General features: G+C 47.1%; 7 protein-coding genes, 3 long non-coding RNA genes and 5 pseudogenes across 21 annotated transcripts; 7 read left to right on the top strand and 8 right to left on the bottom strand.

Annotated features, from left to right (window-relative positions):
* Window positions 1–31,039: 31,039 nt before the first annotated feature.
* Window positions 31,040–230,988, bottom strand: LOC146180325 (uncharacterized). The gene is made up of 5 exons (XM_084580365.1): window positions 230,677–230,988; window positions 172,939–173,223; window positions 139,349–139,669; window positions 137,737–138,498; window positions 31,040–31,940 (listed from the first exon to the last, which is right to left on the bottom strand). Exons 1-5 carry the CDS (start codon window positions 230,986–230,988, stop codon window positions 31,329–31,331), a joined length of 2,292 nt encoding a protein of 763 aa, XP_084436491.1. The 3' UTR covers window positions 31,040–31,328.
* On the bottom strand, window positions 159,682–160,738 carry LOC146180326 (uncharacterized; annotated as a pseudogene).
* Window positions 230,989–259,375: 28,387 nt separating the features above from the next.
* Window positions 259,376–276,614, top strand: LOC146180323 (uncharacterized). The gene is made up of 3 exons (XR_014700835.1): window positions 259,376–259,510; window positions 259,868–259,974; window positions 276,065–276,614. It is a non-coding gene; the product is annotated as an uncharacterized LOC146180323 (long non-coding RNA).
* Window positions 260,539–267,909, top strand: LOC146180324 (uncharacterized). The gene is made up of 3 exons (XR_014700834.1): window positions 260,539–261,129; window positions 266,477–266,527; window positions 267,081–267,909. It is a non-coding gene; the product is annotated as an uncharacterized LOC146180324 (long non-coding RNA).
* Window positions 276,615–315,368: 38,754 nt separating the features above from the next.
* AdamTS-A (ADAM metallopeptidase with thrombospondin type 1 motif A) lies at window positions 315,369–954,054 on the bottom strand. 6 transcript variants are annotated; one of them, XM_084579538.1, is made up of 38 exons: window positions 953,474–954,053; window positions 782,508–782,878; window positions 649,235–649,379; window positions 535,317–535,489; window positions 502,385–502,468; window positions 501,098–501,222; window positions 500,080–500,120; window positions 499,543–499,648; window positions 499,133–499,282; window positions 484,606–484,888; window positions 481,236–481,390; window positions 478,311–478,374; window positions 477,985–478,102; window positions 475,173–475,309; window positions 474,903–475,020; window positions 459,052–459,138; window positions 458,326–458,492; window positions 447,645–447,771; window positions 446,275–446,401; window positions 437,165–437,375; window positions 435,564–435,728; window positions 433,232–433,405; window positions 431,355–431,621; window positions 431,000–431,170; window positions 430,530–430,754; window positions 429,924–430,085; window positions 428,660–428,836; window positions 418,559–418,723; window positions 413,680–413,847; window positions 403,605–403,775; window positions 366,422–366,688; window positions 365,393–365,534; window positions 348,539–348,725; window positions 336,500–336,630; window positions 333,575–333,771; window positions 333,375–333,475; window positions 320,102–320,131; window positions 315,369–319,334 (listed from the first exon to the last, which is right to left on the bottom strand). In XM_084579538.1, exons 1-36 carry the CDS (start codon window positions 953,589–953,591, stop codon window positions 333,380–333,382), a joined length of 5,772 nt encoding a protein of 1,923 aa, XP_084435664.1. In that variant the 5' UTR covers window positions 953,592–954,053; the 3' UTR covers window positions 315,369–319,334; window positions 320,102–320,131; window positions 333,375–333,379. The 6 variants fall into 6 exon arrangements, with proteins under 6 accessions (XP_084435664.1, XP_084435665.1, XP_084435667.1 ...); XM_084579539.1 differs by lacking the exon at window positions 320,102–320,131 and having other exon boundaries at window positions 953,474–954,054; XM_084579541.1 differs by lacking the exon at window positions 428,660–428,836 and having other exon boundaries at window positions 953,474–954,054.
* LOC146180322 (uncharacterized) lies at window positions 345,394–347,070 on the top strand. Its single transcript, XM_084579951.1, has 3 exons — window positions 345,394–345,656; window positions 346,463–346,842; window positions 346,899–347,070. Exons 1-3 carry the CDS (start codon window positions 345,397–345,399, stop codon window positions 347,006–347,008), a joined length of 750 nt encoding a protein of 249 aa, XP_084436077.1. The 5' UTR covers window positions 345,394–345,396; the 3' UTR covers window positions 347,009–347,070.
* LOC146180321 (uncharacterized) lies at window positions 394,046–395,308 on the top strand. The gene has a single exon (XM_084579621.1). The coding sequence runs from the start codon at window positions 394,046–394,048 to the stop codon at window positions 395,306–395,308; it is 1,263 nt and encodes a 420-aa protein (XP_084435747.1).
* Window positions 539,579–543,349, top strand: LOC146180320 (uncharacterized). The gene is made up of 3 exons (XM_084579620.1): window positions 539,579–539,587; window positions 540,017–540,297; window positions 542,521–543,349. The coding sequence occupies exons 1-3, from the start codon at window positions 539,579–539,581 to the stop codon at window positions 543,302–543,304; spliced, it is 1,074 nt and encodes a 357-aa protein (XP_084435746.1). The 3' UTR covers window positions 543,305–543,349.
* Window positions 629,752–632,095, bottom strand: LOC146180319 (uncharacterized; annotated as a pseudogene).
* Window positions 954,055–968,838: 14,784 nt separating the features above from the next.
* Window positions 968,839–973,256, top strand: LOC146180317 (uncharacterized; annotated as a pseudogene).
* An 18,706-nt stretch (window positions 973,257–991,962) lies between these two features.
* On the bottom strand, window positions 991,963–1,000,893 carry LOC146180316 (uncharacterized). 3 transcript variants are annotated; one of them, XR_014700831.1, is made up of 5 exons: window positions 1,000,798–1,000,876; window positions 998,790–998,923; window positions 994,001–994,161; window positions 992,949–993,089; window positions 991,963–992,215 (listed from the first exon to the last, which is right to left on the bottom strand). It is a non-coding gene; the product is annotated as an uncharacterized LOC146180316 (long non-coding RNA). The 3 variants fall into 3 exon arrangements; XR_014700830.1 differs by having other exon boundaries at window positions 991,964–992,215; window positions 998,790–998,926; window positions 1,000,798–1,000,893; XR_014700832.1 differs by lacking the exon at window positions 994,001–994,161 and having other exon boundaries at window positions 991,965–992,215; window positions 998,790–998,926; window positions 1,000,798–1,000,893.
* An 11,745-nt stretch (window positions 1,000,894–1,012,638) lies between these two features.
* LOC146180315 (uncharacterized) lies at window positions 1,012,639–1,013,706 on the top strand. Its single transcript, XM_084580364.1, has one exon. The coding sequence runs from the start codon at window positions 1,012,639–1,012,641 to the stop codon at window positions 1,013,704–1,013,706; it is 1,068 nt and encodes a 355-aa protein (XP_084436490.1).
* Window positions 1,013,707–1,023,495: 9,789 nt separating this feature from the next.
* On the bottom strand, window positions 1,023,496–1,030,009 carry LOC146180314 (uncharacterized; annotated as a pseudogene).
* An 82,692-nt stretch (window positions 1,030,010–1,112,701) lies between these two features.
* LOC146180313 (ELAV-like protein 1-B pseudogene) lies at window positions 1,112,702–1,127,479 on the bottom strand (annotated as a pseudogene). 3 transcript variants are annotated; one of them, XR_014700827.1, is made up of 2 exons: window positions 1,127,369–1,127,479; window positions 1,112,702–1,114,756 (listed from the first exon to the last, which is right to left on the bottom strand). The product of XR_014700827.1 is annotated as an ELAV-like protein 1-B pseudogene, transcript variant X1 (transcript). The 3 variants fall into 3 exon arrangements; XR_014700828.1 differs by lacking the exon at window positions 1,127,369–1,127,479 and adding an exon at window positions 1,127,026–1,127,291; XR_014700829.1 differs by lacking the exon at window positions 1,127,369–1,127,479 and adding an exon at window positions 1,126,454–1,126,471.
* A 4,111-nt stretch (window positions 1,127,480–1,131,590) lies between these two features.
* Window positions 1,131,591–1,144,467, bottom strand: LOC146180312 (uncharacterized). Of its 2 annotated transcripts, none has more exons than XR_014700969.1 (3): window positions 1,144,334–1,144,467; window positions 1,142,011–1,142,138; window positions 1,131,591–1,133,278 (listed from the first exon to the last, which is right to left on the bottom strand). XR_014700969.1 is itself a non-coding variant. In XM_084579950.1 (3 exons), exons 1-3 carry the CDS (start codon window positions 1,142,842–1,142,844, stop codon window positions 1,133,213–1,133,215), a joined length of 330 nt encoding a protein of 109 aa, XP_084436076.1. In that variant the 5' UTR covers window positions 1,142,845–1,143,366; the 3' UTR covers window positions 1,131,591–1,133,212. The 2 variants fall into 2 exon arrangements, 1 of the variants encoding a protein (XP_084436076.1); XM_084579950.1 differs by lacking the exon at window positions 1,144,334–1,144,467 and adding an exon at window positions 1,142,709–1,143,366.
* Window positions 1,144,468–1,153,433: the final 8,966 nt, after the last annotated feature.

Genomic DNA, 1,153,433 nt, shown 5'->3' with positions numbered 1-1,153,433 from the left:
CATTAGCGTGCTTTTGCGGTTGGCAGGCTCATTTATTACTTGGAGTCGTTAACTGTGCTGTTATAATCGGTGTTTTCAAGTTACCTTTGCAATTTTTAATGCTTCGGAAATCTTGTGTTTAAATAGTTATAGTTCCGCGGTGCTGGTTTCCGTCGTGTTTGCTTTAATTCCACCTAGCATTTGTTGATGTTGCTTGGGATTACACCATGTTCTTTTACACTAGATCTTCATTGACTTAAGCTGGCACTGTAATCAATCCACATGTATACTGTGACGAATTTGGATGAGACCGACGATCGGTCAACGGCATCAAATAAGTTCACCACCGTTTGCTGGTCCGGGCGGCGGCGGCAATAAATAGCTCCACGCCGACCGAGAGATCAGAAAGAATCAAAACGACATGTCATATATCGTGCATAGGCAATGGTTGCTATTTTTTGCATTCTATTCGGCAATGGTCTAGGTTCTTCCATGGCTGCTCCCGTGGCGATTCCTGCTGCTCTGGGTGAAGAGAATTCCAAAAGTTTTAGCAAATTTCTTTGCCCCCGAGTGTATCAGTTTTAACAACAGTGGCTTCAAACAGACGATTACCGCAGGACAGGCATGCAGTGCGATGCAATTAATGAGCGATAAGCGTCGGCCTATTAAGGCTCGTACGTGACTCAGATCGAGTATGGCGAGCGCGCTTCCATCGAAATACACTTTAACAATACACTTGGCCGTTCAAGCTATTCGAATACGAAGCATCGCAGCACATACTTTCGCTTAAACGATTCAACAGTGGTGATCTAAATTAAAGCTGGGTTATTGAGCGGTAAATTAAACGTGATTAAAGCTGGGTTATTGAGCGGTAAATTAAACGTCGGTCCGCATATGCATGAACGGTCCCACATATGGCAAATCGTATCGACGCTTCCTGCTTCGTTGTCGCTCTAAGAAGTGAAGTATTAGAAAAAAAATGGAGAGAAAACACTGCACCTACAATCTCAGTATGAATAATATTAAGGTTATGCTGAAACAAATAACTGGGTTACAGTTTCACTTTTCTTCATCGCACTCGTTCGCACATTTGTTTTTTCTCAAGCGTCCGCTGTTGTTGACGACACACCGCGCACTTCTGTTCCAGTCCACTGAGGGCACTCACTCGCGCCGAAATATGAACGCTCTGTTCGCTGCTTGCTAGGGTGCATTGAAAACATCACAAACAAAGGAAGAAAAACATTGAGGCACGGCGCCAGCAACAGCGGCGCCGACTTGCCCGAGTGGATGCGCTCTGCAGGTGGGGTTGTCGGGTTACACGCTGCGCGATGCAATCCAAGACGCAGGCCCTGACGCTCCACGTGTGGTTCAAGGTGCACACGGCCGCCGCCCGGGCGGGAATTTACGACGCAGTGCGTCAGCCGCTATAGTTTAAGGCTCTATTTCTTTCATATACCTATTTGACATACGTGCAGCTAGCGTAACTGACGTCTTAGGGTTTGCAAGAGTAGACCATTCCATACGTGTAAAATCAAAAATACGACTACAATGACCATGGCGCATTAATCACTGATGGAATATCGCACACATACGGTACTGGTAAATGCTCTATGATTATCTTGAAACACTCATTCGGCAAACGAGTACGCCAGCTATTTGCTAAACAAGCCGCGAATATTCAAATCACTGCAGTGGCAAAAATGATCGCAGAGCCAGCTATAGAGTCGCCCGCGCCACGGCGGCGGGCCGGCTTCCACATTTCACAAGAACTTGAAACGCGAAATATATCCGCGGGGGGCTTTGCCACACTGAATTTCATAGGAACACAAAATAGCTTCGTGTAGCGGCCAGTATACAAGAGCAGCAGCTAAGCAGAACAGCTTTGATTCGACGCCATGCCAAGTGCATGGATAGCATAATTTTAGAATTTCTCGTTTGTTTGTTCTTTTTTTCGCGCAAGTGCGAAAAAAAAGAAGTCTGTAACGTTTCTCCGCTTTTATTCACACCCCCAATTTCGCGATTTCGTCGTCGTTCACTGCAATACAATGCTTGCGCTACATATGGCAACAAGGAATAACTGTAGAGTTCAAAAACTAAATAAAGCAGTCGTTGTTTTACAATTAAGCTTAATTCGGTATCAAAGCTTATTTATTCTCTAACTACCTCCGTGGTGGAAGTTACAGGCGTGCGCGGGGAAGGTAGTTTTTTTTTTTTTTTACAAATATTGTGTATGGAGAGAAGATACCCACATGTAAACTGACTTGTTAGCATTTGAACGAAAAAAAAATATGAAAGAAAAGACTGGAAACACAAATAAAATACGAAAAGGTACAATGGGTATATTAACACCTGGATTACAATGACACATCTTTGTTTCGCACATGCTCGTTCGCACAGTTTTCCAACGCCTGCTCTCCGTGCTGACGCACCGCTCAATCCCGTCCTCGCGCACTTCGCACTCCTGTCGTTTCCCGATCGCTCTCTCTCACCGCATGCGATGCGAGCAAGGTCCGAGGTTGCATACGCGCGTCGAAATCCACGCAGGTGCGCCAAAGCGGTGGACGGGTCGACGCACCACTCAGGGTCCAAGGGGCGGACGGCCGCCGCCCAGGGGAAGGAATTGCGCAGTAATAAAAAGACAAACGCTAACAGACTGGAGACTTCTTTCAAACATTTCCGGGCTCTCACAACAGGTTGCATAGAGAAATGTGCTTTTACCGCATTTTCTTGGCCAATAAAATATACACAAGAAACTAAACTGAGAAAGAAACAAGCGCCTAATGAATCGGGCCAACAAACGACTAATCTAGCAGATAGAATGATGCTGACGGTGCGGATATATGAGAAAAAATGTAAGCATCGTATGCAACTACCTTATAAAGAGGTGGCAAGTCGTGGTACTGAGATGCTTAGCTCAATAATTTTCAACAAACTTGCTTCAAATCCTCATTTCAGGGTGATTGAAATATTCCACTCGATTGAGCACTATTGTATGAAAGCATTTTCGTTGGTATGCTAAAAGTGAGCAAACTATTCGTAGTAGAACACAGCATTCACAAAATACAACTTGAACAGGTTTGGGTGTTGTAAACAAAACAGCTAGGCGCCTCTCCAGGACGACGACGCGCTTCGCTGCTGGCACAGAGCCCTACATAGATGAGCAGCAATAGCAGCGCATCGTTCAAGGCTGATTCAAGTCCTGTCATCTAGGAAACGCTTGCTAAACGGAAGGTACAAAACCGAGACCATCGATCTGCTGAAAAAGCGATTACTAAAAAGCTCGAAGGATGACGCGACAATCGCTTAGCCGGCATGACGGCGGCAGTTGTATTTTGTTTCAAAGAGGGCGCTCCGTTCTTTCGTCCATCCAACGGCCGCTCGTTCGCTCGGCTCGACGTTCGGTGGCACCGCGCACGAAAAATGCTTCTTTCTTCAAGAAATATTCCATGTAAGTTCTCAAATTTTTTCATTCAGGTTTTATAAAGCGTTTGTGTATATTGGAGCAAAATATTAGCCTCTTAGATTGAGCATTTTTTAAATTACAAGCGTTGTCTTACATTTCATTGTTGCTGCAGGCTGCGTAAGCCATGTGCTAGGGAGATTTATCTTCTTTTAGCATATTTCTTAAACTTTTCAAAAGTGGTTCTCAAGTATGCGCGACTTGATTCCGATCATTTTGCAGCTTATTTCAAGTTAAACCGTTGCTGTTTTGTAGAGTACTGATTTCCTAAAGTAAACAACTGCGTCGCATCGTAGCCCTAAAAGCCAACTTCGGATATTCACGGCGTTACAGTATAGTGTTCTAGAATTGAGAAGTGTGCCGTCTGCCGCCGGCGAGCTGGTCGTTTCAGCGATGACAGGAGAGAGGGCGCTGTGTGCAGGAGGAGCGCAGTTAGCGCGGAGCAGACAGCTGGGTGAACCGTCACCGCTAGTTCAATCGGACTCCGAAGGCGCAATAAATTGTGTCGCTCCCACACGCTTGTCTAAATGTATTAAAACGGTTATGTTCATCAACAAAACAAGTAGTTCCCTATAAAATAAGCGGCCGTCGTCAGATAATGTAAGATACAGATTGCCGACGAACTGGCAAGCAACGGCAAGATATATTTCCTGAACGTATTGGGTGCTTTATTTCTCGAACACTAGCGGGAGGTTCGATGACGAATGTCTAACGTATTTCTATGATCATGTAAATTTTTAATATTGGATGCACCGGTTCATGCGGGCTAGACTGAAGTCTTCCATCGACGCTCGCACGTACTGAAAACGCAGTGAATGATGTTTTAGGCTAGACTAGCGTACTTTTTGCGCCACATGTGAATAGAGGTATGCGAACATTGCTTGAAGACAGAAATTATGCCAGCGCTTACTGATGACTTTATTTAAATGTGGGCGAATACATATGAACTGGCAGTCCTACTCAAAACGAAATGAATGAATGAGAGCACATAGCAATGAACGAAACCACATAATGGACGACGTGAAAAAAAAAATCGCTACTTAGTTCAAGAATATGGTACAAACGTATAAAACTGTACAGAACTGTATGAGAATATTAATGAACTGTACTAGGCCGTGAATAAATTAAGCTGCGAAATTTGAAAACACACAAGAGAAAGGCAGAATGATTAAAGTCCTCAAACAAGATTACTTGCACCTCCTCAGCTTTAGGTGCTTTACCTGCTCTGCTTTAGAGGTCTGCTCTTGGTTTAGCGACTTGGCATAAAAACGCAATCGCATGAGGACGTAGAACTTCACTATGTTAAGTGTCATTTCTTTGTCATGAGTAGGGCAACCAAACTTGGAAACCTCTGCGCTTTGCAAAAACAAAGCAAATTCCCGCATGCTATTTGCGTTATTCTTTCTTGAACTAAAAAAAAAAACCGTGAAAGACTCTTCCAGCGTGTGCACGAGCTTTGCAAGCTCCGAGGACGGATAAAGAAGACCTCCGTGGTTGAAGTTTGAGATAAATTGATTTTCTTCTTTTTGTGCAGCGCACGATTTGCTTGAAGTGAGATAGCGGAGCAAGTACTGCATTTTGACTTCTTCATGAACTTTCACGCGACATATCCTGCAATATAAGCTATGAGACGGCTACAACTGTGCCTAGTGACGTATCTGTGGTCATCTGAAAGAAGGGAATTCAAAGTAGCTTCGACGTCCTCGAGCCTTCCCTCGTCAACCAAACGGTCAAGCTCATCAATAGGATCTGAAAGAAGCTGTGTAGGTTTCTCGCTTGTACGGCTAATTCCAAGTAAGGCATTTACAATTTAAGCATTACAATTTCCTGTTTTCGGGGGCTTCGCTAAGTTTTAAAATCCCAGGGCATTAACTGTCACTAAAAATTGACATTACCTCACGGTGCCGACGAGGTTAATTCTAGTTTGTCTTGGCTTAGTCTCGATGTGACTGCAAAGTTACCCGAAGGCCTTCCGCGGTGCTGTTGCTTAGGAAAACATGCTTTGAGTCAACCATGCTTTGAGTGTATTTCGAGAAGGGAAGGGTTCGAATAGGGAAGGCAGCAGAAAAAGCGCGCAATGAGCAAGAAGAAAAAACGAAAGGTAGGAAAAGAGCATTCAGTAAAAGAACTGTTACTGTGCTCTCTGCAAACATGTGTTTTCCTGCTTGACCAATCATCGCTCTTCGCTCAACAACGCGCCATAGTACAACAGCCAGAGAAGCAACGCGATGCAACAAAATTCACGCAGGAAACGAGCCGCAGAAGCAGACGCCCCAAGCGTTTCCTCTGCGGCGCGCGTGCTTGTGATGCGCTCCTACGGCTGACAGCGCCACCTACGCTTTTCATCGCTCCGGCGACCACGTCGCTCCCATTGCCGCGCGCCGAAGACGGCACACTTCCCAATTCTATAACACTATAGTTACAGTGGCTGGAACGGCGTATAGCCGTCACTTGGCTCGGCCGCTCGGGTTCCCTCGGGTGACCTCGGGCGGAGTCGGTGGAGTCCGGGCAAAAGCATATATTGTGTCTGGTGCGATAAAACGCTAACCGCATGAGTCGCGCGGCAGCACTATGCGCAGTGAGCTGAGGAACGCTAAAGCATTGCCGCTCGGCGCTGTCGCCCAGGTTCTGGGTTTTTAGAAATCGCTCATGATGCTGGAACCAGCTCGCGAGGCAGCCAATCGCAAAAGGCTTTGGGGTACTCACCTTCGTTGTTTTTTTTTGTTTGTTTTTTTGCATGCAAAGTTTGTTTCCCTTGTCCGGTATGAGCGAAAATCCTGCAGTCGCTCATTTCGTCTGATCCGTGCATATATGAGCGCATCGAGACGGTTTAGTAAAAGCTTGGTAGGGTAGTATTGCAAAACAAAAAAGGCTAGTGTGGCTAGATATTGCTAATTTTCGAAAGTTGCAGAAAAACGCCACTGCTTTCAATCATGTCTGCATCGCAGTATAGTAGCACGCCGCTGCGCTGGGACCATTTTTTTTGGGGGGGGCGGGGGGGGGAAGGGGTAGGGGGGGCTCGACGCTTTTCAAGAAATTTCATCAGTGTTGCTGTTTAGTGCAAGAAACTGGATATAGCGTAACTATATTCATTTACTAAACGAAGAGGCGGCGCTAACAAAGCAAGGCTGAAAACGCGTCTCTGTCGCTGAGGTCCTTCGCTCTGTGCGATGTGCACTAGCGGCAGCGACAGGCTTATCGTCGTCGTCGCGCGATGCATCGCCAGGGATTGTGGCCTATTTTTTTTTTCTGTATCGTTGCTTCAGCTGCAATAGATCAGTTGCAAAACCTACACGTCAGCTTCCCGGTGCGGCAGACATTCCTGCACAATGGTGGCATAGACTTTGAGGTAATAGTTGGGTACAGTGCTAGCACATCGCCTGACGGGAAGGGTAATTCCCGCACCTCTCGCCCATTCGTCACAGTATCATTCGCGTGCCCATTGTCGCCCCGTTATTACCCTCTCCGGTTAGTGTCCCTTTTCTAAATTTTCATTCTTCACCCCTAGGGTGACAGTGCTCCCCCCTTTATTCCAGTGTTAAGAATGCCTGAAAATCTTTCTCTGACAATGGCCTGTGCGTGGGGAACTGCATCCCAAGCAGCGTGGACTGTGGTAGATGCATGTACTGCACCTAACTATTATCCCTGAATCAGGTTCTGTCGCCACTGTGCATGAATTCCTGCCTCATAGGGAAGCCGACTTGTAGGTTTTGCAACTGGTCTGTTATAGCATGTCCAGCAGGGCGGGAGCCTTCAGTGAGCTCTGGGTGGGCTCAGACAATTTCAGTTCCAGGCCGGGTTCGGGTTTGTAGCATGAGGCCCGGGTCGGGCTCAAAATTTATGCCCGTGCACACCTCTAGTCGCGTCGGTTGTGTAGCACACGTTTGGCGCCCGTGCATGCTTTTAATTTTGTTCTCCGCACCATGACACTTTGCTCCATCATCAAGACTGCATGAAACATCAGTATGCATTTTCCGGTCGTTATGCTAACTGATCGCCCCACCGCCCTGGCACAGCTATGTTGCAACTCTATGTTATACATAGAGTTGCAATTAGTACTTTTTTTGAGACAGCTTTCAATTGAAATTATAGATTAACTAAACAGAGAAGAGCCGTGGTATGCTTTTATCATGATTTAGAGGCATCGATTTAATGGAGACTTTCTTTCCTTGCATTTAGGGCTCTTTGCTCTATAACGCCCGCAGTCCTGCTGCTCCACTTGTATCATCGCACTGCTTTTGCACAAGCAATCATCTGCCATCAAAGGAGTGCTGCGTGAATGTGAGGCAGACAACATCATCATCATTTCGGTGCTGCATAACCTGTCAACAACTGTGGGAGCCTTGCCATGAAACATGCTGTGTGTAAGAAAGCATTGCCTCGGTAGGTATGACACATTGCCTTTGTTTTGCTTTATATAAAGGCTTTAAAAAAGGCTCTGCTGGCTTTTCGCTATATGATTGCATGCTATATGACTTTTTCTAGCTTTTTACCTCAAGACTTACTTGTTCAGAAGTCTTGCCCACAGTATGCAGAAAATAATATCCTTCATGTCCCTGGCAGTGCTTTAATAGCTGGTGCTTTATTTCAACAGTATGTGACTATTTCAAGTTGAGGCATGATTGAGTGAACCTGTGGTGTAATAGCACAATAACAGACAGAGCTTGTTGAACTGACGAAGTAGTTGTCATTTGCGTAACACGGGAGAGCAGGTGCTTTAAGTGATGGAATATTTAGCATACATGATTATGCTTGCATTACAAGAATTCGCAGGAAGCCTGTATTGAGGTTTCAGAGAAGAAAGCCATTAAGTATTGCTCAGGTTATTTGCCTTCCACTCTCCCTTCATTACTGCTGCCTGCACTGTACGTATTTGTTCATTCAGACATGCAGTTACTGACTGCTTGTACATTTCTGGTTGCCTACACTGGCTTCAGTCATGTAGATGTAATATTACTTTGATCTAAACCAGGCTATTTACTTTGCTCAAAGTGACAATTATAATTAATTCTCTCCCCAAGCCATTGAGATTTGCCATTAGCTCCCAACTCGCTTTATTCGCAGCTGCAATGAATTTATTCTGTAACCCTAGAGCAAGACATTTGCAGAAAGGAGATCATCATGCAATACTCGTGCAAATTTTGCAAATTTTAGAGGACATTCTGTTTGTTTTTGCATATGCTTCGGTGTTCGGAAAACAGAGCAGACTAGCTTACAGTGCAGGAGGGGTGGGCTGCAAGACAAAAGGAAATTATTAGTGCAGCTGCTCATTCAGGCGTGCATTCCCTGTGCATTTATTGCTCTTATATATGTGCACCTTTGCCTGCATGCTTGCCAGGGCTTTCCCCATAATGGGTGGCAGTGATCTTGCCGCCCACCTCTCAGGGGGACTGCCCTTTACCAACTACTTGCCCACAACCAACTCACCTCCTGGGCTTCAAATTTGTCATACTCAAGGACGATTTTCTGTGTTTGATGTTACCAGTGACGTCACTTAAGATACGCAGTGTGCATCATTGGTCCATTAGTTTCATTTCAGGATGTTGTCACCCCTTATATTCCCTTCTCATATTTCTACTTCTACATCCCCTTGCAACTGCCAAACGAAATAAGACGTATAAAACTGCCAAACTCCCGCAGTCTCTAAATGCTAAGTCAACAACCAAAAAGCTTTTACATGTCTAAATAAAAGTAGAAATGATCCGCCGATTATTTTTTTTTGATTGTCATGTCTAGTCAGACGGTTTAGTGAACTGCCACATGACCAAGCAAATTGCGACTGTAAGTGCACTGAGGAGTCATGCGTTAGTGCAAGCTTATGGATCTTGTGTTGCTTAGCTGCTTAACTCCAAATATCCTCCTTTGTCAGACAAGATATTTTTTTAGAAAACTGGATGGGGAGCCAGAAGAAAGCCGATTGGATTCTTAGCAGCATTGCTACTTGTTACACGTGCGTTCCACCCCTGTATACATGAACTCGGCAGTATTGGGTCGAGTACATCTGTCGAGTGAAAAATCAGTTCTGGGGTTCATGTATACACAGTCGGGTCGAGTAAAATAGGCGGCGGAGCGGGTTGCGTTAACTCGCTTGCAGGGGGTAGGTTAATTCGCTTGACCCGCTTATCTAAAGGCATGTAGACGCTGTCCAGTCAGGGAGTCTAGTTATGGGGAACTCTGGGCTATGAAAAAGCCTCTGGAGCGGCGACGAGCGTCACTCGAAATGAATGCTTTTTAGCGCTCATCAACGATAAAAAATAATCGAAGCTCTCGATAGTAAAAGGCAATGGGATCAAATACGAGTAAGAACTTGCACAATAACTTCGAATCTCGATGCAACGCTCTGCTACGATACTTACTCACTAGAAAGCGAGTTGATGTAGACATCAGCCGGGTCGAGAATGATGACCTTCCTTACTCAACGCTGATTCAACCCGGTGCTGTCGAGTCCATGTAAACAGGGCTATTGTACTTGTAACTTTAGGTGAACTCTCATTTCGTGTATTGCACATTAAATTTGAGTGATATTGGTGCTTTCTTGCGTATGTGCTGTTTTGTTCTGCAAACAATACTATTTCTCCAGACACAATCTTATTTTTAATTTGAGTACAAAATATTGTCCATTTTTGAAAAAAAAAACAATTTGTGAGTCCGTTAAGAAATTTTGATTTTGAAATATATTCACAAAATAGCAACATTTTATAGATACTGAAATGTAAAATGTGTGCGAAACAACTTTTCAGCTCAGGATTAAACTGGGTTTTCAAGGAACTTATTGTGATAGGGTGAAAGTGAAAAATCACTGTCATGCTAGATGTATCGTTTTTTTATGATCCCATAGTCACATCAAGCATTGTATTTTATGGTGTGCTTAAGCAATGAAAATAATATTTGGCCTCAGATATTCAGGCAGATTACTATTCTCTATACCAACAACTACTATGAATTGGTTTTAGGAAATCAGATGCCCGAGCACCACACCTGTTACCTGGACATAAAATCACCCATGTATGCCTAACTGAATATAATCTTGCACGTGGAAGGTTGCCGATGGTATGGCCATATGATTAGCTGTGATGAGGGAAAATGTCTACCTGGTAGGCTGCTAGCTGATAAGGAAGTACAATATCATTGTACTCAGATCTAGCATAACATTTTCCTGCCTATGCAAAGTAAATTTCTAGTACTTGCTCAATTGCTCATTGCAGGCTGCCTGTAATAATTTTAGCTGAACGAGCATGCACTGTATGATTACTAGAACTGCTTGTTGGGCTTGTTCGTGTTTATTTATTATAAACTGAAGGCGCCAAAACAATGCACGCACACAAGAAAAAAACGGGACAGAGTTCCTCTCACAACTGATTTATTGTGCAGAACAGAGTACATATATATCTCACTGCAGGCACATGCCCAAGGAACACATTCAGCTACATCACATTCAGCATCATGTAGTTTAACATAAGCTATGTTCAAGAAATGCTTTCTCAGAGAAAGAGGCTGTGGTATGAGGCATGGGCTTCTTGAACATATCTTATCTTAAACTACATGATGCTGAATGGGTTCTTTGCGCATATTCCGGCAGTGAGATATATATGTACTTTATTCTGCACAATAAATCAGTTGTGAATGGCGCTCTGTGCCGTTCTTTTTTTCTTGTTTGTGTGCATGTTGTTCTGGTATCTTTAATTTATAATGAGCACTGTATGAAAACTATTCCTTGGTACATTACAATTAAGGCAATTGTTTATAGTAGAATGCAGCAAGCAATAAAGCTGTGAAAACTAAAAAGCTGGAACATGAAATGGTACGGTTATCTTGAGAATATTATATGCGTACACAGCCTTGAGAATATCTGCGATCTACACATCTCCTTCAGTTAGCCGATTGAAGATAGCTTGATTGACTCTGTCAGGGCAATTATTTCTTTATTCTGGCCGCAGTAATGTATGCGTGCCTGTAACTGGTGTACTGCAGAAAAATATTCTTTAATGTGTTCTTTAATATCATCCAGTCTTGCATGCTTAGTAATCCATATTGTCTATTGCAGGAATGTTTAAGAATTTTTTAAAAATTGAAAGTTCTGGAGCCTGAACCGTCAGATTTTCAGGAACTGTAATTCTATATGAACACTAAGCATCTACCTGAAGTTATCGGTTTGCCGGAAGCAGGTTTTTACTTCCAAATATCTTTCTTTTGTATCTGGAATGGATATTATTTTGCATATAGGTTTATCATCCCTACGTCATAAGATGCTGCATGCCTTTGCAGGCCCAGAAACCTGTCTCAAAGTGCTCTAAAAGAAGAATGTGTGGCAATAGGCCTTCAATATATACAGTAGAACCCCTTTATCGTACAGCCACTGAGGCCAGCGAAAATATTTACTATATCATGGTCTTTACTGTATCAGTGGTCTGTGATGACATGGTCCTGAAAGTGCTGTCTAGTAGTTAAATAGGCATTTACTGAACACGTCTTGTTGCTTAATGAAAAAAAAACCTAAATACCTTCCATCTCGCTTTTATCATCTCTTTGTGTAATTTTTTCATTATAAAATTTCTCTACATCTTGTGGAAGTACCTTTAAAGCATGAAGACGTGATTACGAATGCAACCAAGTTCGATTTCATGTAAAAACTAAAGCCTTGCATGAACATGGTGTCCCTTTTTGCTCTTTCTGTCTTTTAAAAGGCAATAAGTAATAAATTCGCATGGCACTCAAGTGCTGTAAGACCTTACTCGCTGCACCTCCACTTTCTGCCACCACTGCCTCATGATTTGTGCTGCACATTGCAGTGTATGTTGACCCATTTCTTTCCCTTCCCTATTTCTTGCTGCACGTTTACTCCTTTACTTCCTGAATGGAACACGCTGCCTCCTTGCTATGTTTGTAGACAGCCTTACTTTTTTCTTCTTCGCGCTGCGCGCTTTCCCTCACGGCTCCAAGGCTTCTGTAAGGTAGGCTTCATCTGACTGCTGCTACGGCTAGTAGTAAAGCCACCTAAACGAACACTCGGGGTTATTGTTCTGTTTTCAAATACAAAAAGTATTGGCTTAGCGACTCTAGGTAGTGCGCGGGAGTCGTCGCCAGGGTCAGAAGCACTTTAACCGATTTTTACCAAAAACATCTTTACTATAAAGGGGGGAAATGTACAGTTGCCTATGGAAGATGAACTGGGACTTCAGTTTCACTTTACTATATCAGAGGTTTTACTATAGCGGGGTTCTGTATTTTGTACTCGATCGTATAGAGCACCCAGACTTCAAATATGTGTTTGGATAAGTGTTGAGAAGGTGAGGTTAGATCTTATTGTGATATATGCTTGTCTTCTGTGCAGATGTCATTTGTAAGACCCACGGACCAATCTCCTCAACAAACTGTTCCTGAACGGTTGTTTCCTGCGGGGTGCCCAGCTTACTACCTGGGCCATGTGCTTCCCCCGCCCCCTCAACCTCATCACTTGATCCATTGACCTTTCACTGCCAACTATCATGCTCAACACAGTCCACTGCCATTTTCCATCCATGGTGGACACTGCCCTGAAATGCACCCATGCTCAGCCTCCTATTCCTGCAACACCTCTCGCACTACAAGGCTATAGTGCATCAACCCTGCTCAACATGTCCAGCCCCTTCCATCATGACCAATGCACACTGCACCCAATCACCTCTACCTGCACTACCTGGTCATGTGCTGCTTAGTGCCCTGTTTCCAATTACACCTACTCGCCTCTCCCATATTAACCCTGTATCCAATGCCTCCTGCACTGCATTTTGGCCCTCTGATGTCCTTGTGGCATTTACATGTATATGAGCTCTCAATAAAATGTTTTCGGTAAATATTTTGCTTGCCTCATTTAATTGCATGGTTTTTATGGCTCCTTAGGGAGATGACATGCAAGGTGGTATTGGGAAATGACTGCATAAGAAAACCACAATTATCAGAGTGACAGTTAAGCATATGGCAGCAGTAAGGGCAAGGGTGAAATAACTGCATGGCTAAAGGTGGCTTAACAGTGGCAGGCCACGTGTGCCGATGAATACTTGTTGCATGCCAATAAATACCAATATATGATACTAGCGGCACGGCCGGTTTATTGCCAATGTCAGTTGGGCCAATGAATACTAGTGGCATGCCAATACGTGACACTAGGGGCACGGCCAGCTGATAGCCTATGTTGGCAGTGCCAAGACAGGTGCAATGTTGGCATATAAGCCGGACCAATATATAAAAATGTAGTAATTTCTCGAAAAGCCAGTGTTACGCCAATGCTGGTACCAATTTTTGTCGACGTTGGGCCGGGATTGGTGCGATGTTGGTGTGCTGCCTGGGTAGACTTTAATCAGCCAAAGGATCAAGCAGGCTTCAGGAAAGGGTACTTTACGATCAATTATATCCACACTATAAAACCAGGTAATAGAAACGTGCTCGAAATGTAACCAGCCTCTATAAATAGCATTCATTGACTACGAGAAAGCGTTTGATTCGGTCGAAACCTCAGTGGTCACAGCATTGCGAGATCAGGGTGTAGGTGAGCCATATGTGAAAGTACTAGAAGATATCTATAGTGGCTGCACAGCCACCATAGTTCCGCATAAAGAAAATGATAAAAGTTAAAAGGTGTTAGACAAGGATACAAAATCTGTCCAGTGCTATTTAAAGCTTGCATAGAGAATGTATGCACGGAATGGGAGCCGTTATGCATCAGGGTCCATGGAGAATATCTCAGTCACCTGCGATTCGCTGAGAACATTGCCGTGTTAAGTGACTCAGGGGACCATCCACAACTAAATATAAGTGATCTAGACAGGAGAAGCAGAAAGGTAGGCCTAAATATTAATATGTAGAAGACTAAGGTAATGCTGGACAGCCTGGGAAAGAAGCAGCAGTTTAAAATAGGTAGCGAAGCATTGGAAGTGGTGTACCATCATGTCTACTTAGGACAAGTAGTGACCGCAGATCCGGACCGCGAAAGGGAAATAACTATGAGAATACGATTGGGATGGAGCGCATTTAAAAGGTACTTAAACCTTATGACAAGATGCTTACCGGTATCACTCAAGAGGAAAATGTATAACAGTTGCATCCTACCGGTACTGACCTCAAACATGGAGGTTAACGAAAAGGGTTCTACTTAAGTTGAGGACGATGCAGAGGGTTCAGAGTAGGGAAATAACTCAATAAAACTTTCTGCTAGGCGAGTTAGTTCATCTTTGAAAATAGATTCTTTTAGCACGAAACAAGTATAGGAAACGGACGAGAACAAAACACAAGACACGAAAGAGCGCTACTATCAACTGATTTTATTAGCAGAAGAAACAGTTTTTTTTTTTCTTGTACGCAGGTTTCTGCACATAGGATCAGTGTATAAAAACTGTTTCTTCTGCCGATATATTCAGTTGAGAGTAGCGCTCTTTCGTGTCTTGTGATCTGTCCTCGTCAGTTTCCTACTTGTTTCGCGCCAAAGGAATCCCTTTTCAGAAATAACTCAAGTTGCTGATATTGTCACCCATGCTAACCGTGTCAGTTGTGGAAGACGACGATGAAAGGGGAAGAAGACGATGATCGTGCGGTGTGCACGTGGTTCCGGGTCTTTGCCTGGTCAAGCGCCTGCTCTCTGCCTCCTGCGCCTCAGCGCCCCAACTCCAATTAGGTGAGCGGATGAGGTTAAGAAGTTCGCAGGGGTCACGTAGATGCAGCTAGCGCAGTACCGGGTTAATTGAAAGAAAATTGGAGAGGCCTTCGCCCTGCAGTGGGTATTGTCCGGCTGAGGAGGATGATGATGATTTTTTAGTCATTCGAAGTTGATTAGTTTATTTCCTGGTCATGCCTATACAGAAACTAGTATTAATTGTGATTTATTTGGACGAGTTTGCACACTCTAAGAAAAAAGGGTGTGCGAAAGGGGTAAAAAGGGCATAGCATGGTCACTTACCCCCTTTAGAAGGCCTTGGGGGTAACTTTGCACCTGCTGGAAGCAGGTCCCTTTTCACTTACCCCCTCTTAGAAAACTTGCACCTTACTGTAACCCTACTTACCCTCTCTACCAGCGTTTGTGTGTTTGTGTGTATGTTCCTGCCCCCTAAACAGCGGGGTGATTAGTTTGAGCACATGTCACGATGGGGCGCTCGTGCAGCATTCTGTCACATCATGTCTGGTTCCCGCACCGTCGCTTTCAGAGAGGGGACGCCTTTTGTGCCACCCTCGCCACCGTTTTTCTCGCGCGCGGTTTGGGTCCCTCTCCATGTTTACCTCTTTCCGGTCACGAACTGCAAGCTGCAGGTGTGTCGTGGTTTCTATGGGGTGACGTCATGACTGCAAAACTGCTTCTAAATTGTAATGAAACAGCAGATACTTCTTGTTTTGCTTGTGGGAGTAATGCTCTGGCAGTACACAGCCTGTTTCAGGCTTAGTGCAGCCGCTCCGACTGCACAGCGGTCACGGGCCGTTGTGCAAACGTATTTCCTAAGCTTCTTAAAAGAAAGAAAAGGCACAGTATCTGTCACACTTCTTGATAGAATCCTGAACCACACCGTAAGGGGAAGAAGGAAGGTGGATTAAAAGAAAAGAGAGAAAGAGGTGCTAGGGGGGGGATGTTCAGCAACAAAATTATGCACATATTTGATTTTACCTGAAACGCATGCAGCTCGTTCGGTCGAAAAGGAATCGCCATTGCCATGGTCGTCGCCGAAGCTCGCAACTCGTGGAAAAATATATGCTCTGATTTATATTAAAATCGTGATACAACCGGTTCTTTATACAGCTTTCAGTGTGGTGTCATACCCTTTTCGCGTCACATTTAGCATGTACCTGCTAGTCATGTTGAAGGTTAGTTTGCGACACAGATTCGAACCAACGACATATGTACAGCTGCCAAAATCTTAACTGACGTTCGTGACGGCAGCACTTTCTGTGAATCTGAGCGTTACAGAGCAGCTCACCTGCGAAAAGTTCAAGTATAAGAAAGCGCTGACCAAGCTCTTGCGTAATCTTGATCTTCTGGCAAGTATTGTCCGCATTAAGGCGCAGGAGCACAGAATAGCAGGTCGTCATGCGCACGCCAGTTAAATATTTGGGTGGCTCTACCTCCGGTTTTATGCTTTTCATTTTAAAGCTCGGCGTTCACCGAGTGAGACAGATACAGCGCCTTCCGTTCCCCCCAATCAAGCCAACTAAAGGCGTTAATCACATTGCCAAACTCTGCGTCTCTTAACGGCAAGCATTCGCAGAATGAAAACTCCGTGTTAAAGGCGCTATCGCGTCTACAGCTTTGGTGTCATCCTGGCTTTAGATTATTTATTTTATAGCGTTAACTAGATGCAGGCTGATGGGCAGCTGAAAGCTGGGACACTCGAGGACAAATTTCATCAAAAGTTGTTGTTTTCTACTCGTTTTTTGTTAAATGCGACCAGCTGCACTGAAAATAAGGATTTCTTCACCCTGATTTACCGTACCGCAGAAAGTATGTCAGTCGGACATTCTTAGTTTGCAAATGGACGCACACACACACACGTATGCATGCATGCATATATATATATATATATATATATATATATATATATATATATATATATATATATATATATATATATATATATACACCTCGTCCGGTCCTTTCCTTCTACAAAATGATGACACGCTCGAACCTCGGTACGTTTTTTCTTTTTTTTCTTTTCATCTCTTTGCTCCTGCTGCAATGAACTGCCAAATAGAGCGCGTTGCACAATTACCGGCGTGCCGTAGAATGCTTCTCCCAGCTAAACCGTGGAATCCTCGCAGCTCAAATTTCGGGCAGAAATGGCATTTTGTCGATGGTATGGTTCTTGCCTGATTCGATCAGAAGTCGGATGTTCCCATCGTATGGGGCGGCGATGCCGGTGCTATCGCTGAGGCAGTGGCTTGTCTTGCATCGCCGCCGCCGCATATAATGGGAACATTCGACTTTATCTGTTCGAAGCAAGCAATTCATTCTAAAACAGTGCGAAAGAACAGGGACGAGAGAACAAAACGTACAACACGAGCGCTGACTTTGTAAGTCAGCGCTCGTGTTGTACGTTTCGTTCTCTCGTCCCTGTTCTTTTGCGCTGTTTTAGAATGTATACATACCAACTCGCCCAGGCTTCTATTTTGGCAGAAGCAAGCAAGTTGTTCAAAAAAATTTAGTAATACAAATACTAACGGCAAAATGCCATTTCTGCGCGAAGTTCGAGCTGCGAGGATTTTGCGGTTTAGCTGGGAGGAGCATTCTACAGCACGCTGGTAATTGTACAGTGCCCTGTATATTCCTGGCTCTCTTCTTTTAGAGAGTTCTTATGTTTATGCAAACGCAGTTGAGGCACCTACCTGCCTTTCTGTCCTATAAAGGCCCTTTTCTACGGGTCATCGGAATGCGGTAAATAACCTATCTTGCCTCGACCAAGGTTTTCATTTGCTTGATTTACAGACATGCTCCCGTCTTCATTCCTTTTTTTTTTTTTCAATTTTCAAGGATAGGCTAATCTGTTTGGAAGGTGAAGAAAACAGAATGCGTACACCGTGTCGTCGTGCTCTTTATTAATAGACAGTTTTAGTTTCACGTAAGTGGGAGCTTTACGTACGTGAAGCGCCTACGTGTGGCCAGTGCGCATGCGCAGAACGTGAAGAGTCTGCGGGAGTTTTACGGACGTACGTGAGATTCGGAACTTCACGTTGGCGTCTTCACGTTGCTGGCGTACGTAGAGTTTACAACATGGCGACGCCCTGCCCTCCCGCTTCACATGCAATAACAGCTTCGCCGCTAATTCCTCGGCGCGATATCGTGTTCTAAGCTGTTGTATTCGCTTTAAGCTTACCCAATCTTACCCTCGCGTAAAGTTTCAAGTGACAAATAGCCTTTTGTTTTTAGATAGAAGGACGATTTTTCAGCTGTTCAGCCTGACGCAGAAGCGTTTGTCGTCGTCATAGCAACGATCTCGCGAGGTCACGCCAGACCAGAGTTGAGCGAGAAGTGGCTAGAGTGCCAGATGCAAGCCGGCAGCCAACCAGAGCCAATCCGTTGTAGGCGGAAGGTCGCGAAGTTGTAAGCATGAGTTCTAATGCCCAGCGAATTCGCTCTTCCAAAAGCGACGATCTGGATATGGATACGTGATAGAATGCAATCCATTCGAAGACTGCATGCGACACGCTGTTCGGTGGACGCATATAGGTATGCGTCTTGCTAATTGTTCACTGTAGAGCAGCGACGTTGAGAACAGCAATTTCCAATTCGACCGACTCTTGGCTACGGCCGCAGCATGGCTCGGCTCAAGGCAGCTCGTCTGAACAAAATTAGTTTGGTTCATCTGTACTAGATGGCGCGGCATAACACGTACGCACAGTTTTTCGATGCTTGTATGAAAGGTCCATACATTTTGCTTCACGTACACCACGTACGTGAAACTAAAAGTAGCCCTGGCGAAATTCGCGCAGCGCACGTAGACTTCTCACGTTTGCGTACGTAACTCTGTACGCACGTGAAACTAAAACTGTCTAATATTGCAGGAGACGTTATTTTGGCATGTCATCATTCATAATTTTTTCATTGGCTCCGATTTAAGCAGGTTCTTTTATATCCGTCCTTTGTGTCTTTTGTTTCAGCTGGTACCCCTATTTTGTTACAATTTTAAGGTGCACATACTGCCCCAAAAGCTAACTCTATTGTTCCTAGTTTACCAGGGCTCTTTCTTTTCGCAGTGCTTCGGCGTGTTTCGTACTTGCTGCACCACGCTGTCGGGTGGTTGCAATCATCGCTTCTCGGGCGCTTTTGTGATGAAACAAGACGCATGCATGTTTTCCGCCACGCTGCACACCATGCGCTTCGCGTTTTTCAATGCAGCACACACGTGTTTGCAGCAGCATTGTGCGACACGATACCTTCGAGCATAAGTTGAGTGGAAAACTTACAAAAGACCAGCTAGCTGGCCACCTGCGGAGCCACGTACAGCCTGGGATACTTGCACGCGGTCACTTATCCTTTCTAGTTCCGAGAATTCAGGAAACTGGGCATTGATTCCTTTGCTTTGATGACACAGCGCAAAGGTGACCCACGCTCTTCTGTCCATATAAGCTTGCCCCTCCAGTGAACATGGGAATTTTGGACACTGAATCTCAAGCGCCAATGACGGAGGCGGGGTAAGGAACAATCAGAAGAACCTGCTGCTCCCCGGAACTCTTTTCTTCACAGCGTGAAGTTATTTTTCGCTGGACTTTTGGAAACCAGTTTGGCTGTAGCTTCCACAGTGCCTACGCGGGGTACACAACACTGTTCATTGTGAACAATATGGCAGGGCCCAGGGAGCCCAAAATGCGTGCCTCTTTTCGACGGCGAGCACGTGGTGGCTCTGGACACATACTCCTCTCAAGGCTCCATGGGGTTACGAGTCATTCCAGCAGAAGCGATGTCCTGTCCGGACGCGGAATCATCGCGCGGTCTCATGCCTATGGGCTGCACTGCCCTTTAGTTGTAAATATTTGTATCATACTCAACATGCAAATAGATATGTGCGAGCAAAGTCCTTCGTTGTCACTGCAGGGAACTACCCCCTATAGAGACGTAACCTTAAATTAACTGACGCGGCAGAATTTTGTTAAGGGCACCAGCTCACGACGACTCTGCAATCAGCGACGACATGGAGCTTGGATAAAGCAAGAGGTACGCATCTTCTAGTGCTGCCACAGTCTTGGGCTGCCGAAAAGCAGCAGCGAAGGAGAGGGCACGTTAACAGATTCCCTGGGCCAGCGGTGAGAACAAGTATGGACTTGAAAGGTTGCTGCAGCGGTGGCGCCGTGTCACGAAGACCAGCTTCGGACTCCTGACGCATGCCAATGATGGGCGACAGCAGCAGGTTCGGCGGCAGCGGTCAACGTAAACCGGCGCATGGTGCTTGTAAGTTTCATTTTTCAAACTTCTTGCTGCCCTTATTGTGGGTTTAAGCCGGTACTCATTTAATCAGCATGCGTCGCAATAGTGAGCACAGTGTTGAGTCAGAGGTTCGAGTGGTCCCAATCTCTATGATCAGCAGGCGTGACTGCATTTGAGTGACCCCCCATACGTATACCATGTGTTTCAGCGAAGGTGAGCCAGAAGTTTTAAAGCTGCTTTTTGTAATATTGAGATGGTTTCAAGTTGCAATTGTTTACATCAGGATACAGGTTAATCGGCCAATCAAGCTAATTTGGTGGTTAACTAAACTCGTAACAATTTACTTCTTATTGCACTTACGTAATCAATATTCGGGGTTATCTAAGTTTGCAAGTGCGAGATGCCGGGCTAGTCGGTACTGCATTCTTAAAGAACAGCGCAAGGAACAACACGGAAACACAGAATGGATGGACACTGGCGCTCACTACTTCGTCTCACAAGATGCTTGCAGCAGGATCACGCGCACTACAATAGGCAAATTGTGCTCCTACGCGGCTCTCGCCACCAAATTGGCGGGAGTAACAGTATAGGAGCACAATTCTAGGGCTCCTCTTCCTTTTGCAGTGTTACAGATAACTTGTGAGACGAAGAACAACTGAAATTTTATTACCGAGCAAAACATGTATTAACATGCATAAAGAGGTGGAGCCAGGGCGATTACTAGACTGTTTTCGGTGATCGCACAGCATCACCTTGACTTCACACCTTTATTCATGTTAATATATGTTAAAATTTACTTTGTTATTGAGCGCCTGTGTCCGTCCATTCTTCTGTGTGTTTCCTTGTTCATTGCACTGTTATTTAGGCACACCTAAGTTTGATCTAGTTTTGGGACATGTCCTTCAAGAGTTATCTGGCCATATCCTCTCTCCTTCAGTAAAACCGCTTAACAGAATAATGCGCACATCTTTGCACTTTAGGCCAGTTCGCGCAGGTTAATTTCATGTCTCATAAAGGACATTTTTGCAGTAACTTCCTGCGATTGCAAAAAGCCCCCTCATCTACCATTTTTGATGACCATACTTGCGAAAATGGAGGAGATTTCTGAGCGTGATTTTCCACGATTTTCCAGATATCGACGCCCTGGCCTGCTGCACAATAACGGACCTTTTCTCAGTGGCGCACCCCTCTTGTGACCACCAGGTGAAGTACCTTGACGGGATGGCTTACCGAGGTTCCCGGGAATATTTCCAGCAAATATTTTTCACTACAGTGGAGTGGGCTTATTTTCTGAGCAGTAGTGCAGTAGTTGAATGCAGGGCTGTCATGGATGAAGCAGGTCAAGTGCAGGTGGAAGGTATATCAGGGTGCGTCCACAGATGCCTCAAGCATCCTTACACATGCTAGCTGAAAGTAGCCCCGCACTTAAATATACTGCTTGGAAAATAGTTCGGCACTAATTTGTGCAGAAAAAATAGGAGCGATCCTCGGTAACCCGCCCCGTCAGACGTTCCTCGCTTGGCAGCCACAAGAAGAGTGCGCTGCTGGAAAAATGTTTGCCATGCAAGAGAAAGCGCTTGCGGTATCTGCAGCCGCGACGCGTTTCCAACACGCTTCCATTTTTCTTTTTCTTTTTTTTTGCCACGTCGCCGCAGTTTAGTCACCGAGGTGTTTCCATCGCTTGCATGTGTATCCATTTTGAATGTGTGTACTCCCTCACCATCTCATCTTTCTCTCACACAGGTTCCTTCGGTGTATGGATTCAACCACGACGATGACAAAAGACTGCTCGGTTATCCTGCCATTTTCAAACGCAATAAAAAGTAAAACCCTGCCTTCCGTCCTCATGTAATAATATCGGTGTGCAAATTGCACCCTGAATGGCTATATGGCCCGTCACAATATGTCGCTCTAGCATGAAGAAACCAACATTGCGGAAGCGAGGGCGTCTGTGACCGGCTGACAAAGACATCATACACTTTTTGGCCAAACGTTTTTCTTTTGTATAGGGCGTCTGTTAAGGCTGTCTAATATTGCAGCGGAGGCAGCATTACCACACATATGCCAAAAGGGGTCGCTTGCATTGCAAATAAAGAAAATGGATGTCTCGTATCGCTTCGATAGCGGCGACGTCTTGTGATTGCACTATCAGTCGAAGTGTGGTAGTTTTCAAATTACTTGCGTACCACTGTGCACCTAGAGTATATTTAAAAGGGCGCAAATGTGCCCTTTGAAGGAAAACTACGTTACCCTAAAAGGGTGTAAAAACATACTATTGTATGAATTTATTTTATTCCTCTGGGGGGTAATATTACCCAAGCAGCACGCCGTCAATGGACCGCCAATGGTCCAATATTGGGATATATTGGTCCCAATATTGGTCAATATTGGCGTCTGAATGGGGCGCGCAAAGAGCCAAGATATATGCCAACCAATTTGATCGGCTCTCCTATCAAAACCAGTATTGGCATACTACCTTGTTTACTGGCATTCAACGGCACTCAATGGCTACTCAATATCTTCCACCCAAGCTCACTCACTGGTTGTTATATCACGGCCATCCCGCCAAGCTCAATGGCCATCCAATATCTTGTATCCATGCTTATTCACTGGATATTCACAGCTGGCATCCAGCCAGATTTATCGGCTACCCAATATTTCCAATCCAATCTTGCCCAGTGGTTTTGCATTATTGGCATCCAGCCAGAGCAATTGGCAATCCGGCTAGTTGCTTTTTCGTGCTATGACTAATAGGCACCTGCAAAGCCATCCCCTACTTATGCAGTGCAGATATTTTTCATGCAGCTTTTTATTTAAATAAAGCATGCTGAGGATATCCATGCACAGAAAATAATTCAGCTGAAAGGTTCACTGCATGGTGATTTATTAGGTGTGCACGTGTTACAGGGCCTGGAAACATTTAGGCAGAACTCTTAGACTTCACTGCTCCTCCTGTCTTTGCGTCCCTTGGCAAGGTGTTCTCAGGTCCCAGGTTGGAGGAAGGCGCTGCGTTCATCGCAGCTTCTTTTGTGGTCGGTTGTAGGGGCAGCAGCTCCATGCAGCCTTTAAAGATATGGACTTGAGCAGCGTGCATAACAATGTATTTCCTTTCGCAGATGGCACCTGGAAATAAAAGCAACATTCATAAATCCTATTAAGACAGAAAACTTTTGGAAAGTGGAAGTGCAGCTAGACCGTGGAGTAAAATTGCAAAATAAAGCACTACCTGTTGGCCCTCAGGCAACTTTCTTGTCTGATTTACTCAGGTTGAAATAAGCTGCATGCTCAGTGAGGCCGGCCATATTAACTTGGTTACATTGGTTGCGACATCTGGCAGTGCACGGCTTCCCATGTGGATGTGTTGTTGACGCTGGAAACATAAAACAAAATGATATTTGCAGTTATCTATTCGTTAAACGGTAGTCAGTGCTTGCCCCCTTATACTTGTAGTACCTTTGTGATCGAACACCTGTAGAAGAAAGACGTCGTCATAACTGGAAGCTTCAAATCAATAGCTTTCCTTTGAATAGATTGCCGCAAGAACTAAAAAGAAACTACAAAGGAAAAAACAGACAAAAAATGGCAGTCGCACTCCGACCACGGCTGCTAAATTTAGTGTGCACCGCATCATTACTGCAAACAGAACGTTTTAAAAGTTGTCAAAGCTGCAGCCAAAACAACGTACGACACAGATGCTTTGGGGTTTGTATGATACACTCGAACTGAAAAAATAATGAAATCCGTAACTTAGCATCACGTTTGTTGTGGGAACAAGTTTGTACGTGTGGTAAAGTATAAGAACTATGGTAGCAACTGTAAATAACCTATTCTAAGCGGCTATTTTATGACACTTTTACTACTCGGAATTAGCGCAAGAGAAAGATCAAACACGTGAATAAGCTACGCGTCGTTTAGACCATTCCAATAGCGCATTCATAACGTCAAATTACAATATTAAATATTCGCTCGCAACTAAAAATCATGTCCCAGAAAGCTAGACTTAACTCTGAGTTTTGAATATAGTTTGTAAAAGAAACTGACCACTTCAGACAAACAACACACGCGCGATGAAGTTGTAACCTGAAAATCACACAAAACACGCGTCATGTTTTACAGGACCACGTTTTTCTTTTGCGATTCAAATTGGCCACCTCTGCACCGTAAATTTTGTCATTATGACCAGAGTTTATGCATACAAAATAGTGCGCTGAAAATACAGTTCAGAACTGACTGGCGTGGTGCGGTCGAAATAAATGACTTTCCGTTCTCGCAAGCATATCGGTTATTGACATGATGATCAAGGCTGACAACATACTGCACCAAATAATGCAAAAAAAAGTATCTTACCATACGGCTAGCGCAGATTTGCAGACCTCGGTTGCAACAATCCAAAATGAATGCTGCCACGCAAAGTACATCCCAGGGATCTGATGCTTTATACACCTGGTAAGAAAAAGTAGCGATCTTACAAGGAGACAAAGCAAGAAATAATCTCAGAGAGCTCAGTTATGAACAAACAACTTAAAATGCTGGTGGTACTCACAAATATCCTCTTTCAGGCATGGCCATTAAAACGAATCGGAACTTTCACAAGGCTTGGTTTTTCGGTTCTGCTGTCCAAAGCTGCGGGAGCTCGAGCAGCTCGAGCGGGTGGGGATTTTGTGGCCGACCAGACGCCTCTGAAGCAGCGGCTTGTGTCGAGTTTTGAGGAACGGTTGGAAGGGGGCAGAAGGATGGTTGTGTTTTCTCTCTCTTTTTTTTTTTTTTTGCTTGAGATCTGTCGAAAGAGTAGGCATAAAGCTCGAAAGGGGGTGAGAGAAAGGAAAGAGGTCCCGCAGGACCACGTGAGCCCAGAAGGCTGCCGGCCAGGAAAGTTGGCGGGAAGGAAGGGAAGAGTGAGGGGGAGTAGAGTGGGGGGCATTGTGAGCAACGCCTGCCTAGCCGGGAGGAAAGAGAGGGCAGTGAAGGTCGCTGCCCCTCCGCGAAAGGCTACAAGACGGGAAGTTGAAAGCGGTTTGGAGAATTGCTTTAGTCAGGGCCCTCGGGCGGAGAGGCGACAAAAGGACGAGAGAATGGAAACCATATGTTCTTTGCGCCAAGCATGTGAGGAGGAATGCGCAGAGTTTTGCCCTTGGCTTCGCTAAAACAACGAAGAGTGCGTTCGGAGCTCTTTGGTCGCCTCGACTGTTGGCTCGGTAACATTTTCAGTGGAATGATAATTTCGCTATATTGTTTTTGTCAATGCAAAATACGTTTTACCTCATAGTTTCAAATAATAATCACATACGTAAAGCAATCTTCAGTTTTCATGGAATCGTCCTCGGTTCGAACAAATGGACATAATTTTTTTTATTAAAGATGGCACACAGGTCGCTGTTCATGACGGAGTGCTCTTGAAACGTCATCACGCGCAACTGAGCGATGCAACAGCCCGTATACTTGCTGTATTCCTATTAAGGAAAAGAAAAGCGAAACGACCATAACTACGAGTATTTCAAGGTTAAAAATTCCCATGTTATTCATTTTTATTTTTTTATTTTTCCAAATCAGGTGGACATTTAGAGCAAGAAAAAATCCGCGTAGAACTAAGCGTGGGCATATCAAGAAATACAAAATACTCGACGAGCTAAGATCTGAAGAACTAAATTTGCAGTAAAGAAAAAATAGAAAGAAAGCAAGGGTCAACATTGAAACTATATCTACGAACTTGAGACAAGGTTGTCCTCAGAAAGAAGCGCGGTATAATCATCTTTCAGCCCGCGGAAGCAGCGCTTGTGAAAGCAGCAGAATATTTCACAAATGAACCCTAATTCTCAATCATGGGTTAAATTCTTCGAGAGTGGCGTTCTCTAAAAATGCCTTAAAACTGCTATAGTAACGCACTCGCATTACTTTTAATATATATGAATTGCAATTAGCTGCCTGGTTGACATGATGGGATATAATTATTTAGTTCTCTGAAGGGAAACGCCTTCGGTGCGGTGATTATATGGTTGGATAATAAGGCAATGAATTTTTGAAGAATACTTTCTGAACAATGCTTAGGAGAGCGCTGTCAAACGCTGTGGTCAAATGCATCATTATGAGCCATATATTACAGCTTTCGAACAAAATAACTTCCGTAAAGAACATCGTTATTATGCAATTTCAATTTTGTTACCATATATGCTGACGACACATGTGCGCGCATTCATTACACTGTAGGTAATTGTTTTAAATTTTTATTTTTTTTTTTCGTTTGCCTTGCCCCATGCAGTGCTGTTGATTTTTTTTAATTATCTTTTACATGTACACTACTTTTTAGCAGTGTGCGATTTACGTCGCATTAGAATACGAACCATTCCAGGACAGTTCAGATTTGTTTTCTTGTCAAGTGAATTAGCTAGACATAACGTAGAATATATGTTGCTTGTATTTTTTCTTTGAGCTGAAATATTTTTTGCGCTGCTGCACCGATGGCCAAAGTCGTTCAGTCTTTGTATGTTGCTGAAGCTCACAGCAGAGCGCAAAAGAGTACAGTACAAATTTGTGTTTAGTAGATATTAGAACTCGAAGGCCCTGAAAGCAGCCCAACATATCTGTCTAAGAACAGCTAGTACTGAGGCGTGGTATAGTCGGTGCTTATGCTGAATTCCGGAAACAGCTAGGGTAATGGCGAATCATGCAGTGCGTGTTTGATTGGCTAGCGCGATCGATCTCTCCCACCTCTGCTTAGCTTGAACATGTTGGGTTTCTTTCCATCACGTACAAAAATGGCGGAAATACGCGTACGTGTTTCCAATCATGGACAAACGTTTACAGGATGTGGATTCACTGGATATATTCGATCGTTTCTGCGTTTACTATCCAAACGTAACCCCTGGTGTTTGTTCAAGCGACACACACGTCTGTTGCGTTCTTTGCATTTGAGTACCTTGCGTTTCTTGACTGCGCAGGATTTTTTTCGCGGACACGCATCTATTAAACATTTGCTTGCCAGATCAGATGTGTGCTCGAGCGTGCGCGTATGCTTGTACTCGTATGCGTATAAATAGGCCCATGGAACGAAATCCCGTGCGCGAGAGTTGTGCGCGAGATATGTTCGAGATCTGTGCATGGATATATCTGTGCATCGGATCTGTGCATTGATGTATCAATCACTTTCAATCATCCTGATTTGACGAGATCAGAAAAACAAATCGTCTCCACCCGGAAATCGAATTCGTAGCCTAGTTAACGCTTTAACCAACTGCGCTAAACCCAGGATCGCGAAACTAGCACCATACGTAATTCTCATTGTCTACCGTGAGGATAGCGACGATAATGACGCTGCAATTAGTGATAATGACAATGATGACAGAATCAATGGTAATGACGCTGCGTTTAGTTGATAACGATAATGATACGTAATGCACCGTATGCAGTAGCATTAATCTCGCCTTCGCTAATTTCTGCAGTGTAGATTCCACGCGCTGTCAGAATTTTTTCAACACTTGGCTAAAGTTTGGAACACTATCTGTGTTAGCTACGTCCACGCGTGATCGACATCCGGGCCACTAGTCTGCAAGAATTGTCTCGAAGATATTATATGCAGAATTTTACATAACAATTAATCGTGCCTAAAGTCGTAAATAAAAGAGTTCTCTACCAAAATTGTCAAGTATAATCGCAGGCCATCCACAACAATTAGCGAATCACGAAAAATGTATTCAGAAAAATATATTCTACATTTTCCGTGATGGGCACTTCTGTTCATTTTGTCTGGTCAGCTCAGTCAAACAATTTTAGGGCGATCTATACAATGATCCCAATAAACATTATATATATGGTGTCCCAAATTACGTATGGCGTATGAATATCTTCTACAGTTGAACGTAAACTGACGTCCGGGCCAGCGAAAAATTTAGTTGCGACGAAATTAGCCCCAACACACTGTCATATTGAGATGCAAGCATTAGAAATGTCTCTGTCTGTCAGAGCTGCTTCTACTGTTTTTTTAGCGCCGCCGCAGCCTGAAATGTGCAAAGGTGGCCAGCCATCAAAGCTCGTTAGACAATATCGACCACTAGAAACCATGATATATACAATGTCGGGATGCCATCAAAGCTGATGGGACAATATTGACCAATCTATGTCAAGATATATGCAATGTTTCAAGCCATCCATATTGGCAGAACATTATTGCCCAACCTATGCCATTAGGGTGCAATGCTGGCTAGCCATCACAGTCCATCGAACAATATTGAACAATATAATGCATATGTATACATTGTTGGCAGGCCGCCATGACAGGCGGGTCACTATTGACCAATATATGCCATGATTTATTTATTGCTGACAAGACACCCATAATGGCCGGACAATATTAACCTATTTATGCCATTATATGTGCAATGCTGGCCAGCCATCAGACCTCATTAGGCAATATTGACCGCTATAATCCAAGATATATACAATTTTAGGATGCCACCAAAGCTGGTGGGGCAATATTGACCAATGTATGCCAAGATATATTCAATGTTGAAGAGGCAACCATAATGGCCGGACAATATTAGCCATGCTATGCCATGATATGTGCAATGCTGGTCAGCCATCAAGGCTCATTATACAATATCGACCACTAGAAACCAAGATATTACAATGTTAGGAAGCCGCCAATGTTGGTTGGACATTATTGACCACTGTATGCCTAGATATATTCAATATTGAGAAGCCGTTGTTATTGACCGGACAATATTTACCAGGTTATACCATGGTTTGGAAGATATTGGCAAACAATTGCAGCTGGTTGGCCAATAATGACCAGGCTGCCTCATTGTGTATACAATAATGGCAAACTGTTCAATATGAATGGGCATTATTGACCGCTCTTAGCCGGTTGAATGCCAATAACGGATATGGGTGAAGTTCACTGGGCCAATAATGATTATGGTATAGCGTGGCTGCACATTATTGGTAGCTCAATGGCACCATTGGGCCACTTGTGGGCCAGTAATCCCCAATCAATCCCCATTATTGGGCCGATGAAATGTGCTGCCTGGGTACCCTTCCAAACGAAGCATAAATATGACCGTAAAAGTGCAAAGTTACGCCCATTCATAGGGTGCAAAGATGCACTCACGGGGTGCTGTAGTAAGCTCATTACGCTGGCATAAATACAGACCCTGTGAGGGTAAGTTTACGCCTTAGGATTAAGCATAAGCTTATTCCAGCTGGGAGCAAACATGCACCAGATTTTAGACCATATTTTTGCACTTTCGTGGCCTAACCTTTAGTCCTTCTGAGAGAGGGCAATGTTACTCCCCAGAAGCATATACTTGCACTTCACCACATGGCATAACGTTAGCCTCGTTGCAGCGTAAACTTTACACTACCTACACTTAAGCCCCCGTCGAGGGTGTAACTTTGCACCCAAAGGGGCTCCCCAGTGCGTCAGTGGACTTACCCCCCTAAATGGGTAAGATCACACCTTTTTTTCTTAGAGTGCACAGCAACGACTTCCTGCTGGTCAGCAGGGAGCCAAGTGGTGCAACCGTCGCTCGTCCTGCGTCGGTCTTGTTTGTCACTTCCTAATGCCATTATTTTCAGTCTCGAACAGTCGTTGCAACACTTGACTAGATCGATCAGCGTCTTCGTCTGTACTTACTCGTTTATCAGGAATATAAGGGGATGGCAAGTCAGTATATCTAGTGATGATATACACAACCGGTTATGTCCTTGTAGCATGAAGGCCCAGGAATGCAACTTGCCATATAACAACTTTGTTCTAATTTCCCCGACCTTATCCGACAGCCCACGACAGTTCCATTGGGTTGTACCCTGCCGTTGTTTGCAGCGGCGTCTAACCATTGTGAATGCTGCTTTGAATACGTGGAGTTATTTTCGCAAGAGTTTCTTATTCTTGTGTAGACGTGTTCACAACAGCTCGATTTATCAGGTCGGGATGATAAAGCCATCATCAGCGCCGCCTGTGTCTGGAATATCGCCACAAGGGGAGCGGGCGGGAAGTATGTCGCTGCACCGGTGGCTGCACAGACTTAGCTATTGTGGCGAGCAGCAATTGAGAGGCAGGCTGAAATGACTTGAGACGTGAGCGCTACCACGTTCTGAATCGCAATAGCGTAAGACATTTCGCCGAAAACCGGCGTGAGCTTATTTCCGTTCTTGCCATTTTGTATCGAAAACCTAAAAAAAAAAGAAAACTGATCACAAAGAAACAGCGCTATAGTGCTGAGTGGATCGCAAACGCCTTCGAGTCTTTGTATATAAAAAATAATGTATCTGAGCTGAAAAGTAAATTTGGAAACATTGATCCCTTCGATTACTAGGACAGGCTACGCGTAGACCACGAAGGGGCCTGGGGGCTGCCGTGCGCCAAACGCATGGCTGAAAACAGCTGCCTATTAGCCTTTGGTTAGGTTCGGAAGTGTCAGCAACTTTGGTAGTTCCGAGGGATTTCGCATTTTTGCAGAAGAGTGGAAAGCTTTTCTCTACCCGAGGGTTTGATAGGTCGAAGGTCAATTATACCGGTCGGATGACCTCATATAACTTATGCTGAATGTTAGATGCAAAGACAAATTTTATGCGTTTATTGCAGTAGCAGACAATAAAATACTTACATGGCGAATATTCTTAGGTTTGTGCTTGCAGACTTCCAACAACGATGTATGACAACTGCTTACTATGGACTCTTGCAAACATAAAACTGAAATGTTATTAAGCTATATTTTATCTTGATATGTCTGGATATCACTTCCAAAATTCCGCGAAAAGAGATGCACTCGCGAGCATTTCATCAAATTGTGATTCAATACACTTGAATCACGAAGATAAGTGAAACAAGCGCCTGATTAATCAGTCGCCAAATCTATGCGGTAAATGTAAGGGCAGCTTTACAGATTCGGCAATTCAACATGCAGTTTGTACAGGCAGTGAAAAAGGAGACAATCACATACATATGCGGGAATAAGCCTGACGTAGCTAGCCGGTGCAGCCCAATAAAAAAAAAACGGCTGACCGTGAATTCACGGCGTGGATTTAGTTGATTAGGCTAACCTTCATCCGGCACTTGTGAACCGGGTTCATGCGCGAGCCGACGGGGCACCTGAATACGCGGCCAAAGTCTCGGCTATGCATCGCGGGCATATTGCACATGAGAGGCCCACGTTCGGCGTCTCCGCAATTGAGCCAGCAGGAGAACACGAACGGCATGTTCTCGTTGATCCAAGGCGGCGGAGCCTCCCACTTTAGAGCATCGGCGTGCTTGCTGATGTCCTCGAAGATGTCCCAGACTACGGCAGTCGCGGCGACCGCTCCCATCAGATCGGCGTCGATATCGACATCACTGGTGGCGTTAGGCAACAGGCACTCCTGATTCTCGGCGTACAGGCGTACGGCGTCCTTGCGTTCCACGTAGTCGTAGAAGGATAGAGCCGCGAACCTCATGCCCAGGCCGCCGAGCAGGACGCCGATGTGTGCGTCAGGCTCGTACCAGGGAAAATCAAGGAGCTGTGGGTTGACGCGGAAGCTGTTGAAGACAGTGGCATCCATGGCCCGGTAACTGGCGTACAGTGCCGGTCCCGATACTGTGGCCTGGTTTTCCTTGCCTTCCAAGTAGGACAGCACACCAATCCTGTTAGCCAGGGGCGCCTGGGTTGGAAGCGAAACGGCTCATCTTAAGAGGAATTTGTCCACAAATATAAAGGCGAAGCAGATCATTGTAGAAACAAGTTGCGCACAGGAAAAATAACACAGTTCTGCCCACCTGTGTTTATTTTTCCTGTGTGTATCCTTCTGTGCGCAACCTGTTTCTACAATAGTATGCACCAACTCGCCCAAAAAGTTCTTCTAAGCAGATCATATACCAGAATTAAGCAGGTTTCGCTCCCAAAAATCCTGAGTAAAGTGCGCAGATGGAGGCATATATATATGTACTTACGTTGACTATTTCTATATGTTGAGACAAGATATTTCAGCCCCTGCCAACTACCCGAAAGAAATTCAATATTGAAATTGGTTTGCTTTTCGCTTATGCTCTTCAAGGTGTTAATATTAAACGCAGCTCAAAGCAACTTTTAGTGAGTCGCGCGAAACATTGTGCTTCAAGAAGAGATGCTTCTAAAATGCCCTGCATTTCTTAAGTTTTGCACATTTCGAAACTTGTTGGGCACATGAATAAATGCAGTGCTGGAATTTCCGGCCATGTAGTTTAGCTAATGTTCAATGGAAATTACCGCCAAGGTAGGGATGCGCTCTGGCGCCAGCCTGAGTAACATATATCATGTGTATTTTGAAAAGGTTTGAAACTTTTAAAAGGTGGGGACAGAATTTAGATTGGGTTATATTGAGGCCTACAGCGTAAGAGGCACAATGCTTCAATTAGCTCGGCAATTAACTCAATACGTTTCAACGTTTTTATTGAAGGTGATTGTGTATTTGCAGAAGTGGAGCCGGTTGGTTCAATTTATATACACAAGAAAAAATATAAGCAAATAATGTGCAGCGCTCGTCACAACAGCTTAACTGGATTGACATTTGCCCGCCGTAGGTCACTCGGCCAATGCGCGCTTTGATGATGATGATGATGATGATGATGAATATCAGCGAGGAGGTTCGAACGAAATTGACGACGCACGTGTGGCTCTTCAGTGTTGCCTACAGCGATGCCTGCTTCACACAAGTGTTGCCTGCTTCACACAGCCTACAAGTGCTGTGTGAAGCAGGGTGACATTTGTGGGTTTTTTAACGACGCTACAATTTTTAGATTGTTTATCTATTTGGACGACGAGCTTCAGTCTTGCAAACACTGCCTAAAATGAACACTAAAAATGGCTACGTTCGGCTAAGCGAAAGCTTTGAAAATAACAATAGGTATCGAATGAGTTGGAGGAACTCACGAGGAAATGTGTTATCTCGAAACCAGAGACTCGGTAAGGATATACGCCCAAAACCGTGCGCCTATAATTTTTTAGCTAGCCATTAAATTATAAGAAAAATTACCAATAGCACCGCAAAAGAGAACAAAACTGTCACCCTGGTTAGGTTGGTATCGCTACCAGCTAACCTAACGGTTTGGCTGGTAGCGATGCCGGCCAACCCGTTGCCACCGGACGCAACGCTTGAATAAAAGAATGCCAAAAAATAATCTGCACGGTAGAGGCTTGGTCTTGTTGATACATGATTGAAGAGACCAAAATGTAGTGCACAAGACAAGGACAGAGACGCGGTCATTCTCTGTCCTTGCCTTGAGGCACTAATTTTGTTGTCTTCAAATAATCCACACGGAATTGTTGACGTGTAACGAATGTTTGGTAGGAGCGATAACTGCAATACAAGCAAAAGGGAGTATTCTCATGATGTCAAATCAGACATCAGTGCGCAGCCGACGCCATCTTTGCGTCTCGTTCTGACTGGTGCTTGCGTTTTTCTGTCACTCACCTTCATGCGAGCACTGATTCCGTTAGGTTCAGCGTAATGCCTTAAAGACCCTCGCAGGGGTGTTATATAAGGGGTGGAGTTTATAGAAACATATGTGCAGGGGTTTCCATATGAGCCGCCCCGCACCGATACCACTCCACCTCCTCCTATGTCCAGTCGCTCTCCTTCCCCGCCAGCCCACCGTTCCCGTTCACCTCTACCTCGCTGCAGTTTCTCGCCGTCATCTGCCAGCCGCTTCATGGGAAACTAGCCAATGCAGTTCCCGGCGGTGACGCTGCATTGGTTCCCCGACCTGGAAATCTTCTATTGCCCACCTCTTCGCCCTGTAACCTCCTCTCCCTGTTCGTGGATTGTGCTCCCGTGTCTGCCCTCATTGCCACTGGTGCCCAAGTCTCGATCATGAGCTCATCGTTTTGCCGCCGCCTCAAGAAAGTACGGAACCCCGCCGCTTCGCCCACCGTTCGCGTTGACGATGGCAGTACTGCTGCCGTCACTGGCCTGGGCACTGCCCGAGTCACCCTTACCGGTCATCACATTCCTGGTTTGTTCACCGTCCTCAACCAGTGCACTCACAATGTGATCCTCCACCTTAAATTTTTAACGGCCCACTCTGCCCTTATCGACTGCTCCAGCGGCCTTCCTCGTTTGCACCTACCTGTCTGCTCAGAACATCCTCAATCTACACCCCGCCTTCGCTCCATCAAGTTCGCTCGCCTGCCCCTTGACTGCTGTTTACCTGCCTCTGTCGCCTTTCCCGCCTGTGCCTGATGGTGACTATGTTGCTTGCCCTATCACCGAGGTCTTTCTTGACCGCAACGTCGCTCTTCCTCATCTCATCGTACGCGTTACCCAAAACAGCACCTACCTTCCTATCCTGAACTTCAGTCTCTCACCCCAAGTTCACACCGAAGGAATTTCCCCTGCTACCTTGTCCCCTCTCACAGACTGCACCATTTGTGCACTCACTCCTGGCCCACTTTCAAGCGTTTTTCAAACACCCGTTTTTCCCACCACAATTACTGACCCTATTTCTGCGATGATTGTCTCAGACCTCAGCCCCCAACATGCTCAGGGCCTGCACAACCTTTTGATGTCCTTCACCGACATTTTTTTACTTTGCTGCCAGTTCTCTGGGCCAAACATGAGTTGCGACTCACCGCATTGACACCGGCGATGCAAAACCTGTACATCAGAGGCCAAATCGTGTGTCTCTTTCTGAGCGCCATGTCATCCAGCAGGAGGTTGACAAGATGTTGGCCAACAATATCATCGAACCTTCGAACAGCCCCTGGGCATTGTCGTGCTCGTTAGAAACACACTTGGCGCTTTTGCGTCGACTATCGACATCTGAACAAGATTACAAGGAAAGATGTTCACCCGCTTCCGCGAATAGACGATACCATGGATTGTTTACATGGAGGCCGCTAATTTTCCTCCATCGATCTTCGTAGCAGCTACTGGAAAATGTTTTACCAATTTAAGCTTATGCCCGTTATGCCCTTTGAACGTTTGAACGGATGATGGACTCCTTACTCCGCGGCTTCAAATGGACGACTTGTCTATGTTACTTGGATGATGTGATTGTCTTCTCACCCTCGTTCGAAAGCCACCTTCGTTGCCTTTCTTCCATCTTGGCACTTTTCCGCTGTGCCGGACTTCAACTGAACTCAAAGAAGTGCAGTTTTGGTCGCCGCGAACTTAAAGTGCTCGGCCATTTGGTGAATGCCACCGGCAGCAAACCCGATCCCAAAAACGTTCGCACTGTCAGTGCTTTTCCGTCTCCTCGTTCACCCCGTGATATCCGCAGCTTTATTTTCGCCGGTTCGTCCCAAACTTTACCGCCGTTGCTCGTCGTCTCACCAATCTGCTGAAGAAATGCGTTCCTTTCTCATGGGGACCAGAGCAGGCTGACGCATTCTCCACCATCATCGCTGTTCTCACCAAACCTCCTGTGTTGGCCCATTTCAACCCATCTGCACCGACGGAACTTAGCACCGACGCCAGTGGCGACGGGATTGTTGCCATTCTTGCGCAGCGACAATGCGGCCAACACTGCATGATTGCCTACGCCAGTCGTCTCCTGTCATCAGCGGAACAGAACTATATTCTATTACGGAATGGGAGTGCCTGGCTCTCGTTTGGGCCAGTGAAAAATTCCGACCCTACTTGTTTGGCCGACCCTTCACTGTTATAACCGATCACCACGCCTTATGTTGGCTCTCTTCCCTCAAGGATCCTGCTGGCCGCCTGGGCCGCTAGGCACTACGCTTGCAGGAGCATACCTTTTCCGTTGTATACATATCCGGTCAGCTCCACCAGGATGCAGACTGTCTGTCCCGTTATCCTGTCGATCCCCCTTCCGCTACTATGAGTCGGACCCCTGTGTCTTCTCTATATCCGACTTTTCCCACATAGCCGACGAACACTGCTTGGACCCTACCCTCAGTTCCCTTATCGACCACCTCCGCACACACAGCCGTGCCTATTCCCTCGCTCTGTTCTTCCTTCATGCGAATACGCTGTACCGCCGCAAAATGCGATCTGATGGCGCTGAGCACTTGCTGGTCGTTCCCCAACACCTACGCTCTGCCATTCTCGAACAAATTCATGACGCCCCTACAGCTGGTCATCTTGGCCCCTCACGCACGTACGACCGCGTGCGCCGGCGTTTCTTCTGGCCTGGACTCTACCGCTCCGTCCAACGTTTTGTAGCGGCTTGCGACCTCTGTCAACGCCAGAAGAAACCCCCTGTGCTACCACCTGGACACCTGCAGCCGATTTCTATCCCGACTTAGCCGTTTTCTCATGCTTGCCTTGACCTCCTAGGGCCCTTCCCAGAGTTCTTGTCAGGAAACAAATGGATCGCTGTGGCCACTGTTTATGCCACGCGGTACGTGATCACTCGCGTCATTCCAACTAGCTGCGCCACAGACGTTGCTGACTTCCTTTAGTACAACGTCCTACTTCATAATGGTGCTCCCCGTCAACTACTTACCAACCGTGGCCGCTGTTTCACTTCCCGAGTTGTTGAGGAAATACTTCGTTCTTGCTCCGTTCGGCAGGGGTTCACCATTGCGTATCATCCTCAGACGAACGGCCTTACGAAACGTCTTAACCGCACACTTACCGACATGCTCGCCAAGTGTATCCGACAGTCATTGCGACTGGGACATTAGTCAGCTATTTGTTACCTTTGCATATACCTCTTCGCGTCATGACTCTGCTGGGTACTCTATTCTATCTTCTCTTTGGAAGAGACCCCTTACTGCCCTTCGACACTTTGCTTCCCACCGCTAGCCCTGTCAAAACATATGCCCGTGATACCATCGCCCGAGCCGACACTGCTCGCCAGAGTGCTCGTCACAATCTCACCTTCTCTCAAGAAGCTCTAAATCCCCGCTACGACGCTCACCAGTGCGATGTTCACTATCCTCCCGGATATCTGGTGTTGCTCTGGCTTCCGTGCCGTCGTGTGGAGTTATGTGAAAAACTTCTGCCCCACTACAAAAGTCCTTACCATGTACTACGCCCAGTGACCGACGGGACCTATGAGATTTCAACTCTCCGCCCAAAGTTACCGACTGCTACACTCACTTCCGAAGTCGTACATGTCGCCCGCATCATGCCATATTTCTCCCCCTCCACACCGCACGCCTAATACGAAGGGGATACTGTTACCGGGAAACGCGTGACCAAAGTTATGTGCTCACAGCTATTGGAAGCATTCCTGACCAAAAAGAATAAGCAGAAATGCGTCAGTGATCGGTCTCTGATTATCACCGGAAAGGAGTGCAAATTTTTATCATTATAGTGCGCGAAGTCTATAGGGTTTGTGCGCAGGCAGGAAGCTATCTTTAAATGAGGAATGAGCAAGTGCCGCGTTGTGGTGTATGCCTTCTTTGTTCTTGTCTTGCGTCTGTATTCTCTGGTTCCCTTTCTATGCAATATGAACCAACTAGCCCAGCTGTTCGCACTCCTGAACTACAAAGACGACGACCAGGGGACGCGTGCACGACGAAGCGTTGAGAAAAACGACGACGCTGACAGAGTGGATGCTGCACGGCTACTGAAGTTTTTGCGTCGAGTTGAGCCCATCGCAGCGCCAGTTACTTTAAGTACATCGCCGTAACAATATATATATATATGTATATATATAAATAAACGTAGACATGACACACGGTAGGAAAGCTGTGTACTGTTTTTCTACCTTAAACAGAAAACAGCAAACAGTATATACTGTTTTTTCTACCGTGTGTCATCTTTACGTTTATGCCCTACCGGACCATTCGCGCTTCAACCCTTTCCCTATATATATACTTATACATAAATATATATATGTATATATATATATATATATATATATATATATATATATATATTCGCATTTCAACCCTTTCCCTATATGTATACTTATATATATATATATATATATATATATATATATATGTATAAGTATATATATAGGGAAAGGGTTGAAGCGCGAATGGTCCGGTTGGGCATAAACGTAAAGGTGACACACGGTAGAAAATACAGTATATACTGATTGCTGTTTTCTCTTTAAGGTAGAAAAACAGTATATATTTATATATATATAAACACACATATATATATATATATATATATATATATATATATATATATATATATATATATATATATATATATATATATATGTGTGTGTGTGTGTGTGTGCGTGCGTGCGTGTGTGTGTGTGTGCGTGCGTGCGCGCGTGCGTGCATGTGCGTGTGTGTGTGTGTGTGATGGCGCTGGTGAACACTCTCAAGGTTCGTATACAGACAACATTAATACCCAAGAAAGTAGCAGAGGAGACCGCGGCCGATGTAGCTCTGTTGGAAGAGCACCGGACGCGATATTCGGAGGTCGTGGGTTCAGTTCCCACCATCGGCACGTTGTTTTTCCTTCTACTTTGTGTTTAATTATCTTTCACATATGTGATTATCGAAGTAAAAAAAAAGACAGTACAATCCCCAATGCTTTCCTTAGCCGCGCCAACTGTTGGCTTCTTCCCTTCACACACATATATATATGTGTGTGTGTGTGTGTGTGTGTGTGTGTGTGTGTGTGTGTGTGTGTGTGTGTGTGTGTGTGTGTGTGTGTGTGTGTGTGTGTGTGTGTGTGTGTGTGTGTGTGTGTGTGTGTGTGTGTGTGTGTGTGTGTGTGTGTGTGTGTGTGTGTGTGTGTGTGTGTGTGTGTGTGTGTGTGTGTGTGTGTGTGTGTGTGTGTGTGTGTGTGTGTGTGTGTGTGTGTGTGTGTGTGTGTGTGTGTGTGTGTGTGTGTGTGTGTGTGTGTGTGTGTGTGTGTGTGTCAGCGAGGCCAAGGAAAGCATTGGGGATGGTACTTTTATGTCTTTTTTTAATGTTTACTTGGACAATCGCAGCAATTAATAATGTAATCTGATTAAGGGAAATATAATTAAACACAAAGTAGAAGAAAAAACAGAACGTGCCCATGGTGGGAACCGAATTCACGACTTCCGAATATCGCGTCCGGTGCTCTTCCAACTGAGCTACACCGGCCGCTGTCCCCCCTGCTACTTTCTTGGGTATTTATGTTGTCTGTATACGAAACATGAGAGTGTTCACCAGCGCCACCCTCAACCATAGCGGCGGACGTGGAACGTTCTTTGTTACCGCCAGCGTCACATAGAACTTGATCAAGAGCGAGGGCGAAAGCTGTGATATATATATATATATATATATATATATGTATATAATTGTTTGAAAGGGAAATGAGGGGCTCGGTATTACAGAGTTTAAAGGAGCTGACAGTCTGCGAGTATAAGGTTGGGACATTGTCTTTTATGTTTAGTTGTTAGTATTTGACAAGGATTAGTTTTATGGTAATTATCTGGATAAAGAGCTGTATCATGACGTCTTGCGTTGATAAATAAAAAAAGACGTAGTTGATCCTGGGTACGGCACGGGCACCAAGGCTATCTTGGGGCTCGACCTAAGGCCTTTGACAATGTTACCCATGAGGCAATATTAGAGAGTTTTAGAATAGGGGGCCCCAAGCTTTGGGGCCCCCAAGGAGCTTGGGGAGTCGAAATGCGCATGCGCAGAACGTAAGGCGCGCTTGGGGTCTTGGGTTAACGCTAGGGGCGGCCCCTATTTTTCGGAAATAGCGTTCGCCCCAAGCCGCCGTTGGGTCGCTTGGGTTACGGCAACATGGCGGCGACCGACCAAGCGGCGGCCGCTCGCCTCGGCACACATTCGTCGTCACAGCTCCATGGTGTCACGCGTTCATGGCAAACGAAAGGCCAGCGAAGCTTATGCTGAGTCTCATGATGCCCGCACCACCAAATTTTAGCAATGGCTTCATGATGCTATTCCTGATTCCGACATAATACCCAGCTCGTACAACATACTTCGCCAGGACCGTGGCTCGAGAGGGGGCGGTGTCGCGGCCATAATAAAAAAGGGCATTCCATTCACATCCATTGCTCACAATACTTGCGTTGAGATGGCTTGGATCCTTGTGCCGTCGTTCAGGTGCAACGTTCTTATTGGTGTAGTATACAGGCCTCCGAATGCAGACACCTCAATTTTGGAATCGCTGCACGATTTTCTTTACGCCCATAGTAAACGCTACACTCATATTATCTTGTGCGGTGACTTTAATCTGCCCATGATCAACTGGGACGATCTCTGTGCTCGACCTTCTTGTCAGCACGCAGATTTGTTGATCGATTTGGCATTTTCTTTTAATCTTAGACAGGTAGTAGGAACACCTACACGTGTCACTTCAAACTCGCGAACTATCCTCGACATTGTTCTTATCTCTGAAGCTGTCAGTGAAACAGGATTTACTGTAGAAGTTTTACCAGGCATATCAGATCATGGTGCGGTCCTCTTTAGAAGCAATCTACCGCAAAAAACGCTACGTTGTCCAGACAAAGAATTCATGGATTTTAAGAATGCGGCAGATGAAAGTGTACTAGACTACTTAGAACAAGATTTCGACACTTTTTCTCAAAAATTTATCCAGGGGGAATTCAGTGTTAATGATTTATGGTTGCATTTTAAACACACAGTCCAAGAATGTATGCACAGGTACATTCCAACAAAGCGCAAGAGAATGGTTCGCAACAACCCTTGGATCACTCGAGACATATTGCAGCTAAAGCGCCGCTTAAAACGCCTGTCACGTTCCAATTCATCTGTCGACCGTTCTCTGCTACAGTCAATGCGCACAGAACTTAGGAACAAAATAAAAGACTCAAAGTATCATTTCTTCAATGTTAAGCTGCACCATTTTTTTACTAACGCTCCAAGGAAGTTTTGGATGCACATAACGGAAAAAAAGGATCCGGTCACCAAAGTTAGAGTGAATGATACCGAGTCAAGTGATAACCAGAATATTGCCGAAGCGTTCAACGAGTACTTTGCCTCGGTATTTCTACGCGGTAGTGATGACAATAATCCAGAATTTTCAGGTTCTGGCTGTGAACTTCCGGACCTTTTTGTTTCTGAAGAAGGTATTCTTTCGTCCCTACTAAGCATAGATATAAAGAAATCTGCTGGTCCCGATGACATCCCAAATAATTTTCTTTTTAGGTACGCGGAGTGGTGCGCAAAATATCTGTTTATAATATTTAATGAAAGTCTAAGGCAAGGTGTCCTTCCTAATGATTGGACAGCAGCAAAGGTAATACCCATTTATAAGTCCGGAGATAAACTCAGTATTACTAATTACAGACCCGTTTCTCTTCTGTGCACCGCTAGTAAGGTGATGGAGCACTTTATTTTTAAGCACGTGATTAGCTTTCTAGAAAATAATAGTTTCTTTTCCGAAAAACAACATGGATTTCGGCGTGGCCTATCCACAGTTACACAGCTTCTACACATTACCAATGAGGTCATGGCAGCGCTGGACCGGGGCGGGCAAATAGACGTGCTTTTTCTCGATTTCCAGAAAGCGTTCGATCGTGTTTGTCACAATAGACTAAAACTGAAGCTACAATGCGTGCTAAAGAATGAACAAATTCTCCGCTGGCTTGACTCCTATTTATCTAACCGAACACAGTACGTCCGTATAGGAAACTCAATTTCTCTACCTGCTCCCGTACTTTCCGGTGTACCGCAAGGTTCAGTACTTGGACCCCTTCTCTTTTTAATTTATCTAAATGATTTGACCTTTGATTCCCCGGTACGATGCCGGTTCTTCGCAGATGATTGCATTGTGTATCATAACATTCAATCACTGCACGATCAGACTGCCATACATGATTACCTAACTGCAATCAATAATTGGTGTCAGTCCTGGCGCATGAACTTAAACGCGTCAAAATGCACACACATGGTCATTACAAGGAAGAAAACACCATTAATTTGTACATATAAAATCAACAATGTAGCAATTAAGCCAGTAGACAAATTTAAATACCTGGGTGTAGTAATTGACTCGAAGCTAACCTGGAATGCTCATGTTGAATATGTCGTTTCGGCGTCGCTAAGGAGACTATGGCTACTTAAACACCGGCTGAAGCATTGCACTAGTAGGACTAAACTCGCTGCCTATACGACACTCATTAGACCATTGCTCGATTACGCCGATGTTGTGTGGGATCCCCACACAAAAACTGCCATCAATAACATTGAAAACGTGCAAAAGAAAGCCCTTAGATTTATTTATAATACTTACAGTAGAAGAGCCTCGGTCACTGAACTCAGAACACGGTCCGGCCTCCCAACATTAGAATTTCGGCGTAGACTACATCGCCTACAAACGTTGTTTAATATAGTTAATAAACAAACAAAAATGGATTCCGACATCTATATCAATTTTAATAAGAGAAGAGAAACAAGAGGCAAGCATAGCAAAACAATTGTGATGCCACAGGCTAAGACTAGCGCTTATCGCTTCTCGTTCTTCCCTCGAACTATAGCAGAGTGGAATGCCCTACCGCAAGAAGTCGCCAATATGACCTCGGTCGAATCCTTTGCGTCTGCTGTGCACTCTTTGCAATGAAGTATGTTAATTTTAGAGTGTCCAGTCTCCTGTTTTTGCAGTTTGCAGATGTGTGTGTGTGTTTTTTTTTTGTTCTTTTTAATGTTCTTTTTTGTAATTTTGTATAAGCTGCTTTTGCCCGCGCAATAATCTGTATTGCAAGTCATTTCCTTATGTTTTCTTGTCACTCACATTCTTGTTTACCTTGATTTGTAGTGCCGACTGTACTTACTCACTCCTGCTTGGACTGCCAAGAGGCAGTTGGCAGTATCAAATAAATAAATAAATAAAAATAAATAAATAAAACGCCCTATATTTTCTGATTGCTTCCGGATTTACCGAGCTGCTAGGCCTAGCGAGTTCGCCTCGTTTGGTTGCCATGGGGACCAGACGGCGGAAAGCGCGGAAGGTTCAAAGTTCAAATGAGTTTTCCCGGCCTTGGATTGACAATTGGCCGATTTCGTCTTGTATGACAAAAACAGTTTATATAACTGGTAGTTTTAATATAGTTTTGTGCAATAGTAGCACTTTCTGATGAACAAAATAGCGTTGTTGGCTCTTATATATTTAAATGCTTTTTCTTGGTTTACCGTCGTGGCGCTGCAATCGACGAACGCAAGCCCGACTCCGCTGCGTCGGAAAAACCCCTATTCTAAAACTCGCCGCTCGGCTAGCACGTTGCGCCTCCTCACGCTATTTCCTTGGGGGCCCCAAGCCTTGGGTCCCCCTATTCTAAAACTCCCTATTGAGGAACCTATCGGATATAAGACCGGGCCTAGAACCTTCCGGTACATCAGATCGTTTCTGGAGGATAGGACTGCGGAGATTATAGTCGGAGAAATGAAATCGATCCCTTCCCATTGGGGGGCAGGGGGACACCGCAAGGGTCGGTATTATCGCCGTTCCTATTTAATCTCGCCTTGATCAAGATACCACCCAGGCTGCAAGGGATATCGGGACTTAAACATACATTTTATGCGGATGACATTACTCTTTGGGTAACAAGAGGCAGCGACGCACATTTGGAAGAAACTCTACAGCACGCGGTGGATATTGTTGAGGAGCTAGCAGGGGAAGCAGGACTCTCGTGCTCTCAGCCCAAGTCCGAGCTTTTTGTCATCATAGTCATCATCATCATCAGCCTGATTATACCCACTGCAGGGCGAAGGCCTCTCCCATATTTCTCCACTTAACCCGGTTCTGTGCTAGCTGCATCCACTTGACCCCTGCGAACTCCTTAATCTCATCCGCCCACCTAACTTTCTGCCTCCCCCTGCTACGCTTTCCTTCTCTTGGAGTCCAGTTTGTTACCCTAAGCGAAAATCGATTATCCTCTCTTCGCACTACATGTCCTGCCCATGCCCATTTCTTCTTCTTAATTTCCACTAGAATGTCGGTAACTTGAGTTATTTCTCTGACCCACTCTGCACGCTTTCTATCTCTTAATGTTACCCCAACCATTTTTCGTTCCATAGCCCTCTGGGTTGTCCTCAACTTAAGTAGAACTCTCTTGGTTAGCCTCCACGTTTCAGCCCCATAGGTGAGTACAGGCAAGATGCAACTGTTGTATACTTTCCTCTTGAGCGATACCGGTAAGCTGCTAGTCATAATCTGCGAGTGCTTGCCAAATGCGCTCCCTCCCAATCTTATTCTTCTTGTTATTTCCTTTTCATGGTCCGGATCTGCGGTTACTACCTGTCCTAAGTAGACATATTCGCCTACTACTTCCAGTACTTCGCTACCTAATGTAAACTGCTGTTCCTTCCCGAGGCTGTTGAACAATACCTTAGTCTTCTGCACATTGATTTTCAAGCCTACATTTCTACTTTTTCTGTCTAGGTCATCAATCATTATTTGCAGTTCATCCCCCGAGTTGCTTAGCAAGTCAAAGTCATCAGCAAATCGCAGATTACTGAGGTATTCTCCATCTACCCTTATCCCTAACTGTTCCCATTCCAAGTCTCTGAATACTTCCTCTAAACAAGCTGTGAATAGTACTGGGGAGATTGTGTCTCCTTGCCTAACACCTTTCTTTATGGGAATTTTGTTACTTTCTTTATGCAGAACTATGGTTGCTGTGCAGCCACTATATATATATATATCTTCCAGCACTTTCACGTACGGCTCGTCTACCCCCTGATTTCGCAATGCCTGCATCACCGCCGATGTTTCAACTGAGTCAAATAGTTGAGTGGGAGGAGCTAAAGCAGAGAGTAAAGCTTTTAGCTATCAAAACTGCAAGCGCAATTCGATATGACGAAAAAAGAAAAGAAAAAGAAATGCACGAGGAGCTTGAGTTTTTGCTTAGCATGGATAGCATCCAGCCGGGAGGATATGCACAAGAAATAAAAGCCTTGAAACGACAACTAGAAAACATTGACACTGAAAAGTATAAGGCAGCAGTAATAAGAGCAAGGTCTGAAAAATTTTTGGGCGGGGGAGACGCCAACTAAGCGAGCGCTGTCAGATGAGAAACGGCACGCGTATCAAAAGGAAATACGGCAAATTGACAACCGAGGTGCTGTAACTAGTGACCCTGCTACTATCAAAAATACCTTTATAGAACACTACAATGAATTGCTTCCCTAGTGAAAAATCCCGTATCGCGACAAACGGGTTTGAAGCGGTCCTGTATTATCCCGTATAAAGTTGATACCGGTGTGACCAGTCCTGTATGAAGCTTAAACGGGTTTATATCGGACAGGTCATGTCCGGTATGAATTTCAATCCGGACGGTCCAGTCCGGTATAAAGTTAATACAGGGCAGACCATTTCCAATATGCATCTTATACAAGACATCCCAGTCCGGTATGGATATGAAACAGGGCGGACCAGTCCTTAATGAGCTCATATACAGGACAGGTCATGTCCGGTTTAACAGAAACCGGACAAATCCGATATGAATGAAACTGATACGGCACACAGTATTTCCGCTTCTCAGTACAACTCGGGCGGATCGTGAAGCTCAGCCAGGATGACCACGTCGGAACATGCCTTCACGCTAAATAAGCATGAAACCATACATAATATACGTTAAAGCTTTTCTGTATATGTGGAGTACGCGTTGTTTCGTACATACCTAGAAGATATGAAGCCGTGGATGTGTGCGCTAGCAAGTACATACATGCATCGCGTTTTGTTTTTGCGTGTGCAACAGTCGCTGCAGCTTGTACGATCTTGCGGTGCATCTTCATAATCTGCGACTGAAGATCTGCCACCTTCAACGCGAAAGTGCAAGCAAGAACGTAGCGTTTCGTTAGCGCGGATAAAACACGCTCGAGAATAAATGAAACATCGCTGACCATTGAAATATGCACAGGTCAGCCGAACATCGGGAGTCACTTCCTCGAGTGTTTACGCATGCAAAACACTTGGTCAGAAGTGAATTCATTGACGTCGCGGCTCCGCTGGCAGCAGGTGAAGCTAAAACAAGCAGTATTACAAGTGTTGGTGCACTGCATATATCTATATGTAGCAAAAATTGCATGTGTTCGAAGACGATGACAAAACACATCAGCACTAGTAAATTGTGACATTCGGAGGTTTGTCTGCAAGAAAGCGATACATTGTAAAGATGCGGGAGACGGATAACCCTTCGTGATAGCCAGGAAAAAGATGCAGCGTGTTTAAAGGGCGATCGTCCACAAAATCTACACCCTACAAAAATACACAAACTACAAAAGATCTATCTCGACTGCATAAGCAGATATATAACCACCATCACCGTGTCCTGCCCTGGTGTAGTGGTTAAAGTGCTTGCTGGCTGGAAAGGCCGAAGTTCGAATCACATGTAATTTTTTTTCCTTTCCTATTTTCTTTTTGTTTCTTTTTCTTTTTTCTTTTCTTTTTTTTCTTTTTGTGTAGTGGTGTTAAGTATTGTTCAGCCTGTATCAATTAACCAGAAACCGGACGAACGCGTCATTTTTGGAACTGATACCGGGCAGAGTATTCCGCTTCTGAACAGAAGCCAGGCCGATCGACGAAGCTCAACCAGAATGACCATGCCGGACACGCCAGCGCACTGTAGTCGTTTTATTTTATATTGTTGCATGCTTTTTCCACCCTGGCGACGCGTTTCTTTCCGGAAACGAGGGTCATCAACCATACAGGCCATTCCCGTATCAGAGCTCCGCGCGGTTTTATTTCGGACTTTATAGGGCAGTACAGGAATTTGCTGAAATAGCCCCCAATCCTGTATCCCAGAACCTGTACAGTAAACCTGTAAACGATTTCCTGTACAAATTTTATACAGGATTTTTCAGTAGGGTTGGCCGTAAACGCGAAGTCAAAAATGGCTTTCAGGCAGAAGTTTTGCGCCAAATGCCAAAACTCGATGATGATGTTAAAATGCGTCTAGAACGACCCATAAGTTTGACAGAAATAGAAAGTGCGATAGACGAGCTTCCAATGGGAACGTCGCCAGGACCTGACGGGCTTGGCGCTGCTTTCTACAAAGCATTTAAAGATTACACAGCCCAGATTTTGCTTAAAGTGCTAGACGAGTCATACGAGCGTAAGCAGGTTCCACCTTCGTTTTCTACCTCGCACATTGTTTTGATTCCGAAGTATGAGCAGCCAGGAAAACGCCTGTTGGTGGGCTCTTATCGGCCGATAAGCCTCACCAACGTGGATTACAAAATATACATGAAAGTGCTGGCGAAAAGGCTTCAAAGTGTAATACCGAGTCTGGTTGGGCCACACCAGACGTGCGGCATTAAAGGTCGAAGCATCGCAACTAATGTGCACATGGTACGAACTGTTTTGGAGTGTTGTGACGCGATTGGATCTCGAGTGGCAATGATACAGCTGGATCTCACCAAAGCATTCGATCGCGTTTCGCACGTTGCCTTGTCCCAAGTATTGGCACATTCAAACATAGGGCGCGTGATTGAGGAAGGTGTTCGAATGGTGTATGCGAACTGCACGACACGGATAATTGGGAATGGAGAGCTCACTGACAGCATTCGTGTGCTATCGTCAGTGAGGCAAGGCTGCCCCCTGTCACCCCTGCTGTTTGCGGCCTACCTCGAGCCTCTCTGCCGGTCTATCATAAACAATGAACGTATAACTGGTTTTATGCTACAGTCAGCATAGGTCAAAATGCTGGCATATGCAGATGACATCGCTGTATTCTGTTCAAGCAGAGAAAGCATTCAAGAAGTTACTGTCCTTGTTTAAAAAATCTGCCGAGAGACAGGCTGTGAAGTAAATTGGGAAAAAAGTGCCGGTTTCTGGCATGGAGACTGGGATGTTACGCCTGAATACTTTTCTCGTTTGCAATGGTCAAAATTGCCGACCCAGTATTTAGGCGTGCCGCTTGAATCGTACCAAGATCCCACCCCTTTCTGGGCTGGCCAAGCAGAGAGGGCGAGAGAGAAAGCTGATTCATGGCAGGAAAAGCCGTTGTCAATGTTCTCACGCGCTTATGTGTGCAATGTTTTCCTTGTGGTAAAGATATGGTACGTAATGAATGTGCTTTCGGCGACGCGTGTTAGCATTCAAAAAATTCATCGTGTCTTTGCCGTTTTCATGTGGGCATCAACATGGGAAAAGTGCAGCAGAACCAACATCTTTCTTCCTGTTAAGGCGGGGGGCTTGGGCTTTGTGCATCTCTTTTTGCGACAGGTTGTCTCGCGTTTTTTTTTTCCTTCGTGATCAAAACGACAAATTCTTGAGGACGGTCATGCAAGTACGATGTGTAAAATGCTTCCAGAATACGTTGTCTGTTCTGCTGAGAATATGAGTGGCGCTTTAAAAGGGCACATGCGCGAAGTTGTCTTGTCTTTCAGAATGTTGCATGCGCGTTTTTCAATGGAATACTTGAGAAAAGTGTATAAGAAGAAGCTGTACAAAGACCTTCCGGATGTGACGATACCGTTGCCGATTTACCGTGCACCACACCGTGGAGGCCCCGGACAGGATGTCTTAAAGCGTGTGAAAAAGATGCCAGTTAGGCCTTCAGTTAAAACGTTCTTCTTTAAGCTGCATTCCAAAACATTACCTGTTAAAACCTGGTTACATGAAAGAAGCTTATTCGTTCCCTGGACAACAGACTGTCTCCTTTGCAAAAAACCAGAGACAATTGCGCACGTCTTTCTGGATTGCTGGGACCCAGTCTTTCACTGGGATGTTCTCCAGAGAACACTAAAGAAAGACCTTCCTTCATATCCCTATGACATACGGTTCCTTCCAGTCGAGAGTGAGGGTATTCCTTTGGATTTAGTTATGGTCTTGGGCCTCCACAGCCTGTGGAAAACAAGGATGCAAGTGCAACAGGCAGATGTCAACACGCGTTCTGTACGCGAGAACTTTATCGAGAGTGTGCTGCACCTTAGAGAAACGTACCGGGTGCTTTCTGATCCACCTGACTGGATCAGTGTGCTCGATGAACTGGCTGTCCACAAGAAATTTTAAACCTTTCGTGACAGCCGAAGTCTGGTTGTTGCGAGTTTTACCATTATTGTGGCCCTTTTTTGAATTGATGTGAACTCAAAACAGGCAATAAAGAAAAAAAAACTCGTGGCTGAGTGGTAGCATCTCCGTCTCACACTCCGGAGACCCTGGTTCGATTCCCACCCAGCCCATCTTGGAAGTTGCTTTTCTTTTCCTTCTTCCTACAGCCACAACAACAACAACAGCCCCGTAGGGCCAGGAACAGCCACTCTTCACCATCTCTAGGGCGAGCGCGTGCGGCGGGGGCTAGCCTGCCACCGATTTTTATTTGCAACCGGTGTTGCTTCGGCGCGCGTCCTTCCCTCCTGCTACTCTTTGTTTTCTTTCTGTTCGCACGAGGTCAGCGCACGTTAAAGATCTCCAGGTGGTCGAAATTAATCCGTAGCCCTCCACTACGGCTCCTCTTTCTCTCTTTCCACTTTTACTCCCACCTTCCTTCCCTTACGGCGCGGTTGAGATGTCCACAGCCATGCCGGGTGGCGCAGTGGTAAGACGCCCGACTACGGTGCCGGAGTACCTGGCTTCGAACCTGACCTAGGCGGCTGCGTTTCGTTGGAAGCGAAACGAAGAGGCGTCCGTGTGCTGTGCGATGTCAGAGCATGTTAAATATCCCCAGGTGGTCGAAATTATACCGTAACCCTCCACTACAGGTCCTCTTTCTCTCTTTCCACGTTCACTACCACGTTCCCTCACGGTGCAGTTGAGGTGTCCACAGAAAACAAGTGAGACAGCTACCGCGCCTTTTTATTTATGAAGTGCATGCCGGGATTTAACGCTCACGGCCAACGCCGCCGACGACACCGGCTTTTCTGCGACACGAGCTCCTTAACGCTACCGCGTTAAAATGCACGGGCCTGCTACTGGCTCTGTAGCTGAGCCACCTCCGCTGATTGATTGATTTACAGGAAGGGAAAGGCACGGTAACTGTCTCCCATTTTCTGCGTACACCTCAACCGCGCCGTAAGTGAAGGAAAGAAGGCGGGATTGAAAGTGGAAAGAGAGAAAGAGGAGCCGTAGTGGATGGCTACGGAGTAATTTCAACCACCTGGGGATCTTTAACGTGCGCTGACATCGCACAGCACGCGGACGCCTCTTCGTTTCGCCTCCATCGAAATGCAGCCGCCAAGGTCGGGTTCGAACCCGGGTACTGCGCACAGTAGTCGGGCGTCTTACCACTGAACCACCCCGGCGGGAGCCACCTCCGCTACCTCGTGCAGACAGAAGAGAAAATAGAGAAGAAAGAAAAGGAAGAGGGAGAGAAAGACGCGCGCCGCAACAACAGCCGTCGTCCACCACCAAAACGATAGAGGGTGCAATGATGGCCTACAACTGGTAAACATTCTGTGGCAGGCTAGCCCCCGCCGCAAGCGGCGGTCACCTGCCCCAGCCCCTTCAGGGGAGTACCAGTCCGGTTCTCCTCCTCATCTTCCTTACTCCACCTTCATCCCTTCCCTTACGGCGCGGTTCAGGTGTCCACAGAGCAAGTGTGACAGATACTGCGCCTTTCCCTTCCCATGAACCAACCAACCAACCAACCAACCTTCCCTCCGGGGGTCGTTCAGTCCTCGGGCCCGTCCAGGCTGCCAGCCCAACAGAACTGCGGGAAGTCCCCATTAAGTACGCGGTGAGATCTCTGTCACAGAGCACACGACACATAAGTTCAAAGTGGCTCAGCTACAGAGCCAGTAGCAGGCCCATGGATTTTCTTTTCCTTCTTCCTACAGACACAACCTGTCGCGTAGCATTTCTTGGCACGCGTTCAAGTGTGGCATTGCAGATGGCAGGGACGCATGGCGCCTCGGCCAATCAAAACACCGCAAAAGCGGGACACACTTTGTCCACGACAGCATTCGGTGGCTGGCTAGCCCCCGCCGCAAGCGGCGTTGACCTACCGTCCTAGCCCCGTGGGGTCAGAACAGCCACCCTTAACCATCTCCCTCCTCCCTCCCGGTGAACTTTGATGCGCTCAACGAAATGCTGGTTGTGTTCGACAAGTTGTTGCGACTGAAGAAAGAAGGAAAAGAAAATGCACGATCCTGCTACTGGCTCTGTAGCAGAGCCACCTCCGTTGCCTCGTGAGGAAAGAACAGAAAATATAGAAGAAAGTAAAAGAAGAGGTTGGAAAAAGACGCTCGTCGCAGTAGCCGTCGTCCACCACTGAAAGAGTAGCGGTTGCAATGACAGCCTACAACAGATAAAAAAAAATTTAAAGATGGCTTAGCTCTGATACGCCTGGATATTCGTAGCGAAAACCAGTGACTACCTCGGAATCAGACGTAGTTAATTTCTCCAGTCTTCTGCGCGGTTCGCCAGCAGCTAAACTCTCCTCGGCTTCCATGTCGAGCGCGTCTATGTTCACCGGCGTTCTATAATTCATTTATAGAAAAAGAAAGGCGCAGCATCTGTCACTCGCCGAAGGCAAGAAGCGCCGCCTGGCGGCGTTGGAGCGCACTCGCTCCCGCTTGGTCCTCATAGCTGACCGCAGATGGCGACGTCAGAGGCTTGACGTCACCCTAATGAGTTATTTAACTATTTTAGCCCTTTGGTACTTTCACATTGTGCGCCAATCGCAGTATCTGTCGCTCGCGGAATCCCGCTATCATCCTCATGGTAGACAAGTGGAATTATGAAGAGCGTTTCAAGATCCGGGGCGTGACGCAGCGGTAAAGCGCTCGGCTGGAGATCCAAGGGATGGAGATTTTATTGTGAGATCAATGCTAGGCTCATGAACGGCCTTTCGCGTAGCGGCGGCCGGTGGCCACGTTTGACCTTTAGAAAGACCTTGTTGCGAATTTGCAGGGTCGCAGCGGAACACCAGAGCAAGATGACCAGCGAGGCAGGCTTCTCATTCTGAACAGCTCGTGCCGTTCTTGCGCTCCGAGCATTCGTTGTACATCTTTATTTCCTTCTAACACGGCCTCGGAAGGAGACTGCAGCCATGAAATTAGGAGACGCCTGCTTCTGGGAAAGAGAGAAATGGTTAGCCTTGACCGCCTAGTAAAGAGCAGAGACATTAGTCTGCCAACCAAGATCCGTATAACCCGTGCTATGGTCTTTCCAGTTGTGATGTATGGATGCGAGAGTTGGACTGTGAAAAAGGCTGACCGCCGAAGAATTGACGCGTTTGAATTGTGGTGCTGGCGAAGACTCTTAAGAGTTTCTTGGACTGCCAGAAGATCAAATCAGTCGATATTGTCGACCATAAACCCTGACTGCTCATTGGAGGGTCAAATTCTAAAGTTAAAGCTCAGCTACTTTGGTCATCTGATGAGAAGAGGGGAGTCGCTGGAGAAAGATTTGACGTTGGGAAAGGTTGAGGGTCGCCGGAGAAGGGGTAGGCAGCGAACGCGATGGTTAGATGGCATTCTCGAGGCATTGCAGATGAAGCTATGTGATGTTAAGAAGATAGTGAGAGACCGGAAAGCGTGGCGTGACATGGTCCATAGGGTCACGAAGAGTCGGACACGACTGAACGCCTGAACTGAACTGAACACGGCCAGGCAACGCTGATCTCAGCGCCTCCACTTTATAGCGTCGGCGGGCGCTATAGGGCCCCCAGCCTAGACGGAACGGCGAAATGTACGCGCCGACGGGGCATAGATGGGGGTGCCACGGTGGCAGGCAGGTCTGCAGATAAGCCGGGAACATCTGAAGGGAGCTGTCTCGAGGTAAGCGGGTTTGAGGCGATCTAGAGAGACGACCTCTTCAAAACCATCCAGCAGGATTGTCGCTGACTTTATAGTCCTGTTGAGGACGCGGTACGGGCCGTCATATGAGGGGGTGAAAGGCGCTATTACAGCATTTCGCCTGAGAAGCACATGCGTCGAGGAAGCAAGGTTTGGGTGCCCAAAAACTTGATGGGCAGATCAACGACGCGGAACTGGGCGCAGATGCTGAAGACAGTCTTGTAGGTGATGAAGGTATTGTAGGGGCTGGGACGAGGGAGCCGAAGGTACGAACAAATCTCCGGGAAGCGCAGGGATGTACCCTAGACGAGTTCGGCTGCCGAACAGCCAAGGTCACTGCGCAGGACGGCACGTAGTCCTAGAAGCACTATATGGTTGGTTGGTTGGTTCATAGGAAGGGAAAGGCGCAGTATCTGTCACACTTGCTCTGTGGACACCTGAACCGCGCCGTAAGGGAAGGGATGAAGGTGGGAGTGAAAGTGGATAGAGAGAAAGGGGGGCCGTAGTGGAGGGCTACGGAGTAATTTCGACCACCTGGGGATCTTTAACGTGCGCTGACATCGCACAGCACACGGACGCCACTTCGTTTCGCCTCCATCGAAACGCAGCCGCCGAGGCCGGGATTCGATCCCGGGAACTCCGGCACAGTGGTCGGGCGTCTTACCACTGCACCACCCCGGCGGGGCGAAGCACTATATGAAGGTGGTCGACCCAGTGCTCGCGATCCAGGCGCGCAGTGAGGGCAGCCTTGAGCTGGCGATGGAGCCGCTTGACCATGCCGTTGGCACAGGATAGTATGATGTGGTGCGGCAGTGTTTAGTGCCGAGTAGCCGTGTGAGCGAAGTGAAGAGGGCACATTCCAACTGGCGGCCGCGATCCGTGGTAACAATTCCGGGGCAGCCGAAGCGGGAAACCCACGCTTAACCGAAAGCTCTGACAACTGTTTGCGCAGTAATGTCCGGAATCGGCACAACTTCGGGCCAACGGGTGAAGCGGTCAACCATCGTCAGAATATACTTGCAGCTCTGAGAGGGGGGAAGCGGTCCGACCAGGTCAAGATGAGTATGGTTGACGCTTGCCCGTTGGGTGTGTGACGCAGGCGAGTTTCGTGATTGGCTCGATGCGTAGCAATAAGTGCATCCACTGGTGGGAGTTGAACGAATCTGTGAAGCTTCGTGATGTGTGTGTGTACGGGTAGACCAGTTATAACCCTGTAAGCAGAGTTATAATGGAATTGAACGGCGGCGCAACACGGAAAGGGACACAGACAAGAAGGGGACACCACATGCGCCAGAGTTATAAAGTAAGCCAAGTGTCTTGTAATTGGCTGCGGTCAAGTCAAAGTAAGGGGCACCGTAGCGGAGCTTAGCGAGCAGAATAGCAAAGGTGAGGAGACGTGCTACCTCCGTCCCTGCGCCCCCACTCTTGCTGCTGAACCGTTTGATTAAGTGGAGCGTTGGCTTCTATTGAGATTTTAGCTGTTGGATCCAATCCTTAGCAGTACCATGTTGATTGATGGAAAGATGACCTTCCAGGGGTTGCTCGATGCTTTGATCGCCGAAGTGAAGGTTGAAGTCCACGCAGCCAGGCGGTGAATGTATGATCAGAAATTTAGTTTTTTCCGGGGATCGATGCATGCCTGTAGAATGAAGGTCAATGTTGATCGTATCAAGTGCTAGTTGCAGAGTCTCCGTTTGTTCTCGAGCCGTATTACGGAAAGTGGTCCAGAGCGTGATGTCGTCCGCGTATATTGTGAACCATAGGCTATCGATTTTGTCTAGTTGCCATGGGCGTTTCGCCATGACGATGTTAAATAAGGTGGCGGAAATGACTGAGCCTTGAGGCACACCCATGCGGTTTGTAAAATGTTGTGCCGTGTGGTTGGTATCGATTTGAATATCATAGGTTCTGTTACTCAGGAAGGATTTCACAAGGTTGATGACGCGGGCTCCAACTCCAATGTGGATGAGCGCGTCGACTATGGCTTAATGACTGATGGTGTCGAACGCTTTTTGTAAATCGACAGCTACGAGTATGTCAGGACGGCCTTTGCACCATCGGCGTGCTCTGTTCAGGTTGGTGTGGCTGAGGGCGGAAGCCACTCTGGAACGGATGAAAATAATTGGAGGTCTCAAGGTAATATGTAAGTCAGTTGGTCACCATGCGTTCCATTAGCTTACAGACGGTTGAGGTCAGAGCGATCGGTCGCAAATTGGCAAGTTGCGTGGGCTGTTTTCCAGGCTTGGGAATGGGTACGACTACCGAGTGTTTCCAATGTGGTGGTAGGCAGCCCGCATCCCAGTACTGGTTGATGAGGTCAAGCAATTTTGCCTTAGTAGTTGTGCTGGAGTTCCGTAGCATGCTCCTGCCATCGTTGCCGGGAGCGCTGTTATATTTAACTTGTGAAAGAGCATATTCGAATTCAAATGTGTTAAGGGGGGCGTTAATGCCTGTAGAGTCTGTGGATGGAACAGGGGCATAGGTATCAGGTGGAGATGGTGAGGCGGGTTGCTGAAAGTGCGGGCTGCCTCCTGTTCAAGCTCGGTAGCAGTCTGACTAGTGCGGAGGAGAAGAGTTTCTCCGGTATTTACGGACTTGCTCTTACCATTGATGGCCCGGAATACTCTCCACAGCTTGCTGGTGTTTGTCCTATAAGATAAAGTGCTACAAAGGTCAAGACATCGACTTCTGCTAAGGCGCTTGCTATAGCGGCGGGCCTCAGCAGTGAGGCGATGAAGTTTTAAAAGCCTTTTGTGTTATCTTCCAGATTGGAGGCAGTCGAGTTCGGCATGTTTTCTGCTTTCCCACAGGTTAAGCAGGTGAGGGTGAGGTGCAGGAACGTCTTCTGTTACGTGTGTGATTACAGTAGCTGAATCACGAGCGCGTTGAAGGAGTGTTTCGACTGGCAGTTCGGCGAAATTATCGTCTAAAGCCTGTCGGAAGTTTTTCCAATTGACGGTACGAGTATTTTGTTCGCGGCGGCGTAGATTGGACTGGAGCTGTATCCATATAGCGTAATGATCACTGCCCATTGTTTCAGGGCCACATCGACAAACTTGGATAATGTTGTTCGAGTACCAGGTCAGATCCGGCGACGTATCATGTTGACCAGGATGCATGCCTCCTCGTGTCGGATAATCGGTGTCATTGCTACCTCTGTGGATGTGATGTGAAGACATGTTCTAAGAAGACTGGAGCGGCTGTAACCCCATGTTTGATGCTGCGCGTTGAAGTCCCCGCCAATGAGCATCTCGTCTTTAGGATGAGCGTCGGGAAGTTTCCGTATCAAGTCAAAACTGACTTCGTGAGGCTTTGCGTAGGGTCTGACGTATGCGCTGACGACCACAAGATGTTTGCGGTTCTATCGCACTCGAGCTGCGACGATTTCGTGGTGTGGTGAACAGAACCCGGAGGTGTCAAGTTGAGCATGGGGAGTATTTTTATGAATTAATATCGCAGCCTGAGCGCGGATTACAGAGGTGTTTTGGTAACGAGGGGTGTGCACAATATTTGGAGAATGAAGTGCCTTGTAGTGCCGTAGTCCAGGGGAGGTTCCATTTGTTTCTTGAATGCACAGAATTGGGGGGCAGCCTATGTGCTCAAACAAGAGATTGAGTTCGTGGGCACAGGTTGCTAGGCTTCGGCAGTTCCACTGAAGGACATCAGGTACGGTTTCGATTGAGGCGATAGCCATGTCAGTCGGTAGGGCAAAACGGATGTCTGTCGACCGCAACTATGTTGGGACACTTTGGAACGGGAGGGCCGTTTTCTAGAGCGTCTAGGCGTTGTGTGAGGTGAGCCTGGTCATTCTGCATAAGCTGTGGTTCGGCTGTGAGTTGCGTTTGAGCATTATTGAGTTACTTAAGTTGGCTTCTAATAGTATCGAGGACGGTAAGCTGCGTCATAACAATTGTAAGTTGTGTTAAAATCTTTTCTTGTGCGGCTTGTTGTGCTTCGTAAGCATCAACTCGTTTCGTGAGAGCGGCCAGTGCTGCAGATACTGTGTCGACTGATGTGGTGGTGGTCGAATCACAATTGATCTGCGTTGCGGAAGGAGGTACTGTCTGGTTTTGCGGTGCGCTAGGAGGCGCTGTCTGTTTTTGCGGGGCGTCTGGCGCTGGAGAGGTTGTTGAAGAAAGCTGAGAAGGTGGGGATGTGTCAGTCAAAGGGGTATATTTTTTAAACCACACTGAGACTTGACGAAGTTTCGCCTCATTGTCTTTGACCTGTTTGGCCTCGAGAAGCTGTTGGAACGCTAACTGCTTGTCGAGCATGAGGGAACGCAGCGTTCGAGAACAGCTTGCGCTTTGGCGAGTGCCTTGTCTAGATCAAACGCGACCAGTAATCCGATGGTTGTAATTTTTTTTCGAGTTGCTTGAGGCAGAGTCTTTGCCTGTTTTTTGACTGTTATGTGGCTCTTTGAGAGTTGTCTGGGTGAGTTGAAGTTGCAATGTAGAACAGGTAATCTCAGATGATCCGGTGTCACTGCCGAGGTTGTTGTGAGGTTGTGGCGAGACTGACGGTTTCTTAGAGGGGCATGTTGTGCTGGTAGCAAGATGACCTGTCAGTTCAGTTCAGTCGTGTCCGACTCTTCGTGACCCTATGGACCAGATCACGCCACGCCTTCCGGTCTCTCACTATCTTCCTAACATCACATAACTTCATCTGCAGCGCCTCGAGGATGCCATCGGACCATCGCGTTCGCTGCCTACCCCTTCTCCGGTGACCCTCAACTTTTCCCAACATCACATCTTTCTCCAGCGACTCCTCTCTTCTCATCAAATGACCAAAGTAGCTGAGCTTTAACTTTAGAATTTCACCCTCCAATAACGACTGATTTGATCTTCTGGCAGTCCAAGGAGCTCTCAAGAGTCTCCGCCAGCACCACAATTCAAACGCGTCAATTCTTCGGCGGCCAGCCTTCTTCACAGTCCAACTCTCGCATCCATACATCCCAACTGGAAAGACCATAGTACGAGTTATACGGATCTTGGTTGGCAGTCTAATGTATCTGCTCTTCTGGCGGTCAAGGCTAGCCATGGCTCTCTTTCCCAGAAGCAAGCGTCTCCTAATTTCATGGCTGCAGTCTCCTTGGTAGTCTTGGAGCCCAAGAGGAGAAAATCTGTCACAGCTTCCACTTCTTGTCCCTTGATGCTCTAGGACTTGATAGGGCAAGACCGTACTTTTCACCTAACACAGTATGGCAAGGTCCAGGCCGCGTCTGCAAGGCTGCGACACGTTGCGAGTTGCGCGTCCGTGCCGCAGACGCCAACGCAGTCGAAACGATTGCAGCGAACCTGGTATCGGCGGTAAGGTCAGCTGAAGTTAAGACCTTATTGAAATAAAGTTACTTGCCCACAACAGACAATAAAACATGTTCTTGCAATAAACAGTAACCATCATCAACTATTAAAAAGCACATTTGAAAAAAGTTTAGTTCACGAGACACATTGCGGCCGTGGCCGCGCCTACAGCGCCGCCGCCCTCATCAGCAGACGACAGGCGACCACCGCGGCCGCGCAAGCGAAAGCAAACCTGTACCGTTTCAACTGGCGCAATGTCGCACATGTATTGTTGTGCGAAGTGGTGCAGCACATCTGTCAAGAGCGAAGAGTACCTCTTCAGGGTTTCTGCCGACCACGGGTATGTATACGTATACAATTCGCATAGGTAAAAACTTTTGGCGACGTTTGTTGCGTCGGTCGTTGACCGTTACGATTTGGAACTGCTGGAGGCACGCAACGAATTTCATTTTCTCTGTTGCTTGTTCTGCAACGACATTTATTTTAAAAGATGGGTTAGATAAGCATCTTTAAAGTGGGAAGAGATAAAATTAAAGTGCGGTGCTGCGGTTTTGGTGACTGACGCGGCGTTGTCTTACAAGCGTGGGAGCATAAGTTAGTTTGGTTGTATAGATTTGTGTGTGCCTGTCACCACCTGGCTTAACTTTGAGTGTTTTAATCCTTTATAAAATATAATTAGTTCCCTTACATATATCCGTGTCCTCAGACCCAATTTGTTATGTGGCTACTCTAATATTGTGTCCCAAAATCGTTAGCGGAGCGGAGACACTGTAATGATCAGCTCGGTGAGTCTATAATTACGCGCACCGTGTGCTGCATAGTATAAATCGCAAAAGCGTGTATTGCTGTCATATTTAGGAGCGAAACGAAGCGGCGGAAAATAAGGTGCACAAAGCCGTCGGGATAGCTTTTGGTAGTGTTTCTGGATGGTAACCAGACCCAAACACCCAGCGAACTTCACGGAAACGATGCTGAAAACTTGTGCTTATCGCAATACTGTCGTTACAACTTCCGCTGTTACGTATAGTACCTACCGCCATCACCGAGCCTGGCGTATCTTCCCGCAGTCAGCGCGTACGCGTACGACCATGAACTCTCTCCATAGTTTTCCTCTCTGCTGTGTCCCCTACGCTTTCTGCAAGCTCCCAGAAACTTTGTTTTATTTGTTTCTTTTTCGTGAAATGTCCTTCAAGGTCTAGCCCGTTATCACTTCTCTGTGGCACTACAGGGAGGGGGGCCGAAGTAGCTTTCGCATGTTTACGGAAAAGGCAGCCTTGTGCTCGTACCGCCCCCTTTTTTTTGCACCGCTCTTTTCTTTCTGAGCTGCGCACTTTTCTTCATTATTCACGCTTGCGATAGCAGTATCACCTTAGCACATTAAACGCTGAACGTAAAAAAAATCTGGTGCTTTTATAATGCATTGATAGAGCAGCTGTTTATCCAGTCTTGAAAACTTGGTTATTTGGATCCATATGTGAGCGCATCAGCTGCTTGTAATATATGAGGTACTTCCTAATATTCACTATGTTAGACATGGCAAACGTTGTAGCTTAGATGTGCTCCACATTACCATTGCCGGGGCTCTGCACAGTGTAAATCTAGTACAACTAAGATAATACTAAAGATCAATAAAATACCTCCATGAAACCTTCTCACAGAATGGCCACTCGTTTTTCAACAGGTGCTAGCGCAAGCACGTCCAGGCCCACATCAGAACCATGAGACTCATCTGGGGAAAGTAAGTACATCAATAAAACATCATAGTTAATTGCAAAGTGCACATCTTTTATCTGTATGAAAAGGTGTGCATCAATACTCTTGATATTTTGGTAATGAATATTGACAGCTGCCTAAAATTGTAAAACTTTACTCAAAAAAATCTGGATTTTGCCCTAAGTGTAGCTCATATAATCAATGAAAATGTTAATTTTTAAGGCACACCTGAATAAATACTTAAGCTATTCACTTTAGTTAGAACATATTGTTGTAAACCAAACCACACAAGTTAGAGGATTAACATTATTCACGTTTTTTACAACATTTTTATTTTTCTAATAACAAAACTTCTACAGAGCATGTGTAATGTCAATTAGTTTTATATGCCCGTTTACATGAGTGTAACTCCCACTTTTCCGGTTCAGCGCACGAGGGAAATGTTTGAGGACTGCACATGTAATCCGCCTGATGGGGCTAGATTGAGAAGGCGACTTCAAAGGTGAATGGAAACATGTGCCAATCCGCCTTTTGCGCGAGGATGTGGCGCCATCATGCGGGAGTGGGCGGGAAACCCATTGAGCGGCAGTGTAGCAGACGACGCGAAAGCACACCATACGAAATGGCCACGCCAACGCTGGTAGAAAGCGAAAGCTTCTCCCCTTTTTTGGCCTCGGAGCGGAAAGTAGTGACAGTGTTTGCAGCATATCATGTTCACGCAGTATGGGGGAAGGTAGAACGTTTTAACAATCCACTCATAACGCACGTACGCATATACTATCTTCGTATTGTAAGAGCGTGTAGCGCGGGCCGTGTTCGACGTGACAGAATGAGACGCTCTCAGCGTGCAGGTTTTCGGCAGACAGGAGAGCGTGGGGGCAGAGAGAGAGAGAGAGGGGGGGGGGTCTCAAAGGGCAAAGCAGCCAGGGGTTTGTTGATGCTGCAGAGCTAGGTGGAATCGTCTCCTGTGACTGAGCGGCGCATATGCGCGGGGTGTCTTGAGTTACCGAGCAGAATGCGGTCACCGCGGCGCCGGCATGGTGCACTGGGCGTCGCTTCCTCCTCGCGTCATCTACGACCGTGCAGCTATAGGATTTCATCCACGAAGATCGGCAGAGAGTCACATATACACACCCCGTGAAAAGGGCATTATCCCGGCCGGAATGCACACCTGCAGGAAACGCGCTGCATTTTTCTGGCAGTGGATGATTCAGAGCTGTAGCCGGTTTCTGGCCTCAGGAGTCATAACGGATGTGGTCGCAATGGTGAAAAGGTTCTCGGTGCGCAGAGAATGGTCATTCTGTTGTGAAAGGATCTCCAACGTTCATTTCTGCCTCCGCCGCGATTTCTGCGGAATCAACAACTTGGTGACACATGTGAATCTCCTACATATCAGATGCGCATCTCGGTCAGGAACCAACCCTGTTCTACGTCCAGAGCGATCCACTCTGCAAGTGAACGAGCATGAACCCTCCAGGAGACTCATTTATTGTGCCGGGCGGTTTCCTTGCCGTTGCAAACGGTTGGACGAAGACGACGATTATCAAGCTCCCTAACGAAGTGCATCTGATTGCGTACATTAAAGGAACAAAGTCCGGATGCTTTGGCGTGCACGAAGGAGAGCCTTTAATTAAAAAAAAAAAGATACTGTGCGTCGTGCAAGTGTCAAGTGCGTCATATGCTCCGAGCGGCAAAAACACAGATACTACAGGTATGTATGCATCTAAGCGAAATAGGCATGATGAAAAGTACCTACTGGAGTTTTTACCCAGGCTGTAGCGCACCAGTGATAGCTGCAATGAGGATTTCTTCGGTGCGTGATTGCTGCAGTTGCACCGGGGCCTGAAGGCGATGTATTTTGTCCTTTCTTATCTTTATGTGCGAAAGGGCTAGGTAGCTTAGATATCACAGGCGGCTGTGTGCGCTAGGCCGTAATATTTAGCATGTTTTATCGTGACTGCCACCTGACTAACAAGAAAAAAAATACGGCGTTTTAATGCACTGCCGTTCGCGAGCCTCATGACCAGCTCAACCACTCGGCTCGCTAACGGCGGTGCATCACAACAAACACCCTTTTTTTTCTTCTTTTTAGTCAGGCGGCAGTCGCGATAAAACATGCTAAATATTACGGTCTAGCGCACACAGCCACCTGTGATATCTGCGCTACCCGGCCCCTTCGCACATAAATAAAACAAACGACAAAATACCACGCCATCAGACGCCCCGAACAAATGCTCATTGCGGCTATCACTGGTGGGTTACAGGCTTGGTGCAAACTCCGGTAGATACTTTTCATCATGCACATTTCCTTTAGATGCATACATACCTGTAACGAAGTGTTTTTCGCACAGTCGAGAGCACGCAGTCGGCTGCCAAGGTCGCCCATTCACGTCTCGACGCTTGGTTCCCTTCAAGCTTCACGCCGTTGCAGGTCGCGGCTCGCCGAAGGAAACCTAACAAAACGCGTCTTTCATCCCGGCACGCCTCGAGAGTGGCAGCCGTAAGCGGCACAGGTGGTTGGCATCGTTTTACCGAGGCTGTGAACGTGACCGTGCCTCCAGCCCCCGTGCGTTGGCTATGAGTGCGGCGACGAGAAGCGCCGTCGACGCCGCTCAGTGTGTTTTCATCAGTCGCCGCTGGGGCTTCGCGCATGCGCAGAAAACTCGCGCAAAAGGCGGATTGGATTAGACGTGGCGTAACATTTAAACGAAACCGAATGCGGTGTGTCACTGTTACATTGAGGTAGCTTCTTTAGCTTGGAGAACACTTTTGGAAAGTTATTAGCTAATATACTAAAGTCACTACTTTGCAGCGGCTGCTGCCTTCTTTCACTCTTTCAAAATGTTCCATGCCGATTGCTGAAATGTTTACCTGCCATGTCACATTTCTTTGTTCATAAATATTCTCCCAACAGAAATATTCTATAACCGCTACTTGTAAAATTACGCTATGAATGACAATTTAAGACCAGTTACAGGACGTTAATTATTTCAAACAAAATATGGCTGCACTGCATGGTGACCTGTTAGTTAGCCCTGTGACTGCACTATAGAAGGGAAAATGTTTGGGCGTGTTGGTTCATCGTCTGTTCCCTATTGCGCAATTTGTGTGGAATTTTAGTTTATGCTGATGACAATAAGCTATCCCTATTGGTTCTTTTTTTTTTTTCAAATCTTGTTTCAGCTGAAGCCGGTCCCAGTGGTCTCAGTAAAGTTACGGGTTCCGGCATGGCAACCCCTACTCCTTAAACGCCGAAAGGAAGAGGGAGAAGACGCACGCCTGCGTACACCACTCGGACCAAAAACGCATACAAAGTCTTCATTCCCGGAGTGATAAGTATAGTAAAGCACTGGGCCGTATTAAAAAAAAAAGGCACGAAACAAAGCAAGTAACGCAGCAGGAGGCTCTAAACAAGCTTCAACCACATTTGCCAAAAGACCTTTTTAAATTGGTCAAAGCTCAGATTCGGCTGTGTTCTTTTCCAAATTCTAAACAACACTGGCCAAAACAAATGAAACAATTCGTCCTCAATTTGTTCTTTCACTCCCAAAAGCCTATCGCTTCCTAAAAGAAATGCTTTATTTGCCGCATGCGAGGACACTAAGGCACTGACTCACAGACATCCCATGACACCTGGTATTATTCCAAGTGCCATGGATGCAATAGAATCAATAACAAAAGATTGGCCACTGCAAGACAAAGCTTGCTGTCTTTTATTCGATGAAATATCCTTGAAGAGAAACTTGATCTATGATCAATCAAAAGATATGGTGATCAGCTTCACAGATGATGGGAACACAAGAACTTCTATTGTAACAAACACAGTTCTCGTTATGGCGGTGTTTGGGATATCACGTTGGATGCAGCCAGTAGCTTTTGCAGTGTCTCACAATGCAACATCTGCTCCTGCAATGCGCAAGCTGCTATTAGATTTAATTTCTCAGCTTGAAACAAAAGGTCTTTCGGTAAAAGTGGTAATTTGTGATCAAGGGTCGAGAAGTATCAGCCTGCCAAGAATGCTCATCCATTCTATCAATGAGCCCTATTTTGTTGTCAACAATCGCAAAATATACTTCATGTTTGACACCCCACACCTAATGAAATGTTCTAGAAATAATGTAAGAAAACATAAGCTCAATATTGGCTCTGAGGTTGTTGACTGGTTGTACATTGAAAACCTTTACAAAAAACTTGCAGCATAAATCAGGCCTGTAACACACCAACTGAACCTCCCAAAAGCCGACTGGCAAAGAAACTTGAAGATCAGCCCATCTACAGGATTCCCTTCGCTGACATGAGATTCCCTGAACACACAGGTGTTCAGGGAATCTGTGTCTGTGGCACTCCTCACTCTCATTGCCATTGGGGAGCTTCTTGTTGATGCAAAATCTTTGGGTTCAGTAGCAGAGTGTCATACCCACTGAGCCAACATGCGGGGCCTTACATGGGCTCTATTACATTTATATATATTTGCATATGTATGAATGCATTATATATGTGCTGGTTTATAATTCGGCTCTGATTTCACATGTAATGCATTGTTTACGTTTGCTCCTGCTGCTTTTCTTTTACAAAATCGAAGTTTGTACAAAAACATTTGCTCTGCGGAAGCCTTGTGTGCCTTGCCAGTGTGAACATTGTTATGACCAGGGGTTCTCTTTCTACACTATTGGGGAATGCCAACAGCTCGCAAAAGGCATCAGGGAACTCGGCGTGTCTAGGCTTCTCTTTCTGCTTGACATGGACAGAAAAAAAAATATGGCCGATTTGAATAAGTAATCAGATACGAAGTAAGTGAATAGCACAGCTTATCCCCGCTATACCTTTCATGCATACAGTTCAGCGATTTGCACTCTCTCCAAAATCTTCTCTCAACTCACGCAAGAGGTGGCCAGCAGTCACAAAGACAAACAGCGCCGGCGGTTGCGCTTCCAAAACACACAACACACAAACCTAAGGCCCAAGCATTCCGATCGCTGCTCTTGGTCGATTGCACCTGGGCGGCGGTTTCAAAGGGGCGTATGTCCTGGCATCTTCCCGAGAAGGCACCGAAAGCAGCTCCCTCTGCCGCGCATTCTCCATAGCCCGTGTTTCGCCGCGTTTCGGAGATTTATGGCCTCCGCGCCCTTTCCCCTTCAAACAGAGAGACAGAGCAGTTAGCGCCGAACCGGAACACGTGCGCGACCGAGACATTTCTGCGAAAGGGAGGCCGGCGTGTAAACAGGCGCACACACTCTGTCCTGCAGCAACCGGCCGCTCTTCCCATAATTCAGTCGGTTTGGCGCCAACTGTCCAAACTCCAGGCAAGTCGCGCCCAACACCTCCCCATCAAACTGTGCTGCACAGTCTTCAAGCTTGCCGCACACAACAAGATACAAGACTCACGTTCCCGCTGCCTTCGTAATGGTTGTGCTTCAGCACGTCGAGCCCGGCGAACCTGCGCCGCAATGCCAGATGGATCGGCTTCGTCCATTGCGACGCGAAGCAAACGCACACACGCTTGTGCAACGCTGCCCTGGGACGGCCGCCACGTCCGCAACTGACACGCCCCTCTCTCACTGTCTTACTCTCTAACTGGGTGCATCATGCTGTCGCTCCGCCCCCTCAGTGTTAGGTCGCGGGATGTAGGCGTCGCCACTTTCCCTTCCTTCTCTCAAGTTCACGGAGAGATGGATGGACAGAGAAAGAGAGAAGTTTCTACTACAGTTCCGCGGCTGCTCCACCTCCTCAATGCTGAGACGCGCGCGTAGCCACCTTCTCTCTCTCCGCTTCAAGTTCACGAAGAGAGAGAGAGTGAGCGGCTTCGGATAGACCCCGGCGAAATCGGTGATTGCGGCTAGTAGTGCTACGCACTAAAAACTAGCCCACAGTCACACAGCGTACAGAAATGCGAGGGTTATATTGTAGCGTGTGCAATAGCAGCCGCTACGCGGCTGCTCATCGAGTCTCGTGCGCGGACTTGAAGAAGTGGTCCCGTGGCGTTCGATGAGAAAAAGCTGAAGTTGGCTGCTGTCTCTCGGTTACGGGCCTAAACGACTACGTCACAATATCAATCATGATTGTCTGCGTACTGAAACTGTCTCTAACTTCTTGCAGCATGAAAAGGGCAAAAATTAAGTCATGACAAGAAAAATGAAGGGCGAGGGATGAACAGATTCAGGTGCTCGCAAAATCCAGTCTCCAGAACAGACACGAGTTTTGTGATATGTATAATTTAGAAACACCTGGCCATGACCGTTGTGCTATGTTATACTGTGCTGTTTAGAAAATTTAGTACCATCTGAAATCCATGGGCACCAAAAAAAAGACTGCAAGTGCTTGGATTTGTAATAGTTCGATAAGAGAGTGCGCAGGTGTGGCTTGTTTGACTTGTATGCTAGTGCAGAATAGAATCATGCATTTAGACAGGTTCAAACTGTGACTAAGTGCCATCCATATTGGCTGTGTTGCCAGCTGTTTTTTTTAGAACGTTGTACACTGTGGTGTTTCGCGTCCTAAAGCACGACACAGGCTATGGAATAGACGCAGTAATAATGTACGGTAGATTGTATTAAGACTATTTGGCATTCTTTAATGTGCACCAATAATCCTCAGTACACAGACTGCTTGCAATTTACCACTCAGCAGATTTTCTGACAGTGTGGTACATGCAATGTATTCACATGATAAATAATAGTAGTGAATTGTCGCACTTTGTGTATAAGCAATTGTTAATTTCTCTTACAAGCTATTTATATATATCTATAGTTTGGACCGCTGCACAACTACAATCACACTGCTTGTGTGAATGTGCAAAGGTTGCATCACCACCCGACCTTAAACTGCAGTTGGCCACATTTTCCTCCCCTTGGTATATACGAAAACAATATAGGGTATCATGTGACCCTGTGAATCACCATTTAGAGGAGACCATGACAAGTGTGTAGCAGCTAAGTCAGATTGTAAGATTCTCCTGGTGTCTGTATGCTAAGCTATAGCACTTCAACAAAACATGGTAATGTTCTGCTTGGCCTACTTATGTACTGTGGCTTACTCTGCATGAGCAAAAGCTGGAACTGTCCTCCGGCTCTTTCTGGATATATACATTCATAGCCACATTTGTCATATATTCCAAGCATGTCACGTTTTACTTCCCTGATATTCATCGAAATCTGCACACAGTAACTGTGTGTACATTTCCTTATGATCATTACTTATCATCATCATCATCAGCCTAACTATACCCACTGCAAGGCGAAGACCTCTTCCATATATCTCCACTTAACCCGGTTCTGTGCTAGCTGCATTGACTTGACCCCTGCGAACTTCTTTACCTCATCCGCCCACCTAACTTTCTGCCGCCCCCTGCTACGCTTTCCTTCCCTTGGAATCCAGCTTGTTACCCTCAGCGACCATCGGTTATCCTCTCTTCGCACTACAGTCCTGCCCATGCCCATTTCTTCTTAATTTCCACTAGAATGTCGGTAACCTGAGTTATTTATCTGACCCACTCTACACGCTTCCTATCTCTTAATGTTACCCCTACCATTTTTCGTTCCATAGCCCTCTGGGTTGTCCTCAACTTAAGTAGAACTCTTTTGGTTAGCCTCCACGTTTCAGCCCCATAGGTGAGTACAGGTAAGATGCAACTGTTACATAGTTTCCTCTTTAGCGATACCGGTAAGCTGCTAGTCATAATCTGATAGTGCTTGCCATATGCGCTCCATCCCAATTTTATTCTTCTTGTTATTTCCTTTTCATGGTCCGGATCTGCGGTTACTACCTGTCCTAAGTAGACATATTCGCCTACTACTTCCAGTACTTCGCTACCTAAGGTAAACTGCTGTTCCCTTCCGAGGCTGTTGAACATTACCTTAGTCTTCTGCATTTTGATTTTCAAGCCTACCTTTCTACTTTTCCTGTCTAGGTCACCAATCATTATTTGCAGTTCATCCCCCGAGTTGCTTAGCAAGGCAATGTCATCAGCAAATCGCAGATTACTGAGGTATTCTCCATCTAACCTTATCCTTAACTGCTCCCATTCCAAGACTTGGACTTGGATCATTACTTATATACTTGCTTTTATATACCATTGTCATCCTGATCGTACCATGCGTTTTTCTATTGAATCTTTATTGTATGCGCACTCGTATACGCGTTCCTGTCTTCTAGTTTACAACATTATTTCTAATATTTCTTATTTGGGAAGGCTGTCAATAATTTTCGCACGCTTTTGATGCCTAAAATTGCCGGTTTTGCTCATCCGTTGTCGATACTGCTGTTTCTTTAAATAAAGTGAGCTTTGAAAATTATTTGCACTTCTGCCTCTCGAGCAAGCGGCATGAGCGGCTGCTATGCAGTCCGCCGCCCTCCGCCAAGGCAACCTAGACAGCCACATCGAAAAATGAGAATGAATACACATATTACGTGAGTACTTTGACAACCGTACGGGAAAATAAAGCGGGAATAGTTATTCACCAGTATCTACTGAACTTGAATTGCTCGAATCGAGCTAGCGACCGATCTGCGACGTGAATGCGCGCAACCGACGGCAACCAGTATAGTGAACTATAGCAACCAGCCACTATAACGGGCGCGGCCATACTGAATTACTGGATTGGCTTGTCTGAGCTCGTCTGCGACGGTAGCTTGCGCATTTTTGCCAATTCATTCGTTTACCGCTGCTCTCAGGCAGCGGTAAACGAATGCAGCGGTTTTACCGGTAAACGGTAAAAAAAGCGTCTCCATTGGCTTTATGAGAATGTCACACCCTTGCCGTTTAATTTCGGGTCTGGTGGGGGTACCAGTCTACGATCCAATCTATAGTGCTGCGTGATCTCCCCATATTTGAGCAAGCGCTCTCCGCTCCCTCGGTCATCAAGTGGCCCTGTAGCGGCTCGTCGGTAGAGATCTCGCGCCAGCTTGCGGGTCTCCTCGTTGCCGGAGACGGCTTGGAGTGCAGGAGTCCAAATTATTTGAATTTTCCTATCCAACTTTTTCTGGCCTAGGATTCTCGTCCAACTGGATCAAGAGCCTGCATCTGAGGCGGCAGCATCCGCCCCTTGACCTGCGTGTCGAGGGGTGGGTAGATCACTTTATCTGTTACATTAAAGTTTAGTCCATCCATCCATCCACACCCTTGCCGTCTGCCAAGTCAGTCAGCATGCCTCCGCAAGAGAAGACGCGTCACCTCTCTGCTGCTAGAGAGAGAGAGGACTTATTTGTCCAACAGAGTGACTATCCCGTTCTTCGGGGGTTGGACCCGGAAGGTGGGACAGCGCCTTAGTTGCAGGCTGGTAGTTCTTGGACTCCGGCGGCATCTTCGGCCAGTCGAACAATTTCTCTTTGGGCTCTTGGGTCTGAGCTTCGCAGAAGGGTCTCCCAGGTGTCTTTAGTTATATTTTCAGCCCTGCCTGGTGACTTCGCATATTTGCATATTATGTGATCTAGTGATCCCCTTCCTTACATAATGAACATAGGTCTGATCGTATATCTGGCCATATATGGTTGACAAGAACTGGGTTCGGGTATGTATCTGTAGCTTTCTCCATGCTACTGCTTCCTCTTCGCCTAACGTGGGGTCTGGTGGTGGTAGGACCCTCCTGCCCAGTCTGTAGTGCATTGTTATTTCGCTATAGTTGATCGGGTCCTCTTGGAAGCAATGGCGAGCTACGGAGACAGATGAACAGCGTAAAGAGCGTCTCGCCTGACCGCTTGCTCAATATGCAGCTAGGCGGGCACGTCCATCTTCTCGTGAATCCTGGGCCTCGAGTCACCTGATTGGTCGAAGTACCGGAACCGGGTGTTGCCACTACGAAACCGGAAAAGATAGCAACAGAATGTTCCGGTGTTTCCACCAATCAGATTACTCGAGGTCACGTGAGAAAGCCACATTTCGATAATGATAATAATAATAATAATCAGATGACTCGAGATCACTGAGAAAGCCACACTTCAATAACGACGTAAACTCGGAATACGGGCCCTGCTCATCTCACGATAATGCAGACTGGAGCATGATGGATGCTCTGAACAGCGAAGCTGACTCTGTGTCCAAGTGTTCATTCACCAGTGAAGAACCACAAGCCGTGCTAAGGCGTAGCCAAGATGTATTGCTTTCGCAACCTACCAGGCTTAACCAAAGCAAAGCCCCAGCCAATTTTATAATAACAGGTTCAGAGGAAAGGCACATCTGTCAAACGTGTTTCTATGGATTGATTTGATTTATTTATCAAACCATAGAAACACGTGTGACAGATGTGCCTTTCCTGTGAACCAATTATTATAAAATTGGCTGGGGCTTTGCTTTGGTTAAGCCTGGTAGGTTACGAAAGCAATACATCTTGGCTACGCCTTAGCGGGGCTTTGCTTTGGTTAAGCCTGGTAGGTTGCAAAAGCAATACATCTTGGCTACGCCTTAGCACGCCGTGCTAAGGCGTAGCCAAGATGTATTGCTTTCGCAACCTACCAGGCTTAACCAAAGCAAAGCCCCAGCCAATTTTATAATAATTGGTTCACAGGAAAGGCACATCTGGCACACGTGTTTCTATGGTTTGATAAATAAATCAAATCAATCCATAGAAACACGTTTGACAGATGTGCCTTTCCTCTGAACCTGTTATTATAAAATGCTAAGGCGTAGCCAAGATGTATTGCTTTCGCAACCTACCAGGCTTAACCAAAGCAAAGCCCCAGCCAATTTTATAATAATTGGTTCACAGGAAAGGCACATCTGGCACACGTGTTTCTATGGACACCTGACCCGCGCCATAAAGGAAGAGAGGAAAGTGGGAGTTAAAGTGGAAAGGGAGAAAAGAAGCCATAGTGGAGGGCTACGGAGTAATTTACCACCTGGGGATCTTCACCGTGCGCTGAGGCGCTAAAGATGGTGGCTTATTCCAGCCCCGATGGGGATGGGCCAGGTAGGTCACCGCCAATTGCGGGGGGGGGGGGGGGGCTAGCCTGCCACAGACTTTTTATCTGTTGTAGGCCGTCATTGCACCCGCCAACGCTTTGGTGCTGTGCGACGGCTGTTGCGGCTCGCGTCTTTCTCTCCCTCTTCTTTTCCTTGCTTCTCTATTGAGAGGCGTGCCCCGCCGGGGTGGCGCAGTGGTAAGACGCCCGACTACTGTGCCGGAGTTCCCGGGTTCGAACCCGACCTCGGCGGCTGCGTTTCGATGGAGGCGAAACGAAGAGGCGTCGTGTGCTGTGCGATGTCAGCGCACGTTAAAGATCCCCAGGGGGTCGAAATTACTCCGTAGCCCTCCACTACGGCTCCTCTTTCTCTCTTTCCACTTTCACTCCCACCTTCCTCCCTTCCCTTACAGCGCAGTTGCGGTGTCCACAGAAAACAAGTGAGACAGTTACTGCGCCTTTCCCTTCCTACAAATAAAAAATCAGCAAATCAGCAAACGAAGAGGCGTCCGTGTGCTGTGCGATGTCAGCGCACGTTAAAGATCCCCAGGTGGTCGAAATTACTCCGAAGCCCTCTACTACGGCTTCTCTTTCTCTCTTTTTACTTTCACTCCCAACTTCCTTCCTTCCCTTACGGCGCGGTTGCGGTGTCCAAAGAAAACAAGTGAGACAGTTACCGCGCCTTTCCCTTCCTATAAATAAATCACACGAGGCAGCGGAGGTGGGTAGTTCCTGGCCCTACGGGCTTGGGACGGGGGGCCAACGCCGCTCGCGGCGGGGGCTAGCCAGCCACCGAATTTTTATCTGTTGTAGGCCGTCATTGCACCCGCCACCGCTTCGGTGATTCCACCATCACCGAAGCGGCCGTTGTTGCGGCGCGCGTCTTTCTCTCCCTCTCCTTTTTTCTTCTCTATTTTCTCTTCTGTCCGCGCGAGCCAGTGGAGGTGGCTCAGCTACAAAGCCAGTAGCAGGCCCGTGCATTTTCCTTTCCTTCTTCCTACAGCCACAACGACAACAGTCAGCGGAGGTGGCTCAGCTACAGAGCCAGTAGCAGGCACGTGCATTTTTATGCGAAACATACTAGCCGCACAACCACAACCGAGCTCTTCCTTGCTGCGCCGCGCGCGGCCGCGTAGCTACCACTTGACCTACATCGGCGCGCCACGTGATATGACGTCACAACAGCTGTGAAAGCTGGGGCTCAACTCGTGCGCTCGCTTGCGGACGCGCAGCCTCCGCCGGCGGCCTAACTCCCGCTCCTACCGCGTGACGTCAGTATCTACTGAGGTCACGCAATTGTATAAAAGGCGACGCACTCGTTGAGTCAGTTGAGCAGCGAGATGGCCAGGGAGAGGGCGGCTCGCCAGACCGCAAAGCGCAAGTTACAAACAGCCACGGAAACGTTTAACTTTTTAGGCTAGTATGCTTCGCATCCTAGGCTTAACCATAAGCTAAGCCAGACCAATTTTTTTTCCTTCTTCGTACAGCCAAAACATCGCACAGCACATGGACGCCTCTTCGTTTCGCCTCCATCTAAACGCAGCCGCCGCGGTCAGGTTCGAACCCGGGTACTCCGGCACAGTAGTCGGGCGTTTTAAGGGCTGGAAATTCGATTCCCTGATGGAGACAATTTTTTTTAAGAGAAGGAAGGGCCATTTGTTTAACCTACACCAGCTCACTAGTGTAGGAATTCTCCTATACCTACAATGAATTTTTGCTGCACTGGTGTAGTTGGTTAGATTTAAAAAATGGCCCTGGAATCGCACACCTCCTAAGCGTCGCTAAGCAATGCCGGCAGAGCTTGGCGAGGGTATAGTGTTCTAGAATAGAGGGTTTACAAAAGTACGTCTGGCAACCGTGAGCGGCACCCTGATCCCGCGCTGGCCGCCATATTTTGTTCGCTCCATCCGTTCGCTTCGTGTCCGTCCGTCAGCGCTCGCCGTTCTGTTCGCGCTTTTCACGTTTTAACCTAGTGTGCTGTGCTTGGACCTCTGTTCGGTCCCTGTTTATGAACAAAAGAACTAGATCCCTTTAAAATAAGCGGCCGTCGTCAGGGAACGGCAATACAAATACAGGCAATGTAAGATACAGATTGCCGACGAACTGACAAGCAACGGCAAGATACATTTCCTGAACGTATTGGGTGCTTTATTTCTCAAACACTAGCGGGAGGTTCAATGACGAATGTCTAACGTATTTCTATGACCATGTAAATTTTTAGTATTGGATGCACCGGTTTATGCGGGCTAGACTGAAGTCTTCCATCGACGCTCGCACGTACTGAAAACGCAGTGAATGGTGTTTTAGGCTAGGCTAGCGTACTTTTTGCGCCACATGTAAATAGAGGTATGCGAAGATTGCTTTGAAGACAGAAATTATGCCAGCGCTTACTGATCACTTTATTTAAATGTGGGCGAATACATATGAACTGGCAGTTCTACACAAAACGAAATGAATCAATGAGAGCACATGCAATGAGCGAAACCACACAGTGGACGACGTGAATAAAAAAATCGCGACTTAGTGCAAGATAATGGTACAAACGTATAAAACTGTACAGAACTATATGAGAATATTAAGGAACTGTACTAGGCCGTGAATAAATTAAGCTGCTAAATTTGAAAACACACAAGAGAAAGGCAGAATGATTAAATAAAGTCCTCAAACACGATTACTTGCACCTCCTCAGCTTTAAAGGCTTTACTTGCTCTGGTTTAGAGGTCTGCTCTTGGTTTAGGGACTTGACATAAAAACGCAATCGCATGAGGACGTAGAACTTCACTATGTTAAGTGTCATTTCTTTGTAGGGCAACCAAGCTTAGAAACCTCTGCGCTTTGCAAAAACAACGCAAATTCACGCATGCTATTTGCGTTAATCTTTCTTGAACTGAAATAAAACCGTGAAACACTCTTCCAGCATGTGCACGAGCTTTGCAAGCTCCGAGGACGGATAAAGAAGACCTCCGTGGTCGAAGTTTGAGATAAATTGATTTTCTTCTTTTTGTGCCGCGAACGATTTGCTTGAAATGAGATAAGCGGAGCAAGTACTGCATTTTGACTTCTTCATGAACTTTCTAGCGACATATCCTGCAATATAAGCTATGAGACGGCTAGAACTGTGCCTAGTGACGTATCTGCTGTGGTCATCTGAAGGAAGGAAATTCAAAGTAGCTTCGACGTCCTCGAGCCTTCCCTCGTCAACCAAAAGGTCAAGCTCATCAATAGGATTTGAAAGAAGCTGGGTAGATTTCTCGCTTGTACGGCTAATTCCAAGTAAGGCATTTACAATTTCAGCATTACAATTGCCTGTCTTTGGGGGCTTCGCTAAGTTGTAAAATGCCAGGGCATTAACTGTCCCTAAAAATTGAGCCGGCGTGGGATGATCGTTGCAGCCAATAAATTGCCTCACGATGCCGAAGAGGTTTTCTAGTTTGTCTTTTCTTAGTCTCGATGTGATAATGTATGTAGAACCGCATTTTGCAGATAAGTAGTCGACGAGGTCGGCTGTGAACTGCAAAGTTACCCGAAGGCCTTCCGCGGTGCTATTGCTTAGGAAACCATGTTTTGAGTCAACCGCATGTTTATGCCATTCAGTGGAAGAAACTCTTTCAAAAAAGCAATGTCACAAGAGTCCTGTCTCAAGGCTGATGTGGGGACATGTGACGTCATGATTTTCACTAGCTTTGATATTGTCACAGAAGCCAGTGAAACTGGTTCAGCAGGTTTACTTAAAACTAAGTAAAAGCACCGGCAAGATCAGGCACGGAACCGACTGGCGGGCGAGCACCGAGAGCGAAGACGAGCGCGTGTCAGTCTGCCGAGCTCGCCACACGGCGGCGCCAGTAAGATAACACTGCGGCATTGCCCCTCCCGGTGGGAAAGGCATCGTCCCGATGCCGAGTGGCGAGGTCGAGGATAACCGTAGTCGGCGAGGATGCGCGTTCACATCAAGTAGTTAAAGGAAGCAAAGAAAAAAACACATGTAGCTTGACCTAGCAGGAGTAGAAGGGATTCTTCCTGGCGACATGTACGACTTGCCGTCGGGATGAGCGAACAGTTCCTTGCGGGGTCACTTCGTAGTGACGTCGCTGAGTTCGCGCTGTACTTCGTACGGCCCGAAGTATCGGCGCAGAAGCTTCTCGGAGCGACCGCGCTGGCGAACAGGTGTCCACACCCAAACCTGATCGCCAGGGTTGTAAATTACCTCCCTGTGACGAAGGTTATACCGTCGAGCATCTTTAACTTGCTGTGTCCGGACTCTCAGTCTAGCCAGCTGGCGAGCGGCCTCGGCATGCTGTACGAATTGGTCGGCACCGGCAATCGATGGGTGGGCAACATCTGGCAGTAGCATTGCGTCCAGCATGGTGACAGCTTCGCGACCGTACACCAAACGAAACGGTGTAAAGCGGGTCATTTCCTGGACTGCGGTGTTATAAGCAAATGTTGCTTATGGTAGTATCTGGTCCCAGTTCTTATGATCTTTGTCGACGTACATAGAAAGCATATCGGCGATGGTCTTATTGAGTCGCTCAGTAAGGCCATTCGTCTGAGGGTGGTAAGCTGTTGTTTTGCGATGACTGGGTTTTGACTTCCTGGGTTAGAGCTGAAGTAAATGCCGTGCCTCTGTCAGTTAAAAGGATCGCAGGGGCACCATGACGAAGGACTAGATTAAAAATGAAACAGTTCGCAATGTCAGTAGACGTGCCGCTGGGAAGAGCTTTCGTCTCACAATAGCGGGTTAGATAATCTGTGGCGACTATAATGTAGCTGTTGCCCAATGATGACGTAGGAAATGGCCCGACCAAGTCCATACCGACTTGATGAAAAGGTACTCGCGGAGGAACAATAGCTGCAGCAGACCGGCCGGCTTGACAGGTGGTATCTTCCGACGTTGGCAATCACTACACGTCCTAACATAGCGCTGCACCATAGCGGCAAGCTTGGGCCAAGGTGCGCGAAAAACCGAGATGTCCGGCAGGAAGCTCGTCGTGGCATGCCTGCAAAACGTCGGTACGGAGCGGCGTTGAGACAACCAGCAGATACTGAATGTCTGTGGAAGCGTAGTTTTTCTTGTAGAGGACGCCGTCACGCAAGCAGAACGACGACAGGCCACGCGTGAAAAGGCGAGGCGGCGATGAGGCGGTTTCTTCGAGGTAATCGATGAGGAGCCGCAATTCGGTGTCGTCTCGCTGCTGTTGAGCGAGATCTGGCGTCGAGAGAGCGCCGAGAAAGACGGAGTCATCTGTTTCACTTGAAGAACACGGGACAGGGTGTCGGGATAGGCAGTCAGCGTCACTGTGTTTCTTGCCGGACTTGTACACAATCCGAACTCCTGTAAGCGGAGACTCCAGCAGGCTAACCTGCCTGAAGGATCTTTAAGGTTCGCTAATCAGCAGAGTGAGTGGTGGTCGCTGACCACTCTAAACGGCTGACCATACAAATACGGCCGAAATTTTGTTACCGCCCACACAAGTGCAAGGCACTCATTTTCGGTAGTAGAATAATTCGCTTCGGAACGAGACAGGGTGCGGCTGGCGTAAGCAATCACCCGCTCAACGCCTTCTTGCCACTGAACGAGAACTGCACCGAGGCTAACGTTACTGGCGTCGGTATGCAATTCTGTGTCGGCCTCCTCGTCGAAGTGGCCAAGTACGGGCGTTATTTGAAGGCGCTTGCGAAGCTCCTCGAAGGCCCTTTGATGCTTGTCGACCCAGATGAAAGGCTGGTCGTCCTTTGTTAGACGAGTCAATGGTTCCGCTATTCGGGAGAAGTCGTGCACAAATCTCCTCCGGGAGAAGTCATGCACAGAGGCCCAAAAACCAACGCACGGAACTTTTATCAGTGGGGGTCGGGAAAGCAGCTACGGCAGCCGTCTTCTCTGGATCAGGGCTAATTCCCTCAGCATTCACGACGTGACCCAGGAACTTGAGCTGTTGGAATGCAAAGTGGCATTTTTCTGGTTTTAGTGAGAGTCCGGCCCCGCGGATGGCATTTAGCACGGCCGTCAATCGTTTGAGGTGCTCTTCGTAGGTCGCAGAGAAAATGACAACGTCGTCAAGGTAGACGAGGCACGTCTGCCATTTCAGGCCGGCTAGGACAGTGTCCATCATTCTTTGAAAGGTTGCGGGAGCGGAACACAAGCCGAATGGTAGCACCTTAAATTCGTACAGTTCGTCAGGAGTAATGAATACGGTTTTTTCTCGATCACGTTTATCGACTTCGATCTGCCAGTACCCACTGCGTAAATCGAGAGATGAAAAGTATCAGGCGTGGCGAAGTCGGTCGAACGAGTCATCGATTCGAGGCAATGGGTAGACGTCCTTTTTCGTAATTTTGTTAAGCCTCCTATAGTCGACGCAGAATCTGAGTGTTCCGTCCTTTTAAGCGACCAGCACAACAGGTGAGGCCCATGGGCTTGTGGACGGCTGGATCACATCATCGCGGAGCATTTCAGCAACTTGCGCCTGAATACCCTCTCGTTCTTTCGGCGATACTCGGTAGGGGTGTTGGCGGATAGGGCGCTCGGTGGGATCAACTATAATTCGATGTTTGGTTACTGACGTCTGTTTCACTTTGGAAGTGACGGCGAAACAGTCACGGTAAGTGTCCAGAATTGCTTGAAGGCGGCGTTTCTGGGTAAGAGACAAAGCTGGATTCACGTCAGTTTGAACAGTATGTCCAGTGCTCACGGGAGGGTTCTCATTGGCCAGCGAAAAGGCGCAATGGGCGGATGGCGCACTGACTTCTTCAAAATAAGCGATAGCTGTACCTTGCGGTAAATGGCGGTATTCGGCACTAAAGTTCGTTAAAAGCAGTTCACTTCGTTTATTTCTCAAGGCAAAGACCCCCAGAGCGACGCAGACTTGTAGGCTCAACAATAATTCACGTTCGTTTCCGCGAGGCCTTGAAAGGCGGAGGGGTGTCGCACTGCACTGTAACAAACAAGCTGGTGCGTGGAGGTAGAGTGACATGGTCGTCGCACACTCGGAAAACTGGCCTGTCTGTGTAGTCGTCGCTGTGCTGTCTGTACTCGTCGGAAATTGCGCGGTGAGTGAAAAATGTCACCATGAAGTCACGGAGGTCGATGATTGCGTCATTTTCTCTAAGAAAATCAAGGCCGAGAATCAGGTCCTTGGAGCACTCTTCTAGCACAACAAAGCAACACGAGAAAGTTACGTGGTGAATCTCGACGCGAGCAGTGCGCACTCCGAGCGGCGTTACCACATGCCCTCCGGCTGTCCTTATAGGGGCTCCGTGCCAAGGAGTCAGGACTTTTCGCAGAATGGTAGCAAGCCCATGATTCATAACGCAAAAATCAGCGCCGGTATCTACAAGGGCAGTCGTGTTATGGTTATCAACGACGATTGGTATCTCGGCGGAATGTAGCTCACCGTCGACAAAGTGCGGCATGTCATGGATCGTCGGACTGACGGGTCGTTCGTTGTGTCGAATTACGGCGTCAAAGGTAAGCTTCTGTGATCGTCGGGAGGTCGTCGGACTCGTTGGTCGTGCGGTGCGTCGATTGGGGGCCTCGGAGGAAAGCTTCGGCGATCGTCGAAAAGTGGTCGGACTGTTGGTCGGAGTGAAGGGTCGGAGGTCGGTCTGTGTGATCGAATCGGTGAGCGGAGGATGCTGGTCGTAGTGTCCATCGACGGCGGCCCTACCCCCGAGGGTCGCCGTCTTCAGTTTTCCCGGTGCGGACTTGGGGACTGCCTCAGGCAAGAACGGCAGCTGGTTGAAAACTGTCTCGGCGCTGGTGACCTGGACTGGCGTCGCTGGAGGGACGCAGGTGGGACATGGTCGCTGAGGTATTGGTCGATGTCCCGAGGTCGTTCGCCATAGAGCGGCCGAGAGGCATCCGGAGAAAATCAGCGCAAGCCCATCCGACAGTACAGGCAGTGGCGCAGAACGTTACCGGCTTCGCCGCAGTGAAAGCACAAAGGCAGATTGTTCTTCGTGCGCCACGCGTGTGCTTTGCGAATTGGTGGTCGAGCTTCAGGCACACCAGTCGAAACTGGATATTGGGGTGGAGGACGAGCGGGAGGAGCCGGGTTTCAGGGTGCCAATGGTTCAGGCGCAGGGGTACGCAACACGTCGCTGTACGTCATGATCTGTGGCGCAGGCGGCTGGGGTGACGGTACTGATGGCACTGCTTGGCGGAGCTCTTCGCGCACAGCATCCGAGATGCCCCCAACACGTGGATGTTGTTCGAGAGAGGGCAGCTTTTGCAGCTCTTCGCGCAGGATGCTGCGGATAAGTTCGGTAAGAGCTTCTCTGTTATTTTCGGCCATTGGCAAGCGGAAGTCTACGGCAGCGATGTTCACAGAGCGATCAAAATGTACAAATCGCTGATTCAAGGCACGCTCGATGCTTGTTGCTTCTTTTGTAAAATCAGCAACAGTACGTGGAGGGTCACGTACAAGGCCAACGAACAGCTGCTCCTTGACGCCTTGCATATAAGGTAGCTCACCTTCTTTACCTCCGACATGGACGGATCCGCCCGGTTGAAAAGGCGAGTCATTTCTTCCACAAACATGGCGACGCTTTCATTAGGCCGCTGTGCTCGGGACTGTAGAGCAAGTTCGGCCATCTCTTTTCTTGCATCGTTGCCGAATGTTGCGAGCAGATGCCGTCGGAAATCCTGCCAGGTGGAAATGGTAGCCTCATGGTTTTCGAACCACATCTTGGCGGCGTCTTCTAGTGCGAAATAAACATTCTGCAATTTCCGCTCCTCGTCCCACGCATTAAACACAGCGACCCGGTCGTAGCTGGTCAGCCAGTCCTCAACGTCTTCGATCTTGTCGCCATGAAACGGCGTGGGCATACGTGGAGTACGGCAGATCAGCTGCTGGGCACTCACAGGAAGCTGAGTGGTCTGAATTGCCGCTGTAGTCATCGTGGTTCGCGGTGGGGAAACAAGAGTACCACACTCGGGTGCTAAGCCTCTCAAGCGACGGCTCGCCTTGCGCACAGGTGTCGTGTCCACGGTGTGTAGATGGGCGTAGGGGGCAGCCAGAGGCTCTTCGTACATGGGATCTACCCAGAAGCTCCACCAAAAATGTCACAGAAGCCAGTGAAACTGGTTCAGCAGGTTTGCTTACAACTAAGTAAAAGCACCGGCAAGATCAGGCACGGAACCGACTGGCGGGCGAGCACCGAGAGCGAAGAAGACGAGCGCGTGCCAGTCTCCCGAGCTCGCCACAGGGCGGCGCCAGTAACATAACATTGCGGCAATATTCTTAGAATGAACGCTTCCGTTTCATGTGCCGATCTCCCAAATATCCTTTCGATCTCTTTTCGATAAAAAAACAAACCCTTTAAGACTTCTTCGCTGAAAATCCCAAGCGCTGGTGCTACCCTCATTTTTTTCAAAATTATTTGGGTATAGATGAATTCGACTCATATGAGGCATGACTTTCAAGGTAACATTGTCTCTGTCCAATTTCCATGCTTCTCGGATGAAATCAGCGTGGACGCGGCCTTTCGGCGTCTCGAACCAAGTCTGCAGAAACGCATTTCGGACGATTTACAGCAGATGAGGAAAGTCAGAGAAGAAGTGAAGAGCCCGCTTGTCGTTCACCGGATGAGGGCAGTTCGCTCTGATGCTTGTCGCAGAACCTGCATACCAGGAAAGAACATACCGGTACATGACACAACGTGAATGCTTGTTTAAATTATTAATTTATGCATGGAGCAGCTGTGCTTACCTTTTATACGGAACATTTTCCACATGCTTCGGTTCCAGCTAGCACAGTCGCATGTGACTCCGTCCACTTGTAGACCTGCCCGTTCGCACAAAAGGGTTGCTTCAATGACGATCTTCGTCAGCACATCCGCCTTCACATTACTTTTGGAAACAAAGACCCCCCAAGATCTGCAGCCACTTTCCTGAAACGGCACACAATCGAAAATGATGTGGTGCTATATATAACGTTTAAGTCGTGTAGAATTAAGCATTTCTAAAAAGAGTAAATTATAGTTGAATGCACGAAGCGGCCATATCACTTGCCTTACCAGTGAAAGGTTGGAACACAACCACGAGTCCATGGTCAGCACGTTCTTCACCACAGCCTTCTGTCTCGAACTGTCCTAAATCGACAAATCCTTCAACGCAGCCAGCATGAGGAAAAGGGCATAAAAAAAATTACTGTTCTCATCTCAACATCATTTGCAACCGGAGATATGTCAGGTACGTACCGGAACTTGTTACATCCATGTGCTCCGAAAGTTTTATTTCATCGAAGACGATTATTCCGTGCCGGCAGAACTCGTCCATTTCCTTTAGCTTTTCTTGCAGTGCCGTGAAGACGATGGGATTGAATCCAAAGCCGCTTTTAAAATTCTGTATTGCCTTCTTTAAGCAAGTGCGTCCTGGCAAAGCCAAAATGTCATGTTGCCTCAAATGTTCGTATAGTTTCGGACTACGCATACGCATCAATCTATCTGCATTCGAGGATCCATTCATCTTCGTACCTCCTTCCTTTTTTCGATTTTCAGCGCGCTGCTTCGAAACAGGCGAGTACGGCAGTTTGCTGCGTTTCTGGAAGGCAGTTAATTTTTTGTGAAATCATCTCTTCGGAGATTTGTTCATTCATGGTCTTCATGCGGCTCAGACTCATCTCACTCACTCACACTCAGAGTGCGCCGTACGTTAGTGGTTTTTGCCGTTACCACTTTTCGAGACCTTCTTCTGGAGAGCTGATCAAGGATGAGTTTCCGCTGGTATTTACAGTGAATGCATGCGGCATCGCTTGCTTTCACTATGAGTGAGCACTTCTTGGAAAAAAATTTTCCGTTGTACGACGGGCAGTCGGAATGGCTCTAGGCTTGCGCCTGTTCACAAAGTCGGCTTGCTTACGTCGTGATTAAATTTTCCGCATCTTCTCGTGATCCAACTTCCTCCTGCTTCCACTTTCTGCCTTGCAATCTCACCTCAGCGGCAGCTGTCTTTCCGTCCCCTTGCACTTGAATTCTCAACACCTTTTTCATCGCTAGCCTGCTGTCACGATCTGTTGCGCCTTCTTCGCACTCAGCGTACAGGATTATATCTTCACAATTTGGCAACGAAATTTCTTACCAGTTCTTGGCAATTTTAGGACTCGAAAATGACAGTAAGAAGCGCACTTCAAGAGCCTCAGTAGTAGGGACTTCTTCATCCACGTGCATTTCTGACGCGCCGTTTTTATTATTTCCCTCTTCTCGTCGTCGTTTCGGCACAGGAAGCGGCTGATCACTGATATTTCGCTCTTTTTTCTTTTTCGGAAGCGATTTGGAAGCATATTTCGGGTTCCAGGAAAGATGGTAGGTACGGCATCCTTTGTCAGTTGTGGTCGATCACGAGGAATTTTAATGACCTCTCCATTTATGGCTGTCTTAAATGTCCTCTCAATAAATCGTGGCTCAAAGTGACGCTCACACACGACGCAAGTTTTATTTGGAAAACTTTGAAAGAGCGCAAACACACACAACCACTAAAGACAAGAGACGAGACACAAGCGCCGACTGTCAACTGATTATTATTGGAGCAAGGTAACAACTATATACACAGCAGCTTACATAAGATAAGAGGTTTCAGTAACGCACGTGCGAGCAAGAGACACTGGGAAAAACTCGAAAAACTAAAAAAAGCAAGATGCTCAAGGGGTGAACACATTAGTCGCATCTAAAAAACAAACCTCAGCGTTTAAGAGAGATATCGAAGGCTTGCTAATGCATCTGTTGCCATTTTTTTAGATGCGACTAATGTGTTCACCCCTTGAGCATCTTGCTTTTTTTAGTTTTTTGAGTTTTTCCCAGTGTCTCTTGCTCGCACGTGCGTTACTGAAACCTCTTATCTTATGTAAGCTGCTGTGTATATAGTTGTTACCTTGCTCCAATAATAATCAGTTGACAGTCGGCGCTTGTGTCTCGTCTCTTGTCTTTAGTGGTTGTGTGTGTTTGCGCTCTTTCAAAGTTTTCCAAATATGTACCAACTCGCCCAAAAAGAAGTGTTAAGCAAGTTTTATTAAGGACTCGGTCCCCTCTTTTTATGTTCCGTGACCACGCTTTGCGACGATCAGACTCCACGGGAACGCGAAATAAAGATCGCGGTTCTTTACAGGAGTGGTATCCACTATCGCAAATTGGTACGAAGCACATACCATCTCGCTTGCTCCGTCTTCTTTCCGTCATGCTCTTCGTATTACTATTCGAAGTACATCACCGCAAAAGCTCAGCAAACTCCGCACAGTCTAAAAAGCGCGGGAAAAAGACAGAGAGCAGTGCCTGCGAACACCAGCGGGCGAGTGTGATTCTCTCGCCGAGCGGAGACAGTGTATTTCGAGAAGGGAAGGGTTCGAATAGGGAAGGCAGCAGAAAGAGCGCGCACTGAGCAAGAAGATGCGCTCCTACGGCTGACAGCGCCACCTACGCTTTTCATCGCTCCGGCGACCACGTCGCTCTCATTGCCGCGCGCCGAAGACGGCCCACTTCAAAATTCTAGAACACTATAGCGAGGGGGCTGCGCAGCTTGCCTTGGTTGCGACGTAACGGCATACGGCATACGCGAAGCTGGGTGGTGGTGGTGAAACCATTTATTAAAAATAGAGAGTTACATAAAGGTTGCTCTGGGGTCAGGCTTAGTGCCCTTCCCCTCACAAACACTAGGTGGAATCCCTAATACGGGGCCCCAGGGGCTTCCGCTGCCGCCATTGCTCGTTTGACTAAGGCCTTTTGGGCTTTCAGGTCGGAGCAGGCGAGTAGGGTCGCCTCCCAGTCCTCCCGGGTGGTGTTTGGGTTAGGTTCAAAGGCAGGGTTGGAGGGGCACGCCCACACCAGCTGGGAGTTCCACGCCGACCAAGCTGGAGAGCGGACGTGCATGCAATCGATGGGGTTCATCGACCACGAACGCTCGAGCTCTATTTCGGCCACTGGATTTCGGAAATTTTGTGGGAATCGCCTCTATTCAGGAAGCACTCCCCACGGATATTTAAGGCTCCAAGGTGGGCCGATTCTTTCACGCATTTTTGAGGCTTTGAAGAACTTCGCAAGCCACGGGGGACGCTAGGCCTAGTTGGGCCTAGGCAAACAAAGGCACCCTCGGCCGTTTACAAGCTGGACGAAAATGGTGGAAACCATGGAGGGAACGAGCATAGACCCTGCGGAGCTGAAAAAGCCTGGTTTATTATCAGTGGTTTATTGCTAAGAAAAGAAGAAGGTGGTGCCACTTGAGAACGAGGAACGCAGCGTCACTGAGGATCAAGGGAGAGAGCGAGCCGCATCCAAGCTCGCCGGAAAGAGATTGGCAGCAAAGTTACTGTTTGAAAAACCACAGGTTCCGGGGTGGGTGAGACTCTCACTTACATGGCAAAGATGTGTATTATATAGCAAAAAATACGAGGTTTGCAACGCATGCGGGCGCCTAGGGCACCGCGATGATGTCTGCCCAGATCCCAAAACGCTAAGCGCAGAGGATGCGGAGAAGAGCTCCCAGATCAGGGACACACATGCGAAGTAAAATGTCAGCTGTGCGATAAAGATCATCCGCTTGGCGACGAGAAGTGCAGAGAGCTCTACCGGACTCCCTACCAGACCAAAAAACGTCAATGGGAGCAGAAAATCGCCGAACAGTAGCAGGAGCAGCAACACAACGAGCAAGAGCAACATCCCGACACCACACCTGACAGCGATCGCATAGGACGCTCGAAATTCAGGAGAGACCACCGTGACCAACGCGGATATTCTCAATTAGACAGGAGCGGAGTCTTCCGGGCGCAGAGCGGGGACTTCCGGCAGTTGGAGGAAGCCGCCAACCGACGTCACCGTTCGAGCTCCCGCAGCAGCAGGGAGCGGTCCGAATCCAAGTCCAAGTCTGGGTCTAAATCCAGAGCCACGGCCAACTGCAGGGACCCAAGGAACCCGGGGGCCACCCGAAAAAGGAGCCCAAGCGGGGACAGTAAACCTGTGAGTTTCAGCAATGGGATCATCATCATCATCATCAGCCTGATTATACCCACTGCAGGGCGAAGGCCTCTCCCATATTTCTCCACCTAACCCGGTTCTGTGCTAGCTGCATCCACTTGACCCCTGCGAACTTAATCTCATCCGCCCACCTAACTTTCTGCCGCCCCCTGCTACGCTTTCCTTCCCTTGGAATCCAGTTTGTTACCCTCAGCGACCATCGGTTATCCTCTCTTCGCACTACATGTCCTGCCCATGTCCATTTCTTCTTAATTTCTACTAGAATGTCGGTAACTTTAGTTGTTTCTCTGACCCACTCTGCACGCTTTCTATCTCTTAATGTTACCCCTACCATTTTTCGTTCCATAGCCCTCTGGGTTGTCCTCAACTTAAGTAGAACTCTCTTGGTTAGCCTCCACGTTTCAGCCCCATAGGTGAGTACAGGCAAGCAACTGTTGTATACTGTCCTCTTGAGCGATACCGGTAAGCTGCTAGTCATAATCTGCGAGTGCTTGCCAAATGCGCTCCATCCCAATCTTATTCTTCTTGTTATTTCCTTTTCATGGTCCGGATCTGCTGTTACTACCTGTCCTAAGCAGACATATTCGCCGACTACTTCCAGTATTTAATAATGCAAACACGGGAGCCAGTTGGTTGATCATTCTGTGGAATACTGCACTACTTGATATACAGAGACAGAGCCAGTATTTCGCTACCTATTGTAAACTACTGTTCCTTGGGGGGGGGGGGGGGGGTGCCCCAGGCTAAAGATGGGGAAAACAAAGAAAAAGATAGAGAAATAGAAAAAGTTAAGAAAGGAAGTCGAGGAACTGAGAGAGATAATTAAGAAACTCACCCAGGACCTTCACCAATCCAAATCACAGCCAAATTCCACGTCTTCCTCTCCTCCACAGGCTCTCCCCGTAAAACAATTAAGTAGCCAAGCCGACACCTCCACCTGCGATGCTAAAGGTGCTAACCCCACCCGCGGCGTCAGACACGGAGGAGGACGCAATGATCACTGAACAGTGCAGACCACCTCCCCCGCAGAAACGGAGAGGCGGAGAAACGGATCCGCTGGCGGCAATAGAACGTAGACTAGATGCCAAATACGGGGCGAGACTCGAGCGGCTCGAGACAGGCATGACCAACATCATAGGCGCCCTAAACCGAATTCAGGAACAATCTAAACCACGGCCGGTCTCAATGCGCGCGCTCCCTCCCTTACGGCCTGAGCAGGAGCCGAGGGGACAATGCATTTTTTTCTGCGCTTCGCCACCGCTGGTCTCCGCGAGTGGGCGCTGCTAGCCAACTCTAACCCATGCTAGGGGTGCTGCGGCGGCGTCGGAGCACGTTTTGAGAAGCAAGTCGGCGTGCACGTGTGCCCATTTTCTGCGTGTTAGTTTTTATGCTGTGTGCATGGACGAAAAGTTTCCTGTGTGGTTCAAGCTTTTAGCGCCCTGCTGAGAAGATTACGTTTCTCAGTATGTTTTTGCCTTAGACTTTTCATGGGTACTCGCCTCAAAAACTTGTGAAGTGAAGCTGCGCGTGTTGGTGGCTCTGGTGTACTATAGTGTGCCGCTTTGTCAGTCGCGATCCGGGAAGACTCCCGCTGTGTCGTTTCATCAGTTTCCAGTTGACCAGGAACTGTGCGCCAAATGGCAAAGAAACATTTCTCGGGAAAATCTCGTCATTAATGACAGATCACCATCGACGGCAGTATGTAGCAAGCACTTTTTGGAGAGTGACTACGTCAGTGACCGCAAGATAAGAAAACTGGTTCCCGGTGCAGTGACAACCGTATTTGAAGGATATCCTTCTTATCTAGCACCCAGTGCGAAAAAAGTGCGTAGAACCCCAAAAGTTCGAAACAATGCTCCTTCTAGGAAACCATCAAAACGAAAGGCAGAGCCAGAATGCGAGGGTGCAGTGCTAAAGTCGCCGGAGCGTGAGACCAAGCAAAGAGCTACCATAGGCACTCAACAAAACAACGATGCACAGCGAGCAAGTCGATACCTCTTAATGATATCTAGGCTTCGTTCGCAGGTAGCGTACTATCTCTCAAACTGCTCAAAAGCACAGCAGCAATTAGAAGCAGAGAGGAAGGTGATCTCCTCATATCGAAACGACAAACGTTATTCAGCTCTGAAAAATATTGCTTCAGACGCGGAAAAGGGGGAGAAAAAGGCTGTTTTCCTGCTCCACCAAGTTGACGGACAGCAGAAGAAATTCCAGTCTTATCCCAAAGAAGTAATCAGACAGTGTACCATATGGCGCTTCCTTTGACGAGAAAACATGTGTACCCGTCGAACCTCGAAAAAATGAACATGTTGCGAGCCGTGCAGGTGTTTTCGCCTCTAGTAACTGCCGCTCTTGAACATCTCCAGCAGAACTCAAGAGTCAGCTCTCTTCTCTTCCCTTTCAAGGATGCCACATCGACAACCAACTTCATGAAAGTGATCAAAAAATGGTTCAATATTCACGGCATGACATATAGTGGAAGTGGCTGCAAAATGCCGATCCCGAAAGAGGACGATGAACGTCTACTGTGGCTGCAAAATGAGTTTTGCAGCTACATGAAAAAAATTCAAGAATGTTCCATTGCCACTGGCGTTCGGAATTTCACAGAAGAAACGTACAGTGCTCTACTATTCAGCACGAAATCTACTGTATATGTGACCCAATTTCTGCTAAGAAGAGGCATCAACTACGTCCTGACAAGGAAATTTAACAGCGAACCTATCGATGCATTGTTCGGAAAACTGCGCTTCATGTGTGGAGGTAATGACGCGCTGGACGCAAGAGCCGTTACAACAGCTTTGGACCACATTGTGAAGAAAAAGCATTACCATCCACAGGAGTCGCTGTACAAGGTGAAGACGCAGAAGAAGCGGCCGCCTGTGTTCCTCAAGGTGTGATTCAGGAACTGAAAGCTTCGCGAGCACATCTTCCAGCTCCACCTCCGTCTGTTACTAATTCAGGCTTGGTCTACGTAGGTGGATATATCGTGAAGTTTATAAGTGATCTTGGGTGTGACGCTTGCGTCATGCTTGTGACGACAAACAAGACCAGCAGTCGTCTGTACAAACTTCTGCACGCACAAGAGAATGGTGAACTACACTATCCGAAGCCAGAGTTTCTAGCTCTCTTGGAAACCATTTCGTCTTTTTTTGAAAAGGCGGTCAAGGATCTCCCACGATCAAAGATTCTGGAAACCTTGCACCTAATAGTTGAGCCAAATCTAGAAGATTCACCCATCCTAAGCTGCCCAGAAGGTGTTGACCGGAGTCACGCCAAACGATTAGCCCATCTCATCTCTGAAAAGTTTCTCCGGATCCTTCTCGTAAACTACACAAAGAAATTAACAGACCAGAATGACAAGCCATCCGGATTCATCCACAAACCAACACGAAAGAATTTCAGATTGTAATTGATATCCCTAGGAACTCTAAGTCTCACGACAATGTTGTATACGTCAATACAGGCAATGCCTGTTATTGCGTTCAGTCCTTTTAGGTGTGGTGAACGATGTCAGAATTTCAGAGAGCAAATGATCTGTCTGATAAGGCGTGTTTTGCGCAGTGAGAGCAAACTGAGCTTTTCGGAACGGCAAATGCTGTTGTTGCCAAAATACACTTTCAAGTACCCACATTAACTGTGCCGGCCTTTAAGAGGAAAATAAATGGTTGCTAACGCTAGTTTCTTACTGAAATATCTTGCTTCACTTTTGCTCCTGTCAGTCGCAAATGATCCAGCCGTGCCAGCTGATACTATTCGCCCTCACACAATGCCAAATTCAGTGTTTTCAGATCCACATACTAGCCCCCACTTGCACGTCGTGGCTGCATAAGACACGGTTGTCATGTTCTTGCTCAACGCGCTGGGAGCGGCCGTTCAGCCACTCTATGCAAATGTCTCAAACAGCGCGTGGCGAGGCTACCTCGAGAACATTTAGCGGCCCCCATCGAGCGAAGTGGGGTTGGCTCGCAGCGCCCCGGAGAAAAGCGGCCATAGGTGGCACCTGCCCCTCCTGCGCAGGCCGTAAGAGGGGAGGGAGCGCGCGCATTGAGACCGGCCGTGTCTAAACAAACAAACGCGGCTTTTGCTGCTATGGCAGACAGGCAAACAGCGAGAGAAGGGATACTTGACCAATTCCAACATGGGCAAAACGCAACCAAAGATTAATTCGACGGTATGGCAGTGGAACTGCCGAGGATTCCCGCGCAAGCGAGCGTTAGTGCAACAACATCTCGAGCAAATAGTTGAAAAACCTCTAGCCGTAGCCCTGCAGGAAACTGGCAAAGGAGTGATTAAATTATCAGGATATCAAGCGTTTGCTAGTAGCCGGGGAGAAAAATCCCGGGTCACTACATTCGTCAAAGGGAACGTAGCGGTGATCGAACATGAAATTAGTTCTCGCGACATTGAGGCGGTTTTCGTTGAAATCATCATGGGCAGGAAGAAGGAACCCAGTATTTTCGTCCTAACATATATAGATCTCAGAAGGGTAGATACTTGGGCTTGTTGGTACATGATCAAAGGGAACAAAATGCAGCGCAACAACAAAGTTAGCGCTGTGTGTGTCTTCTTTCTCTGTCCTTGTCTTGTTGCGCTACATTTTGTTGCCTTGGATATATAGATCTCCTTAGCAGCGCAAAGTTAGGTTCAATACATGATTTCGCAAAGCAATGAAGGCAGCCGGAGCCAACCCCCTGCTAATTGTGGGAGACTTCAACGCCTGCCACCAAGAGTGGGGATATAATAGGCAAGATCCGAAGGGCAGGCAGTTATGGGAAGATTTTCACGAATTAAACTTCACCCTGCAGACAGACTCTGGCTGCCCGACCAGGGTGGGAAACAATGTGAGCGAAGACACAACCCCAGACTTAACATTCACGAAAAACATAGAGGAGCTTAGGTGGAAGAACACAGAGCTCAACTTTGGAAGCGATCACTACGTCCTCGAAACAACGCTTAAACTGGGAGTCAAAGTAAGACGGGAAAAGATAATCAGCGCAGTCGAATGGGAGAAACTCAGACAAATTAGGGAATCCGCAAACATGGACGAAAATATTCCCAACATCGACGATTGGGCAAAAACCCTCATGCGCCACGTTAAATCCGCTACCATTACCCTAGAGGGAGACGATGCACCGAAAACAGTCGACAGAAAGCTCCTACACATGTGGGAAGCAAAAAAAGGTATGAAAAGATGCCTGCGGTGTCAGAGATGGAACCGAAACCTAAGGCGAAAAATAGCCAGGCGCAATAAGGAAATTGTGGATTATGCAATTAAACTCTGCGAGCAAAACTGGTGTAACCGGTGCGATGAAATAGAGGGCAACATGAGCCTTTCGAAGACGTGGAGCCTGTTACGATATCTTCTTGATCCCAACAGTTCTAAAACACAATCAAACACAACAATAGCAAAGGCAAGACACGCGTTCGAGGGGACTGACGCGGAACTAATAACTAAACTTCTAGATACATATGTCGGCGATACGCAATACGCGGGCCCTCCGAACGAGGCCCTCGACACGCCCATCTCAGAAGCGGAGGTTAGAGCCGAAATCCTGAGCTTAAAGACGCGATCAGCTACCGGCCCCGATGGAATAAGAAATCAAATGCTACGAAACCTAGACGACGCTTCCATAACGGCACTCACCAACTACGTGCAAGAAGTATGGAGTAGCGGTCGTCTTCCCCAGCAGTGGAAAACTGCAAAGGTTGTGCTAATTCCAAAACCTGGCAAGCCACCAAAATTGGAAAACCTCAGACCTTATGCATTGAAAAGCTTATGGAACGCGTAATCCAAACAAGGCTAACTAATAATTCATGGAGAAAAACGACCTGTGGCCGCACGAGATGGTCGGGTTCCGACCGGGCCTGTGCACGCATCTCGAAATCCAGAGACGCGAAGGTAATTCTAGCACTAGATCTAACAAAAGCATTTGACAACATAAAACACCAGGCAATTCTCGCGGGACTGCAGGAATTAGGAGTCGGCGAGAGGACATATAATTACGTAATGGATTTCCTGACAAACAGGACGTTGAAACTAAGGTTTCAGGACCTAGAATCTCCCAGTGTCCACCTGGGAAGTAAACAAATGCTGCAAGGCTCGGTGCTCTCCCCCTTCCTCTTTAACGTGGTGATGAGAGGTCTTCCCGCCACCCTTAAATTCATAAAAGATATAAATTTCAGCATTTACGCAGAGGACTTTAATCTCTAGATGAACTATGGCAGCGACGGCAGCATAGAGGAACGCCTACAGGCGGCGGCGGACACCATTGTGCCCTACGCGGCCGAAAGGGGTCTTGCGTGCTCTCCGCAAAAATGCAACTTTTCATATATAACCCAAAATCAATGAGGTGCAAGGGCGACTTTAACGTAGAAATTACGGTCGACGGCAAAACCATACCAAACGTCCAGAAAATCAGAATCCTCGAACGTTTTATTCAAGAGGACGGGTATAACGAGGGAACGATAAAAAAACTCACTACCTACGCGACGCAAGTAACGGATATTTATGAGGATTGCATTCAAAGGCAGATGCCTCAAAGAGAGAAGCCTCCTGAGACTGATGCAGGCGTACGTAATAAGCCGATATGCCGTTCCTCAACATCAGGACCAATGAAAAAGATAAGATAGACGCACTCATCAGGCGTTGCGTCAAGAGGGCGCTGGGTCTACCCATCTCCTCTTCTACCGAACGCCTGATAGAAATGGGAGTGCATAATAGCTGGACGGAACTTGCTGAAGCGTTGAGAATCGCCCAACATGAGAGATGAAGTAGGTCGAGCACGGGTCGAACCATCTTAGAATGGGTGGGTCGAAAAGCAGATAGGGGAACAGCCGACAAGGTTGCCCTACCGCCACAATGTCGCGAGAACATCATAGTCCGTCCTCTCCCCGCAAGATGCACCCAGAATACCACTAGGAGAGACGGGAGAAGAGAGCAGAAGCACTGGTTAAAAGAGCAAAAGAATTCAGAGTAAAAGAAGTTGCCTACGTAGACGCTACAAGCGGCCGATCAGGGGCGGCAGTCGCCGCGGTAGTCGATGGTAGCGGCTCACCAGTCGTCTCCGCCACTATCCGAAGCAGAAGCATAGACACGGCTGAAGAGGTCGCAATAGCGCTCGCTTGCGTCGGAATGAAGGCTAGATTGATATTTAGCGACAGTAAAGCTGCTCTCTGGCATATCGGAAAAGGCCGGGTCTCGCAAGAAGCCGCCCGAATTCTAGCAGCTGTAGCTAAAATCGATCGCAAAATCACCCAGAAACGAGGCGGCCCATGATTTAGCCCGAGATCTCTACTTCCTGGCAAACGCGGAGCCACCTGACTGCCAGGCGATGGACGAACATTTGCAAACCTGTAAAGAAATAATCGAAAATTATAGATTAGGAAGACGTCTGATGCCTCCACCGGATCCTAGCTTAAATAATAAAAAGGCCATAGCCTGGCGGCGATTACAAGCCGGAAATTTCCCAAACCCTGTCTGGTTGTTTCACACCCAGATAGATGAGAGAAAAAATGATAAATGTAAAGCCTGCGAAGCGAGGGGGACCCTCGACCATATACTTTGGGAATGCCCTAAGTCTCCGGGCACTAGGGACAACATTAAAAGTAGAGAACCCTGCTGCGAAGCGACGTCCCCGCTGACCAGCAAAAAGCCGTCCGCCTGGCGGCTGAGGCCGCGAATCACCAATGTATATTCGCCAGTCCTTAGTCGCGGAGGTTCCAACCCTCGTTCCTCAGGCCTGCATGCCAGGAGCGGAGAGTCGGGGGCCTCCTAAATCGGTGGAAATTAAAGTTTCAATCAATCAATCATACGCGAAGCTAATCAGCGATAGCAAGACGGCTATTTGGAATTTTAGAAAGGGTAGGGTCTCACCGGAAGCGCCAAGGATTCTGGCCGGCAAACAACTAAACAGCAAAATTCGCCTAATTTGGACCCCTGCACACACGTTCGTTCCTGTCAACGAAGCGGGCCACGAGTTAGCCCGAGCTCTGTACTTCCAGGTAACTGTGGAGCCGCCCGACTGCCGGAACATGGACGAGCGTCTTCAAAATTGTGCGGAGATTCTTAAAAATACAGGTTAAGCAGGAGACTGGTGCCACCATCGGATAAAAGACTAAACAATAGGGAGGCAGTCGCATGGCGGAGCCTGCAAGCTGGGAACTTTGTAAACCCGGTCTGGGCATATTATGTCCAGATGGACGATAGAAAAAACGATAAATGCAAGCACTGCCCAGTCGAAAAAAACAACAGAAAATTTCTGTTGGTCAGTAGTCTTGTCGTATTTTTGACCTGTATTCTGACGTCCATTGTCTGTAGTTCTGTATTGTGACATTCATTGTCTGTAGTTCTGCATTGTGACGTTCATTGTCTGTAGTTTCGTACTGTGACGTTCATTGTCTGTAGTTTTGTATTTTGACGTTTTGTAGTCTATTGTTCTATATTGTGACGGCATGCATTCTGATGTCCCGCAATCTGACATTCCATACTGCGATGTTCTGTAGTCCGAGGGCGCATGTTCATTTCATATACTGTTCTGACTTTCTTCTCTCTATATTGTGAGATTATTCACACGTGCAAAATGCAACCACAGCCAAGTGGGAAAAATTAGTCTCATGGGATCATAGTCATTAATTGGGCTATTTTGCAGGCATGTAGACCTGGCAGCTCTGCACAAAAAAGTGTGCAAGCATGCCGAAGACATGGAAAACAACACCTGTGAGAAGCCGCCTTTATTTGGAATCCATGAAGCTGTATTTCCAAAAGGCGCTTGAACGGGAACACCTCAATGACAAAAAGATGCAGATTTCAATTAAACACCTATTTAAAATGCATTTTTAAATAAAAAAGTGGTGTCGATGAAGTAAAATTGATTTGAAGGTAACTGAAAAATGAAAGAATTATTTTGTAGTTTTCTATAGACATTGGCTATGGAGAACGTTGTAGTGGCAGGCACAAGAATATTTTAAACCTCATTGTGCTCATTATGTGGAATGAAAATAGACAGCACTAGGCCATTTTTGCATTAGCGTTTTATCAAATTATAGCCCGTCTCTCCTACATAAAGCCTACAACTTTAACGTAAGTGGTAGAATGCCAAAGTAGTAAGCCTTCATATCGAGCAATAAATAAATGTTTAAAGAGTTTAATAAAGCGAATTGAAAATGACTAAAAAATTATACGTGTTTAGCCTGACCATTACTGCACACAGATATGCTCAGGACCAGCCAGTATTTAATGGTCTTATAGCTGCGGCCCATGCAAATCTTTCTCTGCTAGGAAAGTCTCCTGAAATTGCAATATCTTTTATTTCCTGCTATAAGCCTATAGCTTTTATGTTAGAGAACTGAGCAACCTGAGACACCCGCTGATTAGCTACACCTTGAAAGCCAGCATAACTCCGCTGCAAAAAAAAAAATCCTGTGCATACATTACTCTGTCACCCACCAGGAGGAATACACTGTAAATCTTACCCTATAGGAAAAGGTGCAGACATTTCTGTGCAGGTACTGCGGCATCATCTTGTAGCGCTTGACCACATCTTCTTCGCTGCAACTCACCTCCTTCAGCAAAAGCCAGGTGTCTGCACAAATAAAATGATTAATTATTTCCTAATCAATTATTCATCCAATTTTGCAAAAACGACAAAATCACAATTTGGATGAAAACTTCACATATTTTCCATAAAAATTATTGCTCAACTGGAAGCATTGATTTACTACTGAAACACTGTTTAGCATAAAATAGAATATTGCAAGGGTTACCATGCTGAAATACAACTACTGCTCTGACATGCATGGTCAAGCAACTGCTGTATACATTTCCAAACGAGCAACACATGTGTTGTTAAAATTTACAGCAAATATGGCTTTTTTTTCGTGCGCCCAGTTCAGCTATGAAAGTTACTCAAGACTGCTAGCATAATTATTGGTGCCTAACAACCAACTCGTACATTGAGCCAGTCATCCATTGATAAAGATAAAACCGTTTTGTGTTGTCTCATCAGCCTTCCCTGCACTGCATTTCAAACAGCAGCCATGCTCCTCAAGCAGCATGGTTTGCAGCTTGTTGATAGCCACAGTTAAACCATCACCAGCTTCAGTTTCCAAAATACCAAAAACAATACCATTCCAATTATATTGTATACAGCCACCACAAAACCAATTGAAATCTCTTCTGTAGTTCATGGAAAGATGTTTTTGTTTACCTGACACTCATGCCACTCCAAAAGGGTAAGGTGGAGGGAACACTCTTGGGATGGCTCTGCTACAAAGGCTTCCTGTCATGCTCCTTGTACTTCAGTCCCCCCGAGGTAAACGGACATCAGCTTGCAGAAGTCGGAATCCGATCGGAGACTGAATTGGTTCATACAATTTCCATGGCCAAGGTGAACCTGTAAAAACACAAAGGTAAATGTCATTAATGTGGATGATTCTTTAGGTAAATAAGACTATTCATCATTCAAAAGAAGCACACATTTTGTTATAGTTGTTGAAGAGACAAAAGCACCTGACTGAAATAAGTTTGAAGCATCCAGTGCGAGTTATTTAGAATATACTGCAATCAGTAAGGCTAACCTATATGATTTTATAGTGTGATCATAAATTGAGGACAATGTAGCAAACTATATGGAAAAAAAACATAGGTACAGCCTTGTTGGCAAAAACAGAGGAGTTGGTCATAGCAAAAATGCAAATGCAGGAAATGTAGTTGAATCAAGAATGGGCATCAGCAGTATATGTATTATAAAGCCAAGATAATGGAAAGGTTGTTAAGCTGATCAACTGCGACGTGATCGTAACGCTTTTATCCGTCAGTTGGCAAAGCGCTGCGAGATTTGAGCTTTCTGCGCTGCTGAGGACAGAGCTTCGCTTGTTTGCTGGTTAGAGGTAAGTATGAACAGCTGCTTACATAACGCCTTTAAGTTCTCTCGGCTGCAGCTGCTGGAGGTTATCTCCGAGCCAGCAGCACTGTTGTGGGTATCGCAGAAGGCGCGGATCTGGCCGTGATTTATGAAGCTACGGATGACAGCGCTGTGATCACGGAGCATTCGGGCACGTGCAGAAAGCTGTCACGTAGTATTTTTAAATTTCGCCAGCTTTCATTTGTGCGGAATAAAAAGAGTCACGCTAGGCTACCTGAGAGGAAGCACCTGGGTCAGGTCCTTCGCTGCACTTGAAGCCGCTCTTTATTCAGTCCTGAGCAATTGAGCGATCTATAAGGTCAAATAATTATAGTTAGCTAATTAATCAAATAGACGGATCAAGTTATATAGCCGGTGTCTTACTTAACACCTAACAGCAAATTCAATTGATTTTGTTTGGAAACAACGCTTTCATCTTTTCTTTTTTATAATCTGCCTTTATAGTCCACCTCAGACTTTATAGTCCACCTCAGCTCATATAACCTGTACATAGCCGCACTGAGGTCAATGCCACATAGGGGCATCTCCTTTCCCAGAGCAATATCTCATGATCTAAGGCATCGCCGTTTACATATATGCCGCATCATGGTAGCTTTGGGTCGTTAACGTGGCGCCACGTGCTGTCACGTATCATTGCGACCGAGAGCGCGAAGCACACAAAAAGTGGTCAGCCAGTCATATAGTGCGCCCTCTGCCTTTTTCGAAACAACCTAATCATGACGCGACATACGACAAAATGACGTTCACTAAGCTATGGCTACAACACAATCATCATTGAGGTTACGGTCAGTAACATTGCATCGGCACGTTTTTACATGAGCTATAGAAGGCCACCGCCCAGCTGTAATAGCTCTCAAAAAAAGAAATGTAACGGGAGAGTATGCCTGGACCACTATTACCTGCGATGCCTAAAGCAGGTTTCAACTAAAGGGACAAACGCTGAAAGCAGATAAAAAATTAGAGCATTCCGCAAAAAAAAAAACAAAATCATGATGTCAAGAGCAGCTATTCACAGTGAAACTGATGATGCATGAATAGCAGGACGAAGACGACGGAAAAAATGCGAATTTAGAAAGCGAATTAGAAGGTAGGCGCCGAGAAGGAACCGAACATATGCGAAGCGGCGTACAATGAGAAGAAATAAACACAAAACCGGGAAAATATTCTGTGAAGAGGAAGAAGTCCAGCCTAAAATTACAACGTGCGAGCAACTTGGCAGTACGACGAACTCAATCGTATAAAGGGAATTCTGGATAACTACTCGAGCGGTGCACGCTGCTAAAGGCTTGATATGCTGAGCGCTGGCCGTTCGCAATGAAAGTCCCGCAATTGGCGTCTTCACTTTCTTTAAAGTGCGACATAGTTTTGCGTCCATTACCGAAATCGCAGCACCAGTGTCAATTAGAGCCATGGCAGCAACACCCTCGACGAAAACTTCAATTAGGTTTGTCGGCGACAGATGAGGACTTGGGAAGTTCGAATGGGTCGCAGTTCTCGCCTCAGGAACTGCGGCCTCTAGTTTTCCTCTTGTGAAGCGTTCTGTCGACGTCGCATCGGAGAGATAGAGCGGCGTCGCGGCTACGGTGAACGGCGGTCGGACATGGCTGAGCGGTCTGTGGAGAAATGAGGGCGGGCTGGAGGCTCAGTAGGCGAGGAATACTGAGGCGTCGGAGACCAGTATGCAGAACCATGAGTAGGTGGTGCCGACACCGGGAGACGGTTGCGGCAATAACGAGAAATGTGTCCAGCAAGCCCGCAAGTGTAACAAATTGGCCGGTTATCCGTCGTGCGCCACGGATTACGTGGTCTTGGAGCCGGTCGCATAAACTGCGCAGGTTCTCGCGCAGGCGCAGGAGGCGGCTGAATGTAGGCAGGTGGCGGTGGAGCATATGTAGGTGGCGGTCGGGCCGCAACAGCCGCATATGTTAACGGCGCTGTAACAGGCATGGGTTGAGGGGCTGGAGGAAGAGATTCAGCTACCTGTTCTTGAATAATGTGGCGCAAACTGGGAGCTAGGTGCGAGGAAGGTTCTTGATGGCAGGATGTAAGGGAGAGCTGTCGAGCAACTTCTTCCCGAATGAAGCTCTTAATTTGTGGCAGGAGAGTAGAATGTTCGCCTGCATCTGTCAGGCCAGCAAGGGACTCCGAGTGCATGGTGTTCGCGCGAGTTATGGCCCTTTGTTTCCGCAGTTCATCATAACTTTGACACAGTGTAACCACTTCCGCGACGGTGCGGATATCTCGAGCCGACAGCATCTGAAAGGCATCGTCATCGATGCCTTGCAGAATGTGCTTGATCTTCTCGGCCTCTGACATGTGTGGGTTAACGCGCTTGCACAAGTCGACGACGTCCTCGATATAGCTCGTGAAATTTTCGCCAACTTGCTGAGACCGCGTGCGCAAGCGCTGTTCAGCGCGGAGTTTCCTCACAGCTGATCGGTCGAAAACTTCAGAGAAGCTAGCTTTAAACGCGGACCATGATGGAATGTCCGCTTCATGGTTTCGAAACCATAGGTTTGCTACGCCGGTGAGATAGAAAATGACGTTGCTTAACTTTGTTTCCGCGTCCCATTTGTTGTAAACGCTCACTCGTTCATAGGATGTGAGCCAGTCCTCGACATCGTGGTCGTCAGTGCCGCTGAAGATGGCGGGGTCTCGCTGGCGGAGGGAGCCAGGACAGATGATGGCCGAGCCAACTTGTACGGCTTGGTGGTTGACGTCCTCAGGCATCGCAGGAGGTGGTAATGTACGGCTGCGGAGTTCCAGGGCGAGAGGATAGATCTTGACCGGCACCTCCACCAAATGTAAGAATTGGGGTTTATTCAGTAGACCAACAGGACTTGATCAGCAGGACTGAGCAGATCAGCGGCGAACACAGCGGCAGCGAACACAGTCAGATCCAGCACGCGCAGCGATCACGATGCCACTGACTGGCATGTTCCTTGTACACTTCTTCGCTTCACAATTCCTAGAAAATTATGAGGGTGTGATCAAAAACACAAGCGCCGGGACAGCTCAAAGAAATGGATTATCAAAAAAAAAAGAAAAAGAATGGCAGCAAAAGGACCAATGGGCGAAAAATAAAAATAATAAAAAAGAAATAACGGAAAATAACATGAGCAGGGGAGGGAAGAGGCAAAGTATTCATATTTTTGTTTGAGGATGACCAAACAGAGAGGAAGAGGATTGCAAGTGTGTTTCTGATGCAAGCAGAACTTCAGTCATTTTTTAGGGGGGAAGAACAGAAGCAAAGTGCTTAATTTATATTTGGCTTGAATGAGTAAAAAGATTGTAGCATTAAAAAATATCAAGAAATAGATAAAAGACACCTACACTCGAAAAGGAAAGCTCTTGGGTTGGCACAGGACAAAAGCGAAAAAGATGTTTAAAAAAGCTTATTTTAAAAAAGAAAATGAGAATAAGCACCCAATGGAGATTGGGAGCGAGGTGGAGGCAGTTTATGCTTAGTTCTGGTATATTATCCGATTATGCCGGTAAGGGGAGGGTTGCGGCCTGCACATCGGAAAGATGCGTCACAGATCGGATTACGCGGAGCACTGAGGCGCATCACCTTCACTTGACCGAAGGAGCCATATCTCAAAGTGAAATTCACTACGCTAATGTGCTAACTGTGCGATGTAAGCTCAGGAACACCCTCGCCTATTGACGTCATTCATCTTAGGCCTGCCACTATTATTCCCCTGCCCATGACTATTCTTGAGCCTTCTAAACCACAGAAAGTCGCATATCCCAAATATTTTTTTCTCTTCGATCGCATATATCCAGCGCTTTAGACAAACGGGCTCGTGACTGCATGTACAAAGACGAGCGGCAGGTTTGGAGCATAGACTGCTTTAGTAAAAACAGGCTATGGCTGGAGTCGTACGCGACGGAATGAGGAGAAATATTAGCGCATTTGTTTCGTTGAGGACGCGATGGTCATTCCGTCTTCCTCATTATGTGATGCCACTGTAACGCGAGGATTACAGTTCACTATGAACATTGCACATTGTCACTTGGCGGTGACAATGCCTTAAGCACAAAAGAACACAGGCTTAGCAGTACTGAAATTAAGTCTTTACTGGTCTGACTTGCTCCCTGAAAATAAGTGAACATCTCGGCGGCGGCGATAGCAGCAAACGTGCTCGCTGGTCGTCGAATTACTAATTCCGGTCACACCCGTCAAGCTAAATTTAAAGGCGGCGAAGAAACATATAGATAAAGCAGCAAACGGTTATTAGCATAACCTGTATATTGTAGAAACATAGACGAGTGGCTGGAATCCTTTGAGACATATCTCGGTACATCTTGCGCGACAAAGAAAATTATAAAGACTGAGCTACATGTGAGCGAAAAAGAGAGCGAGAGCGACGCAATAAGTCGGTGCGGCGAAGGCGATCATGGATCGCTTCGTCGCTTACTGGGGAAGATACATGCTCGCGAATCGACGGCAACGCGAAACGGCGACGACGCTCTGTGTTGCTGGTATACTACACCGCAAACTATTTGCATATGCAAGTCACAACAATTGCAAGAATTGAAGCGTTTTGCGATAACATGCAATCAAATGGACTTGATCTTTCATTTATTTATCTTTTTTTTTGTTGCGATTTACATTCGTAGAACTAGAATCCTTGGCCATTCACCATTGTTCGTACAAAGCGAGAAATTTACGCGGAAATGCACAAACACAATGCAACACTGCAAAAAGAAAAAAAGATGAGAGAGAGAGAGCGCGTACGAAATGAGCGGCAGTGACGTACGCTACGCGTTCATGCTGTTGGCTGATCGTGCATGCGATTCCGAGGAACGAGCGAAATTTTCTATTTCGGCAGGTCGGAGTGACTATCCAATCGACACATGCATTTCTGTTCGCGCGAAGCCTGCCGCCATCGCGTTCGCGTAAGTTTTCGCGTACATGTAGCTCAGTCAAAGAAGCGCGTTCCGCGATAAGCATGAACAAAAATACAGAATCGATCCGTGCTCTACATGGCGTTATCAGTGAAGATCCGAAAGGTTGGCGGCCATATTTTGTGACACACAGCACAGCTCGACTTCTCCAGGCAAGACTAATAACGTCCGTACTTGGCTGCTCGCGAAGGCAGTGTCTGTGCCGTACGCTGGAGCATCTAGATGGACGCCCATTGACTTAAATTAAGATTTTAGGTCCCTGACCACGGCGATCGTCTGCGGTGAAGGCCTCCCAGGCACTGCTCCGCTTTATGAGAAGCACAGGCCTAATAGAAAGACTATGATTTTGCTATGATATGAATGTGACGTGATGTGATGTGACATGTCTGTTGTGTGACTGTACTAACTTCAACTGTCCCTCTCTCACAACTTTTATATCCACTCGTCCCCTTCCCACAGTGCAGGGTAGCAAACCGGTTGCTTTTACTGGTTAACTTCCCTGCCTTTCCTCCTCATCTTCCTCCTCCTGTAGTCTGGCGCCTTTATGCTTTTCATGCTAGGAGCCTAGAGGCAGTGCTCAAGATCAAGGTGGTTGCTTGCACCCGTCGTCGTAGCTACTAAAAGTAGAAAACAAAGACAAACATCACATCACGTACCTTCTTCCGCGCATCAGGCTCGCCATGGCGTTTCCGGTTCAGCCTGCTAAGCTCTCTGCTCCATCCCTCCATTTCTTCGTCTGCGGTTAAGTGTCAGCGTTACGATTCATTTCTCTGTTAAGAATACAATTCAAAACACATCGTAGCAAAGAGACGCTTACCTGTAATATGAAATATAGGTGCAATGTGGTGGGCCCACGCGAATTTTCTTCGCCTTCCCAAAATCTTCAACATCGTTCTGTCGAAGTTACCAATGTCCCGGCGGTGAGGACTTTCGCAGTGTGTCTTCTCAGATGATATAGCACTTGTGCTCTTTCTCATGCTAAATGAGCACGAACAGAAACGTCGCAGATCAGCATAAAGTCACCGAAGGAGAAAGACGACTGCACGGGCAGCACTTCCGTGATCCGCGAGACGGACAACGCGGCATCTTGCTTACTTGAGTGGACAAGGATGAAGTGGAGAAAGAAACAAAAAGAGGGGGGCTGTGGACTGCCGGCGGAAACGACATCGACACTGTCAGCGTGCGGTTAATGGGAGAAGGAAGAGGGGAGGAAAGAAGAGAATGCAGATGGTCGCTCGCGTCCCTCTGCCGCCAAGCGGCATCCATCTTGGCTAAATGGTTTTTCGTGGAGTGGGAGAGAGAGCTATGAAGGGCGAAGGGGAAATGGCCGCTTTGCACTCCCGGTGACAGGGAAGCGTCCCCCGGGCTTGTGACAATCAGGGGGTTTACATGAGACCGACAAAGTCGGGTCGGGGAGGCCTGTCGAGCTAAAAACCTGCTATCGGGCTCATGAATACGCTAGGGGGTGGAGCAAAACGACCGTCGGGCCAGGCGCATCCTCTCTTGCCTCCTTGCTGGTCGGGGACGGGACCGTGAGCTGTTCGTCTGAGCATTCCTCCTCTTCCTCCTCTCCCACCTGCGCCTGGTTCACTTGCTCGACGAACGGCGTAGCAACGATCTTTGCCCGACAGAATGGAGCTCATGTAAACCCGGACGGGTCGAGCTGGCTAAGCTCGACAACCGGCTCCCCCCACCCGACCCGCTTGCGTCGCGTCGGGCTCATGTATACAAGGCTAATGGGAGCAGGGCACGGGCGCAACAGGCTCAATCATGGTCGGATTCGAGAGCGGCGGCTATTCGAGAATATTTCCTTCAGGCGCGAACGGAGGTAAAATTTTTGTACATTAATTATCGTACGGAGCACGAAAGAATTGTGGAAAAGGCCAAGCTTCGCTTTTGAATACGCAATGCCCTTTTATCGGGGTCTTGAAATATTACGTCGTGAACGAGCCCTATTTGGAAGGTCTTAATTGAGCTTCTTTTTAATATTGCAATAATAATACATCGCCAAGTAAACAAATCAACATATTTTAGGCAGTTGGCAATAGTTATGCAAGCAAAATTAGAAAGTAAAAATTGATTTTTGTCGGTAACATACACCTGTGCTGCCTTAAATTATTGAGCCGTGCATGCTCAGACATCTTTTTATAAAGCACGAATTCCTGCGGTCATTTCGCTTGGCTCACTCGATACCTGTATTTAATCACGTGATTTTTCTAAATACTGTCCATATTACTGAGCGTACATTTGAGGGAATTCTGCCTTTTCCAGACGAGGTTTATTTTTGTTCGCGTAACATCCGCATACACACAGCCGCTGAAGAGCAAGGGCATGATGCAATTGTAAAGATCGAATTCGATGCTGCGTCCTTATGTACGCGAAGCACCACAGATAACTAGATGCTGCACTGTCACGTTTTTTCTCGTGTTTAGTACTGGCCTCCATCACACGATTAAGTTTTCGGAGGCCAGTTTCACTTTTTGGGCAACACGTATCTACTATCAGGAGCTTGTAAATTCTGCCGCTGGTACTGCGGTGAAGGGGCGTCACTAAACCTTCGGAATGACAGGTGCACAGCTCCGATATAAATGAAATTGAGCCACGCCATTGCAGCACTTGCGCGCAAACATTATGTTATCGCCTGTAGTGCTAGCGCACATTCGTCTTCAACATTTTTCTCAACGTTCGTGATGTATACTTTCATCTCATAACTGCCGAAAGCTGCGCCATTCTATATGGACTCTTACTTCCAACGTACCGACGCTTCAATCGATATTGTTATGCGGGAAGTTTCCTCAATTTAACATTTTGGTAAAAGGGGCCGGGTCGTTTTCTTTGACAATGATTTTGAGGTAAAACTTCGCAGTGTGCTTTTTTAACAATATCAAACAATCCGAATTCAGCGTATAACACCGTGATGTAGAGGCAAACAAATTTCGACGAGACAGCAAGATGAACCGGAGAAAGTACCCGGTTATGATTCAAAGTGATTGGAACCTACATTCACGGGAGCTCAGTACGATTCCCAAAAAGAGTCACAACAGAATTCAACATGCGTGAAAAAAAAAAGGAAAAAACCTGCACACCGAAACTCATCGCAGTGCACAAGAATGTCATTCAACAACATGGACGAAATTAAGTCTACACAACTCCGGGATGAAAACAGTCTCAACGGTTACAAATATCGATGTTTGCGTCATTTACCTCTGGTCTACAGTGAGGGAATTAGCCTAGGGGAGTGTGCATATAGAAGCGAAGGAGTATGCGTCGGCATCTGTATCGATCAAGTCAGCAGTGATTTAGTGCTGACCTTTAACGACAGGAGGTCATTGACCACCACAGCCTGCCAGGACTGTTAGTGATTTCCGGCGTACTAATTTTTACTTGCTAATCTTAAGGAAGCGAATCGTTTCATCTGTAAATTCGCGGAACTCGATTTTTACCGTCTACTTTATCCTGCCTCCGCAGTACCTCCAATATTATGCAATATGCAATATTGCAGTATGCAATATTATAAGCTCTTATACCTAACTGAAATCGAAAAGGAAGAGGCTCTTTCTTTCTTTCTTTCTTTCTTTCTTTCTTTCTTTCTTTCTTTCTTTCTTTCTTTCTTTCTTTCTTTCTTTCTTTCTTTCTTTCTTTCTTTCTTTCTTTCTGCTAACTCTTAAATTGCCAAAAAGGGTCTCAGTATTGGTGTGCTTAGGAGGTCCCCCTAAATCCCCCGAAGTTTAATTGAAGACTGGAAATGTGGAATACAAATGCTATCGCGTTATTATTTCTACTGAGACCGAAAAAATATTCGTTAAGGCTATGAGTTAGCGTCCATCTTATTTAAGTTCGGCGCTAGTTCCCGCCTAGCAGCAGCCACCCTTTAATCACGCGCATCGGTTATCTCGACATTAGATCTCGATCGCGATGTGCGTCTGAGACCATCGCGTCCAGAGGAATCGGACTGCCTCCCTCTGTTCCCGGCGCCGTTTAGGTACTGTATTTTTTTTTTGTTTAGCGTTTGGTGTTTTTTGAGCGTTCGCGCGTAGCGTCTACAGTGTCGATAGTGTGACCTTAATAACTAGTTGAAAGTGTGCACTGTGGCAGCGAAGTGTTGTGAAACTGCGATCCTTTCGAGTGAAGTGCGTCAACGAAAGAATTTGTATTCTATAATTTTTAATTTACATTTTGTTAAAAAAGGTCATAATTCTTTTACAGTCTGCTTTTTCCGCCGTCATGTCTATTCTTTAAAACCCACTTTTTTGCAACAATCAATTCTGCAATACTTCGGAAGCCACACCATTCCTACTTTTGTGGGATATGCCAATGACTCAATCAAACAACAAACCGGAGTGATAATTCTCTTCCTGGGGAAGGACTGTCACAAAGGTCTTTACAGGAAGGTAAATTTATATCAAATTCCACTAGACCACTGCCCCCGACACATAAGAGCCCTTTGACTAACTGTGGCCAGAATGTGAACAACAGGATAACTGTAAGGTATGGCAATCTTATAATGGGGGAGCTTTATTCGGAGGCACGTGAACGATCTATTTCTAAAAGCAATACGTTAAGTCAGCCTGAGGCTGAGTTATCATCACACGTTGTCTTGACCTTGTTGGACGATCGTTTGTTCAACAACAATTATTTTCGCATGGGCTACGCGTGTCCCAAGATTCATTCTCTGGGCGACCATGATCAAGGCACAGAAGAACTTCTACATAGTGTAGCGACCATTTCATCAACCTTGCTCACAGCGACTTTATATATCTGGAGATTTGATTTCTTCCATGCCTTAGTATAACTCTCGTTTTCTCTTCTTCCATCTTTATTTCGCGTTTTTTTTTATCCTCAGCCTAGTTCGCTCGAGCTCCGGCCAGTTTTTCTACTGCCCACTTTACCAGTAACGCTTCTTGTCGTTCAACTCCACTCGCCTTTGTGGGGGCGCCTAGGTAAAGAAAATGCACAGCAGAAAACAGCTTTGTCTGCCGCCCCGCAACTATCCTTTTCCTTTCCTTTCTGGGGCCATCAGTCCCCTTCCATGTCCCTACCTCGTTTGTCACGTTCCCCAGCCTTCACTCGGCCGGCAGCGTCTTTTGCATAGTGCCGCCGTCGACGCTCGTTTTGAGCAGGCCCAGAGTGTCGGGTCGGCGGGTATCTTGTGCCATTGATCGCCGTGTCTGTACAGGCTTTTGGCCATTTGGCTCCTTTTAAAGTTTTCCTCCTTTTTGCTCTTTTCAGCCACCTTTATCCTTCAAATTTTGCTCTATGCGGAATAAGCGATCATGTTTTAGTCAGCGCATTTTGGGTCTTCTCCTGATTGCTTCGTTTGAACAAGCTGACTTTTTTAATTTTTTTTATTTTGATGCACCGCTGAAAAGATCCTTTTTTTTTTTTCAGAGTGCCCCGCAGACAACCGTGTCGCCTTGTTGTCTTGCAGTCCTGTCCCGTACCTCCCTGTGTGCAGTAAACGTGGCTTGGAATGCCGGTGGCTTATTCTTTTTTTTTTTCCTATTTGAGCTGCCTCTTCTAAGCAAATATTGTCAACGCGCGAGGGGTGCAGCGATGGATGCGCACACAGCCAACGCCTCACGTGTACTGCATGCAGTTGTGGTCCTTGAGATTGATGGTTCATGGATCCATTGAGCTGTGCCGCCGAACGTTTTTGACACCAGAGGCTAAACGCGTGCTTCTATGAGTTCGCCTAGCATTGCTCGCAAATGTCGCAAATGGCCTTTGGACGTGAGCGCGTATGAGAGTTAGAGATAGAGATAAAGCATTTAAGACGCCCTCCCTGCTCGACTGAGTGTTTCATTTTCACGCCGTGTGGGTAAGGGTGAAATGCATCGACGTACATGCACTTAACGTTAATTTAATACGAATCCATAGTGTAATTTGTGCTTCGTGCTGTTTAGGGATGTAATTTCTTTACGAGGTATGTGGTGCTAGGTGCTGCCTATGAGTGGTCTATCTTCCTTGCATGCTGTCTTGTCTCTTGCAGGCTGGTCGTTTCTCGTAGCGAGTAGCTCAATTTTTTCTTTTAGAATGCCGAGGTCTGCTGCCTCAACCGGCAGCGTCTCATTCCATGACAGATGATGATGATAGTCAAATTTAGTGCCGTTTCTGCTGCCCTATCGATCATGGTTGGCTTTCACCAAGTGCTCAAATCTGCGACGACCATTCATTACACCTTAATCCTAATTTAGTTCTTCATATCAATACATCGTTTTATTATTTGGCCAGAAAGAAAGTGACAACGCAGTCGCGAAGTCCAATCAAATCTGAGGCTCTGAACCAATATAAAGATGCAATATCGAATCATTTTAAGTCAAAACACACAGAGAAGGGTCCAGGCAGTAAATTCGAGCGAAAATGTCAGATTTTAACATCAGCGTGGTTCGACGAACACGGTAAGGTGAAGGAGCAAGCGGTTCAACGTTTCCACAGCGCCGCATGTAACCATCACACGCACTGCCTGTCGCGAGGCCGTAGTTAACTATTAAATAGTACAAAAACAAAACGACTTTTGCCAGCTGCGGTATCTGCCATCGAATGCAGCGGCGCCCGAGCTGCGGCAAGGAATAGAAAGGACAGCGAGAAGACAGGGATTGGAAAGAAAAGAAGGGACATACAAAAGAAAGGACGCGGCAGGCTATAATGGTATAAAATCAGTCAGTCACATGGAAAGTGTACAATAGCATGATGCCCGCCGCCCATTGTCTCAACTTATCAAAGTTTGCCAATACGGATAGGTATCATATGGCAGCACAGCACCTCCACGAACGCCACACAGGCTGCCGGACACAGGATGCCGGAGCGAAGACGCACCCTCTCTCCTAGCAGCGAATAGCCCTATCCAGCCATCTGGTCGGAAGGGGAAGTGGGGGGGGAGGCGTGCGCTTGAGAGGGGCGGAAACCGGTTGCTGGCCAGTTCCCGAATCCGATCCTCCAGAGAGGCGGTTTGCCTGCAATCACTCCCAAACGTAGTTTGCAGAACTTGTCTCTTCGTCCCGTTGTCCACCGCGGAGGAATGGGTGCCTTGTAGCGAGCTAATGCGTGTAGGTGGGCAGGTCACAGTGGAAAATCAATTCCCTTCAAACGCCGTACCATTATCGTACTGAAATAAGCGTGTCCTTCTACCGCACTAAAATTTACAGAAAGACTCCTTTTCCCCTGAGATTGCCCGTGCATCTGCCATGTCTGTAGCGTCTGTCCCGCCGAGCTGGGCGCGAGCCAGCAAGGACTGCGTGCGAGTGCTGGAGACGGGCGGGGAAGTTGCTTGTGCAAGCATATGCCGTCCTCATTTTTGGCCAAGAACGTGTGATATCAGGTTGCTCCACCAGAGTCAAATCTTTTGTAGTGAATAAAGAATGGAATGTATCATCGACATGAGAACAAGGATAGATCATTTGAAGAGATCGCTACAAATTTGGAAGCAGATTTCACAGGTGAGAATGATTTATTCATCCGGTTGTCTTAAGGATTGAGATAAAACAGAAGTAGCTTTGCGATTGTTCCTGTGAAACTCATTCGCACTCATCGAGAAGCTAATCCCTACATGGAACGAAACATAGTGTTGCGGTCGCGCCTGCGTCGGCAATCGACCGTGATTCTACTTGATGTGCGCGCGAATGGCGCAATTAGCGGTATGCATGCACGGCAGCAGATAGACACTCAAGGCGCGCTCTGTTGTGGCACAATGAGTTGATTTTAAGGTTGTTCGAAGGCAAGTGAGGGCAGAGAGGTAGTCGCGCAGAAAACAAAATACGGCTGGTAAAACATTAGCCTCTACATGGAACTCTTTAACACTGTTCAGTGTCTTTTTACGAAGTTTGTATTTTGAACTGAAATAAACATGTTTATACGCTACAAAGAAAAACCTAATGTTTTATTTGGGACAAGAAAAATATGGGCGGCTCTACATGCGCGAAAAAAGAATTTCTTGCCACTGCAGAACACATTATAGTTTTTTTTTCTTGTGACCTCACTACCTGACATCGCTACATACCTTGGGTTGTCGCGACAATTACGTCAGAAGGTTGTGTTACGTTAGAACATTTTGTTGTTGCGACAGAACGTTGTGTTGTTAAGTCAAAACTTTGTGTTGTCGCAACAGACAACGCAAAGTTTTGACGTAACGACACGACGTTCTGTCTGTTGCGACAACAAAACTGTGATGTCGCCCCAGACAACACAATGTTCTGTCGCAACAATAAAATGTTCTGACGTAACAACACAACGTTCTGTTGTTACAACACAATGTGTTGTCGTAACGACACAATGTTCTGACGTAACAACAAAAGTTCTGTTGTAGCGACAGAAATATCTGTAGTAGCATCAAACATTCTGTAGTACAACAGAAATTTCTGTCGTCTTTTTCGACTGGGTGTGGGGAGAGATGGACCCTCGACCATATAATCTGGGAATGTGCTAGCTCCCCAGGGGCTAAAACAAATATAAATTGTCGAGAGGCTTGGGAAGCCCTGCTGCGGAGCGAGGTCCCAGCTCCACAGAACAAGCCATCCGCCTGGCGGGTAGAAGCCGCGAAGAGCCAAGACCTCTATGCCTGCTTCTGATCGCGGAGGTCTCGGCTCCCGTCCCTTAGGCCTGCCTGCCGGGGCGGGGATTGGGGGCCTCCTTATTTGATGGAAAATTAAAGTTATCACATCACATCGGCTCCGACCCTCGCTTGAAGAGGTCAAATGGTGGCGAGCGCGCATAAGTAGCGGCGGCGCACATGCGCATTCACCGCGCGGCTGCGGTGAATGATCCGGCGACGCAGCATACGGCCTATGCGAAGCTTGTTTTCGACCCTCGTAGTGAAGCTTTTTGCTTCAACATGGTGGCAAGAATTCCTTGCCGCAAACGGCAGTGAACTACCTGTACCAACCCCATAGGGCCTGGAGCTGCGGGGGCGCGCGATGTCACGACAGGTCATGATGTCACTAGGTGGTTCATGCAAATATGAAGCTGACCTCGCCGGACATTCGATCCAGGCGTCTGTGCGGCGCCTTTCATTTGCCGTTTCCTCGAAAGCCGCACCACACAGCAAACAGAAGCAGAGCCAGATGTCTAGGATGCGTTAGTAGAGCGGGCATGAGCATCATCGAAATTGATTTACCGGAAAGAAAAGACGCATTCTCCGCGGTACTGCGCGCCGTAAAGGAAGGGAGGAAGGTGGGAGTGAAAGAAGAAAGCTAGAGGTGCTGTAGTGGAGGGCTATGAACAGAGCAATAGCAGAGAAGTTGATTAAAGAGGTAACCGGACCAGAAACTGGGAAAACGAAAAAGAAAGGGCGAGGCCGCTCGTTGTAACGTACGTACACAAGGTATCGCACCGACTTAAGAAAATTGCAGCAAAACATGAAACCCCCGTTGTCTTTTCAGCCCCCCCAAAACTAACCTCGATGTGCAGAAAAGTTAGCTCCCGGTCAGCACAACATGCGGAATCGACCACCAAAAAAAGATCATAAACTGTGATAAGTGTGTTGTGTACAGCATTGCTCTGTCTTGAGGCAGGAGATACGTGGGCCAGACCGAAAGATGCATAAACATAAGATTGGGTGAACATCGAAGGAACTGCGGCAAAAATAACGACCGAAGCAACCTCGCCAAGCACGTTAATAGTTGTAAAACATGCATCCCAATATTCGAAGAAACTGCTGTAAACGGACATTTCACAGACCGGCGCGAAAGAATAATCTTTGAAGCATATGAAATGGCACGGGCCGGTTCCACGGAATGCGGAAGCAATCCGTCATAGCGCTGACGCGCAGAGAGATCCAGTTGTTAACAGGCAGCGTGATGGAAAGCGGTACTTCGTGGGTTACGGTTTGGTGAATTGCAGTTGTTAAACTTGTTTCTGACACGTGTTTGTACATGTTTTCTTTGTATGTGTGTATATAAGGTGAGAAGTACCTGTAATAAACAGTTGAAAGTTCGCGCACATACCAGTCTTGTCTTGTATTAGTGAATCGTCTTATGCTAAAGTTCAGCGCGCCTACGTGATGACGAACCACCACGCTATAACAACAGTTGGAAAACTGCGTGGTTCGAAGTGGAGCCAAGGTATATGGTGGAGCGGTGTGAGTTCATTACAAAGCGACCGCAGCACCCCTCTCCCCCACTGCAGTGATGGGTGAGGCCATTAAGCTAATGCACAGGCGGAAATTTCAGAACTACTGACCCTCTTCTTTCAGCAACGCTACAAAAATAAAATTGCGTTTGCGTTTTTAAGACCCTTTTGCTCGCATATGAAAGCCACCACGTCTACCGATGCATCTGAAGCAAGGAGATTGCAGACGCGGCTCAAGCATGCCCTCTGCTACGCCTGCTTGAGATACGTCTGCAAACGCGGTGGCGTTTCATGCGTACAAAAAGGTGTCTTAAAAACGCAGACACATTTTTATTTTCTGTTGCATTGCTGAAAGAAGAGGTTAATAGTATTTTAAAATTTCCACCTCATTATTAGCTCAATGGCCTCACCGCCTCACCCATCTACCGCGTCAGGGAAGAGGGGCGCTGCGGTCGCTTTGCGATCAACTCACGCCGAACCGGCGATCGTTTTGCTCACTTCACACCGCGCAGTTTTTCAGCTGTGTCTTAAAAACGCAAATGCAATTTTATTTTGGAGTGTTGCTGAAAGAGGAGGGTTAATAGTCTTGAAATTTCCGCCTGTGCTAAAGCTCAATGGCCTCACCCGTCCACCGCGTGGGGGAGAGGGGTGCTGCGGTCGCTTTGCGATCAACTCACACAGAAGCGGTGATTCTCTGGGCCCACATCGCAGCGCGGCGCTCCAACACAGTTTTCCAACTGTCTATATCTAAGGCCTCATTGCACTTTAGTGGTCCAAAGTGCACGCTTTGGGGGAGCATCTTCCGTATCTTTTCGTAAATAGACACCGCCCATGTAGCCCCTAACTTCTTTATGCGTGGTCGTAATCAAGAGGTCGGTTACGAGGCATGCAAGACATGAATATGAATTTAATGGCTGCTCTCGCTCATAACGCAGTCATTTTCGCAGAATATATTGAATGCAAATTAACAGTTGTGTATCCATCGCAATTGCCATCTTTTACAAACTGAATTAGTTATGGTTCTGTAGCAGCGCGTAGAAAAAAGAATGTCTTTGTACTGAACAAATGACATTCGGTGGGTATGACAATAAAGTTCCTGTGTCGAATGGGTATAGACAAACACATGTTTTGCATCTATACCCATTCCACACAGGAACTTCGTTGTCGTTCCCACCGAATGTCATGTCGTTTCTATATATATATATATATATATATATATATATATATATATATATATATATATATATATATTGTCACGTACAAGGTGATTGAGGATATAAAGAATAGCAAAGGGGTTAGCTCCGATACAACAGCGGTGAGCAGCACAGACGCAAAACCCGCAAGCGGCACTTCGTCGTTCTTCACTCAGTCATGCGCCACCTGGCAACGCTAGGTGGCATTACTCCCCCTTCCGAAAAAAAAAAGTGAGCACGGGCGGTGAGAACGGTGTGCAAAGTAAGAGAGTCGTCACAGGAGGTGGCCGTGGGTTATCGTTGGTAGTACGGCTTCAGCCGCACAATGTGCACAATGTCCGAGCTGGGCTTTCGACGTTTTGAAAGTGCGGCGCCGTCTGGAATAACTTCATAACTGACATCACTCACACGACGCAACACTTTGTACGGCCCGAAGTAGCGGGAAAGGAGTTTCTCTGACAAGCCTGGACGGCGAACTGGTGTCCACACCCAGACTTGATCCCCAGGTTTGTAGTGAACCTGGCGGTGCCGGAGGTTGTAGCGGTCCGCGTCAGAGGTCTGCTGCCGTCCGATGTGCATACGGACAAGCTGGCGGGCTTCCTCAGCGCGGATGGCGTACTGCTGGGCATCTGGCGGAAGCTGGTCATCATCTGGGCATGGGAGCATGGAATCGAGCATGCTCTGAACTTCACGCCCGTACACAAGTCGAAATGGTGTGAAGCGCGTTGTTTCCTGTTGGGCTGTATTATACGCAAATGTGACGTACGGCAGCACCTCGTCCCAGGTTTTGTGCTGCACATCGACGTACATTGATAACATGTCCGCAATCGTCTTATTTAACCTTTCGGTAAGACCATTGCTCTGCGGATGGTACGCTGTGGTCTTGCGATGCGTCGTGTAACTCAACTCAAATATGTGGTCGATGAGCTGCGAAGTGAAAGCTGTCCCTCTGTCGGTAATGACATACGAAGGGGCGCCATGTCGCAAGACTATGTTATGCATGAAAAACTCGGCTACTTCGGAAGCTGTGGCATGAGGGATTGCCTTTGTCTCAGCGTATCGGGTCAGGTAGTCAGTAGCGACTACTATCCATTTGTTTCCCGCCTGCGACAAAGGGAAAGGACCAAGGAGGTCCACGCCGATTTGGTCGAACGGAATACGTGGTGCTCTAACGGGCTTGAGAAATCCGGCAGGCTTCAGGGGCGGTGTTTTACGGCGCTGGCATTCGCGACAGCTTCTTACATAGCGTTTCACAGTTGCGGAGAGTCCTGGCCAGTAATACATGTTGCGGACTCGAGCAAGCGTCCGTGAGTAACCCAAATGACCAGACGTCGGTTCGTCGTGGCAAGCAAGTAGAATATCCGCACGGAGCTCGCATGGCACTACCAGGAGGAAAGCTCTTTCTTGGCCTTGGGAGTTTCTTTTATACAAGACGCCTTGCTGCATACAGAATGAACCAATGTGCCGAGATAGGCGTCGAGGGAGCGTCGTATCACGCCCTTCCAGATAATCGATGAACGGAAGGATGTCTGGATCAGCTCTTTGTCGATCCCTCAGCTCAGATGCACTGAGAGCTCCTAGAAAGCCGTTGTCGCCATCGGTTGCAGCATCGTCAGTGTCAACGGAGGCTCGTGACAGCGCGTCAGCGTCTTCGTGTTTGCGGCCTGACTTATAAACAATAGTTATGTCAAATTCCTGAAGTCGTAAACTCCAGCGTGCAAGTCGTCCCGATGGATCTCGCAGATTTGCCAACCAGCATAAACAATGATGGTCCGTGACGACTTTAAATGGTCGGCCGTAAAGATAGGGGCGAAACTTCATAGTGGCCCACACGACCGCCAGGCATTCCTTTTCCGAGGTGGAGTAGTTGGTTTCGGCGCGAAAGAGTGTGCGGCTAGCATAGGCGATTACTCGCTCAATCCCGTCTTGATGCTGAACAAGGACCGCGCCAAGACCGATACTACTGGCGTCAGTGTGCACCTCTGTGTCAGCCGAAGTGCGCCAGAACAGGGGATGTTTGAAGGCGCTCGCGAAGCAAAGAAAAGGCCGTCTGCTGCTCAGAGTTCCACACAAAGGCGGTGTCCTTCCTTGTGAGGCGCGTTAGAGGTTCCGCTATTTGAGAGAAGTCCGCAATGAACCGCCGATAATATGCGCACAGGCCGAGAAAGCGCTGAACAGCCCTCTTGTTAGCTGGAAGGGGAAACCGTGCGACGGCAGCAGTTTTTTCGGGATCCGGGCGCACCCCATCGGCGCTCACAACATGGCCAAGGAACTTGAGTTGTGTATACCCGAAGTGGCATTTCTCGGGCTTCAGCGTGAGATCAGCAGAACGGAGCGCTTCCAGTACAGCTCGAAGGCGTTCGAGGTGTTGGTCAAATGTTTCGGAAAAAACAACTACGTCGTCCAAGTACACAAGACAGATCTGCCACTTGAGGCCAGTGAGGACGGTGTCCATCATCCTTTGGAATGTAGCTGGGGCAGAGCACAATCCAAATGGGAGTACTTTGAATTCATATAGGCCATCTGGAGTTACAAATGCGGTTTTTTTCTCGGTCTCTTTCGTCTACTTCGATTTGCCAATAGCCGCTTTTCAAATCAATAGATGAAAAATACTTCGCACGTCGCAATCTGTCCAGTGAGTCATCGATGCGCGGCAACGGGTATACATCTTTCTTTGTCACATTATTCAATTTCCGATAGTCGACGCAAAATCGAAGCGTGCCGTCTTTCTTCTTGACCAGGACTACTGGTGAGGACCACGGGCTTTGTGAAGGCTGCACAACACCATCATCCAGCATCTCCTGAACCTGCGTCTGGATCACTTCTCGTTCTTTGGCAGACACACGATAAGGCTGCTGTCGTATAGGGCGAGCGTCTTCGTAAGTAATGATGCGATGTTGCGTGATGGGCGTTTGACGAACCTTCGAGGAAGAAGCAAAACAGTGCTTGAAGTCCAGCAACAGTAGCTCTAAGGCCCGCCGTTTCTCCTTCGACAAAAGGCAGTTAATTTCGATGTTGTCAAGAGATGGCTCATTAGTTTCGACTGCCGTGGATGTAAAACAGACCGGATCGTGCGTAACAGGGTCAGCGAAAGCGATAGCAGTTCCCGGAAACAAGTGCCGGTGCTCATTAGAAAAATTTGTGACAAGGAGTGCAGCCCGGCCATTGTGAAGCGACAATAAACTTCGAGCAGCGCAGATGCCCTGAGCAAGCAGGAGTGAATGGTTCGCTTCCGCTACAGCATCGCCGGCACGGAAATCGTCACAGGTGACTTCCACAAGAACACTGCTTCGCGGCGGCAGCGAGACGCTCTCGGCGGAAACGCGAAGTGCGGCACTGCAAGGACTGTTACTATCTCGTTCGGCAGATTGTCCCATCGAAAATGTGACACGTCTATTTCGCAGGTCGATAACTGCTCCGTATTCTTGCAGAAAGTCAATGCCGAGGATAAGGTCACGGGAACTGTCATTCAAAATGACGCAACTAACGATGAACGTATATCTGTTAATCTGAATACGAGCCGTGCACATCCCCTTTGGGGTAACTATATGACCGCCGGCGGTTCGAAGGTACACACCTAGCCAAGCAGTGAGCACCTTCCTCAAAACAGTCGCCATGCGACCACTCAAAATCGAATAATCCGCACCGGTGTCCACTAATGCATTGACTGGAGTGCGACCGTCTAAAATAACAGGAATGTCCAGAGAAACGCTTGTGGCTTCCCTAGGGGACGGTACCAGCAGCTCGCGGTCGGATCGAAGCGGCGACGACGGGAGGTCTTTAACGCAGCGACTACCAGCGGCCTCGCCCCCGAAGGTCGCTGTTTTCAGTTTTCCCGACCAGGGCTAGACGAGTGGCCTTGCCCCTCTCGCGAGGAGCCTTGGGTGGGCGTCGATGAGCGCCTTGGTGAAGGGGAGCGGGAGTGACGCTGCGAACGAGATGAACGCTGTTCCGCCAGGTACTCTTCAATAACGCGGGGTCGTTGACCAAACCGGGGAGGAGGCGAGTCGATGCGGAAGCCTTGAAGACCGAGGCGTCGATAAGGACAATCCCGGTAGAGATGGCCTAGTTCACCGCAGTGGAAGCAGAGTGGACGGCGGTCAGGCGTGCGCCAAATGTCGGCTTTGCGTCGGGGCAGGGGACGTTCGTTGAAGTACTGCACTGGTTGCACCGAGGGCAGCGGAACTGTAGGCGGCGCGGGAATGGGTGGCGGTGAAGGAGGAGCCTGACTCTGCAGAACTTCCGCATATGTGGGACGGTTTTCGGTCCCCGACAGCAATGGCGGGCTCGTAACTAGAGGCGAAAGAGGGCTCTTGAGCGCCTGTCGTACCTCCTCTTGCACTATAGCAGAAACGGAAGTTGGCGATTGCTGCAGGGGGTTCCAGAATTTTCTCAGTTCTTCGCGCACGACACTGCGAATTAGTTCGCGCAAAGCATCAGGATGCCGCTCGGAAGATGCAAATGACTCCGCAGTTGTGCCAGTATGGAGAGGTCGGTTATAAGCCGCGGCACGTTGTTGGAGCACCCTTTCCATTGTGGCGGCCTCCGCAAGAAATTCATTTACAGTCGACGGTGGGTTGCGCACAAGTCCTGCGAACAGTTGCTCTTTCAAACCATGCATTAAGTGCCTGACCTTTTTGTCCTCGGACATGGCGGGATCGGCTCGCCTGAAGAGGCGCGTCATGTCCTCGACGTATGCTTGGACGCTCTCATTCGGCATCTGGATGCGGGAGTGAATGGCACGTTCTGCACGTTCGCGACGATCCGCGCTAGTGTAGGCCTCGACCAGTTGACGACGGAATTCCTGCCACGATGTTAACATTTGCTCTCGGTTCTCGAACCAGATCCAGGCGCCATCCTCAAGGCTGAAGTAGACGTTCCTCAGTTAGGCAGTATCGTCCCACTGGTTCAAAGCAGCGACACGCTCAAACTGAAGGAACCAGTCCTCCACATCCTCAAAGAGGTCACCATGAAAAGACTTCGGTACTCGAGGGGCCTGCAAGGTGTAGTTACAGGCCGGTGCGACGCCCGTTACCTGCTGAGCAGAAGCACTAGATGTCATGGCGGCGGGTGATGGCTGAAACTCCGGAGACAGTCCCTGGAGCCGTCGACTGCAGCGATGCACGGGGGTGTCCAATGGCACAGGGCTGGCGCGACGTCTTTCAGATGGAGACTCTTGCATAGGTGATCTTACCCCGCACCTCCACCAGAATGTCACGTACAAGGTGATTGAGGATATAAAGAATAGCAAAGGGGTTAGCTCCGATACAACAGCGGTGAGCAGCACAGACGCAAAACCCGCAAGCGACACTTCGTCGTTCTTCACTCAGTCATGCGCCACCTGGCAACGCTAGGTGGCAATATATATATATATATATATATATATATATATATATATATATATATTATATATATCATCATCATCATCATCATCATCAACCTGATTATACCCACTGCAGGGCGAAGGCCTCTCCCAAATTTCTCCACTTAACCCGGTTCTGTGCTAGCTGCATCCACTTGACCCCTGCGAACTTCTTAATCTCATCCGCCCACCTAACTTTCTGCCTCCCCCTGCTACGCTTTCCTTCCCTTGGAATCCAGTTTGTTACCCTCAGCGACCATCGGTTATCCTCTCTTCGCACTACATGTCCTGCCCATGTCCATTTCTTCTTAATTTCCACTAGAATGTCATTAACTTGAGTTATTTCTCTGACCCACTCTGCACGCTTTCTATCTCTTAATGTTACCCCTACCATTTTTCGTTCCATAGCCCTCTGGGTTGTCCTCAACTTAAGTAGAACTCTCTTGGTTAGCCTCCACGTTTCAGCCCCATAGGTGAGTACAGGCAAGATGCAACTGTTGTACACTTTCCTCTTGAGCGATACCGGTAAGCTGCTAGTCATAATCTGCGAGTGCTTGCCAAATGCGCTCCATCCCAATCTTATTCTTCTTGATATTTCCTTATCATGGTCTGGATCTGCGGTTACTACCTGTCCTAAGTAGACATATTCGCCTACTATTTCCAGTATTTCGCTACCTAATGTAAACTGCTGTTCCTTCCCGAGGCTGTTGAACATTACCTTAGTCTTCTGCATATTGATTTTCAAGCCTACCATTCTACTTTTTCTGTCTAGGTCATCAATCATTATTTGCAGTTCATCCCCCGAGTTGCTTAGCAAGGCAATGTCATCAGCAAATCGCAGATTACTGAGGTATTCTCCATCTACCCTTATCCCTAACTGCTCCCATTCCAAGTCTCTAAATACTTCCTCTAAACAAGCTGTGAATAGTACTGGGGAGATTGTGTCTCCTTGCCTAACACCTTTCTTTATGGGAATTTTATTGCTTTCTTTATGTAGAACTATGGTTGCTGTGCAGCCACTATATATATCTTCCAGCACTTTCACGTACGGCTCGTCTACCCCCTGATTTCGCAATGCCTGCATCACCGCCGAGGTTTCAACTGAGTCAAATGCTTTTTCGTAATCAATGAATGCTATGTATAAGGGCTGGTTATATTCCGAGCATTTTTCTATCACCTGATTGATGGTATGGATATGATCGATAGTAGAGTACCGTTTCCGAAACCCTGCTTGATCCTTTGCTTGATTGCAGTCTAAGGTTGTCCTGATTCTATTGGCGATTACCTTAGTAAATACCTTATACGTAACAGACAGTAAGCTGATTGGTCTGTAATTTTTAAGGTCCTTAGAGTCCCCTTTCTTGTGAATGAGGATAATGTTTGCATTCTTCCATGCTTCCGGTACCGTCGATGACACCAGGCACTGCGTATACATGGTGGCGAGTTTTTCGAGCACGATATCCCCCCCGTCCTTCAGCAAATCTGTAGTTATCTGATCCTCTCCAGCTGATTTCCCCCTTTTCATAGTTTCTAGTGCTTTCTTGACCTCGTCCTTCGTCACTGGTGGAACGTCTGACTGTTTTTCCCTACCGCCAATCTCACTACGGTCCTGACTACTTTGGCTACTGTAGAGATCTGTATAGAACTCCTCGGCTACTTTGACTATCTTGTCCATATTAGTGATGACGTTGCCCGCCTTGTCCCTTATCGCATACATCTGGTTTTTGCCTATGCCCAATTTCTTCTTTACCGCTTTAAGGCTTCCCCCGTTCTTTACAGCATGCTCAATTTTCTCCATGTTATACTTCCTTATATCGGCCACCTTGCGCTTATTGATTAGCTTTGATATCTCGGCCAATTCGATCTGGTCTGTTGGATTGGAAGCTTTCATACTCTGCCGTTTCTTAATCAAATCTTTCGTCTCCTTAGACAGCTTACCGGTATCCTCTTTAACTATCCTACCGCCTACTTCTACTGCGCACTCAGTAATGATATCTCTGAAATTATTGTTCATTGCCTCTAGGGTAATGTCGCCATCCTCAGTTAGAGCTGAAAACCTATTCTGTAGCGAGATTCTGAACTCTTCTGCCCTCCCCCTCACCGCTAATTCGTTGATGGGTTTCTTTCTTACTAATCTATTGGGTTCCTTCTTCAGATTTACGCTAATTCGGGACCTCACCATCCTATGGTCACTACATCGAACTTTCCCGATTACCTCTACATCCTGCACAATGGCGGGGGTTGAACACATTATGAAGTCGATTTCATTTTTAGTCTCTCCGTTAGGACTTTTCCATGTCCATTTCCGGTTCTTCCGTTTGCTGAAGAAGGTATTCATGATTCGTAAGTTATTGCGCTCTGCAAACTCAACTAGTAACTCGCCCCTGCTATTCCTAGAACCAATGCCATAGTCACCTACTGCCTTGTCTCCTGCCTGTTTTTTCCCTACCTTGGCATTGAAGTCGCCCATTAGTACAGTATACTGCGTCTTTACTTTTCGCATTGCCGATTCTACATCTTCAAGGAAGCTTTCAACTGCCTGGTCATCATAACTACATGTAGGTGCATAGGCCTGTACAACCTTCAGTTTATACCGCTTATTAAGCCTAATTACGATGCCTGCAACCCTCTCATTAATGCTATAGAATTCATCTATATTACCCGCTATATACTTATTGACAAGAAAACCTACCCCTAGTTGTCGCCTTTCTGGTAAACCTCGATAACACAGTACATGCCCATCCTTCAATACAGTATATGCCTCATTCGGCCTCCTAACCTCACTAAGCCCTATGACATCCCATTTCATGCCCTCTAGTTCCTGTAACAGCACTGCTAAACTAGCTTCACTACCAAGGGTTCTAGCATTAAACGTTGCCAGGGTCAGTTTCCAATGGCGGCCTGTCCAGCGGAGCCAGGCTTTCTTAGCACCCCCTGCTGCGTCACAGGTCTGACCGCCGCCGTGGTCAGTTGTTCCGCAGCCGCTGGTGACTGAGGGCCGGGGTTTTATGGAGCTTATCATAGGAGGTTGTGGCCAATTACTGCACCAGGGTGGCCAACTCCTGTTCTGGTGAGGGAGTGCGTTGCCGGAGGTGTTCACCGGCATCAGGTCGCACCCCAAACCTGTATGTGCATATGCAATTCCATCGACACGCGGATTTTTTTTTTTTTTTTTTTTGTCATCCGGTGGAGAATTGCGCGGCACCGGGATTTGAACCCCGGTCCTCTTGCATGCGAGGCGGATGTTCTACCGCTACGCCACCGCTGCTCCCATGCCATATATATATATATATATATATATATATATATATATATATATATATATATGTATATATTGTTACGACGTTTATTTAGGCAGATCTTAGGCTGCGCTAAAGAATAGCACACAAGAGCGGGGCAGAACCAGCTTCCTCTTCCTCTTCTCCTTATTCCGCCAAACCTCATCTTCCTTCAATAAGGACCGCGGGAAGTGCGTGACACTGCCCCCTTCGCAGACGATGCCCGCCGGGCGAGTCAAGGTTCGTCACGTTGATAGAAGGGCTTCATGCGGGCCACGTGGACTACTTGAGTCTTCCGAGAACGACGTCCTTGGGTGGTCACGCGAGAGACTACAAAGTTTACTGCGCTGAGGCGTTCCAATACAACGAAAGGGCCAGTATAGTGGTGCAACAGTTTCTGGCACAAGCCACGCTTACGCAACGGCGTCCAAAGCCACACCAAGTCACCAGGGACATAATTAACATCTTGATGCCGCTTGTCGTAGCGTTGCTTGTAGCGTTCCTGGGAGGCTAGAGTGCGAAGTCTAGCGAGTCGACGAGCTTCTTCAGCCAAAGAGAGGGTTTGCGCTAGTGAAGTTTCCGCAGGGAGTGAGAAAGGCAGAAACGTGTCCAAAGTGCTTCGTGGAGGTCGTGCATAGAGAAGAAAAAACGGACTGTAGCCTGTCGTTTCGTGCTTAGCAGTGTTAAATGCGTATGTTATAAACGGAAGGACTTCATCCCAGTTTTTGTGGCGGGAGTCGACATACATTGCGAGCATATTGCTAAGCGTCCGATTGGTGCGTTCGGTAAGACCGTTTGTTTGTGGTTGGTAAGGAGTTGAATGGCGAAAATGGGATGAGCAGAGGCGAAGAAGTTCTTCTACAACTTCTGCCGTAAACTGTCGGCCACGATCGCTTATTAACACACGAGGAGGCCCATGTCGAAGAATGATGGACCGTAGGAGGAACGCCGAGACATCAGAAGCAGTGGCTGACGGTATAGCAGCAGTTTCACAGTACCGCGTAAGATAGTCTACGCACACTATGACCCAGCGGTTTCCGTTGGAGGAACGGGGAAACGGTCCTAGAAGATCAATTCCCGCCTGTTCGAATGGGGTTCGTGGTGGCGTTATAGGATGAAGATGACCCGGCGGTGAGCAGGTTGGGTGCTTGAAACGCTGGCACTGGAGGCAGCTTGCCACATAACGTTGAGTAGTTTGACGCATCTTCGGCCAATAAAAACGTTCCTTAGTCCTGTGCAATGTTCTTGCGAAACCCAAGTGTCCAGCTGTGGCATCGTCGTGCATTACCCGAAGAACCTGACACCTAAGACTTGTAGGAACTACCAGAAGAAGCCGCGCACCTACTGACGAGTAGTTCTTCCTGTATAGTACACCGTCACGAATGCAGAATGAGGTCGTAGGGTTCCGGGAACTTGCTGCCTCAAAAAGCGGTGCCAACTCGTTGTCGTGCCGCTGCGCAATCTTGAATTCACCAACATCAGGGAAACTTGTAGAGATAGCAGCTATATATTCATCCAAGACCTCATTGTCGCAATCAGTTGTTTCAAGTGGCAACCGTGACAAGCAGTCAGCATCACCGTGCTTACGACCACTCTTAAAAGACACAGTAAAATTGAATTCTTGAAGGCGCAAAGCCCACCGCGCAAGGCGTCCACAGGGGTCACGAAGGTTTACAAGCCAACATAAGGAATGATGGTCCGTCACAATTTTAAATGCACATCCATAAAGATATGACCTAAACCGTTGCACACCGAATACAACAGCTAAGCATTCCTGTTCAGTTACAGTGTAATTACGCTCAGCCTTGCTCAAAGAACGGCTTGCATACGCAACGACATGTTCATTGCCATTGTGGCGCTGTATGAGCACAGCACCAATTCCAACTGCGCTGGCGTCAGTGTGAAGTTCTGTTGGAGCTGATGGACAGAAGTGGCGTAGTACTGGTCCTGATGTCAAAATGAACTTTAACTGACGAAAGGCGGAGTCACAATCGGCAGTCCACTTGAAAGGCACATCTTTTTGCAGAAGACAAGTAAGGGGATATGCGAGATCAGCAAACTTCGGTACAAAACGCCGAAAATAGGAGCAAAGCCCCAAAAAACTCCGGAGCTGTTTTAACGATTTCGGCGGTTTAAAACAAGTGACAGCTTCAATCTTTTTCGGATCAGGCCTGATTCCATCCTTGTCTATAAGATGTCCAAGTACCACAGTCTGGCGTTCTCCAAAACGACATTTCTTGGAATTGAGTACCAGACCAGCTTTCTCGATACACTCCAAGACAATCTCTAATCGACTGTTGTGTTCATGAAAAGTTGTCCCGAATATCACTACATCGTCCAAATAACACATTCAAATGTGCCACTTCAGCCCGCTCAAAACTGTATCCATGAATCTTTCGAACGTGGCTGGAGCGTTACATAATCCAAACGGCATCACATTAAATTCATACAGCCCGTCTGGGGTGATGAATGCCGTCTTTTCTTTATCTTCCGGGTGCATGGGGATCTGCCAATAGCCTGATCGCAGGTCAACTGAGGAAAAATAGGAGGCGGAATGTAAGCAATCAATGGCGTCGTCAATACGTGGCAGGGGATACACGTCCTTCTTGGTGACAGTATTCAAACGTCGATAATCAACACAAAATCGCCATGTGCCATCTTTCTTTTTGACTAGAATCACAGGGGCAGCCCACGGACTAGACGATTCCTGAATGATGCCCTTATGCAGCATGTCACGAACTTGTTCTTCGATTGTTTGGCGCTCTGATGGGGATACACGATAAGGCTTCTGGCGGATTGGATCAGCAGTTCCTGTATTGATTCGGTGCTGAGTACGGGACATGGGAATCCGTGGTGGCGAGTCCCGAGAGAAATCGAAAGCCGCAGTATGTTTCGCCAGAACTTCCACTAAACTGTGACGGTCACTTGTTGGCAGGGATTTGTTAATCATGGCAAGAAATTTTGTCTCGTCTTCTTCTGAGCATGCGGTAGGCTGGGAATTGTCTGTACTGATCACGGCCACTGATTTAAAAGTGTCTTCGTCAAAGTTGGCAAGTTTTAGACCACGTGGTAATACAACAGGTTCGTTAGAGCAGTTAGTCGTCCACAAAGAAGAATGGCCATTCATGATTGAGATGATGCAGCGGGGAATCAGAATACTTTTCTTCGCGCAGTTGAGGGTGAGTGGTTCAACCACAGCGTCGAACGCATCACTGGCACAGCTGGAACTAACAACTCGTATAAACTGTGCTGACATTGCAGGAATGACTATGTCTTCCGAAACCGAAAGCGTGCTAGGATGGGTCCGCGAATTTTCACGCAAAGCAGATTCAATTCGAGTGCTCACAGAAATGTCTCCATTGCGAAAGTCGAGCGTGGCCCCACATTGCTCCAGAAAATCGAGTCCAAGAATTACGTCATGCGTTGATCGAGTAAGTACTGCGAATTCAGTTCGGAATGTGTGGCCGGCGATAACAAGATTCACGGAACAGACTCCAAGTGGGTTAAGCGGTTCGCCACCAACACCACATAATGTTGTCGTACTATCCCAAGCAAACATAATTTTACGACCAAGGCAGTTTTTAAAAGCGAGACTTATAATAGAAATAGTTGCACCTGTGTCCAACAACGCCATAGCACGTACACCGTCCACAAACACTTCAATTCGGTTCTTTAACATCGAAACGGGCAGAGGTATGGGTAAGCTAGAATCATTTGCGACCTCACCTCCATCGGCCGCACTCACTAGTTTCCCGGAGGTGGCGAACGTCGTCGGGGAGAAGGGGATTGTCCTAGGCGCCGAGATGGTGGTGTCAGGCTACGGTCAGAGGCCGGTGATTCGTTTCGGTTCAGTACCATCCTGCGTTCTTGTCGGTTAGCTGTTGTTCTGTACTCATTCCGGCCAGGTGTTCTTCTATATGAATTATCATTGTCAGCAGGAAGCCTTGTACGGGAGTTCACCCATTGTCGGCGATACTGCTGGTACGGACGACGGTTGCGGCAAAAGCGGGAAATGTGGCCGGTCATTCCACAGGTATAACACACTGGCGGCTCACGTTCGTTCGATGAATAAGGCTCATCGTCGCTTGTATTAAACGTTTCATGCTCTGGATGTTGTCGACGAGGAGGACGAGAGTGCTCGCTGTTGATGAGCAGCAGAGAATCGGGTGTCCGAAGGAGACGTAGCAGAGGGATCATAACAGGTAGAAGATGGGCTGTCTGACGAAGAGGTGCCACTGTAGACGGGTCTGACATGGCCCCCAATATCTTGACGCCTCCGAAGCTCTTCGCGGACGATCTGGCGAATTGTATCTGCCAGGCTTGTCGTTTCAGACACATCCACACTAGCGACAGTTGTCACATTAGGCAGCCGACCAAACTTCGGAATGATACGGCGTCGCTTCAAAGATTCAAACGTGCGGCAGTGTCGTGTTACATCAGCGGTGGTATTCACATCCTCCTTGCAGATGAGAAAGTTGTACACATCTTGCGCTATTCCTTTGAGGAGGTGGCCCACTTTGTCTTCTTCTGTCATTCGGTCATCAACTATTCTGCATAGCTTGAGGACTTCTTCTATATAAGTTGTGCAGGTCTCCCCCGGTACTTGTGCTCGCTGAGCCAGAGTCTGTTCTGCGCTCTTTTTTCGAGCATCGGCATCGCCGAATCCCGCTCTCATTTCTTCCATGAAGCGATCCCAGGTGGTAAGGGATGCTTCATGATTGTCAAACCATGTTAGTGCAGTTTCTTCAAGAAAGAATACCGCATTCGCCAGCTTGGTATTCGCATCCCAGCGGTTGTATTTGCTCACCCGATTGTAGTGGGTGAGCCAGTCATCCACGTCTTCCCCAGGCTTGCCATAAAAGTGTCGGGGTTCCCGATACGGCTGTGGGGTGGTCGGTTGTGCTGCTGGCATGGGCGGCGTTGGAACATCTGCTTGCGCCATCTCCGTCCGTAGGGGGGTGTCACCCGTTAATAATTAAGGGGGTATTATTAACGATGCGCCGTTAACGGGCGCACACTCCCAGACACCCTTAGAGTGAGTGGGGATAGCTGTTCCGGTCGCTAAGGAGATGCCCTCGACCTGCGTGGCAAGCTCAGCCGGAATTCAACTACCTTGTAGTGACAGAAGGGGGGGGTCGTTTGGTGCCCAGCGGTCGCCGGTTCAAACCAGAGAAAGGATCGGAGTCAGAAGTAACAAACAAAACATACTTTATGCACAGCAAGAGACGATACAAAGGAACACACAAGGTCACTTGAAATACATAGACGAGAGGTTCACAGAATACAAACGCTAAGCATGCAACTACAGAATGATTCAATAACACAGACTTTACAACAGATCAAACACGAGAGAGTAGATAAACAAACACCAAATTGTTCACCGGGCACTGTTGCAGTCCGACGCCTCAAGAGTCACGATGTGGCCGCCATACGAGACGAGCGCCGCTCCCTTGAAAGTCCGTGGGCTTGCCAGCAGCGGGTGATCCCCGGGAGTCCAGTCGAAACTGACTGACTGACTGACTCATCAAACGGCGCGGTCTCTTTAAATAGGGCGCGCCGCGTCTGTTTGTTAGCACGCGTCAAAGCTAGCGCGCGCACACACATAGCTTCGCTGGTTATAGCTCCCTCTTCTCCTCCCGTTGAGCCGCGCGTCGTCATTGGCCAGGTCCCATAGAAAGTTCTCGAAGGGCCTGGCACATTCCAGGCCGATGAACCACCGTCCTCCCCGGGCAATGGGAAAGAGGGTCACGGCAACGCGTACAAAGCTACGCGCTCTCCCGCGCGGGGAAGGGGCTTTTCTCTCCATGCTCTCCCCGCGACGCCGCGCGCGCCTAGCGCTGTACCGGCTTGATGAAAATGGGCGCCGATTTCGTGACACTGCCCCTCCCTTAAAGAATATTGTCCCACAATATTCACAACAACCACGAACATCGCGCGCACATGCATGCGCTCACAAATATATGGGGCAAATATCCATATTAACACATTGCACAAATTTCACAACTGCCATAACACATTACAAAATTCACACATCAATGCCATGATGCTCACAAACATAGCACCACGTTGTCGTCAGATACACATAAGAATCAACAACACACAGCTTTTCAAATGCGAAGCGCACGAACCTAAATTCTGAGCTTAATTACAGCCCGCGATCAGTGCGTGACACGCTTCTGTCCGCCAGAGATTCTGCCTTCGCTCTAGGCTCTCGCATTTGAGACGCTTCTATGTTCCCTGATCGGGCTACTGAAAATTCCCTGAGGCAGGACTTATCCTCTTGCAAATCACACAACCAATGTGTGCCGATAATTGCCCCTACAACCAGTAGCGCCGACGGATACACGGGAACATGTGCCAACGCGCACAGACCAACAAAAAGAATCACTGTGATAGTGTTCTTTCCTAGGCACCGGTATTCTTTCCGCTGAAGGTGAAATATCCCAAGTAACGCCCCCATAAGTAGGACGAACACTTGGGCTGCCTGCATCAACGAAGGCCTAGGCATTGCTGACTTTATTTCCCGTGTTGTCTCTTTCTTTTCGGTTTCCTCCTGAGGTGCTTCCATTTGCTTATTCTTGTCTCGAGGCTTTTCTTCCGGCTTCTCATGGCCTTGCTTTCCTCGCCTTGCCTTTTTCTTTTTAGCTTCCTTGTAGCGCACAGGCGCGGGACTTTGTTCAGGATCCTCGGGAAATTTTGCGCCCTTGATATTTCCCAACACCAAATCGTAGATAGGGCGTTCCACGCACAGGGCTGTCAGTTTTCCAGAATAGTATTGAGTCTGCACTTTCAATTTTGCCTCAGGGAGTAATTGAATTGAGCCGTCAATTAGCCTCACAGGGCATTTCTCGCCAGTCAGATCATTCTCCTGAATCAAACTGCGTCTAACGATTACGGCACTGCTACCTGTATCTCGTAGCCCAGAAACTGACTTTCTTCCTATCTTTCCCCTCGAAACCGGCATACGATTCACCGCAGCTCCAGGTTGTGCATGTACTACGGCGTTCACCACTCGTATTTTCTTGTCCTTCCGATTAACCACCTTCTCTGCTTCCTCCTCCTCTAGGTCGTGCACCACGCGGACCTTCCTGCCGTTCTTCAGCTCAACAAAGCCATCGGCATCTTCTTCCTCCATGCGACATTCCGACTCTGACGGAGTCCTCGCGCATGCCGCCTGCGGAGCTGCCTTGTCAGCGTCGGGACACGACATTGCTTTGTGACCCTTCTGTCCGCATTTCCAACACGAGGATGGATTGTTGGTTACGAGTTTACGGCAGTTAGGTGCGATGTGGCCTAGTTGTCCGCAGAGATAGCACCTCGGGGGTGACTTTACAATAGGTTGTGTCTGTCGGAATTCGGTCTTTCGAGGGGTTTCCAAATTTACAATTTTGCTCAAATTCTCGCCTCCCTGGGCTTCCAAATACTGGTCTGCGAGCTCCATCATTTCATCCAATGTATGTGCCTTTCTTTCTTTTAAATAAAGCGACAAACCAGGGTGACAGCTACCCAGAAATTGTTCCTTAATTAGGAGTTCGCGAAGTGCGCCATACTCAAGTTTAATTTTTGAGAGTTCAGTCCAGCGGTCGAAATAATGACTCAGTCGCGCAACATACCGTGTTGCCGTTTCACCGTCCATAGGCTTTCCAGTCCTGAACTTCTCACGAAACCCATCCGTCGTAAATCTAAACCTTTTAAGTAATGCAGCTTTCACTTTGTTATAGCTGCCCGCATCCTCAGGAGGAAGTCTTCCAAACACACTCAATGCTTCGCCGCTAAGGCAAGTGCTCAAGATGGTAGCACATTCACTGTCTGACCAATTTGCATTTACGGCGATCCTTTCAAAACGCAAGAGGAACGCGTCGAGATCGTCTCTTCTCTCGTCGTATTTCGGGATCAATTTGCTTGCGTCTATCCGCAAGCTGCTATGTCCTTCACTGGAGCTATGCACTTCAGTTAAACCGTTGTTGTTCCCTGAGTTTTGGAGCTGAAGTTTCATAGTAAGTAATTCCTTTTATCGCTGAAATTCCTCTTCACGCTCCTTTCGAGCCTTCTCTCTTTCTTCCTCGGCTTCCTTTCGAGCCCTCTCTCGTTCTTTTTCTGCTCTCTCTCGTTCCTTTTCTTCTCTCTCTCTTTCTTCTTTTTCCCTCTCTTTTTCCTCTTTTTCTCTCTGGCTAACCCATTTGCGCAGTTCGGCACCGGACAACCCCAGCTGGGTGCCAGCCTCAATCAACTCTTTAAGATTCATCTCTGAAGCACGAACTGTTTGGGCGTAGCCTTAAGTCTGCTTAGCGAACCTCGCCTAAACGCTTCCGCGCGGCACTACCTCTCGCTATCGCTCTGCTGCTACACAGTTTACGACCTCTTCGTAAACTCTTCTAACTCGTTCTCCGTCCTCTAAGCTTGAGTGCACCAAACGTCCTGTCGCGGACGCCAGAATAATTGTCACCCGTTAATAATTAAGGGGGTATTATTAACGATGCGCCGTTAACGGGCGCACACTCCCAGACACCCTTAGAGTGAGTGGGGATAGCTGTTCCGGTCGCTAAGGAGATGCCCTCGACCTGCGTGGCAAGCTCAGCCGGAATTCAACTACCTTGTAGTGACAGAAGAGGGTGGTCGTTTGGTGCCCAGCGGTCGCCGGTTCAAACCAGAGAAAGGATCGGAGTCAGAAGTAACAAACAAAACATACTTTATGCACAGCAAGAGACGATACAAAGGAACACACAAGGTCACTTGAAATACATAGACGAGAGGTTCACAGAATACAAACGCTAAGCATGCAACTACAGAATGATTCAATAACACAGACTTTACAACAGATCAAACACGAGAGAGTAGATAAACAAACACCAAATTGTTCACCGGGCACTGTTGCAGTCCGACGCCTCAAGAGTCACGATGTGGCCGCCATACGAGACGAGCGCCGCTCCCTTGAAAGTCCGTGGGCTTGCCAGCAGCGGGTGATCCCCGGGAGTCCAGTCGAAACACAGGCGAGCACGTCGCAAAACACTTGACGAACTGACTGACTGACTGACTGACTGACTCATCAAACGGCGCGGTCTCTTTAAATAGGGCGCGCCGCGTCTGTTTGTTAGCACGCGTCAAAGCTAGCGCGCGCACACACATAGCTTCGCTGGTTATAGCTCCCTCTTCTCCTCCCGTTGAGCCGCGCGTCGTCATTGGCCAGGTCCCATAGAAAGTTCTCGAAGGGCCTGGCACATTCCAGGCCGATGAACCACCGTCCTCCCCGGGCAATGGGAAAGAGGTTCACGGCAACGCGTACAAAGCTACGCGCTCTCCCGCGCGGGGAAGGGGCTTTTCTCTCCATGCTCTCCCCGCGACGCCGCGCGCGCCTAGCGCTGTACCGGCTTGATGAAAAGAAAATGGGCGCCGATTTCGTGACAGGGGGGTAGCCCAGCAATTCTTCTGCTCCGGCGAAGTAGGAGAGGTTCCGTGGTGATCTTTACCCCGCACCTCCACCACACTTGTTACGACGTTTATTTAGGCAGATCTTAGGCTGCGCTAAAGAATAGCACACAAGAGCGGGGCAGAACCAGCTTCCTCTTCCTCTTCTCCTTATTCCGCCAAACCTCATCTTCCTTCAATAAGGACCGCGGGAAGTGCGTGACAATATATATATATATTTATATATATATATATATATATATATATATATATATATATATATATATATATATATATATATATATATATATATATGTGTGTGTGTGTGAAGGAAAGAAGCCAACAGTCGGCGAGGCCAAGGAAAGCGTTGGGGATGGTACTTTATATCTTTTTTTAATGCTTACTTGGATAATCACAGAAATTAGTAATGTATTCTGTTTAGGGGAAAGATAATTAAACACAAAATATAAGAAAAAACAACATGCCGATGGTGGGAACCGAACCCACGACCTCCGAATATTGCGTCTGGTGCTCTCCAGCTGAGCTACATCGGCCGCTGTCCCCCCTACTACTTCTCTTGGGTATTTATGTTGTCTGTATACGAACCTTGAGAGTGTTCACCAGCGCCACCCTCAACCATAGCGGCGGACGTGGAACGTATATATATATATATATATATATATATATATATATATATATATATATATATATATATTGTAAAGAAGACAAAGAACTGAAAACGCTGCGGCATCGCCATCACCATCGCTGGGCTCCGGCGCCCATCTCGCTCGCGCTGAAGCTGTGCCCTGCGGCTGGTCTCCCGATCCTGCTGTGCCCGATTTACTGCCAGCGCTAGACCTTCAAACCATCTATTAAATCCACATTTCACTTGGTGGAGGTCAAGCTGAGGTTCCCTGTACCCATCTCGCCCTGGAACTTCGAAGCAGAACGTTGACTACCCCAATGACGGAGCCTACTTCATCGCACCTACATCCGCCAGTCACCTGCACAGGTTCCCTTCGCCAACGGGACCCCGCTACCTTCAGTGGAAGCAGCGATGACGACGTCAACGATTGGCTGTCCACTTACGAACGGGTCAGCCGCCACAATAACTGGGACGACAATCGTAAGCTTAATAATGTCATCTTTTACTTGAGCGACGTCGCTAATCTGTGGTTTCGAAACCACGAGTCCGACTTTACCACCTGGGCGCATTTCAAGACCAAATTTTCTGATGTCCTTGGCCGCCCCACCGTCCGAAAACTCCGCGCGGAACAGCGTCTTCGATCGCGACTACAGCTGCCCGGTGAATCGTTCACCAGTTACATTGAGGACATTGTTGATTTGTGTCGCCGCGTTGACCCGACCATGACCGAGGCTGTTAAAATACGTCATGTCCTCACAGAAGTTAATGAAGGCGCTTTCAATATGCTCGTCGCCAAAGTCCCCACTACGGTCAAAGAAATATACGACCTCTGTCAAAGCTACGACGAACTCCGCAAGGAGCGTGTTTTGATTCGCCAGTCTCAAGCATCACTTGCTGAACTTGCCGCGAAGAGGGAGTCATCTAGCCTGTCTGAAGACATCAAGGCTTTTGTACGGCAGGAGGTCGCGCGGCAGCTGTCTCTGCAGCCATATATTAAGGAGTCGACACCAACTGGCCTTGTTCCGGAGCTTCACCGTGCAATCCAGCAGCATGTGTCTGAAGTCGTCCCTAATCCTGTTCCTCAATCAGCTCCGGTCGCACCCTCAATGCCGTACTCCACGCCCACAATGTCATCGTCCAGCGTTGCGCCACTGAGCTACGCTCCAGCATCGCGCCGTCTCCTCAAGTATTGCGTCGCACGTATGCCGAAGTCACTTCAAGTCCACCGCCTGAGCCAGCATATGCCTATGCTTCGCCCCCCATGCGGTCCGCACCAACAGCTTTTGCTCCCCCCTTGCGTCAGACACCATCTCCATGGCACACTGCAGACAACAGACCTATTTGCTACCACTGCGGCATCCCTGGACACACTACACGCTACTGCCGGCGCCGAATAAATATGGCCTTTGCTGCACGGCCTGCGCCACCTTATTTGGCCCCCCAGTTCCCCGTTCCATCGGGTCCTCCAACAGCATCCCCCGATCCTCCGGACTTCCTGCCTCGTCGTTCGCCATCACCCCGTCGCCGCTCCATTTCGCTAATGCGCCGACGACCCGCTACTCAGCCGGAAAACTAACCGCCGCAGTTCGCGAGGCACGAACTGCGTATTCGACAGAATTTCAAAGTCCTCGTCTTAATCCCGCGAATGTTACTGCTGTCATCGTTGAAGGTGTTTATACTCTTGCGCTCGTCGACACCGGTGCCGCTGTATCAGTTATCAGCCAAAAACTCTGCCGCTCCCTCCGAAAAGTGACTACGCCCCTCGAGGGACTATCGCTTCGTACCGCATCCGCTCACAGTATACAGCCGACAGCTGTCTGCACTGCTCGCGTCGTCATTGCTGCAGCCTTGTACATCATCAAATTCGTCGTCCTCCCCACATGTTCTCATGACGTCATTCTCGGCTGGGATTTCCTGTCCAAGCATCATGCTATCATTGACTGCGCCAGTCCTCAAGTAGAGCTCACTGAATCGAGTGATGCACCGTCTGATGCCCTCCTCCACGAGCCGCGTCCTCGTTTTGCGGCCAAACTCCTCGTAGCTCATGACACAACCATCCCACCCGTTAGCGCTGTTCTGGTTCCCCTCACTGCGTCTTTTACTACCGCCACGACAGTCCTCTTTGTGCCCTCTAACGTTGTCTGCCGCCGCCGCCACTTACCGCTGCCGTTTGCCGTCCTTGACATGAACAACGGCGCTAGCACACTCCTGGTAGCCAATCCTCTTGCGTCTCCCGATATGTTGATCGAAGGGGAGTGCCTTGGCCGCATCGAGCCCGTGGACCTTCTGTTCGCCTTTGATGATGAGTCGTTCCCTGTTTGCCAAGTTGACGCCTTGACCCCAACTCGTGTGGCTTCCGATCCGCTACAACGGGACCTTTTTGACCATTCTGTAGACAGCGCTCTAGAGCCGCGCCACCGCGAGCAACTTCTTGATCTTCTACGCCAATTCCGCTCCTCCTTCGACATCCCGCAGTCTTCCTTGGGTCGCACGACGACCGTTTCCCACCTCATCGACACTGGCGCTCATCCACCTCTCCATCAGCGGCCATATCGTGTGTCCCCGACTGAGCGCCGTTCGATGACATGCTGCAACGCGGAGTAATTAGAGAATCCTGTAGCCCATGGTCTTCTCCTGTGGTCCTAGTTAAAAAGAAGGATGGCTCCATAAGATTTTGTGTTGATTATCGCCGCCTCAACAAAATTACTCGTCGTGATGTGTATCCCCTCCCACGAATCGACGATGCCCTAGACTGCTTGCAAGGCGCAGAATTCTTTTCCTCACTCGATTTGCGCTCTGGATATTGGCAGGTGCCCATGGCAGAGGAGCATCGCGCTAAGACCGCCTTTATTACTCCAGACGGATTATACGAATTTAATGTTATGCCATTCGGACTCTGTAACGCCCCAGCCACATTTGAAAGAATGATGGACACTGTACTGCGCGGCCTAAAATGGAACATCTGTTTATGCTACCTCGATGATATCGTCGTCTTTTCAACCGACTTCCCGACCCACCTGACTCGACTTCGCCAGGTCTTCACCTGCCTAACCCGCGCCGGTCTTCAACTGAACCTCAAAAAGTGCCGCTTCGGTGCCCGCCAGCTCACAATACTCGGACATGTTGTGTGCAAAGATGGAATTCTGCCTGATCCTGAGAAGCTCCGCGCCGTTGCTGACTTTCCGAAACCGACCACTTTGAAGCAACTGCGAAGCTTCGTGGGCCTCTGCTCGTACTTTCGTCGTTTTATTCGCAATTTCGCAACCATCATAGCCCCCCTTACACAGCTCTTGAAAGGCACCCTTAACCTCTCCTCTTGGTCGCCAGCCTGCGATGATGCATTCGCGACACTGCGCAATGTTCTGACGTCACCGCCAATCCTTCGCCATTACGACTCTACTGCACCTACAGAACTTCACACCGATGCCAGTGGTGTCGGCCTCGGCGCCGTCCTCGCCCAGCGCAAGCCTGGCTTCTCCGAATACGTTGTCGCCTACGCAAGCCGTGCTCTTACCAAAGCCGAGTTCAACTACTCCGTTACCGAAAAGGAATGCTTAGCAATCGTGTGGGCTATAACGAAGTTCCGCCCTTATTTATACGGCCACTCCTTCGAGGTGGTTACACATCATCACGCTCTCTGCTGGCTCGCGTCTCTCAAGGATCCGTCTGTCCGTCTCGGGCGCTGGGCTCTCAGGCTTCAGGAATATGACATCCGTGTAGTGTACCGCTCTGGCGGCAAGCACTCTGACGCCGACGCTCTTTCTCGGTCACCGGTGCACTCGCCTAACTCATCGTCCCCTCCTCAAGCATCCTTGTCAGCACTCACCATTGAGGATATGCCTTTCGAGCAACGACAAGATCCTTGGGTCTCTAACCTGCTAGATATCCTTGGCACTACTTCCGCGGCTACGCATCCTCGGGCACTCCGCCGACAGGCCTCCCATTTCACCATTCGGGACGGCCTTCTCTACCGAAGGAACTACAACTCAGATGGCAGAACGTGGCTTCTTGTCATTCCGCGCCACCTACGCTCCGAGGTTTGTGCCCACCATCACACTGATCCTCAAAGCGCTCATGCCGGCGTGCTGAAAACCTATGATCGAATTCGTCAGAGGTACTACTGGCGGGGAATGTACAATTTCGTACGGCGCTACATTCGCTCTTGTACCGCCTGTCAACAACGCAAGACTTTTCGCCACCCCGCTGGCCCTCTCCAGCCTTTACCGTGTCCAGCTCGCCCGTTTGATCGCGTGGGAATCGACCTTTATGGTCCGCTACCATGCAGTGCCGCTGGTAATCGATGGGTGATCGTCGCCGTCGATCATCTAACCCGTTACGCCGAGACTGCTGCACTTCCCGCGGCGACAGCCCGAGAGGTAGCCCATTTTCTTCTGCACCACTTCATTCTTCGACACGGCGCCCCTCGCGAGCTACTCAGTGATAGAGGTCGTGTCTTTCTTTCCGAAGTAGTTCAAGAGCTCCTGTCGTCTTGTAAATCGATACATCGGGCTACAACTGCGTACCACCCACAAACAAACGGCCTCATGGAGCGCTTCAACCGTACGCTTGGGGACATGCTCGCAATGTATGTTACATCTGAATCGGGAAGCTCCAACTGGGACCAGGTACTGCCATTCGTAACGTTCGCGTACAACACTGCCACCAAAGCAACAACTGGGTTTTCGCCCTTCTTTCTCTTATATGGCCGTGAACCATCTTGTACTCTGGACACAATTTTGCCATACCATCCAGATGCTCTGAGTACAGTGCTTTGTCAGATATTGCACAGAAGGCCGAGGAATGCCGTCAGCTAGCTCGCACGTTTACCTGCAACACTCAAGGCTATCGCAAAGATCAGCATGATACCGATACCCCTGCTCCCACGTTCCTGGCCGACAGCTTCGTTTGGCTATGCGTTCCTGCCACCAACAAACTAGACACCAATTACCATGGACCTTATCGCGTCTTGGAACGCACTTCCCCTGTGAACTACGTCATCGAGCCAGTCACCCCTTCTTCCGACCACCGCCGTCGAGGCCGCGAGGTTGTCCACGTTAGCCGCCTCAAGCCATATTACAACCCTCTGGTCGTCTCTTCTCCCTGAGTCGCCAGGATGGCGACTTCTTCACGCGGGGGAAATGTACAGAAGACAAAGAACTGAAAACGCTGCGGCATCGCCATCACCATCGCTGGGCTCCGGCGCCCATCTCGCTCGCGCTGAAGCTGTGCCCTGCGGCTGGTATCCCGATCCTGCTGTGCCCGATTTACTGCCAGCGCTAGACCTTCAAACCATCTATTAAATCCACATTTCAATATGTATATATATTATATATATATATATATAAACGATGCAAAACATGTGATTGTCTATACCCATTCCACACAGGAACTTTATTGTCATTCCCGCCGAATGTTATTTGTTCAGTACAATGACATTCTTTTTTCTGTGTGCTGCTACAGAACCAAAACTAATTCAGTTTGTAAAAGATGGAAATTGCTGCCGGTCTGATTTCACGGCGGCAAACACTAGTCGATGGTCAGGAAAGTAATTTGCCCTGTGGAAGTAATTTTAATTTACAAGTAACCCGGTGCCGCATTACCTTTCTCTCTGGAACACAAATTCTATACCAGTCTTTGTACTCTTAACTTGCCTACATCTAGCTAAATACTTAGCATGATTGGTAATGTCAGCAGGACAATCAGACTTAGCCCCGACCCGGCCGACTCGCTTCATCCATAGCGAGAAAGTGCGAGGGACAGTACACAGAAAAGGAACGAATCCACAGCGCTAAAAAACTCGCAAATAGACACATATAGGACAGGCGCTGACCCCAACTTCTTCTTCAAAACTACAAAATGAAAATTCTTCTTCAAATGATAAAAAACAAATGCTTCAACATCGTCAAGGTATGTATGTCACGTTTTGCCTTCCCTATCTAAATAAAATTCAGAAGACGACTTTCGCCACTAATAGTGATACTGAGGTGTCACTGATGCAATCCGATCCCATCCTTTTTATATAAAAGGCTTCGAGCAACTCATGGGCGACAGTGTCCCTGCTTAAATTCCTAATTTATGTGAGCTTTATAGATCCCACTTTGGCTTGAAAATCTACGATTGACAGTGGGTAGGTAGGTAGATGCAAATTAGGACCGTTTGTCAGAGAACACTTGTACACTGCAGCCCGATTATTCACACATCGGCCAGTGTGTGAATGACAGGGATAATGTGTGTGCACGTTGTCATATATTACGTTGTGCATCCTAAGGATCATTAGATTCAGCCCGGCCTCTACGATACCCAGTCGGAGCCCTGGTTCCCGGATTTGGCGTCCTTCTGGCTGTTTGTGAACGTCAAGCAATCGTCTCATGCTTGTATTTAGGTGACCGTCGAAACACGTGTTTCCGGGTACATGTGATACGAGCAAGCGCCGCTTGCCCAGCTCTCCGCAGCTGCGGCGGCGTCCCGTGGTATATCACGCGGCTGACAGATCTTCCCTCCTCCACTTGAAGTAATCTACCACGCATCCGATGACTTTGGCTCGACAAGGCTAGTAAAGCTTTCGCTTCAGTAAATAATTTATTTAGTCAATAAGCGAATTAATTGATTGATGCATTGTGCCTTTTGTCCGTTGTCCACCGTAGTCCCCAATACTGCTCCAGGGCAAAAAAAAAACAATAAATATGAAGCCAGTTTTTTTTTGTTCATCTTAAAATTTTGGACAATGCCGCCTCCTCCCCCCCCCCTCTTCACGCACACCTGTATAAGCTAGCTGGTGTTGCACACTTACCAGCTTAATAGATTTCCAAATAGACATGGGTATGCTTTTCCTCCTGAATAAAAGCAGCCACGAAAGATTATTATCAGATTCATATGCCCGCCAATTAGTATCTAGCTTGAGCTGATCAAGAGTGGGCTTTCTTTAAACTGTGCCATGTCATAAAGGGTGTTCTGGTCAAGTGTCCTGCGATCTGTGTGGAATTCCCCGCAGGAGCCGTCAATTTAGTGAACGAGGGTACTGAACAGAGTTATTCAACCTTTCTTAGTCCTGGATGACGACTAATCTACGGAGCTTTTATTAGAACCAGACCATGCAAGGAAGGTAGTGAACTGGTTCTCCAGATCACGCTTTTAGCAGTTCACTTTCGTCGTCAAGCGTGCATGTGGGGCAAAGCAATCATAAAATGAGGCGCCAATGATGGTCTCGGTACTGGCACCAAAACTAAATAGAAATCCAGGTGTATATACGCACGTCTGTGGACATGTGTGGGAATCCGGCGTAGACGCTGTCGGCCACTTGGCGCCTGGAAGCATTGAGAATGGCGAACGCTCTGTTGAGGTTCGCGGGCAGCGGGTCTGGTCTGGCGCTCCCTCTTATCGGTGACCACTCGGCGTTCGTGTCGTTCAGCAGACGCCCGAACGCCTCGGAAACCCAGCCCATCAACTTTGTCACGTCCTTCATGGCCCGCTCGGTGCCTTCGAGGAGGAAGCTGTCGATTGCGTACGCGTAACTCTGGTAAGCCGTCGTGACACACTCCTTTCGCTGCTCTTCAACAGCCAGGTCCGAGCCGCCGTGGAAGCTCTCCAGGAGGCTAACACTGCTGAAGCCCACCAGGGCCTGTACCGCGAAGAAGCCCACGAAGCTGGCCATCTTGTCCTCGCCGAACGCGGCGTGAAGTGCGAACAGTGCCTTGAACGTACCGACGCGGTCGACGAACATCCCCGTGAGCTCGAGTAGAGACTTATTGAGGAACCCCTGCGACAGTGCTTCCCAGCGGCCCTTTGGCACAGACGGAGTCCAGCGCACGAAGGACGTCGGGTCCGAGCTGCTGTTTCCGTCATCTGCCGCAGGTGTGCGGACGTCCAGGTAGCGCTTCATCTCGATCAACTGGGTGAAGAGCTCGTCGCAGTGGGTCTCGTTTATGGGCTCGAGGCTCTCGTAAGAGGTGCGGAAGTGATCCTTGGCGTGAATGGTGGTCACGTGCTGGGAAATCTTTTGATACGTCGAAACAAACTGCAAAAGGGACATGTCAGCATGGCTGAGCGTGCAATGGAGTCCGAAGGAAACTAGTACTCCCTAATCCTCCAAATGTATGCAATAGCCGCCAGGACGTCTTGAATACGTTGTGCTAACGCACGCCTGTTTTCATCAGCACTATTTAGAGGCGTATAGTGAGGCTGTCAACCCAATCAATATGTCCTGGAACAACAGTTGGCTGACGCAACCCCTTGCTGTTGAGGCTCTTTCCGGGATAGTATAAATTTTTCGGAAATCGATAATGAACCGTGGAGATTAGCGTGCATTAGCAACAAAAACGTTAACACTATCTTAATTACTGACCCATGACACTATGTATATTGGGAAGGCGATCGAGAGAAAACGAAAGGTGTAATCAAATGTCAGCCAGTTAGTATGTTATGAAGTTTTCATTCAAGAGATATAATACGTTAATTCGAGCAAGTTAATCTTGTCTGCTTTTAATCACGATTAAAAGGGCGCAAGAAAAATGCGTGAAGGGAAGTCGATTTATCGGAAAGGCTTAAAGCACTTTAAGACCTCATTATTTGTTATTTTTTTGTACGTAAAAGTTATTCGATGATCGAGAGAACCTAGGTGGAACAGGATTATTTATCGTGACGTTGGCTTTTTAAAGCCCTTATTCGAAGTACAGGGTCTGAAAACGCTGCGGATAGCCATAGTGTTGTTCTCAAGTGGTGCTAAGAGCGCGCAGTCTGTAATTTATGCGAAATGCGGCATGCACAGTAATAGAGGGCTCCAGACTGATTTCGACGACAAGCGTTTGTTTAACAGGCACTGGCATCATGCACCACGTGATAGTGCATTTACTCTGTGTAAAGATTACCTGTCCGCCAAACTGTATGATGAGTGTCAGCGGCCCTTCCATGACGGCAACGTCGACGTCGAAGAAGACGGGCTGATAGACGCGGAGCGACATGTGGAACACGGCGGAGAGGAAGTCCGGCTTCTGGTCCTGCTTGGGCCAGTGAAGTCCCGCGGAGGCCAGGGCTTCACGCACTTCGGCCATATTGTCCCGTTCCAGCGGCGACAGGCAGGCCTTGATATAGGCGAGCGCCTTGTCCACGGGCTCTTGCTTAGCACCGATACGCGGATTCAATCCCGCCATGCGCTTTGCAATTTCCACGAGGAAGTGATCCCAGTTGACCTGCGAATGACCGGAATAGGCGCTGCCTTCATGATATCCTTCGCGCACAAAGATGCAAAGGGAAGCAACAGTCACTCAACATAATAACGTGATAATAGAGAGCATTTATTATTAAGTAAAAGAGGCAACCACGTGCCGCCGGTACGATCCGAACCTTTGACCTCCGAATTTCGCTACATACTGAGATGCGGCAAATCTGTGCGATGTTCTACTTTCTTATGATTTATGCGTGGCCTATGATTTATGCGTGGCCTGTCTTGAAACTGATCCCCCGCGCCACCCTCGTCCATATGTAAGTGCGTGGGAGCTCCTAAATTACCGCGAATCCCAGTCGCAAAAAAACTACAGATGTTCTTTAGTCACAACAGAACTCCTGGGCGGGTTTTGACACTGAACATGTTGTGACAACAGACATTTCTGTAGTAACGTCAGAAATTTCTGTTGCTACAACAGAGATGCGCTGCAGAACTTAGGACTATAGAAAAGTGCGACACAAGAAACTACAGAAATGAAGAAAATTCTGATGTTTACGAGAGAACTACAGAGTTGTATTGTTGACACAGCAAGAGTTGTTGTCGGGCTAGTTGGCTTGAATCATGTAATGCCATTAAGGCTATGCGCAAAAAAGACGACACAAAAAACAGAGGCAACGACAGGACGAGCGCAATCCTGTCCTGTTGCGCTCGTCCTGTCGTTGCCTCTGTTTTTTGTGTCGTCTTTTTTGCGCATAGCCTTAATGGCATTACATGATTGTTGACACAGTTCTGTATTTTTTTATTGATATATGCCACATTGAACGTGATCTATCAGGGATGGTGGCAGGTGATAACTTTCCTATGATACCTATGATATCTAGGCATCAGCTAATAAACAAAAGAAAAATGAGGTGCTCGGTCGTTATGAGAAAGATGCAAAGTGAGCCGATAGCCACTTACACTAAGGAATAGGGGATTTTGTTTCGTGTTGATCAATCCGAACTAACAACGTAGTCATAGAGGCAGGATTATATTATAGCAGTTGGTTGTAGTTTCCAATGAAGTTCCTCAAAGAATATATTAATGTTTCACACTAACCCGAAAACACCCATCATTGGGACATTTATTTTGCTGCGTTTCGGCAGCTTTCGATGCAAATGCACAGCACTAAAAAAAATAAACAGGTCGCTCGCCACCACCTCCCGCCGCGAGTGTCAATTTCGCGCGTCGAACGAGGGGATGCACTTGGATGTGATGTCAACGGTGAGAAGGCGCGGCTAGGAACGCGCACGAGCGGTCGAGAGGAACAATTTTCGAATTTTTTTATAATTTACAAGGTGCACGCAGAGCTTATAAACTCGACTTCAATACTCACAAAGAGCACGTAATTCCGAATTATAGTATCACCATAAACATTTTCAGGATTCTTTTCATAGCTTTTTCACACGACTTACTGAGGCACGATATCGACTGAAGAGGAAAACCAGCATTATTAGTAGACATCCTCAAAAACTGCTGGTCCAGCTAAAATATTAGTTGTGGTTTCATTCTGGTTAGCCCTAGTTCAATTGCGATAGCAACGACAGAAGCTTATTTTGCCTGCTATACTATTCCCCTATCACGCCCTATCAGTGTAAGGTGCTACATTATTGGGGACACTTACGCTCATCCTTTAAGAGTATGACGCGAGAGCCTAAGCTACCAGCCCACATATAAATGAAAAGGGTTCAATGCTGCTAACCGAATGTAGAGCGAAAGCATTATTAGCTGCCAGTGACTAAGCGTTCTTCTTCTCCTTTGTCTTCATCTTCTTCACGGCTGTGGAAGGTCGAACTTGGCCCTTCCCGGGACGACGCGACGGGCCGAAACCTGGCGCAGTATTCCTATTTCAATTAAATGCAGCCTTCCATGTGGCATGTCCTGGAGCTCTAATCAGAGCACAACAAATGACACTGCAACCGTTGTCGGGCAAAGTCGATATGGCTAAAGTTTTTTTCGAGAGTGCGCAAAGGCGCCAGTGGCATCGCTCGTAAGAAGCCTTTACAGATGCTTACAGAATGCAGCTTCTTTTTTGGTGATGAAGATTCAGTTCGTAAGCAATTTGCATTGCGCAAAAAAAAGGTTTTATTGTGCGCCGAAAATATTTTATGGTAAAACTGTGCTGCATATGTCTCACGTACAGAGCACCAGGAAGTTGCTTTAATATAAAGTTAAGTAACAACTGTCGCACTGCTGTAATATGGGCACTGTTGTTTGTGTTATTGTGGACTATACGTTCCTTCTGTTTCATTTTAGAGTGCAGCTCTTTGGCGCCCGTTCCTGAGTTTCGCGCCGTCGTCGCCGTCGGCTTTGTCCCTCAGAAAGCAGCCCCAATTGTTGTTGTTGTTGTGGCTGTAGGAAGAAGGAAAAAAATGTACGGGCCTGCTACTGGCTCTGTAGCTGAGCCACCTTCGCTGCCTCGTGCAGACAGAAGAGAAAGTAGAGAAAAAAGAAAAAGAAGAGGGAGAGAAAGACGCGCGCCGCAACAGCCGACGTCCAACACCGAAGCGGTGGTGGGTGTAATGACGGCCTACAACAGATAAAACTTCTGTGGCAGGCTAGCCCTGTCGTATAGCGAAGTGTTATCAAAGCTGCGGAACTACCTCGCCTCAGCCACGCTCTCTCCGCTCACCCTTGCCACTGTGATAAGGTGGCTTATTAAAGCGCGCTGCGCCAGCCACCGCAGCGCAGTTCTTTCGCTTCCGTTATGACGGAATAAAGCCGTTTCTGTCTGAGCTATGCTGCTTCAGTTGTCTTGCCTAAAACACGACATAATGGCGACGAGGATGGCGCATCTGGGCCGGTGTTACGCCCACTGAAGACCTTCGGCAGAAGACCAAGAACTGTAGCATCTATAGCAACGGGAACGCCTTCGCCATGACTACTTTCGGGCAAGTTGAGCATTTTGATGATTCTACGACTGGTTGGCTTTCGTATGAAGAGCGGTTAGAAGCATATTTGCGTGCTAACAAGGTTCCGGAAGACTTAAAAGTAGACGTGCTCCTGAGTTTGATCGGACCGCAAACTTACGCACTTCTCAAGTCACTGACTATTCCGGATAAGCCCTCGTCTAAGCCCTATGCAACGCTCATAACGCTACTTCGCAATCACTTGTCTCCGAAGCCGTCGGTCATCGGCGAAAGAGCAAAATTTCACCGCCGGTCACAGAAAGAAACTGAAACCATATCGGAGTTCGTGGCCGAGATAAGACACCTTGCTCAGACATGCGATTTCGGCGAGTTCTTGGATTAGTCACTGCGCGACCGATTTGTCTCCGGGTTGCAGCGCGTCGACATCCAACGGCATTTATTTGCCGAAGATAATGCCCTAACTTTCCAAAAAGCTGTCGAGCGTGCCTTGTCTTTTGAAGCAGCAGTGCGAAATGCGCACGTAGTGCACCAAAGGAATGCCGATATACACAAAATGCCTAGCTCAAGGCCAACTCCCGAAGCAAAGACGGTAGCATGCTATCGATGTGGTTCGCCCAAGCACGGAGCAGCATCTTGTCCGCATTCGCAAGCAACTTGTTATAAGTGCCAAAAGAAGGGACACATTCAACGAGTTTGCAAAAGTCGTCCGCGACGTGTGAAAACGCTCACAGTAAGCTCATTCAACAGGCAAACAAAACTTGCTCTGAATGACGTTACTTTAGACACACGTGCCGTGCCTTTTATGGTGACAGTCAAAGTTAACAGTGTACCGTTACAGATGGAGCTGGACACCGGAGCTGCTGTCTCGATAATTTCACGCAACCACTGCAGGAGGCTTTTTCCAGATTTGCACCCGCAACGAACCAGTCTTCGACTACGCACGTACACGGGTGAAGTAATCAAGCCCATTGGAGTGTTTGAAGTCAACGTGGAAACGAACGGCCAAAAGCAGCGCCTACCGCTCTACGTGGTGCCACAAGACGGACACTCACTTCTGGGACGGGAGTGGCTACAAAATATTCGGTTTGACTGGAGCCGTATCTGGGAGCTGAACGCCGTTAGGGGTTTGCCTTGTGCGACCGAAGAGTCGTCGGAGAAACTTCAGGCCTTGCTACGAAAGTACACGCAACTGTTCAGCGAAGACTTGGGCAAGATAAATGGTGAGAAAGCTACTCTTTATTTCAAAGACAATCAAGAGCCTAGATTTTTGAAGGCAAGGACTGTGCCATTCGCATTACGTCCGGCAGTAGAACAGGAACTTGTGAAGCTAGAAAAGCTTGGCGTTATCTCACCAGTGGCTAGCAGCAAGTTTGCTACGCCGGTTGTGCCGGTCATTAAAGCTGATGGCTCAATAAGACTGTGCGGTGACTACAAGGTCACCCTGAATCCAATTCTAGACACTGAGCATTATCCGCTTCCAAAAGCAGACGAGCTTTTTGCAATCCTTGCGGGAGGAAAGAAGTTCTCGAAACTTGACCTGAACAGAGCATACCAGCAGGTAGAAATGGACGAACGGTCGAAAGAATACTTGACGCTAAATACACACAAAGGGTTGTACGTCGTCAACCGCCTACCTTTTGGCATAGCATCAGCTCCTGCAATCTTTCAAAGGATAATGGATAACATGCTCAAAGGACTCGAAGGGGTTGCATGTTACATTGATGATATTCTCGTAACGGGAAAGACTGATGAAGAGCACCTGCGTAACCTCGAAGCTGTTCTGAAACGCTTGTCAGAAAGAGGCGTTAAGGTGAAGACTCCTAAATGTCAGTTCTTTAAGGACGAGCTTCAGTACCTCGGTCACATTGTAAGCGCTGATGGCGTGCGTCCAGCCGATGACAAAGCGGCAGCTATTTCAAAGGCACCGAGGCCAAATGACAAGCATCAGCTGCGGTCCCTGCTTGGCCTAGTTAACTACTATGGAAAGTTCATTCCGAACCTATCCAGTGTAATTGCACCGCTCAACAGGCTTTTACGCAGTGATGTGCCCTGGGTGTGGAGCAGGGAATGCGAGGACGCCTTCGTTGAAGTTAAGAAGTTGCTGTCCATGCCACCCGTGCTTACCCACTACGAGCCCGGATTGCCACTACAGCTGTCTTGCGACGCATCAGCATACGGCATCGGAGCCGTGCTCTCTCACGTCCTATCAAATGGTATGTGCAAGCCAATGGCATACGCATCAAGAACATTGACTAAGGCAGAGGCTAGCTACAGCCAAATTGAGAAAGAGGCACTCGCCCTAATTTTCGGTGTGAAAAAGTTTCACTACTACCTCTATGGCCGTTCATTCATCCTCGTAAGCGATCATAAGCCATTGCACACCATTCTCGGGCCCAAAACAGGCATTCCTACGATAGCTGCAGCGAGATTGCAGCGTTGGGCCGTTTTGTTATCTGCCTACAACTACACGCTCAAGTACAAGTCGTCAGCAGAAAACGCAGACTCGGATTGCCTTTCGCGGCTGCCGTTGCCTGGCAATGATGATGAAGCACCGGAAGATAAATTCTACGTTCTGCGTTTTGACTCGCTTCCAGTAAACTGCCGTGACATAGCACGCGAGACCAGTCGTGACCCTGTACTCAAAGCAGTCATGCAGTACGTTTTGAGCGGCTGGCCGAATCGCGCTCCGAATGACTTACTGAAGCCGTTTTTCTACAGACGTTTGGAGTTGTCTTTGCAGCAAGGATGCCTGGTGCTGGGAACTCGTGTCGTCATTCCTGAGCGCTTCCAGTCGTTCATGCTTGAGGAGCTGCACCAGGGGCACCCTGGAATCGTCAGGACGAAGGAGTTGGCGAGAAGTTACGTGTGGTGGCCAACAATTGACAGAGACATCGAACAGAAAGTGAGTGCATGTCAGTCGTGCCAGTCGCAGCGCAACATGCCGTGCCCTGCTCCGCTTCATCCATGGGCGTGGCCTAGCCGGCCCTGGGAACGGGTTCACGTCGACTTCGCAGGCCCATTCAGAGGTGCGATGCTCTAGATAGTCATAGACGCTCATTCTAAGTGGCCAGAAGTGTTTGAAATGAAAGATACATCCGCAGAGAAAACCATTGACCGTCTTCATGAACTTTTCTGTCGTTTCGGTTTTCCAGAGACGCTTGTATCGGATAACGGTCCGCAATTCACATCGGACGCGTTCTGTCTGAGCTATGCTGCCTCAGTTGTCTTGCCTAAAACACGACAAGCCCTCACCGCAAGCGGCGTTGATCTACCTATCCCACCCCATCAGCGCCAGAACCAGCCACCCCTCCTCCGCTCCACTTTCACGTCCACCTACCTATACTTCCCTTACGGCGCGATTCAGGTGCCCATAGAAACAAGCGTGACAGATACTGCGCCTTTCCATTCCCGTGAACCAAATATGAAAGGCACGCTTCAGAGCTCAAGTGGAAGACGTGACCACACATGGTACATACTGGAAAAATAATAATTCATGAAAACTGCGAGCGCCCACACCGAACTGCACTTCATGTGTAACCGAGAATTCACACGCAGAAAAAAGCAGCGCTGCCTCCCGCAACCTCCCGATAACTTAATTGCTCTCTTCATTTCTCCGACCACAAAGCTTCCTTCATGACAGCGAAGAACTGTTAGTGGAGAGTTTCTTGAAGGAATATGTGTGAAAAATAAAATAGTTCTCTGTAATTTTACATACCTGTAAATGTCTTGCTCGAAACATTTGCCTCACTCTCGAAAGCTGATGAGCTGCGCTCAAATTTCGCATTACGAAGTGACGTAATCATCAGCAAGTTTGTCTGCCAGTAAGTAAGCCCAAAAGGCGCTGTGGATAGTGTGATAAATAAACAAATACACGAGAATACACTTGAGACACGAATGACCACTTAACAAGTGGTATACAGCTTGCCCCTTTCTTGTGGCTCTTCCTATGTAGGCCAAACTGGCCGTTGCGTTAATGACCGGCTACGGGAGCATGCAAAAAATGTAGACAATAATGATAAAAATTCAAACCTTGTAAAGCACATTTCTTCCTGCATTAGCACGTGTAGGGCAAGATTTGAGATGACAAAGATTCTAGGCAGGAGTACCAATGTGAAAGCCCGGCTTGTCTTAGAGGCCTTCCATGTCAAAAAACTATGATCGCTGCGTAAGTGATGCTTCGTTGCAGATCTATGATGCTGAAGTTTCATATCTTGATTCGTTTGTGTAAAATTGCAGTGTTTGTGATGTGTGTGCCTGCTCTACCTTTACGCATGCTCTGCTTTTCTGTATATATGCTGTTGTTGCTTCACCCCATTAAACAGTTAGTAGTTGCGCTCGTGAACCGCTGTATGTGTTTCTTCCTGTGTCCTGTCTATGTTGTTGCGCATTTCTCTTATATAGTAGCAGCTATCAGCTCTTCGCAAATAACAGCAGACGTCCTCGCCGAGGCTGAGACTGCAGAAGTCGAACTGCAAGAACTTCTTAGGGCGGGTCCTCACTACAGCTGCAACAAGTCCCCATACCTGGACCGACAACGATTATCTACTGCGATATGTCCACAGCACGTAGCAGGCCTTACGTGCCCTTTCCCCATTGTCCTGACCTCTTTCTAGCTGCATAATTTCAGCCATCCCGGCATACTCGCCTCTACACGCCTCGTGGCCGACCCCTATGTCTGGCCCTGTATGCAGCGGGATTGCTGCACCTGGGCGCGCTCCAGCATTCAATGCCAGCGCGCTATAGTCACCAGACATGTCACTTCACCACTCGCAGCCCTCCCTTACGGAAATGCCATATCTTGACTTATATAAAAAGCATATCAGGAATTGGGCAAATATGGAATATAAAGACTAATCAGGGCAAGATATGGCATATCTGCCAATTCCTGATTTGCAGCATCAGATATGACATATCTGGTGAGGTATACTTTATCTGCCCAATTCCTGATTTGTAGTACCTGATATGGCACCTGATATTGCCCATAAATATGCTGAGAGCACAACCGATGCTCGATGGGAGCAAACAATTACAATAACAAGGAAGTTGAGGCGATTTACTCACGAAACAGGGATAAATAACTGTTAACGCCATCTATGTTGTAGGACGTGAAGCTCGAGTGCAAAACCGCAAACTTTAAACATTCTTTAATTCAGGCATGAATTACAGACAGCTGATGCCGTCCAGCTATTTATAGCTTGTGACAATTAGCAATAATAGGATTTCGTAAGAGTGAATGGAAGCCACATTTACCATGATGTAGCTATTTCAAGCCTGGTGCGCTGAGCTGGACCAATTCGTATGCGGGTGCAAATACTCACTGAATGCCCTAGTGAAAAACCCTGTATAAAATTCGTACAGGCAATCGTATACAGTTTACTGTATAGGATCTGGGATACAGGATTGGGGGCTATTTCAGCAAATTCCTGTACAACCCTGGAAAGTCCGGAATGAAACCGCGCGGAGCTCTGATACCGGAATGGCCTGTATGGTTGATGGCCCTCGTTTCCGGAACGAAACGCGTCGCCAGGGTGGAAAAAGCATGCAACAATATAAAATAAAACGACTACATTTAAAATAATAGATAAAATAAAAAAAATAAAAAAAAAGATTTACTACCGAATGTGGAATCGAACGTAGGTCCTTATGGTTTTCAGACGGGCACCTTAACCACTACTCTACAGCGGATTATTTTTTTCAGTAACAAAAACACCTTTATTCACATATATATGTGCAAGGCTGCAACTCAACCAATAGCCGAGTGCACTGATTGCTTCTCGTGTTAACGTCGGCCATAGGAAACGTGAGGGGAGATTAAGCACAATAGAGAATTGTGTCGAGAGGTCTGGTAAGAAAGAGTCAGCAAAAGTGTAACATATAAGCCTAAAATTCGCCATTGTAAGTCAAAAAGGAAAACCAGAAAAAAACAAAAACAAAAACCAAAAAAAAAACACTTGGGCAACGCTGCGTGAAGCATCAGCGGCACCCAAACCGTTCGTACTGTCGTGTCTTGAAGACCATCACAGCGCGGCAGCCTCGCCGTAGTTCCTCCTGCAAGCCTTCGTCGGTGCCAGAGGACTCTAGTGCGCTAACTGTCCACTCTGCTTTGTCCAATAGGTGCCGCCACGCTGGTTTCGGCCACGCGCGCACGCCAGAGGGCATGCAACGCAAGCACTATCGCAATGTCTCGAAGCTCTGGACGATCACAAGAGGCGTCGAGACGCAAAAGCCCTGGCCATGTGACTTCCAAATCCGTGGCGAAAAATCCCCGTACTTCGTCCTAGAAGATGTGCGCCGAGTTGCATTCTATAAAGACATGTTGAGCGGTCTCCCGTCGGCTACACAGGAGACAGTTTGCGCCCCATGGTAGGAAGAAACCCCGCTCTTCCTGTCGAGCTTTCACGGGCAAAACTCCTGTGTGGAAACGGAAGAAGAAATCCTTGGAGCCTGTAGGAACGGGCAGCTTCCTGACGCGCTTGAGGACATCAGTCTTGTCCACCCCTATGGGTGGTTGTCGATATACTGGGGGTTGCAGAAATTGGGCCAGCAAGTCCCAGTAAAGCTTTCTCGGCTCCCACGAAAAAAGCCCTTGCAGCAGCGCCAGGGAATGCGCTACCTCCTTGTAGAAGGCTGTGGCTCTCAAGCCGTGACCTATTGGCTTAGTTGTGGCCAACCAAGGGGCCAAGTGCGCCGAGCCTAGATACTGAGTGGCCGCGCGAAGAAAATTATCCTTTTGGCTTCGAAAGAAAATGAGCCTTTGGACTACAAGTTTAAGTTCTATGTTCACTAAACCCAGTCCGCCTCGCTCCATGCTCCAGAAGAGATTGCTTCGGCGCATGGGCTCTGCCGTAGAGCGCCAAACGAAGACTGCCCATGATCTGTGTAGCCTGCCCACGGAGCCCTTGTCGATTGTGGTCACTCTGGCTGAGTATAGTACCGCCGGGTAGACCACCGCGTTGCATACATAGGCTCTCGTGAGCATGGCTATGTGTCTCGGCCGCCATGGGTCTAGCTTCCTTTCCGCGGCAACTAGTTTGGGTTGCCACCTGTTGATGATCGCTTTGCTAATATCTAGATTAACGCCTAGATATTCGTCAATTTTTTCTGTCCATTCTACTCCAAAAAGTTGGCGGGGCTTCCCTCTCCAGTCTCCCAACCAGGCGCCTTGCGATTTTTTAAAATTTAGTTCGGCTCCAGAAAATTGACAGAAGGAGTTTGCCAATCGAATCACCTCCCCCACTTGTTGTTGGGACGTGCAAATGAAGGCTGCATCGTCCGCGTATGCGAGGACGGCAGTTCTTGGCCGCCGAGATCTAGACCCTTGATGGTTTTAGACGCAAGTACCATGCGACATAGAGGTTCCAGATACAAGGTGAAGAGAACAGGCGACATCGGACACCCTTGTCGTACTGATCTATTCACCTGTATCGGCGCGCCTGGTATACCGTTAAGGACGATTGCAGTACTAATTTCAGTGTAACACATTTTGAGCCAATCTATTATGTCGTCACCTACTTCGCACTGATGAAGGAGAGAAAAGAGGAAAGCCCGGTCAACCTGGTCAAACGCCTTCCTCAAATCGATCTGGAGAATGGCCAAAGGAAGGAGCCCTACATCCGTCGCCTCGCGGACCGTCCTCATGCGGTGTAAGTTGGTATTTATGGAGCGCCCTTTGAAGCCGCATGTTTGATGCTTTCCCACCACGGTGCTGAGGATGGTCTCGAGTCGACGAGCGAGAGCTCTAGCCAGAATCTTATAGTCCGTGGAAAGTAGACTGATTGGCCTGAAATCGGCTACGTCGGGGGTAGATTCGGGGGAAGGTTTCTTAGGAATCAGGACTAAATTACTGCGCCGCATAGAAGGCGGGAGAAGTTTTCGTTTCCTTATATCCTCGAACACCTCCGCTAGTATTGGGCTGAGTTCACTTCTAAAGCATTGGTAAAATTCGGCTGTTATGCCGTCCGGTCCGGGTGATTTATTCTTAGGGAGTTTTGCAATTACGCGCTCTATCTCGTCAGCAGTCAATGAGGAGTTTGTTGCCTCCCTAATCTTCTGAGGAACTTTGGGTAGTTCGCTCAGGACTTCGGATGGCACGGGATCCAGCGGTTTTCCAGCCTGGAAAAGCTTGCGATAGTATTCATCGAAGGCCTGCGCCACCTCGCCATGCCCTCGCGCAGCGGTGCCGCTGTTAATAGCCTCCCTTATAGTAACCCGTGCAGCCTGCTCCCGTTCGAAGGCACAAAAGAGCTTTGATGGCTGCGCCTCGTACTGCACTCTCTGCTCCCGACTGCGAACGAGTGCGCCCCAATAACGCCGTTCCAGTTCTGATCGAAGTTCCTCTTTGACTTTCCGAATGTCATCAGAAAATTCTCCCTGCATCTCTTCGTTGGCCTCTGGTTACAGTGGTTATTATTTAGTATATGTAGCTACTTTTGCTCTTTCGTACTTGTATATTTTCTTTGGCAGTAGAATTTGTGGCCGTAATTCACCGATCGCCCTTTAAACACGCTGAATATATTTGCAGGCTATCACGAGGGTTCACAAACGTGCCGTATCTTTATAATGCATCGCTTTATTGAAGGCAAACCTCAAGATATCATAATTTACTAGTGCTGATGAGTTTTTCATTGTCTATGAACGCTTGTAAGTTTTCCTACATACAGAGATGTCCGGTGCACTAATACTTGTAATACTGGCCGTTTTAGCTTCACGTGATACCAGCGGAGCATCGATGTCAATGAATACACTTCCGACTGAGCGGTTTCAATATGTAAACATTCGAGAACGCGTCGCCCGGTGTGCGGCTATCTGCGCATCTTTCGATGGTCAGCGATGTTTGTTTATTTTTTCTCGAACAGTTTTTTGTCATCGCTAGCGAAACGATACGTTCCTGCTTCTACTTTCGTGTTGTAGGCGGCAGATCTTCAGTCGCAGATATGAAGACGCACCGTAAGATCGTACGAGCTGCAGCGCATGTTGTACGCGCAAAAGCGATGCGCCGCGCGTATATGCTTGCTAGCGCACACTTCGACGGCTTCGCATTTTCGAGGTATTTGGGAAACGAAGCGTGCGCTTTATATACAGAACAGTTGTTTAATATGTTTGGTGTCATTCTTATTTAGTGCGCTGGCGTGTCCGGCATGGTCATTCTGGTTGAGCTTCGGCGATCGGCCCAGCTTCTGTTCAGAAGCGGAATACTCTCCCCGGTATCAGTTCCAGAAATGACGCGTGTCCGGTTTCTGGTTAATTGATACAGGCTGAACACTACATAACACCACTACATTTGAAAAAGAAAAAAAAAGAAAAAGAAACAAAAAGAAAATAGAAAAAATATTTACATATAATTCGAACTTCTGTCTTTTCAGCTAGCAAGCACGCACTTAACCACTACACCATGGCAGAGCACGGTGATCATGGTTATGTATCTGCTTATGTAGTCGAGATTGCTCTTTTGTAGTTTGTATTTTTGTAGGGTGTAGAATCTGTGGTCGTAATTGAACGATCGCCCTTTAAACACGCTGCATCTTTTTCCTGGCTATCACGAAGGGTTATCCGTGTCCCGCATCTTTACAATGTATCGGCAAACCTCCGAATGTCACAATTTACTAGTGCTGATGTGTTTTGTCATCGTCTTCGAACGCATGCAATTTTTGCTACATATAGATATATGCGGTGCACCAACACTTGTAATACTGCTTGTTTTAGCTTACTAGTGCTGATGTGTTTTGTCATCGTCTTCGAACGCATGCAATTTTTGCTACATATAGACATATATGCGGTGCACCAACACTTGTAATACTGCTTGTTTTAGCTTCACCTGCTGCCAGCGGAGCCGCGACGTCAATGAATTTACTTCTGACTAAGTGTTTTGCATGCGTAAACACTCGAGCAAGCGACTCCCGATGTCCTGCTGACCTGTGCATATTTCCATGGTCAGCGATGTTTCATTTATTCTCGAGCGTATTTTATCCGCCCAAACGAAACGCTACGTTCTTGCTTGCACTTTCGCGTTGTAGGTGGCAGATCTTCAGTCGCAGATTGTGAAGATGCACCGCATGATCGTACAAGCTGCAGCGACTGTTGCACACGCAAAAACAAAACGCGATGCATGTATGTACTTGCTAGCACACACATCCACGACTTCATATCTTCTAGGTATGTACGAAACAACGCGTACTCCACATATACAGAAAAGTTTTAAAGTATATTATGTATGGTTTCACGCTTATTTAGCGTGAAGGCATATGTTCCGACGTGGTCATCCTGGCTGAGCTTCACGATCCGCCCGAATTGTACTGAGAAGCGGAAATACTCTGTCCCGTATCAGTTTCATTCATATCGGATTTGTCCGGTTTCTGTTAAACCGAACATGACCTGTCCTGTATATGAGCTCAATACAGGACTGGTCCGCCCTGTTTCATATCCATTCCGGACTGGGATGTCATGTATAAGATGCATACTGGAAATGGTCTGCCCTGTATTAACTCGATCACCGGACTGGATCGTCTGGATTGAGATTCATACCGAACATGACCTGTCCGATATAAACCCGTTTAAGCTTCATACAGGATTGGTCCGCATTGTTTCATATCCATACCGGACTGGGATGTCTTGTATAAGATGCATATTGGAAATGGTCTGCCCTGTATTAACTTTATACCGGACTGGACCGTCCGGATTGAAATTCATACCGGACATGACCTGTCCGATATAAACCCGTTTAAGCTTCATACAGGACTGGTCACCCCGGTATCAAATTTATTTGGGATAATACAGGACCGGTTCAAACCCGTTTGTCGCGATACGGGATTTTTCACTAGGGTGAACAATGAGGAAAGGAGGGGGGTGAAGGAATCACCCTGAACCACAACCGTCTAGAGACCATTAACCATTTAATATTGAGTGACATGTATCGCACCTATATTTTTTCTTCTTTTCACATTTCTGAATTCTCAGAAGGGCATGCATGGGGAAGCTATATCACCTCTGATCTGCATATCAACATACCAATTTATTACAACACACACAAAGAAACCGGCAAGCTGTCTAAGGAGACGAAAGATTTGATTAAGAAACGCCAGAGAATGAAAGCTTCCAATCCAGTAGACCAGATCCAATTGGCCGAGATATCAAAGCTAATCAATAAGCTAGCGCAAGGTGGCCGATATAAGGAAGTATAACATGGAGAAAATTGAGCATGCTGTAAAGAACGGGGGAAGCCTTAAAGCCGTAAAGAAGAAATTGGGCATAGGCAAAAACCAGATGTATGCGATAAGGGACAAGGCGGGCAACGTCATCACTAATATGGAAAAGATAGTCAAAGTAGCCGAGGAGTTCTATACAGATCTCTACAGTAGCCAAAGTAGTCAGGACCGTAATGAGATTGGCGTTAGGGAAAAACAGTCAGACGTTCCACCAGTGACGAAGGACGAGGTCAAAAAAGCACTAGAAACTATGAAAAGGGGGAAATCAGCTGGAGACGATCAGATAACTACAGATTTGCTGAAGGACGGGGGGGGATATCGTGCTAGAAAAACTGGCCACCCTGTATACGCAGTGCCTGGTGTCATCGACGGTACCGGAACCATGGAAGAGTGCAAACATTATCCTCACTCACAAGAAAGGGGACTCTAAAGACCTTAAAAATTACAGACCAATCAGCTTACTGGCTGTTACGTATAAGGTATTTACTAAGGTAATCGCTAATAGAATCAGGACAACCTTAGACTGCAATCAAGCAAAGGATCAAGCAGGGTTTCGGAAACGGTACTCTACTATCGATCATATCCATACCATCAATCAGGTGATAGAAAAGCATTTGACTCAGTTGAAACCTCGGCGGTGATGCAGGCATTGCGAAATCAGGGGATAGACGAGCCGTAAGTGAAAGTGCTGGAAGATATATATAGTGGCTGCACAGCAACCATAGTTCTGCATAAAGAAAGTAACAAAATTCCCATAAAGAAAGGTGTTAGGCAAGGAGACACAATCTCCCCAGTACTATTTACAGCTTGTTTAGAGGAAGTATTCAGAGACTTGGAATGGGAGCAGTTATGGATAAGGGTAGATGGAGAATACCTCAGTAATCTGCGATTTGCTGATGACATTGCCTTGCTAAGCAACTCGGCGGATGAACTGCAAATAATGATTGATGACCTAGACAGGAAAAGTAGAAAGGTAGGCTTGAAAATCAATATGCAGAAGACTAAGGTAATGTTCAACAGCCTCGGGAAGGAACAACAGTTTACATTAGGTAGCGAAATACTGGAAGTAGTAGGCGAATATGTCTACTTAGGACAGGTAGTAACCGCAGATCCGGACCACGAAAAGGAAATAACAAGAAGAATACGATTGGGATGGAGCACATTTGGCAAGCACTCGCAGATTATGACTAGCAGCTTACCGGTATCGCTCAAGAGGAAAGTATACAACAGTTGCATCTTGACTGTACTCACCTATGGGGCTGAAACGTGGAGGCTAACCAAGAGAGTTCTACTTAAGTTGGGGACGACCCAGAGGGCTATGGAACGAAAAATGGTAGGGGTAACATTAAGAGATAGAAAGCATGCAGAGTGGGTCAGAGAAATAACTCAAGTTACCGACATTCTAGTAGAAATTAAGAAGAAGAAATGGACATGGGCAGGACATGTAGTGCGAAGAGAGGATAACCGATGGTCGTTGAGGGTAACAAACTGGATTCCAAGCGAAGGAAAGCGTAGCAGGGGGCGGCAGAAAGGTAGGTGGGCGGATGAGATTAAGAAGTTCGCGGTGGTCAAGTGGATGCAGCTAGCACAAAACCGGGTTATGTGGAGAAATATGGGAGAGGTCTTCGCCCTGCAATGCGTATAATCAGGCTGATGATGATGATGATGACAGAAGGAAAATTTCAGTATTCCAGCTAAACGTGCCGTACGCTCAATCACGTTTGCCAAGGGAAACCTGAATTTCTCCCATTTCATACTTTACAGGAAGACAGCTTTGGAACCACAGGTTTTCTTTTCCCTGCCTATCGCTCAAACACGGGCCTGAATTACGGGGGTACTGAGGGTCACACACATGCGTATCCGTTAGTAAATATTGATATCCTACTCATTTACGCGCGTAGCCATAAGAAACTAATGAGTTATCTGAACGAAATAATGGACCTACCTGTTTACACGAGAAGCTAAAGAGAAAGGCATTAACCAAATAAATTCGATATTACATTTTAACCTACTCTTTTACACACAGAACTTTAACCAGTAAACGGCTTTAGTATGAGCTGGTTTACTTGCGAAGAAAAAAATACAGAACGGCAATTGATATCGAATTTAAAGGTTTGTAGACACCCAGAAAAGGCACCGCTAAACCGTAGGGCGATAAACCACCACTCTCGGACTGCTACAAATACCTAAACCTTAGCAGAGTACATATAGGCCGTCAAGAAGTACCGGTGTTACAAATTTGAGCAGAGACTGCAGTGTAAAATGAGCGAATGTGCCTAACTCGGGTTGCTTTTGAAATTAAGAGAGAAAAGGAAGAAAAAACAATACAAGGCTATTGCGGGTTTTTTTTTAAAGTGTCCGATGGCATTTGTCATGACCGCGACAGCTCCGCCCCAAACCCAAATCAAACATGAAGCTACTTAGGTAGTGAAAATAATAATAAACAACGAAAGACTTTATCCACCCACTGAAATTTGTCAAGCTTGGGTCCCAGCAGTCAAGAAAATCATGCTTTATTGTTTCAGGTTTTTTTGCATAAAAAACAATTGGTAGTCCAGGGTACGAAGATGCATTTGCTATGAAGCCATGTCTCAACGGGTAGCGTGTTAGTGTGCAATATAAAGAAAAAGTTTTGACTGAAGATATTACCGGCATTCTTTTAACTCTTTTAAGGACGTCTTGTCCGGGGCCTCCACGGTATGGCAAACGGTACAATGGTTGGGGAAGCATGATGTCAGTGAGGTCTCTATAGAGTTTCTTCTTGGTGACATTGCACAGATATTCATGAGAGAAACGCACATTTAACAACCTATATGCAAGCATAACTTCACGCAGATATCCAGTCACGACACAGCACATATTTTGACATGACGACACCACGAACCCTGGAAGGAGTCTGCTGCGCCTGACTTGAATCACTGTCCGGAGAAATGGATTGTTTTGGTCGCGTAGATAAATAAAGCGCGATACAACCTGGCGCATAAATAAATGCACAAGCCCTAGTCCTCCCTTCTTGGCAGGAAGGAAAAGATTGGTTCGACTTGTTCTCTCCCATGTCGAAGCCCAAATAAACACAGCAAAAACACGATGAATTTTTTGTACACTGATCCTCATGGCACCCAACACATTCATTAGATACCAGATCTTAGATACAAGGAAGATATTGCAGATTGTGGCTCGGGAAGACATCGACAATTACCTTCCTTGCCACGCGTCAGCCTTTTCTTTTGCAGACAACGCTTGGTTAGCCCAATATGGCTCTGGGTCGCGATAGGCATCAAGCGGTACACCAAGATAACGTTTTGGAACACATGCCCAATTGAGCCGACAAAAATTGTCCGACGTGGCTTCCCAGTCTCCATGCCAAAAGCCATGACTCTTTTCCCAGTTTATCTGGGCCCCGGTGCACTCGCAAAATTGTTGTACAACAGTTGTGGCATGCTGAATACTGTCTCTGTCGGAGCAAAAAATGGCGATATCATAGGCGCAAGCCAAGATTTTAACATGGGCCGCCTGCAGTCTATAACCTGTTATAAGTTCGCTATTTGCAATGGCCAAACAGAGTGGCTCGAGGTAAACAGCGAACAGCAAGGGTGACAGTGGACATCCTTGCCTCACGGACGACAAAACTGGCAGGCTGCCAGTGAGTTCTCTGTTTATATGACTCGAGTTGAGCAGTTCGTGTAGGCCATTCTCACTCCCTCGGTTATAACAGTACCGACCTTCGAATGCTCCAAAACGCATAGCAGAACCTCGTGCGATACACGGTCGAACGCCTTCGCCAGGTCGAGCTGCATCATAGCCACGCGGTCACCAAATGCATCGCAACACTCAAGAATACTCGGAGCAACATGGACATTAGTTGCTATACTTCTGCCTTTTATGCCACAAGTCTGGTGCGGTCCAACTAAAGTTGTTATCACTGACTGCAAGCGTTTGGCCAGAGCTTTCATAAAAATCTTGTAGTCTACGTTGGTAAAAGTGATCGGACGATAGGACCCTACCAACAAACGTTTATCCGCATCATCACTCTTTGGTATGAGCACAATGTGCGAAGTTGTAAAAGACAAGGGCACTCTTTATTTCGTAAGCTTCATCCAGAACCTTATGCAACATGTGGGCTGCCTTCGTTCTGAAAACTTTGTAAAAAGCCGCTCCTAGACCGTCAGGCCCGGGTGTTTTACCTAGGGCGAGGGCGTCGATTGCGCATTCTATTTCGCCCTCAGTAATTGGCTGCTCCAGTTGCTTCTTGACTGTTTCATCGAGACGTGGTATAAGCGAAAGGAATCTCTGGAATCCGTCTTTTGCCTCGCGTGAGCAACTAAACAGATCCTTAAAATGATCGGCAACCACTTTCTTATCCGATGTGATTGCGTTCCCGGTTGATAACTGACGTATTTCTTTCTGACATGCATATCTTTTTTCGTCAGATAGCGCTCGCTTAGTCGGCGTTTCTCCTGCCCAGAGCTTCTCTGATCTAGCGCGTACAATCGCCGCTTTGTATTTTTTTTGCATCCACACCTTCCAGCTGGCTTTTAACTTCCCTTATTTCTTTCGTGTAATTACCTGGCTGAATGTTTTCCATGCTTATCAAAAACTCCAGTTCTTGCTGGAGTTTTGTTTCGTTCTCTCTTTGCTGGTATGCTATGAGGCTGCTTCTTTCGATGGCTTTCATTTTAACTCGCTGTTTAAATTCCTCCCATTCGACTGCAAAACAGGGGGGCTGCATTTCAAGTAACTTTTCGAATTCTTTCGTTACTGCGTTAAGGAAGACCTCATCCTCCAACAGCCTCACATTTAATTTCCATAGGTCCCAGCTGAATCGAATATTCCTCTGTCTTTCCCCAAACGTTGCCATCACCAAGCAATGATCACTACACTGGACGGGCTTGACTTCGTAGGCAGTACATAAGGATACCAACTCATGAGATGCATATATTCTGTCTAGTCTCGCGTGACTTTCACGTTGGAAATGAGTGTACTGCGGACGATTTTCACCGGTCAGCACGCTTCCTATGTCTTCGAGATTGCATTCATGTACCATTGCATTTAGCACCTCTGCACTTTTGTCTCGGACACGTGCACGCTTAGCGCGATCCCAAGCTGAGCACACGCAGTTGAAATCTCCCAACAGTACTATCACTCTGTCACAGTGTATGTAAGCATCAAAACGCTCAAAGAAGTATCGGCGCTCTGTTTCAACATTCGGCGCATAGGCACAAATGACACGAAAGACAGACCAGAATAGGTGAACTCAACGACTAAAAGGCGCCGACTTTGCAAGAAAGCACTGATTCCACAGAAATCCCAATGTTATTGCGTATGAATAGGGCACAACCACCTGATCTACCATCTGCATGACATATACACATACATAAAACTGCATACGGAAATTGGACACCATTCGATCAGTCGGTTCTTCGTTTTCAATTTTTGTCTCCTGGGCGGCAACAACATGTAGGTCATTGTCAAGAAGAACGCGACTAAGTTGGCACTGCCATTTCCTTGCACAAAGCCCTCTTACGTTTAGAGTGGCTACCCGTAACGCTGTTTCAAGAATGCTTGCCATGGCTACACGAACGAATGGTGCCCATCACAATGAAACATGCTTCCCGTTTGATACATTTCGATACCATGGGAACCGCATGCTTCCCAACCAAAATTCTGCCTTGGATTTAAAAGGAACGTAAACGCCTTTTTCCGGCATCCGTTCAAATCCTAATTTATACAGTGTTTCAGCCATTGTTGTCACCAATATCCCCCCCCAACCCTTTTACGACCCTGACAGCAAAAAACTACGGTGGCGGCTTGCCCGCCTGCCAAGCATCGGCGGGATTGCTCGGACGCGGCTTGAAGGATGATCGCCGCATACCTGGTCCTGGCGTTTTCGCTGGTGGTTCGTCTCCACCAATTCCTTCCTGATGCAATTACTTGCTGTCGGTGTCATCGTGCGGCCGTTTCCCTGCCGGGAGGTTAGCCGCTCCGAACGCAGTGTCCATGCTGTCGGCGTCTGCTTGGCTGACGGCCATGGCGGTGTCTGCAGGCTTTTCGTCCGTGCCCTTCGGCGTCTCCACGATGTCTCGTGAAGGCATTTGTAGCGGTTTTTCAACCACTGCTTCTTGTACAGTGCTGTCCCCCACTTGCGGTTTAGGTTTATTCGACGTCGCCACAGTGGCTCGCGCACTTGCTGCAGCTGATGCTTCCTCCGCGCCTGTCTCGTCCATGAGCAGGTCAGACACATCCTCACTGCCCGCGGGTCCGGTTACACTGGCATAGGTCCGCGAACATTGGCTCTCGTCGTGGCCGAAGCGACGACAGACACCGCACCGCGGAATACGGCACTCACGGCGAATATGGCCTGTGGCTCGGCAGCGAAGGCAGAGTGGAGCCCTGCCCGGCACAACAAGAGCATAGCTCACCGGACACGCTCAGCTGATGAGGTAGATCGTCAACCTTCACACCGACGTTCAGCTTCAAGGTCACGTTTCTTGTGGTAGAGCCTTTGTCTGTCACTCCTTGAGCACGCCACCGCTCTCGAGAGATGTCACTGACCTTGCCGTAAGGAGCGAAGGCGAGACGCACGTCCTCGTCTGGTACACTGTGCAGGAGCCAGTGTACCTTCATGCGTATATCCCTGTTGGCCGGGTCAATGACGAGGCATCGCTTCTTCTTCACTTGCAGTTCGCCAATGCTGACCACCTTCTTGGCTGCTTCGGCATCCTTGAGTGTAACGGCCCACACATGGCTCATTCGATACGACCCCAAAGCGATAGCGTCGGGGAGCACCGAAAGCTGAGCGAGGGCGCCTCGAAAATCCTCAACCCTATACGGCCGAGCAGTTATGTCAGCGTGCAAAAATACGGTATTTAAAACGAACCGACCTGTGGGAAGACTGGGCAAAACAACCTGGTAATCACTGTCAGAGGACAAAAACCTGTTACCGCGGCCCTGCTGGGCAGCTGACACCACTCTGTGGGAGCCCATGAATACACGTCAGCTTGCTAGCGAAGCCGGAAGTGCCCACTAAGCCACGAGTTCGATGCTTGAAAGCGGTACAAAAGCTCTTCTAGTGAATGTGGTGTTGCCTTAGAAACGTGCCGTAGAACGTTATACTGCGGTGTATATCGGTAATTATGAGCATGTTACTTACAGAAGTCGCAGTTACACGAGTAGCGAAGTACATTTCCGCTACATTTCTTCTGCGCTCTGCGCACATGCAGAGCCATCTTGCGGCAAACACAGAACCCCTCCTCGCAATGTGCGGCGCTGCCCGACACGTGGCGCGCCACTCGTCTCTGACGTTTTGCCGTGCACCCTCACGGGTTGTAGAATCAAGCGTCTTTCCTTTCTTTAGATCACTATCTTCGCTCACCCGCTTCTCCCCTTCGGGCCGCGCGGGTACCGGAGCGAGGATGCCCCAGTACCCTTGCGTTTAATAAGTTTTCTCGCTCTCTCCCCTTCCAACATCCAGCGTGCGTCACTCGAACAGTGCTGTTTAGGCGACGCGGCTCCTCTTTCCGCTCACAGCGCGATTGCTAGGCGCAGCGTCTGATGCCGGACGCCTCTGACGTGATCGCTGCGCCGTAGCGCTTCTGCTGGGAAAGCGTCCCCTGCGATGTGTGCCGAGCTTCTTCCGAGGAATCATGCTTCTGCGTGGTGCTCCCAAGCGAGATAGAGGACGATCCCATCAAGGCGTCAGCCCCATGATCGCGTCCGCCTTCATGGCGCGTCGCTGCCCAGCTTTCTCCCTCCGAGACACCGAGTTCTTTGGTTCGTTCCGCTTGTTCAGGCGCGCGTTTCGTTGCCGCGCAGAACGCTGCGTTGCTCGGCGCTCACCGCGTGATTCGTGAGTGCAAAGTCCGACGCGGGGTGCCTCATCAGTGAATGCTGCGCCGTAGCGCATTGTCTTACACTCCTTGGCAGGTCGACGGGTGTTGTATTGCAGGGCCTTGCGCGCTCGCTCTTGAGACTCGTGTGATGGAAGCGGCGCCGTCTCAGATCAGATCAGCCGTTACGGAGATGGATGAGACTCAGCGCCGAGGTGATGCCGTGGGTGAGCAAAAGGAATTGGTTGCCCTCAGCGACCGCCGTTCCGCCACGTAGTTCATCGCAGTTAACAGCCACAAAAACACTGGAACGTGGCGGAATAAAAACGCTCTCGGCAGAAATCCGAAGAGGGGCGTGGCTTTGGTGGTCTGCGGTGTCAGTATCATCAGCTTTCTCTGTCTAAAAGGTCACGGTACGCTTCCGGAGTTCGATAATGGCCCCATACTCCCGAAGAAAATCGACACCAAGGGTATACAGTCGCGGGAGCAGTCAGGTATTACAAGGCAGCTGACAACAAACGTGAAGTTGCGAATTTGGACTCTCGCCGTGCACTGACCGCTCGGAGTTACGACATGCCCGCCAGCGGTTCGAATCTGCGTGCCAGACCATGGCGTCATTACTTCTTTTAGAAGCGCCGCTAGCTTCCCGCTTAAAATCGAAAAATCAACACCAGTGTCTACCAATGCGCTAACCTTATAGCCGTCGAGGACTACGGCTATATCCAGTGAGAGTCTATCTTCACGTGTACGAACTGTCGTCGGGGCCGTCAAGTCGCGGTCGCTCACAGGTCGCGTTGTCGAGGGGTCTTCGTCGCGTCGATTTGAAGCGGCCTCGCCCCCTGAGGTCGCTGTCTTTAGTTTTCCCGGCTCGGACTAGACGGCCGTCGCTGCGCCATCCAGGAGGAGCTGGGCTGCGAGGATGGTCGGCGTGGAGACGGAAATCCTGACTGTCATCTAGAAGTTGGCGCCATGCGCTGCTGGGCTACCTAGTCCTCAATATCCCGGGGTCGTTGGCCTAAGGAGGGCTACGCATGTCGATGGGGAAACCCTTCAGTCCCAGTTGTCGAAATGGGCACTGTCGATACAGGTGGTGACCAGGTTCTCCGCAGTGGAAGCACAGGCGCTGCCGATTTGGGGCACGCCACAGGTCTGCTTTTCGCTGGGGTGGTCGGCGGTTGTCGATGTACGGCTCAGGGTGGGCTGAATATAGTGAGCCTTGGTCGGGTGGCAGTAATTGTGTGGAATCAGTTGGGGGACGTCGCAAGATGTCCGCATACGTTGGCCGACAGGACTCGGTGGAAAAGGATGGCGGGTTAGCAGATGGTACCGAAGGCCGAAATGCTTGTTGGAGCTCTTCTCGGACAATACTAGCGATAGAGCCGACCGTCGGCTGGGGAGCACCGAAAAGCGTCTGGTGCTCTTCACGCAAAATGGAGCGGATGATGTCGCGAAGAAGATCCGGACTAGCCCCGAAGGCCGAATGCGGCTCCGTGAGCGAAGCGGCGAGTGCCGGCCTGTCGTAGGTCGTAGACCGCTGCTGGAGCATTCTTTCCATCGTGATTGCCTCCGAAAGAAACTCGGCAACTTTGCTCGGCGGATTGCGCACGAGCCCAGCGAACAGTTGTTCCTTAACGCCGTGCATGAGATAGCGCACCTTTTTCCCTTCGGGCATGGCCGGGTCAGATCGTCGGAACAGCCTAGTCATGTCCTCCACGTACATGGTTATGCTCTCGTTCGGCATCTTTATGCGAGAACGTAAAGCCCTTTCCGCTCGTTCTCGGCGCTCCGGGCTGGTGTAGGTGTGCAGGGTGCAGCGGCAGAACTCGCGCCACTATGTTATGGCGCCTTCGCAATTCTCGTACCAAGTACGAGCGCCATCTTCCAGGCTAAATAAGACGTTCCTGAGCTTCGCGGCGTCGTCCCACTGATTAAATGCGGCGACCCGTTCAAACTGGGCGAGCCAGTCTTTGACGTCTTCCGTCTGACAGCCGTGGAAAGCCTTAGGCAGTCGTGGGTTCTGTAGCGTGTAATACGTTGGAGTTTGCATGACAGGTCGAGGGACGGCTGCGGTGGTGAATTCCAACGGCCCGTGCCCAGGTGGTAGGCCTAGGTTCCTCCGGCTAGCGCGGTGAACAGGAGTGTCGATTGGCACAGGACCTGAATCCTGGGTATGCGGAGGAGTGCGGGATATATACTGGGATCGATACCCTGCACCGACACCAAAATATGTCACGGACAACAGGGCTAGACGTGACTAAAACGACGGGACGAAGCTGTACCAGCAGGCAAAGTTCGGCGCACATCACGCGAGTCAACTTCAGTGTCCTCTTCTTCCAGGCGCAGCAAGAACATGGGGACACCAGGTGGCAATATAAAGCCTATCTGGACCAAATATAGGACTTCCGTAAGGTCGGTTTCAACATGTCCAACTTGAAAAGGGCCTTGAAGGCCCTTTTCTCCAGCTGTACCCTATTGCTACCTATCGGTACTGCCTAACCGCCGTCGATAGGTATACTCGATGGCCTGAGACATGGCCCCTAGAGAGAATCACCGCAAAAGACGTCGCCTCGGCCTTCTTCGCCGGTTCGGGCCCCCTCGCGTCCCCGCCGACCCAGACGACAGTTTGAATCGCACCTTTTCAGGCTGCTCGGGCTGAACATCGGTTTCGAGCGCTCATGGACAGCCAGCTATCCCCTGCGCCAACGGGATGATCGAGCGTTTCCACCGACAGTTCAAGCAGCCATCATGGGTCACCCGGACTCAACCTGGCTCAAAGCCATTCCAACCGTCGCCCTGGGTCTCCGCGCCACTTTCAATCCGGGCATTCAAGCTACACCCGCAGAGCGCGTCTACGGGGAACCACTCCGCCTCCTAGGCGAATTTCCTGCTGCACCACCGTCCACTAGCGCGACGTCACATCCCACCGATTCCGTCACCCGACTCTGACACACCATGGCGGCCCTCCACCCGTAACCTGCAGCTCACCACTTTAAGACTGCCCAATTTGTCTTAAGGACATGGCAACGTGCACGCACACGTTTCTTCATGACAACACCGTCCGCAAGTCTATCCAACCACCTTAAAGCGGACCCTATCCTATTCTCCCTCGCGACGACAAAACCTTCAGCCTGCGCACTAAAGGTAACGACGTCCGCGTCTCTATCGACCGGCTGAAGCCAGCCTACATCGATTCCGCCGAACCAGGAAATACCTGTGCACCCCCAGGCGTCCATTCATGACCCCCGACATCGCAGCCTGCTGTCGTCACTACGTATGGACATCGGGTACGCCGCAAAAAATTTTACAAGCACTTAGGGCTCTCCACTCCGCGGCGGGGGGGGGGGGGGGGGGGGGGGGGAAGGGGTGATGTGGTGTGTGTGGGGAAGGGGTGATGTGGTGACACACACTACGTATATTTCCGCGCAGCCTCCGCTTCTTTTATCCGTCCCAGCATAACACGGCCACATGCTGGATGCCTTATCGATAAATTATGAGGCCATAAACGAGGAGTTGGAATTATTCCTGCCTGTATTTCTGGAACATAGCAGTCAGCGCAATGTAGAAACGTTATGGGATATGTTCAGAGACAAACAGCTCTCTTTGGTGGCTAAATATATTCCTTCTAAGGTCGTGTCATCTAGGCATAGAATGGACAAACCGTGGATTAACAAGGAACTGCGGTTATCAGTTAAGAAAGAAACGAGGGGTATACAAGGCTTTCAAGAAAACTCCAAACCAGAACTTGTATGATAGGCTTAGAACTCTAACTGAAAACTTGAAGCAGGAATTAAGAACCGCGAAAAGAACATACTTCTCGTCCCTAGCGGATAAAATAAGATCTAACCCAAAGGAATTATGGCGATACGTCAAAAGTAACAAAAAAGACAATGTTGGTGTTCCTGCTCTCAGGCACGAAGGGAAATGATTAAGATGATACTGAAAAGGCTGATTACTTCAATTACTTCTGTTTTCGCAGCATACCGTCATACACCACTACCTGAAATACATGAGCAATTACCTCAAATAGAGGATATTGTTGTGAATGAAGCTGGAGTTTTGGCGCTCTTGAAAAATCTAAACCCGCATTCTGCTCACGGTCCAGATGGCGTGCCAAAATCACGTCTCGAAGCGCTGCGCCCGAAGTATTGCACCTTTTTTGTTTGATTTTTTTAGCAAGTCATTAAATTCTCAACAACTACCTAGTGAATGGAAAATCGAAAATGTAACTCCTATTTTCAAGTGTGGCTCTCGTGTTTTGGTAACCAATTATAGGCCGGTATATTTGACACCTGTTTGTTGTAAAACGTTGGAACCTGTTGTGTATTCGGGACTTATTAAGCACCTTGATGACCATAGCTTTTTTATCCCGACCCAGCATGGATTTCGCTTGGGATTATCCTGTAGTTTAACAGAGCACGTTGTTGGGCTAGTCGGTCATACATACTTAAAAAAGGGGAATTGCGCTAAAAAAAAAGACACGGACGAGAAGAGGACAACTGGAATAGGACAACAGGACAATAGGAGGACAATAGGACAAGAGGAATATGCAAGGACTTGGCTTTAGATAGACTGTCAAGAGCCGTTAACAACTGTAAGCGCAATAGCCTAGAACTGTTTTTCACCGTGAAGACGCACAAATATGACAAGCCGTTCCGGTGCATTGTGAGTGAAAAGGATACGTAGCAACGGGAGATTAGCTCTTTCCTCCAGAAGTGTTTAAAGAGTTTAGTTATACAAGACCCTTTTGAAAGAATTCAGGTGATGTGGTCTCTTTCCTACAGGGTTCCTCATCTTTAGGTTACGCTGTCTCTTTTGACAGAGAACCTGTTCTTTTCTATACCGCATGATGCCCTATTTTGTGCAGTTAGGTCTTGCATCGACGATAATGGTGTCGTAGATTTTCAGAACACCAGCGGCCTAACCCTGGACAATTTCATGAAGCTACTAGAGTTTTATCTTGAGTCCACTTTTGTAACTTTTGACAATCATTTTCATGTTCAGCGTCAGGGCATTTGCATAGGGTCCTGTGTGGCACCTGTATTGGCTAAAATTTTCTTGGCCAGCATTGATCGTGATCTGGTGTGCTATTTGGACGACAAGATAGTTTTTATATACGTGGACGATTATTTGGTGTTTCTTAAAAAGCAACCCGGTTTGACACACACGTTCACCGTGCAAGAGACGTTATCTGTCTTTAAACGACACGGGAGGGGTCTAACCTTCACCTACGAATTACCTGAAGTAGATAGATTACAGTTTTTAGATATTAACATCACTTTAACACCAGATCACACGTGTTGGATGTATTCACCACGAGCCCGGAAAGACCTGTTGCCGTTTGAATCTGCTCATTCTAAGACGGTGAAACGCGCCATTGTTATGATGTGCCTGAAAGAAGCCTTGCAGAAATCATGTGTTCACCTGGTAAACGACAGCCTCACCAATCAGGTTGGCAGGTTACAGAAAGCTGGTTTCCCTGTTTCAGTCGTGGCTGCTGTGGCAGAGAAGCTTCTGCAAAGTTTTACTACTAGAACACCTCAAGAAGGTGGCGGTCAACCGAAGACCAGACCGGCGGTTGTCCCCTATATCCATAGGGTGTCCCACAACCTGAAGACTGTAGCCAATCGCTACGGTGTGCCGGTGGTATTTTCTGCCCCGCGCAAGTTGGCCTCTTTGTGCCCCCGGATTGTCTCCGGTGAGGAATGCGTGCGAGACTGCACGAAGCGTCACGCTACCCAGTTTGTCAGGTGTTCTGTCGGGGCTGTATATGAGATCCCCCTGACTTGCGGAAAAGTTTACATCGGCCAGACGGGCCGTTGCATAAATGAACGACTAAGGGAACATCAGCTCTCTATGAATAACGGAAAAGGGTCAAATTTGCCCTTGCATTGCGGCGCATGCCCTTTGGCTACGCCTGATAAAGCATGCCAGTCTTTGCTGGCTAGAACCAAAATCTTAAGGCGCAGTCGTAACCAGGTAGCACGTGAACTCGCAGAGGCCTTTTTCATTGATAAGTCAGGTGATGAATGCGTAAGCGATTCCAGTATCAAGTTGTATAAGAAAGAGACAACCTTCCTGGCATGTGCGCTCAGGCATTGATTGGATAAGCTTCAAGCTATATATATTTGTGTTCTTTCTGAATAAAATCAGTCGCGAGTTTGCGCCCGTCTATGTCCTCTTCTCGTCCGTGTCTTTTTTTAGCGCAATTCCCCTTTTTTAAGTATTATCCTGTAGCACACAACTTGTAGAATTCATCCATGACGTTGCATATGGTTTTAACAATAATTGACAGATAAATGCTATTTTTATTGATTTCAGAAAGGAGTTTGATGTAGTCCCGCATAACTTACTTCTACACAAACTTTCCTATATTGGTCTCCCTGATTCACTTTACGGCTGGGGGAAAGATTACATGTACGAAATGCAGCAAAAAGTGGCTCTAAACGGTGTGACGTCGCAAATGGTTGAAGCGCATCAGGCGTGCCACAAGGATCCGTCCTGGGGCCGCTCCTGTTCTTCGTGTATATCAATGATTTAACTGAAGGCGTTGCTTCGAATGTTAGATTATACGCTGATGACTGTGTCGTGTATAATACTGTGTCATGTGCAGAAGATATGAGCGTGTTGCAGTCTGATCTTGAAAAACTCTTTTCCTGATGTGTTAAATGGGAAATGGACCTGAATGTTCCAAAATGCTATCATGTGCAGTTCACGAGTAAAAAGGAAAAGTTATGTAACTCATACTTCATAAATAATGATTTAGTACAATGTCTTGATGAAGTCACATATCTGGGCGTCACATTAACGGCGACATTGGACTGTGCAAATCACATTCAAACTACATGCGCTAAAGCATGTCGCCTTTTATATCTTTTTCAAAGAAATTTCAAGTGTGCACCAAAAGCCCTGAAGGAAACATTGAACCTCTCTAATATCAGGCCGGTGTTAGAATACGCGTGTGTAGCTTAGGACCCCTTCACCAAAACCCTTGAAGATAAGTTTGAGCGTGTTCAAAAAAGGGCTGCAAGATTCGTCACGGCTATCTCATCATCATCATCAGCCTGACTATGCCCACTGCATGGCGAAGGCCTCTCCCATATTTCTCCAATTAGCCCTGTCCTGTGCTAGCTGCATCCACTTGACCCCTGCTAACTTCTTAACCTCATCCGCACACCTTACTTTCTGCCTCCCCCTGCTACGCGTTCCTTCCCTTGGAATCCAGTTTGTTACCCTAAGCGACCATCGGTTATCCTCTCTTTGCACTACATGTCCTGCCCATGTCCATTTCTTCTTCTTAATTTCCACTAGAATGTCGGTAACTTGAGTTATTTTTCGGACCCGCTCTGCACGCTTTCTATCTGTTAATGTTACCCCTACCATTTTTCGTTCCATAGACCTCTGGGTTGTCCTCAACTTAAGTAGAACTCTCTCAGCCCACGTTTCAGCCCCATAGGCAAGATGCAACTGTTGTATATTTTCCTCTTGAGTGATACCGGTAAGCTGCTAGTCATAATCTGCGAGTGCTTGCCAAATGCGCTCCATCCCAATCTTATTCTTCTTGTTATTTCCTTTTCATAGTCCGGATCAGAGGTTACTACCTGTCCTAAGTAGACATATTCGCCTACTACTTCCAGTGCCTCGCTACCTAACGTAAACTGCAGTTCCTTACCGAGGCTGTTGAAAATTACCTTAGTCTTCTGCATATTGATTTTTAAGCCTACCTTTCTACTTTTCCTGTCTAGGTCATCAATCATTATTTGCAGTTCATCCCCCGAGTTACTTAGCAAGGCAATATCATCAGTGAATCGTAGATTACTGAGGTATTCTCCATCTACCCTTATCCCTAACTGCTCCCATTCCAAGTCTCTGAATACTTCCTCTAAAGCAAGCTATGAATAGTACTGGGGAGATCGTGTCTCCTTGCCTAACACCTTTCTTTATGGGAATTTGTTACTTTCTTTATGCAGAACTATGGCTGCTGTGCAGTTCCTATATATACCTTCCAGCACCCCCTGATTTCGCAATGCCTGCATCACCGCCGAAGTTTCAACTGAGTCAAATGCTTTTTCGTAATCAATGAATCCTATGTATAAGGGCTGGTTATATTCCGAGCATTTTTCTATCACCTGGTTGATGGTATGGATATGATCGATAGTAGAGTACCGTTTCCGAAAACCTGCTTGATCCTTTGACAACCTTAGGTTGTCCTGATTCTATTAGCGATTACCTTAGTAAATACCGTATACGTAACAGACAGTAAGCTTATTGGTCTGTAATTTTTAAGGTCCATAGAGTCCCCTTTCTTATGAATGAGGATAATGTTTGCATTCTTCCATGGTTCCAGTACCGTCGATGACACCAGGCACTGCGTATACAGGGTGGCCAGTTTTTCTAGCACATCCCCCCCCCCCCCGTCTTTTAACAAATCTGTAGTTATCTGATCCTCTCCAGCTGATTTCCCCCTTTTCTTAGTTTCTAATGCTTTCTTGACCTCGTCCTTCATCACTGCTATCTACGACTACAGAATTAGAGGTTCTCAAAACAGGGAAAGTCTAGGTTGGAAACTGCTCTCCGCACGCTGGAAAATCTTCCGGTTAAAAGTTTTGAACAACATTAAGAATAGTAACCCAGGAATTGATAGGAACACATATTCAAAACAACCTCATTATCAGTCTAAGAGATGAGACAATTCCAAAAAAATCAGGCCATATCAAAGTTGCATAAATGCGTTTAAGTTTTCATTCTTTCCGCGCTCAATTTCAGATTGGAATCTACTCCCGGATGAGATCGTATCCGCGCCCAATTTTTCACTAGACATCGAGAGCATTATATGAATCTGTGTTACATTACAGGCAGTGTACTTTATCGTGAAACTGAGTCACAAATTTTTGTTGGGTGTGTCTTTTACACTTGGCATTGAATGTGCTTCCATTCTTTTTGTTAAAACGTTTTTTTTTTGTTTTTTTCTAGAACTGATTTTATGCTTTCGCGTCAGTTTTTCTGTTTGCTTTATGTTTGCAACTACCCCCCCTACGATAATGCCCAATGGGCGCTGTAGGTATTTGTAATAAATAAAACACAGCGCCACCGCTGCATCACTCGAGGCATGCGTCACCGACGACGGCTACAGAAACAGGCTGCCCGGCTGGAAAACACGGCTTTTGCATTCCGCTTCAGAGACGAGTGTGGCGTTAGTGTGCTCGTCCGCTACCACTGTTAATCGAATAGGCAGTCGTTACGTTTTTATGTTGGGATTCGTCCTTTGACAGAAACGACATCCCACACCTTATTGCATGACAGGAGAATTTCGTGCACAAAAGCGCAGGCGCAATCTACCGATCTCGACCTGTGCAAAACCTGGCATTTAAACGGGTTACTGTTCTTTAGCTTTTCATGATGGTTCCTAATAACACAGCAGAGCCCACCGAACTTATGCGGCGTCGATAAAACAACAGTAACTTCAAATTGCCCAGCTACTTTTCTTAGATTATGTGTAATCTGGGTGCATGTAGGGAATCCCCGGTAGTTTTTCCTTCTGTGCGTTGTCCCTTCTTCTAATCGAAAATCCTTCCTTACCGTCCGCAATAGCCTTTCCCATGTTGCCGAGATAACCAAATCCGGGAATCCTGCGGTTTTTAGCCTGCGAACCTGTAGCATTTCATTATCATGAATGCAATGATGACAAGAGCTCAGTAAGCTTGAGCAAATGTAACTACTGGCAATTCAATTTTTTTACAATTTTCGAGTGTCCAGAAGAATAGTTTAACACCTGCTTCTTGGACCTCGGGGAGTACATAAAACATAAGTGGTCGCGTTCGAGAAACAGTTTTATGCTCAAAAACTGGAGAGTATCGCTCGACGGCACTTCAAACGTGAAACACAAACCTTTTGCACACTCCCGAAACAGCTTTAAGACCACAATTATCCTGTTGAAGTTGTCTTTTTGTAGATGGATGTAGATGATTTTCCAGTGCTAATGGAAACGGACAACTTCAACAGGGGACTGATGGACGTCTTACAGCTGCTACGGGAGTGTGCAAAAGGTTTGTCTTTCACGTTTGAAGTGTTGTCGAACAATACTCTCCAGTTTTTGAGCATAAAACTGTTTTTCAAATGCGAGTTTCATGTACTCCTCAAGGTTCCAGAAGCAGGTGTTAGGCTTTTCTTCTGGCCACTCCAGAATTGTAAAAAGATGGAATTCCCAGCAGTTGCATTGGCTCAAGCTTACTGAGCTCATTTCATCATTGCATTCATGGTAGTGTATTGCAACAGGTTTGCAGGATAAAAACTGCAGGATTCCCGGATATTGTCACCTCAGCAACATGTGAAAAGCTATTGCGGATGGTAAGAAGGATGGTAACCCTAGTAAAAAAAACCGTATGAGTCACAATAACCTCATACAGATTTCTCATACAAAACTCATACAAATCCCATTACTTCTCATATGATGAATGAGATTAGTATGAGATTTTATGAGCTTTGTATGAGATTAGTATGAGTTTAGTATGAGAATTTATATGATGTTATTGTGACTCATAGGTTTTATTCACTAGGGAGTTAGACGATTTGAAGTCCATGTTGTTTTTTCGACGCTACATAAGTTGGACAGGCTCTGCTGTGCTATTGGAACCGCCAGGAAAAGCTAAAGAACAGTAACCAGTTTGAATGCCAGGTTTCGCACATGTCGACATCGGTAGATTGCGCCTGCACAGTCGCGTACCAAATTCCCCTGTCATGCAATAAGGTATACATAGGTTAAACGAGTCGGTGTATAAACATTCGTCTGCGTGAACACCTCAATCCTTTCTCGGATACACAATATTCTCACCTGAAAGATCATTGCAGTGCTTGTGGGGAAGAGGGCAAAAAGAAAAACCAAAGTTGCCGGCCCTTGGTTTCTAAAACAAAGATTTTGTTTCTCCACAGGGACAAAACGACCAGAGAAATAACTGAGCCTCAATACATCAGCAAGAAGCAGTCGCGGTGTATCAGCCAGCCTTCCTTGGTGCTTATCAATAAAGAGGTTTCCTTTCTGGATAATCTTTGGTGATAATTTATGCTTGGTAAAACGGGCCGCTGAGGGGAGGGCTTCTGTGTTCGGTCTATGTTTGATAGGAATTTCCACGTGGCTGATGAAGCAAAAAATAATTTCTTGAATTTGCCTAACCAAGGGTTCCATTCTTTGTATTCACATGATATGTATAAGAATCCGCTTTCTTCTCAATGAAAAGTTCATTGCGAGCCTTTAGGGTTCGTGTCTTGGCAATTTACCACCCAATATGCAATTTTACCAACTCGTCGATCCTACTTCTCTTTAATAGGTGTCAGACTCGTGGGCGCCGACAGGAAGCGAGTCACCTCGTATATGGCCTTCCTTCCAGTCTTGACCCATGTGCCGCAAACGTGTGCGTAGAAGTTGTCGCAGGGATGTGCGTCAGGGTCCATGGCGTTGGCCAGCAGCTCTTCGTAGCGAGTACAAGTCTTACTGCGGCATTGCTGGCCCCTGAGTGCCTGGGGACGTCGTAAATACCGTGTCGTCACCAGAGACATCAGACCGATGATCACGACCGCCACTACGAGCGCCATCAGCGTCCTGGACATGTGGCCATGTGTTCGCGAGTTGATCTGGGACCGGCTGGGACTCTGCGGAGGCAGGAGTAAACCGGAGGTGCTATGGTGTTAAGAGGTTGGAAAGAAATGTAATGGACGTTTTAGATTACAAAGCAAGGAATAAATAGCCACGTTCAAAGCTTTGAGGCCTCTGGCAGGGGGCGGAAATTTCCTACAGCTCCCAGCGGCCGTGAATTACAACGCTAGCACCAATTCCTCCTTCAGTTACGCCCGTGCAGGCCCAGCTATTGACGGAATCATTTTTGGCTTGAGGGAGGTGGAAGGGTCGTTTGCACAGCCAGGCATTTAGCAACGTTCTAGAAGGGGATGTGATGAGCGCTCTCCAGAGATCGCACGCCTTACGCGCGTATGCGCCTGAACGAGCTGCCTGTAACGCACCTTTTTGCCTACTTTATTGGAAGCCGGTTGCAGTGTCCTGTCTAGCGCGATAAGCTCGGAACAGCAATGGTAAAGTAGGCGAAGTGCATTACAGGCAGCTCGCTCGCGCGCATAGGCGAGCACGGCGTGCGATCTCCGGAGAGCACACATCAACCTAACGTAACGTCCAGCACGATCTACTCGCAGTAACAATGGCAAATTAGGCAAAAAAAGTGCACTAAATGGAGCTTGAGACAGCTCTCACGCATACGCGTGCAATGCTTGTGACCTCGCTCGTGAACAGCTAGCGTTCACCGAAGCGATGAGTGCGAAAATACAAGACTCAACATTTTGTACGTCTTTTATTCAAAAAGTGCACGTGCACTGAATCTGTTCGAAAAATGGCGCGACATTCGTGCAAACGCAACATACATGAAATGCATACAAACACCACGCACGAGCGAAAGATCACTGTGTGCACTAGCCTTGCTATGTTCGTTCACTGTCTCTCACGATGTACCGGCACTTCTGCGTGTCGATCCGAGTTGTATGCGAACAAATTTCGGAAGAGACGACGCATAAAATTGTGGCTGGACGCTACTCTTCAATGGCTCCTAGGAATCTTAAAAGACGCTCGTTGGCGCTCACTTTCGTTGTCTAACGTAACGGTGGCGAGCGAGCCCCACCGCATACAAAGGTTGCGAGCAAAATTGGTAATCACCATGGCGACTGTGATGAGCCGGCACACAAAGGATTCGCGGCTCAAGTCGCACAAGTGTAAACGAACTGCGGCGGTTAAACGAGATAGGTTAAAAACGTCACGGGTACAATACCAAGCACTTCCGTAGCTGTCTTTGCACTGACATGACGAAAATACGAGCACGTGAAGGAACAACACGGCAACCCGACTAGAGACGGAAAGCTGGCGTACCGAAGACAACAACGGCGAATGGGCTGGCGGAGGTCCCAAAACACACACTATTCAAATGACGCCGGCGGAAGGCGATACAACGGTCACGGGGTGACGGCGGCACGAGAGCTGAAAATTCACAAGGGATTGACAGAAACTACGACAAAGAGATAGATCGAGTGAGAGATGAAAGGGAAATAACAAAGAGAATAATATTGGGATGGAGCACATTCGACAATTGCTCCTATATTATTAGACAAAGAAATAGAATGCGCAAAGGGGACGATAACTTAAAGGTCCACAGAAATGGGTCACCAAGTAGGGTAATTAACGCCATAACACTGATAGATATTGCACCACCCATCATTCTCCCGCAAAACTTTTCGATCTAGCTTCTGCAACACCAGAGATATGGGCGATTAAAAATGACCCTTCCAATTTCCCCTCTCAACTCTCTTTTCTCATATAGAAATCTTTTCTCATATAGATGCCCAGATATTTGTAGGAGCCTGTCGACTTAATGGGCCGCGGTGGCGTAGAGGTAGAGCAACCGCCTCGCGTGAAGGAGGACCGTGGTTTCAATCCCTGTCCCCACATGATTAAAAGAAAATTTGCGTGGCGATGGAATTGCATAAAAAGGTTTGCGGTGCAACCTCTCCAGTGAGCACCTCCAGAAAACGCACTCCCTGACCTGAACAGGACTTGGCAACCCTGGTGTTGGAATCGGCTACAAAATCATATTGCCACGAAACCTTCAAAACTGTATTTGTTGTTTTTTAACAGCCGCCGGCATGCGGCCTTATCACTCGGTTTCTGGATCGCGTATCAATTCTGTATTCTTTGTTTGTTAATGCTCGATGTCGCGAGACGCACCTTTATGAGTTTCGTTGTAGCTCAAGATGCACCGCGATCTGTCCCGAAGATTCCGGCCACTCGTGTGTCTTTCTAATTGTTCCAGCTTGTGCTGGTAGCAATTGCGAGGTTATCTAGATTTTTCTGAGCAGCCGTTCTGAGCAGCCTGAGGTCGTCCATGGAAGCAGCCCCGCTGCTTCCATGGACGACCGGATGAAGATGCGGAAGACTGGATGGACCTTTTCGACCATGTAGCAGAATTCAACGGCTGGAACGACGCTGTGAACTCAGGCAGGTCTACTTTGTTCTTCAAGGACATGCCCGAGTTTGGTTCGAAAATCACGAGACTTTTTTCAAGAATTGGGAGATATTCAAAGCACAGTTTTTGATTGCCTTTGCAAGTTCTGTCCGAAAGGAAAGAGCTCAGGCCCTCCTCCAATCAAGAATTCAAATACCAAACGAGCCCGTCATGCTCTATGTAGCAGAGATGAAACGCCTGTTTCGCTGCGCCGACCCTAACATGACCGAAGGTGAGAGAGTGAAATTCCTAATGCGAGGCGTTAAAGAGTCGCTTTTTGCAGGGCTTGTACGGAACCCGCCGAAAACTGTGGAAGAATTTGAAAGTGAAGCATCGACCATCGAGAAGACGTTGGACACCCGGATGCGCCACTACGAGCGACCACTTCAACCAGACTACTCATGCCACCACCTCAGCGCATCTGCAAGCGGAGAGAACCTTCGGGACCTCATCCAGGAGATCGTGCGAGAGGAGCTCCGCGGATTCCTGCCATCATCGCAACAACTCCAGGTGGCGACACTCGCGAACGTCGTCCGAAAAGAAGTCCAGCAGGCGCTGGGCGTTCCTAAAGCGACGACTCCGACGGCTCCAGTGCATGAGTAAGCAGCGATGAACTATGCAGCTCCATTATGTCGTCCTGCACCCCGACGCGACCTCCAAAGCTCTCGTCGCTACCATCCTGCCCCCGAAAGCCGCCCCTTGGCCCCCGCCCTCCAAGTCTACCAACGATCTCCAAGCCCCAGGAAATGCGACGCCTGGAGGACATCTAACAACCAACCGTTCTGCTTCCATTGTGGTGAGGCAGGACACATCCTCCATCACTGTCTGTACAGGCGGATCGGCCTCCGTGGTTTCGCTGTCGACGCCCCACGACCCTCCTCTATGGCGAGCGACCACAGGAAATCAACGACTTCCTGCGTAGCGGAGAGCACTCGTCGCCAAGGCGTCTGTCACGCTCCCCATCACCGTACAATACCCGATTTGCGTCGCCGGGCCGCGGTTACGCGCAAGGACGGTCCCCTAGTAGGGGAAACTAAAGGCAGCAACCTTTGGAGGTGAGGTTGCTCAACGGCGAAAGGACGAAGATCCTCCGCCGCCAACGACCACTAACGACGACGCAGCCATTTCATTGCCGATCCGCACGACGACATCGAAGACAACGCGACCAGAGTGCAAGCCGACAACGCCGCCCAGCGAAATAACAACGGCATGCCCCGGCCATGATCTTAAGAAACGACGGAGCCGAGATTGGACACCAAGGCCCACGTGCATTACGAGGACACGATTAAGAGACCTTGAAGTTGATGTCGATGGTCGCAGAGTCACTGCCCTAGTAGACTCCGGAGTTGACTATTCAGTCATCAGTGGACCGTCAGCCTCTCAGCTCAGGAAATCTAAAACTGCTTTGAATGGCCCGCTGATTTGCACCGCAGGTGGCAATCTGACTACTCCATCGGGACGAGGCACTGCAAGAATAACCGTAAATGGGCGTACTTAACCCACCAGCTTTTTAATCTTGCAGCAGTGCTCCCGAGACGTGATTTTAGGCATGGACTTCCTAAATGAACATAGGGCCATCACCGACCTCCGATCCAAGCTCATCAATGACTCTGCAGACAGGCCCTACCTGCTACGACGACTTCGACGCAACACGTCGCTCTAAATGCCCTCGACGGAGAACTGACCATGCCGCCCCGATCAAGCGTCGCAGTCAGCGTAGGTAGCGCAGACATCGAAATCGCTGAAGGCATCGTCGAAGGAAATATCCAATTGCTCCTGGAACAAGGTATCTGCATCGCAAGAAACATCGCGAAATTCGAAATTCCGGAGAGGACAAGCTCAGGTGCTGGTAACAAACTTCGCCGAAGAATACCGGCATCTAAACAAGGGCATGACGATCGCTTTTCTCGACGAATTAGCGGACCTCAAAGACGTATTCACCGTCCGCGACCAACCACTGGAAGACGCACCGGACCAATTCCGTCAGCCCACATTTGACATAAACCCGGCATTGACCCTCAGCAGGAAAAAGCAGATTCGCAGTCTTCTTCGAAGCTACAGGGAGTGCTTTTCGTCAGCATCAAAGGTACGACAAACACCACTGACCAAACACCGTATTATAACGTACGAACAGGCCCGACCTCTGCGCCAAAGCCTTTATCGTGTATCGCCGTGAGAACGCCACGCCATCCGCGATCAAGTTGAGGAAATGCTCCGTGATGACGTAATCCAGCCATCGAACAGCCCATGGGCGGCCCCAGTCGTTTTGGTGAAGAAAGACGACACACTTCGCTTCTGCGTTGATTACAGCCACTTGAATAGCATAACTAAAAAGGGTGTCTACCCGCTTCCCCGCATCAACGACACTCTCGAACGGCTCTGCAATACCAGGTACTTCTCATCGATGGACTCAAAACGCTGAGGCATGCAGCCATTCCTTACGTGCATCAGTTATCGCACCGGCTGAAAAAAGTTGGAGAGACGTCTGGTGTGGACGTTTTGTTCACCGCCCCCGAAAAGCTGGTGCGCATGTGCAAAGCCGTTAATGAGGACAGGAAGCCGATGTGCACCAAAAAACACGAGCGCAAGTTTGTATCCTGCATTGCCGGCGTCGTTTACCGCATAACTCTCTCTTGCGGTAGATGCCATGTGGGGCAGTCTGGTCGCTGCCTTAATGATCGATTACGAGAGCACTGTTCGCTGGTGGATTCATTGGCGGTGGGCGGCCATTTGGCCAATCATTGTAAGCGCTGCGGGTGCGTGCCGGCGTTTGATGCCACGTGTGTGCTTGGTAGGGGAGGCACAAGGTATAGGGCGTGAGATATGTGAAACATATCACATTAGCAGGGAAGGCGACAAGTGTGTCAGTGGGCCTTCAATCACCCTTTCAGAAAAAGAAAAGGTGTACCTAAGAAACAGTTTGCCCTCTTTTGATTAGTTTTTGATTGTTGTTTTTGACTAGAGTGCGCATGTGCCACCAAGTGCTTTTATGTTCCCTTTATTACAAGTAAATCCTCAGTTGATGTTTAGCGCTCGTCCTGTCTTCTCCTATGTCTGTGTCTGTGTTATTTGCGCTAGTCTTTTTATTTATGATGACTCACCAACTAGCTTATAGCTTTCTGCTTTGACGACATTGAAAAGCCTTAACAAGGGAGACTAAAAATGAAATCGTTTCATGGTGTATTCTCATTGTGCATGAGGTAGAGGTAATCGGAAAGGTGCGATGCAGTGACCATAGAATTGTACGGTTCCGAATTAGTTTAGGTCTGAAAATACTGGCTAATGGGTGGGCCTAAACGAATATACAAACGACTACACAATGCAACGAGCGCAAGTTTTCTTCATGGTCTTTTGAACCAGCTTCCTCTGGACGACCCTTTTATGGTACTGAACTCTGAAGATGTGCTGTGCTTCCTGAAAACGGGAGCTAACGTTTCCTGTTTTTCTAATGACGCTCAGGACTTGTTTTACTGTGTTCCACGCGAAAGAGTTCTTCAGGCGATAGAAAGGCGGTGGACACTTGGCAACACACGGTTCATCAACTTGAGCGGGCTTGCTTTTGCTGATTTTGTGGCTTTGTTGAAGTAGTATTTAACGTATCTTTATGTACAACTTGATGAAACAGTGTTTGCGCAGACCGATGGCATATGCATTGGATCGTACATTGCTCCAGTACTTTGCAATATTTTCTTGCCAAAAAGTGATAGGGCATTTGATGAGGTGTTGCGGATTTTTGGTATCAAGGCATACTTCAGGTATGCTGATGATTTCCTTGTATATGCAGATGCACAATGTGTATTTGACAAATTGGCCGAAAGAAAATTGGGAGCATTATATTGCATTCATCCAGGGCTCACGTTTACTGAAGTAGAACTTGTTGCTGGGTTAGTTGGTTCATGATCGTACGGGGAAAGTAAGCGCAAACAAAGAGACAAACACAAGAGAGGAGACTAGACAACGCGCTACTGGCAACTGAATCTTTTGTTGAGATCGACACACAATATATAGGGACATCGTCACACCACCTATCGGCTCCCTACGCGTCAGGAGGCAATATTATCTAACATAAAATTCCATGTTCAACCTAGGTTGATCTAAACCTGATAAAAACACCTTACTCTTTAAAAACAACAAATCAACACGTGGTACGTAAAAGGACAAAGAACAAAAAAAACAATAAACAATAAATTCTATGTCTACCATAGGGTGGACTAAAACCGATAAAAACACAGATAACTTTAAAAACAAAATGACACGTGGTGTAAAGGGCCAAAGTAACATGATGGAATGAATAAGAAGTGAGCCCAACTTAAAAAACCCAACCCCGAGAAATCATGTAACATCCTAAACCTTCTTCAATGTTTTAAGCACTATAAGCACCTTGTGCTACCACAAACAGGCAAACAAAACTTCTATGAAGATGGGACCCAGTGAAATGCTGATAAGTGAAGACGATAAGAAAGCCGCGAACGTGTTGCCCGCGAACTAAAGGAAGCTTTTTGGATTAGAAAGAAAGGCCAAAATTGTGTTAGCGATGCCTCGGTTTCCCTGTATAAGAGTGAGGAAAGGTTTTTGGAAAAATTTGTTTGAACAGAACAAGAATACGAGGTGTGCTACTATATACTGTGTGTATCCAGAAAACGAAACCTTTGGTGAATGCTTACACTGGTACATGTGTCCTTTCTGGTTTGTATGTTTTCGCGTGCTTCTTATGTCGTCTTCCCTTATCAGCATTTCACTGGGTCCCATCTTCATAGAAGTTTTGTTTGCCTGTTTGTGGTAGCACAAGGTGCTTATAGTGCATAAAACATTGAAGAAGGTTTAGGATGTTACATGATTTCTCGGGGTTGGGTTTTTTAAGTTCTGCTCATGTTACTTTGGCCCTTTACACCACGTGTCATTTTGTTTTTAAAGTTATCTGTGCTTTTATCGGTTTTAGTCCACCCTATGGTAGACGTGGAATTTATTTTAACAAGCGTTGAGGTGCCGGCTAGTTGGTAATACATTTTGGAATAACAGCGCGAAGGACGAGGACGAAGATAGGACTGTGTTTGTGTCCTTCTATCTTCGTCCTCGTCCTTCGCGCTGTTATTCCAAAATGGAATTTATTGTTTATTGTTTTTTTTGTTCTTTGTCCTTTTACGTACCACGTGTTGACTTGTTGTTTTTAACGAGTAAGGTTTTTTTATCAGGTTTAGATCAACCTAGGTTGAACATGGAATTTTATGTTAGATAATATTGCCTCCTGACGCGTAGGGAGCCGATAGGTGGTGTGACGATGTCCCTATATATTGTGTGTCGATCTCAATAAAAGATTCAGTTGCCAGTAGCGCGTTGTCTTGTCTCCTCTCTTGTGTTTGTCTCTTTGTTTGCGCTTACTTTCCCCGTACGCTCACGTTTACCCACGAAGAGTTTATGAATGGCTGCCTTCAATTCTTAGACATTGCAATTGAGGTGGACCCCATGTATGCTGGCAGTACAGGACTAGGAGTGAGAAGGGCCTTCTTTCTTATTAAGCACTGCCGAGGCTTGCCTCAAGCAAGAAAATTAAAATGCCTTGCTTTCATAAGGTAGTGGAAATTGTGCAGCTGCAGGTAGTCCGGTTAAGAGGGACAGGTTTCCCGAACCAGGTCCTGGTTTCTGTGGCAGCTGCAGACGGTCGCGAAAGGAAAACAGAAAAGGCGGAAGGAAAGAAAATGAGACCAGTTGTTCTGCCCTGTATTCATCATCTGTCCCACATGCTAACGAAAGTGGCAGAAAGGCACGATGTTCAGATTTTCAGCGCCAAAAAACTACAGTAGTTATAGCAGCGCGTATCCGTACAAGGACGAAGACGGAGGAACACGTAAGACGCAGAGGCGCTGGAAACCCACTATGGAACTATGGAAAACCAACTAGCCTGACAGCTTGTCCTCTTCAAAAAATCACAGTTTTTGGGGTAAGGTCAACAACAGGAGAACGACGGATGCAGTGAAAACTTGCGATGTTAGGCACCAAAACAAGTTTGTAGATTGAGCTGAAGGTGTGGTGTACAGAGTTCCACTTTCTTGTCGCGCTGTTTACATAGGACGGGTGGGGTGCTTGAATTCTTGAATGACAGGCTCAGGCAGAATAAAAACAACCTTTCACAAGTCACGGTATCCGGTGACCTCACGGCATACTGCAAACCCATGACCATGCGTGCGTACTCAAGTTCGTTAATGACTGCGACATTGCAACTAGCATGGAAAAACACAAAGGACAGCGACAAAAGGTACCGACGATACAGCACGCTATACTTCAACTGACGTTTAATGCACACGTAACAGAATTATATACTTGCCCCCCCACCTTTTCTTTATCAAGAAGCATGTTGTCATAACAGAGTAAAAAATGTAAACCAAATTGACACGCAAGTATTTTGCCAAATAGATTATCTCTTTTTTTGTGAGGGCTATTGAGGGTGTACTCACGTACTTATCCCCTGCCTATCAATACAAAACGCCTCAAATATCTCCCTTAGCCGCATCCATGCTGGCTAATCTGCTTTCCTATATATTTTTTTGTCTGGGATATTTTTCTGCGGCTGTGTTTTAGTCACTTTTTTTTCTTTCTTCTGAGCAGTTCCACTTCTTTTGAACGTGCATTGCACAGATAACAAGGGTAAATTAAGATGCATTAAAAAAATACGCTCGTTGCTTTGTATCGTTTGTGTATTCGTTTAGGCGCACCCATATGTCAGTATGCACCACTAACTAGCACCAATTAATGCTTTGCTGCGATCTGAAGAGAGAGCGAGACAGATCAGTAAAAAAGAATTCCATCAACTAATGAGCGATAATGGGGAGGGCAGAAGAATTCAAACTCTCGCTACCCAATAGACTTTCAGCTTTAACCCAGGGTGACCACCCTTGGCTAGAAACGATGAACAATAATTTCAGAGATATCATTAGTGAGTGTGCTGTAGAAGTAGGCGGTAGGATAGTTAGATAGGATAACGGTAAACAATCTAAGGAGGATAGAACTGGCAGAGATATCAAAGCTAACCAACAAGCATAAAGAAGCTGACATAGGAAATGACATTGGGAAAATTGAGTATGCTTTAAAGAACGGGGCAGCATTAAAGCGGTGAAGAAGAAATTAGGCATAGAAAAAAATAATAATGTATATGCTTTAAGGGACAAGGCGGCCAATGTAATCACGAATATGGACAGGATAGTCAAAGTCGCCGAGGAGTTCTATAGTGATTTATACAGTAGCCGAAGTAGTCAGGGCAATCATGGGATTGGCAGTAGTCAAAAGGAGTCACAGGGTCCGCCAGTGACGAAGCAAGAGGTTAAGAAAGCTTTAGAAACTATGAAAAGGGGGAAGGCAACTGGAGAGGATCAGGTAAGTGCAGATTTGTTGAAGTACGAGGGAGATATTGAGCTGGGAAAACTGGCCACCCCGTAGAGGGAATGCCTGAGGATTTCGATGGTACAGAAATCATGGAAGAAGGCTAACATTATGTTCATTCATTAGAAATGGGACGCTAAGGACTTGAAAAATTGCAGACGAATGAGCTTACTGTGTGCTACGTATAAGGTGTTTACTCAGATCATCGCTAACAGAATGAGCACAATCTTAGACTTCAGTAAAGCAAAAAGTAAAGTAGGTTTTCGGAAAGGGTACTCCACTATCAATTATATCCATACCATCAAGCAAGTGAGAGAAAAATGCTTGGAATATAACCAGCCTTACAAATAGCATTCATTGATTAGGAGAAAGAATTTGACCCAGTAGAAACTCCGGCAGTCGTGCAGGCGTGGCGAAATCGGGGAGTTGACTAGTCGTATGTGAAAGTATAAGGATATATTTATAGTGCTGTACAGCAACAATAGTTCTGCATAAGGAAAGGGATAAAATTCCCATAAAGAAACGTGTTAGGCAAGGAGACACATTCTCCCCAGTACTTCACAGCTTGCTTAGAGGAAGTATTCAGAGACGTAAATGGGAACACTTAGGGATAAGGCTTAATAGAGAATACCTCAGTAATTTGCTATTCGCTGATGGCATTGCCTAGCAGAATAACTCATGGGAGAAACTGCAACGACTGATTGATGGCTTAGACAGGTGTAGCAGAACTTTAGGCTTGGAAATGAATATGAAAAAGAGAAAGGTAAAGCTCAACATCCTTGGGAAGCAACAGCAGTTCACTATAGGTAGCTAAGCATTAGAAGTGGAGGAGGAATATGTCAATATAGGACAGGTAGTAACCGCAGACTCAGACCATGAAAGCGAAATAACTTGGAGAATATGATTAGGATGAAGCGCATTTGGTGACATATTACGACTACAAGCTTACCGGTATCGCTCCAGAGGAAAACATACAACAGTTGAATCTCACCTATGTTGCCAAAACGTGGGGGCTAACGAAAAGGCTTGTGGTATCAACGTGGCATAGGCCACCAACCACCGCGGGTTCGAGCGTCGCGCGAGTCGAAGCCCCGATCAGCCGTCATCACGCGCACACTGAAAACCCGCAGCGCGCACTCAACGTCCACAGGGAGGAGAGCACTTCGCTGCAAGGACACAAGCCTCCAAGTTCACAAAGGAGACGTTTATTGAAACGCCATCCTCCAGCGGTACACACACACACACGCACACACATACACATATATACAAACGCGCACACACACACTCATTCACCGGGTCCCGGGAATGCGCGAGGAGCAAGGCTCCCCTGCGCGCACGAAGTGACACGGAGTGCGCGCCGCAAGCACGCAAGGGCGTGCTGTGATCTCTCTCTCGCGGTGACCAAAGGGTTCCTTTGAGAGAGGGTGGGCAACCACCGCAAGGTACGCCTGTCGCGGATCGTTGGATCACGATCGACAGGCACGAGCTGCGCTCTCAGGTACGACCCGGAGCAGACGAACTCGAGTACACACTGTCTGCGCGGACAAAGGGCGGCAGACAAGAACAGTAGCGTACGCACCTTGCAATGTCTCGGAGGGGTTTCTCCTGGGCGCCGCTCGAAGGGTCGCGCGAGCGCGGCCGTCGAAGCGGTGCCGTGTTCCCGCCAAAAGGCGCCAATGAGAACAGCCACTGGGACGCCAGGGCGGAGCTGTGGCCGAGCGACAGTGACAAGTCGTCCGGACATCTATCTCTCCGCCACCTCAGGCGGGAGAAAAGGAAAGAGAACTACAGGGAAGCGGGAGGCTGCCGCGCAAAGGGCAGCCGCAGCAAGCCGAAATCCCACACGTTTCTACTTCTGTTGAGGACAATCGCAGAGGGCTATCGAACGAAATATGGATGGTATATAGGAAGCGTACAGAGTGGGTTCGAGAAAACCCGACTTACTATAGTGGAAATCAAGAAGAAATGGGCATGGGCAGGGCAAAGAATACGAAGAGAGGGTAACCGATGGCCGCTTAGGGTAACAAACTGGATTCCAGGGGTAGGAAAGCGTATCAAGCGGCGGCTAAAAGTCAGGTGGGTGGATGAGGTTAAGAAGCACACAGGGGTGAAGTGGATGCAGCCGGCACAGGATCGGGGTAGCTGGAGAAATATGGGAGAGGCCTCCGCCCTGTCGTGGGTATGTTCCAGCTTATGATGATGATGATGACCGAATTATTGGGATTATTGTTAGTTGTATAACTAGTGTTCTGGTGAAAGCTTTCAAGGGCATCGATTTGGAAGGCTCCGTGTAGATAATTTAATGGAGGGCTACAGATAATTGAGACCACATTGGGTTCTTTCCCTTGCAATATGCCATCGCATAGTACACGGGCACCCTCCTTTTCACCTCTACCGAAAAGCCGCCACTATGGCCCAGACTGAACCTACATACGTAGGTTCAGTCTGATGCCGATGGATTGCAGTCTTACTTACATCGTCGTCATGATCATCATCGGCCTGACTACATCCACTGCAGGGCGATGGTCTCTCCCACATTCCTCCAATTAACGTGGTCCTGTGCTGACTGCATCCTCTTGACCCTTGCGAACTTCTTAACCTCATCCGTTCACCTGTCTGCCTCCCCCTGCTACGATTTCCTTCCCTTGGAATCCAGTTTGTTACCCTAAGCGACCATCGGTTATCCTCTCTTCGCACTACATCTCTTGCCCATTCCCATTTCTTCTTGATTGCCTCTAGAATGTAAGTCAATTGAGTTATTTCTCTAACCCACTCTGCACGCTTCCTATCTCTCAATGTCACCCCTACCATTTTTTGGTCAAGCCCTCTGCGTTGTCCTCAACTTAAGTAGAACCCTTTTCGTTAGTGTCACCGTTTTGGGCCTATATGTGAGTACAGGTAAGATGCAAGTGTTGTATACTTTTTTCTTGAGCGATACCGGTTAACTTCTAGTCATAATCTGCGAGTACTTGCCAAATGCGCTTCATCCCAATCTTATTCTCCTTAGAATTTTCCTTTCATGGTCCGGATCTTCGGTTACTCGCTGTCTTGAAGGGGCCATGAAAGCTAAATTTGAGCATAAACTTTTATTGTGTTTCATTCCACACACGTTAAATTATAAATCCCCGAAATGCGAACTCGTTCGGTTTAGTGGATGGTTTTAAAATGAATTTCTATTAATAATATCGAAAGCAGCTTTCTGGTCTGGCAACCATTAGCCGCTGACGTTACAACAAGATCTCATCTCCATGTCGTCTGCTATTCGCGGTGCCACCTGCGCTCTTGCATGCAGGCCATGGAGGGTGGTCACTGAGAGCTTTTTTTTTTCAGCACAAATATTTTATTCGCATATTCTTTTTTCTTTGACAAGCCTTCACTATAATATGCGACCTTACTGATCCTCGGCGTTATTTTGGGCTTCGTCTAGAGATTGTCGAGGAGGACAAAATCAATGGCCTTATGCTGTATTATTAAGCATACAATCTAAGCATATTCTTTTTCATTATGAGAGTTAGCTTGCCAACAAAACGCTCCCGCATATAAAATGACGCATGTCCGACGTTTCCTTCCACCGTGTGTTCGGCGAAAGGGAGGAGGGGTTAGCGTTGAGTCGGTGATTGCTGAGCTATTGCCCGTCGCTGTTTCGGTCCAAAACTAAGAGAAAATCCGATACAAGCATACGTTCACGCGTGAGCATACCTTGCGACATTAGAGAAGCAGACAAAACTTTTAAGCGAAGCGTACCTCTAGACTTGCTGTTATATGCGCATGTTAGTCAAACTTGATTATTCCCGGCTGGTAAAGCGTTCTTTTTTTTTTTTGGCAGACTATGTTCAGTCTGGCCACGACCAGAGCATGAAAGCATGCGCCGCCACCGCTGCTTCAGCCCCCCATTGCAAAATCCATCGCGATTGGAATGCGCTTCACTGCGCGCACCGAAAAAGAGCCTCCCATCTGCCGCTGTCTCAGCGTCTCGCCTCCCCCGCAGCCACGCGCCCGCGACTGCGACCGACTCCCGAGCTAAATGATGTCTCGTGAGGGCTTCAACGCAAACACAGTAAATATACACCATTTACAATTTAATGTGTGAGCCATAAACTCCCTCACGAATGCGCCGATTCGCGGATTGCGACTGCGCCTCCAGCGTTTTTTTACCCACAAGCGGCGCTAACAACTGCCGGCTGCGCTCGCCAGACAAGGTCATATCAACGCTCCCCGCTAACTGCGCACGCGCTTTGTGACATAATCAGTCGTCGATTTGGGAACACTACTGCCAAAACTACACTCGTCAACTACATTCAACCCCTAAAGCTTGTGAATGCGTGCTCCGTAATCGCCTAAACTCTAGTCCTGAACTCGCGCTAGACCTACTCGTCGCGGAACGGACCGGTAGTTCGGCGCCGACTAACATCTCTGGCCAAGGTCATTGCTGATTAGAGGGGAGAACATATGAAGGATAGCCGCTTGTTTGCGTTTTTATACCACAGTTAAGCTATAGACGAGCGTAGCCATTCAAGCCGTTCACTCATCAGGGATCAAGTTCTCACTCGGCCTCCGAACGCGATCCGACCAAAGCAGATCAGGTGACCTACCGCTGATCAGTTCCGTTGGCGTCGCGGGGCTGAAAACCCCGCAATGCGGGGATAGGTGACCGTTGGTCGTGCTGGCGTCGTTGCCAGTGTAATATGACAGATCAGTGCTTCGAAGAGTAGCTAAGGAACCTAATCGCGTGCAGCGCACTGACTGATCGTGCCTTATGCTGAAAAAAAACATGCCTTACTCTATATTGCTTTCGTGCGGTAACATCTTCATCAAGCACTTTTGTATGAGGGACGACCACCGTTTCAATCGTCAAATAAAAAGAGACGTGTCCTTTGATATTGCAGCCTTCATTGCAGACGCTCCGCCGTGTATAATCTGCGACGTCAAACGAGCATATCAAAATGGCGGTCGCTCTCGGTGGGAGGAGCTTCTGGATTCTGACTTCTATCGCGTTTTTGTTTGTAATATGCGCCGCTTGCTAGGTACTAAAACTATGCGTGTAGAATTACAGAAGTAAGAAACGGCAATACATCGACCGACCCTGTCATCGCCCATTTAAATAGACATATTCGCCTGCTACTTCCAGTGCTTCGCTACCTAACGTAAACAGCTGTTCCTTCCCGAGGCTCTTGGACATCAGCGTAGTCTTCTGCATGTTGATTTTCAAGCCTATATTTCTACTTTTCTAGTCTAGATCATCAATCATTATTTGCAGTTCATCTTCTGAGTTACTTAGCAGCACTGTAAAAAATATTCGTCATTTTAACGGCCACCCTCTGCTCAGTTTTGATGGAGCGCCGAAGCCAACAGAATAAACGGGGCCGCGGTGTCAAGTAGCAGGAGAGGGAGAACAGACGAGGAGTCCTAAAAATAAAACACAATGCGCGCAACGATATGGTGTGATCATTCACCGCCGTTTAGGTCATCTCACACAACCCGTGATCCACACTTAGCCTATCGCAATTATAGTTGTGTTTTGCTCGGCGTTGGGCGATAACCAGCCTGCCGCTGCGCGCGAAGTCGACGTCTCCTGCACCGTTTTCTTCGGCTTCCTGCGTTTCTTTCTGTGTGTTGCGCCATTTTGTGTTCAGCTTTGCACAAGGACGGCGTGGTTCGGAGTCGGCCCCGCACACGAAGCTGCAGTCTCCGACCAAGTCCACAGTAAGTGTACTACGTGTTTTTATTTACTTGAAGACTGTGTAGCTTGTGGTGCAGGATACAAGCGCGTGCGCCGAGCTTATGCGAAACATGCATCTGAAGGCAGCCGGCGTGCGCTCGTATCGAGCTCCACATGACGGCAGAAGGCTGTCCGCTAACATTCTGTAAGGGAAAGTTGTAGGCGCGAGGTATTTGTATAGAGAACGTGCATTTTTCGCGCGTGTTTGCACAAAGTTTCTCTGGTTTGGTTTGTGTGGCTTGTGATGCTTGAGGAGATGCCGTACGTATGGACTGCAAGGGAAGGAAAGCGTAGCAGGGGCGGCAGAAGGTTAGGTGGGCGGATGAGGTTAAGAAGTTCGCAGGGGGCAAGTGGATGCAGCTGGCACAGAAACGGGTTAATTTGAGAAATATGGAAGAGGCCTTCGCCCTGCAGTGGGTATATTTAGGCTTATGATGATGATGATGATGTACGTATAGAATTCTCGGAATAATATTGACCACCCGCTGTTGATAAAGCAGTCACTGTCATTGTACAGTACACAAGCCCCTTGCACGCTTTGGCCCCATCGAAGTGTGGCCTTTGCTGTTGCGCCTCTGGCATCGAGTGCATTGCGCTCCCTATAATTTCATTGTTATTATTTCTTTTTCGCGGTTGCGAAATAATTAATTCGTCCTGCTGAGCTGTTTTCGACAAAATTGGGGTTCTAGACCCAATTAGGAAGGAGCTGCTGTGGAGATGGGGTTGCTCAATAATTGTGCGAATGGCGTGGCTCACGGCCAGGGTACTCATGGCGCATTGTTCAAGTAATATTTGAAGCGCGTACATGGACCGTACGTTGAGCGATACGGGCGCATAAGGTAAATGGTACGTTGTTCTCTGTGATTGAAGAGCAGCAGTCAGAGGGCTCTCGCGTGTTCAAAAGCACAAAACCCAGCAGCAGGCTAAAATATTGTGTTGACCGGTGTCACGAAATCGGCGCACATTTTCATCAATCCGGTACGGTGCGAGGCCCGCGTGGCGTCGCGTGAAGAAGCATGGAGAGAAAAGCCTCCTTCCCCGCGCGGGAGAGCGCGTAGCTTTGTACTCGTTGCCGTCACCCTCTTTCCCATTGCCCGGGGATGTCGGTGGTTCATCGGACTGGAATACGCCAGAAAATTCCAGAATCTTCTATGGGACCTAGCCAATGACGACGCGCGGCTCGACGGGAGAAGAGAGAGCTATAACCAGCGAAGCTAAGTGTGTGTGCGTGCGTGCTAGCTTTGACGCGTGCTATTTAGAGCGACCGCGCCGCTTTTTGAGTCAGTCAGTCAGTCAGTTCGTCAGTGTTTTGCGACGTGCTCGCCTTCCCACGGACCTGCAAGGGAGCGGCGCTCGTCTCGTATGGCGGCCACATCGTGACTCTTGAGGCGTCGGACTGCAACAGTGCTCGGTGAACAATTTGGTGTTTGTTTATGTAACTCTCTCGTGTTTGATTTGTTGTAAAGCCTCTGTGTTATTGGATCATTCTGTAGTTGCAGGCTTAGCGTTTGTATTTTGTGAACCTCTCGTCTGTGTACTTCAAGTGATCTTGTGTATTCCTTTGTATCGTCTCTTGCTGTGCATAAATTGTGTTTTGTTCGTTACTTCTGACTCCGATCCTTACTCTGGTTTGAACCGGCGACAGCTGGGCACCAAACGACCACCCCCTTCTGTCACTACAAGGTAGTTGAATTCCGGCTGAGCTTGCCACGCAGGTCGAGGGCATCTCCTTCGCGACCGGAACAACTACCCCCCCTCACTCTAAAGGTGTCTGGGAGTGTGCGCACCGTTAAGGGCGCATCGTTAATAATACCCCTATAATTGTTAACGAGTGACAACCGGAGTGGTGTAACAGGGCTCATATTTTTAACGTGTGCATTCGTCTACTAAAAGCACAGGACAACGCTGGCTGTTCTTTTTTTCTGTGCAGTTTTCTTTCTATCAAAAGGTCCGGAGCATCTGTTGAGTGTTTTGTTACTCTTGGTGACTGCAGACATTGAAAGGATTAACATCCGATGGCTGGGGAGCTGCCGTCTGCTTGAAGATCGTTCGATCTCTCTTTGACGCCTAGCCGCCAGGGCAAGGTATGTGGCGTGCGCGGAAAATTTGGTTGGAAGATGGCGTCTTGCTGACGCTCGTAGCGTTGAATTGCTCAAGCGGCGGGGCCTAGCTCCCGCCTGATCACCTGCCGTCCTTCGGCGCTGCTCTTGTGAGCTATCATATAACCCGCCGCTGCGGGCCACAGAGCGGCCACGTCGCCCCACTTATCTTTCGTCTACCATGACATAGCCTCCTATGACCATGGTCGCCTGCAGACCGCAGAGAAAGGTGTTGTAACACGATACTTTCTGTCTTTTCTTGCTTTTTTGCTCGGACGATGTTCGCTGAAAGCCTCAGCCAGCTTTGCTCTGTACTTTAGTAGGCGAATGTACACGCGCAAAAAGCCGCATGGGAAGCGTTACACGACTCCAGTCAACATCACACTAGAGTTGCCCACTGCTGCGTATTGCCCAGTGAGCCGCAGAGAGCCGTCTGCGTGGCAGCCCCGCCACCATGGTCGCATGCGCAGAGAAAGGTGTTCGATAGCAACATTTCGTCTTTCTTCGGCCAAAGGGGCATGTTCTCTTGAGCAAAACAGTCAAATATGGTATGAACTTCAGTAGAGTTAGTTGCTGGGCTAGTTGGTATTCTAGATTAAAGGGCATAGTTTTCAGCGCAAATGCACGCGGCCAAAGGAAAGAAGAAGGAAAACTATAGGGAAGGAAGACTATAGCGCTGTGTTCGTCCCTATATCTTCCTTCTTCTTCTTTCCTTTGGCCGCGTCCATTTGCGCTGAAAACTATGTCCTTAAATATGGTATGAGTTCGCAGTGCCATTATTTTTAAATAGTTTTGTTTCTAGAATTGGAAGATATTGTAAACATTTTTTTTAAGATTGGCAAAGTCTTAGCTATAATCCTTATGGTCTGTCAGTAGTCATTATCAAATCGAGTCTATTTTGTTACATATATTATTATATTTTCTTGTGAATAGATAGCCTAGAAAAACTTGTTGGAAATCAAGAAAGGCAGGTTGCACTATGCTGAGAGTTTTTCCTCATCTTAAAACTGATCTGCTTATATTATTATAGAAACAATAGTCCTGAATCTTATTATTGCACAAAAACAAAAGTAACTAATGGTCTACTAGATTCATTTAATATTTGTCAGTGTACTTATGCAAAGTATGTTGCAACTCATAGTTATTTTGTCTACCCGTAATGATGTTTTATGTGAAGTCATTTGGTTTTCACATGCAGACTCAGAAAGGTGGGACATCCATCCAGTTGTGCTGGCAGTAGATGAAGAGTGCGTTAGCATTGCAAGCACGGAGACAGCAATGGCACTACTACTTGGAGCGTTCTTCGTGTTCATATCTCCTATCTACCTGGCACCCTCTTACTATTGCCGCGAAACCTTCAAAACTGTATTTGTTGCTTTTTTAACAGCCGCCGGCATAAAGGCTTATCACTCTTATTCTGGATCACGTATGAGTTCCGTAATCTTTGTTTGTTAATGCTCCATGTCGCTAGTCACATCTTTATCAGTTTCGTTGTAGCGCAATATGCACCGAGATCTATCTCGAAGATTCCGGCCACTCGTGTGTCTTTCCGCAATGTTCCAGCCCGTGCTGGTAGCTGTTTGCGACGTCATCCAGATTGTTCTGAGCAGCCTTTAAATTGAGCGTTGACAAGTGTGACGGGCATTCTTTGTTCGACGATCGACGAGCACGTTTGTTGCTATCGCCGCCGCCGATTTGCTTAGTTCTTTTGCGGGCGCAAGTCAGCCCAATAAAGAGTTTCTTCAGTGCAATCACCGACTCTTCATTTGTGCCATCGACCCTGGTCACCACCACGTGACATCTGGTGAGGGGTGCTGTCCTTGATCCTTTAAGCGAAGACCTCAGCCTTATTCATGTCGCCCTGGAAAACCAACCTACAGGTCACTGAGCCAGCCGCCGACTCCAAGGCCTAAAATCCGAACACGGTCTGCTGCCTGACACCATTCGATCTCGGAAGGCATCGACGCTGACAATGGCCCAGCCTACAGCACTGGTTGTTTTCGTCCAACCCCGTGAGCCCCCCTGTTTCCATGGACGACCGGATGAAGATGCGGGGGACTGGATGGACCTTTTCGACCGTGTGGCAGAATTCAACGGTTGGAACGACGCTGCGAAACTCAGGCAGGTCCACTTTGTTCTTCAAGGACATGCCCGAGTTTGGTTTGAAAATCACGAGACTTCTTTCAAGCATTGGTAGATATTCAAAGCACAGTTCTTGATGGCCTTTACAAGTTCTGTCCGAACAGAAAGAGCTCAGGCCCTCCTCCAATCAAGAATTCAACTACCAAACGAGAGCCCGTCCTCGCCTACGTAGAGAAGATGAAACGCCTGTTCGGCCGCGCCGACCCTAACATGACCGAAGGTGAGAGAGTGAAATTCCTAATGCGAGTCGTTAAAGAGTCCCTTCTTGCGGGGCTTGTCCGGAACCCGCCGAGAACTGTGGAAGAATTTGAAAGTGAAGCATCGACCATCGAGAAGACGTTGGACACCCGGATGCGCCACTACGAGCGACCACTTCAACCAGACTACAAATGCCACCACCTCAGCGCATCTGCAAGCGGAGAACCTTCAGGACCTCATCCGGGAGATCGTGCGAGAGGAGCTCCGCCGAATGCTGTCATCATCGCAACAACCCCAAGTGGCGACGCTCGCGGACGTCGTCCGTGAAGAAGTTCAGCAGGCGCTGGACGTTCCTAAAGCGAAGTTTCCGACGGCTCCAGAGCATGAATCAGCAGTGATGAACTATGCAGCTGCATTATGTCGTCCTGCACACCGACGCGACCTCCCAAGCCCTCGTCGCTACCATCCTGCTTCCGAAAGCCGCCCCTTGGCCCCCGCCCGTCTAGCCTACCAACAATTTCCAAGCCTCAGGAAATGCGACGCCTGGAGGACATCTACCAACCGACCGCTCTGCTTCCATTGTGGTGAGGCAGGACACATCCTCCGTCACTGCCCGTACAGGCGGATCGGCCTCCGTGGTTTCGCTGTCGACGCTCCACGACCCCGTCCTGGCGAGCTTGGGATGGCCCGCTAAAAACGCACTGCAGGTGGCAACCTAATTACTCCAGCGGGACGATGTACTGCAAGAATAACCGTAAATGGGCATACTTACCCCACTAGCTTTGTGGTCTTGCAGCAGTGCTCCCGCGACGTGATTTTAGGCCTGGACTTCGTAAATGAACATAGGGCTATCATCTACCTGCGATCCAAGCTCATGAAGCTCTCTGGAGACAATGCCATTCCTGCTACGCCGACGTCGATGCAGCACATCGCTCTAAACGTCCTCGATGAAGAATTGACCGTGCATCAAGCATCGCAGTCTGCGTAGGCAGAACAAACATCGAAACCGCTGAAGGTATCGTCGAAGGAAATATCCAATTGCTCTTAGAACGAGGGGTCGGCATCGCTAGAGGCATCGCGAAATTCCGGAGAGGTCAAGCTCAGATGCTGGTAACAAACTTCACCAAAGAACACCGGCATCTCAACAAGGGCACGACGATCGCTTTTCTCGACGAATTAGCCGACCTCAAAGATGAATTCGCCCTCCACGACCAAACGCTGGAAGACGCACCGGACCAATTCCGTCAGCCCAAATTTGACATCAACCCGGCATTGACCCACAGCAGGAAAGACCAGATTCTCAGTCTTTTTCGAAGCTACGGGGAGTGCTTCTCGTCATCATCGAAGGTACGACAAACACCACTGGCCAAGCACCGCATTATAACGGACGAACACGCCCGACCTCTGCGCCAAAGCCCTTATCGTGTATCGTCGCGAGAACGCCAGGCCATTCGCGATCAAGTTGAGGAAATGCTGCGTGATGACGTAATCCAGCAATCGAACAGCCCCTGGGCGGCGCCAGTCGTTTTGGTGAAGAAGAAAGACTGCACACTTCGCTTCTGCGTTGACTACCACCGCTTGAATAGCATAACGAAGAAGGATCTCTACCCGCTTCCCCGCATCGACGACACTCTCGATCGGCTCTGCAATGCAAGGTACTTCTCATCGATGGACCTGAAGAGCAGATATTGGCAAATTGAGGTCGACGAAAGAGATCGCGAGAATACCGCATTCATCACATCGGACGGTCTTGTTCAAGGTGATGCCATTTGGCCTCTGCTCCGCACCAGCCACATTTCAACGAGTAATGGACACAGTCCTGGTAGGCTTGAAGTGGCAAAATTGTTTGGTATATTTGGACGACGTTGTTGTCTGGTAGGCTTGAAGTGGCAAAATTGTTTGGTATATTTGGACGACTTTGTTGTCTTCTCGTCAAACTTTGAAGACCACCTAAAACGATTACAGACAGTGCTGGAAGCCATCAAGTCATCGGGACTAACGCTAAAAGCAGAGAAGTGTCACTTCGCCTACGAAGAACTCCGGTTCCTAGGTCACATCGTTAGCAAGGACGGTATTCGGCCAGACCGGGAGAAAACAGCTGCAATCGCACAATTCCCACCGCCTGCCGACAAGAAAGCTGTGCGCCGATTCCTTGGGCTGTGCGCTTATTATCGACGATTTGTCAGAAACGTTTCGCGGATCGCCGAACCGTTGACGCAGCTTGCAAAGGCTGACGTACCTTTTAAATGGGAAGCGCCGCAAGGAGAAGCCTTCGACCAACTTAAGCGCCTCCTGCAATTCCCGCGTGTACTTGGCCACTTTGATGAAAACGCCGTGACCGAAATTCACACCGACGCAAGCAGTGTGGGCCTAGAAGCCGTTCTCGTCCAGAAGAGTGCCGGACAGGAGAAAGTAATCGCCTACGCTAGGAGGTCCATCACAAAAGCCGAAGTCAATTACTCGACGACCGACAAGGAGTGCTGCCTCGCGATCATCTGGGCCACTTCTAAGTTTCGTCCATACCTATACGGTCGACCATTCAAGGTGGTAAGTGACCATCACGCGCTCTGCTGGCTGGGTAGTTTGAAAGATCCCTCCGGCCGCCTTGCCAGATGGAGCCTACGACTTCAAGATTATGACTTGACTGTAGTCTATAAGTCGGGCCGGAAGCATTCTGACGAAAACTGCTTATCACGCGCTCCCGTCGACGCTTCCCCGAAGGACGATGACGACGAAGCCTTTTTGGGGCCGGTAAGCGCCCGCAGTTTTGCAGAACAACAGCGATCAGCTGTTGTTATGCTCAGCTGAAAGCGCTAGCCGATTACTTGGAAGGAAGACTGCTTCCCCTCCTGGTGTGTTCAGGCCACATTTATCTTCATTCGCGTTAAGCAATGCCCTCCTCGTGAAGAAAAACTTCGCACCCAACAGGACTGCGCAACTCCTTGTAGTGCTTAAAAACCTCCGGCAGGAAATTCTGCAGGCTTTGCACGATGAGCCCACAGCAGGCCATCTCGGATTTACGCGCCCGTTGTGTCGAATTCAGGAGTACTACAGGCCGCGACTGCCTGCCGAAGTTGCCCACTACGTGAAGACATGTCGTGAGTGCCAACGACGCAAGACGCCGCCTATCGGCAGGTCTGTGGCGGAATCGGGTTTAGTAGTCCTTACTAAACCCGATTCCGCTCCCAGACCTGCCTTTTCAACAAATTGGGATGGATCTTCTGGGCCCCTTTTCGGCTTCATCTATGGGTAACAGTTGGATCATCGTGCCACTGACTACCTTACCCGTTACGCCGAAGCAAAAGCACTTCCCCATGGTACCGCGGCAGAAGTTGTCAAATTTTTTGTCGAACAAATTCTCTTGCGACACGGCGCCACAGAAGTACTAATCACGGACAGGGTAACAGCGTTTACGGCAGAGGTGACGCAAGCCATCCTAGATTACAGTCGTACAAGCCATTGACGAACAACTGCGTACCATCCCCAGACCAATGGCCTTACGGAGCGCCTGAACAAAACGATCGCGGACATGATCGCCATATACGTCGACGCTGAACACAAGACCTGGGACGCCATCTTGCCGTACGCGATCTTCGCGTATAACACGGCAGTCCAGGAGACGACCAGAGCGACCCCGTTCAAGCTTGTGTACGGCAGGGAGCCCACGACGACGCTCGACGCAATGCTGCCGCACGTAACCAACGAGGAAAACCTTGACGTCGCCGCCTACTTGCAGCGTGCAGAGGAAGCCCGACGACTCGCACAGCTGCGTATTAAAGACCAACAGCGCACCGAAAGCCGACGATACAACTTACAATGACGCCACGCAGAGTGCAACCCAGGAGACCAAATGTGGGTTTGGACACCAATTAATTCGCCGTCGCGGATAATTGCAAAGTTGTTGCGGTATACTTTGGGCCGTACAAAATCATTCGCCGCGTCGGACCACTCGACTATGAAGTCATTCCCGACGGAACGTCAGCATCACAACGGCGACGCGCACGCTCAGAAATTGTACATGTTGTACGACTGAAGCCATATTACGCGCGTTAAGGAATCTGTGGTGTTTAAATTTTGTAGTGTTTATGTTTAAGTTGCTTTGTTTTGGAACATCGAGGCGATGTTTTTATAAGGGGGAGTAATGCCATGGTAGAATTAGTAATGCGGCGAAACCTTCAAAACTCTATTTGTTGTTTTTTAACAGCCGGCAGCATGCGGCCTTATCACTCTGATTCTGGATCGCGTATCAGTTCTGTATTCTTTGTTTGTTAATGCTCGATGTCGCGAGACGCACCTTTGTCAGTTTCCTTGTAGCGCAAGATGCACCGAGATCTGTCTCGAAGATTCCGGCCACTCGTGTGTCTTTCTACAATGTTCCAGCTTGTGCTACTAGCAGTTTGCGACGTTATCCAGATTGTTCTGAGCAGCCTTTAAATTGAGCGTTGACGAGTGCGACGGGCATTCTTTGTTCGACGATCGACGACCACGTTTGTTGCTATCGCCGCCGCCGAGTTGCTTATTTCTTTCGCGGGCGCAAGTCACCCCAATAAAGAGTTCATTTCAGTACCACCAAGCCTGTGTCTTCTTTTGCTGTCAATGGCCTTGTCACCACTACGTTACAATATTTGTTAAACCTAGCTTGCCCTTATTTTGCAGTTATCTCATGGGCACATCTTCCATATATTGTTATAAACTAGGCCAAATTACCGTATTTTTTTTTTCACTTTTACGGTGACATTTTAGAAGCCTGTATCTGTGATGAAACCAAACATTACACACTATGCTGATCAACAAAAATATTTTGATTTATTTATACCATGCATTAGGTTTGATTAGAATAGAGCCTGTTACCTCAAACATCTTCATTACTGGCCTTGCCATTTTTGGACAATATATTGAGTATATACTGGAACTACTCCATGCATATCTTTACTTTCTGCTCCCCCCCCCCCCCCCACCCTGCTTTCTAATGCACCATTGTTAGCAGCATCACCCACCAAATCATACGAATTTATTTTACTATTCATATTTTACAGGTACTTTGGGCAAATAAATCCTTGCAAGGGCCGAGGAAAAGGGCCAGCCAGCGGTATTTCACAGAGGTTGTTGAGCCTGCTACGGGTGTTTTTACACTAGTGAGTTGACCTTTGAATTGATCACTGTCACCGTTATGTGGCTTGTGCTACTCTGATAGCTTATTGCTGTGGCTAGAGTTAATGTACATCTACACAATGCATTTGGATTTCCTCCACTCCTCTTAAATCAAGGAACATCATTGCTACATAAAAGCTTTTTTAAAGAAAGTGATGTTCAGTGTGCCTTGATTGATGCAACATTAGACATGAAAGGCTAAGTTGCAAATTGTGTAGTTAATTAAGAAAGAATTAATTTTTCTTATAAATTCGTCTGAGAATAAGGCAAAAAATATTTGGTGGCAGCTGGTAGCTGCTGTGGTAGCTAAAGTAAATTGCAAAGAACCCTTTACTATTATTACTTCTTGAAGCTCCAAACATTTCACTATCTGTAGTTGCCGAAACTTGAAGCAGGCAATGTGCAAAACGACCAAATATGTAGCAGTCAAAGGCGAAATATCTGTCCTGTGAGTTTTCCGGCCATCAATTATTTGGACATTTTCATGGAACCACAGCAGTAGTCATAGAACCAACGTTCTCACTTTTTCAAATCTTCCATATTCGCCGCGGTGCTGCTGCAAATAACCGAACCACTATATAATATACGCAGTGGAAAGTCAATAATTCATTATTTAAGGGGACCGAAAATGTGATGAGACAAGACAGGAGCCTAATAAAAGCAAGTCTAAAACCATCAGTTGGTTAATTCAGTGCATACGAATGGCTGCAAGCTCTTACTGTTCTGAGATATCGTCCACTGCCAAAACTTGCACTGCTTAAAGTTCGCAGAGCTCAGATGCCCTTGCTTTCTTTGCGAATACAACAATCCTGGTTAATTCATCATTAAAGAGACAAGGTAAATGTGTAGAATATTTCAATGATCCTCTGTAACTGTCAAGAGCTGCCAAGAGCATACATCACAGTACTTTTGTCTAATGAATGCTCTGAATATTATTCAAAACCATGAGCTAAGGACCATTTTTTTCCGTTTCATCTAGTGTTCTGCTTTTGCACACATTCTTGAAAATGTTCAAGGATTGATCCAAAAATTTGAGTGCCTTCGCAAACCTTTATGCAGTGCAACGCCGTAGCCGTAGTGCCTTTTCACAGCTATAACTGCCGTTGAAAGTGGTTTGCCACATGGACTACAAGACTATGCACGGAACTGTCCTACAAAATGTGTCCGTTCAGTGAGCTCAAAGGAAACATATATAGCGCAAAATGACATGAACACAAAGAGGAGAGACACGCAGTACAACAAAGGTTTATGTTAGTAAAGAAAGGTTTTTATACCTTCATATCACAGTGGACCATCAGGCATGCACTAGCAAAGCGTATCTGAGAGATACGCAAGTTTCCTTGACAACAGTGCGACCGAAGGGATGCTTGCATAATTTTCTTTCAAAAGGGAAAATCCACTGGGCTTCAATTGTTTCACGTGTTGACCTATTTTTATGCACTTTTAAACGTGGTTTTAGGTTGGGAGTATGTGAAGTGAAAATATTGGCATACGCTGATGATGTGGCGCTTTTTTGTGAAGACCGCGAAAGCGTTTCGGAAGCTTTGAAAGTAACACAAAGGTATTGCAGGCAGACTGGTAGTGCTGTTAATTTAAAGAAAAGTCTTGGAGTCTGGCACGGGGAATGGGAAGAGGAACCGGAAATTTTCTGTGGAGTAAGATGGGCTACAAAGCCCGGAGTTTATTTGGGAGTCCCATTGGACAAATACGGGGAAAATACGAATTACTTAAATGAAAAAGCGAAAGAAATACGGGAAAGGACGAAAGGATGGATGGGACGTAACCTCTCTATTTTCGCCCGTGCGACTGTATGCAATACCTTTTTGGTGGCAAGAATAATGTATTTACTTCAAGTATTGTATTGTGCTCGAATCAATATACAAAGGTTCCATCGTGTATTTGCGGTCTTCATTTGGTCGTTCTACTAGGAACGAATTAACAGAGATAATCTCTTTCGGCGAGTTAAAGACGGAGGGTTGTCTCTAATGCATCTATATGTGCGGTAGATGGTTTTAAGGTTTTGTTTGTTGCCAATTGGGCAACAAATTGGAATCCAATTTGTTGCCCTAAGCGACCATCGGTTATCCTTTTTTCGCGCAACGTGTCCTGCCCATGCCCATTTCTTTTTCTTGATTTCCACAAGAATGTCATTGAATTGAGTTATTTCTCTGACCCACTCTGCACGTTTCCTATCTCTTAATGTTACCCCTACCACTTTTCGTTCCATAGCCCTCTGGGTTGTCCTCAACTTAAGTAGAACTCTTTTGGTTAGCCTCCACGTTTCAGCCCCATAGGTGAGTACAGGCAAGATGCAACTGTTGTATACTTTCCTCTTGAGCGATACCGGTAAGCTGCTAGTCATAATCTGGGAGTGCTAGCCAAATGCGCTCTTTCCCAATCTTATTCTTCTTGTTATTTCCTTTTCATGGTCCGGATCGGCGGTTACTACCTGTCCTAAGTAGACATATTCGCCTACTACCAGTATTTCGCGACCTAATGTAAACTGCTGTTCCTTCCCGAGGTTGTTGAATATTACCTTAGTCTTCTGCATATTGATTTTCAAGCCTACCTTTCTACGTTTCCTGTCTAGGTCATCAATCATTATACATAGCATTCATTGATTACGAAAAAGCATTTGACTCAGTTGAAACCTCGGCGGTGATGCAGGCATTGTGAAACCAGGGGGTAGACGAGCCGTACGTGAAAGTGAAAGTGAACTATGGCTGCACAGCAACCATAGTTCTGCATAAAGAAAGTAACAAAATTCCCATAAAGAAAGGTGTTAGGCAAGGAGACACAATCTCCCCAGTACTATTCACAGCTTGTTTAGAGGAAGTATTCAGAGACTTGGAATGGGAGCAGTTATGGATAAGGGTAGATGGAGAATACCTCAGTAATCTGCGATTTGCTGATGACATTGCCTTGCTAAGCAACTCGGGGGATGAACTGCAAATAATCATTGATGACCTAGACAGGAAAAGTAGAAAGGTAGGCTTGAAAATCAATGTGCAGAAGACTAAGGTATTGTTCAACAGCCTCGGGAAGGAACAGCAGTTTACATTAGGTAGCGAAGTACTGGAAGTAGTAGGCGAATATGTCTACTTAGGACAGGTAGTAACCGCAGATCCGGACCATGAAAAGGAAATAAGAAGAATAAGATTGGGATGGAGCGCATTTGGCAAGCACTCGCAGATTATGACTAGCAGCTTACCGGTATCGCTCAAGAGGAAAGTATACAACAGTTGCATCTTGCCTGTACTCACCTATGGGGCTGAAACGTGGAGGCTAACCAAAAGAGCTCTACTTACGTTAAGGACAACCCAGAGGGCTATGGAACGAAAAGTGGTAGGGGTAACATTAAGAGATAGGAAGCGTGCAGAGTGGGTCAGAGAAGTAACTCTAGTTACCGATATTCTAGCGGAAATTGAGAAGAAGAAATGGACATGGACAGGACGTGTAGTGCGAAGAGAGGATAACCGATGGTCGCTTAGGGTAACGAACTGATTTCCAGGGGAAGGAAAGCCTAGCATGGGGCGGCAGAAAGTTGGATGGGCGGATGAGGTTAAAGGGTGCATGAAACGGCTAGAAAGGCCACTGACAAACGTTTTCAATGCGCAGAACAAATTCTTCCGAGCATTCGTTCAAAGTAAAACTCATCGGAAAAAATCCAGCGATTTGTTATTAATTTTTAAAAACAGCGTTTTTTGAAATTCGCGGGCTGCGCCATTTCCGCGTGGCGGCGAAATTTGGGACTATTCTGCCGTGATTTCTTACGTCACCAGTCCCAGAGTGACAGGCCACGACAGGCTGCCATTGGCTGCAGCCGCGACGCCCACTACGTCACTGACACACTTCCGGTAGCTGCGAAAGTCGTCTGCTCGAGTTCTGCAATGCATGCGTGAACCCGAGCTTGGCGCTTCGGTTCGCGATGTTAACCGAAAAGGTGGTGGCATCCGACTGAAAGTGCGCGTCGGTGCAGGAGTGCGAAAAGAGCACTAGCTGGTCCGATTTAACACCGTACCAATAGAGGATAACCGATGGTCGCTGAGGGTAACAAACTGGATTCCAAGGGAAGGAAAGCGTAGCAGGGGGCGGCAGAAAGTTAGGTGGGCGGATGAGATTAAGAAGTTCGCAGGGGTCAAGTGGATGCAGCTAGCACAGAACCGGGTTAAGTGGAGAAATATGGGAGAGGCCTTCGCCCTGCAGTGGGTATAATCAGGCTGATGATGATGATGATGATGATCAACCTTTATGTACAGACCGACGGCGCAGCAACGTACTGTAGTCCCTCCCGTCTCGTCTTTGCCGCATCGACCATTTGTGCGGCGTATTAATAATTAAATGGAACGTGCGTCAAAAAAAGGTGTACCCTCAGCTTCATCGCGAAAGTACACAAATTCGCACCCCTTAAGTGCAGCGCCCGATGCCGCCAGGCGCGGGCGCTGCGGCCGACGGCACTTCGGTCGTGCGCTGCTCCCTGCTCGTCGATAGGCCTTGTTTGTTTTGCATCGCAGCCACGGCGGACGGCATTTTAGAATCGTCGGCTTCGCTGCGTCTCTAGTGTAGTCGCTCGCGTGCTCCTGTGCACGATTCTTGCGTGTAGCTTCGGAAAACAGTGACAACCTGCGCTGCCGAACTGCATGTGGCGAGCTGCTTTGCTCATGTTTTGCGCCGTTGTTTCTGGATCGGCCGATGCGTACACATGAGATAAAACACGCGTGCACGTTACGCACTGGCACTTCCTAAACTATGTGCGCCCGACTGAAAGTGCGCGTCGGTGCAGCAGTGCGAAAAGAGCACGCAGGTCCGATTCAACACCGTACCGATTAAAAAGGCAGCATCAACCTTCGTGTAAATGAAACGTGCGTCAAAAAGGTCTGTCCTCAGCTTCATCGCGAAAGTACACAAATTCGCACCGCTTATGTGCAGCACCGGAAGTCGCCAGGTTACCGCAGAGATGCCGCCCGCGGGCGCTGCGACCGACGGCACTTCGGTCGTGCGCTGCTCCCTGCTCGTCGATAGGCCTCGTTTGTTTTGCATCGAAGCCACGGCGGACGGCGTTTTGGAATCACCCGCTTCGCTGCGTCTCTAGCGTAGCCGCTCGCATGCTCATGTGCACGATTCTTCGGTGTCGGTGCGAAAATCAGTGACAACCTGCGCTGCCGAACTGAATGTGCCGAGCTGCTTTGCTGATGTTTTGCGCCGTCGATTCTGGCTCGGACGATGCGTACACATGAGATAAACACGCGTGCACGCTGCGCATTGGCACTTCTTAAACGATGTGCGAAAGGACGTCAAAAAAAAAACACTACACTATCCTTTTTGTTAACCTCAATTTTAAGATTCGCGGACGAATAATTCGTGCTCACCTGTCATCCGATATCAACTCTGTAGCGATCATCAGTCCGTGCTCTCGTCGGTGATATGTACGCGTATACATTCCATTCGTTATGCACAAGAGATGCCTCTCGCCGAACATAATGAAAGCAGCTCCGGACTAAAAGTGACGACGACATATGTTTGCACGCGGGCAACTCGCACGCTCGATCGTCTGCCAGCATCCATGCAGAGTCGATGCTATCGCGTCAACTCCGCGAGGGGTCACCGGCCGCCGTTGGTCAAGACGGTACCAAAGAGACTGACCCAGGCAGCGCGAGAGAATAAAGCGGTCTTGTAGAAAGCCGTGCTCGGCAGGAGTGCACGCTAATTTGCGCTGAATGGGACAGGGATGTGAAGGAAAGTGCTCCCTCCGCGGCGGCCGCCGGTATGTGTGGACTCCCACCTGCAGGTATGCGCTCGCGAACGACCCGAGTCGTTCGGGCTGCTGTCGCACACAATTCCGAGAGGTCAAGAAACTGAAGACACCGGCGGCCGAGGAAGACAGCAGACAAGGTTGAAAGCTGTGCAAACGCAGACGGGACGGGAAAGGCAGAGACCGTGAATGCATGGGCGACGCTCTTTGGAAAACAGGCGCGACGACCGGAAGTCTGAGAACCGAGCGTCACCCGATGAAGCTTCGTGGGCGGGGCTAGCGGGGCGGAGTTCCCGAGCTGTTTTCTTCGTTTTTTTTTTCTGGTGTCTCGGAGTGTTGAGTTGAGGGGAGCGAGGAGGGGCGCCATTTTTAATCGCCGATATCTCTGGTGTTAATGTAGCTAGCTAAAAAATCTTGCGGTGAATTGACCTGTGAAGGAGTACCTATCTCTCGACCGATTTGCTTTACCCTGTTTTAGGCACTGCATGACCCCTTTAAGAAGTTCTCAGGGGTCAAGTGGATGCAGCTAGCACAGAACCGGGTTAAGTGGAGAAATATGGCAGAGGCCTTCGCCCTGCAGTGGGTATAGTCAGGATGATGATGATGATGAAAGTATCAAACATGGTATTTCTCATGCATTGGAACTTTCGGGGACTACTCAGAAACTACGATGATGTGTAAGATCTCCTAAACACACTTTCTCCTGTAGTTCTTTGTTTACAAGAGACCAACTTAGGTCCTAAACATGTAAATATTTTAAGGGCGTACCAAGTATTTCGATGCGATCGTGAGCAGGCAAACAGGCTTTCCGGAGGTGTGGCCATAATAGCCATAATAATCCAAAGTAACATTCCAACTCGGAAGGTTACACTTAAAACTAAATTGGAAGCCACTGCAGTCAGACTTGTGAATTTTGAAACGATTACTGTATGCTCTGTTTATATCGAATCTAACCTGAAGATAACTCTTTCAGACCTAGAAGAACTTATAAAACAGCTACCAGAACCATACCTGGTACTTGGCGATTTTAATGATCACTCCTCATTTTGGGGGAGCAGACTGATTCTAGGGGTGGCATTTTAGAGGATTTTATTTTAGGCAATAATATATGTTTATTGAACACAGGTAAGCCCACATACTGCAGTCTAAGCTCTGAAAGTGTGCGTTGCTTAGATTTATCCTTCTATTCACCATCACGTTTTAGCGATTTTAAATGGGACGTCTTGGATAACCCCCATGGAAGTGACCGTCTGCCTATTATTATCAGCGTTTTATCTTCTCCGTCAATCCTCCATAGTAAGCCACGTCGTTGAAGGTTACACTTAGTGGACTGGCCTCTGTTTAGTTTGAAAGCCAGTGGAAGCCATTATGTATTCAATATATGTGGATAACCTGCAAATAGCCTGCACATCCGCCAGCATACCAGTGTGTGAGAGGCAAATTCAAATGACATTAAACAAACTCTCAACATGGGCAGACAACAATGGTTTTAAAATTTTTCCACAAAAAAAAACAGTAGCTATTCTTTTCTCCCTCAAATGAGGGCTTCACACTGACCCCACTCTGTATTAACATGAATCTACACTGCCAGCAAAACAAAACACAAATTTTTAGTTTTGATCTTTGATAAACAAACTTAAATTCTTACCCCACATAAATAACCTAAAAAGAAAAGCTTCTCGAGCCCTAAATATCCTTAAAGTGCTCTCACGAAAACGGTGGGGCTCTGATAGAACATGTCTTCTCCGCTCCTGCTTAGACTATGGAAGCATAGTGTACGCCTCAGCCAGACCATCGTACTTGAAACGACTCGACCCAGTACACAACACAGGCCTCCGTCGGTCAACAGGGGCTTACAGAACATCACCCATCAATAGTATTTATGTCGAAACGAACGAACCGTCCCTTGCCGACAGAAGAACCATGCTTACGTGTGCATACATATAGAAAATAAGATCTCTTCCGAAACACTTCTGTTATCCTATTGTTACTTCATCACAATCCAGAACTCTATTCAGCAATAACCCCCGAGCAGTCAAGCCAATCCTTCTCCGATTTGAATAAAACTGCAAAGAATTACTCACTAGATGCCCTTCCCAATATTGCCCATAGACCAGATCCACTTCCACCATGGAAGATTTTTCCCTCTGTGTGACTTTACACTGGCATGTTTACATAAACCTCAGACTCCTCGGTAACACAAAGTGCAAGAGTTTCTTTCACTAGATAGAAAATACAAAACATACAAGGCATTTTATACACATGGATCAAAGACAGCAGATTACGTGGGAAGTGCAATAATCCAGGGGAGTTCGGAGCAAATAGTGCGATTGCCTCAGTGCTCGTCAATTTTTACTGCCGAAGGTTATGCCATATTAGCAGCCGTAGAAGCAGTACTGCAAGAAAATACTAAACGCAGTGTTATATATTCTGACTCTTTAAGCGTCATTGCAGCACTGCATTCCAAAAATATATAGGAGCCCTTAATTGCAGCCATCATAAACAACGCAGTAAAGGCTTACAAGCAAGGGCGGGAAATCAAATTTTGCTGGCTCCCGAGCCATATAGATATTATGGGGAATGAGAAAGCCGATGAATGTGCTTCACGGGCCGTACAGTAAAACAAATAGACATTGCTTGGAAAGATTTCATGAAGATCATACAGAGTAAACTAAGAACAAAATGGCAGACTTCATGGGACAAGGAAATGAACAATAAACTACACCTTGTTAACTCTATACTTGAAGAATGGAAGTCATGCAGCCATCAAGAGAGCTTTGTCGAAGTGATCCTGTGCCGTCTCCGCATCGGATACACACACACCTCACGCACAACTTTTTATTCCTGCAACAGAAACCTAGATGAGATAAGCTCAGAATCAATCATCTTTTGGTGCCATGCACAAAGCTCGACGAAATAAGAAAAAGGCTTTTCATAGACCTCTACATCCCACTCCACCGAAACCTTCTCCTAGGAGAAAATGCCCTTGTCGAATTTACTTGTATTCTCAACTTTTTCTAAAAATTCAACGTGCTAAACAAACTATGACATTACTTTAAACAATGGTCTTTCTAACACAACACACAATCAACTCTGTGTTTGGCGCATGACGGCATTAGTTGCCTATGCGCCATTAAACCCAATACAATACAATGTCAGCAGCAAATCGCAGATTACTGAGGTATTCTCCATCTACTCTTATCCCTAACTGCTCCCATTCCAAGTCTCTGAATACTTCTCTAAGCAAGCCGTGAATAGTACTTGGGAGATCGTGTCTCCTTGCTTAACACCTTTCTTTATGGAAATTTTGTTACTTTGCATATTTTTTCAGCGCAAAATTAAAGACAGGGCAAAAGAGGAGACAGACAAGGGACGAACGCTGAAAAAATATGTATTTATCAAGACAAACTAGCCCGTCTGTCTAGCCCGTTCCTCCCATGGTCGCCACCGCTACACCCCGCAACACCTATATGCCACGCTACCGATACCGCAATCCTGATGAGTGGCGCACCCCTGACGGCAGGCCGATCTGTTTCACGTGCTCGCGTATTGGCCACCTCGCTCGCCACGGCCGCAGCCGCTGGACATCACCACCTCGACGTTTTCCTTACGTTGACCACTACTCCGATTACGGTCACCCCCGTTTCACGCCTCGTTATGAGCCGCCCCGCACCGATACTACTCCGCCTCCTCCTGTGTCCAGTCGCTCTCCTTCCCCGCCAGCCCGCCGTTCCCATTCACCTCTTCCTAGCCGCAGTTCCTCGCCGTCCTCTGCCGGCCGCTTCACGGGAAACTAGCCAATGCAGCTCCCGGAGGTGACGCTGCATTGGTACCCCGACCTGGAAATCCTCTACTGCCCATTTCTTCGCCCTGTAACCTCCTCTCCCTGTTCGTGGATGGTGTTCCCGTCTCTGCACTCAATGACACTGGTGCCTAAGTCTCGATCATGAGCTCATCGTTTTGCCGCCGCCTCAAGAAAGTACAGACCCCCGCCGCTTCGCCCACCGTTCGTGTTGCCGATGGCAGTACTGCTGCCGTCACTGGCCTGGGCACTGCCCGAGTCACCCTTACCGGTCATCACATTCCTGGTTTGTTCACCGTCCTCAACCAGTGCACTCACAATGTGATCCTCCACCTTAAATTTTTAACGGCCCACTCTGCCCTTATCGACTGCTCCAGCGGCCTTCCTCGTTTGCACCTACCTGTCTGCTCAGAACATCCTCAATCTACACCCCGCCTTCGCTCCATCAAGTTCGCTCGCCTGCCCCCTGACTCTGCTGTTTACCTACCTCTGTCACCTTTCCCGTCTGTGCCTGACGGTGACTATCTTGATTGCCCTATCACCGAGGTCTTTCTTGACTGCAACGTTGTTCTTCCTCATCTCATCGTACGCGTTACACAGAACAGCACCTACCTTCCTATCCTGAGCTTCAGTCTGTCACCCCAAGTTCTCCCCGAAGGAATATCCCTTGCTACCTTGTCCCCTCTCACAGACTGCACCATTTGTGCACTCACTCCTGGCCCACATTCAAGCGTCCTTCCAACACCCGTACTCTCCACCACAATTACCGACCCTATTTCCGCAATGATTGCCTGTGACCTCAGCCCCGAACATGCTCAGGACCTGCACAGCCTTTTGTTATCCTTCTCCGACATTTTTTACTTTGCTGCCGGTTCTCTGGGCCGAACATCAGTTGTGACTCACCGCATTGACACCGGCGATGCAAAGCCTGTACATCGGAGGCCTTATCGTGTGCCCCTTTCTGAGCGCCAAGTCATCCAGCAGGAGGTCGACAAGATGTTGGGCAACGATATCATCGAACCTTCGAACAGCCCCTGGGCATCTCCTGTCGTCCTCGTTAGAAAGAAAGACAACAGTTGGCGCTTTTGTGTCGACTATCGACATCTGAACAAGATTACAAGGAAAGATGTTTACCCGCTGCCGCGAATAGACGATGCCTTGGACTGTTTACATGGAGCCCGCTACTTTTCCTCCATCGACCTTCGTAGCGGCTACTGGCATATCTCTGTTGACGAACAAGACCACGAGAAGACAGCTTTTGTCACACCCGATGGACTTTACCAATTTAAGGTTATGCCTTTTGGACTTTGCAACGCCCCCGCTACGTTTGAACGAATGATGGACTCCTTACTCCGCGGCTTCAAATGGACGACTTGTCTATGTTACTTGGATGACGTGATTGTCTTCTCGCCCTCGTTCGAAAGCCATCTTCGTCGCCTTTCTTCCATCTTGGCACTTTTCCGCCGTGCCGGACTTCAACTGAACTCAAAGACGTGCAGTTTTGGTCGCCGCGAACTTAAAGTGCTTGGCCATTTGGTGAATGCCACCGGCGTGCAACCCGATCCCGACAAAGTTCGCGTTGTCAGTGCTTTTCCATGTCCCCGTTCCCCCCGTGATGTCCGCAGCTTTATAGGACTGGGTTCTTATTTTCGCCGGTTCGTCCCAAACTTTGCCGCTGTTGCTCGTCCTCTCACCAATCTGCTGAAGAAAGGCGTTCCTTTCTCATGGGGACCAGAGCAGGCTAACGCATTCTCCACCCTCATCGCTATTCTCACCAATCCTCCTGTGTTGGCCCATTTCAACCCGTCTGCCCCGACGGAACTTCGCACCGACGACAGTGGCCACGGGATTGGTGCCATTCTTGCACAGCGACAACGCGGCCAACATTGCGTTATTGCCTATGCCAGTCGTCTCCTGTCATCAGCGGAACAAAACTATTCTATTACGGAACGGGAGTGCCTGGCTCTCGTTTGGGCCGTTGGAAAATTCAGACCCTACTTGTTTGGCCGACCCTTCACTGTAATTACCAATCACCACGCCTCTTCCCTCAAGGATCCTGCTGGCTGCCTCGGCCGCTCGGCACTGCGCTTGCAGGGGTATACCTTTTCCGTTGTATACAAATCCGGTCGGCTTCACCAGGATACAGACTGTCTGTCCCATTATCCCGTCGATACCCCTTCCTCTACTGACCATGAGTCGGACCCCTGTGTCTTCTCTATATCAGATTTTTCCCACATAGCCGACGAACAGCGGTTGGACCCAACCCTCAGTTCTCTTATCGACCGCCTCCGCACACACAGCCGTGACTCTTCCCTCGCCCTGTTCTTCCTTCATGGGAATACGCTATACCGCCGCAACATGCGACCTGATGGCGCTGAGCCCTGTTGTGCCTGGCCAAAGCCGCCCAGAAATTCAGCCGGACGCCAAACTTCTTCGGCGAACGCCTCCTTCACAAACTCTGGATACTTGTCTGCAAAGCACCAATGCACTGGAGGCGAGCCGTACCAAAGGGACAGAAGCGACGTGTTTTAACATGCGCTGAACGTCCAGACAGCACGGCGCGCCGTGGCCCTGACGGTGAACCCCTTCTCGCCCCGCGGCATATTTGAAGCGAGAGCGCAGCAAGCTCTCCCATTGGCCCTGCGAAAGTGCTGCCATCGGATTGGACCATTTTGAGCGTCAACGGTTCTCGGCAACGGAGTCTCAAGTGCTTCCGTTCGAGACTCCGAGTGTGAGTTCGTCACGAGCGTCCATCGGGAGCAGTTCGCCCCCTGACAGTGCGGACGCGGCGGAATCTCCCCGGCCGTCGCTGCGCGAGAACAGTCGCGTATGGCTATGTTAGCTTTCGGCCCCAGAGCCGATCTTGTGTAAATACATGTAAATAGTGTATAAAGCCTTTTCTTCATCTCACCAACGCCGACTCGGATTCATCGCTACCGCCCAGGGAGCTGACAGCCCTCGTTCACGAAACGGGTGACGAGCGCTGCATTACCAACTCCTTGGCACAACCCTGTTGACGGTGGGCTACTGTGTGATAACCCCACCGGCACAACATTGGTGGCAGTTGCAGGATCCACTGGCACAACCCTGTTGACGGTGGGCTACTGTGTGATAACCCCACCGGCACAACATTGGTGGCAGCGGTGGGATCCACTGGCACAATAGCCCTTGCTGGTCGTTCCCCAACACCTACACTCTGCCTTTCTCGAACAAATGCACGACGCCCCTACAGCTTGTCGTCTTGGCCTCTCACGCACATACGACGCGTGCGCCGGCGTTTCTTCTGGCCTGGACTCTACCGCTCTGTTCAACGTTACGTAGCCGCTTGCGACCTCTGTCAACGCCGGAAGAAACCCCCTGTGCTACCACCTGGACACCTGCAGCCAATTGCTATCCCGACTGAGCCATTTTCTCGTGTTGGCCTTGACCTCCTAGGGCCCTTCCCCGAGTCCTTGTCAGGAAACAAATGGATCGCTGTGGCCACCGATTATGCCACGCGGTACGTGATCACTCGCGCCATTCCAACCAGCTGCGCCATAGACGTTGCTGACTTCCTTTTGTGCGACGTCATACTTCACCATGGTGCTCCGCGTCAACTACTTACCGACCGTGGCCGCTGTTTCCTTTCCCGAGTTGTTGAGGAAATACTTCGTTCTTGCTCCGTTCGGCACAAGCTCACCACTGCGTATCACCCTCAGACGAACGGCCTTACGGAGCGTCCTAACCGCACACTCACCGACATGCTCGCAATGTACGCATCCGACAGTCATCGCGACTGGGATATTAGTCTGCCATTTGTCACCTTTGCATATAACTCTTCGCGTCATGACACTGCTGGGAACTCTCCATTCTATCTTCTCTTTGGAAGAGACCCCTTACTGCCCTTCGACACTTTGCTTCCCGCCGCTGGCCCCGTCACAACCTATGCCCGCGATACCATCGCCCGAGCCGACGCTGCTCACCAGATTTCTCGTCACAATCTCACCATCTCTCAAGAAACTCAAAAAACGCCGCTGCGACGCTCACCACCGCGATGTACACTATCCTCCCGGATCTCTGGTGTTGCTCTGGCTTCCGTGCCGTCGTGTGGGGTTGTGTCAAAAACTTCTGCCCCACTACACAGGTCCTTACCATGTACTACGCCCAGTGACCGACGCGACCTATGAGATTGCACCGCTCCACCCAAAGTCACCGACTGCTACACCCACTTCCGAAATCGTACATGTCGCCCGCCTAAAGCCATATTACTCCCCCTCCACATCGCACGCCTAATACGCACCGGGACGTTGCCTTTTGCCGAAAGGGATAGCGTTAACGGGAAACGCGGGACCAAAGTGATGTGCTCACTGACAAAGACGACGATCGAGAAACACGGGCACGACAAAACGTTGAGAAAGAGAACGACGCTGACAGAGTGGACACTGCACGGCTACTGAAGTCTTAGCATCGAGTTCAGCCCATCGCAGTGCTGTTACATTAAGTACATCCCCATAACAATATTCTCGCCTACTTCATCCTCGTCTTCGTATATCCTCGTGTAGTTCACTACAATATATATATTGTTACGTGGTAGCATTACAAGCGATGGAACACGGCGATACGACAGAAACAGAACGATGTATGTCATGACGATGAAATATGATTTAATGGCCAGCGGGCCTGGCGCGAGCTCTCCGCCCTGCGCCACTGCCCGCTTCGTCCTCTTCGTAGCACTACCCGGGGTCACCGAGCGATCGTCCCGATCGATTGCTAGAAATCCATTGCATGAAGTGAAGATGAACACAGACACAGGATTGGGACATGAAACGCTGGACACCAAAATTAATGTGAAGATGGGATGAATGCTTGCACCGGAGCATAAAGTACAATCTTCACCGTTTGTCGAAGGCCAAGGCTCATGGACACGCCGAACGGCTTGGGCGGGGGTGCTGTCTTCTCTCGAGTGGTCGTGAGGTCGCTTCGTCGTGGGGTCGGTAGGGTTGGCTTTGGGCTCTTCCTGGTCGTCATGTGTTGTGGTCAGGGCTGGGGAGAGCGGCTGGTCGGGTCTGAGCACAAAGGGCTGGGGCAAAGCTGGGCGGCGATCTCCACGGGCTCTCGGCCGATGGACCCGGCGTACGGTTGGCTTCAACGGTGCAAGGCGACGATGGGGATGAACCGCACCTCCAACCAAATGTTACGTGGTAGCATTACAAGCGATGGAACACGGCGACACAACAGAAACAGAACGACGTGATGACATGACGATGAAATATGATTTAATGGCCAGCGGACCTGGCGCGAGCGCACCGCCCCGCGCCACTTCCCGCTTCGTCCTCTTCGTAGCAATATGTTCCAGCACTTTCACGTACGGCTTGCCTACACCCTGATTTTGCAATGCCTGAATGACCCCAGAGGTTTCTACTGAGCCAAATGCTTTTTCGTGACCAATGAATGCTACGTATAAGAGCTAGTTATATTCCGAGCAATTTTCTATCGCCTGGTGGATGGTACGGATATGGTCGATCGTAGAGTACCGTTTCCGAAAGCCTGCTTGATCCTTTGCTTGGTTGTAGTCTAAGGTCCTCATTCTATTAGCGATTACTCTGGTAAATACCTTATACCTAACAGACAGTAAGCTGATTGGTCTGTAATTCTTCAAGTCATTACTGTCCCCTTAATGTTTGCGTTCTTCCATGGTTCCGGTATCGTCGAAAACACCAGACATTGCGTATACAGGGTGGCCTGTTTTTATAGCACGGTATCCCCCCCCCCCGTCCTTCAACAAATATATAGTTACCTGATCCCCTCCAGCTACTTTCCCCCTTTTCATATTTTCTAATGCTTTCTAAACTTCGTCCTTCGTTACAGGCATTTGTCTGACTGCATTTGTTTACCGCCAATCTCATTATTGTCGTGACTTCGTTGGCTGCTATACAGATCAGTATAGAATTCCTCGGCTACTTTGACTATCTTGTCTATCTATATTCGTGATGACCTCGCCCGCCTTGTCTCTTAGCATATACATCTGATTTTGCCTAAGCCCATTTTTTTCTTAATCGCTTTGAAGCTTCCCCCATTCTTGACAGCATGCTCACTTTTCTCCATGTTATACTTCTTTATATCGACCACTTTGCGCTTATTGACTACATTTGATATCTCTGCCAATTCTATCTGGTCTGAAGTAATACACTCTTAAGGGCTAGTTGGTTCATACTAATTGAACGAGTCAAACTGCGCGAAAAGACGGGACGTAAGAAACACACATTCCCAGACAAGGCGCAGACTTATAGTTTTATTCACAATACAGCTGCTTTTATAGCCTCTCAACAAAACAAATACACTATCGAGAAAACCCCCCGACCGTCACAACAGCACATTATGGCAGAATAAAAGCGACTGTGGAACCCGAACATGTCCTTCTAGATACTCTATCTCCTGTCTCGATAGCGATACTGACGGCGAGCTGACGCAGTCGTCACAATTTTTGGAGATTAGGAAGGCCTCGATGGGCTCGCTTTCAGTCTTGTCCCTTGCCCTACCGAGCAAGGTGGTTCTATCCAGACAGGGGTCACATCCGCAGCTTTTGCAATGCAGAGGTAAATTGCTACCTGTGCCGGTAAGAATTTACCTCTGCATTGCAAAAGCGGTGGTCTGTTGGATTGGAAGCTTTCATACTTTGCCGCTTTTTAATTAAATATTTTGTCTCCTTAGACAGGGTTACCGGTATCTTCTCTAACTATCCTGTCCCCTACTTCTATAGCGCACTCAGTAATGATATCTCTGAAACTATTGTTCATTGCTGCTAGGCTAATGTCGCCATCCTCGTTTAGAGCGAAATATCTTTTCTGTAGCGAGATCCTGAACTTTTCTGCCGGCCACCTCACGGCTAATTCGTTGAGACTTCTTTTTTTCTAATATTTTTCGTTCCGTTTTTAGATTTAGACTAATTGGACACCTTACCATCCTGTGGTCAATGCATCGCACTTTCCCGATTACCTCGACATCCTACATAATGGCGTGATTAGAGTATAGCATGAAGTCAATTTCATTCTTAGTCTCCCCGTTAGGGCTTTCCATGTCCACTTCCTGTTCTTCTGTTTGCTGAAGAAGGTATTCATGATTCTTAAGTTCTGCAAACTCTAGTAAACTCGCTCCTGCTGTTACTAGAACCAATGCCATAGTCACCCACTGCATGGTCTCCTGTTTGCTTTTTCCCTACCTTGGCATTGAAGTTGCCCATTAGAACGGTAAAGGGGGTATTCACTGACGCGCTGTGCGCGGTGCATTGTGGGTAATTGAGGCGCATTCGGCCATTTTTGTGTCCACGGAATGAACAGGGCAAACGTACGTATCAAGTGCTGCCGTGCGGTTTTACAAGCAGTGGCATCCACAGCTATATGTTATTTATTGAGCTATCGTAGACTGTAATAGACGCGTGCACAGTGTAAACAACGAAAGCTGAAGAGCTGCGCGAACGAACTCAGCATTTTAAGGTTCCGGGAAGTACACACGAACAACTTACCCGAACGAGACACTTCCCCGAGATGCGATGCCACATATGGCTGGCACGGCACAACCGCACAATTATCATGGAATATGAGAAATGTAAAAATGGGCTGGACTGGAATCTTCCGGATGTGCCCTAGCAGCCACCTCTTGTCACTATCTGTGCACGACTGTTCTTCACGCATTAGGAAGACACATTCCCGGTAAAAGAGCAGCGCGGCAATGTATCGTTTGCAGTCATGCGCATGCATTCAGCGCGCCGCCAACACCTCCTCGTGTTTTGTTGCAATAAAATCCTTCAAAGAGGACTCGCTAAACTTTGTGTTTGCCGTACTTGCCTCATTGGATCAGAAGAAGTCGGATGTTCGCATCGTCTGTTTCGGCTGCTAATCAAAGCAGACCGCATGCAGATTCGGCGCAGGAACGTAGGCGGGCTGAGTTTTTTTGCAGAAGGTTTGAAGAACTTTATAAACTTATTTATCTCTAATAACAAATCAAGTTTAGCTTGGCCAAAACTGCGCTGTATTTCAAGAGTTTTGTTGCAAAAAGTTATTTCGAGACCACAAGGCAACGAGGTGGCGCTACCGGTGTCATCGCTGTTGTCGCTGTGGCGTATGGCAGCGGTTTCTTTTGCTTCCTTACCGCCACAGACGATGCAAACATCCGACTTCTTCTGATTGATTGAGGCAAACACACCAAACAAGTTTTGTATAAAAGATATTGACTACTAGACGCCATTTCTATGCAGAATATCGGCTACAAAAACTCAGCGGTTTAGTTGGTATAAACGTTGGACGTAATTGCAAAAAGAGCGAGTTCGTCTGCTTCAACCGCTGCTCTTAACCCAGCCGCTTGCAACGTACTTGCGTTCTTCGAGTGGTCAGTAGGCTTGCGATTGGTTTCTTGTGATGAAGCTCGTCTGTAGGAAAAGGAATTCATGAATGTCGCACATATTTATGCGTGGGCACAGGCCGACGCTTACCGTGCAGTTGCGCATATTGACTGCACGTGGGTTGGTACCAAAGTTTTGTTTCGTACAGGTCTCCGTCCGCATCGCGCCCCCTTTGCTGATAAATCGAACTGTCACGCATGATACCGATTGAGCTTTTATAACAACGGTGCTGGCATGAGGCAGAGTTACATCGCATCGCTCGCTCGCTGATTGGAATTCGTTCTACCGGTATACCAAACTTTTCACGAAAGCGACAAGGATGCACCGAACCTTTCTCTAAAGCATCAGCTGAAAGTGACAGTGACCCGGGATGTCTTTCTTGCACGCTATCATTTTACGAATAGCATCCGTCCGTCCCTGCCGCTCACGCCGAACATGGATAACCGTGATCAGCCAGCGACGTCTGTGCTGTTTGATCTTCGCATCATCGCATTGCGCTTGTGTGGCGCGCGAACATTTCAAGTCGTCACTGGAAAAATGGACAACCTTTTTGGAGCCCACCGAGTGCAGAGTTGAGGCGCGATTTGAGCGTAAATGGTGAGCTCGCCTGCGGCCGGAGTCGAGCGGCGGCGGAGCACTCTCCGTTGCTCGCCTCGCGCGCTTAACGTGTTGTATGAAGTAAGCTGGCGAGCACCGGAAGTGCGGTGGGACTGTGCGGACATCTGTGCTGCACCCCGCGCATCAATGGCTTGCATGCCGCCCGAGGATACATAGTATGTCTTCGGACGCGCGGCGCTGTCGAGGGAGCGCGTTGGTGTGCTCGTCCTACGGAGAGATATTCGCGGCCGAGCATGGCTTTTCAAGCACGTTTTCAATTAGGGCTCCCTACTTGTTTGGAAACCGCACGCGGCATTTTCTTCTGGAGGGTAGAATTCAGCGTGCATGAGCTGCAATGCGCTGCGAAGCAGCACGCATGTTTAGCCCGCCTCCGAGCAGGCCAGAGCCATGCTCGTAGGAGCAGTAGGAGTTCGCGGCTTGTACTTTTTTTTTCCTGCAATGTATTTTGACGCCCGGCAATAAAAAAAAAAGCATGGTAAGAAAAAATGTCGGTCAAGCCCGTCAATAAAAAAAAAAACGTCTGTCAAAGCCTGACAATCAAAAAAGGCAAAGCGGCAAAGGCCGAGAGTAGATCTCACACCAAAAAATAAACTGAAGTATTCACACCATTTCTCGAAGCTGACGTCACCAGCAGGGACTGTTGCCAGATGCGAAAACATTTTAAGCCCTTTTTCACAGCCCACAAAACAAGTTACACTATGCTATTAACGTCTAGGTCGGTTGCGAAAGTTATTTAGAAGACTTGACATGAAAAACTGAGCACGTTAGACAGTTCAGCACGCAGTTTTCGGGCCGAAAGTTCATCTTAATCTCGTCCCCATATGCCACTTGCGCTGCTCCGACTGGAGGAGGTATTCCTTGGGTATTCTCGAGGAGAACTTTTCGGAGGAAACGCCGAGGGGCGTTCATGAATCCGAATCGGCCCTGGAGTGGAGTAGCGGCTGTATTCTCCGCTCCAACGAGTGGAGGTGGAGCGTCGAGTCGAGGCGCGTTTGTGAATACGGGCGTTAAGCGTGGCCCGCATGGAGCGTTTTTTGCACGCGAAAACGCGTCGCACGCCCGACGCCCGCGCCGGCGTCGACGATTTCACTCCCGCATGGTCAGCAGCCGTGCGGCGCTTTTTTTGCCGCCTAGTTGCACGACGCACGCGCCCCCATCCGGCCGTGCGTCGAGGTCGCGCACATCTTGTTTTCCCTGTCGCCGCAAGCTGTGGTTTGCTCTCTTTCTTCTTGGTCAGGTGTGTCAAGTAAACAGGCACATGCATCACTTCCAACAGCTATAGATCTAAATGAAGAAGCCATAGCACAAAGGAGGTATCAGAGGTCCGCTGGCAAGGCTAGCAGCTCATAAACAACCTCCGAGCTCAACGTAAACACTCGTGGCGCCAGCGGACGGCCCCACCTTCACGGAACTCTAACCTAAAAACCCCCCCAAAAAAGGAAATGCACGGTGCCCGATGCCCGGACCTTGCTGTCGTCGCCTCGTGCGCGGAGCGATTCCGAAAGACTACATTGCTGCTCGGCCGTTTCGGCCGAGAAACCCGACACCCTCGGCGCCGTCGGAGCGCCAAACCCCCGTCGTTCATTCCGCTGTCGCGAGCGAGTCTCTCTCGGCCGGCGTGGGCGTGGCTCCGACCGGAATCACGTGACGGCTGCTCCGGCTCTCATTGGCCCTCTGCCGATGACGACTTCCGGCGTCGGCGCGTCGTCGGCGTTTTTATCTGTTCAACCAGATCCCGACGATTTGGCAAAATCGTCCTCTCCGGCGGCAAAAAAACGCTCCGTTGCCGTCGACGCCGGCGAATCGCCCGGAAAAACGCTCCATGCGGGCCACGCTTTAGACCCTCCGCTGCGTCACAGGTGTGATCGCCGCCGTGGTTAGTTGCTCCGCAACCGCTGGTGACTGAGGGCAGGGGTTTTATAGGACTAACCATGGTAGGTTGTGGCCAATAGACCTTTCCTCAAATAGCAGCGCCGCGCCATCCCCTGGCGGATCCGCGCAAAGCATCATGGGGGAACGGACCACTTGCCATCCCCGTCGGCTGCTGGCAAACATTTCTGCCGTCATGCATCTTCTCGTGCGCGTTGTTGGTGCTTCGTTGCAAAATGCCTCGGATTACCTTTTGAAGCTTCACTATCCGCCATGTAAAGGCAAGTTCGCCATGTAAGCTACAGCGGACGCGTCGTAACCATGGCAACGACTTCACCGCTGGGCTCCAGTGCGCGCGTCGGAGCGGAGTTAGCAGAAAGGTTGTTTCCGCACTGCTCATACGCGCGCCGCCACGGGCAGCTGCAGTGGGCGAGCGCCGGACGCTTTCGTGTCGGCTGATGATTCATGGATTTAGCACGCAACCCCCAACTGTACAACACAATGCAAAGGAATGGTAGGCACAATTTATTTAAAAGAAAACAGCGGGAAGCAGCAGCGCAGCAAGGACGCCGAGATGGCAGAGAAAAGGAGCCGACGGAGTCGGAGAGACGTGAGCGAGGCGGCGCTCCGCTTTCCCAGGGCACTTTGCGCGACCGCTCGGTGGCGCGGAGGAATAACTAGAAAGGTCATCAGGGTGACCAGCTCCTGTTCTGGTGAGGTAGTGCGTTGCCGGAGGTATTCACTCGCATCAGGTCGCACCCCAAACCTGTAGGGGTGCTAAGAAAGCCTGGCTCCGCTGGACAGGCCGCCATTGGAAACAGACCCTGGCAACGTTTAATGCTAGAACCCTAGCTAGTGAAGCTAGTTTAGCAGTGCTGTTAGAGGAACTAGAGGGCATGAAATGGGATGTCATAGAGCTTAGTGAGGTTAGGAGGCCGAATGAGGCATATACTGTACTGAAGGATGGGCATGTACTGTGTTATCGAGGTTTACCAGAGAGGCTTTAGCGAGGTTTACCAGACAACTAGGTGTAGGTTTCCTTGTCAAAAAGTATATAGTGGGTAATATAGATGAATTCTATAGTATTAATGAGAGGGTTGCAGGCATCGTAATTAGGCTTAATAAGCGTTATAAACTGAAGGTTGTACAGGCCTATGCACCTACATCTAGTTATGATGACCAGGCAGTTGAAAGCTTCTATGAAGATGTAGAATCGGCAATGCGAAAAGTAAAGACGCAGTACGCAGTACTAATGGGCGACTTCAATGCCAAGGTAGGGAAAAAACAGGAAGGCGACAAGGCAGTAGGTGACTATGGTATTGGTTCTAGGAACAGCAGGTGGGAGTTACTAGATGAGTTCGCAGAGCGCAATAACTTACAAATCATGAATACCTCCTTCAGCAAACGGAAGAACCGGAAATGGACATGGAAAAGTCCTAACGGAGAGACTAAAAATGAAATCGACTTCATAATGTATTCAACCCCCGCCATTATGCAAGATGTAGAGGTAATCGGGAAAGTGCGATGCAGTGACCACAGGATGGTGAGGTCCCTAATTAGCCTAAATCTGAAGAAGGAACGCAACAGATTAGTAAGAAAGAAACTCATCAACGAATTAGCGGTGAGGGGGAGGGCAGAAGAGTTCAGGATCTCGCTGCAGAATAGGTATTCAGCTCTAACTGAGGATGCCGACATTACCCTAGAGGCAAGGAACAATAATTTCAGAGATATCATTACTGAGTGCACGGTAGAAGTAGAGTTAGAGAGGATATTGGTAAGCTGTCTAAGGAGACGAAGGATTTGATTAAGAAACGCCAGAGTATGAAAGCTTCCAATCCAACAGACCAGATCGAATTGGCCGATATATCAAAGCTAATCAATAAGCGCAAGGTGGCCGATGTAAGGAAGTATAAAATGGAGAAAATTGAGCGTGCTTTAAAGAACGGGGGAAGCCTTAAAGCGGTAAAGAAGAAATTTGGCATAGGCAAAAACCAGATGTATGCGATAAGGGACAAGGCGGGCAACGTCATCACTAATATGGAAAAGATAGTCAAAGTAGCCGAGGAGTTCTATACAGATCTCTACAGTAGCCAAAGTAGTCAGGACCGTAATGAGATTGGTGGTAGGGAAAAACAGTCAGACGTTCCACCAGTGACGAAGGACGAGGTCAAGAAAGCACTAGAAACTATGAACAGGGGAAAATCAGCTGGAGAAGATCAGATAACTACAGATTTGCTGAAGGACGGAGGGGGGGGGGGGGATATCGTGCTAGAAATATGCCCACGATTATGTTACTTCCTAATGCGAAATTTGAGCGCAGCTCATCAGCTGTTTCATCTTTTCGATAAATTGAGGCAAAACGAAGAGGCGTCCGTGTGCTGTGCGATGTCAGGGCACGTTAAAGATCCCCAGGGGGTCGAAATTACTCCGTAGCCCTCCACTACGGCTCCGCTTTCTGTCTTTCCACTTTCACTTCCACCTTCCTCCCTTCCCTTACGGCGCGGTTCAGGTGTCCACAGAGCAAATGTGACAAATACTGCGCCTTTCCTTTCCCGTGAACCAATAGAGAAAAAAAAGAGGCAAAGATTTCGAGCAAGGCAAATAAGCACAATTACATACTTCTTTTTTTTTAATTTTTCGCACGTATTCCTTCAAGAAACACTCCACTAACAGTTCTTGGCTGTCATGAAAGAAGCTTTGCGGTCCGAGAAATGAAGAGAGCAATTGAGTTATCGGGAGGTTGCGGGAGGCAGCGCGTGGGTCCATAGGAACGTTGCGCAACGGACAGATAGCAGCGACTCGCTAACGCCGCTAGCGAGTGAAGCGAGCCTGGAAGCGAGTGAGAACGGGATGCACGCACCGTGATCCGCCGCTGTACGGTTGCTTTCTGCGGATGAAGGATGCGAGCGCTATTGTATCCCCCTCCGGACCGGTCGTCTCGGTGCGCCCGCATACTTGCGGAGCGGGTCGGCGTTTCCGCAACCGGAGAGCACCCTCACCTCCACTCAGGAAGAGGGGGGGGGGGGGGGTCTCCTCTTTCTGCATGGCGGCGACGGTGTTCTACGCAGCACGTTGTGTTGTTGTTGTTGTTACGAACTTTATTTTTCCACCGATGTAGGAGGCCCCCTACTCCCCGCCCCCGGCACGCAGGCCTATGGGACGGAGGCCGGGGCCTCCGCGACTAAAGACAGGCGAAGTGACAGTGTTTCTTCGCGGCTTCAGCCGCCAGGCGGACAGCTTGCTGCTGGTTGGCGGGGGACTCGCTCCGCAGTAGCAGTTCCCAGGCTTCTCTACTGTTTATGTTTTCCTTGGCGCCAGGGGAATCAAGGCATTGCCAGATTATGTGATCAAGAGTACCCCTTTCTCCGCAGGTTTCGCATCTATCGTCCGCCTTTTCCTCCACTTGCGTGTGGAAAAGCCAGACGGGACTTGGGAAATTCCCAGCTTGCAGGCGCCGCCAAGCGACGGCCTCCTTGTTAGTTAGCGTTCGGTCCGGTGGTGGCAGGGACCTTCTGCTAAGTCTGTAGTGTTCTAAAATTTCCTTATAAGTTTGCAGCCTCTCGTCCATCCCATCGCAATCAGGCGGCTCTACGGCTGCCCGGAAGTAGAGAGCTCGGGCTAGCTCGTGCGCCGCCTCGTTGCCGGGGACGGACTCGTGCGCGGGGGTCCAAATAATTCGAATCTTTCTTTCAAGTTTTCTTTTCTCTAAAATTTTGGCTGCCTCCGTCGAGACCCTCCCTTTTCCAAAGTTCCAGACAGCTGTTTTGCTGTCACTAATAACTATGCTGGCTTCCGTTCCAACGCAAGCGAGCGCTATTGCAACTTCTTCAGCCGTGTCTACATTTCGGCTTCTAACGGACGCGGCGGCGGCGGGCACGCCGCGGCCGTTGACGACCACAGCCACCGCCGCCCCCGACTTCCCGCTAGCCGCGTCCACGTAGGCGACCTCCCCCGGCTTCATTTTCCCCGCTTTCTTTGCGAGCGTCTCGGCCCTCTTTTGTCTCCTCTCCTTGTTGTACGTAGGGTGCATGTTTTTAGGTAGGGGGGGCACTGTTATATATTCGCGACACTCTCGTGGAATGTCTACTTTGTGGCTTGTTCCTCTATCTGACTGCAGTCCCACCCAGCCGAGGATGGTTCTGCCCGTGGTGGTTCTGCTTAATCTTTCTAGTTGCGCCATGCGCACAGCCTCCGCTAGTTCCGTCCAGTTGTTGTGCACCCCCATTTCGAGGAGGCGTTCAGTCGAGGTCGAGATGGGTAGTCCCAGAGCCCTCTTCGCGCATCGTCTGATGAGTGCGTCTATTCTCTGCCTTTCGTCTGATCTAATGTTTAGGAATGGTGTGGCGTAACATATGCGGCTAGTGATGTAAGCCTGCATTAGTTTCAGGAGGCTTCGTTCCTTAAGGCCCCGACCCTTTAGTGCGATTCTCCTGAACAGACCCGTGACTTGCGTGGCGTACGCGTTCAGTTTCTTTACCGTTGTATCGTTGTACCCATCTGCTTGTAGAAACAGCCCCAAGATCCTAATTTGTTCGACTTTTGGCACTATTTGGCCGTCTACTGTTACGCTGATGTTTATCTGGCGTTTACACCTGAGCGCCTTCGGGTTGTATATAAACAGTTCCGATTTTTGTGGAGAGCACGAGAGGCCCCTTTCGGCCGCGTAGGACACGACGGTGTCCGCCGCCGCTTGCAAGCGCTCCTCGATGCTCGCGTCACTCCCCTGGGTAGCCCACAGGTTGACGTCGTCCGCGTACATACTGAATTTCAAGTTTTCCACTTTCCTCAGTTCTGCCGGGAGGTTTCGCATGGCAACATTAAAGAGGAACGGGGACAGCACCGAACCCTGTGGCGTACCCCTGCTTCCTAGTTTGACGGTGGAGGATTCAATGTCCTGAAACTTTATCTTTATCGTTCTACCCGACAGGAAGTCTTTTACGTAGTCGTACGTTTTCTTTCCGACCCCCAATTCTTGGAGACCAGAAAGAATTGCCGCGTGTTTTACGTTATCGAACGCCTTTGTCAGGTCTAGACCTAGTAGTACCCTCGCGTCCCTGGTTTCGCTTTCTATGATATCGTGTCTCAAGCGGAGCATTACGTCCTGTGTGCACAGGCCGGGCCGGAACCCAACCATTTCGTGTGGCCACAGGTCGTTAAGCTCCATGAAACGCGTTAGTCGCGTTTGGACTACCCGCTCCATCAATTTCCCTATACAGGATGTTAGAGAGATTGGTCGTAAGTTCTCTAGTTTAGGGGGTTTGCCTGGCTTCGGTATCAAAATTACGTTTGCCGTCTTCCACTGTTGTGGGAGGCGGCCTCTGTCCCATACGATTCTCATGTACTTGGTGAGCGCGCGGATGGAATTATCGTCCAAATTTCGGAGAACCTTGTTTGTGATTCCGTCTGGGCCGGGAGCCGATTTTGTTTTTAGGCCTAATATTTCGGCGCGAACCTCCGCCTCCGTGATCGGCGCGTCTAGGGCCTCGTTTAAGGGTCCTTCGTAATCCGGCAGGGGTAAGGTTTGCGTGTCGCCTACGTACATGTTAATTAGTTTCGCCATGAGTTCCCCGTCCGTGCCCTCGAACGCGTGTCTGGCTTTCGTCAGTCTTATGCCCGATTGAGTTTTCGAATTGTCAGGATCAAGTAGGTGTCTGAGTAGGCTCCACGTATTAGCAAGGCTCATGTTCCCTTCCATCTCGTCACACCTACTACACCAGTTTTGTTCGCAAAGTTTTACTGCGTAATCTTCAATCTCTTTGTTATATCTTGCTATCCTTCGCCTAAGGTTCCTGTTCCATCTTTGCGACCGGAGACGCCTCTCCATGCCGCATTTTGCTTCCCACATATGAAGGAGTTTGCTGTCAACCGTCACCGGCGCATCGTCCTCCCGTAGGGTCGTGGTTGCTTTCTCTACTTGTTTCTTAAGCGTCTCTGCCCATTGCTCTATGTTTTGGATTTCATCTCCCGATTCGCAGTTTTCTCTGATTTGCCTAAACCTGTCCCAATCGGTGATTTTGGGTTTTTTGAGGCGACGCGTTTTGACGCCCTTGCTGAGGGTGAGAGCCAGAACAAAGTGGTCGCTGCCAAAATTTTGAGCTGTGTTTTTCCAGACTGCGTCTCCCGTGTTTTTTCCTAAGGTAAGGTCCGGGGTGGTGTCTGCACAGACGCTGTTTCCCATCCTGGACGGACAGCTAGGGTCCGTCAGCAGGGTGAGGCCGAGCTCATGTATGTCCTCCCACAGTTGCCTACCCTTGGGGTCGTGTCTATTGTAGCCCCATTCTTGGTGGGCGGCATTGAAGTCTCCTAGAATTATAAGAGTATTGCTTCCTGCTGTTTTGATCGCTTTGCGGAAGAGGGCGCGGAAACGTACCTTTCTCTGCTGGGGGGTGCTGTACAGATTTAAGATGAAGAGACTAGCCTCTTCCTTGCGACCAGTGATAATTTCTATTAATACAGCTTCGATGTCTCGTGAGTTGACCTCATGCTCGACTACCGCTATGTGTCTTTTAACTAGCGTGGAGACGCGGGATTTTTCTCCCCGATTACCGTGGAACGCCTGATATCCCGATAATTTTGGTAGACCTTTTCCTGTTTCCTGAAGGGCTATAGCTAAAGGTTTTTCTGCGCTCTGCTCTAAGTGCTGTTGCAAGAGCGCTCGCTTTCGTTGGAAGCCGCGGCAGTTCCACTGCCACACCAGAGAGTCTTCATTTTTACTGCGCTTGTCCATTTTGTTGAATTGGGGTCACAGTCTTTTCTAATGTAGTTAGCCTCTCGGTGAAGGCGTTCTGCATCGCGGTGAATTGCGTCTGCATTTGATTTACCGCACCCATTAATTGGGTGAGGAGGGTCTCGATTCTTTCAAATCTTGCTTCGTATTTAGCGTCCAGTCTCCTTTCTAATGCCACCAGCGGATCCGTCTCGTTCCCTTTACGTTTTTGCGGGGGTGGCCTGATTGTTTCAGTAATCATTTTCTCCTCTTCATTATCCTTCTGCTCAGGGCGCGCGACTACGACCTTTGTAGACGGGGAAGAGGGCATCTGTTTCTGTACCTGTTTTTGGGGTACCAGTTGGTTCCTCGGTGGAGGAGGGGGGGTACTCTTTTCCATTCTTAAATTTTGAATCTCTGTAGTGAGCATGCTGAGCATGCTCTTGAGCTCTCGATTCTCTTTTTCTAGTTTTTTAGTTCTCTCGTCTGCCTCCCTATTTACCTGGGAACTGCTAACCGTGAAGCTTACCGTTTTTCGATCTTCGCTCGGACTGCGTCTGCGTGCAGGTGGTCCCCACGACGTCTTGGGGTCCCGTGTAAAGCACCCGGAGCTGCTGGCAGTGGATGAGTCGGCCAAGGTCCTCGAACTGGAGCGGCTTCGTCCAGAGCTGGAACGGTCCCTGGTACCGGAGCTCGAGCGGCGTCGCGTAGAGTTGGCGGTGGCTCCTTCCTCCAGCCTTGGGAAGTCCCCCTCTTTGGCTGTGAAGTGGTGGCAGTCCTTGCTGTTTGATCTCGATCTCCTTCTTAGTAGCCGGGGGTCCTCTTCACCATTTCTGGTTCTTGAGCGTCCCGCTCGCTCGCAGTTTTGCGTTGCATCAGCCAGTTGTTCCTGCTGACCCAGTTTTTTCTCCCAACGTCTTTTTTTGGTGATGTATGGGGTTCTATATATCTCCCGGCATCGCTTATCGCCGAGGAGGTGATTCTTTCCGCATAGCTGGCACCTGGGTTCGCACAGATGACCTTCTTTCGGGTTTTCCATGCCGCATCCGCGGCACTTTTTATTCATCGGATCCGGACAGACGTCGTCTCGGTGTCCCATGCGCCCGCAGGCGTGGCAAACTTCATATTTCTTCTTGTACAAGACGCATCTTTGCGCGAAAGGAGATAGGTACACCCAGCGCGGAACCTTCTGATCTTCGAAGAGGATTAGTATTGTTTTGGAGGTTGCTCCCAGTCTGCGAACACCGAGCACTGAAGGGTTCTCCTTTCTCCTGCGTATTCGCTCCAATAGCTCTTCGTTGGAATAGCGTAGGGGGACGTCGTGCACGACTCCCTTGCCACAATCTTCAGGCATAGCGGGATAGGCCTTTACTTCTATATTCTCGCTGCCGCAAAGAACTGCGCGCAAAGCCGCGTACCTTCTTCCACGCTCTTCGCTAGTAGTGGCGATTAGTATGGACTGTTGCTTTATATTTGCCGAGAAGATGTCGTTCTCGGCGTCCCTGAGCTCGATGCCGGCGGCGCGGGCGATCGATTCAGCCAGTTCAATCATTCCACCTTCTATTAGACGGCTGACTCCGCCCCGGGGGCGTATTATTATTTTTTCGGCGTCCTTCGGTATCTGCACGGACTGCTTCTCTACCGATTTTGCCGCTAGCTTTCTTCCGATGGCGGCCTTGTGACCTGTAGTCCGCCGCTCTTCATCTTTGGTCGCGGTTCGCGTTTCCTCTTCGAGGGGCACTACGCGGCCTTTCTTTTTCGTAATAAACCAAGTACCCTTAGTTAGCTCCGCGGGGTCGATAGTCTCTCCCTCCACCAGCTCCATTGCGTTGCTCATGCTCTTCTGTGGCTCCCGCCGCCGAGAGCGTCTTTCTTCTGCTAGGCCTATGGGTAGGCCTAGCGGTCCCGCGTGGGCCACCGAAAAATAGGCAAATTAGTGTGCCTACCTCCGAACTTGCGGTCTCCTCGGACTCCACTTCACGTGTGTAGTCGAATCCAGTTGTGTTGACTAGCTAGCGACGTCAGTCAGTCGCTGCTAGCGCTGCCTCCGGCGACCCCCTTTTTTTTTCCTCGTGTGCTCCGGTAGCTGCGCGCGCTCCTGCCCCCATCATTCGCCGCTGAGTGTACCCCCCCCCTCCTCCTGCGAGGCTCCGGTGGCCAAAGCGCCGGCTCGAACGGGGGGGCTGAAAGGGGGGCGGAACTGGTTACGAGGCCGACGCCGACGCCGCCGCGAAACCCAGGAACGGCCGCCAAAGAGCTGCGCTCTAAAACTGGCCACCCTGTATACGCAGTGCCTGGTGTCATCGACGGTACCGGATCCATGGAAGAATGCAAACATTATCCTCATTCACAAGAAAGGGGACTCTAAGGACCTTAAAAATTACAGACCAATCAGCTTACTGTCTGTTACGTATAAGGTATTTACTAAGGTAATCGCTAATAGAATCAGGACAACCTTAGACTGCAATCAAGCAAGGGATCAAGCAGGGTTTCGGAAACGGCACTCTACTATCGATCACATCCATACCATCAATCAGGTGATAGAAAAATGCTCGGAATATATCCAGCCCATAGCATTCATTGATTACGAAAAAGCATTTGACTCAGTTGAAACTTCGGCGATGATGCAGGCATTGCGAAATCAGGGGGCAGACGAGCCGTACGTGAAAGTGCTGGAAGATATATACATAGTGGCTGCACAGCAACCATAGTTCTGCATAAAGAAAGTAACAAAATTCCCATAAATAAACGTGTTAGGCAAGGAGACACAATCTCCCCAGTACTATTGAGAGCTTGTTTAGATGAAGTATTCAGAGAATTGGAATGGGAGCAGTTAGGGATAAGGGTAGATGGAGAATACCTCAGTAATCTGCGATTTGCTGATGGCATTGCCTTGCTAAGCAACTCGGGGGATGAACTGCAAATAATGATTGATGACCTAGACAGGAAACGTAGAAAGGTAGGCTTGAAAATCAATATGCAGAAGACTAAGGTAATGTTCAACAGCCTCGGGAAGGAACAGCAGTTTACATTAGGTCGCGAAATACTGGTAGTAGGCGAATATGTCTACTTAGGACAGGTAGTAACCGCCGATCCGGACCATGAAAAGGAAATAACAAGAAGAATAAGATTGGGAAAGAGCGCATTTGGCTAGCACTCCCAGATTATGACTAGCAGCTTACCGGTATCGCTCAAGAGGAAAGTATACAACAGTTGCATCTTGCCTGTACTCACCTATGGGGCTGAAACGTGGAGGCTAACCAAAAGAGTTCTACTTAAGTTGAGGACAACCCAGAGGGCTATGGAACGAAAAATGGTAGGGGTAACATTAAGAGATAGAAAGCGTGCAGAGTGGGTCAGAGAAATAACTCAAGTTACCGACATTCTAGTAGAAATTAAGAAGAAGAAATGGACATGAGAGGACATGTAGTGCGAAGAGAGGATAACCGATGGTCGCTGAGGGTAACAAACTGGATTCCAAGGGGAGGAAAGCGTAGCAGGGAGCAGCAGAATGTTAGGTGGGCGGATGAGGTTAAGAAGTTCGCAGGGGTCAAGTGGATGCAGCTAGCACAGAACCTGGTTAAGTGGAGAAATATGGGAGAGGCCTTCGCCCTGCAGTGGGTATAATCAGGCTGATGATGATGATGATTAGATTTCTGAAGGAAATCTAGGAAGGGCTAGGAAATGAGCTGGGGCAAGATTTCGATACGAACGCAGCTTTCCTACCTTCCTTCGTCGCCGTTTTTAATTTTAATCGGAGCCACGCGCTGACAATCGCGCTTTGGTAACAGCTCGTAAGGTTTCTGAGCAGGCAAATGAGCGGGAGTTCTGCATGACAAAACGAATGCTACCAGCGGCCCAGCGATACAAGCCCTATACTGCCTAGAATACAAGCGCTTCTGAACTTCCGCAGGGAGTCAAAATGGCTGCCCGCCAAATTTAGCGGCCGCTTTTAGCTGACGGCGGTTTTCCGTCAGATTTAGCCGCAGCCTGCGGCGCTATCGTCAAAGATGTCACCACCCTAAAAAAACGGTCATGTAGGCTCCCTAACTTTGGGAAACTTTGAGTGACGGTATAGAAGAGGCGCGCTGCTCCTCGTTATACAACGAGATAAAAATATTGCCTACCAGGCTTAACCAAAGCTACGCCCCAGCTAATTTTGTTTTCCTAAAGGTTAGACATGACCTAGCCGATATCCAGCGGAACCTCGCGGGCAATCTCGTGGACAGGTCTCACATGCTCGAGATTTTAGACCAGAGCCAAGCAAGGCTTCCGCCTTAAAAATCACAGTGCACTGAATTTCTGATACAGGCTACAAAGTGATAGCCGTGGTTAGGCGGAAGTTCTACCAACCAGCCTGTAACGTGGCCTTCGTGAGACGAAACAAATTAACATCGGATCAGGTGATGCACGCTTGGTCTCACTCCACTTGGCCCGAAGAGTTTGGGCCACAATTGCATAAAATGACGTGGCGACCAAATTTCACGACTGATTTCGTGTAAGAGGAATGAGAGTTCCCTTGTAGTTTTTTCAGTAATGAGGCCACTTTCTGCCCAGAAAAAACTAATCTCTGTTCCTTTATTGTTCCTGTAAGTAATAAATGTCCCCCCTCTTCGCATGGCAATGTGATTATAATGTCACTTTCGCGCATGAAAGGAGAGGCGCTCTTCTAGGCACCCATCGACACAGAGGCTCGAGCTGGCTGCCTAGTGAAGCTTCCGCTCGCACTCACCGCTCTGTGGCCGTGAGGTGAAGTGCTTCCAGAGCTGGACGGAGACCTATGCCCAGTACTCCTCTTGCTGCTGCCTTTATGGCTTCTTGGCGAGGGGGATCCGCCTGATGTAGGCGATTGTCTTCCCTGAGATAGGCTGCGAGAAAAAATCCGGCAGATTAGTATTGACCTGCTGAACGAATGCATATATGGGTGGGTTGATGGGTGAATGAATGAATAGATGGATGGATTGAAGGATCGATCGATTGATCAATCAATCAGGTTTCTCGTTATTATGCCTGTGCACGTCTCTTCACGAACGACCAAGCAAGGAACGACCAGCTTATGACGCACAACGAAAGTCTTAGTATAATATCCTCTATAGATTAAAAGTTCCGTTACGTGCAAGCAGCAAAATGCGTTTTAGATGTCATACAACTGCGTATATGTGGCAAATCTAATAACTCCTCCCAACTGCTTTAAACGAACCTCTTTAGCCAGTCGACGACAGTAGTGCGGCGCCCGGGTACCTGTGGAAATGCTGCAACCAGCCGCGGCCCATCGAGATGCCGGCCACTTCTCAAAGACGCTGGGCTGGCCTGTCGCGGAGACGTCCTTGGGGAGCTGGCGCCGCCATTGCGGCCCCCTCGCGGTGAACTCGAGACGCCCCTTGCAGGGGACGGTGTGCGGCCCGCAGGGGAGCTGCGACTCTTCGATGGAGGTGACCTCGAATGCCGCTTGGGCGACACGCTGCGGCCCGTTGCTTGGGTCGGAGAACGCCTTGTATGGATTGGTGACTTCCGATCACGTGATAAACTCTGGCCGGCCGCCTTTTTCGGCATGGCTGGCTTCTCTCCCACTGAGGGCTTTGTACCGGCAACTCGGTGAGAATTCCTTCAGGCAAGCTTAGAATGCGTTTGAACCCGACGGCTATATGTCTTCTTCTTCTTCCTCGTTAAAAGACATGAGGAGGGATTGGTCAGGGCTCAGTATGGACAACCAAACGTGCTGAATATACTGTATTAAGGCAATAAAACAATTATCAACTAAATAACCTAGGATTCAAGAATATAGAATTGAATAAAAAAATCTGAGCAATGGGCGCGTTAAGCTAGATTGCTCCGGATTCCGAAAGGGCGCAATTGAGCGCGGCACGTAGGAGCTGAGTCGGAGCGTAACTTAACGGCCATTTGATTCCCGTGCACGAACAAGGCGTATGATAGAGCCCCACGTACTGACGCTTCCATCGTTTCCGTTTCTGGAATTCTTTCGCGTTCATTTTGATCATTTCAGCAGTCAGGTTCAAGTTATTGCAGTTCTTGCTAGACACAATGAACTCGACAAACTTGATGCTGAATGCGCCACGCGGAAAAGCTAGGCCTACGATGGCTGCGATTCGCTCCTGACTCCGTGACCACCCGGTGACTGTTGTTGTTCTCATCTAATTTGATGGCACATACCCACACGGGGGGGATCGGCCAGAATTGGGGTGCAGAGATATTAGATTTTGAGATGTATAACTACATCGCAAAAATAAATAGAGATAAATGCTAGGGAATAGAGACGGAAATGTAAAAAAAAAATAAGGAAAAAAATGACCCTTAAGGTTCCAAGAAGATCACGCGTCCGACTGTCATCCCGTATGTACACGGAGTTTCGCACGGTCTAGAAAAGGTTGCAGGCAGGCACGAAGTTCCTGTGGTGTTCACGGCACCCAAAAAGCTATCGGGGTTGTGCGCAAAAATAAACAGACTCGATGAAACACCCAAACTACGTTGCACCATCAACCATGAGAGGAAACACGTCGAATGCGATACAGGCGTGGTTTATTCCATCCCCCTCTCATGCGGATTGAAGTATGTTGGCCAAACGGGTCGGTGCATAAACAAAAGGCTAAACGAGCATGCCAACAATTGCAAATCAATCGCGCATCCAGGGAAGCTGGCTACGCATTGCCAGCACTGCAAATGTAAGCCTCAATTTGAAAAAACCGCTATTATTTCGCATTCTGATAATAAAACCGAAAGAGAGATCACAGAAGCGTCTGAAATAAAATCCGTCGGGGCCGATATGTGTATCAGCAACGTATCACTGTCGTTGTCTGCGAAAAAGTTGATTTGCTTAGATTATCGAGATGAGTGTGTCTAGCTGTATGCCTTTGTTACTTGCGATGATTGTTTCCTCATGTTTCCTCGTTGCTATGTTTGTTTGATGACGACCACGTTTTGTGTATAAAATGACTTCCGTTTCATCCATTAAAACCAGTTGTTAGTTCGCGATCCGTGGTGTTTGTCTTTTCTGTCGTTCAATGTGTTAGCGCGGTGAAACCAATATGTAAATATGAAAAACCAAAATAAAAAAGAGTAAATCCTAACGCACGCAGTAGGAGAATAGTAAGATTTATATGTGACTGTTTTTTACAATTTCTGATTGTGATGTTTCATTTTCTTCTTTTCAGGGTGTTTGTTGGTGGTTTGGGGCAGATTTCGACATCTTCTAGTAGCCAGGGGACTTCCCACTGGTCAGTCAGTCTTCCCATAGACGACATTCCCATGTACGCTTTCTTTCATGTTGGCATCAACAGCATTCCTGTTGCGCTCGTCCCTTCGGATAGAGGCATCGTAAATTGAACAACTCTGATTCAGTGCAGGCGGTGCTGAAGGGCATATCACCACAATATATGCACTTCTTCTACGTGTGCCAATTCGGCCGAGAAGGCATTTTGTTCAGATCAGTGGACCAGGCCTGTTTGCAGGACTTATTCAATAACACGGAAAGTTGAGCTAGTTGGTACATATTTTTAAGGAATAACAGTGCGAAGACGAAGGACAAGGAAGAAGACAACACAGACTTATTCAAGTGTTCAACATTTGGAAGTCACTGGATGAACGCTTTTATCGCCCCACACTTGGCATGTTCTAAACGTCGACGCAAGGCTAAGTCCTGAGACGCATGAGAAGCGGTCTCCCCTGTCGTCGTGGTCAAAAAGAAAAAGATGAAGGGATTCGCCTGTGTGTCGACCTTCGAGAAACCAACAATACCGTCGTGCAAGACAATTCCCGCTTCCCCATAGTGAAGCCCTTCTGCGCAGCCTTGTGGGTGCAACGCAATTTTCCAAGTTAGATCTGGCATCTGCTTATCATCAAGTTTTGCTACATCCAGAGAACCTTGATTTAGCAGCCTATATAACACATGACGGATTTTATCGCTTCGAGCGTGTATGCTTTCATCAGCTTCCGCCCCCTCAGCCTTCCAATGCATGAGGCCGCAAATTCTTCAAGGATGCTCTGGTTTCTTGTTTTACATCGTTGACATTACTGTTTTTGGAAAGAGGGAAAAAGTCCACTGGTCAAACCTTGCGACCGTTCTGAGGCGTATAAAAGAAGCAGGGCTCAAGCTAAATGGCAAGTGGGTTTTTTGCCCAAATGAACTTTCATGCTTTGGCCACAACGTCACACCCGATGGCATCATTCCACAACCGGAGAAGGTAGAACCCATCAAAAACATCCCTGCTCCAGCGGATGCTGCTGGTCTTCGATCCTTCTTTGGCTTAGTGGAATATTACGCAACGTTTGTTCCAAATTTAGCCGATGTTGTGGAGCCTATGCGGGTCCTTCTTCCCAAGAATGTGCCTTTTATTTGGTCTGAGAACGTTGATGACAGTTTTCAAAAGGTTAAGTCCATGCTCGATTCCGGGACAGTACTCCGGATGTTCGAGCATCACTTCCAGTCATTGTCGCCACAGATGCATCCTACTGCGGCCTCAGAATAGTTCTTCAACAAATGCATGGACACGAGTTATTCACTGCGGCGTTTGCGTCAAGGACGCTGTCGCCTGCAGAAAGAAAGTATGCTGTGGGAGGACGCGAAGTGCTCGCGCGTGTCTGGGTTATCTAGCATAGGCACACGTGTCTTTGGAGGTGCCACTTCACACTGTACACAGATCACCAGGCTTTGATATCTCTCTGCGCATAGCACGCTGGGCAGAGCGACTTCTCCGGTATAACTATACGGTGCAATACCGAAAGGGATTGGAAAAACAAGTTGAAGACGCTCTGTCCCGTCTTGCAGTTGCGTTACAGCAGGACGAAACGTCCACAGAGGAAGGGGTAGCATTCATTCAAGCGCCATCATGCACTACCAAAGAGCAATTCCAGTAGAGTCTAGTTGAAGGCAAAACGTTACAGCAAGTCACTTCTTGCGTCCAGTCGTCGTGGCCTTCGGACAAATTGCTTCCGGTTGAACTTAAACCATATTGCAAGCTGAGTCAATAATTGTACGTTGTTGATGACTTGCTGCTCCGCGGAGAACGCTTTATTGTTCCAGAAGCACTGATTCCGCAAGTGGTTTGTGGGATTTCTTGATTAATTTTTTTTCCATTATTTGTTCCAATGCTGTGTAAGTTTCCTTATGTTTTAGGATTTCTGGTTTGTGTTGAAGGGGTTGTGGGTATTTCTGTAGGTTGTCTTTCTGTTGCTGTGATGGGGCAGTCTAGGAGGTAGTGATCTATGTTGTTTGCTGGGGCCCCACATTTACAGTTGTTGTTATTGGTGATTTTGAATCGTTGGAGGCAGTGTGGTAAACGTTCGTGTTCTGTTAGTCCTTGAGTGGTGTAGTAGTTGGTGGGGAAATGTGGTGGGATGTGTTTTGGATTTTTAATCTTGTTGTATGTGCTTGTGTGTCTGCCTGTTGTAGGCCACTGAGTTGCTCATTTTTTGTGCATCTGTGTACGGAGTGTTGTTTTGACATATTGTTTTGTGATTGGGGTGTGGAGTTGTGTGCCATGTTTGGTTGCCTCCTTTGCTGCTTCGTCTGCTAATTCATTGCTAATTATTCCGGTGTGTGCTTTTACGTAGTGTAGTGTGATATTGTGGTTTTGAAATGCTTGTTTGAAGGTTGATTTGATAGTGTGGATGAGTGAGTTGGTGTTTGTTGGATTTTGTAGACCTTTGAGTGTTGATAAGCTGTCTGTGAGGATAGCCATTGTTGTGTGATGGGTGTTGTTTCCGTAGCATATTGCCTGTATGATGGCGTTGGCTTCGGCTTCAAAGTTAGATGAGTGATTCGGTAGCTTGAATTGTTTTGTTTCCATTAGTTGGTGCTAAGAATTTAGAATTGCTATTGCTGATCCGGTTCCGGTTTCGGACTGTGAGCCGTCAGTGTATATGTAAAGGTCGGCGGAAGTTGGGATATGTGCGTTGTAGCTAATTGTGATTAATTTTGCAAAAGTATTCAGGACCGTAATGAGATTGGCGGCAGGGAAAAACAGTCAGACGTTCCACCAGTGACGAAGGACGAGGTCAAGAAAGCACTACAAACTATGAAAAGGGGGAAATCAGCTGAAGAGATAACTACAGATTTGCTGAAGGACGGGGGAGATATCGTGCTAGAAAAACTGGCCACCCTGTATACGCAGTACCTTGTGTCATCGACGGTACCGGAACCATGGAAGAATGCAGACATTATCCTCATTCAAAAGAAAGGGGACTCTAGAGATCTGAAAAATTACAGACCAATCAGCTTACTGTCTGTTACGTATAAGGTATTTACTAAAGTAATCACTAATAGAATCACTACAACCTTAGACTGCAATCAAGCAAAGGATCAGGCAGGGTTTCGGAAACGGTACTCTACTATCGATCATATCCATACCATCAATCAGGTGATAGAAAAATGCTCGAATATAACCAGCCCTTACACATAGCATTCATTGATTACGAAAAAGCATTTGACTCAGTTGAAACCTCGGCGGTGATGCAGCCATTGCAAAATCAGGGGGTAGACGAGCCGTACGTGAGAGTACTGGAAGATATATATAGTGGCTGCACAGCAACCATAGTTCTGCATAAAGAAAGTAACAAAATTCCCATAAAGAAAGGTGTTAGGCAAGGAGACACAATCTCTCCAGTACTATTCACAGCTTGTTTAGAGGAAGTATTCACAGACTTGAAATGGGAGCAGTTAGGGATAAGGGTAGATGGAAAATACCTCAGTAATCTGCGATTTGCTGATGACATTGCATTGCATTGCATTGCCATCAGGGGATTAACTGCAAATAATGATTGATGACCTAGACAGGAAAAGTAGAAAGGTAGGCTTGAAAATCAATATGCAGAAGACTAAGGTCATGTTCAGCAGCCTCGGGAAGGAACAGCAGTTTACATTAGGTAGCGAAATACTGGAAGTAGTAGGCGAATATGTCTACTTAGGACAGGTAGTAACCGCCGGTCCGGACCATGAAAAGGAAATAAGAAGAATAAGATTGGGATGGAGCGCATTTATTTATTTATTTATGATTACCCTCAAGGCCAGCGGCATTTCAGAGGGGAGTGGTTACAAAAATAATAGAACAGAGGTTAAAGAACAAAAATGAAAATACAAGCATCATGTTCCTGGTTATACATTTTTAGCTGCTATAGTAAGAATATAGTTGTGAGTGCAAGGCAAAAACACGGTCGCTCGATGGAAGCGCTTTTACCATGCTACCGTGGCCTTTACCATGCTGCATATTACTATGTACGAACTGCACAAGAAGTGAAATGTTCTACTAAAGGATAATTTATGGCACTAGGGATCGACGCCAATTACTAGCAGGCAATATTCATATTTACCCTAGCTTCTGTATTCATAAGAAGATGTGCCATATTATCCTATTCAACAGTCCTAGAAGGTATATTTCATTGAAATAAGAAGGAATATGTTCTGGCAATTCACAACACAAGCTGACTCTTTCCTTTGCTTTCTCTCCAAGATTTAGAGTAATGCCACTCCTGACTGGGGTCCAGCAACATTTCCAAAGAGGAAAATGAAGCTCCAAGGCGCAAAGAAAAAAGAGTGCATAGCCAGGATGCACACAAAAAGGATTGAAATGTTTCCAGAGTACAAGGTGTGTGAGGTTGTTACTTGTTTTTAGAGCAAATTAACCTTGCGTAAACACCCCATGCAGCTATGATGCCACTAACAATTGGGGAACAAGGAAACCATGAACTGAGTGGTGCATTACTGATTGTCTTGTGCAGTCTTTGTTTATAACATGCTTAAAAACACAACAGGCGGTTATTTCACTACCTTTGCACATATTTATCCCAGGGCAATATTATGAATGCAATTGAAGTTTGAGTTTTTGAGAAACCAGTAAGAAAGTAGAAGACATGCAAGCAGAAAAACTAACTAATAACAAGGGGCAGCGATGTTATAGCAGAAAAAAGAATTGAAGCCATAGAAGAGAAAAACTGGCAGTGGCAGCAGTTGCACTGCTAGCGCACGGCACAACATCGATGTGTTGACTGCCAGGGCTAGGACTGCCAGTTTGCCAGCTCATCCTCAGGCTATGTCCTCTGTTCACAAAACCTTTTACAACCCCTATAACACTATCAACGAAATCAATTATCAGCATGGTTTCAACATGGCTATGGATTTTATAGTGCTCATTCTGAAAACATAGGAGAAGATTTGGTAGGGAATAGCGCATAATGGGTCAAGGGACAAGGAATGCTCTGAAGGCCTCGTTTATTCGTTGCCGGTGACAAGTGGGAAAGAATACAGACCGGCAGATGCATGAACAAAATGCTTCTTGAATACAAAAGGAATTTTGAGCAAGCTTGGAATACATTGCAGAGACTGCCCCTCAAAGACATGTGCACCTGAGTTCAGCAAATGCAAAGTAATGGTTAAACACAAAGAGCAATTGGTCCGCGAAGTCATCGAGGTAGCGTCGATAGCGAGGCTGGGTGACCATTGCAACAGTACACCGTCTATTGCTCTAACAAAGAAAGAATTCGATATGCTAAAAGTTTAATTTTCAGTTATGATTACTAATCTTCCTTTGTCATTTCAAGTTGCGAGAACGATATGGTTGTGATGCATGTGTTTTGACGGTGTTGCAGATGTTATAAGAAGCTGCGTTTCATCGAAATAAACTGCAGCACTTGTCCCTTTCTTGTCCCGTTGTTCGGCGCTGTTCCGTACCAAATTAATAACCAACTTGCCCAAGCCGCTGTCCTAGATAGAAGATGCAAGTCTTTCTTTTTTACTCACATTTGCACGCTGAATATTTCATAAGCTAATTAATATTACTATGTATGGGGTTTAACATCCCAAAGCGACTCAGGCTATGAGAGGCCATAGTGGAGGGCTCCGGAAATTTCAGCCACCTGAGGTTCTTTAACGTGCACTGACATCACACAGCACACGGGCGCCTTGCTTTTCGCCTCCATCTAAAACAGGCCACGGTGGCCGGTATTCGATCCCACATCCGTGGGTACAGTAGTCGAGTGCCTTAACCACTGCACCACTGCTGCGGGTTATTTCAAAAGCTAAATTACTTGATGCCCAACATTCATGTCTTGCTGTCAAATTTCTGACAAAGTTGTCAAGGTTTGGTTGATACTACCAGTGAACTGGTAAAGAAGTATGCAAATATAATGAAATAAGGACACTATATTGTCACCAAATATAATGAAATAAGGAGACTATTATATTGTAACTTGCTTGTGGACACAGCACAGTGCATATAATTGCTTGTACGTATTTTTATACTAGCACATATGGAAACTTGCCATTGAATTTTTTTACATACCTTATATTCCCTTTATTGTATTGCAGATAGAACTTCCACACAACTGTTCTGCGTACAGCAGGAAAGCGGCATCAAAAGCTGTAATGGCACGTTTGGAAAGTGCACTGTCCTCGGACAATTAGTATGCACCAGCAGTGGCCCGTGAAGTGAGAATATATGTGAGCTTTGATGCAAAAGATGGCCACACACAACATTATTTTGGCATGACACTCAGCTTTGGCCAACCAATGAATGCTGAAGTATCAGCCAAAATAAACCAACTTGTGCAGCAAGGTATTAAATCAGTGACTGAAGTCCAAAAATGCTTGCAATTTTATGTAGAAGATGTTCTGTTTGCTAATAAGGAACCACCACAGCACTCATGCAGAACATTTTATCCAACACGAGATGACATACGCTCACATATACAGTCTGCAATCCGAAAAGACAGATACAGCTCAGTGGATCAAGTGAATGCGATGAAACTCATCGAAAATCTTCGAAGAAAAGACCCTACAGGAAAATACTTTTTCCAGCCATACAAGCAGCACCCTCCACAAGAATCCAGCACTATGCCATCACAGAAAAATGACAGCGTTCTCGAAAGTGTTGCAAGTGAATGCGAACAAACACTCATGCTTTGCATGCGGACCGCATTCATGGAATCAGCTCTACAGAAATACTCCGGAGATGTTGTATGCCTCGATGCTACAAATAAGACTACCGGCTATGCACTTCCTTTGTTTGTTTGTTTTTTTTTTGTTTTTTTGGTAGTCAATACACCAACAGGCTATGTTATTGTAGGCATGTTTATAGTGCAATTCGAAACATCTGAGTGCATTTCAGCAGGATTAGAGGTTTTTAAATATTGGAATCCATTTTAGCCAGGCAGAAATTAATGCCATAAATTTGACATTTCCAGGCAGCCGCATTGCTCTCTGCGATTTTCACCGTGAACAGGTTTGGGAGCGGTGGTGCCGGAAAAAAGAAAATAATATAAATGACAAAAATCAGGCACTACTTTTGCTGCGTAAGCTAGCTAGGGCACATAGTGCAGAGGATTTCGCCATAGCGCTTCAAGACATGCACTCGAGTCAGGTGTGGACTGACAACCCTGCGTTAAGGCATTATGTGGAAACCCAATGGCTTCCGGTAAAAAAAATGTGGGCAGCCTACCTCAGGCCTGGCCTCACAATCACAACAAATAACGGCACTGAGGCACAAAATAAGATGCTAAAAGAGGACTACCTCAAGTCACACAGTGGCCGCCGAAGCTTGACTGGCCTCTTACAAACACTACATACTTTCCTTGCAGATCTACAAGTACACTTTCAGAGAAAAAAACTTACAGTCCTCCTCAGAGTACAGATTGTATCATGACAACATCCCACCATACTTGCACAACAGACCACGTAGCGTAGTACACCACATAATGAGTAGGCTGGCTGTAGCGGCGGGCTTCATTAATGAATCTATCACAGCAGGGTGTCAGAACGGTACTTTTCTGGTGAAAAGTGCCACATCTGAAGGGACCGTCTACACAGTAAACTTTGCCGTGCCGAGCTGCAGCTGCCACGACTTCCAGAAATACAGCCTCCCATGCAAGCATTTTTGTGCAGTTTTTTGCTATGCGAAGCATGGGGATTTGACCAACTCCCACAACACTACCGTGACGGGCCACTAATGCTCTTGATCGTGATGTCACCACACAAACTGAGGACGGCCACAAGGACTGCTACAATGTGTCGCCTATGACAAATGCAGCCATAGTTGACAACTCAGGAAATCTGGCCTTGGAAAAGTCATGCTCGCAAGGCCAACTAAAAGCCAAAGTTCTGCGAGAATATGAAAGGGGAAAAAGTCTAGCCTACTACTGCACTGACAGCAATGCCTTAGAGAATGTGCTTGCTCAGCTGCAAGAGTGCACTGCACAGCTGCGAGAAGGCACACAGGCAACTGCAGGCTTAAACTTCCGAGGCTCACCGACCAAAGGCTGCTCGGGAAAAAGGAGCCAGGATTGCAGCCATAAAGATGTATCCGAACTAAAGAAACAGCAAACGGCTAAAAATGAACACTGGCGCAGTAGGGGACGTGTTGGCGAAAAGGCGGAAATTCTTCGAGCCACATATAACACAGCACCACATATTGAGCAGGAGTAACAGCAATTCATTGGCAACATGAGCAACTTTGTTTAAAAAACAGGATCATGTTCGATAGAACTGCCAGCTGGAGTGAACTGCAGCATAGCTGTGCTCATTGCCCTGTGCAAACAGATCTGGAAACACACATCACCTTTTACCAGTTGGTGCCTCTTGCACACTGCTGCATCTTCATATTGATTCCTGTTGTTAGTGAATTATTATACTTCCTCATTTTGGTTTATTAATTTAATTTTCTGTCTGCACTTTTTAAAATTTTATTTCTCTTGTGTTGATTATCAGCTTTCGAAATGTTTTGAAACATTCGCTGCCAAACCTAGGGCCTTCTCAAGTGCCAGCTTTTACTGTAGTCTTCATCATGTAAACCTTGATGGTAAAATGAGCATTAGAATGTGTTTGCTGTATATGAAATTAACATGTTAGTGTACTTACATGCACTGCTTTGTAACTTTGTATCTAGAAAAAAGAAAGCATGGTTCAAGTACTGCAATTTTATAGCATGTAACTGCATCACTTTTCGAGATTTTCTGCCATTTCTGTTTGATTTTATGAGAACTTGAAATTAGTTCTGCCATGTTCTTTTTTTTTTTTTCATTGCATTGCACCAGCTTCTTCGCATTTTATTGTCTAAACCTTTCAATACTGTGCACAACTGTGAAATGAAGGCTTTCTGATTTGTTGTAGTTAAGAGAATTTTGAAGTTCCGCCGCAATAAAATTGTTGTGTGAAATGTGAAGAGGATCGAACGTGTCTGAGCGATGAAATACTGAAATGTCAAGCATATCACACAGAGCCAACAATTAGCATTTATGCCTGTAAATTACTGCTCACTGAATCGGAAAGCATGAATACAATTTTGAAGGTTGACATATTGCATAGAAAGCATTTGGTAAATACTCGCAGATCACGCCTACTGACATGTCTCAAGAGAAAAGTATATAATAGTTGTGTCTTACAAGTACCTGTGGGGCAGAAACATGGAGGCTAAAGAAAAGGGTTCTATTTAAGTTGAGGATAATGCAGAGCTATGGAACGGAAAATGGCTGGTGTAACATTGAGAGATAGAAAGCGTGCAGAATGGGTCAGGGAACAAACTCTGGATGGATGGATGGATGGATGGATGGATGGATGGATGGATGGATGGATGGATGGATGGATGGATGGATGGATGGATGGATGGATGGATGGATGGATGGATGGATGGATGGATGGATGGATGGATGGATGGATGGATGGATGGATGGACGGATGGACGGATGGACGGACGGACGGACGGACGGACGGACGGACGGACGGACGGACGGACGGACGGACGGACGGACGGACGGACGGACGGACGGACGGACGGACGGACGGACGGACGGACGGATGGATGGATGGATGGATGGATGGATGGATGTAATATAGGAGCGTCCCCTTTGAAACGGCGTGGTAGCAGTAGCTATCATGCTCATTTTTCTCCCTATATCTTAATTATTGATTTAGAAGGGTTAACTAAACCATCATTCTATATATTAAATTTTTGTTCTTACATTACTAACATTATGTCACTTCTCTACTTTTAAGCCACCAATCTTCCAGTAGTTTTTTGCTAGTTTCCACCGTCGGTTTATTCACCCGGCCACTGGTATCTCTAAACCCCAGAGCTTCAGGAACAGTGATTGCGTCTGCATCAGCTTCCGGATGGATACCATTACATTCGAGTATAATATCGTCAACTGTTTCACTGGAGTTTCCACATATAGCACATCGTCCTCTCCATTGTTAAATTTCTTTTTGTAGCTGCGTGTTCTAAGGCACCCTGATCTAGCTTCAAAAAGTAGGGCACTGCCTCTTGAGTTATCAAACAAATCTTCCTTCCTGATCTGCATTTTCCACTTACGGTATAATTCCACACTCTGTTTCTTTTCCATCGCATTTATCCAATTTTCACCTTCTGTGTTTTTCACCTGTTGCTTAATGCTGTTTATTTCTCCGTCCTTGTGACTAGCATACTTACTAGTTAGTTTCCTAGTTCTTTTTCTCCATTGTGAGTCCACGCTTTTTAAGTACAGGTATTTAAATACTTTAGCTGCCCATCTGTTACTGTCCAATTTCCTCAGGCGTTCCTCATATAATATTTTACTCTGAGCTTCCTGTACTTCGAAGGATGTCCAGCCCATATCTCCCTGTACCGCCTCATTTGTAGTTTTGCCGTGGGCACCTAGTGCTAATCGTCCAACGGATCTCTGATTTATTTCTAATGTCAACTGTACCTCTGATTTTAGGCACAAAACCGCATTTCCGAAAGTAAGTCCGGGCACCATAGTTCCTTTCCAAATACCCCTCAAAACCTCATACCTATTGTATCCCCACAATGCCTTGTACTTCATTATCCCGGCATTCCTTCTCCCTTTGGCCTTAAGTGATTGCTCATGCTTTCCAATGTATGCCAATCCTTCGTTTATACACACCCCCAGATATTTATATTCAACTACTCTAGGTATTTCGTGGCCTTGTATTTTAAGACCCTGATCAGTTGAGCCGTTGAAAATCATCAGCCCCGACTTAACTGCGCTGAAACTGAAGCCTAGTGCGTCCCCTTTCGTCTCCGCAATACTTAACTAGAGTTTGCAATTCTTCCAGACTCTCAGCTAGCAGCACGGGAGGCGCCGCTACCTATCTATCTATATCTATATCCTAATCTATATGACAGGTTAAAACCTAGGTTACTGTCTTGTATCCTCCGTTCCAGGTTTATCATATAAAGCATGAACAGCACCGGTGATAGAGGACAGCCTTGTCTTAATCCTTTGCATACTTTGACATCCTCCGTACTTCTTATCCCTTCCCACGTAACTTCTACTTTGTTATCCCGGTATATTTCCTGTACTCTATAATCTCATAACCGATACCTTCTTCTTTTAATATGTTCCACAGGAGTTCCCTGCTTACGTTGTCGTACGTTTATGTTCAGGAAGGCCAAATACAAAGGTCTATTTTCCCCTCTAGATATTTCGATGCATTGGGTAAGCACGAACAGGCTATCATCTAAGCGCCTACCATTTCTAAAGCCGTTCTGAAGTTCTCCGAGTATCTTGTTACTTTCTACCCATGCTTGCACCTTTAATTTCACCGCCTGCATGGCTAACCTGTACATAACAGATGTCATAAATCAAATTCATTTTACCCTGCCGCCAGCTGTCCGGATTTGCTTATTCGTTATGACTGTTTCCAGAGATTTTAACAACGTTTCCTTACTTTTTGGACCGAGTTCATTAATCAGCTTGATCGGAATTCCATCTATTCCTGTAGATGTGTTTTTAGGAATATTTTTTCTGTCTTTTTCCAGTTTAGATTGGTCAGTTCTAAGCTACATTGTATTCTGCTACCTTGTGTTGCTTCCTGATTTGCGGAGATTGCCCTATCGTCGCTCCTAAATGACTCGGCTATAACTGATGTAATGTAGTTCACTGCGTTGTCTCCCTTAAAACAATTTCCCTCCTTATCTTGAATCCGATCCTGCTTTCTTTGATTCTTCTTCCCTAGCCAGCTTATATGGTTCCCGAATTTTCTTGCTCCGCCTCTAGAGGCATCGTGTATGTCAGCCATCCAGCGATCGGTGGACTGATATATATTACTTTGGACGAGGTCCTGTACCTCAAGTTTCTTTTGTCGATATGATTCCCATTTTTGGTCGATTTCCTCCTGAGATACCTGTGCTTTCTTTGCCATTCGGTGTTCCCTTGAAGCAGCCCGTCGTTGTTCAATAGCTTCCCTGATTTCCTTATTCCACCAGCTCCATGGCTTCCTCTTTCCATTCCAGCGGTTTGCTACTTTAACCTCCTGAATTTTCCTCCTTATGAGTAGTTCTACCTGTTCATAATCCCAGTCTTCCATGGGGCTTTTCTCTATTGCTTCTTCTATGTCTGCTGCTATCTGCGCTATTTAATCGTCGTTTAATTTCGCGTTTACGTTTTGTCTAAGTTCCATTTCTCTTTTCATCTAGGGCCCCATCTGCAGACTAATACGTTTATGATCACTTCCCAGACTACACTCCCCTTCTTCGTCTACTTCCATTTTTGTGACCTTGCTATAAATTTACTGCGACATTAGACAATAGTCAATGGTCGTCTGCCTGTTGCGGAATTCCCACGTGATTTGGCCTTCACATTTTGTTTCTCTAATTACTAGAGAAACCCCTGTTGCATGTCGCGCCCTCTCGCGGAAGCAGGTTGCTGTCATCGCAAAAACGACCCGCTCTCCGGCGCCGGTCGTCACACTGCCCAATATTCTAGAGCACTATATCGGCACCAAGCCACGGCCGGTCTCGAGGGAGAGAGCTAGCGCTCTTTCTTACGGCCTTCTCAATCGCTGCGTGAACAATGGGAACATTTCTCCTTGAGGTACGCTCTCCGCCGCCGCAAGGGGCGCGACCTGCATCTGCTTCAGTGGCGGCGGGTGGCTTTTGCCTGGTTTCGCACTGTCTCCCGCGGGTTTCGTGGTGAGTGCAGCCCCTAAATGAAAGATTACCGAAGGTAGAGGCTGCAGCGGCATCCTGTCAGCGGGCTACACACGTGAATAGTGTCTGTATACTAAAAAACACTGTCGCTCAGCAAACGTCCGACGAGCATATGACATGTATTGCGGCATGGTATCTACTTTTGTTCATTTTAATCTGAATTTTTTCCCAAGCCTGTACAAGAAGATGAATAAAAAAAGAATGAGCAGTGATCACATTGAAGCTTCTTCAGGGCAAACATAACAGCAACAATGGCAAAACAGTCTTTCAGCGCTAGATGAGAAACCATCAAGGTAACACCGAAGCTAAAAATAATTTTATAAAAATGTAATGTAAGTTGCACAATGCTTACATGACATAAAAACGCTTTTAAGTTTTTTATCAATTTTGATATAATTTATAGACCAGCAAATGTTTTATGTTGTATTATAAACATTATTTTAATTTTGCAAATAAATGTTGGTTTAATGAAATGTTTACATGATATCATGATTATTTCATGAAAAAAACACGAAATCTATTTCAAGCACTAATTCCTAGCAATATTTTCTTTCTTTTTCTAGTATGTTTTTGAACTAATAGTTCCTTGTAACTATCTGTGCAGTAATACCTACCTTAGAGAGCAATCGCTGCCCCATTATTTTGGTAGAATGCTTTGCTTATTACACATTCGCCACTGTTACTCAAGGGACACTCCTCAATAATGGATATAAAAGCTTTACTCTGTGCTATTTATTCAGGAGTTGTATGTCGCGCTGTATTGCGTAGTTGTGTACCGTCACCAATGGTAGGCTACATGCTCGTTCAGGGTTGTTTTATCATTTTCAAGAACGTTAGAATAATGCTGCATATATATATATATATATATATATATATATATATATATATATATATATATATATATATATATATATATATATGCAGCATTCTATGTGAGAAATTTCTCAGAATCCTTCTTGTCAATTATGCTAAGAAAGTGACAGACAGGAACGAAAGGCCAGCTCCTTATGTGCACAAACTGTCCAGAAAGATTTTGAGACTAATTTTCTAGCCGCATGTTCCGTTTTGATGAATGAGTGCAATGTGTTAACTTTGAAGGACATTTTTTTTATTGCTTGCCGCTCTTTTCAATTATGCATATCTGTTTATGCCCATTTCCTTGATTAAATGTTGTTTTTTATCACTGTGTTAAACTGACTACGACTGTCAACGTGTGCGTCAGCCGCGAGACTACGTATACATCTGTCTTTCAACCTAGTGATTTGTTTTAAGGCGGGGGTCCCACTCCGGCAGCGCGAATGTGCCATTTTAGGCAATGTTTGCGTGAGCATTCTGCGCGTTGTTCTTTTTCGAACATCACAATGGGGGGGGGGGGGGGGGGTAGGCATCATTCGGAAGCTTGATATACACTCTGTCAAATGATGTGCGCTGATTTAATGTGCCAAAGTTACCAACTGCATGCGAGGTGGCACTGCAGATGACAAATTCGCTAGCGTCGTTGATATACCCTACTTCGGATTAATTTGCTGAAGAAACTGCTACACTTAGAACAGTTTCCTTTGGCCCACACATAGAATGGAAATTTATCTTCGGTTAAATAACGCATAATTAGTTTTAATTTAATCAGTATTTGATCGGCAGCCTTTTAAACATGGTAAAGTTTGGCTATTTTGGGCACGAATATCTGCGATTTATCAACGTGCACATCAGGAAAATGTTTACCACTTCGGGCGTACATTATGATAGTTCAGTTTACGAAATTTCATCTAAATTTATTCGCTAGTTTGTTTTTTATTGCCTTCCCAATTTGAAGGTTTCCGTAATACTACCTCACATCGCATAGCTTGACCAGGAAAACCGCTCATTCTACAGCCTAGGAATCATGCATGGCGAAACTAGAATAGTAGTTCTTGGTCAAAATAAGCGCAAATTGCGCTTTATACAATTAGCACGATTATACTGAGCCTTCAAATATAATCAATTTTTCCTACACGGCATTCAATCGAGAAGGCCGCCATACTCAACAACGTGAGCCTTGTTTGAGTCGGCTTCCTTTTAATATTGTATTACTGTAAAATACAGTTAAAATAAGAAGCTAAAACCATGGTGATAATTAGTATTTAAAGATTTTTTACTGCTAGCGCCATCTAGGTAAAAGCAGCGAAATTGTGAGTTCATTCAATTACCAGGAGAGGCGCGCGTGACTACACTCTAAAATATTGAAGCCAGTCAAGAAACCTAGAAGTCAGCTTCTCTGCAGTGCAAAAACCCCTTCACCATGGCGGCCAAACCTGTTTTGGGGGCAGAAATCAGGTGCAGTGCAGGAGACCTCTATGGTGGCAATAATGGCCACGCCCATTTCCTGCACCCCTCTTCTTGTCGCAATTATGGGATTAAGAACCCCTCTGTTTGTGAGTGCCATTCATAACACCTCCCCTGCCCCTACCTCCTCCAGGCTCTCAATAGTGAAGGAATTCTGCTCAACACGTTTGCGCATGACATCAGGCTGGACATAGAAGTATCCTGCGCTGCACCCAACTTCTGCCCTCAAAACAGGTTTGGCTGTCATGGTGAAGGGGTTTTGCTTTGCTGATTTCTAGGTTTGTGCAACCCACCTATTACTACTTTTGTGCTATGAAGTGCTGTGAAGCGGTTTGCTTGTTGCTATTTGCTTTGCTGTTTGTGAGGTGAGTGTCACACTTTTCAAAAATTCATTGCCTGTCGAAACAACTTCTTTCGGCAGCAGATCCGGTTTCAAACATTCCATAGAGGAAGAATTTCGACAACTCTCTCACCTGATGCAGAGGCTACAATTCGTGATCTAGAGGAAAGCAGACAGTGTTAGTGGAGTGAAAGGAATGAATAAATACCTGGAGGCACCACTTGATCGAGGACGTGGTGCGAGACACCACTGGTTCTTAGCGCAAGAAGACGCATCTACTCAAAGTGGAAACACAAACAGTTCATTAGGGAAGGACCGCGGAGTGATAGTTTTTTTTAGGTGACAAGACATGACACGCACGCTGCGTACGTGCACATGTTTTGCGCGCATACACTGTGGTTTATGCGGGGGCTATTCGCGCGCACGAAGAACCTGCACATGGTCACCGCATCACCCTTTGCACCCCTGCATTGTATGCGAACAGTGGACGCTCGCCTGCAGTGCTAAGCCGCTAACCTTCACGCCCAATCGCTGAGGGGCTTCACGCTATTTTGTGCTTTTCTGAATATACTTCTGGCCCTGTACTTTTTCCCTCACGCATTCATATTTCGCTAGGCGCTTCAGGCTCGGATAGCAAGTGACACGGCTAGCAAAAACCAAACAGAATGCGTAGAATCTTCCGGCAAATTTACATGTCTCGGGCTTGCTTTTCGGCTGGCGACAAAAGTGCAAATTTATCAAAATTAAGACATGCCTTGAAAGATTGCAGGTTGCTTGAACGAGGTTCTTCATCCGTGTGCGCGGTTGGTCCAGTGGTATTTCTAGCAAAATCTAGACATTATGTGTTTAACAGCGAGTGCTACGAATATCGCCACGTTATGCTGCATGGTGTGCTGGCAAAATGCTCGCACGTGACATCACGATACGCCAGCTGGCGTACCACGCGTATGATCCACCGTTTAGATGTTATGTGCGTCATGCGACTCTCAAATATTGGTCGAAAAAGGAATATAGGACAGTAGACCAAAAGAAATAGTTTCGGCCAGCGGTATCGAGCGGTTGTCTCCTTCACATCTTCGTTGGTGCGTGCTCTGTTCCCTAGAGCTTTCAGTGGCACACGTGTGCTTAGGTGCAGCTGTCCTCTCGGAAAGCACCGTTTTGAATGTAGCTTCGCAGTCGCTACAAGAAACACAACTGCAAAAGGACGACGTCGCATACGGAGTACAGATGGAAAAAAAAAACGAATGAATTCGACGCTGCTGAACCGAATGTCGAGCGTTAGCTGAAATGAGAATGTACACTGTTTTGGTTCAGTGCTTTTCATGCTTATAAACATTACAAATATGTGCTCATAGATAATCAAAAACCAGACGTCATCACCGATAATCACCGTAATGAAACGATAATGAAACGTAAGAGCTGTTATACGTCTGTCTAATTGTATTTGATCACTTACGAAGCGTGTATGGACATCCTCGCAAAGGTGGGACAGTTGCCCGCACTATGCTGCGTGGAAAGAGAGAGTTTCGACTGCAGACAGCGTAACATAAACAAAGTGACACCGAGAGGGCAGCTGTGCGCATTTCACTGTGACAAGAGAAAAGTCTTGCCTACATGTAAACCGAATTACCGGATTCCTTCGGCGCACACGCAGTGTCATTAGTGGGGCCAAGTAGTGCTAATGCGCGTGCGCAGCCGGCACTCTCTACTTCTATGTGCGTCTACGCTATGCTCAAAATAGTAAGCCTCGAAGCCGTGGATTCATGTTTCAAGGCCAGGGGTCTGTTTTAATAATAATAATAATAATATTATTATTATTATTATTATTATTATTATTATTATTATTATTATTATTATTATTATTATTATTATTATTATTATTATTATTATTATTATTATTATTATTATTATTATTATTATTATTATTATGCACCGTAAACGCTTTCGCGAGCATTTAGTGCATGTGGTGGGTTGACGGAGTGAAGCGCGTGTCTGTATCAGGCGGTCGTGCAGAACAGAGTACTGATATCCATTGCGGCACACGCACATCGCCGCTGTTTTTAGACCTCCCCGGTTTGATGTATGCAGACGATATTGTGCTGCTAGCTGAGAGTCTGGAAGAATTGCAAACTCTAGTTAAGTATTGCGGAGACGAAGGGGACGCTCTAGGCTTCAGTTTCAGCGCAATTAAGTCGGGTCTGGTGATTTTCAACGGCTCAACTAATCAGGGTCTTAAAATACAAGGCCTTGAAATACCTAGAGTAGCAGAATATAAATATCTGGGGGCATGGGTAAACGAAGGATTGGCATACATTGGAAAGCATGAGCAATCACTTAAGGCCAAAGGGCGAAGGAATGCCAGGATAATGAAGCATAAGGCATTGTGGGGCCACAATGAAAAAATCGAGCGTATTTATTAGCACAATGATAGCCTCCCTTTACGAGCGCACATGGTCATCCCCGTTTAGTCATCGCGGTGAAATTCCGAGCTTTTTGGGTGTTTCTTGCACCTCATTCCGGTTTTGTACCAAAAAAAAAAAGGAAATAAACGTTGCGTTTGGTTTTGACGTAGGACATCGTCTTCTTCACACCTTCGAACACGTCAGTTGGTTTTAGTAAAGTAAGTAGAGAAGGCTCAGGATTTTTGCCTCCGAATGGCTGAATGTCGATTGACACCACCGAAATGAAATATGCGACGATGTGTGGAGCGGAAATCACATGACAGTCTGATTCGGCGCGCTGTTTTGATAGGGTCCCTAGAAATATTGCTAGTCTCTCGTCCGCCGGCCGCGACGGAGGCTGGCTCTGAATAATCACCGCGGTGGCGCTGCGGTGAACCGGAGTGCGCCACTGCTGACGGAGCAGACGACGCGCGCGCCCGTGCGCTTCGAAATGCATTCGCTGCATGCTCATTGTCAGGTGCCTTGTACGTGCGATGCCGTTTTTAGTCTTTGATTTCAGTTTAGTCGTAATATTGGATTCGCAGCCGAGTTGTTGCCATAACCACGGATGCGATTTTTTTTTTTTTTTGTCGTGAGCGAAGTTTTGCGCGCATGCCCCTGAGCCGATGTAGAAACGAAGCTGCTTTTTATACCCTATCATCCTGCTAAAGCTACCGCCGTGCCGTATTGTAATGAAGACTTCTGAGGATTTTGTGCAAACAATTGCGCTTGCATGGAGGACTATACTAGACGCACATTCTAGGCTCCAAGGACCATGTTTGCGAGCAACAGAGCGCTGTCGCCGGCGTTTTCATTCACGCTATAGTTTCATCTGAACTTCTTCGGACGTTTAGCTAAGTTATAACACGTATGTAGAACTAGAAACTTTTGGATGCATGCACAATTAAAGCACGCAAGATGGGAACCCGAGCCCTTCAAATCGCACCGCGCTTCAGGCAAACTGCTGATAGGCATTCTTTGGTGCTTAGGAAGCCTAGTAGCCACTCATCAGAGTATGCCATCACTTTTGTTGACTTGCGTTTCGCAATCTCTAAAACATATTTTAACAGCCAGCTGTTGAGAGGAAGGGCACTAACACTTCTTTCAAACTTTGTTCATTTTCATTTTTCATTTCACCTAGAGCTTTTAACCAGCTTTGCCACCTTGTCCTTCGTACGACAAACTGCTCGAGACTTAAAAGTCTGTTTCTTAATTTTTTTCTTCTTCTTGACAGGGTGTTCTGAGTTAACTTTCGCAAGTATTTGCAGGCTATATGCATGCTGCATCAGAAATAAGGGTACAGTTCGTCGCAAATTAAGTAACGCCCATTGTAGGAGGGAAAGGTCTTGGTAATAGGTTTCAATCCGCTGCCAGGACACAAGCTGAGTTTCGCAATGTCCTGAAGAAGATTAATTACCTCTTCTGTCGACTTTACAGCTATCTCCTTGACTTTGTTTCGTCGAATGCACACAGTAGCATTCATGGCAGCTTCACCTGTATCACTGCGATGGAACAGAACTCGCCGATTTGCGTAGATTGCCTTCGGGGATTCGTGCTCGCTTGAGTGGCACTATGCGAATGTTAATTGCTCAACATCAGAAAGATCGACATTTGTCCCCAGTGGCGGTGGCATGCAGCTTTCTGCATTCCTGGAGCAGGCTCGCGTCACACGATCCACTACCGCTGTATTCTTCAACTGGCTCCACTGATGCTTCAGGATCAGTGCGCTTTTTTTCTTTCTCTGCAGGTCTCCCTGCTGACTGTTTTTGCTCGTACAAGTTGCGCTCCTTTCTCTTGAGAGGCAGGGGTTTCAACAAGTATTTTGGAGTGTCAGGAAACAGCGTTGAGATGGCATCCTTCGTGAGTTGCGTAACATCCCGTGGAATCTCAATTACCTTTACCTGTCTTAAAACAATAAAGCAAGGTTTGAAGTGTCGCTGACAAACGTCGACACTAGCTTATTCGTGTTACGGTAATCTGAAGGCAACCCCGATCCGGATCCTCCGATATTTATATCAACGTCCAGGATTTCCTGTCTGCAACTAACAAAATAATGAGGAATATATTCGCCACTTGTGGGTTTGCCCGGCACTGAAGCCGACAATATCGGCACCTGACGGCAGTGGGCCTTTCGCCTAGCAACCCTTCTTCGTACATTGCTTCCACGCAAGGGCCTTATCATCGTTCTCTCTTGAACTTTTGTAAGAACACAGCCAACCTATTTTCTTTCATTTATTACGCCTTTTAATTTTCGTTTTACATATTCCTTTATGCCCTAGCTGAGACAATAAACAATGTCATTGCCTTTGCCGCCGCGCTTGATGTTGAGCTCCCACTCTTCCCTCTTCCTGCGTCTTTCGGTGTCCTGGAGAGAGAGCATTTCACCTTGCACGAGCGGTACCCGCTGTTGCACCCGGACAAGAAACACGTGCTGTCACGCTTACCCCGTTTTCTGGACATGACGCGATCACATATCCATAAAAAAGGCACACTTGCACACATGGTAGCTAATTGGCGCGCATTCCGGCTCGCGAACGAAAAGAAGTGCGCGTGATGCACGATCCCTCCAGGCAAGAGAAAGGCATTGAGGCAAAGATTTCGAGCAAGACATGTATGTACAGTTACAGACAACTTTTTTATTTTATTTTTCACACGTATTCACACTACACTAACAGTTCTTGACTGTCATGAAGGAAGCTTTATGGATCAGGAGTTCGCGGAAGGCAGCGTGTGGACCTGTAGGAGCGTTGCGCAGCGAAGAGATAGCAGCGACTGACTGATGCCGCTGACGCCGCTAGCGAGTCAAGTCAACGTGGCTCTGCGTTTCGGCTTAGGATGTATGCACCGTGATCCACTTACACCGGAGAACACCGTCGCCGCCACAAAGAAAAAAGGTGGGGGGGGGGGGGGGGGGACACGCAGCGGCGAATGGTGGCAGGAGCGTGCGCTGCCCTGGCTGCGGAGCTGGTTACGAGGGACAACGCAGACGGCGACGCGAAACGCAGGAACGGGCGCCAAAGAGCTGGGCTCTAAAACAAAAAAAAAAAAAAAGAAAGCTTTTCAGCTCACCAAATGGCCACATCAGGGCAGCGCGAGGAAGTACATGTCCGGACAAATTCTAGGGGCAGTAAGTAACAGAAGGGACGTCTTGCATTATTCTTTTGTAGCACATACAACGACAGAAACGAATCCTTTGGCTCCAAAGAATGCCTCAGTGGCAGCCAGTTATGCATTTTACCGTGGTTAGCGCGAGTGATTGCCGTTCTATGCTTGTTATGAAAGCAGGTGATGCTGGTAGTGAATAAATAAATAAGTAAATAAATATATAAAAAGTACACTGGATTCGCAATGCAGCAAAGACGTACCTTTAACCAATGAAGAGTACAGAGGAGATTCAAAGGGGAAGGGTCGAGAAGGAGCGGTCTAACGCGCTTGCGAAACTAACCCGCTTCTACTGGCGACGTTGCCTCATAACTGCCTGCTACCCTCCCCCCTCCACTTGAGTTCCCCAAGCATTTAGCCTGAATGCATTGCGGCAGCTGCATGGTGCTTACCCATTTGGTAGGTATATTTCACACCTATTTCGCAATGCCGACTCTCCTCTCTAAGGTAAAATGAAATTGGCCATCGCCCTTTTTTCGGCTCATTAGGTTACCAACGTCAGTTTCTATGGTTAGAAAAGCCCGAACTAAAAAAAAAAGAAAAAAGAAAATGATTACTGTTGATTGAAACCGTCTTTATTCCAATTTTATTATTTGCAATAACGTTTGATAAAAGTAGTTCTGCGCCAGAGAGCTCGCAAGAATATCCTACTATAATTGCTATAACTTCAAAAGTAATAACAGCTCAAAAGATGGGTATCAAAGGAAAGACAATACAGGTGTCGATTTCAGCCAGAGTTCATGACGAACCAAAGATGTATACTTCGTCTCACAAAATGTTTTTAGTACTACGAAAGGCCGGGACGCCATGGACCAAGAGACTTGCGCGCGAGCGAGGCGAGCGCGTACCCGTTTTTTTCTTGTACTTTGTAAATAATGTACAAAGCTCCCCCTGTACTTTCTTGCTATAGCTCCCCTCCGCACTTCCCCTCGCTTTCCTCTCCCCAACATTTTGCTTTCCCGCCGGCTGCAGCTTGGGCGCTTCAGATTTTAGATAGCAGTTGAAGCGGCCGGCAGCACTCTTTTCCTTCCTTTTGTTTGAATAACCACTATCCACACCACCTATAATAGGCAATTGTGCTCCCACTGTCGCCCTTGCCGATTCGAGGGGTGCGTCGGAGCACAATTACCTATTACAGCTGTGCGCATTTGAATGGGCCAGGGAGCCCTGCCTTTCGCAGTGGGGCAAATCTCTTGTGAGTCAAAGTATAGTATACAAGGGCCACATAAATCTTCCATCATATCGCACCTTTCCATTTTTGGTATCCACTTGAGCTATCGTGAACGTATGTCGACGATGTATCATCAACTCGCTCATGCTTCCACTCTATCCAGAACAGTGAACAACAACAAAACGAGATGGTACTTTTCATTTACATTACGCACATTCATCATCATCATCATCATCATCAGCCTGATTATACCCACTGCAGGGCGAAGGCCTCTCCCATATTTCTCCACTTAACCCGGTTCTGTGCTAGCTGCATCCACTTGACCCCTGCGAACTTCTTAATCTCATCCGCCCACCTAACTTTCTGCCGCCCCCTGCTACGCTTTCCTTCCCTTGGAATCCAGTTTGTTACCCTCAGCGACCATCGGTTATCCTCTCTTCGCCCTACATGTCCTGCCCATGTCCATTTCTTCTTCTTAATTTCCACTAGAATGTCGGTAACTTGAGTTATTTCTCTGACCCACTCTGCACGCTTTCTATCTCTTAATGTTACCCCTACCATTTTTCGTTCCATAGCCCTCTGGGTTGTCCTCAACTTAAGTAGAACTCTCTTGGTTAGCCTCCACGTTTCAGCCCCATGCACAGGCAAGATGCAACTGTTGTATACTTTCCTCTTGAGCGATACCGGTAAGCTGCTAGTCATAATCTGCGAGTGCTTGCCAAATGCGCACCATCCCAATCTTATTCTTCTTGTTATTTCCTTTTCATGGTCCGGATCTGCGGTTACTACCTGTCCTAAGTAGACATATTCGCCTACTACTTCCAGTATTTCGCTACCTAATGTAAACTGCTGTTCCTTCCCGAGGCTGTTGAACATTACCTTAGTCTTCTGCATATTGATTTTCAAGCCTACCTTTCTACTTTTTCTGTCTAGGTCATCAATCATTATTTGCAGTTCATCCCCCGAGTTGCTTAGCAAGGCAATGTCATCAGCAAATCGCAGATTACTGAGGTATTCTCCATCTACCCTTATCCCTAACTGCTCCCATTCCAAGTCTCTGAATACTTCCTCTAAACAAGCTGTGAATAGTACTGGGGAGATTGTGTCTCCTTGCCTAACACCTTTCTTTATGGGAATTTTGTTACTTTCTTTATGCAGAACTATGGTTGCTGTGCAGCCACTATATATATCTTCCAGCACTTTCACGTACGGCTCGTCTACCCCCTGATTTCGCAATGCCTGCATCACCGCCGAGGTTTCAACTGAGTCAAATGCTTTTTCGTAATCAATGAATGCTATGTATAAGGGCTGGTTATATTCCGAGCATTTTTCTATCACCTGGTTGATGGTATAGATATGATCGATAGTAGAGTACCGTTTGCGAAACCCTGCTTGATCCTTTGATTGATTGCAGTCTAAGGTTGTCCTGATTCTATTAGCGATTACCTTAGTAAATACCTTATACGTAACAGACAGTAAGCTGATTGGTCTGTAATTTTTAAGGTCCTTAGAGTCCCCTTTCTTATGAATGAGGATAATGTTTGCATTCTTCCATGGTTCCGGTACCGTCGATGACACCAGGCACTGCGTATACAGGGTGGCCAGTTTTTCTAGCACGATATCCCCCCCGTCCTTCAGCAAATCTGTAGTTATCTGATCCTCTCCAGCTGATTTCCCCCTTTTCATAGTTTCTAATGCTTTCTTGACCTCGTCTTTCGTCACTGGTGGAACGTCTGACTGTTTTTCCCTACCGCCAATCTCATTACGGTCCTGACTACTTTGGCTGCTGTAGAGATCTGTATAGAACTCCTCGGCTACTTTGACTATCTTGTCCATATTAGTGATGACGTTGCCCGCCTTGTCCCTTATCGCATACATCTGGTTTTTGCCTATGCCCAATTTCTTCTTTACCGCTTTAAGGCTTCCCCCGTTCTTTACAGCATGCTCAATTTTCTCCATGTTATACTTCCTTATATCGGCCACCTTGCGCTTATTGATTAGCTTTGATATCTCGGCCAATTCGATCTGGTCTGTTGGATTGGAAGCTTTCATACTCTGGCGTTTCTTAATCAAATCTTTCGTCTCCTTAGACAGCTTACCAGTATCCTCTCTAACTATCCTACCGCCTACTTCTACCGCGCACTCAGTAATGATATCTCTGAAATTATTGTTCCTTGCCTCTAGGGTAATGTCGCCATCCTCAGTTAGAGCTGAATACCTATTCTGTAGCGAGATCCTGAACTCTTCTGCCCTCCCCCTCACCGCTAATTCGTTGATGGGTTTCTTTCTTACTAATCTGTTGCGTTCCTTCTTCAGATTTAGGCTAATTCGGGACCTCACCATCCTGTGGTCACTGCATCGCACTTTCCCGATTACCTCTACGTCCTGCACAATGGCGGGGGTTGAACACATTATGAAGTCAATTTCATTTTTAGTCTCTCCGTTAGGACTTTTCCATGTCCATTTCCGGTTCTTCCGTTTGCTGAAGAAGGTATTCATGATTCGTAAGTTGCTGCGCTCTGCAAACTCAACTAGTAACTCCCCCCTGCTATTCCTAGAACCAACGCCATAGTCACCTACTGCCTTGTCTCCTGCCTGTTTTTTCCCTACCTTGGCATTGAAGTCGCCCATTAGTACAGTATACTGCGTCTTTACTTTTCGCATTGCCGATTCTACATCTTCATAGAAGCTTTCAACTGCCTGGTCATCATAACTACTTGTAGGTGCATAGGCCTGTACAACCTTCAGTTTATACCGCTTATTAAGCCTAATTACGATGCCTGCAACCCTCTCATTAATACTATAGAATTCATCTATATTACCCGCTATATACCTATTGACAAGGAAACCTACTCCTAGTTGTCGCCTCTCTGGTAAACCTCGATAACACAGTACATGCCCATCCTTCAGTACAGTATATGCCTCATTCGGCCTCCTAACCTCACTAAGCCCTATGACATCCCATTTCATGCCCTCTAGTTCCTCTAACAGCACTGCTAAACTAGCTTCACTAGCTAGGGTTCTAGCATTAAACGTTGCCAGGGTCAGTTTCCAATGGCGGCCTGTCCAGCGGAGCCAGGCTTTCTTAGCACCCCCTGCTGCGTCACAGGTCTGACCGCCGCCGTGGTCAGTTGTTCCGCAGCCGCTGGTGACTGAGGGCCGGGGTTTTATGGAGCTTATCATAGGAGGTTGTGGCCAATTACTGCACCAGGGTGGCCAACTCCTGTTCTGGTGAGGGAGTGCGTTGCCGGAGGTGTTCACCGGCATCAGGTGACACTTCAAACCTGTTTATGCAATTCCATCGACACTCGAATTTTTTTTTTTTTTTTTTATTCATCCGGTGGAGAATTGCGCGGCACCGGGATTTGAACCCCGGTCCTCTTGCATGCGAGGCGGATGTTCTACCGCTACGCCACCGCTGCACCCTCCCAGTACTCCCAGTACGCACATTCGGTCATGGCCGAATCGAGCGGCGGCGGTCCGCGTCGCCGCTCAAGTTCAGCCGTGGTAAGGCAAGCTACCACCCCGCAGTCCTGCTATCGGCTGTAGTCAAGCTAAGAACATGGGAACGCTTCCCCCTGCGCACGGCGGGGAGAAGAATGCGGTTTTGAAAACCCACCCTCCAACAAAAGAAAGCTTCTCTACAAAGCAAAGGTTTCCCTCGGCCAACTGGGGGCAAGGCCAGTAGGCACTTTTTCAGTCCTGAATCAGTGGCGTAGCCTGGTGGCAGAATTTGAACTAATTCCAAGATGGCCACCGTGGGACCTCCGCCTTAAACGAAGCTTGAAAAGCCCACTTCACTAGACAACTGAAATTTTAACTGTATGCGTAAATTTTTGTTCCTTACTCTGAATCTGAGACGTGCTATGAATTTTCGTCAGTGCCTCTTTTGCTCTATACGAAAACGGCAGCGGGTGATAGAATATCCACCGAACAGTTTGCCATGTACTAGCGTCAGGCCGCGCTATACCTGCTTAGAGCTTTCAAAGGCACACTGCATAAAATGGTACATATAGCTTTGTGAAAAATTTAGGGGCAAAAAGTGTTGATGTAAGTGCACCCGAAACTTCATTCGACCGTGCGCGACAGCACTGAAGAGGGCGCGCGTGCTTTCGCGCGCCACTTCTCTGTCACTTCTCTGGTTTTAAGCCACCAATCTTCCAGTCGTTTTTTGCTAGTTTCCACCGCCGGTTTATTCACCCGGCCACTGGTATCTCTAAACCCCAGAGCTTCAGGAACAGTGATTGCGTCTGCATCAACTTCCGTCTGCATTATATGGATGGATGGATGGAATATAGGAGCGTCCCATTTGAAACGGGGTGGTAGCAGTAGCTATCATGCTCATTTTTCTCCCTATATATGACCTGCCGGTCGCCACCGCGCGATCTTGGTAAGCTGCGCATGCGCGAGAAGAAAGAAGGTAGGTGAGGAGGATCTGTTTGTAATCTGGCGGATGTGACGTAATAAATTGCTTATTTTTGTTTTTTTGCTTGCGTGTACTCTCGTACCCAGACGCTTTTTTTATCGCCGCCTCCGCACCCGCAGGACCAGGTGCTTTTTTTTTTTTTTTTTTTTCCTTTTCAATTTTGGCGCGCAGTGGTACAAGCAAGCGGGAGGCTTGTTCGCGCCGTGTTTCAGATTGACCAGACTGGAATGTATTCTGCAAAATAGACTGGGCGGCACCCATCCTTGCAAGTTTCTTCAGACTTTCGTAAGTACAGCGAAAATGCAGCGCAAAACACTTACGGTGGCATCCCGTACTTTCCTCGCCAACTTAGGAGAGCTCATGGCGCCGCTCTTTTCACGTTACAGCTTGTCTGGAAAGTTTTTCTGCATCGATGCGTTATTGCTAAGTGATCTCAATTCTTTTTGCGGCATCTTGCTGTGAGTCGGTGGCTTCAAGTGAAGCGTAGAGGATCTACGAAGCTCTTTTCCGTGCGCCAGGAAGCAGTCCCTTCAATATCAGTGCTTCGATCGGTCGCCGGCGACTCATTTTCGAGTGCGCCTCCGTTTTGCTCCCGAATAGCCCTGTCTTAGCAAGAGCAACCATTTCTATTTTTTGTTTCAGTGTGTGCCGAAATACTCTTGCTGCACAGCGATTTTGGGATCTTTGCTACGTCGCAGCTTCTGCTCATGGGCTCTCCTGCACCATGAATGCCTTGTGCCTCATGAAAGGTGGGTACAAAATGTGTGCTGGCAAAAACAGGTTGCTCCACAAGAGCGCTACTATATGAAATCGAAGTGACCTTATTTATGAAGCTGGCACTGGGCATGCATTTCGGTCAGCACCGTGACAGCCAAAGCAGTAGAAAAGGGTGAGGGGGGTGGGGGTGCCAGTACATATCTGCCGGACTGTTCTGACCACTAGATAGGACTAACCCGGTCATACGACTACATTTTAGCTAAGCTACATTTTAGCTAAGCGTGATAATATTAATGACATTTTTGCATCAACTCTAGGTGAATTCAAATTCTGTTTCTAGTTATGACTGTATATTGTCTTGTGCACCATACAAGGTAATTGCTGTTGATGGGCACGGTAAAAAAAAATTTTTTCAATGTTCACCAGCAAATCTACTCAGTGACAGTGCTATTTCTGTGGCCATTGTATAGATCCTTTTTGTATTCCTGACTAGAGCGGGTGAAATCGCTTCTTTCAGCTGTAGCGCGTTAACAAAATAAATGCTGGTGCATATTTTCCAGTAGCTGTCAAATACAGTGAGAGAGCATTCAGGTGCACAAGGTGGGACTAGGCTGAACCAGTCTGTTCCATATAGAGATACTAGTGCCCACGTAGGCCTGTCATGGTAGAAAATAGAATTGTATAATTGCTCGAAGAGCTTTCCAGTAGCATGCTTTGATGGGCTAGCTGGCACACCACTGCAGTGTGGTTTGGCTGTGCGAACAGGCCAAGGACGAAAGGAACGCACATGGAAATGCCAAGTTTGTTTTATCATTTCTTCATCTCCGTGTTTCTTTGGTTTACACTGCCAAATCATATTCACGCTTTCCTATATGTTATCTTGCAAACAGCAAATGCACTGCTAACACTAGGGGCAAATTTTATTTGCTCTTTTTGGTTGAGGCCAATTTATTTTACTGATAGAACATTAAATGTTTCCATGTGAGTGCCATGTGACAGCTACTAGCATTATACTTTCATTCTGTGTTGCAGCGGGATCATTAATGTCTTACCTTTCCCAGGAGCCGGCATTTATTGCATTGTTCCGATTTCCAGGCCCTTCCCTGTTTGGTGCATGTGCTGAAACAGGAATCCCTTGGAGGCGATTTGCAGCTTTTGTTCATCATCTTGATTCCGTCCCCACATAGGTAATAGCCACTGCGGTGGCACAGGATTAGGGTGCTCAATTGTTAAACCCAAGGACACAGGATGAAATCCTGGTTGCAGCAGTCCCTTTACAATGGAGGTGAAAAGCAATGCCGTGAACTGTGCGATGTTGACACACTTTTAAAGTTAAAGACAAGGTTGTTGAAATTTCTGGAGGCCTTCACTAAAGCATGTATCTATGTCCCAATGTGGAAACAGTCTGTCCGGGCAATGGACAGGGAGAAAATCCAATGAGGTCATTGAGAGCATATTTACCACGGTAGCAGGGGTGAATTTAGGTGCCTACCCTGTTGGGGGGGGGGGGGCACAGCTAGTATTATTGCGACATATCTGTAGTGCTTCCTGATATATAATTTTTTACATAGTGGCCATGCAGACCAGTTGGTGCAAACCTAACTTGCTGGACATGGACATGGGAAGCCAAGGACATGGGAACTCAATACAAAGAAGTACATGGGACAACACTGTTTGGTCTGAGACCCATTTCCAAAGCATTTCACCCCAAAAGAGCCAAGCATCAGGTCAGGGGAAATCCTGTACCAGTTGGAAAACTGTTGAGTACCTGGCGGCACCTGGAATCAAACCTGGTACCTTCTGAATGCGCAGCATTTCTTTTTCTTGTGTTCCCGTGTCTTTGGCTGGTCCAATATGTTAGATTTAAGTTTAGTACAATACCCCAAGAAAACAAAAATGACAAAATATTTTTGGTCAGTACATAATCTAATTGCCCACTGTTCTTTTAGTTTTCATGGCATTGTTTGTCTATAAAATATATATCCATGAAATTTGTTGCCGCTTAACTAAATTTTTGCAGAGCTAAACACAAAATTTCACCGATCCAGTTTTTGTGTGTGTGTGAGTGTGTTCAGGTAAAGACTATCAGTGTTACAGAAACATTGTTCTACATGCTAGTTTAACATATTTGACAATGGCTAAGTTTCAGAAATAAAAAGCACAGCTATGAGGTTCCTGAAAATTTTCAGACAGCTCGTCCCAGTGTATATTATTTTTTTTTAAGAACATTGGTGAGTATGCTGAGCACTGATGTCTTCTTGCAATGAAATTTTTTCTAGCTTGGTCAGTTCTTTCAAGAACAAACTTAGTATTATACTTTAACCATAATCATCACGGAATGACACGGATCTGGTGTGTGAATCCACCCCAAGTGCTCTGTAAAAAAAAAAAAAGACGAAAATGTACTGCATACACCACTGCATACACAGTGTATACATACAGTGCATACATACAGTGTATGCAGTATGTGTACTGCATACACATACTGCATACACTGAATTCAGAAAGGCCTTTGACCAAGGCCTTTCTGAATTCATGAACGATCATTAAGCTTTTTTAAGGTCTTCCAAAGCCACGTTGAGCACCATTAGAACGAGAACCCGAGGAAAGGCTACTACCCCACCAAGACATGATGGCCTTGTGACAGAATCTGCCTCACATTCAGGAGGTACCAGTTTCGATCCTGGTGCTGGTGGGTACAAGATTTCTCCCGGCCTGATTCTGGGCTCTTCTGGGATAAGATGCTTGGGAAAGGTATTCTAGTTCACTTCAGGAAAAGGGTCATGAACCAAAATTCACGATTCGTTCCACCATTAGACAACCCTAAGTCCGCTTCGTGCAGCAGAAGCCCATATGCAGTTCCTTTTTCCTCCTTTCCTAAGCCATGAGCCCTGGTAAGCCAAGCACCAGGCTGGGCCATAGCTGGTACACATTTGAGAAAATTGGGAGTGGAAGTCGAACCCACCACATTGCTGTAATGTGGTGGGTTCGGCTTGTAAATTATACTTCTTGTGGACTGGCGGTGGCTTTGACACAATATTTTGATTAAGGAGAGGTGGACGATTATTAGGTTATGTATTTCATGCACAATGCATACCTTATAGTACTTCAATGTTGCAGCATGCATAAATGTTAATTTTGGCAGTCTTGGGCTCCACTACGGCATTATGGAATTCAATAGCTAGGCTGCTGTGCGTTTCTCGACCTTCTGATGTTCGAAATAAATTTCACATGTTCCACCTCCAGTTGTATTAGCACGAACTTCGGCGGTGATGCAGGCATTGCGAAATCAGGGGGTAGACGAGTCGTACGTGAAAGTGCTGCAAGATATATTTAGTGGGTGCACAGCAATCATAGTTCTGCATAAAAAAGTAACAAAATTCCCATACAGAAAGGTGTTAGACAAGGAAACACGCTCTCCCCAGTACTATTCACAGCTTGCTTAGAGGAAGTATTCAGAGACTTGGAATGGGAGCAGTTAGGGATCAGGGTAGATGGAGAATACCTCAGTAATCTGCAATTTGCTGATGACATTGCCTTGCTAAGTAACTCGGGGAATGAACTGCAAATAATGATTGATGACTTAGACAGGAAAAGTAGAAAGGTAGGCTTAAAAATCAATATGCAGAAGACTAAGGTAATGTTCAACAGCCTCGGGAAGGAACAGCAGTTTACATTAGGTAGCGAAATACTGGAAGTAGTAGGCGAATATGTCTACATAGGACAGGTAGTAACCGCAGACCCGGACCATGGAAAGGAAATAACAAGAATAAGATTGGGATGGAGCGCATTTGGCAAGCACTCGCAGATTATAACTAGCAGCTTATTGGTATCACTCAAGAGGAAAGTATGCAACAGTTGCATCTTACCTGTACTCACCTATGGGGCTGAAACGTGGAGGCTAACCAAGAGGGTTCTACTTAAGTTGAGGATAACTCAGAGGGCTATGGAACGAAAAATGGTAGGGGTAACATTAAGAGATGGGAAGCGTGCAGAGTGGGTCAGAGAAATAACTCAAGTTACCGACATTCTAGTGGAAATTAAGAAGAAGAAATGGACATGGGCAGGACATGTAATGCGAAGAGAGGATAACCGATGGTCGCTTAGGGTAACAAACTGGATTCCAAGGGAAGGAAAGCGTAGCAGGGGACAGCGGATGAGGTTGAGAAGTTCGCAGGGGTCAAGTGGATGGGAGAGGCCTTCGCCCTGCAGTGGGTATAGTCAGGCTGATGATGAAACACAGAAGCCACCTCCTACACTATCTGATGATGGGAAAGTGAGTCTATCGACAAGACAGTATAAAAATAACCTTAGTGTACATGAATGAACCAACAGGATATCGAAAACTTCCATGAGCCGCATAAAAAACTAAGATACATCCAATAAAAACATGCAGCACTTAAAATGCAGGGTTGAAGTATTGCTCCAAAATCACAAGTACCACTACGGCCCACCACGGAAGCAATAGCAGTGGTGCCTTGTCACAAACAGCCCACTTGCGTTATAGGGTTCCTTCAGCGCATAGACAGTGACTGAACTGGAAAGCGGTGAAAGCACATGGATGCAAAGAAAATATGAGTAGCCATTAGAATGCCATGACGCCATCTCAAAATAAAACTAAAATGCCAGTGACGCATGCTACAGTGTCTGAAGCATCGTGATTGGTTATATCACGGCCGCAGAAAGTTGTCACTGAGTATGGCAAACTTTTGTGGATAGTCGGGGCATTTTGGCACAGCATGGCGCAAATTTCACGCTTAATGCACAGCTTGGTGCAGAAATATGTAGCCGTATCAAAATATGCAATTGGTGCAGCTGTTGCACCCCTGTGTGCTGTCCGCTCATCATTCTTGGATATTCAGGCACCAAGCCGCTTCTGCTCTTTGAGGCCTGGGAGAGGTCTGGTGTCTTTGCCTTTTTAACTGCTTGGAGCACGACAGATTTTATTAACCCTATTAAGTATGCCCACTCTTTTCAGCCTTCCATTAATAGCCTGGTACGCAGATTTAGGGTGTCTTTGGCAGGCGCACCTCCTGCATATCCTCCAAAACCTCTAGCAGTCTCTCCACTGCTTTGAAGCTCCGTTCGATCGATAGCCTTTGTCCTGCGAAGCTCCCTAGAAATTAAATACTGAAACCAAATACTGTGGGAAGTCTCGACACTGACAAGAAAGAAAAAGTAAGGGGAACAAAGGACTCCTTTGCGGCGCGACGGAGTCCTGTATTTTTTCTTCATTGTGCATGATCATCCTTTATAGATTTATCGCTGTCATACCTGCTTAAGTGCTTCCGCACTAACTTGGAACCAACATGGCGGCCCACCAAGCCTGACTGCCGTTTTTAGCCAAAATAGGGAACCCTAGCATGAGATGTCACCACCCTAAGCCGGGCGCCGCGGCGCAACATCCTCTGAATTCGGCGCCATCTATTAGTGTTGTGAGAAAGTGTCTGCTGTCCCATATTGCCTCCGAGATCATCCCCACGCTTGCGGGGGTGATCTCTGAGGCCATGCTTCCCGCCCTTCCTCGCAAACATCTCCTCGCCTTCGACTGTCTTTTGACCGAGCCGCTTTTTTAAAAGAGCGAGAATGAGTGGCGACTCACTGAGCGGCCACTCTTTTGGAGAGCAGTCGCTTAGTGAGCAGTGGTTCTTTTGGAGAGCCGCTGGTTCAGTGAGCCATCGGGAACCGTGAGCAGCGTTTCTTTTGGAGTGCTGTTAGGAACCGTTCTGCCAGAGTTAGGTCTTCTGTTTGCTGCTACTTTAGCGCCATCTATTAGCAGTACGAGAAAGCAACTCCAGTGGTCAGGCACAGGTGGATTGGGCCGGCATATAAAGAAAAGAAAAAAGTGTGCTGTCTGCACAATCCTTCGCACGTAGTTGGTCGGCTGCTTCGGCGCCGTGTCGAGGCTCCGCGCCGGCGACCTGGCAGCCGCAATGTGTGTATGCTTCGGGTGGTCGCCGCTGTTTTTGTGCGTCTTTTGTTTTGCTTTCAATAATTGCTATGTATAGTTTTCTCAAGCTGCATTACAACAGGGCGAATGTGGAATGCATGGCCCCTTCCGCAGCCAGCCCAGCAGAAAAAAAATATCTAGTTCAGTCATGAACAGCACTGACTGCAGCGCGTCGTGTGCTCAAAACGGGAACAGATGCTTTATGAAAATTAAAACCACACTTCACAGCATGAATGGCGAGCGATTCGGCTTGAAGTAGATACAGAATGAATGAATTAAATACGGTCGGTGTATGTATGTGGCGGCAAAAACAGGAAGGTTGAACAAGTTTGGGTTAGGGGACCGGGCCAGAAACCTGTTGCCAGGAATAAAGGAAGCAGTGGGAGAAGCCGGGGCGCTGAGAGCTGTGGGCATTGAGAAAAACTGTCGCAAAGTTGAACAGGATTATAGGAATATACGAAAAACGAATCAGCTAGAGAAAGCATGTGGGGGGAGGGGGGATTTAGAAAGTGAAAAAGGACTAAAGCGGACTCGAGCTACAAAGCGCACACTGCATTAAAAAAAATGATGCATTTATACTTCAGGCTCCTCCTGAGTTCACTGTCTCCGGGAATATAAGAGGGACCTCGAATCAGGTGATCTGCTTTCTTTATATTTATAATTCACTATCTATATCTGTCTACATTGTCACTATCAGTATTTATTAACAGTCAGTCCACAAGAGATTTTGGGCTAGAGATTGATGGCCCGAAGTATTTATTAAGGATAATTCTCAGTGTGTTTAATGATGGCCAATGTTATTCAGATAATTTTGAAACGATAGGGTACCAAAAGAACGAAGTCCTCTCTTGGACTTCGTGTACATAAAGTGGACATAAAGAGTAAGAATCGAGCCTAAAAAAATATGGATGTTGCTGTTTACTGAGATTTTGTAGTCACCATTAGGGGAGATAGGATGGACACACAAATATTTCCACGCTTTCGTTAAGTTTCGGGAGGTCGAATGGGTGCGTATCAGTGAACGAGAGAGAGGCAGAGTTGGCTTTCTCTCTCCCCAATAGACCACTGTTCGCTCCTGAGCGACCCAGGCTTAAGTAAGCCGGTGAACCGTTCAAATGAGCCGGCTCACTTCAGTAAGCTGAGCCGTTCTGAGCCGCTTTGCTGATCTCTAGGTCGTCGTCTCTTCAGCTCACTGTTCCTGAGTCTGCGTCGCTTGGATGGTAGCTATTGGAAGGTACTCTTGAGAAGATAAAGGTGGCAAACACCTGCCACATGGCGGCTGCGACGAGGCACTGGCTGGATTCCCAGGATGTTTTACCCAGCACCTCCACCAAATGTAGCGGATGAAATGGGTTTAATACAGGTCAACGTTTGAATAATGAAGGCTGCTTGCAAACGGCCCAAAGCCCAGAACAGTCTGCACGCATCTCTCTCTTCCTCGAACTCCTCAGTAAGCACTTCCTCATTTTGAAAGTAAAAATGGGGTATTTCACATATAAACCTCTGGCACCCATTGCATTGACTTATGCTTTAGTCCACTTCAGCAGATCATAATGGTTGCGGAGCACTGCAAGTTTCATTTTCAACCGTCAAAATGTGGAGCACATGCAGTCGAACCCTGCAAAGGAATTTTTTTTTTTGTTCCCGCGAGAATTTCACTCTTGCAAAAGTTGACAAATGAGTAAATATTAGCAATTGGCAATTAAGCTATAAGTTGTGATGGCTCAAAAAGTGAGCATGAAAACGGCGAATACGCACTTGTCAGCATCCACAACCAGGCCGTGCTGTTGGAGGTGCTGTAAACTGCACGCAGGTAGTTCTCGTTATCTATAGACATATTGCTGACTGTGTTCGCATACATCAATGATCGATGTATGCGAACACAGCTGGGAGGCCTCTTGTGACCTTAGCAATGAACTGCTGAAAGGTTTGAGTTGGGTTCTGAAGTCCAAAGGGCATCCACACATACTCTAACAGCCCAAACGCAGTTGTGATGGCTGCTTTAGTATGCTGGCAAACACAGTGGGTATCTGGTGATGTGCCTAGCCAGGTCCACTTTGTTAAAAATGGTGCAGCCATTCAGATGTGATGTGAAGCAGTGGATAGCTGTCGTGGACAGTCTTGGCATTCAACACTTCATAGTCACCGCACGGACGCCAATCACTTGGTTCTTTTTTTGGATATGAGATGGAATGAAGCCCATGCGCTGGATGATGGGTGTATAATGTCGAGTTGCATCATGATTGAACTCCCGTTTAGCAGGTGACCACCAAACAAGAGGTGTGATCGTGCTGGTGGTGGTGGTCACACCATATGCTTTGGTGGCTGAGTGAGATTTAAACGCTTTGCCAGTTACTGAAATCACACCGGGATGTTCTCAAAGGAGGTGATGGTATCAGCATGCCGATGCCGGTGGGGACAAGGTTAGACTCGACGCCAGATATAGATAGCCGAGTGAAGCTGTCTGTCGGGCTGCATGCTGAATGAAGCCCAAGTGAAAGTACGATAAGAAATATGCGCTGATGATTGGGTCAACATCAGCAATGACGAACACTCATCAAAATGTGTGGCAGGGTACCAAGTTGAGGGTGAGGGAGCGAAGTCTATATGTCACTATGGTCGAAGGGATGGCAGCCCGTTGCGATTGCCCCGCCAGCTAGGCAAGATGGCTTTTTTTTTTAAGGATCACGCTGACCTCTGCACCATTGTTGACAAGGAACGGATTATGACAGGTCTTGTCAATTACCACAAAAGGACCCCGCCGGGGTGGCGCAGTGGTTACGGCACTCGACTACTGTTCCCAAGGACGCGGGATCGACTCCCGGCCTCGGCGGCCGCTTTTCGATCGAGGCGAAAAGGAAGGAAGGAAGGCCCGTGTGCTGTGCGATGTCAGTGCACGTTAAAGAATCCCAGGTGCTCGAAATTTCCGGAGTCCTCCACTACGGCGTCTCTCATAGCCTGAGTTGCTTTGGGACGTTAAACCCCACAAACCAAACCACGAAAGGTGGCCGCATTGGGGAGCCACGAGTTGCCATTAATGGTCTTGAGGGGTTTTTCCCAACCACGAGACATGCACTTAGTGGCAGGATGTAGGAATTGCCAGTCATACCAGCAGTGTTAAGTTATGGCTCTTTGTGCGCGATGGAAAGTGGTGACTGGAATATGGTGAATGGTCTCTTGGGACAGGCTCCTGAGTGTGTCAACTGAGGTAGTAAGCTCATCAGTACAGGCCTCGAGGCAGGAAATTGCCGAGTCTGCCAGTGGTGAGACAGCTGTGGCTTGCTGGAAGGCCACCTCATGAACCTGGTTGGTCAGCTCCATGGTTGTATCACTGGCCGCTGGGAAGGCAAGATGCAGATGCTTGGGCATCAGCAAGAGCTGAAGAAGAACTCTCGAAGCAGCAGAACATGGGTGGTGAGTCCTCACCGAGGAGCTGCCAAATCCGGTGAAGCAGTTGTGAAAGGCGACAGTCGTCAAGGTCCACCAGTAAGGAGCTGCTGTAGGTGAGAGCGTTCTTACGCCATAGTTCTCTCGGGTACTTTGGTCTTGAGGTGCTGATGAGGGCATCTCCCATGAGTTTATAAGAATATCCTGCAGGTCACTGATCATGTCAGGAGAGAGCGCAGATACGACATGATTGTACTAGATCACCTTGTGAGGTGATGCAGTCAGTAGAGATGTGCACGGGCCGAAATTCTGAGCCCGAGCTAGCTTGGAATCTGTGTTACAGACCAGAGTCTGGCATGGCAACGTGTTCAGACTTAAAGGGCCCACGAAGAGCTATTTACGAAAACTAGAAAACGCACTCTAGATATAGGTATCCTATCAGTCCTCTTTGCAACACACAAATATTTTTGCTAGTGTCAGTAATACCGAAAATATTGGCGACTGAAATGGCGCTCGTCTTCTGCACGCTTAACCTGACGCACGCCGCCACGGAAGAAAAAAAAAAAATGGAAACAAGCTGAGACGGCACCCCACCACGTTCCATTCTGCCCGGATCACCTGGGAGCATCCAGTGAGCGGGCACAACCAGCAAGCCCCGATGGAGGTTTGCGCGGGGGAACATGTCGCCCTAATCAGTTGAGAGCTTTAACCAGGAGCACTTTTTAAAAATTAGTTGTCAATTGTCTCCACGCAAAGTGTTTAAATTTGACTCAAATACTCACAAAGACCATCTCTATAAATTTCTTTCACTAGAATATTAGAGCAAATATTGTTTAATGGCCCTTTAAGGCCCTGGTCTGGCCCAGAATGATACAGAAAGAAATAATTTCCAAATAATGAGTTGACCTTGAAATGCTCAGTTGTCGCGTTTAAGATTGAAATTTGTAGAATATATAGAGGCACAGCACAACATAGAATTATATTAATTTTTTTATATTATTACGCAAGAACAATTTATGCATTGATGAATGCTTAAGACATTTGTGGCACTCCTGGATTGTGAATCCAGCAACGCTGAAGTTCTTTTTACTGCTGTAACTTGTGGCTGCAATGAATAATGTGTTCTTAGCAAGAAAGGAAAGATTTAGGTACATGGTTTCCTCACTTCACCAAAAACACGCGGCCTCTGAGCAAGGGGTTGATTCTGTGGCCAAGTACTCAGTAAGCTTATCTTGCTCACTGCGTGTCTTTCATGGCACCGACAAGGTCGTGGACCGCAGATGCTTTGACTAGGTGCTATGGCCCATTTCTACTGAGGCTTGTTGAGGCCTGGCACAACAGATGTGGAAGAGCTGACAGCATACCGCGAATCTGGAAACTGATACCTAAACATCTGCCGAAGAGGAAGAGACAAAAGTCAAAATTCGATAGCCCACAAGCAGCCCTTCTGCTTGGTCGTTGACAGCTAGCAAAGATCTGTTCATGCCAGGGGTGTGTGGTGTAAAGGTGCATAAACATCTGTATAGAGAATTCACACACTCTTGTGTGGGAAGGATGCTGCAAAATACTGCTGTATTGTGATGCCTAGCACACCACAACCATATTCGTGCCTTTAAAAAAGTTGTGAATACTCTGGATTGGTGTGTCCGGCCTGGCCCCGCCCAAGCTTGAGGCACAGAGCTTCTGAGCGGCCAGAGTACGAGCTTTTGGGCTAAACCGAGCCTTCGCACACCTCTAACGTTAAGGGCCGAGTTGTGCATCAATCTGGAGAAACCACATTTGCGGGTTCTGGGGTCAGAAGGGTGAAAGGCAAAATTGCAATGATGAAACGTTCTGCGAGAGTAAGGGCGGCTCTGTAGAGCAGGTGCCGGCTTCAGTCATCCTCTAGTCCTAGGCAATCAGTTGTAGATGTGGTGCTCTAGGTCGCAGGGAAATATAAGCTTCCCACACATTTTAAGGCATAACCAAACTACTGAGCTGTGGCAGCACGTGCCTCCGGCCCAGTATATTCTTTGTTGTCCTCCTCTTGTGCAGCTGCGCTTAAGGCACAGCCAAAGAAGGATGCTGCAAGGGTAGCTTTTCTAACCAATTGTTCCAGTTTATTTTTTCTGATATTTTATGTTGAGCTTCTGTACTCTGTGAAATTTCTGGAACTCAGCGGAGAGTACTATAACTGTCGCAGCATTCAACAAATTCTTTTATTACAGTTCTGTATTCTCTGCATGAACAAGACAAATTTATATAAAAAAAAGGAAATGAATACATAACTCCTCAGGGCTGTTTCTTGGACTAGTTAGTGGGGTTTACTCATTTTGGTGAGGTCTGAAGTGCAAAACAGACAGTGACGTGAAAGAAACACAGGGCAAAGTGCTAACTTGCAAATGAATACTGAGCTCATAAAAATATTGGGGGAAGGGGGGGGGGGGACTTAAACTCTTCCTTTAAGGCCATGGCATGCCAGCGTTAATGGCGCCAGTTGCCGGTTTTCCTTGTGGACCTTCGTGTAGACACACTTTGCCACTCACTTGTTCAGAAGCTTTTAACTTGCGGCTGCATTGTCCCATACATAGTCGCAAGATACCACATTATAAAACCACCGCAACAAAGATCTAAAGCACCATTTTAACCAAGCCACACAAAGGTATCTTCGTGGCCTAGGGGTCCTGAAGGGCTGGATTCCGATTTCACCCTTCCATGTCACACCTGTGTTGGCAGCGCCTACCAATTCGGCCATGCCACGTCTCATGCCATCACACAACTCAATGACTAGCCATGCATGACCATGTCGTCTGCCAGCTACCACTTGCCAGAGCCATGCCCATGATTTTTTGCTCATAATGCGGACAATGGCTTTTCTGGGGGACGAAGCCTTTAATGGTGCTGAATGGGAGAACTAGGGTTGGAACACTTTCATCCAGCGATAGAACTAGTGCAGTTTCTTAGCACCAAGAACAGCCAAGGGCAGTCCAGGCTGCACTTCAAACACAAGTTTGAAGGACGTCGCCTGACATCAAAAACACTGCATAATTGCTGTTTCACCCCTTTTAGCAGAACATTTTCGAGAACACTGCAGGATCTGCACTGGAGAAATGCGTAAGCATGCTCATTGCTGTGTTGTCCGCAAGATGTGTCAGCGGGATTCCGCGAGTAACAGATACTGCGCCTTTCCTTTCCTGTAAACCAATTATAGAAGGGTGGTGAACTGTGATGCGTTCAATGGAACACTGGTTGTGTTCAACAAGAGGCATGCGATGTACCGTGTGCAGCAGCAATGCTCAGGCTTTCGCAAGATCAAAAAACAGCGCGGCTACTTGGGACAAACAGAGAGGAGAATAACGGACAAGCGCTTGTCCGTTATTCTCCTCTCTGTTTGTCCCAAGTAGCCGCGCTGTTTTTTGATCTTGCAGTGCACCAACTAGCTCAGATTTCCGTTCTTCAGGCTTTCGCATTTCTCCACTGCAGATCCTGCAGCGCTCTCGGAATTTTTCAGATTGCAATTGGCTGATTACCTCTCTTTACACACTTTCTAACCATTCCTACCATTTGTGCACGCAAATCATGCCCTTTCCCGCTCGTTCACGTTTCAAACATTTCAAATTTCCCGCCACTGGAAGTTAGTACCACGTGACCCGTTTGGATGTTGCCATTACCCCTCTAATTAATTACCTAGTTAACCCACATGCATCAAATTATTTACCCAGCAAGATTTTTTGGCCCATTCTTTTTCTTATAACTTGTTTCGTTCAAATGTAATTGTGATGACAATTCTGGTGACATGAAACTGCCGACATACCTACATAATGCTGACGCATTAAAATGGCAGTGACAAAGCATTACTGCACTGTGCAGTCATACCTATTTGACACATGGTGCCTCTGTTGCCACAGAGGACATGGGCTCAACTTCAATGTCTTAGCCGTGAGAAGCTGAGGAAATGGAGGTTAGCATTTCATTTACAATCATGCCAGTCACAATACTGCGGTCTGGCTAGCGGTGGTGATCTTTCAAGGGGCAGAACATGCACACCCTCTCTTGGCATGCTACTGCACTGCTCCTCACTACTTGGCATCTCTGCTCCCGTCCGCCTAACGCAATGAACTATACGAGTACTGATGCGACAGCATTTGCTGACCGAGAAGAATGTCAGGCATTCGGCGTCAGTGTCCATGCGAAGCCTTCGCCTACTAACTGTGGCAGGTGGTGTTAAGAGGTATTTCCCGCCCTCCATTTATGGGAGAGGAGGGAGATATTTGGACACGAAAGATTTAGCAAAGTTGAACCAAAAGCCACGACGAATAGAAATAGAATATAATCGGGATTGGAATAATTGGAGAGTGAAAAAACGATGGAATTAAAATTGGATTGGTTGAAACGTTCCAAATTGACTGGCTATGAGGGACGCTGTAGTGGAGGGATGCAGATAATTATGACTAAGTGAGGTTCTTGAATGTATGTACTCTGAAATCTCACAGCACGTGGGCACCTTGCATTTTGTCTCTATTGTAACATGGCAAGGGTCGAAGCCGGGTTTCCAGGCTCTGTAGTCAAGCACCCAATGACCAAGCCACCACAGTGCACAATGAGAGTAGTAATACATTGGTGAGTGAATTTCGTCTGCAGTCAGTCGAACTAACCGTCCTTAAATTTGTTTTTCCTACAACAAAACTTCCTATGAAAATGCTCTTTATGAACCGTTCCCAGCACTCAGGGGTGTCAGGCATTGCCCCTAGTATGTGGGCCATTCACTTCTGATCTCTTCAGTAGGCACTCCAATCCTGAGTGACCCTAGTTCATTGCTGCAAAGTGGTGGCTGCACAGGATATTGGTGGCTGCAGGAGACAGGATAAAATGGAAAAAGGTCCAATTGACTTATTTTCAGTAATGCTACTGCACATGTGCGAAGCCTTCTTCTCTATTTCTACATAGTAGGGCAGCAGTTCACTGCGTGTGCGAAAACCATAAAAGATGTCTGCTGGGTCATTGACGCTACAAACTGTTGCGCAATAATTACATGCATTGCTAGCATGTACTTGGCCCTCAGGACCACATACATTTTCCCTGCCCGCTATTGCAACAAACGAAAAGACGCTGCCAGGTTTGCCTTCTAAGAGATCAAGTGCCGCTTGGAAAATAAACCCACCCTACTATTGTGAAAGAATTTCTGCAGAAAATATGTGAGGGAGCCTCGGTAACCCGCCCTGCCAAACATACCTTGCCTGACGTCTGCAAGAAGAGGCGCGACTGGAAAAAGGTCTATAGCAGAGCTACATTGCATGTGCTTAACAAAGTTGTTTGCTGGGTTAACTAGTATAGCATCCTAAAATTTGAAAGTGCTTGGAAAGACAAGGACAAGAGAAGTGGACGAGACAAAAGCGTTTTTCCTTGTCTTTCTGAGCACTTTCACATTGTAAGTCTGCAAGTGCTGTTGTGTATAGCAATAAATTTGGTTATTCATAATTTGTCTGTTTTTTATTCTTTTGTTGGCTATTCATGACAAGCTTACAGAGGGGTATTTACATGACCTCACACGTGCCGTTTTATTGCCCAGAAGATAGCTTTTGCTAAGAAATCCGGAGTAAATTGTGGTGAGCCGATGAGACATGCATAGCAGTTTTTTGCAACGCTCCATGAACAGCAAATTGGTGGCCACTGTGATGTTGGTGAATAGACCAAACGTGCACGCACAGTTTTATGTAATGTAAACCAAGGATTAAAAAAGAAAAAGGCTGAGCACTGCAGCTTACTGAAACCGACAACATATTATTCGTCTTCGTGTAGTTCTGTTTGGAGTATTCCTTATATTTTATCTAATTCGTTAATTAGTTGAGATTAATTATTCTATTTTTTTTTATATTCAGTTTAGGCCCAAGTACCCTTAAGTTTTAGAGGGGGTTCAAGTACAAATGACCCAGTTTTTTCTACTAACATACTTCCTGCATGATTGTTTTTTCCAGCATTTAAACAAAGTGCGCAAATATGAAAGGAAAAGAAAATACCACATGACTACGGTCTTGCTTTGCTAAAGTTTGAATTATCCGAATTCAGGTTTTATCTTGCATGAAAGATGACGGAATCCTCTTCATGAGTATGTGGCTTCCGCCCACACTGAGAATTCGGAAAGCCCGTCTTTTTTTTTTTTTTTTTTTTTTTCCGAATCAATGAAGCATACACGCCCACTGTTTCAAAGTGAGCAGCCACCGCCACTGTCAGCCAACTCTGACAAAGCTTTTATCGAGCTGTCCCACTGACAAAATTTGGCAATGGCAAACACAATGATAATCCCCAAATTTGGTCCAAACCACCCTCAAAATTTGACTTCGTCCGATTTGGACCAAAACCGACGTTCAGGCTTATTCAGCTATGTCAAGCATGATGGTGACTTTCAAATTTAGTCCAGGCCACTCTCTGCTGAAGCTGGATTCAGTTTATTGACAGGCACACTGGACAGCACTCAAAATATTGTTATGTCACTAGTGAGATCATGTATGTAACAATACAATAAAACAAGGTGAGCGCTTGTTAAAGAACAGAGAGCACGTGCAATTAAAAAAATCATAGACTTTTTCCTGAGACGTGGTTACGTGGTTACAGGGATGATGACAGTGTTTCACCGCAAGAGATTCCTTCAGCCGTTTTTATGCAATTTCAGTGCCAAATTAAAATAAATCCTCAATTCTTGGATATTGTAGTGCTCGATCTATACTAAATCAGACATTTTTTTTTTACACCATAATCTAATTTAATACATATTGTTACATTTTGGTCCATGTTTTGTCCCTTTACAGGTCCAATGGGCACATTCAAGTGCAAGGCCCTTAGTAACAATTGTGCAGCAATAGTACCTTGTAGCTGTGCACTATCAGACATAAAGGGCCAGTTCTGGAAGGCCTTTTTGGTGTCCATGGGATCGAAACATGTTATAGTCCTGTGCATTGTTGATAAATTCAGCCTAGCCCCACCATCCACTGGTTGTCCTGGTTAGATGACTTGGTAGACAAACTGCCCCACATGAGTAACAGTCCAGGGTTCACTCCTTGGACCACGTCAAATTTTTCACTACTGAAGCTTCTGGAAAACTTATATAGCTTTTCTTTTTACCTGTATGGCTGCACTTATATGGGTGCTAATGAGTAAGTAGCCTCTATTTGAAGTCTACTTTATCTTGTTTCCACTAAGTATACATTTGACTGATCTAGCAGCCAATGCGTGGTACTGCTTTCTTTGATACACATCGCATAATTCAGCACTCTGCCTGAGATGAGCAGTGCACCTGCTGCTAATCATATTGCTGTAACGCATGTAGCTCAGCCAGAATGTTCTCCTCAGTTGAGCAAACCAACCGTTTTTTGGTCTGAGCATTTCATCAATTAAAATAATTAGTGGACAACACACTTTGAAACAAAATTATCTTTATTATTTCAATCAGTAAGCTACTATCATTTGCTTACCATGCATGAAACATTTTGTAGATTTTGAACTGTATACTCACCACAAGATGAGTTGAAACGGTTCCGACTGATAACAGCTACAAGTGAATGGCATCCATCCTTCCACCAGTGTTCTTGTGATCTGCAAGGCTCCTGAAGTGAGAGCTGCATGGGCCACAATCTCCACATGAAGTCTTGTATCAAGGCATTTCTAGAACAAAAGAGTTTATTCTAGTAATGTCGATAGGCAGTTCATTGAAAGGTTTTGCAGACAGCTGCCAAGGAGGAGCTTCAGTTTCTTGGGGTGTATTACCATTTTGCTTTTGTTCATGAACTTGCCGCAGAATACATATCTTTATCTGCCAACAGAACTTTTTTATTTATGTACTTTGTTCTTTTCAAGGCTGAAGCAGTACAAGAAAGATAAGGCTGCAAAATAGATTGATTCTTGTGGTAAAGTATGTGAAGTAAATGAAATAGGCTTCTGCCACAGCAAAAGCCTTCCACCTAGTAAACAATCTATTTCACTCCGGCAATGTAGTGCAAAGAGCGACGTGTCAAAGAACGCGAACTAAAGAAAACTAAGCACTGTTAAAGCTGATCACACCATCGATCACTTCAAATCTTGCGTGCACGTTTCTGTACGGTCCTGTCGTTTTTCAGAGAATAACTGGCACTTTTTACATCGGAAACAATAAATTACTTTCTTCCTGCCGATACATTCCGAACATGCTTTTAGTGCGCTCGCCCAAGTTCTGTACTTGCTCCCACGCATTGACATTATAAATGGCACTGAACCATTTTAACCTCGCAGAAGCCGCTGAAATCATTGTACTCTCCTAAGCTCGTTTCCGATGCACGGACATTTTTTAAATAGGAGCGAACTTACCAAGATTAGGTGAATTGCGCGTATCGGTCGGTGGTCTCGGTTCGCCGACGTTCCAAGTGTACGACAACAATGTTTTAGCACAGCGTTTAAGGGTCTGGTTGCCGACTTATAAAAACTGGGAAAGCATATGACAACCACAGCGGTAAAGAGGAAATGTAACAGCATAATAACAGCGCATATTTCTGCCTCTAACGCCGTACGTTAAATGCTTCAAGCACAGCGCCATGAAGAAAAATGCAAAAGCGAATGCAGCGCCACTACTGGAAATTACAATTGCAACTTCATGGAAAATATTAGTAACAGAAAAAAGTTCCCTTCTGAATGACATCTAACGACATGACTTCAACATTTAGAACTGTATTCTTGATGAGAAAGCTGAGTATGTTGCATCCTAAAGAGAAAAAAAAAAAATGATTGGTAAGTGCCGCCATCTGCACCGCTCGCAAATGCAGGTTCGGCGCCCTATTTGAAATAATTATTTTAAACGAGCGCATCGCAGATAGACCTCGCAAGGGCCGCTTTGCTCCATCGAAGCATTTGACGCACGACATGTAGCAGTGATCGCAAGGCACATCCGCGCAGACCTGTGAGGAACCAGTGCAAATGTGAAGATATTCCCTTGCTCCTTTTTCTTCTCGCAAGCAATATTCCAAGCACAAATAGAAGTGACTATGAAAATACTTTGCCGAGCCCAAAAGGAAGAATACACTGACGCTGAGCAGTCCCATTACGAATCCAACTGGATTGACATGTTGGAAAACAAGTGGCTGATTTGAGCCTGGCAGTTTTGTTGATGTGCTCAACTGACAGCAAGCAGCCTAACTACTGGCATCAACTAGAGCACAACTCACCCTTGACGATTTTTTACTTTTTACAGTGACTCATGCTATACAGATATTTTATAAATACAGATATTTTATAACTAAACAAAGCGGCCCAAGCATACAAACAAGCGATAGTTTGTTTTGTCTCGCACTCTTATTTTTTCCTTCATGCATGAGCGCCCACACACTAGGAGGATGAAAATCCTGCAGGTTATGCACCTGTATGGATATGAACGAGGAATGACCAATGATGCAGCATTTGTCCAAACAAAGGCACATAATGCTCTTGAAGAGCGTATAGAAACTCTCAAATTGAAATCTTATACTACAATCCTTCTTTTTTTTCTGGATGAACACAACGCTTATAAAATATGTTCTGTAATGCAAGCACCTTTCCTGTCATCAGCAGGACATCCGCAGCTATGCATCTAAAACTTGCCGCCACTGTGGGGAAGCAATATGAAATGCAACAGTAAGATGCACTGCTTTGATCTAGCAATCTTTTTCCGCCTCAAATGTGAATTCAGTGTACTCACCACGTTTACAACTATTACAAGGTCCTTACTACCCATCCGGTTAGCCCCTGAATTTAAATCTCCAAAATGAGAGGGCATGTGCTGCACTTAACATATTTGCTAAATATGCACTCAGGCACAACAAAACACAATGCCTTTCAGGTCTTGCAGACATGCGTTATGTTCATCTGTCAAGAAATGTCTAAATACTTGCGTGTCTAGAGAAACAAGCCCCTATTTCACAAAAACTGGGGCAACTAAAAAATGTTAGGAACTCACACAAGCCGCACAGTTTCATGCTTGCAGAATAGCAGCTATGTTTTTCTACCAAGCACATATATGACCAACTGCTTATTTCTGTTATCTGAAACTGCTTCCCCAACAAAATCTTGGCTCTTCAGTAAAACTTCCCATCATGTCAGAAAAGAAAGAAATGAAGCACCATACAACACTTCCTAGCTGCGCCATAGAACTGAGCAGTGTCCGCTTTTATTTTTTTGGTAAAGTTGTTTTTCTTTTTTAGATACGAAATGGCTGCGCTATTCCAAGTTTGACATTGTGTCCACTCCTATCTTTGTCCAGGTTGGATCGACAGTATGTATAAATCAATAAATAAAAAATGAAGCTAGTGTGACTCGATGAAAATAATGCTCGGCACTTTCTGCACATAGGAAAGTACAAAACACTAGCCATGCAACAATGACTAACATCTCACAAGTAGGTTTCCATGGATATTGTGTACGTTTTTATGTAGGGGTGTCTTGCACTTTTTTTTTTAGGTGAAGAGGATGCGATAGTGTGCAACAGCAAAGAAAAAAAAAATGGCAAGAGCATAGCCGAACAGGTTCCTCATCATCATCCTAACCAGCCTGACTACACCCACTGCAGGATAAAAGTCTCCTTTAATTCTCTTGTAAGGAGGAAGATGAGCATGCAGGAAGCTCAATGTCGGCAGCCACAGCCAGTTTGCTCAAAGTGGGAGACAAATCATCAAACTGCATGGGAGAAGTTCTAATTAGGCATTAACGCAGATGATGATGATGATGGTGCCATGGTCAGAGAGAAAATCAAAACCTGAAATGGTGTCACAGCAGCACGACGAGAGAACAAATTCTATGGTACATAATGAGCTGTGAATGGTGGCCCTGGCCGTGCAGGCAGTCAAAGGCGAAAGACACTGTGCATTACGATGTGAGAAGCGAAAGATCAGATAATGTTGTCCACACTTTTATTAGCTTGTGCAGTTTCCTACACATCACAGATACAGTAGCCCTAGTATCAACAAGGAACGGCCCTACATTTGTTGACGTATTCGCAGTTCTTGCCTCAGGCAGTAACTAGTTTTCCTGGGGCAGAGATGCAGCAAAGAAACCGAGTGGCATTATGAGGATGGAGGCGAGTAGGCAGGTGGTGAGTGGAGGTGTCAAAGTTGTCTGCAGGACAGACGTGGCCAAGGCTCAGGGGCGCGTAAAGGCAGGCACATCTGCAGGTGGCGACAATGACTCACAATGTGACCAGAAACTCTGCACGCATAACAAATAAGAAGGCTGTCATATACAGTCGTGCCTCGTTAATATGGACACTTTGGTTTCCGACCAAAACTGTCCATAAAGCGAGTCATCCATAATAACGAGTCATGAATAAAAACAAAAAGGATTTTATTGAGAAAAGAGAATTGGAATTAACGACTGCTTTTGTACATAACGGTGTGCACTGGACTCAAAATTCCACAGAACACCGGCAATTTTGAGTGCATTATCCTTGTCATTGTTGTCTTAAAAAATTTTAGTGCAGTCTGAAGCGACTCGCTTACCATGACACCCGTGATGTTGGGCTTTGTGTTGGTCGAACTTTCGAGCACGAACTCCTCACTGGCCGATGAATCAGCGTCTGATTCTCTACTCACCGCCACTTCCAAAATGGCCTCTTCACTGAGCAAAGTAGCCGCTAAGTAGCTGCTTGAGAATCTCCTGAGGCGAGGAAACAGCTGAGCCCTCGCAGCTTGGATTGACTGAGATGGCTTTTGCCGCTTGTATTCACAGATTTCTTCGTGTCTACGTTCAGCTCTGTTCTTTTGCGTTTAACTCCCGCCTTGCCAAAAGCCAGACTCAAGTTGGGGCTACTTTTTTGCCTAGTTAACCTTTCCGCCTTTCCGTACTGATTCTTTATTTTTTTGCCTTGTACTGTTTCTGTAAGGAAGCAAGGGAGTCAAGTTGGCAAGCTGCTATGCAGAGGGCTATCGAACATCCTATCTTCTTGGCGCCGTTTTTATGTGTTCCCATAAAACAAACACTGCAAGCTGAAGTACAGTTTAGAACGTCGGCTAGCCGACTACGACGGGCTCAGACCTTGTCAAGGCCGCATCGTTGACTCAAAGCGAAGCCGACATACGGACCGCCTAGTGTGCAAAGTTTGTCAGTTCGGCAGCGCAACAGGGACGAAAACGAGGAGCATGAGAGGGAAGTGCGTCCAGGACCAGACGACCGGTCCCGGTTGCGTGTTCGTACGTCGCCTTTCTTTTGTCGCCCTACTTTGTGAGTGTGTCTTAACTCTCACCGAAAAGCGTTAACGGCTTCATGGAACACACATTGCGCTTTGGGAAAGAAAACTTCAGTTCCCACCGCCACTGTAGGCACTTGTGTTTCTTCCTGTCATTTCTTTCTTACGCTTTTACTGGCCTCTCTGTTCACGTTCAGCAGAATTTATTGCAACCACATGTTGCTGTTTTCCCGACTGCGGCGGCACTTCCGCTGCACCCAGAAATCTCCTGGTTCCCCCCTTTCGGGGTCTTTCTTACGCTGACCCTCGGTTTTCTGTGTACGTTCCGCTCCGCTCTTGCGCTCCCCCCCCCCCCCTCCCCCCTCCTTTAGTATGGCGACACGCAGGCTTTGGTTCTTTCCAACCCCACAGGACTCGTTCAGGCATCCCGCCGTATCGGCTGTCGCGTAGGTTCGTGGGCGGCGCGCCCTTCTTTAACTTGCGTTCGGACTACTCTTTTTTTCAAGCACTGTCCATATTAACGAGACAAAAATACATGGGTCCAAGTGGGGCGCGTGCATTCTTCCCCTGTCCATTGTCCGGACAGCGAGTTTCCATATTAACGAGGCATAAATACATTGAAAAGGTTTCGTCCCCAGAAAAACTGTCCATAATTCGGGTCGTCCATATTAACGGGGGTCATATTAACGGGGCACGACTGTATGCACCAGGAGTCCACACAAAGAGGGGACAGTTACGTAGGAATGAAGGTGGCAGGCTACAGTGGAAGGCGGAACGGGATAAACATGTCTGACCAGATCTGACGTTGCCATACATGAGCGTTATTGCAGCAGGAACCTGCAGATGAATGAATGGCAGCACTTCAGTCACTTGCTCTCAAATCAGCCTGAAGGGTCATGGCCAGGCTAGATGGAGATCCCCAAATGTCCTCAATTAGGAGTAGCTGTTATATCACCTCCCCGATCGCAGTCTTTAAACTGGTCCAGCAGCAAGCTGCTGACGGAACTAAGCTGGAAAGTGATTCAAAGTGCACAGAAGGTGGCTGAACCAGAATGCGCTGCTTTGCTCCTGCCAAAGCATGAATATATTGGCAACAGTGATAGGGTTTAGGACAACTGCGTCAGCCTCTATGTTTTTGAGAATGTGCTTTATCTGATCCATCTCTGGCTGGAGACTTCTAGATGTGCACACAGGTTCACAATGTCTTCAGTATAACTGGTGAAGGATCCTTGCAGCTGGGTTTAGGCTCACAAGTACTGTTTGGAACACAGCTTTTGTATGCAAGGGCAGCCAAAGATCTAAGAAAAGGCGCGTTTAAAAGCAGACTTGGTGGTGAAGTTTGCTTTGCGGTTTCTGCTCTACAAACTGGCAATGCCTGTCACGTAAAACACCATGTCGTTCAGCTTCACAGCGTCGTCTCCCTGGTTGTGGACGCTTAATCGCTTGTAAGAGATAAGCCAATCCTATGTATCTTGGTCATTGAACCCATTGAAAATGGCCGGGTCCCACTATCGACATCAAGGTCCCTACATACCTATCTTAATGTTTAGCCAGCTGTGGCGACCTAATCCTTGAAAACTTCATCTCATTCGCACACTTCATTTTCTGCTGCCCCTTGCTACACGAAGTCAAGAATGTAGCACAAAAATAAAGAACAATGGACGAAGAAGAACACATAAGGCGATTGACTAGCGCTGGTCAATCATTTTATATGTCCTTCTTCGTCCGCTCTTTATTTTTGCGCTAAATTCTTGACTTCATGAATCATCAACTAGCCCGGCAGCAAGCTACACTTGGGAGGGAACGAATAAGGTTTGCCACATGAGGGACGGTGCACCAATTCAGGATCTCTGAACAGAACAGATATTCAGCTTAAGCGACGAAGGCGATCTTAGTCTAGAAGCAATGAGCGATAATTTCAGAGCCATTGATAATGAGTGCATGGCAGAGGTAGGCAGTAGGACAATTAGACAGGCTACCAGTAAACTATCCAAGCAGACGAAATATCTGATTATGAAATGGCAAGGTGTGAAAACCTCCCTCCGATGGGTCAGGATAGAACTGGCAGAGATGTTAAAGGTACTCAGTGAACGTAATTTGTTCGACGCAAGGGAGCATATTACGGAGAGAATCGAGCATGCTCTAAAATACAATGCTAGCCTGAAAGAGGTGAAGGGGAAATTAAGTAGGTGAAAATCCGATGTATGCATACCAAGTAGCCGAGGAGTTCTACACTTAACCAGGCTGATAATGAGATTAGCAATAGTGAAGAGCAATCAGACGTTCCGTCAGTAAAAAGGAAGAGGTTAAGAAAGCTTTAGAAGCTATGAAAAGGGGGAAAGCAGCTGGGGAGGCTCAGGTAACTGCAGATTTGTTGAAGGACGGTGGGGATATTGTGCTTGAAAAATGGCCACCCTGCACATGCAATGTCTGGACATCGTCACCGGAGTTTTGGAAGAATGCTGACATTATTTTAATCCTTAAGAAAGGGGATGCTAAGGACTTGAAAAATTACAGACCAATCAACATACTACCTGTTGCGTATACGGAATTTACTAAGTCATTGCTACTGCAGTTATATATATATTGAACTCGAAGCGGATCACGGAATAGTTAGATACATAGGCAATTTCATATATAAGGCAAACCAACAGATGAGGCTCTCTATAACCCAGAAGCATGAATATGGTACATGTATGGCAGTGGTGCGTTGCCTGCCGGCAACACACTGCTCACCAAGGGTGCGGCGATGACCTGCAAGGTGTACACATGCACTGAATGTCACCTGCCACCTAGTGTCGAAAAGGAGAGTACATTGGGAACACTTCCAAATGCCACTTCGCAGGCGCCAGAAATCTTGGCAGGCAGCAGCCGCCATGACTGCACAACCCGGCTCTATGCATAAAAAATGATTGCCGGTGAGCTGTTAAAACAATCCTTTGCAGGGCACGACGCGCAATGCGATGGACATGAACAACGCTGCTAAACTTTAATGTGGGATTTTCAGGGGGATATTTTGAGAGTCCGATATAGGAAAATGATATATGTGCATTTGATATATCCGGGATCAAATACAGAATCAGGACAACCTTAGACTTTAATCAACCAAATGATCAGGCAGGTTTTCGGAAAGGGTACTCTACCATCGATCATATTCATCATGCTATCAACGAGGTGATAGAAGGATGTTCGGGATATAACCAGCCTTTATAAATAGCATTCGTTGATTAGAATAAGCATTTGACCTCCATAAAGAAAGTAATAAAATTCCCATAAGGAAAGGCACTAGGCAAGCAGACACGATCTCCCCAGTACTATTTGCCACTTGCTTAGAGGAAGTATTCAGAAACCTGGAGTGGGAACAATTATGAATAAGGGCTGATTTAATACATTGCCTTGTTAATTAACTCAGTGGACAAATTACAAAGAATGCTTAATGACCTAGGCAAGCAAAGCAAAAACATAGGCCTAAAAATTAATATGTGGAAGTCTACGGTAATGGTCAATAGCCTCGGATAAGAGCAGCAGTTTACAAAAATTCCGAGAGCACTGTGGAATCTACACTGCAGAAATGCGACAGCCTGAGTGTTGTTGGTGCACAAGGTGCATCACATTTGCTCTCATTATCATTACCAACTAATTGCATCGTCATTGTTACTTCCATCACTGTCATTATCACTAATTGCAGCATTATTGTTATCGCTACTATCATCCTCACTGTAGACAAGAAGAATTATGATGTGTTTCACAATTCCGGGCATGGCTTCAGTTTGGTAGAACTGAAAAAGTTTTAACCCGCCGTGTCACGCGAAAGTATGCTGGCACGTTTTATTGTTCATCGTCTTGTTTTGAATGTCCAAGTCGGCAATAAAGAAAAAAAAAAGGGGGGGGGGCATGGCGCAGTAGGTTAAAGCGCTTGGCAGGGGATCCGAGGTATGGAGGTTCGATTCCCGGTGGAGATCAGACTTTCATTTTTCTAGATTTAAGGACAAAGTTTTCAGCGCAAAGGCATGCGGCCAAAGGAAAGAAGAAGAAGGAAGACTATAGGGACGAACACAGCGCAGTGTTTGTCCCTATAGTCTTTCTTTTTTTTTTTTTTCTTTGGCCACGTGCCTTTGCGCTGAAAACTATGTCCTTAAATATAGAATACCAACTAGCCCAACAACTTACTCTACTGAAGTTCATTTTCCTGATGACGCTACTTTCGGTTTTGGGTGATGACGTCATAGGATTGATAGCTATGCCTGACCGGACGAATAAACAGCAACAGTATGAGCCATTGAAGGCTTTCGCCTTAAGGTGGCGGTTCCACGGTCGCCATCTTGGATGTAGTTCAGATTCTGCCACCAGGCTACGCCACTAATCCATGAGTGAGGAACTGAGTACCCAGCCCTCTCGACTTGCGCTGCCTGAACGCTTTTCTTGTGTTGCTGCGCGGACTTTCAAAAGTTTTTATGGCTCCACAGCAGTGTCCAGGCAGAGAAGGGGAGGGGTTTTGTCCCCGTCCTGCGCAGCATGGGCTGCCCCATTGAACTCCCCTCTTCACCCCACCGCACCACTACTCCGAACAATACGCTCCCCGACAATGAGTCAAGAGCCTTCCCTCTCTTGCCTATACTTCGTCTCACAAGATGTTTGCAGCACAACGAAAGGCAGAGGCACCCCAGCCGGTCCAACCAGGATCAGGCGTACAATAGGCAATTGTGTTCCTAAGCGCCTCTCGCCCCCTCAAATTGGCGGGGTGACAGTACGAACACAATTCTCTATTATAGTGCGCACGGGCGAGAGGCACTTAGGAGCACAATTGAAAGGGCTCCTCTGCCTTTCCCAGGGCTGCAGATATCTTGTGAGACGAAGTATAGTTACCGCTGTAGAGCCACAAACCCGATTGCTCTTACCCGCCGAGCGTGGGGTGTTGGACTAGACTGCAGTAGGCTAGCTTGACTGAACACAAAACAGGGTGTCAACATGACTGCACAGTGCAATCTTAGTACGAGTGAAAAGGAAAAGCGAATTGCATTATTTCTACAGACTTCGTCAATGAACCTTAGTTGAATTCGGCGCCTGTCTTTTGTTCTTTTGATCCTCGTCTTTTGGGCTATACAATCGAGTGATCATTAGCGAGCTTTAGAATACGGCGATCCTATCCGTTAGTGGGATAGAGTAATAGCGGAGCGTGTGCACAATAATAGAGAATTGTGCTCCTACTGTCACCCCCGCTATTACCCTGTCCCCCTAAGCGGTAGGGGTACCATATTCTAAACCTCCCTATTGTTGATGCCATAGATATAGTAGGGATCGGAACACTCATTGACTGGAGTGGAAGCTGCCAGCTCTTGCGGTCAACAGAAATTTGCTTTATCAAACGTGATTACAAATATGATAATGTGGCTATAATTAGCTGAACTTCAGTCAACAATCGCCCTTGTTTATTTTTTGTTCGTGCTTGTCCAATCTTCGAAACTAGACCTGGTAAGTTACAATGTGCAAATAAGTGAATGATTGCTAATTTTTTCCTTTTGAGATGAATCGATATTTCGAAATAGATGTGAACTCCCTTATTACAAACCTACTCCGTCTTGGAAGATTCCCGAAAATATTTGGGCACTCCCGTCGGCGAAAAGCTGCGTGCATTTGCTCTCACCAACAATAGGAAAAACTTTCTCATGGTAACCCCTGTGTGCGTCAGGCGGGTAATTATAGAATAATGGGTCGCTTCCCGGGCATTCAGACCCGGCGAGGTGATTGACAGCCGCAGCACGTGGCGGTGATGTTGCTGTAGCACGTGGTCGCGATGTTACCGCCGACACGGCGCCTTTTCTGCTGCTCGCCGGGCTGGCTTGGTTCCTGTCGTCGGTCGCTGGAGCCACGGCTGGAACCCCCGATCATAACAGTCAAGTAAATACAGAGCTTTTGAGACAAGGACAGAACAAAGAGTGGACAGCACGTGCGCTAACTCTCAACTCAGTTTTATTCAATGCATTTCAGGATTTTAGACACTGTAGGAACATAGACAAAACATGATACTAGCATGCTATCGCGAAGCACGTCACCACATAATCGCACAAATTAACATGTTTCTATTTTCCCAAGAACTCTATCTCCTTGGTCGAGAATGATATCGAAGGATCGCTTACACATTCTTCTTTGAGTTATCTTATTTCTCTGGCTTTACAATCTCGCGTGTCAGTTGTTCTTTATTTCTGCTTATGAGAGTGCAGTCTGAAGCGGCAGAAACACTACTCGTTACAAAGCAGTCGCAATTTCAAAGCCAGGCAGAAAAGCACAAAAAAGTAGCAGTACAACCTATCTTCCCAGGATATGGCACACTCTGACAAAAAAAAAAAATAGTAAATCGGTGCGAGCAGATGCACACGTTATGTTTTCAGCACCTGAGAAACTAGCGAAACTATGTAAGATGACCGATCTGTTGGCTCTCAAGAAACAAGGATGCACAAAAAAGCCCAATAAAAAACCTGTTCAGTGTGCGGAGGGCGTTGTGTATTCCTTACAGTTTTCTTGTTGTAAGGTGTACATAGGGCAGACCGGGAGGTGCCTAAATGAGAGATTTTGCGAACACAACAAAACGTTGAGAACAAGAGTGATAATATTGACGATAAAGAAAAACTGATACGCGATATATTGTAGAAGACAGGAAAATCAGAGTTGAAAGAAAAATGTGGAAGGCGATCCTTCGATATTCTCGAGAAAATAATTTGTGCGATTATGTGATGACGTGCATCGCGATAGCATGCTGGAATCATGTTTTGTCTATGCTCCTACAGTGTATAAAATACTGTAATGCATTCAATAAAATTGAGTTGAAAGTTAGCGCACGTGCTGTTCATTCTTTTTTTTTTTGTCCTTGTCTAAAAAGCGCTGCATTTCTTTGACGATGAACCAACTCGCGCGAACATCCACCCTGATCATAACAGTCATGCCTTCTCTCTATTACCTAAAATCGTCAAATATCGCCACGAGAGTTTTCCACCACGCCGTCAGAGAGGTCAAAGGTGAATTTCGCGCGCTCATAGCTCAGTCATGAACCATATACAGCGGCGTCCCTTAGTCACGATCGTTTAGAGGTTCAAAATCAAATCACATTCGCTTGACTCTAACATACATGGACATCCTCATGAAGGAGTCCGCACCTTCACCTTATGAGGATTTGAGTCGTTGAGGTGAGGGAAAATCAGCACTGAAAAATTAGCGAGGACGAGGATGAAGGTAGGCAGAGGCGGTGAGGTGAGGGATAGGCTGCGAAAGATAGTTTGAGGGCGAGGACGAATGCTTCACGAGATGCGTAGTTTCTGTAGTAACAAAATGTAGCCGGCGAACATGAAAGACACAAATGGCCAGCATACTCTGTCTTCCACTGGTACTGTTGTTGAGAAAACAGATGCAGTGGAACGGGGCACAATCGCTATAGCTAGGCTTCGAAGGGAAAATAATAAAAAAAAAACTGTAAAAACGACCAAGGAGCAGAAACAGAAGCTACGAAACCACCTCAGTGCTCGTGATGATGAAAAGCCTAAAAACGGCCCATTTGATAATTGCCGACCCAACAGGTAGCTGCAAAAAGTCACTGAGACCGATGTCGCTGGTTCCACTCTCACGGAACATGACGGGAACGGTAAAGTACACAAGATCGCTGTTTCTGACCGCTAACGTTTCTTTGCCACTCAGGGAAACAACTAAGAGGGCAAGTTTAGCGAAAAAAAGCGCGCAAATAAAATAAACAAACCCGTCCAAAAGAAAGGGGACGCGCAGAAGAAACGCTGAGCGCAGAAGACAGAGGTCGGGTCATTTAGCAACTACGACCCTCCAACCATTTTTTTTTCCTCCCTCGGCTGTGGCGGCAAAGTCAAATTTATTCACACTTTTGTAATTTTTTTTCCTGTCCTGCCTAAGATATGGAAAATAAACAAACAGCAATGCAGTTGGGCTGATACCAGTAAATAAACTACACTTTAGCAGCCGATGCATCCTTTATCATGTGGGCAGAGCGAAGCAGAATTTTAGTATTTCTTTTACCGTTTCTATCTTTGTAGTAAACTCGTAAAACCTTCATGTCATGCAATAAATTTGTGCGGCACGTAACCTCTTATTCTTATTTGATAATTTCCATAGCATCAAGTTCTATTTTTCCTTTGAGGGTTTGCATGGTACCGACCCTCTAACGCGCAAGATTTCATTGTCTCACTTTCAGTGTAAGATTGACTCGATAATAAGAATGCAGAGATTTCGCGTTGTTTGGATGTATCTCTAGCTGCTAGGTTCAAATTATGGCAGCACTGTTCTTTGAATTGCTCATTCCGCTTAGTCGTTTCAGAGGAAGGAAAGAGGCCTCTTGTTCGTTGGTTTCCCATGTTAGCGGTAATTCGCTTCTCGTGCGTGGCAGCCCTACGAGGAGAAAGATGCCTGCTTTTGCCAAACACAAGCATATATCTTTCTAGTAACGAAAGCCACTACTTGTACTGGACAAGAAGCACGTTTCGTTCGCCGGGGTACAGTGTTGATTGTAGCCGGGGCGCACCTCAGCTGCACGCGCGAGAGCCTTAGCTGGCAACGTTTCGGCACACAAACAGTATGACACACTTAATTCGAGGCGATAAATAAATATCAAAGCAAGCAAGTGTACATCTGTCAAAGGACCATTTTCAAGTATCGCTACTGCGCATGAGCGAAGCACCTGAGCGCGCGAAGCACCTACACCCGACCCGACCCGACCACTCGACCCGTCACGCCAGTGTTTACCTCTCTCGCCCGATGGAAAGGAAAGGGCAAAGGAAAAATGTTGTAGACGCACAATACCCTCTCGTAAATACCCCTCGATTCAGGGTGTTTGTGGCGCCATCCTCGTAATTTTTCTGAACTGCGACATTTTAGTGCACATGAAATTTCATAGATGGCGCTAACTACTACATTTATTATACCTGGCTTTGTTATTCCACTTTTATTGGCTTTTTGTAGACTTTGTAGTTGATAATTGTTACCGGTTGAATAAAAGAACGAAAGCCCGAACCTTGAAGTTATATTCGCCAAAAAAAAAAAAAAAAACAAGCCATGGAGCATTTCAATCATGCTTAAAATATTTCATGAAGAGCTCGCGCGCTTCAAGTGAACCACGAAAAAATTAGCTGAAATCATCCTGACAGTGCACATTCCTCGAGAGTCGTAGAACAAAACCGATGCTTATCCTCTGACAGCAAGGTGTAAAGTTTTTTCACGCGAAATATCAGCACAGATAAAAGCTTATTACTTGAACAGTTTTGCATATACTTTTAGCCATTTTACAAAAAACGCTAAGTTTGATAACAAATAACTTTTACACTAAATGAAGCAGACAGATGATATTTTCAGGAAAGAGCGAACTATGTACGACCTCCAACTGCGCAAAAAAGCTCCGCAGCAGAATGCATATCTTGAAAGTTATTGTATGTATAATTACCTGTTTTATACACTTTTCACAGGTGCGTGGCTAATAAACTATGCGATACACAGTAATAAAAATGCTTAACTTTGTTCATTAATATCTCATCTCAAAAGATCTCGAACGGTTTTGTTCTAGGTGCAAAAGATTTTGCACAATTTTGCTTTTCCTGAGACAAGTAGAGCTAAAAAGCAGTTTCTTACCTTTGCGTTTTTCTTTACAGCTTAAATATCTTCGCAGCTATTTATAAACCAAATGCACCATTCAAAAGCAGAGAAAATAAGCTTTACAACGATACTAAAACCACGCTTATAAACTAAACGAGTGAGGCACAGTAGAGGTATGAATTTCACCAAAAATGTCGTCTCTTCACCGCTTGAGTGGGACCGCCACCTTAATAGGTACACGGGTGGAAGCAGGCTCGAGCATTTTGGAACAGCTCAGGGAGCAGTGGTAATGCCACTTTGGAGCAGTAAAACGAGTGTTTTGAAGCACTCAAATTATGCTTTGGAACATGTTTCTAGGGTCAAGCACTTTTAATAACTACAATTTTTTTTCTGATATACAAAAAAATCCAATTTGATTACTTTTTATTCAATATTCAATGCTGTACTACCTATGCACGCATATCTCAACATGTAAAGATGTTTAAAGTAACACAGCTGACTAAAAGCTTTTGCCTATTCTGACTTGACAGCTTTAGACATGTCCACGCTCAAGCACCACCACTACCTTGGAATTAAAATAAACAAGCTGCACATCCCCACTTTTTGATTCCGCAGCTGTGCTGATAAATTCCTGGGCACTGCTCAGTAGTACCTTCAGGAAGGATAGATGGCACTGAAGGGTAGCCTTTTCTTCCTTAAGCTTCTTTACTTCATGGTTGTCTCCCAGTGACTCATGTTTTCTTTTAAATAACACTGGGGCTACACGTCAGCAACAGGCTTTCTATTATGCCTTTCCAACACTCTTGAAAGCATTTCTTGCAATTAACACCGTCCTGGCATCACCCCCATAATGCTTCAAGTATGCTTTTGTCTGATGTAGACTGGACAGGTTTGTTGTTAACAACGATTCTATAGTGAAGTACACACTCATTTTCACAGCAGAACTGTTGGAACAACTCGTGTAGTTCTTTGTAACCAGAAAAGTTTCCTCAACAGCTCGTGGTAGTCTGTGGCAATTGCTTCGCTCCTTGCCCTCACTTCTCTCACCACCGGCGATTCAAAAGGCTGGGAGAAGTTGCTGTCATGCGCACAAAACATTTTTCTCGCAATTCCTCCCAGTCGTTTGTGACTCGTTTTAGAATAACTTGAGATCAAAATATTTCTTATGCTCGCTTTTCTAGTTTATTAAAATTTTATATGTGTTAGCTAGGCCCAGCCAAGGTGCATTGTACCTCCACCACTAGTGTGCTGCCATCGTTTAAACTATGACGACCCTTATAGACCAGAATACGGAGGGTAAATTGATCGCTGCCATATTGAGGGCGCTATAAGGCTACCTAGAGGTGCTGCAGCGAAATGACTGCTCTGCACTACCAAACGAGGTGGCCATGGCTATTCATAGCGCTTACGCCTTTACGTTTCTTTGAAGTTTTCACAACTTGCTGCTCACAAAACCGTCAAAATTGCATTTCTGCCTCATGACAAGGCTGTTCTGCACATCTCGCAATGGCAGAGGCAAGCACAGCGTCCACAAGTGGAGCGAGTGGTTCGGTTAAGTGCATGGTACCTTTCTATGCGAAAAATACTACGGTTGCGACATTTCTTACCCTCGCGTGGTGTCTGCAAAAATTTGTTGCAGTCCGCACCGCACAAACAGGTGGCATGCCACAAGTGCGAGTAAACCTGATGTCTCCGTTTGCATTTCAGCAAGGAAGTGCCTTTTTTTTTTTAACAGCCATGATAAGCAACGCCAACCAGTCACAAAAATAAGACCTTGATATCTCCTGTTTGGTTGATGTGCTGCTGATTCATTCTTCAACCCTGCTGGAAAGGAAAAAAAAACAAGAGACACCGGGGAATCATCGCCAATGAGAAGCATTCGCTCGCAGTAGCGGCATGCGGTCTGTTTTGTGAGGTGTGGGCTGCGGCAGATTTTTTGCAGTCACCACGCAAAGGTAAAACATATAGCAGACTGCAAAGGTTTTGCTGGTACATGGGACATTACTTGGGGGTGCAAATCAAATCAGAAAAGTCACAGCCATAGCAAGCCTGCATGCAATGGTACCATGCGCTTATAGGAACCACTCACTTCACTTGTGGACACTGTACTTGCCTCTGCCCTCGCAAGATGTAAAGAATAGTCTTGCTGTGAGGCAGAAATTAACTTTTGACAATTTTATCAGCAACCAGTTGTGAAAACTTCAAAAAGAAACATAAAAGCGCAAGAGCTAGACACCCACGGCTGCCTCGTTTGACAATCCAGAGGCATAGTTTCACTGCGGCAACTATAGATGGTGCTAGAACGCTCTCAAAATGGCAGTGTTCAATTTACCCTCCTTGTTCTGGTCTATAGACCTTTTCGAAAAGTGGTCCTGGGCGCTGCCATATTGAATACTGGGCTGTGCTGCTAGCATAAGAAAAGTTGAGAATTATCTCTCCCAAAGCCGCCCCACAGCCCAGTCAAACCGGTTTCGCCGAGGCTCGTGAAAAGGTCTATAGCACAACATGCCACTGCCCTGCTGCACTTCTCACAGTCACCTAACCAAATTGCATCGAACCGCATTTCTTGTACCTGGCGCAATTAATGGCCCAATACAATTAATGTTAAGCAAAAATCATGTTTCGCTAAATTTTATGGCAAAATACCAAGGCATCAAAACATCATGGCAAAACATCAAGTTTTGGAGTTTTGGAACAACATTGTGTTTTGGGGCAGGATGGCGCAGGCAAAGCAGTTTGGAGCAGAATAAAGCAAACGGAGTGAATGGAGCAGTACTTCCACCCTGCAGGTAACAAAGCTCTGGATGTTGTTGGCAAATGTGTCTGCTTAGGACAGGTAGCAACCGCAGATCCGGACCATGAAAGAGCGATAACTACAGGTTTTTCCCCCGAATTTAATCCTAGTGCTAGTGCAAATAATCTGAGCGCTGACTGATATAATCTGCGTGCCATGTAATTTAATTCGAGTGCCAAGCATTTAATTAAAGCGCCAGCATATCTATTTCGAGCGCGAGCTCAAATAATGCCAGCGCCAACTAATTTAATTTGAGTGCCAAAGCAATTAATACAAGTGCTGGCAAATTTAATCCGTGTGCCAACCAATTTAATCCATATGCGGAAAATGAATGCAATAGAGGGCTCCAAAGCACGAAACATGAATTCCAGAAATAAATCAAAATTGAGATCATCTTTCAGACAATGCGCCGAATCAGCAAAGTGTCAACGTATAGGATAGCCTTCATCAGTATTATGACAAACATTGCCTTGATGCAAGTGTTTTAAACCTAATGTCTCCCAGAAAATAAAACTGCATTTTAAAGACGGCCGCTTCTGTGCTTTTACAAGCCTGTAGTTTCCTACGCCGCTACAATTACAGCCCAGGCAAATTAAGCACTGCTGTTTGGGTTAAAAGCTCTGCTGTACATAGTTTCAGCCACTTTGCCATGTCAGAGCCAGACTAAATGCAACGGCACGCGCTCTCTCTTTCCGTGGTAGTGGCCGTGTAAAATTGAGAAAGCGGTAAAATGAGATATGTTTCTCTGGCTCCATGTCTTCTCGCCTGAACCAACTCTGCTTCACACTAATCCTTCTTTTCTGCTAGTAGTGTTGAATCATTATTAGAAACACAAATACATTTCTGCACCGGTTGCCATTTCACAAAAACAGCAGGCTGTTGTGTGAAGGCCGAAATGCCATCAGCATGCAGATTCAGTGCATATGACAACCCATAATAAGCAGTGCTTAACCAGCCAATTAGAAGGTGACAGTCATATTTATTCACTTGTCATGCGTCTAAACTAAAAGCTGCAAGAGGCGTGTCGTAAACTGCAGTTTTTCAGCTGCGCGTGGTCCTTGGTTTTTGCAAGATACAAGAACAAAGCAAAATAGTGCATGCAGATGTGACGCTTAAGCGTCACATGGTCTGCGAAGTGATCTCAATTTCGATTTATTTCTGGAATTCATGCTTCGTGCTTTAGAGCCCTCTACCGCATTTATTTTCCACATATGAATTAAATCCGCTGGCGCTTGTATTAATTGCGTTGGCAGTCTGATTCAATTGTTTGGCGCTGTCATCATTCGAGTTGGTGTTCGGATTAAATACACTGCCGCTTTTATTAAATGCTTGGCACTAAAATTAAATTACACGGTGCGCAGATTGTATCAGTTGGCGCTCACATTATTTCCGCTGGCACTAGGATTAAATTCAGAAGGAAAACCTGTAGAACAAGTCTAGGATGGAGCGCATTTGGCAAGTTCTTGCAGGCCATGACTAGCAGCTTACCGGTATACCTCAGGAAAACGGTAAACAACAGTTGCATCTTAAGAGTACTCATCTATGGGGCTCAAATGTGAAGGCTAATTAAAGGGGTTATACTTAAGTTGAAGTAGATGCATAGAGCTGAGGAATGGAAAATGGTAAGTGTAGTCTAGAGATAGGAAGTATGCAGAGTGGGTCCAAGAAATCAACTCTAAATAATGGCATTCTAGTCGAAATCAAGAAGAAATGGTCACAAGCAGGACATGTATTGCAAAGAGAGGATAACCGATGGTCGCTAAGAGCAACAAATTGAATTCGAAGTGAAGGCAAGCGTGGCAGGGGGCGGCAGAAAGTCAGGTGGGTGGACGAGGTTAGTAAGTTTTCAGGGGTCAAGTGGGTGCAGCTAGCACAAGACCGGGTTAACTGAAGGATTATGAGAGAAGCCTTCGTTCTGCAGTGGGTATAGTCCAGCTAACGATGATAATGATGATGAGCTATGGACAAAGAAAAATCGTATGGCAACAAAGGGCTCCTTTATCAGATAAAAAACTGAATTAAAAAAAAATCTTCCCACCAGTTGAACCAGACTTGCAATGACCTCATTAAAATGGCCAGTTTACCGCCACTCTGAAATTAATGGCCGAGCAGCATAACTTTTGGGATCTGCACTCGCAAAATCAATACTGACATATACATTTCACTTGAGAAATCTGTCGCCAACGGTGACACCAGCATTTCATCTCTCCTCTTGAGTATACTCGTAACTCCCTGCCACTAAAAAGAAATATTGCTGACAAGTCGTATTGTCTACGAAGAGGCTTCACAAATTCATAAAACATTTAGCATAAATATTCAATTCGTATCAATTCGTCTTTTAATTAAACTGCACGTGCTCTTTTCTCTCTGTCTGAGCACGTGGAGGGGCAGCTGAACTGTGCATGTGCAAAGGTTATCGCGGCGCGAGACTTGTGCTTGACGCGGCAGAAAGTGTAGATAAAGGGACAGAATGGAAGAATCGGGGGAGTCTGGCGGGAGCCCTGCTTGGGGAGCGATCACGTTGTTAGCTGTTGGCGAGCAGCCCGAAGCATCCTGATGTAATGGACTGTGGAGCAGAGCAATACCAGGATGAAGACGGAAGCGATGCCTCCTGAGCTGGGTTTTTTGCTTGAGTTGCAGCCAGACGAGGAGCAATGTATTTTGTACTGCTCGGAGCCCCTTTTGCCATGTCACATAGGCCATCTTTACACCCCACTATGTTTTATCTTGCCATGTAAAAGCACTGGCCCCTTACTTTTGTAGCAAAGCATTGTCCTGTCACGAGTCTCGACCACATGCTTCGCATTGAAGCAGCGTGCAGTGTTGTATCTTTGCAAAGTGCTTCTCTGCTGACCCGGAAATAAACACATTTTATCATCATCATCAGCCAGACTATACCCACTGCAGGGTGAAGGCCTCTCTCATATTTCACCAATTGGTATTTTGGAGCAGAATGGAATTCATGTGAATTTGTGACTAGTAGTCGGGCGAGGCCCTGACTCGCGGACCCATTCTTTAGAAGGCGGGGCCTTCAAATAGATTAGGTATTTTTAGACCTGCATCATTATCATCACCACGTCGCTTTATTGCTTCAGCAGCGAGTCATGGCGAGTCAGTGTGCCAGGTTCATCCATGCTATGATAGATGAAAGAATTCAGAAAATGTTGATGAATTCTGAATCAACTGTTCCTGAATTCCTGACCAAACCAAACCGAATGAGATGGAAGTAACACAGATGAAAAAAGAACCTGGAAGGAAGTGAGGAGCAGTCACAAAAAAAAAAAAAAACTTGGCAGTGAAAGGGTTAATAACAGTGCGCTCTTTGTGATTAGGGTCATCGGCTCTACCTCGTCCATCCATCCCAGAGGTCTTTCATCTTGCCATTTTTCATTCACTTCACGACATCTGCCATCTCAGCATCAGAGCCACATAGTGCCTCATTACCCAGCGGTACGTCTGGCCAAACATTAGACGTTCGCCAGTGGGCCCGCTCGTGTTTTGCTTGCCAGTCCGTCAAAATGACTCACTATACAAAGACTCCTCCCCAGTCTTTCCTGCCATCTGGTTGTTGCTTTGACCACATTCACCTTGACTTGGTTGGACCACCACCTCCATCTAATGGCTGCCGGCACATTCTGATGATGACTGACCGCTTCACTCGTTAGCTCGAAGCAGTGCCCACTCTGGACATTACTGCGCAAACAGTTGCCAAAGCCTTCGTTTCAGCATGGATTTCCCACTTTGGCTGTTACCACGGATCGTGGCCGCCAGTTTGAATGCATCCTCTTCACTTCCCTTACCAGTCAACTCGGCACTAAACACTGCCGCACCACAGCATACCATCCTTGTGCTAACGGCATGGTTGAGAAGCTCCATCGTCAGCTCAAGACTGCCCTCATTGCCCGCCTAGATCGCGAGCACTGGGCTGGTCACCTTCCTATGGTGTTTCTTGGCCTACGCACCGTTTTTCGTCGCGACCTTGGCTGTTTGGTGGCCGAAGTCATCTCGGAGACTTGTTCGTTCCTTCGGCTTCCTCGTCCCAGCCCCTGCAGTACCTTTAACGCCTTTGGGACTGCATTCAACACCTAAACCCAGTCCCACCTCTATCATCTGACCGTCAGATCTTTGTGCACCCAGATCTTGCGTCCTCGAGGCATGTTTTTCTAAGGCGAGACACTGTAAAGGCGCCTCTTAGCCCCCCCTATGATGGCCCGTACCATGTCCTCAACAAGACTACAAAGTCGGCGACTATCCTGCTGGATGGTCGTGAGAGGTAGTCTCCCTGGATCGCCTTAAACCCAAATATATGGAGACACCTCCCCAGGAGCTCCCCTCGGATGTTGCTGGCTTATCTGTCGACATGCCTGCCGCTGAGGCACCCTCATCCCTGCCCCGTTGGCGCGTACATTTCGCCGCTCCGTTTGGTCGGGGGGCCCTGTAGCGCACAGCGCCGCTGTAAAGCGGAGGCGCTAAGATCGGCGTTCACAGCCAGCAAGCACGGCACAGGCTGCTCGGTTCGAGAAGCCTGCCACGCTGGTCCTCTTGTTCTGGTGCTCCACTGCAACGCCGTAAATTCCTTACATGCTCTTCACTGCAGGACACTTCCTGCCGGCTGCAAATATACACAGAACCAGCACTCCACTGCTTCAATACAATGCTGCTTTAGGCTTGGGCACTGCCAGCTTCGACAATAAAGGAATCTGCTGAAGGCCACGGACACAAAGAAAAATTTAAATGAAGCTGTAGTACAGCAGAAGGATCAGAATTCCCCGCAAAGTAATTTGAGATGCGGATCAAAAAGCTGCAAAGAAGACTGTTCGTTGCCCGCAGCTGCGAGGAGGGCTATCAAATGCAGGTGCCATATTCGGTTTGAGGTCGAGCACAGAGACTGGCATTCAACAAAAACAGTATGGAGCTCCTATCGGGATGGAGTCTATGCCGATTTACGACCTACGGGAAGTCGGCGCAGCCGTGGGCGAGCAGCGCACCACGGGCGTACTGGCGGCCCATGACCGGTAAGCGAGCCATGATAATTCGCCCCCTTGTGTTTCCTCGTGACTGCGGCGACGGGGATTTCAACAGAACGAGTCGGATGTACGGCCTGCATGCGGGGCCCGTTCGGCATAGAGGGTGGCCTGCCTCACTTTGGCAGCGGCACCAGGAGCAGAGCCCAACAACCCAAGTCCCGACCCCTGCCCTGATTCCTGTATTACATGGGCCTGCTGAAGGACCAGCCGTGCGACTCCCAAGGGGAAAACGGCACCCAGGTGGAGGTCATGATTAAGGGAGGAGGGTGTGGGAATTTAAGATTACCCACGCTTGCACGACACGGCTCTGTCTGCCTCACGGGGATACCTCATCTCTCTCCTTCCCCTGAAGCAGTGGCGGAGAGGGCAGGGGCGAGAGACCTGGCGTAGCGTGCCGGGCGGCCCCTCCTTCCCCCTACCCTCTAATATCGATGCACAGCATCTCATCGGGGGGAGACGACGCCGCGACGCCAGAGCCCGCGGATGCTGCTATGACCAAGGATAAAAATTGGGCACTCCCAATAAACAGCCCAGCCCGGTGGCTCTGCCTCAGTGTTTCGTTCTTCCCTGCCACGGATGTGGTCAGAGCTAGCGGCGGGGCGTTCCGTTCTGAGCACAGAGCCCGAGTCCCGTGAGAACCCCCACAAGGTGTTGTTACATGTCTCCTTGACGTCAGCTCCAGCATCCATTGCAGTGAAGAGCAAGCACAGAGCAACGCCAGGGTTCAAAGCGATCGCTGAATGGAAATGTTTTTTTTTTTTCATCTAAAGCACAAATTAGATTAAGCTCTAAAAAATAAATGCCATTGAATGGTACTGTGTCATGCAATATATATATATATTACCCCGCACCTCCACCAAGTGTTTAGTGGGGATCCAGGCACTGGTAGCGGGCACTGGTAGCGAGAAGAACCGGAGCGGTGGTGGCTTAACTTTTGAGTCAGCTGGTCCGCAAAAGCACTTCCTCTTCCTCCTTCTCGGCTATCTGTCCGCTTAATCAGAACTACTTCGTTACAATACACATATATAACTGCAAAAAATTTGCACATTTAAAGCTGACAGTGCCCAGGCCTAAAGCACCATTGCACTCAAGCAGTGGACTGCTAGTTCGCAGCCAGCAGAAAGTGGGCTGCTGCGATGAGCAGGCACAGAGCAACACCGTGGTTGCCTGCAAAGGCTCAACTTGAGAAATTATTTTCTCACTTAAAAGCACCCTGATTAAACTTTCAGTATTAAATGGCAATGAATGGCTCTGTGTAAACTAGTATTTTTCATATCTTTAATAGGGCCACTTCATTACATAACTGACGGAGGAATAAACCTCAAACCTCAATAAGGTAATTTTCTCCGATTTAGAATACTTTTGCAGGTGCACCTTACATTGTTTGATCTCTTTTATAATGTTTTTGCAGGTGCAGCTTAAGTTGTTTGATCTCTTTTATAGGCTTTTTGTCTTCTAAAAAAGTTGGAGAAATAGATTGAGTACTATAATAGTAATAATTGGTTTACAGGAAAGGAAAAGTTTTCCCGTGGACACCTGAATCACGCTACAAGGGAAGGAAGATGGGAGCGAAAGCGGAAAGAGAGAGGCCCCATAGTGGAGGGCTACGGAGTAATTTTGACCACCTGGGGATCTTTAACATGCATTGACATCGCACAGCACACAGATGCCTCTCCGCTTTGCATCCATCGAAACGCAGCTGCCGGCAGTCAGATTCGAACCCAGCCACTCTAGTCTAGTGCCTAGACCATAAGAATATAAAATTTGACAAACATTTCAAAATTCCAGCTTTTTGTACCATATTTTATGATTTATATTTGAACAAATATAAGGCAGAGTTTGTTTATTTCCTGCACATCAAAAGAACAATGCATTTTATTAATATGAAAATTTTTGTTTATAGTGATGCATCAAAAAGTTAATTTTTTTACAAATTTATCTGTGTGACTAGGTTTTGCTATTACTTGCAAGCTTAAAGAAGTATAGACCACCTTCACTCTGGCTACGTCATGAAGATGCGGTGGCGCTGTCGTAATTACAGACTTTCGCGTGGTAGGAAAAACAATGCTTCAGTTGCTTCGCCTATTGTGATTGTGCGATGGTTTGCTGCAGCCGAAAAAATAAAAAACAAAGCACCATGCTGACTAGTTGCATCACCGTGGCATGTGCTGGAAGGCAAAGAACGCAAAGTTTAGTAAGCTTGCACAGGTTTCTTATGGGCGAAGGTCGCCGTAAACAGTGGGCCATCGCAGTGTGGCGCGGAGGCTGGATACAGACACCTTTACGCCAGAGCGGCTATGGGCTCAAAGGCCATGAATAACTCGAGTTTGGCCTTCTTTATGACGCGTAATGGTATTTTGTGAGTGCACGTAAAATGTTGACGAGGCAGCCAGTATATTAATGCGTAGACCTGTTTATAATGTAAGCAATTCCTGAAGCAAATTTTTTTTTCACTTTCTAGTTGTATGTATTATGTGCATAGTGAGCTGCTGCGCATGCGATCAGTATTGCACTCCTCCGTGGTTATATTGTATGGCTAACATTAGCTTTGTTCACCTCAAATTATTTTAAATATTGTGATGAAATGTGCGTGTGCTGACAGCCACTGATTTGCTCAATTGGAGATGAATTTTATTATACCGAGGGGTTTGAGTGGTATTCACTGCAGCTAATTTTGAATGCGAGTTGTGGGGTTGAGCGTCCCGAGTGACATATGGGCCCCTGTTTCAGATTTTGAGGATCTTTACATCAACTACGTAGCACACTGTCGCATTCAGAGTTTATCCTACATAGAAACGTGGTCACGGCGGCCGGGACCGAACTGGGTAGCCCTAACTACGGAACCAGCATGTGGACGCTGCAGCTTGTAATGCAAGCTAAAAGCTTGAATACCCATGAAGAAATTATAAACGCTGACGCCAATAACCTTCCACGAACAGAACAGATAGGCGTGCAGCGTGGTGATTTAAAGGAATAATGCAAGGATAAGCAAACCTGTACGGTGCCAAGGCACAATGCCCTTGCTACTGTTGCCATGCTTACCAACAACGCTCATTTGATGCTCGGTATGAAGAATCATCCGAGAATGCATTGATGTTTTGAGCGGAATACTTCCTACCTGGTTTGCGTGTGCTGTTTACGAGCGAGAAAAATCACATTCCACTTACCCGACTGAAAGTTGTTGTATGCACCCAAAGCTTTACAATTCTCGATGCATTCCGCGGCTAATGTGCTGGGCAAATAGCAAATAGATATCAATCTACGCTACTCATTTTCAAGGCAGCAACAACTTCGCTCGTGCGCTTTGAACCCGCTCTTGGTCTGGTACGGTGTGCAGGACAAGGCGATGCATGCTGTGTACGTGAAGTTTTTCCAAGTATTGCTTTTGTACTCACACAGCGCGTGGGTATTTTATCTGCCAAAAAGGTGCCTGCATATCACAATAACACACTCTTGGCAAGTATGGCCACAGCAGTGGGGTGGCACCACAGTGCCGCTCCCGTGCTTTCCGCCTGCTCTGGGGCCATAGACGACTGCCACACCACTTTGATTGCTTTGTTTGTTTTAAACATGGCGGAGACCTATAGACACCTAATTTTTGGGTTCGTGTTTAATTAGCTGTAATGATGTGCAAGGTATTACTGTACAGAAAGCACCAGGTGATATCCACCTATGACCGCTAAACAATTTATCATTGAATTTCTTTCCTCATCCGTTTCGGTTTCAAAAGCCGTGTGATGGCTGTGACGCCAAAGTTAAGTCTAGGTCACGTGACGGGTGAAAAAAAAATTGATATCCTGTGATGTTTAAATTCACTGCAACACTGAAGCCAGCCTTCCTCAAGAACAGGAATCGCGAAGAGCTGGAGATTATACTGCGGCTTTTTCATGCTGTGCATGGCTTGGACTTGATTGTGATGTCACAGCCATCTCTCAGCTGTTGAAACCGAAATTGGCGAGAAAAGAAAATTGAACTGAAAATTATTTCGCAGTCGTAGGCAAAAACCACTTCGCGATCCGTATACAGGAATGTCCAACAAAAATGCCACCAAAATTTGGCGTCTATACTCCTTTAAGATGGTGGTCACGGGCAGAAAATATTTTTTTGCCAAAAACAAGCTGGGATAATATTCTTCATAGCAATACAATTTGCTATGATTTTTTAAAAAGAAATTGAGGATGGTCAAGCCCACAACCTGTATCAGTTGGTGTGGAATGAAACCGGCACCTTTACCTTAGCAGATCATGCTAGCCATAACAGCCTAGCATTATCCTTGATGCATTAGCATGACAGGAAAAAAAAAAAAAACAGTGGTAGCATACCATATATACACCATTACAAAATCGAAGAACTTGAAGGTAAGCTGTCTAAAAATTGTAAAAACATTTTTTTTTTTGTGGAACTGCAGCAGCATCACACTTTGTACCAAAAAAAATTGCCTTGACAAGCACTGGACCATATATATGCGGGTCTGCAAATATGAAACGCCTTTGCCCACACGTACCAGCCACAGCTATCCGATGGAAACTAAGGCAGAATCAAAAACACAGAAGAAAGCCCCAGGTTGCCTCCAAAGGATACCTGTTTCAGCACACGCACCAAAGACTGGGAAGGACCTGGAAATCAGAACAATGCAATAAATGCCCACTCCTGGGAAAGGTAAGATGTGAAGGATTTTGTTACAACACAGAAAGTATAATGAATGAAAGTATGAATTCCGCAATTCATGGCAGTTGGTTGCAAACATTTGTCGTCACTTCAAGTAAAGGATCCATTTCTCGTTCCTAATTCTGAGGCAGTTGCTGATTTGCTCCAAAATGAGAGCTTGGTATACAGTGCTGGTTTTAGCGTAGATGTGGTTGATTTGTATAATCTCTTCCACACTCTCAACTCATCCAGTATGTTCAGCAATGTATTACGGAGGACAATGATGAATGCTGGTTCCAAAATGAGTGTGGAACCTTAACCGGATCCTTTTTGGAAATGTTATCTTACTACCTGAGTAACACGTTTTTTGAGTGAGATGGTCGACTTTATACGCAAAAATCTGGTGTGCGCATAGGTGCCAAGATAGCTCCCATCCTCAGCGACATTTATCTAAGCAGGGTTGATATGAAAGTTGAGAATGATTTAGCCAGTTGTTGCATGCACATTTTCCGTTTCGTGGAGGATTTTCTGGTGCTAGCTAGCTCTGTGAATCCTGAATTTGTGTCAAATGTTCTTGATGTTTTTGCACGTAATGGGTCGGGACTAAGGCTCACGCATGAAGTCCCCCAAGAAACAGCCTTACAATTTCTCGATTTAAAGTTGTCTTTCCAACCCCACCATGCCTGTTGGCAGTATTCACCTAGGAGTGAAAAGCCCCTTCTGAATTACAGGTCCTTTCATTCAAAGCTCGTAAAAAGTAGTATTGTTACGGGATGCTTAGGCATGGCAGTGAAGAAATCTTGTCATCATAAAATGATGTCCAGTCTCTTAACTCAGGCGGACAAATGCAGGGAAGCTGGTTTCCTGAACTCAGTTCTCGTCTCAAGTGCAGACAAAGTCCTCTGCGCGCTAAAATCGTCTTCAAGCATGTGAGGGCGGGAAAGGTGTTCGGAGGAAGGAAGAAGAAAGGTATGTAGTAGTCATGCCATATGTACACACGCTGTTGCACCGAATTAAAAGAGTAGGAAGCAAGCATAATGTAAACGTTCTGTTTCCTTCTCCTAACAAACTAGAAAGAGTGGGAGCCGCGGTTCAAAGAATGCACGAGGGGGCAGAAGAAATGTGTGCAACATAAATCATGAAAATAGATATGTTCCTTGTAAGACTGGCATAGTATATCAAATCCCTCTGTCCTGTGGCCTTACCTACATAGGCCAGACTGTGCAATGCATTAAAGTGCGGCTCATGGAGCACGCTAATTCGCTGAAAAAGAAAGAAGCTAACCTAGCGAAGCACTGATCCATGTGCGAATGCACGTCATTTTTTGATGACAGTGACGTTTTGTTCGTTCATTCTTACCAGTGCACTAGAGAAGTAGCCAAAGCTTTTCACATCAGAAAAAGTAAAGGGTGCGTGAGTACGCCTTTTGTCACATTATCTCCTCGGGAAATGAATATGCTGCACAGTGGGCAGCAGTTCTGCCGATGCACTCGTGCTTTTAAATGCTTTTTTTCTTTTTACCAAAACTTGACGTCGTTGACGTTGCGCATGTGCGCTGTTTCTCTGTGTGCGTATATATGATGTGATTCTTCCCAATAAAAAAAATCAGCTGTAAGTTCAGCGCTATTCGTGTGTCTCATTTCGTTTATTTCTTGGTCTCTGTATTTTTTTTCGCTGTTGGGCCACCATTAATTTCGATACTCCCCCGCTTTTTATTGCTTTGGCTGTGGCGGTGCTGATCGAAATTCATGCCCTGGCCACATCAAAGTCATGCTGTGGACTATCTTCATAAATAAGGTGAGTTTGATTACATATATCAGCACCCTTGTGGAGCAACCGGTATTTGCCAGCACATATTTTTACAAGCGGGTGCACTCAAGTGCTACTCACCTTTTCATGAGGCACAAGGCATACCATCGGGAGAGGCCATGAGCAGAAGCTGCGACGAAGCCAAGATCTCACAATCGCCGTGCATCAAGATTATTTCGGTACATACTGAAAGGAAACAGAAATGGTTGCTCTTGCTGGGACAGGGCTAGCCGGGGCCAAACGGAGGCGTATTCGAAAATGAACTACAAAAGGAAAGCCCTTTCGTGCGAGCCGCCGGGACTGCTTTTAAGCGCACGAAAAAGGGCTCCTTAGTTCCTCTACACTTCACTTGAAGTCACTGATAAATAGACTCATAGCAAGATTACAAAAAAATAATTGAGATCGCTAAACAATAGAGCGTCGATGCAGAAAAAAAATTCCAAACAATTTGTAACGAGAGGGCAGCGGTGCAATGGGTTGGCGAGGCAAGTACGGAATGCAACACGTGCTTTGCGCTGTATTTCGCAGTACTCACGAAAGTTTGGAGAAAGCAGCAGGGACGCGTGCCACCCAATCTAATTTGCAGAATCCATTCTAGTCCGGTCATTCTGAAACAACGCGGCGCGAACAAGCCTCCCGCTTGCTTGTACCACTGCGCGCCAAAATTGAAAAGGGAGAAAAATAAAAAAAGGCACCTGCGGCTGCGGAGGCGGCGATAAAAAAAAAGCGTCTGGGTTCGAGAGTACACGCAAGCAAAAAACAACAATAGGCAATTTATTACGTCACATCCGCCAGACTACAAAAAGATCCTCCTCGCCTACCTTCTTTCTTTTCGCGCATGCGCAGCTTATCAAGATCGCGCGGTGGCGACCGGCAGGTCTATATATGGATGATAACGCGCCATCTAACGTGTAGTCGGGTAACTGAAACTGATATTTTATTGCTGTTTGCATTTTTTTCCCGCACGGTGGCTATTTCTTAACGCGCTCCGAGGACGCTGCAGGAGTGGTGGCAAGTTTAGCTAAGGGAGTTGACGAGATCACGCAGATAACACAGCAGACGCAGATAGTTGTATGCACAGTGCCAGAGGGGCTAGGATTGAACGGAAAGATGGAAAAGGACGTGGTGACAGTTAACCAGGAAATAAGAAAGTTAAGCCTGGAGAAGCGTTTCGAAGTGGTTGAGGTAAACAGGGGGGTACATAAAGTAGGTTTTGTTAGGGCTTTTCAGCGAGATGGCATTCATTTTAACAGAAGGGTGGAAGCAGAGATCGGCTGGCGCCTGGCAGGCAGGGCTGTAGCTTTTTTAGGGGGTCCGCGAGGACTCCGTGCACAGAGGTAGTTAGAAGTGAAGCAGAAGAAAGTGTAATAATGGAGGCTGAGCACCCAAAAATGGCAAAGAGTGAGGTCCCGAATGGTGAGGTCCCGAATTAGCCTAAATCTGAAGAAGGAACGCACAGATTAGTAAGAAAGAAAGCCATCAACGAATTAGCGGTGAGGGGGAAGGCAGAAGAGTTCAGGATCTCGCTACAAAATAGGTATTCAGCTCTAACTGAGGATGGCGACATTACCCTAGAGGCAAGAAACAATAATTTCAGAGATGTCATTACTGAGTGCGCGGTAGAAGTAGGCGGTAGGATAGTTAGAGAGGATACCGGCAAGCTGTCTAAAGAGACGAAAGATTTTATTAAGAAACGCCAGAGTATGAAAGCTTCCAATCCAACAGACCAGAACGAAATGGCCGAGATATCAGAGCTAATCAATAAGCGCAAGGTGGCCGATATAAGGAAGTATAACATGGAGAAAATTGAGCATGCTGTAAAGAACGGGGGAAGCCTTAAAGCGGTAAAGAAAAGATTGGGCATAGGCAAAACCAGATGTATGCGATAAGGGACAAGGCGGGCAACGTCATCACTAATATAGAAAAGATAGTCAAAGTAGCCGAGGAGTTCTATACAGCTCTCTACAGTAGCAATAGTAGTCGGGACCGTAATTAGATTGGCGGTGGGGAAAAACCGTCAGACGTTCCACCAGTGACGAAGGACGAGGTCAAGAAAGCATTGGAAACTATGAAAAGGGGGAACTCAGCTGGAGAGGATCAGATACTACAAATCTGCTGAAGGACGAGGGGGATATCATGCTAGAAAAACTGGCCACCCTGTATACGCAGTGCCTGGTGTCATCGACGGTACCGGAACCATGGAAGAATACAAACATTGTTCTCATTCATAAGAAAGGGGACTCCAAAGACCTTAAAAATTGCAGACCAATCAGCTTACTGTCTGTTACCTATAAGGTATTTACTAAGGTAATCGCTAATAGAATCAGGACAACCTTAGACTGCAATCAAGCAAAGGATCAAGCAGGTTTTCGGAAACGATACTCTACGACTCTACTATCGATCATATCCATACCATGAATCAGGTGATAGAGAAATGCTCGGAATATAACCAGCCCTTATACATAGCATTCATTGATTACGAAAAAGCATTTGACTCAGTTGAAACCTCGGCGGTGATGCAGGTATTGCGAAATCAGGGGGTAGACGAGCCGTACGTGAAAGTGCTGGAAGATATATATAGTGGCTGCACAGCAACCATAGTTCTGCATAAAGAAAGTAACAAAATTCCCATAAAGAAAGGTGTTAGGCAAGGAGACACAATCCCCCCAGTACTATTCACAGCTTGTTTAGAGGAAGTATTCAGAGACTTGAAATGAGAGCAGTTAGGGATAAGGGTAGATGGAGAATACCTCAGTAATCTGCGATTTGCTGCTGACATTGCCTTGCTAAGCAACTCAGGGGATGAACTGCAAATAATGATTGATGACCTAGACAGGAAAAGTAGAAAGGTAGGCTTGAAAATCAATATGCAGAAGACTAAGGTAATGTTCAACAGCCTCGGGAAGGAACAGCAGTTTACATTAGGTAGCGAAATACTGGAAGTAGTAGGCGAATATGTCTACTTAAGACAGGTAGTAACCGCAGATCCGGACCACGAAAAGGAAATAACAAGAAGAATACGATTGGGATGGAGCGCATTTGGCATGCACTCGCAGATTATGACTAGCAGCTTACCGGTATCGCTCAAGAGGAAAGTTGCATCTTGCCTGTACTCACCTATGGGGCTGAAACGTGGAGGCTAACCAAGAGAGTTCTACTTAAGTTGAGGACAACCCAGAGGGCTTAGGGGTAAGATTAAGAGATAGAAAGCGTGCAGAGTGGGTCAGAGAAATAACTCAAGTTACCGACATTCTAGTAGAAATTAAGAAGAAATGGACATGGGCAGGACATGTAGTGCGAAGAGCGGATAACCGATGGTCGCTAAGGGTAACAAACTGGATTCCAAGGGAAGGAATGCGTAGCAGGGGGCGGCAGAAAGTTAGGTGGGCGGATGAGATTAAGAAGTTCGCAGGGGTCAAGTGGATGCAGCTAGCACAGAACCGGGTTAAGTGGAGAAATATGGGAGAGGCCTTCGCCCTGCAGTGGGTATAATCAGGCTGATGATGATGATGATGATGATGAAAATAGGTGTGTACGCTCTTTGCGAGACTCATCTCAGGGATCTAGAAGATCCGCCGTTTATAGAAGGCTACGTCTGGGAAGGGTGCAACAGAACGAGAACGGCAAAAAAGGGTGGAGGGGTAGGTATGTTGATACACCAGGGAACAAGTTGGCAAATAATTAAATCATCTTGTAAAGAACATATCTGGGTTTCAGGAACAATTGCCGGCAAAAGGACATGGCTAGGGGTAATTTATTTAGGAACAGGACATCAATGCAGGCAAGAAAACAAGGATCTTGTTGAATGTCTCAGTGTCGATATAAGACAGTTTGGAAACGGGGCCAATATTATTCTACTGGGGGACATGAACGGCCCCATCGACGAGATCGTCGATGTGGCCGTTCATGTTCCCCAGTACACGTATACACGGATTGTAACAGGAAGCTAATGCTAGATTTCTGTGAGCGACACGATCTAGTTATAGTAAATAGAGAAACAAAATGTGAAGGCCAAATTACGCGGGAATTCCGCAACAGGTAGACGACCATTGACTATTGTCTAATATCGCGGGAAACTTATAGCAAGGTCAGAAAAATGGAAATAGACGAAGAAGGGGAGCGTAGTCTGGGAAGTGATCATAAACGTATTAGGCTGCAGATGGGGCCCTTGATGAAAAGAGAAATGGAACTTAGAGAAAACGTAAACGCGAAATTAAACGACGATTAAATAGCGCAGATAGCACCAGACATAGAGGAAGCAATGGAGAAAATCCCCATGGAAGACTGGGATTATGAACAGGTAGAACTACTCATAAGGAGGAAAATTCAGGAGGTTAAAGTAGCAAACCGCTGGAATGGAAAGAGGAAGCCATGGAGCTGGTGGAATAAGGGAAGCTATCAGGGAAATCAGGGAAGCTATTGAACAACGACGGGCTGCTTCAAGGGAACACCGAATGGCAAAGAAAGCACAGGTATCTCAGGAGGAAATCGACCAAAAATGGGAATCATATCCACAAAAGAAACGTCAGGTGCAGAACCTCGTCCAAAGTAAAATAAGGCAGTCCACCGATCGCTGGATGGCTGACATACACGATGCCTCTAGAGGCGGAGCAAGAAAATTCTGGAACCATATAAGCTGGCTAATGAAGAAGAATCAAAGAAAGCAGGATCGCATTCAAGATAACGAGGGAAATTGTTTAAAGGGAGACAGCGCAGTGAACTACATTACATCAGCTCTGGCCGAGTCATTTGAGAGCGACGATAAGGCAATCTCCGCAAATCAGGAAGCAACACAAGGTAGCAGAATACAAAGCAGCTTAGAACGGACCAATCTAAACTGGAAAAAGGCAGAAAAAATATTCCTAAAAACACATCTACAGGAATAGATGGAATTCCGATCAAGCTGATAAATGAACTCGGTCCAAAAAGTAAGGAAACGTTGTTAAAAGCTCTGGAAACAGTCATAACGAATAAGCAAATTCCGGACAGCTGGCGGCAGAGTAAAATGAATTTGATTTATAAAGGGAAAGGAGACAGGATGCACATAAAATCCTACAGGCCGATTACCATAACATCTGTTATGTACAGGTTAGCCATTCAGACGGTGAAATTAAAGGTGCAAGCATGGGTAGAAAGTAACAATATACTCGGAGAACTTCAGAACGGCTTTAGAAATGGTAGGCGCTTAGATGATAGCCTGTTCGTGCTTACCCAATGCATCGAAATATCTAGAATGGAAAATAGACCTTTGTTTTTAGCCTTCCTGGACATAAACGGGGCGTACGACAACGTAAGCAGGGAACTCCTGTGGAACATATTAAAAGAAGAAGGTATCGGCTCTGAGATAATAGAGTTCCTACAGGAAATCTACCGGGATAACAAAGTAGAAATTACGTGGGAAGGGATAAGAAGTACGGAGGATGTCAAAGTATGCAAAGGATTAAGACAAGGCTGTCCTCTATCACCGGTGATGTTCCTGCTTTATATGATAAACCTGGAACGGAGGATACAAGACAGTAACCTAGGTTTTAACCTGTCATATAGATTAGGTGGAAAGGCGGTATACAGCAGCGCCTCCCCGGTTTGGTTTATGCAGACGATATTGTGCTGATAGCTGAGAGTCTGGAAGAATTGCAAACTGTAGTTAAGTATTGCGGAGACGAAAGGGGACGCACTAGGCTTCAGTTTCAGTGCAGTTAAGTCGGGGCTGATGATTTTCAACGGCTCAACTGATCAGGGTCTTGAAATACAAGGCCACGAAATACCTAGAGTAGCTGAATATAAATATCTGGGGGTATGTATAAACGAAGGATTGGCATACATTGGAAAGCATGAGCAATCACTTATGGCCAAAGGGAGAAGGAATGCCGGGATAATGAAGCATAAGGCATTGTGGGGATACAATAGGTATGAGGTTTTGAGGGGTATTTGGAAAGGAATTATGGTGCCCGGACTTACTTTCGGAAATGCGGTTTTGTGCCTAAAATCAGAGGTACAGTTGACATTAGAAATAAATCAGAGATCCGTTGGACGATTAGTACTAGGTGCCCACGGCAAAACTACAAATGAGGCGGTACAGGGGGATATGGACTGGACATCCTTCGAAGTACAGGAAGCTCAGAGTAGAATATTATATGAGGAACGCCTGAGGAAATTGGACAGTAACATATGGGCAGCTAAAGTATTTAAATACCTATACTTAAAAAGCGTGGACTCACAATGGAGAAAAAGAACTAGGAAACTAACTAGTAAGTATGCTAGTCACAAGGACGGAGAAATAAAGAGCATTAAGCAACAGGTGAAAAACACAGAAGGTAAAAATTGGATAAATTCGATGGAAAAGAAACAGTGTGTGGGATTATACCGAAAATGGAAAATGCACATCAGGAAGGAAGATTTCTTTGATAACTCAAGAGGCAGTGCCCTACTTTTTGAAGCTAGATCAGGGCGCCTTAGAACACGCAGCTACAAAAAGAAATTTAACAATGGAGATGACGCATATGTGCTGTATGTGGTAACGCCAGTGAAACAATTGACCATATTAACTCGAATGTAATGGTATCTATTCGGATGTTGATGCAGGCGCAATCACTGTTCCTGAAGCTCTGGGGTTTAGAGATAACAGTGGCCGGGTGAATAAATAACCGGCGGTGGAAACTAGCAAAAAACGACTCGAAGATTGGTGGCTTAATAGCAGAGAAGTGACATAATGTTAGTAATGTAGAAACAAAAAAAATAGGAAATAGAATAATGGTTTAGTTAACCAATCTAAATCAATAATTAAGATATATAGAGAAAAATGAGCATGATAGCTACTGCTGCCACCCCGTTTCAAAGGGGACGCTCCTATATTCCATCCATCTATTATCGACACAGAAATAAAAGTCATCGTTAGCGGGTTCGAGGGTTGGAGTGCGGCCGCCGGTGTTCCGGACTGGTTTCCGTCTTCAGCGGGCTCGGAACTGAATTCTGATGATAATTGGCAGTAAATTCTGAGTCACTTCTGCTTGGGTCATCGATATAATTGGTCGTAGATAGCGCGTGCTTGTCAGATTTGCGAAGTTTCGAAGCGCGCGGCGTAGACGCGGATGCCGCCATTCTCGCATGCTATCGAGGCGTTTCCGGAGAGCGCTCAAAATTAGGCACTTCCCGGGAAAAATGTAAACAGCATCAAAATCTAAACTTCAGTTATCCGACTACACACTAGACAGCATAGCTTGTCCGTGAGCGGTTCAAAATCGGCGTCATCGTTCGCGAGCTATGCTCAATGGGCGCGGTAGGGAAAGAGTCAAGGAAGCCTACTACATGGAAAAATCAATTGACATATGTGCCAGCTCCCTCTTGGTCACCGTAACAACCGCTGAAATTACATTTCTTGTTAACAAATGAGTTTGGCGCGTGCTTTTTCTGTGCCGGTGTTCCCTGCTTTACTTCATGCGCATGTTTTCTTTCCCCGATTAGAGCCCTGATGCTGCTTCGGGTTTGTCTGTTTTTTCCCCTCTCTTGAGTTCTTAAGCTGTTTTTCTTGAATAAACCATTCAGTTGCGAGTGAGCGCTTGTGTTGTGCTGTCTTCTCTTCCGTGTGTGTTCTTTCTCGCTCGTTTAGCATGAATTGGATGTAATGCCTCGCGCAATGGAGTACCTACAAAACATAATTTTTTGTCGTCAAAAACATATGTTGCAGGCCTAGGCTCGGCGAAAAAAAAAATGGGAGTGGCTTAGCTCTTCTATGCCTGGACATAGCATGCGCAGCAACGTGCGGCGAAACTGTCGTAAACACGGCTCCGGCAAAAAGTCACGCGTCGGAGGGGAGCGCGCACCGGCTGTGGCCAGGAGACGACGCACCTACGCCTCTCATGACGTCACTCGGCTCTCGCGCATGCTCATAATGGTCGGTGTACACTCACGCGAAACTCGGCTCTGACCCGCGTATTGTAGCCGTACGCTACAAAAACTCATGAAGCGGTACTTCGGGCCGTACACACTTCGTCGATTCGGTGAAATTAATTAAGAGGTGCTGCCCTGTGTAAAATAACCGCCGTCATGCCGTTCCTCGCGTCCCGACATTGTGCGCGTAGTGCGGCTTGCCAGTGATCACAGAGGACCCTTCCTTGTTTCTCCTCACTACATTGATCATCTGCAAGCAAGACGTTCCGAGAAAGAGAGAGAGAAAAAAACTTTATTTGGCAGCGATTGGTATTTGCCTTGGGCTGCATTCAGCTGCTCCAGGTGGCCGGCAGTCCAAGTCTGTCAGCGACCACTTGCGCCCTTGCCGAGGCCCGGGACGCCCCAACGCCAGCATCGGCGAAGTTTAATGGCGCGCGCGTGTGCGCCGCCATCTTTTTTGGCGTAAAAAAATAGAAACAAGCCATGGAGGAAGGAAACAACTCAGGAGAGGCCCTTGCCATTCCCAATGCATTGGAGAAAGTGTGGCGGAAGTGACGTCAAAATTTAGGGTTAGCCAAGTCGGGCCATTAGCAACGGCGACGCGTTGCTATGAAAACTCGGGCCACTAGCAACAGCGTTGCTAAGGGCCCTAGGTACGTGAGCGTCGCGGAGAAAGGGTAAAGGAGGAGGAGAGACGTTGCAGCGTCCGGTCGCGGCGCGGCCGCACGGGCTTCAAAAAATGACGTCAGGGCCTCTCCTAAGCTTTCCTTCCTCCATGAAACAAGCAAAAAACAACGTAGAGGAAGTGACGTCGTGTCACGTGCTTTCGCGTCAGAGCGTCGTCTGCTCGAGTGCTCCTACGGGATATGGTTTGTCAATACGTGCCCGGCGTTGGACGTCTGGGTCCCGGCTGTCGAGAACAGCTTCCCAGTGTTCCAGTGAGGGAGATGGTACTAGATCTGCCGGAGGCGGATCCTCCGCGCAGTCCCAGATTATATGGTCTAAGGTGGCAGGCTCGCCGCACAGTTGGCAGTACGGATTTACTATATCGGGAAAGATCTTGTCATATAAGTCCAAGGGTTTGGCTGCGACCGCGTTTGCAGCCGCCGCCACGTGGTAGCCTCGGCTGAGCAAAGCGTGCGGAGGAGGCAGGCTCGCCCTGAGCTCTCTGTAGTAAGTGGTAATGGCCTAGTAGGTATCCAGAGTCTCACTCCGTCGGGCACCCGCGTCAGAGATCCCCTCACCAGCTCGACTGACAAAACCTCGAGCATATTATATTGGTGAGCGGCCTCGTTCCCCGGGACGCCCGAGTGAGCCGGGACCCATAAGAGATCCACTACGTTCCTATCTTTTGGCGACGCACTAAGAATTTTGAATGCAATGGCGGAGATACTACCCCTGGCGATGTTGCGAAGGGCCGTTTTGGAATCATTGAGAATAATGCTGGTTCCGTTTTGAACAATTCCTAGGGCTATTGCGGCCTCTTCTACTCGGCCTTTGACCACCGTGGCTGCTACCCTGCGGGAGTTGCTCACCACGCTCACAGCGAAAGCCTCCTGTAATGTTGTATTTTGCCGCATCGACATACACGGCACTATCATCCCCTTGATACTTTTTGCTTAACATCTTCGCCCTGGCCCTCCTCCGACGGAAAATTACAAGCTTGTTGTAGGAGCCCCTAGAAGCCCATTATGCTGTGTTTATAGAGGGCCACTGCCCTCTTCTTCCTCCTTGGTATTTTTTTTTTTGTGCGTGTTCTGACAGTACCAATGCTGTCGAGGGTCAGTTTTTTTTGTACTTTGTTTTGTACCGTGCCTCTCCTGCTCGGACCATGTTTGGTCCGCAGTATGTGATATATAAAATAAATAAAAATAATAAATAACACAATATTGTACAAATGCATAGTCCAATCTATTCTAAAATATCTCAAATGGTTCTTTAAATGATTCTTGAGAAACATAATAGAAAAATGTTTTTCTCAGAGTGCAATCAACGTAACACAGCCGTTTTTTCCACTCTGCAGGCTAAAGTGTACTTTTGATTTGCAAGTCAAGTGCAGTTGTTGAAAGCAAACATTTTTATAAGGCCTGAAGGAATAAAAGCTTTCCACTGCCTAACGCTCTACGGCAACTGCGACAGAAATTGCAGTTAACAGTCGTACACATGCATAGTCTGGTGATGTGCATCAATGTTTATTTACAGACAGTGCGGCCAAAACACGTGGCAGTGCAGAGAGAGGCGCAAAAGCATCCTCTCCTGAGGAGAAAAAAAATTACAATAATTATAATAATCACCATAGTCATTGTCCGCTACATGCACAGCACGAAAAAGCATGACGCATATAACACATGAGCATGAAGTGAGCACAAGGCCCAAGGGATGAATGTGCAAGGATGGGGTGGAGGACTCGGGTTGGTATGACACACTTATAACTGGGGAGCTTCTTTCATACACATGCTTTGTATTTGGAAACTACATGAAAAACTGCAGCTTTTGTCTCAAAGAACGCTCATTTAACTTACACAAGCGCACATTGATGAGCTCAGTTGGAGTCACCAAGTTCTTTCACACATGCTCACACTCAGCACCTCTAAAACTTTTAATACAAATTAAAGTCCAGATGCCAGTTCGAGGAAGAACAAAAATGCAAGCATGTTTTAGGTTCAACCAGCAAGCAGTAAAAGCAGTTTTGTAAGCTCCAATGTAATTGCAAAGGCTTTTTTTTTACATAGGAGAGATGTTCTTCCCACCCACTCTCCTACTAAGTCTTGAAGACTAACACTGCGCAAAATTGACCAGTCCTTTGCGATACACGAGTAGTACACTATCCTAGCAGTGCCACAGTACATCGGACGGAACTGAAGCGACCCCTGCTTCAATAAAAGAACACTGAACCTTTCTAGCCTGCATCACAGGCTGGGAATGCACATGTTGTTGCAAGGGACATCCGAATGGTTGTCAATGCTTAGTAGCACACTTAATCTACTAACTGTGTAGCATATTGGAAGCATTTAGCCACATTTTCAAATGTTCAGTTTTCTAGAACTTAAATAATTTTGAGTCATAGGGAAATAAAAGGTGAAATTGACAATCAGCTTGAAGAGAATCAAAAGAGCAAGAACACATTTCATGCAAAAAATGACAAAGATGTGCTGCTCTGGGGTGAAATGTAGGGCAACTCTTTAAAATAGTGCTTGACAATGGCGCTTCTTGAAGACTCAGAATTTAGAGTGCTACTTCATTTTTGCATACACTGTGGGGATTGGCCGTACTCTGTCATGTTTTGTGCTCTTCCATTCAGTTCTCTGCTACAGGTTATGTTCTGGGAAAGCCTTAATCGAATACTGAAAGCAAGCAACCAAAAAAGAAAACGACCCCTGCAGAGATGCCAGTTTGTTACAGGAGAGGCATTCTGAGAAGAATAGACATCCTACACCGTAACAACACCATCATTGTGACAGGTGAAAAATTTAATATGAACTGTGAATGCGAACAAATTTACTGACCCCTCAATAGCTGCCCAAAAGATTGTAGTCAGAGTTTCTTGTCTCACCTGTCATCTTGAAAAAAATATTCAAAAATAGAGATGTTTATATTTAACTCAGAGCAACAGAATAAATGTATCGTGGCTGGAGCATTATGTGGTTTAATTGCACAAAGGCATGTACCCAATGAGTCCAGCAGTTTGACTGCAGGCAGTAAAATAAAATCTGAGTCCTAAAGGCTTTAAACTTGTTGACTGCTTGTTCTGTGCTCAAAAATGATTGAAAACACAAAAAATTCTGGTGTAGGCTATGAAGTGGTGGCAGGCTAGCCGCAGTGCCTAGGCTACAATACTATCACTAAAGTATGCCCGACTAGCAAAATGTGCACTGCACTAAGGGTAGTGATATCAAAACAGAAGAGAGGCAAAAATATACCTATGGCAAAATTCTGCACTGTTTTTAGCCTGAAAGGCATTATTTGCACCGTTGCTCCTCTAGTAAGCTGTCGCTAAGCAATAAAGCATGCAGAATTATTCTACAGTCTCAAGTTCTCAGTTGGAAAAAAATGGCAATTTCCTAGCACTAAAAAGAGTTGAGCGCTGCGATGCCTTCATCACCTTTACACAGAATGGAGTCCTCCCGCACCACACAGAAGAAGCAACTCACTTTGGCCCCTTACACACTGGCAGCAAAGCTCTAAAGTGCAACATGTGTGCCCAGCTATAACCAAGCTGTGAAAATTGCACCGCATGTGGGCGGGATTAAACTATCTATGCAACAGCACATGTTTACTGAAGAGAGCATAATATACAACACTGAAAGAGTTTCAAAGTGCGGCCATCAGAGGAAGGAGGCATTCTGAGGTAGGTGGCCTGAACACCGGCTACAAGCAACAATATTTTTCAGTTCTCACAACAACAATACACACGCATATCGACGCACTTGTAAAAAGAGTTTAGACTGCACTCTAAGTAGACACATAAGCTGCACTTGGTATATAATATGGCCAATAGAGGCCACTGTAGAGAGCATGGCAGTAGGGCCCTATGCTAGCTAGAACTTGGTGCAGCCTGCATTCGTCACTTAGTTACGATAGAAAGAACTACTAGCTGATGGTACTGCAGGTAGACCGAGGGTACACCTACCTTCGGATAAGCTTGGTCACACCACAGTGCGGACTGAGAGTAATGACAAATAAAAAAGCCAAAGCTCAGCTCCATGTGACCATGCAGCTGTTTCGCTCAATTCTTGCACCAATCAAAAAGCTCATCTCAATATTTCAAAAAGCTGATTCTAGAAGTCTCGGCAGAGTGGTCTCATGCGCTTTCTGCTACTTCGGTGTGGCATGTTTCATTAGCAACTAAAAAAAATGCCATGGGGTGAATGTTACAAAATGTTATTTTGTATCGCATAGACAAGAGTGCATGCAGTCATAGGGCAAATAGGTGCACAAATTACAAATGTGAAATTTATCCCTGTCTTCATCCATCTGCAATGACCCTTCTAGCAGTGCTCAGGTATTACAACTACCCACTTTTTATACCTTTATTTGTGACCTTACATTCCCCGTTTCGCACCAATAATGCACAAGCCATAATTTTCCTGTGAAAACTGCATAGCCATGCAAAGATTCACTAAATGTCACGTTGAGTCGTGTAAAACTAGAAATTTTGAGAGAATGGTGCTCACAAACCGGTGGGCTAAACAGAAATTCTGATGCAATACAATGTGTAAATGCTCAACAAATACCTTGCACAAAGCAGAATTAAAGCAACACTAATTTGTCATTAGAACACACAACTGACAGAAAATCGTGGGTAGGGTTCATCTTGGTGCAACTGCGTGTGTTTCTTTAACCCAGAGCGAATGCAAATGCAGCACCATAGAGGGTAAAACACTAGCCGGGGCTTGCCTAAGTAGGTTGTATATAATCCTTGGTTCCTCTTGAAACTTGGCACTTCTCCTGTATAAGTAAATAAATAATGATGACAGCGTTACACTCCAAAATGAGTGCTTCGTCAAGCGAAGTTTCGTCGAGGTTCATTTCGCCGAAGCACAGTTCATCGAGGACGCCCTGCGTCGAATGAGCCTTTGCACACTTATGGGAAGTCTGTATGCTTATGTGCACTAGCGACCACCTTTCTTGGAAACATGGCAGATACAACCACACTGCAACACCACTGCGTTGTCTCCATGTCGTCGAATGATCACACAAAGGATAGAGAAAGAAAGCAGTAGAAACGAAGAGGAAAAGAAATTACGAGAGCACAGAGAAACAGCAACAATCGAGAGCCTCCAGAATGAACAGTCATGCAGTTACGAGTGTCCAGAGAAACAGAGTCAAGTGCACACTGTCTTCTTCCCTTTGTTGCTGTCTAGTGGCACGGCTTGTTCCCGCAGTCATGATCGAGTTCTGCACACCGACTGACAAATCCAAGCAGCACGCTAGGTCAAAGGAGCTGTGGCATTTTGGAAGCAAGGACCAGGTGAGACGAGCAGATGAGGTCTGACAGCCTTCCTATTCAGTCCACTTTCAGTCGAGAAGACTTGCCAGAAAATACTGCACTCAGCGTAGAACACTGCGTCACTTGAGAGTTTCCTTTGCAAATATCCACTGAGAATCCTTGATGATGGTCACGTCACGGAGTCACTCTGCAGATGCATTTCAAGCAAATAAAAAGAGCGATAAAGCAAAATGAAAACAAAGTCATTGATAAGTACACGCCAGCAAGGCAATTTTTCAAGGTAAAATGATGGTTTAGTCTTTAAGTATGTCACGCCCCCACCGGGCTGTGGTTAGGGTGCTCGACTGCTCTGCCAAAGGATCGAATCCTGGCCGCTGTTCGATGGAGGTGAAAAGCAAGGCACCTGCACAATGTCAGTGCACATTAAACAACCCCAGGTGGTCGAAATTTCCGGAGCCCTCCACTACAGTGTCTCTCATAGCCCGAGTTGCTTAGGCATGTTAAACTGCTAAACCAAACCAAGAATTAATAATTAATTCACATTCTGTTCCCCTCGCAAATTGCAATAAGAGTGAGCAACAACATAGGTTTACAGCTCAGCAGCGTGATATGGCTACGTGAAAGCGACAATGTGCACAAATTGTGTACTCCTGTGGAGACTGTGGTGCATTTTCATAGGAAACGAAGCATGCATGAGCATATGGACAAGTGGTGGTGGCAGGGACTTACGATCCCTTCTGGAATTACAAACCTTTCACATGTCTGGTAGTACATGTGTCATTTTTGACACAAGATGGACAAGCACTGATAAAGTATGTCGGGTACTTTGATGGCAGAAGATGACCAGGCCGCACATCTCTACCCTGCTGACTTCTCCTACATCTAAGGTATGGCATGCAAGACACTACACAAGGGTGAACCTTGCCAGCTAGAACAATGCACTCGTTTGCTTACCGAAAGGTTCGGCAGATCTAACTCGTCCAGCTGCAAAAAACAGAAACATAGTGGAGCAATGCTTAGAACAATGCTTAGAACCAAGTAGCAGCGTGTTCTCACAGAACCATATCGAAGCTGTCAAGCGCAACCCATCACGATCAAGCAGCCTGGAGTTTTATGTCATGGCAACACACAGGAAACCATGAATCGCAGTGTGGAAAAATCCTGCGAATGCCTTACTTCAATACTGACAGCGGGAAGGTGTAAACATGCAGCAAGGATAGCCCTTTGGTGCGTCACTTGGAACTAGCGATATGAGTGAAGCATATTACTTGACAATTCTTTCATGATTTGTGGTCACATTTAGGCTTTACTGCAGAGCAATGCCTTAGTTGCTACTGCAGCACGGCATGCAAGGACTAACGCGCTGCGCTGAGAAGTGTGCTGCCACAGCACAGTATGCGGCAGTGCAGAAGACTTGCATGCCACAAGTATTCTGTCCACATTTGCTGGTACTTTTTCCTTTTGCAAACATGATTTCACTCACCAAACATGCCTTGCTACTTCATTGCTGCAAGGCACATTTCTTGTTATGGCCATACTCATTTCACCTACCGTGTAGGACAGTGACAAAATTGACCACTGCAGTAAACATTGGCTAATGTAGCAAGAAATATCTAGACACTGCGCCTCGGAATACCTAACATGATTTCATTGCAGGACAGGATCTTAGCACAAATTGTATGCCTCCCACTAGTGTTAGTATCTTGCATGCCACACTTCTTTTCTTAAAGGAAACAGAAATAACATGGAAGCAATTGCGTCCATTCGTATGAGCATAATTACACATATGGCAAACCCACTGATACGCTGCCAGTCAACACCCATTGGAAAAAATTATGTATAAAATTTATTTATTTATTATTCATTTATTTATACTGTTAACCCTTACCGAGGGTCATGGCAGGGAGGGAATCAACAATACATATAAAATCAATACTAAAATTTCAAATGACAGTAACGAACACTTCCATCTCAAAAAGCTGGAACAAATGGCATAGAAAGCGAAAAAGCACGCACAAAGTAATAGGACGGGGGGCATTAAAGTACTGGTCGAGACCACATGAGTAGGCAATTTATTCCATTGCGTCAGGAAGCAAAATACGTTAGTGCGAGTGAAGTACAGGATTCAATCTGGCGCTGTGCTTAGCTTAAATCTTTATGCAGTATTTCCTTTCTTTCTTGCATTTCTAACGGCTCAAGGCTACAGGACTGCAATATTTTGGCGACTCCTCATATATCTGCCTCAGATAAAACGTGCCGCAAGTTGTGGTTTCTCCATATTATCTTGCAGTACCTTTTGGTGAGGATTCCAGGCTGCTGAAGCATACTCAAGCACTGGACGAATGGGTGTCTTATATGCAAATAACTTTGCATTCTTTGTTGCCCTCAACAACTTTGCTCTCAAAAAAACATAGCTTTATAAAAGCAGCCAATAAACCGCTTCAAATTGCATGCGCCAGTGTAAGTCATGTGCAATAGTTATGACTAAATATTTAAAACTACACACATTTGCCAAGTAGTAGTTACCTATAAAATACTGGAAGATAAGTGGCTTTTTTCCTGGTGATATGTGCCAAAGTTCTTTTACTGTAATTAAATTGCATTTTCCATTTTTGACATCACAAATTGAAGGCATCGAGGCATTGGTTAATTTTAATCTGGTCTTCTGTAGACGATACTGGCCCATAAATTAAACAATCATCAGCAAAAAGTTTAATTTTTACAGGTAATTCAACAGTAGCCACCATGTCGTTTATATAGACCCGAGCGTGAACCCTTGTGGTACGCCCGGGTGCACATCCAATAATCCAGACTCACAGCCATTAACACGTACAACCTGCTTACGGCCAGACAAGTAGGCCTCAATCCATTTCAGAACCTCATACTTAATGCCTATTTCATGCAGTTTAAGAAGCAAGTCATTGTGCGGCACCTTATCAAAGGCTTTCATGAAATCTATGCATATAATGTCAATCTGCTGATGGTGATCTAAAGCCTTTGCAAAATCATGGACAGTCTTGCGTGGTTGTTGAGAGAGGAAACTGTGCTGGGGCTCATTAAATGATCCATTAGCCTCCAGGTACACAGCGATATGCTTCGCTATGATGTGTTCCATGAGTTTGCAACATGCTGATGTAAGCGACACGGGTCGATAGTTGGTTACGAGCATTCGGCGACCATCTTTATATATAGGAATAACGGCAGCACAACGCCAATTTCTTCTGGTATGGAATGCGCTTGGAGCGATTTGTCGGAAATGGCAACCAAGTAAAAAGACACCCATTCAGCATATCTTTTCAGAAATGCAGTGGGTATTCCATCGGGAGCACCTGCCTTCTTCGTATCTAAATCTAGTAACAGCTGAAGAAGGCGAAGGAAGGCAAAGGAAGGCAAAGGGAAGGAAGGAAGGAAGAAGGCGATGAAGGAAGAAGGTGAAACAAATGTTTGTCATTGAAATTGATCTTGCCCATGCGAGATCTACGTGATCAGTGTTGAAGTTTCCGGCAGATCTCGTGAAGACTGTTTGAAAATTATTAAAACCATCCGCTATCTCCAACCTTGCAGTCAAAATCGTTGTTCCCAGTTTGATACCTAAATAATACCAAAATTTATCGGGAAAGGTTTCGAGATAGCCGGCTAAGGTTTCATCGAAGAAGCGTTGCTTCAATGCTGATGCAGCAGCTTTTGTCTATCAGGGTGGAAGGAGTAACTTTCTTCTTATGTAATATCTATGATATGTATATTTCTGGTTATCCATATTTTTTTGTGCCATGTTGGAACAAAACGATCCATGCAAAATAAACTGCTGCCATAAGTGCTCGAGGGCTAACTGAAACCCACTAAAATAAATTTCTAAGTACTCCAATATCGTCCGCCCGTGCATAATCCTTCACCTGAGGAGAAGGCTCTGTGCAAGCGCTTTTGTTAACAGGTACATTAAGAAAAATCATCTTATGTCATTCATGACAGTCAGTTCGCAATTGCCGACTTTATTTGAAACAAATACAAGATCAAGTAAACACTGAGAATGAAGTGTTACTCTAGCATTTTCGTGGACAGTTTGTCTAAAGTTGTACAAAATGAAATTTATAAGAGTTCTTCTGCACTCAAAGTCTCTATGTGTCCAGGTGACATCCCAGTCAATGTGCGGGAGGTTATAACCACCAGCCATTATGAACCGTGCATCGCCCTGTGCATGCACGAATAGAAACAGTCTCAATTCATCAAGAAATTCAGGGTTAGGTGGTCAATAAATAGCAAAATACGCGGTGAACTGTATTCTGCACCAGACCGATTCTGACATGCTGCAGTCCACCTGTGTCACTTTGAGAGATGATTTAACTACAATGGCCATGCCCCCGAGTACCTCTATCCTATCTAAATATAGTGTATCCCGGAGGAATGCAGTCGAACCCGTATATATCGAACTCGAAGGGGATCGCGAAATAGTTTGATATATCGATAATTCGATATACAGAAATCGGCGTGCGACGGCACTTACGATGCGAAAAAACGATACCGTATTTGTCGCATAATCAACCCACTCGCATAATGAACCCATCCACCACTTTTGCACCCGAGAATCTGAAAAAAAAAAAAAAAAGAAGCGTTAATGCCAGCTCACTCACATGCAAGTGATCTCAGCGACAAGCGGCAGCGACAGAGCAAAAAATTTCAAACTTGTTGGAACTGCGTCCCTCTCGCCGCTGGAGCCACCATGGCAGCTCAAAACAAGGTTTCTGTGTCGCCGCGGCAGAAATCGCGAGCGTTTTCGTTGCATGTCGATGGCGCGATGGCGCACGTCACTCGGTCGTCTCATCCACGGCTCATTTCTTGGCTCCATGCCAAGATGCTGCGCAGCGATAACGTCAGGGCGCGTTTATCTTTTGATAGCTCCTGCGGTGGAGGGGAGCAAACTTGGCAGAGTGTCCGTGATGACTTGATTGCACAAGCCTGGTTCGATTTATGACTCCGCGCTTAGGGCGGGCGTCATGATCGCAGCAGCTGACCGCGTGGCATGCGTGCTTTCGTTGATTCATGCATGCAAAAATAAACGACTCCCGCAAAAAAAAAAAAAAGGAGAAAACCTGCCACTTCTTAACGTCCGCAGCCGCCATATCTTACGCTAAAGGATGACTCGCAAAAAAAAATAAATAAAAAGCTGCCGCTTCTTAATGTCCGCAGGCGCCATCGCCACGTCAGCCGCCACGTGCAGAGGGTTCGCAACCCATGCTGGAGAAAGCGTCCGACGTCTGTCTGAAAACGGGCTCAGCTGGCTTGGCACATGCGTAGCGCGTGCTGAAGGAGAGAGATAGCTCGGCAAAAGAATGGGTACACCCACGCACATGGCTTGCAAACGTCATATGTTGGCGCGCGGGAAACGATAACTGCAGATGCGCGCGTCTTTGGGGAATGGGCACGGCGCTTCCCAGACCAGCCGTCACCGAACTGTCCCCTCTCATTCCTTCCGCGCATGGCTTGAAAACGTCACGCGGCAAATGGCGAAGGGTGATGCGATCGTCTTTGGGGAAGGCACACTTTCCCGTGCGTGCTGCGGAGTTCAATATATCGAATGACCGGTGAAACTGAGTTCGATATATGACGCGGCTTTCCTATACTTTTACATAGAATTTTCAAGGGGATATTCCGTGAGTTTGATATAACCAAAATTCGATATATCTGGGTTCGATATAACTGGGTTTGACTGTAATACAGTCATTAGGTGTGGGAGAATTAAGTCACGTTTCAGTAATTAGAAAAATATGTGGGCTTTCTTGGAGTAAGAGACTTTCAAGTTCAGTAGATTTACTAGCTATGCTTGGCACACTGACCAGAATGCAGCCTAGTAATGCTTGCATTGTTTGAGTTCCTGGAGTGAATTACATGAAATGGCACTTTCATGTGAAGCCACCACCATCACCTCATTGTGGAGTGTGCTGAAGAGCCTTTATCACCTCGTTCCTGGTAAAGGGAACGCTCATTTCTACCGTGATTCCAGGTATAGATTTTCCCATTTACCTTGAGCTTGCTGTGAACTAAAGAAACCTTAACGCCAGTATCCCATTCTGCGGCAGCGCTTTTCTGCAACCTTTTGCAAACGTCAAGCATTTCCTTGGAATAATCATTGCTGAGACTTATTTTTCCTCCCTTGAGCTTTTTGCAATTCGGCATTACAACAAACAAAAAATACAGAACTGATACGCGATCCAGAATCAGAGTGATAAGGTCGTGTGGCGGCGGCTGTTAAAAAACAACAAATACAGTTTTAAAGGTTTCGCGGCAATATTCTGAAATTGCTCCACCAAACTGTCTCACAGGAGTACCCCAATGGACATCACTTAAGCAAGGTCTGCAAAATTGCCCTTGAGGAGAGTTTTAGGCAGTGGAATTTTGAAAGCACTCTTCTGGCTGAGCATTCAGCCGCACTGCAGGGACATGCTCCACAGATGTGTCTGTCCCGCCTGGTAGAAAACTGGTACTGCATGTGTGCTTGTCTGCACTGCTACACATTGATTCTGTAGGTCACCCTGGTTGCACCATAATGTAGTGCTCGTTGGCAGAGTCACGCACGTGTCCCTACCACAGCTACATTCTTGTGCTGTGCTTATATTTCAGCGAAACCTTCAAAACTGTATTTGTTGTTTTTTAGCAGCCGCTAGCATGCGGCTTTATCACTGTGATTCCAGCACGCGTATCAATTCTGTATTCTTTGTTTGTTAATGTTCGACGTCGCGAGACGCACCTTCATCGGTTTTTTTGTTGTGCAACATGCGCCAAGATCTGTCTTGAAGATTCCGGCCACCTGCCTATGTGTCTACAATGTTCTAGGTTGTGCTAGTGACAGTTTGCGATGTTATCTGAGCCAACTTTAAATTGAGCGCTATGTGTGCAACAGGCATTCTTAGTTCGGCAATCGACGAGCGTGCAAGTCAGCGTGCAAGTTGATTTCAGTACCATCACGACTGTGTCTTTTTTTGGTGTGTACGGCCTTGTCACCACTATGTGACATCTGATGGAGGTGCTGCCCTTCGAGTTCCTGTTTACCCCTTCAAGCCAAGACACCAGCCATGTTTCTGTCATCCTGGGGGATCAGCCAACAGGCTAGCGAACCAGCCACCGACTTCAAGGGCTCCAACCCTCTGTTGAAGAAAATATTCTATTGCTCTAGAAGTGCCGGCATCACAAGAGGCATCAAGAAATTCCAGAGAGGACAAGCTCAGGTGCTGGTAAAAAACTTCACCGAAGAATACCGGCATCTCAACAAGGGCACGACGATCACTTTTCTCGATGAATTAGCGGACCTCTGAGATGTATTTGCTCTCCACGACCAACCTCTGGAAGACGCACCTGACCAATTTCGTCAGGCCACATTTGGCATCAACCCGGTATTGACCCAGAGCAGAAAAGACCAGATTTGTAGTCTTCTTCGAAGCTACAGTGAGTGCTTCTCATCATCATTGAAGGTACGACAAACACCACTGGCCAAGCACCACATTATAACGGACGAACACGCCCGACCTCTGCGCCAAAGCCCCTACCGCGTATCACCACGAGAATGCCAAGCCATCTGCCAGCAAGTCGATGAAATGCTTCATGACGACGTTATCCAGCCATCAAAGAGCCCCTGAGCGGCAACAGTCGTTCTGGTGAAGAAACAAGACGGAACACTTTGTTTCTGCGTTGATTACCGCCGCTTGAATAGCATAACAAAGAAAGATGTCTACCCGCTTCCCTGCATCGACGACACACTGGATCGGCTCTGTAACGCTAAGTACTTCTCGTTGATGCACCTGAAGAGTGGGCACTGGCAAATTGAGGTTAATGAAAGAGACCATGAGAAGACCGCGTTCATCACGCCAGGTGGCCTCTTCGAGTTCAAGGCAATGCTCTGCTCTGCACCAGTGACGTTCCAGCATGTAATGAATACTGTGTTGGCTGGCTTGAAGTGGCAAATTTGTCTAGTGTACTTAGACGATCTCTTCGAACTTTGAAGACCACCTGAGTAGGCTTCGAACAGTACTTGACGCAATCAAGTCCTCAGGTTTAACGTTAAAAGAAGTGTCACTTTGCCTATGAGGAGATGTTGTTTTTGGGTCATATCATCAGCAAGGAAGGAGTTCGCTCTGACCAACACAAAACAGCTGCGATAACACAGTTTCCACATCCCGGTGATAAGAAAGCTGTGCGCCGATTCCTCGAACTCTGCGCGCATTACCGACGATTCGTCAAAAACAATTCACGCCTCCTCGAACCTTTGACGCAGCTTGCAAAGGTAGAAGTGACATTTCAATGGAAAGCACCGCAAGCAGAAGCCTTTGAGGAACTTAAGTGCCTTCCTGTGCTAGGCCACTTTGATGACAATGCCGAGAACGAGATACATATTGACGCGAGCAGTCTAAGGCTAGGCGCCATTCTCAATCAGAAGAATGCCGGACAAGAAAAAGTAATGGCTTACGCTAGCAGGTCCCTTTTGAAAGCCGAAGCCAATTACTCGACGACCGAGAAGGAGTGCCTCGCGATCATCTGAGCCACTTCAAAGTTCTGCCCGTACTTATTTATACGGCTGACCATTCAAGGTGGTAAGCGATCACCATGTGCTCTGCTGGCTGACAAATTTGAAAGACCCCTCTGGCCGCCTTGCCCAATGGAACCTGCGTCTTCAAGAATTCGACATCACAGTCGTCTACAAGTCAGGCCGCAAGCACTCTGATGCAGACTGCTTGTCACAAGCCCCCGTTGATGCGCCGGTGAAAGAGGACGACGAAGATGCCTTTTTGGGACCGGTAAGCACAAACAGTCTCGCAGAACAACAGCAATCAGACCCTGAGCTGAAAGTGCTAGTCGATTACTTGGAAGGAAAGACCGCTTCCCCTCCTGCTGTGTTCAGGCGTCATTTATCATCGTTCACATTAAGCAATGGCCTCCTCGAGAAGAACTTCGCACCCAACAGGACCGCGCAGCTTCTTGTTGTGCCTAAAAGCCTCCGGCAGGAAATTCTGGAGGCGTTGCACGATGAGCCCACAGCAGGCCATCTCGGGTTTGCGCGCACGTTGCGTTGAATCCAGGAGAAGTACTACTGGTTGCGACTGCCTGCCGAAGTTGCCCACTACGTGAAGACGTGCCGCCAACAACACAAAATGCCGCCAATCAGACCAGCGGGACTAATGAACTCGATTCCGTCCTCAATCCTGCCTTTTCAACTAATTGAAATGGACCTCCTCGGCCCCTTCCCAACTTCATCAGCGGGGAACAAATGGATCATCGTGGCAACCGATTACATGACCCGCTACGCCGAAGCCAAAGCCCTGCCCAACGGTACCACAGCAGAGGTTGCTAAATTTTTTGCCGAACAAATTCGCTTGCGACACGGTCCCCCGAAATGCTCATCATGGACAGGGGAACGGCGTTTACGGCGGAGTTGACACAAGCCATCCTGGAATACAGAAATACAAGCTATCGACGAACAACTGCGTACCATCCCTAGACCAATGGCCTTACGGAGCGCCTGAACAAAACGATCGCGGACATGATCGCCATGTACGTCGACGCTGAACACAAGACCTGGGACGCCATCTTGCTGTATGTGATCTTCGCGTATAACATGGCAGTCCAGGAGTCGACCAGAGTGACCCCTTTCAAGCTTGTGTACGGCAGGGAGCCCACGACGATGCCCGATGCAATGCTGCCTCACGTAACCAACGAGGACAACCTTGATGTCGCCGCCTACCTGCAGCATGCAGAGAAAGCCGGACGACTCGCACGGCTGCATATTAAAGACCAACAGCGCACCGACAGCTGACGATACAACTTACGACGCCACGCAGAATACAATCCAGGAGACCAAGTGTGGGTTTGGGCTCCAACTCGCCGCCGCGGACTAAGTGAAAAGTTACTGCGTCAACACTTTGGGTCATACAAAATCCTTCGCCACGTCGGACAACTCGACTATGAAGTCATTCCCGCAGTACGACAGCATCACAACGACGACGCGCCCCCCCCCCCCTTCGAAAACGTTCATGTTGTTCCTCTGAAGCCTTATTATGTGCGTTAAAGAATCAATGGTGTTTAAAATTTGTAATGATTATGTTAAGTTGCTTTGTTTATTTTGAAACATCGAGGCTATGTTTTTTTTTAAAGGGAAAGTAATGCCCCGAAACCTTCAAAACTGTATTTGTTGTTTTTTAGCAGGTGTCCGCATGCAGCCTTATCACTGTGATTCCGGCATGCGTATCAATTCTGTATTCTTTGTTTGTTCTGAGACACACCTTTATGAGTTTCTTTGTCGCACAAGATGCGCAGAGATCTGTCTTGAAGATTCCGCCCCCTCGTATATGTTTCTACAATGTTCCAGGTTGTGCTAGTGACAGTTTACAATGTTATCTAGATGGTTCTGAACTGCCTTTAAAATGAGCGCTGATGTGTGCGGCAGGTATTCTTAGTTCGACGAGCACGTTTGTTGCTATCGCCGCCGCCGAGTTGCTTAGTTCTTTTGTGGGCGCAAGTCAGCCCAATAATCAATTGATTTCAGTACCATCATGCCTGTGTCTTCTTTTGGTGTGTACGGCCTTGTCACCCTTGCGTGACAATGTAATAGTGCTGCTTTGGCTTTGCCTACAGCTTGACATCACTGAGCTTGCTCACAGTGCATCATGCTTGGGAACTGCTTCTGCCCTCGCTCTATGAGGGTAGGACTGATTGGAAGTGGTGCACTTTGGACACCTTCTCTGACAGGCAGCAAAGCCAAAATGCCGGGATGTGACAGAAGTGATTCACTACACCACGGGACTGCTACAAGATTTTGGGGCAGTTGCAGGCACAATGCACTGCTAGCCCGCTGTTACCGTAAGGTCTCCTCACACGGTTACGCTACCCTCATAAAGTGGCACTGAACTGAGCTTCAAAAATGTGTGCTGAACAGTTCCTGCCCAGTGAGCTGCATCATATTTTGCAAAGTAGGGTCCGAAAATGTGAGTGCTTATTCTCAGGGTGTGATGAGTGGCCAGCACTATAGTCGAACCTCAATGTAACGAAATTCGCGATGTAACGCATTTTTTTAATTTCCCAATCACTTCCCCATTGAAAACCATGTATTTTTTTTTCACGATTTAACGAAGTAATTTTGCACCGCACTTTCGATGTAACGAAGTCCTTGCGCATTGCATACATGTGCCAGGAGCGACTTTCATATTCGAATGAGAGATAAAAGTTTAGCCGAGACAAAACGCATTTTGTATTTGCCCTTTTACGCGCCAATTTTGCCGGCAGTCTGGGAATCTGCGAGAACGTACAGCCGCGCCATCTGTCGTACGTATACAAAACCCGCGGCACGGAAGTTGCAAGACGCGTCACGCCATGACGCCACTGGCCAGTCGGAGATTCGGAACGCTCGGAACGTGAAAGCGCAAACCGGAAATACACGTACGTGAGGCCCGAGGAGGCTGACAAAGAGCATCGCGTTGTTGAGCTCGACTGAGGCCTACGAACAGCAGCAGCGTTTCTTCGACTTGGCTCCATTCACCGAGCAGTGAGTTTTGTGTCCAAGATGAGAGCTCCTCGCAAGAGAAAAGTTTTGTCTACAGACATGAAAGCCAGGATCATCACGGAAGAAATGAATGGCAAAAAGAAGAAGACTGTTGCCGAAAGGTATGGACTTTCGCAGAGTTCACTGTCTACGATTCTTAAATTGAAAGACAGCATTATGACTGCCGTTAGTGTGGGTGGCTCGGACCTGCAGCGAAAAAGATTAAAGGGGGCAAGCTACGTCGACGTAGAAAAGGCCCTCTTCATGTGGTTCTTGGATATGCGTGCCAAAAACATGCCGTTGAGCGGGGCCATTCTACAACAGAAGGCCCTGAACTTCGCTTGCATTCTTGGGTGCGACGACTTCAAAACCAACAGCGGGTGGCTCCAACGATTTAAGGAGAGACACTACATTGTTGGAAAGGTGGCCAGTGGCGAGTCGGCTGAGGCGAACGAGACTGGAGCATCTGACTGGCTGCGTGATCGTGTCCCGGGCATTTTGGCATATTTCGACGTCGCCAACATTTACAATGCCGATGAGACAGCATTTTTCTATCGGCTGTTGCCAAAGAAAACATTGGCGCTGCGAAATGAAAAATGCCATGGTGGCAAGCACAGTTAAGCAGCGTTTAACTGTTCTTTTCTGTGCCAGCGATAAACGCGTGCCATTCGTAATTGGAACAAGTGAGAAGCCACGCTGCTTTAGCGGCAAGAAAACGATGCCGGTGAAATACACGTCAAACACGAAGGCGTGGATGACGCGGGATTTGTTCCCAAAATGGCTGAAGGACTTGGATGCTGAAATGCGCAAGCAGGAAAGAAGCATCTGCCTACTTGTGGACAACTGCTCCGCGCATCATGTTCAAGACTGTGCGCTCCCCAACGTCGAGCTCGAATATTTTCCCGCAAATTGCACCTCCCTGATACAACCACTGGACCAGGGTATTATTAACAGCGTGAAGTGAACATTGATGAACATTGAGCTCAAAAGAGAGACCAAAATCGACGTATTCATGGCCTTGGAGATGCTATCGCGGTCATGGAAGTCAACGAGCAGTGAGATTATAGCGAACTGCTTCAAAAAGGCGGGCTTCAAGGATAGCATGCACTCAAACCAAGAACTGGGTTCCGAAGCTAATGACGACGACCACGAAAGCATGCCGTCCACATCCAGCACAGACGTCGGTGACTCGTGGCAGCTGCTCTGCAATCAGGGTGGTGCTCCCAGCGACGTGACGTTGGAAGACTTTGTTTTCAGCGACGCTTGTGCTCTTACAACCGAAAAGCTGGATGATGCCGCTATAATTCAGAGTGTCACCGACACGGGAATGGAGGATGACGACTCTGACCAAGACGCCCATGTGGCGAGCAGCGTGCCTACACCGACGCAAGTCATGGATGCGCTGGACGTTCTGCGTGCGCACGCGGGCGTGCATTCACATGAGCAGGCCTTGGTAGCCCTGTCTACATACGAGCGCCTTATTACGCCGACGCTTATTAAAAAGCGTCAGTTGAAGTTGACAAAGTTCTTTGTTGCCACATGAACTGGATCGACTGCACATACTCCACAAAGTTCCAATAAAAGTTGTTTGCATTCATGAAACAGTCTCGTAACTCCAATGAATAACACGACCATTGAGTCAGTAAACCGAATTTTCTTGCAGCATCTGTTTTTTCTTTTTTTTGCGTGCGATGTCTTCGTAGAAAAAAAAAAGTCCAGTGTTGACAAACTGATGGAGCTAGTGTGACCGTACAGTTAAAACGGGCGAGCGGCGGAAAAAAAATTATAACGTGCCCTGGTCGCATACAGCGAATAAAATAAAGTGCAGAGCAAGAAAAGAAACGTAATTAAGCACTGATAGAAACCGTTCACTTAACCGTCGCATAAGCGTTCGCCAAGCGCTTCGTCAATCCCACCATCAGCAAGAACGAGCCACGCCCAAGGTAGCCACTCCGGCGTGAGCGATCCCAACATATTTTTCTTAATTTTTTCCCGATTGATGCGTCCCCGCCTGCAAATGTTTATTGATGATGATGAAACCAGTGGCAACATCTTGTGACGGCTTTGAGTACTAGGCGCTACGCTTGTTCTTTGCTATGCGCACACGGAGAAAAATGATGCCCTCGCGGTGTTTGCTATCACTCATTATGCTCCCGATATAAAAAAACGCATCCAGTGCCCTTATTAGTGCTACTATTACTAGATTGTCTTGCGTATTTCCTCAATAAGTGTTTTACAAGTTCTCATCAAGTAGCAGTGCTCCACGAGCCAGTTATACTTTATTTTGACAGCTGAAACATGGGAACTTCGACGTAATGAAATTCGCGATGTAATGAAATTTTTGGCTGCAAGTAGGACTTCGTTATATCGAGGTTCAACTGTAGTTGGCTTGTGCAATGATTAACGCAACGATGTAAGTGTGACTAGACAAGCACGAACATCTGATGAATGCAAATTTATTGCTCAGAGGAATATAAACTCTGCCAGGTTAGAGCCTTGAGACCAGGAAGTAATTGCTTTTTGCTCTGAGGCTTGCAAACAAGGAAGTAAGCAGTGCAGCTGTAAAAGTTAGCATTTTGAATAGACATTACGGACACCATGGCAGTTCAGGACAAAAGAAGCGGATTACTGAATGGGCACATTTGCACAGTGGCGGCTGCTGTGACATGGAATACATAGCAGTGTGACACAAGGAAGCCCACTCACCTCAGTCAAGGAGGGCGAACGTCCAGCATCAGGCCTACTGTGGGGTCTGGAAAACACTGGCCGCAGTAGCCACCGCACCTGCCCTGGATGATCTGGCCTTCCTGCATGGAGGACAGTGGCGCAGGATCCGAAGTGTGGATCTTTTTATCTCAGTTCTATCCCCTGGAGTATTTTAAATATTTTTCTATTAAGGAACGAACCTGCAGGCGGCGCACATTGTGGTAGGTGTGGCTGCCCTGTGTCACCCACACGGTGATGGGGGACACAGTGAAGTCGGTGCCCGCTAGTGAGAGGGAGAAGCGGCCCTGGGCACACTGGGCCCGGCTGTAGCAGTCGCCCGAGCCCCCCACTGCTGTCGGGGTGCCATGCAGAGTGCGGCTGAAAGTGAAATCCTGCCCTGCAAACCAAAAAACAACAGGCAATGCACTATTACTGCAGAGCAAAGTGACGGGACAAGCTACAAACAGAGAAGAGGGAAAGATAGGAAACTGGATAGACGGAAGATGAGTGCAAGAATAAAAAAAGGATGGGGAGAAAACCACTTGCTGGGTGTGGTGGTATGTCATGCTTACAATCACACAGAGTGAAGACGAATACTGACAAGAAAGGAGCACTGCTCCCGTTTCCTTTCTTGTCGATCTTCGTGCTGTGTGATTGGAGAGGATTGAGAGTGTGCAACAGGAGACAGCATGTCACATACTCTCATCATTTTAGTCTGAGGGTAACGTTATTGCTAAAAGGTGCATTATGTTGACCATCTACAATTTTCTTCATGCATTCTGATGTTGACTTGACATTTACGCCCCGTCTATTTTGGTGATAAACTCAGCCGATAGCACTGTGCCTGCGTCCGGTCGCTTTTAGTGTCCATAGCCCTGCACTATTCTCCACAGTGATGCAGGCAATATCATTTGAAAGTTGAAGTTGCTGTGCAACTGCAGAATATTGTAGGTGTACTCATACACATGCAGAAAAAAACACGAGCACTTGATAAAAGTTTCTGTGTGCATCCAGTGGGCTGAGAGAAAATGTGATTACCCACATTGAAAAGCTGGTAACTGGCTTCAATCGGTACCTCTCCAAAACCAATGACAGGAGATGAAAACCTACTAAGAAACATAGAAAGACAAAATAAAAGCAAAAATTCACTGAGATTTGTGTCTCACCATTTTTTCGTTTTTGTGCAGTGAAATCAGTCTGTAGTGTATCTGTCGTGTTGCTGCATAAGAACTGCCTGCTTCAAATTTCAACCATTCCTCTCTAGTGAGGTAAAGCAGTTATAGAACGATAGTGCCCAAGCAATGATGCCAATGCAGAGCATAAAGTCAAACTTAGAAATGGCTTAAAATATGCTCAAGATAGGAGGTTAGGTTTGTGGGGTTTAACGTCCCAAAGCAACTCAGGCTATGAGAGACGCCGTAGGGGAGGACTCCAGAAATTTCGACCACCTGGGGTTCTTTAACGTGCGCTGACATCGCACAACACACGGACGCCTTGCTTTTCGCCTCCACCGAAAAGCTGCCGCCGAGGCCGGGATTCGATCCTGCATCCTTCGGAACAGTAGTCGAGCGTCGTAACCACTGCGCCACCCCGGCGGGGTGCTTCACTAGCATATCAAGGAATGCAATATGCACATTCAGTGGTGGATATTATCCCAAACAGAGTTGTACATGCAGCACAACAGTGCTAGAAATGATTTGCTTGAGCCTCCATTTCAAGCCAGTACAGTAAAAGCTCGTTAATTCGAACTTCACGGAACCGGGAAAAAAGTTCAAGTTATCCGATGTTCGAATTATCGAATGGCCTCGAAAAAACTGACCAAAACCGTTTGTACTACGGTAAATGTACCGTATTTAGTCGGGTAATGAACTCGCTTGCATATTGAACCCACCCAGCCCAGATTTGTGCCTACCAATCTGAAAAAAAAAAAAAAAAAAAAAATAATAATAAAGGCATCAGTCGTTTGCGCGTCCCTCTGTTTCACACCTTCACGGTCCACAACGCGTGGCAATAACGGCGTGTTTATCTTTTGACTTTAGCTCGGGCAGGGGGGAGGAAAGCAAACTTGGCAAAGTGTCAGCACTTATCCGGTTGTGCAAGCCTCCTTTTCAGTACGTTCGCTTTATCATGCTATGAGCGACTTGGGCGAGCGGTGCCGTCTACTGCCACTCGATTTATCGGAGCGAACGGTGCTAAAAGCCGGTGTCATGATCGCGGCTGACTCCCGTGCTTCCGTTGACGACTGATGGGTGGAAGGATGGAAGGCTATCGCAAAAAAAAAAAAAAAAGTTTAACCCATAGTGCCCGTCCGAGATCATAGCCTTTTATGGGCATTGGCTGGGACCGCGCCGACAGTACTTATCCCTATTTTCAAATTAACAGGGTTGGAATTAACGAGTATTTAGTTGCGAGCTACGGAGGTTGCGCAGAAGAGAGAGCAGGCAGCCGCCGCCGCGCGGCCATGCACTGACCTTGCCGCGGCCGCGTCCCCTCCCTTCAAAGCCGCCGGCCGCCACGCCGGTCATGGCGCCATTTAAGTTTTACCCACTCTTCCATGGTTTTACCTGGTTCCTTATTCTGTCCCTGTTTTGGACGTGCGCAGCCTCTAATTATGCCTACCGATCGCGGAGATGTTTCTTTACCTTTTATTATTTTTTTTTTTTGCCACGTGATGTGCGCCAAGCCGCCCAAACGCGCCGGCGCGTAGTTCGAATTATCCGTAGCGGAACCGACTCGCGTTCGAATTAACGGGCTTTTTTATACACAGATCTCTATGGAGCTTGGCCGGACCAAGTAGTGTAGTTCGAATTATCCGAAAATTCGAATTATCGAGGTTCGAATTAACGAGCTTTCACTGTGGAACAAGGGCATAAATTACACAACTTGTGATGCTCAATTTATGACCCTCAAACTTTCCGCTTCGGCCAAAATTTGGATGCCATCTGTGATGAGACTCTTCTGTATCAAATCCCTGAGTAAGCTTAAAATTCAGACAGTCAGGTTTGCCGCTGTTCCAGATGAACCTTTCAGGCGAGGTGCTTGTGAGACATCCTCAACCATGTTTTCAGGACAACCTGTACTGGATGCAGAACCCAGAACCACAGCAGATACAAACAGCAACTCACGGTCCACTTGCAGGGTAGTGATGTTGAACGAGATCTTGGAGAAGGTGGTCAGGGCAGCCGGGTAGTCATCAAAGCAGTCACAGTTGTCCACACGCGCACCTCCATATGGGCACTCATCTGGATTTCGTAACCTGTGATCACACGACAACAAAGGCACTGCTCAACAAATCCCCCTCATCTTTTCTAAGCTGCAAAAGCCCAGCATGGATGAGCACAGTGGAGAGATACAAGGAGATGACTGCAACACTGCTCTGACATATATGGCATCAAATGATGCCATCTCTTGCCACTGCAGGTTCACAGACAATGTGAAAATGCTGTGTGTGCATGACGAGAATCTACCCTGCACGTTTAGACTCATGTCACCCCTAATCGCAACTGCAAGTTGAGGTAATTATAGCCTCCCAGCAAAAGTAGGCATGGTACCAACATACAGTTAAAAAAGACAAATTTTTAACAACTGCAAATAGAATCAAATGATTTTCAACTAGGATTAGTACCACCCCCAGTGTTGTAGTGAGGAAGAGTGCTCATTTTTACAAATATCTGGAACTTGAAATGGCTTTTCCTACAGAATTTGCTATTTACACTTTTACTAAGCCAACTATTTGCAAACAGTTCAAATAGTGGAAGTGGCATTTGCAAATTTCTAAAGTTTTGGAAATTCCTAATTTCTAAGTGATCTACACTGGCAGCAAAATAATGTTGACCCAGCTTGCTCTTTCCACACTCTGCAGTAAAACTGTTCAGAGAAGGACCTTTTAAGCAAAGGAGCCCAGTGTTTCGATCAGGTACCGGAGATAGTCTGTGCAAAATGCTACAGCGATACGCACGCCGCAACGCAGCAGAAATACAAATCAAAGTTCTCTCATCCTCCGCATCAGAAAACCAGCTTCCTCCTTTCTCTACGAGCCACAAGGATGACGTGGTAGTCGAAAACGACATCCATTGGTCTGTCACGCTGTCTGAGGGTGAAGGATGGGTGTCTACCACTCGCTGCGCGCTTTTCCCTCGCCACGGTCGGACTGAATCCAGCGACGCGCACTTCCTCGCCCATTTTCTTTTTTTCGCGCATGCGGAGTGCCGCGCCCTACCTACCGCCAAACACAGAGGAGGAAGGGGAATTTGTCTTGCGGAGGCTAGACGACCAGGCAGGAGAGTGAAAAACCTTTGCGAGGGAATGGGAGGAGAGAAACACAACAGAATCGGGTGATTGTGGTGGCTGTAACTGCATTATTAGTTGCTCTTTTCATAAACATTTTGCGGTCTTGTGTTCTGGGGGTGAAGTCTCACGGTCACCAGGGAAGAAAATATTTTCGACCGGAGGGTGGACAGTGAGCCTTTAAGGATATTCTCTTTCGTCGCTACATCCTTAGCCGAGTACTTTGCATGTTTTGCCAGCACTACCACCGTGACAGAAAGCAGTAGCACTGGTAGCACTATCCCCGGGCACTACACATTTCATACACAGACTTACACAAAGCACCTTGCTCCGACCGCAGTATCCAACCTTCCAAGCTCTCGTCACCCTGCAGTAGCGAGCACCACCTTTTGTTCATTAGCAGAATGCAGTTACAGGTGGATAGATGATGAACAGGGCAGAAGAGTTCAGGATCTCGCTACAGAATAGGTATTCAGCTCTAACTGAGGATGGCGACATTACCCTAGAGGCAAGGAACAATAATTTCAGAGATATCATTACTGAGTGCGCGGTAGAAGTAGGCGGTAGGATAGTTAGAGAGGATACCGGTAAGCTGTCTAAGGAGACGAAAGATTTGATTAAGAAACGCCAGAGTATGAAAGCTTCCAATCCAACAGACCAGATCGAATTGGCCGAGATATCAAAGCTAATCAATAAGCGCAAGGTGGCCGATATAAGGAAGTATAACATGGAGAAAATTGAGCATGCTGTAAAGAACGGGGGAAGCCTTAAAGCGGTAAAGAAGAAATTGGGCATAGGCAAAAACCAGATGTATGCGATAAGGGACAAGGCGGGCAACGTCATCACTAATATGGACAAGATAGTCAAAGTAGCCGAGGAGTTCTATACAGATCTCTACAGCAGCCAAAGTAGTCAGGACCGTAATGAGTTTGGCGGTAGGGAAAAACAGTCAGACGTTCCACCAGTGACGAAAGACGAGGTCAAGAAAGCATTAGAAACTATGAAAAGGGGGAAATCAGCTGGAGAGGATCAGATAACTACAGATTTGCTGAAGGACGGGGGGGATATCGTGCTAGAAAAACTGGCCACCCTGTATACGCAGTGCCTGTTGTCATCGACGGTACCGGAACCATGGAAGAATGCAAACATTATCCTCATTCACAAGAAAGGGGATTCTAAGGACCTTAAAAATTACAGACCAATCAGCTTACTGTCAGTTACGTATAAGGTATTTACTAAGGTAATCGCTAATAGAATCAGGACAACCTTAGACTGCAATCAATCAAAGGATCAAGCAGGGTTTCGGAAACGGTACTCTACTATCGATCATATCCATACCATCAACCAGGTGATAGAAAAATGCTCGGAATATAACCAGCCCTTATACACAGCATTCATTGATTACGAAAAAGCATTTGACTCAGTTGAAACCTCGGCGGTGATGCAGGCATTGCGAAATCAGGGGGTAGACGAGCCGTACGTGAAAGTGCTGGAAGATATATATAGTGGCTGCACAGCAACCATAGTTCTGCATAAAGAAAGTAACAAAATTCCCATAAAGAAAGGTGTTAGGCAAGGAGACACAATCTCCCCAGTACTATTCACAGCTTGTTTAGAGGAAGTATTCAGAGACTTGGAATGGGAGCAGTTAGGGATAAGGGTAGATGGAGAATACCTCAGTAATCTGCGATTTGCTGATGACATTGCCTTGCTAAGCAACTCGGGGGATGAACTGCAAACAATGATTGATGACCTAGATAGAAAAAGTAGAAAGGTAGGCTTGAAAATCAATATGCAGAAGACTAAGGTAATGTTCAACAGCCTCGGGAAGGAACAGCAGTTTACATTAGGTAGCGAAATACTGGAAGTGGTAGGCGAATATGTCTACTTAGGACAGGTAGTAACCGCAGATCCGGACCATGAAAAGGAAATAACAAGAAGAATAAGATTGGGATGGTGCGCATTTGGCAAGCACTCGCAGATTATGACTAGCAGCTTACCGGTATCGCTCAAGAGGAAAGTATACAACAGTTGCATCTTGCCTGTACTCACCTATGGGGCTGAAACGTGGAGGCTAACCAAGAGAGTTCTACTTAAGTTGAGAACAACCCAGAGGGCTATGGAACGAAAAATGGTAGGGGTAACATTAAGAGATAGAAAGCGTGCAGAGTGGGTCAGAGAAATAACTCAAGTTACCGACATTCTAGTGGAAATTAAGAAGAAGAAATGGACATGGGCAGGACATGTAGGGCGAAGAGAGGATAACCGATGGTCGCTGAGGGTAACAAACTGGATTCCAAGGGAAGGAAAGCGTAGCAGGGGGCGGCAGAAAGTTAGGTGGGCGGATGAGATTAAGAAGTTCGCAGGGGTCAAGTGGATGCAGCTAGCACAGAACCGGGTTAAGTGGAGAAATATGGGAGAGGCCTTCGCCCTGCAGTGGGTATAATCAGGCTGATGATGATGATGATGAGATGATGGCTGTAGCGATGCACACTCCTAAAACCTACCTTTCACTTTTTTTATTTTTTTATTTTTTTGGTTTAGAGCAGTGCTGCTTTCTATACGTTTTTGAAATAGTAGTTTCCAGCGTTTGTGGTCCTTGGGATATGATGGCCATAGTGATGCGTGCTCCGAAAACTACTTTCCATAGCAGCCTCGGCCCACCTCTAGTCCGAATTAACCGGTGTGCATACAATTTAGCGCTGATTTAAAAAAAGTTTGCTGCCATAGACCTATGTACATTTCTGAAGGGAGGGAGTGAGCATGCCGATTGATCCATAATTAACGGGGCCCAAATTAACGAGGCTTTACTGTAATGCGCTGATGGCCACTGAGAGCCACCATGCAGCCACTGCGCGTTCGCCGGTTGGAAATTGAAGTACAGCGTGCAATGTGGCACATAAGTGTGCTTAGCCATGATGCAGTAGACTGTGACTGGTCACATGGAAGTGACTTCGCCGGTGGATAAGAGAAACAGTTCACTTAAACGGAGAGTTGAGCTAGTTGGTAGATGTTAAAGGAATAACAGCACGGAGACGAAGGACAAGGAAGAAGACAACACCTGCGCAGGTGTTGTCTTCTTTCTTGTCCTTCGTGTCCGCACTGTTATTCCTTAGTTAAGTTCACATGTGCTGCTGTATTTGTTTCGTGACGACTGCTTGGATTTTAGTCAATGTTCGGGTCGCCACCTATGAACTTACCAGTGGCGCCCTCCAAGCTGAAGCCCAGCCAGGGGTGATTTGAATCAGGGGGGTAAAGCGCGGCGCGGAAGGTTGTGCTACACTTGTGTACCGCCATAATGGTACTCCTATTAATTATTTTTTCTTTACTCGTACAGAAAACTCTAAAAAGTAGATCTAAAAAGCATTAAAGTTCACAAAAGAATGCTATCACATTTTATTTCCTTACAGTTATAAAATTTAACTGATATAAAGGCAGATAAAAGTGTACTTGCGATAGTTTCGAATCGTTTCGTCTCCTGTACCTGGAGCTAGGGGCGCTGGCTGTACACAACTGCAGCTTGCGCGAGGTACCATCATGGCTGCGAACACGATTAGCAAAAGCGTAGAGAGAGTTCACAAGGGAGTGCAACCGTCGCTTTCGCTCTAGTTTTAGTAGTATTAACTCTATGACTTGAATAAAGCAGTTTTGTGTTTGGTTCTGGAGCGGCGTGGTTGCTTGGCTCCCGGTATGACAGCACGGGGCCGCCCACACAACATGGTGTCAGAAGTGACAGCAGCATGAAAACATCATCTTGAAGCAGCTCTCAACGACCCTCAACGGCAAAAAGATGCTCCCAGAGGAAAGCGCCCAGCAGGCCCAGTGGCTAGGCCCCACTCTGCAATAGCCAGATGCGTTACGACTTCTGCAACCCGGCAAGTTGGCCTTCATGGAAGTCTCGCTTCGAGGACTATGCCGCTGTCTCCGGACTATAGAATGCTCCGCAAGACATGGAAGAACGTACGCTTCTGTACTGTATGGGCCCGGAAGCTCGCTCACTGCTAGAAACTTTTTCACTCGACGCTGCCGCGTTAGCCTCCTACGACACAGTTGTTAAACGCTTCTCTGAGTACTTCGTGCATTCCTTTAACCCTTTCACTGTCACGAACGTACCGGTAATTTTTGTGCTTTCCCTCCACAGTGGCACCGACGAACTTCGCGCCTAAGCGCGAAACTGGCGCACTTAAACAGGCTGCGCCATCTGTGATATCTTTCTACAACTTCCTATTTTCGACCCGCGTTGCATTGATGCATACATACTGAAGAGTATGGAGCAACTGTGCCCACCCCCGCCACCTTCTTTGCTGGGGGGCGCGATCACTCTGCACGCGCTACTCTACTGCGCTAAGCAATCGTGCGGCGCACGCGTTTCGCGGTGCGTGCATGGGGTTATAGGTTCAAGGGTTGTTCTGCCATGTGCCGCAGGTTTGCAGGTTTTTATTTTTATCCTGTTGGCTTGTCAGTTATGACACGTCACGTTCAGGGGCTTGCGCCATTGCCTCTCCAATAAGTCTCGATCGCTGCTTTCGCTCTCTCTTGCCATCCCCTTCTTTGCGGCTAGCAGCAGCAAAGGAAATTGTTTCATGTGTTTTAGCCCCTTTCCACCTCCTTCCGTCATCTTGATTTCACAACATGCCATTTCTCTCCCTTGCGCAGGCCACCGGATGTGCACCCTCCATGCGCACGGTTACTTTCAGATGGCTCTCCACGCGAGACCTTCAACTGCGGACTGGAGCATTGGCTCTTTTTATCATAAATACGAGCTGAGCTCGGAATCGGACTCTCAAGAAGTATCAAGAAGTTTTTTGCATATTATCCTCATTTATCTAATCTATAATTGGGCTGATGATGATAATGATGTTAATTGACAATACCTGCAGAACACTGAAATGCGCATATTCCGATGACTATGTTATTTGTATAGCAATCATAATCGAAAATAAATCACTATGCTCATTCCCTGAAACCAAGCTGACACTGGGGGTGTGTCCCGGCCAGAAACGGCAACAGGGAATCAGTCATCTCACTTTCACAAGCGCGTTCAACAACCTGGTAAGAGTGTCGACTTATTTTACGCAAAACTGTTCAAGTTAGACGCTGCAACTACCCGTCACCAGCTGTAGAAGAACACTTGGTCCACGACAGGTTTGTTTTGAATTGCTTGACACGCGTCTCTCCGAAAAAGGTTTGCTGCTCCCTGAAGCTAACTCTCAAAGAAGTTTGGACGCAAGCTCGTCAGTCCGAGGATGCAAACAAGGAACATTCACTCGCACAGGCTACCTCGCAAGGCATGATTGATGCTGCGACTCAAAAGTTTTCGCGACAGCCGATTGACGCCAGTACATGCTCAACAGATGCGAAGTCAGAACGCTATCGTGACATTCCGGTCTGCTTCTTTTGTGGCCGTGCATATCATGCACGCTCAGAGTGCTCAGCAAAGAGCTCTATCTGCAACTGCAGCGGTAAGAAAGGTCATTTTGCTGAAGTTTGCGGCTCCAGGAAGTTGAGGCAGGCCAAACTAAATGCTATCCAAATGCACGCTCTCGAGTCATCAGCTAAAGCCAAGTATATGGATGTCACAGTCGACAACTACACAGCTCAGTTCAAAGTAGGCTCGGCGGCTGAGGTTTCTGCAATTTGAAGTGACTTCCCCGGAAACCCGGCTGAGCTCGTCAAGGTAGATGCTATGGTGGCCAACCTCTGTGTTTACGGGGTTCGCATTTGGCCCATCTATCTTGGCAAGGGAAGACCAGCTCCCAGCGTCTTTACGTCATTGAGTCACTTTCAGTACCTTTACTGGGTCTACCAGCCATCCAAGCTCCTAAAGTTGTTAGATTTTTGGGTACTGTCAGCACTCCTGAGCCAACGCTTCATGCTGAAACTGTTCCGTGGCCTCGGCACGCTCAGAGATGAGTATACCATTCGCTTGAAACAAGATGTGCCATTCTCACTTAGCGCACCTCGATGGATGCCAATCCCGCTGCGTAAAGTTGTTCGGCAAGAAATTGAAAAACTCGAAAGCGACGGCGTCATTAGTCGTATTGATAAACCAAATCCGTGGTACACCGGACTAGTGGTAGTACCAAAAAAGAATGGAAAGTGTCATCTGTGTGTTGATCTGACTCGACTAAACAAGTGGTTTTCAAGGAAAGGCACATTTTGCCTACCGTTGAACAAGTTCTTGGGTTATCGTTGACGCAGCCGTTTTTTTGAAGCTGGATGCAACTGCAGGCTTCCATCAAGTCAAGCTGTCAGAGGACTCGCAAGAATTGACAACTCTCATCACACCTTTCGTCGCCAATGTTTTTGCCGACTGCCCTTCGGCATCACATCCACCCCGGAGTATTTTCAAAAGCAAATGGCCACGATCCTTGAAGGTCAGAAGACGTACCAAAAAGGAACATGATGCAAGACTTGAGCAAGTGTTGGCTCGTTTTGCAACTGCAGGCGTCACCTTGAACAAAGACAAGTCTTGTTTTGGTGTCTCTGAAGTCTCCTTCCTAGGTGTCATCTCAGCACAAGGCATCAAGCCAGATCGATGCAGTATATGATAGGCCATCTCTCACAGACATTGCAGGTGTCAGACATTTACTCGGGATGGTAAATCATCTTGCCAGGTTCTTGCCTCATATTTTGAAAATAACTGCTTTGATACGCACCCTTCTCAACAAGAAAGCTAGTTGGACTTGGCAGCATGAACAGGAAGCTGCATTCAAAAGAGTCAAGCAACTTCTGACGTTGAAACGCTGCTTGGCCAAGTACCTCCTATCGTATGCCACAACAGTCTCTGCCGACGCCAGCTCTTTCGGACTAGCAGCAGTCCTGCTACAAGCATAACCAACTGGTAAACGGAGGCCTCAAGAGCAATTACGACCACAGAACAAAGGTACTGTCAAACAAAAAAAAGAGGTCTTGGCTACAGCATGGGCCATCTAGAAGTTCGACGAGTTCATCAGAGAAATCACCTTTACCGTAGAAACTGATCACCTTCCTCTTGTGTCATTGTTTGGCAAAATGAAACTGGACGTGCTTCCTCCGAGGGTGCAAAGATTTAAGCTTAAGACAATGCCTTACCAGTTTCAGATAATGTGCGTGCCCGGAAAATTGTTGTCTACAGCGGATGCATTGTCTCGCATCCCTGCCTAAGTGCATCCAGTAGACACCGTGAAACTTGTTGCTATCAAAGTCGTGGCTTCTGCTTCAGATGTGCTTCCTGTGAACATGCAGGATATCAGGAATGCCCAAAGTTGTGATGGAGAATGCACCATGCTCATCTCTTTCTGCCAGCACGGCTGGCCAAAGAAGTCAGATACCACTCCTCACGTCAAAGTATGAATCAGTGAAGGATGAACTTTCTGTTTGTGATGGTCTTCTCAAAGGCCCTTGCCTTCTGATCCCCTCAGCAATAAGGCCAGCAGTCGCACCAAGGCCCTCACTCATGGGTCTGTGTGGTGGCCTGGCATAACAGCGGAGATAATCTCCCTCGAGCAAAGTAGAGTTCTGGGCTAGTTGGTTCTGGGACATGATTACTGGGAGGCTTAGCGCGGAACAGACAAGGACAAGAGAGGCACACAGGACGAGTGCTCGTCCCATAATCTCCCTCGTGACCAGCTGTGAAAGGTGCTCCCTTACTCGAGTGAATTCAGCAGAACCATTCCTTCCTACAAACCTCCCTGGTCGTCCTTGGGAAGTTCTGGGCATGGACTTCTTTCACCACAATTCTCAAATCTTCTTGATGGTAGTGGACTACTACTCCCGGTTCCCGGAGGTGGTGACACTGAAAAGTGCAACAGCTCCAGTGGTCATTGAGGTGCTCAAAAGCCTGTTCGCCCGTCATAGGATACCGCAACAGGTTAAGTCAGCTTCACGCTATGTATTTACCGCATTCTATGTATCTTATGGTTTTGACCACATCACCAGTAGCCCCCATTACCCACAGTCTAGAGGAGAGGCAGAGCGAATGATCCGGACTTTGACAGACATCTTCCGTAAGGCAAAAGATCCTCACGAACATAGCGAGACTGTAGCGCAAAGCAGACAGGACACACGAGAAGAACGAACAACACGAGCGCTAACTTCCAACAATCTTTATTTCAGACATGCAGCACATTTATACGCCAAAGATAGGAAATCACTAGTGCTGACAGTATCACCGCCGGAGAAAAGAGAGTTCTTTATCGCATAAACTAATAGACGGAGTGCTAACACAAGTCTCTCCGCACGCATTTATCTTCTCAGCTTCAATTATCATTCGCGTGGTCATGTCAAAATTTCTTGCTAGCACAACTGTTTGTTCCAAGTACGGTTTGCAAGTTTTCGATTCACAAGAAAGAATATGATCAACAAGAGTACTACCCTTCCCATTCTTGACGTTACGTGCATGTTCCAATGGAACACGCACGTAACGTCAAGAATGGGAAGGGTAGTACTCTTGTTGATCATATTCTTTCTTGTGAATCGAAAACTTGCAAACCGTACTTGGAACAAACAGTTGTGCTAGCAAAAATTTTGACATGACCACGCGAATGATAATTGAAGCTGAGAAGATAAATGCGTGCGGAGAGACTTGTGTTAGCACTCCGTCTATTAGTTTATGCGATAAAGAACTCTCTTTTCTCCGGCGGTGATACTGTCAGCACAAGTGATTTCCTATCTTTGGCTTATAAATGTGCTGCATGTCTGAAATAAAGATTGTTGGAAGTTAGCGCTCGTGTTGTTCGTTCTTCTCGTGTGTCCTGTCTGCTTTGCGCTACAGTCTCGCTATGTTCACGCACCAACAAGCCCAAAAAGCCACCCTTTTGAAAAGATCCTCACTTGGCCCTTCTCAGCTATAGGGATACACCAGGTGCGAGTGGCTTCAACCCAGCTCAGCTCCTAATGGGAAGGCAATTGAGAACTCGAGTCCCAAAGCCAGATGAAAAGCTTCGTCCACACTGGCCCAAAAGGGAGGAGGTAGCTCTAAGAGGTGACCCTTACAAGAAAAGAACTGCAAAGGACTTCAACCGACGTCATCGCGTCGGGGATCTGCCATCTCTTCAGTCCGGTGAACAGGTCTGGGTTCGAACCTACCAGGTGCGTGCTACAGTTCTGAGCAAGGCACAGAATCCAAAGTCCTTTATCGTCAAATTAGAGCGAGGAACGATTCTGCAGCGGAATGATCGACACTTTGTTCCTTTTGTGCGCAGGGCAGCAGATCCCGCATTTTCCAGCCTCTACCCCTAACTCAAGAGGCAGCAGCACCTGACCCGCCGCCTGTTACAGCGGGACCTTCTTCACGTCCTGGTGATGGTGTTGTGTTTACCCGTACCAGCCGCCGTGTAGTACCACCGAATCGCTTGAACTTATGACTGAGGAGGGAGATGTTGGGTCGCCACCTATGAACTTACCAGTGGCACCCTCTAAGCTGAAGCCCGGCCGGGGGTGATTTGAATAAAGAAATTTTGTGTTTGGTTCTGGAGTGGCGTGGTTGCATGGCTCTCTCTCCCGGCCTCCCAGCAGGACAGCACGGGAATGCCCACATAACAGCCAACACCGAAAAACAGTGCCAGCGTAGCCACAAAAAAGTGTATGAAAAAGCAAGAAGGCCAGCTTGTGCAAACTGCATCTAATGCAATGAAATGCGCTTACTGGGGCACCTAACGACATGCTTTCATTTTCAAGCCCTCACAGTTTGTGACAGCAATGGCCGACCGCGAAGCTTGTAGTCTAGCAAAATCGATATGCTAGGGCTAAGCAATCTATGTGTCACTGTGGATTCTGCCTTTCGGGCGACATTCAACAACTGACACTTCGACTTTTGGGCAAAATGAGGAAGCATAGAAGTGATTGCCCAATAGCATTGCTGCTCAGGCTTCTTCTGTCCATTTCATGAGCCATACTGCTGCAATTTAGCAGTGCCTTGCTTCACCGGTATTGAATCATTGGCACTGCAGTATGGATACATCCATCTTACTTCACGAGAATGTTCAGTAAACTCCCTTTTTGTGTGATACTAGAGTGTTTTTCCTGACAGAAATCGTTACTAAATGGTTGTAAACAAAATCGTCATCATCATCAGCCGGACTATACCCACTGCGGGGGGAAGGCCTGTCCCATACTTCTCTAATTAACCTGGTCCTGTGCTAGCTGCATCCACTTGACCTTTGCGAACTTCTTAACCTCATCTGCCCATCTAACTTTCTGTCGCCCCTTACTACGCTTTCCTTCTGTTGGAATCCAGTTTGTTACCTATAAGCGACTATCAGTTGTCCTCTCTACGTACCGCATGTCCTGCTCATGCCCATTTCTACCTAACTGTCATTAACTGGAGTTATTTCTCTGACCCACGCTGCGCGGTTCTTATTTCTTAATGTTACACCTACAATTTTTCTTTCCATAGCCCTAACAAACAATAAAAAACAAGATATTAGTGCATAATTTCTCGTTTGTTATTTAATACTTGGTAGTCCTTACAGGTGCAACAAATTATGGCGTGATGAGTGGAAACAAAATTTTGTTGTATTAGCTCGTTCTGTTAAGGCATCACCATATCCTAGGTTACTGAGGAAAGCGTCAAAAAACTGCTGGGAAAAAATATGCATGCAGGTGACATTGCACCAAAACTGTGATGCAACCATTCTTTGTACAGCGCTACCATTCACTTAGCATCCATTGGCTAGCTAAGTTAGAGACAAGCTTGCGAATGATACCTCCAATTGTACGCCGTTACTTAGGTGCTCCCTAGAAGGAAACCCCAATTAAAGATATTTAACACTTTGCCAAACTCTGTCGCAGTTCACCAAACTACCAAGAAAAACCATGCCAAACCATAACAGTGCTTCTGCATGCCTTCTCCGGTTTAAGTGGATATAAACACCAGCTAATTGATGTGCACACACCTCTTTCCGTAGACCTCAGAGTAGTTGTTGCTCTCGCCACTGTCGAGCGACAGGTACTCCTGAGGTGACGAGGTGTTCATGCGCGAGCAGTACACGCTCACCAGGCGACCTCGCACGTACAGCTTCTGCTCGCCGTCCTCGTGGATGCCATCACGGCGTTGGACCTCTGCACAGCTGACTGCAGTGCCTGCAAACGAAGGAAGAAAATCACTTGTTCGCAAGTCTAGAGGCCGAAGAGAAAAGTGTGCTTTTGAGCTGCTGACGGACATTCTCCAAAGCAGAAGCTTGTTTACCAAAATGGATCGCAGCAGCCATGCAAGTTCACTAGCGAATATTGCACCAGCACACATGTGCATCTCTTATCTGCTCGGTTTTCACTGGCTCATCTACCTCATTTCCCCAGCATTCATTCCTTTTCCCTTTGTACTCATTTCGTTGAGCACGGAATAAAAACAAATTTTCACCACTTCCACGATTCGCTTTTTACATGGCGTGTGGTCCAAGCAGACATGGCCAACTGGAGACTGCTTGCTAGCACTTGGTAACAAATTGGTGACTGGTTGTTTCTCGAAGGCCACAGAAGCAAAGGCTACCATGTGGTAGGCCATTGGATGGCAGCTAGTTGGCCAGATACCCCCTTTTGCGCTGCGTTTGTGTTTCTGGCTCACACCATGCAGATCTTTTTTTCTTATGTGTTTGTTTTGTTTAGAAGGGTTTTTGCTGGGGGGAGGGATTGTGTCAGAGTTAAACATGCGACTGTTTCAATAATGTGTTTTCATTGGTTGACCCAGCTTCTCTAGTATGAATGCTGTGAATAAGTAGTAAAGTTGACAATTAGATGATATTGATACGCGGCAAGGTTAGTGCACGAAGGTTGGTCCAGGATAACGCAGCACACAAAGCACAGAATCACAGCAGCGTTAACCTTCTTCTAGCACTAAACGTTGCTACCACTTTGTCGTCTTCTGTGTCACTGTTTCTGATCATAGTCTTCTTTAACGTCCAGCGATGCAGGGCATATATGTCACATTACCCCCCCACGAAAAGCACAGTCCCGGTGCGCACTAGGACGAACTACTGCAGGGGTAGTATGGCTTCATTCTGGCGACATGAACAATCTTGGTGCGTGGCATAGAGGACTGTCGCGGCGGATGTACAGGGGCGACCTCGTATGTCACAGGAGTGACTGGTCGTAAAACACGGTAGGGTCCTGCATAGCGTGGCAAAAGCTTCTCACACAGCCCAACTTTACGAGCGGGAGTCCAGAGCAAGACGAGAGAGTCCGGAGAGTAGTGGACATCCCGGTGGCAAGAATCATGGCGCCGTTTTTGAGAATTTTGGGAGGAGGCCAGTCGTCGGCGAGCAATAACACGAGCGCCGTACGCTCTGGAGATGGCGTCACGAACGCAGCAACTGGCGTTAGCGGTGGGAGGCAATACGCTGTCAAAAGGAAGGGGAGGGTCGCGGTCGTATAGAAGATAAAACGGTGAGTACCCCATTGTGTCGTGACGAGAGAAATTGTACGCAAACGTTACAAACGGCAAATTAATATCCCAGTCACGGTGATCATCCGAGACATACATAGACAGCATGTCCGTGAGCATGCGGTTGAGGCGTTCGGTGAGGCCGTTCATTTGTGGATGGTAAGCGGTGGTACAATAGTGCTTAATGGAGCAGTACCGAAGAATTTCATCGACTACTCAAGCAAGAAAGCAACGGCCACAGTCAGTGAGCAGCTGGCGTGGAGCACCATGGAGCAGGATGACGTCATGGAGAAGAAACGCAGCCACATCAGTTGCACAGCTGGTGGGTATCGCTCGGGTGACAGCGTAGCGCGTAGTATAATCCGTGGCCACTGCAATCCATTTATTCCCCGACGCAGAAAGTGGGAAAGGCCCGAGGAGGTCAAGGGCAACTCGGAAAAACGGGTCTACTGGGATGTCGATCGGCTGCAGGGCATAGCCGAGGGCTTCTTCCGTCGCTGACAGTGGTCACAAGAAGCAACCTAACAACGAACAGAGCGATAGAGGCCTGGCCAAAAGAAGCGGCGGCGGACGCTATCGTACGTACAAAATACGCCAAGATGACCCGCTGTGGGTGCGTCGTGCAGCTGTTGAAGAACGGTGGTACGCAGGTGTTCGGGGACTACAAGCAGAAGCTCGGCGCCACCTGGTCGCATATTCCGTCGGTATAAGGTGCCGTTGTGGAGCACAAACAGAGCAAGGGTAGCATCAAGGTGATCAGAGCTGAGGCGATTGATTATGCTGCACAGCTTGGGATCTAAGCGCTGCTCATGGCGAATGTTTGAAAGGTCAGAGATGGCCAACACATATGTGTCATCATCGCACTCGCTCACAGGTGGGGGATCTACCGGGTTGCGGGACAGGCAATCGGCGTCAGCGTGCAGCCGGCCAGACTTGTGGACGACAGAAAAAGTGTATTCCTGAAGGCGGAAGGCCCAACGACCCAGGCGACCAGTAGGGTTCTTCAGCGTAGAAAGCCAGCATAAGGCATGGTGGTCGGTGATGACGGAGAACGGGAGTCCAAACAAGTAAGGGCGAAACTTTGTAATGACCCACACGAGGGCTAAGCACTCACGTTCTGTGATCGAGTAATTTCGTTCAGCCGCAGAAAGGAGGCGACTGGCATAAGCAGTGAAGCGAGTGCGACCCATCTGCTGCTGGGCGAGTATGCACCAATACCGTGACCACTGGCATCGGTGCATACCTCAGTTGGTGCTGAAGGATTGAAGTGTGCCAGGACGGGCGGGTTGGTGAGGGCTGCAATGAGCGCAGAAAAGGCTTGGGATTGTTCTTGGTCCCAGCAAAATGAAGCGTCGTTCTTCAAAAGGTTGGTGAGTGGACGAGCCGTCTCCGCAAAGTTAGGTACAAACCGCCGAAAAGAGGAGCAAAGCCCAAGAAAACTATGCACGTCACTGGTACAACGGGGTGTAGGAAATGCACTTACAGCACATATTTTGTCTGGATCGGGTTGAACGCCACGGGCGTCGACCACGTGACCAAGCACCTTGAGTTCACGTCGGCCGAAGCTACATTTCTTCGAGTTCAGCTGCAGGCCAGCTCTTCGGAAGACGCCAAGAATGGCATCAAGACGATGGAGATGGCTCTCGAATGTAGAAGAAAATACAATGACGTCATCGAGATAGCACAAGCACGTCGTCCATTTCAAGCCGCGCAGGAGAGAGTCCATCATGCGCTCGAATGTTGCAGGCACATTACACAAGCCGAAAGGCATCACCTTGAATCGATACAGGCCATCGGGAGTGACGAAGGCAGTCTTCTTCCGGTCCCGTTCGTCGACTGCGATCTGCCAATAACCGGAACGAAGATCAATGGAAGAGAAATAGCTGGCACCGTGCAAGCAGTTGAGGGCATCATCTATCCTAGGGAGCGGGTAAACATCTTTCTTTGTAATTTTGTTGAGGTGTCGGTAATCAACGCAGTATCTCCATGTATTGTCCTTCTTTTTAACAAGCACGACAGGCGACGCCCAGGAACTGCTCGAAGGCTCTATAATGTTTTTTGCAAACATCTTGTCCACTTCATCTTGTATGACGCGTCGTTTAGAAATGGCGACTCGATACGGTCTTCTGTGAATTGGGCGGACGTCTCTGGTGTCGATAAGATGTGTAACGAGGGACGTTTGTCCTAAGGGACGGTCAACAAAATCGAAAATATTGCTGTACGAATTCAGAAGACTCTTAAGTGCTGTAGCACGGTCAGGGCGCAAATTAGGTGCAACCATTCCTGATATGCGGGCCTCCGAAGATGAGGACGGTGCAGGTCGTGTCGACACTTTAGCAGTGGAGTCAGGCAAAAGAGCGGCAACTGTGACGTCAGACAGTGGGGTCAGTTCGGCGAGAGTAATGCCCTCAGGAAGAACGTGCACAAAAAAGCCGAAGTTCAAAACTGGAATATAAGCGTTGTTATTTTCTACGTGCACAATGTTATGAGGGAGAGCGATTCTACGCTGAAGTGTCACGTCGGTTATGGGGCAAACAACGTAGTCGCCATCAGGAAGGGAGGGGAAAGGAGACATGAGCACATACACTGCAGCTTCTGGTGGCAGACGAGTAAATGTAGAGGAGCGGAGACGGAGCGTTGAAGTATCAGAGGCCTGTTTGTCAGGACAGAGTGGCAGGTCCAGATGAAGCAGTTCAGAAGAACAGTCAACGAGCGCGGAATGTGCAGTTAAAAAGTCGAGTCCTAATATGTCGTGAGGGCAACTGGTGAGGACTGTAAATAGGACAGGGATATGGCGGTCAGCAATGGTAATTCTCGCAGTACACATACCAATCACAGTAGCTGTATTGCCATCAGCAACACGAATGGTAGATGAGGAAGCGGGTGTAAGGACTTTGTTGAGGCGTTGACGGAGCGAGGAACTGAGGACGGAAATGTGAGCGCCAGTGCCAATAAGGGCAGAAACTGAGACTCCGTCCACAAAAACCTCAATCAGGTTACGTCTGGGTGCGAGGGTCAGTTCCGAGTTGACAGTCCGGGTCGGTAATGCAGCGTCACTCCCGGGTGCTGCACTCGCTAGTTTCCCGAGTGGGCGCCGGTGTATGATGGGGAGGAGCTGCGACGAGGCACCGGTGAACGAGATCGACGAGACCGTGGAGATGGAGATCAGCTGCAGTGACGGACACTTGAGACGGCTTCTGTGCGAGGTTCATCTGGGTGAGCAGGGAAGTGTCCAGGTCCATCATATGCGGGGCGGAGCTGTTCAGGTTGGGCAGGGAAGCGTCGAGGTCCGTAGTAGTACAGATGGTCAGCGTTGTAATAGGAACGAGGTGTGGGGAAGGTGTGACTGCGGCAATAATGGGAAGTGTGGCCGGCTCGACAGCAAATAAAACAAATTGGCCTGTCATTTGAGGTGCGCCACTCTGCAGGATTGCGACTAACGTAGCGACGTGGGGGAGCTTGGCTAGTGGTTGCAGCAGCCACTAAGAACAGGATGCGATGGTGACGAGGGTGGTACGGGGTGGGAGGAAAGACTGATGTTGGCAAGTTCCTGGCGGCCTGTATCTTGGTCACGGTGTCGGGCAGTGGAGATGGGAGTGGTGCAGGAGCTAAGGCCTCGAGTTCTCGCCTGACGATCCGAGTCATGGTAGTGGGCTGTTGCAGAGGAGCCAGATCATCGCAGGATGATGTGGCTGCCGTGTTCGGAAGGCGCTCAAAGCGATGTACCAAGCGTCGCTGTTTAGCCTGCTTGAATCTTCGGCAAACTTGAAGCACCGACTCGATGGTAGAGCAATTCATGCAGAAGAGGATGTTGAACGCGTCATCTGCGATGCCTTTGAGGATGTGCCCTACCTTTTCACTTTCCAGCATGGAGCTGTTCGCCTTGTGACACAATGCGAGCACGTCTTGAATGTAGGCCAGGTAGGACTCCGTGGTGGATTGAGCGCGAGACGAAAGTTTGGTTTTGGCTGCGAGAGCCCATCCAATGGGCTTTCCGAACAGTCGTGAAGCTTTTGCTTGCATATTTCCCAGGTCACCAGCTCATGCTCGTGATTTTGAGACCATGTGCGAGCGGTTCCTGCCAAATAGAATATCAGATTGGCCAGCATGATGGTCGCGTCCCAATGATTGTTCCGGCTGCATCGCTCGTATTCATCCAGCCAGTCGTCAACATCTGTCTTGTCTTTGCCATTGAAGATGGGAGGGTGGCGGATTTTTGTGAGGACGAGTGGTTGCGCCGATGTTGTTGCGGTGGTAGCAGCTGCCTCAGAGGTCATAGTGGCCATTGTTGACGTTGTGATCCCAGGTAGGTGGCGGCCACTGCGCAAATCCAGCTTTCGGCTGCTTAAATGAATTTATGTGTGCACACAGGGATCTTTAGTCACCTCCACCAAGATGATACGCGGCAAGGTTAGTGCAGGAAGGCTGGTCCAGGATAACGCAGCACACAAAGCACGGAATCCCAGCAGCGTTAACCTTCTTCTAGCACTAAACGTTGCTACCACTTTGTCGTCTTCTGTCTCACTGTTTCTGATCGTCGTCTTCTTTAACGTCCAGCGATGCAGGACATATATGTCACAATATTGTTAAGTTCTAAACAATGAAGGCTTCTTTTAAGAACCACAACTGTACAATTTACCACATTATGATTATGAATATCCAATCCAGACACTATAAAGCCCAGCTTTAATCCGGAAGCCAGAACATGTCTGCACAGCTAGGAGTCTGACCCAAAGGTGGGTTTAATTCCCATCTTAAAAATGCTCTCCTGACAATTGGGCCATATTGCGCGGCCTCGCATAAGCTGCCAATCAGTCAGCCTTGTCACCTGCCAGGGGCAAGAAGGACTGGACAGATCGGCAAAAGGCACAAGTGGAATCTTAGTGCTAACACACTAATCCTTAAGAATTGATGCAATAGCACTTCCATATGCACTGTTGCTAAGTAATAAAGTCAAACCCGGATATATCCCAGACGGCCACTGTCCGAACTCGGCCGATTTTGGACATCCGCCGGAATTCTGGCCTACGTACGAAAGCGAATGGTCGAATCCACGTCCGCCACTGGATTCGCTTTTACACAGCTTTGATATCGTTTGTAGTCATCATGCTCGTCTGAACTGCGTATAAATCAGTAATGCCGCAAATCTGCATTATATTATGCCAGAGCGAATCGATGAGATAGAAAGCTTTCTATTAAACAATTTGTTTTTTTAATTTTCGCATGTTTCATCAATTCTTCCTTCAAAATTTTTGATGAAAAGTTAAATGACCATTAAACATTTTACTAATCAGGATGCTTCGGTGAAACTTTAATCGCAGGCTGAGTAGACGCAGCAAGCAGCAAGCTCAAAAAGAATGAAACCAAACCTATCCTCAAAAAATCTGAAATGAGCCAATCCAATCCACCTGACAAGTTTTGTCATGGAAGATGGCTTCACGTTTCCACGTTCTGCATTTTCTGCGCAGTTACAGATACCTACGGCTGTTATGCCGTAGCATTGTTTTTGCCGTGGCTTGGTGCAGCTGGCACACTTTCTTCAACCGCTGATTCCAAAGTAAGCATTTCAACCACCTTTTGTTTCTTTAGTGGAACTTTTCGATGCACCAACACATTACAGATGGTGCTGCACTTTTGGGTAAGAAAACAGCTCTGTACAACAGCCGAACGGTCGAGTGTTTTAGGCGAGACTGACAGAATGGCTCCGCACCGAATAACTAAAGTGCAGCCTCATGTCTGAGGGCCATCCTTCTCGGCATTGCTGGATGCTGCGCCAATAAGCCGCGCAACTTCTCTGTCTCTGATAAAGGAGTGCCTGCCTGAGCTTTAAAGGAGTTAATTTGTTAACCATGCGCAACGTGCTAAGTTGTGAAAACTATACGAGAAAACTTTTGCACTCGAGCCTATCGTGCGACATGTTTACAGTTGTGAAAACGTCACGAGGGATTTTTTTTTTTTTTTAATGGGCAGCCGCTGATCTTTCTCTCTTGAGCTTTACGGCAACTACAGTTTATAGAAAGAACGGCTGTGTGCACTGTGCAGTAGCTACTAAATAACGAAAGGTTTAGTGCTCTCCTTCAGCTTTGACAAACCAGGACAGCACCTTGGGCATGTTGGTTATGCATATGTAACCGAACAGCGCAGAACAACAGGACAAGAAGGAGATAAGAGACAAAAAAAAAAGTCGGCACATGACTTTTTCTTGACTCATTGTTCTGCGCTTTTCTGGCCCGAATTTGACATACTGCCGCCGTGAAACAGTTGGGCTGTGAGTTCTGGTGACTGCAACTCCTTCTTTTAAACAAACCAGGCAAACTGGGAGGTCATGCAAGCCGCAGGCTCTAAAAAAAAAAACGAGCTAAGCAAAAGTAAGATGAAAACAAAATTGTTATTGCTCTGTCCCTACAGATATTCAAAGACTCCTCAGAACTTCACTGCATTATTGACAGCGAGATACAGTCAAACCCGGATATATCAAACTCGTAAAAAAATGGGAATTAGTGCGATAAATCGGGTAATTCGAAATACAGCTTTTAACAAATTTGACAATGTACAAACTGCACGTCATTAAACAGCATTCTTTATTTGATAAAAACATTTACGGTGGAACTATTAATGTGAGAGATAGTTGCTGATCTTCTTCTGCTTTTTCATTTTGAAAGAATTATTCAGCATGCACTTCTCAACGTTATCGAGCGACTGGGAACAGCTGAGCCCGCAGCCTTCTATTGACTCACAGTAACGGCAAACAACGCTCAGCACGTGAAGTGCATCGGAACACGATGGCGGGTCCGAACTCGCATCCTCACAGTTACTGTCGCCGGCGACATCCCTAGTGAGATCGGCAATGATGTCTTCGTCAGCGAGCTCTCCGGTTGTCGGAACATCGTCGTCGACGGAGACGAAGTCTGTTGCTGCAGTCCCATCACAAACAACACCCGGGAACTCGGAAAGCTGGCTGAACAACTCATCAAGTTCCTCCAGCGGTTCACCGCTATCGAGGGGTTCACTGTACAGTCGAACCTCATTATAACGAACACGGATATAGCGAAATATTGGATATAGCGAACTAAATATGAACTTTGTTTGGCCACGCTTTAATTTTACGACATTTATTCTTCTATAATGAAACCGAAAACGTGAGATCCGCCGCGATATCGGCTGTAACGAAGAAATATTTGGTCTATTCAAGGCTCAAAACTCTAAATGTAGCCTAAAACAAGCAAAATAAATACTGAAAGTCAATTCCCAACTGCACTTTTCTTTTTTTTTAACGTTTGAATAAGTTGTAGAAAGTTAAGCTGTCTAGAACAAAAATTGCGCGTTTGGCTGGTCGCGCCACCTATGAACCGAGGGCAGAAACTCTGCAAGCTCGCGTGACGACAAAAGGCCAAAGGGTGGCGCCACTTGCCCAGCGGTGAAAGCAAGCGCAGCAACACTGGCAACCACCCATGGGTGATGGCGTGGCGAGCCCCCCACATACCCCCCTCTTTCATCGATCAGCGGCCGAAATGGCAACGGAGAGGAAGGCGATCTCGCTCGAGACGAAGCTTCAGATATTGAGAGCTGTGGATTGTGGCCGCAAGAAAAAGGATGTTGCATCGGAATTCAACGTTCCACCAAGTTCGTTGTCCACCATTTTGGCTGCAAGAAAGAAGATTGAGGGCAACACCGAGGACGCCATAAAAGCTGACTGTAAGAGAGCCTTGCCATTACCCGGACGTGGAAGCGGCTTTGTTCTCGTGGTTTAAAGATGTAAGGGCACGAAACTTGCCAGTATCCGGATCCCTTCTTCAAGCGAAGGCCAACAGCCTGGCCTGCGTACTGGGACATGATGATTTCCGTGCAAGGAGCGTTTGGCTGCAACGTCTCAAAGATAGGCACGAGATCGCATGCCACACTTTGTCTGGCGAAGGTTCTGCTGTTGATGAGGAGTCGTGTGATAAGTGGCTGGAGAACCTTCGACCTCTGCTCCAGCAATACGACGAGTGCAACGTATATAACGTGGACGAAACCGGCCTATTCTTCAAGTTGTTGCCAGAGCAGTCACTGGCAGTCAAGAATGAAACCTGCCATGGAGGCAAAAAGAACAAAGACCGGGTGACGGTTGTCGTTGCCGTGAACATGGACGGCTCTGACAAAAGACGGCTCACTGTCATCGGCAAGTCTGCACGTCCGAGGTGCCTGAAAGGCATCCGGAATTTGCAAGTTGAGTATGTTTCCAATAGAAAAGCCTGGATGACATCCAAACTTTTCGGAGACTGGCTGAGAGCTTTCGACGAGGACATGGAGAGGCAGCAGAGGAAGGTCCTTTTGCTCTTGGACAACTGTTCTGCACACAGTCTCTATCGTGCTGAAGGCAGTTCGTTTGGTGTTTCTGTCACCAAACGCAACTTCAGCTTTGCAGCCGTTGGACAAGGGCATTATCCGTTCGCTCAAGTGCAATTACCGGAAGCGTTTGGTGATGCGTCTGGTTTTTGATATTGATCGACGCAAGTCAACAACCATAAGCATCAAGACGACGCTCGAAATGTTGTATGGGTTACGCAGTCCACAATAAGGAACTGTTTCGCGGATGCCGGTTTTGTTTTGCCTACCTTTGAAGACGAAGTTCAGCACGAAAACCTGGTAGAGCTGGACAGAACTTGGGATCGACTGGCGCTCCCAGGCATCGCATTTGAAGACTTCGTTTCGGCCGATGAGAACTTGGCTGTTGCGCCGGAGCTGACGGATCAGGAAATTGTGCATCGCGTTTTGTTGCCTGAGCATGACAGCAGCAGCGATAGCGAAAGTGACGAAGGCGAACGGGATGAACTACCGATAAACAGTGCGGATGCCGCGGACATGGCCAGGAAGCTGAGAGGCTATTTGGAAAAGCTCCCTACGGCCAAAACTGCTGAAATAGAAAAGGCCCTCACGTGCGTGGACGTTGTGGAAAACTTCATTCTGCGGAATGCTGTGAAAAGCCACCAGACGAAGGTAACATCATTCTTCAAATAAATGAACGCAGATCTGTTTTCCCAAACGAACTTTGTCCTGTTGTATTTCTGCTCCCATATTCCGGTCTATTTTGTTTGAAATGCCACAAGGAGACAGGTAAGGATTACTTCGTTTATAGTGGGCTCGAAGCCAAGAATAATGCATTTTAGTATATTTTGAGTAACCGCGCGAGCCAAATTGTAGATTTGTCAGCCGATATTTGTCTACTGTTACAACGAATATCGGATATAACGAACTAATTTACTGTTCCGATGCTACTTCGGAGGTTCGACTGTAATTGTTTGATGAGCTCGCGCCAGCCTCGCCGGAAGCAGAGTCCACAATGACGGAAGCAGTTCTGAATTGTTTCTTGTTTGACGTCGTTCCATGACGCATTCAGCATGGTTATTGCTCCCAGGAGGTCAATTTTCAGCTCCCGGCCAGTGCGGAGGTTTAGCCTCTGCACAAGTCGCTTCCTATAGCCTGCCTTCAGTGCATGAATGACTAAAGGCTGCAGCACCGACGTTGTGTTGGGCGGAAGAAAACGAAGCTTGATGTTGCTGACGTTGCAATGGTGCCCAGAGCAGTTATCAACTGGCAAGCAGACCTTTCTGCCTTGGCTTACCAGGTCGTCGTCCCAGGACTTGAGCCACTTGCCAAAAAGTTCGCTTGTCATCCAAGCTTTCCCGTTCCATCTGTAAGATACCGGAACAGAAAGTGCATTCTTTAGGCACCGCGGCGATTTGCTCTTTCCTATTACGAGCGGTCGAAGCTTAGTTAACCCGTCGACATTGGTGGCGAGCAACACGGATATTCTGGCTTTATTGACCTTCCCGCCATGGGACTTGTCATCACGACAGGCCAGCGTTCTGTTCGGAAGCATTTGCCAGAACAAAGCAGTCTCATCAGCGTTGAATATATCACGGGGATGGTACCTTGTTGTGATGTCGTTCCAATTTTCATCGATCCACTTTTGCACGCTGCCGAGATCTATTGCGCGGCTTTCACCGGTGACAGCACAGATGATAATGCCGTGATGCTCTTTAAACCGCTGCAACCAGCCTGAGCCGCCTCTGAAGTCGGGTCTGTTCAGCATGAAAGCGAAATCCTTCGCTTTCTGTTCGATCACTGGGCCAGAAATGGGGATGTTTTGTGACCTAAAGTCTACGAAACCATTTGTACACTGCTGCCTCTACGTCTTCAAATTCAGCAGTCCGTACTCGTCGAGCGATGGTGGTAGCAGCAGGACTCTTGTCCGCCTTAGCCCTAACGTCGGCCTTATTTTTCAAAATCGTACTCAGCGTGCATCTGGGGATGCTGTACGCTGCGGCGACATCCGACTTCTTTTCTCTGCGCTCAACTCTTCTGATGATCTCCAGCTTTGCAGATATGGTTAGGTTCTGTCTCTTCACAGCAGCCATCTTTCACGAAGCAGATGTGCTCACCACTCCCACAAAGCTATGAAGCACACGGAACGAAGCAGTCGAGCGAGTCAGAGACAACCGTCCACTCTTAGCTTGAATGGGAATGTGTGGCATGCAGTTTGCGAAATGGTATTGCATCCGTCACAGTCGTGCATCAAGGCTAAGTGGCTTGTGCGTAGAGGAACCAGCAGCTCCAGCTTCACGTCATCTGCCTCTTTGCTCCAGTGTGCACCACACGCATTGAGGCAAAGTAGTTTATGTGTAAAGAAACCAGGAGCTTCTGTGTCACATCTGGCTGTTTGTTACGGTGTGCAGATGCGCACCAAGGCAAAATGGCTGATGTGTAGAGGGACCAGGAGCTGCTGCTTAACGTGCTTTGCCTCTAATACGGTGCACAGCTGTGCATTGATGCTAAGTGGCTTGTGCATGGAGGGCCCAGAAGCTGCAGCTTCACGTCTTCCTCTTCGTTCAGGTACGCAGGTGCGAATTGAAGCAAAGTGGCTTATGCATAGAGGGACCAGGAGCTGCTGTGTGACGTAGTCTGTATATTTGCTATGGTACGCACCCGCCCATCGAAATACAATGGCTCATGCGTAAAGGCACCACGAGCTGCTGCTTCATGTCATCTGCCTCTTTACTATGGTGCGCAGGCATGCATCAAGGCAAAGTGACTTATGCGTAGAAGGACCAGGAGCTGTTTATTCACATCTGCTAAGATGCGCAGCTGTGTATCGAGGGTTGTGGTGGAAAACATTTTCATCAGATACAAATACAGGAGGTTACGCACTAGCTGACCTTGAGGGGGCCTGCCCTGACGAACACAAGGGGTCCCTAGTTCGGGACCCCAGTGGAGGTAGAGGGACTAGAGGCTGGTACTTCACCCTGTCTGCCTCTTCGCTACGGTGTGCGGCTGTGATGGACGCAGTGGCATCTCGAAAAGTGCATGCCACACACTCACATGTTCAGCCTAAGAGTGGACAACTGTGTACCTACTATAGCTATGTTATTCATAAAATAAAGCTAGGCCAAGTTGGATAAATTATAGCTCACTTCATAAGCATCCAGCAAAGAAAAGCCACTCCAGAAAATCAGATGCATTTACTGTCATAGGATCCTTATTCATATACTACATGCTACTGACAAGTCAGATTCTTCACCCTCAGAAATGCCAGACAAACACCCAAGGGTGCATCTAATAGTCTAGCTTGTTCTTTCTCTGCAGTCTTGAGTCAGATGTGTGTTCCATTAATGTGGGTGGGACAGGTGTGAAACTGATTTTAAGCTTGCAACAAGTATGGTATTGTAGTTTAAAGGCAAAATGGTACTAATAATCGTAGCCCCCCCCCCCCCCCCCGGTAGCCTTTATCCCTTTTTATTAGTGTTGCCAGACCCTAAATTATTACTTTACTCTGTCTAGTTTCTGTCTAGTTGATGTGCAGAGATGTACATATATTTATATGACTTGGAGTTGTAGACTGCACTTAGAAACATTGTAGCGTTATCTGATGTGTTGTTTTCATTCCTTTAATGATTTTTGTAAGGGATCGGTGGGTATGCTAGGCACCATTAGGACCATCTACTCTCTTTGGGTCACTTGTTCAATGCCCAGCTGTGGCCATCTCCCACTTGCCCTCAGGCAGGAGTCAGGGAGATGCGCACAGAGAGGCAGCTACAGCAGGGTCCGGCTTAACGGAAACGTAGGAAGAGAGGGAAAGCAGTCCCTTCTTCCAAGGACTTTCGGTCGCACTCGAAGGCGCGGGGACAGGAAGTTTGTTCTCGTTGCTGCGTCATGCAGAGGGCTCATTTTTATTTAAGGAGCTTCACGAACTGTATACACCGACGACCGCTTAGTACGCTGACTGGACCCATCGCCCGGAGAGAGCGCAGCTTTGAAACGAGCGCCTCTTTTGGAAGGACGGCATATCCTTCAAAAAACAAACGCTAACAGGCTGAAGAGTGTAAGGCCCTCTTCCTTAACGAGGAGCCCATAAATGTCTTGGGCATTGCTGAGGGTGCATAGCAGCAAACATTTATAACATGCTGTGTTTGGTCAGAGTGGTATGTTCAAAAAGACGGCCTAAGAAGATTAAAATACTGAATGCAAGGTTCTGGTCAAACTACGTATCTTTTGGTATTCTGCATGAGTTTTGTGGCAGTTATATGACCTTTTTATATAGTATGTGACCGTTCTGGCAGTTGCCCTTGGAAATGTCTAATCAAAGTTGAGCACGGATAACTTGAATTTCATTTTTCCTTCTATTGCAGGAGGAGTCCAACCTGCTCTTTCCAGCTTAGGCCTGCAAGACCAGCAACAGCTGATCGAGCGGATGCGCAGGATAATAGCGGCTCCTGGAATCCTGGCCTACGGAGGCCGCCCACAGAGGACTTGATCATCTCTTCGCTAATTCAAAAATATTAGGTTCCAATAAATACCTTTTCCTCCTCCCCCTCCCCACGGGAAGAGCTGTCACGGCCAAGGATAATGAAAAAAATTATTCAAGTAGATTCTTAATACTCCAGTTGGACTGCATTTTACCATGCCATTCCATCTATTTTTGCATGCAGCTTTAATGTGAATATTTTTTAGTGTAGGCTATTCATGCATGCAGTTTTTGCAATAAAGCCTAAAAAAACGAAAATGCTGTTTTGCAATCTCGCATGCTGGTACACTTATGCACTTCGCATATTTTCAGGAATGGTGCATTTGTGTAAAGCTCAGCTAGCGTATGTGCCTCTTTGATGGAAGTTTTATTTGCACACTGCTGTTTAGTGCTTTGTTGTGCGAAAATAAAGCAGACAACAGGAAACTTGAACCTGTTGCATATTCTGTTGTCTGCTTTACTCTCACGACAAAGGCATTAAGCACTAATATGTGATTGAAATTTCCATGGCACATGCTTGCCGAGCTTTACATTAATGTTATTGGCAAGTTTTTACACCAATAACGGGCCCTGCAAGCAAGTTCCAGGAAGCGTCCAAATGTCTGCCTCTGGCTCTCCGTCGGACGTCCGTGGGACGCGATCCGGATCCACAAACGATAGTCCAACGGATGTCCGCTGTACGTATGTCGAACATAACCAAATTTCCGTCGGGCATCCGAACGACCGAAAACGGACGTCTGTCGGTTGTCCGTCGGACGTCGATAGCCATCTGGGATTGAAGGGGATCACAAAATAGTTCGAAATATCGATAATTCGATATACAAAAATTGGCTTGAGATGACAATTACGATCGTGAAAAATGATACCTTATTTGCCACGTAATCAACCCACTTGAATAATGAACCCACCATCCACTTTTGCCTCCGAGATTTTAAAAAAAAAAAAGCATTAGTCGGTGACATGTCCTTTCACTTCGGCCATCGTATCCACCGCTCATTTATGGCAGTGCGTCAAGATGTTGTCAAGAGTTAATACACAAACTAGTATAGTCATAAAATAAACATGCCGTGACATCGCTGCGCAACATATTGACGCGCTGCCATAATGTCACCGCATGTTTATTTTTTTACTATACCAGTTTGTGTATTAACTTTATGAACTATACTTTTGGTACTAGCTTCTGCGGTGACGGGCAGAAAACCTGGCAGTGTGCCCATGATGGCTTGATTGCACAAGCCTGGTTCCATTTATCACGTGGCACTTGGGGCGGGCGGAGTCCACTGCCACAAAATAATCGGAAAGCATGATAGCTACTAATGACGTTTGAAGCGAATAATGTTATTTGTGGATTCATAAATGCAAGAATGGACGACTCTCGCAAAAAAAAAGATCTGCCACTTCTTAACGTCCGCAGGCGCCAGCTTATGCTACGCCGCATGTTTAGCACGACGGCAAGGATGGACGACTCTCGCACAAAAGAATTGCCTGCTTTTTAATGTCTGCAGCCGCCATAGCTTACGCTGTACCGCACTAAAGTGATCCTTGCTAACTTTAGCCACATGTTCAGCGCAACAACACAAGGTGCGCGTCACCCGTCACACAGAGAGGGTTCACAACACACACAGGAGAGAGCGTCTGACGTTGTCTGCCATGGGTTGAGCTGGCTTGTTGGCGCATGCGTGCTGTTGCGAACAAAGACCGGGAAAGGAAAAGGAGGGGGAGAGAAAGTTCGGCAGAAGAATGGGCACACCCATGCGCTTCGCTCTATCATGTTTCCCCTCTCCCGAACACCACGACTGTATTGGCTGCGTAAGCTCCATACCGGCTGTTGCCAAACCAGTTCCCTCTCATTCCTTTACTCACACGGCTTGCAAATGTTACGGGTTGGCATGCGGCAAACGATCACCGCAGGCATGGAGGAAGAAAAAAAAATCCTCCATGACTGCAGATGCGCGCCTTTGGAGAAAGGGCGTGGCGCTTCTCTAGATCAACCATCGCCGAACTGTTCTCTCTCATTCCTTCCGCACGTGGCTTGAAAATGCCATGTGGCAAACGGCCGAGTGTGATGCAATCGTCTTTGGGAAAGGCATACCTTTCAGTGCGTGGTGCGGAGTTTGATATATGACGCAGCTTTCCTATACTTTTACATGTGATTTTCAAGGGGATATTCCATGCGTTTGATATAGCCAAAATTCGAATTATGCAGGTTCAATATATCTGGGTTTGACTGTAGACTTTATTAGTTTCAACTTAGTAGTCCTCATTACTGGCACTGCTAATTAGCCATAGTAAACAGTAGGGCTAAGTCAAAGTGCTACATAGAATTGCTAAGCAGTGTAGCTTAGCTGCAGTGATACTTAGAGTGCTAACTAGTGGCCCGATTTTAACCGAATGTTATCAATGGATGTGATCGCACAAGACCACATGATGTCTCTCACTCAATCATGAAAAACACTCGTTTTCATAGAATGTGGACTACACAATGTTATCGCATTAAGACCAGAGAGACTGAATTGACTTGTTCCCTGTTCAGTCTAACTTTCCACGTAGTAATAAGTGGTCAAATATCAGCCAATGAATACTCACATGGTCGCAAGAAGCACCGCCGCTTTCTCTTGATTCTATTCTTTAGTGCGCTGCTGCAGTGGCTGTTGTTGACTCGCTTGTTGCGCTGGTCGTAGCACCGAAGCCGTCTCTTCTGCTTGCCTGATCCACACGTCGTGGAACACTGCAGACACCAAGTGATAAAGAAGCAAGAAAATGGGTTTCACACCTGTCAAAACATCTGCATATGACACTTATGTGCCAACCATACTTTACCAAACAAGTATCCAGCCCAATAAGGCACACAGAAAACATGTGAACTCATGACACCAGTTCTTTCTTGCCGAAATGAGCAGAACTGCAAGCACCAGCTTTTTTTATGCAAGAAGCATGCTTACCAGACGTGCTATTCATTCAGGAACTGTGCCACGAGAGTGAACATATCCTAGATGAGCAAGAAGCTGGTTCATTCACAAAACTTCCAAGACCACTGCGTCCTCTTGCCGACCATCACAGGCCAATTACTCAAACCTTGCCCATTCAATCTGGCAGTTTTCCTTTCTTCCCAGTGTACATGTCTTTTCTTTAAGCGCAGAAGAATGGAAAGTTGACACGCTGACCACAGTGGAGTCTCCTGAGTTCACCGCAGATGTGCTATGTTGAAAAGGTGCAATGTGTAACAAATAAAACTCGCCAACCATCCCTACTAGTGGGCACCACACAAAAGGTATTCATCACACAACTACTCTGAGAGCTCCTCACATATTTGTTTGGCAGCTCTTCCTTCAATTCAAAGTTCAGACCTGTCTGTGGAGCAGAGAGAACCCACCATTTATTCGAATGATGCTTGCCTGCATGTTCAGCTACAGTCGTGGGGCACCTATCTCGTTACCATATTGTAATCTCTCCCTCACCAAAACTCTAGAAGTCCAACCAAATATAAATCCAGAGGAAGATTGCTAAAGAGCCTATGCAAATTCTGGGAAGGATTTCAACACTGTTTATGTTAAAAAGCAGCAAACCCAAGCACTTGGATACTAAGGTTCATTGCAGAGAATTTCATAAACTCACCGGTGTCCACGGTCCAGGCCTCCAAAAGACACCCTCACCACAATGACCGACCATGCAAGCACGTGAATTGGGCGGCTTCTCCTGGCTTGAGCAGTACTGCGAGCCCCTGCGGTCGTGGCCGTAGAAGGGAGAATACTCAGCTTCGAGCGCACTGAGGCGTTGAGCTGCGCTGGGCGTCAGAGGGGTCGGGTCCACCCAGCCATAGGCATTCACTTTGTGGCAGGTCACCGAGCGTTTCTGGAATCCTTCACCACACGTTCGACTGCACTGCAAGTGCCAGAGAAATAGGTGAACTTCAGTGCTGTGGCTGCCAAGAAACAAACGCACCTTTTAAATGTTCTGCTGCATATGAAGACTGCATGAGGAAACATTTTACAATGGCACAGCATGCAATAAGCTAACCACAGCGGAGTCACTGACGTCCATCGAACCATTCATTGTATTTACTCGTGTATAACCCGCACCAAAATTGAAAAAAAAAAGTGTGTTTAAAAAGTGGGGGTCGGCTAGTAGTCGGCTGCACAGCAATGCGTGGGCTCCCCGTGTAGTCCGCCATCCCCATCGTCATTGAAGCTTGTTAAGCCAATAAGAAGCCAATAAAAGGCACAACCAAATCCACATCCATAGCATAGTTTGTTTCAAGACCGACTCAAATAAAGACCTGCACAGATAGCACTGCTGTTCATAGCCTTCGCAGCTAGGGAACGAACACTGCGGGTAGCCTGGCACTACTGTAAACCTGTAAATAAGAAGGGTCTATTAGTTCTGTCATTTTTCTTCACCGTTATAGTTTAATTATCTGTCCACACTGTAATGCACAAGCACCTGTTCTGTGCATGCACATGCGCAGGGCCGTCACACAAAGTGAAATCGCGGTATGTCCTCTGGCGAGAGATAAACAAACTCTCCGTTAAAATACAAAATAACAAAATTTTTGAAATATAACTCGGACAAAGATCCTCCTTTTTTTAGAATTTAGTTACGGTTTGTTTAAAAAAAATTTATAATTTAATGATGATGATAATGGCAGACAAACAGGTCAACTGAGCGCCCTTAACGGCGAGAAAGGTAACGAAAGTTGGGGCACGCGGTCCCATTGGACCCTGTCTTCTGTGCAGGTCTCTGTTTCAGTCGGTCTTGGTTTGTTTATTCTCACGCCATCAGTCACGCTTTGTCGAAGCAGTTGTTGGGCCTTTTGTCAGGTGTTCTTTCAACACCCAGTCAACAGTGTGGACTGCTGCCCTGCTTTATTTTGGCACCAGGACAGGTGACCGTTTCGTGATCCGAAGACTGGTTTGTACCCCCACATCGAGACGCAGCTCGCCAAGTTCATTGAGGAACAGAGGAGTCGTGGCCATGCTGTTTCGACAGAGATGGCTCAAATGGAGGCCCTGAAGCTGGCCTGGGAAATGAACATTCCACGCGAATTTCGTGCAATCCGTGGATGGCTTTATCGCTTTATGATACGACATGGATTTTCAATGTGATGGCAAACAACAATGTGCCAGCGGCTTCCTGATGCTTACGAGAAAAATTTGTTGAGCTTTCAACAATATGCCCCGCCGGGGTGGTGCAGTGGTAAGACGCCCGACTACTGTGCCGGAGTTCCCGGGTTCGAACCCGACCACGGCGGCTGCGTTTCGATGGAGGCGAAACGAAGAGGCGTCGTGTGCTGTGCGATGTCAGCGCACGTTAAAGATCCCCAGGTGGTCGAAATTACTCCGTAGCCCTCCACTACGGCTCCTCTTTCTCTCTTTCCACTTTCATTCCCACCTTCCTCCCTTCCCTTACGGCGCGGTTCGGGTGTCCACAGAGCAAGTGTGACAGTTACCGCGCCTTTCCCTTCCTGTGAACCAATTTAACTTATTTAACTTTTTTAACAATATGTCATCAGACTTAGGAAGGAGCACGGCTATTTGCTGTTTCAGGTGGGAAATGCCGATAAGACCCCAGAGTGCTTTGAGATGCCGACTACGTAAAAAAAAAAAGGGTTCAAGTCAGGTCAGCATGCTCACCAGCGGAAATGCCAAGCTGCGCAGCACAGTGATGTTATGTGCTTGGCTGACAGGACGAAACTGCGCCCGTATGTGATATTCAGGTGCAAGGCGCTACCTGGCATACCACTGCCCCCAGGAATCGTGCGAGCAGAAGAAAATTCCTGGATGAACAGTGGCCTAGTTGGTGACTGGATCCGAGGAATCTGGGAACAACCATCAGGTGCCTTGATGGCACGCCGGTCGATGCTCATGCTGGATTCTTTCCGAGGCCACTGCACTGATGCGGTGGAGGATCGCCTCGCTGAGAACAGCTCCGACTTTGTTGCGATACGTGGCAGCATGACGTCCATGTTACAGCCGCTCAACGTCTGCCTGAACAAGCTGGCTTGTTCAAGGCACATGTGAAGTGGCCCAGTGAATGGCCGACCTCACACCGATGGGACACTTGCAAAGGCCAGATGTTCCACTACTCTGCCAGTGGATCATGGACGCGTGGAAAGCGATACTGGCCAACTTGGTGCGTAAAAGCTTCAAAAAATGTGCCATCAGTAACAGCTTGGATGGTTCCGAGCACATCTTCAAGAGTGGTGATGAAGCCTCGGATGGTAGCAGTGAGAGTGGCGACCATTAAGAATCAGACAGCCAGTGACGTTGTGGCGGTCATTTGAATAAACGTTTTGAAAACGAAATGATCACCAAGTGTGCAGTTGTATCTTTCCCCTTGTTGTATCTTGCCCCCCCCCCCCCTTTTTTTTTTCTAGTAAACGTGCGGGTTATATGCGAGGACATTTTTTCGTCACCGAGTTCAATGTTATGAGCGAGGGTTATATGCAGAGGCGGATTACACGCGAGTAAATTTTTGAAAATTCTGCCACCTCGTGTTCGGGAGGTATCAGGTTTGACCCCGGTGCCCCCGGGTCCCCACCGGTTTTCAATGGGTACAATATTTCCCCCTGCCTGGTGCTTGGCTCTTCTGGGGTGAAATGCTCAGGAAAAAGAGATGGATATTGTGTTGCATAAGGTCTTCCTCCCATAGCCAGGCCCATGTCTAGTGTGGGCCCGTAAGTTCAGGCCCCAGAGTGGCTGGAGTGGAATCGGTTCGGGATGGTTCAATGAACACCTGAATTGGAACGCTCATGTGAATTACGATACAGTGGAGCTGTCAAAAAAACTGTGGGAGTCTTCGATGGAATAATGCATCTACTACCACTCTGGTTAAAGAAGGAGTTCTATTACGCACTTTTTTACAGTAAGCTTACTTATGCTGATGGTAAACCACAGGATGGTGAGGTCCCGAATTAGCCTAAATCTGAAGAAGGAACGCAATAAATTAGTAAGAAAGAAACCCATCAACGAATTAGCGGTGAGGGGGAGGGCAGAAGAGTTCAGGATCTCGCTACAGAATAGGTATTCAGCTCTAACTGAGGATGGCGACATTACCCTAGAGGCAAGGAACAATAATTTCAGAGATATCATTACTGAGTGCGCGGTAGAAGTAGGCGGTAGGATAGTTAGAGAAGATACCGGTAAGCTGTCTAAGGAGACCAAAGATTTGATTAAGAAACGGCAGAGTATGAAAGCTTCCAATCCAACAGACCAGATCGAATTGGCCGAGATATCAAAGCTAATCAATAAGCGCAAGGTGGCCGATATAAGGAAGTATAACATGGAGAAAATTGAGCATGCTGTAAAGAACGGGGGAAGCCTTAAAGCGGTAAAGAAGAAATTGGGCATAGGCAAAAACCAGATGTATGCGATAAGGGACAAGGCGGGCAACGTCATCACTAATATGGACAAGATAGTCAAAGTAGCCGAGGAGTTCTATACAGATCTCTACAGTAGCCAAAGTAGTCAGGACCGTAATGAGATTGGCGGTAGGGAAAAACAGTCAGACGTTCCACCAGTGACGAAGGACGAGGTCAAGAAAGCACTAGAAACTATGAAAAGGGGGAAATCAGCTGGAGAGGATCAGATAACTACAGATTTGCTGAAGGACGGGGGGGATATCGTGCTAGAAAAACTGGCCACCCTGTATACGCAGTGCCTGGTGTCATCGACGGTACCGGAAGCATGGAAGAATGCAAACATTATCCTCATTCACAAGAAAGGGGACTCTAAGGACCTTAAAAATTACAGACCAATCAGCTTACTGTCTGTTACGTATAAGGTATTTACTAAGGTAATCGCTAATAGAATCAGGACAACCTTAGACTGCAATCAAGCAAAGGATCAAGCAGGGTTTCGGAAACGGTACTCTACTATCGATCATATCCATACCATCAATCAGGTGATAGAAAAATGCTCGGAATATAACCAGCCCTTATACATAGCATTCATTGATTACGAAAAAGCATTTGACTCAGTTGAAACCTCGGCGGTGATGCAGGCATTGCGAAATCAGGGGGTAGACGAGCCGTACGTGAAAGTGCTGGAAGATATATATAGTGGCTGCACAGCAACCATAGTTCTGCATAAAGAAAGTAACAAAATTCCCATAAAGAAAGGTGTTAGGCAAGGAGACACAATCTCCCCAGTACTATTCACAGCTTGTTTAGAGGAAGTATTCAGAGACTTGGAATGGGAGCAGTTAGGGATAAGGGTAGATGGAGAATACCTCAGTAATCTGCGATTTGCTGATGACATTGCCTTGCTAAGCAACTCGGGAGATGAACTGCAAATAATGATTGATGACCTGGACAGGAAAAGTAGAAAGGTAGGCTTGAAAATCAATATGCAGAAGACTAAGGTAATGATTAACAGCCTCGGGAAGGCACAGGAGTTTACATTAGGTAGCGAAATACTGGAAGTAGTAGGCGAATATATCTACTTAGGACAGGTAGTAACCGCAGATCCGGACCATGAAAAGGAAATAACAAGAAGAATAAGATTGGGATGGACCGCATTTGGCAAGCACTCGCAGATTATGACTAGCAGCTTACCGGTATCGCTCAAGAGGAAAGTATACAACAGTTGCATCTTGCCTGTACTCACCTATGGGGCTGAAACGTGGAGGCTAACCAAGAGAGTTCTACTTAAGTTGAGGACAACCCAGAGGGCTATGGAACGAAAAATGGTAGGGGTAACATTAAGAGATAGAAAGCGTGCAGAGTGGGTCAGAGAAATAACTCAAGTTAACGACATTCTAGTGGAAATTAAGAAGAAGAAATGGACATGGGCAGGACATGTAGTGCGAAGAGAGGATAACCGATGGTCGCTGAGGGTAACAAACTGGATTCCAAGGGAAGGAAAGCGTAGCAGGGGGCGGCAGAAAGTTAGGTGGGCGGATGAGATTAAGAAGTTCGCAGGGGTCAAGTGGATGCAGCTAGCACAGAACCGGGTTAAGTGGAGAGATATGGGAGAGGCCTTCGCCCTGCAGTGGGTATAATCAGGCTGATGATGATGATGATGATGAATTCTCGCAGTACACATACCAATCACAGTAGCTGTGTTGCCATCAGCAACACGAACGGTAGATGAGGAAGCGGGCGTGAGGACTTTGTTGAGGCGTTGACGGAGCGAGGAACTGAGGACGGAAATGTGGGCGCCAGTGTCAATAAGGGCAGAAACTGAGACTCCGTCCACAAAAATGTCAATAAGGTTACGTCTGGGTGCCAGGGTCAGTTCAGAGTTGACAGTCCGGGGCGGTAATGCAGAGTCACTCCCGGGCACTGCACTCGCTAGTTTCCTGAGTGGGCGCCGGCGTATGATGGGAAGGAGTTGCGACGAGGCACCGGTGAACGGGATCGACGAGACCGTGGAGATGGAGATAGGCTGGAGTGACGGACACTAGAGATGGCTTCGGTGTGAGGTTCATCTAGGTGGTTCAGGTTGGGCAGGGAAGTGTCGAGGTCCGTAGTAGTACCGACGGTCAGCGTTGTAATAAGAACGAGGAGTGAGGAAGGTACGACTACGGCAATAATGTGAAGTGTGGCCGGCTCGACAGCAAATAAAACAAATTGGCCTGTCATCTGAGGTGCGCCACTCTGCAGGATTGCGACTAACGTAGCGACGTGGGGGAGCTTGGCTAGTGGTTGCAGCAGCCACTACAGGAACAGGATGCGATGGTGACGAGGGCAGTACGGGGTGGGAGGAAAGACTGATGTTGGCAAGTTCCTGGCGGCCTGTATCATGGTCACGGTGCCGGGCAGTGGAGATGGGAGTGGTGCAGGAGCTAAGGCCTCGAGTTCTCGCCTGACGATCCGAGTCATGGTAGTGGACTGAGAAGGCTGTTGCAGAGGAGCCAGATCATCGCAGGATGATGTACCTGCCGTGTTCGGAAGGCGCTCAAAGCGATGTACCAGGCGTCATTGTTTAGCCTGCTTGAATCTTCGGCAAACTTGAAGCACCGACTCAACGGTAGAGCAATCCATGCAGAAGAGGATGTTGAACGCGTCATCTGCGATGCCCTTGAGGATGTGCCCTACCTTTTCACTTTCCAGCATGGAGCTGTTCGCCTTGCGACACAACGCGAGCACGTTTTGAGCGTAGGCAAGGTAGGACTCCGTGGTGGATTGGGCGCGAGACGAAAGTTCAGTTTTGGCTGCGAGGGCCCGTCCAATGGGCTCCCCGAATAAGTCGTGAAGCTTTTACTTGCAAATTTCCCAGGTCACCAGCTCGTGCTCGTGATTTTAGAACCACGTGCGAGCGGTTCCCGCCAAATAGAAAATCAGATTGGCCAGCATGATGGTCGCGTCCCAGTGATTGTTCCTGCTGCATCGCTCGTATTCATCCAGCCAGTCGTCAACATCTGTCTTCTTCGCCATTGAAGATGGGAGGGTGGCAGATTTTTGTGAGGACGAATGGCTGCGCTGATGTTGTTGCTGTGGTAGGAGCTGCCTCAGAGGTCATTGAGGTTGTTGTTGACTTGATCCCAGGTAGGTGGCGGCCACTGCGCAAATCCAGCTTTCGGCTGCTTAAATGGATTTATGTGTGCACACGGGGATCTTTAGTCACCGCCACCAATATGATATGTGGCAAGGTTAGTCCATGAAGGTTAGTCCAGGATGACACAGCACACAAAGCACAAAAGCACAGCAGCGTCAACCTTCTTCTAACACCAAACGTTGCTATCACTTTGTCTTCTTCTGTGTCACTGTTGCTGTTCGTTGTCTTCTTCAATGTCCAGCGATGCAGGGCATATATGTTACAATATTATTTGAAATTGCTGCTTTCCTTACAAGGCAACAGGATGGTGAAAAAAAAATAAAACACTCCACTCTAAGCCACTGCCTTAGGCCAAAAGCAATATATACGTCTAAGGTCCGAACTTGCAGAAAACAAACATTTCAGTTCCAAGCAATACAAATAATGAATAAAGTGGAAGAATTAGTAAACTTCAACTGCTCAAAACGCAAATTTAAAAAGCAGATCAAGGAAATCTTAATACGGCAAAATCTGTATTTCAAACTGAATAACTACTCAGATTTTCGAATATCTTATGTGATCCATCTTATGTGTGCTTTCAGGCAATGCAGAACGTGGCTTTCAGAATACAATCCGCATACCCTGTTGTCTTCAGTACTTATTTTTCTCAGTGTGTGCAACCATTTCTGTAGGTTGTTTTTCATAATTTATAGGAACTGTTCATGCATATTTATATCCATTTTTTTTTTAATTGTTCCAAGTAGATGAAAATGTTTTGTGTGAAATGTATGATTTTGAGATGAAAATTTTTCCTGTGCAATTAGTATATGGTACAGTAAAACCTCGTTAAGCCGTAGTTGGCCGGAGCTCGGAAAAAGTACGTACCAAACGGTACTACGGCTTAACAGGAGTAGCGTAAAATTACCCACTTACCTGCCAAAAAACAAGTGGAAACGGGCAGTAGGTTGAAAAAATAAATGCAGCCTTTATTTTGCACTGCAAAAGTCTGTAATCTTAGTCTGACGCCGCGGTGCTCTAGCAGCGACAACAACAGCTTCAAACTCACTCAGGCCGCGAGCCAGCTTCTCAGCCAGTCCCTTTTTTCCACGAACAACCGCATGGCGCTCACAGCGCGCAGCTTCTGCCACTGTTGGACTCGGGTCTTTCACACTTTGTGTTGTCGTCACTGTCAGTTGGAGCCACTTCCGCCACCACTGAGGCAACGATGGCTTCATCCAACATGTCTGGCAATGTTTCCACTTCGTCGTCGACGTCCCTGAATTAGGAGAAAATAATGCCGTCTGAAAAACCTTCCCTCTCGAGTACTTCGGTCAGCAGGCTCTCACATGTTTGCACCGGGACGCCAGTGGTATCGCTTGCGTCGTGTGCGTCACCCGTGCACACTTCGCGAAAACCTGTGTGCTTAGAACACTTCTGCACGGTAGCAGATTCGACCTGCCGCCTGAGTTTTTCAGCAGGTGAATCGCAGCTGCTGGTCAGTGGCATACACCTTGCCGCATTCCAGTGCAAGCAGCATCCTGCGCAGTAGGTTCTTCCTGTAGAGCTGCTTGACAGCTCTAATGGTGCCCTGGTCCAAGGGCTGGGCAATGCCTGTGGTGTTTGGTGGCAAAAACAACAGCTTCAGCGCCTTGAGGCCATCCACCGCAACGTGCACCGATGCGCTGTCAAGGATAACAACAGCATTTCTTCCTTTCGCCTCAAAACGGCGGTCAATGAAGCGCACATACTCTTCAAAAAGCTTCCCAGTCATCCACGTTTTGGTGTTATTCCTATAAAGGCTGATGAAGGACTCCTGATGGCAGTGAGGCACCCTTGAAGCACCTTGGCTTGGTTGACTCGCCAATGACGAGAAGTGGAAACTTCTCGCTTTCAGACATACTGCATGCGAACGCAACTGAAATGCGGTCCTTGGCATGCTTGCCGCCGGTGCATGGTTCTCCCTTAAACGCAAGCGTTCTATTCGGCAGCAGCTTGAAGAAAAGCGCGGACTCATCAAGGTTAAATATATCGTCAGGTGCATAGTCTTCCAAAATTTGTCCAAGCTGGCCATTCCTCCAAACATCTGCGCCTTCAGTGTCAGCCACGGCGCCTTCTCTAGCTACGGTCTTCATGCTCATTCCGTGCCTTGCTTTGAATCTGGCTAGCCAGCCATTGCTGCACACGAAGTTGTCATTGTTGAACTGCGAGGCGAAAACCAGGGCTTTCTCAATGAGGAGAGGTCCGCAAACTGGTACGTTTTTCGACCGAGCTGTTTTCAGCCATCACACCAGCGCCTCCTCCACATCCGGAAATGTTGATCCTTGTACTCGACATCTCTTCGCAGTCGCGGCAGCACTGACGAATAGCTTTTCTCTGGCATTCCAAATGCCACACAAAGTAGTTAGCGGCAAGTCTCTTTCACGTGCCAGCACAAACTTTCTTGCCCCTCTCTCGATGGCACGGACAATCTCCACCTTGTCATTTATACTAAGCACCCGATGTTTCTGATGCAGACGGATGGAGACCTCTTGACGCACACTGCTCAAAGTCACCTCGTCACACATACGAAAGAAAGTGAACCAAGGCCTAGGCGTACAAGGAGCACGGAGCAAGAAGGGGTGGTCGCTACTGGCTAGTGTGACGAGCGCCCGCGCTTCCCTATGGGCGAGGATGGCGCTATTTGCAATGAAAGCCAATCGTTAGCGGCAGAGAGCGCTGCTTGTCAAGAGGGTGCCACCTGAGCAGACGACGCAGTTTTCTCTCTTCAGAATACGGCAATCTGTTGGTGTTGTGCGTGCGTGTTAAACCTGCTTCTGCGCCTCTTTTGCTTTCACGAAGGTGCAGTAGTTTATTTACGGAGTAGGTGTTTGCTCATGCGAGTCGTTCCGCACTTCTACCTGCTCGGCGACGATTGCATCGGTTTTTTTTTTTCCTCGTTTTGCGCGCGCGTTCTGTGCTCGCCTGTATCCCTTCTTTTTTTTACTGTGTCGCCAGTGGTGGAGCGCGGTTCCCGATTGTTGTTTCCCCAGTGCCTCTAACTAAACTGCAGAGAAAAATGCCAAAGAGAAAGCGGTGGTGCACAGAGAAGACTTTCTTTTTTGGCAAACGGGGCTACCGCTAGAACAAGGAGCGTACGTATTACTGCGCTATCTGATGCTACGTAAGTACGCATTCTGTACAATGGGAACGAAGCATCGATAGAAATGATGGAAGGTAAACGGCAACTGCTTTTGTTGGCGAGAAACATTTTTAGAGCATGCACTTATATTCACAAGGATGCAAACCTGGGCGAGTCGGTAACGGTGCTCCATGGCAGTGTGTAGCGCAGAGTGTACACAGGCGCTACAGACAGCACCTGTGTTGTGTACCTTTTCTGTGTCCCTCGATTGTCATTTTGCGCTACACATATGTCATATGGATGCAGTTATACAGGGTGTTGCACAATTAGACCCGCGCTGTAGAATGCTTCTCCCAGCTAAACCGCGGAATCCTTGCAGTTCAGATTTCGCACAGAAATCACATTTTGTCGCTAGTATTTTTTAATACTAAATTTGTTTGTGGTACTTGCCTGATTCGATCAGAAGAAGTAAAATATTCCCATCGCCTGCGGCGGCGGCGACGCCAGACGAACCGCTGCCCCAGCGATGGGACTGGTGGCGCCACCTCATGCTGCTTACAACAACTTTGTAGCAGGAAAAGAGGGGGCGAACGTTTCTGGCAGAAGGTTTGAGTTGTTGTAAGCAGCATGAGGTGGCGCCACCAGTCCCATCGCTGGGGCAGCGGTTCGTCTGGCGTCGCCGCCGCCGCAGGCGATGGGAATATTTTACTTCTTCTGATCGAATCAGGCAAGTACCCTAAACAAATTCAGTATTAAAAAATACTAGCGACAAAATGCGACTTCTGTGCGAAATCTGAACTGCAAGGATTCCGCGGTTTAGCTGGGAGAAGCATTCTACAGCGCGGGTCTAATTGTGCAACACCCTGTATATTAGGCGCATGTTTCACCGTAAGCGCGGCATTACCAACGAGCTTCATCGCGATTAACCGGCCGCGTCTCGTGCATATTGCGTATCTGAGAAAAAAAAAAAAAACTTCGTCAGCTTCTTCATTCAAAAGATGGTGACTTCGGCAAAACCTTGTGCAATCGCAGGCCGCGATGTACCTTAATTAGCCGCTGTAAGTAAAGGTTCCTCGTTTGTGTTCTGCTGTTTTTTTTTTCTTTTTATTCAAATACCTCACGGGCTCCGATTGGAGTAATATGTGAGGGGGGTTACATAACTGGGGTGCGAAACAGAAGCATGTAGAAGATGGTTATTTTAACATCGTTATTTTCGAACCGTTAACATTATACCCTCCACACCTTGTGCCCAAGACGGCACCAAAAAGGAAGGAAAGAAACATATGCGAGCAGAAACCACCTCGTAAACGCCATAAGCGGGACGCAGGGACTGGACCCGGTGATTCGGGCTCGGAAATCAACGAGGGCTCCTGTTTTCTCGAAGCTGGCTTTCAAGACTGCAACGACTCCTCCGGCTCCAGTGAAGCGGGCATTGTGGGTGAACAGAGTGGCAGCCAGGCTACACTGCAGACACCTAACCACCACGGAGGCCGTCATTCGTTTGAGGACATTCTCATTCCGGTTACATGGATGCGGATACCTTCCGTGGATAACAGCCTAGCTTATGCTTAAGACCCAATAACCTTGAAAAGATGAAGGTTGACCTTGCATTCCAACTTTTTGGAGAAGAGGTTATTAAAGGACTTTTTTTGCAATGGCGGCATGTGGAGACTATATACACTCGGGTGCAAACAACAGAAGACTTCGTCACGCTAATCAATCGCCTGATACGAGTAATGACCTCCAGGATAACCAAGCGTGCACTTAAGCCGGGTAGCCCAGACATGAGTTTCTTGGAAGACATTTTAGGATATCTGGACAAGTGGGAAGAACATGCCAGCATTGCCTTCCACTCGCATTGTCACCTTTGATTAAACATGCTGCCTTCGTTCTATTAATCCGAGTCTGTGTTTCGTGACTTGTATTCTTTGAGTTTGAATTCCTCCAAACGCGAAAGCTCTCATGTGCGTTTACCGGGTTAGCGTGTGGCTCACGTACCGATTGAGCTTTCAAGTTCGAGCAATCTGCACAAAGCAATTCGATATTAACATTAGCATGTTAAAACGTTATATCAATCCTAAGCTCCTGAAAGAGCTCTAAAACAAAGTATTAAACGTGAGCCAAAGCAACGCGCAGCTCCCTTTCCAACTCTCAGCAGCGCGGCGCAATGTGCGCGAGAAACCGGCTCGCACCCTCTCGCACCACAGCGCCGCTATGCGGCCGCCGGCGGCTTTCATTGCTCTCAGAGCCGTCCCAGCCGGCGCGCTCGACACACTAGCCAGTATATTCTAGGCACTATCTAGGCACTATAGTCGCTCGGACTCGTCCAAAATAGGGCCCGCTAGGGGGAGGACGGAGTATGTGGATGACTCCGTGATCAGCTCTGGCGGCACGGCGCTCGGAGGCCACAGTTAGTTTACGGCTTGGATTGGCGCGCTCGCCGCAAGATGGCACTAGTTATATTATCATCATTACAGCTGCACTTGGTAACCTTGACTCCAATTTGTCATTGGCTATGTAGCTTGCTATCGCATCGGTCGCGTTTATGGAGGTTTGTTAAAACGCTAGTCAAAGTCCTTTGTGAGGCGGTACTACTACCGTGAATGTACGACGAAAAGTAAAAATGGTACGTGCTAACCGATACGTCCGGGATAAGCTGGTACGGTTTATGCGGATGCAAAATGCATTATCACCGAGTCGGGGACTTGATTTTACTACTTTCAAAACAAAACTACTGTTAAAGCGGGTTTGTTTTAATGAGGTTTTACTGTAGAAGTAATTGTAACCATACTCCAGTGTCGGTATTATGTGTGTTTTTATCCTAAGAGTGTGTGTAATGACAAACTGTTACTGATGCATATTTGTAATTTTTAATGTCAAAATCTGTGTGGGGGGCAGGGACCTCTGTCAGGCTTTCACATAGCCTTTAGTCCCCGCCTCCTTCGCTTGCACAAGGAATCAAGAAACCAATTCCAATATCCCTATCAAGAAATGAGACTAGGGATAATGCTGGGGAGCTCCAGACTCCCTGTCATTCAAGGACGGAAGCTGCTACAGTTGGAAGTGGAAAATGTAGTGGAAACATAGTGGAAAATGAGAGTGAGTTCACCCGCTGATGCAGTCCATGGATGGGCTGTGCCGGCTAAGTCTGACTGTCATCAAGGGTAGGGGCAACCCTGGGTAACCCAGCCAGCAAGGGTACAAGCGGGTATAGTGTTCTAGAATTGAGAAGTGTGCCGTTTGCCGCCGGCGAGCTGGTCGTTTCAGCGATGACAGGAGAGAGGGCGCTGTGTGCAGGAGGAGCGCAGTGAGCGCGGAGCTGGGTGAACCGTCACCGCTAGTTCAATCGGACTCCGAAGGCGCATAGCAATAAATTGTGTCACTTTAGCTCCCACACACTTGTCTAAATGTATTAAAACGGTTATGTTCATGGACAGAACAACTAGTTCCCTATAAAATAAGCGGCCGTCGTCAGGGAACGGCAATACAAATACAGTCGCACAAGATATATCGAATTCGAAGGGGATCGCGAAAAAGTTCGATATATCGATAATTCGATATACAGAAATTGGCTTGTTACGGCACTTACGATGCGAAAAAACGATACCGTATTTGCCGCATAATCAACCCACTGGCATAACGAACCCTCTCTCCACTTTTGCGCCCGAGAATTTGAAAAAAAAAAATGCTTTAAGGCCAGCTCGCTCACATGCAAGCGATTGAGCGATCTCAGCGACGAGCGGCAGCGATAGAGCGAAAAATTTCCAATGGAACTGCGTCCCGCTCGCCGCTCGAGCCACCGCGGCAGCTCAAAGCAAGGTTTCTGTGTCGCTGCGGCATGCTTCCGTTGATTCATACATGCAAAGATAAACGGCTCCCGCCAAAAAAAAAAAAAAAAAAAAAAAAGAAAGCCTGCCACTTCTTAACGTCCGCAGCCGCCATATCTTACGCTACGTCGCACGTACAGCACAAAGATAAGAAAGAATGACTCGCAAAAAAAAAAAAAAAAAACAGAGCTGCCGCTTCTTAATGCCCGCAGGCGCCGTAACCACGTCAGCCGCCGCGCGCAGAGGGTTCGCAACACACGCTGGAGAAAGCGTCCCACGTCTGTCTGAAAACGGGCTGAGCTGGCTGTCAGCATGCGTAGCGTGTGCTGAAGGAGATAGCTCGGCAAAAGAATGGGCACACCCACGCACATGGCTTGCAAACGTCATGTGTTGGCGCGCGGAAAACGATAACTGCAGATGCGCGCGCCTTTGGGGAGTGGGCGCGGCGCTGTCCAGAACTGTCCCCTCTCATTCCTTCCGCGCGTGGCTTGAAGACGTCACGCAGCAAACGGCCAAGAGTGATGCGATCGTCTTTGGAGAAGGCACACTTTTCAGTGCGTAGTGCGGAGTTCGATATATCGAACGACCGGCGAAACTGAGTTCGATATATGACGCGGCTTTCCTATACTTTTACATGGGATTTTCAAGGGGATATTCCGTGAGTTCGATATAACCAAAATTCGATATATCCGGGTTCGATATAACCGGGTTCGACTGTACAGGCAATGTAAGATACAGATTGCCGACGAACTGACAAGCAATGGCAAGATACATTTCCTGAACGTATTGGGCGCTTTATTTCTTGAACACTAACGGGAGGTTCAATGACTAATGTCTAACGTATTTCTATGATCATGTAAATTTTTCATATTGGATGCACCAGTTTATGCGGGCTAGACTGAAGTCTTCCATCGACGCTCGCACGTACTGAAAACGCAGTGAATGGTGTTTTAGGCTAGGCTAGCATACTTTTTGCGCCACATGTAAATAGAGGTATGCGAAGATTGCTTTGAAGACAGAAATTATGCCAGCGCTTACTGATGACTTTATTTAAATGTGGGCTAATACATATGAACTGGCAGTCCTACTCAAAACGAAATGAATGAGAGCACATAGCAATGAACGAAACCACATAATGGACGACGTGAAAAAAAGAATCGCGACTTAGTGCAAGAATATGGTACAAACGTATAAAACTGTACAGAACTATATGAGAATAATAATGAACTGTACTAGGCCGTGAATAAATTAAGCTGCTAAATTTGAAAACACACAAGAGAAAGGCAGAATGATTAAAGTCCTCAAACACGATTACTTGCACCTCCTCAGCTTTAGGTGCTTTACCAGCTCTGCTTTGGAGGTCTGCTCTTGGTTTAGCGACTTGGCATAAAAACGCAATCGCATGAGGACGTAGAACTTCACTATGTTAAGTGTCATTTCTTTGTCATGAGTAGGGCAACCAAACTTGGAAACCTCTGCGCGCTTTGCAAAAACAAAGCAAATTCACGCATGCTATTTGCGGTATTCTTTCTTGAACTAAAAAAAAAAAACCATGAAAGACTTTTCCAGCGTGTGCACGAGCTTTGCAAGCTCCGAGGACGGATAAAGAAGACCTCCGTGGTCGAAGTTTGAGATAAATTGATTTTCTTCTTTTTGTGCCGCGCACGATTTGCTTGAAATGAGATAAGCGGAGCAAGTACTGCATTTTGACTTCTTCATAAACTTTCTAGCGACATATCCTGCAATATAAGCTATGAGACGACTAGAACTATGCCTAGTGACGTATCTGTGGTCATCTGAAGGAAGGGAATTCAAAGTAGCTTCGACGTGCTCGAGCCTTCCCTCGTCAACCAAACAGTCAAGCTCATCAATAGGATTTGAAAGAAGCTGGGTAGGTTTCTCGCTTGTACGGCTAATTCCAAGTAAGGCATTTACAATTTCAGCATTACAATTTCCTGTCTTTGGGGGCTTCGCTAAGTTGTAAACTGTCACTAAAAATTGAGCCGGCGTGGGATGATCGTTGCAGCCATTAAATTGCCTCACGATGCCGAAGAGGTTTTCTAGTTTGTCTTTGCTTAGTCTCGATGTGATAATGTATGTAAAACCACTTTTTGCAGATAAGTAGTCAACGAGGTCGACTGTGGACTGCAAAGTTACCCGAAGGCCTTCCGCGGTGCTGTTGCTTAGGAAACCATGCTTTCAGTCAACCATGCTTTGAGTGTATTTCGAGAAGGGAAGGGTTCGAATAGGGAAGGCAGCAAAAAGAGCACGCAATGAGCAAGAAGAAAGAACGAAAGGAAGGAAAAGAGCATTCCGTAAAAGAGTGGGGGGGGGGGGAGGGGGGGGGGGTGAAAGTCATACGAGATGGGCGGAACTGTTACTGTGCTCTCTGCAAGCATGTGTTTTCCTGCTTCACCAATCTTCACTCTTCGCTCAACAATGCGCCATAGTACAACAGCCAGAGAAGCAACGCGATGCAACAAAATTCACGCAGGAATAACGAGCCGCAGAAGCAGACGCCCCAAGCGTTTCCTCTGCGGCGCGCGCACTTGTGATGCGCTCCTACGGCTGACAGCGCCACCTACGCTTTTCATCGCTCTGGCGACCACGTTGCTCCCATTGCCGCGGGCCGAAGAGGGCACACTTCCCAATTTTAGAACACTATAATGCGGGTGCTATTATAGACTGCCTTCATTCCTCCTCCAGGAAACCAGGGATGTCCTGGGAAACGCTGAGGCCATCTCAGTAGGCTAAAAGAGTGAAGACGAAGCAAAAACAGAACTTTCGGAGCCTGTGAGTAGTGCCTCTGTGAGACCAAAGGGGTGGGAGATGAAGCCTCCACTAAAACGCTTCCGGTATGTAGGTGGTAGGTCCTGGTTCCAGCTACGGGGCCGGCGTTAAACCAAGATGCTTAACAAAACTTGGTAGAATTGGGCTCTCGCTTACAGCGAGGCACAAACAGAGTTACCGAAGTCGGGAGCGCTACGGCGTCTGTCAGGGGTGCACATCTGGAAGTGCATCACGGATGTTGCAACCTTGCATGCCCGAGCACGTGGGTGCGACCCACAACATGACCGACGCGGTGGCAGTACAGTGCAGTCCACTTATACCAATATTCAGAAAACCTGAAAATCCGATTATTATAACCGATTATCGTTATATCTGGACCGGCGAAAAAAAAAAGTACACCCACGTATTTTCCCATGCATGTAGGCTTGCCTAGTTACGATGAGTAAATCAGGCTTGAACAAACCTGAACAAACAAACAAGAGCACTAAACACTTCATTACAGCATACATCAACAGCCATAAAATAACTTAAGCATACTTGAAGAAGTCGGAAATTTGTGCTCGCTTGAGCAGCAGCTGAAGCTTGACAATCGCTGTGAGCATCGCTTCCATTAGCGTGTATGCTGGCGGCAGTTCTTTAAGTGCACGAAACCAATTAGCGGCTGGATGAACTGAAGGATATCCCCAGCCTTGATGATCGTTAAAATCGTAGAGTGGAAATGTCCATACTTTTTCACGAGGCCTCCAGCGTTGAAACCCTGCCGAAAATCCCAATGAATCTGCCGTTTCATCTCATGAGCTATCGCGCCATCTGTCAATGTGGTCACCGCCATCTTCCACAGATGCAGAATCGGTGATGGCGATGATGATACGGCCGCAGCAGCATCCTTTGCGCGGCTGTGATTGCAATGATGATAGTGCTCATTTCCTTCCATTTTCGCCACACATGTCAAGTTTTCATGTCATTGCTTTCTTAAAGTTTATCTTTTATTCAGTATTCAATCAAATTTTCGTGGTAAACACCTATCAAGCGGCGATAAAGCTACTGTTGTATCCGATGTACCGCCGATAATCAATTGTTATATCTGGTTTATTTTTCCGTAGGGACTGTGGCAAAAATGATAAATCTCAAGAGTTTGATCGTTATAAGCGATATATCGCTATATCTGGTATCGTTATAAGTGGACTGCACTGTAGTGGACAAGTCGGCCATGTGTGGTGGGAAAGCTGCCAGGATTGTTCTGACAGCTCGACGATGACCCAATGCAAATGGGCACAGGAGCGACCCCCAGCATGGGTGTCAGTCATTTGTGGGACTTAGCTCCTGGGAAGGGGCTCGACCTGGGCAATACCGTGTACGCCTGGGGGATGCTGAGGGAGCTGTAACTCTTCTTGGCACCACAATGGTAGCCTTGTTGTAAAGCATCTGCCTAACATTCGGTAGGTACGAGGTTCGATCTACGGTGCTGCAGGGCACCCACACTACCAGATCATGTGCCGCAAGAAGCATCCACCTTGTTGTGAGCTCGGTACACTTACCGCTCTACATGTGAGCAGTCAGCTTTCTTGTGCGGTGAGGTTTCCTGTACAGTGCTCGTGTAATCTCGATCATTTTTGGGGAATACTTGTGCCTGGTTGTCTAGCCAGAGTTGATGTCCACTCAGTCTACGGCAACCTGCCAGGTAGTACGCTGTCAGTGCTACATTACCCTGCTTAAACCTTGAGTCTAGTACGATAAAATGAACCAAGCTGCCTCGATTCATTTTCAAGTATTGCAGGTCAGAGCACGAACCTTGTATCTCCGTGGGCTTGACACTAAATTTCCCATTCTCACTTGTATAATACCCCAGTCAAGCGTGCAAGCTAAAGTGCACTTACAGGGAGTGCACTTTGCAGCTCAAAAGACACTTTACGGTACCCAGTGTTAAACAGGAAAGCGTAGTGCACTCGCATTAGCACTCATAAATACGAAACTGGCAGCAGTAAAAGCATATTTTTTAAAAGAAATTGGAACATGCAAGCGTAAAGTTCCGACTATTGCTTTTTAATGTAGTAAAAGACAAAAAAAATGCTTAAAATTCAACACTGGGCTATGTTTCGGAGATCCCACATCAACAAACGCCATGAACAATGGCGACCCCCACCTAATTGAAAATGACATCACCGCAGTGGCGCACCGAGCTTAATTTGCAAGTTGCGTACACGGTTACATCACGTTTTGTGATGTGATATTTTGCCCGTCACTATTATAAAACGATTCTTAAAAAATATATATATACAAAACATGCAAAATCAGTTTGTATTCATATCTTATTACATAATATATTTTGCGACGAGAAATTTCTCCCGGCGAGGCTACCCACTCAACCCTCAAAGTCTGTTTTGCGAACGCACTCCACCCTGAGTGCGCACTTTGGCAAGTGCACTTATGTTACACCGCAGTTTAGCAGCAGTAGAGTGCCCTTTTCTTAAGTGACGCTCTCCATAAGTGCACTTTATTTTGCACGCTTGACAGGGGTATAAAACAAGTGCACTCTGTTGAAAAGGCGATATGTCATGTTAAGGTCCAATTATAGGCCTGGGAGCGCCGTACAACACAAAAAGCATGCAAAGCGATGCTCTCCGCGTCCAAAGCAGCAGACTCGTCTTTCAGCACAAATCCCGCGTGGCGGAAGCAATTGCGCAGCACTGCGGGTGCCACTGACTTCCACGCATCGGCGAGCATACTAAGTGCTCCAAGCAAATCGACAAAGTAGGTTTTCCCACTGTCGAGACACACCACCACACACGAGAGCAAGCATGACCGATAATTGACCTTGAGGTTTCGGATCACACCTTGGTCCATCTGCTGCAGGACACTTGTCGTATTCGGTGGCAAAAACTCGACGCGCACAGCCTTCAAGCTGTGAATGTGCCCGTGTGCGCAGTTATCAACAACAACCAAACTCGGCGGCCTTCTTGGTCAAACTTGCGGTCCAGTTTTCGCACATAGCTTTCAAAAAGCTGCTGCGTTATCTATGCCTTCTTGTTAGCCTCATACAAGACAGGCAGGGTCTTTACACCTTTGAAGCACCTTGGGGCTTTCGACTTGCCGATGACGAGCATCGGCAGTCTTTCTGTCCCAGACATGTTGCTGCCGACCAAAACTGTAACCCGCTCCTTACTGTGTTTTCCACCATGGCAAGGGTCACCAGTAAAGGCAAGGGTCTTCTCCGTCATACGCTTAAAAAAAAGCCCAGTCTCGTCGCAGTTGAATGTGTCGTTCGACGAGTACTCTTGTAAGAGCGACTGCAGCTTCTCCGAGCGGTAGTCCGCGACAACACTCAAATCAACAGCTGCACTTTCGTCGAACAGGTTTTTAAAACTGAGGTCGAAACGCTTCTTGAAATTTCATAGCCAGCCGTCACTCACTTTAAAACCTTCAATGTTCATTTGAAGCGCCATCGTCTCAGCTTTTTGTTTGAGGAGGCCATCGGAGACAGGAACCTTGCTGGCCACTGCTGACTTGAGCCATACGATGAGGGCCTCCTCGAGCTTTGGGTAGGTGCCTTTGCTTACATTCTTCTGATGACATCCAGTCAACTTCTCCACTGCTTCCAAAATCTTCTGCTTGCTCTTCATGTAGTCTGAAATAGTCTGTCTCAAAATCTGGAACTCTTTCGCGACATCTGCCTGTGATCGGCCACCTTCCACGAGCTTCACAATAGCCGCTTTCTTCGCCATCGACACGGTGAGGTACTTGCCTCGCTTCATGGGTGCCTTCGAGGCCGACGACAACATCGATGATTGCTTCTCCATTACGAATCACTGAATCACAACACCAACTTTGTTAAGTGCCTTCTCGCTGCCGCGTTGCACGCAAAAACAGAAAAAAAAGCTCCTTATAAAATCCGGAACAGCTTCAGAACTGAAGCCGATTCAATTAAATGCGAGTCACAGTAGCGACCACGATAGTGACAGAACGCAGAACAATCATGGGTAGGCCTACTCGCTACGCTCGGCAATGCACGTGAAAGGCACAGCAAACAAGCAGAGAAACAGGCAGTCGAAGCGATCAAGCTAAAAAAAAAAAAAAAGAAAGCACTCCGGCAGCGACGTTCCGGAAGCGGAAGCTGCTAGGCGAATAATATAACCTCGATCCAACGTCAGCTAAGCAGAGGAGGGGCACGCAAGGCTGGTATCGGTTTCGAGGCTATAGAAGGAAAGAGTAAACAAACAAGATGACGGCGACACCGCTCAAAATGTGTGGCAGTTGGCCCGGCTGACGCTTGAAATGTCCGAAAAATCGATAGCCCTCCCTAGAGTGTCCGAAATTTTGAGCCGCGTAATAGACCTTATGCAAAATTGCCATCTATCGGACCTTCAGCGAACCGCGCTACGCGACGTCATGTTCAAGGGTTGAGTGCGTCGGCTGCGCTTACGGCTGCTGCCGTCGCGTTAGCTGTGTCTGCTTTGTGCTGTGATTTGCATGTATTTGTTCGCATTCAAAGCAAAAAATGACGAATAGACGATTGACTTGTACACGCTGCCTACATTCCAATTTTACTTCGTGAAGCGATACTGCACTGCCAAAACGTCTTGCGAACGGTGGTAACAGCGTAGCGACAAATGGCAAAACCTTTGTTGTTGCTCCGGGGCATTCCTTGATATGGTACTCAAATACGCGTCCATGAAAGTGCAAAACATATTGATATTGTTTCCGGGTGTAAAACATGTCTGCGATGTCATTAAGCGTACACGATAGAGCTTAATATTGTTTCTTTTTTTTTTTTTTCTTTAGGGGGGACACGGCTCTTTGCGGACAAAAATCAGTCTAAAAATCGGATCTTTTTATTCCTTCATTTTTGCGGTCCTGAGATGTTTCCGCAACTATCTGCAGATTTTGGTTGAAAAATACCGCCTAATTCGCACGTTACAGCGTTCCAAAAATGCGAATCAGAACGTTTGGCCCTTTAAATTGAGGTCAAATCACGCTGAGTTTTGATTGGCCGCAGATTGATAAATACGCTCTCTCCACAGGCATCATTTTGGTCTCATTCGAAAGATCGTGATTCAGGCTATTCTCATGTCACAATCGGCAATCGTGAGCAAACATCCGAAGAGGAAAACAAAGGGACAAATTTGCGCGAAACACGCCCTGCTATTGGGCTCTGAAAGCATGTGACACAAATGACCACTTATTGTTGGCTGTCCGCGTCGGCTGTTTGCAGCCTGGCGCCATTTTGAAATGGTCGCGTAGGCCTAGCTGGCTTAGCACTGTCCCGTTGTCACAACCACGGCGTAAAACGGGGAAAATTTAGGTTCGAGCGTCAATCTGGCCCAGAAACCGAAGAAAGGTAGAGATAAGAGGCGCGCCGGTAACGCACCAACTCCGCATCCTGTTATCAGCTATCAATGGGTCGCTAAGGGCGTAGCCTGTGGTGCTGAGTAGCACGACAGATAGGAGAGCGAACGATTTCCTCGAGGCGAATCCTGCCGAGTGCGAGCATCGTAATCATGACGATGCAGTTGAAAAAGTGATACCTAGGCAGTTTTCATGGCAGCAACAGATCGAGCACTCAGAAAAGTTAGTGGCACGACAGTAGCGGCGATCGCGAAACGGCGTCAAGCGCGGCATCGCAAACTTTCTCGAAATAAATTTGCTTTTGAGTTGCAGGGACAATTATCTCGATGGGAAACGGTGCATTCACACCAGAAACAACTCATTTTATCGAGTTATTGTTAGCCTTGGTAATTCAAACATATGCCCAAAACATTTCTCGCCGATTTCTCAAAATTGAATTTTGGACAGTCACCAGATCAATATTTCTGGCCCTGCTCTTGCTTGTTATTTTCTTTAAACCTAACCTCATGTATCTTTTGACACCAAGGTAAATGTAATAACCATACGGGAAAATTTACTGAAAAGATTTGTCTTGGCACCAAAATAGACCTTTCCTTTGAGGTTTTTTTTTTTTTTTTTTTTATGGTGTAACTTCGGCTCAAATTGGTATAACACATTCATTTTTACTTCAATTTACTTTCCAACCATTTCTGATCATATTGATCATGTCAAACCTTGCCATAATTTAAATCTACATGTTCTGACATGTTTTTCCTTGTTTTTCCTTGTTTCCTTGTTTCCTCAAAACAGCATTTTTGAGGGTGCTGCAGTGTTGGAGGAGCAATATCCCTCAAACTATTGTGCTATTGCTTTCATTTTTTCATTGCTGCAAAGATACTTTCTTGAAGAGTGCGGTAAGACTCAAATATATACAATTATGATGAGGCAACATTTGCAAAACTAATTATTTATAATGGGTGTCAAATCGAGCTTTTCCACAGAAACGATTGATGTACTGTAACACAAGTTCATATTAACCTAGCACCTCCATTCTTGGTTAGCTGCACTCTGTGATATTTTTAGATAATTTATGCAGGCTGATTTTCATCATGCCCTTCATCATCATCATCATCATCATCATCATCATCATCATCATCAGCCTGATTATACCCACTGCAGGGCGAAGGCCTCTCCCACATTTCCTTTGTGTGTTTATTAATTAGCTCACCTCCAAATGAAGAACATTAATTCGGCAAAATTCTTGAAACTATGCACTCTACAAAAGAAAAAAATATATATTTAAAATCAGCATGTCAGAATACATAAGTAATGCAAGTTTAATCCAAATCGGTCCATAGATAAGAAAAAATGTTATAAGAGGGGTGTCCCCCTGGTCTTAAAACTATTCTCGTTGTTTACCAATCAAAACTTATGCAACTTGGTGGGTTTGTGTAGTTTTTTGTGCAGATTCCAAAACTGCAATTATTTCTTTTGTGATGCAATTATTTCATGAGATAGTTACACCAATTTGTCTAATTCTCACAAGAATAATTACAAAATGACCACTGAAGAAAAACTTCAGATAAACACATTGCTGGACACTAGAAAGAATGAGGAACCCAACGTAGCAAGCAGTTTTTTGATTAAGCTGAAAAAGCTTAATCAAAAAAGAAAAAGATGCTGAAAAAGAAATTATTACTCTATCTGCAATAGGTGCCGAGATATTAAGGCTGCAAAACTGCTAGTGGTCGACAATGCATGTTTTGAGAAAAGAGCAAAAAAGAAACAGGGCATCATTTAACAGACATTCACTGGTACAATGCACACATTTACAATTTAAAATAGCTATAAACCTCCAGGAATGTAGTCTCTTTGCTTTCCAACGTCCAAGTGTCGCCTCTTTCATTTTAATTTGCAGTTGCAGCACATTCAGTTGTCACTTTTTCGACTGCGCGAGTCACATGAAGGCAGCGGCTTTTTTTTCTTTTTTTTGTTTGTTTTTACGTTCGTCGTTTTGCTGCGTCCTCGCATCAAGACCGCGGTGAGAAACGTTTATTGCGGAAAAGAAATGTAATTTGGAGCTGTTTGCTGCTTCCCAGAGCTCTGCATTGCACTGGAAGCAAGTGCACTCACTAAGGACTATGAACGAGGTCCGATCGGCGCAAACGCGTGGCGAGCTCTACGAAGACGACGTGTCCCACAGTTTATGTATTGGAGAATAAGTTTGACAGCGATTTCTTATCCCCGTTCACTTTTTAAAATGCCAATATCGCCGCCGTATGTTTACGCTTCGCCAATCTCTGCAAACTGTTTAGATCTGACGATCATGAACTCCGCCTCGCCAAGCGGACTGTTCGTCGCGCTGCCGTCATCGTCATGAAAACAATCCATCTACCGCTTCGTTGCTGGAGTGGGCGTGAGTTCAAGCTTTTTCTGTTTTGAGCTTATCTTCCTGCTCATCTGTGGCCTGCGATGTCAGTGTCGCGGCATGTGCGACCGCTGGCAGTAGCAGTCTCCCGTGCTGGGGAACCCGCTAGGCCTACTTCAGGCTTGTACACACGATCGTTCGGCGCACGACTTTCGTCGGCCTGAACGCGCACAGCCAGGGAAGGGCATCACTTGAGATGATTATTCAACTATTTTTTTCAGTTTTTTCACAAATTCTTGCCGTGAACGCACCTCGCGGTTCGGAACCAATCGCGGCCATTGTCACATCTCCGCCGTCTCTCCACGGCTCGGGCGCGCCGAGCAGACGCCGTCAGCCAGCTCCACCAATGCGGTGACGCCTTATCATCACGTGCACCCCGAAAGCCAATGGGATTGCAAATACCACGTTTTCGTTTTTGCTATTTTTGCTATTTTGTATGCGACCAATGGGCGAATGTAAACAGCAGAGACGGCAATTTGAAGACGAAAGCAGGCTCTTTCGAATGTGACCAAGTGTCTACGGTGCCGCGCACGAAATGGGAGCTACGCCTCGCGGAAAATGGTTGTTTCGGGGGTCGTTTTCAGTCCAAATTTGGACGACATCGATTATATAAATTGGCATTGTGACTAAAATACCGACCCTAGAGATGAAAAACTTAGCAGATAGGTAGATAAAGAGCTACTGATTTCGCAAATCACATTTTCTAAAAAGTGATTTTTTCACAATTTTTTGGTCCGAAAGACCCCTGTCCCCCCTTATATAGGACTGATGCCTAATAAACACTGCGCTCTGATGGACCTTCACAGTCCCCAGTGAAGCACGCGCACTACTGTTCCCATCCTCTGTCTGAATGTTTAGCAGCTGATGTACCTCGTTAGCATGTAATCAACCATATAGCAGTACCCATATCCTATATGTAACTGGCTAAAACCCCAAACCACGTGAACTTGCCGACGAAACGTGACAGGTCAACGACATGATTCCGTGCGCGCTGATCCTCCTCAGATATGCAGCTCCTGTTGCCGTCACATTGTGGTTCTATTTCGTGAAAATCAATATATAGCAGAAACTGCTGCCTGCGAAGTCACATAGCAGAGGTCTGCCTTATACCCAGACACAAGTCAAGCTCCTTCGTGGACGCGTATTCGAGCAGTGCTTTGTGCAATGCGCAGTTTTTGCAGCAGTCTTTCTCCTCTCCAATACCGTATTTTTTCTTCTTCTTCCCGCATTTTTTGACGGAATTGAAATATTTCAATTGTTTTTCGTAACCCATGTCAGGGATGAGCTTTCTTTGCTTGTGAAGATATTGAATGAAAAACTAATCGCACTGCGTTCTCATGCAATATTCGACACTAGCAACATTCTTCACGAAATCGTTTTGCGAAAAAGTAGCGAACGTATACGAGCTGTGTAATGTTAAATGGCGGTTTTCCTTCTATGGCTGCTGAACATGTTTTGCAAAGTCCGAATTTATGGGGCTTCCAGTCAGTTGACACCTGAAAGAACACAAATGTTTTCAGTGTGGAGCTGTGATGCATGTTTTTTTTTTTTCCCATATTGCAAAACAACAAACATTATTTGCCAGCAGCAATTCAGGGAAGTACTAGTAGAATGTACCAAGCAATGGGCATACAGAAAATGTGATGCATACATGTATAGGGCTGGGTACTTTTAGACAAAATAAAGTAGGAAGACATGTGTGCGCTCATTCTTGCTTCTACTGCGATAACTGCAGTAGCAAACTTCACTGCTAAGCGCGGTAAGACTCACTACAAACGATATTGCTCTGTAGATAGTGTCAAATGGTTGGCAGTTTCAATCCCTACCTCATCACACTGTTTAATGAAGAAACGGAATTATTTAGTGATATGGATGGGAGAAAAGAAAACTGGCGTGGTCTAAAATAAGGCGTAACTCCTTTTCGATGCACCTCATGCAACTCGCAGAAAAAATAATGTTGCACTAATAAAAAAAAAGCAAACAGCGCAGTGATCGCCGTCACTATAGCAACAACAATCATGCAAACTCGCGGTAGACAAGAGCAGCTAAACGGTAGGGGCAGCTGCATCTTACCTGTACTCACCTATGGGGCTGAAACGTGGAGGCTAACCAAGAGAGTTCTACTTAAGGGGAGACACGGGGGTTTGCGGCCGAAAAATGACAAAAAAATTGACTTTTCAAAGTATTTTTTTTCCGAATCTTGATGTTCTGAGGAACCCATACATAAAATATTATAACTGTCAGTTAAGTATTTATTGACTTATTGCTCTTCAAAGTCATGAATGTGGCAGTTTTCCTCGCGAAAATGACTGAAAAAACGGTCAAATTCAAAAGCGTGCCATACAAGAACCCCGCTGCGGAGCACCACCATTTTGGTTTCGTTTGAAGCATGAAGCTCTCTGCTATCCATTTTTAGTGGGAAACCGTGCATGCGTCTGGCAACAGCAGAGCCACAAGCCAGTAAAAAAATAAAGAATACTCGCACCGCATTGGCGCTTTTGCGTCACGTGCTACGAATCCTGCCTCCCTATTGGACACTGCGAAATCGTCTGCTAAAAAGATACAAAAAAAAAACGGCATCGCGTCCGACATTTTGGATTGAGCTTTCTCGAACACGCTACGATGGCTGGTGGCAATAGAAAGTTCCGCACTGCGCACGCATTCGGAAAAAAGAAAAAACGACGGCAACCGCGCCCTCAACGGCTGCAGTCACGCGAAATGCTGCCGGATGCACCGACATCGGAGACCGCCGACAGTTCGAGCCCTGCTGCGGCATCGTCGCAAGATGCTGCAACAACCGACGGAGCCGGGAGAGCCGTCCGTGTAGACACGCCTTTTCTGTCCGACGCCGATAGAACAGAACTAGAACATTGCGCGACGGAGGCACAGCGTGAACTTTCGTCAGTTTCAGGCACTCGGCGAAAGCGGTCTCTTTTGGGATCAACGATCGAAGATGCGCCCGCGTCAGGAACGCCGTTCACTGTGCTAACCCTAACCTCCGTGAACGAGCTGCTTGAGTGCGTGAAATGCAAAGTGTGCGGCGGTTCCGTAAGCATTGCAAAAGGTGAGCTGGAATTTGGGCTTGCTGTTAGGCTCGCGCTCAATTGTGAAGTCTGTGGGCAGGTGAAAACCACTTGGAGCTCGCCTAGGGTAGGCACGAACGCAACCTGCAAGCCTTTCGAAGTCAACGTTCTCGCCGCGCATGCTGCTGCAAGCACGGGGAACGGGCAGACCGCATTGAATGACATTTTCTCCGCGCTCAATATTTCGCGGCGTGGTATGCACTGTAGAACATACCAAGACTACTTGAAAGGCAAGTTAAACCCTGCTGCTCTGAACGCTGCCACACAAGTGATGATTGACTGTGCTGATGTTGTGAAACTTCAATACCGGAACCTGAACTTTGGACACACGGGAAATATAGCTGTGTCGTTCGATGGAACGTGGCTCACTCGGGGCCATTCCTCACATGTATGTGTTGGTACTGTAATTGAGCTTTTTACGGGCTATGTTCTCGATTTTGTGGTTTTGTGTAATTTCTGCCTGGGATGCCGCTTTGGTCCTAAGGAGGGCGAACCAAACTTTGAAGCATGGCAAGCCGGCCACAAATGCCAGAAAAACACTTCCAGCAAGCCAGGTGAAATGGAAGTTGAAGCAGCCAAGATTCTGTTCAGCCGGTCAATTGAAAAGTATGGACTGCGCTATGTAACCATGCTTTGTGATGGTGACAGCCGCGCCTTCAACAGTCTTCAAGACGCGAATGTGTACGGATATGTGCAGATTCAAAAAGAAGACTGCACCAACCATGTCAGCAAGAGGATGGGAACAGCACTTAGAAACCTAGTGCATAAAAGGAAGGGAGAAAATGGACCAAGCCTCAGAGGGAAAGGAAAGTTGACTGGTGAGCTCATTACAAAGCTCACCATGTACTATGGCTGGGCACTGAAAACGCACCAGGGTGACATTGACAAAATGCACAATGCGGTGCTTGCTACATATAACCATGTGACATCAACGGATGCAGAGCCAAACCATGGTCAAGGGCAACCTCAACCTCAAGGGCAAGAATCCTGGTGCAAGTATAACCAGGCTTTGGCTAAAGATGAGCCACCCCCAAAGCACCGCTATAACTTGCCAGAGTATGTCGCAGCTGCACTGCGGCCTGTTTTCATCCGCCTCTCCGACAAGAAGTTGCTGCAGCGCTGCCAAAGGGGAAAGACCCAAAACTCAAATGAGAGTCTCCATTCCATCATTTGGTCCCTGGTGCCCAAGACTAAGCATGCCTCATTGTTTGCAGTGCAATCTGCTGTGGCTGAAGCAGTCATTAGATTCAACGCCGGCAAGGAATGCGCTACCAAAGCCATTTTGCAGCAGCTGAGCGTGAACCATGGCACTACAGCCATTGAAAGGTCAGCCGAGAAGGATAGGCGTCGGCTTGTGGCATCTGATGCAAAGCATGCACGCGCAGAAAGCTTCCGCAGCGCAATGAAAAGAAAGCGCACAGCTGTGAAAGACGGTGATTACATGCCTGGTGCATTCTAGAGGTCAGCCCTTTCGTATCCATGGTTGCTTTTGGCCATAATAAAGTTTTGTGGTGTTCTAAACTTATTTTCTTGTTTTCTCAAAATGGACTTTTTTTCCACGCTGACAACCCTTGCCCACGATATCTTGAGATCTACTGGCCCGATTTGCATCATTTTTGTTGCATTTGAAAGCTTATGAGATGCTTTCTGCAATCATACTAATACATTTACATATTTTTGTGCATAAATATAAATAGCAACCAATTTATCTGGTTCAAGAAAATCTCATTTTCAGACTGGAAATTTCCAAAGTCTGTAACTTTTTTGGTGATTGGTCTAAAATTATGCCTATGCTTTGCATTCCCTGGTCCTTCTAGAGCATGTAAATGTAAAATATAGGCCAGTATTTACATTGCAAGTTGCCTTAATTTTGGGCAAGGTGGTCCAACATGACACATTGAACATCTTCACATCTATATAAGTTAGGTAAAATCCAATTACATATTTGTTATCAGCAGAAAAATGTACATCAGCTATAAAAATTTCAACCTTGTAACTTAAGAAATAAGAAAAAAAGGTCAAACCCCACTGTCACAACCCAGAGGGCTATGGAACGAAAAATGGTAGGGATAACATTAAGAGATAGGAAGCGTGCAGAGTGGGTCAGATAAATAACTCAAGTTACCGACATTCTAGTGGAAATTAAGAAGAAGAAATGGACATGGGCAGGACATGTAGTGCGAAGAGAGGATAAGCGATGGTCGCTTAGGGTAACAAACTGGATTCCATGGAAAGGAAAGCGTAGCAGGGGGCGGCAGAAAGTTAGATGGGCAGATGAGATTAAGAAGTTCGCAGGGGTCAAGTGGATGCAGCTAGCACAGAACCGGGTTAAGTGGAGAAATATGGGAGAGGCCTTCGCCCTGCAGTGAGTATAGTCAGGTCGATGATGATGATGATGATATGCTCCGAGTCATTTCTTTTGCAAGTCGTGTTCTGGAGACGCATCTCAGCAACTGAACCCTGGACGTAGTCGACTATATTCAATTCATCGATGAATCGAATACGTAAAGACGTTAGAACATCAAGCTGGAAAAAAGCAGTCTGGCGCCTCTGAAGTGCCGAAACCTGTTCTATCTGGATACCTGGACGTATACATACGAGCGAAATCTGTTGACAGCTTGTATGCATGAAAGCAAAAGCTTAAGGGGGGACGCGGGTCTTAAACTGGTCAGAAATGGGCAAAAAATTGATTTTGAGAAAAACGCATTTTCGAAATGTTTGTACCTCTGAGCACTAGCCTTCAAAATATCAACACTGAATTCAGTCAGGAAATACGGTAAAATCGACTTTTAAAATGCCACGGGAGCCTCGAAATGGCCAAAAAGGGGTAAAAATTGTACGAACTTTGCGCGCGCGCCGCGGCTGAAGCAGCCATTGGCCGCCGCTATCTTGGACTTGTTTTGAAGCTTGTTTCTGTTTGCGCATTTTGCGGCGTCTCCAAATGATGTCGCTCAAACAGAACGACCACCGTCGCGGGTTTTCGAAAGCCGTTTCCGGTCCGCTGATTGGCTGGAGCGTGCGCTCGCGAAGCGAGCCCCTTGTCTCGCGCTTCCCACTGGCCAGCGTGACTGTTTGCCATTTTCTTTCTTTTTTTTCTTCTTACGTTCGCCGTCGCGGCTGCTGCTTCGCTCGTTTATGATGCGCTTTCGTGATCGTTATCAGTCGTTCCAGCAGCCGGTGCTGGTCTTTAGACGTAGCTCACTGGAAGTAGCCCTATCAGGAGTGTATTGAAAACGAAGGCGCCTAGCGAGTGCGCGTCGAAGAACGAGTACGGCGGCGCGCTGCCAGGGTCGCGCGGCGTGGCGGCGCGCGGCGTGTTCTCGACCTCGCGAGCGGTTCAGAGGCATCCAAGATAGCATCGATAGATTGCACTGTTCAGCTGATGCTCATAGTCCCCGCCGACGCTAGCACTTCGTTGCTTATTTATCGCGTCGCTTCAGATGACAGGCGAGCCTGACATCGCGTCGTTGCCCGCGTTCCTCACCCGCAAACTGTTTCGTTTTTTTTTTTTTTCTTTTGCAGATTGCTTAAGTAATAGCGTCGCTGCGCTCGAGGGGCGTGAAAGTTCGAGCTTCAGCTCCAGCAAGGGACTCCGCGGGTGGCCCTGCATGCGCTGTACAGCAAAGTTTCATTCTGGAACATTAGCCAATTTCTTAGGTCATTCTAGTATACCGCTATGTTTTAGCCTTAAACTTTGTGCAAGTTTATTAATATAGCAAGACCGTTTTATCGTAATTTTGAGTATTTGTTTGCCTTGAAGGGCACTGCCACAGGCATATGAAGTGGTAAATGAAGCTTCTCACGCTGGTTCTAGTGGCGGTATATTTAGACTTTGTGGCAAGCTTTTACCAGTATTTGGGGAGGGTAGTGTTATATGTCGAACCCGGTTATATCGAACCCGGATATATCGAATTTTGGTTATATCGAACTCACGAAATATCCCCTTGAAAATCCCATGTAAAAGTATAGGAAAGCCGCGTCATATATCGAACTTAATTTCACCGGTCGTTTGATATATCGAACTCCGCACCACGCACTGGAAAATGTGCCTTCCCCAAAGACGATTGCATCACCCTTGGCTGTTTGCCGTGTGACATTTTCAAGCCACGCGCGGAAGGAATGAGAGGAAACAGTTCCGCGACGGCTGGTCTGGGCAGCGCCGCGCCCATTCCCCAAAGGCGCACATCTGCAATTATCGTTTCCCGCGCGCCAACACATGACGTTTGCAAGCCATGTGCGTGGGTGTGCCCATCCTTTTGCCGAGCTATCTCTCTCCTTTGGGTTTTGATAACTTCTTTTTAGCTGACACAAATTACCTTGGTACCATTTTCTTCAGAGAGAAATGAAGTACCCAATAACATTTTTAATTTTTTAGTTTAGGCAATGGATAAATGTCAATTTGAGATTAGCTTAATGAGTTCATGTCAAATAATGCAGCTTTTTTCTCTCAACATAATATGTGAAAATGACGTGCCTTTTTGAGGAAAACGAATGATGTCATCGGGTATGGGAAGACTATGGCTATCAATCTATGTAATTAAAAGCAACGAAATGCAATGAGAAAGTTCATTAAAGCTGCATAAGAAATTCACTAGTTATGCTCTGGACTTTGTTAGATAACTTTTGATCTAAGGCCACCAGCTCATTTATAATTACATTTTTGAAATCAGGAGAGAAAACCACATCCGTGTGCAAAGTTTCGTGAGATTCTAGTCATAACTAAAAAAGTTAGTTTTAGGACCCTCGTCCCCCCTTAAAAGCTGAGATGAACTGGCAACAAGGAAATCAGGAACAACACTCTTGCATAGCGAAAAGGCGATGCGCAGTCAGTCTACAGGCAAATTTAACACACCGTGGGCGATATATTTCGTCTGCCTTAGCACCGGGTACTGATTCGCTATCTTCCAATGCACACTAAATAAGATATTTTACAATTCAAGCGTGCCGCTGATCGAAAGTGTGCCTAGCGCGACAACCACGTGAGAGCAGATTAACACAAACCTCAAGAAAAAAAAAAGCTCAAGGAATGTAACTTGCTGCTTCTTTTCTTCTACACCCTTATTTTAATTTTGCGTACAACAAGGGACACAACAGTATGTCGATATTATCGGCAATAACGAGCATTAACGCAGCAGGCTGCGCAACCCCTATGCCGCTTGCCGCTCCTCAATGCAGCTACCCTTGAACATGGCGGAAATACGTGCGGCGGCCAGTAGATGGCAGCAATTTTGCATAAGGTCTATACATTGACTTTATAAGGTATGTCCTGGGGCCAGCAAAACGTCCAAATAATCAAGCATGTCCGAAAAATTGGTCGTCGACTGTAAATCTAAAAACTGGTGGTTGCACGCCTTTTCCTAAAATCCGCGCACATTTTTTTTTTTTTTTTGCTCCATTGGCGAAGTCCACATAATTTTTCCTACAATACTGGAACACACTAAACAGTAAATCCCTAATTATTTTATTTTTGCATAAGGCACATTTTCATCGCGTAAACTCGGAAGCAGACATACGCTGCGTGCGTTTCTGCGAGCACTGCCAGCTGCGAATCCCCACTATTGAAGCGACGGTGGCGCCACCTCTTGGTCGATCTCGTGGCAAATTGGAATGCACTAGTCTCCATTTGCAAATGTTGGGTGATGATGATACCAGTGGTGACATCTGGCAGCGACTGAGTATTGGGCACTGCGTTCCCTCTTTGCACACGCAAAAAAAAAATTGACCAGCGCTACTAGTGCCAGATTTTCTTGCTTATTTCCTGAATTCATAATTTACAAGTTCTCAGTAGTGTTCCACGAACCTGTTACTTCATTTGGGCAGCTAAAACACAGCAACCTTGACGTAACTAAATTTTCAGCTGCAGGTAGGACTTCTTTATCATCATCATCATCATCAGACAGATTATACTCACTGCAGGGCGAAGGCCTCTCCCATATTTCTCCACTTAACCCGGTTCTGTGCTAGCTGCATCCACTTGACCCCTGCGAGCTTCTTAATCTCATCCACCCACCTAACTTTCTGCCGCCCCCTGCTACGCTTTCCTTCCCTTGGAATCCAGTTTGTTACCCTCAGCGACCATCGGTTATCCTCTCTTCGCACTACATGTCCTGCCCATGTCCATTTCTTCTTCTTAATTTCTACTAGAATGTCGGTAACTTGAGTTATTTCTCTGACCCACTCTGCACGCTTTCTATCTCTTAATGTTACCCCTACCATTTTTCGTTCCATAGCCCTCTGGGTTGTCCTCAACTTAAGTAGAACTCTCTTGGTTAGCCTCCACGTTTCAGCCCCATAGGTGAGTACAGGCAAGATGCAACTGTTGTATACTTTCCTCTTGAGCGGTACCGGTAAGCTGCTAGTCATAATCTGCGACTGCTTGCCAAATGCGCTCCATCCCAATCTTATTCTTTTTGTTATTTCCTTTTCATGGTCCGGGTCTGCGGTTACTACCTGTCCTAAGCAGACATATTTGGCTGCTACTTCCAGTATTTCGCTACCTAATGTAAGCTGCTGTTCCTTCCCGAGACTGTTGAACATTACCTTAGTCTTCTGCATATTGATTTTCAAGCCTACCTTTCTACTTTTCCTGTCTAGGTCATCAATCATTATTTGCAGTTCATCCCCCGAGTTGCTTAGCAAAGCAATGTCATCAGCAAATCGCAGATTACAGAGGTATTCTCCATCTACCCTTATCCCTAACTGTTCCCATTCCAAGTCTCTGAATACTTCCTCTAAACAAGCTGTGAATAGTACTGGGGAGATTGTGTCTCCTTGCCTAACACCTTTCTTTATGGGAATTTTGTTACTTTCTTTATGCAGAACTATGGTTGCTGTGCAGCCATAGTTCACTTTCACTTTCACGTACGGCTCGTCTACCCCCTGGTTTCACAATGCCTGCATCACCGCCGAGGTTTCAACTGAGTCAAATGCTTTTTCGTAATCAATGAATGCTATGTATAAGGGCTGGTTATATTCCGAGCGTAGCAGGGGGCGGCATAAAGTTAGGTGGGCAGATGAGATAAAGAAGTTCGCAGGGGTCAAGTGGATGCAGCTAGCACAGAACCCGGTTTTAAGTGGAGAAATATGGGAGAGGCCTTTGCCCTGCAGTGGGTATAATCAGGCTGATGATGATGATGATATTCCGAGCATTTTTCTATCACCTGATTGATGGTATGGATATGATCGATAGTAGAGTACCGTTTCCGAAACCCTGCTTGATCCTTTGCTTGATTGCAGTCTAAGGTTGTCTAGATTCTATTAGCGATTACCTTAGTAAACACCTTATACGTAACAGACAGTAAGCTGATTGGTCTGTAATTTTTAAGGTCCTTAGAGTCCCCTTTCTTGTGAATGAGGATAATGTTTGCATTCTTCCATGATTCCGGTGCCGTCGATGACACCACGCACTGCGTATACAGGGTGGCCAGTTTTTCTAGCACGATATGCCCCCCGTCCTTCAGCAAATCTGTAGTTATCTGATCCTCTGTAGCTGATTTCCCCCTTTTCATAGTTTCTAATGCTTTCTTGACCTTGTCCTTCGTCACTGGTGGAACGTCTGACTGTTTTTCCCTACCGCCAATCTCATTACGGTCCTGACTACTTTGGCTACTGTAGAGATCTGTATAGAACTCCTTGGCTACTTTGACTATCTTTTCCATATTAGTGATGACGTTGCCCGCCTTGTCCCTTATCGCATACATCTGGTTTTTGCCTATGCCCAATTTCTTCTTTGCCGCTTTTGTCTCCTTAGACAGCTTACCGGTATCCTCTCTAACTATCCTACCGCCTACTTCTACCGCGCACTCAGTAATGATATCTCTGAAATTATTGTTCATTGCTTCTAGGGTAATGTCGTCATCCTCAGTTAGAGCTGAATACCTATTCTGTAGCGAGATCCTGAACTCTTCTGCCCTCCCCCTCACCGCTAATTCGTTGATGGGTTTCTTTCTTACTAATCTGTTGCGTTCCTTCTTCAGATTTAGGCTAATTCGGGACCTCACCATCCTGTGGTCACTGCATCGCACTTTCCCGATTACCTCTACATCTTGCATAATGGCGGGGGTTGAACACATTATGAAGTCGATTTCATTTTTAGTCTCTCCGTTTGGACTCTTCCATGTCCATTTCCGGTTCTTCCGTTTGCTGAAGAAGGTATTCATGATTCGTAAGTTATTGCGCTCTGCAAACTCAACTAGTAACTCTCCCCTGCTATTCCTAGAACCAATGCCATAGTCACCTACTGCCTTGTCGCCTTCCTGTTTTTTCACTACCTTGGCATTGAAGTCGCCCATTAGTGCAGTATACTGCGTCTTTACTTTTCGAATTGCCGATTCTACATCTTCATAGAAGCTTTCAACTGCCTGGTCATCATAACTACATGTAGGTGCATAGGCCTGTACAACCTTCAGTTTATACCGCTTATTAGGCCTAATTACGATGCCTGCAACCCTCTCATTAATACTAAAGAATTTGTCTATATTGCCCGCTATATACTTATTGACAAGAAAACCTACTCCTAGTTGTCGCCTCTCTGGTAAACCTCGATAACACAGTACATGCCCATCCTTCAGTACAGTATATGCCTCATTCGGCCTCCTAACCTCACTAAGCCCTATGACATCCCATTTCATGCCCTCTAGTCCCTCTAACAGCACTGCTAAACTAGCTTCACTAGCTAGGGTTTGAGCATTAAACGTTGCCAGGGTCAGTTTCCAATGGCAGCCTGTCCAGCGGAGCCAGGCTTTCTTAGCACCCCCTGCTGCGTCACAGGTCTGACCGCCGCCGTGGTCAGTTGTTCCGCAGCCGCTGGTGACTGAGGGCCGGGGTTTTATAGAGCTTATCATAGGAGGTTGCGGCCGATTACTGCACCAGGGTGGCCAACTCCTGTTCTGGTGAGGGAGTGCGTTGCCGGAGGTGTTCACCGACATCAGGTCGCACCCCAAACCTGTGTATGCAATTCCATCGACACGCGGATTTTTTTTTGTTTTGTTTTCGTCCGGTGGAGAATTGCGTGGCACCGGGATTTGAACCCCGGTCCTCTTGCATGCGAGGCGGATGTTCTACCGCTACGCCACTGCTGCACCTGGACTTCTTTATATCGAGGTGCAACTGTATTTTATAAAACTGAGCATGGGGTTTTCTTTTTTTTTCATCACAAAAAGATAAGCTGTTGTAGAAATTTCTTTTCTCTTTTTTTCTGCCTGATAATTTGTCACACAATTAATTCAGGCATTTTGTCTGTCTTCTGAAATCTCAATCAAGAAAGTTTTGCAACAGATGTGTTTGCCTGACATTCAACCTGACATACTATGTATTCCACTTCGCCAAGATAGACAAAGCATGGACGCAAGAATTCTTCTAGCCCATCTTCATCGAAAAACACGAGATAAACTTTTCTGCCGGGAAAAACCGCTAAACTTTCCTGCAGTATTTCAGGACCTCAAAGCAAACTTCTTTGCTTTCAGGTCCCGAAAGCAAAGCAGTTGTTGTCAAGAGAGATGACTTTGTAATGCATCATATGCACAAGATGTTCGAATCAAATTTTGATTTGATTTCATTTGATGCGCGCGTGGTACCAGCATCATACTGAGGGCTCTATGTGATAATGCAAAAATGAATACGCAGACAAGCAGTATGCTCTCTACGAAAAAATTTGGCTGGTGGTGGCATGCCGTATGATTCCACGAAAAGACGAGGTCAATCAACACACGTCGTGATCAGAGCAGAACCGACAGATATATGGGTATAGTGTGCACCTCAGACCAGTCGGACGTCCTCCACACGAAGGGGCAAGGCTGGGCGGCACAGTTCCGCACCACTTTTGGTCTCCGCTGGGTGGCACAGAATCGCTCGGGAGCCTGTCTTTCACTGCGGTCCACACAGATGACAAACCTGGTCTGCCGGCCACCTCCACAAGTCACGGGGCACTAGCCACAGGTAGGAAAAGAAAGCAAATGAGTGTACGCTGTGCAAGTTTTCAGCAGCACAGCTGTGCAAAAGTTTTGTAAGGCAATGTAAAATAGATGCTGTCAATTAGAAGTCAGCAGGAAGTACAGTCGAACCTGGATATATCGAACTCGAAGGGGATCGGGAAATAGTTCGATATATTGATAATTCGATATACAAAAATCGGCTTGTGACGGCACTTACGATGCCAAAAAACGATACCACATGTGTCGCGTAATCAACCCACTCGCATAATGAACCTACCCTTCACTTTTGCACCCGAGAATTCGAAAAAAAAAATGCGTTAAGACCAGCTCGCTCACATGCAAGCGATTGAGCGATCTCAGCGACGAGCGGCAGCGACAGAGCGAAAAATTTCAAACTTGTTGGAACTGCATCCCTCTTGCCGCTCGAGCCACCACGACAGCTCAATACAAGGCTTCTGTGTCGCTGCGGCAGAAATCGCGAGCGTTTTCGCTTGCATGTGGATGGCGCGCGTCACTGCGTTTCGGTCGTCCGTCGCATCCACAGCTCATTTCTTAGCAGCATGCCAAGATGCTGCGCAACGATAACGTCAGGGCGCGTTTATCTTTTTATAGCTCCTCCGGTGGCGGGGAGCGAACTTGGCAGAGTGCCCGTGCTGGCTTGATTGCACAAGCCTGGTTCGATTTATCACGCCGCGCTTGGAGCGGGCGTCATGATCGCAGCAGCAGACCGCGTGCTTCCGTTGATTCATACATGCAAAATAAAACGGCTCCCGCCAAAAAAAAAAAAAAAAAAAAGGCTGCCGCTTCTTAACGTCCGCAGCCGCCATATCTTACGCTACGTCGCGCGTACACCACAACGATAAGAAAGGATAACTCTCGCAAAAAAAAAAAAGAAAAAAAAAAACCAGAGAGAGCTGCCGCTTCTTAACGTTCGCAGGCGCCATAGCCACGTCAGCCGCCGCGGGCAGAGGGTTCGCAACACACGCTGGAGAAAGCGTCCGACGTCTGTCTGAAAACGGGCTGAGCTGGCTTGGCGCATGCGTAGCGCGTGCTGAAGGAGAGAGATAGCTCGGCAAAAGAATGGACAGACCCACGCACATGGCTTGCAAACGTCATGTGTTGGCGCGCAGGAAACGATAACTGAAGATGCGAGCGCCTTTGGGGAATGGGCGCGGCGCTGTCCAGAACAGTCCCCTCTCATTCCTTCCGCGCGTGGCTTGAAAACGTCACGCGGCAAACGGCCAAGGGGAAGGCACACTTTCCAGTGCGTGGTGCGGAGTTCGATATATCGAACGACCGGTGAAATTGAGTTCGATATATGACGCGGCTTTCCTATACTTTTACATGGGATTTTCAAGGGGATATTCCGTGAGTTCAATATAACCAAAATTCGATATATCCGGGTTCGATATAACCGGGTTCAACTGTACTGCCAGTAGTAATCAGCTTTTTTATATCCCTAACAGCAAGCCATGGATGACTATGAAGGCAGCAAATGCTTCAGAAAGCTCTAGCCTTTCCCAAACTTTGAGGTGTCCTGTTAATGTCCTGTTATAGAGCCCTGAATGCTCTTGCGACAGGGGTTTTGGAGTCTGTCAAGAAAGGTGCATGAAAGTGCTAATATACCACTGTTGTTGTGTAGCAGTAAAAAAACCAGTGCTTCTTCTTTCTATTTTCTGAAAGGAAAGCCAAGTTAGTGCCCTAGAACAGTCTCAAAAAGAAACTGCAGAGCAAATTTAGAATCTCACACAGTCTTTATACAGTCGAACCCGGATAATTCGAATTTTGGTTATATCGAACTCACGGAATATTCCCTTGAAAATCCCATGTATAAGTATAGGAAAGCTGTGTCGTATATCGAACTCAATGTCACCAGTCGTTCGATGTATCGAAATCCGCACCACGCATTGGACGGTGTACCTTCTCCAAAGACATCTCGGCCGTTTGCCGCGTGACGTTTTCAAGCCAGGCACGGAAGGAATGAGCCGGCACAGTTTGGCAACCACTGGTCAAGGGAAGCGCCGCGCCCTTTCCCCAAAGGCGCCCGCATCTGCAGTGATCGTTTGAAAGCCGTGTGCATGAAGGAACGAGAGAGAACCAATGCAGCCGTGGTGTTTGGGAGAGGGGAAAAATGTGATAGAGCGAAGCGTAAGGGTGTGCCCACTCATCTGCCGAGCTTTATCTCCCCCCTTCCTCTCTCCCAGTCCTCGTTCGCCGCAGCACGCACTACGCATGCGCGCGGCGGCCGAGGTGCGATTTGCGTCTCGTGTCGTCGTGCTGGACGTGCGTAAGCTACGGTGGCTGCGGACGCTAAGACACTGCAAAATATTTTTTTTTTTTAGATAGCCTGTCATCTTTGCAGTCGTGCTGAACGTGCGCAGCGTATGCTACGGTGGCTGCGGATGTTAAGAAGGAGCAATTTTTGTTTTTCTCTTGCGAGAGTTGTCCTTACTTGTCATGCGCAGCGTAAGCTATGGCGGCTGCGGACGTTAAGAAGCGGCTGATTTTTTTTTTGCCGAGCGTCGTTCAATATTGCATCTATGAATCAACGAAAGCACGCAGTCAGCTTCGATCATGACACCAGCTTTGAGCATTGTTCGCTTCAAACGGCATTTGCAGCTTTTACGCTTTCCAATGATTTTGTGGCAGTGGACTACGCCCGCCCGAAGCGATAAATCGAACCAGGCTTGTGCAATCAAGTCATCACGGGCACTCTGCCAAGTTCGCTCCCTGCCACCGCAGGATCTATGAAAAGTATCATATTTACTCGCATATAGGCGCACCCCCAGTTTGGGTGCGAAATATAAATTTTTTTTATTTCCGCGCATAATAGGCGAACCCCGAACTTGGCACTGAGATCAATGCCGTATTTATACGATTGAAAGCCGACGTGCCTCCCCTAAACTAAGGTGAAAAAAACAAAAAAAAACATGCACATACATTCCACAACACGAGATGCCGCATCTGAAACCTACTGTGAATGAGCCCGGAAGTTTGGGCAAGGAACACTCATGACGATGACGGCGAAGTACGACAGCTTGGAGGAAGGAAAAAAATGTTTTTTTTTTTTCCTTGCTCCATGCACGACAGTATCGGTTGTGACCGCCAAGTACAACAACACGTCAAAAAAATTTAAAAAAAGAGACATAATCAACGGCCGAAAAAAGCTCTTCCGTCAATACCGATACCCCCCAAATGCCACACAAAGTATGTACGCTTTACGCTACCTTCTCTGTGGCAGCTCTGAAAGCTGGGAGACTCTGGGAAATGAATTCCAGGAGAGGAGGAGGAGAAGTGTCTTGTCCATTTGTTTTCTCGGGGAAAATCGGACGCAATGCTACGAGCGACGTTGGTCAGGGACGACGCGACACAAGCGACAGTGTCATCGCCATCGATGCACATTTTAGGCTAGGCGCTAGGCGGCGCAAGTTGCCGTCTGACACAAAGGGTAGACCCATTACCATGTATCCATTCTTGTGTAAGGGGCCACATTTCGCCATTTTGCAAGCAGCGTGCGGGTGGGTTTGTCGTGTGTGCTACAATGGGGAAGTATGCGAGCTACACGGCTGGATTCAAACTGAAAGCTGTGCAGTACGCAGTGGAGCACGGAAACCATGCTGCAAGCAGACATTTCAGTGTCAAAGAAACCAGCGTTCGCTACTGGAGAAGTCGGCAGAAAAAACTTCAAGCCACCAACAAGTCATGACAGGCCTTCCGCGGAGCGAAGTCCGGAACGTATCCGCAAGTGGAGGAGGAACTCGTTCAGCACATACGACACCTCCGACAAGACTGTTGTACCGTGTCCCTCGAAATAGTGCAGACTGAGGCGCGTAGAATTGCCCGAGCACAGGGCATTGACACTAAAAATTTTAGGGCAAGTTCCGGGTTGACGCCATGGGCTAACCCTGAGGAGGCAGACAATGTTGTGCCAGCGCTTGCCCTCGGCATACGAGGACAAGGTGGTGGATTTTCACTGTTTTGTGATATGGCTCCGACTGCAAAAGAACTTTATTTTGTCCCAGATCGGGAATGCAGATCAGGCGCTCCTTTGTTTCGACATGCCAAGAAACACCACTGTGGAGGACAAAGGTGCACAAAGTGTGTTTATTAGAACATCTGGCGCGGAGAAGCAAAGATGTACTGTTATACTAGCGGTGACTGTGGATGGGCACAAACTGCCGCCGTACGTCATTTTTAAAAGGAAGATGCTTCCTAAGGAAACTCTCCGTCGAGATATACACGTCAGGTTCCAGGAGAAAGGCTGGATGAACGAAGAGTTGATGCTGGACTGGATAAAGAGGGTCTGGGGCCGGTGGCCGGGCGGCCTGTTATATCCGGCCATGCTCGTTCTGGACAGTTTTCGCGAGCACCTTGTGGAAACTGATAAAGTGAAGCTGAAAGAGCTGCGCACGGATATTGTCGTGATTCCGGGCAGCCTCACATCTGTACTGCAGCCTTTGGACGCGTCCTTAAATAAGCCTTTTAAGGACAACGCTCGAAGGCTGTACCCTAACTGGATGGCTGGAGGGCAGCATCAGCTAATTCCAGGTGGCAAAATTAAGAGGCCGCCTGTGGAAATGTGCGATTGGATAGTGGAAGCCTGGAGAGAGATCTCCGATGATGTCATCAGAAAAAGCTTCAAGAAGACGGGGATCTCCAACGCACTAGATGCGAGCGAAGATGAGATGCTGTGGAATTCGGACAAAGAACGTGGGTCCCTGGTCAGTGATAATGAGTGTGTGCTCTCGGACTCCGAATCGGATGAGTAAAGCGTCAGTGCAAGTATGCAAATAAATTTTTCGTATGCGTGCACTCGACGTCGCTCGTCTCTTCATTGAAATGTAAGTAGCTTTCTTTTTCACTTTTATGCTGGGTTTATCGTCATTTTTGTGAGAGTAGCCATGTTCTTGACATATGTTAAATTTAAAGCACAAGAATGCGAGTCAAAAAATTTGCGGAAATTTTACCCCGCGTAATAGGCGCACCCCGAACTTTGAGCCGAATTTTCTAAAAAAAAGTGCGCCTATTATGAGAGTACAGTCGACTCTCGATAATTCGAAGCCGCTTAATTGGAATTTTCGGTTAATTAGAAGTGAAGTGCTCGTCCCGTCAGTTTTGCATGTAATCCTATGGAAGAAATCGCTCGATAATTCGAAGTCCTCAGCCAATATTATTGTTTAATTGGAAGTTAATTTTCAGTCGGGATCCTCGATTCAACCGTCATTTTTTGGTAGAATGTGCAATTTTTAAGTTCCACAACAGCTCCATGCTTCGCGTTGGTGTCATCGACACCACAGCCGTCCGCAGCGCCACCCTTCTTGGAGCGGCGCGATTATTCAATGCTACGGCTGCCGCGGCCTCCAAGATCGGCTCCGGCAGGAGGCCAAGCAGCTGCCTCGCGCTGCTTGGAGCGTTGCCGGAGCTGATCGCGGAGGCCAAGTGGGTGCCATAGGTGCGCGCAGCACTGCATACTGGCAGTGGCGAGATTATGCGAGATTAGGCTTGCAGTGAATATCGACGTTGTCGAGGCGTGTGTTGGTCGAGTGCCCTTGTTGCATTGTGCGAGTAGAGTGTTGGCTAGTTTGTGCCGCGGGTGAGCCATGGCAAACCGTGGCTCTTATCGCACACTCGACCTGGCGATGAAAGTCGAGGTTTTGAAGAAAGTGGACAAGGGAGGTGCCGCCAAAAAAGGCATTGCGCGGAAGTACGGTATCAAGCCGAACACGCTGTCCAACTTCATTAAGAACTAGCGCCTAATAATGGATGCATTTGAGAAAGACAAGTTCTAGACGTCTTGGAAGCGAATGCGCACAGGCGCTTACCCAGAGTTGGAGAAGGCTCTGCTGGTTTGGATTAGGGAGGCCCGGACCAACAAACTTCTACTCAGCGGAGATATTGTTGCGATGAAAGCCCGAACACTTGCAGAAATGTTGCGGATCGATGACTTCGTTTCGTCTGATGGATGGCTGAAGCGCTTTAAAGATCGCCATGACCTGGTTTTTAAAAGTGTGTGTGGTGAAAAAGCATCCGTTAACCAGGAAACATGCACAGCGTGGAAGGACGGAAAGCTGCGGGAATACCTAAGCGAATACAAGCCGGAAGACATCTTCAACGCAGATGAGACTGCACTCTTCTATCGGCTGTTACCAGAGAAGACCCTGACGTTCAAGGATGACGACTGTGCTGGGGGCAAACGCAGCAAGGAAAGGGTGTCGGTGCTGATCGCGGCAAACATGACTGGCACGGAACGGTGTCGCCTACTCGTTATCGAGAAATCCGCCAAGCCGAGGTGCTTTAAAGGCGTAAAGACACTGCCTGTGGACTATGAGTAAAACAAGAAAGCGTGGAACGATGACAGCCGAAATCTTCAACAGGTGGATAACCAAATTGGATCGCAAGTTTGCTGCCTCGAACCGCAAGGTGTTGTTTCTTGTGGACCACTGCAGTGCTCAAGTGAATGTGCCAGCCTTGAGTGCTATACACCTTGCCTTTTTGCCTGCAAACACAACATCTGTTTTGCAGCTAATGGACCAAGGCATCATAAAGAATGTTAAAGTCCTGTACAGGCGGCACCTCCTCGAGCGCATGGTTTTGTGTATGGACAACTCCACAAAATATGAGGTGAGCCTGCTCAGTGCCATGCATATGTTAGCGCGAGCATGGGATCGTGTAAAGCAAGACACGATCGCAAACTTCTTCGGGGCTTGCGGTTTTGTGGCAACTTTGGGGGATGCCTCTGCAATTTCTTCGGAGGAAGCGTCAACAAGCGAGCTTGACGGCACCGATTTTGGTGATGCTCTTGGGGACGTCAACTTTGAAGAGTACGTCGCCGTAGACAAGGCGGTAGAAACATGCTGTGTGCTGACGGATAGCGAGATTGTAGAGATTATTCGGCCCTAGGAATCAACCCAGGACTGCGACGATGATGACGTTGAAAACGAGCTGCAACCAAAGGCTGCCGATGTAGCTGCGAGCCTTGCTCTCGTGCAGCACTTTTTTGCCGCTGAAGGTAACGCGGAAGAAGCGTTCCGCCACATCTACAGCCTGCAGAACTTGCTTTCAGCAGCGCGATTCGGCAAGAAGGAGCAAAGCAAGATGACCGACTATTTTTCTTAAGAGAAAATCTCAATTTCGTTACTAATAAAGACGCTGTTTTTGTGTTTTAAGGTTAATTGGAAGTTTAATTGGAAGTTTTTTGCGAAGTTGTTTTTTTTTTTCAAATTCTAGGAGGCAAAAGTGGGAAGTGGGTCCATTATGCGAGTGGTTTGATTACGCGACAAATACAGTATCATTTTTCACGATCGCAAGTGGCGTCTCAAGCCAATTTCTGTATATCAAATTATCGATATATCAAACTATTTTGCGATCCCCTTCGAGTTCGATATACAGTGCAGTCCACTTATAACGATATTGAGAAAACCTGAAAATCCGATCGTTATAACCGATTATCGTTACATCTGGACTGGCAAAAAAAAATTTGAAAAAAAAAGGAAAGAAGAGCACACCCAAGTATTTTCCCATGCATGCAGGCTTGCCTACTACTAACGATGAGTAAATCGGGTTGAACAACACTAAACATTGTACAGAGCACTAAACACTTTATTACAGTATACATCAATAGCCATAAAATAACTTAAGCAACTTAAAGATGTCGAAAACTCGCGCTTGCTTGAGCAGCAGCTGAAGCTTGACAATCACTGTGAGCATCGCTTCCAGTAGCGTGTAGGCTGGCGGCAGTCCTTTTTGCATGCACGAAACCGATTAGCAGGTAGCTGGACTGAAGGACATTCCCAGCCTTGATGACAGTTAAAATCGTAGAGTGCGAATGTCCATATTTTTTCACGAGGCTTCCAACCTTGAAATCCTCCCAAAAATCATGATAAATCTGCCGTTTCATCTCGTGAGCTATCGCGCCGTCCGTCAATGTGGTCGCCGCCATCTTCCACGGACACAGAATTGGTAGTGGTGATGACGATACGGCCACAGCAGCACCTTTTGCACGGCTGCGATTGCGATAATAATAGTGCTCATTTTCTTCCGTTTTCGCCGCATATGTCGAGTTTTCATATCATTGTCTTCTTAATATTTTATCTTTCATTGAATATTCAGTCAAATTTTCATGGTAAACACCTATCGGGCGGCAATAAAGCTATCGTATCTGATGTACCGCCGGTAATCGATCGTTATACAGTCGAACCTGGATATATCGAACTCGAAGGGGATCGCAAAATAGTTCGATATAACGATAATTCGATATACAGAAATCGGCTTAGGACAGCACTTATGATGCGAAAAAACGATACCGCATTTGTCGTGTAATCAACTCACTCGCATAGTGAACCCACCCTTCACTTTTGCACTCGTAAATTTGCAAGAAAAAGAAAAGCGTAAAGTCCAGCTCGCTCACATGCAAGCGATTAAGCGATCTCAGCGACGAGCCGCAGCGACAGAGCAAAAAATTTCGAACTTGTTGGAACTGCGTCACTCTGCCGTTCGACCCACTGTGGCAGCTCGAAACAAGGTTTCTGCGCCGCCGCGGCAGAAATCGCCAGCGTTTTCGCTTGCATGTCGCACTCCGTTTCGGTCGTCTCATCCACAGCTCATTTCTTGGCAGCATGCCAAGATGCTGCGCAGCGATAACTTAGTGGCGTGTTTATCTTTTTATAGCTCCTGCAGCGGCGGGGAGCGAACTTGGCAGACTGCCCGTGATGGCTTGATTGCACAAGCTTGGTTAGATTTATCACTCCACGCTTGGGGCGGGCGTAGTCCACTGCCAAAAAATATTGGAAAGCATGATACAGTAGCTGCAAATGCTGTTTGAAGCGAAAAATGCTAAAAGCTGGTGTCATAGTCATAGCTGACCGCGTGCTTTCGTTAATTCATACATGCAAGAATGAACGACTCCCACACAAAAAAAAAAAAAGAAAGAAAGCCGCTTCGTAACGCCATATCTTACGCTACGCCGCGCGTACAGCACAGCGATAAAAATAGACGACTCTCGGAAAAAAAAAAAGATAGATCTGCCGCTTCTTAGCTTCCACAGTCACTGCGCGCAGAGGGTTCGCAACACACGCTGGGGAAAGCGTCCGACGTTCTGTCTGAAAAGGGGCTGAGCTGGCTTGGCGCATGCGTAGCGCGTGCTGTTGCGAACGAAGGCCGGGAAAGAGAAAGGAGAGAGATAGCTCGGCAAAAGAATGGGCACACCCTTGCGCTTCGCTCTGTCGCGTTTTTCCCCACTCGTTCCCACCGGTTCTCTCTGGTTCATTCACGCACATGGCTTGCAAATTTCACGTGCTGGCGCGCGGGAAACGATAACCGCGAATGCGCGCACCTTTAGGGAATGAGCGCGGCGCTGCCCTAGCTGAACTCTCCCCTCTCATTACTTCCTCACGCAGCTTGAAAACGTCACGCGGCAAACGGCCGAGGGTGATGCGAATGTCTTTGGGAAAGGCACACTTTCCAGTGCGTGGTGAGGAGTTCGATATATCGAACGGCCGGTGAAATTGAGTTCGATATATGACGCGGCTTTCCTATACTTTTACATGGGATTTTCAAGGGGATATTCCGTGAGTTCGATATAGCCGAAATTCGATATATCCGGGTTCGACTGTATCTGGTTTATTTTTACATGGGGGCAATGGAAAAAATGATAAATCTCAAGAATTTGATCGTTATAAGCAACATATAGCTATATCTAGTATCGTTATAAGTGGACTGCACTGTATCTGGGTTCGACTGTATTATCTCTTGAGCGACTATAGTCTTCTGTGGCCTGTTTCAATACACGGGACGAATTCACAAAGGAAGCATGCACGCCCCCTGAAGAGCTGTTCAATGCACCCGGACATGCATCATCCATTGTAATGCATGCCTGCCATAAGTGGGCAACCACACTCACAGGGCTCCACCGTTTCTTCTTCCACCGGTAGTGGCAGGTGCGCAGGTTGCAGGTGCGCACTTGGGTCTCGGGTCGCTTGCCACGGCACTCCAGGTGGCTCACCTCAACACCACGGCGCACGCACCGGGCCACTCGCTTCTGCGTGCCGTTGCCACATGGTGCAGAGCACTGCGCATAGTAAAAAAAGAAGACTCGTATTTGTTGGTGAGGAAATACAGCGGGGATTAGTAAAATGTAATGCAGCCAAACATGATGAAGAGGCCATCCTTCTAGTTTGGCTACATTTCGTTTTTTCCTTACTAGCAAGTCACAAGTATAAAGAAGAAAAATACTTGAAAAAGCTGCATATTCTCTGGACTTGTCCATGAATGCGTTGTCTAATGAAGGGGTAGGACGCAAGCATGTGCCGCTGCATTCATGACACTATATCATCTTGTCTTAATGTGGCTTTGGCAGTTGTTTATGTAGTTCAGAGCCTGCAGCTTGGGCCACAAGTACGCATCATATATACTACGATCGACAACGGATATATCGAACTCAAAGGGGATCGCAAAATAGTTTGATATATACATAAAAACGATTGAGCGATCTCAGCGACAGAGTGAAAAATTTCCAACTTGTTGGAACTGTGTCCCTCTCGCCGCTTGAGCCACCACGGCAGCTCAAAACAAGGTTTCTGTGTCGCCGCGGCAGAAATCGCGAGCGTTTTCGCTTGCATGTCGATGGCGCACGCCACTCCGTTTCGGTCATCTCATCCACAGCTCATTTCTTGGCAGCGTGCCAAGATGCTGCACAGCGATAACGTCACGGCGTGATCATCGTTTGATAGCTCCTGCGGTGGCGGGGAGCGAACTTGGCAGAGTGCCCGTGATGGCTTGATTGCACAAGCCTGGTTTGATTTATAGTTGGGGCGGGCGTAGTCCACTGCCACAAAATCATTGGAAAGCGTGATAGCGAAATGCTGTTTGAAGCGAAAAAATGCTAAAAGCCATGATCGCAGCTGACCGCATGCTTTCGTTGCTTCATATATGCAAGAATAAACGACTCCCGCAAAAAAAAAAAAAGAAACTGCCGCTTTTTAACGCCCGCAGCCGCCATATCTTACACTGCGCCGTGCGTACAGCACCACGATAAGAATAAACGACTCTCGCAAAAAAAAAAAGAAAAAAGAAAGAGACAGAGAGAGAGATCTGCCGCTTCTTAACGTCCGCAGGCACCATAGCCACGTCAGCCGCCGCGTGCAGAGGGTTCACAACACATGCTGGAGAAAGCGTCCGACATTCTGTCGGAAAACGGGCTGAGCTGGCTTGGCGCATGAGTAGCGCGTGCTACTGCGAACGAAGGCCGGGAGAGAGAAAGGAGAGAGATAGCTCGGCAAAAGAATGGGCACCCCCTTGCACTTCGCTCTATCGTGTTTCTCCCCTCTCGTTCCCACCGGTTCTCTCTGGTTCATTCACGCACATGGTTTGCAAACGTCACGTGCTGGCGCGCGGGAAACGATACCCACAGATGCACGCGCCTTTGGGGAATCGGCGCAGCGCTGCCCTAGACCAGCCGTTGCCAAACTGTCCCCTCTCATTCCTTCCACAGAAGGCTTGAAGACGTCACGCGGCAAACAGCCGAGGGTGATGCGATCGTCTTTGGGGAAGGCACGCTTTCCAGTGTGTGGGGCAGAGTTCGATATATCGAACGACCGGTGAAATTGAGTTCGATATATGACGCGACTTTCCTATACGTTTTACATGGGATTTTCAAGGGGATATTCCGTGAATTCGATATAACCAAAATTTGACATATGCCAGTTCGATATATCCGGGTTCGACTGTATAAAGAAAGGAAACTGTCTTGCGTTGGCAGCTGAAGACAGCCACCCTCCCCACAAACCCCACCAACATCCCTGCAACACGCAGCTTTGCCCTCCAGTAAAGTACAGCCTCTCCAAACCCCCTCATGTACACAATATTATCTGAGAATGCGCTAGCATCCACTCATCTGCCACCCCATCTTGCCCGACTACGAGTTTCTGCTGGAAAGCCTTGCCATTGCAGCCAGCACTCAGTTTTCAAAATAAGAGGCCAAACAACTGCTCCCTCTCTCTGGCATTCGAGACAAGACTATCTAGCCATGAACGCAACCCTTGTAGAACATTTCCTTCAATGAGCTCATCTCAGTGAGTCAAAAAGAGCCTCCAAAATTAGAGTGTAAGTTGTATGCCTTGGTGAATATAGTAGAACCCCGCTGTTGCGTTCCCGGGTGCTGCGTTCTTATGATCGAGTCCCGGCATGTGTCACATAGTGTTCTATGCATTAGAAACCCCGCTGTTACGTCGTAACTTCGGGCACGTTCCCGCATCATACGTCGCGAACTGGCAGGCCTGAGTAACAAGCAACAACGACCATGTTTACTTTTAGGGCCAATTGACTTGGCCTGACTTGGCCTCTCTTGGCCTGTCGTTGCTGGCGTGTCTACAGAAGGCGCTCGCGGCACTTGGGCAGGCGGCGTCATCATCAGCAGTCGCACCTTTTTTTTGCATCTTTTTTACCTATCATAGTGCCATTTTTCGTTCTCCCATGCTGCTTCCTTTGTGTGGTTGGTGCTTGTGCGGCTGACTTCGTGCTTCGGACTGCTTCCACATATCATTGCATCGTTTTGCGCCTCCGGCTAGGAATCATTTCACGTGTATTTTCCTGCTGTAGGATACGCAAGAAGTGAATTCGTGGTTGCGTGCACACGCGTCCCGCACGCTCAATCGCCGACCCTTTCACGCTGCAACGTAAATTGCTGTGGGTTAGTGGCTGCCTCGTTCCGCCACAGCGCGAGAACTTGTTACACTGATGCAATTAATAAAGCGCTCTCCTTGGAGGAAAAGCTCAACATTCTTCGCACCCTGGATGCAAACCTGATGAGGAAGCGGCTGTGCATCGCAGAAGATCTTCGACTCGCACCATCCACCTTGAACTCCATTGTTTCGAAAAGAAACGAGAGCGAAGGAAACACCCGGTCATTCAAGCAAGCCTGCAGTGCAGGACATGTGCAGCTTGATGAGGCTGTTTACACATGGTTCAAGCAAGCCAGAGCTGCAGGTGTGAATTTTGATGGCACCATTTTGCGTGAGAAAGCACTGGAGATAGCAGACAAGCTTGGGATCGACCGCTTTAAGAGAAGGCGCAGAATTTGCTATCGAACCGTGAACGGGGAGGCTGCAAACGTGGACACTGCTACCATAGACAACTGGAAAGAGTCCATGGCGGGCATATCGAGGGCTACGAACCCAGGGATATTTTCAATGCCGATGAAGCGGGCCTCTTTCATAAGGTACAGCCATCAAAGACACTGAGCTTTAAAGGAGAGGCTTGCCACGGAGGGAAAAGCAGCAGAGAACGCCTCACCGTATTGTTGTGTTGCAACTCAGATGGCTCCGAGGTGATGAAGCCGTGGGTCATTGGAAAATTTCGAAGCCCACGGTGCCTGAAAAACATCCGGTACCTGCCCTGCCACTACAAGAACAGCAAAGCCTGGATGACGTGCACAATGTTTGAGGAGTTCTTGTCCTACATGGACTCGAAAGTGGGCAGTCAGGGAAGAAAGGTTGTTCTTTTTTTCGACAACTGCTCCGCGCACCTAAGGACACTACGTCGCTGCAGAACGTCAAGGTGGTGTACCTTCCGGCCAACACAACAAGCCACCTTCAACCCTTGGATGCTGGCATCATAAAAAATGTCAAGCATTTTTACAGAAAGTGCATAGTGAAGCGATCCCTGGCCTCAGTGGATTGCGGGCAGCAGCCGACTGGCATTACAGTTCTTGATGCCATGCATTATTTGGCAACGGCATGGAGCGCTGTCGCTGCCGCAATGGTTAAAAACTGTTTTGCGAAATGTTTCAGCAACGCAGACTGCGCAGCAGTACCTGTAAGCACTGAGGACTGCGAACTCGACACGGCCATGAAGCAGTTGGTGCCTACGGGATTGTGTACAGCGATTATGTTTCTGTAGACGACACCGTTGTCACCTCCGAGATGATGCCCATTGACCAGATCGTGGCCGAGTGTGTCGATGTGCACGACAGTGGCGACGAAGAGGAGGAGGTTGAGCCGCTGCCTGAACCCGCCTTCACTTCGGCTGTAGCGGCATTAGACCTTCTCAGAAGGTATGTTTGCGACGATCGCGAGAGCCACACGGCATTGCAAGTATTGGAAAAACGAGTTGTGCTCACGGGACGCGAGAAAATGCGACAGACAACGCTGCACGACTTTTTAAGTGTTAGCATAGTAATAAACATGCGTTCACTTGCCCACTATCGTCATTTTTTAATTTGTCGTTCTTCCCGGCTCTTACGTTTTTTGTTTTTTTTTATGGTCCCGTGGAAAACGTATCAGCGGTGTTCTACTGTATTAAACATTCTTGCTTCATTTAAGCCTCTACTGTATTGGCAGTAATTCTTAGCTCATCAAGCACTGGTAGTCCCTCCAAACCAATGTCCTGAAGCTGAGACAAGGTGAGCAGGCAATTATGTGGTCCAAATAATTGCCCAGCTCTTTTCACAGTGCCATGCATTTGTGGGGCTCTCAGCTGAACAAATCATGGCGAAGATAGTGTGAGGAGCATGACAGAGGAATGGCTGGGGGTAGGCATCACCTGTGACTCTGTGAAGTGCCAGCCCAGCAGAGCCAATCTCAGCAAGCCCTCCCTTGCGTTCCATGTCTCTCCTATATATGGCTGCACTGAAATTTTGCAGATCTTGTGTCAGAGTCTTGATAGGAATTTTTCAGCTTCTCTGTGCAAAATAACTTGCCCCATTAAACGTTAAACTTGTCAGAAATAAGGCCAACCTTTACAGACGGCATTTGTTGGTTGCGTGGGAGAGTGATAAAACAAACCTGTGACCAGGGTGAAAGTTGCCACCGGGGGCACTCCCGCAAGGTGCAGTCCTTGATGTGCTCCGGTGGGTCACCCTCGCAGTTGGCGTACGGGGCTGCCTGATGTGAGCTGTCAATGCACTCCACGCTGCGCTTCATCACACCACTGCCACACGTGACCGAACACTGCAAGGGATGATTATGCAACCACGTAGGATGGATAAGTTTAAATCCTCAATGAACTGCTCCCAAAAGAAAGTTAAATCAAGACACAATGACTGCACGCAATTTTGGTCTCAGTAAAAATCTAATCTTTGGCTCTTTGTAGCTATGCTGCGGTTTGGTGAACAACGACACAAATATATATTTCTTCAAAATATGTTGAGAATTCCCACTAAAATCAAATTAGCAAAATCAACACAAATAAAACGTTATGACCCAACAACGTATTCTGCTGAAATAATTGACGATCCTTTACACGTGAACGATAGTGATAGGTACTGTAGTCCACCCAGCTTTGGAAATGCCAGTGAAAATCGATTTCATAGTCTTGTGAAAATGTTCAATGGCAGCAAAACCTTAGTTGTCTTTCCAAGTTCAGCGAAAGTAGCCCCTCAGAGGTAACTTTGTGTGGTGGCCAAGGCTACAAGGGCAGAGCTTTCATCACGGCCAAGTAATCCTGACATACCCAGCCTCAGTTTAAATTCTGTCTTTACTTGAAATAATAGTTTTGCAGCTGCCAACGATGAAGAAATGCATTTCTTTGCACTACTCAAGGCCTAAGTGAACCTAAATACGTGGTTAATAAACATCCCACACTATGTATGTTGTCAAAACAAGAGTATTGCAAAAGTATACAGAAATTGACAGGCAGACGCAGGAGAAGCAGAAGACATGGCAGTGTGCTGATTTTAAAATACACTGGATTTTGTTGTAGTGATGTAATAGTAACTTGAATGTTTCCATAATTGTACAATATTCCAGAGCACAAATGAGGAAATTTCTGAAGGGACTATATTCTGCTGATGCATTACAGCTTTGGCTGCACAGCCAGAAAAAGTTGTCCATGCGTCAGTATATAATCTACAAAGGCCAAAATAAATTTGTCCTCAGTGTTAAGACTACAGTCGCATCCATCATAAGTGTCGTATTTATCGCTGTGCACATCTTACGACCGCATATGTTCACACTGGGCCGTTCGGTGTTCTTTACAACTGGCCAATCAGCGCTCTGGGCCAACTGGGTCCCCCATTTCACAACATGGCGCCAGTTAGCAAGAGGCTGCTAGCGGAGGTTGGTTCACATCGTCTGTGCACTCAACCTAAGCAGACGGACAAATAATAGAAGAATTTGGGTTCGTCTAATCTCCGACAGCCTGTCTGCATGGTCCAGCAGTGGTCAACTTCCGTCTTCGCGCTTTCCCAATACTCTGATGCCACCGACACTCTGTCAAAGGAGCGAGAAAATATCCTTTTTTTCAACAACCCCTGCTCGCACGTAGTTCCGGCGTGCAGTCTGCCTGCATCGCAGCCATCACCGACACAGCACTAATAACACCAGCGAGCTGAGACACTGCAGCAGCGTAGGAGCGTGGGATGATGTCGCCTGCTAGCTGGTTTGCGCATGAAATATAGGAGGACCAGAAGCGCCATAACCGGAAAGGGAAAACAGCTGTGTGCATTGGTCACGCAGTAACAGCCGTATTTGTGCTATTCGTAAAGGTCACGGGTCCTGCGATATTTATGTCCACGCTGGCTGCGGCCATTGCGCATCTTACGATCAATGCGACAGCAGCCTGAACATTACATCTTTTGCGCTTATGCTTACGATTCTTATGAACGATCCGTACGTAGCGCACATAGTCTGACTAACGCAGCTTTAGCTGATGCTTCCGTTTACTGTTAACCTTACAGGTTCTCCCAAGATGTGCATGTTGATTAGATATATATACTAATAATAGTAATACTGTGCTTTATTATAACTATACACAGTGAGGGCAAAAATATTAAGATATTTTGTGCACTCATCAAGTTCAAGTACTAGTTCAAGGAGTTGAAAACAATTTTCAGCAGATCATGAAATTCTGTGCCATGGGAATGCACAGTCAATAAATATTGCTGAAACATCCTATGGAAAGCATGCATAAATATGCACACACTATGAGAGCTGAAGAAGAAGCAAATACAGTCAACGACCGATTTTTTTGACTTTCAACGGACCACGAAAATGTCCAAACAATCAGGAGGTCCAAAAAAACAAATGTGAACCAAAAAAGCTCAATTTATTGCCTATTATTCACTTTGAGGCCGGAAAAAGTCATGAATGCTTTTCTGCACCACGCTCAGCTGCCGTGCTAACAGGTCCTCCCGAATTTCACTTGCATCAGCTCAGCTTGCGTCGGCTGCGCTGCTGCAGGTGACTCATCGTCGTCGTCGCTCTCAGACTTCAGAAGCACTTGGCGAATAATTTCTAATTTTAATAATAAATTCGCTCAGTTCCAGCTCCTGGTCTACGTCTGTGAACTCTGAAAACGAGATGACCTATGGAATTTCGACACCAGCAGTGCGAAAGTCGTGAATTAGCTGCTCACTGCCTGACAGCTGCTCGACGACACTCTCCTCGTCCAAGACAGCCAACTCGTCATTCGCCTTAATCCCACGTGGCGGAAGCAATTGCGCAGCGTTGTGGGTGTTACAGACTTCCACGCATCGGCGAGCGTACTAAGTGCTCCAAGCAAATCGACAAAGTAGGTTTTCCCACTGTCGAGGCCCACTACAACCACCAACAACTGGATCACAACACCGACTCCGTTGAATGGCTTCTCGCTGCCGTGTTGCACGCAAAAAAAAAAAAAAAAAAACAACAAAATTTGGGAACAGCCTTTTGAAGAACTGAAGCTGATTTGATTAAATGCGAGCCCCAGTAGCGACAGAACTTAGTTCTCGCATCAGCACGACCACGGCTAGACCTACTGGGTACGCTCGGCAACGTACATGAAAAGCACGGCAAACACAGAGGGACAGGCAGTCAAAGCGATCACGCTAAAAGAAGAAAAAAAAAAAGCACTCCGGCGGCGAGGAGCGACGGAAGCGATGTTGTACCAAAAACAGAAGCTGCTAAAAAAATAGTATAGCCTCGATCCAGCGTCAGTTTAGCTGAGGAACGGCACGCAAGGCCGGCACCGGTTTCGAGGCTATCAAAGGAAAAACTAAACAAACAAGATAGCGGCGACACCGCTCAAAGTGTGGGGCAGTTGGCCCGGCTGATGCTTACAATGTCCGAAAAATCAAACGGCCGTTCTAGAGTGTCCAAAATTTTGAGCAGCGTAATACATTTCAAGAATTTTCGCGCTACGATATACACAGATACACCTTGTCCTGTGTACGTAGTTCCTGCCTTCTTGTGTATCTGTGTATATCGTAGCGTAAAAATTCTTGAAATGATAAATTAACTAGCCCCCATTGCTGCTTTGTAATACATTGACTTTATAAGGTATGTCCTGGGGCCGGAAAAAAGTCCGAATAGTCAAGCATGTCCGAAAATTTGGGTGTCCAAAAAATCGGTCGTCGACTGTATAGCACATTTGCAAAGTGCGTATATTTGGCAAGAAAAACAGCATTTGTGCAAAGCATTCATGACTTCAGAAAATTTCTCATGTGGAAATTGGCAATATCAGTTTTTTAAACCTATCTCAGGAACCCACCCATATGAGAGGACAAATGTTTGTGCTCAAAAAAATTTTGCTGAATGTTTAAAGCGGAATTTGATAAACAAACTTGACAACAGATGACAGCGTAGCAATAGATGGAAAGTGTGAGGATACAAAAGAGCTTTGCTGAAGAAAGATGACAAGCGACTACTACCAGGCAATATAAATGTGTTTACCTCGAGATGTCAAGTCATGGACCAAGGTAGCATCAGGGGCCCATACAGTTACAGTTCTCACGTATGAATGACGAGAGAATGAAATCCAATGCATATTAGTCCAGGCAAGTGAATAAGCTTTTGATGCGTCAACACCAAATAGCTTTAAACTACAAATCATGCCCCTATTATTAATCGTTTGCAAATCAATAACTTGAGTTGTGAGCAAGACTGCGCTCAGACAGACACCTATAAAAGAATACAAATAAGTAACAAGTGACATCAGATAATAACAAACACTGTTCATAAAAAGATACCAGTGACCCAAAGATAATGTGAAACACAACCACGTAAAAATTTTATGTTCACAAAATCCCTTGTAATGATGATATGAATGAAACATTAGGGGTGTGTGAATATTCGAAATTTCCAATATAAATTGTATATGTTTGTTATTTGGTTCATATTTATAATTTTCCAAATATTAAATAATTTCTAAATTTAGCACAGTTTAACGGCACTGTGCAATTCAGTGCAATGCTGTATTCAAAAATTTCAATATTCATACACCATTAAAAAAAATATAATTAAAGCGCAGCTTTACATTCTTCAAGCCAAAGTGAGAGCAGAATCATTCCTGCATTCTAAATTCCAAACTTAGCATTACAAATGATGTCACAAAAAGTGACTACTATAGATGCCTTCAGAATTATGAGGCCTCAGAAGCAGGGTGAGCCAATTTTACATGAAACCATTCATAACATAAAAATCTAAAAAAGAACATTAATTAGGCTCAGTTGTTAGTGGCAGAAGTGTTAACTTAGCGGCATTTATATAGAAACGAAAAGAAAACCTACCCCCCTCAAGTCAAGCACTTGAGTAAAGTCACTGCTTCTTCCCTGGCCCCATAAAATGATTATAGTTCAACCCGGATATATCGAACTCGAAGGGGATCGCGAAATAGTTCGATATATCGATATACAGAAATCGGCTTGTCTGCGAAAAAACGATGCGAAAAAATGTAACCGTATTTGTCGCATAATCAACCCACGCTCCACTTTTGCACCCAAGAATTAAAAAAAAAAAAAACGCGTTGAGGCCAGCTCGCTCACATGCAAGCGATTGAGCGATCTCAGCTTTCAGCTGAGCGATCTCAGAGCGATCAATGCTGTTTGAAGCGAAAAAATGCTAAAAGCCGGTGTCATGATCGCAGCTGACCACGTGCTTTCGTTGATTCATACATGCAAGAATAAACGACTCTCGCAAAGAAAAAAAAAACATCTGCCGCTTCTGAAAGTCCGCAGCCGCCATATCTTACGCTACACCGCGCGTACAGCACAACGATAAGAATGGACGACTCTCGCAAAAGAGAAAGAGAGAGAGATCTGCACTTCTTAATGTCCGCAGGCGCCATAACCACGTCAGCCGCCGCGCGCAGAGGGTTCGCAACACAAGCTGGAGAAAGCATCTGACGTTCTGTCTGAAGACAGGCTGAGCTGGCTTGGCGCATGCTACTGCGAACGAAGGCTGGGAGAAAAGGAGAGAGATAGCTCGGCAAAAGAATGGGCACACCCTTGCGCTTCGCTTTATCGCGTTTTCCCCCTCTCGTTCCCACCGATTGATTCTCCCTGGTTCATTCATGCACATGGCTTGTAAACGTCACATGCTGGCGCATGGGAAACGATAACCGCAGATGCGCGCGCCTTTGGGGAATGGGCGCGGTGCTGCCCTAGACCAGCCGTCGTCGAACTGTCCCCTCTCAATCCTTCCGCGCGTGGCTTAAAAACGTCACGCGGCAAACAGCCGAGGGTGATGCGATCGTCTTTGGGGAAGGCACTCTTTCCAGTGCGTGGTGCAGAGTTCGATATATCGAACGTCCAGTGTAATTGAGTTCAATATATGACGCGACTTTCCTATACTTTTACATGGGATTTTCAAGGGGATATTCCGTGAGTTCGATGTAACCAAAGTTCAATATATCCGGGTTCAACTGTGTGCCTGTATGGGAGGATCAAGTGACGAATTACTATACTGAAAATATGCAGGGCAGTGCAGTGTTCTCTCCTAGGGTTGTTTTTGTCCTATTAACCTGCATTGAAGCTTGGAACAGGAACTAGATGGTGGAAATTATTATTTTCTAGGTTCTTTAATATTGAACTCATTATGGTCACAGCTTCCTATGCAACATGACTGAACAGTGCAGATGATGTACAGTAAAAGCTCGTTAATCCGGATCTCAAGGGACCGGAAAAAATGTCCGAGTTAACCGAATTCCGGATTATCGAATGCACCATGAAAATAAGAAAAATGTACGGCGCATAAACATACCTTTATTGCATGAAAAACTGCGTTATTTTTGTTTGCCTAGTCGCCGGAATTTGCGCAAAAACGATTTTCTTCAACCCCATCAGGTGGTGGTGCGCACGCTCACTGTCGCGACACTCTACACAAAATTCTTCTAGTACAGCGAGGGCCTCCGCGGCCTCCTGCACGGTGCGACGTCGCGACGGCGGGTCGTGATCGTCTTTATCGGAATGATTTTCGTCCCCGTCGAGCACTTCCGATAATATGTCATCGTCAGTCAGTAGGCCAGCAACGGCAGCATCATCGTCTATTGCTACGTAGTCGGCAAGCTGGACACCACTAGGTAGGAGAAATTCAAAGCGCCTGTCATCCACCTCTTCGTTGTCCATATTTTCTGTGGGCTCCGGGGTATCCTCTGCAGTCACCTCTGGAGGAACGTCACAATCATCAGGGCGGACAAACCCGCTGTGCCTGAAGGAGTTGGCTATGACCTCGGCCGGCGTGTTGTTACCAAACTTGCACTAAAATGTGAATGGCACTGAGGAGGTTTAGGTCATATTCTCGCCCTGCCTCCTTGCACAGCAGCATCCGCTCTAGCACATGCTTCCTGTATCTGCATTTTACGTTCTGAATTATGCCCTGATCCAGAGGTTGCAGTGCAGCCGTCGTGTTCGGAGGAAGGAATACGAGCTCGATGCACTCCAGCCCTGTCACTCGGGTGTGCGCGCTGCAGTTGTCCACCACAAGTAAAACCTTGCGCTTGTTAGCGGAGAAGCGGCGGTCGAGCTGCCGCAGCCAAGCTTGAAAAATATCCGAGGTCATCCAGGCTTTTCTATTGGCTCGATACTCCACCGGCAAACGGGGAATGTTCTTAAAACACCTTGGGTTTTTTGCCTTCCCGATGACAAGTAGTGGCAGGCGCTCCGTGCCTGACATATTTGAAGCGAGAAGCACAGTGATCCTTTCCTTGCTCTTCTTCCCTCCAACGCACGGGTCACCCTTAAAGGTGATCGTTTTGTCTGGCAAGGCTTTGAAAAACAATGCCGTTTCGTCGGCATTGAAGACGTCGGCAGGTTCATAACGAGCCAGGTACTGGAGAAGCTCGGTTGTCTTCCAGTCAGCAATGCGGCGTTCATCCACCGCTGCCTTCTCCCCACACACGTTTCTAAAGACTAGCCGTGCCTTTCTTTGAAGCGGGCGAACCATCCTTCAGACGCACTGAAAGATTCTATGTTCATTTTCTGTGCGTACCTGTCAGCTTGCTGACAGATCAGCGGGCCACTCAAAGGAAGCTGTCCGTCACGCATATCTGTAATCCACCGTAGCAGTGCTTCTTCCAGTTTCGGGTGCGCAGCCGTCCTTAGCCTTTTTCTCTTCCCGGTGAATCTGCCACTGTCAAACGCTTCGAAAATTTTTTCTTTGTTTTTCACGTAGTCGCTTAGCGTGCTTCTCTTGACGCCATACTTTTCCATTACCTCTTGACGAGAAATGCCTTCGTTCAGTTCCTTCAATATCTTTACTTTTCTTTCGAAATCATTTGCTGGCTGCTGTGGTCTTTTCGCTGGGGTGGCAGTCGCCATCACTATGAAGAACGACGGCGATGGCACAATGCACAAGCACAGTCGGCGAACGCAACGTGCACCCACAACACAAAGAATGAAGCAGCGTAGGGGCACTGTATCGTAGGCGTAGCACACGTGGCGTTGAGCAGCAGAACAAACCGTCCCGTCGTCCTTGCAGCTTTCAGTAGATGCTGGATGGTCCGGCGGCCCAAAACCCCAAACCCATGCATCGAGTGGTGGCTAGCGCCACCTAGCCACTGCTCGCTCATTCACTATCATCATCGTCATTCTCGAACTCCTCATGCAGCTTTTGTTCGGTTTCGGTTTCTCCAACTCTCCTGCAGTCTCCTGCCACGCCGTCGGTTACGGCAAGGAGTGCGTGCCTCCGAACCGCCGAGCATCGCGCGGCTCACTGGAAGTTTCGATAGCCTTCGGGAGTTGTCCAAGTTAACCGGTGCGCGGCTAAATGCCTCCGAGCTAACGAGCATTTCACACCATTGAACTATACACAGTTTTGCCGGGACCGCGCCGTGAGTCCGAGTTAACCGAATTTCCGAGTTAACGAGATCCGGATAAACGAGGTTTTACTGTATTTGCTTATTTACTACTCCTCAAATATGCCTGCATAAGGTTATGAGGTGCAAGTAAAACTACATGCTACCACATAAGCATTCTGCCGAACAAGGGTGTAGTGGCACTGCCCCAAGGAATTGCCACTACCAAGGATGCACCAATGAGGCTCTCTTATATTTGGAAAAATATAAAACCTTTTTACCAGCACACTGTGCATAGAAAAGACAATTACAAAGTGTCTGGACAAAATACCTGTTTAGCGATGGCACCCTCACATCAAGCTGCCATTAACAGTTAATTACACTGGGTTCAACAATATGGTGAGGAACAGTTTAATACCAAATGCACCATGACAACACCTGCTTCTCAATAAATGAGGTATTGCACACTGGACAGCACAATGCTAAATCAATAAAGTGACAAATAATATGCAACAACAATAAGAAAACCTTCTTCTTGCAACCAATCACACAATGCTACTTCGCTTAGTACAGTAAAACCCCGTTAATATGTAGTTGGCGGGGACGCGGCAAAAGTATGTACTATCCGGCAGTACACCTTAACCGATTACAACAAATTTGCCATTACTCACCCTCCAAAAGTGAAGAAAAAAACCAGGCACTGTAAATTTCCCGTGAATACACATACGTGCACTTTATTCTCGTCCTGCCGACCAGACGTCGGTCATTTTCAGTTGCCGCCGTGGTGGTCGCGCGGCAACAACAGCCGTCTCAAGATCAGCGAAACCGCGAGCAAGCTTTTCCATAAGGCCCGTCTTCTCAGTGAACGCTCTCATAACAGTTAATGCCTGAGCGGCTTCCGTCACAGTAGGGCCTGAATCGGCTCTTTCCAAGTCATCGCCGCTGTCCTTATTCTCGATATCGTCATCGCTTTGGGGAGGGGCATAGTGCTGCCCGTTCACGAAAGGCAACAACCGCTTTGCAAAGCACTACAGCTCAATACAGACGATGCAATCACCGGTTGCGCACCACATCCACGAAGCAAAGAAAGGAAGATAGGCTACGTCCACTACGTCGCAACTGCACGCCTGCATGCGTAGCGCGAAGTCACATGGGTGGGTAGGGTGACTGTGATGGTTACTGCGATAGGGCTGCTAACGTCGAAGCGGCCAACGATTCCCGGGCTGCCTATTGACATGGACATCACCGCGGCGAATAGCCAGGAACAGCGTTTGTTGGAACATAGTCAAAATAACCGCATACTTTCTCTACGCTTTAAGCGGTCAACCAATACATGGGTTTCAATAGCGACTCAGCCAGGGAATCTTCACAACTACGTTTTAACCGCAACTACTTGGTAAGCGGGTACATATTACCGAGGTTTCACTGTATGTTATTCAAATTTGGCAGTTGTTACTAATATACAACTTACCACTGCTTCTCATTACTGAACTTGCAATACGTATTTTTAAGCGGCACACTGCAAGAAACTGCCGTTTGTATGCTAGTCTTCAGCTCTATATTATTGGCACATCACCATAATATAATTAATTACCTTTGGTATAGGCTTGTTTACAAAATGGTCCTCAAGCCAAACTGCCTCTGAACAAATGCCAAAAACAAAGAAAAGTTTATGTCACAATAAAGTGTTCCCATGATGGGTGCAACAAGTACATGGCACAACGTATGCCCACCTACAGCTAAGAGATGTGGTCCAATACAACCAAAATTCAGATCTCTTGGTGTTCTGGCAACATGCCACAATGGCCTCTTTTCTACGCTGTCCAGAGAACAGAACTCTTCACTGTAACACGATGCCACAATCGGTGAAACCATGTGGAAGAGAAGCATGGCCATACCGAAGACCAAGGTCCAGGCCTCCATCGGAAGGTCGCCGTGGGTGCCGCGCACGAGTGCAGGTTGCAGGCGCGCACAGTGTCCGGCTTTGGCTGTGAACAGTGCATGTCCGCAAAGCCAATGGCACCCTGACAGGCGACGTGGCGTGTCTGCTGGCCACCACCACACTCCTGGTCGCACTGGAGCACACAAGGAGCGAACCGAGGCTACTTGAAGTGGGTTCCCCGCAAAGATGCTGCCTCTTGGATACTCCCTCAACAGATGGTGGAGAATTTAGAAGAACACTTAGCTATTTTTTTATACATCCTGTACAGTTAAATGCTGTTCCATTAGCACGCAATAAACGGTATGCTGCATGCTGCTTAGGATGCATTGCTCATCATGTGACTCCGTTGCTCACAAAACACCTTAAAAGCCAACTCTGCAGATTTGTTCAACTATTTGAGTTGATAAACTTTAGGGTTCCTTTTCTCCAGCATAAAAAATAGGTTGTCGAAATAGTGAGCACAAGTGTTTTGAAAAAGCAAAGACGAGAAACCTGAAACTGGGTTTCCAACAAGCAATGGCGTTCAGACTGTCACAAAACCTACTGTATGCACTTTGTTTGGCTAAAGTGGTCAGCGACAGCCTGGGTCATCATTTCTCTGAAACCACTCAAAGCATCTAGGACAGACCAGCACGAAAACACGGGACGACAGAAAAGAAGCACAGACAGTCTGTTGTCCCCTGTTTTCACGCTGTTCTATCCTGGATCATGAACCAACTAGCCTAACAATCCTGCCTTTTGCACTAAAAGCAAGCTCGAAATATTATCCTTCAGAATATAGGTGGCTATGCATCCAGTAACGGTAAGGCTGCCCATAGAAATATCTGCAGTGAAATGTAAAGGTTTCAAACTCAATTGCACTCCATAACATTCCTACTCACAAGTAACCAGAAAATTGCGAGGAATGTACTGTGAAGTTTTTTTTGCACTTCCTCAAAAACCACAAATATAAACATAATGGCATGTGAATTGGTGACACCATTTTGGAAGCACAGCAATTCAGTAATGCGTAATGTTCCTTAGTAAAACACTTTGTGGGACATGTTGGTGCATAGCAACTAATATTTCCAGCGTTTCTTTATCTATGTGCCATCATTGTTGCGCTGGAAATAATAGTTTTTAATGTTCCTTGCTGTTCAACTATCCTTGCTCAGTGCTTTTTGTTATTCCGTTTTTCTTTTCTAGGATGGATTCTAGGACAGCAGCAAAATGCAACGCACCGGTGTCCATTCGCCCAGAGACCACGAGGGACAGTCCTCAGTGTTGCAGCTTCGGGTCTCCGGTGGCCGCAGCAGCTCGATGCATGCATTACTCTTGCTCTCCAGGTTGTCCACGCAAACCACCTGGCGACGCTGGGTGCCACCACCGCAGCTTCGAGAGCACTGTGGACAGCACAGCAGTGTAAATGCTAAGTTAGAATCCAGCACAAGTTTACTCCATGTGACCTTACATTGTAGTTCTTAGTAAGCTGAGGGGAAATTTGAAAAGCTAGAGAAAAACTTGCATGATCTCAACAATGCATGTCATGAAATTACTCAACTGCACTTCACCTCTCAGTATGAACTTATGAGATGGCTTGTTCTACTAACACAGTGTAGTTTCTTAATCAAGACAGGGAAACCAATATGAAACACATTCAGTAACTTGTCCTCATTTCTGTTAAGGGGCCAATTTAATGTGGCTACCACGAGCCAAACACGGCGTTAAATGCATGCTTTTTTATGAAAAGAATACAGCCTGCGGTCATTGTTGCATATAGTATAATCAAGCTTTAGGAGCTAGCTAAGCCCCTGGCATTAGTGAATGGAGCATATTAGAAGTCTCACCGTTCCCCATTGGCCAAAACGCCAGCGGTAAGGTCCCTCAACATGGTTCCCTGAAGGATGGTGTGACAACACCCCTGGTCCCAGGCAGGGCCCCTGGCAGGGCTGTTCCCGCTTGGGCCGCATTGCCTCGTCGCACTGGCTGTCCGGGAGCACCTCCCGCAAGTTGTCTCGCACAAAGCACTGTACGCGACGGCTGGACACACCGGGGCCACACTTGGATGAGCACTGCATGTGGAAAGAGATACGAGTCCGTCTGACCAATGGGGCTAGTGAGTAGTACCCACATGAATGGAAGTGCCTGTTGCAAGAGTGAATGGATTCATGAATGACAAAAGCAAACAATCGACTCAGCCACCACTTTTAAGAGTGCTTGTAAACTACGGCGCATCAACCGCACATGTATCGTGCAACGTGGTTCATCACATTCCTGTGAATGCAACTATTACGTATGACTGAAGTTATACACTGACCGCAGACCAGTCTCCGTGCTGCCACTTGCCACAGGTGCCTGCGTCGCAGGCCTCAGCCACGCTGGGACGGATTGCATACAGGCACTCTTCATCTGGCAGGATGGCACCTGTCACCTCGTTGATGCAGCTCACCTGCCGCTTGCGCACTCCACTGCCGCACGTTGCCGAACACTGCACACACGAGGCATGGGTCAGCTCAAATGCATCCTGCACTCCTGCAGGTTTCCAAGGTTTTATGTCATGAGGACAGCCCACAGATGAGTCAGTTTGTGACAAACTCTCTCAGTAGTAATCCTTGACCTTGAACTAGTGGAGTTGACGTCAAAAGCAGGTTCATCCCCATGAGCCTTCGTACCTGCGACCAGGGTGCCGACTTCCAGCCCGCAAAGTTGGACCGTGGTCCAGTGGATGGGTGCTCCGACGCGGCAGACGTCACCCCATTTGGCCTGTCCGCTGTGGTGGGCTGAGAGTGCCACGGCAAGGGACAGGACATTCGGTTGCAGTCGGACGCTTCATGCGGCCGCGGTGCCCCTTGGCAGTGCACCTCGTCGACTACCGAACCGCTCGCTGACCGGCAGGTCACGTTCCGGTACGCCACTCCCCCGCCGCATGTCACGGAGCACTTGTTGCCACAAAGGGTAGCACAAGACATAGAGGCAGTTAGGAAGCTGACCAACAGACATTATAGCGTTCATATACATCGTGCAGCTGAGATAACATGAGTGCCGATCATAAGAATGGTGGTCCTATCTTGACACACATCTCAAAAGTAGGCATTACCACCAGGTAAACTTGTTAACGTAGAAAGACGGGCTAGTTGGTCTTGATAAGTAGAGTGCATATTTCCTCAGCGCAAAATTACAGACAAGACGAAAAGAGGAGACAGCATCTGTATCCTCTTTTTGTCTGTAATTTTGCGCTGAAGCACTCTAGCACCAAGTAAGCCATGCATTTCCTTGGACGATAGCATGTGTTTTACCAAGCAAATTAAAGAGGCAACACCATCTGCACATAAACTTGCTCAATTGTGTTGTTACAAACATGCAGTGGAGAGCAAACAATTGTTTTCAAAAGCTCTATCCATTCAAACTAGTATAGTGCCTTTGAGTCAGCCTTGTATGAATCTAAGCCCAGAGATTCTTTCAGACATCTGATGTGGCAGCAGCCGTGTCTCGTCCTGGAAAATTCACTCTGGCACCCCTTTGAGAACTAGCTCCTATACACACAACTACTATCTGTAGCAAAGGAAGGAAATCGATTTGATGTTTGTGGTGCCACATTTGCAACTTGGTAAAGCAGCGTGTTCAACCAGAAGACCACAAAGGTGCTTGTGAAAAAGGCAGCACACATCCAGCACTGGGGCAAGGTGGATTAACCCTTGAGCATGCAGAAAGTGAATTCAAATTCACCCATAACTGCGCTTCTACCATTATGAAAAATTATTGCAGTGTCATTTAACACAGCAGATTTATTACAGCATTGCAAGGCCGTACCCCCCCTGTAAGTGATGCATGGATCAAATGAGTGCAATGTCAAAAGCGCATCCCAAAGGGGAATTGTAAAGCATGCAAAAAAGTTAATTCTCCATAAACTACTCTCCCTAGCTTTTGATAGGGGAGAAAGTGCAACTAAAAGAGGAGGAAAAGGAGAGGCACAAGCACTAAGGAGTTAGAGCTTGACCTCTTGTTCTGTTCTATTCTTCCTTCCGCACGTGAGCACTTTTTTTGCCCTGCCAAAAGCTACACACCATCTCGTCCAAGAAACAAGTTTTGTTAAATTACTCTTTGTAAACTACTGCAGGCTATGTTGCACCTTTCATGCTGTTCCAACATGTGCACCACTCACACAAGGTGGTGGCAAATTAGGAGAACACCACAACAATCTCGTACGGAAATGTGCTGTGTTACGAGGACGCCACATAGCACCGTAAATGAGTCATTTAGGTCAATGCAAAAGGGCATGCATTTGCCTCTGCATGCTGACAGTGTACGCATGCTACAGTACTCTACTAGAGGAATACGTGCTTGCATTTGCAGAAACAAATCACAAGCAGGCATGCAATGTGATCACGAAACACTTTACCTGGCCCGACCTGCCCAGATTCCTCGGAGAAGTCTTGGCAAAATTACAAGCCAACATAAGCTCGCCCTTTCAGAATGACTCAATGACCATATTATAGGTGTGGCCAGTCTTTCGCGTCTCATCCACTATGCACCATGGCTCTCCACTTACGGGTCCCTGCTCCCCAAGGTGCCATCGCGCTGGAGCCTCGCAGAGTGGCATTTCACATGGTTCCGAGTCCTGCGGCCGAGGTGCCGGGTGGCAGAAGCTCGATGCCACAGCACGGTCTTCGTGCTGGCACCACAGAGGGCGCTGCCGGTGGCCCGAGCCGCACGTCACCGAACACTGCGCCACGGCGATGACATACACCGCCACAGCACGGCGATGGCACGTGGGCAAGAGTTAACATGGCAGAGCCTAGCCGCCATTTGCGACAGTGTCTGACTAGATGCCAAGCACGTACGGAAGCCTTTTTGCGAACTTACACCTAAGTACATGCCACTTTCTGCGCCCTGCTATAAGCAGCGGACAGTTTGGAAAGCACTGTGCAGATATGCAGGCAACGTCTTTCAGCAAAGACCGTGAGTCAGCTATTCTTCTTTGACAGTCATATCACTATAAACAATTTATTAAGGCCGTCATATCTCTGTATATATTTCAAAATAATTCATTAAGCCTTGTTTTACACAGTTTCCATGTCTGTTTAGTTTGGATATAAAGCTTAAGCTGAAATGCTTTTTTGACAATTTCCCGAGACGCCTGCATTAGAACACATGAAACTTGTAGATTAAGCTCATGAAGTGGTTTTGCGCTACCATTTAAATATGCTATTAAAATAGTAACAATCCTCAGGCTTCTCCTCAAAGCATTGCTGCAGTGTGGTGAAACCGGTCTATGACGTCATTATGGGTGACTCCCAAACCTTTCTGCGAGTTGCCCGATGCCGCCGAACAACGCCTCGCGACTTTTACCTTCGTTGGCGTTGGTCTTCCTCCTCAAAGCAAACATTTCTGCGTTGTAAATAGTACATCACCTCCACAGATAACATCATCACTGATGTCTCTACTTGTCACCGTGTACTGCAAAGAAGCCTGAATGCTGAAATACATTTATTGACCGGTTATGTCGTCAATTTGAATGATAGCGCAGCAAAATGGCTTGGCATGATTTACCCTCAGCCATCACACATTGGACTCCTTTAATTTAGTTGAATTCTAAAAATTATTCAGCTTCCCTTTAATGCTCAGTAGCCAGCACTTTCCAGTGGAAATTTTTGGAACCATGGTGAGCCAGATGCATTATGAAAATAGAGGCATCAATGAGCAACTTCAAGCCACTGCTTGCCTCCGATCTGCTCACAGCATTTTTCTGGAAAACAGGCACATGTTGGATAAATAGGTGTCTACTGTTCCATGGCCTTTTGTTCAAGGCCTTTCAATATGGTCTTTCGTACAACTTGGGAAGGTGCATATTTCAGACTATGATAATTTTTGCTAAATTTTTAATACTGACTCCACAAATGTACCCATTGCCTAGAATGTGGCTACATTAGCTAGAATACTGTGGAGGCAACAATTTGGTTTCCCTCCTTCAAAGCTTGTTTTTAGGCATTACAAGGCTACAGACTGGCAAGCCAGAATTCATGTTGTCGTTTGGTTCAGGTGACTGCCTCTACACCATCAGAATAAAATGGTTTAACAAGTGACCCATCACTTATCCCAACTAGCTTTCCTCATCAAGTCAAACTTTCAACACACTTGGAACACAAGGCTTGGTTTAAATCTAGCCAGAGCTGCAAACACTGCGCACATGCTAGGAAAAACATGCATGCACTCAAGATGCAAACAGATTTCACATAGATCAATCAAAATTATGCCAATGGTAAGACAGAGCATCCAAAATGCCAGGCATCACAAACAGGAGTTGAAACCGACCTTGACCTTCAAGCATCCCTCACTAGAGGAAAAACCTTGGGCACTAATCATGATGAACTCCTGCACAATCTCCAAGCTTTACATAAATGTAGGCTTTAATTGCAACAATTATTCCTGCAAAAAATAAACAACCCAAACTAGAGGCTTCAGAATAACATCCCAGAGCGCACGGGTGCCTTTGTGTCTCCATCAAAATGTGGCTGCCACTGACTGCATTAGTGATCAGGAGTTCTATATCACACTATGTGGGAACGGGATAAATAGGCTGATGTGAAACATGATGGCAGAAGGTGTCTCATAATGCAAGAAGAAAAAAAAGGTAGCCACCCTGCAACCGGAAAGGGCAGTTGTGCCACAAGGCCCTTCATTGCTCACTACAACCAGTGCCCCTTTATCAAACGTAATGTCATTGCTTTATGGCCCATTAAGTGGGCTTGGTAGCTGATACACTGCTTAAGAAAGAGCATGAAGGCAGGCTTCTTAAAAATGCCTCTCTCATGTCACAGGTGCTGTTGCTTAAATAAGGGTTGGCAGTTTAATTGTCCCCATGGCCAGCCATCGATGCTTACCTCTGTCCAATGGCCCAGCTCCCAGCGCGGACAGTCACCCTGGCTGCAAGGCTGCTTGATGAGGCGAGTCGACAGGTCACACTGGGAGTCCGGATGCCTCTCCTGGTTCTCACCCACACAAACGGCAGAGCGAATCTGCTCACCTCCACCGCATGTCTTGCTGCACTAAAAAGAGGAGAGCACACTAACCGATTGGCTGGCTTGTAATCAGCCGAGCATCGTTTTCGCAATGAGCTCAGTCCGTTATTGCCAATGGGCATCCGAGGAAGGACTGTCAGCAAGAATGAATGCGTGCCAGAGATGCAGGAATAGCACCCATAGTGGGAGCATTGCAGGGGAGAAGGAAGCAACATACCTTGCCTCTTTTCCTACACCTCCTCAATTTTTAGGAAATGAGGCAGATGCTGCTGCAGTGTAAATGCATGAAAAGAACGTTGAAATTTCCCTTTCAAAGGGCTCCAGAATTGTGCCTAAAATAAAATATTTTCTTCATTCCGTCATAATGCTAGATTTTAGTACTGTGGTACTTTTCTGGGTTAGTGCTTCATTTTCTTTGGCAATTTTCAATAGTCCTGTTGATACTATGAGGCACAGCACAATACTACAAAAATTATTTTGCTACTCCAAGCTCACGCCAGAACAGCCAAAAAAACCTGTAACATTTTGTAGTTTGTTCCGGAGGGTATTACGTGAATTTCACAACAATGTGCAATTGATATAATTCATTCAAATATGTCAGCTCGGAGTGGCCTAGGAATATGGCCAATTCTTCACATGGCAATCTAGGAGAAAATGCGCAAAGGTTCCTGCAACGAGTGCTGTACCCACTCAAGCAGTGCTAAATGAGCAGAAAAAGCTTTATCGGTAACCCAAACAGCAGTAATTGCGGCTCGATGGGGAAATGGAAAAAATATGGCTATAGGCCCAGCAACAGTCTCAATGAACTGTAAGCCACCCAACTGTCACGATGTGGGTCATCAAAGCAATGAAAGCGTGAAGAGAAAATGCCACATACGAGGTGTGACACAAAAAAACGAGACTGGTCCAACAAATTATTGTACTTACAGAATCAGTTCTCTGTGACATTATCATCTTCAAAGTAGTCGCCTTCAGCATTCACACACTTCTGCTTTCGGTGCTGGTAACAGTTCTGTAACAAGGTTTTTGGAAGGCCCTTCCGGATATGCTCCGTTTTTACCTGAACCTCTTCAAATGAGGTAAAATGGGTTTCTTTTAAGCAAGATTTAACTTTAGGAAATGAAAAAAAGTCGCATGGAGCCAAATCAGGTGAATATGGAGGATGCTTCATCACAGTTATGTTTTTGCTGGTCAGAAACTGCTTGACAGACAGGGCCTTGTCCTGGTGCAACCGCCATCCATCAGTCCACAACTGTGACCCTTTTTCCTGATTCTCTTACGAAGTATTTTTAGTACTTCAATGTAGTAGTGTTAACTCTTTACAATCCCACTGTTTTTTTGAAGCTACACAGTTAGTCTCGTTTCTTTTGTGTCCCACCTCATGAAAGGAGGGCCAAGAAAGGGTAGAAAAGAGAGTGCATAACCCTCAGTCTTCAATCAAGGTGCATGGTATGCACACGTACGGCCTGCCAGTCCCCGTACTCCCAGCGGAAGTTGCGACATGGCTCCCCGCACTTCTCCACCTCAGCCGGCTTCAGCTCACGTGCCTCGCACCGGCTGTCAGGTACCACCGTCTCCTGTCCGCCCTCAGAGCGCTGCAAGCACTGCACGGTACGGGTCCGCACACCGTTGCCACATCGTGCTGAACACTCGGACTGCTCGCCAACGTGCCACCTGAAGGATGACCGAAATGTGCGGAGATCAGCGTGGAGTATGAGACAGCACAGAAGCATGGTGTGGTGTGCAGCTTTTTAGACAGCTCGCGATTTCTACCATCATGGGAGCCTGGTTCTAACAGCTATTTGGCACACATGACGCAAGTTGCGAGAGTACACTGCATGAAGGTGGCATATGGGCATATCTGCCATGCACAGCGCATCAGTGTGAGCGATGTGCAATATCCAGAGCGGTGAAGGTATGCTAGTAGTGTCAATTTCTGGCAAATACACTTCCACCAATTCGTCACTAAGCATGGAATTGGCCATTAATGCCAATCATAACCCAAACGCTCCCAAGATAGGACGTCAGCACTACTCTGATGTGGACTGCCTTGACAGCATCTGTGCTAGCTACAGTCGAGCCCACATAATGAACCAGACGGTCATGCAAATTATGCAAATTATGCAAATTTGGAATTCCCATTTCTTTGAAAAATAAGCTGCTCAGAGTAGAACCTATCAGTCATATGCATCTGGCCGAAACCAATGCTGCAAATAAGCTGCTTTAAGGACACAGTAAGTGTTCGAGCCTCTGGGATCCAGCGAGAAAGCAACCACAATGCAAGTGCATGCAGAGTTCCCAGTGTAAGTCACCTTTGTGTTAACTGCTCCTGTTGGCCTCCCAATTAAGGTACCTCCTACAAGGATCTTGGTGCAATGTTTACGCTCAATATGCTTTAGTAAAACGAGCTTTTGGCCAAGACGAGCGCAAAGTAAGGAAAAACACACACGATACTGACAATCGCTATACACTCATAACTGATTTTATTTCGCCAACGCATGGAAAATATAAAGGTTCTGCCATGGATGTGTGCACAGGAAAGAAGAAAGAAAGAAAGGACACAAGCCACTTTCAACATAAAAACATTTTCACACTGTGTGGCACGTCTTCTAGGCAAAAGCAAAGATCGAACTGCATGTGAACTACTGTAAGCTTACCATATAAGTCTTCTAGGCAAAAGCAAAGATCAAACTGCATGTGAACTACTGTAAGCTTACCATATAAAAGAGGTGATTATTGCATAAGTGATATTTCAATTCACTTATACAAAGCAGATTATGACCTTTTCTCTGCCACACGTAAGATGTGTCACACGGTGTGAAAATGTTTTCTGCGAACATGCGCACTTGGTTGTCAGAGCATTTTTATATATATTCGTGTTCTTTCAATAAATCATGCAGTTGATAGTCAGCGCTGTTCCCGTCTACTCGCTTGTCCTATGTTTGTTGCGCTGTGTATTTTTAAAAAATGATGCACCAACTAGCTCAATTCACAGTCCTTTTGCGACACTTGTGCTGGCGGAAAGAGAAGCAAAGAAAGAATCACCGTCATAATGTGCGCAAATGCGACAGGCACGGAACGGTGCCGCTTGCTGGTGATCGGCAAGGCAGAGAAGCCTCGCTGTTTTAAAGGCATCAAGACGCTTCCTGTTGATTACACCGCAAAACAAAAAGTCGTGGATGACACGGGAAGTTTTCACCGACTGGCTGTGCAAGCTAGACAGGAAATTCACGGCACAGAACAGGAATGTTCTCATGTTCGTGGACAACTGTACAGCTCATTGTGACGTGAATGGACTGACAGCAATCCGCTTGGCGTTTTTGCCTAAAAACACGACTTCTGTGCTCCAGCCTATGGATCTTGGAGTTATTCAGAACTTAAAAATGCTTTACAGGCGCCACCTCCTAGAGAGACTTCTTCTTTGTTTGGACAGTGGCAAGTCGACATCGATTTGCTTGGAGCTGTCCACATGCTGGCATCATTGTGGAATACCTTCAAGCCGGATACTATCAAAAATTGTTTCCGCAAGTGTGGCTTCGGTGACGCCCCAGAAGCATGCAGCGCGGAGGTAGCGGAGGCTTCGTCTGATGATGACTCCGTCATGCTTGACCGTGGCTACGCGGCTTTGTCGGAGGGTGTCGCCTTTCTACGTTGACGTTGACAACGGTGTGGAGACGTCTGGGCCCTTGAGTGATGAGGATATAATCGCAGCTGCATGTGCTCCACAGGGCTCACGGGTGACGAACACGGCTGAAAGCGATGAAGAGTCCGACGAAGGTGACGATCCGGTGCCACCCCCTAGTGCATGTGAAGTAGCGCCGGCGCTCGATCTCGCTGCACGATACTTCTCCGCCGATGAGAATTCGGATCCTGCGCTGGAACTCTTGGGCAAGCTGCAGTCGATGCTTGTAGAGTCGCGGCACAAAAAACACAAGCAAACGCACATTACCGATTATTTTTCCGTGTAAATAAACATGTTTTGAAGCTCGCTACTCACACGAATGCATTCCGGTTCTTGTTTGCGGCGCATGACTGACCGATTAGTCCCGTTCATTCGCCGTTGCGGCTCGATTGCAAAAATTATCGGAATCGCCCTCCATAAACGTGCAGTAGCGCCTAGCCCTCTTTACTCATGGAAATGAGTCAACATGTGGGCTCGGCCAGTACGGTCGGCCACGATGGCGCTCATTCCAGTGCCCGACTGCTAATTCGAACTCCGCTTAATTCGAACAATTTTCTCGGCCCCTTCGAGTTTGAATTAACGAGCTTTTATTGTACTTCTGTCAACCTCGACGTCATCAAATAAACCTCCTACTTCTTTTCATTTCACAACAACCTTTTGTTGCGAAATAAATTTCATTTCAAAGCAACAGCCAACATCCGATTTCAGCCTTTATTGATTGGCACCTCTGTGGCACACACTGTCTGTGATCTGTGCACTGCCTGCGACATATGGCAGCAGGCAGAGATAAGATTGTGCAGACATTGCAATAAGCTATCAAGGAGTAACTCGTGACCAGTATTCAAACTTCTCAGACTGCTATCAGGAGTCGAGCACTGGCAGTAGTTCTGCTTTCAATGCTGCTCCTGCTTTGTGCTAACCACATTTCTTGTGCTTACAGTTTTCACAGCTGGCATGCATGCACGAAATGGCTAGCCTTTTGGGGCACGCTTTGCCAGTGGTTAATCTCAATGTGTATTTTAATTGCTTTTGTTTTATTCTTTTTTTTAACAAAAAGTGGATATCACTAGACTCTGAACACAATCTTTGATCCCTGTGCTGGCTGGAAGCACGTTTTTCAACTTCAACGGTAAGTGTATTGGGGCCACCTTCAGGGTTTGTACAGGATAGAGAAAAAAATTCAAGAATATTCAAGGACTTCAAGGCCCCTCTGGATGCTTTTCAAGGACCTACAGTGCAGCTCTATTAATTTTGAGACAGCATGTTCAAGGAAATATAGACTCGTTGAAATTCACTGGTCGCTGACCAAGGTCAAAAAACGAAAGAAGTGAAAGAAGTTTCGGGAACGCTACGCTGTAGACATGTCTCGTTTTTTAAGCTTGGTCAGTGACCAGTGAATTTCAACCATGATTCCTGACCACACGGTATGCCGTCAAACCATCGACTAAAATATAGCCTCACATTTATTGCACTCAATGGCCAAGGCATACCAAGCAAAGTTCGAGGGACTTCCTCAAGCTTTGTCTCAATCTCTTTCTTCAGATTTAACAGTTTTTCGCCCTTAGCCTCTGCAGCTTTTCTAAGCGAGTTTGATTTTATAATCTTAGCATAGTCATTTGCTGAAGCAGTCAAGTCACTGCTTCAAGGATCCTACTTTCCTGTTGTCACGCTGTTCCTCAGCACAGCGCTTTTTTTACTGCTTGACACATTCTTGTTTGTGCCTCTTCCAAATGTAATGATGTCTCGCAGCCTTCCGCAAATCCTTTGTGATGAAAATGTTAAAAATACCCCCAGCTTCTTTCCACTGCATCGGTTGCGAGATGTAAGTTCTCTAAGCAGATCTGTCGGTTGACGCTGAAGCCTCTCTCAACAGCTGCTTGGCCATGGCTCAACAAAAGCAATAATTTTACAGTCTTCCAAAGTTCTACATGCACTGTGTAGGCACTGAACTGCAAGAGCTCAATAAAAAATGTGTCTAGACTGGTGGCTTCCTCGACAAGTCGCAGTTCTTGCGCTCAGTATACTCTGCAAGTGCTGGTCTGTCGATCTCACCGCTGCTATGGGGGCTTCCAACACTTCCTTGAGGCCTGCCAGGCACTAGTTCGGCCTGCATGACATATGCCGAAAGTCAGGTCACGAATGACCTCTAACCGACTGTAGGACTTTTTGCATTTGTTTTGCACCTCTTCACAATTGGTTAAACTGTGTAAACTAGGGCCACTTTTCCGAGTGGTGCAAGATTTTTCAGGCCTTGTACATCCATTTGCAGCAAGCCAGTGAACCCTGTTGCCGAAGAGAATGACGAACACTCAATAAACTTTGTCGTCAACTTCCTGACGATCGTTTCTCTTGCCAGAAAAAATAACATGGGCTTGTCTCTCCGTCAAGAAAGGCTTTAGTATGGCAGCGACCTTCCACTCCTCAGCCACTACTAATGTGTTCTGGGTGAATTCAACAATGTGCTGAAAACACTTGGGCAGGCTCACTTGCTTCTTCCTTGCAGATTGTAGACATTTATGCACGTCATTCCAAAGTTCCAGAGCTCTTTCGTTGACAGGCACATTCTCAGCCCAGTGATGCACAACATATTTAGAGGAAACTTTGCTGGCCCAGTGACTGCTGAAAAATCCTGTATCCTAGCTGGGGCATCCTCAAACTGCACACAGGCTAGACAAGTCCCCACTCACTGCAATGCCTACTTTGTAGGCTTGCGAACTGTGTGGAGGCCACAAGTGCCTAAGTCGAGACACTGCACTTGGTAGTTTTCTTGTAGGTGGCATTGGAGCATATTGAAGAACTTGAGGTTAACATTAGGTCCAAACATTGAGATTTCAAAACATCTTCGCCAGTGCAAAAGTTCCAGTGTACTCAACACATTCTCTCGGTGTCCATCTGCCATCGAATGCCCCATAAACACAGATGTGTAGTATCTCGTGGCCACTTTTTTTCGCGAGTCCCAAAATCTATCTATTTGTACACCCATTTTTTTCGCCTGCAGCCACTCGTTCGCAGGCTCATCAAAAAGTATGACATAGCTTTTGCACTGGTCTAAATCTTGGTGCAGCGATGAAAGAAAAAAAATGGTCACAGACCATGACAAGTCACATAAGCACATTTCTTTTCACTGCACATGAAAAGCCTTTAGAGATCTCACTATCAGGAAACGTGCGTGAACAGCTTGCCTGTTTTGGACGACAATCTGTAGGAGCAGTGGAATGAGACTAACTTCAGCGTCCACAAAATGTCCACATCTGTCAAAAGTTCATTGACCTTGCATGTGCTGTCAGCATCAGATGACAGCAATGGAGCATCAACGGGTTGCACGTTCGTGCTGGCAGTAAAATATTCGCACGCTGAACTTACCACTGCTCTCTTCGTGTTTTCGCTGTGCTTGACTTTTCAATGCACTCTCTCCCATGGAAACTAGGTCGAAGGATTTCTCGCATGGCTTGCAGTTAACTTGGTGCAGATTCGCTGCATCCGGAGCCACCTAGTCCTTGCAGTCAATGTGGCTCGGCTTTGAAATTTACACTTTCCAGGCATTCTTGTTTTATGTCGAGCAACTGCTGAATTCATATGCAGAGAACTTCGTCTATGAAAAACGTCGCGCCTAGTCAAATGCCAATGCACGTGGAAAGCAAAACAGCAACAAGCCGAGCGGTCGGCGATAGAGATATGACTAATCTTTAGAACAGGCGATTACACCATTACACCACATCAATGTGGCCGACCAATAACGCACATCAACCAAACTTGTGAAAATTCCAAGAATTTCTTTTCAAATGTCGAGTGGAAGCATATGCTCAAAAAATAAACAACTTCCTATTTCAAATAAATTTTGAAAGCTTCTTTTAGCGTAAATCACGATTCCCATATTTAGAACAAAATTTTTCAAGGACCTTAAAGGGTTAAAAAAAATTACTTTTACGGGCCCTTAAGTAATGCCGAAAGTTGGGCAAGTTGGTTAACGTTCATGATGGAAAAAAGCGCGAAAAAGTACATGAAGGACGGAAGGAAGACACGGGCCCTTAAAATCAGATTTCCAAATTCAAGGGCTTTCAAGGGATTCAAGGACCTGTGCGCACCCTGCACTTTGTTATAACCAAGTGGTGCGGCCATAGTTGTTCGTTTTACCTGAGACTCAGTGGCCTAGCCCAGACAGTACGCATTTTCACAGTCATCATTATCAGCCTGACTATACCCACTGCAGAGCGAAGGCTTCACCCATCGTTTATAGATCCTTTTCAGTTCTTTCAGTTCTGAAACTGCACCTCCAAAAGCAGCCGCCCTTCATGCCTAGGCACTGAGATGGCGCTGTGGTCGAAGTTTGCTCCACGCCGACTATGCGCCGATACGGCAGCGCGACTGATGCTACAGTAGCTGCGTGCACTAATTTAGTTTTTTTTTTTTCATACAAATATCCTTTTTTTCTGTGTGAGTGACTATGAATCCTCAGCTGTACTGCATATGTTACCCTGCAGTTCAATGTGGGCGCCGACTGGGCCATGAATTAATAATCTGTTTACAAGTACCTCCACCGCCAAATGGCCATTTGTCTTGCAACTGGGAGGCAACGGTATTTCGGAGAGCCAAATTGTTGAGAACAACATGAAGCGTGTGCAACACACACTACTGGGAAGAGGATATTTTGCTAAATTCAACAATCATGTGTTCACCAAAGCAGTGGTCAAAATCTAGCGAGCGGCATGGTCCCTCAGGAGTCATGCATTTCCTAGCATAGGACCTAATCATCTATATTATACATCTGTCTACACTAGGAACAGTAAAAATCTTAAAAGAAGAGCCACCAAAGTTGCACTCAGTGACACAATGCAAAGCGATGTGCGGAAGATACTGAGTAAATCAGCCTAGTAAAATTTAATCAACTAATGGGGAAAAAATTAGCACTTTATCGTCACTTAGAGATCGGCAGCTCCGGATAAAATTGTGCATTGATCATAGGCTTATTTTTTTTTTCATGCAGGAATATTACTAAGAGCTATTGCCGCAGTTCGCGAAGTAGTTGCGGAATATCGGGCTGCGGACAACTGCATGGTGTCGACGTTGCCCATATGGATCTGACAATCACTTCACTAAGGGATGTAGAGACGATTGTGCATTTTTTTTTAATATTATGCAAGGCTTGTTGGACCTTTAACAGCGGAAGGACTGTCTACTTCAAACAGGAGGAATTTCTTATTAAATATAAGAGGGTGTAAAGCCTTTGAAAATGATGAAGGTTCAGAAAATATAAAGTGCACTATATTAACCCATGTAAAAAGAGCGCTTCGCTGCCGTAATTTTGAGGCTGGCTGATTCGTGCCGTTTTAGCCAGCAGAAAAAAAAAAAAGCAAACAAATTAATAACAGGATGTGTGCCGATCCTTTATAAGGCAGTCTTTTAATTCCCTCAAGCCTCCGGTTCAGATGGCATCAGCTGTCCAGAGGCTTCAAACGTACGCCTCGCACATTGTTTTTTTTTCAGGGTGGGGTGTCTGTTATAGCTCAAAAGAAAAATGATGAGGAAAATGTTGATTTGCATGGAACGCGATGAAAAAAGGGTGAGCATAGCAAGCACATACTCGCTTTCAAGATAATCTACCTAGATCACATTGGAAAATCTAAAAATAAGGGGACACTGGTGCTCCGCTGTTAAGAAGCAAGAGCGTTTCGCACATACAGACAATGCTTGTCAATTTTCTTTTCTTTTTTTAATTTTTACAATTTTTACTCCCAGATATATAGCATCTGCTAACTTTGTCTTTTTATTCTGAGCAGTACACCTCTTAACGAAGTTTTCATTTTTTCAACTATATTTCAATTATTCAATCGATCAATTGCACACTCTAAAATTTACTTAATTAGCATCATAGAGCATTGGCTTCCATTCTGAGCATCCTGACACCATTGAACCCCCTTTTCATATATATTTGCTTCCAATTTCTTTAATTAGCTTTAGTGATTTTGTTAACTCACTATCGTCTACCACAAACCTATCGGTCATCAATCACTAGAACTAAGGATTACCACAGTAAGACTTCGTTTACTCAGGCCCCCCCTTATATCCGAAGCGCGGTGCCGACTACAACTACTACGGCGACGAATTTTCAATCGAATATTTGCATATCAAGGGGGAACAGCGCAAGTTACACACGGACAAAAAGGGGAGGACGAGACACACACACGCACACTGTGTGTGTGTCTCGTCCTGCCCTTTTTGTCCGTGTGTAACTTGCACTGTTCCCCCTTGCAATGAACCGACTAGCCCGCAACATTTTGTACTTGCATATCGCTTAACACCTAACGTGACTGGCAAGATTAAATCACCGTTAAGCACATGGTGAAATGCACACACAAAAAGCGACTATTCTGCCCAAAGCGATAATTATCGCAGACGCCCATTTTTTTTTAAGCATCAATCGTCCTTACTGTCACGTCATTCAAGTCCATAAATCTATAAAGCGCACATAATGACGCCACAAAGCGCGAGCAACGTTACAGAGCAGTTCAGGAAGCAGAGCGGAGCACGGCGCTTCTGTAGCAGACAACGCTCTTCTCTGGCGCAAAGGTCGACAGTAGTGCCATAGTGGCGGGCGCAGCGGCGGGCCGCCTGCTTCCTGCGGGCGCACCAAGGAAATACAGAACTGGAAAGGATCTAGAAATGTTGGCCTCACCTATATTCCTCCAATTAACCCAGTCCTGTGATATCTTATTTGTAATAATTGTTTTAATACCCTTTTATTCGTAATAATTAAGCGAGCATTATATTTGCAGCCATTAAAAGTGGGCTTGACTATACTCTGCACAAAAGTCTTTGCTGGCACACCACAGTCACTAAAGTGAAAATGCATTTAAAACTCAACGCCTATTCTGCCCTGCATGGTGTACGTACCACAGTGTGCAATGGAGGTTGCAAGCTTCAGCCAGTGTCTGTGGCTTGGTGCTGGGTTCACAGTGGATGTCGTCAACAACAACGGAGTCTGGTCGCCTTTTGCATTCTGGTCGCCTGTGCCGATGACCTGTGATCTCGAAAGCAGTGTGACCGTGAGATGAAACAAATACGAATCCTTTGAATTCTCAGCTGCATTAGGGTTTTCTCAAGTATTACAGCATATCACCTTGAGAGACTTAAGCAATTTACATCCACTGCTATAAGCACACAGAAAACATCTTCAGAAAATGCTTCATGTGGTGGGCAGCGTAAAATGACTCATTTCCTGCGAAAACGTAGGAAACATTTTAAAAGTTAAAATGCGTGTTTAGACAGACAGCTGGCTAATGACAGAATCTGCAAACGTTCTAACACTATAAAAACCCAGTCCTTTTGTGTACAGTTAAAACTCAATTTAACGAAGTTGAGGGGAGCCACGCATTAATTCGTTAAATCGGGAACTTCGTTAAATCGATAGAGACATTCCTCGGTCATTTAATTCGATAAAATCGATTATTATACAGTGTAGCGGCGTCACAGTATCATAATTGCGAAGTGTAAACTTGATCAAAATGAAATTACGTTTTGAATGGACGCAATAGCGCCACTTATATGAAGAAGCAGAGAAGTTGTACTGTTCAATCTTCCGAAATGTAACAATAGCAGCACTTGCTCATTATGCTATGTTGCTACATTGAAACTGCGGCCTGCGTTGACGACCGACATTGATAGCTAGCGCGTAGGAAAAGAAGCAAAGAAAATTGTATGTCGGCAATAATAGTGCCGAGGGACTAAAACTCATTTCCTAAAAAAAGAAGTGCTTGCTTGCTTTAGTTTGTAAGCAAGAACTGCACAATTTTTTCGTGTCTTTCTCCTGCATACTGTCGCAACAGATCAAGGGCATCCAGAACTTAACCCAGTGTCGGCAGCAATTCCGCATGCTGACACAATGGGACGATGGGCAAGCTTTTTACCGTTTCCAAATCCCCTGAATTCAATTCAATAAATTTACCATTTTGTGCCGCGCAGTTTGGCAAATGTGGGATAAAGTTTCTCCACGATGTTACCTCTGGCTCACAGTCAATAAGTTTTTGGCTGTTTTAAACAAAATAGACTAAATATAATTTTTGGTTTTTATTTTTTGACATAAAGTCTGTTAAATCTGGACTGATAGTGAAATTGGTTTTGTTATTTCGAGTTACTCAAAGCATTGGACCATATGGGCGTCTGAAGAAGGGATTAGAATATCTTTGTTAAATTGAGACTTTCGTTAAATTGGATTTCATTACATCGAGTTTTGACGGTAGTGCTTTTGAGTCCACCAAACTCACCTTGACACGGAGAGCTACACTCGCTAAAATGAGGACTCAGTTCCCAATAGTAGCGGCGTTGGTCCCGAATAGACATTGTGTACTGGAACCGGATATCAGGTGACTCCACTTTGCCCACGGTTAGGACCTAAGGACAAGAATCAAAATAAGAGCTTCTGCAAATGGCTTCAAGGTTCATTGTGTTCTGAAGCTCAATAACATGAATGAGGGGAAAGCGAATTACTTGAAAAACTTGTGCGCCTGCTGATTCCATCAAACAAGCCCTTTAGGACTCATCTAAATCTGCAGTAAGCGTTTCTCATGGAACAACCAGGAAGTAATGTTATCCTATATCGCACAGTGCTGTACCACCGCACAAAGCTACCAAAAGTATCCTGAATTTTCTCATTTTTTTCTAAGCTCAATGTAAATCACAGCAGATGAGAAAATTCAGGACGCTGTTCATATTGTTACTGAGCGGTATCCGCTGACCGTGCTGACGAAAAAGAAGTGCGACAGACTCCCAGAAGAAGAAGACGCAGACGAGTGCTGTGCTGTGCGAGTACTGTGCTGTGCGAGTGCTATGCTGTGATCATCCTCAGTGGTGTGGACAACTGCCGTACTGTGAATATTTCCCGTAACATCTCTTGGTGGAGGTGAATCTTTCGATCCCCGTCACAAGCTGGATCTCCGCAGCGGCCGACGCATCATTACCACCACTATGACTACTGACGCCGCTACATCTACTGCCGCCGCACCTGCTGTCGTCATGGCCCATCCCCGTGACCCCGGAACCTTCTGTGGGACCGACGACGTTGATGTCGACGACTGGCTGACCCTATACGAACGAGTCAGCAAGCACAACAGGTGGGATCCCACACTTATGCTTGCTAATATCATCTTTTACTTGACTGGGACAGCGCGGGTGTGGTTTGAGACCCATGAAGAGGACCTCACATCCTGGGATATCTGTAAGCAGAAGCTCCACGACCTCTTCGGAAAGCCCATTGGCCGTCACCTTGCCGCCAAAAAGGCGGTCGCTTCTCGCGCACAAACGTCTACAGAGTCTTACATCACTTATATACAGGACGTCCTATCCCTATGCCGCAAAGTCGACCACGCCATGCCTGAGGAGGATAAAGTCGGCCACATAGTAAAAGGCATTGCCGACGATGCTTTCAACCTCCTTTTAAGCAGGGATTGTTTCACCGTGGACTCTGTACTACAAGTGTGCCGACGTTTCGAACAAGCGAAACAGAGGCGCATATCTCATCGTTTCGACCGGCTACCGAACACTGCTGCCAGCTCTTCCTGTGTCGATCTTCCGCCTCCTCGACCGCCAACTAATGACACTACTTTGACCCGCATCGTCCGCCAAGAGCTCGAGGCAATGACTTCTGCAGCTTCACTCTTGCATTACTCCGACAATACCTTGGCTACAATATCACTCATTCAGGCTGTTGTTCGCCAAGAGGTTGCCAATATGGGTCTTCCTTCTACCTGCTGCACCGACACCGTGGATTCAGGACCTGCCCCTCCAGTAATTGCAGCTGCCTCACCCACCGCCGGTTTCTCACCCCTATATCGCTACCGCAATCCGAATGAGTGGCGTACCCATGACAATCGTCCCATCTGCTTTAATTGTTCCCGTGTTGGCCACATTTCCCATCACTGCCGTAGCCGTTGGTACACGCCATCTCATCAATTCGCCTACGTCGACCGCCGCGGAGACTATGCCCCTCGCTATACCTCACCTTGCCCCGACCAGACCACTGTTGACCCTGGTGTCCCTGCTCGTGCTGCCAACCGTTCACCATCCCCGCAGACCCGACGCTCGCGTTCTCCTCTTCCTCGCCGCCGTTTCTCCCCGTCCTATTCTAGCCACATACCGGAAAACTAGACAATGCAGCTCCCGGAGGTGACGCTGCATTTGTGACCCGGACTGAAAAACCTCTGCTGACCCCTGCCCTACAAAATAATCGCATCGACGTCCTTGTGGATGGTGTTCCCGGTTCTGCTCTCATTGATACCGGCACCCAACTGTCCGTTCTCAGCTCCTCATTTCACCGTCGCCTCAAAAAAGTCCTTACTCCAGCCGTCTCGCCCACAGTTCGCGTCGCCAATGGAAGCCCTGCTGCCGTGGTTGGCATGTGCACAGCGCGAGTTACCATTGGTGGTCGTCATGCTCCAGTGTTGTTCCCCGTCCTCCAAGAATGCCCCCCCCCCCCACGTTATCCTTGGCATTGACTTTTTAACAGCCCACTCTGCCCTCATTGACTGCTCTACCGGCCTACTATGCTTGGACTTTCCGCTCTGCTCTGAAGACCCCTCCTGCTCACCCCGCCTTCGATCAGCACAGTTCTGCCGCCTTCCTCCTGAAGCTGCCGTCTACATCCCTATGTCACCCTTCCCACCCGTCCCAGACGACGACTATCTCGAGTGTCCCATTACTGATGTCATCTTGCAGCGGCACGTCACCCTTCCTCATCTGATTGTGCATATCTCCCAGAACCGTACCACTCTCCCGATCCTTAACTTCAGCTTATAAACTCAATTTTTGCCCGGTGGAATTTCACTAGCAGAGCTGTCGCCAATGACCGATTGTGCCATTTCAGCTCTGACTACCGAAAATCCAAATGCCGTCCCTGCAACACCTCCCTCGTCTTCTACATTGCGCCCTGATCCTGTTAAAAGCATGATTGCAGCTGATCTCCAGCCTGAATTCGCCGCAGAGTTAAAACAGCTTTTGCTCACCTACAGTGATCTTTTTGACTTCGGTACCCGCCCATTGGGTCAAACCACAGTTGTCAGTCACCGCATTGACACCGGTGATGCCAGTCCTATTCACAGGCGGCCCTAACGTGTTTCGCTTGCCGAGCGACATGAGGTCGACAAAATGTTGGCGAACGACATAATTGAGCCTTCCAGTAGCCCCTGGGAATCCCCTATTGTGTTGGTCAAAAAGAAAGATAACATTTGGAGATTCTGCGTTGACTATCGTCATTTAAATAAGATAACCAGAAAAGATGTGTATCCTCTTCCGCATATTGACGACGCGCTTGATACTTTGCACGGAGTCAGCTACTTTTCGTCCATCGACCTTCGTTCCGGCTACTGGCAGATCTCTGTCGACGAGAGAGACCGTGAAAAAACAGCGTTCATCACCCCTGACGGCCTTTATCAATTCAAAGTCATGCCTTTTGGCCTTTGCAATGCCCCAGCAACCTTCGAACGCATGATGGAGTATTTGCTCCGAGGCTTCAAGTGGACCACTTGTTTGTGTTATCTTGACCATGTAATAGTTTTCTCGTCTACATTTGAAAGCCATCTCCGTCGCCTTTCTACAATCCCAGCTCTTTTTCGGCGCTCGGGACTGCAACTAAACTCCAAAAAGTGCAGCTTTTGTTACCGACAAATCAAAGTCCTTGGTCACTTGGTTAATGCTGCCGGCGTTCAGCCTGACCCCGACAAGATTCGTGCCGTCAGAGATTTTCCCACTCCACGTTCATCCAGCATGTTCGAAGCTTTATTGGCCTATGTTCTTATTTCCAACGATTCGTCCCGAATTTCGCAGCGCTAGCTCGTCCTCTCACCAATCTCCTAAAGAAAGACGTTTCATTCTCCTGGGGGCCTGAACAAGTTGCAGCTTTCTCGGAACTTACTGCTGCTCTCACAACTCCACCCGTCTTGGTCCATTTCAACCCATCTGCCAATACTGAACTCCGCACCGACGCAAGTGGCCATGGCATTGGAGCTATACTTGCCCAGCGACAACACGGCCACACAAGGGTGATTGCGTTGCCAGCCGCCTCTTATCTACGTCCGAACAAAATTACTCTATCACAGAGCGAGAGTGCCTGGCACTTGTTTGGGCTATTACAAAATTCCGTCCTTATTTGTTTGGCCGGCATTTTACTGTTATAACAGACCATCATGCCTTGTGTTGGCTTTCCTCCCTCAAAGATCCTACAGGCCGTATGGGGCGCTGGGCGCTTCGATTACAAGAGTATACATTTTCCGTCGTGTACAAGTCCGGCCGGCTTCACCAAGATGCAGACTGCTTGTCCCGTCATCCCGTCGACTCCCCTAGTCCTACCGACTCTGACGATGACGCATGTGTCTTGTCTGTGTCGGCCTTTTCTGACATTGCCGACGAACAACACTTAGATCCTTTGCTCCATTCCATTATCCTCCGTCTGACCTGTGACTGACATGATCCATCTCTTGCCTTATATGTACTCCACGAGAACACCCTATACCGACGCAATATGCGACCGGACGGCGCAGACCTTTTGCTCGCCGTTCCTCAACATCTGCGTTCCACCATCCTTGACCAGTTTCATGATGCTCCAACGGCGGGCCACCTGGGTGTCTCTCGCACATACGACAGCCTGCGCCGACGCTTCTACTGGCCGGGGCTCTACCACTCCGTCAAGCAATACATTGCCGCATGTGAATTGTGTCAGCGTCGAAAGAAGCCCGCAATTTTGCCTTCAGGCCATTTGCAGCCGATCCCCATACCCACTGACCCGTTTTCCTGAGGTGTTGACCTTCTTGGGCCCTTTCCAGTTTCTGCCTCAGGGAACAAATGGATCGCCGTCGCCACCGATTACGCTACGCGGTATGCTATTACCAGAGCCATCCCGACCAGCTGTGCCCCAGACGTCACTGACTTCCTCCTAGAAAACGTGATTCTACATCATGGTGCCCCTCGTGAACTACTAACTGACCGTGGCCGCTGCTTTCTGTCGAGAGTGGTTGACGAAATTCTCAGTTCGTGCTCCGTCCGTCACAAATTCACCACAGCCTATCACCCGCAGACCAACGGCCTCACGAAACGCCTAAACCGTACCCTCAGAGACATGCTGTCCATGTATGTGTCTGACGACCACCGTGATTGGGACGTTCATCTACCCTTTGTGACATTCGCCTACAATTCATCTGTCCATTCTACCGCTGTGTACTCCCCATTTTATCTGTTATTTGGCCACCAACTGTTACTGCCCTTCGACACCTCACTACCCGCGGCAGACGCCACCAGTACTTACGCCAGTGATGCCGTAGCCCGCGCTTATGATGCCCGCCGGATAGCTCATGCCAGGCTCTCTGCATCCCAAGACTCTCAAAAGTTCCGGTACGACAGTCGCCACCGTGACGTCCACTACCCTCCTGGGTCACTCGTCTTGCTGTGGCTCCCGTGCCGTCGCGTGGGCTTTTGTGAAAAACTTTTGTCCCGTTACACAGGCCCTTACCGAGTTTTGCGCCCCGTGACAGACGTCACATACGAAGTTGAATCTGTGCCTCCGAAATCCTCGTCCAGAGCGCCATCCTCTGAAATAGTGCATGTGTCCCGCCTGAAGCCTTATTATGCACGTTCTGTTTCACAAACGTAGAGCGCACCGGGACTGTGCTTTTCCCGAGGGGGGGGTAGTGTTACTGAGCGGTATTTGCTGACCGTGCTGACAAAAAAGAAGTGCGACAGACTCCCAGAAGAAGATGCAGACGAGTGCTGTGCTGTGCGAGTGCTGTGCTGTGATCATCCTCAGTGGTGTGGACAACTGCCGTACTGTGAATATTTCCCGTAACAATATCTTTGTGCAATACATAGCACTGGGCAAATATAGAACATTGCTTTCTAGCTCATCAACAAAAGCATAAAAAGTATGCTGCTGATTCAGGGTGCTGATCTACATCCGTACTAACTTCAGCATCGTTTTCATGTTTGCTTTTATGGACCAACTAGAAAACAACCATATTGTATTTCATACACAATTTGAAGTACATTCTAATTTTCACAATGATTTCACTTGAAAAATTATGCTGCTGCCTTTTGCCTTAACGGTAGCTGCCCCATTAGACTTACTTCATTGGCTTTACATCTGCCACTGTAATTGGAAAGGAGATGTGCAAATTATGTTTTTTAAAGCACTCCTTATTGGGAATTTTCCTGACCTACAGGCCTCATCAATGCGGCAGAATTATGAAGCACTGCTTTCGATACCAGCCTAGGTGAATTTACACTTGCTTGTCGATAGTGACAACATTATTTGAGCCGAACAGTCTCTTCTGATGAATGCAAAGCAATAAACGACAGACCAGAGTGGCATTTTTCAGTATAGCCGGTGTGAAAACAGAGCAGTACATATTTAAATCCCAGTAATACGGAAAGTTGAGCTAGTTGGTACATGATTGCAAATTACGGGGAACGGGGAACCTGGCAACATGTTGTCTCAAGTTTTTTGCAAAGTAATTTATGTTCGCTTTCCGTAGTAGATCCATTTCTCGTTCCTAATTCAGTGGCAGTTGTAGAATTTTTGAAATGCAGTAATCCTGGTGTGTGTGGCATGTTCAGTATTGATGTGCAGGATTTATTCTATTCATTATCGCATAGTAGGCTCCTCCAGTGTGTTAAAAAATGTATAGAAGAGGAAAATGATGAGGGGGCATTCATTTCAAAGTGCGGTGCATCGGTTGGCTCCTTTTTAGAGCTTTTGTCTTTTTATCTTAAATCCACATTTGTTGAATGGGAGGGCAGACTATTTATACAAAAATCTGGGGTGTGCATTGGCTCAAAAGTGGCTCCAGTTCTTAGCAACATATTTCTTTCTTACGTGGACAGATCCATTAATGACAAATTAGGTAACTATGTTAAAAAAGTCTTCCGATATGTAGACGATTATCTGGTTTTTGTTGAAGCTCAGGACTTCAATAGTCAAGTGGAAATGGTTTTAAAAACATTTGTAGACTGTGGGTATGGATTGGAATTTACGTTTGAATTACCGGAGGGAAATCAGCTTCAATTTTTGGATTTAAGATTGGAAAAAAAGTTGGATCATGTTTGTTGGTCTTTTTTACAGCGGTCGGAGAAGCCCTTGCTTAGTTACCGTTCAGGTCATTCGAAGATAGTAAAATGTGGCATTGCAGTGTCTTGTTTAAATTCTGCTGTTACAAAATCATGTGTTCACGCCATAGATAGTAGTTTCAAACAACAGGTCCAAAGGTTAAGGTTAGCGGGCTTCCCAATGGATGTGATAATTCTAGCTATCAATAAAATCATAAAGAAGATTAAGGCTTTTGGTAGAGAAGATACACAAGTCCATATCAATAGCGATAGAAAGAAGTATGCAGTGATCCCGTATATCCATCGGTTATCCCACAGGCTTAAGCAAATCGGCTGTAGATATGGAGTTATAGTGTTATTTTCGGTTCCTAATAAGCTGGGCAAAATTTGTGCGGTTGTTGACAGAAGGGCTAGAGATCAGAAACAAAAAAGTAGAACAAGAAAAGGTGTGTGCCAAGTGGACCATGATTCGCGTTTTGTCGCATGTGAAGAAGGGGTTGTGTATGAAGTACCTTTCAAATGTGGGAAAAATTATATAGGGCAAACCGGCAAATGTATTAATACGCGCCTGCGCCAGCATAACACTTCTTTGAATAGTGCCCCCTCATCCAATTTGGCCCTTCATTACAGGGACTGTCATTTGAATAAACCTAGTGGGTCAAATGTGCCTAGTAGGAAGAAATGCCTACCGCTTTTTAACAAAACCAAGATTAAGTTTAGACACAAAGATCAAATGATTAGAGAACTGTCAGAGTCATATCACATCCATAAAAACAGTGACACGTGCGTGAGCTCACCATCTGTAAGCATCCAAGAATGTGAGATTGTTTATCTGGATACCTAGGAAAAATCTGTGAAGCGCATGTGCCTTTGGTTGTCTTCTGCGAGTATTTAATCTGTGTTCTTCGAATAAACGTTCAGTTGATAGTAGCGCCTGTCCTTGTCATTACTCTCTCGTTGTTGTTCTCCGTCGCAGCGCTCGTAATTTGCAATTTAAATCCCATTACATGGAAATGTCCAACTGGTGAATTACAAAAACTTCGGGGTACGCTCCACCTTTAAGGGCTGATGGCTTCTGCCTGCAGTGCCACTTGCAAATCCTCATTTGCATGCACGCACATTGCCACTTGCCTAATCATTATTCCTTTAATTTGTGCTCCTATTACCTCACACAAACTCATTAGCATACAGCCATAAGTGACCACATTATTGACGATTTCCATTCGTCAATTTCCCAAATCAAAACCGAGTCGCCTAAGCACCTACAGGGCAAATCAGCCTTGGCTGACCAGCGGAACATGCAAAGCGCACAACAGAAGTATAATGCTGAGGTAATTCTGGAATCCTAGCACCAAAATGTGTTGCGATTGATAAATAGGTGGGAGTGTGGCACGAGCAGCACTCTGCACCTTGCTTTCGAACAATTTTAACACTGCAGACGTTTTTCGATAGATGACGTCATCATCATCATCATCAGCCTGACTATACCCCCTGCAAGGCGAACGCCTCTCCCATATTCCTCCAATTAACCTGGTCCTGTGGGAGCTGCATCCACTTGACCAGTCTCATCTGCCCACCTAATTTTCTGCCGCCTCCTACTACGCTTTCCTTCCCTTTCATGATAGATGACATATGCATCACACACAAAAAACGGTGATGCTGTGTCCTCTGCTGATATCTCTGAAACGACTAAAAGCAGCAATATGGAAGCTCCTGACAACTCAATGGGATGCAATCTTGAGACATCCCACCGACCAAGTACAGTGCCAGGTCATGTCATCTGCCAGAGGCATGCTCATGACTCCACGACTTCACAACACTAATAACAACGACATCAATGCCAACTTTCCTGCAGGAGGGCCCTGAACACATAAGGTCAAGTAGGAAAGGCCCAACGGTTATCAATTCTTTATGGCATTTCACAGAATACAACAGAGCGAATTTTGTCCACCATTGCCTTTCGTTTTACCCAACAAACCTGCCCCTCTTGCATTTGTTTGTACCAGAAGAGATACTTTAAATATGTGAATACAGTCAAACCCACTTATAATAATATTGAAGTGCCACGAAAATAACATTGTTATAACCAATAATTGTTATATCTGGACTCAGCCAGAACAACAAAGAAAAGATGAGAAACTTGAGAAATTTTATTAAAGAGGAAGTAGCTTATAGCTTTCATTTATTTGCAGGCAAAAATGTGTAATCAATCAGCTTAAATATAATATGACTGGTTCACGCAAATGTTATTATCATCTTTCTGCAGGGCATCCAACTGCTGCACAAAGCCGAGTGAAAGATTTTTAGCACTAATGATGTCCTGCAGGGGCTTGATCACTCTAAGTACTTCGTGATGTGGTTTGGCTGGCATGGTCGTAGTGGTGAGAGTTTTTTCCCAGCTAGGGTTTGCACTCAGTAACTAGATTTAATTGTTATAACCAATAATCTACTGCTACAGCATTGCTATAGATGCGGGTTATTTTACCATAGAACACATGAAAACGTTGATGGTGATACGGCTATCCATTGTTATTATCAAATGCAGTAAAACATCGTTACAAGAGACATGGTTACAAGAGACTCTCAGTTTGTTTGTTTTTTATGCAAGCTTGCCATAAGGCATATTATAGAAACTTGTGTAAATTATTTTCGGTAAGGAACCGGAGCAGGCTTCCACTCTTTTGCAGGTCCTTAAAGTAAATTCTTCACTATTTAGAAGAGACGCAACTCATGCAACGCAGCTGACTCGTACCAACTTGAGACGCATCAACTCGTATGTGCGGCAATTTATGTTTCCTTATCTAAATTCTGTTCCATATGAGTGTTCTTTTTGTTGCAATATGTCAGGAACTGAGAAGGAGTGCCCCCTCTTGACTGGGAAGTCAGTCTCCGTTGTTTCAGTCACACAGGAACGTTATGACAGTAGCTGAAAGAACGGGGACATTTTGACATCTCAGTCAAGAGGGGGCACTCCTTCTCGGTTCCTGACCACATTGCAACAAAAAGAACACTCATATGGAACAGAATTTAGATAAGGAAACCTAAACTGCCGCACATACGAGGTTTGAGAAGAATTTTTGCTTACAAGAGAGCTTGGTTGCAAGAGACCGCTTTTTCGGGTCTCTTGAGTGTCTCTTGTAACGAGGTTTTATATATTGTTCAAAGCGGTATTGTTATAAGAAGGTTTGACTAACAATGTTTAATCATGTGCGCAGGAGGAAAGAAACAAATCAGGTAACCTTTTCCCAAAGCACTCAAGCTCACCATGTGCCCTCAGTTTGCTCACAAGCTGTGGATGGGAGGCATAAAATGCATGTTGGACATTAAAGCAATTCTTATTAGTCCAATGCTGTTCAGTTCCTGTCATAGGTGCTGACCGATTCTGAGACATCGGGTGTGTGGAGCAATTGAAATGCAGAAAAGATCAGAAGGGATGGAATTCCAGTAAAAACAACTGCACAATTTCAGTTCATCTTCTCTTCATAGATAACAAAGTGCCATGTCATGACACCCTTATGCTGTGATAAGGAAGCATGTTTTCGGGCTTGTAAAAATACCTTTTTGTTGTCATGTTCCCCACATGCCTATTCAGGGAGCAAAACAATTTGCACGCAGCCAATAAACGATGCAATTACACCTGTCAATCCTCTTTTCGACTAGTTTGAGACACCATCGCAGCATGGCATCAATTGCGTGAAAAACAGCAACAAAGCCGCAAGGAAACGTTCACATATCATACGTCGTCTCTATAGAGGAGATAATGTTTTTGTGTTCATGGAGGCATGCCTGGAACATTAGCAATGCTGTGTCCTACCCACCAGACTATTTTGTGCACAATACTATCGAAAGCGTGCTACGTACCATAAGGTGTAGCTCCTTCCCGAGAGGCTTTGTGGCATTGATGCGTTCCACTGATGCATTAGAACCGCTGTACTCTATGACAGTGCCCCCATAACGGATGGTCTTGCGGAACATGCTCACTGTGAAGTTACCATTCAGTAGGTACTCGTCTTCGGCACTCTTCAATGCTGCATCCCCAGAAGAAGTAATAATAATTTTGGAAAAAGGCAGGCAAGAGAAACGCTTGTTCTGATCTTGTAATGACTTAGACAAGCCTGTAAAACCATGCAATGCATTAGAAATAAGGGCATTGGATGAAAGTTCTAGGCGTTTTGCACATGGCTTCTCAAGCTTTGTATATTGTGTTAATGAAGAAAAAGACTACACAACTGACTCAGTTATCAAGTAATAAGAAAACAGCTTATTAGGGAAAACGCCACCTTACATGCACCTACAAATATATATTCTTGCACACAGAGCAAGCGATAATCGAATGCAACCTCGACTGGACCTCGGCTGACTTAGCACTCCGCCGATTACAATTTGAGACATGTGATTAAAAATATACAGATCATCTATCTCCTGTCATTTTCTTCAAACATTTACTCTTTAGATATGACCAAAAAATGTGATACTCTATTTTTCAGGCTGCAATTCTCTATGTTCCATATTATTTCTGCAACACATTTCGAGCCTGTCCAAATGTTGCTCCAAACAAAAGGCACTGCTAGACAGTTTCCTACTTACCAAGATAGTTGTCATCCTTTTCGAATCCAAACTGATGAATTTCCACATAACTGGCCCCAGCTGGAATTACTGTCACAAAGTTGTAGCCTGTAAATATATTGCGAGCTGGCATTGTAACATATTGTAAAAGCAAGCCCTCAGCGATATGTTGAATGACATAAGCTCAGCTGTCATTGTTCACTGTCAAAACAAAAATGGGAAGTTGCCTCAAATATTGCAGATAAGTTGAACCTGGATATAACGAAGTTGACAAAAGTTCAAAATTTTTCGTTACATGCAGGTTTTGTATGAAGGCTCGCACGAATGATGCAGAAACGAAACCGAAAGGCTTCAGATATCAGTGAAGGTGAATTCACCCTTCAGGCATTTATTTTACAGTAAAACGCTGCGTAATCTCTCCTTGTTTCCGCGCGAGCGAAGGCACAACACGGCATTCTAATGAAGCTAAATCATGTAATGCTCCTTTGTCGTCGTGCGAGCCGACGAAACGGCGCAATACGTTGATTGCGTTCATCACCTCCTTCGCGGTGGGCACGTCACACGGATCTGGCTCACAGGGACACAGACATCGGGATTATGCACGCTTTCGGCAAGTGCCTCATCATTGATTTCTTCCGTAGCTACAGCGGAATTGTCGGCAAACAAACACCACCTTTGCTGCGTAGCTCATCCCACACTTCGGCCACATCGGATGAAGCTGAAGTCTCTTCTTCCTCGTTGTCGGCACCAGGCTGTGCGTTTTTTGTAATCCCTGCTTTCATAAAGCACTTCTTGCCAGGAGGCAGCAAGCATTCCAACTGACTGATAAATATCGATCTTCAGCTCCCGTTCCAGACGGATGTTCAGAAAGCTTCTGTATCAGTCGGCGCCAGTAACAGCATTTAAAACTGTTGATTATTCCTTTGTCCAGTGGCTGTATTAGTAATGTGCAATTAGCCGGGAGGTAGTGCAGTTCGATGTGAGACAGCTGCAGGCCTTCAACATGGTGCGCAGCGCAATTTTCCAGAAGTAGGCAAACTTGACTGCCTTGCCGCTTGACATCCTGGTTGAACTCTTTCAGCCATTCAGAAAATATTGCCCGAGTCATCCACGCTTTAGTGTTCGCTGTGTATTTCACAGGCATATGCTCCGTCCCCTTAAAGCACCTGGGACGGGCACTTTTTCCCACAACTAGCGGGACTCGCTTGTCAGTGCCGTCGAGGTTGGTGCACAGTAGAACTGAGTTTGCTCTGCTTTCCGCCGCGGCAGCCATCTCCTTTAAGTGCTAGCGTGCGGCCCGGAAGCATCTGATAAAAGAGAGCCGTCTCGTCGGCATTACAGATTTCAGCCGCTTCGAAGCGACTCAGTATTCCAGGAAGCGTGTCAGCCACCCACGAAGCAGCAGCATCGCTGCCTGCAGAGGCAGATTCGCAGCAGATTACTTTCCCGATGCCATTGTGTCGGCTCTTGAAACCAAAGTTAGCATGGCCCAGGATGCACGCAAAATCCTTATCCTTCGCCTTCTGTTGTAATAATCGCTCCGCTTATGGGCACGTTCCTGGCTCACGTGTCCAAAAACACGTGAACACTGCCTTATCCACATCATCATATGTTGACAGTTTCAATTACAGTGTTCTAGTTTCAATCTTTTCTTAACCTTTTTTCCCGACTCCACTGCACTTCTAATCTTCTTTTCCGGAATCAAAATTGTTGACAGGGTGCTCGGCGCTCGCAGGGATGTTGAAACCAACACCGACTGAAATACAGACCATGGTAGAAGAACAGCGCACACCTTCTAGTTCATAACCTTCGCCGCTAGGGAACGAACACTGCGGGTAGCCTGGCGCTACTGTAAACATGTTAATAAAAATGGTCTATTAGTTCTATCATTTTTCTTCGTCGTTATAGTTTATATATCTGGCCACGCTGTAATGCGCAAGCACCTGTCCTGCGCATGTGCAGCGAGTAACTGCAGTGCCGTCATGGTCTATGTGCCGTCGCACAAAGCGGAATCGCGGTATGTCTTCTGGCGAGAGAAAAACATTATAAAAATAAACATTCTCCGCTAAAATACAAAAAGCAAAATTTTTGAAGTATAACTCGGGCAAAGAGTTTTTTTTGGGGGGGGTACAGTTTGTTTATATTAATTTGTGATTTGATGATGATGAAAATAACAAACGATGGATGGATGGAATATAGGAGCGCCCCCTTTGAAACAGGGTGGTAGCAGTAGCTATCATGCTCATTTTTCTCCCTATATCTTAACACTGCAGGTAGCCTGGTGCTACTGTAGACCTGTTAATAAAAAAGGTTTATTAGTTCTATCATTTTTCTTCGTCGTTATAGTTTATATATCTGCCACGCTGTAATGCGCAAGCACCTGTCCTGCGCATGTGCAGCGAGTAACTGCAGTGCCGTCAAGGTCTATGTGCCGTCCCACAAAGCAGAATCGCGGTATGTCTTCTGGCGAGAGAAAAACATTATAAAAATAAACATTCTCCGCTAAAATACAAAAAGCAAAATTTTTGAAGTATAACTCGGGCAAAGAGTTTTTTTGGGGGGGTACAGTTTGTTTATATTAATTTGTGATTTGATGATGATGAAAATAACAAACGATGGATGGATGGATGGAATGGAGGACGGATGGAATATAGGAGCGTCCCCTTTGAAACAGGGTGGTAGCAGTAGCTATCATGCTTATTTTTCTCCCTATATCTTAATTATTGATTTCGAATGGGTAACTAAACCATCGTTCTATTTATTAAATTTTTGTTCCTACAATACTAACATTATGTCACTTCTCTGCTTTTAAGCCACCAATCTTCCAGTCGTTTTTTGCTAGTTTCCACCGCCGGTTTATTCACCCGGCCACTGTTATCTCTAAACCCCAGAGCTTCAGGAACAGTGATTGCGCCTGCATCAACTTCCGGATGGATACCATTACATTCGAGTATAATATTATAGTGCCTAGAATATACTCGCAGTATGTTCTAGGCATTGTAATAATATTGTCAATTGTTTCACTGGAGTTTCCACATACAGCACATGCGTCATCTCCATTGTTAAATTTCTTTTTGTAGCTGCGTCATGGTAGAACAAATGGTAGCGTAACTCCCATAGAAGCCTGCGTGTCGACTCTGAGCGAGGCTTTAGTTTCCCAGCGCCCCCTGCGAACTGTGAGGCACAACAAACACGTGACGTTGCTTGTGACGTCACAGTAACATACTTTTGGCGGGGAATTTGATTGTCTTTTTACTTATGAATGAAAAACAAGGCCAACAACGACGGAGGCAGAACGATGCTCAGATAAGGCAGAAAAATGGACACCGTAACTGTTCAGCCAACTTTACTTGACATGGATTTCTACTGTCAAGTTTTACGTTAACTGAAATGTTACGGCATCTTTAACCACCATATCATAGCATCGTTCTGCCTCCGTCGTCGTTAGCCTAGTCTTTCGTCGCGCGTCATGTAAACGCATTCTGGGGCATATTTCTTCGGGCACGTTTGTGAACAAGGGCCTTCAAGTGAATTCGGCAAGCACATGGATAGAACCACATGGCTTGAGGCATTTCACAAAGGGCATAAATGATTGAAGCTGTGCTGCATAGAAAGCCAGGCTTTATTAATTCACGATTACTTACATAGACGCTTCACGGCAATGAAATCTTTAAGTGTAGGAGAGCGACCACCGCTCATTCGTCACGATCTTCATGAAATCCTCGTGATAACAAAATTTCCTGAGCATAGGTCTCCAAATGAGACGCGGTGAGATTATAAAAGGCTGAAAGATCTTGCTAACAAACAAAGTGCATATCAGCGTCAAAGAACAACAAAAACAAACGAACGGAATAACTAACGCTAGCGCTAGAACGCCAACCTGTAAGAGCTTAGGTAAGCAATTCAAATTGGGATTGCTAGTATTTAGAAGTTAATGCGTCTGAGAAGTGAAAATATCTAGATATAGCTTCACTCCAACAAATCTCGCCCTGTTCATGATTCCCATATTTTACTAGCGCTTCATTTGCCACTAAGAGGAGTCAATGTGAGGTTACAAATTTACAACTTAAGCATCCCATTGACAATAGGAACATCACTGTAATAACAGCTAAAGCACGTTCAGCGAACGTTTGTGCGGTAATACGATGCAGTAAGCAAAACACGCAGCAAAGGGAGCGGAACGGAAGGCTTAGATCAATGCGGCACGCGTCTTGGGGGCAATAAAATCTCACCTTCACCGTTCAATAAAAACATGCAGCGATACGCCGCTCATGCAGACGTGTATCCGTAAAACAAGCCACCACTTTAGCGACGTGCCTGGGAGGCCGAGCCGAGCCGCCGAGCTGTGATGCAGCATTGTCCCATCGTCCGGAAATGAGCACATGCAGCGGCAATCAGTTTCTCATCGAGCACAGACAGTCTTCGCATTGCTGTAAAGCTCTACCACAACCAGCAGAATGAAATACTGACTGTTTGGTACAGATAACCCACTCTGTACGCAGCACGCAACGATGAACGTTGAACCGGGGCTGACGACGCACCCATTCCGCGGATGAAAAACGCTTTGGTCTGAGCCATATCTGAGCTTTGGGCAACTACGCAGCGGATAATAAGTGGCCGAGAGAGGCCGTTAGAAACAAGTTAAAATATTATTAAAAATGTGACACGTTTTTTCTTACGCAAGAAACAAAAACTGCATTCATTCCTGAGTGCGAATATTATGTTTACTTTCTAGTTCTTTGGAGTTCTGGCAGATCTTATTTTCTGTGCGCTAGTAATTTGCCTCACAGTTCGCAGGAGCCCTCATCATCGAGGTGATGCCGCTGGCAGTAGGCAGCTGCACGCGTTTTCTTCCAAGTTGCGCAACCAGTTGTACATTGACCTTGGCTGCGTGTTCTAAGGCACCCTGATCTAGTTTCAAAAAGTAGGGCATTGCCTCTTGAGTTATCAAAGAAAGCTTCCTTCCTGATCTGCATTTTCCACTTTCGGTATAATTCCACACTCTGTTTCTTTTCCATCGAATTTATCCAATTTTTACCTTTTGTGTTTTTCACCTATTGCTTAATGCTCTTTATTTCTCCGTCCTTGTGACTAGCATACTTACTAGTTAGTTTCCTAGTTCTTTTCCTCCATTGTGAGTCAACGTTTTTTAAGTACAGGTATTTAAATACTTTAGCTGCCCATCTGTTACTGTCCAATTTCCTCAGGCGTTCCTCATATAATATTTTACTCTGAGCTTCCCGTACTTCGAAAGATGCCCAGCCCATATCTCCCTGTACCGCCTCATTTGTAGTTTTGCCGTGGGCACCTAGTGCTAATCGTCCAACGGATCTCTGATTTCTTGCTAATGTCGACTGTACCTCTGATTTTAGGCACAAAACCGCATTTCCGAAAGTAAGTCCGGGCACCATAGTTCCTTTCCAAATACCCCTCAAAACCTCATACCTATTGTATTCCCACAATGCCCTATGCTTCATTATCCCGGCATTCCTTCGCCCTTTGGCCTTAAGTGATTGCTCATTGAACAGGTCAACCGAACAGGTCAACAGGTCAAACAAACAGGTCAACCGAACTCCCTCAATGGCGAGAAAGGTAACGAAAGTTGGCGCTCGAGGCAAGGTCTATGTACCATAGAGTTTCTTACCTTACCTAGAGGGAAAGCTATGCTGCCATCTATGGGAATTTACATGGAGTTTCCAGACGGCCAGTTCAGCCACCATGGGCGCACAAAGCATCATGGGCCGGAGAGCTACCGAGTGCAGAACTACAACTTTTGGCCAAAACTAATACAGAGATAAACGTTGTTCAACCATAAATAATGTCCTAAGATTGAATATTGTGACTGTAAATCGCAAAAAGAGAGAGAAACAGCATGTCAGTGGGATATTTATCCAATATAAGCGATGGCTGTTTCTCCTATTGGCTTAGTTTTGAGCAGCACGAATACCAATATTTCGCACTTAATAGGCAAAATTTGAAACAGAAAAACGTTATAAAAATTTTTATGGTTATGCAATCACTTAAGGAAGTTTTTAGTGGCATTTCGGGAAACAAAAACCATTTATTGGCGACGTCTGCTTCTGCGCCTTCGCTACTATAGCTTTCGCGGTCTATGTACGCACCTTCAGATGATGACATAGAGAGTGTGAGGAACTCTATGGATGATGATGACGAAAAAGAAACATCGCAGTAATGCCACTCCACGTACCCGAGAAAAACCGACTGTCCCGCAACAAGTAGCACACCGGCCCATGATTCTTAGCGCGCCCATGGTGGCTGAAGTGCAGCGCTCACAACTTTCCCTCCAGTTAGTGTAAGGAACTCTACGCTATGTACAACTCAGTACAACTGGTCACGCAACTTGGAAGAAAACGCGTGCAGCTGCCTACTGCCAGCAGCATGGAAATGTGAGGCAAATTACTAGCGCACAGAAAATAAGATCGGCCAGAACTCCAAAGAACTAGAAAGTAAACATAATATTCGCGCTCAGGAATGAATGCAGTTTTTGTTTCTTGCGTAAGAAAAAAACGTGTCACATTTATAATATTATTTTAACTTCTTTCCAACGGCCTCTCTCGGTCATTTATTATCCGCTGCGTAGTTGCCCAAAGCTCAGGAATGGCTCAGGCCAAAGCTTTTTTCATCTGCGGAATGGGTGTGTCATGGGCCCGGTTCAACGTTCATCGTTGCGTGCTGCGTACAGAGTGGGTTATCTGTACCAAACAGTCAGTATTTCATTCTGCTGGTTGTGATAGAGCTTTACAGCAAGACGTAGACTGTGTGTGCTCGATGAGAAACTGATTGCCGCTGCATGTGCGCATTTCCGGACGATTGGAGTCCCAGGGTTCCAGATTTGGCTACGTTACGCCAAATTGGCCACTTTCTGAGCCGCCTGGCAACAAAAATTTTAGGTTGACTACTTGGCTATGCTTGGCTACTTTCTGGCTACATTAAAAAATTTTCGCCTATTCCAACGAGCCCGTTTGCGCGCTGTTCAGGATGCTCATTTTTATAGATAGACCGATAGCAAATCTATCAACGGTAGTGCTGCAATACAACCAACTGTGCATGGTGACGACTGCTCCCACCCTGTTTCAAAGGGGACGCTCTTAACGGCTCTTAACATCCATTCACTAAAACCCCTTGATAATTTGAAAGTAGCGACACTCTCCTCCGAGCCGCGCTTTCTCTGCACACGACACGCTTTTTCTCCCTGGCGCCCGCCGGCCGCCCGCAGCAATCAGTGAAGCGCGCGTTTTTGGGCCAGGTCTGCGCTCCAGGATCTAGTGCTGCCTCTGACTTTGTCTGTGTTTGTTTTTTTGTTGTTTTTTTTTTAGCGTGAACTCTGTCACCGCGGTAAAACTTCGCAAAACGAGAAAACGACCCAGGCTGGTGCTTTGAACTTTAAGATCAGAGAAAGTCAAAGCGGCCACTTAGTCTATTTCGCTACTTTCAAGCTATCTTGACTAAGCATAGTATATGTCACGAGATAAACCTTGAGTTTGGATTATTGGTTAATTATACACTTATTTTAACCAATTACGGGCCAAATTAAATGATATTTAGTAAACCGCACTTGAAACCCAAATTTGCACTGCAGCATTGAGTCATATACCATTGGAAAGCTTAGGCCAAGTGTAATGGCACTGTGGTCGTTAGCGATCCTCATTAATCTGCGTTAAATATTTATTTTGTATAAAACCTAACTTTGAGCTACACGATCAAGTCATATACCGTTGAAAAGCTTAGGATGAATCCAAATGCTCTGAATTAGCGATCCATATTAGCGTTAGTGAGCTATATGCAATCAAAACCACCCTTTGCATTATAGCATTGAGTCATATACCTTTCGAAAGCTTAGGTTGAATGCAAATGAGTTGTGCTAGTTATCGAACCGAATTAATTAGTGCTAATTATTTAACTGCACTTAAAGCCAAACTTTGCATTATAGATGGCCAACAAAGGGCAAGTGTAAACGCATTATGCTAGCTAGCCAAACTTAGATAAACATCACAACAGAGCTAACACACTAACTAGGCTTACCACGAACTGCTTCGAAATGTTTTTCTTTGCCCGTGCGTATTTGCGTGCAGTAGGTCTTATTTAGCGTGCACCCGCTGACAATAAATTAGTCATGAGTGCATCTTCCGTCCATAGGTTTGTCTCATCAGTGTGAAAGTGGCTTTTGCACTCTAGTTTGTTCACTGAATAAAACAGTTGCGCACTTTCAATGCGATCAAGGAGGACGGACAACCATTCATTGACCGCAATTCGCCGAACATTATTAGGCACTGGTGTCAAAGAAGCTTAAGAATATACTTGGTATACCTATGAAAGAATGATTTCTATATCTCTAGGCAAGGTAAACGCCTCTCGATAATGTAATATTATACTTGAGAAACCGAAGGTTCCCGTCCAACGCCTAGTAGTCATGATCAAAAAGAAGTGTGTGTGATCATGTGAACACCCCCTGCACATTGGCCATATCCTTGATAAACCCAAAGCATGATTGAGAAGGTCAACTCAACTATTTACGGCAGGCCTGAACATCGCACCTGAGTGGATGCAGTTTCGTTTCGTCGTGTTCTCCTTTTGTAGCCATTGTTTGAGACGTCCAACTCTACTAACATTTTATACTTACATTTTCGTGGATATAACTTTATGCATTTTATACTGTTTCTAATCATCACAGAGAACTTTCTGATAACATGTGTGTTTATCTGGCCAGTTTAGTTTTATGTCTGTTTATATAATATTGAAGTGTTACGCAGCCAGTTTTTTTTTTTTCTGAAAACTTTTCTATGTGATTTAGTTGCTATAAGACGCAACTGGCATTTGTTTCTTCACGAGAGTTGGAATAAAACGACTATTAAACAAATGTTTTTGGTTGTCTTTTTGCAGTGAGCGCTCTATTTAGTGCCACATGCATGGCCCCGTGGCTCCTTTTTAACTACTTTTTATTGCTCTTCCTCTGGTTGGCTACTTTCTGGCTACTTTTCCCATTTTTGTGGCTACTTTTCGTTTTTTGGACCTGGCAACCCTGGGTAGGACAATGCTGCGTCACAGCTCGGCCGCTCGGCTCAGCCTTCCAGGCACGTCGCAAAAGTGGTAGCTTGTTTTATGGATACACGTCTGTATAAGCGGCGTATCGCTGCATGTTTTAATTGAACGGTGAAGGTGAGATTTTATTGCCCCCAAGACGCGTGTCGCATTGCTCAAAGCCTTCCGTTTCGCTCCCTTTGCTGCGTGTTTTGCTTACTGCGTCGTATTACCGCACCAATGTTCACTGAACGTGCTTTAGCTGTTATCACAGTGATGTTCTTATTGTCAATGGGATCTTTCTCATGAACATGTTAAATGCTTAAACTGTAAATTTGTAGCCTCACATTGACTCCTCTCAGTGGCAAATGAAGCGCGAGTAAAATAATGGAATCGTGAACAGGGCGAGATTTATTGGAGCGCAGCTATATTGTAGATATTTTCACTTCTCAGACGCATTAACTTCTAAATACTAGCAATCCCAATTTGAATTGCTTACCTAAGCTCTTAAAGGTTGGCGTTCTAGCGTTAGCGTTAGTTATTCCGTTCGTTTGTTTTTTGTTCTTTGACACTTATATGTACTTTGTTTGTTAGCAAGATCTTTTACCCTTTTATAATCTCCACGCGTCTCGTTTGGAGACCTACGTTTAGGTTATTTTGTTATCACGAGGATATCATGAAGACCGTGACGAATGAGCGGTGGTCGCTTTCCTACACTTAAAGGTTTCATTGTCGTGAAGCGTCTATGTAAGCAATCGCGAATTAATAAAGCCTGGCTTTCTATGCAGCACAGTTTCACTCATTTATGCCCTTAATGAAATGCCTCAAGCCATGTGATTCTATCCATGTGCTTGCCGAATTCACTTGAAGGCCCTTGTTCACAAACGTGCCCGAATAAGCCCCAAAATGCGTTTACGTGACGCGCGACGAAAGATTAGGCTAACGACGACGGAGGCAGAACGATGCTATGATAAGGTGGTTAAAGATGCCGTAACCTAAAACTTGACAGCAGAAATCCATGTCAAGTAAAGTTGGCTGAACAGTTACGGCGTCCATTTTTCTGCCTTATCCAAGCATCGCTCTGCCTCCGTCGTTGTTGGCCTTGTTTTTAGTTCATAAGTAAAAAGACAAATCCCCCCCCCCCAAAGAATGTCACTGTGACGTCACAAGCAACGTCACGTGTTTGTTTTGCCTCGCAGTTCGCAGGGGGCACTGGGAAACTACATTGGAAAGCATGAGCAATCACTTAAAGGTCCACGGAAACGGCCCCCAAGAAACCACTGATAAACGTGTTCAGTGTGTAGAACACATCCTTTTGAGCATTAACGCAAAGTATAACTCCTTGGAACAAAGCCAGCGATTTATTATTAATTTTTAAAAACAGCGTTTTTTGAAATTCGCGGGCAGAGGGAATGTCGCTTGGCGGTGTCGCATGGAACTATTTCCTAATCCCGTGACGTCACGGGTCGGTTGACTGGCAAGGCTTGCTAGAAGCTGCCATTCGCTGCGGTCACTGCAACCATGACGTCACGAACACACTTCCGGTAGCTGCGAAAGTCGTCTGCTTGTGCGCTGCAAGAACTCTGTGCGGGCTGTTACAGCTCGCCGCGCTTATCGGTTAGGTGGCCATTGCCCATTAAGTGCAACAACCGAAGCGACGCAGGGATCGGCAGAACGAAGCTGCATTTACAAATATCTTATTTATATAATGTGGTTTCAGGAGTATCGGAGTGTCGTCCGACGAGGCGTCAACAGCACGGTCAAGCACCGCACGATGGCAGCACCTCCTTGACCGCCGTAAACATCGCCGCTGTGGCCCCTCCTCCCGCATACCGTTCGCGAACGACACGGCGGATCGTTAGCACCGATGTCCGAAATAAAGCGTGCTAAAATTTGTTGGCGTCTGGAATATTGAGCCATATATCAAGTATGAAGCCCTCGTGAGGATCGCTGACCAGCAGCAAATTGCTGGAAAGAGCGATAGCCGTGATACAAGCTAGTTTCTGCTCAAGCCAGCTGCCGCTGGTGCATTTCGGCTGATCCGGTCTGCTCGTACTAGCTCTGCGATTAATGCGTCGGCAGAGTTAATCCTATAATTATTTTACTATGGCAGGATAGGAATCACTATAAGGCAGTTTAATAAGTAGACGATTTACGACAGCGTTGATCATGTTCCAAAGCGTCGACCGCCGCGGCTTCGAAGCGAAACAATAGGCCTAGCGACGACTAGGGACGGTCACGCACGGCGCCGGCGTTCGCCGCGCTCGCACGTTCCACCCCCGCGGTAATTGTGTAACGTACCCCAGCCTGCTCGCGGCATCCCGTGCTGCAAGCGTTGCAAACTCATGTACTTTGATAGCTAAGGCCGCGTATTTTTTGGCGTTCTGCTCAGCAACAAGCCGTTCAAACAATACTGTAGGCACGACAAGGCTTCAGTACGCAGTCGCTGCGCTGTCGGCCGTAATCGAAGACGTCGGGCGGCACCATAATCTATACATCGATCTTTAAACGTGATACAGTGGGCAAATGAATAACTTTGTGAAGCCGACCCGCTCGTACGTTTCGCGCACTCGGGCGCCGACGAGTAGCTTCCATCAACAGACGCCGTCATAACCTCGGTTAACGACGCAAACCGAGGTCGTCAAGCTCGGTTTGCGGTAACCGCGGTTAGTGGTGCAACCATGGTTTGGTCCGCCGTGTAACATAGGATAACCACGGGTTCGCGGTTACACTAACCGTCGCTGCGCGAACTGGCAAACTCCTCAGGCGTGTGCAAGCGAGGACGGGTTGGCGCAAGTACGCCAGCGAGCGAGCGTGCGGCAACCGGAAGTTCGTCGAAGTGACGTATGTCTGGGCAGAGCTTTGAACTTGCTTGTATTCTTTGTTTTTTTATGGCTCCCTTCGGCGTACGAGTTGAGAGGGAAAATTGGAAGGGTCATTTTTAATCGCCGATATCTCTGGTATTGCAGAAGCTAGATCGAAAATTTTTGCGGGAGAATGATGGGTGGTTCAATAACTATCAGTGTTATGGCATTGTTTACCCTTCTTTGTGACCCCTTTCAGTGGACCTTTAAGGCTAAAGGACGAAGGAATGCCGGGATAATAAAGCATAGGGCATTGTGGAGATACAACAGGTTTTGAGGGGTATTTGGAAAGGAATTATGGCGCCCGGACTTACTTTCGGAAATGCGGTTTTGTGCCTAAAATCAGAGGTACAGTCGACATTAGAATTAAATCAGAGAGCCGTTGGACGATTAGCACTAGGTGCCCACGGCAAAACCACAAATGAGGCGGTACAGGGAGATATGTGCTGGGCATCTTTTGAAGTACGGGAAGCTCAGAGTAAAATATTGTCACCGCCTAATGTGACAATATTATATGAGGAACGCCTGAGGATATTGGACAGTAACAGATGGGCAGCTAAAGTATTTAAATACCTGTACTTAAAAAGCGTTGACTCACAATGGAGGAAAAGAACTAGTAAGTATGCTAGTCACAAGGACGGAGAAATAAAGAGCATTAAGCAACAGGTGAAAAACACAGCACAGCACAGTTCCGTTGGGGCTTGCATCAACACTGCAGCAGGCAGTGGGTTCGGAAAAGCCATCGCTGAGTCACTCGCATGCTATAGACACACTTAAGGGTGGACCTTATTTCTGCATCACCTTTTGCAGCAAAGCCGGCCATGCAACATCTGCCACAAGCCTTTAGAGTCAGCATTCACTGCACAAATGCCAATTTCCTCGCGTGGCAGCATTGGAAACAAGCATGCCACACTCATGGCCACTTAAAGTGGACTCAATGTTCACCTCGTCACTGGGTTTAGCACTACCAGCAGCTGGCAGCGCTGCAAACCCAGCTCAGTGCGCAACAAGTGATCACGGGCATGCCATTAGGAAATGCGCCCCTTGTAATGGCACAATGCACAGTTTTGATATATTTTGAAAGTTTCACTGAACGCAGCAGTTCAATAAACATGAAAAACAGTTCTACGTGGGATTTCCAAGAGGATAATGTGACAGTTTGATACATACAAGCAATAGTTCAATATATTCGAGAAGGCTTTGGTTTTATGGTAAAAGCTATGTACTGTAATTTACATATGGTATAAATCATAGATATTTGTTCACCTCTTTGTTTGTTTTGATCATCCTGTTGAGCCTTGTAGCACAGTGAACTAATTGGTATCATTTAACTGACAAAATTTCGCATTATGTTGAAATAAAAACAAACATTTCTGTCATCCTGACTATCAAAGGAGTTAGTAAGCAGGCTATGCTGACCGTAAGAGGTAAATCTGACACACAAGCACTTGCATCAATGCTTTCCAATCAGTAGATCCAGATCAGAAGAATTACATAATTGCCAGTCACATTGGCCAGGTGTTAAAGTGTGGTAATTAAGAACAAAATGCAAAACGATCTAACATATAACCTGCAGAATGTGGTCTCGACATGCATATGCTGTGAAGCAGCACCTTGTGCGATCTGGTGAGAAAAAACGAAAATGCCTTTTCAACAACTTTCAACAGCAATACTTCAAAGGTGCTATCTGTACACCTATTAGACATGAGTAATAGACACCTTTGGAGCCGGCTCCTGAGCACACAGCGCAGATCCCAGCACCATAATACCGTATTTACTCGCGTAATGAACCCACCTTTTTTCCAGATAAGTTGACATAAATTTGGGGGGAGGGTTCATTACGCGGGGAAAAAAAATTTAGATATTTTTTAGGTTGAAATTTCATGTCACAATGAAGATAGGAAAATCGCAATCCCAACCTTACCTTTATAGTAAAAACACGTATGCGATGAATGTGAATTAAAAATTCATTTTTATTTTCATGCTGCTGGCTGCTTATGGTCTGTCTCACTAGGGCTCGCTATCTGAATCCACGCTTCAACTCATATCGCTTGCGACTTCGTCGGCGTCGTCGTCTTCCCACAGCGCGCCGTCTTCACTGCCGTCGAGGCTGTTGGAGATGGCAGTCTTTTTGAAGCTGCGGACGACCATCTCGCTGGGAATCACACTCCATGCTTCTAGAATCCATCGACAGAGCATGTCGATGGTGGGCCTTCTAATCTTACCTGCGGGAGTCAGGTCGTGGTTTCCCGCGGCCATCCACTCTGTATAGAGCCGGCGCACGTTGTCCTTAAAGGGCTTATTAATGGAAACATCAAGGGGCTGCAGCACTGATGTCAAGCCACCTAGGATGATAGCGAGGTCCGTGCGTAACTCGCTCATTCGGCAGCGGACATTTTTTTTCCAGATGGCCGCGGAAGCTGTCCATAACAAGCAGCGATGGCAGGAGAAGAGCCCCGGGCCGCCGTCCCCAGACTGTTTTCAGCCAGTCGGACACCAGCTCGGCCGACATCCACCCTTTCTCCTAGGCGCGAATGTGGATACCAGCAGGAAGAGTTCCCTTTGGCAGAGTCTTTCTTTTGAAGACGACGAACGGCGGCAGCTTCCTGCCGTCCGCTGTTACAGCTAACATTACGGTGCACCGCTGCTTCTCGGCGCCCGTCGTCTTAACCTGCACACTTTTCGCACCTTTCATATCGACAGTGCTGTTTCTTGGCATGTCAGAGTTTATAGGCGTCTGGTCCGCGTTCCCGATTTGCGACAGCAGGAACTTTTTGTCCTCACGGATCCGAATGACAAAGCGGTGGAAATCACGCACTTTGTCCCCACAGTCTGCCGGCAGCCGCTGGCATAACGTAGTACGCCTTCTGAGGCACAACCCGTTCCGGCGCATGAAACGAGTCGTCCAACCACTGGTCGCCTTAAATTCACTCGCGGCAATGCCGTGACTTCTTGCAGTGGCCCGCGCGTGATTCTGTATCAGCTCGTGGGATACGGCACATCCTTCGTTGCGGAGCCTCTTCACATAGCTCAGAACTTCTTCCTCGACGCGAGGAAACTTGCCCTGCTTCGGCCCGCGAAAGGCCCGGCGATCTTTCTTCGTCGCTCTGAGTTCCTCTTGTTGATTCCTCCAGTAGCGCACACGCACGGGGTCTACACTAAAATGCCGTCCAGCCGCGCGATTGCCATGCTCCAAAGCATGCTCCACGACTTTGAGCTTAAAACCGGCCGTGTAGCTAGCGTAACGCCCCATCGCACAACGCGCAGAAAATGCACAGCACGCACGAAATAATGCAAAGGTCGTAGCGAAGCACTTAAACAGCAACAAAATAGGACTGGCGAAATGGCGACCGATGCTGTCCAAGTGCGTTGTCTTTACTTCGTTCTGCCGCCGCCGCGCATGCATGGCGCTATAAGCAGAGGTTTGCTTTGCATTTAATAGATGGCACTCGGCAACCTGCATCATCATCATCATTGTAAAAAAAAATCTAGAGAAGTTTGACAAACTGGTTCGAGAAATACAAAGAAATTAGCCGAGCGTGGTGGAAACTGCCGTCACCCCATTTCAAAGAGGACGCCCCAGTAAAGCCCTTTGCGCATCCACCAACGAATCATGCAAGGTCAATGAACGATCAATGAAAGCGTGCAGTCGACGCCCGCGTCACCCGCGTTCGCGTCGCCGGTGTTCAGCATCGTTGGCTTCAAATGATGTTTATTTTATCACTGCGCGATCAGACAATTTTATGATCGTCGACAGTCGACAGCGCCGGCCAATTGAGCCGAGATAACGCGAGCATGCTGAACACCGACCCTGCGGGCGGGTGCGCGTTATTTACGCGACGTAAAAAAAAAATTCAATTTTCGACGACAAAAGTGGGGGGTGGGTTCATTACGCGAGTGGGTTCATTACGCGAGTAAATACGGTATGCAACTGTCATTGCTCGGCGATACAGCGGCCAGCATGCTTACCAAACTCTGCACGGTTAAAGTGACCCTTGATAGTTCGGCAGGTGGCATTGTCCCCACCACAGACACCACACATGTCGGTCGTTGCGGTCGAGTTCAACTGGTGGTCACAACCGGCAGGCTGTGAAAAACATAAAAGGCTCAATATATAATATGCTGGTGCTCATTTTAGTGCTCATGCAGCCAAGAAATGAGGAAGTCAAATTAATAAAGCTGCTTGTCTGTGCAGTAACTGACAGACTACAGGCATTGCAGAAAAACGAGGGATGCTACCTTGCAGATGCCATTGATACAGACGTTGAACGATTCCGGATTGCAAGCTGTGCCGTCTATGACCTTCTCCTTGAGCAAGTAATAGGCAGACTGGCCGACCACCCGGCAGTACAGTTTACAGGAGTCCACATGAGAGACTGCAAATGGAAAAACAGAACTGTGGTGAGTCATGCTGTCCCATGACACATCCACCGAAAGTGTCTCTACGAGAAAAAAAGGGCTCCAACCCCAGGCATTGGTCAGAGCGAATATGTGCCCTTTCAAGTGATCTTATATGGTAACAGAAAACACTAGACGCTCATATCACATATGAATTTTAATAAACACAAGTGAATTTGCAAGTAACTATTAAAGCAAAAGCAGTTGAAAGCATCTATGAAGAATTAGCGGTGAGGGGGAGGGCAGAAGAGTTCAGGATCTCGCTACGGAATAGGTATTCAGCTCTAACTGAGGATGGCGACATTACCCTAGAGGCAAGGAACAATAATTTCAGAGATATCATTACTGAGTGCGCGGTAGAAGTAGGCGGTAGGATAGTTAGAGAGAATACCGGTAAGCTGTCTAAGGAGACGAAAGATTTGATTAAGAAACGACAGAGTATGAAAGCTTCCAATCCAACAGACCAGATCGAATTGGCCGAGATATCAAAGCTAATCAATAAGCGCAAGGTGGCCGATATAAGGAAGTATAACATGGAGAAAATTGAGCATGCTGTAAAGAACGGGAGAAGCCTTAAAGCGGTAAAGAAGAAATTGGGCATAGGCAAAAACCAGATGTATGCGATAAGGGACAAGGCGGGCAACGTCATCACTAATATGGACAAGATAGTCAAAGTAGCCGAGGAGTTCTATACAGATCTCTACAGTAGCCAAAGTAGTCAGGACCGTAATGAGATTGGCGGTAGGGAAAAACAGTCAGACGTTCCACCAGTGACGAAGGACGAGGTCAAGAAAGCACTAGAAACTATGAAAAGGGGGAAATCAGCTGGAGAGGATCAGATAACCACAGATTTGCTGAAGGACGGGGGGGATATCGTGCTGGAAAAACTGGCCACCCTGTATACGCAGTGCCTGGTGTCATCGACGGTACCGGAAGCATGGAAGAATGCAAACATTATCCTCATTCACAAGAAAGGGGACTCTAAGGACCTTAAAAATTACAGACCAATCAGCTTACTGTCTGTTACGTATAAGGTATTTACTAAGGTAATCGCTAATAGAATCAGGACAACCTTAGACTGCAATCAAGCAAAGGATCAAGCAGGGTTTCGGAAACGGTACTCTACTATCGATCATATCCATACCATCAATCAGGTGATAGAAAAATGCTCGGAATATAACCAGCCCTTATACATAGCATTCATTGATTACGAAAAAGCATTTGACTCAGTTGAAACCTCGGCGGTGATGCAGGCATTGCGAAATCAGGGGGTAGACGAGCCGTACGTGAAAGTGCTGGAAGATATATATAGTGGCTGCACAGCAACCATAGTTCTGCATAAAGAAAGTAACAAAATTCCCATAAAGAAAGGTGTTAGGCAAGGAGACACAATCTCCCCAGTACTATTCACAGCTTGTTTAGAGGAAGTATTCAGAGACTTGGAATGGGAGCAGTTAGGGATAAGGGTAGATGGAGAATACCTCAGTAATCTGCGATTTGCTGATGACATTGCCTTGCTAAGCAACTCGGGGGATGAACTGCAAATAATGATTGATGACCTAGACAGGAAAAGTAGAAAGGTAGGCTTGAAAATCAATATGCAGAAGACTAAGGTAATGTTCAACAGCCTCGGGAAGGAACTGGAGTTTACATTAGGTAGCGAAATACTGGAAGTAGTAGGCGAATATATCTACTTAGGACAGGTAGTAACCGCAGATCCGGATCATGAAAAGGAAATAACAAGAAGAATAAGATTGGGATGGAGCGCATTTGGCAAGCACTCGCAGATTATGACTAGCAGCTTACCGGTATCGCTCAAGAGGAAAGTATACAACAGTTGCATCTTGCCTGTACTCACCTATGGGGCTGAAACGTGGAGGCTAACCAAGAGAGTTCTACTTAAGTTGAGGACAACCCAGAGGGCTATGGAACGAAAAATGGTAGGGGTAACATTAAGAGATAGAAAGCGTGCAGAGTGGGTCAGAGAAATAACTCAAGTTAACGACATTCTAGTGGAAATTAAGAAGAAGAAATGGACATGGGCAGGACATGTAGTGCGAAGAGAGGATAACCGATGGTCGCTGAGGGTAACAAACTGGATTCCAAGGGAAGGAAAGCGTAGCAGGGGGCGGCAGAAAGTTAGGTGGGCGGATGAGATTAAGAAGTTCGCAGGGGTCAAGTGGATGCAGCTAGCACAGAACCGGGTTAAGTGGAGAGATATGGGAGAGGCCTTCGCCCTGCAGTGGGTATAATCAGGCTGATGATGATGATGATGATTAAAGCAAAATGCTCAAAGAAGGGCTTAGTTTGTCGTTGTAACAGACATGGAACATTATTACAGTGCTTCGTAAGAGCTCTTCTTGAATTTCCAGCAAGTAACAAAATTAATACCAAGGCAATTAGACTAATGCTGAAACTGTTGAAACGATCCTACAGGCTATTGTAGTCGAGCAGTAGTAACACACGTTTTGCTACGCTGCAGCTATACACGAGCAACAGAGAGGACAGTAAAGCGGAACTACTGTACTAAAGTTTAATTCATATTCCCCAACAAACATTCTTGAAAAAAATTTCCCAATTCTCCCTAAGCTAAGCAGTACAGAAGTGAAAAAGAGCAAAGTTGTGACCACGTGAGAGGGACATGCAAGCATACTTCCGGAATGATGGGCAGTCCACTTGGGGTTGTAGGGCACATCAGGAAAGTTGAAAGTCTTGCCGTTGAATGTTGAACACTGTTGCTCTCGGAAATCCATCACACCAAGAGGGCAGGGCTGGTGCATGGGCCCAAGAAAAACAAGGCAAAGGCAAAGGAACAAGGGTCAACCCCACCTTACTTGCCATAAGCCGCTCAAAAGGCATATACAGCAAAAAACGCATTGTCAAGCACAGCAGTTATAGACTGCCACACACACTTTAGAACGTACCCTGGTGATGCATGAAGCAAATTCAAGGTAAGGTGATGAAACGACACCAACATACCTGTGTGTTGCATGAACGGTACTTGACTCGCTCGCCAGTACAGTAGCGACCGCCAAAAGCTGGACTGAAAAGAGAGAATGGAAATGCAACTGTGCAAGAATGCCTCTGTGACTGCAGGCGCAAAACAAGATCTCATGTTCATTATATATGCTTTACTGCAAGCTACCCTTGTCAACACTTCATCTTTAGCTTTGCTTCATCTCTATATTTGTGAAAGGCAAAGCCACAGCCTCAACAGATTGAGTATGAGGTCACGAGTGCCATATGATGAAGTTCCAAGCATAGCTTATTTTATCACCGCCTGCTTGGGCAATGAATGCCCAAGCAGGCGGTGATAAACAGACCACAAAAATGTGCAGCTTTCCAACCTGCTTCTCGTCTCAAACATAGAGCAGCCAATACATTCTCGATGCAAGCTATTTGAACCTTTGACACAGGCTAAGGCAGGTCTAAAATTATCCTCCAGCATGATGCGACTTAAAGCCATTTCTCGAGATGGGCTTCCCCATTCTTGTCATGTTCCCCACGCATTTATTCACTAAGTAAAACAATCCGCAAAGCCCTGATGAACCTTCACAAAGGATCGTGTTTAGAAGGTGACAAAAAAGTTTGCCGTGGTTTGACCAATGGCCATACCAAGTAGAATAGACCAGTTGCAAAACCTACGAGCGAGCTTCACTGTGCGGCAGAAATTCTTACACTATAGCGGCATAGACTTCAGTTTACTTCAGTCGTTCAGTCGTGTCCGACTCTTCGTAACCCTATGAACCATATTGCGCCAAGCTTTCCAGTCTCCCATTGTCTTCCTAATATCACATAGCTTCATCTGCAGCACCTCGAGGATGCCATCTAAACATTGCGTTCACTGCCTACCCCTTCTCCTGTGACCCTCAATCTTCCCCAGCATCAAAGATTTCTCCAGCGACTCCTCTCTTCTCATCAGATGACCAAAGTAGCTGAGCTTTAACTTTTGAATTTAACACTCCAATGAGCAGTCAGGGTTTATGGTCGACATTATCGACTGATTTAATCTTCTGGCAGTCCAAGAAAATCTCAAGAGCCTCCGCCAGCACCACAATTAAAAAGCGTCAATTCTTTGGCGGTCAGCCTTCTTCACAGTCCAACTCTCGCATCCTGGAAAGACCATAGCACGAGTTATACGGATCTTGGTTGGCAGACTAATGTCTCTGCTCTTTACTAGGTGGTCAAGGCTAGCCATGACTCTCTTTCCCAGAAGCAGGAGTCTCCTAATTTCATGGCTGCAGTCACCTTCCGGGGTAATCTTGGAGCCCAAGAAGAGAAAATCTGTCACGGCTTCCACTTACTTATTGTCCCTATATGTTCCAGAACTTGATAGAATTACTTTGGGGTAATAGTTTGATACAGTGCTGACACATCATCTGGCGGGCACCCCTCACCCATTCGTCACAGCATTTCGCACGTGCGCATTGGTGCCCCTCTATTACCCTATCTGGTTAGGGTCCCCTATTCTAAATCTTCTTTCCTCACCCCCGGGATGACAGCACAGTCGAAAACACAGTTGGTTAATTCCAACTGTAAAAATTCCAATTGATACCATTTGAATTTTCCGGTTGTGTTTTGCCCCTAGTTGGACAAGTTGGCACCAACTAGAATTTGGGTAAAATAGGATCAATATGCCTTAGGCAAATGGATTAGATCCAGGATATGATAACAAAGTGTACCTCCTGTGCAAAAAAAAAAAAAAAAAAAACAATTTGTGCTCCCTACATTTTTTTCTATTGTTAAGTTGAAGTGTAAGCTGGGGTGGGGTGTACATGGGAGGTGCTAGCTGATATTTTACAACAGAAGTAAAATGGAACCTCTATATATCACATATAAGTCAGATACACTGCATAGACAGGCAGATGTGGAAACATACTTTCTACAGATGTATAATTTTGAATTCATACACTTACTCGAGTTATTAGACCTTAATGGTGGAGTCAGTGGCACTTGCGCATTAGGCGTGGATATCTAATTTATTCTATCATGGGGATGACGCGAGTGCTGAGTACAGTTGCTCAGGCCAGGCTACTGACATCTTCTATTAAAAATTCAACACTTGTTCTATGCTGTGTTTATAATGAGCATATATGATGCGCAGTAATGCACAGCCAGAAATGTCCAAATGGAATGTTGAAAAACCCAACTGGAACCAGTAGGAATTGTATTCCACTTGAGTGCAATTGAAGCCAGTTGGAAGACCATTTATTCGATAGACCAGCTGGTCTTAGCAGTGGAAATAGCAATTCCAACTGGAATCAAATGGAACCAGTTGCACACTATTTGAATCCAATTGGAACCTGTTGGAAACCCAACTGTTTTTTCGACTGGGAGTGCTCCCTCATTTATTCCTGCATTAAGAATGCCTGAAAACCTGTTCTTTCACAATGGCCTGCGCGACAGGAACTGCATCTGAAGCAGGGTGGACTGTAGTAGATGCATACACTGCACTATTATCCCTAACTATTATCCCTCAGTCAGGTTCTGTCGCCATTGTGTATGGATTCTTACCTTACAGCTGGAAGCTGACTTGTAGGTTTTGCAACTGGTCTATTGCGGAAGCAACACCTGCGGCGAACGCGGCGGCGGCGGAACCTCGAGTCACCGCCCCACGAAAGAGTCGGAGGTGGCCCCAGCGCCAGCTGTGCTCCCTGTGCCGTCACTCTCTCCTGGCGCATGCGCAGCTGGCGCGACGGCGCCACCTCTGATACCACTGAGTCAACAGCGCAGCGGAGGAGTCGACGGCGGCTCCGACGCGGCTCTACATGTGACATGACTCACTCCTCGCGCATTCGCAGCTTGACTCATGCTCCACTAGAATAGCTCCGCGACACCGTGCTCCGCGAAATGGTTGAACGACTAGCGTAGTGTTGCTTCCGCAACAAAATGGTCGCAACTCACGTGGGGCTGTTGCACTCCCGGCGCGTGCTCTGGATGCCTCCGCCGCAGGTCCGCGAGCAGCGCTCGTACTCCTGCCAGGGCCCCCACTCGCCATCAACCTTCTTCCGTCGCTCGGCGTCCACGGGACGGGCCACGCACTGGCCCTGCTGACACCACTGCGCCGACACGCGGACTCAGCCAGCCGCTGTACACGGCCAGAACTTGCGATATCGCTAGTTGATCTCGTGCCTTCATCATCATGATCATCAGCCTGACTATACTCACTGCAGGGCGAAGGCCTCTCCCATATTTCTCCACTTAACCCGGTTCTGTGCTAGTTGCATCCACTTGACCCCTGCGAACTTCTTAATCTCATCCGCCCACCTAACTTTCTGCCGCCCCTGCTACGCTTTCCTTCCCTTAGAATCCAGTTTGTTACCCTCACCGACCATCGGCTATTCTCTCTTCGCACTACATGTCCTGCCCATGTCCATTTCTTCTGCTTAATTTCCACTAGAATGTCGGTAACTTGAGTTATTTCTCTGACCCACTCTGCACGCTTCCCATCTCTTAATGTTACCCCTACCATTTTTCGTTCCATAGCCCTCTGGGTTGTCCTCAACTTAAGTAGAACTCTTTTGGTTAGCCTCCACGTTTCAGCCCCATAGGTAAGTAGAGGCAAGATGCAACTGTTGTATACTTTCCTCTTGAGCGATACCGGTAAGGTGCTAGTCATAATCTGCGAGTGCTTGCCAAATGTGCTCCATCCCAATCTTATTCTTCTTGTTATTTCCTTTTCATGGTCCGGATCTGCGGTTACCACCTGTCCTAAGTAGACATATTCTCCCACTGCTTCCAGTACTTCGCTACCTAATGTAAACTGCTGTTCCTTTCCGAGGCTGTTGAACACTACCTTAGTCTTCTGCATATTGATTTTCAAGCCTACCTTTCTACTTTTCCAGTCTAGGTCATCAATCATTATTTCATTCCCCGAGTTGCTTAGCAAGGCAATGTCATCAGCAAATCGCAAATTATTTATTTATTTATTTATTTACATATACCTTACAGGCCTCCAGAGAGGCATTGTGTAAGGGGGGACAAATACAAAGATATCCGCATAGTCAGTAAAAAGCAAAATCACAATAAAATGACAATCGCAAGTACAGGAAAACAGTGGTAATTATACAAATCTATAAACAATATATCGCAATGCAGAGAGAGTTATCAGAACTACTAAACACAAATCAAATTACTGAGGTATTCTCCATCTACTCTTATCCCTAACTGCTCCCATTCCAAGTCTCTGAATGCCTCCTCTAAGCAAGCTGTGAATAGTACTGGGGAGATTGTGTCTCCTTGCCTAACACCTTTCTTTATGAGAATTTTGTTACTTTCTTTATGCAGAACTATGGTTGCTGTGCAGCCACTATATATATCTTCCACCATTTTCACGTACGGCTCGTCTACCCCCTGATTTCGCAATGCCTGCATCACGGCCGAGGTTTCAACTGAGTCAAATGCTTTTTCGTAATCAATGAATGCTATGTATAAGGGTTGGTTATATTCCGAGCCTTTTGCTATCACCTGATTGATGATATAGATATGAGCGATAGTAGAGTACCGTTTCCGAAACCCTGCTTGATCTTGCTTGATCAGGTTGTCCTGATTCTATTAGCGATCTTATACGTAACAGACAGTAAGCTGATTGGTCTGTAATTTTTAAGGTCCTTAGAGTCCCCTTTCTTATGAATGAGGATAATGTTTGCATCTCGTGCCTTACTACGCGATAACTGCACTGACAAACTTTTAGCGTTTTTAGTGTGAAAGCACACATACGAACGCCAGTTAGACCGAGACAGCCCACCAAATCGTGACGTCACAGACGACGTTTCCTGGTGTGGGTAATTCAATAGTATGAGCTTGAGCACAATATCATCAATCTAGGTTAAAGCACGGATAATATTGATGAGAAAGAACTTATTGATGCGATCAACCGAACCGCGAATGTTGCAGCTTGCATATGCCGAGCTGGGACAAAAAAAGAAATAACATTTGGCATACAAACTTGGCAAACGTGTTCGACAAATGAGAATATGGTTAGCCCGAACTTCAAGCTGTAGCAGTCCTCTTCAACCTCATTCCAACGTACCTTACGACTCTCAAACATGCAGCTGTCACCAACCAAACCAACTCGGGCCCACGATGCAGGTTCATGTGAGACAACATGTTTGTAGAGTTATCGGTGTCATTCTAAGCCGGTGTTTGACATTCAGCTGTCATGTAGCGTCGTAACTCAGCAGCGCAAGAAACCGGAGATCGTCCCGTGCCACCTCCGGACTCATTTGGCTCGATGACTGCGTACGGAAGATCGAGCGCTGGCAGCCTTGTCTCTCTAAAACCCCTCGGGCTTTGTCTCTCAACTATGCAGCGCCAGCCTTAGTGAATGCGTGCACTCCCTCGCAAATGAAAGGGTGCTTAGACTCGCGAAATTAGGGGGGTGCTTATAATCGCGAAAATATGGTGTATGTCGTCACAGCCGATGGCCCCGCGTACAGACTGCGACACACTCTCGCGCTTTGCATTGCATGCGTTGTCGTTCGCCAACTTCCATCTGTGCGCAGAAGTTTTAGCCCTTTCTACCCGATTCCACTGCCCTACCATTTCTTAAAAAAAAAAAAAAAAGCAATGTAATCATAGAAAAATTCACGCGAGTGCCCATTCCGACCAAGCGTATTAACAACCTCCGCGAAGAGGTGATCGTAATCGCTTCCTTCCCTGGAACCAAGGCCGCGTTTCGATGTCTGCGCTCGCCTTAGGTGGTCTCAATTAACCCACAGCCCTCTACTATACGGCCGCTATCAAAGCCGCCGTCGATTTCAGAAACTAAATCGAATAAGTCCTCAATGCGGACACTTAAGTTCACGAGGAAATTTGTCCATAAAGCAAGCGGTCCATAATAATGAACTGAGAAGAAGTATCCGGAAAGCAACATGCTACAACTCCTGTGGAATGTGAAGATTGTAACAGCAACAATCAAAGCAGAAAGCTGGGCTAGTTGGTGAGTCATCATAAATAAGAAGAGTAGCGCAAATAAAACAGACACAGACATAGGAGAAGACAGGACGCGATTGCTAATTAGCACTCGTCCTGTCTTCTCCTATGTCTGTGTCTGTGTTATCTGTGTCTGTGTTATCTGCACTAGTCTTTTTATTTATGAGAACAGCAACAAGTCCGCTGATATAATATGCTAGGGTGGCTAATAATGCAGTGCAGTTTGACGAGCTTAGCAATCTATGATGCACTTGATGGTCTGGCGACTCCATAATTCGAGTTCCATAATGAGTCGTTCATAGTCGTATTAATGACCATAAAAGGTGGTATATAGACTCACGTGGTTCTTCCCGCAGGAAGTTCCGTCGGCCCATGGCATGTGCTGCGTGCGACATCCGCCGTGGGCGTGTCCGTGCACAGTGCACCACAGACGCTTGCAGACGGGCATGTAGGGGCACACCTTGGCTCCGCGGCCGAACACCAGCTCGCATTGCTCGTCCATGTTGAACAGCTCACCAGCCTGTTTGCTGCTGGGCGAGGGCCGGCCGCCGCCACTGGCCAACGCGGGAGCCACCAGAAGATTCTCGCCGGGAGAGTCGCGCAGGCACTGGCCGTAGCCTGCACTGCGGTCGCCCAACACCCCGCGCGGTCAGGATATGCCCCACGTCGCTTTTCATGCAGCGTGTTTACTAAGCTTCCGCAGTGCCCCAGTCATCTCTGTATAACCACAGAAGCTCGAGCCGCGGACCAAACGCTGCAGTCTTTCTGGGCCTTGGAGCTATTTCCAGTGTGGGCGGTCAAGTGCCGGGAAACGCTGACCATGCATTTGCTGAAATGCTTAATGACTTGCACAAAGGTTGGCACAGCGTGGAGTCCCTACAAGTCGCCACAAAACGAGAGGCAAAGAGATCCCTTTTTCGGTGGAAATGCGTTTCCCCGCTCTATGCATAGCTGATACTCTTTCCATTCTGCATCCGGGGAACTTGAGCAACACATCGCGGGAGGTTCAGAGGAATTGCCCCCTTAGCAGTCCAACCTGAAAGGAGTTGATCGCTTATTGCGCCCATACACTCCGAAAACAACAAGTTGACACGTGTGCCACCTGTGCCCGCAAAGTCTGCATGGCGTGCAAGCAAGCGTAGACCACTTATAACGTAGGTCGCACTATAAGTACTATAACCGAAACATTATTTTTCAGGTCTAAAATGCATGCCACATGAGTAGCTTCCTTTTCAAAAATGCCTTATTAATCAATGAACAAAACAAATTTAGGGGGCACTTTGACGATCTAAAGGGCTGAGAGTCGAAAGCCCATTGCGCAATTGTGACATTGCGTGTGCGCAGTTGTGGCTACAGATGTCAGTTGAGGTTTGTGCGAGGACACTGCATGTGCAGTGCGTGCGTTTAAGATTTCGTTTAAGTGTGTTGTATTCTTTCTCTGTCCTGTTTTAACGCGCTGTTTCTGTTGAAAATGCGTTTAAGATGTCTCAACATGCTGATGGGAATCTTAAACAGACATCGGACCAAACACATTCCCGAAATGTTCCAGACCAGCTGCAGAAGTGGATGTTCGCCACCTGCTATGGACCTGTGCAGGGACAAGGGCATCAAGGACACAGATTCTGCACGAAGTGGGACTAACCACAACAAGGGAAGAGAACTTTTCTAAATGGCTCACCGACAACGCTGAGCGCGGGAGCCTGCTCCGGCTCCTCACAGAAAACCATTTACACGAGTTTCTATAATCCCACACAACCAGCAATATCCATCGGATCTTCACAAAAGGTCTCAATAACAAACGTCATTTTTGTACACCCATGAGATGTCCATATGTCCATTATTAAAAGATCATCTTTTAGTGGATATCCTCATGACCTTACCTTTGTGTGGTCGTGAAGATATCACACAGTGTACACAACTTCGACGTTATAATGTGACTTTCAGTGCACACGCATAGTTCAGCAGATTTTTACTTTAAATTTTGATTCGCACTAATGAAACATCTGTTCTGCTGGCACATCTAGATTGTGTTTCTAGCGGTTCGCCGCAATTTCAGGAGCGCGCACTAGCCAAATGTGAATGTTACCGCGCCGGCCTACTAAACTTTTTTTTTTCTTTTGCTGCCGAATTCCGTTGGTAAATACCATGTAGATTTGATTGACATGTTCAAATTGTCGAATACATGAATATATGCTATTGCAAAAATGTAACGGTGCGAAATTTAAATTGCCGTAAGAAAATAAATAATCGAAATATCCAGTAATTGAGTTGCATATTAATGCAGTTTATTTTTCGCGCCGTGGTGTTGGATCGTGTTTGCGTAGCGTACTGCGCGTGAGCACGTGCCCGTGAGTCGAGCTTCCTGGAAATTTGACCGATTTGACGTGGTTCATTGTCACCGGGCTACGGGAGAAAAACGTGAGGGTAGCTCGTTGTGCGGGCCGGATAGAGGTAAGTGGAAGGGCAGACAGCGTCTTCAAGTAAAGCCCCTCAATTTCATCTTCAAGACCCTGTTGTCTAACTAATACTCGTACGCTACTGATTGATTAACTATTAGTGATGAAACCATCATAACCCTTCTGAAGATGACAGTTTACGCAGACACGCCAGAGAGTCATGACCGGCTTTATATTCTAGGCACTATAAAAGCAACCCACTATGTCCGCTGCACACTTATATAACTTTCAGCATATCGCATGCAGCGCGACTCACGGCCGGTCTCGAGGGAGAGCGCGCGCTCTTTCTTACGGCCTTCTCAATCGCCGCGGGAACAATGGGAATGGGAATGGGAATGGCATTAGCAAATGTAAAAAGGGTCACCTGGAGATATTTTTTTCCGTTAAAACGCACAAACCCGAAATGCCTTTCAGATGTATTGTCAGCGAGCGCGGCTCATGGCAACAGCAAATTAGCCGATTTCTTCTTGTAAACTTAAACAAACTTATTACTAATGATCCCTTCGCTACCAAGAATGCGACAGATGTGACTGCCTATTTAAAAGAGCAGAAGGACATCGGGTTCATGTTCTCCATTGATGTTCAAGATTTATTTTATTCCGTCCCGCATGCAGAACTGTTTGAGGCCGTACGTGAGTGTATTGATTTTAATGGGGTTACAGCCTTTCAGAATTCATCAGGTATTAGTGTGGAAAGTTTCCTGCTTGGAACAAAGATTTTCATTCAAAAAAGGGGAATTTGCATAGGTTCCTGTGTCGCCCCAGTGCTATGTAATATATTTTTGTCTTCTATTGACCGTGCCTTAGCACATTCTATTGACAACGGCTCTGTACTGCGAATTTTTAGGTATGTTGACAACTTTCTGGTGATTTTAAAGACTAACCGTAACTTGACGCATGCCAGTAGGGTAGAAGGAATCTTAAGCCTGTTTGGACAACAAGGAAAAGGCCTTACTTTCACCCATGAGATACCGGAGAACAATTGCCTGCAATTTTTAGATATTAACATCAGCTTTTCAAAAGGACGTGCCTGTTGGATGTATTTCCCCAGAGCTAAGAAAGAATTGCTGCCTTACGCTTCATCACATTCTAAGACAGTAAAAAGGGCGATCGCTTCTCTTTGCTCGGAATCGGCGCTGATCAAGTCCTGCGCTCACATGATGGAAGTAAGTTTTAATAATCAGATTTAACAGACTTCAAAAAGCAGGCTTCCCGTGCTCTGTTGTGTCTGCAGTAGCAGAGACCCTGTTACAAAAAATGAAAGGCAAGAAAAGCTCCACCGCTAAGCCTCGAAAAGGGAGACCACAGGTGGTCCCTTATACGTATCGTGTCGCCCACAGCCTGAAAAAGGTTGCAGCCAGGTATGATGTGCCTGTCGTATTCTCAGCCCCGAGAAAGCTGAGCGGTTTGTGCGCACGCATCGGGCGGAAAAAGAAGCCCCAGTGCGAAAAGAGGCATGGCCAACCCTTTGTGGAATGTGTGGTCGGTGTGGTGTATGAAGTACCACTGACCTGCGGCAAGGTCTATATAGGCCAGACGGGTCGTTGTATTAACGACAGAGCACTGGAGCACTCGAATTCCCTAAGGAATGGAACCGGGTCTAATTTGCCCCTTCACTGTAAAGAGTGCAGATGTGAGCCGGTGCTTGACGGCATTAAGATTCTCGGCAGAAGTCGCGACAAAATAGCGCGTGAAGTTCTTGAAGCATTTATGATAACACAGAAAGGAGATGCATGCTGTAGTGATTGTTCTGTTGCCTTACTAAGTAAGGAAATCAGGTTCATTCAATCTGTTTTGTAATCACCAGGCCTTGTTAGATATGTGTGTGCCCGTTATCATGGCGTTGGTTCATGGTTTAATACCCGCGCGCAAAAATGTTTGTAATGTTTGTATGTGAAAGTGTGTATTGTGTATGACTTTAGTTCCTCCTGACGCAGCTTTGCATAGATAGTGTTGTTTTATAGTTTTATATGTATGTAGTGATTACTGGGTAAGCGTAGGTACGATAAAGGAGTTACGATGAAAGTGAATTGTGGTACCACGACGGAAGGATGTGATGGCGATTGTGGAAAGGTCATGTGACTGAGCGCCTCTATATATTTGAGCCCCGTTCTTGCTAATAAGTTCAGTTGGTAGTCCAGCCTCTTTTTTTCTGTGTCGATTTTTCCTGTGTGCGTCTTCTTGGCCGGTTAGTCTTACTTCATGCAATGCACCAACTAGCCCAACAACGTGTTTTACGGAATGTTTCTCCTTGAGTTGCGCTCTCCGCCGCCGCAAGGGGTGCGACCTGCTGACCGCTCCGCGTCTGCTTCAGCGGCGGCGGGTGGCTTTTGCCTGGTTTCGCGCTGTCACTCGCGAGTTTCGTGGCAAGTGCAGCCCCGAAACTAAAAAGCACACAGAAAATAGATGCTGCAGCGGCATGTCGTCAACATACTACACATGTGAACGGATATAAAAAACACTGTCGTTCAGCAAACATTCGACAAGCATGGCATACATTGCGGCATGGTAGCTACTTTGGTCCACATTAATCCGAATTTTTCCCAAGCTTGTACAAGAATGTAGGAACAAAAAAAAAAAAAAAACTGAATGAGCAGTGATCACATCGAAGCTTCTTCAAGGCTAACATGACAGCAACTATTCTGCAACAGCAAAACTGTCTTTCAGCGCAAGATGCGAAACCCTTCATGTAGCACCGAAGATGAAAATAATTTCATAAAAATGTAATGGAAATTGCAAAAAGCTTGCATGATATAAAGTATTAGTATAACAGTCAAAGTAAACGTTGTAGGGTTGAGTTTTAAATCTTATTACATTCTATATTAGCCAATGTGTGGTATTATAAACATTTTTTAATTTTGCAAATAAACATTGTTTTAATGAATTTTTTTAGATATTAAGCTTATTATGAAAACAATAAAAAATGGTTTGATATTCATGACACCACTTGTGCTCGAAGTAGTAAAAAGAGGCCAATAAATGATGAAGGTGATACTCGATGCAGTGACTTACAAATGAGTTCACCTGCTATATCGAAAGTATGCAAGAAACTTCTAAAGCGTTAAAGAAGGACACTCTCACTGAAGACTCATTTAAAGCCTTATATAGCGACCCATTGAGGCTCTCTTCGGGAAAGTAAGGTTAATGTGCGGAAGGGAATGACATATGCTAGATATCATCATCATCATCAGCCTGATTATACCCACTGCAGGGCGAAGGCCTCTCCCATATTTTTCCACTCAACCCGATTCTGTGCTAGCTGCATCCACTTGACCCCTGCGAACTTCTTAATCTCATCCGCCCACCTAACTTTCTGCCTCCCCCTGCTACGCTTTCCTTCCCTTGGAATCCAGTTTGTTACCCTCAGCGACCATCGGTTATCCTCTCTTCGCACTACATGTCCTGCCAATGTCCATTTCTTCTTCTTAATTTCCACTAGAATGTCATTAACTTGAGTTATTTCTCTGACCCACTCTGCACGCTTTCTATCTCTTAATGTTACCCCTACCATTTTTCGTTCCATAGCCCTCTGGGTTGTCCTCAATTTAAGTAGAACTCTCTTGGTTAGCCTCCACGTTTCAGCCCCATAGGTGAGTACAGGCAAGATGCAACTGTTGTACACTTTCCTCTTGAGCGATACCGGTAAGCTGCTAGTCATAATCTGCGAGTGCTTGCCAAATGCGCTCCATCCCAATCTTATTCTTCTTGATATTTCCTTTTCATGGCCTGGATCTGCGGTTACTACCTGTCCTAAGTATGCTAGATATACGAGGGCCGTAACAGCTAGCGGCACATAACTACATTGTCAAGACAGACGTTTCATCTGAGAGCAAAATCAAGGCACTGAAGGAAGTGATGGCATCTCCTACCATCCCATTTCCCACTGTCACATATTCCGGATTTGCTGGATATATCGTTTAGTTAATCAACTTCGGGTGTGACGCTTGCGCTATTCTTGAAACTAGCGAAAGAAGCAGCCCCATGTAGTACGCTCTTCTACGAGGACAATATTCTAGTGGACTGCATTATCCAAAACCAGAGCTTGTATACATGTGAATGCACATTCTATTCAGGTGGAATACATAAAATGTTCTGAGTATGCAATCGGCATCAAAATTAACATATCGGCATATACCAAAGCGCGCCTAAGATCTTTTATTAACTTCATAGGCACCAACTAGATTAGATCTGCAAGCTCTTCAGAAATTAAACAGCACATCTGGGCCTTAATGAAATGGGTATAATGAAATACTTGCCTCAAATCCCACGTCGTACACGATGTGGTCGCTGACCTGCGACACCCTTCACGATAAAAGCGTTATCTTCTACAATCTGCTCAACAGAATGCACATGGCTAACAGCTCTCCCTTTTTGACATTTGCGCTGCGAAAATAGCCACCGCTGTCGGCTATTTTTTTTTAAAACCACATCGAAGAGTGTTGCACACTCGCTTCAAACACCACTTCGTCCAAGCGCGAGTTTGAAAAGTCAGCACGGAAATCCAAGCGCGCCGAAAGCACTGAGGTCAGGGCGCGCGCAAAGCGAATTGCTTCCGCGTGCAGAAGCCGCAAAGACACGAAAGCATCCATGCACGAAAGTCTACAGGAAAGCACTCTGCCCGACCACGGCGGCCGCAGCGCCACCCTGCAATGCTTGGGTCCCCTATGCGCTTGTTATCAATGCATGCCCAGTTTCGCGAAGGCGCTAACCTTCGCGCTGCACGCGGTTTGCTTGGTACTTTTTGTTCCCACAAAGAATTCGAGGTGTTCCTTTTGGTTGGAAAACAAGTCTTGCCTTTTTGAGGAATCCTTACTCAGTGTTTTAGTGCACTGTTGAGGCAGCCCACGACATCACAAAAAGTATCGAAAATCTTGTGCAAGACGGGAGCAACGCGTCAAGACTCAAGGAGCGGCGCATGTCTGTTCTCAGCGAGCGGATTTCAAAACCGCACTACAACCGGTATTTCACTTGGCGCATAATAAGCGGTGTGAATTTATACTGAGTCCTATGTATGGGACAAAATCCATGTTATTACCGGTCCTATCCACTAGATGTAAGAAAGGAAGTGCGAGAAGGGTCATTTCTTCGTTTGCACTAGTTTGCACACTGACGTCGTTCAAGCCGTTAGCCGGATCTGACAACCTTCAAACAAATTACGGTGTCTAAAGGTACGTCCGACGTATCCATTCGATTCTCGTAAAGATACGGCGTGGCTATATGCACGTCGAACGCGGCCACATTCCGCTTGCTACGCGTGAATGAATCTTATCCTCTATGATATCACCTAGCCGGATGAGGTGCTACAAAGACTGCATCCGTTCTTACAAGGTGTTGCACAATTAGACGCGCGCTGTAGAATGCTTCTCCCAGCTAAACCGCGGGATCCTTGCAGTTCAGATTTCGCACAGAAATCGCATTTTGTCGCTAGTATTTTTTAATACTAAATTTGTTTGGGGTACTTGCCTGATTCGATCAGAAGAAGTAAAATATTCCCATCGCCTGCGGCGGCGGCGACGCCAGACGAACCGCTGCCCCAGCGATGGGACTGGTGGCGCCACCTCATGCTGCTTGCAACAACTCAAACCTTCTGCCAGAAACATTCGCCCCCTCTTTTCCTGCACGGCCGGTCTCGAGGGAGAGCGCGTTTCTCTCTTCGCGCCCTCTCCCTCGAGACCGGCCATGTTTCCTGCTACAAAGTTGTTGTAAGCAGCATGAGGTGGCGCCACCAGTCCCATCGCTGGGGCCATAGAGTTAATACAAAGTCTTTGTATTAACTCTATGGCTGGGGCAGCGGTTTGTCTGGCGTCGCCGCCGCCGCTGGCGATGGGAATATTTTACTTCTTCTGATCGAATCAGGCAAGTACCCTAAACAAATTTAGTATTAAAAAATACTAGCGACAAAATGTAATTTCTGTGCGAAATCTGAACTGCAAGGATTCCGCGGTTTAGCTGGGAGAAGCATTCTACAGCGCGCGTCTAATTGTGCAACACCCTATAGATCACGGTCTTCGCTTAGGGTGGTGTACGGCAAGCATCGCTGTCACGCACATAGCTGCAGGTGATGCTACGTACTGCACCAGCTCCACCAGCTGGCATCCAGGTACGCACATTCATGAGTAGCTTTCGCTTCGCACTTAACTATCACCTCGATCTGCCCGTAATGCGAGCGAGCTATTCCTAGCATTTACGCTGTCTTAGGTCCTGCATCGACCTCCGAAGATCTAGCGCCGGCACAACACACACACACCTCGCCGTGCAAAACATTCGGCAGTCCAAAGTATGTATGTGAAATGGCATTATGCTCGTTCCTCACATGCAGACCGAGGAAACAGGATGTTTCTAGCTAAATTCTTCGTTTAAATTCTACCTCAGAGCCGTGGCAGAAGACATGCCGAATCTACTAGAGGCCTGCGCTGCTACTGCGGCGAGCTGCACATCGACTCGTCGAGGCGAAGACCTACTGCACCGCACCGCAAGAGTGCACAGCCGGAAGCGCGAATGATTCGAATTCCCTGTGAACAGCAATGTTCTTTGGTATTTAGGGGAAGACTAGACTAAAGTGCCTGCATCTTTTTCTTGTCGTTGAAGTTTGCGTACATGTAGTTTAAACCCCCGCATGCTCGATGTTAGCGTAACCCGACTGAACGGCAGCGCAGCTTTGAAACGATCGGGATCGATAAGCATGCATCGCCGGACTTAGGTACGCGGTAGAAAATGTGCGCTGCACATTTCGTTGCAGAAGCTGACTCCTGGAATTTTGCAGAGTGCGCCATGCAAGTGATCGTTGCTACAACCACGCATCCATGTTCGAACGGCTGGCCTACCCCGAGGCGCATAAATGTTCAACCGTGGACGTATCAATGATCGAAGAGAGGACAGATTTTCACAATATTGGGCGCGAAATCGATAGCTACCAGTGCTCAGTGTTAGAGAAATTCTGCCTTGATCATGCGCAATTCAGTGGTCAGTAGCTATAAGTTTGAACAGTTCGCCTGTCAAGTCAGCGGCGCCAGCGATGGACCGGCGGAGCGATTTTCCACGCTACACCGCTGTCTTGCTAGAAAGCCTACCTAGGCGGCGTTTGACATTCAGCTGGTTTTTGTGGGCCCCGTAATTGAAAGCAACGCCTTCAGAAATGCGTTAAATATTCGAAATTGTATTCTCTTCAACAGTTTCACTCCAGGCTGTCAAAGCAGGCGGACGTTGATAAAACAGTTGAGCACTCCAGTCTTTAGAAATCTGTAGAATCGCCTTCAGTTTGTAAAATTATTGGAATAGGTCACTTTCCGATCGCTGGGACATAGACCCTCATGACAGCGCTTTCACGTGAATAAGGACCACACCAAACCGAAAGCTTGTCACATATAACATAGCTAACCAAGGTATACCTTACAGCATTGTGTTGATTTTTATGGTGCATAAGCCACTAATGCTGCCATGCACCAAGAACAAGGTTTAATGTATTTATTTTGTGTGTAATGACTAAAATGTTCTTTAGGATGTAGCTTGTTTAGGAACATTTTAGGAAACCAAAAATGCAGGAAATTTGCACGTCTCTCCTAGGATCATGCTGGGATGGAAAGGGATCTGTTGCAAAATTGTACAAAATGTTTCCTCTTATTTTCTCGACTCTGGCGCACGTGTAAGATGGTTTATTGTTAGTTCATCTCCACACTCCTTGCATATTGGTTTGTCCTCTTTCATAAGTATGAAGCTGTGTGAGGTGTGGGTATCTGTTTTGTGAAGATGACCTAAAATGGCCTCCATGTTGTGTTTTTGATTACTGCATGATTTCCATTCCTTAATGACAGGTTTGACAAGTATAGTTTGTAGTTTATTTCAATGTTTAAAAAATCCTGCCATTTCACTCTCACTTTTCTTTGTACGAGCTTCTTGGTATCTTCATGCAGCATATTCATCCTCTGTAATTTAGCATTGCGTCAAGGTAACCTGGTTATTTCTTTTCATCACCTTTCAGAACAACTGTCCCGATTTCATAAAGTGTAGGGTTTCTGACGACAGGAACTCCTTGGAAGTCATAAAAATAAATGAGATCCACAGTCATGAGCTATCTAGGGTATGCATATACATGTCCATCGCTCAGTGGAATGGTGTCAGTACACTGTTAGAACAGGTCTTGTGGTAACAACAACCATTGTTTGTGGGTGGTCCTTTAATGGGCATTGAAATGCTAGGTAACTACAGGTACTGATAGAACTCTTGATCATGTTATGTGACGATGCGATCTTTGCATGCATATAGGTATACATTTCAGAATCTGCAGTGCACCACTTGACCATTTGCCACCAGTTCGTGTGAAAATGTATTTTTCATGCATGTTAACCAGTATTTAACAGATGACCCCTGTGCACAAGCCAAAAGTGCCACGAGCCAAATGTCACGAGGCCACACGACATGGCAGGAACTGTTAATTCAAGCTTACAAAGTTATATTTGAAATATGTTCTGGGACGTTTCAGCTCCAATTAAGTAAGGTTGAGGCTTACAGAGGTCTATGCCAGGTTGTCTGTCACCTAACAGGGCAGCCTACGACCGTATGCTAATGAGTATATCTGAGATAACAGAGACATGAATTAAGGAATTAGTAATTATGTTTGTAGCAAAGGGCATGTAAATTAACGGGAATCCACAGTGGGATCTGCAGACAAGAACCATTAACGCTGGCACACCATACCCTTACAGGTGGAGATTAGGAGTTTCCCTATTTTTTTTCCGCTCAAAGCTTGTCATTTCCTTCGTTCTTCCAGATGAGGAAGATGTGAAAATGATAGCATCGAAAATTCCAGAGACCATCGTTAACAAGGATGCTGATCCCAACAGCGTAAAAAGGAATTTCAGAAAAGATGGGCGACTAGTAATGCTGGCAACAGTTGAAGCTAAGGGGAAAGGCATGAAATTGAAATGCAACATATGCAGAGATATGTTGCAAGACGACCAGTCTGTGGTGTGCGACATCTGTCTCTGTTAGTTTCATCAAGCGATTGTGGTTTTGTGATAAGTGCAGTGCAGTAGCATAGATGCAACCTTGCCCATTAATAATTGGAGTGGAGTAAGTGCATTGTTTTGTTTTTGTAAGATGTTCATGGTTTCCATGCAAACATTATGAGAATTTTTTTCCTAGAGAATGTTTGCTGAAATGTGAATATAATGTGCAATAAAACTAGTGTTTTCTTGCTATTTACTTTTCCTTGTATACATTAGTTCTGTGAAGAAAACCACAGGCTAGAAGGAAATGTAATGGCATGCATTTTGATACTTGGCCCTGTTGTGCTGGCTCAGTAGTTAGAGTGCTTGGCTGCTGAACCCAAAGATGCAGATTTGGTTCCAGCCAGAGCAGGAGCATTTCAATAGAGGCGAAACAATAGGCCGTCATGCACCGTGCGGTGTCAGTGCATGTAAAAGAACCCCAGGTGGTCGAAATTATACCGGAGCTCTCAATTATCGTGTTCCTCATAGCCGCAGTTATTTTGGGATGCTAAACCAGATATATATCACATCATACTCTGAGTAAGATGCTATTCATGGTCAAAAATGATCAATTTTTTTCTGCATGGTACAGCAGCTGTTGTACAATTTTACTTTAGCCTTCATGAAGAATATCACACTGGCTCCACATGGCCTTCTGTTGACCCTTGATATGCGTCACAATCACACACCTGAGTATGTATTTGTCTAAGGGCACCTATGCATGCAAGGAGGGGACCGTTACTTTCCATTTGTCAGAACTGAAATGCACGATCCACATCATTTCTGTAATTCAACTGCCTGCTATTTGAAAGAACTGCAATTATCAAATTATTCCAAGCAGGAAACCATGCCAAGAACTGCTTCGGTTTCATCTTTAACAACTGTTTGAGAACTAAAATTAGCCAAATGTTGCAAAACATAGATGAGAGGTTACAAAATCTAAAAAACAATGCAGCCTACCTGTGGCAAGTAGGGTTTCACATCCTAAAGTGACATATGTAGCTATGAACAATACTGTAGTGGAGAGCTCCAGACTAATTTGACTGCCCGGGCTTTGTACTTTGCATTGACATCTTGCAGGAAACAGAAGCATTTGCATTTCACCTGCACCAAAGTGTGACTGCCATCACTGGAATTAAACATCACGACCTTGGGGCAAGTAGCCGAACGTGCCGCTAAGATGTCGCAGCATGTACATACATGCTATACACGTCAACCTTTCTAGTATTAAAGCTGTCACATGCATGGCAGATATTCATGTTCAGCTTTGGACTGACAAGTTTAAAAGTGTACCATTTGTGTTTGTCTAGCATGAAAAACAAAGGAAACTAAGGAAAAACGAAAAAAAAAAATGAACATATGTTGAAAAAGCACTAGTCAATAACACATAAAGCATATTCGTTCCTTTATTAATGATAAAGTGGCCTTCAACAATAATACAAAGCCTGAACATTTAGGAAGGTGCTGTGCAGGCAGCTATTTTACAGAAACCTGAACCATTTCACCTGTAGTAATGCGCATCCCGGCGGTGTGGGCTGGGCATTTATTTTTCGGTCCACTCCAACATGCGAAAACTGCATCATGTGCATTCCCATTTTCCGAGTTTTCAGCTCTGTAGTGCAGGCTAACAAATTGTCGATGACTTATTTTCGTCTGATTGTTGCACAGCGCGTGTAAATAAATTACCACTGCACCTAATAAACACTGACATGCACGTGCAACATCGCCGATCATAAACGGACACACTGATGTCCGTCCGGACATCGGCGCACTCATCACAGCACTCTAGTAGGATGTAATCCGTACATCACAGCATCTCACGGTAAGCACAAACCACACCTCCAACAAACACGAATGACGCGATGCTTGGGCTAGAGACACTCCGGCGGCACCCAGCTTTTTCAGCGCCGCTTGTATATGTACTACGTAGAACTTGCAGCACCAAACCTCAATGCGAGCAGAAAGCGATGCGTTACGTGACGCATTTCATCACAGATGGAAGTGAGGAAACTTTGAAGAATCAAAACTACATAACTACATAACGACCGTCGTAGACGTTAATCCACATGATAACGAGGACCAAATGAGCGGGCGTGCGGGCCGCGGGCTGGCCGTCAACACCGCGATTACATGCGCTTGCGCTCTGGTCGTGCTTGCCACCCTGACGCGGTCCAACTCACGTAAACCTATCATCATGCCATCACGTAGTATATCACCCATTCTAGGCACTATTCTTGCCACTGTACTATTCTTTGTAATTTCACATTTCACGCATGCAGTATGTAGTACATACTTCTTGCACCTCGCACGTACACCTCATACCAACTTCGATTTGGCTACATATGGCTACCATGTTGTTGCTACAACCACATCTGGGGATCTCGGATCCGTCCGGCTTTCCCGACGGATCCCAAGGCCCATATCGGAGAAAAATGCGTTGGGTCCGTCGGAAGAACCCTACCGATCGGGTCCATCCGCTGTACCTCTGAAAAATATTTCCCGGATCTGTCCGTCGTATCCCGAAGAAAAACGCACCGGGTCCGTCGGACGTACCTTTAAAACCATTGATCGGGTCCGTCCGACGTACCTTTAGCCACAGCCAACAAATTAACCCTCCTAAGAGGCATGGGCACGGATCTGTTGAGTCTCCGACGCTGTTTACCGCTGCATGCGCGAGACCAAGAAATAAATCAATGCGGTAAAATAACGTGGTAAAAAAAGGCGCCCTCCTTACGCGAGATGTTAACGCTAGCGTTTGGGGCGAACCTGATAAAACAAGGTGCCGCCGTTGCCCCCTTCGCGTCCGCAATCCACGTTCAGCGCAGGTTCTCGAATTCTGTTCCGACTACTCATCATTCTGGCGCAAGCAGCGCTATAACGGATCGACAAGGTCAAACAGAAATCTCGCCCCTGCTGCCTTGACCTTCGCCGAAGCTGGACTACCGGATTTAACGCCTTGACGCGACCTCCATCCTTTGTAAACTCTACTTTTAATCGTCGTCCCGTACAACACCGCAAGCTTTCTCAATGATCGGGGTGGAAAATGAATGAGTATATACATATATTCACTGCTATATGAAATGCAATATATTATTCTGTGCATTTTTGAAATAAACTTGGAAACATCTTGTTTTTGTAGATAGAAGAATTTATGAAGGCATGTTGAGGCAGTGACGTGCCACAGATTCACCAAGGTTGTCGCGAAAGGCATCGTTTAAAGCCAAGACGTACAGCGCCTCTAAGTATATCTCCTAGCCGTAAATAGCATAAAAAAGCATGCACAGAACAGTAGCCCGCTTCGTAACAACCGCCACTATCCGCACAATGACAGATGATCCTTAAAACGATGATACCCTCTTATGGAATAGCCATCGGAATCACGCCGAGGATGGTTCAGAAGAGAATGACTTGATTTCTCCACTCACTCGAGAAAGGTGGTGACATAGTGGCGGCTGCAGACCGACCATGACCAGGGGTGGCTGTTGTAGTCCAGCATGCGGGCCATCACGTGCAGCGGTTGGCTGGCAAGTCGGTACTTGGCGCACTTCTGGTCGTCGTCATGCGGAATGTTCAGTCTGCGCACAAGGGCCCGATGATCGTCAGATATTCAGCCTCCCATGAGGCTACTATAAAATGCAGGGAACACCTCGTGACAGTTATTGGCCCATTGTGAACTTAGCAGAGTTGATAGGTCAACCATAAAAAAGACGGAAGACAGATATGCCACGAAAAGCGGGTTTCAAAGACTGATAAATACTTTTGATGTGAGAAAGAAACGTTCAGAAGGGCCCACAGGAACAGATAGTGGCGATAAAGAGGGCGGAAAAACACTCACACGTGTCCCAGCTCGTGGGCGATGGTGAACGCTGCACTAAGGCCGTTGTCCTCGACAACAGCGCAGCTCCCATGCGGGTCGCAGATCATGCCAGACTGGGCCAGCCCTGGCAGAACAGAACATCCATTCGGCTTACGCGACAGCTGCGAGGATTTTGGTGGCTAGCATTTTCTTTGCCTTTTCAGCTAAAATTTCTTCGGTGCTTGAAAAGATTTTCTTTTTATTCAACTTTAAAAGCTGGACCCACGCGTAATAATAAGTGAAACATGTTCCGTTCAGTGGTTGATGTAACGAGATGAAGCACATTGCTACTCAAGGGTGCGACAGCATTTGCCATTCAGGAGGGGCGCGCTTCTCTACAAAAGTGCTTTTGCGTTCAAAATGAGAAAATAAACGGGATTTCGCATCTCGAACGAAACACAAATGTGCCTTGAAACTGAGGCGTACAGACAATTTCAAGAACGAAGGCAGTCTAACGGTTAAAACCCACCCCTATGACGCCCCTTAGCTCACAGGGTGGAATGAAGGCCAACTCACCGAGTGTGTCACATGTCTTGGGCAGTCTGCATAAGTCTTCTCTTCAAGAAAAGGAAATGCAGAAAGTGTTACAAAACAACCTTACTTAAGGACGCTGTATACACAACAAACTTGGCGGCAAGCGCAAAAGTTATTCGGGGGCTTTAAGGCCGGTTCACATGGAGGTGATTGAGAGAACTGAGCGGCGAGTGGCTGCGACAAGAGCGCGCGAAAAATGTCCAAGTTGGAACTACGTCACTCTCGCCACTCTAGCCGCCGCGACAGCTCAGGTTTTTGTGCCGCCGCGGCAGAAATCGCTAGCGATTTTCACTTGCATGTGAACCCGGCTCTAGGGTGATTATGATGATTTATTGACCATACCCTATGTATCGGGAGGACACCGTGTTGGTGCTCCAGTCGTAAGAAAAAAACAACAAAAAAACACAGGGCTTTGGGCAAGGGTGCGCCATCTGCCGTCGCCCAGAGACCGCGGTCTCGAGCGGAGAGCGTGCGCTGTTTAAAACGTACCGTAGCAGATGCCATGGGCCGGAAGCAATGTTACATGTATTCGTGCGTGGATTCTCGGCCCGGTTGCTAACATAAACGACGATCTCCACCCATAGTAGCTCGGCCGCGAAATGACGTCTGCTTCTTATAGAAAAAACAGAACAATTTATGTAACAGCTCTTGTAGATGTATCGACAGCAAAAAGTTTGCGGCACGCCTGTTCCGGGGTACTCTATAACTTTGTCTCGCAGGCAGGTATCGTTACCGGAGGTTATAGTGTGGGCCTCCGATCATAGCTTAATTTTCACATTTCAAGTGACCAGATTACGATAATCTGTTCCCTGGCCACTCGCATCCCGTAGACTCTTGCTGCCGATTATTGCGTTACAAAAGCCCACGTATTACACCAACCAAAAGATTATGTTGTTTTCACAAACGACGTTCCAAAAGTGAAACAGGCAGTCATCATCGTTGTTTTTTTGTGTGTAAAGTATGCAGTCTAAACAGCCTTGGAGGGCAGCGTGGGAATTACCTGGTGAGCAAGATGGCTGTGTCGTGGTGGTACGGGTGGCTATCCTCCGGGTGGTTATGCTGTTGCTGCCAGCGGCAGAAGTTCTTCAAAGTGGAGGATGCGCTGGGCGAGATGATGTCGTTGTCCTGCGCCAAAAAGTCACACCTGCCTCCTGTGCGTTGCTAGGCAGCAAGGCATACACTCGGGAAACAATCTGCCCGAGGCAGATTGTACGACTTACATTGTCCGTGACTATAAAAGAACTGAGTAACTGGAGATATGCGTCCATGCAAAAAAGAGAAAAAGAAAACGAAAGAGCGCCGATTGGTCCACTTCTTGATGCTGATGTTGATTCTGAGGACGGCGCGAAACGGACCAAGAAATAACACAAAAACAACAGGACAGGCGGCTGTACTGTTGCTTTCGTGTTCCTCAGAATCAACTAGCCCAAACCAAATTACTTCTTGATTCACTTCTGTTAGAATAAGCACCATTCGCGCAGTATATATACGACGTGCAGGGTGAGCAGTAACTACGATATTAAGGAAAGCACGCACGGTCAGAAATAAGACCCAACTGCAGTACTGCGGACGCCTATTGGTGCAAACGGCCATTAAGATGTCAGGGCGCCTGAGGCCAGAACGAACGACTGCCAGCTAGCTTCGAACGAACGACTGACTCGGCTAGCTTCGGTTCCTGGTGATAATGAACATGCGCTGGCCGGAAGTAATCGGACCGAAAGAAGGACTTCGACCGGAATAGAGAACTCAGCCTGCGTGGCACCGGGGCGACGGGCGGGAGAAATTGAGGACTCGGTTGGCGGTAAGCAGTAAGGAAAATAAGACAGATGGCCGAAAATGATCGAACCCGCCGAAAAACATGTGCGCACTACCGGGACTTCGTCGCTGTCCACAAAAAAAGTTGTGCTTTTTTCTTCCTTTTTTTTTTCTGCGCCGACTTTGCCCATATTTCAACGCGAAGAAAGCGCGGACAGACTATTCGCTAGCGATTTAAAAAGCCCGCGGCAAATAAAAATGCTATAAAGATGTGCGCACTGCAAGCAAGCACCGCTGATTCACTTCGTGACAGGGTGAATAAAGTAAGGCAGAAGTAGGCCAGCTATGCTGTTTTCTGGGCCGAAGAGCGAGTTCTCGAGATGTGTCTTTTCGTATATACGTCGCGCATATCTATTATTTTCCTTCCTTCCGTCGTTACATTCTCGCGATACATGCAACGAGCTTCTACGTAGACATTAATGCTAACGATGTCACCGAACGGGCAAGATGGACGACGGGAGGCGAGACCCACCTCGTCTTCCTCCATGATGAGCAGCTTGACGACGGCGATGTTGAGCAGGTTTCCGATGCTTGGGTCCTTGTAAATGTGTGCTACCTGGCACAAAGAGACCGGGCGTCGCCCTCAGGTACAACGTCACAAAAAGTGGGCAGACGCAGCTGCCCTTGAGACACAAAATGGCGTCCTATTTCGTCTGAAGGAGTTATTGTCGGGTGCACAAGCTACGCGGGTATTGAAATCGGGCAGTATATGCTTACAGTATAGCGCGAAATCAAGCTCTTTCGTAGATTCTGCATTCCGAAAAACTTTTGTGGGTATTTGTGGTTCCATAAATACAAACACGCGATTCATGCCAGATTTCTAGGTATGCAAACACAGTCAAAAGCGTATTTTCGTCAATAATTTGAAATTAATTCTGCAGCTGCCTTAGAAGTTGTGCCGTAACTAGGCCCCCTTCTTCCCCCTTTTCAAGTCCATCCAAGGTCATCAATCAAACTCATCAATAGAGTTTCTGCTGCCATGTACAGCATCTTGGGCTCGCGGACCGCCTTATCACATACTTGACAAGAAGAACTTGAGGTCAAAAGAACCATGACGAAAACGAAGCAGCTATAGAAAAATTCGAAAGAAAACCAAGTGGTGTCGCCGGCAGATTTCGCAAGTAAAATGCGTGGATCGACGTAAATTTCTTGTCGCCGGAGAACTACACTTCCTTCAAAGCGGTAAGGAGTGCACTGGCGCGAAGATTTTTAAGTGCAGTTTTCAATGCGTCTTTGGTTTCAACTTCAGACAACAGCGCAAATAACATAGACGGGACTCAAGAGCAAGAACACACAACGAGCGCTCACTTTCAACAAGTTTACTTCGAGGCATACATACACTGTTGCAAACCACACGAGACACAGACATGTGACTTCTGCCACCCGTATCATCACTTCTACGAGAATCATTGTACTACATACAAAAGCTACATTTCATTTTTGTTTCGCCAAAATTACAGATACAATCATCTCCAAGCTTTGCTATCTCGGCTGCTTCAATCATCTCGCGAACCAGCTGCTCGGCGTGTTTATCGACCACTTTACATCGCGCATACTCAGCCATGCAAGCCCATCCAAACCCCGGTGTGGCGATTGCCGAATCGGATGTGTTAATTGTGTGTTTTGTGATTTGATTCGATGTCGTGGCAAAACAATTGTAACGATGTAAAAGTTCCAAAAAAGATCGCGCGTTGGGACAACTTCAGTTATTTATCTATGTTCAGTTGCAAGGCCTGGCCTTCTTGTCCGGAGGACAAGTCTTGCTCAGAAAATGCAACAGCCGCGTGAACGTCACTACTTTCTTTCATATAGGCTATAACTGTTTATTTCGTCAGGTGTTGCGGCTCACTCCTAGACGTTGGCCCGCCCTTCGTTAATGTTTCTTATTCCTCTCGCAACGCCGACTCCCCTCGTGAACTGCATTTCAACATTTGCTTCCATTCTAAGCCCCAAACAGAGGTCTCGGCTCTCACGGGCAGAAAAACTCGACGCGGCAGCAAATTTACATGTTCGGATTCTACTCGAAGCACAGCTCGGTTCAGAGACTTGGAATGGGAGCAGTTAGGGATAAGGGTAGATGGAGAATACCTCAGTAATCTGCGATTTGCTGATGACATTGCCTTGCTAAGCAACTCGGGAGATGAACTGCAAATAATGATTGATGACCTAGACAGAAAAAGTAGAAAGGTAGGCTTGAAAATCAATATGCAGAAGACTAAGGTAATGTTCAACAGCCTCGGGAAGGAACAGCAGTTTACATTAGGTAGCGAAATACTGGAAGTAGTAGGCGAATATGTCTACTTAGGACAGGTAGTAACCGCAGATCCGGAACATGAAAAGGAAATAACAAGAAGAATAAGATTGGGATGGAGCGCATTTGGCAAGCACTCGCAGATTATGACTAGCAGCTTACCGGTATCGCTCAAGAGGAAAGTATACAACAGTTGCATCTTGCCTGTACTCACCTATGGGGCTGAAACGTGGAGGCTAACCAAGAGAGTTCTACTTAAGTTGAGGACAACCCAGAGGGCTATGGAACGAAAAATGGTAGGGGTAACATTAAGACATAGAAAGCGTGCAGAGTGGGTCAGAGAAATAACTCAAGTTACCGACATTCTAGTGGAAATTAATAAGAAGAAATGGACATGGGCAGGACATGTAGTGCGAAGAGAGGATAACCGATGGTCGCTGAGGGTAACAAACTGGATTCCAAGGGAAGGAAAGCGTAGCAGGGGGCGGCAGAAAGTTAGGTGGGCGGATGAGATTAAGAAGTTCGCAGGGGTCAAGTGGATGCAGCTAGCACAGAACCGGGTTAAGTGGAGAAATATGGGAGAGGCCTTCGCCCTGCCGTGGGTATAATCAGGCTGTTGATGATGATGACAGCTCGGTTCGCTGCATGAGTGGCGATGCAGAACGTGTCCGGAGTGTCAATTTGTTCTGCCCCATGTCGACCACAGCGCCATACTCACGAAAAAAGTCCATTCCCAAAATAACAGCTTTAGAGCAATGCTCTAAGATCACAAATTTCGCGGGGCAGGTCTCACCATGAGTTTCGATGCGGGCAGTGCATAAGCAGAATGTTCATTTGGGCAAGTTGGTAGACGTTCATAATTGTAAAACAGCGCGAACAATGGTACACAAGAACTAGAAAGACACGGGACGAGCGCCGACTCCTCAGCTCGTATTGGAGGGCCATCCTACGGGGTAGTCACTTCACTAAATACCGAATAATCAGCAACGGTGTCAACGAGCGCGGCAACTTCGGGACAGTCGTTTATTTTCTTGGAGACCCGTTTGTGTATCCAGTGGTGAAATCGTTCGTTGCGCTACGTTGTAACGTAAATGGAAGCTCTTTGTTTTGGCCGACTTCAGCAACGTCACCTCCAGGCGCATTCAGTTTTCCCGACGAGGGGACAGGCTCTGCCGGCGGGAGGGGAAACGAGGTGACGGCGATGGACATGAAGTTTGCACCGGCGACGATGGAGGACTTCGATGATAGGCTGTTCACCGTAACGGGGCGCGGATCGCGTCGGTTGAATCCTCCAAGGCAGAGTTCTCGATACGGGCGGCTCACCGCAGTGAAAACAACGGTCGCGGCTCAGTGCACATATTCTGCGGCGCACATTAGCGAATCCTCAGCACGGGGAGACTGCCGACGGGCATAGCTCACCGTCGGTTGTGTGTACTACTTCTGAAGCGTGTTGCATTTCTTTCCGAACGGCTGTAGTAACAGTTGCTGTTGGGAGAACATTGCTCTGAAGCAGGAAAAACCCTCTTGAGCTCTTCTCGCACGACTTCCCAGATGATTTCGCGAATATCGGCGATGCCAAAACCTCCTGGGCCAGACGAGGTAAGGATCGATACGTCCGGAAAGTTGCCCAATCGCTGATAGTGGTTGTTTCTTGTGGCTCGACAGTAGTCGCTTCGGTGATGAAACTCGCTACTGTAGTTGGTGGATCCACCAAAAATTTCACTTCTTACACCTTGAATCAAATACGTACCTTTTCTTCCTCTGTAGCCCTAGGGTCATGTATGTTGCTGCGCGAGGTAGAGCATAACGAAAAACAGCGCTAGCAGACGAAGGACAAGAAAAAGGAGGAGGTCCTCAACGAAGTTTCTCACGCTCTCTGCTGGGCCCTGAATACAACAGCTCTTCAGCATGCTGTCGTCGGTTCGCGAACATGTGTTCGCTCTTGCACGTCTCCCAAGATGTCAGTGAGGTTCTCGAACCAGTACTCTGCCTCCAGTGAGAAGTAAATGTTTTGCATGCATTGGCGTCCACCCGTTCATATTGCTGGACCCAGTCTTCAACGTCATCCACGCCACGGGGCGACAGTACTTGGTGATACAGGCTGTTGCGACTGGGAGGACATCTTCCCCTCGGTGAGGAGTCCGAATTCCGGCGCTTGGCCTTGCTGACATCGGTTAGCCCGGATCTCAGGTGCTGCTGCGGGCTCCAAGAAAATCCGGCGGCCAGGACTAAATACTGGACTCGAATTTCGGGTGCACTTCATGAGAATCTTTACCCTGCGCCTTCATAAATGTCACGTTCTGACGCACAGAGCGGCAGCACCTCGGGTCAACATAATAGACATATGGATTTATTGAAAGGAAAGGCAGAGAGGTTGGCCGGAATGATTAAAATCTGGCCTTCTACTCTGCACTGGGGAAGAGCAAAGGGAGAAGAAAGCAGTATGATGGACGACGATGTGGGAGAAGGCATATGAAATATATATACAGGTACGGCAGTTTGCTTTACAAGCGCGAATCAAGTCCGCTGGCACACAAAAAACGGCAAAGAGTCCGCACTGCCTGGACACCCTTGTCCTGACAAGCGTTCCTCCGACAGAGGCCTCTTGTCCAAACGCTTCAAGGAAGCAGCTAGCACATTTCTTTCACACACATACACAGGGCACACCAATAATATACGGTCCACAGTTTCGGGGATGCCACACATTGAACATTCCGGGGAGTCCACATGCCCAATGAAATGTAAGTACCTGCGAGTGAAAGCCACGTTTAAACGAAGTTTATGATGACACGGAGCATAAAATTTCAATGCTCCATCGAGCCTTTTTCGAATGTGTCGGGCGTCTGGAACAGCGCAACGGCACAGGGCAGCGCAACAGCAGCGGAGCCAGCACGCGTGCGAGTCACAGCGTCGTCTTCGTCGAAGTGATCGGGCGTTACAATATGAACTGAGGATTATAACTGGATGGCGCCCCTTTGAGTTTATGGACGGTATGCGAAGAACTTGACAGGCATGATCCCTCAGAGGGTTGCACCTCCGAGACTGCTTTTTGCAATTTCTTTATGACGCGCTTGCTGCTTTCGCAATACCCCTTACGCCAGGAGGTTGGATGATGACCTTGAAAGGTCTTACCAAGATATCGTATATCATTACAAATTAGGCAAATGAATATTTCCAAAAAACAACTCACCAAAAGCGTATGTGGCGTAATTAAGCTACAAACTGGAGTATTCCCCTAGCTTTACAGCAATTGTGGCGCCCGGAAATTTTCAGCCCCATTGTGAAGGCATAGCGGACATGATCGACACGATATGGAGGTGTCCTAGACTTTTGGAACCTGACAGAACAGATGAGTCCTGGGAGGCACTCGGCGACTGAGGAGGAGGACATGGCTGGGATCCTTTGACGGGTGCCAATAATTATTTCTCTTTCTCTCTCTCTCTCTCTCTCGTAACTTAGAGGGCGGGCGTTGTGCCGTAAGCAGCACATAAAAAAACATGGATTCAGTGGCATACAAAAGACTGTGGCGACAACGGCTAAAAATACGTCTCCTAAAAGAAAACCTACCTCGCTCGTGCGTCCACTACTGGAGTATGCTGATCCCATACTGAAATGGATGTCACTTGGATTCATGCCTACGGAAGACTCAACCGCTCCGGTTTGATCCGCCGAAAAATGTACCGCTTGAAAATATTATTTAGCATCGTTAACAGTCAACCAAACTAGAATTTCAGTTATATGCTGCTGCATATAACTATCAACTATGCAGTATAAGAGAACATGACAAACTCGGCACAAACATGAACGAACAATTGCCATTCCTAAGTGCCGAGCCAACAAGCTGTCATTCTTCCCAATAACGATAGCCGAATGGAGTCCGATGCGTTTTTCTCTGCAATACGTTTAGTGTGCTCGGTTTTATTTTGTGACCATGTTTTTGATTTTTCTGTTCTGGATTTGGATGTTTCTTCCTGATTCGCTCCGCAGTAACTTTACTATGTGTGCCTTCTTTCTTTTTCTTTGCTTTGTTGTTGTTTTGTAGTTGTTATTATTGCTCTGCTTGATAGACCGTGATTTTTAACGTACGTGATGTACCCACTCCTGCCTTGGCTACCAAAAGGCGGCCGGTATATTGAATAAATAAAATATATAAATAAATACAATCTGCACACAAATGTGCACACAAGCCATGGAACGAGTATAAAAAAAAAAGGCTCGGTCCACCCGCCAAGCGAGGTGATGTTCCATCATTGCGTTCACTCGCAATGTTTTTTCTTTCCGTTTGTTTCATTGGGTTGATGAGCAACCCAGCTTTTAGAAATATACTTGATTTGCGTCTCACGACACAATCAGCAAAGTTGGGCTAATAATTTTCTTTCTTTCGCAACAGTGGTTCTCGCAGGAGGACTAACCTAAACACGGTGACTTCTGTCATAACAGTTACCACCCAAATCAAACTGTGACTTGCGAGTTCAGAAGTGCTCCGCACATGTCACTGAAAATAAAATTAGGGGCGATCTTTCCGAAAGGTTCGGAGGGGATGCCATAGCATGTTTCCTTCACTCGGCACTTGCACTCCCCTTATGATTATGTTCCAATTCTCATACCTTTTCACTCAACAACCTACTCGAGCTTTGACTTTATGATAATTCTATTTCAATTCTGATTTCATTGCCATTCCATTCGTAACGCGACAGTGTTAACCACACCACAACGTTGCGAGCGAGAAATGCTCTCCTTTGGTCCGTTCATATGTGGGCTGCTAGCCTACGCTGTCCCTAACGGTGAAGCTCAAGTGTTTTCCTGAGGTTGGTCTCTGAGTAACACCTGGCAGGTGTTGCCGACAGAGACTGGGCATAGAATGCATTATCGTTCCAAGCCTCTCACCAAAGAGTGGGATTTTTCTCTCCACCTGCCAAGTCGGAAACCTTCTGCGGTTAAACGGAACCTCTGCAGAAGTGTCTTCTTCACCTTCTCATAATCAGTCGACTCAGATGCGGGCATCCTCCCAAAAACTGTCAATGCCTCGCCCGCCATACAAAGGCTCAGGGCGGTTGCCCATTCGCTCTTATTCCATCCTTGCCCTGTTGCGATTCTATCAAACCGATGCAAATACGCACCCAAATCATCCCGCTTATCATCAAAATAAGCCATCAGCTTTCTCAGACAGACCGCTGTTGGGAGTGTCGCTCCAACACCTGACGCCTCTGACGCAACTTCAACATTCATGTTGGCGTAACTTGATTTCTTTCTCCTGCGCCATTCTTCTAACTCTGCCATCCGCTTAGCTCTCTCTTCTGCTTCACGTGCTTGCTCGCTAACTCTGTCGCTCTCTTCAACTCTGCCTCGTTTTCTCTTCCTCATAAAGAGCCATCGTTTCTTCTTTCGTGAACCCGAGCTTTTCGGCACTCAACATGAGCGGAGGTCCATCTCTCTGGTTTCAGCACGGACACAAGCATTCCCAACAGAGTGCCTCCATTTCTCAGCAATGCCAGGTGGAGGCGTCAAAAAGACGCCGAACAGTTTTCGTCTTCATGGCACCCGATCTTAATGCAATAGAAGTAAGGAAAAAAAAAAGCGTAATCCTACCTCGGTAAACAGTTTTGGCCGAAAACAGGGCGAGATTTGTATCTCGAAATAAACATTTTCAGAAAATAAAAAGCTAGCAAACGACGCTACACCAGCTCGTTTACTCGATCTTTTTCGTCGGGCGCGGCTTTGATGACACCTTGAGAAAAAAAGAAGATTCCCTCCGAAGAAAAACCGAGGATGAACGGTTCGCCGAACTTGCGCCAAGTAAGACGGCGAGAGCGCATTCTGAGGCGTGCATTCTTTCTGCCGCGCGAATGACGTAACATCGACAGTTTCAAGAACGTGCCTCATTTTTTGGCAACGCGTGGTAGAGAGACCGCTGTTGCTCGCATCAAGGCGCAAAGAAAAAGCGAGAAGAGTGTAAGGCAAAGTCATAAAAATGCACAAAATAGTGCTTGCAAAGAGAATAAAAAAAAAAAACGAAAATGGGACATGGTAGCAGACCAGCCACTAAATGGGTTTTGCTCCAGTCGCCAAACAAACAAATGTGAACATAAACACTAAGGCAAATAGAAAACACCCGACGAACGCTCCACTCATTTTTCTTGTATTTTCTCGACACGTTCGCGCGCGATATGAAGCGACGGGCTGGCCGCCAAGCAGGGAGGGAGGCGGACGGACACAAGCTCCGGTGGAAAGACGCATGCCAGCACGAGAGGAGACGCGATTGCCGACCGAATTTCTGAGACCATCCTATTCTGAGACACCGAAGCGGAGGAGCGGGGTTTTAAATCATTCACGAGAGTCACACAGCCACGGCTCTTTTTGGGGGGAAAACGCGACGTCCGGCGCAGAGTCCTGGAAGGCTGCCTCTTTTTGGAACATCGCTAAGTAAACCACCTGGTTCTGACATCCAAGGCCGGGTGACCAATAGTGCCATGGAGAAACACACCGGAAAGTTCCTCTGCATCCAAAATTGCTGCTTCGCTGTAACCTCGCTCACATAACTAACCAGCGTCACTCCTTCGGAAACTATCCGCCGTCCCAATAAATCTTTACTCATGGCCAATATAGGCTACGGAGTGGGTGCCGTCAGGAATCGCACCACTGGCGCTAAATTGTGTGCAGCGACACCTAAACAAACCTTACCTCGCATCAGGACAGGGAAGGTTCCAGAGCAGACAAATCAATTCTTCTAGCAATCATTCTTCGCGTAGAGGCATATGTAAGTCATAACTCTCAAATACCAGTTGTTGTTGTTGTTGGCCAAATAACTTATGGCACATACCAGGGGATCGGCCAAGAATTACGTTGCAAAGAAACGTTTTGAAGTATATGTACTTGCATAAAAAAAAAAACAGAAACGTGATTTGAGGGGTAGAGGAAAGGAAACAAAACGGGAAATTAGTGAAATATAAAATGAAAGCTGGTAACTCGAGAAAGGAGTGAGGCAAGGCTGCATACTGTCACCCTGCCTATTTAACCTATATGCAGAGTGCATCATGAGGAAGGCCGGTCTGGACGAGTCTCCAGCTGGAGTGAAGATTGCTGGAAAACGTATCAACAACCTTAGATATGCGGATGATACCATTTTAATGGCAGAAAGTGAAGTGGAACTCAAGAGACTTCTGATCCGCGTACAAGAAGAGAGTGAGAAGTTTGGGCTTAAACTGAACATTAAAAAGACAAAGATCATGGCGTCTTGCCCTATCAAGTCCTGGAGCATCAATGGACAAGAAGTGGAAGCTGTGACAGATTTTCTGTTCTTGGGCTCCAAGATTACCTCGGAAGGAGACTGCAGCCATGAAATTAGGAGACGCCTGCTTCTGGGAAAGAGAGCAATGGTTAGCCTTGACCGCCTAGTAAAGAGCAGAGACATTAGTCTGCCAACCAAGATCCGTATAACTCGTGCTATGGTCTTTCCAGTTGTGATGTATGGATGCGAGAGTTGGACTGTGAAAAAGGCTGACCGCCGAAGAATTGACGCGTTTGAATTGTGGTGCTGGCGAAGACTCTTGAGAGTTCCTTGGACTGCCAGAAGATCAAATCAGTCGATATTGTCGACCATAAACCCTGACTGCTCATTGGAGGGTCAAATTTTAAAGTTAAAGCTCAGCTACTTTGGTCATCTGATGAGAAGAGAGGAGTCGCTGGAGAAAGATTTGATGTTGGGAAAAGTTGAGGGTCGCCGGAGAAGGGGTAGGCAGCGAACGCGATGGTTAGATGGCATCCTCGAGGCACTGCAGATGAAGTTATGTGATGTTAGGAAGATAGTGAGAGACCGGAAAGCGTGGCGTGACATGGTCCATAGGGTCACGAAGAATCGGACACGACTGAACGACTAAACTGAACTGAACACACACGGGATATTGACACTGCAATTTTAAAACAATTGGTGATGTTTAAATATTTAGCAAGGCAAACGATTTGATTCCAGTAAAAAATTTTGCATGGCGGTGAAAGCAGACCTGTGGCCAAGGATTGTGACTCCAATGATAATATCGGGCTACTTAAACTGAGGCCAAGCTGTTGCAATGGCCTTTCCATCAATTGTCTTCTCAACGTAGTGAAGCGGCGGCAAAACAATAAAAAGTGATCTAATTATTTCTGTTCACCGCAAAATGCGCAGACTGGAGAAAGTGCCAAACCAGACCTGTAAAGATAGAAATTTAAAGGTGGGATCATCGCATCCTTGTTACAGAAATCTCAAGTTGCCTTGAATGGCAATTTTCTATTCCAAGAATAATTTACATGCAGGTAGTCATCAGATCTTAAAACATGTCCATTTTTCCTACTTATTACAACGTTTCTCCGAAACCTCGCTGCGGTGATTTACGCTGTCGCCGGAAGGATAGATAATATGGGGCCATTGAGGGACTCTTTTGTCAAACTATCAGCATATTCATTTAAAGTCACATTGCTGCGGCCGGGTACACATACAATATGTACAATCATGGCCTCCGAGATCACCCTCGCGCGCGTGTTTCTCTCCAGCCGTTCCAATCGGCGCGCGCCCCAGCCAAATGTTGTAAGTTTGTCAGTTCCTCCAGGCGCCACCAGGCGTCAGTGCGCGCCTATATTTGGTAAAGCCCCTCTATCTGGAAAGTAGCGAAACTCTCCTCCCTTCGGATGTTTTCCTCCTCAATTCTCCTATAATTTCACTCTCCCACCGGCGGGAGCGCTGCGCACGGCACGCTGAACCTGCCTGCGCTCGAGGGGCGCCGAGGAAGTTTCAATGATAGTGAATGGCGGGGGCTTTTTGTGCTGCCTTTTAAAGCGTTCTTTTAAATCTGCTTTGTACAGGTAACTACTAATCGATTTGAAAATGTTATGTTTGGTTTTAGCGGCACATATTGTTCGCAATAACAAAGAAGGAAGGAGAAGACACGCTCAAAACGGCAAGAAATGTTTGCACTCAGCATCGCGCTCGGGTACTCTGAAGCATCAAGAACGGGAAATAAACTGAGCAGGCAATTATGGTGTCATCTGTGTTGGGTGACGGATAGATGACCCTGAATGAGAGCCAATGGCCCCTTCAGAAATCTTGTGCATCTTTGCGCGTGAGCGGCAAACCGGCGAATTCTAACATCGTTCGTTTCTGGCTAACCTATAAGCAAAAACGTCGATTGTTGTATGATTTCATTTTCAAATCACATCTGTAAGAAAACGATGAAGCAGTGTCCCTACAGCTGCTAATCAGAGGCAGTGTAAGTGAAAAAAGTGGCTTTTATTTCTTCGCAAAATCAATTGATCGGCAAAGTGACTCAGGCAAAATAGGGTCTTATTTTATTGTCACAATACTGGTTTGCTTTAAAGGTCGTAAGATGTGGCGCATACAAAATACACAGTTCCAAATACAGAAGAAATGTAGCGATAAACACTGTTGCACATTGGAACCAAGTAGCATCTTTGATTTTACTGACACAGCACAGGTCGCTTTGAAAGGGGTCCTAAGACTGGCGCAGGCACATTAATTGAAAACACACATTTTCAAATAAAAATAAATGCAAAGAAAAACACTGTTAGACAATTGGAAGATGATGAGAAACCTTAACGAAATGAAAAGATATGAAAACGAAGTGCAAGCAAATAATTTTCGTAGAAACATTTTTCACACACGCTACAATCCAATTTTAATTTCGATGTTTATAAGCTTCAGATATGCACGAGAATATCTTTAAAAAATGCAAGCAGTTACCAGAAATTTTGAACAATTTACAGATTCATTCAGGCGACAGGCAAAATATTAATTGTATGCAGATTTTCAAACCACAACTTTCACAAATGTTTCAAATTAATAAAACATGAAATTACGACTGCATACTGTCACCGAATCTGAGCTGCAGGGACCCGCATGCCTACGCTTTTGCTACCGCATTTACTACTAGTCACTGGAGATATTTTGAAGGCTTCATCTCGGACAAAAATCTGGATCCGTACTTTCACGAAAACACTCACAATCTCTTTTACAACATCGTGGCAGGCTGGGAAGCAAGATACCAATGAAATGCTATCTTTTATCCGGGCCTGCAGTTGTGCAGTGCTGATTGAATTTTTGAGGAGACCCTCTCTGTTACTGCGGAAAAAGTTCTCAGCAATTTTTACAGTTTCGATTACGGCTGGCGATGGGTTCGTCAGTGACATGTGAGACTGTGAAAAGTTCTTCAACTCAATTAACCTTGCCGGTGCTGTGTTGGTAATCAGCGAAGCACGGCAGTCGTTCTGTTCTACTATTCTATGTTCTGTTTCTGTTCTACTTGAACACTGAAACGCGCAGCAACACAGCATCGCGTGCACGAAACTGCACGCGCGCAAGCCACAGGAACGGTACGACGAGGCAGTTTAATGGCGGCAGCAAGAAAATAAAAAACAAGCAAAACAAGATTTTGCGCGCGCTGATGACGTATGGTGACGTGTTTGTCACGTCAGGGGGCCCGGCAGCCAACGACAAACCAGAAAACCCGCCCTCATTCTCTCTTTGGAGAGGGGAGCGTAGAGGAGCGAGGAGGAAAGCGCCGGGAGAGGGAAACAGCGGCAAAGATCTTACAATTTCGCTACTTTCCAGAGATAGAGGGGCTTTAATATTTGGCCTTCCTGGACATAAACGGGGCGTACGACAACGTAAGCAGGGAACTCCTGTGGAACATATTAAAAGGAGAAGGTATCGGTTATAAGATAATAGAGTTCCTACAGGAAATCTACCGGGATAACAAAGTAGAAATTACGTGGGAAGGGATAAGAAGTACGGAGGATGTCAAAGTATGCAAAGGATTAAGACAAGGCTGTCCTCTATCACCGGTGATGTTCCTGCTTTATATGATAAACCTGGAACGGAGGATACAGGTTAGTAACCTATAGGTTTTAACCTGTCATATAGATTAGGTGGAAAGGCGGTAGAGCAGCGCCTCCCCGGTTTGATGAATGCAGACGATATTGTGCTGCTAGCTGATAGTCTGGAAGAATTGCAAACTCTAGTTAAGTATTGCGGAGACGAAGGGGACGCTCTAGGCTTCAGTTTCAGCGCAGTTAAGTCGGGGCTGATGATTTTCAACGGCTCAACTGATCAGGGTCTTAAAATACAAGGCCATGAAATACCTAGAGTAGCTGAATATAAATATCTGGGGCTATGGGTAAACGAAAGATTGGCATACATTGGAAAGCATGAGCAATCACTTAAGGCCAAAGGGAGAAGGAATGCCAGCATAATGAAGCATAAGGCATTGTGGGGATACAATAGGTATGAGGTTTTGAGGGATATTTGGAAAGGAATTATGGTGCCCGGACTTACTTTCGGAAATGCGGCTTTGTGCCGAAACAACAAGGAAACAAGGATAGCGAGTCGGCAATTACAGCCACTTTTGAAAAAGAGGAGTATAATTTCCGTAAAGCGAGTACCAGCGCCAGAAACTCCGTTTCAAAAATTGGGGTGAAGTCCGGAAGCCGGAGAGAAAAAGACCAGTTTTCATTACATTGAGACGCGTCAGTAGCTACTACTAAACTAGCAGAAAGGCTTCTTAAATGATCTTCTAATAATCCGTTTAGAATAACAGATGATAAGTCTTTAGCATTATTCGGGAATATGTCGTCAAAGACAATTTCAACAGACGAACCGTTGGTTTGTATGGGTAGAATACTAGGCAGGGAAACATATAAAGGGTCCAGCAAATTTTTGACCATAGCTACCTGCGGGGTGCGAAATTTAGTCCAATGGACACCGAAAAAGGAGGTCGGTTGACAGCAATAAATAGACATAGATCGGTGAAACTATGATTCATATATACTTAGGTACGTAGAATTTGTAATCTACATATTGTTACCGGGACACGCGAGACCAAAGGATGTGCTCACTGACAAAGACGACGATCAAGGAACGCAGGCACGACGAAGCGTTGAAAAAGAGGACGACGCTCACAGAGTGGACACTGCACGTCTACTGAAGTCTCAGCGCCGAGTTCAGCCCGTCGCAGTGCTGTTACATTAAGTGCATCCCCGTAACATCTTGGTGGAGGTCGCGGGTTCGACACAATCTGACGCTGGATCTCCGCAGTGGCCGTCACCTCGGAACCGTCACGATGACAACCGACGCGGCTCCATCTACCTCCGCAACCCCAACTGTCGTCGTAGCCCACCCCCGTGACCCTGGCTCATTCTGCGGTACAGATGAGGTCGACGTCGAGGACTGGCTTTCGCTTTATGAGCGTGTTAGCCAGCACAACAGGTGGGACGCCACGCTAATGCTGGCCAATGTCATCTTCTACCTTACTGGCACGGCACGCGTTTGGTTCGAAACGCATGAAGCAGAAATACCCTCCTGGGATATTTGCAAGCAAAAACTCCGTGACCTGTTCGGAAAACCGGTTGGCCGTCAACTCGCTGCTAAGAGGGACCTCGCCAAACGTGCCCAGACATCTACCGAGCCTTATATTACGTATATACAAGACGTTCTGGCCCTCTGCCGAAAAGTTGATAAAGACATGCCAGAACCTGATAAGGTGGGGCACATCCTGAAAGGCATAGCCGACGATGCCTTCAATCTTCTACTCTGTCGGGACTGTACTACGGTTGACTCCGTTTTGCAGGTTTGTCGACATTTCGAGCAGGCCAAACACAGACGCATTGCACATCGCTTCGATCGGCTCCCCAACACTGCCCCTACCTCCACGTGCGAGGATCTGCCGACCCTAAGGCAACCTTCCAACACTGAAAATGTGACACGCATTGTGCGTCGTGAACTAGAAGCGCTCGCCCCTGCTGCATCCAACCCGCCCTCCTCGGACAGCAACCTAGCGACGATATCCCTCATTCAAGCCGTCGTTCGTCAAGAGGTTGCCAACTTGGGCGTCCCCTGTAGCCACACCGTAGAACAACACAGTTCGAGCTCCGTCCCTCCCATGGTCGCCACCGCTACACCCCGCAACACCTACGCGCCACGCTACCGATACCGCAATCCTGATGAGTGGCGCACTCCTGACGACAGGCCTATCTGTTTCACGTGCTCGCGTATTGGCCACATCGCTCGCCACTGCCGCAGCCGCTGGACATCACCACCTCGACGTTTTCCTTACGTCGACCGCTACTCCAATTACGGTCACCCCCGTTTCACGCCTCGTTATGAGCCGCCCCGCACCGATACTACTCCGCCTCCTCCTGTGTCCAGTCGGTCTCCTTCCCCGCCAGCCCGCCGTTCCCGTTCACCTCTTCCTGGCCGCAGTTCCTCGCCGTCCTCTGCCGGCCGCTTCACGGGAAACTAGCCAATGCAGCTCCCGGAGGTGACGCTGCATTGGTACCCCGACCTGGAAATCCTCTACTGCCCATTTCTTCGCCCTGTAACCTCCTGTCCCTGTTCGTGGATGGCGTTCCCGTCTCTGCCCTCATTGACACTGGTGCCCAAGTCTCGATCATGAGCTCATCGTTTTGCCGCCGCCTCAAGAAAGTACAGACCCCCGCCGCTTCGCCCACCGTTCGTGTTGCCGATGGCAGTACTGCTGCCGTCACTGGGCAGTGCACTGCCCGAGTCACCCTTGCCGGTCATCACATCCCTGTTTTGTTCACTGTCCTCAACCAGTGCCCTCACAATGTGATCCTCGGCCTTGACTTTTTAACGGCCCACTCTGCCCTTATCGACTGCTCCAGCGGCCTTCTTCGTTTGGACCTACCTGTCTGCTCAGAACATCCTCCATCTGCACCCCGCCTTCGCTCCACTGAGTTCGCTCGCCTGCCCCCTGACTCTGCTGTTTACCTACCTCTGTCACCTTACCCGCCTGTGCCTGACGGTGACTATGTTGCTTGCCCTATCACCGAGGTCTTTCTTGACCGCAACGTCGTTCTTCCTCATCTCATCGTACGCGTTACACAGAACAGCACCTACCTTCCTATCCTGAACTTCAGTCTGTCACCCCAAGTTCTTCCCGAAGGAATATCCCTTGCTACCTTGTCCCCTCTCACAGACTGCACCATTTGTGCACTCACTCCTGGCCCACATTCAAGCGTCATTCCAACACCCGTACTCCCCTCCACAATTACCGACCCTATTTCCGCAATGATTGCCTCTGACCTCAGCCCCGAACACGCTCAGGACCTCCACAACCTTTTGTTATCCTTCTCCGACATTTTTGACTTTGCTGCCGGTTCTCTCGGCCAAACATCAGTTGTGACTCACCGCATTGACACCGGCGATGCAAAACCTGTACATCGGAGGCCTTATCGTGTGTCCATTTCTGAGCGCCAAGTCATCCAGCAGGAGGTCGACAAGATGTTGGCCAACGATATCATCGAACCTTCGAACAGCCCCTGGGCTTCTCCTGTCGTGCTCGTTAGAAAAAAAGACAACAGTTGGCGCTTTTGCGTCGACTATCGACATCTGAACAAGATTACAAGGAAAGATGTTTACCCGCTGCCGCGAATAGACGATGCCTTGGACTGTTTACATGGAGCCCGCTACTTTTCCTCTATCGACCTTCGTAGCGGCTACTGGCAGATTTCTGTTGACGAACAAGACCGCGAGAAGACAGCTTTTGTCACACCCGATGGCCTTTACCAATTTAAGGTTATGCCTTTTGGACTTTGCAACGCCCCTGCTACGTTTGAACGAATGATGGACTCCTTACTCCGCGGCTTCAAATGGACGACTTGTCTATGTTACTTGGATGACGTGATTGTCTTCTCGCCCTCGTTCGAAAGCCATCTTCGTCGCCTTTCTTCCATCTTGGCACTTTTCCGCCGTGCCGGACTTCAACTGAACTCAAAGAAGTGCAGTTTTGGTCGCCGCGAACTTAAAGTGCTTGGCCATTTGGTGAATTCCACCGGCGTGCAACCCGATCCTGACAAAATTCGTGCTGTCAGTGCTTTTCCATCTCCCCGTTCACCCCGTGATGTCCGCAGCTTTATAGGACTGTGCTCTTATTTTCGCCGGTTCGTCCCAAACTTTGCCGCTGTTGCTCGTCCTCTCACCAATCTCCTGAAGAAAGGCGTTCCTTTCTCATGGGGACCAGAGCAGGCTAACGCATTCTCCACCCTCATCGCTGTTCTCACCAATCCTCCTGTGTTGGCCCATTTCGACCCGTCTGCCCCGACGGAACTTCGCACCGACGCCAGTGGCCACGGGATTGGTGCCATTCTTGCACAGCGACAACGCGGCCAACACTGCGTGATTGCCTACGCCAGTCGTCTCCTGTCATCAGCGGAACAGAACTATTCGATTACGGAACGGGAGTGCCTGGCTCTCGTCTGGGCCGTTGGAAAATTCAGACCCTACTTGTTTGGCCGACCATTCACTGTAATTACCGATCACCACGCCCTATGTTGGCTCTCTTCCCTCAAGGATCCTACTGGCCGCCTCGGCCGCTGGGCACTGCGCTTGCAGGAGTATACCTTTTCCGTTGAATACAATCACCGGAAAGAAGGAATCCGGGCTTCAAGGTAGAGCACATTGTTTGCAACAAATTTCGGAAGTCCAAGACACAACCGAAGCGCTTCTCGCTCCAAGAGAACAACAGGTCGAATTTTATAAGCTGCTGAACCAGAAAACAAAACTGAACCGAACTCTAAAATTGTACGCACATACATACCATAAACCAATAACATCTCTCCGCATTCCAGACCTTCCTTATCAGTTTCACCTTTCGTGAGATGCTTACAGATCAATTCAGATAACTGAATGAATTTAAATTAATATAACAATTTAGGAGTTGCCATATTGTTCAAATCTTGGTTGCAAATCATGAAAATGCCAGCGATTGACGATGTAAAAGGGATATTATGTAAATTTTGTGGGGCCCTGCTTCGCGCAGCACCACATTTCAAGGGCGCGCCACTTCCCGGCAACCCCTTCCCTCAACTGCCGAGGGGGTACCGGTCCCCCTCGCACCCCATAAAACGAAGCGTCTCGCTCCCTCTTCGCTCTTTCCTGATTCCCGCTGCCTGGCTACTCCCCGAATCTGCATGGACGGACTCCTTCTGTAAGATGAAGATGTTTCTCCTACGGCCCGCTGTGTCTTGCGGCTTCCCCAGGTAGAGGAAGCGCCCACAATTTTATAAAAATGTTCGTTATATGTTATGAGTCATATACAAGTGCAAGTGCTCCTAAATCTGAACGAATATATATATTGTTCGCTGTCCTCTCTTAAAGACCCGTCCGGCCGTCTCGCGCGATGGGCCTTCAGGAATTTGACATCCGCGGTGTATATCGCTCTGGCCGTAAACACATGGACGCCGACGCTCTGTCTCGTTCTCCGCTACCCAGCGAACCTACTTGCTCCACGGCGGCTACCTTGCTACCCAGCCCCTCCAGCAAGTGAAAGGGGGTTTTACTGTGTTTAGCAAGGAATATAGCACTCTCTAAGCTGGCGAACAACACAACACAGCTAGGCTAGGCATACACCAGCGAGCTCGGGCAGCGCAGCGGCACTTCGTCGTTCCCTTTTTCGTCTTCGTGACATCCGCTCGTATAATTCACTACAATTTATAATATATATATATTGAAGAGGGGTTTAGTGGGGGTTATTCGGAGGACTGGAGACGGCGACCGGTGACACAAGACAATCGTAAAGCGAAGCACAATCTCGACCGAACAAGACAGTCCGAGCTCTCAGTGCGCGCGCCAGCTGATCGGCGTCTTCATCGTCGGCGCTGTATCATCTTCTTCCTTACAATTGCCCCGGCGGAAAGAGGGAGCCATCCTGGCAACTTAAGGCGAGGGTATGACCAAGAGCCATTTGCGACCATCCGGGCGATAGTTTTCGCGATACAGCAGACCACCCCGGATCATAAAATGGAATGCTTGGCGACGAAGGGCTCGCAGGAATGAAGATGTTGAGGACGCGGTGAAGACGTCTAGGAGTTAAGATATCCAGGGATCCCGGCGTTGTTCAAAAGGAAGATCGTCGGAAGTAAGGGCTGCGACGGAGGGTTCGGATATCGAGTCCAAGGGTGCCGGAGAAGGCAGCGGCGAGCGCGACAAGGCGTCAGCGTCGGAGTGTTTGCGTCCCGATCGATATATCGCGTCAAAGTAAACATCTTGAAGGCGAAGAGGCCAGCGGCCGAGGCGTCCTGAAGGGTATTTCAGAGAAGCCAACCAGCAGAGGGCATGGTGGTCGGTGATAACGTTGAAGCGGCGGCCATATAAGCAGGGGCGAAACTTTGTTAAGGCCCACACGATTGCAAGACACTCCTTTTCCGTGACGGTGTAGTTTGATTCCGCTTTCGTTAGCGCTCGGCTAGCGTAAGCAACTACATATTCAGAAAAGCCGGGTTTGCGTTGAGCGAGGACAGCACCGAGACCGATGCCGCTGGCGTCAGTGTGCACCTCTGTAGGAGCGGATGGATCGTAATGGCGGAGAATGGGCGGCGAAGTGAGTAGACGTCGGAGCGTAGTGAAAGCCTCATCGCAGAGTGGTCCATGTAGACAAGTCGGCGGGACCATTTAGCAACTTTGTAAGCGGTGCAATGATGGTAGCGAAATTGCGGACAAAACGGCGAAAATATGAGCATAGGCCGACGAAGCTGCGCAGCTCTTTAACAGAAGTCGGCTTCGGAAATTCAGTGACCGCCCGTAGTTTGTCCGGATCGGGCAGGACACCATCTTTGGACACATGACCCAGTATTGTCAGCTTGCGGGCGCCAAAACGACACTTCTTAGGTTAAGTTGAAGACCGGCGCCAGTGAGACAGCTCAGGATTTGGTGCAAGCGCACGAGGTGCGTCGGAAAATCGGGAGAAAACGACGATATCATCCAAATAACAAAGGCAAATGTTCCACTTGAGGCCGCGTAAGATGTTGTCCATCATTCGATCAAACGTAGCAGGAGCGTTGCAAAGACCAAACGGCATCACAGTGAACTCATATAGTCCGTCAGGAGTAACAAAGGCTGTCTTGGGGCGGTCAGACTCAGCCATAGGGACTTGCCAATAACCAGAGCGCAGGTCCAGGGACGAAATGAACACGGCTCCTTGTAAACAATCGATGGCGTCGTCAATGCGGGTTAATTGGTATACGTCTTTACGTGTTTGTTAAGACGGCGGTAGTCAACGCAAAATCTTATGGAGCCATCCTTCTTTTTCACCAGTACCACTGGAGATGACCACGGACTAGATGAAGGCTGAATTACACCACGTTGTAGCATGTCGTTGACCTGCTCAGCAATATCACGGCGCTCCGTAGGCGAAACATGGTAAGGGCGCTGGCGAAGTGGGGCATGACTGCCGGTGTCGATGTGGTGAACAACCTCGGTAGCACGGCCAAAGGAAGTCGTCTGCACGTCAAACGAAGACCGGAACTGGTTGAGGAGAACAAACAGTTGCTCACGGTGAGTCGGGTCGAGGTCACTGGCCACAGATGATAGAAAAAGGTCCTAACTCGGTATATCGGAAGACGCAGTAATCGTCGTTAGGGAGGCTACGTGGGCACTCTGCGGTAAATACCCGTCAACATCAAACGGCGAGATGAGGTCAGCCATTTCAATATGGCCAAGGCATTCGTCACGAAGTAGCAGAACCACAGCGGTTGCGGCATTCGCAACAACAATGTCAGCAGCGCCGCGGTTAATATCGATGATAGCAAAGGTAAGAAGGAGTTTACGGCGAGAAGCGAACATGGGAGAAGGCAAAAAGAACAGTCGCGTTTAAGGAAAAGGGTACACACACGGGAACAATCACAGCACAATTTGACGGAATGTCGGTGTCGTCGGCGACAAGTTTGACGCAAGATAAAGACGGCGCATTGTCAACAACCGCATCACAGAGCGCAGAGAAGGCAACGTGGGCGCGGGCGCAGTCAATAACCGCATTGTGGCGGGACAGGAAATCCCAGCCAAGAATTAAATCATGCGAGCATGACGCAAGCACTAAAAACTCGACGATGTATAAGACGTCCGCGATAACGACACGCGCTGTGCAAGCAGCAGACGGACGAACGGAATCGGCGCTGGCAGTGCGAAGAGAGAGTCCAGAAGGCGGGCTGGTGACTTTATGCAGCGAGCGACAAAAACTTTCGCTAATGACGGAGAGAGTGGCCCCTGTATCGACGAGTGCAAAGGTACGAACACCATCAACAAAAACTTCGAGAATGTTCGGCGGAGACAGACGAGGACTTGTGGTAGGCGATATGTGCGCAGTTCGTGCCGCAGGAACTGCGGCCGCTAGTTTTCCGAGTCTTGTGTCACGCTGCGACGCCGCATTGGAGACGCGGACCGACGGCGAGGGGACGGCGAGCGGTGCAGTGGAATGTGCTGGCGGCCCGACGAGTTGTGCGGCTGCCCAGGAGATGTAACCGAAGGTGGGCGCAAGGTGTTGTATTGATAATTGCAGTCATCCATAGTGCGTGCAGGGGCAGAGTGCGACGGCACAGGCGGGCGACGTGGCCGGGAATACCGCAGGCATGGTAAATAGGCCGGTTGTCATTCGTGCGCCTAGGATTGTAGGGAGGCGTCGTAGATCGGAACCGTGGGGCGACAGATGGTGGCGCCATAGTCGGCACGTACGCAAAGGACTGTGGCGGCGGTGGGCGGACGGTAACTTGTGCATACGTGGGAGGCATCTGTACTTGCACAGGTAGAGGCGGCACGACAACAGGGGGGCTGTAACTTAATGGCGCAGCAAGAGGTGTGGGCTGCAGTGGAACAGGGTCGGCATGAGGTGTGACAGGCGCTGGCTGGTCAAAACTGGGAATGGCATCAGCAACCTCCTGCGTGATGGTGTGTCGGATAGAAGGGTTAAGCAGCTGGGCTGTAGACGATGGGCGTGGACTAGACAAAAGCCCAAGCTTTCGGGAGACCTCATCCCGAACGAAGTCTTTGATGTCAGCCAAAAGCTCGCTGCTCACAGCCAGGCCAGATATGGACGCAGCAGGTGCGGGAGAGCGACGAGTGCAGAGGCATTGCTTGAGCATTTCGTCGAACTTTAGCAAAGGTTGTATACTGATGCCACCGTGGTTGGGCTCTTTGCCCACAGCATGTGAAATGCATCGGCATCAATTCCCTTCATTATGTATTCTATCTTGGCAGCCTCATCCATAGACGGGTCGACACGCTGGCATAAATTAACGACGTCTTCAATGTAGCTTGTGAAGCTTTCCCCTTCATGCTGAACGCGTACGCGCAGGGCTTCTTCAGCGCGTAGTTTCCGAACTGTGGGACGACCGAAAACGTCCGTGAGCTTTGCCTTGAAGTCGGCCCAAGTTGGCATGTCGGCCTCGTGATTTCGATACCAGAGGTTAGCACTCAGGTAGAAGATGACGTTGATTTTCATGCGGTCATCCCAGTTGTTATGACGACTCACCCGCTCGTAGGAGGCCAACCAATCTTCAACGTCCTGGTCGCCCTACCCGCTGAAAACTGCGGGATCTCGCTGCCGAATGGTACCGGAGCATGAGATGGACTGCGAAGGGGCTGCCACTGGCTGTTGACCTGCCTCGTTTGTCGCCATAGGTATCGTTCGGCTGCGGAGCTCCACGGTGATCGTTTAAGGGTCGTACCTCGGCACGTTCCACCAAATGAAGAGGGGTTTATTGGGGGTTATTCGGAGGACTGGAGACGGCGACCGGTGAGACAAGACGATCCTAGAGCGAAGCACAATCTCGCCCGAACAAGACAGTCCGAGCTCTCTTATATATATATATATATATATATATATACATATATATATATATATATAATATTGTAAGGAAGAAGATGATACAGAGCCGACACTAACGACGATGAAGACGCCGATCAGCTGGCGCGCGAACTGAGAGCTCGGACAATATATATATATATATATATATATATATATATATATATATACATATATATACATATATATATATACATATATATACATATATACATATATACACATATATACATATATATACATATATATATATATATATATATATATATATATACATATATATACATATATATACATATATATACATATATATATATATATATATATATATATATTGTGAGCCTTCCACGGATCTTCTTTCATTTGTACATACCATAATCTTCTTTCTTTTGTACATACCATCGTCATCGTCCCGCGGCGCCGGCTCCAGCACGCGCCTGGGTTCTCCATCAGATTAAAACGCTGACACGGCGTACCTTGCCTTACCGTCACGACTTTGGCGTCTCGACCTGGCCTTCTTTCACAATATATATATATATATATATATATATATATATATATATATATATATTGTAGTGTGGTAATCTTCGTCGTCATAGCCACTGACGTGCATCGCGTGCTGGCGCACTCGAGGATGAAGTTGGCCGCTGTCTTGCTGATTCGCCACACCTGACGCTCCGCTGCGAGTTCATCCTGAGCGGCTGGATCCATCTGGGTTTACTGAATAAACACACCCCTATAATTGGTGGAGGTGCTGACTGTACGTTCCCATCCACCCTGGAACTAAGAAGCCGCACATTGCCCTCTGATTCCACCATGCCGGACGAGTCCACCACGACATCGCCGCCCATCCCAACCACGGTCCTGTGTTCTGGCGTTCTACGGCAGCGTGATCCATGCCTCTTCAGCGGCACGGCCGACCAAGACGTCGACGACTGGTTGTCGGCGTATCAGCGTGTCAGCAGTTGCAACAGATGGGACGACACTATCAATCCAAGTGTGGCGAACCTCTGGTTTCGCACCCATGCGGCAGACCTGCCATCTTGGTCTGCATTTATGAAGAATTATGCGGAAGTGTTCGGCCGTCCTGCAGTTCGCAAGCTCCGAGCAGAATAACGCTTGCGTGAGCGCACTCAGCATGCCGAAGAGTTATTCACAAGTTATATAGAAGACATCGTTGACCTGTGCAAACGTGTCGACCCACTAATGTCCGAAGCGGCTAAGATCGGAAACATCCTGAAAGGTATCTCCGAGGACGCGTGTCAGATGCTCTGAGTGAAAAATCCTGCCACCGTTAGTGACGTGATTAAACTTTGCCGGAGCTACGACGAGCTTCGTAAGCAGCGCGCTTCTACCGGGGGGTCCGGTGTTACAGACGACACCATCTCTACATTAGTACTGGGCGGTTCTACGCCATCAGAGGACAGCCCTTTGATTCAACAGATCAAAGCCTTCGTTGGAGAAGAGGTCGCCCGCCAGCTATCCCTGGTCCCTCAATTACAAGATACTGATCGCCTTGTTCCTGACATGGCTCCATCTTTGGCGCCTGCCATTCGGCGTGTCGTGCAAGACCACATCGCTGATGTCCTTCCGCCTAGCCCTGTGCAGGCGCATGCAAGTAACGGCACCACTGACGTGCGCCCAAGTTACGGCCAGGCCGCTAATGCCAACCGCACCTGTTTCCTACCAGATCGCCCCTTCCAAGCATCCTTCGCCTTTGCCTGGGTCCGCATTCCATGTCCCTATTCCAAGGGTACGCCAATGCCCTACGGGACCCTTGGCATACCGCGGACAACCAGCCAATCTGCTACTCTTGCGGGCTGCCGGGCCATGTTGCACGCCTTTGCCGCCAACGCCTTCCACCTTCTCGCCCTGACCCCTGGAACTACTCGTACGACACCGACCAGCCCTCGCCAAGAACTCAACCCAGTTCCGACTTCGTTTGTCGGAAGAATCAAACGTATAGCTGTCGCCGATCATCTTCCCCTCGTAGCGTTCACCATCCCCGCTTCTCCGACGTTCTACCGGCGCTGTTGAGGGAAACTAACAGTCGCAGTTCCCGGGGCAAGAACTGCGCTTCGTTCGAACTCTTCAAGTTCTCCGTCTTCTCCCGCTAACGTAATACAGGTGTTTGTCGACGGTGTCGCAATACTCGCTCTTGTTGACACGGGCGCTGCCGTATCCGTCATCAGTGAATCTCTTTGCCGTCGTCTTCGCAAGGTGACCACCGCACTATCCGAGTTTTCGCTTCGCACCGCCTCATCCCAGCGCATTCATCCCTCGGCAGCGTGCACGGCCCGTGTTCTCATCAAAGACGTCTTATACACATCGAGTTTATTGTACTGGCTCACTGCTCACACGGCATCATCCTGAGCTACGATTTCCTTTCTACTCATCGTGCCGTTATTGACTGCGCCAGCGCAGAAGTTGCCTTTTTTCCTGTTTGTGATACTGTCTTGTGTAACGTCCCTACCCGGTCTGCGAAATTCCTTGTCGCCAATGACACAGACATTCCTCCATTTTCTGCTGCTCTCGTTCCAATCTGCTCTGAAAGTATTACTATTTCGACTGTCTTCTTCACAACTTCCGATGCCGCTTCACGCCATCCCTGCCTCCTGCTTCTATTTGCTGTTCTCACGAAGATGGTCTTAGTGCAATGTACGTCTCGAATCCATTTTCGTGCCCCTCCGTCCTGCTACGCGGCGAGTGTCTCGGTCGTATTGAAGAACTTGATCCCGTGCTTGAAAATACTCCTCCTGCCACGCCTACTTCATTAGACGTTAATGTTCTCAGCTCTTGCGATATAGCGACCGCCTCGACACTACCCGATGTTATTCAACAAGCTATTAACGCAGATCTTCCAGCCGCGCAACGCGATCAACTCGCTCCCTTCTACGGAGCTTCACTTCTGCCTTCGACCTTCCTCACATTGCTCTGGGTCATACGTCTGTCGTTACTCACACAATCGACACAGGTACAAACGCACCTTTACGACAGCGTCCTTATCGCGTGTCGGCCTCTGAGCGTCAAGCCATTGCTGATAACGTGGACGATATGCTTCGCCAGGGCGTCATACAGCCATCAAACAGTCCATAGGCTTCTCCGGTTGTCTTGGTCACGTGGTCACCAAGAAAGATGGCTCCATGCGGTTTTGCGTTGATTACCGTAGGCTAAACAAGATCACGTGCAAAGATGTCTATCCTCTGCCGCGAATCGACGACGCCTTGGACTGTTTACAGGGAGCCGAGTATTTCTCCTCGTTAGATTTGCGCTCTGGCTACTGGAAGGTGCCGATGGCTGACGATGACCGCTCGAAAACTGCCTTTATAACCCTTGACGGCTTATACGAATTCAACGTTATGCCCTTTGGCCTTTGCAATGCCCCGGCTACTTTCGAGTGCCTGATGGACACTGTTCTTCGTGGACTCAAATGGCAGACCTGTCTTTGTTATCTGGATGACATCGTAGTTTTTTTTTTTTCGGACTTTTCTTCTCACCGCCTAAAGCATGTTCTCACGTGTATCGCCGACACTTGGCTTCAGTTGAATATCAAGAAGTGACACTTTGTCGCTCGAAAACTCACAATTTTAGGCCACGTAGTTTCTAAAGACGGCATTCTTCCCGACCCCACCAAACTTCGCGCAGTTGCAGAGTTTCCGAAGCCAACCTCCCTGAAGCAGCTCCGGAGCTTTACCGGCCTCTGTTCCTACTTTCGACGTTTCATCTTGAACTTCGCCTCTATCATCGCTCCTCTGACCCAGCTCCTTGCCGGCAGCTCCGACCTTTCCGCTTGGACTCCAGCTTGCGATAAAGCCTTCGACACTTTACGCCGCCTTTTGGTTTCGTCTCCCATTCTACGCCACTTTGATCCGACTGCGCCTACGGAGATTCCCACTGACGCCAGCGGTATTGGGCTTGGTGCCGTCCTTACCCAACGTAAGCCTGGTTTCAACGAGTATGTTGTGTCATACGCCAACCGAACATTGACGAAAGCAGAGTCTAATTATTCAGTAGCTCAAAGAGAATGTTTGGCCATTATTTGGGCCATCGGAAAATTTCGTCCCTATGTGTATGGCCAACCGTTTTATGCCGTGACCGATCACCACGATTTGTGCTGGCTGGACTCTCCGAAAGACCCATCCGGTCGCCTTGCTCGCTGGGCTCTCCGTCTCCAGGAGTACGGCATTCATGTCATTTATCGATCAGGTCTGAAGCATACGGACGCGGATGCTCCTTCCCGCTCGCCATTGCCTAGTGATACCTCGTCTGACCACATCTGTGCTTACGATTTGTCGACTCTTGCCACTGTCGACATGGCTACCGAGCAGCGGAATGACCCGTGGATCAGTGCACTTTTGGATTTTATTTCAAGTCCTAACTCCCGGTCAGTCATCCAAAGCGCTCGTTCGGCAAGCCCACCACTCCTCCATTCGTGACGGTTTTCTCTACCATACGCAATTATTTGCTTGATGGACGGAAGTGACTTCTAGTCATCCCTCGTCACCTCCACGCCAACATTTGCGCTGCGTTCAATGGCCACCCACAGTGCGCCCACGGTGGCGTATTGAAAACCTACACACGCCTACGTCTGCGAATTTACTGGCGTGGAATGTGCCGCTTGGTACGACATTTCGCGAGAGCTTGCGAATCTTGTCAGCGCCGAAAACCTCCTCAGAAGTCCCCTGTTTCGTTGCAGCTGTTATCCTGTCCTGCTCGTCCGTTTGACCGCGTTGTCATAGATCATATGGCCCTCTTCCTACTACTGCCGCTGGAAACCGGTGGATTATCGTGGCAGTAGACCTACTTACTCCCTACACTTAAACATCACCATTACCCTCTGCCTCAGCAAGAGACGTTGCTTTGTTTCTTCTCAACAACTTGATTCTTCGGCACGGGACTCCGAAGGAACTACGCAGTGACCGCGGAAGCGTTTTCTTGTCCGAAACCCTACAATAAACACACACACACACAACACACACACACACACACACACACACACACACACACACACACACACACACACACACACACACACAGATCATCACAGAAAGCCAAACTATATATGCTAATCTTGACTGGCGATTTTAATTTACCGAACATAGGCTGTACGACCTTTTCGCATTCTACTAACACCATTGAACAAACTGATATTTTCATTGCTTTTCTCTCTCTGTAGGTATTTAATGATTTTATGAAGTTCACAATGGTTCATGCTCAATTTTTATTTTTTTGCAAATGGTGCTGCATACGAAAACGTCGAGTACTACGCAACGACAGGTGTTTTTCATCTGCTGTGCTCACGTTGATGAACGCAGACTTTGATCACCGAGATACTCTCAGGTTATTTTTTTCTAATGCACACATTGGTATATTATTGATATGTTCGATTTTCACTATGACCCCTTTAGAAATGTTAATGGTAGTGTGAATGAGTTATGGCTATTTTTCAAAGGTAGCGTCTTTCAGTGCACTGAACACTTTGTTGCAAAAACCGCGAAAAAGTCTGCAAGGTATAATACAAAATACGTTCTGTTTGGGCTAGGTGGTAGTAATTTCTTGCAAACATAGCGCAAATAAAGACAAGGACAAAGAATAAACATCAAAGTTCATGGAATGCCAAGCAAACATCGCGTACTATCAGGCAGACAATGAGAGAACACAGACCATTGCAGAAGCTAAACAAATGCTGTATACTCATAGATAGTTCATGACATCGGCTTAAGAAGTAAAAGAGGCGTAGCTTATAAGAAAGGCCTTAGCGCACCTTCTATCAATTTTACTTGAGAGCGAGTCTCAATTCCTGGATGGCCACGTTAACATTTTTGCATGCTTTTCACAAGCACCCGGTTGCTGTTTGATTCGGAACGAGATCACGTCTAGTATTTGTTTTTATTCCTTCGTGTTACTTTTCTCGATATCCTTACTCTCCATAATTGCTTTTCCATACGCCCATTCTCGTCTCACCTGTTTCATCTCACATCAATGTTTTAGCCTTGTGCACTCCTGTTTTTAGAGTTTTTCTTGGTTTCCCTCTCCATTTTCTTATTTTATCAATTATTGCGTTTCTTTTTTTTCATTTCCGAATTTTTCGTCCTTTTGTTTTTGTTGTTCTTTTTACTTCCTGAACTCTAATTTTCAATTGGTTTCTATTCTTTCCCTAAATTGTTAAATTTTTACACTTTCTTCTTGCTTTTTAACTTGACCTTTTGTTATGACTTTTAGCTGTCGTTAACGTGTCTTGTTTTTATATGATTCGCCCTCCACTTTGCCATCTTTAATCTCTTCACCTCATTTTCTTTTAGCATGGAGCTTTGTACACTCCCGTTTCATCTTATTATATTTCTTGCCTGTTTCTTCTTTTGTTTTAGCGTAAAAGTCTTGCACACTCCTTTTCATATTTTCTACTTTTCACGTCACCTTTATTCTGGTTGTTTTCATCATTTCACCCGTTTTTAATGTAGGGTTTTATTATTTTGTGGTAAACCTTTAGGGCTAAGGGCTTTCAAAGGTGATTCGTGTAACAGGGCGTGTCTCCTGTTTGTTTGGGACTACCGGCACCGTGCGTTTATGTTCTATTTCCCTTTTTCTTTTTCCACCAAGTGTTATTTTGATCGTGCTGTGCGCATGCTCACCGATTGATACTGGCAATGGTTCCTATATATTCGATGTGATAGTTTTTCCTAAATAAAGTTAGCGCCTGTCTTGTTTCGATGGAGGCGAAACGAAGAGGCGTCGTGTGCTGTGCGATGTCAGCGCACGTTAAAGATCCCCAGGTGGTCTAAATTACCCCGTAGCCCTCCACTACGGCTCCTCTTTCTCTCTTTCCACTTTCACTCCCACCTTCCTCCCTTCCCTTACGGCGCGGGTGCGGTGTCCACAGAAATCAAGTGAGACACTTACCGCGCCTTTCCCTTCCTATAAATAAATCAGTTTTTTAAAATAAGTTTTTTCCACCGATATAGGAGGCCCCCTACTCCCCGCCCCCGGCACGCAGGCCTATGGGACGGAGGATGTGACGTCCCACAACCAGAAGTAGAGCCGAAAAAGGGCATAGGAAGGGATTGGCGCGCAATTTGAAAGTACCAAAGACTAAAATAGGCAAAACAAGAAGTGAAAAATAACTAGAAGCAACCAACAGCAGCATCCGTGTTTTCGCATTAATCCAATGCAGATTCTTAAACCATATGCTGTGTGGTTGTGCATCGAGCAACGCCTACGCCAAGAACATTGGGACAAAGTGTTAAAGAGTGCTTCACTACATGATCAGCTTCGGGCTCTGTGTGCCGACGTGGGAGCTGCCCTCTACACCTGGCGCCTAGCCGAGTGTCCTTCAGGGCCCCTACTGTGGGAAATAAAGTTTTACCAAACCAAAATGCAGATTCTGCAGTGCTCTTTAATTTTTCCTTCCTCTTCCACCAATTTGCCGTCAATTTCCTGTATAGGCAGCAAAAACTCTCGGGCAAGATAAATGTTTTTGTGAAGCGCTATGCAGAGTGGTGTTCGAAGTGTGTTTTGTTTAACAAGTTAATAAATGACAGGAAAGCCCCCCCAGGAAGAATCTAACCAATTCATAAAACAGAACGCCGGTTCAGAACTGCCGCTCTATTATTAAAAATCGCATGGTCACGGGACTAAGAAGAAGGAAAAGACACACGTCTTTTCCTTTTTCGTAGTCCTGTGTCCATGCGCTGTTTCATAAAAAAAAAAAAAGCATAACCATGCAACTCGCCCAAACTGCCGTTCTACTAAACCTTTAGAACATATTATTCGTAAACAGCAGATTTTGTTGAACAAAACCATTTTGTACATGGGTTTAGACGTGGATTTTCTCAGCTTATAACTCAGCTAGTGCTAATTATACACGAGTTTGCGCAGGTAATACAGGAAGCTCAGCAGAACTGTGATAGTTTCGCATAACCAGCTTCCTTACAAACTAGCTTACGTACTCAAAAATGACAAACCGCTTTCATAGATTGAAGAAACCGTAGTCAGTATTTGGTAATAAACCATTATTCTTCCGCTCCAGTTCCTGTTGATTAATGATATTAATATTGCTGAAGATCCGGTTAAATAACGACTTCACCAAGGTAATAGCATGGTGGGTGAATGAGGTTCGCATGGGTCAAGTGGATGCAGCAAAGGACCGGTTTAATTGAAGCATGGTGTGATCAATGACAATTACAATAAAACAGTGTTCATGCGTGTAAAACACTCCTCTCCTGTTTAACCACACCACTAATAATACTGCTCCAACTCAAGGCCACATTTGCAATATGGCCTTCGCATCTGCAATAATCTCTCTTGGACAGATCACATTGACAACGTCAGCACTAATTCCCTCCGTAAATTATTTTTCCTCGGACGTGCTCTGAAGCTCGTCTACAATTCCTTTCATATAAGACCATTATTCGCCCCATGTTAAAATACGCTGTCATAATCTGGAATCATTTTTCCAAATCTAGCATTGCTAAATTAGACAAAGTTCGAAAGAAACCAGTATGAGTTATCTACAATTCATTTAGCCACACATCTTTCACTGTTCTTATTAACCAGCATCCCAGCCCCCCACAACATCTGTCATCTTATATTACTCTCAATTTAAAGGCCAGTACAATATTGACAAAATCAATATTATATCGTTCTACTCTGGGCTCAACACAAGACAATGACGTTACACCATTACAAGCACGAATTATTGCCTGTGAATGCCCCTTTTCCCCCAAAACAATTACAGACTGCAATAATCTCGCTAATGATGCAGTAACAAAAGCTTGACTAAAGGAGGCTATGCTAAAACGTGTCGAAAACCACCTTTTTTTTTTCTTATATTTTCTGTACCGCTACATCACTTTTGCAACTTTGCTATATTTATATTCTTCCTTATGTTGCTTGCAGTATACATGTATTTCTGTATTGCGTGCCCACCTTGCTAAGGTCTTGTAAAATATTGCAGTGCCGATAAATAAATAAATAAAAAGCAGCAATTTGCACTGTTTAGACAAAACGTCCGGCTGCGTCCACAGTGCTAGCTGTCATATCCTGTACTTCCCATCGCTGTAGCTTAATTTCTTAGGGCCTCAGATTATTAAGGCAAGGGATCGATCTTGGCCGTGTTTCAACGGATGGGAAACGCCCTGCGGTGACGCGGTTCGACCTCGGTTGGTTTCCCCTTCACTGGCATTCCCATATCCTGAGGTACCACTCGACGTTAAACCTCCATGTCTAGACGCGGAGATTGACAATCTGGTGAAATAAGGTTACGAGAAATCGCGCAAGGAACTCATTTCAGTAAGCTCTAGCATAACTTCGGCAAAGAAGGGGTCGGTATGCCAAAACTTTGAGAGATATATAACGCACCCAGCACACGCTGGGCAACGTTTTGTAACACGCAATAATGACGAGAGCGCGGCGGCTGACGCCGAGCGGCACTGCGGCGTGACGCAGGCCGAGCAAAGGGGAAGGAGCTGGCCCGCAGAGAAGCGCTCCATACGTCAATCCGCTTGGGCAGTGTCCAAGAACGCCGCGGCGCCTGTCAAAGGGCGTAGATCGCTTTTTGTCAGAGTAACGCTTTGAGGCGCTATACGTCGCCGCCACGCCAGTGAAGAAGATGCGGTCTTGTCTCGGCAGGTGCCCCGCGCACTACCAGTGTCCCGCACTCAAAGCACAGTTAGACTAAATGAATAAGGCGGGACGGACTAGACTAAATGGACAGCTCCGTGTCGCCGGCCCGCCTCTGGACCAAACGCAATATTTTTGGGACCGCATAACGCTGCCTATCATCCGTCAGGAAGAAAAGCATAGCAGCTCCAATCTGCGCTGTCGATGAAGAGAACGGTGGGTCCCTGCTACGTCCGGTTACATTGCGAACCGCCTTGATGTCTGAAGTGCTACAATATCGCCCTTTTACGACAGGGTTTCGCGCACCGGACGTCTATAGGCCAGAACACAGTCAAGTCCTTTACGTCCCTTTCTGACTGGCTGGCGTTTGAAAAAGCACAATCTGCAATGAGCAAAAATACTGCTCTCACATCGTAGGCCTTCCCAAGGAATACATTTTTGGCGACAGCAACACGACAACGACTCCCCTCCCCCCCTTAAGCTATGGCAACATGTTCAAGTTCAGATTCACGTTAAGCGATAGGAAGCGCGCAGAGTGAGAAATAACTCAAGTTACCGATATTCTAGTCAAAATTAAGAAGAAGAAATGGGTAGGACATGTATTGCGAAGACGGGATAACCGATGGTCTACAAGAGTAACCAATTGGATGCCAAGGAAAAGAAAGCGTAGCAAGAGGCGGCAAAAAATTTAGTGGGTGGATGAGATTAAGAAATTCCCAGGGGTCAGGTGGATGCAGCTAGCACAGGGCCAGGTTAATTGGAGGAAAATGGGAGAGACCTCCGCCCAGCAGTGGGTATAGTCAGGCTGATGATGTTGAAGAAAAAGAGTCAATGAAAGGGAAAGAAGGAGGAAAGAAAGGGATCCCAAGGGAGAAGAGGCAAAGAAGCAAAGCACTCACCGCAGCCATGAGAGTGAGTATGTAATGCTTGAGGTTCTTGCCGTGGTACCGCGCCATCTTGCTGTCGGCTGCCACCAGCACTTCGACATGCTGCTCGATGGAGTAGGAACGCTTGCGACGCCGCCTCCGTTGGCTCCCAGTCCACGAGGTAAAAAGCTCGCCCTCGGGTTCTCCTGCGAACAGATGAGAAGAACCAGCGTGGACGACCAGGAAGAGTGGCTTATTACTAAATAATCAAAAAGAAGGAAAAAAGTGTTGCCGGAAGCGGCAACTGATATCTAAAAAATCTGAAGCACCCGAGCGGTGGAAAGCGAGGGGAACTTTGTACATTATTTACAAAATACAAAAGGTCAACGAGTTCGCGTCGCTCCCGCGCAAGTGTCCGAGCACAGTCCACAAATACCTGCGCGCGAGCGGCCACCACATTTGTTAACAACATAGTTAAATGGGTATACAGACATAAAGTGCAGCATCGCAAAAGAGAAACAAATTTAATGTCCCATGACGACATCCGGGTCACGTATACAAGGATATCTCGGCTCATGAGGCATCCATGGTGCGCGCACGTGCTCGGACCGTTGATAATCACTGACATCAGTTGCCCACCTTCGTTTTAAAAACTTGTAACCAAGCATTTTTGAATGATTACTGAACATACGCTGTGTGTAACGAACTTGAGCCTTTACGTAACCATGGACACGATATTTATTTCTGAGACAGGCATCGAACACGCGTGAATACCGATCGAGGCGCATAACTGTCATGCCCGCCAACGATCATCTGAGTTCAACTACACATACAACGCGAGCGTCCGCAGACGTGGCGTACCTGCTCACATACAGGGAGAAATTTTCTCCCCTATACGGCCACTACCAACAGTGAGCACATTTCGCACTTTATTCGTACAATATATGCACAGACATGCTTCTTTACCCACCAGTAGACCAGACGAAGACAAGTCCACTTGTCGAAACGTTGGCTCATCTGCGAACTGAGGCGCACCCCATTTAACCTTGTTCAGTTCTTCATATCTTTTACCCACATATGTCACATAAGTCGCAAATTAACCGGGTCATTTGCTAGGGTGCATCCACTTCAATCCTGCTAACTTGATACGAGTACGCATTTTCATTTTTGATAGGTGGCACATAGATGCGTTCGTCAACAAGCAATATTGTTTAGACTGGAAACGTACCGACTAGAGGCCTTACATATGTAGCAAATTAACCCGGTTATTTGCCAGGGTGCATCCACTTCAACCCCGCTAACTTGATAAGAGTATGCATTTTCATTTTTGATAGGTAGCATATATATATGCGTTCGTGTACCAACAATCTTCTTTAGACTGGCAATACACCAATTAGATGCCTCACATATGTCGTAAATTAACCCGATCATTTGCCAGGGTGCATCCACTTTAACCCAGCTAACTTCATAAGAGTATGCATTTTCATTTTTGATAGGTAGCATATATATGCGTTCGTGTACCAACAATCTTGTTTAGACTGGCAATGTACCGACTAGAGGCCTCACATATGTAGCAAATTAACCCGGTTATTTGCCAGGGTGCATCTACTTCAACCCCGCCAACCTGATAAAAGTATGCATTTTCATTTTTGATAGGTAGCATATATATTCGTTCGTGTGCCAACAATCTTGTTTAGACTGGCAATGTACCGACTAGAGGCCTCACATATGTAGCAAATTAACCCGGTTATTTGCCAGGGTGCATCCACTTCAACCCCGCTAACTTGATAAGAGTATGCATTTTCATTTTTGATAGGTAGCATATATAAGCGTTCGTGTACCAACAATCTTGTTTAGACTGGCAATGTACCGACTAGAGGCCTCACATATGTAGCAAATTAACCCGGTTATTTGCCAGGGTGCATCCACTTCAACCCCGCTAACTTGATAAGAGTATGCATTTTCATTTTTGATAGGTAGCATATATATGCGTTCGTGTGCCAACAATCTTCTTTAGACTGGCAATACACCAATTAGATGCCTGACATATGTCGCAAATTAACCCGGTCATTTGCCAGGGTGCATCTACTTCAACCCGGCTAACCTGATAAAAGTATGCATTTTCATTTTTGATAGGTAGCATATATATGCGTTCGTGTACCAACAATCTTGTTTAGACTGGCAATGTACCGACTAGAGGCCTGACATATGTAGCAAATTAACCCGGTTATTTGCAGGGTGCATCCACATTAACCCCGCTAACTTGATAAGAGTATGCATTTTCATTTTTGATAGGTAGCATATATAAGTGTTCGTGTACCAAGAATCTTGTTTAGACTGGCAATGTACCGACTAGTGGTCTCACATATGTAGCAAATTAACCCGGTTATTTGCCAGGGTGCATCTACTTCAACCCGGCTAACCTGATAAAAGTATGCATTTTCATTTTTGATAGGTAGCATATATATGCGTTCGTGTACCAACAATCTTGTTTAGACTGGCAATGTACCGACTAGAGGCCTGACATATGTAGCAGATTAACCCGGTTATTTGCAGGGTGCATCCACATTAACCCCGCTAACTTGATAAGAGTATGCATTTTCATTTTTGATAGGTAGCATATATAAGTGTTCGTGTACCAAGAATCTTGTTTAGACTGGCAATACACCAATTAGATGCCTCACATATGTCGCAAATTAACCCGGTCATTTGCCAGGGTGCATCCACTTTAACCCCGCTAACTTGATAAGAGTATGCATTCTCATTTTTGATAGGTAGCATATATATGCGTTCGTGTACCAACAATCTTCTTTAGACTGGCAATACACCAATTAGATGCCTCACATATGTCGCAAATTAACCCGGACATTTGCCAGGGTGCATCCACATTAACCCCGCTAAATTGGTAAGAGTATGCATTTCCATTTTTGATAGGTAGCATATATATGCGTTCGTGTGCCAACAACCTTGTTTAGACTGGCAATACATCAATTAGATGCCTCACATATGTAGCAAATTAACCCGATCATTTGGCAGGGTGCATCCACTTCAACCCCGCTAACTTGATAAGAGTATGCATTTTTATTTTTGATAGGTAGCATATATATATGCGTTCGTGTACCAACAATGTTGTTTAGACTGGCAATACATCAATTAGATGCCTCACATATGTAGCTAATTAATCCGGTCATTTGCCAGGGTGCATCCACTTCAACCCCGATAACTTGCTAATCTCGTCCGCCCACCTGCCGTCCCCATTCATGCTTGCTCGGAATCCAGTCTGTCGCCCTTTGTCTATGCCTATTCTTGATCTCGACTATAATAACTGGGGTTTATTCTCTCCGTCACTCTGCACTTTTTTTTTCTTTACAGAGCTCTCGGCGCTGTGCTCATTTTAAGGACCATTTTCTTTCGCCTCAATAGCCAGTAAGGTACAGCTCTTGAGAGATACTGACAAGCTACCATTCATGTTCTGATGACACTTGTAAATTCAATCTTCTAATTATTTGACATCCGAAGTTACGGTCATATAATAGGCGTAATACTTCCAGCGCCTCTGCTCACCGTAAACGGTACTTCCCTTTCGAGGCTTTGGGAGATTCGCTCTTGTGCATATTAATTTTTAGGCCTATCTGTTCTGCTTTCGTTGTCATCAATCATCATTTGCAATTCGTTGGCTTAGTTCAATAGCAAACTAATGTCACCAGCGAGTCACAGATCAGTGAGGTATTCGCCCCTACCTCTAACTGTTCCCAATCTAGACCTCTGAATGCCTCCTCTAAGCAAGCGACTAACATAAATAGCATATTGTACCCATTCTCATTTCTCCTCTCCACCAGCATGTGCAACGGGTAATGAGCACAGCAAGCGTATTGAGCAATCTAATGTGCAATCGAAGCAGTAATCATTTACCCTGTACGATGTGTTGATCAACTGATTATTTTTCGGGATGCATATCCTAAGAATCGAAAACCGGCCTAGGCGAACGCACGAACAGACAGCGCCTCATAAGAAGTTAAAACAAAACGTTTTCGTTTCACAAACAGGGCGGCGGACACGTCGCTCTTCCCTTATGTAATGTGCACACGAAAGAGGAAGACGAAGATTATTGCCAAAGGACGCGTTTCTCGTGCGCGCGGTCTGCCCGAGAACCACGCTCAGATTCGGATCCTTGGCGTAGGCTTGGCGTCCGTTGATGAGAGCGGGCTTCCTTCGAGGCTTCCCTTCAACTCCTTCGCAGGCACGCAACACCGAAGCACTCACTAGGCGTGACATCAATTCAGCAAGAGGACGGAATGATCCAGGTAATAGGGTTACCTCTGTCGCAGCAATAGGCGTAGAGCAAGTATCGGCTTACACGGCGGTTTCCCCAGCTCACTGTCCCTTTATTTCGGCCAACTGCAGCTCAGGCGCTTTCCCGACCGACGCCACGTGCCGCGGCAGGCGATAATCTATTTCTTCCGTTTCTTACCATTTGATAAACAACCAGTCACTTGGGCGCAACTCTTGTGGCAGCAGCTGCACCGCGCTCCTACCATTCGCTGCTATATATGATGAAACTATCGCTCGCTATCACGCGTGCCTTGCGCTGTCGTCGTCCCGGTTTGTATTTTGGAGACCGGCAGCGCACAAGAATTTCCCGTTTTTGTTGAAATCCGGGTACCGACATCAGCTACTCCGATGTGCCTCCCGGAGGAAGCCCCCTGTTGACCACAGACACCGCTTTGGCGCAGAAAACACCAGGAGCACCGCCACCAGTGCCCAGTGCTGCGCGTGCCTCGTCGGAGAGCGAGAGCAGTGAGAGCGCTTCAAGCACCGAATCGTACAGCAGCGGCGGCAGCATCCGCGAGTACGACGGGGCCATACTGGAGACGACCAGCACCTCGTCCAGCAGCGCGGCCATCGAAGCGCGAAGGAAGAGGCGCCTCTACAGCGACACCGTCTACCCTGCAACGGGGGTCCGCAGGAAGAGGTCCTCCTCCGTGGACGCCGGCGTTGGGACCGAGGAAGAGCGGTGAGCTTACGGGAAAGAAAAGTATTTGCCCCACACTTGAGCCGCGCCGTAAGGGAGTGAAAAAGCTGCCGGAATGGAGGGCTGCTGAAAATGTTCGACCGGCTATTGAGGGTGCGCGTGGCTGGAAACCTAGAGAGCGTCTACGGAGCGCCTGTTCCAGCTTGGGATCCATAATACAATAGGGGAGCTGATTGAGGCCCACAGAACAAGCCAAATTGCTAGGCGGTCGGTGACCAGCACCGGCAGGCAAGTCCTCCGAGACCTCAATCTAGGGCTTCTAACCACCACAGAAAACAGAGTGGACATCCCGGAAGTGTGGAAAAATACTTTGACGGTTAAGCCGCTCCCCAAAAACATGAATTAATCAGGAGAGGCGTGAAGCCAAGGCAACATTTATACAAAATAACTATGGCAGTCAGACAGGCACATATTACGTGGATGCAGCGGGTCCCACCGAGGTTGGCATCTGCAGCATTACTGTTGTGCACGAAGGAAGGCAGGTGAACGGGCTCTCAGTAAAAATTAACGATGCGCTAATGTTGGAGGAAGTCGCGATTGCACTGGCCGCCACCCACTGCGACGCAGCCTACATAATGTCGGACTCGCAACATGCCTGCCGAAATTACGTGCGGGGTAGGATAGCGCCACTCGCCCGCTGAATATTATTGGCACATACAAAAAATTCAGATTCGGCTACTAGTAAAAAACAGGTTATTAGGGTGCCCGGTCACCAGGGGGTAGAGGGGAACGAGACCGCTCACGCGGCTGCGCGAGCGTTCCTCCCCCGGGGTTCCGCTCAATCCTCCGGTTCTACCGAGGCAACCACTAGAGGCAATCCCGCTCATAACTTATGCGGAAATTACAAATTATTTACGCCTCTGCAGGAGGGCACTCCCGGGACCCGCCAAAGGTCCCGACAGATCTGAGGAGTGCCACCTTAGACTGCTCCAAACCGGGTATTTTGTAAATGCCGCCATACTAAAACACATGGACCCGACATTCACGGGTAGGTGCAAATTCTGCGGGAAGTATGCTGAGTTTCTGACCTATACCACATGGTGTGGGCCTGCCAGCAAAATACAAAAATAAAAGCTATAAAACAGCCAACTAGGGAGGGCTGGGAGGCGGCCCTATCCAGCTTGGACCTGGAGGCCCAGCGTCTCCTGGTCCAGAGAGCTCGGGCAGCGGCGGCGGCCAGTGGCGTCCCGGAATAGGGTCTGCCACTCAGCTCCACAACCAAACGCACCTCCCTTTCCAAATCAAATCATCGTACATAAATGTTTTCTCCTCCTCCTGCAAGCCCATAGAGGCCTTCGCCCATTGTGGCGAAGGCTCTTTACCGACTGTGTATTTTGTATCTGTTGTGCATGTCGTGGTGCACTCGGTGCTGCGAAGCCTCATTTCTTGGTTCTCTCGTTTCTTGCAATTTTTGTCCTGACGAGGCAGCAGCGGTGGTGAGCCAGCTTCTTTTCCTCCTTACGTACTACACTGACATCGCACAGCCTTTCACCGGAACGCGGTGGGTTCAGTAGCTGAGCATTTAATAACAATTGTCAGCAAAGACGCTTTCCTAAATTGAAATGTGGTCGCTATAGAGTCCTGAAGCAATACGCGCAGGATATGGAGCACGCCATATGTGGAGCACTTCGGACCAAATTAGACCACCGGTTTGCATGCGGCCGAGACCACGGTCTGTGAGCTTTGATATGTGAGTCCCTATGTCTGATCTGATGAGTAGATCTAGCAGGCACTTTGTTTCTGCCGCGTATGGCACGCCTGCACTTTTGTGAGTCCGCTGCATCATGATGGGTACGATCGTAATTCCTAACACCGTGGCACCGTGGAGTGCGGGAGCGAGAGGACAGGTCTTCGAATGTTCTTGAGATCCCGGTTGTGGCGCAGCAATGGGAAGATCGACGCAGATTATTTAGAGAAAAAATGTCTCATATCACAGTAAAAATAATCACACCCTTGAAGGTGCATTTCGTGTCTATAACTCAAGCCCTCTAAAATAGGGTGCATTGATGTTGTGATGCATCCTTTTAATGGGCGATACGCTGCTTGCTGCACCCAATAAAAAGCGCATCAGTACTTCAAGGTACCCTTTCGTCGAGGGTGTGAGCTACAGACAGGCAAGGGTGCGAATTTTTACAGTAATGCTACAATGTCAAATTTTGCCATGAATTTTCGTTTCTCATGTGATTCTTTTTTTCTGCATAACAGAAATAACAAGTTCTGTCTGTACGCGGTGCTAACCATCGTCCTGACAGTGGGCACGGCCAGCGTCATCAGCATGTCGCTGCGGGTGGGCGACTCCGAGGGTGACGAACAGCACGAGTACATCATTCCTAAGCAGGCGACATCGCGACAGCCCCCCGAGTGCCGCTGCAACGGCGGCCAAAACGGTACAGCCGCCGAGCCGGACTCGACCTCAGGTCCCACCTTGGCCGCAGGAAAGTCCGCCGTACGGGCAGGCGCCGCAGCGGGCGAAGAAGCCGGCGGAGGCAGGACCATCGAGTCAGACGGTGCGCTGACGAAAAAATTAGCTCACAAGGCAACGCGTGCCTTCATGGCGTACAAGATCGGGCCGGGCAGACGCAGGCCCAGCGCCAAGGTGTCCACAGTGACGCCGCAAGAGAGCGTGTCGGCAGCATCCCCAAAGCAGGACTATCATCCTGGGACGCAGACCACGCGCGCACTCAATACACAAACGAGGAAGAGCGGGCAGTCCGTACGGCCCAACACGACAACCGGCACCCCACCGACGACCGTGGAAACCAAGAGGAAAGTGTCGAGTCCGACGGCTCCGTCCTCGCAAACGGTATCGAGAACGGAGCCCCGAGAGGCGACGGCCTGGGATTTGGGAAGGCCACTTGTGGGCATTCTCGGGGTGGGACAGCGTTTGAGAGCTGTCCGCAAGAAGGCCCCCCTGCCAAATGGCGCTAGAGCGCAAAGGTACAGCAGCAGGTGGGACAGCGGCGGAGGCGCGGCGACGGTGCGTCAATGACGTCGCCATGAAACGAACCGCTGGTTTAAGCGAACGCGGTAACAGAAAAACAGTTGTTAATAAAATGTACTAATTCATGCGCAGTCGTAATTTATTGTAGGGTGAGACCAATGCAAAATGAGTATGCAAAATGCAAAGCACTACTTGTCAGGCCTGATCACTAATCTTGTGCGACAAGGCACACTCGGCAAAACTTTAGCCATAGCAGAGTCATATAGTGTAGTACAATCCCACCCAGGGTCTCACGAATGAACACTGTCCACCATGGTGGACCTTTGGCTTCAACTGCACGTGGGCAGATTTGTGACCTACACGCTTTCGCAGATTTGCCGGTTTAACGGTCATTTTGTTTTATAACAGTGCACCTTTTACCGATTCGATAGCAGCGCATTATTTCAGCGCTGTGTATCGCTGCGCCCTTGAATAAAGCGAGCCGCTCGGATGGCGGCATCGAAACACCCTAAACTGAACGCTGGGAAAACAAACTTCATAAACCCAGCTTTACAAATGTGTGACATCACTTACACAGAACGGAAGGGAGACAAGATGGTTGCCTGCAAAACACAACCACCGACAACTCTACAGGAGAGCCTGTAACGTGAAACCTTAGCTTCGGAATCCCTCTATGGAACATGTCGCACCATTGCTGCTTGTGTTGCCCTCCTAAAAATGGTGCATCTTTTTCTTGGCCTTTCAAAATATGGCAAACGCCCGCATGGAAAGATTGGCATACACTCATAAGCGACAAGGATATTTTCTCTTCGCTAAAAGTAGAGAATGGAAGCCGCTGCAAGCAACATTGTCAATTACTGTCCCGCACACTCAGCGAGTCGCATATCTAATAACGTTGGGCCTGCCTTTGCCTACTATTAGTATTGCGACTTATAATTGCGACTGAGATCATAATAATTATTAGCAGCATCATAATCTCGTAAAGCCACGTGGTGGTGGTAGAAACTGTAATCACTGCCTGATTATAGCCGGTCGTGGCCCTTGTGGGTATGCGCCATTTTTATGAGGACAACAACAACAACAATAATTTATAAATATACAGACGGTTGGGGTCTGTGCCTCTGTATGTACTTGTGGCGAAACTGCTCGTGCTGGTCGGGCACAATCGCCATTTTCAAACATCTATCAGCCCGGGTCAACGTTACTAGATAACGTTGGCCCGGGCGGACGGCGCCTGCAGAGCTCCCAGCACCCACAGAAGCTAGGTCTGACGCCACAGCCATGGCGACGGACGACTCAAGGGGCCAGCCTGCCGCACTGCACTTATCCAGCCTTGGTCGGAACGTCCAATGTCACGGCGAATCCCTGCCCGGTCCCATTCAAGACACAAGCATAAGAACCGATCCTTGTGGCACCTCACCAAAACCACAACCACGGTGCGAGGCGTGGCTCTCAGTTGGTTTTCCACGACAGCGTCCCTGACAGCTCGGCGCATCCATGGTGGTATGCATTCTCTCTATTTTAAAGCGAGAGCATTACTAGCCACGTGAAAACTCGGTCGCCGGCGTGTGCACCCCAAAAAAGGCTTCAGGGCCCGGGTACGCGTCGTTTTCAGAAGTGTCGTCATCTGTCGTTATCTCGCTGGCATCGAGTCGCCTGATCGGTGCAAACACCAGAACCGGATGTCGGTTACTGCCACGTTCAGTTCCGGCGTTCCCACCAATATGATTCGACGTCAGGGAGATAACACTTCTGAAAACGACGTAAAGTGGTACTCCCCTGATAGGGCTGCGACAGGTAGGTCACCGCCGCTTGTGGCGGAGGCTATCCTGCCACAAAATTTTTTATCTCTTGTAGGCCGTCATAGCACCCGCCACCGCTTGTGGCGAACGACGGCTGTTGTTGCGGCGCGCGTCTTTCTCTCCCTCCTTTTCTTATCTATTTTCTCTTCTGTCTGCAAGCAGCAACGGAGGTGACTCATCTATAAAGCCAGTAGCAGGCCCGTGCATTTTCTTTTCCTTCTTCCTACAGCCACAACAACAACGACGTAAACTCGGAATACGGGCCCAGGTGTCCACAGAAACAAGTGCGACCACGCATTTCCTTTCCTTGAACCAGTTATTAAGGCGAATACCTTTCTAGAGTCATTGTGAAAAACAAATGGCAGAGGCTTAGCTTGGTTAAGCCCGGTAGGTTGCGAAAGCATCTTTAGCAGTAGGCGGCATCGTAGTCATGCGCACCGCCGTCTCTCACGGACGGCGCGAGTTGGTCGCCCAGCTTTGAGGCGTGACGTCACACAGAGGTCATGCGAAACGTCATTTCATGTGCACCGCCGTCGCACCGCAAAGGCTTGAAAGTGAAATTAGTATTGCTTTCGCAATAAAATTTCGGAGAGCACTTCAGAATGTGCAGTGGAGAAATGCAAAAGCCTGATCGTTGCTGCTGCACATCGCGCGGCCCTTGTGGAAAACGTCTCGTTGGCCGCATCACCGGCGTCCTATAATTGGTTAACAGGATAGGAAAGGCCCAGTCACTCGCGGAATCCTCACGACAATAATAATTGAACACTGTAGCCAAACGGGCGAGTTGGTGGAACATACTGAATGGAAAACAGCGCAAGAGACAACAAAGCAGAGAACCACAGGACGAGCGCTACAACTGAAAGTTTATTCAAAGCCAAAACACAGTATATGGGGAAAACTGGCCACCCTATCATAAGTACTTTCTGAGTACAAGTTAATGTCTGGTTAGTGCTAGTTAAACACCCCTTAACTATTAAAAGATGGTTAGTGATAGTTACGATGACCTCCAAATGCATGGGTTCTTATAGGCATCTGCTCAACTATTTTAGTATTAGTCGTAAATTATCATGAAAGTATCTTGAAAATGCCTTAAATCATGTTCCGAGATCATCCGATTGCTATTGATTAGGCATCGATTCAATGGTGATTGGCATAGGCCCATATAAGGCATGCATCCGAAACGCGGACACATCTTCGGACGACAGTATGAGGCATTAAAGGCTTTTGCCTTAATAGGCCATCAGTGACAACCATGCGAATCATGATATGCACCCGACCACGAAGGCGGAGCTGCGCCGGCTGCCAGCCTAAGTCATTGAACGCCGCGCTGACGATGGTGCGCATCTCCCTTCATATTTCTAAAGTCAGACGCTTCAATGGCACCGCGGTGAGCAGGGACTCTTCGTCAGACGAACGCTAGTAATCGGCAGGGAGTTCAGGAGACGCAGCATTAAAGCAGCGTCTGTGACACTGTCCTAACCAAGTAACCTGCGCAACGATTGCAACATGCGCTCTCAAAGGTTGTCATCGCTTAAGCCATAAATGGCGTGAGGCGCTGTCGAAACGAAATCAGTCTTTATACAGCGTTCATTTCGCTTCACACTTGGCATTCACCTACGGGGCCCGGCGACAATGTATGCATATGAAATTGTATGGCGCTCATTGTAAGCGAGGGACAGATACTGCGTCTTTCTTCAAGACTGTACCAGTGTGGCGATGCTGCACCGGCCAGCGGAATCATCTGGAGTAACCTATAGTGCTGAAACGTGGAGGCTAACCGAGAGGGTTCTACTTAAGTTGAGGGCAACGCAGACGGCTATGGAAAGAAAAATGGTAGGGGTAACATTAAGAGATAGGAAGCGTGCACAGTGGGTCAGAGAAATAACTCAAGTTACCGACATTCTAGTGGAAATTAAGAAGAAGAAATGGACATGGGCAGGACGTGTAGTGCGTGTATTGATTGACTGAATGTCCTTTATTGACATGGATGGGGGTAAAGGGGAGTAGACAGAATCTTCATTGTTTAGGTCGTCACTCAAATCCTATTGCTCTAACCAGGCCACTAAGCGAGACATGCTTGGCAAATATCATCTGTGTGTTAGCATCAGTTTCTAGAAGGGAACGGTAGTTCAGGCGGTAAGGTTTGATCTCGGAGCACCCAGTAGAAAAAGCAGGACAATCCCAGAGTAGATGAGATATGCCGCCGCGCGTTAGAGTCGTACAGTGGAGGCACGTAATCATTTCCTCTTTATACTGACGCCAGCGGGTCATAATACGTGGCGTGTAAGCCGCATGGGCGATGAGCTTATTCAAAGGGTGAGGTGGGTTTTTCGCGTAAAAGGTGGGTCTGGTGTGGCCACCTGCATGCGATGCTGACTGAGGCTACGAAGACTGGTCCGAGTATAGTGCATAAGGGCAAGACAAGGGGTGTGTTGCCCGCCCAAGGTCGAGTAAGGATGAAGCAAGGGGGGTGGGGAAGTAAATGTGGACATCCCACCTGCCAAGGCAGCCGCGGCGTGTGCCGCCGCATTGCCCCCTGATTCGTCCGTGTGACCTGGGGTCCACTGAATAACGACAGTTCTGGTCGCGGGTTGGTGGCGTTTAAGGAGGCGCTGTATGGCCGTAGCAGTTGCATCTTGTGAACCCGGAATAGCGATTTCCTTGTAAGCTTCATAGGAATCAGTAAGAATACGTATTGAACCAGTTCCGGTTCAATACGTAGTTCCAGCCCATAGATGAAAATTCGCTTGTAATCGATGCGTCGGTGTATATGTCAGTCGTATCAGGGATTCGCTCTTGTCGGTGCGGTGATGGGCAGCGAGGAGCTCACGGGGAATGACAAAATCGCGGTTTATAGGTCGGCGATGGAGGCGTGTGACTACTGGCATCTCCCGAGGGGGAAAAGAGATGCATACAGTGTGCTGGTGTTTTGTCGTTCCGCTGTTCATCCCAGGCCAGCAGGCGACGCCCTTGGACAGTGTTCTCTAGACGTATTTGATGACGCGTCTGTGACTCGGAAACGATGGTAGCGAGCGGTGGAAGAGCGGCCAAACGCTCAAGTTCGGCTATAGGAGTGAACTTAGGTAGACCGGTAATAGTACGTAGTGTTGCGCGATGAAGGCGTTCAACCTTAGCGAAGTCAGTCTTCGACAGTTGGAGGACGGGTGTGCCATACAGGAGTTTTCCGACCGCCGCTGCTCGGGCCATCGCACGGCAGGCATGTTGCCGCGCACCGCCGTGCCGGTTGGACAGGCGACGAATAGTGTGTAGCAGTACTGGCCAAAGGCGTTGTAGCTGATGAACCCATTTCTGGGGACTGTTGCAGCTTGAGATGGGCAGGCAAAGAATGCGGATTTGCCCATTTGAGGAGGTGATGGTGTTGCCTCCGATGTGAAGATGGATCTGCATACTGGGGTTGGTTTTATGTTCTCCGTCGATACTAATCAATTTTGTTTTATCTGGTGCGAGTTCGAGGCCAATTTTGGTTAGTGTATCTTCAAGACAAAGAAGGGCCGCCTGAAGTTCAGTCTGCATAGAATATTTGTCTACATAATCTGCTGCCTCAGTCCAGACGGTAATATCATCGGCATATATAGCGAATCTTGCGCTTGTGCCGAGTTACAGATTTTCGGCAACGCGTGTCATGGCCAAGTTGAACAATATGGGTCCGAGAATGGAGCCCTGAGGTAAACCCCTATCCAAGTAATAGGTTTTGGGGACCCATCCCGGATCTTTGCCATGTAGCTGAATGGGTAAAAAATGTAAAAAAATTGCGGATCCAGATTTGGGCACGGGTACTAGGAAAGCGCTTGGCGAGTTCTTCCAGGATAACCTCATAGCGAACATTGTCAAAGGCTTTGTGTATATCGACAGCCAGGAGATAGTCAGGTAGCGCTTTACGATGAGCTCTATTCAGAACTCTTCGCAAAAGCCAAAGGCGGTCATGAGTTTCGAGGTTAGGGCGGAAGCCGGCTTGAGCTGGATGAAATTTTTTAAGGAAAGCCGAAGTATCTGTCACATACTATCCGTGGATAGATGGGAAAACTTTTATTTTCATCGGTTTTTAGAGGTGAGGGTTCAGTTTGATTGTTGGCCGCGTCAGACGGCCTGCGTCCTGTCGGCGATCTCTTCGGCCCACTCTGACCCGTGCCTCGATGTCGGAGTACGAGCAGCACGGCCTCCCACTCCTCCAAAGATGGAGCTGGCTGCAAATCGGCGGGTGGCGGATAGGCCGCGCACCCCCATGTCTAGAGTGGCGTCGACGCCACACTCTTTGCATTTAAGGTCAACCTGGTCTTTGAATATATACGAATATACTTTGGGGCCGGGGAAGAGTATCTCCTGGGCCTTGCTTAATGAACTATGTGGTGGAGGAAAGATGCGCCTTCCCAGGCTAAATAAATTGCCGAGTTGTCATGGAATAAGAGCAAGCCCTCCCTCGAGGGACTCACCGCCCGGCCGACGAAACCTCGGGCATATTCGTGAGCCTTCTCGCTCCCGGGACTGCCCGAGTGAACCGGAACCCATACCAGTTCTATAGTCCCACCAGGGACTGGAGGGTAGCTTTTAAGGATATTCCTGGCGGAAGCCGGTAGACGGCCCCTCCCGAAATTCCGTATGGCTTTTTTGGAGTCACTGACTATAACATCTGCTTCGGTAGAAGCGACGGCCAGCGCTATGGCTGTTTCTTCTGCAGCCTCGGAGGTTCTGGTGCGGGCCCAAGTAACCGCACAAATCGCGAAACCTCGGTCCGTCTCTTCATATTTGGCCGCATCTACGTAAGCAACCAAATGGTTTCCTTTGTATTTGGGTTGCAGTGCACGTGCTAGTCGCCAGCCTTAATTGTGAATGGGGTGCATATTCTTAGGGACAGGCTCCTACCTGATTGCTGTGGGCATTTGCAAGGAATCGTCCACCATGGGTTCGCCATTGATGCCTTAGCAAGACAAGCCTCCCGGATTTGGTGCGCGCCAGTTTTGAGTACTGCGATATTAAACACGCTTCCCTTATTGTGCATTCTAATCGCTAGGAGCCTATCGGTTGAGGTGTACCTCGATAGTCCTAGTGCTGTCTTGTAAGCTTGCTGGATAAGACAACCTTTTGCTTTTCGTCTTGGTAAAGGTGCAGATAGGTTGTAGACTAGTCTGGTGCAAGACCCAGACGACTGGCTAGACAAGTACTAACGAATTGCCGCATTCAAAAATTGGGACGACGGCTTGAATCTCCGAAACGTGTTTTCGTTCTTGACGGAACGAGTGGTATGAAAACCACTTGTCTTCGCTAACCACGTGGGGGACATCAGGAAGGAACTGTTGAAACAGTTGGCGCTCTTTCTTTCGAAGGAAAGAAAGAGCGGAACTCTTTCTTCAGTCCAAAGCCCAGTTCCCAAACTCGCTTACGTTGAGGGAATGAAACGCCTCTTCCGTCGGGCCAACCCAAATATGACTGAAGGTGAGAAAGTCATTTTTGTTTTCATGCGAGGCGTCAAAGAATGCCTGGTGAGAAACCCACCCTAACCTGTGACCGAAGTTGAAAAGGAAGCGTCGTCGATAGAACGGACCCTCGACGCCCGGACTTGACAGTACAACCCCCCGTCACAACTCAACGTAGCTCCCCTAGAAGCGGCAACCACCAATGATTAAAGAGAACTAATACGCAAAGTCGTCCGGAAAGAGCTTCGCCGGCTCTACCATCGCCTCAATAGCCTTAAGTGGCGACGCTTACGAACATCGTCCGCGAAGAAGTGCAACAGGCGCTTGGTACAACTGCAACCCAGACGACCGCTCCTGAGAAACCACTGCCGTAAGCTACGCCAGCGCGCTACGTAGCGTGCCTCCACGACAAGACACCTAGCCCTCACCGCTCCCTCCTGCTCCCGAAAGCCGCCCCTTGGCCCCCGCCCGCCAAGTCTGTGAACGAACCTCAAGTCCCAGGAAATGCGATGCCTGGAGGACTTCGAACAACCGCCCGCAGTGCTTCCATTACGGTAAGGTCGACCACATTCTACATCACTACCCACACAGACGCACCATTTTCGCGGCTTCACCATCGAAGCCTCACGACCCCATCGTGGTGAACGACCGGAAGAAATCGAGAACTACTTGCGGTGGGTAGTTAAAAATCCATCTGTACCGCTCTCCATCGCCGTACAACGCCTGATTTGCGTCTCCAGGTCGCAGTTACGTCCTAGGAAGGTCCCCTAACCACCGTAGGGGAAAACAAAGACAGCAGCCTTTGGAGGTGAGGTTGCTAAACGGTGAACTAACAAAGATCCTCTAGCGCCGACGACGAGTGACGACGCTTAAGCCAATACACCGCCACAACGTACGGCGAGGACATAGACGACCGCGCGACCACACGTTGAAATAACACCACCGCCCACTGAAGAGACAGCGGTGTGCCCTGGCCGCGACCTGGGCAAACGACGAAGCAGAGATCGAGCACCGAAGACAACATGCAATACGAGGACACGAACAAGTGACCTCGACATTGCTGTCGACGGTCGCAGGTTACCGCCTTAGTGGACACCGGAGCCAACTATTCTGCCATCAGAGGGCGTTCGCCGCCCAGGTAAACGACCGCTTGGGACGGGCCTCTGATCCGCGTTGCTGGGGGCAACCTTATTACGCCGCAGGACGGTGCACCGCGATAGTAAAAGTGAATGGACACACTTATCCTACCAGCTTTGTGGTCCTGCAGCAGCGTTTCCGCGACGTGATTCTGGACATGGATTTTCTGAACGAACATCGGCCGATCATCGACCTTCGCTCAAAAGTCGAGCTCTCGACGGACAACACCATACCTTCCACGACGACATCGATGCATCATATCGCTCTAAATGTCCTCAACGAAGACTTGACTATGCCACCCCGATCAAGCGTCGTTGCCTACGTGAGAAACGCAGTCATCGGAACTGCCGAAGGCGTCGTCGAAGGAGTTGCTTTTGGAAAGAGGGCTCGGCCTCGCAAGAGATGTCGCCCATATCTGAGGAGGACACGCTCAGGTGCCAGTGACGAACTTCACCGAAGAATACCGGCATCTTAAAAAGGGCACGACGATCGCTTTCCTCGACGAGCTAGTGTGTGTTCGCCCTTTCCCGTCAATCCGAAGACAATACGTGCAACCTATCTAAACAGCCCACGTTGGACATCAACGCAGCACTACCCCGAGACTGGCAAAACCGGATTTGCTGTCTTCATGAAATATACAGCGAGTGCTTTTCTTCAGCGTCAAAGGTGCGACAGACTGTTTGCAAAGCACCGCATTATCACAGACGAACACGCCCGACCTCTTCGTCAAAGCCCCTATCGTATATCGCCACGTGAACGCGAAGCCATCCGTCATCAAGTTGAGGAAATGCTTCGTGGAGACGTGATCCAGCCATAGGATAGCCACCCATAGGCGGCACCAGTCGTCCTAGCGAAAAGAAAAACGGCACGCTTCGCTTCTGCGTTGATTACCGCCGCTTGAACAACGTCACGAAGAAGGATGTCTACCCGCTCCCTCGACGACACTCTAGACCGTCTCTGCAACGCTAAGCATTTCTCGTCCATAAACTTGAAGAGCCGGTACTGGCAAATTGAGGTCGACGACAGAGACCTCGAGAAGACGGCGTTCATAACACCAGACAGCCTCTTCGAATTCAACGTATCCATTTGGGCTGTGCTCCGCACCAGCCACGTTCCAACGAATAATGGGCACTGCCCTGGCTGGATTGTGACAGATTTGTTAGCTATACTTGGATGACGCCGTTGTCGTCTCGTCAAACTTTGAGGACTCCCTGAAAAGGCTGTGGACAGTGTCGAATGCCATCCAGTTGTCGGGAATAACGTTAAAATCAGAAAAGTGCCACTTCGCCTACGAGGAGCTGTTATTCCTGGGTCATATCGTGAGCAAGGATGCCGTTCGCCCAGACTCGAAGAAAACAACTGCGATCGCACAGTTCTCACTGCCTGCCGACAAAAACGCTGTGCGCAGTTTCCTTGTGCAATGTGCTTACTACCGGCGATTTGTCAAGAACTTTCGCGTATCGTCGAGCCGTTGACTCAGCTTACAAAGGCTGATGTCCCTTTTAAATGGGAAGCACCGCGAACACAAGCCTTCAACGCACTTAAGCGCCGCCTACAGTCCCATCCTGTCCTAAGCCACTTTGATGAAAACGCCGAGACAAATTCACACTGACGCAAGTAGTGTCGGCCTAGGCGCCGCTCTCGTTCAGACGAGTGGCGGACAAGCGAAAGTCATCGCGTACGCTAGCAGGTCTCTGTCAAAAGCCGACCACCGAGAAGGATTACTTCGCGATCACCTGGGCCACCTAAAAGTTCCGCCCTTACCTATACGGCACACTATTCGAGGTGGTAAGCGATCATCACGCGCTCTGCTGGCTCGCCAGCCTGAAAGACCCCTCACGATGGAGCCTACGTCTTCAGGAATTTGACATTTCTGTAGTCTACAAGTCTCAACGCAAGCATTTCGACGCAGACTGCGTATCCCGAGCCCCCGTCGACGTTCCCCCGAAGGACGACGAGGCCTTCTTAGGACAGGTAAGCGCCACCAGTTTCGCACAACAGCAGACCTGGAAGGCAAGACCACTTCCCCTCCTGTTGTGTTCAGGCTTCATTCGTTGTCGTTCGCGTTAAGCAATGACGCCCTCTTGAAGAAGAACTTCGCACCTAACAGGACCGCGCCTTGTTGTGCCTAAAATCCCCCGGCAGGAAATTCTGCAAGCGTTGCACGATGAGCCCACAGCTGGGAATCTCGGCTTTGCGTCCATGTTGCAGCGTGCCCATTACGGGAAAACATGTCAGCGATGCAAGACACCCCCGAACAGGACACTTGAGCAAACTGGGATGGATCTGCTCGGGCAACATCGTGACTACCTTACCCGCTACGCCGTAGCGAAAGCCCTGCCTCATGGCACAGCATTCTCCTGCGACACGGCAGCCCGGAAGTGCTCATCACGGATCATAATTTGCGGCGCAGGTCATCTTGAAGTCAAACGAGCCACAGGAGGACATCCGCAGACGAATGGACTTACAGAGCGTCCCAATTCAAAACAATCGCAGACATGATCCCCATGTATGTCGACACCGAACACAAGACCTGGAACGCCATCCTGCCTCACGTGATCTTCGCGTATAACACGGCAGTCCAGGAGACGACCACAACGACCCCGTTCAAGCTTGTGTACTTAGGGAGCCCACGACGACGCTCGACGCAATGCTGCCGCACGTAACCGACGAGGACAACCTGGACGTCGAGCGTGCAGACGAAGCTGCGCATAAAAGACCAGCCAGATGATACAACTTGCGTCGGCGCGACGCAGAGTAGGGAGAACAAGCGTGGGTTTGGACGCCGATAAGCCGCCGCGGACAGAGTGAAAAGCAAGACCGACTGAAATACAGACCTGCACAAAAAACGGGGTCCTATGGGACCTCGTGCGCCAACTTTCGTTACCTTTCTCGTCGTTGAGGGCGCTCGGTTGACCTGTTCGTCTATCATTTTCATCATCATCAAAACACAATTTAATATAAACAAACTGTACCCAAATTAAAAAAAAAAAAGATCTTTGCCCAAGTTATACTTCTAAAATTTTGCCTTTTTGTATTTTAGCGGAGAGTGTTTCTCTTTATATTGTTTTTCTCTCGCTAGAAGACATACCGCGATTCCGCTTTGTGCGGCGTCACTGCAGTTACTCGCTGCACATGCGCAGAACAGGTGCTTGTGCATTACAGCGTGGACAGATAAATAAAGTATAACGACGAAGAAAAATGACAGAACTAATAGACCCTTCTTATTAACAGGTTTACAGTAGCACCAGGTTACCCGTAGCGTTCGTTCCCTAGCGGCAAAGGCTATGAACTAGAAGGTGCGTGCTGGAGCAGTGCTATCTGTGCAGGTCTGTATTTCAGTCGGTCTTGGTGAAAAGCTCCTGCGGCGGTACTTCGACGCCAGCTTGACTCATCCCCAACCGCTTCCCAATGGCGCCTCAAACCTTATTACGCGCTCTAAAGTTATTTTTATGCCTTTTTAAGACGGGAGTGATGCCGCAAACCATTCAGTTCTTTTTCCACTTTATTCTTTCTTTTTTTTTTCATGCTCCTTGTCGCGAGATGAAGCTTTATCAGACGCGCCTGAAAGATTCCGGCCACTCGCGTATGTTTCTGCAATGTTCCAGGTTGTTCTAGTCACCGTTTGCGGCTTTATTGAATGCCAATAGATCCAACAGGCATTCGAGGATCGCGTTTGCTGTTAACGCCGATTCCCTTAGTTCTTTTGCGGGCGCCCAATAGAGTTTCATTCAAGTACCAGTGTCTTCAATTAGGGCTACAGGGCTTGTCACCACTATGCGGCAATATTGAGACGAACCCTGGTCCGGACAAACTTGATCGTGTTCTTGCTGAACTCAACAAGTTGTCAGCCGGTCAAAGCCGAATAATCGCACAGGCGCGTTCTGTCTAGCTAACCATTTCCGATCTGAGCAAGCGCCTGGCAGACCTCAAGTGTCTTTTACAAGACATTAGAGAGTTTTAGAATAGGGGGCCCCAAGCTTTGGGGCCCCCAAGGAGCTTGGGGCGTCCGGAAATAGCGTTCGCCCCAAGCCGCCGTTGGGTCGCTTGGGTTACGGCAACATGGCGGCGACCGGCCAAGCGGCGGCCGCTCGCCTCGGCACACATTCGTCGTCACCGCTCCATGGTGTCACGCGTTCATGGCAAACGAAAGGCCAACGAAGCTTATGCTATGTCTCATGATGCCCGCACCACCAAATTTTAGCAATAAAACGCCCTAAATTTTCTGATTGCTTCCGGATTTACCGAGCTGCTAGGCCTAGCGAGTTCGCCTCGTTCGGTTGCCATGGGGACCAGACGGCGGAAAGCGCGGAAGGTTCAAATGAGTTTTCCCGGCCTCGGCCTGGATTGACAATTGGCCGATTTCGTCTTGTATGACAAAAACAGTTTATATAACTGGTAGTTTTAATATAGTTTTGTGCAATAGTAGCACTTTTTGATGAACAAAATAGCGTTGTTGGCTCTTATATATTTAAATGCGTTTTCTTGGTTTACCGTCGTGGCGCTGCAATCGACGAACGCAAGCCCGGCTCCGCTGCGTCGGGAAAACCCCTATTCTAAATCTCGCCGCTCGGCTAGCACGTTGCGCCGCCGCACGCTATTTCCTTGGGGGCCCCAAGCCTTGGGTCCCCCTATACTAAAGCTCCCTATTATTACTCTAAAATCTGACCTAGAATCCGCGCAGGCTGTTGCCGCTGACACGGCTGCTCTTGAGGCTCGAATAGACGACACATAAAACCGGTCACGCAGCAACAACGTGATATTTTATGGCCTTCCAGATTCCGATTCCCGCGAATCAATAATCGAATTTGAAGAAATATTAAGCATTGTCAGAGCGTGCTCATAGCTCGGGATGACATAAAGACGACCGCCAGCGGTCAATTATGGTCAAATTTGCCTGCTTCAAAACGAAACTATTCTTTCCAAAGGTCCCACGATGAAGGACCGCTCTTTTCAAAAAGCCCGTATCTTGTCGCGTTTGCAAGAGCAGAAACAAGACCGTTTTCTTTGTGGTACAATATCCTATTTATCGGCAAAAACGCTACACCTTTGATGCTGACACTGACACGGTTAAAGAAATAGCATAGCGCTTACCGCACCGATCTAATCCTCGCCATACTCCCTCTCCTCGACAGAATATGTTTCCTTTTCGGTTACCTATACCAACATACGCAGTCTGCTTTCAAGTCTTCATTAGGCTCGTGTTTTAACCTGCTCGTGATGAGAGACTAGGCTTAGCGGTAATGTGGGCAATGATGAAGTTCTATGCCCAACTAATTTTTCCGTGCTGATCGCAATGCCCCGAGGAGGAGGCGCCCGTATCGCTACCAGCAATCAACTATAGTGTTCCACATATTACGCCTGCTTTATCTCGCCACACCAGTATCTGCACTACTTGGTGTTGCTATACAACCCCTAATTCCCTCGAAGCTGCACTACACTCTTAGCGAACTTAAAACAAAATGCACATGTTCTACTTTTTGGAGATTTTAACGATCCTGGAATAGATTAGAATAACCCTCCCTCATCAGCCTATTTTTAGGCAGTCTCAAGCAAGATAGTGGTTAATTTTAATCTTTAATCTTACCTTGCCTAGACGCATAGCTAATGTCTTTGACCTTATACTATCGAGCCACCTGACAGCCACAACTCCATTTATCTCTGCGAATTATCACAAATCATCCATGCGTCTTTCACATTCACTCCAACAATAAAGAAACTTAAAAAACTCTCATAAAATGCAACCTACAAGGCCATAAACAGGGCATTGGAAGGTTTTTTCCATCTTTCAGCGCTCTTTCCAAGAACGAACCATACACGAAAATTGTTCGATGTTACTCATACATTGAACGAACTTACTAACAATATGATCCCAATGCAGCTTCCGCGCAAACAAACAGAAACCATGGTTCACCAATGCCCTGGGAAGCTTACAAACAATAAGAAACTTTTGTTCCGCAGTGCCAAACGGACTGAAAATGACTGCGCATGGAATAATAATTGCGCTGCTGAAAAGATATTGCCGCGAAACCTTCTTTGTTGTTCAGAAGAGCGTGTGGTCGGGCTAGTTGGTTCTGCATAGTATATAAGAGAAATGCGCAATAACTTAAACAGGACACAGGAAGAAACACTACAACAGTTCACGAGCGCAACTACCAACTGTTTAATGGGGTGAAGCAACAAGAGCATATATACAGAAAATATATACGCATGCCCTGCTTTTCTGTATATATGCTGTTGTTGCTTCACCCAATTAAACAGCAGGTAGTTGCGCTCGTGAACTGTTGTGTTTCTTCCTGTGTCATGTCTAAGTTATTGCGCATTTCTCTTATATACTATTCTTTGTTGTTTTTTAACAGCCGCCGGCATGCGGCCTTATCACTCTGATTCTGGATCGCGCATCAGTTCTGTATTCTTTGTTTGTTAATGCTCAATGTCGCGAGTCGCACCTTTATCAGTTTCGCTGTAGCGCAAGATGCACCGAGATCTGCCTCGAGGATTCCGGCCACTCGTGTGTCTTCCTTCAATGTTTCAGCTCGCGCTGTAGCAGTTGCGACGTTATCTAGATTGTTCTCAGCAGCCTTTAAATTGAGCGTTGACGAGTGCGACGGGCAATCTTTGTTCGACGATCGACGTGCACGTTTGTTGCTATCGCCGCCGCGGAGTTGCTTAGTTCTTTTGCGGGCGCAAGTCAGCCCAATAAAGATTTTCTTCAGTGCAATCACCGACTCTTCATTTGTGTCATCGACCTTGTCACCACCACGTGACAATATAACCGGTCGCTGTAAAAAAACGCCAAACGCTAATCTTATCATACCGACCTGCCAAACATAACCCGACTAAATTTTGTCAGCTTTTAAACCCGCAATCCCTGTTGCCTTCAGTTTCCGACGTTATTTTTGCATCTGTATTCACTAATGAACAGGATCTCCACAGCAAATGCCGTTACATTCTCTGAAAGCGGCCTTATAGACGAACTAAAACTGTCGACTGCCGGCTTTGACGACGTCGACATAAAGGCACTAGAAAATGTCAATTATACTTCAGTTTTTGCAATTGCTGTTCTCGCAGTCTTTCTACAGGTGTCATACTCCATGACTTGAAAGTGGGGAAGATCATTCCGGTCCACAAGTTTGGCAACAATGATTCACCACTTAACACCGTCGCATATCGCTGACCAGAATACCATGTAAATTCATGGAACACGTTATTTATTCTTTAAGATGCAGTTTCTGGATTCAAATAATTTGTTTCGCTCATCGCAGCGTGGATTTTGCAAAAGAAAGTAACTAGCATTTTTCGTTCATGACTTGCATGCTAACTTTGATGCTAACCTTCAAACTGACGCAATGTTCCTCGACTTCGCTAAGGCATTTGACAACGTACCTAATAACCACTTATTTCTGAAACTTTCTCGCCTAAACTTATATCCCGACATTGGATGAAAGAATTCTTAACTCACCGCTTCCAGTCAGTCCTCGCCAATATTCAAATGTCTAACCTCTTACCAGTCTCCTCAGGCGTGCCCCGAGGATCCGTCCTTGGGCCACTTCTGTTTCTAATTTATATTAACGATCTACATGATAAATTAGATTGCCATATTAGGACACTGGGGAATACTGCGCTACTTGATAGACAAGTGAAAGACGACACACAAATGAAGCGCAAACTTACAACTGTTTATTTTATCGACTAAACATGTATGCTGTTTGCGCTTCATTCGTGTGTTGTCTTTCACTTGTCTATCAAGTGTATGATCAACCAACTGCCCCCGTGTTTGCATTATTGGCCATATTAGGATGTTCGCCGACGATGTGTTATTTAGTGTCTGTTTTTCGAGATTTATAACTTTTGCATGTACACCTTTTCTCTCAAGCCAATAATTAAAAATAGCTAATTATTATTTACTAATTAATCAACAGTAGTGAACACAAAAATACTGGAGGTTAGCATAGGCGACTCTGAACATCTCTGAATTTGTTTCCGTGTGCTAGGGCAAACCGTATTTTTTAAAACCTTGGTCCAAGTTAGCTGGGACACCAGGTATATATATTGCCTCTTTAATTATTTCAAACAGGAATTACCACCACGTAGAAGATATATTAAAATATTTCTAAGGGTATTTATTCCCTAAACTTTATGTTGTATTCTGGGGTGCTCCGTTTACAAAGCTTTCTGACGAGCAGAGACATAACTGCACAGTTCGAGAATACGCATCACTTTTGCACAAAACAGCGCTGCTGCCGGAAGTTCTAACTGACCTTCAGTTTTGGGACATCAGAGAGCCTGGCGCAGAAGTAAAAGTGATTTTCACAATTGTTCGAGGGCTTCGCCGATTTTATTCATCTCCTGGGCTATGTTAAAGAAGCCAGGTGGTCGAAATTATCCGTAACCCTTCACTGTCGTAGCCCGAGTCCCTTTGGGACCTTAAATACAGAACACTAAGCCAAACCGTATTGATGGCCCGTTCACACCTGCATGGTTATATCCGTAAGGATAGCAAGGCGATAGCGTTAAAACCTCGTTTTGCAGAAAGCCCTGCCCAAAGCGATGGTGGAACGATCGACCAAGATTATTGTCGGTGAGCGTATGGGCCCTTTCGCACTTATTGAAAACTTTAAAACCACAGATAGAGGAAGTTCCCCTACTCCCTCACTCAGGTACGGGACTGGGGGAGGAGGAGAAAAAACTTTTGTGTCTGTGTGTTCTTTTCCTCTCCCCATGTGCCGCCTCTATGCTGCAGGCCCGCTAGAGCAGCTGGCGCTGGCCTTGCGGTGTGATGCTGGAGAGAGCGGTCTCAGGGAAAATACAGATTACTCAGCCGCCCTTGCTATTAGCACGGCCCGCTTCATCAGTCGGCGCTGACTGGTTACCAAGGCTTGTTCCCGAGGACGGAATGGGAAAATATAGAATGTTGCCGGGTGGTGTTGCCCATATTGAATGATATAATGTAGCTCTGCATTGTTGGCAACTGGGGAAGAACAAGTGTTTGGGGTAGTTAGGATACGTTTGTACTGACGCCACAGTTTTGACCTTGTTTGGTGCGGTGGTGGCAATGTTGTTCTCTGCTTACGGTAATATTGCGTAACATGTCCTCTGTTTCGTCCGCCGCTTCCTGCGGACAGCGCCCGGAAAGTTGCTTCTCGGGCGAGCACATGCGCACTCTCGTTGCCAGGAAGGCAGGCGTGATCCATACGATGCGGACGTTGGGGAATGTGACATATTGGCGACAATACGCGTGCAGCTTGCAAAGATATTGCCTTCTTCGAGGACCTGTAATTATTGTGTATGTCAAGAGTGGTGTATAAAAACGAGTGCTATCTGTTCTAATGGAGACCGTACTTCTACGCGGTTAGTGACCACCCATAGAGTCTCTGCCAAAAGTATATTTTGCAGCGTCGACATCACGGCTGTATTGGCGTGCCTTGACTCTTGCTGTCCTACGGCCAGTGTGGGTGCATGTTTTTTGGAACTGGTTAGGGCGGATGGCCTGACACCTCTGATGCTGTCGTTTCTCGAAGGCGCGTAAGCTGGCTTGTCCTTCGAGCAGTTCTTGTGTCGAAATGTACGGAGGCAGTCTTGACTACCGATCAGGCGATTCAGCCGCAACTGGAAGCGCGCAAGAATACACTGAAATGGCCTCCTTGGCACGCGCCGGACAATCACGCGCAACCGAGGCCCCATCTTTATAAAACCGCTAACAGTGCGATCTACCAAGGCACAATGTCGATCGTCATGGTAGGTCCCTTCCCGGGTCCGTTCGACAGGACACACTATTCGGACTCCTTCAGCGAGGGTACGCCTCAGCGGGAGGCCGAGCAGTTATCTCGGCATGCTCCCTCTGCCGCCGAGCAGTCCTGCCAGTATTTTCTGCACCCTGACGCCGCGTACAGCCCAACACAGGCTGACTCCGCCGCAACTGTGCCGGTAAGTGAACTAAATATTTGGCTGGACCAAAGTCGATGCATTCGGTGATGTTGATTCTGAAGACGGCCTGCCCTGTTGTTTTAGTGTTCCTTCTTGGTTCTCGTCCCTTTCGTGCCGTCCTCAGAATCAACATCAGCTACGAACCAACTCTATAGCATTCGGCTTCGGAGGTCGAGCACACGGGCTCTATACCGGCCTCGGCGGTCCCGCTGGCCTGTTTGCACGAAGCGAACAATCGTGAATATATAATTGGTTCACAGGAAGGGAAAGGCGCCGTATCTGCCTCACCTAAACCACGCCGTAGGAAAAGGGAGTGAAAGTTAAAGGAGGGAAAGAGGAGCGTAGGTGGAGGGCTGCAGAGTAAATTCGACCACGTGGGATCTTTAACGTGTCCTCCTACGTCCGCATGAGGCAGCGGAGGTGGCTCAGCTACAGAGCCAATAGCAGGCACGTGCATTTTCTTTTCCTTCTTGCTACAATTGCAACAACTGACATTAAGGGTCGATGCAGTGGCAAGACGACCGACTACTGTGCCGGAGTACCAGGGTTCGAACCCGACCTCGGCGGCTGCGTTTCGATGGAGGCGAAACGAAGAGGCGTCGTGTGCTGTGCGATGTCAGCGCACGTTAAAGATCCCCAGGTGGTCGAAATTACTCCGTAGCCCTCCACTACGGCTCCTCTTTCTCTCTGTCCACTTTCACTCCCACCTTCCTCCCTTCCCTTACGGCACGGTTGCGGTGTCCACAGAAAACATGTGAGACAGTTACTGCGCCTTATAAATCAGTTTTTTTTAAAGGTCCATAATCTCGGTTTTAAGGAACGGACAGGCGCATGCATAGGTGACTGTCGGTGACTAAGCGTGCTGTGAGAAAAAAATTTGGTTTATTGTTTGCAGGGTTTAAGTTATGAAGAACCAACTCGGAGTACGAAGGACGCAGCCGACGCGATGGTTGTGCTCAAGTCGCCCGGCCACTGAACCGGAGTAGCCGGATGCGTATTAGCAAGCCATATCCCGTAGGAGCAGACAAGGCTCTGGCGCGTGATGATGATAATGGTGGTGATGATGGATGGATGGATGGAATATAGGAGCGTCCCCTTTGGAACGGGGTGGTAGCAGTAGATATCATGCTCATTTCTCTCCCTATATCTTAATTATTGTTTTGGTTAACTATACCATCATTATATTTATTGAATTTTTGATTCTACATTATTAACATTATGTCCCTTTTCTGCTTTTAAGCCACCAATCTTCCAGTCGTGTTTTGCTAGTTTCCACCGCCGATTTATTCGCCCGGACACTGGTAACTCTAAACCCCAGAGCTTCAGGAACAGTGACTGCGCCTACATGATGATGGATGGGATGGATGGAATATAGGAGCGTCCTCTTTGAAACGAGGTGGTAGCAGTAGCTATCATGCTCATTTTTCTCCCTATATCTTAATTATTGTTTTGATTAACTGTATCATCATTATATTTATTGAATTTTTGATTCCACATTATTAACATTATGTCCCTTTTCTGCTTTTAAGCCACCAATCTTCCAGTCGTGTTTTGCTAGTTTCCACCGCCGGTTTATTCGCCCGGACACTAGTATCTCTAAATATAGTGCCTAGAATATATATTCTAGGCACTATATCTCTAAACCCCAGAGCTTCAGGAAGAGTGGCTGCGCCTGCATGATGATGGATGGGATGGATGGAATATAGGAGCGTCCCCTTTGAAACGAGGTGATAGCAGTAGCTATCATGCTCATTTTTCTCCCTATATCTTATTTATTGTTTTAGATTGGTTAACTAAACCATCATTCTATTTCTTAAATTGTTTGTTTCTACATTACTAACATTATGTCACTTCTCTGCTTTTAGGCCACCAATCTTCCAGTCGTGTTTTGCTAGTTTCCACCGCCGGTTTATTCGCCCGGACACTGGTATCTCTAAATATAGTGCCTAGAATATATATTCTAGGCACTATATCTCTAAACCCCAGAGCTTCAGGAAGAGTGGCTGCGCCTGCATGATGATGGATGGGATGGATGGAATATAGGAGCGTCCCCTTTGAAACGAGGTGATAGCAGTAGCTATCATGCTCATTTTTCTCCCTATATCTTATTTATTGTTTTAGATTGGTTAACTACACCATCATTCTATTTCTTAAATTGTTTGTTTCTACATTACTAACATTGTGTCACTTCTCTGCTTTTAGGCCACCAATCTTCCAGTCGTGTTTTGCTAGTTTCCACCGCCGGTTTATTCACCCGGCCACTGGTATCTCTAAACCCCAGAGCTTCAGGAACAGTTACTGCTCCTGCGTCAACTTCCGGGTGGATACCATTACATTCGAGTATAATATGGTCAATTGTTTCACTGGAGTTACCACATACAGCACATGCGTCATCTTCATTGTTAAACTTCTTTTTGTAGCTGCGTGTTCTAAGGCACCCCGATCTAGCTTCAAAAAGTAGGGCACTGCCTCTGGAGTTATCAAAGAAAGCTCCCTTAATGATCTGCATTTTCCACTTTCGGTATAATTCCACACTGTTTCTTCTCCATCGAATTTATCCAATTTTTACCTTCTGTGTTTTTCACCTGTTGCTTAATGCTCTTTATTTCTCCGTCCTTGTGACTAGCATACTTACTAGTCAGTTTCCTAGTTCTTTTCCTCCATTGTGAGTCAACGCTTTTTAGGTACAGGTATTTAAATACTTTAGCTGCCCATCTGTTACTGTCCAATTTCCTCAGGCGTTTCTCATATAATATTTTACTCTGAGCTTCCCGTACTTCGAAAGATGCCCAGCCTATATCTCCCTGTATCGCCTCATTTGTAGTTTTGGTGTGGGCACTTAGTGCTAATCGTCCTACAGATCTGTGATTTATCTCTAATGTCGACTGTACCTCTGATTTTAGGCACAAAGCCGCATTTCCGAAAGTAAGTCCGGGCACCATAATTCCTTTACAAATACCGCTCAAAACCTCATACCTGTTGTATCCCCACAATGCCTTATGCTTCATTATCCTGGCATTCCTTCTCCCTTTGGCCTTAAGTGATTGCTCATGCTTTCCAATGTATGTCAATCCTTCATTTACCCATATCCCCAGATATTTGTATTGTGCTACTCTGAATTCCTCTGAGTAGCGCCACCTGGCAACAAATAGTGGATATATTGTCTAAACGAATAGGAACGTATTTAAAAGCCACCGTTCCCGTCGTTTTGGTGACGCAATGTATTTTTTTTCTGAATATCGTTTTTTGCAATTGCCTTCACCGTAATTATATCCTGCCTTCATGTTACCTTTATGTTGCGTTCACAGACACCTTTAAGATAACAATCGGTTCGACACTAAGCAATTATCTTCCTCATAATTTGCTGCCTCTAGGTTGCGCTCAGAGGCATCTTTCAGCAACAATCACCGTTTAACTCGTCGTCGTCTGCGCCTACGGGATATGGTTTGGCAATACGGATGCGAAACCAACCGCGTTTCGGTGGAAGCAAAACGCAAAGGAATGCTGTGCGATGGCGTTAGAGACGCCCAGGAGGTCTAAACTGGGGCTCCTCTTTCTTTATACTCTCACCTTCCTCTCGACGTCCCTTACGGCACAGTTCCTTGCCTATAAACAGGCAAAGTATTTTCCCGGCGAGATGACTCCAGTCGCCGTCTTCTGTGCACAGCGATTTTGTAGAAGCATTTTGCCTCCCGTTGGCTCCTTTGGCGGGCGACTCCGGTAATCAGTGCAATCAAACAACCGCAAATCAAGCCGAATTTGTCACTGCCACGAATGCTTCCCTCGCTGTCACGTACGTAGTGCTTTGCTCGAGGACTCAAGACGAGTGATTTTCACAACGTGGTTCTCGTTGCAGACATTTTACATGCTTCATTGATCGCCAGAAAAGTTGGGGATTAGTCGTTCAAAGTGAGAAAAATTTCCATCTATCTGCCACAGGAACAGTGTTTTCCGGCGCCAACGCAGATGGTGTACGTGCTGCCCATGCACCAAGAGCTGCCTCCACCTGTGCCTGCCTCTCTGCCCAAGGCACGCAGCGTCGCGCTGGCTAAGCGCATGTGGTGAGAATCTACCATATCCTATTCAAAGACCCCTGAGGCGAGAGCTCTCTCTCCAACATACTGTTACAGTGTTCTAGAAGGGGGCAGTGGGCTCACTGCCGTATCCATGCGCCGCTCCGCCGTGAAGCACTCAGTGTCGATATCTCCGGCGCCCGCCAGGGGCGCTGCTGCCAGCGTCACCTGAACGATCTCGCTAGTCGCTTCTTTTGCTTCGCGGCAGCGGCGACGACGGTTTGCTTTTCACAGCCCCTTTCGAGCAGTTAGTCCTTTATCGCCTGCTAAATACGTGTGGTCTTTTTGTGTCGCACGCTTTTTTAGCGTGCTATGTCAGAGAAAAATGCCGGGCCGTCGTCGAAATTACTGCTTCGCTCCTGGGTGCAGAACTGGCTACAGCCGTGTGAAAGACGCGCCGAAGGCGTCTTTGTTTGGCGTCCCCAAAGACGAAGAACGGAGAAAAGAGTGGGAGAAGAACCTGCATCGTGCAGATAAGAAACTTGACGAATCATGCGCAGTCTGTGAGCTGCATTTTGAGCCGCGGTTCATAATTAAGGACTTTGTGCACATAATAGATGGGAGGGAAGTGCGCATCCCTCGTGAGAAACCGCTGCTGTCAGAAGATGCCATCCCCACGATTCTTCCGAATTTGCCGCACTATCTAACCAAGAAAACACCTAAGTTAAGGGCTAAAACGAAAAGGTGTGAAAGCGACGAAGGCCCCGCGAAGAAAAAAAGCCGAAGCGCACTCAACAGTGAACGTCTCCAACTTCTACCGGCTGCTCTCGGCGCTTCTGGCGAAGAATACGTCTCTGCACAAGAGGAAGAGCTTCAACACTCTTCGTCGTTCCTTTTTCATTTAAAGACTCCCTCCAAGTACTGGAGCACGCACCAGCTTCCCGACGTTGACGGAGTGCTTTACTGTACATCGACGCACCTTGAAGGAGGCATTTTGACCTCCGAAAAAGTTGTCATGTTCATCTGCAACAAACAACCCGATGTCTATTGCAAGGTCTATGTGATGGGGCGTCTGATTGAAGATCGTAGCCTACAGTCACAGGAAGAAGCAGAGAATTTGCTGGAAAGCGTAGAAGCTATCGAACTTTGTGTTGGCGCTCTTAATGCAAAGGATTTGGATGCACGCTTTTTAACAGCAGCACTTCGAAAGCAGCTAAAAATCAGGCGTGCGACGTACTTCAACATAAACTGCACCGGAAAAGTGACAGCCAAAGGTGGGTAATATATAGCCATTCCATCTTGCTTTTCTCATTTGCATGTAGCTAGGCACTTTTTTTTTTCTAATTAGAAGTAGTGCTTCTTTACAACTTTTGCACATTTCTATTTTTAGGTGGACAATGCATGGGCTGCAAATACTTCAGAAAGGCCCTTTTGACAAGAAGATCCAGAGTCCAACGAGCACCTGTCAGGGCTCGTAAAACAATCGCTCAAAGACTGAGATCAGTAGCACAACAGAGCAAGCGTTATTCTTCCAAGATTGCTACAATGAAAGAGGATATAGAGAAGATGCGAGCGCACAATGCTGCCATAACAGATGACGCTCTAAGCAAACAGATTTCAAAGTTGCCCCAGAAACAGCAAGAATGCGTGAGACAATGTTTTGCAGCAATAGGGAAGAAAAAAAAAGGTTACCGCTACAGCAGGATGTGGATACTTGAGTGTATCATCATGAAGATGAAAAGCTCTCAGCTTTATGATCATATCAGGGACAACGAGATACTTGCCCTCCCAAGCAAGGCAACACTTAAGCGTTACACAGCCCAGTACCGGACAGCATTTGGCTTCAGCAGGAAGGTCCTGGAGCAACTGAAGCTCAAGACGCAAGACATGGACCCATTCAAGAAGCATGGTGGACTTCTTGTTGACGAGCTCAAGCTCTCAGAGCACTTATCTGTGAAACAGTCTGGCCAAATTGAAGGTTTCGTAGATTTAGGGGAGTTCACTTCTGCAGAAGATAAGGCTATGCCCTCAGATCACGGTATGGTGATTCTGTTTGTGCCATTCGTCGGCGGGTGGTCACAAGTAATTGGAACATTTGCAACAAGAGGCAATATAAAAGGAGATTTGCTTGCTCAGGTGATGATAGAGGCCACAATACTTGCAGAACAAAGTGGACTGTTTGTTGATTTTATCACCTGCGATGGTGCGACATGGAATCGCCGGATGTGGAAAGTGCTTGGCGTCAGGGGTACAGCTAAAAATGTAAAGTGCAAAGTAGCCCACCCAGTTGACGACAGCCGTTACTTGCACTTCGTTTCGGATTTTCCGCACCTTATCAAGTGCATGAGGAATGGGCTGCTGAAGTGTCCATTCAACACACCAGACGGACATGTAAGTCGTTTTCTTGATAAACAAAAAAGGAGGCTTTATGAAATTAGATTCTGCTAATGTTATAATTCCCACTTTAGCTGGTTCAAGCAAATGAAAAATGTTTAATTTGCTTTGTTCCCCTGCGTTAGCAAGTATTTTTTTTCTTGTACAGGTAACAATGTGGCACGTCAAGGAAGCCTACAAGATTGATGCGAGCAGCCTGACGTTAAAAGCAATGCCGGGAATAACAAAATGTCACATGCAGCCAAATTCATTCGAGCAGCAAAGAGTATCATATGCGTTCCAGCTCTTCGGAGAAAGAGTTCTTCAAGGCCTCCATCTCTACAAAGATGAAATTGAGGCGAAGACGGGACCTATAAATGGCACACAGGAGTTTTTCAGGTAAGAATTTTCAACTATAATGCTGGTAAGGGAATATGGTAGTTGCCTACTTTGTATGAATGCTTATTTCTGTACATGGATATGTGTAGTATGTGTTTTAATCCAATCAAGGTCAAAGTGCAGCTGTAATTTAGAATTTCTTGTGTGGCTACATAGTACATTTTGTGATGACAGAACTGTAGCGTAACCAAGACGCACACAAGAAAGGACCACACAGGGCCAACACTAACTTTATTCACGGACAAGGAAAACCAGGACATGTGCAAATACAACTTCACTCGCACACTATACACAGAGCCGTTCAAGATATTCCATTTCCTAATTGAAGAGGGTTACAGACGTATCGCTAGCACAAAATACACCTCTATTTATATGAAATGGTCCCAATAATTTCCTTGCCCTTGTATCTTTGCTTTTACCTAAAACCTCTATTTCCTAAAAGCGTGTTGACACTTTTTGCAATACTCGCATCTAACCAGTGGCGAATGTTCTGAATGTTCGTTGCAGCTATAATGCCACTTAAAATATAAGGCATGTATCTCAAGGGACCTGAACTCATAATATGAGAAAATTGTTTTCACAGGAGGATCAACCGGCTCATCAGCATCATGACTTCTAGGTTCCCGGCAGAAGCTCTGCGACCCAATTCTTCATCAGCCAAAGCACTCTCGGATTTTCTGAATTATATCACGTCTTGGGAGCAGCACGCTGGTGGAGCAGGAGGGTTCTTAAGCGAGTCAACAGCGACTGGTCTGCGTGTGACAATCTCAAGCACTCTAGAGCTACTGTCATACCTAGAAAATTTAGGGTATGCATATCTAATGACATCTCGGCTTAGTCAGGATCCTATTGAAAATTTGTTTGGAATCGTGAGACAAGCCTCAGGCTGTAATGACCATCCAACTCCCACTCAGTTTCTCATAACAATGAACTGCATGTCATTCTATAGTTTAGTCAAGACTGTGAGATATGGCAATGCAGATCCATGTGCACTCAGTGCTTTGCTTGATGCTGAGCACAGCAGTGCAGGTGGCCCTCCCAGCAATGTGTGGGACCAGGTGGATGCCCTCATTGCTTCGGGGAACTTGCCAGATGCTGAAGCGATGTTGTCTTCAGTGGATCATGACGAACACATAGAGAGAAGCGACTCTCGCTTAACTTATTATGTGTCAGGATACGTCGCGAGGAAGTGCATAATGAAAACTAAGTGCCAGGAATGCATGAAAGCTCTGACCGTGTCATCTGAAGATGAGAGTCTTGGGCTGGCTGCATTAGTACGATACAGAGACAGGGGCGGGCTTCTATACCCGCACAGCACACTGTTTTCTTTTGTGAAAACTCTTGAGGATATGTTCACAGAATGCTTCAGCAAAAAGCAGTTGCATACCGATAGCATTTTAGATGTGCTCAGCCTGGTGAAGGCAAGATGCATGCGCAACATTGGTTGCACTGAGCATTCAGCTGAGCTCACCAAGAATGTGATCAGCTTTTACCTTACAACGCGGCTTCATTTTTTTACAAAGGGCATTAACTCGGAGAGAAATGAAAAAAGGAAGAGGACCATGCACAAGAAGATCGCGAAAACTTCCTAGTCTGCATGCTGTAGGATTATGTCCACTTGTAAATATTCGGCCAGATTTTTCGGCTGCACGTGTTCCGAGTATTAAAATAAACGTTATTACGTAAGAGTGCCTTGTGTTTATTTCCTTTACATGTTCTGTTGGGTTTAGAGCGACGCAATGCATATAAATAGCTTCTGATGTCGAATTTCGCGCGCATAGTTTGGGAAGAACACTGCTTAATAACATGCATTTCCGCAGCCGATGGTAGTTGTAAAAAAAAAAAAAAGGTTACGTTGAAATTGGCCCTGTGGTATTCTCACTGCGAGAATGCGGTGACCATTACCGTTATATTATCTAAATATCATTGCACATCCTGAAGGCACCCTTCGCCATTGTCTGCGGTGCAAAAATTACTCGGCCCCATAGGTCACTGCATACTGGTAAGATGCAGCAAAAGATGTATCGTGCATCAGACGTCATGAATATTGCATTTCGTTCGGCAAATCCAGCAGTGAACAGTACCCGTTCTACTTCGGCGCGCGGTCTAGCTTCAGGTTACGCTGGGAAGCGCGCCATCTGCCGGTGTCGACATGAAGTGCGTCACACGCCGCCGCCATGTGAGCGCACTACAATATTCTAGAACACTGTAATACTGTATACCGTAGCCGCTTTTCAATGCTTTGTTGTGCGAAATTACTCCCTCACCTACGGCGTCTGCCTGAGTCGGTTTGGTTCCATTCCCACACACTGCTTCAGGCCTGAACGGCATAGGCGAACTCTGCTCACCTGGTAGCAACAGCGCAGGGCATTTTGGTAGCTGAGTGAACCCGGTGGAGCAGTCTACGCGAAGTGGTCAGCTTCTCCAAATGCATAACCGCTCGCCTACGCTGCTGTAGCGGCGGAGAAACCTACTGGGAGCCGCAATAGTGAATTTTGTTTTTCCTGACGAAAATGTACGCCTGGCACGGAGGCGTTGAAGACCAAGTTCATCATCTAAAAGTCACACAAGCTGCGTGGATTAGGGACGTGCATCAGGCGTGTGTGAAACGTGTGCAAAACGGCGGAAAAGAGGGCACATCTGAAAATCAGACCAGCCTCATATTTTTGTGAGTCCCCACTGGTAATGCAGGTCGGTCAATCATGCACCAATTGTCTCGGAAGCGTTCTTCGTCGAATGCACCGGAAAGACTGATATGTTTTTGCATTGACAAAGGTTTTTGTTACTTCATTGAGCGATGAGTAAACCCAGGCGGCCGTGACTGCGCTCAGGCAACGGCCATCATCATCATCAAGCCTGACTATACTCATTGCAGGGCGAGGGCCTCTCCCATATTCCCCCAATTAACCCGTTCCTGTCCTGGCTGCATCCACTTGACCCAGCAAACTCATTGACCTCGTCAACAAAGCAAGCGCAAAATACCACAAAGGACGAGGAGGGGACAGGACAAGCGTTACTTTAAACAAAAGTAGAGCTCGTCCTGTCCCCTCCTCGTCCGTTTTGGTAACTGGGCTTTGCTTTGTTGACGACGAACCAACACGCCCAGACATTTTCCCTTCCTTATAACCTAATCCGTCCACCTAACTTTCTGCCGCCCCCTGCTACGCGTTTCTTCCCTTGGAATCCAGTTTGTTACCCTAAACGGCCATCGGTTATCCTCTCTTCGCACTACATGTCCTGCCCATGCCCATTTCTTCTTGATTTTCACTAGAATGTCAGTAACTTGAGATATTTCTCTGACCCACTCTGCACGTTTCCTATCTCTTAATGTTACCCTACCATTTTTCGTTCCATAGCCCTCTGCGTTGACCTCAACTTAAGTAGAACCCTCTTTGTTAGCCTTCACGTTTCAGCCCCATAGCTAAGTACAGGTAAGATGCAACTGTTGTATACTTTCCTCTTGAGCGATACCGGTAAGCTGCTAGTCATAATCTACGAGTGCTTGCCAAATGCGCTCCATCCCAATCTTCTCCTTGTTATTTTCCTTTCATTCGCCTACTACTTCCAGTGCTTCGCTACATAACGTAAAGTACTGATCATTCTAGAGGCTGTTGACCATTACCTTAGTCTTCTGCATATTGATTTTTCAGCCTGCCTTTCTACTTTTCCTGTCTAGGTCATCAATCATTATTTGCAGTTCATCCCCAGAGTTACTTAGCAAATCGTAGATTACTGAGGTATTCTCCATCTACTCTTATCCCTAACTGCTCCCATTCCAAGACTCTGAATACTTCCTCTAAGCCAGCTGTGAACAGTACTGGGGAGATCGTGTATCCTTGCCTAACACCTTTCTTTATAGGAAATTTGTTACTTTCTTTATGCAGAACTATGATGGCTGTGTATATATACATCTTCCAGCACTTTCACGTACGGCTCGTCTACCCCCTGATTTCGCAATGCCTGCATCAACGCCGAGGGTTCAACTGAGTCAAATGCTTTTTCGTAATGATTGCTGCGTATAAGGTCTGGTTATTTTCCGAACATTTTTTCTATCACCTTGTTGATGGTACGGATATGATCGATAGTTGAGCACCCTATCCGAAAACCAGTGATCCTTTTCTTGGTTGCAGTCTAATGTGCTGCTGATTCTATGAGCGATTACCTTGGTAAATACCTTATATGTAACAGGCAGTAAGTTGATTGGTGTAATTTTTGAAGACCTTAGTGTCCCCTTTCCTATGAATTAAGATAATGTTTGCGTTCTTCCATGGTTCCGGTACCATCGATGACACCAGGCACTGCGTATACAGGGAGGCTAGTTTCTATAGCCCGATATTCCCCCCCCCCCCCCCCCTTAAATATGCCAGTTTCTAAACTACGGAGCCTCATAGCTATTTTGCCGCTTCAGCAGGTTGACGCCTGCAATATAAAATCTACTAGAATATCTCTCCGCAACTATTTTTGTCTCCTCCGTGGGCCAGGCCGTACAAATTTCGGTGAATTCAAAGCGCAAGAGCAGACCAGAGAAACGCATACCTTCACTGGCATCGACCGGCTTCTTTCGACGGCGCACAGGAACACCCAGCTCTGCCGCCTGGGTGCCGTCGCCGCAGTGATGGCTGTGGTCGCCCTAGTGGCGATCACGGTGACTGCGCAGCCCGAGGCGGCAAAGCCGGTGCACGTCGCCGCCAACGTCACTCAAAGCAGATGCACCGCGGGCCACGACGGCAGGAAATCGCCCACGGCACGCACGTTGCCCCAAGAAGTTATGACCGGCCACAGCGTCAATGTGGCCGCCGGGCTGGCCGAGCAGACACCACGAGAGGGCAGCCGTAAGTAAGAGAAAGTAAAAGAGAAAGTCCCTTACTCGATGGTTGCGAGCGTGATAGAATGGTGGAGAACTGAAAAGGAGACCTCGTATTTTTGTTACTTTCTGTAACGAACCGTAGTAGGAATATACACGCGGCATTCATCTACTACGGTTAAAGAATCGCCAATGTGTAACTTACGGTAAATACGGAGTTGTTTCTCTGCTCTCTGAGTCGCTTTGGGAGGTTAAAACCATCTTAATCCAAATCAAACAATGTTTAGAGACTGCATAGCAGTTTAAAATGCCTACGAGAGATAGTTTCTTTTTGTTTTGCAAATATCCAATTTAACGGTTCTTAACGCTGTTTCGGCTTCTTGTGGGGTTTTTATGTTTTACTTTAGTTGGCAACACTGATCCGCTCCGTACAAAGGCCCTGGTTTTAAACGGGCTGGCTTGTGTGTTGTAATGGTTTTAAACTCCGCATCAAAAAATATCTTGCGGCTTTTTAAGTGAATCATATGCGACATAAACGCATCTTGAACGCCATAGTCATCTTTAGGCTGAAGCCGAGAGCAAAGAAGCTTCACGAAGAAAAATAAATTAAAGAGCACTGCACAATCTGCATTGGAGTAATGCGAAAGCACGGATGCTGCTGTTGGTTGCTTCTGATTGCTTCTAGTTGCTTAATTCACTTCGTTTACCCATTTTAGTCCTTGGTATTTTCAAATTGCGCGCCAATCCCTTCCTATGCCCTTTTTTGGCTCTAATTCCGGTTGCGTGACGCCACATCCTTGACGTCTCCACTATCCAGCAGTCCTTTCTCTATGTCCGCTTTCACTCCAACCTTCCTCCATTCCCTTACGGCGCGGTTCAGGTGTCCACAGAACAAGTGTGACAGATACTGCGCCTTTCCTTTAATCTGAACCAGTTATTCTAATTAATTACCTAATTAACTTATGTCGTAATTAGTTTTCGGGCACATTACGTCCCCCTCTATCGATTGACACCACTCATTAACCTCTGCCACTTCTAAATTACAACTGCTGCGGACACGGTTTGTGTGGACACGGTATGCGGACCCGGTGTGCAGACAGAAATCTGTGAACATAGCGAAGTAATGCTTTCGCATTAATAAATTATAAGTTTACAGTGAACGAGGAACACAACGGGTGATCCACGTAACAGTTGAACGAATACACACGAGAAAGAGGCGATCTCTCTTAAGTGCCGTATCTCGAAAGGCATTCCTGCGAACCTTTGTGCCACTTTTGAAGCGAAAGCTCACTACGGCAGGTAGTTCGATCCTTCAGCGTAGCGCCGGTCTTCACCTTCAAGTGATCTTTCCTTTCTTATAAACCAATGTAAGTGAAAGCTTCACTGCGCTAGGTCTTCGTGAGATTAGGCTTGGCTTTCTGGGGTTTAACGTCCCAAAGCGACTCAGCCTATGAGAGACGCCGTAGTGGAGGACTCCGGAAATTTCGATCACCTGGGGTTCTCTGACGTGCACTGACATCGCACAGCATTCGCCTCCATCGAAAAGCTGTCGCCGAGGCCGAGATTCGATCCCGCATCCTTGGGAACAGTAGTCCAGCGCCGTAACCACTGCGCCACCCCTAAATTTTCCTTTTAAATGACCTTGGCCTAATTAAGTCTGGATGTCCAGGATCTCGTGGTGTTCACCCAAATGTATACATTAGTTGGTTGATTGCACAACTTTTATTTCCATCTTTGCACTGCCAAAAGTTCGAACTATGGCATTGAGACTATCGGGTTTTCGCTAATAAAGATATGGAATTCTTTGCCTCATTGTATGAAAACCATCTCATGTGTATCTTCATTTAAACGTGAGCTCCGCTCATTTATTGTTTATTCTTGATGCCATTTTTTCACCGCATATTTATCCGGTTTGCTTCCTTTAATCCCGTTTTAGTGTATTTGTTGCTTGCTTTTTATAATGCTGTATTTTTTTTTTAAATTTCGCTAACAAGTTTTAAATCATGCAATGCAGCTTCATGTTCTTTTTTTCGTTTGTACATAGAGGTCCCAGTACAGTGTCAAACTTTGGGACCTCTTTCTGTAACCTTCTGTGTACTCATATGATTTATTTATTTCTGAATAAACTAAACTTTGAACCTACGTCCCCGCCCCGCAGTGCCAGAAACTGCCCCCAACGCTTTTCGCGATAGCCTATAAAGGCTCACGCTGTCGTGGACAAAGTGTGTCCCACTTTTGAGGCGTTCTGATTGGCCGAGGCGGGATGCGTTCTGATTGGCTGAGGCGGGATGCGTCCCTGCCATCTGCAATGCTACACTTGAACGCGCGGGCGAAACGAAGAGGAGTCCATGTGCTGTGCGATGTCAGCGCACGTTAAGGATCCCCAGGTGGTCGAAATCGCTCCGTAGCCCTCCACTACTGCTCCTCTTTCTCTCTTTCCACTTTCACTCCCACATTTATCCCTTCCCTTACGCCGCGGTGCAGGTGTCCACAGAAAACAAGTGAGACAGTTACCGCGCCTTTCCCTTCCTATAAATCAATCAATCAATCTGTGAAAGGTGACTGTTCCTGGCCTTACGGGGCTGGGACTGGTAGGTCAACGCCGCTGGCGGTGAAGGCTAGACTGCCACCGAAATTTGTGGCGGCTGTCGCGTGGCATTCCTTGGCGCGCGTTGAGATGTGGCATTGCAGATGGCAGGAACGCTAGAGAAAATTAGATTTCTGGAGAAAAGGCGCAGTATCTGACACACTTTCTACGACAAGTGTGCGTTGGTACGCCATCGCTCCAGTCGCATGGCGTTTCTTGGCGCGCGTTCAAGTGTGGTATTGCAGATTGCAAGAACCCAGGACAAGAAGAGACCTCAGGCTTTCGCCTTTCACTACTTTAGTCGCTTAAGGCCCTCGTAATTTTTATTAACGCGAAAGCTTTACTTCGCTATGTACACAGATTTCTATCCGCAGACCGTGTCCGCAGACCCCGCCCGCAAAATCCTGTCCGCAGCAGTTGCGGCTAATTGAGAACTGGTAGAGGTTAAGGAGTGGTAGCATGACATTGCCTTGCTAAGTAACTCGGGAGATGAACTGCAAATAATGATTGATGACTTAGACAAGAAATGTAGAAAGATAGACTTGAAAATCAATATGCAGAAGACTAAGGTAATGTTCAACAGCCTCGGGAAGGAACAGCAGTTTACATTACGTAGCGAAGTACTGGAAGTAGTAGGCGATTATGCCTACTTAGGACAGGTAGTAACCGCAGATCCGAACCATGAAAAGGAAATAAGAATAAGATTGGAATGGAGCGCATTTGGCAAGCACTCGCAGATTATGACTAGCAGCTTACCGGTATCGCTCAAGAGGAAAGTATACAACAGTTGCACCTTACCTTTACTCACCTATGGGGCTGAAACGTGGAGGCTAACCAAGAGAGGTCTACTTAAGTTGAGGACAACCCAGAGGGCTATGGAACTGAAAATGGTAGGGGTAACATTAAGAGATAGAAAGCGTGCAGAGTGGGTCAGAGAAATAACTCAAGTTACCGACATTCTAGTGGGAATAAAAAAAAAAGGAAATGGGCATGGGCAGGACTGTAGTGCGAAGAGAGGATAACCGATGGTCGCTTAGGGTAACAAACTGGATTCCAAGGGAAGGAAAGCGTAGCAGGGGGCGGCAGGAAGTTAGGTGGGTGGATGAGGTTAAGAAGTTCGCGGGGGTGAAGTGGATGCAGCTAGCACAGAACCGGGTTAAGTGGAGAAATATGAGAGAGGACTTCGGCCTGCAGTGGGTATAGTCAGGCTGATGATGATGATGGAGTGGTGTCAATCGATTGAGGCTGACTTAATGTTGCTGCAGAAAAAATGATTGGGCCAATGAGTTAATTAGGTACACTAGCACGACTAAAGTTACACAATGTACTAAACATAGACAGCTCGTTGTATATATCCTTAGATGCATGCAGACCTTCCCGCCATAAGCACCCAAAGACTCTCAAAGAATATTTTTTTTCCGCACCGAGTATTATACATTCTTTCCACGTGCAACTACCGAATGGAACGGTTTGGATCCACGCATCACTAATAGCCCATCATAGCCGAAATATGTAACCCTTCTAGAAGAACTACTACACAATATAAAAACCATTTCGAACTAAATGTAACAAGCCATTTACATTACTGTACAAGAAAGCTATTGTATTATTACATTATGTACCATGTATAACTGCATTGTTACCTAGCAGATATGCTGTGTATGACATTGCTTATTACTTGCTCACTGTTTTTCTATATTCATGTATTTGTAACCTTCGTATCGTCATTATAGTCTGAGTTCAATTATATGCCCATCGTGTAAAAATCCCAATGGGGATTGACCCCCCCCCCCCCCCCCCCCAGTATCTGAAATAAGTAAATTACAGGCAAAAAATGTAAAAGCTATCCGCAGCAGTTGTGAGTAATTGAGAAGTGGTAGAGAATAATGAGTGGTGTCAATCGATAGAGGGTGACATAATGTTGTGTCCAAAATAATAATTGGGCCAATAAGGTAATTAATTAGAGGCAAAACAGGCAAAACCGTGTCTGCAGCAGTTGTGAGTAATTGAGAAGTCGTAGAGGTTAATGAATGGCGTCAATTGATAGAGGGTGATGTAAAGTGTGCGCAAAAATAATTAGGCCAGTAGGTTAATTATGTAATTAATTGGAGGCAAAAAATAAACAAGTAAAGGCGAAAATGGTCTCATTGGCTTGGCGCCAGATTTGAATGTATCAAATACTAAAATAGTTAATTAAATCAATCAATAACGTCAAGGATGTGACGTCATGCAACCGGAAGTAGAGCCGAAAAAGGTCATAGGAAGGGATTGACATGCAATTTTAAAGTACCGAAGATTAAAATGGGTAAACAAGAAGTGAATTAATTAGCAACCAGAAATAACCAACAGCAGCATCCGTGCTTTCGCATTACTGCAGTCAGATTGTGCAGTGCTCTTTAATTTTCACTACCATAATTATTATTATTTACGATGTCCGGCTACTGTGCCATTCGCTACCTGCATGCGGCTCATAGAAAGGACCTCACGCTTCAACTCTACAGGAGTCGATAAGGCGCCTCCCAAGATGCCCGCCAGCGTCGTTCCACGAATCCGTGGCGAGACCGAATCGACGACGCTCACCTCCGCAGTCCAGAAAAATGTCACCACTGCGACGGTTACCGCAGCGACGGCCCGGGTACACTTATTCTCGCTTAAACTCGAGTTCGTGGTATACCCACGCGGAAACGAGCTGCTATCTGGAGCTACGTTAAATTCGAAACTGGGTGTGTTGCGCTAGGTGCCACCGGCAGTGATATTAGTTATCCAAAGGAATAATTACAGTGAGTATTCAGCATTCACAAACTGCGTAATACATATGGATTGCACTGACGCCACAGTGGCATTCCAGTTTTTAAACCGACTTTCGTTTTCACATGCATCACTGAGGTGTCCGAATCTTAACGCGCAACCAATCTCTGCACCGACTCAACAGCGCTGCGATGTTGCGAGACCTTTCAATTCCACGGCAGCATTTCGTAATAATTGGCAAGTTTTGTCTCCTGAGGTTATCTCTATCGCTGCAAAACATGTTATTACGTAAAAGAAAGAGCTTCAGTCATTCTATAGAGACGCGAATTCACGCATTCTTTTTGTGCCTCTCCTATCACATTTCCAGGAACTCGAGGCAAATTTGCTCCAAAACGCACCCTACATCACGAGCTTGCTGAATTGCTCGCCATTTCGCCTCTTCTAAACCTTAATCAAAGAACCGTGTGCCTTTTCACTATACCTTTGGAGGAGTAGAGAAAATTAGTGCCAGAGTTTAATGAAAACGTAATGTCGTTTCGGCTTTCTTGTTCATAATGGGGAAACCAGAGAGAAAGCATGAGATTATAGCCAATACGTACAGAACTATAAATTTAATAAAGGGCAGCGATACCCGAATGCGTAACCACGCGCCACTGTTTCTTCTGCCACTACTATTTAACGTGATTCGTGCGTAGCGTCGGAAAAAATTAGAGGGTCTGTTAGATGTCTCTTAATAGGAGAACGGCGTAAAGCCTGGTTTCGTAGTCATGCCTAGTCATTGTATTCATTACCACTCACAGCTAAGTATTTTTCCTCGTTTCCAATCAGTTTCGGTCCTTACAAGTCATAATTTGACATGGTCATAACAAGTCATTTCAGTCATTATTGTGATAATTATTAGCACTAATCATTAACTCTATCGATGTGTATTTATAACTTTTATTTCGCCTAAATAACCTTCTCAATCCGCAGAGGGTTCACGAGCTTCCACTAACAGCGAGCAGACCGGCGTCAACGGATGTCGGACTCCTGCATACCGGCGACGTCGCTCCGAGGTAAGATGTCCTCCTCGCCGCCGATCACCGACGTCACGAGCTGCTCGTGTTTAAATCAAGTGACGCCACCGAGAGCTGTAAAATTAAGTTTGCTTTATAAGGTCCCAGAGTCGGGCTATAAAAGGCGCCATAGTGGAAGGCTCCGGAAACTTGGACAACCTGGGGTTCTTAACGTGCGCTAACATCGCACACGGGCACCTTGCTTCTACCTTGGACACAGCGCCACGACCACTGCACCAACACGGCCACCGAAACTGACAGTCTTATCTGGCGAGTGATTCATTTCCACTTCGCAGTTGTACGGCCTCCGGGATGACGAGGTCGTCAGCAAAGAGCGTAGCGCCGCCTTCTTGGGTCACCATCGCGACCGTATCCCCGCTGGCAGTAACCACTGAGGACGTGGTCGAAGTCATTGGCGGAGTCGAAGCCGCCACCGACGTCCAGGAGGTGTAGGGTACATCATGGAGTTTGGGATTCTGCGCTCCGAATCGCCGAGGAGGACGCGGCTCGAGTGTAAAGCACTCTCCTGCATTCGTTTTATATTCGTACCACTGAAAATACATTGCGTATATAATGCGCGAAATTCGCCTCCATTCATTCGCCCCGAGAGCCTCTTGCACGAAGTGAATACCTTTTACAACCCAAGCTGACACGAGTGCAAGCGGCCACGACAACGGGGACGTAAACGCAGCCACTCGCCGAGACTGTACCAGTATGAAATTAGTAGGTTTTGTACCAGTAAATAACCAAGCGCTAGAGTTTCATCACAAGAGAGCACCTGAATAGCACTGCAGAAAGCGACGGCCTATGAAGGGGGCCGCGTAAAATTTTATTTCTGGGTAATGACAGCGATTAAGCACCGCGGTAAACTGCGATAAACTGATTCCGGCGGTCCTGGAAAGCATGGTCTTTCTCAGGATTGTAACTGTAGCTGCATGCATTGCAGAAGCCATGGAAGAGCCTTGTGGCTCTCCCATGGAGAAGCTTGACAGCTTCTCCATGGGTACATGAACTGCACCGCAAGGGAGGGTGGTGGGATTGAAAAGAAGGGAGAATGAAGGCTTCGGAATAATGTTTACCACCTCTGCATCTTTGATTTGTGGGGTTTAAGGGCTTAGGTACTGAGGTAATACAGGAATCATTTTGCAACTAATTTTGTGCATTTTCTACTGAGCAAGACATATAGTATACCCAAACTAGTTGAAAATTGTTTCTAACCGAACTGTTAAATCTAGTAAATATTCTCTTCGTGTATATTCGTAACGAAGACTTCTGCTTGGAATTTTTAATTTCTAATTGATGGCACCAGAGTTGATGCCTGCCGGCGGCGGCCGCATAGCGGCGCTGTGGTGTGAGAGGGTGCGAGCCGGTTTCTCGCGCACATTGCGCCGCGCTGCTGAGAGTTGGAAAGGGAGCTGCGCGTTGCTTTGGCTCACGTTTAATACTTTGTTTTACAGCTCTTTCAGGAGCTTAGGATTGATATAACGTTTTAACATGCTAATGTTAATATCGAATTGCTTTGTGCAGATTGCTCGAACTTGAAAGCTCAATCGGTACGTGAGCCACACGCTAACCCGGTAAACGCACATGGGAGCTTTCGCGTTTGGAGGATTTCAAACTAAAAGAATACAAGTTACGAAACACAGATTCGGTTTAATAGAACGAAGGCAGCATGTTTAATCAAAGGTGACAATGCGAGTGGAAGGCAATGCTTTTTGGCGAACAGAAGCTACAAAAAGTGCGTTCAATTGCAGTGGCGCAACTTCAACAGTTTCAGTCGCTCTCGCTCTCGGTCTCGTTCCTTGTTAGGTCTAAATCTCAACAGAACATAAAACTTTAGCACAGCTGACAGTGTCTGCTTCTGATGCTCGGGGCACCCAAGAGTTGGAAACGTTAGGGAATGTAAAAGGCTGGCCAACTCAAGTAAGCTTTCCATATGCAACTTGTTCTTGCTGAAAAATGATGTAAAGCTATCTTCCATGAGCTTTACAGCACTTGATAAGGCTTGACTTGGGTAAATGAGCCCACCATTATCATTAGCAGCAAGAAAACAGTTCTTCACAGCCAGCTGCTGCTTGCGAGGGAGTGCCTGGATTATTTTCTCAAATTCCTGTTTTGTTCTTTCATTTGGGAAATTTGTGCCTGTGCACTGGTAAGCCTCCTTCTTGTTCTGGCCAAATTGCGAATGATGTTCTTAGACTTTTTCTTTTCATTGCACGCACTTTTTTTCTTTGTTCTGCGCATTTGGTTTTGGGCAAGCTTGCGTTGATATTTGCATTGCGCACAAGATTCTCCTCTGGACTCAGTTGTGAGGAGGCACCTCTCGGCAAAATACATTTCCCGGTATGAAGCATACTTTGTTGAGGTAGGCTTCATACCGCAGCCACCGCACAGGTATTTCATATTAACATCTCCAATCAAAGATTCCGCCTCATTCCGTGTCCTGACAGCTTTGTTGCCATCCTCTCGGCCTCTCAAATAAACAGTGGCCACGACCGAGCCTTCATCAGCTGAAGGCTTTCCAAAGCTGACCACTCTTTCCATGAACAAATTTGAAAAATTATTTGCTTGTGCTTCGCAGCAAGCATAAGCTAGGCTGTCATCCACGGAAGGTATCCGCATCCATGTAACCGGAATGAGAATGTCCTCAAACGGGTGACGGCCTCCGTGGTGGTTAGGTGTCTGCAGTGTAGCCTGGCTGCCACTCTGTTCACCCACAATGCCCGCTTCACTGGAGCCGGAGGAGTCGTTGCAGTCTTGAAAGCCAGCTTCGAGAAAACAGGAGCCCTCGTTGATTTCCGAGTCCGAATTGCCGGGTCCAGTCCCTGCGTCCCGCTTATGGCGTTTACGAGCTGGTTGCTGCTCGCATATGTTTCTTTCCTTCCTTTTTGGTGCCGTCTTGGGCACAAGGTGTGGAGGGTAGTTCTCAAAAACAGTCGGGACAGCATCGGGCTTTAGACGGGGTTTCTCTCGGAGAATCTCATTAACAACGCCTTTGACTGTTACCTTGAACGAGCGCTCGATGCAGATGTCTTCAAAGTGTTTTTCGCACACCACAGCTGACGGCGTCAACTTTCTGTCCCCTCTCTTGATTTTCTTTTCCAAATCCCCGAGCCGCACAGGGTCGGTTGGAGCAGTAAACATCGAGACACGCTCTTTGCTAGACGTGTAACCACTCCGACAAAGCGGCACAAAACACTTCATTTCCTTTTACTGCCGCTTTGCTTTTGACATCGTCCTGCGCCACTGGCATTTGTTTCGCGAACTTCCGAAACAATTCTCGAAACTTCACGCCCAATGACAGAGCAGCCACAAGACACGCATAAAAGTAGCAAAGCTACAAAACAATCACTGAAGAAGCACGTGGAAAGCCGCAACACACGTCAAAACCGGCGGCGACCAGTCTGCGCAGCCAGCGCAGCTGCGACTGTGGCACCCTCCCGACGAGCAGCGCCCTCTATTGACAGTAGCGGGCAGGCATCACGGAAGGAGCCACCCTTTCGCATAGCGCGGGGCGCGCGCTCAGCACACTAGCCACTATATTCTAGGCACTATAAAGTAAGGAAGACCAAGACGAGATTCCAGCCGCTCGACATGCCGCTCGGCGTATCACGCCGCTCGGCGTATCGTGAAGTGGATATGGAAGATGTGTGTTGCCGCGATTGAAGTGAGTAATCGAACAAGTTCATGCCATGAAGTGTGAATAAAAGACGCAGAAAGTTTAATGAAACATTCAACTAGTCTTTCGCCTCCATATTCTTAAAAAGTTCCACTGATGCTTCGTAATTCTTAACGCGAATGCATTAAAAATGCCATGAAGGCGAGTCGTCGGTATATTGAATGAATAAGGTAAGCAGCTAGAGGACATAGGAGTGGTGTTTTATACGCAACGTTAAGTTCGATTTAGGTTTACCGGCTTCAACGTCCCAAAGCGACTTATGCTATAAGAGACGCGCAAACAGATTGGTTGCAGATGAGTATACCAAGTATGACTAACGCCAACAATGAATAATAGTGAGAAAATACAGCGGACCCAACATTATTAAAAAAAATTAAAAAGAACAAGAATAATTCGGAAAAAGTACAAATGACTTAGCAAAATTATGCAGCAATATATCCAATGACTAACAATGCCTCAGCACTTTGATGGAAACACTGAGTGTAGACGGCGCCAAGACGCAGCGAAAAGTCAAATACAGCTGCTAGAAGTGTCTTTGCTCTCGAAATGGCATGCCTTTGGGAAGAAAGGGCGCAGTCCTCTGTGGGACTTAAACCACAAGAAATCATGTTTTTGAATCGAACAATCACATTCTCTGCGCATAATCGAACTGATCGCACTTTTAACGAAGTATTTAACGAGCTGGAAGATTAGCTCCGGCTTACGTAAATGGCGCAGAACTATTACCGAGAAAACAATTAAGAAATTTACCGGCATTTTCAAAAGCGTTTTCTTATTCGCCTTTGAGAGCGTTTGAAATTATCCCGATGAACAAACTATTTACAAATAACAGGGCTTGCAATGACCGTCCGAAGGGTCGCGGAGTGACGCTGTAGTCGCCGCGTTTCCCATAATTCCTAGAGCGAGCAGCAGGGTACGGCTATCAGGATGGCTTAGCTTTGGTCCGGCCGCCATTTTAGAACACCGCCCAGACGCGAGCGCACGTCTGCTGCAGGGTTCCTAGCATCAGCACCGCTAGGCCAGAGTCAGGTCATCGATCCTTGAGGATTCCAGGAGTCTCATTCAGCTGCAGCTAAAATGTCGATCGTCGCGGTAGGCCCATTCAACAGGACGCACTGCTCGGACCATGATCCGCCTCACGGGCGTCCGAGGGCCTCGGCGCCGCCACAGCTATGGGCGCGGCCTCACTTCGCGGCGCCCGAGCCGAGCCCCCAGCTGATCTGCCAAGGCATTGTTCCTTACAGCCCAGCACAGCCGGCCTCCACCAGGAAGGTACGTGCAGCGGGCTATATTTTTTTTTTCTAGCCTGGTGTCGTAGCGTTAGAGCGCCCTTTGTAAGTACGTGTACGGAGCTACATTCTGCAGGCACTGCTGAAATAGGCCCGCGACAAAAAGGAAGTAAAACCCGATACGCAATTCGAACAGCACCTAGAAAGCGATCGGATTAGAGAAAAGCGACGGCGAGGAGCCGCCATCTGACTTGACTGAAACCTACGCAGGTGCCGCCCCAGTCGCAAGTCGTGTCATCGCCACAGAGCACCACGAAGCGCAGATGGTGAGCACCACTTCGAACCACAGCTAGCCCAGTTTTGACGCCGCATCAACAACGTGCGAGGACGTCTGGTCGGGACGGACTGTTAATCGTTTTTTCTTTTGTGTCTTTGGTCGGCGTCAACAAGGTCACGTTTAATTTAAGCAGGCTCGCTATCAAAGCATCTGTGGGGTCCTTAACGCACTGCCGTCCATGTATATTGGCCTCATTTGATACAGCAAAGTTGTGCAGCAAGATCACTTCTCGTACATTGGCTAAATACCGAAAGCATGGCTAAATATTTCTGCAGAGAGAAAATTGAGTCGCTTCATTGGGTTTCAAGGCCCTAAAGCGACTCGGGCAATACGAGAAACGCTGTGCTGGAGGATAATTTAGGCCACATGGGGAGTCTGCGCCCTCACTTCGAATCGTGGTGCCACCCCGCAGTCAATCACTTGTGAAAGCTATGAAAACTGGGAGTAGTACTGTACTCACATCGCACAGTACAGGAGCGTTTCTCTTCCATGGCTGGGATCGAACCCGCATCCCTTGGCGTGGCAGGGTGCAGTCAGACTATGCCTGACGCTTCCTCTGAAAGGCCGCTTGTCGACTTCCACTTCTCACTTGCAGCGTTAGGTGTGTTGAAAGCTTAATTTTTTTACAGCGCTGCCGTGCTCGGGAACGCGGGTTTAAATGCTACCACGTGAGCAACTCACATGCTTATTCCATTTCAGAGTAACACCAAGTGCATTGGAATCGTGCACCTGCTGCCTTTTGCGACTGAGCGAGGGTTCGCTCCGGGCCTCATCGGCCGCGCTTCGATGGAGGCGAAACGGCAAAGTCAGCCGTGTGCTGTGCAACCGGACCATGTAGTCGCAATTCTTACGTAGCATATTGCACGATGGTGCTGCCTTCTCCATCCGGCTGTGTTGAGGTGCCCACTGAGGAGTGAGATGGTCACTGCGGTTTCCTTCTCCTAGAAGAAAAAGTTTTTATCCAATATTTCATCCGGGCAACGATGGCAGCGCTAACAATCTCCACGCACTTGGCGGCGCATTGCAGCTACGAGCTGCTCTGGCGCATGGCTGCCGCGGTGACAGTCATGGTCGCCCTGCTCGCGGCGAGAACGTACGGAAGGGCGCACCCGGAGGCGCCACCCGTCGATGGGGTGGACGTGGTCAGGAGCGGAAACATCGGCTACGACACCGTGTCACCTTCCATGTCGGAGTCCGCCGAAGAACGACTGGGGCACTGTTCCGACGGAGGAGAAGCCCGGGGTGATGCTCCCTGGGTACCACGGTAAGCCTCGCCTAAGGACCCACTGCGGCATCTGTTCATTTATGCGCCCAGGAACGCCGAGCCCGCAGCGCAGACGCGCCGCTATGGACGGGGGTTCTTAAGCCTGAATGCAATAACCGACGCCGAGCACATGTTGTGTATCTGCACTCACGTTTACAGCTGCGCGTAAAGTGTCCGGTGTCGCGATGGTCGACGTTTTTGCAGGCGCAAGTGTGGAATGCGATATAGAGTGATGCCTGAGAGGTCGCCATGGTAGCGCGGGCAATGCATATCTCGTCATCCGATCGTGTACTACACAATCGTCATGGGAAAACAGGTGGCCCGAAGAGAGCTGGAACGAGCTGCTTCTCTTATGACCCAGTGGTCACATATTTGCGCCTGACGTCGTCTCCGTTTTGTAATGCTCGCGAGTAGGCACTCCTAGTGCGCCTACCCACAATCGATTTCATGTCGCCTTCCGGAGCTCTTTGACGCCACCAGGCCATAAATATATGCACCTGTCACTGTGTTCTCGCCCTCACATTCTCCCCATGTGCGCGCTTCGGCCGTTTCTCGTGCAGAAGTCGGCAAAGCCCGGAAGGCGCTTCCCGAGCAGGGCCGTCGACGCTCGAGAGCACGGCTCATGCCACTCTCCGCGACCAGGCGCCGACGTCAACAGTGAGAGGGGCTGCCGCGACCTCGGCAACCGACACCGCCACGGATACCGACAGCACAGCTGCGGTTCTCCTGGTGGCGTTTACGACGGCACCGAGGGTACCCTTTGTTTTTAGTCGAATGTTTCACGAAGTCTAACCGGGCCTTCAGGATGTGTGTGACAGATACTGCGCCTTTGCTTTCCTCTAAACCAATTATTTTATTATTCGGGTGTACACAGAGCGCGCGACACTCTGCCTTTCCTTTCTTGTATACCAACTACTAACGAAACTATTAGTAGGGTATGTAAAAAATATAGTGATGATGGCAAAATAACAAATACTAGTCAAATAATAATTAGTGGGGTAAAAGAATAAAAGAATAGCTTTGCGCCGTGGGTGCATTCACAGGCGCACCGCACGATTGCTACGGCACGTCAGACTACGTCACAATGGCGAGTGAGTCGGGTACTGACTGTCTCGGTCGAAGAAGCGCGCCGAGTCCGGCGGGCTGAGTTGGAACGAGAGAGAAGACGCCGTGAACACATCGTGGAGCATTACGAAATCGAAACTTAATACCGGCAAACGGCTAAACCGAATTAATCCGCGCTCTCTGTTTCACCTTAGTGGAAACCCTGCCAATTTTTTCATTGTCTAAGCAATGCGAGGGTGCATTACCTCCCAGATGTCTTGGAAACTGTTCACTATGTGTTCTGGCGCCGTCTACGAAGTGGTTATGTGCACCTCGGCCCGCCCCAATTAATGAGGTAAACATTTGATGGACACTTAACCCTCACCTTCAAGGCAATGACGCGAGAGTTCAGCAGCTCTTCTTGGCGTATTCTCGTTCCCAAAACTCTCAAGCCGTCACCCTGCTGCTCGGTTAATCGGTAATCGTTTGACAAGTCAATTTGCTCCCCCCCCCCCCCCCCCCCTCCGCAACCACTAGCATGCCACAAACGAGCCTGCGGGTCCTATATTGGGAGCGCATTCGAGTTATTGACAACCCCAAGAGTTGCAAATTCGATTGACTTCGCACCGCACTTTCTCATGTCTCTTGATATCTTGGCCATGTCATGCGTACAGAGACGTCACACAACCAGCCGACCAATCGAAGCTCAGAAAAGGCTAGAGCAGGGTTCCTTTTGGGGGCGAACCTTGGGGGGGGGGGGGGACGAATTTGATCAGGAGGTGAGGGGTGGCTGATCCTGGCCTTACGAGGCTGGGACTGGTAGGTCACTGCCGCTTGCGGCGGGGGCTAGCCTGTCACCGATTTGTATCTGTTGTAGGCCGTTATTGCACCCGTTACAGTTTCAGTAGTGGACGAAGGCTGTTGCGGCGCGCGTCTTTATCTCTTTTTTCTTTATCTTTTTTCTCCATTTCCTCCTCTGTTCGCACGAGGCAGCGCAGGTGGCTCAGCTACAGAGCCAGTAGCAGGCCCGTGCATTTTCTTTTCCTTCCTTCACTCGCAACAACCACCTGAACGCGGCAGACGCGTTTCAATAGAGGCAAAACACAAAGGCGCCCATATGCTGTGCGATGTCAGTGAGCATAAGCATGTGGTCGAAACTATTCCGAAGACCCACATTACGGCACCTCTCGCTCTTCCCCTCCCCCCGCCTTCCAAGCTTTCCTATGAACCAATATACAGTTTGCATTTAGGGGCGAGAATTCCTCAAGAGCGAGCATTTTCTCTCACAGCCGCGCGGCATCGGAGGCTCCGGGGTTCTCCAGCAGTGACCTCAACACCGTCCCGGATGGCGTCGGTAGCAGTACCTGCCAGCTGCAGCGACGACAGCGCCACGGACGTGGCCGGGATCGTCGGCGAGGTCGAACCCGACGAAGACGTGCAAGTTGCGGCAGCGGGGCGTCGGACTGGTGAGATCAACGCTCTGGCCACCGAGGGATGACAGCCCTGTGGCTGCCCACACGGAGGCGATGAAGGCCCAGCCTGGGCAGGAAGGCAGTGGACCTCCCCCGTTTTGTACTGATCTTGACGAGCAAATATATTACGTATGATTCGCAACGCGCGCTTTCCTCCAGTCACTCGCCGATCAGCCTAGCTCGAAAAGTGCTTATTCAACTGCAGTGCGGAGAGACTCCTCCTTTGAATGACAGCGGTTTTCAACGGTTACACTGGACCTGCCTGGTACGTCGCAGTGGAATAGCACCCTGCAGTAATACTTGCCAGGGAATACGTACTTATGGACGCACACTCTGCGAAGTTGTAGAACGGCAATAGGCAGATAATTTTTGTTGGGGAACGGTGGAGACGTGGTCAGAATTAACGGCGAAATAACTATTCCGCGCAGGTTCGGTTAAAGCATAGACTGGCATATGCGCAGATAATCCTCACAAGAAAACTGCATGAACCCTATAGGGCTAGCTGGTACATCCCTCCAAAAGTTAATGCGGAACGAAGGCGACCGTGCCCGTTGTTGTTGTGGCTGTAGGAAGAAGGAAAACAAAATGCACGGGCCTGCTACTGGCTCTGTTGCTGAGTCACCTCCGCTGCCTAGCAGAAAGTGATTTATTTATAGGAAGGGAAAGGCGCGGTAACTGTCTCTCTTGTTTTTCTGTGGACACCGCAACCACGCCGTAAGGGAAGGGAGGAAGATGGGAGTGAAAGTGGAAAGAGAGAAAGAGGAGCCGTAGTGGAGGGCTACGGAGTAATTTCGACCACCTGGGGATCTTTAACGTGCACAGACATCGCACAGCACACGACACCTCCGCTACAGAAGAGAAAAGAAAGAAAAGGAAGAGGGGAAAGACGCGCGCCGCAACAACAGCCATCGTCCACATCGTCCACCACCGAAGGCGGATGCAATGACGGCATACAACAGATAAAACTTCGGTGGCAGGCTAGGCCCCGCCGCAAGCGGCGGTGACCTACCTGCCCCATTAGGGGAACAACCTGAGAGGCAGATCACTACCGCGAGAGAGCGCCGGCGTTGTGCGTGTCACGGTGTCTCATATGTTCTTAGGAAAGGCGCAGTATCCACCTTTTCTGTGGGCACCTTGCAGATGGCGCTGACCTTGCCGTGCTGTAAGAGAGTAGGGTGTGAAAAAGAAAAGGGAGCCGTAGTGGAGGGCTGCAGAGTAATTTAGACCACCTGGGGACATTTAAGGGGCGCTGTGGACCACTGGGTGCGATGCCATTGTAGCACGGTGGATCGTAGCCCTCATCTACGGCACCTCTCTGCTTTCACTCCCGCCTTCCGCCCTTGGTCCGCGGAGAATTGTGACAAATACTGCGCCTTTTCTATCCTGTAAGTCAATTTTAAACGCCGCTGATGCCTCCTGTACCAACGCCTCCTAGACATCTGGGTTTGCTTCTGTTTGCTGTGTGGTGCAACGTTCGAGAAAGCGGCAAATGAAAGGCGCCGCACGGAAGCCTGGATTGGAAGCCCGGTGGTGTCAGCTTCGTTTGTGATGTGATGTTGGTTGTTTGATGGGGTTTAACGTCCCAAAGCGACTCAGGCTATGAGAGACGCCGTAGTGGAGGACTCGGAAATTTCGACCACCTGGGTTCTTTAACGTGCACTAACATCGCACAGCACGCGGGCGCCTTGCTTTTGCCCCTATCGAGAGGCGGCCGTCGAGGCCGGGATTCGATACCGCATCCTTGGGAACAGTATTCGAACGCCGTAACCACTGCGCCACTCCGGCGGGGTGTGTTGTGATGTGATAATTAATAAAAAGACCAGCGCATATAACAAACACAGACATGGAAGACAGGACGAGCGCTAAACATCAACTGAAGATTTACTGACAAAAAGGTACACATAAGCACTTTGGTGGCGCATGCGCACACTAGTCAAAACCAACAATCAAAAAATGGCAAATTGTTCTTTGGTACAATGTTTCTTTTTCGGACAAAGTGATTGAAGGCGCACTGACACACACATCACCTTCCGTGCTAATCTGATATGCCTCGCATATCTGACGCCCTAACCTTCTGCCTCCCTACCAAGCACACACGTGGCATCAACGCCTGCACGCACCCGCAACGCTTACATTGATTGGCCAAATGTCCACCGTTAATGAGGACAGGAAGCTGCTCTGCACCATAAAACACGAGCGAAAGTTTGTACCGGCGTCGTTTACCGCATACGTCTCTCCTGCGGTAGATGCTACTTGGGACAAGTGTGGTCGCTGCCTTAATGATCGATTGCGAGAGCACTGTTCGCTGGTGAATTCATTGGGATGGGAGGTTATCTGGCCAACCATTGTAAGCGTTGCGGGTGCGTGCCGGCGTTGGATGCCACGGTAGGGGAGGCACAAGGTTAGGGCGGGTGATAAATGTGTCAGGGCGCCTTCAATCACCTTGTCCGAAAAAGAAAAAGTGAACCTAAAGAAACGTTTGCCATATTTTGATTAGTTTTTGATTGTTGGTTTTGACTAGTGTGCGCATGTGCCACCAAAGTGCTTTTATGTACCTTTTTTGTCAGTAAATCCTCAGTTGGTGTTTAGCGCTCGTTCTGTCTTCTCCTATGTCTGTCTTATATGCGCTAGTATTTTTATTATAGATGACACACCAACTAGCCCAGCTTTCTGCCTTGAGTGATGTGATAACTTTATTCTTCCACCAGATAAGGAGGCCCCGCCCCCGGCACGCGGGCCTAATGGACGGGAGCCGAGACTTCCGCGGAAGCAGGAAAAGAGGTCTTGGTTCTTCGCGGCTTCTTCCGCCAGGCGGATGGCTTGTTGCTGTGGAGCAAGGACCTCGCTCTGCAGCAGGGCTTCCCAGGCTTTTCTACAATTTATATTTGCTTTAGCCCCTGGGAAGCTAGCACGTTCCCAGATTATATGGTGGAGGGTCCCTCTCTCCCCATAGTGCTTGCATTTATCGTTTTTTCTATCGTCCATCTGGACATAATATGCCCAGACCGGGTTTACAATGTTCCCAGCTTGCAGGCGCCGCCATGCGACTGCCTCCCTATTGTTTAGTCTTTTATCCGATGGTGGCACCATGTCTCCTGCTTAACCTGTAATTTTCAAGAATCTCTGTATAATTTTGCAGACGCTCGTCCATGTTTCAGCAGTCGGGCGGCTCCACAGTTACCCGGAAGTAGAGAGCTCGGGCTAACTCGTGGGCCGCTTCGTTGCCAGGAACGGAAACGTGTACAGGGGTCCAAATTAGGCGAATTTTCCTGTTTAGTCGTCTAGCAAAGGCCACCTAACTTTCTCGGTGCAGAAAAGGCGAGCCGTACACAATGGCGGCTGGCAACCTTTTTCAAATTATGGGCCACACGATGCACGTATGGCACCACCACTGGTCTTACCTCTTCTCGAGGGACCTCCGGCCTAGCTCTACCAGCACCATTCTTTGTCTTGTTTAGGAGACATTCAACCACCGCGGTCACGAGCGAACGGGGGAACCCGGCTGCAAAAAGCCTAGCCAATTGGCCATTATTACTGTCCCGCATTTTGTGAAGGCATGAAGTTTTGAGTGCTGATTCTAGGCAAAGGGAAGCAATCCCGCGTTTTACAAGTTTAGGATGGCAAGAGTCAAAAGATAGCAGCTGCTTCTTTACACGCGGAGAATATGACCAACAGACCCGATCACCACAGAGCTCAAGCTTCAAGTCTAAAAACTGTAATGAATCATGGTCAGGTACTTTGTGTGTGAACTCCATTCCTTTTCCATGCTCTCTAAAAAAGATAAAACACCGTCCGCTACTTCCTTAAGGTTGTAAAGACCTTCTTTAGTTAAAACAATCATAAAACCATCCACATACCTAAAAACTTTAAACACCTTCTCAATGGGTAAAACTTGCTGCAGAGCTTGGACAATATGAGATAAAAAGATGTGACATAGCACCGGTGCCACATAGGAGCCAATGCATATTCCTCCCTTGCGGGCACCCCTACATAGGTCAGACTGGCAGGTGCCTGAATGAGCGAATGAGGGAACATGAGAGAAATGTAGAGCAGAACAAGGAAGGCACACATCTAACTAAGCACATTAATGAGTGCCCGTCCCGCAATTGTGAGCCATGCTTCACCGATGTGCGCATCCTATGTGCGTAAGCGACACATCAATATTATTGTATAACTGTGAAAAGAAATTCCTGGAGCACGCCTTATCAGGTCGTTCCTGAGCTTTAGGTGACCTACCTACGCATGTGACGACAAACTATATAAGTACGTCTCTTGCATGCAACAAAATAAGTTGGAAGTTGGCGCTTCGTTCTGTCACCTACCTATGTGTCTTGTCTATTTTTTGCGCCTTAATACTATTTAATTATGAGGACGAGAGTTTCTGTTCCCGAAGGAAGGTTTGCAAGAAGTAGTAACAAACTTGATCGATCTTAGATATAACTCAAGGTGCAGCGTCACACTGACCAAAGACGTTTGCAAGAAACAGCAATTTCAGCTCTGCGTGCACCAACTTAATCTTCCACACGACAACGTCCAGAAACAAACATCTCTGGGAAAGGGTGGCCTACGCCGTGGCCCACTTGTGTGACTCTACCTGCACGAGATCATAGTCGACAGCAAGATCCGGAAGATGGCACGGATCACTTGGTCTGTCACAGCAAAACAGCCTAGAAATCAAAACAGGAATACATACTTTTATCTCTCTTTGCAACATGTATATTTATTTCATTTATTTACAATACCCTTAAAGACCCGCAGAGGGGTGTTACATAAAGGGGGGAAAACAATAATGTACGCTCACACATAACACAGGATGCAAAAAACAAAAACAGCAGAACAGCGGCACAAAATGCATCGTAATTGTAAGCTCATGCCTGTAAATCCCACCTGTGGAAGAGAAGGAAGAAGAAATCTAATGGAAGGTTCTGCTGCGGTGGAAGGAAGACGACCTCCAGACGACCTCAGGTTCGTATCATGCGCTCGGTTGCACCAGTGGGAAGCGTGATCTAGTTGCCTACTGGACACTGCCCTGAAACGCTCCTACAAGGTGCAGTCAGGCTGCGCTTTCAAGCCCACTTCGGTGGTGCCGCCGTTGAAAGGCGTGCCCAGAGTAGAATCGTTAAATGCTGCTCGAGAGCACTAAACATCGCCCAATATCGGGTGACGATATGTGGGCTCAAATGCGATTTTAAAACTGGATATTTATATAGAGCAAGGAGATTCGGTGCAATAAGTATCGTAATTTACCAGTGATTATGTGATGCATGGTGAGTGAGTTTATTGAGACACGCGATGCCGCATATAGAAAGGAAATCACAATGAAAACAAGAAATGTCAGCTGGCACTAATTTGGCAAGCAAGCATTCTTTCATATCTACAGCGCGATAAACGGGACAAGAGAGAAAACATTAACGACGAACGCGTTATATGTCTTCTATCTTGCCCCGTTTATCGCGCTGTAGATATGAAACATCGTCACCAACTCGCCCAACAACTGACCAAACATTCTTGGAAAACCCGCAACCCCCAGTGGTGAGCGCTCTGCCGGCCGTGGATGTACGCAACACTTGTGTGCTGGGACGTCGCAGTTGTTGCGACTGATAAGCCGGGGCAACGGATATATGGAGTTATGATTCAAAGAGTTGATCTGCAAGAAAAAATGAAAATTATAGAGGGTCTTTTAGATGTCTCTTAAGAGCAGAACGACGAAAGCCTAGTCATTGAAAGCCTAGTTTCGTAGTCATGATGAGCCATGCCTAGTAATTGTAGTCATTACCACTCACAGCTAAGCATTTTTATTCATTTCCAGTCAGTTGCGGTCATTACAAGTCGTAGTTCGACCTCTTGGTTATTACAAGTCAATCATCATTATTAGTAACTTGTATTAATTACCTATTATCGTTTTCACTCTCTCTCCTCATAACGTCCGCTATTTCCTAGTGACAGATCAACGCGCACAGCTCCCGTGCACAGGATCCTCGCTCCATGAGCCTATAGAAAGGCCTTAGAAGTTGAGTTGGTTAAAAGACAAACGTCAAAACGAGCCATGGTTCAGAAACCCACCAGCCGTCACAAGTAACCGACACAACTGCAATCGACCGAATGGCTAGCGGTGCGATTAAAACGACGCAGGGCTACCCTTCCTGGTCTACAAGCGAACGCAATCTACCGGAAGAAATCATGGCGTACCGGTACGAGAGACACTACGGTGGCAGTGACAGCAAGAACACGTAAGTACATGCCGCAGAAACAAAGAAAAACTCACGGCCGGATTGTGTAAAGCGCGGTCTACGAAAACCAGGTGTGCTCCATTCATAGACTGCACCAGATGAGGGCGTTATCTGCAGGTCCCTTCTAGCTTGGAGCGGTTAGGTGGGCTATGACGCAGAGTAGGGATACCCGGATGAATGGACAAGAATGACGGCAGGACGTCTCTTCGCCTTATTGACATCACCCTTCAGTCCGCCGCTTCTCCACGCAATACTTTTGCCGCGTAAAGCCTTATATCGATAAGTTGAACAGAGTGCGCAGCAAGTTACTGCGATACTTATTGACAGCGCGTGATTAGCCACTGCTTCTGCCATGAAGAGGAAAAATGTTGCGAGAGAATTCGATCGTCTACCCAAAGTAAACACGTAGAGTTTCAGTCCCGGCACAGTGCCGCTGAATGAGCGTTGTGGCAAAAGCTGAGCACCGCGCCGTCTCGTACTGCCATGCTTGAAAAAGCACGAAAAACACGCGTGGAAACATCTCATCTTCAGCTGCGGGCGATAGCACTATCTACAAAAATGAGCACCTGTGCCCGACGCTGAATCTTGGGGAAAACTTGTGCACGCAAGGAGGCAGATTGGAAGTACGTTTGGACGAAGGACGGAAAAAAGCTTTGCGCGTAAGACTGAAAAATCGCGTGCACTGCGCATTACATGCATCAGAGACAGTTCACCCATTCAGTCCAGACCAGTAGATATGGTTGAAAGATTTCTCACAACGTATGCGCTCTACAGAAAAAAAAATTAAGACTAGCATCTGAATGCACAATCATCACAACAAGGAGGACGACTCCCGTTTTAGCTTCACATACGATGTGATTATAATTTCTGAGGCCTGGTAGCGATTATGAAGTACTTAAAATTGCTGGGTACACAACGCATTACTTAAAGCGAAAAAATGAAGAGGTGTATTACTAATGGCCAAGAACTTGCTAAAGTTAATTGTTGTTCTCAAATTCACCAAATAACTGGTGATTTTGAATCCGCAGAGCGTCCTGTAGGACTATACTTTTTCTGTTTTATACCCCCAAATAGCAATTCTTACAATCCTGGATAGGTTTTCTGGCCGGTCAAACAAATCTGGATCAAAATTAGTTGGTGGTGGTGATATGAATATCAATTTACTAAACACGACATCATCTGCACAACGTGATTTCTTAATGCATTTAGAAACTAATGCTTGTACTTGCACCAGAACTCACGTCTGGAACAAAACACTGCTCGACGTCTTCATCATTAGCCAGCCAATGTCTGTTTTTTTTTTTTCGGGCGTCATCAGCGCACATATTAGTGATCTTTTCCCAATATTCCTTATCATTGACCTACACAAGCCACGTCACTCAAAGAGGATCGCGTCTCATTACTAGACATCAATTAGCAGAATTAAGAAGCAACGTGCTTAACATAGATTGGTCTGAGGTATACAATACACGTGATCCCGATCTAGCTTATAACTACGTTTTACATCTCTTTAAACACTTTCCGTTCGATAACAAAGACCTTGCTGACCCAGATAAAAGAAAAAGATAGTATGTACGGAAAGGATTTGAATACAAGAGACCCGAATGACCTCAAAACTTTAAAAGCTTCCCTGAGAGAGGCTATAAAGATATACATGCATAAATGTTTCAACCCACAGATAATAAGGGTTTACCCTTCGCCAGACATCGTCGTTTGTACTAGGGACAATAAATCGGAATGCACAGCAGTCTCAAGAAATAACTTTAAATGGCACACCAACATCAGGATCTCCATTAGTGATTACTTCACAACTCTTGTAAACAGTTCTCATCACCCTACTAGTTTAGACCATCTGAGAACCAACTATTCAAACAGAGCATTTCTACGACCTACCAGATACATAACGCATTCATGACTTTCCGGAACAGCAAAAGTACTGACGTTGATGACTTGCAAATTGGCCCTGTTAAATACGCCATGGATATAATTTTTGTGGTAGTAGAGCATGCATTTAACCTCGCTTTCTTAAATGGTACCTTTCCATGCAAGCTGCGGAAGTGACGGTTATTATTGCGAAAACAATACTACTCGCACTTTCAAGCCTTCGCGTGACCTGGTCTTACCCACGTGACGGTTATGTCAGAATCAGCCTGCTAGGACCCTAGCATTCAAGTTACCCCTATAGGCCACTAAGGCACGTTAATATGGGTTGGTTAAAGCGGGGCTTTGTGGGCTGAGGAAGAAGAAAAAGAGAAGAAGAACGCTCGGTCACCCACACCTAATGCTTTCGCTCAATATTTGGTTCAGCAGCGTTGGTTGCGATTATCACGAAGTTTGTTTTGTTCACATCGGAGCGCGAAGTGAAGTGAGACCCGTACGCACTGAACTCTTCGGAGGAGTCCGTTGTTGGGATAGAGCTTCTGCGCGAAGAGAACGTGTTTAAGAAGTTTAACAGTCGCAGGCGTTTTGGATTCAAGGCGAAAAGCGGGGCGGACTGAGCGTCTGCGTTTCGGTGAGTGTTTTGCTTTTCCTTTTCGTGTTGATGCCAGTCTTGTACAGTATGTGCTACAAGATAATGAAGCGCGTATGTACATATTTCCGGCAGGCAAGCCAGCCTCGTCGGAAAGAAAAGAGGGGGGGGGGGAGGAAGGGAGAGAGATAAAGAGAACGAGGTTTGTCACTACCGCGGACGCGACATTTTCTTTCTTTTAAATGGTGACCGTTCTTGACGGGTTGTTCGGCACAGTGTCGTACTATTTCGATACGGTACCTGCGCCGTAGGGTTGCATGCTGGCGAGTTCTGGAAGCAGCGGCGATGCTAACTAAGCAGTGAAAAAGAGTGCCAACTCATTTTAGACAAGAAATGCAATTTCTTGACCTATGACGTGGGGCAGCGTACAGATCGCTTCGCTTTATTTTTTGGTTAGTATATACCACACCTTATGATTTCCATCGTTTATTTCAGTTTACGCATGCGAGGAGTTCCCGGATGTATCAGCAACGATGCAATCCTTATTTCGTTTCTTATCAACGCGCATTTTAATTCTGTGTTCCCTTTCCACTGCGGAACGACAGAAAATGATGTATGATCAACGGTTGGCCAGGGGCAGACACGAGCTGGTTTGAATTAATGCAAAAGTAATACAGCACATATCCTTGCTGCGATCGGTAAACACATTCTATGTTCTGCTCGACCAATCAACAATCTAGCCAGAGTATACGTTATTAAGTGAGCGTGTAATCGGGCTTAAAATAACAAGGTCTTTTTTGTTGTTCTTTTAAGCCTCACTATACTTATCATTGCCAAGCACTGATCTGACAGGATTGTTGATTGGTCGAGCAGAACATATAATGTGGTGAGTTATCGCAGCTAGGAGATGTACTGTACTACTTTTGCATTAATGAAAACCACCTCATGTCTGCTCCTGGCAAACCGATGGTCGTGTACTATTTTCTTTTGTTCAGGAGTGGAAAGGTAGCAGAAAATCAAAAAGCGTCACTTGCAGAGTTTCTGAAGCAGTTGAGCCTGAAATCAACAGAATTTCAGTGGCGCGAATTCGAAAAGCGCTCTTAAGAAACACATGGGCCACTATTCCAAAAGAGCTCAACATGGGGTCAACACGGCACCTTCAAAGATGTCGATGATTATCAATAGAGTTTCAACAGCGTATGTTGACACATCTGATCCGAATGTCTATAGACACCCAACATGCATTTTTGTAAGGGTTGAACCCTTGTAATTTTTATATTTTAAGGTGGGGATTAGAACCTAATATCAAATTACAGGCCTATATCTATTTTGCCGGTCGTTACCAAGGGAAACTAATCTATGCAAGAATAAAATGAGAACATAAATTCGGCTTCAGGAAAAATCGGTCAACTGAGATGGCCCTTTTAATCCAGAAAGAATATATTTTGAAAGCATACGAATAAAAATTAACACTAGGAATGTTCAGAGACTTTTCCAAGGCCTTTGATCGCATTAACCATTCCACGCTAAAAAGAAAACTCGAAACCTAGATTTATGGTTAACATAGCAGCGATGCTCACTTTTTAACGCGTCTAAGTGAGCATCGCTGCTATGTTAACCATAAATCTAGGTTTGTACAGTGCAGAACGCAGGTAATCTACAAAATTCCTCTTTCTTGTAAAAAATACTACATAGGGCAGACTGGCCGTTGTTTAAATATCCGGCTCTTCGAACATAGAAATTCTTTAACCCCTACATCACAAGATAATTTGCCTAAACATTGCACGAAGTATAAATGCCGCCCCATTTTCGATAAAACTATCATTCTTGGCACATCGCGCAATCAACGTACACGAGAAATTACAGAGGCATATCATATCATGAAAGGAGGGGATAAGTGTGTTAGCGAAGCTTCTATTAACTTAACAAAAGTAGAGATTACATACCCAGAATCAGTGGTCAAGTAGTTTTTTCACGTGTGTATCTTTGCAGACTTGCCTTTCTCCACATTTTTGTCAATTTTTGTCAATTTTTGTCAATTTCACCACTTTATTACATGTATTTGATAATTTTTGTATTCTATATATTCTGTTAGCTTTTCTAATAAAAAATCAGTTGTGAGTAAGCGCTCGTGTGTGTTTCCTTCCAACACAGCGCTAACAGACATACCTGACTATATTTCATCAAGATCTTGGTTGTTAGGTTTCTCTAGCCCCGTCACGGTTAGCCAATTAAATTATTTGCGATACGTAGTGGTAAGACGCCCGGCTACTGAGCCGGAGTACCCCGGCTCGATCCCGACCGCATAGGCTGTGTTTCGATGGAGGCGAAACGAAGTGGCGTCCGCGTGCTGTGCGATGTCAATGCATGGTAAAGATCCCCAGATGGTCGAAATTATTCCGCAGACCTCCACTATGGCTCCCTGTTCTCTCCTTCCGCCTTCACTCCTACCTTCCTTCCTTCCCTTACGGCGCGGTTCAGGTGTCCGCAGAGCAAGTGTGACAGATACAGCGCCTTTCCTTTCCTGTGAACCAATTATTATTATTAGGTTTCTCTTGCACCTCGCTTCATTGCACTGATAAGTATTAACGCATTCATAACATAACTCGACCTTTTCTGCTTTGCTGTCATCATTGAACAGCTTTGATCGCCTCCTACGCGCGCTGGTGCTTAGACTTGACGGCCACGTAGACAGCCCTGACTCGTGTTTGTGGCGTCTTCGTGGACGACGTGCACAATCGATCTCACCGCACAGCTTTGGGAAACTATATATCGAATGGCGTTTATATGAGAAAACCACTACTAGTTGGTCTCAAGGAAAAAACACCAGTAAAGATCGCGAGATGGCTCGGAGCGGCTGGAAGCAAGAGCCAGTCTGCACCCTAAACACCTCGCTCATACAGGCAGGTCTCGAGTGCTATCAGGAAAGGATAGGCAAAATGAGTGGAGGACATTCTGCTGTTACCTCGGGTATTTTTTAGGGAAGTCAGGGCTAGTTCGCGATTCGTACCGACGACTGCAGGTGTCTACTGAGATACTGCGCCTTACAACTTTAGCCGACGTTACTTCCTAATGCGAAATTTGAGAGATGCTTCACCTTTTTCGATAGATTGAGGCAAATATTTCGACATCAGCTGAACTTCAAGTTGGGCTAGTAGGTAATTTCTCGTCGGAATCATTTTGTAGCAGTAAAAACACAAAGAACGCGAAACACAAGGGACACTAGCGGGTGTCCCTTGTGTTTCGTGTTGTGTCTGTGTTTTTACCGCTACAAAATTATTCCAACGAGCATGACATATATGTACAATTACAGATAACTATTTTATTTTTCACGCATATTCCTTCAAGAAACACTCCACTAGCAGGTTTTGACAATCATTAAGGAATCTTTGTGGTCAGAGAAGTGAAGAGAGCAATTAAGTTATCGGGAGGTTGCGGGCGCGTGCGACCATAGGAACGTTGCGCGGTGAAGAGACTAATGCCACAAGCTGCAGACGAGAAGAAAGAACCCTCGCAAATATCTTAAACTGACTCGAAAACGCTGTATCCAAAGTTAGCGTCGCATTGAACTTCCAGCGGTATGTTTTAAAGGAAAATGGAGGCGGGCTAGATCCGGGCCAGGCCTTCCTCGAAGGCACGACTATCAAACTAGCTGTATATACGCAAACAACGTCGCACAGCACACAACCGCCACCTCGTTTCGCCTCCACCGAAACGCAGCCTCGGCGGCCGCTTTTCGATGGAGGCGAAAAGCAAGGCGCCCGTGTGCTGTGCGATGTCAGTGCACGTTAACGAACCCCAGGTGGTCGAAATTTCCGGAGTCCTCCACTACGGCGTCTCTCATAGGCTGAGTCGCTTTGGGACGTTAAACCCCACAAACCAACCAACCAAGATCAAAATATGATGTTTTTCTCTGTGAGTGCATGTGTGAATTCTCGGTTACTGCCCATGCATACTCTGCAGTTCGCTGTGAGCATTATTCATGAATTATCTTTGCAGTACATGTGTGGTCACGTCTTCCACTTGAGCTCTGCAGCGTGCCTTTCATAACGGTTCACAGGAATGGGAAGGCGCAGTATCTATCACACTTTGTCGACACCTGAATCGTGCCGTTAATGAAGGAATGAAGGTGGGAACGAAAGTGGAGCTGGTTACAATGGAAAGGCGCAGTTCTGTCACACTTGTTTCTGTGGACACCTGAATCACAACGTCAGGGAAGGAAGGAAGGTGGCTGTGAAAGTGGAGCTGGTTACGAGGGACAACATCGACGCCGACGCGAAACCCAGGAACGGGCGCCAAAGAGCTGCGCTCTAAAGAACTTTAGCCGGAGCACTCGGCTTCGATTCCGACCGCATGCGGCTGCGTTTCGATGGAGGCGAAAAGAAGAGGCATCTGCGATATCAGTGCACGTTAAGGATTCCCAGGTGGTCGAAATAATTTCAGAGCCCTCCACTACGGCACCACTTTTTCTCTGCTTTCACTCCCACCTTCCTCTCTTGCCTTACGACGTAGTAGTAGTAAAAAATTGCCGACGATTACGTTACTGCCTAATGCGAAATTTGAGCGCAGCTCATCAGCTGTTTGACCTTTTCGATAGATTGAGGCGAAGATTTCGAGCAGGACACGTATGTACAATTACAGACAACTTTATTTTTTATTTTTTTTTTTCACAGGTATTCCTTCAAGAAACACTCCACTAACAGTTCTTGGCTGTCATAAAAGAAGCTTCGTGGTCGGAGAAATGAAGAGAGCAATTAAGTTATCGGGAGGTCGCGGGAGGCAGCGCGTGAGCCCATAGGAAAGTTGCGCGACGATCAGATAGCAGCGTCGGACTGATGCCGCTGAAGCTGCTAGCGAGTGAAGAGAACGTGACTCTGCGTTTCGGCTTGGGATGCACGCACCGTGATCCGCTAATAGAGAGCCGTCGTTCCGGCAATCGGAGAGCACCCTCGCCGCCACGTAGGAAGAGGGGGGGGGGGGGGTATAAGCAGCGGCAAACGGGGGAACGCGCGCAGCAATCAGATAACACGCGCGGCTGGCGCCACGCAGGAAGAGGGGGGCTGAAAGGGGGGCGGAGCTGGTTACGAGGCCGACGCCGACGCGAAACCCAGGAACGGGCGCCAAAGAGCTGCGCTCTAAAAACATTTATTTTAAAAGAGGAGTTCGGGGCGCGCAGGCCCCTGGGCCCCCGCACGGCCCCACTACACTCAAACGTTCATGTTCCTACGGTTCATGACGTCGGCAGCTCGGTCTGTGGCGGTCTTTTGCCGGACCGGGTCCTTAGAGCGTAGCAGGGTCTCCCATTCCTCCCAGGTGGCGAAGTGCTCCAGACCCCGCGGGGGAGGATCCGCCGGGCATTGGAATAGAATGTGGGCGAGGGTGGCAGTGGGGTGGTTGCAAAGGGTGCAGGAGGGGTCGGTAAGAGTGGGGTGGTAACGGGACCTAATGTAAGGGGATGGGAGGGTTCGCGTCTGGAGGCGGCGCCATGTGCGTTACGACGCGGTTCAGGTGTCTGCACAGCAAGTGTGACAGATACTGCGCCTTTCCTTTCCTGTAAGCCAATTATGATTATAAACAAAAAAATTAGAGAGCTGCAGAATCTGCATTGGAGTAATGCGAAAGCACGAATGCTGCTGTTGGTCGCTTCTGGTTGCTTCTAGTTGCTTAATTACTTCTTGTTTACCCATTTTAGTCTTTGGTACTTTCAAATTGCGCGCCAATCCCTTCCTATGCCCTTTTTTTTGCTCTACTTCCGGTTGCATGACGTCACATCCTCTACGTCACTTTAATTTCCTTGTCTATTCATTTTAGTCTTTGGTAGTTTCAAATTGCGCGCCAATCCCTTCCTATGCTATTTTTCGGCTCTACTTCCGGTCGAGGGCCGTCACATCCTCTACGTAACATTAATTCACTTCTTGTTCATTTATTTTAGTCTTTGGTACTTTCAAATTGCGCGCCAATCCCTTCCTATGCCCTTTTGCGGCTCTACTTCCGGTTGCGTGACGTCACTTCCTTGACGTCACATTAAATCACTTCTTGTTTACCCATTTGAGTCTGCGGTACTTTCAAATAGCTCGTCAATCCCTTCCTAAGCCCTCTTTCTGCTCTACTTCCGGTTACGTGACGTCATATCTTTAAATCACTTCTTGTTTACCCATTTTAGTCTTCGCTACTTTCAAATTGCGCGCCAATCCCTTTCTATGCTCTTTTTCGGCTCTACTTCCGATTGCGTGACGTCACATCATTGATGTCACCCTAATCGAATGCCTGAATTAACTACTTTAGTCTTTGGTGCTTTCAGATTGCGCGCCAATCCCATCCTATGCCCTTTTTTTGGCTCGACTGCAGGTTGCGTGACGTCACATCTTTGACGTTACCCTAATTGACTGATTTAATTAACTATTTTAGTATTTGATACATTGAAATGTGGCGCCGTCATTCGCTAATGAGAATTTTCGCCTTTAATTTTTCATTTTTTGCCTGTAATTAATTACCAAATTAACGTATTGGCCTAATTAATTTTCCGCACGCAACATTACATAACCCTCTATCGATTGACACCACTCATCAACCTATACGACCTCTCAATTACAACTGCTGCGGACACGACTTTGTGTGTTTTGCCTCTAATTAATTACCTAAATACATTATTGACCTAATTATTATTTCGGACACAACATTACGTCACCCTCTATCGATTGACACCACTCATTCACTTCTACCACTTCTCAATAACAACTGCTGCGGATAACTTTTACATTTTTGCCTGTAATTATCTAAATAACTTATTGACCTAATTATTCTTCCTGCCGCAACATTACGTGAGCCTCTATCGATCGACACCACTGATTAACCTCTACTGCTTCTCAATTACCTGCAACTGCTGCGGACACGATTTTGCGGACGCAGTCTGCGGACAGACATCTGTGAACATGGAGAAGTAACGCTTCCGCGTAATAAATGATTTCGCGCAATGAAAGACGGCGTTGAAGGCGCTTGACGTCTACTGTCTTGAAAGGGGCATTCGCCCTTTTGCTCCTTGCCCCTGGTGCATCCATGTCTCTTGTGCATGCCGCCATTGCACTCACCGCCGGTTCAGTGGCGGAGGCGCGTCTTCTTTTCTTCTCTCATCTCTTTCAATTCTCTGTCAGCTCAGCTGTAGAGCCATTTGGCAGGCATCTCACCCGTCCTTCCCACAGTCGCAGCAACAACCACAATATTTAAGGTGAAGCTTTTGAGCGTCCACATCTTTCCTTTCTCCGACCGCCGCAGGACGACGGCGACGCCGGGTTTTCAGCAGAACTAGTTCGTTACGCTATCGTGTAAAAGCGATGCACTACCGACTGAGATGACAACTCCACGTATTTAAGCAATTCGCATAATAAAAATGATGAGAATGGCGCAGAAAACGAACCGAGATGGTTCGTTAGCAGTGCCAAAAAGTCTCGTAGGAGCTGGTCAAACGCAGATCAATGGACTTCCCTGATGAGATGGCAGCCCTTGTTCATGCTGACCACAATGACGGCTGCATGAAGCTTTAAGGCGCATCAGCAACTACGACTATCATGCGCCAAACGTAAGATGAAACGGTCTGTTGTGTTAAGCGACTAGTATTGATACCTAAGGGTAGGATTAAAACAATGCCTCTCAAAAAAGAAACATTCAAAAGTGCTGGCTTGGCCTAAAGCATTGGATCTCGAAAAAAGAGCAAAAACAGCGCAAACTTCACACTGGACAGAGAAGGGCAGACGAGACACAGGCGCTGTCCTTGGCAGGCATCTCACCTCTCGTCTGCCCTTCTCTGTCCAGTGTGAAGTTTGCGCTGTTTTGGCTCTGTGATGAACCAACTAGCTCGAGATGTCTTCTTCTCGAAAAAAAAAAAATAGAAAAGTGCTCGCTCACCTGAAACTAAAAGAAGTCATGCAACAGTCTCTGACTCCTGGCTTCTTTCGGTTATGGGAACCCTAACAAGCCCCATATTTCCTTTACATTTGTTCTCCTGGTAGTAGCATTGGATGTAACAAGACTGGCTGATGGTAAATTGAAGCAGCTGATGATGACATTGATAGCAAAACCATAATCATTACGATGGTGGCGATTATTTTTGTGGCGATGAATACAGCGATGACAATACAAATCTGTCTGATATTCTTCGTACAAATCGCGGCCTTATGACTGTTCTGTGTGATTGCGACGCATATGTAGCCAGGGCGTGTTACTGCTGGCGCTGTCACTGGCCTTCTTTACCTTCCTGGTGGTGAGCATGGTGATGTTCGCCGTGCACGTCAAGAAGGAGGTGGCCGAGGCGCAGCAGGACGCCCTCGACGAGGCGGCCAAGAACGACACCGCCAACGGGACCACCACCGACGCCTGGTGAGAGTGGGAAATATTACACTAGCCAAAGGTTGTACCATCTAGTGCCACCCCGTACTACATGCACTCCATTGGACGCGTCGCTTGCGAGATGTCGGACTCTTTCAGGCAGCATAACTGCGTTCATAACTTCGTTGAAGCTTCGAGGTGGTTGAACGACGGCGAACAAGTGTCACAGGCACAAAGTGTTTTCCAGAACGACCATACTTTCCACGAGCTATTGTATGGCCTTCAGAGAGGATCGAGCTGTGCGCACGTGTAACTGTAAAAGCCGAAAGGCAGCATGCGGCGTCTACAAAGCCACCTACTGTCCATTTAGCCTGGGACACCAGGGCAGGTTGCCGATATACAATGCTACTCTGTGTCTCCCAGTAATTTATCCCCTGTTAAGTCCTTCGGCGCTAGCACACACCGTAAATGACTGCGCCCAATTGTTTTGCAGGCGGAGCCCCGCGACCAAGCTGGAGACCAGGGTGGTGGTGAAGACCCGCAATGCCCCACCGGACAAGCGAAGGCGAGGCAGGCGGTTGGAGTTCACCCTTCCACGTCGCAGACCCCAGACTGGCGAAGGCGAGGCCACGCACCGCGACGAAAACCGGAAATCAGAAGCGTCGACACGAAAAATCAGTATGCTACATTCTCCAAGCATCTCTTGCCCTCCGGTGAAAACAATCCTGGGAAGGAAAACAGAAATGAGAATGCAGAACTAAAAATCAGAAATCAACGTTAACTTATCGTCATTGCGACTACAGGGCTAAACGGGGCACTTTCTGATGGGTGCGGCATCTTTAGTTATCCGAACATGATGCATTTGCTCCAAAGCCAGGCACAAAACATCATTAACGCGGCAATCAACGTCCCGATAGCAACGATAGGTTCAGGGTCGCTTACCAAATACACAAATTCAGCATAGAAACAGCGATGTGCAGTAACAAAATTTACTGCTCCTTTTTTCCATCAGTGGCTGCAGTAACAGCGAGTTTGCCCTCCACAAGTACAAGCACGGCAACGGAGACTACGAAGACAACCTCGGCCACTTCGACGGCCGCTACGAAGAAGATTGCTTCTACGCGCTCCCCGACAACTGTGACGGCACCTTCGACAGCGTTGGCCACGGCACCCAGGCAAAGCTGGCCAGCGACTTCAGAGGAGATAACGCGTGCCGTCACAGAGAGCGCGGGTGCCTCAATGTCGTCCAAGACGCGGGCCATCATAAAGGCTCTCAGAGTGGACGCAAGACGACTGGCGTCGACGGAGGTAACGGCACAGAATGCGCTGCGACTCACGAGAAAGATAATCGCCGCGAGAGATGTCGTGAAAACGGTGACCAAGCAAATGGCGGCTCCTTCAACATCGCATCGTGGCGCGGAGTTCTTGGTCACCGCAACATCGCCAGGAGGCGCCGAAACTGGACACACTGAAAAGGCAACGCTGAGCGCGCCCGCGTCAACGGCACTTCCGCCATTCGGCGAGAATCTTAGCACGGTACGACAAGCAGTTTGACGCCTGCTCATCTCTTGAACATTTACAGCGCAATTGTGGTTCGCTGCAATAAAGTGTACTATAGGTAATTAAAGGCAGTTCTCTCAATTCTTTGCTTCGTTGGAGGCGTGAAAAAGAGTTGTGTGTGTCAGAGATTTACTGTAAATATAATTGCGCCAGCGAAATCACACCGCAACTCTATAGCAAAAAGACAAAACAGCGCCCACAGCCGCGAGGTTTAGAGGCCCGTTCGTCCATTTCCCCTGCAGTATGGACTTTTACCATCTACCAACGTCGTATGCTGAGACAGCTGCTCGGTCTGCCGCGGCGCTGAATTGCTTTAATCCGCGACGAATGAGCGGCTCGCCAAATCCAGCACTCGTGAAGTTTGCGAGAAGGCAAGCACGCAGAAAACGGATACGCGCCTCAAGTGCACGGCGATCCTTCCTCGGTAGAGTAATTACTTGCCCGCGCGAAAAGAGCGAGTGCTGCGGCTCGGCCTCTTGGCGTGTGTGAGTGGCCACAAATCCAAGAGCCTGTGAATGCAGCGCCACCTGCGAACGCGAAAGCTATGGTTTCGTGTTGAAGGAGCGGAGGAGTGGTTCCATGATTTGTGCACTTCGGTTAAACGCTCCGTTTGCGAAACACCACCTCGGGCATGCCATCCGTATAGCAAACACAACGAAAGCGAAAAGTGTTCGCTTTTATTTTTTTTTTTTGCCCGAGCATTATCAAGATGTAAATAAACTCTACTTATTACGCGTGGCCTTGCAGGTTACGTGCTGCACTGGGCACGCTCCGCGGCAGGAATGGGGCGCGCGCGAGAAATTAGATTGTTTCAGACACGCCAAAACTCGGGAAATTCCGCGACGCGACCCTTCAGGAACTTCCTGAAGAGTGAAAAAAGCGCGTCCGGCAGGGCAGCATGTATAGACGATGGCACGCGAGGTAAGAAGGATTCAACACAGTGAGCTGGACATAACTGCATTCTTATGCAAAAACGAACTGAAAGAGGAAAAGGATAACCTGGTGGTGCTCTCTAGCTTATTTGTATTAAAGACGAATTCCCACATACTGCAGCGAGTCCAATATTCTACCAATATTCTGTGTTATAGGCGGATTCGGAAAGAGCGTTAATTGCCAAGTTTTACCCGACAGCTTTTGTTCACGTACATGTGAAAACACAAATATTGCGTGCTCCCAAATATGTGTTGCCTTATTTACGCGTCCTGAAGGCATCACGAAGTAGGCTAAAATTCGGCGGATTATCCCTATAAGAAGGAACGAGCCACCCTCGACGCTCATTATGCCTGCCCATAAATAGGCCAAGCAAAAGATGAATCTGGGCACAGAAAAAAAAAAAAAAAGCGTTATACATTTATGCGAGAATACTTAAATGAGAACAACGCCGGTTCTATTATTGCACAACGCAGAATGGAAAAATATAAGACGCACTTTTTTCCTTCTTTTCAGAATCTTAGCTTTTGCAGCAGCGTAGAGGTCTGGATGTACTAACCACATTTACGCCTGGAAAGACTCCCGCCAAGGGCGAAATATCGGTTAGATGACCGGAACCGCTAACCATACATGAACAATACCAGCTACGCCAGTTCAATTCGACGTTGCGCTGATCATATCCCGGTTGTCTGGAATTCAAGGAACTCTGTCTCAGTTGTGAGTATACGCGCCGTACGCAAATATGGCCACGAAGTCTGTCCGACACGCAGAAACCTCGTATATATATAAGGCCGCTGGACAGGCGTGTATATATTGTGTTCGAACCTCACCATTATTCAGGATATTGAGATAATCGGGAGAGTGCGATGGAGCGACCACAGGATGGTAAGGTCTCGAATTAGCCTAAATCTGAAGAGGGAACGAAATAGATTGGAAAGAAAGAAATCCATCAACGAGTCAGCGGTGAGGGCAGAAGAGTTAACGATCTCGATACGGAATAGATATCCAGCTTTAACCGAGGATGATGACAGTGGCCTAGAAGCAATGAAGGATAATTTCAGAGATAGCCTCACTGAGTGCGCTGTAGAAGTAAGCGGTAGGATAGTTAGAGAGGATACCGGTAAGCTGTCTAAGGAGACGAAGGATTTGGTTAAGAAACGCCAAAGTTTAAAAGCTTAGAGTTCAACAGACCAGATAGAATTAGTATAGATATCAAAGCTAATCAATAAGCGCAAGATGGCCGACATAAGGAAGTATAACATGGAGAAAATAGAGCATGCTGTAAAGAACCGGGGAATTGCCTTAAAGCGGTGGAGAAGTTGGGCATAGGCAAAAATTAGATGCGCTAAAGGACAAGGCGGGCAATGGCATCCCGAATATGGTCAAGATAGTCAAAGTAGCCGAGGACTTCTATACTGATCTCTACAGTAGCCAAAGTAGTCAGGACCGTACTGAGATTGGCGGTAGGGAAAAGCAGCCAGACTTTCTGCCAGTGATGAAGGACGAAGTTAAGAAGGCATTAGAAACTATGAAAAGGGGGAAAGCAGCTGGAGAGGATCAGGTAACTATAGATTTGTTGAAGGACGGAGGGATATCGTGCTAGAAAAACTGGCCACCCTGTATACGCAGTGCCTGGTGTTATCGACGGTACCGGAACCACAAAAGAACGCAAACATTATCTTAACTCCTAAGAAAGGAGACGCTAGAGACTTCAAAAATTACAGACCAATCAGCTTACTGTCTGTTGGTGAATATATTCACCAAGGTAATTGCTAATAGGGTCAGGACAACCTGAGACTGCAACCAAGCAAAAGTCAAGCAGGTTTTCGGAAAGGATAGTCTACTATCGATCATATCCATACCATCAACCAGGTGATAGAAAAATGCTCAGAATATAACCAGTCATTATACATAGCATTCATTGATTACGAAAAAACATTTGACTCAGTTGAAACCTAGGCGGTCATGCAGGCATTGCGATATCATGGTGTAGACGAGCCCTACGTGAAAGTGCTGGAAGATATATATAGTGGCTGCACAGCAACCATAGTTCTGCATAAAGAAAGTAAAACAATTCCCATAAAGAAAGGAGTTAGGCAAGGAGATACGTTCTCACCAGTACTATTCGCAGCTTGCTTAGACGAAGTATTGAGAGACATGGACTGGGAGCAGTTAGAGATAAGGGTAGATGGAGAATACCTCAGTAATCTGATATTTGCTGATGATATTGCCTTGCTAATTAACTCAGGGGATGAACTGCAAAAAATGATTGATGACGTCGACAGGAAAGGTAGAAAGGCAGGCTGAAAAATCAATACGCAGAAGACTAAGGTAATGTTCAACAGCCTCTAGAATGAACAGCAATTTACGTTAGGTAGCGCAGCACTGGAAGTAGTAGGCGAATGTGTCTACTTAGGACAAGTAGTAACCGCAGATCCGGACCATGAAAGGAAAATAACAAGAAGAATAAGATTGGGATGGAGTGCATTTGGCAAGCACTCGCAGATTATGACTAGCAGATTACCGGTATCTCTCACGAGTAAAGTATACAACAGTTGCATCTTACCTGTATACTCACCTATGGGGCTGAAACGTGGAGGCTAACAAAGAGGGTTCTACTTAAGTTGAGAACAACGCAGAGGGCTATGGAACGAAAAATGGTAGGGGTACGTAACATTATGAGATAGTAAACGTGCAGAGTAAGTCAGAGAAAAAACTCAAGTTACCGACATTCTAGTGGAGATCAAGAAGAAATGGGCAAGGGCAGGACATGTAGTGGGAAGAAAGGATAACCAATTTGTCGCTTAGGGTAACAAACTGGATTCCAAGAGAAGGAAAGCGTAGCAGGGGACGGCAGAAAGTTAGGTGGGCGGATGAGGTTAAGACGTTCGCATGGGTCAAGTGGATGCAGCTAGCACAGGACAGGGTTAATTGGTGGAATATGGGAAAGGCCTTCGCCCTGCATTGGGTACAGTCAGGATAATGAGAGGCATTTCAACTGTAGGCTAAGGCCACCTTCTGGTATAGGAGCAGCGAACTCGCGTGACGTGACTATAGCAAGCGCAACAATGCCGCGTGACAGAAGCGCACGACATCAATGAAATGCCGCGGCGACAAGAACGAACAAGGGTGACAAAACAGCCAGGTAGGGCTATCAGGGAGACTCGGTGGTGGGATGTGTGAGCGAATATAGAGCCAATTGTTTCTCACATCGAAGAGCTAACGTCCTTGATGTAAAGTAATAATAATAAATTAAGAGGAAAGGAATCCTTAAGGAAGGGAGGACATGCCATCTTCATGAGAATTCAGGCTTCTTACACGAACAGCTTCGGAGCTGTATAGGCGGACAAGTGTGGTCTGGAAGCTTCAGAAAAATAGAGTGAAATGAAAGGAGAAGCGCCTCTTCATCCTCTTAAAGTCAAAGGACGAGACTGGCTTTCGTAAAGGCTATTCAACGACAGAACTCTTCAAGCAGACGGTAACATCAGTAGATCGCTCTATGTATTCGTGAATCATGAAAGATTTATTTATGTAATGCCTCAAGAACGAACTAAAAAAATGTGGCTTCGGTTAGTGTGAAGCGACAGCTCCGGCCGAGGTGCGTCAGCCATCGTGTGTCCCGCTGCGCACGCATTAAACCAGCATCAGTTAACCTTTGGTGGGAACATACGTGGCTTAAGTTCCAACTTAACCTCGAAGCTGTTTGAAAGTCGTCGGAAGCCCACGATGACCTTGGCTATACCTCGCGTAGTGGAGCTGTATCGGTTCAAAATGAGAAAGGTCCAAGTGTAAGACGAGAATTGTGAGTGGTAATATTTTTCCCTCAAAGCCCACGTGTACGAGTCCCAACCGAGCGGCTGTCGCACGCAGAAGGACGGTGTACTCGCAAACGATGCACAGCCAGCGCCTGACAATCATCGTTCTGAACCACCTCACAAGCGCATCATAAATGAACGCGCTCAGACGCCATTTTGCCCCTCACGCTTCCAAAGAAAGCCGCCAGCAGGAACCAGGACGGGAGAGCGTCCAACGGCCGGAGAGCAGGGGATTAACCTTCGACCCGGCGCTGTTCGAAGGCGCTAATCTGGAACGCGAATCGACAGTGTCCTCTGACCCGCGTTACCCAAGAAGTCGAGCGCAAGCAGCCAGCGTCGGCTGAAGAGACTGGGCGTGCCGAGAAACTTCGCAGTGACGAGAACTATAGATATATAAATGTATATGCATAAGCCAGCGGATTTCCCTCCAGATAGAGAACCGTTCAAAGGAGCTTATACCTAGCTGTAATCTCATCTGAAAAAAAAAAAAAAAAAAACGCAAATAAAGCCAAAGCAAATGACGAGATCGTATTTGCGCCATCGAAAAGCTGGAACTGTCCGCCGTCTGAGATCCTTTTTTAAGGGTGGCTGGCCTCACAAAGACTCCTCTAGGCTCAAGTTTCCGCCCTCGGAAAGCTGCTAGATGCCAGATACCACCTTTGATTTCCGACGCGAGAATATGCCCCGCACGTTACAACACAAAGATAAAGGTGCGATTGTCTGAACCGTGGTGCCTCACATTTTATTTGTTTTCTTGCATGTCAGATTTAGATCGGGTGTGTTTAGGCAGATGGGAAAAGAACCTTTCCTGAAACTACTCGCAGAACGAGAAAAAAAAAAACTATTACACGACAGGCGTTCGCACAGTTCCGGCGGTTCCTGTGGCGGATACGTGGGGACTTGCCGTTCCCTGGAGAACGTGTAAATGGCTTTTCCCCCGGTCACTCGACTAACGGCCGCATCTTCAACACTGCTAAAAATAAGACCGACGACGTTAAGCATTCTTTTAAATTTTCGCTTTTTCTAAAACTTTCTGCACGAAAAACATTTCTCCCGCTAGTTGTTCCTGTCTAATATCACTTTCCATAGAGGCGAAACGCAACAGGCGCCCGTGCACTATTTCAGTGCAAACTAAAGCGAAGGCTTATTCTTACACTACACATCCTTTATGAACGGCAAGTGACACAGCTCCTTTCCCCGGATCGGTCTATTATTGTCGCTCCCTTTGTTTCCTGGTTCCATCATTTGCGCGCTTACACCGTGCAAAGAGGTCCTGCAGAAATGCTCAGCTGCGATCCATTACGACACCTCGGGGTTTGTATCAGTTTGTTCAGCTGCATTCAAGCCAGGTATCAGCCCGTGACCTTGCACACCAACGAAGCATAGGCAGTGTAGATCTTTCCATGCGGGCTTAATTTTATGCACTGCGACGGATAAGCGCTAAACCAACACGCACGACCGCGAGAGGTCTGCCCTCAACAGGTTATATCTCTCGTTAGCTTCGCGTCCTTTCTCTCATCAGGGGTGGGTCAGGCGGATCTCCATACAGTCATCAACCGCCTTCTCTAACACGAGAGGCGTCCGTGTGCTGTGCGATGTCAGCGCACGTTAAAGATCCCCAGGTGGTCGAAATGACTCCCTAGCCCTCCACTACGGCTCCCCTTTCTCTGTTTTCACTTTCACTCCCACCTTCCTCCCTTCCCTTACGGCGCGGTTCAGGTGTCCACAGATGAGAAAATGTCTCTCACGGACCAGCAGTAGAAAATAATAAAAAGGAAGAAACCACAAATCAAAACAATTGTAAACTTTGTGAAACAAACAGCAAAATACTAATAAAATAAGTAATTATCAACCAAACTGTCTCGTTCCTATGTAGGGAGTTTTAGAATAGGGGAATTCAAGGCTTGGGGCCTTCAAGAAAATAGCGTGCCCCGGCGCAACGTTCGAGCCGACCGGAGCGGGGCTTGGGTTTGTCGGTTGCAGCGCCCAGACGGTAAACCGTGAAAAGCATATACATATATAAAGCCAACAACGCTATTTTAATAAACAGAGACTGCTGTCATTGTACAAAGCTATCTTAAAAATACCAGCTATATAAACTGTTTTCTTCAGACAAGACGAAATCGGCCAATCTTAACCAATCTAGGCTGAGCCGGGAAATCTCACTTGAACCTTCCGCGCTTTCCGACACCTAATCTCCATGGCAACCAAACGAGGCGAACTCGCTAAGCCTAGCAGCTCGGTAAATCCGGAAGCAATCAGAAAATATGCGGCGTTTTATCGCTTAAATTTGGTGGTGCGGGCATCAGAGACATAAGACAAGCTTCGCTGGCCTTTCGGTTGCCGTGAACGCGTGACACTGAAGCGGTGACGACGAATGCGTGCCGAGGCGAGCGGCCGCCGCTTGGCCGGGCGGCGCCATTTTCCCCGACCCTATCCGGCCCTCGCTGTCGTCCTGGTCGTCCGCTGACCCAAAAACCCAAGGCCCGCTTGGGTTCTGTGCATGCGCACTCGCGACTCACTATTACCCTATACCCCTAACCGATAGGGTCCCCCTATTCTAATACCGGTTTCCATTGGGCGAACAGGAGCACTTTTAGTTGCACTAAAAGTACTCTCGCGAATTTCGGCGCCTACCAATGGTCGAACAGGAGCAGTAGCGTTGTGTTCTATTGGCAGAGGAGGCACACTTTTGGGGTCCCGTGAGCAGCCGAGAGCAGTCCTCGGTGCTCCGTCGCCGTCGGCGGAGTACAGGGAGAACGGAAGAAGTCACGTGACCTTTTTGACGTCACTTTTGGTTATTCTTCCACCGTGACCTGGAGCCCGGCAGGACGGTGGAGAAAAATGGCGGTAGACGGCAGCGGTGGCGTTCGGCTATGGTGGCTAGTTCGGCCGGCGGATACGGGCAACGCGAGCGCGGGAAAAGTTTGATCACATGACGCCTGACGTCACGCGCTCCCCCTCGCTACGCTGCTCTCCGAGCAGCGTGAATGTTCTGTTAGGGAGACGAGAACGCGCGTCCCCAGTGCTCTCGTACGCTGCTCTGGCTGCTCGTTGCTCTTGCTCCTGTTCGCCCAATGGAAACCGGTATGAAACTCCAGCGCACGCGCGCAGAACGATGCCGATAAGGCCGCTCTCTTTGTGAGGATTACACGCCCAGCGGAAACAACACCTGTTACCGTGACCCGAGCATTTCACGCAGACGTAACGCGAGGATCGATACTTCTTCTATCTATGCCTATCTATGCCTTTCTATCTATGCCTTTCTATCTATGCCTTTCGGAAGGAACTCATTGCTCGACGCATTCCAAGCGCCTTCCTCTTCTATATATATAGAACAATCCTAACCCGAGGAGAATATCGCATCCGTCCAGACCTGTAGTGTTCTGTTTGGTGACCGCGGGCCGTGAGAGTCGCGGAAGAGAGGGATGACAAGAGATGTAACCCAAAAGCGTTGTGGTTTCAGCCTGTTAGTATTCGGACATAATGATGAATACAAACACACAACGATGGAGCGAACTTGCAACAAACCATTTTTCGGAGGTACAGCAGGTCCCAGCAGGAGCACAACGCATGCACAAACCTCTTAGCAGTTGTCTTACAACGTCGCTGGAGAGTGAGAGGAAACATTGCAATGTAACGTTTTACTACATCAGGAATCTGTTGGTGTGATAAGTACTGACGGCGTACTCACAGTGCGGTCATCTCGAGCAATATTCATGGCTACAATCAGCCCGCGTTTTAGCTTTCCTTTATGGCTGGCAATTACCGAAGTGTTCCCCAGCATGGAGTGACATTTGCATTATTTGCAATGGGTTGGGAGGTTGGAGCCATTATCTAAGGATCTTGCGTGCTCTCTTAACCTGCCATCGAGGCAGTTTGGCCGATGTAGTTCTGACCACAGCTCAGAGGGATGCAATAAACAACGCCCTCGTTGCAAGGAACAAAATTTTCTTGATTTTCTGGTCCACTTCTCTCCGTCCTTGTGTGTTGTGCTTTGTACTCATCATTATGTCCGATGAATACAAGCCTTTTATGCGCAGTGATTGAAAAAGGCATCCCACAGAATTGAAAAAAAAAACAGAGAAAATACGCGCCCGATTTTGTACAAAACTCTGACAGCGTTCAGCCATACCACTTTGCTTGACATTTGGCATAGTTAAGTTGGAGGCTAGTTTGAGATAGGTTTGCTTTGGCTTATGGGGTTTAACGTCCTAAAGGGACTCAGGCTATGAGAGATGCCGTAGCGGAGGGCTCCGGAGATTTCGACCACCTGCAGTCCTTTAAAGTGCACTGACATCGCGCAACGCACGGGCACCTTGCTTTCCGCCTCCATCGAAATCGGCCGCCAAAGCCGGGACTGTGCCACCCTGGCAGGGCAATCCTGGATTCGCATGGCTGTATCCCATACCTTCGAGACATACAGAAATGCCTACGTAAGCTGTTTTGTGCCGACTTCTCGCTTCCCAATTCAGCCTTTTTAATTGACAGAAATACTTTTTAAGGTCACTAGAAAAATGGCCTCCCTATATAGAGACACCGACATGATGCTTCCTTATGAGGCTGCATGAGCACGCTTTGCTTGTTTTTATTGCGAGAGCAATCCTGCGCCAAGTTTCGAGCCTTCGCGTGGTCCCGGTGGACGCCACGCTTGACCTTGAACAGCCGAGGAGGAGGAGCAGAAGAGGAAGCAGTATACTGGTAACTTGCGCTCTCGCGTCCTACTCTTAAAGGATGTGCTGATAGGGGAACAATGTAGCAGGCAAAAGAAGCTTCCGCCGCTGCTATCGCAATTCAACTAGGGTTGACCAGAGTTAAACCGCAACTAATTTTTTTCTATCGGATGATCAATGCATTCACCTTTAAAGGAAATATTTAAACTTGAGAGCATTCTGAACATACAGAAACAGGTAAGGCGCGAAAAAAGCGGTGCCCTAGTTGCTGACGATGGAAATGGGTTAGTAGCCGCTAACTGAATCGTGGCCATTTACAGCCATGCAACAGCGCCAATAAAGGAGAGTTAATGGACGTTTTCGATGTTAGCGACAGGCACTTGAGACCGCTCATGTGTAACAATGCCACTTTGTATAGAGCGATGGGTCATTCGACCACTCAGTGAGTGCGCTGCCAGCTACCACCTGTCAGAGGCTCAATATTTTGCGAGCCTGTGCCAGTGACGTTTAGAGCCTATGGGATCTGTTTCTAAGCCGCCCAGGTCTTACCTTCAGGAGAACCCTGCATTTTGAGCCATGCGGTGCGGCTCAAAACCCTGGGATCTAAAATTTTGACAAACACGCTACATTAGTTTCCGCAATACAAGAGGTCCGAAATGACGGTATTGACGACACCCCGTTGACCCACAGAGGTCGAAGTGCGGATGTCGCATTTCGATGGAGGCGAATTGCATGACAGACCGCGCGCAGTGTATCTGGAGATACACTAAAGCAGTATCTGCCATCGAAACTGGTGCAGACGTGCCGCATAGGTTGCAGCGCTGAGGCACACCGCTTAAAGAGAGAGCGTGTCGTTGAGCAAAGATGCGCGAAAATCTGCTTACACTCCTGCAGGAATACACATGTTATATAGCGACATCTAAACCTAGCAGGGGCTCACACCCTTGCCGGTAGTAATAACTGCGCTCCCGCAGAAGGGGGCTATTAGTAATTTTTTTTTTTTAGCTCAGCTCATAGCAACCATCCTTAGCTGTCTACAAAACCAAAGGCCCTTCTCAGTAATCTCCAATTAGCCATGTCTCACACAGCGGTGACCAACCTTCCCTCAACATGCATTTCCAGTTTTTGCCCTCGATTTTCGGTGTGATGGTAAGAACGGGAGCCTCTGCAGTGCGGTCACTCATCTGCACTCTGACTCCGCTGAAGGTGTGTCCGCAGCACGTACTCCGTACACGCTACTGGCGGTCGTGCCCAGTGAACCACGCGTCAACAAATTTTTGCGTAAAGTGACCGAAAGAAACGATGAATTCCAGGAGCGTTCTCCACGAAGTACACAGCACTAATCTCCCTGAAAGCGCTCTCGACGAAAGCGAAGCGAGAACAAGCGCAAAACATTGTGCACAGTTGCAAAAGAGCGACACATAATTTTGACAGTCCTGCAAAGGCGATTACACCGGATGCGGAAACACAGCCTATATACACACGCAATACACGCTGTTTATATACGCTAACAACAGAAAGCAAATAAACGGATAGCGCTTGGCTGCAGTAAAAACGAGGTCTCAGCCGAAGGGCGAAAATGACAGGAAAACGAATCCAGCGTAGCTTGCCCTAAGAGAGCTCAGACACAACAAAGCGGTTATAACCGATCCAGGGCAGTCAGACAACGAAGCCCCCAGCTATTTCTCCTCATTAAGGCGCTGTCGCGCGTAAACTGAGGCCAGCTAAAGCAAAGGAAATACTATGCGATAGCCTGGGCTATCTTTTTTTTTGTTGTTGTTGTTGTTGTTTTTAGCTTCTATTTCGTTTTCTCTTCAAGGGCCTCGCGCGTGCCCTCTCAGCAAAGTTAGCTCGGCAAGCGAAGGGACCCTCCTTCTGCCAGGTCAAAGAGCGGCCGCTACAGTTATGGCAAGTAAACCTCAAACTTTCAAGACTCTTCTAAACGTGCATGCAAGGCCAGTGTCGGACCGAACACCTCTTCTATGCGGTTCGACTTCGATGCTATAAACCGCCCTAAGCAAAGGACAGAAAAAGAAAAACTGACTTCAACGCAGGGCGCTGAACTGAAGAGGCCCTCCTTCTTTTATATTTCCCTCTCTAACGCGCTCACTTGCCTGACTACCGTCGCATGCACAAGTCCTCGCCGCGTCGTCATCTTGTCTCCCCGTCGACAGCTAAGAGGCTATCGGCGCGTAACTACGCTTAGGGCCGAAGTACAGCGCACTGCTTTTAACTCCATCGGTGCGATACGCGACTGCAGTTTGCCACATCATCGTTTTCGCCTGCTGAGGTGATGGGCAAAAAAGGACTAAGCAGCAAAAACTACACACAGAAAAAGAAAGGTGTCAAGCCTCGTCATCGTGCACGGTCACCGTCTACGAGGCGAGGCCGTCGTGTCGTCTGCACGCACCGAAAGCGCGGTCTGCGTGTATATAGCATGCCTTCCGACTGCAGAACTGCACATTTAGTGGTACCGTTACGAACCCGTTTTCTGGAGCCACTTTGCGGCACTCGCTCCAGCTTCGAAGATGACTATGGCTTCAGTTCGAGGCGCCCGAAATAGAGCACCATTAGTGAGCTGTGCGGGCACTCAAAAACAAGGGCGAAGCCTACCCGTAATCGGATTGCTTTAAACGTAGCCGCTGCACGATCGTTCAGGCCCGCGACCTCCGGCGTGAGTATATAAGCGAGGTGGGTGCCGTTTCCGGAGCCTAACAATTTACCCCTTCGCGCCACCGACGACCGCCTTGGGTGTTCCCGACATAAAGGGACGCTCCTGTCGTTCTTTACATACGTGTATCGAACGATCGAAGAAAATTAGGTGCCCCGGAGTTTCCTGCAGGGGTCAATTTATTGCCCGACGAGCATTGCTCAAAGGCACCGACCGACAGTGGAGCGGCACCTGGACTGGGTTAAGGTGCGACGCTTAAGCCGTAAATGAATATTCGCTGTCCCGTGAACGCTTGCGAATGTGGTAGTCTAACGGAGTCGATTGCAAATGGAAGGTCAACGTCCTAGTTAGTTATTGTTAGTTAGTTATATTGGATATTATGGTGCAAAAGCGACCAAGGCTATGCTGCGCCAAACACAAGGTTAAAACTGATGATAGTGATAATTGTATAGCTTGATTGTTATAGTTTATATAAAATGTTGGCACCTTTTAAGAAACTTAAAAGTCAGGGCAGAATCAAGAAGTGCTTGTTCACCTAAAAGGAGCATGGGTATATGCTCTTTCTAAAATAATGTAACATATTTTTTCTCATATCATTTAGTTCTGAAGAGGCAATTAAAACGTGCTTAACTGTGAGTTCACCACTGCACCTCTCGCAAAACGGTTAGCCAAGTTTCGTTAGTAAGAAATTGTGAGTGAGATGTGTGGCCGTTGCGCTAGCGACAAAAAATCACTTCCTTAAAACGTTCTTAATGGCTGCTGGACTTCCGTTCTGCTAAAAAGGGGAAGAAATTTATTGTTTACCTGTATGTAGCCTGTCATGTATGTCTCAACTTTTTATGTAATGACTTGAAACGATCCCTGTGCAAGTATCAGCATTGCAATCCCAACATGACTTGGGATCCAGCAGGGCCTGATAAAATGTGGTTTGTTGCAGAAAAAATGGGCATTTGGTGACAATGGAGTAGCAGAGAGGGAGAGAACAAATTATTAATACGTATGCAGTGCAGTTCTAGAGACGGCTCATTTGATTCTATACTAGGCATGTTCTGTACGCTCCAGATGATAGACGCAGACCAAGATTGTGAACAGGATCGAGTCTTTTCATGTAGGATACACTATGCACCCATAGTGTAACTTAGGGAGCACTAGGCAGCGACAGAGAAGTCATGCTCGATCAGAATCCCAGCGTTTTCTTGAGAGACTTTTTAAGGCATTAAGTGCTTGGGCAGATTTCTTCTTTAGGTTGTTTATATGTGGTAATTTTGTTATCAAAAGTGATGCCTAAAGATATGTTCTTGTTTGGTTTAGGTGCAATTTAGGTTTTACTTGTAAGCCTTATTTTAATGAGAACAGAACAGCTACTGTTTTTTTTTTGTTTTTTTTTCAGGGAGAACTTGAATTCATTTTTCTCTGCCCAAGCGGAGAGCTTGGTTATGGTCATCTGTATTTGATGCGCGCAGATTGATACTCTTGAGGAAGTACGTGCTATTTGCAGGTCATCTACATAAACTGAATACATTATAGATTTGGGGATTACTTTCGCTAGAGAATTCATTTTTATTATAAAAAGCGTTGGACTTAAAATGCATCCCTGGGGTACGCCATTATCTTGGATGAATGTGATAGAGTAAGTTGTGCCTAGACAGACACTGAATGTGCGGTTAGTTAGGAAGGCGCTCAAAAAGTTCAGCATCCTGCTGCGAATACCTAGGTCACGGAGGATACCAAACTACCACGTGGTGTCGTAGGCCTTCTCCAGGTCGAAGAAGACCCCGATACAATGTTGCTTATTGATGAACGCATCCCAGATTGTTTTCTAAGCGGTGTTACGACCGTGCATCATCCGCACTTGCGCGCTCTATTGTTCGCCTGTGGGCATGGATAAGTGCTGTGGATATGTGGTGTTGCTACAATGGCTCTAAGTGAGCCTGTTTCCAGGAATCCTGTTTTGTAAGCCTGTTTTGCTTTGTGGACACCCTGCAAATGCCAAATTGACCCTGTCAAGAGAGCGTCTAGAAAAACACAAAGAAATGTCCCCCTGTGGGAAATAGCCGGAAGTGCTTTCTTTCTTTTGTTCACCCTTCCAGTCGAGAAGCGCCATCGTCCAGTGAGGAATGCCTACTATCTAAAGGAGACGACAGAGTGACATGTCCGCTGACTTGCAGGACAAGAAAGGAGCATGACGCATACGGCCATTAAATGATTTCCCGGGAATGCAGGAAAGATTTGCAATTGTTGGAAAGGGACAATGCTGGGAGCCGTATGCGGCGCGCACGTGCACTTGGGTTTCTGAGAAGTAAATCCACTTGCCGGAACCAGCCTATCGATTCTTGGCTGAAGAATAGAAATGTACCTCCTCGCCGTTCCCAAGCTTTTCCCGCCAACAAGTGACCAGGCTCAACGAAACAATGCCGGGCCAGTCAGTGCTTCAGACCATCAGTGCAGTGATGTGTTCGATTGGATGCCGATATCTGAGGGGCGTGCCCTGGATTTGGTTGGTCAGCATCTTCAGAGAGAGGCTGGACATAGGGGGTTTTAAGGACGCTGCAGAGCACGAAATGTCGCTCTGAGCCCTGGGTAAAAGGCTCATCCAGACGCTTCTCGCTATGAACTCTTAACGCTTGTCATATTGCTGATGTACCCTTCTTTTTCATGTAAATAATCATGTAAATAAGTTTTCTCCAAGTGCCATTAAACCTGCTTGTATATATTTTACCAACTCCGAAGATTCAGTCCTTCTTCAACCCCGAGTCTCTGCACGCTACCAAGTGAAGGCCGGGTCGACTTAGTCCCAGCGTCACGACAGCGGACAGGATGATCACTTGTTGAGCAGGCATTTTTAAAACCACACTGATGTATATCCAGAAGTTGCCGGGTTCCAAGAACAAGGGTTAGTTTGATATATGATGCTTTCAAATGTTTTTGCAAAACAGCTGGTATGGGGTCTGTAACTGCTAGGACTTGTAGATGGCTTTCCGGGTTTCAGTGAAGGTACTATTATGGCTTCTTTACATGCTCCCGGCATTTTCTCAGTTACCCAAATTTTGCTAAAGAATTTCAACAGCGCTCTTACGGCAGCTTCAGATAGATGAGCAAGCATTGCTCAATGCATGTTATCGGGGCCTGATGCAGTTTTCTTACCAGAGGTTAGAACTCTATTTCATGCGTTGTAAAAATCTGCTTGTAGTTCTCATGTTCACCTGCTCCAGAAGGTAGTTTTCGTTTTTCTGTTATTATTTCGTGTCTTTGGAATGTGTGAGTATAGGTAGATGAATTTGAGAATGTTGGCTTGCTCTTCTATTGATGTCTATGTACCGGGTGCTGTCAGCATTGGAAATGTGAAGGGAGCATAGTTCCCACATTGATTCTTGCTACGAGTCTTTTTCGGCTCTCCTTCTAATGTACTTTGCCCTGGCCTTTGCCGTGGGGTGCCTGTCCCAGGTTTTACTCTACCGTTTTTTCGCTAGTGTTTTCTTTGTGCTGATGTTTGAGGGACAGCTATTGCTGCGGCTGACAATATGCATGCTGTAAATTTCTCATTAATTTCATCTACGCTGAGTTCCTCAGTATACTCTTTGTCCAATGTAGTTTTTTTTCTAAATAGCGACCAATCAGCGAGATCTATTTTCCAACGCCGCGGCCGTGTGGGGATGACAGCTGTAGATAATGATAACTTTAAAACTGTCGGTAAGTGATCGCTTCCCCGGGGGTTATTTAAAACATCACCAATTAAAATAATTAAAAACGGGTGGAGATGCGAAAGCTAAATAAATGCAGCTCATGTATCCGGAGCTAAGGCAGCTAAGGCTTACCGGTGTTTAAAAGGCATATATTATTTGAAAGTATGAACTCTTCTATTATCTGTCCTCTAAAATCAGCACGTTCACTCCCCCAGAAGAGGGAGTGCCCATTTAGATCCCCAACAATCACGTATGGCTCCGACAACTGATCAGTCAAGTCTTCTAAGTCATGACTGTAATTGAGAGTTGTGGTGGTATCTACAGAGAACACATTGTTATCGTTTTATGGCTTATGGTGGTTACGGCTAATGCTTCGAGGTATGTTTTCAGTGGTATTTCTCTGGCAGGAACATCAGATTGAATTATTATGGCGACACCTCCTGAAAGTCTTCCAGCATATGCTCGATCTTCTCGGAAAGTTTTGAACTTCTTCAAGGTATTTGTGTGCTGAGGCCAAAGGTTTCTTGAAGGCACACAGCTATGTGCGTCATAGCTGTGTTTCATCCTCAACAGTTCCACTGTACTATGTAAGCAATTATGATATGTTGGGGATTAAGAAAAGTTAGACTTTATTTCAGGAGGCGTTATACGTGGTTTTCCTCTTTTTTCAAGTGAGTGCCTCCTCCCCTGCAGTCCAGAAGTGCTGAGGGGGAAGTCCATCGCCTCAGCAGAGGCGCTGGCGGTCCATGGTGAAGGCATGGACTACCGACCCTTAGGCCTCCCCCTGGTAGGGGAAACCTTGCGGGCTCCCGACCCCGTGGTCGGCAAGCCATCTTTTGAAATTGGCAGGGCAACCTTTGCTGCTTCTGCCTGGGGCGAGCTGAATCACAGGTTCCGAAGACACCTTGGCAGACGCCCGATTGCGGTGTAGTGCCTCGCTCTTGGACGCTACAACCACGTAGTCCGGTTTTGCAGTAAATAGAAAAATACTGGTTTCTGCTAGGCGTCTTCGGGCCTCTGTAAATGAAATGTTCTCTTATGTTTTGATAGTGATGACCAACTTGTGAATGATCTAGAATAGGCAGGATGATCCATCTCGCCGTTCACGCAGTCTGGCGCTGGGGCATCAAAGTTTTCAGACTGGTGATCTCTGGATCGAAGCACATTTTGCAAACGTTTTGGGTGTGATCTTTGGCAGTGGAAACATTTCCGGAATATAACTTTCGATCTTTTCTGAATGTGAGAATGAGGTGTTTAGTTGGTATCTCTTTCTCGTCTCTTCAGATCGTTATTCTGTGGACATTTACAACGTTTTGCTCTGCAAGGCCTCATTTCTTGCTCGCTTACTGTCGGAGAATACACCACGCACGGTGTTCAAAGATCTATGGGTCATAGCAACGTACTCTATACAGTGGAGGTTTTGAAGCTTTGCGTACTGTGTTTCGTCGTTTAGTTCAAGCAGTAGGTCCCCATTTGCTATTTTTGTGACTGTATTTAGGGCATCTCAGAAACATTTAGACACTAGGAAAGGCGACAATGTTCGGGCCATTAACTTTGGAGTGCACGAAGTGATACTTGGGAAAGCTTTTCTTTGGTTTTTGCAGGAATTATCAGTTTTTTCAGCACAGAGCCATGTAATGTGTGTGTTGTTCGGCCAAGGTGCCAGCCATCCACCTGGAGTCCAACAAGAGGGCAGGACAGGAACTTGCGACCAAGTCCAATCCATGCCAGCTGTACACCCCAGCTATAACTAAATACTATGGGTGGTTCGCCACACAAGGTTAACCCTAGCCGCCTGTAAGAAGGAAAACCAAGAAGAGAGGAGAGTTGTAAGAAAGGAGATAGGAAAGTGAAAGATGGAGGGGAGGACGGTGACTGCCGATTTACCCCGGGTGGGTCAGCCCGGAGTCTATGGGAACCGTGAACACTTGGCATCGGCTCAACCACCAGGATCCCCTTTCCCCCAGACAGGCCACGCACGGCTAAGCGTGGGTGCTCGGGGTCCGTGGCGTCGCTCAGTACACACAAACATCTGATTTAACAGATGCCCCCTGCGGGCCTTGTGAAGGGAAGAAAGTAGTAGTAGATTTTGAGAGGGTCAGTTTAATGTCAGTGCCTAGCTAAATTGTTTTGTTAAGCCCATAATCATGCTTGACTTTCCCATTAGACCACCGTACAGGGAAAAACAAAGGGGATTTCACCTGAGTGACCACTGTGATGATGGCCACTCACGAGGAGTAGCAAACTCCCGTTAGCTTCGAAACCGAATACTTGAGCGGAATGGAACCCGAGCTTAAAAAAGGGATGCGCAAAGCGATAGACTGTAGCCGAATCGGCAGTACTGGCCGTCGCTTTTTCGCCGGCGATGCCTGGCATGACGACGAACGTTTTCGGCAGTCCGCCAAATATGTTTGCCACGCATCACTCGCGCAGGGGTACAAGTGCTGCTCCATCCTGCTCCAAAACTTCTCCAACCTGGCTGTTTTGATGTTTTGCCATCAAATATAGCAGAACACGGGAACAATGTCACTGCATCAGTAGCAAAGATATAACGTATCTTCCACTGGACTTAATACAAATGAATTTCTTGCGAGGGAACAAAGCATGCAGTACAATAAATGCTTGTTTGCTAGTAAATTTAGTATGAGCCACCGGCGGTTGGCAATAATTGCGGAAAAAAATGCACTGTGCATGTGATGTAGCACCTCCTTTTGTATCGGCGGACGAGAGAAGCGAGATCAGTAAGCGAAGCAGGTAGCGTTAGGAAGAAAACTTGTCCGACTGCATGTGTTATTCTAATGGTTCTGCTGTGAAAACAAGCAGGTACCATCGAGCCTCTTTGTCAAAGGCAAGCTTGCCAGGCAGACAAAACCATACTTGAAGCATTATGGGTTGGTGCGCCAAAGCTGTCACTCACTAGGAAGGAGTGTTGGAAAGGCATACGGGGCCTATCACCAAAATATTAAAATGGCAGGAGGCAGTGAAGTAAAAAAGCTACCCTTCAATGCCATCTATCCCAAAGCTGCTCCACAAAGCCCGAGCCTGCTTCCACTTCTGTAGACCTCCATCATATTTACAAACGGACGATCGAGGCTTGTCAAGGCGTGTTATTGTGGTCTGAAGGCGCAGACGAAATATCCACGTGCTCAGAAATTTATCAGCTAAGGGATCACAGCCCATGTCTGGGGGCTTTAAGGTGTATTCTAAATAAGTAAAATAAAATAGATATGCACAATATAGGGTGCGGAAAGTCATGCCCATTAATCTCAATTCCAAGTTAGTATCGCTGCTAGAGTGCATCGAAGTGGTGCATCTATCAAATCAAAATAGGTAAACGCATTAGGTCAAACTAGATGTTATGAAGCGCACCAGCAAGCGTTACGTTTGCTGCTAGTCTGTTCCAAGATTTTGCTAAGGTCGGCCTGTGTTATACATCTTTACATGCTTTGGCTGTTTGTCATGTCAGAGATGAGTGCAAAATTGGAGAGGCATTACACTTGTATAAAAAGGAATCAGATTGGACATTTTGTACTTGAGAAAAAGAAAACTGCAATTATCAAAGGCGTTTGACCTTGGAACCGTTTCCAAAACATAATTCGAATGCTCCAAAATTCTCGTTTCGTTGCTGCAAAGCTGCAGCTTCCACCGCTGCTCGCGAGTATCAAATGGCATGCGCTTAATGTGCATGTTCCTTGCACTGGTATACTTGTAGGCTGCTTTACCAGAAGCCTCATTCATGCATTATTGTTACCCCGGGCTTTCTAACTGCTTCAGTCTACACGATGCTTTCGATTTCCAAATGTCGCTTTAACAGCATAGCACACCTGCGACCCCTTGTGGTAAGTCGGCAAATGATGAGAGTGCAGACGATGTATACGTCACATTATAGCTGATGAGAACTGCGCTACATTATACTACCCGAAAAAGCCAAAGAAGCGAGAGCGGGAAAAAAAAATAAATCGGGGAGTGGTGTGAAGAACGGCCTCTCTTAAACCGGAAACGGCAGCAGGCAGGCGGGCCTCGATATCGTGGCTCATCGTGATGCCGCATGCAGCCGGTCGAAGCCGATAAGGAGCCTAACTTACGGGCGTTTCACAGAAGTCGTCCTTTTCAATGTCGCCTCTGTGTACAGCAGCTTCTCGAAGGCAATCTGTTTCGCGTTAGCGGTTAGGACAATGGCAATGGTCGCACGTCCTTGTTCACTCTACCTTTGCCGCTGTTATTCTGAAGGAAGCCTTTGGTGAGCATTTAACTCTGGTTGTATATGAGCAGCAGACGAGCAGGCGGTGGCGAAGATGACTGCCCTGCGAGGGTCATTAGAGCTATACATCACGAGGCAAAGCGACGATGGAGCCTCTCGAGGGGCGCCCGCTTAGACTGCAACCGCCAAGCTTGATAGTTCACTTATTCATATACGTTGTCCAGAAGCTATTCAACGCCTCAGCAAGCGCCAATGCGCGAGGCGAACCTTTCAGGCCCCGATGACTTCCGCCGTAGAACTCCCGGTTGGATATACTGGTTCAGGGTCATGCGGCGAACTCGTGTCCCCAGCAATTTCTTTCAAGCATGCTTAAGAGAACTCGTTAGGATAGTTGATTTATCATAGTTTCAAGAGGTGGCTGACGCAAATAAGACATAGTGACGCTCTTGTTCTATCGATTCTTTTAACGAATGTGCCCTTTGTGCCCTCAGTGAAAACCTAGTAATGAAAAGAAATGAAGCCTGTAAAAGTCCTTATGAGAGGATATGCCTTCCTTCGCAGCTTTGTCCAATGCAAGGAGGAAAGAGTGACACTTGATCTCATCGTTAAATAGAAATGCGTTTCTGAGAGCGTCTTTCGTTTTGAGCGTATATATATTTACAGCTCGCACACGTACACGGCAACAAGTGACGGCGGGAACCCGGACACGCTGGGTGCAATCGACCTCTCGGTGACTTCGCTTCCAGAGCAAGCCTTGTCATGAAGCAAAAGCCACGAACAGAGATGGGCCAACAAAGAGCGTCTAATATCGGGGACACAAAATTGTGTATTTGGAAAGCACTTTGCTTGGAGCGTCGAAGCAATAAGTTCAAGACTGGGGGGTTGCACAACCGAGCAGTGGAGGGCGCCACTAACGACGCGGGGATAACGTATGGCGCCTTTGAGGAACCGCCGTAGATCACGGCAAACGAGTTCCGAAGCGCTGTTCTGCCCAGGCGTTGCTGAGAAGGTGGAAATTTACAGCTCCGCAACTAACGTGCGTCGCACCTCTGGCACACGAACTGTGTCTCTGGACAGTGACGTCTTCGTGCTTGGAAAACTGCGACGCATCACACAAAGCGCGAAAGAATAAACGTGACCTCAAGCTGCCAAAGCCGAGGCTGTTCTTTATTGGTCAGCGCGGCCATGCTCGGACATTTTCTAGATTGCGTTGCCGCAGCAATCATCTTGATGCACTGTAAGTGCATAGCGGAGCTGCACAGTCCTGCCCGACCGCACGATCTGTGTTTAACGGGCACTTGTGAGGTCGCGTTAAACATGTAGACCTGGAAGGTAGGGCATGTTGGTTATACATTATCGGTGCAGCGTATATACGATGAGGACGAGGCACAGACACAGAGCTCAACTTACAGCTGACGTTTATTCCTCAGTGTAAATACAGTGGCGGATAGTCTCAACAAAGGAAGAAAACAAACACACACAAGTAACATAAAAGGCATGACCGGACAGTGGCACATGGCAAGCAGTGAGCAATTCCTTATCGGTGGCCCAGAAAACGCATTCCCTTTCCACATAGAGCAATTGACGCGGTGCTTACACATTGGTTTTGGTGTCTGAGTTCCATAGGGCGCTATAATTTCTCTCGTAATCTTAACGCGGCTACCAATTAAGACTTGGCACTGGTTGAAAATGGAAAAACATGGTTCTTTCTTTTTCTTCTTTCTTTCTTCAACGCAGTCCCTGCAATGAATGCCAAGATGACCGGAAACTGTTCTTGTGCTCCCGTAATGCTCGTTTTCTGAGCCACCGATAAGGAATTGCTCACTGCTTGCCATGTGCCACTGTCCGGTCATGCCTTTTATGTCATTTTTGTGTATTTGTTTTCTTCCTTTGTTGGGACTGTCCGTCACTGTATTTAAACACAGCCTCAATAAACGTCAGTTGTAAATCTCCTCTCGCCTTCGTTATATATGCGCTGCACCGATAATGTAGACCTACTCTCAATAAAGTTTCGTCAGCTTCAGCTGCTCGAAGAGTCCCATTTGCTTGCACATCGCGCAGCTGGCATCTTGTCCCACTGTCTGGAACCCGTTACAGTGCGCATGGTCACACTGTCCACAGCAGCAAAACTATGCGCTCGAGTGTTCCCACTAAGCATGACCGACACTGTACGTACTCGCGAGCGCGCATTCCCCAGTTTTCAACGGAGTCGATCCTCATTCAGCTGTCCGGCCGGTACTTCCTTTGCACCGGATGCCGCGCACGCGAAGCCTCCCAAAGGAGTCGAGGGGAAAGAGTGCTGTTCGGAAGTGGCCGCCGTTGAGACAAACGGTGCCGCGAGGACGCATTTATTCCGACGCCGCACTCCCCGCAGGTTTTAAAAGAGGCGAACAGAAGAAGGAAAGGTCAACGCACCCACACACCAGGGGCGCCGCGGGGAAAAAAATAAAAACAAAAGGCCGTCTTGACCCCCCCATATGCCGACGAACAGACCCTGGAGTCGCCGCCGAACGCACTGCGCGCTGCCCGAGAATCCAGAAGCGAATCGGTGGAGTCAGCTGAAGCCGTGCTCGGAAATGAGAAAAAGAGGTGGCTGCGAACTCATTTGTCTTCCGGAGTGAGCGGGTCGCGTGGTTTATTTGTCAGTTGTGTCTGCGCGACGACCGGTGAATGAAGTTCCGCTCGGCCGTGAAAAGAACCGAGGGGTAAGGAACTCATACCGGTCGGACGATTCTGCTTTCGGTTTGCGTAGCTTCCAGTTTCGGAGGAGCCGAGGATTGCAGCGCCCCAAGCAAGAATAAGAGGACTGTGAAATTTATTCCAAAGCGGTCGGAGCGTAAAATTATAATGTAAATAAACTAACAGGGAATAAAAAAAAATGGCTAGGCTTAGCTTCGTTAAGCCTGGAATATTGCGAAAGCAACGCCTTGGTTCAGCTGGTAGTTTGGACATGGTTGCCCCGTATGGCTTATGCATGGATTCACTCTGGACACTCTGGATGCTTCTACTGCAATTTTGCTTTATTTAATCCGATGAATATGATTTGGTGATCCGTGAAGAAATGGCTTTTGGTCTGTACATGGGTGATGACATAGTCGTCGGAATGCCTATACATTACTAAATCTAGGCTGCTACTCCATTGCAAGGGGCATAATTGGAGACAGTACTTCTCGTCAAGTGCTTGGATGAGGATCCTTATTGTAGTCTCTCGTGCAGATCACTTCGCCTCGGCAGCCCGTTGGATAGTATTGCAAGAGCGGCGTCGTCTCCTGTTTGGGGAGACACTAGCTCCAAAGCAGGGTGATTCTCCTCGGTCTGTCGGTACCGGCGAGGTTACTACAGAAGCTTGTAGTGGCTGTCGCACATATATTGCTACACCTGCATTTCTCGTTTGGCCGTCTCTCCTAGCCCCACCAACACAGTTAACCCAGGTTACTCTCACAGCACCCGGTTTCAGTAAAGATTAACACATGGGCAGACATTAGTAGTGTGTCCATGGCTATGGCTTGTATGTGTGTAACTAGTGATCTCACATTTAACGTGACCACTGTAATCTCACTGTTCAACACAGGTTGTTCACACCGATTAAATGCCGTGTCCAACCGATGTTTCTCCAAGCGTTCAAAATCTGCGCGTAGCGTCTTGTAAGGATTCGGTGATGTATGCGTAAACTTGTGGCAGCCCTCCTTGTTAGTAAGGTACAGCCCTTCCAAACTCGTAGCTCTACTCAAGGCTACGTACACAAGTTTCTGCGGATGGTTGGATGCATATTGACAGAACACTGCATCAAAGTTTCCCCCTTGAGATTTATGTATAGTCATAGCACTTGCAGGTATAAGGGGGAACTGAGTTCGCTTGACAGACATATGTGCTTGACCAATCTGCCTCTCAGCTGAAACTGCATAGACACCAAATCTATAGGTATCCATTGGTTAATATGGCGGACATACCCACATTGAGCAAGTTTTGCCTTGGCTATGAGGCCAACACCCGGCGGGCAACTCAGCCAAACTCTACACGGTTCTTCTTGGGCATCGTATTTAATGAGTCTAAATGTACCCACCATGCCATTCACTAATCCGTCATGTCCAAGTTTCTTATCAACATGTACGGCTTCTGTTCACACACGACGACCACCGAAGATGAGTTTCCCGTCTCAACACGACGCCTTTAAAGCCCTGATAGCCAAGAGTCTTTCATCGGGTGTTCTATAGCCAACTACCACGTCTCTAGCCAAATATTCTTTGTTCCGGCAAGTGTTGGACTACATTTGCAGGTATTGCATACTACTGCACTAGCTAAGGTCTCTTCACCCCAATCTGGATAGGCCTTTCGCAAGGTAGGAAACATGAGTTCGCTTACCGAGGTAAGTTTGTCATTATGCCACAAGCGCCCACACACAGAGCACTCGTAACCAAAGGGATTGTTCGTAAAGCGTTTGTGTGTGCACACAACTCTTCTCTCATGTTCTTCGCGTCGCTGAGCCACAATGTCACCGTCTGGTTCGACCGCAATGTTCAAGCGCGCTTCCTTTTCTTGGGCTCTCCGCTTTCGCCTTGCCTTGTTGCATTCTCCCTTCTTGGCTGCACTCTTCTTTTAGCTCCTCTCTCTGTTCCGGCGTTTCTTCAGCACGGCGTTTTCTTCTCTTGACATTGTGTCGCTCCATAGATTCTTCACCAACGTCTTCGGCATTGTCTCCGAAGTTTCACTCGGCCGTTCCGTATCAAGCGACCTTGACCGGCGTGATCGCCAGGCACATACGCGCGGTGCTCGCCGTTCTTCCCGCTCTTCGTCTGTTCCTTCGGCACGGCGCCGTCGCTTGGCCGCAGCCGATCGCTCCAGCCTCGCCTTGTACACATCATCCGACATAGCGCACTGAGAGGAGCGCACCTGCAGCCCCCCGTTTTATCCCGCTCTAGCGAGCGCTTTCTCTCGGCAGCGGCGCAGCCGGCCTGTGAAGCGTCACCTCCGCCATCGATGGCGCCAGCTGGGTCCCCGTCTCTCGGTCTGTCGTGACGTCACGCGGTCACGTGGAAACGGCGTGACGTCACCGCTCCGGCTCTTGTGAAGCCTCACCTCCGCCATCGATGGCGCAAGCCGGGGCCCGTCTCTCGGTCTGTCGTGACATCACACGGTCACGTGGCGCGCAGCTGTGTGAGGAGGCTCCATGACCATCAATGGCAGAACGTGCAAGCAGTATTGCTTTCGCAATAAAAGCAGCAGCATGGCGGGATTCTGAACAGCATAAACGTAAATGGTCAGGATGTGACAGCTCCAGTGATGTTCTGGGCCTTCTACTCGTAGAAGCCAATAGCGCTGTCAGATCATCCTAAGTCGTTTTTTTCTAGTCGCATATTGCCGTGCCATAAACCGACTTCGTCCGACAAGCCTGTCGCCTAACAGCCATTCTGATACGTTGTGTGCGGGGACCAGGTCATCTCCGAAATAACTGTTTTTTTTTTTCCTACATGCCGCCAAAGCCTGTGTAGTCTCACCACGGCGTTGTCGCCCAACTTCTCCCGTTCTTCCAAGGGCCCGCCTACTATAAATGCGGCCCGTTATTGGTGATCCCAGCGTGTAACACGAAGCTGTCTAACAATGCTCGTCAGTGTAGCATGAAATTCAAGTTCGCCACGTACGACGCCGTTCCGATGCCCGCCGTCCCGCCAGCCTCTGAGATGCAAATAATCAACAGTTTATTGGGGCCGACTAGATTCCCTTCTCTGGATCACCCTTCACTCCACGGTGAGCGCCGAAACAGTCATATAACGTCGGAGCATTATGATTACTAGGTGGAAACGACATCGGGTGCAAGACGGCGGCGACAGCGATCCATCCCGGGAATGCGCCCTTTCCCTCCGATGCCACAGGGAAGCCAAGGGCGTCCCAGAGTGGTGAAACTTTTCCGCGTTTGCTCAAGCAAACTTGGCACCCACTCTTATTTCTTTTTCAGAAATCGGAGCAAATACTTTGTACATCGACAGAATAAGTACAAAATGTGCATACATGTTAAGTAAAAGCTCACTTGGAGTAAGTTCTCGATTCCATGTGAAAACTCTATACAGTGAGTCGCTCTTTGAGAATCCTACTGACGACAGACACATCTGCTGTGACCTCGTCGTCCATGTCATGAAGACGGATTCTGCTGATTTCAAGCCCTGCAAGTTCATAGAACGAGACTATTAATATGTTCGAGACTATCTTCACTTAGTTCCCCACTTCTTGGAATCTGCTGTGGGCCACGTTACCGTGACTCAACGTAACAAGTGTGGCATACGTACGTTAAAGGAAAGCCAAATTCTTGTATATTCACCATGCAGACCACGTGCCTCCCTTAGAAGAGATATCTTAGAGAACGTGCACAAAAAAATTACGTAACTGGTATCGGCAGCTCTTCATTTCTTCCCAGCTGGCATATCCTTTACTCGCCCTTCTTGCATAACTCGTCCCGGTCTCTTAAATGTTGCCTCAATTACCAATCACTTTTGTTTCCAAAGCTCGCAACCTACCCTGTGTTAATTAGTAGATGCGTCTGCCGCGTATGGTGACAGCCCATTTTCAAGCTGCCTGGATCGAAGCGACCGAAACATCGCGCGGGTGATGACAGCTCCACGCCGGCTGCTGCACAGGAGAACGCAGCAATCTTGGGCCAAGGTGAGCATCACCAGCCCGTACAGATTGTGCTTGGATTGCTGCTGATATCAGAGGCACCGCCGTTGAGATGTCACCCATTCTTTGGAATCCTGGCGTCAACGAGGGGAAGCAACTACTTCGACCGGCAGGATTTGACCAACGCAGCTTCGATATCGCCCCGATGCTATCAACAGAAACATTCAATGCATCGTCACAGTATAAAATGGGACCACCGTGGATTGCTCGGCAGTGGGCGCGGCAGCCAAGACGAGCATCACCAACCTGTTCATTTTTCTCGTACAGGTGAGCAACCCAAGTCATTTCAAAGTAACGATGTCTGCTTACTTTTGCTGCCGTGCCCAGTTTGTGAAATGTTCTCGATTGTCTCGCTTAGGTATTTGCTTATGCTGAGCGGTGATAATCCGGGCCGCAATGATTGCAGAACATTAATTGCGGATGACATTCAGGAAATTACTCGAACCAATCAAAAACTGAGCGCGAAATAATAAGTGGGCTCGAAAAACAAGCGACAGAATGCACCAAGAGAGTCGCTGAGTTATTGTTATCATGACGAACAAGGTCGACGATCTTGAGAACACAAGAACCTAGTCATTCACGGTGTTGAGGAAGAGCAGAGCGAATCCACCGACAGCTTGCGCGATAGCGTCACGAAAACTATATTTGAAGATATTCTAGATGTTTCAGGTTTCGAACGAATTCATCGCTTGGGAAGACCAAAGAAAGACCTAGGCCGATAATCCTGAAACTCCTTAACTACAGAGACAAAATTAACATACTTAAACAATGCACAAAGTTAAAGGGCTCTGGCTACTCAATCGGTGAAGATTTCTCATTTACTGTTAGGAATATCAGCAAAAAATTATGGGATCGAACTAAAGAACACCGCGACCGAAAAGCAAAAGTCTCCCTTGCATATGACAAAGTAAACATTATTGACAATGACCTCAATGACATTGTTGAAATTAAGGCAAAAAACGAAGACGAAAACAAGCCTGGAAAACGAATAACCAGGAGCTCTTGACTGTTCTCAATGTGAACGGGCGACGTATGATTAATAAAGCGCATGAACTCGAAGAAATCCTGCTGGCTTTCAAACCCGACATCGTTGCAGTTACCGAGACATGGTTGTACAGCAGTATTTCGGACCAAGAAATCGCGCCGCCGGGCTACACAATGCTGAGAAAAGACAGAATCAAGGGGGCGTTGCCTTGCCTGTTAAAAGTGAAATAAAATACTCAGTCATGCCAGACGTGCCGGAAGCGGTCTTGTGCAAGATCTATTTGGCAGATGGTGTTGCACATGTCGGCCGCCAAATGCAGAAAAAACCTACTTACACTGTTTGTTTGATTACATGCTAAATCTAATGTCTGGCGGCAGGATACTTATGGCATGAGACTTTCCCGAATTTTACTGGAGCTCTTTGTGTGCGGGAACTGCGGCAGGCTGCATAATAGCTGACTTCCTACTCACGTTTAATTTACCTCAGCTAGTTGCCACACCCACTCGTATTCGGGGAGCATTCAGTACAGTTCTGTACCTAATATTTGTAACCGACCACTTTCTGCGAGGTATTGTCGAGAAAGAGAGCGATAGTAAACTTTAATTGTTTCCTCACTCCAGGATACCATTGGCTCGGGCTGCCTTCCGGCCCCTGGTGAGCAGGCTGCGCTGCTCAGAGAGACCCGTGTGGGTGAGCTCTGCCTCCCACTCCGCTTGGCTGAGCGCTCGAGCTTTATATTTCTGTAATTGCTCTTTGCAGTTGCATATCATGTGAAGGATGTATAAAATTTTCGGGCCAGATACTTTGCTAGGTTTGGGAATGTAGGTGCTGTCGACATCCGTACACAGGAAGGCCTTTCTGACCAAACCTCATTCGTTCTCAGCCTTCAACAGAGGAAATGACGCAGCCATAATTACGTACCTTGCTCACGAATACCCAAACTTTTATCCTCTTTGCACAAATGAATAAAATAGCAATAATGAAGTGTGGATGCAATTCAAGGCCCACATTGCATTGACTGTTTTGCACCGTCAATAGTAAAAACCATCCGGAAGAAGAATCCCTGGATCACGCGTGACATAATACACGTAAAACGCAAAAAAAAAAAGCGCAGAAACCTGCTCATGTGGCCTCGAGTGTACAAATATAAGCTTCTCGCATGGAATAAAATCAGTTGGAAGTAAGCGCTTGTGTGTCCGTCTCTTGCTGCTGTCCGTGTGTTTTTTACGCGCTTTCCAGGTTCAACATGTGTCTAACCAATTCGCCCAAACGCAGCCATTATTGAAGACATCCCAGCTTTTGGAAAAGTCATTACTCTCGTCGAACACACCATGTAAATGTCCTTTTGGTTTCCACTCTTGCTGACCTTTCCTAGTATACATTTATTTTGACATTCTGTATAGCTCCGTTCTTTGTTTCCAATTTTAGTCCTCCGGTCTGCTCTGCTTTTCTTTTTCTACCCACCCCTGTTTGAAATAAATAATAAAACAAAAATCTCGCATAACTGGTTGCCTCAATTACCAATCACTTCCAAAGCTCGCAGCGCGTATGGTGACAGCCCATTTCCAAGCTGCCTCGACCGAAACATCGCGCGGGTGACAGCTCCACGCCGGCTGCTGGCACTGTGCAGGCCTGCGAGCGGTGACGCTTAGCACGCGTACAACCCGACTCGCAGACACAACAAAGCGCCATCGCTGAAAGGGAAAGCAGCTGATGGTAGAGCATTTGTCGCTGGCTCGAACTGTGCACCTTTTGCTTTTGCCACATTTGGTGCGGGCGAAGTAAAATGGTAACGCCATTTCACTGCTCTGCTTCTTCCGACGAAAGATGGTTGTTTGGCGTCCTCACTCACCGGAACAATCCATCGATAAGGTGGTTTATTGGAAAGTAGCAGTATCTGCCAGTGGACGCCTCAACCGCGCTGTAAGGGAGGCGGCTGCAGTGAAATCGGAAAAACCGAAAGGGTAGTGGAGGGCCTCCTGGGGATTGAAGGGTGGCCTTTATGAAGGGTCTCTCAGAAACGCTAGTGTCGGTACAGGCGGCAACTGTTGCAAATCGGTGGCTCGATACGACAAGGCGAAACTCTATGCAATACGCAAAATAGGATGGTAAACTCGGCGCCTAGACTGCCTTGCACGCTTCGTGGAGCGTATGTATATACAGTTAAAGGCATGTGTTCCCAGCGAGACAGCTGATGCAGTTGCTGAAGCCAAACGACACAAAAATAATAAAAGATGTCTGATAAAGCCACGCGAGAAAGCAGAAAATACGCGCGAGTTACGGTCTAAGCAGACGACGGCGCATTCCGCTGCAGCAGAACCACGGTGATAAGGTGCGCTCGGTCCAAGCCGCGTCGCTCCGCATTAGCCCAGTTTGAGGAGCGTCCGGTCTTCTCCCCGTGGCGCAGCCGCCGTCGCTTTCGATGGCGTTTGGGATTTCTCCGGAGGCTCACATTCGAGGGACACACGCACGGTTCACAGCACTGTTTCTGAAACTGACACGAGTACGCGGCAACTGCGCAGTTCGTTCAAGTCTCTACAGCAGACATCCCTGCTGTAAAGAGAACTAGCACGGTGTGCAAAATACACGCGCAGGGGCGTGATTCCAATATTGGAATTCAGATGGCGGCACCCGGCAAGCGCCACCATACATGGCGGGAAAAAGAATCTCACTGGCGTAAGTACTAATTGTTACTTCAAGCCCAGCGATGTGCTCGCAAGTTCAACGATCAACATTGCCGCAAAACACGAGCTCGTGCAAGGTATTCCCAGGTAGTTTCAAGTCCTGCTCATAAGCACGTTTTCACAAAGCTACGCAAAATAAACAGCAAAGCAGGGAAGGTTGTTTTTTTTCTTCTTTTACATCCGAGGTTGGCGTGGCAGCGCCGAATGATTACGGGCAGGCGAATTATAGTAAAAGGCCGGGCAAGTGAAAAGGGGTACAGGGATCAAGGGAGAAGTGGTCACCCATTTTTCGGAGCCTCGGCAGAAAGCATTGCTCGATTGATGTTGTGACGGGCTAATTAACCGCTCCCGTAACAACCTCAGTTTTAAAAAAGCTAACCACAAGTCGTTTAATAACAAAGTACTGAATGGCCTCGCCATTCATCTTTGTCGGTGACTTCTGCACTGATTTTAAGCTAACTAACTTTATACAACTAGGTTAAAAATATTCTTTTTCTTCTTTATTTCTTTTTTCTTTATTCAATGATTACCCCGCTTAGCCCGAGGGCGCTACAGCAGGGGGGTTACAGAGTGGAAAAAAACACATCTTCATTTATGGAGCACACTTGATGACTTGAAAGCCGATTTCATTCACTGATGGATCGAACAAAAAAGGAACTGGCATACATGTAAGTTCTGGCACTGTATTCCAAAATTTTAAAACAATGATCTGTGCGAGCAGAAACATAATGTGGCCTATGTAAGTATATTTCCTTTCGAATGCCTGTTTAGTAGTGGTATATTTGGTACAACAGTTTCAGTCTTAATTTCCTTCTTCGAGAGGAGAGGGTTTCCCATCCTAATTCATTTTTCATGACAGTGCAGCTATCAGTTCTCGAGTACCGACACAGGACAAACCTTGCTGCTCTATTTTGAATGTTTTCAATTTTATTGCTGAGTGTTATTTGCCAAGGGTCCCATACGGCACAAGCATATTCTAGCAGTGGTCGAACGTAGGTTAAGTAGGCTATTGATTTCAAACAAGGCGGCACGTGTTTCAGATTTCGCTGTATAATGTTTAAGGTCCTGGCGGCTTTTGCAACTACGGTATCCACATGTGTATTCCATGAACAGTGGGCGGTAAGTGTCACACCTAAGTATTTATGCGCCACTTTTTGTGTCACTACAATACCGCTGATGCTATACTGTGAGGCTAACTTATGTTTTTTACGTGAAAACGTAACATGAACACATTTTTTAGTATTTAACTTCATTTTCCATTTAGAACACCATTGAAGAACACATGATAAATCACTTTGTAACTGGGCAACGTCGTCTTGATTTCTAATTTGTCTATATAAAACACAATCATCGGCAAACAACCGTATACTGGAATTGATTCCGGAACAAATATCATTTATATACATTAAGAACAAAAGCGGTCCTAAAACTGAGCCCTGTGGGACACCTGATGTTATATCTACAAAACTAGATTTCATTCCATTTAATACCACGCACTGTCGGCGGGAAGATAAATAACTTTTGATCCAGGCAAGTATTGTAGGATTAATATTTAATGCAGCAAGTTTTCTTAAAAGCAATGGGTGCGAAACAGTATCAAATGCCTTATGAAAATCCAGGAAAACGCAATCGATTTGGCCACCCTTGTCAAGATTGAATACAAGGTCATGATAAAATTCAATAAGTTGTGTCGTGCAAGATAAGCCCTTACGGAAGCCATGTTGTTCTGAAGCCAGTAAGTTGTTTACCGATAAGTGTGTTATTATCTCTTTATATAAAATGTGTTCTATTACTTTGCACGGTATGGATGTAAGTGAGATAGGCCTATAGTTGGCGACTTCTTTTTTTGACCCCCCCTTATGAATGGGAACAATGTGTGCAATTTTCCAATCATCTGGAAGGGCACCGCAAGATAGCGACTTGTTGTAGATTACATAGAGATGAAGAGAAATAGGTTCAGCACAATGTTTTAGAATTCGAGGAGAAATGCCATCTGGTCCGCTTGCCTTATTATCGTTAATTTTATTTATTAGTGCTCTGATTCCATTCACAGATAGCTCTACTGGTTTCATAGCCTGAACAGCACTTATTTGATGTAAAGGACTGCAGCTGTGCTTTGGTAAGTACACCGACCGGAAGTAGTTATTCAAGCAAGTAGCCTTTTCAGTACCATCTAATAACGCCTCATTATTAAAAACTATTTCGCTGATTCCCGTTGGATCTGCTCCGTATCCTTTCATGTACTTGCAGAAAGCCTTGGCATTCAATTTTATTTCTCTGCCAAGTTTTTCAAAATAGCGTCCCTTTGCATCCTTTATATTCCGTTTGTTTTAGTGTTACAGCAACTGCGGAATCTGCGGCGACGCAAAGGCAAAACTCATAACGGCTTGCTAATCCAGAACCGAGAATTTGTGCAGCTCATGATATTTTTTTTATTCACTGAAGATAAAATTCAATTACAAATTTTGAAATCGCCTGAACAATGCGACGACACCTGGACTAGAAGGATGCATAGAACAGCTGTCAAGACTGCTAAAAAATCTAGTGAATGAGAATAACAAATGTTAAATCCTTAGCACCTATATAAGTTGAAAATCTGCAACTAAATATTTCCCAAATGACAACGTGCCAGTGTTTTCTCTCCAAAACTGTTTTCCCTCAGTGAAGACAGCAGGGGCGATAAAACCGTTCGAAGCACTGTGGTCTCATCGTGACGTCCGGTAGGTAGCTAACGAGATAGCAGTGCAGTGTGTCAATGGTTAATGATGGCCTAAATAACGCCTTCCTTCGTGCTGCTACTGATTCAGCGCGTTTCTAACGTTGTTTTGTCAGGCTGTGTAACGTCACCGGTAGTGGCTTATTTGAACCTGTGCTGAGGAGTAGCATGTGCCGATACCAGGCTCCAACCTCTATTTGTGCCCCAGTTAAGACAGGCGAATATTCGGAAATAAAACCTACGCATTCCTTTTAATGGAAATCATGTGAATTTTATTAGGAGCCACATAAAGTACTCACTGGTACGTTTCGTTCCTCCTACTTGAACAAACACACGGCAGTAACCAAGCTCTTAAATGTCGCTCTAACCACTCAGTTTTCGATCGCAACGGAAGAATTCTAAACCAGGTATTTTCGACTAAAAGGGTAGTCATCTTTACTCGGCAAAAAAGAAAGCCCGCCAAGTTTAAAACTGCTCCATACGCCTCTAAAAAAAAAAAATGATAAGTTGGTATACAGGAAAATAAAGGCGCAGCATCGGTCACACTTGCTTTGTGAGCACCTATGGGAAGGAATGTTGGGAGTGAACGTGAAAAGAGAGAAAGGTTTGGTTTGGGGGGGGTAGGGTTTAACGTCCTAAAGCGACTCAGGCTATGAGAGACGCCGTAGGGGAGACCTCCGGAAATTTCGACCACCTGGGGATCTTTAACGTGCACTGACATCGCACAGCACACGGACGCCTCTGCCTGCAACCGAGCGGCCGGGATTGAAGCTGTGCCCTTGGGTTGGGCAGTTTAGTTAGTTGACCGCTGAATCACCGTGGCGCAGAAATTCAATCAAGGCTGTCTTTGTGAACGTGCAACGCAACTCTGCAACCTGGGACCCTATTTAACGCCCTATTTAACTCCCCTTGTGCAATGAGTGGTGGGCACTCAAAGGTAGAAAATAATTAACACCCATCTTACGGAACGATCCTCACCGACTACCTACTTAGTCCGTTCTCCTTTTCTTAAACCATTTTCTGGGTACCAACAGCAATGAAAAGGATTTCTACATTTTTTTTTCTTTTTTGCGGCCGTTATTTGAGCTCGCTAGCAAAACAACTACTGAGGAGGTTGTGGCCTAAGTTGTGTTTCCTCCCACTGCTGCGTTATACGATACATGGCGAAGCGGCTGACGTATGAGTATACAATGCATCTTTGCACCACCAACTCGACCTTGCCATTCCACCCTAACCGAAGCCAGCGGCTACAGGATTTCGAACCCGCGGCCTCATTGCCAGACCGACTGGACAGAGGCGATAGAAGACGGTGCCGCCAAATCCCGAGGGACGAAAAAGGTAGTTCCCAGAAAGATGGGCCTTCCAGCCGCAACCTGCGCTGTGACGGTTGTTTATATGCTTCACCTTTGCGAGTGCATTACCATGCAGACCCAAGGACACCACAACAACGCAATAAAATATGGCCGTCTTCGCGTTGCAGCCGTAGTTGTGTCGGCTGTCCGTGGCGTAAAAGGCGGCAGATTAGAGACTGCAATCAAGGCAACCGAAACAGGAGCGCCTGTTGCAAAACAAGCATGTCGGAGTGATGTCTCCTGAAACTGTGCGTCAAGGAGGGGAATCTTTCTTTTGCGTACTATACGGCACCGAAATGGAAAAGCTGCGCCTCCCTTGCCTGCATGCGCATCATTCCTTTCCAAAGTTGCGTCTGCTCATTGTTGCTCCCGAAACATTTCAGCTTTGTCCTTCCCCGCAGCAACCTCAGTCTGTGCAACCACTTGTGGATCCGCTTCTATCCGTTGTACCGAAGTTACGGCCCTTTCGGTCTGCTCCGTGGTGCGCTCTGGCTCCAATGTCGCTATGCCGGTCGCGGCTCCCTCTATGTCGATCGCGTCTACATCGCGCCTTTTCTTTTGCGTACTATATGGCACCGAAATGGAAAAGTCCAAGCGGAGTTGCACAGATTAACGAGCTGCGTCTCTTCCTTATCTTCGCTTGCACTGAGAAGAGAGCGCGCAAAACGATACATTGCGTGCAACCCCAGTGTAAAGTGACACTGTTTCAGAAGGGAGGGAAGAAGAGAGATGAGCGGGTTTTTTTCCGTCGTCAGCCCCTATCATTTAGCCTAGCCCGCACTGCGCGAGTCACAACCGCCCGACAAATATGGTGCGTCGTGTGCCGAGAGTGCGCTCTGGATTCGTCACTGGGAACCCCGAAGCGGTCAGCGTGTACGCCCAACTCCCAGCCCAGACTGTCGCCATCGAACGGTCTCTCAGACAGCCTTGCGTGTGCGCCGAACAAGCCAGGCACACGGCAAGGACGACACTGCAGCACACCGGTGACGTCACGCTCTCCTTTACTTTCAGTTATCGTTCGCGAGCAAAAGCGGTCGCAGAGTGATGCGAGTGGCGGCCAAGGTCGCGGTGATGTGCGCAACGGAAGGAGTTGGGCAGTGGTGTACAGCCGCAGATTCGAATACGCGCGGTGCGAGCTTGGGTTTCTCGGGCCTCTCGAAGCTGGCCTTGAAAGGACGACCAAGACTAGTGGGGCGACACCGCGTCCTTTCTTTGCCACAAGCGGTACCATGGCGCACAAACATTACTGGCGAGCGTGTACTCGGCTTAAAGAGCCCAACGATTATTATGACGTCGCGGACAGTCCCCTTGTGACAAAATAAAGGGGATTCACCACGGATTAACCGTGGCGTCATGAAAATCAGTCGACGCCATTGAGGGTCGCGACTACTGCTTACCAGTATCCGACTATAGACGATCAGGACGCGTTCACTTAAATGCAACACAAGAAATGTTTTCACACACAGTTGAAAGTAAAAACACACAGCCAACTAATGACATGTCCACTGCATTACTCTACAAGTTCTGACCCCCCGAATATAGTCTTGGTTATAGCTATTTCTACTCCTGCTGCTTCATTTGGCTTAGTTTACATGGCTCGTATGCACGTTCAAACGACCTCGATTTTTTCACGAGATATAAAGCGAGAACGTTACTCCGATCGACGGCACTTTGCGAACCATAATACGACGATTCGCCGTCGCACGTTTTGACCGCCGTGCGAGTGACGGCAATAGAAACAAGATATCCGGTGCACTCGCAATGCAGTCGTGATCAACCGATTCGCGACTATATGGACGCCCAAAATAGGCAGTGATCTGACTAGTGCTCCACTGAGGTAATCAAAATTATAGGGGACAGTTTACTTTAAGGACAGCGTTAACGGCGCCCGATTGCGGCTCTCCTTGGGGACGCTCCTTTGCTACTGACTAAATCACTAATATCCTAACTGACCTTAATTGCCGTACGGTTTCGCAATGGTCCTAAGCTAAGTATGTAGGGTTTCAAAGATCACCGGATATAAATATAAAGCCCCACTTTAAAAGCAGGCCGCCCCAGCCCGGCCTAACAGTAGCGCCCCTGGGTGCGAAAGCCTGGAAGGTTTTGGAGCGCATGCAATATTTCACAAGGTCTTCAGGGTGTAAACAAATTACTAATGAAAGCATTGGTAGCGTATGTAAAGAGTGATAAACAGTGATAATGGTATATAATAACGAATACTAATAAAATAATAAGCCACGATAATTAGTGGCATAAATGAAATATAAGACATCTGCTGCGCGCCATGGTTGCCTGCACACCGCGCAATTGCTACTGTACGCCAGACCATGCCAGGATGGCGAGTGAGCCAGTCTCGGCCAAAGAAGTAAGCGGTGTTCGGTGGGCTGAGTTGGACATTTCGGGATAGAAGACGCCGTAAACGTGAACACATTACCTAATGTGTGTATCCTAGAGCGTAACTAAATTGAAACTAAGAGGGAAAAAACGAATACTGAACAACAGCCAAACCGAATTATAGACCAACGCCGTGTTTACAAACAAAGGGGGCGCTCGCGGCGTGGCAGCCCACTGGGGGTGAAAAGTAGGGTTAGTGCCTATAGGAATACACGGAACCGAAAGATTTCAAAGCCGTTTTCTCTTTTCGCGGAGCACCTATGATGTCATCATTCGACACAGAGCAACCATGAACATCCTAGGAGAGATCGTGAAAATATGAAATCTCATTAGTAAGGCGAAGTATTTTTAAAACACCGCGAAACGTACGGGGGTGCGAGTTGGGAGGGCGACCCATAGAAACACATGTATAAACACAGCTTACCGCAACATTTTTCTCGTTTCGCAGAGCACCAGAAGTGGTGGCCGGTGGTTAAACGTTGGCCATCGCTTTGAAGAAGTGTGTGACAAGGTATGGTGCATCAATGCGGAAGCACTCCACTTTTAAAACTCCTCAAAAAATCTATGTTGTGAATCCGGACACCCCCAAAAGAAGAGACATCTGGGCGAGTTGGTATGGTGACATGATAGAAAAACAGCGCAAAAGACGTGCACGTCTTTTGCGCTGTTTTTCTATCATGTCACCCCCAAAAGGCTCATATGCGAATCGCGCAGTTTCGCTTACAGTCTGCTATGCTGCCGCATGGAGTAAATTAGCTTGATAATACTGCTGCTCGAATGATACATCCTGGACAGAATTCCGTTAAATAAACGAAATGTCAAACGCCATACGACCGAACGTGAATCGCGCATTGCAGCAGACGACGGCGCAGCAGGCGATACCCTCCAGATCCGGAGCGTCTGCTAGGGCTGCCGCAATGTTGGACTGCATGAAAAGCTTGTCGGAATCGGCGCTACAGTGAAAAGCTGTACACTGGCGGCGTTGTGCACCCATTTGCTATGCCTGCATTGGGAAGTCCTCTGAACTGACGCGGGCGCTATGCCACCATCGGGCATGGCAAACATTGTAGTGTATTTGTAGAATGTAGCTTCCCTGCAAAGATCGTCCAGGCATCCCTGGAGACCTACAATTATACTGAATCAGGTGAGTGCGCGCAAGGTCATCAAAGGGCCTATAGGCTAGTTAGCTAATTTCCTTTCTTTTTCTCCCTGGTATCTCGATGGTTCTCATATATCGTTCTGCGCTTTCTGCCTCGTCTTTCTTTTCTTTCTTTCCGTATGGCGCAGGCCACTTAGAGCGTGCACGGACGTCGGAATATAAAGCCTCTCAAAATATTTACTTGTGACTCACCACATTATTGTATCGCGACTCAGCTTCATTTTAATACCGCGTCTACTTTGCCACGATCGATGTTTTCAGAACGGAATGACGTCGTGCCCGTTATTTTGCGTTTTATTCATCTCGATTTACAAAATGAACTGTGTCGACGGCATCATTACCCGGCTCGTGCGCCTCGCCAGAACTTGAAATGTTTTTTTCTTCTTTTTTTTTTTTTACTTCTGCCATGCAACATGATGTCAGCGCGTGGCACAAGATGTTCACCAAAATAAATAATAAACGCCGCTTGGGCGACTCGCCTCCTAGACGTGGCGTTTCGTCTGGAAACGCGCCGCACATAAATATGCTTTACAGAGATGTCAGACGCGAAATGTTGTTGCATACGTATATTCATGGTCTTGAAAGAATGCTCTTAACAAACGACTGCTTTCGCCTTCTTCTTTGGGTCTTTGAGAACCGTTCTTAACATATTCTTTGTATGAGCTGCGCTACCACCAATGCATTTCGAACTCAGATTATTGGCAACGAGGGGTTTTAAAAGTAGATTGCCTCTTTGTCACACACTTCTTCAAAGCTCTGGCCAACGTTTAACGACCGGCCACCCCTTCTGGTGCTCTGTGAAACGAGAAAAGTGTTGCGGCAAGTTCTGTTTACATGTGTTTCTATGGGTCGCCCTCCCATTTCGCACGCCCATACGTTTCGCGGTGTTTTAAAAATACTTCGCCATGGTAATGAGATTTCATACTTTCACGATCTGCTCTAGGATGTCCATGGTTGCTCTGTGTCGAATGATGACATCATAGGTGCTCCGCGAAAAGAGAAAACGGCTTTGAAATATTTCGGTCCCATGTATTCCTAAAAAAAAAAATCCTACTTTTCACCCCCAGACAGAAGAGCCACCGCATCTTGCTTACGCCACAGATCGGTGTTGATCTATAGCTTGCATAAAGCGATGCACGCTGGGTAATCCGCCATGTTGTTGTCGTTGTCAGGAGACGATCGCAACAGCACCGCGCATTTCACGCGACCTCCACGAGGCGAGTGCGAGAAGGCCTCTCTGAGCGACTCGAATGGCTCGCCAACAGACGTGTGACCAGCCTATAGAAATCGTGAATGGCGGCGATGTTGACGGGCGGACGATTAGTGCAGTCGTCCGTGAGTAGCTTGAACGCCGCCTTTTCTTCATAGCGCGCTCAATCTTTCGTCCACGCATACACAGGATTCTGCCGGCATCTTGCGCGCACGTAGAGTAGCCGCGTGTTTGCTTCTTGGACCGTAGAAAACGACAAGGCAGTCTGTGCCTGGCTGCGTCATCTGCTGCCGGATTACCCAGCATGCATCGATTCATCTCGTGGCTGGCAGCAGACGACGACGCAGCAAGGTTGCATTGACCCTTGTCGGTTCACCAAGCAAGCCCCCGCGTGCGTGCAAGATGCCGCCAGATTCCCTGTCGACGGAAAAACGCTAATCAAGGCAAAGCACTCCGACATTAATGAATTTCTAGTTATGAGGTTGTCTCACGTCTGTTGGTTTCGCCCTTTACCTTCTCGCACAGGTGTATTCTTGGAACAACGCGCCAGCACCGAGCACTTGAGCTGTGTTGCGATGATTCTGTCTTCTGCTGCCAACGACAGCATCGCGCATCCCGGTCTTGGTGCATTGAAGGCACGTGTTTGATTCGACGTGAGACGCCGCAGCGAAAAGGTCATCTTCCGCTCTCGCAGTGCTAGAGGAAACCCATTCCGCGCTCAGATAGCTGCAGGGAGTTCGATTTTGCAGTTAATAGTCTGACTACAGGCTCATTCAACGATGTAATTTATTTTATGTTGCTGTCATCGTACTTCCCTTTCCAACCTCATGGTGCTCACCAGTCCAGAACAGTTGATTATATAGCGTAAACGTTGAAAGGAGCTAGCTTAAGCGGCAGCGTGCCACCACACAGCAAGATATCGTCGCATTTTATAACGCGATCCGTACTGACCGGCAGAGATAGGCTAGAAGTTCATGGGACGACGTCCTGTCCATAGGTTATCAACTCCTCTATGCATGCCGTGTCGATGGCGGCATTCAGATAAATCTATGGAACACCGAGTTGGAAGCATTCACTCCTTCATTGAGTGGTCAACTCAGCTGATTAATATGCTTCAGATCAGTCTTTCTGACGACATCCACCAGTTCAGTTTGTTGGATAGATCGATATGCAGGCCATAACGTTTTGCAAAATTGCAAATTACGAGCGCTGCGACGGAGAACAACAACGAGAGAGTAAGGACAAGGACAGGCGCTCGTTCCTTACTCTCTCGTTGTTGTTCTCCGTCGCAGCGCTCGTAATTTGCAATCATGTACCAACTAGCTCAACTTTCCGTAATACGTTTTGCCTGCTACTGAGGATATACGCGCACATCTGCTCGGTTCGCTATACAGATAAATGAATAAATGCATAAATTACTGCTTACCGACGATATCCCCCTCTTTAGTTTATTGGAAAACAAACTGCATAGGCCAATGGATGGAGACAGAAATGCCACTCAAAAGTTTACCATGCTGCTGATATACTGATTTAGTTTGATTATAAATAAGTGCCAGTCACAGGCTTACCTGCTGACTTGGCTTATGTGTGTGTATGACATCTTGGGTGCCAAACATAACCTGTAAAGAATCGTCCCTCAGATGGTCCACTTCCGGAAAAAGTCCTGGTCGATTACTGTCAAGCGACTTCAACGCCCCGTAAAGTTATCGCATATAAATTTGGTCACAACGGTACCAGAGCTTCGCATACCATCCAAATACGTCGGAAGAAATGGTCCAAGGTGATGAGACTGACACATCATCGCGCGGCAGTGAGACATACTACTATGAACTACTCAAGACGGTAAATAAAAATTCGGGGACACTTTGGCGACTAAAGTGATGAAAGGGACTGAGTGCTGCATTCTGCTACGCGACTGATGCGCATGTAGCGATGAATGCTGCTACGAGTAAAGCGAGCGACTACTCTCACATTCTGAGAGTGCATTTATTCAGCGAATTCTGCTGGCAACGACGAGATCGCGCTTCTTGTATCTTCGCAGTTGTTCTACGTTTACTATTGTGTGGTTGATTTTACCGGGTGCGCGGCATTAATTAGTAATTAAATGCATAACTGCCACGAATTAGTGGTTATTAATCAATTATTTATTATGAGTAACTAGTAATTACTAATTATCCATCATGCCCCAACTGCCCTTCCCCTTATGCCTACCTTTCCCACTGCCTATTTTCATGTCCGGTTGCATTGCAATCGGGATTCTTTCCCACCTCCTCCCATACTATCTGGACCTGGGCGGACTGGCTTGGTGCTTAGGGTGAGGAAGAACAGCGCCTGCTCGTCCAGCAGGCCATCGATGTATTAGGCGCCTAAGTGTAGTGCCTGCATAAAGTCTTTTACTACTACTACTACTAATTATTTAGGCATTATTTAGTAATTATTTGTACGTGATAATTATCACTCATTAATTAGTAATTATTAGCTAGCTATTAATAACTGATCATTGACTGGCATATGGCCATATAAGGCACTCCTTCACTCCTTTTAACTTTCTATCTCCTGCATCCCATTCCCACTTTCTCAACTTATGCCTTGTGGCAAACTTTTCAAAAAAAAAAAAATATATAAGGCACGCATTCGCGCATACTGTGGTGGTGCTCTGTGATTGGTCGAGACCTCCATGACGTCATCTCATCTCGAGCAATCAGAGCCGCCGCAAAAGCGTGACCCTTTTGCTGACGACAAAGATAAGGCATTAAAGGCTTTCACCTTAAAAAATATTGGAGCATGCTAACAATAGCTCGCTGCAAAACTCGTGGGTGGCGTAACCATTAGCTAAGCTTTCTGAAGATCGCGGCTGCTTTTGGTACTTCACTTGCAGAGTGACTAAGAAAACTAGAAAGACGCATGATGCGATCTTCCGCAGTGCAGTCTGCCCGGGCGAAGAGCACTCACCGGTAGAAGAGTGGGGTGAGGAAGTGGCGTTGCTGGCAGCCGAAGAGTGATGGTGCCTCAGCACGTGCGCGCCTCGATGGTCATTGGCACTATTCAGTGGCTCGATAATGAACATGCCCTGGGACGGTGAGTGAATGTAGCCAGTCTGCGAGAGAGAACAAAAGAGGTATTCCGTTAGACGGCCACAGGAAGCGGGCAGTCTTTGAGGGTCACTTGGAAAATTTGAATGAAACGCATCCATCCCCTAAAGAATAGTTTATGAAGGTGCTAGCAATATAAAAGGGAAGAGATGAGGCCGATCAATAAACCAAGTTAGACGTGAGACTCGATATGGTTACGCTCATACACAGTGTTGACAGCGCCTTTTCTACCGTTCCAACTCACGGCCGTGACAGTAGAAGCTCATTGTGACGTGGTCTGACGTGCCGTAGCAATTGCACGGTGCGCCTATGCAGGCAACTATTTAATTTATTTTTCCTGTTATTTTTAATTTGTATTTTATTATAATATACGACTAAAATAGTCGATTTTTATTTCATTCATTGCTACTTATTACCTTTATGTGTCCTACTAAAGCTTTTATTAGCAACTGGTTTACGTGCTGAAGGCCCGGTTAGACCACACGGTCTTAATTGTGGCGAAACCCAGTTATTATTACAGCCACGAAATAGCGACCGACCTGCATCTGCAAGCATTCACACTTTGCCATCAAGTTAAAATACTTCCCGGCAAAAACTACGAAAAGCACCAGGAAAGCGAGTCTCAAGTCCGTTGGAAGGCTGGAAATATGGTCACAAGTTTGAGAACAAATAAACCCGTTTCATAATTAATGCTTTGTCTTAGCGGCAGTTCGTGCTGTCAGTTTACAAAAGCAAGACAAAAGTGCTCAGCATGTTCTTTATCGTTTCTTGCCTCGCTGCTCATTGCGGGGCGGCCGTTTCTACAAATGTGCTATGCGAAGCGAGTTAGAAACTGTCTTCTCCGTCTAGTGCCATCCTCAAAAGTGAGTATGCCCGCTTTAATGTTTCACCAACAAGGGTAGATTGCGAACACAGCAAGCAGGATCATCAGCGGACGTACAAGTGTCTAGAGGTGCACGACGCGCTGGACTAGCATCCAGTCTTGCGCTCGGCGTTTTGCTAGCCGTTGTTCACGTCCAATCTCTTGAGCCCGTTACCGTTTTCTGGCTTCGGCGCATCGCCGATGCCTCTCCTTGTAAGACTGCATCGACACTGATTTAACCTATTTCACCCTTTCCACTTTCACTCCTCTGAGCGATCGTCTTTTTATTACTGGGCGACGGCCGAGATCTGCCCCTTAGACCCTGAGTGGTGCGTCCCGACTACCGCTTTGGCGCACGCGTCAGGATTTCGACGCGCGCATGCAACATCGGGCATCGCATGCGTTGAGAGAGTGCGATCGCCAGGGGTGCGAAGTGCGTGAGGACGGGACTGAGCGGTGCGTCAGCTTTCGTTCTTCTTCCCTTCAGGTGTCGGCTCAAGGTCAAAGACGGCCGGGGATACGCGACGGCTCGAAACCTGGCGCAGTATTGCTGTCGCAATAACCTTGCTTGCAATATTGCTGTCGCAATAACCAGCCGGCCTGAAGCGTCAGGCCGGCTGTCTTAAGTTGGTGAAGGTGCGTTTGCAGGAGAATTTCTTGCTTGTGGTGTTCTTTTATCTTAATGTTGAGGTTTTATAGCGCAATGACAACAGAGACAGCGAGACACAGGCGTTTCGCCTCTATTGTCACAGTCTTTGTTCGCGCTATAAACTTCTGCATCACGATGAACTACAAAATGGCCGAAAAGGTTGACAATAGCTTTTACTTTTATGTAGGCAGTTCAAATTTTATTTAGAACTGCGCGGTCGACCTTGTAAGCTGTGCTGTGTTCCTCGAATTTTGGGCTTAGAAACCGCAGTAAATACGAGCAACAACTATCCATGTATACAAAGGCTTGGAAGTTTGCAGGAGTCGAGTGGATACAGCTAGCCCCGGAAGAGGCCTTCACTCTGCAGTGGATATAGTCAGGAAGGTGACAACGATGTATTCGCCAGTCCGCGATAAATGACATCCACCCTCCAATTTTAAAGCGGTGAAACAGAGAGTTAACGCAAGAAGTTGGGCGTCTAAGGTAGCATCTTTTCTGTCGCCGCACAGCAAGACAAAAGGAGCCGAAACAAAAAGAGAATTTTCGTCAAAAAAAAAAAAAGTGCGAACTGTCACGGCGACGTATTTAGGTCGTAGAAAGTTATGTTGAGCGCAAGGAAGAAACAGTTCAAACGGACGGGACGTGTAGAAAGGCGAGACCTTGCATTTGAGTTGACTAACAACCAAATCGTTTACTGCGACACAAGGAGCAATATATAGCAGAGAGCCAAAGCGCATACGAAAAATAAATTGCGACACAGTCATGGTCCTGATATCACACAACAACTATCAAAGCCGTCCCCGATTGAGATACGTAAGCTCTTGTGGGAATAGAGCAACGGACGGTTAGCTGACACACGTGTCACCAAATTCGTGAATGTGAAAAGCCTCAGAGATGAGGCGTGAGGTCAGATCATTATATTTGGCGATGATTGTGGTCTGGTTTAAACACGCCTCACAGTCCTTACAAGTGGTGGAATGGATGACTATGTTATTTCGGCATGACTGGTTTTCTATGTCTTTGGCGTGCACGCGTAGTCTATTATTAACGCACCGTCCAGTTACCCCGATGTAAAATCGGCCGCATGAGAGTGGAATCATCTAAACAACACCACAATAACAGTTCACAAATTTATTTCGGTGTTTCTTTTCACATGCCTTCTTCCTAATTTCTTGATTGACTTTCTTGCACAACCCTCCAAACTTATTCCTGCAGGAAAGAAGAAGCTTCACGCCGGCTTTGCTGACAATCTTTTTGAGGTTGTGCGAAACTTTATGCACATACGGTATGCACGCCATGTTCTTATTATTTGAATCACGTGCAACTTTCTGAATCCTGCTTTCTGATTGTATTGACTCTGCTACGTCAGGTAACCTGAAGTGGTGAGCCTAGTGATCCGTGCGCCAAAGCTGGTCTGAATTTTGTGTATGCATGACCTAGCGAACGTGGACTGTTCGCTAGTGTGGATAGCAGGCTTTTCATCCAAAAATAAGGGGTTTGCATAGGATCCAGCCTCGCTCCCGTTCTTAGTGACCCGTTTTTAGCCTCGTGCGATAGAAGACAAGCTTGACCATGACGCCGTTGTTAAAGTTATTCGTTATGTTGACGATTTTTTAGTTTTTTATCGCAAAGATGACGCCAAACAACATATTGTTCAGATTTTTAGCACGTTCAGCACTGCACTTGTGGTTTCTACGTCGTCATAGGCCACCAATCACCACGGGTTCGAGCGTCGCGCGAGCTGAAGCGCCGATCAGTCGTCACCACGCGCACACTGAAACACCGCAGCGCGCACTCAACCTCCGCAGGGAGGAGAGTGCTTCGCTGCAAAACGCAAGCCTTCTAGTGACACAGAAGACATTTGTTCAACGCAGTCCTCCAGCGGTACAGAAACAGTCAGTCACCGCGTCCCGGGAGCGCACGAGGAGCTCCCCTGCGTGTACGCACTGCGCAGTGACAAATAATGCGCGCCGCAAGCACGCAAGGCCGCGCTGTGATCTCTCTCTCGCGGTGACCAAAGGGTTCCTTTGAGAGAGTGTGGGCAACCACCGCAAGGTACGCCTGTCGCGGATCGTTGGATCACGATCGACAGGCTCGAGCTGCGCTCTCAGGTACGACCCGGAGCAGACGAACTCGAGTACACACTGGTCTGCGCGGACAAAGGCCGGCAAACAAGAACAGTAGCGTACGCACCTTGCGATGTCTCGGAGGGGGTCTCTTCTTGGGCCCCGCCCGGAGGGTCGCGCGAGCGCGGCCGTCGAAGCGGTGCCGTGTTCCCGCCAAAAGGCGCCAATGAGAACAGCCACTGGGACGCCAAGGCGGAGCTGTGGCCGAGTGACAGTGACAAGACGTCCGGACATCTCTCCGCCGCCTCCGGCGGGAGGAAGGGAAAGAGGAGAACAACAGGGAAGCATGCGGCGGCCGCGGAAAGGGCAGCCGCAGCAAGCCCGAATCCAACAAATTTATTGACTGACAACTGACCGCAGAATTCCCTACTGACAACAAACTTAGGTTTTTAGATCTGGAACTTGTGCTATCGACGACCATGTGTATTAGATGCACTCTCCACGCTCCCAGAAGAGCCTTCTGACCTTTCAATCGGCTCACTCGAAGATTGTTAAGCGCGGGATAGTAAAAACCTGCATGAAAGCAGCCTTGTATAGGTCATGTGTACACAAAACTCAGACCAACTTTGACGCACAGATCACTAGGCTCACCCCTTCAGGCTACCCGACAAAGATCCTTTCAAGCGTAGCAGAGTCAATACTATCAGAAAGCAGGATTCAGAAGGTTTCACGCGATTCAAATAATGAGAACATGGCGTGCATACCGTATGTGAATAAAATTTCGCACGACCTAAAAAAGATTGTCAGCAAAGCCAGCGTGAAGCTCCTTTTTTCCTCCAGGAATAAGTTAGGAGGGTTATGTAAGAAAGTCAATCAAGAAATTAGAAGGAGGCATGTGAAAAGAAACACCGAAATAAATTTGTGAACTGTTGTTGTTGTGTTGTTTACAAGATTCTATTCTCATGCGGCCGATTTTACACTGCGGAAACTGGACGGTGCGTTAATGATGGACTACGCGAACATGCCAAAGATAGAGAAAACCAGTCATGCCGAAATAACAGTTATCCATTCCACCGCTTACAAGGACTGTGAGGCGTTTTTAAACCATACCACAACCATCGCCAAATATAAAGATCTGACCTCACGCCTCATATCTGAGGATTTTGACATTCACGAACTCGGTAACACCTGTGTCAGCCAACCGTCCGTTGCTCTATTTCCACAAGAGCTTACCCATCTCAATCGGGGACAGTTTTGATAGTTGTTGTGTGATATCAGGACCATGATTGTGTCGCAATTGATTTTTTGTGTGCGCTTTGGCTCTGTTTGGCAGCAGTTTGGCAGCAGTGCGTGCGGGTTTCACAACGCTCACCCAAGTTCTTTCTCGTACAGGTGCAGAGCGCATACTTTCTTCGACACGATCCGTTGGCTTCTGCATGGGTACAAGCTGCGCTGGAAAAGAACGTGCCTGACAAGCTAAAAGCGTCGATTGCGACGAGCATCGCTGCACCGTTATCCTCCGGGATTAGCTGGTGAACGTCGACGTTGCCGCGCCTGCGCTGTGTCCTACCAAACCAGAGACCGCGCCTACATATACGGACTGCTTTCACGTGCTTTCCTCAGTTTGGCAGCAGTGCGTGCGGGTTTCACAACGCTCACCCAAGTTCTTTCTCGTACAGGTGCAGAGCGCATACTTTCTTCGACACGATCCGTTGGCTTCTGCATGGGTACAAGCTGCGCTGGAAAAGAACGTGCCTGACAAGCTAAAAGCGTCGATTGCGACGAGCATCGCTGCACCGTTATCCTCCGGGATTAGCTGGTGAACGTCGACGTTGCCGCGCCTGCGCTGTGTCCTACCAAACCAGAGACCGCGCCTACATATACGGACTGCTTTCACGTGCTTTCCTCAGTTTGGCAGCAGTGCGTGCGGGTTTCACAACGCTCACCCAAGTTCTTTCTCGTACAGGTGAGGACCATTCTTCCTCATTTTTTATTATCTTACTGTTGTTGCGCGCACTGCTGCCAAAGAACAGTCCTAGTGTTTTCAATTTGTTGTTTGTGATGTCAAACGTGAAGGAGCTTAGTAAGACGCTTGATGATTTCAAACGGGAGATTCGCGCTGAACTTCGTTCCTTCAAACAGAGTGTAGAATATTGCAGTGAATCTTGTGACAGTGTCAACACACTCTCCGCAGAAATAAAGGCTCTACGTGAGGAACTTGCCGCAACGCGCAACCGCAACCAAGAACTCGCTGCTGAAAATCAGGAACTGCACACGCGAATCACAGAATTGGAACAGTACTCACGGGCCAATAACCTCGAAATTAAGGGTGTGCCTGATAGCGGAGATGTTTTCGACATTGTGCAGAAGATTTGTGAAAAGGTAGGGGAGCAGGTAACCCAGGAAGATGTTGACATTTGCCACAGAGTACCAACCAACAAATCTAATGAAAAGAACATTGTTGTACGCTTTATGCGACGTGACAAGCGAAATGCTGTATTAGCTAAAGCCAGGAAGGCACGTTTTTCCGCTACAGACATTGGTTTCGAAACAGATTCCTCTGTTTTTGTCAATGAGCACCTGACTAGGCAACTCAAACAGCTTTTGGGAGCCGCAGTAGCACAGAAACGAAAGGCAGGATGGAAATTTGTTTGGACACAGGGCGGAAAAATTTGCGCAAGGAAAACAGATTCATCAGATATGGTAAGAATCACCTGCCAGGAAGATCTGAGCAAAATGCAATAGGACTTAAAATGCTTTTTAAACTCCCTTTCGAGCAAACAGCGATATGGCCACCACACCAGAGTGTAAATACTATGAACCTGGCAATTTCAACAAAGCACTGAAAGTGCCGTCCCACTACTTCAGGGCATTTCACCTAAACGCCCGAAGCATTAAAAATAAAATGGACAATCTGCGCATGTTCTTTGATGACCTACGGGATAAATTTGATGCGATATTATTCACAGAATCCTGGCTTTCTGTTACTGATAGTCCACCGACAATACCAGATTATATTTATCACGGCATCGTGCGGCCCGCAAACCGAGGTGGTGGAATTGCTATGTTCATCAAAGCCACAATTTCCTGTGAAGTTGTCAGCGAATTGACATGTATTACACCAAATGTTGAGTGCTTTGTGGTACGGTTAAAAAATATTCTTATAGCAGCTGTCTATAGGCCACCATTGGGATATAAGTCCCAATTTTTTGAATTCTTGGAAACTTTGCTGTCAAGCCTCCATTCAATGCAAGGAGCCTTCTTAGTTATGGGCGATGTGAATATCAATATGCTTGGCGAAGATTCATCTTCTGAACGCCTAGAAACGATACTTCGCACTTTCGCTTGTTCAAATATAATTTCTTTGCCTACCCGTGTTACCGATACCAGTGCCACACTTCTAGACATCTGCATCACCAATGTACCTTGTGACCAGTGCTTATCAGGTGTGCTTTCCCTTGATATCAGTGACCACCTCCCGATTTTTACATGTTTGCCGACAGTGATCGTCCAGCAGAAAGTCACTTTTAGCTCTACTTATCGGGACATTAACTCTGCTTCGCTCGAGAAATTTTACATTGAAATAGAAAATATTCAGTGGGAGGGTGTCTACGCCAAACGCGATCCTAGTCAAGCATACAGTCTTTTCCTGGGTATATTCAAGGCTTGCTATGAGAAACATTTTCCCTTGGTGCACAAGTCTAACCGAAGGAGAAAAATACGCAAGCCTTGGATTACGACCACCCTGCATAAGAGAATAAAAGTAAAAAACAAAATGTACCATTCCTTCATCCGATCACGTGACACTATCCTACTAAAACAATACAAAACATTCCGTAATAAATTAAATGCTGATTTAAGGACTGCAAAAACGTACTACTATCAGTGTCTGTTTGCTGAGATATACAACAACCCAAGAAAGCTATGGCAGGAAGTCAGTAATTTGACCAATAACCTTAAAGCTAAGTGTCCCCTTAATATTGCAGCTTTTGCTGATGGGAAGACTGATATAGAGGCGTTGGACACAATGAATGAGTTTTTTGCTAATGTTGGCGAATACGTTTCCCCAAACAGAGACTGTACTAATTCGTTTTCGAGACTTCGCCCAAGGCTTGAGAATTCAGTTATACTTTCCCCAGTTACTTCCCAAGAAGTCATCAACTTCATGGCCAGAATTCGAAAGAATGTCGCGGCTGGACTAGATGGCCTGAGCAGTGTCCCTATTAAACATGCAACACCTATTATAGCCAAACCACTCGCATTTATAATCAATCAAATGATTGAAACTGGTATATTTCCTTCTGACCTTAAACAAGCGCGCATAACCCCGGTCCACAAAGGTGGAAGTGTTAGTGATATATCAAACTATCGCCCAATATCCGTTTTGCCCATATTTTCTAAGGTTTTTGAGAATGTTATTAATGCTCAACTTACAAATTTTCTTACTAAATACCATGCTATCAGTGAATCGCAGTACGGCTTCCAGAAAGGAAAATCAGTTGAAATGGCCTTATTACAAATCAAAGATGAAATACTTAAAAATATGGATAGCAAAAATTAAAGCAACTAAATTATATGATTACAAACTGTCTCTCTATATGCATAAACGTAACCTTCCCAATGATACGCACCGTCCCTTGCATGCTTACAGCTTACGCAGGGAACTAACGCCAGTGCCACATACACGAACAAATTATGGTCGGGCCACTCTTGACTACCGCATACCATCACTTTATAATGAACTTAAAGCCCACATTGACTTTACTGCCCCGCTTTACATATTTAGACACGAATTAACAAATTTTATGATGAGGCAATGAATAAATACTGCGATGTTCATATTCATTTCTGATATCTGATGTGTGTATAATTCTTTTGATTTTGACCTCATGTACATATCCATTTTTTGACTGTGTTGTGAAATCCTCTACGAGATGCTGCCTGTAGGCCCCCAGGGCCCAGTCAAGCTGTCTGTGACAGCTTTTTTCCTGGGGGCCCCCAACTTGTAGGTTGGAAATAAAGTGGATTTGGATTTGGATTTGGATTTATATATTTCTCCTTGTGTCGCAGTAAACGATTTGGTTGTTAGCTCATGTGTCTGTCTCGGCTTTCTAGACGTCCCGTCCGTTTGAGCTGTTTCTTCCTTCCGTTCAACACGAACCAGCCAGCCCGACAAAGCCCTCTTCTAGAAAGTTATGTGCCTCACTCATGCCGTCACCATCGTTCATTTTATCTTTTCCATCCTTCCTTGGATTAAACTTCATTCCTTCGCCGTGGACCGATCCAAGAAAAATGCGGTTTATACAGCACCCATCCTCCCAAAGCAAGGAGTCTTCCATGAGTAAACCTTTTCTTAGCAACTAACAAAGGCTGTTTAACAAATGCCCGATGTAAGTAAAAACGCCTCCGCCAGGAATTGCCCCATAAATCCTTTCCTACCTCTTTCCCCCGTATCTTCAGCAATCGCTTAAAAAGCAAGTAAGCGACGTAAATGCCAGGGCACCCCTCAGCGCGTTTCTTAGTTCCCGCATTCCCAGCCAAGGAAGAAAGGAGAAACCCTTTCGGAGACGATATACCGCCGACAGTGCGGTCGCGTACATCAAACGGGAGCATGCAGTGCAGTGCACAGATGCGCAGGGTCTCTTCTTGGCGCACCTTCTATATATGCACTCTCGGCGAGGGCGGTGCTACAAGACTGATGCCTCCCGCACGCTTGCCCCGGGGCTTCCTTCAACGTCTCCGCGGGGAGACGAACAGCGCGTATAAGTACCCTCCGCAGCACCGCCACAAGGGACGCCGAGGCCGGCGGAGGTTGGCTTTTATTTCCAACACTCCAGTGGCCGACCAAATATAGCGCGAACTGCCCGCGATTTGGCCCCCCGTGGGAGCGCGCTTTCTTCTAAAATGACGGCACCTTCAGCGCTGGACATTTTAGGCGCATTTAGGCGACCGGTATGGAAATAGCCACAGACTGTAAGCAAGCCTTGAATGGAATCAGCGAGGACTCGCCTTCCCGCACTTCGTGTCCGCTACATATGCGCCCTTCACCCGCCTTGAGGGAGGCGAGGCGCCTGCAAAAGAAAATTCAGCGCCGAATTCAAGCCCTCCAGGAAAAACGTTGGCGGTCATTCTGTGAAACGGTTGATCCCCGCAAGCCTTTATCACGCATCTGGAATGTCGTTCGTGGTCTCCGAACATCACCTAAGCAGCTCTACCCATTCAAATCTCTCGCACTCTATGAAAGACGTAGTGAGGTCGAGGTAGCAGAAGATTTCTGTGCTAGGGTAGCAGGCCAATCGACTCCAACGGCAACGCTACATTTCAACGATGTTCCAGCTTCACGGGATTCACGAATGGACCTTCCCTTCTCCGTGGAAGAACTTGACGCCGCGCTGGCTTCTTGCAGACGGTCATCATCGCCGGGTCCTGACGGTGTAACATACACTGCGCTTGGAAATCTTGGACAAGAAGCTAGGCACGCTCTTTTGGAATATTACAACAAATCATGGAGTGAGGGTACAGTTCCAGACGAGTGGAAGTGCAGTCGTTTAGTTCCGCTCTTAAAGCCTGGCAAATCGCCTCTGGACTTGACATCATACCGTCCCATTGCACTGGCTAGTTGCGTTGGTAAAGTACTGGAAAGAATGCTGCTTACACGTATTGAGTGGTACCTGGAGCCCTAGCGCATATATCCGGATACAATGTCAGGATTTCGACGTAGACGCTTTTCAGTTGACAACGTGGTGGACCTGGTTACATCTGTACAACGCCAAAAAATTTTGAAGCGCTTACCCGCGGCGTTGTTCCTGGATATAAAGAGCGCATATGACAACGTCACTCACCAGGCCATTTTGGACGCTCTGGAAACTGCCGAGCTCGGCGGTCGTGTTTTTTGCTGGATGCGCAGTTATTTATCTAACAGATCTCACTTTATGCAGACTGAGGATGGCCCAACATCTTCTCATTTCACTTCCCGTGGAGTCCCGCAGGGTGGAGTACTAAGCCCAACACTCTTCAATCTTACTCTTGTCGGGCTTGTTGACATAATACCACAGTCGGCGCAACATTCAATATATGCGGAAGACATCTGTATCTGGGCATCAGGAGTTATGCGCCCACAGGTTAGAGCGAGGCTTCAAAAGGCGGCAAGTATAGTTGCGTCCTACCTCCACCTGCAAGGTCTGCAGATATCGACTGAAAAGTGTTCGCTACTTGCATTTACATGCAAGAACATGTCAACTTATACCGTGCGTATTGATGGGAAAGCAATACCCTACGAAAGCAGCCATCGCTTTCTGGGAGTGATCATCGACAGAAATCATTCGTGGACTCTCCATATTTCATTCATGAAAAAGAGGCTGACAGCAATTGCTCACATACTTGCCTTTATTGGGGGAAAGTCATGGGGAGCGTCCGTGCGGTCGATGCTCCAGCTGTACCATGCATTATTTATGGGATTTCTCCGGTACAGCTTACCTGCACTGTCAGGAAAACCAACTTAGGAATTCTACAGAGCGTTCAAGCTCAAGCTCTGCGAACCTGCTTGGGATTGCCGAAATGTGCCTCTACGGCTGCTACCATTTTGATTGCTCAGGAGCATCCCATATCTACCTACCTAACAGCTGACGCCCTGAGGGCACATTTCCGACACATCACCCGGGTTCCCTCTCATCATTTGGCCAGCCTTCCTATTACCAGGCCGCGTACATCGTTTACAGAGACCGTTGGTGCGCATCGCGCTATTCTGACGTCCCTCTTTACACCCGCATCTAGACCGTCCTCTCCACTATGGAGCCTGCATCAACCACACGTGCTTCTTTCAATACCCGGCATCAGGAAGAAGGTCGAGCTATCGCCGACAGAACTAAAACAAATCACTCTTGAATACTTCCATGAGTACTATGCAAATCGTATGCACGTCTACGCCGACGGTTCAGTGAATGCCGTGAGTTCTTCAGGTTCCATGGTCATATCCGCAATTACTACAGAAATAAAAGTTAGGCCAATTCACCGTACTTCTTCAACAGCCGCAGAACTAACCGCTCTACGTGTCTCTATTAGGCATATTAGTCAGCAAAGCCGTCAACGATGGTCTATTTTCACAAATTCAAAAGCAGCCCTGCAAGCCTTAAAAGCGGCTCTTCGCCGTAGAGCCCATGAGCAACTCGTCGCGGAAATACGACAACTTCATCACTATGCCATAAATGGAGGACATGACATCATCTACCAATGGCTTCCAGGACACAGCGGCATAGCGGGCAATCTCCGGGCGGACGAGGTCGCACGAACAGCCCACCAAGACAGCGACTGTGTGTTGATTCCATTTTCCAGGGCAGACGCAGAGGGCAGGCTTCGCGCACTTGCGCGGGAACACACGCTCTCCTTGTGGAGTTCTGACCAGTTTTCGAAGTGCCGCCTAAAATCCCTGAACCCTGATCTGAAGCTCCGGCTTCCACCTGGCCTACCCCGATGTGAAGAAACTTTGCTGTGCCGCCTGTGGATTGGTGTAGCATTTACGAACTCTTATTCTTTTGTGATAGGTATGGCAAATAGCCCTGTATGTACAAACTGCGGGTGCGACGAGACTATAGGCCACATTTTTTGTGAGTGCTCCATATACAGCGAGAAAAGACAGTGTCTCTACCGTGCGCTGGAGCGTCTAGATGGACGCCCACTGACTGAAATTAAGATCCTAAGTCCCTGGCCACGGCGATCGTCTGCGGTGAAGGCCTCCCAGGCACTGCTCCGCTTTATGAAAAAGCACAGGACTGATCGAAAGGCTATGATTTTTTATGTTACGTGATATGACTGTGACGTGATGTCATGTGACATGTCTGTAATGTGACTGTACTGTATTCACCCATCCCTCTCTCACCCACAACTTTTATACCCACCTACCCCTCTCCCCCAGTGCAGGGTAGCAAACCAGCTCCTTTACCGGTTAACCTCCCTGCCTTCCTCCTCATCTTCCTCCTCCTCCTTCCTCCTCCTTGAGGGAGGCGTGCGATTTGATAAAGCGGACTAATAAAACATGGGAGAATTAATTCATCGTGCCACTTGACTCGTAGTAGGGAAATGTTAGCATAGCACTGTGAAAAACAAAAGCTAACATAAAGCGATGCATATATATATATATTAAGGGAAATGAGGGTGCTCGTTATAATACATGAAGGAAAGAAGCCAACAGTCGGCGAGGCCAAGGAAAGCGTTGGGGATGGCACTTTGTCTTTTTTTTTAATGTTTACTTGGATAATCACAGAGATTAATTAAACACAAAGTAGAAGAAAAAACAACGTGCCGATGGTGGGAACCGAACCCACGACCTCCGAATAACGCGTCCGGTGCTCTTCCAACTGAGCTACATCGGCCGCTGTCCCCCCTGCTACTTTCTTGGGTATTTATGTTGTCTGTATACGAACCTTGAGAGTGTTCACCAGCGCCACCCTCAGCCAAGGCGGCGGACGTGAAACGTCCTTTGTTACCGCCAGCGTCACGTAGAACGTGATCAAGAGGGAGGGCGAACGCTGTGCTAGAACCCTCTTACGCTACCTATGGCTTCAAGACTGCCAGAACCGAGACCCCCGTAAGCTACAAGCAGATCAATTAAGGGAAATGAGGGTGCTCGTTATAATACATGAAGGAAAGAAGCCAACAGTCGGCGAGGCCAAGGAAAGCGTTGGGGATGGCACTTTATGTCTTTTTTTTTTAATGTTTACTTGGATAATCACAGAGATTAGTAATGTAATCTACTTAGGGGAAAGATAATTAAACACAAAGTAGAAGAAAAAACAACGTGCCGTACACCATAAAGAGTCTCGAGATATTTGAGGGCGAGCACTCCCCTTCGCCTATGCAGATATTTGGGAATCCATCTGAGCGCTTTTCCCACAGGCCATGCAGCAATATGGAGCAGTAAGCCACAACCAAGAGATCTCCGAAACCCTAGTCAAGAGCGAAACGAATTTGGATGCTCGGCAGTACGCGGCATAATTTACGCTAGAAACCCAACAAGAGTGGCCAAGATGCAAAAGCATGGTTAATAAGCTCTCCTCAAAACTCCCCGATACAAGCGGAACTTGAAAATGCCGTACTGGTTTTCGAGTGCGAGTAGCAACTTGTCGACTTGAGAAATAGGCCAGTCAAAGGAGAGCACACCACCCGCAGCGGTGACTGAGGACAATCACAATCCCGGGTTCGATTACGTCCATGGCGGACGTATTCCAACGGAAGCGAAATGCAAAAGCGCGTTAACGAACTCCAGGGGAACCAAATTATCTGCAGCTCTTCGCTACGGCGTCCCACGAGGCCATTTGTCGCTTCGGCACGCTGAAGCCCAAAATCTAAAAGCAGGCCCCCCTCACCTAAGTTGAGGGCGAGAGTGCATGAAAACTATAAAGAGGAGGAATAAGTGAAAACCCACGCGTCAACACGGTTTGCTTCAATTTCCAGACGGCGTCCTTCGCCAAACAGACAAAAGAGAAAAGTGAAAAACGTAGTTCGAAAATGGGGCAATAGGTGGCGGAGGTATACGGCTGGAAGCGAACAGCGGCACCAGCGAGAACGTCAGCGGACATCGCCGTTTTCATTTACGACCTAGAGATGGCGAAGGCAGAAATAATAAAGGAAAGCTCTTTCGGCATACGCGCGCAACTGCTGCGCCTCGCGGAGCAAGCAAAACAGAAAAGAAATGAAAACGAGCCGACGAGACATGGCCCTCCTTCTCTCGCACCGAAGCGCGAAGGCGTCCTCCTTGTTTTTACGAGCGTTATTAACGATCGCCCCTCATTAAAACTGTGCCAACATCGTAAAAGGAATTGAAAAGAGCCGGCGTACGCACGGCCCCACTGAGGGGCGCTGAGAGCGGCCTCGTTCTCTGTTTTTCTTCGGCGCGAAAGTTTCATTCATGAAATAAGCATTTTTATTTTTCATTTCCCTTCGCAGCGCAATGCAAGTACCATACAGCTTTTAAATGCTGCGTTATAGAAAGGTAAGGCTTGCTTGCCGCCGTTCAGAGGTGGCCGCCCACGCGAGCCGACGCCACAGCGCCACGACTGAAAACGGCCGGGGTGATCAAACAATGGCTCTTCGCGATGTCCGGCATGTGCAACCACCTGGACTGCCCAGTTGAGGTCATTCAAGCCAACTTGCGGAATGCATGTGAGCCACTGCTTGATCGGCATTCACTGTTTTGTTGGATACAAAAAAAAAAAAGAAAAAAAAAAGATTTTTTAAAATGGCTCTTTGGTTCTGCTTGTCCGGGTAGGAATAAGCTTGGTTATAGCCGCCGATAATGTGGATGTACTCGGGCAATACAATGGGGAAGATAGGCACTGATCGAACTGGCTGAAATGGGCGCCCACCAAATCACCAACTGGTGCACTGCGTATAGTGAGTGGCTATATACAGAACAACTTCGTTGCCTTGATTGCATTGATTCATTTCAAATATCAGAGCCTTCGAACAGGCAGAATAGCTGTCATGCTTTTTCCGCTGCTTAAATCTATGTAGTTATAATGTTGCGCTGACACGTGCTTGCTGCTCTGACTGTTGAATTCATTTTCATTTCATTTGTTTTTACCTTAAAGGTCCGAGGACATCATATAAGGGGGGGGGGGGCAAAGTCAAGATTTTGCGCCAACAAGACCAAGAAGAGGGCAGAACAGAGAAAGACTACTTGTGCTAAACAATAACAATAAGGAGGAATAACGATATACACTATCTGAGTGGCGCCGAAAAGGTTATACAAAGCTTAGTAAAATGCAAGAATAAATGAACGCATGAGAAAACGCAGAGTAAGAGGCATTACAGCGGAAAACAATAGCTGTATAAAGAATTACGCATGAATGAAAAATGGGCGTTTAGTTTTTCCCAGAATGTTTTGCTATCAGTTCATGGGTGTTGGTCAAGGCATTCCACGGGGAAGAAAGAATATACCCCAGGAAATATGCGCTTACCGCGACACCTAGGCTGCATAGAATTTCAGTTCTCGAGTAAAAACGCCACCTAATAAGTAGATGTTTACTTGAACATGTATCTGGTAAGGCCAGCCAACAAGGTAACCGCTAAGCAACGCATATCTAAGCCAGGATTGTAGTAACACAGAGATTTGAGCTAGTTGGTTCATCTTCGATATTCTACCGGCGCGGCGACAGCGCTTGTCTTGTCGTCTCTTCTTGGTCCCCTGTCGCCGCGCCGGTAAAATGAGACCAGGATGCGCGTCCACATTATCAATCCAAAGGGAAAACGAATTCACTCTCCGGTTTTTGGAGTAAAACGCCGACATTCGTCAAATCCTCTTGCGGCAAGAAGCACGCCTGTCTTCTGTCCCGGAACCAAAAACCGAGGGCCTCAGCGAATTTGGATTTTTGTTCACGAACTTTGCCACTTGCTCGTTCAATAATCGGTTACTATTACATTCATAATTACCACCTGCAATCCAATGACATTACTTCTGCAGGGTAACGCAATTACTCCTCATTTTACTTTGTGGTTTTCATCTATACAATATCTAAGTGAGGCCTGTAAGCAAAACAACAGGCGACGCATATTGTTGCGCTTTACATGTTGCTGTTCGGGAATGACTAGCCAGTGACATGCTGACTCAGGGCACCGGAATCCGCAGGTTTTCAGATGAACAATTCTACTGAATTCATTTCTGTTTTTGCCCACCTTACGGTCCAGGCTTGCCGCATATCGTTCCTGCTTTCGGGGAACGTACGCGATGTTGTCCATAGATTCACTGAGAGAGCAATGGCACATTTTATTAAAAGTAATTTCGAAACGAATTAAATAGTTTTGCTGAAAAAGTACTGTCCTAAAGCAATTCATTGCATTACTAAATTACCATTTCACTAATTCAAATACTATAGCCGCAATCTAGCACATTACACGAAGCTTGCCGTACGAATCGTGGGTGCGTGCAGGCTGACGCCATCATTTTTTCTCACGACGTCACGCAATCAGACGGCCAATCAGAGCCCTGCAAACTAACGCCGCTTACGACGCCAGATTTTCTGGAGATACTCTCTCAACCCCAGCAAAGTGTGATCCCTGTATTCAAACACGTTTCAACTCCAGCGACGGCTTCAAGTCTCAGCGCACCGTTCAACGACGGCATTCTTTTCAGGCAACGTGTTACCCGCTCAGACTATTGCCGTAAAGCCTACCGCGAGCGACTGTCGCACACTTCCGTTCCTTCCATCACCGCGGAAAAGCAGTGCTTACAAAACACACTGCAAGCGCTATGTTGTCCCCGCTGGGACATGCAAGACCACGGTAGGAAACCGCGAGGCGCGCATCGAGCGGGGCGTGTCGCGATCTCGCCATAACTACTGTCGCGCCGCTCAAGCGCGTAAGTAGCGCGGGGCGCCGCGTACCGTGAATCCGCGATGAGCACAGCCGCGAATAGTTAGTCACGTTTCGCGGTAACGTCGTCCTGCGAGCAAACGCCGCGCCCTGTACGCTGGTTGCGGGCAAGACCATTTACGGCCGTCATTGCTGGCCTTCGGAACGCATCGGCGCGCACTGCTGCTGTGCACCTTGTGCAAGAACTCCGGCTCTTTTAAATGCCGCTGCTTTGATGCAGGTGTCATCTGTATTGTCCAAGTATTCTGCGAGGAAGTAGAGCTAATGATGCTGTTGTTTATTGGCGGAAGAACAGATGAAGATTTCTACATAAGGTGCACATCATGGCCTAGGTCACCGTTTTTCTCGGATGTGTATAAGGAATTCATGTTCCTTTCTGGGAAAAGAAAGCGCCTGTCAATTGTGGAGAAAGGCTATACGCACCAGCTCATTTTAGCACCGGCCATGGGAATGCGAGAACGACGTTTTCTGAGGAGTTGTATATTGCGTCTTTGCACTGCTGCCGCGTTATTTTCGCAGGGCGTACCTTGAAGTGCAGTCTATGCAGTTATAAGAATTCATTGTGCAGAGAAGGAAAGTCAGTGTGGGCATGTCAGCGAATTCGCTTACTTTAATTAGGCACTGTTCCCAAGGGTATGCGGGATCAAATCGCGGCATCGGCGGCTGCTTTTCGATGGAGCCGAAAACCCAGGCGCCCGTGTGCTGTGCAATATTAGTGCACGTTAAAAAACCCCAAGGGGGTGGGAATTTCCGCAGTCCTCTACTAATAGCCTGAGTCGCTTTGGGACGTTAAACCCCACAAACCAAACCAAACTTTAATTAGACAAGCAGTACTGCAATACATGTAATAACTGCTGCTTTTATGAAACTAATGCACGGGCCAACGATGAAATTTGCCATGATAAGATTTCTTATATCCCCGCTTGCTTGGGCTGCCTACTGTGGGTTCTGAATTCCAGTGCAGTCACTTTCGGCCGAGCACAGGTGAACGCCGCTAAGCGCCTGATGCGGCCTTCAAGCAGCGTAATAGTCTTTTGAAGCTAGGACGTTTATAGGAGGTAAAATTATACCTTATCAATTGTCGAGGATTACACGCGCGTCCATATTAAGCAGTAAATATTGTGCACTATGTTAAATGGTGAACATTCATAATGCGTCTCAGCCAGCATAGTCTGAACATGCATTCGCCCTTTGCGCAAGAAAATAAAAAAAGAATGTTTGAGGGAATAATCAACTTTGTAATCTATTCGGTTTTACAGAAACTCACGCTTTCCACTAAGATCATTTGAGAGGGAATTGATTAAAAAAAAAAAAAACGAGTCGAGGGCTGACGGGTTTGTCGAAACGTTCTAGCCAATGCAGACAGTTAGGAGGACGCAATAAATGAACATGAATAACGTGGTTAAATTATACGTTTTTAGCACCTACACATACATTCACAAGAAGTTTTTTGTTTGCCTACGAGCTCGTTGTCCCCAGCGATTAGCCGCACCGTGCAGTCGAGTACCAGCGCGCCGGAAGCCGTCAAACCAGAAGGCCGGCGATGGCGGAACGGTCACATAATCAAATATGGCAGCGCCCATGCGCTGTAAAGGAAAGCGGAATAATGCTCACAACTGTCCTCCCATTTTTCGTCATCTTTATCCCTCGTGGGGGCATTCTCTCCAGGTAGATTTTTACAAAGGCGCTTTACATTCCCTTCGCATTTGGTGCAATTAGCAATGCAAGGCACCACAAGTTTAACATTAGCAATTATAAGATACACAAACATCATTCCAAACCTATTCGCATAATCTCAAGTGAGAATCCGCTTCCGTATGTCTAGTCATGAAAATCTGCCTTTAATAGAACTTTAAAGACAAGCTACTCCTTTTTAACTCCCTTATATGCTTAGTATTCTTGTTTAGAGTGTATGTAGTGCTTGTGTAAAGTTTCCACATAAACACATCCCGCCCCACAACTCAACTGTACACGCCGTGCACATATGTAGTGCATTTTCTGCATGCCTACGCAGATACTGGAAGCGATCTGACTCATCCGAGAAGTATTTTTTTCCACCAAAAGATGGTGAAAAACTTTTGTGGTTAGCTTACATTTAAAATTGTTTTTCTTTATTTACCTTGAAACCGCGCTCGCTTATTCGTCATTATTTTGCCCACTGGCGAACAAACATTTCTCGGCACTGACGAGTGTTCGCCGATGTGATCAACGAGCCAGCGCGGAACCAGCGACCTCGCTAGCTCAGTGACAATGCTTATTAGTCCGTCGACAGCGCGAGTTTTCGCGAGCCCAGCATTCGCGCACCTGGGTTCCGGGAACTTGGCACAGGTCACAGACGGCCGTTGTTGCGACTCACCGGGTGCAACGCTCGCTACAATGAGTCAATCACGCGACACAGGGGGTTTATGACACTTCTGCGAACCTTCCACGTGGCTGTCATAACACTTCTGCCGATAACTAACCACGTGTGACGTGTCGATCATCGCAGAGGGTTCAAACAACGGCGCGCCTCAAAGCGGAAACGAAGTCGTCTGCGCTGGAAAACCGCCTACGTATCCAAGAGCAGACGAACGACGCTGTTTGTCGTCTGCCCGACGAGGACCGAGTCATCCGCGAAGCAGCTCAATGCACAACAAAAGGAAACTATCAGAGGGCACTGCCCGACAACAGATGTTTGGGCGCGCTAACAAAGTGCTGAAGGAAACATTGAGTCACCAAAGGACAGCAGCCCACGCCAAGCGTGACCTATCCACTGATCTTTTTTTTTTTTTTTTTTTTTTTTTTTTAATGGACGAAGCGCTAACAACACATTCACATGAAAGAAAATGCTGCACCAACTAGCCCAACAAAATGTCCTATCCACTGATACCGGCTGCTTCCATACAGGGACGCCACAGTGACTCCAGAGAGAGAAATAAAACGCTGCCTGTACATTGTTGCCGCCAGACGAAGAAACGATTCGCGGGGAAAACCAAAAGAAGTGGGAGCCTCACGGCGGGGCATTGGTACAGAGACGCGCAGGTGTAAACGCAAGGTTAGGCATCTGTGGGCGGCGCCCGTCTGCGTTTTTTAACCAAGTCGTCTGCTACGTATTTCTACAGATGACACACGCATGAACTGCACAAGGCTTAGCGGTTCGTAAACGGTCTTTTTCAAGGTAAAAAAACAAGACGAATCGCCCTGATAACGACTGTACCAAAGCTGAACTTATAATAGCTATGCTTAAGTGTTGCCAACCAAACCTATAGTACAGGATAACTAACCACTGGCACGTGTCGATCATCGCGACGCGCCGAGGTTCAAACAACAGCGCGCCTCAAAACGGAAACGCTCTGTGACAATGAAAGATTATTTGCCTGTTATTTTGCACCTGCTAAGCACCTTGGAAGAGTACGAGATCAACGACCGCTTAAATGATCGATATCGTTTCAATCACTCTCATATTACGAAACTCCAGCGTGGGCATTTTGTCCCGATAAAACAGCGGTCAGTTCGCGAATGAACGTCTCAGTCAAACGCCGGGTGCGAGCCAAGTGACGATTAATGCCGCCTCCTCAACACGAACGATCACAAAATAACAGCTTGAGGGGTCTGTGTTTGTTGCGCCCCATTTCTGGGTACGAACGATCACGTAGAGTGAGCAGAACGTCCTATCGACAGCTGTGGGCGGCAAAAGCTCGAGCCGCTCCACGCAAACCTTTTCGCCCTGTCAGCCACTGAGATGCCAGAAAGCAGCCCGAAGTGGTTGGAAATTGATGGCGCTGTTTCAAAGAGCTCCGAAGATATAAATCTAAACGGCAAGTGTTTTGCTTGTCGGCGGAATATTTGAACACATTCGAACTTTCGGAGCGTTCGTTGCCAACAGCATGTTTCTTAAACGGGAAAACCGCCAGCTATCGATTGCTGTGCAACAACAGCCATTTCCGGTTTGCCCAGCATTCCATGACATTATTTAACTCTCGACGCCGACGAGCTAGTGTATCAAACCGGCCATTGACCTTTACTTCCAAGGCCGTCCTCGCAATAGGCGCGGCCTGGTCGACAGCTGGAAAAACACCGATTCCCCATCCGGGTCCGACAACAGAAAAGTTGCTCCAGAATGCAACCACAGTTCCTATGACCAAAGGCTAGGGCATAATGTGTGCCCCTGAGTTTTAGCAGAAAAGACAAGACAAAAAATTTCGCAGAAATGTAGTGATCGTTCAAAACAGGTACTAGTTGGTAGATCCGGTAGCAAAAAAAAAAAAATGACGTAATTTTTTTTTCACCCCCCCCCCCCCCCCTTATCCTCTATAATTTTCATTCCTCTCTACAAATCCCTGCTCACATGTAAAAAAAAAAAAAAATGTTAGAGACGTCTTGAGTCAGTGTGCTTTAAATAGACCAAAAAAGACCAAGTTGCCCTTCCAACACGGCTGATACGGACGTCCTGTAAAGTGCTCTCTCACTTGGAGCATCCATCTGGCGTTTTCGCGCTTCACAACATGCGTAACGGCGGAAACCGTGGAACCTGCAGAAGAACCAATCCCGTACAAGAATTTCATTAGACAGTCCGTAGACTCTCTATACACATCCATCGATACGGCGCACAGATTATCTACAGATGTATATGGCCATTTAACAAAACTTCTGTTTGGGCTAGATGGTGCATAGCTTACTTTGAAATGAATTCAAGCGCACAAGAACACGCACACAAGAAAGGAAACACAAAGGGCATACGCTAACTTCATCTGATTTATTCGCAGGTAAAAGCGCAAAGTATATACATAAAAGGAGACATGCGCAGTAAAGAAGCACATCGTCAGTTCACATTGCGTGCTCAAGTTAAAAGATTAACAGATGTGTCACTCACACAGTCATGTCCCCTCTTCCTGATGTGAAAGGCTTCTAATAGAGTAGGTGATAAGATGGCACGTGAACTATCTTTATCACCTCCAGCCGCGGCTCACACGCTCTGCAGTTCGCACAATGTTCTGCCAAATGTGTCCCCCCCCCCCTTAACGCCCGCAAATGTTCCCCCGCCCGGTCTAGTGGAGGGCTTACATAGGCCAGACCGGGCTGTGTGGCAATGACCAGGCGGGGGAACATTTGCGGGTGTTAAAGGGAAGCTGAAGCGGTTTTCAAACTGTATGAAATTCGGCGGTCGGAAAAAAGGGGTATTGTTAATTATGTGTGTCAATTTGTTTTCAATTCTGTTGATAAGAAAAATAGAAATCGCTTGTTAAAAACGCGCCGCAGCCACGCCCTCGTCGCTGCCGGGAGCGGCGGAAGCAGGGCGTCGAAACTAGGGAACAGGCGTGTGTGACGTCAATTTGGGAATGCCGGCCGGCCGGCTAGGCCAGCCGCGCGTTTTACACGCTTGCTTCGCTCTGTCCCGCGCTTTAGCGATCTACGGATCAGCGCAGTCGGCTGCTGGTGCAGTTTGTTTTCTCCAGTTCTATCATCCTGTGCTGAAGGTTCCGCGTGTTCAAAGATCCCATGAGGTCAACCAGTGGCGCTCCGCGTTGTTCGACGCCCTCCGACTAGTGAGCCCCTTTTGGTCAGTTGTAAAATAAACGTCGTTCAATGTTCGAAATTAGTTTTTTTTTTTTGTGTGTGTGTCATTAGAAAAGCAGCATTCCTATGAGTGCGTGAAGCAACTGGTGGCTATCAGCCCGCGGCTTTCCGTTGTGCCAACTTTGGTGGTCTCCCAGAGGATAAGAAATTTTCGGCGCTGTGGGCCTCTGTCATGAAAAAAAAAAAAATCTTTCCTTTGGAATCAGCTGTGTTTTGCACTGATGATTTGCATGTCGATGGCGATAATCGAATCTTGGCAGCGATATTTTTGCGGCCATTTGGGATTTCAATTAAATCAGCACAACTGAAGTCCGCAGCCGTTAATTAGGTTAATACCACTGCTGCCTTCACCGTCGTTACAGTTAACCGAGAATAGCAAATTAAAACGCGATTCGCGGCTCACTGTTGTTACACAGCTGGTCGCCCTTCTCGGCTACGTCAACAATTACCAATTAGGTACAGCAAACTAAATGAATATGATCGGTAGAATGAAGCTACATTTGCATAACGCAGTGTCTGGATTGCTGCTCGCTCGGCAACAGCGCAGCATCGTCCGAACGCAGCACTGCCTCCACATTCCGAGCTGTCCGTGGATCCCATTGCTAACGCCAAGAAACCGTGCTCAAATTTATTTCCGTCTTAAATAATAAGTGCAGGGGTAACGGAACGTCAAAAATTAACCCTTCATTTCTTTGTGAGACAAAGTGATCTGTTGTAGGCAGTTGTAGCCTGTTCACTACAGCGCTGCTCAGTTTCCAAGCGTCGTCTGCTGTGGCGCCAATGTGAAACAAGCCTAGCGACGACCAGGGAGTGCGCTCGTCCAGAGCGCTCGCTGCCCGCACCGTTCTGGTGTACGCTCGCTTCATCCGGCGCTGCGAACATGTCTGATTTCATGATGCGGTTGAAGCCTGACAACTTTCGGCGTTACGTTGAACAGCGCAAACTAGCTGGAAAGATATATACAGCTGAAGCACGCGTGCGTTTGTTGTTGCGCCGTTGGGCGACACTCGAAGGTTGTATAAGCGCGCTGTGGACAATGATTGCATCATATGCTACTGAGACGAACTTTATTGTGTAAAGGGCAGTTGTTAAAGCGGGCCATCTTGCACTTTGAGACTCGCGCAAATGTGCTGCTTTTGCTTTCGCTGACCTCGACAGAGTCTTTCGTAGCGCCGTTTTTATTGCGAAAGCAATACTACTTTCACTTTTCAGCCTTCGCGTAGCGAGGCGGTAGCTACCATTGACCTTTAGCGCGTGACCTTTGGCGCGCCGCCAAGCACAGCTGCGCAAAAACAGGGGCCCCTACTCGCGAAGCGGTATCTACCAACCGCGGCCTAACTCCCGCTCCTTCCACGAGAGGCGCTACATCCGGAGTGACGTCATCCCATCTGCCGCAAAAACAGGGGCCCCAACTCGCGCCGTCGCCTCGCGAGGCGGTAGCTACCAGCCGCGGCCTAACTCCCGCTCCCTCCGTGAGGGAGCGCTACAGCCGGAGTGACGTCATCCCTGAGACTGTTGTGAGACCGTTTAGAACGACGTTTGGGGCGCCGGTTCGGGTACGCCCGTAATGTAGGAACAAAATTTAATAAATAGAATGCTGGTTTAGTTAACCATTCTAAATCAATAATTAAGATATAGGGAGAAAAATGAGCATGATAGCTACTGCTACCACCCCGTTTCAAAGGGGACGCTCCTATATTCCATCCATCCACCCATCCTTACACACCGAGAGTTAAGCCCAACGTTGATCTACGGCCGGGCGGAGCTGCAGTTGTGCCACATGCTCCTAAAGCTAAAAAGAATTATGGGGCTGCAGCCGCAGCTACCGCCGGGGGTGCAACGTTGGATATTACAGGTGGTGGCCTAGCGGCAGGTGGAACCAACGGATGCTTTCATTTCTGCTGGCGTAAAGAATGCCGTTGCAGCCGGAGCGGCAGTTGTACACTCTGCCTTAACCTCGCCCACAACCAAGTATATCGTTGCAGCCACGGCACTCCTTGCCTCGCTACTAGTTATACATAGAATAACCAGGTAGCACCCCGCAATAAACAATAGTTGAACCATATGCCGTGGCCAGAGTGAATCACTGCATAACCATAAGCATAACCACAAGCACAACCACAAGCACAACCACAAGCACAACCAGCTACACCACCAGCTGAACATAAAGGCGTAGCCATAGCTATTGCTTTCGCGATTACCAGGCTTAACCAAGCTAAGCCACTGCCATTTTTTTTTTTTTGAACTGCTGGTTGCTCGAACGCGTACGGTAAGTGTTAGAGGTATTTTCCATTGTTCGAACAATCAATAACATTTGAGATCGAGCTCTCAAGTCCCATGAAGCGACGCGCACGCAGCCACACCGCCGGTGCCGGTCTCGCATACCAAACTTCACGTCATGATGTGTCCGGCCAATTACAGACAACAGTGGCGTTTGCTTGGTCCCGCTGGTGCTTGTTTTCTTGTAAAAACAGCCATTGGCGCTCCTTTCTGCCTTTTTTTAAGTATGATAGTCTTACTCAGAGGACAAAAGCTATAAAATGCCGCACATAACTCCTTTCTTGCGCAATACGTTTCAGTTTCCCTTTAAGGGGTGGAGGGACACATTTGGCAGAGCACTGTGCGAACTGCAGAGCGTGTGAGCAGCGGCTGGAGGAGATAAAGATAGAGGTGGTGATAAAGACGCCACGTGAACTATTAGAAGCCTTTCACATCAGGAAGAGGGGACATGACTGTGTGACACATCTGTTAATCTTTTATCTTGAGCACGCAATGTGAACTGACCATGTGTTTCTTTACTGCGCATGTCTCCGTGTATGTATATATTTTGCGCTCTTACCTGCGAATAAATCAGATGAGGTTAGCGCCTGTCCTCTGTGTTTCCTCTCTTATGTGCGTGTTCTTGTGTGCTTGTATTCATTTCAAATAAGTATATGGCCATGTTGTCTCTATCTAGACTGCCATTGGACTAATTTAAGACTAAAGGTCAGCCATAAGGAGGTTGAAGCTTCTATAGTTTCCAACAGGATGGCAAAAAGTCAATAAAATGTTCGTAAGAACGGAGCAGCGGCCATCATTAGAACGCCATAAGCCGTTAGGCATGGAGGAAAACTCGCGTTCATCGCTTCCATTTTAACACTGCGGCGACGACAGCGGGCGTCGCGAACTGATCGATCCTCCGACGGGAATTAAGAAAGCGATACACTAAGTAGATCGCGCCCATTTACCCACGTAGTACATAAAACCGAGCGAAACTGCCGTCTCTAACATTCCGTGACAGAATCGTCGGTCCGGCGGCGGAAAAGGGTTGAGGCATCGCATATTCGCCTAACAACTGGAAGCAGCCTTACACCCGCTGTAGCCAATACGGACGAGGAACGTTGGGTAGCATAGCCTTCGTTGGAAGTCAGGAGCCCAAATTGTTAGTTCCTGAGCCTGTAATGCAGTGTCGTAGATCTCCTGAAGGTAGCAATATTTTTGGTCCTGCTTCCTCCGACGGGTACGAACCCTAGGCTTCAAAACTTTGGCAAAGGATGTAGTACATTTCACCCAAATCGCGACACATCCGTTGCTGTTTCAGGTAGGACCGGTAGAAAGTTAGAGCAAACCAGGCAATCGGGTACGAAGCTTTGCGAGACAGATGCCCCGCAGTGACCCTTTCCGAAACTGGAAGCCAAAAGGCGAAACCACAGATTTATCAAGACCTCTTGGCGGCAGAAGTGACGTGCGCGGAAACATGCTGGTACTCCACAAAGAAGCGAGTTCTGAGAGCTTCATGCAAAAGAAATGAAAAGGTAAGACGGACTGGCATCTCGAAGTGGGTGACAACAGGACTACTTTACTTGTTCATTCCAAGTAGCGCTCGTCTTGATTGTAGCTTCTTTTTCTGATACACTATTCTACGCCAGCCGGGTGTTAGAATTTTGATCCGTTCTTTTTTTTCTTAATTTTCTGGAGTCCTTTCGCATGCCCTATATTTGCTCAGTGGCGACGAACGCTAACAAGTTGTCCTCTTCCACGTGGCGCTCACACTAATTGGGCAACATCCTCTCCTGAAGCTCTACGCCGTCGGGAAGCAAGCAGCAAATAAGAAACTAACCACGCACCCGCAGCTAAAGATTGCCTGGCGAAACGCCGGGGTCGGGGCCAAGGTCAAGGACGCGGGGCCTCGCACCTCCGCGGCCGGGTCCCTCGCTGAAACAATTAACAGAGGCGCCGCTTTATCTCGTGCGCCGCATGGTTTATCCGAGGCCCCTCTTCCCTCGCCAGCCAGCAACAAGCTGCGAAAATGGCGTGAATTGGGCCAGCCAACCAACCGCTCAACAAGCGACCGTCTCTCACGTTCTTTATTCGTTAATTTTGTCCCTCTTCCTCCGACTGAAGCGCGAAAGTGGCGCGCGTCGAGCGTGTTAATTAATCATCACGCTCTGGGCAGCCACTTTCTCGAGCGGTGGGCTACGGTTGGTTTCTTATCGTTTCGTTAGGGCACCCCAGACGGCTCTTGCTCATCGCACAGTATCGGTTACACTGTTGTACAAGTGCCTGGCGCAAGAAAGAGAGAACGGCCCATGCAAGGTCGGCTGTTTGCCCCGTGTACATACCGATGTAGGACACTCCTTGGACTTTGGCTATTCCCAGTTTCACGAGAAAGCGCAAAAAGGAGGTGTACATGGCACTAGCTGACCCTGTCGCGTCGCCACCCTTTAATTTATTCGCCGATAAAAGTTTCTGTCCTTGCCGGTACGCACGACTGGTCCCCGCAGCAGTGCTGTTCAGCTGCTCTACACAAGCAGCTCCTCTGCTAGTCGAACGCCGAACACATTGCAAAAAAAAAAAGAAAAAGAAAAAGAAAAAAAAAACAAGAGAGAGAAAAGCGCCACTATGGTGCGCGAGTATCATGCCAGATTCCCGCACGGCCTGCCGTAACCTGAACAAAAAGTTGTGGGCTAGTTGCTTCATCGCAAGGGGAGCTACACACGGACAAAAAGGGAGGACGAGACACACACAGCGCTGACTTACAACTGAAGGTTTATTTCAGACACGTCGGTAAATATACAGTAGCATCAAGGGATACAACAGCAACCTAGTTAGAAACAGTCATCGCCACCAGAAAGCATACAGGAAAACACAGATCATCTAGCTCCCGATAAGCACTTCAATTCTTTATCTATTAAGGCTATGGTGGGGGTGCTGATACATTGCTCTTTAGGATGCGCAATGTTTAAGGCTTCAATAATCTCTCGTGTGGTTTTGTCACCGCACCTGCTTATCACGCTCGTGTTGCCCAACTCAGGGGCTGAGGCAGGGCATATCCTCAGTGGCTGAGGCCTTGTTGAAAGCAAAAGAAAAAAGTATCAGAGATAAGGGCAAGATCGCGGTCATCCCCTACGTACACGGAATTTCCCACAACTTAAGAAATATAGGAAAATGAGTTGGAATAGACGTTTTATTTTCAGCTCCGGATCGCTTGTCAAGCCTCTGCAAGAGCGTTAACCAGATAGGTCGTAAGCACACAGGATGCACCGTTAATCATCGCGACGAGTTCGTTTCCTGTGCTCAGGGCGTTGTATATTCCATCCCGTTGTCTTGCGGCCATGCAACGAGAGATTGTCTGAGCACAATTACAATATTACGCAACGTATCTCGGGCCATCTGGGCATTCATTGCAGAGATTGCAAATGCACCCCTGAGTTGGGCAACACGAGCGTGATAAGCAGGTGCGGTGACAAAACCACGCGAGAGATTATTGAAGCCTTAAGCATTGCGCATCCTAAAGAGCAATGTATCAGCACCCCCACCATAGCCTTAATAGATAAAGAATTGAAGTGCTTATCGGGAGCTAGATGATCTGTGTTTTCCTGTATGCTTTCTGGTGGCGATGACTGTTTCTAACTAGGTTGCTGTTGTATCCCTTGATGCTACTGTATATTTACCGACGTGGCTGAAATAAACCTTCAGTTGTAAGTCAGCGCTGCGTGTGTCTCGTCCTCCCCTTTGTCCGTGTGTAGCTTGCGCTGTTCCTCCTTGCTGCCGTAACTATCTTCGCGGACGCATCGGTGCCGCCAGCCGCCGAATCCTCGTCGCTAACCCTCCGAAAAGGATCAGTGTGATCTGCATTCCGGGACACCAGTCGATGCCCGGCAATGAAGTTGCCCATCGACACGCTCGCGGGCTCTTTCCCCGAGCCTCCCCTCTCCCGGATCACACGTATGCCTCCCCAATCCTTACATACACAGAACTGCTTGAACACTACAGGCTGTCTCGCCGTACATTACCACCCAATTCTCCCACCCTCTACTCAAGAAAAATCAACTTACCGCCGCCTGCAAACTAATACCTTTATTACGCCATTTCTCCTAAACCTCTGGTACCCCTCCCTTTATTCCCCTGACTGCCCACATTGCGGTGAGCGGGCACCAACGCTCTACCACATGGTTTGGGCGTGCCAAGTTACCCCTTCTCTAAGCCCTCTCCCCCAGCCCTGCATGGAAGATTGGAAGGCAGCCCTGCAGGACCCCTACCCGGAGCGCCAGCAATGGCTGGCTCGTCGCGCTGTTACTGCATCCACGGCCAACGGAACCATGGACTGCGGGTTCCCCCTCGCTGACTAAATGAATAAAGGTGTTTTGTCCTCCTCCTCTTCCTCGGTACCCTTTAAAAAAAAAACAACAACAACTCTGGGCGGTAGGAATACATCCCGCCCGCATTCCATTGAGAAATGGAGAGCCGAAGTACGCCGTGACAAAAGACTAAAAGATACCCCCTCTCCTTTGACATGTGCTTAGGCGAGCCCCAGCCATATGCTGGACGTGCTGATTGAACAGTGGACGCAGTCGATAATGACCACCCGCGGTCATACATAGGCGCGTTCCTGAGAGACCAGGACAGGACGCGCGATGCCAGTGGTAATTGTCGACTTCGTCCAGTGTTACCCTGGGCATGTTGTTGTTGTGGCTGTAGGAAGAAGGAAAATAAAATGCACGGGCCTGCTGTAGCTGAGCCACCTCCGTTGCCTCGTGCGGACAGAAGAGAAAATAGAGAAGAAAGAAAAATAAGAGGAGAGAAAGACGCGCGCCGCAACGACAGCCGTCGTCCACCACCAAAGTCCACAGAAATAAGTGGACAGATTATGTGCCTTTCCCTTCCTGTGAACCAATTATTATTATTATTATTAGATCACACTGCGCCTATCGTTGTCGCCTCCCTGTAGCAAGGGGACATGGCGGAAAGATACCTCCTTCTCGGCGAAAAGTGACGAAATGAGTATATGCGCTCCACTTATGTCCACGCGTCTCGCCCCATTGTCTCCGTGCTCGCGGACCCTGCCGGATGTCGCGACCTTCCTGTAACGCTGCCGCCGCGTCTCCCAATGAATGAGACGGAGCGAATTTCTCGCCACGCGGCCGGCGCCAGCAGGGTCCGCGTTAAGCACGCCGTCTCCCCTTGAAGTCGAGCGGCGAACGAAAGCCGTCTGCGGCAGGGTGCCCTTGAGCTCGGCCAAAAGCGCCGACGAAGCTGATCCCCCACAAACTTTCGTAACCAAACGCAAGGCGTGGGAAAAGCATGCTGGCGCAGTAAAAAGGCGGATGCAAAGGACTTCCTGAGCGCTACTTGTTTCTTTTTCTATTTTTTACCGTCAGTAGCAAGCTATAAATCCCTGCATTCATGATTCACGGACCAGAAGGCACGATCAAGAAGGTTATCCGCCGAAAGACCACTGCCATCGAGAAACCTGTCCACGCGTCGGAGCGATGTGATCATCCCGATGCTGTGCGTGAGGACACCGCCTGCCCAGGGGACGTGTACAAAAGCCTTGCGAAATTGACGCCAAAACTCCGCAACTTGCGCAGTCGGGATGGCCAAGTTAATCTGAGTCAGCCGCCTACATATTCCCTGTCTCCGATAGCAACTGGCATGCAGCTGAATGAGGGCCAAAGTGAAGTTACGGGAAACCAAGCAGAAAATAAAACAAATATTGGCGGCGGGGAGTCAGGTGGGAAATTAGCGCAGGCATGCATGCGGATTTATGGGCGACGGGTTGAAACAGGGCTACACGGAGATAACTTGAAGATGCATTTGTTCAGCTGCGATGTGAACGGACGTGACAGCTGAGAGCGCATGATATGAGAAAGTTGAGGGTTTAAATGTGATGCAGCTTGGTCCCACGGCGATGACGTCGCTTTTTGGCTTCACGCAGCTCAGCCGCCTTTGGGCAAAGAGGCGCTCATGACGCCAGTAGGCGATGACGTCGGGAGCCAGTTGGCGGAAAGGGTTTCGCTGATCTCCTCCTATCTACCAAAATCATCTCACAGTCCGAACGATGACGACTGACAAATTTTTAAACCGCATGGTAGCAGCACAAAAACTACGACACACACACACACACACACACACACACACACACACACACACACACACACACACACACACACACACACACACACACACACACACACACACACACACACACACACACACACACACGCACACACACACACATTGCGCTGTTATATTGCGCGCAGGGGTTAAAAACCTCCAGCGGGTATTATTCGTCCAGAGAAAACTATATTGAGGAAGGACTTGGCACATACGTACTGATGGCTGGATGCTTATAGTGTATTTCCTCTAGTACCATCGTGCGCAAAAGTGGAGAGACCCACGGCTTCGGCGGCCGGCTGCGGGGACAGGCTCGCTCGCTGCGCCCGGCGTGACGCAAGACTTTCCCTCGCTCTCGGGTTGTCATGACTTCCAGTGCGGTATTCGTCTACTGTGCTGTTGACGGTCGCGTCAGAAGGAGCGGCATTGCAAGGTGTTCAGAATACGCAGTCCCGCACTAGCGAATAAAGTGGATGGTAACGCTGCGTCGATCCACTTGACTCCGTACTTGACAGCAAAGGCCATTTTAATCGCACCGACGTTTCGCGTTTTTCTCCTCAGAGACGGAATCGTAGTGTCTTTTTATCTTGATTAGCTGACTCGACTGCGCGATATAGTTTAATTAATGCAGCTAATATAACGTAGTCCAATCGGTGATTCGGAACATCCTTTCTTGCTCCATGAACCGGAAAGCGCATTTCAGATGATGATTTTTATTAGAATCTTCATTCCTGAATGGGTGACGCCTTGTGCTGTATCGTTCGGTAGCTGTGCGGGAAAGTGTGCGGCGAAGCTCATCAAACTATTGGATATTGAAGCAAAGCGAAAGCAACTTCTGTATCCAGAATTGCGTGGCTTATATAAACGCATGGGTGAACAAGTCAGCGTCAATAAGAAGAGCACGCTGAGCATTCAGGTAATCACATTTCGTGTCTTCACTTCTCCGCACCTGGGATGTGAAGGAACTCAGTGACCGAACGATACATCCCATTCAGATACTGAGGATCGTACTCCAAACCATCCTCTGAAGTGCGCTCTCCGGTTTGCGGAGCAAGAAAGCTTGCTACGGTTATTCTATTGGAATAAGGAGATACTTCTGATGCGCGTACAAGAAGAGAGCGAGAAGCTTGGGCTTAAACTGAACATCAAAAAGACGAAGATCATGGCGTCTTGCCCTATCAAGTCCTGGAGCATCAAGGGACAAGAAGTGGAAGCTGTGAGAGATTTTCTCTTCTTGGGCTCCAAGATTACCCCGGAAGGTGACTGCAGTCATGAAATTAAGAGACGCCTGCTTTTGGGAAAGAGAGCAATGGTTAGCCTTGACCGACTAGTGAAGAGCAGAGACGTTGCACTGCCAACCAAGATCCGTATAACTCGTGCTATGGTCTTTACAGTTGTGATGTATGGATGCGAAAGTTGGACTGTGAAAAAGGCTGACCGCCGAAGAATTGACGCGTTTGAATTGTGGTTCTGGCGGAGACTCTTGAGAGTTCCTTGGAGATTGCCAGAAAATCAAATCAGTCGATATTGTCGACCATAAACCCTGACTGCTCCTTGGAGGGTCAAATTCTAAACTTAAAGCTCAGCTACTTTGGTCACCTGATAAGAAGAGAGGAGTCGCTAGAGAAATATTTGATGTTGGGAAAGGTTGAGGGTCACCGGAGAAGGAGTAGGCAGCGAACGCGATGGTTAGATGGCATCCTCGAGGCGCTGCAGATGAAGTTATGTGATGTTAGGAAGATAGTGAGAGACCGGAAAGCGTGGTGTGATATGGTCCATAGGGTCACGAAGAGTCGGATACGACTGAACTGAACTGAGCTATTCAGTTCAGTCCAGTTCAGGCGTTCAGTCGTGTCCGACTCTTCGTGACCCTATGGACCATGTCACGCCACGCTTTCCGGTCTCTCACTATCTTCTTAACATCACATAGCTTCATCTGCAATGCCTCGAGAATGCCATCTAACCATCGCGTTCGCTATTAGCTATTAGCTCCTTTAAAAGGGGGAAACTCGCGCAGACGAGTTCTCAACTAAGAGAAACATTCACGGGTTATGGTTACAAGCACGCCACATATTAGCGATAGCGTTTTCCCCATCATGCTACATGACTGTTACGGTCTATGTAATTAAACGATATCGAGATTAATTTTTGTTTATGGGCAGCAGTGGAGGCACAACAGGGTCGGCTCTGAGCGCATTCCTCTGTATTTTACAGCTCTGCTGCGGTACGATCTGCAAGCGCTGCTTGGGAAGGCCGCGTGTATCATAAGCATCGTGGCCCAACTTTCTGCTGGAAAAGGTTACCGGTGCTTTCTTCGGATCGACGGCTGATAACCAACAAGGCGTCTATACAGGCAGCTCATCGAATCGTATCGAGCTCGGGCCCAGATCGCTACTGATACCTGGGATAAAAGCAAGCCACGCCGAAGCCGCCAACACTTGGGCAGCAGGGGAGGCACAGCAAGGACCGCTCTGAGCGCATTCCTCTGCATTTTACAGGTTTGTGCATATGCTATATTCCCTGTCGTTTCAAATTGTATCACTGTGCCTCTGACTGCTGCCTTTTACAAATTTCTTGAACGATGAGTGAAGCAGACGCCAGTGATGTTTCGATTGCGGGCTGCCTGTTGAATTTGACTGCGAGTGTATGATATGCAAGGAATGCTTGTGCTCGTATCACTTGGGAAACTGCTGTGGTGTCTTTGAGAGGACTTACAAGTCTAAAGGGGAATGTGCGAGAACCCAGTGGCGTTGTCCTATATGTAGAGGAACTAAGCAAAAAAGAGCGGTCGACTATCCAAATGTTGTTGCAAGAGATAGTGAAAAGCCTAAAGCAAACCGTCAATGCTGTTGAGGCAAGCGTGCAGATGCTATCTGCCAAGTACGACACATTACTCGCGGGCTTTGGCAAACACGAAAACGGAATGACTGGCATGAAAAACGTATTGACAAAATTGAGGCTGACAAAGACGGACTTCAGATCAGTGCCATTAAATCAGATCTTAATGAGCTTGAATGGCAGAATAGAAATTTGAATTTAGAATTCCACGGTATTCCGCGAGCTGACTCGGAAAACCTCCTTGAAAAGGTAAATTAAACTGCAGCATTGCTTGAACTTCCAGAGTTGACACACAATGATGTCACTGCCATTCACAGCCTTCCTGCAAAGAAGGATAAGACGCCCGGAATCCTTGTACGTTTCAGCAGGCAATCGGAAAACCAGAAGAAATTGCAAGATAGCAGCTCAAATGTGCTGATTCAAGAAAACCTGACAAAACAGGGGCGTGCATTTTTACAGGAGGCAAAGCAATGGGAAAACGACTTCCGCTATGTATGCTTCAGCCACGGGAAGTCAGGCGCAGAAATCTGCAACCGTAAGATGTGATGTTTAGGTCGACGGAAGATATGATCACTATCAGTTACAATGGCTCTCTCGCCAGGTAACTTAGCAAAACAAATGGGGAAAAAATACATATCAGCCATGAACAAAGTAGCCGGTTTAGAAGCTGTCCTTAATAAAATAGGATTTGAATTTGACGTTATCATGTTAACGGAAACATGGTGACGAATGATGTTGACATTTTGTCATTGTCAGGATACAATCTATTCCGCTTGAATCGTCCTGATCGCCGTGGTGGTGGGGTATCGATGTTATTTAAGAAAATTTACATTTGTAGCTTATTGAAGGAATACACATGCTCAAATGCTGATTTTGAAGTGCTGTCAGTGGCGGTGAACAACTACATTACTTCTACTCTATATCGCCCTCCAAATGGAAATTGCTCTAAATTGTTGCTACATTTGGAAAACTTTTTTCACAGCGTATGTACTGATAAACTGAAAACTGTATGTGGGGGTGATTTCAACCTCGACATGCTGGTTGATAATAATGCCAGTCGCGAATTGACATGGTTGTTCGAAAGTTTTGGTTTAAGTAATGTTATCAGCATGCCTACAAGAGTTACCGTTAATTCGTCCACTTTAATAGACCTATTTGTTACCAATGTTAGTAAGGACGACATTAAAGCTGGTACTTTGGCTAATAATCTTAGTGATCATCTTCCCAGATTTTTAGCCATCAAAAAACCCACAAAAAGCGCGAACCCTTGCATCTCAACCCGTCATATTTCTTCTCAGAACCTAGATAACTTCCGTCAGAAAATAATGAATGCATATTGAAGATAGGTTTTGTACTCAAATAATGCAGCCGTCACATTTGAGCGATTTCTTTCCATTTTTAAGCAACTCTACGATGAAAGCGTTCCTATAAAGAGCTACTGTCCACCAAATAAAATCGGGAAACCATGGATTAGTAAAGAATTATTTCGAAAGATTAAAGAGAAGAATCGCATGTATCCCGTTTCCTCTCTGAACGGGACCCTGAACTCTTGAAGGACTTTAAGAAGTTTCGTAACCGTTTAAATAAAGAACTTCAGCGTGCAAGAAGCAGCTACTTTGCCAACTTACTGGCCAAATCATCAAATAACAGTGCGGCTATGTGGAAACAATTCAACTCGCTTTTCGGGTCATCAGTCGCTGATACAGCAGTTACAGAAATTGTACTTAACAATGTGAAGCTGAAGGAGAAAAAAATTGCCAGATGCATTTCGTAAATATAATTTCGCCACTACCGCTAGGATACCATGCCACCTACATGAGGGGTGAATGCGAGCATACATTTTTTAAAAATCCGCTAACAGAAACTAAAGCAATTTCAACAGTTATGCAGTTAAATAACTCTACAACCCGCGACTTTGATGACATAGAAATACGCCCAGTAAAATTTGTTGTTGATGTTATCAAAGTGCCGCTCACTTACATTGTGAATCTCTGCACTACAAAAGGCTGCTTCCCTGAGGCTTTGCAAATAGCCAAAGTGTGTGTTCTCTATAAAAAAGGCGATAAAAATAATCTGAATAACTACCAACCCATATCGGAATTGCCAATATTTTCTAAAATATTTGAAAAAATGTTCCTTTCACGATTAGTACGATTCACAGATAAATATATTTTGATAACAGATTCGCAATATGGCTTCCGCAAACAACGTTCCACGGAACTTGCCTTGCTTGACCTTAAAGGTATTGAACAAAACTGTTATGTACGTTGATTTTAGTAAAGCATTCGAATCTCTCAACCACAGTTTACTTCTACAAAAGCTAAGATTTTACGGCATACCGCTTATGATGTAATTCAGTCGTACCCTGGCAATCATAAACAATATGTAACTTTAAATTCATTCTCATCCTCACTTAAACCTAATTTCCTAGGAGTACCGCAAGGTCCATACCTCTTTAATATATTTATAAATGACTTTGTCAACTTAGATACATCCATAAAGATTGTCATCCTCGCAGATGACACCAGTCTATTTCTAATAGATGATGATTGCAAGGTGCTTTGCCAGCGGGCAACCGACGCGTTAAAGAAACTTCAGGACTGGGCTTCCAGTAACGCATTAGTCATTAATGCTGAAAAAAATAGGGCAGTAATTTTTCGAGCAAGAGGGAAACAAGTCGATTGTCCCTTAATGTTAGATAACATACCATTGAAATAGTCAGTAGATTTAAAACACTAGGGGTATTATTTCAAGAAAATATGCAATGGGACATGCACGTCGATCATGTTGTAAGGAAATCGGCCCGTGTAATAGGCATATTGTTTCGCAGCAGGCATCTATTACCTATAAACACTAGACTAGTCATCTATCATTCCCTTTTCCTTTCCCATATACAGTCTTTTGGTGTGGGGTACAACGACGGCAAGGAATATGTCAAAGCTAATAAAACTGCAAAATAGGCTGATTGAAATTATCCCAAATAATTCTTCAACACGGAACCCTGATGTTTCGTTGAAGAAGTTTGATTTAATCGCGTTATCAGACCTGTACAAGTATCGCCTTTGCAAAACATTCAGAAGCCAACAAAAATATGAATTAAACTTGCTGACACATATTGCATGCTTAAAAGCTAACAGTCGTTATGACTCAACGCGTCATTCCGAATTTTGGTTTGTGCCTCGTAATTACGGAAATGAAATCTTGAGTGTAGCCGTTCCGAATGTGTTGAATGCTTTCAGGAAAGATGGTTGGTTTGGTTGGTTTGAGAGATTTAACGTCCCAAAGCAACTAAGGCTATGAGAGACGCCGTAGTGGAGGACTCCGGAAATTCAGACCACCTGTGGTTCTTTAACGTGCACTGACATTGCACAGCACACGGGCGCCTTGCTTTTCGCCTCCATCGAGAAGCGGCCGCCGAGGCCGGGATTCGATCCCACGCCCTTGGGAACAGTAGTCGAGCGCCGTAACCACTGCGCCACCCCGGCGGGGTTTTCAGGAAAGAGGAAATCAACATATAGAACCTGACTTTAAGGTCACTCAGACTCAGACAACCCCGCCCACAAGTAAAGCTCCTGAGCCGCGGCGGCCATATTCTGAGTACTTTCCGCGCTTTTCGTGTTTCTTTTGAATCTTTGCTTTCATGTCTTATGTTCTCTACAGCTGGAAGCGTCCAGAACCTCGAACACTGATTTTTGTTCGTGCTGTCAAGTTCTTCACAACTGCTTCACCATCTTTTCAACGCGCAGGTCTGAAAGCGTCGCAAGCGAACCGCTGTGTACTAAAGCAGCTAACGCTTATTGTAAATGTCTTTTCAAACACTTTCGTTAGCTTTCGAATGCAGTGAGCTGGGTTCTTGGAGGAATTTCGCTAATAGCAACGGCAAACCAACCCTGCACAGAGTTCTGTTAAACACTTCGCATTCAGGCATGTCACGCTCAGTTTGCAAAATTCACCGATTGCCTGGCGCCTTTGTTATCTATTTTTAGTATTACACACGCCAAAAGATAAACGTGCGTGCGTGCGGGCGCGTTACTGCGAAAGAACTGAGTCCGGTGACATGATCGTCCGCTGAAAGCAAACGATGGAGGGAGTTCGCAAAGTGACCATCACGCTGCTTCCTGTCAGAGCGGAAGCCGAGACCTGTCAGCAAGTAGTCCGAGACTGGATAATCGAATGTGCCCAATGCCGCTCCTTCTGTCGCGACCGTCAACAGCAGAGTGGACGAATGCCGCACTGGAAGTCATGACAACCCGAGAGCGAAGGAAAGTCTTGCGTCACGCAGGGAACGAGCGAGGAGCCGCGCGAGATAGCAGCGATGCGGTGCGTGTACCCGCAGCCGCTCGGACCGCCGAAGCCGTGGTCTCCCCACTTTTGTGCACGATAGTACATCAGAGGACTAAATGAGACAGTGAATAATAACGAATAGTTTTAGCATAACGCGATTTTGCGTTATGCTATAGTTCGGCCCGATGACGTGGGCGCGGTCATGCGCCCTTCTGTGCACACGCGCATATATAGCTTCTCACAGAAGATCCATCCCATAACTCAGCATTAGCAAAGGCCTGCTCAGCCAATCAGGAGGGCGCGTGTTCCTCCGCGCCTCCTCCTATGCTTATGCACATATAGCTGAAAAAGAGTTGAAAAAACACCTTAGCTATCACGCTGTCGCTTTACGTGAAGACGAGAGTGGCGGTCACGACCGAGGACAGCAGATACGAATGAGCCCCAGTCAGTCCTCCAAGGCCTTGACTGCAAAGGTGGTTTATTGCACTAAAGGAGCCGAGGAGCAGCGGCGCCGCTCACGGCAAAGGAGATAGACCTGTGTACGTGAACGCAATCGGTCAGCCGGCTATCACGACGGCTGTCAACCGCTGTCCGTCAAGTGGGGTTAGTAACAGCTAGAAAATTAAAGCGGACAATATCTCTTCAGCTTAACAAGATTGCCGGTGGGCGAAACGGGCTAGGCTTAGCGACGCCCGCGGTAGGCGCCGTTGCCGAAAGCTACACACGTGTGCAGGCATGCTGCTGTTGCACGAGTAAAGCAGGCAGTCCTTCTGATAACACTATTGTTTTTGTTTACAACGTCAAGTACAAGTCAAAATGGCCGACGAGTTTAGGTTTGGCTGCAGCGGACTGAAATCGACAATTGCTTTCATCACTGGATGCGTGTACAATCCCCACGAAGCGCCGGTGTGACCCGGTCCTGCACGCACGCAGGCGACCGGTTGACGCTGTCGTTTGGGCTGCTCCTTGGCAGAAACAAAACTACGAATAAATAGAGGTCAAATTTACAAAGAACATTTAATGAATGTGCTTTGTTTTGCGCGCAAATAAACCTGCAAACTCTGTCTAAAAGACATAATTATATCAAGGAGCAGAATTTTATTCCAGAACTACTTTCCGCAGCGTAAGGACACCGCCTCAGCCTTCACCGTAGCCTTGGTAATGCTGAAGGGAACTAATGGGATGGAGTATAAATGTGCAATGCTGAAATTTTTAACTCCACTATGCATGACTGGGTGGCTATTAAAGGAGACGAGAGCGACCGTAAGAAAACACCGAGGTAAAAGCGGTGTAGCTAAATACCCTCCCTCCCTCCTCCATTCAGAGTCAACTCTAAGCCCACCCCGAGACGTGATCTCAAGTAGCACACTAATCTAGAGGGAGGCTACATTCCGTCCGCCATATCTGTGGCTCAGCCTTACGTGGACAAGATCGCTTTTCAGCAGCAGGCGAACCTGGACGTTTTCTACCCCTTGTCATGTAACAGCGAAGAACTACATAGGTTTAACGTTCTAAATTGGCCCAAAGAAAAAGAAATGGGAGGACTCCGGAAATTGCGACCACCTAGGGTTCTTGAAAACGCACTGATATCGCACAGCAGAAACGGCCGGGTTTTGATCCCCAGCTCCGTAGTGTGATTCTGCTGGTATCGCTGCCAAACGTCTTCGGGTCAGCAAATCGCTCTCAGTGTTTATTTTTCTTTTTTGTTGCGGGAAGGTTTTGTGGATTGCATGATTACAAATCCTTATGATCCTTGACATCGGCTCGAAGCTAGCGAATGAGCAAACTTCGAGCGCACATTTGGCGTCGATATCCTCCCGCGTCGTCACTTTTTCACCTACTCGTCCATGCTTTGTCCTCTTCCCTGTCATCGCTTATGTGCGCTCGCCTATTCCATAGTCAACTAGGAAGATGTGTGAGAGCCTCTGGCCGCGAACTCACAGCGTTGGATACAGTGCAGTGAAAGTATATTTAGTCGCCGGAGTCATCGCTGCCAGCGGCGCCCCGGAATAGAAGACGAACGCGTAAAAATTCCACGCCGCCAAACCGGCCCTCGAATAGAAACACGCCTTCCTCGCGAATAACAAACCGCATAAGAAGACGCCCGGGAACAAGGGAGGGATGTATGCTTATAAGACGCCGCCAAGCCGCTCGCACATTTTAATCTGGCGCCGCTCCGCTCCTTTATCGGTCAGCCGCCGATCCTTCAAACAAGAAGAGGTTAGCAAACGCATGCATCAAACTCATCTCGTTCGGCCAAGGAAATGGCTCTGTCCCTTTCTCTCGGGGTGGCGACACTTTTTAAGGGCACCCGAATCCGCCACAACGAAGATTTGGCAGTGATGAGAATTTCCTGGAACGGTCTTCGCGGAGATAACACTTCGGCACAGACCTGCCATCCCACATCCTTTCTTTAAAAATGAAACTTGGCTGCACTGCAATGCGTAAAAAATCGTCCCTAGTCTACTTTTTTATGGTATCCACGGCGTGTACAACAGGTAGAGAAATCGCAGTTAAAAAATAGAGAAACTACGGTGTAAAAATGGCTGTTGCTCATTCCCATGGTAGGCACCCTCCTGAGCGCACAGTGCGGTTCATTTCGCACACAAAAAGGGCAGCTCTCGGTGTAAGATGTGTCCTCTCCCTCTCGCCGCCGTCGAAAGGGATTCACCCCTCTTTTTCTTGCGCGACAGTCAACATGCGTCAAATCTAGTGGCATACTTCCAGAACGAAAAAGTTACAAAAGTGGAATTAGTCCAAGCAAGCTCGCTCTGACCGAACAATCTTTAGCCAGGTGACTCTGCAGTCCGGCTCGAAAGCGACAAGTAATTGTAATGTGACACATGGAGAAACCGACTGCAAGGCATGCTTTGTTGCCACACGCTGGAGCACAGCGGATAAGCTGTCAGGCCGGCTTGATACGGTAGTGATGAAAATGCACAATATTGACCTCGCGTGATAATGGGGCGACATCAGACTGCAAAGGAGGAATACATAGCCGCAACTTTGAAGCACAACGTTGTCCCGTGGTTCCGGTGACAAAAATGGGTGCCCATAAGATAGTTTAAAGGCGGCCATTTTCGCCACGAATGGGACCGTCGTGCATCAAATGGATACCAGCTTGACGAAAATGTTCCCATCGTCGATTTCGCGTGCGATTTGACAGCTACTTATTATCTTTTATTTGCCTGGGTCTAGTGCCCTGTTGGTGAGCACGACGTTCGGCTAACGTCTACTGAAACCGCTACGTCCGTTCAGAAACGCCCGGTGGAGTAACGGTAATTTCAAAGAAGGTGATGCATTTTGTATAGGACAGACATCCTTCCCCTTAGAATCATGGAGTCGAGCCATCCGAATACTAGTGGAACAACACTCGCTCCCATGTCGTGAATCATATGCTTGCTACTGGGTGGAAAAGAAGGCAGATTCAAATAAAATTATAAATAAAAAAAATATCAGCCCCCAAGCAGGACCTCAAACAATCCCCCGGCGATGAATTTGTGCCGAGGAAAAATATAGACCAACACTGTGCTTACAAACAAAGGGGGCGCTCACGGCGAGGCAGCCCACTGGGGGTGAAAATTAGGGTTAGCGCCCATAGGAATACATGGAACTGAAATATTTCAAAGCAGCTTTCTCTTTTCACGGGGCATCTACGATGTCGCGATTCGACAAAGAGCAACCATGAACACCCTAGATCAGTTAGCCAAAATATATAATCTCATTACCGAGGCGAAGTATTTTTAAAATACCGCGAAAGATGTGGGGGTGCGAGTTGGGAGGGTGACCCGTAGAAATACATGTAAACACAACTCACAGGAACATTTTTCTCTTTTCGCAGAGCATCAGAAGTGGTGGCCGGTCGTTAAACGTTGACCAGCGCTCTGAAGAAGTGTGTGATAAAGCATGGTGCGTCATTACGGTGCGTCAGTCTACTTTTAAAACTCCCCGAATAACCTGTGTCATGAATCCAGACGCCGCCAAAAGCAAGCTGGGTGTAGCGAATTGCGCAGTTTCGCTTTGCGTATATGCTGCCGCATAGGGTAAATAAGCTTGACAATACTGTCGCTCCAGTGATACGTCCTAGACAGAATTACATTTAAAAAGCAGTTGTCAAGCGCCATACTACAATATGGACCGAACGAGACGCGCATTGCAGCAGACGACAGCGCAGCTAGCGATACCCGCCGTGGCTGCCTCCAGCTCCGCAGCGTCTGCTAGCGACAGCGCCGGTGGTGCGTGGTCATCTGCAACTGTGCGCGGTCAGTTTATCGTATTGTGAGGTCCCGCAAGTCGTCAGACTTTCATTACTTGCAAGAGAATGTAGTGTGTTATACAACATGACGTCGGGGCGTCGTACAAGACGTTCACCAAAAATTGATAAGGGTTCAACGCTGCTGAACCGAGCAAAATGTTGCGGTAAGCTATGTTTACATGTGTTTCTATGGGATCGCCCTCTCAACTCGCACCCTCATGCGTTTCGCGGTGCTTTAAAAATACTTCGCCTCGGTGATGAGATTTCACACTTCCACGATCTGTTCCAGGGCGTTCATGGTTGCTCTGTACCGAATAACGACATCACAGATGACCCGTGAAATTAGAAAACTGCCTTGGAATATTTCACTTCCAAGTATTCCTACGGGCACTAAGCCTACTTTTCACCCCCAGTCGGCCCACTCTGGCGATAGAAGCGCCACCGCATCGTGATTACGTCACAGATCGGTGTTCGTATATACGTGTTTCATCGAGACAAAATTTCCTGGTGCATAAAAATTCAATACTAAGATTAAAAAAAAAAAACAAAAACATTGGCAAGCCCTCATCGCTCATAGCAACCCTGACAAGGCGGCAGTGAGAAATGGAGAATCAACCTAAGAACGAAGCTCAGCTGGGGCGCCCTTGAAAGCCAAACAGCCCTTGTGACCAGCCTTGAGGTGGCCGATTAAGGTGCGGACTGGGATGGCTAGCAGCCAGATTACGGCGTACATCGGAGATGTACCACTGAGGAACAGGCAAGAATATGAGTACTGAAAACAAGCAAACACCGACCACTCAGGGGACCGCCCTGTTCGGCAGCTTCGTTCGGCGGCCGGTGGGCGTTGAGAAACACTAGCCAGACACTCGACGAAGCAGCCATAGGCGCTCGAGAAAGAAGAGCAATCATCAAAGAGCAGAAATGAGCGCCAAAAGTAAAGGGTTACGTCACAGGGAATCGGAGGTCTTATTTTTGGGCCCTCCGGCGGTTCGCAGTGTAAGGGGAAAACAAACACGCAAGGTTTCGAGAAATTCGCCGGTGGGGCTGGAACGCGAAGGTCGAGGCCAGGCTGGCTATATGTGATGACAGAGATTCTAAAGACGATTTAAATGAGCCCTCTTTTATGCTCACACATTTTCGAGGAACCGTGGTATGCCCACCCAACCCAGTTTAAAGATGGAAACTGAAGTCGTGCTTCATAATGTGAGATTTCAAACCCAGCTGCGGTAAAGACGTTTAAATACGAGCGGAATTCAAAAATGCTTGCGTGCCGATATTTCCCCTATCACAAAATAACTGCTTAAGGGGCTAGTTGGTGCTGCATAATATTCAGAAATGTGGCGCAACAAACACAAACACAAGAGAAGAGACACAACACACGCGCACACTACAAACTGTAATAAGGATCTGAAAACACTTCCTCTTCACCACTCCTCCTCTTCTACACTCAAGTACATCTTCTCATCTTCCTCTTCTTTGCCAAGGGAATATTGGCACTTCCTTACTCGCAGAACATAAATGTCGTCCAAGCATTGTGTAGAATTGTGACTGTAGACAATGAATGTGATTTGCAACGTTGGAGAGCACCTTCAGAAAATGCCATTTCATTCATTTGCGTTAATGAAAGACTCACGTGTATCTTTTTCCCGAGCTCCAAAGAAAGCCCGCGAAATACAAAAAAGAAAAAGAAATCACGTGACTGGCGCATAAGCGCGCCGCGATTGTGCTGCTCTCAACCGTGGCTTTGGTGAACAAAATCAGCTTCTGCGTGACTCCATGCCCCCTTTTATTCATTTTCTAAACTCAATATTTCGTAACTTGGAAAAATTACCTTAATTATATTGTGGTGCGTCAGCCGGCTGGCAGCTGTATCGGCTGTATGCAAGTGGTTTCCCTGACCTACATAAATTGTTTTATTTTTAACCCTTGTCTAAAGTTAGCTTGGACACCATTTATATGCAACAAATTTTCGAATACTCGAACTGTGCACAGACCAGTGAAGAATATAACTCAAGACGTCCCAGAGATTAATTTTGACACGTGCAAACGTCTAGGCCAAGTACACTAATGCTTTCACGCAGTAGAAAACAAAGCGGTGCTTTATACTGGATGATCGTAAAATAGATCATGTCCGATCCTGCTCAGAACAGAACGAAAGTTTGTTTTAACCTCGAATAAATGCCCCGTACGGAACAGTTCCTGCTCTCGCGGTAGAAACTAAAAGCTATTGCGTGCATCCCACCCATATAAACTGCTATTTCAGCAAAGAACACCTTTGTATTCACAAACAGCGAGAAATGCCTCCTTTTCCAGCGGGAAGAGATAAAACACGCGAGGTTTCGCGAGGCGTCGCTAGATGGACCTAGGAGGCGCCTCAAGACATCTGCGCAGTGTCCACCTGAAGGAGAACCGAGAGAGCCTGCTTCCTCGTTTGCTCAGCTGGTGGGACCCGTTTAGACATCTTGAAAGGAATAGAAAATAAACGAGAGAAAAAAGCGATGCGGAGGGAATTCATTCACGATGGAATCCATTACGAGGCTTATCTTAATTAGCGCGGCAGATCGTTTTCGCCGCATGTGCGCGCTGCACGGCATCACGATATATGGCCGAGAGAAAGAAGTTAGCAACAACTGCAAAGGAGAAAAAGAATGAATGCAAACGATCTCCGGCTGATTGCATCGCGTCCTCATCGCGTTCGCGCTCGATTGGCCACGTCGTAATGACGCGGGGAGCTGCAAACAAGCGCCGATTTCACCGGAGCGAGGTAATTAAATTAACCACGTGCATAGATACGGCGATAGCTATTCGACAGACGCCGACATATCGCAGTGTTCAGAGTTGTTTAGTGAGTGAGTGAGTGAGTGAGTGAGTGAGTGAGTGAGTGAGTGAGTGAGTGAGTGAGTGAGTGAGTGAGTGAGTGAGTGAGTGAGTGAGTGAGTGAGTGAGTGAGTGAGTGAGTGAGTGAGGGTGAGTTAGAGAGGCCGGGTGAGTGAGCGAGTAAATGGGTGCATGCGTGTCTCGCTTTCACCTACGTAATGCGTCACTGATCGCAATAGTGGAAATGAAACCAGTCCAAGGCCGGCATTCACACGGGCCAGTTGCGCCATAACATCGCATCAACATTGCACATAATTTCTCAGGAACAATAAAATGCACAAGAACCACAGGTGGTCGAAATCAATCTGGCAGCCTCCGTTACCAACGTATATTCCTACATTTTTTTCAGAACCCCCTTCTTCCCTCATCTCTCTTACCTCGCTCACTTCTTTCAATACACCGTCAAGGTGTCCACAGTTGCTTGTAATAGTAACTGCTGTCTTCCTCGTGACCCATTTTAAACCGCATGTGGGGTGACGCACACTCTTTCCTCCAAGTACGGTACACATTCCTTCACGACCGGTGAAATGGCTTCGTATGCAAACGACACAGCCACAACTGCGCAAGCAACTTGCCAAGGATGATCGCAATCCGCTAGTCACCAGTGAGTTTGCTCAATGAGGAAAACTGGAATAGTCGAGAAAATTGGCCACGCACGAAGCAATATCACAAATACAAGGTAAGTGGACGAAGTCCGCAAGCTCGAGAAGGCGCTTGGAAAGATTTCTTATTTGTCGGCCGATTCGTCTGCCTTAATAAGAGCATACACAAATATGGTAGCACTACTTTATGGGTTTTGTATATTAAGGTTTGCATTCGGGGAAAATTCCTTTTTTTTTTTCGACGTCATGACTCCACAAGGCAAAAAGCGAGCGCTGACCTTCGTACAGCAACTCCTTCAGAACGCGCCCGACGAAAAATCAGCTAAACGACAAATGTCATAGGCTTTGCGTTACCTGAGATGTGCGTACTTGAAGGAAATGCGAGAAGTGATAAAACCGGCCCTCAAGTCAAGAGAAGTGTGTGTTTCCTGCGCAGCAAAAAATAAAGGGCGCACAGAGACAAGCCCAACTCACTGCAGTAATCCCCTTCTAGAGAACAGATGATCTAAACAAATCAGCCGAGGGCGAGAACCTTTACTTTCAGATCAGTTATTCATTTGTTCCACAGACGGAGAGTTTTCAGGCCCTGAACACTCATTTAGGAGACGCCGAGCAAAATAGACTATTCGTGTTTCCTTTGCTCTACTTTCAAGTCCCTACCTTGAGCAAATAGGGACATTTACAGCGGCTGGCGTTGCAGAAGGTATACGGGAATGGAGCACTGCATCGACTGCATTGAATCGTCTTCCTTACAGTTCTGATCCTAGAGGATACATAAAGCACCAATAGCAACCCTTCATAACCTCTTCACAATATGTCCATTCGATTCCCGGCGGACTCACTTCCAGAGTGCAAACCCACCGACCTCCTCAGCAACCTCCGGCCATCATGGACACCTCAAGCGGTTACCATGACTCCGTTATTGTGTTACGCTCCATTTTACACAAGGAAAACGGGCTCGGCTGCAGCACACAAGGAAACCATGCCTAGAAATCCACTCTGCTTCGCTGTCCAGGTCACTAACTGATTGCGACAACCGTTTCCTAGTGCTGCTGCCTCGACCACCAATGATTTGCTATCTTGTGTTGAGTTTGAAGCCAATCCTGGGCCATCTGAAAAGGAAATGCTATCTGAATTTTTGGAAGGCCAAAAAAGGATCAGTTCGACAGTTGAGGACGTACAGTGCGCGCAGAGGTAAATGGGAAAGCAAATTGATCAAGATGACATCGATAGGATGTTAAATGTGGAAGTATCGAAATTTCAGTCGCAGGTGTCAGCGCTTCGGGATCAGATCGACGTGCTGGAGAATACAGGCGCAGATTTAGTCACTTATGGCGAACCAACTGGTAAATCGAACGATGAACTAGTGAAAAAAGAACAGGAATACATTGTATTATATGTTTCGGCAAGCAAATAGATGACATTGAAAGGTGTCATAGGATAGGAAAAAAAAAAAAAAAAGAAGCAAGCAAGTCACGTCCTCTTATTTTAAACATCCTCAACTATCGCGAAAAAAAATGTCTTCCTTGAGATCAGCACGTAAGGTAAAGGGGTCTAAGATATGCGAAGACTCCTCCAAGTGGTTTCGCGACTTAAGGCAGAACTTGTGGAAAAGCTGTGCAGAAGAGAGAACGAAAACACCACGAAGGTAAAGCTGGTTACGGTGAAAAGAATAATTCGCTGCTTTAACTAAGCAAGACTGACTGAAGTGTAGCAGCATAATAAGCAAGAACGCAAGATCCCGAATAAATTACTCCATATATGAGAGTTTTTTTCCAGCGGGTTACAGCGCATATAGGAAAGATCGGGACGTCTGTATTCTTTTCATATCATCACTTAATGTCCTGAGAATGCCAGACATACACAATGTTGAAGGTATTTTTTGTGAAGCATACTGCAATGACAGTAGATACATTGTAGGAGCAAATATACAGGCAACCCAACTCTCCTGTTTTTGTGCTCGAAATATATCAAAATATTACAACTAAATAACGAATAATAAATAAGGTTCCACTTTTGCGCGATCTTGTTACAGTTTTCATTCCTTCATCTGGTAGTTAGTGAACCAATAAAGAAATTGTTTGCATAACGCGCCATGCAAAATTTGGAGAAACTTTGGAAGCACCTGCTTAGTCAAAATTGTTTTTACGCTGATTTGCTTTTCCTCTTTTCTTCTCTTACATGCGCCATCGACTTCCTTCGTGTTAGTTTTGTGCATCACGTTTCCTCTTAATTTGCTTGTAATGTTAACATCCTTTGACGATGTTATGTCTCGCCCCTATGTAGCCTAGCGTAATAAAATGAAAAAGGTGATTTTAGTTTGCCCATTATAGAATGGCCAATTTTCTCGCTCATAAAACACAGTTTTGCTGGTGAAACAATGCTGCATTTTCATGTGACTTTCTACAAACAGGGATCTTTAATTAAGTACTGGACTTGTTTTTTGTCACTGGATCCATCAACGCTAAGACGGGCTGCGAAGTACTTCCAGGAATTTCGGACCGGGTGGTACTAACCCTCAGCAATATTTCATTAGACAAAAATACAGAGCGTTTGTCTTCCCGTGATTTCAATCGGACAGATGATGTTTCAATTATTGACAAGCTTGCGTTTAAACTTGAAGAGTTTGCAAACAGCAGATGCGATGTAAATGAGCTTTCGGTTTATTTAAAAAAATATTTCAATGACTGCATTAGCTTTTTTGTACCGCAAATCACGAAGAAGAAACATAGAAACCCCTGGATGTCTTATGAAACACTCAGGTTAAAAAGACGGCTTAAACGATTGAAGAAAAAAATCAGACCTCAGAACTCTTGATAACCTCAAAAAATAAGAGACCGGCAGCGATGTTATAATGACTTATTGCCAAGTTACATCGCGTCGGCACCAGAGAAGAAGCCCCGTATGAAAACAGTATGAGATGTGAATGGCTCATGAGAGCAGCAAACCTTTTTAATGCACACTTCAAATTTGTATTTGCTCAAGATAATGGCAGTTTACCTTGGTACGACGATACATACTTGCCTCCTGTAAGATAACTGAAGAGGGCATTTTCAATATGCTCCTCAACCTCGACATCCGAAAATCTTGCAGTACTAAGCGGAATGTGCATCAGAATATTTATATGCAGGATCCTTGCGCCTTTGTCAGGTGCCGGACGACTGGAGGTCTGCGAGTCAAGCCACTCCATAAAGCAGGAAATAAGCAGCACATTGAGAACTGCCGCCTCATTTCATTAACCTCGACTGCCTGTAAAATGTTGGAACAAATAAACGTATTTTAGTATTTCTTGGGGAACATTACTATCTAACAACCCACCAGCATGGATTTTGGACAATAATTCAATCGCTTCAAACAATACACGACTTCGCAAATGCTACAAACAAGGGCAAACAGACAGACGCCATAATTATGGATTTTTTTTAAAGCTTTCGGCAATGTCTCTCATTACAAACTACTGAGAAAAATTAAACAAAATTCTTAAGCATCATAAGCTCATTAACCTTACTGCACACAAGCAATTCGCTAGTTTTAAAACTCAACACTAAGAAAAACCTTTCCGCTGACTGTGGCGTTCCCCAGGGCTCGGTTCTTGGGCCTCTTCTTTTTCTCCTTTACATCAATGATGTTGTAAATGATGTTCCTGTTACACCCCATTCTTTCTGCCCTTAACTCTGAAATAGACAGCTTGAAAACATTAACAACTGGACAGAACCAGCAGATCAAACTAGAAGAACGTGTCGGTGACGCAGAAAATCGTTTCCGGCGGAACAATCTGATATTTTAAATGATCCCTGTCCGAAAACTATCAGGACTCAGAACAGTCATTCACCACTGCTCCGCGCATCGAGATTATGAAATTGACCCTAATCAAATCGAGCGCGCTCTCTGTTTCGGCCGTCATTCCACAGATCGCGTAAGGCCAATCATTGTAAAATTCGCATCATCCAAGACCAAAGAAGCCATCCTTTGTCATGGCGAAAAGCTTAAAGGCACGAATTATATCATTGGTTAAGACTTTTCTCATGCGGTGCGTAACATTCGAAAACAGCTGCCACACTGGTCGAGCGATCGTGACCTGGGAGCACTCTCCCCCGGAACACCACCAGCAGATAAAACAAATACGGCAAAAAGTGAAAACAAACAGTCGAAATCTCGAGAAAAATAGAAATTCGACTAGGATTACACGGCAAGCTATTTCGGCGAATTCACTGAGCGATGCGACAGCTCGAGCCACGAAGTTCGGCAAAGAAGCTCACAAAGCATACTGGGAAAGAGAACAAGTAGAAACGGGAAAGCCTATCTGCGGGCCTGTCGGATTGTACCGCGAAGGACTGAAGAACCTGGAAAGGCTGAAACCGATAGCGAAGCCATCGCATCACCCTTCCCCCCCTAAATATCCCTGTTCGTAGCCACGCTATGCGACGACCTTCGTGTCTCAGTGGGAAATAATTTGCCGAGCACGGCGGAAATGCCGAAATGGCAGCCACGAGCAGGGCGAAATCATCCGTGCGCACGATGAGGGATTCGTCTGCGTGTTTATCAGAGCCCCGGTTTGCGGAATTCCAAGGTACACTTTCTCACTGCAATCTTCAACAACTGCGGGATCACATAACCGAGGCGGAATATGCACCACCTCGCGCGTTTTGCTGGAAACAGAAGCCGTGGTTACTGCGACTGGGCGGCGCGGTGGCCCAGCCACCAATTATGGAAGGGTTTTCGTGCGGATCAACTAAGCAGTCCATGGATGACACTTGAACGAACCAGAGAAGCCTAATCAGTGGTTTGACGAAACTTCGCCTGGTTAGGCATTTGATTGAACACGGTCACTGACCAAGTGAGAAAAAAATTCGTGACGTTTCGGAACCGCATACGGGTTCCTTGTTCACTGAGCTTGACAAACCACTTGTGTACGCAGCACGTGACGTAACTAGCGTGTGTAGAAGCTGGCATACTCCCTTGCGTCATGGTGTGGATTGAATGATTAGTGATAGCCGCCGAGATGACGTGTTTCTTTCCTTGGCAACAATAGTGGCGTTGTCCCAGTCACTCTTGTAAGTCCTCGCACGTGGTCGGCAATGGCGTTCGTCGTGTGATTATTAGCTTGGTTTATTAAGGCCCCCTAAGATAGACGAGAAGAAGGAAAGAGAGGCCTGCTGCAAAAATGACTATTTGCCGATCCGAAGGGTTACGCAGAAGGAAAGAAGGCCGTCGCAGCATCCGCCATATTTATCGCATCCCACGAACATCTAAAGTCCGAGCGGAAACAGTCACTACTTTCTGCACATGAGGATATGGTGGCGCCGCCTATTAAGTAATCACTGACGTCATGCATCGTTTTGTTCTTCACAACGATCTGGGCAGCTCAGAGAGAGAGAGAGACCACCAGGCGGCCTTACTATCGCCTGAACAGCGTCTCACTAGAAATGAGACAAATTTTGATTCGACCCAGGTACGAATTTTGGAACTACTATGACCGAACATATGATCGAACTAGGATTTAAAAGGAAACACATCTATATGCGGGGTACAGCCAAAGCTGACGCGGTTATTAAGATATTACGAGAATTCTGCGGGATACGGCCGTGGCTTGCTGACCCGCAGCAGGGCCAATTGAAGAACTCAATGACTCCAGTTATGCTGCAGATTTAACTGCGGAGTAACGACCCTCCACTATAAGCGGCCCTCCGTCGTCCAGTGCGCGCGGCTCCTCGTCGTCTGCATCCGCGCAGGCGAAGAGCATTCACCTCGGCCGACAAGACATCGTCGGTGTCGTCTGCGGACAACAGCGGAGCTTTGGTGGGTGCCTGCTGCAAGGAACTGAGCGGCTTGCGTCAGCCAACATAGTAACCCTTCGTAGCAGCCACAAACTCTGTCGCTCCTCCCGGAAGGGCACGGCGATTAAGACGAACCAAAACGGCAAATAACGAAGCGGGAAGCCCCCACGCACCCACCGCCACCATGTGTGCTCCGTCTTGGCATACGGGCATCATCCACCCTTCTCTCCGACTCCTCCCTCCACCAGAGTCGTGATTGGGTGACGTCAGTGTCCCTGAAGCGAGCCGCAGAGTCCATGGCCGACCAGATTGCGTGCAAGAAAACCGAGCAAGCGGGAGAAGGAATACCCCCTGCCTTCACCCGCGGTCAGACACAACCGCCTCCTTGTTCGGCTGTGGCCACCGAAGGAAAGAAGGTGAACGGCGAGGAAAGGATTACACCGAATAAATAAAATGATCGAGTTAAAAAAGCAACGAGCGGTCGCAGCTGAGGCGCTATCGACTCTTGGCCGAAGCGAGTGACACCCGATGTTATTAATGGCTTTCCGAGCGTGCACCACTTCCTTGTTTATTGTGATAAGAAAGGTCGCTCGTAAAAGACGCCCAGTTGTCGAGAGTTAATTTTACTTTGTTAATTGAGAAAGGCCCACAGAAGACGAGGCAAGGAAGGACGGCGCATTTCGACGAAGGCGAGAACGGCAGCGCGTCACGTAACGGAATACGACTTGTCGCTGTCGCGCGACGTCCGCATCCTGGTCTATTTGCCCATGGTGGCCGCTATAAGGAGCACCGACGACTCGATGACAGTTATACAGCAAGCACTGAGCGACGCTGCTAAAGTAAACAGTAAGCGTCTCGCAGCCTTTGGTATCGCCAGGACAAATGGACCTAGTAGCATTTACTGCAGTAGCGTGAGTCCAGTTAACACGGCGCCTTCCATGTCAACCAGTGTCATCACAAAACCAGCAGACTCGAGAAAGCGCGGGCCGTCCAAACAGAGCTTAAATCATGCTCTCCAGCGACCGGCGGGAAGACCAAGAAGGTCTGATATCCGACGTGCCCAGCTGGCGGCGGCATCCTGCGGGGCCCTGGAATAAGGGCGGACGACCACCACTACGGAAGATGGTAGACATTCAACCACCACCAATTCTATAGATGAAATTCAACAGGATAGTTAAGCGGGCGAGTTGGTGATACACCACCCAAAAAACAGCGCGAACAAACGGAGACGACAGGTTTCTTGTGGTTCCTGTGGTTTCTTCCTGTCGTCCCCGTTCGTTCGCGCTGTATTTTTGGATGATCTATAGATGAAATAAATGTTTAATCTCTCTCTCTCCGCGTTGACACCTGCCTCCGTCGACTTCCTTATCTTCCGTGAACGAGCGGGCGCACTTTTCTGCACACCACACAACCAACCTGCAAACTGCAGCTGCTGCCGAATCATGCCAGAACTCAGGGGCTGCTTAACCCCGATAACTCCTATTCAATTGCCCGCTTCACGATGAAACACGCTATACCAAACGAAAAATTGCTACATTTACGCGTATTGCTTGGTAACTGAGCGCGTAGCAGGCCTCAAGACGTTTATCGGGTTTGCGTTCGGCTTCACCCAGGGCAGAATCCTGTCGCCACTTGCGAGCTGGCATCGACGCGGAAGAGTCAGCCACGCGAAATTCTTCGTTAGTTGCCCCCCGCGTGTCCTGCCCGATTCATGCGTCCATTCGGCATGCTACACGGCAAGACATCAAATTAGAGAACCGCAATGAAAGTAGAACTAAGCTTACCGGCTTAGTGCAATGATCAGCCTCCGTAACTTCGCTCCTAATCACCACATACTCAAACGCTCTGGCCTCCAGCGCTTTCGACGGCTATTCTGACAACGCACGCACATATTGGGCCTGCCACGCAGTCACGACCTGAGGTCCCGACCAATTCACGTACCCAAAATCATGTCAGGGCTGGTCCTCTGGGCACGTTGCCCGTCTGCTGCATAGCAATATGGGCGACGTGAGGTTCTACCAATAAATGTATCGCTCTCTCTACCTCTATTAAGTGCGCCAACACTTTGATGAAGCACGAGTCGCATGCTCTCAGTAGCAGAGTCTTCTGTTTATTTCGCTCTGTGTTTCAGGAAACCGCGGGCAAGGTTAATCACGGGCAGAAGCTGAATGCGAGTGTTTCGGATTACGAGTCACTAACACCCCTACAGCGCAATTACCGCTTTCTATGAACTTAGAGAAAAGGCGTCAACAGCGCTAACAGTTGGACAAATTTCAGCATCCTGCATCGCATTCTTACGACGTCCGACTGTTTCTAGCAAAGTCGCAGGGAGAACGGCCGACCACAGCTGGACGAACGAACGATCCAGTTGGAACGACCAGGGAGTTCCTTCCGTGCCGGTATAACAGCGCGCTTCAGGGTAACCGTTCGATTCAAGGGGGGGAGCAGCAGATAGACGGCTTGAGGGCAGGCGCGTGTACGCATGTACACTATACACAGAAATGAAATGTGCAGAGGCGTGAAGCAAGAGGGGAGCGAAGGGGGACGGGAGGGGACCGAGTGCCGCTGACGCCAAGACCAACAACATCGCCCACTGACAGGCATCTCGCAGGGCGAGGAGGGAAGCGAAAGCAGTGGAGAAAGCGGGGAAGAAATCAGCTCACGATCCAGTCTTGAGCGTGGACAAGCCAGGGGCATTCACGGAGGAGCCGGAGATCTCAGTCAGCTGGCGCTGTACAGTCGTTCTCTAGCGGCGCTGCGGTCGACCTTACTAGTCGAAGCGCAAGGGAGAAAAGCAGATCGGAAACGGGGTGTGAAAATGGCCGAAAGAGGGTAAAGAACAGCGAAGATGACAGGCACAACCAGGCCGCGCAGCTTCGCCCCAGCCCTTCCTGACCCGATCAACTACCGCCGCCTGTGTTGGCGCGGCCCATACGACGCAAGCATGGTGTTTACAGATGACCAACTGTTTCCGTAGTGTGACTCCAACATGAGAGCATATGGCAGAGCCACACTGCAATTCTACTCGTTGACGTCACGAGTTTTTGGCCCACGTGACATTTCAATGTTATGTCTTCTGTTTTTTGACGTCAAGTAAAAACCTGGCAACTTCGTACCGAAACTGCTGCGTACGAATAAAACGATAATAAATTATGTAATGAGGCTTCTAACACCGTGCTCTATGCTTACAGAATCACCACGCACTATTTACAACACAAAAGTACAGCAAATTTGGCGTCCCTACCCTTTTAAATGTTCATGGCCATGAATGGGGGTAACGGGGAGTAAGCAGAATCTTCAGTGTTTGCACAGGTCGTCACTCAAATCACATTGCTCTGACCAGAGAGCCATACTTGGCAAATATCGTTTGTGTATTAGCGTCAGTTCCTAAAAGGGAACGGTAGTTTAGGCGGTAGGGTTCGATCTCGGAGCGTCCAGTAGAAAAAGCCGGGCAATTCTAGAGTAGATGAGATATGCCGCCGCTCGTTAGAATCGTGCAGAGGGGGCACGTAATCATTTCCTCTATGTACTGACGCCAGCGGGACATAATAGGTGGCGTGTAAGCCGCATGGGCGATATGAGCTTATTCAAGAAGAATTCTTGACATCGGGCGAGATATGTCTTACGCGCAAAAGGTGGGTCTAGTGCAGTCAGCTGCATTCGATACTGACTGAGGCTAGGAAGACTGGTCCGTGTATAGTGCATAAGGGCAAGACAAGGGGACAGTTGCCCGCCCAAGGTCGACTAAGGATGAAGCAAGGGAGGTGGGGAAATAAATGTGGCCGTCCCACCTGCCAAGGCAGCCGCGGCGTGTGCCGTTGCATTGTCCCCTGATTCGTCCGTGTGACCTGGGGTCCACTGAATGACGACAGTTCTGGTCGCGAGCTGGTGGCAATTAAGGAGGCGCTGTATGGCAGTAGCAGTTGCGTCTTGCTAACCCGGAGTAGCGATCTGCTTGTAGGGGCATATGAATCAGTAAGCATGCGTATTGAATCAGTTCCGGTGCAATCCTGATAAGGCTCTCCAAATCGTGAGGAGTTGAGCATGAGCATACACAGGTCATAGAGGCAAATTCGTTAGTAACTGAAGCGCTAGTGTCAGTCGTATCAGGGATACGCTCTTGCCGGCGATGGGCAGCGAGGAGCTCCCGGGGAATGACAAAATCGCTGTTGGCGATGAAGGCGTGTGACCATGCATCTCCCAAGCGGGAAAAGATGCATATAGGGCTTGTGTGCTGTCGTTGGACTGTTGATCCCCGGCGAGCAAGCGACGCCCCTGGACAGTGTTCTCGAGCCGTATTCGATGACGCGCCTGTGACTCGGAAACGATGGTAGAGAGCGGTGGAAGAGCGGCCAAACGCTCAAGTTCAGCTATGGAGTTCGCTTAGGTAGACCGGTAATAGTGCGTAGTGTTGCGCGATGAAGGCGTTCGACCTTAGTGAAGTTCGTCTTGGACAGTTGGGGGGCGGGTGTGCCATAGAGGATTTTTCCGACCGTCGCTGCTCGGACCAGCGCACGGCAGGCATGTTGCCGCGCACCGCAGTACCGGTTGCACAGGCGACAGTGTGGAAGAGTGCTGGCCAATGGCGCTGTAGCTGATGAAGCAATTTTTGAGGTCCATTGCAGCTCGTGATGGGCAAAGGGCCCATTTGAGGAGGTGATGTTTCTTGCAACGTGGAATTGGATCTGTATACTGGGTTGGTTTTGTATTTTCCATCGATACTAATCAGTTCCACAACAGCGCAAAAACCACACACAGGACGCAGAAAGGTGAGACGAACACAGGAGCTGACTGCAAACTAACGGTTTATTGTTCTGATACCTCAGTAGCAATATCAGTTCAGTTCAGGCGTTCAGTCGTGTCCGACTCTTCGTGACCCTATAGCCAGCATCAAAAACCAGAAACCTTTTTTCAGCTACGGATCGCTTGACCAGCCTGTGCAAGCGTGTGAATGAATTGGGCCGAACAAGGATTGAAAAAAAAAAAAAAAAAAAAAGAAAAACATCCCGATCGGTTCTTAAGTTGTACTGAGAGCGTAGTTTTCTCGATTCCGTTGCCTTGTGGCCGTGCCTATGTAGGCCAAACTGGTAGATGCCTCAATAAAAGATTACTAGAGCATAATTATAATGTAACAAAGCGGATATCAGGCCATCTTGGCATTCACTGCCGGGATTGTAAATGCACACCCGGCTTGAGTAACACAATTGTCCTGCGCAGGTGTGGCACAAAACCCCGCGAGAGATTATTGCGAGCCTGCAAAATGACTGTGTAAGCACTCCTTTCATAGCCCTTCCAGATAAAGAGCTGCTTTTCCTATCGGGACCTGGGCTCCTGCTTGATCTCTGTTTGCGATGTGGCTGTATTCTTTTCCTTGTTTTTGATGCTGGCTATATTTCTACTGAGGTATCAGAACAATGAACCGTTAGTTTGCAGTCAGCTCCTGTGTTTGTCTCACCTTTCTGCGTCCTGTGTGTGGTTTTTTCGCTGTTTTAGCTTGTGATGATCAACCAACTCGCCCGCAATGTGTTAATTGGTTCCGACCGTTTTATGCGTAGCAAGTTCGAGGCCAATTTTGGTTGGAGTATCTTCAAGAAAAGGAAGGGTCGCCTGAAGTTGAGGCTGCATAAAATATTTGTCTACGTAATCCGCTGCCTCGGTCCAGACAGTAATATCATCGGCATATATAACAAATCTAGCGCTTGTGACGAGTTCCAGAATCTCGGCGACGCGTGTCATGGCCAAGTTGAACAATATGGGTCCGAGAATGGAGTCCCGGGGTACCCCCCTATCCAAGTAATAGGTTTTGGGCAGCCATCCCGGAGCTTTGACATGTAAGTTTAGTGGGTCTAGATGTCAAAAAATTGCGGATCCAGATTCGGGCGCGAGTACTAGGAAAGCGTTTGGCGATTTCCTCCAGGATAACCTCATAAGAAGGAAAGAAAATGCACGAGCCTGCTACTGGCTCTGTAGCTGAGCCACCTCCGCTGCCTCGTGCGGACGGAACAGAAAATAGAGAGGAAAGAACGAAAAAGAAGAGAGAAAGGCGCGCCTCGCAACAGCCGTCGTCCGCCGTCACTGTGCAATGACGGCCTACAACAGGTACAACCTCCGTTGGCCCCCGCCGAAAACGGCGCAGACCTACCATTCCCAGCCCCGCCCGGCCGCCCCCCGGTCACGAGGTGACGCTCGTCATAGGAGGAAGCGGCAGCGAGCGAGCTTTCGCATTCATACACATCCCAAGTGTCTACCGAACTGTTTCGCTCCCAACGCCATATTTCCCGGAGAACAGGGCCTTATAAACGCTATCGCGCTAAACAGGTTTATTACCCTCCGAGTGTAAGCTCCGTTGTGCAGAACAACACAGACAAACACACTACCCAGAAGAGCGACAAACACAGCGTTGCGTTCGTCGCTCTTCTTGTCTAGTGTGTGTTTCCGCTGTTCTTCACAAGATGTTTGCCAATAAGTTTTGACGCTGCTAAGCGTGGCTACACATCAGCCTGATGCCTGCGGCGAGGCGCTGAAGCACTCGGACAGTCACGCAGCTCATCTATGGCGAGACTGAGCGGTCAAGCGCTAGCGAAGCAGTCGTTAAATCGTTTCGTAGTCACGTGGTATCACAGAGGAGAGGCTTGGAGAAAGCGCCACAGCTGCGCCTCTCCGCAACAGGTCACGTGCAGTGACGTCACTGACCGCCCCTCCGCTCCGGTCGATCAAGGTGAACGCGCGAGTTAGGAGTGCTAGTGCGAAGACCTCACGCTCTAAAAAAGGACGAAACTAGAGTCACATCATAGCAGTGAGTACAACCGGGTCGAAGAGAGCGTACCCATTGTCCTTTGGGGCATCTGCCGTCGTTCACAAGAGAGGCGTTGACAGCACAAAGCACACTCCGAAACGTTCGCCTTAAAACATACGATATACGCAGGGCAAATGACCAAGAGCTGACTACGCGATATGAAGTAGCACTACACAGAATCTAAGCGAATTAGAATTAAATGCACGTGCGCCGAATACTCTTCGCAATCCCACTGAAGCTCGGAAGCTAAGTGCTAGGTTAAACATTCATCGACTCTGTTGGCTGGACGTGGGATTCAAAAACCTTGTTTTTACGAAATGTACGGAACGTTTGAATATTCGTGCTTTCACTAAAATCTTGTGTTTTTCCATATAAACTTACATTTCAGCCGACCTCTTACACATACATGAATGAATGTCTCCTGCGAGGCTAGAAGGTGCATCAGCTGGAGAGGGATGCAGGAGAGCACTCCGAAAAGCAAGAGGAGCCCCGGTAAGAGTTGAGAGGTAGAAGCATCCGGAATCTTCGACCCCCCTTCCTCGCGCCAGCTCTCGTAATTTCGCGAATATGAACGTCCAGCTCTCGCTATATACATATTAAGGAGGGAGGTATGGACGCTTGAGCACGAAACGGCATGACCACCAGCCGAGAGAAAGTGTGGCTTCGAAGGTGGTCGCGGCGCACCTCTGGACGGGGCTGCTATTGTGAATGCGTATACGAGCGCGACAGCGGGCGTTGCGAAATACGCGAGATGGATTGGACTCGCGAAGAAGCGAGCACAGAAAAAGGAAGAGCTCCTCCCTTGAACGATCGACTGGCCGATTTCTCCTCCGAACCTTATGGGCAAGGGGAAAGAGGGCGTGACTTGTTAACTCACAACATCCCACGACGATCGGCAGCGATATGAACCATGCAGTGGCGAGTTCTGAAGACACGAGAAGCGGTTGCAAAAGCAGGATTCTTGGCACGCAAACAAGGATCGATGTATTGTAGAAATGTAATTGGTTCGTGGTAGACACATCCGTTATACAGTGTATTCCATGTTGGAGGTGGTAGCAGCGCCAAGCCAGGAAACGTCTTTTCATTTATCGCTAAGCGAGCGCTTCACAGCGTGCAGTCCTTGCCGTTGTTCCACACGGCTAAAACACACCAGCCTTGTCTCGCTTGGCCCCGCGCTCTCTTCCTTTGTTCAATAATGGTGTAATGGCGATCACATCCGGGTTAAACGTTTTCATTCACTTAAAACCAGTTGCTGGTACACCAGGCTTTAATCGAGGCAGCGCGACGAAGGAACAAGTACAAAGGGAACGTTTTGTGGTGTGGGTCCTCCTTTTGTCCTTGTTCCTTAGACGCGCTGTGTTGATGAGTTTTCATTCATTCACGCCTGACAACAAACTCCAATTAGTGCGGGCCTCCTTTATAGCATTGGCAGGTGCCCTTGATAAAAAATTGCTTACCGAATCCTCAGCTGAAGTCCTAGCCATAAATCCATTTTTTTTTGTGTGTGTAAATTTATAGCGTATCGAACCTCTAATGCACTGTGGTGCCGCAGCAACAAGCGTAAGCTGCAAAGACAATATTCATGGTTTATTTATGCAGTATTTTGTAAGCGCTTAAACGGAAGGGAATAACTCATGCAAACCCTGCTTTAGCTAAAAGTGCGCATATAAACAGTGGTCTCTTCATTAGCCCTATCACCCAAGGCAGACAATTTCTAATAAGGCCGCAAATACTCGTTACAACCTGCCTAAGCGCTGCAGCGCTGTAAAATAAATTGCACCCTGCAGGTAGCAACACACTGGTTTGGTGTTCTTTCCTTTTTTTTTTTTTTTTTGGGGGGGGGGGGGGGTTTAAAGCCCCAAAGCAATTCAGGCTATGAAAGACGCCAAGGGCTCTGAAAATTTCGACCGCCTGGGATTCTTTAACGTGTACTGACATAACGCTAATCGGGGCCCCCTTCAGCACCCCTAATTTGTATTGCATTCTTTTTTTTTTACTTAATAAGGGCGCGCTATAAATACCTCAACACCTTTAAGGTACCTAAGCAGCCTTTAAAAATACAACGGTGCAGCAGCTCTACAGAGTGCTTGCTTGAAGGTTGACGCACCACGTCGAACATTTTTTTTTCAATGCCTCATCAAGAGCACTCTTGATATGATGCAAGTCATTCGAGCTTTGATATCTTACGATGTTACTATGATTTTCACTGAACTATTTCCGCAGGGGCGTAGCCAGGGGGGGGGGGGGGGGGGCATATAGGGGCTTCAGCCCCCCCCCCCCCTTTTCCCCCCTTAAATGTTTTCGTGCTGTCATGCACCACCGACCAAAACAACCACCGTCGCTGGAAAGCATTCTGGATTTTGTCTACAATATCATTTTCCGGTTCGAAAAGACATTTCGGCACGAACATTTGGAACTTGGGCTACATTTGGTAGCAACGCCCATGCAGCTGGAGTCATATAAAGCAAGGAGCCATTTCCGAGCACGAAGTTTCAAGGGCGTTTGGAGGGCGACCGGACTCGTCGCGTCATCATGCGGCGGCCGAGGTGGACAAGACAGTGCCGAAGCCCATTCAGTGTTTCAAAGGCGGTACATATTTCCCTTTCCTTCGACTCACCGTTTGCTCAAAATCCCTGTGTCTCTCTGCCCTCAACCCCTCTTTATGTTTTTCTTGCGCCTTCTGCGGATCCTCACCGGCGTGCTGTAGCAGCTCTTTATGGTACTCCCTCGCCCTTCCCTCCGTGGTTGCGCTTTTTGTGTGTGGTTGTTTCGTTTTCGCGCTTGTTCCTGCGCGCACAAGAGAAGGAGCCGAACGCTGGCCCAGGGGCGTTTTGGTTTTTTTATTGCACCTCGTTTTTTTCCCTGCGCAGCTCCATTTTGGTCCCAGCCGGTGAGCGACCAAAGGCATCGAAGCGGCGCCGACGGACCCTTTGTCTCCTGCCAAATCGCGATCCCTTTCGGGACGGAGACGAGCTGCCCCTTTAGACCTTAATCCCCCTTGGCGGTGACCTTACCTTTTGTTTAAAGATTCGGAGGCGCGTTGCCCATCAGCACTGACCCTGCCCGCCGACTTCTCGAGGCAGGACATTCTGAGAAGTAACGTCGGGGAAATGACCTATGCTAACGGACGACTTCTTCTGCTGCTTCGCCTTGGTGAAGGATTTCCACCTCCAGAAGACCGTCATCGACACCGCAGAAGCCAGCCCTCGCCACCGAAAGATGTGCGAGGAGGCTCGAGCACCACCCTCGGCAATGGGCGGCATCTCAAGTCCTTGCTTACGCTCCGCTCATCGGAACTTTGTTTCCGAGCTAAGGTTATCCGACCATATTTGAACGGCGCAAATTGCCTCCGCCGAGAGATCCTTTTTCGTCCTTCAACTTGTACATATTTCATCACGTAAGGAGTCGTATAAAGCATTTCTTCGCCTCTACTCCCTGGATGCTCCTACTTCGTCTCGGCTCCTCATGGTTATACTGCGGTGAAGTTTAGGCCCCCGAACCCCGATCACATCACCTACTCCACCTCGAAGCCCATCACTTCTCATCGTCACTCCGCAGCAGCCAGGACCCGGGAACCTCGGCCCGGCGTGAGACAACACAGGCGAACCAACGACGCCCCCCTTCAACAGCACGCAGCGAGCTCGAATGAGACGAAGCGCCGCGGTCATTCGCTTCTGCCATGCCGCAGAAAATAATATCAACATTTTTTTTTCACCTGCCCCAAAGCATCCATGTCACGACACTGAAGCCAGCAAAGGTAACTGTGTCCTTATTTTTTCTATTTGACTTGTATGCGAGATGACACATTGAGACCTCAATTTTCTTGTTCTCACTAACCGGGGGCTCGCAAGGCCAGCCTGAGCGCATGCGTTTTTCTTGTGTTGGCCGACCGCGGCAATTTGGTGCGCGTTCGTTTTCTCTGACCGAGTGGATTCTTCATGGCTGAATACTTTCTGGCTATGGGCGTTCGCGTTGAAGTGAGTGGCAGCACGAAGGTAGCTGCGTCCAGGCTTGCTCACCCTCGCGTTTCACAGCGAGTGTCGTGGAATGAGATGTGTTCGAGCGCGCATGCTGTCATGCTTGTTAACTCTTCAATGTGTTGCTATCGCGTTCATTGCTTCGCCTTTCCGGTGAAATTGTGATTCTTCTTTTTCTAAACTACTCTCGAAACCCGACCATTTGGCCATTACGTCATTTATTCATAATGTAGGCAAATAATTTCGATATCTACTTGTTTTAGTTACCATAAAAAAAAAAAAGACTGCCAGCTTCAGTACTCTAAATGCCACTCATGACTGGGTGACAATTTGCTGTCTTTGCCTTCGAATAACCGGTGTTTTAAAAACAACCAGGGCCGCGAACGTTGTGATAGAGTACATAAATATTTTCTAGTGCTAAGCACCCGTAATACATTTGTCCTACAAAAAATTTATATACTTCACCATAACGTACCTGTTTAGCATTGTTTTAAAGTTGTTTTCTGCTGGTTATCCCTTTTTTAAACTTTGAGCTTGTTGCTGAATTTTGTCTGTATGTTTAGTTCTTGCGGTCCGAAAATGTTACCCCTTTCTCACCAATGCTCGTTCTGTCTTTCTGTGCTTACTATCTCTGATCGCGCAACATGTTTATTTGCCTTGTTTGACGCGTTATATAAAGTGACTTTGCTTACTTGCATAGATTTATTGGAGACTTATACGTATATTTAAATATCGGGCTAGGAGGTTTTGTGCGCACATAGAGTGAAGTTTGCTTCCAGTGGTAATTTTTTGCCCTTATCAAGCTACATCTTCTCATTTGTAATATTCCATTTTATCTTCCCATTTCTATATATTTATGTCTTCGAACTCCTGCTTTTTATGAGCGCTCGCTATTGCGACTATAATTTAGGTGAAATAACTCACAATACAAGACCTGTCCAATATTTTGGAAAAAAGGACCTCGTTATTGACTGTTGCACATGTACACCAAATATAAAAAAAGGATTCCAGAGATTCAATAAAGTATTTGCCGTCAAAGTACTCATTTCATAGCCTTTACGTTTTCATATCAACCACCTGCACTGCTTTGCTGGTTTCGAAGTGATATATTTCCTAAGTTGGTTTAATATTTTCTGTACTTATCAAATAGAGAGCTTCACGGAAGCATTGATATCAGTTATTTCTGCCACAATTTTCGACACATACATATGTGTTCTTTTATAATAAAATGAATATTTTACTCGTCTTGACAGTGCGCAGAGTTCAAGAATTCCTTTGAAGCACCTAACACACAACGGCTATTGGCAATGAAAGTGCTGGTATTAATCAGATATTTGATCCCTCGACAAATTCTATATCGATGAAGACAACGCCAGATCTTGTACAGACCGTGGTAATGCAAGATGGGACCAGCACACCCGCGTCGACTGACTGAGCAGATTAACTTATATTCTCAAAGCTTTCACGGAATGAAAACAAGCCTCTGTTTGTATGGAAAGACAAGAGATGATGCCCGAAACTGGCAACAAGACTAGAAGACAGAGAAAGCCCCAGGAACACGGGATAATGTTATCGGTAAATGGGGACAAAATACCCTGGCTGGAAACGATTAGAATGCTGGGTCTTCGGATCCAAGAACACCGAAACGATACGAAAACTCGAATCGACTGTAGGCCAGACGTATCGGTTAATCAAGAGAATGCCAAACACGCAGGAATGGAAGAGGCGAACCTATCGAGACTAATTCGTTCATTCGTAATCAGTATCAGAGAAGAACAAGATTGAAATCCTAATTAGAAAAGGTGTCAAAACCCTCCGTATACACCCACCCAGAAAATTCTCAACAATGGGGATTTGAAACACACTAGACGAGCTCATTGAAGCTACCAGAGTAGAACAGCAGCGCCTCCTACGCAGCCGATCGGGACTAAGGGTACTAGGAAAGCTAGGCTTCAAACCTCTCGCAAGGCTGATGATATCCCAACAATAATAAGAAATAAGAATCCCACCACTTCCAAGGAACATGCATCATGAGGGCAGAAGAAAAGATAGAGCGAAATCTCTACAGAAAAACTATACACGGATACGGCGGAATACGAACGTGTTTCGTAGCCCTAGCAACCAGCAGCATTCGATAGATGGACGCAACAGCGGCTGATGAGGTGGTCCTAATACAACGGATTGTAAGGGTATCCGAAACTACAACGCAGGCAGCCGAAGCGGTTAAAATTCTGGCTGCCAGACCGGCAGAGCTGATTAACCTCGTATGGGCCTGCGAGAAAACAAGACAGCGCACGCACTAGCCCGAGGACACCGGGATACCAGTGCGGTCTCGTCGCCCCTTCAGAGCGAGGAATTGAAAACATTCTAAATAATGACAGACAAGCAGACAAAATCTCTAAGCGGAAAAGAAGAGGTTACATGGCGGGGTTTTTTCCCAACCCACTAAGCAGATGGCGATACTGGACCCGCGGCGCAAACACTGTAACGAAATTGCAGACATGATACATATGAATTGGACATGCCCTAGTTACAACCAATCAGGCAGCAATTTGGAGTCCTAGGAGGCTTTAATGAACAGCCAGAACACGGATGTCCAGGATCATCTATCTGGCCCTGGACACCGCTGCATCCCAAGGGATTCCAGCCTGCTGAAAGGGGAATAAGATTCCTTGATGGGTGTAAATAAAGTTACTCATCATCATCTCGTGCAGAGAGTCATTAAATGCACTACTTCCGTGTAAAAGTGGGATTGTAACTGAATTGTGTCGCTGCATTTTTACTTTTGTCGCCCACATACACCGTCTTTACTGATGGCCAACTGCGACAATACACAGACCTGTCGCCTAACCAATATTTCATACCTTCACCAACGCATTCTTCCAGACTAACGAAGCGCCAGAGACATCCCAATCAATGTCTTCATTGGCTGCCTGGAATGAATAACTTGAGTCACACAAAAAATAAAACTACACACACGCCTGGTTTTTGTTTTTAAAACTATCAGTATCCGATCGTACGTCAGCATTGCCTTCTATGATGGCGAGAAAATGAACTACCCTGCTCGATACGGCGGTTCGCCGTATACGCAGAATAGAGAGACCTGTATTTGCGAGGGCCATGCTTCTGAGAACGCAATCAAAGCGAGACGCCAAAGAGGCAACTTTCGAGTTTTCGTCGGCTGACGACACAGCCTTGGCGTCTATCGGCGTCGTTGTTCGCCAAGCGTGGCTCACATTCGACGCGGTGAAAAAAGAACGCTGAAAAATAAAATATTTAAGAAAGGCGGAGCAGAGAGGAAAACAGATTCCGCAAGCTTTGAGCGACCGTGTTTCGCCGATGTGCGATTCTCCGTTAAGTGACGCTGAAAAAGTGCTCAACGAGGGGAAGAAATAAAAGAAGGCAATCAAAAGACACGCCTCAAGCATTTTGTTCAGCGGTGGCAGAGATTGGTTCTTTCTCCATATCATCAGGTAGGAATGGAGCCAACGGAGAGCAAAAGGCCCGAACGCTAATCAGCGACAAGTTAATGAGGCTGAACGCGACGAGTAGGGCGTACTTCAGGGCCGACAAACGAACCAGACGGGAGCACGACGCGGTGTCTACGCTCGGAGAATAAATTGAGAACGGTACCCACGCGGCACACACTCGTGGGGCCGCCTCGTTTTACCCTTTTCGAACTGCGCGCGAGGAAGCGTGCGTGTACAGATATATAGGCATGCAAAACGGAACATACGCAAACACCTCGTCCGGAACACCTTCCTACCCGTCTAGAGGCTCTGCGGCATTTCACCTGCCAGATCCGCCTGCAAAAGGCGTACTCAGCCAAGTCACAGGGCTCAGCCGGGCGCCGACGAAGGCACGCGAAAACATGGGAAAGCCGCTCCATGCTTTGTACAGGCGGCAAAATGGAGGGAGGGAAATCCTCCTGCAGTGCAGAGGTGGAAGACGACGGACTGGGATATCACGAAAAGCTTGGGTATAATGAAATACTCGAATGCTACAACGATTCGGATATCACAAAAAAAAAAAAAATCGGATATAACGTATGAAAAACACTCAGGTGAAACGAAAAAAAGAAAAACTGGGATGTAACAAAAGACGCCGATGCAAAGAAAGATGTAAACATAACAAAAGTGCCCGATATAGCGAAAAACTCGGATATAACAAAAGAACTGTAGTAATGACGCATTGTTGTCGCTTTTCGCGACAACAATGTTTTGCTGCGGTGTCGTGGCCGTCTGACTTTTGCAAGCGTTTTCGTTCTGCAGCATTGTACTTGTGTTGCTGTTAGCTGATAATATCGAACCCTGGTACGATGACGAAGGCGAAAGAGCTTGACTTAATGTGCATTGCGTCTAGAGACAAATAATGCAAGCCTTCTCGAATCTAATAATAAGGTTTTAGACATGCATATACTACCCTTAAAAGTGACTTAGATACGCTAACTAAACGTGTCGATTAACTGGAAACATAGGTTGTGCTTGTTCCTTGTAAGCCGCCCCCCTAAACCAGCAACAGCGATGTTCGCAAACTACGAGAGAAAACTGATTACCTGGAAAACCGTTCAAGAAGGTCGAATGCATTCTTCTTTGGTGTTATATATACCGACTGTTCAAAAACATGGGAAGACAGCGAGTCTCTTGTTCGGGAATTCTGTCAAAATGAATTAGGTGTTTCATTCCAGTCTATTGCAAGGGGCCAACCGTCTCGGCCGCTATTCAACTGAGAAAAATTGACCAATAATAGCGAAATTGTACAATGAAAAAGAAATTGACCCGTTGTTAAGCAACGGCAATAAGCTTAAGGAAACCGACTTCAGGATAGCACTCAGCTTCTGTGCGCGACAAGCGCCGAGAACTTGAGCGGTTCTCGATAAAAAAGGAGAGTGGCCGCCTTGTCCTCAGCACATAAACGGTAGTGCCTGGGAACTTCGCAATGCGTCTGGAAACCTCAGGAAATGATGCGCCACGAGTAGAAGTCCTGATGACTGACCCTGCCACATTCCAGTCACTCTTCCTTGCCGCCACTTGAGAAGCATGGTCGTGATAATGCGTTACGTTTCCTTTATCTTGAACGCCGTTCCTATTTTCTCGCTCATTGACTCGTGTTCTGCATCATTAATCGCGCTCACGGAAACGTGGCTAACGGACAACGTTCCTGACATTTGTTGTTTTTTTTACTCATGCAACGTTCAATATATTTCGCTGCGACAGGGCGAATCGGAGAAGCGGCGCTGTTGTATTGGCAATAACAAAAGACTTATCCTGTGTACCCATTATAGTTACTACGTTTCTTGAATGGGCTTTGCTAAAAAGTAGTACTACACACATTGGTGTTTTTTATCGGCCCCCAGATTCGGACAGTGTTTCCGCATTCTGATTGAAGTGTGCAACCGGTTCCCGAATTGTGCTTTATTAATTGTGCTTTATTAAGCAGACCCAGGTGGTGCGTTTTCTCACTCGGGCGTCGACGCTGCCGACGCCGCCAGTGTTTCGCTGCATGTGGTTCGGGAAGGCGACGGTGCGTCGGCGTTCCGCCGCGCCGCATGAAATTCGCAGAGAAAGTTCGCTCCATGTGGTTGGCCCTTAAGGCAAGCACCCTCACACTTGAGAAAGCTCACATACACCACCTTAATCAGACCTAAAATTGAATATACATGTGCAATCTGGGACCCCAGCCAGGATTGCATCATAAAAAACATCGAATTCCGTACACCAGTGCTACATGTTTAAAAAATCGTGGCGAGTTAGATTCACTATCACCACGACGAAAATACGCTCGCTTCCACCTTGCCTCACTTTCCCTCGCCGTGATCATCCCTACAAAGTCAATCGCCTGGTGTGCCATTCATCTTTTTACGCACAATCGTTCGTACCTAGAACCGTAAGTGACTGGAATAACCTACCATCAGATATTGTATACCGAGGTTCACCCAGGCAAATTCACAAAATGCTGCATACTAACATCAGTATGTGACGTCCTTGAACACCGCTGATTTATATTACATAGAGTAAATAATCCTTCTTTTGTTCTCCCTCTAATACCCCTACCTTCTTTCGGATCTTTTTTGTGTTCTTAATCTCCGCTGTGAGCGGTTTTTCGCGTTCTTTTTTAATTCTTAATCTCAACTTTTACGCTTTTCCATTTACGCTCTAGTGTTGTTGCACAGTGCTTCAAAAATGGTGTTTGTATTCTTTGTTTCCCTCCTTTGATATTGAACTAAGTATTATCGGAGTGCTTCGTGTGTCCCCAACCTATGCAATACCCTCCCCGGAGGGCCTTTAGGGTAGAATAAATGAATAAATACCATCTTCACTTAGCAAAAGAGAGTGCGCTGAATTTTAAACAGAGTGGAAAGAGCACGCCTGCTTTCAAAGCAAGACAGCAAGGGTGGGCGCATGCGTACTGTAAAAAAATGCATTTGTCACATGCTAAAATTGTTTCGCATGAGCGTGCGTGATTATCTGCGTTCACGGCAGTTTAACGAGCGCACTTCCTCGGAAGATTAGGCTACTACGTATGTTTCCTTGAATTATTAAACGCCACCTGTCGCGAGTTGCACTCGTTATTAACAAACAAGACTTCGGTGCCAACAAAGAACAGTCGAAACAGCGCTTCTCCAAGCTTGTTGAATTCTTTTGTCCTTTCTCAATCGTCCGTAGGCCTGCTTAAAGTGAAGAGACACGCATATAAAGAACGTCACTGATATAATGAAAGTTTCGGATATAACGAGAAACGCACTTTGTGTTGCGAACAAAAAAAGCTCGCCAGCTTACCGATGATGAACGCTCAGCTGTGACTTCCCGAGCAGCCTCTCCTGGATGTGTATGCTGCCCACGTGATCGACGTGGGCGGGCCTTATAGTGGGCCGGGGAGTAAATAACAACAGACAGCTATATCTGCGTGCTAAAAGAAAGCAGGACAGAAGCATTGTCAACCAAAGTCTAGGGTTGAACGCGCTTCGGTCTTCTGTACAAGGAAAGCGAAACGGTGTGTTCGACATTTTTTGCCCTCGACCTTTCAGCAGCATTCAGTTTCGACTAATTCACTGCCAAACGAGATGTCGCCAAACTTCGTCAAACTGTCGTTTCCTTTCGTAGCAGAATGGCAATAAATGTGCAACCGAACTCTGTCGAATGCACGACAGGACTAGAGTCTAAACTAACACGAAGTCAAAGATTCGCTGCCTTACGGCTATCCACGTGCAGTCTTTAAGCTATGCGAATTCGTGAAATTCCTCGCCGACAGGGCGCGCTGACCAAAATTTACTACCGGTGTCAAGTGAAATGCTCAGGCACTATGCCCATGATATGCCTGTCACAGATAGGCGCGCTCTTCCGGTCTGCGACAGTTGAGCTTCCGTTTTCTTCAAGGTTGGTTTCGCCGCATTCTTTCCAGAGATGTTGCGCAGCGCGATTTCGCAGCCGATCGGCCCACGTGAAGCGGCTGATGAAGCTAGCTCGCCGGCATGTACACAGCACTTTTATTTCGTCATCGCTTCTCCCACGAAGGCCGGAAGCGAAACCGCAAGTCTGGAAAGAATGGATGTGGCACAAGGAGAAAGCACACAAGAAAAGGGAAGCGAAACAGTCGCAAACCGGAAGAGCGCGCCCATCTATAATGACTGCCTCAGTTGGACCTTTTACACGCGCTCCGCTGTTAGCATTTAATTTGACGCCGATAATACAGTCTTCTGACAAACAAAAAACACGAAGACGAAAACGCGGGCTGCACGGTTCTTCGCTGGCAAGGATCACGGCCATCTACCGCGAGCCTTTGCACCGTCTGACCAACTCGCACGTCTAATCCCTCCGAACGTACGCTTCGCACCTTCGCCCTCCTTTGTTCCTGCTTCCAACAGCGAAAAACGAAACATGGATTTTTTTTTCTTTTTTTTTTTTTTTTTTACTTTTCGCCCGGCTTCTTAGGAGCCACAGCAGAACGGCGGTCCCCCACCGGCGAGCCTTGAGAAATCGCATTACTCATAACGGGATTAACTCCACCCTAGTCCGCTTCGGTCGCTTGGCGCCTTCTTAAGACGAAGCATGCATCGCGGATTTCATCCGTCACGTCTACGCGATGCGTACACGTCCCGCTTACGTGCGTCGAGTTTTAAGATTTCACACTCGGCATGCTTGAATGCGCAAGCTTGTCTCTCTTAATCCATTTACCTTATGCTTTTATTTCATCGGACAGCATTCAGCCCAATCTTCACTTCTTTCAGTTACGGTCACGGCGACAGCCCAGACTGCACTTGCACAGCTTTATAGGCGAGGTCGACAATAGAGTTTTAGCTGAGCGGGTTTTCGCGTCCGCTCCGCTCAGCGAGCTATCGGGAGCGCTACTGCGCATGCGCGAAACGCTCAGACGGGAGCGCGCAAGCGGAACGTCTCCTCGTCCCCGCTCCCACGCGAGCCAAGCGGACGGAGCACGGAGCGGTGCGGCGAGCGGGCCTCGCAATGCCCTCCGATCTCTTTTCAACCTCACTCTAAGGTTACAACCTCACTGCTATCGAATAATGTAGTGAAACTACAAAATATGACTTTATTTAGCGCTATACTAAAAAAAAATGCAGTCTTGATTCATAACTTTTTTGCTATAACTCCACCTATGACCAATAGGTGGCGCAACCGATACCTTACGCTCAAGTAGGCGAGCAACCGCTCGGCTTAAACTCTGTTAATTCGCTTTACTCCGCCGGGATTCCGCTCAAAAGTTTGAGCGGAGCGGTACGCAAATCCGCTCAGCTATAACTCTACTGTTGTTATTGAACGTTTCAGTATTGGTTCGGAGGCCTGCTTAACTGACACCCTAGCACACTATCTGCAAACATCGCATAAAGAACTAATGCTTCAAAGCAATACAATCGTATACAGGCAAGGGTCACATTTATAAATAAATAATGTTCCGACAGCACACAGTCGTTATATTTTCGGCACTGGTTACTTCACCGGCGGTAGTCCCCGTAGTGGACGCCACATGTACAGTTTCATAACTAGACCGCTAAAAAACAGCTGTACACGGCCCCTACAGGTTCTTCACCTTTCGACTACCGCTTTGCGGCTCTAAACAAAGGCGTTTTTTCCTTTTCAATCTTTTTTTTTTTCGGCAGAAATCGAAACAAATATTGTTACGTGGTGGCATGACAAGCGATGGAACATGGCGAAAAAACAGAAACAGAACGACGTGATGGCGTTGCCTAACTAAAATCCTTCTCAATAGAGTAGCGCCAACCACTTCCCTTCTGCTCTGTTGCACTCTAACTCGCGACCTCGACGGTGGTGTCGTCTATCGCGGACCTCCCGAAGGAGACGGCGGCTGACGTGCTACCCGAAGGAAAACTTTGTTGAAGCTCTGCGCCGATATTTTTTAAGCGGAATTTTATTCCTCTGGTCATGCCTTATAAGAATTACACAAGAAAACTTGTGAAAAGGACTATCATTTAAGGCGTAAAGCGTCCGCAATTCAGAGTGCGCGTTGTTGAACCACGACGCATGGCCGCGGTATCCTCAAAAACGCGCGTAATGTTGTAAAATTATCAGAGTTTCAAGTTTTGACTGCATGGCAGTAGACAAATGTGGTTGGGAAGGCGTATTTGCGTACTTGTCGTACAAGAAGGATTTTGCTCGCCCTGCGCGTGAAAGGTTAACTTTCCTGGGTCAGCAATGCCTACATCAGCTGGGCCGCTACTGCTCGGTGACATCTACAGATGTGGAGTTGATGCGCCAGTTCTGGCGACCATGAGCACTGTTTTCACTCGTGGACGGTATCGATAATGCGAACAATACACAGGCTCTCTCGCAGCGCAAGATATTGCTTATTTATTTACATTGCAAGTGATTAGAATTTGATGTTTTGTTAAACTACATAGTTTGTATTCCCACCCTGCTAAAATCCCAACACTGGGATTGCAGTATCAATAAATAAATAAATAAATAAAAGTGACCCTTGCAACCTTTAACGCTAGAACCCTAGCTAGTGAACCTAGTTTAGCAGTGCTGTTAGAGAAACTAGAGGGTATGAAATGGGACGTCATAGGGCTTAGTGAGGTTAGGAGGCCGAATGAGGCATATACTGTACTGAAGGATGGGCATGTACTGTGTTATCGAGGTTTACCAGAGAGGCGACAACTAGGAGTAGGTTTTCTTGTCAATAAGTATATAGCGGGCAATATAGACAAATTCTTTAGTATTAATGAGAGGGTTGCAGGCATCGTAATTCGGCTTAATAAGCGGTATAAACTGAAGGTTGTACAGGCCTATGCACCTACATGTAGTTATGATGACCAGGCAGTTGAAAGCTTCTACGAAGATGTAGAATCGGCAATGCGAAAAGTAAAGACGCGGTATACTGTACTAATGGGCGACTTCAATGCCAAGGTAGGGAAAAAGCAGGCAGGAGACCGGGCAGTAGGTGACTATGGCATTGGTTCTAGGAATAGCAGGGGGGAGTTACTAGTTGAGTTTGCAGAGCGTAATAACTTAAGAATCATGAATACCTTCTTCAGCAAACGGAAGAACCGGAAATGGACATGGAAACCTCCTAACGGGGAGACTAAAAATGAAATTGACTTCATACTGTGTTCAACCCCCGCCTTTATGCAAGATGTAGAGGTAATCGGGAAAGTGCGATGCAGTGACCACAGGATGGTAATGTCCCGAATTAGCCTAAATCTGAAGAAGGAACGCAACAGATTAGTAAGAAAGAAACCCATGAAGGAATTAGCGGTGAGGGGGAGGGCAGAAGAATTCAGGATCTCGCTACAGAATAGATATTCAGCTCTAACCGAGGATGGCGACATTACCCTAGAAGCAATGAGCAATAATTTCATATTATTACTGAGTGCGCTGTAGAAGTAGGTGGTAGGATAGTTAAGAGGATACCGGTAAGCTGTCTAAAGAGACGAAAGATTTGATTAAGAAACGCCAGAGTATGAAAGCTTCCAATCCAACAGACCAGATCGAATTGGCCGAGATATCAAAGCTAATCAATAAGGGTAAGGTGGCCGATATCAGGAAGTATAACATGGAGAAAATTGAGCATGCTGTAAAGAACGGGGGAAACCTTAAAGCGGTAAAGAAGAAATTGGGCATAGGCAAAAACCAGATGTATGCGATAAGGGACAAGGTGGACAACGTCATCAAGAATATGAACAAGAGAGTCAAAGTAGCCGAGGAGTTCTATACAGATCCCTACAGTAGCCAAAGTAGTTAGGACCGTAATGAGATTGGCGGTTAGGAAAAACAGTCAGACGTTCCACCAGTGACGAGGGACGAGGTCAAGAAAGCACTATGGAAACTATGAAAAGGGGGAAATCAGCTGGAGAGGATCAGATAACTACAGATTTGCTGAAGGACGGGGAGGATAGCATGCTAGAAAAACTGGCCACCCTGTATACGCAGTGCCTGATGTCATCGACGGTACCGGAACCATGGAAGAATGCAAACATTATCCTCATTCACAAGAAAGGGGACTCTAAGGACCTTAAAAATTACAGACCAATCAGCTTACTGTCTGTTACGTATAAGGTATTTACTAAGGTAATCGCTAATAGAATCAGGACAACGTTAGACTGCAATCAAGCAAAGGATCAAGCAGGGTTTCGGAAACGGTACTCTACTATCGATCATATCCCTACCATCAATCAGGTGATAGAAAAATGCTCGGAATATAATCAGCCCTTATACATAGCATTCATTGATTAAGAAAAAGCATTTGACTCAGTTGAAACATCCGCGGTGATGCAAGCGTTGCGAAATCAGGGGGTAGACGAGCCGTGCGTGAAAGCGCTGGAAGATATACAGGGCGTTCAAAATTAGACTTTACTGATTATTTAAAAAAAAAGATACTGTACGCTCATGCCGTTTTTGTACTTTGGTAATGCGGCCAGGCGGACACCAATTGGGATATTAATTGTCCCCGTAAACTCAGTAATTAATTAAAATTCAATAATTAAATTTTTATTGGCTCAAGTTAGCGTACATGATTACATTAAGAACTTGGAGGCAAATGCTTTTCAGGGCTATTCCATTTTGTAGAATTTTATTAACGCACCTGTGTCCTGAGATGCGCGCGCATAATTACGCATGCGATATGGCGGCTCTCGGCGTGCCTCCCACGTGTGACGCAGCTGCTGCGTATGGCACTGCTTGCAAGAGCAGCGATGCGGATCACTTTTTGTTCTCGGCCAGCGTTTCTTTCTTGGCGCGCGAAAGCGATGAATCACAGTGCTAGCGGATAACTTTGTCACTTAGCAACTAGGATTGGTGCCGCCGTATAAACATGGATAAGATCAAATGAGCCTTGATATGCTGTTTTTATTCCCGAGAGCAGCGCTAGTGAAAGCCACGTGGTCAAGCAGATGTGAAATCCCTTATCGCGGTTAGAACTGATTCCGCATTCATGATCCACGTTGCCGATCGCTACACGCTCTTGTAAGACAGTGCCATACATGATATAATTTGTATGGTAGCGTAATTCCCATAGATGCCTGCGTGTCGACTCTGAGCGAGGCTTTAGTTTCCCAGCGCCCCCTGCGAACTGTGGGGCAAAACAAACAAGTGACGTTGCTTGTGACGTCACAGTGACGTACTTTTGGCGGGGAATTTGTCTTTTTACTTATGACCGAAACACTAAGCCAACAACGACGGAGGCAGAACGATGCTCGGATAAGGCAGAAAAATGGACACCGTAACTGTTCAGCCAACTTTACTTGACATGGATTTCTACTGTCAAGTTTTACGTTAACTGAAATGTTACGGCATCTTTAACCACCTTATCATAGCATCGTTCTGCCTCCGTCGTCGTTAGCCTAGTCTTTCGTCGCGCGTCATGTAAACGCATTCTGGGGCTTATTTCTTCGGGCATGTTTGTGAACAAGGGCCTTCAAGTGAATTCGGCAAGCACATGGATAGAACCACATGGCTTGAGGCATTTCACTAAGGGCATAAATGAGTGAAGCTGTGCTGCACAGAAAGCCAGGCTTTATTAATTCACGATTGCTTACATAGACGCTTCACGACAATGAAATCTTTAAGTGTAGGAAAGCGACCACCGCTCATATTCGTCACGGTCTTCATGAAATCCTCGTGATAACAAAATAACCTGAGCGTAGGTCCCCAAACGAGACGCGGTGAGATTATAAAAGGGTAAAAGATCTTGCTAACAAACAAAGTATACATATCAGTGTCAAAGAAGAAAAAACAAACGAACGGAATAACTAACGCTAGCGCTAGAACGCCAACCTGTAAGAGCTTAGGTAAGCAATTCAAATTGGGATTGCTAGTATTTAGAAGTTAATGCGTCTGAGAAGTGAAAATATCTACGATATAGCTTCGCTCCAATAAATCTCGCCCTGTTCACGATTCCATTATTTTACTCGCGCTTCATTTGCCACTGAAAGGAGTCAATGTGAGGCTACAAGTTTACCACTTAAGCATTTATCATGTTCATGAGAAAGATCCCATTGACAATAGGAACATCACTGTGATAGCAGCTAAAGCACGTTCAGCGAACGTTGGTGCGGTAATACGACGCAGTAAGCAAAACATGCAGCAAAGGGAGCGGAACGGAAGGCTTTGAGCAATGCGACACGCGTCTTGGGGGCAATAAAATCTCACCTTCACCGTTCAATTAAAACATGCAGCGATACGCCGCTCATGCAGACGTGTATCCGTAAAACAAGCCACCACTTTAGCGACGTGCCTGGGAGGCCGAACCGAGCCGCCGAGCTGTGACGCAGCATTGTCACATCGTCCGGAAATGCGCACATGCAGCGGCAATCAGTTTCTCATCGAGCACAGAGCCTTGCTGTAAAGCTCTACCACAACCAGCAGAATGAAATACTGACTGTTTGTTACAAATAACCCCCTCTGTACGCAGCATGCAACGATGAACGTTGAACCGGGGCCGATGACGCACCCATTCCGCGGACGAAAAAGCTTTGGTCTGAGTCATATCTGAGCGTTGGGCAACTACGCAGTGGATAATAAATGGACGAGAGGGGCCGTTAGAAACAAGCTAAAATATTATTATAAATGTGACACGTTTTTTTCTTACGCAAGAAACAAAAACTGCATTCATTCCTGAGCGCGAATATTATGTTTACTTTCTAGTTCTTTGGAGTTCTGGCAGATCTTATTTTCTGCGCTTTAGTAGTTGGCCTCACAGTTCCCAGGAGCCCTCATCATCGAGTTGATGCCGCTGGCAGTAGGCAGCTGCACGCGTTTTCTTCCAAGTAACGCGACCAGTTGGACTGACATTGGTGCCATACGCAGCCGCTGCGTCACACGTGGGAGGCACGCCGAGAGCCGCCGTACCGCATGCGTAATTAGACGAACTGGGACGAAATTTTAGACGCGCGCATCTCAGGACTCAGGTGCGTTAACAAAATTCTACAAAATGGAATAGCCCTACAAATCATTTGCCTCCAAGTTCTTAACGTAAATATGTACGCTAACTTGAGCCAATAAAGATGCAATTATTGAATTTTAGTTAATTACTGAGTTTACGGGGACAATTAATATCCCAATTGGTGTCCGCCTGGCCGCGTTACCGGCATGAGAGTCCGGCATTTTGCTTTTTTTTTTTAATAATCAGTAAAGTAATTTTAAACACCCTGTATATAGTGGCTGCACAGCAACCATAGTTCTGCATAAAGAAAGTAACAAATTTCCCATAAAGGAAGGTGTTAGGCAAGGAGACACGATCTCCCCAGTACTATTCACAGCTAGCTTAGAAGAAGTATTCAGAGACTTGGAATGGGAGCAGTTAGGGATAAGGGTAGATGGAGAATACCTCAGTAATCTGCGATTTGCTGATGACATTGCCTTGCTAAGCAACTCGGGGGATGAACTGCAAATAATGATTGATGACCTAGACAGGAAAAGTAGAAAGGTAGGCTTGAAAATCAATATGCAGAAGACTAAGGTAATGTTCAACAGCCTCGGGAAGGAACAGCAGTTTGCATTAGGTAGCGAAATACTGGAAGTAGTAGGCGAATATGTCTACTTAGGACAGGTAGTAACCGTAGATCCGGACCATGAAAAGGAAATAACAAGAAGAATAAGATTGGGATGGAGCGCATTTGGCAAGCACTAGCAGATTATGACTAGCAGCTTACCGGTATCGCTCAAGAGGAAAGTATACAACAGCTGCATCTTGCCTGTACTCACCTATGGGGCTGAAACGAAACCCCCGGTGGTCGAAATTTCCGGAGTCCTCCACTACAGCGTCTCTCATAGCCGAAGTCGCTTTGGGAAGTTAAACCCCACAAAACAACCTATGGGGCTGAAACGCGGAGGCTAACCAAGAGGGTTCTACTTAAGTTGAGGACAACGCAGAGGGCTATGGAGCGAAAAATTGTAGGGGTAACATTAAGAGATAGGAAGCGTGCAGAGTGTGGGTGAGATAACTAAGTTACTGACATTGTAGTGGAAATCAAGAAGAAGAAATGGGCATGGGCAAAACATGTAGCGCGAAGACAGGATAACCGATGGTCGCTTAGGGTAACAAACTGTATTCCAAGGGAAGGAAAGCGTAGCAGGGGGCGGCAGGAAGGTGGGCTGATGAGGTTAAGAAGTTCGCAGGGGTCAAGTGGATGGAGGTAGCACAGAACCAGGTTAATTGGAGAAATAGGGGAGTGGCCTTCGCCCTGTAGTGGGTATAGTCAGGCTGACGATGATTATGATGATGATGATGAAGAAGGACGATCTTGGTTAAAAATAAATAAAACTGGACGGAAGTTAAAAAAAAATGATCTCCCCATTATCACCAGTAACACTTTGTTGAAGTGCTAATTCTATATCTGTACATCGCGCGCACTTGTATTCTTTCCCAATGTAAATTTTCGTCGAGAAGCAGCGTCCCCATATTTAAAACACCATTTTGAAAATAACAGGGACAAAGAATTGTTTTAATGAAAGAAAAAGCACGCGCTCAATATTTATCGCACTAATCACCACGCACCTGGAAGCGCAGTGTGCGTTCGAAACACTGCCATCTGAAACCTACGACGACTCAAAACAAGTAGCAGTGAATGTGAAAAACTGATTATAGGCTTGAGATAAAAAATAAACCACAGGTAACTAATAGATGTATCATTATTTATTGCTTGTAAAAAAGAAATGGGAAATCGCAGCAAGGGAGTTAATAAAAGATTATTTTAATAGCGCAGATTAGAGTAGACGCTCAAATTTTCATAAGGGGCAGATTGCTTTGCGCATGCAAGCAGTAAACTTGACTGCCAAAATAGCTACCTGGATAGCAAAGGACCCAGGAAATGAAAACAGAAGAAAAAATAAAAATGAATACTGCATTGAAAAAAACGACATACATGACTGCTGTGCACGCAGCTTCTACAGCGACTCCGTCCACAAATCATAATAAAAACGATAAATTTACTGTGGGAAGCTATCACAGTGAGAGAATTCACCCCATGATGCAAGACAACATAAGCGGATATGGCGCATACGAAACCCATTTGCTTAATCAGGCGCATTCTAAAGTAATGTGCTTGCAAAAAAAAAAAAAAAAAAGGAAAAGCGAGAGTGAAAGAAAAGCTGCAGAAGCATTAGATTACAGCAAAGCTATTAATTCATACCAGGGGCTGTGGCAGTTAAGAGCACTCTGTTATGATAAACGCACACACAAAACGGGCGAGCAGTCGCTCATGACTGCGATTGAAGGTCGCGTCACGAAGTCCTGTGATGGAACGAAATGCAATATGCCTACGTACTATATACGATCAAAGTGTCCGTAAAATATCCCAGGTGACCAAAATAATCGGGAGCCGTCCAGCACAGCCTCCCTCATAGCTTAAGTTGCTTCTGGACCCCAAACCAACATTAATACGCGTGAGCGTACGCGGAAGCTAACCGAGTGTATTCAGAAGCCAAGCCTTGCAATCGTGTCGATAATGGAGCTGAAATCATGCCCTGAATAAAGTCGCTCTTATGCCACAGCTCTCGTGAGAGAAAGGTAAACTGAAATGCGCTAAAACTTGAGCACAGGATAGGCACATGCAAACTTTTTGAAAGAGGCAGGGGTCAACAAGGTTAAAAAAAAAAGAAAAAAAAAGAAAACTTATGAACCATGGCACTTACTTCACAAAGCCGTGCATTTTTTTTTTTTTTTTCAATTTCCTTGAAGTGAGCTCGCCTGATTCTGTACAGTCAAACTTTTTTTTTTTCTTCTTGCGTTGCCGGACGGGAAACAAAAAAGACCTTGTCGGCAAACATGGCGATTCCCGTGCAGCAGTTTCGTCGCGCTGGTTCGAAAATGGCGAGCAGCGTGCGCCGGAAAAGAAAAAATATACAAAACCGCAACGACCGATTACACGTGACACGCACTGGCCAATGGGAGAACTGGGGAGGAAACTCCAGGGAGATCGCGGTGATCGAATAATGGCAGTATACTTTTCGAAGGAAGGCTTTAGGCCTAGCGCGAGCACTCCGCCCTGCGCCGCTGCCCGCTTCGTCGTCTTCGTAGCAATATGGTCTAACAGCCAAACGATTCCACTTTAATTCGTACCATGAAGGTACAGCGAAAAAAAAAAAAAAAAGAAGGCATTATAAGGGTCTTTAATCGTCTCTCGTCCCATTGGAAGAAAGCACGGAAGTTAACGAAAAGTTGCGAAAGAAAAAAAAGAAAAGGACGCCGCACACTGATTGTGCTGCCAGGAAGTAGGGCCCGACCTGAGTGCTTTGCAAGTACATCGGCAAAGAAGCAGGTATGACTACCAGAAAGATAAGGACTGATATACATGCAGAAGCATTAGTCTGCGCTCGTTTAGCCAAGTTTTGCTTCACTTTCTTTTTATTGGCACGTTCTGTAGCAAAGTATTCAAGTGGTGCTTCAATCTTTTGTTATGGCCTTTGTCACAGGACATCCGAAGCACAACGTAAAAGACTGGCAGCTCATCAAGTATCGACTGCTGCGTAGCCGTCACGAACGCCACGCCGGAGCACGCCGCAATCACGGCGGCCTTTTTTGTTTTTCTTGGAGGGGGGCTCATTTGGTGTGTCAAAGCCACGACGGGCTCGTAAGGAAGCGATCGTAATTCTTTTTCTAGCATGAGGCTGATAGTATAGCGATAACAATGACGATGCAGTAAGTGATAATAATGACAGTAGTTGGCGCTAGTGACAATTTGGGTGCATTTAGTTGATAGTAGGGATGAAAAAAATGGACTTAAGCGCTGTCCTGATACTTGTTTAGCGGTTGCTCGAGCCAGCGAAATCCAAATATGCATTAAAAACGCCGCTGAGGAAGCCAAGATGACCGCTTTCATGCCCCCATTCTGAGCGCTATTCGGGATGTTGCAAAAAGGAAAACACGACCCCCGGGAGCATGAGCTACTCTGGGGCACCACACAACGACGGCCCACAGATAGGATCAGCATTTTACGTAATTTGTGACGAACGTGTCCCGTCATTCATAGCGTGGCCACAGCAAACTCGAAAGGCTCACGCAGAAAAGGCGACCTTCCTTGCACACGGTTACGAAGCTATCCTGTTTCCGACGCTAGATCCCCGCATGCCATTAAGAAGAAAGCGAGGATGTCCTTATCGGCGGCAGGCGAACTTGACGAGCAGGCTCGCGTTTCAGTTGGGGGCCGGTGATAAGACGGCAGACAGACGCCAAAGTCAGAAGCGACGCGGCTTTAACCGTATTCGACACGATGTCGCCAGATGAGCTCAAGGAAGGAAGCAGGAAACGTGTCGTCGGACGCCCGAAAAACCAAACGCAGTGTAGGCTAATTGATTAGGGACATTGTGGCCAGAGCATTAATGCACAAAGCAGGGGTACTTTCATCGTGTCCATTACAACGGGAACTTGCATGGCAGTCTATTGTTATCAAGTTAAATACGGCCCACACCGACAGTTAGGGGTCGGACAAGGCTCAGGCGGCGACGTGCAATTGAAATCGAAATGGGGCTTTATTAACGAAAAAAAAAAAAAAGGAATCGATTTCTCTGAAATTGGTGAAGCATACACTCCATCGCAGCTATCCATCTTTCAGGGGCAGAGCGATGCTTCCTTCGCGCAGGGCTAACCTTCCATTCTAGCTTGAGTGAAATGCTTAAACTTTTCGATGCTGATCAACCAATTTTGAAGTTCTTCTCGAGATTACCACAAAGGAGGACGCTTTACATCCGCAAAGTATAACTGCGCTCCGGCGCTGCCAGACAGGAAATGTTTACACTGTGCTCGATGACGTCAGAATCCCGAGCAGACTGCAGCTTGTACGGTGTGACATCGCCTCCACAATCGTATCAGGTGCTACTGGAGATAAACTTCCTTACAAACAGAATAAATCACTGTCAGCTCACATGCATTCCTTCGCAGCGATGGGTGGCTGAACGAGTTATTCTGCAAAAAAACAACACACTGATTTACCACCGATTTCCCGAGAAAGAGAAATTCGCGAGAAATTGCGATCTGCACCGGAGAACGCATGTATGCTCGGAGCATTTCACGCGGGCCTGCTATCAACACAGGATGGTTGTGACAGACGAGTTTGGCCTCGCGAGTGCTAGGCGACGGCTGGATGCTATGTCGACGATCACTCCGCATAGGCTAAACCAACGTTACTAGTAACGTTGGGCTAAATTGCCTGACGCAGTCCGCCGGTGCCGGCACCGCGGATTGTTTGCGAGTCACCGTCAGAAAAATAGAAAGCATGCTAAAATCTGCTGATCGCCTAAATAATGCGCGACTGTATATATTAATGAAGAAAAAAGCCTGATCTGCGACAAGATTCTGGGGATACAAGCGAATTTCTGCTCGCAGCTCTGCCGATATGTGGCTCAGCTCATCCGATCTCGCTTCGCTGCGTCGCTGAGATTGTTCCACAAACAGACCATTCACTATAGCGCTGATCAATTCCGAAGCGCAGTCCGCTGCGGTGTGAAAACGTTTACGCGCGGCGCATGACCACTCTCAGTGTTGATGGGGCCATATTTTGATATACCGCTCAACCCTTATTACGCCGAGCAAACGATCCTGCCGGGCTATCATGCTGCGCCATCGAGCGCGGTATCCGGACTCCTTCCGTAAACAAACGCTTTGTATGCCTAACCAGCAACGTATGGCCAACGGTCATTTGAAAGCTGCTTTCGCTCAGAGCGCGACCATTTTCGTAAGATATCGAAGGCCTATAAAAGTTTGTGTACGCTCCAATTTTGATCCATCGCAATTGCCATTATTTGAAAAGGTCATTGGTCGTGCCAGTAGAAAAAATTATAATAAATTGAACAAAGGCCATTCGATGGGAATAACATCAAATTTTTCCGGTAGCAGGGGTATTGCCGAGTGTGTGTAGACAATACTCTCACTCGCTGCGAGGCGGATTTAGGGTCGGTATCGAGAAAAAAAAAACAGAGGGGGGGGGGGGGGGGGGGGGAGGGATTTGTATTTACAATCGGTCGCCCTCAGATATTCCGGCCACTTGCATCGGGGTTTGTGAGTGTATAAACGGTTTACAAATTCTAGGGAATTAATGACAATAATTTAGCCGTATGCAAGATCGCTCGCTCGTTCTACCCGGCCAAATATTGCTTATGTTTTTTTTAACTGCATTTGAATTACTACAAACTGTTCATGTCCGATGACATCGAGGGCGACTCAGCGACATCACATTGTATGTTTCCCGTGGTGCGCGACAACGATTGACGTTCTCACACCTCGGCAGAACGCCTGTGTTGTGATCATGTGACGTCACGCAAGGCAATGCTCTCCGGGCCCCGCGCGGGAATTTCAAATTTGTTTCAACTTTTTTGCTTATTTAAAATGATTGCTCGCGTTTTGTAAACAATGTAATCCGTATTTTGATGGCCAAGCCTAAATTAATGATTAACTCAATACGGTCGAAAAAATGCTCCCAGAAGAGTTGATCTCGCGATGATTAACTCTAGACAGCATCAAACTAGCCGAAGTGCGTCAAAGTTACGCGGAGAGTTTCGTTGGTTACGACTGATGGCGACACCCCTGAGACAATTTGTAGCCACAGGCGTCTTCTGCCAGGACAAAGCTAAGCGGCCGATCGCTGCGACCGTTCAGCTCAACACAAGTTACGCCCCAACAGCAGCGGTGCTTGCATTATGGCGAAAGGCGCACCACGCATTTATGCCAGCATCGAAAAAGATCCCGCTTTATTGTTTCTCAAACGATGACTCACGGTCTGCCCGGAGTAGCAGCCATCCCCTGGGGTGCTTTTCATCGCCGGACAGGTTAATTTACGCGAGGCCAGAGGCTTTGGAGAAAGCCGCCGCCTTGTGATGGCCACCGCTTGCATAAATAACAGCAGCGCAAGGAGATGCTGCGCTCACCAGATGGTCAAGGCCCGTTATATAGGCGCGTTACTTACCTACGCCATCGCAAAGGGCAGCTTTTGCCGGGGTTTCATCACCGCACGGTATAGTATATAGCAGTATGCATCCATACTTCGCAGCATGGCAGATGCATAAACACGAGACATAGGTAAAATCATTATATCCTGTAAACTGTTCTGTCGCATTGTAACCGTTGCAAAAAAATGGCACAAATAATAATAATAAATTGGAAGACGCTTCGCGTTTAGAAGTTGAACGCGATAGCGTTTAAACAAACCCCAACGCTTTGAAGACGATGCATGGATGTAGTATAAGGCTTTGAATCGGGCGGCGGCTCGCGCCATCTGTCGCGGCATTTTCCGCTCACTTCACAGATTCGCTCAGCTCCCACCACTTATTTCTACGCATCGAGCCAGAGTCGACAACGGGCAATCAAGGCAGAAAGCGGGGTTTTAATAATGTCCTCGTTAAATGCGCTAAACTTTTATTAATAATAACCCAACGGGCGCCGCCTCTCTTTGACGAAGCAAATCTTCACTTGCCCATATCGGACCACCTTGCAGCACAATGGAGATTGGTAACGGATCCAAAACCCCTTTCAACCAACACCAGGTACTTGATATGCAAGACCAGAACGCCGGTCTCCGCATTTGTACTGACGCTGCCCTATACCATGACGATGACACCGGAATCACGTTTGCAACCACTACCGCCGACTACCAATAATGAAATAAAACAGCGGAAGGAACGGGACGAAACACGAAGGAAAAGGTCAGTTGTTGGGCGAGTTGGTGACGATGTTCCATATCTACAGCGCGATAAACACGGGCGCTGTTTCTTTTCCTCCGTGTTTCGTCCCGTTCCTTGCGCTGTTTTAGGTGCTGTTTCTTTTCCTCCGTGTTTCGTCCCGTTCCTTGGGCTGTTTTATTTCATTATGCAGTACCAACTAGCCCGGCACTTCTGGCCAAGAGGGTTCACATCTGCACTCCACTAGCCGCAACTGAACTCGAGTTAACAGCCATCTACGAGGCCCTTCAACACTGCAACAAAGAAACACATCGTATAATCCACACCGACAGACAAGAGGCTATAAAAACTCTGAGAGCCTGTTCTGTTCTGACCTCAGTGCAGCACCGCACCGAACAGCCCTACCGCTGCCTGCAAGAGACCTCACAAGCCTCGGTACGGATTCATTGGACACCTGGACATCGCGCACAAGGAACCGGGAACACGTTCTCACTCGCAAGGCGCGAGCCGATGCAGCGACATCCTGATGGCGATGAACCAGGATCGGCTGCCCCAACTTCCCTGCTGACAGCACTTGATCTGGATCTGTTCTGGAGAGCCTCCGCGCCCGAATTCAAACTTACGAAGTCTGGACAGTCCCAAATACCGACGCCAAGCGCAAGCTTAGTGCCTTCGTAGACGTCGGAGTGTGGCGCCCTCACCTAACCCACCCTCTTCCCCTCAGGTCATTATCAAGAATAAAGATTCCTGAATGAATGAATGCAAAGCGGAAATGTTCTTTGCTACTCGCTTAACTCTTACTTTCGTCATTGGTATTTTTTTCTTCCATGACGCACCTAAACATTATCTGGCAGTCATAAAGCAGTGCATATATTAGGTGCGGTTCTGTGGCGGACCCAACTAACTGCTTAATACCACTTTGCATCCTTTTCGCGAGCACCTTCATAAATATCTATATTCCTAAGACGCCTGCAGGATCTTACTGAAAGCAGCTTGTCTCGATCATCCGTTTTAGATATCAATACCACGTGAGCGGCTTTAAAAGACGGTGGTCAATGTCTATGATTGCACACCTCATTGAGCAGTCCTTGTAAAATATTAAGCTCAGTGCAAAAGGCCTTTTAAAACACGGCGCCTAGACCATCGGATCCCGGCGACTTCCGTGCCGCAGTTCCTCGATAGCGGATTCAATTTCACGTATGCTTATCTCTCCCTCAATGCGATCTCTGATGTGACTTTCAATCCTTGGCATGTCAGCCATGAATTCTGTCAAATACTCTTTGCTCACACCAGTAACATTGCTAAACAGTGCTTGGTAATATTCCACAAAAGCACTCCCTAATAACTCTTGTTCAACTCCTCTTTGTAGCGGATCCGTTTAATTTTATTTCTTGACGTCTTTCTCGTCACTAAACGCTCTTTTGTTAGGGGTCTCCTAGTCATAACCTTTCACCTCGCGCACGAATAAACGCAGCGCTATATCTTTCATTGTATACGACTTCCAGTTCGCTTTTTGTAATCTTATTTCAGCGGCCACTGTTTCAGGCTCTGAATTATCTGTTCAATCCAAAATTCTAGCTGATTCTGCAGGTCCTTTGGATTCTCTCTTTCATCGACGAGGTACCAAGGAGAGCGATACATAAATTCTGTCAAGCCTGGCTGGACCTCCTTGCTGGGCGTTTGTGAACCTCGACCGCATCTCGTTCATTAAAGGTTTGGCCCACATCATCCAAATTGAAATCATGAACAAAGCTATCTCGTCATGGATCACTGCCTTGTCGTGTCGGAGGGGCTTGCGAAACTCGATGAAGTCGTGAGCTCTGCTGTGTAGGGCCACCCAAGATAGACAGGTCACGGCAGAGAGTTCTGACAAAATGTGACTCACTGGAGAAGGTAATGGCAACCCACTCCAGTATTTCCTGCCAAGAAAACCCTATGGCCAGTCACAATACCATTAATGATATGGCGCCGGAAGATGAGCCCCCCAGGTTGGAAGGCGTCCCACATGTTACTGGGGATGAACAAAGGGCGATTCCTAGTAGCTCCAGGACGAATGAAACGGCTGGGCTAAAGCCAACAGTTGTGGATGTGTCGGGAAGCGACCGGAAAGTCCGATGTTGCAAGGAGATATATCACATAGCAACATGGAATGTAAGATCTATGACGCAAGGTAAACTGGATATCGTCAAGCGAGAAATGGACAGATTGAACACTGATATCTTGGGTATCAGCGAGCTCAAGTGGACCAGAATAGGAGAATTTAATTCCGGCGACCATTATGTATTTTATTGTGGGCACGAATCCAGGAGAAGGAATGGGGTCGCTCTCATAGTAAACAGAAGAATGGGCAAAGCAGTGCTAGGGTACAACCACAAAAACGACCGAATGATTTCACTTCGGATCCAAGGCCACCCTTTCAACATAACAGTTATCCACGTCTATGCACCCACCACTACTGCTGAAGAAGCTGACGTTGAGAGATTTTATGCTGCCCTGCAGTGCCTTTTAGACCGCACTCCATCATCAGACTTCCTTTTTCTCATAGGAGACTGGAATGCTAAGGTGGAGAGTGAAGAAATATCCGGAATAACAGGCAAGTTCGGTCTTGGTGAGCCAAATGAAGCTGGGCAGAGGCTAGTAGAGTTTTGTCAAGAAAACAATCTGACCATAGCGAATACTCATTTTCAACCGCACAAGAGGCGCCTGTACACATGGACTTCATCGGACGGTCTGTACAGGAATCAGATTGATTATATTCTTTACCGGCAGAGATGGAGAAGCGCTATACAAGCAGTAAAAACAAGGCCTGAGGCCGATTGTGGCACTGATCATCAGCTTCTTATTGCCAAATTTAAGCTTCGATTGAGGAAAACGCAGAAAATTAGAAGGCCTTTCAGGTATATTCTGGATCAAATTCCATCAGAATATGCTGTAGAAGTGAGTAATCGATTTCAAGAATTAGATCTAGAAGACAGCGAGCCTGAAGAGATGTGGACCTATGTTCATGATATAATACAAGAAGTTGCTACTAAGGTAGTTCCAATGCAAAAGGAATGCAAGAAAGCAAACTGGTTATCTGAAGAGGCTTTGCAAATAGCTGAGGAAAGGAGGATGGCGAAAGTTATGGGGGAAAGAGAAAGATACAAGGTTCTCAATGCGGATTTTCAGAAAATAGCAAGAAGAGATAAGAATGCCTTCCTGAACATACAGTGCCAAGCAGTTGAGGGCAACAGCCAATTGAGGAACACAAGAGCTCTGTATAAGACAATGAAAGATATCAAAGGAAGCTTCTGTGCTAAGCTGGGCGTGATAAAGGACAAACAAGACAGGGACCTCACTGAAGCCTCAGAGATAAAGAAGAGGTGGCAGGAATACACAGAAGAACTGCACAAGAAGGACCCGGATGTGCAAACCCAACATAAGACTGTTGTGATTACTGATCTCGAGCCGGGCATCCTGAAGAGTGAAGTTGAAGGGGCCTTAGCCAGCCTTGCTAAGAACAAAGCTAGCGGAATTGATGGCATTCCAACTGAGCTGCTTCAAAACCTCAACCATGACGACGCTATTGACGTTCTGTATACATTATGTCAGAAAATTTGGACAACCCTGCAGTGGCCACAGGATAGTAGGAGGTCAGTTTACATCCCCATTCCAAAGAAACGCAGTGCCAAAGATTGTTCCAATTACCGCACGATCGCGCTTATTTCGCATGCTAGCAAGGTGATGTTGAAAATCATCCAAGGTAGGCTGCAGCAGTATGTGGATCGGGAGCTTCTGGACGTGCAAGCTGGGTTTCGCAAGGGCAGAGGAACTAGAGACCAGATTGCCAACCTTCGCTGTATCATGGAAAAAGCAAGATAATTCCAGAAACCCCTCTACTTCTGCTTTATTGATTATGCGAAAGCGTTTGACTGCGTAGATCACAACAGATTGTGGCAAGCGCTCCAAGAGATGGGAGTTCCAATTCACCTCATCTGTCTCCTCAGGAACCTGTATGAAGGACAAGAGGCCACAGTCAGAACTCAATTCAGTTCAGTCGTGTCCGACTCTTCGTGACCCTATGGACCATTTCAAGCCACGCTTTCCGGTCTCTCACTATCTTCCAAACATCACATAACTTCATCTGCAGTGCCTAGAGGATGCCATCTAACCATCGCGTTCGCTGCCTACCCCTTCTCCGGCGACCGTCAACCTTTCCCAACATCAAATCTTTCTCCAGCGACTCCTCTCTTCTCATCAGATGACCAAAGTAGCTGAGTTTTAACTTTAGAATTTGACCCTCCAATGAGCAGTCAGGATTTATGGTCGACAATATCGACTGATTTGATCTTCTGGCAGTCCAAGGAACTCTCAAGAGTCTTCGCCAGCACCACAATTCAAACGCGGCAATTCTTCGGCGGTCAGCCTTTTTCACAGTCCAACTCTCGCATCCATACATCACAACTGGAAAGACCATAGCACGAGTTATACGGATCTTGGCTGGCAGACTAATGTCTCTGCTCTTTACTAGGCGGTCAAGGCTAACCATTGCTCTCTTTCCCAGAAGCAGGCGTCTCCTAATTTCATGGCTGCAGTCTCCTTCCGGGATAATCTTGGAGCCCAAGAAGAGAAAATCTGTCACAGCTTCCACTTCTTGTCCCCTTGATGCTCCAGGACTTCATAGGGCAAGACGCCATGATCTTTGTCTTTTTAATGTTTAGTTTAAGCCCAAACTTCTCACTCTCTTCTTGTACGCGCATCAGAAGACCCATAAGTCCCACTTCACTTTCTGCCATTAAAGTGGTATCATCCGCATATCTAAAGTTGTTGATACGTGTTCCAGCAATCTTCACTCCATATGAAGACTCGTCCAGACCGGCCTTCCTCATGATGCACTCTGCATATAGGTTAAATAGGCAGGGCGACAGTATGCAGCCTTGCCTCACTCCTTTCTCAATCGGAAACCAATCGGTAAGACCATGCCCAGTTCTGACTGGGGCCTCTTGTCCTTCATACAGGTTTCCGATTAAAAAGGAGTGAGACCAGGCTGCGTACTGTCGCCCTGCCTATATAACCTATATGCTGAGTGCATCATGAGGAAGGCTGGTCTAGACGAGTCTTCAGCTGGAGTGAAGATTGCTGGGAAACGTATCAACAACTTTAGATATGCGGATGATACCACTTTAATGGCAGAAAGTGAAGTGGAACTTATGGGTCTTCTGATGCGCGTACAAGAAGAGAGTGAGAAGTTTGGGCTTAAACTAAACATTAAAAAGACAAAGATCATGGCGTCTTGCCCTATGAAGTCCTGGAGCATCAAGGGGACAAGAAGTGGAAGCTGTGACAGATTTTCTCTTCTTGGGCTCCAAGATTATCCCGGAAGGAGACTGCAGCCATGAAATTAGGAGACGCCTGCTTCTGAGAAAGAGAGCCATGGCTAGCCTTGACCGCCTAGTAAAGAGCAGAGACGTTGCACTGCCAACCAAGATCCGTATAACTCGTGCTATGGTCTTTCCAGTTGTGATGTATAGATGCGAGAGTTGGATTGTGAAGAAGGCTGACCGCCGAAGAATTGACGCGTTTGAATTGTGGTGCTGGCGGAGACTCTTGAGAGTTCCTTGGACGGCCAGAATATCAAATCGGTCGATATGGCTGACCATAAACCCTGACTGCTCATTGGAGGGTCAAATTCTAAAGTTAAAACTCAGCTACTTTGGTCATCTGATGAGAAGAGAGGAGTCACTGGAGAAATATTTGATGTTGGAAAGGTTGAGGGTGACCGGAGAAGGGGTAGGCAGCGAACGCGATGGTTAGATGTCATCCTCGAGGCGCTGCAGATGAAGTTATGTTATGTTAGGATGATAGTGAGAGACCGGAAAGCGTGGCGTGATATGGTCCATAGGGTCACCAAGAGTCGGACACGACTGAACGACTGAACTGAACTGAACATGCGCAGGTTTATTCTGTCTCCTGCAAAACAAACACAATTAAAATCTGGAGCACAAACAGAAACCAAGCGCCAGCTTGCGCCATTTAAACAAAAGTCCAGCACTGTGAGGCTGAAAAACCGTCAGCATTTCTTTTCGGTATCTTTTCGGTTCTTTTCTTTGAGCCGCCAGCCGGTTTCCCAACAGCATGACATACACAGGTGTTTGTGAACGGCAGCACCATGTGATCTGTTTCATTTTGCTTTTACACTTTAGTTTCTCGGACAGCTATTATGTCCAGCCCCACACAGAGGCGGTTAAGGTGACACTGTCACATCCTAGCTGATAAACCTCGGACATTAATAGTGGCTACATGTAGCAGCGTCCTAAAAACTGCCTCCATTTTTTTAAAACAAGATGCTCTTTCATACGGTGGTCCTTAGAAACAGTATGAACTTCTCGTTTACCATGCATTACAGAATGCTACAATAACGAAAGGTAGGCCAAGGTCGTCAACCGTGCCTTGAAGGTGCGTCCATTGGTTAATACAATTTCGAACTGGTAGCGGCACCTCAGCGGCGCCGGCTAAATCTGAGAAGTGGGCGTCATCACCGCCGGCGGGACGGGACGCTGGGCCTCGGTCGAACGGGGGTTCATTGCTGTTTGAAGGCCTTTAATGGCTCGCGGATCGTGTCCGTCCGTAACTATTTCGTTGTGTGGGAGGCGGTAGCTGGCATGGCCGAGCAACTGGACGTAGGGCCATAATAGCGTTATGCATCTTGAGGTAACCGCGCAAAACGTGGACGGGAGCACAAGATTAGAAGACGACACAACGTAGGGCTTCCTGATATTACGTTTGGCTGGAGCTGCCAACTCGGGCCTCTCCTTTCATACGGGAGGGTGATATCAGAATCAAAATCATTTTGTAGCGGTAAAAACACGGACACAAAGAACACGAAATACAAGGGACACCCGCATCAGAATCAGCCTGCCAAGACTAATGCTGGTTTTGGTTTGGTTTGTGGGGTTTAACGTCCCAAAGCAACTCAGCCTATGAGACATGCCGTAGTGGAGGACTCCGGAAATTTCGACCACCTGGGGTTCTTTAACGTGCAGTGACATCGCACAGCACACGGGCGCCTTGCTTTTCGCCTCCACCGAAAAGTGGCCGCCGAGGCCGGAATTCGATCCCGCGTCCTTGGGAACAGTAGTCGAGCGCCGTAACCACTGCGCCACACCGGCGGGGTTATCTCTAGGCCACGCAGACACCTTCATACGGCTCGGTTAAATACGCTCTCTCACCATCGCGAAGGTGGGAGTGAAAACAGAGGGAAGGGCTTCGGACCACCGGGCGATACAGGCCTCATCGCATTTTAGTGATCCAAAGTGTCCTGTAGAATTTTTGTTCATATCTTCAACCGCTTCATGTGCGTCGTCAGGCGGGCCAGAGACGTTCACCTTATCCGTCGCAGCACGCCCCACTTTTGAACAAGAGGGAGTCATTTTAGAGGTGATATGGAAGGCAAAGTTACCATGTTCCGTCACACGAAGTGCATTGGGCGCGAGCGCCACCACTGCAGCGAACGGCGCTAGTGTCGGCCTAGGGGAGAAAGTGGGATCATGTGACTCCTCTTATACTGGTGCTGAAGCAGACACTCGATTGAATTTGTGCGTTTTAAAAGCTTAGTCGCGTTTATTTATGTAGTTTGGGTTGATATTGCGCTTTTTCATCTTGCATCGTTACTGAGGCTGCTGAAGTTTATGTACGGTGTTGCTTTGGTCCGTTATTGCTCTGTGCCCGGACGTAAGCGAGGGAACCCGGCGCAAGCTCCCATTGCTACCCGAAACATAAGCTCAAAGAATTCTCCTTCTTTAATTAAAATTTGAATGGGCAAATCAGCGAGTGATCACGCTCATGATGTGCGCTGCAGACATTTCAGCGAGCGAGATTTTGTCCATAGTGTTGGCGCTAAAAGTTCGGTGAGCGGCAGAAGAAACGGCGCGCGCGTTTTAATTTGCGCTCATCACTTGCGAAGTTAACGATAGTATTGCTGGAAGAATGGAAAAGATGCTGACTTATTCATGGAGCTGTACCCTCCCAAAGAAAGGAGGGATCGTGTGAAGGCCAGAAGGTCTCAAATTATTCTAAATGAGCACGTTGGCACGGAAGTTTCACTGAAGTGAACTAGAAGATTCTGCCGCCTCGGGCAGCGTCTCCAGTATTATTTCAAATCACAGAGTCCGTGAATAAACGAAAAATAGAGCATTGCATACATGTTTTGATGTGCTAATCAAGATATGCGTGGAAAAAAAAAACCCTCTGTGCACGGGAGAAACAATTGTCCGCTCTAACCAAGAGTACCAATGACGGTTGTCAGTGCGCAAGAATTTGCTGCGTGGAACACACATCTTCACATTTGCTAAAAATTCATGGAGGAAGGAAACAACTTATGAGAGGCCCTTGCCATTCCCAATGCATTGGAGAAAGTGTGGCGGAAGTGACATCAAAATTTAGGGTTAGCCAAGTCGGGCCATTAGCAACGGCGACGCTGTTGCTATGAAAACTCGGGCCACTAGCAACAGCGTTGCAAGGGCCCTAGGTACGTGAGCGTCGCGGAGAAAGAGAATGCGGAGAGTAGAGGAGGAGGAGAGACGTTGCAGCATCCGGTCGCGGCGCGGCCGCGCCGGCTTCAAAAAAATGACGTCAGGGCCTCTCCTAGTTCTTTCCTTCCTCCATGTAAAAGTTAATCCATGTCATCTCCGCAGTCAAACTTGCTTGCTCTACTACGTTCAAGGGAGCAGGCGAACGGTGCCGCTTCCGCCGGCGAAGGCACTCAGCATCTGTCAGGCTACCTGTGCACTGACTGCTTACATCTGAATAGTTGTGTGATAGCTTCAGCTGCGTTTTTTTTTTCCATAACAGAAATTCTGGAGCTGGTGAGCGTCGTCTTAGCAGTAAAGCTCGCCAACTTCAATAACTCTGATAACGTGAAGAATGACTGGGTCTCATACCTTAAAAAAAGCTTATACAGAGCCAGACCGAGGTGTATATTAAATAAATAAATGAACGTTGAACTGCTTAGGAGAGCATCCTACAGCAGCCGTTCAACGTGCGTTATCCCACTTCGTCATGCAGGCGTTTCCAAAGTGGCGCCACGGCATGTCGTCACGCGCAATACTGAAGCATATGAATCTTGGAAGCACAACAGAGATTGCACGACACAGCTTTTTATATACACTCCCCTACTACTTGCAATTTGTGTGGAACCTTTTTCTGTGACCCATGGAACAACAGTAAGGCCCTCTTTTATAAAGGTCGACAAAGTGTGATAGAAGCCTTGTCAAGGTTTATTCTGGGAGAAAAGCGTTGGCGTATTTCATGCTAACTGGGACGTGAAACCCGAACGGCTTGATTGTATAACGTGGACAGCAACGCCTACGACGTACCTTGGAGTGACGCAAATAAAAAGATGTTCGTTTTTGATTGCCAAGGTTGGGCACGTATTGTTCGTGTCCCGAACAAATGTGCAGAGAATGCACCGGGTGTTTGCGCTATTCACATGGAGATCAACATGGGAGAGGGTCAGCCGCACTAATGTTTTTCATCCAGTTCGTGATTAGGTAGATAGTGTCAAGGTTCTTTTTCCTGCGTGACCGAGGTGATGGTTTTTTGCGTACAGTAATGAAAGTTCGATCGGCAAAAGTGCTTCCCGAATTTATTGTCACTACTAGCGATTTGACGTGCGACTACTTTCACGAAGTTGTTTCATTCCGCAGTTCACTATGAATTACTTATGCTCTGTGAAGAATTGAAAATTGTACTCAGATTTACTGGATAAACTGTTACCAACTGCTCTATACAGGACAGTTAACTGTGGAGGCTCGGGGAAAGATGCGTTAAAGAGAGTTCTCAGAATGTCAGTAAGGGCTGCTGTAATTTTTTTTTTTCTTTAAGTTGCATACGAATACACTTCCAGTAAAGGTATGGCTGCATCAGAAGACATATTTTTACTTTATTCTGTAAAAGCTTAGTTAACACTGGTTAATCCTAGTTGCATTATTCCCCTATCATGTGGTCCATTATTGGGGACACTTAATCCTTTAAGGGTATGACGCAAGAGCGTTAGCTAAATGAGAATGCTGCTGAACCAAAGGTGCAGCGAAAGTATGCGTTCTTCGCGGCTGTTCAAGGTCAAACGTAGCTCTTCCCGGGACGACGCGCCCAAAGTATTGGTATCGCAATAAAAACGTGAGACAGAGATCTTGGCGCTACATGAGATGCAAAAAGAAAGAAAATATAAAACGAGGAACAAAAATTTGCCTCTTACACGTTATAAGTTCTCTAGCATTTGAACTCGCAGTTCTTTGCGGGTGGTCAAAGAAAATACTTGGTCCGGTAATTGGTTGAATATAGCTTGTTGCTTTACCGCAGTGAGTGCGCACTTTAAGATAACGAGGAACAACGATGTGCACTGCTCGAGAAAGAATTTGTAGAAAAATATCGTCCAAAGAGGGAAAACCGGCTGCTCTAAATACATTGCTGAGCAATTTTTGCTGTGGGAAGTACAGAACGCTGGTATGGGTCTTTTGTAAGATCCTGTTAACAGAACAGTTTAAAAAACAACACATACCGTATCTTAAAACACTACACCTCGGCCGACAAAGTTTCTGATAGAAAATGGCATCGTAGCTTCCAAATTAAACAGTAAACATCCAACGCTTGTCGGTTTCTTACAAATGTGAGTCATTACACGTCAAATGTGTGCACTAAGACACTTAAACGGGCTGACAAGAACGGGAGGAAAATATGAGGGGTGTAAATAGATGAAACCTACATTTGGTACATGCATGTGAGGGTTGCGGAAACTTAACTTGAGGAACTTGGAAATTAAACTTGAGGAAAGCCAATCGCCCTTGCGGTCGCGCCCAATCTTCACGCGTAATTTACAACGAAAGAAAGAAAAAAGCTATATGTATTCCCCTTCTTCCAACAAGGTCTCAAACGGCGACCTCCCGGAACTCAGCAAGCCCTCTATTTCTTTGATCAGGCGGTTGTCGACGACTACGGGCGCTCACCTGCAGACAGCTGAGCGAGAGTGTAAGGCGACTAAATGGCAACTTGCAAACGACCGCAACGATGGGAATGAAGTGACTACAGTGTTTATTTCCCACTCGGGAAGGAAAATAGGGACGGCCTATCTAATCCGACCTTTGACATTAGGAGGCGCGGCCTGACCTTGTAAGGGCGAACACGCGGCGTGTCTTCATTATGTATGCCATTTGTTTGACACGCGCAGGTAACCGCAACAGAGCTCGGCTGGTGGTCGCGCGGAGTTGGAATCTTCGCCAATGACGGCGTGGCGGAGACAAGCAATTATTGCGCTGCGAAGGTGACGCTGAAGGGCCTATCCTGCCTGTTGTTGGTGCACGCGAAGCAAATGGAAGGTTTGCTTTGCGGGGTTTAGCGTCCCCTCCGGTAATCTCGACCACCTGGCGTTCCTTAACGCACGCTAAGATACACGGGCGCCTTGCTTTTAGCCTCCATCCAAAAGGGGTTCAATTCCGCATCCGCGGCGCGGCTAAAGCAAACGAGAGTAAGCCACATTCTGACACCCACTGATTTTCCGCTCAGCTTCAGCTGACAAAGGGGCGCGCAAATACGCTGAAACAGAAAGCACCAAAAGCTTTCCAGGACGTAACTGCGTCGCTAGAAGCATTAATCTTACATTTCTCCCTTGGAGGCCACCTGCAGACAACAGTAGAAATTAATTGGAGTCATACTCCTTTCTTGACTGAGCTAGAAAGGACTAAATTTGGCACAGCGATTAGGGTTTGGGAAGTAGCTTTGCCACATGAACTCTGTTAAAAACCAAACATCCATGCGCGGAAATTGCAGGGGAGCGATTCGCTAATCCACAGCGAGCTCTACTCTACTGGCCCCGCATATTGTGCGTAGGATAAAAGGCGCCGAAAGACAGCGTTTAAAGCGCACCATTGGTCCATGTAAAACCGGTAAAAGTGCTCTGATTGAGATCAGAGTGAGGATTGCGAATTGGGATGACCCAAAGCAAAGCATAGGGGGGATTATCGAACAGCAAGAACACTGCTGCCATCATGCAAAGACCCAACGCAACTTGACGGTAACAAAACAAGTAATAGAAGACATGTCTAAGACGCGCACTGCGTTTTCATTCCCGAATAAAAAAACCCACCCGGCTGTGGGAAGGAATCTCACCATGCGAAAGTCGTTGTGACATTCGTGCACATCGCAGCGAGCGAAGATACAACACGCTAAACACAGCCTTCAGCATGAATGGCCAGACGCCGTGTATAATACGCGCCACAACGCACGAAGACGAAAAAGGGAATCCGAGCGAGGGCGCGCTCCTGGCGTACGAATGTGGCTCCGTGAAAAGCGGCAAGATCGAGCTCGTGCAAGGCCACCAGTGAAAGTGGCCCGCCTCACCTAATCGCTAAACCGCCTCCGCTCGCAAAGTATATGGAAAGTTTCATTCCCAAACGCAGCCGTGCAGTATCTATGCGACACTGCCGCGTACACTCCGGAACCTATATATCTCGAACGTGGGCTTCACCACAAGGTCCCGCCGTGTGCTCTATCTCGCCGTATTTCGCGATGCCGTCCTTTTCTGCTTTGTTCCGTCGAGAGCGACTACCCACGTGGTCGACCCGCGCACACGCAACGCAACGCAAGCCAACGAATGCCGCCACGAACGTAATGGCACGCTCGAGGAAGACAGCTGGCCTCCGTGCCAGCACTCGCGGTGGCCAGGGACGTACCGACGTGACATAAAATTGTGCTTCCGAGCGGAGGCGGTCCCGTCATTTCTTCTACCTCCGGAATGTTAGAGCTACTCGTGTCAAGGAGGAGAGGTTTTAGCCGACGAAAAATAAAGACGCGACGCCGTCTCGCGTCATGCTTTTGAAACAGCCCGTGGTGCGCCCACAAAACAACCTCTAAAGGCGGCAAGTACCGTCTCTTCAGCTGCCGATGGTATTTGGGACAAGTGAAACGACGCCTTCTGAAAGGTTTTACGCATTGACGGAAATAGTGGCGGGAGCCCGGCTCAACGCGTCGCGGAAAGGCACCACGCAACGAGACCACGGATGTGTCGTCGTGGAAGCCCCTGATTCGAAGTCCTTTATGGCACTGTTCGCAGATCAGCGCAACACAAAAAAATGTATTCGCGCTTCTGTTTAGTGCGCTACGATGTCTGCATCTACAGTTCGTGGAAAAATATTTATGGCTGACTGGACAAACATAGACATGCACGCCGCATTGAGGAGAAAACATATCGCAGCAAAAACCAGCGAGGAAACATGTTTTTCCACAAATCCGCATCCTGCATTGTACTATACTTCTTTCTCTTTTATTCTGAACTGTCCTTTCTCACCTCTTTCATTTATCCTACCTGTCTCCTTGCTATCCCTGTATCTCCGCCGCACCCAGTTCAGCTCTTTCACTAGTTACTAGTTGAGTTTGGAGAGCGCAATAACCCAAGAATCATGAGTACCTTCTTCAGCAAATGAAAGAACAGGAAATGGAGATGGAAAAGTCCTAACGGGGAGACTAAAAATGAAATTGACTTCATACCGTGTTTAACCCCCGCCATTATGCAAGATGTAGAGGTAATCGGGAAAGTGCGATGCAGTGACCACAGGATGGTGAGGTCCCGAATTAGCCTAAGTCTGAAGAAGGAACGCGGCAGATTAGTAAGAAAGAAACCCATCAACAAATTAGCAGTGAGGGGGAGGGCAGAAGAATTCAGGATCTCGCTACAGAATAGATATTCAGCTCTAACCGAGGATGGCGACATTACCCTAGAAGCAATGAGCAATAATTTCAGAGGTATCATTACTGAATGCGCTGTAGAAGTAGGCGGTAGGAAAGTTAGAGAGGATACCGGTAAACTGTCTAAGGAGACGAAAGATTTGATTAAGAAATGCCAGAGTATGAAAGCTTTCAATCCAAGAGACCAGATAGAATTGGCCGAGATATCAAAGCTAATCAATAAGCGCAAGGTGGCCGATATACGGAAGTATAACATGGAAAAAATTGAGCATGCTGCAAAGAACGGGGGAAGCCTTACAGCGGTAAAGAAGAAATTGGGCATAGGCAAAAACCAGATGTATGCGATAAGGGACAAGGTGGGCAACGTCATCACTAATATGGAAAAGATAGTCAAAGTAGCCGAGGAGTTCTATACAGATCTCTACAGTAGCCAAAGTAGTCAAGACCGTAATGAGATTGGCGGTAGGGAAAAACAGTCAGACGTTCCACCAGTGATGAAGGACGAGGTCAGGAAAGCATTAGTAACTATGAAAAGGGGGAAATCAGCTGGAGAGGATCAGATAATTACAGATTTGTTGAAGGACAAGGGGGGGGGGGGGGGGATAGCATTGTGCTAGAAAAACTGGCCACCCTGTACACGCACTGCCTGGTGTCATCGACGGTACCGGAACGATGGAAAAATGCAAACATTATCCTCATTCATAGGAAAGGGGACGCTAAGGACCTGAAAAATTACAGACCAATCAGCTTACCGCCCGTTACGTATAAGGTATTTACTAAAGTAATCGCTAATAGAATCAGGACAACCTTAGAATATACAATCAAGCAAAGGATCAAGCAGGTTTTCGAAAACGGTACTCTACTATCGATCATATCCATACCATTAACCAGGTGATAAAAAAAGGCTCTGAATATAACCAGCCCTTATACATAGCATTCATTGATTACGAAAAAGCATTTGACTCAGTAGAAACCTCGGCGGTGATGCAAGCATTGCGAAATCAGGGGGTAGACGAGCCGTAAGTGAAAGTGCTGGAAGATATATATATAGTGGCTGCACAGCAACAATAGTTCTGCACAAAGAAACTTGAGGGAGTTCGCTCGCCGGACGCACGGTGCTCCATGTGAATTTGTGTGTTCGGCAATCGTAATAATAACCAAACAATAAAAAAAAAGGGGGGGGGGGGGGGAGCTAACAACGCAAAATAGGCGCCAGGTATCGGTTGAGAGTTTTACTCTTTTTAAAGAATTCTTCAGATGTGATACCTAGGGGTTGTTTTTAGGGTGCACTTAAAGGCTCTTAAACTTGTTCCTTAGAACATTAAATTAAAAAAAAAATGCCGGGACATATAGACCACCCCTCTAAGTTCTCGAATGGCACCACACTCGACTGCATATAAGAACTAATCATTTTCACACACTGCACAAGAAAGACATGCATCGGAACAAGAATTCAGCTGTGGGCTGCTTCGCTCGCTTCTAACAATGCCATGGGCTCATTGACGGCCGGTCTTGAGGGAGAGCGAAACGAAACGCGCTCTCCCTCGAGACCGGCCGTGCCTGAATAGAGACGCCGGATGCGCGATCAAGCCGAAGTCTCGGGGTCAAGCCTCTTTCTCATGGAAATAGGGGGAAGAGAACCACTCATTTTCTAGGCAATGGGGCACACAAGGACTCCGAGGAAAGCCGGAATAACATAACGCCAGGGGCGACGACGCCGGGGAAGCACGCTGGCAGGCGATGGAAGGGGTAAAAAATGACAAAGAAAGAGAAGGCGATCGATGAATAATGCACAAAAAGCGAAGGTCGGTGAAAACGCTGCATGGTGGGAAACAAGAATGCGAGAAATAGGACGAGATCCCTCGCATTAGCCTAAAGATGATTTTATCCGATAGCCTTTATCACAAGTTTTGATATACATATCAACCCTCCAGAATCTGAAAGAGATCTCTCGTTCTCACTCGGGCTAAAGTTCCACGAACGTGCGAAAGCGCCATCTTAGGAACGCTGGACACTTCACTTTTGACAAAGGCTTCATATCAAAAGTGGATGGAGATGTTACATTAGCAACCTTGTTCTTTTGAGCGCAACAAGATCTGCTGAGCAGCTCTAAAAACGAATCATATTCCTTGATTCACCTCAGGAAGTATTGATCAACGGGCACGTTAAATGGGCTCGACACGGAAAGGGATGCGAGGAGGAAATCAATCCGCTGGAGTGCGATACACGTAATTTTTTCGGACTTGACCAACGCGGAATTGTGCTGGGAGACCATAATTATAATAAATAAATAATTGGTTCACAGGAAGGGAAAGGCGCAGTATCTGTCACACTTACTCTGTGGACACCTGAACCACGCCGTAAGCTGGAAGGGATGAAGGTGGAAGTGAAAGTGGAAAGAGAGAAAGGGGAGCCGTAGTGGAGGACCATGCTGCCATGGGATTCAGTAGGAAAACTCTCGTGCCAAGAAAATATATTTATAACCTTCCATCTCTCGATGGAGTTATTTGCTAAGGAAGACTCTCTGCCGGTTATTTGTGCACGGAGGAAAACTAAATTGCATGCCACATGGTGGTAATTCGGAGAGGTGCAGTAAATTAAACAAGCGCTAAATTTGCTGGGCAAAGAGAAGAGGCTCGAAAGCACAGGAAACATGTGCGAGTCGCCGCTGACAACACAAGGGCTTTAAATGTGGACCACCAAAAATAAGTGACCTTAATTCAATTTAGGGACTTTTTTATGCTACTTGGCTCTACTATGAAAATTCCTAATTTCAAACATTTAATTCAATTTCGCAAAGAATTTCGCCTGCCGACCAACTGATCGCGTTCATGAGCGACCTCATCGCCGTGAAGTATCATATGGATATGGAATCATATCGGTTACTCCGGAATCCGATAGAAACGTCCCCGGAAAAAATGGCCCCAGAAGAAACGTCCCGGAAGTAGAAAAAAATGTCCCCGGACGAGGACTGAAGCGTTGCGCTATAGGACGTAGACTGCGTTTCTCTGTGGCGAGCTGCAATGATGAATGATATGTGTTAACTTTACTACAGCAGTTCCACCTGTCGGCTTGGAACTCACCGCGAACATCGAACTGATGCGTGCATTGGAGAAAAAAAGAGAAGACGATGACAGCGATAATACATTAACAACGCTCGCCTTCACTTTATCTGCGGGGAAAAGCCGAGCTGAACACCGGCTTGACGAGTTGCGCAGCTCGGCACCACGAAACGCATAGGCAAGCGTCATGTTTGTAAAGAAAATTGGCGCTGCGGTCGGCAGCGACATGGGGTGTAGGCAAAAACGCAGCTTTCCTACACTGCGCCAAGCGATGCCGCCTTCGAAACCAGTTCGCGCGTGCAAATATTCTGAAGCGTAAGCTTTTCTTGTGCGTATAAATAGTTTGCTCTATGTGTGGAGAGTAGTTCAGCGCTTTACTAAACGATTACTGCTGGAATTACCTGACGTCTTGGCTTCCTTCTCCGTGGCCTCAACAACGCGCGGCTACGGTTGGCGACTGTACTGACTGATTCAATTAAATGAAAACGAGAAATCGCAATGTATAAGAAAAACTAATGTATAGTGGGCACTGTCCAACTTTCGGGCCTATTGTTAGCGCATGCGAGGAAGATATGAATGATCGGAAGTGCGTTTTTCATATGACGACTATTTTGGTGAGTATGTTTTCTGCTGCTCTAAGCACCTTCACTCTAATGAACAATATTACCGGCAACTATACTGAACTAGAAATCATATTTTTAGCTCACTGTACCAATAACTTAAGTCATATAATTTCACTGAATAAGAAGAACTCAATCTTCTACTTCTTTGTGACATTCGCCTATATATATGGGCGCGCTGCCAACATGTTTTATCCTGCTCGATAAAAAGATGTTGGGCGTCTGTTTATTCGCACAGACGTAGTCAGGGTCATTCACAGGTTAATATATGCATATAGACCCGCAAGAATGGTCTAATTTTGTTGTTGCTGATTTTTTTTTTTTTTTTGCTATTAGCGCAAATTAAATGTTCTCCACAATGTCCACGATCGCTTGCAGTACAATTTGCGCGATCTGCTAAGCATTTTTTTAATATACTGAAAATTTTTATTAATTTCCTCGTCATTTATTCGCTTATTTTTCATCGCTCATAGCCAATTCCACTTTGTTCCATTAAACTCAATGTACCGTACATACCATAATTAAATATCTTGCTCAATCAGAGCTGGTTGTATGTGGTTAATTCGTTTATTATAATCTTAATGACATTCAAAAATAAAATTTATTACTCCGAGAAACAGCGCTGCTTGACTTTGCCCGGATGCTACCGATGTTCACTCGATTTCTAGGACCGTTGATGAACAGTCACTCGGTGAAATTCGGGAAAGTGAAAACAGAGAAAAGCTAATTCACAACTCTGGGCCTATTTCGACAATTTCGCGCTGGAGCGACCATTCAAGGTAACTGCAGCTACCTTCGCAGCAGCTTTAGCGTCCTTTTCTGTAAGAAAATATGCACGCGTAGTGCTGCAGATGAATGGAACTCAGAGCGCTGTTTCCTAGCTGCGTTCGATTAAGATTATACGCACACGGAATATCACGTCTAAACTTCTGATGGCTTGGTAGTATATAAACCAAAACATGCACGAACTGCAGGCGTGTGTTATTGCGCTATTCGTCGTGTGGTCGAAAAGAAATCCCGACAATTAAGAGTTGCAGATGAAGTTATCAAGTTTCAGTGCAGAAGTGCAACGCACGTTAGCTGACAAGGCATTCCGTCGCCGAAGGGTCTACAATTGTCGCGTTCAACGCTTCTGTCATTCGCTCTCATCTTTATCTGACCGCAAGAAACAAGTGAAAACAGGTAGCATATTCTTTCTTGTGCCTTGTGGCGCAACCAATCGCACCGCAGCTAGCGTGAATATTGACAATTATGCTCGAAAACGCAGCAAGCGCCGCGCATCCAGTGCAGACGGCCATTGCTTTTGCCTACACCACGAAAGATGACTTTCACGGTGATTTTACGTAGTTCTTGTACACAGCTCGGGCGCCCAGAGGATACAGGTTCCAAATGATAATTACATTTAACACAAAGCCAAGAAATAATGGATAAAATGTGTACTTTTTTTTTTTTTTTTCATGTGAGTTCCGGAAGAAATCATCTTTAGGGCCAGTTTTGACCTTGGGGACGTTTTTTTCCCTAGTTGCTGCTTCTTCAGAGGCCGTTTCTTTCGGGGAGGCTTTTTTACCTACACCCCGGTCACTCCACTAACGACCATTATTTTCGCATTAGGCACTGAAGACCAGCCAGCAAGGCTCCGGTTATCTCCATCCAGAGAGGCTATATCGGCTCGAGTATCACAGCTCCCTCGAGATGATAAGGAACGTGGCGCGCAGCATCCCAAGGCTGAGATCACGCCCCGTCAACGCGAAAAGCCCACTTATGCTGACACACTTCTCTGGTAACGGATGTCCACATGAGCCCAGCGTTAAGAGAGGGAAAAAGAAATGGCAGAAGAGAAACGATTTAGAAGAGGGGAATAATGCTCAGGAACCACCGAATATTTTGGAGAATCACCCCCAAGGTGGAGAAGAAGGGAGTCCCAAGCCATACGGCTACAAACAGCTTCCTCAGAAACTTCGCAGTGAAAGCAAAAAATCGTTCTGGGTTTCATCCTCGCACCAGGACGAATTTTTGCTTTAAGTACAAAGTTTGTGAGGAAGCTTGCCTTTGCATCCGCATAGCTGCGCTTGAGTGGAGGTCCGTAGTTTTCTCCCCGCTGTATTTTACATTGCAAATACAAAAGAGCGGACGCGATGCATGACTTGCGACCGAAGAGATTCGATTTTTGTTTCTTTTAGTCCACGTCACTGGCCCTCTCAAACAATAAAGACTTTCCCCGAAGGCTCCACTAGAGTTAATTGCTGGGCAGTTAGATTTAAGCTCACGGCCAAAGAAAAGGACCATCCAACGCGCGTTTAGAGGCGGTGAAAACATGTCCAAACAAATTGACCAAGAAGTAATTCGTGAATGTAATAAATCTTCAGTGATCGAGAAAAGAGGAAATAATTTAAGTAAAAGTGGCAATTCTCTACAACGAAAACTCAACTTATCTATACATCTTGAGGTTTACTTCAAAACCTCAAGCTGATAACACGTATTCAATTATTGATAAGCGTGTGTCCATGTGGACATCTTGAGAACGATGCCGCCGCTTGCTTCAACCTTGAAACGCCTTGGGTTTTAACCAGAGCCGAACTAGGCGTAACACGAAGACTTGCCTATGAACCCACATCAGAAGACGACCAAAGTTATGACGACGGAAGATGAAATTAAAAATAACTCGGACGCCCAATTCGACTCGATCGCTCATGTTAGAAGACTGCACAGCACGTAACGTCTGCATCGTCTGCTATGGCGACGACCAAATAAATTAACGATGAAAAGAGTAAGACAACGGCTGGTATTCCAGTGGGTGAAAATGCAAACTATACTCGGCGCCATTTGATAGATGGGCCTTGAGGCGCTTCAAAGGCGTCCCAAATCCGCAGGCGCGCCGTATATTTGCATAGCGGCGGATGAATGATAAACTGCGTTCGTCAGAGGCGTCGACGAACCTTGTTCTTAGATACGCGAAGCTTCGCTGACGTTGGGCCTTCACGCTGGGAGATGGAGTGGCATCCCGTCGACGGGAGAGGAACAACCCTTTGCTTAATTTGCTGCAGGTTGTTGATCTCGCAATCCACCAACCTTTCTCCTTGTGTTGCCACCAGTCTCGAACTTACTGAGGGGCATCGCCCGGTTAAACTGCTCTTTCACGTGAGCATTGTTCTTACGATTATTATTGAAAGCAAGCTCGCTTCTACGACAGCACGAGATGACCGAGCAAGCTGGTAACGTTGCTATCGCGTCTTCTTTGCCACTACGCGGTGATGTCAAAGCCATACTATGCGGCTCGTAATGCATTCCCAGGTTTCCAAACATTTTTCTTCCTACCCTCACCAATGGCTGCGACTTCCACCATTGTTTAAAGAAGTCATAATATACGACCTAAAAGCAAACCCTCGAAACTTTTGACAAAGGCAGTATACTTGTGTACTCTCCCCATAGTACCCAGAAATGTGGCGCAACAAACACAATCACATGCCAAGAAACACAACACAGGCGCACACTACCAACTGTAATATAGATCTGAACACACACATGTGATTGTGTTTGTTGACATTTCTGGGTACTATGGAGCACCAACTCGAGATACTCTCCTCATTTACGGTAAACATCCCCCTTTATCGAATGTTATTAACTGCTTTAACTCGCAAAACTTAGGGGTCGCAAAAATGCCCTTCACAGCCAATTAAAATGCGCGTAATTTATGCCGCTCAAAGCGATAGGATCGAAGGGTGCTCGGAAAACACGCAGACAATTCTTTATTTAATGCCCGGAGTGGGAAGCCAACAAGTCAAACATGGAAAGAAACAAAAGCACGGTACCCTGTTCTCTGGAGAATGCAATGGCGGTGAAGTCACTCCGTCGCGTGACGACCCGCCATTATCGAGAACTATCCCTGTGCACAGTGTTGGGACCTGTTATTATGGGCGCGGAAAAAGCCCGCGCACCGTTGAGAGATACGCGTAGCCAAACCAAAATTGCTGCGCTGTACAGGCCGGCTGCGACCCGATTACGACCTCCTTTTTTTACTTTTCAGTCCCTGTTTGGAAGTGCCTGCGTCCTCACCTCATATCTGCACACAGGCGAAATAAGTGGGGCACCCGAAGAGAAAATGGTCTCCAGCCACTAGGAGAGAGAAAAAGAACTCGACAAGACGTCTGAAGTGGGATTCAGTTATTCCCACGCCTCATCAGCGCATATTGAAGACGAAGCAGACGACGACGACGACACGGAGCGATGGCAGTTTGGCAGACGGCGAGACAGACAGATAGCAGTCTGCGAAGCCTATAGGTAGCCTTTTACTTCGCACGGAGACAGAAAAACGCGGTACAATGAGATTAAAGTTATCTCGTTTATTCTGCTTAACAAGCATTGATTCAAAATACGGGAATGACCTGCGGCTAGTATTTTACATTATTTCCCCTTGGAAACAGCCCCCAGGAGTGGACCAATCAGCTGAAGGCACTGCATGGGGGAACTGGTTCGTTCGAAAAGTTTTCCCGGTGAAGGACCCTGTACAGAAGCGCACTACCCCGTACGCGACCATTTCAATGACCTATAACCCCACTCGACATGCCACCTAATCAGGCACGCTGAGATTGCCAATATAACCCCACATTACAAAATCAGCGCCTGTTGACGTGGCCTGGAACTTTTCAGGGCTGATTACACAGAGCGGTGTTAACATTAGAGCTCTGCTCGTCGTCTGGCAGCTAAAGAATCCACTTGTAAATCACTTTCACGATGAGTTTCCGATATCGAGCGGGTTATGGTTGCGGGGTTGGTGAAGCCATCGGCAGGTTCACTTACGGGTGTTCTCTCTTGCGATGATGGAAGCTCTAACGCATTAAAAATTGGATATATGGCAATTAAACTTGAAATATGTTCGAAGTTTAAAAAAGCCGACGAATATTTCAAAATAAATTGATGCTTTGGACGGCTGTCTCGAAAAGTGGCTTAATTAAGCTGCTTTGGATACCTCACTAACTATGGTGCGGATGATTTGGCGTCATCCACATGAAGGCGCTTCTCTTAACGCGCCGTGGAAGGTCGGCGTCCCACTTTATTTTCCCGCCAGCATTCCGCAAAAGGTTTTCCTCTGCTTGTGTACTCGGGGCTCATTAACCTCCATTCGTCGACGCCGTTGTGGGTTAATTAATTCCCAAGGTCACGGCTGACCTTGGCCGTCTGCACCGCGCGAACGCAAGGCGAAATCATGATTACGGAGCTGCTACAGCGTTTTAGCGAAGGGCACGAGAGATTACCAATTTCGCAGTAGGGTATCCGGATCGATTTCGACCGCGCCTCGGACCCGAAGAAATTATTCGGATACCTTACTTACGAAGACGCCGACTGTTCACAACCAAGCGTCTTTGAACATCGGGGCAGCATTGTTTTTATCGATCTGCTTTGGCGAAGTCCCGTTCGCAGGGAAGGATCTGAATTTAACTGCACGCTATTTTACCCTTATCGCAGCTCACTCCGACCAGGCCGACGAGAGTATTTCCTTGGTTTTAAGAACAGTGTATCAGCCACACATGGTATATATTTTACCAGATAATGATGACAAAGATACCCCTCCACTTGGTTTTATTCGAGCGCTGGCTCTATTTGTCAGGTTAAAGCTGCCGATTATAGAAAACAGTTCTCTGGAGGCATCCGAATATAAACTGTGGCATCGAAAATTCGGGCAGATAAATAAAGGCTCCTTTGCCAGCGCACAGTGACGTCACTTGCTAGCGCCACCCACATCACTTGCAAGTCAAAATGACCTATCTTTCGCGGGCGCAGATAGGAAACGAATCCTAGATAACAGCTCATACACCATCAAATTAACCTAATGCGGGCAGTCGTCTTATGTCCCTAATGATTCGCACCCTGAAGCAATCTCCTGGAGAAATCAGCACAGCGCGATAAAGGCACAAAGCCGCAAGGGACTCCTTCCTTCAGGCCTCCTACGCGTCCATTTCCAGTGTGAAATAATTGCCTCAGTTCACGAAGCAAGGAGCGGTGCTGCTTTTTACTGCCCAACTCCAAATGACGCACTTGTTCCGAATAATCATGGCGCGCCAAGTTTCTGAGTCAGCACTGGACGAGGAAGTCATCACGTAGGCGCCAACGACCCCCTTGGCACTAACGACCGCCGTATCTTTGCAGTATGCGATAACGGGCGTCGCTGTGACCTCCTTCTTTAGCGCCGATGTGTTGCACTCAACTGACGTAATGTGCGCTTAATATCGACATAAATCATTCAAGTGCAGAGAAGAGCAAAACGGAGCCGTCAACGAGGAGTTACTCAAAAGTCCACTGCATTAAGCCGTTGGGGGGAAATAAGAGGGAGCGGCGCTGAAGTTCTTACAGACGACACATGTGCGTCTCGTTCGCAAGCGCGACACGCACATGGCAAAAGACGAGCCATCCTAATTGTTTCCGGTGGGCATCAGTGAGTTGTGGTTTCGGCCCAAAACTGCAGAGATGAAGACGCTTTCCGCGAAGGGAAACCAAAAACGCAGTCGTTCATACGCGTCGTCTGCTCGCAAGCTATGAAGAAGGCCAAGCAGACGACGACGAGACACGGTTCGTCTGCGACGGCCGACAGACACGTGTTGTGGAGCCTGCGCAGGCGGTTCTCGCTAAAGGGCCCCAAGTTCCACATTACGCCAATGGAGATGACGAAGTGGGTTCTGGCAAGCGCAGGAGGTCCCCATGAGCTCGACGTCACCGTGCACTAGGTTGTGGCTGACTGCAAGATGACGGCGTCCGATAATGGTGACGGATAGGAAGAAGGGCTACTTCCTACTCGAGCGAGTGACCTTGAATGTGTTTCTGAAATTCAAAAAAGGGCTATGTGCCTCCAAGCTGCTGCTTGCTGCCCACGGAAAAATGACCCCCTCTACATTTTATTTATATTTCTTTTTTTCGCATTTCTTCAGAGTTCGAGGCTACGCTGCATGCCCGGAAACTGGTTTAGGATACACGAGATTCTCTCAAAATATCAGTGCTCGCCGGAAACAAGGCTCCAGGACAAAAAAATTATGACGGAAGGAAAAAAAAAAAAAAAAACGACGGAAGTTCAGGAAAGCTTTTTTCTTATTCTATATAATGGCCTTCCGTATAAGGCAAGAGCTTGCACTGAGTACTGTGCAATGAGTATTCATGCAAATACGATAGTACGCTACAGAGTGCCTGTCGACCAAATTCTCAACCTCATCTGTCATTGATGCTTTCTTTCCTAGCGCTTTTCGCTCTGCACTATTTCACTGTGTCGAGTTGTAATCTCCAAATTTTATTAGACACACTTCCTCCACGAAGAACGATCCCTCGAATGAAAAACCTGGTCGAAAAGAGCACAAGGGCCTCCAGCACGACACCTCTCCCCCCCCCCCCCCCCCCTTTTTTTTGCTTTGTTCTCTTCCCTGCTAGCGCGTTATAGGCGTTCATCGATAGTGACACAGACACTGCAAATTTCATTTCTAGATAACTAATAAGAATTCAAATCTCTTAATGTTACCCCTACCATTTCTCGTTCCATAGCCCTCTGGGTTGTCCTCAACTCAGTTCAGTTCAGTTTTATTCCTTAAAGGTCCCCATTTCAGGGGGTGTTACATAAGGGGTGGGATTACATTTGTTTCAGACATCTTATAGTAGCGCAAAAAAAAAACACACAAGACAGGGTACAGGACGAGCGCTCGTCCTGTACCCTGTCTTGTGTGTGTTTTTTCGCGCTACTATAAGATGTCTGAAGTACTGCACCAACTAGGCCGACAACACATCTTACTGATTACATTTGTAATGAGGAAAACAAACAGCGATGGTAATTTAACATTGAAGGTGATCTGTTACGCGTTCTTGAAAAGCAGATGTTGAAGCGATGGCGACGATGTCATGGGGTAGGCCGTTCCAGTCCGTGGCTGCTCGAAGAAACAACGAAGCTGAAAACGTAGCAGTGCGTGATAGTGGGCGGGCAACTTGAAGGGGATGACTGGTGCGGATATGCGTGATGCGGCGGTGATATACGGTGCTTGATTGAGAGGAGAATAAAAGCATTTGTGATAAAGGGTGAGGCTAGCGATGCGACGACGTAAAGAGAGGGGTGGCAGTCCGGATGTAGCTTTCAAGGATGAAACGTCATATGAGTATGAGGTATGAATGAATCGGGTAGCACGATTCTGCACAGCTTCCAATGCGGTGATTAGATATGCTTGATGTGGGCTCCAGATTGGGGATGCATATTCTAATTTGGGTCTTATAAGTGATTTATACGCGAGCAATTTAACATGTGGTGGGGCAAGACGAAGGTGACGTTTTAGAAAACCGAGTGTTTTGTTTGATGCTGAAATGATGTTACCGACATGAACCTGCCATGATAGATTAGAAGAGAGGGTGACTCCTAGATATTTATATGAATGTACTTGCTCAATCTGTGTGTTAGAAATTGAATAATGAAAGAGATATGGATTGTGACGACGAGTGAAGGACATGAGTTTACATTTACTAGGATTGAGGGACATTAGCCAGTTATTACACCAATTTAGTATGTTGTTAAGCTCTGTCTGAAGAGTGTATTGATCGTGACAGTTATTAATGGTGCGGTAAATAACACAATCATCTGCGAAAATTCGAATACTACAGGAAACATGCAGGGGCAAGTCGTTAATATATATTAAGAATAAGAGGGGGCCGAGGACAGAACCTTGTGGGACGCCTGAAGTAACCGGGAGAGATGTAGACAGATGGCCGTTAAGATAGACTGACTGAGAACGGTTAGTTAGGAATTCTTCAATCCATTTGAGAAGAAGTAGATTAAGTAGAACTCTCTTGGTTAGCCTCCACGTTTCAGCCCCATAGGTGAGTGCACAAGAATGCTGAATTGGGCGAGTTGGTGCATTCGCATTTCAGGAAACGTAGCGCAAAGAAGGCAAGGACAGAAAAGAAGGATACACACACGAGCGCTTACTCACAACTGATTTTTTTATTAGAAAAGCTAACAGAATATATAGGGTACAAAAAAATTATAAAATACATGAAATAAAGGAGGTGAATTGACAAAAATTGACAAAAATTGACAAAAATTGACAAAAATAGACAAAAATTGACAAAAATGTGGAAACAAGGCAAGGCACTCCTTTTTTGTCCTTGTCTTCTTTGCGCTACGTTTCCTAAAACGCGAATCCATAGGTGAGTACAGGTAAGATGCGACTGTTGTATACTTTCCTCTTGAGCGATACCGGTAAGCTGCTAGTCATAATCTGGGAGTGCTTGGCAAATGACCACAACCTGGACATTTATGAGTACATTATTTGACCACAGATATTTGACCACATTATTTGACCACAGAGTACATTATTTGACCACAGACAAAGCCTAAGGTAACCCCTGTCTCACGACGGCAATTTTTCAAGACGCACGAAAGATATAAGGCATAATTAAGACCTTACGGCAACCCAATTTGCTCCATTTAAAGGAGGGATAGTTTAGGTTAAATTATTCGCTCAATCATGAAAGCGGCAGCCACTCCTTTATCGTTCCTGCCGCACCGTTTCGCTTTTAATTAATGTTCCTCCGCTGCACCGTTTCGCTTTTAATTAATGTCCTTTCATTGTTATTGCGAGTAGAAAATAAGTCCTGCGTAAAGGCTGGCTGCCGCGGAGTCTGTTCAACAGGTTCCAGAACAGCCTGTCTGCCTCAGTATTTATTGACGGTTGATCCCCGCGATGGCAGATTTAGTGGGAGGCCAATTCGGAGGGTTTAAAAAAAGCTCGCCGTCTCCTGAAACGTGCCAATTACTGTCCGCCCCGGCAGACGCAAAACACAGCTGTCTCCGAGAGGGAATGACGGTTAAGACGCATGGCGGACAGCCTCCCATTATGCGAAGGTGGCAAGCTGAAGACGCTGATTGTATACGTGGAAACTAAAGAAAATCGCTTCTTGCGGGCACTCCCTTTTCTTCTTTCTCTTTCATTTTTGTTGCTAGAAATAACGCTCTACCCCGTGGAAGTGTATCTTGAAGACATTGAGTTCGTGTTTTGGTGACGCAGTGTCGAGGCTCATCGCGAGGTGATCACCTGGTGGTATTATTGTGGTTGAGGATAGTTGACAAATTTCGAACATGAAACAAGTTACGGACGTTTTGAGAAAGTAAATGAATGACGAGCGCCAATGTTGGTCGAGGAGAGGGACGCGCGCTCTCGACGTGCACATAAAATTAACGAGTCCTGCTCAATCGGTTCTTATTGCAGCATAAGCAAGCCGGCCAAAGTCTTGGGTTTAAAGACATTCAAAAGCTCATCGTGCGCTATAAAATGAGCCGCTCAAGAGACCGCGAAAGCTTGACGTGTGCTTAAACTACGTAAACAAAGAGGAAAATGCCTTAAGCCGCGTTCAGACTACGTGCGCAACGCACGTATCGTTCGTAAGGATCGTAAGCGTAAGCGCAAAACACGTAACGTGTCTGTTCAGACTGCTGTCGTATTGAGCGTAAAATGCGCAACGTACGCAGCCAGTGTGGGCGTAAATGTCGGAGGACCCGCGACTTTTACGACTATTACAGATACGTCTGTTACGCGCGACCAATGCGCACAGCCGTTTCGGTTTTCCCTTTCCGGTCACGGGGCTTCCGGTCCTTTCAGATTTCGCGCGCAAACCACTAGTAGGCGACATCACCCAACGCTCTACTCTGCTGCAGTGTCTCGGCTAGCCGGTGTTATTGGTGTTTTGTCGGTGATTGTGTCTGTGTCGGTGATTGTGTCTGTCCGCAGCTTGATCATGTGCAGTGCGGAATCTTCGCTGTGGAATTATCAGCCTCTCATAAAAAAAGTTCGGCAGAGGGCGGCTCTCTACTGTCTCTACTACGAGTAGCTGAAATCGCACAGAGAGAAGTGCAAAACGATGCCTGGCTGCAAATTGCCAGTGCGCTGAGTCAAAGTAGTAAGTGGTTTATCAATCCGTTTTTTCATGCGCGAACAAGCTCTCAACAAGCAAATGCTTCCTCTAGTTTAGAAAAGTGAGGTTATGAAGGCGGGGGATGCCCGCTTCATCCCCGTGCATTCTCGCAGCCCATCGGCTCCGTTGACACGTGAGGAAACAGTTGGCCTGCAGCGAAAGGCCGATGCGGGGCGACGTTGCGGTCGGGCTGCAGAACGGAGCTGGTGCGGACACGTCGAAGTTTGAAAGAAGCTCACCGTAAAAGAGAAAAAGAAAACGGCATTTTCTGAGGGAGGACGAGGTTCCGCGGACGTTTCCGAGTCTGCCGCGCGCCCCGGCTCATTGTTTGGAGTCAGTAGTACGGCCTTTGAGTCACCACCCCGGCCCGTCTCCAAGATCGCTCCGGGGCACTGGTAAAATCGCAAGCAGGGATGCAGGCGGACCGTACGCCTGTTTTGGTGCGAGAGAGTGCGATCACGGGACACCGAGCAGGAGTGCACAGTACGTCGACAATGAGAGCGGGCGCGTGAAATGTGCGAAGGAGTGAGCGGTGCGTCAGCACGGTGAGCGGACGTTTGAAAACTGTGTGCGAACGTGCGTGTGTGAAACGAAGTGTGTGAAACGAAGTGTATTTATAATCGAGTTGTTAATTGTTAATATACCCATTGTTCTTTTTCGTATTTTATTTGTGTGTCCAGTCTTTTCTTTCACATCTCATTTTGAGCTTGAAGAGCCCAGACCTCTGCTATCAGCTGCTTGCTAACCGGCGCCATGTTGAGAGCGCTGATTGGCCGGTCGTAAAGAACGCATCTTACCGAACGGCCCAGTGTGAACATGCGCGGTCGCAAGCTACGTAAACGGGAGATCCAGCCACTATGCGCACTGCGATAAATACGATACTTACGACGGATGCGCACGTAGTCTGAACGCGGCTTTACTTTCCGTCAAACCAGTGCTACGGGAGTTTCCGGAAGCCATTAAGAATAAACGTAAATTCTTAGCGCGACTCTATATCTGCATGCCGTCTGGGACTGCATTCGAAGCAGCTCTTGTCATTCCCGCCCTTCGTACCGCTTTGTCACATTTCAACAGGTGAAACGGGATGTAGGGCGCCGGTCGCACAACCACTGAGAAGGTAAAAAGAGCACTCAACGCGGGAGCAGAGAATCGTTCAAGAGCTCGGTGACAAGAAAATAACAAAGGATCGAAGAAGGCAACGGAAAGCGAGCGGCTGGGGAGAGATTTACAGCCTCTGGAGGCAAACTCGTTCGGCTCTGCAGAAGAACCGACGGACGCCGTCACACAGGCCCGGCACTAACAATGAAAACCACCAGATGATTGGAAAAGGGAAACCAAGTGAAAAAAACAAGTGCAGCAAAAAGACATAGAAACCACTTACGTGCAGTCTAAACAAAGACCACCACTCCCTCCCTTCCCGGCAATACTTGGCATTTGTTACGTAATGGTCCACTTTCCCTCTTCTCCGCATCCTCGATCTCATCTTGGAGCCTCCAGTGTGACATCCTAAATTTCGCTCTTGGAAGTAGCAACATAACTTACCGCATGGCGAGAGAGGCGTTTCTTATCCCCTATGATGGAGAGAAGAAAATGATGGGGCTGAGAGGAGGTGGAGGAATCGAGGGATGTTGCGTTTGTGTACCTTAGCGCCCCACACTCGGACCAGAGCGTTGTTTGTTTCGGCCTCCCCCTCCAGGGGTCGCCTTCGGGAGGCGGGCCGTAAATCACTGCCACGCAGCCGACGACAGCGGCGCACAAGTTGTGCAAGGGAAAACTGTGCAGGCCTCGGCTTCCCTTTCAAGGTCGCCGGCCAAAGGGCAGCCCCAATGGAAAGCGTCCCGAGGTTGGCCTTTTCAGGCTGCGCTTTGAAAGGGCCGCGACACAGGATGCGCATTAGCGAAGAACGCGACTCGCACTTGGATGGCAGGAAGCAATGCTGGGTCGCATACCTACAAGGAGAAATTCCTACTTTCCATGCGAATAATTTTCTGTACTCTCAACAGATGATTCCGTAATATTCTCGGATCTGAACTTAAATTACTTTTAGGTGGATATCCTGTCGCCACAAAAGAGCTGTCGCTCTTCAAGTTCTGTCCGCGAGATGAGGCGACCTTGTCATCACTTTGCGCGGCTGCCGTGCGGCAATTTGAACCCGTTTTTGTATTGCCCACACTGTTCCAAGTAATGGTAGCTTTTTATGGGAACAAAGTTGGCGGCCGATGCATCATCGTGGACACATAACAGTGGTAATACGCCACTATGGATCTTACCGCGTGCAATGAACACAAAGCTCCTTTCAGAAAGTTCTGCTATGTGGGCTATTTTAGAGGCTCCAATGTTCTTTAATGTCGCATCATATGCGTGTTGTGTTGTGCTGGATTACCGATTGACAGACTACGTTTCGGCAGGCTTCAAATAGAGAAGGAAATTCTCAACCAGACCGAACATCCCCTCAACGCTTTGGATTTCAACGGGGCCTTCAACAACGCCACCCACGAAATTATTCCAACACATCTTTCCCAAACAAATTGCGGTCAAAACACCTTTAACTACATTTCTAACGACAATCATACATTCGGATCCAGGATACCGAACATGGCCCATACGTGAGGGACGTCTCAAGGAGCGGTCCCTCTGCCCCTCCCATTCAATCTAGCTGGCGAGGGTCGATGGCATCCAGCAGGCGCTCTATGCCATTTAGGCTAAACACGGCTCTGTAGCAGAAATGGAGGCCAACCTGCAGCAAGCGACGGACATCGTAGACAACTATGCCCGTCGTTGCGGCCTTCAGTGCGCCGTCCAAATCTGAATTTGTGCACATACGCACAAAGTGCACCACCAAAATCGACCTCACCCTCAACAGTGGAGCCATACTCGAACACGATGAGAACCGGCCTCTTTATTCACAAAAAAATTGCAGAGGCCAAATTGCGCAAGGTGGGCCGCCTTGTATCGAAGAAGGAGGTTACGATGCAAAGACGTCCTGCGGCATTTCTAACCAGCCGAGTCCTATACTAGGCTCCATATCTGCGCAAATTTGACAAGAGTGTACTAAAAGTCGTTCTCTATAAAATATACAAGCGTGCCGTCGACGACCTCCAGATCAACTCCTCCAGCCAGCGCCTACTTGGCCTGGGAATGAACTGCGAGAGGCACACTTGATGAACCAATATATACAAGACTGTGTAAAACGCTGTCGGGTCGCCACCTCCCGACTACAGCTTTATTGTAAACTACACCATCCATGCATTACTCAATACATTCAGAAGAGCGCGTACATGTCCAAACACAGTGGAGATATGCCTTGCACGTACCTCCTCTTCCGGCAGCCCCGCCGAAGTGGCGCTGTGGTAAGACGCCCGACCACTGTGCCGGAGTACCCGGGTTCGAACCCAACCTCGGCGGCTGCGTTTCGGTGGAGGCGAAACGAAGAGGCGTCTGTGTGCTGTGCGATGTCAGCGCACGTAAAGGATCCCCAGGTGGTCGAAATGACTCCGTAGCCCTTCACTATGGCACCTCTTTCTTTCATTCCACTTTCCCTCCCACCTTCCTCCCTTCCCTTACGGCGCGGTTGAGGTGTCCACAGAGAGCAAGTGAGACAGTTACCGCGTCTTTCCCTTCCTATAAATCAATCAATCAATCTCTTCCGGCAAACATGGCACCAGAGGACAATAGTGGCAGATGTCTCGCGCGGACGGAAGTCCTGGCTCGCCACGACGGACACAAACAGGGAGTCTTCTACGTGAACACCTCGGGCTCGCACCAAGAAGGTTGGTACACGGCTATCAAAACACTGTAATAAACGAACTCACTTTCCGAGCACACAACATTACACACGGGGAACAGGAAGCCATCGCGCTAGCCGCCGCAGATCAGGACTCACGGGTCATCATGACCGAATCGAGGGGTGCCTGCCGCAATATCGAGCAGGGGTACATATCGTACTCCGCAAGCAAAATTTTGCAATACAGCGAATATCTCGGTGCTCATTGAACGTTTATATGAACTCCCGCTCACGCGGGCCTCGAGGGAACCACTTTCCGGCACCAGCCTCGTTTCCCATCGATCCTGACTGCGAACCCAATCCCGCCTACACTTTTAAAGATATCATCCAGCCATTCAATCTATCCTAAGCGCTGAAAGGACCTCACAAAGGAGCGCATGCTTCTTCGCCTTTACGTACACCAGAACTTTACTGTGCCCGGCAGTATTAAAATAGTTTCACGCCGCTTGCACTGTGAGGAAAAGTCAGCGGACATATGTGGGCATTTAAAACCGAACCCTTCCACCGAACCCTTCTCGGGAGGACTGGGAGGCGGCCGACGCCAGTGAGCTCTTTTGAGAGGGGGCCCACCTAGATATTGTAAGGGGCGGCCCATTAAAGGCCGCTAGGGTGCCCTCCCTGTATAAAAAATAAATTCTTTTCATCATCATTGGCAGGAGCCCTGAGGAAGGCTCCTGTCGAAACGTCGACTAAAAATAAAACTAAAACAAGAAGCATTTTTGTGCATGCATCCAGCAACCAATATATACCGGGTGTCCCAAATGTAACCAAGGTTTTCAAAAAGTACGGGTAGCCCTAGCACAGTGAAACCAATTCAGAGTCCCCTATGCTAATCTGCAGTATTTTTTATTTTTCATTCACTAAAGTTAACTAATTCTTTTAGTTATTGGCATGAGAGACAAAGTGTCAATGCTAAAGTAGTAGATCTCGAAAAACGGCCAAGTTGTTTCCATCAAACTAGAGTCTGCGTAAAGTGATGTCTTTACAAGAAGAAACCGACGAATCTTCCTTGAGACTTCAATTTAAAGCCTCGCGTCCGAGATAACGCAATCCGCTTTTCTGGGCCGTGCTCTCGACGATGAAGCTGGTTTTACGCACCTAGCGAACGACTTAAAATAACAGCAGGTAACGTGACGCCTTTTTTTTTTTTTTTTAAATGTCTATAACTATGGCGGCGTAAGTTGGAGCGTGATGGTATTTTCTTTCTCCGTCGTTGTGTCCAGTTCGCGCTTTTTTCAGCCATGATTGTTTACGCTTCTTGAAAAAGCCAGTCAAAAGACGAAGGACAAAGAGGAACACGAGGCATACACATCGACTCGACTAACAACTGTGCTTTATTTAAAACAGATCAGTTTCCCAGGAAAGGTAACAGGGCATGCGGCGCTCATCCTCCAAAGCAAACACACCCAAGTTCTGGAGATAAGCCAGTAATCTATCTTAACCTTACTACAGTAATCTACCGCCGCTGCGAAAGGAAGCAAAGATCCTTCTGCAACAAGGAGACGGAAGCGGTGCTGATACAGTTATCCGCTTGCATGCCGGTGAGGTATACGCTTCAAGAATTTCGCACTCCACCTTTCCCTTGCCTCCACCAACATTGGAAAACAGCGGGTAGCAGCCACATTCCCGGCAATGGCGAGGCAGGTTTGCTCCGTCAGTGAGGCTCAGAGAGTTGTGGTGCTCACGCAGCATACACCGGCCTGTTTGGCTGATGTAGACGTTTTCACAGGTCAGCGGTATCTTGTAAACCACGCGGGTGGCACATGTGACGTAGAAGGTTTCATGCTTCGTCGTACAAACAGCACGACAAGTTCTGCCACGCGAGCAAAGGCTAAAAAGTTTATAGGGAGCTGAAAAGACAACATTGAAGCCCTGCCTCACATAGAAGTTTTTTATGTTGTGGGATACCCTATGCACATAAGGAATTACTTTAAACTTTTTCTTTTCAGCTGCCAAGGTATCAGTATTTTTATCGTCTGGTTTCTTAAAATTTTGCAGCAACGGTTCTGCCACCGCGTACAAAAGCGGTTTTGGAAAGCCGGCACCCACCAAGCTTTCGCACTGATCATCAAAACTTGACTTTATGCTGTAGTGGCAACTCTTTTCACTGCATTCCGAAAACAATTCATAGCTATGCCTCTCTTGACAACGTTTGAGTGAGCCGACGAGTACGGTAACAAGGCCTTTTTACTTCTAGGTAGGAAGCACCAGCAAACATGGTCATCGTCACGAAAGGTTACTTGAAGTTCTAAAAATATTATCGAATGATTAGTGGAGAGTTCATACGTAAACGAGCAAGCTTTAAAAGCTCTGAAGACCTTGTTTACAACCACATGCAAAGCATCATTAGGTGAAAGAATAAAATTATCAAGAAATCGTCAACATATCTGTACACTTTACACACACGTTTGTGAAAAAAGAGCCTTTAAGTGTGTTGTCAAACTTTGCTAAAAATATCTGGCACAATACTGGTGCTACGCTAGCCCCAGTACAGATTTCTTTTTTTTTTTTGTATGAACAGAGTATACTTAAAATCTACAACGGTTGATGAAAGATACACCGTTAGCAGTTCTAAGAACACATCAACCGAAACGTGCATGCATTTTGGAAGGCAACGTGGCCATTATGCTCAATCAGTTCACTCATCGCAATGAAGAGTTCACCTTGAGGAATGCTGTAAAACATCTCCAATTTTCACTAGAAAACGCACTGTTGGCTCCAGGAATACCGTTGCCGAGCACTTAAACCACAGCAGCCGCACTGGCGACACAAAAAGGGTCATCCCTGCAAGGGACTGCAGATGTCGCTGCAAATACAGGCCCACTAACTTCTGTCATGTTCCGACCTCAGTCACAATAGTTCTCAAAGGGAAGTCTATCTCGTGGGTTTTTGCAGCAAATAAACACCTGGAGGCGATTCCCTTTGCAACTCCTCACCTTTTGAACCAGGTTATCTAAGCTGTTGGCCATTAGTAGCCTGACAGCTGCGCACTTTAATTTTGACGGCTTACGTTTCGAAGGTTGGAAATTCGTATTTATGGCAGCCAAAGGTGCTCGTGGGAAGAACAACAAATCGCCCTCTTTGTCCGCTTGAAGCAACTCGTCGTGGATGAAGTAGTCCGTAACTCGCTGGAGAGCATGGTTACTATGCCGCTGCTGCTTGCCATGCGAATGGCGTCAGCACCTTCAGAAAGACTGACGGAGCAAACCTGCCTCGCCACTGCCGGTAATGTGGCTGCTATCCGCTGTTTTCCAATGTTAATATTGTTGGTAGAGGCAAGGGAAAGGTGGAGCGCGAAATTCTTGAAGCGTATCTCATCAGTATACAAGCGGATAATTGTATCAGCACCGCTTCCATTTCCTTGATGCAGAAGGAACCTTGCTTCCTTTCGAGGCGGCGTTATATCACTGGCTTATCTCCAGAACTTTGGAGGATGAACGACGCATGCCACCTTTCCTGGGAGACTGGTCTGTTTTCAATAAAGCACAGCTGCTAGTCCAGTCAATGTGTGTACGTGCCTCGTCTTCTTTGTCCTTCGTCTTTTGGCTGTTTTTCTTTCAAGAACATGCACCAAGGGACCCAAATTTCAACTCTGTTGCATTGTTTACGCGGCCATAATTGTTCATAACACCATCCGCCCAATTTTCCTACACTTGGGAGAGAAAGAGAGGGATGCAAAATTAGCCGTGACACCATGTCGACGAGGTGATGACATGCCTACATCGCCACCATTATTCGAACAGCATCTCCACACGGTCGTATGTGCATTATATGGCTCATATGACGTAGAAGGTGACCATATGTGATTAGTGTATGGCTGAACGAAATAGTTACGACACCTAGCGATACTAACTGCATTTATTTTAGAAAAGTCAGCTATTGGTGTGAAAAACAGTGCTGGTTTAATGAATGGAATAAAAACTTACAAACGGAAGAGTGGCACTGGACGCCGCAACTCCGCTATGGGCTACTTTAAGCTCCTGACCTGCAACTATTGTGAATAAAATGGACAAGGGAGAAGATTACTAAACATATAAATACAATTTCCCCCTCAGCGCCGAAAGGAGAAACGACGTCCATTCCGCATGTACCGTCGTTTCCTGCTTAAAGAAGAGCCATCCACCCCTTTCCACAGTGAGGCAGTCTCGAGCACGCAGCGTAGGAAAGAGAAATGCGGGAGACGGCTGAGAGAGCCGTTTGTCTAAGGACAGACTGTATCCCACAGATTGGAAGCCGCTCTTCCCCGTTTCTCGAGCACTGCAAGCACGCAGCTTGAAATTTAGAGCGTCGCTGCTGCCAGCTATGCTACTACACTGTTCAGTTCAGTTGAGTCGTGTCCGACTCTTCGTGAGCCTATGGACCATGTCACGCCACGCTTTCCGTTCTCTCACTATCTTCCTAACATCACATAACTTCATCTGCAGTGCCTCGAGGACGCCATCTAACCATCGCGTTCGCTGCCTACCCCTTCTCCGGCGACCCTAAACCTTTCCCAACATCAAATCTTTCTCCAGCGACACCTCTCTTCACATCAGATGACCAAAGTAGCTGAGCTTTAACTTTAGAATTTGACCCTCCAATGAGCAGTCAGGGTTCATGGTCGACAATACCGACTGATTTGATCTTCTGACAGTCCAAAGAACTCTCAAGAGTCTCCGCCAGCACCACAATTCAAACGCGTCAATTCTTCAGCGGTCAGCCTTCTTCACAGTCCAATTCGCATCCATACATCACAACTGGAAAGACCATAGCACGAGCACAAGACCATACACATGGCTGCGTAATTAATTCTGGCCCCACATTCCGCTTGTGCACAGTGACAGGCAGTGGCCGAAACTGCTGTAACCGCGGAGACGCGTCTTGCACTGCCTCTGAAGCGTGGCATGCGCGGGTGAGATATATTCTCTCACTAGAGAGTACTCAAGTGGCGTAAATGAAGTCAACTATCTACATAGGCAAGCAGTAGGCCCAAAGCAAAAAAAAAAAGAAAAAAAAAACACACAAACAAACAAACAAACAAAAAAAAAACATTGTGTTGTTTCCGACCTCCTCCCTCGGGGTTTTTGCTTCCTTTTACTGCCCCAGGCCTATGTTCGCAAGGGCTATGCACCGATCGCAGCTTGTGGAAATTTTCTTCAGACCGGTAGGATTGATTCCAAAGTGCGAGCACGTGAAGCGTGCCTGCCTAAAAGACAACTCTGCAGCGTGCGCAGTGCGGAATGCGTCGGCCTCGCTGGCGGTCGAGACGAGTTTCCATGCCGCTTCAGGGTCGGGGGCTGCTCGGTGGCGCGCAATGACCGTGCGGAAATTGGAATGGCGGACGAGGGCGTTTGCCGCGGAGGAGTTGTTTCACTGCTTCCTCGGGCGCGGTAGCCGCACAAGAGGCTGTACCACCACGCTGTATATACTGAGAACGACCCTACAGACATGAGAAAATAATTCGGGGAAATTTCATCAAGGTCTCGCATAACGACCACCTCTTTTCTCTCTTTCCTGGTTTAAAGTGACGCTGATTGCGGCCCTCCCACAAGCGATAATTTGATACCCCTTGTTTATGGGTGTGCGTTCGGTTACATCACAACGAAGTCAGTTGTCACACGAACTACGTCGATACAACATTTCCATGCAAATTTAGGCACTGTTTAAAGATTCAGAAAAGTTTTTTTTTTCTTTCAATTAATTTCCAGGCGTCAGAGAAAGCTTCTTGGAAAGCAAAACAGCGCACTTCACAACACAGACACAGAAAGGGAACAACAACACAGCGCTAACTTCAACTGGTTTTTTATTAGAGAGCGACACAATATATATGTACGAGAAGTGGCCGGGAAAGAATTGATAACAGCTGCTGAGCTTGCACGTGGCCGAAAGACAACGAACGCAAAGTTAAAAGGGGCACGATAACAGTACAGGTCAAAACAAGGCCGAGCGGCAAAGCTATGAAGAAGCGAAAAAGGGAAAGGCCAATAGGTTACAGTTACAGAGGACACGATTCGAAGATCATCATCATCATCATCAGCCTGACTATACCCACTGCAGGGCGAAGGCCTCTCCCATATTTCTCCACTTAACCCGGTTCTGTGCTAGCTGCATCCACTTGACCCCCGCGAACTTCTTAACCTCATCCACCCACCTAACTTTCTGCCGTCCCCTGCTACGCTTTCCTTCTCTTGGAATCCAGTTTGTTACCCTAAGCGATCCGAAGATACGAAGACTAGAATCGAAAACAGAGCCAAAAGGGGCATTAAGTGCGATAAAAGACCCAAAAGGGACAATAAGAGCGATAAAGGAGACGAAGGGGCATTAAGAGCGATAAAAGAGCCAAAAAGGGCAATTAAGAGCATTACAGGACTAAAAGGGCATTAAAAAAACAGAATACCTAAAACAACCAAGGCCAGTCCGCTAAAGGATGAAGAGTGTACAACGGAATCTAAACATTAAAACTACTTTGGCGTCTGGTTCAAATATTCTAACTCGCGTTTAGTCAGGGCTATTGAGGGTGTGTTAACACAATTTTGACCTAGCTTTAGAATATGAGCGGCTTCTACGATTTCGCGTGTGACCTGATGTTTGGTTTGGTTTGGTTTATGGGGTCCCAAAGCGACTAAGGCTATGAGCACTGATGTGCATTTCTCGCAATGACAGTGCATTTATGAAGGGATGGCTCACAGGACCGAGAGGGACACCTAGGTTTCTTTTCGTAGTATTGTAAACATTGTTTGAGTGTTCCATAAGACGTTCGTTTAGGCAACGCTCGGTTTGCCCCACGTAGGCCTTGCCACAGCTCAGGGCAATCTTATAGACGAAAGGTGACTGGTGCCTAACAGGGCAGGCTGGCTTACGCACAGCCGAGGCATTGACTTTGCGACAAAGCTTGTCAGGCGCCGAGAACACAACACGGACGCCTGCCTTTTGCCCAATCCGTTTGAGCCTGTGGGAAATAGTATGTAGGTAAGGCACCACAGCAACCTTAATGCCTGGTCCTGTAATGCCCCTTTTGGCTCTTTTATCGCTCTTATTGTCCCTTTTGAATACCGTAGCAGTCTGGGCGTGTTGGTTATTCATGATGGAAAAATACAGCGCAGAGAAGGACGAGGACAAAATGAAGACACATAGGACACACGAGCGCTGACTTGCAACAGTTTATTTCGAGCCTCAGAGCCTTATTATACAGATGAAAAACCCCAACATCATACATGCGCAGTAGGCGATACATTCATATCTTGTCTTAAGTATATCAACTCCTTACGAGTAAGAGCGATAGAAGGCTTGGCTACGCAAGACTCACCCAACCGATCTATCATTTCAGCTTCTATAATCTCACGAGTCAGTTGACATCGGTTTTTTGCGATAACATGGCATTGTTGGTAGTCAGGATAGCACACGGACATTTCATCTGGATCGTGTTGGTTTACAGTTTCGTCATTACAGTTTAGCTTACATTTCCTGCAGTGTACATCCAAAAACCCTCCTCGCTTTTCAGACACATTGTTACAATGTTCCCGGAGGCGGTCATTCAAGCACCTACCGCTTTGCCCTACATAGCTTTTCCCACATTTCAAAGGGATGCTGTAAACCACTGAACACGAACATTCTACAAACTTTGTGCGATGGTTCTTCTTGCAATTAGGGTTTCTTGAACCACCGGGCCTTGTCAATCTGCACAACTTCTGCAGCTTATCAGGGGCAGAAAAGACAACTTTCACATTCCCCCGTTCACCGATCTTTTTCAGGCGATGAGACAGGCCATGAATGTACGGGATCACAGCAATCCGCTTGTTAGTAGGCGGCAGTGATTTACTAGTTTCTTTTGAGCACAAGCGCTTAAGTAGGGTTTCGGCGACACTGATAATGACATGTGTGGGATATCCCGCAGCTCGGAGACGAAGGATCTGTTCATTGAAGCTGGCAGCCATAAGTTCAGGACAAGATTTACACAGGGAATTCCTTAAGCACAGTCCCGCAATACCCCTCTTTACAAGTTTGGAATGTGCAGACCCAAATGGGAGCAGTGGCTTATTGGAGCGAGATTCATACTTCCAGTAAATCTGTTCGTTACGGAATAAAAGTCTGATATCCAGAAATCTAATGCTGTCGTCAGAAGGCATCTCATGTGTTAATTCTAGAGGCGAAAAACCTGCGCGTGAAAAGGTTAATGTGTTAGCAGCTAGTTCTTCAAATGAGTCCGAACTGCAGTCAAGGAAAATTAAGAAATCGTCAACATACCTAAGAATCTTGGTTATGTTAAAATTTGGTAGACGGCTACAAAGGGCTCTGTCAAGATCAGCTAAAAATAAATCACTAAGAACTGGGGCTATACAGGAACCAATGCAAATTCCTTCCTTCTGCAGATAAGGTTGCCCCTCCCATTGGATAAAAGTTGACCGGAGATAAAAACTAAGGAGTTCCAAGAAGCCACTGCTGGACATCCCGGTCTCATTCATAAAAGCTACATTTCCAAATGTGTCGATGCAGTCCTGGACACAAGTGAGCAAACTTGACTGAGGCAACGAGTAGAACAGATCCTTAATGTCTACTGAGAATGCTCTGAGATTTTTATGCGGAAAACACTCTAGGTAATTCAAAACGCCGTCAGAATTCTTAACTAGGAAAGGGTCGTCAATGCGCAAAAGGTTGAGCTTTTTCTGAAGAAAAAGGGCAATGCATTTTTGCCAAGTGCCGTCTTCTGAGACAATTGTCCTGAAGGGAGTGTCAGCCTTGTGCGTTTTGACGCTAAAAAAGACATCTAGATAATCTCGGTGACAAGCTTCTATGCTCTTAACAACGTTTTCTAGCTTCAGCCTGGTACAGAGCTTTTTTGCTTGAGTTTTTACCCTTGACATGCTTATGTTCTTGCGAGGAGTAAAAGAATTTGAAACAGCCTCTAAGGCTTTGACATTAAAAAACCCGTGAGTCAGCACAGCGAAGCCCCCCTCCTTGTCGGCAGGTAGAACGCAAAGAGCGCGATCTTTCAAAAAGGACAAAACGCGCTTAACAGGTACCTTCGGTACCAGAGCTCGTCACCCTTGTTCGACAAGTATCTCGGCGTGCCTCCGCTGAGGATTCCCTGCGCTGTGTGTCGGACGGCATAGATGCGTTGCATCACTGCAAGCAGCCTGTACCGAAGGTACCTGTTAAGCGCGTTTTGTCCTTTTTGAAAGATCGCGCTCTTTGCGTTCTACCTGCCGACAAGGAGGGGGGCTTCGCTGTGCTGACTCACGGGTTTTTTAATGTCAAAGCCTTAGAGGCTGTTTCAAATTCTTTTACTCCTCGCAAGAACATAAGCATGTCAAGGGTAAAAACTCAAGCAAAAAAGCTCTGTACCAGGCTGAAGCTAGAAAACGTTGTTAAGAGCATAGAAGCTTGTCACCGAGATTATCTAGATGTCTTTTTTAGCGTCAAAACGCACAAGGCTGACACTCCCTTCAGGACAATTGTCTCAGAAGACGGCACTTGGCAAAAATGCATTGCCCTTTTTCTTCAGAAAAAGCTCAACCTTTTGCGCATTGACGACCCTTTCCTAGTTAAGAATTCTGACGCCGTTTTGAATTACCTAGAGTGTTTTCCGCATAAAAATCTCAGAGCATTCTCAGTAGACATTAAGGATCTGTTCTACTCGTTGCCTCAGTCAAGTTTGCTCACTTGTGTCCAGGACTGCATCGACACATTTGGAAATGTAGCTTTTATGAATGAGACCGGGATGTCCAGCAGTGGCTTCTTGGAACTCCTTAGTTTTTATCTCCGGTCAACTTTTATCCAATGGGAGGGGCAACCTTATCTGCAGAAGGAAGGAATTTGCATTGGTTCCTGTATAGCCCCAGTTCTTAGTGATTTATTTTTAGCTGATCTTGACAGAGCCCTTTGTAGCCGTCTACCAAATTTTAACATAACCAAGATTCTTAGGTATGTTGACGATTTCTTAATTTTCCTTGACTGCAGTTCGGACTCATTTGAAGAACTAGCTGCTAACACATTAACCTTTTCACGCGCAGGTTTTTCGCCTCTAGAATTAACACATGAGATGCCTTCTGACGACAGCATTAGATTTCTGGATATCAGACTTTTATTCCGTAACGAACAGATTTACTGGAAGTATGAATCTCGCTCCAATAAGCCACTGCTCCCATTTGGGTCTGCACATTCCAAACTTGTAAAGAGGGGTATTGCGGGACTGTGCTTAAGGAATTCCCTGTGTAAATCTTGTCCTGAACTTATGGCTGCCAGCTTCAATGAACAGATCCTTCGTCTCCGAGCTGCGGGATATCCCACACATGTCATTATCAGTGTCGCCAAAACCCTACTTAAGCGCTTGTGCTCAAAAGAAACTAGTAAATCACTGCCGCCTACTAACAAGCGGATTGCTGTGATCCCGTACATTCATGGCCTGTCTCATCGCCTGAAAAAGATCGGTGAACGGGGGAATGTGAAAGTTGTCTTTTCTGCCCCTGATAAGCTGCAGAAGTTGTGCAGATTGACAAGGCCCGGTGGTTCAAGAAACCCTAATTGCAAGAAGAACCATCGCACAAAGTTTGTAGAATGTTCGTGTTCAGTGGTTTACAGCATCCCTTTGAAATGTGGGAAAAGCTATGTAGGGCAAAGCGGTAGGTGCTTGAATGACCGCCTCCGGGAACATTGTAACAATGTGTCTGAAAAGCGAGGAGGGTTTTTGGATGTACACTGCAGGAAATGTAAGCTAAACTGTAATGACGAAACTGTAAACCAACACGATCCAGATGAAATGTCCGTGTGCTATCCTGACTACCAACAATGCCATGTTATCGCAAAAAACCGATGTCAACTGACTCGTGAGATTATAGAAGCTGAAATGATAGATCGGTTGGGTGAGTCTTGCGTAGCCAAGCCTTCTATCGCTCTTACTCGTAAGGAGTTGATATACTTAAGACAAGATATGAATGTATCGCCTACTGCGCATGTATGATGTTGGGGTTTTTCATCTGTATAATAAGGCTCTGAGGCTCGAAATAAACTGTTGCAAGTCAGCGCTCGTGTGTCCTATGTGTCTTCATTTTGTCCTCGTCCTTCTCTGCGCTGTATTTTTCCATCCCTTTTGAGTCTTTTATCGCTCTTAATGCCCCTTTTGGCTCCTTTATCGCTCTTGTTGTTCTTGTGGCTCTTTTATCGCTCTTAATGCCCCTTTTGGCTCTTTTTTCCATTTTAGTCTTCGGATCGTGGTCATCTGTAACTGTTTTTACCTATTGGCCTTTCCCTTTTTCGCTTCTTCATAGCTTTGCCGCTCTGCCTTGTTTTGACCTGTACTGCTATCGTGCGCCTTTTAACTTTGCGTCCGTTGCCTTTCCGCCACGTGCAAGCTCAGCAGCTGTTATCAATTCTTTCCCGCCCACTTCTCATACATATATATTGTGTCGCTCTCTAATAAAAAACCAGCTGAAGTCAGCGCTGTGTTGTTGTTCCCTTTCTGTGTCTGTGTTTTGAAGTGTGCTGTTTTGCTTTCCAAGATGATTTACCAACTAGCCCGTTCCTTCACCCTTGCAAGTCAGAGAAAGCTAGTTATAGCAAAATATGGTGCGCAATCCTTTTCTGCAGTGAATAATAGTAATGACTGCAACACGCTAACAGACCTCAGAAGGGATTGGCTGCAGCCATTTTCTGTATAGAGTTTTGAAAGTTGCGGACTTAAGTCCTATACCGAATCAGACGGAACTCTACCTTTTTCTGGCCCCTGCCACAAGGGACATGTTCCTCCCGTGAGCGAAATTCTTTTCGGACCGCGGCCGGCCTCGACGATATCAGCTTCCCTGATAGAAGGAAGCAAATATATGAGCACCGAGGTTATTAACAGTCATTCCGTCCACAAATTTAGCTTCACTTTAAGGATCATCGACAATGAAGAGTGTACTCTCAAAGAGTGAGAAAAATCACTGCAGAGAGTTCCGTACCCTGCTTGAAATCCGAGGCCTCACCAGTTAATATTGCGACCGCATTAATGTTTCCGTCACACCAAAACCCGGTCACCGTGAGAGACGCAATTCCCTAATGGTCGACACAGTGACTACGGCCTAGAGACCACGAAATGCCAATCACAGAGCACCCCACTCGGTTCGCCGATTCCGCCCTTGTGACAATTCCTACCTCAATCAGTGATGAATGCAACAACGAAACTGACGCAAACACACAAAGGACTCGCAAGCTATCGCATTCCCACGTAACGAGTGGCATCATAGTTTTATTATACGGCATCACCTATGGAGACTCTCAGACTGCCTTCCTCAACATGAAATACGTCGCCGCACTGGCATGAGCAGAGCAACGATAAGCCGCATTATTGCATGAAGAAGCCAGAATTACCGATGCTTAGCGCAGCGGACAATCAATTAGATCACAATTTTGGGGCATTTGGAGTTGACAGTTGCTCCATTGTAAGACGATTCGAGCTTTTTGTTGGCTTTCATATGTGCTCGCAGATTTCAGGGGGGTGACGGGGAGGCCGAAAGAAATAACAATGTTCTTTTTTCTTCTTTTTTTGTCACCGACTCAGGACTGTATAAACAGGACAGATGCCGAGTTGGCAGTGAAACGCAACCCGCGAGAAACAGTAGTCAAAAAATAAAGTTGGCGTAGGCAGCGAATAAAGCCAAAATCGGATGGCTGCCAGTCTGAACACCAGAAAGCAAAAGGCGAACAGCGTCTCACCGAGCAACCGGGGATGTTTTCGAACTGGCCACTCTGCGCGCTCTCCAATTTTCGCCGGCATATCTCTTTCAACTCACTGTCTGATGTAGCCGGCTATGTCTCAGGTGAAAGTAGTTCCTCGCAGCAGTGGTTAAGGCGCTCGACTGCTGTACCTAAGGATTGGCCGCTTTCCGATGGCAGTGCATGTTTAAGAACTCCAGGTGGTCGAAATTTCCGGAGCCCTCCACTATGGCGTCTCTCAGAGCCCGTTTTCGGACGTTAAACCCCATAAACCAAACCAAACCTAGTTGGACATTTCGTTAAACTTTGCATCTTCACACTCTATGACATGAATTACGTCACTCACCACAGCACATCCCCTTCCCTCTTTTCGTGCTGCTCTGCATGGCCGCTTCCGCAGTAGAGCACTTCGTCGGTCTTCCCAGCACGCGACTAGAGCGTCCACAGCGATGTGGAGTGATGATGATGTGCAGCGAGCGTGCTGCCACCGTTGGCATGTCCCTGCAGCAGTGGCTGGCTACCTCGCCCCCACTGGCATTTTCCTCCTCCTCCACCACCACCTACTTCTCCTCCTCCTTTTCAGCTCAGTTTTCTTTTCCCTTAACAAGAATTATGTATTGGTACTCAGGAGATCGGCAGAGAGGTCGAGTCAACTGGGGCGCGGAATGAAGGTGGTTCGAGTACTGGCGTGGACACGGTTAAAGGACTTAATTTCTTATTCATGCGTTCACGTGATCTGAGTGCACCACATTTAGAGGGCACGTTGTGCGGGAAAGGCTGTGCGGTCAGTTTCCGGTCTCATATTTTGCGTCTCGTGATCCATATAAGACGATCGCATTAAATGTGCACGTACAGAAGAGAAGCGCTCGGTGCAAACTGCCGCTGTATTTCCATTTCGAGCACTCCTGGACAAAAGTGAACTACTCCAAGCTAAGCGGCCACCGAAAAAAAGAAAACGTGCAGACACTGGCTCCAAAAACTCGCCACCGCGATGCTTCAAAGCCTTTCCGACAAAGTGTGGCAGCCTTGCACCAACCCGGAGAGGATATGTCGCCGTTGTATACGACGCAGAAACTGAGATGGATAAGCGACAACTTGCGCTAGTTTACTGCAAAGAAGGAGGGGTTGGAGGGGCATTGTGCTCATTCCTTCCTGCACCATACGCGGGCACAATCATCAGCCGCGTGCGTGGCAACAATCCTCAATGCGCACCCACCCGCGGTTAACCTTCGTTGACCTTCCAAGCAACGTCGTGTTCAGTAACTCCGCTGCGCAACTACAAGTCGCTCAGCTTTCGTCTCTGCTTGGCGCTCACTGAGTCCCGCAAAGCCGCGTGAACTTTGCCAGCTGTTTTCCCACACATTCCGTAGAGGAGGAGACAAGCTCCAAATGGTCAGCACTCTTCCGTCCCATTTGTGAAGCTCAGCTACGTTCAGCGACGCCATAGCTGATTCGCTACACAACAAATCTCCCACGCACTCGTCCCCGTCCCAGACGTTTCAAGAACGCCCAGATGAAAACTGCGCGTTACGGCTCACAAATATGCGTTCCCTGGGGCCAAACGTAATCGGACTTTGGTCGAGGCGCGGTATAAAGCCAATCATAGCTTGCATGGATGGATGGAATATAGGTGATTACCCTTTGAAACGGGGTGCTAGCAGTAGCTATCATGCTCATTTTTCTTCCTTTATCTTAATTATTGATTTAGAATTGTTAACTAAACCATCATTCTATTTATTAAATTTTTGTTCCTACAATACTAACATTATGCCACTTCTCTGCTTTTAAGCCCCCAATCTTCCAGTCGTTTTTTGCTAGTTTCCACCGCCGGTTTATTCACCCGGCCACTGTTATCTCTAAACCCCAGAGCTTCAGGAACAGTTACTGCGCCTGCGTCAACTTGTGGATGGATACCATTACATTCGAGTATATTACGGTCAATTGTTTCACTGGAGTTACCACATACAGCACATGCGTCATCTCCATTGTTAAATTTCTTTTTGTAGCTGCGTGTTCTAAGGCACCCTGATCTAGCTTCAAAAAGTAGGGCACTGCCTCTTGAGTTATCAAAGAAATCTTCCTTCCTGATCTGCATTTTTCACTTTCGGTATAATTCCACACTGTGTTTCTTTTCCATCGAATTTATCCAATTTTTACCTTCTGTGTTTTTCACCTGTTGCTTAATGCTCTTTATTTCTCCGTCCTTGTGATTAGCATACTTACTGGTTAGTTTCCTAGTTCTTTTTCTCCATTGTGAGTCCACGCTTTTTAAGTACAGGTATTTAAATACTTTAGCTGCTCATCTGTTACTGTCCAATTTCCTCACGTGTTCCTCATATAATATTTTATTCTGAGCTTCCCGTACTTCGAAACATGCCCAGCCCATATCTGCCTGTACCACCTCATTTGTGGTTTTGCCGTGGGCACCTAATGCTAATCGTTCAACGGCTCTCTGATTTATCTCTAATGTCGACTGTACCTCTGATTTTAGGCACAAAACCACATTTCCGAAAGTAAGTCCGGGCACCATAGTTCCTTTCCAAGTACCCCTCAAAACCTCATACCTATTGTATCCCCACAATGCATTATGCTTCATTATCCCGGCATTCCTTCTCCCTTTGGCCATAAGTGATTGCTCATGCTTTCCAATGTATGCCAATCCTTCGTTTATACATACCCCCAGATATTTATATTCTGCTACTTTGGGTATTTCATGGCCTTGTATTTTAAGACCCTGATCGGTTGAGCCGTTGAAAATCATCAGCCCCGACTTAACTGCGCTAAAACTGAAGCCTAGAGCGCCCCCTTCGTCTCCGCAATATTTAACTAGAGTTTGCAATTCTTCCAGACTCTCAGCTAGCAGCACAATATCGTCTGCATACATCAAACCGGGGAGACGCTGCTCTACCGCCTTTCCACCTAATCTATATGACAGGTTAAAACCTAGGTTACTTTCTTGTATCCTCCGTTCCAGGTTTATCATATAAAGCATGAACAGCAGCGGTGACAGAGGACAGCCTTGTCTTAATCCTTTGCATACTTTGACATCCTCCGTACTTCTTATCCCTTCCCACGTAATTTCTACTTTGTTATCCCGGTATATTTCCTGTAGGAACTCTGTTATCTCATAACCGATACCTTCTTCTTTTAATATGTTCCACAGGCGTTCCCTGTTTACGCTGCCGTACGCTCCGTTTATGTCCAGGAAGGCCAAATACAAAGGTCCATTTTCCACTCTAGATATTTCGACGCATTGGGTAAGCGCGAACAGGCTATCATCTAAGCGCCTACCATTTCTAAAGCCGTTCTGAAGTTCTCCGAGTATCTTGTTACTTTCTACCCATGCATGCACCTTTAATTTCACCGCCTGCATGGCCTATACATAACCGATGTTATGGTAATGGGCCACCGTTAAGCTCGCTACGCCCCCTGGCGGTGGCGAGGCGGCGGCAGTGTCCCTGGCAGTGAACACGTATGTTTTACACAGCAAGACTTTATTATGCCGACTTATCTCTGGAAGCAGAAAATGAAATTCGTTTACTAGACTGACCGAAAAAAATGTAACTAAAGGGGAAACTGAACTAATTATAGAATTCGATAATATTCTAGAGGTCAAATGTTTAGAGCTTGTATTTTGAGCATGCGAAATATTTTGGCGCTGACATTAGAAAGAGGGACACAATCGGCGATTTAATCCTCGGCGCTTTGCAGGCTTCTCCGCACCACGCCGAGTGGGGGGCGCATGATGACTTCATTCCTTCATAGAAAGAATATACGTGAAAAGGTAGAGCAAACAATGCTACGAAAAAAAAAATACATAGAAACGTTCTTCGGCGACATTCCGTAAGGGTGCGTGCGAAGGCAACGAAAATTAGAATTATCATGGACGTCCGCAGTTGTCTGATGTAACAAGAAGCCTGATTGCATGTTTACGTATGAACCATTGAATTGTGCAAAAGACACGCACGCAGAGCAAAGCATGCGCACTGACCATTCCGTTGCAGAGGGACACGACCGCCTTGGAGCCGGGTTCGCCGACCACGTCTCCCGAGTAAAAGCAGCTACGCACATCGTCCTCCAGCGGCACCAGGTCTCGGGCATCCTGTCCTCCCGGAGCGTCCCGATAGCGAAGCGCAACCATGCGAGGAGACACGTGGCTCGAGTCCCTCCACAGTCGCAACGTGAGCCCTTCTTCGACGCGCCACAATACGGGCCTTCTGGACGACCGCCGCCACCGACTGGAGGGAGGTAGGGAGCCATCCCGCGTACTGCCGGTCATCACGCCGCCGCCGTGCCGCCTGGTGAGCGGCGACGCTGCTGCGTGCACAGGCTCGGGGAACACGGGCCTCGTTCGCGGGGAGCCTAAAGGGAAGAGAGACGCACAACCTGCTCAAGAAATGACGACGCACTTTCGACACTGCGGCAATGGTCTCGTAAAATACACATTGTCCGCGTAGCGTGTCAACTGGCACGCCATGCATTGTCCGCGTTCAAAACATCCTAATATGGAGGAACTCTAAGGCTCACCCCAACACACCCTAAGGGAGCCCAGGAGATAAATAGATGGATCGTATCACCCACAACGGGGTTTGAACATCCTACAAAGGTTGGAAAAATGGAATACAGCTAAGTGTCTCTGCCAGCAGCAGATTTGGCAAGCAAAATGCATTCGTAGACAGATTTCGTTTTTGATACGACCGGCGACACTACAAAGTGGTTCACTACAAAACAATGTCAACCATCTCGTGTTGGTCTTCCTTCGCGAGTACTGGCGAGGAAATTCTCAACTTTGTCTAAATGCGTCCTTTGCTGCCACCATAGAGCCACAATTAAAGAGACTGAGAGCAATTAAGCAGATGGAGTTGTCCTAAACACCCTGCAGGACTGCCACAGGCGGAGCCTGAATCGCTAAACGTGTTGGGCTAGCCCTCAAGGAGCACCTCTAAAGGAGCACGTCTAGAAGCCAGATATTGCTCTGTGGGTCCCAAAGAGAGACGCCGTAGAGGAGGACCACCTTCAACGTGCATTGACGTCGCGCTTTTCGTTTCCGCCGAAGGGATTCTACCCTAACCACTGCAGTACCGATACTACCATCAAATTGCTGCAACAAAAAGCTCCAAACTTTCCAGCTACTATAGTGTTCTTCATCCGAAGCAGCAAATCGAATCTAACAAATCAATAAATAAAATCCACGTCACACTTGGAGATGGCAAAACGGGCTCAGAGTTTCCTAAAGGCTCGCCTCACGAGTCCGAAGACAAGCGAGCGCTGTCCTCATTCGTCAGATCAAGGCGTATAATCACTCTTCACGAGTATTTCTGGTTTTAGCAAAGAATTTTACATGTCTGCCCTCGCACGTGCCATAACCGATTGGAATTACTTACGTGACCCCGTTACAAACATAAAAGATACTGCCGCGTTCAGTGATATTTTAACCAACATAACTGTTTAAGCTCATGGTTGTATGTGCACTTAGCAAAGGTTACTTTTGGCATTGTAAAAAGTGAAAATAAATAAGCTCTTGTTTACTTCAATGCAGCCTTACTATAATATTATAATAAAGAAAGTCCTGCAGTTTAAGCAGTTTGCTGTTACCAGTGTGCCTTTAAAGTCAACCTTTATATTATAGCCGGGGCCTGTAAGAATGCCTTGAAGCGGACGCCGTCCATTCCATTATGTAAGCGCATATTTGGCTCGAATTATTTGCAGTACGCAGCGTCCTTGCTTTGTCCGGGATCATGTGAGCGGCTTCCACGCACGTTATTCGAACAGCGATGGAGGCCGACTCTTGGCAAAGCAGATCACAAACAAGAAAGAAGCGAAGCCAAACTCATCTAGCAACTGTGAATACCATTACAGCGCCTGACGCGAACCTTCGCCGACCAAGTTCAAGCAGACCGTGAGAGAAACAAGCGACCCTCTGCTACAGCACTTGACAGAGTAACAGCTCGTCTTCCCATTTCTGCTCAATCAGGAGATTATGCGTCTCCAGTCTAGCAGAACGAGGCTTCGTTAGCATTTCAAAAGCACCGCACACTACGAGCGGCCAATGAAGGATACAAAAGAAGCGACGCGTGAACGCTCTCCCGACACGAGGGTACGCGTCGACGCGTGTCTGGCTAAAGCGCAACACGTTTGGCACAGACTTTCACGTCCGGCGAAGACTACCACAGCGCATTACCCCCGCTCAAGCCGAACATCATCAGCATCTGAAAGATAGGCGTCTGTGCAGGACGACAAACGAGAAGCCATCGGGCAAATTAGACGCTGGTGCTGAGTATGAGCGGCAGCCAAGGTGAACAGCCGCATAATACCAAACAGGCGGCCGAGATGTCGCAGAGAGGACAATCGTGCCTCTCTTACCGCTCCGTGGAATGGCCGGACAGCGCTTAATGGTAGCACATTATCAGCGCGCTTGGGTTTTCCTCCGGCTGTGAAGACGTCGGCAAATTTCATAAGCGCAGTTGGGGAAAGCAGCCGACTCCGCTTCACCTTGCGCGAAGGCAGACGATACGCAAGGCTCGATCGAAACCGGTAGCAGCTGATCCCGGCGCACTCTCGTCCCCGTAACTCCGTCGTGAACGCCGGAATCTGTAAGCCACACGCGCGAAGGGAGTCCCGACATCATTTGGCAGAATTAAGAAAGGCCTGCTTCACACTTTCTGCAGGAAAAGAAGCGCGGCGGTTAATTTATCCAGTTACGTGTTCAGTAATTAAGTGCAAAAGCCCACGTTGCTCACGATAAGTTCTGTCAAGAATCCATCTGGGGGTCAAAGCGGATAAATGGCATCCATTTTACTTTCCTCAGAACAGTACTTCGGCTATAGTTACAAAAAAGAAGGAACGACATGTTAAAAGATGATGCAGAATGCGCGCTAATGAGCCACTGATAACGTATAACTTTCACTGCACAAAATCAGAAACCGAAACTTCAGAGGCTTGAAAATCGGTCACAGCCTACTGAAATACATTCTTACTAGTTTCGGGTATGTAAATATAATATACAAATGTTTTCAACCAAGGTATCAGTTTCCGTCCACTTTTTTTAGTAGCCAGCAGGTAAATTCTGACCGCTCTCAAAAAAGTGCTGTGGCTACAGTGAGGTTTGAAAGATGTGACCATTTTTCGGGTCCAGCTTTGTACAGCCCCTGGAAGAGACAGTGCAGATGAAAGGCACCTCCGCATAACCAAGTGGCATCGACAGTCCCACTTGCACGCGTCCACAAAAACGGACGTACGATGTTCGAACATTCCCATGCGGTCGCAATTTGTCGCCTAAATCACTGTCATCTATTTCCACCGCTTCATACACCAAGTTCAGTTCTATCTCTGAATGCTGCCGCAACAGGGCGACTGCACCTATGGTCGCTTCTTGTGTACGCGCAAGGTATGCGCATGAAACGCGCTCTTCGAGCATCGTTTTTATTTCCTTGTCATACGAAGACAAGGCGGCCAACAGACGACCATTAACGCAGATGCTGAAGGCGACGAAGGGCGTAACCAGCGCGCTTTAATGACTTGGAAAAGCGGCTACTCCCCATTGCCTGTTGTTGAGGTTAAATGAGAGTACAGCTTAAGCTCATGTTTTGTATACAGTACTGCCGACCATCACGACTGTGGGCCCCTGTGCCTTCACTGGTCCAAACAGCTACGCCATCTGAAGAGAGCAGTCGATCGACGACCGTTTTGCACAACACCGTTTATCGCGGACAGATCTCCCGGCCTAACTGTGCCATTTATGCAAATAGAGCCATTGAGGGCCATTTAATTTACGACGTCTAATTGGTGGGTGGACTATGGAAGGGAAAGACGTGCGCCAGCAGAGGCGCGTCCAGAGTGACGAATGGCCGACGCGATCTTGGCGCTCTGCTAAAACCACGTTCCGCATCGCTCTGGGCCGATTCTACGGTGCCAAGCTTCAAAAAGGGTTGCGCGCAACCGGGCGAAGCACATGTTTTGCCCTCGCGTATGAGCAACATTCGATCTTAACGCGTGAAGGGCGAACAGATTCATGTCAAAGATTATCTGCCTGCATGGAGCATCAGGTCACTTCGATACGCGCCTTTCCATTCCTGGCGCATTTCGTCAGGCCATTCTGTCAGAAAAGGTGCTGCTGCTGTGTGTAAAGCATTGCCTCAACGGGTGCGCTCACGTTACAGCATTTTGTGCGGCACTGCGATGCAATTCGCCCGCTTTTCTCTCGGCAAATGCTCGAGAGTGTTTCCGTTGGCCCTACTGAAATACCCCTCCCACACCATAAGAGGTAACAGGGTTGAAAAGTAAACGAAAAAAGGCCAGGTGAGTGGCGAAATGACAGTTCATTGACATATGCCATACGGACGCGTTAAGCAACAAGATACACCACTCATTCGTCTTTATGTTATCCTGCCAATAGAGAATGCGCCGTGCTCTGTACGTAAAACACGCAAGCCTATCCCCAATGAAAACATTTGCCAACTGGGTGGAGGGGGATAGGCAATATTTCTTGGACACACACGAGCTGGTAACGCATACGCAAATCGGCGACGCCCCGGCGCTTACCGGGCGCACGGTAGGCTATTTTACGTAACGCCTCTATTTGGACGACCTCCAGGACCACCTGCTGCAAGGAAGAAAACAAATGTTTTCATCGCGACGAGCTGCCCAACCGGGTCAGTCTGACACCTTACTTCACTAGCCCCGTGCAATACACAAATGTACACTAGCGAATCTTGCGGCAAAGTATCGCACGAACGCGGGTCCCACTCCCAGCAGTGTGCTTCGTGGTTGTCCGTACACTCATTTTTTGCAAGCTCTACCACTCTCTAACTGTTCAAACTGGCACGGAACCGATTAATCCAATGTGAGTTCATCAGCCATTTGTTGAGTCACCAACATCCCAGGTTCCGTAGGTCACAGAGCAAGCAAGCACATTGGTGGCGTCACGGCACAAAACTCAAGTTCGCTTATACCAGACTGATCCTCTGTTCTTATGGGTAAAATACACAGGGGCAGCTGCGTAGACAAAAGAAAGACGATAAATCCATCACAGGAGTTTTCCACAACAAAACTATGCTGACGTTAAATTCGCTTCGCATAGCGGAGCTCTGATCCCACCGTCATTCATTTTTGGACAAAAAGAGTACGTCGCAAATTTTAATTGGCGAAGCAAGATTTTCTACTTCTAAACGACAAATTTCGGGACTATCAATATGCTTAACCTTTCCGAATCAGTGTCGACGGTGCCAAGAAGAAGTCACAAAACAGAGTAACGAACAAAAAGGATCGAATTGAGAATGGCAATAAACCGACACAGCGTTGCCTCTTTATTTTCTTTTTGCGCTCGACATAGATGGCGAAGCATCTACACTCAAATCACGAAGGTCTCATAAAGCGCCATCGGTGGCACACAAAGGGGACCTTTCACAGCGTTTCAAGGAGCTTCCGAAGCAACGAAACATCCACGTCTCCCGAGTTTTGATAGGCACTCGTTTACTATGTTCAGCTTGGCTTGCTATAGAACTACGCAAAGCAATGTAAATAGAAAGCAACGCGAAACTGTGTCTCAATTTCCTTGTTGCACATGGCTCCGTGCTGTAAGTTTCACGAATCTCCATCGCAAAACTATATATAATCGGCGGGCTGGCAGGCAACTTGGCGAAGTAATGGAGTTTCGCTCGTAACTAATGAACCCGGCGCGGTCATAAATTTCTAGTCCAACGCAAACGCACACAAACGGACGTAAACGTTCCCCGAGATAAGGTCGTCGACGAAGGAGGAATTCACTTTGATTTCCGGTCGAAGGTTCGGTATGTCTGCGCCGCAACTACTCGAGCTAGATAAGGCATTCGTGGCCCCGATACAAGTATTCCACGGAAAATATTTTCTTTAGTTTTTTATCTGACCACAGACGAAGTATATTGTATAGATTAAGCTTTACATAGAGATCCATAAGTTGACGTAACGCATCACAGCGGAATTTATTGGGATTATTTCCTGAAACGAATTTTAAAACAACAAAGTCATTGCCGTATCTTCTAGCTTAAAACTGCGGTATTCAGCTTTGGTTGGGCACGAGAAGCTCTTTTGTCGTAGCCCTCTCAGATAGCAGCAGGAAGGCATAACAGTAAAGTACAGCCTAACAAAAAAACGCACAAGGAAGACAACAGCGATGAACAACAGAACAGGTGTATAATGTTGTCTTCCTTGTGGGTGTTTTTCTCTTAGGCTGTACTTCCACCTTTAATATAAACCAATTACCTCAGAACCAGATCGTCCTGAGACCTAACATATGTCTGGTGTTCTCTACTAAATCGGTCACTGCACAGCCCGGAAACAGTGGCCAAATTGGGCAATGGAAACAAAGGAATCTGCCAGTGGTGCCAACACACTTCGCCTTTTCCTACGAGACTGACTTTAATCGGAAGCATTTCTTGCCTGATACCTCGTGCGACCAGAAAACGTCCTTCGCACTGACGCTAAAGAAAAAAATCGCTTCACCACCAACAATTGAACCACTATCCGAGCAGATCATCTTGCTTGCGCGGGAATCTTAATAGAAAATTCAATTAAAAGGGAGGCAAAAATAATCAACAGCAGAATGTCAGCCTGGTTGGAAGCATTATATATAGCCGAATGATGCTCCAACTAAAGGTCCTATACTATCTCCGTCGCAGGTCACGCCTCGTGTAAAACGGCAACATACTCTCGCGTTGTGAAGTCTTCAACAAGTTTCAACTGCAAAACACTCTCGAGCTGTGCAGTGAACATCGTAATCTTCATGAACTTCCATCAACGCCGCTTCTTCATTTATCTTGGGTAAAACCCATTCTAAACATCCTTTGTGAAAACAACGGAGTGGTCGTAGTAAGAGAAATGCTTTCGCATTACTGCAACATTCCCACTCTTCTCTAAGCGGGTCTAGAAGCTTCTTCACCGCCGATCTCTGTTCGCGACCAACCCCTGCGGCCATTGCTTGCGCCCATCACCACCGGGCCAGGCTCTCGGATCCGACCTACCAAAAGCAGGTAAGCGTTACTCCTGCGGACTCCCGCGCGGGTTCCTTCCGCCTGCTGCCGGTTTTTCGCCGGATTTGGGAGCTTCGGAATCTTGGAGCCGCGGTGCGCGGCGGCCTTGCCTAGGCCTATCGAGTTATGATGAGGGTTTGAGCTGAAGGGTTTGGGGTGCGACATGATACCGGTGAACACCTCCGGCAACGCACACCACAACAGGAATTGGCCACCCTGGTGCAGTAATTGGCCACAACCTCCCATGATTAGTCTTACAAAACCCCGGCCCTCAGTCACCAACGGCGGTCAGACCGCAGCGGGGGGGGGGGGGGGGGGGGGGGGGGGTTCTAATAATCTCTGGCTCCGCTGGACAGGCCGCCATTGGAAACTGACCCTGGTAACTTTTAACGCTAGAACACTAGCTAGTGAAGCTAGTTTAGCAGTGCTGCTAGAGGAACAAAAGGGTTTGAAATGGGACGTCATAGGGCTTAGGGAGGTTAGGAGGCCGAGTGAGGTATATACTGTACTGAAGGACGGGAATGTACTGTGTTATCGAGGTTTACCGAAGAAGCGAGAACTAGGGATAGGTTTCCTTGTCAATAAGTATATAACTCGTAATATAGATGAATTCTATAGCATTAATGAGAGGGTGGCAGACCTCGTAATTAAGCTTATTAAGTGGCATAAACTGAAGGTTGTATAGGCCTATGCACCTATATGTAGTTATGATGACCAGGCAGTCGAAACCTTCTATGAAGATGTAGAATTGGCAATGCGGAAATGAAAGAAGCAGTATACTGTACTAATGGGCGACTGCAATGCTCGAGGTAAAGAAAAAGCAGGCAGGAGACCAGGCAGTGGTTGACGGGTGACTATGGCATTGGTTCTAGGAATAGCAGGGAGGATTTACTAGCTGACTTTGCAGAGCTCAACGGAAGAACCGGAAGTGGTCATGGAAAAGCCCTAACGGGGAAATTAAAAATGAAATTGACTTCATAATGTCTTCTAACCCCGCCATTGTGCAGGACGTAAAGGTAATCGGGAAGGTGCGATGCAGTGTCCACAGGATGGTAAGGTCTCGAATTAGTCTAAATCTGAAAAGGGAACGAAACAGATTAGTAAGAAAGAAATTCAACAACGAATTCGTGGTATAGAATAGATATTTAGCTCTAATTGAGGATGACGACGTTAGCCTGGAAGCAACGAACAATAATTTCAGAGATATTATTACTGAGTGCGCTGTAGAAGTAGGCGGTAGGATAGTTAGAGAGGATACCGGTAAGCTGTCTAAGGAGACGAAGAATTTGATTAAGGAACGACGAAGTATGAAAGTTTCCAATTTAAAAGACCAGATAGAATTGGCAGAGATACAAAAGCTATTTAATAAGCACAAAGTGGCCGATATAAGGACATTTAACACGGAGAAAATTCAGCATGCTGTAAAGAACGGGGGAAGCCTTAAAGCGATGAAGAAGAAATTAGGCATAGGCAAAAATCAGATGTATGCGCTAAAGAACAAGGCGGCCAATGTCATCACGAATATGGGCAAGATAGTCAAAGTACCCGAGGAGTTCTATACTGATCTCTACAGTAGCCAACAGAGTCACGACAATATTATAAGATTGGCGGCAGGGAAATGCAGTCAGACGTTCTGCCAGTGACGAAGGACGAAGTTAAGAAAGCATTAGAAACTATGAAAAGGAGGAAAGCAGCTGGAGAGGATCAGATAACTACAGATTTGTTGAAGGACGGGGTGGATATCGTACTAGAAAAACTGGCCACCCTGTATACGCATTGTCAGCTGTCATCGACGATACCGGAAGCATGGAAGAACGCTAAGATTATCTTAATTCATAAGAAAGGGGACGCTAAGGACTTGAAAAAATACAGACCAATTAGCCTACTGTCTGTTACGTATAAGGTATTTACCAAAGTAATTGCTAATAGAATCAGGGCAACCTTAGACTGAAACCAAGCAAAAGATCAAGTAGGTTTTCAGAAAGGATACTCTACTATCGATCATATCCATACCATCAAGCAGGTCATAGAAAAATGCTCGGAATATAACCAGCCCTTATACATAGCACTTATAGATTACGTCAAAGCAATTGACCCAGTAGAAACCTCAGCAGTCATACAGGCATTGCAAAATCAGGGTGTAGACGAGCCATACGTTAAAGTGCTGGAAGATATACCTACATATAGGGTGCACAGCAACCATGGTTCTGTATAAAGAAAGTAGCAAAATTCCCATTTAGAAAGGTGTTAGGCAAGTTGACACGATCTCCCCAGTACCACGGCCGCTCGATGGAAGCGGCTTCCATCGAGCGGCCGTGCCAGTACTATTCACAGCTTGCTTAGAAGTATTCAGAGACTTGGAATGGGAGCAGTTAGGGGTAAGAGTAGATGGAAAATACCTCAGTAATCTGCGATTTGCTCATTCTAAGTAACTCGGGGGATGAATTGCAAAGAATGATTGATGACCTAGACAGGAAAAGTAAAAAAGTAGGCTTGAAACTCAATATGCAGAAGACCAAGGTAATGTTCAATAGCCTAGGGAAGGAACACCAGTTCACGTTAGGTAGAAAATCACTGGAAGTAGTAGGCGAATATATCTATTTAGGACAGGTAGTAACCGAAGATTCGGACCATGAGAGGGAAATAAGAAGGAGAATAAGACTGGGATGAAGCGCATTTGGCAAGCAGTCCCAGATTATGACTAGCAGCTTACCGGTATCGCTCAAGAGGAAAGTATACAATAGTTGCATCTTATCTTTACTTACCTATGGGGCTAAAGCGTGGAAGCTAACAAAGAGGGTTCTACTTAAGTTGAGGAGAACGCAGAGGGCTATGGAAAGAAAAATGGTGAGGATAACGTTAAGAGATAGGAAGCGTGCAGAGTGGGTCAGATCAATAACTCAAGTTACCGACATTCTAGTGGAAATTAAGAAGAAGAAATGGGCATGGGCAGGACATGCAGTGCGAAGAGAGGATAACCGATGGTCGCTTAGGGTAACAAACTGGATTCCAAGGGAAGGAAAGCGTAACAGGGCGCGGCAGAAAGTTAGGTGGGCGGATGAGATTAAGAAGTTCGCAGGGGTCAAGTGGATGCAACTAGCACAGAACCGGGTTAAGTGGAGAAATATGGGAGAGGCCTTCGCCCTGCAGTGAGTATAGTCAGGCTGATGATCATGATGATGAAGGCACGAGATCAACTAGCGATATCGCAAGTTCTGGCCGTGTACAGCGGCTGGCTGAGTCCGTGTGTCGGCGCAGTGGTGTCAGCAGTTCGCAGGGGTCAAGTGGATGCAGCTCGCTCAAGACCGGGTTATAGTCAGGCTGAGGATGATGATGATGATGATGATGATGATGATAGTGCAGATGCTAAAGTGAAGCTCTTGCGGACATCAGGTTTGAGTTGTGGCCCCCGACTCCCAGCACCTCAGCGACCACCCATGGGCACGCCGACACTCCTGTGATAGTGAGCGGACCCCCTTCAGGCAGCCACATTTAGGAATAAATGTTTTTAATGGAACTACCTGTTGTGGATGTTAATTCGTCCGTTCCTCGCCTCAGCACAAACCCGAGATCGGCAGCTTAACTAGTTGCTAATTTTGGACGCAAGACTAGGACCGTCACAGAGTGCACCTTTCAGGGCATTCCCACCTGTCACCGTTAACAGTGATTGTTCTTCACCCTACGCCTATACACCGTCCGAAGTCCGAGTTTCCTGTAGAATCTACTACACTCCGCTACGCTGAGGAGACTCCGAGAATGTACGCACGCAACTCAGTTTTTATCGAACGCGCCAGAAACACACACACACACATCAAAAAGACGATACATTTTCCTAGAAACAGCACTCGTACCTGCGGCTGCAGCGAGCAAATTGGAAACCGCCTATTTCGCTCAGAGTCACATACGCCAGCTCACTTGTCGGTGGGCTCTAATACAGAACCATGCCAGATGGCGAATATGGATAGACTGTTGAGACCACGATTGAAAGCTCACTGAAATCGAATGCGGCCGGCCGGCAAGCGCTTTTCGGGACGCCTCCTGGACATAGCTCTGCCTGTGGACTATATACCATAAACATATACGGCCAGTTGCAGAGCATTCCCAGGGGTCGTAAAATATAATGGATTAGAATTATGTCCACAGTCAGTTACAGCGAAGCGATCTTTAATCTTTAGCCTAGAAGGGAATTTTTTGTCGTTCTCGTGGCAGTGCGATTTTGAACGCAGCGGCCAAATCAAAGCAGCGGACGCAGCCGAAAGGCCACCGATAAGTGCAATTTTCGCATCAGGCGAACTGGCACGCAGCTTCACTGCGCCGGATGATCTATATGAACGTTCCTACAAACTTGAGCCAAGGATGAACGGCGGGCACCTCGTGAAGATTGCGGTCTCGATTGCACGTCCGCATAAACACCCATGCGATTGGAGAGAGGCGGCAGAGTGCTCCATCTGGTGTATATAGCGACGGTTCTTCCTGTACAATCAACGACAGGCCAACTCCTTTATAATGCGCACCGTATGAAAGTTTCAAAGTAATATGTTACTTCAAGTGGTGGCACTAAAGACGGTTTATAGCCGCGATACCAACCATTCTTTTTCTAGTAGGGCCTGCTTTTCACTTCAACGTGGTTTCCAACAGATTCAAACCAGCTTTTGTCCAGCGTGCCTTGAAAGACACCATGCTTCGTCGACGCGTTGCTTGAGCATTCCCAATGCTTCTTCACATAACCGCCCAAGTACACGCAGGTCACGCGGAAGTCGGCCGTAAAATGCACCCCCTCTCGGTGCTCCCCACTTGGCAGCGTTTAGCCGGCCCAAACTAGCAACGCACGTCAGGGAGCTACCGAGAAAAGAACACAAACGGTGTATAAAGGGGAGAGAGTGCGGACACCGCAGAGAGTTTTGTTTTTGTCGCTCCCTTTAGTTTTGCTTACTCTCCCCTTCGCAGAGTGGGGCTGCTTTGAAAGGCATGCGGAAGCACGATGCGCGAGACGACATGCGCGATGTTGTGGTGGGGCGCGCCACATGTTCGGTATAAAGAGTTCCGGCCCACGTGCCGGCACGGAGACGGAAGCAGAAGCGGCAGGCGCGACATCTTTTTGTTTCGTCCGTGTACATACTACTTCGTTCCGACACCGACTGTCCTGCCATCGGGAAACTAGGCGCTGGAACACTGCAGTACTGTCTTGAACAAAACCAAGTCGGATCTACGGTGGAACCAGGCTGAACAGGATGAATTTTTCTTCAGTGGTCAAGCTTGTGACAAAACTACACATTTTCTTTGTAGCTACTTGGCTGCACTCAGGCGGAGCCTAATGGGTAATTGCTCTTTTTTCGTTGTCGTCAGCAAATGTCACGCTTTTGAGGCGGCTCTGTTTAGTCGAGAAGAGATGACGTCATGGAGGTCTCGACCAATCAGAGAGCACCACCACAGTATGCGCGAATGCGTGCCTTATATGGCCATATGCCAATAAATGCTTAATAATTATGACTAAATAATTAATTCTTATTACTAATTGCTAAATAGCTAATAATTCATAATTATTTATTAATGACTTATTAATTACTAATTCTGTAATAATTAATTGATGACAAATTAATTATCAATTACAAATGAATGACAGTTGCGCATTCAATTTCTTAATAATTATTAACGCTTATAGGCCATATGATAAGCCACTACAAATTAATGACTATCTAATTAATAACTAATTCAATGACTGCTGATTATTGACAAACTAATGAATGATTACTAATTAGTGACAATTGTATAATTAATTTTATAATAATTAATGTCGCCTTAAACGGCCATATGGCTGTCAATAACTTCTTACTGATTAATTATTCAATGCCTAACTGAATTACTAATTTTTGACTGATTAATTAATAATTACTATAACGGAAGAAAACTGTACCTCTTCGCAGTTCGCGGCCACGCACGTCGACGCGTTTACGTGTTTAGCATGTGACGCGGGAACGGCTCGTCTCGCTGTTTCATTTTGCTGCTTCCGAACTAATAACTATGCAATGCTGTTGCGGAGAGTAGCAAGACCTAAATTATAGGTCGAGAGAGTGGGGGCGAACGAAATATTGCTGGAAATCCATAGCGTTTGCGGCAGGCGACATTCTCTCTTTGTCACAGCAAACAAGGTATGTTCGTTGAAGCGAATATTTGGCACTTGCATTTGAGCATAAACAAAATAAAACTAGTATCTGCGCAGTACAAACAGTCTTAGACAAAAACAAGTAGGCTACAACTTTTGCTTCTCAACGGCTGCGATCTAGAGGTGCTGAAAACTTTGTATTTACGTTTGGGCGCCCATTACGCATGCTAAGAAGCAAGCCTGCATTGTTGATTTTCGCATATAATGTACAGTAAGAAGGACAAGAGAAGGCGATCCTTCGTTGAAAGCGACCTTGAAAGGCGAACGGAAGGACTGGAAATCACCGCTCTTTCCCAGTGCCACGTTTGGTTGCGCCGGATGAAGTAGATGCACACGCGTGGTTGATCGTTGTCGGCAGCCACCGAACAAAAAACCGGGGCGGAAGAGGATTTAAGTTTCGCAATAAGCGAGGCAGCCTGAATGAGCACGTTAAGCTAACGCCAAGCAGCTCCCGTGAACGACGCAGTTTCGCTGATACGTGATTCCCGTCTGGCGCAAAAATATACCGCGCCAGCCGATCAGATCAAACCGCGTCGCAGTGATGATAGTGACGACTGAGCAGCGCCATGACAGTCATTCATCAGCTCCATGACCAGCGACCAAGCATCCCTTCTGACAGTCCGGTACGAACCGTAGACGGTACGAACCACTTAACGGCCGTCGCAACCATCCCAAATAACCTCCCGCGCTGCGAACATCAATTTTTGCGCTCAGGTTTAGGAGCAGACCGACGAAAGGCACGGGTACAGCAACGTCGGCTCAGCAGGAACGGCCGCTCCCTAGAACATATTCCAACGGTTAGAGCCAAGGACGCGAGATCGAATCCCGCTTTTCGGTAGAAGCGAAAAGCTAGGCGCTGGCCGATGTCGACGCGCGTTAAAAAACGCCAGCTGGTCGAAAGTTTCTCGTATCATGGCCTGTGTAGCCTCGAGACATTAAACCCTACAAACCACTGCTCGTAACCGCCCTGGTGGCCATACATGATGACTTTAGCCTGTACAACTAAAATCATAGCGCTGTAACTTTGTGCACGTATTTATTCTTTTACTGAAATCACGCGCCTATCCACAACCGTGATGTCACAAAACTAAAGCTTCAAGGCAAGGCTCGTGCGATGCTTCCTAAAGACCATTGTGTTCACAAGTGTACAAATATGAAAAAGCAAGCCTTAGAAAGTCTCCAAGCGGTGCGCCTCTATACTCAGTATTTGTGATAACATTCCTTCCAGGCCCAATAGACAAACTTGGGCAATTATGGCGGAGTCATTTTGACACCGAAGATGTTCACCACAGCTCGGCCTCCGCGCTTTCCCTCAAGAATGAAAACGACTAGGCCATCGGTCAGTCAGCCAGCCGACGAGCGTGTCAGTAATCGACATTAGCAGGGCTGTCCGCACCTAATAACTATTCAAGACTACTGCCTGGTCTCTCTCGCTATTGTGACTGGAGGCCCCTCCTTCCTAACCGCCCTCTCATAGGCGCGCTCTGCTGATACAGGGACCACGATCGGCCCATAACAGAAATACCTTCTACGACGCGCGCAGCCCACTTTCCTCCAGACTGGGCTTCGGCAACGACCCTAAACTGCAAACGAACTAACAGCGAACCCAGACGAACTCGTGCGACACTGACTCCCGGGAGAGGGGGTGCAGGCGCCACGTTGCTGAGCTTCTATGGCACATGACGCGATGCATCGCGTATATCACAGAGAGCGAAGCTGTGCGCGTGCACACCATCTGAGACAATTAAGATAAGACTGGAGATTCCCACGTCCGGAGAGTTCGGGACGCTCTTCAACCTCGCAGACCGTTGCCGCCGCTTCCACCGCCATTTTCTTCGTGTGTCCGGGAAACCCTAGCCGAAAACAACGCTCCATCTTTTTCTCTTTTTTTTTCTTGCCTTCTTCCTTACCATGGTCTTTCTATACCGATCTCTCTCCAGTCATTGAGCGAAATGAACTCCAGCGGCAACTGACCCGACGGTTATCTGTAAGGGCGAGACAATAAGTACCCGATGCCAGATTCGAGCGATTAGGGCGTCACCCACTTGGCGCTATCTGGACGTGACGCACACCATACAACGCGGGCGGCCGAGGAGTCGACAAAGCCGCGTCGCACGACTGGCTATTCTTAATTCTCGGAGGAGACGGCTAGACAGAGGGAAACACGCGGGTGGTCCCTATCCACATTTACGCGCGCAGCGAAGAAAGCGCAGTTTCCCATTTTCGGAAGTGAAGAGAATCGCCGCACTGAATGCCCACCGCTGAGAAAGTAAACTGTTCACCCTCCCCCGCCAACGACGAGAGGACACACTCATTCCGACGAAACTTTCACGCATTCAGGTCACTCAGAGCTCTCCGCCCTAGCCTCCTCCCCAGAGAAATTTCCGGCAGGAAGACCGTGATAAACCCTACTTTCTTCGTCGAAAAGTTGACACTCGGTACAAATGAACCGCTCCTCTCCAAGAGTGGCCCATTAATCCGCTTCTGCCGTGATTGCACCATATTCGCGGGCATACATGAGCCAAATACGTTACGCGCTCTCGACGGCACCTCGGTGTGTCATGCTGGTATACATAACGGAGCTGAGCTAGGAAAAATTCACGCTGGGTAAGGGACCTCGCACAGATACCCCTCCCCTGTTCGATCGATCTACCTGCACTATATGATAGGTGGTGAACACACACATGTTAGACTGCAAGGAGCACACTCTACAGTGGGCGGCGTGTTAGACTGCCATGTGCCCGAATTGGTATCGCATGAGAAGGCGTCAGGGTTCGGATACCGCGCTAAAAATGCGGTCATACTTTCTTCCAGATCGAATCACTACGCCATAACTTTCCTTTCCAATCAACGCCATCGCAAAAAAAAAAAAAAAAAAAAAACGAAATTCCATTGCCCTACATTTTTTTCGGTTTCAGTGACATTGATATTGCCTTGCTAAGCAACTCAGGAGATGAACTGCAAATAATGATTGGTGACCTAGACAGGAAACGTAGAAATGTAGGCTTGAAAAGGTAATGTTCAACAGCCTCGGGAAGCAACAGCAGTTTACATTAGGTAGTGAAGTACTGGAAGTAGTAGGCGAATATGTCTACTTAGGACAGGTAGTAACTGCAGATCCGGACCATGAATAAAAGGAAATAACAAGAAGAATAAGATTGGGATGGAGCGCATTTGGCAAGCACTCGCAGATTATGACTAGCAGCTTACCGGTATCGCTCAAGAGGAAAGTATACAACAGTTGCATCTTACCTGTACTCACCTATGGGGCTGAAACGTGGAGGCTAACCAAGAGAGTTCTACTTAAGTTGAGGACAATGCAGAGGGCTATGGAACAAAAAATGGTAGGGGTAACATTAAGAGATAGGAAGCGTGCAGAGTGTGGGTGAAAGAAATAACTAAGTTACTGACATTGTAGTGGAAATCAAGAAGAAGAAATGGGCATGGGCAAAACATGTAGCGCGAAGAGAGGATAACCGATGGTCGCTTAGGGTAACAAACTGGATTCCAAGGGAAGGAAAGCGTAGCAGGGGGCGGCAGAAAGTTAGGTGGGCGGATGAGGTTAAGAAGTTCGCGGGGGTCAAGTGTATGCAGCTATCACAGAACCGGGTTAAGTGGAGAAATATGGGACAGGCCTTCGCCCTGCAGTGGGTATAATCAGGCTGATGATGATGATGATGTCCCGTAGCATTCTTCGTTTATGCGTGCAAGTTACAACGAGCTCCTGACCGACGTACCTCCCAATTCCAGATGCCGCACATGTGCTCAGACGTGCGCAACGGCGCCAATATGCAATCTGCATAATGTTGTTGTTCTCGAAAAAAGGACAGCGACGACTTTATGTCAACGGATGGGAAGGTGCAATCTCAGGTGAGGAATGGAAATGCCTCTGTACTGCCATTAATAACCAGGAGTGTAATGAGAATATTTCGAGTGAACGCATCCTGCAAAGCAAGCGGTTCAAACGCATTCGATTCCTCGTGTGTGCTTTAACGAAAGCGCGGGCTATCACCGGACTAACTCCGGCTACGCCAGCCCGCGCTGTTGTCGATGGTCACCTGGTTGACTGGGATATAGCACGAATACTTAAGACATCTACTCGTCTACACCAATACACATCCAAATGGCAAGAGAAGCGTCAAATAGGGGAAACCTACCCGATATTTATACAAGTGTTTTGTATGCAGTATTTTCACAAGCAACGGCGCATCTCGTTTCATCTTCGTTGTGAGTAAGGCACCGTAGCGGTGCCGAAACGTCCAAGCTTTCATGTTTCGTATGTTTTTTCTTTAGCTCGGCGAGTGCTGTTTATTCAAATACGCTGCATTTCCCTATAGCTTACGCCGTATCCTCAAAAACCACTAAGCATTTTTAATTGAATGACGTAGCGCGCTACTGGCATTCAAGTAACAAATGGGCGCAAGGCGAAGGAAAGATAACCGATGACCGCTAAGGGTGACAAATTGGATTCCAAGGCATACAGAATGTTAGGTAAGCAGATGAGATGTGGAGATCAAGTGGGTGCAACTGGCACGGTAGCAGGTTAATGGTGAGCCATATGACTAAAAATGACACACGATGCATGGTCGTGACAAGCATTTCGTATCATGATTCACCATGACTAATTAGGTAGTAATTATTTAGCGGTGATTAGGTTTAGAAGTCATGTAACAGCTGGCAATCCTAATCATGCCTCAGTAAAATCTTGCGTCACAAGTATGCCTATCACGTCATTGTCGACGGGACGATGGATTTACCATGGTTGGCTAGCCGCAGCTGTCGTTCGCAGCTTGGAGCTCAATCCGCAACTTGCGTTCGAATCATGTAAAACGCGTGTGATCGTAGTATTCAGCGGGCAAGAAAGGCAATGCATATTCTCCGCCAATTTTCTTACAGCACCGCTTCGATTTCGCCCCACCTTACAAAGCATCTCCCTCTAATCTGGTTTCCTACCACAATCTTGCCACTTGGATTATTCGGAAGGAATTTTAAACGCTTGCTGTATATGGACGCAGGTTAGGTTAGGTTAGGTTAGGTTAGGTTAGGTTAGGTTAGGTTGCGACAAGGGAATTTAGATTGGAGAAACTATCTTATTATCTTTCTTAGAACCCCGGGGATGAAGATGATAGAGTGAACAGCAAGAGCAATCATACGCGTCGACCCCTCGCATGTTTCAGCGAGAAACTGAGTAAACCATATGAGGAAGTGACACAAAGCACCACCAGCAAAATGGAAAAAAATGCCAACTTATACATTTCTAATGAACGCTCGCTCAAGAACTTCCCCACAGGCGGGCTTTCAGTGGCAGCCTGAAACTTCCACAAAAGCTTCACAAAGGTAGACAAAGTGCCGCGAGCGCCGACAGGAGTATTTACACATGAACTGTCACGAGTATATCATTTAGCGCAAAGCGACAGAAAGACAGGACGAACACAGGCGTCCTGTCGCTTTGCGCTAAATAATATACTCGTGATGTCAGAACACCAACTATGCCAAAACTCTTAAAGGGACTGTCACAAGTGTCATATTGGCGGCTTGAATGAAAGTAAACATAGGGTGGAATACGGTTAAGGAACGCGGTTTATTCGGTTGTTAATCATACAAAGAAGCGGTGGCGCTCGGGATGAGGGTTAGGAATTTTAAGGATAGAAAAACGCTCATAGAATGAGGGCGCATATATCTAATCGCGGTTAACGAAAAAATAAATAACCTGAAGGAGTTTACTCTGAGATGCGTGACAAGAAAGCTCCGGAAAACCAACGCGCCCCCGTTTTAACCGACAGTTTTGGCGTTAAGGCACCACGCACGGCAAGCAAGACGGGTGAGAGAGGCCGAGACGGCGCCAGTAGACAGGCGCGTGGCCATTCCTCTTCTGCCTACGCACAGCCACTCGCTATCATTGTTATATGAAAACATGCCGACATCTGCCTGAACGGATGGCGATGCTCCTGAGCCGACGCGGCGCTGCAGCACGGCTGATCAGACGCGAAAATGTTGCCGTCAACATTTGGCGTTCAAAACCTACGGAAGCTTTCTTCGCTCCCACCGCGGTACACCTCCCAGTCTCTGAACTCGACGCCACCGATGAAGGCTCGTCACGTGCATGGATGAAACCGGCAAAGGGCGCATTTCCCCGTGCGTAGTACACAACGCCGCAAACGCGCGCAGAATGGCAGTTTCTTTCTCCAGCGTAAACTCCATCACGCGGCTGCGTGTCACTAAAGCTAAAGGCAGCTGGCCGAAAACAAATGTTTCAACACTCGCCTTCCTCCCTCTTTCGACGTCTTTCCTCCGGATGATCTCAAACGAAGGCCGCTCTATGGCGGCGCGCTAAAGGCTCTCGGTTCTTCCGTTCACAGTAACAGAGAGAAAAAATGTAGTCTACCGCTCTGGCCGCAAGACGCCCTTTCTCACTGACCCCTGTTAAATATTTAGCGCTGCTCTTCTTACCGAGAGAACGTGGTAGAGTCGCCATCTTGACAACGCATTAAATGCAGTCTTTCTAGACACTGTCCCAGACCTCGGGTGCGTGCTCGTGGCCTATTTTTAAAGATGGTTTGGTGCCTGGACCTTACGAGGTGCTTAGAGTGCTGCTTCCCCATGGGAACATGTCATCCGATTACGCTTAGCCAACTGACGCACGTGCCTCTGCGAACGATTCAAGGCCAATAATGACGAAGAAGATTAACGCACCACGGTCATAGAGGACAGTGCGACGCTGACAGACCTTCTGAATCGTCGCAGTAATTTGATGATTTCGGACGCGGCTGCTCACTACAACACCTTTCTCTGGGGACCCGCTGGACTGAGTTTTGGGAGCAGTTTGCCACAGTGAGACCATTGTTCCGGTGAATAATGTGGTCAGACAAATTTCACTACTTACGACTTTTCTTGAGAGGTGACGCGGCTTCAGCCATCGTGGGCCTTCCGTGCTTAAGAAACGGTTCGGCGATAAAGCACGCCTGGAGCAAGAGTACTTCTCCAGACTCTGCCAACCATACGTTCTCCAACCGACACCACGGCTCTCCGAGAGCTGTACGAGCAAGTACTCAGCGCCATCAGAGGGTTGGAGTGAGCAGGACATCGTTTTCTGCGATGCTTTGCGACTAAAGAACGCTCACGCGCGCTCTCGTCATCCATTACCACCGTTCACAAGCAAGTGGTGCGGCAGCCCAAGTCCACGAGCTGCAGCAAGTGGATCGGAGCTAGATCGCCTGCTGGCGTTTCTCGCGATTGAAGTCGAGAGCCTGGAGAAGACCGATTACAAAGCCCGTGACTCAATACCATGCACGACCGACGTCGCCAGTTCTTCGTGGTCAATCCACAAAGATAACCGAGGCCTGTGTTTTTGGCCAATCAAGCGACCATGCCGTGCTGACCTCCAGACAAGAAGAACCTCGTGTGCATGCGATGCGTTCGTTGTACGACCAAAGGACAGCGTGCGCGAGACTGGCGTCGCAGTGGGGTTCGAGGCCTCTTCGATGAAGGCAGTCAGCGCAAGTTTATCACAGAATCGCTGTCAAGGCAGCTGCAAGCGTGGGATACATAACCATTGCAAACGCCTCTGACCAAGTGGCCAAGAAACGATGCATCGTAGCGCTGCAATTGAAGAGCTATAGTTTTCAGAGGCGTGCTATTGTGATTCCTCACATTTCTAGTGCCATAGATTCTTATTTTGTGGAGTCATTTAAGCTGTGTGGCCGGAATATCGCAGACAAACTATTATGCCACAACGCTGTCAACGGCAGTGGGATAAGCGTCTTAATTGGGTCGGACCAGATGCTTTGGAGTCCAAGCTGGGATGGACCTTTCAAGGTTAAACGTTCAAGTGCAGGCTAGTTGGTTGCTCATTTGTAATGTTAGTCGCGTCAGTCATCCCGTGACTGAGCCAACTGTTGCTTGCAAAACATAAGAACAGATTTGTTGACTGCACTACGAGATTCCTCTGTCATGTGGGAAAGTTTATGTAGGGCAAACGGGGCGATGCATTAATGAAAGATTAAGAGAGCATAAAAAGGATGTGGAAAATTCCAAAGACCGTAACCTGCCTCTTCACTTCCTCACATGCGCTAAGGAACGTAAAATGGTATGCAAAACCCTTTTCGATAAATGCAAATCTTGCAGGGAAAATAAAGATCTCATCACAAGGGAAATAATTGAAGCCGAAATAATTTTGGAGCTTGGGGATCGTTGCATCCTTCCCTTGCGTTATCGGGCAAAGAGCTGGCGTTCTTGGCAAGGCGTAAAACGAGGTAATTAGCTTTCGTTTCGACATGTGCATTGCATCTTTTTTTTTTTTTGTTACGCTTCAAGCCATGTATATATACTTGCGCACTTGTGTAAATAAAATCAGTTCAGAGTCAGCGCTGCGCTTGTGTCATTCTCAGCTTCGTCCTTCGCGCTGTTCTTTTAAGGTGTCACAACATGCGTGAGAATGGAGAAATCGGCATCGCGAACGATGGTTTGCGTGCTCACGACTAGTGCAACAGAGAGAGCGACGAATGGCTCCGCCCCTTTTGGGAACTTGAAAGCCTTCGAATCTCGGATCCCATTGTACAGAAGAAGTCATTGAGTGCGGCCATGCAAGAGCTCGAAGAGAATATAAGATTTTGCGATGGTAGTACGAAGTCGCACTACCATGGAAGCAGGCCTTCGAGCTTTGCGATAACCGACACGTCGCCATCAAAAGACTTAAGAGATTCCTCTATCGCCTTTCGAGCAACGGTGACCTGGCGGATGTTTATGATCAGAGAGTATCTTAGAGCTGGACATGCAGAAGTGGTTGACAGTCGTGCTGCGAAAGCAGCAAAGGTTTACTACATGCCAAGAAGACAGTTGTTCGAGAGCAAGCCCTAAATACCAAAGTCATGGTAGTTTTTGATGCATCATCACATGCCAAAGGATGTAGCCCCCTTAATGAATGCTTAGAAAAGGGTGACAATCTGTACAATGACTTAGTGCAGATTCTGCTACGCGCCCAACCCACCGCATCGCCATGACAGCCGACATCGAAAACGCCTTCTTACAGAGTAGATAGGAAGATCGATATTTAGCATCTTTTGGTTCAGAGAAAGAGACGTTTCTAAGTATTCCGAAGACAACATGCAAGAGTGGAGAACGACGGGAGTAGCATTCGGGGACACCTGCAGCTCGTTTCTATTTAATACAACGTGAAACAAGCACCTACCAACAAAGCCAAGGTGAACCGTTCTATGTCGACGGTAACTGGTGCGATGAAGTTTTGAACTTGTGCAACCAAGCTCGCGATGCAAAAATGACCCTTTGGACAAAAATAAAATCTTTGGAGCACCACTCGCCTGGTCAGGACATGGTCGTCCTTCATGAGACATCAGTGCTCGGCATTTCTCGGCGGATGGTGGGAGCGATTGATACGAACCTTAAAGCTTCCTCTGAGGAAAATTCTGGGCAAAGCACGACTTACCTTCGAAGACAGTGTTAACAGAAGTAGAAGCTTTGGAGAACTCCAGACCGATTACCGACATCGAGTCAGATTTTGGGCAGCCATGTGCTCCCTACGATAGCGCAGGATGCTCAAGTCGAAAGCGACAAGAGCGGAGGCAGTGCGCAGATATAGGCACATCCTAGATTTTTGGAAAAGATGAAGGAGTATGTCCTGCAGCCTCGCACCACGTAATGAACGGGCCCGCCACTGAGCTCAACATTGGCGACGCTTGTTTATGCTGAAAACGTCCCACGGCAGTTGTGTCGCGAGTCATACAAGTTTTCAAGAGTACCGATGGGCACATTCGCATCTGTCAAGTTCGGCAACGGATTGGTCGCTAGACGAGAAGCCATCGGAGATCAACACCTGACATTTCGCGGCCGGGGTAAATCTTTAGCGCCGCTCTTCTTACCGAGCCGAAAAGGAAGCGTGAGCGAGGACGTGGTTGTCGCCAGCTTGAGAAAGCGAACGCATTAAATGCTGTCTTTCTAGACACCGTCCCAGACCTCAATCTTTGGGTGCGTGCTCGTGGCCCATTTTTAAACACCCCCTTCCAGCTGACGTCGCCAGACTTTCCACCTTGGACGCCTCCACGACGTCACTTCACATCAGTGCCATACCTTTAGCGCAGCGGAGAGACCCGAAGGTATCGACGCCCTCTCTCAATCAACAACCCCTATTTCAGAGGCAGGCGCCTGCCTCTGAAATTTATCTATCGCTCCTTCTTCACTTTAAATTACTTCGAGTTCGATTCATCCTATTATTTGCAGATATTTGGAACCAGCATGGGTGCTCCATTCGCGCCGACTTACGGAAATATATTCATGGGAGGTCTACATTCATTTCCGGAAACGCCATTTATATGCCTTCGCTATATTGACGATATTTTCATGATATGGCAGCATGGATCCCTCCTGCCGTCCGTCTCGCATCGTAATAGTCATCACGCTAGCATTAAATTCACTTGTCAGTCATTGCAATTAAAAACAGACTTTCTCGACGCCACGCTGTCAGTGGAAAATGGAAAACGTCCGTCGAACGCCAACGGATAAGCAACAATACCTAGATTTTACGAGTCATCATCCGAGACATTGTAAGCAAGGATTATTTGTATACGGCTTAGAAGAATATGTAGCGATGATAATGACTACCTTAACGAACAACATTAATTGAAAGCAACACTAATCCAGAGGAACTATCCCGGTAACTCCCTTAATATGGCCCTCGAAAAAGCAAGCACTTTAAACCACAACAATGTGCTCAAGAAACGACCAAAGGCCAACACTGCCTTCTTCTGAACAATATTCTGCGGAAATACCATTCCATGCTAACGTGTAATGAACGACTGAAGAAATTGAAAGGGTAACATACAAACGTAACACAAACCTCAGAGATATTCTAGTACATTCTTAACTCGACAGCAAGCATCCTCATACTTGCTCTCAACCTAGATGTAAGACGTGCAGCCATACACAAAAAGACACCTATTATAAGTAATAAAAGCGATTTCACAGGCAAGAACCTACCGAAAGCAGTTTCCCAGCATTTCAATCAGAGAGACCATAGCTTCGAAGCAATCAAAATATATCTTATCCAGTCAGGCTTTAAATCCACAAGGATTTAAAGCCTGAATTTAGAACATTGGAACCAGCAGGAATAAATATCTAAAGGAATGTTAGAATGCCTTACATATAACTGCATCATAACTATCGGGAAAACAATCCCATATAGCGTTAATTGTACAGTTTATTCACAGCACATGTACACTTTATTCCCTACCGCAATAGCATAAGCTGTACGTGTTTCTAAAAACACGTTTCCTCCTTATCACTTGCTACTTGAGTTTGTCCTCGAACCTTTTTTTTTTTTTTTTTTTTTTTTTTTGCAAGTCAGTTGTGGCAAGTCAGAACCGGATTAAGTGGATAAATATGGGAGAGGCCTTCGCCCTGCAGTGGGTATAATCAGGCTGATGATGATGATGATGATGTGGTTCACTGTGCGGTTATTATTTTGTTTCTTCGTCCTTTTCTCTCTATATCTCACTCACTCTCTCCCCCCGCCTCCCCGTTTGCGGAAAGTTTTAAAAATTGTTCACCTGTAGGAATATTCCTTATCAGGGCCCTTTGCAAAGCCTGTCCCTTTTTAAGAAAGGTGTACCTGCACCAAACCTGCTTAAGTGGCGACTAATCATCCACCCCGCATTGTGGTTTTTCCTGGTACTGAAGCTTTCAATTCTTTTGCAGGCCACAGGATCACTGGTTCCAGGCTGAGAAATACATAGTGAAGAAACAGTTTTTTTTATATGTTTTTATATATTTTTTTCACTCATGACCTACTTTCTTCTCACCCATCCTCCTCCTCCACACTCCTTGACCTACTTTCTTCTCACCTACTTTCCCCTCCCCAGCTTATCTTCTTCGGAAGTAAAAGCGTATTTAAACACCCGCCAGTGATGGTCGCTTTGCCCAGACGAAGACAAGTCCACTTGTCGAAACGTTGGCTCGACTGAGGCTTGCCCCCCTCTACCCTTGTTCCGTTCTACCTTAGTCGATAACGTCACTTCACATCAGTGACATGCCTTCTGCGCAGCGGAGAGACCCCCGGGTCGCTTCTCTTATCGACCTCCTCTCCGGATCCATCGGAGCATCACACTGCGCCATTGGCGACAACCTTCTTTATCGCCGAAACACAGCGCCGATGGCCGCCAGTCATTCCCTGCCAGCTACGCTCGCAAATCTGTGTCTACTTCCAAGCTCACCCACAATGCGGCCATGCGGGAGTGACGCACCGTCCGCTGCTTCGTCGCCCATGCCTCGCCTGTCCCCCCCCCTCATCGTTCTGCTTGCTCACCACCCTGGCTTGATCGTGTCGCTATTGATTTATATGAACCGCGTGCACCACCACTGGGCCATCGTCGCGGTTGACGAGGTATGCAGAAACCACTGTCCTTCCATCTGCCACAGCCTCATTCATTTTGCAGCGATTCGTCCTTCGCCACGGTGCACCTCGTGAACTACTCAGTGGCAGATCTACACTCAACAAGTGCCAAATAATTAACCGAACCTCCACCGCCTATCATCCACAGAGCAACGAACCCTACCTTTGGCAGCATGATTTCTAAGTATACGTCTCCTCCGACCACCCTGAGTGGGATCTCATCCTTCCATATGTGATGTATGCGTACAATACTGCTCCATTCTATCTTCTTTATGGCCAGCAATCTTCTGCTTCACAAGATACCATTCTTCCGTACCAACCAGTACACCCCTGCTTCTGAAGCTGCCCGACACGCTCAACAGTGTCGCCAAATTGCCCGGTCTCTGACGACTGAAACCCAGTCCCGCCACGACAACCATCATACGACACCGCACTTCTAGCAGTTTTGTATGGCTCCGGATTCCATCAGGTACTTGCGGAGTATCCAAGTATCACAACCCCTATATCGTATCCTGAAGCGCACTTCTCCTGTCAATTACATTGTGGAACCCCCCATCTCCGCCGACGCGGCCGTGAGACACGTCCAGCGCTTTAAGCAGTACTACCACCCTGCCTACGCCACCAGGATGACTCCTCCCCGGGGGAGAAGATTCTGCGTGGTATCGCTATCGATGTGAGCGCCTGACCTGCCTGTACGCCGACTGCTCCTGCCGTGCTTCTTAAGCCCCAGTAGCTGTAATAAACCCCCATCGTACAGTGGCAATAGTTCATTCACGACGAAGTACTGCAGTCGCAATGAGTGTTTAGCAGGTTAGACCAGAGCTTGGTGCAACTTCGGAGCACGAAGAACTTAATGATGCAAAACAAAACTAAGTCGATCAAAGCGTACGTCTGTTAAATAAGTTTAATTCAGGCATGATGCATGGTACGGTATCGCATAGGTACCGCACGGCATAGTACGGTACAGTAAAGCACGGATACGGTGTGGTATGCGGTGCACTGTGGTGGTGCGGTGTATGGGGTTTAAAATCCCAAACATCGGCTGAGGTAATTTTGACCAACTGGGATTCCTGAATAACTGACGCTGTGCGTTTCGCCCCCATCGAAATAATGTCAAACCCTTGAGTTCTGCAGTCAAGCGCCCTAACGTGCACAAAGGTACGAGATAAATACGGCTCAGAAAAGGCAATTCTATCGATTATAAATAAGTTCAGAAAATAACTGCTCCATTACCGCACCAAACCAACATCTTAAACACAGATAAAAATGGTTAGTTCGTCATTTCTGCACCGATTCGTCCTTGAGCTGTAATCTCCCGTCCATCATAAATAAGTAGTCACACATCAATTGCCCAACACCGGTTCAACTCCTATAGCTTTTCTCCTGTTTGTGACCACCAATCCTAGGTCACAAATTTTTCTTGGGATTTGTTTGCTTTCTCTCTCTGAGAGAAACAGGCATCTCAATATTTTCAAACATGACATTTTCAAATGTTTTCAGCCATCTCAAACTGGCAGGCAATATTTTTGTCTTCCATAAAAATATTTGTAATTACTATGTAGACTAATATTGTGTTATTTGTTGTAAATTTTCATTGTTGAGACTTGCACTGACTTGTAAGGATCGTCTGAGCCTCGTCGACCTGTTTGATTTCAGCTTTTAGACCAGGTAACAACCCATCAAAATGTCTGGTGAATAAAGCTGTATGTCAATTTCGTTCTATTGATTATTAGTGAAGTTCCATCCGTTTTCAAGAAATTCGATGCTACTTGGCGGCCCGCAAGGTGAAACGTCACACATTTTACCAGGTGCCTTTCCTGAGGCACCGCAAACGCCCACCACGCAAGAATTAGTCGCGTTATATATCAACTGATACCCACCCTCATTAGAATCTCTGCCTTGAGCGCCAGTTGTGGGTAGCGAAGGAAGTTGAGATGCAGCCCCGAAAACAAAAACTAAGCATTGATGACCAAACGAGTGGCAATCAAAATGCGCGCGAGGTCAGGTTGTCATTACGAAAGTGCGCATATTAAAACAGCTCGCGTTTTACCTCCCGCGCGCAGCTGAGTCCTGTGCTGTGCGATGTCAGTGCACGTCAAAAACACGGCGTCTCTCGAGTCGCTTTGGGACCCTGAGATCCGAAGTAAAGGATACGCTGACTGCTCGAAAGAAGAATAGCGCATGCCTCGTCCGCAACGGCTGCGAATAAAGCATGAAAATTTTGGCGCGAACTTATCTATCGGATAGTTTCGCTAATTACGCCTAAGCACGCCGTTGGGAAAAAGGTGTCTTTAGGGCAACACGATATTACACAAACCAAGCTCCCTCCTAGTGGCAAGGAGGTACTCAAGCGGCTTTTCGTAAAGCTCTCATTTGTCGAAATATGCATACATAAGTAAACTGCTCAGACCATTCATTATTCCTCATGGTATACGGACATCCGCAACCATCCCCTTTCACTGCGATAGCAATACTGCGCCAGGGTTCGAGCCGTCGCGTGGTCCCAGCGGAGGCCACGCTTGACCTTGAACAGCCGAGGAGGAGGAGTCTGGTAACTTACGCTCTCGCGTCATGCTCTTAAAGAATGAGCTGATGGGGGAACAATGTAGCAGGCAAAAGAAGCTTCCGCCGTTGCCATCGCAATTCAACTGGGGTTAGCCACCACAACTAAATTGGGTGTTTTTGATCGTAATCCAACTGCTTGAATCGATGCAGCGTTTGCATTCTTCGCCCACTCGGCATGTTGAGTCCCACTTGGCCGCTTTTCAAGCCAACGTTGTGACACCCTGAACATCAGTGAGAAACATTCTCGGGTGCACGGAAGTGGCGAGGCAATATCATCGAGAACGTGTCCCGTGTGGTGACACGAAACAGGTGAACGCGGGTGCTGTTGCAATTGCCGCCTTCGTCACCAGCATTGGCCGTGATACCAATGCATAAGCTATAGTGGGACACCGAGTCCCACCTCTTGGTGCTCGACGGAGCGTGTCGCCGCCGAATGGGCACCATCGAGTCTTGAGGCCGCGACAATGCGGTGCGCTATTAAAACAATTTGGGCTCTCATAGAAAGGCGTGATCGCTTCGATCGATTCAAGCACCTGAGAACAAACGTTGGCTTGAGGTGACAAAAAGTCCAATTAAGCAAACATCTCCGTCTGGGTTTCCGCGATATCGCCAAATCTTTTTTGCTCTCATCAGATCTCTTTATCGGAGGCCAAGACCTATCTCTCCGCTTCGCTCTTCCTCAAAAAGTCCCACTGCCGTTCGTTGTGAAGCTACCAACAATCATTCCCCGAATACAACAAAAAGAAACGTTTCCACGTAAAGCAAAAACCATATACTCGAGGTCACACAATGCGCTTACTATATATATACCCCGCTCTATCCGAGGCGTAACGACCAACATCCCACCCCCAGCTGGGGAAAGAAGAATGGGGAAGAAGAAAAAATCACCGGCTCGTTTGCGGCGACCATAAGCTGCTCAGGCAGGCCGCGGCCCATGTGCGCCTCTGCAAATTGTTTTCGCTACGTGAAGAAGGGCCGTTTGCGGTCTCGTCTTCATGGCACGTTCTTTCTTTTTTTCAGCGTCGCCGTCAGAGGCGCAGCATGTTTCTAAATGGCCGCGCCTATTATTAGCCGGACTATCATATACACACAGATCGCCCAACAAATAGTGGTGAGCCCAGGATAATAAAGTCGTTGGCACCCCCGTCACCACCACACGCGCGAGATCATGTACGCCCGACGCAATGAAAACGAACGGTGATGGCAAGAATAAAGAGACGCCCCCGCCTTGTCTGGCGACCGCCAACCAACCAGTTTGGCTACTTTACGACGGTATTAAGCGGACCTCTCTCGTCTTTCTTTTCTTTCATGCGCATTGCAAAAAGAAGCGCCATTGATCGTTACCTTTTTATCGTTTTCCGTTATTCAAGGCTCTCTTCAAATGAGCACTTAAGTGAACATCTTGAGTGAATTTTCGAGTTCTTTTTTTCTTTGTAAAAAAATAACTATTTCGGTCATTTATGTATATGGTTATAACTGACTGGCAACAAAGCACGCTCAGAAATTAGGATTTAAATATTAACTGTACACACAGCTACCACCAAAGTTTACGAACGCGAACAGGCAAAGAGAATTAATCGCAGTGCATTTGTAGAACGAACTCTTGAAAAGTTGAATGGTTAACTGTGTGATACGCACACGCAGGACTAGGTTACACGGGTATTATTGTAAGCAGCATCCAATAGTGTTATCCTGACTGTATACTGACTGTACTGTATCAAGTCTACAACGCCTGTCGTCTTAACATCTGCTGGACGTTGTGTCTTGATGGACCAGTCAAAGTGCCGAGGGATGAAGCTATCCACCGTGTTTTGTCCCCACTGCCCTGTGCCTTTTGCTAATTTTTGGCGTTACACTGTCTTGCCAACCGAACTCTCCCAAGCTGTTCTCTGTGACGGTATCCTGGGAGGAACAATCGAAGCTTAAAAAATCGGTTACACAACTGGTTTTAAACATCCTACAAACCTACAAGCGGTCCCTGTTTGCGTAGATCGTCGGCCGTAATCGTTTACTGTCGGTATTAAGAACGACAGAATGTACGAACTGTTGTAAGTACTTGGGTGTGTACCTAACTCCCAACTTATCGTGGGCAGTTTATACTGAAAAAATTCTATCCAGCGCATACAAGACACTTGGATTTATTCGTCACATCACTTCATCAAGACAACAAAGACATCCTGCTCTAAACTAGAATTTACTCTACTTAGAGTTGCTCAGCCGTGAACTAGAATATGCGTCATTCACATGAGGTCCTCATCTCATTAGCAATCTAGAATCCCTACAAAACAAGGCTGCCCGGTTTATATACTCACATAGCTGCCGCATCAGTCAAACTAAAGCAACTTGATTCATTAGATGGCAGGCGTCCCTTCACAAGGTTTATCATAATCCCACTATCTGCACTGATGCATTTATTACACCCTTGCATTTATCGTGATTTTAAAGTTGAACCTACGCAGAGACATAATTCTTTTTTTTTTTTTTTTTTTTTCATTTTCGCGCTTGGTGAATGCAGTCGGCTGCCAAAGAGATACGGCTGGAACTACAAAGCGGGAAAAGTTCGCTGCACTATACTTGAGGATTTTGTGGCAGTTGGGATAGGAAAGAAAAAATGAGGTGTGGGTTTATTCTTCATTTTATTTTATTTTTATTTCAGTCTTCGGACTTGTGATTAGTATTTGGTGCTCACCGGTGCATATGTGAAGCTTGTTTTGACCTCCATTTTTTGTGCGCGCTTCTTTCAATATATATGCATGCACGCGCAGTGGTTGCTCTTGTAATATTATTTGCACTCTTATGTTGCCCTTTCCCTTTTTGGGTCTGATGGTAAACAAGTGAAGTGAGAAATGAAATTGTGCTCGGGGAAACCTCAGGGTCACCTCCAGGGTCATTCTTATCCGGAATAACCTCAAGTCAAAAGTATACAGGATTTGCATTGAAGTGCTTCAGTCGACACCCATCAAGCTCAGAGCAGATGCTGAAAGTGAAGACCTTAACTGGCTCAAAAGAATATCATCTGCCCCGACATTGAGTTACAGTGTGACTATTTCAGCGCTTTTTGGCGGTTCTTGTGGAGGCAGACAATCCCCTCAGGTCAACGCTTAGAGAAGCGGCCGTGCCCCAAATAAAAGCAGTCCAGAGATCCCGGAAGCCGACCGGCGCTGCGGAACGATTTCTCCGGAACCCAAACACACGTCAGGCAGGGCATCACACTAGACTCGTCCCTTTGCGGCAGCCGTATTTATTTTTCTCCATCCATCCATCCTTCTGGGAGTTCTGTCCCCTCCCAATACCGGCAAGCCGAGGCGACAGGGACGGCGGAACACTACCGCGTTCGTGCACTTTCAACCAGACTGCATATTTTGGTTCGGCTCTGAACACATCCTAATCAAATCGCAATGGGCCCGATAAAAAGCGCATACAAGACGCATTGGCATTAAACGTCCATTGAGATTTTGTAGGCCGTCTGCTAGGCACGTTTTAGTCTACAGAAATACCATTGCCTGTCATATCAGCAGGGCGGCTTGATTCCTCGGACTGATACCAGATACCGAACAGTACTTTCGTGCAGGCCCCTAGAACGCGCATTCTTCGCGGCACCTTCAGGTCATTTCTTTAAACAACGGCTAGGAGGCAAATCGGCGCCCACCCGATGGAAAACCACATCGTCATCATCAGCAGCCCCGTTCGATTGGATATTACATCCGGATTCTATTAAGAGACTGCATGCCCTCAGGCATTTCACGTGCTATCCTTTCCTACGCATCCCATCTCCAAACACCTAAATCCATTACTTGCTACCTAGAAATGAGGTGCGATGGGATCCAATTGTGAAAGCAAAAACACTAGCTGTGGTTTAGCTCTGGTTAACCCTAGTTGAATTGGTACATTACTGGGGACACTTAAGCCCATTTTATTAAGGGTATGACGCGAGAGCGTAAGCTACCTCCGCCCACATGTAAGTGACGCTTCAGCCAAGCCGTATGAACGTGCCTGCGTGTCGTGGGGATAACGCGAATGAAAACGGTTCTGACAGGCTGATTCTGATATCCCATTAGAGTTACTATATTCTATATCCCATATAAAAGGCGCGACCCGAGTTTGCAGCTCCTGCCCGTGGCATAGAGGTAACGTGAATTCAAATATCATGGCAGGCTGATTCCACCGAGGCGAAGCGTCACCTCCTCTCCTCTGCCCGCGGAGCACGCATCCGCCCTCCCCACCCCAGCGGAGTGAGCGCAAGGGCGAGAGAGGAGAGAGCGAACGAACGTCATCGCGTTGCTACGGCAACGGCTTTGGATGGATGAAATGGATGGAATATAGGAGCGTCCCCTTTGAAACGGGGTGGTAGCAGTAGCTATCACGCTCATGTTTCTCCCTATATCTTAATTATTGATTTAGAATGGTCAACTAAACCATTATTCTATTTCCTAAATTTTTTGTTTCTACATTACTAACAGTATGTCACTTCTCTGCTTTTAAGCCACCAATCTTCCAGTCGTTTTTTGCTAGCTTCCACCGCCGGTATTTATTCACCCGGCCACTGGTATCTCTAAACCCCAGAGCTTCAGGAACAGTTACTGCGCCTGCATCAACTTGTGGATGGATACCATTACATTCGAGTATATCATGGTCAATTGTTTCACTGGAGTTTCCACATACAGCACATGCGTCATCGTCATTGTTAAATATCTTTTTGTAGCTGCGTGTTCTAAGGCATCCTGATCGAGCTTCAAAAAATTTCGAGGGCGCTTAAGCTTCGTCTTTAAGGATGGAACGCGATAGCATTATCGAGCAACTTGCTATACTCATTTTTATTTATTAATCCTTCCGGGGCGTAGAAGCGCTGCCAGCCACCTTGCCGAAACGCGCGGGCCTCAAGTTGCAGTCGCAGTCCGTCGGCAACATCATTGCCGATCCGAGCCGGCGCGATGAAGATCTCGGAGGCCCTGTCTATCTTATTTCGTGCGCCACACGCATGATGGCGCTACGTGCACGCCAAGCGAAGAGGAAGTACAGCGGAAAAGTAATTTGCCACTCGCTTAACTGCGTGTTCTGCAATTTACATGCTCATAATTATTATTATATGCCGCAATATACTTCTCTAAGGGACATTTCTGAGACAACACCGCAATCAATAGACGCGCCTTTGTCCATTTCAAACCATCTAGCTGGCTTGGCCGAATGGTTAGCGTGCTCGTCTCGCACCCCGGAGGCCCACGTTAGATTCATCAGGTCGGCGATTTTTCCTACTCGGTTTTATTTAATAATGCTTCTGGGATTTTTCGCTCACGGCCAACGCCGGACGACGCGGGACGGCGGCCGCCGACGACGACACAGACTTTTCTGCGACACGGGGCCCTTAACGCTGTCGCGTTAAAAGTAGGGCACTGCCTCTTGAGTTATCAAAGAAAGCTTCCTTCCTGATCTGAATTTTCCACTTACAGTATAATTCCACACACTGTTTCTTTTCCATCGAATTTATCCAATTTTTACCTTCCGTGTTTTTCACCTGTTGCTTAACGCTCTTTATTTCTTCGTCCTTTTGACCAGCATGCTTACTGGTTAGTTTCCTAGTTCTTTTCCTCCAGCGTGAGTCAACTCTGGCGACGGCGCGCCATTTGTTAAGCGCGGCGGTGGCTCAAGGTCAAGCGGCGCGACAGGATACCGTGAAGAACGGTTCTACCTAGCGTAGTATTGCTTCCGAAATAAAATGAACATGGATTGGAAAAGGATTGACAGCGTGGTAACAAATTTTAAGGTAAAAACCTTAATAGGCTCATGAAGAAGTCTTACACTGCTTCACGAGATTCCGCGTGACACCGAGAGATTGTGACGTCACGTACGGCCATGGTGATTACATCCCCAGGCGGTTCACGCATATACGAAGCTGTCCCTGCCGGGCGTCCGTGCTCCGCCTTTCATTTTTCGCATTAACGCCCCACCACACGGCATTCACAAGCAGACGCAGCAAAACAGGAATCGGCGGAGTTAAAAAAAAAAGAAAAGGCTTTGACTCATCGCACTTTAGTGGTCCAAACTGGCAAACATATTTTTCGACAAGAGGACTTGTTTCCGCTTGGGCAAGACAAGTCCTCCTGCGTTAGCTGCACTTCGTTAAAAACAGTTTCAGTACTGCACACAACATTGCGCAATGTTGCACACATATATACATAACCCATGGAATCACTTGAAATCGCGAGAGTGCGGTACAAACGCGGCGGAACGAACGGAAAGAAGCAGCCAAGCGCGGAAGTTTGGGTGCCGGAGGAAGACGGGGAGAGAACCAGTCAAAGGGGGAAGGAGCCGAAAGAAAAGCGAACGCCTCTTTCATCTGGCGGGAGACTCTCTTCTTCGGAGATGCGTGAGAGTCAGCCCTCTGCCGGAGCTTTCTCTCCCTGCGAAACTTCGGACGGGGCCAATGACCCCAGGCCGGCCACCGCGAAACCATGGGGGCGAACTCCGCGCGGCTCCACGTTCATATTCTCACTCGAGGCTCGGAGTGAGGCACACTCTCTTAGATAATTTCGTTAAAACTGCACTCATCTCACGCAGGCCAACGTGTTAACCAATCAATCAATCAATCAATCAAGCGAGCGAGCGAGGGTTTCTAGGCAACTGCAAGAAAGACGCATCTCACCAGTGGCCTGTCTGGTCAGCAACTGATGGGACTGACGTGCTCGTAGACCTGATGTAAGGAGCTCTGCACAGGGGATTAAACGGGCGGTAACCTCGAGTTGGAAAATGAGATAGTGACTGTGTGACGACAACCTGGCAAGGAAGGTCACATGAAATACCTACAGTAGCCACACCAATCATGAACGCAAGCCGCACATCAAGATGGCGTCCCTGCGCATTGTCTATGCAATCGGCGCAACATTGCTTCTAGACTTCAATAACAGCGCAGGTAGAGAAGAAGGGACGGGATAGAGCACAAGAGAATAGAGCGCTGACTTGCAACTATTTCACCAGAAGTGCCATGTATATATACACCAGCAAGATGATCACATTTGCTGGGGTTATGAACCTCGAGCGAAGCGCTTCTCCCTGCGGTATCGGCACACACTAAGCTGGTAAAGCGAGTTGTAGTTGCTGATCAATTCCCTAACTAAGCCTTGTGTACATATGCTTAGCGAAGCCCTGGCGCTACAGATTATTCGGCTTTATGGTGCTGGTTACCCTGCATGAACCTCTTGTTTTCGCTGTGGCTGAAGGTATGCTTAGGACGAAAAAAGTAGGCCACAAGAAAGATGATCGCAGAAAAGTAGCTGTAATACCTTATGTACACCAGGCATCACATAATTTGAAAAAAAAAAAAAAAATTCGGAGCGCGGATAGGTGTTCATGTGTTTTCTGCACCGTTAAAACTATCAGTATTATGCAAGAAAACAAATCCATTCGCAACTAAGAAGAGCCCTTGCAGTATTATTCTGCGTTGTGTTGGGTTTGTTGGCGCATAAGCAACTCAGGCTATCATGCGCCAAGAGCAAGGTGTTTTTATTTTGTAGATGAGAACTAGTTTGCTTAAGAGCTTTGCCTATTTTAGGAAATTAAAAACATGAGAACCAGTGCATCTTCTCCCAAAAGCAGGCTAAGATGAAACGGGATTTGTTCATTGTAAAAACGTTTAAAATATTTTTTTCCTTAATTTCTCAAGCTCAGTGCATGAATGTAATACGTGATTTATTGTTAGTTCCTCTCCACCTGCCTCGCATAAAGGTTTGTCTTCTTTCTTGAGAATGAAGTTATGTGCTAAGTGTGTGTGTCCGATGCGGCACAAATCAACTTCAATGATGCGTTTTTGATGACATGATTTCCACTCCACGATGAGTGGTTTGACGAGATGTAGTTTGTTGTTGATTTCATTATTCCATGAAGCCTGCCATCTGACTCCTAGTTTTCTCTTAATGGATTTTAAGATATCTCTATGTGGTATGTTAACTTGTATTTTGGCATTACAGGCTGCTGCGGCACTGCATCAGCTCTCTCATTGCCGATGATCCCAACATGGCTTGGTACCCAAAATAACTTAATTGATTGTCGATGTGATCGTGCTGCTATAACGTCATGTATGATGTTTCCAATTAGAGGTTGTGCAGCATTTCTGTGTTGTGGTGCATTAATTACGCTGAGAGAATCGGCACAAATTACGCTGTTTTCAATTCTTTTCTGTAAAACGTTTTCTACTGCCAATGAAACTGCATAGCATTCAGCTGTGAATATTGAAGGGCATTCGGGCAACCGGATCATTTTCTTCCATTTTTCTTGTATTACTGCGCTTCCAACGTAAAGTGCTGTTTTTGACCCATCTGTATAGCATGCTGCGTAATCTCTGTATCTTTCACTTAGTGCGAAGAACTCCTGCAGTATGTGTTCGTGTGGTGTTCGTTTCTTACTAAAGTGTGTTAATGTGAAGTCGCACACAGTGGGGAAATGGTGCCAAGGCAATGTTTGGAAGTGAGTCGAATGCGTTCAATTCCTGGCATATCTGTCCAAAACGAATACTTATTGGTCTGATTGCTTGGGGTTTGTTCTCGAAGAGTGTTTTCGATGGGCACTTTGTAACTATAGGGTAACACAGGTGTTCGGATATAGACTTTATTTTGAGTAAATATGTGCATGTAAGCATTGTTCTTCTGTCTGAGAGAGGTGGTCCATTTGCTTCAACGTACAAACTATTTACAGGGGACGTTCCATAAGCACCAGTTGAAAGGCGCAACCCCAAGTTGTGAACAGGATCTAGGCGTTTCAGATAAGAGGTTCTTGCTGACCCGTACACTATGCTGCCGTAATCTAAGGTGGAGCGTATTATAAAACGGTAAATGTGTAGAAAACATGTTTCCGTGATAGTATTTTCAGTATGTTTAGCGATTGGGATGCTTTCTTTTTGATGGTATTTATTTGCGGTAGAAATGTTAGCTTTTTATCAAAAATAACACCCAGGAATTTATGTTCGCACAAGGAATTATAGGTAGCACAAATTCTTTTAGGTGTAGGTAAGGGTCAGTATGCAAGCCTCGTTTGAGTGAGAACAGAACAGAAATTGATTTCTGTGGTGAAAACTGGAATCCATTTTTGTCTGCCCATGTGGCTAGTCTATAAATTGTCAACTGTATTTGCCACTCGCATGTTGATATGCTAGATGATGTGCACGCGATCTGGAGATCATCAACATAAAAGTGAATACATGATGGATTTCGGGATTATTTTGCATATTGAATTCATTTTTACAGAAAACATGGTAGTGCTTAAAATACATCCTTGTGGTACTCCGTTTTCTTGCGTGAAGGTCCTTGAGAGTCGTATTCAGATATGTGGCGCAAATAAACACAAACACAGGAGAAGATACACAGCACACGCGCACACTACCAACTGTAAGAAGAACCGGAAAACACTTCCTCTTCTACACTCAGGCACGTCTCAACTTCCTCTTCTTCTCATTTTCCTCTTCTTTGCCCAGGGGGAAAATGGCACTCACTTCCTCGCAGACCATAACCTTGTCCAAACATGGCGGTGACCAATCTCTTCTTCCTCTTCTTCTATTCTTCCTCTTCTTTCCCAAGGGAATATCGACACTTTCTTCCTCTCAGCCCGAAAACATCAACCAAACATGACAGTCACAAAATCTATACTGTCTTGTAAATCCACACCTCTGCTTTGCCCAGCAGCTCCTACCACGCTGGACAGGCAAATATCACCACAAAATCACAAGTCATTCACTAAAAACACCACCACACATATACAGTAGGGCATGTCCATCTACACCCCATAAACTTAAGTAGTCCCTATATAATGAGCAACTTTACCTTGCCAACATCTAAGAAGCCACGAGGCCCATGTACTAGAGGGGAAAAATTCAGTAAACTCCCATGGCCCCAAAACGTAAGATGAGTCCAAGAATAACAACTTTAGGCCAAGATTAACAGCTAGAGGCCCGATAATAATCTCATTCTTTGCATAACTCAGGAGGATTGCTCAATAAAATTAAATTCTTTTCTACGTAAACTCAACGAAGCTTCACTAATGCATCTCTCATCTTTCTTCTGTATCCAATACGCCTCTAAAATTTCGCGTGCCATCTTATCCCGACTCATGCCTAATATGTTTAGCCTGCTGAACAACGGCTCACACTTGCACTTTTACCAGTGCAAGGCTAAATTTGACCCTTTGCCATTTTCTACGGACTTCTCATGTTCCCTCATCCTATCATTAATACATCTTCCTGTTTGCCCAATATATAGATTACCGCACGTCAGAGGAACCTCATAAATCACCCCCACCCGACATCCAATAAAACTCTTAACATGCTTCTTATCGCATTGATAGAATGCAATAGAATAACCGAGGTGGTGAAGATCGCGCGTGCGGGAGAGAAGTGTGTGAGCATGCCATCGGTCGTTTTGACCCAGAAGGAGCTCAGATTTTTAGACGGTTGAAATTAGGCTCTAGTTGCTACGCTGTGGCATCATGACGAGGGTCGTTTCCCTTTGCCCTTTTTCCCCTTTTTTTTTTTTATTTCACTCTTGCTGGTGTATATATACATGCCACGTTTGGTGAAATAAATGGTTGAAAGTTAGCGCTCTATTTTCTTGTGCTCTATCCCGTCGCTGTTATTAAAGTCATGTTTAACCAACTAGCCCAACAAGCATCAACACTGCTTCTAGACTTGGCCGTCAATCGGAACGGGTGTTTCATTTCATTTATTTTACCCTCAAGGCCCGAAGGCACTGAAGAGGAGAGTGGTAGTATACTATACAGTGGTTGTGTACAGGGTGTTTCAATTCTAATCATCCAATGTTAGCTAGCGCGGAACAAAAACTGATGATCGATGATGGAGGCAGTGGGTGGCTCCAGTCCTTTGGTGGGAGGAAAGACTTTACTTTTAAAGAAAGGAATAGCGATTTTATGCGAATGATCAAGTCGTGATGAAACATAAGAATTTGGTAGATTATTTTATGAATGTGGGCAACATGCAGAGTCATCCGGAAGAGTGCAGCCCACCGCGAGATCCAACTGCTGCTATGCGCTAGAGTAGAACAGATGCAATGCTCTCCTCACACGTTGAAGCTGCATGGCTATCTAGCGGGGCCCGGATATACAGTCGCTGCACGTTAATACGAACGACCCAAATTAAGGACAATTTTTCTGAGGACCCCCCAATGTCAATGGAATGCAATGGAAAAAGATGCGGAGCAATTCCTGCCACCAATTCGGAGAGACATAAGTGGGCGACAGGAAGCAACCCAGCAAATTTAAAACTAAAACCGTTCAGCAAAAAGAAAAACACATGATTCATTAATGATGCGGTGAATGCTTGCGAATCACTTTCCTTCTTCACGGTTCGAATTCATTGCTGAGCTCAGTAGCGTCAAACGAAACGTGGGGCATTCCAATAGGTCACGTGCACACCCGATGAGGAGGTCGCTTCCTGGCCCCGCTTCTCTGTTGAGAACGCCAACTGACGGATCAGCATCTCGCTCGTGAAACGTCGACGCGTTGAACAAACAAAGAGGACAAGATGAGTTTTCCCACGACCGACTCGTAACATATAATCGCGGTGGCTGCACTTCAGGGGTGGGGTGCACGCCCGCTGTCTCACGCCTCGGCAACCGAGAAGCGAGGACGCAGCCTGCTGCTCTCACAGCTATGCGACGGCGTCTCGACCCCCCCTAATTCCGTTCAGGCCCATTCAGTTAATTCGAGCAGCAAGGGGTTTCTCCTTGAGCCTAAACACCCCACTTCAAGGCCTACCTGCATCATGCGGACGGCAGGTGCCTTTGGATATAGTGAATATGACCAGACGCCACCTTGACGCATAAATGAAAACGGCGATTTTGTTAGTTGATGCTCGAGGAAAAAAAAAACCTTGAGTTCTGTGGTGCCTCGTCGTTTTATGCTATTTTCTTCCTACGTTCTGATCTATATTTTCATTTATTATTTTTTTTACTTTTACATTCTGCAGCATCACACTGTAGGCTATGGCATGTTTCTGTGACGGATGACTCTACAGCTTGCCAGCTTTAAGATCGCCTCATAAAAGTACATAATCCTAAAAAAATAGAAAAAAAAAGCAGAGAGCACGGAGAATGCAACCAACGATCAATTTCAATGCAGCCCGCATTCTCATTGTGGCGGATAAACAGCGTACAAAGAGCGAAGAGGTTCTAAAGTAGTACACCCGCGATTGCTTTCAACTACTTCGGTGGTGACATAGCACGACGGCTACGTTCCTTGCAGCGCAGTAAGGCTCTAAAAACCTGAGGCTAGGGAGCGACACAAAGTGTATAAGTAAACTGAGAAAGGACCACAGAGTATCCGCGCTCGGTAGAAAATGCATCGTAACCCAAGCTGGCCACGGAATGCTCGCAGTACGGCGGAAGGCTCCAAAGAGTAGATCGAAACTGTAGAAAAGCGCGTCATATACAGGCGGGCATCGAATACGCACTACACGGGAGGCCATTCTTGAAGGAGTGAGCCTTCTTCCCGACAAGGGCGTGGTAAACGATTACGACAAACGTCTCGGAAGTCGCACTGGCAAGCCTCCTCAAGGTCAAGCTGAACGAGATGGAAGAACTGCCTACGGTCGGAGGTGGCAAGCCTTCTCATGGTGAAGGCGAGGCTCGGTTATGTATACCATGTCCGCACCGTAGTGCTTGCAACTGCTCGGCAGTGGTGCATGGAAACGCCGCATCCAGCTCCACCCCTGTAATCTCTCGACTGCGCGCGCCGTTGCCGAGTCGAGATGAGCAGGCACCCGAGAGCGTCTACTTCCACGCCCTCGGTGACGGTTGCGGTACCTCCCCTCCCATCTCCCCCCCTCCCCGGAGCGCGTTTATATATATATATATATATATCCCTCAGCGGCGGGTAGTACATAACCGGGGTTTGGTGGACCAGTCACCCCTACTGAGCAATTCGCCGCGGAACATGCGAGGAGAGAAGAGAGGTCGCGGAGACGGCTTCCGTCACCACACTCCACCAGTGAGGAACAGCTCTGCGAGCGGTAAAACGAACAGAGAGAAGAGGAGGACACTCCGAGATGGCGCTTATCACAGCTTCCGCTATTTTCCCGGTGCCGCGCTTCTCCGAGACAGGGGCGTACGCACCAGTTCTGACGCCGTTGAGAATTTAATCGAAGCGGAGTCGAGAATCGCCGTATTCAATAGTGGGAAAGACTCAGATTGTTATTCAACGCTCGCTTAGCGTATTCTGTTCTGGACCGTCTCAAGATTAGCGCCTATGCTTCGCACATACGACTACGTACGAAGATTCCAAAAACGGAGCTGTAACACAGAAATTTGAGCTAGTCATCCCTTTTACCAGCGCTGCGACAGAAGAGACTAAATGACAAGCGCTACTAACAACTGAAAGTTTACTGAAACATGCATGGGTAATATACTCTCATATGACCCCCAGAAACGCATGCGCTACCCCTTCCCGCCAAAACCACAAAACATACTGCTAGGAATCCAAATATGAAACCACACAATCATGGATGATCACTGACGATGTGCTTACGCACGTGTCGCTACTTTTATGGATGTAATAAGCTTCACGCAGTTCCCTGGTCGATTTATATTGATGCCTGAAAATAATATTAGCCTTGAGCGCATTGCATGCTTTTTTATCCGACACCTTCGACGAACCGGGATCATTAAGATTACAGTCTCTGTAATGTAACGCCAAGTTGGATGAGGCAGCTCCTTTCAAAGACGTATATCTGCTGGCGCAGGCGCATATTCATGAACTTCCGCGTTTGCCCTATATAATTTTTGCCGAAAGTGAAATAAATATCAGACTACTTCCTCTGCGCATGGCACAAAACGGCGCTCATATGTTTGACTTGACATCCTTTCTTAGTTTTGTTTTTGTTCTCTGCCTCTTCTATCAACCATAGCACAGCGTAAACAACACATATCTACAGCCAACTTGCTTGTGGGATGGACGTACAGTTGTGAGCAGCCTTATCTAGAGCGCGCCGACGGTGCTCCGCAAGGCAAGTCAGGGTTTGAGGTATGCGTCCTGTGCGCATGCGTGGCCAAAACAGCGCCTGCTCGTGGGTTCTCAGACCGCTCAGTGCTTGCGCTTCATGCCGCCAGGTACGCGCTTAATGATATGTAACAGCGGCCGGGAACCCAACGCGTTTCTGCGCGAATCATGAAGCGGCAAGTGCAACGGGTGATGCTGGTAAAAATGATGAAAAACGGAGTTTCAACGTCACTTGAGCTACAGAGTGTCTCCGCAGCTTAGGTTGGTTCAACACCTTCTCATAATGGGGCGAAGAAGGTAACCCACGTAGCCCATTTAATCGAGGCCAAGGGTGCGTCCATCTCACAAATCGGGTAGGGCATTATTTCCCAGGCTGCATTTTGAGCCCACACGCAGCTCAAACTCCGGAGCACAGCGAGCGCATTACTCATAGCATGCCAAGTGAGTGAAGCCAGCCGAAGCAATCCGTAAACATGGCAGAAGTGCCGATTCTTATTTGGATTCTCGATAAATACGTTTGATTAAGGACAGCCAAGATGCCTCGTGTCCTGTCACACCATACGCTTACCTCGGAACCAACAATGGCAGCTTTTTCTTCAAGTTGCTAACGCTTTTTCAAGTAGTGCATGAGAGCGCTGCAATTGTGGCCCAATCGGGCGTACTATATCAAATTGTATATTTATATACCGCCGGATTTCATCTTGTCGAACAAAACAGGATGCGCTCAGGCTATCTCGGCGGAAGTACCTCGATCGGATCATTCTATACCCACTGCAGGGCGAAGGCCTCTCCCATATTCCTTGTCTTCTGCTAGCTGCATCCCAGTGAAACTTCTTAATCTCATTCTCCGAACTAATTTTCTGCCGCCCCATTTATCATGGCGCTCGAAAACTTGGGAATCACACCTGAGGGCTTAAATCCTTATTGAAGGAGTTGATGTCAAATATGTTCAGTGATGCAGGAGGAGGACCGAAAAAGCGCAAGCGGATTCTACATGTAACTCCTAACAACATTCGCTTAACTTTACGCAGTCGAAAAACCGATAGGAAATTGTATGTTGTCACAACAGGGTTACTGTGCGGTTTTTGGCAGTGAACCTGCAGCGACTACAGGAGGTTCTTTAGGCCATGAGACTTTTCTGTACTTATCACGAAAATTGTACACCACAACTACAGGCTACAGAAAAGTAGTACAGAAACTAGAGAAATAAAAAATTCAGAACACTGTGTGCCTTTATTGTCCTCGTCCGTCCCACGCTAAGCCTCCCTGTAAATCATGTCTGCCAACAGGCTCACTTTGCACAGAAAGCTAATTTGAAGACAAAGCTATTTTGGTACAGTTGTGACTTTTCCGAATGGGCATAATCTCATAAATATCTCGCTTAAATTTTTTTAACGTTTGATAACCTTTGTTTATTTAGTTTGGGACCAATGTCTTGTGTGCTTGTAAACCACCCTCGTCATGCCCCGGCTGAAGAAGCAGCCATACAGCGCCGCTATACTTGGCCTCTCCTAATAACCGCACCTTGAGAACGGCGCGGAAAGGTAAGCGACTCTTTTGTTTACTGCTTCGCTGGCGAATTGTGCTTTGCATCTGCTCAGGTATTCTCCCTGCTGCCAACTTTGTTTACTTTTCCCCTCGTCTTGGCAAGGATTTGTCAGCACGGCAAATCCGGGATGCAGCGAGCAACTTGTGAATGTCAGCTGCTGCGAGCAAGCGGAGGAGTGATTGTCACCTTATTCGAATTGGCATTTTCCGTCGGCTTCAGGAGAGCGGAGGTTGTTCAGTAAACTCTGAAGAGTGCAACTTGTGTGAAGGCGGGATATGAGCGGTGGTTGCCCGGAAGCGCATCCTCAATGGTTGGCTTCGAGGAACGCAACTTTCGGACCTCGGACAGTGAGACAAACGGACGATACTATACTGTCAACGGTGTAAAAAATAAAAATTTGACAATGCTGCAAAACCTGTACTGAAGAAATATGAAACCGCGAGGTTCCTGATGTTTTGCTCCACTATAGACGCGTCATCTTTTTTTTATTTTCTTAATTTCATTTCGATGTATTATTTGTTTATTTCCCACCAGCGTTCTTACGCTAGAAAATTATGGACATGTCTGCAAGAGGTCGGCTTAGCTACACCTCCAGAGCGGTGATTAGCGCGCTGGGCACGAATGACCTGCTTCCGTTTCTTTTCTTTTTTTTTTTTTTCTCAAGTGCCATTTCATGACGACACGTTCTGTTGGCGCCACACGTGAGGCCAGAAGTGCTTTCCTATTAAAAGCTTGATGCCATATTAGGTCAATACGAAAAATATAATATGCCGTCACGCCGGCAGTTCGAATGCACAAAGAGAAAATTTCGGCCTTAAAATTTTTTTAACAAGAAAAAACGATTCTAAAGCAACGATCGAAATACGACAATGAAGCGCCGAAGTCGGTGGGCCCATTCAATGTAATCATTAATTTACGTTAATTGAAAAACATTTATTTAGTCAGAATGCTCTAGATGGCCTCCAGTCCACTCGGTGGCCAAGGCTTGGATGCCCGGGTCCAGAACGGCCTCCCATCGCTTCCGGTGGAGGTTCTTCTTTACATTGCCATAGTGTGTGATCATACGTTTCGCCACAGAACCTGCACGCGGGGTTAAAGTCATCCGGGTACACTTTTGCTAATAGGTTAGGGCTAAGAAAGGATCTCGCCTGGAGTCTGCTCCAAGCGGTCTCCTGTGCCTTATCCAACGTTTTGTCAGGTGATGGAAATTTGTGCCGTTCCAATCTGTAATGACTTGTGATGACTTGAAAAGATGCCAGCCCCTCCTTGGATCGAGTAACCCATGGATACGAAGGACCCACCGACTCGGTTGACGAAACCTCGAGCCATGTTGTGGGCAGCCTCATTTCCCGGATTTCCCGAGTGAGCCGGCATCCATATCATCTCAATTTCTCTGTGTGGTTGCCTGGTCAGTTTCAGTATTTTCTGCGCTGCAGTTGAGATTCTGCCCTCCGCAAAGCTACGGACAGCAAATTTAGAATCGGAGAAGATTGTATCCGCGTCGGTGCTAGCTATGGCTAGTGCCACAGCTGCCTCTTCCGCGGTTCCCGAAGATTTTGTCACTACCGACCCTGAAGCCCGCAGCCGGCCGTGCACGTCCACCACCACCAGTGCGAACGCTCCGCTTGTTGTGTATTCTGCCGCGTCAACGTAGACAGCTTCTTCGCTCGTAGCGTATTTTTCGTGTAGAGCTATTGCCCTAGCTTTCCTCCTTCCTTCGTGGTAAGAAGGGTGCATTTTCTTTGCTAGTGGTTTGATCGTCAGTCGCTTGCGAAGGTGTTTGGGTAGCTGTGTTTTCGTGTCCTCGGGTGGAAGTTCCACGCCTATACCTAGGCGCTCCAGTATGGCTCTGCCTGCCTTGGTGCGCTTAAGCCGTTCTTTTTGCATTGTGAGGTGAGCGTCCTTCAGCTCCTCTAGTGCATTATGTGTAGTTCGGCAGCCCCAGGGCTGCTTTGCATGCTTGCCTAAAATCAAGCCATTTTATGCTGGCATTTCTCTTTGACTCCGCAACTGCTTAATAAATACCGTAGATGATGCGATGTATGCCCGGTTGCCAAAACGCGCTCAGTAAATACAGCAAAAAAAAAAAAAAAAAAGATTTATGCCGCGTGCATCGCAGGTTTCACACGCCCAGTCACAGACAAGAGTTCGTGGCACCCTCGGGAAGGCCGCAATGAAATCCATTGTTAACTTAAACAGCGCGAACAGGAAGACACAGCACAAGATAAAAGGAAGCCACAGTACAAGCGCTTGTACTGTGGCTTCCTTTTATCTTGTCCTGTGTCTGCCTGTTCGCGCTGTTTAAGTTAACAATGGATGTTTACCAACTAGCCCAACAAAGTATCTTGGTACGCAATGAAATCAGTGCTATACAAAAAAAAAAAAAAAGCGACCGAAAGCAGAGGCATCTCGTATCACCGCGCTAAATACAGATTGTATAGCAGCTCAATAAACAGGAAACTCCGCTGAGCTGCCCCCACATTCTGATTCGGCACAGATGCTTTTGACCGATATGCCTTTGCTATAGGCCACATTCGTACGCCTATTCTGATTTTTGTGTTTGGGCAAAGTAGCGCGGCCCTGCGTCAACGCAGGCCACGCGTGGCGTCATCAATCGCCAAATACGACTGCGGGTGCTCCATATTTAAACCAATGTCTGCGCGCAGACATTGGTTTAAATATGGAGCACCCGCAGTCGTATTTGGCGATTGATGACGGACGACATTTTACCACTTAAATCAGCTGTACAGCAAAACGCTCGGGGTGTCGTTGGCCGACTGTGGACTAAGACATCTATTCTCTGACCAACTGATTCATTCGTTCACTGGTCGATCTATTGGGTCATTGACAGACCGGCTGATTTACTCATTTATTCTCTCATCGATAAGTTGACAAGCTGACCCACTCACTTATCTGTAAATCCATGCACTACAATTTATCTATTCATCCATTGCGACATTTAGTATTATGTGCGCAGACTCAATTCGTTTATCACTTCGTCCTTTGATCTATTATCGATTCACTTCATTGCTCCGTTCGTTGACTGACTGATTGATTGAATTAGTTATCGCCAATGCTACGCTGAGGTATCCACATGGGTACCTTTGCACTTCACCGAAATACTGATGCCGGGATCAAGTGGGCCACAGCGGAGTAGGCGCCCAGACTCCAATGCGACTCAGCCCTCGTGGCGAGTAGGCCTAGCTTTGAACTGCCGAGTGCACCGTTCACACTTGCGACTCGCAGCGGTCGCGCGACTGTTTTGGTCGAAAAGCAACAGTCGCAAATGATCGCATCGGTCGAAAAGCGACTGCCGCGGGCCGATCGGGCACTGCTCGAATTTCCAGTCGCGCGACTGCTGGTCGCAAACCGTTAAACCAATCAGCGGCTCAGCTGACGTGAACGTAAGTTAGCTTTCCTCTATGTGGTGAACAGTCAAGGCAGACACGATGTAGAAAGCAACCCGCAAGTCACATTCGCAAGTGTGAACATCGGTTGCTCTCTGGTCGCATGCGACTACCGGTCGCGCGTTTTTCGCGAGTCGCAAGTGTGAATAGACCTTAATTGCGGAGGCCGTTGAGGTGTTCTCCCTGTTACGCCGGGCGTACCATACGAACACAGTGCTGCCATAAAAAAAAAAGAAAGAAAAGAAATATCAACGGGGCAGATTGGATTTAAAACGCCCCATGTAAGTGCATTTTGCCCCACTTGTGGTCCCGCTATAAGTAAAAAAGACAACAAAAAAGGCTCCTTCCTTCATCGACCGTCGCTCAGCCGACGGTCTTTTCCACAATGTGCATGCTCGGTCAAAAGTCGCTGGGCCACACTGTTTGCTTTCCAGGCACATACTCCTCAAGCTCTGAACAACGTCTGCAGGTTGCAGAAATCCGTCGGCCTCCCATAACACCTCGCGGTCTCTAAGGGTGCCCTGGCTAATGGGAAGGTATTTAACTGACCCGGAGACATGCAACCAAGGTGCCTTGGAGAAAAAGGAACGTCAAAAAACAACGAAAGAATGGGAAATTGCGATAGACCGCACGCCAATACGCTGGAACTGCCAAACGCCATCTCGGCGAAGGAGGTGACGCTGCGCCAGACGACACTGAAGAAGCAGACCACGAGGAATCCAACCCAAGACCTTAGAAACTGCGCTCGTTAGATATCAAATGAAATGCTTTTTCGAAAACACCAATGGGCAGAGCAAGAAGAAAGCGGTCATCCGGGACAGCGAACTTGACCCGCCATTCTCACCCCATTCGTGATACGCGTGGGGGCAGCCATTTTAATCCCATTCATCAAGAACAAACTTGAGCGACGTTTCGCTGTTGTGCCAGCGCTCGGAGACGACGAAAGAAGGACTGCCGCAGGGACGAGCCCGACAATTAATTAGAGCACTCGTTCGACAACACTCGTCCGTCGCGTGTTGCTTGCTAGAAACCGCTGTTCTCTTTGCCCGTCGCATTCTGAATCATTCACTGGCTATTCCTGAACTAAGCGGCTCGTGGCCTAATCGGTGGTGCACGCACTCCGGCGACACTCGACGCTGGCCCGTACAGTCGCGCCGACTTTCTTTTTCCATGTGATACATTAATTTGCTCCTCATTAAGGCTGTCAGTGAAGCACAAATGAATGATGCGGCCAGCTGTCGTCAAGGTTTATTATCATACTTGAAAAAAAAAAAAAAAATGAGTCACGAAGGACCATTTTTTCCTATGCTTTCAAGCAAGCACTCGGAGTACCTGCCCGTACGAGATGCAATCACTGCTTTCCTCTGTCGAAATGTGAAGAGCTCGCACTACTGTTGCATAACACGCACCGTAAAAATAAAGCGAGTACAGAGAAGAACACAGATGCAAAAATTACAGGGTCTTTTTAGTATCTCCAAAGCGGTGAACGGCATAATCATTCTTCTCTTTCTTTTGCCTCTTCTCCTTACCTACTCCTATTTCCTTCTTACTCTTAGCCTCTCATTTTAGTCATTGCCAAGCATTTTAGTCATTTCTAATCAATTGTAGCCGCCACAGATCGTCGTTGTAACAACTACAATTCATTAGAATGGCTAAAAATGCTTTGGAATAGACATATGCTTCATATAAAGAAAACTAGCCCAGCAATCAGTTTTAATATGCTTCATAACAAGCGCAACGGCGATCCTTTGCTCGCTGCCCTCTTCAATGATACTAAAGAACAACTACATGTTAAGATTAACAGGACAAAAGATATTCACTATAGAAATACGTTGCAAAGATTAATTAAAAGCAATCCCAGAAACATCTGGGCATCCATAATACCAAAGAGCACTAGACCACATACGTTCATTATTGATGATGAGCCTATCTGATTCATTAGCCATAGCAACTGGTTTCAATGCCTATTTTCAATCTGTCTTTTCAAAAAATGTGAATAATTTTGCTAGCAACACAGAATGTTCCATTGATGACGTCTCAATAAGCGGTCAAGGTGTTCTTAGCCTTATACTGAACCTAAACACGAATAAGAGCTGTGGCCGCGATGACATCACTAATACGATTTTACACCGTTCTCTTTGGACTAGCCATTACCTGACTACCATCTTCCAGAAATCGCTATCATCCGCCGTTGTTCCAGATTCTTGAAAACTTGCAAAAATTATTCCGTTGTTTAAATCTGGAAGCCTCCACACATTATCCAACTATCGCCCAATATGTTTAACTTCGCTGTTACTTGAACACATTCACAAGCACATTTCAGAATTTATTGAAGCTAACAACATTTTGTGTAAATATCAGCATGGGTTTAGCACCATTTCTCAACTCGTTGAATTCACACATGACATTGCTAGTTACCTTGATATCTGCTCTCAGGTTGACGCTTTATTTATCGATCTATCTAAAGCCTTCGATACGGTTCTTCACACTAAACTTCTTTGTAAACTGAATGCAATACTTAAAAACCCCTCACTAGTGAATTGGATATCAAGTTTTTTTGTTTTTTTTTTCTTATCAGAAGCAATACGTCACTTTCAACTCGAGTTCATCTGAAACTGCTGAGGCATCTTCCGGCGTGTCGCAAGGATCTGTGCTGGGGCCGCTGCTGTTCTTATTAACATCAATTATTTGCCACAAAATATTTTCTAAAATACGCTTGTATGTCGTGCACGCATCAATTAACTCACATGATGATCACGAGGAATTGAACGCTTCATTTTAGTCATTCTGCTCATGGTGCGAAACATGGCGAATGCAAATACATTTTCGTAAATCTGTCTGCATGTCATTCAATCTTACTGTTATTCGTTCAATGGTGAACCTTTGAAACGGGTGTCTGAATACAAATATTTAGGTATTCTTTTTTCATCTAATTTATCGTGGTTAGAACACCTTAACACAATATGCAACCATGCACTGCGGAGGCTAGGGTACCTGAAACGGTCTCTTTCTGTTGCCCCTCAAGAAACTAAATTTGCTACTTACAAAGCTCTAATCCGTCCACTTTTAGAGTGTGGGTTAATAATTTGGAACCCCCTAAACAAACCGACATCAATAAGCTTGAGTCGGTTCAAAGGAAGTCAGTGGGGTTTATGTGCCGCACTGACTTCCTTTTCTCCATCATCTGCTATTCCTGTCCTAAATCTTTCTCTGTTCAGCACTCGTCGCCACCACGAGTGTTTAAAGTATTTTTACAATATTGTTCATTCATCCCGTTTTGCACTATTGAATGAATACCTACAGTTTTCAAAGCCTTCATCTACAAGGAACTACCAATCATTTAATGTGTCGCCTGTTTATGCACGCACAGACGCTTTCAAATTTAGCTTGTTCCCTCGTATCATTGAGAGCTGAAATTCTTTGCCCGGTGATGTACACTCGTTTCCATTAGAACACTTTCTGAGCATTGTTGGACATTCCTGATTATGTTGTTTACTGTTGTGCTGTTTTGGCTGTTGATTGCTGCTAAACTGCTCACTCTGGCGCTAACTTATTGTACTGTTTATTGCTGTTAACAGTTGATTATGCCCCCCTCCTGCAATAGATCCTGACATATGTAAATAAATAAATAAATTAAAATATTAATCATTATCAACCACGTTTCCTTCCTTAATCGGTCTTTCATACAGCGGACATTTCCTGATGACGTCCAGCCGACATGAGCCTCAAAATAATTTGTTGCACACTATCTAAGCGTCCGGTTGCTGGTATACAACACGCTAATCAAGAACAGAAAGGAACTAACGCACTGCACACATAGCTTGCAAAGTAGCACGGGTTTGTATTTGTCACCATCGGCTTTATATAATAGGTTCATGCTACCTGCAATGGCGTTTCGCAAAATGTCAGCGGACACACACCTTCGGCAGCAGTTGACCGAACGATTGTTTTTGATTTGTCACATTGGCACAGGGAAGGTCCTTACTGCTCCGATTTGTTGATTCGCAGCCCCTGTATCGGCGCGAAAAGTTATCGCCATTTGTTATCCTCCCCGCCTTTCTCACGCTACTACCAGCCATATTTGCAAGCCGCCCTGCATGAAACGTCATGGGTACCCCGAATACGCCTCACTTCTACACTCCGCTATGCTTAGGCGGGACAGGTGGCGATAAGCGAGCCAGAGGAAAGCGGTGTCGATCTCAGCCGTTTGTTCATCTCGGTTGCTTTCAAGCTTCGAAGCAACCGTTTAGTCCGCGCATTGTTCAGACGGCTTCCCCAAACATTTGAAGCCGGAAGACATTTACATGACATTACCAGACATTCCATCGTGTTCCCCGACTTGCGTCCGCCCAAATACAGTGGTCATAGGTCACACATCAAGACGGACACCCTAAAAGGGGAAGAGCAGTTCACGTGTTATGCATAGTCATGCAGACCCCTGCCAGCTCCAATGTTTGCGTGCGCCCGGGAAGGGGCGGAAACCTTCTCTCCTTTTAATACACCGGCACTCCCCGTCACTTCCGCGTCGAAACCGCCGCGCGTGCCCAGCACAATGGGTAAGTCACGATCACAGGATGGATGGATGGAATATAGGAGCGTCTCCTTTGAAACGGGGTGGTAGCAGTTGCTATCATGCTCATTTTTCCCTCTATATCTTAATTATTGTTTTCGATTGGTTATCTAAACCACCATTCTATTTATTGAATTTTTGTTTCTACATTACAAACATTATGCAACGTTTCTGCTTTTAAGCCACCAATGTTCCAATCATTTTTTGCTAGCTTGCACCGCCGGTTCATTCAACTGGCCACTGGTATCTCTAAACCCCAGAGCTTCAGGAAGAGTGACTGCGCCTGCATCGATTTCCGGGTGGATACCATTACGTTTGAGTATAATATGGTCAATTGTATCAGTGGAGTTACCACATACTGCACATGCGTCATCTTCATTGTTAAATTTCTTTTTGCAGCTGCGTGTTCTAAGGCACCCTGGTGTTGTTACCTGCTCTGCTGCCTTCTTCCAAAAAATGCGTGACCAACTAGCTCAACGTTCGGCTCTATTATTGTCCCCCTTATCTAGCTTCAAAATGTGGGGCACTGCCTCTTGCGTTATCAAAGAAAGCTTCCTTCTTGATCTGCCTTTTCCACTTACGGCATAGTTCTACCCTCTGTTTCCTTTCCATCCAATTTACCCAATTTTTACCTTCTGTGTTTTTCACCTGTTGCTTAACGCTCTTTATTTCTTCGTCCTTGTGACCGGCATACTTACTGGTTAGTTTCCTAGTGGAAAACTCGGAATATCGGCAACACTTTATGTCACATCATCCCTCACTCGAAAAACAAGACACACACACAATTATAGCTTAACTCCGCATGTCGCCAGAACCAACATCCACAAATTCTCCTTTTTTCAACGAACAATCAGGGACTGGAATGTACTGCCTGGGGAGGTTTTCACTTGTAAAAAGTTCAGGGAAGGCATTGGCAATGTTTTTGACCGCTGAGAGACTTTTTGCCTGGTTGTTTGCAATGTTTTTGACCACTAAGAGAGTTAGTCTTTTTTTTTTTTTTTTTTTTTTATGGCGACATAATCAAAATGGCTATCTGTACCAATTCATGCTTCCAGGTTATTTGTAGAAGTGTATCTGTGCATGACACGCAAAAATTTCTCCTTTTCTTTGTTATTTCTTCTTTACACTGATTTTGCCCATCCTGCTTGGACCAAAGAGGTCTGATGTATCATGTAAGTAAAAAACAAATGCTGTTTAGGTATAGGTATTTAAATACTTTAGCTGCCCATCTGTTGGTGTCCAATTTCCTCACGCGTTCCTTATATAATATTTTACTCTGAGCTCCCCGTACTTCGAAAGATGCTCAGCCCATATCTCCCTGTACCGCCTCATTTGTGGTTTTGCCGTGGGCACCCATTGCCAATCGTCCGACGGTTCTCTGATTTATTTCTAATGTCGACTGTACCTCTGATTTTAGGCACAAATCCGCATTTCCGAAAGTAAGCCCGGGCACCATGATTCCTTTCCAAACACCCCTAAAAACCTCATACCTGTTGTATCCCCACAATGCCCTATGCTTCATTATCCCGGCATTCCGTCGCCCTTTGGCCTTAAGTGATTGCTCATGCTTTCCAATGTATGCCAATCCTTCGTTTACCCATACCCCCAGATATTTGTATTCTGCTACTCTGGGTATTTCATGGCCTTGTATTTTGAGACCCTGATCAGTTGATCCGTTGAAAATCATCAGACCCGACTTAACTGCGCTAAAACTGAAGCCTAGAGCGTCCCCTTCGTCTCCGCAATACTTAACTAGTTTGCAGACGATATTGTGCTGATAGCTGAGAGTCTGGAAGAATTGCATACATCAAACCGGGGAGGCGCTGCTCTACCGCCTTTCCACCTAATCTATATGACAGGTTAAAACCTAGGTTACTGTCTTGTATCCTCCGTTCCATATTTATCATATAAAGCATGAACATCAGCGGAGATAGAGGACAACCTTGTCTTAATCCTTAGCATACCTTGACATCCTCCGTACTTCTTATTCCTTCCCACGTAATTTCTACTTTGTTATCCCGGTATATTTCCTGTAGGAACTCTGTTATCTCATAACCGATACCTTCTTCTTTTAATATGTTCCACAGGAGTTCCCTGTTTACGTTGTCGTACGCCCCGTTTATGTACAGGAAGGCCAAATACAAAGGTATATTTTCCATTCTAGATATTTCGATGCATTGGGTAAGCACGAACAGGCTATCATCTAAGCGTTTACCATTTCTAAAGCCGTTCTGAAGTTCTCCGAGTATCTTGTTCCTTTCTCTTTCTACCCATGCTTGCATCTTTAATTTCACGGCCTGCACGGCCAACCTGTATATAACAGATGTTATGGTAATAGGCCTGTAGGATTTTATGTGCATCCTTTCTCCTTTCCCTTTAAAAATCAAATTCATTTCACTCTGCCGCCAGCTGCCCGAAATTTGCTAATTCGTTATGACTGTTTCCAAAGCTTTTAACAACGTTTCCTTACTTTTTGGACAGAGTTCATTAATCAGCTTGATCGGAATTGCATCTATTCCAGTAGATGTGTTGTTAAAAATATTTTTTCTGCCTTTTTTCCAGTTTAGATTGGTCAGATCTAAGCTGCTTTGTATTCTGCTATCTTGTGTTGCTTCCTGATTTGCGGAGATTACCCTATCGTCGGTCTTAAATGACTCGGCTAGAACTGATGTACTGACAGCGCCTCTGACTTTGAAGCCCCCTTCCTTCCCCCCTCTTTTTTTTTTTTTTTTTTTTTTTTTTTTTTGTCCTGAAGCTGCCAGACGGTTCTGCATGGAGTTCTCCACTACTAACCGATTTGAAAAGCTCAGAGTCAAAATCTATATTTTCCGCCAGTGTTGTACAACGGTGTGATTGTGCATTTAAAGTATCGTCACCTACAAATGACTGGGCGCCTCCATCTGGCGACCGATAAGGATGCCGACCGGGAAAGCCCCTTTGATGAAAGGTGGAAAGCCTGCAAGACTGGTGTAGTGGGGGCCGTTGTGCAGCAGTCACGGGAGTCTTCATTTCTGGAGCGCTAGGGAAGAGTGTTCTCGTGTTAAAGGAGATTTGGCATGCATAGGAGCACCCCACACACCCAGAAGAAAACGATTTCGTGACCCTCGCAGAAACCATTTTTCTGGGGGAGCCTAATCATGAAGATATCAACCTACTACCGCACTGAATTTATGCAAAAGTGACACGTTCGTTACCGGTAGATATGGAAAACTAACTAGCCCCTATTGCAAGGCTGCTCCTGAAATGGACGCTAAACCCACACTGATCACGCGCATCAGCGCTGGAGCGTTCCCGAAGCTCAAACAAACCCGACACTGTGCGATGACAGAAAACGTCGCGACGAGAGAACCCCAATGGCAATCATGGCGCCGCGATACACGAGAGGGTCGTTGCCCACAAAAGGAAGGGTTCCCCCATCGGCGCCCACTGTTTACAAATTCGGCCGTGATCGCGCGCCGCTGCTGTGTGTGTGTGCACTGACGACGAAGGGTCTTTTGCGGCCGTTTTCTTTTACGATCCGCTCGCGGGAGTTTCGGAAAGTAATAGCAGACAGAAACATTTGGGCAAAGGAGGTCGTCGACCTGCGTCCCGTCACGTGTTCAGCGTACGTGCGCATACACTGTGACAACAGGGGGACGTCTACAGCGGCTTAATGGCGCAATGTTTCACTCAACGCCCATCATGCCTGGGATTTAGACGAAGCCTCAGCTTAGTCGCGCATTTTGTTGCAACTTTTTCCCTTACTCCCGGATGATGACGTGGTGTGGAGAGAAACATAGCGGCTAACTTTGCCGCGGCGGTGACACCATGCTAACGTCAAGAAAGGAGACTACTTCACTGCAATGTACTGCAAAGTGAGCTGCTAGCCGCACTGCATTCCCAGTAACTAGCAATGGAGTCGAACAATTTCCGTGGTGCTACACGGAATCCCTCTTCATCTGCCACCATCTGAGATGCCACCTTAGCCTGCACAGGGAGTGAGTAGAGATAGAGGGCATCGTTTGAGGGGAATTCATCACAGCTTTAGACTTATAGCTGGCTCAGTAAAGCATGTTGCCTGGCTAGTTGGTCTAACATCTTTTAAAACTGGGAAAATACCCTGGCGCAAAAACAAAAGAGAGAGACACAGGAACAGGCGCCAACTTCTGTTTGTTTCAGAATACAGGCATATGCATTTATATTGTTAAGCTACGCCCACTTAACAAAACTTGCATTATCAAAGCCGTGGCTTATCACCGCGCACTACCTTTGCACAGAAAGTCGTACTCAGCCGCATACAAATGCACCGATGTTTCACTGACGCACAAGTCTGCATTTTTCTTTATATGGAAAGCTTCCAATAATAGGCTGGCCTCTGTTTTTGCTCCTGCCAAGAATCCTCGCCTCTTCTAGTCGAGGCTCACACTTGCAAGCGTTGACATGCCTAACCAAATTCCAAATCTTCGTCCTCGTCCCTTGGCTGGTTTTTATTACCTGACTATGTATCAACTGACCCAGATTTCAACCCTCCTTTAACCAAATTGGCATATCTATCTTTATTACTATCTACCTTTTGTCCATGCTCCCCATGGTGTTTGTTAATACATCTGCCTGTTTGCCATACCTCGGCGGCCGCTTTTAGATGGAGGCGAAAAGCAAAGCGCCCGTGTGCTGTGCGATGTCAGTGCACGTTAAAGAACCCCAGGTGGTCGAAATTTCCGGAGTCCTCCACTACGGCGTCTCTCTTAGCCTGAGCTGCTTTGGGACGTTTACAAACCAAACCAAACCAACGATAGGACCTTCCACAGCTCAGGGGTATCTCGTATGCCACTCCTTCCACACAGGATGTGTAAGTACGCTGATGTTTTATTGTGCACCCTGGGCGTTCAGCGCCAGAAATTCACGGTACAAGTTTACTCAACTTGTTAGGGGCTTAAAAGACCAGCGGTACCCTATGCCTGTTAAGTGGGCGTAGCTTGACGCTATAAATGCATGTGCCTGTATTCTGAAATAAACAGTTGGAAGTTGGCGCCTGTCCGTCGTCCCTTTGTCTCTCTCTTTTGTGTGTGTGAGTGTTTTCCCCCAAGGTTTCTTCCCAGCTTTAAAAGATATAGCCGGCTGTATACTTACACCTTCCTTTCTTTCGCGTCTGGACCACTATATATGATACACGCGTGAGCGAATAGTGGGAAATTCTAGAGCAAGAACCTCCCGGCGACATCTAGGCCCATCAGCTCTGTATCGGGACACCCGGCTGCCGCGGCATCCTTTTGTCCGACGCCGTATCGTGAAAGGATTATCCCCCTCCTCCCCCGCCTGCGGAACGACGACGACAACGCGATAATGAGGACACGCTTCACTGTTGCAGTCTTTTCCTGGCGCCAAGCCGCAGTAGTAGCTGCAGCGAAGTGAGGCTGCCTTCCAGGACGGTCACACTTTGCAGGACGCCACCGCAGCAGATTAGGAAAGGAACCGGCGGCGTTAGTTGCAGCTATCTTTTCTCGTCGGGCATTTCTCTTCTTCACTGGGGGGTTCGCCGCAATGCCTCACGGCCAATTTCGCTCTGTTGCGGCCCTTCAAAGGGAGACGGATCTCGTCACGGTGAGGGGGGACTAAAGAAACTCAGCGGCATTCGAGGCCCCTGGAGCCTCTTCCTTGTCTCGCAGTTGAGGATGTAACGTAGCGCAGAGCCACGGCCGCTCGATCTCCGGACGTAGACCAGCTGGGAGCACAGGGTGTTCTGGCGAAGCATTTGTCCTCTAATACCGCCTTTTTTCTTTTTTTCTGGCTGCGACCCACGCCGCAGGAAAACGTCGATTTTTGATCTTCGAGGCCGAGTTCCGCCATAGTCCCAATCCTGAAGATACGAGAACCAAACCCCTTTTTCCTCCCTAGCTGTAATGTTCGACTCGGAGTTAAAGAAAACAAAGATGACTGACAATCAATAACAAGTAAGCGAGGGGAGAAAAAAAAAAGGGGGGGGGGGGACTCGTTTCGCTTAATACATGTTTAAGATCACAGTTCAGGGCTCAAACAAATGCAGGTCATTCGCATAGATGAGTAAAGGTAAGAGAGAGCTCGTTTGTCCACTTTCGACCTGCGTGCCTCTGCGGCATTGCAAAGGATGTGAAATAAATTTGATACCTGTGCACGGCGCAACGAGGCGGGCCTGAAAGCCGACTAATGAGCAGGAAGCACGGTGGAGAGAGCGAGGGGACTCTGTACCCCCGTGAGAGTTGCGAAAGTAATGGTCACTTGCGACAGCCGTTGTCAAAAAAGGAAGCGGAAAAGAAACGAGAGTGTATGTACAGGTTCCGTCGAGCTAATCTGCGTTGGTGAAGAGTGGATTCGTACGCTGTTCATAGCAGGAGCGGTTAAGCAAAGAAAGGGAGCGACAGGCGGTTAAAGAGCGACACTTTTTTTACAAAAGGCGTTCCATGAACTTGGTTTTCCCGTCAAAAAATATTCACACTTTTTTTACAAAAGGCGTTCCGTGAACTTGGTTTTCCCGTCAAAAAATATTCTCTCAAAACAGCCCGTGTTTCGCTTCATAAATACACCTGCGTGAAAACATGGAAACTGAACAACACGTTGGGAAGCGATTAGTGCTACGCGTAGGCTAAGCACCATGCTTAAGCGGCCTTAAAACACGTTGCTCGCCCCTTCCCAACCTTCGTGATAAAAAGAAAAAAAAATCAAGGAAACAAAGAAATGCGCACGATGAGTCGAGTGCGACGCGTGTCTGTCACACAACGTAGTCCGTCCATTGCCCCCTCGGCGAGGAATTCAGGAGGCGCCCCCGATGGAGGGCAGCGTTTCCTCTAACGAGCCGGCTTTCGACACGCCTCGTGTACTCACTCTCTCTTTAGGCGCCTAATTGCTGCCCATTCAAATGTAGTACACCGCGCAGGAGGTCAGGATCAAGGACCTCTGAGCACAGGGTCGGAGCGGAGGACGCGCGCCGGAGAGACTGTCGCGCGTGCGGTGTCAGCCAGTGGACGGAGCGCGATACGCTGCAACGTCACGCCACACGGTGACAAAATGGTGCACTCGCTTCCCGCCAGACACGTGAGGCACAAACACCACGAGCGCAAGGAAAGCTAAGGGTTGGTGCGTGGTCTCGTCTTCGTTTTGGCGCCTTTTCTATTAGTTTCATCGCTGAGAGGCAGACCACCGGGCAGGAGGAAAGCTTGTATACATTAGAAAAACGATGAGCACAGTGGCACACGAAGCGCGACGTAGCCACGAAAACGGCGCAAAAGACGATGTACTGCGAGGCTCTCTGCCCCCAAATCCCTACACCACGCGATTACCAAGATGGTTGTGGTAAAAACTTCATTGATGAGCCGAAGGGATTTTACACGAGCTGCACTGAGGCTGGAGCGTCAAGCATGGCCTGCCGGCGCAGCTCATGATGGCCTATGAGGTTCCCGTGGCTGCAATTGTCCATGATGTGCTCCAAGTTAGCCCCCTCTGCTGGGGTACATTCGGGTTGGTATCTGCCTTGTCGATACGAGAGGCGATAACTTTGAATGGCACACAATTCTCTGCCAGAAATATCGGTCGGTTTTCCCGTCATCTATTTTTTCGCAGTAAGAACATTGTTACACCGAAGGCGCGGTCCGAGTAGTAGAAACATCGTACCCGGCAAACCTCCACCAGGTTGTTACACTGAAGGCATTCGCGAAACATGGGATGTCCGAGGCGTTGTTTACCCAATAACCTATGGCAACTTGTATAAAATGAAAATTAATAGAGGGATAGATGAATGGAAAGGTGAAATAAAAAGTCATAACGCAGACGTCCACAGTCAGTGGTCCCTGGCTCTGCATCACGCATTTTGACTTTTTCCACAGTGCATGACACTTCTTTGTGCCCCGTTAGAATACTCCCATTATCGGCGCCTGGCAACGACTCACAGCCACCGCTTACGAAAGGAGACTGACAGTCGCCCTTTCAACGCTGGTTTTCAACCTCGTCGGGTGTCCGGAGCGGAACGGTACTAGCTGCAATAACACTGCGCAAATGTCCCTCAGTAGCCGATTTTCGCGGTTAATTTAGTTACGCCGACCAGCCCCTGCTATGTCGCGCTAGCAGGGCAAAATTAACGGCTTAAAATCTCAACGCTCCGAGGGACGCCGTAGTAAAAGGCTCCGATAATTTCGGCCACGATGATACGTACACCGAAAAGTACCCTTGCGTTTCATCGCAGCCGGGATCGACCCTGGCGATCAGCGAGGCCCAAATTGCTGATCCAGCGCGTCGTGACAACAGGCAGGTCAAGCGTCGAGCTCAAAAAGATGCGTTGAGCCACTAAAACTACCAGGGGCGCCATGTATTGCCCGTGGATGCAATTAATATAAGTTTGGTTTAATTTATGGGTTTCCCTAAGCGACTCAGGCTATGAGAGTCTACGTAGAGGAGGGTTCTGAAAATTTCCACTTCCTGGGGTTCTTTAGGCAGAGAACGCAGAAATTCGTTGGAAGCGGGCCCATCGACGAAATAGCGGTTCACAAGGATTACACAGCACGTGCAGCACTAGAACGGCGAAACATGGTAACAAAGCCGCTTTTTTTTTCTTTTTTTTTTGTAAGATGTTCCGAGTTCCTGATTATCGTTGGTACGTACCAAACTGGAATATTGCCGCGAAACCTTCAAAACTGTATTTGTTGTTTTTTAACAGCCGCCGGCATGCGACATTATCACTGTGATTCTGGCACGCGTATCAATTCTGTATTCTTTGTTTGTGAATGCTCGATTATATTAGTTTCGTTGTAGCGCAAGATGCACCGAGATCTGCCTCGAAGATTCCGATCACTCGCGTATGTTTCTACAATGTTCCAGGTTGTGCTACTAGCGACGTTATCTAGATTGTTCTGAGCAGCCTTTAAATTGAGCTTTGACGAGTACGACGGGCAATCTTTGTTCGACGATCGACGAGCACGTTTGTTGCTATCGCCGCCGCCGAGTTGCTTAGTTCTTTTGCGGGCACAGGTCAGCCCAATAAAGAGTTACTTCAGTGCAATCACCGACTCTTCATTTGTGTCATATGCTTCATCCATCTGGGACCCCTACCAAGAGACACTAATATAGCAACTTGAATATATTCAAAACCGTACGGCCCGTTTCATTCTATCATCGTAATTCTAGTGTCACTGCTATGAAATCAAGCTTATCACTGCCACTACTGTCTCAACGAAATATATTCCGTCTATTTCATAAGAGCAAATTCATGACGCCACGTACATTTCTGTTCGGATCGATCACCTTCGTGCCAAACAAATCACTTCTAATTCGTCTGCAATGAAATCGTCTTCCCCCATCGGTTGTCGAAATAAGTTATCGTTCTGCGTTTAAATCTGCTTTAGCTAACCTCATGTTTCCACACTGCCATTGGTTTATTATTTTCAGTTTTTAATAAACTTTTTTTTCTCTCTCTTTTTTTCCCCCCAAATTGTGCTGCTGATTAGGTGTATGATGGTATATTTCAGCAACTGCTTTTGCTGCCTATGTTTTGTTTACGTGATATATTTGCGTGCTTATATATTTTGCTCATAATTCTGTGCCAGTAGCTATTAATTTGTATTATTGTAACCTGCTTATTTGTGCCAGCCATACTATTGTATTGTTCACATTTGTATTAATTCTGGCTGCTGTTTTTTGTTTGCTTTCATTGTACCCCACACCCCTCTAATGCCCTCGGGCCTGCTGAAATAAATAAATACCATTTTGAGCGACCTGTCAGTCGTGGCCATACTGCGACGTAACACCTGCTGTGACGCCGAGTCGCATGTTTCTTTGTGCGTGCGGCCTGTATTTTATCCGGGCAGCATAGTGGCTCCGAAAAAAAGCAGTTATAACGTGGTGTGCGACAAGATGGCGCCGCTCCCTTTTCCGGGCTAGGGAGCTACTCCGTTTTACATAGGCGGCTGTGTCCCACATTAGAGCACTGCACCCACGCCTTCGCGTCTGGTTCATGGGCATTACAGACAGGCGCTTCAAAGACGACTCATACGAGCCGCGAGGGATAGAGGAGGAAAGAGGCAGCAACCAAGGTGTCGTTGCGCTTAATGGCCGCTCATTAACGCAGGCGCGCTGCACACTCAGAGAGGGGGCCCAATCTTCGTAAAAGAGGAAGACGAGGAGGTGACCGGAGTCGGCCTCCCGCCGAAAACCGCAAGCTGTGTAGCGTGACGAAGAGGCGGAGCCTGTGACCGCGGCTTGCACCCAGATGCGCGACCGGGTGCCTTGGAAGGGTAGATCGACGGCCCGGTTTTCGGCGAGGTCGCGCAGTGGCTGAAATAAGTGTCATCGAGCGAATAAGGCCAAAGAATAAACTGGCGGGGAAAAATCTGCACTGACTGCCCGCTAAAAGCATCCTGGAGCGGAACCGTTCACTGTGTTTCATATGTGAAACACGTTACTTTAGTGAATAAAACAGGCAAGTTTCGCTAGCCCGCCATGACGCGCGGGAAACCGGACGGCAAGAGGCGACCACGAAAGTCGGCGCTTGGTCGCCAGTGAAAGACGCGCTGCGGGGGAACCCTTAAAGGGGTCGTGAAACGTTTTCCGGAAATTTTGCACGGCTTAGTTAAATGGAATCCTTGTCCTGCATCATATAATATACCTCGATTCGTTTCATCGCCCGCGTTGATTTAATAGCGACAAAAACAGAATTTCGGTTTCCTAGCGCGCGTCCTCCTCAACTCAACAGATACGTCATAGCGCTAAGCCAATGAGAAGCTCCCGTTGCCGGAGCCTGCTGAGCCAAAGTTGACCAAGCTCGGCGTATTTTAGAGGTTATAATTGTGCCCTACAGGCTACTCTACGCTCACACAGGGTTTTTTAATATGGCCGACGCCTAGGTTCCTCCGTGGGTTCCAGCGTCGCTGTGCTGCTATAGTGAAATAGAATATAGTCGCTACTGTTAAAACATGGTTACATCGTGGGCTTTGAGCCTTACGCCGACGCAACTTTTCGGGTGCCAGGTCGGCGAAGATGGACCCTGCGAGCGACCGGTACAGTAACACTTGTGTCGAGAGGCCGCGGTAACGCGGCACAACTCCGGCTTGCAGAGGCCCCGACCGTCAGCCTCCCGATCCCAGCCGTTTCGGAACTACGCATTGGTATGTATGTCCGAGTCTTGCAGCCTAGCCTACGTTTGACCGTTGCGAGAGTGCGCAATCGCTAACCGAAGCTTTCGAACAGGTGCAGCTGCGGGCGGTGCGTGCCGATGCCGACTGCTCTTGAGAGCATCTGGCGAGATCCCGGCGGCGACTACGTAGTTGAAGCAGCCGTCTGGGTGTTACAGATCATCCGCATTTACTCCAAATGCTTCTTGATCATGGACTGCTAGTCTAGAACACAAGGTAAGAACCTTGAGCGAAAGGCGACATAACTTGAACAAGCGGCACCTGTTTTTCATTTTCTCGAGCAAGAAATGCTGTAATGAAATCTATTGCGGAAGGCAGTGTTAATAAAATAAAGCTTCCCCTTTAACGTTACTTACCTGCGATCATCTACGCTGTCTACAGTGTTGATATTGCGCCACGTTAGCGCGAACACAACATCGCTGGTTTTCATATTTTTCTTGTTTTCGTAGAAGCGCATGAGCATGACGTTTCACCATGCAAATTACTGGTTTGCTTAATTCCATGCACGAGTAAATGAGAAAACACGCATCATCTGATAGTGTGAACTTGCTAAATGGAAAGGGCATGCACATTGATGTGAAGTAACGGGGGGGGGGGGGGGGGGGGGACGCTGTCCGGACACATTTGCTTGTTTTATTAGCCAGGTATGACCTTCTGCAAGTGCAGCACTTCAAAACATAAATACATAAGGAATGCCACAAGAAATGCAGTAAATAAGTACAAAAGCAATCTCATTTCGGAGGACCCTGTGCTAAGTGAAATTGCATGCAGTGAAGTAGCCTGTCTCCTGCGGAAGCCGTGGGAAAATGCACTAAAAAACGACACAGAAGAGAAAAACACACAGAGCAGGACTCGCTTCTTCAGACGATCACTAACTAGCCCGACAACTCTTGTTATAGCCTGTCCCCACTTGCTGCCAGAACAATCACCATACCAGCACTCAAAGTTTTATTTGCTAGTTTTTTTTTTTACCCACTTGCATTAGGTGAGTGTTGTATAGTGTGCAAATATAATTAAAAAAATTGACTTCACTGATACCGTCATCAACACCTCCACACAATAAACCTCTCCAAAATGCTTTGACACTGACATTTTACATGTGCTGAAATGTAACAACCAAAAAAAAAAGAAAGACATTCTCCTAAAGGCCAGTACACCGAAACTTCCACAGTTTGAGTAAGTGTTGGAAATTTTACAGTTAGCAAATGAAGTTATAGAGTAGTTTTGCGGCACTTGCAGAAAGCTTGGCACGTGCCGTGTTGTGGGAAAACAACTGAGAGCTGTTGACAGAAGTGCACTTGTAGTTTATGGCTCCTTCGAATAGAATGACTCCATGCACAGAGCTGCTTAATGCATAAGTCGCATACTTAACATCTTCGTGCTATGCGGATGATATCAGCGTGGACATTGACATCGGCCACGACACTAGTATAGAGGGTGTAAGACGACTACCAGGTTTTGTCAGTCAAAAGCTGCATTGCATTCAGGCATTATTTTGCTGCAGTAGCAAACTGTGATTGCACTGGAGTTCTAATATTGGGTGGGTCTCATTCTCTCTCAATCACCTGCAGCAGAATTCAAAGTTTGCCATACTTCCAGGGAGAATAAATTGACAGTGAAAGTTACACTGTACAGCTTCTGTTAGACGGGAATTAATTGTACAGATGCATGAATAACTTTCAAATTTGTAAAAGACCTAAATCATATTTTCATTTTGCTATGCTGAAAAGTGAATATTGCTTTTTCTCTTGTCAACAGGAGGCACCACTACATCTGCTACAGCCAGCTTGCGCACTGGCTTTGGGGATGCCTCGGCAGACATCACAGTAAAGTCCTCCCTATTTGTGATGCAAGCCAAATAAGGTAAAGGTTTCCATCTGACAGTTACACTGGTTTCCAGTTTGTGCAAGGTTTGTAGAGTCATCACCTTATTCATTCTGAAACAAGCCGGAAAATACGAGAAGAGAGAATTGCAGGACAGCTGGACTAATAACTGGAATTTTACTAAAGGATAGAGGCAAAAGAAGACTTGCACAGAGATGCACATGTAAAAAAGGCCCCAAAAGACTGTTGACCGATTTCTTAGCCACACACACGTCCTTAGCCTTTGCAGTATAGTGTGCCTTTGGACTTGGATCTGTGGCTTCCCTTTTGTAACGAGTGGTTCTTGACCATAAGAAATTTGCTTTTTTTAGATTTTGATTTTTTAGACCCTTTCTGCTTTCCACGCTTTCACTGCTTTGGGGGTTTTTTGCACGTGCATTTCTGTGCGAATCTTCTTTTGCCTCTTTCCTTCAGTAGCATTTCAGTTGTTAGTCAAACTTTGTCTTGTGCTCCTCTCACGTATTTCGTCTTCTGGCTGGTTTTAAGATGAATCAGTACCAACTCATTCAGTTGTTAGTCTTGTTGATATCACTAGCCTGACTGCACCCACTGCTGGGCAAATGCTTCTCCCATATCCATCCGAATAACCCGATCCTGTGCCAAGTGCATGATTCTCGCAAACTTCCTAATTTCATCTGCTTGCCCGAGTTTCTGCCGCCCCCTGCTAAACTTGCCTTCCCTTGGAATCTAAAAAACATATATAGGCTCACTTAGAATGAATTTTGTGTACTCACTCCCTTCCTTTACCTTTGACGGGTAGAATTTTTCTTCTTTTGGAACTGACCGCAGATACATCAGCTGCATCCATATGATCCCCGCAGACTTCCTAATCTCATCTGTCTGCCCGAATTTCTGCTGCCCCCTGCTACGCTTGCCTTCCCCTGGAATCTACAAGACATATATAGGCTCACTTAGAATGAATTTTGTGTACTCACTCCCCACCTATACCTTTGATGGGTGGAGTTTTTTTTAGCACTGACCGCAAATGCATCATAATTGTGCAGTTGTGTATGTACCTGCTTGTATAGATGTCTCTCCCATATCTATCCAAATCACCCGATCCTCTGTCAGCTGCATCCATCTGATCCCCGCAAACTTTTTATCTGCCTGCCTGAGTTTCTGCTGCCCCCTGCTATACTTGCCTTCCCTTGGAATCTACAAGACATATATAGGCTCACTTAGAATGAATTTTGTGTACTCAATCTCTAACTATACCTTTGTCGGATGCATTTTTTTTTATTTAGCACTGACCTCAACACATCATGATTGTGAAGCTGTATATACACATTTGTATATTTAGGAGAGAGGAAGACAGCAAAGAAGCGTGAATAAAAGATGTCTTGCTCTAGGTCAACTTCCTTCTAGCCTAAAAATTTTGTATGCACTGATGAACCTGCGGCCAACCAATAAATTATTTTGAAAGCAACATGTTTCTAACACTCATTTGGTAACATTAGATAATGCCCAAATGTACTACAAAGTGGTGGTCCTTGTGGCATTGACAAACCTAGATTTTCTAGTTGCCGCGTTCACCTTTACACGGCCTCGAAAAATAGTGGCTCATGGGGAATAGAAAAATCAAACCGTTTTCTGCAAAAGCTGCTTTGAAAGGTGGCCACTGTTTTCAGCATTTTGCAGTCTCATTCAGAAGCAAGCCAGCATAATCTGCAATCTGTAGACATGCATACAATAATATGTGCCTTATACTTTGAAATGTACCAGACTTTAACCAGTCATAAAACAGCGTGCTGAAAAGGTATGTATAGTAAAGCCTCCTTCGTTGATGATACCCGTAGTTTGCATGAAAACATCTGCACTAGAACCTGCTTGACGTTGAATTAATTGGCCTGCTGGTTGAATATGCCACCAAAATGCTGGTAATACAATGAACTTTGTCGGTGCTGGGGTCAAGTCTAGAAATATAAAGTTGGGATGATTTAATTGTGAAACCTTGCTGCTGAATTCACTGCAGGCTAGAATGTAACAGGATTAAAGGGCAGCTGTAGATGTAAGGGCAGTCCACATTGTCACGGCATCTTATGCGTCCTAGTACACATATCTACATACCGTGGATGTTTTGCTAGTAAACAATGTAACCACAGATTTGCGAAGCTCCAAGAATGCTACACTGATGCTGTCTGAGTAGCTGCTTGTGTCGCTGAATATTGTGAAAGCCTTTTGATGGAACGAAAACTGCTTGGTGAATACTTATGCAGAGTGAGGTTGGTCAGGAGCGCAGGTGATATGTACACCTTCGCAATTTAACCATACAAGCACAGACTGTATGATACTCATACAAATTGAAAAATATAAGGGAAGGAATTGAACTGAAGACTTCGCGGTTCGACAGTCCAAACTTCTGCTACATGTGCTTTGGGCTGTGTGTGCTAGCCCGCCTGCAATCTGATTGCCCGAGCCAGGAAAATGGTACACACCCATATGAGCACCACTCCCAGTACTCTAACATGTACATAGAAGTGCAGGTGCTTGGGATAAACCTTGGCTGCCGCAATGCACCTCAAACAATGGCATGTTAGCCTGAATAGCAGGTTGGGCTTGTTGGTTTTCCATCCTGAGGTAACAGCGCAAAATGTGGACGGGAGCACAAGACGAGACATTATGTCGTCTTCTCGTCTTGTGCTCCCATCCACGTTTTGCGCTGTTACTTCAGAATGTCACGTGCCTGCCCAATATCTACATAATTGTCACACGAACCACTTTGTGTGTATTTACGACTACTTGCACAACACCATTGCCACCCACTGATGATGAGCAGCTGAACAGCAGTTTTTCACGTACACTCCGCTGCCATTAATTACAAATGCTATCACGCTACGACTTCCCATACCACCCCACCCAACCTCTGTGTGTAATGACTCAACCTTTGGTGCGTTTGCATGTTCTCGGGATACTGGAGAAATCCAAGATATCAATTAGTAGATTCAAGCAACTTAATCTGACATACATCTGGTGAGAATATTACAACTCTATCCATGTATACACAGATCTGTATCACCGCAAGCGTCGCCTACAATTGTGGTGATGCCGCTCAGAACATGACTCACCTTTTTTTTAAGGGCATAATTCTCCACAAACCGCTGCTGAGCTTGTGGCCCCTTGGTAAAAGGCTTTCCACATCTGTGGGAAACCACTTTAGAAGTGGTGTGAATTCACAGTTTCAAAGCCTGCATTACAAATTTTTGGAAGTTTTCAACACCACACCCTTACCAGCCTTTGGCACTACACATCACTGAGTTCCTTATATCTACTTGTGCTCAAGGCCACAAGGTAGTGCTTTAGTGGATCCATACCCACTTGCCAATTATATGCCATTATGCATGCTTTCTCCATAGACTGCATCTAAATGTGGTTTCACACACAAATATTTATACTTAATTGGACAGGCGGGCTGCCCAGAACGTTCCACATGTGACATTACGGAGACTGTGGAGCGTGTACTAGTGGTGTGTCCCAGTATATGCGTGCAAAACAATAACTCGAGTTACTTCTTTGAAGTCGTTTTGGCAACAGGCCTCTCTCAGAGGACTTATTGGCCGGTTGGCCAGAAATGGAAAGCTCTACAGGCAGTGCAGGCTTTCTGCTGCTTCTTGCATGACACAGGACTTGACTCGTGACTGTGGTGCAAGTTACTATTCCTGTATATATTTTAATCAAGTCACGACCCTCTTTGTTCTTCTCTTTCTGTAGCAGGTCAGATATTAAACTTTTAAGCCAATCTATCCGCCTTTCCAATCAATAACACTTGCGTGAATGCATTTCTCCTGGATGGTTGATCTGGTAATCACACCATCGTAATGCAAGGACATGGGGCGTATGAGCTTTTGAGGTGAACAATTTTTACCCTAGAAATGTCCTTTAAATGATGTGAAGGATTCTGAGCTCTGCTCAACATGATCCTCCTCTTTGGAGTCTTCATTAGGTTCTATGGGACTAGATGAGTGCTGTGGAAAGAATGTGATCGAAGTGGAACCAAGGGGCCTGTTCTGGGTGGTACGATATGCTGGTAGGGGCACCTGTTGTGCTGGCCTCACGGTATCGTTCAAAATAAAAAAAAAAAAATCCAGAATGCGCATATTACTGCTATGAGGGCAATCTGGCAGGAAACAATCAAATAGAACTGCTGGCTTCTGCGAGTCGAGTAGTTCTCAAATAAGCATATCTGTAAGGCCACAAATCGAAACTACGTTTACTGCCTTTATCACGCGACCTACACTTTTTTTTTGCCAATGCACTGGGCCAGCGGTTTTGCGTCGGTACGACGCATCGTTTGAGGTGAGCTTTCTTCGTTTCCGGTCCATGCCGAGGCTTCGAATGACGCCGAGGTTCATTTAGGACTTCCAGTAGAAAGTAGTACGAACACATGAACCCAATCGGTGTGCCAAAACTTGTGAAAGCGAACGTTACTTCCACTCGGAGAAGCCGTGCTGCAATCGATCGCGACGTACACGGTTGGCATAGCGAGCACTCAAACCCGCACAACACGCCTAAACCCAGAACCTAATGGTGACAGGAAAAATAGGCGAAGTCTGAGCACTGTAGACGTTGTAGGAAGTATGCTTCCTCTTTTTTTTTTTTTTTTTTAGAAAGGTTACGAGAGGCGTCGGGAAGGTGGGGGAGCAAAGCTGCGACAAGGCGTAGGGTGGAAGGGCCACCCAAGTACATTGTAGCAACCTTTTTTTTTTTTTTTTCGGTTTCCGGCTTTCCGTGTAGTGCCATAGTTCAGGTCATCCGGCCGAAATAAAGGAAGCGAAGCTCGACATGCTATTCTCAGTGATGCAGCGCGGAGGCGAGCAACTAATATACGAGTACGCGCCGCGCGGCGCCCGCTCCTGAAACACTTCACCCACCACTCGGATTGAACACACTTGTCGATTTCTTTGACCTGAAACCGTATTTAGATCGTATCTTTAATGACGCCAAGAATAATAAAAAAAAAAATTACAGCAGCGGCCGCACAACCAAGTTGTACCGGTGGTATGAGACTGCTCAAGACGTTGTGCTACATCACGAATGTTCACAAAAAAAGAAAAAGAAAATAACAACAACAAATTAGATTGGAACCATTGTCATTTGGAGTACCCGGCGGAGCGAGGTATAGTCGTCGTTACCGAAAATCTGAACTTGAGCGTCACCTCTCGCTCTGTTCCAGAGCGCAGCGAGAAGCAGACACCACCCGTAAAGTGAGCTTTACCACCCGTCCTGCTCCGCCGCCGCCGCCGACCGCGCGTCACGTGACAGTATTGTTGAAGAAATGCGTTTGCGTGAGCGAATAATTGATATACTATATTTTTATTTGCTAACTTTAACAGCAACCTATTATTGTATGGGAAATAATGATTATATCTGCGTTTCCAAACGGCTAAACATGACGTAGGCGAGTACTTCTAATTCCGGCCTACAGGGTCGCATGGTCGCTTCAGGAACGCAAAAATGCTTTGATTTCAGAATGGTATTATTAAATGCAGAAGCAATATTTCGACGAGATATTTTGGAATAGGCATACCTAATGTTTACTGAAGCAAGGAAATTGCAACTGGGCTGCTACATTTTCGTTTCACGACCCCTTTAACGAATAGGGGGCAACTAACTTGGGCGACCTCCTCGTCCCTCGCGTTACGGCTTCGTTCCAGAGCTTCTGCGCGTCTATGGCCACAGAGGTAGAATAATGAAAGTTGAAGGTGGCCGCTGCCCAGCTACGCGGGCGGCAGTGACTTTTGTCAGAACAGAATTTTTGTGCGGTTTTTGACATTGAACGTGTTGTGACAAGAGAAATTTCTGTAATAACGTTCGAAATTTCTGCAGTTACAACAGAAAGAATTGCACACTAATAGGAAAACTATAGAAAACTGACGTTTAGGATGGAACGTCTTTTGAGACAGTTGTGTATAGTATTCTCTTTTGCACTGGACGTACACGGTGGCTATGGGATCTCTAAGCGGCTAAGAGGAAACCCGCATGCTCCATCAGGAACACAAAAGGTCCCGGAAACGAAGGACGGGTTTGGAGGCTGGAATCATTCAACTGCTCGCTCGTGCACGGGCTTGAAAAGATGCCCTGAGAACCATTAGGTCGCCACCTCTTGCCCCACCTCTCTGCACCTCGTCGCATATATTACCGGAATGGTTTGATATCGTCCGGCCCAAAGGGACTCAGGAGACGACGTAGTTTCGACCACCTGGGGTTCTTAACGTGCACTGACATCCCAAGTCGGATAATCCGGTACAGAGCGTCGTAACTACTGAGCCACAACGACGGGGCTTTTTGCAGAAGCATTTTATCTCCCATTTCTCTTTGGGCCTCCTCACTTTGATTACGACTAAGCTCAACTCTCATGATGCAACCTGACAATATTTAGTTAGATGCTTGCTCTGATATGTCGCCTTGACGGTCTCAAGGCGTAAACGCGAGCGCAGTGACATTCAATAAAAAAATAAGGCCACTGAATAAAACCCAACCGGGTGAGCAAGCAGTACGACGCAGCCTCCGTGCATAAAAAGTCCACACAAGGAGGTGCCGCTCTTGCGCATGTTGAGCCATTTACGCGATTGTCGACGCTGTTCAGGAAGCAGCATTTAATAGAATTGGGCATAACCAAAACTCAAGGCCGTCCAGTGGATATGTCAACATATGCTGACATTTACTGAGCATTTCGATGATAGTTCAATCAATCAAAGTAGCGCTCGTAGTGTTCGTCTTTTGCTGCGCTATAGTGTATTGCATAAGCGATATAAGCTGCTGCCACCTTCGAACACATTTCGCGTAGATGCATGTCTACACACAACCGGCCATCTCCTCCAGCTGGTTGTTAGGTGATAGGTAGCGACACGGACGCATGAAGTGGCTGGTGACGTCACTTCCCGTTAGCTGATAAACGAATTCTTCTTAAAGAATTCGTTTATCAGCTAACGCACTTCTTAAATGATAAAACATATTAATGCGCTGGTCAACTATAAATAAATCAACAAACTACGAAACGCTGTTCCGAAACAGCAGCCGCGCTCTGTCACGAGATGGCGGGTTTGAGCAGCCTTTGGCGCCACGAGGATCAGCGAAACTTTGAATGGGCACATCCGCTACGCACTCGTATATCGCCGTACATCAGGAAATCGCTTTTCCGGATCGTGTCGCAAGAGCCACAACTGCGATCGCGTCGTTGCCCAAGCCGCACCACGCCATTGAGGAAGCCGAGCCTCGCGAAAAGTCCGAAACAGGTGGGCTCAGCGTGGCAGGAAAAAGAGAGATGCGTCCTAACGGTTCTCCCACGCAGACGCAAAGGCGACGTGAAAGAAAGCCGTCGGCGACCTTGGCTCCTCTGCCAAACCGCCTCTCCGTACGGCCGCCACTCACTCGCCACCACGAACCAAACGTTTTCAACGCGACTGGCAGAGCCGGCGACGTCGGCCACGGTACGCTACGACGGTAGCGTCAAAAAACTGCCGCCTCTACAGTCTGGCGCGGCTGGCGTGCACGGCGCGCATGCGCACAAGACGCCTTCGAAGCCTGGTAGCAGACGACAGGGCTCCTGCAGGCAGGTACTGGTCGCCTGTCGAGGCACTAATTACTCTCGTGATCAAGGCAATGCTGTGATGTGTTTACTGAGATTGTTCAAAATGTTGCGAATGTTCAAATGTCACAAAGCATTTAAAGCCAGCCGTGGAGACGTCCAGCCCGGCAACTGCCTGAGCTCGCTTCGACGACAGCTACGGACGGAAAGATAATGACTTTGTACGTGCGTTTTTTACTGTAAACTAACCATCATTTAGTATCTGTACGATTACAGAAGAGTTAGAGATTACACAGTCATGAGGATCCTTTTCTCGGTCGGCTGCAGTTCCTGTAGAATTCCATCGATTTCGCGAATTCCGAGGCTGGACCGCTGACGTTCCGTGTGGCCAAATCGACTACGGCCCTCGATTCCGACATGTACCGGTCACAACTCTATGCGAATCCGCTTGCGCAGTTTCTGGTACTCTTCCACTGAAACCCTGTCGTTACACCTCCTCGAGCACTGCATTAAAACGGGCACATTACGCACCGCAGTGAAGAGCTGTACCCGGCCGCACCCCAGACATCCTTTTTTTGTTTCCTCTCAACGTCTCTGCAGTCAATCTGTTTGGTATAAAAGACGCAGGGCTGCGCTCGAATGTCTTCTAGCACTTCGTTGTTCTCTTCCTCGTGTTTCGTGACATCTGCTCTTCGTTCACTACAATATATATATATATATATATATATATATATATATATATATATTGTTACGAAGGGGATAAGACGTCGGAGCGCTGAACAACAAGACGATAGGGCAGGGAGCTCAGCTGGTCAACGGCAGCGCGTCCTTCTGTACTGTCACAATATATATATATATATATATATATATATATATATATATATATATATATATATATATATATATATAGAGAGAGAGAGAGAGAGAGAGAGAGAAGATAATGGTAAGCGCCTGCTCGAAAGCACACAAACGATACGGCGAACGTTAGAAAGCCAGGAGGAAATAAAAAAATAACGCGGAGAGCATAATGCAACGGAGCCGCATATCATAGGATGACCTTGGATTTCCACTGACCATAGTGTTGATGATGGAATGTGCTATAAAGACGACTTACAAGTAAAAGAAAGAAGGAACGAACTGTCGAATCAAAGAACGGGACAGTTAACAAAAGACCTCGTAAACGACTGCGAAATCAACTCATGAATGAATACACGTTGCGCTAAGCGTCGTCGGCTGGCGCTCAAGAACACCAGCACGAGGTCGGAGCTTAAATTAATCCGCGCCGTTGCAGTAGATGAATGCTAATGCATTCAAGAGCGAGCGCGCTCTGTTGCGCAACAAATGCGCGTTTCCGTTGGGAGTCGGCATCTCGTGAAATGTGGCTGCCACCATTGTGCTCGACTTAGCGACACAGTGCAGTCAACATTCGGCGGGCTATAAAAATAGAAATACGAGAGAAAAACGTGTTGCTGGCTGGCATAATCGATCAACGAGGACGGACACCTAACGAGGACGGACACAACAGAGGAAAGCGCGTCGTCCCGTCTTCTGTACATCCTGTTTTGCTGCGCTAACCAGTTTTGATCCAAAAAGGCGTGACCGTTGCTGCTGCTGTTTTATTTCGTTCATTATTTTAGGGTTTTATTTTTCCTTTATTTTCTTCATTTTTACGTTTGTTTATTTTTATTTCCCTCAGCGCCCTCCAACGTCCTTACGCTAGGCAAATATGATGGACTATTTCGCAGGAATCCGGCGTCATTGGCGTCGTCTCGTATACGGAAAGATGGGAGTCCGAGTTCTGGCGCGCACACAATACGGAACACAATTTAGACAAGATTTACAATGCAGCGCCCATTGCAAATTTTATCTAAATTGTGTTCCGCTTTTTGACCAGTGCGTCATTCTGAAACGTTATGCTGAAAAACATACCAAGGAAAGCTTTGAAGCCCTTATCGTCGCCTGCAAAGGGACTTGATGCGCAAACATGCCTTCCGTTTCGATGTCGCGCCACGAGCTCGCCTATCTTAACTCTTAATGATGAGCATGGAATTCTTTGTGTTGATATTGTGGCCCTTCTTTTCCCTTTCTGCTCATCTGTCGCTCATTGTCATTATACGCCCACACATTGAATACATTCAGTTGTTAGCGCTCGCGTTGGGTCTACTCCTTCTACCATGATCATTTCCCCAAAATGCGCTGTCATTGTCATCGCTATCATTATCACTAACTGCATCGCCTGTCGTGGCTATACAAGGAGGATTACTGTTTCTCAGGAGCAGGGCTTGTTTTGGGTCGGAGTGGGTCGATTCCCGGTGGAGGGAACATTTTTCTTTCTCAGTTCAATCCCGCAAGCCATGAGCAAAGAAAGGCCTTCCAAGTGATAGAGACAATGACGGCGCTGTTACAAGGATCGACGCGATTAACCTCGAGCTTAGTCGGCGCTGCAGCGTTTGATGAGTTCCGTAAGGTTAAATAAAACGGCAGAGGGGGGCTCATCAGGTGTAGCCGTTGTTCTTGTTCGGCTCGGAAAGGGTGTTCTTCACTGTTTACTTACTTTCCTGCGAGTAAGGCGTCTGCATAGCCAGTGGGGATACATTTTACAGGTGTGGTACACAAAATCGTGAAAAGAAGGGGCAGGACGCTGTCTGGCTCGCCTTTGGCACGCGAGGCTTTCCTCGGCACCAGCCCGCCAGTGAAACGAGACGCCTGCTGCTGGCCGCCTAAACAAAGCACTCGGCGCGCTGGTTGCGTAACCAAAAGGTTAACAATAGCGGCGAGTTTCAGACACTGAGCACACACGTGGGCTCGACCTCGTCCGATCTGTTGCTTCGGTGGACGCGACAAAAGAAGGGATCCCCGATTATGCTCCTCATCTCATCTCTCACAATCCTCGTTTTCTTTCCCTAAAAATGACACGCAGCGTTTCTCCACACAAAAAATGGTAAACAACTCGCAACTCCGGTACCACCACGTTACCGGGATCCAGCGACACCTATCTGCGGCGATGGACACGACGTATCGTTTATACGTGATCACGTGTCTCTTTCCTCGAAATTGCGCGTAACGTGGATCACTTGTCCTGACTAATCACAGTGTTGTACCAAAGCTGCAGCATCGTGACAAGTTTTCTCTACAAAAGGTCAGCAAAGGAGCGGGTGCCAGCAAGAACCGCTTCGAGACAGCCCATTAACCGTCACGACGCCCAGCTGTATCTTTCTCGCTATAGTGGCCCAAACAATGGGACTTTCGTCGCGCTATGCCGCCCGTGTCTGGTGCAGTGGATAGCAACAGGTTCCTATAGTTTCCAGATATCAAGCTCTGCAATTCAGTTTCCGTATAGACTCGTTCTTCGCTTTGTATGGAGTAGCACGTGTAGCAGATGGTGCTGCTACAATGAATTTCTGTAGCCTGGAAAAGCCGGGTTCCGTCAGCCCGCGCCTCTCCGCCTTGCGAGCGGCCTTTCGTTTCACGAAGCCTGTTCGGGCCCCGCTTGCTGGCAGCCGCGGTGGACGAATTCACCCTCCACATATCAACACAAGGGCGGTGAGAAAGGGGGAGACAAAGAGAGGGCGCAACACCTCCGCCTTGCCTCTCCCTCTCGACCTGAGTGAGCAGAGCCTTGGAGAAACAAACAGCGGCCCGATGTTGGACCTCCGCAGCCTAAACACAAGTTCACTGCCACCGCCGCTATATGAAGAAGACCGGGAGGGGCACCAAAAGAGCGACTAGTTTCACCTTGGCTGGAATAGACCGCTTATCTTTCTGCACTTTTGCCTTCATGACACGCAATGAGAAGCCGGATTTTGAAGAAATCTTACAACGGAAGGGGGGGATCACAGCTGAAGCTGATTTTATAGTAGTAAAAACAAAAACGGAGCAGAGATGCCGAGAAGGGGATGCATGCACAGCCATACACAAATCACAACCGCAAAGAAAAGCGTTGTCCGCGAGACCTTTGCAGTGGGGACCAGTCAAATGAACCGCTTGCAAGAGGACTGGGAAACTTCGCTCCACGGATCCGACAAGGCAGAAGATCGTTGTACCTGCGTCACGAACCTTTTAGGCATGAACGTTTCAACGTGGTGGCCGGGAGGTCCAACTTCCTCTAATCTCTCTCCCTCATAAAATCGTCAGAGACTAGAAAAGCTTTCTTGTGCCTCAATGGTTGCCACAACAACTTGACGCCAGCCGTTGTCGAGTGGGACGACGGTAAGCGCAATAGATTACCCCAGGGCGGGGCCTCTATTGTTGCAACTGTAGGACGACCACCGCTGCCTTGTGCGGACACAGAATTAAGAGGACAAGAAAGGAAAAGAAGCGCGTCGGAATAGCCGCCGTACGCGCAATAGATACCAAAACATCGGTGGCAAAGGAGCTTCCGCCGTAAAGGGCGAGAGGCCATTAGAGTCGGAAGCAAGATTTGCTCGTACACCATCGCTCCATGTGGTGCCAGCTTTCCCTTGTTTCGTGTCAAATTTTTGAGGCAATTACCTTTCTTCGTGCAGCGTTTAGACAAATATTAAACCATTTCGCTTCCCGTTTAGTATAGCCATAGGGATTCGAACCTCTAATAAAGGCGACGCTATGATCAATGCTAAACTACCTACCAAAACCACGCCCAACAAAGATTTCGCATGTCTAAATCTCGTTAAGCGGAATTGAAGCGAAAGTTTTGCTACGCCGTGCATCAGCCAAGGTCAAACTTGCAGGCCGCTCGGCAATAATCTATGGTTTCAAGTACACCTGTTATCAAAAGTGAATAATCCAACAAGTTCCGCTCTGGACCTTGATATAGTGAAGTGCAGAGCTGGGCCGGTTAGTACATATTTGTACAGATTAAACCCAGCGGAATGACACAGCGTTGCCAGTGTACACGTCGCTATCACCTTCCGCTAGTTTTAATCAGCTCTAGTGGTTCGCAATCCGTCTTCATTCCGTGTAATGAATGGATGCGTGAAGAATAGCACTACTAGAAGCCTTTCACTGTGGCTCCACAACTTCCTGTCACCAACTTTAAAGGGAGCCAATCAAGCTGCATCACACGAAGCCTTTTTCCCTGCGTCTCAATCTGCTCGAGACCATACGTCAACCCTACGCACACAAATCAGGGTTTTTCGAAAAAGTAAGCAAGCCTGCGTTTTTGAACCCCCACAGGCGGTCATAACTCATGCGGCATTGCCAACCATCAAGAACCATTATGAGATATTTCCGCAAGGGCTGACATACGAGTACTTTGATATATTGCTCGATATAACCCGAAATGGATGTAGCAAGGTGGGATCCTGGAAGATAGCGGCGAGGCGCAAGAAAACGAATTAACAAGTGCCACATGAACCCAGCCGCAAGAAACACCCAAAAAAACTACCACGCAATTTCAGCACTCCATTCCTACGGTCTCTGCCTTTCGGGCATGACCTAGACGGGCCCGAGATAAAACTGTGCTTGAGTACCGTATCGGGTGCATCATCAATGCACACGCCCTATTTTCCTGTGTTTTTGTGTTGTTGTTTTTTTCGATTCACTACGTCTTATCCACCGGTGAGACTTGTGTATGAAATTGTAGCGCACAGCGACGCTGCAAAGGAGAGGCGCTAAAATCGTCGTTCCACCTTATTTCATTTAGCTGGCGCCTCCCCTTTACAGCGTCGCACTACAAAATAAATCGGGGCCGCGGCGGGCTCACCTGGTCCGCACCCGAAAAGGTGCCTGTGCGCTGCGCGGTGTCAGTGCCCACAACCACGACGTCGCACATATGTCACTTCCGGACGATTAACCAAACAAGTTTCAATTTTTACAAGGCAAAATATGGAGTGGACAGCGCACGAGATGGCAAATGACGCGTCACTTTCTGCCATACAAAGAACTGCATTTCGAAAGAGCTCAGAAGTAACATCAAATTGTCTCGCAAAAACCAAATGCAGCTCGTACGTTTTCAGGGAGTTTAATTCTAACTAGTTTTAATTTTCGTCCGTATGACATCTTGAATTGCTCTGATCACTGTAGTTTTATGACCACAGCGTGCTTCACATCTGCCGATTCATGTCTTATTAAAATGAAAGCTTTACTAGCACCAATACGCGAAAATCCGGTCGCCTGCGTGTGGACTCGATAGCACCCCGAAACGACTTTAGGTGTTCACAGAACAAAGCATAAAAAAGCACTGGCCTCAGTCTTCGCTCCGACGAAGACGCTCGTCTTGCGAACTGCGACCTGGTGGGTCAGCCTAAACACCGTGTGCATGCAGTTATGTGCCAAAATAAAACATTTTGAAAAGTTCAGACTTTTACCTGTGCGAGCACTGCCTATCAGGTTAACATGCGTCGCACATGCTCACAATACACCGATGCCACTTACCTGTGTTTGTTACGGAAGAACTGCCCTTTGGAGGGGGCTGCGACTTATACAAAGTTGCGACTCATATCCCTCATAGCCCGCCATATCCCTAGTCCGACAATGCACCATCATCAAAACATCAAAATTCTGGAAAGCAAACACATGTATCTAGATACGGCATCCAGTTTGGAGTTCTTCACGTGCAGCATACACACTCCTCACCAAAGCACACTGCTCCCGAAGCACAGATTTGGACGATCTTGGTGAGCCACGCCCCGGATCGTGAAACGCTCTTCATAATTCCCCTTGCCTACGGTGATGATGATAGCGGGATTCCGCGAGTGACATATACTGCGCCTTTCCTTTCCTGTTAACAAATTATAGAATGCCGGTCCACATTGATGCGTTCAATAAGTGTTCGACAAGGGGCGCGCGATGTACCGCCACGACAGGTCAATAGGAACGTCATGACCTGTCGTGGCGGTACATCTGCTGACCCCGTCGGGCGTCCGATCCCGGCATCCGTGTGGCGCCTTTCATTTGCCACTTCCTCGAACGCCGCACCCCACAGCAAACATAAGCAGACCCGGATGTACAGGAGGCGTTAGTAGCGGTGTTTGAAATTGATTTACAGGATAGAAAACTTCAGTTGTTGCATGCTACAAGTGGCATTATCCTTGCTTATTCTGCCGGAAACTGCTCCACCGCAGCGTCACTTATGTGCTAAAAAAAAATCCTAATATCTGTGAAATCTGCCCCGCTATGCGCACAGTACATATTCCACTCCAGCAGTCACCATCTATGTACACGTTAACTCAAGGTAAAATGCAGTTCATTCCAGCTGCCACCATCTATACACGCATTCACTCACAGTATAACATAGTCCACTCCATAAGTCACCATCTAGGCCCACATTGAATCACAGTAGAACATAGTCCATTCCAGCTGTCACCATATAGAGTCAAGATCAGTGTCCTGTAGAAATTGTAAAAGAAGACGTGAAGCCTCCCTTCTGCATGTCTGGTTTCCACTCGGATGGACAACGACCTGAAGTGCACTGTGAAGGGCTCCTGTCTTTTTGAAGGAAGCGAGCATCACACACCTTTCCGCATTGTACTCTGGACAGCACATAATATAATACCGCCGCACACAGCACATACAGAACATGCGGAGACGATGCCATGCACGTCTTATGCATCCAGGCAGGAGTACGAGCAGAGCCTGTGGGAATTCGATGTACTAGAGTGGCCTGATGTCATCTCAGTCCCTTGGGCACACATGGCGCACTCCACAGGGTACTTAAATGGTTGAGTACCGTTTCTCTGTTTTTGAGGAAGTGCTTTACGGGCGAGACTGTCTGCCACACATATGTTGATTGCACTCATTGGAAAGTAAAACCTCTGCTGGGCAGATTCTGCACCAAGCGTAGACACGAGGCAGGGAAGTTTTGAAGAGCAGATTTTGAATCTATTAGGATGACAACAGGTTGAGCCGGACAAGACCCTAGCTTCCGTAAAGCCACCTCAATAGCAATAGGCCGTTGTGGAGGATAAGACTTCAGTAAAGCGTGCAGCCCGCGTATAGTCCATAGAAGGAATTTAAAAAGCCGATGAGCTAGATTTTCTGACGTTGCCTACAGAACCATCAGCGAAATTTTCAAGATGGCGGGCAAATGTTCAAGTACGAGCGAACGCGTTACCGCTGAAGGAGAACTGCGCTTTGCGCTCACATGGGGAACCGTGCCCTTACAGTCGAGATTGAAAATGACTATGGTGGTTTAAAAAAAACGCGTTGCTGGGCTAGTTGGTGAAGCATGTTTTCATAATAAGATATTCAGCGGACACTGGAAGAAAACACAGGACGGGCGCTGATCCTGTGTTTTCTTCCAGTGTCCGTGTCTTTGTGTAGCGCTGAATATCTTTTTATGAAAGCAAACTAGGGTGGTTTCAACCGTTTTCTTTGTCTTCGAACTATAATGCCTAGAGAAGTAAGAGTATTAAGTGCCAAGTAGGCTCTCGACTCAAATCTCTTGGGGATCTTGCGGGCAAATTGCATCGGTAGTCTCTGTGACAAGGTAAAGAGGTTTTGATAGTGACTCATGAAGGTCACTGCCGCCTGAAGTACTCCAATGGCTCTTAGGCCCTTTCTATTGAAAACTTGGTTCAAGCTGTGATGCCGAGGGAGAAATTAAAGGTAATTTCCACATTATGCGACTCATCACCAGCACTTCATGAAGTTTGAAGAAGGATGGTATCCCCAGTGCAATTCTACGGATCACATTGAGACGCGAAGACAGAGATGAGACTATCGTGTCGATGTAAACCGGAGTCAATAATGACACCCAGGAAACACGTGTGATTGAATTAGTGAATGGAAGATTGACCAAGGTCCATCTTTAACCGCGCATGCACCTGGAAACAGAACACGAAACAGAAGGTAAGCTTGTAACCAAAGTAGAGCTATCAGGGCTAATCGCTTGTGTTGGTAGCCAGTAATACAAATAGAAATGTCGTTGACATACGCACTTACTGCAATTCTTTCGCAATGAATCGGGAAGGCTAGCTATTACGACGTTAAAGAGCGTGGGGGAAAGAACACTTCCTTGAAGAACACCCTTTCGGTGCCTATGGTACTCGAACCACTGACAAACGAGTAAATGAACCTTATCGTACGGCCCTGTATGCCTTGCAATCTGTTCAAAATGGAGCTCTGAAGAACTCTGGCATAAGTTTTTGTCATTGACCTCCTGTGTGGCTGATGGAGAACCTGAGGTCACCAAGGCACTGCCAACATGCATGACAGGATTCCGCCGAGGACTAAGTGGATTTGGATTTGGCGAGCCACTTTGAATACCAGACAGCTTTCGGCCTTTCCACCTTAGGATAGGAAAGGCGCAGTATCTGTCACTATTGTCCGCGGACACATGTACCACGCCGTAAAGGAAGGGAAGAAGGTGGGAATGAAAGAAGAAAGGGAGACAGACCCGCCGCGCTACAATGGCTTTCGCCTCATCGCATTTTAGTGATCCAGAGTACCTTCTAGAATTTTGTTTTCTGTCTGCGACAGCATTCCACGTACAGTTGATCGCATAGTGCAGTAGAAGTGGAAGTGAATAGCAGCTGACGAAGCAAACACGCAGACGCTCATTGAGAACATATCATGACAACGCCCCGAATGGATGAATGCACACACCTCAGTTGGTGCTATACTAGTCGCTAAAAGGGGAAAGATGGCGCACCGCTCTTCCATTTTGGCACCAAAGTGCACATACACGCATCTACGCGGGCGGGAAATATAAACGGTTTAGAAACGACGCTGTGAGAGAAGCCGTAGTGAAAGTAGAGCTCAGAAAATTCCGACTTCCTGGACTTCTTTAGCATGCACTGGCATTGCACAGCAGATGGGTGCCCTGCGTTCCGCCACCGTGGAAAGGCAGCCAGGTTAGAACCCAAGTTCTCGGGATCAGCACTGCGGCGGTGCAGAATACTTTTCGAAAGTAAACAGAAATGAGACCGAGCCCGTATTAGCGTTGGTCGGACATGCTTAAAACGAATTGAAAGAAAAAGAAAACAACAAAAAATGTTAAAAAGAAAGAAAAACATTTTTCGCGTAATAAAAATGAGGGTGTGGGACCTTTTGGAAAGGGGGCCCTAACATCTCAGCGCACTCCTCGACACTGCAGGGCGAGCAAAAAGCGGGGACCTTCTAGGCGATATGGTCTCAGAGACCCGGCGAAAAATTGGCGCTGACGGGTCGACTCGCGCGCGAGCCGGGATACGCGGCGGGGGCGTGCTCCCACGAGCAGATAGAGAGAGGGGGAAGCAAAGCGGCGGAAAATAGCTTTAAGGTCGGGACGGAAAGAGCTGCGTGCTGCAAGGAAGGGGCAGGAACCCTGGGGCCCAATTTAGGCCACAGCTCCCAGCATCGCCGGATGGCGGGGAAGCCATCGTCTAGCGCCTGCTAAAGAGAAAGCGCTAACAGCTCCTTCACCGTATCAGCCTCCAGCTTCGACCCTCCTCGTCTGTTTCAGAAGGGGCGCACTAATAGCAAGGAATATCTGAGAAGGGGGGGGGGGGGGGGGGGGCAGCATGCTCGCGCTGTTTACATCGGCGGCCAAGTTCAGGAACCCGAGACCCGCGAGGTGAAGGAAATGATGGGCACGGAGTTCGCACGGCTGGCTGAATTGAGAAGCCTTGAAAGTAGCGAAAAATCAGGCCCCGATAGTTATGGGGGACTTTAATGCATGCCACCCTGAGTGGGGGTATGATAGAGAACAAATTAAGGGGACAATGTTATGGGAGGATTATTACAATGTGGGATTAACTCTCATGACAAATCCGGAGTTCCTAACAAAGAAGGGTAATAGTGTATGCAAATACTCGTCTCCAGATCTTACGTTCAGAAAAATAGGTGAATGGGAGTGGCGCAATACATCGCAAAACCTTGGAAGTGATCACTATGTGCTGATAGGGCAGATTCGAAAGGTAATCTTAAGCCCAGGAAGGAGGCCCCTTTGTATGTGACAGAGTGGGATAGCTTCAGGGAGATTAGAAGCAACAGAGATGATGAGTTCAAAGTTATAGACTATGAGCTGTGGTGTGACAACCCCAAGAAAAGTGTCAACAGTGCCACCAAGAAAATTGAGGGGGATAGCGCCCCGGATGTCGCAGACAGTCGGCTGCTGCATGTGCGGGAGGCCAAGGAGAGCACGGAGCGCCATCTGAAGACGCAAGGCAGGCGGAATCGCAGTCTAAAAAGGCGCTTGGCTAGACTCAACAAAGAGATTGAAAACTGCTTTCAAGCCGTGCTAACAGTAATTGTAAAGTAAATGTGAAGAAATGGAAAGGGGCATGAATATCCCTAAAACTTGGATTGCTTGACCCAGAAAAATCCAGAGGGCAGACAAGGGTCATCATCATACTCAGCTTGACTATACCCACTGCAGGGCGAAGGCCTCTCCCATATTTCTCCGATTAACCCGGTCATGTGCGAGCTGCATCCACTTGACCCCAGCGAACTTCTTACCTTCATCCGCCCACCTAATTTTCTGCCGTCCCCTACTACGTTTTCCTTTCCTTGGAATCGAGTTTGTTGCCCTAAGCAACCATCAATTATCCTTTCTTCGTGCTACATGTCCTGCCCATGCCCATTTCTTCTTCTCGATTTCCACTAGAATATCAGTGACTTGAATGACGAATTATTTTTCTGACCCACTCTGCACGTTTCCTACCTCTTAACGTTATCCCTGCCATTTTTCGTTCCATAGCCCTCTGCGTTGTCCTCAACTTAAGTAGAACCCTCTTTGTTAGCTTCCACGTTTCAGAAGATGCAACTGTTGTATATTTTCCGACACACGCCCCGCGGCGTCGGCCTCGGGTACAGCTCCTAGATGACCACCTTCTTTCCGCAGGGCAACCTGAACACCAGCGGCAAGTGAAAGAAGCAGCAAGAAGAGTGCAGTGGTTAGACGGACCTGGCTGATAGTGATGAGTTCTGTTAATTCAGGTGATTGGTGTCTTGAGACGCAGAACTTGTCATCACTGAACTTGTGTGCAGTGGTTTACTTAGCTACGCACAGCTTTGTAAACATAGCGTGATCAGTGATCAGGCATTCATGGAAAAATTGGTGGATACGTGTATATAGGGGACACCAGCTCGATACAGCTTCAAGAGGGGGCAGAAAATTAGCAATTAGATTCCGGTTCCCCCAGATACGGAGGAAAGGGCCGAAATAGTTTGACTTATAGGTCGGCACCGGGCCCGGGAGGCATTAGTAGCAAAATTTTTAAGAATCTACATGATAGCTCTATTTGGGATATCACTAGATTTATGAACTTATGTTGGATGTAGGGAAAAATTCCTGATCAGTGGAAAATGACGAAGGTGATACTAATTCCTAAGCCAGGAAAGAAACCTGGAATAGGAAATTTTCGGCCAATCTCATCGACCTCGTGCATCGGGAAATTGATGGAACATGTAGTGCAGACTAGGTTATCTAGATTTATAGAGCTATGGCCGGATCAAATGTTCGGTTTTAGGCAGCACCTTAGCACGCAGGATGTTATGCTGCTCCTTAAGCATGACATTGTGAAATCTAAAACAAAGAATGCGAAGGTGATATCAGGGCTGGATCTTCTTCGATAATGTAAAACACTCGGCGGCCTTAGAGGGACCGAATGAGGTAGGAGTAGGGGTAAGAACCTATAACACATCAGGGATTTCTTGAGAGAAAGGAGAGCCGAGTTAGTGTTTCTGGAGAACACTTCGGAAGTGATTAAGCTCGGAAGTAGCGGGACACCGCAGGCCGCAGGGGGCTGTCCTGTCGCCCCTACTGTTTAATATAGCCATGAGGAAGTTGCCGGGACAGCTAAAGGCGCTTGGTAACCCGAATCTTAAATTCAGCATGTATGCCGATGACATAAACTTGTGGATAGATAAGGGCAGTGATGGAGAGACTGAGCAAACTATACAGGCGGTAGCCGACTGTATTGTAGAATACGCGGCGGAAAGGGACCTGTAGTGCTCTCCGTAAAAGTCGGAATTATTCCTATACAAGGACAAGGCGCTTAGAAATAAACCACCTTGAAAAATTCAAATTCTGGTAGGTGGTGTGCAGGTTCTGGAGGTGGAGACTATTAGGATCCTGGGCTTACATCTGCAGGCGAATGGCCATAATGCCGTTACCATCAAAAAGCTAGAAGGCTATGTCATGCAAATTTTGGGTCTCTTTAAGAGAATATCAAGTAGAAAGGGGGTCTTAGAGAGAAAAAATTGATTAAAAGGGTTCAGGCTTTTATTACGAGTAGAGTGAGCTATGCGACACCTTACTCGAACTTAAAGGCGGCAGAGAGGAGCAACATTGATGCGCTTATGAGAAAGTGTATCAAGAAGGCTGCTTATGACGGCATCCACAGAGGCTATAGGAATGCGTAATACTTTGGCGGAACTGACTGAGGAGGTAAATGTCTCGCAGCTAAAAAGGCACCACAAGGGTGGGGAGGGTAATTTGAGAAAAAGCGGAGCTGAATTCGATTAGGGGCATGCAGGCCACCATAGAGTGGAAGGCACGAGTGTGTATTCGAGTCCCCCCATTGCCGAGAAACATGCACCCGGAATACAATAAAGGCAGAAAAGGGCTGAGGCTCTGGAGCGCATATATTCAAGGAAGCCGAGGGAGCAGGTCACATTTGTAGATGCGGCGGGCAGAAAAAGGGGGGAAGGCACCTTAGCGGTAGTGGTTCACGGGAGAGGGGGCTCGATCTCGGCACTATCGATTAAGAGCTATGATATTGATGTGGCAGATGAGGTCGCAATAGCTCTTGCTTGCGTCGGCACAAAGGCCAGGTATGTGTTGAGCGATAGTAAAACTGGAATTCAAAATTTTGGTAGCAGAAGGATATCTCCCATGGCACTCAAAATTCTAAGACAAAAAGAATTGGATAGGACAATTAATCTGATTTGGACCCCAGCGCACGAATCTGTTAGTGGCAACGAGGCTGCTCGCCACCTGGATCGAGATCTCTACTACCGAGCAGGTCGGAATGAGCGACCTGAGGAAGGCTAAAACATAGAAGGGCTGTCGTGTTATGATGTGACGCAGTATTATAGAAGGCCGCGTTTGAAAGTACCCCCTTCAGACAAGTCTCTAGATGGGAAACAGATGTTTATCCAAATCCAGTGTTAAATATATATTCCCAGATTTTGAAGATGAGGGCTGCAGGATTTGCGGCCAGAGGGCCACCCTGAGCCATATAATATGGGAGTGTTTGCATTCCCCAGAACTGATGCTTGGGCGAGTTGGTATGACATTTTGAAGACGAACAGCGCGACTTGGACAAGGACGGAAGGAAGACAAACACGGACAGGCGCTGCGATTGTCCAAGTCGCGCTGTTCTTCAAAATGCCTTCCCCAGGCAGGGCAAACAAAATTAATAGTAGACAAGCCTGCGAAGCTTTGCTGGAAAGCCCAACCCCGGAACAGCAGCTACTAGCGGTTCGACTGGCTGAAGAAGCCGCCGAGATCCAGGTGATTTTGGCCAGCATCTGAAGCGGATTCTCACCTGCCCCAAGGACATGGGGTAAAAAAGAGCCTTTTCTTTCGGACAATACAAGTTGATACTCACTTGAGCAAGATCATTCTCGCGTTCGTATATGAACCTTAGGGGGCAAAGGATGTGCGACGTGTTTTGCCAGCATTTCAGATTTCACGAAGGCAAAGACAACTGTCGTCCTTTAAAGCATAACAATTGTTCACAGCCCCTCTACATGGTACTGAAGTGAAACTCTTGCGGAACACATTTGTGACAAAGCCTTCGGACGCTCTGTTCCATACAAACAAGAACAGGAAATGTAACAGTGGGAACTAAATCATCATTATCATCATCGTCGTCAGCCTGACTATACCCACTGCAGGGCGAAGGCCTCTCCCATATTTCTCCACTTAACCCGGTTCCGTGCTACCTGCATCCACTTGACCCCTGCGAACTTCTTAACCTTATCCGCCCACCTCATTTTCTGCCACCCCCTGCTATGCTTTCCTCCCCTTGGAATCCAGTTTGCTATACCCTAAACGACCATCGGCTATTCTCTCTTCGCACTACATGTCCTGCCCATGCCCATTTCTTCTTGATTTCCATCAGAACGTCAGTAACTTGAGTTATTTCTCTGACTCACTCTGCATGCTTAATATCTCTTAATGTTACCCCTACCATTTTTCGTTCCAACGCCCTCTGCATTGTCCTCAACTTAAGTAGAACTCTCTTGGTTAGCCTCCACGTTTCAGCCCCATAGGTGAGTACAGGTAAGATGCAACTGTTATATACTTTCCTCTTGAGCGATACCGGTAAGCTGCTAGTCATAATCTGCGAGTGCTTGCCAAATGCGCTCCATCCCAATCTTATTCTTCTTGTTATTTCCCTTTCATGGTCCGAATCTGCGGTTCCTAAATAGATATATTCGCCTACTACTTCCAGTGCTTCGCTACCTACCGTAAACTGCTGTTCCTTCCCTAGGCTACTGAACATTACCTTAGTCTTGTGCATAATGATTTTCAAGCCTACTTTTTTACTTTTCCTGTCTAGGTGATCAATCATTCTTTGCAACTCATCCCCTGAGTTACTTAGCAAGGCAAGGTCATCAGCAAATCGCAGATTACTGAGGTATTCTCCATCTACCCTAACTGCTCCCATTCCAAGCCTCTGAATACTTCCTCTAAGCGAGCTGCGAATAGTACTGGGGAGATCGTGTCTCCTTGCCTAACACCTTTCTTTATGGGAATTTTGTTACTTTCTTTATGCAGAACTATGGTTGCTATGCGGCCACTATATATATCTTCCAGCACTTTCACGTACGGCTTGTCTACCCCCTGATTTCGAATGCCTGCATCAACGCCGAGGTTTCAAGTGAGTCAAATGCTTTTTCGTAATCAATGAATGGTATGTATAAGCGCTGGTTATATTCCGAGCATTTTTCTATCACCTGGTTGACGGTATGGATATGATCGATAGTAGAGTACCATTTCCAAAACCCTGCTTGATTGCAGTCTAAGGTTGTCCTGATTCTATTAGCGATTACCTTAGTAAATACCTTATACGTAACAGACAGTCAGCTGATTGGTCTGCAATTTTTAAGGTCCTTGGCATCCCCTTTCTTATGAATGAGGATAATGTTTGCGTTCTTCCATTGTTCCGGTACCGTCGATGACACCAGGCACTGCGTATACAGGGTGGGCAGTTTTTCTAGCACGATATCCCCACCGACCTTCAACAAATCTGTAGTTATCTGTTCCTCTCCAGCTGATCTCCACCTTTTCATAGTTTCTAATGCTTTCTTGACCTTGTCTCTCGTCCTGGTGAAACGTCTGACTGTTTTTCCCTACCGCCAATCTCATTACGGTCCTGACTACTTCGGCTACTGTAGAGATCAGTATAGAACTCCTCGACTACTTTGAATATCTTGTCCATATTCGTGATGACGTTGCCCGCCTTGCCCCTTATCGCATACATCTGGTTTTTACCTATGCCCAATTTCTTCGTCACCGCTTTAAGGCTTCCCCCACTCTTTACAGCAGGCTCAATTTTCTCCATGTTATACTTCGTGATATCGGCCACTTTGCGCTTATTGATTAGCTTTGATATCTCTGCAAATTCTATCTGGTCTGTTTGATTGGAAGCTTTCATACTCGGGCGTTCCTTGATCAAATCTGTCGTCTCCTTAGACAACTTACCGGTATCCTCTCTAACTATCCTACCGCCTACTTCTACAGCGCACTCAGTAATGATATCTCTGAAATTATTGCTCATTGCTTCTAGGGTAATGTCGCCATCCTCGGTTAGAGCTGAATATCTATTCTGTAGCGAGATCCTGAACTCTTCTGCCCTCCCCCTAACCGCTAATTCGTTGGACTCTTTTCTTACTAACCTGTCGCGTTCCTTCGGGAACTCAATATATATACGGAAAGAAAACGTGCAAATAGTACAACAGAATGCTATGGTCAGTTCTCGCTCGTGGCGCGCGAGCTGTACAATAAGTGTGTGTGTGTGGGGAGGGGTTAAAACGGGAGTAGTGAGACACTAGAAAGTTCCGATTCGAATCCCGGTATAGCCTATAGCAACGTTTTCAGCTGGGCGTTTCAGTGGGCGATGTCTGTGAAACGAGTGCTCGAATTACCATCATCGTCATCGGCCGCCTGCATATAATCAAAAGCCTTCTGCCCTTCTCGTGCACTACTTGCGTGTACATTATTGCAGCGATTTCCCTAGCTTGCCAATTGTGACACATTCTTCCAGCGCACACACGGGCGAAGGCAGACGGCGTTCGTCTCTTCTACCTTCGTCAGCGTGCGCTGGAAGGATGTCTACAACCAACTACTACTAGAAAGTAACTAATCCAGCTTCCTGCGCTTTCTCATCTTGTCTTAGTGCGTACTAGCCGTGGGCAGAACGTTCTCTGCTAGCTTCACTCTCTTTGCCAATGAAGCAGTGGTGACGTGTTTTAGCCGTACATGTTTCGCCATTTCCACTGACCTTGATTTCCACCTCGGTGCGACTAACACAACCGCGTCTCTCTCGACGCCCTTTGCACCCCCAGCCTGATTTGAAGCCCCATATGCTGAAAAGGCGCGATCGTTTAATCTGGTCAATCATCTCTCACCCCAACCGCGTTTGGGTTGTTCACACGAAGGCCACGAGCGAGCAGAAGGTGGCGGCGATGCAATTCACAGACATGCACGTGTACTGCGCGACAACCTCGAGCGGGATCGGCAGGCGCATGGTTACGCAAGAGGGAAGATAGAGCGAATAATGCATGTGCTTCTCATCAGCGAAGGCGCTTCGGCGAGTCGACGCGGAGATTTGACATTCACCATCGAAAGTGAGGGAGAAATGATAATAGAGGCGCCTTGTTGCGACAGCAGAGATGTAAGCTTCACGATATACACTCCTCCGCAAGGCGCATCCTCAGAGACAGCGCTTAGTCGGCAGCGATATGTCCTCGGACCTGCCGATAGCGCACAGCGTGTATATATATGCACATGGATGTCGACTTAGGCAGCTCCGGCCGGTCGACGCTGCTAAGGAAGAGGATCGTACTCTTCCCAGAGAAAAACTGAATGGTGCAGTCTTGACGCACACAGCCGCCAAGCGTGTCGCCCTACAACATAGCGATGCCTAACGACAACACTTGCATGCTCGAATACGTTCGCCATTTACAAAGACAACAAAGTGTAGGGGTGGATTCCATCCAGTACAGTGATAGATATACAGCCCGTTCAAACGAGGCCAACTTTATGAAGGTATGTTCATTTAGGCGTAACATACACTTACTTCTTCCGACAATATTGTTCCTGCAGTAAATGCATGCAAATTTTCTGCGGTGTATATACACAAGAAATAGTCAGAAATGCTAACGGTGATCTCCAAAGTTATAAGCTGCTTTGCATTATATAGCAAAATATTATATATAGCATTGGAAACTGACCCTGGAAACGTTTAACGCTAGAACCCTAGCCAGTGAAACAAGTTTAGCAGTGTTGTTACAGGAACTATAGGGTATGAAATGGGATGTCATGGGCTTTATAGTGAAGTTACAAGACCGAATGAGGCATATACTGTACTGAAGGACGGGCATGTACTATATTATCAAGGTTTACCAGAGAGGCTAGAACTAGGATTAGGTTTCCTTGGCAATAAGTACATAGCTGGTAATATACATGAAATCTATAACATTATTGAGAGGGTGGCAGGCCTCGTAATTAAGCTTAATAAGCGCTATAAACTGAAGGTTGTGCACGCCTACGCAACGACATGTAGTTATGATGACTAGGCAGTCGAAAACTTCTACGAAGATGTAGAATCGGCAATGCGAAAAGTAAAGACGCAGTATACTGTACTAATGGGCGACCTCAATTCCAAGGTAGGGGAAAAGCAGGCAGGAGACCAGGCAGTAGGTGACTATGGCATTGGTTCTAGGAAAAGCAGGGGGGAGTTACTAGTAGTTTGCAGAGCGCAATAACTTAAGAATCATGAACACCTTTTTCAGCAAACGGAGAACCGGAAGTGGACATGGAAAAGTCCGAACGGGGAGACTAAAAATAAAATAGACTTTATACTTTGTTCTAACTACGCCATTATGCAGGATGTAGAGGAAATCGGGAAAGTGCGATGCTGTGACCACAGGATGGTAAGGTCCCGAATTAGCCTAAATCTGAAGAAGGAATGCAACAGATTAGTAAGAAAGAAACCCATGAAGGAATTAGCGGTGAGGGGGGGGGGGGGGGGGCAGAAGAATTCAGGATCTCGCTACAGAATAGATATTCGGCTCTAACCGAAGATGCCGACATTAGCTATAGAAGCAATAAACAATAATTTCAAGAGGTATCATGAGTGCGCCGTAGAAGTCCGCGGTATAGGATAGTGAGGATAGCGGTAAACTGTTTAAGGAGACGAAATATTTGATTAAGAAACGCCACAGTATGAAAGCTTCCAATCCAACAGACCAGATAGAACTGGCAGAGCTATCAAAGAGAATCAATAAACGCATAGTGGCCGAAGCAAGGAAGTATAACATGGAGAAAATTGAGCAAGCTGTGAAGATTGGGCTTAGGAAAAAATCAGATGTATTCGCTGAGGGACAAGGCGGGCAACGTCATCACGAATATGGACAAAATAGTCAAAGTAGCCCAGGAGTTCTATACTGATCTCTACAGTAGCCAAAGTAGCCAGGAGAGTAATGAGGTTCGCGGTAGGGAAAAACAGTCAGACGTTCCACCAGTGACGAAGGACGAGGTCAAGAAAGCACTAGAAACTATGAACAGGGGGAAATCAGCTGGAGAGGATCAGATAACTACAGATTTGTTGAAGGACGGGGGGGATATCGTGCTAGAAAAGCTGGCCACCCTGTATAGGCAGTGCCTAGTGTCATCGACGGTACCGGAACCATGGAAGAATGTAAACATTATCTTAATTCATAAGAAAGGGAACGCTAAGGACCTGAAAAATTACAGACCAATCAGCTTACTGTCTGTTACGTGTAAGGTATTTACTAAGGTAATCGCTAATAGAATCAGGACAACCTTAGACTGCAATCAAGCAAAGGATCAAACAGGTTGACGGAAGCGGTACTCTACTATCGATCATATGCATACAATAATCCAGGTGATAGAAAAATGTTCGGAATATAAACAGTCCTTATACATAGCATTCATTGATTACGAAAAAGCATTTGACTGAGCAGAAACCTCGGCGGACGTGTATGCAGGCATTGCGCAATTCGGGTGTAGACGAGCCGTACGTGAAAGTGCTGGAAGATGTATATCGTGGTTGCACAGCCACGATAGTTCTGAATAAAGAACGTAACAAAATTCCTATAAAGAAAGGCGTAAAGCAAGGAGACACGAGCTTGCTTAGAGGAAGTATTCAGAAACCTGAAATCGGAGCAGTTGGGGATAAGGGTAGATGGAGAATACCTCAGTAATCTGCGATTTGCTGATGATATTGCCTTGCTAAGTAACACGGGGGACGAACTGCAAAGAAGGATTGGTGACGTAGACAGGAAACGTAGACAGGTAGGCTTGAAAATCAATATGCAAAAGACTAAGGTAATGTTCAACAGCCTCGGCAAGGAACAGCAGTTTAAGTTAGGTAGCGAAGCACAGGAAGTAGTAGGCGAATATGTCTACTTATGACAGGTAGTAACCGCAGATCCGGACCATGAAAAAGAAATAACAAGAAGAATATGATTGGGATATGGAGCGCATTTGGCAAGCACTCGCAGATTATGACTAGCAGCTTACCGGTATCGCTCAAGAGGAAAGTATACAACAGTTGCATCTTAGCTGTACTCACCTATGGGGCTGAAACGTGGAGGCTAACCAAGAGAGGTCTACTTAAGTTGAGGACAACCCAGAGGGCTATGGAACTGAAAATGGTAGGGGTAACATTAAGAGATAGAAAGCGTGCAGAGTGGGTCAGAGAAATAACTCAAGTTACTGACATTCTAGTGGAAATCAAGAAGAAGAAATGGGCATGGGCAGGACCTGTAGTGCGAAGAGAGGATAACCGCTGGCCGCTTTGGGTAGCAAACTGGATTCCAAGGAAAGGAAAGCGCAGCAGGGGGCGACAGAAAGTTAGGTGGGCGGATGAGGTTAAGAAATTCGCAGGGGTCAAGTGGGTGCAGCTAGCACAGAACCGGGTTAATTGGAGAAATATGGGAGAGGCCTTCGCCCTGCAGTGGGTATAGTCAGGCTGATGATGATGATGATGACACCTGCGCGCAGTGCTCCACCTCAGCGCCTGTTAGCTGCGTTGGCCTCCGAGCACAAACCACATATGTGTGCAATGTCTGCTTGTGATTACCAGAAGCAAGCATCGCAAGGTGACGTCGGATATATATCGCTTTAAAATTTCGATAGGTGACCGTTCGGCGGCGCAGCGCTGCGGAGAAGCCGTCCCCACGTCTCACACACCCATTGCCTCACAAATGCACTCATGCAATCACTCGCGTACCCATCAATTATAAAACGTTTCTGCCGAAAGGGCACGCTGCACGGCACTGAGTCAGTTTGGGCTGAACAGACTCGCTGAAACTTTTTTTTTTTTTCTATACGAGTTCTGGACCGACTGGCACGCTTTCTCCTCTGCAAATAAGCATTCAAGCAGGCCAAGACGCAATGCGGTCCCGTCAGGGCGAGGCTCACCTCTGCGCGCGACAGCAGGCGACGAACATCCGAGCGATGCGCATAGACTCCGATCATAAGATGACGCCGACACGTGTTCTTACCTGCAAAGAGAGGTGAAAAGAAATACTTAGGCGCGCATGACAACTACTGTGCACACACAACACTCAACAGCGCTAGACCCAAATGCTAGCACTCAATCGGTCAACTTCAATTTATAGCCAAACTAGCCCTTGACAACGAAAGCACGCGACAACGAATGTGAGCATGCGTCCAGATCCGTCCTGTTGTGTTGTCGAAAAGTATAGAACACAGGTAGGCGATAATCTTCCTTGGTTTAAAATCAAAAGACAAAGAAGCGAGCCGCTTATTTGCAACTGATTTTATTTCATGCGAGAAGCAGAATGCCACATGCGCTTGCAAAGCTAGAACCCCAGAGTGAAGGAAAACCTTAACGAGCTCCGCATGCAAAACATGCAAGATATGCCATCTCTTTCTCTGTCGGCGCACCACTTAGGCAATCATCGCTTTCTCCTCCTACAAATAACTTTACATTCGTTGCGGATAACAGGAAGTGGCGATGATTATGTCTACAGAGATGAGAAACTCGATAAGGTTTTCCTTCACGTTGCATGTGGCTGCAACATTCTCGCATGAAATTAAGCGCTCTGTCTTTTCTTCTGCCTTCTTTTTTTTTGCGTTTTCCCGATCAATGTGGCTAACCAACTCGCCCAAACGCAGCTATTATCGGTTTAAGAACCTTATTATGGTCTGCAAAGAGAAAGGGAAATTTGCGGGCAGTGCTAGGCGACCTTATGCATCCTTCAGCACTGCATAATAACTGGCAACGTTCTTTTTCAGTGGTACGGTGTCCACCATTTCACGTGCTTAACCATATCGCAGCTCGTCTCTCACAGCCTGAGTCGCCTTGGAGTACAGACACTGTCTGATTTGTTTCCTGACCCCCTCATTTTATTATTGTGTAATGCGGAAGCATTTATTGCCCCATGCGTCATGTGGCCTAAAGACGTCATTCACACATATCAATCACCCAGAGATCGATAAGAATGAAATCAATTACTGATAATTAATCCCGGTACGTAAGATTTGAATAGTCATACTCAGTCCTAAAACTGGTCAGTCAAAGTCATGGTTACAGTGTACCACGTCATAACAGCTTCATGTAGATGACGCCATTCCATGGCCAGCGAATCAGAAGATGTTGAGGCATCGTATGCACAGACAGACACGAACATGCCAGACGTTGCCATAGTAACGGCGGTGACGTCACTACATGCCCAGGATAAAATTTGCCGTACGTAAAGAAGCTTAAGTGCACCCCCCTCCTCCGGGCTTCTTTTTTTTGCTTGTTTGTTTCACTGCCTTCTTATACGTTTGCCGCTTCACCTCTGTGCCTTGCTCGCATTAGAAGGGGCGAAATAATGAACTCTCGTGAACTCTCGTAAACGCAGTGAACTCAGTGGGCATCGAACAACGGAACCGCCATCACAGGCATGTGCGGCCCAAAAGGCGGAAGGAGACGCACATTGCCAGTCTTCGCAACGAAGAGGAGACTAAGAATAGAACGCCTTTGTCAAAAGTGTAGAGCCGTGTAGCGGCACTGATTTATCATTACAGGAGGTCCTTCCCATTGGAGGACAAAGAATCTTACCATCAAGAGATTCGGAACACTGGAAATGCATTACAAGCCGAACGAAGGGGGCAGACCCCCTGGGCTCTACACTTTTGACAAAGACTGTACACCACGCGGTTCAGCTATACTGTTACAGCATTTCTATAGTAAAGACAGACTGCTATGCTACGTCAGAATAGGAGCGTCACACCATGTAAACAATTACTATATTATTACTACATGTATCACTTCAGCATTGGATCAAACAAAACCGCGCAGCCAATTTGATCGCAGCGGGTCATCGACACGGCAGGAGAACAGCACCCAAAGGAAGTGCGCTGCGATGGGCCGTGCATGCACTGAAAGGAAAGCGCCGGAGGACGGTCGCGCATCGGCCTTCTCTCCCCGTCCTCTCTGACGCAGCATGTGGCCCGCGACGAGGATCTGCAGAGAGGTTCATTTCAAGAGTTCCTACTATGGAGGACGCTCAAGGAGGAGTCAGGGTTGCGATTCGCTCCGAGAAACAAGGCACAATTCCGCATTGGTCGGACGAAAGCATACGTTCGGGGCTGCTTATGTGGTCCTAGAGGGAAAACATAACTGGCGATGCAGCAGCTGCCCCGGAAATCTATTCCAAATCACTGGAGGGGGGAGGCCCGTCCCCCTCCCCCATTTTTTTTTTTTTTTTCAGGAAAGGTTCGGAGAAAGCAGCCTTCCCTTATCTCCACCCAAGCCTTTATTTCTGTTCATTTTAAATTGCGTAATACCATTCTTCTCCACCCCGCTTCTACATTCCGGTAGCATGGCATAAGATCCTCACAATTCGAAACAGTGCGTAGCGCTAAGGCGTCGGCGGATGCGCAGCTCTCAACCCAACGGGCACACTGCCACGCCCACCTGATTACGACTACCAACGGCAACGTGGCATACATTCTCCGACTATATTCAGACGTTAGTGTTATCGATCACTTTGTCAACACGACAGTCTTGGAAACAAAAACGCGAAGATCCACCTGGTGCAATTACCCTAAGCCGCTGTAGAGAAGCTCTCGCAGAGCGGACAACACTTTCACATATCTTCACCGCGCTCTATACCGCATGGCCCGAGATCAGACCACACACCGCGCTGCCGGGGTGATGGAGAGAACTGCACCGCCGCCTCGTTCTGGCGCTCTTCCTACGCTATGCTTGCTCTAGTTCCCTGCAGCAGACACTGAGCCACAGGCTGCTGTGTGACAGGGCCGCTTCGTGCCCCGTTTGGCAAGTCGCAACGTCGGGGACAGTCTTGACAAATGAAGCCCGAGACATTGACGTCAAAGAACGCAAAGGCTGCCATTTTACTCGGTCGTTTTGCAATCACCGCACGTCGAGCAACGGAGCAAACTAAGAAGAAAACCCTCTTACAAAGAAATTGTTCTCATTCCTCGAAACGCTGTTAAGTTTTGCAAATGACAACAAATATGGTATAGTTTTGGGCGGTGATTTTATTATAAATATGCTCGTGAGAAAAGAGAAGAACTGATTGACTTGTACAGTTGTAAACACGTCATTACTCCTCCTACTCGAATCACTCCAGCCACAGTGACACAGCTGGATTTGTTCACAACCAACATGCAGACCTAAAAATTAAAAGGTGGTGTAGTAGCTAAAGAAGTGATCATACTTGCTTCTTCACAAAAATTCCTCCTCTAGAAATGAAACTGCAGCACTAATATTTTTCCAAGATATTTCAATGACAAAGCTTCAGAAATTTCAAGAAAAAGTATCCAAGAAAAACTGGCAGAATGTACTGCAAAGTGATGATGCCGAGGCCTTATTGATAAACAAGCTGATGCATAAAGAATGCTTTCCATTAAAAACATTAAGATGCTCAAGCAAAATTAGAAAGCCTTGGATTACTCCGGAAATACTTTGAAGGATACGGGTGAAACACTATACCAAAAGCTTTTGAAATCACGTGAGCATGACGTGAAAAGTTTAAATCTTATCGGAACAAGCAGCTGAAATCAGACAAGCGAAAACGAACTGTCTGAGGGATTATTTTTTTGCACGTTCTAAAAGGACTGAGGTAACGTAGAAAGAAAATTAAGTACAGTGTTGAATAAATCTTTTCAGAATTGTCCTGTATCGACCATCACGGCAAACAACGAGGAGCTGTCAGAGGCACGCCTGGCCAATGAATTGAACAAATATTTTGTGGAAATGCCCGTTCGTAGTAAAGTTCTGTTACATGTAGTAATGATAAATCACTGTCAGATCCGCATTCCTAGAATTAATGAACAGTGGAAGTTCAGCGCAGGAGGCATAACGGTTAAACGCTTTTACCCTGCCTCACGCACATATTTAAACTTTGTCTCTTGTTTTCCCAAAGAGCATGCAGAAAGAAAAAAGTATAACAAAGGCAACAAAAAATGACATGGAAAATTAACAGATTCTGCGATAAACATAGCATACTACATGGCATACTAACAGTTTGGCGTCCGAAAAAAATGGTCAACGGAGCTAGCTTTGTTAGAACAAAAATAATATTTTGAAGGCATATGAAAATCTAAAGTTAACTTTCCTTTTTAATGCTTGAATGATAACTTACTGCTTAGAGAAGTTATAAAAGTACGGTTTCCGTGGAGTAGCATTAGATCTAATGAAATCTTAATAGGCCACTCATCAGACATTAAACCGGTTCTATCAGGGGTGCCCCACGGGAGCATCTTAGGGTCGTTCTTATTAAATATATAAATCAATGACATCGTCAACTCCGATGGCATTGCAAAATTTGTCATCTATGCCGACGGCACAACACTGCTCTTTCCAGCTGTTACAACGGAAGAACTTGCAACTCAAGGTAACACCACTCTTCGAAACCTAGGATTATCGTTAATGTGTGGGCTGGATATTAACGTCACTAAAACAAAGGCAATATTTGTCCGCCTAAAAAAACAAAAACAAAACAAAAAACACAAAAACACACACACAAAAAAAAGATTATATCCACTGATCTCAATATCATGCTGAACAATAGTAAAATAGAGATAGTTAACACCTTCAAGATCCTTGGGGTGACATTTTCAGAACGGCTAACGTGCGAAAACCACATAAATTACGTGGTGTTCAAACTTTCAAGTGTTTCTGGAGTAACTTTATAGGAACAGACACTTTCTGCCGCCAAAGGTGAAGCACCTTATTTACACCTCTCAATTATGTCCCATTTTGAACTACTGTTTGGTGTGGGGTACCACAACCTACAGGAACGTAGAAAAAATACATATTTTACAGAAAGAAAAAAATCAGAAGCATAGCAACCTCTTCATACTATGAACCCTTCTCCGCAAATGCATCATTAACCCACACAACATGTATATGTACCGCTTGTGCGTAGCTTTCAAGAGAGAAACAAAAAACAAAACCAACTTCCTCTCTCGTCTAGCCTCTAACTGAAAAAGTGTCGGTATGCACAACACGCCAAGTTGAAAATTGGAAAGTGTTTCCTTGTAGGACTCCTTATGGGGAACAAACCATGCAATGCCAATTTCTCCAAGTGTTAAACTACTGGAAGATTTGTGATATTTAGCTGCACACAGTCAATTCGCATGATTTCTTTGTTAACCGGAGTCTTGATTAACTCTCTCATTCTCCTGTGTGCACCTCTGTCGTATCATTGTCGATACCCACCACACTCATGCAAACTGTTGTACCGCTCTGTTTATTCTTTTTATCGAATACCTTACGATGCCTGTATTATATGAGCTTTTCTTTCTTGTAGTTTAGAGCATATTGCGCGCACACAGGGCTGCATTGCGCGCCTTCAATAAATCTTGTTTATTTCGTAAGGGGGGGGAGGGAGCTAGTCAAGCTGGCCTTCCGGCTTTTTCTGCCAACCTTTCCTCATCAGTTGGATGAATAGTAAAGGCAATATTATTATAAGCCATACACAGTGCAAAATGCTTCAGCCTACTCACGACACGTCGTCCATAAACCCTTTTATAGATATTAGGCAACACACTACAAACGCGAGATGGAGGATTACCTGCAACCTCGGCGCCCTGGTAAATCGTTACGGAAAGCTCGATCAGTTGGCGTCCAAGGACAATATATGCCTTTACGGAAGTGTGCCACTTATAATCCCAAAAGGCATTCTAGATGGAGGCTAGACTACTGTGCCCAAGTGCCCGGGTTCGAACCCGACCGACAGCGTTTCGATGGAGGCGAAATGAGAGGCTTCCGTATGCTGTGCGATGCCATTGCACGTTAAAGATAATTTTAATAATTGGTTTACAGGAACAGAAAGGCGCAGTATCTGACCCGCGCCGTAAGGGAAGGTGTGCACACAAAACTGTAACCGGTATTATGTCTTTCCTTAAAACCGATTTAACCAATTTATTTCCTTGTGAAGCTGGCAGGGCGCAGTGAAGGTATTCCTCTTCCCAACATTATTATCAGAGTCAAAAGTGCGGCCTCTGTGAAAAGTAGCAAGTTCAGTGTCTTCACTTTCGCTTGCGTACGGAGGGGCATTGGAACCTTGGCAATGCACGGTGAACGGCACGACATGAACCAGGGCTTTTGAAATATCCCGTGATCCACCACGTACAGACCGTGGATCGCAAAAGGCGTCCACGCGGCGTTGTGTGTCCTCCGTGGCTTCGTGCTGATATCCCGAAGAAGCTGCACGGAATTTTCGGCTTGCGTTGCGGGGAGTTTCGAAAGGGCTGCCTGAACAGGAAGGGCACAAGCGCTTTTGTTCTACTTGTCACCGCGCGAGCAGTCGCTTCCGCGTTCGGTCTCCACGCTGTCTCCCTCAGCGAATCTGGGAAAACAAAGAAGAGTGGCTTTCCGAGCAATATCGGCGGCGGCTTGCGACAGCGAAGAGGCGTGATGGATGGTCGCGCGCGTACGTGCGCGATCTGGATCCCCCTTTTATGCTTTTTATTGTTTGGCCTCCAAAAGTAGCAACCGAGGATGCGGCGAAAGGAAGCCAGAGCAGAGAGAAACAGTACAAACCCTTCATTGCGCAACACGGAAGGCAGGCCTCGTCGAGCATCGGCCGTGAGTCGGCACATCCGGGGGTTGAACACGTGAGCGCACAATAAACGTGTGGTGAATGTAACACCGCAAGAGTGGCTGATCGGACGAGTGCAGGCATGCTGTACGTGTGGTCCTTTCCAGTAGTTCCGCCAAGAGGCCGCGCAAAGCACTCTGGGAAAACGGAGCACCGAGCCGAGCTGCGCCGCTGATTTCCGGCGTTCAGCGTCTTTCTTGTGTGCGTTTTTGCTTTTTCCGAGCAAATGTTGCAGCGGATTGCTGTTATGGTCAGCTGCTACTCTTTAATTGTGCAATATGGTGGTGACTCTTTTGTCGTTCATGTCGGCAAAGAGATCTCAGGGTGGTGGTCAACTTGTGTGGAGGTCTTTCAGATGTTTTGTCCATGGGCCTTTTGGAAGGCTTGAAGAGAACGATGGAATATTTTCCACAGGTTTCAGTACTGTCTGGAACATACAGATCAAACCCTGATTTCTTTTAGGTATAAGCATTTGATTTATATGAAAGGGTTTTATACTCTGAGATTTCTGCTGTGCCAACAGTCAAAACTACAAGCGTGTGCCAAGGAGGGGGGGGGGGGGGGGGGGGGGGGTCATCTAAAGGGGGTGCCGAGTTGGCCTAATGCATTTATTCTGTTGGACTTGTCTCGCCGTTGCTTCGAATGCAGGGTTTCGGTCATGCAGGTTTTTTGACAGTACTACGAGAAAGTATGCTGCTCAATAACACATTTATTTCCTGCAATCAAATTACATTCAAATATATGCTTTATTACCCGACTGTCATCGGTGAAATGCTGCCATTCCCCTCCATACATTTAATGGAGAACCCTGCGCACTTCCAATAATGTGCACCACACAATGATTGAATAGATACTACGTGCCGTCAAAATATTTCTAGGCGAAAAGAACATTTTGTCAGTGCTTAACTGGCTTTCAGTGCTTTTTTTTTTCTTCGTAATTTCTTCGTGCCTTACCTCCTCCATCAAACATTATGGAGGAGGTAAGGCAAAAAGCTGCGGACACAGCTTGACTGAGGCCTTACCCCTCAATGACAAACAGCAGTAACAGAGCAATGACTAGGAGTAAGTAACAAACAATGACGAGGAGTAAAAAAAAAATAATAATAAATCAAGTTTTTAAATGTACATCACTCAAGCATGGGAAGAAAAAAATAAAAAAAAAAGCATAGCTTCATTCTAGCGATACAGAAGGATAAAAAAGGAGCAAAGCTGCATTCGGGTCGACCTTTTACAGATGTAGAGAAACATTTTTCTCCACATTCTGCAGACACCAAGCGTGCAGAAAAATATCCAGATATAACAGAAATATTTAGTTGTTTAATGCCCTTCGTAAAGAAAAAGCAGCCATTATTAGTTATTGCAAAACTACGCAGTCTAAAAATTTCTGCTGAAAATGGATGTTTAGTGATGGATGTTGTAGGGAGGGCGCGGTGTTTTGGGCGTTCCGATATGGTTGGGGAGCAGGAGAGGCCAACAGTGCGAGCGTATACTGTTGTATGTGGGTGGCTGCCTGCTGCAGAGTGTCTTCTATTGCCCATCGTTTCCAGTGGTGGTCCATAGGGTGATGTCATCGGCGTATAGTGTGTGTCGGAGGTGCGGTAGGTGTTTGAGAGTAGCAGAGAGTGGGATGAGGGCGGCGTTCAATAGGAATGGGGATAGTACAGAACCTTGTGGGCTACGCACTTCTTGAAGTAGAACTTGTTGCTGGGCTAGTTGGTTCATGATCATACGGGGAAAGTAAGCGCAAACAAAGAGACAAACACAAGAGAGGAGACAAGACAACGCGCTCGTGTGTGGGGGGAAGAATAGTGGGGGCCTATATGAACCTCCGTGGTACGGTTGGTAAGGAAGACGCGGATGTAAGAATACACTATGTCCAATATTTAACGGGGAAAGTGTGGCCATTATGGCGGTGTGGTGGATGTTGTCAAAAGCGTTGGAGAGGTCTGAGGCGAGTATAGTGGGGTCGAGGACGTCGCGCGTGATTTGAGGAAGGGAAAGGCGCGGTAACTGTCTGACTTGTTTTCTGTGGACACCTGAACCGCGCCGTAAGGGAAGAGAGGAAGGTGGGAGTGAAAGTGGAAAGAGAGAAAGAGGAGCCGTAGTGGAGGGCTACGGAGCAATTTCGACCACCTGGAGATCTTTAACGTGCGCTGACATCGCACAGCACACGGATGCCTCTTCGTTTCGCCTCCATCGAAACGGAGCCGCCGAGGTCGGGTTCGAACCCGGGTACTCCGGCACAGTAGTCAGGCGTCTTACCACTGCACCACCCCGGCGGGGCGAAAAAAAAAAATCAGGCGTCCACCCAAAAGTGTGACAGATACTGCGCCACACTTCATGTGGTACCCGCTGTTGCACCGCGGTGGATCAGCGCCGTTGCCATGGCGAAGAGTAACGCAACACTGGCGCATTAGAGCTAGCGCTATAAATTTCTGTCCCTCCAATCTCCATCTATCGCAGTTCTGGTGCAGCCACCTAATACGTTTCGTCACCTATTTGTTCTCCGCAGCTAGTGTCCTAAAGCTAATGCTGTGTGTCAAATCATAGTCTTTTCATCTCGTTAAGTGTAGCTCGGGTTCATTACGACGGCTCTCTCACTACTCCTTCGCTGCATGTACGACGGAATCAGCGCTGTCGGCCCGCGTAATCTGCCTCTCCATCAGGCGATACTAAGATGAAGGGGGAGAGGTGGTAGTACTGGGGCTCATCGGGGAGTCAATGAGTGAGAAATAACTTTATTTAGTGTCCGACAGGGTTTAAACGCGACCGGACGTGGGAACGTGGGTCATTTGTTTCGGCGCTGTCGTGACCACGGCCCAAGCAAGTAAAATAATGGAGAGAAAGATGAGGCCACTGGCAAGGCCGGGGAAGGACGTCGTCGCCAAGCAACGGTAGCAGCGCCAATGGGGGACGAAGAAGTCCTTGCGGCGAACACTGGCTGCGCTGAAAGCACGGCGCCTCGAAATTGGTGAAACCGTAAAAAACACGGACCAGTGCTCCCCAACGCGAGCTGTGAAAATCGCCAGGATTATCAGCAACTTCGTGCGACTTGTTTCCAGCGTTCTCAATCTCTCGGGTTTTTTGTCCTACCCTCTCTAATGGGAAGAACAGACCACATCTCACAAAGGCTCATACACCCCGCCGTCTATTCTGCCTACTTAAAGCAGCGCACCAATGACACCAGAACAAGATACTCGACGCCGTCATTTCTCCGTTGCTGAGGTAGCCTGCATCAATCACATTTCCAATCACGTCAGGTGGTCCAAGCTGATTCTTCGCCTCCCGCCAAAACAAGAGTATTGACGCTGTAATCAAGACCTCTACGGAGTCCTGCTTCTTTTCTGGAGGTTCTCGCAACCAGAAGTGAGACGCGGGAATCTAAAGAAAAACTCCATGCCAGTTTGCGTCACAACCAAACTTTACCGGAAAGCGACGTGAAGCAAACGAAGCAGAAGCCACCGATGCTTGCGTATTGTAACGCAGTGTCTGAATTCCGAAAAAGATGAGGTAGTTGGCAGGATTGCGATAGCAATAGCCAGGTCTAACCACAGGTATAAAAAGACCAGCCTGCCATGAGAACTGGGGTTTCATACGGGAGGGTGATATCAGAACCAGCCTGCCAGAACCGTTAGCATTCTAGGGGTATCACGCAGGCAAGTAGGGGAATAATGTGGCAGGCAGATGAAGCTTCCGCCGTTCAACTAGAGTTAACCAGAGCTAAACCACAACTAATTGTTTTATATGATCAGCCCATACCAGCCACCGCGGCGGTATTGCCAGCTCCGGACGACAACACCCCTAATTCGCTTCAAGAAATCAGGTGACAGCAATCCCCTCGCAAGCACGACCTCCGAGCGACGTATGAACTCGAGAGCTGCTGTAACCAGCTCTTGCGAGACTTGCGCGTTGGCGCCGGTTGGGTTAGGTAAGCGTACGAGCCGTGGTTTGCCAAGCGCTTCGATTTCCATCTCCTCCGCATTCGTCACACTTCAAGAATCAGCCCTTTGAAAAACAACGGTCTAATCTTTGCCGCCTTGCCCATATTCGGAAAGTAAACATCGCTTCGAAACTCGCTTCAAATGTTGAGTGTGCGTGGTCATTTCTCAACGCCTTTCAGTTTAGCAATTTCTTTCCGTTCAACACTCTGAATGCGTCAATGTTTCTACAGTAATACGTTTGGCATTTACTTCGGGCCGGTAAAATAAAGCGGGGAGGTTGTACACACATCCCTTATGAATTCCGGCGGTGTGAATAAAATGGCGCTTTTATTCACGTTCTCCTTTTTCCTAGCAGGACTCGCTACGTCAGCGACAGTTGCAATCTGTTTAAGAATATTTCTGTGTGCGATAAAACAAAACCGGGCCTTATAAAATGTTCGAGAAATGCTGTTTGTAGTCTTGTAGTTTGCTGTTTGTAGTTTGTAGTTAGCATCTATTTTCCATACCGTGCGATATATTCCCTGTTTGTACACCCTAAAATCCCTACATGCGACTATTTATCCCTGCTAGAATTCGAAAGAAAAAAATTACAATGTTGCGGAAATTCGTACTCTAAGCACCAAAGACAATTTATTTTTCGCCAAATTTCGAGCCCAAAATTCTCTGAAAAGGGAAGAATTCTACGATCGCTGCTACTTGGAAACACGCAGGCTCCATGGCGCCGCATTACCAGTGCTTTTCACTCGTTTCTTCGAGCCGGTTAGCATTGCTGCGAACAAAACACATCTGAGAACTCTTGTTAGAAACACGTGTTATCGTAAAAGAATGTCACAGATGCCGGAGTAACAAGCCGTACGATTTGGTTTGTGGGGTTTACCGTCCCAAAGAGACTGAAGCTATGAGAGACGCCGTAGTGAAGGCCTCCGGCAATTTCGACCACATGAGATTCTTTTACGCGCACTGACTTCACCTCCATCGAAAAGAAGCAGAATAACAAGCCGTTGCGCCTGCCACCCCGGTCGGCAAGAATAGGAAGACTGTGCGAGCACGACCGCCAATTTCGGTCCGGGGGAAATATATTAAAGTACGCCCACTGCTGACTCCTCGCCGTTTGCTCCACTGTAGAACGATTCAAGCCTTCATTTGGGCAAGTTGGTAGATGTTCATAACTTTTAAACAGCGTACACAAGAATGAGAAAGACACGGGGCGAGCGCTGATTAAGTTATTGATGCCAACACTTGCAGCTTTTAAAGGAAAGACGGTACATTCTACGAAGTCGATAAAACCCTCAAAGGTCACCAATAAAAGTTATCTCTTTGTCATTTAGAGTGAGAGATGGTTTGCTTATACATTTTTAGTCTCGATTGATATGGAAGGCTTCCATTATTTCCCGCGTCGTCTGATCGCAGCGCTTGTAAAGTATATTTGTTCTTCGCCATAAGGCGGTGCAAATTCCCTTCTTTTTCATTGTTTCACACTTCTTACCGTGGGTTGCCAGGTAATATAGTTCCCTGTTACTGTCTAGATTATTTTTGCGCTCGAGCAACCTTTTATTTATGCAGCGTCCCGTCTTGCCCAATCTACCGGGCTCCGCAGGAGAGGGGAATCCTGTAAACAACTCCTTTGCGACAGGCGACGAACTTGTCCCTGTGCGCGGTGCCACACCCGTTCCGTTTTTCTGACCGCTCCCTCTCCTTTTTGATTGCCGGACATACCTGTTTTAGTTTGATGGGTGCTGATTGACATCGTACCGGCCTGCCACATTTTTTAACCCATGGGTGATGCGATGCAGGTATGGAAGAACAGCATCTTTTTTTCTATTTTCCCCTCGATGGTCAGGAGTTTGCTGAGTATCATGCTGTTTCACCCACTTGAGCAAACGAGAGCAGGCCTCCGTGACCTTAAACATTGGATACCCGGCAAGCCTTATTTTAGAGAGTTGTGAATGGAAACTATCGCTGATACCCTATTGGCAGGATTTTGTCAAAGAATTCCGAGGGCGCGAACCTACAATGCCGTTTTTACCTATTTTTGAATGACCTGAGCGGGAACTTAGGAGCGCTTTTGTTGATCTAGGGTTATACATCCAGCAAATATGCCAGGGCCGAATCATAACCGTATGTCCAAGAATTGCAGCTCGTCGTTGGATGGTGCCTCGAAGGTGAATTCAAGGCCTCAACCGCAAAGTCTAAAGACCTTCAAAATGTCATCACACGGCAAGAAGTGTGAAGCAATGAAAAAGAAGAAGGGAATTTGCACCGCCTTATGGCGAAGAACAAATATACTTTACAAGCGCTGCGATCGGACGACGCGGGAAATAATGGAAGCCTTCCATATCAATCGAGACTAAAAATGTATAAGCAAACCATCTGTCACTCTAAATGACAAAGAAATAGCTTTTATTGGTGATCTTTGAGTGTCGCACGTGTCTCTGTCTTTTGGTTTTGGTTTTATCGACTTCAGTGTGGCGTAGAATGTACTGTCTTCTCGTTAAAAGCGCCAAGTGTTGGCATTAAAAACTTAGCTGAGAGTCACCGCTCGTCCCGTGTCTTTTTCGTTCTTGTGTACCGTTGTTCGCGCTCTTTTACAATTATGAACCTTAAGCAGCGCTCTACACAGCCGCGGTGCTGGCTTGTGGAAAACAGCGACGCAAGCGGCGGGTGTTTGTTTTCGAGCCGTCCGCAACACGAGCCGTGCAAGAAAAGGTCTCGAGACAGGTCAAGAGTGCGCAACCACCCTACTTTTAAACTGGTGCCGCAATCCTCGCCAGCCGGGAACGACTCCGGATTCCGAACAGTCGTCTTCCATCATAATCGGCCTCGGCAGAAGGCCGTGGGGAGGCCCCAAAATCCTCGTTGCGCCTGTTCTCGCCTCAACAAATATCCGCCCCTCCTATCCTCAAGGTCACTTTTCTCAGCCCCGGCGGGGTTGCACTGCTATTTTATTCTCGTGCGTGACACATAAGGGCGAAGCTACCGCGCCGTGATAACTAAACTCAGTCTATCAGCAGCATGGAGGGCCTTCGTACATATCAAGCATCTTATTGCTAGACTTCCTAAGAAAATCATCACAATCAACCTGTATATGTCCACTGCAGGACAGAGTCATCTTCCATGTTCTTAAAGTTAATCATGTGCGGAACAAAATGCGGCCGTTTATCCCTGCAAACGTCACCATCTCATCCACTCACCTGACACCATAACGCGCCCTCCGGCCACGCTTGCACCCTCTTGGGATCCACTCCGTGGCCTTAAAAAACCATGGGTGATCTTTTCTCCTCATTATACGCCCGGCTAATACCCCTTTATTCTGCGTGATTTTGACCAGAATATCATCAATTTTCACATTCATACAGCGCCAAAAACGATGAGAACGGAACATGCACAACCCGAGTGCCGACTTCCAACTGAAGATTTGTTACCAAAGACGACATTTATACATTTTCCCGCAAAACACACACACACACACACACACACACACACACACACACACACACACACACACACACACACACACACACACACACACACACACACACACACACACACACACACACACACACACACACACACACACACACACACACACACACACACACACACACACACACACACACACACACACGCGCGCGCGCGCACGCGCCATTGTTTCTTATCTTAGCCCTCATACAACTTCTTATCAAGAACGGTTAATCTGCGGCTAACCCGTGAGAATGCAGGCATTGCGACGCACGCGGAAAATCCTTATCACAGTGATACGCTTGTCTCATCCTTGAAATAGGGCAGTGATTACTCATTGACATCCACCCGTGCGCAGCCGAACGGCTACAAAGCAAACAGACGTCGTATTGAAACGAAAATTCGTCCTGCTTTGAGGATCGAACCCGGGACCACCGAAAATAACAGACGGAGCGCACGTATCTTCACGTTGCCTGCAATGTTGAAGCCGCCGACTTTGTCCAGAAGTATTCCCTCAGGCGGTCGTTCAAACTACGACGTGTCCAACATACTTCAACGCTTTTGATGCAGCCCACCCTACCTCCATGGCACAGTCAATTTTGACCCTCTTTCCCAGTTGGGAAAGTTGAACAGATGGGCAAATATTGTTCAAATGCATTTAGAAGAAAACACGTCGACTTGAAATTTGCGCCCTGTTTCTTTCAGACAATGAGATGCCGAGTATGGAATAATCGCAATCTTGTGGCGCCTGGCTGCTCTGGGTTAAGTTTGGAAACCCCTCCTTCACATAAGCTCTCTATTTGGAAAGCCTGAAAGTTTGGCCCATCCTTCAATAAGATAAGCTAGACTTGACTACATGATATGGCACCAACTTGGCATATCCTGGCTCAGTAGGGGCTCGACGGAGCGTGACGAATATCAACCAGCCTCAGTTATAGATCCTCAATGCCTCAGAAGTAATCATTCCTAAAAAGACGTCTAATACAGGCAGCGTTTCAAACAGACGAGGTCCACCTATCTAATTATCTTAACAGAATATTTTTCCCGTTTGTGACGCGGCGCATTCTGCTAAAATCTCGTCGTCAGCTTCGTGTCCATAGATCGCTGTAACCATGGTGAACTAGAGTTGGTGCCGTAAGGTTTGGTTTGTGGGGTTTAACGTCCAAAAGCGGTTCAGGCTACGAGAGATGCTGTAGTGTAGGGCTCCGGAAATTTCGACCACCTGGGGTTCTTTGACATGCGCTGACATTGCACAGAATGTTTGCACGGGTGCCTTGCTTTTCGTCGCCATCGAAAAGCGGCCGCCGCGGCCGGGATTCGATCCCAAATTCTTGTGTACAGCATTCGAGCGCTCTCACCCCTGTACCACCGCGGCGGGTGCCGCATGCGATTACAGAAAAAATTGCCGACGAGTACGTTACTTCCTAATGCGAAATTTGAGCGCAGCTCTTCAGCTGTTTTACCTCTTCGATAGATTGAGGCAAATATTTCTAGCAAGACACGTATGTACAATTACAGATTTTTCTTTTTAATTTTTCACACGTATTCCTTCAAGAAACACTCCACTAACAGTTCTTGGCTGTCATGAAAGCAACTTTGTGGTCGGAGAAATGAAGAGAGCAATTAAGTTATCAGGAGGTTGCCGGAGGCACCGCGTGTGCCCATAGGAACGTTGCCGCGCCGGAAGCAGCGCTAGCAGCGACTGACTGATGCCGAACAGCACCTTCCCTGAAGTGAGTGAGTGACAGGCGACCATCGCCTGTCCCTGCTTCATCCTACCCGTAAGAGGCTCCGCACTTTCAAGGTATATTCAGAAGGACAGAGGGGGACACTCGCAGGGCTTCGATAAATATAACTTCCATTCCTTATTTATGGGAGAAACAACGTTGAGCCACTGCCAAAAAAATTAAAAGATCTCTAGATGTCTCTTCAGAGGAGGACGGCGAAAGTCAACCCTTTGATTTCTAGTCATTGCAATCATCACCACACATAATTAAGCATATTTATTCATTTTCAGTCAACTGCGGCAATTACAAGTCATCGTTCGACACATTGGTCGTTCCGTAGTCATTTTTAGTCATTTTCGTAGTCATTATTCCTTAACTCTATCGTATAATCTTTATCCATTACCAATCACCATCAATCGTTTTTATTCCTGATTTCCGTCCACTAAATCCGTTATTAACAAGTTATTAGCATCAGCGCACAGATCCCGCGCACAAACCTCGAGCGCGGGATTTCGTTCCATGAGTTCAGAAAGGCTTCCGCCTGAAAAACCTGGGCCTGCCCAAGGCACACTCGCATTGGTCCGAGAAGCAAGCGTTACCTTCTAGAACCTCATCACAAAACTGCAGCCGCAGGAAACGCCTGTTTCATTTCGGCCACAGGCATCAGACAAGGTGCATGTTGCCGGATGGCCCAAGGACACACAACTGACGCACGGGACCGAAGAAACTGCGCGAACCAAACAACTCTGCGTCGGAGAAAGGACTGCGGCATGAACCATGCCACCTTAAATATACTCTCCGAGTGAGACACTCGAGGCCGCTTTCGGACGAAAACAAACCGTTTTTCAGTCCGTCTGTACAATTTCAATGCTCGCCTTCAGTAGTCGGACAACTCAAGAACGCAGCATGAAATACTCTTCATAAAACGGCCCTGCGTAGACCGAATATCCCGACGTCGCGGTTAATTCCATCCAGCACTCATCTGCGACTTCACTCTAAGGGATTAACTGCCGTGTTATTAAGGCCTTTGATGCCTCACCGTAGTCAGCAGGAGCTGTCGGCAGAGCGCCACACTTTCGAGAGCGCACCATATATGGGCATTTGTAAACAGTAACTAATTAAAAGGTAGTTAACGGATTAATTGGTTAAGTTTTAATGAGTAAGATGATAAGCAATTAGATAGTTTATTAATTAGCTGAGTAGTAATAGTAATTAATTAGTTGGCCTGATTGCCGAATTGACTAAATGACTGATTAGTAAATTACTTACATTATTAAATATTTTAAACTAATTACCTAAATAACTAAATGACTGATTATTCAATTAATCACCCTATTAACTAATTGAAATTAATTAATCAGGCTTGGAAATGCCTCCAACGGGAGGCGCGCTTCCCCCTATCCCCAACCCGACCAAGGAGAACTCGGAGGCGATCCTGCTCGGCTGCCACGACTTACAGGCCCAAGCCTTAGTCAGGCGCGCCCGGGCGGCGGCAACCGCCACAGGGGTCCCAAACTAGGGACCTCTACCTAGTGCCTGTAAGGACCGGTCCCTTATAGGCTGATCCAAACATACCTCCTGGGCCTTGTATAGCCAATAAATGTGTTCACCACCAGTCACACCCGCTGTGGTCAACGGCGCATTTAACTAGTACTAATTAGGCACGACTAAAGAGTAATGACAGATGGCTGTGGCTATGACGTCATCACATGGTGATGTCATTACGATGTCACGTCAGGTCATGGCTAATAACCGAACACCATAATGACGTCACACCCGGTCGTAGCGTCATTGATTGATTGATTAAAACTTTAATTTCCACCGATTTAGGAGGCCCCCTACTCCCCGCTCCTGGCACGCAGGCCTCCGCGACTAAGGACTGGCGAATATACATTGGTTATTCGCGGCCTCAGCCGCCAGGCGGACGGCTTTCTGCTGGTCAGCGGGGACGTCGCTTCGCAGCAGGGTTACCCAGGCTTCTCTACTTTTAATGTTGTCCTTAGCGCCCAGATACTTAGGGCATTCCCAAAGTATATGGTCGAGGGTCCCCCTCGCTTCGCAGGCTTTACATTTATCGTTTTTTCTCTCATCTATCTGGGTGTGAAACAACCAGACAGGGTTCGGGAAATTTCCGGCTTGTAATTGCCGCCAGGCTATGGCCTCTTTATTATTAAAGCTAGGATCCGGTGGCGGCCTCAGACGTCTTCCTAATCTATAATTTTCGATTATTTCTTTATAGGTTTGCAAACGTTCGTCCATCGCCTGGCAGTCGGGCGGCTCTCCAGCTTGGTCGGCGTGGAACTCCCGTCGTAGCGTCACGACTAGTGATGACGTCACCAGATTCACGCATACATGAAACGACTCCCCGTTTCCGATGGAATTAAAAGTTGTACAACCAACCAACCAACGCATATATGAAGCTCACCCCGCAGGGCGTTCGATCCAGGCGTCCGCGCGGCGCCTTTCATTTGGCACTTCCTCGAACGCCGCATACAGAGCATGTTGAAGCCGACGTAGTACAGCAGGCATCTGCGGCGTTTCAAATTGGAAAGAAAAGGCGCAGTATCTGTCACAATCCTCCGCGGGCACCTTAATAGAGCCGTAAGGAAAAGCAGGAAGGTGGGAGTGAAACAAAACATTAAAGAGCACTGCAGAATCTGCATTAGAGTAACGCGAAAGCACGGATGCTGCTGTTGGTTTCTTCTGGTTGCTTCTAGTTGCTTCATTCACTTCGTTTACCCATTTTAGTCTTTGGTACTTTCAAATTGCGCGCCAATCTCTTCCTATGAACGTTTTCGCGCTCTGATTCCGGTTGCGTGACGTCACATCCTCTGTGTCACATTCACTTTCTTTAATCGATATTTATTGCCTCATGGCATCAGTAGGGTATGAGATGAAGGATGAATAAATAATTAAATGAATGGAAAAAGGTTGGCTGATTTTATGAAGTCCAGGAGTGAGCGATGATGAGGTCTCTGCGTCCAAGAGACATGGCAGGATTGGTTGCTGAAACGCCAGCTATCCTCAGGTTCCGGATTCGTGTTGGTTTCAGTGCTGGGCAGTCCCACAGCAAGTGGTGAATGTCGGCCTCAACATCTTCGTATTTACAGATCAGGCACCCTGGGCGGGGATATAAGTGTCGGAAGTAAGACCACGTCCTAGTGACAACTGGTGTGAGGGCAACACCGACCCGGATCATCCTAAGCGCAACCTCCTCTGCACGGGTGAGACCGCGGGGAAGGGATACCGCACACGGATAGATAAGTGCACGTGTGCGGCGCCGGAGGTGTTCCTTTCTTGATAAAAGGAGGGTAGCGTCGTCCACTTCAAGGAGCCGTGGCATTGATGCGTCTTGGTTCACGAGGCGGGTCGCTAAATCTGCTTGGCTTTGGGAAGGCAGAAGGTCCCGTGGGACCCACTCAATGCATACTGACTGCGGGATGCGCGCCGCAAGCTGGTGGATGTCTTGGCAAATTTAGCGCAGCGGCTGACACGTCAGAGCAAAAGTACTGCTTGAAGTGCGTCAGTGCGGATGACAACGTGGGTTGCAGGGAGCATGGTTATGGAAGCGACGGAGCAGAGTGCCTTCTGAACTGCCACGAGCTCAGCGCTGAAAGATGTAAGTGGTTCCGAAAGCTGAACGTAGAGTTCCGATTCAGGCTAGGTTTCCGTGGACAGTAGATTGCTGTTTTGGCTTCACAGCCTTACAGGCTTCCATCCACGTAAACTACAATGGACTCTTGAGGCAGGTGAGTATCTTGCTCTTCAAATCTCAGGCGAAGCAACGATGCCTAGTTGGCAGATGTTGGTCTGCGCATATCAGTTGGCTTGTTGTCTTCTAACTGTACAAATTTCCAGGGAGGAAAAACTGGTGCAGGTGGCTGAAGAATAATGTGTGACGTTGCATACGCCCTCAGTGCTTGAGTGGAATGTGACAAAGTGGCCTAGTGCCTGCGAGGATCACGACGCTGTTGCACCAGTTCATCGATGGTGTTGAGCTGTGCATTCTCCTGTAACGCTATCACCGGTGTGAGTCGTGGAAGACGTGTTATGGTCCTCATAGCTTCTCGGTTTACGGCTGCAAGGCGATCGCATTGTGCTCTTGTAAGATGCTGGAACTGGGCTTGATAAACAATACGCGGCTGCAGAAACGCCCTCAGTAACTGGCGTGCAACAGACGAGCCAGCGCCACCCGTTTTAGACTCAATTCTTCTTATCAAACTCATAATTTGAAATGCTTGCTTTTTTGCCTGAGAAAACCAAGCAGTCGCTGATCCTGATTGGTGAACTGTTAAGCCCAAAATTTTCATGCTCGGACTTTCTTGTAGTGGGGTGCCTGATAGACTAATTGTATTTGAGGTAAGTTTACGGCGTCCCCAGCGGTTGGCGACTGACGTGTATGTAGTTTTGCGTTGAAGGCCAATGGATGATGTGTAATGAGAGGTCATGTTTAACGCTGACTGAAGGGCGGCCTCTTGAGTGAGAAGATCATGGTGAGTGCTTTAATAATAATAATAATAATAATAATGGTTTTATTTGCGCCAAATGAATACATGGCGCGGGAGACCCGCAGTAAAAGCTGTCACAAGCGACAGCTTGACAAAGCCGGAGGCCCCCCTATACACTTGACAGCATCATAGGCGCAATGAAACGGCATGTCTCATCCAAAAAGAAAATAGAAACAAAACATGAAAACATCTGCAATTACAATCACTCATAAAAACTACATAAAATTATACAGAAAATGTGTTAGAATGAAGCTAGAAAGCACTTACAAAAGCAATGGAACATTCATGTGCGATGGCAATGAGTTTAGCGAAAGTAACAGATAAATTAAGCACATTTTTGCTTCAAATAAAATTCAAATCAAAGTGAATACAGACAAGCGGTACAGTCAGGGTAAACAACAATGTGACAGAGTAAACAGGAATGGCAAGCGAAGTGTCCTAGTACATGTTGAAATACCGGCGGAGTGTTTTGAACGTCACCTTTTCAAGTTGGATATGTTTATGATTTAAATCATTTAGTAACCGGGGTAGTTTATTCTGTAGTGTTTGTAGGCCGTATGTTGTGCGAAACGTCCTTACTTTCCAGAGCTCCGTGTAACGTGTCTGGCGTGTAGTAGCGTTTTGTTGTAACCTGGCTAGACGATGTAGAAATGAACTGTTGCTGGCGTTTTCATTCTTAATTGCCTTGCAAAGGATATAATCAAATAGCTTGGTAACAGGAATTATGTTGTATTTGGGAAAGAGATGGTACGTATGTGAATAAAACGGCAGATTTTCTATTACTCTTACAAACCTTTTCTGCAACTTGTGAAGCTTCTGCAAATTTCCATAAGTTGTCGTAGACCAAACTAAGTGACAATAATTGAGTCGGGAGGAGAATAGGGTGTTATAAATTAACAGTAAGATTTTTGGTGGTAGTAAATTGCGATTGCGGTATACTAGCCCAATTACCTGTGCCAGCTTAATAAGCACACTGTCCACGTGGACATCCCATGACATATTCTGCTGAAAGATAACACCTAATGTCTTAATACTGGAAGTTATTTCGAGAGGAGTGGCATTTAAGTAGATAGATTTTTGTATTGTTAGGTTTTTGTTTTTACTTCGAAAAAATACGGCTTTTGTTTTGTTTGCATTAATCGTCAGGCTGTTTTTACGCGTCCATTCGTCTAGTTTTATTAATGTTAAATTAGCAGCATCAACAAGGTCGTCACTAGTTTTACCGGTTAATAATATGCTGGTATCATCCGCGTACATGATAAATTTCACGGTTGCATCAATATTCACAATATCATTCACGTACATATTAAATAAAAATGGTCCTAATATACTGCCCTGTGGGACGCCTGCTGAAATAGATAATGGGTTAGAACTGTGGTTGTTTATGACGACTATTTGTCTACGAAATTCCAAGTAGGAGCATAAAAGAGATGCGGCTTTACCACGAAAGCCATAGTGTTGGAGTTTCTTAATTAAAAGTTGATGACTAATGGAGTCAAATGCTTTTGACAGGTCAATAAAAATTCCTAACACAAGTCTTCCTTCTTCAAACTGATTTAGTATGTGTTCTTTTTGTTGTAGCAGTGCGAGTTGTGTGCCTAAACCCTTACGGAAGCCATACTGGCAATCAGTCAGCAGGCAATGTTTCTGCTCAAATTCGGATAGTCGCTTTAAAATAACTTTTTCGAAGACTTTTGAAAAGACGGGAAGGATTGATAACGGTCGATAGTTTCCTAAGTCGTTTTTATCGCCTTTTTTAAAGAGCGCAGCGACTCGCGCTATCTGCATCGTTCGAGGAAACGTGCCTTCGCTTATACAGATATTAAAGATATATGTAAGACAAGGAGAGAGAAGGTCAGCAACATATTTGATGGGTTTTATTTGGATACCATCAATATCTTTAGCGGTACTATTATTTAGACTGTGAATTGTGCTAATTATCTCTCCCTCATTTACTGGATACAAAAATATAGAGCTAGAGTTGTATGGAATACCATCAAGATCAATGTCTGGTGCGTTGTTACTTCCAATTTTAACAAAGTGTTCGTTAAAAGCGTCGGCAAGTGCTTTTCCCTCTAACTCAAGACCATTTATTTTTAAGCTCTGTATCCTTTCCTCAGGATTATTGCAATTCAACAAAGAGTTCAGTTTTTTCCACATTGTGGCCGTACGTGGAACCAGTGAATTAAAAGAAAGTGTATAGTAATCTCGCCTGGCCTTTTTTATATCTTTGTCTAAACGATTCCTAATTTTTTTAAAAGCCTGAAATATTTCGGGGTCTCTTGTCTTTATAAATTCACTGTATAATGCATTCTTTCTCCGTATTCTGGCAGATAGCTCTACCGTGATATGATCTGCGTATTGCAAAACCTTGATTTCAGGGATATCATGTAAGCGCCACGCCAATGGGATGAAAGTAATATTGAACGTCGGAGACAATACTGATCCCTGGGGCACACCACGTAGTGAAACGAATGAACCAACTGCGTCACCACTGAGGCGTATTGCAAATTTTCTTCCGTCCAAAAATAATGCGACAAATGTGCGTACTCTCGGAGGGAGATGAAGCATGTCAATGGCATTCATGATTGCAACATGACTGATATTGTCATATGCCTTTTCAACGTCCATTGCTAATATGGTACGTACGTTGCGGCTGTGGGTAGGTAGAACTGCTGATGCCAAGACCGCCAACCCGTCCTCTGTACCTATGTATGGACGAAATCCAATTTGAGCAGGGTGATAAAAACCGTGCTGTTCAAGCCACCAAGAAAGTCGTGAGGCTAGCATTTTCTCTGAAATCTTGCAAAGCGTTCATGTTAAGGAGATTGGTAGTAAGTTGGCGAGGTCTGTTGGAGGCTTTCCAGGTTTGGGAATAGGGATCACGACAGCGGTTTTCCAGCTCTCGGGTACGACACCATCAATTCACACTTTGTTTATGGTGTCTTGTAGTTGAGGGAGTGCAGCAGTATTGAAGTTCTTATAAACCTCATACTGAATTCCCGACTACTGTGCCAGAGTTCCCGGGTTCGAACCCGACCTCGGCGGCTGCGTTTCGATGGAGGCGAAACGAAGTGGCGTCCGTGTGCTGTGCGATGTCAGCGCACGCTAAAGATCCCCAGGTGGTCGAAATTACTCCGTAGCCCTCCACTACGGCTCCCTTTTCTCTCTTTACACTTTCACTCCCACCTTCCTCCCTTCTCTTACGGCGCAGTTCAGGTGTCCACAGAGCAAGTGTGACAGTTACTGCGCCTTTCCCTTCCTGTGAACCAATTAACCACCGTCAATTGCAGCCAGCAGCTCAGATATCGAAAAGGGACTCGCAATTCCATCTGCGTCGGCAGCAGATGGTAGTTTCCATGCGTCTGCAGGGATACATGCCAGAATAAAATTTGCAGCTTCAGTGAAGGAGGCAGTGTATTTTGGGAAAAATTTTCGAGCAGCTTCTTTGGCGAAATCGCCCGGCGACAAATTACCCGCAAAGCATGCTGTTGCTGCTGCTGCTGTGTCAGTAAACGACGACCGTGTCCCATTGCACGAAACGTTCGCCAGAGTGAGGCATTCGAGGATTTATCAGAAAATTGTTCACACTATGCATGCCACTGACGTCGCGAGAGATCGCGTTCATATCTCCGAGCCTTCGTAGTAAGATAATTCAGTCGTGTACGTGCCTGCGCCGAAGAAACGGAGGCGAAACGAAGTGGCGTCCGTATGCTGTGAGATCTCAGCGCACGTTAAAGATCCTTGGTCGAAATTACTCCGTAGACCTCCACTACGGCTCCCCTTTCTCTCTGTCCACCTTCACTCCCACCTTCCTCCCTTCCTTACGGCGCGGTTCAGGTGTCCACAGAGCAAGTGTGACAGTTACTGCGCCTTTCCCTTCCTGTGAACCAACCAACCATCGCCGAAAAGGTAGCTGGTGCAATGACGGCCTACAACAGATATAAATACGGTGACCGGCTAGCCCCCGCCGCAATTCAGCGGCAGTGACCTACCAGTCCGAGCCACGGAGGGCCAGGAACAGCCTAGCCCCCCCCCCCCCCCCCCCCCCAGTATCAGTCAGCACTATTGGAAGAAACCATACGCCGCTCAGTTCTCGATTGGTAATACGCGCTTCAAGAAATCGATCAATCTTCTAATCGATTTTTGCTATCGGCCATAATATTTGTAGTGGTGTCCCTACACTTTCACAGAGCATCACAAGGATGATAGCTTAGGCTCGGGCCATATCAAGCTTATCCGAAAAATGTGTTTCTGAGCTCCCCGGAGCACGGTAATGATAGGAAGTAATAGGTAGTAGCGATGAGATGGTCATGCAACGGTTTTAATAGTTCGTTTCCTTTTCCCCTTGTGTTGTCATACAAATGCTGTCTATATAAGCCAGTTGAAGACAACGAAAACGATGTGGTTAGTCAGCGTTCCGTCCGCGTTGCTATTGCACTGTAGTTCTCAGAAGGAGAGGAGTCACACAACGTCACTCCCCGATACTCTGCGGTGAGCTTTTGCACTCATTTCATAATCATTCCACCCATGACTCAGCCTCCGTTGAGTGCAGGGCGGAGACTTCGGTGCCCAATACAGGGCACCGCTCTCCTCTCAGAAGACGCCAATTCCCAAACTTACCCATGGACGCTACCAGGTGCCCGCGGAGGCCATAGGATTGCCGCCATAAACTAGCTGCCAACAAGCCGTGCGATGACAGAGCGAACGAGAAGCCGGCGCGCGACTAGCAGCCGACACTCGAAGGTCGCGGGAAGGTCGACGAACAGCCCCAGAAAGCAACTCAGCGGGGGTTCTCCGCCATTAACGCTGGTGCACCAGAAAGGAGGGGGAGTTCACCCCAGTGTTTTCACCACTCGTAAACAGAAGGGCACACAGACACGCATCTCCGTACACGCCGCGAAACAGACGAGGCTCGTGGTACTTTTCAAGACGGCGGAAATGCCTTGGGATCGGCCGGATGGGAATATGTACCACGCACGCATATGCGCGCTCAGTCGAAGGCCTCAAACAATGGCGCAGCCAGAAAGAAGCTGAAATCACCGAGTGCATTCGCAACAACGAGGCCACGAGCAAACAAACAACAAAAAAAAAAGAAACAGCGAGTCGTCGTCTAGCCCCTTGCCCGGGACTCCTACTCGCAGTCCTGACATGGGAGATAAACAATCTTTCGCAGCGCAGGATTGGCGCGTAAACGCGGTTGCATACACGCACAAAAAATAAAAAGAAATGAGCAACAAACGAAGGCTGCCCTGGGCGCGGTTTGAAGAAAAACCATCGCCCGCACCGTTGCGACGACCGACGTCGGGGCCAGCCGGCGTCTGCGCTAACGACGAACCGCACGCTGCCACCACTGCGACTAGTGCGAGGAAGGCCGCGGGATCCGGAGCGCAAGAAAAGGGGCTCCGCGAGGAGCAGGGTATTAGAGGAAAACACACACAGCGGCCCGGCAGCCAACTGGGCCATTCTCGCCCCTTTTTACTTTTCCATTATGCACAAGCATACAATCATTTCTCAAAGTACCCGCCCCTGCCCGGCAGTGATAAAATGTGATTAGTGTGGGGTGGAGTCCAAGTCGATAGTCCCGAGAACGACCTGCACCAGAGCGGGCTCTTGGGACGTACTGCGGAGCGGTGAGTGGAAGTTTTTCGAGTGAAATGCAGTCAAACTCCTGGCTGCTCCTGGCCCTGATGGGGCTAGAACAGGTCACCGCCGCGTGCGGCTGGGGCTAGCCTGCCACCGAATTTGTATCTGTTGTAGGCCGTCATTCCACTGGAACCCTTCGCACTTCCACCGCTTCGGTGGTGGACGACGGCTGCTGCGGCGCGCGTCTTTCTCTTCGTCTTCTTTTTCTTTCTTCTCTACTTTCTCTTATCTTTTCGCACGAGGCAGCGGAGGTGGCTCAGCTACAGAGCCAGTAGCAGGCCCATGCATTTTCTTTTCCTTCTTCCTACAGCCACAACAACAACAACCGCATGTCGGAAGAGAACGTGGCAATATGTGAAGCTGCCTTCGCTGAACTTGAGAAGCGCCGCCAAGAAACACCTTTATTTTTCTTTCTTCTCTATTCCTCTCATCTGTCCGCACGAGGCAGCGGAGGTGGCTCAGCTACAGAGCCAGTAGCAGGCTCGTGCATTTTCTTTTCCTTCTTTTCTCTTCCTTTTCTTTTCCTTCCGTAGAAGACGCGGAAGACCCTAACAAATGTTCGATATGTGGAGTCACACAGCCCAACACTAACTCAACGAGACTCGTTATGGCGGAGGCTGTTTCCACATCCAGACTTTTAGTGGCGAAGGAGGCCGCCATCGCTGCGGCCATCGCTTTTACTAATGCAACAACCATAGTAAGCGACACCAAACTGGCAATCAGTAACTTTGCTAGAGGTAGAGTCTCCAAACCCGCCTCACAAATACTCAGTGAAATGAGAGAATCTCCTCTCGAGAGAGAAATATCGGGTTAATATGGACCCCAGCTCATGCGGGGAATCCGGGAAATGAGGCTGCCCACCAATACGCTCGAGAATTAGCCGGCCGAGCGGTGGCGCAAAATCAGGAACCGGGACCCTTCGGTGAGCCAGCCGTATCATACCACGAACTCACTGCACATTACAAAGCAATAAGAACACCCCCACCACCCCATAAAACACTGACCAGACAACAAGTAATCCAAACTACATATCAAAATTCATAACGATATTAATCCCCTCTGCCGGTTTTGCGGGGAGAAAGACAACTTTGAGCATATGATCTGGGCGTGCAAAGCCCATAAGCCTCTCTCAGAACTCTTGCCTGATCCCTCTAAAGAATCTTGGGACAAGCTAAGGTCCAGCGATGACCCTGGCATTCAGTTCAAGGCCGTCGAATGGGCCGGCGTTGCCAAAAGTCTCCATGGCCTGCGGCACGCTAGCTGACTTCCCCTATTCCTCTCACTTATTGTGAATAAAGTTTTATCAGCAGTCTTTTCCTTCTTCCTACAGCCACAACAACAACCAGGTGTCGCAAGAAAACGTGGCAATATGTGAAGCTGCCTTCGCTGAACTTGGGAAGCGCCGCCAAGAAAGACCTTTCTGACTCAGATTTCTGAGCCGCTATTAAAATGCCTCATCGTTGTCGACAGAAGGTTGTCAGCAGACGTGCCACGCTTTCGAAGTCGAGAGTTAAAAATAAATTAATAAACATTGTCCCAACCGGGAATCTACCTCCACCTTGGATCTCCAGCCTAGCGCTTTACCAACTGCGCCATTTTTTCTTTATTGCCTGGCACACGACATAACACGAAACTCCAATCAAAACATGAAAAAAGACACACAAGGTAATGTACATGATCAGGCGATATTAGACTGGCCTCGTCGCTTTAATACTCCCGCAGCGACAACAAAGGCTCTGCCCTTGAGAGCCATTCGGGAGGTTCTGCAGTCACTTTTTGAATGGCAATAAACCACTCCGTACTCACTCGAAAATAAATTCGAGCAGGTCTGGCATCCCTGTCACAGTGATAGCCTGCCATTCTGAAGAGCCATATACAGTAGAGGCCCATAAGCATAATTACGTCAAATGGAACCCCATCCTCATCTCTATGCTTAAATATCGAATGCCGTGCGAGTCTAGTGGAAAATCCTTCTTTGCGATATCCTAGAATATATATCCTAAAAATATACCCCTTCGCAACAATGTAAAAAAAAAAAAACATGATATATTGTTTCCGGCTGCTTACAGATTAAACAATGTGCTCCCCATGGTAAAAAGAAAATCCCCTTCCATCCAAAAAGCTTCATTGCTAGTAATGTTCTTCATAATTCCCCTAGTCTACCGTGAAGATGATAGCGGCATTCCGCTAGTGACTGCGTCTTTCCTTTACTGTAAATGAATTATAGGACGCTGGTGAAATTTGAGTGAAATGCTGGGTGCGTTTGACAAGGGGCGCGCGATGCACCGTGACGTCGCCAGGCGATTCATGCATATACGAGGCTGACCCCGTCGGGCGTCCGGTCCGTGCGACGCTTTTCATTTGCCGCTTCCACGAACACCGCACAACAAACAGAAGCAGACCCAGATGTCTAGGAGTACAGCAGACATCAATGGCGTTTCGAATTGTTTTACTGGATACAAAAAGCGCAGTGTCTGTCACAATTCTCCGCGGACACATGTTCAGTTCAGTCGTTCAGTCGCGTCCGACTCTTCGTGACCCTATGGACCATGTTACGCCACGCTTTCCGTTCTCTCACTACCTTCTTAAAATCACATAACTTCATCTGCAGTGCCTCGAGGATGCCATCTAACCATCGCGTTCGCTGCCTACCCCTTCTCCGGCGACCCTCAACCTTTCCCAACATCAAATCTTTCTCCAGCGACTTCTCTCTTCTCATCAGATGACCAAAGTAGCTGAGTTTTAACTTCAGAATTTGACCCTCCAATGAGCAGTCAGGGTTCATAGTCGACAATATCGACGGATTTGATCTTCTGGCAGTCCAAGGAACTCTCAAGAGTCTTCGCCAGCACCACAATTCAAACGCGTCAATTCTTCGGCGGTCAGCCTTTTTCACAGTCCAACTCTCGCACCCATGTACCTGCGTGGTACATGTACACATGTACCACGCCGTAAAGGAAGCGAGGAAGGTGGGAGTGAAAGAAGAGAGGGAGATGAGGTGCCGTAGTGGAGGGCTACGATCCACCGCGCTATAATGGCTTTCGCCTCATCGCACTTTAGTGGACCAAAGTGCTTTCTAGACTTTTTTCACAATTATGGCGAACTACACTGTTCGGGCGCGGACACCGTCAGGGTACACTATATCACGGGGACCAGCGTGAGCAGGTGTGCCATCTCTGGCTGCGTTGAGAGCGAGTCACATGAGACCGGGTTGCTTATTACCAAACCATATCCCGTAGGAGCACTCGAGCAGACGACGCTCTAGCTGGCGCGTGACTCCTCTGAGCAACACCACCTGGCGACAAATTGTGGATATATTGTCTAAACGAATAATAACGCATTTAGAGGCAATTGTTCCCGTCGCTTTTGTGGCGCAATGGATTAACACCTCATTTTAAATCAGCCAAAAGACGAGACACTGGTTTAAAATGAATCGTTACCAACTCGCCCAGTCGTCAACCTTGTTGGATTAACACCACCCACCTCTGCACGATGAAACATCTGTTCGACTCCTGTGTTATAATTCTTTTTTCTGATTTTTGTTTTTTCAGTTGCCTTCACTGTAATTACTTCCTGCCTTCAGTGAGTGTATGTTACCTTTAGGTTGCGTTCACTGACACATTTCTGTAACAATCGGTATGACAATGGTTCCTTCAACGTATTTATTTCCTGCCTTCAGTGAGTGCATGTTACCTCTAGGTTGCGCTCAGAGGCATCTTTCAACAACAATCACTGTTTAGCTCGCTGAGATCACGCCTGCTCCAGTGCGCCTACGGAATATGGTTTGGCAATACGCGACCGGGTTGGCGGAAATAAACAAAAGAGAAAAAAACCGAAGGCAGAAAAATTCCAATGGCAGCGCAATATAAAGCGCTGTGCAGATTGGTGACTTGGCATGGCAGTTGATATTTGGCCTGATGCCAGCCAGGAATGAAGCGGAGGAGAAAATTGGTAAAGAGAACGCGGTGGGGAATTGATGGTGGCGGCGCAGGAAAACAGAATGCTCCACATTTGGGGTTCCGAACGGAAGAGATATGGGCGGATCGTATGCAGTTGAATAAAATATTTTCTGGAATGAGGTGTGATTGGGACACGGTGCTGTCAAGGTAAGGTGTCAAGAGGTGCGTAATCCACAGACTCGTAATTGGCGCGTCTGCGTAGCAATAGATTCGCTGATCAAGAGAAGTTCTGGGGCCCGGTATGCCTTCCTATCCGACAAGTCCGTATCGGCATCCAGTACCTTCTATGTGGAAAAGAATGAAAGCGTACTGACCCACCCCAGTCGCAAAGGTGGGAGAGAATGCTTCGACGAAGACGCCCAAGATAATACACGGGGACGCACTACACATTGCAGAACTATCAAATTCGAGTAGATCTGGAAGATATGGTGTGGTTTGAATTATGGGGTTTAACGTCCAAAAGCGACTCAGGCTTTGAGAGACACCGTAGTGCAGGGTTCCGGAGACATCGCGCACCACACGGTCGCCTCCATCGAAAAGCAGCGGCTGGGATTCGATGAAGCTACGGTGGGCAGATCTGGCTGCAGGGGCTGAAGAAACACGAAAACACTTTTTTAAAAGAGGGCTTGAATTAGTGAGTGAACAGACGATGGTGGTGGGACAAACGACCTTTTGTTTCACATTTGCGATCCAAATATGCAGCCTTTGCATCGCACCTTGAGGCCTGATACAATTCGTCCGTATTGGGAGTTAATGTCTTCAGAAGTGTTATCTTCTGAGGGCACTAAGCCCAGAGCAACCTCCACGTAACTCTCTTTTTCGCCACCTACCACCCCCTGACCTCGAGTCATCTGATTGGTGGAAACGACGGAACCGGACGCGGCTCCGGTGTTTCTACCAGTATGATGAGAGCGTGTTTTATGGCGCATTAGCAACTCAGGCTATCATGCGCCAAGCACAAGGTATATTGTGTTTTCTTGGTAGAGGATTCGGATGTCAAGATATCATAGCTTGTTTGGGTGACTCAAGGTTTTGGCGAGTTGATGCATTCTTTTCTGTTGTCAGTATCTTCGCTTCTTCCCAGTTAATCTCTATACTTGTCTGTGCGTGAGGATTTGTTAAAAGAGGAATGGTGAAAGGGGTTTCTTTACCTGCTGCCACATTTTTCCAGTTGTCAGTGCAGTGTCGTCCTTGTGTGCCTCTTGCGCTTTGTGTTGTTACCTGCTCTGCTGCCTTCTTCCAAGAGACCAACTAGCTCATCGTTAGACTCTATTATTGTGGTTGACTTTCCATGAGGCCTTTTCGCTCTGGCCTTTTTCAACGTTATTAGGTTTTCCTGCGTAGGATATCTTCTTGATACTCCCCAGGCCTTATTTTGTTTCTTCGCGTCCTTGCACTAACACCGCTTCTTGGGCTAGTTGGTGCATACTGAATTGGTGAAACCATGCACGCCTGTGTCTCGTCTTCTTTCTTGTTGTTTCGGCGCAATTTTTTCACCAATTCAGTTTGCACTCTTCTGTGTAGCACTATTTGTGGTTTCGCTGTTCTGAGGATTGCGAGAAGCAGCGATAATAGAAGCGGTTAACTTTTGACTGAGGCTTCGTGAAAATACTTTAGCCAGGTTGGCCTTGGATAGCGGCCAGTCTGCAAAGTAAAGTTCCAACCGACGTGGTTTCGTTAAATGGTGAGGATGTCAGACTGATTATCGCTCCCATGTGGGTTGTCGAGGACCTCCGATTAGTAAAAATGCAGGCAACTCATTATTCGATTTTTCGGGGAGCAGTGTGTTTTTAATTAAGGGACAAATGTCATTACAAAGAATAAAATCTAAAATATGTCCGTTTGGTCGCTTCCCCAAAAGGAGGAAATCTCCAACTAAAAGAAATGGCAGTTGTGTTATCAATGCTTCAAAATCATCAAGAGTGACTGGTGTGGTTCGATGTAAATACAGTGATCGTTTTAAAGTGAACAACTTCCAAGTCAGTTTTGATCTCGAGTTGCAATGCCGCTCTGAACTGTACCTCCAGAAAGCCGGGTCAGAGTGCTCGCGGTACAACGGAAAGTTTTATCAATTTTGAGGATGTTTTTCTAATTGTGGTCCTAAGTTTGTCTCCTGTAGGCATAGAACTACAGGAGAAAGTGAATTTAAAATATATTTTACGTCACTATAGTTATTTAAAAATCCTCGACTATTCCAATAAATAAGGAGTACCATATTTAAACAGTGTTGAGGATAGGTTTGTGGGTCTTTTAGCCCTGTTATTGGAATTTTGTCTGCTGTTTTTCTCTCAAGAGAGCCTTGCCGCCGAGGGCGGAGGACTAGTGTCCATCACATGATCTGATGTGCTGGACGACTGTGTGGGAGGTAAATGGGATTTTGTGCTTGGTCTCCCCGTGTGGCCTTTGGGCCGGCTGACCTGGGAGTCCGTGTGTTTCTCGGGTAGTGGCGCGCACTAGGTGCTGCCACCATGGGCACAGATGGCCCTGCTCCAGGCGTGGGGCAGGAGCTGAAGGCTGTTGTGGTGCGCCACAACAGAGTAGGAAGGATTGTCTTGCGACAAAACACGATTTCGCGCTTCCTTGAAAATTATATTTTCTTTAACTTTATTTCTTTTTCTTGATTCCATACTGGGCAAGCATGTGAGCATGCAGGATGACTGCCCTCACAATTGACACATAGCTGTGGTTGAACTTTGCAGTTCGGAGAGCCGTATTCGTGGCACGAGCATTTACCTCATCACGGGTATATTATTTAGCGCAAACCAACAGGACAACAGAAAGACAGGACACCCAACAATTAACTCTCTCGAAGCGCATTTAGCCCATGTTAGTTGTCCTCGGCAGCTTTGGGAGCTATGGCCGTGCCTTTGGCACTTGAAACAGCATCGGGGGTTCGGGATATATTGTCTGACCGGAAAATTTATGTATCTTATTTCTACTGATTCCGGGAGTATGCAAAGTTATCGCGACGCGCTTTGTCGGTAGTTGTATCCTTAAAGACATTTTGATCTTTCAAGCCTTCCAACAGTTCCTCTTCAGTTAAACATTTCAGATCCTCGTCGGAAACAACACCACGGACGGTGTTCAATGATCGGTGTGGGCTTATCGTAACTGAGATTTCCCCAAATGATTTCAGTTCGGGTGGCTTATCTTGTTGGTGATTATATAACACTTCCAGTAGCAGGTTGCCAATTTTATTACTTTGTAACCTTCTTGTGACAACAAATGAAAAAATCAGTCGGGAAGTTCTCCCCATGTTCACTGTGAACAGTGTAGGATCGTGGAAAGCTAGTAGGATTTTTTCTTGAAAAAATGTGCTACATCAGCGCACGCCCTCTTTTGTGAGGAAGATCTGAGTGAAGGAGTTGTAAAGCAATAAACATTTTTTTTTTTGTTCGATGCCAGCCAAACACCATTGTGTCCAACAAGGGGACGGGACAAGAACTTAAGTTAGTACTGACCACGCCAGCTGTACGCAACGACTGTAACCAGATATGGGGTGGTTGGCCACACAAGGTTAACCCTTGCCGGCAGAAACCAAATATGGCAGAACTCAGGGTGGTTTGCCACACAAGGTTAACCCTCGCCGGCAGGGAGAAGGAAATAACAAGAAGAGAGGGCGGCCGTAAGATGGAGATAGGAAAGTGAAAGACGGAGAGGAGGATAAGAAAAGGCGACTCCCCCAGGTGGGTCAGCCCAGAGATGGGAAGCGTGGGCCAAAGTGGTGTGTTGCCTCCGCCGAAGGGCCTTTAAGGTCCAAACAGTCGGCGTCGGCTCAACCATCAGGATCCTATTTTGCTCCAGACACGGCTAAGCGTGGGTGTTGGGGTGTCGCGCAGTACACCCAAGCATCTGCTTTCAACAAATGGGGGGGGGGGGGGGGGGGGCAATCAGGTGAGGTCAGGGACATGCAACTCTGTATACCAACTTAAGTTCCCTGTTGAGGATCGAAGTTTCTGAGGGGGCTTCAAATTTCAAACCTTGGTATTCGCTCGGTCCATGCCGTTTTCGGGAATGGCGTACCTAAATCATGCTACCACGAAGTAATAAAACACTGCAAACATCTATAACTTATTCAAATCTCTAAGTTTTCATTTGCCGAACCGTCCAGATGCTGAGAAATATGTATCTGTGGCCCCTCCGCTCACCAAAATCTCCGTAAGCCTCTACGCCACACACCACTTGGACCATTCTCTCTCTTGCACAAACGCACTTGCTCGGGTCCAACAGCAGCGGCGATACCTCGCAGACGGCCGAACGGGAGCAGGCCAGCCGCACAGTCCGGCGTCATATCTCACTCTCGAAATCAAAGTCGCGCAAGCCCCCACCGCAGCAATTCCAACTCATGCTGCCTCCCACACGATTCCGATTTACCCAGGGCGCCACCAATCTCTCTCACCATGGGGTCTGCGCAGTGATCCTGCGCACAGCCCGAGCAGGAAGGCCGCGAGGAAGGAAGCCATTTGTTGAGCATGAAACAGTAATCGTCGACGGCCGTGAGCGGCAAAGAAACCCGTCGCGTTATGTGTAAGGGTGTTTAAACGGAAAGCTTGCGGACGCTCTCTGGTGACATAGGTTGCGAAGCCCACCGCTATCGGGCACCGCAAGCCGGAACTTTGCACTCTTATCGGTCTAAACCCAATCGCGGCGACTGACGCGCTATTTGCGGCATTTAGGTCAAACTGTCCGGCATAGCCGAAACGCGGAAACTTGCGGTACCTTACCGATAGACCATTTCTCCAATGCTAATGTCCATTGCACGGATTTTGATTCAGTTTCCCAGGCGAAGACATTAAATCGTGGTAAACGCTCCCCGAAGAGGAAAAAAGAAAGAGCTTACGCCCGCTCATGACGCAAAATGCTATCGAAAAGATTGAGCAGCAGGAAAATATATCGAGCGCAAAAGAGGCGAGGGGGGACCACATTAATATGTAGGCAATCACCTGTACCGTTCGCATCTGCGCCCCGAGCGAAGTTATCAAATTTTGTTCCGCAGCGCTATTCTATAGGGCGATAGGTTGAAGACAACTTTCTCCGGGATCAAAGCATTGGAGTCGTATGTGGTAAGGCGATCTTTGTAGCCAATTCCCCCTCCTCCCTTTTCCGGTCGGTGAAGCCGGTATGTTTTGTCTCGTTTCGATTCGCTTTTACTACTCTTGCTCCCTAATAAACCCGAGATGTTTCGGTTACGACATAGCACTTAATCCTAAGAGCACTCCGCTCGCCGAAACGCCCGCGATATGGTCGCATAGGCGGAAGTGCACGCACAGCTGGAGCTGGCTTGATTCCATATCAGCCCGTTCTCACGGCCTGCAATCATTCACAGGCGTGCCAGAAGATCGGTAATCGGTTTAAGGGGGAAAAAAATCCGCTTGTGCGTATACAGATCGAACTACCGCGCTTTAAGTTCACCGGCTTTCGTGAAAGGACCCGAACAATTGTGCTACGAGGAGGCAGGCGGTAAACGAAAGGGCACGCCGACAGACAATGAGCGATTTCCGGCATACAATCTCGAGCATTGAAAGTGAATAGCAAAACGCTGCACTCAATAGGGGTCGTGAGACTTCGATACGTGGCAAAAAGAACGCTATACTCCCCACCTTAAAGCCGTACACGTGCAGCTCGGCGATACCTATAAAAGAGACTCAAATCTGCTGATTACAGTAACCATTTGAAACATGGTCATAAATACTTGCCTAACGCAATAAACCTGCTGCTCCGATATGGGAAACGCGGTGACTGGCTCACATCGGTGAAACACGCGTGCATGGCATCCGCGAAGCACCAAGTATAAACACTGTTTTCCGCAGTGCTTCTGGTAGCCATCATGGCGGCCATGACGTAGGCGTCCCAACTAAATTTTCATAGTGTTTAAACAGGTTGGAACCATCAAAATTACGTTGGAGCCTTCAAAAGTTCGCTAACAGAAGTTCGGTATAAATCACGGCTAAAATAAATTACTAAACAACGGTTGCACTGATCTGGCAAAGTTCGCGACCGAACTTCTACCGATGCCCATGGCTCACCAAGAATGACACGAGATGTCCAATAATAACGCGCGCAAAGCCACGAAATATGCCCTCCTGTCGTCAGCAGACAGAGCGCCGCCAAAAGACCGCGGAGCTCACGCAAATGGGCGATGACGTAACACCCCACGCAAAAGCCGGAAAACGCCGCTGCACCACGGGGAGTTTACATTCACTCGAGGATGAAAAAAAGCAGAATAAGCATTAGCGGACAAATTTATTAGCGTCATTATCGGCGAGCGCGCCCTGATCTCGCACGAGCGCCTTGGGCAATTTGTCCCGCAGCGCACTTGCGACACACAAAGCGATTTCCGCCAGAGAGAAATTGCAGGGCTGCGCTGGGAACCATATACGTGAATTGTAACGAGCCAGCAGCTGAATTTTAATGCGCAGCCCCAACGACATCGGTGGCCCTTTCTCGTTCCCTTCAACCCCTCTGAAGACATCTCGAGAGGGGGGAATAATCTTGAAACGACCTAGCCCTTTCGCCATCTCATGAGTTGTGAAAAACGGAAAAAGTAAAGTTTCACATAAACCCCAACGAGCCAGCACTTTCTGTCGCAATTCCGCGTGTATACACCACACGCAAGCGAGCGTCGACTGCACGCGCACTCAACGAGGTCGTCTGCATTCAGGTGCAGGCATGTACGTCGTCTGCTCCGCGCACGCATGCGCAGACGTGGAAAAGCGGTCAGTCTGGCTCTCCGAACGACGCCTAGATATCAGTGCTTCCCTACTGTAGCAGCTAGCTTGCGAACTGCTGTTACCGCGTGTCTTTCAGCACGGCGAAATGATACCGGGTTCCTATTATAACGCGCCTGCGAGTACCAGGCATTAGGTGTGTCACTGCCGTGATTCTCACTGGGTGCTGTCGGTGGCTGCCAGCTTGCATCACGAAACAGCTGTTCTTAACGTAATAATAAGGCGAAAGTGTAGTTTCTAGGCTCATTGAACGAAATCCCGAGCGCGAGAGTTGTGCGCGGGATCTGTGCGCTGATGTGTCACTTGCAACGGATGTATGAGAAGGGAAATTAGCTGTCGATCATCCTGATGACGTCATTGGAAAAATCCTGTCTCTACCGGGAATCGAACCTCCATCCCTCGGATCCCCAGCCTTGCGCTTTTACCAACTCCTTGTCTACCGTGAGGGTGATTGTAGCGATGATAATGACATTTAGTTGATGGGAGCAAGCGTCATGTGCACACTCAGGCTTTCGCATTTATGCAATGCAGATTCCACAGTGCTGCCGAAATTTTGTTTTTCCTGAGAACAGCCCATCCGGAGCCCAACTCGTGAATACGTGGCGATGCACCTCAACTGCAGAATGAAAGCGGTGCTGCCGACTTGGATCGACAATTGCTCTCGGCGCAGGAGTTCAAAAGAACGTCAGAAGCCTTCTTTGTTAACAGCGAAATTATGATTCATCAAGTTCACATTGACATATCGAACTCGACTAGAGGGACCAATTTACTAAAAAAGCAAGCAAAAAAATATTCCCGGTTAACATTTTAGCGTCCCGGTGGCGTCCCACGAGAGAGGCTTCAACAGCACTTGCAAATTTCACTTCATCGCTCACTGAAGTAGAGAGGAAAACAGGACCTGAGACAGAAATGGCACCGCAATAGCCGCAGTCGACCTATCTGAGAGTCAATGAGAAATTCAGTGAAGGTGTGCACTGAGAAGGAGTGCAGTCCGGAGCATGATTACGTAAAAGGACGAAGGCGAAAGTAGTGTGAAGGACTACGTGCAGTGTCGAGGAGCGATTGAAAGAGCGGGTGAGGCCGTTACGGCCAGCGAACTCTCGGCCGGAGTGATCGATGGGCGTCATCGGTTTCCTCACCTGGCACAGGAGGAGGAAATACAAGGGGAGGGGGGTGAGGAGTGACAAGGCCGTCGACCGGCCGAACAACGCACAGTGTTACAGATCATACTTGCCGCACGTGATGTCTCACCCTCTCTGCCTGTTTCGCCCGACAGCCGTAAACGAGGCAAGTCAGCCGAAGCGAAGCCATCATATGCACTCAGAGAAATGTCATCAATGGCACTGCATTGTGTCGCGTTGACAGCGCGCGAATTTCTTTAAGGAAAAACAAAAAGGTAAATGACGTTTTCGACGACCAAGAATAGAATTAGGAGAGGATAACGAATTGCATACACCCGCTGGCCTCATCTACATAGGGAGTTCGCAGAGGTTGTGTTAGCCTTCTTCCAAAATAATGCTGGTACCGTGCACTTTATACTGGTGACCATAGAGTATGCTTATGAAGGCTCCATAGCTTTCCCCAGCCGAGCTGCGTCGGCGAGCCCGCTAAACAACCGAGCCTAGGGCGCAACCAGCCACGTGTCCCAGGCATGACGATGGTGTTGAGAATCGCCACTCGTATACAAAGCACCCTATTCGTAACTGCTTGCTCTTCTGTCTGCACCCACTAATCGGCGACGAGGGATTCCATCTCAGCCCGAGACCTTTCAACAACCTGCTGCAGCAATGCGATAGAGGGAACTGAGCTCCAGCGTTGAACGTTCGGCGCTGTGACCCGTATGGGACTGTGGTGGTTAAGCGCCCTCTGCACCCAGCGCGGTCAAGCTCTTTTGGCACCGCGTCGAGAACAGCGTCAAGGTGTTCAGTCTGCCACTAATTTTACACCTTCTTTATTCAGTGTTAATATATATGCACTGACAAATTCATACGTTTTAAGTGAAACTATTTTGGTTCTACCGATTCCGAGAACGAAAAAGAAGAAACCATTTGCCCGACATGAGCGATTTTATTTCTCTCTAGCGAATCAACCGAAAGGAATACATGTCGCTGATGATGATTTCTACTGGCTAAGCAAAGTGAACACTTGTTTTTGGATAATGTAAGGCATACAATCCAAAGTCAGACACAGAAAGAGAGAAAGAGTCAGTATTGTCTGCTGCGCGCAGTTCTCCAGCGAGCGCTCCACCCGTAACTGCAATAAAGAACGCGACTACGGCCGGCGAAGGGGAAATGAGGCGCTGACAGGCACTTCCTCGGATCGCGCAGCCTTTGCACGCCTTTGCAGGACAGTACACACGTTCAATGCTTTCCCGCATTGCTCCAGAGGTATTGCGGCAGCCCACATCGCGAGTCCTTGGTCAAAGGAAGCCGCCGCCCTCTGCGGAGACGGTGGCAGATGTGGTGCAACGGCAGACGCTGAGGGACATTCACAGAGTCGGCAAAGACTGCAGCTGGAACGGCTGATCACGAATAAAGTGGACGACCGTGGTGCCCTAACAGATTCAAGGTTAACCCTCCTCCCTCCTTATTGGCGGCTACACAAACTGCTTGGCAACCGGACCCTTTGACTGTACCTCGCAGGTGGGAAGCGCGCAGTTCAATAAAATTTTCCCTTACACCGTTCGGCTTAATGGGAGAACTGCTTGGCAACCGGACCCTTTGACTGTACCTTAAGTAAAAGACGAAATACGTACTGTAAAGAAGCTATATATTTGCTAAAGCTGCCTTCGCAGCACAAAAAACATTGGCTGGTGGTTTAACTTCGGTTAATCCTGGAGAGAAGAGGAAGCTTCATGTACCTGGCTACGCTCATTGCCAAGCTTGGATTAAGTACGTTGTGCGTGTCTCCAAACATAAAGCCCGTTCTTGATCGGTCTCTTCGACACGCCGCCTTTTCAGGGCCTCATTCCGGCGTGCCGCGTTTCAACGCGCTGTTGTAGACTTGTGTTCGTCCTCCTCCATATCGCGTAGAGTTGTAACCTACGCAGGACTATTTAAACACGTATCGCCCCTCTGCTTTCACGTCACACTGACGTCACCTCACGTGACCTTCACAGTGGTCACAGGCCATTTGGCGGCCTACGTGACTATGCATCAGTCACATGGCGACCACCAGGTCACGTGACCATGATCTTGACAGTGGTCACGGGCAACTTGGTGGCCTACGTGGCTATGTCCCAAAGTCACATGGCGACCACCTGGCTTAACACAGAAGTTTGACCTCTAAATCTCCCTCAAGGTGAAAACCGTTCGTACCCAACGGCTCGACCCGGCGCAGTGAAGCTTCAAAAAATTATCATCATCATCATCGCGGTGTACATGACCACGTGTACAAGACTCGACGTAAACTACGTGATCTTCGTTACCCAGACGTGTTCTGCGAAAAAAAAAAAAAGGAGGACCAACGTTAAGTATGAACAGGCGACCAAGGAGACAAAACTTACCAGACACCTGCAGGCACTAGCGGTGTGCTAGTGCCTGCAGCACACTAAACGTTTTTACAAATTTTTGAGTGCAAAAAGGGTGCTCGAGTGTCCCCGGGCTAACACCCTACCCTACCCTAAGGCACGGCGGTTAACAACCCGGGGTTTCCGGTTGGCTACCCTGCGTTGTGTAAAATGGAAGAGAGGCACATTAAAAAAGTGCAAGAGGGAAATGCGGTCTGAAATCCAAAAACCGCTGCAGCTATGTGCTGGGAACTGTGAGGGCGCTGAGGCCTCAACCGAACACAGCCTCCGTTTTTCGACGCCAAGCACAACGAAGGATGTTCCACGGTAAAGCAGTGCTCATAGGATGTTAGCCCGGGTTGCACTTTTAGGGTGTAAAAAGGTTTAGTCCTCTCACACCTCGCCATGACTAGTGAGACATGGCAAGAATGGGGCTATTTATACAACGCTGTCGTGGTGATGTCGCTTGAACTGAGGTCACTACAGACCTGATCTGCCTCTGCACTTGTCCTGTGCTCCTGGACGCGTCGTGAAACGGACCAACGCCCTTTATACCTGCAGCAAGCGCTGTAACACACATGGACTTGCGCAGATAGGCTCCGAGAATATGTAGAAGCTCTAGAAGGCAAAATAAACGGATGCAATTCGCGCGGATTAGACTGGAAGATTCTGTTCGCTACCGTTCGAGCCTAAGTTTTCGTGAGTATACCGGAAAGTCTCGAACCGCTGCGTGGGGACAATGATCGTCTCATTTTATTGAAAAGAATGAGGGCTAGAAGCATTTCGCCCGATATACTCCCAGAACTGCCGTGACCGCGATGTTCTTTTTTTCTCTTCCTCTTGGTTTTGGCCAGAGAACTGAACAGGGCGCAATCGACGAGGACAGAAGGAACAACGAGCGCTCTACTTAGTCCCCCGCCGAGGCACCACGGAGGCTTGGGCGGTTGCCACTGAAGCGCCCGATCGCCGTTGTTGCGAACACGTGAGAGAAGGGACGCGAGCAGGGGACGAGAGAAGGGGCAAGACCCTGCTCGAAGGTCGATGGAGCCACTCTCGCCGAACGCACATCACTCGAAGTGTATCACCTGCAGTATCTTACCAGGATTACACCTCCGCTTACCATCACATCATTCATCCCTTCCTCGCTTTTGCATTCCATTCACCTTTTCTTTCCATCGTCTTAACCGGATTTCTCTCCCTTTCCTCTCTCATACCGACAAGTGGTAAACCACTCAGGGTCGAATGTACTTTCCCTGCCTCGTAGCGAAAGAGTTTTACGACTGCTACCGGGTAATAAAAGTGAACACACCTCGCTGTTAACGCTAACGCGTTCGGCAACAGCGCGCCGCTGACAACGTACAGTCCCGTAACACGCAACGAGTTTGAATTCTTCCCGCAACGCCGGCCTCGCTGCGTGCTTACATTCACTGAAAAATGTATGTCCGCGAATGAAACACGCGCACGCTCCTTGCTTTTGTCGCCTGGTTGGGAGGATTTTACGGGAAGACAAAATATTAAACACTATCGCCACCTAGCATTTTCGCGCGCGCAGGTGTGCGCCTGGCACGGCATTCGCCGGTACGCTGTGGTGTAACCCACTATAAGCACGGTGTGACTTGTTTCTAGGTTCGCAACTCGAAATAACGCCGAGCCCTCCTCGAACTCGACTCGTCTCTAGCAACTTCCCAATGAGCTACAGGCGCAACACACGCGAGATCAGGCAGCTCAGTTTGTTGTTTCTCGAGGTGGGAACGAGATACAAAAAAAAAAGTATAACGATCACGCCATCGTGGCGGTCCCATAATTTATTTACACTGGGCTCCCTTATCCCGGCAAGAGACCCCCCCCCAGGAGAAAGTGGGTGCAAAGGGGTAAGACTCCCGCGTTCAACATACGCTCCGGAGCGGGCGCGTACATGACGGCCCGTTGCGCAAGCAGCCAACTTCCAAGGTTGTGAGAATCGTGCACGTAGAAAAGTGGGCAAGAATAGCAGAAGGATGGGGCGCGTCTTGAATGTCCCGTCATTTCCATGTCAGAACCGAGAGAAGAGTTTTCCCTGCCGGCAGGACGACGTACTACACAGAGGGGCTTCCGAGGCGCGGAAACGAAAATGGTGAGGGGGACAAATTGTCGCGGCGACGCTTCAGACGCATCACTGCTGCATCCACAGCGCTCGCCCGAGACCCGCCTCCGAAAGAAGATCCGCACGGGCTTGTCACACCTCCGAGAGAAATTACCCTTCAGTCTTGGAAGAGAGCCAACGAGACCCTCTCCCGAGTCACGGAATTCGACTAAGCTTCTCACGAACAATAGTTATTTATTTTCAACCATGGAGAGCATTCAGCAAAAATGTGAAACATACGAAACGTAACTATAAGCGAAGGATTGTGTCGTTTGTCGGTGCGAGTTAGAATTGAACGAGTGCATTAGAATTCAAAGAACAGGATCGACGGGGAAAGATGTGGCTATACAAAAAGGAAACTTGCAAACGCGAAGGATATGCAGGATATTTAACATAAATTGATCATTTAAAGAGAAATCAGGACGCATCGGCTGGATGTCAGCGTATATTCCACTGCCATGTGGCGAGTGCTTTTATACTCGGCCAAATTATTGGCAGAAAATTGTGAAAATTTTTTACATACAGTTTACGGCTGAATGCGCTTCGCTAACATGTTACAGGAATCAAGAACAACTTATCGATGTTTCCTACCAACGTACCTCCTGTTTAGCCCTTTTTTGTAGTATTTAAAAAAAAAATCCACGAAATAAGAAAAATATTATAGCGCTTATGCGCTGCCATCTTTTAAAGGTAGAAGCCCATCGTTCGATTGGCTGTGCAATGATCAGAGCTGCATTAAAGCACTTTCGGCAACTTGATAGCTCCCTAAAATCTGACCTATCATTTAACAAAACTTCTGTTTGGGCTAGATGATGCATAGCTTATTTTGAAATGAATACAAGCGCACAAGAACACGTGCACAAGAGAGGAAACACGCAGGACAGGCGCTAACTTCATCTGATTTATTCGCAGGTAAGAGCGGAAAATATATACATAATATATTTATTATATAATATAAATATATACATAACATAGGTATATATTTTCCGCTCTTACCTGCGAATAAATCAGATGAATTTAGCGCCTGTCCTGTGTGTTTTTGTGCGCTTGTATTCATTTCAAAATGACCTGTCATTATTTCCTGTGTTCCGGCAGAATGTGCTGACAAACTGCGACTAACCCTGAAAATGTTTTCATAAATAGGCTTTGCTAACTAGTACTTTGAGGAGCGTCACACGATGGGAAACGCCGTTGGTTACCGTTGCCAAATGCAAACAGTAGGCGTCAAAACGAGTGGCGATAGCAAACTGATTTCACCGTGGTCCTGGTAGAGGTCCATTAATCGTATAGCTTTGGCACCGGTGTACGCCACTTACAAGGTGCTTCACGTAACTTGAGCAAACAATTGATTAAAAAAATTACGGGAGATGCTTAGGCCTTTCTAAGAATGTTCATAGTTGCTGCTGCAATTTGACCGTGTGCTAAAGTCACCATGCATGGTCTCCCAACGGCGGTCACGACGAGCGACATTTCGAGCCTCTTCTAACGCGGCGTATTCTCTCGGTCTTATAGGGCCAGATCAACGCCTCTTCTACTGACCAGGTTGACACTCTGAGCACACCTATAACTTCACGGTGTAGCCAATACGAAGGCGAACCTAAACCAAGTTTTGCAAAACCGAAAAGCCACAAACCTCTCGCGCTTCGTTTTTCTGTACCTCACGCCACGACCATCAAACGTAGGATTTAAGACTTTCGTCATAAAACAGCGGCGCATCGGAGGTATCCATCGCCCCGCCGGGGTGGCGCAGTGGTTACGGCGCTCGACTACTGTGCCCAAGGACGCGGGTTCGAATCCGGGCCTTGGCGGCCGCTTTTCGATGGAGGCGAAAAGCAAGGCACCCGTGTACTGTGCGATGTCAGTGCACGTTAAAGAACCACAGGTTGTCGACATTACCGGAGTCCTCCACTACGGCGTCTCTCATAGCCTTAGTCGCTTTGGGACGTTAAAACCCCACAAGCCAATGGAAGGTATCGATAGTGATGTTATAAAGGTCCCCTTCACATCTGTGAACAGTAACCAACGACGTCTCGTTTCCCATCTAAAAGTTACTCACAGTATTTCGAAAATTTCTGTTAACCGTTTGCATAATTACCCTTCGCTAAACGTAATTTCAAAATACTCTGATAAACGCCACTCACTCGATGGGGAACAATACGTCGTTGGTTACCGTTGTCAGATGTGGCACCCGAACGTGCCTTGTCCGAAAGAGCCGCACACAACTCACTGATCCATCAATTCAGGACCACCGGTGCGGGCGAGTTGGTGCGTTTGCAGTTTAGGAAGCGTAGCGCAAAGAAGACAAGTGTATCCCTTATTTTGTCCTTGTCTTATTTGCGCTACGCTATATTTTACAGTCGTCGGCTCAAATTAGTGAAACGCCCAATACTGCGTTTCACCACCGGTCGCCATATCCTGGAGACGTTAGACATCCCAGCGAAAGACCTCCTTCCCATACCTCCTTCTCATCAAACCTCGAAACATGCACCCCCTGCTTCACGAGCTGCGCCGCCGAGCAAGGGCGCTCCAGAAATACGACCGCTCGGAAACGGACACCATATGGGCGCACGGAGCGGTATTGGCCATCCTTCGATCACCTCTTCGGAGGCAGCCGAGTCATCGCCTATGCGGTTGCACACACGCAAGCACGCTGCCTAATTTGGCCGCGATACTGAATTTTGCACGTAGTAGAATTTCTCCGTTCAGCATACTGAGCTCGCCCGCCGCCAACCCGCCATGTCGAGCTGATGTGGGTGCCTACAGCGCTAAATTTTTGACGAACGGGACAGGCGCTGACTCAAAGTCAGTTTACTGAAAAGTACATGTGCACATATATAGCCCGAAGACGGTGAACGCTGCGCATGACCTGAAAGGTAGGACGAAAAAAAAAAAGAAAACAGGAAAAACGCCCTCAGGTAAAACCTTCTCACAATCTCGTATTTTTTAACAATCTATGTTCACTTTCACGTAAAGACATAGAAGTCGTGCTGACACACCTACCCCTCCATCTCTGATAAAAAAAGGCTTCTTCGAGCTCGCGAGCTAATCTGTCTTTACTTCTGGTTAGAATTTTAGTCTCTCCAAATCGTGGTTAACCGCTTTTTTTTTTTTGTTTTCATCAAAACAGGAGCGGCAATGGGTGGGTAGCTTTTGGAGCGAATCTGATGCGTTCCCTAAAGACCTGTAACACGTAAGGGGGATCTCATAGACCCGTGGCACACCTTACGTAGGGCTTCCAGTGTTTCTTCCCACACCCTGATGCTGCTTAAGCACTGCTGGTAACCTTGGGGCACATCTTGGCCAATCTGCAGAGGGCGGAGAAGACCTAGTCCTTGTTGCCATCTCGTTTTAAATTGCGGGACACTTTGTGGATATCACCACTGGCTTGGCTCCACGAGAGGTTTCTTTCCGACGTTGCCCCTTGAGTTTTTGCAGCAATGCTTCGGTGACGCCAGCCAAAACATGGTCTGGAAACCCTGCTTTACGCAGTCTACTCATCTCACCCTGGAAGCTCGCCCGCATCATGTGAGAGCACGACTTGAGTGCAGATTCCATAGAGAGGGCGGCAATAGCCCTCTTAACAGTTTTTCACTGGGCCGAATGGAATGGTAAGAAATCTCTCTTGGCCCTAGGAAGGTAGCGCCCATGTCCCCCAGCTTATTGTTCAGGTCTAAAACCTGAAGGAAGCTCAAATGTGAAAGAGAGCCCCTTCCCATGTTGCTTAAACATTTCTAATATTTTCATGCCAATCTCCTCATAGCGGCCTGTGTCATGTCTGTTTAGAATCACTAAAAAGTCATCTACATATTCTAAAAATCTTTAGGACAGTTCCGTCGACAGTTAGTGATGCCAAACCGTTGTCAATAGACGCGAGAAAAATGTTACATAGGACAGGCGCTGCACATGAACTGATGCAAATGCCCTGGCGTTGTAGGAACCGCCGGTTGTCAAACTGAATGAAAGTGCACTTAATATAAAACTGAAATATTAATATAAAAACGTGAAATTGTCAACGCTAACCCCTGCCTTGTTTTGAAATGCAATGGTACGGCTAGCTTCAATGCATTGTCGAACTGCAATGAATAGGTCGCTATGGGGCACCGAGTAAAAAAGATCTAAGGCATCTACGGAGAAAGCGTAACCAACATTCTTTTCCCTCTCCAACACGCAGACTACATCAAAAGCTTTTTTGTGGAAAAAGGGTCCGAAACATGCAAGTCTTCCAGGTTCTTAAGCAAAAAACGGCTGATATGTTGCTGCCTTTCTCGCTAACTATGGCCCTAAACGGCGCATCTGGTTTATGGGTCATCACTGCAAAGAAGATAGCGAAATTGTTCACAGTAGAGTCGAAGAAAATATATCTTGCCAGTCTCTGCAGCTCCAGCGATTTGCACAGGTCAACACTTTGCCTTTTATCCCGGTGGCGGACGGTTTTACTTGCATGGAGTTCTTAGCAATGGCTTGAGAAGCTTTCTCATTGTAAAGGCATGAGAACCTCCCTTCTTTGTCCGCTTGCAGAAGGCTGTTCTCTTTGCAATAGGCGATCACCTTAGCGGCCAAGGCTTTCCCTCCTGGAGCGGGTCTCCTCTGAAGTGTGGTCTACGTCGTCTAGAACGCATTCATTTTCTCCCTCTGCTTTCCTTGCGACGCGACGGTTAAGAGCCATGTGTCGGTACGGAAGGATCTTTTGCCAGGACGTCCTCGATGTCTTTTGGCACAATCATCATCATCATCAGCAGCAGCAGCCTGACTATACCCACTGCAGGGCGAAGGCCTCTCCCATATTTCTCCAATTAACCCGGTTCTGTGCTAGCTGCATCCACTTGACCCCTGCGAACTTCTTAACCTCATCCGCCCACCCAACTGTCTGCCGCCCCCCTGCTACGCGTTCCTTCCCTTAGAATCCAGTTTGTTACCCTAAGCGACTATCGGTTATCCTCTCTTCGCGCTACATGTCCTGCCCATGCCCATTTCTTCTTAATTTCCACTAGAATGTCGGTAACCTGAGTTATTTCTCCCACCCACACTCTGCACGCTTCCTATCTCTTAATGTTACCCCTACCATGTTTTGCCCATGCCCATATCTTCTTCTTAATTTCAACTAGAATGTCGGTAACCTGAGTTATTTCTCTCACCCACACTCTGCACGCTTCCTATCTCTTAATGTTACCCCTACCATGTTTTGCCCATGCCCATATCTTCTTCTTAATTTCAACTAGAATGTCGGTAACCTGAGTTATTTCTCTCACCCACACTCTGCACGCTTCCTATCTCTTAATGTTACCCCTACCATGTTTTGCCCATGCCCATATCTTCTTCTTAATTTCAACTAGAATGTCGGTAACCTGAGTTATTTCTCTGACCCACTCTGCACGCTTCCTATCTCTTAAGTTGCCCCTACCATTTTTGTTCCATAGCCCTCTGGGTTGTCCTCAACTTAAGTAGAACCCTCTTTTTGTTAGCCTCCACGTTTCAGCCCCATAGGTGAGTACAGGTAAGATGCAACTGTTATATACTTTCCTCTTTAGCGATACCGGTAAGCTGCTAGTCATAATCTGTGAGTGCTTGCCAAATGCGCTCCATCCCAATCTTATTCTTGTTATTTCCTTTTCATGGTCCGGATCTGCCGTTACTACCTGTCCTAAGTAGACATATTCGCCTACTACTTCCAATACTTCGCTACCTAATGTAAACTGCTGTTCCTTTCCGAGGCTGTTGAATATTACCTTAGTCTTCTGCATATTGATTTTCAAGCCTACATTTCTACTTTTCCTGTCTAGGTCACCAATCATTATTTGCAGTTCATCCCCCGAGTTGCTTAGCAAGGCAATGTCATCAGAAAATCGCAGATTACTGAGGTATTCTCCATCTACCCTTATCCCTAACTGCTCCCATTCCAAGTCTGAATACTTCCTCTAAGCAAGCTGTGAACAGTACTGGGGAGAGTGTGTCTCCTTGTCTAACACCTTTCTTTATGGGAATTTTGTTACTTTCTTTATGCACAATCTTTACTTTGTTACTTTCTTTATGTACTTCTTTGGCACAATCACGTTGCCTACAACTAGCCCAGCAATAGATACTGTTGACCGTGAAGCCGGTAACGAGGCCGCCAATGTGCTGGCCCGAGGTTGTTTAAACCGGGTAGCGGCAGCCTCCGATCCGGGGTCCGCCAATACCACGAGGACGCGTTGTACTTGTAGGTTTGGAGGTTATAATAACTGAAGTAAGACACTCGTTTGGCTATACTAATGGAATGCATCATGAAACCGAGCAAAAAAACGAGGGAGATATATTACCAAGGTTCGTCACATTATATACAATCATCGCAATCCCGATCACCCGTGGTGATCACAACGATCACCACGTTACACTGGTGCGCAAGCGTGCACGGTACATCATGGTATCGAAATAGGCAAACTCTTTTTCTGATAAATTAAGCGAGGTTTTGCTGACACATGAGCCGGATTCCTTTTTAATCTACTTTATTTATTTTATTTATTTATTTATATGATACTGCAGGCGAAAGGCCCAGGCAGGAGGGGCATACAAGATGTAGAGAACAATGAGATACAAGCACAAGATACATAAACTGAAGCAATGGTACGTGATCAGGGCACACAAAAAAGCAAAAACAAATTGATGAATTGATGCGGTGCTACAAAAACAAAATACATAATGATAACATCAATCATTTGATTGCATCGCGAACTTGACGCGAACTTGAGGATAATCGTCTCGCGAGGCCAAAACAGTGGCGCCAATGGTGAGCCCTCCTTCTGCGCTAACTCCTGCGTGGTACTCCTTATGCAACGTCCAGTTTGTCCCATGTAGCTTTTGCAACAGGACAGGGACACGGGACATATCTATTTGCGTGCTTCTCATTTTATGCATTCCAATACTAGCCACCAACTTGCCCGTCTCTCACTTGCTATAATAACGCTGGTACCGGGATCATTGGGCAGTGCACGTCAGCATGCCCTGCTTTCAAACTGCACGATTAAACGAAATTAAACCTATAGAAGAACAGAGGTTTGGGCTAGTTGCTGATCATCCATGTTTAAGCAACCGCGCAAAAGGACAGAGATGAGTGGACTCGTCTCTGTCCTTTTGCGCTGTTGCTTAAACATAAAATTAAACCATACGCCCTGCGTTCGAAATACACGATTAAATGAACCATGCGACGATTAAACTTTTCCTACGCCTCAGCTACACAGAATTCTAGCAGGCAGTTTTAAGGTAAGTATTCGTCCGAGCGCGTCGCTGATTCGCCGGTTTGTCCGTGCGTAGCAGCGAGCGTCAACGAGATGTGTCCCACTTCGCGAGATTCCATGTGACATCGCGGGATCATGGAGTGAAGGCAGCACCTTAGTCACTTGCTGATTTTCAGACAATTGGTCTGCGGAAGGCGAGCTGAAAGAAAAGCGACAGGTGCAGAGACAGGCAGGGAGCAGAATGTGTGAGCTAACAAGCGCGAATAGATGACATTCCAGTCAAAGGAGGCATCGGCAGGGCATGTAACGACAGAAGGCCCGATAAGCCTACAAGGACAAATGAATACATTCCAAGAGGATAGGCAAGGTAGCCGCAAATGGGATCATTGGGGCTGTATGGGGCAGATGTCATGATAAAGAACATAGCGAGCAAGGAAATTCCCTTCAATTCAAAGTAATTTAATAAATTCATTATAATTCAATGCACGAGCCTTTCGATAACAGCTCCCAAACTGGCATAAAAGTAGATATGTGCTCCAATCTCTACCCCATTTGCTTCGGCTTGGACGAACTGAGCCCAAATCCTCCCGCTGTCTATCCTTGACCTGGACATAACGAGTAGTTAAGGGATCCATTAAATATCGTTAAGCGCGCAGCATTCAAACCACACGCGACGCATCCGCAGACTGCCTCCGCAAACCGTATGTGGGGCAAGCGCCAGCAACCGACGGCATGTCCCGGATTTTTTCGACCAATTAGACCCGGTAATTGGACTAATAAGCCGGTGACGCGAAAAATGACGCGGCCCTCGAGCGAGGAGATGCCGAGGTCCACGCTGGGGCCTCCATTCAGAAATAAGAACACTCCGAGGGTCGCCCGGCGAAAAACGACGCATCGACGGTTCTCTCAGCGCAGCGCGAATCGGAGACCAGATATCGACTCAATGCTGAGGGTCAGGAAGCCGCCCGTCCCAAGCTTATGTCGAAGATGCCCTGCCACGGGATGAGACCGGCTGATATGATGTGTGCCTTTTGGTCGCGACGGCGCACTGAATCGTTAAATGACGGGGTCCGAGTTTAACGGCTCTTAACCCCCGCCAGCACCCACCACTATACCATCACCGACATGCTGTGGCAGCGCGCCAATTTCAGCGTTTGCTTCACACATCTTGCGCGCTTCGCTGGGCAGAGAAACCAGGTCCCTGGAGTGACGACCAGCACCTTGGCTGCCTTTTCCTCTTTCTTGGAACAACTTGTCGTGTAGTGAAAAGATGAACGCCTTTGAAAAGCACCCTCCGCCGTCTCCATACCACTTGCACCTGTGTAACGCCGGCTCTCCCCGCGACAGCTCTAACGACAGGCGGCTGCAGTCATTTGGACTGGAGAAAAACCCCTTTGACAGTCATCCTGCAATCCATGTACTCTTCCAAACAACCGACTTCTTCCTCGTAGCAACCCTGGCCGAGAAAAGTATAAAGGTGCGAGAAAAAAAGACTCCGTGCGTGGTTGTAGCCGAGAAGCCTTGCTCGAAGCGCACGGCCGGGGAAAACGACCGGTCGTCGGGAAGGACTCGGAGGACAGTTTCGGACGCCCTCCTGCGCTGCGTTGCAGAAAGCCAACACACAAGCGCGCTGTCGCCACTCGCGACGAGGGAGATTGGGCCGGGGGAAGGGTGTTCTTGGGTGGCCGTGCATGTCTTCGCTGCTTGATGCTTGCCCGGGAGCTGACAGTGCGGAAAAAGCTGCCGGTCAGTCTGCCAGCCAATCAGCGCCGCAGATCCGAGTATAGCGTCCGAGGTGTTTACGCGCAAACTCCTGCCGCGTGCACACAACGTGACATGGCGAGAGCGGAATCACCGAAGGTGACAAGCGACATAATCGACGGGCGCATACCTCTCTGCTGGCGACTTCGAAGGGCCGGCATCAAATGACGACTGAGCGGCAGACTGGCTTGTGTATGTGCGTACATGCCCTGTCTAGACGTACGTATGTTTGCACCTCGCCCAACAAGTTTATGCGCACGTCTGGCTGCATTAAACCTATGTGCGTATCCGTGTGTGCATGTCCGTCTGTAGGCGAGTTGAGTTCGTGTTCGTATGTCACGTCTTTCTGCGCCTAAGTGGTGTGTTTACGCGCGGAGTGAGCATTTGTCCCTTGGCGCGTCAGTGCGGAACGCTTCCTCACGATGACACATCGCCAACGGAGTTCGGATGTTACATCCTCGTGTTCGAAGCAGCTGTCCCATCGGTAGCTAGAAACACGCCGCGACTCTTCGATCGTATCCACCGGACAATGCGGTAGAGGGCAGCGCATACGTACATTCGCCGGCTCTTCAGCACGCGTCTTCGTGGGCGTGGAGTCGGCAGTGGCCGCGCTTCCATGAAAGAGAAATGCAAAACACCGCCCAAGTGCTGCGCCATGTCATAGAACCCTAAAGGACTGCGTCGAAATCACTCCGAAGTCATCCACATACAACACGGTGTGCCTCACACGTGCGAAACCCGCACTGTGCCGCTCAGATATGACACCCCGCCGGAGGTCCGGGAAGCGTTGTAGCGCTGTGATATGTGAAGGTTAGCTCAAATATTTCAAAGCCATTCTCAACGCTGCAACTCCCTCGCAACTCCCTCAAGAGTCATCATTCAAGTGAGCAACAGAGTAGCTCCTCCGGTACAGATCTTTATGTAGACGGCAAACGTGCTGCTGAAGGCAGGCAGTGCTAATCACTTTATGAGAACGTAGATGACTGCCAAATGACCTAGTTGGTGAACGAATTTAGACATGGAGCGAGCGCACAAGAAGTAGGGGCACAGGACACACGCTAGACTTGCAACTGAATTTTACTCTGGAAAGGATTAAAACAGCCCCAAACACGTCTATAAATTCGTCCTTTCCAGAGTAAAATTCAGTTGCAAGTATAGCGTGTGTCCTGTGCCCCTACTCTCAGTGCGTGTCTTTCTTGTGCGCTATAGCTCCATGTGTGACGTAGATGGCAAGGGATCTCTTGAAGCAATTCTCAGTGCTTTTATCTACCCTATCCCATAGAGTGGTAAAGAAGAAATTAGTGCGGAATATTCGTTAAAGGTAGAAAAATAGCAGCAAAGCTATAGGTTTGGTCACATGATGATCGTATAGCGGAAGTTTGCCCACAGCCATCGACAAGAAGAGGATCCTCGGGAGAGGACCACAGTAGTAGCAAGGTTGAGAGAGAAGCAGCTGCGCATCCTCTCGAAATCCGCGACCGGCGTTCACAATCTGGCGTGTGCTGGCAGCCGTAGCTTGCTCAAACAAACAGCCCCAAACGCAGTGCCCCTCGAGTGAGTCTCCGCCGGAGACGCATGCAGCCATCATTTACTTTAGGCCTAAATATAAACCCGCGGGTACGTACTACGGGGGCTCCAACGGGGCGGCCACTCTTCTCGCGGATGGAGAAAGCGCTGTCCACTATGCGGCAGAAAAAAAGAAACCGGGACCATTTAGGCCGCGAACGTGAGAAGGACGTAAACCCTCCGCGAAAAAATTTATAATTTTAGGGGAAGAAATCTCGCGAGACTGAATCAAGGCGCACATTGAGGATTAGTATCCGCTCCTGGTTCACTCAAGGACGGCCACGAAATGAAGTTTTTGTGGCAAAGATGTATTTGAAAGCTTTAACCGCGACTACACCCGGCCCATAATGCATAGAACGACGCTTATAGCAGGAGCACACCATCCCTGTTCACGTGACTAACAATGTGACGTTACCGGTGTATGGCGGGTTAACGCGGGAATTTCAGATCCCCGCAAAGGAGGCCTTTAACCTCTTGCGCAGTCTACGGCACGGTTCTCGCTCGACCTAGCGCCAAAGGTTAAAAATAACCAACCACCGGTGAATACGAAATTGCAAATGTAGAGTGGACATTCCCTTCGTGTTTCTGAGCCCACAATTACAACCCCCCCCCCCCCCCCAAAAAAAAAAAAAAAAAAAATTACCCGCCCATTTCTCATATCCTTGCAAATGAGACAGACAGGTAGATTTAGCCTCATTGGCCAATATTTCGTGCAGACGCCGATAAAAGGTAGGCAGCTTCAAAGTCGTGCATTAAACTACATTCGTCCAACTTGGCTAAGGCTGTCACTTTCCAGGCTTTACGTGAGGACGAAAATAGGAGAGAGAAATAACATTTATTGGCACCCGTCAAAATGTTGGCGAGGATCCGAGGCGCAGCTCTGTCCCAGCCTTGTCCTCCCCCTCAGCAGTTGACCTGGGTCTCTTGGATCAGAGCAGCGGCCAGGGTGAGACGGATGACTCATCTCTTCTGTCAGGTTCTCCAAATCTAGGACACTTCCATATCACGTGGATCATGTCCGCTATGCCATCGCAACGTTTGCACCTGGGACTAAAAATTTCCGGGTGCCACTTGCTGCAAAGCTGGGGGTTCGGGAATAGTCCAGTTTGTAGCTGACGCCACATAAACCTCCTCGCTTTTGGTGAGTTGCTTACACGCGTTTGGAAATACTGATCTGCCTAATTTGTAATGATTTGGGATATCTTGGTAGGTATTAAGGTCATCATCGAACTGTAGGGGCTCCACATCGCGCAAGAGGTACGGGGTTGCGCATAAGACGTCACTGAGAACCCGGAATGTAGCTAATCATTAGGCCAGTACGTGCGCTTTCTCGTTCCCCCTGGTGCGCCGGTGTCCAAATGAGCGTGACCTGCTCGGCCGGTGGTGGCTATGGCCGAAATGCGGCCCGCGTCAAAGTTTCTAATCGCTGATTTGGAGTCTGTAACTATCATTTTGATCTGTTGTTGGGTCAGAACTAGCGCAGTGGCCACCTCTTCTGCCTCCGTTACGGTCGAGTATCGGGTGCGGCAACAAACTATCGAGCCCCCGTTTTCTCTAGCTGCTACAGAAACACGTCCCATACCGTCCACACATTGTGCGACATCTGTATATAAGACGTCCTGTCTACTCTCAAGACGTCACTCCTCCGGCTCTCATGGTAGACGGGGTGCATGTTTTTGGGGAGCGGAAATATTTTTAATTTGCCCCTAACCTGTCTAGGAACCTTGTCTGTACGTCTGGAGCATGAAAATAGGATTTCTTTTTTTTTTTTTTGACGGCTAACTGGGGCTGGTGGCATAGCGGGCATAGCACGTAACCGAACTCTGCCTTTATTCCCAATTACTTCAAAGACTTCACGTAACGCATTTTCAATTCATTTAAGTACTTCGTAATATTGTGAGCCCTCCGTGGATCTTCTTTCATTTGTACATACCATCGTCATCGTCCCGCGGCGCCGTCTCCGGCACGCGGCTGGGTTCGCCATCGCTAGACACGGCATATCTTGCCTTGCCGTCACGACCTTGCCGTCTCGACATGGCCTTCCTTCACAATATACATAATTAAATAATCAGATACATAGCTGCAGCGCTAGTGAGTACCGTATAGTTGTTAGATTATTGTTGTTTTTATTTGCTGACTGACTGTGTAGACGAACAGACGCCATTGCTCAAGAGCAGACGATCGCAAGTGCAGGGCACGGAACTGCGTGTGTGCATGCAATATGCGAGGATGGTATAGCCTCCGTTCCCGGCAGCAAATTGCTACAAGAAGTGTAGCACACGCAAAAACACCGCCACGGAAAGAGACCGCACATTATACCACGGCCGACTTTCGATATTCCGCTTCAGTTTGCACACCCGGCACAGGAACTTCAACCATGGCCCCATTGAACCTCGCTGTCGCGCAATACGCACTCTAGCCGCTAATGAAGGGGGGCTGCCAAGTAATGTACTGCTCCGCTACTAGAGGGCGCCGCTTGTAACAGGCTTGGACGACATGCCAATGCACTGCTTGGCAAATTGGACCCTGTATGCTGCTCTAAGTGACGCATAAAGATATCACAGCAAGCTGGCGAGAGAGTAGAATGATATACAAAGGAAAAGGTGAAAAAGATTGCATCAAGTGACATCGGTAACAATGCAGGTAATCAAATATCAATCACAAGGGTGCACTGAGGATGGGGAGGAGAACTGCAGGCATGGTCGTATACTAGACGATAATTTGTTCGCAGTTACACTGAAATAGCGGCAACTGAACAACAATCCCTATAGATGGCGTTTTAGATATCCACGCTCTGATGCAGCAAATTCTGGAAAAACCGGGTATTGGCAAGGAAACGATAAATTTATTGAAAGAGATAGTAACGTATCAGTCGGCAGGGTGGTGCAAAAAGAGTTGGGGTTAAAAGAAAACTTAGACTGGGATGTCATTTATCACCACTTCTATCCACATCAGAAGGATTGAGCGAAAGTTAGAATTGAACGGATTGGATTTTACAATGTCATGGCGGAAGGGGAGTGAATTGGAAACTAGCTGCATACCGGAGTCGATATATGCAGATGATATTGTTCTTCTACTAGATAGCCAAAAAGGCATGGCACGCGGTTGTGGAAGAGAGGCAGATGTTCTGAGATTAAGATTAAGCGCATAAAAATCAGGAGTCACGGTTTTTAATGATGAACCCGGCACAATCACGTTACACAACTTAGTTACTTAGTTAGTTAAAGCGTACAAGTAAATTTTATAAACGATGGCACAGACCACTTGCGAGATCATGGAGAGGAAATTGTAAGGAAAGCAAGAAGAAACGCTGATGAAAAATCGCGGGCTGTGGGAATAGAACAAATGTGAAGTTAGTCGAGAAATCTGGAAAGGCGCAATTGTACGATTATTAACGTTCCCAAACGCTATGCTCTGCTTGGGATCTGGCACAACTTCGTCGCTTGAAATAAAGCAGAGGACAGTCGGCAGATGGAGCCACTACTATAATGAGGCAGTTCAAGGTGATATGGTCGACGTTCGAAGCACGGGAGGCGAAAAGGTGCCCTATGAAGAAGGGTTGAGGCAAATGAGTTAGAAGGGCTGGACGGCAAAAATATTCAGGTACCGACGCATTATTGATACGACATTGAGGAGAAGAAATAGATGCAATAAATACAAATGTCATGGGGAAGAAAACGGTAGAAAAACCACCCTTGAATCAAAGAGAAAAATTATCAGAAAATTTTCATTGGCAAAAGAGTGCTAGACAAATCGACGACGAGCTTTATGGGCGGCTAGAACAAAAAATCAGAAGGAAACCTTTTTTTGTTTTACAATTCCAAAGGTAATGGCTTACTTTTCGAGGCTAAGGCTGGGTGCCTGAAAACGAAATGCCACCGGCAAAAATTTCACAACACAGACGACATTTGCTGCTGCTGCTGCATGCAAAGCAGGGAAACGCAACCAACAGTGCACAACGCCGGCGCAGGGATCCGAGAAGCACTGGGGTTTCGGGACATCCATGACAGGCTACATTATAAAGCGGAAGCAAGAGGCGTCTAGAGGATTGGTGGAAAAGGTGTTGGAGAGGAAATAATCAAATTACCTAAAGACGAGCTAGGTGACACCACCCCCTTAAATAGAAGATGCTCATAATTATCTATTAATCATTCACAAATAACGTCCTTTTTTCATCACTCTACACTTTGAAAGACTGCGCACAACTCTGTTTAGCTGCGTGCAGTTTCATCCTTACATCGAACCATTTTACCCTACGAGTGCCCAATAATTTAGAATCAAACGTTTCCCCTCGCACAAGTTCGCGTGATGAACAATGCAAAAATAAAAGAGCATTATGACTCCTGACACCCATTATGCCTGCTTCAAGAGCACGGAACGCCGTATCAGTGGTTGGTACTGCTGCTTAAACAGTGGCTGGGGTCATTCAGTTTACCAAGCAAAGCTAACCTTTTTTTTATTATTATTTAGCGGTACCAGGAGAGCACCACGAAAATATCCGCGTATGATATGTCAACCGCGTCATTAAAACGGAAGAAAAGAAGCAAGCGCGGCGAAAATTTAACTGGGGTACTCTTGCTGTGTTTGCTCCCTATTCCCCCCTCTCGTGGTAAACCCTCGTTGTCCTAGTGAACCACCTTTCCTCCTCCCTCAAACCATTTCTCTTTCTTTCCCAGCAACTCAGCCTCGGCAAACCTCTAACGAACCATGGTGGTGGCACACGATGACTTTTTGTGGCACAAGGGCAGCCTGGGTCAAAGAAGCAACGTGCTTTTTGACACACGGTGGGCTCCGGAGCCGAGCAGCACTAGCTCAGACGCAATAATGTGTCGCTATTTTTTATTTTAAACACCTTGCACACAAATAGCAAATGCATAAAATGGGTAAACTTCCAGTGGAAATCAAGAAGAAGAAAGGGGCATGGGCAGGATATGTAGTGCGAAGAGAAGATAACCGGTGGTCGCTTAGGGTAACAAATTGCATTTCAATGGAAGGAAAGCATAGCAGAGGGCCGGCAGAAAGTCAGACGGGCGGATGAGGTTAAAAGGTTCGCAGGGGTCAAGTGGATGCAGCTAGCACAGGACCGGGATAATTGGAAGAATATGGGAAAGGCATTCGCCTTTCAGTGGATATAATGATGCTGATGATGATGATGAGATAAAATAATAAAGCAAATCAAGCAAGAGGTCAGGAGGAAGCCCCAGTCGCAGCACTGAAGAAGAACCCTGCAGCTCCCACATGCGAGCCCCACATAGTGAATATTCCCAGAACGATTTCGACCATCTGGGCAGTCAAATTGCACTTGGCAGCGCAAAGGCGAATTTTGAGTTCCGCCTCCACGGTGGAAATCTGGACTCGCGCCTTCGATCAGCCCTCTCGGCGTGTTGAAAGAGATATAGAGAAAGCACGTAGAAAACAAAAATGGCTCAGAAAGGAGCCGACTGTTCGGGCGCATCAAAGAGGATCACTAAGCACCTCTCGTTAATCCAAACCATACTGCTTACGTTTTACAAAGCGAGCGTAACAAGAGCGTTCAATCAGCACAGTGACAACAAACAGAATCATCGATCAACCTTTTGAGAAACACTGTATCGCTTGTCATCGCTCCACTTCCGTGGCGTGCTTTGGAGACCTGGCACCCCGCCAGGATAAGCGAGGTCAGGTCAGCCGCGAAACGGGCTATATGCGGTGGTAAATATTCGAAATATTTCGACTGCCCAAGTTTTCTCGCACGCCGTAGCACAACCATGAGACTCCAGAGCAAGCCGCCGACCACGGGTGCGTGCTATTCTATTTCGCCCGCACAATGCGGACCACGCCTACGATGGCTCAGTATTATTATTACGCGTGAGGGCAACCAAACAGCGTCAGGGAAGTTGTTAATGATCACATACTATCCCCAAGTAGGCGTTATTCAATGATGTTTAAAATTTACAACGCGAAAAGATTACATCAACAGGGTAAACGGAAAGCAATTAGTGCATTGTTTCTGGAGTGTGGACATATTTACACAACCAAAAGGATGGAATCCAGTCTGAAGCGCACATGTCGGACATACACCAGTGTTAAAAGCAAGCGGAATCCGCTGAAAGAAGTGGCAGTCTCGGGCAGCAGAAAGTCTCTACACCTTCAGGGCGCGGATTGGCCTGACGGAGCGGTTTTTGGCCCGGGGTAAATGAAGACACTCGGTGGGGTGCCAAGATTGAACGCTGAGCGCGGGATGAGGGAAAGAAAGCGGGCGACGGGGAGTTCGGGAGAAAGAAGGCGTAGAAGCCACGCGCTAATGAGTGACTGTGGAGAGAGTGGGGAAAAGGTCGCGACGAGCCGCTTACGCGCCAGGGAAGACACAAAGTGATGCCTACAAAAGAAAGAGAGAGAGAAGAAACCTTTATTTAGCCGGATAGTTATATAGGGCCGAGTTACATTGCCCTACTAGATGGCCAGCAGGTCAAGCCTGTTGGCGACCTCATAGGCGCGCTTGAGGATCCGGTCTTGTATGCCCGGATCCGAGCTGCGCAGTGGGCTCTCCCAGTCATCTGGATGCAGGACTTCTCCTAATTCTGGAGGTGGGGAGTCCTCCTTGCATCCCCAGAGTATATGGTTGAGGGTAGCTCTCTCATCACACTATGTGCAGTCAGGAGAAAATTGGCTAGGGAAAATATGTGAGAGAACTACCGGGTTTGGAAAGGAATTTGTTTGGAGTCTCCTCTAGGTAATTTCGTGTTGTTTACTAAGCCGCTTGAGCGGGGGAGGAAACTTCCTTCGTTCAAGGCTGAACTGGTGGGTTAAGTCGTGAAATTATATCAGGTTATCCTTGGCTGTCCCCAGAGCGGAGGTGGTCACCGCCCGGCCGATTAAACCTCGGGCTGTCTGGTGAGCCGCCTCGTTTCAAGGGTTGCCAGAATGTGCCGGTACCCAAATCAATTCAATGTCCCTTTCTGGAAAGGGAATCTTAGTAAGAATATTTAGAGTAGATTGTGCAATTCTACCTCGGGCGATGATAGATAGATAGATGGATTTATTGGAAAAGGCAGAGAGGTTGGCCGGAATAATTCAGATCTGGCCTGCTACTCTGCACTGGGGAAGGGCAGAAGGCATATGAAATACATATCTACAGGCACAGTGGCTTGCTTTACAAGCGCGAATCAAGTCCGCTGGCGCACAAAAAACGGCAAAGAGCACGCACTGCCTGGACACCCTTTCCCTTGTCCTGCCAAGCGCCCAGCAGCAGTTCCTCCGACAGAGGCCTCTTGTCCAAACGCTTCAAGGAAGCGGCTAGCACACTTCTTTCGCACGCATACGCTGGGCACACCAATAATACATGGTCCACAGTCTCTGGGATGCCACAAGTTGAACATTCCGGCGAGTCCACCTGTCCAATTAAATGTAAGTACTTGCGCGTGAAAGCCACATTTAAACGAAGTCTTGTAGCAAGCATGCCTGATGACGCGGAATATCACGCGGAACATAATTTCAATGTTCGATCGAGCCTTCTCAGACGAATGTGTCGGGCGTCTGGCTGGGCCCAGTAAGCTGCTGTAGCATTCCTCATACAACTCGTAAGAAGGCACTTCGTATCCGCTCTTGAAAAAGGCACATCTGTTTGGAGGCCATTGATGAGTGCGCTTTTCGCTTCATCATCGGCCTGTTCATTCCCATGGAGCCCGCAGTGGGCAGGGATCCATTGAAACATTATCCTATGGCCTTGCAGCTGGGCAGGTGTGAGGAGCCCCATAATATTTAGTGCCAGGGACTGGTAGGCAGAGTGGCGTAAGAAGTTTTCCAAAATTTGCAATGCTGTCTTTGAGTCCGTGAATATATACACCACTTTTGAGGTGGTTCCCCACATATGTTGCGAATAGATTCCCGAATGGCTACAAGTTTAGCAGCGGTTGATGTAGAAATATGTCCCAAAAGGAAATGTAGAGTCGTTTTCTGAGATGGTACGACCACAGCTGCAGCGGATGTCAGTGCTGACACAGATCCATCGGTGTATACGTGAACATGATTAGGATATTCTGACCAGATGTGCGCCAGAGTGAGTTGTTTGAGTCCACTAATTGGCACTATTGATTTCTTTAGTATTCCGGGAACACGAAGGTGCACCAAAGGTTTATCCATCGTCCATGGTGGTTGGGCGGGACGATAATGGGAGGGCAAATCCTGTCGGTACTTGCGACTGATGGCAGCGGAGTGCACTTGTAAAACCGCAGTCCGACCGCTCATCCACAATCTTGCTGAGTGGGTGAAAACGGTATCTTGTAAGTGCTCGTAAATATACACGAAGTGGTTCGTGCGACAAGTATATGGATATTGGGCGAGCATGTGCCTCTTCAATTGTGCCTTTGTTAGAGGTGCATCTAGTCCAAGGCATGTTTTCAGTGCCTGCGCTTGCACGCTCTCTAAAGTCCGCAAGCAGGAAATGCTCATACTAGAGAGTACCGGGAGACTGTACCGGATGTAGCCAACAGAGTCTCGTAAAGTCGTATTAAGGAGCGCTCACTTGGACCCCATTTGATGCCAGCTATGAAACGAAGTACATGGCCAAAATTAATTAGCCTTTTCTTCACCATAGTAATATGGTTCGACCAAGATAGTCGGTGGTCAATAATTACTCCCAAGAATCTGTGCCTGGAGACGTATGGTATTACGACTCCATGAAGAGTAATCGGGTACCGGCTGACACATTTTCCCGTAAATGCGATCACTGCACACTTTCCTGCCGCTAAAAATAAACCTTGACGCCGTAGGTACATCGATGTCGATGACACAGCTCGTTGCAATCTCGCACGTAGTTGTGGGCGCGTCGAACCAGAGGCCATATATCATTGAAATAATTTAGTAGTGCAGTTCTACCATCTTTGATAAGGTTGAATATGTAATCCCGTCAGGACCAGGTGCAGATGAATGCCGACAAGAAGCAAGAGCGGCGTCTAACTCAGCGCAAAAACCTCTGAAATTGCTAGCTATGCCTGGTTTGTACCCACAACCATTTTACAAAAATCTTCAGCTACGTGAACTTCATTGTGGCGTTGATAACGGGCCAGGGCACGAAAAGGGTGCCTTTCTCGCGGAGGTGTGCGCAAGCTTCTCGCAACATGTCAGATACGCGACAGGGGCTTACGGGGATGAGCAGAACTGTCTCCAACGTTGTCGTCCTAACCTCTCCAGGTGGCGCAAACTTGTCGTTTAGCTGGGCGAGAAAGTACGAGATCTTGCGCAGATTTCACTCTTGTGTACTTCCTTTCAGCCCGCCGACGGATAGCGCGAATTAAATGTCGATGCTGGACACTGACGCAGGCACACAAACATAGCGAGTGTTCTCACCGAGAGAGGAAGTAATGAGGCCCTCTATTTTATGGCTCCATGTGTGCCATAAATACCATACTTAAATATATTCTGCTTAGTCAGAGTTGTACGTGGAGATTTAATTCGTTCGTCAAAATCTTAGTGACCTTCAAGAAGAAAGTTTAGTAATCTGAGAAATAACGCTGCGTGACTTCCCGGATCTTAACGATGTTTACTCGCTTTCTAGGGCCGGTGGTGAAGATGAGTTACTCGTTGAAACTCGCGAAAGTGATACCAAAGAAAAGCTGCTTCACAAGTTCGGGCCTATTTCGGCAATATCGCGCAGGAGCCATCACTCAAATTAATATCAATTACCTTCGCAGTAGCTTCTGTGTCCTTTTCTGCACGAACATATGCTCGGGTACAGGTGAATGGATCTCACAGCTAGCGCTCTTCTTATGACTTGATATAGTACGTACACCAAACGTGCACGAACTGCAGGCGTTTGTTATTGCGCTATTCGTGGTGCGGCCGAAAAGCAGTTGTGACAATTAAGAGTTGTAAACGAACTGATCAAGTTTCAGTGCAGAAGTGCAATGCAAGTTAACCGCGAAAACACTCCGTCGCCGAAGGGTCAACTTGTCGCGCTCAATGCCATTGCCCTTCTCTCTCGTCTTTATCCGACCGCAAAAAAACATGAAAACATGTGCCATTTCCTTTTCTGTGCCTTGTGGCGCAACCAACCGTACCACAGCTTGCAGGAATTATGCCCGAAAACACAGCAAGCGCCGCGCATCCAATGCAGACGACCCAAGCTTTTGCCTACACCCCGAAAGTCTCTGCTGTCGCCAGCGCCGCCGCATGTCCGCTGACGTTACAGGCTGACGCTTGTCTATAGAGCTGCAAGGCAGGGAGCACGTTCCTTAATACCGTCCGCTTCGTGACCCAGGTACGTGTCCCTCGCGTGTATTATGTGGATGTTGCCGGCCCATACCACGGAGGGTGGTATACGGTTGCAGTCGTAGAAAACACAACCACGGTTAACAGGCTAACTTTCAAAGCCTAAAGCACAGCTCACGCGGAGGAGATTGCTATCGCTCTGACTCTCAGTATTCCCAAGTGGAAACACATCATCACCGACTCGCGAGGGGCCTGTCGGAATTATAGGCTGGAATGGGCTCCCCCGCTTGCCCGGCGTGTACTGCAATCTAACTGCCGATATATAGACCCAACTCCGCATAACCTCATTTGGGTACCCGGTCATCAGGGGCTCAAGGGAAACGAACAGGCCGATCAGGCCGCCCGCGCACTCTCTCCCCGGGCTATCTCCCTGTCCTTGGAAGCCTACTCCCAATCAGACAATCTGACCCTTACATTCAAAGACATCACCGATTACTACAAGGACACAGGCGCTACCCGGTCTCTTGCAAGGAACTGGATCGCGCTGACTAGCGCCTCCTCATCAAAATTTTTACCAATACTGTACTGTGCCCGGCGGTGCTTAAACATTTTAACCCGTCCTTTGATGGTGCGTGCCGGTACTGTGGGGAGGTGGCTGATACCTTCCACATGGTCTGGGCGTGCCAGTCAGACCCATCCATTCCCCCCAATCCAACTAGAGAGGAGTGGGAGACCTCAAGGACGCGGGCGGCGTTGCTTGCCAATGGGGCCCCGGAATGGGGGCTCCGCCTAGTATTGTGAGGGGAGGAGACTGATACGTCTATAACCCAAACGTCTATCTGTTACCATTTAAATGTTAATAAATGTTTTAACCACCACCTCACGTTGCCACCTGCGGTACCAGGTGGATTTTACGGCAGAATGGCACCTGACGTCCATAGGGCGGGTTTGGTAGCGGGTGAATTACGAAGTATCTTTCTGTGACGTACTGCGCAATGTGGTATATACACTGGGTAAAGTCAGCCTCACAGCTGTGCTTGAAACAAATGCACAGAAGATCCACCGTCACGGAGATGCACGATCTCAACATGAAGTACACGGTCAGTGAGTCGAAATACCTGTTCTTAACCTCTCCCGACAGGTAGCATTTCATGTGGCGAAAGACACCTGCTGTGTTCTCGATGCACTGTCGCCAGCCCAATTAAGAGCAGTCCTGAAGTCCCCGCCAGCGTCATCCCTACTATTGCGTATGGCGCAAAGCGGACCTTTTTTTACACCTTGGCGCCGTCCCTATGCGGAGTGGTCGAGCGGCGCGACCACAAAGGACCGGATTAGTGAGGATAGGGGAATAACACAGCTCAGTGTATCAGTAACGACGCAGCCTCTCTACTGATCGGCGGGACTCTCCCCAGCCCTGACGCGGACCGCTGACCCATTTTGGCACGCGCGTACTCGCGTAACTGCACGTGCAGCCACCATTCGCTCCTCTCTCTTACCCTCTGCTTTTGTCGCCGTTGGGTCACGCCTGCGTTACCTGTAGCGCATTGCGGGCGTTGCTGTGTGCCCTGATCTCCGTCCTTTTCTCGGTAGGCTGCTGGCGTCTTGCTTTCGGTGTGCCTGCTTCTCGCCGCCACAGGCGTCTGGCGGAGTTCGCATACAATCCATGATGGGGGAGAAGCGCAAAGGACGCAGAGACGAGCTCTCCTCGCCTTCTCCAAAAGGCGCTGTTAGCCAAGTGGTATAGTTGCGATAGGGCATGGCTAACCCGCCGGTATCTTGGACAAGCTACGCCTGGTTAATACGGCTAGGCTGCGCCTGGTGGTATTTCGCATAATGTGATCAGCAAGGGATAGCCAGACATTAACTCTGTTTCGTCCTACTGTTAAAGAAGCCCCAAATTTTTTATCTAGAAACTAGTTTTACGGGCACATTTGTTTTTACTTCTGCCTCGTTAATACGAGCCCCGTTAATATGGACGACTAGAATTATCGGCAGTTTTTCTGCGGACCAAACTTCTTTCCATGCATTTAGGTCTCGTTAATATTAAAACTCGCTGTCCGGACAAGGAGAAAAGGCACAAATACCATTAGGGTCCATGTATTTTTGTCGCTTTAGTATGGACAGTCATGAAAGCCAAATCGTTACATTGCTTCAAAGATAATTTCTCTTCTAGATTTTGTTGTCATTGGCACACATGAACGTAGTGCCAATGACTGATTGCCCTTTTCGTTTGTGGTTTCATATTTCACACTGCGAAGTTGCGCAGTCGGTGCACGTTACAATCTTTTGTATTACTTGAATTCACTTGAACAAAACTCTGACAGCAGCTTGCGCCTTGTGCAAAGCAACTTTCAGCCGACAGACTCCTGATACGTAGCAGGAGTTCGTGGGAGATGAAAAGTAGAAGTAAATAATTATTGAAATTGCATCGAGAACAATATGCAACTGCATCACAATGCCTTCAACTGCATCGCATTTGAAGCATAACGGTGACTTTGGTGATGTTCTTGTAGCTCAATGTCAACAGAGGTGAAACTTGGGTCAGTTGGTACATATTCGAAAGCAACCAGTCAAAAGAAGAAGGACAAAGAGGCACACACATCGACTCGACTAACAACTGTGCTTTATTGAAAACAGATCAGTCTCCCAGGAAAGGCAACAGGGCATGCGCCGCTCATCCTCCAAAGCAAACACACCCAAGTTCTGGAGATAAGCCAGTAATCTATCTTAATCTTACTACAGTAATCTACCGCCGCTGCGAAAGGAAGCAAAGTTCCTTCTGCAACAAGGAGATGGAAGCGGTGCTGATACAGTTATCCGCTTGCATACCGGTGAGGTATACGCTTCAAGAATTTCGCACTCCACCTTTCCCTTGCCTCCACCAACAACACTAACACTGGAAAACAGCGGGTAGCAGCCACATTCCCGGCAATGGCGAGGCAGGTTTGCTCCCTCAGTGAGGCTCACAGAGTTGTGGTGCTCACGCAGCATACACCGGCCTGTTTGGCCGATGTAGACGTGTCTTGTTTTTTTTTTTTTTAAGTTTTTTTTTTTAAAGGGCGTCAACGCAGTCTTTTGAGCTCCCTGTAAACTTTCTAGCCTTTGCTCGCGTATTGCGCGTGGCAGAACTTGTCGTCTGTTTGTACGACGAAACATGAAAACTTCTACGTCACATGTGCCACCCGTGTGGTTTACAAGATACCGCTGACCTGTGAAAAAGTCTACATCGGCATCAAAATAATGCCGAAGGAAAAATGTCTGCCAATTTGGCGATCCACTGTCGTGACTGCAGTCCCTGCCGGCGCCTCTCCCCGATGTTCAAGGAAACGGAAATTTTGGCTAAGAAGAACAATCAACTTACCCGCGAAATCATTGAAGCCGCCGCCATCAACGAGCAAAAACATGAGTGCACTCCTTCCCTTGCGTTGTTAGCAAAAGAATTTTCATTCCGCCTAGATCTGTTATTCTTTTAGTCTTCGCCTGTGTTGGTTTGTTCCGCGTTCGCCTGTCGTAATTGTTATTCGAGCAATTCTGTCTTCGCCCCATCGTTTTATTGCCATAGGGTTTCATGCATCTGTGGTTTGTTTCTTTAGCCCATCCTGTTCTTCAGTGTGCTATAGGCGTGTGGATTTTTTTCACTGTCCTTTTACTTGCCTTTTTTGGTTTTGTCTGATTAGTTTTCATTTAGAGACTTTTAGTTGTTGTTCATGTTTTCCATCCTTTTTTCCTATTTTAGCGCCTTTACCTTCGCCGACTTTTACAGCCTTGCCTTTTAGACTGAGCTGTTTTGTTGTTTTTGTTATTGATGTGATGCTTTCATTTTCGCTTTTAGCCACGTTATTTGTTGGCTCCCTTCAATCATCGTTTTATCTGGGCTTCACGTGCACCCCAGTTCTGTTCTTTGCCCCACACTTTTGATGTCACAGCGTGATTTGTGTTCAATATCAGATGCCGTTCCTTGGATGCTTGAGGTCATACGCACTTTCAGTCTTTGTGTGTATATAAGGCGCGGATTGGCTGTTTTCCAAAATAAAGTTGTTAGTGTGTCCTCCTCTTCCTGGTCCGTCGTTCTTTCCCTGACGCACGACGGTGGCTGCTCTATTGTTGCCGGCGGCACCCGTTCTTTCTACGTCTTGCCTTCCCAACTTGGACGGCTTTCCAGCGCGCTGCTTTGTGCGCTGTCATTTCAGTGGCCAGCGGACATTTTTCTTTTTTTTTTTTTTATGCCTCCTCGTTTCGCTACGGTGAGAAGAAAGTGTGGCTGACCGCGATGAGGCGCCAATGGGTCGTTTGAGCTGCTCAGAAGAGGCGCCTAGTTAAGCTGGAGTTGGCACTGAGCGTTTGACCCCTCAACGACAGCTTACTTTTTTTTATAAAAAACATTAGTGATTGTTCCCGCAGCAGTCGTCCTGTATGTACGTGCGCGGAAAAGAAAATGTAAGCAGATGTTCGGAATGCAGTGACGTCAATGCTGTTCGTATATTAATTTGCTTGGGACCTCTCATTTCCCAAGTATTTGATTAGCATACATTCTGTCCCCAATGTTTGGTTAGCTGAACGAAACTTTATTTTCATTTTCCTGACCATGTGGAAAGTGTCGCCTAATTTCTTATGGGTTGCCGCGGAGACAGAGGGCTTAAACCTAAGCGCTCTCGGTTGAACTGGGGATGATTTCGTCGAATCAACGTTTCAGTCAGGTAAATAGTTTTCTCTTTGCTTCTTTCTTCTTGCTTTATGCGTTAAATAAAAAATTAACCTTCCTGCCGCGCCATCAAGTAATGGAAATGTTTGCGAGTCCGAACTATCAGTATATCAAGGCATCGATATCCTCATCTAGAAGTGTTTTCCCAACATCATCACCACCTGAAGGGAAACTCATGTTGTTTGAGTTTCTTGAAGCACAAAGGTTTGAAAACCCCTGCGCTAATAAATCCTCCACGAAACAGAAGACGTTTCGGGTGGTCGGTTGCGCGGTCTCCGCTGGTTGCCGACGATAGCGGATGCCGGTCGCGTACGGTATATACGCACGTCACGGCGATATCTGTTTGGATTCTCCTGCTGCACGATGCGGCAAGGCGGAATTTGCTCCTGCCTAGGGGTGGAGACTTGTTCAAACAAGCGCCCGCATTGATAGTGGCCGCCTCCTCTCTCTTTCCGTCTCCCTCTGTCGCGAAACACTCGCTTGCACCGGCTTTACACAGCGTCGTTGTTCGCACTAGTGTCAAGATTGTGGCCCCCCGAAGAAGGCGCCCTCTTTGAAAAGGGCCATTTTCGCACACTTTGGCTTCTTCTCTTGCAGTTTGTTTGCTCTTCTCTCCGCTCTCAATGCCCGGAGATCTGAAATGAACCTCCCCTCCCTTGCTCCTTTTACCTGCGCGTTTTTGACCGATAGAGAGGCGGCAACACTTTTCGGTACACGCGGGCGCAGGAGTAATGACAGGCGCCTAACTGTGCTGTCCTTTAAATGTATTAAACAGCGGCGAATGTTGGACGGTGGGGATGTATTGGAGCGTGCAAGGAGAAGCTATACAGAACTAATAAAGAAAAGGGGGGGGGGGGGGGGGGATATTTTGTCTAATGCCAGACTTAAAAAAATATAGGGACCTTAATGCTAACTGACCGCTCCCTATCATATTGTCACGTAGTGGTGACAAGGCCGATGACAACAAATGAAGAGTCCGAGAGTGTACTGAAGAAACTTTTTTTGGCTGATTTGCGACCGCAAAAGAACTATGCAATCGGCGGCGGCGATAGCAACAATCGTGCTCGTCGAAGTAAGAATGCCAGTTGCATCCGTCAATGTTAAATTTAAAGGCTGCGAGGAAACATCTAGATAAGGCCGTAAACGGCGACTAGCAAAACCTCGAACATTGCAGAAACGAGTGGGCGGAATCAGGAGGCATCTTGCGCGACAGATGGATGGATGGATGGAATATAGGATCGTCCCCTTTGAAACGAGGTGGTAGCAGTTGCTATCATGCTCATTTTTTCCCCTATATCTTAATTATTGATTTAGATTGGTTAACTATAATAAACAATCATTCTATTTATTAAATTTTTGTTTCTACATTACTAACATTTTGTCACTTCTCTGCTTTTAAGCCACCAATCTTCCAGTCGTTTTTTGCTAGTTTCCACCGCCGGTTTATTCACCCGGCCACTGGTATCTCTAAACCCCAGAGCTTCAGGAACAGTTACTGCGCCTGCATCCACTTCCGGGTGGACAAATATGGTCAATTGTTTCACATACAGCACATGCGTCATCTCCATTGTTAAAATTTTTTTTGTAGCTGCGTGTTCTAAGGCACCCTGATCTAGCTTCAAAATGTAGGGCACTGCCTCTTGATTTATTGAAGAAATCTTCCTTCCTGATCTGCATTTTCCACTTTCGGTACAATTCCACACTCTGTTTCTTTTCCATCGAATTTATCCAATTTTTACCTTCTGTGTTTTTCACCTGTTGCCTAATGCTCTTTATTTCTCCGTCCTTGTGACTAGCATACTTACTAGTTAGTTTCCTAGTTCTTTTCCTCCATTGTGAGTCAACGCTTTTTAAACACAGGTATTTAAATACTTTAGCTGCCCATCTGTTATCTATCCAATTTCCTCAGGCGTTCCTCATATAATATTTTACTCTCAGCTTCCCGTACTTAGATGCCCAGCCCATATCTCCCTGTACCGCCTCATTTGTGGTTTTGCCGTGGGCACCTAGTGCTAATCGTCCAACGGATCTCCGATTTATTTCTAATGTCGACAGTACCTCTGATTTTAGGCACAAAACCGCATTTCCGAAAGTAAGTCCGCGCACCATAATTCCTTTCCAAATACCCCTCAAAACGTCATACCTATTGTATCCCCACAATGCCTTATGCTTCATTATCCCGGCATTCCTTCGCCCTTTGGCTTTAAGTGATTGCTCATGCTTTCCAAAGTATGCCAATCCTTCGTTTACCCATACCCCCAGATATTTGTATTCTGCTACTCTTGGTATTTCATGGCCTTGTATTTTAAGACCCTGAACAGTTGAGCCGTTGAAAATCATCAGACCCGATTTAACTGCGCTAAAACTGAAGCCTAGAGCGTCCCCTTCGTCTCCGCAATACTTAACTAGAGTTTGCAATTCTTCCAGACTCCAAGAAACTGACAAGAAACTGATAAAGCGACGTCTGACGGCAACGAGCGTGAGCAAACAAAGAATACGGAAACTACCCGCGGAACCACAGTGGCTGTCGAGAAAGAACAAAATAAAAAATTTCAATGGTTCGCGACATTGAAAAAAACGTCGACCCAATGCTTACAAAATAAACACAGAAAAGTAAACAAAACACTAAATATAAAATAACTTTGAGGCGCACAACATAAACGATGCCTTTGGGATGTGGTCGGGGATGACCTCGTAGTCCGATGCGTCGAAAGATTCCGAAGTACCGCCGCAAGGTCTTTTCACTAAGTCCGCGTATCGGCCTCCAAACCCACCCTCCCGGCGTGTTGCTGATCTCTTATGCGCAGCCGTCGTGCTTTCTTCACTGCGCGGCGAAGGACGACGTCCAGGTTACGTGCGGCGTCGTTGTCCCTGCTTGTCTCCTGGACGGCGACAGGTTGCGTCGGAGTCTACGTATGGCGTTGTCCGTCGAAAGCCGATGATCGCCCGATGTTCTGTGAGGAAATCCATACCCAGGATAACGTCTTCTGTAGGGATAAGTGCGCCCATTCACTCTTGCGATACATCGCCCGGACGACCACTAGCGGGCCATCCCAAGTGATCGCGGGAAGGAAAGCGTACAAGGGGACGGCAGAAAATCAGGTGGGCGGATGCAGCTAGGACAGGACCGAGTTAGTTGGAGGAATATGGGAGAGTAGGGCTGATGATGATCAAGAGACCCTCTTTTTTGCCATTGTCTTTTACTGAAACCAGGGTTTTAAAATCTGCGTGAATTTCGCCGCCCCTGAAGCAGACGGGATGTTCGCTAGTCCACCATCCTCGACGAAGCTTGTGGCCCACGGAGACGCCACTTGGCCAAGGAGGCGCGCGAAGAAGCTACACTGCCCGCTCGTTCCTCGCGCCGGTTTTCTTTAAGTGACGTCACGTGTGAATCGGACTCTTCCTGCATGACAGGGAGTGAATGCAAAGAAACAATACCTGCCTCGGCAGCTGAACAGAGAATATGGCACATTGTACGATGACCCGGTCCCTAATTTATTGAATTTGCACGTCATGAACGCAGCTTTTATGCCGGGCGACATCTTTAAAAGCCCAAATTTTTCCAAGGTACCGAAAGAGAATTACTAAGACTCGTTTGTGATTCTGGACAGTTTTTCTTTACACTATTAGACACGCAAACGAACTCAAAATAATTCTGGAATGTCCCCGGAAGAAAAGAAAAAGCGGCCAATAGGAACAAAATTTCACATAAGAATGAATGCTTGCGGCATTCACATCGCAACAAATGCACATTTTATTCCATTCGTTTTTTTTTTGGCTTTGATGTCAACTTTTGGGCGCCTGACGCGCTTACACGCATGGGGAAATGGGTGCGTGAATCCGAACTCTGCAGGTCGTTCATTAAATATTACTCGGATCGTCTTGGGGAAAACAGGCTTTTCTAAAATTACCTCGAATACTTTTGTGTTCGCTTCTGACGATGGTTCCTTGCTGCAATTCCGGGACTGATGAAGATGCTGTATTGCTGATGAAGATGCCGGTCGTTGACCACTGTCACCCTAACGCTTCCGGTGATCTAGCATTTTCCCCGCAATTAATGCGAAGATGAAGCGCTGACACTGTGTTACCACTACCATCACTTTTTGTTGTTGTTGTTATGAACGTCCCACATCAGTTTCATGTTCTGTCACTTCCAAGCCGACAGGTTCAAGTGCTGTAGTGTAGATCATTACAGCTCGCCACGGACAACGCAGTCCCCGCTTGGGACATTTTTTTCCTACTTCGCAAAGGGACTTTTTTTTAACCGGGGCTCCGGGGACATTTTTTTCTGGTGATGTTTCTTTCCGGAACCCGGGATGTACAGAGCAGCGAAATAAAATAGGAATCATTGTAGCCAGAAAGACTGGTCAGCAAAGATAGCAAACAAAACCCCATCGGGCAACGCCACTACATGTATCAGGGTTTAAGCCGATCAGTCGAATTAAAAAATTATGTACCAGACGGCCACGTCTACCGGCATATTCTTGTCAGTTTTTGAAGATTTACAACCAAATGCGTAGCACTGCTTAGGCGCGCAGGTAAGCACAAGCTGCTTCAAGACGCGGCGAGCGACTCGGAGCCGGTGCCCTTGTGCTGTCCGTGAAGGAGTGACTGATGCTATATTATATTCTAGGCACTATACTGATGCGAAGGGAAAGATGCCGAACACGCGAGCGACACACGACTGCTCACTCCACGTACGCTTGTGCAACGCTGCCCAGTGACGGCCGCCCCTCTCTCACTGGGTGCATCTATTCCGGCCGCTCCGCCCCTTAGTGTGAAGTCGCATGATGCGGGCATCGCCACTTCCCCTTCCTCCTCTTGAAGCTTGTACTACAGTTGTGCCACTTCAATGCTGAGCCGCGTATCGCCACTTTCTCCACTTCATGAAGAGAAAGATAGGCTTCATACAGACATCGGCAATTCCAAGATTGGAGCCAGTACTAAAAAAATCTGCGAGAGACAGAACGAGAATAAAAAGTGGACCTGAAAATAGGCCAACTGTCCCTTACAAGTAGGCACCAAACTCCGAGCCATTAAAACAGCCTGCACGAGAAAGTAGCAGACAGAACAATGCACGCCTTGCAAATGAGACTTACAGCCACATAGACACGCAGCCAAGTCATTCACCTCCACTGTCATTCCGAGGGGAGAGACAGGTGGCTCCATCAAGGCACCCTCTTATGTACGAAACACAACGCACAGTGTTGATAAAGTTCGAGTGGCGGCAGCGAACTAAAGCGGCCGCTATCTGGAAGGCGGTACTGGCCGGATTGAGACCGTGGCCTCCGCTGAGGTTAATCACCGACCGCGAAACGGGTGCAATCAAGCCTCGCCTGGCTTATCAGTGACGAACCATCTTCTATGGTTTCTGTTTGAACCTGGTTTGTATGTTGGTATTCTTTTTCATTTCCATGTGCTATAAGGAGGAAGTCCCCGTGGCGTATACTGCAACATTCGCGCACAGCGTTTTATCCGTCGGATTTGAACTGTCCAAAATATCATGCTGATATGGGGCAAACAAAATAAGAGCACAAAGTTACTGGGGGATAGCAAGTACCTTTCTGGATCTTTCTGTGCTTCAACGTCATCGCTGGAAGAAATATTTCGTAGTGTGATGTTTCATGGCATGACCTGCGCTGCACTGTCGTGGTATGATCTGGTACTCCAACAGCAGCCTCGTCGACAGCGCCTTCATTTTCTCTTTTTTTTTTTTTTTTTTGCGAGATAAACGGTGCGCTGGCGGGTTGGAAGCTGCGAACAGTGCTTCAGGCGGGCACGGTGAATGACTGATTAGGGCTGCGCCTGCCATCCCTAGTACACCATGACCACCGGAAGTGTGTCAAGACTCTTGGCACTGTTGCCATCGAAACGAATGAAGACATCTGACCCCTCCTATACCACGTGTGTGTTCCTCGCATCATTTCGACCAGCGTTTCTTAATGGGTAATATTACCCTGCTGGCGAGACCCGTCTAAACGAGTGCTGAAAGAACTGTAGTAGAACGGAGGTTTGGGCTAGTTGGTGATCATCCATGTTTAGGCAACAGCGCAAAAGGACAGAGACAAGTGGAAGTCGTTGTGTACCTCCTTCCACTTGTCTCTGTCCTTTTGCGCTGTTGCCTAAACATGAGTGCTGAAAGGGCTGGGAAACTGGGGCCCGGACAATTTTTTTATTGGGAAGAATTCATTCTTAATGCAAATTTTTGGCTTGGGGAAGTTTTTTCATAGGGGGCAACTTTCTGATCAGGGGCCTTTTCTTCCGCCCGGGGACGTTTTTACCTACACCCAGGTCGGCCGCCGGAAAACAGCTGAGCAGTGAGAACGCGCAGGTGAAAACACTGTGTCCGCGAACACACCCCCAATGGAGAAACACATCGCTCTACAGAAATGCGTGCTCGGCTACAGCCTGAACATGACTTGCATTTTGAAGTGATCATTTCCCATCTATAAGCTCTCTGCCCTACTTTGGCCCATCACCTCGTGCGCACCAGAACTGCGCATCGGCAGAAGACAGGTGGCACACAAAACACAAGGTTGAAGCAAACTACCACTGGTGATGTTTTCGGGCCATTGTGGACGCAAGAAGAAGACGCTAAGCAATGCGCTTCTCGGTTATATACTCCTTTACCGCACAGGCGGAAACGTAGCTTCCTGAAATTTCGCGCGGCCGTGTTTAGCAAAAGACATGCCACTTTACGAGTGCACAAAAACTGCAGCGATTGCGAGGTTTTGTCGCCGCTGACGTGTCGGCCCTCAGCAAGAACCGCAACCGCTTCGCTCGCGTCAATTTGATCCTTTTGGCGTTCCAAAGAGCAAAAAATGATGGCTCGGAAATTCTTGTCAAGCCATGGCTATGGCAGGCTGAGACCGATCAGAATGAGTAAATCACAAGGTCGCACAATACGCAGCAAAATAATAATAAGAACAGGAGGCAGCTGAAGAATTTGCTTTAAGAAATATGACAAGACGTGGTAATTTCTACCCGTGCTGGTTGCATATACCGGTTGAGCTTCATCGTCCGGAACATATATGGCGCCAAAGCAGCTGAGACTAGTTGGCATTAGTTAGAAGGGCTTCCAGCGCCAGAGATGACGAAACGCACCAGTGCAAAGCTATTTACATCAATTGCACAATCCTCTCCCTTCTTAGTTTCTGAGAGGGTCGTCCACTTCTAGCTGAACACGACCGCTGCTTTCAGCGCGCCATTGCGGGCCAAGTGGCGGACCACGTAGATCCAATGTTGCAAAATGAAAGCAGTGACCATAGTAGATGACCTCTCCACAGACCGCTAGGTGGCGGGAGCCCACTAAAGACTTCCACCCCTTCCTCCTCCTCACGTAACGGGCCCCCACTCGCATCGTACGCGAAAGCGCGCTCTCGCAGGTTCAAGGCCGCCCACGCACCGTGGCCGATAGCCCGCTTTGCACCGCGCCCAGCATCCCCCGTGTATGCATCGCTATGCGCGCCACCGTCGGAGGCGGCCCATCCCCGGAAGGACTCTGAGGAGCGGGGGAAAATGTAGAAGCGCGCCCTCATGTGAACTATCATTTTAGCGCCAACCCATTCTCATCGGATCACTTGATGCTCAGGCAAAGGGAATGACGATATGGTGAAGGAAGCCGGGCAGCAAAGCTCCACATCAGAAGCGGAGAAAAAAATGTCGATGTATGTCCGTTTCACGCATAGGGACCACCGCTCCGGTATGCCATGACTGCGTTACCTTGTTGTACGCAGGCTGCCCCGACAATACAGATATTTCTCCCGGGTTTTTTTTTTTTTTTTTTACGCGACTGAACGTGAGTGGGAAAAATTCACCGCGCAATGCACCGTATTTCTCCGTTGGCCGTGGGTACAGCTCCCACCGAATAAAAGAAAGCTATCATTTATGGGCTGTCTACGTAAATGCCTAAGACCGACGGCGTTAAATTATTTCAACTTTTTCCCGTGTTCTGGGCACGCGTGCCTTTACCGCAATTCGAACAGCATGAAATCCCAATTTTTTGCGCAAAGTGCAGGAGCATCATTTGCTTATAAACAAACATCATTCGACGATATGTACTTTTACACTTTTTCAATGTGCGCTTCACGCTTGGATGAAAATAATTTATTTGTGTAGTCTCGAGCGAAAACAATTAAACACGATGCCTGAATTAACGAGCTGCAAATGCGCCATTCTTTCGCTAGTCATTCCGTTTACTAATTAAGAATCTGCAATTCACCCAGAGGTGCAGGACAGAGCGCAGTTCCATACTCAATTTCGGCGAATGTCTTTCCACCCACAGCTACAATTCTGACCGCTTGCTTGCTAACGACCGCTGAACGCAAGTAATAAAAAAACCCTACTTTAACATGCATGGACAGAATTAAATTCTCACAAAATAAAAAAGGCGCATACACATTCCGCAAAGCAGGAATGAACCGGCTCGCGGTCATACCTGTGCTACTGAGTACTCAAATATGCCCCAATCAACAGCCAGCCGTGGGACATCACCAGTAAGGGTGGAAAACTATGCAACGGAAACGACTAAATTTTAACGGAGCAATTGAAGCCATGCGCCCTTGGACGGTCAGGTCAATGTCCCATTTGCCAAGCACCAGACCAAGGAAAAGAGAGTATCATCGCAACTGAAACTAATCGACAACCTTCCTACACAGGACGGCCTTTCGATGGAAATAAAAATATCTAATCATACCAAGACTCTCAGCGGAAGCCCCAGTATACGAGCGACACTTGTGCTTTGGGAGCGTGCATCCGAGTAACAGCTGCGCCGGTCAGCGTATAGTAGCAGCACATGCGCACGGAAGAGTCAGGAAAAGATTTTAAACAGGTCAAAGCAGGCTACAGAAAATAACAAAAACGACAAAACATGCCCGCAGAACTGCACCTATTCCAGAATGAAAAGCAACACGGTACGCGTCGGGAGAGCCCCAGGCAGCAGACGACACGAATGAATCGGAGCGCTGGGCCAGCTCGCCTTACCTGACTGAGTACGCATTAAACCGTAATTTTACTAAACTTAAACAGTCGCTCCACTCGAGTGGGCCAGAATGACAGTCGTCGAACGTTTGCCGCTAGAACAGAAGTTTCAACCGCGACCAAAGATGAGGCGGCGATTTCGCTTAACTGACTCGTCGGGCGAGCTAGCCGAAACCGGCCAACCCAGTCGGCGGCGAAAGCGGCGGGACGTGCCTACTCCCGTCGTTCCGCAGCCACCCAGCGGTACTGGCAGCCAAGTTGACGGCTCGTCAATCACCGCTCGATGCAGCCAACGGCAGACGCCGCACACCTCGGCCGCGTACATATGCGTACAAAGCCATAGGCGGCGACCTTTCCCCGCAAAAACGCTCAGAAAAAAAAAAGAAAAAAAAAGGAACTTTCGCTGGAACAACAGCCCGTCCGCGCCGCCGAGGCCGCTGCACGTTTTCGTCCGCCTCCTTCTCTGACGGCCCCGAAAATAGTCGAAGAAGGGCTCGAGAAAGCGGCGGGCGGCAAGCCGGCGCCGCCGAGGAGGGTGAAAGAGACAAGTTCCACGCGCAACACCACATACCTGACAGCAAACGTCGCTCGGCGACCGCCGGACCGGGTCCACAAACGCACGCCACGAAACAGATGAACAGGACCACGTTCAGCGGCATGCTGCTGACCGGCGGCGACAGCGATGGCATCGCCGCTGGGAAATCCACGCCACGGTCGACGCTCTCAAACCACCGCACGACACTTATCCGACGGCACGTCCCCGCCGATGCCAGCCGCAGACCGCATGGTCGTCTCTGCACACCGGCTCCAACGTCCACGGCGGCGGTCGCACAGCTGACAGCGAACTCCCCGATGCAAAGATGCAGACGACACTCGGGGAGGAGGTCCCGCGACGATGATGATGTTTGATGACGAACGGCAGCAACGCCTCTTCAGCCGCAGAGCACAGCACACGTGGATTGGGCAGCCGCAGCACCACAGAAGGCCGCGCGCGTTGCTGGAAAGTAGTATTCAACTCTGCTGGCGCTGGTACCGTCGATGGACGCGCTGCCGCTGCAGCGTCTCACCCCGCTGTGAACTCCGCGAACTAGCTCAGCCGCTACGGGCCGTTCCCGCTTCGCCCACACTGCTTTTTTTGTCTTCCGTAGCGAGCGAAGCGAACGGCTCGCCAGTAGAACTGGTAGCGCCCTCCTTAGGGCATCGCTCTCAACGTTTTATTTCTCAATAGGCCCTCAAGGATGACGTGTGCACATTTATGCAGACAAAAAATTCACAACCCAGTCTACTATATTCGTCTTAAATACTTGTTGCACAATTTATTTCTTTTCACATTTAAGCTACAAAGTTTCCAGGTTTTGTTTCTTCACGAGCGGTTTCGGTTTCGGTCAACTTGTGCGTTTCCGTGGCACTTCAGCGCTGCTAGCAGACGACCTAGCCAGTAGGGGTGCCAAATACTTCTCTCTGCCAGAGAAAATGCCTCCGTCGCACTTTAACGAATTTATTCCCAGTTTTGTGGACGCCAAGATGACTCTGTCACCATTTCTTTCATCGCTGTTTGTTTTTTTTTTCTTTCTTTAACGTCACAAAGCGACCATGCTGTGAGGGACGCCGTAATGCCGGGCTCCGAAACTTTCGACCGACCCACTGGCATCGCCCAGCGCTCGGGCGCCTTGGTTTTTAGCTCCATCGAAAAGCCTCAATGATGGCAGCACTGCATCAGCTGTTTGGTATTAGCTCACTGTTGCTAGACCAGGCAAGTAGCCGGGAATATCTGTTGTTTTTCGGGGCCAGCAAGCATACTGCTGAAATAAATAGGGGGGTGCAGGTAGCCTTGTCTCCTCCCCATACATTCCTCCCTGCCTTCCGCCATGAATGACATTGCGTTTACGCGGTGTGTAACGCAACCGGATGAGAGTTCTGTGTTTATTACATTCCGGATTTGATGCTTTAGTTCCTTTGGAGCTGTATAGTAATTTTCGGAGAAAGCAAATGTCCTAACAGGCTAAGCTCATCTCTAATTTTCTGCAGGATAAATACGAAAGCTTTCTGGATAAAAACTTGGCCCTTGTTCATGCTTGAGACATGGTAGCACTAAAGGGGCTCAATATATGCTGCTAATTGGCGACGTTTGATTTCTCATATTTTAGCACAACGAACAAAATTATTTTTATTCTTGGTATAAAAGTAAACACAACGTGTATAAAATTATATTTCTTTTTAATTCCTCCTAGTTTCTGCGTTAAAAGCTTACGCACACCGAACACCCACCCTTAAATGCGCAAGTTAAGCGTCAGATTTTGCTTCGCCTTCTGTTTTTGTCGATTACATGTTCTGAACAGCCTATTCAAAAGCGACTGATGTTATGAGAGATGTCGTACTGGAGGGCTCCGGAAATTTCGCGCGCTGACATCGCACAGCACACGAGCGCCTCTCCATTTCGGCTCCATCGAAAAGCGGTCGCCGGGATTCGATCCCACATTCTTGGGCACCCCCGGACCTATACAAAATAATCCTCTGTTACTCAGCTTATCATTGATCGTCGCACCTCGCCGTTAGTAGTTTCACTTGGCTCCCTTTCGAGAAATCTAGTCTCGGGCAAGCTCCAATAAATGTTGACTGGCTAAGGTAGTAACAAAACTTGGCACTCGTAACAATGCAGAAGGTCAAAATTTTGGCTTGGGCTGGTTAGTTCGTAGCTAAATTACGAAAGAACGCGGACGCAAGGACAAAGGACGGTTCGTCCTCGTTTGCTTCGCGCTGTTCTTTCGCCAATGTAGGCAATTAAAACAAAAAACAATAGCAGACCCTTAGGCACCGCCTTTAAGGGTATGGCTACCTTTAGGCAAGTCTCCTTACGGATCCTCGTTTGCATTCACGAGCTTTCTTACCCCTCTGTCAATTTGTAATGTTTTACACATGCTCCGTACCGTATGTGAAAGGCCACATGACAGAGTCCACCCCTTAACCAAAGCATACCTGCGTGCCATCCTCTCCACCTCGAAGGCTGGTTCTGATCTGACCCTCGCATCTGAAAAGAGAAATTCACCTTTCTACCAAATCCCACGTGATCGCGTGACGTCAGGCAACCCTACGACCTATCAGTGTCCTGCCATGCCCGTCTCACAATCCCGACGTCGGATTTTCCCGAGAAAGGCCTAAGGTCATTTTTGCCAGGTATCCAACACTGGAAAACCTTTTCTTTTTTTTTTTTTTTTAAGAGAACCGAAGCACGGTGTATCTGTCCGGAAAGCAAGGAAACATAATAGCGAAGCTATATTAGTGTCCTCATAGTGCATATATGTAAAATTACCGGTAATTTTTGTAAACTAAAAAACATTTCGCGCCTTTTCAATAAAAGTCTGAAATTTCGGAAATACGACACACGTGTCTGTAACAACGTATATTGATTTACTAAAAAGCATGAACCTCAACAGTGATTGGAGCATTTTTTTAGACCATACTAAGCAAGCTCTGTGATTGGCTGCAGGAGTATCAAAGGCTGCTCGCGTTGCCCGTCGCTAACGCCAGTACTTAATCACTTTTCAGCGTTTCAGTCACTTTGTGTGCCTCGGCACACAAAGTGAAGAATTCTTGCCCGTTTAGACTATATCCGTGGTAAAATAATGGTTTTGGCGTATATATTGCCGCGAAACCTTCAAAACTGTATTTGTTGCCTTTTAACAGCCGCCGGCATGCAGCCTTATTACTCTGATTCTGGATCGCGTATCAGTTCTGTATTCTTTGTTAATGCTCGATATCGCGAGACGCACCTTTATCAGTTTCGTTGTAGCGCTAGATGCACCAACATCTGTCTCGAAGATTCCGATCACTCGCGTATGTTTCTACAATGTTCCAGCTTGTGCTGGTAGCAGTTTGCGGCGTTATCTAGATTGTTCTGTGCAGCCTTTAAATGAAGAGTTGACGAGTGCGACGGGCATTCTTAGTTCGACGATCGACGAGCACGTTTGTTGCTATTGCCGTCGCCGAGTTGCTTAGTTCTTTTGCGGGCGCTAGTCAGCCCAATACAGAATTTATTCAGTGCAATCACCGACTCTTGATTTGTGTCGTCGACCTTGTCATCACCCACGTGACAATATACAGCTTCGAACAATTCGTGACTTCCTCGCGGCAAATAGTTCTCCTCCCGTCTGTCAAAAGTGCCACGAACAAAGCATTTTTGATTATCTCTAAATGACCCTCCCCACTCGTGCACTTTTAGTCGAACAAAGCTCCACTCGGAAGGCATCGAGAAGCTAAGGCAGCGTCATTTTACTTGGGAGCTCTGGAGTGACACGTTCTAAAAGCTACGCAGCCCTCTGGATTTTGGGGACGGGCTAATCAGTAGTGTAATTCGAGTCTGCAAAGTGCCCACTCACTGTTTGACTCGAGGACTGCGCTTGTTTTGTGCTTGTTTTATTGAAGAAAATTTCCTTCTTCTTCCGCGGAAATATCTTACACGAGAACAGATCAAATGCATTATACTAAAAATACTAGCTCAACGTTACCGTGCGTGCTTATACCGGTCGCTTTTTCCTTTTTCTACGCAGAAAGTGGTTCGAGACATTCAACCCAGCGCTAATTTTTTTTTTTAGAATTCCCCACGCTATTCGAACCTCGTGGGAGAATGCACCTGGTAAGATGAGCTGAAGCTTCATTTCGATCGCGAATAGGCATAAAATTACCCCGAAAACAATGTCACCCGCAGGAACGTTTGTATTACGGTAAAGCACCTTGCAAAAATTACGTAATTTCATGTCATGTGCATCAGCATGTTTCGCTCGATTTAAGAAATTTAAAGTGTTTCATTCACTCTGGCGTTCCTTCAGCTCACGCCCTCGCTGCCCTAAAGTGTGAGTGACGCTGTCTTCGCAGGCGATAACATAGGCTACTGAGCCGGGTTCGAATCCCGGCCGCTTTTCGATGGAGGCGAGAGCATCCGTGCGTTGTGCGATGTCAGTGCACGTTAGAGAATACCGTGCAATCGAACTTATTCGCAGCTCATCAACCAGACATAGTATCTGCCTACTTAGGCGTTAATCTCTATGAAAACCTGAAAAAAGAAAAAGCAGCAAATGGCAATTAGTCTTTTGCCGATGTTCGTCGTACTCGTTTTCAACTGGAAAGTAGTAAGAAGAAAACTGAGCTAAAAGCAAGTAGTTATAGAACCTTGAAACCCCATTAAGAATAGATGTTTCTTTTTTTGCCATCACACCTCAATATTATCCTAAATCACATAAAAAAATTTGTGAGCCAGATCTGAGCTGCTCTTCCTTCGCAATTTCTTTTCTCACAGTCCTGACGCACAAAAGGTATTTACGAACAGGTAGACACAAGACTACAAATTCTTCTCTGCAGTTTCTAGTTCTCCATTTAACACAGACTCGTTCCTAAACTACAAAAGCATAACTTCCAACACGTAGCAGTGCGGACGTATAAGTACGAAGCACGTTTTTTCACTCAGATTAAAAGCGCGCCTTCTGCAATAGAGATAAGAAAACAATATTTGTCCAAGCGAAAGTCCAATGCCGTATGCTACCATTTCGGCCACGCTACGACTGCCAGCCTTCACTTACGCAACGCGTGAAAAACTTTGGAAGTGCTCCGTTTACTTTTGTCCGCACCGGTACAATAATATTGAGTACTGTTTGCAGGGAAACAGACTGCTCCCGTCTCTCTGAAATACTCTCTAAAGCGCAAGCCTACCATTTTAAACCTGTCGTAGAAGCATTTCGAAGATTTTTCAATAAACTGAGAGTATCGGCAAAATACCCGAGCCTTGAAAAACAATCGTTGCTGTGCATTTCTCAAACCTGGGAAATCGCCAACTTTTTCTTTCAGCTATGAGCAAATGGCTTAAAAGTGTGCTGGTTAATGTTTATTCTAGAATTCTGTTGAGTTCTTGATGTTTCGCAATGTCGTTTTCACAACTCAAAAACAGACCGCCTCACCTGCGTTGAAAACACAGTATAAGACCTATTCATACATAAACAACACTGTCTGCCATCTTTCGTTTTTTTTTCTTCTTTTTTTTTTTTCATGAAGAAGCTGACGACACCCCCTGGAGGCTAAAAATGCTTCAGTACCTAGCAGAGCAAGATGTCCCCGGCAGGGTTCTAAACTGCCTGACAGGTTTCTTGTCAGGCCGATCATTTCATATCCGGCTCATTCAACGATTCCAAGGAATTTTCTTTTTCAGGAGAGGGGTAGTGGTAACCCTGTGCTGTTTTTGAGCACTACTTTTCAGACAAAACAATTCCAGACACGTTCTGGCGCGTATGAACAAGGACGATAGAGATGTAGACAACAGGAGCGCTAACTTTCAACTGATACTTTATTGTCACAATTGCACATTAAATACAACCTGCATCATGACGTCACCCGACATAAACGCCGACATAACGTGGCCCCGCACAAAAATGTAACTCTTTGGCCGTCAAAGAAACAGATGGTGTGCTGACACAGGATGCCCCCGCTTTTTTAATCAGATCGGCCTCGATTACTTCCCTGATATATTTACACACAAGCTTAGCTAATATCTTGCACGCGTTAAAAAATAGTTTGCACTCTTTTTTATTCATTTCAGCACAATCATGACAATGCACAGAGATATTACCATCCCTGTAGTTGCCTACTTTCCTCCTGTGTTCCAATAATCTCTCATTGACACATCGGCCAGTTTGGCCGATGCACCTCGAGCCACATGACAGGGGAATCTCATACACCACCCCGGACGAACAAGCTACAAAGGGGTCTCGATCTTAAGTTCTGCACTGCTGTTTTGGCCTTGAAAAAGGGTTGGTCATTTTCACAAGTTTCCCTAGCTTCTCGGAAGCCGATAGCACCACTCTGACATTACTGCGTTTCGCTATCTTGTTTAGGCGATGCGAGGTGTTATGCAAATAGGGAATTACCACTGTTATTTTTTCATTTCCTTCGCTCGGTCTGTGTTTTTTCTTTGAACATCCCTTCAGAAACAGATACAATGAGGCTGGTAGGATATCCCGCTGACACAAGACGCGTTACTTGCCTTTGAAAGCCTTTGGTCATTGAATGGCAACAGGATTTTTTCAGGGCATGGCTATAGCTCTCTTAACAAGTTTAGAATGTGATGAGTAGGGGCTACAATTCCACACTCTATTGTGTACACAGCCCATGTCAAGCTGTATGCACATCATTCAGGGTACCAACATGCGACGGACAGATACAACTGAGAATAAAATAATGATATGAGTGGACAAAAGTGGATTCAAGTCTCTTCCCCCACGCCCCCTCCCACACACACCAAAAATTTCGAAAGGCACCGAAGTCTGCTTTAGTGGACAAATCATCATCATTATCATCAGCTTGACTATACCCACCGCAGGGCGAAAGCCTCACTCATATTCCTTCAATTAACCCGGTCCTGTGCTAGCTGCATCCACTTGACCCCTGCGAACTTCTTAACCTCATCCACCCATCCAACTTTCTGCCGCCCCCTGCTACGCTTTCCTTCCCTTGTTTGTTACCCTAAGCGACCATCGGTTATCCTCTCTTCGCACTACATGTCCTGCCCATGCCCACTTAATTTCCACTAGAATGTCGCTATAACTTGAGTTATTTCTCTGACCCACTCTGCACACTTCCTATCTCTCAACGCTACACCTACCATTTTCCGTTCTATGGCCCTCTGCATTGTCCTCAACTTATTAGAATGCTTTTCGTTAACCTCCATGTTTGAGCCCCACAGGTAAGTAATGACAGGATGCAAGTGTTATACACTTTCCTCTTGAGCGATACCGGTAAGCTGCTAGTCATAATGTTTGAATACCTTCCAAATGCGCTCCATCCCAATCTCGTTCTGATAGTTATTTCCCTTTCGGGGTCCGGGCCTGCGATTACTACCTGTCCTTGGTACACATATTCGCCTACTACATTCAGTGCTTCGCTACCTAACGTAAACTTCAGTTCCTTCCCGAGGCTGTTGAACACTACTTTAGTCTTCTGCATATTGATTTTTAGGCCTACCTTTCTACTTTTCTTGTCTATGTCATCAATCATACTTTGCAGTTCATCCCCTGAGTTACTTAGCAAGGCACTGTCATCAGAAAATCGCAGAAATTGCTCAGGTATTCTCCACCTACCCTTATCCCTATCTGCTTCCATTCCAAGTGTCTGAATACTTCCTCAAAGCAAGCTGTGAATAGTACTAAGGAGGTCATGTATCATCACCTAACACCCCTTTTTATAAGAATTTTGTTACTTTCTCAGTAATACCTCAGTAATCTGCGATTTATTGTCTTGCTAAGCAACTCGGGGGATGAACTGCAAATAATTATTGATCACCTAGACAGGAAAAGTAGAAAGGTAGGCTTGAAAATCAATATGCAGAAGACTAAGGTATTGCTCAACAGCATCGGGAAGGAACAGCAGTTTACATTAGGTAGCGAAGTACTGGAAGTAATAGGCGATTATGTCTACTTAAGACAGGTAGTAACCGCAGATCCGGACCATGAAAAGGAAATAACAAGAAGAATAAGATTGGGATGAAGCGCATTTGGCAAGCACTCGCAGATTATGACTAGCAGCTTACCGGTATCGCTCAAGAGGAAAGTATACAACAGTTGCATCTTGCCTGTACTCACCTATGGGGCTGAAACGTGGAGGCTAACCAAGAGAGTTCTACTTAAGTTGAGGACAACCGAGAGGGCTATAGAACGAAAAATGGTAGGGGTAACATTAAGAGATAGGAAGTGTGCAGAGTGGGTCAGAGACATAACTCAAGTTACCGACATTCTAGTGGAAATTAAGTAGAAGAAATGGGCATGGGCAGGACATGTAGTGCGAAGAGAGGATAACCGATGGTCGCTTAGGGTAACAAACTAGATTTCAAGGCAAGGAAAGCGTAGCAGGGGGCGGCAGAAAGTTAGGTGGGCGGATGAGGTTAAGAAGTTCGCATGGGTCAAGTGGGTGCAGCTAGCACAGAACCGGGTTAATTGGAGAAATATGGGAGAGGCCTTCGCCCTGCAGTGGGTATAGTCAGAATGATGATGATGATTATGATGATGATGATGATGCATACATATGATTTTTGCCTATGCCCAATTCCTTCCTCACCGCTTTAAGGCTTCCCCTGTTCTTTACAGCATGCACAACCTTCTCCGTGTTATACTTTCTAATAACTGCCACTTTGCGCTTACTGATTAGCTTTGATATCTCTGCTGATTGTATCTCGTCTGCTAGATTGGAAGCTTTCATACTTTGGCGTTCCTTAATCTAACCTTTCCTCTCCTTAGACAGCTTACCGGTATCCTCACTAACTATCCTACCGTCTACTTCTAAAGCGCACTCAGTGAGGATATCTCTGAAATAATTGTTCATTGCTTCTAGGCCAATGTCATCATCCTCGGTTAAAGCTGGATATCTATTCCGTATCGAGATCGTGAACTCTTCTGCCCTCCCCCTCACCGCTGACTCGTTGATGGATTTCTTTCTTTCCAATCTATTTCGTTCCCTCTTCATATTTAGACTAATTCGAGACCTTACCATCCTGTGGTCACTGCATCGCACTTTCCAGATTTCATCTGCATCCTGCATAATGTCGTGGTTAGAACAAAGTATAAAGTCTATTTTATTTTTAGTCTCCGCGTTAGGACGTTTCCATGTCCACTTCCGGTTCTCCGTTTGCTGAAGAAGGTATTCATGATTCCTAAGTTATTGCGCTAGGCAAACTCAACTAGTAACTCCCCCCTGCTATTCCTAGAACCAATGCCCGATAGTCACCCACTGTCTCGTCTCCTGCCTGCTTTTTCCCTACCTCGAGCATTACAGTCGCCCATTAGTACAGTATACTGTGTCTTTCCGTTCCGCATTGTCGATTGTACATCTTCGTAGACGCTTTCAACTGCCTGGTCATCATGACTGCATGTAGGTGCTTAGGCCTGTACAATCTTCAGTTTATACCGCTTATTATGCTTAATTATAATGCCTGCCACCCTCTCACTAATGCTCTAGAGTTCATCTATATTACCAGCTATATACTCATTGACAAGGAAAGAAACCTACTCCTAGTTCTCGCCTCCCCGGCAAACCTCGATAACATAGTGCATGCCCGTCCTTCAATACAGTATAGCCTCGGGCTCTTTGCCTCACTAAGCCCTATTTCATACCCTCTAGTTCCTCTAACAGCAGTGCTAAACTAGTTTTACTGGCTAGGGTTCTAGCGTTAAGCGTTGCCAAGGTCAGTTTCCAATGGCGGCCTGTCCAGCGGAGCCAGCGATTCTTAGCACCCCCCGTTGTGTAACAGGTCTGACCGTCGCCGTGGTCAGTTGCTCCGCAGCCGCTGGTGATTGAGGCGCTGGGGTTCTGTAACACTAATCATGGCAGGTATCGGCCAATTACTGCACCAGGGTGGCCAGCTCCTGTTCGGGTGAGGGAGTGCGTTGCCGGAGGTGTTCACCGGCACGAGGTCACACCCCAAACCTGTTTTTTTTTTTTTTTGCAATTCCATCGACATGCGGATTATTATTTTTATTGTGTAAACAATACTATGCCAGGTTTCTGCCCGTCGCGTAAATCCGGCCGGTAGCCACGTTTGACCTTTAGAGCGACCGCAGATGGGGCCCCACTTCAAGCTGTTGGGTAAACCCGGTAGTGTCCGAACGCGCCGCTCTCCCTTCGGAAAGAGCGTGCGGAGTAGACGCTCGCGGTTCGCGCACGTCACGACAGATGGCAGTTGCACGCTGCGGGCCATTTTGGTCGGACTCGGTTAGCCCGACTATAGTGCCTAGAATATACTGGCTAGTGTGCCGAGGGCGCGCGCTGGCGTGTCCGCCGCGGTGATGCCTTCCCGCCGCCACCGCGGGGCGGCGCTACCAATAGCTAAGGTGCTATCGCTCCGCGTTCGCGGCCTCGGCAGCATAGGCGGCATGTAGGTCCGGATAGCGTGCTGCGCTTTTCACTGCGAAACCTGTCTCTTGACGGTTTAAGCGCACTTTGTGTCTAAAACAGTCTTGGTGGAGGACATTCATACCGTCCTAGTACTGTGCGGAGAAAATCATACGCTCAAATAGCGCTCGAGGAAGCGTTTAACAAATACTGTCTGGTCCATGTCTGCTATATATCTGTTTTATTTATTCAGCTGAACCGGATAAGGTCTTAAGCAGAACACATATTGTCTTCCTGATATCCAGCGAGAGAAGAAATTTGAGAAAACCACCTAAAGTTGACACGTTGGTTGCAATAGTTTGTTAATCTTTGATTAAACGATCGAGTCCGGGCCGGATTCAATATATTGCTATGAAATATTCCGATGACGATTTTATTTGATCTAGAGCCACTCGATTACGATCCACGCATCACGATTGCGGATGTAAGGTATCGTATGCATCTTCCTTCTGAGTGAGCGCTCAGTCAGCCCAGGTGGTTGTCCCGAATTATGGGAACTATATTCTCAATCGCGATCTAACCTGGAACGGGTCGACGACGACTTATTGTCCGTGTGACACAGGTATCCGAAAATACCCTTAATATTTTACACTGTTCATTAATCTAACTTTGAATTTTATTTACTCTTCGGTCTTTTCTTATGGTCCATGGTATATCGCGATGCCGCAGTCAAGTGCTACGAGCGTCAATACGTATACGGGCCTCATGCTTTCGGATAAGTTACGTCGACGTTTCTGCAATTCAGTCATGCTTATTGCTAAGGTGATATATATCAGGTTAGTGACGTTTTATAGCGTCACATATATGCTACAGAAAAGAAGGGCGATCTTGCTTTTTCGTAACATATATTGCACGCGCGCATGTTTTCAAAGATCGCATGCGACAATAAACACAAGCAGTCTGAATCTGACTTCAGTTTTTGTTCTTACTCTTTATTCATTTGTTTTATTAGGAAGTCACTTAATTGTTGCTTCATACATAAATGATTATTATGCGGTGTGCTTTCTTTTGTAACAGAAGGAAAGGCAAGAAACAAAAGTGGTGATTGTATCATTGATTCTTTTTTTTTTTTTACAGTCTACAATATAGTAAAATTTGAGCAAAAAGTCGCAGCAACAATAAACAAGTAAAAATATAGAAATGCACCGCTAAAGGTTTTGGAGAAAGGCCGCACATATGACACCGCAATAATTTTAAAGTAGTATGATACTAATTTTTGGTGGTATTTTTTTTTTTCACTTGCTAATGATGCGCTAGATATTCCTGTATAATTCTCCACGTGGTTTCTCGCTTACCACCGCTAAGTAATTTATGATTAATTTTACTTTCTTCACCAGTTTCGGCTTCGCGGTTTCAGCAGCCGAGCGGTTGTTGTACGGTCACAATTGTCTAGGTCACGCGCGGGATTAAAAAAAAAAAAAAAAAGCTTTAACCACAGACTCACTTATTAGCTCCTCATTTTGCGCTTTCAATACAGCCACTTGTTCTGCGCTCCATGCCAGTTTTCTCTTAGCTCTTCTCAGAGCGCGAGAAATGTTGCAGCATTTATTTGGCTAGTTGCATGCTTTTTCCTTCTTTCTGCGCATCTTGTGTAAGCCTCCGCTGGTATTTGCATTAAGCACAGCTAACCCCTTCAGAGTTGACGGTCAAGCGACACTTTTTCTGCAAAATATATTCCCATGAATGATATGTGCTTCCTGAATCAGCTGGTTGCAGGCCACATTCGGAACAAAGCCCCTCCAGTGCACTCTACCTATATAGCTCTATCTTCAGCTTTAGATATTGTTGTGTTGTACGCGCTTTTTTTTTTTCTTTTCCGAGAATATACACTGTAGTGTCCACAGAACTGCGTTCAGGCTTCCAAAAGTTATCACTTTTTCTATGTACAAAATGACAAAGTTTTTTTTTTCTTCTTTTTTTTTTTAGGCTCGATAACGGGCGTAGGCTACAGATCCAGCAGGTGCTTCGGTTAATTTGGTCCAAGTTGCAGGTATGTAAATTGAGTCAAACGGATGGTCCAAGTTGCAGGTATGTAAATTGAGTCAAACGGATCCCGATGCTCAAAGCTGCACGTCTGCTGCTGCGAGCATGAGTTCTCGCTCGGCTCTTCTGCTGCCAGCTCCTTGGAAGCATTGTCAAACATCCTTGACTGTGCGTGCATGGCTGTCGTCTGCACCACTGGCATTACGGCACCGCGTTTTTGTCGTTTAGCGGCCGGTTGGTCACAGAGGTTCCTCAACTTTCTTTTCGATGTCTTCTTAGGCAGAAGATGGCTCGGATAATGGTCGAATAGCGTTGGTACGGTTGCGGGTTTAATTCGTGGTATATCTCTAGCGAGCTCGTTGACGATGCCGTTCACCGTCACTTTGAACGTTCTCTCGATGTAGCTCTCCTCAAAATATTTTTCGCAGACAACACACGTTGAAGTCAACTTGCGGTCCTGTCTTTTAATCAGCCGCTTCCACTACGCAAGCTGCGCAGGGTCCGATGGCACACCGAACATAGAAACCTAGTCCTGATTCGAGCTGTAGCCACTCCGACAGAGCGACACGAAACAAGTCTTTTCCCTGCCCTGATGCTTTATTTTTAGCATCATTAGTCGTTGCAAATTTAATTATCTCATATGAATGCAAGAAACAGAACGACTAAAACAAAAGAACAGCGTAGACGCGTCCAAAGCGCTCGAACCCACTGATGGCTCGGCCAGCGCAGCTGCGGCAAATCAAGGGCGCGCCGGCGGCCGACGGCGTCGACGGCACCTTTACGATGAGCAGCGCCCCTGGCGGCCAAAGTTGGAAGGCATCGCCGGCGCGGACACCTCCTCCCATTGAGAGAGCCCTCCGCACGGCACACTAGCCAGTATATTCTAGGCACTATAGCCCGACGTCCACCCGTTGCAAAGGGCACGACCGATATATCATCAGCATCATTAACCATCCAAGGAGAACTTCTATATACACTCGTGCCCCGTTAATATGCACGACCCGAATTATGGACAGTTTTTCTGGGGACGAAACCTTTCCAATGCATTTATGCCTCGTTAATATGGAAACTCACTTTCTAGACAATGGACAGGGGAAGAATGCAAACGGTCCACTTGGGCCCATGTATTTTTGTCTCGTTAATATGGACAGTGCTTGAAAAAAAGCACAGGAGTCCGAACGGAAGGTAAAGAAGGGCGCGCCACCTGCGAACCCACGCGACAGCCGATACGGCGGGATGCCTGACCGAGTCTTGTGGGGTTGGAAAGAACCAAAGCGGGCGTGTCACCGTTTTAGGGGGGTAGGGGGGGGGGGGGGGTGGAGCGTAAGAGAGGAGAGGAACGTACACAGCAAACCGAGGGTCAGCGTAAGAAAGACCCCGAAAGGGGGGAACCAGGAGATTTCGGGGTTCAGCGGAAGTGCCGCCGCAGTCGGGAAAATAGCAACATGTGGTTGCAATAAATTCTGCTGAACGTGGACAGAGAGGCCGGTAAAAGCGTAAGAAAGAAATGACAGGAAGAAAGACAAGTGCCTACAGTGGCGGTGGGAACTGAAGTTTTCTTTCGGTGGGAACTGAAGTTTTCTTTCCCACAGCAGAATGTGTGTTCCATGAAGCTGTTAACGCTTTTCGGGGAAAGTTAGGACACACTCACAAAGTAGAGCGACAAAAGAAAGGTGACTACGAACACGCAACCGGGACCGGGCGTCCCGTCTTGGACGCGCTTCCCTCTCATGCTACTGGTTTTCGTCCCTGTTGCGCTGCCGAACTGCCATATTTTGCACACCAGGAGGTCCGCATGTCGGCTTCGCTTTGAGTCAGTGATGCGGCCTTGACAAGGTCTGAGCTCTTCGTAGTCAGCTATCCGTCGTTATAAACTGTACTTCAGCTGGCAGTGTTTGTTTCATAGGAACACATACAAACGGCGCCAAGAAAATTGGGTGTTCGATAGCCCTCTGCATAGCAGCTTGCGAACTTGACTCCCTTGCTTCCTTACCGAAACAGTACAAGATAAAAAAGAAAGAATCAGAAGAACGGAAACTAGCCAAAAGAGTGCAAAGCATCAGCAGCCTATAACCCTCAACTTGAGTCTGGATTTTGGCATGGCGGGAGTTAAACGCTAAAGAACAGAGCTGAACGTAGGCGCGAAGGAAGCTGTGAATACAATCGGCAAAAGCCATCTCAGTCAATCCAAGCCGTGAGGGACTAGTATCGATAGCTCACCTGTTTTCTCGCCTCAGGAGAATCTCAAGCAGCTACTTAGCGGCTACTTTGCTCAGTGAGGAGTTCATTTTTGAAGTGGCGGTGAGTAGAGAGTCGGACGCTGGTTCATCGGCCAGTGAGGAGTTCGTGCTCGAAAGGTCGAGAAAAAAAAAGCCCACCATTACGGGTGTCATGGTACGCGAGTCGCTTCAGACTGCACTAAAAGTTTTCGAAGACAACAATGGCAAGGATAATGCACTCAAAATTGCCCGTGATCTGTGAAATTTTGAGTCCAGTGCGCACTGTTGTATACAAAATCAGTCACTAATTACAATTCTTTTTTCTCAATAAAATCCTTTTTGTTTTTATTTATGACTCGTTATTTTGGATGACTCGCTTTATGGACAGCTTTGGTCGGAAACCAAAGTGTCCATATTAACGAGGCACGACTGTAGTGCGGGCCTGCTGGGCCTCCCACAGCTCTTTCTCACATTTTTTGCTGGCAGTGCTGCTTCGTGTGTCTTTCAAGGTGTCGTATTTACGATTGTTCAGCGAGCGTGTATGTAAGTAAGTAAGTAAGTGCTTTATTTTCCGTTTGCAAAATACAGCTGTGAACGGACAGGTTCGAGGAAAAAAGCTGCGTAAACAGCTTGACAGGTCCTAAAACCCGTTTGTTGGCAGCAGCAGCCGTGCGGAATGGCAATGCTTTCAATACAATAAAGAACAAGCATGAAGAAAGAAACGAAAATAACAAACAAAAAAGGTGAATCTGCAAAGCTACATAGGTTAGTATTCAACAAAAAAAAATAAAAAAAAGGGTGTCTTCAGACAATGGTAATAAAGTGCTTTGTACCGTGTTGTAGCACCGGCCACAAGTCATGCCAGCAAAAGTATTCGCTCTTTTCGGCACCGAAATACGAAGCCCGCCTGAAACTGTGGAGACACGCTATTCCGCGGAAGGATAGGGTTCTTCAGCCGTCGGATCATGTCTGTGAGAGACATTCTGAGCCTCGTTTTGTTTTGAAAACCTAGACTGCTGAATACAACAGCAACGTACTGGCAAGTACTGCACGTAGAGCATGTTTGGTTGAAGACGCCGTGCCGTCGATTTTTCCAGATTGTCCAGCGCACTTATCGAAACTAAACAAACGGCGCAAAAGACCAGCGTCCAAGCAGCTCGTCAACGTTCCTAACAAAAGGCGCGTTCATCGCACTCATGAAGCCGAGAGTGCTCCAGAGGCAAGCGGTTTGACTTAGAGTGACCGTGATCGTTTAGGATGTCATCATCATCATCAGCCTGACTATACCCACTGTAAGGCGAAGGCATCTCCCATATTTCTCCAATTAACCCGGTACTGTGCCAGCTGCATCCACTTGATCCCTGCGAACTTATTAACCTCATCCGCCCACCTAACTTTCTGCCGCCCCCTGCTACGCTTGCCTTCCCTTGAAATCCAGTTTGTTACCCTAAGCGACCATCGGTTATCCTCTCTTCGCACTACGTGTCCCGCCCATGCCCATTTCTTCTTGATTTCCGCTGGAGTGTCAGTAGAGTGTCAGAGTTATTTCTCTGACCCAATCTGCACGCTTCCTCTCTCTTAATGTTACCCCTACCATTTTTTGTTCCATAGCCCTCTGCGTTGTTCTCAACTTAGGTAGAACCCTCTTGGTTAGCCTCCACGTTTCGCCCCCTTAGGTGAATACAGGTAAGATGCAACTGTTGTATACTTTCCTCTTTAGCGATACCGATAAGCTGCTAGTCATAATCTGCGAGTGCTTGCCAAATGCGCTCCATCCCAATCTTATTTTTCTTGTTATTTCCTTTTCATGGTCCGGATCTGCGGTTACTACCTGTCCTAAGTAGACATATTCGACTGCTACTTCCAGTGCTTCGCTACCTAAAGTAGACTGCTGTTCCTTCCCGAGGCTGTTGAACATTACCTTAGTCTTCTGCATATTCATTTTCAAGCCTATCTTTCTACGTTCCCTGTCTAGGTCATCAATCATTATTCGCAGTTCATCCCCCGAGTTACATAGCAAGGCAATGTCATCAGCAAATCGCAGATTACTGAGGTATTCTCCATCTACCCTTATCCCTAACTGCTCCCATTCCAAGTCTCGGAATATTTCCTCTAAATAAGCTGTGAATAGCACTGGGGAGATCGTGTCTCCTTGCCTAACACCTTTCTTGATGGGAATTTTGTTACTTTCTTTATGCAGAACTATGGTTGCTGTGCGGCCACTATATATATATCTTCCAGAACTTTCACGTACGGCTCCTCTACCCCCTGATTTCGCAATGTATGCATCACCACCGAGGTTTCAACTGAGTCAAGTGCTTTTTCGTAATCAATGAATGCTATATATAAGGGCTGGTTATATTCCGAGCATTTTTCTATCACCTGGTTGATGGTATGGATATGATCGATTGTAGAGTACAGTTTCCGAAAACCTGCTTGATAATTTGCTTGATTGCAGTCTAAGGTTGTCCTGATTCTGTTAGCGATTACCTTAGTCAATACCTTATACGTAACAGCTGATTGGGCTGTAATTTTTAAGGTCCTTGCCGTCCGCATACTTATGAATGAGGATAATGTTTGCATTTTTCCATTGTTCCGGTACCGTCGATGACACCAGGCACTGCGTATACAGGGTGGCCAGTTTTTCTAGCACGATATCCCCCCGTCCTTCAACAAATCTATAGTTATCTGATCCTCTCCAGCTGATTTCCCCCTTTTCCTAGTTTCGAAAGTTTTCTTGACCTCGTCCTTCGTCACTGGTGGAACGCCTGACTGTTTTTCCCTACCACCAATCTCAATACGGTCCTGACTATTTTTGCTACTGTAAAGATCTGTATAGAACTCCTCGGCTACTTTGGCTATCTTGTCCATATTCGTGATGACGTTGCCCGCCTTCTCCCTTAGCCCATACATCTGGTTTTTGCCTATGTCCAATTTCTTCTTTACTGCTTTAAGGCTTCCCCCGTTCTTTACAGCATGCTCAATGTTCTCTCTGTTATACTTCCTTATATCGGCCACCTTGTGCTTATTGATATATCTTTGATATCTTGGCCAATTCTATCTGATTTGTTCGATTGGAAGCTTTCATACACTGGCGTTTCTTAATCAAATATTTCGTCTCCTTAGACAGCTTACCGGTATCCTCTCTGACTATCCTACCACCTATTTCTGCAGCGCACTCAGTAATGATATCTCTGAAATTATTGTTCATTGCTTCTAGGGTAATGTCGCCATCGTCGGTTAGAGCTGAATATCTAATCTGTAGCGAGATGCTGAAGTATACTGCTCTCCCTCTCACCGCTAATTCGTTTCTGGGTTTCTTTCTTACTAATTTGTTGCGTTCCTTCTTCAGATGTAGGCTAATTCGGAACCTCACCATCCTGTGGTCACTGCATCGGACTTTCCCGATTACCTCTACATCTTGCATAAAGGCGGGGGTTGAACACAGTATGAAGTCAATTTTATTTTTAGTCTCCCCGTTAGGACTCTTCCATGTCCATTTCCGGTTCTTCCGTTGGCTGAAGAAGGTATTCATGATTCTTAACATATTACGCTCTGCAAACTCAACTAGTAACTCCCCCCTGCTATTCCTAGAGCCAATGCCATTGTCACCTAATGCCTGGTCTCCTGCCTGCTTTTTCCCTACCTTGGCATTGCCGATTCTACATCTTCGTAGAAGCTTTCAACTGCCTGGTCATCATAACTACATGTAGGTGCATAGGCCTGTACAACCTTCAGTTTATAGCGCTTATTAAGCCTAATTACGATGCCTGCCACTCTCTCATTAATACTATAAAATTCATCTATATTACCCGCTATATACTTATTGACAAGGAAACCTACTCCTATTGTCGCCTCTCCGGTAAACCTCTATAACACAGTACATGCCCATCCTTCAGAACAGTATATGCCTCATTCGGCCTCCTAACCTGACTAAGCCCTATGACATCCCATTTCATACCGTCTAGTTCCTCTAACAGCACTGCTAAACTAGCTTCACTAGCTAGGATTCTAGCGTTAAACGTTACCAGAGTCAGCTTCCAATGGCGGCCTGTCCAGCGGAGCCAGAAGTTCTTAGCACCCCCTGCTGCGTCACAGGTCTGACCGCCGCCGTGGTCAGTTGTTCCGCAGCCGCTGGTGACTGAGGGCCGGGGTTTTATGGAACTTATCATGGAAGGTTGCGGCCAATTACTGCACCAGGGTGGCCAACTCCTGTTCTGGTGAGGAAGTGCGTTGCCGGAGGTGTTCACCGGCATCAGGTCGCACCCCAAACCTGTTTATTCAATTCCATCGACACGCGGATTTTTTTTTTATCCGGTGGAGAATTGCGTGGCACCGGGATTTGAGTCCCGGTCCTCTTGCATGCGAGGCGAATGTTCTACCGCTACGCCACCGCTGCGCCGCTTTTTTCCCAAGCATTTCACCCCAGAAGAGCCGAGCACCAGGCCGGGGTAAAGCCCCATTGAAAAACCGGTGGGTAACCGGAGGCACCAGGGATCGAACCCGGTACCTTCCGAATGCGAGGCGGATGTTCATACTGTGAAATCTCCAATGCTGCTCCCGTAAAGGTTGACGCCACGAAAGTCACAGAGCGAGCTGAACGGCCCCGACAACAAGTTTTCAACGACTTGTTTGAGCTGTCAGCATCCTCGATTCTTCCGTCGATATCGTGGGGATATCACAGGCGAGACACGGACGGCGTCCGCAACGTAGCTTTTACGGAAATGCAGTGGAACACAAGCCCAAAGGTGCATGGAATGACGACAAGCGCTATCACTGCTGGAGAAAAAAGTCACTTGGTCACCACAAAGATTGTTGACATTGACGAGAGCATGTCTGTAGTTGTGATGGGAAGACTCTTATTTACTCAGGAGTTTCACGTCAGTGACGACATTGCTTCTATTGAAGATGTCAAGATGTTTCAGCAAAGCCTGCATGAAGTGCCCCTCTGTGGCGAAGGACCAAAGACTAGTGTTTATCCATTAGCGCATCCAGAAAGTGCATCAGTCCATGCTTGCAACCGGTGGCGACACAAAAAGTGCCCCCTTCTTGTTCCTGTAAACAACAGCACATGCAAATGGTGCTAAAGGCTTTCTGACAGGCTCCGTATTCAACAGAAGAGGGTGACTGACACCAAAAATTGAACCAGACCGATCAAGCTTTTTCGCTTCACATCTGTACCAAATCAGGGCGGCATGCTTGCTTTCCGTAGAGCAAGAAATGCACTGAAAAGGTCGGAGGAACGCTTAATGAAACCTGTCAAAATTCTGAGTGGACAACTGAAGCAGGCCCAAGCAAAGATGTAAAGCATGTCTACTGAAGTGCTGAACGGAAAACTGGAGGCACTAAAGCTGCCTGCAGCTCAGCTGGAATTAATTAAGGAATGTGTGTCTGTTGCTAGATGCCGAAACAAAAGAGCAGAGCACTGGGTTTTGATATGCCTGCTTTTGCATATTCGAAGTCCATCATGGTTATTCATTTCTGAGAGACAATGAGATCTGGCCTTGTGTGACCACGGTACGAAAGTCGGATCAAATGCGGACTTGGCTCTCGTTTCTTTGCGGCCTTCAAGAAGGAGATTGCCACAAAGTCTGAGCGCCATGGCATCTTAGTGTTAGATGAAATTCAAGTTAGGAAGAAAATGAGAGTAAACAATCACGTATGCTGGCTTTGCGGGCTTTGGTGAAGCGTCAAGCTCTTCGTACGAACTTGCAGACCATGGGCTTGTGTTCATATTTCGTGCGTTTGGTGACAGCTACTCTCAGCCGATTGCCGTCTTCGCAAGCAAAGGGCCTACAAAAGGGACAGTGCTCGCACAACTAGTACTGCAGGCTATTTTGTTGCTTGAGGATGCGGGAGTGTTCTTTGACGCCATTATTTGTAATGGGGCAACAACTAACAGAGCCATGTGTAAGCAGTTCTCTGTAAGTGGCTCACTAACATGCACAAAATATGTATTCACCCTTTGAACGATAAGCGCACTGTTTATGTTTTTTCAGATGCGCCACATCTGGTGAAATGTGTGAGGAACCACCTGCTGAAACAGAAGGTGTTGTTAACTAAGGTGGGCCGCGTAATGTGGGTGCATTAGGTCAAGCTGTACGTTGAAGACAGCAAGCTTCCTGGCTATCTTCTCCAAAGCTGACGCTGTACCCACCTAACACGGAAAAAAATGCGGGTTAAATTGGCTACGCAAGTATTCAGCAGGAGTGTTGCTAAAGGTCTGGAGTACTACTAGAGCAGAGGATTGTCAGGTCTAGAAAACGTGAAATCCACTGTGGATTTTACCCTCAAACTGAATGACCTGTTTGATGCGCTCAACCGATGTCATCCGAGAGATCTGAGGGTGCTAGCGTCCTTTCTGCATTGGCTGAACACATGGGAGAGGGAGGTTAATTGTGGCAGAATATCCCGCGAGTGCTTTCTGACAGAGTAAACTGCTGAGGGCTTGCGTGTGACAATCCTGTCCTCAATGTAACTGTCTAAATATCTGGTTGGGGTCCGTGGTTTTAAATACGTGTGACGGAGAACAAGCAGAGACGCGGCCGTTCTTTCGAACGCCCAGCTTTATTATCTCTTCATCGCCGTCTTCCCATTCGCTCCTGCACTCTTCACTTCGTCTTCGGCGGAGTACATCACATACGTTAAATACGTGCTCACTGGGAAGCTTAATCAGGATGTTCTTGAGAGGTTTTTTTGGAATAATTCGCTAGGCAGGTGGTCAAAACGAGCATCCGTCGATGCCGACATTCCTTCAGTTCTACAACATGCTGTCCATGTATAGACAGATCAAAGCCACCCAAATTTGGTAACTGCCAGATCCAGAATGTAAATGAGTCTTACGCTGTCAGATTTTACATCAGCATTTCAAGATGATTCGAACCAGGAAAGTAAACTTCAGAAGCTGAAGCGAAACCTTGATGGCCTTGTTGACGCAGAAGTAAAATGTGAGGACATGTTTGATCATACTTACCAATCTGCAAACGTGGAAGACTGTATTATATACTATCTTACTGGGATTTGTGCCGAAAAGCAGGGGCTTGTCGCACCAACACAGCTCTCAGAAAAGCCTAAATCAGCCTTTGTAAACTGCAAGACCAGTGGAAAACTGCTGCATCCCACTACCAATATATTTAATCTCGCTTCTGCCACAGAAACTTCTTTTCAGAAAGCAAGTTCGCTTACGAGCAAACTCTGGATGCGGACACCGTTCATTTCGCGTCCCTCTCTTAAGACTGACATAACTGCACAGATCTTGCACTACTATATCTCAATGAGAATGCGTCAATACTGCCAGAAAAAAAAAACACATGAAAGGGCGAACAAAACAAGAGAGCAATCCAAACTGGTCTAGAGTGAGCAATTTTTGCAGCGATGACTCATTGTGTCGCCAGAGATACGCACTATTTCAAATGCAAGTATATGATATGTATTTTGACGGGGAGAGCAGATGTGCAGTATTGAATGGCATTTGGGTACCTTTTATGTTTCATAGCTCATTAGGAGATGAATTGGGTGATTGCATCCAAACACTGAAAATGAAAAATGCAGCGAGAGAACTTCCTGATCTATTGGAGTCTTCTATATGGCATATGATACATTTTACGAGTTTCCACAGTTCTGCACATATTTCTCATGCCTGTTTCATCCCTCTGGTTTTATTTCCCTATGCTTTCGACTGCCCTTAATTTTGCCATTTATCTGAGCCCACTGCTATGTCTTGGGGTAACAGCGCGGAACGTGGACGGGAGCACATGATTAGAAGACGACACAACGAGCGCTGACTTTCAACAACCTTTTGTTGTTGTTGAAAGACAGCGCTCATTGTGTCGTCTTCTAATCTTGTAATGCATAACCAACATGCCCAAGCTGCTATTCTAACCACTGCTGTGTGTATCGAATAAAAGTTGTGTTCTTTTGTTTCAACTTCTTCTGGATGGATGGATGGATGGATGGATGGATGGATGGATGGATGGATGGATGGATGGATGGATGGATGGATGGATGGATGGATGGATGGATGGATGGATGGATGGATGGATGGACGGACGGACGGACGGACGGACGGACGGACGGACGGGATGAATGGATGGATGGATGGATGGATGGATGAACGGACGGACGGACGGACGGACGGACGGACGGGATGGATGGATGGATGGATGGATGGATGGATGGACGCACGGACGGATGGACGGACGGACGGACGGACGGACGGACGGACGGACGGACGGACGGACGGACGGACGGACGGACGGACGGACGGGATGGATGGATGGATGGATGGATGGATGGATGGGTGGATGGATGGACGCACGGACGGATGGATGGACGGACGGACGGACGGACGGACGGACGGACGGACGGATGGATGGATGGATGGATGGATGGATGGATGGATGGATGGATGGATGGATGGATGGATGGATGGATGGATGGACGGACGGACGGACGGACGGACGGGATGAATGGATGGATGGATGGATGAATGGATGGATGGATGGATGGATGGATGGATGGATGGATGGATGGATGGATGAACGGACGGACGGACGGACGGGATGGATGGATGGATGGATGGATGGATGGATGGACGCACGGACGGATGGATGGACGGACGGACGGACGGACGGACGGATGGATGATTGGATGGATGGATGGATGGATGGATGGATGGACGGACGGACGGACGGACGGATGGATGGATGGATGGATGGGATAGATAGATGGGATGGATGGATGGATGGATGGATGGATGGATGATTGGATGGATGGATGGATGGGATAGATGGATGGATGGATGGAAGGATGGATGGATGGATGGATGGATGGATGGATGGATGGATGGATGGATGGATGGATGGACGGACGGACAGATGGATGGATGGATGGATGGATGGATGGATGGATGGATGGATGGATGGATGGGATAGATGGATGGATGGATGGATGGACGGATGGATGGATGGATGGATGGATGGATGGATGGATGGATGGATGGATGGATGGATGGATGGATGGATGGATGGGATAGATGGATGGATGGATGGATGGATGGATAGATGGATGGAAAACTTTGAAAGAGCGCAAACACACACGACCACTAAAGACAAGAGACGAGACACAAGCGCCGACTGTCAACTGATTATTATTGGAGCAAGGCAACACCTATATACACAGCAGCTTACATAAGATAAGAAGTTTCAGTAACGCACGTGCGAGCAAGAGACACTGGGAAAAAAAACGAAAAACTAAAAAAAGCAAGATGCTCAAGGGGTGAACAAATTAGTCGCATCCAAAAAACAGACCTCAGCGTTTAAGATAGATATCGAAGGCTTGCTAATGCATCTGTTGCCATATTTCGTGATATGAAAGGCTTCCAAGCTGTGACGTGCTGTCTTATCAATGCTCTTGCCGAGATTCTTCGTCTCATTAAATCGGGCCACGCAACCGCTGCAATCACTAATATGCGCAACTAAATGTGCGTACTTGTCTTTAAAATTCTTAACATTTCTTGAATGGTCCCCTAATCGATCATTGATGCAACGGCCGGTTTTGCCAACATACACCTTCCCGCACGTCAAGGGAACAGCGTAGACCACTCCCGTGGAACAGGTCACAAACCGACGTTTATGATTAATTTGGCACCCACTCTTTTTCTGGCCACAGATGCGGGGGCATAGCCCTCCCAACTTACTGGGTGCCGAAAACACAACCGGCACACCGTGCCTGTTGGCCACTTTTTTTAAGTTGTGAGTGGTCTTGTGTAGGTACGGCGCAACCAAAGGTTTTTCGGCCTTTTCCCGATTACAGCCGCTCTTTCCTGTTCCATGCTTGAACTTCTGGAGGAGGGTCTCACATACAGCAATCAAGATCGAAGAGGGGAACCCCGCCGCTAAAAGTCGGCTTATCTGATTAAGGAAGCTATTTTGCATTCGATGCGGGCACGATTTCTTGAGAGCAGATTCCATGCATTGCAATGCTATCCCTCTTCACAGTCTTGGAATGCGCCGAGTCATAAGGCAGCAGATCTTTTTTCGCTCGAGGGTAGTAAGACCAACAAACGTGTGTTTCGCAGAATGTTAGTTCGAGATCTAAAAACTGTAAAGCAGATGAGTCAGGTAGTTCATGGGTAAAATTTAGCCCAAGTCCATGCTTTTTGAAAGCTATTAAAACTTCACCTACTGTAGAGGGGTAGGTGAAGGTAGTCTGTTTTCTTAAAAGCACTATAAAGTCGTCAACATATCTAAAAATCTTTAAAATCCTTCCCCCATTAAAATGCTTATCTAAAGCTTTGTCGACCTTAGATAAAAAAATGTCACACAGGGTGGGAGCCACGCAGGAACCAATACAAATGCCATCGCGCTGCAAATAAGGCAGGTTGTCAAAAACAATAAAAGTTGACCTCAAGTAAAACTGTAAAAGATCAGTAAAACTATCCACAGTAAAACCTGTCGCATTCTGGAAACACACGTCGCCGTTAGCTTCAATACAATGGATGGATGGATGGATGGATGGATGGATGGATGGATGGATGGATGGATGGATGGATGGATGGATGGATGGATGGATGGATGGATGGACGGACGGACGGACGGACGGACGGACGGACGGACGGACGGACGGACGGACGGACGGACGGACGGACGGATGGATGGATGGATGGATGGATGGATGGATGGATGGATGGATGGATGGATGGATGGATGGATGGATGGATGGATGGATGGAATATAGGAGCGTCTCCTTCGAAACGGGGTGGTAGCAGTAGCTACCATGCTCATTTTTCTCCCTATATCTTAATTATTGTTTTAGATTGGTTAACTGTACCATCATTCTTTTTCTTGAATTCGTCTCTGTTAGCTCTGTTTTTAGCCTCAGACGGAATACCTTTAAATGGCCTGAATTCCCTCATGCTCTTTCGCAGAACGCGCAGTAGCGTGTACTCTAAGAGATGATGGCACATAATATAGCTATGAAGAAGTTTGTACAGAAATATTATATCTACTCTGACAACGAAGGAAGATTCAGTTAGGTGCTCCTGATGGAGCGAGAGGAGGAAGTTGCAGAAGGAAAGCGATATCGAAATAGCCGTAAACGTTTTTGCTGTACTCTGTCAACCTTGTCCAAGTTCCATTTGCAAGTGCCATCCCAAACAACCGACGCGTACTCCAAGAGCGGCAAGCATATGGACAGGTACAGTTGTAAGAACGGAAATGGAGTACGGAACTCTATCGAAAGTTTACAAACGAATCCGAGTGTACACAAAGCCCGCTGAGCAATGCGTTTAGTAGGAGAGGAGAAGCGGAGGGTGCGGTCAAAAAGTACACCAAGGTCATTAATTTCATCAACTCTGTCCAACAGCAAAAAATTCACAGAATAATGGTAGAGAAAGCTGTGCGTTTTACGAGTAAATTTGACAACCCTAGTTTTGGAAGAATTGAGGGTAAGTCCATTCTTCGCACACCAATCAGAGAAAGCAGATATGTCCGATTACAATAACAAGCAATCTTGAAAAGAATGTATGACCTTGAATATTTTTATATCATCAGCATAAAGAAGAAACGAGGAGTGCTTGATCGCGGAGGAAACATCACTAATAAAAACGGAGAAGAGAAGCGGGCCTAATACAGAACCTTGAGGGACTCCACTCCCTTGACACTGAAAAAGCAGGAGAGATCAAGGAGATAGTTACGTAGGAGGGCTCCGAGTGAGACTTCGACGCCAGAGAGTAGAAGCTTTTCAAGAAGTAATGAGTGAGTAACAACGTTGAACGTTTTGCTCATATCACAGTACACAGTGTCAACCTGACCTCTCTGAAGGACTGCTGCAGAGGCATACGTCATAAACGTGGCTAGGTTAGCAGAAGTAGAGCGATCCGATATGAAGTCATGTTGATTCGGTATGATGATATGTTTGAGATGGAAGGAAAGTACGTTGTTTAAAGCTAATTCGAAAGCTTAGAAGTTGCACATAGAAGAGAAATCGGACGATAATTGTAAACATCAGATATGTTTCCTGACTTGAAGACTGGAAACACGCGTGCCATTTTCCACACGCGAGGAAAGGTATAATTTTTTAAACAGTTAATAAACATAGCGGTCAGTACTGGTACAAAAACACAACTGAAGGCTTTTATTATGGCCGCTGGAATGCCATCAGGTCCAGGAGACAAAGATGGTTTCAGACGCTTAAGACTCACAGTTATCAACTCCTCGTCAAAGAGAACGAAATTAGATGGTGCACCAGATGGGAGGCATGCGGAATCGCAATGTGTAGGTTTGTGATTATAATAATAATTAAAGAGCCCTGCAGAATCTGCATTGGAGTAATGAGAAAGCACGGATGCTGCTGTTGGTTGCTTCTGGTTGCTTCCAGTAGCTTAATTCACTTCTTGTTTGCCCATTTTAGTCTTTGGTACTTTGCCCTTTTTCGGCTATACTTCCGGTTGCGTGACGTCACATCCTCTACCTCACATTACATCACTTCTTGTTTACTCTGCATGGGTCTGATATTCTTCCCTTCCCAAAATTTCTGACCGCATTTTTGCTATCGCATAGTATTAATTTAGCCTTGGTACCGACACAAGCGAGCGCTACTGCCAATTCCTCCGCCGCGTTGGCGTCTCTCGTGCGGCTTGAAGCCGATACTACAGGTGCTCCTGTTCCGTCGACTACTGCGGATACGGCTACTCCTTGCCATCCACATGCAGCATCTACGTAGGCCACTTGTTCTGCTGGTTGTTCTCCCATTCGTTTCTCGTAGGCTCTGGCTCTATGCCCGCCCCTCTCTTTGTTATATTCGGGGTGCATATTTTTTGGCATAGGCGGGACGCGTATCCTGGCTCTTATCTCTTCCGGGATATCCACTGTCTTATGAGCAGTGTATCCCGGTTGGATGTCTATCCATTCCAGTATTTTTCTGCCTGTTTCAGATTGGCTAAGTCGCTCCAGCTGAGCTATTCTAACTCCCTCAGCTAGCTCGGCCCATCTGTTGTGGATACCCATTTTCTCAAGATGTGGATATGGGAAGTCCCAGAGCCCTCTTGGCACATTTCCTCAGTATCCTGTCTAGTTTATCTATGTTCTCTTTGTTCATATTTAAGTAAGCTAAACGAGTCCTCGAATCGAGGCCGCTTGAGCGCAACGTGGAAATTATATGGATACCAGCACATGAATCCATTGCAGGGAATGAGGCTGCTCGCGAGTTTGCCCGAGCTCTCTATCACCGGGCGGCTGCCGAGCAGCCCTCTTGCATGGATATAAAAGATAGCCTAATCTCGTATAAAGAGGTTACAGAGCACTATAAACTAAGCAGAAGGGTCTATCCGCCGCCAGACCGTTCCCTCGGAAACGGGGAGGCAATTGCATGGAGGAGACTACAAGGGGGCAATCATATTAGTCCCTTTTGGGTATATGCAACAATTTCAAAAGATGAAAAGGATTTACATTGCATAACATGTGGGAGATGGGGCACTCTAGATCATATTATTTGGGAATGTAACAACAGCCCAGGAGCTAAAGAAAATATAGATAGAGACGCCTGGGAGACCCTGCTGCGAAGCGAGGACCCCGCTCAGCAGCAGCAAGCCATCCGCCTGGCGGCTGAGGCCGTGAAGCAACAATGTATATTCACCAGACCTTAGTTCGCGAGGCTCCTGAGTAAGGCTCCATCAGGCCTGCGTGCCGGGGAGTCCGAAACGGAGCTTCTTCTCGGTGGAAATAAAGGTTTTCAACAACAACCTTTTAGTCTTCGGTACTTTCAAATTGCGCGCCAATTCCTTCCTTTGCCCCTTTTTTTTCGGCTACAGTTCCGGTTGTGTGATGTCACATCCTTGACGTCATAACCACTACGGCACCCGTTTCTCTCTTTCCACTTTCCACCTTCCTCCCTTCGCTTACGGCGAGGTACAGGCGTCCACAGAACACGTGTGGCAGATACTGCGCCTTTCATTTTCTGTGAACCAGTTATTCTTATTAATTACCTAATAACTTATTGGCCTAATTATTTTTTCTACAGCAAAGACCTCTGCAACTATTTTAACAAATGACACTGACACACCCGAAGAAGCCGCAATTGCCTTGGCGGTCTCGACGAGCCAAGAACACGTCGTCATTTTCACTAATGCACAGTCTTCATGCAGAAACTACCAAAAGCGAAAAATTTCCAGCAGAGCACTTCAAATCCTCCGTCGCACCACAACTCATCACCTCCCAGATACCTACATCATATGGACTCCGGGACACACTCACTTGGAAGGAAACGAGGCCGCCAACGCCTCAGCCTGAGGATATGCTAACCGGGCACCACTTCCAGAGGGATTTCGGAGAACACAGGATGTACCCAAGATATATACTGAGAGACATCCTCCAGCATTACAGACTTGACAGACGAAAATATTCCCCACCCCACAAGAAACTAACCAGAGAAGAAGCAGTCACCATCCGAAAAAACCAAACCAACAGCCCCGTCCACGGCGCCTTACTACACAGAATCTCGCCCACCACCAACAGATATGAATGCACAATTTGCAACGTACCAAACACCCTACAACTTATGGTGTGGGGATGCAAGGGATCAAACCAACAGCCACGTCCACGGCACCTTACAACACAGAATCTCGCCCACCACCTACAGATATGAATGCGCATTTTGCAATGTACCAAACACCCTACAATTTATGGTGTGATGATGCAAGGGATCAAACCAACAGCCACATCCACGGCACCTACTACACAGAATCTCACCCACCACCTACAGATATGAATGCGCATTTTGCAACGCACCAAACACACTACAATTTATGGTGTGGGGATGCAAGGGATCAAACCAACAGCCACGTCCACGGCACCTTACAACACAGAATCTCGCCCACCACCTACAGATATGAATGCGCATTTTGCAACGTACCAAACACCCTACAACTTATGGTGTGGGGATGCAAGGGATCAAACCAACAGCCACGTCCACGGCACCTTACAACACAGAATCACGCCCACCACCTACAGATATGAATGCGCATTTTGCAACGTACCAAACACCCTACAACTTATGGTGTGGGGATGCAAGGGATCAAACCAACAGTCCCGTCCACGGCACCTTACAACACAGAATCTCGCCCACCACCTACAGATATGAATGCGCATTTTGCAACGTACCAAACACCCTACAACTTATGGTGTGGGGATGCAAGGGATCAAACCAACAGTCCCGTCCACGGCACCTTACTACACAGAATCTCGCCCACCACCTACAGATATGAATGCGCATTTTGCAATGTACCAAACACCCTACAATTTATGGTGTGATGATGCAAGGGATCAAACCAACAGCCACATCCACGGCACCTACTACACAGAATCTCACCCACCACCTAAAGATATGAATGCGCATTTTGCAACGTACCAAACACCCTACAACTTATGGTGTGGGGATGCAAGGGATCAAACCAACAGCCACGTCCACGGCACCTTACAACACAGAATCTCGCCCACCACCTACAGATATGAATGCGCATTTTGCAACGTACCAAACACCCTACAACTTATGGTGTGGGGATGCAAGGGATCAAACCAACAGTCCCGTCCACGGCACCTTACAACACAGAATCTCGCCCACCACCTACAGATATGAATGCGCATTTTGCAACGTACCAAACACCCTACAACTTATGGTGTGGGGATGCAAGGGATCAAACCAACAGTCCCGTCCACGGCACCTTACTACACAGAATCTCGCCCACCACCTACAGATATGAATGCGCATTTTGCAACGTACCAAACACCCTACAATTTATGGTGTGGGGATGCAAGGGATCAAACCAACAGCCACGTCCACGGCACCTACTACACAGAATCTCACCCACCACCTAAAGATATGAATGCGCATTTTGCAACGTACCAAACACCCTACAACTTATGGTGTGGGTATGCAAGGGATCAAATGGTACTATAACCACTATGGCCTTAACCGAAGAGCAGTGGGAAACTCAGCTGTCAAGGCCCAGCCTGGAGGATCAGCGTAGTCTGGTCAACCGGACTTGGGAGATGACTCGGATGAACGGCTCCCTGGACTGAGGAGGCTGCCCACCTAGGGATGAATATTTCACGCCTGCTGCGAATAAATGTTTGTCTCTCTCTCTGTAGCAGCATTACGTCAGCCTCTATCGATTGACACCACTCATTAACCTCTACCACTTCTCAATTACCCGCAACTGCTGCGGACACGATTTTACCGACGCGGTTTGCGGACACGGTCTGCGGACAGAAAATGTAACGCTTTCGCGTTAATAATAAAATCATGTTTATTTTCGCTACTAAAAGAGGTGGCTGGAGTAAAAGCTATTTGCTGCTTGACGACGCTCCAACCACCTTTACATCAGCAGCATCGGCAAGGCGAAAACTACATGCGCCAAATTTTCCTATTCAACAAGCCCATTCTAAGGCGAAGAAAAACTATTGCATCGAAGTAGACATAAAGAGCACAGGTAACATAATCTTAAAAAAGAACTGAAGGCAATGGATTGTTACACGAAGAGATTGCTAATGTGTCCATGTGGCATTGCAGGAACATCTAGGTGCTGGAAATCAATGTCGTTCAAAAGGGATGGTAGTGAGTACTTTGTACTTTCAAATCCAAATCCAGTACGTGAAATAGGAACAAACCATCGCGGGTGGTACAAAAAACGCAGGTTTTTGTTACTGGTGAGGATTAAAACCAGACGCAACGCTGGACTGAAAACGGAGTTTATTGCTAAGAAACTCAATTGCAGCAATCCTGAAGAAGAGGAAAACACATAGAAGAAGAAAGGGAAAAGGACGTTGATAAAGACAAGGAGACCCCCTCAAATCACTTTTTTTCATGCAAGTATACTTCAAAAATTTTCTATGCTACCCAATTCTTGCCAATCCCCCTCTGCGGGTATGTACCATAAGTTATTTGGTCAACAACGACTCTCGTGCCCCTGCCGGACTTGCAGCCGTTCACCAGCTTTCTCTGCCTCCTCGACCTGTGCAGCGCTCCGACGTCAAACCTTCGTCGTAACAACTTGGTGGCAGGCGCTGGGTACGAATACCCTCACGACGCATCCCCAACCGCTGGAGCCTCGCCGGAGCCGTCACCTCGCTGGTCTTCCTCCCATTATTCTGAGAATGCAGCAGACAACTGAGCAGTCCCGAACAACAACGCTAAGCATTCTGTCCCCGTCTGGTGATGTATCATCCGCTGCCTCAAACGCGGCGCTACCGCTTCGAGAGCCTCGTTCTTTTGACGGTCAAGCAGGGGAAGATGTTGATGAGTGGCTCACTTACTTTTAACGTGTGAGCAACATCAACCGCTGGGATTCGGTGGCAAAACTCGCGAATGTGGTATTCTTCTTGACGCAGACCGCCTTGATATGGTATGAGAACCACGAAGACTCTCTGACCACTCGCGAAGGCTTTGTAGAAGCTATCAAAGAATATTTTGGCGATCTTACTGCAAAGAGGAGGCAAGCTGAGCAGACACTTGCTCAGAGAGCTCAGACAGCAGGTCAGACTCGCACCACATACATCGAGCAGTACTGAAATTATGCAAGACCGTCGACAGTGTGATGACCGAGGAAGACAAGGTAGGCCATCTGCTCAAGGGCATTGCGGAAAACGTCTACCACTTCCTCATTGCCAAAGACAACTTGAGTTCGGTCACCGACGTTATTTGACACTGCCGAACATTCGAGGCCCTCAAGACACGCCGTATTGCACCAAAGTTTGGGTCACTGGCAAATGTCATTACCGTGGCCAGCGTCGAAGAATCTGGATCCCCAAGTCTCCTGTGCGCCATACGTGAAACCGTTAGGGATGAAATTTCACTACGTAAACTGCTTGCCCGGCCGCCCTCTGACTTCGCGGATGAAGCATACGTTTTTCCAGCCCATGCGCGTACGTGCCCACCAACGTCCAGCTATACACCAGCCAATGACACCGACTTCGTCTTCCGTGAAGACCTGGACACCCCGCGACCCAGGCCCAACCAGATTTACCGGCAATTCTCTTATCAGCGCAGAGACCCTCGGTCGAACTCCAACCGTACACCGCGCCTACAGCGGGAAAGCTACATCGACCCGGAACCTACATTTCAATATTCGACGCGTCCTATCTTGCAAGAGTCCAATGAAGCGCAGCTGCTTGATCGGCCTATTCCCGTGTGCTACCGGTGTGGTGTCGCGGGTCACATTTCCCGCTACTGCAATCGGCGCGCACAGAAATCCTCCGGCGGCATCGAACCGACGCGCCGTCCAGCCCTACATCGACAGCTATCGGCCAGAGCATCCCTCCCGGGACCCCGCAGCCATTCTCCAGCGTCTGACCACAGTGTGACACCGTCATTTCGTGTGCGCCGTTCCCCGTCACCACGGCGCCGATCTCCACCACCAACGCAGGATAACTATCCAGCGCGGCCAATGGAGGTGAGGTCGCTGGACAATGCGCTGCTGCCTATTATTCCTCCGTCTGTGTGCATGTTAAAGAACAAGGTTAATGTGCTTGTTGATGGTTCACCTACGATGGCGTTGGTAGACACTGGTGCTACCTGGTGCAGTAATGAACAGGAGCGCAAAAAAAAACAGGGAACACATAGAAACAGGACTAGCGCAGACTACCAACAAAGTTGGTAGTCTGCGCTAGTTCTGTTTCTATATGTGCTCCTTGTGTCCTGGTTTTTTGCGCTCCTGTTTTGCACAATGCTTCACCGACTCGCCCACACAAAGGTATTTCAGTAATGAGTTTAGATTTTAAGAACCTTTTGAAGAACAAAGTTATATTTGTTTGGGACAAAAATGCTAATTTTTATGGAGTAAGTGGAGAGTTATTGTATCCGGTTGGGGTATGCAGCGTTAAAGTTTCTTTGGGGGACACAGTATTTCCGGCGGAGTTTGCAGTACTGCCCCGATCTACACACGATGTAACCTTGGGAATTGACTTCCTGCGTATTTGCGGCGCTACAGTTGATTGTCGAACGGGAAAGCTATCGGCTTGGTTCTCTTCCTCGTAAACTTTTGGAAGAGACGCCAAATTATGAATATGTTTTGTGTGTAGTCGTACCGCCCACATTCTGCAGTTTGCGCTCAGGTGTCCTGCTCCCGTCCTATTATTGACTCTTTTGAGGTTACTGTGGCGCCTCTTAATTTACAGTGCGTAAAGAAAAATGTATTAGTACCGCATTGTTTGGTTTGCGTGAAAGAGGGTCGTACCGGACTGGACTATAAATTGCTCACCGAAGCCGGTTGTTTTTCCAGCGGGCTCTATACTAGCTTCATGTAGCGCAGCTCTCCCGAATTATGTGACTCTCGTTACTTCTTCCCTTGATAACCCCGCTGTAAGGCCGCAGTGAAAAGCGACTCGCACGTGGAGTCGCGCTGGCGGTCGATCCCCCCCCCCCCACGCGCCGAGGCCAAGGAGCGAGCGCTGTTGTTTTGTTTTGTTTTTTCTTTTTCTCCCCTTTTCTTGGGCGCGGGCTCGCGGGGTGCACGGGAGGCATGGTTTGTTTCGTCCTTTCGCCCCGAGGCGTCGCCAAGACGCGAACGCAGCCGGGAACAACAATGGCACGCTTCTGCGAACCACCTTACGGCCAGCAGAGGGCGACAATAGGCGCGACCCCTACCCTCCCCCAAGTAGGCAATCAGCCCAGCGTTCTCCCGCTGTGCCGCGAGACAGTCCACGCGACGGCGACTGTACACTGCTCTGGGACAGTGCCCCTCGCACCCTTTTCCTCGAACGGGACGGCTGAGTGACCGTCTCGAGATCAGCCGCGGCGTGTCTTTCACAAAGGCACAACTGCAAGGTCGCGTCGCAAACACGCTGAGGAGGGGAGGCAAAGACAGGCGCCGTGTGAGAGGGTTTGGGGACCGGCGAGTGGAAAGAGTGTGTGTTTTGGATGTTGTATTTTTATTTGAAGTAATTAAGGACCTGGGTCCGAGATTATTCCCAACCCACGGGGGTTGTGGCATGTTTTTCAATAATTTGATTGGCTGCTTTATTTTCGGGGCGGATCACCGAAGGTGACCGCCCTCGGGCCTTTGTTGATGTTTGTCATCAAAAAGCGGTCCTCGGACCATGTTTGTCAGTCAAGTTTGAGGCTCCGTGCTTAGCACGTATTTACAGTCCCTAGGCTTTAACCGAAATGCTCGGTAGAAAAGTAAGGGCTTGTAGAGGGACTTCTCTGTGTGAGAGTCTATTTTGTCTTAAGTTGCAGTTGTCTGTGTGACTTGTTACTGTAACTGTTTGCCAATGTAAATATTTTCATCTGTAAATATATATCTCCTCCTGACCATCATCAGATCATCGTCTACTGTTCTCGTCGTCTGCTTCTGTACCGGCCGAACAACGAACATAACATCACTGGCGCAGTACGACAGGGTTCGGCAACCAGCGACCACGAGCATCACCCAGAGCACCCAGGCCCTGGGAACCCACTAGGCAACAAGCGTCCGCACGTCCAGCCAGAAGCAGCAAGGTGATCCAGGCCCCGAACCAGAGGCAGCGTTCTGGGGAAGGACTCCGGCGAGGCTGCGGCACCAAGGACGGAGGCTCCAACTGGCGACACCAGCACGGGTAAGCGGGATTTCTTGCGCTTTGTTGAAGTGGCTATGGCTCAAGTGTAAAGTGGCGTATGGTTTTAACACGGAGCATGATGGCGAGCGTAGGCGAGAGAGAGACAGGGGGAAATATAACAGATGACAGCGAGCAGTCGGAGCATGCGACAACTCAGCCGGTAGCAGGAGCGCTACGTGAAGTAGCGGAGATGTCGGTATCCGATGCGGTTGCAATTCGCCGTATGGAACTAAATTTTGAGCTGGAAAAATTGAAAATTCTTTCACAGGAACGCCTAGAGTTACAGAAACTTGGGCTAGATCCAGCGGTTGCAATGGCGATAGCGGGAAGCGGGCAGACGTCTGTAAGGTCAGACATTGACGATCAGCGTCGAATGGGGCCCGATCCAGTCTCCCAATGCGCTAAAGTCCTTAAGGGACTGAAGCTGCCGTGTGACGCGGACGTGCCGTTATGGTTCGAGGAAGTCGAGAGAATTTTCACGACGTTCAATGTGCCAAACGAAAGCCGCGTTCACTTAATTATGCCAGCACTAGCTGAGCGTGTCAGGTACCTTCTCCGTAACCTCGGGGACGATGAGTGTGGCAGCTACGAGTCGGTAAAAACAGCCGTTTTAAAGGAGCTGAAGCTTAACCCCTCAGAATACCTCGAACGCTTTGAGCGCGCGACGAAACGCCGCGATGAAACTTGGGCGCAGTTCACCTCGCGCACTAAGACGTACTTTCAGTACTACCTTCGGTCACGGGACGTAGAAACCAAAGACGACCTGGTATCATTGATCATCGCAGATCGCATAAAGGGTAGCTTGAGCCCTGAGGGCTTAGAGTATGTGCGTCTTCGTGAGGAGGAGAGGTGGCTAAAACCGGATGAAATATCCGACGTTCTCCAAACGTTCGAACAGGCTGAAGGCAAGGGGCTCGCAGCGAAACAAATTGTTGTGTATGCGGAAAAACCGAAGGGACCCCAGCAAGCGGCGAACAATGATAGCAAACGGCCAATTCAGTGTTATGAGTGCCGCGCACCTGGCCACCGAGCCAAGGAATGCCCTCGCGCTTCACAAAACGTGCAAAAGAAGGAGAAACACGCTCGAGCTCAAAAGGTAGCTGTAGCCAACGTAGAGACATGCGAAACACCGGCGTCAGTAACCTCCCAGACAACCCTAGTAGCAGAGATGAAAACGCCCCAGTCATTCGACGAGGTACGCAAATCGAAGCTACAGCAGGTGGAGATTGAGTGCGCAGGGATACCGGCGACAGCTATAATTGATACCGGTAGCGAGATCACCGTGGTTAGGGAAGGCCTCGTGCCAAGTATATGTCGGGAGCCATCCGGCTCGATAAAGCTAGTTTCGGCTTTTGGGGAGACGGTTAACGCTAAACGGGTCACTCTTGCGGAAAGCATCAGGCGACCCACCGCACACATAGCAGGGCCCGAGGCAGTAGACATTGTATGCGCGCTTTCGGATAAGCTGGCGGAGGGAGTGGATTGTTTGCTCTCCAGGGAGGATTGGGAACTGCTTTCGGAGATAGACAGTCGTTACGAGGCACTTTCACCATGGCGGAGCAGAGCGCAAAGGTGAGCTCTACATCACACGAGGAGCAAGCGGCGGGGCCTGAGGCAGACAAACTAATGAGTGGTGAGCAGGGTGTGGCGACGGAACAGCCCTGTGAAGTAGATCTGGAAGAAAGCGAGAAGGAAGATGTAATCTCGATTCAGGATGACGCGGACGCAGCCCTAAAACAGCGCCAGGTATTCAGATCCGACCAAGTATCAGACGAAACCTTAAAGAAAGCGTGGGCTGACGCAAAGGCAGGGAAGGCAGGCATGTTTGTTTCAGACGGTTTGTTGTATCACTGGGACTCGATCTCCGGTAGCAAAGTGAAGCAGCTTGTGCTCCCTTTTAGCAGGCGTGAAGAGGTACTCTGCCTTGCGCACGAGTCTCTTTGGGGAGGCCATTTGGGGCCGCGGAAGACAAAGACCAGAATTAAGTACAGCTTTTTCTGGCCAGGCTTAGAAGGGGACGTAACGCGACACTGCAGGACATGTCACGGCTGTGAAGTCCGCTCAGACAGGCGAATTAAAGATAGGGTTCCCATCAAACCTCTCACCAGACCCGACCATCCGTTTCAGGTCGTAAATGTCGATATAATCGGGCCGCTCGATGTTCCGTCGAGCAGGGGTCATAGGTACGCTCTCTGCCTCGTTGACTTGTGCACGCGGTGGCCGGAGGTAGTCTGTTTGCGATCCCTAACCGCTAGGGTAACATGCGACGCCTTGCTTACGATTTTCAGCCGCACAGGCATACCTGAGGTAGTCTGTTCAGATCAGGGAACGAACTTCACGGCGTAGCTGACGCGTGAGATGTTAGCAAGACTGGGATGCGCACCGCGTTTTTCGACTCCTGAGCATCCGGAGAGCAACGGGACAGTGGAAAGGTGGAACCGCGTTTTGAAGAACATGTTGTTCCATGTTATTGAGAAAGATCCCAAGAACTGGGATAGACTGGTCCCGTTCGTTCTCTGGCCGTACAGGGAAGTCCCCCATGACACTACAGGCGTGGCGCCGTTCCAGCTCTTATTCGGTAGAAACCCTATCGGACCGCTAATAATTCTGCAGCGAACATGGACAGGCCAGCAACCCCTCCCGAACACACTCAGGGAAGAACCCGCGAAGTATTTGCGACAGCTACGCGAGCAGCTAGAAGTAGCGGGTTTGACGTCGAGCGCACGTCAGGGAAGTTACGCGCAGGCGTATAACAGGCGCGCACGGAGCAAGACGTTTGTCGTCGGAGACCAGGTATTGCTCTTTGACACAGACCCTGGCAATAAAATGGCCCCCAAATGGCTCGGTCCATTCGTCGTAACCGCGCAAGAGAGCTAGAACTCGTACAGAATCGACAAGGGAAAAAAGGCTACAGCGATAGTGCATGCGAACAGGCCGCGACCCTACTACGCACGTGTCAGCCATGTCGGAGTAGTTTTCGAGGAAGACGAGGAGTTTGGTGAAATCGCGTACACCCCTCGGTCTGTGCCTGAGAGATGTGGTGGTTGTCTGATAGATGCGGAGAAACTCGCACACCTACCTACTCAGGACCGCCTCGAGATCTCAGAGGTGTTTGCCGCTTACGCTGATTTGTTCAGCGAAACGCCGGGAGCGAAACGACCATCAAAAGAAAGTCTTTAGAACACGTATCATCTACGTATGATCTCCCTTCCGACAATTGGCCACCATGATTGAATAGAATGTATTTACATAGAACGTATTTATACCTCCTATGATTAGCCTATTGATAGCGTATATGGACACTGTAACGACTGTGTTCCGATAATTGTCCACCGTTATTTTAAAGAATCGTGTTCATACAAAGTATTAATACCTTGTGTTATGCTAACTATATTTCAAGTGTCCAATAATAACGTGTATTTTACTCACTATTCACATGCATGTAATATTTCGTGAAAAGTGAGAGTGGCGAAAGAAACAGATGCAAATTCATACCTTCATTTATTGCACAAACCTTTGACACAGAAACACTTGGTTTCCGACGGCAACGACATTGTGTGTTTGATGTACCAGCCATATCAAAATTTATCATGGTGTCACCTAGAAAAGAAATATACATGCTCAAAATTTTTCTGCCAATTTCGCATGCTTTGTGCTAGCATCACACACATCTCTCTTCACTCAGATGCCTGTTTTTCCTCAAAATATGCTAACTGGTTTCCAACCACTTTCTGTACAAACTAGTACCTGCAAAACATCCTCAGGAGATAGAGACTATTGCTGTGTTTAGTTGTATTCCTTTTGATCCTCTATATCATTCGACATTAGTTTATCACAATAGGGGCCCAGGAAACAAAGGAGTGAAATTTACACGCCAGTATGCTTGGTCATCAGATACTCTCTCCTGTGTAATTTGCAACATCAAGCAAATACACATGTTGAGCGGCAACGTATCAGTATGTATACATACATTTTGGTGCATGCTACCAGCAAGTGATAACACTATGCCTGTTTGCTCCCATTTTTCCTGAGTGATGGCTATGTTTGCCATAGCAGATGACACACACACATAAGTAATTACTGAAGGAGACCAGCTACACCAAGCACCTAGGGGAATACAAGAGCGATAATAGGGAATGATGAAGTATATTATAGTTAGCCTACAATATGCAGTCACACATACTTTTTGCTACATATGCAGGTAACAAGTTTCAATAGTGTATTCCCAGAGAGTAAGAAAATAAGAAAGTGCCACTCATGCCCATCTTTTCCTTTCAAGAGCTTGTCACCAAGGTAAAATCTTTATCACATATGAAAGCAAAATTTAGAATACCTTTCTTTTATAAGAAGTCCACATGGATGCTGCTACGTCCCACTGCTACTTGTCCAGGAAGTCAGGTTGCCTTGTTACTTGTCGGCACAGACCACGGCAACAGGGTGTCTCCAGATATGGTCGAATGAAGCAACAAGAGGACTGCATGTACATATGAGAACACTAGTCAGAACAGCAGGAAGAAAGATTGTTTGAATAATAAAGGAAAAGTCAAATGCACAAGTAAAAGAAACATAGGAGGAGTATTTCACATGGTTGCTGAGTGACAGCATGAAAAGCCCAGAATTGAAAATGCAATGCTCCACTGAGGAAAATTACATAATCATAAAATACATAAATACATAATCTAGGTAATCTCAGGAATAGTGGCAAGTCTTATGTAGGCACTATCTTTTGGAGATACGTGGAAAGACAAGTCATATGGGGTGGTAAAAAATGACTGGTTTGGTTTATGTGGTTTAACATCCCAAAGAAACCCAGGCTATGAGAGATGCTGTAGGGGAGGACTTCAAGCGTTTGACGAGCTGGAGCTCTTTAATGTGCACTGACATCGCACAGGACATGAATGCCTTTTTGCTTCAATTTTGAGCTTACTGCTGAACTGGTCGTACTCAAAATAGGTTGGCGCTACTTTTATTTAAATTTAGACAAGGTCCTTTTGAGGATACAAGACTTGCATGTGTCCCAAACACATTCAGGGAGACACGTTGGCCCAGTACAAAGGCTTAAAACGTGGAGAGCTTGTCTCATTAAAATCCACCCGGCCCCGCATAATCACTTTTTGGTACCTAATATTGCCTGCTTTGGCTCATCAATAGTAGGCTACCGACAATAGGAGCTAAATTATTTCATCCTTAAAAAATCATGCAGCTTACTGCTGGAATATGCAGTCACACATAATTTTTGCTACATATGCAGTTAACAAGTCGTAATAGTGTATTCCCGAGAGTAAGAAATTAAGAAAGTGCCATAAATGTCCATCCTTTCCTTCAAGAGCTTGTCACCAAGGTAAAATCTTGATCACATATGAAAGTCAAATATAGGAGAAATACCTGTCTTTTATAAAAAAAAATCCACATGGATGCTGAAGAAACCATGCAGCTACGTCCCACTGCTACTTGTCCCGGAAGTCAGGTTGCCTAGTTTTTACTTGTCGGCACAGACCACGGCAACAGGGAGTCTCCAGATATGGCTCAATGAAGCACCAAGAGGACTGCATATGCATACGAAAACACTAGTCAGAACAACAGGAAGAAAGTTATTTCGAATAATAAAAAAAGGAAAAGTCAAATGCACAAGTAACAGAAACAAACAAGGAATACTTCATATGTTGCTGAGTAACAGCATAAAAAGAGAAGCACAGAATTAGAAATACAATGCTCCACAGAGGCAAACTACAGTAAAATGCTTGTGCACAAAATTCTCTTCTAGAGTGGAAGATTCAGTGATATATGCAAGGGGTTACGTTTATCTATTGTGCATGCATACGGTACTATAGGAATACAACAAGGTTGACGACTGGGCACGTTGGTATGGGTTCATACTTCCCCAGCCAAAAGACGAGACACAGCAAAGAGGAGGACAGGACAAGGCTGGACTATCAACTGAATGTTATTGATAAGAAGAAAACAACGAAGACTCCTTCCGAAAAGCTCGTGCACAACCCAACCGGTGGAATGGCAGGAAATTGGGAAGAAGATGAAGAAGAAAATTCAAAGCCAATTCCAAGTCAAGGCCTAACTAACGACTTTTCTAATAGATGAAGTTCCTTACAATGAAGGCTAACAGATGCCTTAGCCACACACTTGTCCTCGGCTTTAGCAATGTAAAATGCTTCAACGAACTCTCTGCAGAGTTGATTACCATTGCTGTAAACTACACCCGTATTGTTGAAGTCAGGTGCACAAAGGGACGGGTCATGCTCCGACTTACACTCTCGGGATTGCACATGTAGCGCAAGATTAGAACTCGCCTTCCCTCCCAGAGAATTGGAGTGCTCCGTCAGGCGCACATTTAGACATCTGCCTGTCTGCCCATAGTAGCACCGGCCACAATTCAGCGGAACATGGTAGACCACATTCTTTCTGCAGGTGGTGAACTTTTTCTTATGTGACACTGCACAACGAAAACTATCACGAGGTACACTGTCGAGCCCCTTTCTAACTCTAGCGCACAAGGCTCCTATCTTGTTTCTCGCTGTAAATACAACGGGCAGACAGGCAGATGTCTAAATGTGCACCTGACGGAGCACTCCAATTCTCTGGGAGGGAAGGAGAGTTCTAATCTTGCGCTACATGTGCAATCCCGAGAGTGTAAGGCGGAGCATGACCCGTCCCTTTGTGCACCTGACTTCAATAATACGGGTGTAGTTTACAGCAATGGTAATCAACTCTGCAGAGTTGGTTGAAGCATTTTACATTGCTAAAGCCGAGGACAAGTGTGTGGCTAAGGCGTCGGTTAGCATTGTAAGGAATTTCATCTATTAGAAAAGTCGTTAGTTAGGCCTTGACTTGGAATTGGCTTTGAATTTTCTTCATCATCACCTTCCCAATTTCCTGCCATTCCACCGGTTGGGTTGTGCGCGAGCTTTTCGAAAGGAGTCTTCGTTGATTTCTTCTTATCAATAACATTCAGTTGATAGTCCAGCCTTGTCCTGTCCTCCTCTTTGCTGTGTCTCATCTTTTGGCTGGTGCAGTATGAACTATAGGAATACATTACTGTCTGGGAAGTCAACCTCCACATCACCAGGTATCAAACTATCTCAGAAGTTTCTGAAAGATTTCTATGCAATGACAGGAAGATCTTTCGCTATCAAACACAGTTGCAAATAACACTAAAATCTAATGAGCCCATGTATGTTTCTCTTAAAAATGTGCGGACGAAGGAAATGTAGTTGCTGCTCCTTTTATTTATTTACTTGTAACTAATACTGCATCATTTCCAGCTATATCATGCGTGAACACAATGCAAACAAACAATAGAGGTGAGCAAGCTTATCTAAAGATTTAGAATGACTTTTTGTAATAAAATGAACAGAAATCATTTAACTAGCCATGTACAGGAGACAATGCATGTACTAAAGCAGAGCTGCACAGATTTAAGAGCCTTAAAAGCTCTAGCAAAACACCCTTCTTGTCACTGTTGCCTTTTCACAAACACTACAGGCTAGCCGAGAGCTAGTTTAGGTACAATACCTCTAATTATCGCAATAAAACTGATCACTTTTTCAAATACATTGATAAACAAAGGTAGACATGGCTGAGCTTTCAAAACATCATCTGTTGGACAAAACCCTCATTATACTCTTGGATAGGTCTGATAATAAAGATCAGCATGGCGAACAGCCATTCAGCACTTCCATGCGCTATGCAAGCTTAATAGCCTTATCATATCTTACAGAACACTGTTGTAATTTTCAACACCTGAGAACCAAATTCCATGGGGGTTTAAAGGGACATCTTTGAGCAAAGTTCACTGTAGGATATTGCCCCCCAAAAACCCAATCACAACAATCTATAAACACATGTTCGACAGCCTCTGGCTTTCTGCACAAAATACAGTTCACACCCCATGGCAGAAAGATCTCTCTCTGCCATCTATGTTTATCCAGGCAGAACCCAAACATGCAATTTAAAAAGATTTTTAGCAGGTTGTAAAGGCATTCGTTTTACATGTTAGAATGCATTATTATTTGATAAACACAAAAGGGCCGCCACACTGATACTTCCCTTCGTCTTGCAGCCCACCCCTTCTGTAACAAGCCCCATCATGTTTGCAGAACTCAAAAACACACAAAACAGTTAAACAGAAAATGTTCTCCAACAGATAAATATCAACATATTACTTTTGTTATTGCTAGTAACTATTTGGCTCTAGGATTAACGATGCATTTATTTAGGTTGTGAATAAAATGAGTTCGGAAGTTAACTGCAAATCTTGGTGACTAGCAAGAAAGTAAATATTTGTGTATATGTTGCTTTGAGCAAAGTAGATGTTCTCATTTAGTCACAGAAAAATAGAATATCACTTGAACGAACGTCACTTCGACGATGTATTCAGTTGTACGAACTTTATTAAATCCCCCCACTGAAGCTCTATTGAACACTATGCACACGCACTTCATTTTAACAAACTTCAGTTATTGCTCATTTCAGTTCAACGAACATTTTCCGCGGTGCTATCCTGTGTCTTCAAAGTCATACTGAGCGCTTAAAAAAGCACAGTCCGCACTCTTTGTAGCATATTTTTATGTTAAGAACCACTCTTCATTATCGCGTGAAGAAAAGTGGCCGTTATTTAGCTTTAAAGTGAATTGGCTGTCTAAACTAGCTTGTAACCAGATGAATCCATAGCTGTCTGCACGCTTAATTAGCAGTACAGTCATAGCCAGTCAAAGCCAGATCTTCAGCCCTACCAGGCCCTTTAGCTCCAAGAATTGCAAATGTGTGCATTTTGGTTAACCATGATCTGCTTGGAGAAAATGAAAGCCTTGTCTCCTCAGCAGGCCGTTGTGATAGGCAAGATTCTCAGGAGCTTGCACAGTAATAGAGTTCAAAACCACTGTAGCCCTTTCAAAAGTGCTGCAAAAGGTTACGCATTCTTCACTTGCAAATCAGTGCAGTGACAAATAAATGGGCTCAGATAAGATTTGAACAACCTAAAAATCTGTGACAGATTTTCTCTTCTTGGGCTCCAAGATTACCTCGGAAGGAGACTGTAGCCATGAAATTAGGAGACGCCTGCTTCTGGGAAAGAGAGCAATGGTTAGCCTTGACCGCCTAGTAAAGAGCAGAGACATTAGTCTGCCAACCAAGATCCGTATAACTCGTGCTATGGTCTTTCCAGTTGTGATGTATGAATGCGAGAGTTGGACTGTGAAAAAGGCTGACCGCCGAAGAATTGACGCGTTTGAATTGTGGTGCTGGCAAAGACTCTTGAGAGTTCCTTGGACTGCCAGAAGATCAAATCAGTCGATATTGTCGACCATAAACCCTGACTGCTCATTGGAGGGTCAAATTCTAAAGTTAAAGCTCAGATACTTTGGTCATCTGATAAGAAGAGAGGAGTCGCTGGAGAAAGATTTGATGTTGGGAAAGGTTAAGGGTCACCGGAAAAGTGGTAGGTAACAAATGCGATGGTTAGATGGCATCCTCGAGGCGCTACAGATGAAGTTATGTGATGTTAGGAAGATAGTGAGAGACCGGAAAGCGTGGCGTGACATGGTCCATAGGGTCACGAAGAGTCGGACACGACTGAACGACTGAACTGAATATTTCTTGAAGCTAATGGAAACAATCTTCCACGCATTTATTTCAGTCTAATGAACTTTCATTTCAGCAAACTTTTTCCTAAGGTCCCTTGTTCAAGTGAAACATCACTGTATGTGTACATATGCTGAGGCAGTCTAAATAAACAGTAACTGAATGTCAGCATGAACATGCACACATATGCACAGTGCAGTCAGCTATATTATGAAACCGTGTTTGTCACTGAGCTATTAAAACACAGGTTTACTCAATTTTGCCTCAACTAGAAACAGTAGGTACTACTGCAATAAAACAGCTAAGTATATCTCCCGTTTTAAAGCTCTGAAGAGGCCATGAAAAATTTTCTTTAGTGCAGACTATCAGCAAGATTCACCAACGTGTCAGTCTTGCGCTAAAAACACAGCAAGAATCATATAACAACATCGAGCTGGTTTCAAGCTTTGCTTTAATGAAGCCTGTTACACATTCGCCCTTTATACTCTCAAAACAATAAATGCAAAGCATGAACCAGTAAAAATTATACAGTTATAAAGCAAACACATGAATGCAAAAGACATGAGCATGTGATACCTACCAATTCAATGTCTCCTTTACAGGAAGGATGCTTTAGGGCAGGGCACCCATGGCTAATAGAATAAACTGCCTCAACAGATTCATGACGCTGTCTGCTTCATATTCAGGCAGCACTCCCTCGATGGCAGATGAAATCTGCTGCAAAAGCAGTGTGACAATACAATTGCATCAGCTGGACTGCAAGTATTATTGCCAAACAAGCCGTAAACGCAGTAAAAGAAAGACTTCATTAAATCCATGCTTCTCAAAACCCATCACATACCATTACTTTCCCTACACTCCTAAAGAAAAGCTGCCTCAGAAAATGAATTCCTAGCAGCTCTAGGTCACATGTCACAAGTTACCAAAAAACTCGATCCTATCATCTGTTTCAATTCTGACCCTTGTCAGCAATGTCAAACATTATTAAACGAAGAACTTCCATAGTTGAAATTCACTTTTCAAAATATGCTGTTTCTCTGTGAAGCTTAAAGGTTCTTAGAAATTAAACAAAACAGAAGACTAAGTTTGAAAGCTCTAATCGCTTAATTCACAGTCAATTGTTAGCTTGACCCACATAACTTGCCACGCCTCCGTTAAAAAAAAAAAACACTGGGCCTGTACTAAAATAATACGTACTGACCTACTAAGGATATAAATATATCTATTACTGCGTTGAAGTCTGCGAATTGTTATAAATAAAATTATATATCACCCCCCCCCCCCCCCCAATCTGTGCTTACTCTAAAGGAAAGCTTAAAAACCTAATTTTACGCGGAAAGTCGTTGCTTATGGACTGTTCCAATAAAGCGGTAACCGAATGAGGCGACAACCCCTAGCGATCCGTCGCGCGACGCCGCCGCCAATGCCTGTCGTCGCTGGTGCATACCGCACGGAGCGACGGCGCTCAGCGACAGAAGCGCGTTTTCAGCGTTGCTCTGTTACCGCCGCCTCGTCATTCGGTCAAGGGGAATGCAATCACGCTATATCCCATTTTCAACACTAAACAGCATGAAGTACGATAAAACACTGATGAAATTTCTTGTAACGCATCGTATTTTAAAGGCTCACAGGGCAGCGGTGCGTTACTATACACTGCGATGCCGACTTGCATTGCAAGCAGCGACTTTCTCCTGCTCCTTTCGGAAATTAACAATATCAAGCCACGCTAACCTTTTTCTTTCTTTTATTACCCTTCCAAGCTTTTACTGAATTATCTCGATGCACTCATATACATACACGGATCAGACGAAGTGAGCGCGTGAAGGCACCAGGTTCTTCGCCCAAACCGGACTAGGAAAACTAACTTCACACGCAATAAAAAGAAAGCCAGAACGGAAGTTGAGCACCCTAAAGCCCTCTGCGATTGGCTGCCTCGCGAGCTGCTTCCGGGCGACACGCGAAATTTTCTAAAAACCCAGAAACCGAGCGACGGCGACGAGCGGCAATGCTTTGGCGGCCCTCAGCCCGTCGCGCGACGGCGTCGCGCGGCATGTCGCCGCGAATTGTCGCCTCATGCGGTTAGCGCTTTAACCTCGAATTACCGGCTCCATGTGCAAATAGCTCAACGAAGAAACACTATAAATAAAACAGATAGGTAGCGAGCGATCGCACACATCTGATGGAATTTAAAAATGACAGGTTTTATACGTCTACATAGCTTTTACGCAGTACAAGGCCTCTCTCAATATTTGAAATTTGACGGTTATGGCTGCGAGGCCAAGCGGTTGTTTACCTTTGAAGAATTAGTAATAACTCCGCAAAAAAACGCCTTAAAGATCTGAACTATGTTGCAAAATGATCGGAAAGAGGCCGCGGACAATCGAGGATCACTTTTTAAAACTTAACTAGGTGATAAAAACGCTAAACAATGAAAAATCTTCCTAGAGCATTGGGCGTGCAGTATGCAGCAAAGTAAAAAATGGGTAAACGCTTGTAATGTAAAAACTGCTCACTTCTGGAACACAAAAATTTCCGCGAGTATGCGCAAAGCGTTTATAAGAAAGGAATGAAAAAGTTTGTCGACTTACATTGAAGATTTCTGGCAGAAAGAACTATTTTCCAGGCTCGACGTCGCCAAACAGCCAAACGCCGCCTCTCAGTCGCGGGAGTATCACGTGACACATGAAGTTGCATCACGTGTTTTGTGGAGTTCGCTTTCTCTCTTTTTTTTTCCAGTCGCGCTGCCACGCCGCGCTGCTCCATCACGTGTCTTGTGGAGTTCGCTTTCTTTCTTTTTTTTTCCAGTCGCGCTGTCGCGCCGCGCTGCTCAGACGAAAAGCAGGATTAGTGGAACGCCGAGCGAGCGTCAGTTCTGTACGTTCACTATCTTGTGCGTTCGTTCTTTTTCTTCCGGTGGTTTTGTGGGGTGGCTGGTATTCGAGGCGACGCAGAGACTCGGAGTGGCGAGCCCACTTCAGCGATCGTGTGTTTGCTTCCTTCATTGTAATGAAAACTTGAGTTCTTACCGTATGCGGAGCCGCACATATTGAGTGCCTGAGCATGAGTTATTTGCACGCACGCGCGCTCACACACATGCAGATTTGCAGAGGCGAAAAAGAAATAGCTCTCAAGACTGAGAGCATCATACATTTGTGCTAAATAAACACGAAAAACTGATTGCTGATTTCGTTACTGTTACTCGGAGACAACTTTGCTCTGTGAATATTTTGTGAAACTTTAAACCCATCCTTTTTGCTGTATTGATGACATCACTGCGGTAATACCGTGAAATTGCGCTGTTATTCGGAGAACACATATCTGTTTTCCTTTTCTTTCCTTTTTTTGCTTTTGCTGCTGTTCATCTCTGTAATGTCTGCAATGTTTATGCCTGTGTTTACGCCTGTAATGTGTTCCATGTAAACTAGCTTCCTGTTGAGCTGTCACCTGCTGATGTTTGCGAGAGTCCTTGGCACTCTCAAGCAGTGTACAACTTTCTCGCTGAGGTGCCCCCCCCCCCCCCCCCCCCGTCCTCTGGATTTGAAAACAAAAAATTGATTGATTGATTGATTGATTGATTAATTGATTGATTGATTGAAGGGCGCGTAAATGAAGCCGTCACAGGTTTGACACCGCGCGCTGTCTACGTTGGCTAGCCTGCCCGCTTCTCCTTTCATACCTCCCGCACTTCTAGGGGAAAAAAAAAAAAAATGCGTGCGTGCGTGCGCACTGCTGTGTGCTTTGCTCGCAGGGAGGCTAGGTATATCACTCTTATCGACTTGCGACGCGGATACTGGCAGGTGCCGGTAGCTCCGAAGAGCCAACATCTGACCGCCTTCGTAACTCACGAGGGACAATATGCTTGGCGCGTCATGCCGTTCGGGCTAAAGAACGCCGCCGCCACCTTTCAGCGGATAATGAACACCCTACTCTCGAAACATCAGGCTTATGCGGCCGCATACCTCGATGACATCGCCATTTTCTCTTCCTCGTGAACTGAACACTTGCGGCACTTAGAAATAATTTTTTGATTTGTTGCGCGACGCCAAGCTTAAAGTCTTCAGACGACATCCTTAGCGCAAAAAAAAAAAAAAAAACACACGCACACGAGAGAAAAGGCGGGACAAGGGACAAGCGCTTGTCCCTTGTCCCGCCTTTTCTCTCGTGTGCGTGTGTTTTTTTTTTTTTTTTTGCGCTAAGGATGTCGTCTGAAGCTGAAAACCATCTAGCCCGTCTAAAAGTTCTTTTAAAGCTTAAAGTGAGCCGAGAAAAGTGTCAGGTCGCACAGGCCCACATTAAGTACCTAGGACACATAGTGGGAGGCGGAACCCACGGGCCCGACCCAGAAAAGATATCGGCCATTCGTGGGCTCGTGCCCCCCGCAACTACGGAGTCTGCTAGGCTTATGTGGTTACTACCGCGATAACGTTGAAGGATACGCCGAGGTGGCCGCACCACTCACGTCTTTGACGAGGCGAAGTGTACTTAACACGATTCCGTGGAGCCAGGAAGCGCAAAACGCGCTCGACAGGCTCAAGTCAGCTCTCTGCGAAGCTGCATCGCTGAACACCCCCGACATTAAAAGGCCATATTGGCTGTTCACCGACGCGTCCGACGTTGCAGCGGGGGCTTGTTTGGCGCAGATGGGAGACGAGGGACGGGAAAGGCCGATAGCGTTTGCCAGCCACCGATTCACGCCAACGCAGACCCGCTGGTCTACGATCGAGCGGGAAGCATTCGCCATTATCTGGGCACTAAAGAAATTTGATCATTGGGTGTACGGGGCAGAAATTAACGTGGTGTCTGACCACAACCCCCTCTCCTATCTCACTACTAGTACGCCTCATGGGGCAAAAGTTGCGAGATGGGCGCTGGCCCTGAGAGAGAGAGAGAACAACTTTTATTTAAAATGCCTGCAGAATCGGTTAGGCTCCCTCCACGCAGGGAGGACAAGCTTTTACCGCGACGCGGCCACTACGTCAGTCTCGTGCGTTGTGCTCCTTGAGGTCTTGTTACGTCCCTCGCTACTTCCGCGGGTTCGAGAGGGCCGCCGCCCCCTTCTTGGGGGTGCTGCCCCCCCTCTCCTCGGTTTCGCTCGGTCGCTGCCTCTCTAGAGCTGCCGAGACCTGCTGGACGGCCTTGAGTTGTGTCTCTTGATCACAGCTCCTCGTTGCAGCCTCTAGCTGCGGCGGGATCGTCGTCTTCTCGCTGGCTTCGCGCGGATTTACTCTACAGTCCCAAAGGATGTGAGCCGCGGTGGCTCTCTCCTTCGCGCATAGTCTACACATGTCGCTCGCGTGCACACTCGGACACATGTGCTTAGCTAGCACCGGGGTAAGCAGGGACCCTGTCTGTAACTGTCTGTATAACACTGCCTCCTTCCGGGTAAGCCCCGGGTGAGGTGGCGGCATAGTCTGTCTGTTCAGTCTGTACCATTTCACTATTTCGTTGAAGGTGGTCATCTTGTCCTTGGCACTGCGCCGCGACCAAGACTCCGAGTCGGCCGTGCTTGCAGCCACGCGGTTGGTTAGTCCTCGCGCGGCCGAGTTGGCCGTCTCGTTGTGGTTCACGTTTCCGCGTTCCGACACGTCACTGCCCATGTGGGCCGGAAACCACTTGATCACCACAGGACTTTTGCGTTCGATGTCTTCGGCCTTGCGCAGTATGCGCGCGGCCTCACTACATACCCTACCCTTGGCGTAGTTCTTCACTGCCGTTCTAGAGTCACACAACACTGTAGTGCATCCGGGGTCGGAAACGGCCAAGGCGATGGCCACCTCCTCCGCCCGGTGCGCTTCTCGAGTCCGGACGCTCACCGCGGTCTTCGTTGCACCCGTCGATGCCCCGACAACCACCGCCGCGTATGCGTCGGTGTTCCCTCGATACTCCGCCGCGTCCACGTAGGCGGCGCCTTCTTCTCTGGCGTGGAGGTCTACGAGAGCCCTGGCCTTCGCCAACCTCCGCTCCCTGTTGTGCTCGGGGTTCACGTTCTTCGGGATCGGGAAGACCCTGAGCTTTCTGTTGATGCTATCTGGTATAGGTACGTCTTTCTGCTGCTTGCCTTCCCTCGGTTCGAGGCCAAGGTCCCGCAGTATCTGTCTTCCGGTTCTCGTTTCAGAGAGACGCTCGAGTTGCGCCGTTCTCTGTGCTTCGGCTATTTCGTCCAGCGTGTTGTGGACTCCCAGCGCCATGAATTTTTCGGTGCTCGTGCTCCCGAGGAGACCGAGTGCCGCCTTATATGCCTTGCGTATGGTGGCGTCTATCTTGTTACGTTCACTCGGCCTCCAGTTGTGGAAGGCGGCCACGTACGTTATGTGGCTAACTGCGAAGGATTGAACGAGCCTAGTCAGGCTCTCCTCCTTCATCCCCGCTTTTCTGTTGGACACCCTCTTGATGAGTCTCATTGCCGCAGCCGCTTTGCCCGCGAGCTTGTTGACCGTTTCACCGTTGGCTCGGTTTCGCTGGATGAGCAGCCCGAGTACTCGAATCTTCTCGACCTCCGGTATTACTTGTCCTCCTGCCGTCTTGACCGTGATCTTGGGACGCTCGTACTTGACTTCCATATTCTTTCTTTTCCTGCCCGATCCTTTCGGGGGAATCACCAGCAGTTCTGACTTGGCCGGAGAGCAAACGAGTCCAGACCCGTCCAGCTGCTCCTCGATGGCGTTGACCGCTTCTTGCAGCGTTGTCTCGATGTGTCCGTCGCTTCCTCCCGGTACCCATAGCGTAACGTCGTCGGCGTAGATGGTGTGCCGGACTCCCGCTACTCTTTCTAGCCGGGTGGCCACCCCGATCATCACGAGGTTGAAGAGTAGCGGGGAGATTACCGACCCCTGCGGAGTTCCGACGCTGCCCAGCTTCTTCTCTTCGAGCTGCAGGTCTCCCGCACAGATTTCGGTGGTCCGTTCCGTCAGGAAGTCTTTTATGTACTGGTATGTCCTCCTGCCCATGTTTAGCCTGGATACTTGGGCCAGGATAGCCGAGTGCCTCACTTTATCAAAGGCGCTCTGCAAGTCCAGCCCGAGTACGGCTCTGTTGTCCTTGGTGCCCGTCGTATCGTCGATGATCTCGTTCTTCAGTAAGATCATGGCGTCTTGCGTCCCGAGTTTGTTCCGAAACCCGATGATGGAATTTGGGTAAAACTCCGATTCTTCCAGGTAACGCTGCCACCTGTTCATGAGAACGTGCTCGAGGACCTTTCCCACGCACGAAGTGAGCGAGATCGGCCTGAGGTTCTCTATGTTGGGTGGCCTGCCAGGCTTGGGGATGAGGATCGTCTTGGCTGCTTTCCATTGCTTGGGTAGCCTTCCTTCTTGCCAGCACTTGTTGTAGAAGTTCGTGAGCGTTTCGATGGCCGCTTCGTTGAGGTTCTTGAGCGCTCTGTTGGTCACTCGATCGGGACCCGCGGCAGACCTTCCATTGAGATTCTGCAGGGCAACTCTGACTTCCCAGGTCTGGATGTCGCGATCTAGCGTCTCGTTCTCTTTGCCTTGGTAATCCGGGTGTCTTTCCGTGGGGGTGGTCGGCAGGTACTTGGCGTCCAAGCGCCGCTTGACCTCGTCTTCCCCGTGTTCGCAGATTGCCTTGTGTAGGATCCTGGCCAGGTTGTTGTGTTGGTGGCCCTTGGTCTTGGTTTCGTCGAGGAGGTTCCGCAGCATGTTCCACGTCTTGCCCTTGTGCATCTGTCCGTCGGCTTCGTTGCAGGCCTCGTTCCACTGTTGGGTGCATAGCACCCTGCAGTGGACCTCGATCTGCCTGTTGAGCTCGGCGATCTTCTTCCTTAGACTTCGGTTGGTTCGTCGCTTCTGCCACCTCGCCTTTATGGACTGCTTGGCTTCTATCAGGTGGGCCAGCCGACTGTCCATCTTGTCTATCCGTTCGTCCGTCTCTAGCTCTTTGGTGGCTCCTTCCGTCGTCTCAACGACGTTGGCCGCCCATTGCTCGATGTCCGTAATGTCCTCTTGCACCGCGGATAGCGCCTTTCGAAAGGCGTCCCAGTCCGTAATGCGATGCTTCCTTATGCCGGTGTTGCCTTGGCCTTCGAGCGGTACGACGACCTCCACGATGTAGTGATCGCTGCCCAGCTCTTGGCCCGTGTTTCTCCATTTCGCTTCTCTTGATCCTCCGTCGCTGGCCCTACAGCGCTGGCCCTACAGCGCTACAATGTGACCCACAGGAAAGGGTCAAGCAATGGTAACGCCGACGCGTTAACCCGTGTCCCCAATGTGCCTTGGGGCGTAGAGCAAGCACACGCTTGAGCCACGGCCTTTCGACGACGCGTGAATGTTCCCGCGTACCCGGTGCAATGTGTGATGTGACCGGTGGAGTGCGCGTGAACTTGACGTGAGGACATCCAATTGCTCGCGCGCGGAACTTTCACGAACACTGTCCGGTCCGCCAATGCAAATGTGTGATCTGTTTTGTGTTATACCCATCTTGTGTCGCGAGTTTCATTTGGTGTTCCATTCACGTGCGAAGTGTCTTACATGTTTTGATTTCTTCGCGGGTTGTTGCGGCCTTTGTTGTATTAGGCTGAAATAACCGGATTCCAAGCTCATTTACCCTCTTGGGAGGGGCGTGTAAGGCCGCAGTGAAAAGCGACTCGCACGTGGAGTCGCGCTGGCGGTCGATCCCCCCCCACGCGCCGAGGCCAAGGAGCGAGCGCTGTTGTTTTGTTTGTTTTTTTCTTTTTCTCCCCTTTTCTTGGGCGCGGGCTCGCGGGGCGCACGGGAGGCCTGGTTTGTTTCGTCCTTTCGCCCCGAGGCGTCGGCAAGACGCGAACGCAGCCGGGAACAACAATGGCACGCTTCTGCGAACCACCTTACGGCCAGCAGAGGGCGACAATAGGTGCGACCCCTACCCTCCCCCAAGTAGGCAATCAGCCCAGCGTTCTCCCGCTGTGCCGCGAGACATTCCACGCGACGGCGACTGTACACTGCTCTGGGACAGTGCCCCTCGCACCCTTTTCCTCGAACGGGACGGCTGAGTGACCTCGTCTCGAGATCAGCCGCGGCGTGTCTTTCACAAGGGCACAACTGCAAGGTCGCGTCGCAAACACGCTGAGGAGGGGATGCAAAGACAGGCGCCGTTTGAGAGGGTTTGGGGACCGGCGAGTGGAAAGAGTGTGTGTTTTGAATGTTGTATTTTTATTTGAAGTAATTAAGGACCTGAGTCCGAGATTATTCCCAACCCACGGGGGTTGTGGCATGTTTTTCAATAATTTGATTGGCTGCTTTATTTTCGGGGCGGATCACCGAAGGTGACCGCCCTCGGGCCTTTGTTGATGTTTGTCATCAAAAAGCGGTCCTCGGACCATGTTTGTCAGTCAAGTTTGAGGCTCCGTGCTTAGCATGTATTTACAGTCCCTAGGCTTTAACCGAAATGCTCGGTAGAAAAGTAAGGGCTTGTAGAGGGACTTCTCTGTGTGAGAGTCTATTTTGTCTTAAGTTGCAGTTGTCTGTGTGACTTGTTACTGCAAATGTTTGCCAATGTAAATAATATTTTCATCTGTAAATATATATCTCCTGACCATCATCAGATCATCGTCTACTGTTCTCGTCGTCTGCTTCTGTACCGGCCGAACAACGAACATAACATCCCTCCCGCTACTAACTCACCTGCTGACGAGACACTTCTTCCGATGATCAGCGCATCGTTGAACACCTCACAACGACAGATGTTGAAGAACCTCTTGTCCCAGCACCTACCCGTCTTTGATTTTGAGCAATCCGACGGCTCTCAACGTTTTCCGCTGTCGCACGCCACAGGATTAACTCGGGATCTCCCCATCCGCTCCGCCAAACGTCGTACCGCGTGTCGCCGTCAGAGCGCAAGGTGATCATCGAGCAAGTTAAAGACATGTTGAACAAGGACGTAATTCAGGAGGCCTCCAGTCCTTAGGCTGCTCCCGTGATATTGGCAAAAAAAAAAAAGAACGGAACATGGAGGTTCTGCATCGACTACCGCCGCCTCAACTCCATCACTAAAAAAGATTTGTATCCTCTCCCCCGCATCGACGATGCCGTAGATTGCCTTTTCTCTGCATCTTATTTCTCTTGGGTTGATTTGCGATCGGGGTATTGGTAGATTCCGATGGACCCCGCTGACAAAGAAAAAACTGCAGTTGTTACGCCGGACGGCCAATTTGAATCCAAGGTGGTGCCCTTCGGCCTATGTAATGCGACGGCAACTTCCGAAAGATTTATGGAAACAGTACTGCGTGGCCTCAAGTGGGAAATCTGCATGTGCTATTTAGAAGACGTTGTTGGTTTTGGCCGGACTTTTACTACACATAACACGCGACTCGCTATTGTTTTAGATTGCCTGCAGAAGGCTGGCCTTGTCCTGAATTCTAAAATGTGCCGTTTTGGCGAACGTCAAGCGCTGGTACTCGGGCATCTTGTCGACCGCGATAGAGTTAGGTCGGAGTCCACAGAAGACTGCAGCAGTTGCAGCATTTGAAAAACCCCAGAATCAAAAGAAGCTCCGCGGTTTTCTGAGGCTGTGCTCCTACTTTCGACGATTCATCCCAAGATTTGCCGACGTCGCTCACCCTCAGACGTCCCTTTTGACTGGACCTCAGATTGTGACGCGTCTTTCCAATAGCTAAAGTTTCTGCTTACGTCACATCCCACACTACGGCACTTGAACCCCTTCGCTCCGACGGAAGTGCACATTGATGCAAGCGGGATTGGTGTTGGTGCTGTGCTTATGCAATGTTCGGCAACCGGCGAGCATGTAATTGCGTATGCAAGCCGTTCCCTCAGCAAACCTGAGCGCAACTATACTGTTACGGAGCAAGAGTGCCTCGCTGTAGTTTTCGCTGTTCAGCGGTTTCAGTGCTACCTATATGGACGCCATTTCACGGTTGTGACGGATCATCATGCTCTGTGTTCCGTCCATGACGAACCTTGCATCGCCGAAACTCTTTGTCGGGCCGAAGAAGCTCGTCGTCTCGCCCGTTTGCGGATTCTGGCTTCGCAAGAGCGTTCCAAAGCTCGGTACGACAGACAGCATCGCCGTGTGTCTTACGCAACTGGAGACGTAGTGTGGCTTTGGCGACCTCTCCGGAAACGTGGTTTAGCCCAAAAAATGTTTTTAGGCATGGACTTCCTAAATGAACATAGGGCTATCATCGACCTCCGATCCAAGCTCATCAAGCTCTCTGCAGACAAAGCCATACCTGCTACGACGACTTCGACGCAACACGTCGCCCTAAACATCCTCGACGGAGAATTGACCGTGCCGCCCCGATCAAGCGTCGCAGTCAGCGTAGGTAGCGCAGACATCGAAACCGCTGAAGGCATCGTCGAAGGAAATATCCAATTGCTCTTGGAACGAGGTGTCGGCATCGCAAGAGGCATCGCGAAATTCCGGAGAGGTCAAGCTCAGGTGCTGGTAACGAACTTCACCGAAGAATACCAGCATCTCAACAAGGGCACGACGATCGCTTTTCTCGACGAATTAGAGGACCTCAAAGACGTATGCGCCCTCCACGACCAACCACTGGAAGGCGCACCGGACCAATGCCGTCAGCTCACATTTGACATCAACCCGGCATTGACCCACAGCAGGAAAGACTAGATTCGCAGTCTCCTTCGAAGCTACAGGGAATGCTTCTCGTCATCATCGAAGGTACGATGAACACCACTGGCCAAGCACCGCATTATAAAGGACGAACACGCCCGACCTCTGCGCCAAAGCCCCTATCGTGTATCGCCGCGAGAACGCCAGGCCATACACGATCAAGTTGAGAAAATGCTGCGTGATGACGTAATCCAGCCATCGAACAGCTCCTGGGCGGCACCAGTCCTTTTGGTGAAGAAGAAAGGCGGCACACTTACGCAGTAGAAGGTTGTCCACCCGCTTCCCCGCATCGACGACGCTCTCGACCGGCTCTGCAATGCAAGGCACTTCTCATCGATGGACCTGAAGAGCGGATATTGGCAAATTGAGGTCGACGAAAGAGATCGCGAGAAGACCGCATTCATCACACCGGACGGCCTTTTTAATTTAAAGGTGATGCCATTTGGCCTCTGCTCCGCACCAGCCACGTTTCAACGAGTAATGGACACAGTCCTGGCAGGCTTGAAGTGGCAAATTTGTTTGGTATATTTGGACGACGTTGTTGTCTTCTCGTGAACTTTGAAGACCACCTAAAACGACTGCAGACAGTGCTGGAAGCCATCAAATCATCCTGCGAAGAACTGCAGTTTCTAGGTCACATCGTTAGCAAGGATGGTGTTCGCCCAGACCCGGAGAAAACAGCCGCAATCACACAATTCCCACCGCCTGTCGACAAGAAAGATGTGCGCCGATTCCAGGGGTCGTGCGCTTATTATCGACGATTTGTCAGAAACTTTTCGCGCATCGCCGAACCGTTGACGCAGCTTAAAAAGGCTGACGTACCTTTTAAATGGCAAGCGCCGCAAGGAGAAGCCTTTAACGAACTCAAGCGCCGCCTGCAGTGCCTTCCTGTACTTGGCCACTTTGATAAAAACGCCGAGACCGAAATTCACACCGACGCGAGCAGTGTGGGCCTAGGAGCCGTTCTTATCCGGAAGAGTGTCGGACAGGAGAAAGTAATCGCCTACGCTAGCAGGTCCCTCACAAAAGCCGAAGTCAATTACTCGACGACCGAGGAGTGCCTCACGATCATCTGGGCCACATAAGTTTCGTCCATACCTATACGGCCGACCATTCAAGGTGGTAAGCGACCATCGCGCGCTCTGCTGGCTGGCTAATTTGAAAGATCGCTCCGGCCGCTTTGACAGATGGAGCCTACGACTACAAGAATTTGACTTGACTGTAGTCCACAAGTCGGGCCGGAAGCATTCCGACGCAGACTGCTTATCTCGCGCTCCCGTCGACGCTCCCCCGTAGGACGATGACGACGACGCCTTTTTGGGACCGGTAAGCGCCAGCAGTTTCGCAAAACAACAGCGATCAGAACCTGAACTGAAAGCGCTAGCCGATTACTTAGAAGGAAAGACTGCTTCCCCTCCTGGTGTATTCAGGCGACATTTATTTTCGTTCACGTTAAGCAATGGCCTCATCGTGAAGAAGAACATCGCATCCAACAGGACTGCGCACCTTGTAGTGCCTAAAAACCTCCGGCAGAAAATTCTGCAGGCGTTGCATGATGAGCCCACAGCAGGCCATCTCGGATTTGCACGCACGTTGCGTCGAATCCAGGAGAAGTACTACTGGCCGCGACTGCCTGCCGAAGTTGCCCACTACGTGAAGACATGTCGTGAGTGCCAACGACGCAAGACGCCGCCTATCAGACCAGCAGGACTATTAAACCCGATTCCGCTCCCAGACCTGCCCTTTCAACAAATTGGGATGGATCTCCTCGGCCCCTTTCCAGCTTCGTCTATGGGTAACAAGTGGATCATCGTGGCCACTGACTACCTTACCCGTTACGCCGAAGCAAAAGCACTACCCAATGGTTCCGCGGCAGAAGTCGCCAAATCTTTTGTCGAACAAATTCTCTTGCGACACGGTGCCTCAGAAGTGCTCATCACTGATCCCCATGTACGTCGACGCTGAACGCCAGACCTGGGACGCCATCTTCCCGTGATCTTCGCGTAGAACACGGCAGTCCAGGAGACGACCAGAGCGACCCTGTTCAAGCTTGTGTACGGCAGGGGGCCCACGACGACGCTCGACGCAATGCTGCCGCACGTAACCAACGAGGACAACCTTGACGTCGCCGCCTACCTGCAGCGTGCAGAGGAAGCCCGACGACTCGCACGGCTGCGTATTAAAGACCAACAGCGCACCGACAGCCGGCGATACACGCGAGTTACCCTGGGCCTGGACTTAGCAAAGGCCTTCGATAACGTCAAACACAAAGCAATACTGGAAAACCTACAATATCTCGGCGTAAGTGAAAAAACTTATAACTACGTTAGGGACTTTCTCTCAAAGCGAGAAGCAGCCATCCAAATTGGAGAACACAAGTCGGACACGCTGGGCAGCAGGGGAACACCCCAGGACTCCGTCCTCTCACCCCTGCTGTTCAATGTTGCACTCATCAAGCTTCCATCAAAGCTGGAAGAAATGGAGGGGCTAAACCACAGCCTCTACGCAAACGACATCACACTGTGGACCACGGGAGGTAGTGATGGACAAATTGAAGGCATCCTTCAGGCAGCTGTGCAAACTGTTGAAGAATACGTAACCCCTAGAGGCCTGAAATGCTCTCCCAAAAACTCCGAGATGCTCGTGTACCAGCCACCACGCAGCAGATTCGACAAACAACCTAGAATCGAGATAAAGGCAGATGGAGTTCCCATCCCCAGAGTGGACAAGATTAGGATCCTAGGTATGTGGCTGCGGGGAAATGGTCGTCACGGAGAAGCTATAAAGAAACTCGAAGGCTGTGCTCAACAAACGATACGTCTAATCAGACGCATCGCAAATCGGGCATGAGAGAAGCAAACCTCCTACGACTTGTACATGCGTTTGTCATAAGCAAGATCGCCTATGCAGTCCCGTACTTACACCTTGCCTACTGCGAGAAGGCTAAGATTCAAGCAATCATCAGGAAGAGCATAAAAACAGCCCTTGGTCTCCCCATCAGTACGTCTACGAACCGGCTAATGAAGCTGGGAGTGCACAATACGCTGGAAGAGGTGATAGAGGCCAACCAAATCTCCCTGTACGAAAGACTGGCAAAACCCCGGACAGGAAGAAGCATACCGCTAAAACTAGGTATCCGATACAAACGCGAAGAGGACCAGAAGACGGATGTCCCGATGGAAGTCAGGAAGCGACTCAAAATCTCGCCGCTGCCACGAAACATGCATTCAGAGCATCACCAGGAAAGAAGGATTAAAAGGGCGGAAACGCTGCAGAAGATATATCAAGGAAGACAGGACGTGGTCTATGTCGACGCCGCCGAGTATGAGGAAAGGCATGTTATGGTGGCAGTAGTGTCAGATGAACAAAATCTAAGAATAAGCGGCTCCGTTAGGACGACTTTAGCCCACACGGCTGAAGAGGTGGCGATTGCACTTGCAACAGTAGGGACAATGGCTACTACAATCATAAGTGATTCCAAAACAGCAATATGCAACTTTCTCAAAGGAAGGATACTAAGAGCATGTCAGGATGATAGAATAATCCGGCTAATATGGGCACCAGCCCACTCCCAGCTTCAGGGAAATGAGGAATCTCATAAGCTTGCCCGCGGTCTCACCTTCCGGGTAGGCTCTGATCCTCAGTACACTCTTAGCAGGGACAGGCTAGTCAGCTACAAAGAGATTACAGAGCACTGTCGACTAAACAGGTTAGAATACCCACCGGCCGATAGGACACTAAATAATATCCAAGAAAGCATTTGGAGGCGCTTACAAACAAGGACTTTTCCGAACCCAGCTACTTTAAGTCAGTGGTACCCGGAGCAATTCTCAGATAGGTGCAAACTATGTCAGGATAAGGCAGATCTGGTACATATGATGTGGACGTGTCCAGAAATAAAAAATATAAACTAACAGACAAAAACGGAAGAATTGTGGGAGACTCTACTGTTGAGCTCACACCCTGAGACTCAGCTAGGTGTAATCCGACTGGCCGAACACGCCGCCTGGGTCCAAAGGCTCCAGGTCGTCGTGTAGGCTGTATTTGTTGGAAATTAAAGTTTTTACCACCACCACCGACGATACAACGTACGACGACGCCACGCAGAGTACAATCCAGGAGACCAAGTGTGGGTTTGGACACCAATTCGCCGTCGCAGACTAAGTGAAAAGTTGTTGCGTCGATACTCTGGGCCGTACAAAGTCCTTCGCCGCGTCGGACTGCTGGACTATCAAGTCATTCCCGACGGAACGTCAGCATCACAACGGCGACGCGCACGCCGAGAAATCGTACATGTTGTTCATCTGAAGCCTTATTGCGAGCGTTAATGAATCCGTGGTGTTTAAACTTTGTAATGTTTCTATTTAAGTTGCTTTGTTTATTTTGGAGCATCAAGGCGATGTTTTGTTTTTTTAAGGGGGGGTAATGCCGCGAACTGCTTAAATCTTTATTTGTTCCTGTTCAACAGCCGCTGGCATGCAGCCTTATCATTCTGTATGCCGTGTTTGTTCATGCTCGTTGTCGCGATACGACGCGTTATCATTTTCGAGATCTGTCTCGAAGATTCCGATCACTCGCGTATGTTTCTACAATGTTCCAGGTTGTGCTACTAGCCGTTTACGACGTTATCTAGATTGTTCTGAGCAGCCTTTAAATTGAGCGTTGACAAGTGCGACGGGCATTCTTTGTTCGACGATCGACGAACACGTTTGTTGCTATCGCCGCTGCCGAGTTGCTTAGTTCTTTTGCGGGCTCAAGTCAGCCCAATAAAGAGTTTCTTCAGTGCAATCACCGACTCTTCATTTATGTCATCGACCCTGGTCACCACCACGTGACAATATACTCCACATTAAATTCGTGCTCTTGCAAGGCTAGGCTCCACCTCATGACTTTGCTATTGCTTATTTTGGCTTAGGTTAGATATACGAGCGGTTGATGATCAGTTTGAATTCGAAAGTGTCTCCCGTAAAGATAAATATGAAATTTCTTCACTGCCCATACCACAGCCAAACATCCCTTTTCAATAGTGGAGTAGTTGCATTCACAAGCCGTTAATATTTTACAAGCAAAGAATACCGGATGTAATTCGTGATTCTCTTCTTGCAAGAGTACTGCTCCCAACGCGCGAAGGATAAACTCTTTGTCTAAGTTCGGAGCAAGAAGAACAGGCGGCTTTGCCATATGCTGTTTTAAAGTCACGAAAGCGTTTTCGTGTTCAGCTGTCCAATTCAGCTTATTACTGACACCCTTCCTAGAGAACTCTACACGTGGATGGGCTATGTGAGCATAATCGGCAATAGTACCCTGTAGTACCCAGTTAAACCAAGAAACGACTGTACTTCTTTCTTAGTACTGGGCGTCTAGGCTGCCTGTATTTTCCCCAATACATCGTCTTTCGTCGTGATGCGACCCATCCCTAGCTTGTTCCCGAGAAAAGAGATAGCCTCAAAGCCTATCTCACATTTTGTTGGTTTTACCGTCAGCCTGGCTTGCTGAATTCTGTCAAAGAGCCTCTCTAGCGTAACTACGTGTTCTTCCCATGTATCGGTCGCCACCAGAATATCATCGATATAATGTTCCACATTTTCGAGCCCATCCAAAACTTTCCTCAACTTCGTGAAAATAGCCGATAGTCTTCAATCCAAAGGGCATGAACTTAAACTGAAACAATCCCACTGCGCAGGAAAAGGCTGTTTTCTCCTTCGATGATTCCTCCATTGGTATTTGCCAATACCCTTTAGCTAAATCAAGTTTTGAAAACAACTTTTTGTTGGCAAACACCACGTCCGCTCTTGGAATAGGTTCAGCATCGGGTACCAAGATGTTAAGCCGGCGAAAGTCTACGCACAATCTGTTGGTGCCATCAGGTTTTTAGACGATCACGAGAGGGGCATTGTATGCAGACCATGACCTCTTGATTATACCCAACTCCAACATCTCCCGCACATCCTTTTCAATTGTTTCCTGTACCACTAACGGTAGTGGGTATTGCTTCACATTGATTTGTCGGTCTGTAGAGAGTTCCAGTTTGCAGCATATGACGTCAGTCTTGCCCGATACATCCGAAAAACTATCTCCCTTACTTTGTAGTAGAGCCCTTATCTGTGATCTTTTGTCTTCATTCAAATTGGGGTTTATTAATGCAATTTCCCATCCCACACTTTTTAAGAGGGCATCTCGGCAACATCATCTGGTTCTACCACTACAGAGCAAGCGACCTTGTCTCCTAACTCTTCCTGTGCTGGAACTCTCTCTTCGTATTTCTTCAACATGCTTGCGTGGAAGACCTTCTTGGTAATATTTATTAATAATTCATAATCCATAGCATTTTTCTTCTGTGTCACTAACTAGGGTCCTTTCCATTGCATCAATAACTTGTTGTTGTCCATGGGCAGTAGGATCAGAACCCTGTCACCTGGATTGATATTCCTATTGGTGGCTTTCTTGTCGTAGTAGCCTTTATAGCGTTCTCGCGCCCTCTCGAGACCTTGATGTGCCGTCCTACTTGGCTCCTCCAGCTTGTCTCGCAACTCAAGCACATACGTGTATGTCGTCTTGAACTCCGCTGCAATATCTTTATTTGCCCACAGCTCCTGGGTGGATGGGATGGGATGGGATGGATGGATGCATGGATAGATGCATGGACCGACGGACGGACGGACGGGACGGAACGACAGACAGACAGACAGACAGACAGACAGACAGACAGACAGACAGACAGACAGACAGACAGACAGACAGACAGACAGACAGACGGACGGACGGACGGACGGACGGACGGACGGACGGACGGACGGACGGACGGACGGACGGACGGACAGACAGACAGACAGACAGACAGACAGACAGACAGACAGACAGACAGACAGACAGACAGACAGACAGACAGACAGACAGACAGACAGACAGACAGACAGACAGACAGACAGACAGACAGAGGAACGGATGGTTGGACGGACGGATGGATGGATGGATGGATGGATGGATGGATGGATGGATGGATGGATGGATGGATGGATGGATGGATGGATGGATGGATGGATGGATGGATGGATGGACGGACGGACGGACGGACGGATGGATGGATGGATGGATGGATGGATGGATGGATGGATGGACGGACGGACGGACGGACGGACGGACGGACGGACGGACGGACGGACGGATGGGCGGACGGATGGATGGATGGATGGGCGGATGGATGGATGGATGGATGGATGGATGGATGGATGGATGGATGGATGGATGGATGGATGGATGGATGGATGGATGGATGGAATACAGGAGCATCCCCTTTGAAACGGGGTGGTAGCAGTAGCTATCATGATCATTTTTCTCCCTATATCTTAATTATTGATTTAGATTGGTTAACTAAACCATCATTCTATTTAATAATTTTTTGTTTCTACATAACTAACATTATGTCACTTCTCTGTTTTTAAGCCACCATTCTTCCAGTCGTTTTTTGCTAGTTTCCACCGCCGGTTTATTCACCCGGCCACTGGTATCTCTAAACCCCAGAGCTTCAGGAACAGTTACTGCGCCTGCATCCACTTCCGGGTGGATAAATATGGTCAATTGTTTCACTGGAGTTACCACATACAGCACATGCGTCATCTCCATTGTTAAATTTCTTTTTGTAGCTGCGTGTTCTAAGGCACTCTGATCTAGCTTCAAAAAGTAGGGCACTGCCTCTTGAGGTATTGAAGAAATCTTCTTTCCTGATCTGCATTTTCCACTTTCGGTATAATTCCACACTGTTTCTTTTCCATCGAATTTATCCAATTTTTACTTTCTGTGTTTTTCACCTGTTGCTTAATGCTCTTTATTTCTCCGTCCTTGTGACTCGCATACTTACTAGTTAGTTTCCTAGTTCTTTTCCTCCATTGTGAGCCAACGCTTTTTAAGTACAGGTATTTAAATACCTTAGCTACCCATCTGTTACTGTCCAATTTCCTCAGGCGTTCCTCATATAATATTTTACTCTGAGCTTCCCGTACTTCGAAAGATGCCCAGCCCATATCTCCCTGTACCGCCTCATTTGTGGTTTTGCCGTGGGCACCTAGTGCTAATCGTCCAACGGCTCTCTGATTTATCTCTAATGTCGACTGTACCTCTGATTTTAGGCACAAAACCGCATTTCCGAAAGTAAGTCCGGGCACCATAATTCCTTTCCAAATACCCCTCAAACCCTCATACCTGCTGTATCCCCACAATGCCCTATGCTTCATTATCCCGGCATTCCTTCGCCCGTTGGCCTTAAGTGATTGCTCATGCTTTCCAATGTATGCCAGTCCTTCGTTTACCCACACCCCCAGATATTTATATTCTGCTACTCTGGGTATTTCATGGCCTCGTATTTTAAGACCCTGATCAGTTGAGCCGTAGAAAATCATCAGACCCGACTTCACTGCGCTAAAACAGAAGCTCCGCAATACTTGACTAGAGTTTGCAATTCTTGCAGACTCTCAGCTAGCAGCACAATATCGTCTGCATACATCAAACCGGGGAGGCGCTGCTCTACCGCCTTTCCACCTAATCTATATGACAGGTTAAAACCTAGGTTACTGTGTTGTACCCTCCGTTTCAGGTTTATCATATAAAGCATGAACAGCAGCGGTGATAGAGGACAGCCTTGTCTTAATCCTTTGCATACTTTGACATCTTCCGTACTTCTTATCCTTTCCCATGTAATTTCTACTTGTTATCCCGGTATATTTCCCGTAGGAACTCTATTATCTCATTACCGATACCTTCTTCATATAACATGTTCCACAGGAGTTCCCTGTTTACGTTGTCATTTATGTCCATTAAGGGCAAATACAAAGGTCTATTTTCCATTCAATATTTCGATGCATTAGCATGAACAGGCTATCATCTAAGCGCCTACCATTTCTAAAGCCGTTCTGAATTTCTCCGAGTATCTTGTTACTTTCTACCCATGCTTGCACCTTTAATTTCACCGCCTGAATGGCTAACCTGTATATAACTGATGTTATGGTAATCGGCCTGTAGGATTTTATGTGCGTCCTGTCTCCTTTCCTTTTATAAATCAAATTCATTTTACTCTGCCGCCAGCTGTCCGGAATTTGCTTATTCGTTATGACTGTTTCTAGAGCTTTTAACAACGTTTCCTTACTTTTTGGACCGAGTTCATTAATCAGCTTGATCGGAATTCCATCTATTCCTGTAGATGTGTTTTTAGGAATATTTTTTTTCTGCCTTTTTCCAGTTTAGATCGGTCAGTTCTAAGCTGCTTTGTATTCTGCTACCTTTTGTTGCTTCCTGATTTGTGGAGATTACCCTATCGTCGCTTTTAAATGACTCGGCTATAACTTATGTAATGTAGCTCACTGCGTTGTCTCCCTTTAAACAATTTCCCTCGTTATCTTGAATCCGGTCTTTCTTTCTTTGATTCTTTTTCCCTAGCCTGCTTATATGGTTCCGGGATTTCTTGCTCCGCCTCTAGAGGCATCGTCTATGTCAGCCATCCAACGATCAGTGGACTGTTTTATTTTACTTTGGACGAGGGCCTGTACCTCATGTTTCTTTTGTCGATATGTTCCCATTTTTGGTCGATTTTCTCCTGAGATACCTGTGCTTTCTTTGCCACTCGGTGTTCCCTTGAAGCAGCCCGTCGTTGTTCAATAGCTTCCCTGATTTCCTTATTCCACCAGCTCCGTGGCTTCCTCTTTCCATTCCAGCGGTTTGCTACTTTAACCTCCTTAATTTTCCTCCTTATGAGTAGTTCTACCTGTTCATAATCCCAGTCTTCCATGGGGCTTTTCTCTATTGCTTCCTCTATGCCTGCTGCTATCTACGCTATTTGATCGTCGTTTAATTTTGCGTTTACTTTTTGTCTAAGTTCCATTTCTCTTTTCATCAAGGGTCCCGTCTGCAGACTAATACGTTTATGATCACTTCCCAGACTACAGTCCTCTTCTTCGTCTATTTCCATTTTTCTGACCTTGCTATAAATTTCCTGCGACATTAGACAGTAGTCAATGGTCGTCTGCCTGTTGCGGAATTCCCACGTGATTTGGCCTTCACATTTTGTTTCTCTATTTACTATAACTAGATCGTGTCGCTCACAGAAATCTAGCATTAGCTTCCCGTTACAATCCGTATATCCATCCAGATCGTCGATGTGGCTGTTCATGTCCCCCAGCAGAATAATATTGGCCCCGTCTCCAAACTGGCTTATATCCTCACTGAGACATTCAACAAAATCCTTGTTTTCTTGCCTGCATTGGTGTCCTGTTCCTAAATAAACTACCCCTAGCCATGTCCTTATGCCGGCAAGTGTTCCTTATACCCAGGTATGTTCTTTACAAGATGATTTAATTATTTGCCCTGGTGTATCAACATACCCACCCCTGTCCTGTTCCTAAATAAACTACCCCTAGCCATGTCCTTATGCCGGCAAGTGTTCCTTATACCCAGGTATGTTCTTTACAAGATGATTTAATTATTTGCCCTGGTGTATCAACATACCCACCCCTGTCCTGTTCCTAAATAAACTACCCCTAGCCATGTCCTTATGCCGGCAAGTGTTCCTTATACCCAGATATGTTCTTTACAAGATGATTTAATTTTTTGCCAATTTGTTCCCTGGTGTATCAACACACCTACCCCTCCACCCTTTTTTTCCGTTCTCGTTCTGTTGCACCCTTCCCAGACGTAGCTTTCTATAAACGGCGGATCTTCTAGATCTCTGAGATGCGTCTCGCAAAGAGCGTACACACCTGTTTTGTCATCCTTCAACTGCTGTTCTATCTCTAGCCATTTCGCTCTTTTTCTACCTCCTTGCATGTTTATGTAGCTGATCCTAGTGTTAAATTTCTTTTTTGTACTTTTCTTTCTAAACCTCCTCCTTGCCATTTTTGGGGGCTCAGCCTCCGTTATTACACTTTCTTCTGCTTCACTTCTAACTACCTCTGTGCACGGAGTCCTCGCGAACCCCCTAAAAATGCTACAGCCCTGCCTGCCAGGCGCCAGCCGATCTCTGCTCTCACCCTTCTGTTAAAATGAATGCCATCTCGCTGAAAAGCCCTACCAAAACCTGCTTTATGCACCTCCCTGTTTATCTCAACCACTTCGAAACGCTTCTCCAGGCTTAACTTCCTTATGTCCTGATTAACTGTCACCACGTCCTTTTCCAGCTTTCCGTTCCATCCTAGCACCTCCGGTACTGTGCATACAACTATCTGCGCTTGCTGTGCTATCTCCCTGAAATCGTTAACTCTCTTAGCTAAACTTTCCACCACTCCTGCAGCGTCACCATTTAGGACATCGTTTAGCCCCGCGGCTACTATCACCATACTGCGCTCTGCGGAATTTTTCAACAGCCTATTTTTACTCTCTTTCAGCACTGCCCTCACTGTGCTCCCTGGGAAGGCTACAACTAACACTCGCTAATCACCCTTTACACGTTCCAAGATATCTTGCTTGCATTTGCTCATGTTAGAATCTCCGGCGATAAGCACCTGGGCCTTCTCTCTCCCTCTCCCAACTGTTGGCTCCTGCTTTCGGTTATCTGTGTCCTTCTCTCTGGGATTTTCATTCTTCCTTACTTTTTTCTTTTTTTCCGGCTTCTTAGTAGCTGCTTCTAAATACTATCTCTGTCTGTTCGGATCCGCCTGACCTACTTTGCTTACGCCTTCCATGCCAGTGCTGGTCCCAACCACGTGGCCCGCACTGGAATGTTCGTCCTCGTTGGTTCCAAGGATAAAGTCGGCGTTTTTCTTTTCCATTTCAGGAAACTGCCCAAGCAGTTTCTGATTTTCTGTCCTTAACAAACGTACTTCATTTTCTAAATCATCCACACGAGACACTAAACTGCCCCTTTCTTGATAAATTCTATCTAAGCGCGCACTCAGCACGCAACACCGACACAAAAAGTCGCTGCCTTCCGCTTCACCTACAGAGTCAAAACGCGTTTCCTTGAGATTAACCTGCGCTTCACACTGAGTACATTTTACCTTCTTTTGATTGCACATCTTAAGCATCTATCGACTGAACTATATTTATTACGAATTCTCAGAATATACAAATTGCCAAAAGAAGACACAAGAAACGACTAGAAAACACGCGTTAAAATCAATTCTGCGAAAGCCAATAGCCTAGAAAAAAATTATTTATCTAAACACAATAGTTAAAAAATGAACACCGAGAAAACCTGGCTGCCGGCACAAAAAACCAGGCCGCTAGGACAAAGAGCTAAAATCTATTATTTAGGCTGCACCTAACCTAACTAGCTGAAAGCGAAATTAAGTTAATAAAAGAAAGAACTCATCTGTTTGACGCTTCGGAAGCTCCCGCTGTCGCCAGTCCGTCCGTTTCCGGTAGCCACGTGCCATCGGAGGAGCGATGGAACACGCGTCCGCACCACACGGCTGTCAACTGTCCTTGTGCACCTAACGGTGCTCCCATACAACATCTCGAAGGGAGAGAAGCCAAGACTTGCTTGCGGTACTTCGCGGTAGGCAAATAAAAGAGCTGGAAGGGCTCTCCTGGTCTTTCCTGGCACATTTTCCTAATCATACTTTTGAGCGTCCCATTGAATCGCTCTACTAGACCATGACACATGGGATGGTATGGCGTTGCTAGTAAATATCTCATACACAGAAGGCGGTTAAGCTCTTTCATCAGGTCCGATGTGAAGTTTGATCCACGATCACTTAAAATCTCTTTGGGAATCCCATAGCGAGCAAACATCTCCAAAAGACCTTCAAAACGGCGTCAGGATAACGAGTAGCCATGTCGACCAAGGTAAGCACATATATGTTGCCTTTAGTAGATCTTCGAGAGATTGGTCCCGCAATGTCAATAGCCACTCTTTGAAACGGTAGGCCGATAGTTGGCTTCTTTCCCAGTGGTACAGGCCCTTTGAGATTGTGCGTTGGCAACCTTCGCACGACCTAACAAAGCGTTTAACGTCGCTTTGGACGCCAAAAGAACTCCTCGGTGATTCTGGTCTTCTGAACCCCCTGGTGTCCGGCCATGATGTGGTCGTGTCCTTTTGCCAATCTTCCCGTAACACAAGCTTTTGGACCTGCCTTCCTGAGCATTTCCGGTGAAGAAGACCGTCTACCAATTGAAACTGAAACGAGGTACGTCTCCTTTTCTGCATTTCTCCTACTTTCTCGAAGCAGGCTTGCAAGCTCGAATCTTCTCTTTGCTTAATTGCAATTTCGCCCGGTGTTACTTTCACACAAATCGCAACGGTAGTAGACAGCGGCCGCTGCGTCGCTCTGGCTGTAGGCCGTTTCACATGATGCGACTCTCGCCGCAGCAGTGTGCGATTTCAGCCGCACAGCGACAGAAGGGCACGCCGCTCCCGTCGCAGAGCGGCTGCGACAGACTTCCAACATGTTGGTCGTACGCCGCTCCCGTCGCAGCTATCGTTGCGAACGAGACGGCCTATGGAATTCAGCCTGATGTGACTGTTGTACGTAGTTGCGTACAAAACGAAAAAGTTAAAAATGTCTATTTTGCATGAAGTGTTTTATATTTTGATAAAAAACATAAATTAAATACTACATTTAATTTTACACGTGTTCTACCTTTATTGTAGGTAAAATATGATGGTGCCGCCGCTCGTGCCGCACCGACAGAAATCGCTGGTGCCGCAAGCATGTGAAAGGGCTGTTGCGATTTGCGCCGCAACGACACTGCGACTGGACCGAATTCTTTCGTGCGCGTCACATCATGTGAAACAGCCTTGTCTCTTGCGCTAGTGTCTCTACTGCCGACGAGAAACTGACTGCACCATCCCCTTGCTGGCCAGTCGTGCGCCTTTCCTCGTTTTGGTGCTTCCCAACATCGATCATCCTCCACCCAGGATCGGGTCATTGACGCTTCTTGCACCCGGAATGTTTCCCAAGATGAGATCATACAAGGGTTACTCTACGCATTTTGCCAGTAGCTCTCCGGTATAATAGGGGGTTGACACTAAAATCCTGGCTTCCGGCAGGTGCCTAACCGTGCTTTCCACCAGGGTGACAGCGGAGGCTTCCCCTGTTAGGTCTTTATTCCTCACTAGGCTTTTCCGAACCAAAGCTGTATTGGCTCCACTGTCTCTAAATGTCAATACATGACAGTCCCCTAATTGTCCAACCACCACTGGCATTGCTGTTTTCGACTAGGGCGTTCAACAGTGGCGTTTGCTCCTCTTTAAGCTGTGTAACTGGCTGGTGTGATAAGTTCTTTCTTTAAATCAACCATACATGCAGCTCGGTCCTGCGTTCATTGGCATTCTTCCACAGTACGCCCTCTCCTGTTGCTCCCTCGACACACGACCTGCATCTTCCGGGCCGCACTACTGGATCTACAGTCAGCTTCACGGTGTCTCACCCTGGAAACATCTGATTGGCGCCTTAAATGCCCCGATAGAGGGTCTTGGTTTTGCTGAATTTATTTCTGAAACCTTCCGATTTTCTTTCTTTCCCTTACTCAAATTCCTGAGACCTTGACTTCGAGAAACTGGTCTGCATTCTCGGCAATCTTTTCTAATGAACGCAAATTTCTTTCTTTCAGGAATACCGCTAGGTTTAGACTGCAGCATACTAGGAACTGCTCTGTCACCAGTTTGTCACGCATGCCTTCAAAACTATTTTCTATGTTTGACAACTCAAGCCACTGGTCGAAATAATTGGCTAGCCGACAAGCAAACCACTTAGCGGTTTCGGAATCCTCAGGTTTCGCGGTGCGGAATCTCTCGCGAAACCCCTCTGCTGTTATTCTGAATATTTGGAGAAGTGTCTTCTTGACTTTATCGTAATCCATGGAATCAGACACAGGCACCTACCAAACACATTCAGCGCTTCCCCGACTAAACACATACTCAACGCTGTTGTCCATTCACAGCGCTCCCAACCTTGTCCTAAAGCTATCCGCTCATATCGTTGCAGATACGCGTCCAAGTCATCTCTTTTGCCATCAAAAGGAGCCATCAGCTTTCTCGGACAAACTCTCGTCGATCTAGGCGCTCCTATTCCTACCTCGGAGCCCCGATCGTCATCCGTGCTCCTCTCGCGTTCTCCGATCAACTGCTGCTCTCGTTCAATTCTAACCTCGCGTTCCTCTGTTTTCTTTGTTTCACGCGCTGCTTCACGCTCTCGATCCGCGGCTCCACGCGCATCTTTACGTGCCTTTCCGCCGGGGTGGCGCAGTGGTAAGACGCCCGACTACTGTGCCGGAGTTCCCGGGTTCGAACCCGACCTCGGCGGCTGCGTTTCGATGGAGGCGAAACGAAGTGGCGTCCGTGTGCTGTGCGATGTCAGCGCACGTTAAAGGGCCACTGTCCAGGGAAGGCCCTTTTAAGAAAAGGAGCCCAGTGTTTCGATCAAGTACCGGAGATAGTCTGTGCAAAATTCTACAGCGACACGCGCGCCGCAAAGCATCGAAAATACAATTCAAAGCTCCCTCATGCTCTCCTTTGAGAAGCCAGCTTCACCGCTCCCTGCGCTGGCCCGACGGGCACCGATAATGACGTACGTATCGGGAACGACGTCCATTGGTCCGTCTAGCTGACTGACGGGAGAAGGATGGGTGTCTACTGCTCGCAGCGCGCTTTTCCCTCGCCACGGCCAGACTGAATCCAGCGGCGCGCGCTCCCTCGACCGTTTTTTTTTTTTCGCGCTCGCGGAGAGCCACGCCCCACCTCCCGCCAAACGCGGAGGAGGAAGGGGAATTTGTATTGCGGAGGCTAGACGACCTCGGGCAGGAGAGTGAAAAACCTTTGCGAGGGAACAGAAGGAGAGAGGCAGGATAGAATCGGGTGATTGCGGTGGCTGTAACTGCGTTATTAGTTACTCTTTTCAAAAACATTTTGCGGCCTTGCGTTCCAGGGGCGAAGTCTCACAGTCACCGGGGAAGAAAATATTTTCGACTGGAGGGTGGACAGTGGGCCTTTAAAGATCCCCAGGTGGTCGAAATTACTCCGTAGCCCTCCACTACGGCTCCCCTTTCTCTCCACTTTCACTCCCACCTTCCTCCCTTCCCTTACGGCGCGGTTCAGGTGTCCACAAAGCAAGTGTGACAGATACTGCGCCTTTCCCTTCCTGTGAACCAACCAACCTCTCTGAGCCTTTTCACTTCTTGCTCATAGAGGCTCACCGCCGCCTCTTTGCTTAGCCCTAGTTTGAGAGCCACCTCTAATGTCCTCTAAGCTACACACGAGACACACAGCGCTGACTTACCGTGTGTAGCTTGCGCTGTTCCCCCTTGCGATGAACCAACTAGCCCGCAACATTTTGTTCAAAATTAACAAAAACTGCAGCCATGAAATTAGGAGACGCCTGCTTCTGGGAAAGAGAGCAATGGTTAGCCTTGACCGCCTAGTAAAGAGCAGAGACATTAGTCTGCCAACCAAGATCCGTATAACCCGTGCTATGGTCTTTCCAGTTGTGATGTATGGATGCGAGAGTTGGACTGTGAAAAAGGCTGACCGCCGAAGAATTGACGCGTTTGAATTGTGGTGCTGGCGAAGACTCTTAAGAGTTCCTTGGACTGCCAGAAGATCAAATCAGTCGATATTGTCGACCATAAACCCTGACTGCTCATTGGAGGGTCAAATTCTAAAGTTAAAGCTCAGCTACTTTGGTCATCTGATGAGAAGAGAGGAGTCGCTGGAGAAAGATTTGATGTTGGGAAAGGTTGAGGGTCGCCGGAGAAGGGGTAGGCAGCGAACGCAATGGTTAGATGGCATTCTCGAGGCATTGCAGATGAAGCTATGTGATGTTAAGAAGATAGTGAGAGACCGGAAAGCGTGGCGTGACATGGTCCATAGGGTCACGAAGAGTCGGACACGACTGAACGCCTGAACTAAACTGAACACAACCTACAAAGCCTAATGATAGACCCGATGCTTCACACTAAGAGATAGCGTTCCCCTTTCGAGCTTACAGTTCGAAGCGGGCGACGCGTTTCGTGGGTCCAGGCAATGGCGTCGGCGTCGAGGTGGCGTTCAGCTGGTCTTGTTGGCCGCAACGGATGACCTCCCGTTGAAGCGTAGGTTGAAGCAACGTTAACGTTCGTGGCGGCTTTGGGGTGAACCTCCTGGGCGATGCAGGTGGACGGTGGTACGAGCTTTGGAGGTGCCCCCTGGACGTAGCAGGTGACTGAGTAGTCGCTCAATCCCGTGAACCGGTTCGAGAACAGCAGGGAGTCTACGGTGCAGCGCCGTAGAACATGAGGACATCGGTACAGTAGCCTGCATTGCTCACTCCCAGCCAAGGCGTCTCTTACCTCCCGGAGCCTCCGCTTCTCTGGCTTCCACCCCCTTGCCTCTTCATATCGCGCATTTTTATAACCTCCGCGTCCATACACGTCAGCCTTATCGTCGTCTTCATCGTCTTCTGTTCACCAATCAGCGCTTCTTCTTCTTCTTCTCCCTCGTTGTAATGGCACATACCCACAGTGGGGGATTGGCCATCAGCGAAAAAAAAAAAATCAGCGCTTGCCATGTCACCTCTTCTTCTTCATCCTTAGTTCATCCACGTAATCCTTTTCGCCGTCGTCGTCTTCTTTGCTTTCGCAAAAAGCCTCTTACATATGCTTCGTTCTTCGTTACTGGTGGAACATCCAATTGCTTTGCCCTACTGCCAATTTTATGGTCGTGTTGATTACCGTCCTTGTTCCGGATTCTTTTCTGCCGCAACTCAAACGAAGAAAAGGCGTAGAGAGCTGCACTATAATAGCTCTACAACATTTCTTACACCAAGTTTTGTCATCCTGAAGCGATGCCTTTCATGACTGATTTACTCTTAGTGTAAAAAGAATGGCGGTAACGATTCTATATCCCTAACGTGATAAGCTTGTCTGTATCTATATCTCTTCGTACGCACAGCATGAAAAAAAAATTAAAGATGGCTAAGCTCTGCTATGCCTTGATATACGTAGCGAAAAGTAGTGACTACCTCGGGAGTGAGTGAGTGAGTGAGTGAGTGAGTGAGTGAGTGAGTGAGTGAGTGAGTGAGTGAGTGAGTGAGTGAGTGACTGAGTGAGTGAGTGAGTGAGTGAGTGAGTGAGTGAGTGAGTGAGTGAGTGAGTGAGTGAGTGAGTGAGTGAGTGAGTGAGTGAGTGAGTGAGTGAGTGAGAGGACTTTATTTACACCGACATGGGGAGCCGGGGAGCGGGTCTCCTTGCCGGCTGTCCTGTGCCGTGGCCGCAGAGAAGGTCTTGAAGTAAGCCTCCTCCGCCAGGCGTAGGACGATCTTTTGTTCATCCACATTTGGGCTGCAGATATAGGACTCCCAGGTAATTTGATCAAGGGGATCAGTTCCTTTAGCTCCCGGAGAATCAGGGCATTGCCAGATTAAGTAATTTTGACTCAGATGTACGTTGCAGAGATTGCAAGCCTCTGGGTCCCCTGTCAACTCATTATGCAGAGTAACATGAAAGAAACGATTGGCCTGAATTTTTCGCCAGGCCCTGCATTCTGAGCGTATTGGGGACCTATCTGGTGATGGATAGATCCTTCTGTTTAGCCTGGAAGTCTCAGAGAGCTCCTTGTAGGTGATGAGGGGGTCTTTGTCTCCGGGTAGCGCGATCTCTATGGCCGCTCGGGTGTATACATCTCGAGCGAGGCGATGGGCAGCCTCATTCCCTGGTAGACCCTCATGAGCTGGAACCCAGATGACTGAAATCTCCCGGTTTAGCGGGTGCCTTCTCAGTAGACTGGCCGCCTGCTTGGAAATTAGGCCTTTGCCGAAGTTCCTAACAGCCGCCTTATTATCTGAAAGGATAGCTCTGGCTTTAGTGCCTGTACATGCAAGCGCTATCGATCGCAGCCTCTTCAGCTATTAAAGCGTTACGCGTATTAATGGACCTAATTACTTTCTGGGAGTGGTTCCCATCTACCACTGCTATGACCGCGGCCCCTTCTAGCCCGCAGACAGCATCGCAATAGGCTGATTCCTCGGGATGGTCGTTTATTAGTTTGATTTGAATAAATTTTGTTCTATGCTGTCTTCGTTCCTTGTCATGAATCGGGTGCATATTCTTGGGATCGGTGCAATTTTGAATAGTTTCCGCGTCTCAAGCTCCAGGAGTTCAGTGACATAGAGTGGCTCACCTGACTGAAGCTGTAGTTCTTGCAGTATTTTTCGGCCCACTGCAGTGGAGTTGAGCCGCCAAATCTGGGCCTCCCTGACCGCTTTAGCAATCTCTTCCCAGGTATTATGCATTCCCATAGCTAGAAGCTTCTCTGTCGACGAGTTGGGGGGATGCCTAAAGCCCTTTTGAATGACGTTCTGATCATTTTCTCTAACTTCTCTACTTCACCAGGATTGAGATTGAGAAAGGGGGTGGCATAAGCTATGTGCTGATTACAAAGGCACGAAGCAGTTTTATTAGGCAGTGTTCTCTGAGGCCTTTGTTCCTGAGAGAGATTCGTCTGAATATCCCCGTTACATGGTCGACCTACGTCTGAAGCTTTTTCAGGATGGTGGTGTTTTTCCTTTTCTGCTGTAGGAAATACCCCAGGATCCTAAGGGTGCTGACTCTCGGTATCTTGCTCCCTCTCACGTATACCTCCACTGGTTTGGGTAGGTGCGGTAGGTGGGATTCTCTGGTTAGTTGTGATTTGCTGCACAATGAGAAAAGTTGAGATTTATGAGGAGAGCAAAATAGTCCTCTATATAGGGCGTAGTTTTCAACTATATACGCCGCTTTCTGCAGCCTATGCGATATATCAGCGCTGGAGCCTCCATCAGTCCAGATTGTTATATCGTCTGCATAGATGCTATGTTTGATGCCTTCTATCTTATTAAGATGAGACGAGAGGTCTTTCATTGCAAAATTGAAGAGTACCGGGGAGGGGACAGATCCCTGGGGCGTTCCTCTGATGGGCTCGGACCTAAGTCCCACGAAGCTAACTTCAGTTTTCCTGCAGGTGAGGAAATCTTTGACGTAGTTGAGGCACTTGCTTCCCACTCCAGCCGAGTTGATGCCTTCGAGAACCGCTCTGTACTCAACGTTATCAAATTCCTTAGTGAGATCAAGTCCCAGGATGGCTCTATATGATGCATTGTCCTTAAGAGCGTGAATGATGTGATTTAATCTGAGAATGACATCCTGCGCGCTTATTCCCGGCCTATACCCTACCATCTCCACTGGCCAGAGTTCCTTGGTTTCCATATGTCTAGAGATTCTGATTTGGACCACTTTTTCCATGAGCTTTCCCAGACAAGAGGTGAAAGATGTGGGCCTCATGTTAGATAGTTCAAGTTTCTTGCCCGGTTTACGAATAAGGACCAATCGGGAGATTTTCCACTCCTCTGGGATTTCGGCCCCTTCCCAAATTTTATACGTTACTTCGCAAATGAAATGTAAGGAGTCTTCGTCCAGATTTTTAAGCATAGTGTTTGTGATATTATCTGGCCCTGGAGCAGATCTCTTTTTGAGATCCTGCAGGACCGTCCTAATTTCTGCCAATTCAATTGAAGCATCTATGGCCTTATTCTCGGGCCCGGTATAGCAGGGTATAGGGGAGCCGGGATCCTGACATGTATATGTAGTCCTGATTGCATCTAGCAGCTCCTCGTTTCCCCCTTGGAACTTATGCTTGATCTTAATCTGGTCTAGTCTGGTCCGTTTCTTAGTGTTAATAGAGGAGAAGGAGGAGGAGGAAACTTTATTGGGGAGAATTGGGAAAGTTCTTTCTTCGTGGGAGTTCGCTTCTCCTCAAGCCGCCCAGGGGTGGTCATCGCTCGATGGCGCTCGACGACCTCCTTGGCCCAAGCCGTGATGGCGTGTTGCCGGCTTATTTTATTTATTTTATTTATTTACAATATACTGCAGGCCCTTTAGTGGGCCCAAGCAGGAGTGGCAACAATAATATTATTACATTATATATAAAAAAGAAATATACACAGCTAGAACACAATAATCATGGCAGCCAGGGGTAGAAAAATCGAACATTTTGTACAATAATCAAATGAAAAACGTCAGCGAAATCGGCAGTACAAGGGGAAAAAAAATTGTTATTTAAAACACACACAAATATTTAAAGCAGCGACACAACAACAGGTTAGTTGAGGTAGTCAAGACTCAATTAGGTCAATCGAGTCGATGCTATTTGTCAGGTGAGGTGGCAGTCGGTTCCAGTCTTCTATAGCACGGGGAAAAAAAGGAATATTTAAAAGCATTTACTCTAGAATTGTATGGAGTTGATTGATGTTCGTGACGATTTCCTGTCAGACGGGTGTTTAACGGTTTCAGGTAAGGCCAGGAGTTCATTAACAATTTATTGTGTTTCAGCAAGAACAGAAATTTGAGTCTTTGAATCTTTCTTCGTAATTCGAGTGTTGGGATGTTATGTTGCTTCATTAGTTCGGTTGGTGAATCCATTGCACTATACTTGGAAAAAATAAAACGAACAGCTTTGCGTTGGATCATTTCCGGTGCGTGAATGTTGTGTTTTGTGTACGGGTCCCAAACAGTGGAGGCATATTCAAGCTTGGGTCTTATGATTGACGAGTATGCTAACAGCTTTACATTAGGCGGAGCTTGCTTTAGTTTGTGTCGTAAAAGGGATAGCTTTTTAAATGAGGATGCGCATATGTTAGAAACATGTCGGTTCCAATTAAGTTTATTAGTTATAGTGACTCCAAGATATTTGTATTCGCTGACTTCAGTTAAAGGATGAGACGGAAGATTGTACTGGAATGAATGTGTGATTCGCTTATTTGTTATTTTCATGAAGACCGTTCTATCTGTGTTAAGTTTCATATCCCACTCACTGCACCATTCTTGAATTTTATTAAGGCTAGAGTTAAGGAGTAATTGGTCACTAAGATCGTCAATCTCATGAAAAAGAACGCAATCGTCTGCAAAGAGCCGAATTTGAATAGGGTCAGTTATTGCATTGATAATATCATTAATATAAATGAGAAACAACAGCGGCCCGAGTACGCTACCTTGTGGCACTCCTGATGTTACTGGAAGTGGTTTAGAGAAATGATCACCTATGCAAACAACTTGAGTTCGGTTAGTCCGATATGAAGACACCCAGCTAATTATGAAGTTTGGAAGACCGATCAGATGAAGTTTGTGAATTAGCTTACGGTGTGAAACTAGATCAAACGCTTTACTGAAATCCAAAAATATAACATCAACCTGGCCTGATTTATTCAAAACACTTGCAAAGTTATGGATAACAGAGGTAAGCTGTGTTACAGTAGAAAAACCCTTCCTAAATCCATGCTGATAAGAAGACAAGACATTATTTTCAGTTAGAAATTTAGTAATTTCATTGGCGATAATATGTTCAACTAATTTACAGCAACTTGAAGTAATGGAAATTGGGCGATAATTAGATTCCATTCGTGCGTCTCCCTTCTTAAACACCGGCACAACGCGTGCTGTTTTCCTCTCAGAAGGAAGGCTAGCATATGATATTGAGGCAACAAGCATGCATGATTAACATAGTGCTCATATGTAGAATGCTCAGAAAACACACTATGAAAATGGCAATTAAATTTCTCTGCAATGGATGTTTTTTCGACGAGGACCACTCCGTCATGCATTATTTGATCAATTGATTTTTTTTCTTTTTGCATAACGTTTTCCAGAATTTATTTGGTGCAGATCGAATAAAATTCGGCAAGGTATGCTTGAAATAGTACTCTTTGGATTCCCCAATGGCCTATTAAGTTCTGATTGCTTAGCTTGTATAATGCTACGAAAGGTGCTCCCTCGTCTTAACCGCTTAATTTTTCTAGTTAAATGCAAGATTTCTCGAGTAATCCAGGGCCACGTTTTGCCAGTTTTCTTTATTTTATCTGGAATGAATGTATCAAGGCAGTACCTGCACATGTCCTTGAACTTAGTCCACAAATCAGGAACGTTAGTTCCATGAAAGCTGTCAATTTCGAAGTTTAGGTGATCTAGCACACTTTCATCCTGGGCGCGAGAGAAATCTTTAATAGAAACGAGTTTTGGGGGAGGCAAGCAGGAAGGTAATTGTAAGGGACAGGAAAAATAAACCATGTTGTGATCCGAAATGCCTTGTTCAATAGAGACAGAATACTGATCAAGTGACCTACTTGCAAAAATGAGGTCAGGCACAGAGTGACAGGTTCCCTGGACACGAGTGGGCTCTTTAACCACTTGTTGCATGTCATGTTGCATGGATCAGAGCTAAGCAATGCGGCCTCCCTCTGTTCCGAATTGGTAATCTGCAGGCCCTCCAGCGGATGCATGCTTTCACATTTAAACATGATGTGTTTGAGATCTGCCCTCTGGTCACCGCAAAGTGAACATGAGGGGCTGTATTCGCCTGGATACCATTGTGCTAGCTTATACGGATTAAAGCACGTATTTGTTCGAAGTTTTCTAAGTAGTGTTTGTTGTGATTTGCTGAGTGTATAGTGGGGCTCCGGATATTTCAGTCTGTAGTTTTTATACCAATTCGTAATTCCTCTGTACGTAGGGTCTCTCTCGCGAGTCGATCTTAGTTCGGGGTAACGCACCTCCCGGCCTACGACGAACCCTCGGGCATACTGGTGCGCCGCCTCATTTCCAGGATGACACGCGTGTGCGGGGACCCACAAAATTTTGATCAAACGTGCGTTTTTAGAGTAATCAAAAAATTTCAAAATTTTGGCTGCTGGTTGATGAATTCTACCTTTTGCGAAATTTCTAATGGCTGTTTTTGAGTCGCTAAAAATGTACTTGGAGTCCGTCGTGACAATCGCCAGAGCAACAGCCGCCTCTTCTGCCTCCTCTGGCGTTCGTACTTCGTTTATCGTCGCTGAATTTTGTAAGCGATACTTGTGATCGACTAGTGCCAGGGAATCATCATCATCATCATCAGCCTGACTATACCCACTGCAGGGCGAAGGCCTCTCCCATATTTCTCCACTTAACCCGGTTCTATGCTAGCTGCGTCCACTTGACCCCCTCAAACTTCTTAACCTCATCCACCCACCTAACTTTCTTCTCTTGGAATCCAGTTTGTTACCCTAAGCGACCATCGGTTATCCTCTCTTCGCACTACATGTCCTGCCCATGTCCATTTCTTCTTAATTTCCACTAGAATGTCGGTAACTTGAGTTATTTCTCTGAACCACTCTGCACGCTTCCTATCTCTTATGTGACCCCTACCATTTTTCGTTCCATAGCCCTCTGGGTTGTCCTCAACTTAAGTAGAGCTCTCTTGGTTAGCCTCCACGTTTCAGCCCCATAGGTGAGTACAGCTAAGATGCAAGTGTTGTATACTTTCCTCTTGAGCGATACCGGTAAGCTGCTAGTCATAATCTGCGAGTGCTTGCCAAATGCGCTCCATCCCAATCTTATTCTTCTTGTTATTTCCTTTTCATGGTCCGGACCTGCGGTTACTACCTGTCCTAAGTAGACATAATCGCCTACTACTTCCAGTACTTCGCTACATTAAACTGCTGTTCCTTCCCGAGGCTGTTGAACATTATCTTAGTATTCTGCATATTGATTTTCAAGCCTACCTTTCTACTTTTCCTGTCTAGGTCATCAATCATTATTTGCAGTTCATCACCCGAGTTGCTTAGCAAAGCAATGTCATCAGCAAATCGCAGATTACTGAGGTATTCTCCTTCTACCCTTATCCCTAACTGCTCCCATTCCAAGTCTCTGAATACCTCCTCTAAGCAAGCTGTGAATAGTACTGGGGAGATTGTGTCTCCTTGCCTAACACCTTTCTTTATGGGAATTTTGTTACTTTCTTTATGCAGAACTATGGTTGCTGTGCAGCCACTATCTTCCAGCATTTTCACGTATGGCTCGTCTACTCCCTGATTTCGCAATGCCTGCATCACCACCGATGTTTCAACTGAGTCGAATGCTTTTTCGTAATCAATGAATGCTATGTATAATGGCTGATTATATTCCGAGCATTTTTCTATCACCTGATTGATGGTATGGATATGATCGATAGTAGAGTACCATTTCCGAAAACCTGCTTGATCCTTTGCTTGATTGCAGTCTAAGGTTGTCCTGATTCTATTAGCGATTACCTCAGTAAATACCTTATACGTAACAGACAGTACGCTGATTGGTCTGTAATTTTTAAGGTCCTTAAGTCCCCTTTCTTATGAATGAGGATAATATTTGCATTCTTCCATGGTTCCGGTACCGTCGATGGCACCAAGCACTGCGTATACAGGGTGGCCAGTTTCTCTAGCACGATATCCCCCCGTCCTTTAGCAAATCTGTAGTTATTTGATCCTCTCCAGCTGATTTCCCCCTTTTCATAGTTTCTAATGCTTTCTTGACCTCGTCCTTCGTCACTGGTGGAATATCTGACTGTTTTTCCATGCCGCCAATCTCGTCACGATCCTGACTACTTTGGCTGCTGTAGAGATCTATATAGAACTCCTCGGCTACTTTGACTATTGTCCATATTCGTGATGACGTTGCCCGCCTTGTCCCTTATCGCATACATCTGGTTTTTGTCTATGCCCAATTTCTTCTTTACCGCTTTAAGGCTTCCCCCGTTCTTTACAGCATGTTCAATTTTCTCCATGTTATACTTCCTTATATCAGCCACCTTGAGCTTATTGATTAGCTTTGATATCACGGCCAATTTGATCTGGTCTGTTCGATTGGAAGCCTTCATACTCTGGCGTTTCTTAATCAAATATTTCGTCTCTTTAGACAGCTTACCGGTATCCTCTCTAACTATCCTACCACCTCTAACTATCCTACCGCCTACTTCTACCGCACACTCAGTAATGATATCTCTGAAATTATTGTTCATTGCTTCTAGGGTAATGTCGCCATCCTCGGTTAGAGCTGAATATCTATTCTGTAGCGAGATCCTGAATTATTCTGCCCTCCCCCTCGCCGCTAATTCGTTGATGGGTTTCTTTCTTACTAATCCGTTGCGTTCCTTCTTCAGATTTAGGCTAATTCGGAACCGCACCATCCTGTGGTCACTGCATCGCACTTTCCCGATTACCTATACATTTTGCACAATGGCAGGGGTTGAACCCATTATGAAGTCAATTTCATTTTTAGTCTCCCAGTTAGGACTTTTCCATGTCCATTTCCGGTTCTTCCGTTTGCTGAAGAAGGTATTCATAATTCTTAAGTTATTGCGCTCTGCAAACTCAACTAGTAACTCCCCCCTGTGATTCCTAGAACCGGTGCCAAAATCACCTACTGCCTGGTCTCCTACCTGCTTTTTCCCTACCTTGGCATTGAAGTCGCCCATTAGTACAGTATACTGCGTCTTTACTTTTTGCATTGCCGATTCTACATCTTCATAGAAGCTTTCAACTGCCTGGTCATCATAACTACTTGTAGGTGCATAGGCCTGTACAACATTCAGTTTATACCGCTCATTAAGCCTAATTACGATGACTGCCATCTATGTTACCGCTATATACTTATTGACAAGGAAACCTACTCGTAGTTGTCGCCTCTCTGGTAAGCCTCGATTACACAGTACGTGCCCATCCTTCATACAGTATATGCCTCATTCGGCCTCCTAACCTCACTAAGCCCTATGACATCCCATTTCATGCCTTCTAGTTCCTCTGACAGCACTGCTAAACTAGCTTCACTAGCTAGGGTTCTAGCACTAAACGTTGCCAGGGTCAGGTTCCAACGGCGGCCTGTCCAGCGGACCCAGGCATTCTTAGCACCCCCTGCTGCGTCACAGGTCTGACCGCCGCCGTGGTCAGTTGTTCCGCAGCCGCTGGTGACTGAGGGCCGGGGTTTTGTGGAGCTTATCATGAGAGGTTGCGGCTAATTACTGCACCAAGGTGGCCAAATCCTGTTCTGGTGAGGGAGTGCGTTGCCGGAGGTGTTCACCGGCATCTGTCGCAACCCAAACCTGTTTATGCAATTCCATCAAAGCGCGGATTTCTTTTTTTTTTTAAATCCGGTGGAGAATTGCGCGGCACCGGGATTTGAACCCCGGTCCCCTTGCATGCGAGGCGGATGTTCTACCGCTACGCCACCGCTGCACCCGACATGTTTACATAAAATAAGATTTAACCAGCAAAATAGTGTTCTCGCTGCTGCGCTTGTCAGTTTTGAAGCTTCGTCGCACTTTTTTCCTTCAAGGTTTGTGCTACTGCTCCGTGTTCAGTGAAAATTACATCCACGGTAGCAGAGCATGACCGAAGTGCCGGCGCCACTAAATTTGCCAGCGCTGTGAAATTCCACATGTGAAAATGGACCCAGTGCACAATACAGTGCGTATAGGCATCCAGAACATTAGTTGCAAGTCGTGAGAGCAGGCAGCATGCGCCGATGGTCAAGAAGTTGTAATTTTTAGACCGGCAGCAGAAACATTTTATTGTAAATGGGGCCATGACATTAAGACCGGAAATATTTCCAGCCATCTTGTGGCGCGGCGTTACGGATCAATTAGTGGCGAGTTCGAATCTCACCGCTACTGGTCTTTTTTTTTTCTACAAATCGATTTGTTTTTACTTTTTGTAATGTATTCCTGGTGCTTCGTTATTTTTAGTTTTTATTTTTTACCCGAGGCCCTTTTTTTCGTCGGGCGACGAACGCAATATATCGACGCTCTCCTTCGTATGAGCAGCAAGTATGCCCCTTTTGTTTACGATGCCTGCAAGTAGCACGTTGATGGTCTTGTTGACACAGTATGGTGGTCAGATGTGCCATGATTTAGTGAACAATTGAATGATAATGCGTTTTTCCTTCGGTACTTAGCATATGTATGCTTTTTGTGGCGTACGTAGCTGCAGTCGAGCGGTCAGGTCGCAGTCGAAGCGGTGACGGCGGCGATATGTTGGCGCAGATGTGTGAACGAAGGAGCGTGTCGGCGGCAGCGAATTTCGCTCGCTCGCGCCTCCGAATGCTCAAATGGGAACCAGCAAGGCACATCTGCTGCTCCAAGCTCGTAATTCAGGCGCTGCAGGTCCAAACAAACTATCCGAGTGCGCACGAAATGCCTGAGCCGAAACATAACCAAAACTGAAGCGCCTCCAAGTATATTTTTGTATTTGCCGTGCAACATTTACGTTTTCTTTTCGCCGTCGTTTACGTATGATAAAAGCCTGTTATTATATTCGAGACAAAACCTACGACCGCATTCAAACGGGCAACGTAATTTGCATTTGTCAGCCTCCGTGATCCATAGCGCGTCACGTGATTTGTAGTTGCGCGTTTCGGCTATGGCGGCGATACCTGTATTTCTGTTCTTCCTCTTTACTACCTTATAACAGCTCTGTTTTCAGTAAGAGTGGATTTTGTGTAATCAGGAATAGGCATTCTATCGATGCAAGCCCACTTCAGTTTTCTCTTTAGTGTCCCTTTAAGGTGGTGAAGTAGTTCAGATTCTGCCACGCCACCAGGCTACGCCACTAATCCACACTCTAAAAAAAAAGGTGTGATCTTAGTCTTTTTGGGGGGTAAACTGCTTGTCGCTGAGCTAACACCTTTTTGGGGTAAGGTTACGCTGTGTCTTGGAAGACTAAGTATTTATACCATTGCATGTAGTGTAACATTACGCTTCTGGTAGCATAAACTTGCACCTTCACAAGCAGTTTAACTGTATTCTACGTAGGCATAACGTTGCACCTTTCGTAAAGGCCTATGTTTTAGTCTGTCGATGGCATAAGCATACCCTTGCATCAAAGGTGCAAGTTTGCACCTTGACAACGTAAACTTATCCTGTATGTACAGGTGCAAAGTTACCATTTTAGAGTATAAATTTATATTACGACAAAGAGCGCAAAGTTTTGCACCTTTATGGTGCAAGCTTATACCACCAGGAGAAGGATAATGTTGCCCTCCAAGCAGTTTAAAGTAATGCCATATTACATAGGGTATCTAAGCATCATCTTGTGGTATATATATGCTATCCACACAAGAGTACTATTACCAATCTGCATCGTAAACTTGGTCACTGGAAGCAGGAATAAAGCTAACCAATACATTTCAAGATTTTCTGGAAGGAAAGATTATGTTGAAACATTGCAATACCTTTGTGTCGTCTGGAGTGTGACAGTGAGCAATGTTTCAGGTGAGGTAGGCTGTGTCATGTTGTATTCAAGCCGTAAGTTATGTTGCAGAGTGAACAAAAAGAATTTACAGAACAATCGGTTAAGATCACATACCATGGTGTTTATTTCACCTCATTATACACCGAAGTTGCAGCAAGGGACTGGATAATCTTCTTCGCACAGTCAGGGCAGGGATGTACCACGTATTTGACCTGCATAGAAAAGAGAACTTGTAATCGGTTACTCACGAAGAAAGTCTCACAAAACATGCTTATGGAGTAATTAATTCACCTATAAAAATAACACTGCACAAAGGGCAAGTAAAAAGGAAGACAGATGGAAATAGTGCACCAGTACAGGCTTCCAAGTGTTTATATATTGAGAATTGTGAACTCACACAATATATAGATCAATGAAAATTCTCCAAATCTGAGCTTTACCTGTGCCACTAACACACACACATAGACAACTAGCACATTGCAATATCAGAAAAAATTGACAATATGCTCAATAAGACACAATATGCAATGAGACATATTCTTGTTAGGAGCAGGGTCAAGCCATAGGCATCACTGATGTTGGACTACCCAGAGGGTCATTTAAAGAAATATTGCCACGTGCCTAGCGCCGGGCGACAGCCGTGTTTGGTGCCGACGACAACGAAGCGGTGGTTGGCACGAGCGGCGCGCTGGTGCTGGACGCTGTGACTCTGTGTTCGAAACGACAAGCCGACCTCATTCTCGGGTCCTTGGCTACGTGGTACTTTCACGGCTCCCTCCGACTTCAGTCGTGACACTGGTGGAGGTGCGATCGATGATCCCTTCTCCTGCGGACGACCCTACGCGGCCGCCTCTCGTGACCACTCCGGTTCATCGTACCAGCCGACGGCTCCGAGGCTTGTCCCCCGAGGCCTTCCCTCTTGACGAAGAGACTCTGGCTGTGGCAACGACACCGCCCGCCCGTACCATGACTGTCCCTTCCACCCCTTCGTCCTGTCTCATCCTTCAGACCCCACGTACCCCTAAACCATTTCACGGTGAGCAGTTTGAAGACGCCGAGGACTGGCTAGCTCACTATGAAAGGGTCGCGACGTTTAACGGCTGGGACGACGCTGCGAAAATGCGGAACGTCTACTTCAGCCTTGAAGACGCTGCCCGGACATGGTTCGAGAACCGCGAGGCCACATTCTCTACGTGGCCGGCCTTCCGAAGTCAGCTCCTCGGTACGTACGCCAACAGTGACCGCCGAGAGAATGCCGAGCGTGCCCTGACCTCTCGAGTTCAGCGTCAAAACGAGGGGGTCGCAATGTACGTTGAAGACGTCATGCGCCTTTGCCATCGCGCCGACCCGTCCATGAGTGAGGAGAAGAAGGTTCGGCACCTGATGCACGGCGTCAAAGAACAGCTTTTTTCCGGCCTCGTGCGGAACCCGCCCACCACCGTCGCGGCGTTTCTGGCTGAAGCTGTGACCATGGAGAAACTGTTACAGCAGCGATGCAGCCAGTACGGTCGGCCGCTGAATTCCATATCCACACTACCGCCGTCTGACCGAACCGACTACAATCCCGGGGCAGATATGAGCTCCCTTCGCGACCTCATTCGCACCGTGGTTCGCGAGGAGCTCCAGAAAGTTTATGGAGCTCCTGGCGCAGCTTCCCTGGCCAGCATCATCCGTGAAGAGGTCCAGAATGCACTCACGCCACCAAGTACAGTCGTTCCAACACCACCCCCGGGCCCCACCGAGCGGATGACTTATGCTGATGTCACACGCCGCCCAGCCCTGCTACCCACCCCTTCGCCTTACACGCAACCTCAGGTCGCTGTGCACGCTGCGGCACCGCTGCCCCTTTGGGAAGATCGGCGCCAGGCGCCCCGGAAAACTGATCTCTGGCGCGCTCCAGATAACCGCCCTCTCTGCTACCACTGTGGCGAGGCAGGTCACCTGTACCGGCAGTGCCCTTATCGTCAGATGGGCCTTAGGGGATTTTCCCCCGACAGCCCTCGTCCACGGCCTGGTCAGCGGCCTCAGGACATCGCCGAGTACGTAACCCGCCAGCGTACGTCACCCGCCAGTCTGCCACATTCTCCTCGTCGCGAGTCGCGCTCGCCTTCGCCTCGTCGCTCTTCACCCTCTGGGTCACGGTATACCGCTGGACGCCATGGTTCCTCGAGTCCTCATCGGGAAAACTAGCTCCGGCGACCTTTGGGGGCGAGGCCGCCGCACACCGATTCGCCGTAAAGCTTCCACCGCCGCACCGCTCGATTCGCCCTGACGTTGAACGCCGAATTCCTGTCCAGTTTTCGCCGCACAGACCAGATCGCCCCGACGTCGTCCGCATCGCCGACCAGTTATCACCGCCGTGTCGCTTAAATTGCCCCGACGCAGACCACACAACTGCCGCCCAGCTTCCGTCGCCGCACCGCTTGCTTCACTCCGACCTGCCGTCGACATTGAATTGTCCCGACGCCGACCACCCAACCGCCGTCCAGCTTCCGCCACCACACCGCTCACTTCACTCCGAACCGTCGTCAACAGGCCCTGGTCTTGGCCGGGTCTCCCTGGACATCCCTATTATCGTCGACACGAAGGAGGTCAGCGCTTTAGTTGATACGGGAGCCGATTATTCCATCCTTAGCGGGCGGCTTACAAGGACACTGAAAAAGGTGATGACGCCATGGAACGGACCAGACATACGTACGGCAGGCGGACATGTGGTTGCACCACTGGGTATGTGTACAGCCCGGGTTACGGTGCGAGGCTGCACATTTGTTGCGACTTTTCTCGTTCTACGCGAATGCTCTCGTGATGTTATTCTTGGCATCGACTTCCTTCGTGAGCACGGTGCCACTATAGATCTACCGAACCGCTTGGTGACGTTTTCCGCCAAACTGGCCACTGAAAAGCATGAGTACCGCGGGTCCCACTCCACGCTGCGAGTCACCGATGATAGCCTCACAGTGCCACCACGCGCCAGCATCCTCGCCAGAGTTACTTGTGACGAGCCACATCACGGCCTCCGGGTTGTTGAGCCTAATGTCTCCCTCTCACTCGCCTTGGGAGTTTCTGTGGCAAGAGGTCTTTGTTTCCTTCGTGGAAGAGAGACGGAGGTACTTGTCACCAATTTCTCCAATGAACATCGACATCTGTTCCGTGGCACTGTCATTGCTTACGTCGACCATCTGCACGAAGTCGCCGAATGTTTTGCTTCAGAGGAAGCTACGCCTAGCACTGAACCGGATGATGCCGTACACGCTGTCGACATCAATTCTAGCCTTTCCTCCGTTGAAAAGAGGCAACTTCAAGATCTATTGCTGGAGTTTCGTGTGTGCTTCACGTCTTCATCTAAGGTGCAGCAAACGTCGGTCATTAAACACCGGATTATCACGCATGAAGGCACTCGACCCATCCATCAGCAGCCCTATCGTGTGTCTCCTCGGGAGAGAGACGCTATCCAACAGCAAGTCAAGGAGATGCTCGCCGATGGCGTCATTCAACCTTCAAGCAGCCCATGGTCCTCGCCTGTAGTTCTCGTTAAAAAGAAAGACGGAACACTTCGTTTCTGCGTTGACTATCGGAAACTGAACAGTATGACAAAGAAGGACGTCTATCCGCTGCCACGGATTGATGACTCTCTCGACCTACTTCGCCGAGCCAAGTACTTCTCCTCCATTGACCTCAGGAGTGGTTATTGGCAAATTGAAGTTGATGAGAGGGACCGTGAAAAAACTGCCTTCGTAACACCAGATGGGCTCTATGAATTCCGCGTCCTCCCATTCGGGCTCTGCTGTGCTCCTGCCACCTTCCAGCGGATGATGGTGCTCACAGGTCTTAAGTGGCAGACATGCCTTGTTTATCTCGACGACGTAATAATTTTTTCACTGACGTTCACAGAACACCTACGCCGCCTGAGAACTGTTCTCGAAGCTGTCCGGTCTGCCAACCTTTCTCTCAAGCCTCAAAAGTGCCACTTCGGGTTCACCGAATTGAAGTTTCTTGGGCACATCGTGAGTGCTGATGGCATCCGAGCTGACCCTGAGAAACTTGCTGCCGTTGCTGCCTTTCCCGTCCCCGCCCACAAAAAAGCAGTCCGACGGTTTTTGGGGCTGTGCTCCTATTATCGTCGCTTTATCAAAAACTTTGCACAGATGGCCAGCCCTCTGACTCTCCTGACTCGAGATGACGCATCATTTTCCTGGGGCGCCGAGCAGCAGATGGCTTTCGACGAGTTACGACGCCGGCTCCAGTCACCCCCGATCCTGGCACATTTCGACGATGATGCCGACACAGAATTACACACGGATGCGAGCAACGTCGGCCTTGGTGCCGTTCTAGTTCAGCACCAAGACGGGGTCGAGAAAGTAATTGCCTACGCCAGCCGTGCACTTTCCCGTGCTGAGTGTAACTATTCCACCACTGAAAAAGAATGTTTGGCGGTAGTATGGGCCGCTGCCAAGTTCCGCCCGTACCTTTATGGCGGACCGTTTCGCGTCATCACTGACCATCACTCGTTGTGTTGGCTGAAAAACTTAAAGGATCCTTGTGGCCGCTTAGCACGTTGGGCATTGCGCCTACAGGAGTTCGATTTCGATGTTATTTATAAGTCTGGCCGGAAGCACACCGATGCCGATAGCCTGTCCCGCGCGCCCGTCGGCCCTCCTTCGTCAGATGCCACCGACGACGATAGCTTCCTCGGAGCAGTCACTACGTCCGATCTCGCCTCCAGACAGCGTGCCGACGACGAGCTGCGACTGATTATTGACCATCTTGAAGGTGGGCATCCTACAATATCCCGGTACCTTGCTCGGGGGTTGTCGTCGTATTGCCTCCGCAATGGGGTGCTTTATAAGAAGAATTCTACGTCGAGTGCGAAAACATACCTGCTAGTTATACCGGCTGATCTAAGGCACGAAATCCTCCTGGCCTGCCACGACGAACCAACTTCAGGGCATCTTGGCTTCACACGCACCCTAAACAGAGTCCGGCAGAACTACTACTGGCCACATCTTTCTCCGAGCGTTAGACGTTACGTACAGACTTGTCGACAATGCCAGCGGCGAAAAAAACCCACGCTCAAGCCATCCGGTATGTTACAATCTATTGAACCACCCCTCACACCCTTCGAGCAAGTGGGCATGGACCTTTTAGGCCCATTTCCTTTATCCTCGAACGGACACAAGTGGATCGCAGTCGCCACAGACTACTTAACACGCTACGCTGAAACGAAGGCCCTTGCCCGAGGTACTGCCGGCGAAGTTGCTCGATTCTTTATGAACGACATTGTGCTCAGACACGGTGCACCGTCTACCATCATTACTGACCGAGGAAAGGCGTTTACAGCTCGGCTACTGCGGGACACCTTAACTCTCAGCCATACCGAGCATCGCACAACAACAGCGTATCACCCCCAGACAAATGGATTAACGGAACGACTAAACAAAACTTTGGCCGACATGATGTCAATGTACATCGACGTTGAGCATAAAATGTGGGACGAGATCCTGCCGTATGTCACCTTCGCCTACAATACGGCGCCGCAGGAAACCACGAAGTTTACGCCGTTCCGTCTCGTATATGGCAGAGAGGCCCGCACGATGTTGGATGCGATGCTCCCGTGCGGGGAAGAAGCGGTCGAACCCGACGCCGCCCATTTCGCAGAACAGGCCGAGCAAGCCCGTCAGCTGGCCCGCTTGCACATCAAGGAGCAGCATGCCACCGACGCTCGACACTATAACCTTCGGCACAGGGAGGCCCACTACGAACCAGGGGACCAAGTGTGGGTGTGGACCCCCGTGCGTCACAAAGGCTTGAGCGAGAAACTACTCCACCGCTATTTCGGACCCTATAAAGTCCTGCGCAGCTTAAACAACGTTAATTACGAAGTCATTCCAGATGGAACTGTGACCGTCAGTGTTCGACGCCAGCGGCCTGAAATTGTGCATGTGGTGCGCTTAAAGCCGTACTTTTCGCGTGACTGAGCGTTCCCTGCAAGTGAAACCTTGCGTCATTGTACAGTTCACCTCACGCCTAATCTTTTTTTTTTTCTTTCTTTTCTCCTCTCACCTTGTCATCGGGACGATGTTTTCTTTCACGGGGGGGGGGGGGTGGGGGGGGAATAATGCCACGTGCCTAGCGCCGCGCGACAGCCGTGTTTGGTGCCGACGACAACGAAGCGGTGGTTGGCACGAGCGGCGCGCTGGTGCTGGACGCTGTGACTCTGTGTTCGAAACGACAAGCCGACCTCATTCTCGGGTCCTTGGCTACGTGGTACTTTCACGGCTCCCTCCGACTTCAGTCGTGACAATATGAATGAAAACATATTGATAAAATAGAAGCTAGCCTAATAAAGGCAAAAGATGTGATTTAAAAAACCCCTCCCTCTACTCGTTCATATGTGCAGTTCTCCTTTTTTTTTATCATTAGCTTTTTATGTTAAACTTTGTTTTATCACCTTCACTTTCACCTTTGTTGTTTGCTGGTTTCCACTCCAACGGTCAAACATTATAGTTTGCTTTCACACCTGACCATACCAGTGGTCTTGTTTCTAGTCACTATGGTCTCACCCTCCTAGAAAACACTGTCTCTGGTCCTTCATGACATTATCTTATGTTGCCTATAGTGTTAATGTTTTCCTGAGACTAAACTGTCTTTAGTCATCTGATCATCCATCACAAGTGACAACTGCAAATCTCTTCTTCTTTTTTTTTTTTTTGGGGGGGGGAGGGATGGGGGGAGGTTCTTTTGTTCTTGCATTCGTTGTCATTTCTCATGAATATAACGAATGAAGCTTGTTCCTGCAGAGCTTGCTCCTGCAGGGGTATGTCTAAGGCCATTCTATTGTTTCTGCCTTTAGTGCAGTTTACATTCCTGGAAAAAGGCATGAATATACCACAGAGGCTATGCCTTATAAAATGCGGGATACCACTTCTGAAAAATGGAACATTTCATGCTAAAAGAGCAATGATAGCAAGGCACATCCAAAGCACCTTCTGCACATGTGCATTACTGCAGTGATGTCACAGATGCAGAATTATGTAAAGCATGGCAATAAAATGCAGCTTTTACATAAGTTCATTGCTAGTTTCACACCACACATCAGCTTATGCCGATGCCAAAAACTTCTCGAGACTGCCGTTTCACTTCAAAACTACATTATCTTGCTCAGGAGGCAAAAAACAATACACTTCAATACCCCTATAATTCCTTGAACAAACCACAAAGCTTGAGATTCTATGTATTGCTGTTTCATGTAATGCTCGCAGCACATGCAGCAGGAATAAAACTTCTCATAAACTGCAATTTGCCAGAACTGTCAACTGCTTATCTCTTTAGATGCCTAACTAATGAAATTGTAAATGCTGACCAATATTATACAAGAATGATTATTAAAAAGTGTTTACAACAAATTTCTCGAAGATTATGTTCTTTACCTTTACAGATTGCAAATCATAAACTATGAAGAGACACCCGTGCAGTCTCTGCCGGTGGGTTGTGCAGCAATGTGGACTTTGGGTACCTGGTGCAGCTTCAGGATTAGACTTAATTAGCTATTCTTTTTGTTTATAAGAGTCAATATGAGAACTGCAAAATTGAAGGCTATTAATGAGTGAGCCTAGGCCTAAAACCCTCCTTATCATCTATGTGGTCTAACATAATGAGCATCAAAAATATTCCTTTAAAAGCTTTGTAAGTTGGTTTTTCCACATTACATAACTAAAAAAGGGTGTTGCTGACATTTCTTATTCTGATAATATAGACATATTTTGTGTTTTTGATGATGCAGAAGAAGCTAACATGATTCTGGCAACAATACCAAGTGCAGCAACATTTTTACATGCAATGAGGGAAAGCAAGACAATAGTTTTCAAATATGCCTTTCCCTGTTCAATATTTTGAACTACATTGCTCTTTCAGAAAATTTAAGAACTGGGCTCACCTATAATATTGGGGACCCTCATTTCTGGTATATAATACTGTCCCCTAAAATTAAAATGCAAAAGTTAAGTCAATTTTGGTTGATTAGCCATTCAACCATTATCCTCTACCACAGACATGTCTACTGTGCTGCACAATCCAGTTCTAATCGTACTGCAAATTTCATTTCATTCATTCTCCCTTTATAGGCCCATAGACATGACATAAGGGGTGGGGGCATATATATATATATATATATATATATATATATATATATATATTTGTTAAATGGTAGTGGTGGAACACAAGGGAAATACGCTGAGTACAAATGGCACAAAACAATATAAAGAACACAAAAGAAACAATAAAGCTGAAAGTGCTAAAATACCGTCCATTACATATCACCTGCAGTACTTCATTTTTTGTTTCATTCTATTGTGGACATACCTAGCAACATAAGAGCATGTGAGTTGTTGAAAATTACACCCATCAGAGAACATAACCTTACTGCTGAGAACCAAGTGCAAACAACTTAAATATTAGGTTTTGAAGAAAAAAAGAAAAGAGGCATACATTAACAGCTCACTCAATAAAAAGAAGTCAACATGTTCAGATCGATTACATACTGAAAAAATTCCTCCCTTGCTAACTTGCTCAATAGCACTGAATGGTTCCAAAATCAATGTAATGCCAGGGCTATTGCTCCTCAGCATAGAAAAATATGCTCTTTGATAGACATAAAGCAACAATGAACAGACCACAATGCCACAGCTATGTCGAAAAATACATACCACACAAATCTTGCCGTAAGTAGTCGTCCAGCGCTGAAGAAAGCAGGTTGATCTTTAGAAGCAGGAGTAACAGCACTTCTACACCGTATTCCTCCTACTGGCAGGTACGCTGCAGCAAAGGTATCATTCATAACATTAGCATGATACTCGTAACTAGTACATACATAACTATAGTACAAAAAATAATGGCACCACACATGCCACAACAATGACTCAAATATTTTGACAATGAGCTTAAAAGCTACAACTCCTGTTCCTAGATATATCTGTAACAATATCTGCCACCTCTTTACAGTCGAAATAACTGCTTAAATAAACTAGAATAGCAGATTTATGACAAACTGCTAGCACAATGACAATACACATTAACTTCAATGAGGGAATGTCTCAGTACCAGTGAATTGTAGTAATGAATATAACACAATGTCTAACAACAGAAACTACAGAAGGAAAAGAATGTGTTGTTATTGGTCAGGCATAGCCTCCTTTCTATGGGTCAGGAGGCTGAAAAGTTCAGAATGGAAATAGCTGAGTAGAAACTATAGCAAATCCCCAAATGAAAAATATTAGTGATATGAAAATTTTCCTTAGCTCGCTAACGAAAATTAGCACATTTAATCAAAATAGCTGTTTGGGCCAGTTGGTTCATACTTACACCCTAAAAGACCAGCGAAAAAAAAGAAAACAGGTACAAAGGAACACAAAACGTATTTCAGTGCCCGTCCTGTCATTTTTTGTTCCTTTGTCCCCGTAATTATTATTATTTTTTTTGCGCTGGTCTTTTTATGTACCGATTACAAAAAGAAAGTCAGTCTTAAAGCAGAGAAGGGGTGACACATGGTTTGCTTCAATGCTGAAGACATCTGATCACCAGCTAACCCAGATTTTTCACTTAAGTGATTTGATCGAATCCAATATTTATTATCAGTTCTTAGCATAAGTGATCAGCAAGTTAAATAACACCATTTACTCGCACACGCCCTCAAACACAATGAAACTCAATTGATAAGTCACTGTCAGGGCGTGCACCATATTGCACGGCATGAGCGAAAATGGCAACACGCAAGGAGACACACACATGGCACGCGACATAAATATTCTCCGACGAGAATCCCAAGCAGTATACATTGAGGCAGATGTCAGTGATCAGCAATATGTGCCACAAAAGTGCGCGTGTCAATTTAAACGCCCCTTTCTGGACGGAAACAATGCTTTGGACTTACCAGCACGGATAGCAGAGACCAGTTTCAAATTCTTTGAAGAAACGACAGTCTACGTTCTTGAGCAGACGAGACGAAGGACTTGAGCCTGCAGCGAAAAAAAGAAAAAGCGTGAGAAATGTCTTTCCTGCACATTGCATCACTGTGACAGTATACACGTACACGAATCGGCTCGGTCCCACCTCTGGTCTCGACGCCATCAGCTCAAAACTGCGGGGTTAAATCGGCGTTCTGAAAGCGTGACTTTAGGATATCAAGCGCGCTGCCTTCGAACGTACAAGTTGCTGGCAAAAGAACCGTAAACTTAACCCATCACCCTGCATGCTCTCCCGCATTTATGGCAACGTTCCCGTAAAGCAGCAACAACAGACGATCAAAATCGATTGTAGGCAGCGAGCAAAAATAATGCGGCATGCAAACACGTCAATGCGTATCACCGGGACTGCATTAGCGCTCGTCGACGCATACTTTCGACCGCGGGATATGCTTGTAAGCGTCCTAGACGACTAAAAATGCACCATTAACATCCCGCAAAAAGGTCGTGACCATCTGAAAATTTTGGGATGCGCCGCTCCTCCAGTCTGAACTGAGGGAGTGGTATGCTCAGGTTGGGATCCAAGACGTCGTGCTCAGAGGCCGTTCACAGACAAACAAGCAGCGTCGCGGACGTAAGCAATAACAAAACATGTTCAGGCCAAGTTAAATAGCAGAGAAAAACACGTAAAACGAAATGTAAAACGTCACTTACATGCGCGGCTGAAATTTGGCGCCAAGGATCCGTTGGAACACCACCACCGCGACGACCAGCCATCCGCCGTTTCATTCCGAAGTTCACACTTTCACGAAGTCGTTTCATAGTGAGGCATCGATGAGCGCACTCGATGAAATAATCGCTGAGAGCAACCGAACTTTTCTAAAAACACAGATGAGTACCAACGACAAAGAGCACGAACGCTGACTCGTGCGGCAATCGCCGTCGTCGTCTTCTCGGACCCGCAGAGTCGCACGGAACGCAGGCAGGCTCAAGCAACTACGAACACGTGACGCTGCGCTGCGAATAAAAGCAACAAAACTAAAAAGCAACTGCTTCCCTTCTCGCCTCACCACCACTCCCCCCTCACCTCCCCTTTCTCCCTGTTTTGCAGCGTACACACTTGTCTGTCCGCCCTTGTTCTGAGTTCCGCCTTGCTCCCTCCACGGTCAAGCTCACGTAGGAGTCAAAAGACGGGACGACCAAGGGGTGTCGGGGGGGGGGGGGGGAGGTGAAGGGGGGAGGCACCGCTTTTTGTAAGAAGATAAGATGCTCCCAACTTTCGACGATTCCCCACCTCCTCCGGGGAAAAACGGAGGGTCCTTTTGTGGTAGCTCTTGAAAGGACATCGGACGGGAAGTAGAAACACAGCCGCACCCAGCTTGAAACCGGTTACCATCATAAAAAAAAAAAAAGAAGAAACAAGCTGCAAACTTTTTTTGCTTGAGCTGCAGGGACGAAATGGTGTAAAGTCATGCGAGAGAGACAAACGTCTTCCGTGCGGGTGATTGCGCAGGGTATATTTAAGCCATGCGGTTTCAGATAGCATAAATCCCGAAGTTACCCTCCTTTTACACTCTTTTTTTTTAGAGTGCATGACTGAGGAAATTGGACAGTGACAGATGGGCAGCTAAAGTATTTAAATACCTGTACCTAAAAAGCGTTGACTCACAATGGAGGAAAATAACTAGGAAACTAACTAGTAAGTATGCTAGTAACAAGGACGGAGAAATAAAGAGCATTAAGCAACAGGTGAAAAACACAGACGGTAAAAATTGGATAAATTCGATGGAAAAGAAACAGAGTGTGGAATTATACCGAAAGTGGAAAATGCAGATCAGGAAGGAAGATTTATTTGATAACTCAAGAGGCAGTGCCCTACTTTTTGAAGCTAGATCAGGGTGCCTTAGAACACGCAGCTACAAAAAGAAATTTAACAATGGAGATGACGCATGTGCTGTATGTGGAAACTCCAGTGAAACAATTGCCCATATTATACTCGAATGTAATGGTATCCATCCGGAAGTTGGTGCAGGCGCAATCACTGTTCCTGAAGCTCTGGGGTTTAGAGATAACAGTGGCCGGGTGAATAAACAGGCGGTGGAAACTAGCAAAAAACGACTGGAAGATTGCTGGCTTAAAAGTAGAGAAGTGACATAATGTTAGTAATGTAGGAACAAAATTTAGTAAATAGAATGCTGGTTTAGTTAACCATTCTAAATCAATAATTAAGATATAGGGAGAAAAATGAGCATGATAGCTACTGCTACCACCCCGTTCCAAAGGGAACGCTCCTATATTCCATCCATCCATCCATCCATGAGGAATTGAGAGAAGCGTTTAGGGGTAGCTCGGCTGGAAACGCTGATTGGTGGACACGCCGTGGCCTGGCGTGACGTTTTTTGCGTCAGCCTCGATGCTTAACCGGACGTGACGTAATCAAAAACTGGGTTTGCTTGTTTTTTTTTCGTCCCTAGACGCTCTAGGGAATCGCTAGGTGCCCCCCGCTCTGGCAACGCGCGCGATTCCGGCATTCGGTTCGTGGATCTCGCTGCTGGATGGCACCGGCGCGTTCGGTCACCGAGGTGCTCGACGATGGCGGGCCTGCGCGTTTACGTCAATGCGCTTTCAGCACGCCGGTCCGTGCTGTACGTTGGGCGGAATGACGTTGATAATGGCGACGACCTGCGGGAGATCGCAAGCACCGTCAAGGTAAGTATAAATTGCGCAAAATTGTCTCGCATTTTGCTTATTTATAAGTGCTGTGTCGCTTGTCTCTCCCCACGTGCTTCCAGGACCTCGTGCAGCAGCAGCTCGTGGCATGGACGCTCCTCGTGTTCAAAAAAAAGAAAAATCGGCCACGGCTATGGAGACCTCCACGAAAACATCCGCCGTCGGCAACTAACCGCTGCCTGACTGCTATGCTGAGGCGCACGTCTGCCGTGCGCATTCTCAACCCTGATTGAGGTACAAGAACGCAGATTTCTTTGCCGAAGGTTTTGTAATATGTTGCGCATTCATCAAATCGCTATGTTCATAAAGCAACTTTTTTCTACACTTTTACAGCACCGCTTCCTGTATGCTGCGAAGAGGCCGAGGATTTTCTTTCTACGCAGCAGCCCATGTCAGGGATCGCGGCATCGATCAGCTCTCCAAGATCATCGCCGCAACCCTCGTAAATGTCTACAGTAGAAGCATCGCTACAGCATCCAGGGCAGCATATAACCAGGCACTGTGTACGACGTAGTGCACCACTGTTGACGGTGCACGGCAAAGGGCCACGGATGAGTGCAGGGCATTGTGTTCGCCACGCCGTCACGTCGCTGCGCATCCAAACGGCCCTTTTCAGGGCCGCCCCAATGTTCCTGGCAGACCGCAGACCTGCACATCCCGTACTCCTTCCCTCTCTACGTTGCATCGTGGCTTCGTATCAATCGCCGCGGCCACCAAAATAACTTGCGCGCTAGGCCTCTTTACCAGGGCTATACGTAAATACACGCATGCATAATCGTGTCAAATTTGATTTAATAAAGTGCTACAGTGCTTATTACCTGCTTCCCTCACGCATTCTTCCGAGTCTTCGTGCAGCAGCTGCAGAACACGTGGCAAGCGTCACTCTGCTGCCGTGACGAACGCTAACTAAGCCCATACAACTCAGTGTGGTGCGGCTTTGTTCAGCGATGTTAATGGAAGTATCGACATTTTATATAACTGCATAATCGTCTTGAATATTGCTTCAGAAAGTACTGTACTGCTTAATTCTCACTTACCTCGTGCATTCCACAGCTGCTGCAGCTAGCACTTGGCCAGCGTCGTTCTCTCCAGTGCTGCAGTGACGACAAACTAGGCCTCGCGATACGCTACAATATACACCGCGGCTTTGTGCCGCTGTGTATTTTTTTTTATAAATGAATCACATTTCGAAGGTTATAGTCGCCATCCAAGGATCACTTAACTCGAGAGCACGGGAAAAGGCAGAAGTGTACGCACCTGGATTCGATGCCATGTACAACGCCGTGTTTTTTTTTTTTTTTTTTTTTTTCACGAAAGCATCCTACGCGCTAGGCGTCCTAGACAAGGTTCAAGTGCAGTGTGCCTTTGTATAGTAACTATGTATGGGGGAAGTAGTTGCCATGTTTTCAGTTCACTTTTGTTGGCTGTTTCTTAAATAAAAATTGTCATTGGTCTCTGTGTCTGTCACTGTGTCTAAAGAGCTGCTCTAGCCGAACCACGTACGTAGCGATGGATTGCACCGCGGCAGTATGGCTTTGTTCCAAGTTTAACAGAACAGTTGAGGCCAAATCAAAATCGGAAATGACCATTTCCAACTGGATATTGGCCCCCAGTCAACAATTTCGAGTCCAATTCAATGGCAACAGTTCAGCTCTGTGCCAACATTTCGTACAATTAAGGGAGTCGAAATTATGGAAATGGCATGCATTTGTGAACATCAAACATGCTTCACATCCAATTAACATGTCATGCAATACTAATATAAAAGCTCAATATTCTATCGGGGAACTCTGTGAAATCTGCTAGAGCATGAAGCACACGTTCGTAGAGATATTTTTTTTAATTACCAGCACTCGCAAAGGTATTGGAAATAATTGAATCAAGTCCCATTCAAGGAATCAGATGAACAGTAACAAAAACAAATCATCCTTTATATATTTTGTTTAGTACCTCAATGAAGAGTATTAGGCACACTTTTGCTGAATTTGTACATAAATGACATAATTCATATTGACAACAGTGCTCAGCTCATCATGTATGCTGATAATAGTGTGTTTATTACTGGCTTTGATCTCAATGAGACTGTTTTACATTGAAATTATTGACTTGAAAAATCGTTTACCTGGTCCAATTTCATGAAGAAATAAACACAGAAAAACTGATGTAAGAGATGGCTACCAATCTATAATAAAAATATTGACCTTGTAGAAACTCGCATAAGTCTTAGTGTGAATTTTGTTCATTTGAGATAGGAATTCATATAAACAACACTGCAAATAAAAAAAAAGATTTCTTCAATGAGTGAGCTTTACCTTGATGTGTTACTGTCCTTGCCTTTAATTATGCAAGTTCCCACAGATAAGGTATTGCAGTTTTATGTGGGCAAGCACCACAAGAGCAAATATCAATAAAATGATAATTCTCAGTAAATTAAATGTGTGTTTCTTACATAACAGATATTGACTGCCGGTTTATGACATGACACCTCCGTGCAGAATACAGTATAATTATCTTTAACTATGAATGCCACTTGTTGCATGTTTCCTATTTTTCTTGGCAGGACAGTAAAAGCTTTCTTTACTCGATGGCACTGCTGCAATTTAGAGCCACTCCGTTTTTAACTCAAAACTCCAACCTCTGGTTTCTCCCGCACTTTCACACTTTGTGCAACCTGCAATCAATAAAACCCAATCTAATGGGCTCACTGAATGAACTTAAACAGGTATTCCTGAAATTGTGAAAACAGCTAGGAATACACTTTTTAGGGTTGTAAAATCAGAAATGTTGCAAAGTTAAAGAGCACTGCAGAATCTACATTGAAGCAATGCAGAAGAACGGATGCTACTGCAACATTACATCACCCTCTATCGATTGACACCACTCATTAACCTCCACCACTTTTCAATTACAACTGCTGCAGACATGATTTTGCAGACACGTTCTGCGGATGCGGTGTGCGGACGCGGTCTGCGGACAGAAGTCTGTGAAATCTGTGCCTTTGCCAGCGCTGTGTTAATGTATTTTATGTTATCACTTATACTACTTGAGAATTCATTTAGTGTTCTACCAGTATGTTGTGTTACCTTGCTAACAAGTTTCTTATATCTTCTTTGCATGTGTTATTGTATGTAGTTGTATCCCCCCTACAATAATGCCTCATGGGCGCTGTAGGTACTTACAATAAATAAATAAATAAACATAGCGAAGTAATACTTTCGCATTAATAGATCTTCCAGACATGGGGTCTCTAATTCTTGCACTTTTTTTTAAATAATGTGTAAATTTTTTTATCCTACTCTGCAGCTAACGTCTACTGCTCCTTTGTAAATGGGTCCAGGACCTAAGTGCATGAGTTGCTCTCTGAAACATTTAATTTAGCTCTCGAGACTATCTAATATGCTCGAATTGAAATCATTGACTCCAGATTGGACTTTGAAATTAGTTGCAAAATTTTTAACTGCAAAGCCTATTGAAATCTAATATGTTTGGGTGTATTTTTACTAGGGAGCGAAATGCACCAGCTTCCTTTAACATCTTAGCCAGCACACACACAATGCATCATTGAAATGTAGTTTGAATTCCAGTTTCACCATGCATAACAATTGTCCATTCAGTTTGGATGTTCATTAGGAATGTCAATTCTAACCTGTAAGGTGACCATAACTTAGCAGCCCATAATAAAAATAAATTGCTTCTTTACAGAGAGTTAAAACTATGCAGTTGGGACTAAGTACTTATTCCAGCTGGGAGGTCATCTGAAAACTGGAAGACATTTGATTATGGAAATTCAATAAGGACTGAAAATTCTAATTGGAAAGAATGAAAAGATGCCTAAATGGAATGAGGGCTTCTAGAGAAAGTGTAAATTCTGGAAACTCAATTGGATAATACAAGACTCTTTAGCAGGATCTAGAACACATCTTTTACAAATGAACACTTGAAACTTAGAGCACTGGCTGATGCTCACCGCCGCAGCTCTCAGAATAACTGACAGCATGGGCAAAACTACAGTAAGTGTTAGTGCAGTATACACCAGTGTTGTCACTGCGAAGTGAAGAGCCACAAAGCAGAGGACTGCCATCCTTACTACTGCCAATATAAAAGTCCTTCTCAGAGCCACCCCATTGTTTCCTGGCAGATCATGGGCCTTCAACTTCATCGTCATGTTTTCTCGTTTTTAGTCTTTTGTAGGATGTATTGGGCCTTCGGTGGTCTGTCATGCAACACTGCATGACTAATCCACTGAGTGCAAAGCCGTTAACCAACAGAGATATCTTTTCACTCCATGTGCGGCACACAAACATCATGCATAAAAGAGGCCACATGTCACTATTCCATCTTTCTTTACACTTTCTTTCTTTAGCACACTCTAAAACCATTCCTGTAAAAAGCTAGAGCTTCTTTTACGCAAAGTCACATGGCAATTATTGTAGCTTGAAACATTTTCAAAACGAAAAAATAAATGCATGAGGCGGCTCACAACCATTGTTTTTTTGTAAAACTGTGTTGCTTCATAGGCAGTAACTTGAACAACACTGACAACATTTCTACATTACTTTGAAAACAACCTAGGCAAATATCCTAACTGATGTAAATGGTTTAAGGAACAAACTTCCAGTTCATACCAGTTGGATAACAATGGATCCCCAACTGGAATTCAACTGGGATCAACGTTCATGCGTATAAGGTACCCGTTGCATGCGAGCCTTGCTACCTGTTGATGGTTTACAACTCAGGGGAGGAGGAGGAGGAAAAAACTTTATTAAAAAAAATGTAAACACTCCCAGGAGGACCTCTTAGTCCAGGAGCCCTCTGGCTGTTCCTTCTAGCTTAGCCCGCTCGACCAGCCGTAACTGATCTGCAGGTTGCGTGGCTAGAAGGGCAGCCTCCCAGGAGGAGGGGGTGGGGTGTTTGACGGGAGGAACGCGGATTGGATGTGGGCATTCCCATAAGTAATGGTAGAGGGTGGGTGGGGTGGCGTTGCATGTGGTGCAGTACGGTGGGAAGTCCGTGGGGTGAAATATGTGGGCAAATTGAGGAGATGGAAACGAATGTGTTTGGAGTTGTCGCCAGTACGTGCTGTCGATGTGAGAAAGCGTCGGATGTGGTGGCGGGAACGTGGCACGGCAGCGACGATAGTACTGAACAATTGTAGTGTAGTCAAGAGGTTCGATGGTGGTGTATAATGAAGGTTTGGGGAGGACATCCACCGGCGCCCGGAAGCTTAGTTCTCGGGCAAACGCATGAGCGCGCTCATTTCCGAGGATGTCCTCATGCCCAGGAACCCATGTGATGGTGATGGTATCGGGAGGGGTAGGTAGAGTAGATAATATTTTAGCAGATGAGTGTGGGAGGGTTCCTCGCAGTAGATATCTGTATGCTGTTTGGGAGTCTGTGCATATTGTGGTGTGCTGAGTCTGCAACTGACTGATGTGTGCAATTGCGAGTGTAATGGCCAAGCATTCGGCCTCGGCGATGCTAGTGCAGTGGATGGAGGCGGCATTGAATGTTGAGCGGCGAATGTCCGTGAATACAGCAGTGCAGATGTGAGGAATGTCCGGATTGTGTGAAGCATCCGTGTAGATGATGTCTTGGCGTGTGGAGTACTGTTTGGAAAAATATGAGGCACGGGCTGCGCGACGACCTTTGTGGTGTTCGGGATCCATATTTTGTGGGAGGGGTTTGAGCTCGAGGAGGCTCCGCAGATGCGGAGGGATGGGTATATGAGTATGAGGTGAGGGATCAGGGGTATTGTAGCCCATTGAGCGCAAGAGATGAGTGCCTGTAGCTGTTGTGCGGAGTCGACGTTGCTGGCTGGAGAGGTGCGCCTCTATGATCTCCTCAACATTGTTATGAATGCCTAATTGAAGGAGCCGAATTGTACTAGTATGACGAGGTAAATGGAGGGCTGCTTTAACGGCTGAGCGGTGTAGGACGTTAAGTTTATTGAGTTGGGTTTTGGTGATGTGATGGTAGGGGAGGTAGTAAGCTAGTCGACTAACGATAAGGGAATCTACGAGTCTTAAAGTGTCTTTTTCCTTGAGGCCATGCTTGCGGCTTGAAATGCGACGAATGAGATGTGTTATCTGGTTGATTTGGCGCTGCAGGAGGTGTATGGTGTAGGTGGTCTAGTGTCCTGTTGAATGTGGAGACCCAGCAGTCGGAGCCGTGGTACTTTGGGAATCGGAGCGTTGTCAAGGAGCACGGTGATGGTTGGGGCACGTGGGGAAGGCTTGATGACTAGGAGCTCAGATTTCTGCGGTGCACACGCAAGACCTATAGCCTTTGTATATGTGTGGATGGCATCTGTAGCGAATTGCAAAGTTTGTTCAACTTGGCCAGGGCAACCCTTAGTAGTCCATAGTGTGATGTCTGCGTATATTGCGTGCTGAAGGTCAGGTATAGTCTCGAGTATCCGGGCTAAGGGAGTTAGGGCGATGTTAAAGAGGATGGGTGAGAGGACTGAGCCCTGCGGTGTGCCTCGGTTGGGTAAATAGATGGTCGGGGAGGTGTAGGACCCGAGTGTGATATGAGCCGTGCGTTTGGTTAGGAATGCCTCAACGTAGCGCCAGATGCGTAGCCCGCAGTTAGTTGTGGCAAGGGTAGACAGAATGTGGTCATGGCTCACGTTGTCAAATGCCTTTTGTATATCAAGTGCAAGTATGGCCCATGTGGCATGTTTATGGAGGGTATTGTTTAGGATGGTCTCTTTCAGGTGCAGTAGAATGTCGTGGGTACAGAGATGTGGGCGGAAACCGAATTGAGAGTCAGCAAAAAAACCGCTAGATTCGAGTTCAGGTTGAAGCCGTCTAAGGATTACATGTTCATTGAGTTTGCCAAGACAACTTGTGAGAGAAATGGGGCGTAGGTTGTCTAAGGAAAGGGGTTTTCCGGGCTTAGGAATGAAGTTGATTGCAGCATGTTTCCGAGAGGCTGGTAAAGTACCCTCCCTCCAATGTTGGTTGTAGTAAGCTGTGAGTTGAGAAAGAGATGTATCATCAAGGTTTCGAAGGAGTTTGTATGTAATTTGGTCGGGCCCGGGTGCGGTGCTACGAGTGATGTGGGCGAGGGTGGACCGTACCTCCGCGGTGGTTATGTCCTCATCTAGCCTTGGGTTAGGTGGGGGAGGGGATGGGGGCGTGGAAGAAGGTGGGAGCGGGGGCGAAATGTATCGCTGTGTGAGGTATTGAAGGATGTCTGTGCCTTGTTGTGCTGTAGTGTGAATGAGGCGGTGCGTGTTGATGGCTGTCTGTTGTTTGGTGGCTGTGGGGTCAAGCAGGGTTCGGAGAATATTCCAAGTTTTTCGCGTGCCTAAAGTACCCTGAAGGCTATTGCAGAGGTTTCGCCAGTTCGAGTTTGCCAGATTGGATGCATACTCTATGGCCTCAGTGGTAATATGTGCGATTCGGAGGCGGAGTTTTCTGTTGTGTCGTTGTCTTTTCCATCTCCTAACGAGGCTTCGCCTTGCCTCCCAGAGATGCAGAAGATGAGGGTCGATTTGAGGTGCTTGCGGAGTGATTTTGATGTTTTTAGTGGTGCGTTTGAGTGCAGACTGAAGCTTATCTACCCAGGCGTCCAGTGGGAGATTGCTGTCCTCGGAAGTGACTACCGCTAATTGCTCACGAAATTATTTCCAATTAGTGAGACGCTGGCTCTTGGATGTGAACTGTTTTGCGCCATATTGCACTTGAGTTTGGATAATATAGTGGTCGCTGCCCAGTGTGTCTGGTAGTACGTTGTAGAAAATGGGAGAGCGAATGTTGGTCAGTGTAATGTCTGGGGTGGTGTCTCTGGCGGTGCTAGTGCCGATTCGGGTAGGGGCGTTGGGGTCCGTGATGAGGGTGAGAGAGAGTTGCATAAATGCGTTGTACAGACGTGTGCCCTTGGGAGTGTTTTTAAGGTATCCCCAGGCTGTGTGTCCAGCGTTGAAATCACCTACTATCAGTGTATGTGAACCAGATATGCGTTTGATGTCGGATAGAAATGTGAGGAAGCCGTGTCCTTTGGCTCGGGGTGGGTCGTAAACGTTCGTTATGAAAAGGCTGGGGGCATCTGGTGTAGGCTGCAGTATTTCAGTGAGCGTATGCTCAATTACTTGATTGCTGAGTGTATGGTCTATGGCCGTGAGAGTGTTTTTGACGAGAATTGCAGTGCGTGCCGATAGGGAGGTGGTATTGTATCCGGTCAAAGTGGGCGAGCAGCCTGTTTCCTGAATGGCTATGACATCCGGAGTAGTTGCGTGGTTCTGAATGTAGAGTTGTAGGGATGCCCTTTTCCGTCTGAAGCTACGGCAGTTCCATTGCCAAACTGTGATGCCCGAGGCTGCAGACAGAACTCAGAAAGAACACAAAAACGAGGGCACAAGTGCAGATAAGGCGCATGTTTGCAGTCTCCATGACCGGTTGTATTCGTTCCTCTGTATCCCATGAAAGCACTCCATTTCTAACCCCTAATGGCGTAGGTCTGCCCGGTGCAATAACGCGGGTCAACCCCCCCCCCCCCCCCCCCCCGTCCCTTCTTCATGAACACACCTGAGCGCAATACCACCAACTACTTTGTTGTCAAGGCTTTCTTCGATTGGGGAAGTTCGTTTTTCGTATCGCACAACATGGTGCAAGCTGAGGCATTTTTTTCCCTTCATTTCTTAAGACTTCAATGTAACAAGCATACCCCACAACTGATAATAGCTATATTACGAGGGGCATATGTCATATTTTTTCTTTTCTTAAGAAAGGTGCATTTGTGAAGAATTAAGTAGAGGTTTTTGACATGAATTTCTAGATTGGGACCACTCAAATAAAAGGGCATATAAAAACCACAAGAATTGCAAACTTTGAGCATGTAGAAATACTTGGTAACATGCACAGTAACTAAAAGTGGCAAACTGGCAGATGCGACCAGGATTATAACACGGTGCCATTGTGAACAATTTCGTTTACATCAGGCATAGCGCAGTGCCAGCAAAAGCCTTGAGAACTGGCCAATGTGCTGTATTGTAGTTCATATTTTTTATGCTTTCACAAACTCTTCATAAGAACTGTTGAAAGCTTTGAACATGCTCAAGACAAATGCAATTACATCGGCCACAGTGACAAAGAATAAAGTAAATACGAACCAGCTAGAATGTTAGACTGAGCGTTCACATGCAAATATGGGCGTAGAAATGTCATTTGAGAAGTAAGCATGCTAATAGTGAAAAGACAACTCGAACACACAGAAGAGAACTGAAGTTACAAAAACAAACAAGCAGTCATAATTGAGGCCTTCAACAACTACGCTATAAAAGACAAATTTTGCAGAGGGACAAGTGCATAATTAATCCTGCCGCACAAATGAAATAAGCATACCCCTCGATCAATTATAGAAATCGCTTGTGTACAAAAAGTGGGAAACACTGAAGTCATCTTGCTCTGAGCAACTAATTTCAGATATTATAAATCTTGTTTTGAAAGCTGGTATTGATCTAAAGAGCATAAAGCAAAAAAAAAAAACCGACATGCCAACATTTTCATTTTCCGGTCTTTAAGGCTTCAAAGCTGCTACTCAGTTTGTCAAAATCAATGTTTTTTGCCAGCTCACCTACGAGAGATGATAATGCAAGATCTGAAAGCGTCCACTGACCGATCATAGGTCCTCTTCCTCACAGGACACAACCTCCTCCTCTCACAGGATACAACAGACACTCATATATTAGGAATAGTTGCAGGCCGGGGAGAGGCTCTAGAAAATCTCAATCTGGGGAACTCCAATGCTGCCCAACTGTTGGCCTCTTCGAGTCCAATGCTTGCCACTTTAATTTGAGGTGTATCCTCAGCCAAGGCATTTCGATGAAATGTGTTCTATCAGACAGCTTGTTGTAGAAGGATGTAAGCTCCGGAATACATACTTTAAGGCTTGAGAGGTCCCTCAGTAGAATAAAGAAATATCTTCACTTCAAGAGGACCAGATATGTTCTGCGGCTTCTAAAATCGCTTTTGATTTAATGCAGAGCTTGGCATAAAATCTACCAGTGCAGTCAAGCATCGCCCCTTTTATTTTCTTCCTGCAATGAAAACCCTGAACCTCAGACACATTCCCCTACCATACTGTTTTTGAACTTCTGGGGCCTGTCTACTGATATTCTGAGCTCATTTGATTTTATGAATTTCTGCTCAAATAGCCTTGCACACTGTGGCCACACATCATCTTTGAGAAAGAGCTTTAAATCATCCATCTTTGTCACCACTTTGTAAAGATATAGGTGCTTTGTCTGCAAATGAAATTGTGCAGCATTTACTACTTCAGGTCCTGCATGCTATAGGGGCAAGCAACATAGAAAAGCAATGGCACAGACTACTGTAGCCTCCTTGCAAATAAAAAAGGTACCAATGAGCAGTGATGCCTTGCTAACAGAATACATTTAGTCTCAAAGTGGTCTTCAGCAGCGGAGTGATAGTGGGGGTCGTCAGGTTTGATTTCATGATGGACTGACTTGTATCTCTCATTTTAACAATAACCTTCTCTTACAGCAACAAAAGAGAGAAAGCATTCTCTTGAGAAAAAGAACTTAAGGCCCACAGTATTGCAGCATGTGAATTGCCTTGCATATATTTCTCTAACTGCACTGTTCGCATTACCACCCTCTCCCCCCCCCCCCCATTCCCAGCCACACTTTCCTGAGTACTGCACCCAGTGCAGTCCTCACACCCCTATAGGGACAGCAAGGTTTCTAACCCCTCCTTTATGCTAAAAAAATGCCTTTTTATATCCTGAAAAGCAATCCCACAATGTCTGGACAGCCCGAAATTCAGCAAATACTCGTTTTACTCATCTTTGCACCTTAGTAATGTATAAGAAGGGTTTTTTTTTTTTTTGCTGTTGACATATTAGTTGCATAAAAGGTGGCATATGCCCAGAAAATTTTGTTAAAAATTGGCTATAGTGCATGCTACCTTTCTCTTTCATAAGTTTTTTGCAAACTGAAGTGGTGGACCACATTAACTTATTCTTCATTGCATTATGCCATCATTGTGCAATTAAAAAAGTGTCCACTTAGATATATTCACAAGTGCTGTTTGATAAATAATTGTCTTTAAACTCTGAAGTTGTGTGAAAGAGATACTAAATGGAAGGAAAAATAGTGTAGCACATATATAACTTTATATGTGTTTGTAAGTGTAAGGTATAGCCAAATAAGAATGTAAAGAATTTCTGGTCTGCAAGCAATCAATGTAACGAATGACAAACATTTACTCAAGGCAATGAAAGTTATTAAAGCATTTCAATGTTTTTATGAACAAAAATAAATGCAGTGTTTGAATATAAAACAAACAAATTTGTGATGGCAGTCAGCAGTCTGTTTCAGGCTACAGGTCCAGTTAAAAATCACAATTGACACATATGACGGATGCAAAGCTTGTTGCCGTGAAAGAAATGCAGAAGACGTAAGACGCTGTTTATTACATATTAGACATGCGAAGGCATGACAAGCTGAAATGGTCCATGCGTTGCATTAGAACAAGCACTAAGTCATTAAAAGATGCATGCATCACATGGATCTCAATTTGACAGCAAACATGTGCTGACACTTACAAAACATACAATGCCATTACTTTTCATGTGATATACGCCGCAATATTTTCATGTTTTCTAAAGGCTCTGTTCTGTACTGTACTACTGTTCTGTACTACTTAAAAAAACACATCTTATAATGCTCCTATAGTTACCCATATATAACATGACCTCCTTAGTAACAATGTACAACATTTCTTCTTGTTAGCCTGAAATCCTGAGGCTGAATGTTCTGAAATCCGGTTGTATTAATTGCGACTTTATGATATGCTCCATCAACTTTATTTGAGGTATGAAGGCATTATGCTCCAAGTGCAAGATGGGGATTTGCTTTATTAAACTTAATCTAAAACAAGCCCTGATCAATGTGAAATGACTTACATAGTTTTATAATAATCATAGCCCAAATGAGAATAGGATATTCATTAGGCGCCTAATTGTTTTTAACAACAGGGTAACCAAAACAGTGAGAGGTCATCCTTTAATACTACAGCTTATTTAGTTTTTTTTTTTTTTTCCTAATCAACATATCACTCCCAGCATAACAATTCTGACCTAAAAAATTTGTAGAGTCGAATGACCTAGTACGTATCTCTATTCCCTTTGTCCTCAAAGCTTTACTTTTTTTGCCCCCTACAGTCATCGACTAGCTAGTTATTGCAGCTAGGATATGCTTATAATAGCGCCGGCGCCGCGGTGTTGCCGGCCGGCATCATATGCATTCGCCGGCGCATTAGTTTGGAGTTAGGAAATTAGGTCCTTTTTAGCCAATAAGAGCAGTCACCGAGCGCATTTCTGGTTAAAACACTTCATAATGAACTATTTCGCTTAGAAAAAAGACCGAATTATATCGGGACGCGTGGCAACGGGACGGACGACCGTTGCCGACAGCCTGCGCACCTGAAAGACGTCGCACCGAGAAAGCTATTTTGCAAGGAAACGTGTTGCAAATATACGAAATGTGCAGAAGAGCGGAATCACACATGGTGTGCAGTTGTCACTGGAAAATTCGCCCGGCCGGCCTACGAACAGGTCACACTGCGTTGGCGAACCTCGATTGTTTTTGTCGCCGAAAGGTCTCACACAGATCTAGATAAAGGAAAAGCAATTAAACTGTGATTTCCCCGGCAATTCGTGTGGTGCGACAAGCTGGTTCAGAAACCTCTTCGCGGCTCGAAGCGTGCATATGTTATTTGACGTCGCTGCCGTTTCCACGGTGTCCGCACTGCATGCAAGCTAGGCCTCGTGCCTCTCCGCCGACGGCCATCGGCTGGGCAGCTGCCGTTTGCTTGCGGCGCGCCGCCGACACCGCCGGCCATGCCGCCGGGTCGCGCCCGGGCGCTCTGAAAAGCATGGGGAATCCAGGGCAGTCTAGGGAAAACAAGTGCGCCCTACATCCGGACATGACATCATAAAATATCACGTGACCCATGACGTTGTTTGTGACGTCATATGACGTCACATATTTTGGGCCAATCAGCGTTTCCAGCCGAGCTACCCCTAAACGCTTGTGAATTGAGTACCCAGCCCTCTCGACTTGGTTAAAGTGAGCTTTAACTTGGCTGCCTGAAGGCTTTTCTTGTGTTGCTGCGCGGACTTTGAAAAGTTTTTGCGGCTCCACATCAGTGTCCAGGCAGAGAAGGGGAGAACTTTTGTCCCCGTCCTGCGCATCATGGGCTGCCCCATTGGACTCCCCTCTTCACCCCACCGCACCACTACTTCGAACAATACGCGCCCCGAAAATGGGACAAGAGCCTGCCCTCTCTTGCCTATACTTCGTCTCACAAGATGTTTGCAGCACAGCGAAAGGCAGAGGCACCCCAGCTGGTCCAACCAGGATCACGCGTACAATAGGCAATTGTGCTCCTAAGCGCCTCTCGCCCCCCCCCCCCCCCCCCCCCCAAATTGGCGGGGGTGACAGTAGGAGCACAATTCTCTATTATAGTGCGCACAGGCGAGAGGCACTTAGGAGAGCAATTGAAAGGGCTCCTCTGCCTTTCCCAGTGCTGCAGATATCTTGTGAGACGAAGTATAGTTTCCGCTGTAGAGCCACGAACCCGATTGCTCCTACCCGCCGAGCGTGAGGGGGTTGGACTGGACTGCAGTAGGCTAGCTTGACTGAACACAAATAAAACAGGGTGTCAACATGATTGCACAGTGCAATCTTAGTACGAGTGAAAAGGAAAAGCGAATGGCATTATTTCTGCAGACTTCGTCAATGAACCTTAGTTGAAGTCGGCGCCTGTCTTGTGTTCTTTTGATCCTCGTCTTTAGGGCTGTGCAATCGAGTGATCATTAGCGAGCTTTAGAATACGGCGACCCTGTCCGTAAGTGGGATAGAGTAATAGCGGAGCGTGCGCACTATAATAGAGAATTGTGCTCCGACTGTCGCCCGCGCTATTACCCTGTCCCCCTAAAGGTGTATCCACACGACGGACCACGGACTGGTCCGCGGACCGGTCACGTGGCGTCGATCGCGCTCGGTCCGGCTAGGTCCGGCCCGCAACAGCATCCACACGGCGGGCCAAAATAGCAGCCGACAAGCCGGACCGCAGGGCCGGTCGAAGGTATACACTATTTACTTCGCCGTTTCGCGATGCGCTCGTTGGACACTGCCTCCGATTTTTTGTTTTACATTATTTCCCACTGCCAAATTTGGCGGGCATTTGGGCAATATTCAGGTACGGCCTTCGTCTATAGGGGCTTCATATAAACATGGACGCACCTGTGCCGCCCTAACAACGTACCTAAGTTGACAGCGTTCCACTTAATCCGTTTAATTCCAGATGCGAAGATGAAGGTGATAAGGACCACATCAGCATACGCGGACGCCTTAACTGTGGATCGAACTTAGTCGCAGTTAACGCGAATAGCAGCTCACCACTGCTGCACAGCGCGCAACCGTTGCTCTTTAGGCGATCAGCATAACAGAGCTGCGGTTACAATTATCCTAATTATTTGTAACACCGTGCGTGGGGTTACTTTCGACTCGGAATAGTGCGCTCATGCATCGCCCTATCCGCCGCGTCGAGGCGTGCTACAGCAGCGGCGGTTATCTCTTACGTCAGCGTGCGTAGGGAAATAGTCTTTCCTATAGAATAACAAGCCTCACATAAAGGCGTAACCGAACTGACCACTTCGGGAGGATCACTGTGATAACAAGTTTCTGCATAACAGCTGCCGCATGTGCAACGCGCCGGCTCACCCGGTCTTCTTATAGACCTCCTTCACTCCGGCTACGTCACGAAAATGCGGTGGCGCTGTCGTCGTTAGTGACTTTCGCGTGGTAGGCAAAAACACGCTTCAGTCGCTTTGCCTACCGTGATTGTGCGATGGCTTGCTGCTGCCGGGGAATGCAGAGCACCATGCCGACTAATCGCGTCGCTATGACATGTGTTGAAAGACACACAAGAGGAAGTTTAGTAAGCTTGCATAGGTTTCTTGCCGACAATGGTCGCCGTAAACAGTGGTGGGCCGCCGCGGTGAAGCGCCAAGGCTGGATACCGACGCCTGCTCATCGAATATGTGGCAAATACTTCGTCACGGCTAAGCTGAAACTTATTCACCTTTACGCCAGAGCGGTCTACCGGATCAAAGGTCGCGAATATCTTGAGTTTGGCTTTTTTACGACGCGTGATGGGATCTTGGTACTGTTTTAGTGCTGGTGCGGGCGCGCAGGTAACATATGTACCGGCGCGTTTCTTTGTTGGAGCATGCGTAGATGTTTTACCTTTGTAAACTGTTCCTCAAGCCCGTTTTTTCGCTGTGTATGTAAGCGCAGTGAGCTGCTACGCAAGTGATCTGTGTAGCACTCCTCGATCCGTGATGTACCATATTGCATGGCTAAACTTCGCCGCGTTCACGCCAAATTATTTTAATCTACTTCCTGATGAAGATTGCCACTTCACGTTGACAGCTACTGATTTGGATTGGAGCTGCATTTTGTATTTATGCCGAGAGCTTTTATTTGTATTCACAGCGGCTGATTGTGAATGCGAGTTGTGGGGTTTATCCTACATTGAAACGCGGTCACAGTGGCCGAGACCGAACTGGGCCGCCCTAACTACGGAATCACGGGTGAAGGTAAAAACGGCCCCAGAAAAGAGTTCCTCAGAAGATACAGTCCCGAAAAAAAGGTCCCTGAAATATATAGCCCCGGAATAATCGTCCAGAAAGGTCCTATCAGGAAGCGGCCCCTAGGAAAAAATGTCACCGAAGAAATTGGCTGAAAATCAGCCCGGAACTCACTCCGCGAAAAATTGAACATCTTATTGGACGCCTTTTTTTTTTTTTTTTTTAGAATAGATGCAACTATTGTTTGGGCAGTATGCCCTCTGGGTGCTTTACAGGTTTACAGGAACTGGAGAAGGCTTGGCGAGAAAGCATTGCAAAAAAAAAATACAACCCCACCACTATAACATCCAGTGAGTATTATACAGTGCATAGTTCCCAGTTTCCAAACTGGGAAATATCGCTCTTTAATATAGGTGTAATCACCCGGCTAATATTACACATTCGAGAGATGTGTTTGCCCTCGACAGCACACATTTCGGCGCCATAACGTTTTTTTTTTCTTTGCGAACACAAGGCATCAGTGCCATGTTTTGCAAATTTCAAGCGGACGGGTAGAAAAAAGCACTGTAGCATACATTATGACGGCTAGACACAAGGAAACTAAGTCTACGTTTTTAGTAAACAGAACTACAGAACGTAAAAAAAAAAAATAAAACGGCGGGGTTCAAAATATACATAATGTTCGCTAAAACAATAAACACAATATAAAAACAGTGAAAGTTGATTACAATGAGCGTAATTCATCGCTGATAAGCCAGGCACCAGGCAAGTGGAAAGCTCGACTTTGCAGTACGTTTCATTGCATCTGTTTGGAGAGGTTTTATCCGGGGCCATTTGTTCCTGGGACGTTTTTACCGGAACCCACGGAACCACAGTGGCCGCTGCAGCTCGTAATTATAATGCAAGCTAACAGCGCGACTACCCGTAATAAAATTGCTACCTTTATATACGACAGCCGCCCACGAACAAAGCAAATATAACAGATGCGCAGCGTTCTGATCCCAACCAATAACGCAATGATACGCAAACCGTGCGGTGTCAAGGCTACCGTTGCCACGCTGACCTAAATCATCTTAACCATACAGCCGCTCGACGCTAGCGAGGTGCTTCGTGCTTACCAAGAACGCTCATTTGCCGCTCGGTGTGAAGAATCCTCCGATTATGCTATGATGCTTCGAGCGGACTATTCGTACGCGGTACGAGCGCTATTTATGAGCGAGAAAAATCGCCGTCAGCTTACTCGACTCAAAGTAGTTGTAAGCATCCGAAGCTTTGTAATTCTCGATGCGTTCCATGCATAATTTTCTGGGAGAAAACAGAAAATAGATGCCAACGTCGCTCATTTTCCTCGGCTGGCAGCAACGCTTCTTTTGTGCGCCTTGAACCCAATCCCCATCGGTACGGCGTGCGGGTCCGTACGCTGCACGCCGTGTACGTAGAGTTTTTCAGTGTATCGCTTCTGTTCTCATCGCTGATGCTCACGAAATACTAGCACATGGTCACTTCGTCTGCCTAGAAGGCACCTGCAAATCACAATAACACTGCCTTGACAAGCTCGGCCACAGTGCCCCGGCTAGCCACTGTATAGTGCTCTAGAATATTGGGCAGTGTGACGACCGGCGGCGGAGAGCGGGCCGCTTTTGCGATGACAAGAACCGACTCCCACGAGAGGGCGCGACGTGCAACAGGGGTGCCACGTTCGCTGCACGGCGCGTAGCGGCCGCGGGATAGCGGGGGTACAGAGGAGGGTTGCGGTTCTCTTTGGAGCGATTTTCAGACGCTACGCAATTAGTGTGATAATTATTAAAGAGGCTACTTATTCCAGGTGCTTAAACGGATCCCTGCCATTCTTTTACGTCTATCGGGAGACATCGTGCACGCTTGGGTAGTCCTTCGGAGCAGCGCGCGATTTTTGAATCGCTATCTGAAACTCAACATTTCTTCCTGCGGACAGTTACAAATCGTCCAGATGAGCAATTTGTACTTAAAGTTTGCAATGAAGCCTGGTGTTTTGCATTCGTTCTTACCTTAAGGGAATAGAGGCTGCTGCCCAGGAGCGCTATTGACACGCGGAGAAAAACAGTGTACATGCGAATCAAAGCTTGTGCTTCGTAAGGCCTCTTTAGGAACACCTATTTTTTACAAACTTTATTTGCGAACACCTGCTTACATTTTGCAGCTCGTGCTTATTAATACATAACAACGTTTATCTTAAATCGACAGTAATCTGTAATATATCTCTTTATTAGGTGTTCTTTATGTGCCCTAATCACCGCTTATAGAAATTACAATTAAATACCGTGTGCGAGCAAAACACATTTATTCACTACCGCACTAATTTAAAGCACTGTGGTATTTACCAACAAAAAAAAAATAAAATAAACAAGGTATACATGACTCAAGCATTTATTCTTTGTTCGTGATTAACGCTTATATCGCGAACATTTGTTTGCGTGCCGCTAACTAAAGGGCGAACAAAAAAAAAGTCAAGTACAGCTAGGGCATTACTTCAAATAAAATATGAAAAATTAAAACCGTCACATACGTAATACTTTCATAGTGGGCACTTGAGTGCGGACGCTTTACTGGCATTAAATGGTACCAGAGCAAACAAACAAAAAACAAAAATAAAAGCACCGATAATTGCGCGACGAATTGGCAGGCATGATGCAGTTCTTGGCGCGCACCGAGAGAAAGCGGAAAAATGCGAAAAAGATGACGAGCACCTAATACGCAAGCAATTAATATAATGCGAAAATCAAATGCGGACATAATGCGTGTTTATTCTTTGAGTGTGTGGTATGGAAATATGAGTAATCGACTGGATATACTTGCAACTACTGCTTACCGCACTATATATAATCGGGCTACTTGCCGCGGGTGCTCTTTGCAGTAATAACCAGACTATAATTGTTAACAAGGTTGATATTACACGTGAAATACTTTCAAGGGAATTTAATTATTTTCCCTTTGGGAACTCTTGTCGTGATTCGCTTACTTCGCAAAGAGCGAAGCCGCAAAAACACATTAAATTTCATTGCTTCAAGTGGGAGCTTTTCTGGTGCTCCAAGTAGGTAAACTTTTTGAACCTTCACATTTTACAGGAAGTTTGCAAAATCTGAAGTGCAAAGCAGTCGAAAAGGACCGTGCATCTGAGCCAAATTTTTGAGTAAATTGCGACCTAGCTTCGAACCTATGGCGCTATTTTTGTTCGTGGTGAGAAACCGTGCCGGCCTGACAACCTATCTTTCGCAGAAGGATGATTTAGCGGAAGCGAATTCAGCGTACCCTATAGCCTCTGCGTCCTCTATTTTCCGTCGTTATTTTTTTTCAAAGCTATTCATTTTTTTTTTATTTTGTATGTACATAAAACAGGACTAGAGCGATCTTCTGGAGGCAATGACTTGCATATTATCGGTGGCTTGCGCACCCTAGAATGGAAACATTTTCTGGAACAATTAGGTCATTGTTAAACTATAACGCATTGAGATTAAATGTTTTAAGTATAGCGCACATCTCTGGGTATTTATAAAGCTACCCGTTACAACAATGTTTCAGACTATGGAGAGAAAAGAAAATGGTGCGTTCTTAGATTAGTGTACAGTTTCACAAATTGTTGTCTCTTAAATTTCGACGCTTATATCTTTATACGCGTTTGATTGCAGCCTGTTTGTGCACTGCTTTCTTCTTCCCGGGCCTTCATTTGGTTCTTATGCTCGGTTGTTTCCTCATTTTTTATTGTTTTTATTATATCCATTTTTTTTTTCGTCTTTAGCTGCCTGCTTTCTTCGTCATGCGTTTGCCGTTCCGCGCGAAAATTCTGAACCTTTATTCACATTCGCGGTTTTCACGGCGCTGCGTGCCTTCAACCAACCCCTTTCTCCTTCCCTGGTAGGTGACACGTTTCTTTTTATTTTCCCGTGAAACTTTTACCTACCAGTTCTTCCACCTTTCCTGACCCACTGTGTTCCGTTATTCAGTAGCCAGTTGGCGTGGTGTCGTTCGGTTTTCATGTCCTTACTTTACTATATCTCTACCTCCATGCGGGGTAGTCCACATTTATTTCATTCCAACTGAATGCCGACTTCTCTTGTGGCTTCAGTGGCGTACTGTAGTCGGCATAGTTGGCGTGAAAAACAACGGAATATACCATTTTGGACTGTTTTGATAATGGGAATACTGTGACCAGTTTTAGTCAGCGCTCGAACGCACGTGTTGTATGTTTCACTTCTTCATACAACCTGCCTCCACACAGCACTCTTTTCAAAACGACTACATTTCTGGACGTGAATTAGGTGCTTTAGGAATGCTAAAGCAAGCTGTACGGCGAGTGAAGCGTGCTGTGCGAGTCGTACGCCGGCCCTCTCCAAGCTGTTTTCTTCGGAGCCAACTGCTGTCATGTTACTTCCCCAAGGTGTTACCGACGGCCAAAATGGAAAATAAGTTAGGTGGTTGCTAACAGTACTGAGCACCGTTAACCGGCATATTTAAAAATCTTGTCGCGAACAGCTCGAGACGACGCACAAGCAAGCAAGAACGTACAGTCCGCGCGGTATCCGCCCCGCCGCACAGCGCGCATACGCGGGCGCCCGGACGGCTGACACACCAGTTGCTGGTGGCGCCCTCTGCGCTGCGGCGCCTCCGTCATCGCAAAAGCGGCCCCTCGCTCCCATGTATTTCGCGGCGCGGTCGACACACTGCCCAATCTTCTAGAGCACTATAGCCACTGTACACCGGCCGCGGTCGTGCTTTTTGCCTACCGTGGGATCGCTGACGAGAGCAGCGCCACCTTGATCGCCTTGTTTGTTTACAAACATGAAGGAGGTCTATACGCTGTCTCCGCTGCTAAGGCCTCGCCCATATATGGCCATATTTTTTATTTTTTTTTGTTACAAGACAGTCGGCAAACCTCTTTTTTTTTTTTTTTTTCACTGGGCAGGCCATTTACAACAGTGCTGGTCAAACCGAAAGCACCGTTCGCGGTGGCTTCGATGCGAAACAATCTATAGGCCTAGTGACGACTAGGGAGTATTGCGCCGTCGTCCACCGCGCTTGTGGCGGCACCGCTCCGGCAAACTCGTGGCATTCGGCGTCGGACGTGTTCATTTGGGAACTTTTCTTTCATGATGTAGCTGGGGTCCGATGTTTTTTGACGCTTTTCACTAAACACGCCGCTGTAAAACACTCGTCCGGGACGTGGCGGGGCAGCAGTGCGTAGTGCTACACGTACCGTGGTACGCGGTACTCGAAGGCTGAATAAAAACACCACCGTACGCCACTCTAGATGCTACCTATATTTTACTTGGTGCTCTTCAAAACGTGCTCAAAGTGCACTTTGTTGATGTGGGCTAGCTCATGCGCTTTATTCGGGCGCAAACGCGGCTCCTCCGTTCACAAACACCGCCAGGTCCGCGGTCCGCGGTCCGAGAAAAATGCCCAGCCATTTTCGCCCGCTCCGGTCCGCGGACCTGGCGCGGACCTCATAAACCGGAAGTAGAACGTCACGTGACGCTTGGTCCGCGGACCAAAACAGGTCCGTGGTCCGTCGTGTGGATACACCTTAAGCGGTAGGGGTACCATATTCTAAACCTCCCTATTGTTGATGACATAGATATAGTAGGGATCGGAACACTCCTTGACTGGAGTGGAAGGTGCCAGCTCTTGCGGTCAACAAAAATTTGCTTTATCAAACGGAAATATGATAATGTAGCTATAGTTAGCTGAACTTCAGTCAACAGTCGCCCTTGTTTATTTTTTGTTCGTGCTTGTCCAATCTCGGAAACTAGAGCTGGTATGTTACAATGTGCAAATAAGTGAATGATTGCCCATTTTTTTCCTTTTGAGATGAATCGATATTTCGAAATAGATGTGAAATCCACCAAGAGGCTATGTATCGCGCAGGAGGTCGGCATGTATTCATGTTCTCTTCGGCACTAAGGAGGCGCATTCACACTAGACTATGTGGGAAATGGGGGAAGGTGAGAGGGGGTTGTAAAGGAAGGTTGCCAGAAGAAAGGACCTAACGAGGACAGTTTTGTAGGCGCTTATGGCGGCCACTTCCCCACTCCCAATTGGATGCTCCACGTCCTCATTTTATTTATTGTGTGTGTGTGTGTGTGTGTGTGTGTGTGTGTGTGTGTGTGTGTGTGTGTGTGTGTGTGTGTGTGTGTGTGTGTGTGTGTGTGTGTGTGTGTGTGTGTGTGTGTGTGTGTGTGTGTGTGTGTGTGTGTGTGTGTGTGTGTGTGTGTGTGTGTGTGTGTGTGCGTGCACGCAATTAAAGGAACACAGTATTTTCAGACAATTAGAATAAAATTTTAACAATCGATCTCCTAGAAACATTTTTCTCCTGCAGAATTTCACTCGACACTGAAAAATGATGTGAAAAGTAGCATGCTATGGAAGACGCTGACCTGTCCTGCTGCAGCTTCCCGTGGTGATGCATGCGCTTTCTGAACCAATATATTGGGTGGACTACTGTTCATTATTAGCTTGGAGCCTGACTTTATTGTACTCTTTTCACAGGGCACACACACGTATGCAACAAGTATACTTTAGTGTTGAGCCCGCCTTTCGGCTTCATGTGTTGGTAGTAAATAATTTCGTGATGTGGCACTTACTTGTACATTCACACATTTGCAACATAATAATCAGAGCCCAATTTTTACTCCATGCAAGAGCGCCCATGCTTACCAAATGTTTTCCTGCAAATGCCAAACGATTAGACGCATCGATCAGATCGCGTTCTGTCAGATTTGGCATGTGCTATAATTTGTGAATTTTTCCATACCAATGCAGTACAGTGGTTTTGCTTCATGTGGTCAAACGGAAGCACGTTCTTTGTATGCTTCGAAATTCTCACGTGTTTCTGTCACTTTTGCTAATATGATCGTACACCTTTCAGACCACAGGAAGTCGAGTTGCTTCAAAACAAGGTTCAAATATAAAGTCAACAAATTGGGCGTTGAGACGGCAGGTGAGTGGACGCCTGGGTGACACGGTATCTACCTTACTCGAGATAAGGGCCCCATTCTTTTGGAAACGCTCTGCCTACCGACGGGCTTTTAGAGCGTTAGCTCTGTTGCTCACTTGCGCGAGTGGCGCGTTTTTCTAAGAATCATAAACAGTGCCATCACTATAGCAATATCGCCGTCTTCGTTGTGCCCGGGCAAACTAGACCGAACGCTCCACGCCCCCGGCCACAGCGGCAAAGCGCGGTAGCGGGCGATGCGAGGCAGGTATAGCATTATAGCAAAAATGAACGCCGAACCAGCTTCCGTGCCGAATGCATCAACGGTTTACTGTAGACGCCGTAATGCTTCGGACAATCCGCGGTATATCTCCCTTCACGAAGCGGAATTAGCTAGGAAGAGGACGGGACATCATGCACGTATAAAATAAATAAAATAAGTGCAAATAAAAGCATAAAACGGTAAACCAATTCACTGTTTTCTCTCATAAAATATATATATATATATATATATATATATATATATATATATATATATATATATATATATATATATATATATTTATAGGGCCACTGATCAAGTCAAAGTATTTGAAGAAGATATAAACGAATGCTTTTTGTCTGGTTTATCCATCGTGAACAACGAAGCTGTAGGGCTTCCGAAACGTTAGTACGTTTTCATGAAACTTTGACTTGGTCAGTGACCCTGTATATTTTTTTTATGCCACCACCTGATCAGACTGCATTTCGTCGAAGTCTTGATTACAGTGGTTTCTCTCAAGCTCGACATTCGGTTCAGCAGCGTTGAGCCTCATCGTTGTTGTTTTGTTTTTTTTCTCAATTTTTAGTGAAGGGAATGACGGAAATGCAGTGGCAAAACCCGATTCAACATCACATTTTTGTATTGGAGAAGATTCACATGACTATTTCCTACTTGCCCATTCACCGAAAAAATCCCCGGCAGCTACTGCTGCACGTTACCTTTACTATCATCATCGGAACACAACATTCGGAAAAAAAAAAAGAAACATGACTGAAACGCTGGTGATTATCTTCGGCCGCCCACTACATCATTTTTTCTCCTTTTCTTTGGAGCCTGCACTGCTTGCGCTATATAGGAACTTCAGTAGGAAGGTTGAAAAGGCATGCTTAGTGCATGTTCAGGTTTTCAAGTTGCACTTGGCAGACTGTCGAAACATTTTATCTGTACCAGTAAAGTGGCAGAGGGTACAAGTATTCGTGCAAATTCTCCTATGGAGACGCTCTTTGAAATTATATTATATTAATTTATGCAGTGTTATAGTTCCGTGCCCTACTATTCATTTTATCGTAGAAAGGGGAAGATATTTTTTCTTTTTGCCACTGAAAAAAAAAAGTCTAAATTCCACACCCTCACAATACATGCTAACACCGCGAACATCTGAAGATAGCTTTGTGGCGGAGCTAAGACGAGGAATAACCAGCTCCGACAGCGTTCGTGTTCGAACTGTTTCTTCTTTTTTTTTTTTTCGCTGCTTGCACTGAGACGCTTAGTGCCAAAATCTTCTTTCACAACAATTGAAGATTGGGTTCAAAGCCTAAGGATGCTCATGCAAAAACGACCCAGACCATCAACACAACGACAAAAACCCCAGAAGTAGACAGACATCTCCTACATTTATGGGAAGCCCGAAAAAGTCTATTAAAACGATGGAAAATGCAAAAATTAAATAGAAAACTTAAAATGAAGATAGCACAGGTTACGGCTGAAGCACAAGAGTATGCTATAAAGCTCGCCAAGCAAAACTGGGCAGATTTCTGCAATTCGCTGAAAGGTACCCTAAGCTCGGCTAAAGCATGGTCAATATTAAGAAGCATGATAGACCCCTCAAAAACCAAAACGGCCACAAGAAGAACCCTCCACACCATAGCCCATAAATACCCTGGCACAGATGCAGAGTTGATCACCGCCATGCACAAGAAATACATAGGAGACCGTACTCCGGCTTGCCAAACTTCATATGCGGGTCAACCAAACCCCTCCCTTGACTCCCCCATAACACTGGCGGAGGTCTACTCAGCCGCCCGTACATTTACAAGAAACACTACCCCTGGAGGAGACAAAGTCACCTACGCCATGATTAGGAACTTAAGCACTAACGAAGTACATCAACGAAGAACTGTGGGAGAAGGGACAGGTCCCATCAGCTTGGAGACACGCGGATATCATCATCATAACAAAGGCTGGAAAGCCACCGGCTGTGGAGAGTCTCCGTCCTATCTCCCTCACTTCTTGCCTGGGAAAACTCTATGAAAAAGTAGTCCACCTCAGGCTCCAAAATTACATCGACGAAAACAACATCTTTCCTTCCTGCATGCTGGGCTTCCGCAAGGGACTCTGCGCGCAAGATGCTTTCCTCCGGATTAGGGAAGAAGTCATCAACGCCATACCCCGAAAAGGCGAAAATTTCATTCTGGCACTAGATCTCAAAGGAGCATTCGACAACATTGGCCACCAAACCATATTGCACGAATTAAACAATATCAACTGCGGGGAGAAAATCTTCAAATACGTGAAGGCTTTCCTCTCAGATCGCCCAGCCACCATAGGAATTGGAGAGATCCGATCACCAAAAGTACCCATTCCGAACAAAGGTACACCGCAGAGTTCTATAATCTCTCCAATGCTATTTAACATAGCAATGATAAATTTAGCAAAAAAACTGTTGACCCGCAATGATATTGGCTTCACTTTATACGCGGACGACATCACCATCTGGGCTCTCAGGGATCCTTGGAGCAAAAAGAAGAAGCTCTGCAAGCCGCTATAGACCTAGTCGAGGAATTTGCCGACGAGAGCGGTCTTCAATGCTCCCCAGAAAAATCCGAACTCATCAGGCTACACAGAAGAAATTACAAGTCCCCAGGAGAAATTCAGCTCTCTCTAGGAGACCAGACAATTCAAGAGAAGGACAAGATCAGAGTTTTGGGGCTGTGGTTGTAAAGCAATTTGAGAGTGGATTATACAATCAAAACACTCAAAACCACAGTTACTAGTGGTTACCACGTTACCACAGTTACCACGTTACTAGTGCCATGCCCGACACACGAGCAGTGGGAGGCGGGCCTGACCAGCGACAACCTGGACCAGCAAGCCTGGATTATCCAGCTAGTCCGCAAGTCAGCTGCTGCCAGCGGAGCCCTGGACTAGGGGCACCGACCACCCAGCTCCTGCGAATTCTTACTGATTATTATGCTCATTAAAAGTTTTCTCTCTCTCTCTCCTTTGTCCAGCGCCGTGCCGTTGTTTGTGATAAAAGCGCGGCGCGAGGAGCGCTCCAAGACTACAAGCAACTACGACCCTGCCAACGATTTTTTTTCCTCCCTCGGCTGCGGCTGCAAAGTCAAATTTATTCACACACTAGCAGCCGATGCATTCTTTATCATGTGTGCAGAGCGAAGCAGAATTTTAGTATTTCTTTTACCGTTTCTATCTTTGTTCTGAACTCGTAAAATCATGCAATAAATTTGTGCGGCACGTAACCTCTTATCCTCATTTGATAGTTTCCATAGCATCAAGTTTTATTTTTCCTTTGAGGGTTTGCATGATACCGACCCTCTAACGCGCGAGATTTCATTGCCTCACTTTCAGTGTAAGACTGACTCGATAATAAGAATGCAGAGATTTCGCGTTGTCTGGATGTATCTCTAGCTGCTAGGTTGAAATTATGACAGCACTGTTCTTTGAATTGCTCATTCCGCTTAGTCGTTTCTGAGGAAGGAAAGGCGCCTCCTTTGTTCGTCGGTTTCCCCATGTTAGCGGCTATTCGCTTCTCGTGCAAGGCAGCCCCATGAGCAGAAAGATGCCTGCTTTTGCCAAACACAAGCATATATCATGTGTGTTACTAAAAAAGCTAGAAACGAGTAACGAAAGCCACTACTTGTACTGGACAAGAAGCACGTTTCGTTCGCCGGGGTACAGTGTTGATTGAAGCCGGGGCGCACCTCAGCTGCACGCGCGAGAGCCTTAGCTGGCAACGTTTCGGCACACAAACAGTATGACACACTTAGTTCGAGGCGATAAATAAATCTCAAAGCAAGCAAGTGTACATTTGTCAAGGGACCATTTTCAAGTTGCGCTACTGCGCATGCGCGAAGCACCTGAGTGCGCGAAGCACCTGCACCTCAGTTCGACCCGACCACGGTGGAAGAAAGAGAGGTGCTCCGACGGCGCCGCGAGGGGCGGCCGCTTAGTGTGACTAGTGTGACTTTTACGCATGACGCGGCCGCCAGGGGTAGCACCGGTACTGGGGGCATATCTCGTCGCTCGTTTCGCTTGTATTTCTATGGGCGCGCCTGGGACGGGCGCTTGATTTTGACACATAGGGGCGCTCGCCGGCTCAAAAAAATTTTTTTTTTTGGTTGCAGGTATGTACCTTTATGTTTCTGACAAGTTTCTGGGTTATAATTCGCATGAATGATTTTTTAACTGATATGCAGCTTAGCGGTTTACGACAAACACGAGTAATAGGATATTTCCTGAAAGCACTCCTGTGAGTGGCGTGTAAAAAGCATCCAAAGCAGTAAAAGACGACCATGTGAGTCTTCACAGCTGCCAACATGTGCAAAGTTTCAGGTACAGTCGAGCCGAAAAAAAGAAAGAAAACGTTTACGTTCGCGCACTTTCTCGCCGTTCTTATTTCCGGTTCATAACAAAAAACGCTAATGTCTTGATTTATTGCATTACGGGCAATCTTAGAAGGCTTTTGCTGAACCCAAATGTAAACATGACGCAAGAAATTTAAACAGCGGAACTCGTAGGCACTCCTTTGCTCGCATTTCTTTTTATTACCATGCACATGCACGTGTCGTGAATTACAGCGCAATTTGAAAGTACCATGCTATAGGGCGATTCCATGTAAGATCAAACAAAGGATAGTCTGCCGACGTTATAAATTGATTTTAAAATTTGATATATTGTTGACCGATGACTGGAAAGAAGATATCTGCAATTGGTTTAGCTGCCAATTTTATTTTTTTTCGGGGCACAGGAAATGAATACTAACGAAGGAGTGAAGTGACGCGGTTATGTGCTCTCTGCTGTTTTTCAGAACTTTCGTTATTGATTACAGAAAGTGTAATAAAGTTAGGTAGCTGAAAATGGCCTAACAAAAAGTATGCAAGTTTTTTGTTTGTATTCAATTATTTTGGCTTTTTGGGAAGAGTAGGTTTTTTTATTTGCATGAACAATAAAGGAGAGAGGTTGGTGCCGCATAGCGGTCGCGGTTATTCCTTCCAACCAAATTTATAAGAAACACCTGGCCTGTTTTTCACAGAAAAGGTGGCGCAATATTTGTCCGAAATGTTCTGTGGACACCTGACCCGCGCCTTAAGGAAAGGGACGAAGGTGGAGTGAAAGCGGAAAGAGGGCTAAGGAGTAATTTCTACAACCCGGGGATCTTTATTGTGCACTATCACACAGCACACGGATGCCTCTTTTTTTCGCCTCCATCGAAACGCAGCTGCCGGCGGTTGGTATCGAACCCTGGTACTCGGGCACTGTAGTCGGGCATTTTAACCACTGCACTATCGCAGCGGTGCGAAATCGGCCCAGGAAATGAAATTTTGTCTACTTTGCAGTTCGTTTTTCTAAAAAAAAAACGTTTGTGGTAGAGCGGCAATACTTCAACACTATGTTCTTAAACTTTGTCCACATATTCTCCTTTCCTTCAGCTTTCAAATTTATTGAAAACATATTGCATAATTTCGTTGTGCTAGTAATTACGGCCACTCAAATAAAGCCCTTGCGCAAGTCTCAGCGCACGACGCAGGTTTCAAGATTCTACGACATTTGTGAATCGCACACTATTTTCCAACTATGGCATAATATTGCATTCAGTCATTTATGTATCCATGTTGCAAATTAGCTGGCAGACACCGTAGTGAATGATTAGGAAATTTGTACACGTGGCGTTCCTGATGCGCTTGTGGCATCGGGCAGCACAGAGATGTTTTTCGAATTTTACCTTCACCAAAGCACGGATTACACAAAAATACGATAAAGTGCAATGAACAAGCAACGTATTTCAAATATTATTAGTGAAATGAAATTGTGAAGGTCATGGAGAACTGCCTGATTAAAACAGAATGTTCTTGGCTGCAACCGTTTATTTTTATAATTCGACGATGCACATTCCCTTCATTCCTGTGCACTGTTTCTTTGTTTCGTTCATGCAGTCCAGGCTATGCGTGCCGGCATGAAGTGTGAACTGCTGATCGAACGCGCGGCAAAAGACACAGTCTGACCGTGTGGATACCGTCATCTGAGATAGGCACGCGCATCCGGCTACAGATAGCTTTGATTTTCTTTGTATCGGTGCTTCGCTTTGCCACTGAACGCCACGTTCATTTTCATACCACCTGGCGCAGCGCAGTTTCTCATGTGGCAACGGCTATCGCACTTGCGAGGGTGAAGAGGCGCTCAAACCTCCCCGACAGCGCTTTGATCTCGCTTCCTTCACCGCCGTGTTATCGGCGTCTGGTTGCCGTCCGAACAAGGGGCGGGCTCTATTGCACGTGCGTTGAACAGCTACCTAAGAGACATTGCACCGGCCATGAGGCCAGACGAGGCAATAATCAGCTAGAAGCGTGCCCATTGCGTGCTCCGAAGCGCCGAGCGCAGCGTGTCGTCTGCTCGAGCAGACGACGCGTCTCTGTTTGCTCGGAAATGGAGTTATTTGTTTAGTCAGCGTTACGATAGTTTCTATCTCCTCAGAAGTTGGAGTGTAAATATCGCAAAATAAATATCTAAGGGTTAGGGGCTTTTAATGCTGATTTAAGTGCGAAATTACTGATTACTGAGTGCGCGGTAGAGGTAGGCGGTAGGATAGTTAGAGAGGATACCGGTAAGCTGTCTAAGGAGACGAAAGATTTGATTAAGAAACGCCAGAGTATGAAAGCTTCCAATCCAACAGACCAGATCGAATTGGCCGAGATATCAAAGCTGATCAATAGGCGCAAGGTGGCCGATATAAGGAAGTATAACATGGACAAAATTGAGCATGCTGTAAAAAACGGGGGAAGCCTTAAAGCGGTAAAGAAGAAATTGGGCATAGGCAAAAACCAGATGTATGCGATAAGGGACAAGGCGGGCAACATAGTCACCAATATGGACAAGATAGTCAAAGTAGCCGAGGAGTTCTATACAGATCTCTACAGTAGCCAAAGTAGTCAGGACCGTAATGAGATTGGCGGTAGGGAAAAACAGTCAGACGTTCCACCAGTGACGAAGGACGAGGTCAAGAAAGCACTAGAAACTATGAAAAGGGGGAAATCAGCTGGAGAGGATCAGATAACTACAGATTTGCTGAAGGACGGGGGGGATATCGTGCTAGAAAAACTGGCCACCCTGTATACGCAGTGCCTGGTGTCATCGACGGTACCGGAACCATGGAAGAACGCTAACATTATCCTCATTCACAAGAAAGGGGACGCTAAGGACCTGAAAAATTACAGACCAATCAGCTTACTGTCTGTTACGTATAAGGTAATCACTAATAGAATCAGGACAACCTTAGACTGCAATCAAGCAAAGGATCAAGCAGGGTTTCGGAAACGGTACTCTACTATCGATCATATCCATACCATCAATCAGGGGATAGAAAAATGCTCGGAATATAACCAGCGCTTATACATAGCATTCATTGATTACGAAAAAGCATTTGACTCAGTTGAAACCTCGGCGGTGATGCAGGCATTGCGAAATCAGGGGGTAGACGAGCCGTACGTGAAAGTGCTGGAAGATATATATAGCGGCTGCACAGCAACCATAGTTCTGCATAAAGAAAGTAACAAAATTCCCATAAAGAAAGGTGTTAGGCAAGGAGACACAATCTCCCCAGTACTATTCACAGCTTGTTTAGAGGAAGTATTCAGAGACTTGGAATGGCAGCAGTTAGGGATAAGGGTAGATGGAGAATACCTCAGTAATCTGCGATTTGCTGATGACATTGCCTTGCTAAGCAACTCGGGGGATGAACTGCAAATAATGATTGATGACCTAGACAGAAAAAGTAGAAAGGTAGGCTTGAAAATCAATATGCGGAAGACTAAGGTAATGTTCAACAGCCTCGGGAAGGAACAGCAGTTTACATTATGTAGCGAAGTACTGGAAGTAGTAGGCGAATATGTCTACTTAGGACAGGTAGTAACCGCAGATCCGGACCATGAAAAGGAAATAACAAGAAGAATAAGATTGGGATGGAGCGCATTTGGCAAGCACTCGCAGATTATGACTAGCAGTTTACCGGTATCGCTCAAGAGGAAAGTATACAACAGTTGCATCTTGCCTGTACTCACCTATGGGGCTGAAACGTGGAGGCTAACCAAGAGAGTTCTACTTAAGTTGAGGACAACCCAGAGGGCTATGGAACGAAAAATGGTAGGGGTAACATTAAGAGATAGAAAGCGTGCAGAGTGGGTCAGAGAAATAACTCAAGTTACCGACATTCTAGTGGAAATTAAGAAGAAGAAATGGACATGGGCAGGACATGTAGTGCGAAGAGAGGATAACCGATGGTCGCTGAGGGTAACAAACTGGATTCCAAGGGAAGGAAAGCGTAGCAGGGGGCGGCAGAAAGATAGGTGGGCGGATGAGATTAAGAAGTTCGCAGGGGTCAAGTGGATGCAGCTAGCACAGAACCGGGTTAAGTGGAGAAATATGGGAGAGGCCTTCGCCCTGCAGTGGGTATAATCAGGCTGATGATGAAGTGCGAAATTGTAAGCGCGCGCGACGGTGCTTCATAGGCACGCCAGCAGAACCGGCGGAGAGGATGGCCCCCAGAACACGTGCTGCCCCTGGCGGCTGCCCTCTCTTCCGGTCACACCATAGAGAAAGAGATTGGTAAAGAGGGGACACTCCCATAGGGCCCAGCGGCCCATTTGACTGTAGTGCACCAAGCGGCCGGCGGCAACTACTTCCGGCCTTGCTGAAAGGCGCGCGATTTGAATGTTAGCATGCGCTGCGCCCTTCCCTGCCCTTTTGGCGCATTATTTTGGTTTTACATGGTCTGATAGTGTTTCTATTTATTTTCAGCATTCATAATAACATCAAAAATAGATTCCCAGTTCTCTAAACTGGCCATCAACGCAGCTGCGCCACAGCCTTTGCAAAACAGTATTGTAGAAAAGACGCCAAGTGCTGTGTGAAATGAACATTTATTTTGCTGTATAGAAAACACACAAGAGATGCAACAGATGTAGACGGATGCATTGACAAACTTGGCACACGTTAGACGAAGTGCCCAGTACAGAAAAATAAAAATACACAAGGCGAGAAACAGAAAAAATAGCATAACGTTGATTTCCGCATTATGGCAAATGATATGTAGCAAAACAGGCATTATACATTAATTACACAGTCCCAGTAGCGGCTACCTTAGTAAGGGTAACTTGTATTGTTCAGGGAAGAGAGGAGTACTGACGCTTGGGGGAAGGCCACACCGTTCACTCGTCGCATCTGGCGTGCTTCGGCTGCAGTCCGTGGGTCCATGCAGTGCTGCTGGAAAAGGAATGAACATCATGCAGAAGGTTGCAAAAAACTGTAAGGCCACTGCACCGCTCACACATCTGTGCATGTGGGTGCGTACTGAAGACTTTGTGAGCAGCAGTTATGGTCCAGAACAGAAAAGCTGTCATTCGTAAAATTGATACAAAAGCTACTCTTGCAACGTAGAGGTCAGGAAATGCAGGCTCACCGAACCTATCTGAAAATGCATTTCTACAGTGAGTGAAATAACAGCCATTAAACTAACAATATTCCTCAAAAGCACTTAACAGCTGAAGCAATAAAGCTTGCAGCATAATAAAAAACAACTCACTTTAACGTTGTCCCGTTAAATGCAATGCGACACCACGCAAAACTAGCCGTCCGCAAAACCGCGGCCGGCGAGCACACCATGTTGGCTCGCCCTTCATACGCGTCTTTGTGAAGCGCAGACCGCCGTGTTAAGCTAAACTACCTGAAATGCCTCGCAGTTTGACAAGAATGAAACATTTCTCACCTTGCGGTTGCCCTTTTAAACGCGCGACACCACGCAAAACTAGCCGTTCGCAAAACCGCCTCACGCCATGTCACGTCACCGCGGCGGCCAGCATGCCTAAACTTGCCCTTCACGCGCGACTTTGTGAAGCGCAGTCGCCGCCGTATTGAGCTAAACTGCTGGAAATTCTGCACAGTTTCACAAGAAAGTCAAGAATGCAACATTTCTCACCTTACCGTCGCCCTCTTAAACGCGACACTTAGGAAAACAAGTCGTTCGGCAAACCGCGTCAGGCCTGGCCGCACCGGCCGGCTACGCCGGCGTGCCTTGGTGCTTCGCATGCCTCTTTGTCCAGCGTGCTGAGATAAACTGTTCGAAATGCAGCTCAGTTTCGCAGGAACACAACATATTAATCCTCGCCGCGGTTGGAATCTGCCGGAGCGTCACGAACTGCGCCTGAACAGCCGGCGCGCTTGTTCACGAGCTGCGAAACTTAATTGGCACCGGCCGGCGTGGTCATGGAAACTGTTTCAAATGCAGCGTAATTCAGCAAAAAACGTTGCTCACCTTGACGTCGTTCCAAACCGCAGTCGTTCCGCTTAGCAGCCCACGAGAGATAAAATATGCCGTCTGTGCCGCACAGGCGAGGCGAGGCACGAGCAGACAACAGCTCGCTCCCTTCGACCACGCCTTCGACAGCTTTTTGTCGTCTGCTCCGGCGGGCTACCGCTGCAGCGAGTGCCGTCGCGCGCGCGTCCGCGCATGCGCACGTTGGTGCCGCCATCCATCAATCGGCGGCAGCGCAAAAAGTCGCGCGTCATTTCCTGGGGCCAGTTTTCGCCGAGTGACCGCTCTTTACCAATCTCTTTCTCTATGGTCACAGTTTAGGCGGCCGCGCGGCCGCGCCGTCGGAGCCATAGATTTAATACACAGACTCTAGAGGGAAAGCTGGACAGGGAAACGAGCTTCCCCCTTGTAGGGTCCCTAGAAGTCTGTCGTCCGCCGGCCGCGGCGGGGGCTGCCGCTGAATGATCGCTGCGGTGGCGCTGCGGTGAAGCGGAGTGCCACTGCCGGCGGAGCAGACGACGCGCGCGCCCGTGCGCTTCGAAATGCATTCGCTGCATATGCTCATTGTCAGGTGCCTTGTACATGCGATGCCACTCTTTAGTCTTTGATTTCAGTTTAGTCGTAATATTGAATTCGCAGCCGAGTTGTTGGCATAACCAAGGATACGATTTTTTTTTTCGTGAGCGAAGTTTTGCGCGCATGCCCCTGAGCCGATGTAGAAACGAAGCTGCTTTTTATGCCCTATTATCCTGCTGAAGCTACCGCCGTGCTGTATTGTAATGAAGACTTCTGAGGATTTTGTGCAAACGATTGCGCTTGCATGGAGGACTGTACTAGACGCACATTCTAGGCTCCAAGGACCATGTGTGCAAGCAATAGAGCGCTGTCGCCGGCGTTTTCATTCACGCTATAGTTTCATCTTAACTTCTTAGGACGTTTAGCTAAGTTATAACACGTATGTAGAACTAGAAACTTTCGGATGCATGCACAATTAAAGCACGCAAGATGGGAACCCGAGCCCTTCAACTCGCACCGCGCTTCAGGCAAACTGCTGATAGGCATTCTTTGGTGCTTAGGAAGCCTAGTAGCCACTCATCAGAGTATGCCATCACTTTTGTTGACTTGTGTTTTACAACCTCTGAAACATAATGCCACGTGCCTAGCGCCGCGCGACAGCTGTGTTTGGTGCCGACGACGACGAAGCGGTGGTTGGCACGAGCGGCGCGCTGGTGCTGGACTCTGTGACTCTGTGTTCGGAACTACAAGCCGACCTTATTCTCGGGTCCTCGGCTACGTGTACTTTCACGGCTCCCTTTGACTTCAGTCGTGACACTGGTGGAGGTGCCATCGATGATCCCTTCTCCTGCGGACGACCCTACGCGGCCGCCTCTCGTGACCACTCCGGTTCATCGTACCAGCCGACGGCTCCGAGGCTTGTCCCCCGAGGCCTTCCCTCTTGACGAAGAGACTCTGGCTGTGGCAACGACACCGCCCGCCCGTACCATGACTGTCCCTTCCACCCCTTCGTCCTGTCTCATCCTTCAGACCCCACGTACCCCTAAACCATTTCACGGTGAGCAGTTTGAAGACGCCGAGGACTGGCTAGCTCACTATGAAAGGGTCGCGACGTTTAACGGCTGGGACGACGCTGCGAAAATGCGGAACGTCTACTTCAGCCTTGAAGACGCTGCTCGGACATGATTCGAGAACCGCGAGGCCACATTCTCTACGTGGCCGGCCTTCCGAAGTCAGCTCCTCGGTACGTACGCCAACAGTGACCGCCGAGAGAATGCCGAGCGTGCCCTGACCTCTCGAGTTCAGCGTCAGAACGAGGGGGTCGCAATGTACGTTGAAGACGTCATGCGTCTTTGCCATCGCGCCGACCCGTCTATGAGTGAGGAGAAGAAGGTTCGGCACCTGATGCACCGCGTCAAAGAACAGCTTTTTTCCGGCCTCGTGCGGAACCCGCCCACCACCGTCGCGGCGTTTCTGGCTGAAGCTGTGACCATGGAGAAACTGCTACAGCAGCGATGCAGCCAGTACGGTCGGCCGCTGAATTCCATCTCCACACTACCGCCGTCTGACCGAACCGACTACAATCCCGGAGCAGATATGAGCTCCCTTCGCGACCTCATTCGCACCGTGGTTCGCGAGGAGCTCCAGAAAGTTCATGGATCATTTACTCCTGGCGCAGCTTCCCTGGCCAGCATCCTCCGTGAAAAGGTCCAGAATGCACTCACGCCACCAACAAGTACAGTCGTTCCACCACCACCCCCGGGCCCCACCGAGCGGATGACTTATGCTGATGTCACACGCCGCCCAGCCCTGCTACCTACCCCTTCGCCTTACACGCAACCTCAGGTCGCTGTGCACGCTGCGGCACCGCTGCCCCTTTGGGCAGATCGGCGCCAGGCGCCCCGGAAAACTGATCTCTGGCGCGCTCCAGATAACCGCCCTCTCTGCTACCACTGTGGCGAGGCAGGTCACCTGTACCGGCAGTGCCCTTATCGTCAGATGGGCCTTAGGGGATTTTCCCCCGACAGCCCTTGTCCACGGCCTGGTCAGCGGCCTCAGGACATCGCCGAGTACGTCACCCGCCAGCGTACGTCACCCGCCAGTCTGCCACATTCTCCTCGTCGCGAGTCGCGCTCGCCTTCGCCTCGTCGCTCTTCACCCTCTGGGTCACGGTATACCGCTGGACGCCATGGTTCCTCGAGCCCTCATCGGGAAAACTAGCTCCGGCGACCTTTGGGGGCGAGGCCGCCGCACACCGATTCGCTGTAAAGCTTCCACCGCCGCACCGCTCAATTCGCCCTGACGTCGAACGCCGAATTACTGTTCAGTTTTCGCCGCACAGACCAGATCGCCCCGACGTCGTCCGCATCGCCGACCAGTTATCACCGCCGTGTCGCTTAAATCGCCCCAACGCAGACCACACAACTGCCGCCCAGCTTCCGTCGCCGCACCGCTTGCTTCACTCCGACCTGCCGTCGACATTGAATTGTCCCGAGGCCGACCACCCAACCGCCGTCCAGCTTCCGCCACCACACCGCTCACTTCACTCCGAACCGACGTCGACAGGCCCTGGTCTTGGCCGGGTCTCCCTGGACATCCCTATTATCGTCGACACGAAGGAGGTCAGCGCTTTAGTTGATACGGGAGCCGATTATTCTATCCTTAGCGGGCGGCTTACAAGGACACTGAAAAAGGTGATGACGCCATGGAACGGACCAGACATACGTACGGCAGGCGGACATGTGGTTGCACCACTGGGTATGTGTACAGCCCGGGTTACGGTGCGAGGCTGCACATTTGTTGCGACTTTTCTCGTTCTACGCGAATGCTCTCGTGATGTTATTCTTGGCATCGACTTCCTTCGTGAGCACGGTGCCACTATAGATCTGCCGAACCGCTTGGTGACGTTTTCCGCCAAACTGGCCACTGAAAAGCATGAGTACCTCGGGTCCCACTCCACGCTGCGAGTCGCCGATGATAGCCTTACAGTGCCACCACGCGCCAGCATCCTCGCCAGAGTTACTTGTGACGAGCCACATCACGGCCTCCGGGTTGTTGAGCCTAATGTCTTCCTCTCACTCGCCTTGGGAGTTTCTGTGGCAAGATGTCTGTTTCCTTCGTGGAAGAGAGACGGAGGTACTTGTCACCAATTTCTCCAATGAACATCGACATCTGTTCCGTGGCACTGTCATTGCTTACGTCGACCATCTGCACGAAGTCGCCGAATGTTTTGCTTCAGAGGAAGCTACGCCTAGCACTGAACCGGATGATGCCGTACACGCTGTCGACATCAATTCTAGCCTTTCCTCCGTTGAAAAGAGGCAACTCCAAGATCTATTGCTGGAGTTTCGTGTGTGCTTCACGTCTTCATCTAAAGTGCAGCAAACGTCGGTCATTAAACACCGGATTATCGCGCATGAAGGCACTCGACCCATCCATCAGCAGCCCTATCGTGTGTTTCCTCGGGAGAGAGACGCTATCCAACAGCAAGTCAAGGAGATGCTCGCCGATGGCGTCATTCAACCTTCAAGTAGCCCATGGTCCTCGCCTGTAGTCCTCGTTAAAAAGAAAGACGGAACACTTCGTTTCTGCGTTGACTATCGGAAACTTAACAGTATGACAAAGAAGGACGTCTATCCGCTGCCACGGATTGATGACTCTCTCGACCGACTCCGCCGAGCCAAGTACTTCTCCTCCATTGACCTCAGGAGTGGTTATTGGCAAATTGAAGTTGATGAGAGGGAGCCGTGAAAGTACACGTAGCCGAGGACCCGAGAATAAGGTCGGCTTGTAGTTCCGAACACAGAGTCACAGAGTCCAGCACCAGCGCGCCGCTCGTGCCAACCACGCTACGCTGAAACGAAGGCCCTTGCCCGAGGTACTGCCGGCGAAGTTGCTCGATTCTTTATGAACGACATTGTGCTCAGACACGGTGCACCGTCGACCATCATTACTGACCGAGGAAAGGCGTTTACAGCTCGGCTACTGCGGGACACCTTAACTCTCAGCCATACCGAGCATCGCACAACAACAGCGTATCACCCTCAGACAAATGGATTAACGGAACGACTAAACAAAACTTTGGCGGACATGATCTCAATGTACATCGACGTTGAGCATAAAATGTGGGACGAGATCCTGCCGTATGTCACCTTCGCCTACAATACGGCGCCGCAGGAAACCACGAAGTTTACGCCGTTCCGTCTCGTATATGGCAGAGAGGCCCGCACGATGTTGGACGCGATGCTCCCGTGCGGGGAAGAAGCCGTCGAACCCGACGCCGCCCATTTCGCAGAACAGGCCGAGCAAGCCCATCAGCTGGCCCGCTTGCACATCAAGGAGTAGCATGCCACCGACGCTCGACACTATAACCTTCGGCACAGGGAGGCCCACTACGAACCAGGGGACAAAGTGTGGGTGTGGACCCCCGTGCGTCACAAAGGCTTGAGCGAGAAACTACTCCACCGCTATTTCGGACCCTATAAAGTCCTGCGCCGCTTAAACAACGTTAATTACGAAGTCATTCCAGATGGAACTGTGACCGTCAGTGTTCGACGCCAGCGGCCTGAAATTGTGCATGTGGTGCGCTTAAAGCCGTACTTTTCGCGTGACTGAGCGTTCCCTGCAAGTGAAACCTTGCGTTATTGTACAGTTCACCTCACGCCTAATTTTTTTTTCTCCCCTCACCTTGTCATCGGGACGATGTTTTCTTTCACGGGGGGGAATAATGCCACGTGCCTAGCGCCGCGCGACAGCTGTGTTTGGTGCCGACGACGACGAAGCGGTGGTTGGCACGAGCGGCGCGCTGGTGCTGGACTCTGACTCTGTGTTCGGAACTACAAGCCGACCTTATTCTCGGGTCCTCGGCTACGTGTACTTTCACGGCTCCCTCTGACTTCAGTCGTGACAATATTTTAACAGTCAGCTGTTAGTTGAGAGGAAGGGCACTAACATTTCTTTCAAACTCTGTCCTTGAAGGTGTTCATTTTCATTTTTCATTTCACCGAGAGCTTTTACCAGCTTTGCCACCGTGTCCTTTGTACGACAAATTGCTCGAGACATAGAAGTCTGTTTCTTAATTTTTTCTTCTTTTTGGCAGGGTGTTTTGAGTTAACTTTCGCAAGCACTTGAGGCTATATGCACGTTGCATCAGAAATATCGGTACAGTTCGTCGCAAATTAAGTAACGCCCATTGTAGGAGGGAAAGGTCTTGGTAATATGCTTCAATCCGCTGCCAGGACACAAGCTGAGTTTCGCAATGTCCTGCAGAAAGTTAATTACCCCTTCTGACGACTTTACAGCTATCTCCTTGACTTTGTTTCCTCGAATGCACACAGCAGCATTCATGGCAGCTTCACCTGTATCACTGCGATGGAACAGAACTCGCCGATTTGCGTAGATTGCCTCCGGAGATTCGTCCTCGCTTGAGTGGCACTATGCGAATGTTAATTGCTCAACATCACAAATATCGCCATTTGCCCCCAGTGGCGGTGGCATGCAGCTTTTTGCATTCCTGGAGCAGGCTCGCGTCACACGATCCACCACCGCTGTATTCTTCAACTGGCTCCACTGATGCTTCAGGATCAGTGCGCTTTTTTTCTTTCTCTGCAGGTCTCCCTGCTGACTGTTTTTGCTCGTACAAGTTGCGCTCCTTTCTCTTGAGAGGCAGGGGTTTCAACAAGTATTTTGGAGTGTCAGGAAACAGCATATTGAGATGGTATCCTTCGTGAGTTGCGTAACATCCCGGGGAATCTCAATTACCTTTACCTGTCTTAAAACTTCGCTCAATAAAGCAGGGTTTGAGGTGTCGCTCACAAACGTCGACACTATAGCTTGTTCGTGTTACAGTAATGTGAGGGCAACCCCGATCCGGATCCTCCGATATTTATATATACCGATATTTATATCAACATCCAGGATTTCCTGTCTGCAACTCACAAATAATGAGGAAGATATTCACCCCTTGCGGGTTTGCCCGCCACAGGGCCTTATTATCGTTCTCTCTTGAACTTTAATAGAACACAGCCAACCCATTTTCTTCTATTTATTACGCCTTTTAATATTCGTTTTACATATTCCTTTATGCCCTAGCTGAGGCAATAAACAATGTTATTGGCTTTGCCGTCGCGCTTGATGTTGCGCTCCCACTCTTGCCTCTTCCCTGCGTCTTTCGGTGTCCTGAAGAGAGAGCATTTCACCTTGCGCGAGCGCTACCCGCTCTTGCACCCGGGCAAGAAACACGTGCTATCACGCTTACCCCGTTTTCTGGACATGACGCGATCACACATCCATAAAAAAGGCACACTTGCACACATGCTAGCTAATTTGCGCGCATTCCGGCTCGCGAGCGAAAAGAAGTGCACGTGGTGCACGAGCCTTGCCACGGCACCAACGGATCAGCGCGGCGCAGACTCGCAGTACGGCACAACCGCCACAGCACCACGTATACAATGCTACACAATGCGACCAATGCGCTCCGAATGCGTGCAGCGCCCCCTGCGCTTTCATCCGGGAAGCGGCCAACCGGTTCCATAGGGAACCCCGCTCGGACGGCAGACTAGCAAATACTTCTAGGGACTCTACCACTGGTTGGTCGCCATCATCAAATTTCTCATTGTGGCCAGCACAATTTTTGCTCACTGCGTCAAAAATGAATAAAGGGTCGAACAAAAGTTTTAAAAACCGCTGCAGATAACACAACTGTAGGAAATTTCTATACAATGTTTTCAAGTTTCAAGCACATTATATGATCTTTGGCACCTTCTTGGTCGTAAAGGAATGATGTAGAACGATTGGAAACCACGTTTGCGAGCAGACGTAGCAGACGCCCTTTGAGTTTCGGTTTCAAATTTCACTTTTCGAGCGCCTCGAGGTCAGACTCTTGAAACAACGAGAAGTTTATAGCAAACAGGTGCTTGCTCTTTCATGCATCGCGATGGCGCCTTCCTGCGCTGTATGCAAGGCAACAGCTATAAAAGGATCCGGCACATCGCTTCACGAGTGAGTAGACGTGCCACATTTTATATTTGCAAATTTCATAATAGGTGTTCATAATTATACCTGTGCCAACTAGAGTTTTCTTTCAAGCAAGTCGAGTTATGCTAGATTAGATTTGTATGCTTGATTTTTTCCCCTCTCGTTCTCCTCTTTCTTTTTTCCTGCTTAATCTTTAGTTTTACATTATTTTTTTATGTCAGCTGACAGCATATGTATGCTCAGACTTGTCTTACGCTGCTAAAAACTGCCCTACAAGCCTTCTGTTGGCTTTAGCAGGCCCATATATGCATCATGGCATTCCACGAATGAATCATTATTATGATATACTTGCATGATCTCGTTTATGCTACATGGGTGTGAAATTGCACACTATGAGATGACTAAAATGCTCAGTTCCTAACTTCGGGCTGCAACTCGAATAAAAGGTCTTCAGTGATATGCCTTACCACTGTGTGCATGTCTTGCCATGAGATGCACAAAAACCATTATGATCCTGTTCATTTTTAAGTATATTCAGCTTTCTTATCGCCATTTGCACAGCCTGCTAGGGGACACATTATGCTAATTTTAAATGGTGAATGATCGAGTGTTTTCAGTGGCATCTAAATTTGTTTTAGAGTAATGTTTTGCATCGCTAATACATGCGGTAATAAAGACGATATTATTTAGCGCATTTCTGATTCCTCATAACTGCTACTCCATATACTGAAGAACAAACAGCTGTTAAAATGGCTGGAGATGATGCTGTGGGGAGATAATCCCATTGCGACATCGTCCCGCGCCAGAAAAGATACGTCGACTTCATCCTATGCGAAACGCAAGGTAAAAAAATGCACAAGATCCACAGGAGTTAAGAAACCTTTGACATTTATAAAAGGAAACAAAATAAAAAATACACACACAAGGCAAATCAACAGTAAACACACACGAGCACCCTTTGACATTTGCTGTATGCAGCACTAGCCATCCCGGATAGACCAAGAAGGGCCGTTAGCTGTGGAATTCGTCACTGTTTTTTGTTAATATGCTGTGGTCGCCGTCTTGCGCCAAAGCAAATTTCTGACGTGTTTTCAGGTGATCGGGCACAGAGGAGATGCATGTGTCCTCGACAGACGAAATGCATGCGAAGCGCGTAACAATTGCAGGGATAGCCCGCCTTACGATAACAACTCGGAAGAGGCAGGACACCTATGTGATGTTACAGTAGGTACGCGACGCAACATACCACCAGAAATACTCCAGACGCGACGATTCTGCGTTGTTTACAGCACCTACTCTACAGTAACACAGTAGCCGCCAGTTAACTGCACGCCGCCATCTTCCCACGATCTACGTTGCCAGCTTCAAACCATCTTCATGTGCCTGATTTAGCAAGTAAAAATCATCTGGCAACCATTAAACAGTGTGATGATGGCGGCAATCACGCGGTCACTACTCGAATGCATTGGCTGAACGGGCAGCTTTCCCTCTAGAGTCTTTGTATTAACTCTATGGTCGGAGCACTTCTCTTTCTTCCACCGTGGTAGGGACTCTAACCGTGGACCCGACCACTCGACCCGACTCGCCAGTGTTTACCTCTCTCGCCCGATGGAAAGGAAAAGGCAGAGGGAAAACGTTGTAGAAGCCACGTAGAAGCACAATACCGTCTCGTAAATACACCTCGATTCAGGTAAGGCTCTCCATTTTTGTTTGTGGCGCCATCCTCGTAATTTTTCTGAACTGCGACATTTTAGTGCACATGAAATTTTCTAGATGGCGCTACCTACTACATTTATCATACGTGGCTCTGTTATTCCACTATTATTTGCTTTTTGTACACTTGGTAGTTGATAATTGTTAGGGGTTGAATGAAGAAACGAAATCCCGAACCTTTAAGTTATATACGCCAGAAAGAAACAAGCCATGGAGCATTTCAATCATGCTTAAAATATTTCATGAAGAGCTCGCTCGCTTCAAGTGAACCACGAAAAAATTAGCTGAAATCACCCTGACAGTGCACATTCTTCGAGAGTCGTAGAATAAAACCGATGCTCATCCTCTGACAGCAAGGTGTAAAGTTTTTCCACGCGAAATTTCAGCACAGATAAAAGCTGATTACTTGAACAGTTTAGCATTTACTTTTAGCCATTTTACAAAAAACGCTAAGTTTGATCACAAATAACTTTTACACTAAATGAAGCAGACAGATGATATTTTCAGGAAAAAGCGAACTATGTACGACCTCCAATTGAAAAAAAAATCTCCCCAGCAGAATGCATATCTTGAAAGTTGTATGTATAATTACCTGTTTTATACACTTTTCACAGGCGCGTGGCTAATAAACTATACGATACACGGTAATAAAAATGCTTAACTTTGTTCATTAATATCTAATCTCAAAACACCTCGAACGGTTTTTTTTTCTAGGTGCAAAAGATTTTGCACAATTTTGCTTTTCCCGGGACAAGTAGAACTGAAAAGCAGTTTCTTACCTTTGTGTTTTCCTTTACAGCTTAATCATCGTTGCAGCTATTTATAAACCAAATGCACCATTAGAAAGGACAGGAAATAAGCTTTACAAATATATTAAAGTCACATTTATAAACTAAACGAGTGAGGCGCAGTGGGCGTATGAATATCACCAAAATGTCGTCTCTTCCCCGCTGGAGTGGGACCGCCACATTAACGTGCGCTGACATCGCACAGCACACGGACGCCTCTTCGTTTCGCCTCCATTCCAGAAAGATCGCACTGTATGTTTCCGCATATAGCAGGCGAGAATTCCCCTATCGTTGTTCTCACCCACCCACGGAAGCCGGCGCTGTTCATACTGCCCTTTTTTTTGCTGCCAGCTTAGTAATAATTGGTTCACAGGAAGCGAAAGTTGCAATATCGATCACACTTGTTTCTGTAGACACTTGCACCGCGCCGTAAGTGAAGGGGGGAAGGGGGGATTGAAAGTGGAAAGAGAGGAAAGTAAATTAGACCACCTGGAGATCATATTCAGAGCTAAAAATAAAATAGTACACGCAAGCCTTGCTGCCAGATATCAAGACCAAGAAGTTCAAATAGTGAATGAACATAAAGTTCTCGGGGTCACGTTTTCTGCCAATTTAACTTGGGATAAACATGTAGAAGAGGTTTGCAAAAAGCTAGCCACAGAAACGGGAGCCTTATCTCGTTGCCGACAACTTCTCCCAACACAAGCCAAAATCTAAATTTATTATGCACTGTTCGCTTCGCATACTGTAGCCTATTATGGGCTACGACTACAAAAAGGAACATGGTAAAGATACTTATGCTTCAAAAGAGGATCGTGCGACATATTGCTAACTTAGAATACCTGTCTCCCACGCGCAGTGCCTTCATAAGCTACAATATAATTCGAGCTGAATACTTGTATCCGTATCGTCTTCTCCGCTCCTACTTTTCCTGTTCAGCTTTTGCAATATTTTTTGACGAAGCTAGCATCTTTAAAAAAGAAGACATGGCACACTATCCACACACAGTGATGAAGTATGGTTCCTACCAAGGTTTCGAAACAATTACAAACATCAGTAATTTCAGCATACCGTGCCATTTATTCTGAATAAGCATAAATGTGTGTCTAGTTATGGCGTTAAAGAATTGCAAATGTATTTTCTGGAAAAGGACTGAATGAGTAGATGTATCTGCTTTTGATATGTGCTTGCTTTCTAAGGGTCTTTCTTTCAACATATATGTATCTATTTTTGTTTTATGTTAATCTGTTTACTTCCTTGCTTAGTTGGTATAGTGATGTGTATTTTGTACTTATCTAGTACCGATATTCCAAACTAAGAATCGAGTAAAACAGCGCTAGGGGAGACAGACACATGCGCGTGTTTCGTCTCCCCTAGCGCTGTTTTACTCGATTCTTAAGCATGTACCAACCAGCCCGTATTTGCCCTCTTCTGAAATTCGAAGCTAATTTTGAACATGTCTATATTTATATAATAATTTCCGGTTATTTGATATGTTGTATAGTACCACGACTGCCTTGTACAGGCGCGGCCCGCTGTGTCCCCATAGTCCCCACCTACATGGCGGAAGTAGAATGGGCCCAAAAGTGGTTCAGCGGTACCTCAGCATAGCCACAGGTTGGGGCACGGCCGGTCTCGAGGGAGAGCGCGTTTCTCTCTTCTCTTACGGCCTCTCCAATGGGGTCTGTTTCCACCGCCCGCCGCGCCTCGGTGGGGTCGCCACCGCCCCACTGCTGCTCCTCCGCTACAGCCGTTCACGCGCAAGGGAAACGCGCGCTCGCTCTTCGCTCCGCCCGCATAGGTTGCAACCGGCAGGTCCTGATATTTCACCCCTTATGGCTTATAGGAAGAAGCCGTAATCAGCGTCTGATTTATCGTATATGAGCAATAAAATAGTCAATAATGCGCGTGCGCGCGAGAGCGCGCGCGCCTTCGTCAGTGCTGTCGCGCACGGTCGAATGAAGTTTCGGGTGCACTTAATCAACACTTTTTGCCCCTAAATTTTTCACAAAACTATATGTACCCTTTTATGCAGTGTGCCTTTGAAAGCTATAAGCAGGTATAGCGCGACCTGACGCTAGTGCATGGCAAACTGTTCAGTGGATATTCTGTCAACCGCTGCCGTTTTCGTTTAGAGCAAAAGAGGCACTGACGAAAATTCAGCACGTCTCAGATTCAGAGTAAGGAACAAAAATTTACGCATACAGTTAAAATTTCAGTTGTCTCTTGGAGTGGGCTGTTCTAGCTTCGTTTAAAACAAATCAGTAGGTTGAAAGACAGCAGATGTATACGTAGTCTCGCGACTGACGCACACGTAGACAGTCGTAGTCAGATTAATGCAGTGAGAAAAAAAAACATTTAATCAAGGAAATGGGCATAAACAAATATGCATCAATAAAAAAATGTCCTTCAAAGTTAACACATTGCACTCATTCATCAAAACGGTACATGCGGCTAGAAAATTAGTCTCAAAATCTTTCTGGACGGTTTGTGCACATAAGGAGCTGGCCTTTCGTTCCTGTCTGTCACCTTCTTAGCATAACTGACAAGAAGGATTCTGAGAAATTTCTCACATATTAAAGAAGCGGACAGCATATGGCTATTGTCAATGCCTTCCAGGCAACTCGAGCAAAGGTGAGTTCTCAAGTGCTGGCTGGATTAAGATTTGAAGGACTTCAAGGACATTTGTGTGTGGTAGGTGCACGACAGCTTTTTCAAAAAAAAAAGACACAACCTTGTCCAAGAGGGCTACTCTGGTTTTGGATAATGCAGTCCGCTAGAATCTTGTCCTCGCAGAATAGTGTACATGGGGCTGCTTCTTTCGCTGGTTTCAAGAAGGATATAGCACAAGCGTCACACCCGAAGTCACTGATTAACTTTTCAATTAATGTATCCAGCGACGTAAGCTAAACCAGAATACGTGAAAGTGGGTATGATGACAGGAGATACCATCACTTCTTTCAGTTCGATTGCAGCAAAGCTGAAATGATTTCGTCGGTGTCGGTGTCAAGATTAAAATGAACAAAAATTAAAATTCAGATTAAAATGAACAAAAGTAGATACCATGCCGCAATACATGTCATATGGTTGTCGAGCGTTTGCTGAGCGACAGTGTTTTTTAATATAAAGACTCCATTCACGTGTGTAGCACGCTGACAGGATGCCGCTGCAGCATCTACCTTCTCTAATCGTTCATTTAGGGGCTGCACTCACCACGAAACCCGCGGGCGACAGCGCGAAATCAGGCAAATGCCACCCGCCGCCACTGAAGCAGATGCGGAGCGAACGGTGAGCAGGTCGCGCCCCTTGCGGCGGCGGAGAGCATGACTCAAGGAGAAAAGTTCCCATTGTTCACGCGGCGATTGAGAAGGCCGTAAGAAAGAGCGCGCGCTCTCTCCCTCGAGACCGGCCGTGGTTGGGGAAGGTATTTTATAGACATCATTTTATTTGTTGTGTGTGTGTGTGTGTGTGTGTGTGTGTGTGTGTGTGTGTGTGTGTGTGTGTGTGTGTGTGTGTGTGTGTGTGTGTGTGTGTGTGTGTGTGTGTGTGTGTGTGTGTGTGTGTGTGTGTGTGTGTGTGTGTGTGTGTGTGTGTGTGTGTGTGTGTGTGTGTGTGTGTGTGTGTGTGTGTGTGTGTGTGTGTGTGTGTGTGTGTGTGTGTGTGTGTGTGTGTGTGTGTGTGTGTGTGTGTGTGTGTGTGTGTGTGTGTGTGTGTGTGTGTGTGTGTGTGTGTGTGTGTGTGTGTGTTCCGGAGCTTCGCCGAGCAATCCAGCAACATGTATCTGCAGTCGTCCCTAATCCTCCTCCTCAATCAGCTCCAGTCGCACCCTCAGTGCCGTTCCTCACGCCCACACTTTCATCGCCCGGAGTTGCGCCACTGAGCTACGCTCCAGCATTTGCGCCGGCTCCTCCTCAGGTATTGCGTCGCACGTACTTCAAGTCCACCTCCTGAGCCAGCATATGCCTATGCTTCGCCTCCTATGCGTTCGGCACCAACAGCTTTTGCTCTCTCCTTGCGTCAGACACCATCTCCATGGCGCACTTCAGACAACAGGCCTATTTGCTACCACTGCGGCATCCCTGGACACACTACACGCTACTGCCGGCGCCGAATAAATATGGCCTTTGCTGCACGGCCTGCGCCACCTTATTTGGCCCCCCAGTTCCCCGTTCCATCGGGTCCTCCAACAGCACCCCCCGATCCTCCGGACTTCCTGCCTCGTCGTTCGCCATCACCACGTCGCCGCTCCATTTCGCCAATGCGCCGACGACCCGCTACTCAGCCGGAAAACTAACCGCCGCAGTTCGCGAGGCACGAACTGCGTATTCGACAGAATTTCAAAGTCCTCGTCTTAATCCCGCAAATGTTACTGCTGTCATCGTTGAAAGTGTTCATACTCTTGCGCTCGTCGACACCGGTGCCGCTGTATCAGTTATCAGCCCAAAACTCTGCCGCTCCCTCCGAAAAGTGACTACGCCTCTCGAGGGACTATCGCTTCGTACCGCATCCGCCCACAGTATCTGCTCGCGTCGTCATTGCTGCAGCCTTGTACATCATCGAATTCGTCGTTCTTCCCACATGTTCTCATGACGTCATTCTCGGCTGGGATTTCCTGTCCCAGCATCATGCTATTATTGACTGCCCCAATCCTCAAGTAGAGCTCATTGAGCCAAGTGATGCACCGTCTGATGCCCTGCTCCACGAGTCGTGTCCTCGTTTTGCGGCCAAACTCCTCGTAGCTCATGACACAACCATCCCACCCGTTAGCGCTGTTCTGGTTCCCCTCACTGCCCCTTTTACCACCGCCGCGACAGTCCTCTTTGCGCCCTCTAACGTTGTCTGCCGCCGCCGCCAGTTACCGCTGCCGTTTGCCGTCCTTGACATGAACGGCGCTTGCACACTTCTGGTAGCCAATCCTCTTGCGTCTCCCGTTATGTTGATCGAAGGGGAGTGCCTCGGCCGCATCGAGCCCGTGGACCTTCTGTTCGCCTTTGATGATTTGTCATTCCCTGTTTGCCAAGTTGACGCCTTGACTCCAACTCATGTGGCTTCAGATCCGCTACAGCGGGATCTTTTTGACAATTCTGTGGACAGCGCTCTAGAACCGCGCCACCGCGAGCAACTTCTTGACCTTCTACACCAATACCGCTCCTCCTTCGACATCCCGCAATCTTCCTTGGGCCGCACGACGACCGTTTCTCACCTCATTGACACTGGCGCTCACCCACCTCTCCATCAGCGGCCGTATCGGGTGTCCCCGACTGAGCGCCGTGTTATTGCCCAACAAGTCGATGACATGCTGCAACGCGGAGTAATTAGAGAATCCTGTAGTCCATGGTCGTCTCCTGTGGTCCTAGTTAAGAAGAAGGATGGCTCCATACGATTTTGTGTTGATTATTGCCGCCTCAACAAAATTACTCGTCGTGATGTGTATCCCCTCCCACGAATCGACGATGCCCTAGACTGCTTGCAAGGCGCAGAATTCTTTTCCTCACTCGATTTGCGCTCTGGATATTGGCAGGTGCCCATGGCAGAGGAGCATCGCGCTAAGATCGCTTTTATTACTCCAGACGGACTATACGAATTTAATGTTATGCCGTTCGGACTCTGTAACGCCCCAGCCACATTTGAAAGAATGATGGACACTGTACTGCGTGGCCTGAAATGGAACATCTGTTTATGCTACCTCGATGATATCGTCGTCTTTTCAACCGACTTCCCGACCCACCTGACTCGACTTCGCCAGGTCTTCACCTGCCTAACCCACGCCGGTCTTCAACTGAACCTCAAAAAGTGCCGCTTCGGTGCCCGCCAGCTCACAATACTCGGACATGTTGTGTGCAAAGATGGAGTTCTGCCTGATCCTGAGAAGCTCCGCGCCGTTGCTGACTTTCCGAAAACGACCACTTTGAAACAACTGCGAAGCTTCGTGGGCCTCTGCTCGTACTTTCGTCGTTTTGTTCGCAATTTCGCGACCATCATAGCCCCCCTTACACAGCTCTTGAAAGGCGCCCCTAACCTCCCCTCTTGGTCGCCAGCCTGCGATGATGCATTCGCGGCGCTGCGCAATGTTCTAACGTCACCGCCAATCCTTCGCCATTACGACCCTACTGCACCTACAGAACTTCACACCGATGCCAGTGGTGTCGGCCTCGGTGCCGTCCTCGCCCAGCGCAAGCCTGACTTCTCCGAATAAGTTGTCGCCTACGCAAGCCGTGCTCTTACCAAAACCGAGATCAACTACTCCGTTACCGAAAAGGAGTGCTTAGCAATCGTGTGGGCTATAACGAAGTTCCGCCCTTACTTATATGGCCACTCCTTCGATGTAGTTACTGATCATCACGCTCTCTGCTGGCTCGCGTCTCTCAAGGATCCGTCTGGCCGTCTCGGGCGCTGGGCTCTCAGGCTTCAGGAATACGACATCCGTGTAGTGTACCGCTCTGGCCGCAAGCACTCTGACGCCGATGCTCTTTCTCGGTCACCGGTGCGTTCGCCTAACTCATCATCCCCTCCTCAAGCCTCCTTGTCAGCACTCACCATTGAGGATATGCCTTTCGAGCAACGACAAGATCCTTGGGTTTCTAACCTGCTAGATGTCCTTGGCACTACTTCCGCGGCTATGCATCCTCGGGCACTCCGCCGACAGGCCTCCCATTTTACCATTCGGGACGGCCTGCTCTACCGAAAGAACAACTCAGACGGCAGAAAATGGCTTCTTGTCATTCCGCGCCACCTCCGCTCCGAGGTTTGTGCCCACCATCACACTGATCCGCAAAGCGCTCATGCCGGCGTCCTGAAAACCTATGATCGAATTCATCAGAGGTATTACTGGCGGGGAATGTACAATTTCGTACGTCGTTACATTCGCTCTTGTACCGCCTGTCAACAACGCAAGATTTCGCGCCACCCCGCTGGCCCTCTCCAGCCTTTACCGTGTCCAGCTCGCCCGTTTGATCGCGTGGGAATCGACCTCTATGGTCCGCTACCATGCAGTGCCACCGGTAATCGATGGGTCATCTCCGCCGTAGACCACCTGACCGGTTATGCGGAGACTGCTGCACTTCCCGCGGCGACAGCCCGAGAGGTAGCCCATTTTCTTCTGCACCACTTCATTCTTCGACACGGCGCCCCTCGCGAACTACTGAGCGATAGAGGTCGTGTCTTTCTTTCCGAAGTAGTCCAAGAGCTCCTGTCGTCTTGCAAATTGATACATCGGGCTACAACCGCGTACCACCCGCAAACCAACGGCCTCACGGAGCGTTTCAACCGTACGCTTGGGGACATGCTCGCAATGTATGTTAATTCTGAATCTGGGAGCTCCAACTGGGACCAGGTACTGCCATTCGTAACATTCGCGTACAACACTGCCACCCAAGCAACAACTGGTTTTTCGCCCTTCTTTCTCTTATACGGCCGGGAACCATCTTGTACTCTGGACACAATTTTGCCATACCATCCAGATGCCTCTGAGTATAGTGCTTTGTCCGATATTGCACAGAAGGCTGAGGAATGCCGTCAGCTAGCTCGCACGTTTACCTCCAACACTCAAGGTTATCGCAAAGATCAGCATGATAGCGATACCCCTGCTCCGACGTTCCTGGCCGACAGCTTCGTTTGGCTATGCGTTCCTGCCACCAGCAAACTAGAAACGAAATACCACGGACCTTATCGCGTCTTGGAACGCACATCCCCTGTTAACTGCATCATCGAGCCAGTCACCCCTTCTTCCGACCACCGCCGCCGCGGCCGTGAGGTTGCCCATGTTAGCCGCCTGAAGCCGTATTACAACCCTCTGGTTGTCTCTTCTCCGTGAGTCGCCAGGATGGCGACTTCTTCCCGCGGGGGAAATGTAAAGAAGACGAAGAAGAAACAACGCTGCGGCATCGCCATCACCATCGCTGGTCTCCGGCGCCCATCTCTCTCGCGCTGAAACGGTGCCCTGCGGCTGGTATTCCGATCCTGCTGTGCCCGAATTACTGCCAGCGCTAGACATTCCAACCAACTATTAAATCCACATTTCAGTATATATATATATATATATATATATTGCTGCATTGGCGAAATCTACGGATTTTTTTCTGCAACATTAGAACACTCTCACCAGTAAATCGTTAATGCATTGCCGTTTTCATCGCCAACAAGCCCGCCGTAAACTCGGAAGCAGACATAATCCGCGTTTCTGCGAGCGCCGCTGCTGCCGATCCCCACTATCGGAGCGACGGTGGCGCCACCTCTAGGTCGAACTCACGGCGAATAGCAGTATCTATCACTGTATTAGAGAAAGTAACCGCTGCCTGTAAACTGGCTCTTCTGAGTCTGACAAAATGAAGACAATAAAAGAAGTCAGCCTAGAGTAACGGTTTGCGCGCTCAGCCGGGCCACTAAAGGTTGGTGATTCTAGTCCTGGTGTGGACATGATTCCTTTTTTTTTTGGTCGTTATGTGCAAACTTTGTGATCACGCGTCCTGTCCGCGAGCCAAGTGCTTTACATTATACCTCCCTAGTGCAACTTTGCCAGACTCAAAGTGCACGCGAGTTGTGCCTTGAAAAGTTGTGTTCGACACTTTTGCGGTGAAGCCCCTGTGAATTCAAACCTTTGTCTACTGATAATCTGAAACAGATAAGCATCATCACACTGCAGCTGCTAACACTAAGAAGAGATAAGGCATTTGTTCCCAATACCAGCAACTTACTAGCAGCCGATAGTACTGTTGGAACTAATTTGTGCATATATCATGCACCAGATATAGAACTGTAGTCTATGTTTGCTTATGTATGATCATTTAGTCATTATTGATATTTGTACTCTTTAGTGCAGAAATACACGCTCTTCTAAGTATGCTTCTATTCCAAAATTTACCTTCCATGAAAACAAAACCTTTTTTTTTTTCAGGCCGTTCATCTAGTCATCATTGAAGTGTGTACCGTTTAGTGCAGAAATGCACTCTTCTAAGTATGCTTGTTTTCCAAAATTTCATCATCATCATACCCACTGCAGGGCGAAGGCCTCTCCCATATTTCTCCAATTCACCCGGTTCTGCGCTAGCTGCATCCACTTGACCCCTGCGAACTTCTTAACCTCATCCGCCCACCTAACTTTTTGCCGCCAGGTGCTACGCTTTCCTTCCCTTGAAATCCAGTTTGTTACCCTAAGTAGAGTCACTAGAAGTATTTGCTAGTCTGCCGTCCGAGCGAGGTTCCCTACGGAACCGGTTGGCCGCTTCCCGGATGAAAGCGCAGGGGGCGCTGTACGCATTCGGAACGTGGTCGCATTGTGTACGTGGTGCTGTGGTGGTTGTGCCGTACTGCGAGTCTGCGCCGCGCTGATCCGTTGGTGCCGTGGCAAGGCTCGTGCACCACGTGCACTTTTTTTCCCTCGCGAGCCAGAATGCGCGCAAATTAGCTAGCATGTGTGCAAGTGTGCAAGTGTGCCTTTTTTATGGATATGTGATCGCGTCATGTCTAGAAAACGGGGCAAGCGTGATAGCACGCGTTTCTTGCCCGGGTGCAAGACCGGGTAGCGCTCGTGCAATGTGAAATGCTCTCTCTTCAGGACACCGAAAGACGCAGGGAAGAGGCAAGAGTGGGAGCGCAACATAAAGCGCGGCGACAAAGGCAATAACATTGTTTATTGTCTCAGCTAGGGCATAAAGGAATATGTAAAACGAAAATTAAAAGGAGTAATAAATGAAAGACAATAGGTCGGCTGTGTTCTAATAAAATTCAAGACAGAACGATGATAAGGCCCTTACGTGCAAGCAATGTACGAAGATGGGTTGCTCGGCGAAAGGCCCACTGCCGTCAGGTGCCGATATTGTCGGCTTCAGTGGCGGGCAAACCCACAAGTGGTGAATATCTTCCTCGTTATTTTGTGAGTTGCAGACAGGAAATGCTGGACGTTGATATAAATATCGGAGGATCCGGATCGGGGTTGTCCTCACATTACTGTAACACGATGCTAGTGTCGACGTTTGTGAGCGACACCTCAAACCCTGCTTTATTGAGCGAAGTTTTAAGACAGGTAAAGGTAATTGAGATTCCCCGGGATGTTACGCAACTCACGAAGGATACCATCTCAATATGCTGTTTCCTGACACTCCAAAATACTTGTTGAAACCCCTGCCTCTCAAGAGAAAGGAGCGCAACTTGTACGAGCAAAAACAGTCAGCAGGGAGACCTGCAGAGAAAGAAAAAAAGTGCATTGATCCTGAAGCATCAGTGGAGCCAGTTGAAGAATACAGCGGTAGTGGATCGTGTGACGCGAGCCTGCTCCAGGAATGCAGAAAGCTGCATGCCACCGCCACTGGGGACAAATGTCGATCTTTCTGATGTCGAGCAATTAACATTCGCATAGTGCCACTCCGGAGGCAATTGCCATATATCGGCGAGTTCTGTTCCATCGCAGTGGTGAAGCTGCCAAGAATGCTGCTGTGTGCATTCGAGGAACCAAAGTCAGGAGATAGCTGTAAAGTCGACAGAAGAGGTAATTAATCTTATTCATGACATTGCGAAACTCACCTTGTGTCCTGGCAGCGGATTGAAGCCTATTACCAAGACCTTTCCCACCTACAATGGGCGTTACTTAATTTGCGACGAACTGTACCATTATTTCTGATGCAACGTGCATATAGCCTCAAATGCTTGCGAAACACCCTGCCAAAAAGAAGAAAAAATTAAGAAACAGACTTCTATGTCTCGAGCAGTTTGTCGTACAAAGGACACGGTGGCAAAGCTGGTAAAAGCTCTCGGTGAAATGAAAAATGAAAATGAACACCTTCAAGCACAGAGTTTGAAAGAAGTTCATTCTAAAACAGCGCAAAAGAACAGGGACGAGAGAACGAAACGTACAACACGAGCGCTGACTTACAACTGATTTATTGAACATAAGTGAGCAATATAGAAGAAGAAAACTGGGTGATAAAACCAGAAGTAGTCGACGTCAAACACGGTGTAGGGGGCCGTAAAAGCGATAAGAGCGTGGTAGGTTGATGAGGGTAAAGGTTTCTATCTGCAGAACATTGATCGCCATCGTTTAACTCGCCGGTAAAGTTTAAGCAGTTTTTAGCAGTAACCTGTCAATTTTATGCGTTCCACTCCTTTTGTATATTTTATCAATTTTATCATGTTTCGATGCTTCGCTTTTATCGTTTTTATGGCTCTTTACACCCTGTCACATTAACTGCTTCCCATCTTTCGAATGTATCTGTTCACTTCAATCATCTCTTTTTAGATTATATCGTCTTTTACCCTCATCAACCTACCACGCTCTTATCGCTTTTACGGCCCCCTACACCGTGTTTGACGTCAACAACTTCTGGTTTTATCACCCAGTTTTCTTCTTATATATTGCTCACTTATGTTCAATAAATCAGTTGTAAGTCAGCGCTCGTGTTGTACGTTTCGTTCTCTCGTCCCTGTTCTTTTGCGCTGTTTTAGAATGTATACATACCAACTCGCCCAGGCTTCTATTTTGGTTGAAAGAAGTGTTAGTGTCCTTCCTCTCAACTAACAGCTGGCTGTTAAAATGTTTTAGAGGTTGCAAAACGGAAGTCAACAAAAGTGATGGCATACTCTGATGAGTGGCTACTAGGCTTTCTAAGTGCCAAAGAATGCCTATCAGCAGTTTGCCTGAAGCGCGGTGGGATTTGAAGGGCTCGGGTTCCCATCTTGCGTGCTTTAATTGTGCATGCATCCGAAAGTTTCTAGTTCCACATACGTGTTATAACTTAGCTAAACGTCCGAAGAAGTTAAGATGAAACTATAGAGTGAATGAAAACGCCGGCGACAGCGCTCTGTTGCTCGCACACATGGTCCTTGGAGAATGTGCGTCTAGTATAGCTCTCCATGCAAGCGCAATTGTTTGCACAAAATCCTCAGAATCCTTCATTACAATACGGCACGGCGGTAGCTTCAGCAGGATAATAGGGTATAAAAAGCAGCTTCGTTTCTACATCGGCTCAGGGGCATGCGCGCAAAACTTCGCTCACGAAAAAAAAAAGTCGCATCCGTGGTTATGCCAACAACTCGGCTGCGAATTCAATATTACGACTAAACTGAAATCAAAGACTTAAGAGCGGCATCGCATGTACAAGACACCTGACAATGAGCATGCAGCGAATGCATTTCGAAGCGCACGGGCGCACGCGTCGTCTGCTTCGTCGGCAGTGGCACTCCGCTTCACCGCAGCGCCACCGCAGCGATCATTCAGCGGCAGCCCCCGCCGCGGCCGGCGGACGAGAGACTAGCAATATGGGACCCTACCGTAAGCGACCATCGGTTACCCTCTCTTCGCACTACATGTCCTGCCTATGTCCATTTCTTCTGAATTTCCGCTAGAATGTCCAAAATTTAATTTTCATGAAAAGAAAACTTTTTCTTTTTTCAGGACGTTCATTATTGATGTCTGTACTCTTTAGTGCAGAAATACACGCTCTTCTAAGTATGCTTCTTTTCCAAAATTTACTTTTCATGAAAACAAAACTTTTTTCAGGCCGCTCATATATTAGATGTTTGCACCCTTTAGTGCAGAAATACAAGCTCTTTAAGTACGCTTCTTTTCCAAAATTTACTTCTCACGAAAACAACCTTTTTTCCAGGCGGTTCATCCTCATTATTGATGTTTGTACTCTTTAGTGCAGAAATACACGATCTTTAAGTACGCTTCTTTTCCAAAATTTACTTCTCACGAAAACAACTTTTTTTCCAGGCGGTTCATCCTCGTTATTGATGTTTGTACTCTTTAGTGCAGAAATACACGCTCTTTAAGTACGCTTCTTTTCCAAAATTTACTTCTCACGAAAACAACTTTTTTTCCAGGCGGTTCATCCTCATTATTGATGTTTGTACTCTTTAGTGCAGAAATACACGCTCTTTAAGTACGCTTCTTTTCCAAAATTTACTTCTCACGAAAACAACTTTTTTTCCAGGCGGTTCATCCTCGTTATTGATGTTTGTACTCTTTAGTGCAGAAATACACGCTCTTTAAGTACGCTTCTTTTCCAAAATTTACTTCCCACGAAAACTTTTTTTCCAGGCGGTTCATCCTCATTATTGATGTTTGTACTCTTTAGTGCAGAAATACACGCTCTTTAAGTACGCTTCTTTTCCAAAATTTACTTCTCACGAAAACAACTTTTTTTCCAGGCGGTTCATCCTCGTTATTGATGTTTGTACTCTTTAGTGCAGAAATACACGCTCTTTAAGTACGCTTCTTTTCCAAAATTTACTTCTCACGAAAACAACTTTTTTTCCAGGCGGTTCATCCTCGTTATTGATGTTTGTACTCTTTAGTGCAGAAATACACGCTCTTTAAGTACGCTTCTTTTCCAAAATTTACTTCTCACGAAAACAACTTTTTTTCCAGGCGGTTCATCCTCGTTATTGATGTTTGTACTCTTTAGTGCAGAAATACACGCTCTTTAAGTACGCTTCTTTTCCAAAATTTACTTCTCACGAAAACAACTTTTTTTCCAGGCGGTTCATCCTCATTATTGATGTTTGTACTCTTTAGTGCAGAAATACACGCTCTTTAAGTACGCTTCTTTTCCAAAATTTACTTCTCACGAAAACAACTTTTTTTCCAGGCGGTTCATCCTCGTTATTGATGTTTGTACTCTTTAGTGCAGAAATACACGCTCTTTAAGTACGCTTCTTTTCCAAAATTTACTTCTCACGAAAACAACTTTTTTTCCAGGCGGTTCATCCTCATTATTGATGTTTGTACTCTTTAGTGCAGAAATACACGCTCTTTAAGTACGCTTCTTTTCCAAAATTTACTTCTCACGAAAACAACTTTTTTTCCAGGCGGTTCATCCTCGTTATTGATGTTTGTACTCTTTAGTGCAGAAATACACGCTCTTTAAGTACGCTTCTTTTCCAAAATTTACTTCCCACGAAAACTTTTTTTCCAGGCGGTTCATCCTCATTATTGATGTTTGTACTCTTTAGTGCAGAAATACACGCTCTTTAAGTACGCTTCTTTTCCAAAATTTACTTCTCACGAAAACAACTTTTTTTCCAGGCGGTTCATCCTCGTTATTGATGTTTGTACTCTTTAGTGCAGAAATACAAGCTCTTTAAGTACGCTTCTTTTCCAAAATTTACTTCTCACGAAAACAACTTTTTTTCCAGGCGGTTCATCCTCGTTATTGATGTTTGTACTCTTTAGTGCAGAAATACACGCTCTTTAAGTACGCTTCTTTTCCAAAATTTACTTCTCACGAAAACAACTTTTTTTCCAGGCGGTTCATCCTCGTTATTGATGTTTGTACTCTTTAGTGCAGAAATACACGCTCTTTAAGTACGCTTCTTTTCCAAAATTTACTTCTCACGAAAACAACTTTTTTTCCAGGCGGTTCATCCTCATTATTGATGTTTGTACTCTTTAGTGCAGAAATACACGCTCTTTAAGTACGCTTCTTTTCCAAAATTTACTTCTCACGAAAACAACTTTTTTTCCAGGCGGTTCATCCTCGTTATTGATGTTTGTACTCTTTAGTGCAGAAATACACGCTCTTTAAGTACGCTTCTTTTCCAAAATTTACTTCTCACGAAAACAACTTTTTTTCCAGGCGGTTCATCCTCATTATTGATGTTTGTACTCTTTAGTGCAGAAATACACGCTCTTTAAGTACGCTTCTTTTCCAAAATTTACTTCTCACGAAAACAACTTTTTTTCCAGGCGGTTCATCCTCATTATTGATGTTTGTACTCTTTAGTGCAGAAATACACGCTCTTTAAGTATGCTTCTTTTCCAAAATTTACTTCCCACGAAAACTTTTTTTCCAGGCGGTTCATCCTCATTATTGATGTTTGTACTCTTTAGTGCAGAAATACACGCTCTTTAAGTACGCTTCTTTTCCAAAATTTACTTCTCACGAAAACAGCTTTTTTTCCAGGCGGTTCATCCTCATTATTGATGTTTGTACTCTTTAGCGCAGAAATACACGCTCTTTAAGTATGCTTCTTTTCCAAAATATACTTCCCACGAAAACTTTTTTTCCAGGCGGTTCATCCTCATTATTGATGTTTGTACTCATTAGTGCAGAAAAACACGATCTTTAAGTACGCTTCTTTTCCAAAATTTACCTCTCACGAAAACAACTTTTTTTCCAGGCGGTTCATCCTCATTATTGATGTTTGTACTCTTTAGTGCAGAAAAACACGATCTTTAAGTATGCTTCTTTTCCAAAATTTACCTCTCACGAAAACAACTTTTTTTCCAGGCGGTTCATCCTCATTATTGATGTTTGTACTCTTTAGTGCAGAAATACACGCTCTTTAAGTATGCTGCTTTTCCAAAATTTACTTCCCACCAAAACTTTTTTTCCAGGCGGTTCATCCTCATTATTGATGTTTGTACTCTTTAGTGCAGAAATACACGCTCTTTAAGTATGCTTCTTTTCCAAAATTTACTTCCCACGAAAACTTTTTTTCCAGGCGGTTCATCCTCATTATTGATGTTTGTACTCTTTAGTGCAGAAATACACGCTCTTTAAGTATGCTTCTTTTCCAAAATTTACTTCCCACGAAAACTTTTTTTCCAGGCGGTTCATCCTCATTATTGATGTTTGTACTCTTTAGTGCAGAAATACACGCTCTTTAAGTATGCTTCTTTTCCAAAATTTACTTCCCACCAAAACTTTTTTTCCAGGCGGTTCATCCTCATTATTGTTTGTACTCTTTAGTGCAGAAATACACGCTCTTTAAGTATGCTTCTTTTCCAAAATTTACTTCCCACGAAAACATTTTTTCCAGGCGGTTCATCCTCATTATTGATGTTTGTACTCTTTAGTGCAGAAATACACGCTCTTTAAGTATGCTTCTTTTCCAAAATTTACTTCCCACGAAAACATTTCTTCCAGGCAGTTCATCCTCATTATTGATGTTTGTACTCTTTAGTGCAGAAATACACGCTCTTTAAGTATGCTTCTTTTCCAAAATTTACTTCCCACGAAAACATTTCTTCCAGGCAGTTCATCCTCATTATTGATGTTTGTACTCTTTAGTGCAGAAATACACGCTCTTTAAGTATGCTTCTTTTCCAAAATTTACTTCCCACGAAAACATTTCTTCCAGGCAGTTCCTCATTATTGATGTTTGTACTCTTTAGTGCAGAAATACACGCTCTTTAAGTATGCTTCTTTTCCAAAATTTACTTCCCACGAAAACATTTCTTCCAGGCAGTTCATCCTCATTATTGATGTTTGTACTCTTTAGTGCAGAAATACACGCTCTTTAAGTATGCTTCTTTTCCAAAATTTACTTCCCACGAAAACATTTCTTCCAGGCAGTTCATCCTCATTATTGATGTTTGTACTCTTTAGTGCAGAAATACACACTCTTCAAGTATGCTTTTCCAAAATTTAGTTTTTATGAAAACAAAACTTATTTTCAGGCCGTTCATCTAGTCATTCGATGTTTGTACTCTTTAGTGCAGAAATACACGCTCTTTAAGTACACTTCTTTTCCAAAATTTACTTCTCACGAAAACTTTTTTTTCCAGGCAGTTCATCCAGTCATTATTGATGTTTGTACTCTTCAGTGCAGAAATACATGCTCAAGTATGCTTCTTTTCCAAAATTTACTGTTGATTTTTTTTTTGAGGCCGTTCATGTAGTCATTATTGATGTTTGTACGTTTAGTACAGAAATACACGCTCTTCCAAGTATGCTTCTTTATCAAAATTTCATCATCAGCCTGACTATACCCACTGCAGGGCGAAGGCCTCTCCCATATTTCTCCACTTAACCCGGTTTTGTGCTAGCTGCATCCACTTGACCCCTGCAAACTTCTTAATCTCATCTCCCCACCTAACTTTCTGCCGCCCCCTGCTACGCTTTCCTTCCCTTGGGAACCAGTTTGTTACCCTCTGCGACCATCGGTTATCCCCTCTTTGCACTACATGTCCTGCCCATGTTCATTTCTTAATTTCCACTAGAATGTCGGTAACTAATTCCTCTGACCCACTCTGCACGCTTCCCATCTCTTAATGTTACCCCTACCATTTTTCGTTCCATAGCCCTCTGGGTTGCCCTCAACTTAAGTAGAACTCTCTTGGTTAGCCTCCACGTTTCAGCCCCATAGGTGAGTACAGACAAGATGCAACTGTTGTATACTTTCCTCTTGAGCGATACCGGTAAGCTGCTAGTCATAATCTGCGAGTGCTTGCCAAATGTGCTCCATCCCAATCTTATTTTTCCAATTTCCTTTTCATGAAAACAAAACCTTTTCAGGCCGTCATTATATTATTGTTTGTACTCTCTAGTGCAGAAATACACGCACTTCAAGGTATGCTTCTTTCCCAAAATTTCAGTTCAGTTCAGACCCTATGGACCATATCACGCCACCCTTTCCGGTCTCGTATCTTCCCAACATCACAACTTCATCTGCAGCGCCTCGAGGATGCCATCTAACCACCGCGTTCGCTACCTACCTCCGGTGACCCTCAATCTTCCCCAGCATCAAAGTTTTCTCCAGCGACTCCTCTCTTCTCATCAGATGACCAAAGTAGCTGAGCTTTAACTTTAGAATTTGACCCTCCAATAAGCAGTCAGGGTTTATGGTCGACAATATAGACTGATTTGATCTTCTGGCAGTCTAACTCTCAAGTCTCTGCCAGCACCACAATTTAAATGCGTCAATTCCTCGGCGGTCAGCCTTCTTCACAGTCCAACTCTCGCATCCATACATCACAACTGGAAAGACCATAGCACGTTATACGGATCTTAGTTGGCAGTCTAATGTCTCTTCTCTTTACTAGGCGGTTTGTACTCTTTAGTGCAGAAATACACTCTCTTCTAAGTATGCTTCTTTTCCAAAATTTACTTTTCATGAAGAGAAAACCTGCTTTTATTTTTCAGGCCATTCAAAATTTCTGGAAACTTTGCACCGCTAGTCTCAGTACATGAAATAGTTGAACGCCCGCCTTACATGCCCAATCAAACCGACTTGAGGGTTGTGCTAACGTCGATAAGAAGTGTTACATGGACTCTGCGAGATTCTGGGTTACTACATAACAGCCAGAAGATAGATTTCAAAGACCGTAGAGACTTGCGAGGCTTCAGTGCCATAAGCAACAGTAAAGCAAGATGATGACAGGCCTTTTTTTTATTTCATGATCCCCCTGCTTCCAGGACAATGAGGCAGAGGAGCATTACCAGTTGATGTGAAATATAGGATACATTTTATGTACGTTCAGGCAAACCCTTAGATGTGCCTATTCTGACCAAGAGAATAGGCAATATAAATGACAAAAAGAAAAAAAAAAAAAAACAAGCCACAGAAGGGAGAGAGTACTTGCACAGTCACCATTCTCAGTCGATAATTCTTTCAAATTTGTAACAATAACAAATACAACAGCTTACGACACAACAGCAATGACACAGCAATCTGGAGGCAACTGCCAACTAAACAAGAAAACTAAAAAAAAGAAACTTGGCAATTTGCTACAAAAAGAAGTGACACATCCTCACTACAGTAGCACATTCACACATGACAAAAAAGAAAACAAAATGCCCACACATACAATACAAAAAAATATTGGGAAAGAGTGATGAATGCATGAAGTTTCCTGCTTCCCCCAATGGTGCACAGTCTGTCAGCTCCATTACCAATCTGATTTTTGAGCAAGACAAACAGGGGTAGTTGGTTCGGCATATGTCCAATACATGAATTCGGGGGACAAAAATATTTATATATATAAAGCACATCAAGCCCCACCCCTCAAAACGCTACCAGCCCCTAGTGGCGGCCCGCCGTTTTCTTCTTAGCACGCAGGCGACATGTGGCAGCGCGAAGCCAATCCAGAGCGGTTCTCGGAAAAACAATTCAACAAATAGGGAGGGAAATAAAGAAAGGTGGGGTGGGGCTTGGAAGTGTGCCAAAGACAATCGTCAGGAGCACTGACTCTAACCCATGAGTACCAAGAAGTGCATCCAGAGTGCTGTATAGAGCTTCCCTGTGTAACCATTCTGAGCAGCACATTTGAAGCTAAGTGCTGCACTCTGGTTAGGACCTCTCGCAACTATCTAGCAGTACCCCGCTTTACTTTGGCTGCTTGAAGGAGACTTGCAGAGGCCGGCCTGCATAGCGGAACCCGTTCAGAGCCTCAATGGCCCACACGCAGTCCTGGTAGTTGGCCATGGTCACAAAGCCAAAGCCCTTGGACAGCCCTGTAGCCGTGTCACGGATGATGTTCACCTTGGTCACAGTGCCGTATTGGGCAAAAAGTTGCCAGAGCGACTTCTCGTCTGTATCGGTCCCAATGTTGTAGACAAAGAGCACGTGCCCGCCAGCGTCGGCTGCAGTTGGAGCCGGAGCCATGCCACCCATTGGATACTGGTAGGAGCCCGTCAGTGGGTTGTACCGATAGCGACCCTGAGCACCACGCATGGGTCCACCACCAGCACCTGGGGGTCCGATGAGCTGACCCTGGGCACCTCGGCCTCCGGGCGGCCGCAGCTTCTTGGAGTTGTCCTCTGCAAACTTGATCAGGAGTGGCTCGGTGGCACCCGGCAGCGTTTGGCCCGTCAGAGCTGCCATGGCAGCTTCGGCGTTCTCGCGGAGATCGTACAACGCGAAAGCCACCCCCTTGTTGGAAGCACCCGAGTCATCCTTGAGCACCCTGAACTGGATCAGCCTGCCAAAATCAGCAAACAGCTTCTCGGCCTGCTCTGCTGGAAAGTGCTTGGGGATGCCACGGATGTAGAGGTTGGCGTGTTTAATGGTCTCGCCGCCGGGCCGCGCGTATGCCACCTTGATCTTCTTGTTCTGCAGCTGCAAGCCGTTGAGTGTCTCAACAGCTCTTGCAGCGTCGCCAGCTCCTTGGTAGTCAACAAAGCCAAAGCCATAGCTGTAGCCAGTTGCCTTGTGGCGCACAATCTTGGACGACTTTATGGGACCGATGCTGGTGAAAAGGCTGCGGAACTCCTCGTCCGTCAGGCTTTGGGGAAGGTAGTTGATGATCAGGTTGGTCTGGCTATTGCCTCCGTCGCCTTCCATGGCTTCGTCTTGTTCCAGTGTGCACGCTGGGTCAGGCCCTCGCTGTTCCGGTTCGGTTTCGCTTGCTCCCGCCTTGCCAGGAGCTCACAGGACTAATGGCTAGGCTCCGGAGGAGGAAAAAAAAAAGGCACTTCCTTCGAAGCACTGCAGCAGTGGGTCAACCAGGCAGCGAGTCAGCGAACCGGCCAGGAAGACAGGAGGGCCCCCAACGTCAGCAGCAAGGAGCAGCAGCGATGATGGTAAAAGACGACGGATCCAAGCCGGTAAAAAAAAAATAGCGAGAAAAAAACAAAAAAAATTACGAAGAAAAAAAAACGGGTAAAAAAAAACACTGGCTGCAAAAGAGCAAAAAAGGTGGGAGGGAAGGGGGGTTGGTTAACAGGTGTTTCCTTGCACAACTCAGCCATCACGTCAAGGCATAAAAAAGCGATGAGCATAGAGACTGCAAGAAAAAAGCAGGCGGCACAGGAGAGCAGGGCTGTCATGGAGGCTCCTACTGTTCCCTTGCTAACAGAATATCACAAGAGAGACATGCCACAAATACAAAATTTTCTAGCACATCAGGAAGGCAACATGCTACTCCCCAACCTGATAATAACAAAGATAAATCTGTCAATCAACAATTTTCTCCCTACAATGACAAGCACATGAAAAATTCAAAACGTAGCTGGCACGACAGCATTTCGAGCCAGTGCCAACCAAAAATAATGTGAACAGACCAGTTGCAAAACCTGCAAGACAGCTTCCCTCTGAGGCAGATCATCATTATCCCCAGCCTGACTATACCCACTGCAGGGCGAAGGCCTCTCCCATATTCCTCCAATTAGCGCGGTCCTGTGGGAGCTGCATCCACTTGACCCCTACAAACTTCTTAAATCTCATCCGCCCACCTAATTTTCTGCCACCTCCCGCTATGCTTTCCTTCCCTTGGAATCCAGTTTGTTGCCCTAAGCGACCATCCTCTAAAAGCACTGCCAAACTAGCCTCACTAGGTAGTGTTTTAGCGATAAAAGTTGCCAGGGTCAGTTTCCAATGGCAGCCTGTCCAGCGGAGCCAGAGATTCTTAGCACCCCCGCTGCGTCACAGGTCTGACCGCCGTTGATGACTGAGGCAGATATTTATGCACAATGGTGGCAGAACCTGAGTGTTGTGTTGCACTTTGTGGCGCATAAGCAACTAAGGCTATCATATGCCAAACACGAGGTTAAAGGGACTATGAAATGCCTAAAATGAGGTAAAGCAAATCGTTCGAGAGATAGGTACACCCTCACAAGTCAATTCAAAGGAATTTTTTTAGATAGCTTCATTAACACCGAAGATATTGGTGATTAAAAATGGCACTCCTCCACTCTTCCCTCAAAACTTAACACTTCCAGACACCAGAAAAAAACTAAAACAGCTCAGGAAACATCATCGGGTGATGCTTGGTTCGCAGACTTCCGGTTGTCACACCCATTTTTCATCGCCCACGCATTCATTGGTCTCTGCCTTTCCCTTCCCGTCTGTGCTTGCACAGTTTGTCTCGTGCCACTGCTTTTGCAGTTTCTTGACCTCTTAGAATTGTGTGCGACAGCAGCCCAAACAACCAGAGTCATTCGCAAGCACATGGGCAGGCTGCTGTCCACACCAGCCGCCGCTGCAGAGAAGCCCTTCCCTTCATACTCCTGTCCCATTGAGTGCACTCCTGCCGAGTACGGCTTTCTAGAAGACCCATTTCTTCTCTTGCACTGCCAGTCAAGCTTTGGCACAGTCTACTGCGGTTTGACCTACAGCGGCCGGTCTCCTCTCAGAACGTCTGCATGGATGCTCGCAGACGAGCGTGCGAGTTGTACACGTGCAAACGTGCCGTTGTCGTTTTTAGCCAGAACAAGCGCTATTGTGACGATTGGCGAGAAGCATCTCTTGTGCATAACGAATGGAATGTACACGCATCGTCAGTTTTAGCACAGACTGATCCTTTCAAGAGATCACTACAAAGTTTGGATATCGGATTACAGGTGAACACGAATTACTCGTCTGCGAATCTTAAGAATTGAGATTAACAAAAGTGTAATATCGCGTTTTTTTTAAATGTCCTTTCGCACACCATTTAGGAAGTGCCAATGTGTAACATGCAAGTGTGCTTTATCTCGTGTACGCATCATCTAAGCCCGAATCGATGGCACAGAACATCAGCAAAGCAGCTTGGCAGCGCAGGTTCTCACCGATTTCCGCAGCCACACGCAAGAATCGCGCACAGGAGCATGCGAGAGACGCAGTGAAGCGGCCAATTCCAAAACACTGTCTGCCGTGGCTTCGACGCAAAACGAGGGTGTTTAGCAAACCACTTTTTTCAAAATCCCTGACGAGTGAAGAGGCTAAAAAATACAGCTGCTGATGATAATGAACATAGACGAATAATCGCCAACAAAAAGCTATTTATTAATCATATCTGCAGTTTCCAATAGTGAAAGGCAAAATCCCTGAGTGAAGAGGCTAAAAAATGTAGCTGCTGATGATAATGAACACAGACGAATAATCCCCAACAAAAAGCTATTTATTAATCATATCTGCAGTTTCCAATACTGAAAGGCTGTTATTAGTGTTAATGGCGAGTAAAAACGACGCCAGTTTAATGAAAATTAAAAGCGCACTGATGCCAGCCTCAGCAGAGCTTTTTGATACTACCAGTTGCAAAATTTCCTATAGGCCCCATGTATCAAACCACAGTGTTTCTGAATGGTCGAAATTCAGATGTATATAGGGTGCCTCGATACGAGGCACCCTAGGTCACAGCCGGTCTCGAGGGAGACTCCATCGAGACCAGCCGTACCTAGGTGTATAACAGTGGCGGCGTCCGCGGCAATTAAAGGAAACTGCGTCTAAGTTGCAAACTTTCAGATTGTTGATAAATGCGTAATCAGCTGGAAAATAAAATTACTTAAAGACTTGCAGTAGTGAAAAAAAGATAACAGTCGTAGAGTTAATTAAGGGGGCACACGAGTCTTAGAACGGTTGACAATGTTCAAACACTGATTTTGAGACACTCACTTTCTGAATGTTTACCTTTTTGAGCACCTGCACTTAAATTATTAACACTGAATTCGGTCAGGAAATGCGATAAAATTGGCTTTCAAAACGTCACAAAAGCCACAAAATGCCCGCCGAAAAGAGGCATTTTGTTTGAAATTCCTGCGCGCGCCGCGGGCGTTGCAGCCAGCCGATTGCTGCCATCTTTGGGCTTGGTTTACAGCTGTTATCTTTGTGCGCAATTTGCGCTTCAAAATTTGCTTCGCTCTAGCGGAGATACACTGTAGTGCAAAGTTTTCCCTTGCGATCGAGATCCCGGAAGACAGTAGATTGTAATCGTGCACGTAATGGGCCTTTGGAAGCCTCTTCTCTTGTTACCCAGCATTTGAGGCACTGAACGAGTGTGCAATGTGGCAATGTGCAAGCAAACAGAACTTAAAATTTATCATTTCACTTTCATACAGAAATGCTGCGAATGTAATCCAGATGCAGTCAGCCCCTATTCTAAAGCTCTCGTGAGTACACCCCACAAGGCCATCAGCTGTGGGGTCCCCCCGAGCATGGTTCAATTTTTACACGCTAAATGAAATGCACTTCCCAAGTATGGATTACAGCCTCAATCATTCTACTACTTAATAAAGGCTCATCATTATTCACCTCAAGCACATTTCATTAGAAGGGACAGTGAACAAATAATTTGTCGCTGCCAGTGGGCGCATATGATGTCTCACACAACCTTAAAGGCACACTGAGAATGAAATAGAGTTGACCTGTATCAATAGTATAATCCCTGCAATATGAAATGCAATACACTATTCTCCCTGAGTGTTTACAACAGACAAAAGGCTTTAAGAGCGATATGCAATAGCATTAATGGACCGACGTCACCTTTCCTGCTTCTCGTTTGCTAGAATCTACTTAGCATGCAACTGTCCCAGCGAACGATTTGCTTTGGTCTGTACATCCCTTTCTTTTTATTCACAACGGCATTAACATTCAATGACACCACCTCTTCGTAAGTAATTTCTAACTAATTAGCATACAGTTAATTGCAGTTAGCATATATATATATATATATACCAAGATACACCACCAAGCCAGAGATCAAGACGTACTCACTACGTCCCCTTCTAACTTGGCTTCCAGACTCGCGTGTGGCACAATAGTCTCACAGCTAAGAGAGGGGCTGTCATGTACGCTGTGTGTTCCTCCAAGCACCGGGAGAACGAACGATTGGCTTTTGTGTGTTTGTGTATGCTGTGCGCCTCGCGAAGCGTTGGCGGACTAAACACATTCCCGAAAGCAGAGCAGCGACGCGGCGGTGGGGACCGGTGAATCGGCGCCGGGAGGACTGCAAGGAGGAGAAATTTATGGGCTCCCGCAAGGCGCACTGCCCGTGTCATCCGAGCTGGCCGCTGCCCGCGGCTGGGAGCGGGAGCCTGCAACGGTCGCCGGCTTCTGGGAAGCGTCCGAACTTCCGAGGTGTTGGGAGCTTGGGACGCGAAGACAGCCGTGGACCTGGCGAGGAGGACTCTCGGAGGAAGCACGGTGGACGCAACGACGAGAGAGAAGAGGACAGAAGGGACTGAACCGGAGTGTCGTGCGGAGAGGCCGCATTCCGAGTGATACGTATCATACGCGCGCAATATGTAAATAAATTCCTAATAATCAAGATATGCCAAGTGTGGTCCAGCTTCGTCGGGGAATGCCAGAGGGGCAGAGCAAGGGACCTGCCTGACTGGCGCAGCCGACAGGATCTCCGACGTCAAGCAGAACCGACCGGGAATTGGACGGAGGATGTGGGCCCACAGCTGAGCGTGCACCGGGGGCGTCGACGAATTTGCAGTCTTCCCCTGCAGCGCAAGTCTGGACAGGTAGGTGTCTTGTTGGCTCCTGTTTTGAGGGCACTATGGCAACCACGGGATATAACTTGCGAAGTCGCGAGGCCGAAGTAGGGGCCCGAAGTGAAGAGGGGGAGAGGCAGATGGAGCTGGTGTCGACTGCTGAGGTGCGAAGCGTCAGCGAAAGGTCAGTAGTTTCCGTCACTGACCAGATGGCATTGTTACAAATGAAATTAAAAATTGCGGAAACAGAATTGGGCAGAGCGGAAAGGGAATTGGAACATGCGAGACTGTGTAACAACGGCAGTGCCGGTGCCGCGCGGATGGCTCCTCTGAGTGCAGAGGAAGACAGGAGGCTGAAATACACAAACATGCTGAAGGGAGTGCTGTTAGACATGCCAGCAGAAGAGGCGCTTGTCACAGGCTGGTTTGATGACATTGAAGCAACGCTGGATGCCTACAGCGTCCCAAATGAATGGAGAGCGGGCTTATTATTGCCCATACTGAATGAAAAGGCTAGGGGACTGCTCGGTCGGCTCTCGGCGGAGAAGCGCAGGGATTACACAGCGCTCAAAGAAGAGATTCTCAAAGGGCTCAGGCTGTCGTCAGCCGAATACAGGCAACTTTTTAACTACTCAAAAAAGGGTTCAAATGAATCATGGGACCAGTGCGCAACGCGACTGCAAAATTATTTCACCTATTATTGCTGGAAGAGCCGCGAGAGCTCGTAGTGGTAGACAAATTGAAGGAGATGTTAAGTCCCGATACCCGGGCCTTTGTTGTTCAAAATGAGACTACAGGGAAGGCAATGCGCCCGGATGAAGTGGCCAACCTCGCGGAACAATTTGATGAAAGCCAGATCGCTAAAGACCCTAATAGAAGCATAGGAGAGTCGGTGGGTGGTACAGCGAGCCCGATAAGGAGAGAGAGAAAAACAACTGAATTGGCTAGGACGCGCTATGACGATGCCGGACGGTCGGCTGCTTATGCCAGGGCGCGTAGGCTGTGCTACGAGTGTGGCCTTCCTGATCATCTTGCTCGCGATTGTCCGAAACGGCGGTCAGCACAGACGAACCTCGTGCAAACGACAACAGATGACGGAGGCTTGGTGGCGCGTGTTGCGGGAACTAACTTCAGGAATGCAAACGTAAATGGTGGAAAACGCCCGTTCCGCGCCCTCAAGACGATCGCACTCTGTTGTGGAAAGGCCAAATTCGTGGGGCACTTGGATTCAGGAGCGGAGGTCAGTGTCATCAGACGATCAATTCTGGGAGACCATGTGTCACTTACCGGTTCAAGCATAAAATTAACTGGTGCGTTTGGAGGGCAAGTGCTGGCAAAATTGGTATACGTCCCTTTGAAACTGTTGGCTAAAGACGTCGGTGCAGCCACGGTTGGCACAGAAGTTCTCTGTGCTTTGACAGGTTAGCCCCAGGGATAGACGCACTTATCAGCTCAGACACATACGCGCAGTTGCTAGGAGAAACCACAATGACAACGCATCAGACCATGCCAGCGGGCAGCAGTGGTGATGATTTTTACGGAGTCGTGGTGGCGACCGGGGCTATTACTACGACTAGCGAGCCACATGGTGCTACTGAACGTGAGGTTTTTCGTCGCACTGGCACGGAGGACTCTATGTTGAGAGACGTGTGGAAGCAGGTCGGAGCGGTTGGCCACGGAGCAGTAGAAAAGGATGGATTGAAGAAAACTGATTCTGACATGTTAGATACTGCGCCAAGTATCTGTGCAGTGACAGGTAAGCAGGCATCCAAGGTTGATGCGATCTCTGGTGATGATATACATCCGGAACGGTTAGGAGGTGCAACTGTAGCGTCAGTAGGAGTGACCGCACTAAGCCGGGAGGGCGACAACAGAGAGGAGAGCGTAGACGCAGCTGGGAATGTAACGGTCAGCACCAAGGCTGGTGACGACAAGGCCGTTGTTGAGGGTAGGAGGCGAAAGGGAGAACGAATGCCCCTTGGTCGCCTTTTTCTGTTATTTGTGTTTTGTGTGTCCGCCTTGTTTGGGGTGCCATGGTGCGCTGAATATGGAGTCACGAGACACCTACCCTGCTTGAGTGCCGCGCGACCGGTGCTGAAGTGTGCTGCATTCCTAGAAGTCATGCATCACAGTGGCGATGGGGGTGTCATGTACGCTGTGTGTTCCTCCAAGCACTGGGAGAACGAACGATTGGCTTTTGTGTGTTTGTGTATGCCGTGCGCCTCGCGAAGCGTTGGCGGACTAAACACATTCCCGAAAGCAGAGCAGCGACGCGGCGGTGGGGACCGGAGAATCGGCGCCGGGAGGACTGCAAGGAGGAGAAATTTATGGGCTCCCGCAAGGCGCACTGCCCGTGTCATCCGAGCTGGCCACTGCCCGCGGCGGGGAGCGGGAGCCTGCAACGGGCGCCGGCTTCTGAGAAGCGTTCGAACCTCCGAGGTGTTGGGAGCTTGGGACGCGAAGACAGCCGTGGACCTGGCGAGGAGGACTCTCGGAGGGAGCACGGTGGACGCAACGACGAGAGAGAAGAGGACAGAAGGGACTGAACCGGAGTGTCGTGCGGAGAGGCCGCACTCCGAGTGATACGTATCATACGCCCGCAATATGTAAATAAATTCCTAATAATCAAGATATGCCAAGTGTGGTCCAGCTTCGTCGGGGAATGCCAGAGGGGCAGAGCAAGGGACCTGCCTGACTGGGGCCATGTTCAAGCCCCATCATCATCAGCCTGACTATACCCACTGCAGGGTGAGGGCCTCTCCCATATTCCTCCAATTAACCCGGTCTGCTAGCTGCATCCACTTGACCACTCCGAACTTCGTAACCTCGTCTGCCCACCTAACTTTCTGCCGCCCCCTGCTACGCTTTCCTTCCCTTGGAATCCAGTTTGTTACCCGAAGCGACCATCGGTTATCCTCTCTTCGCACTACATGTCTTGCCCATGCCCATTCCTTCTTCGTAATTGAGTTATTTCTCTGACCCACTCTGCACGCTTCCTATCTCTTAATGTTACCCCTACCATTTTTCTTTCCATAGCCCTCTGGGTTGTGAACTTAAGTAGAACTCTCTTGGTTAGCTTCCACGTTTCAGCCCCATAGGTGAGTACAGGTAAGATGCAACTGTTGTATACTTTCCTCTTGAGCCCCATAACTACTCTAATTAACCACAATAGAAGGTTTACAAAAGTAAGTCTGGCAACCGTGAGCGGCACGCTGATCCCGCGCCGGCCGCCATATTTTGATCGCTCCATCCATTCGTTTCGCGTTTGTCCGTCAGCGCTCACCGTTCTGTTCGCACTTTTAACGTTTTAACCAAGTGTGCTGTTCTTGGACCTCTCCTCTCTGTCCCTGGCGGTTTCTGTTCACGATGCCTAGCGTATTTTGAAATAATTGAAGAATGTGTTCAAAAGTGTCAAATTGCTCAGAATGGAAAGCGATTTTTGCTGATGCATGAGTATTGGTGTATAAAAATATAAAACATCAAATAAAATAACAATAAATAAAGAAATGATAGAAATAGAATATAAATAAAATAGCTAAAATATAAAACGTGAAGAAAACATCGTGCGTGTGTGTGTATGAGAGAGAGAGACGCTATCGTGTTATACCTTTAACGATTGAGCTCAAGTGTCCCTCTAAATTTTTATAATCATATGATACAAATCTGACTTTATGAACACAGCCAGTTGCACCAAGCACAAACACTTCGCAGTAATGTGAGTTGACTTTTCAAATTTCTTTTCATTTCAGCCGAGTTCCTCTTCCTCAGATTTCCTTGAAGCTTCCCATGTCAGCGCTTTCATATGAGGTTACGGCTTCAAATATCTACTATCTGACAGAGGGAATAAAAAAGAAATCGGCATATTTACAAAATCCAACTGAATTTCAGGTAGCTGTCAATTAGCAAACCATCGGGTGACTCGACAAAGCACACGAAAGTGAAGCGCACGCTTCGTTATTTTATCGGCCGCACTGGCAGGTATAAAGGCACAGAATGCAAACCTGAGCTGCGCGCTCTGGACGTGGACCAGTCGAAACGGGCTGCACATGAGCATATTACAACACATTAGTGGGATGACATCTTTTCCTGCTTTACTAGACGCCGCGGGTTTGGCAGCCACTTGCTTTTGCAGCGTGAAACACGCACCTCGGGCGCACTAGACAACCATATTGCTCTCTGCACCAAGCACTACCATTTCGTATGACTGTGAAAAGTAGTTTAGGTAATCATGCCCGTGTCTTAAATCAAATACACAATGGTAAATGCAACCTACGTACAAATGTTTCAAAGAACGTATTTGCATTATAGCATTCGTTATACATGCATTGCTCCTTCTCCCGTGTCCTCCATCCCAGCATAAGCTTATCCTTCAAGTTCACAAGGCTCCATAGCACGCTCTGTGAGCTAGCTCCGAGTCAGAGGGACGTGCAGTAATCCTCCACATGATGCAAGTGACACTTGTAAAGCCGATTAGGACTGCAAACGGACGGTCGCACACACGCGAATACCTCGATTCCGTGCACGTCTACAACGGTGCGCTGGCTGCAGAAGGGCACGCAGCAACATGGTGGCATCATTCCGAATAGAGCTAACAGCGACTGCTGTGGGCATTCGCTTGTGAGCATTCCAATGCACCTTTCGGTGCATGCACAGGTTCCACGAAGGCGCACGTTGACAGCATACTCAATGAGAGGCGCGGGCGGACTCAACAAAGCATGGCCGCCGCGTGCAGTTTGTTTTTTTCACTAGATGGCGCTAACTTTTGTAAAGCCTCTATTAAATAACCACCAATTTTGGCTTCATTTGGACCTGTGCCTGGATTTGAAATTCAAACATTTTCTCAGGTTCCTCAGATTATTAAGGCCACAAAAGACACCTTCATCAGCGATGCCACTGACATTTCTGCAAAGCAGGGCCCTTATGCTATCGCATAAAATGGTATACAGCAGTCGCCACCACCAGCCAATTTGCTAAGGAGATAAGATTTCCTATTTTCTTAGCAATAAGTGTATTTGTGCCGCCAGAGGAACTGCAATGCAGCTGTCCTCAGTCCTGTCACATGTTATGCCTCCACTCCTTGGGGGTGAACATGGCACATCAAAGCAAAGTGCTGCAGATGCTACACTGCTCGAGCCGTAGCTGCCATGTTCCAGTGCTAAAGGTGACAACAGTAAGCGCCACCTCTAGATTACACTTCACTTCCGATGTGCATCCACAACAGATGCTTTGCAAAGTGTGACCACGCTGCACCATGTTCACCCAAAGAGTGGATAACCCTGTGCAAGCGTGCACAAAGCCCTTGCAACTTTTTCTGGCCCGAACCTAGCATTCATTAAGGTGAATAAGTTGGTCCTCTATGCCACTTGATAAAAGCTGCAAATAACATTTCAAGAGTCAAGACAGTAGCACACTGCATGCCATTCTGCAGTCACCAGCACTAAAGAGCTTGCTACAAACTGAACTTGAAAGATAAAACAAATAAGCACTCCTGTGTCTACGCAAACAAATCAGCTTTGCAAGCCACTGGGCAAGAGTACTAGTGCAGCCGATCACCCCGCATGTTTAACTGTCACTTTCCCATGCTATTATAATTTGCCTATCAGACCCCGGACTCCAACCAAAGTGAAATTGAATGATACTCTTTCACATGCTTCGCACTTTTAGAAATCGGTAGCATTTTCTTCGCACTTATCGCAAAAAATGTCAGTGTTTATGCGCCAAGCCTACCCATAACACATTAGGCATGAACTTTAACCTCCTATACTCCATAACACCACAATGAGCGCTCTCTGCATCCGCTATGAAAAATAATGCCTGCTCTTCACAAGAGGAAATAATAGTTGCTTTGTCTTAAAGCTTAATGCATCTCACATTTTCCATCAACTATACAGAGCACCTTTTTTAGGGAAAATGGGTCGGATTCAGTGAATTTGTATGTTTGGCATGTCGTTTTCGTTTGTGTTGCATTTTCGCTGCCCCGCAAGCTTGCTAGCTGTGCCCTCCGCACTGCGCATTTGTTTTGGAGAAAATGGTTCTTTGGGGTGGATTTTTTCTACAAGATCCGTACTGCGAAGATGTCCATGCACGCGAAGCAAGCTATTGCAAACGTGTATGCTTGGAATAGAGCCCGTTTCTGCAGAAACCACTCGGCCACAAAACGAGCGCAGTGATACGCCTCCTTTTTTTTTCTTGGTGACTACGTGCGTAGCTTTCAATGTGTTGCACCTAATGTATGAAACAGTATAGGGCACAACTTGCCCCTCAACATGAGATGCTCTCACAATGGTGCCCCCAGTATGCACCCACTCAAAAAATGATGAAAAGGCAAAAAGACAAAACATCGGGAGGCATAAATGAACACCCCAGTATTGACAATGCAGATGTTCCCACCTGCGTGCCCTAGCTTAGCATGCCACCAGGCCACATTACTTGCCATCCATGACAACCCAAACAACACTCCCTGTCCGCAACGACTTCCAGTGAGCCTTCTTGTGCATTTATTTCATTCAGTACACAGTGAAGTAAGATTCTCTCCTCTCACAACCATGCAAGCGTAGGCTTTGAAGTGCATGACAACGACCATGGCACTTGCTTCGCAGTTTTTGTGCAACCACTAAAATAGAGGAGACATCATTTAAGAAATTTTCTAAGTCCCCAAATTGAACAGCACTTGTGGCTGTTTACACATGGCGAGAAACAACATTAAGCAAAGTTGAAATTTTCATTTCTGTCAGTCTCATCTCTTCATGCCCTTTTGGTCATTTTCTACACAAATGGCCACCACTAGCAAACGAATGTTGAATTCTGTACTAACTTTAAGAAAAAGATACAACCCTCCCGATTCAAAAGTTAATTTGAAATGCGAAGGATCAACAGAATGTCAGGCTGTGCACGAGAAGGCTCACATGGGGGCCAAAATCGCAACGGGCGCACTTCTGATTGGCAAAAAGTTACACAAAAGAAATGAATATAGAAAAAAAATTCTTACAAAAAGATGCCCTCTATGTGCGTTACTAGAAAAGCAAAGAAAAAAATACGTGTTATTATTCATCAACACTGGCACAGCGCGCACACAAACAAAAAAATGCAAACAAGCTTGATGCCGGTACAGCATCAATGTGAGCAACATCCGTTTTAGCTGAAGCCATAGACCCTCGCAAAAACATGGGGATGCGCTGAGAACAATAAACGCAATCGTCAAGGCTTCGGCGCGCGCAAGCAATCCCGAAAAAAGCGCGAAAACGGAACAGCCGCGGACACATGCGCAGGTAATCCAATAGCGTAGGCGTGACCGAAATGCCGCTTCAGCCGAACAGTGCGCTTTAAAATGAAGCGTTCTTATGAAGTCCCGTGTACCTGAACAAACCGACATCCCTGCAGCGACCGCACCAACCAAGGCAATGAATAACGAGAGCAGAAAAAAAAAAATACCGGGATGGCGAACGTGAAAAAACAATCCGCATTCCCGACGAGCGCGGCCATAGGGACGCCAGAGGCTAAGCATGTTCAATGGAAGGATGCCGGCCGGATGCGCCGGCTTACTACGCGAATGATGCTTACTTTTAATACTGAACAGCGCGCAACGAGCGTCAATACAAGCGAAGGATCGATTCTCGCCCGTGCTGGCAGTACCGGCTTCCCGACAAAGTAGACGTCGCGTCAGGGGGCAAAAGAAAAATACAAGACTAACTCCCGCCGACGCTGCCGCCACCATAAACGTTAGGCCTAACGTGGTCAGCGTGCATTGGCGCCGACTCTTTTTTCGAAGTGAAAAACACACTCAAGCACCGATCCCAACGATGGAACTGTGGCGCTAGCGTGGGCACGGAAGCTATGCAAAGTACGAACATAAAATCCGAGAGAAAAGAGCGCTAGTTAGAGAAAAACGAAATCGGTTACTCACAAAGACAGAAATTCACGTCATAAACGCTGCTGCATGAATTTTCGAAAGCCGACTATCGGCCACCTAGTGGCACGGGGGTAAACCGTAAACATCGATAAATTCACCCCTGACTATACCTGACTGCTGCTCACTGAATCATCAAACATTATTTCTAAAAAAGATAATAGTCTCAGGCCTAACAAATACGCACTATCACGTTACTCATTCTAGAAATTGTTTGTAAAGATAAGCCATATTTAACTGTTCCCCTAACATATCATATTCAAAGGTTCAAAGTGTTCAAAGCAGATAAAAGCAATAAACCCTTCGTCGAAGTCAGTGAGTCATTTGTTAGTTTTGCCGTTTCGCTTGGCTAAAGCGTATGAAGGAAAGAGTGGGTTAGCACAAAACAAAATTTTGGGGATGTGGAGTCAGAAAGGTCTTATCTACGTTCCGCGAAAAACGAAACAAAAACCAAGGACAGCGATGTGATGCATCTCACTATGCAGATTGCGAAATGTAGCGCAATTACCCTTTTATTTTTTTTTTTGTATGCACTGCTGTGCCCAAGAAGCGCAGCGCATTTGATTAAAAACTCTAGAACGACAAGATTTAAGCCTTTAAGGCCGCGTGTAACACACTAGACCTTGTTTATTGGAATGCTCCGTCGCTTCTGCGCATGCGCCAGCTGAAAGGAGTGAGAAGAAACATAAGGTCTCTTCGATTTGCCTGCACCAGCTGCACTAGTTCAAGTAGTGCAGCACCGCCGTGCTCGTTTTGCCAGTGCCGCGCGCGCCGTCTGCACTTCTCTCCTCGTTTTGTCAAGGTGCAGGGCTAGTTCTGCACGAGTTCTCGCTCACTCTGCACTCTCTCCAGAATAGGTGCAGAAAAAAGTGCAGCATGGCCATGAGCATGGCGTACGCTCCGCTTGGCCAAGAGCAGACGACGCTGCGCATCGTTCTGCATAGCTTTTGTAAAGTCCGTCTCCTTCAGAACCCGGACGGTTCGCTGCTAACGGATCCGCAAATGGTTGCGCAGAAGCCGGAAACAATAGACCATGTTTTTTTGCATTGTTGGGAAGGGGTTTATTTCTGGGATGTTTTGCAACGTACGATAAAGAAAGAATTTCCACTAGACTCCCACGGCATCCGGTATTTAAGCATTGATAATGAAGATGGCGTTCCGTATGATTTAATATCATGCTCATGGGCCTCCACTCTATATGGCGCTCCAGAATGGCGGGCTATCACTGCGACAGGGATGCTCGACCCGCTAGAATATACTTTCGAGAAAGTGTGAATTGGTTTATTGCCATACAGAAAGTGCTGAACCTCCCGAATGGCTCTCAAGGGTAGAGCCTTTGCTGTCGTTGCGGGAGTTTTAATGTACTGAGACGAAGCCAGCCTGACATTGGCTGATGATGACCTTCCAATATGTACTTTGTTTTGTGTTATTCGTGTTGTGTTCTTGTGAAATGGTATGAACCAAAGCCAGGAAATAAATAAATAAAAAAAAAAAGTTGCGCATACAAGGTAGTTGGGCTGCATGCTGGTGATTGGCATTTTGTTGATGGAGGAGCGGTATTATATGTAGTTGTGGCCACATATGTAGTGGTACGTGGCCGCGATACGGCACCTTCGCGCGCGTTGTCCTATGTAGTATTTTTTTTTTTTTTTTTGTCGCGTTGTGACCTCGGAAGACGGGTGGATGCGAACAGAAATCAGCTGCGATCGATCGAGTTTCTGTCGTGCCAAGTGTGTGTGCCACAAGACAGCTTGCGCAGCGACTATGCGACATCAGTGTCGCCCACGGAGCACATAGAATGTCTGAGAGCGCAATGAGGTACAAACATACGTGCGTCAGCTAGTGCTTTTGGACAGAAGTAAGTTCGTGGAAACCAATCAAGCGTCTTGTTAGGCAGTCTTAATTATTTAAACTAGTGCTCGTGACAACTGCTTACAACGTTAATTCTCTTGTACCCAGGCGCATGAATGGCACCTTCGCAGACCGTCCGATATAACGATCGTGCGCAGTCGCACGTGGTCAATTAGTGTGAATAGATCAAGTGTGAATAGACCTTGCGACTAGATGAGGTCGCGCGACTGGTAGTCGCGCGACAGAGGAGAGGAGCTCGCCACTACCGATGTTCACACTTGCGACTGTCGCCTCCTCGTTGTTCCGAACCAGTTGGGAGTAGGAGAGCTGCTGGGCGATGACAGCGAACGTCGGTATAGGCCCGTTCGCACTTGCGACTAGCAGCGGTCGCGCGACCGTTTTGGTCGAAAAGCGACAGTCGCAAATGGTCGCATTGGTCGAAAAGCGACTGCCGCGGGCCGATCGCGGTAGTGGCGAGCTCCTCTCCTCTGTCGCGCCAGTCGCGCGACCTCATCTAGTCGCAAGTGTGAATAGACCGCACCGCTGCAGCACTTTTCAGAACTAGTGCAAAGTGTAAGCCAAATCGAAGGGTCCTATAGAGTTCCTTACAGTCCGCTCGGTCGTGGTTTTGTTTATAAAATGTCTGCCGCTTCTCGTATATCGTCGCCGTTTCGCCAGTTTCGCCGTTTCTAGCGATAGGCCGATAGTGGTCGCCATGTGTCGCCGGCTCCGTGCTCCGTGATCGCTCGCAAGCCGGACTTGGTTGTGCCACGGCCGGTCTCGAGGGAGAGAGCGCGCGCTCTTTCTTAAGAGAAGAGAGAAACGCGCTCTCCCTCGAGACCGGCCGTGGTTGTGCTAGGGTGGCTAGAATGTTGTGGCGATGGCGGTGGACGGGTTACTTGGCGTCGTAGTTTGAATATCGTAGCCGAGTGGCCGTGTGCGGCCGTGTTCCTTTCCACTTGCTATAATCCTCCTTGAGCTTCGGCCTCGCGTACTGCTGTTCGTCAAGCGGCATGCTGTGATATTCCCATGCGTTCTCTTGGTTACAAATAGCACAGTCTCCGACCTGTGGACTCTGCGACGCTAGTTCTGCAATGCGTATCAGCCCGCCCTTGTCGATGGAACATCAAGTAACTGGTGTGGTCAGCATTCCGTGTACTTACTTGCATTTCCCGAAATTTATACGAGTCACTGCCCTTGGATCATCCGGAAGTACTGAGGTGTACAGCGCAAGTAGCGCAACACATGAGGCGATAAACTCGTCTCCGATCGAGTGCGTAGTTGGATTCTCGCTGTCATTTTTATCGTCGTCCTCGACACCACTATTTAGTAGCAGTGGTAAACTTTAATCACCTGGAGATACCAGTATAAAAAGGCCGGTTGGAGCCTGTAATTAGTACAAAATTGCCTCTCTATCCTGGGTTTCAAGAGGTCGGTTAATGTATCTGGAGGGCAATTGTTTTGCCATTTTCGTTGCCTTTATCGGATGTACAAACAGGAGTCCGGTGTCAAATTGATGCAGGCAGCTTGGCACAGCTAATCTATTATGAAGCTCCGGTGCGGTAGCCAGCCCGGGACTAAACGGGAAGGCTAGCTACTCATCACAGCTCTCAAGCGACTCGCTGCCGGACTACAGTCATGCAACCGTGGAACCCAGGTTCAAGTATTCAAGTGCCGGGAGGTAGAAAAAATGCTCTCCACATCTCCCGACGCAGTCCTGCCTCTAGTTTTACTCCTAAAGTTGAAGGCTCGAAGCGCAAGCTGTTAAATTCCTGGTATTTTTGCATAGTATTTATCTTCCAGCTGCTCTAGCTGCAGACAGTTCTTGTATCGAATTCCTGTAGGTTTTTTTTTTCTTTTTTTTTTTTTCAGAAAACATTCCACGGCGTCCCATTCGATCGATGTTATTTCTATTTGTCCTGTTGCGCTTATAATTGTAGACAAGCATGTAGACTAGTCTCAAAACAATAAATAAACAGTGCTGCGTTCGTGATTCCATCTTTGCCAGTCATTGCCCTTGCGACCAGTTGCAGCATGCACCAAAAACAGTTTGGCAAGTAATTATTTTCTCTGCCTTAGGGAAAAAGGCCAGCTGTGAAAGCTGCAAATATATGGACTGATATCCCTTAATATTGTTTCACACAATCATGCTAATGATGTGTTGCATTTTCAAAGATTTAAGCAGTCTGCTTGCCAGCGCAAGACGAAACATTTATTGCGGACTGCATATTGGTTGTGCAATGTGAAAATACACACATGCATCTCCCAGGACATTGAATACCCTTGGGTGGTCACAATATACTCCATATATCATGATAGCCAACTGCAGCTATGGGATAAAAAAGGTATATGGACATAAATCATTGCAAGAGTAACAAAACTGCGTAAATTTGCACTGCTAAAAATATTAAACACTACACAGTGAAAGTAGTTTCGCTAGAACCATTGCTATGACTGACATGGCAAACAGTGCTTGTTGCCTTTAGTGATGTGTTGAGCACAAGGCCTGCATGGAGATTTTAATCCTGTCAGTTAGGCGGACTTATGTCCTGCTTTTGTTGTGTTATCATACATGCAGGCCGAGGTAATGCCATGTGGTCCTTGGTTCCAACGCTGCAATTCTGAAAAAGTGACTGCCAACACAGGTCCGATGTCCACCGTCCCACAGCTGACTGTGTATATTCCTAAGTGATGTCCAAGTCTTGGGCAGACACCAATCGACGCAGCTCACAAAGCAACATTCCTGCCAAGGTGGTTGCCTACCGTAAAAACCACATCCCATAGCTGCCATTCATGGCAGCCCAGAAGTAATGTAGTGCTGAAGAAACACATTTGAGATGTTCAGTGAGTTTGCACAAGAGGGAGTTGTTAATTAATATGGTTAATTAGTCATCCAGTGAAATTTACACTGTATTTATTTTGTTAAACAAAACTCCTTTTGTGAAGTAAAACAAGCTCCAAGTAGCCACAGGCAAAAAGTAGGCAAATGGCAATACATATTGAAGTACTTATTGTGAATTGTGTTTTATTGTCAGGTTCCTTTGAAGGGACACTGAGGATGGAAAGCAGTTTTCCTGTATCGCTAAGATACAGTGTTCTAATCTTAAAGAAACCACACGAGTCGCTTTGGGACATTGAACCCCACAAACCATTAAAGAGACCACTTAAGGCATATGTTTTAAAAGGATGGAAAGACCAAGAAACAGAACAAAGATGCTGCCATAACCGGCCAATTTTGCAAGTAAAATGCATGCTTTCACACAGAAGTTTTGGGGCAGATTACTGCAAGGTATATTGTGTCGTGAGCCACTCTAATGTGGCAGTGACACATCCTTTTCAGCAAAGTCATCATGAATCAACTCATGGGAAGGCTTCCAATTTAAATTTTCTCACCAATAAATACTATATGCCACAATTCCTGCCAGACAACACAACCATAATGAGAGAAATAATCAAATATTTACTGAGACCAATGACTCAATGGAGTTGTCCTCACTGTCCCTTTAAAAGGGTGCACTGAAGCATTCAAGCAAAGTATGCACTGACGCATGTGACAAATATTCTGAGGTAACACAATCTTTGCTCCAACAGAAGACTGGCAACTTCACCACAAAGAGGGAAAACAGCTGCCCAGGTACACTGGTACAGCACATACAGCAATCGTAATAATTAGCAGACATGCATTGCAATTCACAGAATGTCACAAAATGTGGTCGCTAGGTTAAGTGTACTGGCATTAAATGTGCAAGCATATTTTGCAGATTGTCGAGATTTATTTGTTGCTTCAATTATCTATTTCATATATACGGCCACACCTTTGGTCAAAAAAAAAAGGGCATGTAGGTGCCAGGAAAGGGGTCAGATTAGATGTGCTAGGTTTCTCTCCTGGAGGAGCAAGGAGAGAATCATTCTCCTGTAACCAGTTGACGGTGGATTCATCCAAATGTGAAGGTCCGATGTTCGACGACCCAAAAGTTACCTAAATGGGCATCACTGCCAGCTGTCGACCAGAGCATATGCAAGAGAGGTGGTCATGTGTAGCCTAAGCACGGAAATCTGCATGAGAGAAGGGAAAAAAAAAAAAGAGCTCACATTTTGGGTATCACATCAAAAATATGTGTAAGCCCACTCGGCAACCAAAAATGACGTACACTGTGCATGCATACAACGCATGATTATGTCAGCGCAACTTAACAGTGTTGGCCGTTCATGTCATATTGTAATTATGGTGCAGTGAGGCTTGCTGATGAATTAAACAGGCTCTGGTCATCACAAACCTCTCAGCAACACCTTCCCACAATCTGTGTCCTAACCTTTCAATAAGACAGCTTTCTCCTCGCATTGCTAGAATGCATCAGAACGTTCTTGCTCACAGCATATAAATACGATCAATATGATAAAGCTCACCATGAATGTCATTACGGTTTCTTCCCCTCCCCCCATATCATCTGCCTGTACTTGACCTATCCACATCCAAATGAGAACAACTTAAGGGAATAGTGAAGGCAAAATGAACTTCGTCTATGCCAATAAATTACTGTGTTCTAATAATGAAACACAGGCTTTTTTCTATGGTAGAAGTTTTATGATTACAAAAGTATGGAAACTAAAATACAGCTAAGCCACCAATGGCCACTTTTGTAAGTAAACCGCGGTGACGTTACTAATGTTTACTCTGGCAGATCTCCAATGCACGATTACACAGCCGTTCACTACTGAATGATGATAAGTGTGTTTTACAGCATGAGCTGCATCTCGTAAGGATTAAGGGGGCTCTCCTGGAGAAATTTGTGATGCCTACATGACATTTTCTGAATTGTGACCTTGTGGTCTGTGCATGTACAACAGTATGGTGCATGCGCAGAAATAAAAATTGCCTGCAAGCAAATTTCTGGTCTGAAGCCCTGAGGCACTGAAGCCACTCTCTTGTCGTCGGAGTGTGACGCCACACACCATGTGATGGGTGCATAATAAAAAGCATATAAAAGGCACACGGCTACGAATGTGATTTGAACCCATGGCAAGCTACATAGGTCAGATTCTCTGGGTGCTGCATTAAACAACTAAGCCATAGCTTCTTTTTTTTTTTTTTTTCTTTATTGCCGACTTGGACATTCAAAACAAGACGATGAACAATAAAACGTGCCAGCACACTTTCGCGTGACACGGCAGGTGAAAACTTTCAGTTTTACCAAACTGTCAAGCACATGAATCCATTGTGGCTGCTCGGGGGGTGTCATATGCACTTCCCTGAACCGCACAACACTGTGTATGAAATGTTCTCGTACAGGATTGACTTGTATATCTGCATTGTTAAACTGCATTCTGGTTTTCCACAAGCTGTGGAGGCCCAGGAGCATTATTGTATTAAAGGGAAACTCCTCTGTATTAGGAAAAGGTAAAAATCGTATGCCATATGCATCTAGAGGTAGCTCTTTTTTTAAAGTTCTCTGAAGCACATCCCAGAAAAAAATGGCATCCCAACAGTCTAAAAACACGTGTTCTACTGTCTCTGGTCTTTTACACAAGAAACAGTTTGTTGACCAAGGGACGAACAGGCCTTTAGCGGGCTTCCATGTTTTGACTGATAATGTGCTAGTGTGGAGTTTAAAGAAAAAGGATTTGACTGGTGGTGATATTGGCATCTTCTTAACTCTTGAGTACATCATCTCCTGGGCCTGGACAGTGCGACAAACGGTATATCGGTACAGGAAGCATTGTGTCCACTAGGTCCGCATACAATTTTTTCCGCTTAACATTGCACAAATACTCCATGGAAAAGCGCACATGCAGCAATCTGTACGCGAGCACCACTTCTCGCAAGTACCCTCTTACTGTACCACCTACATTGAGACACGAACTGACAAGAAAATCAGGAAGGAGTCGACCAAGCCGAACTTGGATTACTGTTCTGAGGAACACATCATTTTGGTCATGAAGGTACATGAAACGCGAGACAACTTGACGCAAAAATAAATGCGCCAGACCAAGCCCTCCTTTTTGTACGGAAAGAAACAAATTTGTTCGGCTCGTCCTTTCCCAGGTCGACGCCCAAATGAAAACGGCAAAAACACGGTGAAGTTTTTGTATGTTTGTCCTCGGAGCACTGAGCACATTCATCACGTACCACACTTTAGCAGTAAGGAACAGATTACATATAGCGGCACGCGAGAACATGGACAACTGCCTTCCTTGCCACGCATCACTTTTTTCCTTGGCCCTCGATGCTTGGTCATGCCAGTACGGATCTGGGTCCCGGTAAGAATCAAGGGGCACTCCTAGATACAACGCTGAAGTGGTTGACCAGCGCATCCGAGAATAGTGTTCGGGTGTGACCTCCCAGCTATAGCTTCACCTTGACATCGCACGCATTATACAGTCACTTTCTCATGCTGTGCATCACTTTCTTCATCAACTTCCACTTGTGCATAGTTCAGTCACAAAGCAAGACCATGCAGACAAAAAATTTGAACATGTGGTCCCTTAAAAAAAAAAAAATCGTCTAATGCCCATTTCATATGCCTTAGAGAAACCCTCCAAGGTTAAGCAGACTTGCAATAAAAAGTGATTACTCATTGCCATCCACCCGATGGCAGCCCTATTGCCCCAAGAAAAGATATGCAGCTTTTTCAACCATAGAGGTTTTGATCAAGCTGCATAGCTTTCCTTTGCAGCCGTATCGCTGTGCTTTGGTGGATGCTTATGAGTAATTACTCCATTATTCCACTAGTCTTGTAGGTCAGAGGGGAAGGGGGTAGTTGGTAACGCTGGGGGCTTCCATCGGCCGAGTCCGTAACTCTATCTTCTTGGGCAGCCATGCTGTGCTACAGGCCACAATGTTTCAGACTGTTCTACGCCATTTCTGTGAGAGCAAACGTTATTGCCTTCTTGTGGTTGTTTTATTCGTGCTGCGAATGGGTTTTACTCTACAAGTAGTTCTTTTGGTCATGACACCACAGGTGCAAATCAAATGTTGCATTTTGATTGTTTTCAGAGTAATAAATGCACCTCTTGCTGCCGAAAAAATATCAACCTACCTGGAAGAACCCATATAATGCTTTTTTTTAGATGAGCAGGATGAAACTGTCTGCAGTGTCCCTTTAGGGAAGCAGCAGTGCAAAACTTAAATAACTGAAAGTATGTAAAAGCTGAGAAGCTATTCTATATCTAATTGATAACTTAAACAAAAAAATTGAGTAGCTGCACATTAGTCCCACAGGCATCAGAACTTCAGTGAACCTCCGAAGTTTACTACTTTCTTTTTTTTTTTCTTTTTTTTTTTTTTTTACATACTGCCCATTAAATTCTCTCAGCTGTGTACAGCCCAGCCAAGGCACTGAGCGAAGGCATTCCTTTCATTACAATTTCTCAAGAAATGCAACTGTGGGTGTGTTTTCTGTAATTCTGTCTACTTTCTTACAAACATATGAAATTTCTAACAGTGCTTAGCTATACAATAAGGGGAAGTTTGCTGCTGGAGAAGAGTAAAAATACTGGCATATTTCTGTAGATCCTTCCCTGTGATGACAATGGTAACATAATTGTTTTGCAGGAATTTATATTTTCTCTAAGCTGGGGATGGTGGTGGCATTGCCATGGGCAAAATGTTTTTCTTAGCTGTGATAGATATCATCAGCCTTCTTTAACTAATAGCTATCTTTAAGTTAGTAACTGAGTGCTTTAAACTATAGCTGTAATGAAACATTATTCGTCTTATTTAAATCACCTTCAGGGGCTCCCCCACGAACTAACATTAGAGGAGAGAAGAGGTGTCAAAACCTGGGAATTCGCGAAGTGCTTGCAAAAGTATAGACGAAGGTCTGGTTCCACCTGGAGCAGGCATGTCGCCTCTTTAGCGAGCAGAAGTTCTCGGAGCTCAGGTGTCGGCCACCTGCTATTTATTTTTTATTTTTTTTGTGACTGGTGGTAGACTTTGTTTTGTTGTGATTTCATTTAAATATCTAGGTTTGGGGGCGTGACATGGATGGTATAAGTAGGATAAACTTAAAGAAAACAGCATTTGCTAACAATGACCAATGAATGTTTCCCGGCATGTGTGTTACTCCACTGAACGGTAAACAATCAGTTTTTGATGTGTAAGTACACCAAACAAGCAAGAAGCATTGATAGTATTCTTCAGCTGGCAATTTTGTCTGATGGTTAGCTTCTTATTTAGGTAACCAGAAAGACCTTAAACAGAATATTTTCTGTGACGAAGAAATTGTGCATGGCAGTTACTGCAGACTTAAGTTGTATCCGAGACTATAGAGGGGAAGCAGTTGTTATATTTATTTTTGTTGATGTGTCGCATATTACAAGCAATATTTATGACTCGGACATTGATGAGAAATTGAAAATGAACACTTTACACAAGAGCAGAGGTTGTACTTATGAAAAAAAAAAAAGAAACTAAAGAACAAGGACTACATAAAATGTGTCGAGAAGCTATATGGCATTTCAGGTTACTAGCAAACTTATGAATGCTGCAAAACATGTGCACCTTTGCACCATGATATAACAGATCAACATAAAGCTATACACGTGCAGCCTTTTATGCAATGCACACGGAAATTCCCAGTGCTCCTGCTGCTATTGGAATAAACGGTAGAATTTCACCCCTGGTGGGCACTTCACGCAGGTGCATTGAGCATCCAGTGATGCAATATTGTGTGCGGGACATTGCAAAATCCTTACAACTGCAAACATACTGCCTTATGCCGCCGTGAAACAGCAAGGCATAGGCTTCCGGTGGGGATCAAATAGCGTCGCTTCCATCTTGTGGCATGATTGTTATGCTTGCACCATGGCTCTGTCGCTTTGAAGTTAGGATTGTTATTGTACTCGCCGTACTCTCTTTCATGAGGAAGTCATAGTTTCTTCCACCACAAGCCAGCTAAAGACAATGTGAACCTTTGCATACATGCTCGTCTCCCAGCGCTATTAATAAAATTCTCAGTAGTGTGCAAAAAAAAAAAACATTCGTTAAGGAGCTGACTTAGAAAAACAAGGGGGCTGTACATACCCCTTAGGTTGTGTGTTGGGAATCACTGCATCACTGACCTTCATTTTAATGGTGAGCTCGTTACTGCCCGCTATCTAGGCAGCGGGCAGTTACATCATCTTTTACTGTCAAGTTTCAAAGATGTTCAGAGCAACATTCCTATTTTGAAAATTTACATTTTAAAATGTAAATTTTTTACCCCTAAAGCTAGGTATACTTTTTTTACCTGGATGCAGAGCGTTCGACTGCCACAAAGAAAATATAGTTGAAAAAAGTCAGCAGACTGTCCTTCAGATGTGAAGCATTTGCTACATTGTACAGAAAATGCTTTGGACTTCTGCACACTATGCCATTTCATACACAAAATGCAATGCTGCCAAAGGTAGTAATGCCTGTGTACCAACTGCATTCGTGCCTGAGAAACAGTTTGTCCTACATCCAAGTCCAAAGTGCAGACATGGATCTTCCAACTGAGCTATGGAGACATCTATCTTAAAACTGAGCGTATTTATCAGTGCCACCCTTGACTACAGCAACGGATGCGGAATTACCAGCATTACCGTACCTGTCATGTGGAACGTGATGAAACAGCGAAGCAGTGCGAGACAGTTCTTATAGTGCCAATGGCATCAAGACTACCAGAACAGAAGCTGTCATTAAGTTACTGGCCAGACAACCGAAAGGAAATCAGCAGCTCTTTATGTAGCCAACAGCCACTGTGACTAAACAATGTTGAGGAGAATGTTTTCTCTTCTTAGTTCGTAGTTCTGGCGTTCTGGTAAATGGAGAATGAGGTGTGCATTTTTTTTTTTTTTTACCTGACAGACTATTTGAGAGAAAATAAAACAATGTCCTCATTTCCTACCCAGATTTGCATGGTTAATGGCATGTACAAAAAGAAAAAAAAAAACGCCATAGGTATTTTTCCCTTACCCTGCTCATTGAAAATGAGGTTCAGTCACTTATTCGTCCTAATAAGCTTTGGCGGTTCGCGATGGTTAGGTATTGCCACTAACTTTTCAGATGCTTTAAACTGAAGGAGGAGTCAAGAAAATGTGCAATAAGGAACTGTGAAATCAAAGTGACACAGGTCTACGTGAATGGTATATGACAATAACACGAGCCCTTTCAAAGCAGTCATTTTCATAGCTGCAGATAAATCAGGTCATAAATGTACGGCACTGCAGTGTTCTAAAAGGTGAGAGAACTGTTATTTTGAATCTATGAAGCACTGACCTGTAGTAGATTATTTTGGTGCACGAAATGCTGTTTTAAATAAAAGAAAGGTTATACACATATATTTCATGCAGAACTTTACAACGAACAAAACATTTTAGAAACGTTGCAAACAAGGTCCAGCCATATGTATACATTGAGCATTATCGGCAGGGGGCCAGCTTTCACGATACACACGTCTTAGGATCCGGGATTTAGAACTGACATGAACAGTCGTTCCTTCAGGAAGAACGTTAGTCACTACTTTTAATGTAGCCAAGTGGATATGTACCTGCCATTTTTATCGCAGCTCAAGCACAGGTGACCGATAGTTCTGAGCCTTGCCTGTTGCACCCACACAAATGTCGCGGCTCTACGACAACAGTTGCTGCTGCAGGTGACAAGAACACAATGGGAGCCCGACTGCAAAAGTCTGTACTCACCATCCCTTTCGCAATCCGCGCCGGCCGGCGTTGCTGCGACCCGGTTCATAGCCTCCTCTATGCCCGGTTGGAAGAGGGAGGGCATTTTTGCACATCGTGAACGCGCAATCACGTGACAAAAAAGTGACGTGAGGCTACTACGTCACTTCTGCGTGTCCTGTCGACGTTTTATTTTTGTTTTGTTTTTTATTTTACTGGGGCAGTGAGAAAAGCGCTTGGCCGTCGGAGCGCGGCGCGAGTGCTATGTGGCCTCTGTCCCTGAGAAGCTTTAGACTGTTTTGATTTCTTCTCACCACTGCCAAAACAACACATCCTACTTACAAAATGAACAATTTTTTCAAAGAATTCGTTTAAGTACCTTGGTGTTCACCTCACTAATGGCTTAACGTTGTCTTGCCTTGTAAGCCATGTAACTAATTACTCTAATAGAACTGTTGGATACCTCTATCGTAACCTACCCATGGAACAACTTTAATATGCCAATGATATAGTTGATCCACACTACTGTAACTTTACTGAACCTTATGAGCCTGTTCAAAACCATGCCACCAGTTTCATTCCCTCGAATACTCCTTCAGCATCTCTGCCATGATCTCTGTTACAGTCTCTGTTCTCATCGCTGTACTTCATGCCCCTGCCTTTATCACAAGCTTTTCATACGAGACCTCATGGCAGTCGTCTCGGCTAATCCGTGTATAGAACACCTCGCACAGGTCATCGTAAAAGTGGCGTTTCACCGCACAACTACATTTCATCAGTCATTCTTCGCAAGCACTGTTCACAACTGGAATCATCCCTCATCAGTGATCCAATACTGCCATCGAAGAACCTGTCTAATCATAGCCATGTATACCAATAGCCATTTATCACTGTGCACAAGCCCATTCCTTCTGTAAAGTCTCGCATTAGGACCTCTGAGGTATCAATAAACACATAAATAAAAGCATGGTTGATAAAGATTCCTTACAATATGGGAACTGTGATTATGTTTGGCAGGAATATATATAACTGGACCATGTTGAACGGTGTTAAGCTTGAGCTTGGCACAATTGTCTTTCCTGTGATGTTGAACTTATAAATTAGGATACTGAGTGATAACACTGACATGGTGGCTTGCCTTTTGAACTTAGAATTTGATTGCAGTATTCCTTTCTTTGCATCCATCCTAAATGCAGGGGCGGAAGTGCTGCTCCATTTGCTTCATTTTGCTCCAGCCTGCTTTCCCTGCTCCAAAATTGCTCCAACTCGACTGCATCGATGTTCTGACATTAAATTTAGTTGATCAAGGTTTTGCCGCACTGTGGCCCATTACTGGTATTGACAGCAAGAACCGCAATCCGAGAAAATCAAGTTAAGCGACTATGAGAAGCGCAGCTGGGCAATGGTCTGTTATGAGTCCTGTATACAGGGTATGTGGTTGGTGTAGTCAAAACGATGGCAGCACACCGGTAGAAGAGGTGTAATGCATCTCACCCGAGCCTAATACGTATAAAATTTTAATATACTGGAAAAGCATGGAGCATAATGTTTGCTTATAAGCAAATTTGAGGAATTCGTTACGAAAAATGTTCTGTGCACTTGATATAGCACCTACTCCCAGCCTTTTGAATCGCCTGTGGTGAGGGAAATGAGATCAGCGAGTGAAGCAGGCACACCAAACTACTACGAGGTAGCGAAGCACTGGAAGTGGTAGGCGAATATGTTTAGGGGTCTCTGACACCTCGAGACCCCAGGGCATACAACCTGTGCACCTGCTGCAGTGCAAAGCAACGTTTCCTTCGCAGATGTTTCTTTTGCAAGTTTTTCATAGGTATTATTGTGTTCTCAGAGCCGTTCATAGAGGCATCTACCTGTTAGTCCAATGTAACGTTTCCCACAGCTTAATGGGATCTCATACATCACACCTGTGCTGCAGGGTACAAATAAAGTCTGGTGTTTTATGCTACATGTGCGTCGCTTTAATACCGTTTCTTGGGCTAGTTGGTTCATATTTGTACTGTGAAAAACTGCACCGAAATAAACACACCATAAGAAAGAAGACGGGACAAAGGCGCTCCTGAGCGCATTAGTTTACATATTCTTTTGATATGTCCCCACGACGGTTTTACAGGACCAAAGAGAGCACTTACTTCTTCGGGAACGAGCCCCTTGTGCATGCAGAAGGCATACCGTCTTGCTTGGCAGGTTGCGTCCACGATGTGCGTCAATAAAAGGTCCTTAGTTCGAGAAGAAGGCGGAACACAAAAGAAAGGGCCCACTGTAGAAGAAAGATACTGCATTAATACCGTTTCTTGGGCTAGTTGGTTCATATTTGTACTGTGAAAAACTGCACCGAAATAAACACACCACAAGAAAGAAGACGGGACAAGCGCCTTTGTCCCGTCTTCTTTCTTGTGGTGTGTTTATTTCGGCGCAGTTTTTCACAGTACAAATGTGCGTCGCTGCACACCGCAAGTTTGAGTGATCCTACAAAGCTTCGATAACTTTTCCGAAGCTGTAAAAACTACTTTGATGTTTACTTTTTTGCCTACTCAATTCAAATCATGCGATATGCTGCGCAGATAGGGTATTGCAACCAGATTTTGTTGTTGTATGATGTCCGCTGTGTTAGGCATAGCTTCCTTGCTGTTTGTTTTCATTTTTTTATAGGTTACTTCAGCAACTGAGATGACACCATGTTCCCCGGCTTCTTTCAACCTGTCAGTTTGATGATTGAAGCTGCTTTCCAGGCATTTTCGAGATTATCTCATTCTTCTTTTGATACCTCTTCCTTTCCTCTGTCATTGGAATCTCATGTCAAACGTAAAATGGGAACAAATTTTCTCACCATCCTGGCACATTTCATTTTCCGCACTTTTCTTCCCCGACCTGGTGGGCTTGGCTAGTATTGCACCAGCTGACGGACTGGTTGGCCTTGGTGACCCGTACTCAGGACATTCTCGGTGCCTAATACTCCGTGTCATTAAAGTTTCTTCCTCCTTCTCCCAGTGCGTTTCTTTCTTTACCGTTTCCACCTAAAGCATCTTGTCCCAACTATATCTCTCATTTGCATTAACCTAGAACACAGCTTTTCCTTTGCACCATTGCCATTCAGTCCCCCATTCATCTTGACTCTCCTCCTTTTAATTGGTGTACCTGGCTGGAGTCCTCCATGTCGAAGTGACAGGTGGCTCTGGTTCTACAAGTTGCACTCATTTGGCACTCATTTTTGTAGCCAAATAAAGTTTATTATACTACTTCTACTAGGTCTTGAAGTACAGTTTAAAGAGTTGAGGGAAGGTCTACAGGGACCAGCATAGCTGGGAGCAAAACTTAAAGAACACAATTAGACCTTAAACTTGGGTCGTTTTATTTTGCAGTTCATAACTTATATTTTGGATAGTTACAATGAAGCTCTGAATGGTCGCTTTTGATCGTGCTTCTATACTTTAACATTTCTAACTGAAGGTATGGATGCATTCTAGAAAAGAAAGCAAAAGCCTTCAGGGCTAGGCTTTTTTTGTACAAGATATTGGGCTTCTAAGTTTTGCAATTTTTTAGAAAAATTTGGCATTAGCAGAACAGCCAAGGTGAGTATTAAATTTGGGTAAAATGAATTCTGCTTAAACCATACACTCTAAAAATGCCCAGTGCTCTTGCTGAATTTTTGGGGTGTTATTAAAATCACTTGTTTTGACATTTCAAAAACCTTTTTCTGTTTCTTCTGTGGCTGCATATACTGCAGCTAAGTCTCTTGATTTTAAGCGAGTATCTCAATTTTAAGGCACTTTTGATGACTCAGTACTCGCACCTTTTCCTTTCTTAGAAATTTTTGCCTCAAATTCAAGTTGGTTTATCATTTCATACAATGAGGAAGCAGCCACAATTAAGCAACTACTGTAAGTGTCTTGATGAGCTGGCCCACCAGGTGATGAGGAATGCTTTGCATATACTGATTCACTAAATGAGAAGCATGGGCATGTTCAACTCAAATAAAATTAGCTATCTTTTCATAATCTTCAAAAAGCATTTGATACAGTGACCTTTAAGATTTTAACTATCAAACTGAACTACTTAATTGTCTTCTGCTGTCCATTCATCGCTATTCTTATGAATTTTTTGTGTCGGATTAAACAACCAAATCAACCCTGGTGATAATGTATCGGTAAAGGGGGCTGTAAAGGGCGGGGTTTATTCCATCTCCCATACTTTTTTCCTTAATTTAATAACACAAGCCCTAAAATTTAAACATCCACGAGTTTGGCCTTCTAGAATGTATGTCACTAAGTGTTCTGACAATGCAGTTTCAGTGAATAAGAATCTATTGGCAACAGGCAGGGGGTCATGCCGACGTCCATGTCAGTATCTATATCAGTGTAAACTTTCCCAAAACATAATTCTGTTGCCGTATTTAGCGCAAGAAATTTTGATGCGCGGGCTAAATTTAAACCACTGTGATGATAGAGCGCGTACCTGGCCACAGCCTCCTCTATGTTTTTGACCTGGCACTCTTATGAGCCCTCTTCATATATACCTTGCTCTCGAAGCTGCCGTCCCTCGCTCCTGGGCACTACGAAGGAGCAAGTGACAACTTCGGAGACGCTGCCATCTACAAGGTATATGTACTATGGTAGCGAAGGCTCCATAGACGCCCATACGTACAAAACATGGCGGCTCATGGGCTCCAGCGACCAATGAAAATTGGGGGGCCATGACGTCAAATGACGTCACCCATACGTTCACTTTGGCGCGAATTATAAACTTTTTTTTTTTTTTTTAAACCTCCGCGTTGCATTGACGAGCCTGCATTTTTTGAAGGTTGTTGCCTTTCAGCGCGCGCCAACCTTTGCCATCTAAATGAACTCGAGTTTGTTGTTTACGCCCTTGTTTATAAGCAGTTGCTCCAGCACAATGAAAGTGGTTGGCAAAGGTGGCGGCATAGAAAGGCAGCAACACTTCCAAATAGAGACCACGCATGCAAATTCATAATACAAATACTGCTGCAAGTCATGCAAGTACTTTGGCCATTTACTTTGTCCCTCAGCACAGTAAGGTGCGGTCCAGAAACACTGGTGCAACGGGGCAGTCGTGCCCAGTTCGCCACAGAGTGTACCAAGTGAACAATTATGGTTTTCATGTTCATGGTTTATTGTATCAACCAATAAAATACAGCAACAAATCACAACGATAAAAATGCATGTCGATGACAGCACGAACAGTAGCGCTGTTTAAGCGCACTAATCATCTCAATGATCACAGATGAGGCATAGAAAAGGCTTGAAGTAACTGCCACAAAACATCACCAGATATGAAACATGCATGTACAGAAAACAAAGCTATGACAGCTGCAATTGAAATAAAAATGTCATGAATTAGTAGGTGCATCAAAACATACGTGGAGCATAGGATCACTCTTCAAGTTTAAATTCAACGGAAGAAATTATACAGCAGTTTTCAAGGCAATTTCAAGGTCGCACCAGTCCAGACAGCTTTAGAATCAACAAACGTGCTTAACACAGGAGCATTAGAGCATACATTGAGTCTATGCGCAACCTCCAGATCTGCTCACCGGTGAAAGTCAGCCAGGAAGCGGTAATTGACACCGACGGTTGAGCCCACGCGGTCGCAACGTGCCACAGGACATCGCTTCCTCACTTTGTGCGGGCTCATCTTGCGATAAAAAGTTAAGCGCGATACACTGCTGTAAAAAGACTTCGCACTGCCCGCACGACGAAGGGGACGAAACCAAAAAACACGGCTGCAGGGAAATATTAAATCTCACCAAACGGCGACAGAGCAGCGACCAGCAAGGACGTCAAAATATTCGCGAAAGGGACATTTTCAGACTTGCAAACTAAATTACGCTTTCACGGGCGTACCAAGGCCCGCACCACGGCAGTTCGTGACGAGCAGCAGACAGCGATAAGAAACCGTTTCGTGCTTCGTCAGGTTCGTTATCTCCGTTGCCTTGGTTACCTCTGGCAGCGCCTCCTGCAAGGTCAATGTACAACTGGTCGCGCAACTTGGAAGAAAACGCGTGCAGCTGCCTACTGCCAGCGGCATCAACTGGATGATGAGGGCTCCTGCGAACTGTGAGGCAAATTACTAGCGCACAGAAAATAAGATCTGCCAGAACTCCAAAGAACTAGAAAGTAAACATAATATTCTCGCTCAGGAATGAATGCAGTTTTTGTTTCTTGCGTAAGAAAAAACGTGTCACATTTTTAATAATATTTTAACTTGTTTCTAACGGCCTCTCTCGGCCAGTTATTATCCGCTGCGTAGTTGCCCAAAGCTCAGATATGGCTCAGATTATAGAGATGGCTCAGATCAAAGCTTTTTTCATCCGCGGGATGGGTGCGTCATCGGCCCCGGTTCAACGTTCATCGTTGCGCGATGCGTACAGAGTGGGTTAATCTGTAACAAACAGTCAGTATTTTATTATGCTGGTTGTGGTAGAGCTTTACAGCAAGGCGAAGACTGTGTGTGCTCGATGAGAAACTGATTGCCGCTGCATGTGCGCATTTCCGGACGATGGGACAATGCTGCGTCACAGCTCGGCGGCTCGGCTCGGCCTCCCAGGCACGTCGCAAAAGTGGTGGCTTGTTTTACGGATACACGTCTGCATGAGCGGCGTATCGCTGCATGTTTTAATTGAACGGTGAAGGTGAGATTTTATTGCCCCCAAGATGCGTGTCGCATTGCTCAAAGCCTTCCGTTCCGCTCCCTTTGCTGCGTGTTCTGCTTACTGCGTCGTATTACCGCACCAACGTTCGCTGAACGTGATGTTCCTATTGTCAATGGGATCTTTCTCATGAACATGTTAAATGCTTAAGTTGTAAATTTGTAACCTCACATTGACTCCTCTCAGTGGCAAATGAAGCGCGAGTAAAATAATGGAATCATGAACAAGGCGAGATTTATTAGAGCAAAGCTATATCGTAGATATTTTGACTTCTCAGACGCATTAACTTCTACATACTAGTAATCCCAATTTGAATTGCTTACCTAAGCTCTTACAGGTTGGCGTTCTAGCGCTAGCGTTAGTTATTCCGTTCGGTTGTTTTTGTTGTTCTTTGACACTGATATGTACTTTGTTTGTTAGCAAGATTTTTTACCCTTTTATAATCTCACCGCGTCTCGTTAGGAGACCTACGCTGAAGTCATTTTGTTATCACGAGGATTTCATGAAGACCGTGACGAATGAGCGGTTTTCGCTTTCCTACACTTAAAGATTTCATTGTCGTGAAGCGTCTATGTAAGTAATCGTGAATTAATAAAGCCTGGCTTTCTATGCAGCACAGCTTTACTCATTTATGCCCTTAGTGAAACGCCTCAAGCCATGTGATTCTATCCATGTGCTTGCCGAATTCACTTGAAGGCCCTTGTTCACAAACGTGCCCGAAGAAATAAGCCCCAGAATGCGTTTACATGACGCGCGACGAAAGACTAGGCTAACGACGACGGAGGCAGAACGATGCTATGACAAGGTGGTTAAAGATGCCGTAACATTTCAGTTAACTTAAAACTTGACTGTAGAAATCCATGTCAAGTCAAGTTGGCTGAACAGTTACGGTGTTCATTTTTCTGCCTTATCCGAGCATCGTTCTGCCTCCGTCGTTGTTGGCCTTGTTTTTCGTTCATAAGTAAAAAGACGATCAAATTCCCCGCCAAAAGTACGTCCCTGTGACGTCACAAGCAACGTCACGTGTTTGTTGTGCCTCACAGTTCGCAGGGGGCGCTGGGAAACTAAAGCCTCGCTCAGAGTCGACACGCAGGCTTCTATGGGAGTTACGCTACCATTTGTTCTTCTACCATGCCTCCTGACCGATGCAACATCAAGGGGCTGGGGCGATAAGAGTGTTTCAAGATTTTTCTAAAAAAGTTAAGAATGTATTTATAAAATACTTTACCTCATGCACAAACGAAGTTATCAAAATGTCTATTCTTTTTATGTTGATTGATACGTTTTAATTTGTAGTAATATAATTTCCTAATCTGAGTAGTTGGCCCCCCCGACCTGTGGCTATGCTGCGGTGCCGCTGAACCGCTTTTGGGCCCAGCCTTCGCCACCATTCTACTTCCATCTACGCTACCTGCTCGGCGGACGTCGATATACAGGCTCATGGCTATATGCACGTCGAACGCGTATGTCGCACTATAGTGCCTAGAATATATTGGCTAGTGTGCCGACCGAGGCCTCCCGGGTGGCACCATGTGCAATGAATGCCGGCGGCCGCCGCCAGGAGCGCTGCAAACTGGGTGGGTACCAGCCGCGCTGTCTGCTGCCTACCGCGCTCTCACATCTTCGGCAAGATGGCTGCTTGCACCGCATTTCAGCTCTCATTAAGTCGCAACAGACCTCAGCTATAACTGAAGCCGCTGACTACAAGTTTCAGGGTGTGTGTTTTGTCTTGGACTGGAAGCGGCGCACGTATTTAACGCTTCTTGCTTGCGAAGGATTCTGCGAAGTTTGGGCATCTTAGTCTCGGACATCCCGTGCTCACAAAGGGAAACCCAGAATTTCTATCCTAACAACAATTAAAGCATAGGCATTTATTGATATAAAACATATTTGTAATCTCTGGAACAAAGTGAAATGCTTCATTTTTATTGACATATGGTTCTTTCTGCGCACTGTACACTTGCTGACAAATATACACGTACGCGCAGTTTTATTTATACATTGTATATGCGGAACAACACAGGACACAAAGTCACGCAACACTCCTCTTATGTATATGTAATAACAAACACAGGCACATGTGGCAGAATTGCATGAAGGAACCTTTACTTACAGTGGCTAAGGTACATCGAGGCCTGTGATTGCACATAAGGTTTTGCCAAAATCACCATCTTTTCAATAAAGAAGCTGACGAAGTTTTTTTTTTTTTTCAAATACACAATATGCACGAGACGCGGCCGGTTCATCGCGAGGAAGCTCGTTGGTAATGCCGCGCTTACGGTGAAACATGCGCCTAATATACAGGGTCTTGAATATTCGGGGGCTGGGATTTAAAAAATTTCTATGCAACATCTACTACCCCATTCGAGCTGAAATAATGTTCACAAAGTAGCAAAATATAGTCTACGTTATCTAATAAGTGATTCAACATCGGTGCTTGCCTAATTTCCGAAATCCAGAAAAAACTGCTCTCGGTGGCGTGCACAATTTTCCCAGAAGAGAGTCTAAAAGCTATTTTGACATGGAGCGTCATCTGTGGTGCAGCGAGGCAAGCGCGCTAACGGCCGGGATGGAGCTTGTCTCACTGCTCGACAGATGACGTACCATGTCAAAGCAGCGTTTCGACTCTTCTGCGAAAATTGTGCACGCCGCTGAGAACAGTTTTTCGCCGATTTCGGAAAATCTAGGCAAGTACCGATGTTGAATCACTTATCACATAACGTAGACGATATATTGCTACGTTGTGAACGTTATTTCAGCTCGAATGGGGTAGTAGATTTTGCATAGGAATTTTTCAAATCCCAGCCCCCAAATATTCAAGGCCCTGTATAAATGCATCCATATGACATATGTGTAGCGCAAAAGGACAATTGAGGGACACAGAAAAGGTACACAACACAGGTGCTGTCTGTAGCGCCCGATTGTGTACACTCTTCGTGCTACACACTGCCATGGAGCACCGTTACCGACTCGCCCAGGTTTCCATCCTTGTGAATATAACTGCATGCTCTAAAAATGTTTTTCGCCAACAAAAGCAGTTGCCATTTACCTTCCGTCATTTCTATCGATGCTTCGTTCCCATTGTACAGAATGCGTACTTACGTAGCATATCAAATAGCGCAGTAATACGTACGCTCCTTGTTCTAGCGGTATCCCCGTTTGCCAAAAAAAAAACAAGTCTTCTCTGTGCACCACCGCTTTCTTTGGCATTTTTCTCTGCAGTTTAGTGAGAGGCACTGGGGAAACAACAATCGGGAACCGCGCTTCACCACTGGCGACACAGTAAAAAAAGAAGGGATACAGGCGAGCACAGAACGCGCGCACAAAACGAGAAAAAAAAAAAAAACCGATGCAATCCTCGCCGAGCAGGTAGAAATGCGGAATGACTCGCATGAGCAAACACTTACACCGTAAATAAACTACTGCACCTTCGTGAAAGCAAAAGACGCGCAGAAGCAGGTTTGACACGCACGCACAACACCAACAGATTGCCGTATTCTGAAGCGAGAAAACTGCGTCGTCTGCTCAGGTGGTACCCTCCTGACAAGCAGCGCCCTCTGCCGCTAACGATTGGCGTTCATTGCAAATAGCGCCATCCTCGCCCATAGGGAAGCGCGGGCGGTCGTCACACTAGCCAGTATATTCTAGGCACTGTAGTCGCACCGCGACTTCCGATGAGGTGCTACGAAGAGTTCATCCATTCTAACATGGATCACGCTCTTCACTCAGGATTGTGTACGGCAAGCATCGCTTGTCACGCACATAGCTGCAGGCGATGCGACGTACTGCACCAGCTCCACCAGCTGGCATCGAGACACGCACATTCACGAGCAGCTTTTGGTTCGCACTAAACTATCACCTCGATCTCTAATGCAAGCGAGCTATCCCTAGCATTTACGCTGCATCGACCTCCGAAGATCGAGCGCCGTCACAAAACACACACCTCGCCGTGCAGAACATTCGGCCGTCTTAAGTATAATGTATATATGCTGTATGTGACATATATATACATCATATGCTCGTTCCTCACATGCAAACAGAGGAAATAGAATGATTCTAGTTAAATCCTTCCTTTAGATTCTACCTCAGAGCCGTAGGTGGCAAAAGACACGCCGAATCTACTATAGAAGCCTGCGCAGTTACAGTGGCGAGCTGCACTCGTCGAGGCGAAGACCCGCGTCACCGCAATACATGCGCGTGCACAACCGGAAAGCCAGAAGCGCGAATGATCCACTTCCCTACAAACAGCAATGTTTTTTGGTATTTAGAGGGAGTCTAGACAAGTACTCAGCCTGCATCTTTTTCTCGTCGTTCAATTTTACGTACATGTAGTTCAAACACCCGCATGCTCGAGGTTAGCGTGACCCGAACGAGCGCGGGAGATATGCATGCGTCGCGGGACTTCGGTACGCGGTAGAAAATGTGCGCTGCACATTTCGTTGCAGATGCTGATTCTTGGAATTGTGCAGAGAGTGTCATGTAAGCGATCGTTGCTACAACCACGCATCCACTGTGGACGTATTAATGATCGAAGAGAGGACGCATCTTCATAATATTGGGCGCGAAATCGATAGCTACCATGTGCTCAGTGGAAAAATTCTGCCTTGACAATTCTCAGTGTTTCAGGTGTGTCAGTAGCTAAAAGTTCGAACAGTTCGCCTTTCAAGTCCGCGGTCAGCGCTGGTCCGGCGGATCGATTTTCCACGCTACACCACTGTCTTGCTAGAAAACCTACCTAGGCGGCGTTTGACATTCAGCTGCATTTTGTGGGCCCCGTAAAGTAAAGCAACGCATTCAGAAACGCACTGTTCAAAAATGTCTTCTCTTTAATAGCCAACAATGCAAACACGGGGGCCAGTTGGTTGATCATACTTCACTTGTCTCTGTCTATCGAGTAGCGCGCTTTCCAACAAACAATTAAAGCAGGTGAATGCTGATAAAACACTTGAGTACTCCAGTCGAAACCAAACACCCGCGCGTCTTTAGAGATCTGTAGAATCGCCTTCACAGTTTTTAAATTTACGCTAGCATTTGGAAAAGGTCACTTAAATTTCCGATCGCTGGGACATTAGACCCGCATGACAGCGCTGTCACATGAATAATTGGACTACACCAGACTGAAAGCTTATAAGCGTTGTGTTGGTTTTTATGATGCATAACCGACTAATACTGCCATGCACCAAGAATAAGGTTTATTGTATCGAAATTATTTTGTGTGCAATGACTAGTATTGATGTGGCTTGTTCAGGAACGTTACGTCATTTTAGGAAACCAAAAATGCAGGGAATTCGGACTAGTGCAGTCTCTCCTAGGATCATGCTGGGATGGAAAGGGATGTTGCAAAATTGTACAAAATGTTTTCCTCTTATTTTCTCGAATCTGGCACAGATATGTAAGTAAGACATGGTTTATTGTTAGTTCATATCCACACTCCTTGCATATTGATTTGTCATCTTTCATAAGTATGAAGCTGTGTGTCAGGTGCGGGTGTGTCTGTTGTGAAGATGACCAGAAATGTACTCCATGGTGTGTTTTTGATGTCTGAATGATTTCCATTCCTTGATGACAGGTTTGAGAAAGTTTAGTTCATTGTTTATTTCAACGTTTAAAAAATCCTGCCATTTCACTCTCAATTTTCTTTGTACGAGCTTCTTGGTATCTTCATGCAGCATATTCACCCTCTGTAGTTTAGCGTTGTGGTAAGGTAACCTTTCTTTTCATCACCTTTCAAGACAGCTGTCCCGCTTTCATAAAGTGTAGGGCTTCTGACGACAGTAACTCCTTGGAAGTCATAATGAGACCCATAATCATGAGCTGTCTAAGGTATGCATATATATGTCCATCGCTCAGTGGAATGGTGTCAGTACGCTGTTAGAACAGGTCTTGTGGTAACAACCATTGTCTGAGGTGGTCTTTTAATGGGCATTGAAGTGCCATGTAACTGCAGGTACCAACAGAACCCTTAATTATGTTATGTGATGATGTCGCTCTTGCATGCATATAGGTATACATTTCAGAATCTGCAGTGCACCACTTGACCATTTGCCACCAATGTTTGTGCAAAAATGTATTTTTCATGCATGTTAACCATCATGATTAACAGACAGACCCTGTGCACAAGCCAAAAGTACCACGAGCCAACTCTGTCATGAGGCCACACGTCATGGCAGGAACTATTAACTCGAGCTTACAAAGTTATATTTTGAAATATGTTCCGGGACGTTTAAGCTTCAAGTAAGAAAGCTTACTCCTAGGCCATGAAGGCATGTTTGTACAGTTTGGTTAACGCGAGGCTTACAGAGGTCTATGCTAGGTTGTCTATCACATAACAGGGCCGCCTACGACCATATACTAATGAGTATGTGTGAGATAACAGAGACATGAATTAAGGGATTAGTGATTAAGTTTGTAGCAAAGGGCATGTAAATGAATGGGAATCCACAGCTAGTGGGATCTCAAGAGCCATTAACGCTGGTGCATCATACCCTTACAGGTGGAGATTAGGTGCCTCCCTAATTTTTTGTCTGCTCAAGGCTTGTCATTTTCTTCATTCTTCCAGGTGAGGAAGATGTCAAAATGATAGCATCGAGAATGCCAGAGATCATCGTTAACAAGGATGCTGATCTGAACAGCGTAAAAAAATATTTCACAAAAGATGGGTGACTAGTAATGCTGGCAACAGTTGAAGCTAAGTGGAAAGGCATCGACAACGCGGAGCAGCAGCAGACATGCCGAAGGACCCGAAGGACGACCGAAGCCGAAGCTGAGTACTTTTCTTTTACCAGTTTTTATATGTAATCGTATAGTGGCGGCAAATTTAGATTATAATTTAGCTTAAGGTCAGAGACAGGGAAGTGAAAACATATAGGACTTAAATTACAGAACAAC

Source organism: Amblyomma maculatum, chromosome 9, assembly GCF_055883805.1.
Source record: "Amblyomma maculatum isolate TAMU_Amacu chromosome 9, ASM5588380v1, whole genome shotgun sequence".
In the NCBI taxonomy this organism is placed as follows: domain Eukaryota; kingdom Metazoa; phylum Arthropoda; class Arachnida; order Ixodida; family Ixodidae; genus Amblyomma; species Amblyomma maculatum.
Note: the sequence above shows the minus strand (reverse complement) of the source record. Positions and strands in the feature narration are given on the sequence as shown.

Bases quoted from the DNA above. Each gene is read 5' to 3' on its own strand.
- LOC146180325 (XM_084580365.1), bottom strand. From the start codon at position 230,988: ATGCCGAAAAAGGCGGCCGGCCAGAGTTTATCACGTGATCGGAAGTCA. The intron at 173,224-230,676 runs GTACCCGGGCGC...CTGCCTCCGCAG, and splicing joins TGGTTGCAGCATTTCCACAG to AGTCCCAGCCGGTCCCAGAT. The intron at 138,499-139,348 runs GTAATCTTTACA...TCCCTTTTGCAG, and splicing joins TCATACAGTTTGGCGGACAG to TTTGTTTCGACGTATCAAAA.
- LOC146180322 (XM_084579951.1), top strand. From the start codon at position 345,397: ATGGTAGTGGACTACTACTCCCGGTTCCCGGAGGTGGTGACACTGAAA. The intron at 345,657-346,462 runs AAAAGATCCTCA...GCCACCCTTTTG, and splicing joins ACAGACATCTTCCGTAAGGC to AAAAGATCCTCACTTGGCCC. The intron at 346,843-346,898 runs GCAGGGCAGCAG...AAGAGGCAGCAG, and splicing joins ACACTTTGTTCCTTTTGTGC to CACCTGACCCGCCGCCTGTT.
- LOC146180321 (XM_084579621.1), top strand. From the start codon at position 394,046: ATGCACTGTAGAACATACCAAGACTACTTGAAAGGCAAGTTAAACCCT.
- LOC146180320 (XM_084579620.1), top strand. The intron at 540,298-542,520 runs GTGAGCTTACGG...TCTGCATAACAG, and splicing joins GTTGGGACCGAGGAAGAGCG to AAATAACAAGTTCTGTCTGT.
- AdamTS-A (XM_084579539.1), bottom strand. From the start codon at position 953,591: ATGCCATCGCTGTCGCCGCCGGTCAGCAGCATGCCGCTGAACGTGGTC. The intron at 431,171-431,354 runs GTACGAAGGCTC...TCGTGTGTGCAG, and splicing joins AGTCGGCACCCTGGTCGCAG to TGTTCGGCAACGTGCGGCAG. The intron at 418,724-428,659 runs GTATGGCCATGC...CATCCCTTGCAG, and splicing joins GGCCTGGACCTTGGTCTTCG to TGTTCGGTCACGTGTGGCAG.
- LOC146180315 (XM_084580364.1), top strand. From the start codon at position 1,012,639: ATGAGAGAAGCAAACCTCCTACGACTTGTACATGCGTTTGTCATAAGC.
- LOC146180312 (XM_084579950.1), bottom strand. From the start codon at position 1,142,844: ATGACACGGAGTATTAGGCACCGAGAATGTCCTGAGTACGGGTCACCA. The intron at 1,142,139-1,142,708 runs GTGAGAAAATTT...TTTCTTCTACAG, and splicing joins AAATGAAATGTGCCAGGATG to TGGGCCCTTTCTTTTGTGTT. The intron at 1,133,279-1,142,010 runs GTAAGTGCTCTC...TCTCTCATGCAG, and splicing joins AGGGGCTCGTTCCCGAAGAA to ATTTCCGTGCTTAGGCTACA.